We start from the raw sequence: 1,116,693 nt of genomic DNA, 5'->3' as shown, positions 1-1,116,693 counted from the left end.
TATTGGTCACTGTACCGCTCATTCTAAGCAGTCGCGTCCCGCATTAGTAGAGTCACCTGCCACTCCGTTCAATCCCGCCCGCGAAGGATGGGATGCTCTTTCTCAACATCTCATTGGCTGCGATGGGTCGCAGTGGCTTCGCCCCTTCATGAGGCGGGACCATCTATCTTTCTCTCATCCTAGTGGCTGGAAAAAGTGTCAGTCAGGGGTGAGATGTTGGGCGGCAGGTGGGACTTGGAGCCGAATAGGGGTTCGCGGAGCAATTTGAGCCTTCGATTTAGACGTATCCTTCACGGAGAGGGGTTCGAATCCCAGCTCTGACAACTAGCTGTGCTGTAAAAACCCTGGGTCAGAGCAGGCGCCTTTAAGGAGATCAGCTCCCATTTAAGCAGTAATATAGGGGCCAGATTTTTAGCTGTGCCAAGCAGTCCATATGCTGAGCAGTTTTAAAAACCGTGCCCCAGGTCAACCCTTGTAGGTTAATTCAAAGGGCAGGAGAGGCAGAATGTCACTGCTGGGCTGTGCCAGGAAAGAGTCCGTGCTGCTTCGAGTCAAGGAGTGTATCCCATACACGGCTGGAAACACATAAAGGCCTTGTCTTACGCTAGGAACATTTTTCGAAAGCTTTGCACTACTGCTGACAGTTCTCCTGCAGACAAGGCATTGGAGGAGGAGCAGAGAAAAGTCTAATTTTTATGGGCCCAGATTCTCAAAAGATGGCAGCACCTGTTTAGGCAGGTACCCAGGGCTGGCCTTACCATGAGGCGAGCCTCAGCTGCCCGACTTGGGGGGCACCACTAGGACCCAGAGTGTAGAGAATTGTGTCTGCTGCTGGTGCATCTGGATTCTCTCTGCTTGAGATGCACAGAGAGGGGGGAGCGCTGGGCTGGAGGAAGGAGGGCACAAGAGACAGAACAGGCAGGCAGGAGAAAAGGGGAGAGGGAATAACAGAAAGCAGCAGGAACTGCAGGGAGAGAGAGGAGAAGGAGCCTCTTATGAACCTCTCAGCACCCCCAGGAGCCTGGACTGATTTACACCAGCTTCTCAGGGAGCTTCCTGTTTCCTGCTGCTTCCCTGAACCCACTTGAGGAGAACAGACCGTCAACTGAAGTAGCAGGAGCCAGTTAGGCCCTTAAGATGTTGATATCTTCCCTCACTCAGGCCCTGCTTATTTGTCCCCTTCAACTGAGTGTTGAGAGCCACTATAGCTGACACAGAACAGCAGCCATGAGTGAAAGAAGAAAACGCCCATCTGGGGCAGCATTCAGAAAAAGAAAGAAAGCAAAGGAAGCTTTTCTATGTAAGCAGGAAGGAGCTCTCCTGAGATACATAGACACAAATGTTCATGGTGAGCCTTCCAGCCCCAGGGAGGATGTGAGTGGTGAGGAGATGCCTGATCTCCCAGTTAGTCAAAGTGCAGGTGACTTTCCAGCTACTGCAGCATCCATATCTCCATTTCAAATGGATGCAACCGTGTACATTCCTGAAGAAAAGTGTAGATCAGAGAAGGGTGGGGTGGAGGCGCAAGAAACAGCTGCTGCTGAGTTTAGTTCCTTAAGTCTAGAGGATCCGGGACTGTGGACCCACTTAAGCAATAGCCTGAGGGACTTCCTTGTACTGCATAGGCCACAGCAAGTGAAAAACTTCATGTTCCCCAAAGACAATGAATATAGAAGTTTCCATCCAACACATTACTGGTGTGAAATCCCCAAATGGTGACAAAGTGGAGAGGCCATGGCTTATGTACTCAAAAACCCAGAATGCTGCATACTGGTTTTGTTGCAAACTCTTCCAGTCTAATGTTCCAGCCACACTGGGTACTACAGGAACAAAGGACTGTAAAAATCTGGCATGCCATGAGAAGGCAGCAAATCACCAGAGAGCATTCCATAGGTGGAAAGAGTTTGAGATGAGACTAAGGTTAAAGGCCACCATAGATAATCAGCATCAAGAGAAGATTGCATCAGAGTCTCTTTACTGGCAAAATGTTCTGAAAAGGCTCATTGCCATTGTGAGAATGCTCGTGACCCAAAACCTAGCACTGCGTGGCACTTCAGATCAACTGTATGTGTCGAACAATGGAAACCTCCTTAAAATTGTGGAGCTGATGGCTGAGTTTGATGCTGGACTCCAGGAGTATCTAAGAAGAGTCACCACCCAAGAAATGTACACACATCACTACCTTGGAAAAACAATTCCAAATGAGATCATACAGTTATTGGCAACAAAAGTCAAACAGAAGATTGTGGCAGATCTGAAGTCAGCAAGATATTACTCTGTTATTCTGGACTGCACACCTCACATCAGCCATACGGAACAAATGACTTTAATGGTGCGTTTTGTAACAACAACAGAACCTAGTGAAAATGTCCCTGCAGTGGTGACTGTCAGAGCATTTTCTAGACTTTATTGACATTGATGATACTACAGGAGCTGGTATGACAAATGTGCTTCTTAAAAAGCTGGAAGATGCGGGAATTGCGATAGCTGACATGAGAGGTCAGGGCTACGATAATGGTGCCAACATGAGAGGCAAGAACAGAGCAGAGCAGACACGGATCCGAGAGTTAAACCCTGGAGCTTTTTTTGTCCCATGCAGTTCTCATTCATTGAACTTGGTGGCCAGTGATGCAGCATCAGCGTCTAGTGAGGCTGCTGAATTTTTGAATGTAATTCAAAGCATCGATGTATTTTTCTCTGCATCAACTCATCGATGGCAAATTTTGAAGCAACATCTGGGAACATCCTCTCTGACACTGAAACCACTGAGTGCCACACAATGGGAAAGTCAAGTGGAGGCGATAAAGCCTATCAAACACCAGCTTGGGAAGATAGATGATGCCATAGTTGCCATTACGGAGGATAATGCTATGACAGGAACTGTTCATGGGAGAACAGTGGCAGAGGGAAATGGAATCACCAGAAACATACATAACTTCAAATTTCTGTGTGGCTTAGTGTTGTGGCAGGACATACTGTTTGAAATAAATGTTGTAAGCAAGAGACTCTTGTTATATCTGGAGCAATGGAACAACTGGACAAAGCAAAGTCATACCTACAGTCTTACCTGTCAGATGAGGGATTTCAGAACGTTCTGAGGAGTGCACAGAAGTTGGCAGAGGAACTTCACACTGAAGCTATTTTCCCACCCATTCAAGAATACAAAAGTCACCGAAGAAGACGACGTTTTGATTACGAGGCACGGGATAATCCCGTAAGAGACCCCAAACAACAATTCAAAGTTGAATTCTTTAACCGGGTGCTAGATTGTGCAATACAGTCAGCTGAAGAACGTTTCATGCAGCTCAAGGAACACAGCAGTACATTTGGGATGTTGTAGGATATTCCAAAACTCCTCACTATACCTGAAGAAGACCTACACCAGCAATGCAGGGCACTAGAGACAGCGCTGATGTGACATGATGACATGCGCGATATTGATGCCAGTGATTTAGGTGATGAACTGAGAGCCCTTTCAAAATACATTTCAGCAGGATCAATTTCAAAGGCTGTTCTGGAATATATGTGCACAAATAAGATGACCACCCTCTTTCCAAATGCTTTTGTTGCTCTGCGCATACTTCTAACACTTCCTGTAACAGTTGCCAGTGAAGAACGCAGCTTGTCCAAGCTGAAGTTAATAAAAACACATCTACGCTCCACAATGACACAGGAGAGGCTGGTCGGCCTTGCAATCATCTCAATAAAGCATGAGCTGGCCCAGACTGTGGGCCTTCAGCAGGAAGCAGTTCAGATCTTTGCAGCCAAGAAGGCAAAGAACAGTTTTCAGAGTAGCAGCCGTGTTAGTCTTTATTTGCAAAAAGAAAAGGAGGACTTGTGGCACCTTAGAGACTAACAAATTTATTTGAGCATAAGCTTTCGTGAGCTACAGCTCACTTCATAAACCTGTCTTTATTGGGGTAGGTAGCAGAGCAGTACCATGAGAGGAGTAGAACAGGAAGAAGAAGGCAGAATTGAGACCTTTCAAGGTTTTGGCCCACGCAAGAGGGCATGGGGGTGTCATTTGAGCCCCCTGCCTCAGGTGCCAAAATGTTGTGGGCCGGCCCTGCAGGTACCAATGTCCTAGTGGCCAGATTTTTGCATTGGAAATAACCTCAGTGCCTTGGCCAAAATTTCTCATTCTCCCACTGTTGTAGTGTGGAAGGTAGCTACTGCTCTCCACGTCACAAAGGCCCAGAGAGAGGTCTGAACAGTTGTCATAGGCCAGCTGGTGAGGGGCCAGTTCAACATCAGTAGTGAGATTTGTTGCGATCTTTGTTAGCCAAAAAGGAGCAATTTGGATGATAGAGGGAGAATGGTGCTGCTGATAAGCAGGGCCAGGATACAGAAGCCTGTTTCAAAGTTCTTCTGAAAAGTGGCTAAAATGGCCCATCATGTTCTGATCAAGCTCGTTCACTCTTGTTACATCCAAGAAAAGGGACTCGGGCTTCTGCAGCTGCCTTCATTCAAGTGCTGGGTTAGCCTTTATTCTCATTACTTTTCTAAACAATAGGACTGGGAGTTGGCACACCTGTGCTCTGTTCCCAGCTTTGCTATGGGATCCCTGTGTGACCCTGGGAAAGTCACTTCCCCATTCTGTGCCTCAGTTTCCCATCTGTAAAATGGGGATAAGCTAGCATGGAATAAGATAGTGGTGTCCTGTCTGTCATGTAGATCCTCTGGGGCAGGGAACATCTTTGTTTCTTGTCTGTACAGTGCTAAGAACAAAGCAGCCATAAGTCTTGACTGGGATTCCTAGGTGCATAATATAAATAATAATAATAATTAAAGTATTTGCAACTTACATAAGGCTTTTCCTGTTCTAAGTGCTTTACAAACTGCTCATTACTGTAGTCCTCATAACTGCCCATGAGAAGGGGGTAGCACCATTTTCCTTATCTTGCAGATAAGGAAACCGAGGCACAGATTGAGGTAAGTGACTGGGACAGGATCTTGCAGCAGGCCTGGGACAGAGCTGGCATTTCCAATTCCACCTAAGTGACTTCCCTGTGGGTTTCTGAAGTGGCACATGGAGGAAGGATTTGGGCATGTCACTTGACAAGAGTCTGGAGCCATTTACGGGCACTATGAATCCACAGAAGTGAGGCTCTGGGACCCACTGTCTGTATCTAGTAGCCTGCATCTCATCACCATCCATGGAGTAGGTGCCCCAAGCAGGCAGAGCTCTTCCTCAGGCTTTGGTCACTTTTCTTGGCCTGGGACTAAAATTCACTTCAGTTCTGCGAGATCTACTGCTGACAGGTGCTGAATGGACAAAGCAGGATTTTCTTTGTGTACCTCAGAGTCATTGAAATACAAGCATCCCCGTTGTAGGCATTTCTCATCCCTTCAAAGAGACACTGAGGAAGAGAGGAATTGTCAAGTCCATCTCGTCCAGCATCCTGTCCCTGACGGTGCCCAGAACCAGCTGCTTCAGAGGAAGGCGCAAGGAACTCTGAAGTGGCTCATTATGGGATAACCTGCCCATAGGGGCAGTTTCTTCCCAAACTCATGGGGGGTTGGTTATCTTGCTGTCTGTGGGGAGGACGGGTCAGATGTTAACACTGCTGTGCGGTTTAAAGACCCGGCCACGTGCCAGCCCCCAGAGATCCTATGGGAGCTCAGTTGCCTTTTGCCCCTCCAGGAAGAGGCAGGAGCCTTGTGGGAGAAAAATGCCTTTGGCTGCAATGTCCCTGCTGCAGAAAGATGAAACCAAAGTTGTCCTGAAATAGAAATAGCTGCATGGTTGGAGCGTGCGTGCGTGCGTGCAGCCGGGGCCAGGGACACGGGGCTGGGGTGAGAGACACAACAGCGACAGGTGCTGCAGCATGGTGGAGAAGCTGGCTCAGCGAGCGCTGCCCAGGGTTGGCAGGTGGAAGGGTATGTTCACACTGCAAAGGAAGGTGGGATTGCAGCGGGGGCAGGCGTCCCGCCACTGGCTTTAATCTGGCTGGTGCGGGTGGCAGGGGAAGCGAGGAAGTGGCAGATGGGGGCTCCTGTGCAGGCTAGCCACCCCAGCACATGCCTGCCCCACTCAGGGTGCTGCCCTGCGCCAGGATCCATGCCACAGCATCTGCAAACACCCCTAGGCCATAGATCCCCTCTGTCCTGCCGTGGCCCTCCCCTGTACACACACCTCGACCACAGAACCTCCCATGTACACTCCCCCCGGCACATGCCCCCTGCCCAGCCCCTTCTCCCCACAGTGTTTTATGGCCCTGAGTTGGCACCATTCCCTTCACAGCCCAAGCCCCACTCAAGCAGCAACAGTGTGAGCTTCCCAGACCCATACACCTTCCTTCAGAAGGGCTCTCCCCACCCTCCTTCGAGCGGCTGTGGAGAAACCAGATCTGGGGCAGGGGATGGTGCACAAACTCCCCTTCCCTTTCGCGCGGCTCTGCAGCTGCCCTCTGCCTTCTCCTGCTACGGGAGAGCCCCGGGTACCTGCTGAGACCTCCGGTGCAGTTTCCATAGCGACGTTGCTCAGGTAAGCAAGGACATCAGTCATGGGGGTGCTGGCTGTGAGAGCACAGGCCAGATGTCTCCTGGCTGCAGCTTAGCTAATTCTCTTCTCCGATCCCCACCACGTCCTTTAATGAAAGAGCTGCCTTTGCTCCAGCTAGCAGTTCACGGGCATACTCTGTCGGGCCCGAGTGCCGGGGTAGGCTAGTGACTGTGGTGGCTCTGATTGAATAGCCCTGAGTCAGCGTTGAGCCAGTGCCCAGCATGGGGCTGCTGGAGGAGCTGCAGAACCCAAAGTGTTGCCATGGGTAAGAGGAGGGCCGATTGGCTCGAGTTTCTGGCCAAATCCCCATCTCCGCAGCTGTCTCTCCCCTGCCCTGCGCCTGCGCTGGTCATTGGTGCCTGCACGAGCAGGTGCGGGCAGCCGTGCAGAACCAGACGGGTGCCACGGACACCCACGCAGCACATGTGTGGATGCCAACAAATGGCCCAAGGAAGGGCGAATCAGAGCGTGTTTTCACACCACATTCCTCCCCATGGTAGCTGACCCACCAGGGTGCCAATTCCGGTGATATCCTGCCCCACTGCTGTTCAACCTGCCATTTCAGTTGGAGATGAGGGTTTTCACTTCCTGTCCTAAACTCTTGAAGGGTGTTAAACAGCGGCCATGTTCCGCCCAAGTGGTGGCTGCATTTCATTGGTGGGGGAAATAATTCTGGTGCATATATGCAGTTTGTAAAGTCCTTTGGGATGAAAGGCAGTATATCTCATTGCCCAGTCCCACAGGGTAGCCCATCGACTGTACCATGTTATTGTACATACATTTTCCCCTACTTACTGATACCTACGGCTGGCTCATCCACGGGGTTTGAACCGGGGAACCTTTAGATCTAGAAGCATGAGTCTCTATCGCATGAACTAAAGGAGAAAACGTCTTGGTACGAAGGCCACAGCAAATTCACTCTCCTCATAGAATCATAGAATCATAGAATATCAGGGTTGGAAGGGACCTCAGGAGGTCATCTAGTCCAACCCCCTGCTCGAAAGCAGGACCAATCCCCAATTAAATCATCCCAGCCAGGGCTTTGTCAAGCCTGACCTTAAAAACTTCTAAGGAAGGAGATTCCACCACCTCCCTAGGCAACACATTCCAGTGTTTCACCACCCTCCTAGTGAAAAAGTTTTTCCTAATATCCAACCTAAACCTCCCCCACTGCAACTTGAGACCATTACTCCTTGTCCTGTCCTCTTCCACCACTGAGAATAGTCTAGAACCATCCTCTCTGGAACCACCTCTCAGGTAGTTGAAAGCAGCTATCAAATCCCCCCTCATTCTTCTCCTCTGTGTGTTATCCAGCCTCTATGGAGTGACAAAGTCCCAACTACCTGTGCTGGGCTGCGTCACCGCTTCTCACACACACACTCAGATTAGGATTAGCATTGTGCCGGTTTTACATCATTTTGTTGTGCATTGCGAGTGCAGCTATTACAGGCATTTGCTTTGGAAATGTCCTGCCTTTATACCCCATTACTGAAAGAGATGAAAACCATCTTTCACTGCTTACGCCTGTGGGTTGTTTTGCCCTCTCTGGAAATTGCCATTGTGCATTTGAAAGTCTCCCTGCCACCTCTGCTTCCAATGCAGGTGTTTTTCAGCCCCGGAAATTCAGTAGGACGCTTAATGTTTATAACCCGTTAAACGCTGCAGCCTCTGGAGCCGTGAGCTCCGAAGCCTTGAAGAGTCAGCAGAGTTCAGGCAGCTGCACGTCTAATCAGAGGCCGCGGGGTCCTAGACGAAAGCCTCCAACTCATTGCTTTACCCGGAGCTGTCCTTCCTGAGGGTGTCGCCATCCTTGGAATGGCTGTTGAGACCATCTGTGTTAAGGTCAGCCAGGTAAATGGCCCAAATTAGGACATTCATCCGAAAGTGCAAAGAAGACCAATTAAAGGCATGGAGCATTGAAGCTGGGAATTTTCAAAGGGAGGTGTTGGGTGCGTAATCCCCTTAGGCCCGCTGGGAGATCGAGCTCTGAAGCCGGCTCGAATATGGAGCCAACATCTCCTGAGCCCACTGCTACACAGAGGTGGGGAAAGCCTGCCATGTGCATGCCTAAGGGAAGCGCTGTGCCCTGGGGCCTCACGCATTTCCGAGGGTTTACAGCACAGCTTCCATGTGGCTGCTCCCCGGTGGTGGCAGGGTGGGAAGACTGAGGCACAAGGCAGGAGAAAGCAGGGGGGTCCCCCCATCAGGACTTTGTTATCTGAGTGCCCCCAAAGCTCATTTTCTCTCTGGACAAAGGGGAGAACAAGCAGATCAGGTGCCTCTGTCATGGTCTCTGGGCACCAAACCATTGGCTTGGAGTCAGACTTGTTCCCTGCGGTGGCTGTTCTAATCTCCGCCCTCTCAGATGTCTGCCCGGCTGTGAGCGTGGAGCACGTGTTGGATTGTTCCAGGGGCTGGGCCCTAGGCAGGCCAGGCTGTCCTTGCAGAACGGCCTTTGCAAAGAGCGGGGTCAGATGAAGGGCTGAAATCCAGCCGTGTTCTCATTTCTGCAGAAGGGGAATTCCACAGACGAAGGCCCTGTCCGGCATCTGCGAGAGCTGCGCTCTGAGCGCCACTGGCCCTGGAGTCCCTGACAAGGGCAGCTGAGAGAGAGCGTCCCAGAGATCTGTGTAGATCAGGACCCGGGCTCTGAAGCAGCTCCAGTATCGGACGGGGTCAGGGTAGCGCTCAGAGCTCAACCGCCATGAGCTCGCTCCAGCCACTCTCCCGGCCCCTCGACAAAACACAGCCTCGAGCCACGTTAGGTGCCAAAACCATTTATTAGCAAAGTGGACACTAAGAAACGCTCACAGTCTCGCTACTCTCCCAGGGAGCTCAACACTGCATGAGCCGGCACCCAAGACTACCTCTACAGCATCTAAGCAACTGGCAAGGCAGCAACGCTAGGCGGGTTTTCTCCTGCAGGGGAGCAATGGGGTCCCTCGGTTGGGTGGGAGGGAGCATCTATGAAACCATTATCAAAAGAGACAATCTCCAGTGAGGGCTGAAAAGAACATGTCTGGGGGTTGGTTTTGCTTTTCTGCTTTCCAGGATTGTGCTTATGAGTTTTGTGCTTTCCACTCACAGTTGAGTTTGTCTGGGAAGCTACTGGGGCTTTGCAAGAGTCGGATGTGGGCTGGAGGAAAGATTCTCGGGCCTGGCTGAAGCTTACAGTCAGCCTTGCTCTGGGCTGCCGGCCAGGGACCTGTGCTGAAGCATGATAGAGTGGTGGAAACTACCACCCTCGTTGTTTCTTAATGACAGCCAGGTAGGACAGGGATGACTTCTCTCCTCTGCCCGTCCCCTGGATGTTAGACCTCCAGCTCCTTCATTCTCCCACTATCCGATGCCTCCTTCCCGCTCCTCCTCCAGACAACATCGTCTCCAGGATGAACAGCCCCAGTACGGTAGTGCGCAAAGGTCCCGTGGTGCTAGGCGCGGTACAAACATAGATGGCGAGGTGATCCCCGCCCCAGAGAACTGCCAGCAAGGTGGCCTCACAGCCGTGCACTCACTCTCCTCCTGCAGTAGTGGCCCATTTTGGTGGCACCAACACAGAAGGAAGCCTTGGCGAGGAAGAGGAGGCTGGTGCCATCTGGCTCCTCTGGCTCGTTGGCTTCTTGGTGGCCATCAAAAAGCGCCGTGTTGGGTGCACTCTGTAATGTGCAACTTGAATCTACTCTACATAAGCCTTTGGAGAACAATGATCTCTGAACTCCCTCCACTCTCCACTCCCCTCCTCCGGGACAGACGACAGCTACAGAGTGTACCCCTGAGCCCATAACCTTGTCCTCCCCCTCTCGCCCCCACAGTCAAAACTGAAATCAACGAAACCAGTTCTCAGTTGCGGTTCCTCTTGGCTTGGTTTGAAGTGTGCGCGTCTCTAACTGCCAGGAAGCACCGGGTCGGAGAGATGTCTCTGAATGTCTAGGTGCTCGGAAGAGGCTTCAAGATGCTCGGGGAGGGAAGGGAAACGAGCGCCGCAGAAGAGTCCCCGTGTGTTTGTTGCCCTCTGGTGGGGCTCTGGGTTGGGGAAGGTCTGGGAATGACACTCCGGCTGGGAGTAGACGGTCATGGTTTTCTCCGAGGCCGTCATCAGGTGTACCCCGCTGGACAAGGAGTCCCTGGATTTCAGCTGGAACTTTTCTATCTCTGTGTATCTTGGGCTCTGGCGGAGAAGGGGAAGAGAAGGAGAAATGAGGGTGTGTTGTTATGAGATTAAACTCAGCAATAAGGGGCTTCTGGCCAAGAGGCCATAGCGTCCCATAGAGAGAGAGAAGCCCATTGAGCAGGTGATGCCAGCCCATACAGTGGGGGAGCTTCTTGCTTTTTCTTGGGGACACCTTGGAGCAGAGACACCCCTGCCCCGTTATTGGGGAACCCCTTACAGCTCACACGCACTCCCATTGGTCAAATCCTGCTGCCCAAGTGACGGTGCAACCCCCTGTGTTGGAGCCACGTCTTGAGGGATTCAGAGGCCTGGTCTACACCTGAACATTAAGTTGGCTGGAGAAGTGCAGTTAAGCTGACCTGAGTCCCTGGGTAGACAGCGTTAGCTACCATCGACCCGGCTACCGCCTCGCGGGGAGGTGGATTACCTGGGCCGACGGGAGAATCCTTCCCATCAGTGCAGGTCGTGGCTACACTGAAGCGCTGCAGAGGGGCAGCTCTCAAGTGTAGACAAGCCCCTGAGCTCTCAAAGCAGCAGCAGCTCCCCCAGCAACAGTGGTGGCTTCAGGCTAGCTAGGACAGATCAGCTGATTCATGCCGGAAAGGGGACTCTACTCTGTTTTCCTCTAGCACCCTAAAAGAATGGCGTTGGGTGCGTGGAGTTCTCATTCCAGGCCTCTGCTGGGCTTCATCCCCTCTCCAGCCCCAAGGGCTTAGCCCAGAGGGGATGACCTGGGGTATGACGGGTTTCAAAATGGCCCTGGTTTAGTCGGGGCCCCCACTGCCAAAGAGAGGAGAAGCAGGAGCAGGGGGACCTCCCCCAGAGAGAAGCAGTGGGTGAGCTGGCAACATCTCCGGGGTCTCTCCATCCCCCACATTGGTGAGAGGAAGCTGCGTCCCTCATGGCCAGACCCTTCTCCACACTGTGAGGAGAAGAGGGAGGGGAGCAGCCCCTAGCCTGGACCCTCAGCCGAGCCCTCTCTGCACCTGGAAGGCAGGGGCAGCCTTGGAGAGCCAAGTCTCCTTCCTTCACCCCAGGGTAACTCGTGCTATGACCTGCCAGGGGACCCCCTTGGCCTGCTCCTCTAGAGGAGGAAGCTGCTCTCTGTTGTGAGGAGACGGAGACGTCTCCCCTAGAGCCCCCTCAGCCTCGGTTTGGGCTCAGCACTTGTACTGGTCTTTGCTGTGAAGCGGGATGAGGTCAGGAAATTCTGGAACTAGATCTGCTGGGCTGCTCGAGGCGGAAGGACACTGCTCCCAGACAAAGCGCTCAGTCTCAGTGATTAGCCAGCACAGGAGTCTGTGAGTTACCTGCCCAGGAGGAGTCAGGTCCTTCTCCTGCAGCGGCATGCATGGTGGAGCGGGCTCCGTGCCCCTCAGGCCCATGCTGTACATGGCCAGGCTGTGGGAGGACGGCGAGATGGGGCTGTACGCGGGCGGCACTTGGGACACCTGGCGTTGCAGGAGCTGGAGGATTATATTAATGTCTGAAGACATCCTGGACTCCAGCCTGTGGGACAGATCAGCCAGCGTTAGCACGGTGCATCCCACGGCCACCCTCTTTCATCGGGGGCTTTGCCTGGGCAGTGGGCTTTGTTTGGGCCGCACTGAGCAGGCAAAGTGTCTGGGACCCCAGTGTTAGGATGGCTAATGCTAACCAAGAGTCTCGGAAGAGAGACAAACTCAGATCTTAAACCAATCACTATTGGGATCACGCTGGGCAGATGAGCTGGCTATTTCTTCCACATTCCTCTGAAGTGTCTGCTGCTGGCCACTGTCTGAGCCAGGATGCTGGGCTAGACTCTAGATGGAGCCCTCAGCTGATTGGATCCGGTCTGGCAATTCCCACGTTTTGTGGATTTACGTTGTTATTTATGCATAAGGTTTCGTGAGCGACAGCTCACTTCATCGAATGAAGTGAGCTGTCGCTCACGAAAGCTTATGCTCAAATCAATTGGTTAGTCTCTAAGGTGCCACAAGTCCTCCTGTTCTTTTTTGCAGATACAGACTAACACGGCTGCTACTCTGAAACCTGTAATTTATATTACAGTAGCAATTAGAGGCAACTAGAGTGGCGATCAGGCCCCATTGTGCAGCCACAGAGTCAGAGACTGTCCCTGCCCCAAAAAGCATACAGTCTAAATAGACATAACAAAAGGAGGGAGGAGGAAACAGAGGCCCGAGGGAGGTCAAGTAATGGCCTCAAGGAAGAGAACCCAGGTGTCCTGATCCTAATCCACAATGCCTCTTCAAGAGCCAGGCCCAAACCAAGAAGCCAAACTCCCAGGAGGGCTGGGGAAGGCTGGCTGCAGATTTAGCTCTGGACTTTGGGGCTCTCCCTATCTCCACGTGGGTCTGGCAGGGTGGAGTTCTGGGACCCCTCTCTGGATAAGAATGTCTGAGAATATTCCTACGTTCATATCACAACTCAAAGGGACCATTTTTTTAGAGAAGTAAATGAAAATGAAAAGACAAGCTAGGCCCTTTTTCCGATCTCAACGGAGCCTGGTGCTATCACTGCGTGGCCAGCAGGGGGTGTATCAGACTTCCTTGGCATAGCACTGGGTCGTTTTTATTAAGTCAGTGAAAAAATGGCTGAGTGACACAGGGCACATACTCCTTGGACCCAAAGTGAGACACCTAAATCTACACTTAGGCACCTAGATAAAAGTGGCCTGATTCCTAGAGGCTCTGAGCACACACAACTCCCACTGCACCGAATGGGGGCTGCAGGCAGCCGCTGAAAATCACGTCTTTATCGAGTTGCTTTCACATGGGTGTAACTTTCGGTTCCCAGCGGTGGAAATTCCAGCTTCACTATTGAAGCAGCAGATCTCACCGATCTGGGCTCCTTTCCCTTTTCATTCGAACGCTGGCCCCTTCCTTACATTTACATGGCAACTGTCTGTCGCCAGTGACTGACTTCGCGAACACTTCACCTGCCCAGGATGGTCGAGCAGGGGGAAGGCGGCAGCTTTTCATGTAAGCAAACGGCGGCAAATGTTCATGCAAAGCCTTCAGTTCCTGACCCTGTGACTGAAATCGGTGGGAGCCGCTGTAACTAAATCCAGTCTGGGCCCTGCTGGGGAAATACTTTAGCCGCTGCTCCCAGATGTCACCATTAATCACAGTAGGGCAGGAGCTCTAAGGTTGAGACTTGCTTGCTGTTTAATGGCAGGGTGCCCCATGGCCACGCAATACCCAAAGTAGCCAGCAGGGAGAGCCCATGTCACATCACAGAGCTTTGTTAAAGGGCCCTGGTCCATGTGGGTCTTTCAAAGGGGGCGGGGTGGGGGCAGATGCCACTCACATGGGAGCTGGCCCAGAAGGGGCAGCACCCTGAGAAACTCAAGTGCTGCAGGAACCCAGGCTCCGGCCTCGGAGGAGCTGCACCCACCTGCTGAGCTGAGCCTGCAGGAGCTCCAGTCGGGATTCGATCTGACCCTGCCCGTAGTCCAAGCGCAGAGGGTTGGCCTGGGAGTTGTGGACCAGGGACGCGTGTGGCAGGGGCTCTGGGTGGAGATTTGGCTGTCTGTCCTCCCAGAAGGCGAACATGTTTGGAATGTCCCTGGGGGAGGCTGCAAAGAGGCGAGTTCAGAGCTGCTGTCGGAGCAGACCCGATACAACCCCCCGACCCCGGCATCAGGAATTCCCAGTCAGCAGCCCCCACCCTGCAGTCCCAAACAAGCTCTCCATGCTGCAGCACCTCTCCCGCCCTCCATCACACACCAGCCCGGCAGGGCCTGGCAGCAGAAGGGCTGCATCAGCACCGTACCCGTGGGGGCAGCTGGGGAGGGCCCAGGTACTCCCTGCAGCCCGAATGGGACACAGAATCCAGCTCCAGAGGCTGCCTGCGCTCTGCAGGGGGGCCGGGGCAGGCATGCTACGGGGAGAGAGAGCGAGGGGCAATGGCAAAGCCCTGTGTGTAGGAGGGGCAGAGCAGCTGCGGGCGCTGCCGGGCTGGGGTATGAATTACCCCAAGGTAAGGGGGAAGCAGGCTCCGTGACCCCTCCCGCTCCAAAGAACCGGAGCTCGGCTCCTGACCCAGCCCCGAAGCAGGGTTAGACGGACAGTGGCAGGCTTACCAGGGCAGGTGCAGATTAACTCCACCAGGACGTGGCCGGGGGAGCCAGGGCCAGCGCCAACCTGGTCCTGCAGGAGGCCCTAGGAGCCGCCAGGCTGGGGTCAGCTTAGGCTGAGGTTGGTGATGTGATACCATCATGCTCTGGATTCCCCACAGCGCTAGACCCTAGGCAGGGCCATGTGGCCTCACACAGAGAATGCAGGTTTTGTCTGGAGCGGGGTTGCTCCTCCCAAGGTTCCTGACTTGCCTCCATCTCCCGAAGACCAGACACTCTCCCTTCTCCCTCCCACGGCGCCCCCCAGGGGTCACACTCGAACCCTGGATGCTGGTCAGCCCCCGAGGGGATGAGGGTTAACGGGGCCCAAGAGGATCTCAGCCATCTCCCCTTGCTGATAGCCAGCACTGGGGCCCCCCCGGCTCCCGGCAGTGCCCCAAGACACAATCACCGCTACCCGCGTAGGACAGGCTGTCGTCCGCCCCCTGCTTGCCGACACCGGTGCCACTGGCATTGGGGGTGACCTGGCTGAGCACGGCTGGAGCAAAGTCGTCCTTGTCGGAGTCAGGGGAGGGCTCGGCCTGGGTGGGGCTGGGGGCCTTGGCCTCCTCGTCGCTGGTCTGCGAGCAAGGCGTGGGGCTGCTGCACAGGTCGTCCCACTGGTCCTTGCTGAGGGGGCCCTGCAGGTTGGTGAGCTCCGAGTAGGTGTGGTACTGATCCGCGTCCGAGATGCCCGTGTCCAGCCCGTCCAGGTCTGTGGGGCGGGAGTGGGAGGGGGGCGCAGACAGGTTAGTTCAGACACACCGGGGCAGCCCCTTCAGACCCCATCCCCACTGTGATGCCAAGGGCCTTCAGGAGCCCACGAGAGAACCATGGGGAGCTTTGCCCAGCTTCATGGGGATGAGGGGGAGGAAAGGGCTGGCGGGCCCCTGCCTTGTGGGGGCTGGATGGTGCCTAGCACCGGTGAACAGGAGAGGCCGGCTGGTGCCCATGGCTGCCTCACGGAGGCGGCCAGGCCAGCCAACACCATGTCTCAGGGCGGGCATGACGTGATCCAGTCAGTGCCCTGCTCTGCCTCATGGGCAGCGGCCCGGGCCCTGCTGTGCCAGCAGCAGAGAAGCTGGTAAAAGCCCCCTGCGAGGCACCGCTCAACCCCCCGCCCTCCCACTGGTGCTCCTGCTGCAGCACTGCCCGGGGTGGAGAGCGGGCTCCCCCGGGCGCTCAGCTGTCAGGACCCTGCCCTGGCAGGGCGCAGGCCAGCTACCTCCCCTCGCCACAGCCCTCCACAGGCGCCAGACACCCAGACCCACCCTGGCAGACCCACCCCAGGCCCTGGCAGGGGAGTCTGGGCGGGGGAGAGACCATCGCTCTCTGAGTCAGGGGCCCAGATTGGCTTGAACCAGCTCTGGCGTAGCTGCGACCAGTCCCTCCCGTAGTGCCAGGACCAAGGGACAGGGGGCGCTGCGGAGAGGGGGCCCGGGAGAGAAGCAGATGGCAGGAGAAGGCGCTGGGGGCAGAGACGGCTGTTCACACCCTCCCCGTCCTGCCCAGCAGCTGGCACAGAGTGGGCACAGCGCGAAGGGGAACGCGGAGACCGAGCCTGGCCGGCTACGACTCACCGGTCTTGGGGGGCCTGCCGAGGGAATGCTTATGCCGGCGCACGCGGCGGTAGGTGCAGTCGTACTCCTCGCTGAGCGGCGAGCGGGGGATGCTGTCTGCCTGAGAGAGAAGAGGGCACCGAGTGCGGGAGGGGACTGTTAGTGCAACTCAAAGAAACCTTGGTCGTATGGTGAGCCCCTGGGGTGCCTCTCTGCAGGCCTTGCTCCCAGTCCCCTCTCCCCAAGCCCACCGGCGGGAGATATGGGACTGGACCCTCCTGAGCCTGGTTCAGTCTGAGGCTCTGTGCCCTGGGAGGATGGTACAGTGTGAAGGAGGGCAGATGCGAGTGCCCCGGGACATTAGTGGAGCTAGGGGGCTCTCTCATACACTCATCAGCTAATGTCTCTGAAAAAAAACAAACAAACGGTGGCAGCCAATCAGATCGCTGAGCAGGATTTAACGATAAAATACTCCAGAGCCTTCAGCCAATCACAACTCTGATTGTTCATAAAAGCAAGGACTTCTCTGAATAAGCTCGTTTGAGATTGGCTGAAGGCTTTGGAATCCCTTTTTTTTTCTTAGCAATCTGACCCACCGTCTGATACCCAAAGTCAATTGGACGTAAGCATGTGGTTAAAAGTTCACAGTACTCTTCTGGATTGGTGCCAAAGTCATGACGTTTACATGGTGACATCATCACATGACATAATCAGCATGCAATGGCATCACCATGGCAATGCCATCTATATGGGACAGTGCCCTTAGTCACAGTGTTGTAACAATGTGACCCAAATCACATTATGTCAAGACGAGAGAATCACGTCATGACAAGACCATCACTGCACATTGCAATAATGTGACGTGACAATGAAATCATGTCCTCACTCAAACCATTGTGTCACATCACAGTGTAACACTGTGACACGATATGGTGTCATGTTGAAACAATGCCCTCACGTTACATCACAATGTGAAACAATACCCTCACATTGTGAGAGCAGCATCATATCAAAACACGGGACAGCGGCACCACGTCATGAGGCAACATGTCATAGCAAAACATCATCATGTGACACATCATGATGCCACCATGTTGACATGTGGCCACATTGCACCAAGTCATCACGACACCACTCTGTCATGACACAACGCTGTCTTGTCACAACAAAATGGCATAGTTTTATGACTCTGAATGTCTCCCATACTCCTTCTCCATGCTCCATACTCATCACAACCCAACATCAACACATCTTGCTGTCATAGTATTGCAACATGATGACCTTGCATCAGCCTGAAATAACCTTTGAGATATTTTAATAGTGCTGTGGTCCTGCAAAACTGTGGTCAACGGGGGTTAGCTGCAGGACTCATGGATCCAAATTTCCAAAAGAGCTCAGGGCCAGATTTCCAAGCTCTCAGCCCCTACAACCAAGGCCAGATTTTCAGGAGGTCTCAGCACCCAACATGCTCTCATGGGCTGGGCTCTTGTGAAAATTTAGGGCCAAAATCATGATGTTCACAATCCCCATAGGGAGTGCTGAGCTTTTCTCAAAATCTGGCTCTTATTGACTCGAAAGCAATTAAAAACTCAGACAAGGCTTTGAAAATGCAGCCCTTGGTGCCTAGCAAACTTGTGAATGACCTGAGCTAGGAGCACAGAGCGCTTGTCAATCTATGCTCCCCAACACCATTCCCTCTGGCGGCCCTCGGCCCCTTTCCTCCCCAGCGATTTGGATGGGGACAATTTGCAGCAGCTGTCTCTGTTCTCCTAACTCTCCACACTTACACCTGAGACTCACATCTCTCAGGTTGAAGGTTATCTCTAAGTTGCTCCAGAAGTTGTCGGAAAAGGCCGGGTACATATCCAAGACCTCCAGGAGGTCCTCCCGCTGGATCTTATGCAAATCGCAGTAGGTCAGTGCCCGGACATCCGCATTGGATTTCCCAGGCCGGGCGTAAAGGCTGATGGGCTCCCCAAAGATGTCGTTCTTCCCTGTGCAATGGAGAGAGGCTCATGAGGGCACTGGTGGTGGAGTCGTCCCCAGCGGCTCTAAGGCTTTTAGAGAGATTGCTCTGCTGGTGTCCTGATTCACTAGGCAGTCTACATCTGTGTCCTCCTCTCCTCCCGCTTCCCACCTTTCTCTGTGTCCTCTCCCCTGACCAACTCACTAGACACCTCTTGCTCGCTGCTTTGCACCTCCTGCCATGCCTCCCTTCTTCAGATCCACCCCACCCCAAGCTTCCTGTGCCAATCCCTTTGCTACTTGCGCTGTGGCTGATCTTTGTAAGCTCCGTAGGGCAGGGGCCTTGTCCATTTAGCTGCTCTGTGACATGCCTTGCATGGGCCTCTCAAGGGCTCTAACACTGAATTAGAAGACTGTCCCCCATTAGGCCAGGAGTGCTGAAATTCACCAGCACTCGCTGAGGTCACAACATGCGAACCTCACGAAACTGATAGTCAAGTCAGCTTTGTAGCATAGTCCTCAGTGCTCCTTTCCGCGGCGGCTGAGTCCAGGCCAGGACGTTGGGTAGACCCTATGTTAAGACATGGGGCAGCATGGACTGGGAGCTAGAGAGAACCCAAAGGGTCTGTCTGTGTCCAGCAGCCTTAAGAAAAACCCCCTTGGAATTTGTGCCAGCTGAGTCTTGGCTTTCCTCAGCCCACAAGGACAGGACAGGATGAAACCTCGGCAGATGTGAGTGCTCCTCCCAACTCCCAGAGCCTTTTGGGTTTGGAGGGCCGGGAGAACAGGCCTCCTCTTTCACGATCTCTGATGCTTCCTGCTTTAGGCTGCGCCAGAGGTGCCACAAGATCAGCTGTCTTGTGCGGGATTGCTGTGCTTCTGGCCCTTGCCTGCAGGGGGTAGCCTTCTGGGAAAGAACAGGGTAGGGGGTGGAGGAGTTGGGACCCGCCAGTTTCTTCCCAAACCTAGAAAGAGGCGGAGTCCAGGGGTCTGAGCTGGGTTCGCTTCGATTCCGATTTGATCTGAGCTGGTTCCTCCACTGCTTGTCACAGCCAGGGGTGGACTGAGACTAAACCGGGCACGGATCCACCCGGCTGCTGGCATCTTCCAGACACACCCTCCCAGCCTCCTGCCTTCTCCCAGCCCTGGTGGATGCTTCTTCCCAGCCCCTCTGCAGCAGAGAGAGGATCTGGTCTTTCCTCCCTGGCCTTGGCTCATTCTCCCAAGTGAGGCAACATTGGATGCTAGTGGAAGCCTAGAGTTGGGGAATGGGAACCAGCTCCCTCCTCTTTGTCCCCAGACCTTGTTGGGGAGAGTCTCACACCACCAGCTGAGACTCATTGCCCAAAGCAGGGAGTTATCAGGGGAGTGGGATGGTTCTCTGCTTTCTTCTGGCAGAGCCCCTTCCCTCTCCCCACCTCCCCCCGCCCCCTCCCTGCCCCTGGCCCCTGGAAGGAAGGACTCTTCCACCTAGGATGGCCACCACAATGTCCTCCCGGAGAATCTCGATGGAGCCGCGGGAGATGAAGTAGAGGGTGGTGAGGACATCCCCATAATGCACCAGGGTGTCTCCGGGAGGCGCGTGGGTCGTCTTGAACTTCATGGCCAGGGCTCTGAGGCAGCCCTTGCTGGCCCCCCGGAAGGCCTTGCAGTTCTGGAGGAGGGTGCGGTTCAGGTGGAGGCAGATGTCAGCCTGCAGGCATTCGGGGAAGCCTTTCAGCACCTGCACGGGGAGGAAGGAGCAGCCAGTCACACAGCAGGCCCAGAGGGAGAACCCCACATCCCCCACCCCCTGCTGTCCTATAGGCAAGCACAGACTGGGCTTCCCGTATTGCAGTTACATCAAGAAAGGGATCCAAGCCACAGCCTCTGCGCTGGACACGGCCAATGACTATGGACTCTGTCTGTAATGGGACAATCCAACCCGTCGCTCGCGGCACAACCCCCAGGCATGGGCAGGAGACTTCAGCTCTCTCCAGCTCTCTGGGACGCAGGCTCTAATGGGATGTGCGGAGAGGCGGTGGGGCTGGGTGTCACGACAATTAGGTTTTGTTCCCAGCTGTGGAAGGTGGCGAGTGTGTGGGTGGGTGGGTCAGGAGAACTCTGAATGGCCTGTGGCAGCCCCAGGATAAGGGGACCAGAAGCCCTCTCCCCCTTCAGTCCCCATGCTGGGCCCTGCACTGCGAATCCAGCCCTCTGGGAGCGAGTGAGTCTGGTACCTTCCGTAGAAACAATACAAAGGGAACTGGCCTGATTTTAGGTGAGGTCACTTTATAATAATCTAGTGACTCACCCAGCTGGTGCCTTCATGATTTTAGAAGCTGCCTCCTCACTGACTCCCAAAAAACAAATAAAGACACTTGGGAAATTCCAAGCCCCAACATGTTGTTTAAAAAAATAGTAAAAGTGACAGTCGCTTGCAGTTACCCTCCCTTCCTTTACAGACCCCACGCCCTGAAAAGAAAGGACATGAATAGCGAGGAGCATCCAAAATCTCACCAACCACACGACAGACACCTTATCGTGGATAACTGATCACCAACCGAGTATGAGTCAACACTGTGATGCAGGTGCGAAAAAGACTAATATCGTTCTGGGCTGTAGTAACAGGAGGGTCGTATGTAAGACATGGGAGGTCATTGTCCCCATCTACAGAACAAGGAGTAATGGTCTCAAGTGGCAGTGGGGGAGGTCTAGGTTGGATATTAGGAAACACTATTTCACTAGGAGGGTGGTGAAGCACTGGAATGGCTTACCTAGGGAGGTGGTGGAATCTCCATCCTTAGGGGTTTTTAAGATCAGGCTTGACAAAGCCCTGGCTGGGATGATTTAGTTGTGGTTGGTCCGGCTTTGAGCAGGGGGTTGGACTAGATGACCTCCTGAGGTCTCTTCCCACCCTGATATTCTAAGATTCTATGATACTCGGCACTGGTGAGGCCTCAGCTGGAGCACTGCGTTCCAGTTCTGGGCACCGCTCTTTAGGAAAGATGTGGACAAACTGGAGAGAGTCCAGAGCAGAGGAACAAAAATGATCAAAGGTTTAGAAAACCTGACCTCTGAGAAAAGGGTAAAAAAACAGGGCATGTTCAGACTGTAAAAAAGAAGCAGATAACAGTCTGCAAATATGTTTAGGGCTGTCAGAAAGAGGACGGTGATCAATTGTTCTCCATGTCCACAGAAGTTAGGACAAGAAGTGATGGGCTTGATCTGCTGCAAGGGAGATTTAGGTTAGACATTAGGGAAAGTTTTCAAACTGGTCGGTAAGCTCTGGAATAGGCTTCCAAGGGAGGTTGGGGAATCCCCATCTCTGGAGGTTTGTTGGACAAACGCCTGTCAGGGATGGTCTAGGTTTACTTGATCCTGCCTCAGTGCAGGGGTCTGGACTTGATGACTTCTCAAGATCCCTTTGAGCCACAGGCCGACTCCATGGGTGCTTCGGGGCTCAGGCACCCATGGAAAAAAAAACCCAGGGGTTGCTCAGCACCCACCAGCCACTGCTGTTCGGCGGCACTGACAATCAGCTGTTGGGGAGGCACCTCGATCAGCTGTTTGGTGGCAGGGGGAGGTGCCTCGATCAGCTGTTTGGTGGCAGGGGGAGGCGCGTGGGGGAGGGCAGAGAGCAGCAAGCAGTGGGAGGGCGCCTTGGGGGAGGGATTAGAGTGAGGGCAGGGCCTTGGGGGAGGGCTGGAGTAGGGGCGGGTCCTTGGGGAGAGCAAGGGTGGAGCAAATCCAGGGAAAAATAAAAGTCATTTTAAATTCTCCTTTGCCAGGATGCCGGCCAACAAACTTGACAACAATGAGGTAGCTGGCATGGTGAGACCAGTGCCAGTCATGCCAACCAGTATGGCCTCACAAATTCCCTTGTGTTCCCGTCTGGCTGTATCCACCAGTTGTCTCTTGTCCTGTGCTTTGATTGGAAGCTTTTGGGGGAGAGCACCATCCTTTTGTTCTGTGTTTCTACAGCACCTAGGGCCACGGGGTTCTGGCTCACGACGGGGGCTGCAGGCGGCTGCAGTTTGGAGCAGTAAGGTGCACATTAGTGACAACATTCATCACGCCAAAAGCCAGCCCCCAGATCTATACCGAATTATGCCATCCGTTGGTAAGGAGACACGCCATCCTAATTAAACTCTACAGTGTTATTCTCAAGAAGCCAAATGACAAGTGGGTTGCCATTATGATCAGACTGCCAACTGATCAGTAGAGAAGATAATATTTCCCATGTAATGGTATTTTCTTAAAGGTAAATATAGAGGAACTGGACTCTGGATAACAAAGAGCAGTAACACAAAACGCTCCTCCAGCGATTGCTGGGTCAGAGTTAGACCCACATTTATGGAACTGTGCAGCTGCGTCTACGCCGCCCGTGGCAGCAACCTAGGGAGAGGTGGGCTTCAGAGCCCGGCTTTGTTAGTGCTGTAGCATGAGCCCTGCTAGCCCAAGTCTCTCTGCCATGGGCCGCCGCTGGCCATGTAGCTGTGGCCCATAAGAGCCATGGGGTTTTGTGCTATGTGGGCAGTGGGAGAGTTAGCACGGCCTTAACTTGTCTTGTCTTTGCTCTTGAACGAGTGGGTCGTGTGCGCCAGGTGGAAGGTGAGCACGTTGCTGTCCTGTAGCAGGCTCCGAAGCGCTTTCCGGGCCCGGTGTAGGGGTACAGCTCCATGGGGACTGGGTTAGAGGTGGGAGGCGGGGCTGGGGGAAAACAGGGCTTCCCTCCCATGGCTCCAGCTAGTCCTAGCGATTGTGGGACTCTGACCTTTCTTCTCAGCCAGTGGGCGTGGTGCAACCCAGGGCGTTCCCCCTAGTAACTGGCCCAAGAGTCCCCTGGTCTTGGGCTAATGACTGAACAGCAGGCTAGGAGTCAGGAACTCCTGGGTTCTATTCTTGGCTTTGACACTAACTCACTGTGTGGCCTTGGGCTGGTCACCCACCCCCTGGCTCTGTGCCTCAGTTTCCCCATATTGAAAATGGGGGTAGGGATACTGACCTCTCTCACAGAGCAGCAGGGTGAACAATTAGTTAATATTTGTATAGCACCTTGAAAATATAAAGCACTCAGGATGAGAAACAGATCCCAGCTACAAAGTTTGGTGTGCTCGGACTTGGGGTTTGGTTTGGCTCATTATAATGCAGATGGACCAGAAGCAAATTTTGAATCAGGATCTGAATTCTTCCAAAGCTGGGGTGTGTCCGTACCTAGCATTCTGACTTGGGCCCATCCCTAATTATTAGTATCAATGTCTAATCTAAACTATTTTCTTCAGTAATATCATGTGGCTGTGAGTTCCTCTGGTTAATTACATATTGTGTTGCTTAGCTTCCATTTTGCCTTGACCTGGTGCTTGTCAGGGTGAAATTCTGCAAGCTGACCCGATGATGTCCCCAGCGAGGGGAATACATTCCTCTCCCGAGAGGCGGGATGGACTCTTTTTTATTAATTGACTGTCCTCTCTTCTCCTCAGGTTCACAGCACCACGTTCTGGGTGCCTAGTGTCTAAGGTGGACGGCTTCTCCTGATGGCCAAGGCTCATTCTTCCTCAAAGGCGTCTGAGTGAAGGCCCTTCTCTCATAATGCTGCTCTCCCATTGATCCCCTTCGCTCCCTCATCGCGACCTTTCCAGATGCTAATTAAACTGGACTGAAGTTTATTTAAATGCCGTCCTTTCCCTGTCACCCAAAGCACAGCCTGCTTTGCTTAGCAACCAGCGGTGCAGAGAGGAGGCTGGATCGATATGAGCTCCAGAGCCTACCCCCAGCACCCAACGGAAACTGACGCTGGAGCCCCCGGCGCATAGCCGTGGCCTTTCAGTTCAGCTCCAAACCACAGGCTGCTCGGCACGCAGCCTGCCATCCAGCCAGGGAAAGCCTAGGATAGCACACCCTACCCTCCTCCCTTCTCCTGACCTCCCCAGCCACCAAGCTAAGTAGTAGGTATCTAGCTAGCTAGCTAAATAATGGGTCTGCCTGGAGACAGATGGACCCAGTGCTCATTCACACATGGCTTCAATCCCAAACCCAAGCGATACTGATGCGATCTCATCTTGCCCTGCTTTCTTCCAGCCCGAACTGAAAGCACTGGTCCTGGGACAGAGGGAAGTGGAGATGGGCTCGGGATTCTTCAGGGGGCCCACCACGGAGCTGGGAGCCATCCCAAGGCAAGGAGTACCATAAGTTGCCTTCCCGTTTCCCCCCCATGGATGCCTCAGGGTTATTGGCAGGACCCGGGACCCAGATCCCTGCCTGGCTGCAGCTCAGCCCCGTGGGGGAGGCAGTTCCCCTCTCATTAGCCAAGCACTCACCGCGTTCATGTCGATACCGTTGGTGTAGGACCAGGCGTGCTGGAAGTATTCCTCCAGGCGCTGACGCAGGGGGTTGGGGATCTGGTGGAAGCGGATGAACTCCTTCACCCTCAGCATCTGGGTGTGGTAGCGGGCCGTGCCCGAGTACAGGCGCTGGATGATGGCAGAGACGTTGCCGAAGATGCTGGCGTACATCAGAGCTGCAAGGAGAGGGCCAGGGTCAGGGATCCCGCAGAAGGGATCGAACTTTGGGGAAGCCAGGGTTGGAGCTGCTCCTGGGTGCCGTGGAGGAGATTCCCTCGCTCATCCCTCACCCCACTGGCAGCAGCTCCAACCCCCTCCCGGCTGCCTTCTCACCAAGACGCCTGATCCCCTCCCGCGGCCCCTACGCGTCGTGGCTGCTTCCCTTGCTGAGCCAGGTGGATTTGTGCTACTGCAGGTTCCCAGCCGCAGGGGGTCATGGATGGTGAGGGGGACTCACGCTGGGGATCGGGGGCATGTCTGGCAGCGGGATGGGGGGGCTGGAGGGCCAAAGCCCACCGGGGATTGGAGGTGTCTCTTGCAGGGGGTCAGGCTGGGGCGGGGGGGTCAATCCACGCAAAAGTCCCTTACCCTGTTTCTTAGCTGCCAGAAACCGTCTCTCTCTCAGGTCTAGTGCCCCTGCCTGACCCCTCCAAATGCTTAGTACTGGCAGTCTCTGGTTGTCATGGATCTGGGAGCGTCCACAGGATGCGTCCGATGAAGGGAGCTTTAGCTCACGAAAGCTCATGCTCAAATAAATTGGTTAGTCTCTAAGGTGCCCCAAGTCCTCCTGTTCTTTTTCCTACACTTGACTCTCGGGAGCCTCCCCCAGCAAAGCTGGGTTCTCAGGGCAGAGAATACCTGCTCCAGGCAGCTTTCTGTACCCAGGTGCTAAGCCGGGCAAGCTCTCCTCACCCTTCTCAATGTGAGCTAACCCATTCCTCTCCCCAGGGCAGCCCCTGTGGCCTCCGGCCACCGCTGCACCCCAGGAGGGCGAGTGGGAACAGGCAGGAGTGGGGAGGTCCCACAGCTGAGGGTCATGTGGCCCAGGAGGACGAGTGGGGACCAGGCTGGGAGGCCCGGCCAGGCACTCACAGCCAATCAGCATGACGCAGATGGAGAAGATCTTCTCGGAGTTGGTGTTGGGGGAGACGTTGCCAAAGCCCACGCTGGTCAGGCTGCTGAAGGTGAAGTAGAGCGCCGTGACGTACTTGTCCTTGATGGAGGGGCCGGACGAGAGGTCGCTGTCATTGTAGCGCTTGCCGATCTGGTCGCCCAGGTTGTCTAGCCAGCCGATCTTGTGCTCCATGTAGGGCCGCTCCACGTTGCCGATGGCGTACCAGATGCAGGCCAGCCAGTGGGCAATGAGGGCAAAGGTGCACATGAGAAGGAAGAGCACGGCCGCCCCGTACTCGGAGTAGCGGTCCAGCTTGCGGGCCACACGCACCAGGCGGAGCAGCCGGGCCGTCTTCAGCAGCCCAATCAGCGTGGTGGTCTGCAGGCAGGGGAAGGGGGGAAGGGAAATCCTCAGTGGAGGTGACAATTAGAACTGGGGACGAGGAGCCAGGACTCCTGGGTTCCGTTCATGCCTCTGGGATACGGTGTGGTCTAGTGGTTAGAACAGAGGACTGGAAGTCAGGATTCCTGGGTCCTCGTCCTAGTTCTGGACAGGAAGGGCCATTTGGTGGTTAAAGCAGAAGCCAAGACTCTTTGGTTGTAGTCCTGGCTCTGAGAAGGGAGGTCTCTATTAGTGCGAGCAGACGATTGGGCATCAGGACTCCTGGGTCCTTTCCCAGCCTTGCCACTCATTTGGCCAAGTCCCTAATCTCTCTGTACTCAGTTAAAGGGGGATAATAACCCTTATGGAGGGAAACATAACTGAGCGTTTGTAACTTGCTTTTGAGATCCTTGGGGCTAACGGTGCGCGAAATACCAGTACCAGTGGTCCTGATTAAAAAGAGCAATCCCCCAGCGATGAACTGAAATGCCCATCAATTCCTGCTGAGCTTCTCCCTTGCTGATGGGGCCTGCGACAGGCCAGAGCAACAAGGCTCCTGGCCCCAGAGGCTACCACAACTAACAAGCTACAAAATTCCAGTCGGAATCACAGAGGCACAACCATGTGGCCCGCACCATCCTCAGCACCTTTCACCCAAGCTTACATGGGGGGAAATGGAGGCAGAGGGGGCAGGAACTTGGCTGAGGCGACACCAGGATTTGGCGGCACAGTCAGGGGACTATGCCAGCCCATCGAGAGGCTTAGAGAACCCCCTAAACACCTGAGACTAGAGACTGAGTTATCAGGCCCCACATGCAGTAAGCCATCCTGGCCCTCAGGAGCTGCTATTTCTGGCACAATCTCTGGCCTAGAGCAGCATTTCTCAAACTGGGGTCCACGAACACCTGGGGGTCCGAGAGGGTACTCCAGGGGGTCCGCCAGTCCCATTAATCAACTCCTCCCCCTCCCTCCCAAGGGCTCCTGCACGCCACAGAACAGCTGTTCCCCGGCATGCAGGAGGCACTGGGAGGGGGGGGAGGAGTTAAGGGAGGGAGAGGAGGGAGAGGCTGGCGGACCCCCTGGAGTACCCTCGGTTCCCTGGTGTGCAGGACGTGCTGGGGGAGGGGAGAAGAAAATCCCCTTTAAAATCAAAATGGGGGTCCTTGGGTTGCTAAAGTTTGAGAACTGCTGACTTAGAGCAAGTCACTTCCCCTCCTGCCCGTTGTCTGTTGAGACCGGGACAGGGACTGTCTCTTGCTATGTGTCTGTGCAGCGCTGAACCCTGATCTCTGTTAGTGCCTCTGGGTGCTACCAAAACACGAGTAAATAACAGTAAAATCATCCCCCATGTTCCCCAAAACATCTTCCTAGGCTTAGAACGGCCCGACCAGATCCAGCTAGTCCAGCGGCCTCCTTGATGTCTGGGGCAGATCACTGGACTAACCCAGGACCCTGCCGTACTAAATCACAATCTCTGGTTGATCTACTCCAGTCTCCCTTCTCCTCCAGGGAGCAGGGGAGCCACTCCTCGATGTGGAAGCCCCCACAGTCGAACAATGCTGTGTGGACAGTGGCTTGTTACTGGGGGTGGTCAGTCAGAATCCGCACCCCCTGGCTAATCTGAAGTGCAGCTCTATTGTCATTGGGTTATTAGCCAACAGCAACCTCAGATCAGAGCTGCTTGGTGTATACCAGGAAAAAGATGTTTCTTCTGCTGCCCTCTTATCAATCTGCCCCCCCTTCTTTATCTCTTCCCCCCTCTATCCCATCTCTCTCCTTATCCATCTCTTCCTATATACACCCCTTCTCTCTATCTAGGACAGCCCGCTCAGAGCAAGGCGACTCCTGCAGTGTCTCCATGCCAGTCCGTTAGCGGCTGCTTACGGCTGGACTCAGACTTTGGCTATCTGCTATTTTAAAGTCGCAGATAAACCCAAACCAAAGTAACCTCTTGGCCACATCACCTCCTTAACCCAGCTCCTGGGTTAGGCCTGAAGTGCTCCTCTCCTATCCCAGCTTCACCCAACACTCCCCAGGAGAGGGCACAGCAAGCCTTCTTAACTTGCCTGCTGGCTGCTGATTGGTTAGTGTCTCTTCCCAGCCCTTCTAGGCCCTTGGAAGACTAAGTCTTGTTGGTACCTTGTCCTGAGTGGGTTTCTCCTACGTAGGAGATTGTCAGGGTGTCAATGTCTCAGGCAGGGGGCAGAGCAGGCTAGATAGATCTATCTAGATGGATCTATCCATCCATCCACCCACCCCTCTATCCATCTATCCATGTCTCTCTCTCCCCCATCTGTAATTCCATCGTCAACATGGTGTTTGGGCACCAGAAACCCCAGGCAGACTGGTCTCTACTCTACCCTCTAAGGGCTCAGTCCAGGTCTCCGGGTTCTGCGTCGTACCACTGCTCACCTCATCGGAGCCGGAGCGGAAGATGAGCAGGTCGAAGGGAATGGCAGCCACCATGTCGATAAGGAACCAGCCCTTGAAGTAATGGATGGCGATCTTGCCAGGGTGGCTCACCACTTCGTCGTTGATGTTGACGTAGGTGGTGCGGAAGTTGATGATGATGTCCACAATGAACATGATGTCCACGATGAGGTCGATGATGTTGAGCGGGTTGCAGGAGTAGCCGCAGTTCCAGCGCTTCTCCTCCTGCTCCTCGTTGAGCAAGAAGGCGGCTGAGTAGGGCGTGAAGACGGCCGTGTAGATGACCAGCAGCAGGATCAGCCAGTCCCACACTGCCTTGAAGGGGCTGTAGTGCAGGATGGTCCATCGGTGGATCCGCGGCGCCTGCAGCTTGTACTCCGGGAGGACGTCTGCGCCCAGCGACAGGACCTGCCAGGGAGATGGGCATGGGAGAGGCAGAGGGGATACAAGAACCAGGCGGGAGGTGGGCTTAGAAGGTCCTGGAGCCCGACTTTGCCTGATGGCACCAAGTGTCCTCAACAACTCTTTGCTCTGCCCTTCCCCAATCAGCCCTCCCACCTGCTGATCCCTCCCCCTGGCACCCACTCAGGAAAATGGCCTGAGCTCGCCTGGGCAGCTCAAAGCTAACCACAGCTCAGCGCACAGCAGCCGGCAACATGTTAGGAATGGAATGAAGAATCCTGAACGGCTACCCCAGCCCCGGGCTCCCCACACCCAGTTCTGCCGGTGCCCCTCACTCCCGACCCGCAGCCCCCCGTTACCCCAGCCCCGGGCTCCCCACACCCAGCTCTGCCGCTGCCCCTCACTCCCGACCCGCAGCCCCCTGCTACCCCAGCCCCGGGCTCCCCACACCCAGCTCTGCCGCTGCCCCTCACTCCCGACCCGCAGCCTCCTGCTACTCCAGCCCCGGGCTCCCCACACCCAGCTCTGCCGCTGCCCCTCACTCCCGACCCGCAGCCCCCTGCTACCCCAGCCCCAGGCTCCCCACACCGAGCTCTGCTGGTGCCCCTCACTCCCGACCCGCAGCCCCCTGCTACCCCAGCCCCGGGCTCCCCACACCCAGCTCTGCCGCTGCCCCTCACTCCCGACCCGCAGCCCCCTGCTACTCCAGCCCCGGGCTCCCCACACCCAGCTCTGCCAGTGCCCCTCACTCCCGACCCGCAGCCCCCTGCTAGCCCAGCCCCGGGCTCCCCACACCCAGCTCTGCCGGTGCCCCTCACTCCCGACCCGCAGCCCCCTGCTACTCCAGCCCCGGGCTCCCCACACCCAGCTCTGCCGCTGCCCCTCACTCCCGACCCGCAGCCCCCTGCTACCCCAGCCCCGGGCTCCCCACACCCAGCTCTGCTGGTGCCCCTCACTCCCGACCCGCAGCCCCCTGCTACTCCAGCCCCGGGCTCCCCACACCCAGCTCTGCCGCTGCCCCTCACTCCCGACCCGCAGCCCCCCGTTACCCCAGCCCCGGGCTCCCCACACCCAGCTCTGCCGGTGCCCCTCACTCCCGACCCGCAGCCCCCCGTTACCCCAGCCCCGGGCTCCCCACACCCAGCTCTGCCAGTGCCCCTCACTCCCGACCCGCAGCCCCCTGCTACTCCAGCCCCGGGCTCCCCACACCCAGCTCTGCCGCTGCCCCTCACTCCCGACCCGCAGCCCCCCGTTACCCCAGCCCCGGGCTCCCCACACCCAGCTCTGCTGGTGCCCCTCAGTTCTGCCCCTTTGAGCTGAAGGCCAGTAGCCGCCAAACTGTGATACTCATGACACTTGTGAGATCTGAAGCAGATTTGAACCCAGATCTGCAGCATGAGCCTTCTCCAGCCCCCATCCTGCAAACCTCCCTGCTCCTCTCCTCACGCTCCCTGGTGACTGCAGCATTCCCTCATCTTCCTTCCTCGCTAATGACTCTTGGGCTAATCTGCTCATGGGCTATTTTCCGTACACAGCTCCCAGGCACTGGCCCATAGGGGCTGTCGGCTCATCTCCCCTGAGACTCCTGGATTCGAGCCAGGATTAGGCAGTGCCGTGTTCCTTCCCAGAAGGGAAGGATTCCTGCAGACGTGCCTGCAGGAAAGTTAAAGTGCCCGGGAACTGGGAGTGAGGGCAGGAGCTGGTATGGGCTGCAGCCAACAGAACCGTGCTGGGGTCCGCTACAGAGCAGGATCCTTAGCACTACACAGAGGGGGTGAAGGAGACATGAACAGGGCATGGCGTAGGGCACCAGGGCTAGTGGGGTGCCCGGCAGCTTCACACAGGGCAATAGTTTAGGGGAACCAGAGTTTGGAGGTCAGAGATGGGACTCTTATCTAATGGCCTGTGCGTCTGGGATCCCATCTGCTCATCTATCTATATCTCCAGTTGTCTATCGTATGCCCCTATCAATCCAGCGATCTCTCCAGAACCCTCTCAGTCTGGGGCCCTCAGTAGCTCTTCAGCCTTGCTACACAGCTGCCATTGGCCTGGGTCCCTGGACCCTGGGCAGTGGAGAGAAAGGCTGGAAGCATCTGGAGCTGTAGGAATCGACAAGGACAGCCAAGGCCAAGCCGGCCCTGCTCAGACTGAGTGGGAGAGCACACGCTGTTCTCGCTGTTCCCCAGCAATCCCCACTGTGTACAGGGTCACCCCAGCCATGGCCTGCCCACCACACATCCTCACGCACCTGGCAATCTTTGCCCAGGCGAGGCACAAGGCTGCAGTAGCAGGGGGAGCAGGGAGCTGGCATGGAGATCCACTGGCCAAGCTGGGACGGGGAGGGGGCAGGACCGGACTAGCAGGGGCTGCAGGTCAGGCAGGAGGTGAGTTAACAGGGCGCGAGGGTGAGTTCACAGGCCCCGCACATGCTTTGCCTGACTCATAGAAATGCCCCTGATTTTAGGTCTGCTTTCCTGGAGCTCACTTTATTTTGGAGATGCTAGCGCAGCCCAGCCAGTGACTCACAGGCTGCTGTAGAGGAGGTTAGAGAGCGTTTGGTTTTCTTTGTCTATTTAGCGGACAAGGTTTCTTTCTGTGTTTATCTGCTGAGATGACTTTGGAAGAAACCCCCAGCTGCTCTGCTGCCCACATTGCCAGCCGGGCCTGGCAGCCCATTGGCTGCCCACTGTTGTCACTCGCGCCCACAGAAGGCAGCGGGGAAGCCCCTCCTCTATCCACTCTGTCCAAACTCTACAAGAAGGATTCCCCTTCCGGTAAACGCCCCCTGACAACGCGCATACGATGAACAGTCTAGCATCCTCCGCTGCTCCCAGCTGTGTGTCACAAGCCCTCTACTGCTAACAGATAATGGAGATTCCCTGTTAGAGTATCTGGCAGGGATGTTGGGGATCCAGGATCTGTAGCTGCTGCCACTGCAGGAGGGAATGCCGTGACCGCCATGAGATTCCAGAGAGGCCTAGCTTGGTAACACCTAGATGCTGGACATTGTTTGCACCCCGGGGGAACGTTTCCCTCAACATATTCCGGTCTCACACCACGGCAGCCACGCTCAGATCGGTGGGGTGGCACAAGCGTAATCGGGGGCAATGGCACTAGCTAAAACAATCAAGGAAGGACATCAAACCTCATGCTTCAGGGCACCAGCTGGAGGTGTGATCAGGAACAAATTTCCTCTCTACCCACTGTTGTACACAGGCCTGTTCTGTTAAGCTGTCCAAGGTAACAAACGTCCAACTTGGCCTGTTACATCAAATTGCTTGTAGAAGCCAGCAAAAGTTAAAGACAGAAAGCCTGAATCAGCCCAAGTAAAGGTTTGCTGATACCACCCAAGGACTGGGTTAAGATCCTGACGGGTAAACCAAGGAGAATGGAATCAGATTAGGCCCTGCCCCTTCCCTCAGCCTCATGCTTCTCACCACATTTGGTCGTCTGCCCATCAGCTTTCAGCGCAAGGGGGAGACCGCAGGGCTCAGCTCCTGGTGGCCCTGGCTGCAGCTTGCCCAGGTATGTTTCTGCACGTGGTGTCTGGCTGCAGTCAAGCTTTCCCACCGCTGGATGCCTGGAGCGACCATTCCCCACTCCAGGACCCATCACACAGAGACAATGGGGACAAAATGACCACGGCAAGACACTGTGTGACAAGAGGGGTGTGATGAGGCAGTCGCAGCAGTAGGGCCCTGGCATGGTGATGGGGAGGGAAGGAAACATCAAGGAAGGACCAAGGGGACATATGGTGGTATATCGTGCACCGGAGCCCTGCCTCGCTCTGGAGCCCAGGAGAAACAACTTCATCAACTTTAAGGTCAGAAGGGACCATTATGATGGTCTAGTCTGACCTCCTGCAGAATTCAGGCCACGGAATCTCACCCACCCACTCCTGTAACAAACCCCTAACTTATGTCTGAGCTACTGAAGTCCTCAACTCGTGGTTTAAAGATGTCAAGGTGCAGAGAATCCTCCAGCAAGTGACCTGTGCTCCACGCTGCAGAGGAAGGCGAAAAACCCCCAGGGCCGCTGCCAGTCTGCCCTGGGGGAAAAGTCTTTCCTGACCCCAAATATGGCAATCAGCTAAACCCTGAGCATGTGGGCAAGACTCACCAGCCAGACGCCCAGGAAATAATTCTCTGTAGTAACTCAGATCCCACCTCATCTAACATCCCATCACAGGCCATTGGGCATATCCACTGCTAATAGTCAAAGATCAATTAATTGCCAAAATTAGGCTATCCCATCATATCATCTCCTTCATAAACTTATCAAGCTTAGTCTTGAAGCCAGTTATGTCTTTTGCCCCTTTCTCTCCCTTGCTGTAGTTTCAGTGAGTTTCAGGCCAGACGGGACCATTAGCTCATCTCGTCTGACCTCCTAACACAGGCCAGTGCTCGTCACCCCCCTATGGTGAGCTTACTAGCTCCAGACCCCCTAGGGTCCATCTGACCAGGACACTGCGGGGAGATGCCAGGGGAGGTCTCAGACTCCCCAGTGACCTGACAGAGGAGGGAGTTCATCGGCATGAAACAGAGGGACAGTTCAGGGTCTTTCCAAATCTGAGGGGAGCCGGAACCCATCTGGTCGGCCCCTGCTGCCGAGGGTGGGGGGAGGGATGTCCAGTCCTCAGGGTCCCAAACACTCGGTGAGCCAGCAGCTCTAGGCTTCCTGGGCCCCGAAGGGAGAGGCCAGATGCCTGCTCTGCTCCAGTAGACCCTGCACCGTGCCCCAGCAGGACGGAGGAGGGAGCCACCCAAAGGTGCCGTGGAGAAAAGCCAGCCCAGCAGGGTGGCTCTTGCTCACACGCAGAGCCGGGCCGCGCTGCACAGCGAGAGCCCTGGCCTGGCATCCCCCATTTTCCCTTTCATGAATAACACGGGGCGTCGATTTGGCTACACCCGCGGCTGAGCCAGGAGGTTGCCCACCAGCCAGGGTTGAGTGTAAGGCCCCAGCCTGGTTGGTGCCCTGGCTCGTTGGCTGGAGGGTAAAGGTCCCATAGCCCAGCGAGGCGTCTGAGGGGGGCCTCCTTTCCCTCCCCCCTCTCACTAGGCTCCCCTGCCATTGCTCTGTGTTTGGGGTTCTCTGCCCTCTGAGCCGCCAACCCATAATGCTTAGCTACCATGGTGATGGCTGCTACGGAAACTCCCACACTGGACCAGCAGGGCCCAATTCTCCTCCCACTGACACCCGGTTTACACCACTGGTGTCCACGGAGTTACTGCTGATTTGTGCCAGTGAGCGAAGAGGACAAGGCTCTTAATCCCTCCAGCCCGAGGCTCCATTGCCAAGACGGATAGCGCGCCCCCAGGGCAGGATGGGCGTGTTTCACCCTCGCTTGGCACCGGGGTACCTGACGACGTGAGGGCAGCAGGCGGCCTGGTCCCATGGGCGTGGCAGGAACCGAGCCACCCCAGCTGTGCCTTTGCCTCTAGATCCTCCTCCTCCCCCCGGCGAACTTCTGGGGCTGAGCTTTGCCGGAGCCTCCAATGGGCTCCCTGGGCTTCCTCCTACCTCGCTGGCCGCTCCATGCCCCACTGCCCCTAGTGTGGGTGTCCCTCCAGATACTGTCCACAGTCCCCTCTGTGCGCTCTCCCCTCATCCGCCCCAGCATTAACAAACCCAGCTGTCTAGGGGGAGTCCCGATCAGCGAGACTCCATTCAGATTGACCCCCCCCAACCACCATACGTGCGTCTCAGCCCCACAATCCCCACTAGCCAGCCCTGCAAACCAGGGACTCTCCCCCGGCCAATGCCTCTCGAGCGCCAGCCCCTTGCCCACTGCCCCACCCTTAGGGTCACTCCTGCCTGTCCACGTCCCGCCCTGAAACTTAACAGCTGCTGGACCATGGCGTGGTTCGGATTCCCCACACCCAGGTAGCGAGATGGCGTCTCACACACACGCGTACACGCATGCACAGACCCACACGCACACGCGCCGGCAAAGGACATTCAGGAGCCTGCCGCAGATTAATCAAAATCAATCAATGGCCAGGCCCCGGGTGGGGAGGAAGCCACCAATCAAGAGCCAGGAAGGCCAAAGACGTGGCTGGCAAGGGAGGGAGAGGGAGTGGAAAAAGTGACCGAAATCCAATCGTTCCGAAGGGGGATGTGCGGAAGCAGCGTTGGCGGGGTCAGGGCACCGACCTCATCATCCCAACAGGAGCAAGTCGGGGCAAGGGGAGGGGAACTGGGACACCCCCCGCCCCTGAGCAATGCAAAGGAGGTAGGGGGCAGGATCAAGCTACCTTTAAGCCTGGCAGCAATGCCAAGGCATGATCCAAAGTCCTTTGGAGCCAGCAGGAAGAACTCCCGTGGATTGTAATAGGCTTTGGATCAGACCCGAGTAACAATCACAGCAGAGCAGGAAAGCCCATATGATACATCCCAACAGGGGCCTGATCCTGAGCGAGTCCTCACGGCCCACCCATGGCAGTAGGAGTCAGTGGTTTCAGCCCCTCCGTGGGTCTAGCCTTTGGGGGGTGGCTAACACTAGCTCCCCTGCCCTGCTCTCTGAGCCGCCCATACGCTGCTCATGTGCCAAGGTCCGCGTTATCTTTCTCTGCCGGCTTTTGGCAAACACCGCCGGCCCCAGCTTCGGCCTTTTGGTGTCAAGGCTAAAACGAGCCATTTCAACATTAGCCGTGGGAGCCGGGGAAGGAGAAAGGGAGGTTGGCTTGTGGAATTAAAAAGGCTTCTCACTTGGCCAACCCTTCCAAAGGGGATGAATTTGGGGACCCTTCGAACGGAGAACAAAACGTGAGAGAGAAAAACAATCCCCGGACTTACAGCCCAGAGCCAAGCGCCAAGTCCCAGCTAGACTGTGTATCCGTCCAGCCCCTCCAGCTATCCTACCCAGCCAATGCATCTGTCTAGGGAAGGAATCCGGATCATTTACCATCCAGTCATCTGTGGAGCCGATGCACCCATTCACCCTTGCCATTGCTCTATGGGATTTCGAAGGCATCTGCTGCCTTCGTATCCAAGAACCACTGGGTGTGACTCATAAATCTGGAGTAACTTCTCTGACCTTAGTGGGTTGGAGTAACCAAGAGAAGGATGCAGCCAGTGTCTCCTGTTCGCCGGGGGGCCTTGTTTGCTTTTAGCAGCTGTGAGACCCAGACTCCCAGAACCCACAGAACGTCTGGCTGCAGTGTCCCAGAACAGGAGGGGAGAACAATCATGTCTTTCCCCTTCGCCCCTTCAGTCCTGCCTCACTGTATCAAACCAAACCCAGCTCACTCTCCCCGCAGCAGGTCTCTGACTAGCCTGATGCACCCCATGCAGGAGGGGATGCTGAGGCTGCAGTAAGGGGCCCCAGGCAGGGCCAGGAGCTCAAGGCTCGTTCCCAGTTAGAGATTGGTACATTCATCGCAGAAGTGTGTGACTGAACCCTCTGTGGGTTTAAAAGTCCAGGGCACAAGGGAGGCTGGGCTGCTCCATGCCAGCTCCTCACCCTCCCACCTCTGGCCCCGCTTGCAGAGAAAGTTTCTGCCTCTCCAGAGAGCAGGGCTGGCTAGGTCAAGAGGGAGTTGTTTCCAGGGGAAAGGACGGCTCCCCCCCATGCAAAGAAAAGAGCCAGCTGCAAGGAGGCAGCCCCATCCCACCAATGTATCCTGGCTCCCCCCTGGGGGTTTAATTCACTCTAGGGACAAACATCCCCTGGATCCGCTCTCCCCATGGCAATAGCAGGGACTCACTTAACAACCCCCCCATCTCAGCCATCCCCCATCCCGTCCGTTTGTCTCAGTGCTTACCGGCTTCAGCTTCAGTTTCAGACTCATGGTGTGTTGGAAGTAAGGCGGTGTGCGAGCAGGGAGCGAGGCCCAGGCGGGGAGGGAGCTGGGGGGAGAGGAGCCGTGTTCCCCAGCACAGACCTCTGGTGCTTACATCACTCCCCAGGGCAGAGCTGTGATCACACGCGACCCAGCCTCCTCCCCACCCCGGCCCTACTACCAGTGTCTGCTGCCTGCCAGACAGCGCGGCTTCAACCTGCTAGACAGGGCACTTACCACCCCTGCCTGGCGCCTCTGTGAGGGAATCAGACCCTCCCCTGCACACACGGCGGCTGCCTGGGAACCACCCTGCCCACGGTCAACGCTGCCCTGGTCTCCCTCCGTCCCCATCAGGGCGCGGAAAGGGAGTGGGTGGAACTGACGTGCTGAGGTGCCACTCAGAGCCCCCCCAGTTTAGCTGATGGTCCTCAGGCCTGGCTGGCAGCCCCCCCTTGCTAGCTCAGGATTGGGGAGCAGGCAGTGTGGATCCCAACACCTGACGATGCACCTCAATCCTGACTTCCAGGGTCCCCACACCCAGCTCTGCCAGGGCCTCTCAATCTCGACCTGCAGCCCCCTGCTACCCCAGCCCTGGGCTCCCCACACCCAGCTCTGCAGGTGCCCCTCATTCCCGACCCGCAGCCCCCTGCTACCCCAGCCCTGGGCTCCCCACACCCAGCTCTGCCAGGGCCTCTCAATCTCGACCCGCAGCCCCCTGCTATCCCAGCCCTGGGCTCCCCACACCCATCTCTGCCGGTGCCCCTCATTCCCGACCCACAGCCCCCTGCTACCCCAGCCCTGGGCTCCCCACACCCATCTCTGCAGGTGCCCCTCATTCCCGACCCACAGCCCCCTGCTACCCCAGCCCCGGGCTCCCCATACCCAGCTCTGCCAGTGCCCCTCAATCCCGACCCACAGCCCCATTGTCCCAGTCCTGGGCTCCCCACACCCAGCTCTGCCGCTGCCCCTCAACCCCGACCCGCAGCCCCCTGATATTCCAGTCCCGGGCTCCCCACACCCAGCTCTGCCAGTGCCCCTCAATCCCGACCCACAGCCCCGTTGTCCCAGTCCTGGGCTCCTCACACCCAGCTCTGCCACTGCACCTCAGCCCTGATTTGGTGGTGGCTTGGTGATGGGATCAGAGTCTGCTGAAAGCTAGGACGAGAGTACCCAGAATTCCTGTCTCCCTGTTCAATGAGCCAGTATTTGGACCCAGGTCTCCTGTGGTGAAGGCCAGACCAGGGCACCAATAACCCCTTGGCACCTTGTGCTAGGAAGAGGCATTTGGGGCACAGAACAGGCCCCAGGGGACTGAGGATGCTGGAATGCTCTCAGTCTGCTCACGAGCTGGTGCTGGCCAGACCTCGGTGGAGCTGCTGGTGTCCGTGCCTGGAGAAACACCATAGCTGGGGCCCTGGTCTGAGCTCTGTCCCTCTGCACCCCAAGACCCACAATACCCAGGAGTTAAGAGCCTAAATGCCTTTGAGGATCTGGCCCCGAGCCACTGCATCCTCTCCCTGCTGCAGAGGGCAGCCCCCCTGTACCTGCCTCTTCTCCAGGCTGTGCCCCGGCCCCTGCTCACACTGCTGCAGGGCAGTGCCCCGGCGTGGTGGTATACGCGTCGGGGACGGGGTCCTCGGAGACCTGGAGGGAGGCCCACAAGCCACCACAGCTCACAAGAACATGAGAACGGCCACACTGGGCCAAATCAACGGTCCACGGAGCCCAGTATCCTGTCTTCCGACAGTGGCCGGTGACTGATGCTTCAGCTCACAGACCTGGAGCCTGGCCCCTGGGTACTTGGCTCTCCTGAGACTGAGCTCTGCGGGACGGGGGCTTTTCTTACCCCATGTGTCTGTACAGCCTCCAGCAGGATGGGCCCTGATCCTGACCGGGGCCTCCAGTATACACAGGGCCTGATGAGGACCAGCTCCTCCAATGCCTACAACTCCGCCTCCCTGCCTGCCTTGGCCAGGGGGCTTTGTGGCTTCATCTCAGCCAACGGCTCCCAGGAGGAACCCCCTCCAGCGCAGCTCCTACGTCCACCTCCCCCTTCTGCACTCCCATCACCACCTCTGCAACATCATCCTGCCACTCCCCCGCCTTCACCTCTCCTGGCATCCTCTCGCCTTGACTCCTGAAGCTCCCTTCCCTGGGGCCACTCATTGCCACCCTGCCAGTCTCCTGCTGCTGCCAGGCAGGGTCCGGGGAGGGGGGTCTGGTTTGGTCGGGGACAGTCAGGGGGATCAGCTGTGTAAGGACCCCAGTACTGGCATTGGATCACTAGCGCATTTCACACACACCGCCCAACAGCCATCAGAGGGAGACAACTCTTGGCAGGTGCCCTGGAGGCGAAAGACTCTGTCCGATCCCCAGTTCCCTGTGCACACCCACCCTGGCTCCCCATTTCTTGCACAGATTAGTGGCTCCTGCTGTCCCGGGCTCAGGCCACAGGAGCGACCACGGGATGAGGCCAATGTGCTCAGTGCACTTGTAGCCGAAGCAAGCAGTGAGCCCAGATGGGATGAGGTCACGGCTGTCAGGCTGGCCCCTCGCCCGCAATCACATGCTCTGCAGGAGTTGGCCTCTGGCTCACGCAGCTGCTGAGTTGTTACTTACACAGAGGACTAATGGGATTTCACCACCGGCTTTGCCTTGCCCGTGAATTATTTATCGGCCGTAAGTCATGAGCGGGGACTCGGCCAGGGGCATCTCTCCTGGTCCTGAGCGGATGCCCAGGCTGGCCCATGGGAGGCACACGGGGCCCGATTCTCTCTTCCCTTGCACGTGCAGCAGTGCCATGGGGGGGGCAGGGGGGACGTCGCCACCGTTGGGGTTTAGCAGCACTTCGTGCTCCCTTTGCACGGGGGGTGGGGGACGAGGCAGCGTGCCGGGCAGCAGGGATGTCCTCAGCACGCTTGCTCGTGAGCAGCTGCTGCGAGCATTTGCGGGTCTGGGCCTGGGTCTAGGGGACACCCTGGGACCCGAGCCAATGGCAGAGCCCCTGGAGCTGGCCAGCGGCAGGCATTAGAGCAGGGCTCATCGGAGCAGGGTCCGGCGGCTCTGAGGGGGCCCACGGGACCCCGCACGCGTGTTCCCTGTGCTGGGAGGCATGGCCGCCACAGCACCAAAGGAGCCACCAGAACAATTCCCCCGGGAGCCCAGCCCAGCTGGGGAAGGGGCTTAGCCCTGGACTGCTCAGCTCTGCTTCCTTTGGATCGCTCCGAGCTTCTTTTCCTGCCTGACCGCTGCCTTCTCTTCCCCATCTCCCACTTTCCTTCTCGTGGCCTGTCAATCTCATGGCCCTCCCCCTGGAATCCACCCCCAGGTCTTTCTCTCCCCTCCGTCCCCTGGCAGGCAGGATCCGGGCACCCCGAATCCCCTATGACCGAGTCACCCTTCGCGCTGACCCAGCCCAGGCTGCAGGAGCTGGGCTGACATTTCAGTGCCTGCCAGCCAAAGGGGTGTGAAAAGCAGCTCCAGAGAAAACAGGAGCTGGTAACCAGGCCTCCCGCAGCCTCTCGCCTGGGCCAGGGGCCTGCAGTGCCAGGTGGACATGGGGAGTGACCGCCACTGGTCTACCTGGGCCTGGCCCCTGTGAAATGGGACAGAGAAAGGGCTGCACCTCAGTGGGCACAAGGCCCCCCAAGCTCTGCTGAACCCCCTCAGTGCTGACCTGCTGCTCCCCTGAGCTCCCCCCAGCCAACTTTGCCAATGTCCCTCTATCCTGGTCTGCCACCCCCCATTATTCCAGCCCCAGGAAGCCCCCATGTGCATCTTGCCACTTGTGCCTAATTAGACAACGGCTCCTATGTGCGAATATGCGTCCCGGGGGGACCCAGACTGAGAGGAGGAGGAGGCTCATCTCACCTGGGATCCAGGCTCACACTAGGAAGTGGGGGGCTCTGCAGAGAAGCAGGCCAAAGCCACGGTCCAGCGCTGCCATTACCCCCATGGACGCTGGGTGTGTGGGGCTGGGGCTAGCCTGAGCGCGCACAGCCAAACCAGGCCCCAAGTCCGGGCCAGTGGTTAGAACAGGAGCCTGGAAGTCAGGACTTCTGGGTTCTTTTCTCCCTTCTGAGAGGAAAGTAGGATTTTGAGGTTGCAGCAGGCGGGCTGGGGGCTAGGATTCCTGGGTTCCTTGCCCAGCTCTGGGGGGTGGAACGGTGTCTAGTGGTTAAATACGGTGCTCAGGGGGGTCGAGATCCACCCAGAACCCAGCCAGCATGGAGATTTAAGGGGAGGGGGGAACGGACGTGGATCCATGCCAGGGACTGGGGGGAGTGCACAGGCTCGATGCTGGCCATCCCGCCTGCAGCAGGGACCTGTCAGCTTCAATCCCATCACCTCCCGCTGCCTAATGACCCAGTATCGACAGGCAGCGGGTCCTGTGCGCACACAGCTTCCAAAGTCAATGCACTGCTTGGGGTGGAGGCTTTTAGGGGAAGCAGGAAAGGGGAGAACTGTGCCCCTTGAGACATTCCTAGAGGCTTGGTGGGGGAAGGGGGTGCCAGGAGAGGCTCCTCTCCCAAATGCCAGCATTTGTCAGCTAGTTTAAGGGCACATTACCAACCCCTCTGGGGCCTAGTGGATTGAACACCCGGCTGGGAATCAGCATGGTGGGTTTTTTTTAAACCAACTCCAGGAGGGGAGTGGGGTCTAGTGGTTACAACATGGGACTAGAAGGAAGGAGGCCTGGGCTCCGTTCCTGCTTCTGAGAGTGGGAATGGGATTGGGTGGTTAAAGCTGGAGTCTGCAAGTCAGGATTCCTTTCCCAGCTCAGAGAGAGAACGTTGTCTAGTGGTTAAAGCAGGCGACCTGGGGGCCTTGGCTGCTGGTGTCCTTTTCTAGGTTTGTGAGGCAGGTTTGCATAGTAGATGGAGCCTGGGCCCATGGAGTCAGGATTCCTGGATGTTGTTCCTGGCTCTGCCAGAGACTTCCTGCATTACTTTTGGACAAGGCACTTGTGCTCCCTGTGCCTCAGTTTCCCCATCTGTAAAAGGGTGATAATGAGACTGACCCTTTGGGAGCACCTTCCAGACACTCAAGAAGAGACAGGCCCTAACCCAAGGAGCTCACAGGCTAAGGAGCCTTGCAAGATCCTTGGATGCAATGTGCTCTCTAGGTGCAAAGTATAACAAACAGTAATGCTGCTATACAGTTATTAATAATAATTATTACTCCCACACTACCCCCTGGGTAATATCTGCTTTCACTCCCACTGTCCCGTCTGCACTCCACATCAGAGCAATTCTTAGCGACTTTTAGTTCATTCAGTTAAACTCAAATAACATCCTGTGTGATTCTTTAAAACCATTGTCTTTTATTTGCTTAGGAGGCAGACCCTAGCCTGGCAGCCAGTCCTGCACTCGTCCCCCGGTTCCCTGTCTCTCTTACGGTGGGTCCTGAATCCTGGGGATTGACAGCCCTTGTATAATTTGCACCCTAGTTAGTGATTCTGCGATGGTTATTCTCAGTGTCTAATCCCTTCTTGGCACCTACTGAGCTATTAGCCTCAATCACATCCTGCAGCAGAGAGTTCCACAGGTGACCCAAAGACCTTCCAGAATAAAAAATGTGGGGCAAAATCCTACCTTGCTTTGCACAGGTGATCTGGGGGGCAGGGAAAGGCTGCAGGGAGCCCCTCTGCATGAGCAGGGCACAAGTGGGACCTACAGCAACATTCAGGGGCTCTGGCTGACACCCACCAGTTCCACACCCCCAGAGATGCGGCTTGTTTTGTGTGTTCTGCCATGAGGTGGCATTGCCCCTGAGCCCATCCCTCCCAAGCCATCCAGGAACATAAGAACGGCCAGACTGGGTCAGACCAAAGGTCCATCGAGCCCAGTGTCCTGTCTTCCGACAGTGGCCAGTGCCAGGTGCCCCAGAGGGAATGAACAGAACAGGTCATCATCAAGTGATCCATCCCCTATCGCTCATTCCCAGCTTCTGGCAAACAGAGGCTAGGGACACTATCCCTGTCCATCCTGGCTAATAGCCATTGATGGACCTACATTCCATGAATTTACCTAGTTCCTTTTTGAACCCTGTTATAGTCTTGGCCTTCACAACATCCTCTGGCAAAGAGTTCCACAGGTTGACTGTGTGTAGTGTGAAGAAATACTTCCTTTTGGTTTGTTTTAAACCTGCTGTCTATTAATTTCATTTGGTGACTCCTAGTTCGTGTGTTATGAGGAGGAGTAAATAACACTTCCTTATCTACTTTCTCCACCCAGTCATGATTTTATAGACCTCTATCATATCCCCCCCTCAGTCGTCTCTTTTCCAAGCTGAAAAGCCCCAGTTGTATTAAACTCTCCTCATAAAGGCAGCCATTCCAGACCCCTAATCATTTTTGTTGCCCTTTTCCGAAACTTTTCCAATTCCAATAGATCTTTTTTGAGATAAGGCGACCACATCTGCACGCGGTATTCAAGATGGGAGTGTACCATGGATTTATACAGAGGCAACATGATATTTTCTGGCCTATTATCTATCCCTTTCTTGATGATGCCCAACATTCTGTTCGCCTTTTTGATGGCCGCTGCACATTGAGTGGATGTTTTCAGAGAACTGTCCACAATGACTCCAAGATCTCTCTCTTGAGTGGTCACAGCTAATTTAGACCCCATCGTTTTATACGTATGGTTGGGATTATGTTTTCCAATGTCCATTACTTTGCATTTATCAACATTGAATTTCATCTGCCATTTTGTTGCCCAGTCCCCCAGTTTTGAGAGATGCGTTTGTAGCTCTTCCCAGTCTGCCTGGGACTTAACTATCTTGAGTAGTTTTGTATCATCTGCAAATTTTGCCACCTCACTGTTCACCAGTTTTTCCAGATCGTTTATGAAAATGTTGAATAGGTCTGGGCCCAGTACAGACCCCTGGGGGACACCACTATTTACCTCTCTCCATTCTGAAGACCTTCTGCTCTTCCACTAGTGCCTTTCTGCAGGTCTCATTCCCTGAGCCATTTACTTCTGCGGGTGGAAGCGGGAATCCCTGCAGTTCGGCATCTTAAGGCCACGGCGGATACCAGGGATGTGCGATCTCAGTCTATGCATTAGAGGCTCCCTGGAGCCAGGCTCTCTGCTGTCTGACAGATCTACCCCTAGGTGGGAAGGAGGCAGCTGGGTATTTCCCAGTTAATGTAACCCCCCCACCCCTCTGCGCCCCCTTCCCTTCCAAGGAGCCTGGAAGATGGAAACACCATCACCTTGCGCAGCGTCCCATGTGGTGAAGGGACACTGCCACCTGGTGACTGCCGGAGCAACCACCAGCCCCTGTGCTTGCAGGTGTCCCCTCCACCAATTCCTGCAGTCAGCGCGCAGAAAGGAGACCTCCACAGCCCACGCAAAGACGTCGGCTGGGGCGGATCTCCCGAAGAGTGGGGGTAAGGGACAGCCTTGCCGAAGGCAGGTACATCCCTTTCCCCCTGCAGCTGGGTAGAAAAACCTGCCAGACCTTGGGCCTATTCCACAGGAAGAAAAAAGAAAGTTAATCTGACTTATTTCAGGGGTGCACGAATGACGATGCAGACTTCACTCACACACGCACCATGTGGGTCTGCCCCCCCCCCCCCGCACTCCCATTGCTGCTGAGACACAAAGAATTTTCACCCAGGAAAAACGACACTCTTGTCGGGGAGGTTTGCTACCGAGACGAACAGCTTTTTGGCTCCAGGGAAGAACGATGGTGTCGTGCCAGCCAACAGCAAGGGAGAGCCCCGCAGCTGGCATCAATCCACAAAGGGTTCCCCGGAGCGACGCTGCTTTATGCCAGCTAGGATCTGGCCCACTCCCTTCGCCAAAGCTCTGCTGATTTCCACCAGTGGAGGGCCGGGCCCACAGGCTCGGGCTGAGCTGTTCTGTACCTAGCCTGAGCCCAAACACCTCCCAGCCAGCCACCGAGCAGAAGGAAGAGAGGGAGGGTGGGGGAGGTGGTGATTACTATGGGCTAGATCATAACTGCCAACTGCCCCAGCGAGTCCCCATTGCATCCCTGCTTCCCCCTTGCTCTGGGGGAGGAGGAATTACTTCAACCCTTTGGTCAAGCAGCTCCCGCCTTTCATATGCCCACCAGCTATGGGCCAGGGCTCCTCCTAGTCCCTGCCCCTCTCTGCCCTACGGCCCCACGCCTCAGATGCTTGTAGCGGAGGGTGAAAGGCAAGTAGTAGCCACAATCCGAGCAGAGGAGTAAGGGAGAATCGACCACCCTGTGATTCCCCTGCATGGCGGAGGAGGGCAATGACAATCTAGCCCTGTGTGAACCCTAGTGACTATGCCCCCAAACAGTGACAGCAACCCCACAGCACAACCTCCCCTGCACGGTGGCTCCTAGTCACGATGGGGATTGCCCTACAGCAGCCCCTCTAGGCTGGACAGACAGACAGTGTCATGGCCAGCATCCTGCAGACGCTGGTTTTCTGGGGTTAAAAACACGTCAGAATGTGTTTGGAGCCCATCTGGGCCACAATCTCTTGTTCTCTGCCATGAGCGAGGGAAGCCCTCTGGAGAGCCACACGCATGCACTGGGAACAGCTTTCAGTGGGGCTGCCCTGGGGGAGCCCAGGTGCAAAGAGAGAAGCATGGACAAACAGAGTGAAATGCTGCCAGCTGGGTGTGTCCGTCCCCAGCCCCGGCTGTGCCGGAGGGGAGATGAGGAACTGAATACCAAGCATGCAGGGACCCTGCCCTGTCCCCACTCAGCTGCTCCTTCAAATGCGTGAATCTCCCCCTACCCCGCGGCTGTTCCACAAACGATCGCGAGTGTCCCCACTACACTATGGACAATGGGGAACGGCCTCCAGGATCCCGACTTCTCCCCACAGGAGACGTAGTCTGGCCAGGGAGGCCAGCCCACAAGGGAGAAAGGGGACCTGAGACACAGCTCCCAGGAGGCAATGTGGCCCTGCAGAGAAATGCAGTTTAACATTGAATTGACCCCAAGGCGACACATTTTGCCATTTCCAACTCGAAACTTTTCGTTCAGTGAAAAATCTCAAGATTTCAACATTTGGACCCGCAAAAGAAAAAAAAAGTCATCAAAACATTGCAATTTGTTGTGGGACAGAAATTCCCATTTTCGCTCTGCTCTGCAAAGTAATCTGCCCCTCCCCTCCAAATCTGCTCCAGAAACTAGTGGGATCTGCCCCTCCCCTCCAAATCTGCTCCACGAATTAGCATGCACACCCACCCTCACCCCATGCCTGCTCCACGAATTAGCACAATCATTCCCTCCACCTCCCAGGAGTGCCCCTGGCTTGGGGAGAATGCCCCTCTGCCCCCTGTACCTGTGTGACTTTCTCGGTGACGTTCTGCGTGCGCTCTGTCACCTTGTGGGGTGCGATGATCTCGATCTCAGTGGTGGAGCCCGAGCGGTGCTTCTCCAGGTTGAACTCCACAAAGTTGAGGGTGAACTGCGGGATCTGGCTGATGGTGCGGTACCTCATGAGGTCGGAGTCCGAGGTGGAGTTCTGGGGGTTGGGCTTGGCTTGGGAGGCCTCTGGAACAAATTCAGGAAGGAGAGAAACGCTCAGGAGAGCGACAAAAACAACAATTAACCATCAGCGTTCTAGTCTCTGTGGACAAGGGAGCCCAGGATAAGCCATCTGAGAGAACCTGTCTGGAGAGACAACGCTATTGCAAAGGGCCCATTTTGCCTTGGTACCCAAACACAAAGGTCAAAATTCTCCAAAGCCACTCGTGATCTCGGGTGCCCAACTTGAGGCACCTGAAAGGGGCTTGCTTTTCAGAAAGAGCTGAGAACCCACCCCCTAAAAACAAAGCCCCTTTCAGGTGTCTCAAGCTTGGTGCCGAAAAATGGTGGATCCCTAGTCACTGCTAAGGCCCAGGCCAATTGGCCTGGATTCTGATAGCCATTGGTGGGGGCCGACGCTGCAGTGGCAGGATACGAATGTAAACAGAATCCAGAAAACTGTCAAAGCCTAAAATTACAGATGGGGCCCATCAGGCCGCGGGCCTCCACCGGCAAGACTCTTGAGGCTTTTACCTCAGCTTCTCCTGCCCTCTGAGCTGGGTTGGCTGTTCGTCCTGGCTCCTCAAACTAACATCTCCTTGAGGGACGCGGAATTGAGTGCTGCTTTGGCAGGGCAAAGAGAGCACAGATGGAGTCCTACGATCTGCCCCCAAAGCCGTACCACATCCCATCCAATCCATCCCCATGGGCCAGGGCAGGATTGTTCCCTGTGGGGTATTTTCCTAGCATTCTTCCAGTCTAGTTTAATGTTCTAGGCATTAAGGCTTCTACCCCTTTCCCTGGGACATGATTCTCCAGCCCAGTGGATCTCACCAGCAGGTCATTTTTCCTAAAACACCCTCAATTTTTCAAATACAAACAGCTTACGTGTCAACCTTCCTTCATTCCATCCCCTGTTCTCCCCAGCCTTATTTGTCTCCTTCGGGTTTACAACCTTTCAGTATTTGTGGACTCTCATGTTCCCTTCCCTGACCGTGGCTTAGCCAAGCGGCACATATTCAGCTCATTCCAGTTTTCCTCCTCAATAGATCCCTCCAGCCTGCTGACCGTTTTAGTTTCTCTTCTCTGGTCCCCAACCTATTGGCCAGTATCTTTCTTATGAGAACGAGGAGCCCAGAAACGAACACAAAACTGCAGCTGCATTTGTCCCAGAGCCTTACAGAGAAGGACTAATTCTTCCCTGCCTCAATGCCTGATATCTCTGCACCCGCAGCCCCAAAGTGCACTGGCCTTCTTTGAGACATAGCAAACTCCTGTCTATTTTATTGTCCACTCTCACCTCAAGGGGCCAGAGGGTCGAAAGAACAAAACAAGGGTGGGACTGCCCTACCCTTAGTCCCAGTGAAGTCAATGGGAAAGCTCCCACTGACATCAATGGGAACAGAGGTAGGCCAATGCTGACAGCTTAGAAAAATCCCACCTGAAGTGGGGAAGATTTTCACACATGCTCAGCACACTGAGCACCTGTTGGGTGTTGAGCTCTTCTGAAAGTCTAGATACAGGGATCACACTGGGGGCTGTTGAGCAAATCTGGCCTCATTTAGGAGGCTAAAGCTCTTCAGAAAATCCAGCTCCGATTGTGGGTGCTGGGCACTTAAAAATGTGTCTCTGAGCTATTGAAAACCTAGGCCTGAGGCCTGTCTCAGCTTTACTTCTCCCCAGCTCTCTATCTCCCATCACGTGACTATATGATGAATTCTTTCTGCCCCAGTGTATCCACTTTGCTTTTTTTCTTTAATTCAGGCTCTTTCAGCCACCTTTCTAGGTCTCTCCGGATTATTGCTCTGTCCTCTCTGCATGTCTCCAGTAGAGCCGGTTGGACATTTTTCGTGAAACGTCTTTTTGTTTTTTAAAGTCAAAAAATGCCGATTTGCCAAACCCAAAACTCACTGCAGAGAAGTGCCAGCTTCGAGGACGTTTTGGTCCAGGCTGGCATTTCTGGTACGATGGAGAGGGACCCATACCAGTGGTCAGGGCACACGCCTGGCATGCGGGGGATCCAGTGTCAAGGCCCTGCTCCGAATCAGCTGCCCGCTGAGTGCCCGAACCATGGAGCTCTTGGCTCTGCCGGCATGGCTCTCTCTCATGTTTGGTTCCAATGCCGAGCGAAACACATTTCAAAACCTTGATATTTTTCATGAAATCTGCAATGCCTCCCGATTCAGTATCCTCTGCAAAGGTCAATGACACGCCGTGACCATGGTGATGGGATTTCCGGATTAAATACTTGGGCCCTCATCCTCAGAACATGAAGATTATATGTATTACATCTACCGTATTCACTCATCTAAACTCACTCCTCCCCCTTTGGGAGCAGTGGGACCGGAGTCAGGAAAGAGCCTGGAAGGGTTTGGACATGGCGGATTTACAGTGCAGATCGGTTCACTCAGAGACTGTCACACACAGACCTAGATCATCAAAGGTATACAGGCGCCTAACTCCCATTGGTTTCAATGATTTCAACTCCCATTGGTGTCAGTGGGACTTAGGTGCCTAAATCCATTTCGGGAATGGCTGTAGACACACAGCCAGATCTACAGGCCAAGACACATCCAGAGATCCCCGCACTTGGAAACATACTGGAGTCAGTTTATGCTCTGGGAGACACCCCCCTTACCGCTGCTTCTTTAAGGCAACGTAGGGAAAAACTCCCCCAGGGACCCTCAGAGCAGATGAGAGGAAGGCCCGTCTGCTGGAAGAGTTTTGCACCACCTCCCCATTGGTAGCGACACATCTGCTTGTGCTTTTCCCCTACCTGAGTTTGCCCTCCTCTCCCTGAATTTTCTCTGGAACTCAGACCTGGTGACCTCAAAGTTGTCCAAGGAGGAGACCCTGCGGAGGCTGCCCCCAGGGTGAAGCCGAACCAAGCCCCAAGCAGCTTCGGACCCCAGTGGGCCCAGGAAGGGAGGCTCTCGTTTCGGGGACGAGTGATGCACGGTGGGGATGGCCTCCAGGCTCGGCCTGCTCTCCTTTTCCAGGAGGGACTCGGTCTCTGACTGGACACAGTTCTCCTTGGGAGGAGTCTTCAAGTCCCTCAGAATCAGGGAGTCGCCCCTGGGCTTGAAGACAGCCAGGAGAGAGCGTTTGGTTAGGAGGAGCCCTGGAATGCTGAGGCGGGAGGGGAGTAGGGTCAGGAAAGAGGAAAGACAGAGGGCTGGGTAGCGCTGCCGTGTCGTGGGTTAAGCTCCCACTGGGACCGGAACTGAGCACACCTTGTTACATGACTAATGGAATCCCACTAGCCTTAAGAGCCTACGAGCCCCGACTCCATGTACGACTGCGGGACGCACCAACAACATCCTGTTCCGTTAAGCCTGGCTGAGCATGGAGTAGCTTGCAAGGTATTGCTGAGCCACTAGCAGATAGGAAACAGGCTGGAGCAAGAGAAAAAGAGGAAACCCCAGAAGTGGATTTACCTGGCATTCGGTGGCTTCGATTCACAGTGTTTCTAGGACCTAAGGCATGAGAGTGAAAAGCTAAACACGCCCTTTTCTCTCCCCACTGCCTGCTGAGGGAGTTTAAAGAACCAAGGGTGGTTCAATGTACAAAGTCCTTCACCTGTGGTTGACAGCGGCTGCCTAATCCACACCAGAGACAAGATCCTGCCACTGGGGAAACTGCTGGACATGCAGATTCAGTTATTCGCAGGCTTTCCTGTCCCACCCTCTCCTCGGTGCCTGCTAAACTCCGTTTTTTGGACACTGAGGCAAGGTCTCCTGACTTAAGAGACGCCTATAATGACAAGCCTGAAAAACAACCAACCCCCAGCTCGGAACGCACGTGGCATGAAATCTCAGCACCCCAGAAGTGTCGCGTTTCTGTCAATGTGCCCAACAGAGACCAGGTCCCAAGGATTTAAGGACTTTCCCGCAGTCAGCCAGGGTAAAAAGCCCAAATTGCACATTTCAGGCTCTCGCAGGGCTTGGCTACCAGGAATGCGGTGATGTCCGTGACTCTTCTGAGGGAAACCAACCTAACCCCACCTCACCCCAAACACCCTGCCAAAGTACTGGCAGTAGCTCAACCCTGCTTTGTCCGCAGAGATTCTGCACAGGCCCCGCCAGGCCCTTCGCCAGGCTGCTGGCCTCTCTCACCACGCTGGTCCTCAAAAACCTTCACTGAGCTTCTGATTGAGCTGCACGTTTATTCTGAAGCTCACAGCCTGTTCTGGCTTAGCAAAATGGATCACAGCGATCTGAATTTTATTACCTCCAACTCTTTTGCTGATGGCCCCTTTGCTCTTGCTCGGCAACTGTCACTCAGGGAAGGCTCCACTCAAGGCAACAGAAAGTCAACTTGTCCCAGGGGCACTTGGCAACACTCCAGATGTCTTCTACGTGGACATACTTAGAGCTTTTGACAGCCCAGCAGGAATTGTCTACCTGTATGTACCTACGACCTTTGACAGCCCACCAGGTGCATTTTACCCAAAACGTACCTACAACAACAACTAATAGAGCCGCTGTATTCTCTCTTGACAGACCAAGTACACTTGACAGCACACCGAGCACCTTGTACCAGGAGATACGTAAAGCATTTGGCAGCCCAGCAGGTGCCTTCTACCTAGACGTATCTAGAACGTTTGGCTGCACATGTGCTTGCTACTTGTACATACCTGGAACATTTGCAGCAGTCAAGAGGATAATGAGAATGGCAATCTCTTAAAAAGTTCTAATACTAACAGACCAAGAACTTTTTCCCTACCCCATTAAGTCGATGCAGTCATGATTGTTGCTGTCCCTAATGCATAGGGACAACATAATCTTTGCTGGTACAATAGTGGGGAAGAGCTGGACAAGATGACTCGATAGAATGTATTTGAAACTCCGGGCTCATGATAATGCATGGGGGTGACACAAGGATTGGCAGGAAAATTTTACGAGATGTGTAATTTCAAGGAATATTTGCACCAAAATTCTGGAGTTTTGCCCATTGATTTCTACCAGATCCATGCAGGTCCCAGTGCCACCATCTCAAGCCAGTGCTATGTCCTATCTTAAGAGCAGTGTATCTGTGCAATCTTTCCGGGCTTTCTTTCCTACCCAAAGGGTTCTAGAATCTGTTAACACTTCGACAAAGAAAGTCCTAACGAGCTAGCCCCTACCCCTAATCCAAACGCTGGGGGTTCCAAAAGCCATTCCTCACTGCTGCACTAAACTCTGTTGCCAGCTGAGGGCAGTGGTATGAAGGCGTGGGTGTGAATGCACAACATGTGCGGTTGTACGTATGTACGTACCGCTTCTTTCTCCTGGCTGGAAACAGAGCTGTTCAACTGTGCATCACAGGCTACATACTGCCAGCAGCTAATGGAGATTCTCCTTTAGTTCTAGTGGTCAGGGCTGGAGCTCTGAACGCAGAAGGTTCTCGGGTCTGTCCCCACTGAAGTTCCGAGCCTCAAAGGCAACAACCACAAAGTCCCTTTGGCTCTGCGTTTAACCATTAAGAGACAGAGCCACTAAATTCAGATACTGCACCAGCCACAGCAGCTACTGATGGGGGCAGGGTGGGGAGAGCCAAGGAAGAGCGCTGGGTCCTGTCCTAATGTATCAGCTTATATCGTACAAAGTCTATGGTTACCTTTCCATAGTCAATGGCTACTCCATCAAACTCACTGGTGGGCAGAGATTTCCGCTGGATTTTGAGTCGCCGCAGGGACGGGAGACTAAACTTCAACCTCTTACCTTGACCTTGTTAAAAAGAAAAACACAAACAAAACACAAGAGACACAGATGTAACCTAGCTGCACATGAAGCCAGGTGCCCTGAGCAAAGCAGGTGGGGGCCCGGGGGGCCAGGGCCAGGGATACAGCCGAGCTGTGCTCAGCCACAGGGAGGCGCCCATGTGGTTGGCCTGATAGGACTGCTGCCTATGGCTGTGATGAACACTCAACTGCTCTGGATTCAGCTGTCCATTCTAGTGTCTGGCTAGCAGGGGCAGAATCGACAGACGGCGAGGCTGGGCCATCCCCGTGCCTGCCAATGGTAACATTAGGTCGCTACCAGTCCAGGATTGCCTTGGATGGGTGTCCTAGAGAGGAACGGTTCTGTAGCCCAGTCCCCCGGCTGCCTGGACCCAGCCGTCACCCAGTCCAGTGCTTAATTTGTGCCAGGGCTTAGCCCCGGCACCTCTGTGGCAGTTCTTAGCCCCGGCACCTCTGGGCTTGCTGCATCAGTTCTGAAAGTAAATCATTGCTTGAGCCTCTACACCTCTTTCATTACAAATTAAGCACGGACCCAGTCCCTACACTATGCCACAGAGACCAACTCCTGGACATTCACCATGATCAGCTGGGATCCCACAGTGAAATCCAAGTTTCTTAGTGCCATGCAAGGCCACACGGAGAATTTCACTGGTGACAGGACCCAGAGCTCTGAGCACTGGCTCCATCCCACCTCTGTGTCCAGCTTATAAACCCAAATGCCTCTCCTTAGCAGGGTGGGCACATCAGGTCACCCTTTCTCCTGGTGCAGTCAGACCTCATGGGACCTTCTCCCAACCCCTGCCAGTTAGAGGAGAATCCTAGTGTGGATTCTCTCCCCCAGGGAAGTGCTAACACTTGCCCTGATTTATTTGTTCTATGTTTGACTACTGTGTCCCGCCCAAGCTGGGAAATATACAGCTGAGATTTCCAATACCATCTAAGGGATTTGGACAGAATGGGAGTGGAGCGTCTAAATCTCCCAGGTGGGCTTTGGAAATCAGCCTCTAAAGTTACCACACCCCAAAACGACATTAGAAGAACATCAGTCAGATTGCAAAGCCAAGCGTGCCAAAGCTGGGGATTGCTAGAGTTAAGGTTGCCCGGACCCATGCCTGAGCTCCCTGCTATTAATGCCCAGGCAATGAGGAGGAGGAAACTGCTGGATCGGAGTGCGGAGGGGATACAAGCCGTCTCTGGGAAAGGAGCAGGGGGGAGTAGATTGGGGCAAGGGGTGTGGGAAGGCAGGAGGACTGGCAGTGGAGGCTGGCAGTAGGGAGAGGCAAACTGGGAGTAGGAGTTGGGATGGGTGTAAACTGGGATTGGCTGGGCAAAGAGATTGGGGAAAGGACCTGGGGGGACCCTGAGATTGGAGGAGCTCAGGGAGGGCAACTGGGAGGCAGTAGGCCTGGGGGATGTGGGTACGGGCAGGAAAAGGTGACTAGAGGCCAGCGGGGAAAGAGAGAAATAGCTTAGATTAGGAGCTGGGAGAGGGAAAATGGGACTGGCTCAGCCAGGAGACTGGGTTGGGAAGCAGAGGGGAAGAGGGGGACTGGGAATCTGGAGCAGGAGACTAGGCCTAGCTAGGTAAGAAGAATGGGGCTGGGATAAAGATCCCAGGGTGGGGAAGAGACTGGACTGGGATAGGTTCGGGGTGGAGGGGAAGAGGCAGAAGGCTGAAGCCAGTAGAGCCCACTCCCCTCCAGAGCCTGGAACGGAACCCAATATTTCTGAGGGGGGGAGTGATAGCTCAGTGGTTTGAGCATTGGTCTGCTAAACCCAGGGTTGTGAGTTCAATCCTTGAGGGGGCCATTTAGGGATCTGGGGCAAAAATTGGGGATTGGTCCTGCTTTGAGCAGGGGGTTGGACTAGATGACCTCCTGAGGTCCCTTCCAGCCCTGATCTTCTATGAGTCTCACCATTGCTCCACTGTCAGCAAATATCTGTGATACCCCCTGGCAAAGTGTCCCATCCTCCCTCTAGTGCTGGCCCGAACAGGAGGACTTGTGGCACTTTAGAGACTAACCAATTTATTTGAGCATAAGCTTTCGTGAGCTACAGCTCACTTCATTGGATGCATTCAGTGAAAAATACAGTGAGGAGATTTATATACACACAGAACATGAAAAAATGGGTGTTTATCATGCACTGTGTAAGGAGAGTGATCACTTAAGATGAGCTCTTACCAGCAGGAGGGCGGGGGTGGGGTGGGGAAGAAAACCTTTTGTAGTGATAATCAAGGTGGGCCATTTCCAGCAGTTAACAGGAACGTCTGAGGAACAGTGGGGGATGGGGATGGGGGGAAATAAACATGGGGAAATAGTTTTACTTTGTGTAATGGCACATCCACTCCCAGTCTCTATTCAAGCCTAAATTAATTGTATCCAGTTTGCAAATTATGCTTATGCTCAAATAAATTGGTTAGTCTCTAAGGTGCCACAAGTCCTCCTGTTCTTTTTGCGAATACAGACTAACACAGCTGCTACTCTGAGGCCCACACAGAGGAGAACAAGCTACTATTGTCTGAATGCATCCGATGAAGTGAGCTGTAGCTCACGAAAGCTTATGCTCAAATAAATTTGTTAGCCTCTAAGGTGCCACAAGTCCTCCTTTTCTTATTGTTATCAGTTACTCCCTAAACTCCTATGACAGAGGTCTGTGCAGAAAATCTAGAGGTTCCAACCCTGCTGATGACCCATGTGGGTGCCAGGATGATGTCACAGGATGGAATTTCTGTTTTTTCAGTTTGCTCTTTTAAAAACATAGGAAATTACACACAAAAATTATGTTAATAGAGCTTGATTATGGTTGCAAAGCCCTCGAAAGTTAAGAAATGCCAGAGTTAAGGTTGTCTGTGTAACCTTAATTCAGCCCCATTATGCAAATGCATTACGATACAGCCTCTAATTACATGATCACATACACTATTTCTTCCAGTGGACCCCTGCCTCATTCAACACGCAGTATGGACCTGCTCAGGGGATGAATCAGGGTTGTGTAATAAAGAAGGCAGTTGTCTGTAGGACCTTTGCTGCTGAAGTTGGAAGGTGTGGTGGATACGATAGGTGATTGCAGGCACAGAAAGGATGGCTTCATGGTTAAGTCAATTTAAGGGTGTTCTGGAGACCTGGAGTCTACCTCTGCCCACGTCACAAAGTTCCTGTATGATGCTAGGCAAGTCATGTAAACCAAACTTTTCACAGGTGGTCACTAAAGGCATGTTCCTCATTTCCTGGCTATCTGACTTGAGACTCTGGATTTGCAGAAGTGCTGAGCACTCTGAGATGCAAGTGAAGGCAAGGGGAGCTGTGCTTTGAATATAAGGTGCTGTATAATGTTAAGTACCTAAATAAGGACCACATTCTCAAAAGAGCCCAGCATCCAATGTGGAGGGGTGTGTGTGTGACAGGGCTAAGTACTGCTATGCAGAAAGGTGCTAATGACTCCCAGGGATGGTCTTGAATCCAAAGACTACCACAGACCTCCTTAAGCCAATGGGGGTGCCAAGTACCCTTTTTTTAGGCTCAACAGAAGTAATCAAGTCCCTTTATGTAGTAAAGACAACTGCACACAATGGGGGCTACTACTCAAGGACTAGGCTGCAAGACAGTCAAGGAATTATGATGTGATTGGAATAACAGAGACTTGGTGGGATAACTCACATGACTGGAGTACTGTCATGGATGGATATAAGCTGTTCAGGAAGGACAGGCAGGGCGGAAAAGGTGGGGGAGTTGCACTGTATGTAAGACAGCAGTCGGACTGCTCAGAGCTCCGGTATGAAACTGCAGAAAAACCTGAGAGTCTCTGGATTAAGTTTAGAAGTGTGAGTAACAAGGGTGATGTCGTGGTGGGAGTCTGCTATAGACCACCGGAGGAGGGGGATGAGGTGGACGAGGCTTTCTTCCGGCAACTCACGTTAGTTACTAGATCGCAGGCCCTGGTTCTCATGGGAGACTTCAATCACCCTGATATCTGCTGGGAGAGCAATACAGCAGTGCACAGACAATCCAGGAAGCTTTTGGAAAGCATAGGGGACAATTTCCTGGTGCAAGTGCTGGAGGAACCAACTAGGGGCAGAGCTCTTCTTGACCTGCTGCTCACAAACCGGGAAGAATTAGTAGAGGAAGCAAAAGTGGATGGGAACCTGAGAGGCAGTGACCATGAGATGGTCGAGTTCAGGATCCTGACACAGGGAAGAAAGGAGAGCAGCAGAATACAGACCCTGGACTTCAGAAAAGCAGACTTTGACTCCCTCAGGAAACTGATGGGCAGGATCCCCTGGGAGAATAACATGAGGGGGAAAGGAGTCCAGGAGATCTGGCTGTATTTTAAAGAATCCTAATTGAGGTTACAGGGACAAATCATCCTGATGTGTAGAAAGAATAGTAAATATGGCAGGCAACCAGCTTGGCTTCACAGTGAAATCCTTGCTGATCTTAAACACAAAAACGAAGCTTACAAGAAGTGGAAGATTGGACAAATGACCAGGGAAGAATATAAAAATATTACTCGGGCATGAAGGAGTGAAATCAGGAAGGCCAAATCACACCTGGAGTTGCAGCTAGCAAGAGATGTTAAGAGTAACAAGAAGGGTTTCTTCAGGCATGTTAGCAACAAGAAGAAAGTCAAGGAAAGTGTGGGCCCCTTCCTGAATGAGAGAGGCAACCTAGTGACAGAGGATGTGGAAAAAGCTAATGTACTCAATGCTTTTTTTGCCTCTGTCTTCACGAACAAGGTCAGCTCCCAGACTACTGAACTGGGCAGCTCAGCATGGGGAGGAGGTGACCAGCCCGCTGTGGAGAAAGAAGTGGTTCAGGACTATTTAGAAAAGCTGGATGAGCACAAGTCCATGGGGCCGGATGCGCTGCATCCGAGAGTGCTAAAGGAGTTAGCGGATGGGATTGCAGAGCCATTGGCCATTATCTTTGAAAACCTATGGTGATCGGGGGAAGTCCTGGACAACTGGAAAAAGGCTAATGTAGTGCCCATCTTTAAAAAAGGGAAGAAGGAGGATCCTGGGAACTACAGGCCAGTCAGCCTCACCTCAGTCCCTGGAAAAATCATGGAGCAGGTATTCAAGGAATCAATTCTGAAGCACTTAGAGGAGAGAAAAGTGATCAGGAACAGTCAGCATGGATTCACCAAGGGCAAGTCATGCCTGACTAATCTAATTGCCTTCTATGACGAGATAACTGGCTCTGTGGATGAGGGGAAAGCAGTGGACGTGTTGTTCCTTGACTTTAGCAAAGCTTTTGACAAGGTCTCCCACAGTATTCTTGCCAGCAAGTTAAAGAAGTATGGGCTGGATGAATGGACTATAAGGTGGATAGAAAGCTGGCTAGATTGTCGGGCTCAACGGGTAGTGATCAATGGCTCCATGTCTAGTTGGCAGCCGGCATCAAGTGGAGTGCCCCAAGGGTCGGTCCTTGGGCTGGTTTTGTTCAATATCTTCATAAATGATCTGGAGGATGGTGTGGATTGCACCCTCAGCAAGTTTGCAGATGACACTAAACTGGGAGGAGAGGTAGATACGCTGGAGGGTAGGGATAGGATACAGAGGGCCCTAAACAAATTAGAGGATTGGGCCAAAAGAAATCTGATGAGGTTCAACAAGGACAAGGGCAGAGTCCTGCACTTAGGATGGAAGAATCCCATGCACTGCTACAGACTAGGGACTGAATGACTCGGCAGCAGTTCTGCAGAAAAGGACCTAGGGGTTACAGTGGACGAGAAGCTGGATATGAGTCAACAGTGTGGCCTTGTTGCCAAGAAGGCCAATGGCATTTTGGGCTGTATAAGTAGGGGCGTTGCCAGCAGATCGAGGGACATGATCATTCCCCTCTATTCGACATTGGTGAGGTCTCATCTGGAGTACTGTGTCCAGTTTTGGGCCCCACACTACAAGAAGGATGTGGAAAAATTGGAAAGAGTCCAGTGGAGGGCAACAAAAATGATTAGGGGACTGGAACACATGACTTATGAGGAGAGGCTGAGGGAAATGGGATTGTTTAGTCTGCAGAAGAGAAGAATGAGGGAGAATTTGAACTTTCAACTACCTGAAAGGGGGGTCCAAAGACGATGGAGCTCGGCTGTTCTCAGTGGTAGCAGATGACAGAACAAGGAGTAATGGTCTCAAGTTGCAGTGGGGGAGGTTTAGGTTGGATATTAGGAAAAACTTTTTCACTAGGAGGGTGGTGAAACACTGGAATGCGTTACCTAGGGAGGTGGTAGAATCTCCTTCCTTAGAGGTTTTTAAGGTCAGGCTTGACAAAGCCCTGGCTGGGATGATTTAGTTGGGGATTGGTCCTGCTTTGAGCAGGGTGTTGGACTGGATGGCCTCCTGGGCTCCCTTCCAGCCCTGATATTCTATGACAGGTCAGAGCTAAGCCAGGTAGATTAACAGGGTTTTCCCTTGTTGCAAACACAGTGGCTAAGATATCAATTGCACGGTGGTGTTTGAGAGGAACTAAGCCAGCAGAAAAAACAGTTGTGAGCATAACCCTGAAAAGAAGCAGAGAGACAGAGCTCCTTGGGCACAGAGTAGACAGCTGGAGTGGCAGACATGGGAATTTCTGAGCACGGAAACTGCATGCTGTTCTTTGTTTCCACTGTGTTCAGGGGAACAGGACTTTGTGGACATTTCTTTGCGAACAAACAAGTTTACCCCAGGAATAGACCTGACTCACCTCTCAGATTTTTCATCCAAATGTAAACAACCATGCAAGGCCCTGAATTTTGGCTAACTGCTCAGGCCAAAAGGGACAACAGTCCTGGGCTAACCAAACCGTGTTAACTGACCTGGGCTAACCATTGATCAACCACAATGAACTAGTTACGGTAGCAAAGCAGTTTCAGTTATAACCTCTTCCTCACCGTGCTCTGTAACTTTGACACATTCATTTTTAGGGGCCAAACTTTCCATGCTTGGCCTGAGCAGAAAGGGTGAATCTGCAATGCAAACTTGGAGGAGAATCTGATTGGTCAAAATCTGACACCCAAAACCAAAATTTTCTGTCTGTAAAAAATAGTATTTCCCCACACCACACACAACTCCAACACAGGAGGAGTCTGAATCTTGCAGTGCAGAAAATGATCATGCTGGAGAATGTCTGAGACCAGGCTGATAATAGTCAGATGAGATTGAAAAATTCCTTCTGATTATGTGCATCTTGAACTCGGTTACTCTGTCACCTCTGTGGTATGTCCAGGGTGGACGATGGTATTTGTGATGACCTGCAAAACTCGTGACTTCACCACTCCTAAAAAGTCAAGCTGAGACGTGTCGATACTGTCATGTGACAATGGTAAAGAATCTCGGAAAGAGTCACTTTCTTCCAACACTGAACAAGGAACTTTACTGGAATCAGGAAAGTGCTCTCGCAACTTCACTGGAAAGCTTCTGTCAAGATAAGTGGCTCTGCACTTTTTCAGATTACTGTACCTCTCTCAGGAGTCTGATTTGTCTTGAGTACCCCCAAGTTTCACCTCACTTAAAAACTACTTGCTTATAAAATCAGACATAGAAATACGAATGTCACTGTGCGCTGTTACTGAATAATTGCTGACTTTCTTGTTTTTACCATATAATTATAAAATAAACCAATTGGAATATAACTATTGTCTTTACATTTCAGTCTATAGAGCAGTATCAACAAGTCATTGTCTGGATGAAATTTTAGTTTGTACTGACTTTGCTCATGCTTTTTACGTAGCCTGTTGCAAAGCTAGGCAAATATCTAGCTGAGTTAATGTACCCCCTGAAAGACCTCTGCGTACCCCCAGGGGTACACATACCGTTGGTTGAGAATCACTGGTCTAGAAGCTTTCTCTACCCCCTCTTGCCTGGCTTCCAGCTACCCATTTAAAGAAACTGGGCACATATCCTTCCCCAAAACGCTGTACAGCATCAAGAATATCGAGGAGACACCGGGCTGGATTCTCCACTGTCCTGCATGGGGTCTTGCCATTTGCACCAGTGAGAAGTGCGTGCAAATGTTTCCACTCTGGCATGGTAGCGTTGTACACCCATTTTGCACTGGGGTAAATAACTACCCAAGGTGCAGGGCCGTGGAGAAGCAGGCCCTCAAAGGACAGCACCCAGCCTTTCCCAGCATGTCACAATCTAAATCCCCTTCCTGATGGGACTCCAATGACCCCAATGGAGTGGCTCCTGCTCACATCAGCGGGAATCCTGGCCCGTTGTCATCGGCTCACGCTGCGGGTACTCCCCTGGCTCCTGGGTAGCTGCTGTAACTCGGCACACAGGCACAGGTGTTGTCCCTGCTCCCCACAGCTCACATGCCAAAGGCCAAGAGCAGAAACCGCAAGCACGGCATATTTTACGTATGTATATGCCCTGCCACAGATGCTTTGCTTGCTGGCCGGATCTACCCTGCCTGCCCCATAAACATCTGCAGTTATGCGGCCACAAGCTTCCATGTGCCTGGTTTTTTTAACTCATAATTGCTTCAGTGACCTTAAGTCTGAGGCACTCACTGTAGGCAAGGGCTCACAGCAGCCACTCACTGAAATGCAGCCCCCTCTGGGGTGGAACACAGCTCACAGCATCCTCGACCAACCTCTTAAGGCAGGAAATGGAGAAGAATCCCATCTCCCAGAGAGGCTAGTGGAAGGAGTGCAATTACCCAGGCTGGAATCTTTGCAGGATGCCAGCCTCACGTGGAAAGCACCATAGGATCTTGAACAACTGTAGCAGGCCAGGTGTATTTCTCGGCTGGAAAAGAAGCCCCTTGGTGGCTCCTAACCCCCTGCTGGAAGCGTTTGTGCTGGCTCCGTGGGCAGGTACGTATAAAGCAGCCCCGTGGCACTCCCGGGGTGTCTCCCATCCTAGCACTGAACGTGTTTAGTTGGTAAGACGGGCGTGACTGCAGCAAAGAGCAGCAGGGCTGCACTGGAAAGAGAGACAGACCGTTGTTGGGCTGTCAGTTTCTTAGGAAACTAACATGCTCTGAAAACCAATCCCTGATCTTGGCCTTCCAAAGGGCAGCTGTGACACATGAGTTCTGGAGTACAGCGGACGATGGCTGGGCCTAGGAGAGCAGCGTGAGAGTGTCTAGCCAGGAGCCAGCCAAAAGGAGTTTGTGACGTGGCCCCGGTGTCTCCCGCTGTGGGTCCAAGGACACTGGGGCTAACGTACAGCTGGGGGAAGCAGGTGAGTACAACTTTTCAGGAGGCTGCAGCAGGCAGGCAGATCCTGTGTTCTCTCTGGCTCTCAGACTAGCACAGACCCTGCTACCTAGCATCAATGCACCTGCTCTTCCTAAAGCCGCCCTGGAATCAGCCCTCCTGGAAGGGATCGGCTGGCTACCTTACACTGTCCCCTCTGAATGACAGGATCTGTGCATACTATCTCCACCTGCTGGGGTGGCCCCGTATTACATTTGTATTGGACAAAAATGTTTCTCGCTCCCACCTTCTGAGGATATGTTTCAGAGACTCACTTAAGCTGATCCTATTGAGATGAAAACAAATCCAGAACCCGCTCACCATGTGCTGCCATACGAATTCACACTGATTCCACATACATGTGAGCATCTGCAACAATCCAGCAAACATGCCTGCAGAACTGGCTGGATGTTTAACACACATGGCTGGGACACACGATATAGTGAAATACCTCCAATCCAAACATATGTAAAGGGCAGCATCCCGCCTCCTAATCCCAGGGGAACTTGACCAGCTCTGCTGGATTTGACATATATATTCTCTCCAAGGGGTGACGGAATTCACAGAGATGCACAAGCCACCAGATTGGAAACAGTTTAGACTAGAGAGAAGATGGAAACTACTTTGGAGATCTGGGTTCTGTTCCCGGCGCTGCCAGTGGGCTGCTGTGTAACCACCAGCAAATCACTTCATCTCTCCAGGCCCTTACTGACCGTCCCACTCTTTGGGACAAGAGCGGGCTGTTATTCTGTGTCTGTACAGCACCAAGCCCTGTGGGACTCTGCTGTCAGATGGGACAGCTAAGAGCTGCTGTAAGAATAAAATATCAGCCACAGAATTCAGCCCCCTGGGGTCTGGCTCCCAGAGAACTTCACCTCCTACCGCCCCTGAAGGGTGGAGAGAAGGAAAACACCCCTACAATGTGAAACGCACAGCTGTGCTGTCCCAGCATCTCAAAGGGCTCTTGCTTCCAGACTCCCAGCCCCAGCCTGGAAGCAATGGGGATGCAGTGACTCACGAGACAACATCAGACCTCACACATCAGCGCCAAGGGAAACAGGGCAAGAAAGGGACATTATCCACTGTTGCTCCAGCCAAGCAAGGGGTGAGCTGGGGAAACAGGACTCAGCCTCCAAAATCTTCCTTGCCCCTAACAATGAGGTCTCAGATCAGCATGATACTCCGAGTTCACGAACACCCCTAGATCCCAGTGATGGAACAGACTGCCCTTCGCCCCAGTCCACTGGGGTGGCCACTGCCTGACACTTCAAACCCCCTTTCCCCAGCTCCCCATGGCTCACTGGGGCCATGCTGCAGCATGTGGGGAAGGGAATCCTTCATGAGCCCTCAGGAGACCAGCTGATAGTCTGAAGCATGAGAGCTGCTTCCCTCCCCGGCGCCCCCTCCCCCCCATAGCATCAAGACGAGTGTCATCACAGGTCATTGACAGTAGTGTCTGTTTCCTGAGACTGAGGCTGGCATGCCAGGGTGCATATCTCTAAACCAGACAACATTAAACCCGAGAGCGCGTTAGGACGATGGCCGAGCCAGTTGGGGGTGGGGCACTGACTCAGCTTTCGTTGGGAATCCTCACCTCGGTGGGATCTCCCTCCAAGCTTCCCAGCGACGTGTATGAACACAAGCCGGCAGCAGGCTCCGCACGAGGGCGCTGCAAAGGGACCTGATGGGGCAGGCAGCAGATGTGCAAATGGGTGGAAGAGCAATAGCGAGCCCGGTCAGGAGGCTGTCTCCAGGCAGCGTGCCGGAAGGAAAGGGCTGAGACAGGTCCTGAGCACCAGGCAATCCATGGAAGGCAAGAGGACAGGGGGGTTGGTGGTACAGGTAAAGCGTAGATACTGTACTTTCATAGCGGTACCTTGCTAGAAGCAGAGTATGTACAGAGTGTATATAGGGCACGGGGTAGCTGGGGGTATGTACAGAGGTAGAGGACGGTGAGGTGTAGATATAGGAAAATACAGCTATAAGCAATGTATGGGCAAGCTACACAGAAAGCTAGCTTGAGAGGAGGTGCGGCTGTATGCGAGGCATAAGGCAGTTACAGATGTGCGTGCAGTAAGGTCACAGGCAACGGATGGGAGGGACGGGGGTGCAGGAGAGGCATGGGCATGCTAGCAGTACATGGTTAGGTGGGAGGGGTGGGGGTGGGCGACAGGCAAGGGGGGGTACAGGTACTATGTGGGAAGGTACAGTTCCCTCCGAGGGGAGCTGGGGCATTCGGACACATCTAGGCGAGGTGTAACCGTGTGTGTGCGGGCAGAGGTGGATGCAAAGGGACAGGGAGGTCCGAGGGGAGGGCTTCCCCCGGAGGATGGGTTCTGCTTCAGGATCCCCAGGACTCAGCTTCCTCTCGGCCAGGGAGATTAGGTTCCATCCGCCTCCCTTTGCAGAGCTGCCTCCTTGTCTCGCTGTATCACTGCTGGGGAGTCGCTCTCCATGGCTCCAGGCTCAGCGGCAGGACAGTCTTCAAGATCTTCCTTTGGCAACACGCTGCCTCCCAGAGCCAATTGGCAACGAGGCCACTGCTTGGTCAGGAGCTCGGGCCCCGAACCAGGCCACCGGGCCACCAGCCCCCTGGCGAAGGCACCTCTGAGTTCCAGAGAAAATTCCAGGGTCGGATTCACCAAGCGGAACCTACCCAATCCCCCGCCCTCCTCCCCAATCCCTGCCTGGGGACCCCGGCTCTCGCTCACCTTGGCGCCAGCCCTGGGACAGTCGCTGGTGGAGACTCCGGCTGGCGCTCTTAGCAATGAGCTTGGCCAGGTCCTCGAAGTTCAGGATGAACATGATGACAGCTGCTTCCTCGTTCTTCACCGGGACCACGTCCACCAGGCACCGGAGGCATGACACTGCCATGGGAAAGGGAGCAGGGGTCAGATCATAGCTGGGGGAGGGGGGCCTAGAGCATCCACCACCACTGCAAACTCCCCCCCCCCCCCCCGCCCCCCAGGTACAGCTCATGCCCTAAAACTTGGGACTTCCAAGGAGGAGAGAACACCAGAGCAGGGTCCTCTCTGGTATTAACAGGGCCATCCCATGTTACAGCAGGCCAGTCCCATTCGACAGCTAAGCCCAACCAGCTGACCTCTGAAATATTCCCAGAGCCCCAGGCAGGCAACGGGCTCCCAGCCGGCCACAAGCCAAACCCACCTCCCAGGAGGCTGCTGCAAGTGTCAGCCTGCTGCTGACCCACGGCGCCGTCCCAACAGCCGGAAGGGGCAGCAGATTCTCTGGGGGTGCAGCAGGAAGCTCCGTGGCACAGCAATGGCTGGGTCAGATAAATGGCAGGACGGGCCGGTGGGGGCTGCTCGAGGCATTTGCCAGTGCAGCAGCTGTGCTCGTGACGGCCACCATGTCGGCCGACAGTGGGGCAGGTACCGGGGACCTCCGGAGCTACGACGCCCGGCTCCCCGGCCAAAGCTTTAACAGCCTGTGGAATGGACGTGGAGGGGGACCAGCAATGCACAATCCCCCGTGGGTCACCTGCTCCCCTGGACAGTGATGTCTTTTGGTATCAACGTCCCGCCCCTCCTGCTCTAAGGACACAACGTGAGCAGCTGCCGTGTGCAGCACTGGCTGGCTGTGGCTGGGTGAGCCGCTCGGTGGCGGCATCACGTCCCCAGGGGCGGTGGATTCTTCCCAAGGCCCTAGGAGATCAGGCTCTTCATCCCCGAGGCTTGTTCCTTTGTGTGATTAAACCTGCCCAGATGGGAATAGACTCAGGACAGGTGGGATTGAGGTGGGACTGCCTCCAAGGAGACCAGGCTCTCCACCCATGGGCTCTCCCCTCCTCACAGGGCTCCCACAGAGAACAACAGCGCCCAAGCCAACTGGAGCCCAACGCAGCTGACCGTGAAGGGTGAGGGGACGTGCATGCAGGATGCAGGGTGATGCACTGGGGGGGCAGCACATGTTAATTAGGATCAGCTGCCACCTGTAGCTTCCTCCCACCCATGCATTCCACAACATCCCCTCCTTCCCTCTCAGTGGGCTCCCCAGCTCCATCCATAGACCACCCTCAGACGCACCCTGCCTTCTCTCCCCATCCCATATCACCCGCCACTTCCCCAAAGTTCCCCCAGCACCTTCCCCTCTTCCCAATCATTATCTGTCCCCTTTGCTGCCCTCCAGCCAATGAAAACCAGGAATCAAGATAATCTGAGACCAAGCCCCTTCTTCCCCAGCCAGGCCCTCACCACTCCCACTCCACAGCAGCCTCCAGGCCTCCCCCGCCCCGTCTAGAGCCCCTTCACCCCTGCCATGGCTGGCCCAGCCCATGTAAGGGGCTAGCCACCTGATGTTTATTGCTAGAGGCCAAGCAGTTAGAAGCACTGATGTCCAGAAATGGCACTGATGTCCAGTGGGAGCAGAGGGAAAAACACACCCTATCAGCAGACCAAGAGACACCAGCTACCTCGGTGGGGGGGGAGTGTTTTCTAAGGAGCTCAAAGTGCTGCATGCTCACCGGGAACTGAGCTCTTGAGTATCTGGCTCCAGCTGTTGGTGCGGAGGACTTGGGACTCTGGCCCTGAGTTCTTGAAAACCGTGGGCCCACAGGGAGTGTCTTAGCCAGTCCAGATTTGACGTATGTGTTTCATTTCCAGGACAGTTATTTATGTTCATTAGTTTTTAATTAGCACTTAAAGCATTGGTAACTAAAAATTCAGAACAAAATATGAAGCTTATCTGTAATCATTTAGCCTCCTGAGATCTGCTGTTCATAATCAATAAATAGCTAATTGCCATGCAATACCGATGGCAACTCTAAATATTGATTTAATTTAAACAGCTCAATTAAAAACAACCCATTTCTAAGCCTTGTGCATCATTTATCTACTTGTTCACTCCTCTCCAAGGGCTCAGTCGGGAGCTGCCTCTCACACCTGTGCAGGGCAGCAAGGTGGGGCGGGGCGGTTAGAAATGTCCTGCCCAGTCTGGGCTACCCGCATCGCCAGTCTGGGGGTGTGGGGAGGGGAAGAACACCAGCGGTGTGCAGATGGAGGAGGAGTGGACAGAGCCTGGCTCCACCCCCTCTAATGCAGTGGCCATGCAGCTGAGCCAGAGCAGAAGGGGAAGTAAGGCGTGCCAGGTATAGGGCTGGCTGGTGCAGCCTTTTTCCTGCCTGGAGCAAGCGGGGACCAAACAGTGGCTCTCAAGGCTCAGTTGGGGTCCCCGTCTGCTACGGGGGAAGTGCAACCACACAATGTCCCCCCTCCTGAGGAACGTCAGCCCGGAAGCGGGGATAGTTTAGAACTCGGATCCTCCTGCCCCTGAAGCCCAGGTCCTTGCCTGCTGTCCAGTTGTCAGCCTGTGAGCTGTTCAGATTCCACCCAGGAGCGGGGCACACACATGTTTGCCAGTTCATTACACTACCACATTACAAAGAGTGGCACAGAGCCCTGATTTACTCAGCGTCTCAAGAGACTCTGGGTCAGAGCCTGGCTTGAGCCACTAGATAAGACTAAAAGAAAAGGAGGACTTGTGCCACCTTAGAGACTAACCAATTGATTTGAGCATAAGCTTTCGTGAGCTACAGCTCCCTTCATCGGATGCATGCAGTGGAAAATACAGCGGGGAGATTTTATATACACAGAGAACATGAAACAATGGGTGTTACCATATACACTGTAACCAGAGTGATCACTTACGGTGAGCTATTACCGGGGGGAGGGGGGGGGGATAATATCAACCTTGATTATCACTACAAAAGGTTCCCCCCCTCCCACCTCTGCTCTCCTGCTGGTAACAGCTCACCTTAAGTGATCACTCTGGTTACAGTGTGTATGGTAACACCCATTGTTTCATGTTCTCTATGTACATAAATCTCCCCACTGTATTTTCCACTGAATGCATCCGATGAAGTGAGCCGTAGCTCACGAAAGCTTATGCTCAAATAAATTGGTTAGTCTCTAAGGTGCCACAAGTCGCCCTTTTCTTTTTGCGAATACAGACTAACACGGCTGCTACTCTGAAACCTAGATAAGACTAATAACTGTTCTACTGCATCTGAGTTTAATGAGCATTTAAACACTTTTATCCTGAAGGCTCACAAATATTTGAATCTGTAACTCCGCAGGCAGCTTTTCAAACACAGGCTAATAAAGATCTGTGTGGTGCCCATGGCTCCCTCTTTATCTAACCAAGCGGGGGCTGCCTTGTCAGCATGAATAAGCCAGTGACTCTGGGGAGAGAAGTTTCCTTCAGTGAGGCAAGATGTACAGCTTTAATAACAATGGCATTTGACGAGCTGTATTCATCTGGCACGGAGATTGGATAACTACATCTTGGGAGAGCAGAACACAGACAAATGGGATGCTGGAGTCAGACATCATCCATGTAACGAGGTGACCCAGATCTGTATGATTTCAACGTCCCATTCTTCACGGTCTGCTATTTAGCCAACCACCCCTGATCAGAGATGGAAGCAGGGCCTGGAGTCGGGTCATGTCATTAACTCTGCTTCTAAGCGGCAGGCAGCCTCACAAAAATGCACTGGAAAGGATTTTCATATCACAGCTTGCAAATGCAGGTATGCCATGCCGTGATCTAGAGAGCCAGTCAGAGAATGATGAGCTAGGATAGCCATACACACCGAGAATCATGTTTGGTACCTTTCTAGTTACTTCCTACTTTCCCATTAAAATACATACTAATCCCATGCTAAGCCCCATTAAGTGGCATGGTCATTGCTTGTCAATCCCTTACATGCTAAACACCCTTGTAATAACATGCCAAGACATCATAAAGCTGCGTTGTATATACCTGCTAACCATCATTGCAGTAACATGCTAAGACACCATGAAACTACGTTGTGATTCCATGCCGTGGCATCATGAATGCCCATTGCAATTCCATACTAGGCCTCTATGAAATGGCACCGTTCTCCTGCCAATTATACCAGATGCATTTAAAGCAACTACAAAGCTAATTGCAATTGACCTAGACTAGAGTATACAGTTAAAATCTTATGGTAGCCCTTTCCTAAAGCAGTATGTGATCATCCCTGGTACTGGGTGACCTTTGACAGATTTCAAGTTTAGTAGGTTTCATCTGGCAATGGGCAAGAACAGGCTTTCTCGGAAGATTCCCAGCCTGGAAGGAAGTGTTGGGAGAAGGGACTCAGTTTGTAATCAGTGTCAGAGCTAAATCAGTGCCCCATAATGGTTCTAGGAGGCGCTGTGCTGCTAGAAGGGCAGTTTTTTGGATAAGCGACAACCACCAGGGCCTGTGCACTAGTCGTTATTAAAAATCCCACAGCACTTTCCACAAGATCTGGGGTGTTAAACGTGACATCCTGGCCAAATTCCACTCTGAGGAATTACATTCGGCTTCCCTAAACTCTGTTGGATGCAGGAGTCTTCTTCACTTCCTGGGTGTCCTATAGCTGCTGCGTTAAACCGCTGCCCTGCCCTAGAAGCAGCTGCATTTCTACTTGTGCGCTGTGGGCGTGCAATCCATAAAATGCCTCGGGATCCTTTGGGATGAAAGCTGCTGTGTTTGCACACGCTATTATTATCCTGAGAGGGGGGTGTACCCACACAATGCGGCACCGCACGGGCATTTTCCATCCTCACGTGCCTAGGCGCATTTGGGCATCAGGAAACCCCACTGGCACGCTCGCCCCGATGGGACGGCTTTCCTCCTTGGATCACTTGGGGGTCTTAAGCTCTTGCACTTGCTAGCGGAGTCTGAGAAAATCTGCAGCCATCTCTTCCCATGCTTGAGATAGGACGGTGGCGGTGGGCAATGTGGGAAAGTGAGAGAGAAAGAATATACTCCTGTTCTTCAAACCCTTGCCTCGGCAGGGTTCTGCAGAAAGCAGCACAGCCCAGTGGCAATTAGTTTCTGTTTCGTACAGTGCTGATTCCTTATCTCCCTCATTCTGCTCTGTGATTAACAGGCAAGAGTTGACAAGCAAGGGGGATTAGCACATCAACAGGCACCGTGTTGCGCTGATGTTCCTATCGGGAGCTTCATTCCCCCGCATAGCCAGCATTCCCCAAGCCCTTTCTCTCAGCCATTGCGGGGAAGGAGAGGGAACAATCTCCTCTGTGCATGCAATTTTACAGAGCTCAGGCTTCTATAATCAGGAGCAGATGGCTGGCATCTCGGAACTTTAAAATCTGCCCTGACATCAGTTACGCACATACACAAAAGAACGGGAAAGCAAAGGACAGAGTTAAATCCCTTTAAAGGGCCAGACAGCCAGGATTATTTTTTCAATCGATATCGGATAAATCCATTTAGAGAGTGAGGTGGGCAGGGAGACAGGGCTGGTATTGTCAAGAGCAAAATCCATTTCAAAGGATGGGCTGGTCATGTAAGAATCAGAGCTGATGAAATAGTAAATAAAAAATCCCAAACCATCCACCCTAATTTGCAAATATTTGTATGAATGAAAAAGTGGCGCTGGGTTTGCTGGGCTGTTAAATCTACACTCAAAAGTTAAGTTGACCCAGCTGCAATGTGAAATGGGTGAAAAATCCACACTCCTGAGCAACATAGTTAAGCCGACTTAACCCCAGTGTAGACAGTGCTAGGCTGATGGAAGAATTCTTCCATCCACTCAGGGTATGTCTACAATGCTACGGCTGTGACGCTGTAGCACTTCAGTGTAGACGCTACTGCTCCGATGAGAGGGGCTCTCCCGTCAGCAAAGGTAATCCACCTCCCTGAGAGGCAGGACCTACATCAGCGGAGGAATTCTCCGGTCGATCTAGCGCTGTCTACAGTCGGTATAGTGATGCCTGGCTGTTTCACACCCTTGAGGGAGGTAGATATGCTGATGTAAGTTCCCAATATAGACCAGCCCTTAGTTACCACCTCTTGGGGAAGTGGATTAAATACAGGGACGGGAGAACCCCCCTTCTGTCACTGTAGTGAGCGTCTATGCTGAAGCACAGTGCTGAAGTGGTTTACGTGCAGTCATAGCCAGAATCCAGGAGTACAGCTGCCGGGTATGCATGGCAATGTCTGCGAAATCCCAACCGTTTCCCAAAGATTTGCCTGAATGCAGATGCATGGGAAGATTCCAACCCGCAAGGGATCATATTCAGTAGCCACCTTTCTTCTTTTAAAATGTTTCTAGCCATCCAATGAGAACAAAAGCCACCTGACAGAGCCACTGATCACACGCCATGAGAAACAAACCAACACTGTTCACTAGTACCCCGTACATGAAAATGACCAGCCCGTGGTGAATGCTAACGAATAACAAGCACCGATGAAGAGAATTGGGATCAGGTCCCTGTGTAAAGAAAGGGATCACCCATAATGAAGATTATTCCTCCCAAAAACGTCAACCAGCAGTGACAACAATACTTTGCAATCAAACAGCATCTTTTGCCCAGGGGGCTTGAGGCACTTTACAAAGTGAGGGAAATATTATTATCCCCATCAGGAGTGAGAGCGAGAGAGAGACAGGGTCTGTGGTCACAAGAGAATTAGGGGCAGAGTCAGGGACAGAACCCAGGAGCCCTGACTCCATCTCCTCCCTCCACTCCACTGAGCTGAGTCAAGAGGGAGGGCGCCTGTCATTTCAGACCGAGGTGGACCAGCTCTTTGCTGGGGGTCCAGCGAGGAGTCGGATGCCACCCCTGGAAGTGTCTCTGGGATCTCAGGAGAAGACCGGGACTAGTGAGAGGAAAGCTGCTTTCAGGGGGAACAACTGCTGAGCAGGGACAGAGGCCGGGTCCCTTTGTTTCTCCTCCTCTCTTTTTCTCCCTCTTTTTCTTCCCCCCCTCCCCATGACAAGCCATTTTGATTAGGGCGGCACTTTCCAAAAGCACCTAGATCTGCCCCTTCATTAATCCAAGGCCCATATCCCCAGCGGTATTGAGGCACCTAACTCCCTGCGCCGGATTTTCTTTGGCAGTTTGGAAGTCCCAGCTTGGACACTAACCCTGATGGCCTTTGCTCCTCCAGCATTGACCTTGGTGAAGCAGGCCAGAGCCTGGGCCCTGACCCCCATGGGCTGGACAGACTAGACCGCAGGGGGCTGCGCTTTCGGCAAACACTCCAGCCTCTGTCCTCGCCCGGGACCCACAGCTGATCTGACCACCCTTGCCCAGGGGCACCCCGTTCTCTGCTGAATTGCCCGATTGTCCGCCTCCCTCTGCCTCTGGCTCTGGGTGCTCACTGGTTCAGAGCCACGCGGACGAGACAGATGATACAGCTGCGCATGGCAGGAGCTGGCTGCTCCTCACAGGTTCTCCCTGGCAGCTGCACCATCTGGGCCCCAGGCTGGCAGGGACTGCCGGAGAAAGTCTCTCCTGGCTTCCAGCAGCAAGGGGGAAGGGAAATGGCCGAGGAGATGAGAAAGTGGGGGGAGGGCAGCACCCAGCCCCTGGAGCCAGGGCTCGCCTTCTCTCCCCAGCACAGAGGGCTGGTTGGGGGTGGGGGGTGCTGCAAGCCACCTTTGTGCGGCCCAGATTCTACCTGTACTAGGGGCCAGGGTAAGTTAGGTCAGACTCCCGCCAGCTACCTCTGGGCTGCAGCACCAGCTGGAATTCCTGGGGAGCCAAGTGCCACCCCCCCTTTTTGACACCACATGCCCCGGCTCTCCCCCCATGCCAGGGCCTGTGAGGACGGCAGCACAGAGCCGCTTACGCCAGAGCAACAGAGCTTCCATGCTGGGGAAATCCTCCCCCAGGCTGCTGTAGCCCATTACGGCCCCTATACGCAGCTGGTGCCGCCTAGGTGATCCAGGGGAGAATTCTGAATCCATCCAGTCCCCCATCTTCGGTGCCTGTCCCTACCCCAATCCTCCCGCCTGGGCCGAGATTGCTGGGCACAGGTTGGACCAGGCCACCCAGGCTAGGCCAGACGTTGCCCCCGGTTACCCCGCTGCACATCTGGAGGGGCTCCGGCAGAATCTCATTATACGAGGAGGATGGCGTTGAAACAACCCAGTCTGTGTGACACGCAGCAGGGCAGACACAGCTGCTACCAGCTGCATCGTCTCGGGGGCCCAGAGCTTTTAACGAAGCAGGAAGACAACCAGAGAGTCAACAGAAAAGGACCCTCCAGCGTGTGATCCCCCCAATCCTAGGGCCCTGGGTGTGACACACAGCCTTCCCCACGGCATCTTTCCCCTCTGCCACCTTTCAGGCCCTCTGCTTAGCACATGGAAGAAGAGAGCAAGACCCCTTGCTCCTCGGGGGGCTGCCCCCATCACAGTGAGTTTGAGGGCTCACATGGACCATTCCCAAGGAACAAGTCTCCTGGTTTGCGGGCTAGATGGAGCTGCCTGGGCAGCAGATGATTTCAACCCCTCCTGCTGCTCTAGCCCAGATCAAAGATTAGAGGCGGTTGTTTGGGGACAGGATGTGTCGCGCTGGGTCAGAGGGTAGCTGCAATGTCCCCCTGGTTACAGGCCTCAGCTAGTCCTTGCAAAATGCTGAGACCCTTCAAGTAAAAGCCAGCCCTGCTGTAAAGCAGTGGGAGTTGCATCTGCTCACATCAAGCCTGAATTTGGCGTAACAGCTCAGATCCGGGCATTGGGCTAAAATCCATCCCTGCCGTCCCACCACTGACTTCAGCAGCCTTTGGCCCCGTGTCCCCTTTCACGGGCAGGGCGCAGAGCAGTGCCAGGGCGTAGGTGTGTCCCGGGATGCTCTCAATCTCACAGGCAGGCCGCTGGAGGGGGACCACCTGTGAGAGCAGAGCTGCTGAACGTTCTCTAAGACACAGAGCAATCCCTGAGCAGGACCCTCCCCTCCCGGGGTCCCAGCTTCACTTCAGCTGAGAAGCAGCTGGACCCGTCTCAGGCCTCCCCCCCCGTCCCCATCGCCACTGTTCCAGAGCCAGGAATGTAGCACTCTCTGCAGGGGAGGTGGGGATGGCAGGGCTGCTGGGCTCTCTTCTCAGCACTTACCCGTTTGCCAAAGAGCTCAGGGCTGGATTTACATGGGCTCAGCAGCTGCATCCAGGGGCCAGATTTTTGCAAAGCCCCTAATATTGCACGCCCCATTCTGGGTTCTAGGGAAAAGCCGGTCACTTGGGGGCTGAGCACTTGGAAAGTTCGCCTTAGTGCCCCAGCGGGGCTGAGCGGACAGACCTCCTTGATGTCAGTGAGACACTGACCACTGAAAACCAGGCTTTTAATCTCTGCCTGTGCCTCAATTTCCCTGCCTGTAAAACAGATGATTCTTCCCCCCACCCCCATGAGCCTCATGGATATTTATAAAGAGCTTGGAGATCCGTGAATCAGAGGTGCAGGCAAACTGCAGATCTGCAGAAGGGGCGGGGAGAAGGGCTTTACAGTGCCGCAGGAAGCCAAGGAAGCCTGTAACAGAATAATCAATACAGGCTTTCAAAGGTCACACTCACATCTGGGCCCATTTTAATGAGCAGATTCCTTTGCTGAAGACCCATGTTTGCTGTATGCTCTTTTTTCTGCATTACCAGAGTTGGGATCAGGGATCAGGGCCTTAGGGCCAAACGCCTACCAGTGAAACCCCCCCAAAGAAATCCCCCCATCCTAAGCAGCATTTTGACCCTTGAAAAGGGGCCAAAGATTCCAAGAGACGCATTCGGGACTTGTGTTTTTGCTAGTGATTTGATGTGGAGGGTGCTAGATACCACGGCGATGGACGGCAGGAGAAAACCCGAAGACGGCCAGCCATTTTTCATGCCACCAGAACGTCGCCTCTGTGGCCAATCTCACAAAAATGGAAGCTGGCTGCAAACATTGAGTCACATTGTGCCTCGCCCCCACTGCCGGGAGGGTGCTGGCCTAATTGGGGGTGGTTCTGAATTTCCCAGCCGGCAGGGGTCCCGCTCAGCGTGTGGCATGAGGCCAGCCTTTTGCTGCCCCTCATGCCCGACAGCAACAAGGGGAGGGGAAAGGCAAACGGGAGTTTCCAAAAAGCTTTGCCTGAAATATCATTAGCCAGCTTTGACAGCGACTGAGGCTCTAAGTCACACAGCGCAAGATGATACTAATGGGCTTTGGCAGAGAACTGCAGACGGATGCTTGAACGTGCCCGGTTCCTCTCTGCCTGCGGGGGAGTTACAGCTTGGAGGGATCTGGCCCATGCCAGACCCTGTGCTGCTATCCCCAGGCATGAGCAGACTGCACTATGAGCGCTATGAAATACTTCAAGCCACGTTATTCCAGGTCCCAGGGGCCCCTGGGAAACGCACCGCCCCAGCATGGGTGGATGTGTGTGCTCCCCCCAGCAATCCCAGGGTCTGAAGCAGCTGCCCCAGGCTGAGCAGGACACACCTGCTTGGGCACCACTGGGTGTGCCGGAGGGGTCACGGGGCGACCCGAGCTCTCAAACCTGGCAATGTACTAACAGTCCCGGATCTCGCTCTCACGCGTCTCTATCCCAAATCAGCAGCAAGCTCGCCCAGCCATTACCCGCCCTAGATGGGCTTGCGGGGAGATGGCAAGGGGCCCCCGCTCCCAGAATGCACGGTGCTGGAAAGGGATGCCTTGTGCTTCTGCTGGCCTTCCCTCCATCAGTGGTGGGGGGGCCGATTATACTTTGCCCTGCGTTCGGTCAGGGACCGCAAAGCCCCTCGCAGGTATGAGCTCATGCTGTCCCTCAGCTCTGGCAGACAGGTGAGCATCAGCCACACTTTACAGATGGAGAAACGGAGGCACCCAGAGGATATATGAGAATAGAACCTAGGAGTCCCGGGCTCCAGCTCAAAGCACCAAACACCACAGCCGCCCAGAGCTAGAATCAGAACCCAGGCGTCCGGACCCCCAGTAACTAGATCACATTCCTTTCCCTAAAGACAGGCAAGAAGAATCTCCCTCACCTGAGCTCTGGAGCCAACCCCACCAGGCCACAGTTCGATCCGTTAATAACTAGCTGGCTGCTTGCTGCTTTCCTCCTGGCTACGTCTTGGCCAGGGTGGCCCTGCCACTTGGTGGTGGCAGCTGGGGTGGGAGCTTCCCCTCCGTCAAGTCCCAGCCCAGGATTTAGGCCTAGGGAGGTGTGGCATTGTCAGAGGGGAGGCTAGCTAAGGCCAGCTCCCTTCGCTCGGCCCCTGGGGCCTTGTTTCCCCCAAGGGGTGCTCGGGCTGCGAGAATCCTCAGGCCAGCTGATGTAAATCAGCCTCGCTCCCTCTAATGTCCTTCTGAGAATCTGCCCTCTGGTCTTGGCGGCTGAGTTGGTTGCTCCGTTTTTAAGTTGTGCCCAGCCCAAACGCTGGCTCTGCACCCACCAGGTGGAGAGGCCAGTGGGCAGAGCTGCCGTTGGGATGCTGCTGGCTGAGATCGCTCAGAATAGGGGCATGCAGCACTGTGTAACCCGCTGGCGAGTGGGTGCTACAGGCCCCCATACCCGCTCTGCAGAGGATTAGAGTCTGTTACAGCCCCAGCAAGCATGAGCCGTGACTCTTGCTTTTAGCTCTTTTAGCCGTGACTCTTGCTTTTAGCTGCGATCTTGGCGGACACAGCAGGGCCCCAAGTCACGCCCTGCTGTGTCCGCCAAGATCGCAGCTGTCACAATAGCACCCCCAGTATTGCAGCAAGTAAGGGCGTACATGGAGACCCCGGAGCACCTCTCCAAAGCTAGCATGGGGGCAGGCGGCATGGGGAGCGGGCGCTGAGCTGCTGTGGGAATAAGCTGAATGGAAAAATCCACTGTCACGTCTACAGAATGTCAATGACTCTGTGTCTGGGCCCGGATCGGCGCGACTCAAGGTAGAGCGGCATAATCAGTGCAAGATGGGGGTGCCCGCAGGTGATTTATGGTGGTACAGGCAGATGTCCCAGAGATTAATCTGTGCGTTTAAGAATTCAGCTCTCGGAGACTTAATGGAGCAGGGCACAGAGTGAGCTGAGCTCCCTGAGGGAGGGAGATTTCCAGTCAGTTAAGTCTGAGCAGGGACTTCCTGAGCCGGGGGTGGCGCAAGGATGGAGAAGGAAATGAGGAGGGCAGAGACAGGGCGCAGGGGAATGAAACAGAAAGGGGGAATGGAGGAGAGATGTGGGGATGGGCTGGAGGGGGAAAATAAATCAGGAAGTGAGGAGAGGGGGAAGCACAGGGCTGTCCTTTGAAGAGTAGGAAGGAGCAGTGGGAAAAGGGGCAACACCCCCATGTTTGCAAATTCATTCAAGTCTGATCCAAAGGTGCTATCGTAGGGGTCTGTGACTCCGGGGACCTGGGTATTCAGGCAGCCACAGAATCTCTGACTCCCCCTGCTTTCCCCTGGGCTTGAAATAACACAGGGGAAGACTCCCCTGAGGTACTTGGCATCTGCCCTGCCAGCTGGAGCCTGGAGCTTGTTCCCTCTGAACCAACACTTGCATCCCTGTCTCCCAAAGGCCCAGCCAGGGATGCTGCCACAGAGGAGACCACAGGGTTCTGCTTCTTTCCTGTGGAGATAGTTTCCTATAACTTTAGCATCACCCTCTCTGGAAAGTGAGCTGATGCCAAGCTAGTGGTTATGGGGACAGGGGCCTTCGGCCTTGAGATCACTGGCTTAAATCCAGCCCAGGCTGGAGTGAACCAAGAGTCATTCCTATACGATGGCTCTTCCAGGCAGTGGGTCCAAGTTCAATTCCTAGGTGGACTTCCAGGAGGTGGGTCCAAGTCCAATTACAAACCACCGTGCATGAACGGCAGCATTGCTGGCAGGCTCAGTGGAGCAGCCAAGGACTGACTGGGCATGGGGGCTGAATTTCCTTCTCATCCCTAGCCTTGCTTCTCTTCTTGGCCAAGTTGGTGGAGCAGCATGTGCAAGGAAACCTAGCCCAGCACTGCTCCTTCTCTACCTGTTCTGGGGACAGAGGGCTACAGCCACTACTGGTTTGTGTGGGATGGAAAGAGAACAAGGAAGCGGTGGTCTCTTCCCCCTTAGAGAGAGAGGCTCCTCTATAGTCATGTCCTGAGGCTGCACTCCTGGCTTCACATACAGTTTCCTCCCCACTCTTAGAATAAGTTGCTCCGCCCTTATTTGAACTTTCATTCTCCACCAAGTCTGACTGTTCCCCTGCTCTGCCTGCCCATTCCCTGCCGGGCTCCGTCTGCTCTATGTAATGTCTCATGAGCACTTCAGAGCAATCGCCACCAGCTGCAGTTAGCGTCCCCTTACCTCCGGGGGGGCCTGTGTTTGGGGACCTGCTGGGGTGCTCTGGGTGACAATGAGAACTGACTAATGAAGGGAACCATCAGCAAGATCTGTCTTCTCTATCCGCCAACCAGCGCTCTCCTTTCACCTACCCATTTATTGTCTGCCTATCCAGCTATATATCTTTGCTACCCTATTCATCTAACTTCTCTAGCCACCCAATCTCTGTCCATCCAATCTACTCAAGCTAAGCATTTATGAGCTGGTGGATACCTGATCCTTATTTAGGTGCCTAACTGGGATCAGAGCTCCTTTGAAAATTTGGTCCCAAGAGTGGGTGCTGAGCCCTTGAATATCTGGGCCTAAAAAGAGTTGCTTGATGCAGGGCCCTGTTCTTAAGTCGTGAGCGGAGAAACTGGACATCAGGCCCTTGCTGCTGAGGCTAATAGCACTCTGGGGTGTTATGAGGTGCTCAGACGGGGGAGGTGTGGCAAGAGCTATATGTAACAGAGAGAGGCCATTGTATTTTCTACATAATGCAGCTTTAAACCATAGAGGTGGCTCTTTGCTTGGTTCAGGACAGCTGCCAGTTTGGGTTTCAGTTCAGATGCAGAATATTAGCCTCAGACACTGGACTCTCATCTCTCTCATGGACCCTTTACGTTTTGTCTTTCCTTGGCAACCAATTTCCTGGCCCTCAGCCCCAGTTCAGTTTTGGCAGCTTTCTTGGTGTGGACATATTATTTGGACAGAAGAGCACTGAATTATGAAGCATGTTTACCAGGGAGCGCTGCTACCTGGTCAGCGATCATGTGGACCGCAAAAAGCTTCAGTGGCATGATAAGATTCCAATGATGCATATAGACTGAACATCCCGCCAGATTCTCTTAAGGACCTGGAGAGAGATCAACCCAGGTAGCGTTCAATCTGCAAGGAGGCCACAGCCCCTTAGGATGTGCTCAGAACTGGGTGACTGGGCCACAAAATAGATGAAATGCAAAGTAATGCACATTGGGAAAACATTCCAATTATACATATAAAATGATGGGGTCTAAATTAGCTGTCACCACTCAAGAAAGATCTTGGAGTCATTGTGGACAGTTCTTTGAAAACACCCACTCAATGTGCAGCGGCAGTCAAAAAAGCGAACAGAATGTTGGGCATCATTAAGAAAGGGATAGATAAGACAGAAAATATCATGTTGCCTCTATATAAATCCGTGGTACGCCCACATCTTGAATACTGCATGCAGATGTGATCTCTCCATCTCAAAAAGATCTATTGGATTTGGAAAAGGTTCAGAAAAGGGCAACAAAAATGATTAGGGGTATGGAACAGCTGCCGTATGAGGAGAGATTAATAAGACTAGGACTTTTCAGCTTGGAAGAGAGATGACTAAGGGGGATATAAAATCACAACTGGTGTGGAGAAAGTAAATAAGGAAGTGTTATTTACTTCTCCTCATAACACAAGGACTAGGGGCCACCAAATGAAATTAATAGGCAGCAGGTTTAAAACCAAGCAAAAGGAAATATTTCTTCACACAACACACAGCCAACCTGTGGAACTCCTTGCCGGAGGATGTTGTGAAGGCCAAGACTATAACAGGGTTCAAAAAAGAACTAGATAAATTCATGGAGGATAGGTCCATCAATGGCTATTAGCCAGGATGGGCAGGGATGGTATCCCTAGCCTTTGTTTGCCAGAAGGTGGTAATGGGCAACAGGGGATGGATCACTTGATTATCTGTTCTGTTCATTCCCCCCGGGGTAACCAACAGTGGCCACTGTCAGAAGACAGGACACTGGGCTAGATGGACCTTTTGTCTGACCGAGTATGGTCATTCTTATGTTAGGATTTGCTGTAATGATGATGTCAGTTGATTCATTTCAGATGAAGGCAGTCACCTAGAGTAAAGGGTGCCTGGATGTGAAGTGAGCTGCACCTTCATACATACATGGTGGCCAGCGGGGGATTGAACTGATGACATTTAGCACCAAAGGCCTTGCTCCCTGCCACTTGAGCAAACGAGAGGCTCTGCTAGGTCTGTAGGGGTAGTAGACTGTTACAGTAACTAGGGTGGCCACTGAGGGGTGGGGGCGACAAGATGACATGCTGTAAGAGCTTGTTGTAATTGCCCTTCATGAATGAGCAGAAGGCACAGAAAGGAAAAGGATATGAACCAGAAGCAAATTAGGGAAAGGATGAGTAGCAGAGAGAGGTGCAACGTTTCTGTTCCACTGGGTTAAAGCAGCTGATAGTTCCCTTAAGCTTAGCCCCATGATTTAGAAACCAGGCTGCAAACATGCCATCCTCAGGAAGCCCCAAGTGCTTCCTGATTCAGGTCATGTTAGAAACACCACAGTGCTTCAGTTCTTCCATTTCCCATCCCAATGGAAAGCAGGATGTACAGGGGCAGTGGGAATATGGAACACACATGAATAATTATATCCATGGCAGCCTGACATCGATCCAGGCAAGATAATGAAGCAGCTGATATGGGATTCAATTAAAAACAAGAATGAAAGGAGGGTAATGTAATTAATGCAAATCAACATAGGTTCATGGAAAATAGATCCGGTCAAACTAACTTGATTTTTTTTTAAACGAGATTACGTTTGGTTGATCTGATATACTTAGCGTTCTCTAAGATGTTTGAGTTGGTACCACACAACATCTTGATTAAAACACTACAATGATCTAAAATTAACATGGCACACATTAAATGGATTAAAAACTGGCTAACTGATAGGTCTCAAAAATGTAACTGTATATGGAGAATCATCCTCCAGTGGGTATGTTTCCAGTGGGGTCCTTTAGGGATTGGTACTTGGCCATATGCTATTAACATTTTTATCAATGACCTGGAAGAAAACAAAATCACTGAAAGTTTGCAGATGACAAAAATCAGGGGCGTGGTAAATAATGAAGAGGACAGATCATTAATTCAGAGCGATCTGGATTGCTTAGTAAACTGTGGGCATGCAAAAAAAATAGGCATTTTAACAGGCTAAATGTAAATGCATACATCTAGGAGCAAAGAATGTAGGCCATACTTTTACACTGGGGGCGCTCTATCGTGGGAAGCAGTGGCTCTGAAAGAGATTTGAGGGTCCTGGTGGATAATATCAGCTGAACATGAAATCCCAGTGCGACACGGTGGCCAAGAGCGAATGCAATCCTGGGATGCGTGAACAGCGAAATCTTGAGTAGGAGTAGTGTGGTTATTTTACTTCTGTATTGACTCTGGTATGACCAATGCTAGAAAACTGTCCAGGTCTGTGACCACAATTCAAAAAGGATGTTGATAAATTAGAGAGGGCTCAAAAAAGAGCCACAAAAATGGATTAAAGGATTAGAAAACCTGCCTTATAGTGACAGACTGAAGGAGCTCCATCTATTTAGCTTAACAAAGAGAAGGTTAAGGGGTAACTTGATTACAGTCTAAGTATCTACATGGGGAACAAATATTTAATAATGGGCTCAATCTAGCAGACAAAGGTAGAACGTAATCCAATGGCTGGAAGTTGAAGCTAGACAAATTCAGCCTGGAAATAAGGTGTAAATATTTAATGATGATTGTAATTAACCACTGGAACAATTTACCAAGGGTTGTGGTAGATTCTCCATCACTGACACTTTTTAAATCAAGATTGGCTGTTTTGCTGAAAGATAGAACTTCCCCCAAATAATTCCTAGAGTCTATGATCTAGTCTGACTTCCTGAATAACACAGATGATCACAGTGGTCCTTTCAGGCCTTTGAATCTATGAATCCACCCAGCTTCTCCTCAGAGATGAAAGGATGCAAGTTCTAGGAGGTGGTTTGGATCAGTCCTTATTTTTATCCCAAACAAGTTGGCTCAGTCCTAGGACAAAACCCAGCAGAAAGCAGATTTGCTCCTACTTGCGCATGTTGTAAATGCATTTCCACAGCTTTTCTAACAGTAGTGTAATCACAGCTTTCCATGCGACACCCACCCCGCTGTCTAACACATGTGGTGTGTATAAAGGTGTTAAATTTCTCCTTGATTGTGAATTTTCCTTCCTGTTTTGATCATTGAGAAGCGTGAGCAGCTACAATGTAGAATTATAATGTCGGCCTGATAGACACGTGGGAAACTGCAAAACAAAGGCCGATTCTGCTCTCGCACTTTGGAGGGGGTTACGCCAATTTTACCGGGGTGAGTCAGAATCAGCTCCAGAGGCTTTGGTGTTGGGAGCAAACAATTCACCATGTTTTATCATTCCCTCTCCACATAGATCCAGAGTCCCACTCCTGCTTCAGGCATAACACAACCTCCACCAGCAACATCCTCTGTAAGCTGGTTACACCACAGTTGTCCATTACTTGGATTCTTGCACCTTCCTCTAAAACTTCTGGACTTTTTCCAGTGTGGAAATCCCTCTGGGCAGTATAGTCCAACGGGCATTTCCACTAAGAAATACTATAATTTTAATGACCACTAGAGGGCATCCTATACACTGAGCCTTTACCAAACCGATCGGAAGTGCTCTGCTGACTCATGGACTGGGTTGGATTGTGCCAACCCTACAGGAAGACCCGTCCCTCTCCCAGGAGCGTTTCGTCCATAGCAAACACACAAGACATTTGATTAGATCCCAGCATCTGGCTCTTGGAAACACACAGCACCACAATCCACATGGCAGTGCAGGGAGCGCTCACCCTCCTGCCGTTCGGGGCGGACAGGTGCAGAGGCCTCTCTCAGTTGAAGAGAAGCCAACCTGCTTCTGTGCAGCCAGCGGCAGGGGAGTGCTCCGGCAGCTCCGTGGGAACAAGCTGGGCTGTCAGGAGGGGCGTGAGAAGTGGGTGAAAGCTGGCAGGAGTGCGGCCCACCTGCCGCTCCCAAAGAGAGCACAGCCCATGGGAGCAGAAGGAAAGCTGCACAGAGTGGGCTCGGCCACCTCAACTCCATTGTCAAACCACCCCATGGACCTTCCCGCTCCTCAGGCCGGGCCACGGAGACCAGAGCCCTGATTTTATCCACAGGGTGGGCATGGGAGCAGCACAAGCTCCCCCACATGCAGGGTCCCTTCCTAACCCGCCTCAGTCCCAACCTGATGGGGCCACACCAGGAGTTCAGTCCACACGGCTCACTGAGTCTCTGGCCAATGTCAGGGGCCCCACTGCAGCGGGAAGGGCTTGGATGTGGTCTCCTGTCCATTAGGGACTGCATAGAGATCCACTAGCTCCTTTCAGAGGCCACCAAATGGCTGAGAGAGAAGAGCCCCTTTCAGTTGCGATTGACCTGGGCAGGCTTTGAACCACTGACCAAGGGCCAAAGGCACCTGGATCACAGTTAACCCCCGCCCTGCCCCGTCCCTGCCAGCTAGAAGCCTGTCCTGGGCCTTGTTACTATAGATAAATAGGGGGCTTGAGTTTCCCAGCCCCTCCTGTCCCTTGACCTTGATAATGGCAAACATTTAATAACATAAAAATATTATCGTAATAGGAGCTGTCCTCCTTCCCCTCCGCCAGCTTATCCCCTGCAGCAGCGAGAGTGGTTAATGTATTTGGCCGTATCATCAGTATTAAACTAATCAACAGGACATGGGGTTTTCCTGGAGCTGGAGACAAAAGCAGCATTATTATGAATATTAAAAAAAAAAGCAAGCTATTAATCTTCCCCCGGGAGTTATCACTGAGTCCCCCCTCCCCGGCCTGGCCTGGTTTTAATCCGCAGGGTCTCATGGCAGAGTAGCTAAGTCTACATCTGGGTTATATAACAGAGCCCAGGAGCTGGCAAGGGCATGGAGGTGAAAGGGATCCCAACCTGCGCTGTGGGACCAAACGGGCAGAAGGATTCAGGGCCAGTCAGCACCCACCAGCAGGGCTAGGGTTTCCCAGCCGCTCAGCGCCTGCCATGCAGACAGCTTCTGAAAATCTGACCTCCCATTTCAGTGCCCTCGAGTCCCACTGCAGCGGGCCCACCCCAAGATCTCTCCCAACAAGAGAGCATTTGCAGATGGTGAAGGCTAGATTGATGGATTGAGTCTTTCACTGATCCCTCTTGCCGCCTCGATTTTCCATCTCATCGTGGCAACTAATGGACATTCACAATGTTAAATGCCAGATGAGCTCCCTGTCTGACGATCAGGTATCTTCTGTGTAAGCGTGTTCAGACTGAGAAATGAGCAAGACCGACAAGCGGAGTTTAGCTTAGTACCTAAATAGCATTCTAGCAATTTTACTGAAATGATGGTTCATGTGCTTACTCCCCAGTGGAGATAAATAACCATTAGTGGCCACCAATCACTCACAGAATAAGCATAAACAGCCACTGCGGTCATAAATCAGGTCCATGCTATTAATGCACCACATAATATATAATAATTATATATTCTGCACATATGGATCCATATTATCACCTTGGTACAGATGTGGAAAGAAAGGCACAGAGAAGTTAAGTGAAATAGCCACGCTCACCTAGCCAGTCACTATCAGAGCCAGGAATCAAGGTTCTCAGGTGGGCCCCTGTTCACTCAATCCATACATTTGAATGGCCTAGGGAGGAATCTTTGACTCCTAATCGTCTAGGAGGCGTTCAGTGCCAACCATTCGAGAGCACACATCAAAGGCCAGGAGGTCAAAGCTGAGACCTGAATGTGACTCTAGGGGCAATGACCTTTCTGCTGACACATGGCACAACCTCTAAGTCCTAACTGGCTCGGAGGAATTTGGGTGGGACTGTTTGTACATTCAAACTCCCTCCATTAGACCATAGAGATGAAGAGACTTATTTCTTGCAAAGCAAGTGGGATTCATCTAATCAATGGGCAGACTGCACAGACTGGCCAACAACCCTATACAAATTGCCCCTGGTATGGGCTGGGGCAGGACCAGGACGAGAGGAATTCGGATTCTCAACCCCCCACCCCAGCCCCGTTCTCTTCCCTCGGCATGAGCGGTTCTCCAGGGTTCACCTGAGTCTGAGGTTCCTGAGGCAACACAAGCCTCTCTCCCCCAAAGTTGCCCCCTCCCTGTGATCGCACCCAGCTTGCTTGCCGGGGGTCTGATGGAGTGAGATGAGGAGAGAAAGGGCCGGGGGGCAGAGACTGAGTGACCCCTAGTTTGGCAACACGAGGGAGGGGCTCAGAAAGGGTGAAGGTAGAAACAGCCTCCCTTCAGTGGCCGTGTACACACACACACACACACACACAGAGACAGACAGTTTCCCCGACACAAAGGCTTAAAGTGGTTTGAAAAAAGCAGCGGGGAAGGGGGCGGTCTCACCACCCCCACATCTGCCCATCCCCCTGCCCAGTAATTAATTCTGCCTCCCACCCCCCACCAAATCAGTCGTCCCTTCCCCCCCCCGCCCCAAATCAATTCTGCCCCTGCCCTCAGCCATCCTGCCTCCACATCTGTTCTGCCACTCCAGCCCCTCCTCAGTCAAGCCCCCCCTGAACCCCACCTCTGCTCCTCCTGCAGCTCTCCGGGCTCTTCACCCCCGTCCCCCGGCCCAGGCCAGGCCTTGCAGGGAGGGGAGGAGCAGAGCAACCTCCTGTCCTGGCTGCTCACATTAGGGGAGAGGCAGGATGGAGCGGAGCCGCCCTGAGCTGCTGGGGTCTTCCTCCTCCCCACCCTCCTGTGAAAATAGCTTCAGGTGCATGGGTGGAGGGGGTGGGGGGGTCTGCCTGCAGCCTGTAGCAGCTTTGATTTGTTGCTCTGCCCCAGGAGGCGGGCGCATGGGGTGGGCAGCCAATCAAGGGCTCAGATTCACTAGGGAGCTGGAGCTTCTTCATCGTGATGAAACTGGCTCCAGCCCAGCCAAAGTAGCAAGAGGTGGCAAGGCTGACTCCCCACTTCCTCCTCCCTCATCGTCCTTTCCCCTTCCTCCCCTCCACGGTCAGCTACTCTGTGCTTGAGGGCGCCGACAGGCCGGCTAATGAGCCCAGCCGGGCTGCAGCAGAACCGTCCAAACGGCTGCAAGGAGCCAACAGGGCTGCAGTTAAGCTCAGCAACAGGTCACTGGCTGCTCTGTGTCTACACAGGTTTCTCCTGTCCTGGCCTTGTTCCTAGCCCTGCTCCTATCCTACTCCGGTCTGCTCCAGCTCTGCTCCCATGCCCTGCTTCCGTCTCCAGCTCTGACTCTTCGCTTGCCTTCTGGGCCCTGCAGTAACTCCTGGGTCAGACTGCCCAATCCCTGACATCTATCCCCCCCCCTAATATCATGTGTCTGGTAAGAGGGTGAATAAATTTGCCTAACAAATTTGCCTAGATCCAGGCTAGGCTTCGTCTCCCTACTGCATCTGCTTATGAACTCTGACCCAGACTAACAGCTCCCCCTACTAGAAATGAGGGGTGGGGCACAAGTCCCCATCCAGGACCAAGCTATAGGTGGGAGGGATAGCTCAGTGGTTTGAGCATTGGCCTGCTAAACCCAGGGTTGTGAGTTCAATCCTTGAAGGGGCCATTTAGGGATCTGGGGCAAAAATTGGGGATTGGTCCTGCTTCAAGCAGGGGGTTGGACTAGATGACCTCCTGAGGTCCCTTCCAACCCTAACCTTCTATGACTGAATTTCCATTCCATGGGATCATCTGACATTTTAATAACTTCCTTTCACATCCCGAACTGGAGCAAAAAGTCAAAATTTTGACATTTACTCCCACACCAAAATTCGGAACGGTTTGTTTCAGAAACATCAAAAGGTTTCGTTTCAACTTGATTGCTTCATTCGGGTACTTTCCCACTGAAATTTTGACGAAATCGATACGTTCCCATGAAACATTTCAATTTCAATCATTTTTCAATGGGAAAAACTCTTCAGTCACAAAATGTTTGACCAGCCTGAGACCAGGTCATGGGTACCAGCACCACCCATGCCCACCGGAGCATCTGCCAGCAGTTAAAGCCGGGAACCATTTGAAACACTTGCAAGTCTCCTCTTGCCTTTCTCTCCTGAGACAGCAGTGCAGTCAGCTGGCTTTGGATGTGAGAGGCTGGTGGTTTTATGCAGCTCTGTGTCTTCTGGAGCCCAGGTGCAATTGCAGCTTCACACCATTTAAAAATATCCCAGTAACATGAAACCAGAGACAAAGCCGGAACTGTTCTCCCCCTACTCAGCGCCGACACCCCATCAAATCCCACGCCCACTGCTCACCAAGAGCCCAGCCATAACAGAAAGCTGTGCTCCAGCCCAGGATTTCATCGCAGTGAGATGGACGTCACGTGGACGCGGGGAGGTGGGGGGGGGACCTTAAAGGGTGAGGAGGAAGCTTGCTCACACGCGTGTGCGCACGCATGCACGCACACTGGGTGCAATATTCCTATGGAAACGTGTGTGCGACACCTTCCCACTGGATGTCTTGCCTAGAGTGGCTCAAACGAGCACGGGCCATGGGATGAAATTAAGCAGAGGAGAATGGACCCAATCAAGGAAACATCGGATAGCGGTGGCTGGAATCTGGAAGTGCCAGAGATCTATTGGGAGCGGACGTCATTGACGATTAGGCTGTCCGGACTCTTGAGGAATCCCTAGGGGACAGGTCTGTGTTGGCCAGGGAGCTGGAGCAGAAGGACGAGGGCCTGGATGCACAAAAGGAGTAAGGTGCCTAAGTCCCTGTTTTAGGCTCCACTGCAAGGCACAAAACTCCCACTGAGTCTGGTAGTTGCTTAAAAACTCACTTGACACCTAAGTTTTTGCAGTAAAAATTCCCTAGGTGCCTATTTTTCTGCCTCTGTGCATGTGCACGGCTGCCCCCCACTCTAGGCCCCCCCTACACTCACCTCCCAACTAAGCCCCAGCACAAGTCACAAACCAGGGAGGATAGGTGCAGAGCTGCCTAAATCACATAGAGGGCTTGATCCAGTAGGGGTGCTCAGAGGCCACCTACCAGATCAGACCACACAAACCAGCCAGGGGAGGGGGAGAAGGAGAAGGAGGAGAAAATCCCTCAACTTTTAGCCCAGTGGTTATGGTACTGACCTGGGATGGGAAACCCCCGGTTCAAGTCCCCCAGTTCAGCCCCCTCCCCCTAAGGAGGAGAAGGGATTTGAGCAGTTAGTTAAGTCATAGAAGAATAGGGGGAGGGACAGCTCAGTAGTTCGAGCATTGGCCTGCTTAAACTCAGGGTTGTGAGTTCAATCCTTGAGGGGGCCATTTAGGGATCTGGGGCAAAAATTGAGGACTGGTTCTGCTTTGAGCAGGGGTTGGACTAGATGAGGTCCCTTCCAACTCTGATATTCTATGATTAAGTCCAAGGCAGACTGCAAAGAGTTACAAATGGATTCCACAGAGCTGCGTGACTGGGCAACAAAGTGGCAGATGAAATTCAGTGTTGACAAATGCAAAGTAATGCACCTTGGGAAAACAATCCCAGCTATACGTATAAAATGATGGAATCTAAATTAGCTGGTACCACTCCAGACAGATCTTGGAGTCATTATTTATAGTTCTCTGAAAACATCAGCTCAATGTGGAGTGACAGTCCAAAAAACAAAGACAATGTTAGGAACCACTAGGAAAGAGATCAATAAGAAGACAGAAAAATATTATAATGACACTCTATAAATCCAAGGTACGCCCACACCTTGAATACTGCATGAAGTTCTGCTCACCCCATCTCGAAAAAGATCAATTAGAATTGGAAAAGGTACTGAGGACTGCAAAAATGATTAAGAGTCTGGAACAGCTTCCGTATGAGGAGAGATTAATAGGACTGGGAATGTTCAGCTTGGAGAAGAGAAGACTCATATCCCCTCTTAGAGAGGTCTACACAGTCATTACTGGGGTGGAGACAGTGAATTGGGAAGTGTTATTTACTCCTTCACATAACACTAGAACCAGAGGTCACCCAATGAAATTAATAGGCAGCAGCTTTAAAACAAACAGTACTTCCTCACACAATGCACAGTCAACCTGTGGAACTCACTGCCAAGGGAAGTTGTGAAGGCCAAAAGTATAACGGGGTTCAAAAAAGAATTAGATAAGTTCCTGGAGGATAGGTCCATCAATGGCTATTAGCCAAGATAGTCAGAGATGCAACCTCATGCTCTGGGTGTCCATAGCCAATGATTGCCAGAAGCTGGGAGTGGATGATGGGATGGATCACTTGATGATTCCCTGTTCTGTTCATTCCCCCTGGGGCACCTGGCATTGGCCACTGTCGGAAGACAGGACATTGGGCTAGATGGACCATTGGTCTGACCCAGTGTGGCTGTTCTTGTGTTCTGATAGGGATCTGCCACCTCTCAGGTCAGTCCTCTAACTGTTGCACACTGGGGGATTCTGACCTGGGGTTCCCCCACAATCTCTCCTCTCGAAGCTGTTGCACTCCGGCTCACTAATTAAAGAGTCATTAGAGGACTGGTTAATGTGGACTCCTGGGTTTCCCACATTAGGGGCAAGAGCTGTAACCACCAGGCTGTAGGGCAGAGGTGGGCAAACTATGGCCCGCGGGCCACATCCAGCCCACGGACCATCCTGCCCGGTCCCTGAGCTCCCGGCCGGGGAGGCTAGTCCCCGGATGCCTCCCGCGCTGTACCCCCTCCCCTGCAGCCATGCCGCCGAGCCGCCAGCACTCTGGGCAGCAGCGTGTCTAGCTCTGGCAGGGCGGCGCGGCTGCCAGACATGCTGCTTTGAGCAGCAATGGTAAGGGGGCCGGAGGTCCTGGGGGACAGTCAGGGGACAGGGAGCAGTGGGCGGGTGGATGGGGCGGAGGTTCGGGGGGAGGGCGGTCAGGGGATGGGGAACAGGGGCAGTTGGATAGGGCAGAGGTTCTGTGGGGTGGGGGCAGGGGACGGGAGGGTTAGATAGGGGGTGGTGTCCCGGGGGGCGGTTTGGGGTGGGGGGTCCCAGGAGGGGGCAGTCAGGGGACAAGGAGCAGGGGGGTTGGATGGGTCGGGAGTTCTGAGGGGGGCAGTCAGGGGGCGGGAAGTGGGAGGGGGAGGATAGGGGGCAGGGGTCAGGCTGTTTGGGGAGGCACAACCTTCCCTACCCGGCCCTCCGTACAGTTTTGCACCCCGATGTGGCCCTCAGGCCAAAAAGTTTGCCCACCCCTGCTGTAGGGTCATTCTCCTGCTTCTCTGACCCAGATGACTCAGAGGGAGAAGAATTGGGGCTGGGGAAGACAGAGAGCCCAAGCATGACAATGACGATTACGTGGTGGTTAGAGCCCTTACCCAGGATCCAGTCCCCTGCTCCAAAGACTTGCACCCTGCTAACAGGAGTCTGCCCACCTGCTCAGGTAGGCGTGTTTCCAGCTACAGTGCAGACACACCCAACGGCACCCCTCTCTCCACATTCATGGGAGAGGAGCATCAGCACCTAACAGGCTTTGGGAATCTCAGTGATTTCCAAGGCGCTTAACCATCCGGCATGGTGCTGGTCGGCATCACAACACCTGCCTGCTTTTGAGTACCCAGGCCTTGGTAATCTAGTCTGGGAGTCTTCCTCATCCCTCAGCGGCTTCCCATTGACCTCACGCTTCAGCCCTGAGGGCAGAGCCTCCCTCAGCCTGGCAGTCGTATGTCTCCGAGGCTGCCCATGTCCCTTCGATGCTGTGTATTGCCGATGGGGCGGTCGGGTGGCTTTGGCCGCAGGAGAAGGGCGAGAGAACCGATCCCCCATCAACCCTAGGGAGGTGGTAAAATCTCCTTCCTTAGAAGTTTTTAAGGTCAGGCTTGACAAAGCCCTGGCTGGGATGATTTAATTGGGGATTGGTCCTGCTTTGAGCAGGGGGTTGGACTAGATGACCTCCTGAGGTCCCTTCCAACCCTGATATTCTATGATTCTAACCCCTGGGATCCCAGCCAACTTCCAGCCAGACCCAAGGGTGCGGCTCCAAGACAGGGAATGACGCTGGATAACACGGGGCCTTGTGGCCTTCGCGCTAAACCCCTGCAGCCTCAGGCATTAGTGCGGCTTAGCTGAAAGCAGTTAAACTGAAATCGGCAGCAATTAAACTGAGTGTCGTGACGCTGCGACACTCCCGAAAGCCCAGCCAATGCACCTCTTTCCCATGCCTCAAAGGAGACCGGGGGGGGGGGTCACTTCATCGGAAAGAGCCTTAGCCCGCACACCACACAGCCAGCTTCACACGCCCCTGCACAGAGCTTGGGGGCCCAAGCCAGGAATTCCCAGGGCCAAGCGCCACCGAGAAGCCTTGAGTCAGCGAGTGATTTGGGGAGGAGCCGGGGTGCTGAGCTGGTTTCATGAAACAGAGGCTCTTAGGATCCCTGGATTTGGCCCTCTCAGCCAAATCTCCCACTGATCTTTGCAAGCATTTGGGGGCGCTCTGCCCCGGTCAGGATCAGGGGAAACCGAGTGAGGCCCTGAGGATGCATCTTGCAGAGGCTAGAAATGGGAAAAGACTGCACCCTCTTCCAGCGCTTTCCACCCCTAGGTCCCAAAGGAGGCGAGTACCACAATCCCCATGTTACAGCAGCAAACTGAGATGGAGTGAAAATGACTCGCCCAAGGTCACCCAGCAAAGCAGATTTAAGGCTGAAATGCTGCTGCCAAAAGTCCGAGGCAGATTAGTACTGTAATGAACCAGCTAGTGTATATGTGCAGTGCCCTCTGCAGGACTATATTGGAACAGCTCACCTGTGGGTCAGACACCCTACACTGCTAACAGCGAAGGGATATTCTCCATTCAAGTGATAGGCGCCAGGGCTGTTTGAACTAGCAGGATCAGAGTTCTGTCCCAGTGAAGTTCCTAGTGGCCACTGTATGTAGCCCAGCAACAAACATCACAGCTAGATAGCCTTAGAATAGTTTTGGTAAGCTAATCCTTGTTTCACAAAAGGGAAACTGAGGCACAGAGCGGGACATGGTGCCATGCCAAGGTGAGAGGCAGTGACAGAGCCAAGAGCAGAACCCTGCTCTCCCAACACAGCTAGACCTGATTCATATATCACAGCACGCCTGCCTCTCCTGTTATTAAGGAAAGAGGAACTTCACTGCATTTATATTGCATTAATCTAGCCCCATATGGCTGGAACTGAGGGGCTTTGTTACTCAGCAGGTCACTGTCAGCTGCACCTGATGGGCAGATTCTGCTCCCAGCAGCAGGAACGTGTCATTCTTTGAGTCCTGTTTTGCGTCGGATGCTGGAGTCAGACACTGTCTCAGTAACAGCGTACGTGCAGCATGGGAAGAGAGATGAAGGCAGCTGCAGCCCTGAGTGAAGTCACTTCAGGTGGGGACCAGCCCCAGGGACATAAGTGGGTGTCTCTCCGTGACAGAATCTGCCTGTGGAAGCGTTAATAGGATAAAGATGCTGAGTTATAGAATTCATCCCACGTTGATGGATGGGTCAACGCGAGGACTGCTCCCATGGGCTGCCGCCCCTTGAAGCTCAGAGCCGTCTCTCTGCTTAATGACTATCCTGCCAGGCAGGGAAAGAGAAATAGCAAGGGGCCCCCTTTACACAGGCCTCTGGCAATGCTGGGGCCTCCCAAATTTTGCTCAACAAAGGGCCCCAAAGGCAATGCACCAGCTGCACTCAGCATACAAGCAGAGTGCAGCCTCCCTCGACCTTCCCATGGGAGGAGCAATTCTCAGATGCCAAGCTTCAGCGTGCATCATGGCCTGATCGCTGACTGAGCTGCAGAGCTTCATACTGGGAGCTGTCGTGTCTCCGGGGTTTATATACTGGAGAAGGGGCTGCCTCGGAGCTAGCAATGTAGTAGCTACAATTGACACCGCGCCTGTTCCCCCCTAGCGTGGTCATGAGCGATGTGATCGACTGGCTACAATTATTTATATTGCAGTGGCCCCTTGGGGACCCGGTCACAAACCAGGACCCCGCTGTGCATGGTGCTGTACAAGACCTGCCTTCCCCAGAATGCTCGCAGCCTACAATATTCCCATGCCTTAAAAGAGCATGAGTGAGACCACCCCAAAACAACAAGATTGGCTTAACAATCCTGAGATTACAAATAAAAAAAACTGCACAGTAAATGCTGGGTTCTTTTTATTTGCCTTCTGGCTTTTGAGGTTGGGCTCAGGCCAAGTTTTCCCGTTTTTCTCTGCAGCTAGAAACCTTATTTTTTAAAATGAAAGCTGAGCTGCTCTTATATTCACATGACTCCAGGCACTGGGGCTTTAAGGAAAGCACCGAATATCACAAGACTTGTAATAAAATTGAGAGAGTTCAGCTGGCAACACTGAGATGGCCGAGCTCTGTGGACACAGCAGCTCGCCCCTATGCCAGCGACCACTGCAAAGCTTGTAGAAGAGACACCTGAATTGGTCTGGCCTTGGGCTCTGTGCTGTCACTTACAGTGTGCCAGGTGGGCGTGAAGTGCTCCCCAGCGGTGTGAGCGGCCTGGGAAGGCAGAATTTTAACTCACTTTGCATGGTGTCAATGACAACACATGGTGCCAGGCAGAGGAGACGCAGGCCCCGGGGAAGAGTTAGAGACGGAAGCATTCGGGCTGGGGACTTAGGTACAGCTGCTTCCAGGAGCCCTGGGAGCGGTTGGACGTGCCCAGCTTTAACGGCCTAACGCCCCAATTCAAAGACATGTAAACACCGTGGATCAAGCATCACTTCGGTCTCCCTTCACTGATCCTGCCTGGATCTCCACTGCCTGTCATATGGACATTTACACCTGTGCTGGCCAGCTGTAAAATGCTACCAAACCAGAGTCACCTGGTGCGGACAAAACCAGCTGCAATGGAGAGTCAGGTCTATTTTCTCTCCCAGAGTAAATTCAACCCCCCTGCTGGAATCCAACGTCCCCTGGCTGCTCAGGGGCTCTAGCAACATGTTGGAAAAGGTATCATCTATTCAACAGGGAAACCACCAGCACAGCTCCACCTGGAGACAGCAGGGCCAGCAGGAAGGATTTCTCTTCCGTCTACATCAGATCTCTGGGCTCAGTGCAAGCAACCTAGGCAGGAGAGCTCCTTGCTTTGGTCTTGTGCCATGGGATACCCCAGCGCAAAGTGGGTGTGCAATACTGCCACCTGCTGGCTGCGCTGGTTAGGTGGGATTTTGCATTGGGGCAAGTTACAACACCAGGGTGCAGGGCAACCTTCCGGCCCCTACCGCAGCAGTGTGGCACGGTAGCATTTTGCACGTGCTTTGCACCAATGCAGATGATTGCACAAGGTGCAAGACAATGGAGAATCAGGCCCTAGGGCCCAGTGCATCAAAAGCAGTTAGGTGCCTAACTCAGCGGGACACAAATGAAGTGAGTTTGCTGGGCTGATTGCAATCCCTAATTCACAGCCCCATTTGGCCACACCACTGATTGTCTCTGGCCAGTGAGGACTAGACCTGGGATAGCAGAAGGTGCTGCAGGTCAAGGCTGAGAAACATCCATAGAGCTGGGGTAGGGTGAAGGGCCAGGACTGGGATAGCTGGCTGTGCCGCAAATTATAACCGCTTTAAAAAATGGCACAAAGGAGGCTGACACACCAGCTGCCAGTGGCTCACCAGTTTCATGTTCATACGCATGCAGATTAAAAAGAAAACCACTCCACGCTAATAGAGGCTGCCAGCTGCTGCTGCTCCCTGGGCTATGGCAATATTTCATCAGTGCCCTGCATCCCCCACCAACAAAGGGAAAATATTCCTGTTCACGGGCCTCCCCATTCCCTGCCTTTGGGCCTGATTCTCCATTGGCCCAGCCCTTGTGCAGCATTTGCGTCAGTGCAAACTGAGCGTGAGCTGGGTGCCAAATGCGGATTTCTACCCACTTTGCACTGCTGCAAGAGACAATGCAATGTTCAGGGCAATGGAAAACTAGGTCCGGTTTCTTCGATGCAGAGCTGGCCCCACATAGCCTAGAGGTGCATCTGAATTAGGAAGTGCCCCTCAGCAGACATCACCACCAGGGTCTGGGGGATTCCACTCTCATGACTGATTTTTGGGACCCCAGATTCCCTCCCTCCAGCTTGCGGACCAAAGCCAGCAGTGCAGCATCTCCGCTCAGCATGGACCCATGATCCGTTTCTGTAAGCCCAGCGTGAGGGCTGCCTCAATAGAGGGGAGATGACTGGGAAGTGGCAGAGTTTGGGCCCCACCAAGGTTCAGAAGGGAAAGCAAGTGCCAGTCTGCATCCTAGAGCACGAATTGTAGCAACAGCTGCTTCTATTTGCACTAAAGCAAGGTCTCAGGCTGCCTTCATCATCTCCTTGGACTCTCCTGGTGGGGCCCATTAGAGCGGGGCTACTCCCCACGGCCCAGGAAGGGAAGAGCCCCAGGAAACAACACGGTGTGCGCAGGGATGGATGAGACTGTCGCCCTTGGCAGCTCCCTCCCTGCCGTGGGAGCTGGTTAAAGCAAATGATCTTGTAATTAACCTCCTGGCTCTCCTGCTCCGTCACTGTCAGGCATCTTGTAAGGAAATTAACTTTTGACTGATCGCTTGGATTTGAACAGGGTGGATTAGGGATGCTGAATCAGCCACGTCCAGGCTTCAGCTGCTTTCCACAGTGTTTCCCCCCGCACCCCCAGGACCCGCTGCGGGGCAGAGAGGGAAGGACCCGCTCCCCATATACACACACTTCTCTTTTTACCCCACCATGTGCTGCCTGATAAGGGACTTAGACGGTAGCACTGAGCAGCTCACTCCTCTGGCTGCAGCATCCCCCCTCCACCCGCTGGCTACTAGCACTGCTCAACAGGTCTACACTAGCTCGCTGGCTCCTGGGGGGCCGAGATCCCTTTTAAAGCACCATGCACAAATGAAACTCACGGGTCTGAGGAAACCAATTCAAGCCACTCTAGTGAGTTTGCAGATGGAACTAAACAGCCTCAAGAGCAGTGTATACTCCCACACCCCCACGCGGCCCAGGAGGGTGTCGACTCCAAAGCCCAATGACAATGGACTTGTCAACACCACTCATTTATTTCACTGCTGACCCATTCAGCTACCCTCTGCCATTCCATCTAGAGATTCTAGAGGAGCATCTCCATTAACAGACACTAGGATCAGTATTGTAGTACCATCCTAAAGGCCCCCGTTCCAGGCCCCATGGTGGTGAACAGTCACAGTGAGAGAGAGTCCTTGCCCCAAAGGATTTGCACTCTAAATAGACAAGCAGAGGGAAAGATGCAGCATCTTGTCCAGAGGCAGCTGCAGGGTGGGGAAATAGAACACAGATCCTGGACCAATGCCTTTACCCACTGGACCACACTGCCTCTCGAGCAGCAAAGCTTGTATCTTGTAGGCCTCTAGGTACCAGTAGTCAGGGATGCACGTAACCGCTAGGATTCCACAAGGCTTTGACCGTGGACGGGCAGACCCGTTACAAGAGGCGAAGTGACAGATGCTAAAGTCAGCAGAGCCAAGTCCTCCCAAAGCGAGAATGCAGAGGGAAGAGGTTATAAGCACTGTCTCTTCACATTGTCCCCTTGCCCTCCAAAAGCGCCTTTCATCTGAGGACATCAAAATGATTTTCCCAGCAACCAATCCTGAAGCAACCCCCCGTGATGCGATGACGGGCAGGAGAGGAGGAAACTGTGACACAGCATGTCAGTGGTGAAGCTGGGAATAGAACACTGTAGTCCAAAGGCTTGTCTACACAGGGACACTCAGGAAAATTAATCCAAATTAAGTAAAGATGTGAATTTAATTCCAAATGTGAGCATCCACACAGGGGTTTAATGTAGTTTAACTAATCCACTTTAAATTCATACCTTTAGTTAATTCAGATTAAACGTTCCATGTAGACAAGCCCCTAGTCTAGCCAACATGCCCTTCCACATGTTCTCTGCCTCACTCAATGATGTTGAAAGTGATGGAAAATGACTGAAAAAGTATCCCCTTATCCACTGACTTTAGGGACTGAAATAAGGGTCTTGTGCTTTTTACTCCCATTAGCCCTATGGAGCCAGCATAGCGAGAGAACGGGAGTTGGGGTTTATTCTTTCTTGTGCATCTACACAATTGCTTATTAAGTCCCAATCAGTTACACCACTGCAAATTCCTTGGAATCCATTGAGGGCAGCGCTGAAGACAGCAGAGTCGGCACTGCTGTGACTGCAGGAAGGGAAGACCCTCGCTTGACTCTCAGATCCCAGGCAGATTTGGCAGGGCTGGCAGCTAGAAAAAACGTTTTAACTTTAAGTGGGCAGGTTTGATCTGGCCAAAAGGCAGGCAAGTATGAGACCCTGCTATTTTTGCTGTGCAGAGCAGACCCGCACCTTTAAGAACTCATGATCCACCAACTTACAAAGAGATGGCGCCACCCCGGAGAACTCAGTAAACACGGTTGAGAAGGGTGTTGACAGTTAGAGGTCCCAGTGGAATGGGAACAGGAGCAGCTTGGCCAGCAGTTCCTGCAATAGCTGCCATTAGCCGTCAGCATCCTGCCCGGAATAGGAGTCATGGGAAGGATCCAGAGGTGAGATGAATTCTGCGGTCCTGCCCTCCCATGTTCATGGCAGGGGAAGCCCTCGAACTCTTAGCCAGGGAACAGCTCCAGGAGGAAGAGCCCTGCCTTTCAGAGCACCGGGGAGCAGGTGAGGTGGCTTTTCTTGCCACACCCATCCTAATCAGCTCCCCTCTTGCAGCAGACCATGGGTCTGGAGCCAGCTGTAAGGAGTGCAAGTGGGAGGAAGCAGAGCTTGTGAAGAGGGATCATGCGTGTCTGCATAAAGGATGCAATGCAAGACTACTGAGGGTCTGAGATAGAAGCAACAGGCTTGGATGAGAAGTTCTGAGACCAAGCAGCCACCCATCACAAAGCCCATGTGTGGATCTCAATTCGCCAACCCAGGGCTGATGGGACTCAGGGGGTCAGTTTGGACCTGCAGCTGCTTTCCTCTGATGCAGCCTGTGTTAGGAGGGGGATCTCTCACCCTTTCAGGAAGTTGCACCGATGGAGCTGGGAAAGACCTATTAGATTACATGTCCCCGAGATGACTAAGCAACCAGCCTCCTGTCCACGGCATCCTTCCTCTGCTGGGCCATTACCCTCTACTGAGCCACCTCGTCCAAAGGACATGTGAGTCACACACATGTATATGTCAATGAGCACATACAGAAACACACAAATATTTATTGCTTCTGGACCCAGTGCAAATCCCACACCCCTCCCTCGCAGTTCCGACGCTCACTGTGGTTTCCTCGGTGGGTAAATGCCAGCAAGCACCATAGCACCTAGCAGCGGCTTCTTTCTAGTCAAAGGAGCGGACATCTCTCCACCAGGCATAACTGTGTCTCTGGCAGGCCGCAAAAGCCAGACAAGAAGCCTGCGACCTGCCGGGCTGGCTGCACTGCAGTCAGAAACGGCAGAGCCTGGAGATTGGTGGCGACGTTATAAAAGAGGATTATCGGGTTTGGAGCCTCCGCTGTGTCATTAAGCGGCAGGTCCCTTGAACGCAGGCCCTTTCCTTCCCGATAAGCCCCATCTATAATGGTCTGAACACTCACAGGCGGAGCGCTGCGGGGAGACAATGCTCCCCTTGAAAAGCCTCGTGCCAGTGGGGCAGGGTTTTAAAAATAGACGTGAATGGCTCTCTTCACGGCATGAGAAAAGCAGCAGCAGCTCTCCCAGGTTAAGTGCTGAACTTATTAAGCTTCTCCGGTGGCCAGCAGAACACTGCACAGAGGAGAGGGAGGAGGTTATGGGTGGCTCAGGGCACCCCAGGGTGGGGGGAAACCCCTGGGGAGAATTTTCAACATTCTTGTTGCACGGTGGGAACACCGGGGAGCCCTGCTCATGGACCGCAGCCCCCTGGTATCAGGTGCTGTAAAAACACTGCACAAAAAGGCTAAGCTCTTTGGGGAACAAACTAAATGCTCCCATTTAGGCCCGAAATAAGGGCCAGATTTCCCCCTCCCCAAGAGTTCTGCATGTTGGGTGCTGAGCTCCTGGGAGAACCTGGCCCCCGATGGTGGGTGCTGGGCACTTGAAAATCTGGCCCTCTTCTCTTCTAGCTCGCAGGGGCCAACACAGGTGGCTGCTGAACACCCATCGCTGCTGAGAGAGGTTTGGTGGTGCCTCTCTGAGGCAAGTCAGCATAGCGGGTTCCCAGCCACTTCCTAGTGGACAGGGGTCCCTGTTGCCCAGAACCTGTGGGACTGACCCAAGCCAAGGGGCCAGTTAGTGCAACTCAGCAGATGCCGCAAGGACTGAACAGCCTCTGGAGGCTGAGCTCAGGATCAGCCTGGCAACAAGGTGCGGAATAGGGGGAGTTTCTGTCTGGATAAACAGAGGGCACTATTCAGCAGGGCTGCCAATCTGTCACCTTCCCCTAGGAAGGGGCACGCTGGGACCCATGGAACATCAGGGGCCAGAGTTTCAGGGCTGGACTCTTTCCGAGCCGCCTTCCCCCCTCCCCCCAAACTTAACTGGGAATGCAAATCTGACTGCCTAGACATCCGAGCACGCAGCTGTGCCTACAGAAACAGGGTCAAGGCTCCATTAAAACTCAAGCCCTGTGGCCCAGCCAATGCAGTGGCTCGGCTGGGCATTTTGCACCAGTCTGGCCTCGCCCGTGTATCTGGGCTGCCTGCAGCTGGAATGTCCCTGTAGCCCTAATTCAGCCGTGGCTTGTCAGTTTAATAGGCACACCAGGATGCTCGCTCCCCCGATGGTTACAACAATCAGTCTCTGAGCAGGGCTGGTGGAGGCGACTGTCCCTCTTTAAGGAGCCCTGGCGAACACTGAAGGCAGGAGGAAAATCACGATCTGCAGCCCCTGAGCAACCCCCAGCCACCCCCCTGTAATGTCAGTGCCCTGGCTCTCCTCCTGATCACACCGCGCGTACACAGGCTGTCTCCCCAGGGGGGCACATTGCCTGTCTAGACAAGATGCTGAAGGAGCCCAGCACTTGGCAGGATCAGGCCCTTAAGACACACCCATTCTTGGCTCCTCATAGCCAGTAGGCACTGTCTCTTTAATGTGAAGACCCCCCCCACACACACACACACACCAGCACAGAAGGACACAGTAGATCCTTCTGAGAAGGCAAGTCCGCTGTGCCCCAGTTCCCTGGCTCTTAAAGGGAAAATGCAGGGTGATACAGATGCTACCCGGGTCCCTACAGCTGCTTAGCGAGAGGGGCAAGTCACCAAACCCCAGATTTTAAAGTCGCTTAACTAGAATAAGAGCAATTTACAACCCTGCCGCAAGAGAGACTCTGATGGGGTCTTTGTTACTGATGCGTGCGGCAAGTCATTAGAAATGGGAGGACTCCAGGAATGCAGAGGGAGCAGAATCCAAAGCTGCGGGAGGGTAAGTCTTATTTTCCCCTCAGTAGGAGAGTTGTGAAAGTCACCTGCATTCAAATGGGGACAGCATTCGCCGAGTCCTAATCTGGGCCATCAGCCTCCTGGTGCACAGCAGCTCTCGTTGCCTGCAGTGCTGTGCCGAGTCACCCAGGCAACGAAACAGGGGCAGGTGAGATGAGAGGTGCTGTTGCTAATAGGTAGGGCACTGGGATGGCAGGCAGGACCCCTGGGCCCTAGTCTAGATATCTAAAGCACTTATACCTGCCCCCCTCACTTCAGTCTTTAAGGCATTTATCCTCACACACGCCGGCGAGGCAGGGCAGTGCTATTATCCTCATTTTACAGATGGGAAACTGAGGCACAGAGGCTGACTGTCTTGCCCAATGTCACACAGACCAATGCCCTTCCTGTCCATTCTGAGCCTCTCCTGCTGCATGACCTTGAGCAAGTCACTCAAGGTTGGCTTTCCTCTCCCCCCTCCTCCACACCCTTCCTCTGTCCAGCCTTCAGTTGTAAGGCCTTCAGGGCAGAAACTGTATGTGGCCTGGTGTTTGTACCGAGAACAATACTCCCCACCCCCACACCTCCATTGGGGTTTCAAGGATAAAACACAACTAATAAGGTGCCTCAGGCTGTTTACAAAACAATATTTGCATATCTAGCGAGTACCTGGTGTTCTAAGCTCTCTCCCAGCGGAGCACCTGTTGGCTGGGGCTGGGGCTCTGTATGCTGCCTGTTTGCGGCATCGAGCCCTCACTGTTTAACTAACTCCCTGCAGCTTTAGAATTAATCACCGGCATTTCCCAGCAAAGCTTCATTTTCATCTTAACGTAATTCCATCTGCGCCCGCCCAAGCCACCTTCTGCTGGATGGAGGCAGAGCTTGGATCCCGCCGGCAGAATGCCACGTGGGTATGGCGGGACCGCGGGGAAGCAGAGCCTTGAATTAATAGTGGAGTTTCTGCTCAGTCGCACTGCTTGGGTTTGTTAAGGAGGAAGCCGTGTTTGCCACAGCTGGCATCAGAAGACTGGCAGTGCAGCAAACCCGAGCCCCATCTTCCCCACCAGAGGCAGCGGTCTCAAAGAGTCAGCAGGACACAGTCAGAGCCCTCCCTGACCCCAAGGAGCCCAGCTTTGGACACTGCACCCATGGGCGTATTCTAAAGGAGGGAGGGGGATGCAGTGGTTAGGGTGCGAGCCTATGACCCAGCTTCTACTCCCACCTCTTCCCCAGACCTCCAGTGGGTAACCTCGGTATCTCTGTGCCTGTGGAATAGCGGATTCCCCCTAAGTGCACACCCTCAAGGCGGGGCGTGGTGTAGCAGACTCCCCTCGTCTAGGGCTGACAACCGTTCTGGCCCTGTAGTGGTCTCCTTCTTGGGACTCGGCCATCTGGCCAGGTTGCTTTTAGCCCCAGCCTTTCTGGAATAACAAAGTCTGACCCACAAGAGTCCAGTATCCTCTTCCTCAGGTTTCAGCCCCTGGCGCTGGGCCTCATGGGCCTTCAAAAGTTTTTATCCCCTTATGTTAGGGAACTTTGCACCACCTTCCCCATGGGCTGGTGGGGTAACCCCGACCCTCCCTCTCCTCTGGGTTCCAGCCCAGAGACCCTGTAGTGAGCAGGCAAGGTCTGTCTGGTTAGAGCCACCCCTACAACCTCCCTGGGCTTCTTCCTCCCTCAGCCTGTCAGCTGGCCTTTCCCATAGCCCCTTCCTAGGCCCACCGTGTATTTGCATTCTCCTCAGGTGCTAGGATGTCTCTGTCTTCTCAGGCTCCATAACCCCTCTAGGTTCTTTCAGAGCTAGGTTTGCAGGACTCTCCCCTGGAGTCCTCCAACAAGTCCCCAATGAAATACAGACTTCAGCCACTTTAGGCTCAAGCTTTTATCCCTGTCAGGCTCCCCTTTGTGTTGCTCCTCACCCAAACATCTCCCTGGAGGTCTAAGTGCTGCCAGAATGAGCCACTAGCCTAGCAGCTTCTCCCCATTTCCTGCCCCCTCGAGAGAAAGTTCTCTACTCTAGATTCCCCCCAGCATCCTCCTCACCTCTCTGCTACCCAGAGAGGAACTGCTATATTCCCTACTTCAGCCTGGGCCTCCTCTTTTTGTACGAACCACTGGGCTCCTCCTCCAGCTAGGACTCATCTTTAATTGGGCCTGGCCCACCCATCAGGTGCCACCACTAATTAAGCTCCCCAGCTCCCCATAACCCTTCCAGAGCCAGTGTGAGGCATACACCCCTTCACAGTGCCTCAGGTCCCATCCCACCCCGCCCTCCCCCCCCAGGAACATGGCAGTAATTGCATTTCACTACCTCCCGGAGGGTTATGAGTATAAAGGCAGCCGTGACCGTGAGCTGCTCAGATACTATGGGACGGGGTCCAGACAAGTACCTAAGGGAGATAAGTTGGGAGGTTCGAGGGCTGGACTCTGAGGTTTGAATCATTGGCAAAAGGGTCTGGGTCTGAACCTGGGATCCCAACACCCCCAAACACAAGGGGAGTTGAATGCAGAAGACTTCTCAAGACCTTCTATCACTTTAGAAATAGACAACGCTTCAGGGGACCTTTCCCCAGCCCAGACTCACGTGGGACAGCCAGACTAAGGATCCCGTCCACAAACTCACTTGGGGAGGCCTCTTTAAAATGGGCCCATCAGGTCTGATCCTGCCACTTGTGCAGTATGAGACTGATCCTGCCAGAGGGGGAAATGCTACAAATTGGAAAGGTGGCACGCGCTTTGCGTGGGCGTAAATAACACCACAAGGCGCAGGGCGATGGAGGACCAGGCCCATTGGATTTGCTTGTGTTTGCTGGATGCTCAGAATGGGTGTAACCTGCTCACAGAAATCCCCCTCCCCAACCCTTCCCTCCAAGCTTGGGCTGCTCTCAGATCTGTGCATCCGCACTGAAACCCAAGCTGCCATGAAGGCAGAACTGGGGCTAGCTGGTTACAAGGTGTCACTTTTGGAAAAAGAAGGAGACAGGGCCCTTATCGCAATGAACGGGAAAAATCAAGGGTGAGCAAAGGAGCCCCATAAAGACGTTCTCTGTGCTCCCCATGGCAGTGGCCCCTTTCAGGGCATATTGCTGTCACCTCCCCCGCCCATACGGCTCCCCTTCGCCACCCCCAGTCCTGGGATCTGTAATCATTTCTGTCATGTTTTCAGTCCAGTTCAAGGCCAGATCCTGTGCAGCTTGCTCCCCTCGACACCCCACTGGTGAGGGCAAAAGGTAGCCCTCCACATTTTAAGCCTCTCAAGGCAGGGTCCTGGGGGCTGATTCTGCTCTCATTCACCCTAGTGTAAATCAGGAGTAGCTATGGGGAAATCAGGAGAAGTACATTAGTGGGAGAGGAGAATCAGGCCCAACTGTACAGACGGAGGCCAGTCCACGGTGCTGTACACATAGAAATCATCTCCCACTAGCAAACAACTCTTAGAAGGGCTACCCCATGCGCATCCCCCACCTATCTACACACAAGGCCCAGCAATCCAGGGATCGCCCACGTGGCTATTTCAATGAGGGGCTCTTACTGTCTTTCCTGTAGTAGAGGATCTCTAGCTTGCACTCCTCGGACCCCAGCAAGGCCTGAGTCAGCTGCGCGATGGAGTTTTTGGTGGTCTCAGGCCCGGTGAGGAAGTCACAGGTGCAGGGGCGCTGCATGACCTCCACCCGGGAGTAGCCGAACATCTCACAGAAGCCATCATTGCAGTAGATGATGGCGCAATTCTCCATCTGGGCGTTGGCGATGAGGAACTTGCGGTCTGCAAAGATGTATGGGAAGCAAAGGGTTAAAATAAAGGTGACTGTCTCCAAGTGAACTTCTTAGTGGAGGACGTGCGGGTGGGAGTGACAGGAGCTTCTCCACTGGCAGAGTTGAGCACAAAGATTTGCCAGGGCACCGTCCTTGTCACCTTCATGCAAATAGGGTGTCTGAGGGCAAGGTACTGAGAGAGGCAGCCTGGGGCAGTAGCCAAATCACAGGCTTGTTACTCAGAAAAGCTGGGGTCTGTTCCTGCCTCCACCAGCGACCTCTGATGAGTCAGTTCCTTCTCTTGCCTCGCCTGTTTAGATAGTAAGCTCCTTGGGGCAGAGACCGTCTCTCCCTACTTGTTTGTATAGTGCCTAGCACAGTGGGGTCCTGATCTCAGTTGGATGCTACTGGAATATACACCATTGGATTTCCCCAGCACCACATGGGATGTCTCCTTAGCTGGAACAGGACTCAGCCAGGGTGTCAAGGGGCTTTAATAACCATCTCCCATCTGGGGGATGTCAAAGTGCTTGACAGATATTAAACATTGCAGAATCCCTATGTATATAATCTCCATTTTACAGAAGGGGAAACTGAGGCACAGACAGGCCTGGTGACTTGCCCAATGTAGCAGCAGCAGGACTAGGAATAGAAGCCAAAGCAGCCTGACTCCCAGTCTGCTGTGCCACTGGCAGCCCTAAAGCAATTCCCCAAACTGCCTCCTGCTTTCTCTGTATTTCCCTTCCCATGATTGCGGATGAGTGAGACAGCTGTGAAGAAAGGGGGGCTGTGACGGGATGCGCCAGCCCTGTGACAGGAGCTTTCTCCTTTCCTTGCAGGTGGAGACAGTGAGACGCAATTCATTGCCATCGTCATTCCGGAGCGAGGGAGCCTGGTCCACGACCGGTGTCCCTGCCAAGGATCAGCCTGGCAACAAGGTGCGGAATAGGTTAGCTATTCATTAACATAGTATTTAATAGTGCCGAGAGGACCCAGCCAGGACCAGGGCCCCAGTGCGAGGTGCTGAACAAATATACAGCAAGAGATTGTCCCAGCTTTTACAGTCCAAATGGACAAGACAAAGTACGGGAGGGGAAACAGGTGCCTGAAAGGGTGAAATAATTTGCTCAAGGTCATGGGCGCGGACTGCCAGCTAAGGGCCCTCAACACTAGACGACGCTGTCTCCTGGGATTGTTGCCAACAGCCCATTGTTTGATATTTTGCCCACTTTACGCATCCTACATGATGTGGGTTCCAGCCCTTCCCCTTGGGAGACTTTTCCACCGTCTAAGAGCTGTCGGTGTCAGTGAGCTTCTCCCGATGTTCAGCCTAATAGGAGGGAACTAGGAAAGAGGAGATTTCGGTGGAAAAGCATCAGGTGCTTCCTGGCTGTGAGATCAGCTCCCCGTGGGATTGTTTCCCAAGGGGAGCAGCAGCTGTGACCTTTGAAGCTAGACAGGACCAAATACAAGCACACGTGCAACAGGGAATAATCTGGCATTTGCCAGGGGAAGGACTAAATGAGCTGATGGGTCTTTACCATCCCCAGTCTCTGATTCTCCCGATGCTGGTGTAAATCAGGAGTGTCTCTTTGAAGCCAATGTGTACAAAGGGCATAAGTGAGTCAATAATTCATTGATACCTTTCCCTTTTCTCAGTTTCATCCCTTTGCTCTTTTTTCCCTCCCATGACCTTCATAGCTCCCTCTGTAATTCCTCCTCCTCGGGGTTCTACCCTGCACACACCAGTGGGCGGCTAGTTTGTGGGCCAGATTATCCAGCTGCAGGGGTCCAGCCGGGCCAGGATGACTCACACACTGAGGTTGCTGCAGGCTCGGTGAAGGTGACCGTACTGTGTGCGCCTGTTAACTTCCCTCTGCACCGCCGCAGGTGCAGACAGATGTGGGCAGGGGAAGCATATGCCTGTGCTGAGCAGCTGGAGCAGGGAACTGAGAGACAGAAGCCTAGAAGTGTAGGACTGGGAGGGACCTCGACAGGCCACCGAGCCCAGGCCCTTGCACTGAGGCAGGACTCAGTATGAGCTAGACCAGTGGTTTTCAAACTTTTTTCCCGGCGACCCAGTTGAAGAAAACTGTTGATGCCCGTGACCCAATGGAGCTGGGGATGAGGGGTTTGGGGTATGGAAGGGGCTCAGGCTGGGGCAGAGGGTTGGGGTGCAGGGGTGAGGGCAGTGGGGTGGGGCTGGGAATGAGGGGTTCAGGGTGTAGAAGGGGGCTCTGGGCTGGGGTGCAGGAGGGGGTCAGGACTCTGGGCTGGGGATGCAGGCTCTGGGGTGAGGCTGGGGAGGATGGGTTTGGAGTGCAGGAAGGGGCTCTGGGTTTGGGGGGCTCAGGGCTGGGGCAGGGGATTGGGGCATGGGGTTGGGGCACGGGTTTACTTCGGGCAGCTCCCAGGCAGCGGTGCAGTGGGGGTGCAGAGGCAGGTTTCCTGCCTGTCCTGGCACCGTGAACTGCACTGCGCCCTGGAAGCAGCCTGCAGCAGGTCCGGCTCCTAGGCAGAGGCACGCAAGTGACTCCAAGCGGCTTTTGCCTGCTCCCACTGGCCAGGAACTGGCCAATGGGAGTGCGGAGCCAGTGCTCAGGGTGGGGGCAGTGTGCGCAGCCCCATGGCCCCCAGTCTAGGAGCCGGACCTGCTGCTGGCTGCTTCCGGGGTGCAGCGCGGCGTCAGAACAGGTAGGGACTAGCCTCCCTGAGCTGGGCAGCACCGCCAGCGGGACTTGTAACGTCCTGGTCGGCAGTGCTGATCAGAGCCGCCCCCACCCAGTGCCTTACCTTCTGCGACCCAGTACTGGGTCGCGACCCACAGTTTGAAAACCACTGAGCTAGACTGCCCCGACAAGTGTTTGTCTAACCTGTTCTTAAAAACCTCCAACAACGGAGATTCCACAGCCTCCCTCGGCAATTTGTTCCAGAGCTCAACTTCCCTGACATCCGGACAACAGACATGGACGTCGTGGGCTCGGGGAAGCATTTGGCTGATTCCACAGAAGGCAGCAGGGAAGGGAAGGGGTTGGCCTGCTCCATCCATGAAGGTTCCTCTGTCTGTTGCCGTTGCTGTAGCTCTCCTGGGAGGCTGCCCTGTAAAGCTCAGGCCGATGGTACGAGCGGATTAGAGCGCGCATCTCATCTCCTGTCCTTAATGTAATCCAGCAACGCAGAGGCCACGGGGTGTGGCTGCCGTGAAGCGCAGCTGCTCAGACCTGCGGCGAGTGGGCAGTTCATGGCCAAATTCAGCTCCTGATTCCGCCCCACTGAAATCAGTGGGGATCTAGGGGCCGGGGTGTACTCAGGTGGGACGTGCCCTTCGCAGACATGTGAGAACATGGCTCTCCCGAGCATTGGCATCTCTTTTGGCTGGAGCTGGAGCCAGTTCTTAAATTCAGAGGGTGCATTTGGGGGATAGCTATTAGTGCACTCCCTAATTAATCGCGCTGATTACACAGGAGTGGCATCTGCAGCGTGTTTATTCCAGTTCTGCTGTTTGCCTCCTTTCCCACCTGCCCCGGGGAAAGTGCATTGGCAAAGGATCTGTAGAAGCCTCCTGCTATCCTCAATGGACCCACAAGCAACTCCCGGGCCCCTACTTGCAGTCCTGCGGTGGCAGAGAGCTGGGGATGAGCCGTTCTCACTTCCCTTTCAGCAGAGGATGAGAAAGCACTTGGCAAACATTCCCAAATGGCGCTCCAGCACTGTCACTGAGCTGGTGAAGTGTTTCTATTGTTACCCATTTTAAAGCTGGCTAAACTGAGGAGAAGGGGCATGAATAAGTGAGTGAGACTCAGAACCCAGGATCCCGGTGGAGTTTCCTGCTCTACTCACTAAATGACTCTGACCCCACTGGCAAATCCAGATGCTTGCTTGGTGGATGCCATCACTCCGTATCGCCCAGGGCACCGGCCTGCCACTCTCTCTGAAGCTGCCAGTTAGAAACAGCGCCGAGGAGTGGCGGCCAGCTCGACAGAAGCCCTGGGAGAGGATTAGTTTCAGTGAGTCAAGGCTTAGAGCCGAGCTCCGGAGGGGAGTGGGCAGCTGGGAGGGTGGGCCAAGGGAAAAGAGGCTGTTGATTTTAACTAGGCAGTGCAACTCTGCTTACAGGGAAATGAAATTAAACTCCCGGGTGGTTTCATTGAGTCACAACAGGCTGTCGGGCAAATACAAGCCAGGTCAGAGTGACGCGCGACTGGCCTTCACTAAAGGAGAATCTGGTACAGTGTGTGTGTAGAGGGTGGCAGAATCCCTGGAGGAGACCTCAGCTAGGGAGAAGAGGCGGGATGTGATTAGCTCATAGCTTTCAGGCCTGGGCCTCCTCCCACCCCCCCAGCAGTTATCAGAGGCAGCTGGCATCAAACTGGGACGAGGGAGAAGTAATCCATGCCCACAGGTTAAACTACATGCCCACGGCACCGCAGAGCTGAGCCATTAGCACCCAGGAGCTCCTGGCACTCAGCCCCTTGCTCTGCTCAATCCACCACACTGTGCTACCGCGGGGGGATCCTGGTTAGAATGAGATGAAAGCCTGCCTCCGAAATGGGGATCAGGGTGGGCTCCTGCAGCTGGAAGGACCCGTGTGTGGGGGGGGGGGGGTGTGAAAGAGAGAGGCAGAGAGAGCAGGCCTTTATTTTTTGTGCACCCGTCCCTTTAAGAGGTAGACACAAGGAAAGGCTATGGGGCACTGTTTCAAGAGTGGCAGCAGGCAGATTTGTCTCAGCAGCAAGTTATCAAGTTCAGTCCCGCCTGGCCAGGGGCGAGGGAGGCTTGTCTGTTTGTTGACGAGCTAGTTCCCCAGTGCCCCCCTCCCCCGCCCCACTCAGCTGGCACGAGGGATGCCGCTTGCCAATTTAGATGGATAGACAAGGCAAGTTACATGAACTCCCCATTCACAGGATCACGTTCCTCACCGCAGGGGCCCTTCTCTTCTTTTGGCAACTACAGATCAGCTGGGTAGGGAGGAAAGCCAGCAAGTTTGTCCTCCCAGCAAATGCTGCAATGGGAGACAGGCTGAATTAGGCTGCTGGAGGGACCCAGAGGTCCTGATTCTCTGGGGCCTTGCAGCCGGCGAGCAAAGTGATCTCTGTATATTCTGCTCTGGTAGCATTGGGCGCCCACTGTGCACTCACTTGGCATTGTGGTAAGTTACCCCACAGGGAGAATCAGACCCCACAAGTCTAAGAAAGATAACGCCCCTTGAATCAGTTACCTCCAGAGAATGGCCCTCCCCCAAACCATGACAAATGCCTTAGAAGCAGAAATCTCCACAGTCCAGTCATTGTGTTAGAGGTGAAAAAATAAACCCCAGCTAAAATTCATTTAAAGGGATTATTTCTAGCAACAGCAAATGGCAGCATTTCGTCAGGGGAGGTGGCCTGGGAGCATCCTATAATTTAAGGCAAATGGCCAGACAGCCCATTTTGCACTAAAATAAGCACTTCTACCTGGCCATTTTCTAGCTGAACATTCTGCCCCCCAAAATAAAAAAGGTTTTATCCTCTCTCCTCTCCTCCCCCACCAGTAGTTACATTTTAATCAGCTCCTGATCTTGGCTATGTTAGTAAATCCAAGGCTGACTTCAGTGGAATCACTCCAGAGTTATGCTGGTGTAACTAAGATCAGAGTCCACCCCATTTTTAGTCTTGATTGATGGCATCTGGCCAGCAATATCTATCCATCCCCATACACACCCAGCTAGCTAATCAATCAACCTGTCCCCATATTCTATCCCCATACACTCCATCTACCTACCTACCTATCTATCCCCATACACCCCCAAGATCTATCTAGCCCCATACACACCCACCTAGCTAATCAATCTATCTATCCACATACTCTATCCCCATACACTCTATCAACCTACCTACCTATCTATCCCCATACACCCCCAGATCTATCTAGCCCCATACACACCCAGCTATCTAATCAATCAACCTGTCCCCATAGTCTATCCCCATACACTCCATCTACCTACCTACCTACCTATCCCCATACACCCCCAAGATCTATCTAGCCCCATACACACCCACCTAGCTAATCAATCTATCTATCCACATACTCTATCCCCATACACTCTATCTATCTACCTACCTACCTATCCCCATACACACCCACCTATCTAATCAATCTCTCTCTATCCCCATACACTCTACCTATCTATCGATCCCCAAACACACCCCTCTATCTATCCATCCCCATACACCCCCACCTATCTCATCTATTTATCTATCCCCATACACTCTACCTACCTATCCATCCCCATACACCCCCAATATCTATCCCCCTGCACACTCACCCCGAGCTAACCAAGCCACCTCTATCCCCACACACTCCACCCGGCTATCTCGCACCCTACTATCTCCCCCACCTACACTGACTGTCCCTCCATCTATCTGCCCATCTCTGGTACTGGCGCACAGTTGCCTCGCTGCCCCCAGCCTGGCCATGGCCGGGTCTCAGCAAGTCTTTAACGCGGCTGACGCCTAGGCAGGAAGTTTTGCCGGTCCCCCGGAGATCCCCCGCTGGGGAGGAGAGCCCGCCTCTCCCGGCCGGCGCGGCTGCGGGCAGGGAGCGAGGGAGCGGCCCTGGCCCGGGCCGGGGAGCGCGGCTGCCCGCCAGGGAAGGGACCGGCCCGCGGTACTCACTCTGCCCCTCGAACTTGCGGATGATGGTGTCCAGGTAGGTGTTTTGCGGGGCCACGTGGCCCCTCCGCACGGGCATGCTGGAGTCCCGCCGAGGCGTCCCACCGCCGGGAAGTGGCTCCTCGCTCTCCGGGGGCGCTGCCGGGCTCTCCCCCGGGCCGCCCCGAGCGCTCGCTCCGGCTTCCCGGGGGGGCCCCGGCGCCGCTAGCCTGCCGCGGGGAAGCCCCTTCCCCGGCTGGGGGGGCAATGCGGTCCCGTGCAGGGGGCCGGGTTGCTTTGGGGGCTGGAGGGCGGAGGAAAAGGGAGGGGGCGGGGAGGGGAAGGCCCCGGTGGAAATAAATAAACGCCCCAGGGATTCTCGATGTGCTTCGTCACCGCCGCCCGGCCAGGGGCTCGGGAACAGACTTGTCAACAGCAACAGCTGGTGAGCCTGAGGCTCTCCAGCCGCCTCCCGCCCAGCCCTGCTCCCGGAGCCCGCCCGAGCCCGAGCCCCGCCCGGAGCGGCTCTGCGGGGAGGCTGCGGCCGCGGAAGGCTGCTGGGGGGAGCTGCGGGCGGGGAGGGGATCCGAGGGGCGGTCTCTCCCCCACCCCACCTTCCCCCGCCTGCTGCGGCGCCCTGGCCCCGGGGAGGTGCCCGGGATGGCTGGGGCGCTGTCCCCCGGCCGCGGTGCTGAAGCGCCGCCCGCCTGGGAGAGCCGCCGGGGGCCCGCCGCTAACCTGGGGGGGGGGAGGGGCGGAAGAAGCCAGGGGGCTCTGGACCGGGATGGGAGGAGGGAGCCCCTGACCATCCAAGCTGGGGGCTCCTGCCCTGTCCCCCCTACTTTTCCCTGCGCCCGCGGGGACACCTTGGCTCAGGCGCGCCGGGAGCGGGGCTGCAGCTCCAAGCACCTAAGCCCTGTGCAGCGCCGGATCCCCCAGCTCGCGCCCCCGCCGCCCCACTGTCCGCTCCCCCCAGTGCCGTGGGACTGAGGGTCCCTTCTGAGCTCGCCACCCAGCCCCCCCTCCTCCCATTTCTCTCCCCCCCCCCAGCACCTCTGCACGGTGCCCTGCTGCTGGGGGGCAGTGTCCCTCCCGCTCGGCGCCTCCTCCCCCACAGACAGTCATTGGGGGCGAGAGTTTATTTCTATGGCACCGATCAAGGAGCCCTGGTGCCAGGCCGTGGCTGCTTAAGCTGGAGGTTACAGGGAGAAAGGTCAAGGGGTGGGTGGTGACCACTGCGCCCTTCCCCTATTGCTAAATGGAGGGGGGGGTTAGATGGGTCCCTGGAGGGCGGGGTGGGTTCTGGTGTGGGAAAGGGGGCCCTGTATGGGAAAGGTGAAGAACCACTGCACTAGGCACCATCCAGCTGTGACCCGCTTTACCTGCCCTACCCCATCATCACAGTCCCCGCTCCCCATCAGTGTTTTTCTAGGAGGGGGGAAGGGGCGGCTGGCTGGGCATGGCACAGGGATGCTTTCACTGCCGATCAGCCAGTCTCAGCACAGAAATACCCCCCCCCGCCCCCAGGTTTTCCAAGTAACTCCAGGGCTCAGGGCTCCCCAGAGCAGCCCCCGGTACTTAATCACTGATCTCCTTCCCGGAGAAACCCCCCATGACTATGATCATCCCCCCCCCCATGATCGGAGGACCATGGCCGCTGAGGGCATTTTGATGTGATTATGCACGACTGTCCATGCATTAAATTGGTGGCAGAGGATTACAGGCTGGGGTTTGGCAGGGGGATGCCAACGAATATTCCAGCAGCACCTCACCCACGCCGTCCGAGGGAGAGACACAAAGCACGTCCCTCGCCAGCCCCGGCTGACAGCTCGTGATACAAAGCAGTGCCCGGGGAGCTGGGCCTGCTCATTGTCCCGTGGGAACCTGAGCCAGAGGAAAGGAAGGAGGTTTCAAAGCCCCTTGCAGAATGTGGCTGCTGCTTTCATCTATGGCGCTCATGAAATCCGACCTTCCCCCCGCAGAGAAAACTCATTCCATTGTTGAAAACTCATTTTCTCCAGTCCAATTTCCACAGCGGTCTGGGTCATAATTCGCTGTGATTTGTTGAGGAGGCATTGTTCTGTATCGCAGGGCTGCAGCTTCATAGTCTGGGAAGAATGGGGGGGTGGGGGGAGGTCAGGGCTTCCGGGGTCTGTTTTCTCACTGATGGGCTGGGAGACTTTAGGGGAAATCTCACCGTGCCTCGGTTTCCCCATCTGTAAAATAGGGATAATACTCACCACGGTTCACAAAGGCACTTTGAGATTCTTGGATGAAAGGTGCTGTATGAGAAGGCAAAGTATTATTATGTATTAATAGGGTCACTAGACAATAGAATGAAGTTTGTTGTCTCCCAGATTTTTCTTTTAGGGCTTTCTTCTTTTTTTGCAAGCCAATACTGGATGTTTAAAAAATGAACCCAATTAACACATGTATTAATATTAATACAATTATTATGTTAGCAGCTAGTGGGCACAGTCAAACATCAGGGCCCCATTAGATTCTTAGATTCCAAGACCAGAAGGGACCATTGTGATCCCCTAGTCTAACCACCTGTATAACACAGGCCAGAGGATTTCCCTTAGTTAATTCCTGCATCAAGTCAAATAGTTGGTGGATGAACAAGAATGGATCTTTTAGAAAACCTTCCAGCCACAATTTAAAGATTTCCAGGGATGGAGAATCCACCACAACCCTGGTAAATTGTTCCATGGTTAATGACCCTTCATACTGAGAATGCATGCCTTATTTCTAGTCTGAATTTGTCTACCTTCAACTTGTGGCCATTGGCTCTTGTTCTGCCTCTGCTAGACTAAAAGCCCTCTTTCAAATTTATGTTCCCCATGTAGGTACTTTCAGACAGATCAACTCACCCCTTAACTTTCTCGGTGATAAGCTAAATGGATTGAGTTCCTTGAGCCTCTCATGGTAAGGCAGGCTTTTCAATCCTTTCAACATTCTTGTGGCTCTTCTCTGAGCCTGCTCTAATTCTCCAACATCCTTCTTAAGGTGTGAACACCAGAACTGGACAGCTGCAAACACTAGGAAATGTACACACTTTATAAACAGTCCCTGTCCCAAAGGGACTAAGGCTCTGATTCAATCAAACCCATGTTTAATTCCATCCCTAGTCAGGACAGCTCTTAAACACATGCTTAAATAAGTTCCATGGACTCAGTGGGACTTAAACATGTACGTAAAGTTAAACTCACTCTTAAGAGCTGTCCAAAATAGGGATGCTTACTCAAATTGGGGCTAAAGGACTTGGTCCTGCTCCCATTCAGGTCAATGGAAAAAAATCCCATTAACTTTGATTGTGCAGGATCAGACTGTAAGTAACCTCCTTTCCCTACCGTCTGTTCTCTTTCCCTTCTCTCTCTCTGACGTCTTTCTTCTCTTCCTGTCTTCTCCTCATCTTTCTGGAGAGGGAAAGCATAAGTAGAAACCAGTCTGATTTCCTGTGTAAACAAAATCCTCCAGCTTATCAGTGATCTCTTCCTCTCACTAAAGTAAATAAATAAAAAGCCATGCGTGGGGCTGTGAAAGCCAGTGAAGCCAAGCACTGTTTAGTTTGGGTGGGAAGAGAACAAAGAGGGTCTCAGGATTCCAAATAATACAGGCAGGGTGTAAAATATTTGCCTATTGCAGGGAGTTATAGTCCACGCTGAATATGGAATACGCGTTGCCATATTTACGGTAGCTGAGATAGTCACGGAACAAGGAAACATGGGGGAGGCATATTTAGCTGTGATTACACGTATTTAAATAATAAGACCTAGATTTTTAAAGGCACTTAGGTGTTGCTCTGCTCAGCCTTGCAACTGCTGACTGATTTAGGAGCCTAAGGCCCATTTTCAAAGGTGACATGACAATGTATTTGCTATCGCCCAGATCCTCAAAGGTATTTAGGCACCCAACTCCCCTCGATTTCGATAGATGTTAGGAGCCTGAATATCTTTGAGGATCTGAGCCTATGCCCCTTTTAACCCTTGGCCACTAAGGCCAGGATAACTATGCCGATTGGGGTGTGATTTTTTACTGACATAGTTGTGAAGGTCCAATCCCAAGGGTGGGTGTAGTTATACTGGTATAAAGGTGCCTTGAACTAATACAGCCTATTGCCCTTCCTGTACTGGAATGGCTTCCCAGGATAACCAAGTCCACACTGAGCAGATTGTACCCCGTTAACTGTATGGGGCTAGTTAATGCCGTACAGCTTTTAGAAGCCCTAAGGGTGTCCCCCAGATTCTCAGTCATTGCACACCGGGGTGCTGCTTTGAGATGTGCCCACTTGTCCAACAGGAACTAGATTTTCCCCTCCCCCAAATGCTCTCCAGGATCTGGGATGCGCTGTTTCCATGATCGCTCAGCACACATGTGGGGGAATCAGCCAAGTGCTTGATGCCAACTCTCTGAGCTCCGATTTCACACCCTCACCTTCCCCAGTCTCAGAGCTGACAAGTTTTGAGTGCGGGCTTCGCTCCAGTGGGCTGGGGCCTTTGAGATGAACGCAGCTCCACAGAGGCAGTCAGCAGGAAAACAACATCCCCTAGTAGTCTTTTTTTAACAAATCAGCCGTCTCTCCATTAGAGTGGAGTTTGGATGCTTGCCTGGCTCACAGACCCAGCTGGCTAACATGGTTTTTCCAGCCTTTTCCCGCCACCCGCTGTATTTTGTAAACCACGTGCCCATGAATTCAGCTGTGGATTGACGGCCCTAAGGGCTGCAGGCCCCGCACCCCCACAAAATGCACTCAGCCCGTGTAGTTTCCCGTCACAATTCCCAGCCAACAGACCTCACTCCTGTGCTGGAGAAGCGAGTTCAGGTTCCACGGCCCATCCAGTCACTGGCCTCTCTGCTGAGGCTTCTCGTGAGGGCACCCATCAGTAACACACATGGGGTTACTTGGGCTGTGGACCTACGCGACAGCCACAAGCAGCTAATGGAGGAAGGCAACCAACTCCCATCGAAAGTCAGTGGGAACTGGACACTTAGTTAAGTGCTTTTGAATGTTCAGCCCCTTCCTCAGTCTAGAGGGGTAGTCAGGGCCTGCTTGCCCTCTGACAGTCCTCTGCTCCAACCCCGGGTAAATAGACTCCCAGCCCTCACTAGTGAATCATCAGCCCCCATCACTGGATGCTGATCAGCTGCAGCCAGTGATCTCCAGGACCCATCTGCCAGGCTGTTCCTCTGAACAGGGCTGCATGCGGCTCAGCCTTGCTCGGCCTTGAAAGGCCAGACTGCCCTATGACATTCTCCAGTGCTTTTGAAGTCTACTCAGAGTCAGGCTGAGACCTACCCACCCATTTCACATTAGCCACCAACCAGCTGCCAGAAGCCTGTAGCTTTTGGTCACCACTCACCGAGCTCTAGTTTTGAAATGGCATTTTCTGTTCTTCACACTGTTAAGGAAATTCAGCTTTCTCAGACCAAAGCTGATTTTGCCTTCAAAGGACTTTTTTAAAATTGGGTCCTTGGCCCTTTTAAAAAAATCTCCTTTATGACAAAGTCGTGCCAGTCGATGTGTTATTGTTTTAAAGAGGGATTTTTTTTCTTAGCTTTAAAACACCAGGTATATTAACCCTGGTCTCCCCTGGCTTTGCTGGAGCACTGGTGGGAGGTCTCACAGATGTTTATGATAGGCACTTGCTCTCAGCTGGTGCTGAGCTTTCAACAAAGATACCCTTTCTCCAAACCGTTCAAGAATGTAGTGGTTAAATAGGGACGGTTGGATTTTTCTGTCACAGGCTTTTTGGGATGAAACATTGGTTTTTTTTAACCATATAAAAATTTTCATAGGAAATTTTCATATTTTCTATCAAAGTGAAATGAGAGAAAACATTCATTTCAATTGTGTATGAAACAAAAATACCTTTTATTACTTTGTCCCCTTTTCTCCTCTTTTTTCACTGCCAAAAAAACAATAATGAACTCCTAGCTCTCATACAGATCTTTTTATTAGTAGATCTCAAATCACTTTACAAAGAGGCCAGTATAATTATCCTCATTTTACAGATGGGGAAACTGAGGCACAGAGAGGCCAAATGACTTGTCTAAGGTCATCGAGCAGGCCTATGGCAGAGCCTGGAGTCGAATCAAGTGCAGCCAGCCACAAGGTTAACAAATAAACAAACAAAAGCCACCCCCCTTCTCCTCCTCCTCCTCTCAATTGCTCATCTTTCACTCTCTTGCCTCTTACGAGATCGTTGTTTCATTAGGTCTCCAGTCACTATAGAATTTTCGAGGGCAGACGAAACCTGAAATTTCTAATGTAAAAAATAAGCAGGAACAAAAACCTTTAAAAACAAACAAACAAACAAACCACCCCCTTCTCAGGGCTTCTGTCTCCATCCTAGAGATGTGAAAAAAGTCACAAGCTTCTTTCTTTCTTTCTTTCTTTCTTTCTTTCTTTCTTTCTTTCTTTCTTTCTTTTTCTTTCTTTCTTTCTCTTTCCGAGCTGCCTTTAAAGGAACCCTCTAATTGCCCTGGGGTGCTTTTAGTGCATTGTATGGAGGTAAATGACTCAGGAGACTAAACCCAGTGGATCGCACTCTCAGCCTGATTCTCCTGTCACCTACACCTGTGCCAGGCAGGAGTAACTCCGTCAAAGTCAGGAGAGTCAATCTGGTAGAACAGGGGCATGGGGGATTAAGAAGCCAGCGATTTAGGCAAGCCCCTCACTTGTTTGTGTCTATTTCTGCTGGAATCTGTGGCCTGTCAGGCTGCATGATTGAGGATGTCATCTCCCTGGAATAGTCTCCCAGCAGATTAACTCATCCTTCCAAGACAGGAGCCCATTCATCAGAGGGAAGTTGTGCTGGAGGGGATGACATTGGACTGGAGTGCTGAAGATGAGAGCAAGAAAAGAGCATCATTAACCCTACTGGATACCGTCCCATAAAGAATCCTGGCTGGTACATTATGTAAGGGGGAAGCATGGACCCATTGCTAGAGCAGGAGACTTGGACCAGGACTCCTGGGTTCTCCTCCCATCGCTAGGAGCAGAATATAGTCCAATAGTGCAGTGCCAACTGGGAGTCAGGACTCCTGGCTTCTAGTCTCTGCTCTGGGAAGTATGATCTAGTGGTTAGAGGACAGGACTGGGAGGCAGAAGTCCTGGGTTCACTTTCTACCTCTCAAGGGAATGAGGCCTATGGGTTAGAGCAGAGGGGGCCCCAGCACTCAAGACTCCTGGGTTCTCTGCCATGGGCTTCTTTTTAGCCTGCTGCTGCAACACTTCCTCAGCGGAATGACCACACTGCACTGAATGATGCGAGCCACGAAGGGCCATGCACAAGAGCTGTAGCACCAGACCCCAGGCACGTCCGTTCACCTCTCTGCTTCCCCATCTGTACCAGGGGGATGAGGCTAGAGACCCGCCTTTGTAAAGCACATGGCTATCGGTAGCTGGACAGCTCCACAGCTGGAACCCTGCAAAGTCTCACGTGGATCTGGAGTTATTACCTAGGGGATGGGGGAGGCTGGTTTCTAGCCCAAACACATGAACCCTTTATATCAGTCACCGCTCCTAGAAAGCTATTGAATGTGAAGGGGGGAAATAACTAGCTCGAGTCAATAACAAACCTGCTAGGGCCGGGTTCAAGGGGGCAGTGGCATGTCTGGCACCATCGCTCCCCATAGGTCTCTCTTGCCGTCTGGCGCTGGCTTGGCCCACCTAACCCTTGGGTGCTGCTGTTGCTCAGTCCATGCAGAGGAGAATGTCGGCCTCTCCCTCCAGGGTCACTAGAGCAGCTGCTTGTGGGTGTGTGTGGGCGGGGGGGGACAGCCCCACCCAACCAGGCCCACCCATCCCCTCTCTCTCCAGCTGTGCCATCCCAGATTGCACCCCCTTGTGGCACAGCTTGGTGCTGCACTGGGCCCCGCTTCTGCTCCCTCAGGCTTCTCAAAATCACTTGCTCACACTCCAGGTTGCGTAAGTCAAACGCCCTTGTGGTGCCTTAGTTATTAACTCCTTGCCCCGCTCTGTCTCAAACCCTTCCTCTCCTTGGGTCAGGGCCCCCCCCCCAGCCTCCTTCTTGGGGCCAGGGCTGCAGGTGGGGAACAGCTTCCCCCACCCCAGCAGTCATTTTCCAGTCCTGTTTCCCAGGGCGCCTCTTCCTCGGTTCAGGAGACCCACCATCCCCCTTCAGCAGGCCAGCTCTCTGAGGGGCCGGGGCCCGTGCCCGGGCCCACCCCTCTTGTCTCCTCCCCAGCCCAGGGGGAAGCTTCTCTTTTATCTCCCCCCGCCCCGGCATTATTGAGCCACATGACCTGCATGTGAGCTGCTCATTCTCCCCACCTGGGGAAGAGAGTGGAGTGCCTCACAGGTGGGGCTGGAGCCGTTACCCCTCAAAGGATCCAACTACCCTGTGACCCCCCTCCATCCTTGGGGGCCATGGAAGGCAGCCCCCCCTTTCCTGGAGCTGTCTCTTGCTGCCTACAAGGAAGGCCACAGCCCTCACATAAGTCCCCTGTAGTCTGATCCGGAATCACAGGTTCCAATGCTTTGTGTGGGTTAGGCCAGATGCTTTGGCCCTCAGCACTGGGTCCTCAAGCCCTTCGTAGGCTAGTACCCACGTCTCAGGGAGATCAGCTGCCTCTTAGGCCACGTTTCTGACCTGGGGCCATGCCCATCTGGCTTCTGCTCCTGTCGCTCAGGCAGGACCTGGCCCGAGGCAGGTATTTCCTGGGCACAGGACCTCAGCTGTGGCCCTCCCTGGTGGAGTCTTGTTCAGATCAGCTGGCCTGTCTGGGGCCCTTTCCCCCTATGGAATGCTGTCCCTACAGGGCAGTTTGGCTTGTGCCGTGTGGGGCGAAACAACTGAGAGATCCCAGCTGGGGGTAGATGGCTTTTAACCTATGCCATGCCGGTATTTTCCAGCCCAATCAGTGCCAAGGAGGAGGTTTCGCCGATCTTTTCATTTTACATGAGTGAGAGACCCCCTCTTAAACCCCATCACCTGGCCCAGTTCTCCACGGCGCGGGTCACAAATATCTCGTTCTCTGCACACCCAGGAAAAGCTTGGTGGAGAAGGGAATCCATAGAGCCCAGTCTGAGACCTGCTGCTGCCCATCTTGTCAGCCTCCTGGTGGCTAACACGGACCAGTCGAGTGGCAAGAAGATCCGCTGGAGGGTGTGACTTCCGGATCCAGGTCAGGTCCTGGCTCTCTGAGGGGGAGGAGCACACGCCCAGCCTTGCAGGGAGGGAGAGTCATTTGAAGTGGTCCCTTCCAGATGGTCCCAGGCCTAATGGTCTCCAGTAGCTTCCACGTGAAGCCTTCCATGGTTGGACAGATAGGCTAGTAACAAGCAGATTCTCTGAAGGGGAAATATGCCTGAAGAGTAGGATGTAACCCTGAACATAACTCTACTTTGAACCCTCTGGCTCCTTCCATCAGAGGCTCTCAGGCTTCAAAGCACTTTACAATCACCCATGAATTAAGTGCTCAACATCCCTGCGAAGCATAATTATCCCCATTTTGCTGGTGGAGAAACTGAAGCACGGATAAGTTCTATGGCATCCCAAGGTCACACAGCGAGTCTGTGTCAGGGCTGGGAAGAGAGGCCACAAGTCCTGCCTCCTGCTCTAACCATCTTCCTGCAAAATCCCATGAAATGATCCATTCTGTTGAATGAAACACAAGCATCATTATTGTCTTTAATTAGTGGTGGTGTTGTTACTTCCCATCAATACTGCAGTAATGCCTAGAGGCCAAGCAGGTCGTTGTCAAAGAATGCAGCCTCCAAAGGGAGGGGCCTTTCCAGGTGACAGCAGAGGTGTGTGGGGGTTTGTATATTGGGGGGGCATCCCATCTCATTCCACAAATTAATCCCAAGCAGACTCCAGCATCTTCAATGTCCCCAGATGTTGTGTTTGTAACAAGGACAATAGCCCAGATTCTGATCCCATGTTGTGTCAGTGTGAATTCATGTTGTTAATAATGATGGTCCTCTGGATTTTCTGGATTTACAATGGTGGAGCTGAGATCAGAATCTGCCTGTTTACACTCTCTCTCTCTCCTGGTTGTTCAGTCAAATGTCTGCTAATAAGCACCATTATCCCTCGAATAGCGAGCGCAGATCCTGGGAGTACCTTGCAAGCGATACTTCCTTGTTCTCCGCTTTTCCACCCAAGCTCCACTCTGCGCAGGAATGATAGCGTGGGAAGCACATGGCTCATTGGGCCCCTTGTATCCCAAGGCTGGTGGGGGGGAGGGGGCTTAATGCAGCACATTGACATTGGAGGGTTGCACTACTGCAAATGTCCTAATGTAGAACAGACCTAAGATCTTCCCACCCCACCTCTTCTCCACAACCCCACAATGTCCACATGCCAACCCCAGCATTTGGTCACATGACAGAGACAGTGACAAGGAGCCGGCTTGAAAGCAATGCACTAGGGACCTTTGCTACCTGGCCTGTTTAGCTCCTCTTGCCCGGTGCAGGATTTGAAAGTCATTAGGATCAAACCTGCCCCCATTGCTCTGAGCTCTCCGGTTCGCTTTGCTTCTGGCCTCCCATGTTTGCTGTCCACCAGGAGATCAGTGTCAATCAGGAATTTGATCACAAATGAACTCACACCAGGGAAAGGGCTGATGAGAAAGGACATGAAGCAGCCACTCAGGGCAGCTAAGGAGTTGCCTGGAGAAGCTGCAGGGCATGCAGCGTGGCATTTCTCCATGCGCTGTGCGGTTGCATTTCATGCTGCCTTGTGTTGCATGGTTGCTCTGCACTATATTGCACTACACGGTTGCAGCATTGCATGTACCTTTGCGCTGGAATACTGCCCTGTGATGCCTGGTTTAGACCCCAGCTTCCCTTCTGTTCCTCTGCTAAGTGAAATCAGGGGGTCCTCCTGGAGCCATCAAGCATTCCAGGCAACCTCAGCCCAGGCAGCTGGAAGAGATGAGTGGGGACATCTGCTGGCCATGCGGAGAGTTACAGCCCATAGCTCACCTGACTACTCCCAAACAGCTGGGAGCCCTGCACCCGCTCCCCTGTCTCCACATACCTGAGCTTTCCCTGTGGGGCAAGGCACTTTGCACAGAGCCATGGGGGTGGATCCTGCCCCTGACACAACACATGGCCCCAGCACTGGCGCCTGAATCTCCTCTCGCTCCTAGCGGTTGGCCAGGAGCGTAGTTCCCCTGGGGCAGGTCCCACCCCTCTGTGGGGGTCTGAGACAGAAAGGGACCTTGCAAGGGGTTGAAACAGCCCCCAGAGAATAGCCCAGCCCAGGGCCCTAAGCCTCTCAGCATGGGGTGATCCCTGGGGTGCCAGGCGACCCGCGCTGGGGCTGTGCAGCAGCCTCCCCCTCCTCTGTTGAGAGCCGCTGGGCTCCTCCCATGAGGCAGTCGCCCCTCCTGGCTCCCTGTGTGAGCAACCCGGAAAAGTGACTCTTTCTGCCCATGCCAGCAGTAGTTTTCCATGAGCTCCTTGTCCCTGTGGGTGAGAGAATGTGAGGAATGTGGCACCACTCATCCCTGTGCCCCCTCCCATTCCTGCCTTAGCCGGGGAGGGGGGCCCTGAGCCAGTGACTCACCACAGCCTAATAATAGAACATCCAAACTGGGCAAATAGGCCAGGCCCTGGTGGCCCCCGGTCTGGGAAGGCAATGGACTCAGCAGGACCGTTGCTCTCCGCCACACGTGGAGGGCAGATGGGCCTGGATTAGGGGTAGCAGGTCTGGGGCTGGGATTTCTGTAGCCCTCCCCCAGCCTAAACCGTCTCCTCAGTAGCCAGTGGCTGCACCATGGTGGCCAGTGGCCATCGCCAGCTCCAGGAACACAGGAGAAGGGGGAATCTCGCCTGCAGCGTTCGAACTTGTGCACCACATTCTCCTCTGGGTCCAGAGGCCAAAAGTAATAGAAATCAGAGAAGTGTCAGGCTCGAAGGGACCTCAAGGAGTCATCCTAGTCCAGGCCCCTGCGCTGAGGCAGGACCAAGTAAACCTAGACCATCGCTGACAGGGCATTTGTCCGACCAGTTCTTAAAATCTTCCAGGGCTGGGGACTCTACCACCTGCCTGGGAAGCCTGTTCCAGAGCTCAGCTACCCTGAGAGTTAGAAAGCTTTTCCTAACATCTAACTGAAATCTCCCTTGCTGGAGATTAAGCCCATTGCTTTCAGAGGACATGGAGATTAATCGATCAGTCCTTTTTCTAACAGCCCTTAACAGATTTGCAGACTTATCAGCCCCCCTCATTCTTCTTTTCTCCAGAGATCAGGTTCTCTAAAACTTTGATCATTTTTGTTGCTCTCCTCTGGCTTCTGTCCAATTTGTCCACATCTTCCCGAATGTTCAGTGCCCAGAACTGGACGCAATGCTCCAGCTGAGGCCTCACCAGTGCCGAGCAGAGCGGGACAACGACCTCCCGTGTCTTACATCACCACTCCTGCCCAGGCCAGAACGATATTCGCCTTTTTTGCACCTGCACCAGTGTTGACTCATGCTCAATTTGTGATCCATGATAACCCCCGGATCCTTTTCAGCAGCGCGCCCGCCTCGCTGGTCAGTCCCCAGTTTGGAGCTGCTCCTCTGACTTTTCCTTCCTAAGTGAAGGACTTTGCACTTGTCTGTATTGATTTTCCTCTTGGGCTTTCTGAAGGAGCCGTCACCCTGGGGTCGAGTAGGACAAATCCCGCCCCAGCCACATGGAGCCAGGCCGGGAGGTGCCTGTGAAGCAGCTCTGCAGCCTGAGGGTTTGGAGTAGTGGCTTTTCTCACTGAAACCTCCCCAGAACCTGGCCACGCTCCGGTCACTGCCTGTGTGAACAGGGCTGTGCTCAGTGGAACCCTGCAGATCCTCTGAAGGCTCTTTGCGGCCAGCTGGAATCTGCCCTAAGCCAGACATAACAACAGGCCCATGGGTGCTACTTGATGGGCCCTGCTCTTGGGAGGCAACATCAGGATGCCCCGGAAATACCCAGCCTTTCCTACCCCTTCTTCCTTTAACCCTGCCTGCGCATTCCTCCCCCCGAGAGACAACACCCCAGAGGATACTGGGGGGAGGAGAAATCACTCCCCCCCGCCCACCAACAGAGAAGGAGAAGTGAGCCACGCCCATGATCCCTTAGGGGCATCATTTCAGCCTGTCCCCGAGCCAGCACCCCCTTGATCCAGGCCGTGATCCAAGCAACCACTGTTCCCAGCTCAGCTAGATCCGGGACCTTCTGCATCAAAGCCCTTTTCCGAGCTGAGTGCTCTGCAGGTTTAATCCTAGAATCCTAGGGTTGGAAGGGACCTCAGGAGGTCATCTAGTCCAACCCCCTGCTCAAAGCAGGGCCAACCTCAACTAAATCATCCCAGCCAGGGCTTTGTCAAGCCTGACCTTAAAAACTTCTAAGGAAGGAGATTCCACCACCTCCCTAGGTAACGCATTCCAGTGTTTCACCACCCTCCTAGTGAAAATGTTTTTCCTAATATCCAACCTAAACCTCCCCCACTGCAACTTGAGACCATTACTCCTTGTCCTGTCATCTGCCACCACTGAGAACAGCCGAGTTCCAACCTCTTTGGAACCCCCTTTCAGGTAGTTGAAAGCAGCTATCAAATCCCCCCTCATTCTTCTCTTCCGCAGACTAAACAATCCCAGTTCCCTCAGCCTCTCCTCATAAGTCATGTGTTCCAGTCCCCTAATCATTTTTGTTGCCCTCCGCTGGATGTTTTCCAATATTTCCACATCCTTCTTGTAGTGTGGGGCCCAAAACTGGACACAGTACTCCAGATGAGGCCTCACCAATGTCGAATAGAAGGGAATGATCACGTCCCTTGATCTGCTGGCAATGCCCCTACTTATACATCCCCAAATGCCATTGGCCTTCTTGGCAACAAGGGCACACTGTTGACTCATATCCAGCTTCTCGTCCACTGTAACCCCTAGGTCCTTTTCTGCCGAACTGCTGCTGAGCCATTCGGTCCCTAGTCTGTAGCAGTGCATGGGATTCTTCCGTCCGAAGTGCAGGACTCTGCGCTTGTCCTTGTTGAACGTCATCAGATTTCTTTTGGCCCAATCCTCTAATTTGTCTAGGGCCCTCTGTATCCTATCCCTACCCTCCAGCGTATCTACCTCTGCTCCCAGTTTAGTGTCATCTGCAAACTTGCTGAGGGTGCAATCCACACCAGCCTCCAGATCATTAATGAAGATATTGAACAAAACCGGCTCCAGGACCGACCCTTGGGGCACTCCGCTAGATACCAGCTGCCAGCTAGACATGGAGCCATTAATCACTACCCGTTGAGCTCGACAATCTAGCCAACTTTCTATCCACCTTATAGTCCATTCATCCACTATAACCCACGGTGAACACCGCGGTTTTCCCGCTCCCTCTGTGGGGATTCAGGCTGTTAGCTGTATCCTCTTTATCCAGGGAGCTGACCTTGTCCTCCCAGGGATTGTGAATTTCATGGGGGAACGTAGCTGCGGTACAGAGCAGAGCGAGGCTGCAAGTTTCCCAGACACCGTTCCTCCACTGGCCCCCTCTCACTCATGATCTGCCACCTCCACCCCTGAACCTGCATCAATACCAGACCTCCCAGGTATACGTGTGAAGTGCACAAGGTGGACACCTGGCTCAGGCCACGAGATCCATCCTCGCAGAGATGGACTCTGCCGGTTTTGTTCAATATCTTCATAAATGATCTGGAGGATGGTGTGGATTGCACTCTCAGCAAATTTGCGGATGATACTAAACTGGGAGGAGTGGTAGATACGCTGGAGGGGAGGGATAGGATACAGAAGGACCTAGACAAATTGGAGGATTGGGCCAAAAGAAATCTGATGAGGTTCAATAAGGATAAGTGCAGGGTCCTGCACTTAGGACGGAAGAACCCAATGCACAGCTACAGACTAGGGACCAAATGGCTAGGCAGCAGTTCTGCGGAAAAGGACCTAGGGGTGACAGTGGACGAGAAGCTGGATATGAGTCAACAGTGTGCCCTTGTTGCCAAGAAGGCCAATGGCATTTTGGGATGTATAAGTAGGGGCATAGCGAGCAGATCGAGGGACGTGATCGTTCCCCTCTATTCGACATTGGTGAGGCCTCATCTGGAGTACTGTGTCCAGTTTTGGGCCCCACACTACAAGAAGGATGTGGATAAATTGGAGAGAGTCCAGCGAAGGGCAACAAAAATGATTAGGGGTCTGGAACACATGAGTTATGAGGAGAGGCTGAGGGAGCTGGGATTGTTTAGCCTGCAGAAGAGAAGAATGAGGGGGGATTTGATAGCTGCTTTCAACTACCTGAAAGGGGGTTCCAAAGAGGATGGCTCTAGACTGTTCTCAATGGTAGCAGATGACAGAACGAGGAGTAATGGTCTCAAGTTGCAGTGGGGGAGGTTTAGATTGGATATTAGGAAAAACTTTTTCACTAAGAGGGTGGTGAAACACTGGAATGCGTTACCTAGGGAGGTGGTAGAATCTCCTTCCTTAGAGGTTTTTAAGGTCAGGCTTGACAAAGCCCTGGCTGGGATGATTTAACTGGGAATTGGTCCTGCTTCGAGCAGGGGGTTGGACTAGATGACCTTCTGGGGTCCCTTCCAACCCTGATATTCTATGATTCTATGATTCTCCCCTGGTGAGAGGTGGATTTAACTAACTGTGGAGAGTCACCCTCCTTCCCAATAATTCTGCTTCGGCCCCACAGGCGCCTCCCCCGCCTGCCAGAAAGGAAACCCGCCACAGCCCAGCTGCGGTTCAGCTGGAAATAAAACGAGAACTGTGGCTCTGGGCAGCCGGCATTGCACTGCGATTGTAAAGGGACATGCTGGAGAGCTGGCTGCAGCGTGGCATTGCTCCGTGCACTGGGCTGTCGCAGTGTGTTGCACGGTGGTGTCGCACCACACCGTTGTACTTTTGCACGGGGTGCCTGGCTGCATTGCATGGCATGTGACTTTGCCCGGGAATGCTGTCCTGTGATGTAACACTGAGGGCATCGCGGTGCTGCAGTCATCAGTCTGGCATTAAAATGGCCATATGGTGGCACCCCTGTGGCACTGTTAATCAGCAGACTCCTGAAAATAATTAATCCCCAGGCTTCCCAGACATTTCAGCAGCATTTCATCAGACTCACTTTCTTACAAGAGACACGACACAGAGGCTGGAGGGCTGTGGCGTGTCCCCATCAGAAAAGGGCTTGGAGTTGTTGGGGTGCAGTAAGCTGGGGGTGGGATGTAGGTAATTTCCTGCCTTGCTGTTGTCAGATTCTCTGCTTCCATTTCCCCTCTGAGATTGTGGACCACAGCCTGTCTCCTGACCTAGATCAGGCAGAGGGCTGACATTTCCAAGAGCAATGTCTTCAATCGAGCTGTGAGATTAACAATTGCTTTTTGGTTCACTGGCACTTGGAGAAAAAAAATTGGTTTGGGTTGAACCAAAAACTAAATTTTTAGCAAATCAAACAATCATTTTAGGTCAAACAAAACGGGTTGCTTTGATTTCAAGCTAACCACACCTTTTGGGGTTTTATTTTTTAATACAAAAAAAATGGAAGGAAATTTTTAAACAAAATGTCATTTTGGAAAAACAGACAAACACACCCCAAACTATTTAGACTTACAGATTTGGGGGGGGGGCACATGGGGGAAGAAGCAGAGGGTTTCACTGAATTGTTCGTGTCAAACCAAACACAAATTCACAACACTTTTTTTGCCCCCCCTCCCCAAAATCCACCTGTCCCAGTTGCCAACTCTTGTGATTTCATTGTGAATCTTGCTGTATTTGGTGTTTTCCATAAAGCTGCAGTTCCCGGAGTCCCATGATTTTATGAGAATCTCAGCAGAAAAGAGGAAGATTCTAGCCCATGTGGTTGCTAAGAAAAAGCTCACAAATGTGACCCAAGTGCTTAACGGCCAGAAAGCAAATAAAAAGAACCCACAATTTATTGTTAAATTCATGATTTTTAAGCCAATCTTGTAACACTGGGGGTTGGCCATTCAGCAAGAAACCTGTTCACAAGCTAAATACAGTGGAAGGACAGAACAAGACCACACAGCCCACTCTGCAACCGTGCCAGCTCTCATGATTTTATTACAAGTCGTGTGGTATTTCGTGGTCCTCTTAAAGTCCCAGCTCCTGGAGTCCTGTGATTATGGCAGAAACTGAGCTTTCCTTTAAAAAAAAAATTAAACCTTCAGCATGTGACTGGTGTGTAACTGTTGCAGTGACATCTGCTCAAGGCTGCAGCTGTGAGCAGTGCCAGCTGCCCTGGCTGGTTTCATCAGTGTGATGGGTTCTATTCCTTCATTTTTTAAAGCTCCCCCCCTTTCAACTTTTATCTACTTAAATTTTCACAGTAGCTGGAAATTATGGGGGGGGGAGGGCACAAGGCATTAACAATATAATGACAGCAAAGGTTGAGAGTCAAAGAGTTAAAGCTTTATAGCTGTTAAAATACAAGTTGCCAACATCACGTTAAAATACAGAGTAAACATCCTTAGCTCAAACTAACGGATTCTCAAGCAGCAGTTCTCTTACTTGCCTTGCTGTGAATTTTGACGGTCAGTGGAAATATTTTTCCACTGTTTGTGCCTGTACAGTGAGATTGATGTTTCCCCAACACTAACCAATAAAAGCAAACACTTATAAGCCTCATCCCGCTTCTCTAGTGCCTCCTTGTGGCAAGGATAGGCAGGTCTCTCATCCCAGTCCTCCTCCTCTGGACAGCAGCATTACCTTAGATGGGTTTCAGAGCCCAGGGCACAGCCTTCCAGCTGTGTCTCTTAGGGAGTTTGCCCCCTTCCAGGCATTCACAGTAGTCCCAATGAATAATAATAATAAAAAAAAAAGAGCAAAATACTTTTACAGCCCACAAGAGGCAGGGTTCCTGCAGGCCCACCGAGTGTGAGGAAGAAGCAGCCCCTGGGAGCAGAGCCAGACGCCTACCCCCAAGCATCCAAATAACTGGGCTTCCAGGGCTCCAAAGCCAGCCACTCCCCTTACTGACAGGGCTTCTGAGGCCAAAGCGCTCTCCCCAGTAAGTAGGAGAATGGGGAAGCCCTGTGTTCCAATCCTGCTTGCCACCTCTCACTGAGCTGGGATCCTCCCTTTTAAAGGGCCGCCCTCCCCAGGCTTGATAAGCCTCACAGGTGCGGCAGGCTGGGTCTAAATGTAATCAGAGGCACTCTTTAACCCCTTCTTGGCCAATGCAGGGAACTGCCCCAACACAATTTGGGTTGTTAACTCTGAACCCTAATGATGACCAATCCTTTTATACCCAGCTACAGTCACCCAGCAAGCTGTTTAGAGCTGTAGATCCCACTGTGACATCCCCTTGTAACAGTTTTTCCTTTGGTTTTCCTATTTTTGTAAGAAAGAGAAGAAAGAAATCCTCCTAGAAGGAGAGCAAGGGGCACTTATTCATGTTTTGATTTCCATACAATTGGTTGCTCTTTGCTTTGGCTAATGCCACATGTTTTACCAAAACCTATCAGAGACAGCTAAGCGTTTGCAGCCCTCTGCCGGAAAAGCCAGACTGTCTGGGTGCCAGGATTCCAACTGCTCAGGCCTCAGAAGGGGGAAAATAATAAATCCAACTTGAACATCTGGAAAATAAATTATCAAAACTCAGTTCCCTTTAAATCCGCGTTTAAGAGCTGAGATCTCACGAACTACCCAGGCTACCAACAAGTGCTGCACCTGTTGGGATGGGGAAATTCCAAAGTCCACAACAGGAGGAAGCAAACACGTCTAGCACTTGAGGGTTCCAGCCCTTAAACTTGTCCCCTGCCTAAGGTGAAATGACGTCCAGCCTGCACTTCGCCTGGGGGGCTGGGGGAGGAACATTTCTGGTGGCAGCGTGGTTGGGATGTCGGAAGTCGTTTCAGTGGAGTGCATCAGTGGGCAGAGTGCCGTGCAGTGTATGATAAAAGCCCCTTGTCAGACAGTCCGCCCACATCCTATCACTGTTACATAAAGTATGTGGTGTATAGCGCTGTGTCTGGCAGAGAGGCAGGATTCCTCAGTTCTATTCTCGACTCTGCCACAGACTTGCTGTGGGTGAGTTACTGCATATCTGTGCCTCAGTTTCCCCATCTGGAAGGTGTTGGAGATCCTGGGAAGGAAGATGGGGTGGGAACTCAGCTCTCCATCCTCTGGCACTGGGGGCTGTTTGAGGTCTTGGCTGTTTAAGGCTGCAATAAATCCCTGGCCTGGGATTAGTCTTGTACCTAATCACCACAGAGTAAATACTGGTCTTGTTTACAGATGCAGGAGAAAAAAGGTGGGGGGGGGGAAGGAAGCGGAGGGGGGAGAGGAGATCAGGAGGCATGCGACTCCAGTGCCCTCCCTGCTCTTACATAAACACATGGCCGAGCACAGGGCACTGAGCAGCCAACCGGGGTACCGCTCCCCCCAGTCTGCCCCTGGCAAGCGGAATTTTCCACTGTCTTCACCTGACTAATGAGCCCAAGGCCCTCACTGCAGCCCATCCCCCCATAATTAGAGCTGATCAGATCATTTCCCACAGACCAGACTTCTATCGGCCAGCACCGGTGAGTTGATGTTGAACCATCTTGCAAGAATGTAGCAATTTCTCTGACATTTTCTTCAGAAAAGTGTCCGAATGGATCGTGGTGATTTTCTTGTCTTGATAAGGAAATATGTTTCCTTGCTTTATTTGGTTTTGACTTGTATATAGTCTATCTGGATGATTCAAAACCAAATAAAGCAAGGAAACATGTTTCCTCATCAAGACAAGAAAATCACCACGATCCATTCGGACACTTTTCTGAAGAAAACGTCAGTGAAATCAACATTATATTATTACAGTGGTCTTCAGCCTGTGGTCCCTGGGGGTCTGCAGATTATGTCTAAGGGGGCCCCAAAAGGTGGTTGTTACCACAGAACAGCAGCTTTCAATCTGTGCTCCACAAGGCCCTTGGGGGTCTGCAGAATATGTCTAAGATTTCCCAGGACACCTCCATTGGAAATGTTTAAAGAGTCTGCAAATGAAAAACGTTGAAAACCACTGGATTATTATATTACGCATTGAATATTATATATACTTAGGGCTTCTGATATTAGGTTTTAACCAATAAACACCAATAAAACACTCCTGATACAACTAAAATAAAATAAAAAGAAATCAGTGTTTCTTGGGGGGGAGGGACAGCTCAGTGGTTTGAGCACTGGCCTGCTAAACCCAGGGTTGTGAGTTCAATCCTTGAGGGGGCCCTTTAGGGATCTGGGGCAAAAATTGGGGGGTTGGTCCTGCTTTGAGCAGGGGGTGGGACTAGACTCCTGAGGTCCCTTCCAACCCTGAGATTCTGTGATTCTAAGCACCAGAAATGGTTACTTATATCTAAGGCAGGGGTGGCCCACATGCGGCTCCTGGTACAGGCACCCTCTCCAGGGCTGGAGATACAGGCGCCAACTTTCCCATGTGCCAGGGGGTGCTCACTGCTCCACCCCTGGCTCTGCCACAGGCCCTGCCCCCACTCCACCCCTTCCCACCCCCTCCCCTGAGCCTGCCCTCCTCCCCCTCCCTCTCTGAGCCTCCTGCACACCACAAAACAGGTGGGAGGTGCTGGGAGCGGGGTGGAGGAGCGGATGGGGGGCTGCTGACCTGACGTATCACTGTGGCTCTTTGGCAACGTACACTGGTAAATTCTGGCTCCTTCTCCGGCTCAGGTTGGCCACCCCGATCTAAGGGCTTGTCTGCACTGAGCAGCGGTGCGCACTACGGGGTTGTGATTTCTAAAGCGCACTCAGGTGCTTTCATTGGTCTGTGTAGACCCTGTTGGTGCACACTGAAGTTTCCTTACTGAGCTTTAACGCAGCACTGTGTGACACAGAATTACATTAATGCACTCTAGGGAACAGTACAAAGAGATTAATGATTACCACAGAAAGCGAGAAATTCCCAACACACCCCTCCATTCTTGGAAATCTACATACAACTCAAAAATTGCTAAAAATAACCCCTACAAAATAACCCCCCCCCCAAACAGAAGCCCTCCATAGAGTCAACGCTTTATACTATATTGTAATGTTCCAACATTATTAAAATGAAACGCTGCAGTGGTTCCAAATGGACTTCTTTTGGCATTTCTAGTCTGCGGGAAATACCGACAGTCTGACCTTTGTTTTTGTGCCAAATCAAAACAAAGCGTCAAAATTGCCCACAGACTGGAAAGTCCAAAACAAGTCGGAAATTTCTACCTCTCATTCAAATTCAGAATAAAACCAATTCAAACGGTCAGAATTTCCCACAGACTGGAAATCCCATTTCCTGATCAGCTTGTACCTAATAGCAGTGGAGGTGCTAAGTCCCCCCTGCGGGAGCAAGTCCACACCTATCTAGCCAGTGTCTCAGCGGTGACGGAAGTCAAACGGACTCCTTGAAACATCACTGCTAGGTTGATCATGCTGGATTGGCCTAGGATTGGCCTCTTCTGGGCAGGTTCAACAGGCCTGATACACAGCTGCCTAATAACTTGTGGGGTCACTGACATCAGCACAGAATGGGTGTAAGGACTCCTGTGACTGCTAGAGTTGGCCACCCGTTCTTGCCCTGGAGTAAATGACTGCCCAGGGCCACGGGAACGGGGCCCTATTCATGCTGTGTAAGCAGAACACTAGCAAAGAAGAAATTTTCCCTCATTTAAATTTGATGGAAGCCTTCTGCACTCACTCCCAAGGGGCAACGCTGTGGGGAGGAATCAGGCCCAGGTCTTTTCTAGGCCCTGTAAGGCGCCATGGGAAATTGACAATGGTTTATAAATTCCCAATAAGCAGCGTGAAGCAGATTCTGGGGCCATATGCCCAGGTTATGCTGCTGTTCATCAAGCCAGCCCTTCTCACACCACTTAGCAACCAAAACACGCTTTTCAAACAAAGGTTTTTGTTTTGTTTCTGGAATTTCCCAGGTGTTGCTCTCAGACAACGGAATTGGGCGTATGCCGGTGTAGTCCCCAGGGGTTTCTGTGCACAGTCGGACACACGTGTATGCTTGGGAGGAGCTACACAGTCTGAAGGCACAGCTCTAGATCACAAGCAAGCAAGAATCCAAGGCTCCAATTCAGCAAAGCACAAAGGCGCATGCTTCTCTTTACACACACGGCGTCCCACTGACTTCAGCGGGAACTACTCCTGTAAAATTAAGCACATGCTCAAGCATGCTGCTGAATCCATCCATGCTGAAATCTTTAATTTCTGAGGCAGTGTGGCAGCAAAAAAAAAATCATCACAGGGAAGGTTTGATGTGGCATCTCCCAGAGGTGAGCTTGGTCCTCAGGGTAAAGGGGATTGTTTGGTGGGGAAGGGGAGGTTGACTTTGTTTCCTCATTCCTCACTTTTCTAACCATCTTTTTGGCCCTGGAGCATCTAGAGATAGAGGGTGTTGTGTATGGAAAACTATTAAAATTCTAAGCTATCACTTGCTTACAGTGCTCAAGGGTTTCCTGGTCCCGCTCACAGGCTAGGGGGCTCTGTAGGGAAGCATGTGATTAGAAGCAGCTTGCAGCAAGCCAGTCCAGAGTAAAGTAGGGTAAATTGTGCCTCTCTGCTTTAGGGAGCAGCCTGCTTTGTCTCACTCTGGTTTTGGTTGTTGCGTGTTAGGGTTCTGGATTCTAAGAAATAAAGCTGTATTACTTTGCAACCTTCCAGGAAGAGGATTTATGTTATTATCTATATCTGCACATGCTGTGAGTGTAACAGAAGGCTGCTCCTTGCCGCTTCCTGAAGAAACAGAAACACATTTTACTGGGGGAAAACATGACACTTTATTTTTCATCCATGCATGTAAACAGCCTGGTGGGTGGGCACGCCCGAGGGAGGGACCCTGTTGGGAACCAAACAGCCCCTTTCCCGCAAAACGCTTCCCACTGCTAACATGAGCCCTTTTGGTGTTCCCAACCGCACAGCGGAGCTGCAAAAATGACTTCCAGGCACTCTGGATGGGATTCAAACCTAACCCCCTGCTTAATTAATAAAACCATTTCCAATCACTAAGGAATTCATCAATGCAACTTTGATTCCAACTGGCCAATGAGCCCCAGGGTGTATAAGAAACAAACCACATGATCCCACTCCTCGTCTTGGGATTCTTTTTTCCGGGAATCCAAACATTGACAAATAAATTATCTTCTGCTTTGGCTCTTGCATAGTCAAAAAGTTTTGACCTGATTGGAAGGAAGAGTCCTATGCATCTGATTGCACTCCTGCCTCAGCGCCACATGAGGCTGACACACACAGGCCGTATGTGTACACACACACACACACACACAAGGCTCATGTGCATACATTCATAGGTTTGTGTGTGCACACACCTTGCACGCACCACACAGCCCATCCATGCACACACACCTTGCACACACACACACTAGGCCCATGTGGGCACACATGGCAAAGGAAAGGAGTGAGGTTCGACCTTATTTCAGTTCCATTTCCGAGCTGGATTTGTGGGCCCTTCTCCTTGAGGAGCAGAATTTGACTCCCAGGACAACAGTGGCAATCAAGAGGAGCAGTCCGAGGACAAGCAGGACCCACTGTCCTGCAGCGGCTTGATTCCTATCCAGTGACATCCCCAGGAAACTGACTCTGGCACTAGACTGTGCTTGACCTGATTGAGAAGCAAGAAGAAAACGGGGGGTTGCAGCGATTTGCTGGGCGGGTGCGCGCCAAACGGGCAGATCTGCCGAAGGCCCCATTCCTCTGCGCAAGTGGAGCCATGTAGCCCCAGGGGATCTTGGCAGATAAGGACCCACCCGCGACTCGGGGGCATTTAACCAAGCTTGCCCAGTGCAGGCAGCGAGTGTTTGAAAACAAGCCCCGGCTCGTGGGGAAGCATCTGTTGCTGCCGGTTTGCCAGGGCTGGGTCTACCAGCAAAGGAGCCTAAGCACCAAGCTGTCTTGGCAGCGACAGAGCTAAGCACCTTGTGATGCATCGTGCAGGGTGTGACTGACAGCAAGCTGCATGCACTCCCCCACTCCAGTCTAACAGACATTTCTAGGCAGAGGTGAAAGTAAGACGGTACAGCGTACTGGCAAGAGCTGGTACACAGCCGACCATACCGGCAGGGGGCAGCTTCCCCAGGCCAGCGATTTAAAGGGCCTGGGGCTCCCAGCTCCTGCTACTGCAGCCGGAGCCCCAGGCCCTTTAAATCTCAAAGGCCCCACCCCATTCCAGTTGAGGCCCCGCCCCCTGCTCAGGACTCCGGCGTACCGGTATGTCCTTTAAATTACTTTCACCCCTGTTTCCAGGCCCCCCTCTTCCCAAACAGAGCAGCCTCATTTAGATCCCTTCCAGCCCCACCCACAAATGGACCTGGTCCTCGGGTGTGAACATCATGCCAGCGACGACTGACAGCCCTGGGGACTGAATTGCACAGAGCAGCAGGACAAGCTCCTCCCCCAGCCCTGCAGCCCCTCCCCCTTGCACGTGGGGGGAGAGAAGAGGGGGAGAAATGCCGTCTCAGTGACGTGTTCACTTCGTGGTCTCTCCCCAGAGCCTGCCAGCAAGTGGGGCCAGCTGGGAACAATGGTGCTGGTGGGAGTCAGAGCACCAAGCCAAGCTTCCCACATCATGCGCCGCGTTTCCAGCGGGGCAGAACTCTCTCACACCCTCTGCTGGAAGTACCTGCATACGGCGTCCAGTTGTACTCGGGCCAGCCCAGGGTCTCCCCGTTCTTGGTGTTCTCCTGGATCAGCCAGTCCGTCAGCGGCTTGAAGTAGGTCATCAGGGCATCAGCCGACATGGTGGGCTGCCCCGTGATGAGCTGCATGGCCTCCGGCCAGGGCTTGCTGTAGCCCAGCTTCATGGCGTTCCTGCCGACGAGAGCGAGCTGCTCCAGGCACTGCTGCGGCAGACGCGGGTGCCAAAGCTGCACTTGCAAACAGCCCCAGCCTCCCGCCCCATCCCCGTCCCCCTGAGGGGCTGGCGACGCGGCGGTCAGGGGGGTGACTGCAGCACATGGAGGCATGCCCCGGCTAGCTCTGAGCTAGCTCGCACGGGTGGCTTTGCTGCTTTTGGTGCCCGAGTACGTCCCCTGGGACCTGTGCTGTCCGCCTCCAAGCTAGCTCAGGGGCGTCACCACACAGCTGTGCGGCCAGACCCTTAGGCAGCCCCTGGGGGTTGTGCCAAAGGCCTCCTCTAGGGGGCAACAATCGCACGCAGGCAAGGCCAAGCCGTTACTAACGCCGAGAGCTGAGGCTCAGCCGGGGGCTTTAATGGGGCGCGAGCCAGGAGGCAGATGCACTGGAGAGGGAGGCCATTTAACCGGCCGGACTGGGCTGGGCAGACACAGGGCACCGTCGCTCAGATGAAGACCCGCTGCTCCGGCATACAGCAGTCTCGCTGCAGATCTATACAGCAGTGAAAGGGTTATGTCTGCTTTTCCTGGGGGATGGGGCGGGGCGGGGGCTCTTCCTTAAAACCAGACTTCATCCTTGCAGAAATCAAGGTGCCACCTAGTAGTGGCCTCTGATATTGCACCATATCTCCCTTGTGTAGTGGTCCCCAAACTTTTTCTGTCAGGCGCCCTCTTACCAGTAATGGAATCTATCCACGCCCCCCCACCCCCACCCCCCGGGAGCTGCAGTTGGGAGCCAGGCCAGGGCTGGGAGTGGAGCTGCAGTCGGAAGCCGGGCTGGGAGCCGGGGGCTGGGAGTTGGGGGCCAAGCTGCAGCCAGGTGCCAAGCCGCAGCCAGGTGCCAAGCCATGGTCGGGACCCCAGGCTGGAAACGGAGCTGCGGTCAAGGCCGGAAGCTGGGGGCCGAGCGGAACTGGGGACAGAGTGGGGCTGAGTGGCGCTCCCTCCCTGCCCTCCCCATGGGGGCTGGCCCAGGCTCTACCGCACCCCCTGGAAGATTTCTCAACCCCCACCCTCACTGGAGGGCGTGCCCCACAGTTTGGCGACCTCTGCCCTAGCGGAAGATGAGTCCGTTCCCACAAGTGCGGCCAACGCCGTTCAAATAGTGGCTGCTCCTGACTGGCTCAGATGCATCCACGGAGATAACTGGGGGGATTCAGCTGCTCCTCCTGACTTCACCACCTTGCCGGGAAGGGCACAGACCCCAGCATTTGTACCTGGAGCCAGCCAGGACTCCACAGGGGCCTTAGAGCCAACCACGTCACCGGCAGGGTGGGGCGGAGGAGAACGCAGAGGTACTGGAGACCAGCATGTCCACCGCTTGGCTGTAAGCCTTTGTCCTCGTGCGGCACAAGGATCTCAAAGCACCTGGCAAACAGTCACTACTGCAGTGCTCTGGGAAGCTGCTGGGGCTGCAGATGGAGAACAGGAGGCTTAAGTGACTTTCCTGTCGAGTCAGCTGGGGAGCTGGGAATAGAACCCAGGAGTCCTGGCCCTCAGTCACTTGCCCTACACATTCTCTCCCATCACACAGGCGAACGTCCCCAGTGTTAAAGGAGAGATTTAAAACTGGGGCTCGGGAACCAGAAAAGGCCATCAGGAGACATCCAAGAGGGCAGGCTCTGTGATGGCCTCCTGGCATTCTTACTCCTGGCACGCAGGCTCTGGAGGACCCCCTGGGTCTCTCCCGGCTGCTATACTCACGCCAGCAGGGTTCCAGCTTCCTTGGACTGGTAGATGTCACACTTGTGCAGGGGCCCTGTGTCACCGGCAGCTTTGCAGAGGGCTTGGTGGAACTGGAACTGGATCACAAAACTGACAAAGTACCTGGATTGGGGGATTGGAGGGAACGTGAGCAGGGCTGGCCAACAACTCTGGGGCCTCGTCAGGCCACATCAAATATTTCCAGGCCAGGTGGAACCTGGACACGCAAGTGCTTTGTCTGAGAGTCCGTGGAGCAGCAGGCCTCAGAGCCAGCCCTGCACTGTGCTATACAGCATGCTATACAGATTCAAAATGCAAAAACAGGACACATGCAGGATCCCCGCCCCACTCCATGGCCCTGCCCCATGCTCCTCCTCTTCTCCCAGAGGCTCCATGCCCTGGCCAGGCTGGAAGCCGGAGCTGGGTAGTGGCAAGAGGTGTCCAGGGAAGCCGGGTTGCTGTGGGGAGCCCCGGACCCTCCACCAGCCCTGGGTGTGGGGCCAAGGTGCCTGAGAGCAGCCCCTGCCCCTTGTCCCCACTTCCCAGGGCATGCCTCCCAGGGCAGATGGAGAGTCTGGGGCTCCTCACAGCAGCCCAGGCTCCCTGGGTGGCTCTTCCTACTGCCCAGCTCCGGCTTCCAGCCTGGCCAGGGCCAGGGCTTCGGGGGGATGGGGGGGAGAGGAGAAGCAGGGGGTGCCTCACAGCAAGGGGGGGGACTTAAGCCCACCTCAGCCCCCCCCATCCCACCAGAAAGAGACTGGCACCACCTGAGCCTCGGGCAGGCACAGAGCAGTGCCCCGGGGAATCCGGGACAAATGCTGTCCTGGAGTCATCCAGCCTAGAACCGGGACTTGAAATGTGCATTCGGGACGGTCCTGCCCAGTCAGGGACGGGCGGTCACCCACATGGGGCTATATTCAAGTGCTTGTTTGGACATACAGATGTCAATAGTCCTAGGTGCCGCTGTATTCCCAATCGACCTCAGGGGGAGTTTAGGGCCCAGGAGTGTAATGGCTACAGTTGGGAGTGGCCCAGAACATTGGGGTTAGCCTCCCCAGGCTGACAAAAAGCCCTTGAATCATTCAAAGACCTCAAGACGGCAGTTTAGCTCCAACATGAATGACAGAACGGCTAGCATCACCACTGCTGCCCACAACACCCCAGCCTTTCCGGAGGGCTCGCCCCCAAGCCGTGACCACGTCCGGCCCTGCTCCCGAGGGCACCCTGGCTCCTTGTGCACATGGCTGACAGACAGGTGACCCCCAGGCTGCAGTTCTTGTCATTGCTGGACGGGTCTGGTATCGACAGACCGGATCATCCACGCCCACCCACTGCCCACCCCGTCATCCCCCCTCTCGCTGCGGCCCTTCCGCCCAGGTCAGATGAGTGGCTACGGGCTGAGCCGGGCTCGTTGCCAAGCAAAGGCGAAGGGAGTCAGTAGGAGAGGCATGCCTGTGTACCTGACATAGGGAACGTTGGCCGGGATGTGAAACTTCGCGCCAGGATCAAAGTCATCCTCCGACCTGGGCACAGGCGGGCACAACCCCTGGTACTTCAACCTGCACGGTGGGGTGAGGAGAAAGCAGCGGTTAGAGACCTCCAGCCAGCACAGCTCCACAAGACGGGAGGGAGACTGCGTGTGAGCAGGGGAGGGGGCACACAGCAAGAGAGGGACTGGTGAGAGCAGAGACCTCGTCAAGGTCGGGGAGGGGAGAAGCTGTGGAACCTGACAGGACTGCCAGGTGAGCATCCTACATTGCAATGAGATGGGTAGATGCCCCAGACCGGACCTCACGCGGCAGAGAACTGCTCGGAGCCCTTTGCTGCCCAGGGGTGCAGTTGGATGTGTCCCCAGTGCCAGGCCGGCACCTCCGACTGACCTGAGGTTCCACCACTGCTGGTTATATTCGTCCTCCTGAATGCGCCCGTCAAACACCTTCCAGCGCCACTGGTCCATCAGGTACCCGAAGGGCAGGAAGGCGATCTTATCCAGGGCAATGCTCATCAGGTAGTTAATGTCACTCTCTGCAAAGGATGGGGAGCGGATGGGAGGTCAGCGAGGCAGCGCGTCCAGCAGATCCCTCGCCACCCCCACTGGCCAGCAGCCCATCGACATCAGCAGCCTCTGATGGGCCTTGGAAAGTTCTAAGCCGAGAGCTGGATAAGCAGCCAACAGCCCTCAGTACCAACAGCTGACAGCCTGCCCCCAGCCCCCTCCCAGGCTCGCTGACTTCTGGGGAGCGAGCCCCGGGCCCTGGCCAGCTCACCGTTGTTGTCCTCTACTCGATCCAGTAGATTGATGCTGTGCAGGTGCTTGGGCGTGGAGACCGACAGGGCCATGACGTCGCCGATGGCCTCGTGGAAGCCGGGGTTGGCCCCGTCGCGGAAGGAGATGGGTTGGTCCTTGTACTGCAGGAAGTATTGGACGTGCCCCATCTCGTGGTGGACGGTGATCAGGTCGTCCATGTTCACCACCGTGCACTGCTTAATCCTGGAACGTGGGGCGAGAGAGAGAGAGCGCGCACACGGGTTAATGTGGGGACGGGGGCGGGAGAGAAAGGGAGAAAGCAAGCAAGAAACTACTACGATGGAAGCTACAGAAATACCCGATGTGCCCAGACAGATAGCACAGACAGCGAGACCCAGACAGCGAGCTGCAGCTCTCCTCAGCTACATCTGCAGCAAACAAGCCCCATGGCAGCGAGTCTCAGAGCCCTGGTCAACTGACTTTGGCTCACACCGCCAGGCTAAAAATAGCCATGTAGACACTGGGGCTTGGGCTGGAGCCTGGGCTCTGAAACCCAGCAAGGCTGGAGGGTCTTGGAGCCTCAACGGCTATTTTCAGCCCCACAGCGCTAGTCCCTGGACCTGGGCTCCGAGACTCCCTGCCGTGGGCTGTTTTAGCTGGGTGGACGTACCCACCAACAAGCAGTTCCCAGGGCTGGAGCAGGCTTCCTGCAGGGATGCAGGCCTGAAGTGGGGCTGGACTGCCACCCCGGTGCAGAGTGTGGCTCCGTGTTGCTGTCCCCAGCCACTGACAGAGTCAATCTGCCTGCGGCCCTAGGCCAGGGCTCAAAATCCTGCTCCAACTAGGGGCAGGAACAGCCTGCCCTGCCGCGAGGATTGGCAAACAGACAAGACATCAAAGCAGGGGGCAGGGAGCTGCCAGGATTGGCGATCGCTCTGCTAAGACCCCTCTGCTCTGTTCAAGTGCCAGCCTGGGGCACTGCCCAGCCCCGTCCCTGGAGGCACCTGAAGTCCTTGCGGTTGTAGAAGTCCCAAGCAGAGGCGTGGCACACCACTTCCCGGCCAGCTGGCTTCTCAATCATGGACTTGGCCCAGAACTCTGGCGGCATGGGGATCAGGCCCAGGGAAGTAAAGAACTTATCCGACTCTTGAAACATCCTCTCCGGGGTCCAGCCCTGTGCAGCCAGCAGAGAGAGCACATGGGAGCCAGAAGCAGGAACGGTCCAGGGCAGACAGGCAGGAAGCCAGGGCCAGTAACACGGCAGCACTTCTCGCCTCCGAATCTCAGGCCATCAGGAAGGAGGGACTCAGGGCGGTTCCACACTGGGAACTGGCAGAGCTACATTGCTCAGAGGGGTGAAAATCCACCCCTGTGCGATGTAGTTTAGCTGACCAAACCCCCAGCGTAGACAGCGCTAGGTCAAAGTTTCAGGGATTATCTCTTGGGGCAGGGGACTGCAGTCTAGGACGTGCTCAGTAACAGGAGGCTCTGGGACAGCTCTAAGGAGTGGCTCCAGTTTGTACCTAACACAGCACTGACTTCCTGGCCCATACAGCCCCCCCTTGCCATTAGCAACACGAAATATAAACCTCAGTCTGTTTATTCCTGAGCTTAGCAGGTCCCTGTAGGACCCTCTGTGCCTATACCTACCTCCATCTGCCTCACAGACAGCAAGAGCCTGCTTATGTTGCTTTGCACCTTATATAGTTATTTTACACCGGTGCATGGGTGGGGGGTGCTGACATACTGAGCTGGGAGCGATTTTCACCCACTTAGCACAGCTGGGAATGCTGGAACAAGGTGCAAGGCAAAGGAGATTCAGCCCCTTTTCAACCCAGGGTGGAGCTAATAGGACCCACCTGGTCTGGTTACCAGGTGGAGCCAGCAGAAGAACTCTGAATTTCTCTGCAAGGTGCTATCTTGATTCTCTCCAATTTTACAACAGAGTATCCTACTGGTTCCTGAGCTGCATAAGTGTGAGGAGAATCAGGCCCAGTTATTCAGGCTGGTTATTCTGAGACCTGAACTGTTTCCCGGGGGAAGGGAAGTCAGCATCACCTAGACAGAAGAAGGGGTTCCCAAGAGCAGAGTCTCAAAGAGTTTGAACGCACTGACCTGTTTTTGCATGGCCGGGGTGGCATCCACTTTCGTGGCACTAGGGTAGGGCATCACCAAGTCAAAAATGTTGGACCACGACTGGGCCCACATATTCCCTAGAGACCCGCAAGCGGATTTGGGGGCAGGAAGCAGGGGAGAAAGGGAGAAAAGAACAAAGCAAAGTTACTCCCAGCCCCGGAGCCAGAAGGGACGTCACTCCCTTAGGCTATTTTCAAAGATGCCTAAGGGCTTTGGATGCCTGTAAAGGGAATCCCAGGGGTGGCTCTGAAAGCCTCAGCCCTGGCTTGCAAAGAGGGGAAGGGAGCTGGTCAGCCTCCCTGCTCTTCCCGTCCTCCTCCCAGCCAGAAATCCTCCTCCTGTTCTCAAATGCAACCCTGTTCTCGGGGTAACACATGACTCCATGAGTCCCTTTTCTGTACTAAAAGGTCCTGGCTGAGAGACCTGGCAAAAGCCAATGTAACTCCACTGCCATCAGTGAAAGGAAGGACAGTTCAGTGGTTAGCGTGCAAGCCTAGGATTTAGCAGACCTGGCTTCAATTCTCTGTTCTGCCACAGACTTCCTGGGTCACCTTGGACAAGTGTCTTAGGCTCAGGTCCTCACAGGTACTTAGGCTCCTGCCTTCTCTTGAGTTCTATGGACATTAGGAATTTGCATACCTTTGAGGATCTGGGCCTTAGCCACTCTGGGGATCATGCCCTGCCCTCCCTCACATATAAGCTTGTGAGATGCTCTGATAGTGCAGTGATGGGGCCAGAGAGACAGAAATGGAGCTGGCCTGGCTTTGATACCCAGTTTCAGCTTGGGGCCAAGAGCCCAGAGAGGCGGGAAAACATCACCCAGTATGTAGCGCAGCGGACTGCAAAGCAGGACTCCTGCCTTGGCAGCCGGCTCGCTGGGACTCGCGGTAGATCAGACAGTTCCCACGGTTAGATGCCCCGAGTTTGATACCCGGGGCCAGACTTCGCAGAGAGCTCTGGGCGATTTTGTCAGGTGCAGCACTCTGTGTGCTGGGCTCTTTGCAAAGCCGGGCCCCACCGGTGAGCACCGGGCCTGTGGGGAAGTCTGGGCCCTAACAATGGGCCCTGATTTCCAGAGGATGGGGGCCCTTTCGTTCCAATGGGCCCTTACCCACTAGCACCATCACCCCCACATTAACAGGGTGATTCACTGCCCCACGGAAAACTGGCCACTGGAGCCAGCTGGGAGGATGGGGTGTTAGGTCTCCGGGGTGGGGGCAAAGGAGAAGGAGGTCCATCTCAGACGTCAGTGGCCCCTGGCCATCCCAGCGCCCAGACAATAATGTCCCAAGAGATGCAACGGCCCCGGGCGTGCCCCGGGGGGGGTCTTACCAAGCAGGTGAGCTGGGATGGGGCCCTTCAGGTTGATGTGCTCCTGCCCGTATTTGTTGAGGAGGGCGCGGCGCACGTAGGCATGCAGGTTGAGGTACAGGGGTTGCAGCTGCTGGTACAGCTGCTCCAGGTCCGCTTCGAAGGTGGGCGTCTCGTAGAGGGATCTCCAGAAGGCCCCATTGTCCGTGTGACCTGCCCGGATGCAGAAGGAGAGCGGAGATCGTGAGCACCCTGCCATGTCCGCATTGGTGCCCTGCTGCTGATCTCCACAGGCTGCACCAGCCCTGGCCCGGGGACAGCCCTGCCCCCTCGCTCCGGGGCTGGAAGTGTGGGCGGAGGGCAGCTGACTGAGCCATTGTAGTTGGCTCCAAGTGGCCTTCCTCATCTCCCTCATCTAGCTCCCATCACGCTGGGCTTTCAGAGACCCCAGGCCACACCCAGGACCTTGCTGGGGGCTGCTGCTTTTTAGTCCACTTCCCTTCAGCCAAGCCCGTGAAGCCCTGCGAGGCGTTCGCCTGGGGCCATAGTGAGATTGTCCAGGGGGCCTAAGGAAAGTTGAGGCCCGGTTCCCATTGAATCCCAGTGGAACTGGGCACTGAGGAAAAGGATTGTGTCTGAGTAAGGAGCTCAGGGTTGGGCGCAGGGAGCTGGAGGCCTCTGATAAATCTTCTGCGGTGGGGTGGGGATGGGAGCGCAGTGGGGCGGCTATAGAGGGGCGGGGACGGGAGCGAATTGGGGTAGGCATGGGAGCAGAGTGGGGCAGGGAGGGGGGTGTGGTGGGACAGGCACAGGGGATGGGGACGGGAGTGCAGTGGGGCGGCTATAGAGGGGATGGAAGTGTAGTGGGACGGAGATAGGGGATGGGTCAGGAGCACAGTGCAGTGGGGATGGGAGCTGAGTGGTGCAGGGATGGGGATGCATTGGGGCAGGGATGGGGAGTGTGGTGGGATGGGCACAGGGGGTGGGGACGGAAGTGCAGTGGGGCAGGGATAGGGGAGGGGATGGGAGTGCAGTGGGGTAGACATGGGAGCGCAGAGAGGAGGCTATAGAGGGGCGGGATGGGAGCGCAGTGGGACAGAGATAGGAGTGGGGACAGGAGCACAGTGGGGCAGGGATGGGAGTGCACTGGGGGCAGGGATAGGAGTGTGGTGGGACGGGCACAGGGGGTGGGGATTGGAGTGCAGTGGGGCGGCTATAGAGGGGTGGGGATGGAAGTGTAGTGGGGCGGAGATAGGGGATGGGTCAGGAGCACAGTGCAGTGGGGATGGGAGCTGAGTGGGGCAGGGATGGGGATACATTGGGGCAGGGACAGGAGTGTGGTGGGACGGGCACAAGGGGTGGGGATGGGAGTGCAGTGGGGCAGGGATAGGGGAGGGGATGGGAGTGCAGTGGGGTAGACATGGGAGTGCAGAGAGGAGGCTATAGAGGGGCGGGATGGGAGCGCAGTGGGGCAGAGATAGGAGTGGGGACAGGAGCACAGTGGGGCAGGGATGGGAGTGCACTGGGGGCAGGGATAGGAGTGTGGTGGGACGGGCACAGGGGGTGGGGACGGGAGTGCAGTGGGGCAGGGATAGGGGAGGGGATGGGAGTGCAGTGGGGCAGACATGGGAGCGCAGAGAGGAGGCTATAGAGGGGCGGGATGGGAACGCAGTGGGGGCAGGGATAGGAGTGGGGACAGGAGCACAGTGGGGCAGGGATGGGAGTGCACTGGGGGCAGGGACAGGAGTGTGGTGGGACGGGCACAGGGGGTGGGGACGGGAGTGCAGTGGGGCAGGGATAGGGGAGGGGATGGGAGTGCAGTGGGGTAGACATGGGAGCGCAGAGAGGAGGCTATAGAGGGGCGGGATGGGAGCGCAGTGGGGCAGAGATAGGAGTGGGGACAGGAGCACAGTGGGGCAGGGATGGGAGTGCACTGGGGGCAGGGATAGGAGTGTGGTGGGACGGGCACAGGGGGTGGGGACGGGAGTGCAGTGGGGCAGGGATAGGGGAGGGGATGGGAGTGCAGTGGGGTAGACATGGGAGCGCAGAGAGGAGGCTATAGAGGGGCGGGATGGGAGCGCAGTGGGGGCAGGGACAGGAGTGGGGACAGGAGCACAGTGGGGCAGGGATGGGAGTGCACTGGGGGCAGGGATAGGAGTGGGGACAGGAGCACAGTGGGGCAGGGATGGGAGTGCACTGGGGGCAGGGACAGGAGTGTGGTGGGACGGGCACAGGGGGTGGGGACGGGAGTGCAGTGGGGCAGGGATAGGGGAGGGGATGGGAGTGCAGTGGGGTAGACATGGGAGCACAGAGAGGCTATAGAGGGGCGGGATGGGAGCGCAGTGGGGCAGAGATAGGAGTGGGGACAGGAGCACAGTGGGGCAGGGATGGGAGTGCACTGGGGGCAGGGATAGGAGTGTGGTGGGACGGGCACAGGGGGTGGGGACGGGAGTGCAGTGGGGCAGGGATAGGGGAGGGGATGGGAGTGCAGTGGGGTAGACATGGGAGCGCAGAGAGGAGGCTATAGAGGGGCGGGATGGGAGCGCAGTGGGGGCAGGGACAGGAGTGGGGACAGGAGCACAGTGGGGCAGGGATGGGAGTGCACTGGGGGCAGGGATAGGAGTGGGGACAGGAGCACAGTGGGGCAGGGATGGGAGTGCACTGGGGGCAGGGACAGGAGTGTGGTGGGACGGGCACAGGGGGTGGGGACGGGAGTGCAGTGGGGCAGGGATAGGGGAGGGGATGGGAGTGCAGTGGGGTAGACATGGGAGCACAGAGAGGCTATAGAGGGGCGGGATGGGAGCGCAGTGGGGCAGAGATAGGAGTGGGGACAGGAGCACAGTGGGGCAGGGATGGGAGTGCACTGGGGGCAGGGATAGGAGTGTGGTGGGACGGGCACAGGGGGTGGGGACAGGAGCGCAGTGGGGTGGGGACGGGAGCAGGCTGTGTCGTTAGGGAGTGGTGGACCCTCTCCCTTTGGGAAGGCACCTCCACAGCAGGAAGCTGACCATTAAGCCTGGCTGCCTTGTTGCTCAGCTCCACATATCTCTTGTATTTGCTTTTGATCTCCTTCCCGGAGGCGTCCCGCCAGCCCTTCCAGGAGAAGAGGAGCTCGTCATAATCCCGCGACTTGGCTAGGATGTCGGTGAGGTCTACAAAGAGAGGAAATGACCATGGTGTGCCTCGTAACATCGCAGAACCTGGGCACCGCTGGAGTTCCCGGCTGACCCCACATCCCCAGCCACAGCCTCTTCTACCCGTAGACCAGCCACCACAGAACGGTTCCCATTGCCCAGTCCTCCTTCACCTTCCCAGGCTCCCCTCCTCGACTCTACTGCAAACGTCCCCATGAGCTCACCTGGCGGGATCGTCTCCCACTCCCCGCTAGACTCACCCCACGGGACCGCTGCTCCCTGCCATCATTCGAACTCTGCTTTTCCCTCTAAGTCACCCTCTCCCAAAGCCCTCCTGAGAGAACCCTTGCTGGTCACAGTTTTCTCTGTTGTCCATATGAATGTAACCAGTCCTCTATATTTCACATGCTCTGTAGTGGAAACTCATCCAGAGCAATCAAGTAGGGTTTGCTAACACACTGATACTAGACCAGATTTGATACTGGGCTCCGTTGGGTTGTAGCCATCGCAGCTGAGATCAGACACGATTGGAATTCCCCGGGCATTTGGGAACCGTCACACACTTTCCTCCCAGTTTGCTGCACACACATATGGAGATCCTAGCTTTAATTTCTGGAGCACCTTCAAAGAACTTCAGGTGCTGGGCGGTGATAGTGGGCGCCTCCCATTCCCTGGAGTCCTTGCTACCTCTTACCAGGATCCAATGGATAGCACTTGTCCTGTCCCTTGCAGACCTTGGCTATGCTGTATGTGGTCTCCATGTCCGAGAGGATGTTGTTGTACTGAAAAAGAAATTGTATCCACTTAGATGCCTGTTTATTGCTCTTCACTCAGAGACAATCCAACAGCATTCCCTGTCTCCAGCCACCCTTCTCTGGCCCTTCCATCCAGAGATCTCAAAACACTTTACAGAGATGAATGAATTCAGCCTCACCACTGCCGGGAAGGTAGGGAATGAATATCCACGTTTCACAGGGCACGTGTGTGGCGGGGGGAAATGGAGGCACAGAGAGACGAGACTTCCCCAAGCTCAATCTATGAGCCAGTGGAAGTCCCAGGGGCCTGAATCTTCAACCCACAGGATGCAAATCTCCCTCATTTACCTCAGTGGGAGTTTTGTCTCTCCTGTGACAAGGAGGGAGGCTGGAGCCTGGGAATCCTGAGTCCCGCTACCGTGCTCGGGGCACTAGCTGATACTCCTCCCTGCCCTCACACACAAACACTCTCTGTCTCTTTCAACGAGAGAGAGAACATGGGAAGCCAAGTGGTTTAATGGTGGCAGTCCACGCCTGGCATAACTGTACTAATAGAACCGTTGAAAAATGAGCCATAGGTCAGTCGCCTCATGCCCTCGTTCTCTGTATAGGCTGAGCTCCTGTGTCAGACTACATCTCCCATGATGCACCAGGGTCTGGGGATGGGAGGCAGTGCATCATGGGAAATTGAGTCCAATTGCGGAATCCAAACAATAAACAAGAACGGGGGCGCGAGGCAACCAAACTCCAACTCCAACAAGGGTCCATGGCAGCATGTCCACATTGAAATATTTTGACTCTCACACATTCAGTTTTTGAACAAAAGAAATCATTTTTTTCCCATGGAAAGCAGATCCTTTCTGCAAAGCAATTAAGTTGAAAAAACACTTTTCTGTCAAAAAAACAGTTTTGATTGAAAAATGTTGATCAGACCTAATTACTAATCAGCTGGCCAGCTCAGACACTGTACCAAATCCATGGCCTCAGACCTTCCCGGCTGGGCTTCATGACAAGGGTCAGAACTCAGCCTCCCCCTAGGACACAGACCCCACCACATGGAACTAAAGGAGAATCTCCAAGAGTTGTTAGGAGGAGCAGGGCCCATGACTAGCGCTTCTGCTTTGGGGGATTTATTAATTTCATTGGGGGAGGTATTTTTAGCAATTTTTGAGTTTTATGCAGCTGTCCAAAAATCAGGGGAGTTTCAGGACTTTCTCTTTGTATAGACTGGAATGATTCATGAGCTACATGACTCATTCCAGCCTATACTTCCGTAAGGGTAATCGCTTTGTCATGGTCCCTTGTGTACTTGAACATAGTATTTTTTCAAACAGCATTGTGTTGAAGTGCACTCAGGAACCTTCATGGCGCACTAGCAGGGTATACATCAGTGTTCTCCAACCTTTTTACACCCAAGATCAATTTTTGAATTTAAGGGTAACCCAGGATCTACCCTGCCCCTTCCCCGAGGCCCCACTCCACTCACTCCATCCCCCCGCTTGCTCTCCCCCACCCTCACCCTGGGGCCAAGGGGTTCGCAGTGTGGGAGGGGGCTCCAGGCTGAGGTGCAGGAGGGCATGTGGGGTGTTGGCAGGGGCTTGGGGTGCAGGAGGGGATTTGGGGTGCAGGAGGGGGCATGAGGTGCTGGCTCTGGGAGGGAGGTCAGGGCTGGGGCAGGGGGTTGGGGTACATGAGGGGGCTCACGGTGCTGGCTTGGGAGGACGGTCAGGGCTGGGGCTTGGGGTGCAGGAGGGGGTATGGGGAGCTGGCTCTGGGAGGGGGGTCAGGGCTGGGTCAGGGGGTTGGGGTGCAGCCTCCTGCCTGGCGGCACTTACCGCAGGCAGCCCCTGGTTGGCAGCATAGTGAGGCTAAGGCAGGCTTCCTGCCTGCCCTGGCCCTACACCGCTCCTGGAAGGGGCCAACATGCTGCCCCTCTCTGCTGGCACCGAGACCCCTTCCCCCACCACGGGGCCGCACTGGCCACTTCTGGGAGTGGCGTGGGGCCGTGGCAGGCAAGGACCCTGCCTTAGCGGCAGCCCCGCTACACCACCAGAGATGGCAATCGACTGGGAGAGTCGCCAGGTTCGACCAGTCGATCACGATCGGTGACCACTCGTCTACATGGACCAATTAACGTACAACACATTACTGCACTTTAGAATTCACCCCCCTCCCCCCAGTGTGCATTACAACTCCGTGTAGACAAGCCCTTAGATACAAGTAACTCTTTCCAATAAACACCGATTTCATTTGTTGTGTATCGGGGGTGAGGGTGGAGGGGGGGGTTAATCAGTGTACTGATTCCATCCAGGAGAGGGCAGTGGTGTACACACACCCCCACACCCACCCCTGCCCCTTGGTCTGCCCCAATAGCACAGAACACAAAGGGTCTCTTTTAAAATGGGCTTGTCACACTGGAGTATCTGGGAGTCGGGCGGACGCATTTCTGACCTGCTCAGTAAACTCTCTTTATTGTGGTTGGGAATAATCCGTGTTTTAAAGGGGGCGTCGGGCCTCCTGCCCAAGCCTGCTGGGAACCCACCATCCCATCCTCATGTGATGTTGTGGCAACGGCGGGGGCTGCGCTTGGACTGTGCTGCCGGATGAGACAGGAGGAGGCGGATGGGCAGGGAAGGAGGGCGCATGAAGGCACACTTTGGGGTACTCTGGCCAGATCATGAAAAACACAGGAGTTCGGCTCCCCTTTTGGGTGGAATTTCGGGCCTGTTACTTTTATCTAACTGGATCTCCCAGACCTACTCGTAACTCACCCACCAGGAACCTGGGATCAGCCCTGTACTGCATCTCGTCCTTCTCCATTTCCAGGATCAGTGCCGGCCCAGGTGCAGCCCTCCAGCTAAGGGCAACACAGAGTTATGCAAAGCAGCCCACAGCTGCCCTCGCCTTTCATAGGAGATTACAGACCCCAGCATGCAATACTCCCGCTGCATCTGAAGAGCCAAGCCGCGCTGCATGCTGGGACACGAAGTCTTTGCTTGGTGAACCCCGTGGGGCAGGGATTGGGCCTTCTCTGCTTGGGAAGCGCCCAGCATGCTGTCTCAGCTCCGCATGGAAGACGTGGGAGGCCGCAATCCACTCCATGTTAAGCGGGGCCTTCTGGGTGCTGCCACAGAACACCCTGCCTCCCCCTCCTCTCACCTCCTTCAGCTCCAGGTCAGGCAGGGCGGCCCTCTCAATGTCGCTCAGTTTCTTCAGGATGCGCTTGACGCTCTGGTCCTGGAAGTCAGAGTAGTCGAACTGCCGGGCCTGCATGCCGTGCTTCAGGGTGTGGGCTGACATCTCCAGGTTCTTCTCCAGCTGCAGGACCAAGGGGGGACAGGAAAGGAATCATCTGATTGGGGTGATGAGACGCAGCCCCCGCTAAGAATACTGGCAGCTATGGCATGCTCTCACTGCGGGCTGGCCAGAGACCTAGGTCTAGGTCTAATCTACAAATGAGGCCCAACTCATTTAGGGATGACGGGAGAAAGGCACCTCCCAGCGTATGAATGCTACTCTTTGGCTACCCCCTGGCAGCAGCAGGAGCTGCCCCGGTTTTCTGTGCTTGTCTGCAATGGACTTTGGGGACAACCTGCCTGCCTCTGCTCAGCGTCACACTCTGTGGCCTGCAGCCCGGTCTCATACCATGACCTGCTTGTTGTAGTCCGTGATGTTGGTGTTGTAAGCCCAGGACGCCTCGCTGTAGGCGTTCCACACCACTTCGGCCGTGCTGTTGTACTCCCCCAAGAAGTCTTTGGCTTGTGCTTCGTCCGCTACTTTATCTAGAAGTGGGGAAAATCCAATGGATAAAGTAGGAAAATGAGCTCTTCCCCTTGTGTGAGCAGAACCTCCTTGGAGAAACCATGAATCCAGTGCCACAGGCTCTCCACGCATCTGAGCGGGCACCACTTCCTGCCCCCTTAGAGGGACGTGACAGGAGAAGCCAACAGAAGAGTAGCAGGTCGACGCTAGTGAGGCATCTGCCTTTGTTCATTTGGACAGGAGTAGCCAGGCTGAGCCCAGCAGTCTAGACCGTACCGGTCAGCCAATCAGAATGCAGCCCAGAATGCTACCTCATGGATGATCTGTTACATCGGGAGAGCAGGAATTACTCTAACAGAAGAGACCCTTGGCCTATCTCGTTGTGGATCAGGTGTCCAGCCAATGGCGCATGTTTCAAAGGAAGGTGCAGTGCCCCACGAAGCACATGACTGTGTGATGCTATCCGGAGCCCAGCCGGAGCACGGTGCTATTTCGGACTAGCCCATCTCACCACGCTCTAGCAGAGACATTGCCCACCTCCCACGTGTATTCAGAGTAGCAATGCCATGCTCTGTCCATCTGGGGACACCTCCCAACACCCCTGGACCCAGCGCTGAGGATTTACCGATGCCATCAGGGTAGCCCTCAGGGACAGGCGGGCGCCACTCGAAGTCCGGCCAGCCCAGTGTTTCGTTCCTTTTGTTGTTCTGATTCTGAAGCCACGCTGTCACAGGGCTGAAGTACTCCAGGAGGGCCCCAGCGTCCATCTTCTCCATGCCAGTCATATTGAAGAGGATCTCTTGCCAGGGCTTGGAAGAGCCAGCTTTCAACACCTCACTGCAGAGAACCGGGAAAGCAAATGCCAGCAAGAGACAATGAGATGGACATGTCAAGCAAAGCATGTATAGTTTTGCACATCAAGAGACGGGTGTGATGCTGGGAGAGCAGGTGCCAGCTCATGCCAAAGTCCCCATGTCTCAATTGAACGCTGACACACACAGAGCTGGAATAAGTCTGCCTCACCTGTGTGTTAGTGTTATTAAAATAGGTATTAGAATGATAAAAATGTGTCTAGAATGCTTGTGAGTTGCTGCATGCATTAATCTCACTGATAGCATTTGTACCCCCTAGTGTAATATTTGAGCAGTTGTATTGTGAGCCTCTGTGACTGTGTAACTCTCCAGACAGGAGAGAGACATTAATTACTGTGAAGTGCTGATCATCAACACAATGTGTTACGTCCTCCCCAACAGGAAAAGTCCATTGACACCAGACAAACTATTGTGGGACATTAAAGAGGACAAAATACTTCATTGTTCTGTCCTCCTTCCCATGAAGATGAGTCCTGTAAGTGGATTCCTCTGATCAGCTGAGTTCGCAGCTCAGAGCACATGGCAGGAAGGGGATAAAAACCCAAAACAAAAGGAACCTGGTATCTCTATGCTGCTTGGATGCTGGGGCGCAAGGGTTTTCTAGACATAAGCAAGAGTTTCCCAGCTGCTTACCCTGGGTTAGCTCTAAAGGACATATACAGCTTGCTGATTATAGAACTTCTATTACCTTTTGAAACTTGATTGTAACTGATTTGTTTATATATATTTACCTGCTTTAACCTTGTAAATAACTCTCTAATTTCCTTTTCCAACTTAATAAATCTTTATATAGTTTATTATAATATTGGCTACAAGTGTTGTCTTTAGTGTGAGAGCTAAGGTGCAATTGACCTGGGGTAAGTGACTGGTCCTTTGAGACTGAGACTAACCTGAATATTGCTGTGATTCTTGGCATAAGGGACCATCTGTCACAAAAGTATCTTCACCTGGGTGGTGAGGTGGGTGGGGGTGTCGAAGGGGACTGTCTGTGACTCCATGCATATGTTGTTATTAGTGCCTGAGGAGTTCACACTTGGTAATTGGTTGATGAGCTTTAAGTGTAGAACTCACAGTCAGTTTGGGGTTTGTGCCCGGCTTCCTAACAGTCTGTCCTGAGTCACTGCAGCCAGTGTTATGGGCAATCGATTCTCAGGCTTCAGGGGATCAACTGGCCACCCCAGGCTCAGAGGAGCATCTCTTCTCACCATGTGCTTAAGTCACTTTGGAAAATGACACCCAGGCCCCTAAATCACTTAGGTGTCTTTAAAAATTGGACAGCTGGACCTTCTGTTTTTGGGCTTCGTTCAGGCCTGGAGTTGCATCAACTTACATTAGTGCTGACTTTGCAGAAAGTAAAGTCTTTACACACATCCCTGCCACTTTCACAGAGGGCACCCATCCCTGTATGGAGAACGTGCCCTTAGCTGGGACTTGAACAGGGATTCAGGCGTTTAAAACAGCCACACTACCACTTGAGCTAAAGGCTAATCTCCAGCTAGTCCTAGTGTAGGGACTGACAGCCTCCTGGACCTCCAGCCTGTAGGGAGCAAGGCCATCATATATCCCCCAGATGAACCGATGCACTGATCCCATAAGAACAGCCATTCTGGCTCAGACCAACGGTCCCTCTAGCCCAATCTCATGTCTTCTGACAGTGGCCAGTGCCAGATGCTTCAGAGGGAACCAATGAGAGAGGCTAGTGGAGAATGAAGACACCCCGCCCGCCATGCCTTTTGTGACCTCTTGTGGTCCTTTCTAACCACCCTGCTAGGGTTGGGGCTCCGGGCTGAGCAGCTCACCCCCTTCTTTCCCAAAACCTCCCTCGGCTCTCACCCGAGTTTTGCTCCTGCCTCTTTAGATGTGTAGATGTCACAGGTGTGCAAGGGGCCGGTGTGATTGGCAGCTTGGCACAGGGCCTTGTGAAACTGGAACTGCAGAATAAAGCTCACAAAATACCTGTGAAGAAAGCAAGTGCCATAATAACATAAGAACGGCCATACTGGGTCAGACCAAAGGTCCATCTAGCCCAGTATCCTGTCTTCCAACAGTGGCCAGTGCCAGGTGCCCCAGAGGGAATGAACAGAACAGGTCATCATCGAGTGATCCATCCACTGTTGCCCATTCCCAGCTTCTGGCAAACAGAGGCTAGGGCCACCATTCCTGTCCATCCTGGCTAATAGCCATTGATGGACCTATCCCCCATGAATTTATCTAGTTCTTTTTTGAACCCTGTTATAGTCTTGGCCTTCACAACATCCTCTGGCAAGGAGTTCCACAGGTTGACTGCGTTGTGTGAAGAAATACTTCCTTTCGTTTGTTTTAAACTGGCTGCATGGGAATGGGGGAGAGAGACCAGCCCCAGTACTTTTGCCTCCTGCCATTTACATTCTTCACATCTTTGGAATCATTCTAGGCCCTGAACAATAAAGGGCCCCGATGGTGACTGGTGCGATTAGGCTGTTTCAGAGTCCGACCAGGGGTTTTTGTGCTGACAAAGGGGAGGAGACGAGAGACAGCACTGGGATCAGACAGAAGCACTGTGTACATTTCACCGTCACTGCCCTGTACTCTGGTCTCCTGACGCTGCAGAGCTGGGTTCCCCACACTGTGCTGTACCCCAGTCCTGACCCACAGCACCCCCTGTCATTGCAAACCTGGGCTCCCCACACTGCTCTGCCGATGGTGATTCTATGTGTTGTGCCATTACAAACATTGTGAGTATCAGGGGCAATAGCATCGAATAACTTTAGGTTACCCAGGCTGTATATGAGAGTCTCCAGGAACTGTCACTAATTTTAAGGCTCACTGGGGCCCTGCCACGCATCAGCTTAGCTAGTACATGGCATAGTTCACCCCTTATTATTCCAGTGCAGGGTCCCACGCAGCTTTGCCAGTGGGCCACTATCCTGGCCTACAGAACTCCCAGCCGGAGAGACAGATAGGTATGACCTGTAGGTGCCCCTCGCTGCGGGTCTGGAGGACGCTGCCTGATCCACACAGCAAGCTGCAGCCACTTCCTGTGGCTTTTGTGATACAGATAAACGTGCCACAAAGGACTAGAGTGCAGCCTCGTCAAATTCAGGCTGGTGGATTGGCCCAGCGCACCCGCACATGCCAGTGGTCCGAGAAGCAAGTCACGAAGTACCTGATGTAGGGGGTGTTGCCAGGGATGTGATACTTTGCACCAGGGTCAAAGTTGGTTTCGTTCCTTGCAATGGGAGGACAGATGCCCTGATATTTAGTTCTGTAAAACAAAGGGGTTGGGGGGACAAAATGAACGGCATTAGCAGGGGCCTGAAAGAATCGGACACATGAGCCCCTCCCCCCCCCCCGGTGTGTGCATAGTAAAGAGGAAACAAGAAGAAGGAAGAGGGGAAGCTATAGTGATGAACAGCCCTGAACGTGTCTGGGGCTTAATTTCAGATATTTCTATCCATCCACCCCCCAAACATCCGTCCCTCTGTCCACATATACACCCATGCACCACTCACATATTCATCTATCCATCCATCCACATATATACCCATCCATCCATCCATCCATCCATCCATCCATCCACCCACCCACATACCCATCCATCTATCCACATATACACCCCCCCATCCATCCAGACACCCACTCACCCACATATCCATCCATGAATCTATCTTCGCACAAACATACCCATACATCTATCCACATATCCACCCATCCACCCGTCCATCTATCCACATATACACCTGTCCATCCATCCACATACTCTTCCATCCATCCACCCACCCACCCACATGCCCATCCATCTATCCACATATACACTCCCCCACCCATCCACCCACCCACATACCCATCCATCCACTCACCAACACACCCATCCATCTTCGCACAAACATACCCATCCATCTATCCACATATACACGTATCCATCCACCCGCCCACATACCCATCTATCTATCCACATATACACCCACCCACCTACTCATCCATCCATCCACCCACCCACCCACATGCCCATCCATCTATCCACATATACACTCCCCCACCTATCCACCCACCCACATACCCATCCATCCACTCACCAACACACCCATCCATCTTCGCACAAACATACCCATCCATCTATCCACATATACACGTATCCATCCACCCACCCACATACCCATCTATCTATCCACCTACTCACCCACATACATACCTATCCATTCACCCACCTACCCACATATACACCCACCCATCCACCCACCCACATACATACCTATCCATCCATCCATTCATTTACCAGAGTATTGGCCTGGTCCCAAAGCTAAGAACATGTTCTCTTGTTAGATTTCTGGTATTCCCCGTTGGTCACAAGGTTCCTCCCCTTCCGATCCCAACCAGGATGCACGAGTGCAAAGGTGGCCACAATGGCTGCCCAAAGGCACCTGACCTAGCCACATCAATGAAAGGTTCGGGACTGACATTTGGGTCAGTTTCTTCTTTTCTCCAGCCACATTTGTCCCAGCCCATTCTCAAGGGTAAAATTGCAACTACACTGTCTCTATTCATTTCAGCCCATGCTGGGGCCGAGGGTGAACTAATCCGGTCAACTCACAAGCAATCACCATCTGTTTGCACGGTGCATCTTTCAAACCAGAAACAGCACAAAACTATTCACGCTTCACACATGCATGTTCACTTATGCTCACACCCATGGGCGCACAGGTGCACACCCACACACACCTGTGTGGGAAGAAACACGCATGCACACACATGTTCATCAACCACATGTGTGTGTGCATTCACACCAGCGTGCCCTTTACCTCAGATACCACCAGTCATAGTTGTAGCGGCTAGGGGGGGTGCGGCCACTGAAGACATTCCAGCGCCACTGGTCGATGAGGTAACCGAAGGGGAGAAAGGCAATCTTCTCCAAGGCCATTTTCAGCAAGTAGTTGATGTCACTCTCTGCAAGAAACAGAGCCGGAGTGAAGCAGGGAAGGGACCTGGGGGGATGCAGACATTAGTCCAGGCTTCCTGGAAAGAGCCCCCGGACCCCTGCAGTGGGAATTGTGCCCAGGCAGCTTCCTTAGTTGGCCAGAGGAGCAGGAAGGTCTGCGGGGGCAAGCTAAAATGGCATTGTGACACAATGTGCCCCTTTCCTTCAGCAGTCACCTCACTAGACGCTCCTCCCCGGCTCTCCTGACTAGAATGGGGTGATATTTTTTTGACAAAACTTTTATTTTTTCCCCAACGAAAACACCCAACGCATTGTCGGGTCCCCCAAAGCATTGTGGCAATTCACGCCAAATCTGCCAAATTGTTTCAGCCGGAAAAAGAGAAAACCGAAAAACGCTGCTTTTTCCAGTCAAAACGACTTTTGGTTTCAAATTTTACGTCCATTTTATTTGATTTTTTCCCCAACCCCTTCAAAATAAAAGTTTGTTCGACCCGAAACGATTTTTGTCCCGACGTTTCAGGCCAGGATGGAGGTGCGCTGACAGGGCTCCAGACCGGATTCATAATCATCAGCATAAATACGATCCCAAGAACACTTTGTCCCCTGCGAAGCAGCCGCTGGCTTGCAGCAGCAGTTTCCAAAATGCGTTTGGCTCAACCTGGTGCCATCTGGCTCAACACGTGGGCCGGTTAAAGCCCAGCTCCAGGACAGAGCCTTTCCAGCCTTGCCTTTCTCCAGCAGAAACTAGTCACTTTCACTCAGACAGCTGGCCCGGGCCTAAGAGGAATTCACTGAGCATGAAACCCAGCCCAGAGAGCTGACTTCTCCTTGGAAATAGGCTTGCTTGGCTGCAAGATCCAGATTCCAGAAAGAAACCAGGAACAGCTCTGCAAGGGGAGCTCTGTTCTGTTGGCAGGGAGAAGGGTTTGCTTCAAAGCAAACGAGGCACAGAGCCCCGGTTCCCAAGCCAGCCTGCGATTCAGCACCCAGGGGTGTTGCCGTGGGAGTCCTTCAGGGGTGAAGACAATGGCATCTCGGTGTCTGGGCACCAGCCTGCTCCTGCAATCGGATCCATGCAATTACACTCCAAAGCTGGAGGCTAGTTTGAGGCCCCTTTCAAAACCTCTGCACTTGCACTGGTTTGAAACTCCCAAGGCTCTTCCGGCCGCGTGATGACTCTTGCTTTGCATCCGAATAAGCGAGATCAGACTCGGACCCGTGGTCATTCAAATCTTAAGGACAAATAATCCACAAGTCCCTATTCTGTTTTTGCTCAGGCAAAATGTCCATTGACGTTCATGGGCCTGAACCCGAGAAGTGCTGAGCACCCACAACCCCCAGGGAGCCAGCGGGCTCAGGCCCAGGGTCAGTTTTCCCTGAGTAAGAGCTTCCTGGGTCCCAGCGTTTGACGCCTTGCTCCCCTTGCTGACCCAGTGCACAGGGTGGGTGCTAGCCTCGGAGATCCCAGCCTAGCAATAGGATCAGCCGCAGCAGCCACCCGTGTAGCCCCGGCTACCCTCCCCCTGAGTGGCAAATCGTCCGCTCTCATCAGAAGAAGCTAATTGCAGGTGACCTTTGCTGCGGCTTCCCGTCATCACATTAGCTCACGCACTTCTCCTCCGCCCCACAAAGACACTCGCCTCACCGAAAAGCCTGGACCTGCCGGTGCAGCCTTTGGCTGGGTTATTTAAAGGAGCCTGCCCCTCAGCGAGCAGTTCCCAGGGCTGCAGGGTGGGCAAGTGCCCATGGCTTCAGAACCAGGCGAGCCCCAAATCTCAGCCCAAACAGGTCTTTGGCTGGAGCAGGATTGCGGGACGGGGGAAGGTTCATTCTTTGGAAGGGGAAGTGAACAACTGCCCTGCTGTTGGTCAGGAGGATGCTGGCTGGGTTCCTTAGACTCATGGCCCCTCTCCGCTGCCCGCGTCTCTGGACACCTGGGTCCAGAGCCTCATCTGGTGTAAGCTGGTATAGCTCCACTGAAGTCAATGGAGTTAGGCCAATTTTACAGCAGCTGAGGACCTAGGGCCATTACTTTCAGGTGCTGCCATGGGAGGTTAGCACGAAGGGCCTGTAAGCCACAACTGCCAGGGTCTTGTCCAAGCTCTGCCACAGACGTGCCATATAACCCTGATCACGTCACTTAACCTCGCTGTTCCTTAGTTTCTCCATTCGTCAAACAGTGATAATGATACTCACGCCCTTTGGGAAGTGCTCTGAGATCTCTCGATTTAAGAATGCCCCACAAGTGCTAGGTGTGAGTAAAAATAAATGCACCAGTCTGGGATGTATGAGCTGCACCAGCATGGAGAGCAGCCCCCAGGCAAGGAGTGACGATGGCTAGAAGCACTCAGAAAATCCCCTCAGAGCTAACTCTGGACTCAGATGCTCTCCTGGACCAGCCAACGTGCAACACAAGAGCTGGAGGGACTGGGCAGCTGGGGGTGTGATGACAGTGGGGAGCCCAAACCACTCCAGCCTAAAGACACACTTGGGCATGAATGGCAGAGTTAGCAACTTGCATGCCGGAGGCAGGGGAGAGTGTGTGGAAGGTGCCCTGGTTCAGAGCAGCCATACCAGGGCCCTGGCGCTTTCCTCCCTGCAGATCTCAGCTCATGCTGCAGCCCCCTACCCACCCCACCCCCTGTCCAGAGGAGGTATCTGGTTCCCGGTGCCTTGGGGGCATGTCCCCGCTGGTACCTGCATCCTGGGTGACTTGGCTGAGGAGCCCAAGCTTCTGGAGATGCCCGGGGGTGGAGACCGACAGGCTCATGACGTCGCCGATGGCCTCGTGGAAGCCAGGGTTGGCCCCGCTGCGGAAGGTGACCGGCTGGTCCTTGTACTGCAGGTAATACTCGACGTGCCCCATCTCGTGGTGCACCGTGAAGAGCTGCTCCATGGTGACTGTGGTGCACTGCTTGATCCTGCAGGGCGAGGGGCAGAGTCCTGTCCACACGCGCCCTTTGCACTGAGGAGGGCTTGACCTGCCTGCTCCCCCTGCTGGGATACACACAGCCCCGGGAGGGAGGGAGGGAGCCTGCTAGCCCCTGGCAGGTGGGAAGCAACATACTCCGTGGGGCAGGGACAGTCAGCAGCCCGCACAACCCCCCACCCCTGCTGGGAACACTGGGGGGATGGAGAACACCCTCCTATTGCTCCCTCCTTGCTCCCCCCAGTAACGGATGCTCACAGCAGCACAGAAGAGACCCTAGGGTGCTGGCGAGGGTCAGTGCAAAGGGGGACTCCGGCAGGTGGTGTCGGTGGAGAGGGGAGAACATGGGCTGCTAAGCCGGATGGGAGAAGGAGTTCTGCCGGGATGGGAACACGTTAGCTATGCAGAGAGAACCCCCCCCACCCCACATTGCTGCATCTCTACTGAGGGCGGGGGGAGGGTTGCTGGCATGGTTACATGGCTAGGAGGCGTGGGGGGGATGTGTCACCCTCGGGGGCTTGCCAGCATGGTTATGTGGCTAGGAGATGTGGGGGGGGGGTGGGTGGCGGTTTCTGCTGGCATGGTTACATGGCTAGGAGGTGTGGGGGGGATGTGTCACCCTCGGGAGCTTGCCGGCATGGTTCTGTGGCTAGGAGATGTGGGGGGGGTGGGTGGCGGTTTCTGCTGGCATGGTTACATGGCTAGGAGGCGTGGGGGGGATGTGTCACCCTCGGGGGCTTGCCAGCATGGTTATGTGGCTAGGAGATGTGGGGGGGGCAGTTTCTGCTGGCATGGTTACATGGCTAGGAGGCGTGGGGGGGATGTGTCACCCTCGGGGGCTTGCTGGCATGGTTCTGTGGCTAGGAGATGTGGGGGGGGCAGTTTCTGCTGGCATGGTTACATGGCTAGGAGGTGTGGGGGGGATGTGTCACCCTCGGGGGCTTGCCGGCATGGTTATGTGGCTAGGAGATGGGGGGGCAGTTTCTGCTGGCATGGTTACATGGCTAGGAGGCGTGGGGGGGATGTGTCACCCTCGGGGGCTTGCCGGCATGGTTATGTGGCTAGGAGATGTGGGGGGGCAGTTTCTGCTGGCATGGTTCTGTGGCTAGGAGATGTGGGGGGGGCAGTTTCTGCTGGCATGGTTCTGTGGCTAAGAGGTGCAGGAGGGGGTCACACTGGGGGGTTTCTGGCATGGTTACGTGGCTAGGAGGTGCAGGGAGGTCACCTTTGGGGGGCTGCCGGCATAGTTACATGGCTAAAAGGTGCGGGCGGGGGGGCTCATGCTCCTGACCGACATAGCTATGCCAGTATGTGTTGACCAGGCCTAACTCCTATCTCAGGAGCTGCTAGGAAGAAAGCAGAGGTGGGGCTGGGCTGGGAAACTGAGGTAAAGGGACGTGTCCCCTGGCAGGTGGCACACTCAGCTCCCTCCCACCCGCCAGATTCCTTGCAGCGCTCTCGTGGCCCTCGTCCCCAGGCTGTGCGTGGAGTCAAGAGGCTCCCCAGCCTCTCTCTCCAGTGGGGCCTGGCCTCCCGCCCCCACACACCTGAAGTCCTTGCGGTTGTAGAAGTCCCAGGCGGAGGCGTGGCACACCACCTCCCGCCCGTCCGCCGGCTTCTCCAGCATGGACTTCTCCCAGAACTCCGGCGGCATCCCCAGCAGCCCCAGCGAGGTGAAGAACTCCTCGGAGACCCGGAACATGTGCGTAGCGTTCCAGTTCTGGACAAGCAGAGCCGAGGGAAGCCATCGTTACACGAGCCAGGAGGAGGCCGCCTGGGGCCGGGACGCTCCCGGGCCAGTCATGCAGCGCAAGCCTCAGCCGTGGGAGGGTCAGGTCTTCTCCCAAGGAGTGGCGAAGGGGGCCAGGTTCACAGCCCTGGAGAACAGGGCGTTCTGCCGATCCCCAGGAGAGATACAGTGGGGCAGCTCCCCTGCGCTACCCCACCAGTGCCCCCCCCACCATAGGCGCCGACCTCCCCTCTTTCCCGTGGGTGCTCGACCCCCACCCCCACCCCTTCAATGAGGCCATGCCCCTGCCCCGCCCCCATTCCAACTCCTTCCCCAAATCCCCGCCCCGGCCCTGCCTCTTCCCTGCCTCCTCCCCTGAGCGTGCCATGTTCCCGCTCCTCCCCCTCCCTCCCGGAGCTTGCTAATGCTGCCAAACAGCTGTTTGGCAGCGGCCGGGCGGGAAACACTGGAGGGTAGGTGGAGGCGCGCTCAGGGGAGGAGAAGGAGGTGGGGCAGGGGTTGAGGGGAGCTTGGCTGCCAGTGGATGGAGCACCCACAGAGTCTGCGCCTATGCCCCCCGCTCTGAGAGATGGCTCTTAAGGGAGGCGCAATACCTGCGTGAGGCTGCTGAGATACACCAAGGCAGGGCAGCCCGAGAGATGCTGGTAGCTAAGAGGATGCCAGCAGCAGGACACTAAACAAATCAGGCTCCTCTCCCTGCAGCCCGGAGCCTCGGGCAGCCATTTGCATTAGTGCAAACCGGACTGGTGGTTTTTCCCCCCACACTGGTGCAAATGATGACAGGACGTGCAGGGCATTGACAAATCAGGCCCACTGGGTGGATTGTTAACCCTCTACCCCTGGGGTGGCCAATCTGAGCCTGAGAAGGAGCGAGAATTTACCAATCTACATCGCCAAAGAGCCACAGTAATACGTCAGCAGCCCCCCATCAGCTCCCCCCACTCCCAGCACCTCCCACCCACCAGCAGCCCCGCCGATCAGCGCCTCCTCTTCCCTCCCCATCAGCTGTTTCATGGCGTGCAGGAGGCTCTCAGGGGGAGGAGGGAGGAGCGAGGGCATGGCAGGCTCAGGGGATGGGGTGGGAAGGGGTGGGGCAGGGGCAGGGCCTGTGGCAGAGCCAGAGGTTGAGCAGAGCCAGAGGTTCCCCGGGGAGCCGGAGACACAAGCCGTGCAGAAGAATCTCCCATTAACTGCTCCCGACTGGGCTGAGAGCATGTGAGTGGCCCATGGTGATGCAAGCTGGGGACCCTGGAGCTTTCCTTTGGGACACCAGCAAGGCTCAGTGGGTCCAGCTGCCAGGAGTCTCTCTGTCTGCCCAAGAAGAAATCTCTCACTCACACCCTGCTGCTTACCTTCCCCGTCTTCCCTCCCTTTTCCATTTCCTCTCAGCCCTTCCCTCGCTTTTTTCTCTTTCTTGGGTCAAATTCCTCCCGGGGTCCAGTCTCCTGGACTGCAACACAGCTGCTGCACCCAGGAGGAATTGGACCCATTCTGTTCCCTCGCTGTGCGCACCGAGTAACGTTCCTTCACTGGATCTTGCCTAAGAGATTCTGGAAGGGCGGTCAAAGCAGATTTGTCCAAGTTGGCAGCCTTTTTATCAGCCCTTCCCCAGAAAATTAGTTTCGCCCTGGGCTCAGACCTGGAGGCTGTTGCCACTTGAAAATGGTTTGCGGTCGTGAGTTTCCCCTGGGAGCAGTGACCACAGAAGGGAAGCCCCCCCTCTCTTTCTCCCTCTGCTGTTGGCCTTGGGCTGATGGTGCTAAGATCACTCCCATGAGCCCTGCACCCCGCATCACTGGGAATTTGAATATCCAAGCTGGATGTTTTACTAAAAGATCTGCTCTCGTTCAAGCAGGAACCAATGCAGGGAAGTCCCCTGGCCTGTGCTGTGCAGGCAGTCAGATGAGGTGACCACTGTGGTCCCTTCTGGCCTCAGAGTGTCTCCTCCTATGCCTCCGGCCAGGCGGTGAGGGGGATGCAGTTTGGATGAGAGATGTTCTATGGGGTAAAACATGCCAGGCTCAGCACGGCCCCTCCAGGAGCGACGCGGCTCATCGCTACGGGCAGCGCTCTGCAAACCGCCCCATGGGCAGCAGGCAGGCGTCCTCGTCTCTTGCGGGGTGATTTACCTGCCTCTACCCACAATCCCCAGCACTCAAGCCCTATGTTAGGCTTCGAGGCAAGAGGCTAAACACCCGCAGCGAATGGCCACCAGGTTCTTACTTGCTCCACCATGGCGCTGGTGACGTCCAGGTTGGGTTTGCCCGGGAAGGGGACCATCATATCATAGATATTGTTCCACTGCTGGGCCCACATGTTGCCTGGAGAGAGAACAGCACAGCTCAGGGGTTTGCTACAGCAGGCAGCTGTTCCTGTGAACCACCTCTGGCTGCCTCTAGACGTAGCAGAGAGCTCAGGGCCCATCAGCACACTTTCCTCCAAGGAGCAGGACAGATGGCCACCTACAAGCCTACTGGAGCATCCCTGGAGAAAGGGAGCTTTGGAGCACAGCAGGGGCTCGTCTGGGAGAAGGTATGTGACGGCTCCTTGACTTTCCTCCCTCGTTTCAGCACCTTTTGGAGCTGGAGACACGGAGAGGTCTCCTTTCCTTGTCTCTAGCTGCAATAAGAGGAAGCGCTGTCCAACAGTCAGAGCACTCCCAGGCTCCGTTGCCTGCCCCGCCATTGACTCATTGGGTGATCCCCAGGCAAATCACTGCCCGGCTCCGTGACTCCTTTTCACACCTCTGTACAGCAGGGAGGACGCTTGCCTGGCGACGGGGCTGGGAAAAGTGCGGGAAGCTCTTCGGATGATGGGCACTACGGAAGTGCGAGTTACTGATGCCAGCAGGTGAGGGAGGAGATGGGGCCATGGCGGTGGGGTGGGATCAGATGCCCTCTACCAGGATCTTTGCAACTATCTGATTTCCTAACCATTTGCCAGCCCTTGGGAAGGCGCTGTGGTGCCCTGCCATAGCTACTGCATGCAGGGTGGTTCGTGACAGTCTATGCAACCTCGTGCACAGAGCTTGGCTCCAAGCATTTCCCATTCCCTCGTGCTCCCCCCCAACCCCCGCCAATCAATCGCCTGGCATAAATTCAACTTCAAAGCCATGTAATTAGCGCGCACGGGTGCATGGAGGAATCTGTTGCAGGGATAAATATCTGGGAATTCCTCCCAGCGCTGACTGGTCAGACCTGATCCTGGGGTTTGTTTGGGTTGTTCCCTCTGCTGTTTTCCTCCCTTTGGGGAGATCTGGAACTGCCTTGAGCAGCTGCTCTGGGCTGATAACAGACTGAGAACAATATGCTTCCAGCTCGAGCAGCTGTGCTGCTCACATGGCCTGATTGTCAGGGGCCACCAGCATGAGTGAGCGTCACGCAGTGATGGGCTAATCTGAGAACACGTTACGGCTCAAAGCACTCTGCAAACCCTGGGCAGGCAGCACTGTGGAAATGCAGCCACCGCTGGAGTCGAGGATGGCAGCTCAAGAGCACGCAGAAGTGGCAGGCGCTGGGAAGTCTCCTCTCTTAGAGAAAGTGCCCTGGAGATCTTTAATGCCAAGGCAGAACCTCAGTGTGTAGGATCTGCCACAGCCCCACGTGTGATGGGGGCCCATCAATCCCACAGGAGCCCTTGGGCCTCATTCTGCGTTGATGGGGAGCTCAGTGCAGAGCGGCCCCTGCTACGCCCAGCATCTCCCGAGCTCTGCTGGGGCAGGGAAGGAGCTGGTGTGGACCGTGTGCAGGGCGTGTATGTAACCCCCTCGGCAGGGTGCGCTGTCCTGCTCTGGGGGCAGCTGGGACACAGGCAGAGCTTGATTGTTTAGATCAGGCAGGGGAGGCTTGTGTCTTTAGATTCAGAGGCCCTGGGTTCGATCCCGGCTGCCAACAACTCCCCCCGGAGTACAGCGTTCCTTGCACATGTGGTATCCAGAGCTGGGCACATAGGGCTGCAGCTGCCTGCCCCGAATCCAGCCTCCCACTGCTACCCAAACGCTCCACAATTCCCCCTCCCTGTTGCTGACCTCATGTCCATTCCCCCCACCTCCCTCAATTTCCTTAGCACACGTCAGCTTGCACTGCTGCCAGATCTGCATGGGCACCCCATCCTCCTGAGGCAGCTACTGCCTTCGCACCCAGGAGTGGGAGAGGCGGGCGTCCCTTCCCAGCGGGCACAGGCCCTGCCTTATGCCCACTTACCCAGTAAATGAGCAGGGATGGGGCCCTGGAGGTTGATGTACTTGGGGCCGTAGTGTTCGTACAGCTTCCTCCTGACAAAGGCGTGGAGGTTCAGGTAGAGGGGCTCCAGCTGGTGGTAGAGTTCCTCCAGATCGTCCTCAAAAGTGGGCGAGTCGTACCAGGAGCGCCAGTAAGCGCCAGTATCCTTGAAACCTGGCAACAGAGAGCACAGGGCCAACAGCAGTGAACTCCAGCGTCTTGGCAGGGACAGCAGTTCGGGGACCGCCCCTCCTTGCCTTTCTGCACAAAATCATCCCTGGGGGAGCAAGGATGCCTGCTGGAGGGATGCATGAAAGGCTGAGAGAGGCCCTGTGCCCAGTGGGTAGGGACGCCTGCTCCTCCAGGTGAGCTGCCAGCTGGGGACAGGGGGGAATCCCCAGCTGGTACAGAGCCAGCACGACATCCCCGCTCATTCTCCAGGCCTTACTGATCAGGGGCGTGGCCAGAGGAAAGGGGGTGTGGTCAGAGGAAAGGGGGCATGTCCAGAACTCTGCTAGGCCCAGGCTAGAGCAGCCCCGAGGTTTCCTTTGTTGCACACTCTCAGGCCCTGCTCCGAGCAGAGCTTGGCCAGACCCAGGGACCTTGCGCTGTGGGCCAAAGTCTGATCTCACTTACATTTCACTGTGGGAACCCTACTGATGTGTAGCTGAGCAAGAATGCACCAGCAATGAGGAAACTGAGGCCCAGCTACTGCCCCCAGTGCACAGGGGCTGCCATGCTGAAATGGACCCATGGCCGTCAAGGCTGGCATCCTGTCTCCTGCGTTGCCCAGCATCAGATGTGGCACGAGAAGGTGCAGAACTTGCAGGGCTCGACTTTCCTCTCACTTCCACCAGCGGGGTTCCATCGGCTCCTCATTTACACCCGGGCAAGAGGCGACTAACTCCTTGAATGCACTCCTCATGCAATGCTGTGCCGTGGGCGTGGGGCAGACATGCCTCCTGACCAAGGTTCCCTCTAATGTTTGACAGGCCGTGTGCGCAAAAAATTTCTTCTGTGCAAATTGTTGTGCGTGCATTGTTTTGTCGTGTGCACGGGGTTTAGGATCTGTGTGCGCACGCAAATGCGCACAGCTTAGAGGGAACAGTGCTCCTGACCCCAGGAGGAGCGATTGTCCTTCATCAGGTGTTTCTGAGCTTGGGGCTGGTTTGTGAGGCTCCCCCGTCCCCCACCCCCTGCTTGGTGACAGAGATGCCTGCAATAGCAGGAGACCGGACTCAATGTCTCACCGTCCATCCTGTAGGCCTCATTGCTCAGCGTCACAAACTCCTCGTACTTGGGCCTCAGGGGGTTTCCAGCTGAGCTGTGCCAGCCCTCCCAGGCATAGAGCAGCTCCTTGTAGCTGCGGGAGTTGGCCATGGTGTTGGTTATCTCTGAGGCATGAAAGAGAAAAACACGACAGAGTCACGCCAGCTTTCGCGGCATGCAGGGGGAGTTTCTTTCCACCCACAATAGGTCTCCCCAATTTCCTAGGGCTGCGCAGATCCCCAGCTGCACGGACACAGGCTGGGGCAGAGGGAGGGGTGTGAACCCCCATCAGGTTCTCTATCGCTCGCGGATCAAGCAGAGACGGGCCTGAGCTTGGAGCCAAACGCTCACAAACATCGGGGTGCCAGACAGTGCCCTGGCTTCACAATGGGCCAAAGCCACGGGAATGGTGGGGTGTCTGCAGCCCCGGTGCCTGTAACATGCTGAACAAACACCCCAGATCCAAACAGCACCCCCCCTTCTCCGGGGCGCTGGACATCTGAAACTGGAGCAGGATTGTGTGGCTCCGGAGGGAGCAGAGGTTGTGATGCAGGAAGGCTTGTCGGCTCTAACGCCCGCCAGGAGCAGCCTAACACCCCTTTTCTCCTGCCCTTGTCCCATCTCCAGTTCAGTGTCGCCTTCCAGTCCCCCCTGAGCTGGAGCTGGCAACCCTGGGTTTGGGGCATGGAGGACTCTCTCGTGTCGGAGCTGCCTGCCACTGGACCCCCTCACCCTGTCACCTGCCTGTGGTGAGTGGTCAGCGCCTGAGACTTCAGAGAAAGTGTCGACAGGCCCATCACATACCCGGCCGTTTGTGCAATATTGCAGGGAAGGGGAGAGGATTCCTCCCTGCCCAGCTGAACCGAGGAGTCTGATTTCCTTCCCCTCAACCACCAACACTGGCTTAGAGCTTCCAAATTCCACTGATGTCAGTGACCAAACTCCCAGGGACTTTAGTGCCACTAGGATCGGGGCTACTGAGCAAGCCAGAGGCTTTGGGCTGCTTTCTTGCCTCCTCGAGAAGGGGCCCAAATCTGGACGGTGCTGATCACGCTCGGCTCCCATTGTCTCCGGCAGAGGCTGAGGGCGCTCAGCACCTTGCAGGCTCAGGCCCACCTCCTGAGCAAGGAGCTTCGAAGTTCAGAAAGCGACGGAGTACGAGTCATTGGGCTCAGGGCTCCCACCCAGCTGGGACGGGAAGGCACCGTACCTGGCTCCAAAGCCCAGCAGTTGGTGGTCTGGTTTGGAGGACACACCTTGGCAGTGGAATAGATATTGTCCATCTCGCTCAGGATGGTGTTGTACTGGGGGAGGAGGCAAAAGCAGATGTTAGGGGTTGAAGAACGTGGAATCAGGGCTTCCTTCAGCACATGGGCACTACAGTCAGAGTTCAGGCACAGGGAGAGAACGGAGGAAACCCTGCCTATGGACTGGCAGCACCTCTGAGGCTCCTGTCACTTTGGTACGTGGTTCTGTGTGCATGTCATTTTGTGTGTGAGCTTGTGAGGGTGAATGGGAATGCAGGTGGGGGTGGCTGTGTGTGCCGTTGGGCTTGTGCAGTTTAATGTGTGTGGAGGAAGAAGGCTGGGCCTGCATATGGTTTGGGGGGGAGTGTATGGGAGCATGTGGCTTGGCAGAAGGGGGGCTGTAAATTCATGAAGGTGGAGGGTGCTTTTCTGTGGGAGTGCATTGTTAGTTGCTCATTAAAATAAGGGGCAAACAGGGGAGCCGATCTGACTGGTTAGACGGAGCCAGGCCATGCATCTCCCAAAGACGGCTCAGCGACCCAAGGTGAGGAATGGTGATGCGGTGTAACGAGCACCGTCAGTGATCCTGGCTTCGTGAGTCAGCCCTCCTGCCACACACAATCTGCAGCCTTAGCGAGACCATGGCAGGCTCATATGGGATCTATCGAAAACAAGGGACGCCCATCCCCAGGGCCAGACAAATAATGTGGCTGGCAGAGGGCCGACAGATGCTGTGCAAAGGCTCCCTTCCCGCCCCACAATCTACCGATACCACTCGATCCTGACCTAGAGCAACCCTGCTATTCATCACTCTGCCAGTACACCCCCAGCTCGACCTGCACCCCCTGCTATTCCAGTCCTGCTCTACACCCCCACCCCTGCGCACAGCTCTTTGCTAAGACACCCGAGTTCTCTGCCAGTTTTCACACCCACTCCCCATCTTTACCAGCCTGATCTGCAGCACCCTGCCGATCCACCCCTGCCATCCACCTACGTCCCAGCGTGGCCACCTCGCCTTATGCCACGTAAAGCTGCCTCACTCACGGTCTAGGTCTCTTTTTGATCAGGGAACCATTTTGTAGGCTGGGAGCTTCCTAACATAGCCCACATAGCCAGGGGCCAGGGACCCACCTACCCTTCCACCCCATAGGACTGACTTCGGCAGCATTCAGATCTCCAGAGAATACAGTTCCTCGGGTTGACCAGGAAGCCCGCAAAGTGCTCCTGGAATTGTATTCAGCCAGCAGGAGGTCCGGCTGGATAGGATGCTGAGTTAGGAGAGTTGGTCTCTATTCCTGGTTCTGCCACTGGCTGGCTGTGTGACCTCCAGCAAGTTGTTTCCCTTCCTGTCTATTTAGGTGGTTGGCTCGTTGCAGCAGGGACTGACTCTCATGATGCGGGTATGCAGTACGCAGCACAAGGATGGGACCCTGATCCTGGCTGAGGCCTCTAGGCTCTGCTGGTGCTCTTTCTGTGAAGCCAGAGGGGCATTCTTGAGGCTGCTGAAAGTGTGGCTTGGATGATGAGATGGGGGCCTGAGGCCCTGACCACTTGTGACCACTAAAGATCCCCCAATGGTTTTCAGATAAGTAGAATTGTTAGCCCCATTGTTCCGGCCAAATTGCAGTTTGGGAAATCACATCCTGCTCCCTAATAGTCCCCTTAAGCTTTCAATGGAATGGTCATTCGCGCTTCTTGTCCTAAATTGCTATGTGGCATCAGCTTTTAAACAGCTGCCACATTGCACCTCAGAAGGGGCTGCATTGCAGTGGTGGGTAAAATGATTCTCACTGATATAGCGCTTTGGGAGGAAAGGCAGGCTCTGGGAGAATACACTCACCGAAAGCCCTTTTAAAAGAAGGAGTAGCTCTTCAGATACCCTCGGGTGCCGCTGCTTATAATGTCCTTTCCCTCTATTGCTGCGGCTGGCTCAGTTTAGTTACGAGGGAAGATCAAAGTTTGGGTCGACAGTTGCACTGGTTACGCTCACTGCCAGCAGCAGGACAATAGCAACAGGGCATTTCCTGCATCCTGAACGCAACAACAATCTCTGGGAGAGGAAACTCCACAGCGTTGTCCCTTCCTCTGGCTGAACTCGCACTGCTGAAGGCGGGAGGGGGCTGGGTGGGAAGCCTTTCTTCTGGAGAAGGAAGGTATTCGCATTCACTCCAAGCCTTACCAGCTGGGAAGGAATAAATACAGCTAATCGTCAGGAAGGAGATTTCAAAACTTGCTGCTTCTGTTCTAGCAGCTAAGAGTGGCAAAGGCTCAGGCTTCTCCCGGCGGGAGGGAGACACTTCCGACACTGCTCGCAGGAAGCCTGGCCTAGTGATGGAGTATGGCTGTGGGTCTAGCACCAGCATGTGGGGTCCCAGTGGCACAGCTTACACTTCTACGTGGTATTTCATCCCGGAGCTTCCCAATGCCCTTCGCAAACCAGACCCAGGTTCCTTGGGAGAGTTCAGCTCCCAGTTAGGCACCTAACCAAGTGGGCAGATTTTCCAAAGAATCCAGCTCACCGGGCACACATTGAGCTCTCCTATTAGCCTGGCACCCATCGTGGGCACGGAGCCCTTGAGAAGCAGGCCCTGAGCTTTTGGGAAAATGTTGCCCCTCTTGCAGAGAAAAACATCTTTGGCCATCACCCAAATGCGACTGTCTCTGGGGAGGAGGCACAGCATGGCGTTACAGCAGCAGCACACTGCAGAGCATTTAAGAAGGGGTCATTTTGCAAGTGTGAAATGCTCACTCACTATGCCCAGAGTGAGTGTGTAATGTTCTCACCAGTCCCAGTGGGTGCAGACTTCGGCTTTGGTAGCACTTTGCACCTGATTAAATGACAACACAAGCTGTTGGACAGAGGCCCTCCCAATTCCTACCTGACAAGCCCCATACGCCACCCCTGTCTGCCTCCTATTCAGCTGCATGGAGCTTTGATGCTCCACGGTGAGGTTTGCTTTGCTGGGAGGAAGGGGTGCTGATGGGCACTGGTTGGCACAGACAGAATGAGTCTGGTTAAACTTGCACAGGGTTAGGTGGAGGTGGTGCCCCGGAGGGTTGGATCAGCAGAGCTCAGGGTCTCTGGAGTCGCCCCTTGCTTTTAAATCAGACTCCACTTGCCCGCCTGGGAGCCAGGCAAAAGGCTTTTATTCCCCACCTTCCTCCTTGGAACCGTTCAGAAGAGCAGCAGTAAATTAACTGCTGCAGGCAGAGTGACAGGATTAGCTGGGTAACTTTGAGCCAGCCCCTCCTATTCAACGCTTTAGCCATCGCTTCCCTTCGCTGCACGGATTTGCGGAGAGCAGCAACTTGCCCGGTCTCCAGCGTTCAGAGTGGGGCCAGCCTGACTCCCCGGAGCAACACGCGGCCCACCTTCCCAGGGTCACACCGGCACCGCTAACCCCGGGGGCTCTGCAGATTTGGGCCGGGTCTGCACACGGATGGGAGACAGCCACGGAGCACCCAGGAGCTGTGGTCAGTCACGAGGCAGTGCTCCTCCCGCTGGCTCATTCCTGACGAATTGCCCCTCCTTCCCTGCAGCATGCTGACTTCTGGAGCAGGTGACAAGCACGACCCGCTTGCTGGTGAGCATCACAGATCCCGTGGGGCTTCTCCTGACCACAGGAGCGGCCTGGAAAAATTCTAGCCTGGACAGTGATTTCCTGCCAAAGCTGCTGCTGTTTTCATTTCCACTCTCTCTCCTTTGGCCTCGGTGCCTTTCCTTTGCTGCCTGTGTGTTTCTTAGCACCCTGTCCTGCTCCATTGTTCATTTTTTTGACAGTCTGTCAACTGGCCTGGCAGCAGCGGCCGCCCTCCCTGTTCCCTTCACACCTCAATGATGTTTCCTCCTCGGTCAAAGAAAAAAATACACTGTCTTTGCTTCTCTGACCCATTGATCTGAGGCCATTACCCCAGCGCTCCCCTGGTGTGCCCCTTGGCATAGTGTAGCAGATGTGATGCCAGTTTGTGCCTCCAGGACTCCTGCCCTTTGTACCCTCACTGCTCCTGAGAGTCTGATTCCCCCGTGCCCCGGGCAGTTGTTTACACCAGTGCAAAGTGCTATCAGATCAGCATCGCAGGCTTTTACAGCTTTGCCCAAGCTGCAGGGCAAATCAGCTCAGGCCGGCATTTTTGCCAGGAAAGAGCAGTAGCCACTGAGGAAACAGGGTGGATGTTGCAGCTGTTCCAGCCGGGGCTCCCACACCTTGCTGGCCGCACACCTGACCAGCAAGTTACAGAAAAAGTTATTTCGATTAAAGCCCTGAGGCTTGGAAACATTGATGCCCTGGTAATCATGCCATCCTAGGAAAGGTGAAAGCCATGGTAGGGGCCCCTTTTGGTTTGGCAGCCAGGGTGTCATTTCAGAAAAAATCTTGGGGGTTGGGGAGAGTTGTGTCAACATCTAGACTAGACCATGAACATTTGATACCCTGCAAAGCTGGGGGCGGGGGCCAAAAGGGGTGCGCATGAAAAGTCTGGGAGAGTGGAACTGCCCTCCTTGTCCCATAGCAAATTACAGCCTGTCCAGTGTCCTGACACAGCGACTTTGTAAGCGAGGCAGGATGGTCCTGACAGCCCCTGCTCTGCCACAGCCCTGGGTGACCTCAGGCAAGTCGCTTAACCTCTCTGGGCCTCAGTTTCCCACCTGTACAATGGGGAGGCTGCACTCACTCACGATTGGGGTTGGCTCAGATGCTGTGGGGATGGGGGGCAGAGAAGTACCTACGTAGACAGTGGGGACCCCAGCCTTCCTTTGCAGGAGGATTTGGGACCGGTTCTCAGGATGGGATAGCATCTCCATGCCTTTCCGCACCATCTGAGCTGATTTTAGAGAGGGGCCCACGCTGACCTCGGTGACAGCCCAGGGTGAGAAGGTGACTGAAAGCCGCCTTTGCCCCCCAGCGCCGTGGGCTGGGAGGTTGGGCCTGCACCTTCTGGGGGCGCAGAATTTCAGACTCTAAATCAAGCTGCTGGGAACCACTCCCCTCCTGCCCCCTCTTTTTACTCCTCAATCTGAAGCCTGGGGCAGAGCCTCTCTACCACTGGGGCTACATATACCAAAGTGACGAGTGATTTTATTTTTGGGGTGCCCAATTTGAGAGGCCTTAAAGGGGCCTGACTCCCAGACTGTGCCAAGCACCTGCCCTCTGCAAACCAGGCCCCTTTAAGACCCATCTTGCCAGGGGCCCCCAGAATCACTAGAGACTTTGAAAATCACTAGAGACTTAGGCCCTGGAGCCTGGCCTCCCTCTGGTCTTCCTACAGCGTCTCACGCCTCCGCGGGCCCATTGGTTTATTTCTGGCTCCCCTGGTTCTTCTCCTTCCCACGGCACCCGCTGGGTTTCAATTCGTTTGCAATGTTTACTTCTTCCGAGATAAGCCCTCTCAAGCTGCTTCCCAGCCACACACCCTCCCAGGGGGTTCCTTAGGCGCTGGACACACTGCCCAATTCAGTCTTGTCTCCCTCCGCTCTCTACCTTTGCTGGTCCGCTCGCGTGTCTCCTGGCCCGAGAGTTGGAGGGTCAGTTCCCATCCATTCAACGTCAGCCTCCCTTCGGCCGCTGTGAAAACTCCCGCCCTCGCTTCTACAAGGCGTCCCCTCTGCCTGCTACCTCACACGCCTCTCTGACGACACTGATTGCTTTCCGATCTTCCCTCCACATCTGCCTTGGCCTTATCCTAACTTGTGGCATCACACGGGACATGAGCACGCACTGACTTACCTTTAAAGGACAACCATGGTAACTAATGGGGGGGGGCTGCTCTTTTAAGGGTCAGGGGCTTGAGCCGGCCAGCCAGCCCTGTTTGATTATCACACCCAGCTGGAATGGGAGCTCCAAGTTGGCTGACTCCTGAGACTGGCCCTGGAGCAGAGAGAAAGAGCTCTGGCCCCTGCAGCCTTTTCTGGCCAGGAGACCAGCTTTGTTCTGGGTCACTTTGCCAGTTCATTCTTGGAATGAACAAACTATATACTGAGGAAAGGGCCTGCCAATGACCTGGGCGTAGAATGTAATCCTTCCTGGTCTGGGGAAACAGTCCTACTGCTGGTTATAAATAGTGACTCTATATTTACTAGATCCACGTAGGCCATGCGCAGAAGTGGATAGCTGGCTAAGAGACCTAGTCGGAACGCTCACACTGCCGTGGTATGACCAGTCAGGCATGGAATCGGAGACCCGGCTCTCCTGCCTGTCTGATCTGTGCCTATGGGGCCATGCGGGACACAGAATCTCTGCAGCACAAGTCCAGCACAGCCACGCCTCCTTCCCCCGCAGCTTTGCCCCGGAACACGCTCAGCTCCGGGGCTCCTGTGCTGACAGTGCAGATCTGGATCTGCGCATGGCAGGGCCCCCTGCTGCACGGAGTTACTATCGGGGGGGAGGGGGAGACAGTGGGAAGCAGGCCCACACTGTCTGGGTTGGTGCTTCCCACCTTTTGCCTGCAGTGGCCCATCATCCCAGTCAGAGGAGCTGCACCCACCCACAGCAGGCCCGCAGTAGGGCCAACAGGGCAGAAAAGCAGCTGGGAAAATCCTAAAGCTCCATATTTTAGCCTGAGCTGGTGACTCCCCATCAACACGGCTCCATTCACAAACCAAAAGATGGATTTTCTGATGGCCTCCTATGTCTCAAGAGCCTACCGGAGACCCAGCTGAGCCCTGAAGACTCCCCCCCCCCTCCCATGCATGCACACACACCCCTGATCAATCTCTTGCTCTCTTCCCCAACCGCTCAGTGACTTGGGGGTATGTCTACATGCAGTTAGACACCCATGGCCAGCTCATGCCAGCTGACTTGAGCTCGCGAGGCTCAGGCTGAGGGGCTGTTGAACTGCAGTGTAGACTTCAGGCTCAGGCTGCAGCCCAAGCTCTGGGACCCTCTGACCGCGCAGGGTCCTAGAGCCCAGGATCCAGCCCAAACATCTATACTGAAATTAAAAAAGCCCCTTCGCCCGAGCCCATGTCAGCTGGTACAGGCCAGCCACAGGTGTCTAACTGCAGTGTAGACGTGCCCTTAGCTTCCCTGGGTGTCACTTCCCCACCCGCTCTCAGAGCAACCCGGCACGACGCCTACCTGCTGACGCTTGTCCAGGGGCAGGTTGGAAGGCCCCAGGGTCTGGATGGAGCCAATGATACTCTTCAGCTGAGTGTCTGAGAAATTCTTCCAGATGGAGCCATAGAGTTCCTTGGCTTTCTTCCCCCAGGCCTCTGTGAAGTTCTGCTCCTCCAGGGACGCCAAGATCTGGAAGGCAGGAGGAAAAGACTCTTCTGTGACAGATATTCCCCTTTCCTGGGAGAACCATTTAGCCATCGCTCCCAGGGGACCATCTACCCTGCAGCACCTGTGCCCCACTCTGTGTGGGGCTCTAGGGAGCGGGAACCAGCCCCAGCGTGGGCCACAGACTGGCAGACCTACGCATCTCCAACCAGCAGGGACCACAAGACAGCCAGCCCAACCAAGAGGGAGGCACAACATGGTCCCCTGCCTCGCTGCTACACCTGTAAAATGGAGACAACGAGAATCACCTTTGTAACATACGTGGGAGCTGTGGTACAGCAGCATGGTCTAGTGGACAGGGCACCGGGCTGGGACTCAGGAGATACCTGCCACCCACCTGCTGTGTGACCTCCGGGGTGCTACTTCACCTGCCATTGTCTGTTTCCTCTGCTGAGTTTTGTCTGTGGAGACAGTCAGCTCTTTGGGGCAGGGACTGTAACTCACTAGGGGTGTGTCTATACTGTAGCTGGAAGGGTGCTTTCCAGCATGGGTAGACAGATGCTCTAGCTCATAGGCGCCAACTCCATGAGCCCTGGAGCACCCACGGGGAAAAATTAGCGGGTGTGCCACACCCACCGGCAGCCAAGCTCCCCCCTCCTCGCCTCTTTCTCTCTCCCCTGAGCATGCCGCGTCCCCACTCCTCCCCCTCCCTCCCAGTACTTCCTGGCCTCCCCGCCACCGCCTAACAGCTGTTTGGTGGCGCTTAGAACCTTCCAGGAGAGGGGGAGGAGTGGGGAGGTGGCGGGGAAGGGGGTGGGATGGGGGCAGGGCTGGGGTGGGAAAAGGTGGGGTGCTAATAGGAGTCCTAGGTATTCTTATGAGACAATGTGCCCATCTGGTCAAGTATCCCATCTCTGGCACAGGGCAAGAATTGATATTTGACAGAAAGGCAGATCCTTCCTTCCTGCAGTGCTTGGCAATGCTGGATGGGATGATGAATCCCCCAGGTTTGAGGCAGGCTTGGTTGGGGGTGAGGAGGGAGTGCCCACTGGAGCGCGGGCAGGGGGTCTGGGGAGAGATTGTCCCAGCTTTGATGCAGTGGCTCATTTGTCAGTATTTTTGTCATTCCTTTTCCTAAATCTGGTGCAGCCACAAAACAAGGCTGGGTGGGAAGATAGCATGCACAGTACAGGACCCACTTCCCCACTGCCCTGCACTGTGGTCATTCACACTGGCACAAGGGGAAGGCCGGGGGGAAGGGGGGGAATTGTTACCATTCTGATTGGATGGCATTTTATACCCACTTTGCACTCAGGGGGCCTGATTCTCACTTACACTAAGGCCCCTTTACACCATGCTGGCAGCGTGAAGGGGCCTTGAAGTGAGGACTCCCACTTTACAGACTGCTAGAGCTATGTAAAAGGGCCCTAGAATGAGAATCAGGCCCACTTTGCACTGGTGTATATGGGTACGTCTACACTGGAGGGGGCGGGGGAGGCAGCAGCGACTCTCAGAGCTCAGATCAATGAACTCGGGCTGAAATAGCAGTGTAGACATTCTCGCTCAGGCTGCCCCCCAGGCTCTGAAGCCCTCCGCGCTGGCCTGCATGTGGGATGGGCCAGATTTGAATTCCCCAACATTAAGTTTGGGAATGTCTGAATGCAGGATTTTGGTCCGGCCAGTTATATAGACAGATAAAGGGGGAACCATAACATTTGGATCCAGGTTCAGATTCCCGATTCCTATGGTATTAAGATCCAGGGTTTGTTCATACGATGGGTATGAACGTGTAACCATTCGTGCCCAGCAAGGCCATCGGTCCGTTGGGTGGCAGGACTCCTTTCAGTCATGATTGCTTTGATCCCAATCAGCAGCAATTCCCCCATCTGTTGAAATGACCTCCCGCATTATCCTGCACTCCACTGGCTTCTGGCAACTGACATCAAGGGCTCATTGCACAGATCTGCATAGATAACCCTCGCACTGCAGCTGTGCAGATGAAAACCATGTGGCTCAGTGGCTCACGAGGAAGTTGCTGTGTAAGGACCATGCCTTACAGGAGAATTGGCTAGGAAAGGGGAAATAATCAGAGGAGATGCACAGGGTGGCACTGATCTCTGACATTTATAAGAGGAGACACCGATTTCCAGCCAAAGTGGAAATCGCTCCAAGCCCCACTCCCTGCCTGGAGCTTCTCCAGCGGGCAAACAAGCGCCAGAAAAAGTGTTATGCACGGTCCCGCTTTTGAACTGAACAGAAGCAGCAGGTGGATTCTAGGTGGCTGGCGGGTAAATGTGCGTCTATTGCAGCCCTGCTGGCATCTTCAACAGGCAAGGTTGAATAACCCGCACTGTTTGCAGGGGAAAAAACTACCAGTCATAGAATCATAGAATATCAGGGTTGGAAGGGACCGCAGGAGGTCATCTAGTCCAATCCCCTGCTCAGAGCAGGACCAATCCCCAACTAAATCAACCCAGCCAGGGCTTTGTCAAGCCTGACCTTGCAAGGGTGAGGCTCCATTTCTAAGTGGGCTATAAATGATTAACAGGAAATTATGTGGTGTTTTCACACACGGTTAGAGAATCCAACAAGTCAATCACAGACTATCAGGGTTGGAAGGGACCTCAAGTGGTCATCTGGTCCAACCCCTCAAAGCAGGACCAATCCCCAGTTTTTGCCCCAGATCCCTAAATGGTCCCCTCAGGGATTGAGCTCACAGTATTTGCCAATACTGAGACTTTTGCTTTAAACTACGGAAACAAACCAACCAACAAGTGGCGAGAGTGTAGCGTGTGCATTTCACTCGGGAACAGGCTGCAGTAAATGTCTCTACACACAAGCGGAGTTCTGGGAAGTTGAAAGGCACAGTGGACGGAAAACAGAAAGCAGCAGCCGTTTCATAGTTACATACACATCACTCTATCTATTTGTCTACCTAAAGTATTTCCAGCATGCCCCTCACTCTTCTGTCTAGGCACCAGCAGCATCTAGATGTATCAGACAAAAATCTATGGCATATAAAGAGATACACTGAATTCAGCTATATATTAAGTTTACAGTGTGTGTTGTGAGCACACAATCCAGCCAACTAACTCCCATTTGTATTCAAGAGCCAGCATGGTTTAGTCTAGTGACTAGCAAGGGGGCCTGGGAGACCTAGGTTCTATTCCCATCTCTACCGCTGACCTGCTAGGGGACTTTGGGCAAGTCGCTTTGCCATCTTGTGCCTCAGTTTCCCCAGCTGTAAAATGGGAACAACGACACTGGCCTCCTTGGTAAAGTGTGATGGAAAGTGCTAGCTAAGAGCTACGTATTAATTATAACATTATTAATAAGTGAGTGAGCTGGAGGGTTATTTAGTGATGTGGGCACCAGGCTGCTGGGCAATTGCACTGTCTGATGTCACACAGCCCCTCTCAGGTGGCAATGGCCTCAGGGTAGCTGGCTTCGAATTGGGAAGAGACCCATAGATCTAGCTTTGTGCCCTGCAAGATCTGAATGACCCTAGGAGTAATTAGGGTTCCTGTAAATGCTACTGTTGTGTTCATTTGTTACAGACGCAGGGCTCCCTCCAATGAACAAAACGAGACCCTTTTAACCCTCCTGAGCCTGGCTCCCAGTGCAGATGCTTGGAGCAGGCATCAAACCCAAGCGCCAAGCAAGGCAGCCACCAGCCCCACCCATTGTCACTTAGCTGGCTCCATTCACAGACAGCTGGCACTTGAGTAGCTGTCAGGTGACAATACAGAGCAATGTTAAATACCCAGTTTGCAGCGGTGGGGGACGGAAAGGTGGCTCTGGAATGGGCCCTAAGAGCCCGGGAAAAGGGCTGAGTCGGCTCTTTTGCTTGGGAGCGTCTGGTGGGCAGATATGATGATGAGCCCAGAGACGCTCCATCGTCCGCTGCTCAGCCCGGGGCCCACTCTGCACTCTCTTTAACGCTCCAGGAAGTTCAGAGGCAACTCCACATCCCTTCCGTTTCTCACACTCCACCTGGTGCAGAGGGGTCACACCAGGCTCCCCCTGCCAACCAAGCCCTGCAGTGAGGGGCAGGAAAGGCAGGCACACAGGGAGGTCTCCACACCCCTCCATGCCACAGAGGAGGTCTCCTCACTGGCATGGAGGGAGCCCAGCGGGACGGTGGATGGGACAGAGAATCCAGGCATAGATGGAGCCATTAGTCCACAACCCCCTGTGGCAGGGTCAGCCTCCACGATGCCCCCTTGTGGCCTGCTATGGCACTACTCACCCTACCTCAGTTTCCCTGGAGGTAAAACTCTGTTTCAGGGATCTGCACCTTGTAATAGGGCTTCCTGCCAGACCCTCTCTGCACCTGCTGGCTCCTCCCCACTGCTGGTTGGGCTTGAGACCCAGCTCAGTTCCGGTCCTCAGCCTTTCTTCTCAGAGTGTGTGTTCTCTCACATTAATCCCTGTCCACACCCCGGCCTACCCGCCCCAGGGAAGCTCTTTCAGGCAGTTGCTTCTCTCAGCACCCCCAGGCACAGTGCTGATAACTAGCGTTGCCAATGGGCCGGTTTTTGCCTTGCCCGTTGCAGTGCAAGAGATGTAAGGAGCTGGGGGGGGGCGGTGAGGGTTGCCATGCGCACCCGCAGCCGTGCGAGCAGCAATCTTGTAACTACCAGCCATGCACATCACAGCTGGAAGCAACTGGCACCCAGGTCCCACGCTGCATCCTGGGCCCGCCCCTGCCAAAACCATGGCCGCTCCTCCTGGGGCTGGGGACCTGAAAGCAGGACAGACCTGAGGCTCGCCAGCAGAGAGGGGTAAGGAGACCCCTGCCTCCCTCACCCCACTCTTTACCCATCCCTGCTGGTGAGGCTTAGGTCTTTCCCGCTTCCCTGAGCCCTCGTGGGAGCCCTCCCCTGCCAACACCATCATCCCCGCAGGGGGCACCAGGAAGTGAGACAGACTCACTGGTTCACCACCAGGGAGGGGTAAGGACCCTCTTTGTCGGCAGGGGGGTTGGCCCGTGCCCAGTTTTTCTGCATCTCAGAAGTGGCAACCCTACGGATCACAAACCAACAACAGTCCCAAAAGAAAACCTAAAGGGCCCTCCACCCTCCTGGGCTCCCTCTCCATCCTGCTCTCTCGTACACTACTGACCTTCCCACCTCTCTTCCTGGAGATCCAGCTTTTACCTGAGCCACTAACCCTCAGAGTTTCCTCCCCGGCAGGGGTGCTGGAACTAGGGGTGCTGCAGCACCCCCGGCTTGAAGTGGTTTCCATCCTATACAGGCTTTGCAGTTTGATTCAATGGCTCTCAGCGCCCCCACTGTACAAATTGTTCCAACTTCACTGCTCCCTGGAGTCCTTCCCACAGGCTGGGATCCTTGTTTCCAGTCTACCTACAGGCCACAGATTCATAGATTCATAGATAGTAAGGTCAGAAGGGACCATTATGATCATCTAGTCTGACCTCCTGCACAATGCAGGCCACAGAATCTCACCCACCCACTCCTGCAATAAACCTCTCACCTATTTCTGAGCTATTGAAGTCCTCAAATCATGGTTTGAGGTTTGACCTTCCCCCCCAAGCCTGCCCCAGGAGCCTCCTTCTCCCCTCTCAGCCCCTCTCAGGGGACAACTTTCCTTCGGCAGCTCTGCTCCCTCACTGGGCTCTCCCAGGCCTCTATGGAAGCCACCTGTCTCTTTCCTAGCTACAGCTGATAACTGACTGAAGCCACCTGATTCCCAGCCGATCAGGATCAGCTTGGGGGGGGCTCATTTCACCCTCTTCCATCCCTGCACAAAGCCCACCTAGGCAGAGTTTCAGCAGGGAGAGATGAATGCCGTCCTAAAGAACCCAAGCCCTGCAAAGCTCAGAGTAGTTCTGGGCCCCGGGTGCAGGATCCAGAGCCTTTCGCATGGGGGACCGTAGAGCACATCCAGCCAGTGACACTAGCCCTAGTGACAGAGAGTTATTGCCATGTCTCTGGTGAGCCAGGGATGGGCAGCTCGCACTGTTAGTGTACTCACTGCAGGAGAAAGAGAGGACCTCTGACGTCCACGGCTGCCAGCCTGACACCTTGCCCCGGTGCTATGCCCACCTCAACACCTACTGTCCCCGCCCCCGTTTTTTAGCCTGAACTGGGTTTCACGTGCCAGGAACAGCAGATTCACCCTACTTTCGTTTCTGGGGCGCGCCCCTTTCTTAGGCTGTGTTACAAGCAGACTGGACCTGCTCAGCAACACTGGGAACGGATGCAACCTGTAGAGTTCACGGCAAAAAACCAAGATCTCAGAAACAAACTGCAGTGACGCAGGGTCGTTTGTAGGGGCTGAACCTGGCACCCCATGCTCTAAAAATCCTGGCCTGGCTGAGCTAAAGAAGCACGTTTGTTAATGCAAAGCCTGTAACAGACTCATAAAACCTCTCCTGGGGCCCAGCCACTCGAGAGCAAGAAAGAGCAACCAACGGGTTATGGGGAGTTGTTTAAACATGGGTGGAGAATTTTGGATGACTTATTTTTCTTCATAGATTCCAAGCCCAGAAGGGACCACTGCGATCAGCTCGTCTGGCCTCCTGTACGACACAGGCCTAGAACTGCCCCCCACAAACTCATGTTTGAACTAGAGCAGATCTTTTAAACAACATCCAGTGATGGAGAATCCGCTGTGACCCGTGGTCAATTGTTCCAATGGTTATTTGCTAGGAATTCGCCATCACCTCTAGCAGACCTCTCATTACACAGGATCTGGGTGAGGGCCTCAGCGCCTGATCCATTGACTTCTATGAGAGTTTTGTCTGAGTAAGGAGCCCAGGGTTTGGCTCAGTCCAAGCCAGATGAGCTTGACCCCAAATGTAACGGAGTAAAGCGCGCATGGCCGCGGGGACTGGCTGTCAGTCTGCAGGGTCAAAAGGCAAAGCAGCTTCCTGGTAGCTGTTCTTGCTTGTGGCATGTTGTGACGAAGCGGGAGTGTTCTTAATGTTTCCTCTGAATATTGTGGGGGTGCCTCAGTTTCCCCTCTGCAGTTCTTAAGTATCTAGATGGTGGGATAAGGGTGTATGATCATTGCAGAGCCCTAGAGGGCAGGTGTGTGCAGGGGTCTGGACACAGAGAATGGCCGACACCCTGTTTCCTGGCAACTGATGGCCTGGGCCCTTCCCCCCTGCAAGGTGAGAGCTAAAGGGTTGGAGAACAAAGGAATCCGGTGACCTCCTGGCCTGGGAAAGGGACAAAGCCCAGAGGAGGAGGGGCTGGAGAGAGTTTCAGTTTGGGGCTGGCTGGGGACAAGGAGTGAAGTGCAGACGTGGTTGTCTGGCTCGCTGCCCCCCAAAATGGACCCAGCTGAGGGGTCCTGTTCTCTGCACCGACAAGCTCTGTGTTAGACCATGTTCCTGTCATCTAATAAACCTTCTGTTTTACTGGCTGGCTGAGAGTCACATCTGACTGCGGAGTTGGGGGGCAGGACCCTCTGGCTTCCCCAGGAGCCCGCCTGAGCGGACTGGCGGTGGGAAGCGCACGGTGGGGCAGAGGATGCTGAATGCTCCAAGGTCAGACCCAGGAGGGTGGAAGCTATGTGAGCTGGGTGTCCTGAAGACAGTCTGCTCCCAGAAAGGAGACTTCCCCAGAATCCTGCCTGGCTTTGTAGGGAGCAGTTCCAGACCATCGCCCGGGGACTCCGTGACACATGTGTTAATATTTTGTTGGCTGGAAATGCTGACGTTACAAGATGGGCCTGGTCCAGATCTGACAGCCTAGCAGCAGGGGAAGGAAAACATGCGAAGTGCCTGTTCTTGGGGCAGTCTCTGAGAGTTTATTTGGTAGCTCATTAGCTGCCATTTAAGCCTTTTCAGCCAGTCTCCAGCTAGGCTGGGTTGTTTCATTTCATTCTCTTCCTCATTACTCAGGCCTCACTTCCTGGGCAGCGGATGTGGGTGGATACAGCCGAAGGGGGCATGCAGCCGTGCCTGGGCGTAGGGTGACCAGACAGCAAGTGTGAAAAATCGGGACGGGGGATGGGGGTAATAGGTGCCTATATAAGACAAAGCCCTCAATAGCAGGACTGTCCCTATCAAATCAGGACATCTGGTCACCCTAGCTGGGTGTGTGGAACAGCTCATCGCTTCGACCCTCTTTGGAGTCGCACAGATCAGGGTTTGATCACACAGCCATTTGAAGAAACCTTCGCACAGGTACCCAGATTTGCTCTTCTCCTTCCAGACGGCAAATCACCAAGCAGAAAGGAGACCAGGCGGCTCAGGAGAACCCGCCCACATAGCAAGTAGCTGGCGGCCAGCTCCTGAGGCTGAAAACCGGTTGCCCCGAGCTGCTGGGCAGATGCTCAGAGAGGCACGGTGCAGGTGGGAGTTGAGTCAGTGCCCGAGCCATTCACCAGGAGACAGAAGGGCTCCATTCCCCAGAGCCTGCGCTCCCAGAGCTCTGCCTGGCAGCTCAGCATGGCTCCCCTCCCTTTAGAACAGCCACCTTTGAAAATGGACAGTTACTAATCTTTGATCCAGTTCAAAGGTCCACTGTCCCAGCCCCCACACCTCACCGCTCTGCCTGCTGCCTCTCTTATGGCTAATGAAGCAAGGAGGGTAAAGGGGAGAACGCCCCGGTAGGGCACCTAGCTTTGCAGATCAATGAGATCTATTGACGGCCTGCAATTTTCAAAGCTGAGTTTCAGATATGCAGGGTGAGGGGGAATGGTCTCTGCTACCCCCGCTCTGCTCAAAGCACACTTACACTTACACCCCATCAAAATCCCTTCAGCATGTGATTCCCGGGCCTTTTCAGCCTGTCAGTCACACTCCTTTAATCACCAGAGGCCTCGTGCATGAGGCACAGGGTGGTCCCTCTGCTGCTCCCTGCCTTCCTCCCTCCCCCATGCTGACCCCACGGTCTCTCCAGGACTCTCTGCCCAGGAAGTTAACCAGGAGATTACTGCACTGCCTCAAGCCCACTGGGGTGTCCCTTCTGTGGGGTTCTGCGATTGCTGAGGATTGGATTCTACAGCCGTGAGTTTCCAAGAGTCTCTTGCACGGCACCCAAGCAAGTGTAACACTAACGCACGCCTTGCACGGAGGAGCAATGGCAAGATCCCAGTGCAACTCTGAAGATTTTCTGATAGTTGTGTTTCCCGGGGGAATGAGGGGCAAGTGCTGTATCTGAGGAAACACTGGAGAAGAGGCACACAATTTAGATAGACAGATAGATATGTATGGGGATGGAATGATCATCAGATAGATAGATAGATTTTTTGGGGGTCCTGGATCTTGCAAATATACTATATGAAATAAAATGTTTTGTCAGGCTAGATCTTATCAGCCTTCTCACCGCCTTCCCTTTAAACAGCGGATTGTTTCGGTAAATGTCACTGATTGCTAATTACCAGGAAGAAAGCTAGAGAACATTCGAAACTCTCTCTTCCCCAGGCCCAGACAGCTATCGGGAATACCAGTGCAACACAAGGTAGCCACTGGACTCAGATTCTCCGCTGCCCTGTTGTCAGTGAGACCTTTGCAGGGGGGGTGTCAAGTGCTCACAGAGGAGAATGGCAGCGTTCTACACCTGCCAGACAGTCACTTCGCACTGGTGCAAACAAAGACTCCAGGTGCAGACCAACAGGGAATCAGGCCCATGATCCATATATCAAAGCAGAAGGCATCGTCCTCCCCACAGGGCTTTATTTCCATCCTGCTCCATATGGTGAATCACTCCTCTATCATTGCCGCTGGGGTTTCTCTGGTGTCTTAGCTTTCTGCACTGAGAGAGGTGGGCCCCTGGGTCTCAGCATGCTTTGTGAGGGGAGGGACATGAAAAATCCAACCAATATACATTTATGAAGCTCTCTCGGCTCTAGATTAGTATTTCTGTGGCTCTGATTGCTGGTTTGGGACAGCACATAGGTTTTAGGCACCCTCAACTGGGATGACCTGCATAACTCACTCGTGGATTTGGGCTAGAGGATGGGGCACTCGACTGACACCCTGGAAACTTTGCTTCCATTTCCAGCTCTGCCACTGCCTGCTGGGTGACCTTGGGCAAAGCACTTACCCTCCCAGCCTTTGTCTCTGTTAGACTGTAAGCTCTTTGGGGCAGGGGCTGCCTCTTGCTTTTAGCACAGCGCCACGGGGCCCTGGCCTCAGTCATAGCCTGTAGGTGATACTGTAATACCAGTGACGAATAGCCCCCATGGCTAATGTGGCCATCTCACACTCAGGCCGGTAGCTTTCATACCACAGCAGTCTCTCTCAGTCTCATCCTTCCCCACTGGAGAGTCTGCATCCTCCCCCATGGCCCCGTTACACTCCTGTTTGGTGCACACCTCGCTCCCCCTGCCCCATGCCGGCTACAAGCTCCTCCTGCCCGCCCCCGGACTGCATGAGGAGGTCGACCTAGGCTCAGATTCATTCACACAGACCTGAGCCAGCTTCCCTCCCCCCGCCCTGCAGTGGAAGCAGCTTTAAACCCCAAGCAGCTCCATGGCAGCCTCACGGCTAGAAGTGGCTGAAACTGCTGTCCTGGCCAACCCCTTCCCTAGCCACAGCAGCCCACACTTTAGGCTATATTAGGTGTGGCTCCTCCCCCCGCAGCCCCAGGGCCCTTCCAGTCTCAGGGGCTCCCCGCATGCAGGGGTAGACCCGAGGGCAAAATCAGTCTCCTCTGGACCTTTGGAGCATTGGCCTCTGGAGACAGGGAGGGGGTTGGCCAGGACACGCCGCGGGCCCTACACTTCTCTGCTGAAGCATCGACGAGCTAACGTTTACTGGGCCTGATCCCCGGCTGGTGTAAATCAGCAGCTCCACTGAAGTTAATGGCGCTCTGGCAATTTACGCCGCGAAGGATCCGGCCTGTTCTCTTTATTCCTGTTGAGGTGTAGGCATGCGTCAGTCATGCAGAAACCTGCCGGGCTGGTGCAAACGCCACTCGCTGAGGGCTGGGATAATGGAAGAGACGTGTCATTCTGGTGCTTTCTCGTCTGCTAGGCCATTCAGACCCCATGGAAGAGCCTCCGGCTCGGGCAGGCTGGGGAGAGCCCCAGTAGATTCACCCCTCCCTTCTGCCTGGCTTGGCTGATAAGGAAAGTCACCTGTGGAGGCTTGCTAGACTCAGCCTTGCCCAAAAAATAGAGCTTGCTCACAGCTCTATTCCCCAAACGAGGGCTTTGGGGAGGAGCCCCAGCTGCACTATGAGAGAGCTGTCACCCTTTGCCACCGTGCCAACTGCCAATCCCCTGTGCTAACCACTAGCCCCCACTCCCGTCCTAAGCTGAAAGTGGACGAGATAGCACAGTTCCTGTTTTCTGTCCCTGCTCCTGTTCTCCTTTTAAAATGTACGAACCTCCAAAGTCATATGGTGCATGTGTCGTTAAACAGACACTACAAAACACACAGGCTCAGCTCTCACGCAGGGGTGGATCAGCACAGTCCATGCTGCTGAAGTTCTGACCCAAGGAACATGAGATAACACTGAAACCTTGGGCCAGAGCCTTGGCTTTGAGTCTTGTCCCCTTGTGCCATAGACTCAAAAAGGGCCTTGCGTTCCAGGGAGCCTGAGCCAATAGGACAGCCCTAGGGATTGCCGCACCTGGCACAGGTTAAAGCAGCCCTGAGGCAGTTCTAATATATGCTGTGGGGCATAGCAAGTGCTCAGCTGCCCCCAGGAGTGGGGGAGAGATAAAGATAACTTAGGGCCACCGTTGACCTCCCAGCTGGTCCAGGCTGCGCATGATTTGGCTGGACCCAAGGTTTCTGACCTTTTTCCTTTCGTCAGCTTGATTTCTCCACCTTAATTGTGCACGAACATCGGTGTTCATTGGTGAGCAGGACATTTGTCCTGCAGAAGCAGTGATGCCCAGCGGCTAGAGCAGGGGCTTGGGGTTCCCTGCTGCTTGCTCTTGAGTAAGTCACTTTCCCTTTCCTGCGCCATTAAAAGGGGCACGGTGAGATTTAATTCAGGTGGCAGAGGTGTTTGTGAGCCTGGCATTACGGGGGGCTACATAGCTGCCCAGGGCTCTTCTTGTAAGCACTGAAGTGAGATCATTTCACAGCTACCGCTCTCCAGCAATCCAGCAGCAGAATGTTGCCTTGTATTGCCCCCAACCTTGCCAGGCTAGGAGAATGCACACGGGGCGCAGATGCCTCTGAGTGAAGAACTCCCTGTGATTTCTTGATTGCCCTTGCAGGGCTGTAAATGGCCAAGCAACACCCCCTTCAGGGGGCTGCTCTGTTGAATGTGGTGAATCTGGACCATCCCCTCTGAGAAAGAGACAGCTGGCCCTCCAGACATGCATGAGGGGCCATGGTGGAGTCTCCTCCAGGCATGGAGAGGAGACATTGGCTGCTTTGGCGGAGACGCAGCTATCTCCGGGTGAGAAAGGATTGTCTCACGGTACCAGCAACTGAGTGCTGCAGACTGAAGAAGTCCTTCAAGCAGATTATTGGAATGGGAATCCGTCTGCTGGTGCCAAAATGGGTCTGGAAACACCCAGATGCAGGCACACATTGCCATTCGTAAGATGGATGCTTAGCACACACACACTCACGCACATTTGAAATGCACACATCACACACACATTCTTATAAATACAGGCACATATGCATATGCATGTCGTTGTTGGCATCCTTCAGTCTTGAGAGAGCCTGGGTATGCACACCCTTGAGGGGTAAAGAATTTACTCAGTTGGTTTTATGGCAGCTGTGAACCTGGCTGAAGAGACCCACTGGAGAGAGACATTCGCTGCCGCATCTGTCACATTTAAAGGTGATGTTTCCACCCTTTGGGCTCTGTCTTCTGCGAGCTCTTTTCTCCTCTGCTAAACTGGACACCTTCCTCTTGGAACTCGGGAGACCTCTGTTAAGCTCTTGTTTCCAAAGGCTGCGGTCTTGAGGGCGATCTTCCCAGTTGTCCACATCCATGTCCATTTCTTTGAGGTCTCGCTTGCACACATCCTTGAAACGCAATGTTGGGCGTCCTTTGAGTCTTTTTCCAGATGCCAGTTCACCACGGAGGATGAACTTTGGGATGTGCCCATCATCCCTGCAGCACACATGCCCAAGCCAGCGGAGGCGTCTCTGTCGGAGGAGCGTTTGCATGCTGGGTATGCTGGCCCGTTTGAGCACCTCAGTGTTGGTGACTCTGTCCCTCCGGGAGATTCCAGAGATTCGACGAAGGCAACGCATATGAAAGCTGTTGAGCCTCTTTTCCTGGTGAGAGAATAAGGTCCATGTCTTGCTCCCGTACAAAAGTGTGCTGATAACACATGCATGATACACACAGATCTGTGTGTGTTCTCTCGGGCTGTTGTTTTGCCAGACCCTTTTGTTCAGTCTAGACAGTGTTGTGGCAGCTTTTCCAGTGCGGATGTTGAGTTCCGTTTCAAGTGAGAGGTTGATCGCAAGAGTGGATCCCAGGTACATGAACTCGTTCACCACTTCAAGTTCATAGTTGTTGATCTTGATGGACGGTGCTTCCTCAACTCCTTGGCTCATTATGTTAATCTTTTTTAGGCTTATAGTAAGCCTGAAGTCTTGGCAGGCTTTGGAAAAACTGTCCGTTAGGTTTTGAAGATAAGTTTCTGTGTGGGTTGTCACTGCTGCATATTCAGCAAAGAGGAAGTGTTGGATAAGGGCCTCCCGAGTCCTGGCTTTAGATCTGAATCTTGCATGTGCACATATACATAAACGCCCCACCCCTCAATCATAGAATCGTAGGACTGGAAGGGACCTCAAGAGGTATCTAGTCCAGTCCCCTCCACTCGTGGCCAGACTAAGGATTATCTAGACCAGTGGTTCCTAGACTCATTCCGCTGCTTGTGCAGGGAAAGCCCCTGGTGAGCCAGGCCGGTTTGTTTACCTGCCGCGTCCGCAGGTTCGGCTGATCGCGGCTCCCAGTGGCCGCGTTTGGCTGCTGCAGGCCAATGGGAGCTGCTGGAAGCGGCGGCCGGTATGTCCCTCGGCCCGCGCCGAGGCCAGGGATGAGGGGTTTGGGGTGCAGGCTGCCCCAGGGCTGCGGAGGGGAGAGAGGACTCCCCCGAGCCCTTTTTCATCGCAGCAGCCTGGGACCTGGGGAGAGGCACCTCTCCCCGCCGCGGCAGCTCCAGGGCTGGGGAAGAGGCACCTCTCTCCTCTCCAGTCCAAGGCCCTGCATCTGCGCGCCTGCACGGCCCTTGATAGCCTGCTGCACAGCCACGCAGCTTAGAGGGAATTTAGGTCTAGACGGTCCCTAACAGGTGTTTGTCTAACCTGCTTTTTAAAATCTCCGATGATGGAGATTCCACAACCTCCGTAGGCAATTTATTCCAGTGCTTGACCACCCTGATAGTTAGAAAGCTTTTCCTAATGTCCAACTTAAGTTGTAGCAAGGATGGTTTAAGCCCATGGCTTCTTGTCCTACCCTCAGAGGTTAAATAATTTTTCTCCCTCCACCTTGTAACAACCTTTTATGTATTGAAAACTGTTATCATGTCCCCTCTCAGTCTTCTCTTCTCCAGATTAAACAACCCCATTTTTTTCAATCTTCCCTCAGAGGTCATGTTTTCGAGACCTTTAGTCATTTTTGTTGCTTTTCTCTGGACTTTCTCCAATTTGTCCACATCTTTCCTGAAATGTAGCACCCAGAACAGGACACAATACTCCAGTTCAGGGCTAATCAGTGTGGAGTACAGCAGAAGAATTACGTCTTGTGTCTTGGTTACAACACATCTGATATTACAGCCCAGAATAATGTTCGCTTTTTTTGCAACAGCGTTACACTTAAGCTTGTGCTCCACTATGACCCCCAGATTCCTATCTACAATACTCCTTCCTAGGCAGTCATTTGCCTTTTTGTATGTGTGCCACTGATTATTCCTTCCTGAGTGGAGTACTTTGCATTCGTCCTTATTGAATTTCATCCTATTTACTTCAGACCATTTCTCCAGTTTGTCCAGATCATTTTGAATTTTAATCCTATCCTCCAAAACACTCACAACCCTCCCAGCTTGGTACCATCCGCAAACTTTATAAGTGTGCTCTCTATGCCATTATCCAAATCATGGATAAAGATAATGAACAGAACCGGACCCAGAACATCCCTCCAGAACCCCACTCGATATGCCCTTCCGGCTTGACTGTGAACCACTGATAACAACTCTCTGGGAATGTTTTTTCCAACCAGTTATGCACCCACCTTATAGTAGCTCCATCTAGGCTGTATTTCCCTAGTTTGCTCACGAGAAGGTCTTGCAAGACAGTATCAAAAGTCAAGATTTACCATGTCTACCGCTTCCCACATCCACAAGGCTTGTTACCCTGTCAAAGAATATACATATGTATGGCTACGTGTGCACATATGTATATTCTTTGAGAGAGTAACAGAGTAATGTGGGGGGGAGGGATAGCTCAGTGGTTTGAGCTTTGGCCTGCTAAACCCAGGGTTGTGAGTTCAATCCTTGAGGGGGCCATTTAGGGATCTGGGGCAAAAATTGGGGATTGGTCCTGCTTTGAGCAGGGGGTTGGACTAGATGACCTCCTGAGGTCCCTTCCAGCCCTGATATTCTATGATTCTAATGTATATATACAGGTCTAACCACATGCACACACATACACTTAGATACTCCCCTGCGGCCAGACCTATACACTGTACACACACTTCCACGTATACATGTACATTTGCACACACCTATGTATATAGACATTTATTACCCCCACACACACACTTACAGACACATCTAGTGTCACCTCGTCACTGACATGCCAGGTCCAGCCCAATGGAAGTCAGTGGGGTTACCGAAGGTTGGCATCATCGCCTAGACCAAAGTTGTACGCATACAGATAGGTCCCAGCACACAACACACACCCATTCAGCCAGGCCCACGGTGCGCACATAGACACACGCAGACTCTACAAAATCACCAGTGGGCCAGATCCTCAGCTGCCCGACACAACCCTCCCCTGATCCTGGCGCCTCTGGGCAACGGGCCGTCCCCCTGGTGCAGCAAGGGTCTTGGCACACAGGGGAACTGGCACCGAAATGAAACTTTAATTCGTGGCCCGGGGCCAAAGGCAGGTGCCAGGGGCTGTATCCACTCAGTCCCTTGCCTCCGGTTCAAGCTAGAGCAGCCTCCTGTGGCTCCTGTACCCCACAGCTCCCAGGGCTCTTACAGCAACCGGGAATCCCCAGGCCAGGGGACCCCATCCACCCTCCCTCCCCTCCCCAGCACGGGCAGGCAGGGGAAGCAGAGATCCCACTGCAGGAAGGAGACGCCCCGGAGCTAGGACAAGTCTCCAGAGCGGAGCCAGGCAGGGACACGCGTCGCCCCAGCACCTCCAGCCAGCAGCCAGGGCACCGACACGCGGCATCCCAGCGCCGCGGGGACACGGGCAGGGAGCTCCGGGCCCCAGGCTCGCCGCCGCCCCGGGGAAAGGGCCGCACCTGAGCCGCTCTCCAGCATCCCCGCGGCTTCCCGGCCGGGCTCCCTCCAGCCGCTCGCCCCGTCTAGTTCGCAGGGTCCCGAGCGATGGCGCGTCCGTGTCCCGTCCCCCGTCCCCCCGCAGCTCCCAGCCGGTCCGAGTCAGCTCCTCAATCCCCCCCCCAGCCCCTTCCTCCCCGGCAGCCCCCCGGGCACCTCCCCAGGGGGGGTCCTCCCCGTGCCAGCCCCCAGGCAGGAGCGGCACAGAGTCAGCCCGGGGACCCCGGGGCCAGGCGGAGGGGAGGGGTCCTCTGCTTCCCCCCGTGCTCGATGCCCCTAGGCAGGGGCGGGGGGATGGCACCGACCCTAAATGGCACCTGCTCCCCCCGGGAGGGGCTGGGCGGCCCTGGGGGGGTGCTCTGTGCTGCAGCCCCCCTCCCCACACCAGCCAGCGGCGTGGCCCCAAAGACACCCCCCTTGGAGACCCCGCCCGGGGCTCCTACCTGGCGCTGGGCGTTGGGCTCGGTGAGGTTGGTGTTGTAATCCCAGCTGGCGGACACGCTCCGGAACAGGACCACCTCGGCGGAGCTGTTGTACCCCTGCGCGAAGACGGCAGCCCCCGGCTCGCTGGCGCTGGTGTCGGGGGGCAGGAGCCCGGCTTCCAGGGCCACCGCCCCGCCGAGCCAGAGCAGCAGCAGCCGCAGAGCTGGGGGCATCCTGGCACCCGAGCGCGCCTCCCGTCCAGGGGTCTCCCCGGAGCGCCTGGCCAGGGAGCCTCCCGCAGCGGCCGGCGGTTTATAAGCTCTGCCCAGACCCTGCCCACCGAGCCGGCCTCTCCCAGCAGATAAGAGGGAACATGTTACTCTCCCTTCCGCGGCGCGCAGCGGGAGCCCGAGCAAAGAGCGACTCGCGGTGCCAAAGTCCTTCCATGCAGCGCGGGGAGGGGAGGGGAGAGGGAATTGGGGAGGGGGGGAGAAGGGGAGTGGGGAGGAAGAGGAGGAAGGGCGAAGGGGAGAGAGAGTGGGAAGGGGGAAGGAGGATAGAGAAGGAGGAGGGAGAGAAAAGAGAAATGGGGGGGACAGAGGAAGGGGGAAGATGGAGAAAGAGAGGACCCGGTGGGAAGGAAAAGAGCAGAAGGAGGGAGAAGGGAAGATGGGGGGGGGGGCACTGGGACCTGGCTCCTTAGAGCTCCATGAAAGCAGGATCCCTGCTTCCCTGGGCACTGGGCCCCTTGCCCCCCAATTCCATCTCCAAAGGAATGCCAGGCGCTCCCCCTCTGGGCAGCCAGCTGCCTCCCCATGCAGCCCCCTGTGCCCACCCGGAGCCCAGCTTCTCCCCTGCGCCGTCCGCCAGCTGAGGGTGCACAGAGGTTGGAGGGCAGGGAGCCACACCGGCCTGGGCTGAGCTGGGATAGGCTCATCCTCGCTTTGGGGTTTCTTTCCTGTCCCCCTCCCCCAGTCTCCCAGCTGAGCTCAGGCAGACACTTAGGGTGGCTTTGGCAAGTCCCCAGCGGCAGGCTGCAGGCCAGAGCCTGCTGGTGCTTGGAGAGGTGCAAACTGCAGTCCGTGGAATCCCACTGCTGTGAGCAAGGGGAGCAACAGGCCCCAGGAAGAGCCTTTGCTGAGCCCTTGATCCCACCAGGCCAGGGGTGCATGGATTTGTTCTGCCCTTTTCCTGTGGATAGGATCCTCGAGGGGGTCGCCAGCCCCCTTTTCCTTCTCCTAGTGCTAAATGGGAGGGGGTTCCTGGCTGGATCCCAAAGAGGGATCTGGGGGAATATGGGAAAGGGTGAGAAGCACTGGCCTATTCTGCATCTGGTCAGGTGGAGATCAGGGCTTGCGTGAGTGTCACAAGCCAGGTAAGGCGGGGGTGGTGCTGGAAGGATGGGGCTCACATGCAGGAGAAGGGTAGATTATTCCACCCCCTTGGCTTGGCTGAGCCGCCTTTGACCCAGGCTGCAAGTTCTGCTGGGTTTCTATCAGTGGCTGGCCCATTCCTTTCCCCTGCAGCCTTCGCTTCAGCATAGACAGATCGCGGTGCCGTTCCACCCCGGCAGCTCTTTTGTTCCCGAGCTCCATGAGCTGACAGCTGGCCAAGGTCACCTTGGCCAGGGCTTGCACTGGGCTACTGACCACCAGTCTCATCACACGTCCTGAAGTCGTCACTTTCCTTCCGCCACTGAACTGAGGGTGTAAAGCTTGTACCTACCCACCCAGGAGCAGGCATGTAGCTAGCTCACCCAGTCTTGCTGCAGCGGCAGGGGACATGGCCAGCACCCATCTACACAGCCACCCTGAAATGGGAGATACCTGCACAGGCGGCTGGCCCCTTTAATGGGAGACAGCCCAGCCTCAGACACACACACACACACCGGCCCCCCAACACAATTAGCTCATCTCCCAGAGGGGGGAGATGAAGAGGGTCATCGTGGCACTCAAGGGGTCAGACGTTAGCCTGATGAATAGCTAGGCCAGACCTCCTGGGAGCAGGTTCGGCAAACCCGTGAGAGTCCCTGAGGTAGGGTCCGCAGGGAGATCCCTAGGAGGGGAGACAGCGCTGAGCTAAAAGAGAGTCCAAGAGCAGACCATGAGAAGGATTCGGGGGCAAGCAGCCTGGCCACTACCAGGTTTACAACAGCGCCACACTCGGAAGGGGCCCATAACGACTACATGGGGGCCCACAAAAGGTCAATCCGACCCGGAGCCTGGGAGTCTGCGCCTTATAACAGATCTGGAAAGGACTTAAAGGTAGCCCAGAAGTGGCTGAGAACTGAGCCGGGAGGTGGGCAGAAGACTAGCCCAGGAGGAGCAGAAGCATCTTCGTTAGCTTGGACTTTTGTTGTCATGCAAGGGGTTGAATTTGTTTAGTGACGAGTCCGAGTGGTCACGCTGCATCACCAACACTGCTCCATGTAGAGAAGCTCAGGGGCGGGAGGAGGAAACTGAGGCAGAGACGATTCAGGGCCACCCCATTCCCTGAGGCAGCGCTCAGGAGGCAGTGCCCCTGTACAATGCCATCCTCCCCACCCCCTCAATGGGGTCCAGGATGTAGCTGCCCCATCATTTTCTATTCATTTCGTTTTGCTGGGGTTTCCCCACCCAGCAGCCCTGGCACTGACATCAGCTGTCCCTGCCTCCTAGGGAATGCCTCCCTGCTGGGCCTGGGAGCACTCTCCCAGGACAAGAAAGCCAAATAAAATCACATCTGTGTCTCTGGTTGCCTGTGAAAGGAGGATAAAACTATGCAGCAAGGGGTTCCTGATGAGCTGATGAAAAGAAGAGAGACCACCCCTGTGGGAGCTGGTCGGCAACACACAGGCTCTTTACACAGCCGATCCTCTGCTGTCGGAGCACGGGGCTGGGAGCCAGGAGACATGGGTTTTATTCCTGGCTCTGCCACTGTTTCACTCAGTGACCCTAGGCAGCCCACTTTCCTGCTCCCTGCCTCAGTTTCCCCATCTGGAAAATGAAGGTCATAATGCTGACCCGCCTTTGTAAAGATCTAGGGAAGAAATGCACAAGGACTAAGCATTACTATTGAGGGCTTCTGCAAAGAAAACCTTCTGGATAGAAGGATCTTTGTAAAGAGAATCCCATGTCCCTGGGTCCCCCTGTGAAATAAACCATTGAGAGGACTCCGTAATTGAGCATCTGGTTAAAAGACACCTCTCCCCCGCACCTGAAAGAAATGTCATCTGATTGGAAGATGGCCTGTGAAAACAAGAATCCTTGGATATTTAGGTCGTCAGCTCCTTGCGGCGGGGACTCTCTGTGCTGTTTGTACAGCGCCTTGCACGATGGGGTCCTGCTCCAGGACAGGGGCCGTGAGACACTTCTGCAACCCAAGTAAAAGTCAGACTACTTGTGGGTTAAAGCTGGTTAGTTCTCATCTGCTCTACGTGCAGGAGATCTGTGCTCTCAGCGGTCTTGCTGAGAGCAGCAAAGCCCCACGGCTGTGGGCTGTCGGCCTTCAAAGGGCTGCGCCCAGATGTTCTTGCTGAAATTCTGTGCGGCTCTAGGCACCAGCCTGCAGAGTGCAGGGATCCAAACCCAGCCCATGCCGAGCACTGCAGCTCCCACTGACTTTCATTGGAAGTTCAACATGTGCTTGCCCTAGGGGGCGTAGCTATGGGCGGGGGCGCTGTTGAGCCAAGCTGCTCCAATGGGAGCTTGAGCAGCACACTCCCGAGGGTGCAGGGGGAGAGGGCACAAGATGCACCATGGTGCAGCCTGCTCTCCTCCCTCACTGGGGCGCTGGCCCAGCCCTGGGGTGCCCCTGAGCACAGCGGCTGTGCTCTCCTAGCACCCTGGGAGGCATAAACCACCTCAAAAGGAGGCAGGGCCTTGGCTCACCCCTGCTTGGCCATCCGCGCTGACTAGACACTCAAGGTCAGCAGGAGGTGCCCTCCGAAGGGATGGCACAGCAGACGTGTCCCCCCATACGTGCCTGGGCTCTCAACCCGTGTGCCTCCTGAAACCCAAACCCTTCTGCCACCTGCAACACGGGCTGGCGCCCATCAGGCACAACTGAGCCCTGAGCAGGTATGCTGTGAAACCCCCACCCCTTAGCAACATGAGGATGGTCTAAAGCTTGTAACCAAATTCGACAGGAGACCCTGGCCCCAAACACAGCCCCGAGTCCTTCTCCTGCAAGGACGGCTGTCATAAATCCATTCCCTTCCCTTCGATGTAGTGGTATCGTGCCTGATATCCCTGCACCACTGAGCACCCTCAGCGCCCATTGACAGCAGCTGGAGACGTGGGGTATTGACCCCTCAGAAGATGAGCCCCACAGACCCTTTGATCCAAAGGGAAATGTTTCCCAGCCCCAGGCTGAGATTTAGGGGGCCCAGGACAGAACATGCAGTCTGCTTGGAAGGAGGAGTGGGGCAAACTTGGCTGAGGGAGGGGTTCAAAGGTGAAGCCTCCAGATTCAGAGCTGCTCTAGGGGCAGAACAGCACCTGCTGTAAATCAGAGCAGCCCCAAAGGTGCTCTAATTTACTGCAGCCTCCCAAGTGCTGCCTCTGGGTTGCTCTGCATTCCAGAACATCTGAAGCCGCATACAATGAGGACACAACCCCCCCTGACCCTGACACCCCCCAAATGGCCCCGGGGCCCAGCTTTGCTGTGTAGGGGCACGACTGGTGGCTGTGTGCTGTGCTTACTGAATGATTCTTTCCTAGCCCCCTGCCACACAGCTCCAGCTCCTGTTCCCTGCTGAGCAGCATACAGGGGCCAGGGCTGGAGCCAGAATCAGTCCATAACACAATCGGGGCCCAGTCCTGCCTCCCAGAAACACCCGTCCAGCCCTACAGACTGCAGTGAGGGGCTGCATGGAGAACAGGAGCTAGTTGGAAATGAGTGACGTTTGCACATGAATGAGTTAGTAGAAGAATAAACAATGAAAAGAGCAAATACAAGTCATCACAGGATCCTTTCCTTCCTGCGGAGAACTGGCTCCACGCTGGGATCCCGGTCACTCCTGGCAGGCTAGTAAATACACCGGCCTGTGTTTCACCTACGGGAAGCGTTAGGCATGTGGAATCTGACTCCATGCCTTAGGTCTGAGATCTCAGCTAATGGGGTGGGAGAGAGGATCAGTTCCAGGGGCAGGTTAGCAGCTTATCGCCCTGTACAGAGCATTCACAATGACAAAGAAAAACCACACTGAGCCAACTGTTTGGAACTTGCGACAGCGCGGCTCTAGCTATCTTAGGGGGCCTCTATTGCCAGAGTATCTGAGTGCCTCACAAACTTGAAAATATTTATCCCCTGTAACGAAGGGCAGCGCAGTTATTCCTATTTGACGGATGAAGACTGAGGTACAGAGAGATTAAGTGACTTGCCTAAGGGCACATAAGCAATTAGTGACAGCATGAACAGAACCCAGGTCTCCCAAGTCCTATGCACAGGCCCTAACTATTGGCTGATCATCTGTCTACTGGGCTAACAGAATGATCAGTTCTAGCTTGCTCTCCCAAGCTGGCTATTAAAGGGTTAACTGGACCTGGACTTCCTACTTCCTCTTGATTAAATAGCTTTCCCTGAATAGGGCTCCCAGTTTCCCCTGTGGATCACACCCAGGAAGGCTGCATCCATGGGTATCCACAGGCTATCCACAGAGCTGTTAAATGACCTTTGGCGGCAGACTGAGCTCTCTGTGTGGGACAGTCATGCTAGGATGGGATGATGGAAGCTGCTCATAGGCTAATGGCACTCCCTGGTTGATGGGGCACTAAGCAAAGGGGAGGGCAGTGATTTGCTGAGGGAGTTAGGTGCCTACCGCCCACAGATTTTTTCAATGCAAGTTGGAAGCCTTAATCAATCAAATCTGACCAGTTGGCTCAATCTCGGGAAGTCTAAGTGGGCAGCTAGCAGAGCCAACGAGACCTCCTCTGTGATGCGGCAGGCCACCCATGACAAACCTCCTGCTGCTTGCGCCCATGTGACAGAGGTCATCTCCTGCATAGCATCACCCACTGCTTCCTGCACCAAACCCATAACTTCTCTTTAAGCTCTTGGACCTAAAGCCTGCAATCCACCAGGCTCCTCTGTAGTGTCACATCCCTAGAGTTAGGTCTTCAGCTTGCACAGGGACTTGTGCTTACCTTGTCAATAAGCAGGGGGTTATTGGTTATCTGTGGGGCTGTGCGTCATGGCAGAAACCAAGGACTTGGCTTGGGAGAGAGTGTGTCGTTGTAGTTAGAATAGGAAAGAGGGACCTTGGCTGAGATCGGACACTGAACCACGCTGGGCCTCTGTGAAATGGGGACAGTCTTTTCCCTGCCTCATGGGGATTATTTTGAAGCTTCAAGGAATAATGTTGCCTTGAACTCCTCCAATAACTGGTGCTCTAGAAGTTTAGTGCAGCTCCCGCTGCAGTCTCTGGTGGGAACTAGTACTTAGCCATGCTCTTGACATGGCTGGTGCTCCTGGGGAAGGAAGCCGGCAGATCCCTGGGGCAGCTACAAAGTTCTGCTTTGCCTCACATAGCTGGTCCATTCAGTTAAATCGGGGTCAGGGGGAATCTTCCCTGCAAGGCTTTCACATCTGATCAGCTTCTCCTCACTGTCGGTGGCTCCCTTCAGACCTGTGGGTGCTGCTCGTTTGCTGGCTGGAGGAGATGACATAATCATGCAAAGTGCTCCCGTGTTTCGGAGGGGGCTGAAGGTGTTGTCCCAGCCCCAGGATGGTGCTAGAGGAGATGGCAGCAGGAAGCAGAGCCGGCAATTCAGTAGGGGGCGCTCTTCCTTCTGAGTCAGTACAAAACCGGCGTCAATGCTGTGCTTCCAGAGATGCCACTTTTGGCATGAGACTCGCAACTGAAGTCCAGACCATTTGTGGGCAGCAAAGTTCCTGTGAAGCCGTTCCCAAGAGTGAAGGTGTGAATCCTGATGTCCCAGCCAAATTCTACACCAGGCAGTTATACCCTGCCTCCCTAAGCTCTGCAGTTTCAGTGGACGGGGGGCAATATTCGACGCTGCCACTCCTAAACTGTTGTGAAGGGTTGCTGTGCGCTGTTAAAAAGTGGCCAGGTTCTATCCCAGAGGCAGTTACATGGCAGCAGTGGTTGCAACAATATGTGTGGAGATCATGGGACCTGAAATATGCTGAAGAAATGGAGGAGTTTCATTAAGATCTTAAGGAAGGACGTGAAACGCTTTCCTCCAGAGCCACAGGCGTGACTGTGGTGCCAGTGGAAGGAGAAAGCAGAAAGGCAAGGGAGCTTCATGAGTCACTGTCTGGGTCTAAGGAGTTTGTGGATTTGCTGTTAGGAATCAAGCTTGGAGACCCTGCCATGCCCAGCAGATTGCAACACTGAGACCAGGCTCCGAAATCCCAGCTGTGACACTATAAACAACTGGGAAAGCGGAAGCTCTCCGAGAAATTCTGTTCCCAAATGGGTTCAATGGTGGGAGACGTAGGAGACGCCTTTGGAAGCTTTAATTAATGAGGTAGGATTTGGGAGAGCTTGGGAGTGTTATGGAAGGAGAATTCACTTAGGAAACTTGGGGCCTTGAAAGCCGGCTTGAGAAGGGCCAGCTGATTGATGAGTTATACTAATCATTGTTTCCATTCATGTCATGCTGCGGGAAGACGTCAAAAGGACAGGCCTAAATTCAGCTTCCGTTCTCAGCTACACTGGGGTAAATACAGAATAATTCCATGGACCCCAGTGAAGATATTCCAGATGAGTGCGGTCTGAATACATCCATGGATGGTTAAGTATCTTGTAGGCTGATAGCCCAGTGTAGCCCCTGGAGAAATCAATGGGAGTTAGACACCTAAACCCCTGTGAGGGTCTGGGCCCAAAGCTCTCTCTCATTCAATACAACAATAGCTTTCCCACAATGCATTGCCAGTGAATTGACAGAGCCACTTCCAGGGGTGAAAAGACAACCTGAGCCTCAAGGGTCTCTCTGCTAGCAAGGTGCCAGCCAGTGTGGAGATTTCAGGGGTGGGGCCTCTCTGGCCAGGATCATCTTCTGTTGGGGAATAATTCTCCCACCCTAGTCAGAAACAAGGAGCAGGCAAAATCTCTGAAGGAAGCTAGTTCTCGTTAGGTGTCCAGCCCAACGAAAACAGGAGGACAGGTCCATCCGTGACTATTAGCCGGGCAGGGCAGGGAGGCAAAACCAGGCTCTGAAGTTTTCCTAGCCCCTGTTTGCCAGAAGCTGGGAATGGGCGACAGATCACTGGATGATGACCTGTTCTGGTTACTCCCTCTGGGGCACCTGGCATTGGCCACTGTCGGAGGACAGGACACTGGGCTGGATAGACTTTTGGTCTGACCCAGTCTGGCCGTTCTTATGTTCTTAAGCCATCAGAGATACATTTGGAGAAACTTGCAAGGATGGAGATATTTATCCAACCCCCTGAGCAGTCTGAGGTTTGCCTATCGTGGGTTTTAAGGCTCAGACCGATACTGAAGGCCTCTAGGCTTATTTTTATTGCTTGTTGCTCTCTTAAAATGTCTGTTCATGCAGCAGGCAGAGAGCGTGACACACATCGAAGTATAATGAATCCACATGGGGCAGACAACAGAGTAGATACAAATCATTGACACACATGGGATACCAGGGCTTGAAGTGCTGTCTGAAGAGCTCTAAGCCGCACTAGCATGTGAGCTGAAGGGAGCTGCACCTTAGCAGCACTGGTAATGGATCTTCTATACTCTGTCGCCAGCTGGGAAATCAGGAATTACTTATTCATCCACGCAAAGCCAGGAGGTTATAATAGGTTGTCTGGTTCTTATGCTCGTGCTGAATGTATCTCAAGGAGAGAAGAAGGTGAGACTGTTCTGGAATTCCACTGCCACTGCTCCCAAGCCGACCCAGTTGCCAATTTTAGGTTGGATGTATTCCTGGAGGATTCATCACATGATATAATCATTAATTAAATATTAATCTTTAATTCCTGGAGACTCCAGGATAATCCTGGAGAGTTGGCAGCCCAGCTTCCTCTCACCTTCCATCTGAGATTCTCAAAGTGCTTTGCAGACATTAAGGAATTACTCCTCAACAGAAGACGATCCTGGCCTGTGACTGGCCGAAAACAGTCACATGACTGGTCAGGATGTATCTGCTGTTCGGTTCCTCAATAATTCCAAGACCTGGGGCAATGTCATGCAAGAATGTGTGTGTGAAGAGCTGGAGGTATCTGAACTGTACCGGAGAGGAAAGGATGGTCCAGTGGTTAGGATGTGAAGCAGGGACTTAGGAGAGCCTAGTTCAATTCCCTCTTCTGTTATAGGCTTCCTGGAGGTAAGTCCCCTAAGGCGCATCTACACTGCATTGTAAGCCCAGGCTGTGGGCCCGGTGCTTGTGGACTCGATGGTTCCAAGCCTGTGCTTGAGCTTCCACCCTGCGTCGTAAACCCAGGTTGACAACTGCTAGGCCTGAGTTTCACAGCTGTGCTAACGGGCCTGTAACTGCACCTCACAGACCTTCTGACTCAAGACTGCAACTTGACCTGTGTCCACACTGCAAAATGACAGGGTGGACACGAGCCAGGGTGGGACTCGAGTTCTGACCCACTCCACCAGCAGGGTCCTAGGACCTGGGTCCTGAGTGCTGGCTGATCTGAGTCACACTGATATGCGTGTGGCCGGAAGGGGGCCTTGAGCTCACCCCTGAGTCAGAGCCCGAGCTTCGTGTGCAGTGTCGACAGATCCCCTGGGCATAGCTACACAGCAGCTGGAAGGTTAAGTCCCAGGGTGGGTAGACATATCTACGTTAGCTCTCCTTGCTCCAACACCTAAAAATAGCCATGTGGCCACGCCAGCTGGCCGAGTACATATCCGTTGTACTTGGGCAGCTAGCCTGAGCCCCAGCCCTACTGCGACTTCTAGGTGTCGTACACGTATGTCTGCCCGCCCTGGGAATTACACCTCCCCTCTGTGCAGACAAACCCTTCACTTCCCTGCCTCAGTTCTCCACCCACAAAATGGAGACAGTTGGACTTCACTAGCCTGTATCATGAAGGTAAATGCATTAAAGATTGTCAGATGCTGTGATAATAGGGGCCGTATCAGTACCTTTGATCTCTGCTTCCCACTAAGCTAGCCGAGATAAATTGCAGTGTTCTCTGGACTTCTCATTTCATGACCTAAAAAAACCCTGTTTCACTACAGAAACAGCAGGCTCTAATGAAAGAGAATTCCCTGGATGACCGCTAGGCATGTTTGGATGTAACAGTGATTGATTTTGGATGCTGGGGTGAGAGATGGTCCAGATCTGTTGGATCACTGAATTAATCCCTTCCCTGTAAGAGAGGCATTGAACTGCGGCTGCAAAAGGACACAAAGAAGCTGCTTCATATTACAGGGAATGTCAGATCAAGACCCTATTGAGATAAATGCACAGGTGATGTCAGTGCATGGCCAGATTTTTAAGGGTATTTATATCCTCAGTGGACTTTAATACCCTTTAATACTCTCAGTGTCCCCCATTATGTTAAACGAGGAGGTGAGCATAGCAAGGGGAAGGGAGTTGACACAGGTCATGCGGTGAGTCGGTTGCAGAGGCAGAAATAGAACCCAGGTGTCCTGACCCTAGTGCCACACTCTAACCACTAGACACCGCTTCCCCAATATCAAGTTAAAGAACATACATGGGCTCCCCCTAATGGTAGGCTCAGTGGCTTTACAGACAGTTCCTTGCAAGGACCTGTTCAGAGCAGTTTATCCAGAGGGGAGCTATTGACACTGATTCTCCTCTGCTTTACTCTTCACTGCTACCAGAAACCCCAACCAGGAAGCCTCACTCCAGCTGCCTGGCCCCTGAGCCACCAGAGGGGGCTGTGGGTGGGGCAAGCACTCACTCCCCGCCAGGCTAAGCGTGTCATCTCCCCCCGCAGCCGGAGCCGCAGGCCCGAGACGGCCTGTGTTCTGCTTCATTGGAACTCCAGGCAAAGCAGACAAGAGGGTCTGGAGGCAGTAAAGGATGTGGAAAATGTGTTGCCATGGAGACAGATGCGAAGACGCCCCTCGGAGAGAGAGCGTGAGAGAGCTGGCAAGCGAGACAGAGCGAGAGAGCTCCGAGGCCAGTCTGTGCACCCACACACAGGCCTGCTTACGCTCCACGCCGGCGGTCACATGGCACACACACAGCTTCACACACGTGCAAACAGATCCACATGCAGACCCACAGAGGTTTACACAGATGTGCAAGTACCCGTTGTGACAAAGTTCCTCCTCGACCTTGGTGGGTCTTGTGCTTATTGGCGGATTTGCTGGCCTTGGAGCTTCACAGCAGTTCTGAGCTTGGCCGTTTTTCTGAACCCACAGTCCAGGTCGACTCCTCCTGTGTCTGACCAGGAATTGGGAGGATTTGGGGGAAACCCGGGCCTGCCCTCTACTCCGGGTTCCAGCCCAGGGCCCTGTGGAATGCAGCTGTCTAGAGTGCCTCCTGGAACAGCTGTGTGACAGCTACAACTCCCTGGGCTACTTCCCCATGGCCTCCTCCCAACACCTTCTTTAGCCTCACCACAGGACCTTCCTCCTGGCGTCTGATAATGCTTGTACACCTCAGTCCTCCAACAGTTCTCACTCTCAGCTCCTAGTGCCTCTTGCTCCCAGCTCCTCACACGCACACCACAAACTGAAGTGAGCGCCTTTTAAAACCCAGGTGACCTGATTAGCCTGCCTTAATTGATTCTAGCAGCTTCTTGATTGGCTACACGTGTTCTAATCGGCCTGTCTGTCTTAATTGTCTCCAGAAGGTTCCTGATTGTTCTGGAACCTTCCTGGTTACCTTACCCAGGGAAAAGGGACCTACTTAACCTGGGGCTAATATATCTGCCTTCTATTATTCTCCTGTAGCCATCTGGCCTGACCCTGTCACAACTGTTTTCTTTTTGAGTGCAGTTATGTAAACAAATAATAATAATTCTACATTTGTAAGCTGCACTTTCACGATAAAGAGATTGCACTACAGAATTTGTATGAGGTGAATTGAAAAATACTCTTTATTTTATCTTTTTTACAGTTCCACTGTTTGTAATAAAAATGATAATGTAAAGTGTGTACTCTAAAAAAAAAAAAAAAAAAAAAAACCTTCCTGGTTACCTTACCCAGGGAAAAGGGACCTACTTAACCTGGGGCTAATATATCTGCCTTCTATTATTCTCCTGTAGCCATCTGGCCCAACCCTGTCACACCGCCCACACACAGGTTCACCTGTATGCAAATAAACACACATCTACATACACAGGTGCATAACGCATGCAGCTTTACACTCCAACCCCTCCACTGACACATGACCACGCAGACCTAAACTCAAATAGAAGCTCACGCGCACAGATTGCATACACACGCGGCACCGGTCGTGGCACATTTGGTGGCTATGGTAGCTATTTACTGGGCCAAGTGGCATTGTGCAGCTTGCTTCTGTTCTGCAGTGAAGCAGGGACGGAATTCGTTATTTCACTCCATTATCATTCTTATTCTGCTTTTAATTAATATAAAAATGCATCCCTGGTGCAGCCAATTTAGCCTGGCCACCCGGGAAGAGGGATAAGATCTCTCACTCCCAAATATAATGGGAAACTTACAGGAATAACACACACATCCTCACACACCCATATACCCTCCCTCTCTCTCTCTTTTTCACACACACACACACACACACAAACTCATTCCAAGCCCTTCTCTTGAAACACATGAACAGTCTAGAACCAGATCATGCCTGGCCCCTGAGCTGTTCATCATCATCTAGGGTGTCCAGGTGCCCGGTTTTCAACCAGAAAGTCTGGTCGAAAAGGGGACTGGACAGATCTCCTGACCGGACACCTAATGTACAGCTACTGCGGGCGGGGGAGGCATGGAGGCAAGTCCCTCCTGACCCAGATGGGAATAGGGAGTGGGAGGGGAAAAGCAGTGAGCGATGAGGAGAGTGGGGAAGAGGAGTGGATAGGGGCAGGACCTTGGGGGGAAGAGGTGGGGCAGGGGAGGTTCCAGCACTCCTGCTGGAGTGTCCAGTTTTTAAATATTACCCCGTTGATCATCATCATGTTTATTACGATCATGCCTAAGAGCCAGTTAAGCACAGTGTGGCTCCATTGGACAGGCACAGTACAAACATAGCATACCAGATGGTGCCTGCCCCGAAGGAGGGTGGGCTGACAAATCCACAGCCTCTGTGGGTGGGGAGAGGGGCAAATCCCAGGGCAGGATGACGGGTTTGTGTGCTGGTGTGCCTAGGGTGTACTCCCTCCCTGCTCATAGCCGCGGTTCTGAATGCACGGGACATCAGGTGTGGACGCAAACCACAGGTGGCTGTTGCCATGTTTGAGATGCGCCAAAGCTGGAGTGTGGAGAAGGCTCACGTGCCAGGGGGTCTAGCGAGGAGACTCAGTGGCTCCTAGCCTGTGATCATGGGAACTTGGGTGTTGTTTAGATTAACCTGTGTTTAGATCGCAACAAGCCTCAGTCAAACACCAGGCCCTGGGAAAAAAAGGGGGGGGTGTTGTTCTGCCAGGGAATTACTACGGCAACCGCAGGAAACGTGACGCTCTGCACACCCTGAGGCCCATTGTTTTCCAGAGGGGACTGTTCGTACGGGAGGGGGAGGGATGCTGCCAGCTCTTTTTGAACAGAAGAACATTTCACGCTCTCTCCAACTTGAAATCCTTGGGCCCAGCGAAGTGACGGGGAGTTTGGCCATTAACACCAATAAGGCCAGGATTTCACCCTTGGTATCTGTTCCCTTTGGGGGTCCCTCCCCCAGTTCCCATAACCTGAAGCAACAGTCACTGAGACTGGGAAATCCATTATTGCTTTTTGTGTCTGTGAAGAATCTGGTGACCAGGAGGGGGACTGGAAAACAACCAGACCTGGCACGGGATATGCATCACAGGGCTGAACACATGCCAGGTCACCAAGCTGGGGAAGACAACTTCCAAAGTGCCAGCTGAGTCGTTGAGGGGGCACGTTTTTAGTACTGCCAGGGGGACAACCCTCTCTGATTGGCTGCTTTCCCCACTGGCTTGCCCACCCCCTAGGGAAAAGCTGCCAATCACAGCTGCTGCAGAATTCTCTCCCCTCCCATCAGGAGCTGGCACCGTTTTCCCAGGAGGGGAGATGAGACGAGAGAAGAAAGGGTCCAGCTGCTCAGTGGGGCTCTGCTCCATCCTCCCCTGTGATGTGAACACTGGGGTGGCTTTTATTTGCCCCCCCCCTTTTCCTTCCCTCCATGCAACACCTGGCCTGCGAAAAAGGGAAGGGGACCACACTGCAACCCCACCATCCAGGCCTGGAAAAGTGGGAGGAGACCATGCTACATTCCCACCACCCAGGCCTGGGAAGCACCCACGGAGTCAGTGCCTAAGCACCCTGGGGCACAAGGGGGCACTTGGGAAAGTTCTTTATGATGAAGTTTATGGCTATATGCAAATAATTTGCAAATATGCAAATCAGTCCATTAATTAACTGTCATAAAATATCTCACACACAGCTACACAACCTTTACCAGCTACGAACAACAAAGAAAGAACAAATATCAAGTCCATAGGGGAGGAGTGGGTGTGTGCGCGTGAGAGAGAATGTCTCATTCTGTAACATTCTGCACCCCAGTGGAAACACAAATGCAACAGGTGGGGGATATCCCCTGCATTTAAAGGAACACTACACAAAAAAAAACAACCAGAAATACCACCCCTGCATCTCTTTTTGGTTACCTATATCACAATTACCCGTATAAATGTCAGCCCTGAAGCCCCAGGGAGCTCACTATTGACACCTGTTGGTGATTAGGAAGAAGAGCAGCCCAGAGCTCCTGGAGAACTCCAGATGGACAGGTTTCAGAGTAGCAGCCGTGTTAGTCTGTATCCGCAAAAAGAAAAGGAGGACTTGTGGCACCTTAGAGACTAACAAATTCATCATGCATCCGATGAAGTGAGCTGTAGCTCACGAAAGCTCATGCTCAAATAAATTTGTTAGTCTCTAAGGTGCCACAAGTCCTCCTGTTCTTTTTCCAGATGGACAGGGGCAGCATGGGGAAGTGACTGAATGGGCCAGGCCTCATTTAGATTTCAGATATGTGACAGTTTGGGTCATTTCGGTTAAAGTACAGTGAGGTTTTGAGTTGTGGGACAGTAAAATGCTATTATCCCTAGTGGGAAATGAAAGGACCAGGGAACTGCACCAGATGTGCCTGGGTAAGGGAGGTCATCCTGACCAAGCTCACAGTCAAGCACAGTTGTGTAAGGGAGCCTGGAGCGAGCTGAAGGAGAGAGAAAAGCGCTCTGTTTTTGTGCTGTGAGTTCCTTTCTGGCAGTGAGGGTTCTGACACGGGTCCCTATCACTGATCCCTTTCTGAAGATGCAGCATTGAATCATAGAATCTCAGGGGTGGAAGGGACCTCAGGAGGTCATCTAGTCCGACCCCCTGCTCCAAGCAGGACCCATCCCCAATTAAATCACCTTTGAGGTAGTAGATGGCTCTGAGGTGTTCGAGGGGTCCGAGAGAGCCGATGGCGCTGAGGTTGGAATAGCCTGGGGTGCTGTAGGTTAGCGGGGAGGTGCGCTGGTAAAGCGGATGGGGAAGAAAGGCAGGCTTGGAAGAGTAGGCAGGCTACAGCTGAGGAGAGAGGTGCAATGCCACAGCAGAAGTTTGCAATATGCATTCTGGGCTCCAGCCAGCAGTTTGCTCCTCTGTGACTGGGGTCCTCGTGGGGAGCCAACCGTGGTCACTCAATTAGGGTGAACGGCAAAGAATGGGGCAGACAGTCCCCATAAAGCTGGGGGATATCCCAATACTTAGATTTACAAAGCCAGCGTAAAACAGCTTCTTTATTACCTCACGGGTTACTCAGAAGTCCAAACACCACAGTTCCCTTAAAGTGATCCAGCCTCAGGCCTCCATCCAGGTACCCACGTCAAATATGGTGAAAATTTCTGTAACTCTCATTTCATCATATAAAGGAAAAGGTTCTCCCAATCCCAAGGGATCGGATACATTATCTCCCGGGTTAACGAATGTTTCAGATCTTACCCAAATACACGCTACAGTCAATGCTTATTAACCAAACTAAAATTTATTAAAAAAACAAGAGAGAGAGAGAGAGTCTGGTTAAAAGGTCAATACACATACAGACATGAGTTCAATTCATTGAGGTCCAGATTCATAGCAGAGATGGTGAGCTTTGTAGTCACAAAGAATTCTTTTAGAAATATTTCATAGGTTATAGTCCAATGTGCAAATCTCATATTCAGGGCATCCCAGCATAACTGGGACCTCAGTCTTGCGACTCAAACTTCCCATGATGAAGCCTAAGCAGATCTGAGATGACAGAATCAGGACCCAAGGATCTTTTATACAATTTCATGTCTTTTGACAAGTTGGAGTTTCTCAGGGAACAAAAGGTCATTAGGATGACTTGGAAGCAGGTCCGTCACCAGTACTTAGCTATACGAATGAACATAAGGCCGTTTGCTTGTTCCTCCACCATTCACAGGACATTTCAAAGAGAGATGAATCCCATATCCTGTGTTTACAATTCATTTAAAGGATAGGATGTTCTTTTGACTTCTGAATTATCAGAATACAGCATAGACAGAGACTGTTGATTACATCGGTTGACCCTACTCATACATATGTAAATACACAAAACCACAAACATTCTCTCCCCACTTTTCTTATGAGGGTTATTTATTTTGCATGCGTCACATCCTCTCACTTTCCTCTTGCACTTTGTATTCATTGCTTTGCAAGGAACTCCCTGGGCTGGATTCTCCGCTGCCCTGCGCCATGCCTTTGTGTTCACCCAAGCAAAGTGAGTGTAAAACATGAGCAGGCTGACTTGGCACTGGTGTAAGTGACGACACCAGCTGCAGGAGAATGGAGAAGCAGGGGCCCCCCGCGTTTACACCCACCTGCCTCCCTGCTCCAGTTGGGACTCATGGCGCCAACTCTTCCCTGCATCAGAAGCTGGGGCTTTGCTCTCCCTGCCCTGCCCAGGCACCTCATGGAAAAGAGCTAGTATCTGCTGCTCCCTGACATGACATTCATTGGGTGCAACAACCAGAAAACAGAGGACAAGCTGCTCTACACAAGTCCAGGGGGCAGGAGGCTGCCCAGACTCCTTCCGCAGGGCTAAGCAGAGGAGGCGGCCACGCTGGCTGTGGGTCCATCCCCCTCACCATGGAGAGCCCCTGCAAAACGAGGATTAGAAGAAAGGGGCCGGGGTGGGTGGGAGAGAGCATGTCAGAGGGAACTGAGTTGATGCCTCTTATCGACTCGCCCCTAGCGAGGCAACAGCACCGGAGGCGGGGGGGAGAGAGAGGTTGGGGCTTGGCTGAGCGCTGGGCAAGGAGGTGACTCAAGTGGCAGGATGTGCCGTCACGTGCAGTCTCCGAACTGCACCTCGCAGGGTTGCTCCGGTAGCCTGGTTTGGAATGTTACAGCCCTGGCAACCACAAGAGGTCCAAGGCAATGCCCCCACTGATTGCCCCTCCACTCCTTGGCACACTCAATACAGTGGCTCAAGACCAGATGGGCCACGCAGACTGAACTCCCCTCGTCCTCCGGGGGGGGGGGCACCCCTGCAAGCCAGGCCGGGGGGCAGCATGGGCAAAGCTGGCATTGCCACTACCCCATGCAGTATTTGTGTTGTGGATAGAGAGCATTCAGGATCCAGGGATGCTGCTCCGGGACCCTCCAGCAGCTCCAGGGTCACTAAGCAATTAGACAAGGAGGAGAAAACCTGTTTCTGGAGGGGAATTGCCACCATAGTAGCAAACAGCTGTGTGGGTGGAGAGGTGTGTTTGCAGAAGGGTAGCCTGGTGGTTGGATTGCTAGTGGGGGACTGAGGAGACCCAGGTTCAATTATTTGGTCTGCCACAGGCTGCCTCTGTGACCTTGGGCATGTCACTTCGGGGCAGACCTTTCACGGTATTTAAGTGCCTAGTAGTATTTTCAAAAGTGCCTAAGCCAGTTACCTGCCTAACCCCTGCAATGGGAGTTAGGTGCCCAGGCACCTTGGCAAATCCCACCAGGTGCCTATCTGTATCTCTTGGTGCCTAAATACCTTTAACTATCTACCCCTTAGGCGCTCTGGCCCAGAACCTCAAAGGTCACAAGGCTCCTAACTTCCACTAGTTTTAATGGATGTTGAAATCAGTGGAAGTGAGGGGTCTCAGCCTCAGTAAATGGGGCTAATGGCACTTCCCTGGTCGATGCGGGTGTTGGGAGAGATGGCATTCAGCTACTGTGGGGACAGGGGCCCATATTAGCACCAGCCAGAAGGGGCTGCGTGCAAACCAAAGTGCCCAGCCACAGAAGGGCCCTGCTAGCTGGAACAGCTCATTGAAGCTGGCCCCGAGGATGAGTCACTTCCCCCTCGGTGCCTCCGTTTCCCCCACCTGTGAAATGGGGACGATGATCCAGACCTCCTTTGAAGAGTGCCGTGAGTGGGACAGATGGGAAAACACTAGATCAGAGCTGTGGGCTGTGGTTTTCGCACTGAAATGCCCTTTTCCCATTCATTTTAATAGGAAGCAGGTGTTCAAATCCCCAGCGAGCTGTACACAGTCCACCCTACACACTTCACTGTTTTAGCAACTCACCTGCTAGTAGTGACCCAGGTAAGAGATTGGGTTAAGGACTTTATTTTACCTGGACTTGTTCCCACTGACTCGGATCCTTTCCAGGGACACAAGCTCCGTTGCATGAATCCTCCTGACTGCAGTGGTTTCACTATCCTGTGGTCACAATGCCCCCCTCAGGAACTGGTAAAACCACTGAAGCCAGGAGAATTTTCCTCTCCCCGGACCCTGGTTTTAAATGATCCCGGTTTATTTACTTATGAATGCAATCAATTATCATCCCGCCTAATGCGCTAAGCTGCTTTCCCAGATGCTGGGATGTTGCAGGAAGGGAAAAAAAAAAAAAAAAAAAAAAGAGTCTCGATTCCTAGTTTTTCATAAAAACAGCCCTTTCGTGAGTCTTTTTAAACAGCCCTGTTTTGCAGTTAGTTTTCGGCCTGGGATCACTAAAATAATTATGGAACATTCGACCGAAGTGCGGTGTCCCAGGCAAGCAGCACCAAGAAATTAATTTAAATTAATCTGAGCATTATGGCCAAAGCTTAGAATGAAAATCCGAATATAAAATCCAGCTACTGCTGTGCTGTCTTCCTAGAGCCACGTGACTGCAAAGTTCAAAGCTCTTCCTTCCTCCGCCTCTCTGCTTTTACAGCTCCAGCATGGCTTCTTGAGAGGTGTGAGTGTAACATGGGGAACAATGACCGCAGGAACTCTGAGCGTGTCTGCATGGGGGTAAGAGCTCCCTGGCCCGGCCACGGCTGGCCTGGGTCAGCTCACTCAAGCTCGTGGGGCTTGGGCTGGGTAGCCATTCAGGCTCAGGCTGGAGCCCGAGCTCTGGGACCCTCCACCTGCAGAGTGTCCCAGAACTTGTGTTTCAGCCCGAGCCCGAACGTCTCCACAGCAATCCTTTAGCCCTGGAGCCCAAGTCCCACAAGCCCAAGTCAGCTGACCCAGGCCAGCTGTGGGTTTTTTATCCCCATGTGGACGTACCCCAAGAGGCCAAAAGGCACCTGACCTGGAATCAGAGCTAGTGCAGTGAAAAGCTTCCTAAGTGCCCAGACTTATCTTCACAGGCACTGGGGGTGAAGCCCATGGAAACCCATTGGATGGCTACCTAGCAGCTTCCTAGCAGGCCCTACGGTACAGGCCACAGCCACTCAGCAGAGCAACAGCTAGAAGAGAACTCTAATCCCACTGCTCCAAAGGCACTGGCCTCAGCACGTGAGCTAGAAGAGAATCTCCCTTAACTTTCAGCAGTACCGGGCTTGTGATGCATAGGTGAACACTTCTGATTCTAGCCAGTAGAGGGCAGTAACATACATAGACACACACGTTCCCTACAATATACTTGCACAAGAACCTTTCCTCTTTAGGTCTTTGGGTGCTACCATAATACAAATAATAACAGTGTCGCCCCCCTGCCCAGTGGTAGCAGATGCTGGGACTCTGTGGGTTGGATTCCCATGGGAGGAAAAATCTGTGACACAGAGCTGCATATATTCTTAGTCCTTCCTGCTCTGGCATGTGGTCCCAGCACCCTACACAATACCCAGGGCCCTGTCCAGAAGCTACCAAACAGCCATGTGATGGGGGCCTATATACAGCCACACCCCGTGATCTGGATCGGAGCGGCAATCCTAGATGAGAAATGCTCTTCCCCAAGCTACGTGACCCCCCTGACACACAAGGTCTGGAACAGTGCAGCTGAGGAGCCCAGACCAAGGTACTGCCATACATCTACACGGCAAGCAACCCCCGCGACAGCAAGTCCCAGAGCCCAGATCAACTGGGGCTTGTGCGGCGGGGCTAAAAATAGCAGTGTAAACGTTCCCGCTTTGAGCCACATACCTCTCACTAGGCTCCAGCCTGAGCAGGAATGTCTACACTGCTGTTTTTAGTCCCGGCGTGCCAGGCCTGTGAACCTGAATCGGTTGACCAGAGCTCTGAGACTTGCTACCACAGGGGTTTTTTGCTGTGTAGATGTATCCTAAGGGTCCAAGAGCACTCAGAGGGGGTTTGTGGGGGGTGAGACAGGAAATATTTGGGGTCAACAGGTGGCATCCACTCTCATTGAGTGCCAGGCAGCGATGTCAGCTGGCATGGGGCAGGGAGGCCAGTATCATGTATAGCTCATCAGCCATTAGATGATTCTTGACTCTAAGGATGATTCTTGCTGCTGATTGAGCCTGAATGCCGGTAACATTTGTTATTGGCCACCAGCAAATGTCTCCTTTGAGCCACTGGCTGCTAAGCCCAGGCCACAAGGGCGTACCTGGGTCGACACATGCAAAACCAGACCCAGGAGCGAGAGGCAGTGCTGGGGCTGGTTGGCAAGTGAAGCAGAGTCCTGACAGACCGAGTACAGGGATGGGTTTTCCCTCTTCTCACAGCTGCTGAGACCACCGCCACTCTTTGCAGAGCTTACAGGCTTGGCTGCAAACCCACAGGGCCCAATGGCTCCCTGCTATGTCCCCGAGGGGGCAGGGAGTAGCAAGGATCCTGGTAGGGAAGGCACCAGCCCCCGAGGGCCTCTAGGCTGGAGCTTGTGCTGTTACATGGCCCGGGGTCAGGACACTTGTACCAGATCCATGGCCAGCTAGCCCCTTTGGTTGGGTTGCCCCAACTGGAAAGCTGGCAGTGTGTGATATGGACAGCCCTGGGCCAGGAATCTAGTCCCAGTGGCTTTCTAGTTCCTATCCTCCTCACTGCTCTGGTCATCATCTCTTGGTCTATCGTTGGTTTTTCAATAGCCCCTGCCATTGTGCTGGCAAGAGTGCTGCAGAGCAGGGCTGAAAAGTCACTGTCAACACATCCTAACTTTAAACAGTGGGCCATGAAGTTGCAAACCCGTTCCACACACCAGGGTCTCCAGAAGGCCCCAGTTAGTTAAACTGGCTTTATGGGGCTTTCCAAAAATATCTTTGAAGGTAATTTGGTGCCAGCTTCTCTCCACTGGGGGAGAAATAAAGTCTCATTAAAATATAGATTGAATTCCTGCTTTAAAAGCTACAGACCAAACCAGCCAGCTGCTTCCTGTCTGCAGCTTAATGGGACAAGATAGGCTCCAGCCAGGGTGTTAGTGGGCATAGGAGCAGACCTATTTCACTGGTGGCATGAACTCCAGTCTAAAAATGTCTCCTCTTTGGCTGTGAGAGGGCCTGGGCCTTGTGTGAGTAAGGGCTCAGTGCCCAAGAACTGACACATGGTTTGTCTTTGTCAAGGTTCCTTCCCCACTCTGAACTCTAGGGTACAGATGCGGGGACCTGCATGAATCCCCGCCCCCAAGCTTATTTTACCAGCTTAGGTTAAAACTTCCCCAAGGTACAAACTATTTTACCTTTTGCCCTTGGACTTTCGCTGCCACCACCAAACGTCTAACTGGAATATAATTGGGAAAGAGCCCATTTGGAAACATCTTTCCCCCGAGAATCCTCCCAAATCTTATACCCCCTTTCCTGGGGAAGGTTTGATAAAAATCCTCACCAATTTGCATAGGTGAGCACAGACCCAAACCCTTGGATCTTAAGAACAATGAAAAAAGCTTTCAGATTCCTAAAAAGAGTTTTAATAGAAGTAAAAAGAATCACCTCTGTAAAATCAGGATGGTAAATACCTTACAGGGTAATCAGATTCAAAACATAGAGAATCCCTCTAGGCAAAACCTTAAGTTACAAAAAGACACAAAAACAGGAATCTACATTCCGTTCAGCACAGCTTATTTTCTCAGCCATTTAAAGAAATCAGAATCTAACACATATCTAGCTAGATTACTTACTAAGTTCTAAGGCTCCATTCCTGTTCTTTCCCCGGCAAAAGCATCACACAGACAGAGAGAGAGGCTTTGTTTCTCCCTCCCCCCAGCTTTTGAAAGTATCTTGTCTCCTCATTGGTCATTTTGGTCAGGTGCCAGCAAGGTTATCCTAGCTTCTTAACCTTTTACAGGTGAAAGGGTTTTTCCTCTGGCCAGGAGGGATTTTTAAAGGTGTTTACCCTTCCCTTTATATTTATGATAGTCTTGATTCAGTTCTATTCTACTCAGGTTCTTCTGCTACCTGGGCACCCCTCCCCAGTCTCAATCCAGGAAACCTTCTGCCAAGGGGAAGAGGAACGTGAGCTGGGCACAGACCTCCAGCGCAGGTGGGTGGTGTGTCCTTGGTGCTCGGTGTTCATTCTGCAGATGTTCAGGAGCAAGATGATGCATGTGCAAAGTTATTCTTCCGTTTGCTAACCAGCTGGTGGATTATTTGACTAGTACCGGGAAAGGAGCATTCAGCTACGCTGCCCCCTGAAGACCCACTCACTCTAGTCCCACTGAGAATCTCTGCCAGCTTTCCAGGAGCTGGAGAGGCCCCAGCACTCCTGGGTGTGGTGCAGTTTCAGGACTCTGCAGGGGAGCCCTTCACAGTTGTAATGTATAAAGTAAATGGGGCACATGAGGGTGTCCCATTAGAGAGGACACGGGAAAACCAAGACTCTGCTCCTGTCCAAAACACAGTCAGATCAGCTGGGCTCTTCCCACCTTTGGGGCCGTTTTACTTGTGAACGTGAGAGGCCACAGTCCGTGGCAGGGCCGTGCAGACAGCTGGAGTTTGCATGTGTGCAGTGCTGGCTTTGCACCGAGTGAGGAAGGTGAGTCATTCTACCTTCCCTCCTATGGCTTTAGGCAGATTTCCCTGTAACCCCCCGGGTCCATGTGTGTTTTGGGTCTCCCTCGGGGCTCGATCCATGGAGGCTGTGAGACTGGCTCGTTAGCTCATTACTATGGCTCTGGGATCCCTGGTTCAGTCCTCAGGGTCAGTCCCGCTCGAGTGACTGCCAAAGCACCATTCCAGAAAGCTGGTGGCAAAGCCACATGCCGAGCCACTGAAGGCAGGGTCCTTGCCTTTCTGATACCCTCAATCCAGAGGCAGACATGAGTGGGAGGCAGAGCAGCAAATGCTGGTGCATACACATCTGATTGTGCCCTAGCTGCGGAGGAAGGTCGGGGACTTGAAAGGCCTGCCTGGCATCTTGTGTTATTGACACCTGTGCAAAACTGGGGTAAAATACTGCCCTTCTGATGAGCTCAGCAGTGGGGAGTCTGGCCCCCAAGTCAGAGAGAGATGGAATCTGTCTTGGGGACCCTGAAATGGTGATGGATCCAGTCCCATATGGCCTTATTCCACCCACTCCTGGCTGTTTCTGGAGCATGTCAGGTCAGCCTGCATGCAGTGAGGGAGGTGTTGGTAACTGGCTGAGGGGAGGAGCGGGTGTGGGTGGGAAGGGAGGGGGATTTGGGACAGCAAGCGTTGTCAGGCAGGCACAGGGGATAACCTGCTGCATGGAGGTCAGTCTGCCCTATGTAGGCTGTGTATTACCCTTTGCTTTTCCATACACCCTCTTCCGTAGTGCGGTAAATCAATGTAATCCCCAAAGTCCCCTGGGGTCAGTGCCAGAGTAGGAATAGAACCCAGGTGTCCTGACACCCAGTCCCCTGCACTAACCAACCTCCTGCCTGCCAGTCAAGGCAATTTCAATACAATGCTTACTGGTGTCCACAGCCACCTCTGCGTGTGTTACAGTCTCTGGGAAGCCCCAAGGTCTGGCTGACTGCTGGGTTCTCTGCAGGCCCCCAGATCTTCGGGTACGTCTACACTGCAATTAACCACCCATCCCATCCCATCCCTGGTTGGCCCAGGCCAGCTAACTCAGACTGGAGGGACTGTTTAAGTCCGCATGGGGCTGCAGCCCAAGCTCTGGGACCCACCCACCTTGCAGGGTCCTAGAGCCTGGGCTCCAGCTGCAATTGAACAGCCCCTTAGCCCAAGCCCCGGGAGCCCAAGTCAGCTGGCACAGTGGGCCAGCCATGCCTTTTGAATTGCAGTGAGAGGCCAGGGTCATGGACTGTCTCTGTCTCTTTCCTCTAAAGCCCACGCGCTTTCCCAGCGCCGAAAGCGGGAGAGGAGGACGTGCTGCCAAGCAGCGAACTGGCAGAAGGAACCTCTTGCTGGGGGGGGGATGGAGAGAGAGACCTTTCTGCTGAGTCTGCGATTACTAATCTTCTGCTTATTGCTGCCCCTTGCTACTCCCTTCCCGAGGGGAGACCTCGCAGTAATGAGCGTCAGCCACCTCCAGCTGGGGATGTGATTAAAATTCCCCACCTCCACCCATGCCACCAGTGGCTCTGTCTGCGAGGACGCTTCCTCCTCCAGTCTCTCTAGCTGCTTTCCAGCCCAGCCAGCTTGGAGCAGTCTGGAGAAGAGAGAGTCTGCAGCCCACATCTGCTCCGGTGTTCGGCCTCTGCCACAGAGGCTCAGGAGGTATTAGAAGCGGGGGGTTGAGACTCCCTCTTCCCGTTAGCTGGGGCCCTCTTGGCACCTGCGATTTCAAACAGGAAGGTTAGGCCCCCCCCGCTGCAGACTCCAGTCTCCCAGGATCTTCCAGGGAAATGGGCAGTTTAAGGGTTAAGATTCGGTACTGCATGGTGAGCAGAAGGTGCCACCTGGGAGGAAGGGGGTTATGCTGTGAGTTCTCCCTTGGCCTCTTGTGTTAGTTCCAGCCCCTATATCTGAGATACCTGAGCCCAAGAGCAAGGTCAGAGCCCAAGTCTGGAAGGTGGGAATGTGTTTTCCCAGCTCAGCCTTGGTAGCCCCTCTGCTGATGTTGGGTGCGGCTGAACCTAGCTCTGCAATGAGGAGGGGCAAGGCTGAGCTGTGGTCCAAGCAGTTTCAGAATCTGTGGCTCCCACTTGGCTGTGACGAGGGGCCTAGAGAAGAGCTGAGAGTCGTAATATTATGAAACGAAGCCATTCAAATCTGGGGGCCTAGGCCCGTTCTGAGGCTCTGTCCCCCCAGGGCACGTATTCGCACTAGACCGCCCACCGCCAGCCCGCTGAGCATCTACTGCACCTTCTGCCTTAGCTGTTCTTTAGTCAGGATACAACATGCCACGTGTAGGCCACCTGCTCCATGCTCATGTCTTTCCCTACACAGAGAGCAACTTCACGGTCCCAGACAGAGAAACCTTTGTGTTCGATGACGAGAATAGCCACCCAAGAAAGCACCAGAATGGCATCTCCTCTGCAACATGCCCCATGTCTCGGAATGCCATGTAGCAGCTGAGAGGACTCCTCCTTTTAAAGGTACAGTACTCGGAACCCAAGTCCAAACAGATCCAGGCTGCATCACCACTGGACCTAGGGGAACTGCTCCATGCCATGCAGGAGCGATAGTCCAGCTCTTTAATAAGATTCCAGGATTCTTGCTATGTGTGTCACTCTGAAGCATAAAATGTCTGTCAGGGTGATGAGAGGGAAGTAGCTATAAGTGTGGCTGGGAACTCTTTTGGGTTTAGAATACCACCAGGTTGAACCATCATGGGCTCTTGCGGTTTGTTATCAGCCAGTGTGTACATTCGCAGCAATTCTGACTTTATGAATTACACCCGTGTGGTGCACAGCTGTAGTAAGGCATGTATCTAGGCCATGCTATGAATCCTAGGCTATTGTATTATCGAAGAAAACTCCATGGATCGCCACCCTTACTGTACTGCTAATTCGCCTGCAGCAGACTCATTGCTTGTCTGGGTTACTTGGCCCAGATGCCACCCACATAAACCAACACAACTCTCCTAGACTAACACCCTCTCGACACACATCTACACAACACTCAACGCACAAACTAAACCCAAACCCACGTACCCCTCATTCACCACCCGCACGATTCAACACAAATCTCCCTGGACAAAACAGCCCCCACACAAATCAGCGCGACTCTCCCAGCCCTGCACACATGGTCACCCACCTTTGCAAAATCCCAGCAATGACCGAGCCTGGCGATGAGCCAGGGCTAAGGTTTTATGCTGAGTATGAGCAATCGGCTACTCTCCCTTTTCGGCATTTTTACATGACTTTACAAATTTTACCCATGTGCCAGTAGGGGCTTTCAGCTACTACTTGGTTATAACATGAATGGTGGCAAGAAACCCCACCCTGTCCCCCAAATGACCTTATCTTCGGGGGGGGCGGGGGATGTAGTGAAGTGGCTATCAAGGGGTTAACTGGGTTACTCTGAGTATTAGGGTTTGGATCCATGCTCCACTCCTTCTATACTTCCAGGTTTGTCAGTGGGGGTTCCTCCCCCTCCCCATGCTGTGACGCACTTCGAGACAGCAATGAGTTCCCAGCCTGCACTCCTGTGAGTAAATTAATTTTCCCTTGCACTGAGTGGTCCCTTTACACAAGGGAGATTTCCCTGTGACAGGGAAACACTGAACAGTCCCCTGCCTTCTCTGCTCCCCTGGGAATCCTGGTGGGTGGGAGCAGCCGGGGAGGTAGAAGTAGCCGTCTGGCATGGCTGCCAGACAGTGACTGGGCACCTTTCCCTGCGCCGGCTGCTCATTTGGCTGGCTCTGTGAGTGGCAGGCAGCCTGTGGCGGGGTGGTGCTGTGTGTTTTGGCATCTCGTTGTTGTGTTGCGGCAAACTTGCAGATGGCTTTTGCTCTGTCTGTTGGCAACAGAAGGCCCCATTTTTAACAGCGAGGAAGCCGGGGTGGCTTTCCTAGGCTTTCGCAGAGACGGGCGATACAGTGAGTTGTGCCTGGAACTGTGGCCTTAAAAAACACTCATGCACCCCAAGGACACACCGAGACTGATTGACTCTTTCTTTCTGGGAGCCGACCCTGGCCCCTACATGTCACTCTAGTGATGTACAGGGGCAGTCAGGGTCAAATCCCCCCAGAGCAGACACAGTATAGGATTGACAACCATGGCCCTGCCCTGCCCCTCTCACCGTTCCCGCGTAGCGGGTGTACTGGGGGCATGTGGGGATGAGAGGGGAGTTCCCATAGTGTTGCGCAGGAGAATTTCTGAGCTGTAGCCCAGATGAGAGTTGGTTGATCCAGTAGTGAGAGCACTAGCCATCGGATTCGTGATAGACACTCGGTCTGTGCTTTTCCAGTGCAGGCTGGTTTTATGCACACAGGGATTACAAAAGTGCACGGTATATCATAAACAGTGCCCGGCGAATTCTGCGATCAGGGTCGTGCCTGAGAGAAACAAGCAGCAGATCCGATCTGTGAATTGTCTCATTGCGTGAATAGGCCCCCAATTAATAACAGTAATTGCTGACTTATCATCTGAACTGCACACTCAGCTGTTGCTGTGGGCTGAATGCAGCAGAAATGCTCCTTATCTTAGTAATTGTTTCCTCTCCTGGCAACTCCTTTGTATAAGCACCTGTCAGAAGGCGGCTATTTTCCTAATTCTCATGGGAGGGTCCATTGTCCAGGGGAAGTAGAGGGTGAGTCCAGATCCTGATACCGAGATTGCAGTGCTGTGAAAGGTGCACCTTGCCCTTGCATTCATGACCTGTATTGCACTCTGTAGTGAGACTGCCATGCTTCATACAAAATGTCTCTCTGGGGCCCTTTTTGCTGGCGTTGATGGGCCATGCTGGGTGTCAAAGATGCCACTTTGCATTTCTCCAGCGCCTCATAGTGAACACACCTCCCACGCGGGGGTGAGATAATTAACCCCGTTGGGAGACCCAGGAGCCTGATTCTGATACTAGAGTGTCTTTTTTTTTTCTTTCTTTCTTTTTTTTTTTTTTTGGCGAGTCTGTGGCTGTCTTCTGAAAAGGGCAGTGGGTGATGCAGTGTTCCTAATAAATCCATTCCTCCTCTCCAAGGCTGCATGCACTGATGGCCAAGTGTGGATACATATAAATAGATCCAAATGACACACCATTAGGGAGACAGTGTTTGGGGCCTTAAAAACCCTCCAGATCCATTTTTTGTAGGTGCTGGCCAAGTGTAAGCCACACACAAAAATCTGAATGTCAGACACCTGAATCCAAGCCCAAAGGGCAGCAGCTGAGTGTGATGGTTGCTGAGTTTGCCCGTGGAGTCTCTGAGCTGTCAGTATTAAACTTCTTTTTTCCCTCTTCTTGTGTTTTTCCTGCTGCCCGTCAGTATGGTACCTGAGCACCTGCCCCGGAAAAATCACTAGTAACAGTGAAGTCCCTTTGGGTGTGGTGCAGTTAAATGCCCGTGGCTGGCCCAAGTCAGCTGACTCGGGCTCACAGGGCTTGGGCTACGGGGCTGTTTAATTGTGATGTAGATGCTCGGGCTGGAGCCAGGACTCTAGGGCCATCCCAGGGTCCCAGAACGTGAACATCTACACTACAGATAAACAGCCCTGTAGCTCGAGCCTGAGTCAGCTGACATGGGCCTGCTGTGGGTGTTTAACTGCAGTGTAGACAGATCTGTTGTTTCTTTGCTTCAAGATGCTGGGGTCTGGACGATTTCCTGTGAACCCCATTCTGTTAGGTACCATTGAATTAGAGAGGGAATATGATGCCAGTGCCCTCTGAGGCTTGGGGAAGGCATCCAGACCAAGCCATGGAAAGCCTTCCTACCCGAACTAGTGAGTTGCTGATAATGAGAGGGCTTGAGTTGCAAAATTCAGGGCCCAACTGGTGTACAGTTCAGAAGCGTCAGATCCAGCCAGTGGGATTGACCCCTTAGAAAGCTGGCTCTATTTGCTAAATTTGAATCAGGGTTTGGGGGTTCCTGGCTCTCCCCACCCCACAGCCAAAGGTTGGCGGTCCCTAATTGTGTCTCAGTGCAATGCTGACCTGCCTGTGAGCAGGTGCCGTGCATTCCAAGCAGAGAGGTAGATTCCTTTGATCCAGGGCAATGGTTTTTTTCACCAGTGGGTCACAACCCCTAGGGGAGTCACAGAGGCAATCGGGAGTGGGGTGGAGCGCAAGGCACTGAAAATTTTATTACAATCGAAAGCAAAGAAAACCCCACTCTCTCACTCCCTGCACACCCTGACGCTTGGAGGTCAAGTCTTCTCTGTCAACCTCTTGAACCACACCTGCAGATCCGTTAATATTGGCTCGGTGCTGTTGGCACTGAGATGTCATTTTACTTGTGTCGTTAATGTGAGGCGGTTGCGAATATTTTTGACTTTGAATAAGGGGGTCACCCATGTAACCCTGGCCGGGGCGATCTAGGTCATCTGGAGTGGGCAGAGTTCCCCCTGATAAGTCCTATGCCAGGGCTTAAGCAGCTCTTGGGCAGAACAGTTGCCCAAGAAGATGTGGATCCCCAGCTGCTACTTAATCCAGGGTGATGTGGCAGCAGATGGGTGCAGCATCAGCAGAGCTCCAAAAGAGTCAGGCTTCACGACAGATAAAGGTGGGAGCCGCGCAATGGAAACAAACTCCATCAGATCGTGTCATGCAGCTGGGTCTGTTTTGCTGCTACCTGGAATCCCAGCTGCGTGGAGCTGGCTGCTGGCCACGCGGGCGGCTGGATTGCATTGGCCTTCTGGCCTGAAACATGCCACGTAGATTTGCAATTTTTCTGCTCACTCCCCCGCGGCCTGCTCCCCCACTGGTTAATTAAAGTCAAGGACCAAGGCAATGGTATGGGAGTCAAGCAGCTGGCATGGGGATTTTGCACTGTGCTGGGAGTTAGGCTGAGCGTTCGTTGACACTGGTCCGTTGGGTGGGGTGATGGTTTAACGCGTAGGGGGTCTGCACGTGGGCGTGGCGAATTCCGGCCGGAGTCTCTGCTAAATACAAAACCATCAGTGGTTGGAGGGAGCTGAAGGGGACTGCTGAGATTGGAGACACGCAGAGGGCCACATGGAGATCACTATCAGCCTGGAATAAAGAGGAGCAAAACTTGGCCCCCCCAATTCCCCAGTGGGGCAGCAGTGCTAGCGGTGATGGGAGCAGCAGAGGATGGAAAGTGCAGGAGTTTTTACCGCTGTGTCATCACAGGGTGCGTCTACACTGGAGCTGGCAGGTGTCATTCCCAACTGGAGCAGCCGAACCCGCGCTCGCATGCTAAAATTGCAGTGTCACTGTGGCGGTGTGAGCGGCAGATGGGGCCGGCCCCCGAGTATGATCCCGTCTGAGACCCTCGCTACAGACTCGCTGCTCTTTGTAGCACGCAAGCTCCCCCAGAGCTACTCAAGCTGGGACTTAGCCCTCCAGTGCCAGTGGGAACAAACCCCAAGGCACCTCCAGCCTGTCAACATTACAGCTCCCATCAGCGCCTCGGGTGAGCCACGGCTCCCATGGCTGCCAGCAGAGACAAGGCCGCAGCTGCTCTTCCACCACCAGGAATAAAATCCTGGTCAGCGAGTCTCTGGAATCCTTCTCCCGCCACTGACTTCAGCTCAAATCAGGGTGACCAGATGTCCCGATTTTATAGGGACAGTCCTGATATTTGGGGCTTTTTCTTATATAGGCTCCTATTACACCCCCATCCTGTTTTTTCACACTTGCTATCTGGTCACCGTAGCTAAAATGTTAGTTTGTTCTGAGAGGCCCAAAGCACTGAACTTCCCTGCTGGTGCGGCAAGGGAGGGTCATCTCCATGTGCCGTGCCAGCCTCCTCCTTTTAGGGTTTCACCATCTTTTCTCTTTCGCTCAGAGTTAGACGCTAGCATCATCTCCCCAGCCGCTCTCTGGGGCCGTAGCGCTCCAGGGAGGGCAGATCAGGACAGGTGCATTAGAGTGGGGAGCCCTGGACTGGAATAGCAGGGGACAGCGGATCAGGACTGAGGTGCATCAGCAGAGGTCTACAGGAGACATTTGCACCATGCCTGGCTACATTCAAGCTGGGTCTGTTAATCCCTCCATTTTGTGAGCACTGAACTCACTGATGAGGTGGGATTAAAACAACCCGAGTGCCCCCTCTCTCCTCACAAAGTGCTGGAATTGGTGGATTCACCCGGACTGAATTGCCTCATGCCTTCTGGAGCAGGAGAGCAGGGAGCACCCCAGAGCTACTGGAGTGCCCCGCCTTGGGAATGCTCTCCCAGTTGGAAGGCCTGCGGGTGTAAAAGTGACTCCTCAGCTCTGCAGACGTTCTCTAGTCATATCCTGAGTCCCGCACCATGCCATGCTTAGCAGCCTGCAGCCCTGAGATCCCCATACGCCCATCCCAGTCTCTGAAGTCTCCCCGCGCATTCAGGCTTCTTGCACCAACCGACTTCCAGATCTCCGCAATCCGGGCAGGGTCTCTTCTTTCACTACCAGCCCCATCCTTCCTCCCATCCTTTCACATCGCTGTCCAGCTCTGCATCTGCCTCTCGGCCGCTGGCCGCTTGCCAGAAGCAGGCTGTAAAATCTTATCAACTCACTGCTGAGGAGAAACTGCTGAAACTGCATCATCAGGCTGTTGTTGCAAGTAGATTTACGGTGCCCGAGTGGAGGTCAGGGCCATGTTAAGCCAGGCATTGTACAATTCCCAGCTCCTGCCACCAATTGCTAAGGCCCAGACTTTCAAAGGTATTTAGGCACCTAACTCTCTAAATAGAGAATGGGTTGGAAAGGAAGCGGGGTTACAGAGAGGTGAAGTGATTAACCAAAGATTGGTAGCCGGACTCAGACTCCGGATCTCTTGCATCCTAATCTAGTGTTCTACCCACTGCCTCTCTGAGCCCTGCAGTGATGGCGACCTTCTGTGATGACTAAATTGACAGGTTTCAGAGTAGCAGCCGTGGTAGTCTGTATTCGCAGAAAGAACAGGAGGACTTGTGGCACCTTAGAGACGAACCAATTTATTTGAGCATGAGCTTTCGTGAGCTACGGCTCACTTCATAGGATGCATACTGTGGAAAGTGTAGAAGATCTTTTATACACACAAAGCATGAAAAAATACCTCCCCCCCACCCCACTCTCCTGCTGGTAATAGCTTATCTAAAGTGATCACTCTCCTTACAATGTGTATGATCATCAAGGTGGGCCATTTCCAGCACAAATCCAGGTTTTCTCACCCCTCCCCCCCCCCACACGAACCCACTCTCCTGCTGGTAATAGCTCATCTAAAGTAACCACTAGCTCAGTGGTTTGAGCATTAGCCTACTAAACCCAGGGTTGAGAGTTCAATCCTTGAGGGGGCCATTTAGGGATCTGGGGCAAAAATTGGGGTTTGGTCCTGCTTTGAGCAGGGGGTTGGACTAGATGACCTCCTAAGATCTCTTCCAACCCTATGATTCTATGATCTCTTGGAAGACTGAAACGAGACAGTGCTCTCCTTACAATGTGTATGATAATCAAGGTGGGCCATTTCCAGCACAAATCCAGGGTTTAACAAGAACATCTGGGGGCGGGGGGGGGTGTTAGGAAAAAACAAGGGGAAATAGGTTACCTTGCATAGTGACTTAGCCACTCCCAGTCTCTATTCAAGCCTAAGTTAATTGTATCCAATTTGCAAATGAATTCCAATTCAACAGTTTCTCTCTGGAGTCTGGATTTGAAGTTTTTTTGTTGAAGAATTGCAACTTTCATGTCTGTAATCGCGTGACCAGAGAGATTGAAGTGTTCTCCGACTGGTTTATGAATGTTATAATTCTTGACATCTGATTTGTGTCCATTTATTCTTTTATGTAGAGACTGTCCAGTTTGACCAATGTACATGGCAGAGGGGCATTGCTGGCACATGATGGATACTCTCATAAAAAACCAACCTTCCACACAAACTTCCTCGTGGCTGGACTTTACTAAAACTAGACAAGCCATTTACAACACACACTTTGCTTCTCTACAAAAGAAAAAGGACACTAAACTTTCTAAACTACTACATGCCACAAAGGGCCACAGCAATGGTTCCCTCAACCCACCCAGCAATATTGTTAACCTATCCAACTATACTCTCAGCCCAGCAGAAGCAGCTGTCCTATCTTGGGGCCTCTCCTTCTGCCCCTCCACCCCGACGAACATGATACAGTTCTGTGGTGACCTAGAATCCTATTTTCGACGTCTCCAACTCAAGGAATACTTCCAACACACCTCTGAACAACATACTAATCCACAGAGGCCTTCCTACCAACACTACAAAAAGAAGGCTTCTAGGTGGACTCCTCCTGAAGGTCGAAACAGCAGACTAGACTTCCACATAGAGTGCTTCCGCCGACATGCACGGGCTGAAATTGTGGAAAAGCAGCATCACTTGCCCCATAACCTCAGCCGGGCAAAACACAATGCCATCCACAGCCTCAGAAACAACTCTGACATCATAATCAAAAAGGCTGACAAAGGAGGTGCTGTTATTCATATTCTGACCTATTCATGATGACAAGACGCTGCTCGGCAGCTCTCCAACACCACTTTCTACAAGCCATTACCCTCTGAGGGTTACCAAAAGAAACTACAGCATTTGCTCAAGAAACTGCCTGAAAAAGCACAAGAACAAATCCGCACAGACACACCCCTGGAACTCCGATCTGGGGTATTCTATCTGCTACCTAAGATCCATAAACCTGGAAATCCTGGACACCCTATCATCTCAGGCATTGGCACCCTGACAGCAGGATTGTCTGGCTATGTAGACTCCCTCCTCAGGCCCTACGCTACCAGCACTCCCAGCTATCTTCGAGACACCATTGACTTCCTGAGGAAACTACAATCCATCGGTGATCTTCCTGAAAACACCATCCTGGCCGCTATGAATGTGGAAGCCCTCTACACCAACATTCCACACAAAGCTGGACTACAAGCCACCAGGAACACTATCCCCGACAATGTCACGGCAAACCTGGTGGCTGAACTTTGCGACTTTGTCCTCACCCATAACTATTTCACGTTTGGGGACAAGGTATACCTTCAAATCAGCGGTACTGCTGTCGGTACCCGCATGGCCCCACAGTATGCCAACATTTTTATGGCTGACTTAGAACAACACTTCCTCAGCTCTCGTCCCCTAACGCCCCTACTCGCACTATATTGATGACATCTTCATCATCTGGACCCATGGAAAAGAAGCCCTTGAGGAATTCCACCATGATTTCAACAATTTCCATCCCACCATCAACCTCAGCCTGGTCCGGTCCACACAAGAGAGACACTTCCTGGACACTACAGTGCTAATAAGCAGAAGGAGAGAATCCTAGATTTACACGGTTGGAAGGGACCTCAGGAGGTCATCTAGTCCAACCCCCTGCTCAAAAGCAGGACCAATCCCCAATTAAATCATCCCAGCCAGGGCTTTGTCAAGCCTGACCTTAAAAACTTCTAAGGAAGGAGATTCCACCACCTCCCTAGGCAACGCATTCCAGTGTTTCACCACCCTCCTAGTGAAAACGTTTTTCCTAATATCCAATCTAAACCTCCCCCACTGCAACTTGAGACCATTACTCCTTGTCCTGTCATCTTCTACCACTGAGAATAGTCTAGAACCATCCTCTCTGGAACCACCTCTCAGGTAGTTGAAAGCAGCTATCAAATCCCGCCTCATTCCTCTCTTCTGCAGACTAAACAATCCCAGTTCCCTCAGCCTCTCCTCATAACTCATGTGTTCCAGACCCCTAATCATTTTTGTTGCCCTTTGCTGGACTCTTTCCAATTTATCCACATCCTTCTTGTAGTGTGGGGCCCAAAACTGGACACAGTACTCCAGATGAGGCCTCACCAATGTCGAATAGAGGGGGATGATCACATTCCTCGATCTGCTCGCTATGCCCCTACTTATACATCCCAAAATGCCATTGGCCTTCTTGGCAACAAGGGCACACTGCTGACTCATATCCAGCTTCTCGTCCACTGTCACCCCTAGGTCCTTTTCTGCAGAACTGCTGCCTAGCCATTCGGTCCCTAGTCTGTAGCTGTGCATTGGATTCTTCTGTCCTAAGTGCAGGACCCTGCACTTATCCTTATTGAACCTCATCAGATTTCTTTTGGCCCAATCTTCCAATTTGTCTAGGTCCCTCTGTATCCTATCCCTCCCCTCCAGCGTATCTACCACTCCTCCCAGTTTAGTATCATCCGCAAATTTGCTGAGAGTGCAATCCACACCATCCTCCAGATCATTTATGAAGATATTGAACAAAACCGACCCCAGGACCGACCCCTGGGGCACTCCACTTGACACCGGCTGCCAACTAGACATGGAGCCATTGATCACTACCCGTTGAGCCCGACAATCTAGCCAACTTTCTACCCACCTTATAGTGCATTCATCCAGCCCGTACTTCTTTAACTTGCTGACAAGAATACTGTGGGAGACAGTGTCAAAAGCTTTGCTAAAGTCAAGAAACAATACATCCACTGCTTTCCCTTCATCCACAGAACCAGTAATCTCATCATAGAAGGCGATTAGATTAGTCAGGCATGACCTTCCCTTGGTGAATCTATGCTGACTGTTCCTGATCACTTTCCTCTCATGTAAGTACTTCAGGATTGATTCTTTGAGGACCTGCTCCATGATTTTTCCAGGGACTGAGATGAGGCTGACTGGCCTGTAGTTCCCAGGATCCTCCTTCTTCCCTTTTTTAAAGATTGGCACTACATTAGCCTTTTTCCAGTCATCCGGGACTTCCCCCGTTCGCCACGAGTTTTCAAAGATAATGGCCAATGGCTCTGCAATCACAGCCGCCAGTTCCTTTAGCACTCTCGGATGCACCTCGTCCAGCCCCATGGACTTGTGCACGTCCAGCTTTTCTAAATAGTCCCTAACCACCTCTTTCTCCACAGAGGGCTGGCCATCTATTCCCCATGTTGTGATGCCCAGCGCAGCAGTCTGGGAGCTGACCTTGTTCGTGAAGACAGAGGCAAAAAAAGCATTGAGTACATTAGCTTTTTCCACATCCTCTGTCACTAGGTTGCCTCCCTCATTCAGTAAGGGGCCCACACTTTCCTTGGCCCCAAGGAGGCCCCAAGATAGGACAGATTCTTCTGCTGGGTTAAGAGTATAGTTGGATAGATTAACAATATTGCTGGGTGGGTTAAGGGAACCATTGCTGTGGCCCCTTGTGGCATGTAGTAGTTTAGATAATTTAGTGTCCTTTTTCTTTTGTAGAGAAGCAAAGTGTGTGTTGTAAATAGCTTGTGTATATGTATTTTTTCATGGTCTGTGTGTATATAAAATCTCCTCACTGTACTTCCCACTTTATGCATCCGATGAAGTGAGCTGTAGCTCACGAAAGCTTATGCTCAAATAAATGGGTTAGTCTCTAAGGTGCCACAAGTCCTCCTTTTCTTTTTGTGATGACTAAAGAAAGCTTAGCCAGTGGAAAAGTTCAGGCAAAGCTGAGTGGGTGTGGGGGTAGTCAGTGGAGCTCTTCCCAAAGCTATCAGCTTTATGAGCCTATAAAATGTAACAAAGTTCGTTATATTTTATTTTTTTAAAACATAACCAGCCCTGATGCTAGCAAGCACGACTGCTGCTAAAGCAATAATCATCTGCTTGAAACCCAGTGCACACGGATGCGGTTGTTTATCCGCGAAGCGGTTAAAACCTCTGTGAATGGTACTTTGGCCCTGTTTTGAAAAAGATGAAATATGTGCATTAGTTGCATGAATCTTATCTCTGAACCTTCCCATGGAGTTTGTGTTCCTGGCTAAGACAAATGCTGGATAATTGCCAACAATGTTAAAAACCAAATACTTTCTAGTCATTTAAATGTAGCCTCCTGGACAAAGCAGAGAATTTAGTTGGTTTCCCCAGTTCCCTTTACGTGTACGTGAGACTACACAGTGGTTATACAGTAATATTGTCAGGACAGCTGTGTTCTAAATGGGGCGAGTTGCATTCCCCTGTGAAGTTAGAGTTGACAGGTCCCGGTGAAGGGGAGGTTAATTCAACATGTCCCCAAAGGTACCCAGATGATATCTATTGTGAGCCAATCTAACCATGAGAGGGAGCAGGCTCTAGTGATGAAGTCACAGCTTTAGGACTCTTGGTTCCTGGTTCCTATTAATGGCTCTGCCATCTACTCCCTGCATGGCCTTGGTGGAGTCACTTCTCCTCCCTGAGAAATAGGGAGGAAATACCTGCTGGGAGATTTGAGAGGATTCATAAAGCGCTGGCGGATCCTAGCCTGAAAAGCAAGTTATCGCTCACAGAAGGCCCTTCAAGAGAACAGCTGGGCTAGTGTCTAACCTGAGCTCTTTGGCCATATGACTGGCTGCAGCCTCTGGGGTGCTCTACTTGCCAGAAACGGGCAAGGCTTTTTCTACCTTCAGAAGACAGGATACTGGGCTAGATGGGCCTTTAGTCTGGCCCAGTACAGCCATTCCTATGTTATACTGCTCCTAGTCACTGCACCTGTCTTATATTTGCCTGATTGCACCTAGTTCTTACATAAGACTTTCCTTCCATCGATCTCAAAGCACTGTAGTATCAGTATTCCTATTTGACAGATAGAGAAACAGCGGGGGCCAGGGTCACCCCAGCAGCAGAGCTGGGCCTAGAATCCAAGTCTCCTGAGCCCTAGCCCAGTATCCTATAACCGGGGCCACCTCCCCTTCCACCAGAACATGGGAGGTACGAATCGTTAACGGGACTGGGCCATGTTGAGTCACCTCAGCGTGGCCTGTTTGCATCGTGACACCGCTGTACAGTCATGGATTTTTAGAAGAATACAGACTTTCAACTTTGCGCTGCCTGAGAGCATGTGGGGGGACCCTCAGTCCCACCGCTGGGCCCACAACCATTGACTGTCCCTCCTGCCCCTCAGTAGAAGAATATAAGCCAGTAGGGCTGACCCACCACAGGGCAAGACTAGTCAGTGCTGGCTGTCTAAGGGCATGGGGCTGACTTAGGGGGAGACATGGGTTGCTGTGTTCAGTCTGGATTTCTGACACAGGACTCTGACTTCTGTGGCAAACACCAAATATTCCTGACCTGTCGTGTGAAATCAGGGACACATGGCACTTCTGCACTGCGGCACGTGATGGGGAGAGGGGTCAGTCCTGCACAGGGGTGCATTCGGATGTAGTCCACGCGGCTGGTGGGGATATCTGGAGCCGAGACCGGGCGTCCTACAGGCTCTCATGGCCATGTGTTTTGCATTAGGACTCAGACTCCGAGGCCAAGCTCCTCAAAGGTATTTAGTTTCCTAACTTCCTCAATCCATTTGAGGACCTGGGCCCGCGTGTTTAATGGCATCCGTCCTGTCTTGGCATGTGCTGCTCGGTAGCCATCCAAAGAGCTGATGGGCATCGTGTCGGCTCTGCTGCGTCTGCCGCTCTCGGTGCCTGGCTGACCATCAGCTCTCTGCCTGGCTGGCACACCTGTCTCTGGGTGCTGATGCTGTCACCCTCATTCCCAAGTGAGCAGGAGCAGAGAGTCTGGACGGATGGTTTATAACCTGGCAATAAACATGGGGTTTGATAAGGGATTTTTCTCACGGTTCCAGACTCCACACCTGTTGATTTCAGAGGCAGCTCAGCACCACACAGTTCAGGGCCACAAGCGAGTGTAGTCCACGTCCCCATGCAGTAGGAAGGTGGATAAGCTGCCCCTTGGACTAAGGAACCAGACCACTGGAGAGCACAGTTTTCCAATAATAGCCCAGGACTTGGGAAACTTGTGTTCCATTCCCTGCTCTGCCACAGACTTCCTGCATGACCTTGGGAAAGTCACTTAGCTTCTCTGCACCTCCTTCCTAGAGGACACTGGGAATTTTTCAATGCAAGGATTTTTTCATTGGAAAATGCCAATCGTTTTGTTTTGATAACTGAGAAATGTTTCATTTTGTTCTTCCAACATTTGATAGCTTTTCATATTGTCACAGTAGCAGTTATCCAGCTGCTCGGCCAAGTGACAGGAAACTATCACAGCTTCTGGGAGCAAATCTCTGATGTGATCCAGGTCTGTTCTCATACACTGTGTGAGGTGTGCACCTGGATAAGGCTCAGATCATTTCCACCCGAGTGAATCGCCACAATATCCGGTAGGTCACGACCTCTTAAGTCACTGGTTAGATGCTACAGAGCGGGCAACAGGTGAGGCCAACGCTGGGCACCTCTCTCTACCCAAATCAGCAATCCCCACCTCATGGGGCACTCCTTGCTCTCCCCTGAACTTCTGCAACCTTGTGATCCAGGAATCGTTTAAAATCCACAAGCTGGCAGCACACATTTTTCTTCCCTCCAGAGTCAAGGAACCTGCGCTGTCAGTTTCACAGTTCCACACTATGTCTTTGGGAATAGAATCATAGAATACCAGGGTTGGAAGGGACCTCAGGAGGTCATCTGGTCCAGCCCCCTGCTCAAAGCGGAACCAATACCCAATTTTTGCCCCAGATCCCTAAATGATCCCTCAAGGATTGAATTTACAACCCTGGGTTTAGCAGGCCAATGCTCAAACCACTGAGCAATCCCTCCCGCCCCCCTAATAATAATAATAATGAATAATTAATAATACCACATTAAACTGCCCCGAGACCAGGAAATAGCCACTGCCCCCGCACTCCAGGGGTTAATAAAATACAGATTTTCTCAAAACAGTCCAAGGCTTGCCTGCCTGCCACCCCTCCCTCTGGCCCCCATCCCCTCCCACCCCAAGTCCTCTGTCTCCTTCCCCCCTGATATATTCTTCTGTATTCACAGTAAACATTTCCACTGAATAAAAACCTGTTCTATTGCAACAGAGGTAATTTGTAGCAAGCCACATGAGCTATTAAATCTTTACTGAACAGGTACAGTACAGGGGATTGGACTAGAAATGTCAGCGGTGGGGTGTTCACTAGGGCAATGGCATTGACACTTTCCCTCAAACTACCCAGACAAGCACCTATCGCAGCATCCTGTTCCAGCTGTGATCAGGGCATTTTCCGGCTGAGGTTGCTGGTTCAGAAATCCAATACTCTGCCAGTTCCATTCAGGGACCGAGGGCCCACCTTTGGCTTCACAATGATTATGAAGCACGCAGCAAACCACAATAATGCAGATAGCACTGATGATACTGGAATCCAAACAAGTCTGTAGCTAGCACCAGCAGGATTTCAATCTGCCAAACGCACATTCGTCCAGCACTCTACCCCTGCTGAGAGGGTAATTGAACTTTCTTGTGCCAGGCCCGCTGCAAGCAGGATATGGTTTCGTAAGCCAAGGCAAAATTGGGTCCACAGGAATCCCTGGGAACAACAGTGGGGACAGTAACTCCACTTTTCACAATGTCATTTGGTGAGAATTGTGTCCCAGCCTGTCCGTGAATGTAGACTCCCCAACCGTGGAAAATCCTGGCACCATGAACCTTTCCAGTGCAGCCCACACTGGCGTCCATAAATTGCCCTCTGTGGTTCACAGGATCCAGCATAACAATGGAGTAGTACCCTTTGCAGTTCATTTGCTCCCTGAGGAAGGTAAATTATGAGCATGAGAGTCCCATCAAAGTGGTGTTTAGAAACCCCGTTCTCTCAGAACCAGCAGTCACTTCAGGGGTATTGCTTATGCAGCACTGCTGGGTAAACCACACACCTGATAGTCTCAAAAACTTCTGCCACCACTTTACCCACAGTTGACTTTCCAACCCCAAACTGGTCAGTAATGGACCTGTAGCAGTCTGGGGTAGCTAGTTTCAAGATGGTTATAGAAACCCGCTTCTGGATCGATACGGCTGCCCTCAGGTGTGTTGCGATGCTGGAGAGTCAGCGCAAACTGCTCACAGAGCTCCAGAAACGTAGGGGGTTTTTATGTGAAATTCTGGACCCACTGCTGGTCATCCCAGGTCTGCATGACAATGTGGTCCCACCAGCCTATACTTGTGGCCCTGCTCCAGAAGTGCCAGTCTACATGAAAGGCATCAGTGGCTATCCTGAGACTCACAAGCAGCATCAGCCAGTTCAAGTCCTCCATGTCTGTATTCTCCTCTTCCTCCTTCTTCCCTGCCCCACACTGCCTGTTTCCTGAAACAGAAGCCAAAGTGCCAAGCAAGAGAAACTCTTCAAATGGTGACTCCTCCAAGTTGCTGGCTCTGGTTGCTGGGAGTGTGGAGACCCACGAGATAGCTCGGCAGGATCTGCTGGAAACTTGGTGGATAGTGACAACTTCCTCTAATGTGTGGTGTGGACAGTCGAGTTTCCCCATACTGCACCTCAAACAAAGGGCGGGAGCAGCCATGTTTTGGGAACACTCTAAGAAATCTGAGATATGGATGCTTGGACTCAGGTCTGGAGCCATGGTGTGAGGCCTAGGGTCAATGTGCAGTGTGGACGCTCAGGCCCTGGAATTTCAAACCCAGGGTCTGTGGACTCGAGTCCCACTAACCCTGGGCTTATATTGTACTGTAGATATACCTGTAGTCTGTCCACTAGGTATCGAGTCTCTCCTGCAAAATAGACCCTCTGATCCCAAGCGACGGTTACAACCATGGATGGCATTCCCAGAACAAAATAGAATTCATGATTTGACCCAGACTATCCCCTAAATGGCCGCAATTACCCCTATTTCACAAATGGAGGAACAGAGAAATCAAGTGACTTGCCCAAGGTCAATCACTGAGTCAGTGCCAGAGCCAGGAGTAGAACCTAGGGGTATGTCCACACTGCAATAAAAGACCCATGGCATGACCACGGCTGGCCCAGGTCAGATGACTTGGGCTCAAGCTGCGGGGCTTTTAAATTGCAATGTAGACAGTCAGGCTCAGGCTGGAACCTGGGCCCTAGAGTCGGCTGAGATTGGGTGCCATGGGTTTTTTATTGCAGTATAGATGTACCCTAGTCTCCTAAAACCCTCGCCAGAGCTCGGTCTCCTGAACTGCACTGCCTTGGCAAGGTCCTGCTCCAATATACTAGATCTCCTCTGTCTTTTCATCTGACCTTGCTCCTGCTTTTCCCTTCTGAAGGCCTCTAACCAGCTGATGTTCTTGAAGATGGTTTGCCTGGGACAGTGTTGCAGTGAATTGGACTCCCAGCTGTGCTTGAGTTTTCATGAACTTTCTGTCACCGTTTACTGGACCCAGGTCAAGAAGAGGGGTTTTCCTTTTCTTCCTCCACCCAGTTTAAACTTCTCAAACAGGATCAGCCCAGCTACTGCAATAGTACAGCCTAAAGCATCTCCTTCCATGGCGTGAGATGCTCTGAATTGACTCATCACCAGTCGGAGGATGTGCAGGGAGAATTTCATTACTGCTTGGTGGCGATTCATCAAAAGCCAAGGCAGATTTAATAAAATCATTACGCCAACGGCAGCCGCTTTAGTGAAAGAGCTATTTGCAATCACTCTTTATTCCTAGGTCTGAAGAGATTGCTAGACAAGACTCACCGTGCTGCAGGATCTGTTACTAACAAGTAACAATTCTGAGTTAGTTTGAGTCATCAAGGTATAGGTAAGCTATGTATCGTTCTAGGGCTCCAGTCCTGCAAACACTGGTACTACCAAATTCTGCCCTCGGATACAAACACGGCTCCAAGGACCGGCCCTAAAAACACATTGTCGAGAGCATGGAGGGCCACATTGCATTCGATACTTTGTTTACCTTTGAAGCCAGATTTTTAAAAGGCTCAGTTTCCATTTATGTTCCCAAACACAAGCCAGATTTTGAAAAGTGCTCAGTACCCAATGTGCACAAGTCTTTGGAAAGTCCATGGACTTATTTTCATGCCTAAATGGGAACTGCTGTCTTTTGAAAATCTGCAGTGAGAGCCATCCCCTGGGCCAAACAGCTTATCAGCTAAGTACACCAGGAGGTATTAATTTTGCCATTTTGCAGATGGGGAAAACTGAGGCATGGAGGAATGACGTCACTTGTCCAGAAACACACACACAGTGCATGGCAGAGCCAGGAATTAAATCTAGATCTCCAGGTCAAGTGTCTAAACCTCTAGACCCTCCTTCCTCTTCTCCTACCTAACCCTGGCTGCTCAAAGGTGACTTTGTGTTTGTTTCCTATTGTTTTTAAATGTTGCAGAAAATTGTAAGGGTTGTGTCAGAGTTCTTGGCACATGGACAAAATATGTCAAGCTTTGAAATAAAATCTCTCCTGCTGGTGCTTTTCTATGTGGCTAATTCCACTGGTTTTGTGTTCAACCTTGCACCTGCCATGAAACAGACCAGCGAGTGAGGAAATGCTCTTGGTTTCTCAGTCGAGATCTTGTGCCTTGCGTAGTTGGAAGAAGATATGATGAAACAGACATCATCAAATGCTTTCAAATGGCAACGGATGCTGCACAGTGAATTCATTTCCCTCAATGAAATATGGATGCGGCCTGTGTTGTCTGCCAAGTCCAAGCAGATGCCAGGAAACGCATCCTTGCACATGCTGAGATAAATTAACTCGTGTCGGTTTCAGTAATTTATATTCACGCGCCTGCATAAAGGCACTTTCTCGCTTTGATTATCTAGCCGCATGGCTGTTCTCTTGCTGCTGTGTGTGTAATTTAGGGTTGTGATGTGTGAAAGGTGGTTATTATTTATATTGCAGTATTGTGTTGAGGGTCCAAACAAATCAGGGCCCCAGTGTGCTGGATGCTGAACAAACATGTGGTAAGAGCTGGTCCCTGCCCCAAAGCACTTAGAATCTAAACGGACAAGACAGATACATGGTCGGAGGGGAAAGAGGCAAAGTGACTTTCCCAAGTTTCAGCAATTGCACAGCTAGAAATAGAAGGGAGGTCTCCAGAGAACCAGTGCAGCCCCTGTCCACTAGACTACCCTGCCTCTCCAAAGCCTCTGGATTGACATCTCTTCACACTCAAGTCCAACCGGTAGGTACACTAGCAATCAGAGCAGCAGCTGTGAAAGGGCCTCAGCCAGGCCCTGGACCCTCCTTCTGCTTGGACTGACACCCAGGGATTGAGGTTTGTCATCACAGTAACACGTCATCTGCATGGGATGAAAACCAGCAGCTCATTCAGCCCAGAACAACCAAACGATGGCTCTAGCTTTCGAAGAACCTGCTCTGAATTTGAGCCAAGCACTCCAAGGAGGAGGATTTTGATACAGAGCCAGAATTCATGTTGTGCAATTCTGGCCCATCTCTTATTTGAACCAGCCAAGCTAACCTCTCCTTATCCCATTACCTGAGCCAAAAAGAGCTGGCCCTTCGTACAAAGCTGGATCTGCCACAGGTTTGCCTCGCACTTGAGTTAACTAGTTGCTAATCCATGAGCGTGAGCCTCTTCTGGAATGTTTCCGGTGATCTATCAGCGGCGACAGATGGCAAACGCTGAGGGGCAGAAGCAGCGTCTGAACGTAGCGTTCCTCATGCTGGTATCTTGTGATCAAACATTGCTGGCATAAACAAGGTACAGATGTTTGGTGCTGTCAGGCCTCTTGCATTTGACAATCTGATCTCTCGCAGTGCTATTCAAAATGTGCAGTGACTGAGCCCCCTCCACCATCAGGTGCATGCAGTGCCCCAGAGTGTGGGAGACCATCCTTTCCTCCCCAGTCACTGGTAGAAGTATACTGATCTGCCAGTGTGTAAATACCAAGAAGAGAAGAATTTACTATGGGCAAGGGGGTAGAAGTAGGGGCAAGGGTGTGAAACTCAAAGGGAAATGTAGTGTCCGTATTAGCAAAAGCTTCCAGTCTGTGAGATCTCTTGGGCTGTGGAATAGGGGAAGGGTTGGAAGACTAGACTTAAGCAAAGCACTGGAGGATAGCACCGTAGGGGACAGGCCTGTATGGACCCAAGTGGGGACGCACCTACTAGGTATTTTCTGTTTCTTTGATCATTTTTACTTCATTGCAGACGGTCAATTCAGCAAACAGGTATGGAGCCATCTCTCCAGACATGGTCAGCTGGCCCCATCTAATTGCAAACACTATAGACCAGGCAGGCTGAGGATGACTACTAATGGCGTGTGCCTCTGTGGCTCTCCTGACCCAAGTGCTGGGGGAAGGTGCAAAGTCTGGGAGAGGCTAATGAATAAGAGCTTCCCGTAAGCTAAAAGTACACAATGGAATAAACTCAGAGAGAGAGAGAAATCCATTCATTGTACATGCTGTTATAGTATCCATGCCTGTCCCGCGCAATGAAAAGCCTTGTTGATTAGACATGCTACCACCTGAGTCTACACTCTGATTTAGCCACGGGCAAATCTCTCCAGCCGGCATCATGTGCTAGCGAGTAGGAGGGTAACTATTTTGGGTCATTGCTGACCTGGGCTGATTGACCTAGAGGGCTGGGGGCGGGGGGAACTTTGGGCCCATTTCTGCCCTGACTCTTACACTGAAATCAGTGGGATTGCACAGGACAGAATGCAGTGTCCTCTATCCTGCTGAAGATCCCCTGAGTCATTTCCAGTTCAGAGTGCTGGTGCGATGCCAAGGCCTTGGACAGGTTGCAAATGAAAAGCATTGACGGGTGCTTAAGTCTAAAGGGGCAACTGCCCTGAATGTTGAGCTGCTGTAAAAAGCCCATGGTGCAACTGCTCAGCTGTGTGGCCACCTCAGGGCTGGTGCAGAGAACCTTCTGCTCCAAAAGCCCCGTGAGGAAGGAAGGTTTTGTAGTGAAGGCAGGGGATTGGCCTCAGGAGAGCTGGATCTACTAGACTCCATGTGTGACACTGGACCAGCCTCTAGCGCCCAGATCCTCAAAGCTGGTTAGACACCCAACTCCCTCTGAAATTAAGGGGGGTTGGGCACCTAAATAACTTTGAGGATCTGAGCCTAAGTGTCTCCAGACCTCAGTTCCCCACCCCTAAAATGGGGATTGCATTCTTTCCCACAGCCTTTGTTTGTCATCTATTTAGACCAGGGGTGGGCAAACTTTTTGGCCCGAGGGCCACATCAGGGTTGTGCAACTGTATGGAGGCCCGGGTAGGGAAGGCTAATCTAGGGGAAAAGAGGGATTAGAATGATTTACTGATTGACAGACTTGCTGTTGGTTTAGGGCACTGAAACTCATGATAAAGGAATAAACTCTGGCTCCTGCCTATTGATAAAGTTCAGTTGGGGGCAATTTTCAACCAGGGTTTGTCTGCCTATAGGGTTGGTCCCGCTACAGCTAGATTGGTTTAGCAACAGGTATAGTTAAAGTGATGCAACCCTCTTGTGTGGATGTATTTATATCCGAATAAAGGTGCTTATATCGGTATAGCTTATCGCAATGAATTTAACACTTGGGTAGAACCCTGCAAATCTGCGCATATCTGCTTTATATCCATGGACCATGTTTGCGGATCGGATGCGGATGCATATTTTGTATCCGTGCAGGGCTCTACACTCGGGGGTCTGTATTGCTTAAACTATATAGGTATAATGATACAAAATCTGTATAGAGCAGCGCCCACCCCCCCCCAAAAAAAACAATGAAAACCCCAGAAACGTGCCAGCCATTCGCTTAGTGAAAAAGGAATTTAGTGCCCAGTTTTGTCACGCCATGGGTTAAAGTATCACCAAGTGAACTTTGCTACTATTTGGATCAGCAATTATGGAAAAAAAACATACAGTAATCTTGGGCAGATTATTGTCCTGCACCTTGCCCGTCAGTCATGTGCATAGGGCAAAGTGGCCGTAAAACGCTGCCCTTTCGGTTGGGTAGCATCTTACATCCATGTTGCACTCAGTTTTCCCTAGTGTAAATGACTGTAGACAGTGCAGGGCAGTGGAGAATCGGGTCCTGAACTGGCTTCTGTCTGTAGTTTTGGCTGGCTCTGTGGGAGCCGTCTTTGAAAACTTTGTAACAAGTCTGGAAAAGTGTAAAAACCGAGAGTTGTTTTGAATGTGATTCCAGATTATTTAAAGGGCTCTCATGGGAGGAAGGAGGGTCCAGTGGTCATGGTGCTAGCCAGGTCTGTGGTCTGACACAGCCTCTCTGGAAAACCTTGGGCAAATCACCCGGGCCCAGATTCTCCAAGGAATTTAGGTGCCTAACTCCCATCTGTTTCATGGAGGATTTTGATGTTTCTAAATTTGATTTCATTAAGATTTGGGAGCTCTGGGGTTCCTGATCCAAGGCAGGCTGCCAAGGGTTTAATCCAAGGGTGTGACCCCTGGGAGCCCTGGCTGCCAAGGAGCCAAGCAGGTGAGCTGGAGGAAACAAGGCAGGTTTTTAGCAGTTTCCCACGGAAACCATCCTGCATTTTGTTGGGACTTCACTGAAACGTTCCCGCAACGTTTTGTGGAGGGTGGGGAAAGGGTTTGTTCCTTTAGCCCAGCACTAATCTTAATGCTGGATCTCGGTCTGTTGTGCAGCGGGGAGAGGGGAGGGTCCTGTTTTGGCAAGTGGTCATTGCACAACAGTTTAGGACAGGAAGTTAAGATTACCCCTGTGTCAGATTGAACTGCTTGGGGAATGCAGGTTGTTGGGCCCTAATCCTGCTTGGTGATCCATGCGAGTGGGCGGCTGCCCCTGTGTGAAGTCCCAGTGAACTCACTGGGGCTCCATGGGGATCAGCCTGCATAGATCACCACAGATGGGAGCGGGGGGACATTGCTTTAGGAGGGGATGGTGGAACACGCAAAAGAGCTTCCTATCCCACCCAAACTACCTAGAAGAGTTATTCCTATGGGGTATGTTTAGATGCAAAGCACTGGAGGAGGTGATCAGCCCTCTGTGGAGAAAGAAGTGGTTCAGGACTATTTAGAAAAGCTGGACGAGCACAAGTCCATGGGGCCGGATGCGCTGCATCCGAGAGTGCTAAAGGAGTTGGCAGATGTGATTGCAGAGCCATTGGCCATTATCTTTGAAAACTCATGGCGATCTGGGGAAGTCCCGGACGACTGGAAAAAGGCTAATGTAGTGCCCATCTTTAAAAAAGGGAAGAAGGAGGATCCTGGGAACTACAGGCCAGTCAGCCTCACCTCAGTCCCTGGAAAAATCATGGAGCAGGTCCTGAAGGAATCAATTCTGAAGCACTTAGAGGAGAGGAAAGTGATCAGGAACAGTCAGCATGGATTCACCAAGGGCAAGTCATGCCTGACTAATCTAATTGCCTTCTATGACGAGATAACTGGCTCTGTGGATGAGGGGAAAGCAGTGGACGTGTTGTTCCTTGACTTTAGCAAAGCTTTTGACATGGTCTCCCACAGTATTCTTGCCAGCAAGTTAAAGAAGTATGGGCTGGATGAATGGACTATAAGATGGATAGAAAGTTGGCTAGATTGTCGGGCTCAACGGGTAGTGATCAATGGCTCCATGTCTAGTTGGCAGCCGGTATCAAGTGGAGTGCCCCAAGGGTCGGTTCTCAGGCTGGTTTTGTTCAATATCTTCATAAATGATCCGGAGGATGGTGTGGATTGCACCCTCAGCAAGTTTGCAGATGACACTAAACTGGGAGAAGAGGTAGATACGCTGAAGGGTAGGGATAGGATACAGAGGGCCCTAGACAAATTAGAGGATTGGGCCAAAAGAAATCTGATGAGGTTCAACAAGGACAAGTGCAGAGTTCTGCACTTAGGACGGAAGAACCCCATGCACTGCTACAGACTAGGGACCAAATGGCTCGGCAGCAGTTCTGCAGAAAAGGACCTAGGGGTTACAGTGGACGAGAAACTGGATATTAGTCAACAGTGTGCCCTTGTTGCCAAGAAGTCCAATGGCATTTTAGGATGTATACGTAGGGGCATTGCCAGCAGATCGAGGGACGTGATCGTCCCCCTCTATTCAACATTGGTGAGGCCTCATCTGGAGTACTGTGTCCAGTTTTGGGCCCCACACTACAAGAAGGATGTGGAAAAATTGGAAAATGTCCAGCGGAGGGCAACAAAAATGATTACGGGACTGGAATACATGACTTATGAGGAGAGGCTGAGGGAACTGGGATTATTTAGTCTGTGGAAGAGAAGAATGAGTGGGGATTTGACAGCTGCTTTCAACTACCTGAAAGTTGGTTCCAAAGAGGATGGCTCTAGACTGTTCTCCATGGTAGCTAATGACAGAACAAGGAGTAATGGTCTCAAGTTGCAGTGGGGGAGGTTTAGATTGGATATTAGGAAAAACTTTTTCACTAGGAGAGTGGTGAAACACTGGAATGCGTTACCTAGGGAGGTGGTGGAATCTCCTTCCTTAGATATTTTTAAGGTCAGGCTTGACAAAGCCCTGGCGGGGATGATTCAGTTGGGGATTGGTCCTGCTTTGAGCAGGGGGTTGGACTAGATGACCTCCTGAGGTCCCTTCCAACCCTGATAGTCTATGATTCTATGACATTCTCTCTTGGAACCCATCCCCTGTGTAGTACGTTCCTGGGTGTTGAGGGGGATTTAAATGCCTGTCCATGCAATTTCATTACATAGCACATGAAATTGGCTGGTAGGTTGAGGAGGAGACTGGACATAAAGGCACCTGGGGGGTATTCCTGAGCTTAACGGGACCGTAAATGAAGGCTAGTCATGCTTCATCCTTCCAACAGCCCCTTTAAAGCACTTTACAGATACCCACTGATCAAGCCCCACAGCTTGCTGTGAGTTACGATTCCCATGTTAGAGATGGAGACGCTAATGCACAGAACAGGCTGCCACAAGTAAGAATGGAGGATAGAAGGCAGGTCTCCTTGCCCCGTCGACTGTACCTCTGTTACGCATTACAGACACGGACAGTGCTTCCTACGATGTTAAGTGCTGTGGTTGCCTTGAATGGCAAGGTCTAGAAAGCCAAAGGGAGTCTAGAAAGCCAAAGTTACTGGCACCTCCTCGTGACAGCAGGGGTGAATCTAGCTCTTGCTTTTTATCCCCTTCTCTTCATGGATCCTGGAGTGAATACAGCCTGCTGGTTCAACACAGTGGGGACTGTGGATTTCTGGGTTCTTTCTGCCACCTCGTGGCCTGCAGCCCTAAGGATACCTGAACATGGTATTTTTCATAGAGGAAACGGATAGTAGGCACCAATGTGAGTGGCTGGATTTTTCACAACAACCCAGTATTTTGGGTGCATGTCGGAGGCTGAACTCTTGTGAAAATCTGGCTCCAATTGTGGATGTTAAGGGGTAGATTTCCAGGAGTCCTATCCCAATTCTATACTGCTCCTGTGCTACCGGAGGGTGCTATCTTGGGCCACTGTGTTGCCTCTTCCATTCCCATGCACCAAAACAGAGGTGGAAAGGAGCTGGGAAAGGGGGAGTGTCTCCCCCTGTACCTTCAAAGAGAGGTGAAATTTGGAGTTTGCTTGGCGTGCAGGTGCTTTGTATCCTGGAATTCAGGGAAAGGCCCTTTGCTGTGTACTGTTGCAGAAAGATTTGGAGCTCTGCATGCCTGACCTCCCAGGTTATCTCTGGATACCTGGAGACTTTGGTAAATGTTGCACAGTGAGTCCATTCTAGTTTTCTTGAAGGATAGCGTAGTGGACTAGAATCCAGACCTGGATTTGTTCCTGCCACTGCCTTGCTGCATGAGCGCTCAAAACCACTAATCCAGGCTGACCAATGTCCTTGTTTATCTCCCACTCCTCCAATTTCCTACTTTCTCTCCTTTTTTCCCTGGTTCTTCGTTGCTGTAAGCCCAAATACACACCTACTCTCACAATTCCTCTTCCCCGTGGTACCCGCAGCCAGAGATATTACTGCAACTAAAGACCATTTCAGCCATAAAGCTGCACAGATCCATTTCAAACTACTCCTAGAATAGCCTGAATTTTTGTGACCCTATTTAGGAATCGGGCCCACGTTTTGGACGTTTTTGGATTTCAGTACAAAATCACCCACCTCTGTTGTGGGCCCAAGGGATGGCTTATTCAAAGGGAATGTTTAAATTCCAGGCAGCAGGGAGGTCTTCACGACAGTTTTGGCTTTATTAGTTATATTCTGAGGACAGACGAGTGTCAGAATTGAGAGGTGCAGTTGTCCATTTTGGTCACGAGGGGGCACTCGGTTCTCCAGAACCTCCCTCGTGAAATAGCAGCTGGTCCCGCCCTTAGGTCATGAGCCTCAACTTCTAGAAACCACCAAGTGAAGTATCAAAAGTGAGGCTCGCAATTAGCCAGCCCCAGCCCTGGTGTAAATGATTCCACCAGGGCTGGATTGGGCATAGTGACTCTTTCAGCAGAGCTGTTCATTGCACTGTGGTCATTCGTAGAGGCCCCAACAGAGATCAGGGCACAGAGACGGTCCTTTCCCCAAAGCGCTTACAGTCTAAACAGGCAAAGGGTGGGAGGGGAAGAGAGGTGACGGGATTTGAGCAAGGTCACACAGCAGGTCAGTAGCGAAGCAGGAATCTCCTGAGTCATAGCCCAATGCACTATCTGTGGGTGCACACAGCAGTTGACCTATTCCTCAAATACTGGACTCAGGAGTGTGGTTGCCAAGATGAGTAGGTCCTGACTAAGGAAATCAATCCAATAACACTTTCCTGTCCCTTCTCTGTGTTCCTTTGGGGCAGAAGCACCGGCTGTCACTCGCTGGGAGATTTGGAGTTGATTTGGTGGTAGTGAGGTTTTCCAATTCTCTTTGTGCTCTGGTGCAAGCCCACCATGATGCGGCGCCATTCCCCATTGCCTCGGTACCACTCCCTGGCACCGTTAGGGTCCACCCCTCCCTGGTTGGGCTCGGACTATTCCTCTGAGTCAAAGGCGGACTTATTCGTGTCCTGACACAGCCAGTACTGCTCAAGATCCCGGCACCGGTCTTGGCACTGTAGGGTGGAGGACCCCTCTGTACCGATGGAGTCCTGGCAGGGCCCGGTACAACGGCCCTTTTGGACACCTTGGGCCTATCACCAGGCCCAAGGGCATAGTTCCGGGCAGCATCAGTAGTTTCTGTTGCCCATGCCCCACCCCGCGACGTCGGTCACCCCTGACACATCCAGGGCTCCCGAGGACCAACACGGAGTTCAGACCCCGAGCCTCCCAGATCGGGGGCGTTGTCAGAGCCGCCAACGCCTGCGGCTCCCCCACCACCAATTGCAGTGGTGGATGTCCCTGAGCACATCACCAGGGAACCGGAGAGGCAGGAAGACCCTGTCCCACCTCGCGCCTCATCTTCTTCCTCGCCAGACGAGGCAGTAGTGGGCACTGCTACGGCCCTTCTGGCAATGGACATAAAAGCCCACCAGGACCTCCTTAGGAGGGTGGCCCAGAACCTCAATATGCAGGACTCGGACCCGATGCTCGACATACTCGCCCCGGAGGGCACCTCAAACGTGGCTGCTTATAAAAACTATACAAAACACCACGAAGGTGGTCTGACAGACCCCGGCCGCTATACCACTTATGGCCAGGGGTGTAGAGAGGTGTTACTTAGTCCCACAAAAAGGGTATGAGCACCTCTTCACCCACCCCCAACCAGGGACCCTGGTGGTGGATGCAGCAAACCACAGGGCGCATCGGGGCAACTGGGGCCCGCCCCTAAAAATAGGGACGCCAAGAAGCTGGACCTCTTCTGTCGAAAGGTATACTCGACCAGGGGGCTCCAGCTTCGAATTTCCAACTAGCAGGCGATACTTAGCCACTATGCATACAACTCTTGGAACGCCCTCTCCGTGTTTCAGGAACTGCTCCTGTCGGAGTCAGGACAGGAATTTGCTGCAGTCCTAGAGGAGGGCAGAGTGGTGGCTAGAATCTCCCTCCAAGCTGCTTTGGACTCTGCTGACTCAGTGGCCATTACAATGAGGCATAGCTCATGGCTACAGGTCTCGGGACTCCCAGCGGAGGTCCAGAATACAATACAGAGCTGGTGTGGTGATCTGTTCGCTGACAAGACAGACTTAAGACTGCACAGTCTCGAGGACTCACAAGCAACTCTCAAGTCTCTGGGAATTCACATGCCAGCACCCCAGAGAAAGCCCTTCAAGCCCCAGCCCACTTCCTGCTTCTATCCAGGCGCCTAAGTATGGTTGTGGCTCCCACCCTCAGTGCTCCTGGCCTGGCTGAAAGCCAGCAGTGCTTTCAAAGTTCCTCCTTGCTGTCCCTCCCGAGAGCTGCTTAATAGCTGTGAGGGTGGGTGTTCAGCCCCTGGGGGAACCAGGAGGCGGGGGGCACAGTGGAGGGCTGGGGGTACAGTGGGGGCAGACAGGAGGTGGGGGGCACAGTGGGGGTGGGCTGGGGGTACAGTGGGGGCAGACAGGAGGCGGGGGGCACAGTGGGGGGAACTAAGGAGGGGCGGACAGTAGGCAGAGGGCACAGTGGGGGCGGACAGGAGGCAGGGGGCACAGTGGGGGGAGGCTGGGGGACAGTGGAGGGCTGGGGGTATAGTGGGGGCGGTCAGGAGGCAGGGGGCACAGTGGGGCGGGCTGGGGGCACAGTGGGGGCGGACAGGAGGCAGGGGGCACAGTGGGGGGAACTAAGGAGGGGCGGACAGGAGGCAGGGGGCACAGTGGGGGCAGGCTGGGGGTACAGTGGGGGCAGACAGGAGGCGGGGGCACAGTGGGGGCAGGCTGGGGGACGGGGGAGCGGACAGGAGGCGGGGGCACAGTGGGGGGAGGCTGCGTGCACAGTGGAGGGCTTGGGTACAGTGGGGGCGGGCTGGGGGACAGTGGGGGCGGACAGGAGGCGGGGGCACAGTGGGGGCGGGCTGGGGGTACAGTGGGGGCGGACAGGAGCTCAACATAATTTGCATGACATCACAGACGGAGTTGCACAGAACTGGCACCAGCAGGGTCTGGATAGAGGGTTGGGGGCACAGGCAGTTGTGTGGGGGTGGGCTAGGAATGCAGTGGGAGGGCTGGAGGCAAAGGGGGAGCTGAGTGAGGGCTGGGGCTGCAGTGGGGGCAGACAGGAGGCTGGGGTATAGGGAGGGAGGGAGGCTGGGGGCACAGTGGAGGGCTGGAGCACAGTGGGGGCGGACAGAGGCTGGGGGGTACAGTGGGGGCAGGCAGGAGGCTGGAGATAGGGAGGGAGGCTGGGGGCACAGTGTGGGGTTGGGGACACAGTGCGGGGAACTAAGGAGTGGCAGACAGGAGGCTGGGGGCAAAGTGGGGGGAACTAAGGAGGGGCGGACAGGAGACAGGGGTCACAGTGGAGGGAGGCTGGGGGCACAGTGGAGGACTGGGGGTACAGTGGGGGCAGACAGGAGGCGGGGGGCACAGTAGGGGCGGGCTGGGGGACAGTGGGGGCGGACAGGAGGCAGGGGGCACAGTGGGGGGCTGGGGGCACAGTGGGGGGAACTAAGGAGGGGCAGACAGGAGGCGGGGGGCACTGTGGGGGCGGGCTGGGGGACAGTGGGGGCGGACAGGAGGCAGGGGGCACAGTGGGGGGCTGGGGGCACAGTGGGGGGAACTAAGGAGGGGCAGACAGGAGGCGGGGGGCACTGTGGGGGCGGGCTGGGGGACAGTGGGGGCAGACAGGAGGCAGGGGGCACAGTGGAGGGCTGGTGGACAGGGGGACGGACAGGAGGCGGGGGGCACAGTGGGGGCGGGCTGGGGGACGGGGGAGCGGACAGGAGGCGGGGGGCACAGTGGAGGGCTGGGGGTACAGTGGGGGCGGACGGGAGGCGGGGGCACAGTGGGGGCGGGCTGGGGGACGGGAGGGGGGGCACAGTGGGGGGCTAGGGCTGAGGGGGAGCACGGCCGCCTGCTGCAGGCTCCCCGGAGCTGAGGCTGGGGTCCGGGGAGGAGAAGCCGCGACCCCTGCGGGATTGCGGGGGCGCACGGGAGCCCCCCCGTTACACACGCTGCACACTCCAGCCCCTCCCCCTACAGGTGCACACTCACCTGCCCCGCCCCCTCCACGTTTGCACGATTCCCCCCGCCCCGGGCGTCAGGAGCCGCAGCCAGTCAGCGAGCCCGTTGCCGTGGCAACGCCGCGGCCCCGGCCCCTCCCGGGAGCAGGAAGCGGCGGCCCGGTCCAGCGGCGCTGACACCGGCCGCGGCCCGAGCCCGACGCCGCAGGTAGGAGCCGAGGCCCGGAGCCCGGGTCGGGCGGGGGCGACAAGCGGGAGCCCGCTCTGTGAGAGGACGGCGGGGCCCTTGTTCTGCGCCCACCGCCGTAGCGTCTGGGCGTGCGGGGAGGGGTGCGTGTGCTCCGAAAGCTGAGACGACCCCCCCCCCCGCCCCGGGGTCGGTGCCTCCGAGCCCCACCGGTGGAGACACCCCCGCTCCCCCCCCCCCCCCCCGCCCCGGGGTCGGTGCCTCCGAGCCCGACAGGTGGAGACACCCCCGCTCCCCCCCCCCCCCCCGCCCCGGGGTCGGTGCCTCCGAGCCCCACCGGTGGAGACACCCCCGCTCCCCCCCCCCCGCCCCGGGGTCAGTGCCTCCGAGCCCCACCGGTGGAGACACCCCCGCTCCCCCCCCCCCCGCCCCGGGGTCGGTGCCTCCGAGCCCCACCGGTGGAGACACCCCCGCTCCCCCCCCCCCCGCCCCGGGGTCGGTGCCTCCGAGCCCCACCGGTGGAGACACCCCCGCTCCCCCCCCCCCCCGCCCCGGGGTCGGTGCCTCCGAGCCCCACCGGTGGAGACACCCCCGCTCCCCCCCCCCCCCCCGCCCCGGGGTCGGTGCCTCCGAGCCCCACCGGTGGAGACACCCCCGCTCCCCCCCCCGGGGTCGGTGCCTCCGAGCCCCACCGGTGGAGACACCCCCGCTCCCCCCCCCGGGGTCGGTGCCTCCGAGCCCCACCGGTGGAGACACCCCCGCTCCCCCCCCCGGGGTCGGTGCCTCCGAGCCCCACCGGTGGAGACACCCCCGCTCCCCCCCCCGCCCCGGGGTCGGTGCCTCCGAGCCCCACCGGTGGAGACACCCCCGCTCCCCCCCCCCCCCCCCGCCCCGGGGTCGGTGCCTCCGAGCCCCACCGGTGGAGACACCCCCGCTCCCCCCCCCCCCCCCGCCCCGGGGTCGGTGCCTCCGAGCCCCACCGGTGGAGACACCCCCGCTCCCCCCCCCCCCCCCGCCCCGGGGTCGGTGCCTCCGAGCCCCACCGGTGGAGACACCCCCGCTCCCCCCCCCCCCCCCGCCCCGGGGTCGGTGCCTCCGAGCCCCACCGGTGGAGACACCCCCCGCTCCCCCCCCCCCCCCCGCCCCGGGGTCGGTGCCTCCCAGCCCCACCGGTGGAGACACCCCCGCTCCCCCCCCCCCCTCCCGCCCCGGGGTCGGTGCCTCCCAGCCCCACCGGTGGAGACACCCCCGCTCCCCCCCCCCCTCCCGCCCCGGGGTCGGTGCCTCCGAGCCCCACCGGTGGAGACACCCCCGCTCCCCCCCCCCCCCCGCCCCGGGGTCGGTGCCTCCGAGCCCCACCGGTGGAGACACCCCCGCTCCCCCCCCCCCCCCCGCCCCGGGGTCGGTGCCTCCGAGCCCCACCGGTGGAGACACCCCCGCTCCCCCCCCCCCCCCCGCCCCGGGGTCGGTGCCTCCGAGCCCCACCGGTGGAGACACCCCCGCTCCCCCCCCCCCCCGCCCCGGGGTCGGTGCCTCCGAGCCCCACCGGTGGAGACACCCCCGCTCCCCCCCCCCCGCCCCGGGGTCGGTGCCTCCGAGCCCCACCGGTGGAGACACCCCCGCTCCCCCCCCCCCGCCCCGGGGTCGGTGCCTCCGAGCCCGACAGGTGGAGACACCCCCGCTCCCCCCGCCCCGGGGTCGGTGCCTCCGAGCCCGACAGGTGGAGACACCCCCGCTCCCCCTGCCCCGGGGTCGGTGCCTCCGAGCCCCACAGGTGGAGACACCCCCGCTCCCCCCCCCCCTGCCCCGGGGTCGGTGCCTCCGAGCCCCACAGGTGGAGACACCCCCGCTCCCCCCCCCCCTGCCCCGGGGTCGGTGCCTCCGAGCCCCACAGGTGGAGACACCCCCGCTCCCCCCCCCCACCGCCCCGGGGTCGGTGCCTCCGAGCCCCACAGGTGGAGACACCCCCGCTCCCCCCCCCACCGCCCCGGGGTCGGTGCCTCCGAGCCCCAAGGGATGAGTTCCTCACTCACTCACACACACACACCCTGGGTCAGTGTCTTTGAGCCCCAGACCCCCTCCTCCAGCCCCATGTCTCTGAGCCCCCCCGCAGAGCTCTCCGGGCGTTCTCTGGTCCCAAGAGCTACGCCCCACACAGGAGTCTGGCTGCCCAGGCCCCTGTCTCCTGGGCCAGGCTGGGGGTGTCTTGGCGCTCAGGGATGGCCTTGCTCTGACGCTGGTCTCCTGGCATGGGGGAGGCTGGCTACACTGGCCGAGGGCTGAGCCAGGCTGGGCGCGTACAGAGCTCACAAGTATCCAGCGGTTCCTGCACTAAACCCTGAGTGACCCACATAAACTCTCCGTGGTGGGCACCATCCCATGCCAGGCAGCCAGGGTGAGGGGCAGTTTGGTTCTGGGAAGAGCAAATACCTGGATCATCTGTTTGACCCGTGGGGTTTTTTGAGCTCCTAGCACTAAGCATGGGGGAAAGCGAACGCTTAATAGTGGCAAGACTTTGGGGTAGGGGCTGGAGGCCCCAGCATGCAAGGTGTAATTGGGCACAGGATGGGGGCTACTGTATAGGGGGGTAGCTGGAATGCAAGTGCTTAGGCTTCTAATGGGTCAGGGTTGGTTCCTCAGTTAACTGAGGACAGGCCTTTTCTCTCAGCTGTGTTTCCTGCTCAGCAGGTGGACCCTTTCGTCAGTCAGTGCTGAAGCTGTGTGGTATCTGAGAGCTGCATTTAGTGATGGGACAAGAGGGCAGGGGCCTTCAGGCAGGACCATAAGCCAGGTGCCACCCACCCTGTCCTTTGTATTCTCTTATCTAGCTGCCTTATGCTTCAGTTTGTTGGCAATAATTTCATTGTTACATCACAAGCACTTGAAGAAATTGAAGAGCGGAGAATGTTTCCCCAGGGGGACTGGATTGTTTCTCTCTCTCCTGCAAAGTTTCTACAAGCCTATAACAATTGCCCCAAAACTGTTTATTTAGCAAACTTTAAATAGCCTTCTTTTCTCTTAACCTCCCTTTCCTTCCCTTGGGTTTGGTTGGGGAATTTATTGACACTTGGTTCTTGAAAAGATTCACATTCCCATATAGATTTCTTATTTCCCTAAAATATGCTAGGCAGACCTCACTTCCTGGTGGGGGTGCCCCAAGTAACTGTACTTTTCCATCAGTCAGCACTCACAGGATTCTATCAGATCAAACCAAATGACTTCAGAAATGATCTGAAACACATGTGTTCAATGTGAGAGAAATATCCAGGCAGCTGTAATGATGAACTAGACCTAGGGGCAAGAGTGGGCAGCAAGTTAGACAGGAGTTTGCAATGGGCTGTGTAATCCTGGATTGCAGAGAGAAAGGATGGCACAGTGGTTAGGGCACTAGCCCAGGACCCTGCTCTGTCACATACTTCTGGTGTGATCTTGGGCATGTCATTTAGTGCCTCTGTGCTTCAGTTCCCCATCTGTAAGCAGAGGGTAAGAGCACTTCCCTACCTCCTAGGGATGTGTGAGGATTAACTGCATTAAAGATCGTAGGCACTCATATGCTGTGGAAATGGGGGGTGCAGATAAATTCCTAAAAAAGACACCATTCACAGAGCAGGGAGGAAAGAGTGCTTCTCTGCAAGGTGAACCCCCACCTAGAATATTGCATTCTGCTTTGGGCACTGAGTTACCAGAACACTATTGACACTGGAGAGTGTTCAGAGAATAACAACTGACCTGACCTGGAGGGTTTGATTTATAAGGAAATTTTAAGCCAAGGGCTAGAATTCCCAGGACTCAGCATCCACAATCAGGACTGAATTTCCAGAAGAGCTAATCCCATATTTGCTTACTTAGTTGTCAGATCTGTAAAAGTGCCCAGCACCCAGCAGCTCCACTGTGCCACATACAGCTAGGTTTTCCCAGCAACTCAGCACCCAACTTGCATCTGATGTATGGGCTCTTGTGAAAATGTAGCTGTAACAATTTTAGCTGGGTGTTGTATAGCTTGGTTAGCGCTGACTAAGGAAGGGTCTAACACTCTGCAAATATTTGCAGACTGTTAAGGCCAAAGAAGGAGGGAATTGCTTTATGTAGTAACCTGAGGTTTAGCTAGAAGTAATAGGATGAAATCAAGGAAAAGTGTAGGCTGAATATTGGGATATAACAAGCTCCAGGGTGTGAGCTGTATTTGAAGGAGGATTGAAAAGGATGAAGCCCCATTATTGGGGACTTTAAAAATCGGATTGGACAAGGGACTAGAAGATGCCCAGAGAGACAGACTGGACAGCCAGATAAGGTTTTTCCACCTCTAACTTTCTGATTCTGTTAAATGACCAGCTGTAAAAACTCTCTTTAGGGTGGTTGCATTCGTTTATTTTTTGTCAGATGCTTTATTTCAAGGCTCTGACAGGACATGTCTCACTTGTTTCCTGTGCCCATGAGGGGATCATGTCAGTGGCTAAATGATTGGGAGCTGAGAATTGGCACTAATGTGTTGTGCTCCTGTTTGTAAGTGTCCACAAGAACACAGACCTCTACCAGCGATGGTCGCTTTACCATTTCATACAACTGCAAAGCAACTGCCTTGTGAAGCGGAATGGGTTAACTGCTTCTGGGTGTCTGTTTCGCAGCATGCAGAGCTTAATTGGGGATCTTGCTTCAGGTGTTACCAGTTTAGCTGAGGCAGATTGTCAGGAGGTGATTAACCTAGCCTGAAACATCCAGCACAGCTGAGAGCATTGGGTAAGCAGCTGTCATTTGGCAGATGATACTGAATCACAGAGGGGCTGTTCTTGCTGTTGTTCGAGACTGAAGTGTGGTGTGGACTGACTGTCTAGGAGTCCATGTGAGTCTTCTTCTGACTAGTTTAGCACTGACTCTGTAGGCTTTAATTTTGGGAGTGTGGGGTGGGGCTCTGACCAGCAGCACTGACCAGCCCCAGTAGCAGGGCTAACTGTGTGGGATCTTGATACTGAGATTTAGTGACTTGAGACTGATCTCTGTATTTTCCAGTAGAAGTGTATTTATTTTTTTTGGGTGGAGTCTGTCCACCCATTGGGGAGAGGGGGGGGAGGTAGCAACTCCAGATGCATGTCTTGTTTTTCTTTTAAGTTATGGTCCCCTCCTAGTTTCTGTCATTGGGAGCTGCTTGAGATGTTCAATGGAAGCAAGCAAAGGGATGGGGGAACTGGGGTGAGGGGACTGTGGCTTGGACTGCACAGCTCGCAAAGAGGGGTGAGGCGAGCTGGTGTTTAAGTCCTTAGTGCTGCAGCGGCAGAGGGTCTGTCCTGCACTGGGTGTTTCCATTGCTGGTTAGGTGGGTGGGAATGGAGAGAGACTCTCTTATTGCTTATGGTATCCATTAAGGATAAGATTGTCACAGATTCTGTGACTTTCAGAGACCTCCTTGACATTTTCTGCTTCAGCCCCAAGGTGGCAGGGCCGGTTAGCTGGCAGGGGCCCCGGGGACCTCAGCTGCCTGCAGCGGGGCTCATGCTTCTCCCGCACCCCGCAGGGTTTGGGCTTCAGTCCCTCCCCCCATAATTTTCATAAAAGTCAGACAGGTCACGGGCTTCCATGAATTTTTGTTTATTGCCTGCGACCTGTCCGTGACTTTTACTAAAAATAATGGTGACAAAATCTTAACCTTTGCAATAATATTTGAGAAGGGGTTTTTCCTCCTCAATAGAAAATGTCCCCTGTGGTACCGGTTCGAGGGGACCCTGAAGAGAACACATCTCCATTATCCCCTCATGCTATCAAGTTAATCTTCGTCTGTATTTCGCTCCATTTCAGGGTTACTGCTCTGATGCCCTGGCCCTACAGCATGTTATGTTTCTCCAGGCACAAAGAGTAGTCATGTAGTTAAGTCAGAGTGACCTTTATTTTAGATTTAGAGAACAAAAGCAATGTCTACACCAGAGCAGCTTGATGAGTGTGTTTCCTTCCTTTGTAACGGTCTTTCCTGCTATTGTGTGTTCAGCTGTTCTCTGCAGACCAGGAATCTCTTAGATGGTAAGGGCCAGATTTCCAAGTGCGCAGAACCCACAACAAGGGCCATGTTCTGAAAGGGCTAAGCCCCCATTGACACCGATGGCCTGTTTGCTCCACAGCCAGCATGCTGAGCAATCCCATAAATCTGGACGCTTATAATCATACCTAGATAGGAGCTGAGGCCTTTGGAATATCTGGTTGTTAAGGGGCAGAGCATCAAGTCAAAACACTTATAGCCAGATCCACCTCCAGGCTGACTCATGTAAACAGCATTGCCCTGTGGATAGCTCCTAAGTCAGCCGCACATGAGGCTTCTGAAGGCCATTTTACGATTATAGCAATGCACAGCTAAGTTCTAGTAGAATTAGTTCCCCTTGCACCTGTAAGGGGTTAATATCTCAGGTCCCATGTTGTGTGTGCTTTGCTGTCCGTAATATTTCCTAGTGACTTTTTTTGTCTGCACCCATCTTTTTTACCTGCCATGAACCTTTCTCTGGTTTGGTGCCCAGCCCCTGGGAGAAGGTCTGTTACAGCCACATGCACTGCCAGGGCCATCTAAGTTCTGTCATGGTGGTGGCAATTTCTCCTGCTGCTACCACAACCGTGTCGTGCTCTTTCCCAGCCTGGTAACAACCCTTGCGGTGAACTCCCCCGGTACCTGGGTTGAAAAGTGAGCTCTGCAGGAGGCACCTGGATTCTGTGCCCTAAAAATAGCTGGTGATGCCAGTTCTGGTGTCTGATTGTCTCCAGGACTCCATCCTGGTGCAGCGGACTGCCTTGGATGGTGTGGGGACTGGAGGGAGGAAAATGACAAGTGGTATTTGTACACAGCTTTCCAAGGCTCTTTGATTCCCCTTGTAGGACGGTGGGGGCTGACTAACTCCCAGCCATCTTGTACTGTGGATGGACAAATGGCCATTTGTCCACTGGTGGCTTAATTTAGGGCTAGGAATTTTGGGGCTGCCTCTGAGGTTATGGGGTTAGATAAGGGGGCTGCATCTCTTCCTTCTCCTTCCCCTTCCCTCTTGGCTAGGGGCAGGATTTCCCTTGGCGAAGAGTTCTTGTCCCAACATTGGTGGGTGCCTTGATGTCCCCACTCCATGTTCAGGAGGAAAGTGCTGTTAGCTGGTTTGCAAGTGTGTCGTGTGTCCCCATCCCCGCCCCGGGAGATATGTGGGAATAGAGGTGCCTGCCTTTGGCTGAGAGAGAGGAGCCCTATGACCCAGTTCCTTAATATTCCCAAAGGGACCGTGCCTGCTGCTTGCCTTAAGACTCCTCTGCTTTTTGATTCCTAATGACCCTTCCAGAGCCCCTTCTGCCCGCAGGCTGCAAGTGTCACATGCACACAGCTGGCATTTTCAATGCAATCTAATAGAATAAGCCAGTTGTCTTAATCCACTTATCGGGTATGATCCAATAAAGCCTGCAGCTCTGGCTAGGAGTGAAGTGTGTGTGTGTTCTTAATAAATCTCCCCTGGTTCAACTGGCATCTTTAATCTGCCTCTGTCACTTACACAGAAACTTCAAGGTGGAATTAACGATGCTGCCTGCTGCTCCTGTACCCTTCCAGATTGAGAGGCTTCAAAACCCTGCACCCCGGCGCTGGGAGCTAGCACATAGTTACCTTTTCTCCAAAAGAACGTTTGTGTGACATGAAAAGAGACCACTAATGTTGAGACACCAACACCTTGTCCTGTCCTCCTTCAGTGGTGGGAAACTCTTCCCTAACCTGCGAGGAGAAAATTGCTTAGTGCATCTTTAGCTCTTGCATTGTGCTTGTGAAACCGGCCACACGAAGGAAAGGCAGCTCGGTGTGATCTATCAACCAGTAGCAGCTCCCCTCTCCCCCAACCAGGTCAGTGCTGCTGCTCAGACCACACTGAAGGTCCTGTTGGACTGTGTGAGTAGAGGTCCTGATCTGGAATTGTGGTGGGCACATAGAAAGTAGCTTTTTGTGTCTTGGGGAGGAGTAAGGTACTGTGATGTTCTGTTGGCACCCTTGCTAGGGCAGAGTTAGAGCTGGGTGTGCAGCTGCACTGTAACTGCATGTCCTGCTTTATGTAAGTTTGTGTTGTGGTCTTCCCCCCCCACCCCCCGTAACATTTAATTGTTTTTTTTTCGGGGGTATAGAGTGGGGTTATTATCTGTATTATGGGAGCACCTACGAGCCCCCATCATGGACAGGTCTCCATTGTTCTAGGTGCTGTACAAACGCAGCACGAAAAGATCAATCCTGAAAAGATTCAATCCTGATTCAAAGAATCAATCCTGAAGCACTTGCATGAGAGGAAAGTGATCAGGAACAGCCAGCATGGATTCACCAAGGGAAGGTCATGCCTGACTAATCTAATCGCCTTTTATGATGAGATTACTGGTTCTGTGGATGAAGGGAAAGCAGTGGATGTATTGTTTCTTGACTTTAGCAAAGCTTTTGACACGGTCTCCCATAGTATTCTTGTCAGCAAGTTAAGGAAGTATGGGCTGGATGAATGCACTATAAGGTGGGTAGAAAGCTGGCTAGATTGTCGGGCTCAACGGGTAGTGATCAATGGCTCCATGTCTAGTTGGCAGCCGGTGTCAAGTGGAGTGCCCCAAGGGTCGGTCCTGGGGCCGGTTTTATTCAATATCTTCATAAATGATCTGGAGGATGATGTGGATTGCACTCTCAGCAAATTTGCGGATGATACTAAACTGGGAGGAGTGGTAGATACGCTGGAGGGGAGGGATAGGATACAGAAGGACCTAGACCAATTGGAAGATTGGGCCAAAAGGAATCTGATGAGGTTCAATAAGGATAAGTGCAGGGTCCTGCACTTAGGACGGAAGAACCCAATGCACAGCTACAGAGTAGGGACCGAATGGCTAGGCAGCAGTTCTGCGGAAAAGGACCTAGGGGTGACAGTGGACGAGAAGCTGGATATGAGTCAGCAGTGTGCCCTTGTTGCCAAGAAGGCCAATGGCATTTTGGGATGTATAAGTAGGGGCATAGCGAGCAGATCGAGGGACGTGATCGTTCCCCTCTATTCGACATTGGTGAGGCCTCATCTGGAGTACTGTGTCCAGTTTTGGGCCCCACACTTCAAGAAGGATGTGGATAAATTGGAGAGAGTCCAGCGAAGGGCAACAAAAATGATTAGGGGACTGGAACACATGAGTTATGAGGAGAGGCTGAGGGAGCTGGGATTGTTTAGCCTGCAGAAGAGAAGAATGAGGGGGGATTTGATAGCTGCTTTCAACTACCTGAAAGGGGGTTCCAAAGAGGATGGCTCTAGACTGTTCTCAATGGTAGCAGATGACAGAACGAGGAGTAATGGTCTCAAGTTGCAGTGGGGGAGGTTTAGATTGGATATTAGGAAAAACTTTTTCACTAAGAGGGTGGTGAAACACTGGAATGCGTTACCTAGGGAGGTGGTAGAATCTCCTTCCTTAGAGGTTTTTAAGGTCAGGCTTGACAAAGCCCTGGCTGGGATGATTTAACTGGGAATTGGTCCTGCTTTGAGCAGGGGGTTGGACTAGATGACCTTCTGGGGTCCCTTCCAACCCTGATATTCTATGATTCTATGGTTCCTGCCCCAAAGAGTTTACAATCTAGGTATAAGACAAGAGACAACAGATGGATATAGAGAGACAGGGGAGTACAAGGAAACAATGAAACAGTACATAAGGTTTGAAGTCCCACCTCTGGGAAGGCTATGGGGAATGAAGGCCCTGCTGGTGCACGGTGCCTGGTGGAGAGGCAGCATGACAGGCTCACGTTGGTTCTGTTCTTGGCTGTCCCAGATGTGACATATGGAACCTTTGCCAAGCCTCTCCCCTATCAGTCTTATCTGTCTTATCAGCCTTGCTTGATTTTTTTTAAAATGGATTTTAGAGAGGAGACAACAACTAGGTTTTAAACAGACTTCACTGCAGCCTTAGCTGTTCTGGTGGAACAGAAATTCCATTTGTGGAAGCAAAATGCCTCTCCCATGAGTCTGCAGCAGGTGTGAATGGGGACCTTCCTGTTTATCTCTTGAATCAAGACACTTTGCAAGTGGTTTGCACAGTCAATAGGATTCCTGGTTTCAGCAAAGAGATGTGGTAAAGCAGCTGTTACAGAGGCAAACATGTAGCCTTCACAGGCTTGTCCATTTGTTTGCATAGCCTTTAGCAATTTGCGTCTGCAATATTGGAGTCTAATTAAAGTGACCTTGTGCAGTCTCCGTTATCTTCTCTGTAACACAGGGAGATTGATAGCTGCCAGTCCCTGAGGCCAGCCTGGGTCAATAAAAACTGGTGTAAAGTGCGCAGAAACATTAATAACAGCTGGGGGAGGACTGAATTCATGATCTCCTCACTCCCAACCCACTGCTCCTTCCCTCAGGGCTCAGGATATGTGGTGGTGGAGTAAGCATCCAACAGAGCCATTCCAGTGGGATAAGGTCCATATGGATACCGCCAGTGGGCTCATCCCCCTATTTCTGTGCCCCTCCAAGTTGAAAATTTAAAATTGGGTTGGGGGGGGGCGGGAATGCTGCTGTTTCAGGAACCACTTGACTAAATGACTTCCAGTTTGCATGACTTGCTCTGCCTTGGACTCTGAACTGGCATACCAGTTTCCAAGCTGAACTTATTTATGCAACAGAAATGGTGTTGCAACCCTACCTAGCCCTTGCCACTGCCTAACAGAAGTTAATTTGTAGCCCTAATGCGGGTTTAGGGAATAGATAAAGGGCCAGGTGGACAATTCATTGTGTTTGCTCTGGTGCCTGGGCAGAATTGAAAGTCAACATGGCTTTCCAGTTGCTGGATAAACATGGAAGGGAGGGCGTCACCTGGCCTAGGCTTTGCCCGGTCACCTGGCTCTGCCAACCTGCTTCATTCCTTTTGTGCAGCGTCTCTGCTCTGCCTGCCCTGGTCCCCTCTTGAGTACCCACAGCTCATGCCAAATTGTGTGTGGTAGAGGATGAGAGCATCAGAGGGAGTTGGCCTCCTCTCCTGTGGTGGATGCTGGGGACGAGGAAGTCCGATACTAGAGCCTTTGAACGCCCTGCTTCATAAATGAAGGCCCTGTCAATACAGATATGTGCTTACTAGCCTTAGGTTAAAAAATTCCATGTACCAGGAGTATTCACACTCTCCCCGGACCTATTGCTATTCAAGCTTTGGGTTTCTCCACTTTCTCTATCCCTGTTTCTATTACCTCCCAAGAAAGGCTGCGGCATGTCAGACTTTTGTTTCAGTAGGTCTCTATTAGCAATTACTGAGGCTTGGTCTACACTGAAAACCTGTACATCTGCGCAGCACCCTGACCGACACCGACAAACCCCTCAGTGTAGACACAGTTCGGTCGACAGAGGATGCTTCCATCGACCTAGCTGCTACCGTTTGGGGAGATGGTGTTACTACGCTGATGGAAAAACTCCTCCTGTCGGCGTAGGCTGCGTCTACACTAGGGGCTGTGCAGGTGTAGCTATGCTGCTGTCATCTGCACCCATTTTCCCTTCTTTGGTGGAGAGAGAGTGAGAATCTTCCCCTGCAACAGCTCCCAGCACTCCAGATGCCGAGCAGTTGACAGTTCTGTTATGGGGACCAACACCAGACACAAATCCAATCTAGCATTATATTTCATCCCCAGAGCACTTCTATGTCCATCTCATCTCGCTCACTTATTCTAAGTAGGTCTTAAAAATCCTGCCTGCTTGGTTTTCTTGCTTCCCAATTGCGAAGTGTTGCCTCTTTAAGTTTAATGAAGATCTAGGCACTCCATCATGAATACCAGCAGAGACTAGGTGTTGAGGGTTTCACTTAGGAGCCCAGTGCTGGAAAAAGACCATTTGCTCTATGCAGAGAGCAAAACAATCAAGATCTTGGGCTCCTTCTGGGAGCCCTCCCTTCAACAATGCATTGTATGAGCAAAGGTTTTGCCGTTTAATGCTGACTCACTCTGTCCCTGAATCGCCAACTACTAGCGATTCAAAATCATGAGTCCAGCCCCCAAAATCATGCACTTAGCTCAGGGTGGATTGATTTAAATCACCAAATGGAACACCTCGATTTAAATCAGTGACTTTAATCAATTTTTCTGTTTGTTCTTCAGTTATATCCTAAAGAAAAGTGCATTCTCACTGGTTGAGTAACCATTAAAACACATTGATTTTAAAGTTAAATAGAGGCTTTACACTAGAATTGGTGTATCTGTTTGCTACCTAGGAGGGTACACTAGAATTGTGTACTTTTATTTAAGCAATTATATAGCTTAATATTTTCAGATTCTTAGTGACTATACATTTTTAGTATGTTATAAAATAGTAAATCAGTATATCATTTACTATATAATTTACTTTTTGCTCATGATTTGTGTCAAGTTGGGATGGTAACTGGAATTAAACACACACAACATATAACATTTATTTTTATTAAACAAAACAACTTTACATGTGTTAGATGCAAATTTATCTTATCAAAACATGTTTCACATTTACAGTGGAATGACTTATTAAACAGAGGGATTAACTGCAGTCAGTGAATTAATTGATTATTTCAGATCAGCCTGTGAAAATTTTCAGTTTGCCTAAGTGAAAGTGACTGGAAGTTAAGTTTGTATTCACCTATGTTTCTTGAAAATGAGGCAACTGTCCCCGAAGTTACTTAGGGTGTCCTGCAAACTTTTTAAACTGGTAGATCTCATCCCCTCCCTCCTCCATTTTTATTCATAGACTGGAAGAGAGAAGTTTTCTTGCATTTTCAACTCCCAATCGATTTCTCAACTTTGACTGAATTAGTTCAAATGAAGAAAATATTGTTTCTTCTGTAGGCATAGAAGCTACTGCTGTCAGAAGCTGGTTTAGCTCTTCAACAAACTCTGGTTCCAGATGCTTAGCTAGTGACTTCCAGTTTAGTGGTGTTGACTTTCTTTAAAGCAACATCAGCACACATGCACTGCTTGAATGCTCACCTCCAGCTCTGATCTCTGTTATGGTTGGCAACATCTTCAGCAGTTAGGTATCTACTCTGACACTTTGGGTTGAGAATAACGGCAAGAAAATGAGGTGGAGTAAGTGCTTAATCCATTCGCTTGTTTACTGCCTGCATCTTAACTTTGTTCTGGGGCACCTGGCCTTGGCCACTGTCGGAAGACAGGATACTGGGCCAGATGGACCTTTGGTCTGACCAAGTGTGGCCATTCCTATGTTCTTATGTTGCCGGGTCTCTTTCTTTCATGTCTTCTGAAGTTCTCTCCAAATTTCAACAGCATCAGCAATACCTGCAGCAGTCTTTCTGCAGTTTGTCCAAGGCTATGGAAATAGGTTTCAGTACATTCAGCATATCTTCAACATTTCTCCTTAGTCCAATGTTGATTACTTTGGCTGTGATGGTTCCATCATTTTTTGTCATTGTCTTCACAGTGCTATCAGAATAGGCCAATTCTTAATAAATAGCTCAAAACTGTCAACCACTGAATTCCATCATACATCTAGGGGAAGAATTAGTTTGGATCCTTCTGTATTTCTCTTTGATGCTGACGCAGAGTGGCTGTTATGGAAGTATTTTGCCATTTCAGCTGTATTTTCCTTTATTCCTGGAGTTGTACTTAAGTCTTTGACTAAAAGAGGCCTCAAATGAGAATTGCGCCCACATGTTATAAGTTTCAGCTTCCTTTCATTATGTTCTTCTAGATTTCTTCTCATCCTTGCTGCATTTGCAGTATTATGACACAGCTACATACTTGACGCTTGAATTCTTGTTCAGTATGTTATAGCTGTTTCTGTTACTACTTTTAAGGATTCTGCTGTATGGGCATTTCCTGATGTATTGTTCCTGTTAGATAACACAATAGGGGATGTCTGTCACACAAGCACTGTGTACGCTGCTCCACCCATCAAGACTCAGACTAATGAATTTCCTGTCAGTGTTTTTTGCATGCTGTTCAATTTCCTTCTCAGACATTGTATCCAGGATCCTTCCAGCAACCTGTGCTCGGCCTGTAATGATTGAACCATTCAATGAAATGTTTGTTCTGAACAAAACGAAAGGGAGAATATGTTGTATAAGTGAACTGAGCAATCTTTTAATCTCTTGCTGAAATTTTCTGGTCCTGATGACAAACTCAGCCATGGATTTATTGGATGAGAAGATCTTTTTTTTTTTTTAACTAGAAGTAAATTACTGTCCAACATGTAGCTGCAGCACTGATGACTCTGAAGTTGTTTTTTTTGCAGATGGCGGCGTATGTTCAGGACCCCCAATGTCTGAGGTGGACGCTGAACAAAATGGAAAAAAAAGTCACTTATTCACTGAGTGTTATTCAGTGCGCTACTTAAATAGAGATTGCAAATTAAATATTCCTCCTATTGCAGCTGTTTGTACCACTGTTTAAATGAATAAAATTATTCTAACCCCATTGTTATAAGGAAAGCAATGGTTACAGTCAGGCCTCGATTTACAGGATGTGTGGGTGTTTTTGTTTGTTTGCACAGTTTGTTATGCATGGTCAATAAATTGTGACCCTTTATTTTTGTACAAAGTATGGATTCACTTTTACACGGTGCCCCATGGTTGCCAAGATGTGCAGATCAGTGGCGTAGCCAGGATGGGACACTTGGGTGGGTCCTGACTTCGGGTGGGTGGGCAATGGCAGAGGAGGGGGGCAGGAGGTGGGGAGGGATAGCTCAGTGGTTTGAGCATTGGCTTGCTAAACCCAGGGTTGTGAGTTCAATGCTTGAGGGGGCCATTTAGGATCTGGGGCAAAAATTGGGGATTGGTCCTGCTTTGAGCAGGGGGTTGGACTAGATGACCTCCTCAGGTCCCTTCCAACCCTGGTATTCTATGACCCCCTCTAGTTGGCCTTGCGGGGGGCAATGGACACTCGGCCAGGGCCCCCACCCCACCCCACCCCAGGCGTGGACCCGGGGGCTTGCCCCACTCTGCCAGCCTGCCTGCCCGGCGCTCCAGCTGGGGACCAGGGTCAGGGGCTTGTCCCGCTCTGCCCACCCGGTGTTCCAGCCAGGGAGTGGGGCAAGGGGCTTGCTCCACTCCGCCTGCCTGCCCAGCACTCCAGCTGGCTCATGGGGGCTTGCCCGCTCCCCAGCTGGAATGCCGGGCAGATGGAGCAGGGCGAGCCCCTGTGCCACGACCCTATTCCCTGATGGAGCGCCGGGCGGAGTGGGGCAAGCCACCGCGCCCCGACGCTACTCCTCGGGAGCGTGCCTGGGGCCAGGGGGCCTCTAGTCAGATTATCCGTTGCCCCCTGTAAGGCCTGCGGGAGGGGGAGGTGGCCCTGATTCCTCCTGCCCCATACTTCCTGCCTCCATGCTCCCCGGCCTCCCCAGACAAACCCTCAGAGTTCTGACTTCAACATCAGCAATATCACGTCAAGTTCATTCTCAACATCAGTAAAGGTTAGTAGCAAGTTTAAATTTCATTAATTTTTTAAAATAAAACCTGTACAGTATGGGATAAATTAGGGAGGTCGTCTTGTGAGCCTGGAACCTAAACCCTTATTTTCCATAGACCCTTGGTGTCTTTTTACGTGATTTCTATTTGCACGGTGTTTGTTCAAGAACATAACCACCGTGTAAATGGAGGCCTGACTGTATCTAAATCTATTAAAACCCTTATCTCTAGTAACATTCCAAGCGGCTTGGGGAAAAAAAACACTTTTAAGTGTTAAAATTAATAAATGCCTAATAAAGTTTTACTTTTTTACATAAGAAAACTTCATCTAAGGTGTTTTGATTATATGAGCAACAAAGTCATTTCCGAAATGCAGCGTTAACAGTAAAAATGTAATTGATAAGTACTCCCACAACAAACTAACATACCCTTTATAGTTTGAAATTCATAAGTAAATTTTCCACTCAGAACATACATTTATGACGGTCTCAGTTAGCAAGATACGGGACCAACCTGGCTACAACAACACTGCCCACAATAATCTAAGCTAATGTACTCAATGCTTTTTTTGCCTCTGTGTTCACGAACAAGGTCAGCTCCCAGATTGCTGCCCTGGGCAGCACAGCATGGGGAGGAGGTGACCAGCCCTCTGTGGAGAAAGAAGTGGTTTGGGACTATTTAGAAAAGCTGGATGAGCACAAGCCCATGAGGCCGGATGCGCTGCATCCGAGAGTGCTAAAGGAGTTGGCAGATGGGATTGCAGAGCCATTGGCCATTATCTTTGAAAACTCATGGCTATTGAGGGAGGTCCCCAATTTTTATTTTAAAGTTTGCTTTATCTGCTGTCTGGTTTTTGAGCCTTTAGGATTCACGGTTTCAAGCTTTTCTCTGCAATGATGTGTGCTGCAAACTTGCTTTGTAAAAGAAAGCGGCAATTCTCTCACGCCTGACTCCAAGAGCTGGCCTTTAAGAAAATCACCAAATTGCAAGACTCGTGATAAAATCTCAAGAGCTGGCTACCCTGGTCAGACCCATTGATACAATGCTTTACAAACCCAGAGTTATGTTAATATCTTTCACTGCAGTAGTATATAGGAGCCCAGTCACGGACCAGCATCACTTTGTGCCAGCTGCTTTCTAAACAGAACAAAAAGGCTGTTTCCTGCCCCCAAAGAATTTATAATATAAATAAGACCCACATGAGGCATCAGCTGGAGGAGAAGGTGAGAGTGTTCCCAGTGAGGATAAAATGGAGATTTTTTTTTTTTTTTTTTGAGAGGGGAGGCTCTAGGAAGGACCCCTTGGTGGGTAAGGAAAGGGAAGTCTGTTCACCTTATTCATTCTTAGCCGTGAGTGTGGCCACTACCTATGCTAAAAGAACGAGGAGTACAGACAGGACCTCTGAATACTGAACACACACACACACACACACACCCCCGGGGCTGATAATAGCTCACCTGAACTGATCACTCTCATTATAGTGAGTATGGCAACACCCATGTTCTCTGTGTGTGTAAAATAAAAAAAATCTTCCTACTGAATTTTCCACTCCATGCATCCGATGCAGTGAGTTTTAGCCTGTGGAAGTTTATGCTCAAAGCAATTGGTTAGTCTCTAAGGTGCCACAAGTTTCAGAGTAGCAGCCGTGTTAGTCTGTATTCGCAAAAAGAAAAGGAGGATTTGTGGCACCTTAGAGACTAACCAATTGATTTGAGCATGAGCTTTCGTGAGCTACAGCTCATCCCATCGGATGCATACCGTGGAAACTGCAGCAGACTTTATATACACACAGAGAATATGAAACAATACCTCCTCCCACCCCACTGTCCTGCTGGTAATAGCTTATCTAAAGTGATCATCAGGTTGGGCCATTTCCAGCACAAATCCAGGTTCTCACCCTCCACCCCCCCACACAAATTCACTCTCCTGCTGGTGATAGCCCATCCAAAGTGACAACTCTCTACACAATGTGCATGATAATCAAGTTGGGCCATTTCCTGCACAAATCCAGGTTCTCTCACCCCCCTCCCAAAAACCACACACACAAACTCACTATCCTGCTGGTGATAGCTCATCCAAGTGAGCTGTAGCTCACGAAAGCTCATGCTCAAATAAATTGGTTAGTCTCTAAGGTGCCACAAGTACTCCTTTTCTTCTAGTGGCGTTCTGTTATTTTCTTTGTTGGGCCTGTCCTGTAGTAGGTGACTTCTGGGTACTCTTCTGGCTCTGTCAATCTCTTTCTTCACTTCAGCAGGTGGGTATTGTAGTTGTAAGAATGCTTGATAGAGATCTTGTAGGTGTTTGTCTGTGTCTGAGGGGTTGGAGCAAATGCGGTTGTATCGCAGAGCTTGGCTGTAGACGATGGATCGTGTGGTGTGGTCAGGGTGAAAGCTGGAGGCATGTAGGTAGGAATAGCGGTCAGTAGGTTTCTGGTATAGGGTGGTGTTTATGTGACCATCATTTATTAGCACTGTAGTGTCCAGGAAGTGGATCTCTTGTGTGGACTGGACCAAGCTGAGGTTGATGGTGGGATGGAAATTGTTGAAATCATGGTGGAATTCCTCAAGGGCTTCTTTTCCGTGGGTCCAGATGATGAAGATGTCATCAATATAGCGCAAGTAGAGTAGGGGCGTTAGGGGACGAGAGCTGAGGAAGCATTGTTCTAAGTCCGCCTTAAAAATGTTGGCATACTGTGGGGCCATGCGGGTACCCAGAGCAGTGGCACTGATTTGAAGATATACATTGTCCCCAAATGCAAAATAGTTATGGGTGAGGACAAAGTCACAAAGTTCAGCCACCAGGTTAGCCGTGACATTATCGGGGATAGTGTTCCTGACGGCTTGTAGTCCATCTTTGTGTGGAATCTTGGTGTAGAGGGCTTCTACATCCATAGTGGCCAGGATGGTGTTATCAGGAAGATCACCAATGGATTGTAGTTTCCTCAGGAAGTCAGTAGTGTCTCGAAGATAGCTGGGAGTGCTGGTAGCGTAGGGCCTGAGGAGGGAGTCTACATAGCCAGACAATCCTGCTGTCAGGGTGCCAATGCCTGAGATGATAGGGCGCCCAGGATTTCCAGGTTTATGGATCTTGGGTAGTAGATAGAATACCCCAGGCTGGGGTTCCAGGGGTGTGTCTGTGCGGATTTGATCTTGTGCTTTTTCAGGCAGTTTCTTGAGCAAATGCTTTAGTTTCTTTTGGTAACTCTCAGTGGGATCAGAGGGTAATGGCTTGTAGAAAGTGGTGTTGGAGAGCTGCCGAGCAGCCTCTTGTTCATATTCCGACCTAATTCATGATGACAACAGCACCTCCTTTGTCAGCCTTTTTGATTATGATGTCACAGTTGTTTCTGAGGCTGTGGATGGCATTGTGTTCCGCACGGCTGAGGTTATGGGGCAAGTGATGCTGCTTTTCCACAATTTCAGCCCGTGTACGTCGGTGGAAGCACTCTATGTAGAAGTCCAGTCTGCTGTCTCGACCTTCAGGAGGAGTCCACCTAGAATCCTTCTTTTTGTAGTGTTGGTAGGGAGGTCTCTGTGGATTAGTATGTTGTTCAGAGGTATGTTGGAAATATTCCTTGAGTCGGAGACGTCGAAAATAGGATTCTAGGTCACCACAGAACTGTATCATGTTCGTGGGGGTGGAGGGGCAGAAGATGCCACAAATCCTCCTTGTTCTTTCTGCTGATACAGACTCACAGGGCTGCCCCTCTGAAACGTGTCGTTTGTGCTAAGTCGTCCAGCCAAACCTCTTGCAGCAGGTGAGCATTTGAGAGATCGTTATAACACCGCAAGCTAACCCTGTCCCGTGATTGTCCCCTGACTGGCTCTAGGCAAACCAGGAAGCTTCTGTCTGTATGGAGGCAGGTCAGGGCTAGAGCAGTGTTGGCCAATGAGGGGAGACACTGAAAGCTGCCACTAAGCTCAGTGGAAAAAAAACTTGACTGGCCAGTTTGGCAGAACTGTTTCCGGCCCTCTCCCTTCTAGTTCTTTAAAATGAAATCCACCCCCAGGGGAATCCTAGCCCAGGCATGTGTCTACACTGCAATCAAACCCCATGGCCCTGAGTCGCTGAGCCTGGAATAATGGACTCAGGCTTGTGGGGCTGGGGCTGCGGGGCTAAAAATAGCAGTGCAGATGTTCCAGTTTAAGCTCACCTGCTATTTGTAGCCCAGCAGCCCCAGCTCTGTGAGCCGGAGTCCACTGACCTGTGCCGTGGGTTTGTCTCTGTGGCGTAGACACAGTACCCAGCCTGCCTCCCTCTGGGTGCGTCTCCCTCCAGATAAATATTGAATAAGACAATTAAATTCAACAGCCGAGTGCTGCCTGTCTACATGCCAGCAACGCAGTGTCAGAGCTGCACTTCTCTACGTCCAGCACAGTAGTATCTGGGCTGGTTTTACAGAGCAGTGAGTGCGAGGAATGGAGCAAGGTGCTGTGGGCTGGCCAGCTCCATAGGCTCTCTTAGAGCTGGGAGTGGGTGGATTAGGGTTCACAGGTCCTGTCTGAAGCTGAGTAGCAAGCTGCTCTGGGGAGACTTGGTTCTGAGTCAGGATGGGCGGAAAACTAGGGATGGGTCTTGATAGCAGGTTTCTAATCCCTGAGATTGATCTCAGTAGAAGTTGAGCAGAGTTCACAGCCCTGGTGAAGAGGAGTGAGAAATACATCTGGTCCCTATGGGCAGCCCAGTGTCCCCAGCATGCTGTTGGGTTGCCGTGCTGATCACTTTTCTCCTTGTTCTTGCAGTCTGAGATTTTGTCCCAGGAGTGTCCCTGGCCTCGCCTGGCATGGAGGACAGTCTCACAAGGCCTTCGAGCCCAGCAGGACTCTCCTGTTACATGGCAGTCTCTCAGCTGTTAGGTTTGACTGTGATTGCCATGACCGGAGCCTGGATGGGCCAATACCGGGGTGGTATTGCTTGGGAAAGTGCGCTGCAGTTCAACGTCCACCCTCTCTGCATGATCATTGGCATGGTCTTCCTCCAAGGGGATGGTAAGTTGGGATCCTGATGTTGAATTGCTGAAGGGCTAAGAGCATTCAAAACGCTACCTACCTCTCAGCCAGGCTTCTGAGCTCTGCTGGAAATGACCCCTTCACTGCCACAATCACACAGATGCCTCCGGCTGCTTCGCTGGAAAGTCTAGGTGTGTCAGTGCAGCCTTAAAAATGGAGTGACTCCTGATTTCCATGTGAGTAATTGGCTTGGGATCGTGGCCTTCATACCTTTCATTGCATGGCTGCAGTTCAGCAGTATTAGGGCTTTGACACTACGAAGGTAAATCGGTCCAGGTAACCAACCTGGCCAAGGACAAAGCTGCCCCCCCGGTGTTAGCAATGGGGACTGGAGCTGGGGTAATACGTAGGGTGACCAGATGTCCTGATTTTTATAGGGACGGTCCTGATATTTGGGGCTGTCTTACATAGGCGCCTATTACCCCCCCACCTCCTGTCCCGATTTTTCACACCTCCTGTCTGGTCACCCTAGTAATAGGTGCACTGACCCTGTCTGCACTGGGTTACTTCAGTACGAGGCACGTACCTGTTCAGCCTTGGTGCTGAAGTAGGATGTTACCAGATCCCTCATCTGTCTCTGGTGACAGTGCAGTGAAACCCTATGAAAAGCAGCCGCGTGCGGGTAGTGAGATTCCTGCTCTCACTACCCACACAGAACCCGCATCAGGCAGAGCACTTAGCAGGGCTGCCTGGAGGTCGGCGTTGGGCCCTGCTCCGTTTCACACTAATGTGATTCTGGAGAGCTGGAGGCAGTAATCTTCTCCCAGACGGCCACTTAGGCAGAGAACCAGTTGCCGCTGAACAGAGTCGTGATGGGGAAAGTGCATCAGCAGGTGCCCCCCAGACAGTCCCTGGGGCTTAAAAGATTAATTGTAGCAAATTAAATTTGGAAAAGGCAGTTGGGAGAACAAAAGTGCTTTATGCTCCTGTCAGCATGAGTCATCCTCTGCCTCCCTCCAGCGGCTCTGATGCATTCATTTTAGTGCTGATTCTTCCCTCCTCAGGGCCCCGGGACCCCACCGCTCCCAGGCTTCGTTTGCTGCGCTTAGCCCACCTGGCCTGGGGAAGGCTCCCTTTGCTCTGGGCTGCAGAGCTGAGGAGGCTGTTCCCTGCCCACCCCCACTGCCTGTCTCTCACACGTTTCTCTCTCCCAGCTCTTCTGGTTTACCGGGTCTTCAGGAACGAGACCAAACGCTCGGTCAAAATCCTCCATGGGCTCCTCCACGCCTTTGCGCTGGTCATCGCCCTTGTGGGTGAGTCTCGGATGCCACAGTGGAAAGGTGACTGGAAGGACCCACATGGCAACCCCCTGCCCCTAAGGCCACTGTGTTGGCTGGAGGCTTCCAAGAGCAGCGGGTCAGCGGCGCCCTGCTCAGGAGGCTTTTAAATCCACCCTCTTCTGTCACAACAACAAGATCATCCCAGAAAGGTTCCCAGAGCAGAGCCTTTGCTCCCCAGGCTCAGCGCCTGCGGTTTGAGGCTCTTCTCCCCATGCCAGGTTGGGGGGCGGGTCCAGCTGGCCTTGCTGTTTACAGGCTGGACCCCCAAGTGAGGGGGGTGTGCACCTGGGCTAACGAATGGGACTCCAGTGCTGATGAGAGCCCTGCTTTAACCGGCCGCTTCCTGCCGTCCCTGCAGGTGTGATAGCCGTGTTCGATTACCACAGGAAGAAAGGCTTTGCCGACATGTACAGCCTGCATAGCTGGTGTGGAATAACAGCCTTCAGCCTCTACTTCATCCAGGTGAGGAGGAGGAGGGTGCCCTTCAGGAGAGCTATGTATGTGCCCGACAGGCAGAGTTCTCCAGTGGTTAGAGCAGGGGCTGGGGGTCAGGACTGCTGGGTTGTATCCCCAGCTTGTTTTGAATCTCCAGGCTCTGTTCCTTGGCTGCAGGCCGGAGCTTGCGGCTGTGCCAGCATCTAAGCAGGGCTTGGCTGGACTAGCCCACACTCGCCATCCTTGGTTAGCTGGACCAGGACCTAATTTGCTCCAATTTCTGAGGCCTGTTGTAATAACACTAAATTCCAGTGGGAAACCTGGGCTCTGCAGGGAAAGGTCCTTTAAGCCCCTCTGCACTTTCTTCTTCTCCTCCAGTGGCTCATGGGCTTCAGCTTCTTCCTGTTTCCTGGAACGTCCTTCTCACTCCGCAGCAGATACAAACCACAGCACGTCTTCTTCGGTGTCTTCCTCCTCGTTCTCTCCATTGCCACCTGTTTGCTAGGCATCAAGGAGCTGCTCCTCTTCAATATCCAGTAAGTGATTGAAGCATCTGGGTTGCGGCTTCTGCCCTTTGAAATTCACAGCGTCCCCCGTGAGTTTAGAAAAAGACACCCTTGCCACAGGCCGGCACCTCCCCGGGAAATTGAGTGAATGGGTCGTACGGACCCAGATTTCAATCCTATCACTGAACCTCCCTCAGTGTGAGGGCCCTCACATCTCATAAACATGGGGCGTTTAGTTTAATAGATTTTTGTTAGCAATTCTCCACCAAAACTGTGACAGATTTCTGTTCCCAATCTGCCGGAGGCGTCAGGTGATCAGGCTCAGGCCACAGGATCGTCGGAGGGGGAGATGATGGAGCACATCAAGCAACTGAGTTTTAAAGCTTTATTGATAAAATAACAGCGGAGAGTGATGGGTGCTCCCCACGTCACTCAAAGGAAGGACGAAAACGTTGGTGCCCCAAGCCCTAACCCACTTTCATACTCATACCCGCACTACCTGAGGCTGGCCAGGCCTGGGTGTAATGTAAGAAGAAGAGGGGGAGGGGTGGACGGGAGTACTGTCCTGTGCACGGGTTGTCCAGGGTCCGCTGCCAATTTGCTTCAGCTCTTGGGAGGGTTTTAAACCTTAGGGTCCTCTGGGGGCATCTTGGTCCGGGACTTTTGCCCCCCTGTGCTCTTTGTACTGGGTCCAAGCCAGCCTTTTGTGGCTTCTTTGGTTTTTCCCAAAACATCCTGGCTTTAGGGATGCGACATCAGTTGTTTTCCCCCTCGTTGGCCCTGCAAAGGAACCTTTCACCCACACTCTCACCTTTAACCCTTCCCAGAATACTTTGCAATGCCTACAACAGCATTAGCAACATAAGTGCTGATCTGCCTTCCCTTGGGGGGTGTGGGGGTGTGACGACAGCCCCTGGCTGGTTCAGGCCCTCAGTGGGCAAATCGGACTTTTCTCAAAGACAATGGCCCCTGTGGCAAAAATATACAGAAGAATCCCTGGCCAGTGCCAGCAAAACTTTCCCTGGTGAGCTGGGGGAACCGCCCCTCCAGGGACGTAGCAGGGTTACCCACGGCCCCCTAATGATTGGAGCTGCTGGAAATCTTTCACCTGAAGAATTTGCCAGTAGAAAACGTAGATTGAAACGTTTTACAGGATTGTTTCTGAGGGGGAGAATTGACGTGGGTTAGTGTAAATTACACTACCAATGGCAAACCCCCTTCTTTGATTGATCCCTCCAGCATGTGCAGGCGGGGCGGTGTCAGCTGTCGGTTAACCCCAGACCCAAAATGGCTGGGAGATGCAATAGCACTTCAAAGCCCTTCTCACTGCAGGCAAGACTCCCAGTCTCCCCTGCCCCCAAACCACCTCGAACACAGCTCTAGGAAACCCTGCTGCAGATTTGGCTCCATATGGCTCTGCAGCTCACTTGCCATGCTGCTGCTGTGATGGGGAGCGTGACACCCCCCCTGTTTTAGAACAGGCAATTGCCTGAGGCAGCAAAGTAGCTGGAGAGCATTTCTTGCAGCTGTAGTGTTTGCCATCTCGAACCAGACCATTAGCATGTGTTCTTGCCTCTGGCCATGGCCACGAACAGGTGCCTCAGAGGAGAGGAAATGCTCCCACTGCAGCCTCAGGAAGGTTGGGTGTGATTTCCTGGGCCGTGGGTGGGAGAAGCTGTTAGAGAGGTCTGGGCTGAACCCCAGGGAGCCACTTGTGTGGCAGGGCAGACGTTTTCCTCCTCTGGGTGTTCCCTGCTGGAGGGAGCTTTGTTCTCAGCACAGCCCCTCTCTGCTCCTGCAGGGCCACCTACAGCTCATTCGTGCCTGAAGGGATCCTGGCCAACGTCCTGGGCCTGCTTCTCATCGTCTTTGGGCTGGTGATCGGCTACATCCTGACGCGGGACGAGTGGAAGCGGCCGCCCCTGGCTGAGGAGCTGGCCCTGTCCATGGATTTTAAAACCCTCACTAAGGGGGAGAGCCCCAGCGGCAGCCAGTGATGGCTCCCTGTGCTGGGGAGCTCCCGCAAAGGCAGGGCTGGGGTGGACTTTGTGGTCGTTGCTCACTCCTGCATGTACCAGGGTCTGTTGCTGGTGTGTTGGTGTTGCTGTTACCTCTCTGCCACCTGCTGGTGGTTACGCGTACAGCTGGTGTGAGGGGGAGCATTTGCTTTAAGCCCCCGTCTGCAGGGGTGCTGTGTGCCAATGTAGCAGCTCTCCCAGCCCCAACCTGGCATCATGGTGCTCTGAGACCCTGGGTTGAGCCACGTTCTCCCACTGAGGCCTTATGCCATCCATGGCCACTCCCCTGCCACCCAAATCACAGGGGATGGGAACTGCTCTTTGTATGTGCCAGGCTCAGGGGCGTTCCCAGCTGGCTGAGCTGCTGGTGGGGGTTTGGTTCCTTCTCCAAACCACTGGGGGCTGGATCCCTTGCCCCTCAAACAGCAGGACTGCAGCATTTCCATTTCCCAGCCTGCCTGGCACAGCAGCTTGAGGACCACTAACTCCAGGGTGGCCGAAGGTCAGGGCCTGGCTCGCTCCTTCAGTTGCCTGCACTGACTTCTTATCCCTTCTTGAGTTCACTGAGAAGGCTGAGTGGTATGGTTAATACCAACCCCAGTTCTCCAGCACCCTGGTGTTAAACCCTCCCTCACTTGCACACAGTGAGCCCCTTTCCCCATGTTGAATGCCAAAGCTTTCTGTGCCTCTCTGGCTGTGGCATTTGTCTAGCCCTGACCGTTCTGCAGCCATGTCCTGAGCGTAGTGCCTCTCCAGGTCCCTGCTGGCAGCAGAACCGGCGGCGGGGACGTGTGCTGTTGTCTGCCCTGAGGAAGATAACACCCCTGGCACTTAAGCCCAGCCCAAACATCAGTGTTTTTAGAAATCCTTGTCCCTGGTACCTCTCGTTCCTGACAGGGCCCCCAGGGCTCTCGCTGGCAGCTCCAGCCAGCTGATGTTGGGCAGAGCAGACGTGCTGGTTGGTGAGGGCTAGTGACTGGGTGGGCAGTGAATTTTTTTAAAAATTATGTTCAAGTAAAGGCCTGGTTTCCCCCAGCTGTCACTGCAGGGAGCACGGCCCCTGTCTGGCAGCTGGCCATGGGTCACTCGTGCAGTGGCTTTTCTTTACATCTAAAATGCAGAACTTTCCCATCTATCCCTTTGTTTGCTCTTCTCGGTAACTAGATGCCGGACTTCAGGCATTGCTGGTGCCTGGTGATACTGCAGCAAAGACCTCGCCTGTCCTGCAGGGTCTTTGTACTGATCACCTGTTAAATATTCCCTTCTTGCACGCCCCACACCAGCTTTGTTAGCAGGATGAGGCAGGGATCTAGGTTTGAAGTATCCCGCAGACTAGAAACAGCCTGTTTAGAGCCTTCTAGTCATCCTAGGGCCTTTCCCCAAAGGGTGGGCGGAGCACCCCCCCTCCCCCCCCCGGCTTACAGTTAATAGACTCAGCTTTGTGGTGTGTGGCCCCGGGCGCTTGCCAGCCCTGGCTTTTACAGGCAGAGAAGCAGTTGCTGTGGAGTTTTTATCGCCTGTTGAGGGGAGGGGCTCTGGAAGGAACAGGTGGAGAGCCCCTGCGCTGGGAGATAACGGTGGGGCGAGGCGCTTTGACAGCAGGGTCCTGGCTGTTACTTAGCAGATACTGCTCGTAAACCCAGAAAAACTTCACCACGTGGCTGTTGATTTTCTTTGTAAACATTTCCCCAGCCTCTGTTCAGTGCAGGCCCCTAAAGTGTCCTGAGCCCAATAAAGAGCTGTGGGTTTGCCTGCCCATCCTAACCCCGCTCCCACCACAGTCTCCCTTTCAGACCCCCCCTCCCCCCCCGCTGAGCAGGGGCCTCTGGAGTGATGCTGGCTCTGTTTAACTCCACATTCAAGCTGGGCACCCAAAAATCACTAGTCCCCTGTGAAAACCTCAGCTCAGATTTTACTTCCACTGCCAGAGACACACTTAAGTAAAGGTCCGTTTGGAACTTCTGTAGGGAGAGAGATCTGGCTAGAGCGTTTTCTAACAATGGCAGGGGGGCCTGGCTGGTTTTTGAAAGACTTGTTCTATGGCTGTTTTCCCTTATCCTGACTATGGGAAGAGGAGCGAATGAAGGGTGTGCGCAGAAAAATTTGTGCAAAACTATTACAGCCAGTGTCTGAAATCCTCTCTCCCCAGACTTGAGTGGAGCCAGGATTTCACCCACTCTTCAGGCTGATCTTGTCTCTCAGGAGGACCAAGGCAAGTCCCTTTAGCCTGAAAAACAAATGGCCAACTCTGTAAGGTTTGCTCAGAGAAGTAACACCCTGTTAGAGATGAGTGCACTGCTGGGAAGGGGAACACGGCCCTAACTGCCAATAACCAAAAAAAAAACCCCAACAAACTTGTATCAAACAGAGGGTGTAAAGTCCCCTGAGAAAACGCCTGCCAGCAATGTGTATTCGCAGCAGATTCTTGTACTATGCCAAATGCATATTCCTGAACTGACCCCAAATATTGCAGCTAATGTTTACATGGATGACTATTGTATAGGCTTTGTTTTAAAACAAAATATCTTTAAAGCCATGTCGAAGGAGCCGCAATCAGTGCACGGGGCTGGTGGCTCATAACTGCTAGTAAGGAAAAAACCTGTTAATGAAATGCCGAGCTAGACAGTCTGTTTGAACTCTAGTTGTGGCACCTTAGAGACTAACCAATTTATTTGAGCATGAGCTTTCCTGAGCTACAGCTCACTTCATCGGATGCATTCACGAAAGCTCATGCTCAAATAAATTGGTTAGTCTCTAAGGTGCCAAGTCCTCCTGTTCTTGTTGCGAATACAGACTAAGACGGCTGCTACTCTGAAACCTGTTTGAATTCTGTTTGCCTGTACTGTACTGCACCTGAGTCAATCAATAAATCCTGGTAACGAGCATGTGCCACTCTTTGTATTCTTTCTAGCTGGCCAAAGGAAGCACAACTCCTCGGGTAGTCCTGGGGCCAACAGATTGAGCAGCCTGATTACTTCACAGTCATTGCCTGCTTTCAATAAAGGATATATCCATCACCTCTGAGAAGCTGTAGCAAATACGTAAATTAAGGCCCCCATAGCTTGGGTGTGTGAGTTGGGGCCTGGTCCTGAGGGGCTCAGACTTAGTTTAAGGGCCAGATTTGTAAAGGCATCTAGATGCCTAAACATGCATCTAACCCACCCACCTACCTTTCAGTAATCTGGCCCCATACAACTTGTGCCCAGCGTCACAGCATGATGGAGCACTGAGTGCAGTGCTTAAGCGCGGGATTGCCCCTGTGCAGCTACTGCCCTTGTCTTCAAGGGTGCCGCAGCCAGTGTGGCTCAGAGGAGAGTGGGATATAATACCTCTCGTGCCTAGCTAGACAGCGAGCCACTCACATGCTGGGGTGTGTGAGCGGCGTGCTGCCGCATGGCAGTACCAGCAGGGCAAGGCCAGCGTGGCACTGGGCCGTCTCTTTGGGAAGGTGGGTTGCTAAAGTGCAGTCACGCAATGCTTCCCCACGAGCAGCCAGCCCAAGAGACCGCAGGGGCCTTGAGGCAGCCGGTCTCCAACTGGGGTAAGCATCGTGCTCGCCATGCTCAGGTGCTCTGCAGGGCTGCTGGAAGCAGGCTAGTCCAACAAAAATCTGTTCTAACTACGCAGCTGCCAATCACGAGGAGTGGCTAACAGGCTCTTCCGTATTTTAGCTGAGGCTCATAAGGACTGTTGGGTTAGGTGGTCACCTAAATTCCCTTGCAATACCAGCTGTCTATTAGTCCAGGTCATGTTATTTATCAACAGCTCAGGGTGCTGGAATGAACCTTTTCCTCTTGGGGGAATAGTGGAACTGGTACAAGAAGATGGAGGCAGCCTGTGGGATCCACATACAAGCTGCTCTGCTGGGGAGAGGAAGAGACTGGTTCATTCTCCTGCATCCAGCAGGAATGACGAGGGGGCAGACTCTCCCCCACCCCCATACAATAACACAGGCTCCCGCAGTGGAGCATGCCATCCTGTTTCGTTGCATCTCTGTGTGGCTGTGCTAAGACACAACTGAATTCTCTTAATTTCAGGCTGCAGCAATGAGGAAAGCACCAGGCCAGACTCTTTTCAAGTGTTAACCATTTATAAATAAGTACATTTTTTTCATACGTACAGGTCATTGTACAGAGTACAATCTGTATACATGGGGGCAAATGCATTCGTTTGAACTTTTCACATCTATCTCACAGCTCACATGTACAGACAAGAAAACGCTGCTCAAGCAAATACAGCAAAGGAAAAAATAGTTTTTCTTTCCTTGTACGTCAGAGGCTGAGGGCCTCAGTTGAGTGCGGGAGTTGCCTTCCCCCTGCACAATATCACAACTGTGTCGTGTTCAATATATCCGTAGAGAGAACAGAACATGCATTGAGTAATATACTGTACAGAGAAAGTCCTTTACATCAGAATTATAGAAAAGCTAAAGGAAAATTAAGTGTCTTAAAGATCTTCCCAGCAAGTGTCTTGAAGGATGGCAACCAGTACTATTTATTTAGTACAGATCATCCAAGGGTATATCCTGTACATCTTTGTACTAATTCAAATCCTCTTGAAAGTGGAGCGGACGGAACAGAGACAAAAATGCTGTAATACTACGGACAGTAAAATGCTGGACAGACATGACACCGTCACCGCTGGAAGCGACCACATTGGAATCTCTAGGTTATTGATGTATTGGCAAAATGGACCTAAGCACAGAGCGACTCCCCTAGTTTGTCTCTATGTCAGGGCCCACCAAGGCATAGTGCAGCTAGTGACCTACCTCTGAGGCTTTCCCACCAACCCCTAACAAGACTCTGTGTTCTAGCAGTGGCCAAGCCCCATCTCCTTCGTAACTGAGCAGTAAGCGTAAAAGCTCCAGCTCAGGTTGCTAAGTGGCATGAGTGCAGCCGAATGGCTGGTAGAATATAAAGGAAACAGTGTATTGATCTGGTGTCCATTCCCTTTAATAGCGCTGATTGGGTTAGTTTTGTTTTCTCCTGGGTGTCGTGTATACATCAGGAAAAGGTTCCAGTGTGATTCAGCTGTTGTCAGGCGTTGCACACAAATGAATCTTGCTAAATAATTCAGCCCTTAGTGGTTTGTATTAGAAAAAGAGTTTGATTGAATAAAAGTCCATCAATTATTCAAGTAATTCTGAAAAAGCAGATCCACCTTCACCATTGTGCTTGTGTCCACATGCATCCCCACCAAATTTTCCTTTGAGCAACCAGAAGTGAGTAAAGGCATTTTGCTATGGAGGTCTCTGCAACACTGCACAGTAGATACAGTAGCTATTACCCTAAGCCCTTGTTTAAAGATCAGTAATTGTGGTAGATGAATTGTCTGGAATGTCCAAAGGAAAAATAACAACAACCAAAGAGCTTGCAACAGATCAGCAAGGACACACCTTAGCAATTAAGGTTAAAAAACTCGCAGGCGTGCTTGGTGCTCTAAGTAAGGCGTAGCTGGCACTTCGGTTTTAGCTAGACTTCTTCTGGGTAACCCTGAATATACAATAATCTTTGTACTTGGGTACTGAGTTACTGCTACTTAGCAGCCACCCTCGCCAGGACTTACCTAAACCATCATTTGAATTAAGTATGTGCACAAAAACTTCTAAAGAAACAAAATTCTAGGCCCAGTCTTCCACTAAAACGACCCTAAGTTACCATGCATGTGATTCCAACAGGCCAGGTCAGCCAAAACTGGCACAGTCCTCACCTACACAACAGCATTTCTCTGCACCCAGTAATATAAGGAAGAAGGGGGTACAGCTCAGGCTGTCCAACTCTGTTCTCCCTCTGAGATGGGTCCAAGGGCCTCACTCCTTGAACCCTTCCCTCCTCTAACCCTGTCTTCAAAACTCGCCAGTACCATTCCTAAGCTGGCTTGTAGTGATCACCTTGGAGCCACACACAAAGCTGGTGCCCTCTCCCCTGGGGTTGAGTGTAGTCTTTCCAGCTGGGGAATCCCGATCCGCTCAGCTGGGATAGAAATTCTAGCTCAGTCCAATGCCCAGTGCCCTCTCAAGGTGACTCTGTGTGGAGTCACAGTGACATCTAGTGGCTAGTTTGGTTACAACAAGTATTTGTTTAGGAATACCCCTCAGACTACATTCCAAGGAAAACATTCTTGGGGTCCTGACATAGGCATCAAGAAACTGTTTTACCTGGTAAACCTGAAGAATCCCACTTTCGATGGCAGTCTCAAATTACGTAGCTCCTGCTGGGGTGCTGGTTGGGGGGGCCATGGTGGTAGTCTTAATTATGCCAACAGGAGAAATGTACAGGATCTAAGTACAGCCTGTCTGGAAATCCTGACACCAGCCAGGGGTACGGTACAGGATTTTCCTACTTTCCTCAGCAGACAAGCTTACAAGATACACATCTAACCTGAAGGGGGAGGGGAAATCTGAGTGAAATTTCAATCTTGTGCTCTATTGAGTTGCCTTTAGCTAGTGTACTCTACAACCAAGACAAAATATGACAGCAGATACAAACTAACGGCCATGCCAGATACTAATTATGACTTTGAAGATACAAACGGGTGTTTAAATAAATATTGATTTTTCAATTGAGAATTGTGTTCCTTACCGATCCAGTAACTAAAGAAACAAATAGACCTCAGGTGTCCTAAGAAAATTGCTGGGGAAGCGCTTTAAAAATCACTGCAATTAGTTTTGTACTTAAAAATGACTCAATCTTTTGCTGCTTATATACAACAGTTAGTTCTTGTGCTATAAATGTTATGATTCATTGCTTCATTTCTTTTTTCTTTTTGAAAAATACACGGAGACAAGAGGTGTTATGCTATTTTCTAATGAAGACACTACTCACGCTTAAATAGCCAGTATTTATCATCGTAACAAATTCAAACAGTAAAGTGCACCATTTACAGAGAGAACAGATGGTAAACCATTAGTGCAAGAATCCTGTGAAAATGTAACACACGATATTGTGGAAAAAAAACCCTGCACGCTACAGTATTTAAGCGTTGTTTCATTTTTGTATTAGTGTTAAAGTGTGAGCTGTTTTTTTGCTCCTTAAAACATCTTCATAAACCCACAGTTGTACATGTAAGTGCTTTTAGGGGACATTTCTAAAGTACAGTACTGGAATCACATGGCAGTGAATAGCAAAGCAAAGCACAGTCAGAGATATTACAATGGCATTATCTTCGACAAGGATCATTCAGTTTGGATTCTCTTAACAATAAGATTAGAGATGACTGGCTTATGGCAGCAGCATGTCTCACTTAACTGTATATAAAAAAGGGACGGGGTAAAATTTGATTACTTTGTCCTTTCAGAAGAAACTACTGAAGCTAAAAAGCCATTCCATTTGTTCAGGAAAGATAGGGCTTTGAACAAAAACATGATGTTATTAAAAAAAATCAGTGGACACAATCTAGCTAGCTTGGTGCACTGTAGGGAAGATTCAAACAATCAGTTGCTCCTTATACGATAAAACACACTTAAAAAAAGAGAGAAACAATACTGGTCAGTATCCTTTTCAATGACAGAAATAGTGCATGCAGCTTCCTTTCTTCGTGGCCCAGTCTAAGGGTGTTGGGAAGGCGACATAGGTAACTGGGAAGGCTCCCACTTTTATAACCTGCTTAGAGATCCCTGTAATAAAGCAAAGGGAGAAAATTCTTCTTGCCCCTTGGGGAAAAAAATAACCCTCCAATACAAAAGCTGTCTTGGAGAAATATAAATGTGTCCCACAAATATCCGAGTGGAAGAAATGTAATCCCCGAAAGAACACAGAGGCAGAACCAAGAGTACTTTCCATCTGTCAGTGAGAGACATGCCTGGCCTGTCCCCAGGGTGGCGCCTCTCAGTTTGGTCTAAGCAGTGAAATTACAACAAATGGTGCTGAGCCACTTTAATCAAAGCCAGGGGTTACTAAGAGTTTTAGGGCCGGATCCTCAACTGGTTTAAAACATCGTAGCTGTGCTGCAGTCACAACGGAGTGACGCCGATTTACACTAGCTGAGGATCTACCCTTAATTGGGTTCAATGCATGTTTCCTTTTACGACTAGATCCACGTAGCCCTTTGGAAACAAACCACGTGAACTCTTTCCAAGGACCAATTCCCTTCGTAAGAGTTGATATGAGATGCAATACTGGGCAACAGGCACTGGTTTGCTTTAAAACAAGCTACAATATTACTGCTCTTCCCATCCACCTGGCTGTTTGCTCTCAGTTACTGAAAAGGCAGATTAAAAACGTAACCAACAATAAATCAAGCAAAGAAAGCTCCCTCTATGCAAACAAAACTCCAGAAAATTCTTGGAAAGTTCTGTAAAAATGGTTTTTGGAAATGTCCCCTGCTTTTCACACTGACTCAATACTAGTTGCATCTGATTGAAAAGAAAAAGAAAGAAAGAAACCAGAACAAAACAAAAACATTTTCCTGAAATAGAGCACATAAATTAATTATAAATATCTCTCTTAACTACAGGTTCTTAAAGAGCAAAACATCGTCTCTAACATTTACAGGTATGGAACACAGCAACCGCTTTCCAAAATTCCAGGAACAAACCTTGCAGCTCTAAGAAACACACATTTTACTCATTAATCCCTTGGAGGAGTGCAGCCCTGCACTACAGCACACAGCTTCCAAAGAGTAGGTGCAAACACAAAGGAAATGGCAAGGCAAGGCTGTGTGTTCAGAAGGACTTTACTAAAGTGACTCCTTGGACACTTTCTGGCTTGGAAACCTCCATGTCACGTTATGCAGCATGATAAAAAAAAATCTAAGATTCCTTCCTCCATTGAGGGTTTCCTATTCAAATTTTCCTCGCAAGCAAAACGAAAACCCATTAAACTGTCCTGGTGAAAATGTGGTGATGTGTGTGAGATGCAATCATCTGCTGGAGGTGTGAAGAAAAGGTTGCAGTTAATTCTGCTTACAAAATGCACAAGAGGTTTCTAGCCAATTCCTTTGGCTGATTAAAATTCACAAAAGGGGCAGAGTTTGATTGCTCTCTAAATATTTTTATAATGCCTCAGAGTAAATCAATACTGTGGCATTTGGAATGTAGCTGTCGAAGTAGCAAAGCATCTTATGGCCCCCACTCATTCCAACAGGCTACGGTATTAAAAACAACAAACAAATCCAATTCAGATTAAAATGCTATAAATCCAGCTCAAGCAGGTTGGTTATTATGCATAGCTACTTGTTATTAAAAGCAAATAAAGCCCCATTCGGTGCAGATAACGAGCTCTTTGTGGGCAAGAGACAAGTGGGAAGATGAAGACCCTGGTTGTCTAGAGGAATACCGGACAATGCAAATTTTGAAAAGGCTGCCAATTTTTAGCCAGCTTCCACTAGGAATTTTCATAAGCATTTTCATGAGAGCTCCTTAAAACCAAAGAAACCAATTAGATTTGAACATGAACTCTTGCAAAGAGCTGGTTACCTCCCACTGTATAGGGGGACTTATCTGGGTTAACCCACTCCATGTACTAACATATCCTTATTGACAGCTGAAACCTGGGAGGGAACTCAGTCTGAATTGGACAAACAATACTGGCTTGTTTGATGTTGGCTTCACCGTCAGCTGGGTACCAAAGGATTCTGAGCACGGGCATGGCTGTCTGATCACCACACAGAAATTACCGGAGAAACTTGCTCATGTAGCTACCAAATAGAAATAATAGTAATAATAAAAATATAGGTGGGAATCAAGCCTGGAAACGTGTGCTGAAAACATAAGGGTCTTACTCCAACAAGTGTCTTTTACACATTAGACTCCACAAACGGTCTCTTTGGTTTGATAGGGGATGTCTGCCCTTGTCTAGAGTCCCTGGAGAGCTGCCTGTACAGGTTGTCCTGGTAGGCCTGTGCAACGGGCAGTGTCCTAGCCACCTTAACATCTGGATATGAGGAGGCTTGGCTGACTCTCTCCAGGAGGTCTCCCCGGGACCCATTGGCTAGCATCCCATGGGGGCTGTAATAGTCTTCCTCTAGCAAATGGCCATTCTGTGCATTGTTGGTTTTGTTATAAAAGGCAATGTTGCTGATTGAAGAAGGTGGGCTAAACGATTCTGGCTGGGGGAGGTTTCCAGGAGATGTCGGACTAATAACAGTATCCACTGAAGACACAGCCCAGGTCCGGGTCTGTTGGTGGAGATGGGGGTACTGCTGAGTCCGAGCGGTTTTATCTATAATTCCCATGAACGGCGTGGTCCTGGAACGGGCTGGTTCACTGGGGTAACTCCCCTGAGGTGGAGAGACTGGAGAAAGTTCATCACATGATCTGTCATAGGCTGGCTTGAGAGGGATCTCCATTTGCTGAATAGAAGCAGAAGGGCGGAAGGTAGGAGTCAGGTTGGAGGTGGATGAGATGCTATTGCTAGAAGGGGAGAATCTGAGGCCAACACTTTGAGAATGAAGCAGCGGTCTTGGAGTTGGTGGGTGAGGTTTTATTTCGTTGGGGTTGATAGTAATGGGCCTTCTGATTAGGTGAGACACATCAGGAGAACCAAGCTGGCTGGAGGGAAGGGAAGAACGTTCCAGATCAAGCTTTGAATGACAGACCGGATAATAGGAAGCGGACTGACTGCGCCCAATCTGCGGGGTCTGACTGTATCTCATTCCACCCCTGTATGCTGAAGAAGGCCTCTGTGGAAGATCTTCTTTAGTTAGCCCTCCATGCTGGCAGATAGCTCCGGCGCTAAGGCTGGCTTGAACATGTTGCACTGGTCTACCATCACCCACTATTCCACTAATTGAACCTTGGTAGACCAACCTACTCTGACCAACTCCCATTTCCCCGGATGCAGACTGGTATTTGCTGGCCATAGAGTGGGCAACTTGGCTGTAAGCACCGGTTGGAATCACAGTACTAGAATGCACGGCAGAGCTCGGCTGGTTGCTTCTTACAATCTGTGCCTTGGCTGGCTGTAGCCTGTGCCCTTGCTGTGGGACTGCAACTGGAATCTGGGGAATCTGGAAGGACCTCTGTGTCATTTTGGATAATGGAGACTTTGGTCTACCAGGGAGTTGGTTAACACTAGGTTCTTGCTGGTAACGTACTGGGGAGCCAGACTGGGCCCTATAGACACTTATACTTTCTGCAGGAGGGCTGGCTCGATACTGAGGACCTCTACGGAGGGGTGAAGGTGGTGGACTTTGATATTCTTTCCCTTGACCTCCAACTGGAGGTGGACTGAAGCGGTAAGAGGAACCTTGGTGAGCAGGGGAAGTATGTGGCGGACTAGGTCTGTAATGATTGTTCTGATGTGTTGGAGACAGAGCAGGAGAGGTGGACTGATACCCTTGTCTTGTTGGTGAACCCACAGAACTATTGGATCTGAAGTCAAAAACTTGATGTGACCCAAGAGGTGAGCCCGAAATATAGGCTGAATCCCGGTGAGCGGGGGATGGGGGTGGGCTCTGGATGATGGGAAGCCCTTGACTGGGCCTCGACTCTGTCTGTAAGCCAATGGAAACATTTTCTACATCCTGCTCAAGATACTCCTCTTCAAAGAGATCTTGCACAGAGTACAGTTCTTCATGCTGGGCTTCAGCTTCCGGCTCCGCTGGGGGTTGCTGCTGCTGTTGCATCTGTCTACATTCTTCCTCCACTCTCATCAGCAGCCGCTGGATCTCACGATTGTTCGGACACAGCTTGATGGCCTCGTTCAGATCCTCCAGGGCTGCTGAAAACTGCCTGCTTGACAAGGGGACAGACATGAGAATTGAAGTTACTCTGGATTTGAATGAAGCCTTTTGGGGATTCTACTGAGCTTGAGCAGCTTGTCTTTACTTAGGGAGAGACTGTGATCTCTACAGCGGCTTTCTCGAGCTCTGCCTTATGTGCCTCCATTTGGTTACTTTACACCAACCAAAGAAAAACATTGTTAGTCATTCTGGGGAGGAGGGAGACACATTACTGGGACAGCACAACCCAGCCCAGTAATTATCCTTTCACTTGGAGAGTGCTTTACATATTAATTACCCCTCAAAGCACCCCATAAGCTTTGTCAGCAGATTGTCCCCAGTTTACAGAAGGGGAAAATGAAGCACAAGACGTTGTGCCAAGCTCACCACTGGAGTGAGCAAGAGCAACTCTGTCCACTTCGACGGAGCTGCAGCTGCTCATGCCAGTGGCCCCTTTAGCTTCTTCTGACTTGCCCAAGGCCACATAATGGCAGGGGTGGCTCTAGAACTCCGGGGTTCCTGCAGCCAATGCATAAGACCAGGCTGCCTCTTGGACTTTGCTGGGTACTGGGTTTGTCTCCTCAGGATGAAGGGAACAAGGCAGGGAGAGGTCCCAACAGTCACAAGCTCGCAAGGCCCCCGTGGAAGATGCTCTTTGAGACTGACACTGTGAAGGCTAGTCTATGAGGAGTAAGGGGATGGGGTATTCAGGGGAGGTGGGTTGTCATTTACAGGGACACTGTTAGCTTTTGAACAAAATTGAATCTATTTGAACACGATTGTGATCTGGTGGTGAACAGCCTCCAGATTCAACATGTGACTTTGTATAAAATGCTCCCGTTCACTGCTCCATCATAGAGAAAGAAAAACCACAAATGCCTCCCACCACTTTGGTAAGACCCACTCCAAACCAGGGGAGAGCAGGTAAGGTAACTGCATTCCCCAGACCTACGCTGATCTCAATGGTGATGCTGGCGCACAAACAAGGAAGGAACCAAAAAGAGCCATGCTGAGCCTGTTTCATTAGAGAGATGGGGAAACAATGCTGCCTGTATGTAGGAAAGGACCAAATTATCTGGAAAAGGCATTTGAGGGTTAAACGTCTGTAAATGTTTTGCAGCCAGTAGAGAAGGAAAACATTCAAGGAAAGCTACAAAATGTCAGTCTGGTTCAACTAGCCGGGCTTGTCTCTGGAAGAGAAGGTCATGGGTTTGCTCCCACATAAGACTTGAGCTCCCTGCAGTGATAGCTAGGGTAGACGCACAGTTAAAAGTGTTGTCTTTGGGATGAGAAGTTAAACTGCGGGGTCTTCTCCTCAGCTCTGATGTTTACACAAATGGACATTAAATATCCTCTGACTAATGGTGAGGCTCTGCACTGCCATGCAGGCAAAAGTGGTGTCTCACTCCACTGACTGAGCAGAGATTAGCAGCCATGCAGTGACAGTGTGCTCAGCCCCTGAGGGAGAGACTCAAAAGCAAACCCTCCTGCCAGTCCAGGAATAGCATTGACAGGTTCTGCAGGGATCTCGTCTCCCTGGGCCTTCAGGGAGATTTAATGAGGGAATCCTCCTGGCTGCATCTGAAACGTAGCGAGATCTCACTATCACATTGTCCTAGTGCCCAGTATGATGCATGAGCTATTGCTGAAAGCACACTGGCTGGCATTTGCCCACAAAGTCACTGCACTACTAGTAGCCAAAATTTTGCCTTGAAGAAGAACGCTTTAGAATGGACCGATTCATAGATTCCTAGGCCAGAAGGGACCATTGTGACCATCTCAGTGTCGTATCTCCTGTAGAACACAGGCCATAGCAATTCTATGAATGAATCCTTGCTTCCAGTCCAATAGCTGCGGGTGAACTAGAGTGTGTCTTTTAGAGAAGTCATTCAGTTGTGATTTGAAGCTGCCCAGTGATGTAAGGTGCTGAGAATATTCCAACAAACTCAACTACAACCAGCTTCTCAAAAGTTCACATGAACATGCTCCACAGGGATTACTAAATAAGGGAGGATGTTGGTTTTGGGGTCTTTTACAGCCGCCCTAGTCAATGTTCCTTTGCAATTTGTTCTTACGGGGATACTCATGTAGTTTTGCATGGTCAATTCCTACACCACTGTGCCCATACTTGCAGAGAACAGCCCCTCTCACTTCTCTCTCTCTCTCGCCTCACCTGCTGCTGCGTTTGGCCCTTGCTCTTGCATAGTAAGCTTCATAAGATTTCGGTTTCAGCTCCAGTGCTTTAGTGGCAAATTCCTCCGCCATTCCAAAATCCTGTCATTACAATAGGTGTGTAGATAAGTAATTGAATATATATATATATATATAAATAAAAATATATACAACTTGGGAACAAAACAAAATTATATGGACAAAGTTTTTGCATGTAGAGTTGGAAAACCTGATGGTACTTTTAACATGGATCAGACATCATTGATAGCAAGAGAGCTACAACGGTGTCCAGAAGAGGCAAACCCATTTCATAATGTTAGACACTGTACGGCACCCACACTAACCCAAGGTGAAAATTTCTCTCAGATTTGCTCCTTTCTCTACCTCTTGGATCCCAATAAGGGCATGCAGTCCCTGTACAGTAACCTACATCCTCCAGTGAACATCTGCTCTCACAGAGACTAGAAGGTCATCTCAGGAAGGATTTTCCACTGTTGAAACCATTAGGAAACCCTTCCCCCCACCCCTCCACTCCCCCCGGTGACTGTGTCTGGCACACACACTAACACTAGGGGTCGTGAATAACACTCCTCCGGGAGGAAAGGGATATCGGTGCCTATATAGCTAAGTGCACCAATGAACAGGTACAACTGTAGGACCCGTTCGCAGTGCACTCTCTCTCACTTCCCTCTGTTCCTCCCTTTTAGGGACTACTTAGAAAACACTGACTTGGGGGTGAAGGGGAAGGTGGTGGAACAGAATGCAGATTGGTTAAAATGCTCGTGTGTGGCATTGCCATGAATGGTACATTATCGGCTAAGGTATAACTCTTCCTGATTGCCCGTCCCTTGACCTTGTCTTCCCTAGTGCCCATGTGCCTCGCCACAGAGCTCATGTGAGCACTCAATAGGGTGCCCACTTGCCAGTTGGGTGGCTTTGGTACAGCACCCGCTTGCCCATCATGTCTAGCAATGGCTTTGGGCTGTAACAGTCAGCAGTTCTAGGATACAGTGTTTAATACAATTCCTTTTTGCTTAAAAAATAAGCAAGGCAAACTCCACTGGGCTACAAATGGAGTTTATCAGGCACACTGGCTGCAGTCACTCACGAGTGTAACTTGGAAAAGCTTTTGGCATCTTATATACTGAAAAGGACTTCTGTGAACCACAGCTGTGTGCTACTTTACCAGTTAATACAACGTTCCCAGGCAAGTATGCACTGTCAATATGACTTTGATTTTGACTGTATTTGGCTCATGCAATACTAATCATAATGCACCAACCAGGTCATTTGTATCTTAAGAAAACCATGTCTTCAGAACAGAAACCCACGGAGGAAAGCTCGCTTAGTTTCAGTTCTATTTCCAGACACTTGCCTTTTATTCAAATATCTTTTCTGCTTGGTTTAAAATTGATTAACTGTTTCTTGAACATTTCAAGGCTTCTTATGAAATAAATTTCTGCACCCAAATACACAAAAAATGATAAGAGTGGGTCTACAGGGACTGATTTTAGTTTGCATCTGCAATTCCAGTCACTCAGCTATTGAAATCACTTATCAGAGGATGCAATCTGTGGTTTAGATGTCCATGTGAGCTAAATTATGGGTGCAATGATATGCCCCTGCAATTTTGCACCAAAAAAAAAAAAGAAAAGAAAAGGAAAAAAGAGGAAGTTTTAAGGCTTGGCTGAAAATTTGGCCCTGAAAGTGCAGGCTTAGCAGAAAGTTGGCTTGTTTAAAGGTGAGTTTAACATCTCTGTAGTGTTCTCTGATTGTTGTGTTGTTTGCTAGCCAGCATTAAGATCACTACACATGTCACTTTCATCTATCTCCTTCAACAGCTTAAAAAAATGAAGGCATCACAAAGTCCCCTCCCTTGCAATATAATCCTGGCCAGCACCTGGGTCTGATGAAGACTTTCACTTCTCAAATCTATGGAGACTGGTCAGGTTGTGGAGATGTGATGCTCTCAGAATCCAGAGAAGGGGAGAGGTGGCATGTGTCTCTTTTGGAGGAACAGAGAGACTCCAGAAGATTATCCCTATGTGCAGCTAAATTAGAGCAGGGGGAAGAACAGGGACATGGTGTTCTGGGAGGAGGGAGGGAGAGTGTTTCTGGATGAGTCATTGCCCTGGGGAAGTGAGAGCTCTCTAAGCTCCCTGATTTCAAATTCATTGGTATTCAAATGATCACATCTACTGACTCCACCCCTCACCACTGCCCTCGATATCAGAGAAATACTAACCTCTCCACCCTCAAATTCATATTGTCATCGGAAATGAGTAATAAAAAATTCAGAAAGCTCTAAACATGGAAATGAATTTTTAATCATTTGAAATGAGTATTAAATCACTACTTTACTTCTTCCGAATTGTAAATACCAGTGCTCTGTGAAGGACAACCAGGTTACAAAGAGGAGAGATTTCAGAGGCCATAGCAGAACTGTGGGAGAGACACACTCTGTTATGCGCAGGCAGGAAGCTGGCAGCTTGCTCTAAAGGGACTTGAAGAGTGTGTGGAACTTACGTTCATTTTCCTTCGACATCGGGAGAGGTTGAGGAGGAGTGACACCTTCAGCTCACGGAAGGTTTTCAGGTCTTCTCCAAATCCTTCTCTGGGGAATTTCTTCAACGCATACTGGTAGCGCTGTGCAGCTTCCTTCACTTTACCTTTCTAATAGAAGGGTAAGATGTCAAAATACATCACTTGGTTGACTGAAGAGTGGCAGCAGCTTGTTAATTGCTGAAAAGTAGCCCATTAATCAGCTGCCGTGACTGTATGGGCCAGGTAACACCGCTTAGGTGCTGTTCTCCTTTTCAGAAAGAACAGCCAGAACATTTGATCAAGGGAACGGTTTCTAAACTGGAGATGCATTCTGCAAGAACTGCTCCCCCAGTTCATGCAGAGATCTCAAGCTACAGTAGAAAACAGAGCAGGAACTTCATAGCAACAAGAATATATTTTATAGCTAGATTTGTTTGAGTTTGGCTGCCACTGCCCTGTCTACAGCAACAGTCTTGGGTGCGTTCCTCCAATCCTGCAGCACAATACAGAAACATTAATGACACTGCTTTACAAAAGCATTATGGACAGTTTCTTTAAAGATTCTCCTTCTTCACTGCTAGAAATTGGCTTTAGAGCAAACTTCTCATTGCCCTCCTTGGTCCTATCTTTTAGCTGGATGGCAATTGTATCTATTTCTGGATTTATTGATATAAGCAAACAAATTCCCTCTTTTAAGAACTCCTTGGAACTGCTGGAATTGAGGCATATTTTGTAGGTAAAGTGCTGTGCTCCTTGTGGGAGATGCAGGGCCAGATTAACCCATCATTGGCCTCTAGGCAAACATACACCTCTGGGCTCTTACCTTCTAACACCAATAACAACAAACTGACTACATGACATTAATACCACAGTACGTTGACATAATTCCACTCAAATGGCAGGGGATGCAGAAATAAGTTAAGGTCCCCATAGTAATATTACCTCACCCATACTGCACATAGGGCCAAGTCCTTAGCCCAATGCTCAGTCAGGCACATCTGGCGTACTGGCGTCTGCACCACTCAGGTTTGGGCTGGCCATCCCTCCGTCATGATGAAAGGACAGCTAGGCCAAACCCACGTGGCGCTGTGAACCCACATGTAGAGGAGGTCCATTCTGGTTCTCCCCCCCAAATTGGGCCCTAGGCACATGCCTAGTTCGCTTATGCATTAATCCATCCCTGGGGAAGTGATAAGTGCTTTAGAAATATCACAGAGAGATCAGATAGAATTCCTTCACCCACTACTGAAATGCAGCTACCTCTGGCATGTAACATGGCAGCACTATTACATAACTGTTGGGCAAGGGCACCTGAAGGTGGACACTTTCTAGATGTCATATACTGGTTACTGTAATTTCCAACACTGATGTAACGAACAGTTAATCTAATAACAAGCACCCTGATGAAGCGAAAGATTTTTTAGAGTAAATTCCATACGCTGAAGGGCTACAAGGTTGAAAGTTGTAGAAAATCAGACTGAACGTTGCCCTTTCTTCTCACATGGATGGAAAAGGGCATGGCATGTAAAAACAGTATCATTCTTCAAAAGGATCCGGTAAAATCTGTTCTATACTGGGTATGTTTCCCTCCCCATGTGATGTGCTGCCCTGCAAGCTATGCCAGGCACTCAGGCTGGAGTGAACAATTATGCGTAGTGACCTCTCCCTGGGCAAATGGCAGTATTGAAAGCTGCTCTATGGCTTGACTGTGCAGGGGACATCCGTGTGAGGAGAACCTGGAGACGCTTACTATGTGACCTCATGGAAATGAGGCACAGTCAAAGAGGGTGCCCTTTGAGCGTGTTGGCTCACAGGTGATTCAGGCGCATTTCCTCTTGTTCCAGACAAGACTGTGACATCTGGGCCTTTGCTGTGCATTGGAGGTGGGGCGGAGCTGCTCTGCCTCAGGAGCAGCACTGGAGATGCTGTGTCTCTGGCAGGTCCAATGTCTTCTGGGCTGCTCCGTGTGCAACTGGGGAGCAATTTGTTTCACCCATTAGAAGGGAGCAGCTTGCTCCTATCGGCCAGTGTATGAGGGGGACAAAGCCATGATCCCACCTCTTTCCCAACTGCTTTTAGGCACCCTGACTTTCTTGAGGAGGAACAAGTAGTCTTCACATTCCCTACAGACTGAGCAGCCCAAGGATTGCTACGGTGGGAGGCCCACGAACAGACATGTACGGGAAGAGGGATGCATGCCCCTTTCTTTCACCCTGAGCTAGTCCCTCTGGGCAAGCAGGGACTGTGTGTGGCATAGAAGCAGACATTCAATCCCTATGAATGAGTGTTCTGTGTTGCTCAGCAGAAGCCTAAAGATTAATGAGATCCACTGGCAGACCTCCTCAGCTTGAAGGATGGTAGCTATTGCCTTTGTTCCGGATGGAGGATTTGAGTCTGGTGGAATCCTTAGGGCTTAGACATGGGAGTGAAGGGGAGGCCTCTCTGAGGGGGAGGATAAACCTGGTCGTATTATTGTATCTTAGATATATTTTTTTTTAAATGCACAAATTTGACACATGGGCAGCAATGGGGGAATAAAAAGAGGGAGGGGAAAAACAGGAATTAGGACACATGCAATTCATGATTATCCAGACATTAATTTTGCAGCTGCAAATATTAAGCTTTAAAATCCTTGAGACTCAAGTTCCTCAGTTGTGTCATATATCCCTGGCAGATGAGTTCAGTTATGGTGCCAGCTTTGCATATTTTCTACTTCACTCTCAGACTCACTTTGAATCATCGTTGGACTTACAGCTTCTTGTGTGTGTGTGCGAATCTCCAGGCATGGAAGACCAGCTACAAATAAATGCAGAGCAAAGGGCCTCTATTACTGTCATTGTGAAATGTCACCCTAATGGTAATGACAGGCTAAAAAAACCATGTCCTGAGAATTTGCTTTCATTACATGGACATTTTTTCCTGTGACACTCGTATTGTGTTTTCTCCTTGTTGTATAGGAATGACTCTGCTACATAACAATGACACTGCCAAGCTACATCATCAGTGCTATAAAATCCCTGTAAAACGCTTTGGTTCTGGAGTTTTCAAGGAGGAAAACCAGTGAAGTCTCACCTCGCATCCTAACCATGCAGACATACTTTGCTTTGTTTCAGCCCTGTTTAAATTTAGCAATCAGAAGGTAAAACTCCTCTGCACTGCAAGAAACGCAGTAAGTGTTGTTTTACTTATAGAAATGTGGCTCTCTCTTGGCTTGGATTAAGGGGGCAAGTGTCGCCGAGCAAACGGACACCTGGAGAACAAGACATCACACCAAGTAACTCCGTAGCCCTCTCACTGTCATCCCTTGGAAAAATCTCTGCTCTCCCTCTCACCTTATAGAACATGTCCCCCTCCTCCATCAGCTTGCTCAAGAGGATGATCATGATGTCTGGTTTGGAGGTGGCCATCGCCCAGGTTGCTGGACCTGTAGTGTACAGGATGCATGATGGGTAAAAAACTCATACAATGCAAGGGTGGTAGGAAGCTAGGTGGAAAAAATATCCTGGGGTGGGAATTTCTGCTGGAGAGAACAACTTGGCATGGTCAAGGAGCAGACTGCTTCAAATTAAAGAGCTGGCCGTTCATCTTGCATTTCTTAAATGAACACCATCTTCGACACAATGTCTTTCCTTTGTATTCGTTTAAAAAAAGAACCAGGTCTTTCAATGATCACAAGAGGGCAGCACATGTTGTAGAACAAGCTTTGGGGGAAATGGTTTGGTTTAAAAAAAATGTTTAAAGAGGAAATCAAAGTGATTACATAAAAAAGCATGTTACGTAAATATATATAAATTTAACAGAGCTAATCAATAATTCAGCCACCTAGATATTAGGCCTAGGTTTTGATTTGAAACTTCATATGATGTGAAATACTAAAATGGAAAATTCAGTAAGCTGGAGAATATAACAACAAAATCTTTTAGGCAGAGCCCGCGCTGCAGCAGGTTATTCTAAGGTCTTGTTCCCACAATTGACTCCCCACAGGCAGAGATCTGCACCAATGCAGGGTCTCACTGACTTCAGTGAGTGCAGGCATCCACCCATACGGAGTCAACTGAGGTCTAATACAGTGAGGGAGCAGCAGTAAAAATTTTAGCAGAGTTCATTAGTCTGGGTGAAGAATGAGTCAACCATATTTTAAAAGTGGATCCAATGTGTTTTTCAGGGTTAGTTTTTGAGTTCAAGTTATTCTCTGCAACAGTCATAAACAAAATATTTTAAGGTGAGGTAAATTAAAAGATTAGGGGTAGAGGGGAATGCATGCAGGCTAAATCAAACAGAAGAAGGCAAAGCTGACAAAGTCATCAGATCAAGCCTGATGCTGACAGCGATGAAATATACCTCGAGGGCGACTCGGTAACGTCTGACAACCTTCAAAGAAAGGAGAAAACAAAAGTTGTAGGAGGGGGGGGGAAATGGATGAAGGTGAAAAAAAACAAAAACAAAGAAAGGAAAAAGCAGCAGTGAGAGGCAGGCAGCAAAGAAGCCAATGCACCAGCAAAATCCCCTCCAAGGGCAAGGTAACGGGAGTGGCTGTGTGGAGCAGCGCAGTTAACGCTAGGATCTGAAAGCATATACAGAGCATGTGAAAGCAGCAGCTCACAGCAATGCATGAACAGAGTACTGTTGATAGACCGGGACTAGTAAAGGTAGAAAAGCATTACCATAGGAAAGGCCTCGCCAAAGAAACCGCTGCTTATTGGTTACGTTTGCTAAGTAGTACAGCAGCAAAAAATCACAGTTTAACAAACAGAACATGACAGTAAGAACTCTCGTGCTGCACTCTGGGTAGGAAACAGCAGCTCCGCTTTAACATTCACACAAATGTTACATTTACACTGCAGAAAGCAGACCTTCTCCCCAGATGTCTTGCTTTAGTAAACAGCTGAAAGAGGGGTTCCCCCTTAGCCCTACCTATCTTTGCTCCTTTTTTCAGAAGAGTGACCACGACGGAAGTGTTGCGGCACCCCACGGCCCTGTCGAGTGGGCGCATCCCGCTGTAGTCAACATGCTCAATCATGGCACCATGGTCCACCAGAAACTGAACCTGGAATGATGAATGCCAAAGTCACCACTGCCCTATGCAAGACCAACCGGGCATAATTCCATGCCACGTGTATGGAGCTCCTGGGACTTATCCTGGGCCCATCACTACAATATCTGAGATAAAGTTACTCTTGCGTTGCTCTAGTCTGCAGGTCTGGGTGCTACGTGAATGCAGACAACGTGCTCATGATTAACAATAACATGGGTGAGACATTTGAGCACTAATATTTTATGGTATTTCAGCTGATTGCTTCCTTGTTCTGCAATTATTAACATGGCACTTACCACCTCTGCATCACCATAGAAAGCTGCCAGGTCCAGGGGAGTGCGTCCATTCTTGTCAGCGTGGTCTGTGGCAGCTCCATTCTCCACCAGGGAACGCACCACAGAAAGATGGCCCTTCAGACAGGCCCAGCTAAGGGCAGTCAGTCCTTCTTTGTCCATTAGCGAAATGGACCCACCTGAAAGAGCAAGTGCAAGTCCACGTAGGAGCTCTCTCTTGTACAGGGCTTGGTACTATTCAACAACAACAGTAATCACACTTAGCACTGCTACACAGTAGCACTTTCTATTTGCAGAGCGATGTACAAGTGTTAACTACTTTCCCAGGGTTCCCAGTCTGACTATCCCTGTTTTTCTGATGGAGCCGTTAATTGACTTGCTCAAGGCCACATAAACAGTCAGTTACAGAGTCAGGATAAGGACTCAGGAGAGTTCTTCCTTTAATCACTGGACTATGATGATCAGTCCATCAACCTGCCTTTCTGTTGCTTTATGTTCCGGTAAGTATAATTAAAGGGAAACCTAATGGCATTATTAAAGAAATGAACAACATCAAACTTCTTGAGATCCCAAGTCATTATGGACCAAATCCTGAGCAGCTGGGCTGGGCACTGGGCAGGTGTGTGCATGGAAGAGATGGGAGTGAATCAGCTCCTCGAGGATGCAGAGCAGCTGGAAGCTGCTTCAGCACCACAGTTCCCATAGCCACTGCAGCTCTCATGCCATCTCTGCAGCAGTTCTGCTATCAGGGCCCCGGCTATGTCTCGAAGAGAATGTGGCGCTAACCTCAAAAACCTGCGTATAAACAGCTTCTAAAACAACATACAGGACAATCAGATCCTGTTCTACTGACTTGGCAAGGCCTGAGCTCAGGGGTTTTGCATTTCCACAGCTGCAGGAGGTAACAATACTAATAAGTGACGCAGAATTCAGGGAATGCAGCTACCTGCTCTCTCACCAGGTGCTGCAGGGAGGTAATGAACCCTAAAATCATCACCTAAAGGTGAGCGAAAAGCCAGACTCTAATATGAGACGAACACTACCTGAGCATCAGCAGTGCTGCACACGCAGTGTTGGACAGTCCCTGCCTCAAAGAAGTTCAAAATCTAAATCAGTCAGAGGATTAATGGTACCTTGAGGTTGGATAAACACTTGGGAAACCGCTTTGTTTTTAAAGCGGAAGACTCAGCTCCTGCTCCACTGTAATATTACAGCGATTTGGGGCTAGACTCACCAAGCATTTACAGCGCCTTGAACCCTAGTGGAAGGCCATGGCAACGGAAATCTACCAGAGAGGAGACTGCGACTAACTGGAGTTGGTTCACACCAAAATGCACTTTGTCCCCACTTAGATCTGTAGGCTTTTCTGCCAAACTCCTTATGAATAGCTAGTTGGATTTGAGATCCCTCCCCACAGACATCAAGAAGCCCACTCTTCTCTGTCAGGAACCCTGCCGATATGGACAGAGTCTGGAAAGAGATGCAAAGGCATCCTGGAGTAATCAGTCGTAGTGGCTCTGTCTACACAGGACAAAAAGGTGCTTTTTCAGATGAGTTAGCTTAATTTTATCAACCCCACCTCTCACCCTCCACAGCACTCCTGTAATCACAGTTTAAACATCTTTGAGATCAGTTGAGCTGGTGGTGTTGTAGTTATCAAGTTACATTAACTCAACTGAGCTAACTTGATGGGATCCCTTGTGGGATCAGACACTGTCGACTGAGAGCCAACAGGAGAGGGACCCAAAGTTTTCTTGGACAGTCGGGAGCTACTGAAGGATCATCCAACTTCTGTCTCTCATGATCTAGGTCAGAATCTTTGGCATGAGGGAGGGACATGACAGAACATAAATAACTAGAGTATGTGAACACTGCTCTTCACGGAAAGGGAAGGGTTCTGTTGCTAGAACAATGGCAATGTTTTCATTCCAAAGTGTGATGAAGGGACCTAAATCAGCTGCATCCCTCTGAAGAAAGTGCTTTTCCACCACCCACAATCATGACTCTATTACCAACAGGTTGAAACACTGTGGTATTGAGGTCTTCTTCTCCACTAGGTAAAATGACAATCTCCTGCAAATTCTATCACATCCACTGTGGGTTCTTGACTGGTTCCAAATGCAAAGGGATGACTTACAGCCATCCTCTCAGCAAAAGCAGGGGAGCCAGAAGAATGTATTTTCCAATCCTCTTCATCCATCTAGGTCAATGTGTTCACTGGATAGACCACAAACCCATTTAGATTATCCAGACAACATACCTCGGATATCCACAGCCTTATTCCTTGCATGTTGGCTTCAAATTTCCCTTTGGAGAGGAGCAAGAGCCTAACATGCTGACACAGGCAAGTTCACTTGGGATACAACCAAGAAAGTCTCCACTGAGAGCTCTAAACACATTCATGGCGCCATGCTTGGGCACAACCTCCAAATTGGAGTGTAGAATGCCAAAAGGATGTGTGGCAACCTCACGGGACAACAGAACCAGATGTCTCATTCAGAAACAGATGGTACATTGGTTCACCAAGAGGCATATACCAAACATAGCTTGGATATACACATGTAAGCCCAGTTTTAAGTACCATCAATAGCAGCTCTTCTTAATCTGACAACCTTCTCCTACACTGCCCCTCACTCTGTCCTGAACAGCTTTTAAAGCTGCATGAAAGGGTCAGCTAGCCTGTAGTCAGCCAATCAGAGAGCAGCATGCTCATGAAAGTGGTTACAGAGGCATTCTCTTTTCCTAGCTGCACTCTGGGGATCAAGCAGCCAAAGGTTTCTGCTCTATTTTCTTCCAGAATCTTCCTGCATAGGTAAGTACAAATCCCATGAGAACTGGGAAAGGCTAGAAGCCACAACAACCACCAGCCTTTTTAATCCTTTCCAGAGATCAGGACATGCCCTATTCTAGGGTGACACATGAAGACCCCAGGGTATTGATGCACCAGTGCAGCTTTAAGTGCACAACTCAGACTGCTTCAAGGATGTCAAAATGCTGCTCCTAGGCCTATCATGCCTGACCGCTACACAAGTGCTAAATCCATGAGGCAGTCATTGCTCTCAGTAGGATCTACATTGGACTCTGCTCACCGTGAGGAGTGACTTTCCTTAAGGTCCTTCAGACCCACTTAGCACTGGGGGAAGCCAAACATGACACAAGCCACTAGCCCTCAACTCTGTCAGGTTAGGGTGACACCCTGGAACTGCTCCCCTATGTAGGTGAGTTGTGATTACTGCTGTGGCAGGAAAGGCCCTTTGTGTGAGTGCATCCAGAGCATGTAAAACTGCAGGGCTGCTTCTCCTTGTCCAAAAACGAATCAGGCTAAAAACAAGATTCAAAGTGTGACCCAGTCAACAATCAAACAGTAAAAGATTTACCTGACAAAGAGACACAGACAAGAGAAAAAGGGATTGCATCAAACGCACGAGTGATGCACTGAAGCCTCAACAAACTAGAGAACCTTTTACATTTATATTTGAAAATAAGTCAGTGAATGAGATTGTAAGAGGGGCTCCACTTCAATTCTCAGTCAAAAGGGCCAAGGATCTGCTCTAGGATCACCACGCCTGGCAGAGTGACACACAGCAACAGATGATGGACGGTGCAGATTGTATCTGTACAGAGAAAGGAACCCAAGGGCAGCTACAGATCAAAATGCCCAGGTAGGTGTGTGCCTCCGCTGGGGAAGGAGTGGTGGGTGATTTCAATAGCTTAGGACTCAGTGCTATGAAACAGAGGCACACAATCTAGAGAGGGCGGAACAAATACAACTTGGACCCTTGGAAAAGCAAATATATTTTCAGTTGTTATGAGGGATAGATTTTTGCAAACTGCTTTTAAACTAGTCCCTCCCGATGTGTGGTATAAGAGCTGACTCCGCATTGTCAGACAGAGAGATCATGCCATTGCCTGGTTTACAAGTTAAATTGGAACGCACAACCTCTCCACACTAATCCAAGCTGTCGTTTACCAAGTGAACTCAAAGTCCTTGCCTCTGTAATCTTGGCACCACTGGAACATATGGATCTAAGCCAAGATTTTTCACAACTGGGTCTGCCAGCACTTCAGAACTGAGGGATTGAGGGAGAAAGTTTATTCTGTTGGCTGGAAACTGTCCACACCATCCTGAAACTTCACTGCTCCCCAGAAGAGATGGGAAAGCGAAAGCTGGTCTACAAGCAAAAGATACATTGATGATCCAGTGTCTGGACCAGGAAGACACAATATTTAGAGCTCTCTTGTGCCTGTTGAGTCTGTTTAAACAGCTGTTTTGTATATAAAGAAAGCTTCTTCACTTCCATGCTAAAGGTCCTTCACTTTACTGATGTTGGAAAGCAGAGCTTGCCAGTAGTATAGGAATATTTCGGAAGGATGATGGATATCACCACCTGATTCACTTAAAACAAACATCTGCTGATGTTGTGGTACACCCAAAACCATCCCGAACCACTGACCTCTTCCTTCCCTCCCACTGTCTTTTGCACCAAGTAGTATAAGATTGGTGACTGTATGAGGCAAGATGCGCTGTGTCTGCTGAAAAGCATAATCAATATCCAATGTTTCAGATATAATCCAAAACCGAAGAGATCTCAAAATTCATGTAGAGTTCTCATGCCTCTGTGTACTGCAATTCCAGCTCAACATATGACAGAATTCCATCCAGCTGCAGCCCAAAAATGTCCATGTAATGTCCACATGCCCAGCAATTCTGGATACTACCAAGAACAGCAGGTAATTCTGCAAATGTGAATTTCAAATTGATTGATGACAGTAACTCTGTTAATAAAACGTGTTTACAAATGCTGCCTCTGCTAATCAAGTACAGTTAAATAAGATTTGTGTTGCAACTTACTAATTAACACTGATGGTTATGGTTTCTGATTCACACTTTGATTTTAATGAAACGCCGAACAGGATTTCAAAGCCATTGTAATTAAAATGCATCATCTAGTGCTATATTCTACCTGAGCTTGGTTTAAGTTTTCAGCTGTATGTTTTATGCTAGTGGATGCTAATTAAGCTATTGTATTGCAGAGCATCTCTTATGAAAGGTGATTTTCATATTCTTGACCTCTCTACCCCTCTAGGGTCATGAAGCTCAGAGGGAGATTACACATGAACCGGACTTTTCTGACTTTTTTATATCCAGGACCAGATTAGCTGATTCTGCTCTTTCATGTTTGCTCTGCTACGTAAAGTTTTCCATCCAGTGGAAAGTTTTCCATCCATTCACCCAGGTTTAAAGAGTGCGCATCTCTCTCATGTCTGTTAAATAATACTCATTTTAAGATAGATGGAGAGATGCAAAGGTCAGAATTTTAATAGGGGCAAAAAGAATAAGGATGATTAATGAGAACAATCTCAAGAGCGGGCCCATCTCGCTCTACAAGTCACAGCACTAAACAGTGGGGATCGCTGGGGCATATACTCCCAGAATGGCCAGGGTGAGCAATGGGAATAATATTTTAAATAGCTACGTAAATAATTCTATGTAAGAGTCTTACAATTAATATTTTAGCCAGCAAGAATACTAGATAGACACAGCTACTTATGACAATAAGGAAAATATCCCTCCCCACAGTGGTTTGAGTTTAGGGAGCATATCTGAAAAGAAAAAATATGAGGACAAACTGGAGCAAAATATTAAAAGAAAGAGAAGCTTCTGGGGCCTTTCCCCGCTGCCTCCCCTCTGCCGTGTGTAGCTACACACCACGAGTGGGGACGCAGCCTGCCTTTCACTATGGCATACGGCTATGCCCCCACCCTAGACAGCACCGCAAGGACACGAAAGCGTAGACAAGGTTTAATTACAAGTGTTAAACTGTGTCCCAAACTGTGTTCAATACTGTTTCATAAGCCACGATTGAGTCTTGGGATTTGGTCTTGTTGACGCATGCATTTAAACGGTTTCCATCATGACGCTCGTTATCACCAAGAAGTATGTTTCCTAGTTTTGATGTGGTTTTTGGATTATATCCGAAACATTGGATATAGATTATGCTTTTGATGTGGCACTGCAACAGATATGGCAATTTCTTGCAATATCATTGAAAACCCTTATTGAATTAAGTTTAAGTATCTTTGGGGTCCATTGTATTAAATGCAAAGTTTATGTATTATTGTGGACTGGGGTTGTATGCAACATCTCTAGGCGGGAGATGTGATGTGAGGCCTGGGAGTTCAGAGGACTATATTGCAAATGTGCCAAAAAAGAATGGAATTTTAGGACAACAAGTGCTAAGTGGATTTCTTGGAGAATACCCTAGGGAGAGCCTAATGCAAATTCTCCACCTCTGGTTATGCAAAAACCCTATCTTTTGAAGCTACGCCCTGAGGAGAGGGTATTTGTCTGCTGATAACCTATTCCCAGAGACTAGACATCAAAAGCCCAAACTGTGTAAAGAAACCAGCTGGTGGTTCTGATTCTGAGGTGAGACAGATATGAACTTGTTACCATGGGGAAAACCCAGTTGTGAGTTTTGAAGGACTGATACCTGCGAGAGCTCTAGGCTGGAGCTGGGATGACCTCTGGTAATCTTTTTAGCACACATGTGGTTCTTTTATTGTTTTTAATACATTTTCTCTGTAAAACTTGATGGCAGAAGCTTTCACCATGTGTTATTCAATAAGGCTCTCAAATGAGCACATGGCATTGAGGCGATACACACCCAAGACAGAAAACAAATGAACAGCCAAGACTAAGGCCATGACTATTTCAGTCCTATTTCCCTAAAATTACAAATCATGGCTTCCAACAATGAAGATCCACTGGTGGTAGCAACTCTGGGAGCCTTAGTGTAGACAAAGTGCCAGCAGCCACCAGTGTCACCTAGCCTTGCCTTCAGCAGGGTTAGATGACATGGTGGGTAAAATTCCAGCACCCGATCTGCATTAGCTCTCCAACCATTGCAACCAAAGGGTGTGTGTATGTGAACTGTTGGTAACAACAAGGAAGAATTTTAGGAACAACAGTCCAGTGCAGAAACCCTCCAATTAAATTTGGCAGGACAATATTGTCAAACCCGGAAGCATGCTGTTTGATGTAAGAATAGCGTCACTCTAGAATAGCATGCATCCGACAAAGTGGGGATTCACCCACGAAAGCTCATGCTCCAATATACCTGTTAGTCTATAAGGTTCCACAGGACTCTTTGCCACTTTTACAGATCCCGACTAACATGGGCTACCCTTCTGATTCTAGAATCGCTGCAATAGCTCATGCTTTTTTATTTTTAAATTTGAGTTTCAATGTTTTCAACGTATGCATTCCACAAGGTAGGAGGAGGAAACTGTTCAAGGTGCTGAGGGGCCTTGAGACTACCAAATAGTGTAATGCACTTACATGCGATCTAACCTTCACCACCAGACAACAGACTGTCCGTGTCCCAGTGATTTGATCTTTTGGTTTACCCTGGCCTGTCTCAAACACCAGTAGCCTAGTGCTGGGCTCCAACTAAGATCTAACCTTGTGCAAGTAAGAATTCCACGGTGCCTAGATGTCCCTCAGAAGCAGCCATCATCAAAGGAGTCCGACCCTGCTTATCTGCCATGTTTACATCAGCGCCATGGGTGAGTAAGAGCTCTACAATCTGAAACACATAAAACAAGGATACAATTTATACAAAGAGGTTCTGCTGGGATGAAATGAGAGCTGAGATACAGCATAGGAGTCCACCTGCCTTGAAACCTCACCCAAACCTCAGACACAGAGAAAGAAATTACTTCTTTATCTGTATTTTTTCTCCCTGCTAACTGCAGACTTTGGAGTGCCTGACACCTAACCTGTTGCCCAGGCTTTATCTGCCACTGTGTTTTAAAGTGAGGTGTGGCTGGGGGTTGTAGTGGATTAGTTCACGTAGAAAATATTATTGTTCTTAATCTAAACGAACTAAAGTGTACCAAAATAGCATGGTCCTGGCTGCATTACAAAGGCTGTAATAATAATAACCACAATAATCCTAATGATAATAGCTAAATTTACACCAGCACTTTCTATCTTTTAGATAGTTAATAGAGAATGCACCAGGACAGCCACTGGTTCTTTTAAGACAGCCATTAATTCTAACTCAGGTTACATTTCAAGGCTTAAAGCCTTTTCTATTTAACCACAATAATAAGAGTATCGTATTTAGGAGAAACCACTCACATAGCACTAGAAGTAAAGACCTACATCTTCTAAAATGACTGGTGATTTTGTGATGCCCGAACTAAGACACCTTAAAGGGGCTTCATTTTATACGCCTTCTCCAAATGAAACATTGTGGAACATTTAGGCCAAAGCATTTAGCTGGGCATGTCAGAAGCCTGATGGCTGAACATTTCCTCTGTGAAATACTAGTATAAGGGATTATCTCAATGCATAACTCTATAATTACCAAAGACATGCACACCTGCCACCCTAGTCAAATGAGAAATAACTTTTGGAGGATGCTGCAGTGACCTCATTTACCTGCCAGTGGCCTTGTCTCACTGCACTGAACAACGGCACCACTCCACGTCGATTTGGCTGGGCCACCGCTGCTCCTTGCTCTAGAAGCAGACGACATACTTCCAGCTTGCCCCGTCCTGCAGCAGCTGTCAGAGCTGAAAGGGGGAAGAGGGGAGAGAGAGAGGTCTTTTAGAACTGCGTATTTCCAGCAGTAAGAAAACGGTCTGCTTTTCTACTTTCAGTGATCAGAAAATAAAATGTGCTTTATGTTAAACAGATTTTCTTTCAATTTCACCAAGCAAAAGGAGCGGCTCAGCTGGCTTGTACTTGAGCATTACAGTGAACTAAATAATACTAATAAAAAAATTCCAGTGAAAACAAATAAAAAAAAAACAGTAATAAAAAAGCCTAGTTCACCCCAAAAATTGATACCAGAGAAAGAAAGCCTGTTCTGCTCTTTCATGGCAATTTGTGAGTAGCTTTCACTAGGGCTGTAATTTCTGCAAGTAATTTCAAATCTCTCTTCCCTCCAAACATCTGCATTCCCTCCACCCATTTCCCCCTGCTTTACCAGCCCTTCTTTAAAGTCTCACGACTGGCAGAGCTGAGAACAGTCCTGCCAGGATGACCCTGAAGGTTACAGTTCTTATATTCAGGGCCTAGATACTACCCTCATAGGTAGGATTAAAAAAGACAAAGAATGCATAGATAGAGACTATGATATTTTGCTAGTTGTAATTTTCACTAATCACTTATATTTTATTGTCAAAGGTCAGTCCTTTCTGTAAAGAGACTTCATAAGATCCTGGAAAAAGAGTACTGTATGACAAACACCTTTTTCCTTTCCCCCAAGTTGCAATAGACCAGGAAAACCACCCCCAGCTATGATAATCACCAAATAATCTACTGGTATATTTAACTATGAAGTTCAAGGCAGTGTAATTTGAAACTTTAAACATTTCCCCTTGTGCCTCCTGCAGCTTCTCTGCTGCACAGTACAGCATACAATCCAGGGATTCTACAACCCAGTACATCATTGCTTGGGTATGATTTCAATAGAATACACAAACTTCTGGGTACATGCTTTCTTCACAAACACTTTAAAGCCCTTCCACAAAATGTAAGTTGTATTTGTCTGGTTTCACTAGGGAACCTGACTATGTGGGTTTCTTGAAGGAAGGGAGAGAGAGAGATGGAGTTATTGTAAAATTATTGCCAGCCAGCTGGAAATTAGAGTTTGTGGTTTTCTTTTTCAGAACTAGTGCAGAGCCGTGCTATCCAAATGGAAGATTTTTTTTTTTTTACTATCCCATTTTAGCCTGTAAGATTTTGAAATCCCATCAGGGAAACAATTGGAACACAATGCATATCATCAAGCATTCTTCAATTTAAATGGTAATTCTGCCCTTTGTTTCTGGGCCAGGACAGATCCCACCTGCAAATGCCTTTTCATGCAAAACCAAAATGATCTTTAATTTTCAATATTTCAAGTGCCCTGGTAACATGAAAGTTCCCCTCCCTGGCAAAACGTGCATTGTAAACTCTGACAACATGGCTGGGTTAGAAAAGACACATTGAATCTGAAAATAGATTTAAGTGTAGGACTTGTCTTTTACTTGTCTTCAGTATTAATTTTAGACTTTTCAGCTCCTCCCTCTCCTCCTCAACTTCATGTGTATTTCAGCACAGCTCCTCTGCCTCAGTGTTTTGCTCCTTTTAGTAGGAGTCTGAGCAGAAGGTGGGAGTCTATTTCTAACTGATGGAGCATGTCTCTTCTTCTTTGAAGTTCATTTCTGTGGGATGGCTGATTTAGAGGTGTTGATGGGCTTCCAGCGGCAACCCTGTTAATTGTGGGTGATATATTCAACTTCTCTGTTCCAAATTGTAGTTTATTTTTTTCTCTTGGGTTTGGGGGACATCAAGAGTTAAAAAAGAAAAACCTCTAAATGCTACAAACAGAAGTGACTATGAAACCCATAATCATATCCATGTGGCTTTGAATGTAAGCTACAAAAGTAGAAGACAGGGACCATGTCTAGTGGTCACAGACAAGGGAGGAATCAAGGCTTCTGGGTTCTGATCTTGGGCTTTGCCATTGATTCACTGTGTGATGTCTCTAACACAAAATATTGTCAACTATGTAATGTGCATTTATTTTACATTCCTAGTGGGCTCAATAACAATCTATTTTTAAATGCAATTGCACTGTTTGTAAGGAAAAAGGCAACTTCTCTACTGGGAAAAAGAACCACCTTTTTAATGTGCTTTCAGTCTCCTGTCTTGTACAATCATCTCTTTCATACTCAGAGCAGGACGACACATTTTGATGCATTTATCACTGTTGTATTTGCACCTCCACCTCTGACTGTATTATTACTGGTGACACAGACACTTTCTGCTGGCTTCTGATATTAGTCTTGTATCAGCGCTAAATATTCCATCTGGAACTGACTTTATTGTGCTGTCAGCAGTTCCTCGGTTATCATGTAACTTGGCACTGCAATTCGGTTGACAGTAGGATGATATCATTAAGCCAGGCAGTCAGTTTTACTCCAGACAAGATCAGAGAGACAAGCAACAGGTATCAAAACAGAACAGGAACCAATACGGATTTTCAAAGTTGATTAGCATTTTTAGCTTGAGACATTTCATTGCTGCATTTCTCTTTATTTTTATCAAGAATTGTTAAGTACTTTTTGGAAAATAAAACCAAAACAAAGTAAAATGGAGTCTCGTGAGCCACAGGACGCTCAAATTACCTATGCAATATGTGTAAAAACTAGAGACTGAGATTTTGACAATTTCCAATATTCCTGGCTGCTCATTTTACCATCTTGCACAAGGGCAATTTTAATCAGATATTGGGCATTCCTTAGAGATGACTCTTCTATTTGAGTGCAATTAGCATGTGAATCAATGCCATTACAAGATAACCAGATGGACTCCAAGAGCTCTCCACAAACAGAAAGAAATATCTAATAGTCATGCCACGAAAAAGCTTTTCCTTTAAAGGGAGCTCTTTGCCAGGGGCAGTAACACACAGAGGGAACAAGGCAAATGCTGGAAGTGTCCTTCAGGGAATAGTCAGGCAAGGAAAGTTGCATGGGATGTATGGAAATGGGAGATGTCTGAGCAGAATATGAAGCTGCTGGAACTGGTCAGGCAGAGGTGCATGGATGAGAAGCCTCCAGGCAGACATCTGTACAGAGATGATCATGGATATGGGAGAGCTGTCTGAATGTGAAGGAAGACTGCACTGCAAACGGGGAGAGAGTTAGACACTAGTCCAGAAAATCTGTGTGGCTTAATATCAGACTTTGTCAAGTTTAACTAGAGTCATGGGCTATCTTAACTCATGTCCAATGATATCATAGAATCATAGAAGATTAGGGTTGGAAGAGACCTCCGGAGGTCATCTAGTCCAACCCCCTGCTCAAAGCCAGAGAAACCCCAACTAAATCATCCCAGCCAGGGCTTTGTCAAGCTGGGCCTTAAAAACCTCTAAGGATGGAGATTCCACCACCTCCCTAGGTAACCTATTCCAGTGCATCAGAATCCTCCTAGAGAAATAGTGTTTCCTAATATCCAACCTAGACCTCCCGCACTGCAACTTGAGACCACTGCTCCTTGTTTTGTCATCTGCCACCATGAAGAACAGTTAACTCCATCCTCTTTAGAACTCCCCTTCAGGTAGTTGAAGGCTGCTATCAAATCTCCCCCCCCCTCCTTCTTTTCTGGAGACTAAATAAGCGCAGTTCCCTCAGCCTCTCCTTGTAAGTCAGGTGCCCCAGTCCCCTAATCATTTTCGTTGCCCTCCACTGGACTCTCTCCAATTTGTCCACATCCTTTCTGTAGTGGGAGCCACAAAACTGGACGCAATATCCAGATGTGGCCTCACCGGTGCCAAATAGAGGGAGATAATCACTTCCCTCAATCTGCTGTCAATGCTCCCACTAATGCAGCCCAATATGCCATTAGTCTTCTTGGCAATAAGGGCACACTGCTGACTCATATCCAGCATCTCGTCAACTGTAATTCCCAGGTCCTTTTTGCATAACTGCCGCTTAGGCAGTCGGTCCCCAGCCTGTAGCATGGGATTCTTCCATCCTAAGTGCAGGACTCTGCACTTGTCCTTGTTGAACTTCATCAGATTTCTTTTGGCCCAATCCTCCAATTTGTCCAGGTCACTCTGGACCCTATCTCTACCCTCCAGCGTATCTACCTCTCCCCCCAGTTTAGTGTCATCTGCAAACTGGCAAGGGTGCAATCCATCCCATCATCCAGATCATTAATGAAGATGTTGAAGAAAACCGCATCTGCAGTATCTGATGCTGCTAACCAAGGTAAACGCAACAGAGGGATATTTTAGTGGTTTTTTGACCAAACCTTAAAAATATTTTGGATTACCATCCTCAATTTCAGAGTCTGTTTTCCAATTAATAGCATAACTTGATATTTTGGCATTATTTTTAAAGTAAAAGAGAATACATTTTAGATAACAGTACCTCTGCACTGGTCAGCATATTGACAACAACTCATCTGTAAAAACGTTGATATCATTATATGATTGCAATGAATACCTTATCAGTATTCAGGGATCATATCTAGATAACTATACGCTCTATTCCCTTTCCTTCTCCTTCTCTGACTCTCTAAAGTAACATTTATTTGTAAAATAAATTTAGTTAATATTATCATGACATATTTATTCTGTATTTCGGTCTCCTCTGCTGATTCTGGAGGCTTCATCCTTTCACACTTTCTTGCTGTTAGCCCACACCAATCTTGTTATTGTTCAGGCTGCCTGCTGTGCCAATTCTCATCTACACTTTTGTCCTTCACAAGCCCCATTTATCCAGAGGAGGTTCTTCCTGGTAGGCTCAAATTTTGGTGTTGCCATGAACATGAAAACATTCAGAGGTTTGGTTACATGAGTACATTTTCCAAACGACAAAGTCTGAACCAATTCAAGATGTACCCAACTGTGTGTTCTGTTTACCAAAAACAATTTAACCACACAAAAAACTACACGTCACCCAGTGTTTGCACCCTTGGTTCAGGTCATTTCTGACTAAAGCTGGCAGGATCAAAATCATTGTGTGGCTACCCAGACAGGAATATCACTGTGATCATATCAGTGGTTTAAGCTGATTAGTGAGTAGAGCACAAACCCTGTAGCTAACATTTAACTAGCTCATCCAAGTTAAAAGCCAATGGCTCCATATTACAGATCTCTCTTTGGCAGAGCACAAGCTGTACCTGTAAAGGGTGTGGATTGAAATGCTGCCTTTTTTCTAGTAGACACTGGGAAGATGACACTTCAAGATTTGCATCCAGGATTATCAACTGGACTACCCTCCATTAAAGTACATTTGTTTAATTGCCAGGTGTGTTTTCAATGTTACAATAAAGCACTTACAAACTTGCAGAAAACTAAATGCTAATTTAACATTCAGGAGTTTAAGCTGCAGGTTACTTTGGTGTGGGCAAACATTCCTTTCATAGCTGTGCCAAACATCAAAGTAGAAAAAGAGAGTTCTGAGCTCATCTAGCTGAATACAGTGGAACATGTCCCAGAAAAGATTGTTGGCCTGATTTTCAGAGGTCTTGCACACCTGAATCTTCCAGGTACTCAATAACCCCAAAAATCAAGCCATGCACTTTTTGGAAAAATAATAAAGCAGGTTACAGAGCCTATTTTGGCATCTACAGGGACGTTCAAATCGAAGAAACTGATCCCCCTCAGTAAGTCATGACACACGCAGGTCTAAAATGTGTATTTGATATTAGTGGAATCCACAAACACAACCATGAAAGATAGAAACTGCAGCATCTATAGAAATTACCTGTCTCTCCCCACAGGCTGTCAAAGCTGTTGATCTGTGCTCGCTCCACCTCCTCCTCATCTTTTTCTGGAAGATCGAGCAGGTAGGAGACGATCTAAAACAAAGAGACATGTCAGCTCATGAACTTCAGCATGTTATATATAAACTGCTGACATCTTAACGTAAGCTGTTCTGAATAAACAAAAGAAAATGAACAAAGTCTCTGCCTGGCACCTCAGCGTAGGTAAATATTCTTCCCGAGATCAGCAAGTGAGCCTGCTGCCCTGTACAAGGGAAAAAACAAGTCTCTTGAGACAACTGCACATGACGAGCCTTTATAGTGGTGCTACCTAACAACTCAGAGGCTGTGTGTGTTTTGTATACAGATTATACTGTGCATGCAGTGACTGCTCCATAGCTCCTGGGTTACCCAGAGCGACCAGTGAAGAAACAGTGCTTTAGTGACTTTCATCTTTGGATCTTGAAGTGCTTTAGCAAGGTGGGTGAATACTAACATCCCTGTTTTATTGATGGGGAAATTTAGGCACAGACAGGTGATGTGAGTTTCCTAAGGTTAAAAAGTGAGTCAAGTGAGTGTAGACCAGAACTCCAGTCTCCTGACTGTCTTGAGTTTCAGTCACTAGATTGGGCTGCCTTTAGAAAGAATTAGCTCCTTCCTAGCATGAATCAGGTTTCAGAGTAGCAACCGTGTTAGTCTGTATCTGCAAAAAGAACAGGAGTCCTTGTGGCACCTTAGAGACTAACAAATTTATTTGAGCATGAGCTTTCGTGGGCTACAGCCCACTTCATCGGATTCATGCTCAAATAAATTTGTTAGTCTCAAAGGTGCCACAAGGACTCCTGTTCGCCTAGCATGAATGACATTTACGCAGATCGCTTAAAGGTACCAACATAGTTTCCCTGGCCATTGTAGACTGGGTTTCAAAGAAATGAATTAATCTCCTCCAAGGGTAAATTTTTGAAATTGGCTAAAATCTCCCTAGTGCTTGGTAAGATATGAGAAAGCAAGAGATTAAGGAGAGAACAGAGTTTATAGACAGACAAAGGTACATTTTTCTCATCCAAGAAGGGACACACAAGGCAAGAGTGGGGCAACAGTGCCTGTTGTACTCAGCATAGCACCCTGACGGCAGAGAAGGGCAAGAACATCTCTCATGAACACAGTGTGCAAGGGGCTATGAAAAGAAAGGGTTTCAGTTACAACTGCCATTTCTAAGCTGCCTGCCTGGGCTGTCCATTACTGAAAAGCAACGGCACGTACAACACGGGCCCTGGGGAGCCTGAAGTCACAGACTAAACCAGTGGTCAATCAGCTTTAATACATGCTTTACCGCTAGAAGAAAAATGGTCATGCTTGTTATGTCAGCAAACTGCTTAATCAGCTGAAGTAACATTCCACCTTAACTTTATTATAATTATAAATTATATACATTTTAATTATAGTATGATTATTATATTATATAATTACTAATTATAACACTGGCTTTCCAGCTCCCTGGGCTGTCAGCGTTTCAGAACATGGGCTACACATCTTCATTTGTCTGCGAAGTGCCAGGTCCATTTATAGCCCTGCATACACAGTAAACTATTCTGAAACCACTTTTTAAAAAAATTACAAATATCTCCAGTAAAATTCTGGGGAAGTTTCCCATTAAAATAATCCTGCGTGCTGTTAGGAGTCATGTGACCAGGTTGCAGAGAAGCTCTGTTGCTTCAAAGGCACATCTGTTCCTAAGCAATTCAACTTGTGTTCCCTTCGACAGTGTGATTTACCCAGCTCCCTTTGATTAGCTCCTCTCATCTGATCATGTTACTTATGTTTTCATGGATTGAAGTTTCATGATTAATGAAATTAATGAGAGGGGTTTTATTTAAACAGAAACCATTTTTTAGCCAAATAGTACTTCCCAACAGGAAAATAAACAGTATTTTACATATCATCATCTCTGTGCACATAACCAACAACTGCCTCATCTCAGAGTCCCCTACCCTCACTGGGGAAGTGGGGTGAGCAGTACATGGTTTTACCTTTGCCTACTTAAAGGTATATTCAAATAAATTAGGGGCTTTTTACTCTCCCTCTGGATGGAAGCCTGCATAGATTTTGCCCAGGCCACCAAGGTTGCCAAGAAATTAGTGGATCCCACTGACTTGGGAGGAAGTTACTGACTCCACCTCCTAGACCCTCTGTGCTCAGCCTTGTGACCAGGGAACACAGCTAGCCTATTATTTCTGTATGTCACAGAGATCCCGAACAGTGTAGTTACATCTTACCTCAGTGTAGCCCATGCTGGCTGCTGCAATCAGTGCCTGTTGTATGGCATGGCTCTTCTTAAAGACCCCCTGCTGTTGCCCAGCCATTGTCCAGTCACACTGAATCAAGAACTTCACTACCTCCAGGTGACCTCTGAGAGCCGCATGAACCAGGGCACACTGACCGTTTTTGTCCAAGTGATCCACCTTTCAGGGGAACAGAAAGACAAAATAAAATTAAACCAAACTCATGTTTGAAAAACCATGGCTTTCGCAGCGTCTCCAGCCCTGGTTTTGTAATAATGCCACGTGTGCAGGATGCTCATTTTCTGCATTCTTCTAGTTAACCACCCCATCCATAACCAGTCAAAGTTCACTCCCAAAGAATCGCTGCCCTGAGGACAGACATCCTCTTGGCCACAGCTGTTTTCTTGGGGTAGGTCACCGCTTTACAGCTTTGGTTGTCGTCACACTAAAAGCATACTGGCTTCATTCCTGCAAAAGCACGTTTCCGCTGTGTTCTCAAGTATGCCAACTGTAGTTCCTGTTGCACTGAAATTCTACTCATTGACTTTGTCTGCCTCAGGACACAAAGAGCCACTGAGTCAAAAGAGAATGTTCTAAACCCGCCATTTCACAAGTCTTCAAAATGAGCAAAAATACCTCATAATGAGTCCACTGTTAGAATGATTAGCCAGCCTGTTTTATTCAGCTGCACCTTAGTCAGCCTCACTAGAAGGGGGCAGCACAGAAACATTAATTAAAACAGAAATTTCAGGTGGTGATATTATAATCTGATATCCTACTAGGAAGCTGAGGGCTGCTTTCTAGGGGTTTGACCACAATGTGACCTTTGGCTTCTAGATCCTACCATAATACAAAGAGTATTGTATCACAGCAAAGCATTTCAGCTAGATTCTTTCTACTCATTAACCACTTCACTGCTGAACAACTTATCAGTTTGTTCAGGAAATGCACATGACCATTGTTGTTTAATTTATCCACGATACAACCCAACATCTCTGAACCAAAAATACCGGCTACCAGAACACTGTGTATATTCGCTCAGTACCGAAGGGTGATACTCATGAAAGCTAGCTTCTTTTTTTCCATTTGGGATGGGGATTTTTAAAATCACATTCATGCCCTGGGTTTCTCTCCCATTTCCCCCGACTGAGGATACAACGGAACTCCATTGGAAGTTTATTAAAACTGCTTCTTATCAGTGAGTGTTAGGGAGTCACCCAGCTTATTTTTTTTTTAAAGTCTATTTTTTCCTTTACATTGTCCTGACAACTCAGCAAGACCTGACATCCTGACATTCGTATTAAAACCACACAAGCCTTTAGTTTGCTTTCAGAACTAAGGCAAAACATTTACAGAAACCACAAATTGTTTCCAGGAGGCTGCCATTCCAGTTCTGGGCAAAAATTTTCTGTTCAACAAAATGTTTGAAACCTGACTCATTACACACTATTAACCGTTGAAATGCTCACCACAAAGCTAAACAAAGGGTATTCTTACTGGACGAGTTTGACAGAAGTGTTCAGAGAATATTTCCAACTGGTGTGTTGCAGTGGTTCTCAAACTTTTGCATTGCTGACCCATTTCACACAGCAAGCCTCTGAGTGTGACCCCTCCCTTATAAATTAAAAACACATTTTTTATATTAAACCCTATTATAAATGCTGGAGTAGAAGTGGGGTTTGGGGGTGGAGGCTGATGGCTTGCGACCCCCCACATAATAACCTTGTGACCCCCTAAGGGGTCACGACCCCCAGTTTGAGAACCCCTGGTGTATTGGATGTTGCAAAACAATGTTGCTGTTTAACACTGTGGTCAAGGACTTGTAGAGAAATGACTTCAGCGAGCCATTAGCAAGGCAGGATTCCTCAGTTCCAGTATCAGGCCTGCATCCCCGAATGCTAATTACAGACCCTGCAGAACTGCTATGCCTTTTGTGCTAGTGACATGTTTCAAAGTAGCACATTCTCATAGAAAAGCAAACCTAGCCAGCATTGTGGCTTCACCTGTGAGCAACTACAAACAGGATTCTAATCTTTTCTATCACAAGAACAAAAAACTGCAATAATTAAAAAAACCCTCACTCACACATGCACACCAGGAACAATGGAAAATGTAAGACCTGCCAATTAGGGTGCACACAGTGCTATTTTTAGTACAATGCTTGGATACCATGGGAATAGGTGCCTTAGAGAAAAAGAAATGGGACAGAGAGAGATTAAGGCAAGGTCCCAAATCCCATTGAATTCAATGGAATCTGGGCACCTAACTCTCTTACACTCTTGAAAATCTCAGCCTAACTAGACAGGTAAGATAGACATTAGACAGCTAGCAACTGTGTGTGTTGGCTGGGGCGGAATCTTCATGGGCGCAAATGGGAGTTAAGTGCCTTCCTCCCATTGACTTCCAATGGAGCTGACTATCTGACTGCCTTCTTGTGCCTTTGAAATGCTCCCTCTAGACAGAAACACAAGAGGGCAGAGTTGGCATCTCTTCAGATATTTTTTAATTGCTGATGCTGCACTTGGGGCTTATAAGAACACAGGCTTTCCATACCAGATCAGATCACTGAAGCTACCCATGTTCAGGCAGTAACCAGTCCCTCCTGAAGAAGGAGAATCCTCACCATGATCCTCACAACTAATGCCCAATACTATGTGTGGTCCAGCAAACTCACACGAGATGTCCAGCCCCTTGCAGGATTAAGCATTTAATAATGAAGGGTAACTATGGCTTTGTAAGCAAGAAGGTAGGATGCTGAAGCTTCTGAAGATGCCAGCACTTGGTAATTGTAGGAATTTGGTTTAGACTGTATAGAAAATGTTCCAAGAGAGTAGGCAGTCTGTTTTTATCATTTAGCCTGTCTTCATGTGCAAAAACCAGAGGAAAGGGTGCTGTTAAGAAACGTTACTTGGCAAAGGAAAAAGCAAACAGTGGCTCAATTTCTTTCCTGAGGTTTGATATGTACTTCACATGCTACCTGCTTTCTCCTCCATGTAAATATGGAATTCCTGGGAAGTCAGAGTGTCATCAGATAAATACAGTCTCATTACCTGGGCCCGTTTCTTGCACAGTAGCATAACAATGCTCAGATATCCAGCCGCAGCAGCATATCCAAGAGGAGTCAGGCCACTTTCAGAAGAGGCATCTACGTTGGCCCCAAATTCCAGCAACAAAGCCACCATCTCTGTGTAACCAAGGTGAGACTGGACACATAAAATTGGGGCATTGTTTAGAACTTCGGTCCGGTAGTTAACATTTGCACCTCCCAAAATTAACAACCGACTGACCTGAAGGGAAAAAGAGAAACTCATCACCACAAGGTTTCAACAAAAAGACAAGCCCAAAACATGGCTTTATTTTAGGTAGAGGGAGCGCTGTCTAATCTTTAACATTTTCAGAATGAACTTTGTTCTGTAATTTGCGTGGTGTTGGAGCAGGTTGGCCTTAGACAGACTGCCAGACATAGGGCCACAGGGAGCCTCACATGGGGAAAGACAGTGGGTGGTTCTGTAACCGCTTGATCATCCATCCAACAGGGGCCTTGTGATGCTTACTGGTCACCCAATTGCTGCTTCCCCTCCTGCTGCCTTCCTTGCTCTGGGCTGCAGAGCGAAAGAGACAGCTTGTGAAGCTGAGATGAGAGAGGGCCCCTGATAGGGAAGGGATAGACAGGAGGATGAAGGGCCCCCTCTCCTTACGAGGAGGCTCTCTCAGGTTGGCCCCACCCTCATGTAGGGAAAGGGCTGCAAGCCCAGAAGGTTCTCTAAAGCTATGTCTGCACTTGATTTATTTTCCACTCTAGCTAACATATTTGTACATGCTAATCTGGACACTTCACAAATGTTTGCAGAGTGTCCTTGCTAGCATGTACAAATGTGCCAGCTAACTCAACTTAATTGGCAATTAACTCAAGTTAAAGAACTCTGTTTCTACCACAAGTGAACTTAGGATGCAATGGCTTCTTAGACCAATCCACCCTATCCAGCTCATGGGAATGCCATGTCTCATAGCCTGATAGCAATAGGTACCAGGGTTCCACGCTAGCTTGGTCTGCTCAGATTTATAATTAGAGTTTTCCTTCTAAATAGACAGACTTGCCTGAAGAGGCTAAGTGAGCTCTGTCTGTGGGTCTTAAATCAAGAGTTTTCCTTCATCTAGATATACTTGGTTCACGGCAAATGCAACCCTTTTGGGTTTCCCCAAGATGGGCTACCTCCATCCACCACCTGGGGGACACAGCTCTACACTGTTTTATCCCAGCAAATACAAGCAAGGTAAGTCCAACCACCGACTAGATGGTGGGACATCATATGCAGGGACATGACCAGGCTGGGCTTAATGGAGGAACAAGCTATGCACAGGAATGAATGGTGACATTATACTGCTTTCCATAGCTGCAAAAACGCCCTGAGATGAAAAGAAGAAAAGAACTCTAGAACAGACAAACCCCCAAGGCACTGTCAGGTTTACAACACCCAAGGGGGCTTTCTGTATATTTCGGAGAGATCAGTGGCAATGAAGGATGATCATCAGGAACAGATATGACACTGCTCTTTTATGCCACTGGGAGTGGCTGGGTCATTACACAAATTGAATCTATTTCCCCATGTTATGTATCCTCACACCTTCTTGTCAACTGTCTGAAATAGGCCATCTTGATTATCACTAAAAAAGTTCCCCCTCCCTTCCTCCTCCTGGGGGGAGGGATAGCTCAGTGGTTTGAGCATTGGTCTGCTAAGCCCAGGGTTGTAAGTTCACTTCTTGAGGGGACCATTTAGGGATCTGGGGCAAAAATGGGGGATTGGGCCTGCTTTGAGCAGGGGGTTGGACTAGATTACCTCCTAAGGTCCCTTCCAACCCTTATATTCTATGCTAATAGCTCATTTTAATTAATTAGCCTCTTAGAGTTGGTATGGCAACTTCTACCTTTTCATGTTCTCTGTATGTATATATATCTTCTTACTGTATGTTCCATTCTATGCATCTGATGAAGTAGGCTGCAGCCCATGAAAGCTTATGCTCAAATAAATCTGTTAGTCTCTAAGATGCCACAAGTACTCCTGTTCTTTTTGCTCTTTTATAGGAATTAACAGAAAATCCCTGCTAAACGTAGAAGAGTTGGGGAGTCGCTACTCATTGGTATCAAATCTTAACTGGACACTTAAAGACCAAGGTCCTGGTTCAACAAGTTACTTACATACCTGTGTAACTAAGTTTCTGAGGAGTTCCATGGAGTTCAATGAGACTACTCACATGCTTAACATTACACATGTGCTAAGGACCTTGCTAAACTGGAGCCTTGGAGAATCTTTTGTACTTGGACCACTGGAGGCTGAAAGCACTAAACCAGCTCGTCAATTGTCTGTTCTGTACAGTACCTTTATGTTAGGGGTGTAGAGGTTTCGCAGAGATGCCAATGCCATTGAAAGACCTTCTGTGCTGTAGGAGATCCAAAGCCCTTGCAAGATAGACGAGGACACCCCTACTTTTTTACTCAGCCCCTAAAGAGAGAGATTCATCCAGTTAGTTCTAGTACCCAACATATTTGCTTTATGTTATGCAGAAGGAATTACTACATGTAATAGAAAATATTAATTAACAAAAGAATTTCACAGATCTCAGGCTGTAGAATTAGATTCCTGCTAACAACAAAAAGCCAGTTAGCTGAGAATAACTTTAAGCATTTATAATAACCACACTCACTTAAAATTCAACCTTTATCAACAAAGTGCTGGCAATACAAAACCCTTATTTAAAAAAAATACTAGATGCAGTGGGGCAGATCCTCCATTAATATACAATGCCACAGTAATGAGCTGCCGGCGACACAGAAACGTGCAGTTGTGGCTTACTGTTAAAGGCTCGTATTCTCGTCCCAGTGCATCTTTCTTTAATGGAGAATGAGAATGCTAACCAAAATACTCTTCCCCGCCAGTTAAGAATAGTCTCTACAGACTAAGGTTGCCACAGAAGCCATTTATCACATTAGACCCCCTGCTGTGAACAAATAACTTGTAGCCCCAAGAAAGAATCCCCAAGTTAATGCTGAAGTGATATCTTTAAACCAGCCCTGTCACTCTGAGGTTACAGGGTCCCGCTGAGCTCTCTTTCAGAGAGTCCCATTACACTGGGTAATGTGGCACATTCTTTGTTTGTTTATAAAGTACCTAATACCGTGGCAGAAACTGATTCGCAAAATATTCTTCTTATTCACAGAGCTGACTCAACTTGTCCTACATACTCCATCATAGAAAGATAAATTAAGGAACTTTTACCAAAAGAGAGTAGACATTTTCATATCTAATATTAGATTATCTCCAAATATCTTCTTATTTGGTAAACATAGTTATTTTATGCTTACTAGATACCAAGTACTAAAGTCTTTTGGAACAGCACTAAATTATAGGTCATGTAATAGTCAAGGGGACTTGCTTTCCTGCTATAAGAATGATAATTTATTCATAACAAACAGATATTAATCAGTGGCCTGATGACAGGCAAAAGAAAAGGGGAGCCTATTTTTGGATCAGGTTTTAAAAGGATAGCTTTACTTCTATAGTGCTTTAACATTATTTCTACTGTAGTCTCCATGGAATTGTACAGATGTCTTTGGCTACTATTTTGACACGCAAGACCTGATTTCCCACTGCCTTGAACCTTGTGTGGTCATTTACACTTGTGCAAAGAGAGTGTAACTGCTACCAGTTCAAGTTGGTAGTGTTTTACACCCATTTTGCAATAATGTAAACAACCATACTAGGCCTAGGACAATGAAATAATTATGCATAAAATCTCTATAGATTTTTACTGCCATTGTTTGATCATCATCATTTGTTGGCATTAAACAGCAATGACTGTTTTGCCGTTGTAATCTGACATGTTCCTCTATATACTTGCATTAGTAACCTTTTGTCTTAACATCATGATACCACAGACTTGAACATTTTTTTATCTCGAGACCATCATAGAGCATGTCAGTCGAGTGGCTGGACTGTACTACCTAAGTAACAAATAGTAACTACTGTGAATACTTAAAGGCATTTTTTCAGTTAAATATACTTACCATTTAAAACAATTTTATTTAAGAAAAACAATAGAAGGTACTTGTCCTCATGAAGAACTAACAGTTTTCTAAATTTATTATTTTCAAGTCCTGCAGCTTTTAGCTAAACATTTGTCAAATAAAGACCATAAGAACGGCCATACTGGTTCATCAATGGTTCATTTAGCCCAGTATCCTGTCTTCAAACAATGGCCAGGGCTAGCACCTAGCCCTGGCCATTGTTTGAAGACAGGATACTGGCAGTTGGAGATTTAGGGACACCTGGAGCATGGGGTTGCATCCCTGACTATCTTGGCTAATTGCCATTGACGGACCTATCTTCCATGAATTTATCTTATTCTTTTTTTAACCCAGTGATATGTTTGGCCATCGCAACATCCCATGGCAGCAAGCTCCACAGGCTGACTGTGCATTGTGTGAAGAAGTACTTCCTTACGTTTGTTCTAAGCCCTTTTGCCTATTAATCTCATTGTGTGACCCCTAGCTCTTGTGTTATGTGAAGGGGTAACTAAATACTTCCCTATTCACTTTTTCCACACCCTTCATGATTTTATAGACCTCTATCATATCCCCCCTTAGTTGTCTCTTTTCCAAGATGAACAGTCCCAGTCTTATTAATCTCCCCTTGTAAGGAAGCTGTTCCATACCCCTAATCATTTTAACTACCCTTCTCTGCACCTTTTCCAATTCTAACATATCTTTCTTGAGATGGTATTCAAGTGTGTATTCAAGGTGTGGGCGTACTGTGGATTTTTATAGTGGCATTATGATATTTTCTGTTTTATTAACTATCCCTCTCCCAATGGCTCCTAGCATTCTGTTAGTTTTTTTGACTGCCGCTGCACATTGAGCAGATATTTGCAGAGAACTATCCACAATGACTCCAAGATCTCTTTCTTGAGTGGTAACTGCTAATTTTGACCCTACCCTTTGCATGTATAGTTGAGATTATTTTTTCCAATGTGTGTTACTTTGCATTATTATCAAGAGTGAATTTCATCTGCCATTTTGTCACCTTATTGCTCACTTTTGTGAGATATCTTTGTAACTCTTCAGTCAGTTTTGTATTTAACTATTTTAGTAATTTTGTATCATCTGTAAATTTTGCAGCCTGTTTATCCCCTCTTCCAGATTATTTATGAACATGCTGAACAGCATAGGTCCCAGCAGAGATCTTTAGGGGACCCTATTTACCTCTCTCCATTGTGAAAACTGACCATTTATTCTTACCCTGTTTCCTGTCTTCTAACCAGTTACGGATCATGAGATGACCTTTCCTCTTATCCCATGACTGCTTACTTTTCTTAAGAGCTTTTGGTGAGGGACCTTGTCAAAGGGTTTCTGAAAGTCCAAGTTCACTATATCCACTGGTTTCAGAGTAGCAGCCGTGTTAGTCTGTATTTGCAAAAAGAAAAGGAGTACTAGTGGCACCTTAGAGACTAACCAATTTATTTGAGCATGAGCTTTCGTGAGCTACAGCTCACTTCATTGGATGAAGTGAGCTATAGCTCATGAACGCGTATGCTCAAATAAATTGGTTAGTCTCTAAGGTGCCACTAGTACTCCTTTTCTTTTTATATCCACTGGATCACCCTTGTCCACATCCTTGTTGACTCCCTCAAAGAATTCTAATAGATTAGTACTGCATGAGTTCCCTTTCCAAAAGCTATGTTAACTCTTCCTCAAAATATCGTGTTTATATACATGTCTGATAATTTTGTTCTTTACTACAGTTTCAACCAATTTGCCTCATACTGAAGTTAGGATTACCGGCCTGTAATTGGCAGGATCACTTTTGGAGCCTTTTTTAAAAACAGGTATTATATTAACTACCCTCCAGTCATCTGGTACAGAAGCTGATTTAAGCACTAAGTTACCTGCCACGGTGAATAGTTCTTCCATTTCATATTTGAGTTCCTTCAGAACTCTTTAGTGAATACCATCTGGCCCTGGTGACTTATTACTGTTTAATTAGTCAGTTTGTCTCCAAACCTCCTTTATTGACACCTCAGTCTGGAACAGTTCCTCAGACTTCTAACCTAAAAGAATGGCTTGGGTGTGGGGATCTCCCCCATGTCCTCTGCAGTGAAGACTGAAGCAAAGAATTCATTTAGCTTCTCTGCAATTGCTTTGTCTTCGAGTGCTCCTTTAGCACTTTGATTGTGCAGTGGCACTTATAATTGTTTGACAGACTTCCTGCTTTCACATGTACTGAATTTTTTTTTTTGCTGTTATTTTTTTGTTCTTGGCTAGCTGCTCTTCAAATTCTTACTTGGCCTTATTATAGTTTTATAGTTGACTTGCCAGAGTTTATGCTCCTTTCTATCACAATCAGTAAGATCAGACTTCCAATTTTTAAAGGATGCCTTTTTGTTTCTAACTGTCTCGTTTACTCTGCTGTTTAGCTGTGATAGCATTTAATAGAATCATAGAAGATCAGGGTTAGAAGAGACCTCAGGAGGTCATCTAGTCCAACCCCCTGCTCAAAGCTGGATCAATCCCAGCTAAATCATCCCAGCCAGGGCTTTGTCAAGCCAGGCCTTAAAAACCAATAAGAATGGAGATTCCACCACCTCCCTAGGTTACCCATTCCAGTGCTTCACCACCCTCCTAGTGAAATAGTTTTTCCTAATATCCAACCTAGACCTCCCCCACTGCAACTTGAGACTATTATTCCTTGTTCTGTCATCTGCCACCATGGAGAACATGGTGGCTCCATCCTCTTTGGAACCCCCCTTCAGGCAGTTGAAGGCTGCTATCAAATCCCCCCCCCTTCTTTTCTGCAGACTAAATAAGCCCAGTTCCCTCAGCCTCTCCTCATAAATCATGTGCCTCTAATAATTTTTGTTGCCTTCTGCTGGACTCTCTTCAATTTGTCCACATCCCTTCTATAGTGGGGGGCCCAAAACTGGATGTAATACTCCAGATGTGGCCTCACCAGTGCCGAATAGAGGGGAATAATCACTTCCCTCAATCTGCTGGCAATACTCCTACTAATATGCCATTAGCCTTCTTGGCAACAAGGGCATACCGTTGACTCATATCCAGCTTCTTGTCAACTGTAATCCTCAGGTCCTTTTCTGCAGAAGTGTCGCTTAGCCAGTTGGTCCCCAGCCTGTAGCAGTGCATAGCATTCTTCCATCCTAAGTGCAGGACTCTGCACTTGTCCTTGTTGAACATCATCAGATTTCTTTTGGCCCAATCCTCCAATTTGTCTAGGGCCCTCTGTATCCTATCCCTACCCTCCAGCGTATCTACCTCTCCTCCCAGTTTAGTGTCATCCGTGAACTTGCTGTGGGTGCAATCCATCCCATCATCCAGATCATTAATGAAGATGTTGAACAAAACTGGCCCCAAGACTGACCTCTGGGACACTCCGCTTGATACCGGCTGCCAACTAGACATCGAGCCGTTGATCACTACCTTTTGAGCCTGATAATCTAGCCAGTCCTTAACCTGTTCTTTCATCACTGAGGGCTGCTCACCTCCTCCCCATACTGTGCTGCCCAGTGAAGCAGTCTGGGAGCTGACCTTGCCTGGGAAGACTGAGGCAAAAAAAGCATTGAGTACTTCAGCTAGACATCGAGACTAGACATTGAGACGTTGATCAGTAGCCGTTGAGTCTGAGGATCTAGCCAGCTTTCTATCCATATTATGGTCCATTCATCCAATCCATACTTCTTTAACTTGCTGGCAAGAATACTGTGGGAGACCGTATCAAAAGCTTTGCTGAGGTCAAGGTATATCACGTCCACCGCTTTCCCCATATCCACAGAGCCAGTTATATCATCATAGAAGGCAATCAGGTTGGTCAGGCATGACTTGCCCTTGGTGAATCCATGCTGTCTGTTCCTGACCACTTTCCTCTCCTCCAAGTGCTTCAAAATAGACTTCTTGAGGACCTGCTCCATGCTTTTTTCGGCCCTCTTACTATTTTTTTTATTTGGGGAATATATTTAATTTGAGAATCTATTATGTATTTTTAAATAGTCTCCATGCAGTTTGTAGGCATTTCACCCTTGTGACTGTTTTTTCTAATTTCCATTTAACTAGCTTCATCATTATTGTGTAGTTCCCCTTTTGAAGTTATATCCTACTGTGTTGGGTTTTTTTGGTGCTTTCCCCCCCCCCATAAGGATGTTAAATTTAATTACATTATTGTCACTATTACCAAGCAGTTCGTCTACATTCACTTCCTGGACCAAATGCTGTAACTCCACTTAGGACTAAATCAAGACTTGCCTCTCCCCATGTGGGTTCCAGGACAAGCTGAGGTGACATGTATGAAGTCAATATGGGGATATTTGAAATCCCCCATTATTATTGGGTTTTCTGTTTTTGTAGCCTCTCTAATCTCCCTGAGCGTTTCACAACCACCATCCTGGTCAGGTGATCGGTAGTATATTCCTATTGCTATACTCTTATTATTCAAGCATGGAATTTCTATCCATAGAGATTCTATGGTACAGTTTGATTCATTTAAGATTTTTACTTTATTTGACACTATGCGTGTAGAGGAAAAATTTGTGTGTACTTGGGGGCAGGAAGCAAAGACCTCGGGAATTCTGGCAATTATTACTCCCTGCTTTTTATATCACACACTATAAAACAATGACATAGCAACATTTATTTCAGTTACTTAAGTGAGCGTTGTATAATTTGGACAAATTAGAAGCAGAAATTTAAAAGAAATACTAAACATGATTAGTGTATTATTACATTAATAAATAAGCTTCTATAATCTCTATCAGGTGTGACACGAGAAGGCATATCTGCACCTTTCAAAATAGCCATCTGAAGATAAAATATTGTAGCAAACGGTTAGTAAACTGTACTGAAACAAACAGACTTGGATTATGCAGGACACTCTGATCAACAGAAGAGGGCACTTGTTTTCTAGGAAATAAACACATTCAATACAAAAAGAGTTCAGCAGCAGAAACCAATGTTTATTTCTCCTCAATTCATAGCTAGTGTCTGATTCTTCCCTTTTCTTTTTAAGTCCTGAGTTATAAAGTCAGGCTCTATCTGTCAGCAACAATGAATCCAACTTTAATACAAGATTAAACTGCTGAAATAAGAGGAATGGGTTTAATCTCATTAATATGTTCATACACAGGAACAGTAGACTAGTAAAGACTGTCTTTGTGCAAGTTTCCCCTCAAGCAATGCCAATGAACTGAAATTCTGGTTTATGGACCTCAGCGCTATTTCAGTTCTAAATCCTTCCAAAGCAGTTCTGCCAATGTACCTGAGTCCTCACCTACTATATAACCCTAGCTGTTTCAGTCCAGGATCCTCCCAGTACTTTGTCAAAGCATCTCAGTCCTAACCTCTTACATCCCCAGGGTATTTAAAAACCTTTGTCCAAATCATACTAGATTGTATCATGATTTTGTGATGCAGAAAAATATCCACGAGGGACTAGATGTACACAAAATTAATTTTTGTTTGTGACCCATGAAAAGATTAGAACTGAAATGCAGTAGTGAAGGGCCTCTGGTTTAAGACAATTTGCCAGCTAAACTCAATGTAATGATCTTTTGCAATACTGTTTCAAGGAATATTGGACATCTTTTCATTCCATTAGCCTGTTTTCATTGCCTGTAATTTTAATCAGTCTCTTAATCGAGGGACAAGGGAAGTTCATTTCTGGATCACTAACATTTTAGGCAGGACAGTTATGATTGAAATGAAGGACTTCTCATTGCTTGATGTTTAAAACAATGTTACCTTGAAGTTTAGATTTGCTGGTGTAATTTTTGTAAGTTTCTCTTGATGCCCTTTCATTGCATGCCATTTTTTCCAAGCTGGTTCCCATCTGTTAAGATCCCTTCTTAATCTTTTAAATCAGTTACTGAAGACATTTATACTTTGTTATTTTTAAAAAAATGACATGAGGGTATTTACGCTCATAAAAGTGAGGGGGCTAAAAGACACTTGCTTGAGCCACAATGCAAACAGACAGTGTGCAAGTTTCCCTACACAGATCTGTCAAAACACCTCTTTGTGATTGTTATTCAGTGATTTTGCATATCACTGATTTATCACACATTCAAATTCCACACCTGGGTCTGTCCTTAACAGAGACTCAAATGATACAATCCTTTCGGGATGTGACAGGACAAACACATGTATTAGGACAAATACGGATTTTAAATTGTATTTTATTAGCCAAAATAACATCTGTGTATAACCCACACCTCCACCTAGTCCTACCAAATGTTTTGCACATGGGTAGTGCACAATGGAGGCTAAGCTTCCCCAAACCTCATGTCACCAGGGTGGGGGGGGGAGAGGGGGATGGAGGAGTGGCAGATTACCACAAGAGCCCATGGGGCCCCGGCCAATTTGAGGCCCCCGGAAAAACCTCCCCCAGCCATGTCCCCGGGGCTGCTTTTCTGGTCTCGAGGCTACAGTGGGAAAGGGTAGGGGGAAGGGAGTGAGAAGGGGATGCGATATTGGGGGAAGAGGCAGAGTGGGGGAGGGGCTGTGGGAAAGGGGTAGAATGGGGTGCGGCCATGAGTGTGGCCGGGGGTGGAACAGGGGATGGGCTTCAGGCTCAGGGCTCTGGCAAGGGACAAGAGTTCCGCCATGGTCGGGCCGAGCTCTCAGTCCTCCATGCCGCCCTGGCTGGGGCCATGGGGGAGGCTGAGAGAAGTGAGCGGGGGTGTGGACTCAACCAGAAGAGGGCCAGGCTTCAGCTGGAAGAGGTGAGGCAGGGGCTAGACTCCCCAAGAGGAAGCTTCACCCACCACCCACGGTTTAGCATCTGATTCTCCTTTCACAGCAGTGTAAAAGGTAACTGCAATGGGGTTATGCTGGTGTAAAACCAGTGTAAATTTAGGATCAGGACCTTTGTGTTTAGACAAGGCTGCTCTTCCAACACAATACCGCAGAAAAAAGTTAAGTTGACTTTATGACCTGACATGCATCTCACTTGGCAGAAGGCTCATGTCATAGCTACAAGATAATAATTTTACTAGACGACCAGGCAGAGTGAGATGCTGTGAAGGAGAAATCCCTTCCTCATAAACAAAAAGTATCTGCAATAATAGGAATGGGAATACAGACACAAGATACTTATATTTCTCCTTGAAATGTTCCAGTTTGAAAGTGTCTCTTTCAAGAAACAGGGCTGCTATGGTTCAGTTTGGTACAAAATACAAGCAGATCCTCTTAAACAAACAACTACTCTAAATAAAGGAATAAAAATAAATCTGTTTAAGAAACACCAAAGGCCTAATCTTTACAGTGCTTTTCTCATGTAAACCATCTAACCCAAACCCCTTTCAAAACTCTGTAGGACTTCTGTACAACCTGATGTTACACTTATCTGTCACCAAGGCAAATTATTCTCACTAAAAGGATTTTGCCAAGTAATTAGAAACAGAAAGCTATATGGACGTCTTCCGTATGTTCACTTTCCAGGATGGTAAATATTTTTCAATTAAAGTTGGAATCTATTGCCAACTCATTCACTTAATGAAACGTAAGGTTTATTTAGATTTTGAAATACTGCCATTTTCTCCATTATAAAGTGTAAAATGATAAAGACTAGGATCCAAATTCAGCTTTGGCACTGATGTTAATAGGAACTGACCCCATTAATGTCAGGGCTAAATCTGAAGCTACTTATGTATGTTAAAATCTGAAAATTATACGCTGATTGGGATTCCTCACTTTACCTCAAACTTACCTATAATCTCCCAAAATGCTACAGACCTGCCATTACACATGATTATTAATAATAGCGGGCGCAATGAAATAAAGAGATCTAGCAGGATGTTCATAAGGCCTGTTGCTCTAAAAAATATTGGCAAAGTGGGTGCCTAAGTTTAAGCACCTGAATAAGTGCCCTGATTTTCAGAAGTGCTGCGTACCCACAGCTTCCATTAATTTTAAGAAATGATTTATTCCCTCTGTAGTAGTTACAGTGGGCTAATCAATTCATATGCTGATTGGTGAACGTTCTTTGGGCCTGAAGATCCGACGCAAGTTGTGGGTCAAACTTGAATCTTAACTAGTGACCCCTGGGCCACTCTTTGTGTGGAGGGTATAAATGGACCATTAAGGAGCAGTAACCAGACATTATTTTTAATAAGCTCAGCTCTGCAGGAACATGCAGTGTCTCAGCTTTGCCCTCACTGGTAGATCATAAACAAACTATACTTGACTCTTATACATTGAGATGTACAGATTAAGAACAAAGCATTTTACAAAGGAGGGAACTCATCCTTATATTACACACAAGGAGACTGAGTCAGACAGAAGAAGAAATTTGACCAAGGGTAGTGGCAGAGGCAGGAATAAAATAAAATCCAGGTCTCTTGACACCCTGTCTAGTGCCCTATCCACTAATGGTTCTGTCACTTTTAACATTAAGAAAGTTTCAGAAGAGCTGTGGGGGTATGAAATGAAAACCTGGGTAACAAGGACGGCATTGCATACAGTGACCAGAATTCCAACCTTTGTCTCTGGCAACATTTTAAGGCCAGTCAAATTTGTAATGCCATTTATTCATAAGTACTTGGCAAGGAGCATTTTAAGCAGTGTGCAGTAATTTAACGAAACAAGACATGTTGTCAGATTTTAATCCCCCCCTCCCCCTTAGAATCAAATCAGATCTCCCCAAATTTCTGGCCTTTAGAATTCCTCATGTCCTCACCAGTTCTCAAAAGCTAAACTTCCTTCATGTGTTTTGGAAGCCTGAAGCAATAACACTTCTTAAGGCCATACTGCAACAAGAACAGACCTTATATAGTGGGTACTGCAGCGGGGCTGTAGCCACGTTGGTCCCAGGAAAGTTTGACTCTCTCACCAACAGAAGTTGGGCCAATAAAAGATACCACCTTACCCACCATGTCTCTCTAATAGACAGACTCTGTGCACCAGGGAAGAGGATGGTGTGAACCTTGCCTTGAATTCTTGTTACCTTAAAAATGTGTGCTTTGAGAATGTGATGTCCCAGCTCAATAGTCTGTTGTCGGTTTAGCTTCCCCTCCTGACGAGAAAACCAGAAGGCAAGCAGTGTGTGGCCACTCCTAGGAACAAGAATTTTAAAAAGTTAGTATTTGAAGAATCGCATTTCATTTTTAAATCCCAGGGGTCTTCCTTGGGGGTCGGTGTCATTCAGCATCACCGATCTTACGTGCTGCCTTACAAGGAAGACCTAGGCTATCAGTCTCACTCAAACTACTTCCCCAGAGAATGACTTCTCAGATCCACATGCCTGTAGGGTGCAAGCTGAAGAACTTGCTTTTAATTGGTTGTAAACTATGACCAAACAACTGCTGAAATAGAGCCTGGACATTTGGTTGAGTCCCTCTAATGAGGATGTATCTCTGCATACTTCTTAATGGTACCTCACTATTTTAGACCCAATTGCTTTATGTTTTCTTACTCTAATTCCTTGACATAAGTAGTGTTGGGTCATGAAGTTGAGACTAGAAAAATGTTTTTGTTAAAGAAGAGAAGCGTGGATCTCATTTCAAGTTTCCTCTGTACACACAGCATCTGGTGTTCTCTCTTTCTTTTTGGGTCTCTGTCAACTCATTTTAAATTGTGGGGATGGTTAGAAAAGTGACTACGTATAAATGGTACCTTCTCAGGGCTTGTCTACATTGAGAAATCAACCAGAACTGCTATTCATACCCTACCTAAAATAACTTTCAAGTGTAGACAAGCCCTTATTCTTCAGATCTGCTGTGTGTGTGTGTGTGTTCTGAGTCATATTTGCTGGCTTTATGGACAAAGTAATATTTTACAACAGTACTTTTTTACTCCTGTTAGCCTTGCAGAGCCAACCCAGCTTGGGAGAATGAACTGGACTAATTCTGATTTGAATACCATGACATAAACTAATCACAGGACTTTTATTACTGCTGAGTGTGTATGACTTAAGAACTATGCTTGATTTACAGATTCTGGGGGAATTACCAGTACTGGAAATTAGGAAATACGTAGTTTTACTTGTAATGTAAACAGGTATGAACTGTAATCAGTGCGATACAGCAATCATAGAACCCAGTGTTGCCATTTTAAAATCACTTTACAGAGAAAACCTGTGCTTTGAGGGAACACCATCAGCTTAACTTTTTGAAAGTGAAACATTTTAATAAAATCCAGTTTCAGAAAAAAGAAAAGGAGTACTTGTGGCACCTTAGAGACTAACCAATTTATCTGAGCATAAGTTTTCGTGAGCTACAGCTCACTTCATCGGATGCGTAAAAGTGGAAAATGCAGTGAGGATATTTTTATACACACAGACCATGAAAAAATGGGCATTTATCCCTTCAAAAGGTTTTCTCTTCCCCCACCCCACTCTCCTGCTGGTAATAGCTTATCTAAAGTGATCACTCTCCTTACAATGTGTATGATAATCAAGGTGGGAAAGAAGCCCTTGAGGAATTCCACCATGATTTCAACAATTTCCATCCCACCATCAACCTCAGCCTGGACCAGTCCACACAAGAGATCCACTTCCTGGACACTACGGTGCTAATAAGCGATGGTCACATAAACACCACCCTATACTGGAAACCTACTGACTGCTATTCCTACCTACATGCCTCCAGCTTTCACCCAGACCACACCACACGGTCCATTGTCTACAGCCAAGCTCTACGATACAACCGTATTTGCTCCAACCCCTCAGACAGAGACAAACACCTACAAGATCTCTATCAAGCATTCTTACAACTACAATACCCACCTGCTGAAGTGAAGAAACAGACTGACAGAGCCAGAAGAGTTCCCAGAAGTCACCTAGTACAGGACAGTCCTAACAAAGAAAATAACAGAACGCCACTAGCCATCACCTTCAGCCCCCAACTAAAACCTCTCCAAAGCATTATCAAGGATCTACAACCTATCCTGAAGGATGACCCATCACTCTCACAAGTCTTGGAAGACAGGCCAGTCCTTGCCTACAGACAGCCCCCCAACCTGAAGCAAATACTCACCAGCAACTACATATCACACAACAGAACCACTAACCCAGGAACCTATCCTTGCAACAAAGCCCGTTGCCAACTGTGTCCACATATCTATTCAGGGGACACCATCATAGGACCTAATCACATCAGCCACACTATCAAAGGCTCGTTCACCTGCACATCTACCAATGTGATATATGCCATCATGTGCCAGCGATGCCCCTCTGCCATGTACATTGGTCAAACTGGACAGTCTCTACGTAAAAGAATAAATGGACACAAATCAGATGTCAAGAATTATAACATTCATAAACCAGTCGGAGAACACTTCAATATCTCTGGTCACACAATTACAGACATGAAAGTTGCGATATTACAACAGAAAAACTTCAAAACCAGACTCCAGCGAGAGACTGCTGAATTGGAATTCATTTGCAAATTGGATACAATTAACTTAGGCTTGAATAGAGACTGGGAGTGGCTAAGTCATTATGCAAGGTAACCTATTTCCCCTTCTTTTTTCCTACCCCCCTCCCTGTTCCTCAGACGTTTTTGTTAAACCCTGGATTTATGCTGGAAATGGCCCACCTTGATTATCATACACATTGTAAGGAGAGTGATCACTTTAGATAAGCTATTGCCAGCAGGAGAGTGGGGTGGGGGAAGAGAAAACCTTTTGAAGTAATAAACACCCATTTGTTCATGGTCTGAGTGTATAAAAATATCCTCACTGCATTTTCCACTTTTATGCATCCGATGAAGTGAACTGTAGCTCACGAAAGCTTATGCTCAAATAAATTGGTTAGTCTCTAAGGTGCCACAAGTACTCCTGTTCTTTTTGCGAATACAGACTAAGACGGCTGCTACTCTGAAACCTGTCAGTTTCAGAAAGAAATTTTTATATAATCAGCCAGATGCTTCATTCTGTTATATCTCCCTAACACTGTTGTAATTCCTCTCTGATGTAAAACAATATTACAAGGGTTTCTAAACTTTCCTGTTGATATTTACAAAGATGGTTTCAGCAAGGGAGAAGCTAATTAACTGACAGGAAAGTGAAATTGGACTGTATATATTGAGTGCTGGCAAATGCATAAAGTAAACTGGAAAAAAAGAGAGGAAAATGTATTTCATTAACTTCTTTCAGTTCTAGTGATCTTAGGTGTCCTTTAAAGATTAAGGACCTGATTCTCTTCTGCTTTGGGCCCTCTATAGTCATTTAACACCAGTGAAAAGCAGGTATAAAACATAACCAGATCAGAAATTAATTTAGAATTGTACATCCACTTTGCACTGGTGAAAGTGGCAGCACAAGATGTAAAGCAGAGAAGGATCAGGCCCCAAAGAATGTTCCGTACTTGGACTTGTGTGGCCTGGAAACAGTATCTCCTGGTAAAAAAATCTCTTGTTTTTGTTAGAAGTGCTTCTCCTGACAGCAACACTCCTTTCTCATTTTACATTTAAATATACTGTACTTTGAAAAGGAAAAAAACAAAACAACAAAGAGATTCACGTGAAGGAACACTTTGAGAAGCAGAGTTACAAAAAGCAGTGTCCGGATTAATGTATAAGCAGCCCAGATACAGTGACCTCCCGGTCTTTTTGAGTGCCAGCTCGGCAATCTTCTACATGGTCCACATATATCAGAAACATAAATAAGCACTGTTAGAACTGCCTTCTTTGTTGTACTCCACAGTGAAAAACGTGTGAGAAGAGAGAGAATTGTCTGTAACTTCCCCTTGACACTACAGATAAGGAACAAAGGCATGTGTATTGCATTATTTTGCTTTTCTGAGACCTTGGAAGCCTCAGGGACTTTTTTAACCAATTTCTTTTCTGGAACCAATGTAGCGGTACATTTAAAAAACAACAACCCTCCCCACCCCACAAAGCTAACACGATGTGACTTGTAGCTTTAATAGGGTTTTTAAGGACAGAGCATGCCACTATCCCATTAGTACCTTATCAAATGAAAAAACTAATATACCAGTGCTTAGAATGATCTAAATGCAACTGAGTAATCTAGACTAGAAGATCAACGTTTCCACAATGCTAGGGCTTATCAGCATGTCTAAATCCAAAGAACGATAATCCTTAGAGACAGTACTTTCTAAAAGGGAAACTGTTTTGTTTTAAGCATAGCACGGAAGTGAAGGATTTGTAAACCAGGGCCAGGTGTTCAGCAAGCTTCTCATACGCAGCCCTGCCAATGAATCTTAATTCTGACAGGTAATACAGAGACTGATGATTATTTGCCAGATGGTAGGATGGTTTTAAAATATGGACACTTGACCATTAGCAGAGGGGTGCAGGAACAATTTTTATGGTGGGGGGTTGAGAGCCATTGAACCAAAGTGCAAAGCCTGATGGAAACCACTTCAAGCCAGGGAGTGCGGCAGCACCCCTAGGTCCAGCACCAATGCATTAGCAGAATAGGATGAACAACAAAACACATTTTCAATGGTTTTCCTTAAAAGGCAGGACTTGAACCCTTTTCTTCATGAGTCAAAGGCCAGAGCATTAAACTTATACATAATTCTATTGTACCTCTCCCCAAAATGCAATAAATGTAAAAGTACAACATCAACTTAAATATCAGTCTGCCATCTGAAACTTTTGTACCTACTATTGTTACAAGTAACGCTTAAGATGAGTAGAACTGAAAAGGATTCCAGAGAAAATATATTTATTTCTGTTTATTCAGTTTATGTATTTTGTTTATTTGGCAGCATTTTGCGTATAGTCAGTTTCACCGCTGTCCATGTGCACGTGTGTAGCTTACTTAATCAGTAACTTCCCTGTTTGTGCGAGTCTTTCACACAGCAGTGACGGACAGAAAACCGTGTGCCAGATGGGAACGGGACTGGAAAACCATGGAAATGGCAGGGGGAGTTTGAAGTGGTTGTAGCACCTGAAGCCTCTTTAGGAGTTTTTTTTTTTGTGTGCGTGTGAAATTGACTAGATTTGCAGTCAGTGGTGCCCCTTTACAGAAGATAATCTCGCAAACACCATGTTTACAGTAGCAGCGGTTTTCTGAAATACACTGACCACAACTGCAACGGGTGATCATGACCTAGGATTAGCCTCCAGAAGTGCCCTTAAAGAGGAAAGAAACTGGATGAAAAGGAAACAGACACTGTGATGTACTGCTCGAGTTCTGTGGGATGCAGCTGCAACTCAAGCACTACAGCAAACCTCATTACTACTGTTAGTTTAATACACCAAGTGCATCTAGTGGCTAACCTGACTTATCTGCTGGGCAATGTCCCATACATTTACCTCAGCCAAAAGGATGGCGGTTTGAGCCCACCCAGAGAACTCAGCTCCTGGCCTTCCTTGGGAGAGAAGGCAGTCTTATGCACTGGACTGGAAATCAGGAGCTCTGAACCTTTACTCTGGGCTCTGATACTGTCTCCATACATGGGCCTGTCAGCCTCAGTTTTCTCATCTGTGAAACAAAGCTAATAGCGCTCACACTTGCCTACTGCACAGAGGTGACTGAAGAATAGTCCGAAAAGGTTTGGAAAGAGCTTCGAACACAAAGCTCTCTATGTTAATGGTAGGTATTCATGGCATATCCAGGCACCTCTAATGTGGCTGGGTCCATGTACCAAAAGATAAGGTGCAATTCTCAACCCATGCAGCCCCAGGCAGCAGGTAGTTCCAGTTGTTTCCCAGCTGCGGCTGGTAGAATGCATGTGTATGTATAATATATCTGTATGTATGGTTTGGGCTGTTGTTATGAATAAGGCATGCACCACCTATTTCAGAATAAAGGACAGGATTCATGAGCAGCATGTTACCTCTGCAATACTTCTCCTACCTAAAAGCAGTGGCTTTGGACTTGCTGATAAATACCTGCAGTGACTTGCCCTGTCAATGGTAATTGCACACTGAAACGGATTCTAACAGCAGTGTCTTTTTTAAAAACACAGCAGAGAATGACAGAAGTGATTTCTACATCAAGGAGCCACGTGAAATGATTTGCTTTGAATTTCACCACAGCAGAGGCTTATCCTCAGCAGGTTTCTATTTTTAATGTAAGTTTTTGTGTGTGAAAAATTGTTAGTGCTGCCAGCTCTGTTATCAAAGCTTTTGTTCACTCTCCTAGGTGGCATGTGTCACTGCGTGCTAACGCTGCACAGTACATCACAGACTATTCCCAGACAGACATATACATACTCGAGAGACTATGGTCTTGATCCTGCAAGTTCTGGCACAATATGAGATATGCACAAGACTGTTGTTGCCAGGCCTAATACAAGTGAGGGTTACATGTGGACACTGGAAAAGCTGAGTATGAGGCATAGTCCCCTGGACTGAGTAGGGTAGCCCCTGTGTGCCTGCTCCCCAACCAACCAGAATGCAGGGTATAAAAGGGCTGGAGCACAGGCAGAAAAAGGGAAGTTACTTCCCTTACTGTAACTGGATTTCTTTGAGACATGCAGTCCCCATCTGTATTCCACTGCAGGTATGCATGGGCTCCAAGAGCCTGAGACTGGAGAATTCTTGCAATTGGCGTCTGTCCATCTGTGTCTGCACCCTGCTCTTCTCATGCTCAGCTCTGACGGTATATGCTTTGAACAGGGGGTTGGACTAAATGACCTCCTGAGGTCTCTTCCAACCCTAATCTTCTATGATTCTATAAGGGGTGGTGTGGACCGACCGCCTCTCCCCTTCCTTCTTTACTGTTAATCCAGACATGATCGAAGCAGAGGGGAAAGCATAGCTGAATTCTGATAGGAACCACACATCTGGAAGAACTCAAGGTACAATAAGGTAAGTAACTTCCCTTTCTTCTTTGAGTGCTCGTCCCTATATGTATTCCTCTATGGGTGAGTTACAAGGGCACTGTGACAAGAGGAGGGCGTGAAGATGTAGGTAGTATGGCTGCTTGTAGAACTTGTATCCCAAAAGATATGTCAGCGGAGGAGGCTTGGACCAAGGTGTAAAGTCTTCTGGATGCGTGGATGGAGCTCCACACTGCTCCCTTGCAAATAAGAAGCAGGGATACTTTGTGCAGTGAGGTTACTGAGGCTCCTTGTAGAGTGATCCTGTAGCCTGTGTGGGAGAGCAGATGTGAAATGAAGTAGGATATAGCCAGAGATCCACTTGGAGAGTTTCTGGGAGGAAAAAGCTTGCCCTCAGGCTCATTCAGCTACGGCAACAAACAATCTACATTACTTTCTGATCTGTTTTGTTCTCTTCAGGTAAAATATCAATGCTTATCACACGTTGCGGGCACACTGCTCATCACATGTCGTGGGCATGAGCCTCCACTCCTCGCTGGAAGCAAGGAGCTTTGGGAAGAACGCAGGCAAGTGAATTTCAGGTGCAGTTGTAGAGAGACTCTCTCTTTATGGAATATTGTGTATGGTGGGTATGCCATTAGGGCAGAGGTGGGCAAACTATGGCCCGGGGGGCCACATCTGGCCTGCGGGACCATCCTGCCAAGCCCCTGAGCTGTCCCCCATCCCCCACAGCCACGCCGCCAGGCAGGCAGTCTTCTGGCCCACCGCTCCTGTCAGGCAGCACGCCAGCACGCCAGTGCGGCTGGCTCCTGCATGGTAAGGGGGCGGGGAGCACGGGGGGTAGGATAAGGGGCAGGGGGTCCTGAGGGGCAGTCAGGGGACAGGGAGCAGGGGGTGGTTCGATGGGGCGGAGGTTCTGGGGGGGGGCAGTCAGGGAACGGAGAGCAGGGGGAGTTGGACAGGGGGTGGGGTATCAGGGGACCGTTAGGGGCGGGGGTGTGGATGGGGTCGTGGCAGTCAGGGGACAGGGAGCGCGGGGGGGGGGGTCCTGGGGAGCGGTTGGGGTGGTAGGTCCTGGTGGGAGGGGGTGTTCAGGGGTCAAGAAGTAGAGGGGGGTTGGATGGGTTGGGAGTTCTGAGGGGGGCGGGAAGTGGGAGGGGGTGGATAGGGGGCGGATAGGGGGCAGGGGCCAGGCTGTGTGGGGAGGCACAGCCTTCCCTACCCAGCCCTCCATACAGCTGCGCAACCCCGATGTGGCCCTCGGGCCAAAAAGTTTGCCCACCCCTGCATTAGGGCCTCAAGTTCACCTACCCTTTTAGTCAAGGAAATGGCGACGAGGAAGGTATCCTTCATTGACATCAAACATCTAGCTAGGATTTGGAAGGACGGCTTAGTGGGTTTTTTGCTCATGCAGTAGAGGCTGATGCACTAAGCTTCAGAGGTCCCAGGTTCGACCTTGCACACTGACGACCGGGGTCTGTCGCTGTTACACTTCCCTTCAGCAAGATAATGTTATCCGGTGGAGTCCTTGCTGCTATCAATAACGGCTTGCACAGTTCCAGGACAGGAATGTTCTAGATGTGACGAGCATTCCAGCAGTGATATGAAGAGCATCCAGGTTGGGATGACTGACCTTGCTGTTCTCCTGAGCCAAGAGATCTGTCAAGGACTGAATGTTGATGGGCAATGGGGTTGACATTCACAAAAGACTCAGGAACCAGAACTGTCTGGGCCATTTGGATGCAATGATGATGGCTTGTGCTCTGTCTTGTCAAATTTTCCAAAGAACCCCAGGATAGCTGCAGGATGGGAGGAAAGGCACAGTTCAAGTGGCCTATCCAAGGGAGTAGGAGAGCATTGATGTCGGAGAGAAGGCTTTGAATTCTTTGACCATAGGATGGTGTTCCAAGAAGGAGGAGTGCTAGGCAGAGATGGGCTCCACCTAACGAAGAGAGGGAAGAGCATCTTCGCATCGCAAGCAGGCTGGCTAACCTAGTGAGGAGGGATTTAAACTAGGTTCACCAGGGAAAGGAGACCAAAGCCCTGAGGTAAATGGGGACGTGGGATACCGGGAGGAAGCACGAGCAGGAGAGCGTGAGAGGGGAGGGCTCCTGCCTCATACTGAGAAAGAGGGACTATCAGTGAATTATCTCAAGTGTCTATACACAAATGCAAGAAGCCTGGGAAACAAGCAGGGAGAACTGGAAGTCCTGGCAAAGTCAAGGAATAATGATGTGATTGGAATAACAGAGACTTGGTGGGATAACTCACATGACTGGAGTACTGTCATGGATGGATATAAACTGTTCAGGAAGGACAGGCAGGGCAGAAAAGGTGGGGGAGTTGCATTGTATGTAAGAGATCAGTATGACTGCTCAGAGCTCCGGTATGAAACTGCAGAAAAACCTGAGTGTCTCTGGATTAAGTTTAGAAGTGTGAGTAACAAGGGTGATGTCGTGGTGGGAGTCTGCTATAGACCACCGGACCAGGGGGATGAGGTGGACGAGGCTTTCTTCTGGCAACTCATGGAAGTTACTAGATTGCAGGCCCTGGTTCTCATGGGAGACTTCAATCACCCTGATACCTGCTGCGAGAGCAATACATCGGTGCACAGACAATCCAGGAAGTTTTTGGAAAGCGTAGGGGACAATTTCCTGGTGCAAGTGCTGGAGGAACCAACTAGGGGCAGAGCTCTTCTTGACCTGCTGCTCACAGACCGGGAAGAATTAGTAGGGGAAGTTAAAGTGGATGGGAACCTGGGAGGCAGTGACCATGAGATGGTTGAGTTCAGGATCCTGACACAGGGAAGAAAGGAGAGCAGCAGAATACGGACCCTGGACTTCAGAAAGGCAGACTTTGACTCCCTCAGGGAACTGATGGGCAGGATCCCCTAGGAGAATAACATGAGGGGGAAAGGAGTCCAGGAGAGCTGGCTGTATTTTAAAGAATCCTTATTGAGGTTACAGGGACAAACCATTCCGATGTGTAGAAAGAATAGTAAATATGGCAGGCAACCAGCTTGGCTTAACAGTGAAATCCTTGCTGATCTTAAACACAAAAAAGAAGCTTACAAGAAGTGGAAGACTGGACAAATGACCAGGGAAGAATATAAAGATATTGCTTAGGCATGAAGGAGTGAAATCAGGAAGGCTAAATCACGCTTGGAGTTGCAGCTAGGAAGAGATGTTAAGAGTAACAAGAAGGGTTTCTTCAGGCATGTTAGCAACAAGAAGAAAGTCAAGGAAAGTGTGGGCCCCTTCCTGAATGAGAGAGGCAACCTAGTGACAGAGGATGTGGAAAAAGCTAATGTACTCAATGCTTTTTTTGCCTCTGTCTTCACGAACAAGGTCAGCTCCCAGACTACTGAACTGGGCAGCACAGCATGGGGAGGAGGTGACCAGCCCTCTGTGCAGAAAGAAGTGGTTTGGGGCTATTTAGAAAAGCTGGACGAGCACAAGTCCATGGGGCCAGATGCGCTGCATCCGAGAGTGCTAAAGGAGTTGGCGGATGGGACTGCAGAGCCACTAGCAATTATCTTTGAAAACTCATGGCGATCGGGGGAGGTCCCGGATGACTGGAAAAAGGCTAATGTAGTGCCCATCTTTAAAAAAGGGAAGAAGGAGGATCCTGGGAACTACAGGCCAGTCAGCCTCACCTCAGTCCCTGGAAAAATCATGGATCAGGTTCTCAAGGAATCAATTCTGAAGCACTTAGAGGAGAGGAAAGTGATCAGGAACAGTCAGCATGGACTCTCCAAGAGCAAGTCATGCCTGACTAATCTAATTGCCTTCTATGACGAGATAACTGGCTCTGTGGATGAGGGGAAAGAAGTGGACGTGTTATTCCTTAACTTTAGCAAAGCTTTTGACATGGTCTCCCACAGTATTCTTGCCAGCAAGTTAAAGAAGTATGGGCTGGATGAATGCACTATAAGGTGGATAGAATGCTGGCTAGATTGTCAGGCTCAACGGGTAGTGATCAATGGCTCCATGTCTAGTTGGCAGCCGGTGTCAAGTGGAGTGCCCCAGGGGTCGGTCCTGGGGCCGGTTTTGTTCAATATCTTCATAAATGATCTGGAGGATGGTGTGGATTGCACTCTCAGCAAATTTGCGGATGATACTAAACTGGGAGGAGTGGTAGATACGCTGGAGGGGAGGGATAGGATACAGAAGGACCTACACAAATTGGAGGATTGGGCCAAAAGAAATCTGATGAGGTTCAATAAGGATAAGTGCAGGGTCCTGCACTTAGGACGGAAGAATCCAATGCACAGCTACAGACTAGGGGCCGAATGGCTAGGCAGCAGTTCTGCGGAAAAGGACCTAGGGGTGACAGTGGATGAGAAGCTGGATATGAGTCAGCAGTGTGCCCTTGTTGCCAAGAAGGCCAATGGCATTTTGGGATGTATAAGTAGGGGCATAGCAAGCAGATCGAGGGACGTGATCGTTCCCCTCTATTCAACATTAATGAGGCCTCATCTGGAGTACTGTGTCCAGTTTTGGGCCCCACACTACAAGGAGGATGTGGATAAATTGGAGAGAGTCCAGCGAAGGGCAACAAAAATGATTAGGGGTCTAGAACACATGACTTATGAGAAGAGGCTGAGGGAGCTGGGATTGTTTAGCCTGCAGAAGAGAAGAATGAGGGGGGATTTGATAGCTGCTTTCAACTACCTGAAAGGGGGTTCCAAAGAGGATGGCTCTAGACTGTTCTCAATGGTAGCAGATGACAGAACGAGGAGTAATGGTCTCAAGTTGCAGTGGGGGAGGTTTAGATTGGATATTAGGAAAAACTTTTTCACTATGAGGGTGGTAAAACACTGGAACGCGTTACCTAGGGAGGTGGTAGAATCTCCTTCCTTAGAGGTTTTTAAGGTCAGGCTTGACGAAGCCCTGACTGGGATGATTTAACTGGGAATTGGTCCTGCTTCGAGCAGGGGGTTGGACTAGATGACCTTCTGGAGTCCCTTCCAACCCTGATATTCTATGGTTCTATGACTTAGATAGGGATCTGCTCTTGTGTTTATGACAGTGCAGGTGTATCCACAGTGGAATACACATAGAGACCAGGACTTGAAGAACTGGCAAGTCCAAGGATATATGAGGAATGTGCTTGAGCTCATCAGGCCACTAAGGTTCTTAACTACATGCTCCCCACTCAAGCCTCCCTCCTGCCAGAAGGCAGGAGTGACTTGGTGGTTGTGTAGCAGCATTCTTATTAATTCAGGATTGGGTTCCCCCAGGCTTCCCATCCTGCTCATAATTTTTTACCATGTACAACACTCCACACCTGCTCTGGACAGGATCAAATTCTGTATGTGTGAAAAGTGCAAGAGAGCACCCCTTTGCTCGGTTCATTTCAGGTTCCAAGATTATGCCACCAGCAAGCAGCACTGAATGGACACGGTCACATTTAACTCTCTCAGGACACCATGGCTCCATGTGTAATCAGGGGAAGAGTAAACATAGTGCTCCCAGGGTTGGGGGGATGGAAAGTGGCAAAGGAGAAAGAAAAGTAGATCAGAGACAGATAAAACAGATACTGGCAAGGGGCAACTGCAGGGATGAATCATTTGGCCCAAAGAAAGGAAACAAAATTAAATCAAATGAGCGGAATAAGTCTTCCTAATCACTCTGCTTATGGTCCCCTTGATGGCACTCTATCGATGCTCTGATGGTCCACTTCAATCACAACGAAAACTCACCATCTTGTACTGGGAATAATATGTGTGGTGTATTTTGCCCAATGTACTTGGGATATTATTGCTATATATACATTTGAATGCCCATTTATATCTGTCTTTCTGATATGTCTCCTTTGAATTCTTGATATTATATCAATGCTGTATAAGGTATGGCACGACTTCTGTATGGGAATGCTACAACAAACTAATCACATTTTATCCTTTTGTTTCACGTCTCATCTTCTGTTTTCAGCAGTAGGTTAAGCTGGTCCTGAAGAGTTCACAAACACTGGAATTTCTCAAAAAGAAAAGGAGTACTACTGGCATCTTAGAGATTAACAAATTTATTTGAGCATAAGCTTTCGTGAGCTACAGCTCACTTCATCTGCATGCCTTAGAATTCTTGAATCTGTTTAACAGTGACACCTGCTGGCTGAGAAGAAACAATATCAGCAGAAGTGGAAAGGCAAATTATTTCTATGTTATATCGGTCACACAGCTGGAGAGATTACAGAAATTGCCAGGGCAGCATAAAGGGGCCTTACTTTAAATGAGAATGCGGTCCACGGTTTGTATACACAGATCAGAATGTTAATTAAGGGGAAAGAAAAGAATTAGACTCCTCTAGAAATGCTAAAATAAACACATTTACAAATTTAATTAAAAAAATTAATAAGGATCAATCATACAAAAATTACTGGGCCTAAATGAGTAACTGATCTTGTTTGGTGCTTTGAAGAGTTTACAAATCAGTATTAGGATTGCCCAATGCCATGTTGTCGTATTAGTGCCATCAGATAGGGGTGAGCTGTGACGGTGTCAAACTTTTCTCTTCACAGTTCCATTTTAAGAGGAAAAAAACTTGGGCTTCCCATTACAGTATTTCACCATAAGAGAAAACTACATCACCACATAAACAAATCAGCTTGGGGTAGGTTTCTTCTCTGGGCTTTCACCATTGGAGACCAGGGTTCAAATGCAGATCGAGGGCACCAATGAACATGAACTGGGTGGTTCTATCTTAGTCCCTAGTGATCATGGATTCTAATCACAAAAGCATCACATAATTCACCCTGGGTGAGGCCCAAAAGTGAAAAGCAAGGGGCATTGACAGAGAACTGAATATCACTATTCACATGCTGTTAGTAATTTGATATTCAAGCACATCCCTACATTCCATCATTCATTATCCACAGCACATTCAAAAAGCAAACCAAGGTGTTAATTTTAACCTACAAAGCCCTGCATGGGTTGTGCCCTGACTTCTTCACAGAGATCCACTTCTGTTATTCACATTCCCGGCAGTTAAAATTAACTAGCAGAGTCCAGTTAACACTCTGAATGCTGCCAGGCTGGTCAGTGTTTTCAGGATGAGGGAGGAACTCACTTAATCTGCTTGTCCAAAAAAGCCTAGGATTTGGGCGTGGGGTTGTTTTTTTTGTTTTTACTCTTTCAAGGCATGCAACAAACCCGGTTTATTCAGCTATTTCCTGAGCACCTTGTCTGGAGAGGATGAGTCTCTCTTGTGGGTTGGGGGAACACCCCCAGTTGATTTGTCAACTTCATTACATCATGTAGCAATACAAAAGAATTACAGGAAGAACATCACTAGATTAAGGAAAGCTGTATTATCCCTAAAACTACTCCTCCATCTCTTCCTTCCTGCTTTAGTAGGTATCTTCTGCCGACTACATTCTTTGCCCACAGACATATCCTCACATTCAGAATTCCAGTTTTGTGATTTGAGAAAAATTCTCAATGTGCCCAAAGATTACAATGGATGATGAAGATAAAGAGCTAACGGGCCTGATTCTCTTTTACACGAAGATAACTTTCTATCACTCCAGCAAAGTAAAGGGGATTTAAAATAGGTGTAAATTACACTAACTCCCAATTTAAGGCACTGTTACACTAAGGCCCCTTTATACGACTCTGGCAGTGTCAGTGAGCATCAGCCACAATAGATTTGCTTTGTGCTCTGTAAATTCCAAGCTCCCTGATTTACATCCAAGTTGCCTTTCTTGAAGCTAATTTGATGAAAACCCTCCGACATACAGACAGTTGACACTGGGCCCAGTGAATTCGCTTTTCCAGGAGACTCATGTTCATATTTTATTCAGAGCTCCACAGTGCACTTCTATTAGAACTGCAGTGCACACAGTACTTCCTATCCCAGCAAAGACAAGTGTCTCCTTTTCTACTAGACATCTCGGAAACGTCTCTCTTAAAAGGAAGCCAGTTTGCAAAAATGTCTCCTGAAAAAACAAAAATGCTCTAAGCCAATGTCCTGCCCAGAACACACACAGAGCACAAAGATTCACCATTCATGGTGGGCATTTTTGAAAGATCATTAGATCACTGAAGTTAACTGATTGAATTTTGCACCAATGATTTATTTCATGTACCAGTCAGGAAATGCAGCTTTGCTGCTCAAGTTTATGGTAAATTTGAGTGAGGGTGGGCAAGTATGCGTCTAGTGCTGGGAGATTTTGTACTGATTTGTGTGTGTGGCGAATGAGGGATGTTTGCTGTGGTGAGGAGCTATCTGTGTTTGGGGTTATTGTGTGTTCTGTTTGTGTTGTTGTGTCTAGGAGGTCGTGCTATCGAGTTGTGTTGGTGATGAACGAAGGGCGGTTGTGTTGACTTGTGTTTGGGGAGGTTGTGCTTTGGGATTTTGTGTTGTATAATTTATAAAGTCAAAATGGCTGAGAACTTAAGAGTCCATGTTCCCCACAGTTTGTACAGAGGGCTGTCCCCCTGGCTGGAGACACAACCGCCTCTTTGTTACCCTGTACAGCTGTTACTCCTACCTTCTGATCAGCTGTCACATTCCAACTACCACAGAACCTTTGGACTCCAACACTCCATCTGGTTCTCGCAGACAGTAAGAAGGAAGGTGGGCAAATGTGTGTGAAGGGCTGGGAGAGTTGTTGATTTGTGTGGGGGTTGTTCTGTGCTGGGAGATTTGTGCTGATTCGTGCAGGTGGCGAATGATGGGTGGATGCTGCAGTGAGGCGCTGTGTGTGTTTGGGGATATTGTGTGTGCTGGTTGTGTTGTTGTGTGGGTGGTTTTGAAGAACTGTGGCAGCTGGGCCAAGTAATCCACCATCTGTGCAGTCTCCCTCATATAACCAATGAAATTGCTGTATGTAAATTAGCTGCAGAATAAGGGTGTGGGTTGACTGAGTTACTTGGACAGCATAATTATGTAGGACTTTTGGCATGGCATGCCTTTCTGCTGCACCACATGGGTGTGATTAAAATGACTGAGAATTTAAAAATTGTACAGCAACAGATCACACAACCCTGTGATGATTCAACCTGGTGATATTAGGAACCAAAAGAGCTTTCAGCCATGCCTGTGGCTGTCTCTATCACTTCACACTGACTCAGCAGACATTCTAGGCTTCAGAACGACAATCCTGGAGTTTTATTATAGAGATTAACTGTGAACGGATATAGAGTTCGTTAAATGCTATGCAAGAAATAACACAGGCAAAATAGGAAATGCACCTATATGTGCAATATCAGACCCTATGGGATAAAACACTGATCAGCTTAGGTTGTAAAGCAGGAGAATTCAAAATCTTTGTAATTTTACAACAGTACAGGTGCTATTCTTATTTGTATGAATATCCCACTCTTTCCAAGCTAGTTGATTCAATAATACCTTGGAGCAGTAAAGTCTGCAGTAAAGAAGAATGGTTTAATTGATTTTGCCATGGAGAGATGAACAACTGTACACTGAACCACAGAAGTCACCTGGAAATCTAAAAGTAATTGAAGATCCAGAAGAAGTGTGACAAGGACAGGTGCATTCCCTAATTCTGGGGCAAGATCCCTACCCTTTGATGTTCTTTGGTTGCTTTCCTCTGCCAACTAAAATCAAATCACCTTATCTCAGGGGTGGGCAAACTTTTTGGCCAGAGGGCCACATCGAGGTTGCAAAACGGTATGGAGGGCCAGGTAGGAAAGGCTGTGCCTCCCCAAACAGCCTGGCCCCAACCCCCATCTGCTCCTTCCCACTTCCCGCCCTCTGACTGCCCCCCTCAGAACCTCCCAGCTCCTTGTCCCCTGACCACCCCCTCTCGGGACCCCACCCCCTACCTAAGCCCCCCTGCTCCTTGTCCCCTGACTGCCCTGCCCCTATCCACACCCCTGCCCCCGACAGACCCCCCGGGACCTCTGATCCCCCCACCCTCCCACACTTCTTGTCCCCTGACCCCCCCTCCTGGGACCCCATCCCTAACTGCCCCCACAGGACCCCACCCACTAGCCAACCCCCCCTGCTCCCTGTCTCCCGACAGCCCCACTCTCCGAACCTCCACCCCATCCGACTGCCCCCTGTCCCTTGACTGCCCCCCAAGAACTCCTTCCCACCTCCGCCCCCTTATTAAGCTGCTCAAATCGGCAAGACAGGCTTGTTGGAAAGCCTGGTAGGTGGGTGGGTGCTGCTTGCGCGGCGGTGTGACTGCGGGGGAGGGAGGACAGTGGGGGAAGGGCCGGGGGCAAGCCTTCCCGGCCGGGAGCTCAGGGGCCAGGCAGGACGGTCCTGTGGGCCGGATATGGCCCGCGGGCCGTAGTTTGCCCACCTCTTCCTTATCTAGACGAAGTCATTCATATTATAATTATTACAATGATTTTGTTATATTACAGTAGAGACTAGGGACTCCAATCATAGACAGGACCACATTGTCCTAGGTACTAAACACACAACCAAAAGTCAGTCCCTGAGACTACGGATACATGGGACCATTATGATCATCTTGTCTGATCATCTGCATAACACAGGCTAGAGAATTTCACACAGTGATTTCTGTATCAAGTTTAATTTGTGGTTTAACTGGAGAATGTCTTTTAGAAAGACGTCCAATCTTAACTGAAAGCCTTAACAAAGACCCTATCTCAGTCAAACAGATATGTGATGCACTTAATTTTTGATGAATATAAGACACAGGATTGTACATAGGATCTGTATATTGGTGCTAGCATAGCCCAGTCTGCTTCACTATCACCCAATGGCTTGACATGTATACTCATCAGGAGAAATGGCAAAACAGAAAACTGTGGAATCCCATAGAAGAGAGCCCAAGGGGTAATTGCCCAGTGCCACACTCTGGGACGTCTTTAAAAGGCAGGCATGGAATCATTCTGATGCAGACTGGTCTACCCTGCAAGGGTCTGCAGTCAAATCAACAAAATCCTGTGACCAAAGTTTTTTGATGGACGTAATAAAATCAGCAAGGTCATTTGACCTTTGTCTCTTGTTAGGAGGTGAACAGCTACCAATAAAACCACCACAGACATATCCACATGGAGGCTAAAATCTAGGTCAAGGACTGAGACAGGATCAAAGAAATCTGACTCTCAAATTTTCTTGGAACCACATTCTCAATCTTCTCCAGAAAGGGCAGGGCAGAAAAAGGATGGTAGCTAGCAAGGTCTTCAGACGTCGAGAGACCGTTTACTGTGCATGTGCCTAACAACCCCCTCATTTGGCGAAAGTTGGCACTCTAACCTCCTTTAACAGGGCATTAACAATCTCTACCAACATTATGATTCATGATAGAAAGTTACCAAGTTTCCTCCCATCTCTTTGATCAGCAGTCATCTCAGTGTTGCAAATCAGCTGAAACTCTGAAATTCTGCTAATGATCCTGATGTAATATTAATATTTCTCAAGGTTTATTTTTTGTTTAATATTCTATTTGCACTGGTGACATTGTGCCTGTATTTTATTATGTACAGGAGAGTACATGCCTCAGACTACAGTAAACACTTGGCTGTCCCAGAGAAGCAAAACGTCTCTAGTTTATCCAGGATTATGTAGATGAATTCTCACCAAGAACTCTTTCAGGGGAACATCTGCACTGAACTGCCTGAAATAATGGCAGATAACAGAAGCAGCCCAGGGAAGCATCATGGATGGAATTGGAAAATCTATGGCCACCCTTTAGATTTAAAGGCAACAAAAGATATTAACTATTTAAAAAAAAAAAGGATTTAAAGCCACTGTTTTAATATGAGTTTGACAAGGTGAATCTCTGTTAGCAAAGAAGAAATCCTTATGTCTTAGATTAGTTTATAAGCATTTCAGCTGACTCACTGGCTGTTACGAATGGATTACTTTGTATTTTAAGTAAACAGGTGTGGCCTTAAGACTGTGACAAGAAATCTCAGGAATACTTAAGAAATATATGTAATAGATAGAGTAACTAAGCCTTCTCTAAATTAAGCACTCCCATGATCCTGGATTTAAAATATATTTAGCACCTTAACCTGCTGGATATGTTGGGCCTGATTCTCCACTGCACCACCTGTTCTTGTTTGATCCTGCTTTTGAAGTTTTTTACACCCCCTTTCCATAAGGGTAAATTACTGCACAAGGTTCAAGGAGAATCAGGCCCTCTATTAAAGATTATTTTGGTCATTGTAGATCTTTAAATTTGAGGCCTGGTCTGTGACGGTGCCCCCCATAAGGCTTTATGGAAATATGCTTATGAATATATATGACATAACTGGAATATGTTCTATGCTACATATGCCATCTAACATATCTGTGTAAAGGTTATGATCTACTGAATCTATTAATCCTATTGGTTTGCATGTATCATTTTTGTATTCGAAGTTATAAATATTGGCCACATCCTGGCTTGATTTCTAAATAACCTTAGTAGAGCATTTGGTCAGTTCCAGGAGAAAGGAATTTGCGAAGTTAAGTGCCCAGTCAAGAAGCACTTAGGGAACAGTGCATCTTAGAAGGCTCCAATCCACATAAGATGTCTTCCGGAGACATTCAAGATGCCAGGTGGGCAGTGGCTTCTGCCTGTAAAAACTGTGAGTCTTGCATGGACACGTGACTGGCACAGGTGACTCCAGAACTCCATCTTGGAGCTGGACTTTGCATTGGCGAGAGGAGGGGGTCTCCACCCACAAGAGAAAGTCTATTTAAGCCCGTGGGAGACCCCTCCATTTTGTCTTCAGCTGGCTAAAGAGAGAGCCTCTGCACCCCCAAGAAAGAAACTGGAACAAAGGACAATACCTATAGGGGGTATGAATGATTGCTGGACCCGGACTAGAAGGAGATTAGTCTGTAAAAGGAAGCTTACTGGAACAGGTGAGGTTTTGTCTGTATTCAGTTTTATTAGACGTAGACTTGCGGGTTTTATTTTATTTTGCTTGGTAATTCACTTGTTCGGTCTGTTACTACTTGGAACCACTTAAATCTTACTTTCTGTACTTAATAAAATCACTTTTTACTTATTAATTAAACCAGAGTATGTATTAATAGTTGGGGGGGGTTATAGAGGGTTAACAATTTATCAATTTAATAATCAGTGTTATAGAGGGTGAACAATTTATCAGTTTACCCTGTATAAGCTTTATACAGGGTAAAATAGATTTATTTAGGGTTTGGACCCCATTGGGAGTTGGGCATCTGAGTGTTAATGACAGGCACACGTCTGTAAGCTGCTTTCAGTTAAGCCTTCTGGTGTTAGGTGACATGGTTCAGACGTGGGTCTGGGTTTGCAGCAGGCTAGTGGGTCTGGCTCAAACCAGGCAGGGCACTGAAGTCCTAAGTTGACTGGGCAGGAAAGCAGGGGCAGAAGTAGTCCTGGCACATCAGGTGGGAGCTCCCAGGGGGTTTCTGATCCAACCCATCATATGGTCATAACAAGGATGCTTTAAGAGGCATTTTTAATGTAGCAAACATTCTTGTTTTCTTTGATAAATTTCTGTTCAAGGTGCATCTTTTTCCTGCGGACAGTGATACAGAATGGATTATTTCAATGTGCGTTTTCAGTGTTCAGATATGAAAATTGTACAGCATACAGTGGTTTTTAGTCCAGAGTCTAAAGAATTATTGGATGGTACATCAACTCAAGATAGAGTGACATACAGTTATATTTTTACTTTCAATGGTTTCGGAGAGCAGTCACCTAAAAATTCCTTAGAGTAATCACTATAAAGTGCTACCATTTGGGAGAGGGCAGTGGACTAATTAGATTGGGTTGAGCAGCAGGGTTATTGTAAATGAGTTGGTCTGAGTGCCCTCTTGTTGCCGGGGTGCCCTTTATTCTCCCTCTACAGAGACTCCACACACTTGTTCCTTCAAATGTTGCTTGTCCCTTATTGGGGTAAGGGTTTATTCAGACATATAAACTCAAAAGCAAAACACAAAGTCCCCAAAATCTGTCCTGAGGCCTGGCTCTTACCTCACAGCCTGGGTGTGACAAGGGGTTCATTCATAGTTCTCTTTCTATATTAGTTCTTAGGGTGTACCCACCCTGGTGTTTGGCTTGCAGCTGTCCTGCTCTGAGCTGACTCCCCTCTCAAACAACTGCTTCAGCTTTCTTACAAGGAACCAGTTACTTGAGGTTCCCTACCTGTGCCTGGTGTCTCTGGTTAGCTCATTTAGCAAGTCTGCTCCAGGCTTCAAGTCTTCTGCAAACAGCTCCCTCACTTCCTCTGCTCTTTCACAATCATCCACAGTGCAAGTTGTTTTACTGCAGTCCAATTGCCTGATCAATAAAACTAGCTGGAGTCAAAATACTTTGATGGCAGACCACAATGAAAGGCCATTTGAAAAAAGTGTGGCCCCGAACAGTTTTAGAACCACCAGAACATCTTGCAGATCCACTGGCAGAGAACCTGGGTCAGGATACAGCCAGTTCTAACCACAGTGGAGTGCAAAGGATGTACGAAAGCCCTGGTGCATCAAAGCAGCAAGCAGATGCTTTGATGTCAATGGAACTTCTTGTGTACTTAAAGTTACGCACAGGCTTAAGTATTTTGCTGGACCAGGGCCTGAGGGAGGAGGCTTGGAGAGAAATGAGGGTGGTGGCAAAATGAGAAGCAGCAAACTAGATGTACGTTTTAGCTGATTAAAATGGGACCTTTACCGTATACAAAACACACACACAGCATTGTCTCTGTTAGCGTTTGGGCTATGTCTATCACAAGCTGGTAACCGTGAGCTACTCTATTCATGGTAAAGTCTTTTTTGGGTGGCCACAATTATTTTGGATCTCCATGTCATTAATCACGGTTTAGAATCTGCCTGGGTGGCAAAAAGAATAGGAGGACTTGTGCCACCTTAGAGACTAACAAATTTATTTGAGCATAAGCTTTCGTGGGCCGGGCAGCTTTTCCCATCTTCTGTGCAGACTGACACTGGGACTGCAACCCTGCCCAACTCTTTCAGTTCAAAAATGCATTTCAGCACTTCATTAAAAGAGCAGACCCACCACCTGAGACCAAGTTAAACCATCACTTTTCTTCTTTCACATTTTCCACCAATGCCACAGCTGTATTTAGTCCAATGCTTTCACTCTGATTATTATTACAACGCTAGCTTATACTGCCCTCAACAGTCCCTGCTACATTTCCCACCCTGGTTAGCAGCATGTTTTTTTATCATATCTTGAATCTGTACTTCTGAATGTGACTAAACAGAGTCACTCAAGGAACAGCGGCATTTCTTTATGACGGTCTACAGGGTTACTTACACAAGGTAATGGGTCTCCTATGCTCGTTTCGTCAAGCTGTGATAAATTCCCTCGCTATTTTATAGCGATTACACTGAACGTAGTGGAGTAAGACGGCCCTATTCATTCCAGGCAGGCTTCTGGGATGCCGAACAGTACTATTCCCAATGATGGCAGCACAGCAAACTTACTATGCTTTGGTACAGGCAGCGTTTGCCAGTTTAATTAACTGAAGGACTTATGATGACCCAACGTCTGGAACCCAAGCTTGTTCCCAGTTTATCCTGATAAAGAAATGGGATATTGCAATGAAAATACCCACATCTTATTACATTTATTATACCAGGAGCACAACGGTGCCCCAAACTACCACTCCTGCCCACTTGTACCAACATTTCACCTGTGTGAAGTTTGTGCACAATGCTAGCATTCTGACTGGATAGCATTTTGTACCCACCCTACATTGGCTGCGTGCAGGTGAAAATGACTGCACAGAGTGCAAGCTAGGGGAGAATCTGGCCTCATGTCTTTTTATCTGTGATGTACAGCACCCAGCACCCCTCTGGGCACCGTAAAATAACTAACCACAACACCATATCCCTGGTGTCTGTGTCCCAGTGAGCTGAGTGCCTTGGCGTATATACGTGATTGGGGGCATGCAGAGCACACTAGCGCTGAAAGTGTTGGCGAAAATAAGACAGAACCAAGAGATTTGATTTCTTGAGCTAAATCTGTGATTAATGTATTTGATTTCTTGTGTGAATGTGCCTTAACAAACGAGTCTGCAGCCACTAAAACATAAAAAGAATAATAATGACAGGGAGTGGTACATTTTATCTGTATTGATCAAAAAATAATTGGGGTATCAAACAGAATGGGATATTGAGCCTGGAGAGAGGTACTATATGGGAGAACTAATTTTCTTACTAGCAAATAGATAATTGGGGTGTAAAACAGAAATGGGGGTATTGAGCTATGAAGGAAAGAGACAGAGTTTCATTGATGAAAACAGAAAATGGCACAGTACTGGAGTCCAGTAAGGACCAGATTTTCAGAAGCGCTCAGCTCCCATTTCAGCTCCTAAAGAAGTGGGGCTTAGCACCCAGCAGCTCCCTTTGGAAACAATGGCTGCTTCTGAAATATGGCCACTTCATTTCAGTACCTAAATGGGAGCTGCTGGGTGTGAGCGTTTTGAAATTTGGACTTGAGAGAGAGAGAGTGTGTGTATATGTGTATATATGTATAGTATATACACAATGTGTGGTTTTTTATACACACACACACACACACGCATGTGCACAAGGGATTAAAAAAATTCTTGTTAAAACTGTAATTTTTCTTTTCCTCAAACTGAAATGGCAGTTTCACCTCCCTGAATAAAATCCATTAAACACACAAACAAAACCACCCTCAGGTTTGTCCCCATCTTTTCTGAGAACCCTTTACCACACCAGCTACTTATAAAGAAGAATGTATTGCTTAGAGACTTCAGGGAGTCTCAGGTTACTGAAAATAGACGAATGAATGCATTCAACAATTAAACGTATCTCCACAATGACAAACCAAGATATGCAATTTGAAGCGAAATTTAGACTATTAAAAAAAGCCAATGTGTGACACAAGAAAGCAGCAGCGTTTTAAGAAGTTTGCAGTACTGAGGTGTAAATGAATTTTTATACGAGTCATCTACACTATCTCCTGCTTGTTGTCTCCAAACTTTCTACATCCGTTCCTTTTCATTTCGGCATTATTATTTCCCAGAGAGACTAGGCTATATATCAAAAATACAAACGTCATATTTTTGCTAATTTGCACAAACACATAAGTTTGCTGGGTAATATATAGAAATAGTCGCTTCCGGAACTGTGATTAACTAAGAGCTCCATCTGCAGCATGATTTTGTGGAGACGTAGGGAGAGAAAAAAGAATGTAAAATACCTACGCTGGATGATGATATAAGGTAATTCCACTGGAAACCATGGCAACTCAAGATACTGGTTTACAGCTTCATACATTCGGTTTAGATTGCTACTGCACCCTAATTCCTACAAGATGTTATTACCAAGCTACCTTTACTTAAGAGTTTTGAAGACTGATATGAACTGACTTGATTCTGCAAAGGTGAAACAAAGAGGACTAGTAGCTCTCATTAATTTTTATAGAGCTTTCCTGGGGTATTAGCAAGAAGTCTCCTATTAATATTAATAGACAGCGGCTGTATGCCTAATTCTCTGTGTACTGAAAGGAAATTTACTGCAAAAGATTTATTCCTCTGCATTGTGCTCTCAACAAGACTCCAGTGGCCTGATTTTCAAAGATACTGAGTGCCTGCAGCTCCTTTTATCTTCAAGTGCTCAGCACCTCTGAAACTCTTGCTGCAGCTGTCCAAGGCCTCCGCAATAAAGCCGTAAGCCAGGGTCTTAGGAGGATAGAACTGCACCCTCATTTAGTAAAAATGCACAGTGCACAGCAGGCCATTTTTCCTAAGACATTTTTAATGAATGACATTCTGCTCCCTCAGATTAGTACCTCTCTTTTGCATTTCTTATTTAGGAGGGTGAAAAGAGGGTGACTGTCCCCCTAAAAGACACAACCACACATTTAAAAGTTTCAATTTTAAAACAGAAATGTGCCTAGCTAAAATCGACTCCATGCAGAATAAATCCTTCTTGAGACAGCGAGGGAGAAAAAGTGGCATTGCCTCATTTCTGTAGATATAGAGCATTTCTCATTACATGTATTCATAGGCCAAGCTTAATAAATACAAATGCAGCTGAGATTTCCTAGCTCTGCTTTGCCTATACAACCTGGTAGGTACTGGAAGGAGGTAACACTTTTGATCATACAGCAATTCACTCCCTCCTGGGGATCTCACTGTACAGGAGCAAAGCTGTGACCTCTGTAATTTTCATTATTTTAAATCTGAACAGATATACCATGAGAGCATTTTATTATGAGAGGAAAGCAGAGCCAGGCTGATGAATATACAAACTAGGTATGTGCATAGGGTCTAAATATGTGTGGGGGGGGAGTGGATTTTTATTTTATTTTAACCGATTCATGAACTTAAAGAGCTTCACTCACTTGAGTAAGTGGCATTGTGACCCAGCACGTGTCATGACGGAGGGGCGGCTGGGACAAATTTGAGTTCTGTGGCAACCCCATGTGCCAGGTTGCAACACTGCTCGTTCAGGTGAGTGAAGTTTCCTGCATCAGCGGATGAGTGGGCAGAGACAGTCTTCACACACAGCTGAAACTCTCTTTGCTGTTCCCAGCGGGGCCACTGGTTAAAGAAACCACTTCCTTCCCTAACAGCAGCACGTGAACAGGCTGGGATGGGAATTTACTGCCAGGGCATGTATGAGAGGGAACATCACCGAAGTGTATTTTTTCCCCTTCTCTCCATGTATCAGCTGTCTGTCGTTATTCATATTCGAAGGTAGAGGCCCAAACGTATATGTTTGCTTAGGGCCCAGTTATGGGTTAATCCCGCCCTGGTTGAAGGCCCAAATGCTCCCTTACCCTAAACACCTTTTTACACAGTGGTGTAACTGTGTGTGGGAGCGTTCTCTGACCAGCACAGAGGTGTCAGGAGAAGAAGGGAATGTCGCCAGCTATTCTACACTGGAGCAATGGCCCATAGAGAGAGATGACAAGATTGGGAAATTTAGTGCAGCCCCGGGGGCCAGAGCCAGAATTAAGGGGATGCAAAGGAAGCTACCAGCCTACCTTGTCCCTTCCTTACCTTTGCTGAGATCAACACAGGCAAAGAGAAAAGGAGACTCTAGCTGAAAGATTCTGAACATGTTTGATGTGGTTAAGAGGCAGACAAGGAGTAAGGAGACCTGGGATCTACATTTGACTCCCAGTGCTTTGCTTACTTCAACTCTCTGTGCCTCATTTTCCCCCCATCTATAACAGAGATAACAACACCTTCCTTCCTAAGTCTGTGAATCGCTTTGAAATCATTGCATGAAAGGTTCTAAAATAAAAGTCTATGCAAAAAATGCCTTAGCATTATAGCAACATTTAGGTCCAGAAGTGCAGAGTGAACGATAAATGCACAATGATAAGTTTGCCCCCTTATGCATAAACCTTAAAAAATGGTCTCCCAGTATATAGTTTTATATTATATATCACATAATACAACTGGCTAACAGTACTACACTGATGGTCTGCAGAAGTCATTACTGGTTACAATGCTGGTTAAAAAATCAGGCAAGAGCTTTTCTTGTGTCCTATTATTAAACAGTCAGCGCTGAGGGGCTCCCTTGTGGGATAATCTAGAATGATAGTGTTTCCCTTCAATGCCAATTAGCCTTTGCTTTGGTTAGAAAACTCACGCTGAGCATTCAGGGAAGAAGAAAGCTAGAAGCACAACAGGCTAAAAGAAAAATCTGGAGGGCAGGAGGTTTGTTGCTTAATTGTATGTAGCTAGAAGAGCATGTGTTAAATTTGAGTACGATACTTAGCCGTTTTGTTTGTTTGTTTTTCCTTTTCTGTTCTGCTGAGAGGATGGGACAATGGATGTTCCAGTCTTATTAATGGAAGGAAAAAGACCATCCCAGCTGCAGTGCTGCTGACCCAGGTCCCATTATCTCAGTTTCCTCCATAACATCCTCCAAATCTGTTCACTTCTGTCAGGGAAAGTCAATTAAGAGCTGTTTCACATGGTCACACTTCAGTTTCAAAGCTATTCTCATGAGAGAATCAGCCTCAGCAACCACTATCTCTACAGTAGCTCTCTGCAAAGTCAACAAGCCTAGGTTTAGCTGCTTGTTTCTGAAATTCAGCACAAGGGAACTAAACTGTGCTTCACATAGCTACCACACCTTGTCAATTCCCATTTTACTGGGGAAAAAAAATCAAGCTCACCATGAGCAAACAAAATGCAAGCAAGTCTTCACACACTTGTCCTATTATTAGTCAAATCAGTGGCAAGCTGTGCCCCAATTAATGTAGTGAAAATACACAGTGATTTTTCATCTTAATTGTTGATGAGGGCTTACCACGCTCTGAGCTCAACATCAGCTTTACCTTGAGAGTGGGACAAGAAGCCTTACACAACACAATAGCTAACTCTCCGGGGCGCTATCGATGACTGATATGTACCGCATTTTATTTATAAGTACCTTTCTCAGACCTGAAGAAGAGTGCTGTGTAGCTCAAAAGCTTGTCTGTTTCACCAACAGAAGTGGGTCCCATAAAGCATATTACCCCACCCAACTTCTCTCTCTATCAGGATATGATACAATTAGCACACATAACGCATTAGAGGTTTTTAATAGTCCTTCCGTAGGTATGGACGTGCCCTCTGGGCACAGGAAGCAGTACTAGTTATTGTTTCTGTTGCAGTCCATCAGAGTGCTTCATCTTTGCCTCTGGCAAAAATTACTGTGAGTGAGTGAAGCCTGGCTAGCTCTGGTCTAGGATTTCATATTTACAAAAGGTTTTTTCCTCCCCTTTTACAGCGATTTATGGTTTCATCTGGTTAAGATGGTAAATTTGGGACTAAACTGATGCCTGAAAGCCCACAGAAATGACTCTCTCAGTTTTACAGGTTGTCTGAGCTCTGAATGGCAAGTTCTGTGGTGCGGGAACGTTGGAACAACGGAGGAATTGGTTTCCCCTCACTATACTAGTAAGAATGAACTTCATGACACTGCACCTGTCAGGCATGTATACTCAAGGTCAGTGAAAGTTCAATAACTGAGATGATCAGTGACAGAGGATGTGGAAAAAGCTAATGTACTCAATGCTTTTTTTGCCTCTGTTTTCACTAACAAGGTCAGCTCCCAGACCGCTGCGCTGGGCATCACAAAATGGGGAAGAGATGGCCAGCCCTCTGTGGAGATAGAGGTGGTTAGGGACTATTTAGAAAAGCTGGACGTGCACAAGTCCATGGGGCCGGACGAGTTGCATCCGAGAATGCTGAAGGAATTGGCGGCTGTGATTGCAGAGCCATTGGCCATTATCTTTGAAAACTCGTGGCGAACCGGGGAAGTCCCGGATGACTGGAAAAAGGCTATTGTAGTGCCAATCTTTAAAAAAGGGAAGGAGGAGGATCCTGGGAACTACAGGCCAGTCAGCCTCACCTCAGTCCCTGGAAAAATCATGGAGCAGGTCCTCAAAGAATCAATCCTGAAGCACTTGCATGAGAGGAAAGTGATCAGGAACAGCCAGCATGGATTCACCAAGGGAAGGTCATGCCTGACGAATCTAATCGCCTTTTATGATGAGATTACTGGTTCTGTGGATGAAGGGAAAGCAGTGGATGTATTGTTTCTTGACTTTAGCAAAGCTTTTGACACTGTCTCCCACAGTATTCTTGTCAGCAAGTTAAGGAAGTATGGGCTGGATGAATGCACTATAAGGTGGGTAGAAAGCTGGCTAGAGTGTCGGGCTCAACGGGTAGTGATCAATGGCTCCATGTCTAGTTGGCAGCCGGTATCAAGTGGAGTGCCCCAAGGGTCGGTCCTGGGGCCGGTTTGTTCAATATCTTCATAAATGATCTGGAGGATGGTGTGGATTGCACTCTCAGCAAATTTGCGGATGATACTAAACTGGGAGGAGTGGTAGATACGCTGGAGGGGAGGGATAGGATACAGAAGGACCTAGACCAATTGGAAGATTGGGCCAAAAGGAATCTGATGAGGTTCAATAAGGATAAGTGCAGGGTCCTGCACTTAGGACGGAAGAACCCAATGCACAGCTACAGACTAGGGACCGAATGGCTAGGCAGCAGTTCTGCGGAAAAGGACCTAGGGGTGACAGTGGACGAGAAGCTGGATATGAGTCAGCAGTGTGCCCTTGTTGCCAAGAAGGCCAATGGCATTTTGGGATGTATAAGTAGGGGCATAGCGAGCAGATCGAGGAACGTGATCGTCCCCCTCTATTCAACATTGGTGAGGCCTCATCTGGAGTACTGTGTCCAGTTTTGGGCCCCACACTTCAAGAAGGATGTGGATAAATTGGAGAGAGTCCAGCAAAGGGCAACAAAAATGATTAGGGGTCTGGAACACATGAGTTATGAGGAGAGGCTGAGGAAGCTGGGATTGTTTAGCCTGCAGAAGAGAAGAATGAGGGGGGACTTGATAGCTGCTTTCAACTACCTGAAAGGGGGTTCCAAAGAGGATGGCTCTAGACTGTTCTCAGTGGTAGCAGATGACAGAACGAGGAGTAATGGTCTCAAGTTGCAGTGGGGGAGGTTTAGATTGGATATTAGGAAAAACTTTTTCACTAAGAGGGTGGTGAAACACTGGAATGCGTTACCTAGGGAGGTGGTAGAATCTCCTTCCTTAGAGGTTTGTAAGGTCAGGCTTGACAAAGCCCTGGCTGGGATGATTTAACTGGGAATTGGTCCTGCTTCGAGCAGGGGGTTGGACTAGATGACCTTCTGGGGTCCCTTCCAACCCTGATATTCTATGATCAGCATCATTACAGTACAGGGATTCAAAGCTCCAGGTGACGTGTGTTAGTTGGGAAGCCTGTGCAAAACATTCACACTGTGCATAAAGGTTACAAAACTGCATGAAACCTGAAGCTCAGCCCAAACTGTTTGTTACCTTCAGAGTGAACCATGGCTGATTTATGATTTCATGCTAAAACCATGTGAAATTTCTGGCTGTGCATGGTTTCAGTGCAGAGCCTGGTGAAACAGCAGTTTTGCCTGAGTTTTGCTTTGAGTTTGTGAGTTCATTCAAACTTGGAGCTCAAAGGCACATTCAGAAGGCATAAACCCATGTAGACGAAAACTAAGGAGAAGGACATTCTTGGAATCCTGAGAATCAGAACTGTACACATTTGCACAGCTTTACAAATTTGCCTAATTATTACAGCACATACACCGTGTAAAAAAAATTGATGCCTAATCCATCAGATGTGCTCTGGTTAACTTTACTGTATTTGGTAGAGAAGGAAGAAAATGTTTTTTATTTTCATGTAAAATGTATGCCATGACTAATTATCAACAGCAAGTGTCAAAGCTTGCACCTAAACCCACAGTTTTGTCCCATCTGTGATAAAACAGTAAAGTAATTAGTAGCTAGTGCATTAGAGATTCACATCTTAGTTGATGAAATTGTGTACATCCAGTCAAAAATTACTATGGTCAGAAAGCATCTGGGCTAAGCACAAGTGGATATTAGGGAGAATGTTTTCAGTACAATAGGCTTGGATTAAAAATAAATGAGAGACATGCATTTAAATGGCTTTGCAAATAGCAGATAACTCTGGTGAAAGCTCTGGTGGGAAAAGCATTGCATGGTGAGAAGTATCTAATGACTCTGAGGAAAGCTATAACGTAAATAATTAACACTGATATAAAGATAACTGCGGAGAGGTCGAAGACGCATTGCAAGGGTTAAATAACAGGAGAGCTGTGCAGAAATCTACTAAAGCAGCCAGGATTTCCACTGGGAGCAGCTGTATGTTATTTTTTCTACTAAATCCTGTTTACCAAGAAGCTCCATACCGGAGATGGTAAATATATTCTTTACCCTGGCACTGATAACAGCCGCAACTTGCTTTAATGAGGTGAGTGGCTGTCACCTTGGCTGAATGCTCAGTTTCAGCAGATACTATCACTATGTACCGACTACCGGTTCAAGGAGATGCATTGGAGGGGCTCAGAATATGAATGACTTTCCCAATTTTAATATATCTGTTTCAGGGAATGGGCTAATATAAGTGAAACTAGAACTGTTGGGATGTACAACTAAAATGATGAAGACAACACCTGTACCCAATCTGAGGTTGAAAGATAGAAGATACATTTTTAATAGTGTAGTAATATTCTCATGCTATCAGTGCATTTAAACAGACTATAAAGTCTAGTAGTGACTTGATATAACTTATGTTCACAGCTATGCCAGGAACACAATAATAATTTATCAGATGGTCATTGTGTCCTTTAAACATGAATTCACACTCCAAAAACACAATGGGGCCTGATTCTGCATTCAGAAAACATTCAGTGGGAGTTCCATGTACAGAATGGCTTTTGAATCGAGCTCATTGTATATATATGTCCGTATGTTGTTTGATTTTCATCTCTTTATCATCTATCCCAGACCGATTATATGCCTTTGCAGATGTGATGGACTAAGAATCTCCCATTTAGTCTGTACTGTATTTATCCATATTCAAAGATTATTAGGTTTCAGAGTGATAGCTGTGTTAGTCTGTATCAACAAAAAGGAGGAGGAGTACTTGTGGCACCTTTGAGACTAACAAATTTATTTGGGCAAAAGCTTTCATGGGCTAAAACCCACTTCATCAGATGCATGTGTAAGGGGACTGTTGCCCCCTTATTAACAGTCAGTGGGGTGTTTTGGTGGCTAGCTCCCAGTACTAAAAGGGGAAGGGTCGATGGGGAATCAGGACCCTGAGACTGACAGTCCCCAGGAACAATGGGGAGAGGCCAATGCTCCAGGTCAGCCTGAATGACAGGGTGGGCAGGCTAATCAGGGAGTCAGGAGGCCAGGGAGGTCCCGTCTTCGTGTGAGCTGGATTTGCCTGGGTCAGACAGAGTGGGGCCGAGCTAAGGAGAAAGCAGGGGCCCAACCTCAGCTGGGGAGCAGAGCTGGGCCAGATCCAGAGGGACCAGAAAAGCAGCCCAGAGAGAGCAGACCCTGTCCTGGGAGCAGAGCTGCAGCTCCAAAGCCAGAGGCACAGCCCAGATCGAGCAGACTTGCCCTGGGAGGAGAGCTGCAGCGACCAGAGCCAGAGGGGCCAGAAAAGCAGCCCAGGAAGCAGGTCAGTGCTGGGAGCAGAGTCACAGAAGCAGCCTGCAGAGCAGACCTGTCCTGGGAGCAGAGCTGCAGCAACCAGAGCCAGAGGGGCCAGAGAAGCAGCCCAGGGAGCTGGAGGCAGAGCAGCAGCAGCCGTGCAGAGACCGAGTGGTGGAGCTGGGGCTGGAGCAGTCTGGAGCCGGGTATCGCGAGCAGCTGGGGAGACCGAGGGGGACCCTGGGCAGCGGGCCCAGCACAGGGAGATGCCTCAGCCAAGAGGCTCTGCAGGCCAGGCTTGGATCGTAACCCTGACAGGGCGGGGGTGACACAGGGCAGAAGGGTCCTACCACTTAGAGCCTGAGAGCCTGTGGCCACCACCAGAGCAATCCGACCCACAGCATCCCTGCAGCACAGCCAGGGCCTGAGAAGGGGCCTGGGACTTACAAGGAGCAGACTGTGAACTGCCCTGACGTTCCAGAGACACTGTCTGTGATGTTCCCTGCCACCGAGCGGGTTGATGTGTTTCCTTTAACCTTTCCCATTTTCCTTATTCTTTTTAAAATTAATTGTTGATTAAATAACTTGCATTTGCTTTAACTTGTATGTAATTGTCAGTGGGTCAGAGAAGTGCCCGGTGCAGAGAGAGTACCCCAGAATGGGGACACCCTAACCCCTGTCCTAGGTGACCACAGCAGGGTTGGGGGTCGAGCCCCCCAGGAATCCTGGGCCCAGCCTTGTTGGGGTTACAAGGACTCTGCCAGACAGGAGAGTGGAAGGGGAGTCCTCAAGGGCAGGGAGGCCACTGGGTAAAGGAAGTGGGAGCGAGGACTCAGATCCTTTCGCTAGCCCACTTCACCGCGGCAGTGCAGAAGCCAGGAAAGTTCCCCACAAGAGCGGAACTATTCCTCCGCTTACACATGGAGTGGAAAATACAGTAGCAAGATTATTAGGATGAGCGAGAGTGAAATACTGCAGATATTTTTATTGCAATTACTTACCGAGGGTCACAGAGAAACTTGGTCTTTTCTCCTTCCTCTCTCCAGATAAGCCATTCTCGAAAAGACGGATGAACAAACATTCGTGTCATGTCTCTACGCTTGATAAGAAACATGGAGAGGTTCTCCATCCTCTGCTGAAAGTCATCCCATTCCAGTGTGCCCTCAATGCTACCGGCATTAATGGCCTGAAATATATGTTCATCCGTTAATGGATGCAGAGATGCCACGGCCACATTCAAGAGAGGCATAACCCGATCAAAGGAAGACTGTGTTGGGAACTTCATATTGCACTGCAACAGGTAAACCTCAGAGAGAGAGACTGGGACTACTTTATAGCTGGAGCTCTTTAGTACCAGGTAGCCCTTCTCTATGAGATCAAAAGTGAGCTTTAGGTATAGATAGGACCCTTGGCTCAAGGTCTTGAGGTGAGAACTGAGTTTGCCAAATGTAGTGTTGTCCATTTTGCCATTAAGGGAGATGTTGTTCTGGATCTCAGAGCTGCTGTGTATTCGATGAAGGATATATGCCTGGAGGTCCTGATCTATGGCTTCGTTCTCTTCCAGTCTATCCAAAAAAATCCTATGGAAGGGCAACAACTTAATTATTTCCTGGAAGAAAAGAAAAGAAATTATTCATGTTGGAAGGGCTTATTATTAATAAAAATAAACAATCTGTATTCCATCAGCACCTAGAGAGGTGTTGGGCAAATACCTAAGATGACATGGTCCAATCTAAAACGCAGTGGAGTGGGTTTCTTTGTGAAACTAGGTAGCTGAAATAAAACTGAGGAAAGTTTTTCCTAACACACTTGCCAAGGAAAGGGGTTGGAGTATTCACAAAGAGCAGTGCCCTTTAAAATTATAGTCCCATCCCAACCAGCTATTGGACCTGCCATCAGCTTTCTTCTGTGTCATGCAGATGCCCAGATTAGGGCATCACCTGTGGGCAGCCAAAGCTGGTGGGGTCCAGGATTCTAGGCCTCTCATTGAAACAGACAGCTTAGTATATCTCAAGGAGTGCTGAGTGCAGTAGTCTTCAGCATCATACAGCAGTTGATTAAATGGAAGGTTATTCGTAGATATTTCCTACTGCACAGTGAATGCCATAAGGAAATACTATATATGCCGTTGATTTGCTCAGAGTCAACAGTGGGTTCTCTTTTCTCAGCCAAAGGGCTGTTTCTGAAAGTGTATAGTGTGGGATTGCACATCTGCTGTATATCACCAAGATATTGTGGGCTGGCATGTCTGATCTGGTAAGTTCAGTTTACACTGCTCATGCCGCACAAAGTCAGTGTAAATCAGATGGAAGTTTCCCCTAGAGAATTTTACTCTCTGCCGATATAAAGCTAGGAGAGGCAATTCTGCTGCCCCTGCTGGAAACCCCACCCCATGCAAGGGGAATGAGGGGATACATTAGGTGTGTTGTGGTGGGGTGGGTAAATGGAGGTGAATTTAGATTAGCATAAGGTCTCAGAGATATTATGCCAGTGTTGTAAGTTAAAGCTGCCCCTTGAAGCTTTGACTTGCACTGGTGCTGGATGACTGAGAATCAGGGAGCTGCAACCAGCTCCCTGAAAGTAAAGTTTGGGCACAGAGGAGAATCAAATCTTACAATTTAAAAAAATTGAGGGCTACAAAAGCTCTGACCAATTAAATAACTGAGAGCTTAAAATACCAGGAATGCAATTTAAAATCTGTCATTGAAACAAACATTACAAAATCCCTTTTTTCCAGAATGAAATATTTAAACTACCTTAAAATAAAGGGGAAGTAAGAAAGAGTGGCACTGAAATAGGAAGACTGTGCAACCTGCCACTGTAACAAATACAAAAATTGCTAGTGAGAATTGCTAGCAAGTCCCTGCAGTTCTTGATTTACAATAATGGTGAATTACTTCTGGGGTCTGGCTGGGAGAATTACAGCTAAATAGATCGATTGGTATTTTCTTGTCTATTGCCACTACACTAGAGGAAAGTACAGTACAGGTTCTGAGCAAAGAGGATGTTCATTAAAGCCTTAGACACTAGCATTATAATGTATGTTAGCAACAGAAATTGAGCGGAAGTTGACATAACCTAAGACAAAAACACTTAGAACAGTGTCAGCTACATTCACTCTAAAACCTCAGAAACTGCCGAAGATCAAGCGTTCTAATAGAGTTAAATAGCTTCTTGGACCCATGTTATGACTCCTTCAGACTGTACCAAATAAACACACAGACCCTGAATCAGTCTATCATGGTTATATTCTCATACTGATGGGCAGGAAGTTATGCATGAAATCCCTTCTCCTAGCTTCTTCTCATTTAAGAGAGAATACACAGCTAAGCTCCCATTTCGTAATAGTCCAGTCTCAGAGACTTTGGGCCTGGTCTTGCAAACAGTCTGATGGTGAGTGGTCCTCTTTCATGTGAATAGTCCTGCTGAAATTAATGGAACTAGTTGCTGAGCAAGGATTATTGACACGGGTAAAGGGTGCAGGACCAGACTCTTGTCCTGTAACAGTATCCAGAGAAAGAGTCTAGGGGATATAAATCAATCTGAATGCATTACAAAAAGACTGGCGCAAAGGAGAGATAAAATGATATAACTTCAAAAAAATTAATAATTAAATCTATATGACACTGGTTAAGATTTTCAATAAGAAAACCCATCATGACAAAAATCCAGTGTTTGTGTGTTTAATAGGAAACATGGTCTTAGTATACCTGTAGACTTGTCCTGACCGTCACTATCAACTTCAGCCAGGATGGGAATTTTCCGATCATTTTGCTCAAGAATGATACTATGGTGTCCCCATAATCTGGCTTGTGAAATTCAGCTTCATTTAAACCATCAATTAATATGATGTAGTCTTCATCTGGGATCTTCCTCTCTGAGATGATATGAAAGAGAAAAAGCTTCAGTCCATCGGCTAGCAGCATGGCTACAATGAGCACTCACCACATTGTTTGAAATCAGACATTGCTATAGACGAAAAGAGATAAAATAACTGTACTTCTCAGGTTGCATAAAATATGTATTTGATTTACAATATCTATACAATTGTGACAACCACTTCATTAAAACGATTAAGGCTATTAAACAAGTCACCTTCTCCCCAAACTCAAATATATTTGAGAAATGTGAATCAGCAACTCTCAGCACATTTTGACAAGAACATTATTACATGTACTTTCACTGGTGACATTAAACATCAACAGCGTCCTGATGTAAACCTGTTGCAACATTTACAATTGCTATGAATACGTATGCATAGAAGTATATGCCACTAGCACCTTTAGATAATCTAGATTGGGATGTTGTGTAGGCACACAGTAGACTTTCTAACCAACTAATGCTCATGCTGGGCTAGATTTTCGAACGTGCATGCAAATACTAATAAACATGTGCAAACCATGGTTCACGGGCAGTGCAGGTGTTTGAGCACAAATCAGTTTGCATGCACAGGAGCTGGTCAGATGAACTTTTCAAAATTCTGCCCTCTGTTCAGTAAAGATGGGTCCAGAACAAACCCCTGCCTCATGAACTTCAGAGAAGTTTGGATCTGAATTCTATGGCTCAGACCATCTCGACGATTACGTTTGCTGACAGTTGTACATGAACATTTTTAAGCGTAGGACCCTGGGCACTTTTCATGCTGCTAACAACATAATTACTGAGGAAAAACGGTGTGGTTTTCATGCAATAAAGTTACATTTCTCAAGCAGATTTTGAAGGCTGAACTTTAAGTTTAGCATTAATTGATGCCAATAAGAGGAACTACGTCTCACTGACACTGCAGTCCATTAAATAAAAATAGCGGTGTCACAAATCTGTCCTTGGCAGAAACCCCCTTTAGGAGTATGTAGGGAGTGCAAGTGTGTGGGTCCAATTGCACCCATCCCAGTCAGTGCTGCAGGGATGTATCCCTCTTGTGGGTTGGTGCTTGATCCTCCGGCCAAGACCTCCTTGCTGTTTCTTCCCCTCTCAGGGTCCCATGTGAAGTAAACCAAACTGTCCACAGTCAGCAAAGAAGGTTAAATAAAAGTATGAAGAAAAAGGAAGAAAGGAAAACCTATCTGCAGCTTCAGTTGGGGCATTGGCCTCTCTTACTTCAGAGGGCCATGGCAGTATCACAGTCCCCTTCAGAGTTCCCTGGGTCTCCAGTACAAACCTCAGTCTCATTCCCCTTCTTAGCTCAAGGGATCCACGTCCTCCTCCTGCACGGGCAGGGGCTCTGTTGGCTGTCAGCCTCTCTCTCTGGGAGCTGAAAAGCACAACAGCCCTTTCCCTTCCCGGGTTGTCCCTAGCTGAGCAGAGTCCCCTCTTTTTAACCCCTCCTCCAGACCTGGTCTGGTCTGGAGGGGAGGGGTCCACTGCAGCCCAGAGCAGCTCCTTAATCTGCTTCTATGCTGGTGCGGCATCACAAGGGGTTTTCTGGGTCAACTGGTTCTCTGTACCAGCCAAGTTGACTTATGGAATCAGAAGTTGGAGACTTAGGCCTTGTCTACACTTAACATTTAGATTGACATAACTATAGCACTCAGGGGTGTGAACTCACAGCCCTGAGCCCCATATCTATGTCAACGTAACCTCTGCTGTAGACATGGCCAGGTCGAGAGAAGAATGCTTCCATTGACCTAGCTACTGCCCATCAGGGTGATGGGCTACCTACAGTGATGGAAAAAATCCTTCCGCTGCTGTACAAAATGTCTACACTACGGCACTACAGTAGTGCCCATAGTGTAGACACGGCCTCATACAGTTATTCTCTCCATCTCTCACCCATGAAGGACTATCCCACTTTTTAGTGGGGATGTCACATCTATGAATTTCGCAATTTTTGTTTACTCCCACTGTCTGGGATGTTCACAGCGGTCAGAGGAAGTTAGGTGTCCAAATTTCACAGACTTTCAAAATGGGGGCCTTACTATTATCTGGCTTTGACAATCCCACCCATTACAACTCACTCTCTCTGAGAGAGATGCAGCCTTCCTAGCACCAAAGACCTCCTTTTAGAGAAAGGCAACTGTTGGTTTTCCCTTTGGCGGCTGCTTAAGACAAGTTTCGCTGTACAATATTGTCTAGTAATACATTAAAAAATTCTAGCCAGGGACATATTTAGTGCACTATTGTACACGTACAAAAGATAGTTGCATTCTTTCTTCAAAAGTAGACCCTGACTGCAGGACAAGACATTTTCAAACCATCAGCACATCAGATAACAGCAGCAGAATTTTAACTGCTCAGATTGCTTTTTGTACTATGTTGCATTAAAGACAACCAATTTTTGTGGTCATCTTGCCACAGCTGAAATCTGTAGAAAAAAGAAACAGGCAGGCTGTCAAGGTTCCTCCCCCACTCTGAACTCTAGGGTACAGATGTGGGGACCTGCATGAAAAACCTCCTAAGCTTATCTTTACCAGCTTAGGTCAAAACTTCCCCAAGGTACAAAATATTACCCCCGTTATCCTTGGAATGGCCGCTACCACCACCAAACTAATACTGGTTACTGGGGAAGAGCTGTTTGGACGCGTCCTTCCCCCCAAAATACTTCCCAAAACCTTGCACCCCACTTCCTGGACAAGGTTTGGTAAAAAGCCTCACCAATTTGCCTAGGTGACTACAGACCCAGACCCTTGGATCTTAAGAACAATGAACAATCCTCCCAACACTTGTACCCCCCCTTTCCTGGGAAATGTTGGATAAAAAGCCTCACCAATTTGCATAGGTGACCACAAACCCAAACCCTTGGATCTGAGAACAATGAAAAAGCATTCAGTGTTTTACAAGAAGACTTTTAATAAAAAATAGAAGTAAATAGAAATAAAGAAATCCCCCTGTAAAATCAGGATGGTATATATCTTACAGGGTAATTAGATTCAAAAACATAGAGAACCCCTCTAGGCAAAACCTTAAGTTACAAAAAAGATACACAGACAGAAATAGTTATTCTATTCAGCACAATTCTTTTCTCAGCCATTTAAAGAAATCATAATCTAACACATACCTAGCTAGATTACTTACTAAAAGTTCTAAGACTCCATTCCTGTTCTGTCCCTGGCCAAGACGACTACAGACAGACCCACAAACCCTTTGTTTCTCTCCCTCCTCCCAGCTTTTGAAAGTATCTTGTCTCCTCATTGGTCATTTTGGTCAGGTGCCAGCGAGGTTACCTTTAGCTTCTTAACCCTTTACAGGTGAGAGGAGCTTTCCCCTGGCCAGGAGGGATTTCAAAGGGGTTTACCCTTCCCTTTATATTTATGACACAGGCAAAGAAGGTGTAATAGAGGTGGAACACAAGAAACAGGTCTATTTCCTGGCCCCAGTTTTCTAACCTGGTTCAGAGCCACAAAAGTTTAATAATAACCATGTCACAAGACAGTATCCAGTGACTATTACAGGGGCTATAAACGGAAAGTATGGGTCACGAACACGAATCAGTTCTGTATGGGGACCACTTCAGTGAGACATCTCATGTATCAGCTTGGAAAATGGAAAGACACCTTAATTTTCTCTCCTCCCAAAGGGAACGGACCGTTTTGTAGAACACAAAAGAACAGGTGCATTTAATTTCTAATACAGTTGAGATTTTCCTTGCGTCAGCTCCCTATAAATTACCCTCTTTTCTCTTAGCAGTAAATTAAATCGTATTTTATATTTAATGAGCAGTTAAAAAATTATTGCTCCTTTTAATTAGATTATTTGCTATTTTTAACACCTGATCACCCATCTGAAGGTTGTATTATGGCAGTTAAAACTAAATGGCCAAAGACCTGTTTATTTCAGAGGGAACTCCATATATGCTCTGTCATGGCAGCTACAAGGGACTACAATGCTTTTGCTGTGTCCCCCTCAGGGCAAAGAGCAGGGCATTCTCAGTAAAGGGTCCTCACGGGAACGTCTGCAATAAAAGACCCATGGCATGGCCATGGCTGGCCCATGTCAGCTGATTCAGGCTCGGGGGGCTTGAGTTGAGAGGCTATAAAATTGCAGTGTAGACATTCAAGAGGGCTGATGATGGGGGAGGGTCCCAGAACTCAGGCTCCAGTCTGCAACTTTATAGCCCCACAGCCTGAGCCCAAGTCAGCTGACCCCAGCTTTGAGACTTGGTGCTGCAGGTTTTTTATTGTAATGTAGCCATACCCGATATCTTGAATTTGTTTTCTCTGGCAAGTCCATCAGAGCCCTTGTCTAGCCACCTTTAGGGTGTGCTGCAAGCCGCACCTTTCTGGAAGTTAGTGCTGCTTAATGAATGTGGGTTTGGACTGGGAGTTAGGAGACCTGGTTCTATTCCTGAGGAGTGCTGTTGATTTATATTTGCAATACTCTCACGACCCCCATCTATACAGTGTTAACCTTCCTTTGTAAAGCACTACAGATGGACTGTGCTATGAAAGTTAGGCATTACAGTTCGCGGGTTAGCTTTTTCTTTTCCCCTTTAATCACTTAAGGAAATATTTAATTAAATTTAAAATAAACAGTACGGTGGTGAAAAGCATTACCCCTATAATAAATACCTTCAGAATAGCTATACATTAAATCTCATTGTCCGATTATCTCTTCATCCCAAGCTTTTTGTATTTCTCTATTTACTGTTCATATGTGTACAGAAAAGGTGTTTATTTTGCATTAAAATCATTACATACATTTTTTCACGTAACTTTTAAGCAGGATGACAGGGCACACTAGGAAATAGCCCTTACGACTCTCTCACCTTGGAGCAAATACGATGGAAGCCTGATTTTTACATCCACATCTCCTGGTTCTCATAAAGCTTATATGGGGGATGGGGAGGAGAAGGAAATACGGTCATGGTTCCCCTACAAGTTGTTTCTATTACTCAAATATATACATAAATACATTTGAAAAATGTGAATCTCAGTTTGTCAGCAATATTCAGCATTAATAATTGATAATAAATAGATAAATAAATTGATAATAAATTCATAAATAAAATTACTGTTTAAAGCTTCAACAGCACCTTGTAAAGGGTCTGTTGCCATATTAACAAATTCTTGTATATTACATATTTTCTTCAACCAATTTCCATATGATGTTCATTTTGTTACAAAACACTTGGTACAAATTAGTTTGCCAACAATCTTAATCAGCAACACTGAAAGACTGGGGTCTTGATCCCTGGATCCAGCTGAGCAATGCTCAGGGAAAGGCACAAGAGGGAAAACCTAGCTTCACAAGAACAGCTTGATTTTCCCTGATCTTAGGTGCCTGATGGGGATGAGTTTGGCTGCCAGCATAATTTAAAGCATCCTCAGAACTGCTCTAAGTTACGTCATCTGGAATGGCCCCCCAGGTGACATTGTAACAGCTGTAGATTACTTCTCTGCCTGCCAGCCACATCTTCAACAAACCCCTAATGCAAAGTGGTGGTTGCAAAGGGTGGAGAGAATGCTGATCTGATGACACTCAGAGATTTCCCCAAGCCAGGGGAATCCACAGCTGGACAGCTGAGCCAGCTTTATAGTCCCTTTGCACCCGTACTGAAGTCAGTATTTAGAATCTAGACACTCAGCTTCAAAATAGCGACTTTATTTGAACAACAAAGCTGCTAAATATGACTGGAGTGGTGTTTATATCACTTTGATCCATCTATTGCATTGGGATGAAACGTACAATCGTGTTGAACAATTTCCACAGCCAATATTACACATTGCAGTATTTGTATAAACATGGTTTTGAGAGGGACAGAGCTCTGCACTCTACCCACACCTGAATAGTGTCTATGGCTATGAAGGTCAAAGGTTTTACCGTTAGCCACTCTATTAAGAAAAACTAACTGCATCTTTCTTGTATACAAAAGAAAGAGGAGCAGGTACAGCTGACACTGCATGTGGGAAAATGGAAATGTCCTGAAGGGTTTTTGCTATATCTCCGGAGTCAGTAATTAGGATATGGTCTGTTACCCAGTTCCCCAAAGCAGCATTACGTAAGTCATCGACAGACTTGTATATTGTCAGCATTTTTGTTTGGAGGCTGAGAATTCCCAAGAGCTGATTAAATAATGAATTTTGGAGGGGTAACTGAGTGGAGGAAAAAGTTAGTGACCTAACAAATGAATGCAAAGATGCTATTCTAAGAACAGCTGTGCAAGGCAAATGTTGTTAGCATTCATTTTCAGATCTTTTGGTCCAAATTTTGGATGTGAATGAAACCAAATGTGCTCAAAGTCAAGTGTTCACTCCACCACCTTGGAAAACACAACTGAAGGACTGGGTTGGAAGAGGAGTTACAAACCAAACAAGAGTCTGTTTTCTCAGCCTCCCTAAGTCCTACCTTCTCTTCTACAACTCTTGAATTTTCCTGGTGCACTAGGGGCTCACACATGGAATCCATCCGCTCCTTGGTTTGGAGGCTCACACTCAAAGAAAAGCTAAGTTAAAAATTCTCAGGCTGATAAGAGTTAAAAACAGTCTTAACCACAGTACCTTTATGAAGATTTTCCAAGGGCTCTAGGACTCCCCTCCGGAAGGAGGCCATGGGATCCTGAACACAGGATCTCAAGCTGAGCATACTCTGTAAATGTGGTTCCCGCAGTAGCTGCTCCCTGTAGGCGACAAACTGTGGTGAGCGGCAGAGCAGTGCTGCCACGTTGTGTACAAACTCTGGCACAAGACAGGTGTAGGCATTATCGGCCTGGCAGTAATGGTAAGCGACAACCTACCAAAGGGAAAAGAACAAAAATATATCTACATCAGACACCAGTCAGACAGATGTTAAAGCAGCATCTTTTTTGTAAATTTCACTTACTCCGGCAGGCCAAGTCTTTAGAGGGACCCCTGTTAACTGCCTTTGACATTGATCCAGATGAATCAGCTGGTAAAAACAGGTACTGATCCTTAAAAATTATTAGATGTGCCACTTGTGGAACAAGTGAATTAAAGTGCAGCCATTCACAAAAGTAGACAGTGACAACAACAAATTGACCTGTCTGAAGTACTGCATGATAGACTTGTGCTCCACTGTTTCAGATCTCCCCTGTCAGTCATAAGCTGCAATTGGTTTTTAAACTTACATTTTATTTGGTGTTTTTAAAATATCAAGCTAAGCATGGAAACGGATGTACGGTATACAGCAATATGTTAAAAAGAGGACCTTTCAGCACTGCAAAACCTGCAAATTACAGATTCTCCTGAACAAAGGGGCTGCCAGATTTACTCTACATTCCATACCCTCTCTCACAAAGGTTCTCCTGCAGAGAACTAACTGAAGAAAAATCTCCCCTTCCCCATCGCATCCCTAAGTCCCAGCTCTTTGGTCTCACTGCTGCCAACCTTCTCAAATAAACAGAAGTGCAACCAGATCCTCCTTCCCCTTTCCATTTTTCCACTGGTTCCAGGATCAGATTAAAAACTCCTCCCTCCATGGACTGTGTTATGCTGTATAGAATTGTGAGACACTTTATATTATTATTAATACCAATATTATAAAATTGCAATGGATTGTGCCAGATATGCCGTGTAAGGTGTCAGTGAAAATGTTATGATTTGCCAAGTATGGTAATCTTGTTTATATGTTGGTATCACCTTTGTATTGTAAGTTATATATGGTATATCTGTATTTCCAAACTTGTGCTGTTTTTATGGGTGACACCCCCAAACAGATTGGCATCAGCACTGCCTAGCCTGTTCGATGGCCCATCAGCTGTACAATGAACCCACTGAAAGGAGCCAAGGGATACACCTTACGAGTCAGCAAGGCATGTAGGGACAGGCTGGTGGACAGAGAACTCTAAGGTTTCTCCACGCCATGTGCTGTGAAGCTTGTGTTTGGGACACAGAAAGTACAAACCACATGGCAAAAGGAATATAAAGGGCAGCTGCATCATCTCCATTTACCTTCAATCCTGCTTCTTACCTCTGGTTTTCTACAAACTGAAGCTCTGAACAAATGACTGAATGGCCCATCCAAGCTTTGGGTGTGTTCCGGAGGGACTTTCAAGCCAACAAACTCACCAATACTGCTAAGAATCTGATATATGGACACTGAAGTCTCTGTATGTATCTGATTGCTTTATCATTTAACAACTCTCTTCTTGTTCTTTTCTTTTATAATAAACCTTTAGTTTTAGATGCAATAGGATTGTCTGGCAGTGTGGTATTTTGGGTGAGATCCAGACTGATGCTGACCTGGTAAGGTGGCTGGCCCTTTGGGGTCAGAAGAACATTTTGTATAAGTGAGCAGAGTTTTTAAGTAACTTCTCACTTTACTGGACCTCTGTGCTAACTGGGAGGCTGAGAACTGGAATGGGGGCTGTGTGATTTTTTTTTCCAGCTTCTTGGTAACCAGGGAGGGGGGTCAGGAGCACAGTTTGCGACTGGTTGGTGAGTCTAACTTCAGTGTTAGCCACCAGTTTTGGGAGAATCTGCGCTCCTTTTTTTCAGCCTGCCCTGATCTTGGCATTTTCAGTGAGAGCTGCCCTAGGCACTTGAGGTCACAAACTGCTTCAGTCTGTAGAGGACAACTCTCCCTGTTCCCTCTGCTGTTCTCTCTTTCTCCACCACACCTGGCCACTTGGAGGCAAGTGTCCTCTTCCTTTCAGTTTCGGTCATCTTGGTCAGCCTTTCCATAGCACGCTTCCCCATCCACTTTCCACCTCTTTTAAAATCTCATTGACAATATCATTCTTCTATAGTTCTTCATTTTAACTCTATTTATTTTATTCTGCAATGCATTTGGGGGTCCATTTTGTATGAAAGACATGATATAGTGAGGTGAAATCCCACTGAAATTCAGAAAACAATATATAGTGTTTGAACATGGGGGTGAGGAGAGAGAAGCAGATAGAGATTTAAAAAGCTAATTTTTCCCCTATTCATAATGTAATGACATTGGCCCCAATTATGGGCCGTGCTTCTGCACTAGTGCAAAGTGTTCTTAATCCCAAAGGATCTAGTCCTTTGAGGAGCCACAGATGGATCCTTGGTGATATAAGCCGCTACTCAACATTGCTCATGGCTGCTGGTATAGGGTGGCATGCCTTGGGCTTTAATGCCTCTGAACTGCCATAACGAACCCTTGGTTGGCAACAGCCTCTAGAACATCCAAAGATGTGCTCGTTCTGAGATGCTGTCAGGAGTGAACATTTATTTTTATCTGAACCAAGCAGATATGACTTTGTAAGGCATCATTTTTCTCATCCTAACTGCATTTTAAGCCTTGGCATCAAAAAGTGCAAAGGAGGTTATAAATAATAAAAGAGACTTTTCACTTTACTCCCATTTTTGGTTTTTGGTAAATGTCACCACCGAAGCTGAAGGCAGCACTGAGAGTTCTTTGCTGAAGTATTTGGTAAAGTTCAATTTAGCCAGTCTCAAATGCTTTCTATCCAACACCTTTTACACATTGTGCTAATTCTCTAAATATAGATTACACTGAAAAGAAGAAAACAATACGCATGCAATGGAAGTGAACTGAGAATAAAAGATTACATTTAAAATGTATATTTCCATTATTTTCCTGATGATTGAGCAAGTAATTTCCATGTGATCTTTTGTAAGTGCAAGTCAAGCCATTCCAGGTAAAATATTAAGGAGTCAAGACATTATATTCTTTACATTAAACAGCAAATATCAGTGGTCACACTTGTGTATTTTCTTTTTAAAGACAGCTTCAAAGGAATTTATTCTTGTTTTATGCATATTTTCCCTCAAGTGATTCCCCATGCTGGTGCATGGGATCATGAAACCAATCAACCATGGCAAACCATCTGCACAGTTTCTGCATACAGTGGAGTTAGTGCTCTTAAGCAATTTACACGTTTCTGTTTTGAAACTTGAAAAAACAGAAAATACTTCCAAGTGACTCAGTTCAAAATGTTGTGGGTCCTGAAGGCAGAGAATTCTCTCTCTCTCTCAGCAGAAGTATGAACTCAGATCTTTTGCTTCTACCTCGGATAGTGCTAAAACAATTCCTTGGCAACTTAGCTTGCGCACCCCTTGAAAAGAGATAAAATAATGCAGAGCAGTACATTTTGGAAAGGTTAATTTCCTAGAACCACCTGGATCTCCAACTTTCTTGTATAACAAAGTGTCATAAATATAAAGGGAAGGGTAACCACCTTTCTGTATACAGTTTTATAAAATCCCTCCTGGCCAGAGGCAATACCCTTTCACCTGTAAAGAGTTAAGAAGCTAAGGTAACCTAGCTGGCACCTGACTCAAAATGACCAATGAGGGGACAAGATACTTTCAAATCTGGGGGGGAGGGAGGGGGACACAAAGGGTTTGTCTGTCTGTGTGACGCTTCTGCTGGGAACAGATCAGGAATGCAGCCTTCCAACTCCTGTTAAGTTAGTAAGTAATCTAGCTAGAAAATCCGTGAGATTTTCTTTTGTTTAATGGCTGGTAAAATAAGCTGTGCTGGAGGGAATGTATGTTCCTGTTTTTGTGTCTTTTTGTAACTTAAGGCTTTGCCTAGAGGGATTCTTTATGTTTTGAATCTGATTACCTTGTGAGGTATTTACCATCCTGATTTTACAGAGGTGATTCTTTTACCTTTCCTTTAATTAAAATTCTTCTTTTAAGAACCTGATTGATATTTCATTGTTCTTAAGATCCAAGGGTTTGGGTCTGTGTTCACCTGTACCAATTGGTGAGGATTATTATCAAGCCTTCCCCAGGAAAGGGGGTGTAGGGCTTGGGGGGATATTTTGGGAGAAGACATCTCCAAGTGGGCTCTTTCCCTGTTCTTTGTTTAAAATGCTTAGTGGTGGCAGCATTCTGTTCAAGGACAAGGCAAAGTTTGTACCTTGGGGAAGTTTTTAACCTAAGCTGGTAAAAATAAGCTTAGGGGGTCTTTCATGCAGGTCTCCACATCTGTACTCTAGAGTTCAGAGTGCGGAAGGAATCTTGACACAAAGAAATATGATTATCACAATTTTTGTAGCCTTTTTTGTTTTTAACACATTACAGGGCTTAAAAAAATACCCGATAAGTAGAAACTAGAATACTGACTCTAGTAGCCAAATGCCAATAGGAAAGGTGCTGCCACTCCTGAAGTGAGGTGAAGGAGCAATTAATTTCTCCATTAGTGAGAAATGCTTTGTGCATCACCCTCCTGGCTACCAAGAGTGCGTGTTTTGGGGCTCCTACTATGATACTGACATTAAATCTTACCCAGACTAGTCACATTGCTCTTGGCTAGTAAGTGTCACAAAAACTGAGATCTTCCTTTGCTCATTTTTTCTATTCTTGCCTCTCCAATCTCTCTGCTTCCCTCCCTCCCCCTCCGCAACCTCTCTCTCCATTGTGGCCCAACCTTTACCAGTCACTTTTTCCATTCAGCCTCAAACAACCGTCACCACTCACTCTTTCTCTCCTTCACCACTCCATTCTGTTCCCTCTTCAGTCACCCTTTTCTGGATGTGGGGATCAGCAGGAACATTCAATCCTGATCGTTAGAGAAAACACACAGATCTGCATTTCTCCCAGCGAAGAATGGGTTTTCCACACTCTGTGTATGTGTGTTATAAGCACTATACCTTCAAGGTCAAGCCACTGATTTGATCTGACCTGTACAGCACAGTACAATAATTAAATTTTACTTGACTTGAATTGGGTTTTGGTTCAGATTAAAAATGGTGGCGGGATTACAGAAGATTAGAGGGAGGAAGGAAGATTTCCTGGTATAGGTGGGATTTAAGGAGGCATCTGAAGAAGGAAAGAGACAGTGGTTGGTAGATAAAAACAGGAAGATATTTCCAAGAATATGGAGCAACCTCAGTAAAGGAACAAAGCTGAGAGAGGAAGGAGAGGAATGCAGCAGTAAGGAGAGAAAGGTTTGGAAGGTGAATACGGAGCAGGAAAAATGAGATCAGTGATGTATGTAAGGGAAGATTATGTAGCACATGGGAGGTGAAGACAAATGAAAAAGGAGGATGGGGAGTTAGGAGTGGCAGTAAATAATGGCCAGTAAGAGAAAAAGAAGAAAGAAAGGCTAGACAGAATGAACCTCAAAGGAGAAGGAGTACGAAGGGGAGAAAGGAAGGGTTAGGAAATGTCACTTTTGAAAGATATTTTATTTAATAGGATGGGCCATTTTAAGCAGTTCTCGGGCACTTCATGTGACATGTAACATCTTCCACTCAAGACAGCATTCCTTTGACATCATGCCTATAGACATGATTTGTCTGTTCAATTTTGTAACGTGCCATCATTGACATGAGGAGTCTGTTCTGTCTTAGGTCTTCTTATACAGCCAAAGTATCTCAATATTGAGGGCCTGTCACCTCTGACACACTTAGAAAAATGTTCAAATCCCTACAGTGCATCCCTGCTTTTAGTACAAGGCTACCAACTTGTGTTTTAATCAAATTTTAGTATCTAACAGGATTTATCTCTTTTTCAATCACACAAAATGGTTTGGAAGTAAATACAGCATAATCCATTTACCTGCCAAAAGGCCATTCGCCAAGTAATATTTTAGTTTTAATAATGGAAATGGAAATCAGCATCACTGTATTTTATTATTTCGTGACTGTGTATATATGTGGGGACCCTGTTTATAGGGAAGGTTCTTTCATTATTTCTACGTAGCTGAGGATGTTAGTACACGCCTGCTGAAACACATTAGTGTTACAAGGCATCAGGTCTCAGCTGCAGTGGATTTTATTTCTTCTTCTACCTCTCCATCAGAGGAGAGTATTCCCATTCTTTTCAGGTGCCCCAGCAATCATAAATGATTCTTCCTTTTGGCTAGGAGAGCGTGGGGAAGGACCTCCCAAGTCAGCAGCAATGCTGTGGGTCACGTGTATTAACACTATGGGGAACGGAGCTACTGAGTTACAGTTATGTATGGTGCCCCCTTGGGACCATGTGAAGGGCTAGCATGTGGGGGGGCAGAAGATGTATAAATAAGATGGGTTGGCCTTTGCAAGGGGGACATGATTGGTTTCATTTTCCTGAGCTAGGGGATCAACTTTCAAAAACTACGGTAACAGCTGGCTGTATTTCAAGGAATCCCTGTTGAGGTTACAGGGACAAACCATCCCGATGAGTCGAAAGAATAGTAAATATGGCAGGCGACCAGCTTGGCTTAATAGTGAAATCCTAGCGGATCTTAAACATAAAAAAGAAGCTTACAAGAAGTGGAAGGTTGGACATATGACCAGGGAAGAGTATAAAAATATTGCTCGGGCATGTAGGAATGAAATCAGGAGGGCCAAATCTCACCTGGAGCTGCAGCTAGCGAGAGATGTCAAGAGTAACAAGAAGAGTTTCTTCAGGTATGTTGGCAACAAGAAGAAAGCCAAGGAAAGTGTGGGCCCCTTACTGAATGAGGGAGGCAACCTAGTGACAGAGGATGTGGAAAAAGCTAATGTACTCAATGCTTTTTTTGCCTCTGTCTTCACTAACAAGATCAGCTCCCAGACTGCTGCGCTGGGCATCACAAAATGGGGAAGAGATGGCCAGCCCTCTGTGGAGATAGAGGTGGTTAGGGACTATTTAGAAAAGCTGGACGTGCACAAGTCCATGGGGCCGGACGAGTTGCATCCGAGAGTGCTGAAGGAATTGGCGGCAGTGATTGCAGAGCCATTGGCCATTATCTTTGAAAACTCGTGGCGAACCGGGGAAGTCCCGGATGACTGGAAAAAGGCTATTGTAGTGCCAATCTTTAAAAAAGGGAAGAAGGAGGATCCTGGGAACTACAGGCCAGTCAGCCTCACCTCAGTCCCCGGAAAAATCATGGAGCAGGTCCTCAAAGAATCAATCTTGAAGCACTTGCATGAGAGGAAAGTGATCAGGAACAGCCAGCATGGATTCACCAAGGGAAGGTCATGCCTGACTAATTTAATTGCCTTTTATGATGAGATTACTGGTTCTGTGGATGAAGGGAAAGCAGTGGATGTATTGTTTCTTGACTTTAGCAAAGCTTTTGGCTCCCACAGTATTCTTGTCAGCAAGTTAAGGAAGTATGGGCTGGATGAATGCACTATAAGGTGGGTAGAAAGCTGGCTAGATTGTCGGGCTCAACGGGTAGTGATCAATGGCTCCATGTCTAGTTGGCAGCCGGTATCAAGTGGAGTGCCCCAAGGGTCGGTCCTGGGGCCGGTTTTGTTCAATATCTTCATAAATGATCTGGAGGATGATGTGGATTGCACTCTCAGCAAATTTGCGGATGATACTAAACTGGGAGGAGTGGTAGATACGCTGGAGGGGAGGGATAGGATACAGAAGGACTTAGACAAATTGGAGGATTGGGCCAAAAGAAATCTGATGAGGTTCACTAAGGATAAGTGCAGGGTCCTGCACTTAGGATGGAAGAATCCAATGCACCGCTACAGACTAGGGACCGAATGGCTAGGCAGCAGTTCTGCGGAAAAGGACCTAGGGGTGACAGTGGACGAGAAGCTGGATATGAGTCAGCAGTGTGCCCTTGTTGCCAAGAAGGCCAATGGCATTTTGGGATATATAAGTAGGGGCATAGCGAGCAGATCGAGGGACGTGATCGTTCCCCTCTATTCGACATTGGTGAGGCCTCATCTGGAGTACTGTGTCCAGTTTTGGGCCCCACACTTCAAGAAGGATGTGGATAAATTGGAGAGAGTCCAGCGAAGGGCAACAAAAATGATTAGGGGTCTAGAACACATGACTTATGAGGAGAGGCTGAGGGAGCTGGGATTGTTTAGCCTGCAGAAGAGAAGAATGAGGGGGGATTTGATAGCTGCTTTCAACTACCTGAAAGCGGGTTCCAAAGAGGATGGCTCTAGACTGTTCTCAATGGTAGCAGATGACAGAACGAGGAGTAATGGTCTCAAGTTGCAGTGGGGGAGGTTTAGATTGGATATTAGGAAAAACTTTTTCACTAAGAGGGTGGTGAAACACTGGAATGCGTTACCTAGGGAGGTGGTAGAATCTCCTTCCTTAGAGGTTTTTAAGGTCAGGCTTGACAAAGCCCTGGCTGGGATGATTTGGCTGGGAATTGGTCCTGCTTCGAGCAGGGGGTTGGACTAGATGACCTCCAGGGGTCCCTTCCAACCCTGATATTCTATGATTCTATGATCACTATGGGGCAGTGATTTTCAACCTTTTTTTCCTTTTCGAATGGAGGTGCGGTCTCCTTTGGAAATTCAACCTGTGCTCTGCGGACCCCTCCCATAGAAGTCTTACACAGAAAACTGACTGAACAGAATTCAACTATAAATGTTGCATGTGCTCGGCACTGCATTTGACGCAACGTGAGAAAGGGTGCTCCGGGCTGGCTCCAGGCACCAGCTTTGCAAGCAGGTGCTTGGAGCGGCATTCAGAACGGGCGGCAGTCCGTGTACCACGGCGGCAATTTGGCGGCAGCTCCACGGCTCTTCCCGCCGCAGTGGCTTTTGGGTGGCAGCTCCGCGGCTCTTCCGGGCGCGGCGGCCATTTGGCAGCAGCTCTGCTACTATTGTGGCAGCAGCAATTCGGTGGTGACTGCTTGGGGTGGCAAAATTGGTAGAGCCGCCCCGAGGGCGCTAAACTGCGGACTTCTATGGTAACAACAACCCTTACGGGTTTTGACCTGTACGTGGGGTATTCACGTACTTCTGATTGATCAGAAAAACAGAATGCCTTTTCTGGGATCTGAAACTTTATTTTCATAGTCACCTTTCTCTAGCCGCTTAGACATAGTCTGGGGGAGCCCCAGGGGTCTGCAGACCACATGTTGAAAACCACTGCAGGCATGCAAATCCTATTTATACCTTTACACAGCACCACCTGGTGCTAGGAAAGCAACACTGCAACTTCTCACTGAATTTTGGAAAACAGCTAAATATTAGTGTGATGGTTTGGTTTTTGGGTGATTGTTGGTGGAGGCCCCTCCTGGCTAGAGGAAGTTAGGTAGAAAAGTGTTTCAATGGAGAAAGAAGTACACACACAAAGCAAGGGGGAAAAAAAGAAAAAAATCTGTCTAAGACCAATAGATGGTGCAGACAAAGGATTATAAACCTGGACTCCAAACATAGACAGGATTTAGGGCTGGTTAGACCACAACATGAGGGTGTTAGACAGATGTCTTCATGCCCTAAAAAGTAGATGTTATGGTCACTATTTCATCTAACTGTTAAAACTGGAACTTCATAAAGAAATTCATGCTAAACATAAGTCATATTAGTGTGCTTTTTATGGGATCTTAGATTTTATTTTTATAATGGACTCCAGGCCTTTCTGCCCTTCCTCTCTACTCTTTTTCCATGAGTTCACAACCCCTATCTCCCATGCTGTAACTGTAGTGTGACACCTAGGGCTCAACTATACAGCGCGACATTGCACACTACATAGGTGTGATTGCTAAAGCGCATCCATATGTTGTGCATTAATTGGTCCACGTAGACCCTGTAGGTGTGCACTAAAAGTTCCCTAGTGCACATTAAACGTTTGAAACACACTAGTCAAAGCACACTAGGGAACAATTAGTGTGCAGCATGTCAGTGCAGTTTAGAAGTCCCATCGCTGCAATGAGCGTTGCTACACCACGTAGACAAGACCTTAGATAGTGGGGGGGGGGGTATTATCCAGCAGACAGATTCAGCAGGTACGTGCCCCTCGATTTTCACATATAGTGGGCTAGCTTCTCAGCTGGCGTAACCTGCTGTAGCTCCACTGCTGTCAACTTCCACCAACTGAAGATCTGGCCCACTACATGTAGCCTCAACACTGTGGACCTGCCAGCAGATGCTCATCCTTACTAGGCAGAACCTTAAATAACTCGGAAATTCGCTTTGTTACAAACCTATTTTCATATTAAATATGTATTATAAAAACCCAAACCCACATAATTTACCAGGGAAGGGGGAGCCCTCCCCGCCGTCAGAAGGCAGCACTGGGGTGTGTGTTCAGGGTGGAGACTGAGGAGGAAGCGGACAGATGGAAGGAAGAACGTGAAGAGAAAGGGATTGGGGAGGTGGAGGACACGTGGAAGACAAGACGCTATGGAGGAGCCCAAAGGGGAACAGGACTGACCCAGAAGACAGGGTGGGGAAGCAAGGCCCAGAAAGGAGAAAGACAGTGAGAGGGGCAGGGGGTGGAGAGGGATAGAGTTCCTTTGTCCTCCAGGGGCTTGGGGCAAGTGAGTGGAATCTTTCACCTGGCAGCCACTGGGGCAGCTCCCATTTTTGTTCGTGCATACAAGGTTGAGTTCTGAGCCCGAAACAATCGTGTACAAATTGGGAGTGGGTAGCATCCACCCAAAAGCTCAAAAATCAGAAGGCAGATGAAGACATGTGTCTTTTTGAAAGGTTAAGATTTTTCCAAGCCAGTCTCATGATTCTGAGCAGTCTGTTCCAGGGTTTTTGAATGCCTGTATTTGTCAATACAGCTTCCCTTGCTCTCTTTCTCTGCAATCTTCACCTGTCTCTTCTCCCCATATCTCAACACTTAAAAACTGCGGGGTATCGGGGAGGGGGGGTGGAGGAATGAGGCAGGCAATCTCCCCTGACAAGCAGTGCTCTGAGCTTCATTACTGAGCCAGGCCTTGGGGTCTGACAAACTTCTCATGGTTCATCTCGGGAAAGCCCCTCTGCAAAGAATCATGGGAAGTTCACTGGCCTGAGACTGCTAATGCCATTGGCTGTTATTCCCAGGCTAGGGAAGCCGGGGGAGGGGAGGCGGAAGAGAAGTAGGGATTGTTCTGATTTCCATGTAGGTGAGCCATTTAATGCTACATTTAAAGAAAACTAGGAAATTAATTCACAAAAATCTTTGTTGGGAAAATTAAGGTTGCTATACACATAACAAGCTTCAGTAAACCACAAAAAGCAAGGTAATGAATAGTTAAGCCATTTAACCCTCTACTTGTTCAGCGGCAGGGAGATGCCTTACCACTTCCAAAATTACTAACACCACAGACCAAACACCCCAATCTTAACCATTGTGCAAGGGATGTCAGCCTTCCAGCACTCTCTTTACTACAATATCACCTTCCAAACACAAACGTCTATAACTGATGCTGTTTGGAGGGTAACATAATGCAATACTCCTAGTGAGGGTGTAACACTGATACACAGTGGCATTACATTTTCAATATTTCTGTTCGTGAATCTTACAGAGTGGTAATCTCAGTGTTTCCTCTTGCAAAGGCGTAGATGGATTCAGTGAGCCTGTTTCAGAGAAAAATTCCAAAAAAGATCACAGCAATTCAGGGTTTTTAGAGCCAAACAAATACCTTGATAGTTTGATATTTCTAACACACTTTACATTTGGTGTAAGATATCGGTTTTCCTTAATTACTTCAGGGAATCACTGAAATCCCCAAAAAGAAGCAACCTTTCCTTCCATGGTAGTTATTCCTGTGCCAAAGTTTCAATTTTATGATCAAAGTACGGGATTGATGAATCAGAGACCCCAGTGGGAGTCTTGCCAGAGCTCAATGGGAACAGGACAATGCCCATTGTTTCTGATAATTTTTGCTTTTGATAACAGCTTTGTTATGGGGGGGGGTTAATTTCAGGTAACTTCTGTGCAGTGCTGAGGGGAAGGAAGTGCTTTCAGAACGCAATAACTCATTTTCTTCGGTAGTTTTCCATGGGAAATAGATCTGCTTGCTAGTTGTCTAAATTGGCTTATTTCTAAGGATATTTCTTCTCCCTGATGGCTAAGGGACTATAAATCATGAAAGACTTCAAACTGCTCCCTCAGAGAACAGTGAAAAGCTTCTCCCTAATAGTATGGCAAAGAAACTTAAAATAAATGATAGGCTCACATGGAGCTCTCTCTGATACTTTTTATTAGTAATTTAACGCTACCAATGTGATCAAAATTGGTACAAAGCCAAAGATAAAGGCTGCTCCTGCCGCCAAGAGCTCACAGTCTGAAAACAGCCATAGAGAAGACAGTACACACTGGAAAATCCAGAGGAGGGAATCACAGGCCTTTTGCCTCTATTATTATAAACTCAAAACCTATGAGCTCCAGGGGAGAAGTCAATTTGAAGGAGAGATTTGGAAGAGTTGATGCTGATGGCATGTTTTCACCCCTGATTTCTGTAGCCTATGTCAACAAGGCTCTTTACTCTTTTATTCATGGACTTCCATAATGGGCAGGTTATTTTTCTTTATTGTTTTGTACACTGTATACTGACAACGTCCTTCACACCTGCCACCGGCAAAGAGCTGGAATATCAGTACTTAGGGCTATTTAATGTCTCAGCTCTTTTCTGTATTTCTTTAAAAATTACTCAGGATAGTGACATGCACACAGGATATCTTGATGCTGGTTGCCCTGCTACTCCAAATAAGCAGCTCTTAATAACTGCTATCTAACATGAGATCTTGTTTTTGATAAGGCCTGCAGATGATCATACCTCTGATGTCTGTGACATTCTCCACGACCGGCTGTGGAAGTTATTGTAATGTACCAAAAAGAGGATTTTTCTGAATTAGGGCCTAATGGAAGAAAGAAATTAAATCTTTGATATGTCACCAGAATTGTTTCATAAAAGACTTTTTCAAAGTTTTCCATGAAGTATCAGCTGTTTTTTTTTTTTTTTAATGGATGCTGCCAAAGACGTAAAGGTCAACTAATCAACTTAAGCACTGGTCACCTCTGAGAGGACACAGTATGCTCTGGAACCCAGTTAGTTAGTTAGTTTTGGAATCAGTCCATGTTTACAATAGGCAAGATAAGATTTACTGTCAGATTAACAACTGAACAAACTAACAGATGCAAAGCTGATACAATAGGAGGTCACGTAGGTCCCTTGCCTTTTAGTTAGTCTGATGGTACATAGCACATCAGCTTTTCCATTTTTCTTTTTTTTGTGGGGGTTAAATTTTCAGCGGAGGATGGATTCGGTGTTAAAAGTCCTTCCAAATGGGGCCATAGCCAAGGTACAGCAGGTCAGATTTTTTGGCCTAAAAACCGTGACTTGTTTCTCTTTTCTCCCTAATTGATCTAAAATGCCAAAAGTAAAGCCACAGTCTTTGGATGTGAAGTGGAATGTGCCACACTAGTTGAAACAAAGGGGTTGTCTACTCTGGCACTTTACAGCGCTGCAACTTTCTCGCTCAGGGGTGTGAAACCCCTCCCCGCCCCGAGCACTGCAAGTTTCAGTGTAGACAGTGCACCAGCGCTGGTAGCTACACCCCTCGTGGAGGTGGTTTAACGTTGCCAGTGTAGACTAGCCCCAACTCGCACACTTTGGCTTTGTAAAGTTATCTTCTTTTTAAGGAAAGGAGCAGATTGGAGCTAAAAATATATCCATTTGTCAGATACCTACCCAGCAGGATTATTTGAGAACTCAGTGAAAAAAGTCTTTCGATAAATGAGATATTTTAGGGAGAGATAACACTCTCTTACTGGCCGTTCTGACAGTGTGCGACGTGTACAACATACAAGGAACATAATGACTAATGTATGCTGAACAATGCAGAGCTGGCAGTTGCATTCCCTTCCAAGAGCCATATGTGGAAGAGGAGAACACTTGTGAAAGTTCTAATATTTATTTATATAGACATTCATCACACACTCTTTGCCTTGCCATCTGGGTGCTATGTGAAACAAATATCGGGCAACAATATACCTGGTACAAAAGCCAAGCAAAGTAAGTGCTGGCAATCATTTAGCACTAAGAGTTTGCTGGACATTTTCCTCCCCAGCGCAGGAGCAGGGAATTGGAAAGCACAAACTACATGCACCCTTTATAAAAGTTCCCCAGCAAAGCTCCCCAGAGTTCTTAGCAATATTTTGCCACTTTCACACCATCAGCAAAGCAGGGCTGTATCTTAAAGGTACCATATAACCCAGGATGTAAATGTCAGCCTATGGTAACATGATATATAATCCTTTCCAGTCAATACAGCAACTGATTTGCAAATCACTTTTTAAAGCGTTCTGATCTATGTATGTGGACGTTACCCAAAAAGGTGCAAGTATCCCACAAAGCACAACAATTCACATTCTACAGCTTCGTCCAAGAAGTCATGCAACCCAAGCAATTATCTCTTACAAAAGCGAGCTCTGGACACTTACTCAGCAATTTCATCTGGAATTCACTCCATTCTTCAAGAAAGAGGAATAATTACTATGGTAACCCTGTTCTACAGACTTTAATATGCCGTCTGGTGGCTGTGAAAGATTAACCCTCAGAGTACGAGATGAACTCTTGATGTTTTGAGAATTTCATTGTAAAGAGAAATAGCTTTTCTCAGGTAATAAAACTGCTCTGGAAGGTCTTCCCCATACTCTCTCTTGTAAGCATTTGCATACTCACTGTCCTCTGTCAATATCCACATTTTTGTGTGATGTATACAAAGACAACTTCAGTGATTAAACAGTACACATTCCCAGAAAAGGTCATCAAGAAACTCTTTCAATACCTGTGCAGCAAGTCTCCGCATGGCCTCTTCTTGGCGTCTGCGCATTTCAGGCGTTCCAGGGCAGCTTCCACTCGTGATTGACGAGTGAGCAGAAGGTGGCTGTGTAAGGGGTAGCTCTCTATTTGCATCCACATCTGTACCAAACAAAGAGGGTAACAGATTTCTACAGGCCAACCATGACTGAGACAATTACAAAGCACACGATAAGGTATTTTCTAACAATCCATTAAAGCGGTTAATATATTTTCTGTAAGCAGTCTAAGACTCTGAGCAGTATAGGGGTGCACTCAGGGGAAACTCTCCTGAACAAATTTCTGCCAGAACTAACAGGGGAAGGACAGCAGAGATAAAGGATTAACCTCATCTTACTCATTTTCTTCATGTTAATCTTAGTCATTAAATACATACAATATTTAGTGAATTTAATACTCATGATAATGTGGCCCCTCTCCATAGAGTCAAATATATTGTTGGGCAATGCTCTACTACTTCTGCCCATAGGCCTCCCATCTAAATGCTTCTTCTAATTTAGTCCTGAGCCTTTCTTGAGCACATGTATAAATGGGGACCGTTTAACCCGGTAACTAACATCCCAATTCACAACCAAGTAAAGTAACCAGAAAGAGAGAAGTACGAGATGATACCCAGAGGAGCATTAGGATGTTGGGATGGATCTGCATGAAAGTAATGATTTGTGGGGGGAGGGATAACTCAGTGGTTTGAGCATTGGCCTGCTAAACCCAGGGTTGAGAGTTCAATCTTTGAGGGGGCCATTTAGGGATCTGGGACAAAAACTGGGGCTTGGTCCTGCTTTGAGCAGGGGGTTGGACTAGATGACCTCCTGAGGTCCCTTCCAACTATGATATTCTTTGATATTGGAATCATCTCTAAAGCATAACTGATTCTAAATCTCATTTAATCCGATTTGCTTGTCTGGGTAGAGTGATGTGGCACAAACTAGAGGCCCTCTGTAAATGTCAAGATATATGGCATGTTTTTACTGTTAACTCTTTCAAACTACATTATTTTGCAACCAGAAGTTATTGATTTCAAATTTTTTTGATTAAAAAAATTGTACTTTAAGAGTATTCTAATAGCAACAGGTTTCAGAGTAGCAGCCGTGTTAGTCTGTATTCGCAAAAAGAAAAGGAGGACTTGTGGCATCTTAGAGACTAACAAATTTATTTGAGCATAAGCTTTTGTGAGCTACAGATGAAGTGAGTTGTAGCTCACGAAAGCTCATGCTCAAATAAATTTGTTAGTCTCTAAGGTGCCACAAGTCCTCCTGTTCTTTTTGCTAATAGCAACAGTCTCTTCAAACACAGACCCTACTAGCACAGAATTTTCCTGAATGCTATAATGTACCCTTGACTTTGACTTGAAATAATAATTTAAACTATGATCCATTTATCTGCTGGTAGAAACAATAAGGGTGGCGTCCACTGTCTAAATACTTAATTCGTATGTTTAATTAACAAATTCATGTTTTGCACATGTGAACATATCAGCAGCTCTATCTGCCTGTCTGAGTTATGAAGAAACTGTAGTGGGATTTTGCTTATTTCTAGCTCACTAACACCAATAATATACTTCTTATAGGACTTTTGGGTCACCTGATCAATACTTAAGTTATTAAACATATTAACAGAGTTTGTTTTTGAATGTGTATAAATGAAGATAGATACATCTGCTGGGAGAGCAAAACAGCAGTGCACAGACAATCCAGGAAGTTTCTAGAGAGCGTTGGGGACAACTTCCTGTGCAAGTGCTGGAGGAACCAACTAGGGGCCGTGCTCCCAAACAGGGAAGAATTGGTAGGGGAAACAGAAGTGGGTGGCAACTTGGGCAGCAGTGACCATGAGATGGTCGAGTTCAGCATCCTGACAAAAGGAGGAAAGGAGAGCACCAGAATATGGATGCTGGATTTCAGAAAAGCAGACTTTGACTCCCTCAGGGAACTGATGGACAGCATCCCCGGGAGGCTAATATGTGGGGGAAAGGAGTCCAGGAGAGCTGGCTGTATTTTAAAGAAGCCTTATTGAGAGATCAGGAACAAACCATCCCGATGTGCAGAAAGAATAGCAAATATGGCAGGCGACCAGCTTGACTTAACAGCGAAATCTTCAGTGAGCTTAAACACAAAAACTAAGCTTACAAGAAGTGGAAACTTGGACAGATGAATAGGGAGCAGTATAAAAATATTGCTAGAGCACGCAGGGATGTAAGGCCAAAGCACAATTGGAGCTGCAGCTAGCAAGGGATGTGAAGAGTAATGAGAAGGGTTTCTACAGGTATGTTAGCAACAAGAAGAAGGTCAGGGAAAGTGTGGGACCCTTACTGAATGGGGGACGCAACCTAGTGACAGATGATGTGGAAAAAGCTGAAGTACTCAATGCTTTTTTTGCCACAGTCTTCCCAGGCAAGGTCAGCTCCCAGACTGCTTCACTGGGCAGCACAGTATGGGGAGGAGGTAAGCAGCCCTCAGCGATGAAAGAACAGGTTAAGGACTGGCTAGATTGTCAGGCTCAAAGGGTAATGATCAACGGCTCGATGTCTAGTTGGCAGCCGGTATCAAGCGGAGTGTCCCACAGGTCAGTCCTGGGGCCAGTTTTGTTCAACATCTTCATCAATGATCTGGATGATGGGATGGATTGCACCCACAGCAAGTTCACGGATGACACTAAACTGGGAGGAGAGGTAGATATGGTGGAGGGTAGGGATAGGATACAGAGGGCCCTAGACAAAGGAGGATTGGGCCAAAAGAAATCTGATGAGGTTCAACAAGGACAAGTGCAGAGTCCTGCACTTAGGATGGAAGAATCCCATGCACCGCTACAGGCTGGGGACCGACTGGGTAAGCGGCAGTTCTGCAGAAAAGGACCTGGGGATTACAGTTGACGAGAAGCTGGATATGAGTCAGCAGTGTGCCCTTGTTGCCAAGAAGGCTAACGGCATACTGGACTGCATTAGTAGGAGCATTGCCAGCAGATTGAGGGAAGTGATTATTCCCCTCCATTCGGCACCAGTGAGGCCACATCTGGAGTACTGCGTCCAGTTTTGTGGCCCCCCACTACAGAAAGGATGTGGACAAATTAGAGAGAGTTCAGTGGAGGGCAACAAAAATTATTAGGGGACTGAGGCACATGACTTATGAGGAGAGGCTAAGGGAACTGGGTTTATTTAGTCTGCAGAAAAGAAGAGGGGGGATTTGATAGCAGCCTTCAACTACCTGAAGGGGGGTTCCAAAGAAGATGGAGCTAGGCTGTTCTCAGTGGTGGCAGATGACAGAACAAGGAACAAAAATCTCAAGTTGCAGTGCAGGAAGTCTAGGTTGGATATTAGGAAACACTATTTCACTAGGAGGGTGGTGACGCACTGGAATGGGTTACCTAGGGAGGCAGTGGAATCTCCATCCTTAGAGGTTTTTAAGGCCTGGCTTGACAAAGCCCTGGCTGGGATGATTTAGTTGGGGTTCGTCCTCCTTTGAGCAAGGGGCTGGACTAGATGACCTTCTGAGGTCTCTTCCAGCCCTAATCTTCTATGATTCTATATATGGCTTTTTCCAGAATAAATGTGTTATTTCTCATTCTGAGGAGCTCAGAGCTCCTTATTAAACAAATAACCCCAGCCACAATTTGTGATTCACTTATTTCCCAGAATTTAGAGCTGGGGCTCTATCCAATTTACTGCTACTTCAAGGAAGTGCTGGAGTAAGAACTGAAAGCCTGTATGTGTTTGGTTTGTACAAGGATCTCTTTTCTGTGCTTTGCATGTGAGGACTGTAGAACATTTTCCTATTCAAAGCCTCCAGGTCTCAACTGTGTGTGTGGTTTTTAGTTTGAAAACATTTAAACTATAGCCTCTGTAATCTCCCTCACAATCTCTCTAAATAGACTGAGAGAATCATCCAGCAGGTGCATTGCAGGCTTTAGTTAAAATACATAAACAAACCCTGCCTTTCATTACACATTGTCCATTTTGCTCTAGAAGGTGACATTCAATATTTCAGAAAACCAACAATTTGTCTCATTTCAGATGCTTATATATGGATGAGAATATTTCATTCTAGCAAACAGCATTTGTCCAACAAGGGATTTAACTATAATTTCAGTAGGATAGAGTATTCCTTCATTCCTGTTTTACCCTTATAATTGTCCTGTGTGTGGTATTAAGCTATTGTTGCTTTCTACCTGCAAGGTGGCTGCATTTCAGTGGAGGGCTAAGTGATTTATGCTGGTGTGAAGGAGGAAAAGCAGTTGCCAGGCTCAAGATGCGGTGTGTGACCCACCCCAAGCTGCTCTACCAGAATGGAGGGGGATAGACCAATTGTACAGGAAGGAATAGGTGATGTATCCAACATAAATGTGTGTTGCAGTAACAAGTTAGGAAATAACAGATGGAGGTTTCCCATTAAGCATGCCAGTGGGAGAACCCATGATGTGCCCAAGCCAGTGGCCAACAGCAGAAAAGGCAGCCTGATTCCTCAGGGAGCCTCAGCTGGCAGGAACCAGGTCATGCTCCACATTGTCCAGGTCTGGCACATGAACAGTAAACCATGACAGGTGGCCCCAAGATGGCAGGTTTGGCAACAATCTCTGAACTGGTCTATTGGGGGAGGGGAAGAAGTGGTAATGGGATCCTTGTGGGTGAAAAGTGCTAAACACATAAACGTATGAGATTCATGCATTTCAGAGCTCTTTCTATATAGCAGTACTTACGTTTTGGGGAGGCATGTGGGCTATCAGAGGCAATCTGTCTCATTCGTGTGCCATGGCAGCTGAGAGCAACCAGTCTGGAGATAATGGCAGTTTTACCAAAGCCAATGTTCCCAACAATCACCACACCTCTGTTCACACTGGCATTGGCACTCTGCAACTGTGCATCTATCTCATGGAACACCCAGTCCCGTCCGACAAACACAGACTCTGTGGTGATGCTTGGCACCTCAAAGAGCAGTGGTTTCAGGGAGATGTCTGGAGGTCTATAAGGTGCAAAGCGTACTGTAAAGAAGAAACACAGGGAAAGAACATACAATTTAGGGCTAGATGGCAATACAACTATGGTTATGACATCACTTATAATGAATTCGAAGGCTAGAGTGCTCACACAGAAAAAAGAGAGTTTATATGACCATTGGGCTTGCATTTATATCTCAGAGACTTATTACAAATAAAGGCCGTGTCAACAAGAGCAAAAAGGTGTGTTTTTCAACTGTTAGCTCAGCTCCACTGAACTCCATTGAAAACCCCCTTAACCACCATGTAGACATAGCCAGATAATCTGAGCTTGTCCTCTTGTACAATGCAACCAAAACAAAACTATCTTAAAGCTGTTAAACTTTGTTCACACTGATAGCAAAAGGGGGTTTTAACTGAGCTAAACTAAATAGTTTGAGCCATTTCAAATGGCCAAACCAAACCAAAATGTTTTGTTCTTCATGAAGGAAAATTCTGCTGAAATCTGTCTTTTCATGCAGAAAATGTTAATTCAACTAACTGCATTTTCCCCTGTGAAAATGTTTTGATCAGCTCTAGTATAAACGGGAGGAGCAACAGCTCAGTTGTTTGAGCATTGGCCTGTTAAACCCAGGGTTGTGAGTTCAATCCTTGAGGGGGCCATTTGGGATCTGGGGCAAAAATTGGGGCTTGGTCCTGCTTTGAGCAGGGGGTTGGACTAGATGACCTCCTGAGGTCCCTTCCAACCCTGATATTCTATGAAAGGTGTTATCAGCAGGCATTTGGAATGGCTGTAATACTTCTTACTGGTGAAGCCAAAAGTGAGTAAAGCAATTCATTGCTAGTGAAGGCCAACAAAGCCATTCTACCTCAACACTCTTCATGTATTTTGCATGTGGCACATCTTACTGCAGAAGAAGCATTTTTAACTAGTACTGTTTTTTGGATCCATCCTCCTCTACAGCTAGGCAATCTTTACAACAATTTTTGGAGAAAAATTATAACCAAGAAACCACAAACTAATGTTTTTATGTCTAAGAAAGTTGCTATTTTAGTATCAAATAATCCATGAAGTAAGAGGCATAAATCCTCGTGTCTTACATTAACAGAAAAGAGTAAACCTTCTACCCCATTGTATCAATCAACAGATCAGCACATCTGACTGTCACACATGCCCTGAATTTGGGAAATTAATCCGCTCTAACATTGCCAAGGTTGCTGTGAAGGTTTTATTTGAGAGGATAGGTTTGATGAAGTTGGGATACATATTACTTTTTCAATGTCTTGGAGATGGAAGTGAAAGTCTTATGGAATAGTGGAGCATGTCACCAACACTGTTGGATGCAATATAAAGCGGCAAGGAATGCCGGAGACATTTCCCTTAACTTCTGATTTAAGTAGACAAGGTTGGTTGTGATGCAATCTTCTCTGTCATGAAACCTAGTATGTGCTTGTGTTAATTTCCTAGTTTTTATCCAGGGTTGGTGTTCCTCAGCACAGGTACCCACGGTCAGGGAGGGGGAGACAGGGAGAAGTGGAAGTGCACCTGCCTGACAATCAGAGGGAGAAACAGTGCAGCTGAAGCCACTCCTGACTGTGTCGACTTTACTAAAGAGAATGAGAGGCTGCAACTTCATTAAGTTTTTTAGTCTACAACATTTCATCTCCATGTAAAGGTTACTGAAAGTAAGTAGTCAAACAGCAAACCACCATATTTTGCATTAACCACAAAACCTGTCAGCTGGAGATAACCTCCAAGAAGGACTCTGTGTAGTCACTCATTTCCTGAAACACACAACAGCTTCTCAGGGGCTTCTGAAAATGGAGACAGCAAGGAGCAGCAGCAGGTCTGTTTACCATACTCTCCTTTCCTCTGGATCCCCTGTCCCTGCCTGTGTGAAACCTACCTCTTCACCTTCAAACCTACCAATATGTAACATCAGCAAAGCAAAACAAGTGACACATTGATATTTCATTCAATACCAGTTATCTGGTGATTCATACTATGATTTACAGATTGTCATAGTTTTTAAAGTACAAAACCAGTTTTAAAGATATCTTCTTACTGTGAAAACTACATAAAACATGATGTCCCCCTACCTAGGTCATCAGCAACAGGGTTTTAACCTAGGTCTTCTCAGTGCTGGTTCAGAACACTCCCACCTGTGCTACAGGATCAATTGCTGGCCTCTATGTAGAGAAGCCATTGCAGAAGGGCTTGATGCATACTTTCTAATTTTTTAAAAACAAACTACCCCTCCTCCATTCAGATAGATGCCAAGGAATGTTTGCTCATTCATTTAATTCTGAGCATTTAAATGTTTGCTTGACGGCAATATTTCATAAAGGCTTATGGGGGAAGGAGCAGCATAAACCATTATCTGCAGATTTACTGTATAACTCCCTTGCAGCAGTCCAATGTTATAGCAGGATTCTGAAAGCCGATTTTTTTTTCACAAAGGGAATAATTTATCACAGGTTGCTTTTAAATGCACAAGATGCTCAATTCAGCTCTCCAGGGGAAAAAATTAAAGCACTTTAGCGCAGACATAGGGCCAAGGGTGTTTTTCTTCATTCTAAAGGGCTAACATCAAAATCATTAGGCTTTACAATTAACCTGCCTTGACAATTTTCCCATTTACTGTCTATTACCCTAATGATCTCAGAGAGATCCTCCTTTCAAACAAGCCCTGCTGACCTTGAAAATACATGATCTATACTGCAAATCTTGCTGCTGGAGTGAAAGGCGTGGAATGTACCTTAACTGATGCAAAGCGCACAATGACAGGTTTCAGAGTAGCAGCCGTGTTAGCCTGTATTCGCAAAAAGAAAAGGAGTACTTGTGGCATCTTAGAGACTAACCAATTTATTTGAGCATAAGCTTTCGTGAGCTACAGCTCACTTTGCTCATGAAAGCTTATGCTCAAATAAATTTGTTAGTCTCTAAGGTGCCTCAAGTACTCCTTTTCAAAGAGCATAATGCAGCTTTAAGCCCCCTCTCCAAGGGGCTCTTTCTGCACTTCTGTGGAGAGCATTCTTGGCCAAGGGTGGAGAGAGGGCAACCAATCCTCAAACACCAAGAATCTGTCGGCCATTGTTTTTGTTTTGTTGCTTCACATCAGTGCAAGCAATGAATACAGAAATGTGAATATCCACAATACAGTGTAAATATATGGCTTTAATAAATTGGTACAATAAAACATAAAATGCTGTTCCTTGTCTATTATGTCATTTCTATTAATAGAAAAGATGTTATAATAGAGATGGTTTTTTTCCATTCTTGCCAAAAAATCTTTAAAAATCAGAATTGTAAAAGATTTAACTCATCTCTCTGATTCCCCTGCCTGACACTCAGCAAAAAAATCCTAAACTTTATGTGCTTTGTACCTCTAACATTTTAGATCATATTTTTGCAACCATGGAATAGTCTAAGCCTGGTGTATGATTAGATTTAGAATAATACAGTTGAAAGGCAGAAGATTAAAAAATAAACACTGCCTTTTCAAAGAGCACACAACACACAGAATAAAACTGAATCCAGCCAGTCAATAAGATTTATGTTTCGCGTTTACACAAACCTTAGCAGACTGTAAATAGCAAACTGATGGGACTAAATGTAAGTAGCTCACTGCTGAGCTACTACAGGTAGGAGAAAAAGGAATGCAATGTCTGATCTAATTAATTCAAGAAATGAAGTTTACTCTCCTGTAATTGGGGTTCTTCAAAATGACCTCTGCACACACATTACACCCACCTTCCTCTGAGCCCTTTTTTCAATTATAGACTCGGGGAGGCAATGAAAGGTAAATAGGGGGTTAGCAAGTCATGCCATACCTCCACTGTATTGCCCCACCCCTGAACATTCAGAGTCTGGAGGGGAGGGGCAGGGGGCGCAAAAGTGCTCCAATGGACGCTGCTACCAAGCAGATTCCACTAGTCTAAGCAGCAGCCAGTGCACCCCAAAAGTGGGACTATGCAGAGGCAATTCAAAGAAGAAAATCCACTTATAATATGCAGAAACATAACCTTTCTAAATAGATCCCCCCCCCCCCATTTACACTCAGAATTCCTCAGAATATTTAGGACCTTTGCTTTAAGACAAACAACAAGATTTATAATTTTACGCAGTGAAATGTAACAATAGTTAAATTGCCATTGTCTCCACAAGTTACTGTTGAAACCTCTGCAGTGTGCAGAGGTATGGAGACCGACATCTGCTAGATCCCCTCCTATAGGCTGCTCTGCATGGTGACCAGCATTTGCTGTGCACTTTGCTCTGCACTGCTCAGTGCCTGGGAGGTCCTGGCTTTGTCTAGAATCACTCCCCTCTCAGACATTACCTTCCATGTCTGGATTCAGCTCATATTTACATATTATTCAAATCTGTAAATCAAGATATAAACCATTCCTGATACTTGTTTCCAGAATGCTTAGAGGCATAATCCAAATTTGGCCTTATTTGTATGTAGGAAGCACAGACCTAGAATGCACAATAATTGTGTTCAGACTTTATTTTAAAAAAATTCAACCAGTGTAGTTAATACCATGTATACCAGATCTGTAGTTTGGAATGCTTCAGATAATCCTGCAAACATTTAGATCGAAGCATACCCTGGCATGCACCTCAGCTGCATCTTCACAGTTTATTGCTAAAATGATCTTTTAATTAAAACATTTCATAATGTGGCCAAAAAAGGCAGCAGGTGATTCCCACACACAGAGAGGTTAATCATACAGTGTGACTCACGCTGCTGTAATCTTCATCTTCACACTACAGAATTATATCTACAATGGGGGAGGTTTTTAAAGATATATATGGAAAGCCTCTAACTCCCATTGAAAGTGAATGGGAGTTAGATGCCTAACCACCAGTTGTGTCTTTGAAAATATCCCCATGTGTGTTAAAATAAAGCAGCATAAAAACTTTGTAATTATTTAAGATTACGCAAATTAAATTCCAGAGTTGAGACTGCCTCTATTATATCATAGACAGTATATTTATTAACACATATTTAAAACTGATTTAACTTTGCTTTTTAAATTTTGGTATCAATTTAAAACAAACATTTAAATCTTCCCTTGATGCTGTAATGCAGTGGTTCCCAACCTAGGGGCGCTGCTTGTTCAGGGAAAGCCCCTAGTGGGCCGGGCCCGTTTGTTTACTGGCCGTGTCCACAGGTTCAGCCGATCACAGCTCCCAGTGGCCGCGCTTCGCCGTTCTCAGCCAATGGGGGCTCCAGGAAGCATTGTGGGCAGAAGAACCTTCCCGCAGCCCCCATTGGCCTGGAGCGGCGAACCACGGCCAGTGGGAGCCGTGATCGGCTGAACCTGCGGACGCAGCAGGTAAACAAACCGGCCCGGCCCGCCAGGGACTTTCCCTGAACAAGCGGCACCCCTAGTTTGAGAATCACTGCTGTAATGCCACTCACAGGACACTTAACGCTGCCAAAATTAGCAAATTAGACCCTCCCACTAAAAATTTCCCCAGTGACATTGTATTAGGTTAATGACACCTTGATCCCCAACAATACCTCTTTAAACCACCACTACATAGGAACGGCCATACTGGGTCAGATCAAAGGTCCATCTAGCCCAGTATCCTGTTTTCTGACAGCGGCCAATGCCAGGTGTCCCAGAGGGAATGAACAGAACAGGCAATCATCAAGTGATACATTCCCTGTCGCCCATTCCCAGCTTCTGGCAAATAGAGGCTAGGGACACCATCCCTGTCCATCCTGGCTAATAGCCATTGATGGTCCTATCTTCCATGAATTCAACTAGTTCTTTTTTGAAACTTGTTATAGTCTTGGCCTTCACAACATCCTCTGGCAAGGAGTTCCACAGGTTGACTGTGCGTTGCATGAAAAAATACTTCCTTTTGTTTGTTCTAAACCTGCTGCCTATTAATTTCATTTGGTGGCCCCTAGTTCTTGTGTTATGAGAAGGAGTAAATAACACTTCCTTATTTACTTTCTCCATACCTGTCATGATTTTATAGACCTCTATCATATCCCCCCTTAGTCGTCTCTTTTCCAAGCTGAAAAGTCCCAGTCTTATTAATCTCTCCTCATATGGCAGCTGTTCCATACCCCAATCATTTTTATTGCTCTTTTCTGAACCTTTTCCAATTCCAGTATATCTTTTTTTTAAGATGGGGTGACCACATCTGCAAGCAGTATTCAAGATGTGGGCGTATCATCAATTTATATAGAGGCAATATGATATTTTCAGTCTTATTATCTACCCCTTTTTTAATGATTCCTAACATTCTGTTTGCTTTTTTGACTGTCGCTGTACATTGAGTGGATGTTTTCAGAGAACTATCCACAATGACTCCAAGATCTTTCTTGAGTGGTAACAGCTAATTTAGACCCTATCATTTCATATGTATAGTTGGGATTATGTTTTCCAATGTGCATTACTTTGCATTTATCTACATTTGTATTGAATTTGAGTAGATTGGTGAGGTATGATTTCCCTTTACAAAAACCATGTTGACTATTTCCCAACAAATTATGTTAATGTATGTGTCTGACAATTTTATTCTTTCCTATAGTTTCAACCACTTTGCCCAGTACTGAAGTCAGGGTTACAGGCCTGTAATTGCCGGGGTCTCCTCTGGAGCCCTTTTTAAAAACTGACGTCATGTTAGCTATCCTCCAGTCATTTGGTACAGAAGCTGATTTAAATGACAGGTTAGAGACGACAGTCAGTAGTCCTGCAATTTCACATCTGAGTTTCTTCAGAACTCTTGGGTGAATACCATCTGGTCCTGGTGACTTATTACTGCTTAGTTTATCTATTTGTTCCAAAATACTCCTCTAATGACACTTCAATTTGGGACAAGTATCGGGGGTAGCCATGTTAGTCTGTATCCACAAAAACAACAAGGAGTCCGGTGGCACCTTTAAGACTAACAGATTTATTTGGGCATAAGCTTTCATGGGTAAAAAACCCACTTCTTCAGATGCACGGAGTGAAAATTACAGATGCAGGCATTATATACTGACACATGAAGAGAAGGGAGTTACCTGACAAGTGGAGAACCAGTGTTGACAGGGCCAGTTCGATCAGGGTGGATGTAGTCCACTCCCAATAACTGATTAGGAGGTGTCAGTTCCAGGTGAGGCAAAGCAGTTTTTGTAATGAGCCAGCCACTCCCAGTCCCTATCTGGGACTTGAATAGGGACTGGAAGTGGCTGGCTCATTACAGAAGCAGCTTTGCCTCGCCTGAAATTGACACCCTCTCATCAATTATTGGGAGTGGACTACATCCACCCTGATCTAATTGGCCCAGTCAACACTGGCTCTCCACTTGTCAGGTAACTCCCTTCTCTTCATGTGTCAATATATAATGCCTGCATCTGTAATTTTCACTCCATACATCTGAAGAAGGGGGGTTTTTACCCACGAAAGCTTATGCCCAAATAAATCTGTTAGTCTTTAAAGTGTCACTGACTCCTTGTTCAATCTGGGACAGTTCCTCAGATTTGTCACCAAAAAAGAATGCATCAGGTTTGGGAATCTCCCTCACATCCTCAGCCGTGAAGACCGATGCAAAGAGTTCATTTAGTTTCTCCACAATGGCCTTATCGTCCTTGAGTGCTCCTTTAGCATCTCGATTGTCCAGTGGCCCCACTGGTTGTTTAGCAGGCTTCCTGATTCTGATGTATTGTACTTAAAATTTTCTTTGCTATTACTTTTTGAGTTTTTGGCTAGCTGTTCTTCAAATTCTTTTTTGGCCTTTGTAATGATATTTTACACTTCATTTGCCAGAGTTTATGTTCCTTTCTATTTTCCTCATTAGGATTTAATTTCCACTTTTTAAAGGATGCCTTTTTGCTGCTCACTGATTCTTTTACTTCGTTGTTTATCCATGGTGGCTCTTTTTTGGTTCTCTTACTATGTTTTTTTAATTTGGGGTATACATTTAAGTTGAGCCTCTATTAGGATGTCTTTAAAAAGTTTCCATGCAGCTTGCAGGGATTTTACTTTTGGTGCTGAACCTTTTAACTTCTGTTTAACTAACTTCCTCATTTTTGTGTCGTTCCCATTTCTGAAATTAAATGCTGCAGTGTTGGGCTGCGGTGGTGTTTTCCCCGCCACAGGGATGTTAGATTTAATTATACTATGACAGGTTTCAGAGTAGCAGCCGTGTTAGTCTGTATTCACAAAAAGAAAAGGAGTACTAGTGGCACCTTAGATTAGAAAAAATTGGTACAATGTCCATCTGTTTGCATTTGGAAAGGAAGATGATGTCTGTCTGTATCTGTAAGAGTTTTTTCATGAAGTTGATAGATTTCCACTAAGGTGCCAGTAGTACTCCTTTTCTTTTCAATTATATTATGGTCACTATTACCAAGCGGTCCAGCTATAGTCACCTCTTGGACCTGATCCTGTGCTCCATTTAGGAATAAATCAAGATTTGCCTCTCCTCTTGTGGGTTCCAAGATTAGCTGCTCCAAGAAGCAGTAATTTAAGGTGTCAAGAAACTTTATCTCTGCATCCCTTCCTGAGGTGATATGAACCCAGTCAATATGGGGATAATTGAAATCCCCCTTTATTATTGAGTTTTTTTATTTTAATAGCTTCTCTAATCTCCCTGAGCATTTCACAGTCACTATCACCATCCTGGTCAGGTGGCCTATAATATATCCCTACTGCTATATTCTTATCATTCAAGCAAGGAATTACAATCCATAGAGATTCTGTGGTACAGTTTGATTCATTTAAGGTTTTTACTTTATTTGATTCTATGCTTTCTTTCACATATAGTGCCACTTCCCCACCAGCACAACCAGTTCTGTCCTTCCGATATATTTTGTACCCTGGTATTACTGTGTCCCATTGATTATCCTCATTCCACCAAGTTTCTGTGATGTCTATTATATCAATATCCTCATTTAATACGAGGCTCTCTAGTTCACCCATCTTATTATTTGGACTTCTAGCACTGGTATATAAGCACTTTAAAAACTTGTCACTTTTTAGCTGTCTGCCATTATATGATGTAATTGAATGGGGCTTTTTTTTTTTTTTTTTTGACTTTCTCATCATTTCCTACAATATACAACATAATGATGCAAATGGACTCTGTGGTCCAATCAGAACAGGGGAACGGGCCCCATATTCAGTGTGCCTACAGTAAAACAAGTAGTGTAACATCAGTTTTCTGGACGTTGCTGGAAACTTCATCTGTCAGACACAAAATCTTGCTTCCTTGGAAAATGCTTTTCTGACCTTTAGGGGAGGGATATTATCACTTTATTATTATCATCACTTAGTAATGAATAATATTATTAGCCAAAGGGAATTATATTATTACTTAATTAAGCATGTATTATTATAGGAGTAATAGCAAGGCCCCTCTGCTTTCTTCTGCAATAATCTGAATAGTTCCATCAGAGGCTAATCCTGGACAGGGATATCACTACTTAATTACTCTATCAAACATTTACATTCTCTTTCCAAGTTCAATTACAGTATTTTAAAATTTACAGTGGAACCTGATTACATGGCAACCACGTTGCACTAAAATTGTATAAAAAATCATGACTATGATTTAAGCAGGTCTGTATTCCAAAGGACTGTACTATTTTATGGAACACTGCAAGGCCAAATTCTCCCTTTGTGTACACCCACCTAACTCCCATGTTAGCATTTATGCTATAAATGATGGGATAATTTGTCTTTTATTTATTACTCTTTACAGTATATACAAAGAAAAAGCCCTGAAAAACCTTGATTTTTTTGACTTCTACATGAAACTTAAAAATTGCTAAAATAAATCCTGAAAAAAATGAAATTAATAAACCCTGACAAATAGAAGCCTTATGTATAATTAAGTCAAACAGAAAGCTGTAAAAGATTTGAGCCATGGCTTAGGAATTTCAAATTGCACTCAGTTTGATAATTTGTATGTCCTAGGACCTAGGGGTGACAGTGGACGAGAAGCTGGATATGAGTCAGCAGTGTGCCCTTGTTGCCAAGAAGGCCAATGGCATTTTGGGATGTATAAGTAGGGGCATAGCGAGCAGATCGAGGAACGTGATCGTCCCCCTCTATTCAACATTGGTGAGGCCTCATCTGGAGTACTGTGTCCAGTTTTGGGCCCCACACTACAAGAAGGATGTGGATAAATTGGAAAGAGTCCAGCGAAGGGCAACAAAAATGATTAGGGGTCTAGAACACATGACTGATGAGGAGAGGCTGAGGGAACTGGGATTGTTTAATCTGCAGAAGAGAAGAATGAGGGGGGATTTGATAGCTGCTTTCAACTACCTGAGAGGTGGTTCCAGAGAGGATGGTTCTAGAGTATTCTCAATGGTGGAAGAGGACAGGACAAGGAGTAATGGTCTGAAGTTGCAGTGGGGGAGGTTTAGATTGGATATTAGGAAAATTTTTTTCACTAGGAGGGTGGTGAAACACTGGAATGCGTTGCCTAGGGAGGTGGTGGAATCTCCTTCCTTAGAAGTTTTTAAGGTCAGGCTTGACAAAGCCCTGGCTGGGATGATTTAATTGGGGATTGGTCCTGCTTTTGAGCAGGGGGTTGGACTAGATGACCTCCTGAGGTCCCTTCCAACCCTGATATTCTATGATAGGTTTATAACATATATAAAAAAGGTACACATTAATGTTACGTTCCTCTTCCCCATCTTTCACATGCTGTTGGTCATAGAATCATAGAAGTGTAGGACTGGAAGGGATCTCAAGAGGTCAAATAGTCTAATCCTCTGCATTGAAGGCAGGACGACATAACAATTAGACCATTCCTGACACGGGTCTGTCTAACCTGTTCTTAAAAATCGCCAATGACAGGGATTCCACAACCTTCCTAGGCAATTTATTCCAGTGCTTAACTACCCTGACACTTACAAAGTTTTTCCTAATGTCCAGCCTAAACCTCCCTTACTGCAATTTAAGCCCATTGCTTCTTGTCCTATCCTCAGAGATTAATAAGAACAATTTTTCACCCTCCTCCTTGTAACAACCTTTTGTGTACTTGAAAGCTGTTATCAGGTCCACTCTCAGTCTTCTCCAGACTAAACAAACCCCATTTTTTCAATCTTTCCTCATAGATCATGTTTTCTAGACCTTGAATCATTTTTTGTTGCTCTTCTCTGAATTTTCTCCAATTTGTCCATATCTTTCCAGAAATGTGGCACCCAGAACTGGACATAATACTCCAATTGAGGCCTAATTAGCGCGGAGTAGAGCAGAATTACTTCTCATGTCTTGCTTACATCACCCCTGCTAATACATCACAGAATGATGTTTGCTTTTTTTGCATCAGTGTTACGGTGTTGACTGATATTTAACTGGTGGTCAACTATAACCCTCAGATCCCTTTCCACAGTACTCCTTCCTAGGCAGTCATTTTCCATTTTATATGAGCGCAACTGATTGTTCTTCCTAAGTGGAGTATGGTGCATTTATCCTTATTGAATTTTATCCTATTTATTTCAGAGCATTTCTCCAGTTTGTCCAGATCATTTTGAATTATAATCTTATCCTCCAAAGCACTTGCAACCCCTTCCACCTTGCTGTCATCCACAAACTTTATAAGTGTACTCTCTAATGCCATTATCTAATTAATTTATGAAGATATTGAACAGAACTGGGAAGGTGCAGACTCTATGGGTGCTCTAGGGCTTGAGCACCCCTGGAGAAAAATTAGCAGGTGCTTAGCACCCACCGGCAGTGAAGCTTCCCTCCCTCCCACCCCACTCACGCCTACCAGCAGCCCCTACAGATCAACTCCTCCCCCTCCCTCTCAGTGCCTTCTGCATGCTCCAGAACAGCTGTTCCGCAGCATGTAGGAGGTGCTGGGAGGGAGGGGGAGGAGTGGGGATGGGGTGCACTCAGGGGAGGGGGAAGGAAGAAGCAGGGTGGGGGTAGAGTGGGGTGGGAAGGAGTCTTGGGGGAAGGGGTGGAGTCGGGGTGGGGCTGGGGGTGGAGTGGGGGTGGGGCCTGGGCTGAGCAGGGGTTGAGCACCCTCAGGGAAAATTAGAAGTCAGCGCCTGTGCTGGGGACCCCACTCACTATGCCCTTCCAGCTTGACTGTCAACCACTGATAACTATTCACTGGGAATGGTTTTCCAACCAGTTATGCACCCACCTTATAGTAGCTCCATCTAAGTTGTATTTCCCTAGTTTGTTTATGTGACGGTCATGCGAGACAATATCAAAAGCCCCACTAAAGTCAAGATTTACCACATCTACCGCTTCGCCCCATCCACAAGACTCGTTACCCTGCCAAAGAAAGCTATTAGGTTGGTTTGCCATGATTTATTCTTGACAAATCCATGCTAACTGTTGCTTATCACCTTATCTTCAAGGTGTTTGTAAATTAATTGCTTGATTATTTGCTCCATTATCTTTCTTGGTACTGAAGTTAAGCTGACTGGTCTGTTATTCACTGGGTTGTACTTATTCCCTTTTGTGTAGATTGGCACTATATCTGCCCTCTTCCAGTCCTCTGGAATCTCTCCCATCTTCCATTAGTCTTTGAAGATAATTGCTAATAGCACTGATACCGCCTCAATCAGCTCCTTGAGTACTTTAGGATGTATTTCATCAGACTTTGGCAACTTGAAGACATCTAACTTGTTTATGTAATTTTTTAACTTGTTTTTTCTCTGTTTGAGCCTCAGATCCTACCTCATTTTCAGTGGTGTTCACTATGTTACACATCCAATCACTACTAACCTTTTTGGTGAAAACCGAAACAAAAACGTCAGCACATCTCCCATTTCTACATTTACTGTTATTCTCTTTCCCCGCTCATTGAGTAATGGGCCCACCCTGTCCTAGGTCTTCCTCTTGCTTCTAATGTATTTGTAGAACATTTTCTTGTTACCCTTTATGTCTCTAGCTAGTTTAATCTCATTTTGTGCCTTGGCCTTTCTAATTTTGTCCCTACATACTTATGTTATTTGTTTATATTCATCATTTGTAACTTGACCTAGTTTCCAATTTTTGTAGGACCCTTTTTTGAGTTTCAGATTATTGAAGATCTCCTGGTTAACCCAAGGTAGTCTCTTGCTTAACTTCCTATCTTTCCTATGCAGTGCAATAGTTTGCTCTTGTGCCCTAATAAAAATTTCTCTGAAAAACTGCCAACTCTGTTTTTCCCCTTAGACTTGCTTCCCATGGAATCTTACCTACCACCTCTCTAAGTCTGCTGAAATCTGCCTTCTTGAAATCCATTATCTTCATTGTGCTGTTTTCCCTCCTACTATTCCTTAGAATCATGAACTCTCTCATTTCATGATCACTTTCACCCAAGCTGCCTTACACTTTCAAATTTTCAACCAGTTCCTCCCTATTTGTCAAAATCAAATCTAGAACAATCTTCTTACATTGGGAACAAGTTATGAGCATGAACAGTGCCTACCACAGTTATGGGTGCTAGTATTAGGATAGCACCCATAACTGTGGTAGGCACTGTTCATGCTCATAACTTGTTCCCAATGTAAGAAGATTGTTCTAGATTTATAGTCTTTAGTATAGATTTAGTCTAGATTTAGATTTAGTCTAGATTGTTCTAGATTTATAATCTATAGTAAAACATATTTCTATATTAAATTAATGTTAAAGAGCAAAACTTCCTTCTAGAGGTTGATCCTGAAACAGGAATTTTCAACAGAGCATGCAGCCATAGGCTTCTGGGAGCTCTCTGAACTGCTCACTTCCTTAGAAGAAAACTTTCACTTAAACTGCTTCAGGAATATGACACTTTTTAACCCCCTTCATGCCTTTGAAGAATCTCTTGTCACAGTGGGAACACTGGTATGCCACTAAATATGGACTTTGTGTCCACCAGTTCTCTTGAAAACGATGAACATATCTTTTCAAGATTACAACCATAAACACATATGGAGGTTTGTTATATTAGGGGTTAAGTGGCAGATAAAGTTGCTGAGTAACACTGCAGGCCTTTGACTGAGTTAACTGGCTGAGCTGGTAAGACTGACAAATGCAAAGTCAATATATATAAATAAAATATTCTAGAGAAATATCTGATGAGACAAATTTTCTTTGCATTCAGGCAGCAATACTGTTATAAAATAAAAGTTTACATTTGGAAAATATTAGGCCAAGAGCTAAACTTTGCCAAGTTGCAGAGATTTACTTTTGCCCTGTATACACACAGAGAGAAAGACAGAGAAACACGCATGCACGCAATGTTAAGGAATAAAAACACACTGTAACGCTCTTTCCAAAGGCTGCAATGGGGCCCTTCCAAGTAGCAAACCAGAAATCTAACAGAGACAGTGAATGGTCACAAGTGTCTAGTGTAATAAAGACAAAGAATGACTAAATATAGACATTCTGTTGATTTACGAAGTGGTCCATTAAGCTACTGCAATAACTTTAGCCTTCAGGGACCTAGGCTCAAATTCTGACTTCCTATCACAAGTAGGCAGGTGATCTCAGGGTGAGTAGCGATGAGCATTTGTCTTCATCACCAAGCAACCCTGCATGTCAGCACAGGACTGGACAGGTGTAGCAAGGCGGATCCCTCTGGACTGGAGAGCAAGGGATCACTACGCTCCCCCTGGTGGGCGAAGCAAAGCCTGCCCTGCCCCCCTCACCAGAAGTACCGGGGCTGGACAGGAAGTATAAAGGGAGGGCTCTGCAGCTCAGTTGGGCAAGAGCTTGGGAAGGAGACGGATGCCTCCGTACTTTGCAGCACCCAGGAGCTGAATCTGCACCCTGCAGCACCCTGCCTCTGGAGGAGATGGACCCAGATGGGGAGTTGCTGGGACTACCGTCCACAGTGTACCCAGAGGAGCCAGAGGACCTGTGGATTCCAGAGGTACCAAACCCCAGGGAGGTAGGAAGTAGCTCAGGAGCAGCCAACGCTAGTCTGGCTATGTGGCTGACTGCTTCTAGGTCAGCGTGTTGTGGCTGAATCCCCGTTGACTCAGTGGCAGATCACTCCAGCACTGTTAGGGCCCTGGGCTGAGAGGCGGTGAAGTTGGGTAGGCCCGCGACCCCCTACCCCTGCCAACCCACCCCCGGGGTGGTTGACTCCCCGCCATAGGCCGGGAGGTGCTGTCGTCATCATGAATAAGTTGGAATATGAACAACAGGCTGCTAGGCAGCTCTCTAACTCCACATTTTAGAGGCCATTATCCTCTGATCCCACTGAGGATTACCAAAAGAAACTACACCATCTGCTCAAGAAACTCCCGGAAAAAGCACAGGAACAGATCTGTGCAGTCACATGCCTAGAACCCCGACCAGGGTATTCTATTTGCTACCCAAGATCCATAAACCTGGAAATCCTGGGCGTCCCATCATCTCAGGCATTGGTACCCTAACAGCAGGACTGTCTAGCTATGTGGACTCTCTCCTCAGGCCCTACGCTACCAGCACTCCCAGCTACCTTCGAGACACCATTGACTTCCTGAGGAAACTACAATCCATTGGTGATCTTCCAGAAAACACCATCCTGGCCACTATGGATGTAGAAAGCCTCTACACCAACATTCCACCCAAAGATGGACTACAAGCTATCAGGAACAGTATCCCCGATAATGTCACGTCAAACCTGGTGGCTGACCTTTGTGACTTTATCCTCACCCATAAATATTTCACATTTGGGGACAATATATACCTTCAAATCAACGGCACGGGCTATGGGTACCTGCATGGCCCCACAGTATGCCAACATTTTTATGGCTGACTTAGAACAATGCTTCCTTAGCTTTCGTCCCCTAACGCCCCTACTCTACTTGTGCTACATTGATGACATCATCATCATCTGGACCCATGGAAAAGAAGCCCTCAAGGAATTCCACCATGATTTCAACAATTTCCATCCCACCATCAACCTCAGCCTGGACTAATCCACACAAGCAGTCCATTTCCTGGACACGACTGTGCTAATAAGCGATGGTCACATAAACACCACCCTATACTGGAAACCTACTGACCGCTATACTTTCCTACATGCCTCCAGCTTCCATCCAGGACACCCCACACAATCCATTGTCTACAGTCAAGCTCTAAGATACAACCACATTTGCTCCAATCCCTCAGACAGAGACTAACACCTACAAGATCTCTATCAAGCATTCTTAAAACTATAATACCCACCTGCTGAAGTGAAAAAACGGATTGACAGAGCCAGAAGAGTACCCAGAAGTCACCTACTACAGGACAGGCCCAACAAAGAAAATAACAGAATGCCACTAGCTGTCACCTTCAGCCCCCAACTAAAACCTCTCCAGCACATCATCAAAGAACTACAACCTATCCTGAAGGATGACCCATCACTCTCACAAACCTTGGGACACAGACCAGTCCTCACTTACAGACAGCCCCCCAACTTGAAGCAAGTACTCTCCAGCAACACACACCAAAAACACTAACCCAGGAACCTATTCTTGCAACAAAGCCTGATGCCAACTCTGTCCACATATTTATTCAAGTGACACAATCAAAGGACCTAATCACATTAGTCACGCCATCAGGGGCTCGTTCACCTGCACATCTACCAATGTGATATATACCAGTATGATATCATATGCCAGCAATGCTACTCTGCCATGTACATTAGGCAAACCGGACAGTCTCTACGCAAAAGAATAAATGGACACAAATCTGACATCAGGAATCATAACATTCAAAAACCAGTACGAGAACACTTCAACCTCTCTGGCCACTCAGTAAAAGACTTAAGGGTGGCAATTCTGCAACAGAAAAGCTTCAGAAACAGACTCCACCGAGAAACTGCAGAGCTTGAATTAATATGCAAACTAGATACCATTAACTTGGGTTTGAATAGAGACTGGGAGTGGCTGGGTCATTACACATATTGAATCTATTTCCCCATGTTAAGTATCCTCACACCTTCTTGTCAACTGTCTAAATGGGCCATCTTGAGTATCACTACAAAAGTTTTTTTTTCCTGCTGATAACAGCTCATCTTAATTAATTAGCCTCTTACAGTTTGTATGGAAACTTCCACCTTCTCTGTACATATATATATATATCTTCTTACTATATTTTCCATTCTATGCATCCAATGAAGTGGGCTGTAGCCCACGAAAGCTTATGCTCTAATAAATTTGTTAGTCTCTAAGGTGCCACAAGTACTCCTGTTCTTTTTGTGGATCTACTGTCCATCACGCTAGGAAGCTAGACTCAGTGGGGGCTTCCCCCTTCCGGAGCCCTTAGACTGTGTATGTGCTCACACCTTCTGGAGCCCCTAGACTGTGTCTGCTCATTCCTGCTCATCCCTGCCTGAACCCCGAGACTGTGTGTTTGCTGGCTGCCTTGCCAGGAGGCTTAGGCTACAGCCTGCTCCCAGCTCGGCCCCGCCCAAAGGACTAGAGCTCCAGACTGTTAATTACTGTCAGCCCCAGCTGCGGGGCTGTACTCTTAAGACTACTCAGTGCACTGCCCTGCTCAAGGGTGGGAACAAGAGCAGCAGACTAATTAGATGGGCCCAGAACTATAGACTACTTATGGCTTGGCCTCGTCAGTGTGACCCGAACCCAATGGTTACTGCCCAATACAATGAGGAAGAGGGGCCCCACTCCCCACAGGAGAGAGAGGGATCACTGCAACAGGAAATGGAATAATAGAGAGCACTGTAAATCATCACTGAGGTTTACTGGGAAGCTCCTGGAGGTAGGAATCGAATGCATTTCTTTCTTGACCTCTTCCCATAAAAGTAAAACATCCCAGATTATTTGAAAAGATGGTTCCAAAACTAAGGGCCCCTCATGTTTAATTCTCTACCACGAGCCTCATGTCTTTCAAATCAAGGAGACACTAATTTGAGCATCTCCAATGATCACAGCTACAATGACATGTCATGAGGAGAGGTGGGCTCTCATGCAGGCAGATGCCAAAGCATTAAGGCTTCATAGGTGAAAACCAACATCCTCAATTCTACTTGGAAGAAACCAATCGGCAGCCAGTTCAGCTCCTGGAGTACTGAGAACCACTACTTGTTCAGAAGGTGTTTTAAACTAGCATCAGTTTTCATATTGACTTGAGGTGTAGCCCCATGGAACAGAACTCACTGCGGTAAAATCCAATCCTGTGGTGACAAAGTCATCAGTCAAAACAAATGCTACAACCTCCTAATATTGTGGATGGTCAAATGTGTTTCTGGCCTCTGCTGTCTATATGACTGTGTAACAGCAGCTAGGATACAACTCAACCACCAGATTTGCAAACACAAATCACAAATGAGAGCTACTATTGTTCTCCCCAGCCTTCCAACATCACCTCAAGTTTTATATGTTCTAGCTCTCATGCATGACCCAATCTCTTCCAAACACTGCTGTGTTCAACAACAGTGGCGGGATCAGGTGAGATAGAGGTGAATAGAAGATTAGGGTTGGAAGAGACCTCAGAAGGTCATCTAGTCCAACCCCTTGCTCAAAGGAGGACGAACCCCAACTAAACCATCCCAGCCAGGGCTTTGTCAAGCCGGGCCTTAAAAACCTCTAAGGATGGAGATTCCACTGCCTCCCTAAGAAGCCATTCCAGTGCTTCACCACTCTCCTAGTGAAATAGTGTTTCCTAATATCCAACCTAGACCTCCCGCACTGCAACTTGAGATCATTGTTCCTTGTTCTGTCATCTGCCACCACTGAGAACAGCCTAGCTCCATCTTCTTTGGAACGCCCCTTCAGGTAGTTGAAGGCTGCTATCAAATCCCCCTTCACTCTTCTCTTCAGCAAACTAAATAAGCCCAGTTCCCTCAGCCAGGAATCATCAGCATGCTGAAAAACTGAAACCTATACCGCCTCACAACCTCATATATATGTTGAACAGAAGGGAAAACAAGATGGGACCACACAGAAGGAGATAATTTTCCAGCTTTACCAGTGAGATTTGCGTCTCATATCCACATCTGTACTCAGATGGCTAAGGGTCAAGAAGATCTGAAACATCTAAGTACTCAAACAGTTGTCTCTCCATAACTTTGTCTATTATCTTCATGTCACAGTGATGCCAAATAAATATATCATTTAGTCCTGAGCAATCATAATGCGAAAGGTATTTTACATCTAATTATACTTGTTCACGAGAGCACTAGATTCAAGCTCAACCTTGAAACAGCCAAAGCTCAAAGACAAAACCAACACATCCAAAAGGATACAACAATTTCCATGGGATAAAATACCACTGGACTGACTAGCATAATGTCATTAGTAACAGGCACTGCAATCTGTAGCTAGGTTTCTATCATCTCAGACAAATTTAGGTACTACAATACAACCCAGCTAGTGAAAGGAGGTTGGAGAAATGATGTCAAAGTGGCCAAAGATAAAAGAGATGGGCATATGGGCAGCGGGTATTTGCCGGACCCCCGGTTGCGTGGTTTGGCGGGGGAAGTTTTTGTTTTATTATGCCCCATGCAGGTTCCGGGGTGGCTGAGGAGGTGGTATGTGCTTTCAGCTTCCTGAGTTCATCAGTAATCTCCCTGGACTCCAGATAGAATACTGATGGACCCAGGAAGCTGAGTAGAAAATACTGCCTCCTCAGCCACCCCAGAACCTACATGGGATTAGCTAAGGCCCTGCCAATTTCACAGCTGTGAAAAACATGTCATGGACTGTGAAATCTGCCCTTCCCCATGAAATCTGGTCTCCCCATGCTGCTGGGAGCCTGGGGCTCCTAGCTGCTAGTCTGGCCAGGCTGGGGAAGGACAGGAGTTGTCCTTCCCCTGCACGGCCACTCTTGGTAGGGAGATCAGACCCACCTCAAGAGGCACTACAGAAATGAAGGTGGTACACACTCACTTCTGCGCTGGAGCAGCCCAGGAGCTGGGCTCCCGGCTTCTTCCCTCCACAGCTCTTCCCCCGGCAGCTCCTGTTGGAGCTGGGGGCTTTTGCTCTTGGCAGCTGCAGCTGGGGAAGCCCGGGCTCCGGGCTTCTGCCCCCCGCCGCTCCAGCTGAGGCTTGGGGCAGCCTGGGCTCAAGGTTTCCACCCCCTGTGTCTCCAGCCAGGGCTCAGGGCTTCAGCCCCTGCAGCTGGGCTCAGTGCACCCGGGATTGGGGCTTCTTCCCCCACAGCTCCTGCTGGGACTCAGGGTGACCGGGTAGGGGCTACCGCCCCTAAGGTTTCTTCTGGGGATGGGGCACCCATTTTTCTAAGGGGACCACAAATTAGCTGGAGGTCTCTGCTTTAATTTTCCACTGGCCTGGACTAGCAGCTAAGAACCCCTAGCACCTACCCACCTTAGTCTCCAGGAACCTTCTTTAGCCCAGCCCTGAAGGCAGCACAGAAGTGAGGGTGGCAATCTTGGGACCCCCTCTCTACAACAACTTTGCAAACCTCCCCCTCCCCCATGATCCCATTTTGGATCTGGACCCCCACGCTTAGAACATCCTGAAATTTCAGATGTAAACATCTGAAATCATTAAATTGACCAATTTAAAAAAAAACATTGGCTATTAAATTGACCAGAATGGACCATGAATTTGGTAGAGCCCAAGGCCAGTGTTTCTTAAATGCGGCCACCATGCAGCTATCAGTGGCTTTTCTTGTGGCCACAGCCTCCTGGGCTGTGACTGGGGGCAGGGGGGACAAAGCAGTGGTCCCTCCCCCTCCCTGTTACTCCTGGATGCACCGCCTAGGTATTGTCTGCTAGGACTGCAAGCAGTGGTTGGGCCCTGCCCACCTCTGGAGACAGCTGGGGCACAACGCTAGAGGAGCCAGCAGCTGGTGAGTTCCCCACCTTCCCAGGGGTGGTGGGGCTCAGGCTTTGGGCTTTCAGGCTTTGGGCTTCACCCACTCACTGTCTCCCCCAGCCCTCGCAACTCCATCGCACCTGGCCCCTACTGCCTATCCCAACCCCCCATCCAGGGCTTAATTTGTCCACAGGCTTGCCAGGGCTGAGTAAGTCTTCTGTGAAAAGTGATACTTTACAGTTTGTTAATATCACTTTTCACAATGGACTTACTAGCGAACAATACATAAATTACAATTTGGACGTGTATATGTGCATATTTATTTGTTTTTCCTAAAGCTGATTAAGTATTAGTTCGACCATTAAAATGCATGCAGCTTACTGTTACTTGTTTGTTGATGTAAATAGGAATGCTCAGATGCCCCCTAGGGAATTTAACGGTCCAAATACAGCTAATTAAAGCAGCAACATCTGGTCAAAAGGAGACAACTTTCCTGCACTCACATACTAAATCTAAAAATAAAGACTTTTTTCTGTGAAGTGATGATAAATTTACACACAATGGCTAATCCTGACACATGCCCCAAACTCTCTTGTCTGCATTACTATACACACAGCTATACTATATACTATACACAATATGGTAGTGCTCACAGACTACATTTGTAAGCCACATGAAAGCTGTGGTCTTTGGGAAAGAGATAGATGGACACATTTATGTCTCAACAGAATACAGAATAAAGGTCTTTCTACATAGGTAAATACATTTTCACTTTGAGCATGCAACTATTACATTATTGTTTTAGAGTAGCAGCCATGTTAGTCTGTATCCGCAAAAAGAAAAGGAGTACTGAATTGGAATTAATTTGCAAACTGGACACCATTACATTAGGCTTGAATAAAGACTGGGAGTGGATGTGTCATTACACAAAGTAAAACTATTTCCTCATGTTTATTCCCTCCCTCCCCCCATACTGTTCCTCACACGTTCTTGTCAACTGCTGGACATGGCCCACCTTGATTATCACTACAAAAGGTTTTTTTTCTCTCCAGCTGGTAATAGCTCACCTTACCTGATCACTCTGGTTACAGTGTGTATGGTAACACCCATTGTTTCATGTTCTCTGTGTATATAAAATCTCCCTGCTGTATTTTCCACTGCATGCATCCGATGAAGTGAGCTGTAGCTCACAAAAGCTTATGGTCAAATAAATTTGTTAGTCTCTAAGGTGCCACAAGTCCTCCTTTTCTTATTATTGTTTTAATTAATCTCATGCATTACCTTGTTTGGAAGGGAAACTAGCAGCTCCTTAAAGTGCTAGTGCATTTTTTATATTTATATCTGATTATTCCCCATATCCAAATGGTTGTCAAATTCCAAATTCCAAACAGTTTGGATTTGAGGTTCCAGTTTTGGCCCATCTCTAATTATTATTATTAAATACAACTGGCAGCATTAATGTAATATTAAGGTTGAAATATCCAGTACTCAATGTCAAGAAATTCTAAAAATTAAAGATGGAGTTACAACATTAACTTAGTATGTAATTTTCAAAGGAGTTAGGGGAATTGGACACCTTATGGGAATAGACTATGCTGTATAAGGTACAATGTGTCCAAATTAACATTGTGGGAAGAACCTTAATCTTTTAAATTTCCTAACTATTGACTGTTTGACATTTGAAATAAATGCTGCATTGACACAAAGTTGTTTTTTTCTTTCATTTAAAAATATTAGGTATAATGACAATAGTAGTTTATTGGTCTTCTGTGGCCACAAAAATGAAAGTCATGGAAAGGAATTAGGGGACATCTTTTCCACCAAATATCTTTCAGTGAGCTAGGCAGCTTCACTGCTCTGTGTCTGAGGCTATTTCTACACTACTGCAGTAAGTCGACATACGCTACGCATCTCCAGCTATATTAATAACGTACCTTAGGTCAAGTTACCGCAGGGTCTACACTGCGGGGGGTTGACCCGTCAACTTACCTTACTTTTCCCATCGGCGTAGAGTACAGGGATAGATATTGGAGAGCAATCTGCTGTCGATTTGGCGGGTCTTCACTAGACTCGCTAAATCGACCGCCAGTGGATCGATCTCAGAGTGTCAATCCGGGCTGTAGTGTAGACCTGCCCTTCAATGCCTAATTCTGATGGATAAGCCAGAATTGCATTAATGACATATATTGCCTTCCATTCAAGACTATACTCTCACTTTCCAATAGTCAGAAATAATACATAGTCAATGCTGATAACCACAGATGATCTCTACTGAGAATTCCTCGGTTCACCCCAGGGACTAATAAGGAGTGGGGCTCATACCTAGGCATTATGGATTTCAAAAAATAACATTAAAAAAGCAAGGAAGGAGAAATCTGATTAAAGGAGCTGACAATTGACAACCATCCACGAGACTACAAATTATCTGCTTCTGATTTTTAGTTGATTTTTTAAATTAAAACGGTTTTTGATTTAGAGTTTTATTTTCTTAACAGAACAGGTTGCTATTTGCTCCCCCCCGCATTTTGGGAAGTTTTTCTTTCCTTCCCCTTCCAGCTTTTTTACTAATCAGACCCGAATTCCAAAGTTTTGCCCCAAATCCCTCCTCAGTACCTAGTAGGAAGCTTGTACCTGAGACCTCTCTATGAACCCGATGCCTGTCAGACACGTATGAAGAGAAGAACAAACTACATGAAACTTTCCCCCTGTAATTGGCTGTAGTCTCAGCACTCCATTTAAAGTATGCAACGTTGGTAAGTACCTTGCCAGAAAGAAAATGTTTAGTGCCACAACCATTTGGACATCAGTGCTGAGGATATGTTCCGTATTTCACTAGCCACCAAAGTTATATTTGTACCAAATGCTAGAATATTAATTCCACATGGTCCATAGGAAAAGTATTTCGTTTTATTATGCTGACTAAATTGAATCCTGCAGTGTACTCACACCATTCCTAATCACTGGTTTGTCCATTCTGTTAAACTGATGCCTGGCCAATACCTATTTTAAACTACACCATCAAGCCAAGACTGCATATTTTTAGAGAAGAAAAGAGCACAGAGATGTTGCTAACTGGGTTTTCTAAAACATTTAAAAATAATTTTCAAGTGTCACTGATTAGTCAAATGATACATGCCAGATACTTATTTAACCTCCTCAATTCCTGATCTTGTCTGATGAACATCTTAAGAATCCCTGTTAACATTTATTTGATAATCCTCAGCAGACAGCACTCCCCAGGCATAGCCAAGCAAGTCACAGAACTATGGGAGCTACCAAGAGTCAGACCCATAATAAGGCCCCATTCAGCTGGGTCTCTATCAACGTCATAGAAGATAATTAACTATGGGGCCCTAATGAATTCCCAACCCACAACCTTTGCATTCTAACTTTTGCAATAGGGCAATGATCCTTCATCTTCAAAGCCTACTTAGTAACAAAGGAGAAGAATGGAGAATGAGAAAGTAGGTAAAACCAAATTAGGGCAAGAGAAGAAATAGAGATCAGGGAGACTGTAACACGGCCCTTACATGTTACAGACTAATTCATTGCAGGACAGATGATTGGAAAGAGCTCAGATGGAGAGGGACAAAAATGTGAATAATTAGCAGGCCAGAGTATGTAGGACTGGAGGATCCTGGTTAATTGCTTGGCTTTAGTATTTGTTACAAATAACAACAAAATAACCACAAAATAAATTAACAATTGCATTTTTATATCTGACAATTTGTCAATCCCTCACTGGATTTACTATTCACTTTTAATGAAGAATTTTACAGAATTGAGGCTGGAGTCCCATGGTAATATCCTGAACTTGAGATAACCTGTTGAAGTAAATTAAATCTATATTTCTTTGGAAAGAATTAGGGGGGCAGGTAGAGAGTGAATTTTTAGTGCTAAATGAGAGACTGACAACGTATAAGCTTTGCAAACCTCTTCAGTAGAGCCCTAAAAACACATTTCAATCCTGATATGAAACATGCCTGCTATTCCAGTCCTGCGTCCCTCCATAGCAGAAAATGCCAATCATACCAAAGTAAGGCTGATTGAATAATATGAAAAAATGCACAAAATCCGCACAGCTGAGATCCAATAATTTATTTCACTTCTGATCCTAACCTTCAGATTTAAACAGAGGCCTTCAGGAGACACGCTTCTGTACCATCTAGATCAGTCTCCCCTATACAAACTGAATTCTTAGCTGTAATTTGATTTTGTTAAAGTGCCTGTTAGGAAATTAGTTGGCTTGCAGACTCCTTTCTCTTCCTTCTGAGCTATGCTGGCAGTAAGCATCCACAGTTCATTATTAGTATTAAGCTGTGTGGTGTACTTGCCAGTTTCCATTTTAGGACCAGCAGCTGGAACACACAGATATCTTGCTGTCCAATACAAAGCCCATACAGTACTAAGCCACATAGCAAGAGTATTGCAACTATCTAGAGAGCAACGCCCGGACACGAGTGACTTTAAACTTATTAGAATTGAAACGTAGATCTGAGGAACCCAGTACTGTCAACTGTCTTCTCCTTCTATCCTATGTTAAACAGCAGCATGCAAACGTGGGTATATTAAATGCTTGAGAATCTTGATCCTATCTTCCTTTTATTCCATTTAGATTGCAAGCTTTTCAGAGAATCCTACTATTTTTCTGTAAAGAGCCTAGCATACATTTAGCAGGATATAAATATCTATTTTTTATTGAGCACCTCCTTGGAGATGGCTGAACTATTTTTATCAAGTTTTCAGAAAACTCAGTGAAGTATGGAAAACTTCAGCCCACAAGGTTAACGTGTAGAACAGCTACAAGCAAGTGGAAACAGGGGATTATAACGGAAAGTGTTAGGCACTACTGCACTGCCTATATTAATAACAGCAGCAGTGCTTTAGCACTCTAATGCAAGAGTTGTAGCACTCAGGAATTCGCCATCCAATCCACTGTCCCCAAAATATTTCCTATTGAGGACAAGAAGAATGTTTTACATAGTAAATTACCACTGACTTCCCCTTTTCTGGGAAGGGAACAGGATGAAAACACTGGAGAATGTTTTAATATCCAGTACTTAGTTCTACAATAGACTTCTACTTTAGGGTACCTTGCAACTATTATCTTGCAGGTTAAGCTATATTAACCTAAACTAGCCTTAAATTCCCCTGGCTCACAGCAGAAAAATGAAAAGTGCACTCAGTATTCTGTTTAAAACCTGCCACTTGTACAAAATATTTTCCCTGCTCTGAGCCTTTAGTATTAAGCTGGGGAAGGAATGCAATTCCCGTTTTCAAACAGGTGGGTTTAACATGGGAAGTGTCCCTTGTTTAATGTCTACCCACTGAACCTCTCCATGAAAAATTAAATTTTGGGCATGAGGGGGATTGGTGGGTTAAACAATAGTCCTAATTCTTGGCCCTCAGATTGGAAGCCACTACTTGCTCCACTAAAGACTGGGAACCATCTCTGCAAATCTCCAAGACGTGATGTACTGAGCCTGAGCCCAAGTGTAGGGTTTCCAATTGGCACAACAGCTCAAAGACCTGGTCACTACAACAGGCCAGTTCTATGCAGTTTCAGGGAAACATTTGGAACTTTTTAACACTCAGAAAATATCACATATCCTGTGAAAAGAAGAGACTTCCAAATAGTGGTATTATCTATAGTTCTTTCCCTCCCTCCCCTTTGTTAAGATAGTGTGTCACTACAACAAGAACCAGAACCAGACATAAAATATGAAACACTGCTGCTATTCCCATGCAGGCTTAACCAAAAAAGAAAAACTATATGGTGCTGCATGTTTTTTTTAAAGTGTGTCTGGAAAACAATTTGATTCTGTTCCTACAATAAAGTTTAATGTTTTGGATGCAATCACTGCAAATTATGAAGGCTTGGAAAGCTGCTCAGTTAGAACATATGGAAATTCTGTCTGTCAAAGTTTGCTTTCTTCGCTTACTGCCTGCCAATACATTTTTATAACTGTATCACCAGCCAATATGATTTCATTACAAACCGTGATCCAAGACGACACAAAATCACTTTTCTCTTTCAGTCAAGGGTTGTGTATTTTGTACAAATCCCCATCAGAATTAAAACCGGCCAAGCTTGCAGTGCCATTGGATTGCTACATTAGAAATCAGTCTAGCATGGACTGATGGACACATTCCAGACTGCCTTACTTGGTCAGCTCCTCAAGGTAAAAATAAGCACATCACCCAGAGAAGAGGAGAGCCTTACGGACTCTTAACAAGCACTTGCAGACACGCAAACCAACAGCAGGAAGCTGTCCCACAGAACTGGAACACAACTCAAGACTCAAGCATCTTTTCAGTGTATGCTCAGTCAGATACTGTAGTTACCAAAAAACCCCAAACAAACAAACCCCCAAACCCAAACCTTTAACCATGATGCATCTTTTGCAAGCAGTAACTGCTGAAATACAAACAAACCAAAGTCCAATAAAAGGAAAAATTAGGGTGCAACAGGCTGTAATGTTGAACACGTACGTAAAACCTGCCAGCACACAATTCCGTATACAGCAAACTAAACAGACATCAAAGTTTGACACATTTGCTTTCTAAGCAAACATCACAGCAAGAGCAACCCAGAAAGAGTACTTTAACAACACTCCATGTAGCTCCCTTTGCAGTGTTCCTCACAGAAACATGGCTCAGACACTGGCTAACTACCACCATCTAATGCGATCAGTACTTGAGTCGATTGCTACACCTTCTCAAGTTTTCTTTCCCTTCTTATTTGACAATGCTAGGAAGAAACACACTGCAAGACAAGAGGCTACCTCATCTTTCAGTAGCGAGGCAGCACTTCACGTATATAATATGGGAAACTTTACATGAATCAGATGTTTCCACCAAAATAATAGATAACTGCAGGAAGCACCATATAAAGTCATATCCTTGTGGCCACTACCTATGGCATGTGGCCGCACAAAAGTCCTTCAGCTGGTCCTTACCTCTTAGGTCTTGTTGTATGCGGGCACCTGCCAGGCTCTGCCGAGGCATTCGGAGGGATGTACGTAGGGGAGTATGTCTCTGCTCATCCAGGTAAGCTAGATCCTCTAAGTGGGCTGAGCTGGTGGCTGCCAAGGGAAAGCAAACAACTGTCAGACCTGTCTCCAAGTCCTGGTATTTTTATTCATCTAGTATTCTTTTTCACACGAAACACTCATACATTTATAACTATATTAAATCAACACAACTGAGATGAAGTAAGTCTGCATGTGATATGATAGATTATGACTTTCGACCTTGAAGGGTCATAAATCCTATGGTGGACAAAAATGCAAATGTAAAGTATTATTTGAGAAGCTGTATTCATATTGCTAAGGCCTATAAGAACAATGTATGTTTCCTTCCAGCTCTTTGGTTTCTTAAAGGTAGAAATTACTAGAAATTTGCATAGATCATGCATGAAATGAAAGTTTTGAAAACATAGGGCACAGTAATTTCACACAACTAGGAATAATGCGGTGTTTTGGTAACACTTCTCTCATGCCCCCAAGACATTTGTACTGGTTTGGTTTCCTGCTGATGCTCAGAAACGACAAGACAAATAGAAATGGAGGTGCTTATAGCTGCCCAGACTTTCCTATTGAAAGGATTATTTAATTGCTTGTGCAAAAAGTTTAACAGATAAAGTCAAAGACTCCAGCTATATAACTGGGAATTTAACAATGCATTTTAAGTGAATGTCAACAAATCTCTTTTTCAATTATTTTAGACTTGCCTAATTTGGACATTAACATCCATCTATTCAGACTGTTAGAACTGCTGATAGAAAATTTAAACCTCCAGGCGAAAAGGGACTTGCACAGATGATAAAGAGAAGTACATCTCAGTTCTAAAGAAGACAGCTTTACTATACCAACATTATTTGTTCATGGTAGAACTTCATTTGCCTTATAACAATAGATTAAATACGAGTAATTTATTGCACTCACTTGAAGGCAACTCCACTGTGTGTATATATGTGGGTGCAATGACAGCTGCTAGAAAATGTATCCCTTACCTTGTGGAAAGTGACATATAATGCAGCACAGATCATTTTATTTTTCCAATCTCAAATTAAGAACTAAAATAGACTGACACACCACCAGCTGGGAATACACCTCCAGGTGGTTGGGCTACTTCTGCAAGTACTCAGATATAAGCGAAACTTCCATGATGCATCATATTAAATACACTGAAGCAATAAACTGTTTAAAGAGTACTTTCGTCCTGATATGAAAATATTTATTTTTAGATAAGATGGCCTCCTGCACTATCATGCTTACAGCTGGCATTTTTTATCAAAATTGTGACATGTACAATGGTTATTTCAATGGTCAGTTCTTTAAGTGACCTTCTTCTTCTTCTTCTTCTTTTTTTTTTTTTTTAATTAAGACACCCATTGGTTGAAAAGATTTATAGAAAGGAGTTTTGTTATCAGAGAAGAAGGGAAGCAGGCTTCCACTCCAACTGGACTGTAAATGAGCAACACACTGCAATTTTTTCAAAGAGAGACAAGAGATTCGGTTAGCCAAGAGTTTAGAGCAGATCAGGAAGGAAAGAGAGCAACCAACATACTTTTAAAAATATAAACTTCACTGAGATTTTGTATTCATAATGAACAGGGCACCCAAGAATGGAGTTGGGGGAAGGACAGAAAACCAGAGAGGCAGGGGGAGAACCAGTAGACAGTCCCATCAGTAAACATTCACACATATAAATCTGGAATAAACAACTCCCAGTTTTCACTGAAGGGAAACAACCAGACTTCTTATTCTCAGCAAGACTGCATAAATCAGTACATGAAAGAGTATTTGTGTGTACAAGGAAAGCTGACAATGGGAAGACTGGGGTAAAAGAGAGGTTGTTAAAAATTATAACATCTTAAGAAAAGGATGAATGAGAACTGGCTTATCAGTCATCAGGTATTCAGATCACATTTTAATATGCCTTTGCCTTTTTATAACACCTTTCATCCAAGTAGCTCAAAGCACACTACAAACAATAATTTAAAAAGCCTCACCACTGCTCTGAACCAGTATCCCCCTTTTAGGGATAGAAAGCTCAGGTACAGATCAGTTATGTGATTCACTCAGGGTCACACACCGAATTAGTCATTTGTGCTAGTCCTGACTCCCATTGCCCTGCTCTAACTACTGCAGATAATGTCTCTCTAGGCACTGCAACCAAGTGTACTCAGCCGTGAATCCAAGATCTCACGTGACGCTAGAATCCAAGTACGAGCCATTAAGGGATTTACTTATTTTTCTTTTCTTGTCTTCTAATTTAGAGTAAATAAATGGTGCCCACACACAGGCTCTGAATGGCCCTGTCAATTGTCTCAACTTACAAAACCAAAATGCCTTGTGGGTTGGTAGGAATTGACCACGCTTGCCTGGCCTTCCCCCTTTTCACCTGATTGACCATTCTGAATGCCACAGGGCCTCCCACTGGCCAATGTCCCTGATCCATTGTGGGTATGGCCTTCAAAGATTCCTCTCAGGCATGAGGCCACGCAGACATTTCCTTCCTGCACACATCACCCATTCTTCCCTTGCCTCTCCTGGTTTGTTTGTTTTTTAGTTAATTGCCACAATTTGTTGTTTGCTGCAGGACTGCCTGTTTTGCTGGAGGTTCCACCAGCAATCTTTTCAGGACTAGGAAAGATTTTCCCCTCATCACAAAATTGGCACTAAGTAAATATCGGGTTTTCACTTTCTTCAGAGCACACAGGTGGTCTGGTTTAAGGAAGGAATCTGTTTATACTTGTTCAATTGTCACACGTTGCTGTAGATGAATACAGCAGGATAACTGAGGTAAGGGTGCCGGAATGCCTTCACAGTCACTTGCACGACAAGGAGGCTTCTCAGTGGCTTCTGGCTGCAGTCACTGCTCTGCATTGCACGACAAGGAGCAGGCTTCAGTATCTCACCCAAAAAGTGGAAGCTGTCATCTAGACCCACATCCCTCACCCGAGGAAAAGTCTGGGGATTCTGGGGGCTACCTCAGTCCTAATGTCTGCTTGATTTGACAAAAGTGGGTTAGCCTCCTCCTTAGGATTAGACCCTGTTTCCATGGCAATTTGATAATGTAACATGCTGGGCTTGCCCTTCTGGCAGAATGGGGACTATGCTGTAGCTCTGTTCTGGTTATGTTAGAATGAATATAATTTTTAATCATATACACACATGGTGTCTTCTTTCCTGCATTGGGAAGAGCAATGTATCTATGGTAACTTTAAAGCACATTGGCTTTTCCATTGTACTGTGAGCACCATTCTTTCAAATGCAGTATTTATCAGTGTTTCGGTTCCATTTTTTAACGTAATTTACTCATTATTGTTTAATATGAAGCACTTTCTGCAGAGATGGTTACCTGCAAACCAACTGAAAAGTAGGACAAATAGAAAAATGTATGCAATAAACAATGAGACTGGATCACACTGCTATGAAGAAATTAGCACATTTTGCCCGGCAACCAGTTAAGCAGGGCCATTAAAAGCTTGATGTGATTACAAGACACTGAAAACACATACAGTACATTTCATCTGGCCATTGAATAAATGGAGTACCACTGCATTTTCCTGGAAAATACCAGACCCCAAAATGATTCTGTTCTGGTGACATCGGAAACCATAGCACTCTTAGTTTTATGATTACCAAGAAAAGTACTGGAATGGATTATATTTACAAATAATCCTGTTTGTTGCAGATTTCATTTGTTTCTCATTGTTAACCAATGTGTATGATTTGAAACTCATTTTTATATACACAAAAACAAGAGCTGACGTTTTACATAGTTAAAAGCTGTTTGAAACAAGACTTCTGAGAAAAACAATTGTGGGATGACATCCAGGAAAAAGAGCTCTCATTTTTGATTATCGTGTGCCCAGTACAGCATCCAAACACTCAACATGTTTTTTTCCCTAGAGTCATTTCCTGGCTTTTCACACAGAGATGCTATATTAGGGGAAGAAGAGTGATACTGGAATTGATGCCTTTTGCTGAAGGTTTACTTGAAGAAAATACTGCAGACCAATCGAAAGGGTTACGGACTCTCACTTAAATGGTATTATTGGGCAGTTGCTTGATATCATCGCACACTTTAAGACTGCTGAAGCACATGGGTGGCATTTCAGCAAGAGGAGGAGCTGTGTGAGATCATCCATTGTGTGGATTCCAAACTAGAGAGTCAGTTTTGAATAGGGTTGCCAATTTTGGTTGGACATATTCCTAGAGGTTTCATCACATGACATAATCTTTAATTAAAGATGAGTCTTTAATTCCTGGAGACTCCAGGACAACCCTGTAGGGTTGGCAACCCTAGTTTTGAACCATTTAGGACTAGCCTGCACTACAAAGGCTTTGGTGGTAAAGCTATATCAGCAGAGCCCGCTACCAGAGATGCAGTACAAATCAGGAATAAGAGTTCTTTTGCTGGTATAGTTAAAACACCTCCCTGATCATCATCACCTATACTGACAAAAGGGTCTTTTGCTGGTATAAGCTACATCTACACAAGGGGTTTACACCCCTAACCAGCATGCCTATATGAGCAAAACTTTGTAGTGCAGATCTGGCCTCAGTTGTGGTGGCATATCCTCCCAAGCACAGCACTAAGGTGGTTCTCTAGCCCCAAAAGGTTTTCATGCCACTGCTTTATACAGGGACAAAATCCTTTCTCACCTGAACCACAATCATCCTACTGACTCTACTCTTGTTCAGATAATCATTTCCATACTTCCTATTAATTACACAGGAATGGAAATCACACTGCTTGCTATTCAGAATTTTGAATATTTTGTTTGACTTATTTAATGTGTTCATTATTATTGTAATTGTTTAGCATCATGATGGTCTCAGCTGGAGAAGTTTCAGAGTAGCAGCCATGTTAAGACTAGCACGGCTGCTACTCTGAAACCTGCCATTATGCAAGGCACTGCATTTAGCTGTATGGAGTGGAAATCTATCAACTTCATGAAAAAACTCATACAGATACAGACAGACATCATCAGTTGGAGAAGTAGACGATAAACAAAATTATTACAGTTGAGAATATTTTATTCAATTACTTAATATTAAGTAAATAAAATTACTATTTTAAATTTAATTAAGTAAGTAAATGTCTCCTCCAGAGTTCCTGTATGGGCTTGAGCAAGTTATTTCTGTGAAATGGGGAAGTACTTGCACCCAGCTCTCTCAAGTCCAAGTCCAGTGCCTTGAACACAGGAGAACATGCTTTTTCCTCATCTCAGAACACAAAAAAAGGGACATTCAATTAAATTGAAAGGTGGCAAATTCCAAATTGAGAAAGAAATACTTTTTCATACAATGCATAGTTAGAATGTGGACCTCATTACCAAAGGCTGTCATTGTGATCAAGAATTTAGCAGAGTTCAAAGACTGGATGCTATAGCTAATGATGACAAAAATGTTGGACGGGACGTCAAACCTCATGCTTCGGGGCTTAAACTCATGTCTAACTATTAGGCATAAGGGTGAGACTTTCATGGGGGGCAGATTATTCCATATCTGCCTACTGTGGTGTTTCTTGCATTTTTCCCCTGAGGCATTTGGTGATGGCCAATGTCAGAGACAGGAACTTGGTTAGATGGACCATGCTAGAGATGCTTCTATTCTATGGCTGTTCTTCAAATAAACAATTGGCGAGGGGGAAATGAACACTAACAAACTTACCTATTTTTCTTTAACCTCATTCTTGCAAGTGGCTGAATCATTTTCACTGACACTTTCCAAAACATTTCAGCTTGAGGCAGAGAGCTAGCATGTAAATTTTCAGTCTGAATGATTAGAATTTGACAAAGTTATAAGCAACTCAAAAAAGGGACTTTCTAATGGAAAGTGTTAGACAACATTAACTATAGTTTTCACAACCAATGCAAAATTTAGACAACAGATAAAGTGGGGTGAGAAAAGAGATGAAACAATAAGAAAATGTGGTTTTGAAAAAGTTTTTCTTATATTCTGAAATATGCTCTTCACCCTTCATGCTCCTCTCCTCTTACAGAGTTGACCAAAACCAAACTTCTATTGCAATGAAAGAGAGTAACAGTTGTTGAGATACTGTGATTAGAAAGAACTGGATTTACAATGGCTGAAAGTTATTAATTCCTCATATTAAAAACCAATGCAAACTTAAAGACTTGGGGTCTGATTCTCATTTACCCCACGGCCACTTTACACCACAGTGCCAGTGCAAAGTGGCCTTTATATGTGAGTATATATGTAATTTATGCTCACTTTATGGCCATGTAAATGAGCCTGAGTACTAAAAAGGGGCCTCAGTACAAATGAGAACAGGCCCTTAATTTGCAAATAAAATATTTTTTCAATTTGTTTGTTCTGCAAGAGAAAAAACAGACAAAACTTACTAGAATTTACTAGTCTTTAAAATATGCTATATGACCAAACCAGAAACTCTTCCTTCAGCGCTCTTTAGAAAGTTTAATAAAGAAATTTTCAAGCAAAGGAGACTGGTTATTTCAAAGTTTGAACACTTCCTCCTTTCAAGATTTGTAAATTACACTTCAGTACTGTAGTTTATGCAGATCGCAAAATTAGGATAAGGATGATCTTCCTTTCCAGGCATATCTTTTACTTGAAAGGGAGCTATTAATATATTACACACACACAGCTCAGCAGTTCTGCTGCACTGAAGGCTTCAAAAAATACAGTACACAAACTTATTAGCTAAAAGAACTACTGTTTTTGTGACATCATCATAGCAGATTTCTTGCTGAATTCTGTTAAATCCTTTAGCACACTCATCTTTTTGTTACCTGGTTTAAGCAGCTCCTGTTTCTTAAGAAAATGGGCAGCCCTGAACATTATACAAGCAGAAGTGGAGACCCATATTATAGTAGAGTTGTAGCAATGTGCTTCATTGCTAGAACTCTTATACTCTCACGTATCTGACTGACAACAGCTGCTGCATAGCAAACATTTCCTTCATCCAATCTCCCAGTCTAACTCTGCACAAATCTCATTTTAATTCTTCCAAGCACACACGTAGCCATCAAGGATGACCACAAACATTATTCTCCTTGGCAATTTAATTTGTTTATATAACCCTTTCACTGCTACTGCAAATTGAATGAAGTTTCTTTTCAGTTTTATATACTCTCAGTTAAAAAACAAAACTGAACAAGTTTCTTTAGATTACTCATCAACCAAAACCAATGGGAAAAAAATTGTTATGAAAACTCACATTAGTGCTCAAATAGACATCAGTAAAATCTTTTTATCCTGCAGTCTAAGGGAAAACATGCTTATACAAGCCAAATTTGCAATCTACACACTAGGGGATAATGAATTACTGCAGTGTAAATTTGTTGTATGCCTGGCTGTTTGGCCACACAATCCCTGAGGATTAACAATTTTATTTTTTAAGGTTTTATTTTATTAAGTATATTGATATCAATTATGTGGGATTTTAGGTGTTAAATTGGTATTATTAAGAGGCTCATCTTTCACATGCCATGCACAACTTGTATCCCTCAGGCCCTGTTCACAATTTCTGCCAGATCTCAAAACAGTTTTCTCGATTTGTTTTTGTCAGCCGTTCAGGTAAAATGGTTTTGCCAGTGAGTCGCAGTCAGCGTGAAAGGGTAGAAACATTTCTTTAAAATGGTGGCTGAAAACACTTCTTCGTTAATTGTGTCTTAATATTTAGAACTGTTTCCCTTTTTCTTCTAAAGAGAAGAATAATTTTGTTCATCTACAATAATCTTTTTTGGATTAATTTCAATGGACTGGAGTGATGCTTTATGTGATCTCTTATACAAGGGCCATAGTTACCAGATAAAGGAGAATGTCTCAGCCACTTCACACCCACCTCTTAACCAAAACCCATAAATTACAATGAATGGGAAGGATTTTGAGGAGGAAGCTAAATTCACAGGCCCAAGTAAAAAACTTCTTGTTTGTCACTCAGGTAAGTGCAATGCATAATTCTGACAGGACATCTTGCATAATGGCCTTTAGGCTCTGTCCACACTACAATGGTTACTAGCTGCTGAGATGTTTTCCAAGATGGATTCTTGTAAACTATTACATGTCAACTAATTTTGCCAGTTCATGCTGACCTGTGTTATGGGAAGAAACTTTTTAAATGTAGCTATTGAAAACCTTTAAAATAGCCCTAATCCTGAAGGATGAACTGTAATTTGTGGGTTTCGCTTACATGACATGTACGAAGTCTGAGAGACACTATTCACACTCTTTCAGTACTGGTGGCTCTTATAAAAGGGATAATATAAGGCATCATATTTAGTAATTTACTATGAAAATAGAAAAATGCATCAATTCAATCTATTCCAAAAGAGTGACTGAAAAGGGACAAAGAAGATCTGATTGTGATGATGTCACTGAGAGCATGTCTACATTGCAACTAGACACCTGTGGCCAGCCCATGCCAGCTGACTCGGGCTTGGGCTAAGGTACTGCTTAATTGCAGTATGGATGCAGGGTCCTAGAGCCCAGGCCTGAACATCTGTAGCGCAATTAAACAGTCCCTTAGCCTGAGCCCCACAAGTCTCAGTCAGCTGGTATGGGCCATCCAGGGTTTTTAGCTGCAGTATACCATACCCTTAGTGTGCTGACAACAGGGACTGAACAGAGTTTATGAAGCAAAACACACAGGTATTCTGCTGGTCACTGCCGTGGACAGCTGGGTTCCTCATGTGGCAATCATCATTGTGCTGGCAGATTGCTTTAAGAATCAGTATTTTATATTGTATCATGCTTCTGTGATGGCTATTGACAGACCAATGTTACAACCAAGCCTGCTGCAGATCTGGGTTTCTGAGTGGGGACAGGCCCTGAACGCTGCCCAGAAAGCAGCACTATGCTGGTCAACTGGGGGCTACTTTGATTCAGACACTGAAGTTAGTCACCCTTACCCGATATCTGCCTACGCATAGCTACCAGAAAGGGTGGGCATGCCTTACCTGCTTAAAGCAGGCTCTATTCCATCTGCACTTCCCTCTAAAGCCCTCTCTACGTGGATTTAGCACACAGTTACACTGGCGATACACTGAACCCAGCACGCAAATGACATACCTATCTCACATGCCCCAGGGGATTATTTTGCCAATGTCAATAAAATTACACTTTCCCCCATTATACACCAATGAACTGAGCCAATTATTCTTCATTTCTAAATCAGAAAGATAAAACATATCTAAGAACAAAGAAACTAAGGCGTTTGACACTGGAAATGTGTTCCAGTTCTTAAGAAACTATTCAAAATCAGTTTAACTTATACAGTATTAAACTGTAGAAAGCATCCCTTTCAACTGCAAACCTTATTCCACCCAACAGGACACAGTGACTGTGCAATAAAACACTAACACTACAAGATCCCTTCCCGATAATAGTAATATCTGTATATGGCAAACGTTATCCTTGCTCTGAAATTGCAGATAAAAGATGGAAGGCACTTCAGTTTCAATATGGTGTTTGAACAGCCACCATCACCAACCCTCCATAGCCTACATTTTCCTTTCCATCCAAATCAACAAAGAGCAGGAAATAAAAGAGGGGCATTAAAATTGCATAAGATATGGGGGGAAAGCAGGACACCCAAGCGTATAAGTCCCTCAAATTCTTTTCAACTGAGTACGCTTATGTATACATATTTCATTAAAGTACAACTGAACTCAAATAATATATGCAACTGCTTTCATTCTAGCATACCGCCTGTACAAACAAGTTCAGTCCTTTTAAACTGACGTACAATCCAAAACCTTTTTTTCAAAATGGATCACAAACATCGTATTTTTGTTTGAATTTAATCCAATTTTGCACAAAACAGAAATGTAAATTTAAATCAAGCACATGATTATTTCACATAAAACACATTTATGTTAAAGCAAAACATGCCACTTACATGGCCAAGAGTCTGTTATGCATAAATCCAAGGTAGTACGGTATTACTATTAATAAGATGCTGGTTGACATTGGAAAATAACTGGAAGAGCTGGCTAAAAGACAGAGAGATGTCAATGTTCATTCCATTGAGGGGATCCATCCGTTGTTTATCACAAACATCTGCACACTTAGGGTCCTTTAGGATCCCTTGCTGTTCCGGGATTCTCAGACATCTGTAGTGACACACAGTGCCTTTTTTTCTTCTATGATTTTTTCTCTTTCCAATGTTAGGTCTCTTTTTGTTATTAATCTAAACTGCCCATTCATGGATGAAAAATAGCCAAGAGTCTATGTATGACAGGTAAAAAAATATTCTAAAAATGGAGACTAGTGTAAACAACTGCACCTCCGAAAACAAATTGTTTTCTATGGGAGATCAATTTAATACTCACATGAACTTCACTGTGGGGTGATGAGTTAATATGTAACTGTGACACAAATGGATTACTAAATTACTACTGTTTGATGCACAGTGTATCCACTTAAAACATCTCTCTATAGGTAGTTTGGGAAGAAGGTGGTATCAGGGGAAGGCTGAAGAGAAAGTTTTTACAATGTATAACTGGATATTAACATGCTTGAGATTTAAAACAGAACCCAGTTCCTAGCTGTGTTACTCCTTTACTTCCAAAGTTCTCTTCAGCATACAGTGCTTAAAAACAAGCCTTTGGAAATGTTCTTGCTTCATTGTTTTGTCATTCCTAAATGATCCAAGTGGCTGATTAATTTTGTTTATTGGTCCATTGTAATATAAGCCAGAACACCAACATAAATTGCCAATCTGTCTCAAAGAAGTAACACATGAAACGTGTTTTCTTTGTTACTTGTCAAATCTGCGAATGCAGTGTTCACTAATCAAAACAATTATACTATAACCGTATCTGTTTCCAGTGATGGTAACAAGAGTGAATCCCTCCTCTAGCAACCTCATTCCCAAACTGTGCTGAATGCTATTCTGTTGTATGGGTTTCATCTTTGAGCATACTACTCTGGCTTGTTCCATAAACTCATTTTTCTGTTAACTACCACAATAATGCTGTTCATAATTATTCACAGTATGTTTTGGACACCAATGTATCATAAAATATGCAGATTAAGTGACCACTGAATGCTGTAGATATGATGGGAAGATATTTAGGCACTTATTCTCAGGTCATCTTCTAGAATGAGAGATTGGGAGAGGGTAATAGGGAATACTGTCAAAATATTGGCTTTTAAAATGCCACACAGGTTGATGAGCCAAGCTGGGTGAATAGTAAAGCAAAATTATTTGTGAACTTGTTTGGCTAATCCAGATCTTATTTCAGTCCATGTCTGCAAACTTTATTATTATTACTATAATTATTATTATTTTGCCACTGGGAGGGGGTGTTAGGTGTTACGCAAGTGTATATGGGAGGCAAGGCCAGGGTTGGTACAGTCTGTACTCTTGTCTTTAGCCTCCTGAGGGCAGTAATACCTTGCTGATTTCAGTTGTTGGGTTTAGTGTGCAGGTAACTGGGTGGTGCTGGTGACTTACAACATATGTGAGGTCAGACTAGATGACCTGGTGGTCCATTCTGACTTTACATTCTATGACTCTTCCCAGCACCAAGGAGTTTGAACTGCACCCTAGTCAGGGTAGTGTCTAGATGGCAAAACTTAGCCCTTAGATTTCAAATTGCCAAAGGAAAAGGAAAAGGCTGCTTTTTCAAACTGCATCTGCACTCACTGTGCCCACAAGAAAGCCATGTGTATGTGTTTATGCAACCCCGGCCTCACCTTTGAAAATGCGTCTTTTCCTGTTTAAGGAATTCAGCATGAACACTTGCTGCAGATTTTCATTTGTGCTTATTTTATCCTTTACAAAGGAGGAGAATGGATGAGGTCTAGTATTTGTATGAGTGTTTTTATTTTTATTATGTATTTATGATGTGGCCAAAATAATGTAAGATCTGGTATTTCATCTCATGCATGGCAGAGAAAAGCTCAGTTGTCAGATTGTTTTCAAACGCCAATGCAAGGTACCTGAGGCAACTAGAATGGAAAATATTATAGAATATAAAATAACATGGATTATGTGCATAACTGGATGGGATGTAATTAGAAGAAAACATACTTGAATGCACAGTTTTCAATTCTTTGGAACAATAAAACAGCAAACCAAATGGATTTATATGGTTCTGAATTGTAAATCTAAGTGCAAAGTATTTTTCAGAGGCTGAGGGATCATTTTAATAGTGGTTGCTCTTGGATCATAACCTTTTCTTTGGTCAAAAATTGTAAGCCCTTTCATTTAGTACAATACAATACATAATCTTTCCAAACAGCTGAAATGGTCTGCATGGTGAGGGAAGAAAGGTGGCATATTTTTAATAGTCAGCCCAAATTGTAATTTGATTGCCTGGGGACAGGTAAGTAGAAGAAAAATGGAAACTACAGTAAGCCACCTTAATATAGGAAGTGCCATAGTCCAATAGGACTCCTGGATTAGCTTTGTGACCTCCTCAAACATCTTGGTCATCAGGGCCCTTTATACTATATCAGAGGATTAGGTCTAGTCCACACACAGATTTTGCACCAGTATAAATAGGGGTGTGATTTTTTTTCTTTTACCCATCCAGAGTGCCTCAGTCAGCCAGCGCCCTCTCCCGGCTATGCATGATGTCAGGATGACTCTGCCTCAATTTCTCTCACTCTGCTAACAATCATTTGGCCTGTACCAGATCTTCCTCTTCTGACTCCAATTGGGTCATTTATCATGTCTCCCCTTTCAGGCCAATAAAAAGTCTGACAGAGCAGGAGTCCAGTGACCCTAGAGAAGGATCAATAACCCCAGGCCCCCCCAGAGTCCTGACCCCTTTGCGCCAAGGGGTTTTACTATTCCTTTTCCTGGGGATGGCAGGGGAACCAAGGCCCACCCACTCTCTTGGATTCCAGCCCAGTGACCCTGTGTTAAGCAGCTCCTCACAGTCCCTTGCTGCTTCCTACCTCACCTCTCTTGTGGGCCTTTTCCAGATTGAAGTTCTCTGATTCTCCCTCACTGGAAGTCTGATGTCCTGGGCAGCTTCCTGCCAGCCTGCTGCTGCAGGAGTATCTTCTGGGCAATCCCTCAGTCTGTCTGGCAGTCACCCCTCTCCTTTGATCTGCAATTGCTTATCCCCCAGGTTTTGCTGACCCAGCAGTTAGCCCCTGAGGATGCAGATGGCCCACCTGTTTGTGCCTTGGTGGCCATGGTAGGATGGGGTCTGTACACCCTATGGCATTATCAATATAGTTATACTTGTACATCCCTAGTGAGGACACAGTTATACCAGTATAGCTTATTCCCCTTCCCACATGGAAACAAGCTCTACCGGTATAAACATATTTATAGCAGTATAATTGCATCCACACTAGGGGGGTTGTATTGTTCTAACATAGTTGCAGCTAGGGTTGCTTTCTAATCACACAAAACGAACACCCTTGCCCCACCCCCTGCCCCATCCCTTCCCTGAGGCCCTGCTCCGCCCTTTCTCTGAGGCCTCACCCCTCCCCTCCCTCCTCCCTCCCTCTGTCGCTTGCTCTCCCCCATCCTCACTCACTTTCAGTGGGCTGGAGCAGGGGCTTGGGGTGCAGGAGGGGGTGAGGGCTCCAGGGTGGGACCAGAAATGAGGAGTTCAGGGTGCAGGAGGGGGCTCCTGTCTGGGGCTTGGAATGCAGAAGTGGGTGAGGGCTCCAGCTAGGGGTGTAGGCTCTGGGTGGGTCTGGAGACGAGTGGTTTGGAGTGCAGGAAGGGACTCCTGGCTGGAGCCAAGGGGTTCGGACAGTGGGAGTGGGCTCAGGACTGGGGCAGGGGGCTGAGGTATGGGAGGGGGTGTGGGCTCCAGCTGGAAGTGTGGGCTCGGGGTGGGGATGAGGGGTTTGGGGTGCTGGAGGAGGCTCAGGGATGGGGCAGATGGTTGGCATGTAGGAGGGGTTGCGGGCTCCAGGAGGGAGTTTGGGGGTGGGACAGGGCTCAGGTGCGGGACACGGTGTGGGCTCCAGGAGGGAATTCCGACCAAGGGCATGGGGTTGGGGTGCGGGCTCCAGCTGGACGGTGCTTACCTCAAACGGCTCCCAGTCCGCAGCCCAGCGGGGCTAAGGAAGGCTCTTTGCCTGCCCTGGCTCCATGCGGCTCCTGGAAGCAGTCGGCATGTCTGGCTCCTAGACTCAGGGGTGGCCAGGCAGCTCAGCCCAATGCATGCTGTCCACGCCCACAGGTGCCGCCCCCGCAGCTCCCATTGGCCATAGTTCCCAGCCAATGGGAGCTGCGGAGCCAGCACTCAGGGTGGAGGCATCGTGTGGAGCTTTGGAGAGTTGCAGGGAGCCTGCCTCAGCCCCGCTGTGCCGCCGACCAGACTTTTAATGGCCTGGTCAGTGGCGCTGATCGGAGCTGCCAGGGTCCCTTTTCAACCGGGCATTCCGGTCAAAAGCTGGACACCTGGCAACCCTAGTTACAACAGTATAATTTATGTGCAGGCAAGGCCTTACGTTGTTTAACAGAGGTGGGATCCTTTGAAAATAAAGAGAGGCACACAGTAAGGAGCATGAAAACAGCTGCTCTTTGTGGATGTGGAATGTTTTTGGCAGGATGCTGAGTTCACAGCTCTGGTTGGTTACTTTCTGGATGCGGGGAGGCTGTTTGCTTATATCCCTGTATTTTTAAAATTATATCAAAATCAACAAAAGGCCAGGATATAATTTTTTCCCTTTTGATATAAATCTAAATAAATACATAAAAAGAGTATCCTTTCTGATTAGCATATTGATAATTCACATACTGTATTCACTCATTTCCCAAACAGCTGATTGTTGTTATACACAGATGTAACTGATAACAGGCTGCTCTGACATTTTCTTTTCTTTTTCTGTAATGTGGATAGTATTTCACTGACCACAAAGAGTATGGTTCTATACACTAACTGTCCCATTCCACTTTCTTCTTTTTTTCCCCTGGCTTGTTTATTTAAATAAAAGGACTTTTCTCTGCAATCAAGCAATGTGCACTATGGAGGTGTGATTTCTAATGCGCTCTGTCTACGTAGACCCTGTTGGTGCACACTAAAAGTTCCCTAGTGTGTTATAACATAATGCTGTTTGAAACAATATTATGTTAGCAAAAAATGCTGTAGGGAATTTTTAGTGTGCACCAGCAGGGTCTACATGGACCATTTACTGTACAGTACATTAGTGGGCTGGAGAAATCACTTCCCTGTAGTGCACATTGCCAAACCATCCAGGTAAGCCCTAAAGATTCCAGGTTGTGGATTCTGATTAGAAGTAGAGATTGCGGAATGCCTTTCTGTGAAGACTGCACAGTGAGAAAGACTGCTATTAATTTTAAAAAATTTAAAATTTAGATATTTCCTCGTGCAGTAAAGACCAGATCCCTGAGAGTTGATGTATACCTGCTAATACTCCTTACTTGATTGAGTGGGTTATCTCTATGATTATCTACATGGGAGGGATACTTCTTGATTAAAAGTGGGAGAACTCGGTTTTCTTGTTTAAATTAATTCAGTTTACACAATACAAACATATCACACAGCATTAGATAAACAGAAGAAAAAACAACTTTTAACATGCTATTTTATTACTATCCAGGATGTGAGAAGTCTGTTTGTACAAAAAATGGCCACCTCCCAATCTCCACATACAAGCAATTTAAAACTTTACTATCTGGAGTACTAATCAGAGTCAATCTATAACCAATATTGGCCCTCATAGGATCATCTTTTACATTTTACACAACTACATCTTGAACCTGCAGTCATGGAGCAGACAAACGTCCCACTGAATGAAATGGAAGTTTTACACGAATAAGGATAGCAGGGTTGAAGCTAGACGGATTCAGACATGAAATAAGGCACACATTTTTAACAGTGAGGGTTATCAATCAGGGAAACAATTTACCAATGGTTGTAGTGAATTCTCCATCACTGGCAATTTTTTGTATCAAGACTGAATTTTTTTGCTAAAAGATATGCTCTGGGAATTATTTTGGGGACATTCTATGACCTGTGATATACCAGAGGTCAGATTACATGATCACAATGATCCCTTCTGGCCTTGGAAACTATGAATTGATCAGTCTTGACTTCCACAAGACTTGACTTAATAAGATGCCTAGGATATAGATAATATTGCCTCAGATCACTACAGTCAGTGTGAGTTGGTGGCACTGTATCATAATGTATACCCATGGGGACACCAAGGTGACTCCCCAGGCAAATTTTAAGTCCCTTCTCCAAGCATGGAGACACTGAAATTCCTTCATAAAATGGCTATAAGAATTAAACAGAGGCAAAATGATGCCTTTTCCCTAATTTTATTCTCAGGAATGCATGAACCAATTCTACTGACGCCTTCAAAAAAATTCATCCTGAGGCAGGCATCTAGCATGGAAAAATTTAATTAAAACAATTAAAGTATGGCAAAGTTATAAGCAATTTGCCATCACCAGCTTTACCTGTACTTATTAGGGCTGTCAATTAATCACAGTTAACTCATGCGATTAAATAAAAAAAATTAACTGTGATTAAAAAAATTAATCGTGATTAATCACACTGTTAAACAACAGAATACCAATTGAAATTTATTAAATATTTTTTGGTGTTTTTCTACATTTTCAAATATATTGATTTCTGCTACAACACAGAATACAAAGTGTATAGTGCTCACTTTATATTATTTATTATTACAAATATTTGCACTGTAAAAATGATAAACAAAATAAATAGTATTTTTCAATTCATCTCATACAAGAACTGTAGTGCAATCTCTATTGTGAAAGTGTAACTTACAAATGTAGCTTTCAGAGTAGCAGCCCAATGTAGATTTTTTTTGTTACATAACTGCACTCAAAAACAAAACAATGTAAAACTTTAGAGCCTACAAGTCCACTCAGTCCTACTTCTTGTTCAGCCAATTGCTAAGACAAACAAGTTTGTTTACATTTACGGGAGATACTGCCGTCTGCTTCTTATTTACAAAATGTCACCTGATAGTGAGAACAGGTGTTCACATGGCACTTTTGTAGCTGGCGTTGCAAGGTATTTAATTGCCACATATGCTAAATATTCGTATGCCCCTTCATGCTTCAGCCACCGTTCCGGAGGACATATTTCCATGCTGATGATGTTTGTTAAAAAAACAGTGTGTTAATTAAATTTGTGACTGATCTCCCTGGGGGAGAACTGTATGTCCCCTGCTATTTTACCCACATTCTGCCATGTATTTCATGTTATAGCAGTCTCGGATGATGACCCAGAACACTTTGTTTGATTTACTAATACTGTCACTGCAGATTTGACAAAACACAAAGAAGGTACCAATGTGAGATGTCTAAAGATAGCTACAGCACTTGACCCAAAGTTTAAGAATCTGCAGTGCTGTCCAAAATCTGAGAGGGATGAGGTGTGGAGCATGCTTCCAGAATTCTTAAAACAGCAATACTCAGATGCAGAAACTACAGATCCCGAACCACCAAAAAAAGAAAATCAACCTTCTGCTGGTGGCATCAGACTCAGATGATGCAAATGAACATGCATCGGTCTGCTCTGCTTTGGATCGTTATCGAGCAGAAACCATTATTAGCACGGATGCATATCCTCTGGAATGGTGGTTGAAGCATGAAGGGACATATGAATCTTTAGTGCCTCTGACATGTAAATATATTGCGATGCCAGTTACAACAGTGCCATGCGAACGCCTGTTCTCACATTCAGGTGACATTGTAAACAAGAAGCGGGCAGTATAATCTCCTGCAAATGTAACCAAACTTGTTTGTCTGAGCAATTGGCTGAAGTAGGACTGAGTGCACTTGTAGGCTCTAAAATTTTACATTGTTTTATTTTTGAATGCAGTTTTTTTTTGTACGTAACTCGACATTTGTAAGTCATAGAATATAGAATATCAGGGTTGGAAGGGACCTCAGGAGGTCATCTAGTCCAACCCCCTGCTCAAAGCAGGACCAATCCCCAATTTTTGTCCCAGATCCCTAAATGGCCCCTCAAGGATTGAACTCACAACTCTAGGTTGAGCAGGCCAATGCTCAAACCACTGAGCTATCCCAGCCCCCCCAAAAGTCCAACTTTCATGATAAAGAGATTGCACTACAGTACTTATATTAGGTGAATTGAAAATACTATTTCTTTTGTTTTTTAGAGTGCAAATATCTGTAATAAAATAAATATAAAGTGAGCACTGTACACTTTGTATTCTGTGTTGTAATTGAAATCACTATATTTGTAAAAACATCCAAAATATTTAAATAAATGGTATTCTATTATTAACAGTGTGATTAATAGCGATTAATTTTTTTAATCACTTGACAACCCTAGTACTTATTAATAAAAACAACTATAATGAGATAGACAAACAAATGTTCCATGGACACTAAAATCCATTCTTAGAATAGACATCTGTAGCGCATCTGTTTATCCCAAGGGGAGCTACTGGGCCAGTTTCATTCCAAGTCCTGTTTAGGGAGTAAGAGGAACTGAAAAGATTATCCAAGGAGGCCCACTGTTCTTTATCTGCCAAAATATGATTGGGTTTATGATCTCGTCTAAACTTAGCTCTCTATTTATAAAGTAGCTTAGCTGATGAAATACTGGATTTCTCATAATTTATTATACATTTAAACATTCTCTCAGAAGATAAAAGAAATACATCTAGAGATCTACTGATATTTTTGAAGCAACAGAAGTACCCCAAATCAGCCACCACATCAGAGGAAACCTGCTAGAAAAACACTGTAAGGGCCTTTTAGAGTTTTTTTTAAGTACAACAGCAGGATTGGGAAAATTGAAAAATATCCAGAAGGCTTCAGAAAACTATAAAGAGACTGGGAGTTCTGCAGAGGGAAGAGGAGCCTGTCATCATGAGTCAAAAAGGGTGAAAGGATGTTTAGCTCCACCAACTTGGAAGAAAGAAATTGGATGAGGAGACAAAGGCTAATAACTTAATAAGGACATCTCAAAAAGCTTCCCGAAGAAGTTTGACGATTAGAAATATCTTCTCCCATATCAAAAAGAGAAAGACAATACTGAGACATTAGTTACACGAATAGGCTGGGTTTCTTTCTGCATTTATAAAGGCAGCTTGAGAATGGTCTTGTGAACTAATTTCAGGCACGAAATTGGATTTTTTGCAGACTTGATGAAATTCTGAGCTGGAATGGTTTGACTGGCTAGCATGATGAATTGCTCTAATTCACCTCAAAGGACGTTAGATCTGAAGCATAATCTGTCATTATAAATGTTCAATGCTGTTTTTAAGAAGAAAAATTCAGCTAATCTGGTGGCAAAATTTGGATATTTTACGTTTTTTAAAGCTAAGTGTTAATATACAAATACTACATTCACCTTTTGCATTGTTTTTTCAAACTCAGAAAAACTATCCTAAGGAAGGGAAGACAGTGGCACATATCAGTCACTGGAATAGCACCGAAGGATCACAGCTCAACAATAATAAATCAATACCAAAATTGTCCCATAGGACATTCCAGGGTATCTCAATACTGGGGAAAAAAAAAAAGAAGAACAATCCCCCCAAAAGCCCCACAGCAACAAGTCTCAGAGCCCAGGTCTCCAGACACAGATTCATGCTACGGTGCTAAAAATAGTGCTGGTATTCCACTCAGGCTGAAGCCCGGGCTCTGAGACCCACCTCCTTTGCCAGGTTTCACAGCCCAAGCTCCAGCTGGAGCAGGAATGTCTACACTGCTATTTTTAGTGCCGTAGCATGAGCTCCATATACCCAAGCCTCTAGACCCAGCTCTGATACTTGCTGCCGCGCGGGTTCTTTTGCAGTGTAGACATATCCCCAGATGCTTTCCAATGCATTCTGGTTTCAGTTATTTCTTGTTTACCTTTCCTTATTTTTTATTTGCTTATCATTTTCCCTTGTGAAGTAAACATTGTCCCTTAGGTTTAAAGCTATTTCCATTTGGATTGGAGATGTTATTTTTATTAGTAGTATTTTAACCAACAGCAGATGAAGTAACAATTTTTGTCCATAAATTAAATCAAACCCCAAGAGCTTTAGGCTCCTTGGCCCAGTGAGATGACAAACATTTCTTCCTTTCCTTTCGCTGCGCAATCTCTCTTGTTCTGACTGTTAATTATTTCTTAATGGTTACTGCATAGCAAAGCAGCAGTGCCCTTCACAGCTGGTTCTGCCTTAGTACCATAAAATTGCTTATCAATTTTTATACTCCATGCAGTGAGTCACCAATAATTGGTCACCATATGTGCTCCTTGTGAGCTCCTGTGAAAGAAGCCATCTAAGTATTCCCACAACTAGACCTTTGAAAAAAATGTGTATCACATGTACAGTAACCCATTAATTTGAGTGATCTGCTAAAACACTGAATGTACAGCTCCACTGAATATAACATTTTGTGCTGTAAATTATCATACACATGTCCCTTCAGTGGTCCAGGAGACCATTTTTAATTAAAGTTTCCCTTCAATAATATTTGTGAATAAGTAGCATTTCTGACCAAGAACAAAGATGCAGCACACAAAGTACTGAAATACTAGGATGATGTTTTACTACAAGAATTACTTCGCTTTACTGAGTTATTCCTCTTCATCTTGTGCTTTTCTGATAGTGTGAAGGGATTCATTACATAGTAATAAACACTGCTTGTAGATGAGTGAGATTAGAGAATGCTTTCATGCAGATTTTTGTAGACATGCAAAGGGAACTTTTTGAAAAGATATTGTAAAACCTTCTGGCACAAGCTGTCATAAATATAAAGGGAAGGGTAAACACCTTTAAAATCCCTCCTGGCCAGAGGAAAAAGCCTTTCACCTGTAAAGGGTTAAGAAGCTAGGATAACCTTGCAGGCACCTGACCAAAATGACCAATGAGGAGACAAGATACCAAAAGCTGGAGGGGGGGGACGGGGACAAAGGTTCTCTCTGTCTGGGTGATGCTTTTGCCGTGAACAGAAAAGGAATGGAGTCTTAGAACTTAGTAAGTAATCTAGCTAGATATGCGTTAGATTCTGTTTTCTTTAAATGGCTGAGAAAATACGCTGTGCTGAATGGAATGGATATTCCTGTTTTTGTGTCTTTTTGTAACTTAAGGTTTTGCCTAGAGGGATTCTCTATGTTTTCAATCTGATTACCCTGTAAGGTATTTACCATCCTGATTTTACAGAGGTGATTCTTTTACTTTTTCTTCTATTAAAATTCTTCTTTTAAGAACCTGATGGCTTTTTCATTGTTCTTAAGATCCAAGGGTTTGGGTCTGTGTTCACCTATGCAAATTGGTGAGGATTTTTATCAAGCCTTCCCCAGGAAAGGGGGTGTAGGGTTTGGGAGGATTTTGGGGGGAAAGACGTTTCCAAGCAGGCTCTTTCCCTGTTATATATTTGTTAGATGCTTGGTGGTGGCAGCAATAAAGTCCAAGGGCAAAAAGTAAAATAGTTTGTACCTTGGGGAAGTTTTAACCTAAGCTGGTAAAAATAAGCTTAGGGGGTTTTCATGCAGGTCCCCACATCTGTACCCTAGAGTTCAGAGTGGGGAAGGAACCTTGACAGCATCTCTCTTTTTGAAGAATAAGAAGGCAGCATTGATGAGGTGTCAGAGCGGTGGGATTAACTTGAAATCATTTTGAGATCAATTTGAGATTTTTTGAAGAAGAAGCACAGATTTTAAAAAGGGAAATTTTTTTTTCCTTTGGGCTGCTGGAAAGCAGGTTTTCAGCTGAAAGCAGTTAAGGGGTTTTTTGGTCTCTGCTTGGGGGCCAAAGCAGAGACAAAAGGGAATTGTCTTTTGTGAGCTGGAGTTTTCTCTACCTAAAGGCAGGGTAGTTAACCTCCTGCAGGGAAATTCACAAGTCTTCACAGACCTGAAGAAGTTTTTTTTTTTTTACCTAAGAGCAACTAGAGGGATTTTCTGCCTATTTGCCTGGAGAAAAAGGTGTTAGGGGGTTTTTTAAAGGATTTTTCTGTAGGCTGACAATCACTATCAGAGAACATAGGTATCCGGTTACAGCACAGCAAAATTTTACAAGCCAAGTTTTTTTGTTTGTTTTATTTCTAACTCTCGGGTGTAAAGTTAATTAAAAACAGAGAGGCAAACATGACAGAGCCCAAAACAGAAACAGCCCAAGAGGCTGCCCACAGGAGAGCTATGGAGACAAGGGAAAAAGAATGGAAGCATGCTGAGGAGGAAAGGGAGGCTGCCCACAGGAGAGCTATGGAGGCAAGGGAAAAAGAAATTAAGCATACACTGGAGATGGAGAAGGCAAAGGCTCAGCAGAATAGCAATCCTTCTCCAGGTACCGCTTCGCATCTCAGGAACTTCCCCACCTACAAGGCAGGCGATGATACCGAGGCCTTCTTAGAAAACTTCGAAAGGGCCTGCCTTGGGTACAGCATCTCTACAGACCAATACGTGGTAGAGCTGAGGCCGCAGCTCAGTGGACCCTGAACTGAGGTGGCGGTTGAAATGCCTAAGGAACACATGAACAAATATGAATTGTTTAAAACCAAGGTGAGAGTCAGAATGGGGCTAACACCCGAGCATTCCCATCGGCGGTTAAGAACCCTTAGGTGGAAACCAGACGTGTCATTTACCCGACATGCCTACCACATTGTGAAACATTGGGATGCCTGGATATCAGGAGCAAGTGTTAAATCTCCGGAAGATTTGCCCTTCCTAGTGCAAATGGAGCAGTTCTTAGAGGGTGTTCCTGAGGAAATAGAAAGATACATCCTAGATGGGAAGCCCAAAACTGTAATCGAGGCGGGGGAGGTTGGAGCCAAATGAGTGGAGGTGGCAGAAAAGAAAAAAACTGGTTGCAGTTGGAGCGAATACCAGAAGGGACAACCTCAGACCACACCCTACTATCGGGGGCAGCCCAAAACCCCAACTACACACCAAGGAACCCTCCAGACACCTTATTGTCCCGCCACCCCGTTCTCCAGCAACCCACCTCGCCCCAGTGATCAACGGATAGCTGGATGATGTTTTAAATGTAATGAGCTGGGGCATGTGAAGGCCAACTGCCCCAAGAACCCCAACAGATTACAGTTCATTGCACTGGAATCACCCCAGAGGTCCTCAGGCCCAGATACCTCCCAGATACCCTTGGAGCGGAGGGAAACTGTGAGTGTGGGCGGGAAGAAGGTCACCGCGTGGAGGGACACTGGAGCACAAGTGTCAGCTATCCATGCTTCCTTAGTGGACCCAGATTTAATCGACCCAGAGAGCCAAGTGACAATTCAACCCTTCAAGTTCAACTCTTTCAATTTGCCTACAGCCAAGTTGCCTGTCCAGTACAAGGGCTGGTCAGGATCGTGGACTTTTGCAGTGTATGATGATTATCCCATCCCAATGCTGTTGGGGGAAGACTTGGCCAATCATGTGAAGCTAGCCAAGAGGGTGGGAATGGTCACCCGCAGACAGGCTAAACAAGCCGTCACGCCTAGCTCTGTTCCGGAAACTTCTACCAGGACCCAGTCAGAGGTGATGGACCCGGACCCCAGGCCAATGTCTGCAACAGCAGTAGTGGATCCAGTCCCAGAGACCCAGACAGAGCCAGTCCCAGAACCGGGATCGGCGGAACAACCAGCACCAGACCCATTGCCAACACTGAATCCAGTACTTGCAACCCCAACACCAGAGGGCCCCACCAAACCTGAACCGGCAGCAGCCAATAACCCTATACAAGAGGCTCAGCCGGAGCCTGAACTCCAACATAGTGCACCAGTGGAGAGCGGTTCACAGTCAACAGAAACAGCCCCATCCCCTACATCGCTTCCAGAGAGACCAAGCATAGGTCCACAATCCAATGAGGAACTGATGTCTCCAGCATCAATGGAACAGTTCCAGACCAAACAGGAAGCAGATGAAAGCCTCCAGAGAGCTTGGACGGCAGCACAGAGCAACCCACCGCCTCTCAGCTCTTCTAATCGATCCAGGTTTGTTGTGGAACGAGGACTTTTATACAAGGAAACTCTTTCTGGTGGACACCAGGAAGACTGGCATCCTCAGAGACAGTTGGTAGTTCCAACTAAGTACCGGGTCAAGCTCTCGAGCTTAGCCCATGGTCATCCTAGTGGTCATGCTGGGGTGAACAGGACCAAAGACCATTTGGGGAGGTCATTCCACTGGGAGGGAATGGGCAAGGATGTTTCTGCCTATGTCCAGTCTTGTGAGTTATGCCAAAGAGTGGGAAAACCCCAAGACCAGGTCAAAGCCCCTCTCCATCATTGAAGTTCCATTTCAGCGAGTAACTGTGGATATTCTGGGTCCTTTTCCGAAAAAGACACCCAGAGGGAAGTAGTACATACTGACTTTCATGGATTTTGCCACCCGATGGCCGGAAGCAGTAGCTCTAAGCAACACCAGGGCTAAAAGTGTGTGCAGGCACGAGCAGACATTTTTGCCAGGGTACGTTGGCCCTCCGACATCCTTACAGATGCAAGAACTAATTTCCTGGCAGGAACTATGTAAAACCTTTGGGAAGCTCATGGGGTAAATAACTTGGTTGCCACCCCTTACCACCATCAAACAAATGGCATGGTGGAGAAATTTAATGGAACTTTGAGGGCCATGATATGTAAATTCGTAAATAAGCACTCCAATGATTGGGACCTAGTGTTGCAGCAGTTGCTCTTTGCCTACAGAGCTGTACCACATCCCAGCTTAGAGTTTTCACCATTTAAACTTGTATATGGCCGCGACGTTAAGGGGCCATTACAGTTGGTGAAGCAGCAATGGGAGGGGTTTATACCTTCTCCAGGAACTAACATTCTGGACTTTGTAACCAACCTAAAAAACACCCTCCGAACCTCTCTAGCCCTTCCTGAAGAAAACCTACAGGATGCTCAAAAAGAGCAAAAAGCCTGGTATGATAAAGCGAGCGTTCCTTCAAAGTAGGGGACCAGGTCATGGTCTTAAAGGCGCTCCAGGCCCATAAAATGGAAGCGTCGTGGGAAGGGCCATTCATGGTCCAGGAGCGCCTGGGAGCTGTTAATTATATCATAGCATTCCCCATCTCCAACCGAAAGCCTAAGGTGTACCATATTAATTCTCTAAAGCCCTTTTATTCCAGAGAATTAAAGGTTTGTCAGTTTACAGCCCCGGGAGGAGATGATGCTGAGTGGCCTGAAGGTGTCTACTACGAAGGAAAAGTGCTGGTGGTGTGGAAGAGGTGAACCTCTCCATGACCCTTGGGCGTATGCAGCAACAGCAGATCAAGGAGCTGTGCACTAGCTACGTGCCGATGTTCTCAGCCACCCCAGGACTGACTGAACGGGCATACCACTCCACTGACACAGGTAATGCTCACCCAATTAGAGCCCAACCTTACCGGGTATCTCCTCAAGCTAAAGCTGCTATAGAACGGGAGATCCAGGATATGCTACAGATGGGTATAATCCACCCGTCTGGCAGTGCATGGGCATCTCCAGTGGTTCTAGTTCCCAAACCAGATGGGGGGATACGTTTTTGCATGGACTACCGTAAGCTAAATGCTGTAACTCGCCCAGACAACTATCCAATGCCATGCACAGATGAACTATTAGAGAAACTGGGACGGGCCCAGTTCATCTCTACCTTGGACTTAACCAAGGGGTACTGGCAGGTACCGCTAGATGAATCCGCCAGGGAAAGGTCAGCCTTCACCACACAGGTCAGGCTGTATGAATTTAATGTACTCCCTTTCGGGCTGCTGAATGCACCCGCCACCTTCCAAAGATTTGTAGATGGTCTCCTAGCGGGATTAGGAGAATATGCAGTCACCTACCTTGATGATGTGGCCATATTTTCGGATTCCTGGGCAGAACATCTGGAACATCTACAAAAAGTCTTTGAGCGCATAAGGGAGGCAGGACTAACTGTTAAGGCTAAGAAGTGTCAAATAGGCCTAAACAGAGTGACTTACCTTGGACACCAGGTGGGTCAAGGAACTATCAACCCCCTACAGGCCAAAGTGGATGCTATCCAAAAGTGGCCTGTCCCAAAGTCAAAGAAACAGGTCCAATCCTTCTTAGGCTTGGCCAGTTATTACAGGTGATTTGTACCGCAATACAGCCAAATCGCCGCCGCACAGACAGACCTAACCAAAAAGAAACAGCCAAATGCCGTTCAGTGGACCGAAGACTGTCAGAAGGCCTTTAACCCTCTTAAAGTGACAATCATGTCTGACCCAGTGTTAAGGGCTGAAGACTTTGACAAACCTTTCCTACTAACCACAGATGCGTCCGAGTGTGGTGTGGGAGCACTTTTAATGAAGGAAGGACCGGATCAAGAATTCCACCCTGTAGTTTCTCTCAGCAAGAAGCTGTCTGAGAGGGAAAGCAACTGGTCAGTCAGTGAAAAAGAATGTTATGCCATTGTCTACGCTCTCGAAAAGCTACGCCCATATGTTTGGGGATGGCGTTTCCACCTGCAAACCGACCGTGCTGTGCTACAGTGGCTTCATACCACCACGGGAAATAACGAAAAACGTATTCGGTGGAGTTCAGCTCTCCAAGATTTTGATTTCGACATCCAACACATCTCAGGAGCTTCTAACAAAGTGGCTGAGGCACTCTCCTGTGAAAGCTTCCCAGAATCAACTGGTTAAAACTGTCCTTGAGATGTGGAAAATAGTGTTAGTCTTTACATACTTGGTAGTATATTTAGAGGTGCATGTGTCTTATTAACTTTGTTTTCTCCTAGAGCTCCAGGAAGAAATCACAGCCAGCGTTTCACCCTATCTGTGATTTGGGGGGCGTATCATAAATATAAAGGGAAGGATAAACACCTTTAAAATCCCTCCTGGCCAGAGGAAAAAGCCTTTCACCTGTAAAGGGTTAAGAACCTAGGATAATCTCGCTGGCATCTGACCAAAATGACCAATGAGGAGACAAGATACTAAAAGCTGGAGTGGGGGAGAAACAAAGGTTCTTTCTGTCTGGGTGATGCTTTTGCCGGGAACAGAAAAGGAATGGAGTCTCAGAACTTAGTAAGTAATCTAGCTAGATATGCGTTAGATTCTGTTTTCTTTAAATGGCTGAGAAAATAAGCTGTGGTGAATGGAATGGATATTCCTGTTTTTGTGTCTTTTTGTAACTTAAGGTTTTGCCTAGAGGGATTCTCTGTGTTTTCATAGAATCATAGAATATCAGGGTTGGAAGGGACCTCAGGAGGTCATCTAGTCCAACCCCCTGCTCAAAGAAGGACCAATCCCCAACTAAATCATCCCAGCCAGGGCTTTGTCAAGCCTGACCTTAAAAACTTCTAAGGAAGGAGATTCCACCACCTCTCTCAGTAACTCATTCCAGTGTTTCACCACCCTCCTAGTGAAAAAGTTTTTCCTAATATCCAACCTAAACCTCCCCCACTGCAACTTGAGACCATTACTCCTTGTTCTGTCATCCACTACCACTGAGAACAGCCTAGATCCATCCTCTTTGGAGCCCCCTTTCAGGTAGTTGAAAGCAGTTATCAAATCCCCCCTCACTCTTCTCTTCCGCAGACTAAACAATCCCAGTTCCCTCAGCCTCTCCTCATAAGTCATGTGTTCCAGTCCCCTAATAATTTTCGTTGCCCTCTGCTGGACTCTTTCCAATTTTTCCACATCCTTCTTGTAGTGTGGGGCCCAAAACTGGACACAGTACTCCAGATGAGGCCTCACCAATATTGAATAGAGGGGAACGATCATGTCCTTCGATCTGCTGGCAATGCCCCTACATATACATCCCAAAATGCCATTGGCGTTCTTGGCAACAAGGGCACACTTTTGACTCATATCCAGCTTCTCGTCCACTGTCACCCCTAGGTCCTTTTCTGCAGAACTGCTGCCTAGCCATTCGGTCCCTAGTTTGTAGCGGTGCATGGGATTCTTCCGTCCTAAGTGCAGGACTCTGCACTTGTCCTTGTTCAACCTCATCCAATTTCTTTTGGCCCAATCCTCTAATTTGTCTAATTTGTTTTGAATCTGATTACCCTGTAAGGTATTTACCATCCTGATTTTACAGAGGTGATTCTTTTACTTTTTCTTCTATTAAAATTCTTCTTTTAAGAACCTGATGGCTTTTTCATTGTTCTTAAGATCTAAAGGTTTGGGTCTGTGTTCACCTATGCAAATTGGTGAGGATTTTTATCAAGCCTTCCCCAGGAAAGGGGGTGTAGGGTTTGGGAGGATTTTGGTGGAAAGACGTTTCCAAGAGGGCTCTTTCCCTGTTATATATTTGTTAGATGCTTGGTGGTGGCAGCAATAAAGTCCAAGGGCAAAAAGTAAAATAGTTTGTACCTTGGGGAAGTTTTAACCTAAGCTGGTAAAAATAAGCTTAGGGGGTTTTCATGCAGGTCCCCACATCTGTACCCTAGAGTTCAGAGTGGGGAAGGAACCTCGACACGAGTACTGCCACACATTAGTTCCTAGAACTATAGTAAAATGCTTCCTTACAAAGTAAATCCAAAGCTTGTTTAAAGAAGACAAAACTTGTCTGCTTTATTTAGGAAGATTAGCACTGAAACTGTGTATTAGACCCAGCCTGGCTAACCTCTGGTACCACCCAAATACACACAAATAAGCAGGTCGGTCAACCTGGAAAAAATATTTGGTCAGATTTGTTGCCTGAAAACTTTATTATAATTTTACAGTAAATTATTTATAATAATTACATCTAGTACTGGATCATCAGCATTCTGCGCAACTATTAGTTGTAGTACTATGGAACCAATCATGGATCAAGGACCCATTTTGCGAGGCACTGTATGTACAAACAATGACAGCATGGTGGAGGAGCTCAAGGAAGCAACGGGAGAAGAACAAAGGTGAGGTTTCACATGGAAGAGTTTAAACTTCTCCATAACAAACTTAGTTGTTCAACCAGTCTCTAGTCATATTCTTGCCACCCTGACTTACTCTGATTCCCAACTCTTATTCCCAACTGGGTGGCAGGCTCTTTTAGTTGTAAGTAAATGGTGCGAGGTGGTTCCACAATAGTCAGTGCCTCCAGGTGTTAGCAGCTATAAATTCTTATCTCTACAGCTGCTTTTAGTCGATAGCATCCATTGAATTCCCCTATGAAGGAGCGTTAGGCCATAAATATTATTCAGTTGTACAGTACAGCCTACATTGGCAAGACACACTGTTCTGATGCACAGTATCCCAGGTTCTTTGCACTACGTGAATCCGTCACTGATATTTTGTAAGCCAGTTAAAGAATCCTGCAGGGACCAGGATTGACAAAATGTATATGTTTGCCAGTGCAACACAAAATTTAACCTGTATTTATTGCATTGCAGATGGGCTTCCAACTCCAACATTATGGATGATGGCGGATACTCACCCATCATCCTTACACTATAATATGGTACAAAATCCAGAAGAAAGGGCAGAGGAGAACAGCAAGTGAGGAGGAATACTTATAAAAAGCCTTTAAATTAGGTTAATATATTTTAAATATTATCTTTCTTTCCTCCATGTTTGCCAGTGAAGAGAATTCTAAGGAAGGGGCTGAGAGATTGTTAAATGCCATTACAAGATATTGCAACATCATATAGAAATCTTTCAAACACCAGACCTTCAAGGAAATAGAGATGACTTTGGCCTCTAATTTTCAAAATTAAAGGCTCAGACATGCTTCAGTAGCACCTACAGGAAACATTAACAGGCAAAATAAATATCTGTGTATTGTTTAATAGTGTTTCATAGATTTTAAGGCTAAAGAGGCCACCATCTTCACCTAATCTGACCTCTCCTGCAGAACACAGTTCATAGCATTTCGCCCAGTAATTATTTTTTATATATATAAAATATATTCAGGGAAAAATCCCACCAGGAAAGCTCGGATGCCAAGTATAGCTATTTGTAGATGGAAAGTCTTATGAAAAGATGCTTGTTTCCCAAAATAGGACTATAATTCACACGTTTAGTAAATGCATAAAGTTATGAAAGTTGAAATTAGAAAAATAATACACAACTTTTTGTTGTTTTTAATGAGGGAATTAACCACTAAGGCAGCTTGATAAGTAATGTGGTAAATTCACCCTCACTTGGAGACGTCAAGCTGCAGTTGGATGTTTTCTCAAAAGTTATGTTCTGTTCAACCAGAAGTTATTGGACTTGATGGAATTCACTTATGTAGTAGGGGAAAATCACTATGGACTGTGTTGTACAGGAGAGGTCAGACTAGATGACAATGGTTGTCCCTTTAGCTTTGAAGTCTACAGAAAACTGTTAATACATGCAATCATCGTCATAATTCTAATTTCTACTGGATTCTTACGTATCTTGTTTAACTGAAATCTGCGAGAGAAACTTTACTGGATGCTCTCTCCCACGACAGCCAATATGGAAGAGAGACTAACGTTTTCTAAAATGTATTCTTATATTGTGATGCTTTGCTTTTAAAGTGCCAGCACATATCTTTCCCCATCCTCCTAAGTTTTAATTATTAATTGCAGAAAAGGCTCTTGATATTATTACTGATGATTAATTTGGAGTTGAAAATTTTATGCCTGGAAATTATGCATTATTTTAGAACTAAGGCTGCGGTTAATATTGGGATGGCATTTAATCAAAAAATAATAACTAGACTTTTTTTAAAGCAGATTTTTTTTAAACACTCTCAAATGATCTGAAGGCCACAAACTTTTAAAAAGTCCAGATTTTGGGAGCCTAGATAATTGAGCTAACTGGGTGGAAAATGTACTCCTCCTTCAGTGGTTTTCACTTTATAAATGATATTTCAGACGGAAATGGAACGTTATCACACCCAATGGCAGTTTCCTGAGGAGATGAGAACTTCTCTTTGCATAAAGACACTGTATGAAAACAGTAAATGAGAAGTCTGTATTGATGGCTTGTTTTGGTCTGATCTAACAGCAAATAAATTATTTCTTACCTGCTACTGAATTTGGCCGTGGCATAAGGTAAAGTGGAATAGACTGCACAGACTGGGATAAAACCGTCTCTAGGTTCCTTTCTGGGATCTTGTTTAAACTGTAGGTGGAGGCGGTCATATTTTCATCTACACGATATAAACAGGAGTCCATGCTGGATTTCTGAGACTGCCAAGGTTTCAGGTTTCCTCCAGATCCTAGTTCTTTGCTGCTCTCCCCTCCATATTTAGTGCGCTCCATGTTTTCAGAATAGCTTGTCAAAGTAGCTTGAAGGAACAAATAAAAAAGATATGAATAATAAAGAAAGAAGTAGCTGCGTACATAACAATATAAGATATGGGCAATGAAAATAACAAAAATAAAGCTGATCATATTTTCCAGCATTCTCACATAAATCAGAGATTATAGAACCTAGTGAAGCTGTCCTACTTACTGCTTTGAAAAGTTTTGCTTGACATTACTAAAAGGCATTTGCAGTTATCACGAGTATTAAAATGCTACATATAACTGTAATTGTTCAAACACACAAACTCACAGACTTATAATAAAGGCGATTAAGAACAAATACAAAGTCTGTTTTGCTCAATGTCTCAATTTTCTTCTAATATGCAGTGAGTCATAAACCATATCAGTTTAAAGTTTATAAACATGCTTGTGATAATCAACTACAGAGTATAATAAATGACAGTAGTATATTCGTTTTAGAAAAATCAACTTGGTATAAATGTTAACCCATAAGGTCACATCTGATTTCTAACAGAGCTTATGAAGCTTCAAAGGGAATCCATAAATTCACCTTTTTACTGTGTGATTACATTGTTGGTGCTACATTGTTGGGGTTTGTTTCATGGTCTCCTCCTTCTTCTTCTTTTTGACTTCAACTTGAGGTATTACTTCCACCACGATAACATTGCCAAAGCAAAAGCCTTTCAATTTTTTTTAACTTGCTCAATATCTTTCAAGTGAATGGGACAAATTCAGATCTGCTGTAAGTGCATGCTACTCCACTTAAACCAATGGGGAGGGAGGCATCTGCTTATACCAGTCTAAACTGGCCCCAGGTATCCAAATTTCTATCCTACTAATTGATAGGCAGAGAATTCTCAGCCCAAACTCATCACCCTGTTCAACTCACCCTCCACCCCTCCTGTGCTGTCAGGAAACCAAATGTCCAACTTGATCTTGAACTTTCCTATGCCTCAAATGTCTATAAATATAACTTTCTAAACCATTCCTCCATTGAAACTGTAACACTTTTATTTCCATTTAACCACTGTAATTACCTCTCCAAACCAAAGTTCTATGTTAATGTGTTTAAAATGCAACAAACGATTGCCACATGCCCCTGGACAACACAACATGATTTAAGCACTTTCTATTTACAGTACAAAAATCACATTTCTGTTTTACAAAATATTCTATTATAATGCTCTGTATTCTGAAAGAGGCTTTTCTCCTTGCATTCACACAAAAGATCATTTCTGAAGGAAGAGATATGTAAAGCCATAATGGCTTGTATCTGTGTGGGCTCATTAACAACAGCCAGAGTGGTTTAATTTCTTTTATATTGGTAAAATCAAATACAAAATTACTCCAAAGAAGCATATGCTTAAGCTCTTTCTATGCCAAATTTCAAATTAAAGCAAAATTCGTAAAGAGAACAGTTCCATCTCGCAAAATAGGATTTTAATGGATTTTCTTAGACAATTTGAACCACAGCATCCCAAATAATAGCATTTTGAATATCCATTAGCTTCAGTGGAAGTACTCAGGGATTAATTTGTCCCATTGTGTCTGATAATGACATTTAATATTTGTAGTGAGATAATATAATGAGAATCAGGGCTAAATATTTATAAATAAAGTCACAAGCATCACAACAAGGGGGAAAAAGATAACTGAAGGAATTAATAGTGAAGCTATTGTATTCTGAACAAGACAAAAGAGATGCCATCCCAGAAGTTACTGTGCTTGTTAGTGTCACAAGAGCTGTCACTTGATTTTAGATATTTCTCTGACTTTTGAGAGTTTCAAGTGTTTAAAAACAAAAAGGATACTTGCAAGGAGATCTAATACTCCTACAAGTGCAAAGGGCAATTCAGTGCACCATGACATAGTGAAACGTCACCATTCTGCAGATCCCACTTGTCTTTGAACTGTTCAGAAAAAGGACAGAAGGGCTGATCTTACCTTTAACAAGAACAGATTGAAGTCCTTTTAGAAAAGTAAACACTGTAAAATGAGTGTAAAATACTCAAGAAAAATGCCTGGCTGGATTAAAGATCCACCAGATTATTTCAAAAAGAAGGTGGAACCTCTAACAAGGTGTGGCCAAGTGGTTTAAGCACAGGACAGAGTCAGAAACAGTTGAGTTCTAATCACAGGTCTGGCTCTAACTTAATTGGGGACCTTGGACAAATGACTTTACCACTCTGTACCTTAGTTTTTCCCTCTGTAAAATGGGGTCAATACTTCCTTATTTCAGAGGTGCTGCAAGGATTAGTTAATGTTTGTAAAGCATTTTTACATTCAAAACAACTACAGGAGTGCTAAATATTTTATATATTCTTGCTGGCATTTAAATATAAATTTTCTGTCAGGAAAACAATTTTATATGTTAAAATGGGAAAATGAGATACAACAAGAAACAGATGTTGTTAGCAGATCCCCACCTCCAGTCACTGTTTAATTATTGGATAATATGTTTTCAGATGCCTTTTCTAGAATCTGTCTTTCATAGTCTCAGTTTGTGTTGCTGTACCATGTATTTATGTAAAAATTAATTTGTGCCAAAGGTATATATCCACATATTTCCAATCATCTTTGCAGAAACATATCATCAACTGAAGGAAATAATCTCCAAATAGCGCAAACTGTGGAAAACAAAATATCTTTACAGATAGGAACTTTAGCAATAATCTTGCTTTAAATGAACCAGCAACAGAAAATGGAAGAATAAACCCTGACGGTCGCCTTCCTAACTGCTAATTTGTGTTTACCTGAAATGTAGTTTTCACTGGTTTAAAATCAAGCTGTTTTTATGTGCAAATTCTTCACTGACTCAGGTATTTGAGATTGTTCCCTGTGGGTTAATTTACCTTCTGAATGGTCTTGGATGATCTAAGTACTACTATGGAGGCTAGAATCAGTTGCTCTATGGCTTTAATCTGTTCTGTGAGCTATTTTAAACCAAAACTGTTTTCATTTTATTAAAAAGGACAAAAAAAAAAAGACTGCTAAAACTCAGCATCCTGAATTAGTATGCAGTGCATGTCGCTGAGGAGAACTAAAACATAAGTAATGGTGCAGCAAAAAGGCTGTGCCTACCATAGGCAATCAGAGCTATGAAATTACCACTTCTCAATCACTGTTTTAGAGAACACAGTTCTATTTCAGACAAGTCACACTGTCTACGTCAAATGAGTCTGTCTCAATGTAATACTACATGGAGAAAAGTTAATAAGACTTGTATATACAGGAAGCTATTTAGGCTTCAGGATGTGTTTAGCCAGTAGTGGAATACCTGCAACCAAAAAGAGAAGCATATGAGGCAATTCTTCCCCTAAAACTGCCGAATTCACAGTCTAAAGTCTCCTATGGAGAGGGCTGCAACAAGGGCGCTCCAGGACAGGTTCTTGATTCAGATGATGAGTGTGTTTAAGCACGTATCCCCATGATCTCTTACACTCACCCCTGCTGTGGATTAATTATGCTTTGCAGGAGTAATCTCCATATGCAGTTGCATGGGGACTGGGTATGCACTCTTGGAACAGATATAATGCAGATCCACAACAGGACTGCCTTTGCATCATTAAAGTGCAAACATATCCGTGCCTAAAAACACTGGGCCTGAATTTGGCCCAAGGTATTTGTTTTCCTGTTTTGGGGAGAAGATACCTCTGGAAACAGTTTGAAGAGGAACTGTTTTACAGCAAACACGAATGACATAATGACATCATTGTAGATAACTATCTGTCTGCCAGATATTTTATATATAATTATACATGCAGAGAGACAGACAAATCCTATAATCAAAGCATCAGATTATAGTTAAAATGACCCTCCAAATTATGCAAACAATTTCCCCTGATAACACAACTTTGTTAGATTAAAGAAATCATAAACAAAGTATTTAGTTTCAGAGTAGCAGCCGTGTTAGTCTGTATTCGCAAAAAGAAAAGGAGTACTTGTGGCACCTTAGAGACTAACAAATTTATTTGAGCATAAGTTTTTGTGAGCTACAGCTCATATTTAGGGTAAATCCCCAGAGATTTATTTGCTGTGTAACTCTGAACTGTGATTCTATAACTTTCACAGCTGCTATAGCCAATGAATAGGAAGTCCTAATAATGAGGAATCTGCTTCCGAGAGGGACAGATTTTTATATTAAATTGCTTAACTGTGTTAATCATGTGATGGCTGCAGGAACAGGCATGTGTTCTAGGACCATTTCCCCTACAGCGCATTAGTTTAAACAAATTGTGCAAGAGGCAACCATGGAGCAGTGAATTTCACAAATATAACCAGATTATTTACACTGTAAACTCCTTAGGACAGGAATCTCATATTCAGAAATGTCTGTAAAGTGTCAAGCAAACTGTTGCTTTCTGCAAAATGATGTGCTTTGCTATACTACCTGTAACCACTGCTCTAGTCACTAGATGACACTTCCCTTCAAGAGCCAGGAATAGAACTCAGGATTCCTCAGTTCTAGCATTCTACTGCTGGGATTAGCAAGGGGATTAGCGCTTAAAATGGCCTTGTCGGGTCGAATTTGGGTTACTGTGGACGCAATTAGACGGTATTGGCCTCCGGGAGCTATCCCAGAGTGCTCTATTGTGACCGCTCTGGACAGCACTCTCAACTCAGATGCACTGGCCAGGTAGACAGGAAAAGGCCGCAAACTTTTGAATGTCAATTTCTTGTTTGGCCAGCGTGGCAAGCTGCACGTGACCATGCAGAGCTCATTAGCAGAGGTGACCATGATGGAGTCCCAGAATTGCAAAAGAGCTCCAGCATGGACCGAACGGGAGGTACGGGATCTGATCGCTGTATGGGGAGAGGAATCCGTGCTATCAGAACTCCGTTCCAGTTTTCGAAATGCCAAAACATTTGTCAAAATCTCCCAGGGCATGAAGGACAGAGGCCATAACAGGGACCCGGAGCAGTGCCGCGTGAAACTTAAGGAGCTGAGGCAAACCTACCAGAAAACCAGAGAGGCAAACGGCCGCTTCGGGTCAGAGCCCAAAACATGCCGCTTCTATGATGAGCTGCATGCCATTTTAGGGGATTCAGCCACCACTACCCCAGCCGTGTTGTTTGACTCCTTCAATGGAGATGGAGGCAACACGGAAGCAGGTTTTGGGGATGAGGAAGATAATGATGATGAGGTTGTAGATAGCTCACAGTAAGTAAGCGGAGAAACCGGTTTTCCCGACAGCCAGGAACTGTTTCTCACCCTGGACCTGGAGCTAGTACTCCCCGAACCCATCCAAGGCTGCCTCCCGGACCCGCCAGGCAGAGAAGGGACCTCTGGTGAGTGTACCTTTTAAAATACTATACATGGTTTAAAAGCAGCATGTTTAATGATTAATTTGCCCTGGCATTTGCGGCTCTCCTGGACGTACTCCCAAAGCCTTTGCAAAAGGTTTCTGGGGAGGGCAGCCTTATTCCATCCACCATGGTAGGACACTTTACCACTCCAGGCCAGTAGCACGTACTCAGGAATCATTGTAGAACAAAGCATTGCAGTGTATGTTTGCTGGCGTTCAAACAACATCCGTTCTTTATCTCTCTGTGTTATCCTCAGGAGAGTGATATCATTCATGGTCACCTGGTTGAAATAGGGTGCTTTTCTTAAGGGGACATTCAGAGGTGCCTGGTCCTGCTGGGCTGTTTGCCTGTGGCTGACCAGAAATGTTCCCACTGTTAGCCATGGGGAGGGTGGAGGGGTTATTCACGTGCTGCGGGGAGGCAAAATGCGACCTTGGAACAAAAGCACATGTGCTATGTATGTAATGTTAACAGCAAGGTTTACCGTGAAAGAGTGTACCCATTGTTCTATAAAATGTGCCTTTTTAAGTACCACTGTCCCTTTATTTTCTCCACCAGCTGCATGTGTTTCAAGGATCACAGGATCTTCTCCTTCCCAGAGGCTAGCGAAGATCAGAAGGCGAAAAAAACACACTCACGATGAAATGTTCTCTGAGCTCATGCTGTCCTTCCACACTGACAGAGCACAGACGAATGCGTGGAGGCAGACAATGTCAGAGTGCAGGAAAGCACAAAACGACCGGGAGGAAAGGTGGCGGGCTGAAGAGAGTAAGTGGTGGCCTGAAGAGAGGGCTGAAGCTGAAAGGTAGCAGCAGCGTGATGAGAGGAGGCAGGACTCAATGCTGAGGCTGCTGGAGGATCAAACTAATGCGCTCCAGCGTATGGTTGAGCTCCAGGAAAGGCAGCAGGAGCACAGACTGCCGCTACAGCCCCTGTGTGACCAACTGTTCCCCTCCCCAAGTTCCATAGCCTCCTCACCCAGACGCCCAAGAATGCGGTGAGGGGGCCTCTGGCCACCCAGCCACTCCACCCCAGAGGATTGCCCAAGCAACAGAAGGCTGGCATTCAATAAGTTTTAAAGTTTTAAACTTTTAAAGTGCTGAGTGGCCTTGTCCTTCCCTCCTCCACCACCCCTCCTGGGCTACCTTGGCAGTTATCCCCCTATTTTTGTGATGCCTTAATAAAGAATGAATGAATGTGAAGCAACAATGACTTTACTGCCTCTGCAAGCGGTGATTGAAGGGAGGAGGGGAGGGTGGTTAGCTTACAGGGAAGTAGAGTGAACCCAGGGAAGATGGGGGGGGGTTCATCAAGGAGAAACAAACAGAACTTTCACACCGTAGCCTGGCCAGTCATGAAACTGGTTTTCAAAGCTTCTCTGATGCGCACCTCACCCTCCTGTGCTCTTCTAACTGCCCTGGTGTCTGGCTGTGTGTTCCAGCAGCCAGGCGACTGACTGGTAGCTGTCTGGCGTTGCAAGCTTTCACAGGGCTATTGAAACTCGCTTCTCAACTGTGAGGGCTGCTCTCATCTTGGTATTCATGTGCTTCAGGGCAGGGGAAAGCAAGTCACAAAGTTCCAGGAAAGTGCCCTTACGCATGCGAAAGTTTCGCAGCCACTGGGAATCTTCTCAGACCTGCAACACTATGCCGTCCCACCAGTCTGTGCTTGTTTCCCGAGCCCAGAATCGGCGTTCCATCGCATGAACCTGCCCCATTAGCACCATGATGCCCACATTGCCAGGGCCCCTGCTTTGAGAGAAATCTGTGTCCATGTCCTCATCACTCTCATCACCTTGCTGACGTCGCCTACTCGCCCGGTTTCACTTTGTCAGGTTCTGGTGCTGCATATATTGCTGGATAATGCGTGTGGTGTTTAATGTGCTCCTAATTGCCAAAGTGATCTGAGCGGGCTCCATGCTTGCCGTGGTATGGCGTCTGCACAGAAAAAAGGCGCGGAACGATTGTCGGCCGTTGCTCTGGCGGAGGGAGGGGCGACTGATGACATGGCTTACAGGGTTGGCTTAAAGGGAATTAAAATCAACAAAGGGGGTGGCTTTGCGAGAAACTGAATGGCCCCCTCAAGGATAGAACTCAAAACCTCAAGAAGAGAACTCAAAACTGTGTTTAGCAGGCCGATGATTTCACGGAGGGAGGGAGGAGAAAATGAATACAACACAAATCTGGTCTATTTCTTGTTTTGAGCCACTTCATCTATCTTTATATATCTTGCTGGCAGCAGACTGTGCAGCACGACCGCTAGCCATCGTCATCTCCTGGGTGCTCGGCAGAAGACGGTGCCGTATGACGGCTGGCCATCATCTTCTGCTGGCTGCTGATTAAAAGACAGTGCACTGCTGGTAGGACTCAATAGCCATGAGATGAAACTTAAAAGGGAAATGACCTGGCTGAGTCACTCCCATGTTTGCCAGGGTGCCCCTTACCTCATCGAGGTTGGTTAAAAGAGCACCCAGGACTATGTCGACGACGGCTACCAGTCATACTGCACTGTCTGCTGCCAAAAGGCAATTAACTGCTGCTGTGTAGCAATGCAGTACCACGTCTGCCAGCACCCAGGAGACATACGGTGACAGTTAACTGAGCGGGCTCCATCCTTGCCGTGGTATGGCGTCTGCACAGGTAACTCAAGAAAAAAAGGCACAAAACGATTGTCTGCCCTTGCTTTCATGGAAGGAGAGAGGGAAGGGGGGCCTTACGATATGTACCCAGAACCACCCGTGACAATGTTTTAGCCCCATCAGGCACTGGGATTTCTACCCAGAATTCCAATGGGCGGTGGAGACTGCGGGAACTGTGGGATAGCTACCCACAGTGCAACGCTCTGGAAGTCGACGGTTGCCTCGGTACTGTGGACACACTCCTCCGACTACGTGCACTTAGCGCATTTGTGTGGGGGGACACACAATAGAATGTATGAAAACACTTTCTACAAAACTGACTTCTATAAATTCGACCTAATTTCGTAGCATAGACATACCCAAAAATCAGCCCAAATCTGATAAAGAGGAAGGAAGTGGCGGGGGTAGGAGGGAACAGGGTTCTTGAGTCCATTCACACAAAGGCCTCAGAGAAGGGAGACCTCTGTTTCCCTCAGGTCCTGATTAGAAGGCCAAAAGCACAGAAGATACTGTAAACAGACTGTTGCAAGGGACTGTGGTGGTATTGGTGGAGGGAACTCAAAATAAAAGGCACTGTGAATGCACAACTAGTGGAGTCTGCACGATTTCTGCAGGGCAAGAAGACAGCAGTGAAGATGCGCCCTCTTACAGGCTCAATCAAGAAAAGTTAAATATCCTATAAAATATTATTTAAACATGTCCTTAATAAAAAAAAATCGAATCCAAGGGCTGTTTCAGAGTTAAAATCTTCAGTACAGTGATTCACCATCAGATTATCCAGGACACAGAGTTTGTTGCCTTTGCAGAGGTGCGTAAGGGCCATGTGCTATTTTTCTACTCTCTCTACCTGACTCCACACCCTATGTTTATTACAGAGAATTTGGGGTTTTAGAAGGATGACCACAGCTACTGGGGTCATTTAGACAAATATCGTTTTCTCTCTGTGACTTAACCACACCACTCTCCTGATTTATTCCCTTCATAAAAGGCCCATCAATAGTTCTGCTAACTTCTTCCCCCTTCAGAAATGTCAAACCCAAAATCATGAGTCATGTCCACTAAAATAATGAGATTGTCTAAAAAACCCACAAGATTTTAAAAAATAAATGTGACTGATTTTTAGTTGCCTGTTGGTTTTATGGTTTTTAGAATGGGTCATGATATCATGTGTTTCTCTGCAACCAGGAAGGCTAGAAATTGACCTTTTTAAAATGAAAGCTGAGATTCTCATCTAATCACATCCCCAACAGCTGGGATTTTAAGGAAAACATCAAACATTGCAACATTCAGGATAAAATCACGTGCTGGCATCACCGCTTCTCCCTCTTGCAATGTTCTGCCCAGTCCACTCAATTTACTGCTTCGTTCAGTTTCTTTTCCCACTCATCTTTGCTCCTTCTCTCATGCTGTACACCTGGAATAATCTCCCCATCCTCATATGCCACATGCCCTTCCCCTCTTCCTTCAACCCTGCTCTTCAAGAGTTCCTTCTTCCCTTCTCCATATTAATAATCCCCTCACTCAATTTCTCTATTCTGATCTGTTGACCTATTTGTTTTATTAAGGACCAGATATTGCCACCCTTACTCATGTTGAGTAATATCTCCCTCCATAAGCAGTCCCATTACATGTGGAGTAGGGCATTACTCAAAGTTAGGAAGAGACAGAAACTGGCCCGTGGACTAACAAACTCTTCTTGGGAGGAATGGTGTCTTAATCTATGTTTGGAAAGCCTTTTGTAACTGTACAGTACTATACACATATTTTATGAATAATCATTTTTGTTTTAGGGTAGATTAATTGTTTAGACCTCTCAATCCTGACAGTTCCCACAAATGATGCCATAAATACACACAAATTAAATTCAGTTTTCTTTCCACTCAATTTGTACTTTTTACTTTAGTACCACAAGAAATGAGTCAGAATCCTCAAGTGATATGTGTTGTATTTAACTTGACAGCAAATCCATGACCCACTGATTTTTTCCCCTCATGCCTGATTATACCTGATAGATATTGACCTTTCTTATCTAACTACCAACACTGCCATCACTTTCAACATTCAGCTGCAGTAATGTACGAAAGCCCAGCATTCTTCAAAATTAGATCCTTCACATTTACCTGTTTCCTTTATTGAGGTGCTTTATCGATGTCCTTTATCGAGGTGCTCAAAAGGATTTAGATCAGAGGCTCTCAACCTTTTACCGGTGACCCCTTTCACACAGCAAGTCTCTGAGTGCGACCCCCCCTTACAAATTAAAAACACTTTTTTATATATTTAACACCATTATAAATGCTGGAGGCAAAGCGGGGTTTGGGGTGGAGGTTGACAGCTCGCGACCCCCCCATGTAATAACCTTGCGACCCCCTGAGGGGTCCCGACCCCCATTTTGAGAACCCCTGATTTAGATTCTGCAGTTCTAGGAAATTTATTGACCATTAACAAACACTGATCATAAAGCTAAAATTATTCAAGTTTTTTTTTAGTTCTAAAACAACAAAAATATTTAATCTGGCTTTATGCTGAAGTGTCATTTTAGTGTCTCTTTAGTCCTTAAGGTATTTAGTTATTTCCAAACAGACCCAGCTTGTTATATTGTCAGCATCATCTATCCTCTTTAGCACACACTCTTGATGAATTTATTATCAAAGCTATTTTTATCTGTAGCAACATGCAACTAGATATAAAGGAGTCTAGAGGACAAAACGGAGAACATCAAGCATGAAAGCTGCTGCAACAGAGTAACTTTTGGAATGAGGGCCCTTTGCTTCGTGTTCGAGCTCTTCATTTAAAATCTTGCAAAATTTAAGAGAAGACAACTGCCTATGTGGTATTAGACAGATCCACCCTATTGAGGCCGCATTGCAAAAGGATGTGCATAGTTCATGGGTTTTTGTTCAAGCTATTTTAGTGTCATATGCTTTTCTTCTACTTGATTTACCAAAAATCTCACTCAAGAAAACTGAATAACTAAACTGGGAATAAACTGTACATCACCACAGAGCCGTACACTAAGGAAGAAACACACACACAACAGCTGATTGTTTAGACAGCACAGCCACAAATGTCACTTTTCCCAGAAAGAGACAAAACACAAAAGGGTAGTTTTAAAAAATATTTAGGGAAACACTGACTTGAACAATGCTGTGTCCCTAGCAGACTGCTACCAATTTGATACGCTTTGTATTCCATTAGAGAAGATTTATATTTTATTTTGTAGTCTTGCATAAGAGAGTTGGGAAATCTTTCTGTGTTTTATCGTAGTTAAGGTGTTAGTAGCTGAGCCTTAAAAGTCTGTTTCTTGTTGGACTGTGATGTACAAGATTTCAAAAGCACACGATTCTGTTACCACATTTTTTTCAGTAGCAGTCTTTGAACATTAACATTTGGCTGCTTTTATATTGTGAGAGCCAAAAAACCCTGGAAACTAGTCAGGGGTTAAAATTAGGTTAACATTTTCACCAGCTACTCTGTCGCTTCACGAAAAGGGTTTAGTGGCTCACAGGAGAAAAAGATTACCTGCTCCTCTGTCTTGTTTTGGCATCCCCTCTCTCCCTCCTGCCCCTAATCCCCCCTTTCCTTTACAACTTCATTTTTGTGTTTACTGGGGTTTTGGTGCGACTATAAGAAAAGCAATTGAAATAAAATTGGGCATCCTATGATAGCAGAAAAAATAAATCTTTCTCCAGCATTTTTCCTACAACTGCAGGACACAGTTCCTTCTCTCAATTGTGGCTGCACTTCACGATGCTGAAAGATACAAGCTTTTTTGTGCTCGATCACCAACGGAAGTTGGTCCAATAACACGTCACCTTGCCCACTTCGTCTCTCTAATATCCTAGGACCACCACAACTACAACAACACTGCTGTACTTAACTGTCCATCATAGAACACACTCAAGGTATTTTTAAATAAAAATTCTGAAAGTCGTTAACATACAATATAGACCAGTGACACTGAGGCTTTTAGAAGAAAAGAATCAAGTTGCTATTTAGAAAAAATGGCTACATCATAGGTTGTACTTCTGTAGTAAAATGATGAGAAAGTTTAGTACACAGGCTTAACAGCTATGAAAGACCGATGCATAATTGTTATGGTCTATCAGCGTCTAAATCTGTTGCGGTTTTTTAAGAGACTCCAAACGTCCATTCATATAAGAAACTATAACAACTCAGAAAGAAAGGAAAAACAGCTCTGGAAAATAACTATGTACAAACATTAATGAGCTAATTTAAACTGACAAAAGCCAGGAAAATTCAAAATTCAAATTGAAATTTTGTCCATACCCAGATACGCTCAATATTTTAGCTAATTAAAAGTTGTTTATGCCATCATCCTAATTAAGAGTTGTGGTAAAAATCTAAGCTGGGATACAGCAATAAAGGACATAATACAATTTTGAGGTACAGTAGAACCTCAGAGTTACGAAAACCAGAGTTATGAACTGACTATTCAACCACACGCCTCCTTTGGAACTGGAAATACTAAATCAGGCAGCAACAGAGACCAAAAACAAAAAGAAAACCCACACAAATACAGTACTGTGTTAAATGTAAACTACTAAAAAAATGAAGGGAAAGTTACAAAAAAGATTTGGAAAGGTAAGGAAACTGTTTCTGTGCTGGTTTCATTTAAATTAAGATCAGCATTTTTCTTCTGCACAGTAAAGTTTCAAAGGTGTATCAAGTCAATGTTCAGTTGTAAACTTTTGAAAGAACCGTAACATTTTGTTCGGCGTTACGAACATTTCAGAGTTACGAACAACCTCCATTCCCGAGGTCTTCGTAACTCTGAGGTTCTACTGTGTGAACCTACATCTCTTACTTAGATAAACTGCCCACTGAACGGGAGGAGGTAGGTTGAAAATCAATAGGCTGTTTCCCTTCATATGAAGTGCGGGACTGGACCCTTTCCCAGTAACTGTGATATTATTACCACACAAGGCTGGTCACCAATACTCATCTACATGAAAAGATTAGGGATTTCCATTTTCGAAACAGATATTTAGAGGAACAGATGGACAGATATGTCCTGAAAAAGGTGCAGAGGGCTGGAACTGGGAGGATTCTGAGTTTAAAGAACATTGAGTGATGTACTGGTGGGAGTCTGCTATAGATCACGGACCAGGGGGATGAGGTAGATGAGGCTTTCTTCCGGCAGCTCGCGGAAGCTACTAGATCGCACGCCCTGGTTCTCATGGGTGACTTTAATTTTCCTGATATCTGCTGGGAGAGCAATACAGCGGTGCATAGACAATACAGGAAGTTTCTGGAAAGCATAGGGGACAATTTCCTGGTGCAAGTACTAGAGGAGCCAACTAGGGGGGGGAGCTCTTCTTGACCTGCTGCTCGCAAACCGGGAAGAATTAGTAGGGGAAGCAAAAGTGGATGGGAATCTGGGAGGCAGTGACCATGAGTTGGTTGAGTTCAGGATCCTGACACAGGGAAGAAAGGTAAGCAGCAGGATATGGACCCTGGACTTCAGGAAAGCAGACTTCGACTCCCTCAGGGAACGGATGGGTAGGATCCCCTGGGGGACTAACATGAAGGGGAAAGGAGTCCAGGAGAGCTGGCTATATTTCAAGGAATCCCTGTTGAGGTTACAGGGACAAACCATCCCAATGTGTCGAAAGAATAGTAAATATGGCAGGCGACCAGCTTGGCTTAACGGTGAAATCCTAGCGGATCTTAAGCATAAAAAAGAAGCTTACAAGAAGTGGAAGGTTGGACATATGACCAGGGAGGAGTATAAAAATATTGCTCGGGCATGTAGGAATGAAATTAGGAGGGCCAAATCGCACCTGGAGCTGCAGCTAGCGAGAGATGTTAAGAGTAACAAGAAGGGTTTCTTCAGGTATGTTGGCAACAAGAAGAAAGCCAAGGAAAGCGTGGGCCCCTTAATGAATGAGGGAGGCAACCTAGTGACAGAGGATGTGGAAAAAGCTAATGTACTCAATGCTTTTTTTGCCTCTGTCTTCACGAACAAGGTCAGCTCCCAGACTGCTGCGCTGGGCATCACAACATGGGGAATAGATGGCCAGCCCTCTGTGGAGAAAGAGGTGGTTAGGGACTATTTAGAAAAGCTGGACGTGCACAAGTCCATGCCTGACTAATCTAATCGCCTTCTATGATGAGATTACTGGTTCTGTGGATGAAGGGAAAGCAGTGGATGTATTGTATCTTGACTTTAGCAAAGCTTTTGACACTGTCTCCCACAGTATTCTTGTCAGCAAGTTAAAGAAGTATGGGCTGGATGAATGCACTATAAGGTGGGTAGAAAGTTGGCTAGATTGTCGGGCTCAACGGGTAGTGATCAATGGCTCCATGTCTAGTTGGCAGCCGGTGTCAAGTGGAGTGCCCCAGGGGTTGGTCCTGGGGCCAGTTTTGTTCAATATCTTCATAAATGATCTGGAGGATGGTGTGGATTGCACTCTCAGCAAATTTGCGGATGATACTAAACTGGGAGGAGTGGTAGATACGCTGGAGGGCAGGGATAGGATACAGAGGGACCTAGACAAATTGGAGGATTGGGCCAAAAGAAATCTGATGAGGTTCAATAAGGATAAGTGCAGGGTCCTGCACTTAGGACGGAAGAACCCAATGCACAGCTACAGACTAGGGACCGAATGGCTAGGCAGCAGTTCTGCGGAAAAGGACCTAGGGGTGACAGTGGACGAGAAGCTGGATATGAGTCAGCAGTGTGCCCTTGTTGCCAAGAAGGCCAATGGCATTTTGGGATGTATAAGTAGGGGCATAGTGAGCAGATCGAGGGACGTAATCGTCCCCCTCTATTCGACATTGGTGAGGCCTCATCTGGAGTACTGTGTCCAGTTTTGGACCCCACACTACAAGAAGGATATGGATAAATTGGAAAGAGTCCAGCGAAGGGCAACAAAAATGATTAGGGGTCTGGAACACATGACTTATGAGGAGAGGCTGAGGGAACTGGGATTGTTTAGTCTGCAGAAGAGAAGAATGAGGGGGGATTTGATAGCTGCTTTCAACTATCTGAGAGGTGGTTCCAGAGAGATTGGTTCTAGACTATTCTCGGTGGAAGAGGACAGGACAAGGAGTAATGGTCTCAAGTTGCAGTAGAGGAGGTTTAGGTTGGATATTAGGAAAATCTTTTTCACTAGGAGGGTGGTGAAACACTGGAATGCGTTGCCTAGGGAGGTGGTGGAATCTCCTTCCTTAGAAGTTTTTAAGGTCAGGCTTGACAAAGCCCTGGCTGGGATGATTTAATTGGGGATGGGTCCTGCTTTTGAGCAGGGGGTTGGACTAGATGACCTCCTGAGGTCCCTTCCAACCCTGATATTCTATGATTCTATGATTCTATGAAATTAAACTCAGGTTTCCTGACCAGTCGTGCAAAACACCAATGACTAGGAAAACTAACTTTCTTAAATTATGAACCTGTTTTTTAATACACAGATGGTTGAAGGGGAAAAGAATTCCCTTAGCAGAAAGAATATACAATATTTGAAACCTGACAAAAGAGCTACTGAGCTAGAAACATCATATCTGATTTTACATAGAAATTCTTTTTCCTCCAACTGCGTCTTTGCAGGTATTGAGTTGAAATAAAATATACACATTTGTATTCTAAGTTCTCCCACCTAAACATGTATTGTAACATGTAGAGGGCACTGATGAAATAGGCACTAAAAATCTGCTAGACAGATACACGCAAGTGACGCAACCTTGCAATTCTGTGTTAAATTCGTCCTGGTTCTTCATTGAAGCAAGTCTTCTATAGACTATCAGGGCTGGAAGGGACCTCAGGAAATCATCTAGTCCAACCCCCTGCTCAAAGCAGGACCAATCCCCAATTTTTGCCCCAGATCCCTAAAAGGCCCCCTTAAGGATTGAACTCACAACCCTGGGTTTAGCAGGCCAATGCTCAAACCACTGAGCTATCCCTCCTCCCAAATGGTCTTGCCAATGGTTGAGCTGAAGAAAACTAGACAGACTTTTGGGAGCACAACTGGAAGCTTGCTCTCTTAAAGGTTCAGAAAAGTCAGAGGTATACACTACAGAGAATCAGCCATGGGGCATGCAAACTCTGCAGTCCAAGGTACTGTCCCCTTGCTAATACTGTCCTTGCAGTGGCCAAACACTGGGGCTGGACGCACTGAATATAAACTATTTCCTTTTAAAACAGAAAGAGGATTTAAGGTGAGAGAAGCAGTTGTCGCATAGGAAGGCTCAGACTGTTGTTGGGAGGAAAAGAGGTGGGCTTATGAAACCAGAACACCTCTGCCCCAAGGCAATTCTCATAATTCCTCTAAAATATGAGACACAACACTGCTAGGCTAGGAAGGTTAATGCAACTATGATGATTTGAGGAAGCTCTGTACAACTTATGAATTCTGGTTGATAAATGAAGTTATTATGCAGTTATTACTATGGCAGTTGCTGAATCACAAATGTCTGTCTCTGTATTCACTGTTGCTGAGAAGTCTTTAAGCATTTAGTACCAGGGACAGTGGTCGGTTGTTAGAACTCAACCACTGTCTATTAAGGTGGAAACACCTGAATGACAATGGATAGGTTACTGTCTAGGAGAAGATACTTCCTCCTCCTCCAGGTAGGAGGAAGTAGAGAGTGGAAAGTTACCAATAGGACAAAGAGACAAACGTAATGGTGGTGGGAGATATAAACTAGAGAGGCTCACAGATAGTTTACTTTCATAGTGGAGACAGAGGTGAGTATCCTGTTTAACTGCAGACAGGTCACAACCAGAGAAGGCAAGCTGGGGGAGAAGGTACCATGTTTCAGAACATAAGCGATGCGCTACAGCAGGACTCAGGACAGTCCCAGATAACTCTGACCCCAGCCCAAAGAGTGCTCTGGAGTGATGAGGAAATGGAGGCAAGGAAATGCATGTAGGGTTTATTATTTTTGTGTTGGTCTGTGTCTTTCTTCTGCAACTAAGTAAATAGCAGTGGTTTCAGAATCCTGTGCAAAGTCTGTGTGTTATCTGTATTACACTATTCATTGTGCCCCTTGAGGAGACAAACTGTGGGTTCAAAAACCACAAAGCTGGAGTTCTGGGAGATGGTGTGCTTAAGCTATTGGGCAGACAGGGGGCAGGTGTCTGAGGAGTCAGCACTAGTTCTAAGGAATGGGCAGGTGGCTGCACCTCTGAGGAGGGGATGCCAAATAGAAAAACTGCACCTTGGAAATGTGCCCGGGGTCCTAAGACAGTGACAGGGCGCTTGTAATGATGGCCATAGATCAACTGCCAGAGAGAGAAGAAAGGGGCAGAAAAACAGGATTTGTTTTTTGTTCACTTATCTAAACTTACTCATGTTAACTAGGAGGACCTGGACCTGCCTCCTAAGTGGGAGGCTACTGTCTGGCACCAAGACCTACCATCTTTACCTTATTCACATCCTTATTGGACCACCAAACCTACTATGCAACCAAATTAGCACAATGACTCACATGCTCTGTGTGTACCAGAGACTGGAAAAATCTTACAAGTAGTGTTCGCTTATCTACGCCTGCTCCCTGGATCTTGTGTTCAGCACTGAGAGTATACGGGAGGTCCTGGACTGTCTTCCAGTTGCTTCTCTACAGTGAATCCAGTCTTGATCTGAAGCTGAGGGAAAGGACGGCACGTAGTGGAATAAATGTAGGGACCACACATCTTAAAGAACTTCCAGTTACAGGTAAGCAATCTCCATTTCTTCTTCAAGGGCTTATCTCAGTGTGTATTACACATATGGATGACAGGCAAGCAGTACTGAAATCGGAGCTAGGTACGAGAATGCAGATGGTATGGATGTCTGTAATACTACAATTCCAAGGGCTGTGCCACCAGAAGAGGCTTGGACCAAAGCAAAATGCTTCAGGACGGTGTGGATGGAATTCTAGGTTGCTGCCTTACAAATGTCCAGCATAGGTACAACCCAAAGAGATGCTTCTGAGCTCACCTGTGCTCTAGTGGAATAGGTCTTCACCCCATTTGGGGGAGAGAAATTCCCCAACTGATTGGAAAGGAGGATACAGCTAGAAATCCACTTAGAGAGTCTCTGAGAAGATGTCACTTGTCCCCCTGCTCACTCTGCTATAGCAACTTTTTCTTTATGAAACGTAGTGTGTGATGGAACAGCCAAGAGGGCCAAAAGATCATCCACACTCCTGGCTGACATAATGGCAGCCAGGATGGCCACCTTCATAGACAGGTGGAACATCGAGTAAGTGGCCAACATTTGTTACTGGGGAAGAAAAAATAGAATAGCCATCTATTGAGAATGGAATGCACTAATTGCTGCTAGGCAGACCCACAGCAAGCCAAGAGAAAGACCCAACGTCTTGAGAATGAGGCGGTAGTCTGTATCAGCAAAAATACCTACTGGTCCTGATTTCTACATTCATAAATTCCAAGGGCAGAATGGACCATTGTGATCATAACACAGGCCATAGAACTTCCTCAAAATAATTCCAAGAACAGATCTTTTAGCAAAATATTCAATTTTGATTTAAAAATGGTCAGTGACGGAGAACCCATGACAATCCTTGGTAAAGTGTTCCAATGGTTAATTACCCTCACTGTCAAAAATGTACGTTTTATTTCCAGTCTCAATTTGTCTAGCTTCTATTTCCAACCATTGAAATGTGTTATATCTTTCTCTGCTACACTGAAGAACGCACTATTAAATATTTGTTCCCCATGTAGATATAGATTATAATCAAGTCACCCCTTATCCTTCTTTTTGTTAAATTAAATCGATTGAGCTCTTTGAGTCTCTCTCTACAACTACCAACACGCTTCTTGATGACACTGGTTCTGTTGTGCCCAGGTAGAGAACTGCCTCTATTTGGCTAGATAACGGTTTTAGAGCCCTCCAAATCTGTGGATATCCACGGACCATGTTTGCAGATAGTGGAGCGGATGCAGATACAACTGCACAGGACTGTACTCACCAGTGGTGGCAGCCCAGGGGGCACAAGCACTTGGAGCTGGTGGCCAGCAGCCAGTGGCTGGGGGTGGCGGGGGTAGGTCGGACTCAGGACTGTCCTGCACCCCCTTGCCGTGCCACTCCCTGTTCAGCGGCTCGGGCCCCTCAGGCAGTGCCAGCACTCCCACCAAGGCCCGGCTCAGCAGCACTGTCCATGCTCTCAGCCTGCCGGCTCCTGGGCAGCAGGTCCCGGCCACGGGGATTGGAGCAGGCGGGGCACCAGCACCCCACCCCTCTGCCCCACTGTGATGCATCACGCACTGCTGATGCCGTGTGCCATTGCTCGTGAGCCTCCAGGAGCAGCACGTGATGTGATATACCTTTCCCCTACTCCCTCGAGAACCCGCCCCCACACTGCCCCTTACCCCCAGTCCCCACCCTCATGCTGCCTCTTCCCTGCAAGACCTCGCTCCCCACTCACTCCCTTCCCTCCCATCCCCATTGCTAGCCCTTGTGAGACGACTTGCTGCTATGGGTGCGGATACAGGTAAAAGATGGCTAGCGGATCACAAGTTGGATCATGGGTTGATTCTGGCAGATGAGGATCCACATTTTTGTATCCGTGCCAGGCTCTAAACATTTTCTGGTAGACTCTTTCCTGCTGTGATTATGAGTAGTTTGAACTATTAAGTCTCCAAACATGAACACTCTAGGTCTGATGCCCATCCAAATGCCAAGCCATGAGATGAAGAGAGTCCAGGTTGGGATTTCTGATCCTGCAGTTCTCGTGAGCCAACAAATCTGGGAAGGACTGAGTGCTGATGGATTGACATTCATAGGTGGTCTGGAAACCAGAAATCTCTGGGCCAACTGGGTGCGATGAGAATGACTCATGCTTTGTTGTGACAAATGTTCCGTAGAACCTGGGGTAGTAGAGGGATGGGAGGGAACCCATACCTTAAGTTGCCTGTCCAGGACAGTTGCACCAACTTCCCTGGAGTACAAACCTTAAGCTGCTTTGAATCAATATACCTTGAACTCCTTATCCATCTGGGAGGCAAACAGGTCCCAAGATGCATTCCCCACTGCATGAAGATGTTCATCACTGAACTGTGTAATTTCTGCTCATGATCAGTGGCAAAATGCCTACTGAGGTTGTCTGCCAATGAGTTCTGAGGCCCCGGAAAGTACTTCTCAGAAACTGTGATGTGGTTCCTGACACACCAGTTCTGTAAGTCAACTTCCTCTATGCACAGTGTAAGGGATTTTGCCCCTCATTTGTTTCTGCAGAAGATGGGCCAGACCAGTGCTGTCAGAGACAGTGTCCCATCTAGAGCTTGTTTGATATTGGCCATTTGCCTTGCTAGAGGCCACGGTTGGCACGAATGTCGGTACCAGAGCTCGTACTGTTGGAGCTTTGCTCCTGTGTGCTTTCCATTGCTGGTTGGGAGTCTTGGGCAGACCTAAGTCCTTCAGACCTGCATGTGAAGACTCACCTGACTTGGAAGGAATTGGGGAGGGATCCCTTTTCCTGGAAGCAAGCTTAGACGATTGTATATCTCTGAGAGTGTCCCTTACACTCACGGGGAAGCCTGAAACAACGGGTCTTTAAAGTCATCTGCTCTAGCCTCTGCTCCACAGCTCTTGCTGCTTGAGAACTGAAACCAGTGCATGGGGGATCTCTGCAGCCTGGATCTGATTGGGGTCTCAAGGCTTTCTCTGTGAGGTGCTTCCTTGGTCAGAGCTTTCATCCCTCTCAGGTCCAGGTTGGGAAAGAGTGACACATACAGCACTTGGTGGAGATATGCGCCTTGCCAAGGCAGTAAAGGAGGTGCTGGTGATGTTGCTGATTGAGAAGGAGTGAGGATAACAGATACAGTTTTTAAATCCTGGAATTCTAGACACAGTCCTATTCCCGAAAGGGGGGGATGAGTCCCCAGGGTGGGGAAAACTAAGCTACACTAATTGAATAAATATTATAAAACACTATTAACACCAATAAGCTATATACACTTATACTGACAGAGATGAAGACAATGCAAGGCTAGCTTCTGAGAATTCTGACTCAGGCCATTTAGTAGTAAGAAGGAACTGGAGAGCACATCCCCAGATACCAGTGGTGCTGAACATAAGGAGGCATAGCTCAGTGGTTTGAGCATTGGCCTGCTAAACCCAGGGTTGTGAGCTCAATCCTTGAGGGGGCCATTTAGGGATCTGGGACAAAAAAATTGCAGATTGGTCCTGCGTTGAGCAGGGGTTGGACTAGATGACCTCCTGAGGTCCCTTCCAACCCTGATACTCTATGATTCTATCCAGGGCACGGGCACAGAACAATGGACACTACTTGCAAGATTTTCTATTCTTAGGTGCATGCATAGCTACGTGTGGAATACAAAGAGGGACCAGCACTCGAAAAAGAAACAATCCTTCCCACCCACTTAAATGGCATAAATCTAAATAATGCTAACATGGCCTGTTTCATAGCATAAAGACAGACCCAAAAACTTACTCTCAAGCAGCACCTGCTAAACAAATAAACAGAATCATTGCATTTGGGAGTGGGCGGGGGAATAGAGAAGAGGGGAAATAGAGAGAGAGAGAGAGAACACTACTCACCTATGATACCACTATCTCTGCTTTCCAGAGTAGATGTAGGGCTGGTAACAGCCCCATAGTTGCAATCCTTGGCTGTAACATTTGTACTGACTGGAGGGAGGGTGGAGCAAGGACTGCTGGCTGGTGGTGAGGCAGTGCTGCTGGTCAGCGTGGAGCAGGGACTTATCCGCTGTGTTACTGCTGAGGTCTGAAAAATTGAAACCAGGAACACATCACTCATCACGATCAATCACTGTGAAAAAATTTATCTATAGCTCACACTAGAGAATTTACCCTGTAGAATAAAGAACAACATATGTTTTACTGCTAAAAACGAGAATACCACAATGCTCAGCCTCTGTGAAGAATGTAAAAATATTGATAATTTGGTTTTAATTTCTTTTACGGCCTGTAAAAATGAAAGATCCTCAGTTCTGAATTCAACAGGAAACCTGGTGAAGTTATGTCAAAGTCTGTCAGGAAATTTTAGCATTTTGTTCCCTATTAGTATAAAGCTGTGATAAAAACAAAACAAAATAATATTACCTGGCTAGAATGATGAGGTAAAACTTTTACTTTCCATACAAGCAAAGAAAACTCCTGGTGACAATTAAACTGCACGATCGGACCTTTACTTAATGCTTATGGCATGAAATAACACAAACAGGAAATCTGTGCCATTTCCATCTGGTCAGAAATCTCAGTTGGCTTGCAAGTTTTGTTTTGTGAATGTTTCTTCCATTCAAGAAAAATAACAATGCTTTTACACTGAAAGAGGAAGTGCCAAGTCCCACATCTAAATGAAAGAAATTCTTTCCCCCAGAAGAAATCCTTTCCACACCAGAGGCAGACTTTTCAGAATTTACAGTAGTGAAATATCGACTTTGCAAGGCAAAACAAGGCGAAAATGTGGCAGCATGAAAAAGATTGTGTTTTAAAAGTTATTTCTGAAAGAATCTATAAGAAATTGTTCAAATGAATCCCACCAGAAACAAACCTGATAGTCTCTAAGGTGCCACAAGTCCTCCTTTTCTTTTTGCTGATATACTTAGTATCCCTAAAGGAAGGCTTCATATTTCAAGTGCTAGTGGTGCTCATGGGCATTGCAGTAGTTATGGGGAGGCTAGAATTTCTGTAAAAGGAGCTAATTCTGCCCTCAGACTCACATATCTCCCATCAACCTCGCTGTGAATTGTGTGTGTACCAATGGGTAGATTTTCATCCATAAACTTCTATTTACTGTCTCTATAAAATTTGCCTGTTCAAATTTGTTGGTCACCGGGGACGACAGCAGCAAACCCCTGTCATGTGGGTTGTAGATTAGCCTTCAATCACAGTACTCAAGGTAAAGTTCCTGTATTTTATCCACTAAGTCCCTGAGCTCTCGATTAGCTTTTAGACACAAAAGAACATTTAGTTCCAGCTCAGAATATGCCAGTTGCACTCAGTAGTTCAGCGCCATTGATAGCCTCTGAACAGACTGATTCTCTCAAACCATGTCATTACAATAAGGGAAAGTGACTTCATTTCCTAACAGCTTACTAAGCACTGCAGTAAATGGTTACTTCTCTTTGCAATTGTCCCCGCTTTCCGATTGAAACATTTAGTCCCCTTGTACAGTAATGTCTTGCTTTTAGTAAAATGCTATTGGTGTGGAGGAAATCTCAATAGGAATTAACTTTAATGAACACTTGCTTATTTTACAAGGGATATTTTTATAATAGTTATAGAAAACTGTACCTAACTTTTTAAAAATATCATTTGATCCTGGAATCACAGGGAAAAACTAAACACTGAAGCACAGTGCTTGCAAACTACAGAAGGCCTTTGAAGTCTAACTTTTTCTTTTCAAGCATTATATACTTGATGCTTGAAAAATGATTGAGACTGACTTTTATAAGTAGGACATGTGAAAGATTCATTGTCTTCTAAATTAGAAGGCAGATCCCATGTGTAGCTAGAGGGGAGCTATCCAATTTGTCACAGAAATCCCACTGTGGCTTGTGAAAATGCTCGCTTACTCAGACGGCAATCACCAGACATTTGAGGGAAAATGGAGCATCAAGCACAATAGGTGGGATTGCATAACTCTAAAAAACATGAGGACTGATTCACCACTGTATTACTCGAATTCTATGCTAGTGTAACTCTAATGATTGTATCATAACCATATACCATCACAGAATTGGAGTAACACGGTGGTGAATCAGGTATATGGTGTTCACCCGGACAGACCACCATGAACATGCTTTTATAATAATTCCTAGAGATTGTGGAAAGGAGGCCTATCCAGGCACTTCCAACCAGCTTATATTTAGAGCTGATGGGGAGGCTTTTTGTTAGAAAATGTTCTTTCAGCAAAACAGAAACTTTTTGTGGGAACATACCAGTTTTGATGAAACTTTCATCACAAAAAGTTTCTCAGGTCCAGAATGGAATTTCTGATCAAAACCACAGAGACCCCCAACCCTAGAAAAGCCAACAGCCTGCCCAGGATGACACTCATCTGGGAGATGGGAGACTGGCAGAGCACAGATATGAACTTGGATCCCCCCACATCAAAGGTGACTTCCCCAACCACCAGGCTATTGGATATTCTGGTGTCTTTCTTGCTAGATTTTCATGAAAAACTTCAAAAGGGCTTGGTTTCATCCCAATGTGAAACCGGAACATTTTTGAAATCTTGAAAAGTTTTGCAGAATGGGAAAGCCATCTCCCATACAGCTCTAGTTAAAATTCCCCTTATGATCTGATTCCTTATAAAAGTAGTTGTCACGTATGAACATTTGCTAAATTTTTGCATTCTCTTTATTCCTTTATCTTTTTAGGTGGCTACCATCAGATCATGTTTTGAAGCATTAGGAACAAACCAACATGGTTCCCCTACTCTCCCTGCAAAAGGAACACACAGCAATACGAGTAATGGATAAATATAACACTACAAATGTTGCAAACTGAATACTTCACACTCTAGAAATAACAGTACTTGACTAATGTGTCAATTTTCCCTACATCTAAGAGCACTGGTCTTGAAATATTTCGTCTCCTAGAAACTACAGATTTAAATCTCAGCAAGGTTGACCTAGCTCTTAATAAGCACATACACTTCATACCATAGTTTCCTGTTTTGGTTCCTTCTGGATTACATTTTAAAAAATGAAGTCTATTTATTTTATGTGGCTATAAGAAGACAGGCATTGCCAGTAGTCCATTTAAACAAACAGCCAATCTCTGACAGTGATAAATAAAAGATGCTTCTAAGGAAGGTGTAAAATCACCTTAATGGACAATTATGTAACAACATGCTCACACAGAGAAATTTTTTTTCTAACCAATACAGCTAGTGGCTGAGCACAAAGACTTTTATTCCTTTTATAAAAATCCTAGTAAGTTTAATGTAAATATTCTTATTATTCATATAAATGTTAACTCTTCTTTGAGATCTATGGATTTCTTTGCCTTAATAATATCTTGTGATAATGAGTGTCACATGTTAAATTATACATTGTGAAGAAACATATTTTCTTGTACTATCTTTTATTGGACCAACTTCTGTTGTTGAAAAAACAAGCTTTCAAGCTTACACAGAGCTCTTCTTCAGGTCTGGAAAACATATTCAGTGTCACAGCTAAATATAAGGTGGAACAGATTGTTTAGCACAAGTAGTTAACACATATTTCAAGGGACCATTCAACGTGAAGTGGCTGGTTAGCACCCCTCCAATCTTAGGGGGACAGGAAGGGAGGGGAAGGGAGCTGGGAGGGTGTGTTATTGGGTTATAGATTGCTGTAATAAACCATAAATCCAGTGTCTCTATTCAGTCCATGATTATTAGTGTCTAGAAAAGTTATGAATTTAAGCTCCCAGGTTCATCTTTTGAAAGCGCTCTATACATTTCCTTTGAGCATGAGGACTGATAGGTCAGATATAGAGTGATCACTTTGTGTTCACCAACAGGTGATACGGTGTTTTTGTCTTTTATCATTTTCCTGTATGAGTTCATTCAAGACCATAGTGATTGTCTGGTTTCACCCACATATTTGTTATTAGGGCATTTAGAGCACTAGGTGAGGTACTGTTTCTCACCTCTTATTTGTCTCCCCTCTAAAATTTACATTTCTATCTTTTTAACCTTTTCCCAAAAGGAAATATTTCCCGCCTCAAAATATTTTCATTGCTCTTTTCAGGATCTTTTTTGTTTCTGTCAAATCCTTTTTGAGCTGAATGAACAGAACCAAATAATTTAATTTACTTAGATACTTCTATTGCCCCTAGCAACACGGTACCTATATGCCAGTATTCAAGGTCAGGGTATACCATGATTTTATATAGTAACACTATAACATTTCTATTCCTTTCCTAGTGCAACCTAACATCTGGCTCACTTTTTGGATCACTGTTGCATGTCATACAGATATTTTCTTTGAGCTGTCCTGGATGCCAAAGGTCTTTTTCCTGAGTTGCTATAATTACTTAGAATCCATCAATACATATGAGCACTATAAATGGTTCCTTCCAATGTGCAATACCTTGCACTTACCTACAGTACATGAATTGCATTTGACACCATGTTTCTCAAGTGCACAGTTCTGTTAGGGCCTTTCAGAGTTCCAAATGGTTTTCTCTGTCCCTAACTAGCCTAAATAATACTGTGTCATCCATAAATTTTATGTCATCTTTGGGATCTTGCAGAGTGAAAGGAGATATACAAATGTAAAGTGTGTGACGGGGCAAGGCCAGATGGCTATAGAAAAGTAGTGGGAGATAGATATATTAGCTCCAGGCTAAACTAATCCCTGGTACCAGGATAAGTGAAATGGCAGCTGCTCCAGATCAGTTAAGACACCTGGGTCCAATTAAGAACTTTCCAGAAGACAGGGAGAACGCTAGATTGATTGGGGTACCTGAAGACAATCAGGGGCTGGCTGAAACTAGTTAAAAGCCTCCCAGTTAGTCAGGTGGGGATGGATGTCAGGAGCTGTGGGAGGAAGTTGTGCTGTTGGAGAGACTGAGCAGTACACACCATATCAGGTACAAGGAAGGAGGTCCCTGAGGAAGGGTGAAGTGGAGCTTGAGGAAGTGGGGGGCTGCTGTGGGGAAGTAGCCCAGGGAATTGTACATGTCCTGTTTCTAAAAGGTCAGTTGCCATAGCTGATACTATTAGGGTCCCTGGGCTGGAGCCTGGAGTAGAGGGTGGGCCTGGGCTCCCCCGTTTGCCCCCTCCCCCCCGATTAATCACTGAGACTGGGAGGCAAAGAGACTGTGCAAGGGAGGATAGCTTCTGCTCACCTCCCTTGCTGGCTTATGATGAAAATGGCTCAGTAGACCGTGACCCTTGTCTCTAGAGAGAGAAGGGTTACGTGGAGGGCCACAGTGAGCCTCTGAGGCTAGCGAAATCCGCCAGGAAATGCGGGACCCATGGAGACAAGGACAGAGCTTTGTCACAAGTGTTGTTATTAATCTGGTGTTGTGTTTTCTCCAAAGCAGAGGGTTTCCATGCCACTTTTAAAACTGTTATTTCAAGCAAATATTTGCTGCAATTCTAACACTATGACTAATAAAATCCTACTCAAACACCTTGATATATAGGACCTCAGTTATATTTAAAAACAAATTAAAATGCAGCAAAACAATGGTACATCCAGCTTTCCCCATCTGATTACCACACCAACTTCCATGAAGTGCCATAGCTATTACCAAATGATATTCTTATCACCTCTTTGATTTGTAATGTTACTATTGCAGCCAGTTAGCAACAAGATGCTAATGGAAATATTCAAACTTATATTACTCTGCACGGACATATATGAGATTTTTGTACTGATACAGAAATATACTCATCATATATTCCTCTATGCCAAATTTAAATATACATTTCCATTTATAAGACAATTCTGTATTTTCAACATTGTTGCTACATTTATTGTTATATTTCTACTAAAGCGTTTGAAAAAGTACACTTTACTATACTGCTCTCATATTCCTTTGCTTTACTAGTAGCCAATAAAGCAAAAGAAAGTTTGTGAAGAGGAGAAAAATATTTTACTCTTTGACATATGTGATCTCTCATTAAGGAAAACGTGCTCAAGTAAGAAATAGTATATAAAAAGTTGTAACTTCTAAGCAATTTGGATAAGAAAATGTCCCCCCTGCTATAATCAAAATAAAGCACTTGAGTGGAAATACAAAGTGTTGGATTTATAGATTGGGACAGTTTTAGTTAAAAAACAGCTCTATTCCTTATCTTCATTTCACCTCAACATTGGAGAGATTGCAAATAATTATATTCTCACTTCAGAGGGCAGAGCATGGTCAGAATAGCAAGCAGTCCTCTAATTCTAGCTTTTTACACAGAGACTGCTTTCACAGCTCAAGCCACATAAACTAATGAATTAAAATCTAGAAAGAGCTTTTCTTTTTTAAAGTTCAAGTGCATAATGGCAGCCAAAGTTGCAATCAGATGTCAGCATCTTTGCAAACCTCCCTCACCAACACCCCTGCATCATGATTTATGCTGAAGAATTAACTCTTGGAGGGCTAGTTTAGTAGGATTGCAGCAGAGCTGTGACATGTGCTGCAGTACAGAAGGGTCTTTACTTTGGGAAATACTTAGGAGGACTCCCACTCTTCAGCCAGGTCTATACTACAGACTTGTATAAACCCATACTCCTGCACAACACAGTTATACCAACTAAGCCCCAGTGTAGACAGCGCTATGTCAGTGGGAGAACTTCTCCCAGTGACATAGCTATTGGGGGAGGTGGATTAACTATGCCAATGGGAGCTCTCCCATCGGCGTAGGAGCGTCTTCTCTGAAACACGAGAGAGGCGCAGCTGCATCAATGCAGTGTTTTAAGTGTAGACCTGCCTTCAGAGGGATGTGGTTAGGAGTAAGAGAATCACAAATGCCAGTGGATTCATACAGTAAGACTGACATCAAACTTGGCCAAGGCTGTTTGACAGTTCTCCTGTCCGGAAGAGGATTGCTGCAATCACACCTTCAGAACAGAGGGGAGAGAAATTAAAAGGGCTGAATTAAATTCCCCAGGACTCCATTTAGACTGGCCATCAGCAGCTTAGATGTGGACTTTAGGGAAATATGCAGCACTGACAGAGGAGGCACTGCTCACAAAAAACAACCCCCACAACAAATTTAACTTGGTAAATTAAGAACTTGGCTCTTCTCTATCTTCACTAAGCACATGAATGGTGTTCAAAGGGCCTCTAAAACTTTTTCATGCAAAAATTGGTGCAGAGCCCAAGATATCAATCTACTTCAGAGTGCAACTGTCACTGCTGTCTCTGTAAAGATATTTTCTTTTACTTACTCTTAAAAGGAATATTTTCAGAAAAGATGGTTTTTTTAATTAAAAAAAAGCCAACAAAAGGAACCATTTATAGTAGAAATTTCTATTCTGCTTTGAAGTATTCAGTTCAAATAAGTGCCTGTTAAAAATACACTTTCTAACACAATGTACTCTACAGTGCATTTCAAAGATAGCCAACAAAACTTACACAAAAAACTATGTGAAATCATGAAAAACTTAATAAATGTGTTAAAGAATAAACATTTCACAAAAATCCATTTTCTTTGCTCCAAAGAGAAAAGCATGTTAACTCTTCGTCCCACTTGTGCCATGGACTGCTCAAAACCACTCATGGAAATCTATGTCACCACAGAGCCAGCCCTCTCCTCCCACACCAAATTCTCCAGTCTCCCTGCGGGACAACCTCTTCACTCCTGCTGCTGAAGGAATACAGCTTCCTTCCTCTCTAGGTTAGCTGATCTACAGCTGCCACTCTGCTTTGGACATCCATAACTCCAGCTACCAACTCTACCCCATCTACTTGCCTCCTCCCATTGCTCCAGCTTTTGCACTCACCTGATCCAGCTTACCTCTCTTGCTCTGGCACCTGTGCTACTCACCTATCTGCAAGTAATAGCTTCCTTTTACTCCTTAAAACAATTCAGGAGGGGTTAAATTCAATAGTGATTTGCACTGCTAAAAACGATAGAATTTATTTTGAAAAATTCTGTTCAGTGGCAGTGTAAAATCAAAGAGCAAAGGGTGCTGAAAACTTCAGCCTGAAGAAGAGGAGCTTTCCCGAATCACCAGAAAAATATAAAATGGCCAATCACACTTCAGAGATGCAGACAAATTTATTATTCCAGTATCAAGTCAAGTCCAGAGAGGAACCAAAAACTACATGAGAACTTTTATTTTATCACAAAGACAAGCTAGACAGTCATTGCTTTGTCAGCCTACCAAAGCAGATGTAATAAAGGGAACTTCAGACAATGGGTAAGAAAAATAAGCCTGTTAACAACAATACACACTTCCATCTATGGTACTAATATGGCCTTCGTTATCATCGTATCTGAGCACCTCACAATCTTTATTTATTTTTCACAATAGCCCCAATTTTCACAAAAGGAGCCAAGGCACATAGAGACTAAGTGACTTGTCCAAGGTCACACAGTACGTCTTTGTCAGAGAGCAGGAAATTAACCTTGGATCTCCCAAGTCCCGGGCTAGAATCCTAACCCTTGGACCATCCTTCTTCAATTAACAGACTCTCTCTTTTTGGTTTTCACTCTCACCCCATCACTTCTCAGTTTGGTAGAAATAAGTCCTTAGCTTATTCACTACCATGTGTGGGGAGTGAGTCTACTGTCCAGAGCAGAAGACTGGGAGTGATTACTACAGAACTAGGATCCAAAGTCCTTACTCAGGCAAAACTCCTATCAAATTTAGTGTTCAACCGGTGCTTGGCTGCCACTCTGTTCTTGAGACATCCAGAAAGATGAGTTAAGTTCAATGAGAATTTGACAAGAATAAGTTGGTATTTGTATATATTTTCAGTTTTGAGCCATCTCAATATGTGTATATGAGCAAGTCATATAAGCAGCTGTAAAATTAGGATAATAATACTTACCTACCATTCCAGGGGATTTATGAAGCTTATTTAATGTTTCTAAAGTACTTTAAAGGCCTCACAGGAAAGGTGCATAGAATACAAATTATTTTGATCACTATTATCTAATACGGTAAGAGAGGCTATTGTCCCTGACGAAGCTTGCAGCTCAAACAGGAAAATGACAGAAACTACCACAAATGGTATCAGCTGATCCCATAAACATATATTGCTACTGTGTAATTATGACCCACAGTTTTATAATGTGGTATTATTACCTTTGTCCTTTTGTGAAAATCATTCCACCTCTATCACACACACAACCATGAGATAATTACAAAAACTCATGTGCTACATCACAACCAACCAATTATTGCTGTACATTTGTAATGCCGAAGGAGATCTCATACCTGATTCTCATCCTGCACCTCCATGCTGTACTGGGGCCCCGGCTGTACCTCTGTGACTTTCTCTCCAAGGAGGAAGCCCAGGCGAGTCATGAGTGTGTTTGCTGCCTCATCTACGGATGGAGGGGGTCCCAGCTCCTGCTCAGCTTCACCTGAACAACAAGAAAAACATAATTTATGATGGAAACTGTTTAACTTTACTATTGTTCACCCACTGTTTTAACGGACTAAGTATAGCCAACTTTTCACACAGCAACTCCACTATAGAGGTTTTCAGCTCAAACACATCTTCTCTGTCTCACTCAACACTATTTGCTGGACATTCATTGATTTAAATTGTCACTTTACATTTCTTTTAATAGTACCCTTTATTCCTTCTCTCTCTGTTTATTAGCTGCTGTTCTCAACACCTCATTTTAGGCAAGATGCAGACTGTCATCCCTTTCCCCCTGAAGTTCATGACAAAGCCCTCTAGGCTCAACCAAGAGATGGGACTTTGCTAAAAGGCAATGCTGAAGCCAAGGAAGCTCCTCTCTCATGTACACAACCAAATGAGTCACCTCTGTGTCACTTGCAAAGAACTCATGACTGTATGTGAATCGTTTGATCTTCTGTTAGCAATGCACTCAAGTGGCATCCATACCAGTAGGCCCACAGTTTTAAGCAGCTGAAATTCATTATTTCATAATATGAAAGGACATGTTTAAAGACTGTTCTATTGTTCATTAGGAAAGGTAGAGTAAGATAATAGTCCCATTTTCAGCCTGTCCCAGGGCCAGATAAGTCAGTTCAATTCACATATGTTCGTAGTCCAAAACTCACAATTTGAGTGCACACCTACAGCCCGTTGGTAAATTAACCAAAGTCTTTCATACTCTCAAAAAGTTTTAAAAGCAGAGGGTTTTTTCTTAAATCTACTGAGAGATCCAACTTCTTTCGTGCAGCCATTCTACAAAAAAAATAAATTGAGAAGGATTTTTATCACACCTGCTGTCTCTGGGAAAATATTGCACAAGAAGCTGTAATAGTTCCTAGGATGATATTATGATCTATCAAGTCAAATACTCACTTTTTGTTTTTTCAGAATTTCCAATTATGAATTTACTCATGAATGCAAAATCTTGGAATGCGTGCTGTCTGCTAGGTAAAATACATTTAAACTCTCAATACCTATTTGCAACGTAGACTATAGTGATTTTGAAGGAGGCTACTGGGTACAGGAAAAGTAGACAAAAATGTGGATGCTTTGGACTATTTTATCAATTCCCATTTACTTCCCACAAGAGCCCTTCTTTTTAACTGCCCTAAAAAGCTCCACAGACATTACTGCTAAGGGTCTCTCAAACTGATAAAAACCTAAGATTCAGAAAGTTGAAACGTCACTCAACACATTCTGTTGTGCCAAGGAATATACTGTATATGGCACATAGAATCCCCTAATATTTCAAAGCAGCATGAACACTTGTACCCAACCGTGTTGATTAAGCTAGCAGTTCAGACTTTAATCTGAATCTACGGATTTTTATCAGTTTCATTCAGACCCTTATTGTAATTCTGACATAGCAGGTTGTGTGCTTCAGGTCAGACATTAGAGCCTTGCTCGTCAGTCCAGCATGAGAAGAAAAAGGAATACTGTCCAGTGATTCCTCTGAAACAGGGATCAAGCCAGTCAAAACTGGAAAGAACAATATATGCAACCATCATCTGCCAGCCTTCATCTGCTGTTGATACTGTATACCATGTCAGAGGGAATGCACTCTAATCCACAAGACCATGCCCTTTTGTACAGTTGTTGCATGGACAGCGAAGTCCACATCCCAGAGCAAGTGCTGGTGTACACAGGCATGACATGGCAGTAAGACACTCAGCCACTGGCACCTTAGCTGCACTAGGGCTCCCACCATTATTACTACCATCAGTAGAATTGAACTGGAGTTAATGTAGGTGGAAAACTGTTCCTAGGAAATGCTAGAGTAATCAAAGCCATAATGAGAAGAGAATAAGTGCTGGAAAGGAAAATGTTTAGCGTCTTGACTGTAAATAATCAAAAGCTATAGGTGTGTCTATATATTTTTATGCACATTTTTAAAAACCTAATATCCAACTAACCGTACTGTGTTTCTAACAATACTGAGCACCTGTCTCTTTTTAGGACAGAAATATGGTGCAAAATAACAGGCATATTTCAATTTCAGGCTGAGACTTGAAAACCGCAAAGTATCATCTTAATTAGAAAAAAAACCTTCAAAGAATCAAAGAAACATCAGGAAATGCAAAGATATATGGGAGACAGGAGAAAGGACATAGTGCTGGGGTAAACGTAGGCTCCATTGAAATGCTGAACATTGAAAACAGACACTGTGAATTATCCTGACCATGGGGCTGTTCTATAGAGAGGAGCAGACAGAAAGCTGAGAGAGAGAGAATCATAGAATCATAGAATATTAGGGTTGGAAGGGACCTCAGAAGGTCATCTAGTCCAACCCCCTGCTCAAAGCAGGACCGATCCCCAATTAAATCATCCCAGCCAGGGCTTTGTCAAGCCTGACCTTAAAAACTTCTAAGGAAGGAGATTCTACCACCTCCCTAGGTAACGCATTCCAGTGTTTCACCACCCTCCTAGTGAAAAAGTTTTTCCTAATATCCAACCTAAATCTCTCTCACTGCAGCTTGAGACCATTACTCCTTGTCCTGTCATCCGCTACCACTGAGAATAGTCTAGATCCATCCTCTTTGGAACCACCTTTCAGGTAGCTGAAAGCAGCTATCAAATCTCCCCTCATTCTTCTCTTCTGTAGACTAAACAATCCCAGTTCCCTCAGCCTCTCCTCATAAGTCATGTGTTCCAGTCCCCTAATCATTTTTGTTGCCCTCTGCCCTCTTTCTCTCTTTGAGAGAAAGAAACTACTCAAAAAGTAAGAGTTAAAAGAGGAGCAAGAACTCTGGATCCTGGGTCTAACTTGAGTTAAGATCACTGCATGGCCAGGTTATTAATTAGTTTAAATTAGTTAGCATATTTACAATATGTTGGTTGATAATGTGTATTAGGTTAGTACTGCATTTATAGTGAGAATTACAATGTGCTTTTACTCTGAAAAGTGAGTAAAGGGGGTTGGACTAGATGACCTCCTGAGGTCCCTTCCAACCCTGATCTTCTATTCTATAATAAAAAAGCATCATTGGTTTCTGAGTTTATTGCCTCTCCATGTCTACAGATACAGGACTCTCAGTGCAGACTAAAAATGGTTTTATTTTTCTGATCACCAGTGTCCTAAAGGTAATCCAGGACCTGAAAATTAAGTTCTTTCCTGTTCAGATCAGCATCAGTAACAAAGATCCTGTAGGCCAAGTTCTACACCTGTGCAACTGGAGTTCCAAGGAGTTGCAGAGAAGGAACTAAGGGCAGGATGTGGGCCTGCAATTAGAATGTAGGTAATTATTTTTGTCATAACGTTCAATCCAGAATAAAAGCCAACTCTGTTTCCCAAGGCTGGTCTAGTGCTGCAGTGCCAGAGGCAGTAAAACCTTATCCTAGTCAGAACAGTCAGCAGATATGACTGATTCACAGCAAAAAGATTTGTTGAATAAGACGATGGCATTTTTATATAGTCACTTTTCTCAGTAGAACCCCATTTTAAAGAGTCCTTTAATGAAATGTATCTTACTCTATATCTTATCTTTCCCTTCTTGAATATAAATTAGTCAACATTCTCAAAAGGTGCTGAAGAACTTAGTCTACAGCTAGGGTAGAGGGAGGGTTTTTTTTACATGTCACTCATAACTATTGCTGAAAGGTACAAGTCAGTTGAAGCTATAACCTTGCATGAAAGCTCAATACATAGATTAGTCTGCTGCTCCTAGGGAGCCCAGTTCAAGGTCATAATTTCAATGTACAGAAGCATAAACCAACTTTTCATTGTCTCAATCATATTAATGCAGACTAAAAAAGCTTTTAAAAGGATATAGACAATGTTGATTAATGAGGATGATTAAACAAATACTTAATGGGGGGTGCACCTTAGTTCACAGCTGCAGCATCTCATACAAAACAAAGACTCCACATTCATAACAACCATCAACATTGTGAAATACACACCCTGAATTGTCTTACACGGAGGCTTCACTGCTATGAAAATGAATGAATTCTTCACCCAGAGACCTCCCTTCCAGTAATCAAGGTGCAAATACTATCACATCCTTCATGAGAATGGAGGGCTGTGTCTGAAGCAGAACCAGTGTGATTCTGCTCCATGGGTGACTGCTTGCAGAGTGTGTGAACCCAGCTCCCTGTGTGGGTAGAGGCTCTCGTTACCTCCTTTTACCATCATCACCTTCTGAAACCTTCTGTCCAACCCCAACCTTCCCAAGGCTCCTGGTGTCCACCCCCCACCCCTAAACAAAGTTGTAGCCTAGATGCTTGTCAAACTGGACTCCAGTGGTGAGCTATTGGTCCATCACCATTCTGTTGTTTATGTGATATTGTATTCTAGAGGTATATCCCTGATTCTGTGGGAGGAATGCAGGATGGTGAGATGACTCAAGGAAGACAAAAAGAAAAGGAGGACTTGTGGCACCTTAGAGACTAACCGATTTATTAGAGCATAAGCTTTCGTGAGCTACAGCTCACTTCCTCAGATGCATATCGTGGAAGGAAAGCCTGCTGCAGTTTCCACGATATGCATCTGAGGAAGTGAGCTGTAGCTCACGAAAGCTTATGCTCTAATAAATCGGTTAGTCTCTAAGGTGCCACAAGTCCTCCTTTTCTTTTTGCGAATACAGACTAACACGGCTGCTACTCTGAAACCTGTCAAGGAAGACAGGAAGTCCATCTTTTCCCTTGAGCGCTATGGATGAAATTCTTGGATTCACAACAACACAAAACTCACAGCCTTGGGAGATGCAGAGCTATGGTGACTGTAAGCCACTTTTGCAGCCCCTCAAATCTTGGGCTATCCCAGGAGTGAGAGAGACCCATGAAATGACTGAGGTAGAGCCCTGAGAATTACTTCCATTTTGACAGCCTATCACCAGCTGCCTAGGAGCAGCCTTTCTGCCCAGAATTTCTACAGTACTGTATGGTAGTCCCACCCCGACATACCTGATCTGTTAGAGTCTTTTGTATAAATAATTCCTTTTGCATAGGGTACACACTCCAAACGCATACTGTATCTGTTGCAAAAACCCTTATGAAATTTCTCTGAAAAGTAAATTACAGTGCAGCAGCAAACCACAATGTTAAGTTAAATACCATGTAAATTATTTACAAATGAGGTACATATTTTCGGGAGGGGGGGGGCTGTATGCAGAACATCAATCTCAGAGTAAATATTCAGGGCAGAGTTTGCAAATATATTGGTTAGTGTGCATCATAAATGCCATTAAAGATGGATTTTTATAATGATACAGTATTTACCTTTTCCAAGATATCTACAAGATTTCCTACATTCAAAGACTGCAGAGCTCATGGTAGAGTTAACTTCAGTTAATGATAAACATCCAGTTTTTAATGGCGATCACTGTTTGATCACCACTGCTCTGAATAGAATGTTAGACCTGCTCTGGTGTTTGTGACAATGACCCCGATTCAGCAAAAACTTCAGCACGTGCATAACATTCAGCAAGTGTGTAGTCCCATTGACCTAGCAGGACTCAAATTACACATGTGCTTAAGTGCTCTGCTGGATCAGGGCTGATGTCATTCTCTGGTTACTTGGAGGCAAGAGTATACAACTTGTCATTCTACTACAGCTAACAGAAACAATGAGGAGTCTGGTGGCACCTTATAAGACTAATAGATTTATTTGGGCATAAGCTTTCGTGGGTAAAAAACCCCACTTCTTTGCATCTGAAAAAGTGGGGGGTTTTTACCCACAAAAGCTTATGCCCAAATAAATCTGTTAGTCTTTAAGGTGCCACTGGACTCCTCGTTGTTTTTGTGGATACAGACTAACATGGCTACCCCTCTGATACTTTACAGCTAACAGAGATTTATTTCCTTAGTTTAAGTGACAGGGCCTGGTTTTTGGAATAGGAGGCCCTTAGTTATAATTCCTGAATTGAAGTAGTCAGGAATCAATACGAGATAGAACTCCGTGAAAATGTGATTTACTATTTATACGCCAGTAATGGGCTTGGTGCTGTACAAGTTACAAATGCAATTACAGTTCCTGCCCCAAGGATCTTATTTATATGCAGCATTAACTTGAATGGTTGATCAACTTAACAATACATATTAAAGTGACACATTCTCTTGCCAGTGACACATCACTGCCCACAGTAATAATGGGGTGCTGAGGTCTATCACAGTGGTTCTCAACCTTTTTCTTTCTCAGGCCCCCTCAACGTGCTATAAACATTCCAGGGACCAGTGTGTAAGGGGGTGTGGGGGGCGCGGATAAGGGCTCCCGGCTTCAGCAGCTGGGGAGTGGGAGGGTCACAACCATGGGACTTTAGTCTGTGGAGCACCAGGGTGAGGCACCAGGGCTCCACCCGTTGGCTGGGGGGAGTGAGGGAGAGATGTGCCTGGGGCATAGGCACAGTTTAACTTCTATTTTTGGGAGGCGGGAGCTGGCAGGGCCCAGAAAGGCTTGGGCAAACTCTGCACACCAGGGCCCGGAGAGGGATTGCCACATCCACCCCGACTCACCTCAGCAGGCAACTCAGCCGTCTGGTTGGGGTGGGGGGCACAATCAAAAATTATAACTCAAAGGGGGAGACTCAACTCACGTTTGAAAACCGCTTAGGGTGCAGACAAGGCGGGGGATAGCTAGGGGCTGTGTGCAGGCAGGGTGTAGCTCAAGGTGCAAGGAGGGGGTAGCTAGGGACAGTGTGCAGATAGGGGAGTAGCTCAGGGTGCAGGGAGAGATGCAGTTAGGGGCTGTGTGTGGGCTGGGGGTAGCTCAGGGTGCAGAGCGAGGGATAGCTAGGGACTGTGTGCCAGGAGGGTTGTGGTTGCTGCTCCCCGAGGGCTCTGCCAGCCCCGGAACTGGGTCCACCCACCAGGGCGGCTCTTACTGGTTACATGAGCAGTCAAAAGGGACTGGGAGTTGAGGAGCAGCCACAGTCCCAGGCACCAGCAGCAGGAGGAGACAGGGGAGCGCCGTGACTGCCTGCTCCATGGCACCACACCAGCCAGAGAAGCAGTCACCCCACACTGCGCGGCTCCAGCTTCCTGCCTCTGATCTGGCCAGGGGGGTGGAGCCTTGGGGCGGGTGGGGGAGGTGGTGTGGAGCTGCCCCTGGGACTGTCCTGCGCTGGCACTGCAGTTTGGGGAGACCACCCCCTTGTGCCCGACCATCTCTGCCAATGGGCTCAAAAGAACAGCCATACGGGGTCAGACCAAAGGTCCATCTTGCCCAGTATCCTGTCTTCTGACAGTAGCCAATGCCAGGTGTGCCAGAGGGACTGAATAAAACAGGTAATCATTAAGTGATCCATCCCCTGTTGCCCATTCCCAGCTTCCTTGCCAATATCCATTCATGGACCTATCCTCCATGAAGTTATCTAGTTCTTTTTTGAACCTTCTGATAGTCTTGGCCTTCACAACATCCCTTGGCATGCAGGTTGACTGTGCGTTGTGTGAAAAAAATATTTCCTTTTGTTTGTTTTAAACCTGCTGCCACGGACCCCCAGTTGAGAACCGCTTCTCTATCAAATCACATAACAAGAAAAGATAAATTACCTTTGTTATAGTTGTCCACATTCTTAACTGCGGTGCAGCTATAAGAAATATATGTATTGATTTCACAAAACCTTTCTAGTGTAATGATAAAAATAACTGAATTTATTGTTTCCCTCACCCAAAGAAAAAAGGCAAAACTGGGTTGTGATAGCGTTATGATTCAATAATTCAAAAATAACTAAGATTTTTTGTGCTCAATTGCCAATTCTGAGGAAAGCAGTTACTATTTAATATATAAAAATATAACCAAAAAATTATCTTTCAGGCATAAAGTGCATTTATCTCAAAACAATGGGAAAATTATATATAGTACAAGCATAAAAATAAATACACACACACACACACACATACATATATACTCTCCAGCTTTAGAATGGTAGCTCTTCATAAAGTGACGAAAAATGCCGTCTGCCATTACTTTTTTAAAAAGCAAGATTAGCTAATCATTTAGTACAGTACTGTGATTAACAATGATCTATCCAGCTTTAGAAGAATTTGAGCTTCTGAAGAATGTCTCCAAACACCACCACTGGTACGTATACCGTAGTGTTCCTGTATGGTGGAAGTAGAGCTCAGCAGGTTGGGGTTCAGCTCAGGGGTTGCGCATCTGACTGCAGATCAAGAGGCCACTGTTTCAAATCTGGGTGCTTACTTCCTTGTTTTTATATTTTGACTTTAGTAAAGCTTTTGATACTGTCTCGCGTGACCATCTCATAAACAAACTAGGGAAATGCAACCTAGATGGAGCTATGATAAGGTGGGTGCAAAACTGGTTGGAAAACCGTTCCCAGAGAGTAGTTATCAGTGGTTCACAGTCATGCTGGAAGGACATAATGAGTGGAGTCCCTCAGGGATCAGTTCTGGGTCCGGTTCTGTTCAGTATCTTCATCAATGATTTAGATAATAGCATAGAGAGTACACTTATAAAGTCTGCAGATGATACCAAGCTGGAAGGGGTTGCAAGTGCTTTGGAGGATAGGATTAAAATTCAAAATGATCTGGACAAACTGGAGAACTGGTCTGAAGTAGATAGGATGAAATTCAATAAGGACAAATGCAAAGTACTCCATTTAGGGAGGAACAATCAGTTGCACACATACAAAAAAAGGAAACGACTGCCTAAGAAGGAGTACTGAGGAAAGGGATCTGGGGGTCATAGTGGACCAAAAGCTAAATATGAGTCAACAGTGTTGCAAAAAAAGCAAACATCATTCTGGATGTATTAGCAGGAGTGTTGTAAGAAAGACACGAAGTAATTCTTCTGCTCTACTCTGCACTGATTAGGCCTCAGCTGGAGTATTGTGTCCAGTTCTGGGTGCCATATTTCAGGAAGGATGTGGACAAATTTGAGAGAGTCCAGAGAAGAGCAACATAAATGATTAAAGGTCTCGAAAACATGATCTCTGAGGGAAGACTGAAAAAATTGGGTTTCTTTAGTCTGGAGAAGAGAAGACTGAGAGGGGACATGATACCAGTTTTCAAGTATGTAAAAGATTGTTACAAGGAAGACGGAGAAAAATTGTTCTTCTTAACTTCTGAGGATAGGACAAGAAGCAATGGGCTTAAATTGCAGCACAGGAGGTTTAGGTTTGGACATTAGGAAAAACTTCCTGTCAGGGTGGTGAAGCACTGGAATAAATTGCCTAGGGAGGTTGTGGAATCTCCATCACTGGAGATTTTTAAGAGCAGGTTAGAAAAACACCTGTCAGGAATGGTCTAGATAATACTTAGTCCTGCCATGAGTGCAGGGGACTGGACTAGATGACCTCTCAAGGAAGCACTGGAATGGGTTACCTAGGGAGGTGGTGGAATCTCCTTCCTTAGAGGTTTTTAAGGCCCGGCTTGACAAAGCCCTGGCTGGGATGATTAGTTGGGGTTGGTCCTGCTTTGAGCAGGGTTGGACTAGATGATCTTCTGTGATTCTATGTATACTACAGTGTCCACATAGTGAATTTGAAGCTACTTTTCTACTATGGAAGAAGATTTTACCCTGAAACATGATAGGTATGACAAATGGCAGGTTTACTGAGTGGTTAGGGTTCAACCACTGGACCCAGAGACGTAGCCTGAAATCTTCTTGTGTGGAATTGGGCAAATCAGTTAGCTTCTCTGTGCCTCAATTCCCCATATAAGTTTTTAAATAGAAAGTTTCTGCATCTCTATAGAAGTAGGAGAACATTTTTTTTTCCCCCTTAAAAAGTCACAGACTGACGCAAAAGTAAAAAGGCTGGGGTTTGAGCAACAGCATAAGAGCTTAGGAATTCCCATGCCCAAAGAGACAAAAGATTCATCTAGTCTACTACCCCATCTCTGACAAGAGCCAACTGTAGATGCTTCAAAGAAAGGAGTAACAACATCCACATGTACATAAAGTCTCTTACTGTGCAATGCTTATTAAACTCTGGGATGACTTTTCTTATTTCAGCTAGTTATTAGTTTACGCTCTGAAGTAGGGGGGGCTGATATCCTGCTAGTGTTGTCCTAGCTTACATTGCTGCAGTTTCTATTCTTATTCACACTAAAACTATTCTTTTTAAAAATATTACTAAATTATTTGTCTTCAAAATATCTTGTAGTAATGACTTGCATAGATTAACTAAAAATGGCATAAACACCTTTCCTTTTATCCATTTTGAATTTTTTTTCCTTTTAATTTCAAAAATGAAAATGACTCAGACTTGGAGTTTTCCAGCTAGTGGATATGGGGTCAGAACGGAGAGACCAACATTCATGTTTGCTGTCAGCCCAAAGGCTTTGTTATAGATGTGGGTGGGAGACTAACCATATGAAGCCTGTGCTGCTGAGAGCCCTATCTCTCACTGACATCAGTCAGAGTCATTAAGAGTCCTCACCAACTTGCAATCCGTCCCTCAAAGGGGAGGGCTGGGGTTAGACAGAGAAGAAAATTGTGCTAACAAGTATTGCCCCCCCACACACTTTTTTTTTTTTTTAGAACAAAAATGAAAAGTAGTATCCCTGCTTTTGCACTGTAAGAACTTGACAACCTTTGGGATTCTTTGATACTGAACATTCCATTGTTACTGCAATATTTTAGTAAATTAGATGAGACCAACAGTATTCAAGAAGTTACAAAAGAAACTTAATCCAACTCTTACACAATTGATGAACAGGAACACTAATAGTTTCTGGCTTTTGTCCTTAATCTCCAGAAGTGACAGGTAGCTGTGCTCTGTATGACTCACACTGCTTTATGTAAGAGAAATAAATAACAGCTTTTACACAGATGTGAAACAGGTTGTCCCTCTGTAGATACCACTCATGTTTAGACTATCTGGTGTTTTACTGGACAAGTCAGAAGAATCTTGGAAGGACTAAATCAGAGCACTGAAGTCTTAACTTTGCTGAATCCACAGACGGAATTCAGGAGCAGAAAAAATAAAGTAATTTCAGAAAACAGCATGGTACCAACATCCAGTGTTTTAGCACGGAAATTTTAAAAGTGAGGGCCTGAGTGAGAGCCAGGGGAAAGCACAGCCAAGCAGTACTAGCTACTCAGACCTCTGTAGTCACAAGTGTCAAATTCTACCTTGCGGCTACTCTTCCACAAACCCAATGAAGTCTTTGGGGATGCACAGCTGCAACTGAGGGTGCAACAGCACCCAAGAAACCTCTTGAATTAAAAAGAGACCAGCCTCCCTAAGCCTCTGCAGCTGGTTGCTCTCCCTACCTTGTTGCAGCAACATAGCAGTACCCCTGCTAGCCACCTGACAAACAAGATCCACAACCCAGGGTTGTGGATAAAGAGGAGAGTGCAATACTCTGGCTGATCCTCTCTGGCTGGTTCTGAAAGCTTCAGAGAGCCTATGTGTTGCCAACCCCCATAGCAGGGGTGGCCAACCTGAGCCTGAGAAGGAGCCAGAATTTACCAATATACATTGCCAAAGAGCCACAATAATACGTCAGTACCCCCCATCAGCTCCCCGCCTGCTCCCAGCGCTCCCACCCACCAGCAGCCCTGCCAATCAGCGCCTCCCCTTCCCTCCCCATCAGCTGTTTCATGGCGTGCAGGAGGCTCGGGGGAGGAGCAAGGGCATGGCAGGCTCAGGCTCAGGCAGGGGTGGAGTGGAGGTAGGGCCTGTGGCAGAGCCAAGGGTTCAGCAGCTAGCACCCCCCGGCACACTGGAAAGCTGGTGCCTGTAACTCCAGCCCCGGAGTCGGTGCCTAGACAAGGAGCCGCATAGTAACTTCTGAAGAGCCGTAAGTGGCTCTAGAGCCACAGGTTGGCCACCCCTGCTCTAGATTTTACAGAGAGTCTCATGATATTTGGGGCATTTCTTAAAGCCCCTGATCCTGAAGTCAAGTAATTATGTGGGAACCTCAGCTTTCATTTAAAAAAAAAAAAGTAAGATTCTAGCCTTCATAGTGTTGGAGAAAAGCTTGAAAAGGTGACCCAGTCACCTCCCCATCTGGCCATTAATCTGGGAGGAAAAGGAAAGGAACTGCTGGAAACTTGGCAAAAAGTCTTCTAAGAAGTAAGAAGGCTGCTGGGGTAGGAGTGAAGGCAGAGGACAAGAAGTAGATCAATTGTCCAGGGAGTAAGAGAAGGTTAATTGGCTCAGGCATCTGGAAAACCTGAAAGTCAATTAGTTGGGGAGGGTCTGGGTTGCCTGTGTAAGGAAAAGGTCAATTGGATGGGATGGATGTTGCAGCAGAGGATGAACTGCTGGGTTTAGAGAAGCAATTTATTGATTGGGGGTACCTACGGGGCAGATGGATTGAATAGCAATTGGGCAGCAAGGTCACTCTGCGGGAGGCAGGCCAGGAGGAGGAGAGGAGAAGGGAGCAGAAGAAGAATGGGGGAGGGAGGCAAAGAGTTTATTTATTTAGGGCAGACATTTCAAAAGTAGCTAAGAAATTTAGGAAACCAAGTCCCATTTACTTAGAAGCCTAAGTCATTCCTGAAAATGGGTTAGGCTCCTTAGAAATGTAAGTGCTTTTGAAGATTTTACCCTTTGAATTTATACAAATACTAAAAAGGGTACCTATCCTTACACACTCACCAACTTTCCCAACTTTTAAAATACAGAAGAAACACCACACACTAAAGTGCAGCAGTACAATCCAGTATAACTCACCATCAGCAAGCCAAGCAACTTGAAAGCTCAGATCCCCCTCTCCCTCCCCTTCCAGCAATTCATCCTACTTAAAGTGTCTGGGGAAAAAAGATGAGCTTAGCAGAGTGTCCTGAAGGTCACCAGATTCAGGCTCTTTTAAAGTGAATTTCACAGCCACATGGAAAATGTCATGCCTGCAGTACTTATGTGTTTGTAATGGCATGACTTCAGATTAAGTGCCTTTGCTGATTTCAACCGTGGTAGTATGACACAGGTAGAGAGGCGGTCTCTCAGATAGGCAGGTTAAGACACTTCAAAACCACAATCTTTATCCAGAAACCCACAGGTCAGTGGGGATCATGGAATACTGACTGATTATGAATGTGGCAAGATACCCTACTTTACTCAGCAGGGGATGCTACTTTCTGCAAAGGGGTCAGTTGCTGGATAGCTGCAAAGTCAGAATTTTGAAAATGCCAGAAATAAGGATGCCTGTGAAAACTTACATCAGCCTTCTTGTGCATATGTATTATGACAGTGCCTTTAATTACGTGATCACATACTACTTTTATTTAAGATACACTAGGATCCAACAAGCAGAAAGCCCTGTGGAGCACCTCAGCGAGATTCTTAGTCAACTTTCCCTATTCCAGTGGTTTTCAAACTTGTGGGTCAGGACTCCAAAGTGGATCTCGACCCCATTTTAATGGGGTCGCCAGGGCCAGCATTAGACTTGCTGGGACCCCTAGCAGAAGCTGAAGCCTGAGCTCCACCCCCACCCGGGGCGGTGGGACTCAGGCTCTGGTCCCCTCTCCACCCACCTGGGGCATGAAGGCTTGGGCTCCACCCAATCCGGGGTCATGCAGTAACTGTTATCAGAAGGGGGTCGTGGCGCAATGAAATTTGAGAACCCCTTCAATTCCATATCTTGATTTCTGTTCCTATCAGCTTTGTCTCAATACAGATCTTTAAAGTCCACAAGACTTGCTGTCAACCGTAGCAGGTCAGGAGATACAGAGTCAACACAGGGATTTTAGTGACTTATCAAGGTCCACAAAAGCTCATGCAGACTTTAGAAAGTCTGGCAAACCTTGGATAGGGAGCAGAAGTCAAGGTACCATCAGTAAAATGGGGAAGCAGAGGAGACTGGAGAATAAGTGGAAATGAGTTGGAGAAACCAGTTTTGCAGGCCCTCTTGTTATTGGATGCGGACCTTGCCAAGCCAATTTGCAGCAGCCTCATCAGCGAAGTGCAGAGCCCTCAGACAACCATCAAATCTGGTCAAAGGGCAGTCGTTAAGTGATGTGTGACCTTGTCTGTCTTTGGCCACAGCTGCAGGTAGGGTGACCAGATGTCCCAATTTTATAGGGACAGTCCGGATATTTGGGGCTTTGTCTTATATAGGTGCCTATTATCCCCCACCCACGTCCCGATTTTTCACACTTGCTGTCTGGCCACCCTAGCTGCATGTAGCTGCATACATATGGGATTGTTTAGCCTGCAGAAGAGAAGAATGAGGGGGGATTTGATAGCTGCTTTCAACTACCTGAAAGGGGGTTCCAAAGAGGATGGCTCTAGACTGTTCTCAATGGTAGCAGATGACAGAACGAGGAGTAATGGTCTCAAGTTGCAGTGGGGGAGGTTTAGATTGGATATTAGGAAAAACTTTTTCACTAAGAGGGTGGTGAAACACTGGAATGCGTTACCTAGGGAGGTGGTAGAATCTCCTTCCTTAGAGGTTTTTAAGGTCAGGCTTGACAAAGCCCTGGCTGGGATGATTTAACTGGGAATTGGTCCTGCTTCGAGCAGGGGGTTGGACTAGATGACCTTCTGGGGTCCCTTCCAACCCTGATATTCTATGATTCTATGTGGGATCCTCCCATTGGCCTCAGGTGTGAAGGCTGTCTGCATATGGACCCTGGCCCATTCAAAATCAATTCACAAAGGCCCCCTCACCAGCCGGCCCGGATGGGGAGTGGAAGGGGTGGGGCCAGAGCCGGAGTCGAAGGGGCGAGGCCAGAACCTCTTCCGACCATGCTGGGATGCTGCCCAGTGCAATGCAGCAGCCGCCTGACAGAGCGCCTGGCAGCAGAGGGGACCTGCCTCCCGCCCAGGCTTGGCTTCTGGGGACAGCGGCCAAGTGAGCCAAAGCCCTCCCTCCTCCCAGGCATTTTTGGCCTCTGCCCCTCTCCAGCCAGGCTCTCTCCCAGGCAGCTGGCTACACTGCACAGAGCTGCGACTGGGAGTGGCTCTGTCCCACTCCCTGCCCGGGCCTGGCGACCAGGGAGAACAGCCCAATATGCCAGGGGGAAGCAGCCACAGCAGGATGACAGAGTCCTTACCACCTGCAGGTAATGTAGAGCGGGGAGAGTGCAGGGGCCCTAGCCTGGGGTCAGGGAGGAGACACATGGGGAGGTCATGTGTCCTCCCCTTTAGTTGGTGCCATCCCAGTAAGGGGAGGCACCATTTGTCTATGCAAGGGCCATTGAGTGGTGTGGCAAGTGAAAGCCAGGTACACACGTGGTCGGATCAGTTATAAGAGACTGGTTTCTGACATCATCTCTGCAGACCATTCTTCAGGCCCTCTAAGCTGGGGTCAAAGGGAAGCCCCAGAGAGCTCAGTTGCTCTGTAGATGATGCCAAGGGATGCTGAATTTCAGGTGTGGTGAGCTCTACTGATGGTGCTTGCCCACCATTCACTTTTATACACTAGCACATTATAAGTCCCAGATCACCCTACAAATGCCAAGAAGAAAGTAACACCGCCACTTAAACTAGGAACGGCTGACACTCACCAAGTTTAGGCATTTACTGATGTTACACAGGGGTGGGTATAAACGGTGTTGGGTCTTCGTTACATTAAAAACAAAATAGATTTTTATTTGTAACTTACACTTTGTACAACAGATTCTTTCAAAAGAAGTCACCATTAATGGAACTTTATCCAACATAACTAGTGGCATTTAGGTGGCATTGCAGCTCATCCTTCAACAGCATATAAACCGAAATGATGGAATGGAATAGTCAACCAGAAGCAGCATGGCTCCAAAAGCACAAAAACAGGGCATCCGCTCTACCAAATGGAAAAATGTCAGAAGAGAATTACTAACAGAAAAAGGGATCTAATTTCCCAAAGCCCTCCATTTACCGTTTGCTGCAAGAGGGAGGGACAACTGCAGAGAGAAAATAAAAGGATCCTGACTCACTCAAGGTAAGAGAGAAAGGAGAAGTTTGATCAGAGCACTGCAGTCCCTGAGGGGAGGGAGCCAGCTAACATATCCTGTCCCAAGAGGCGATTGCTAGGCTGCGTCAGAGAATTAAAAATTTTATTGAAGCTAATGTTAAAATTATATAATACACAGGTTAAGGAAGGAGTGTCTGTACATCTGGATTTAGTACATAAATTATCCCAAAGTACAAAGTTTGGTTTAAAAGTCACACAATACATATAGTACATGATCAGCAATAACCCAAATTTAGAATAATAAATTTAATGATACAGTTTAGATATTAGCATCCAAGTATTCAGGTGCATCACTCATGAAAAGTTATACAGAGAGTCGGTTGTCAAAAGCAAATATGGCAATGAGTGTATATTGTCCATTGATAATTGGCCATTTAGAATAGGTTGTCTGTATCCTATTATAATCCATCAGAGAAGCATTCCAATTACTTTCCCAACTTTGCTTCTCAGCAGCACTCCAGCTCATCTCTCCTAGTATTGCCTATGTCTGGTGATGTTTTCTAGATAGATGTCCCTTGATACCTGCTGGCATCTGATACCATGAGTTACCGCATCAGCCAAGTGTAGCGCTGACCGATTCGGCATTCCCGCAACACTCGCTCATTACTGGTCGCATGTGCCCAGGGCTCAGATGATCAGCATGTGTGTTTGAACCTTGTAACCCCTAGCTCTCAAGGCGTTGGCTAGAGGGGATATTTCTCCATCTTTCGAGCTTGGGCGCCGTGGAAGGCACTTCTCAAAGGGCACAGTGACGTCCACCATGATGATCTTTTTCTGTTCCTCGTTGTTGATGACAATGTTTGGTCTCAGTTGGCTGTCCATTCTGGGGATGGCAGAGTTCACAGCAACCTTCCCCACAGGTGACGGGATGGCTCTGATTAGGCAATCTTGGATGGCACTGTGGCAGAGCTGTCAGGCTCTGGAATGGGGCTTGCAGCTACACAAGACATGGGGTAGCATCTTGTTGGCATAGCTGCACCTTCTGCATCACTTGTCCCAATTTTCATGGTGAATGGCTCCAATCAGTGGGACGCAGTTGAGCCTGGCCCTGTGGATGAACCTCCAGTCAGCAAATCAGGTGAAACTACCCCTTGGGGAGGAAGTAGTTGATAGCATCCCCCTTGCACATCACCTTGAAGGCCTTGCCTTGGTCCAGTTTCTGTCTCAGGTTTTCTACGTACTGCTAGCGGATAGCATCCTTCAGGGTTCTCACCAGCATGGTTTTAGCTCTTGGAGTGATGACTGCGTGCTCTGTATTCTTCACCTGTGGCACCAGGACTCCCAGCTCCCAACATTCCTCACACCACATCCAGTGGCAAGCGATGCGCTTCTCTAGCTGTCGTGAAGCATTGCAGGCACAAGTCCAGAGTGAAGCAGTCTCCCCATCTCTTGCAAATTTGTCTTCCAGAAAGCCGCTCAGGTAAGTGGGTCACATCTTGGTTGGAGGGGGTCCTGGCGATTCGCTTCCTGATGACATTATGCATAGCACTTTCCACAATGTTCCTCACCATGGTGTCCAGGCACGTCAGAAGATGGAATGCTCGAGTGATCACTACAACTTTGCACGGATCACACATTTGAGGGATGTTGGCGCCGCCCAGCCTGTATGAAATGTACAGCAGTTCATTGCTGGCCCTCTGGGGAAGAAATATCCACTTCTTCACTAGCTGCCTTACGGTGCTGTCCACCTTGTTAAGAGGTACCTTCGCCATGGCAGATCCCCTCAGGACAAATGAAATATGGGGATCAGGAAGGTGTTCAAGGTGTTGATCTTCTGCCACGGTGCCAGTACGGAGGAGTCAATCTTGGCCACGTCTTGTAGGAGCTCTGCAATGGTATCCTCAGACATCTGCTGGACGTGGAAACCTGTGGGCATGCCGAGATGTTGGTCTGCTTGCCCATCCTCAAGGAAGATCATGGGATAGAACCCTTATTTTAAAAACCGCAGAAAGAAAATCTTTTGCCTGTGTCATACTCGTAGCTGTTACAGGCTCTCAGTTTACAGTGGATAGGTGGCTTTATCTCTTGGGTTTACTCCTGTCATTCCTTCCACAGACTGGACCTCATCCTGTGACTCTTGACCTCATCCTGTGAGGACTCTTCTGTGGGTTGCAGTAAACTTTATTAGCTTCTGTTTAACCTCCTTAGAGCTACTAGTGGAATGGAAAGTTTGTTATAATCATATGATGAGACTATATCATCTGTTTCCCGCCCCAAAAGAGAACCAAAATACTCACTGAACACTCTTGCCTTTTTTGCATTACTATTGATAGTACTACCATTTCTATTTGGTAATGGACCAGTATCACTGTCAGAATTATTTTTGTTCCTAACATACAGTATTTTAAAAACTCCTTATTATCCTTAACTCTGCTGGCCACAGAGTTGTCTTTGTGTTCCTTTGCTTCCCTTTTCGATTTTCTACAACTCCTATCATCTGATTTATGTTCATTACTAACAATTTCCCTTTTTGCCCTGGGTACTCACGGGGGAGCGGCTAACTGGCACTCTGGGCAGGAGCTACAATAGTTCCTCACCTCCTGGTGAACACCGGGCCAGAAGAACCACGTCAAAATCCGGGCGAGGTTCTTTTCATGGCCTAAGTGCCCGGCAGTGGGGATGTTGTGCACAATCTTAATCACAGCCCATTGGTGACACCGCGGTACCAGCAGCTGCGTTTGTGGTTCCTTTGTGCAGGGGTCGTGGTCGATCCGGTAAAGACGGTCCCGGTGTAGCTCCAAGCGGGGCCACTGGATTGCGGACTGGGGGTCGACCATAGTCCCATCAACCGCTGTTAGATGTTCATAGGCCCGGCTCAGGGTGGGGTCAGCTTTTTGGTCTTGGCAAAAATCAGTATGGAGTTGGGGTTCGGCAGAGGGCCCCGGCAGGGGGCCGTCTGTTTTCTCGGTCCCTCCTCCGGGTTCTGGGGTCCCATCCTCCTCCTCCAGTAGGGCCTCAGGACACTCTCCTTCCAGCGCCGGGGTCGAGTGGAGGATCTCCTCGAAGGCAAGCCAATCCCGCCCCAGGATCACTGGGTATGCAAGTCGAGGGGCCAGGCCGACAATGATTCATCAGGTGACCCTGGCCACTGTCAACAGGATCCAGGCCCTGGGGTAGGGCCGCACATCGGTGTGGATGCATTGCAGCCAAATTGTTCCCAAGTGGGGGTCCACCCGGGGTCCCAAGCCTGGCGAATCAGTGTCTGCCCGCAGCTGGAGTCTATCAGGACCTGGGTGGGATGGTCCCTGACAACTACCGGAACCGTGATCTTGGGAGCCTGTAGTAGCCGGGCCCTGGTTTCCCCTGCACAGACATGGCCAAAGCTGCAGTCCATTTCCATGCAGTCCCTCTGCAAATGTCCATACTTCCCATATAGAAAGCAGGGCCAGAGTTCAGGGTGACCGCCTCAGGTGGGGGCTCCCGGCGGGCTCCTGGGTGCACTCCGACTGGTTCCCAGAACATTCAGCACGGTGGTTGCAGACCCTTGTCGAGGTGGGAGCTCAGGGTGTCTGGCCTAAGGTCCTGAGCAAGCCTCTTGCCCACGGGGGAGGTTCCATCACTCGGTCGGGGTGCCCCCTTTTCTTTTGGTGTTAGTGCATTCTGGCCCGGGGTGTTGGGCTCGGATGGCGGGTCCCATCAGTGTTTTGGCCGCGAGGAAGTCTTCCATCAGCATGATGGCAGCTGCTAACATCACTGGCCGATGGCAGAGCACCCAGGCCCGTCCTCGGGCCAGGAGGATGTGCACAAACTGTTCTAGAATGACTTGTTTCGTGACCTCCTCTGCCATCCTCCTCTCTGACTGTAGTTACTGCTTGCACGTTTCCTTCAGGGCTTGGGCCACCAGCCGGGGTTGGGTGCCTGTGGGGTATGTCTGAGTTCAGAACCTCTGCGAAAGGTGTCTGGGCTGACATCCAAGGCATCCAGGATCGCTGCTTTTAACTGGTTATAATCCCTTGCCTCATCCGTAGCCAGCCCCCGGTATGCCGTTTGGGCAGTCTCGGTCAAGTATGGGGCCAAAAGAGTGGCCCATTGGTCAGGGGCCCACCCAGCAACCAGCGCCACCCATTCAAACGTCACCAAGAAAGCCTCGGGGTCATCGTCAGGTCTCATCTTGGTTAGCTGGACCGGCTCGGTGGTGTATGATGACCTGGCCGCATCTCCCGGTAAAGCCGTCACTAACTGCTGCAGCCGGGCTCCTAGCTGCTGAATGAGCTGCTGCTGGAGCTGAGCCGTTTGCTGCTGCTGGAGCTGGGCAGCCTGCTGTCGCTCCTCGGTCTCCGTCAGGAGCTTAAATATTCGATCCATCTCCATGGCTCTCTCGGGGTGGCTCTCCCCCTCAGACCCCTTCTCACAGGGGCCGAGGGATCATGCCCACATTCTCCACCATGTGTAAAGGGGCTAGGACAGGACTCAACGCTCTCCGGGGCAGCGGGGAGCCACATCGGCTCGCTACACACAGTTGACTCTGGGGGAATTTGTCCGGCCACCGGAGTCTCCCTTGGCAGCCCTTGCGGTAACTGGAACGAGCACTGGAGGCCTGGGCCCTGAGTCAGGGTGGGGCACCAAATAGTCAATAGCTCAGGCCCTCAGGCAGGGGCTGAGCAAATAGCCCAATGTTAGCAGGCCAGGCCCTGGGTCAGGGCGGGGCACCAAATAGTCAGTAGCTCAGGAATTTCCCCTTTCTTCCACTAATTATACATTATTTTGATAACTGCCTTCACTTCCCCTTTAAACCAGGTCAGCCTTTTTCCTTGATTGTGACTTTTTAGGCAGCTAGTAATGCCTCCTTAAATGATTCCCAATTATCAGAGATTCCCACAGACAACTGCAGCAGCACAGGAGCCAGCAAACAGAGCTGTAAACAGGGGAGTTTGAGTGGGAGTTTGTAAGGGGAGTTTGGGGGGAAGACTAAGAGCCAGGCAAAGGAACAGACAGGCTAGTGAAGGGAGTGTGTGGTGGTCTGGCAGTGTTTTGGTGCTGGTTGGGAGTTTGTTTTGCTGTGGGTGGTGATGTTTCAGTTACTACAAGGGCTGCCGAGGGAGACTCCGGTGGCCAGACAAATTCCCCCAAAGTCAATTGTGCGTAGTGAGCCGGCGTGGCCCCAGCCTAGCCCCTTTACAGGGAAGAAACCTACTAGAGCAGTGGTTCTCAAACTAGGGCCACCGCTTTTCAGGGAAAGCCCCTGGCGGGCCAGGCCGGTTTGTTTACCTGCTGCGTCAGGAGATTTGGCCGATCGCGGCTCCCACTGGCCACGGTTCGCCGCTCCAGGCCAATGGGGGCTGCAGGAAGGGCGGCCAGCACATCCCCGGCCAGTGGGAGTCATAATTGGCCGAACCTGTGGACGCGGCAGGTAAACAAACGAGCCCGGCCCACCAGGGGCTTTCCCTGAACAAGCGGCGGCCCTAGTTTGAGAACCACTGTACTAGAGCCTCCCCTGGGATAGTGCTTGGGATGTGATATAGATTGCCGGGATCCGATCTGGATATGGATAGAGACCTCTTTAATGTTTTTAATGAAGTAAATACTAATGGGAATTGTGTGATCATGGAAGACTTTAACTTCCCAGATATAGACTGGGGGAGAAGTGCTAGTTATAATAATAGAGCTCAGATTTTCCTGGATGCGATAGCTGATGGATTCCTTCACCAAGTAGTTGCTGAACCAACAAGAGGGGATGCCATTTTAAATTTGGCTTTGGTGACTAGTGAAGACCTCATAGAAGAAATGGTTGTAGGGGACTACATTGGTTTGAGCGATCATGAGCTAATTCAGTTCAAACTAAATGGAAGGATAAACAAAAACAGATCTGTGACTAGGGTTTCTGATTTCAAAAGAGCTAACTTTAAAAAATTAAGGAAATTAGTTACGGAAGTGGATTGGACTGAAGAACTTGTGGATCTAAAGGTGGAGGAGGCCTGGAATTACTTCAAGTCAAAGTTGCAGAAACTATCAGAAGCCTGCATCCCAAGAAAGGGGGAAAAATTAATAGGCAGGAGTTGTAGACCAAGCTGGATTAGCAAGTACCTTAGAGAGGTGATTAAGAAAAAGCAGAAAGCCTACAAGGAGTGGAAGATGGGAGGGATTAGCAAGGAAAGCTACCTTATTGAGGTCAGAACATGTAGGAATAAAGTGAGAAAGGCCAAAAGCCATGTGGATTTGGACCTTGCAAAGGGAATTAAAACCAATAGTAAAAGATTCTATAGCCACTTAAATAAGAAGAAAACAAAGAAAGAAGTGGGACTGCTAAAATAGAGTGGAGGTTAAGGATAATCCAGGCATGGCCCAATATCTAAACAAAGACTTTGCCTCAGTGTTTAATGAAGCTATTGAGGAGCTTAGGGACAATGGTAGGATGACAAATGGGAAGGAGGATATGGAGGTAGATATTACCACATCCGAGGTAGAAACCAAACTTGAATAGCTTAATGGGACTAAATCGGGGAGCCCAGATAATCTTCATCCAAGAATACTAAAGGAACTGGTACATGAAAGTACAAGCCCATTAGCAAAAATGTTTAATGAATTTGTAAACTCAGGGGTTGTACCGTATGACTGGAGAATTGCTATCATAGTTCCTATTTTTAAGAAAGGAAAAAAAAGTGATCCGGGTAACTACAGGCCTGTTAGTTTGACATCTGTAGTATGCAAGGTCTTGGGAAAATTTTTGAAGGAGAAAGTAGTTAAGGACATTGAGGTCAATGGTAATTGGGACAAAATACAACATGGTTTTACAAAAGGTAGATCGTGTCAAACCAACCTGATCTCCTTCTTTGAGAAGGTAACAGATTTTTTAGACAAAGGAAATGCAGTGGATCTAATTTACCTCAATTTCAGTAAGGCATTTGATACGGTTCCACATGGGGAATTATTAGCTAAATTGGAAAAGATGGGGATCAATATGAAAATTGAAAGGTGGATAAGGAATTGGTTAAAGGGGAGACTACAACGGGTCACACTGAAATGTGAACTGTCAGGCTGGAAGGAGATTACTAGTGGAGTTCCTTAGGGATTGGTTTTGGGACCAATCTTATTTAATCTTTTTATTACTTTTTATTTTTATGTCCTTGGCACAAAAAGCAGGAATGTGCTTATAAAGTTTGCGGATGACACGAAGCTGGGAGGTATTGCCAATACAGAGAAGGACTGGGATATCATACAGGAAGATCTGGATGACCTTGTAAACTGGAGTAATAGTAATAGGATGAAATTTAAAAGTGAAAAGTGCAAGGTCATGCATTTAGGGATTAATATGAATTTTCGTTATACACTGGGGACGCTTCACTTGGAAGTAACAGAGGAGGAGAAGGACCTCGGAGTATTGGTTGATCACAGGATGACTTTGAGCCGCCAATGGGATATGGCCGTGAAAAAAGCTAATGCAGTCTTGGGATGCATCAGGCAAGGTATTTCCAGTAGATATAAGGAGATGTTAGTACCGTTATACAAGGCACTGGTGAGACCTCATCTGGAATAGTGTGTGCAGTTCTGGTCTCCCATGTTTAAGAAAGATGAATTCAAACTGGAACAGGTACAGAGAAGGGCTACTAGGATGATCCGAGGAATGGAAAACTTGTCTTATGAAAGGAGACTCAAAGAGCTTGGCTTATTTAGCCTAACCAAAAGAAGGCTGAAGGGAGATATGATTGCTCTCTATAAATATATCAGAGGGATAAATACCACAGAGGGAGAAGAATTATTTAAGCTCAGTACCAATATGGACACAAGAACAAATGGATATAAACTGGCCATCAGGAAGTTTAGACTTGAAATTAGACGAAGGTTTCTAACCATCAGAGGAGTGAAGTTCTGGAACAGCCTTCCAAGGGAAGCAGTGGGGGCAAAAGACATATCTGGCTTCAAGACTAAACTTGATAAATTTATGGAAGGGATAATTTGATGAGACAGCCTAATTTTGGCAATTAATTGATCTTCAACTATTAGCGGTAGATATGCCCAGTGGCCTCTGATGGGATGTTAGATGGGGTGGGATCTGAGTTACTACAGAGAATTCTTTCCTGGGTGGCTGGCTGGCGAGTCTTGCCCACATGCTCAGGGTTTAGCTGATCGCCATATTTGGGGTCGGGAAGGAATTTTCCTCGAGGGCACATTGGCAGAGGCCCTGGGGGGGTTTCACCTTCCTCCGCAGCGTGGGGCACGGATCACTTGCTGGAGGATTCTCTGCACCTCAAACTCTTTAAACCACGATTTGAGGACTTCAATAGCTCAGACATGGGTTGGAGGTTTGTTACAGGGTGGATGGGTGAGATTCTGTGGCCTGTGTTGTGCAGGAGGTCAGACTAGACTATCATAATGGTCCCTTCTGACTTTAAAGTCTATGATTCTATCACTCACATTTTTCTCAATAAATTCTTCCTCCTAGCTGATTTGGCTTCATAGCCAGCCTGAACGTGAGAAGACTGGTTCACCTTCTACTGAGGTGGATGGCCTCCAAACTATACAACTCTCTCTCCCTATAGAAGATGGACCGATGTTCCACAAAACCAAAACCCTCCATCCTACACCACTTACCTAGCTAGCGGTTCACTTGCAGAATCTTCTACCTTCTGTTGCTCATGGGACAGGAAGGATCTCAGAGAAGATTACTTAGACATTCTTCTTCTTCAGCATTCTCCTGGGTTCCTTTAAGTCATCTATTATCTATGCAATATCCTGCAATGCAGCATCATTAGTGCTGATATGAACCATCACCAGTGGATCCTTGCCCGTTGACTTCAGAAGCCTATCCAATCTTAATGTCTCATGTCCTGGCTCCAGGAAGGCAGCATACCATCTTTTTGTCTGCCTGTCCCTCGCATAATGTTCTTTCTATTCTTATCTCCAACAACAATCTTCTGTCTTCCTTGGATGGTTGAGAACTCTTTGTGGGCAAGCTTGATTTTCTTACAGGTTGGGCCAAGCTGCCATCTCTCCATTCCCTGGGATCTGCTGGATCTTGAGAAGTATCTTCCAAGTTTTCATGTTGAGAACCTGGTATTAATTTGAAAGTTCTAACTGTGTGGACTTCCTCCTTTTTCTCTTCTTTCTGGTGACTACTACCTGCCTAGCCTCATCTGTCTCAAGTGGCCATGTAGAATCCCACCTGGACCTCTTGGCTCTGGTGGTTACAAAGCTGCAGGACTCCTTTCTGAATTCCTCTCTCTCTCTGATTCCTTGGTGCCAAGCTCCATTCTTCCTTGAATCTGAGGTACTGGTATTTCCTGAATCTTGCTGTCTAGGAACTCCTCAGCTTCTCTGATTCTTATAGCGGTTATTCAAATTCAAGGAGGCAGCATTTAAGTGTCTGCTATCCTACATTTGTGACCCATGCAGAATGCAGATTCTACTAATATTTCCCGAGAAACTCTTAGAATATGAAAATAAATACAAACACTAGTATTTAGAAAAAATCTTTTCTTCCAATAGAGACTGTGGCCCCAGTCCTATAAACCTCATGCACATGCCCTGACTTTATGACAATGAATAGTCTCATTGACTTTCATCAGGGCCAATTCTAGGACAATTAGAGGAAACAGTCTTGACAACTATTTTTTTTTCTTTCTTTCAAGATGAAATACCCTATTTATCCCATTTCATAATTTAATGTATGTTACATACAGCTCTGGCAAATTCATTATTTCAACACAACCATTTCCTCATGAAATTGTATCCAACCCAATACTGTCACTGCAAACTAATCATAGAATATCAAAGTTGGAAGGGACCTCAGGAGGTCATCTAGTCCAACCCCCTGCTCAAAGCAGGACCATTCCCCAATTTTTGCCCCAGATCCCTAAATGGCCCCCTCAGGGATTGAACTCACAACCCTGGGTTTAGCAGGCTAATGCTCAAACCACTGAGCTATCCCTCCCCCCAACTAATCTAATGATTAGTTAGAGCTGGTTGAAATTTTTGTTATGAAAAGTTTTTGGTTTTGGGTGGAAAATGGCTTATGGCTTTTTACAAATAACATTTTTTCTGTAAAAAATTTCATATTTTTGAAATTGTTTGTTTTTCATAAAAAAGGCAAGTCTTTTTTAATACTTTTATTGAAAACATTATTGATTTTTTTCTTTGTTTATCAGGACATAGCTTTTTAGTAAGTGAAAAAAAATTAAAATGATTAAAAAATATCATAGAATGCATGTTCTTTAAAAAGTGCATGTTTTTTAAAAAGTAAAATAGGGTTTCATTTTTCAGCCAGCTCTGCTAATCCCATAGGAGGAATACCCCACTAACTGAAGATACATTTTAACAACATTAAGAAGAACCACAAACCAGGAAAAGGGCTTTAATAGACAAATATTTGGGGATGGGAGGGACGGAGTTAGTATACCTGCCATCCAAATATTTTCATTTAGGGTTTGTCTACACCAGGGGTCTCAAACTCAATTTACCTTAGGGCTAGTGCCAGTCCTCATATCCTCCCAGCGGGCCAATAATGTCACCTCGCTCCCTTGGCATCATGCCACCCTGGCTGACTCTGTCCGGCGACTAGTGATGCTCCCTCCATGGCTGACTCTGCCCGGTGACTAGTGATGGTATCTCTGTCCCCGGAGCGATGCCTGCAGCAGACAGAGCCAGCAGCATGGGTCTCTCCTCCGGGGGAGGAGCATGTGAATCTCTCCCTCCCACTCCCCTCCCGCCCCCCGTCCTTGGCCGGCAGCCATGAGGGCCGGATGAAATAACGTTTTTAAAAGTTTCCATGGGCCGCAGTGGGGAGGTTCTCGGGCTGCAGATGGCTCACGGGCCAGGACTTTGAGACCCCTGGTCTACACTGTAAATGAAAGTGTGATTGCAGCATGGGTAGGCATAGCAGTACTATCTTTAATCTAGTTACCACAGGTTGTAACAGAAGTATGACACAGCAACACCGACCCTGACACAGGCAGCAACCAGAATATATACCAAGAGTTTCTGTGGTGCTTGTACCGGCTAAGCTAGCCCACATTGCCATGTTCTCACTACCACAGTTACCAACATCAGGTAGTTTAAAGCCAGCATGGGTATGCCATGCTGCAAGCATACCTTCATTTGTGATGACTGAGTACCTTTACAGATGAAGGAGATTCTATTTTGGGAAGATGGGAGAATTCACATCAGAACTAATGAATATTCTACGTAAACCACATATATTAGGAGTATCTTTCACGAAAACTAACCTCACTTGAAATGGCTTACACTTTATAGCATTGCACAAAAGTACCTCACACTTAGGAAGAATTGAGCCATCAACAGAACCCTCCCAAGAAATGTCTAACACTCAGCAAATGTTCAAAATCCAAAACATTCACTAAGTAAAATGCTACAAGCAACATGCAGAATGTTGAGATTGCATCTCATGCGCTGCTCTGAAGTAAACACAGAATCGTTGTTTCAGCCTCAACACACCTTCAGATAAAAAGTTCCTTAAAGCCATTTACATTATTGACTGGCTTAATAATGAACTACCTGTTTTCATCTATTTTAAGACTTTCTAGTCTGGTACCATATATGAAATCAAATAAACCAATCCTGATTCCCACAAATGACATGAATAACCCCATACTATTCCCTAAATAACACGCATGTATTAAGTTTCTCTTTACAAAAAAAGCACATAAAATGTTCAGTGTTTCTAACCCATAGTACAGTCTAAAAAAAAAAAAAATTTCTCTTAGCCTTGTGAATTCCTATATTGACATTTGCCTTACATATTACAGCAGTATTTGCTTTAAAACCAAATGAAGATAATGATTTCTTATTGAGTTTTATGACTTTGTAGCCTTCGCACTATCAGTGTATCATTTTTAGATGCATAATAATGGCTAAAAAAAAAAGTAATGGTTACAGTGCAACCTTATACCAGAGAGCAATTATCATTCCTTTAATGGTCAGTCTTTTTCCTTCTGAAGAATGACTCCTAATATTACTTAAGTTAAATTTAAAATCTGAATCAATTAAGGTCTAACCTTGATGAATCAAGATATTGGTTCATGTAGTGAAACTCATCATACACTTTACTTTTAAAACACCGAACATTTAATTGAGTTATTATCTTGAATGGAAAAATTCTGGTTATGTTGGAAAAGCCAGAATAGCTATTTCCTAAGAGTGAACACACAAAATGACAGAAATAAATCTGAAAATTACATTGTCAGTAGTTTTGATTTCAGATTATGTTATTTGCTGGATTGCTCCCCCAAGAATTTTCTCCCACTAGGTGGCATGAACCTGCGGCTACGTCTACATTTGCCAAGTTTTTGCGCTGTCAGTTTCAATGGTGATAGTGAACCGTTAAAGAAATGTGCTGGTTTGTGTACTCACTTACTTCCACAGGCATCAGAGAGTGTTTACATTGGCAGCACTTCCATCGTGGATGAGAGCAGTGCACTGAGGGCAGCTATCCCACAGTGCAGCTCTCTACATTTTGACTATAGGTCTTGTGGGAAAGGGTGGGGTCAGTGCAGGATTCAAGCACAAGATCACTTGCTCCGTGGAGCAGCCATGGTCACTGGGCCAGATGAGCACTTGCAAACAAAACAGGAAGGGGAGTTTCAAAGTTCCCGAGGCTTTACAGGGGGAGGGGCGGACATCTGTTTACCTGGCATCAGAGCAGCAGAGCTCCTGGCCAGATTGGTCACCCTAGCGACTGTGGGACATCGTCTGGAGGCTAAAAGCTGTTTATATAGGAAGAACGTGTCTCCACTTGCAGAAGGATCAGTGGTAAGAACTGTACGCCTCTCGTGGAAGTGGTTTTCTGTTTGCAGTGAAACTTCTGAGTTTCACCGCAAAAAGTCACTGGCAAGTGTAGATGCTCCCGTGGTTTTTGCGCAAAAAAGGGACTTTTTGTGCTTTAAATGGCAAGTGTAGACATGCCCTGCATTGTTAATACATAAATCTGCTTTGCACTATTCTGTATGCATTTGAGATATTACATCAAACAACATCCAATTCTGTTTCCAGTCCTGCTCTCTGGAATATGTTCTTTGGTTGTTTATTATTCCCTATAAAAACAATATATCAACCTCATACTAGTGTAAATTGTGTGTAAAATGCTTTAAGTGTCTACACATGATACAGGGCAATGGAGAATCACACCCATGAACCTAAATTTTACATAATTTTACACAAACAGACCAGAAAAACAACAAGGAGTCTGGTGGCACTTTAAAGACTAACAGATTAAAGACTAATCTATTAGTCTTTAAGGTGCCACCGGACTCCTTGTTGTTTTTGTGGATACAGACTAACATGGCTACCCCCTGATACTTGTCACAAACAGATCAGGTACATTTCTAGAGCATACCAATATCAATGCTCTGAAGATAAGACAAACATTTATCTGATTTTTGGTATGGGTTATGGGAGAGTTCTAAAACTGGCAAGAGGACCTAATAGCCGTCTGCAACTTCAGTAAATGATTTAAAAGCATAAAGGCACAAATCCTGATTCCAGCACTTAGTTCAAGAAGCAAAGTATCTGTAGGGAGTTCTATAGAGCAGAAGGGAAGGAATTCTGCCTGACAGAACATGGAACTACTTTGCTACCCATGACTCATAGACATGCCTATCTCAAAGGGAGAATAGCCAATGGATTCACCGGCCCGACCCTCTCTGCCCTCACCTAAATCCCCTCTATGGCAGTGCTGAAGGGGTCCTGGCACCCTGCCCTACTTTCTAACCCCAAATCCCATACAGTATACATACCAATTCCACTGCAATCAGCGCTGTTTCTGGTTGTGTGCTCTTATGCCCTACAAGACCATATAGAAGTTAGTCTAATAATAGATATTACCTCACACTCCTTTTCTCTCTCATAGCCTCGTATCAACATAGCTACAGCAACGCTGCAAAAAAACCCAAAAGTGCACACAGAGCAGACAGATGACCTAAATCTTAACTGGAATAGGCAACCCTCTGTAATGATAAATAAATTTCTGTGCTGTGTTTTGACTATGAGCTTCACTAAGTTATATAGCTAGCTAATTTAAACATAAAAGTGACTAACCTTTCAACTCTCAGTCCTCATATTCTATGTATTGCTGCTTGCTGGAACGAAACTCTGGTCTCAAAAGTGACAAGACTGTCTACTAAACCACTCAACCATTTCCCCAACAAACTGGCTTCTCTTCCTTGCAGTGAGCCTCATCATTAATTCCAAATCATTAAGACATTCTCTTACATGAATTCCACAGACACTCATTATAAAATAAAATTAAGGACTATGCCCACCACCACATATAAAATCATATCAATACCACTTCTTCCAGATGCCACTAGGCTGATGTTCCCCTCTAGTGTTCTTTCACACATACCTCCAGAAAGACAGTGAAGAAGTTTTTAAAAGATGCTGAATTTAAATGGAAAACAGATTAACATAATTTTGATGCTATCACAAAAATCAATATCCACTGTGCTTTATACTCTGTATTCAAATTTTTTAAAAGCTCTGGACTCACATTTGGGCCTAGATTATCAAGAAAAATCAGCTACCAATTAGGCACCAACTATCACAAATGGGAGCTGCTGGGGGCTGTGCACTTTTGAAAAAACAGTCCTTTATTTAGGTTCCTAAAACGGTAGCTGAACTCTTTGGAAAATCGTCTCCATTTTGGTGGAAGGCAGATGTGGAGGAAGCAAAAGGACCTATTGGGATAGACTTTTAGCTGATGTAAATCAGAGCTACAGTAATTAATACCAACTAAAATTGTGGGGCCTATATTGTTTTCAAATTATCACACTGAAGATTCAATTTGGGTCTCTTCACCCATCTTTGAATACACAACCTCCCATCAATGTTAATCAGAGTTACACACTCACATGGATGGAAAAACTGACCATACATCATTTGAGACAGGTTGGAGGATGTTATATCAAATTGCTTTCAATGCTGAGTGCTTTATAAGACTCCCAATCAAAGAAAGAACCCTTCTTTTAAAATTAATCTGTTTGCTAAAAACCAAGCAGTAAGATTATCTTAAACAGTGTTTCATATATTCATTGTGCTATATTAGGCTTGTCTCACGTAATCCACTCCAAACATTTTTTTAAATTTCAACAATTGTTCTGCAAAATCTCTCCCACTCCCTCCTCTTTAAAGTTTCTCACATGTCAGGAATCTGATGTAAGTCTCACGAATGCATATTTTATAGCTCAGTTATGCATCACTATTACTGAGAACTGGGAACAAAATAAACCCAGTAATACCTGATTTATCTCAGTGCTCTCGCAGCTCTAGTGGGAAGTTACAGCTGCTGACCAAATTTAACTTTTATAGTGCATTCTGCCACATGAAATAGAAATAAAGATAGAGAAAAGTCAGCAGGATGTAGAATTGGGAGGGGAATAACTGCTCACCGGATCACTATGCTAAGTATCCTGAAAATATGTACAACACATTATTAGACCTACATTCTCAACTAAAACATTTGAGGATAATAGATCCTTCACTTTGTTTACTTCTTAATATGTCATTTAGGGCTTAGCAAAACTAGCTTAACAGAACCCAGGTCAATAAAAGAGTGTAAAAGCGTATCTTAAACAGTTGGGGTTATATAGCTATATATAAGTAATGTTGTCTGGGGGATAGGAAACTGAGCCAAACCTGGGTTCTACTTTCAGCTCTGCAACTGACTTACTGTGTGAGACTATGGACAAATAACTACCATTGTACTTCATTTTTTCCACATATATAATGATTCTTTGTAAAGAACTTTGAGATCTATGCTTTGGCTAGTTGAGCTTGACGGTGACCTTGGCTAGCTTCTCTATGAACTTGTATCGGGGTATGGAAGGTTTGAGAGCAGGTGATAATTAGGTTTGATGCCTCTAGGACGAGTTCACTTTCATACTGGCTGGACTGCTGCATGTTAAAAAGGGAAAGGGAAGATTTCTTCACAAGATAGGCACCAGTTGCTCGTTACTCTCTTTTACTAACCAGAAAGGGCAGGGATCAGAATCACAAATTTTGCATTGAGTTTTGTTAAGGATGTATAAATATTTCCTTTGGTGTGAATGGGCTAAACTCAAGGAATGATGGCAGGCTGATGGTTTGCTGGCATGAGATCAGATTTATACAGCCTGAGTATCCTTCCTAAATGCAGATGATCTTTTCATTGAAGGAAGAGGATCGTTCATTGCATCTGTTGCTGGGTTCTGTTGTGGACTGCAGGCAGTCAGGGTTGATGAAGTAGATTACCACACAGAACAGTTCCTTTGGGCATGATTCAATGGCTTCTATGGAGACAGAGAGGAAAGTTATCTTGATCTGTAATACAACTTCAGTATTGGCTTGGAGAAATTCTTTATGTTTCACCCTAAGTCTTGGGTAACTTAGCCAGATTTCCACCTGCAACTTTGGGGGACCTCAAATTGCAGCAGGAATTTTGCATTCCTTTTGCCAGATACAAAATGTACTCCCTACTGGGGACAAGGTGTGCATAGGATCAGAAGAGTGGGCTAGTCATGATCCTCCCTGCCTTCATTTTATTCCCAATGGGAAACCAAACTCTCTTCATTAGGTTACCCTATCAGAATATCTGCACTTCCCAGCCACACTCTGTGGCCCTACACAGGTGAACAAAGGTTGGTGCAGGCTTCTGTTCATGAGCCTTCTTTGATCACTGGCAACACAAATCCATGAATGAATCTGGCTTGTATTCAGTTCAGACCATCTACTAGTATGTATAATATACACTTTTACACTAGTAACAGTTAAAGGCCAGATTTTGCACAGCCCTGAGTTGGTGAAAGAGGTGGCAGAGATGCTACAGGGAATCCTTCCTCCTTGTACATCTGTGTTGCAGTCAGCCAGAATCCCAGTGTGTGAACTCTCTAAGCGAAAGATGCAGCAAATGATTGGGCAGCCAAAGGTGACAGACACCCCTAAGGGAGAATGACCAAGTGGAAGCAAGGGCAGACATGTTGGGCCAGATCCTCAGCTAGTGAACAACAGGCATAACTCCTGTGATAAAAATGGAACTGTGTCACTTTACACCAGCTGTGGGTATGGCCCATACAGTTATGTGAGTTAATTATGAAAGGCATTGAATTGCATAGAGAAGACAAATAGGCTGAATTTTTTACTCCACCTGATAATATGTAGACAAGCCTACAGATCTAGTGAAATTACAAATCAACAAACTGAATAGATTCCTAATACAGAAATATTTACACCTTGGATAATCAACCCTTAAAACTTGCTGCTATTGAAATGTTTCAGAGTAGCAGCCGTGATAATCTGTATTCGCAAAAAGAAAAGGAGTACTAGTGGTACCTTAGAGACTAACCAATTTATTTGAGCATAAGCTTTCGTGAGCTGTAGCTGTAGGTCACGAAAGCTTATGCTCAAATAAATTGGTTAGTCTCTAAGGTGCCACTAGTACTCCTTTTCTTTTTGCTATTGAAATACACACCTTAGTACGAGACAAAACCATTTATATACATATATGCATATCATCCCCATCTATAGTTACACTTGCTAGACTATTATAAGAGTCATTATTCTTCATGTTTCAGATCATAAGATTGGAGTTGAGAAAAAAAAATCTTCCATGGAATAGTTCACAATTGTTCAGGTGCATGGTGGGTTATTTTGCCTTCCGTTAAAACAGTGGCTCTCAAACTTCTGTACTGGTGACCCCTTTCATAAAATATCAGGATTGGAAGGGACCTCAGGAGGTCATCTAGTCCAACCCCCTGCTCAAAGCAGGGCCAATCCCCAATTTTTTTTGCCCCAGATCTCTAAATGGCCCCCTCAAGGATTGAACTCACAACCCTGGGTTTAGCAGGCCAATGCTCAAACCACTGAGCTATCCCTCCACCCCAACACATAGCAAGCCTCTGAGTGTGGACTCCCCTTATCAATTAAACACTTTAATATATTTAACACCATTATAAATGCTGGAGGCAAAGCGGTGTTTGGGGTGGAGGCTGAACCTCGCGACCCCCTGAGGGGTCCCGACCCCCAGTTTGAGAATCCCTGCTTTAAAGCATCTAGCCTAGGTCACTGTCAAAAACTGTCTATTGGTCTAGATGAACTATAACAAAATTTCATTTTAAAACACTAAAGCATCTGATGTACAAGAATGTAACAAAGTAAAGCTCCTGAAACCAGCAAATCTCTATTTTTAATCTCGAAAATATGGTCTATACACAGCCTGAAGTGTAATGATGCAAGCAGTGCCTCTGTTGTAAAGTCGTTCAGATTTTTATTCAATAACGCCAGATTCGTTTAATCACAAGCATCATACTTCAAGAAGTGGAACACTGCAGACATATTGTAATTGCTCAATATGGTACTCTCTACAGTCTCTCCTTTTTTTCTAATATTGCCTATGTCTCCCAAACACTTTCTTCCTACCACTTCAGCAAACATGAATGAATAAATTCACAGCCATACACTTCATGGTATGCATATACATTACAGCATTCATTGGGACTTTATCTGAACTTTAAGTACAAGCTGAAGCATACCCTTCCTGAACAGAGATGCTTTCCTTAACTGGGGCAATAGACTGCGTGTCTAACTGCAGTAAATATGTGACTTACCATGTACTTACAATGGTTTTCCCTGGAGCTGCTGTGTAATTATTACACAGTTGCTACAGAATACTGCAATATTTTACCATAACTATGTGAATAACTCATGCTTTTATAGCATTTCATTTACTTATCAGAGGTAATTTTAAGAGTTACTGAAGGCTGTCATTTATTAACCATTTAGATTACTACAACTTTAAGGATATAGCTGTAGATTGACAAAAGGTGCCCATCATGTAGTATCTGACCATGTATTCAATAACTTTAAAATGTATAATTCAGTGAACAATGCCAACATTAACGAGCTCCCATGACAGGATTAAGCTGTACTGGCCACCAACCATCACCCTTCTCAGGTGAAAGCCTCAGTAGACAGACGGACCCTACCACATATCCTGAAGGTCAACAGACTCTGAGATCTGTGTGAGAAGCAAATTCCTGTGCAAAGAAAGCCTGCAACTATGCTCCAGATACTGAAATATTTAAGACTTCTGTAAGAACACCCCAGAAAATTTTAATTGTCAAAGTATTGAAAATATTTCATCTCAACCACCCTGATTTTTAATCAGACCCAACATTTGAGGCTATAGCTAAGTAGTGTCCCTTAAATATTTCAAGGGAGTGTTTTTACCAATAATCACAGAAGTAAGGATTGCACATGTATGATGTGCTGTCCACTCTGACAAAAGAGAATTACATAATTCATGTATTTTTTTTCAAAATGCAAACCCGATTCACAAGAACTTAACATCATTCAAATAAAACCAATCTGACTCCAGAATATTTTTCTTAAGGTCCAAGGGTGCACAGCATATGATCTGCAGTCTCAAGAGTATACTTAAGGTAGAAGTATAGTAGCATGAAGTCCACTAATATTCCTTTGATAGGGTCAAGTCTACCACTGTAAAGCCCACTTTGAATGCAGTATATTATGATGCTTTCTTTTGACCAGAGACACAATGTAATGATATGAGACTTTTCATAGCGTAGCATTGATGTTTCCTGAGCTCAATGAAAATCTTTTTCCTGGTTTTCCACCTTTTTTCACTTCCACTGTTACTTGTACCTCCCCTTTGTCTTAGACATCTACTTCTCTTTCACCTTTCTCTTCCTGTCACAAAGTCAGCCAAGCAGCTTCCTTTGAGATGAATGTTAACTTTGTATGTTACCCACAAGATCCTGGTAGCTAATGCTGAGCATTTGTGATGACCTCAGTCTTCTCCAGCTCAGAATCTGATATGGTAAAATAATCAGATTAAATCACCTGAGGTTAATTTGAAATTTTATTGTACTGTCTGGTGATTGCAGATTACACAAATTTAATACTTATTATATAGGTCCACAGATACTTTTAAAAGGAATATAAATGGAAAAAATGGGAATTAAGATGGAAAAAATACTAACAATCCCTGAAACTTAGTCTTGTTAAAAAACTTAAATTGTATTGCTGGGAAAGAATCTTGCTTTCAAGTAAGATTTAGTCTAAAAAGCTCTAGATTTGGCAAAGGCCAACCACATAGCAGACATAATGTACTATACTTAGTATTTGGAAGAGAGAGACAGCTGCTTGAAAACTCCATGCTGACTTGTCAGGGAAGTGCACAGGTGATGGCTATGTAGGTAACCATACACATTGTCACTTCTCCTCATCAGGGAGCAAAATGTTTGCCAAGAACAGAAAAGAATACAATGGGAACACACACAAAAATATACAATACATGTCTTCAGACTGGATCTGCAAAGATGGACAGTCAACAAAATAGAGAGAGATACAGGAAAGCTGTTTCAGACACCAACAGCTGCAGAAGAGAGAACTGTTGTATTACCAGGATGGGACTGTGAAGATGGATAAAAGGTCAGAGGCCAAATGAGTGAAGACAGTAAAGAAAAAAGCAGAGAGAGAGACAGGGAAGAATTTGTGTGGTAATTTGTTGCAAGCCCATTGAGTGTTTTAAGAACAAGAGGACAATTTTGAAACTGAACCCTGAAACTAATAAGGGGGCAATGGAGGGTTTTGAAGATGGGGTGATATAGTCATGCTTCCTAGCAGGCTGCAACAAAATTCAGCTTCAAACAGGTATTCAGCCAAAATTCTGGTATTTGGCCTCAGAGGAATTATTTTTCAAATGGCTATTCTTCAAAGCTGACTTGGTAGGAGGACACATGCCTCCTTTCCCCTGGAACATGGCTAAGCTTGGCTGCTTCATCGCCTCCATTCTGATGGTCAATTCTGATAGTAGCTCAGTGTGGTTTAAAGGAAGAGGGAGTGATTATGCTGAAGCTCTGTTCTCTTCCCAACCCTCTTCTGATACTGGCCACCTCTGCCTTGTAGCTAAGTCCAATCTTTCTTCTCCTAAGAAAGCTGCTGGCCTCATTCCTCACTCACTTCTGCAGTGTTTTTAAACTAGTATTTTGTCATTAACAACAAGGTTTGCTTAAGAGAGGCAGTGATGAATCTATCCATCTAGACTTAATTATAGCCATAACCTTCTAGCTCAATAGTTCTGCAAAAGATCATTAAGAGCAAAGGTCTTTATGATTTCCAGAGTGCTAAGTCTGCATCATACTTTAAGACACACATCATCTTTTTCAGAAGAGCTTTAATTGCCAATACGTCTTTATAGAAAATGGGAGAATAACCTTTAATTATTAGTAGGATCTTGTTACAGAAATTTCAGGACAGCTGCTTAATAAAAAGTAGTTGGTCTCTCCGCAGGAATCTGCCACCATGTATTATGATGACATAAGTAAGATATTAACAAAACAAAATAGGGAAGGTGGCATCTAATTAATCATATGCTTTGTGAGGTTATGAGTCTAACTTGTTTATGATTACTAATATATTCTTGCAATAAATGATCAGATATGTTACGTGTAACTTTGACTAATTTCTATTTAACTTTTCTGATATTTCACCATCCCAGAAATTAGATATTCAGTACACCCCACTTGTTTAATGCATGTAAGAATGTGTGGGCTGCTGTATTTTGAAGTTTGGAGACTTGGACTTTGGACTAAATGAGGAATGAGATGCACGTTTAAAAGCAGGAGAAGAGGAAGACATGGATGAGTGTGAAGGGGTGTACGAGGTCCATTGAGGCCCCCTGCTGGAGGCCTCAAAGTCCTACTACACCCCTCCCCAGAAAGGGAGCAGTGAAGGTGGGTCCTCCAGGCCTCCCTAGAGAGGCTGCAGGGAAGTAGCCAATCAGAGCACAGTAGGCCAAGTTAAAAGGAGTTGCAGGACCTGAGCAAATCAGTTCCTGGCTGGGATCAAAGGGTGAGGAAGACTTGAAAGGCTGTGAAATGCTCCAGGGGAGGAGGCCTGGGAGAGACCCTCTTCAAACAGGGAACAGACTGAGAACTTCAGCCCTGAGGTAAGGGTGAAGTGGAAGGGGCTACATAGGAAGTGGCCCAGGAACACCAGTAACTATTATAGAAAGCAGCAAGTGACTGCTATTTATAAGGTTGCTTGGTCAGGACCTAGAATATAGTGGGCAGGTCAGGGTCCCCTTACTGCACATTGGCTTAGTGGCCACAGCGCTGAGAAGGGGACAAGTTTCATTTAGAAGTCCAAGTGAAGGGAAGGACTTAGGGAGGAAGTCCTGGGGGCACTGCTGTATAACAAGGCAGGGACGGACTTAAAGCTAGCCCAGGAAGTGCTGAGAACTGAGCCCAGAGACAGGGCTGCAGACATTACCAAGGGCATAGGGACAAGCCCTGTTGGACCCTTTACCCCAGAAGGGGTTTGTTCGTACATGTGTTGGACTGTGCGACTTAGTCAGAGGTCGGAGACACTGAAGATCTGCCTGACAAGGACAACAGCCAACAGGGGGCACCGCAAGCAAAGAGAGTACATTTGCATCAGGCTGACAGAAGATGCTCACGAGAGGTGAGTGCACACCGTCACAATAAGGATACTAGACGTATATTGTGTTGATCCAGTGGGCACATGGATAATATTCTGAAAGTGGTGACAGGTTTACAGACAGGTATGTGGGAGAATGAAAATTTAAGAGTGACACTCACCTGATGTTCAGAATAAGCAAATAGGAGACCTGAACTAAAGAGAAAGTTGCACCAGAGTAGTCTCCTCTTGCCCAAGAGCAGTCTTTTAGACCTAAGAATGAATAGTGCTATAATAAGAGCTAAATATTTATTATTATTATTTATTATTAGGAAAGCAGTGTGACTAGATGACTAAGGCACGAGACTGGAAGTCAAGAGACTTCAGTTCAATTCCTCGGCTCCTGACCTATTGTATGCTGTTGAGCCAAGTTACATCCCCTATCTGTTCCTTGGTTTTCCCACCTGTAAAATGGGGATTATTACACAGTGTGGGTGAAGCATGTTGAGATCTCTCTATGAAAAGTACTATGTAACAGCTATTCTATTTATATTCGAGACATTTAGCTGAAGAAATTTAGATAGTGTCAAATTCATTTGGATAGAACAGGCACTAAGAGAAATCAAGAAGAAGTAGTGGAGTAATTAAAAAGTGTCAAAAGACGTATCAATTATCACTGTTTTTTCTTCTTCAAGTGCTTGCTCATGTCAATTCCATTCTAGGTGACTCACAAGCAGTATCAATGGAGGTGGGCTCAGAGTTCACGGTATTGCAGCTTGCAGCACTGCTCCGCCAAAGCCAGCTTGTCTCGAGCTTCCTGGGTAAGTGTATAATGAGACGCGAATATGTGGACAGATGACCAGGCCTTATAGATCTCTTGGATTTGTACCTGTGCCAAGAAGGCCGCTGAAAACGCTTGTGCCCTAGTCGAGTGTGCTGTCACAACTGCTGGTGGAGGCCTTCACCAGCTCATAGCAGTAGCAGATGCAGGCCGTGATCCTGGACGAAATCCTCTGAGCAGACACTGGGCCACCTTTCATTCTGTCTGCCACCACAACGAAGAACTGTGTTGACTTACAGAACGGCTTTGTTCTATCTACGTAGAAGGCCAACGTCCTCCTGACGTCCAGGGTGTGTAGCCTGTGCTCCTCATATGTCACATGAGGCTTTGGAAAGAAGACGGGTAAGCATGAACTGAAGTATGAAACTGGGAAACGACCTTGGGCAGAAACGCGGGGTGCGGTCGCAGCTGGACCTTATCCTGGTAGAAGACTGTATAGGGCAGCTCCGAAGTAAGCGCCCTGTTCTCGGATACCCAGTGGACCAACTTCGCAACCAGGAACGAAACCTTCCAGGAGAGAAGCAGGAGAGAGCAGGAAGCCAGAGCCTCAAACGGAGGCCCCATGAGCCTCGACAGCACGAGATTCAGGTCCCAGGTTGGGGGACGGGATCCCAGAAGTGCGGGTAGAGATGCTCCAGACCTTTCAAAAACCATGCCCCGTCCAGATTGAGGTGGCAATTTAAGGTGCTGACTTTGATCTACAAAGACCTAAATTAGCTGGGACCTTGCTGCTTTAGAGGCCACTTCTCTCCCTCAGGCCATATTGGCAGAGGCATTCAAGTTGGCTCCCCTCAATTTAAGAGAGGGGGCTTGAATTAGAGCATTCTGTGTAAGGAGCCCTCGCTCTGGAACAAGCTTTCACCCTTTGAATGAAATAGCCACGGTCCCTTGAGAGCACACTGCACCGGATATCAAATTACAAAGGCTGCTGTGAAGATAGGTCTTTGAGAGAAACCAGGTGTTGAGGGACAGGGAAATTTTGTTGTTCTGAAGCTGATCTAATTCTGTTTTTATAAGTTACACTAAAGGCATTTAGATGCCCCATTTTTATTTTTTTTTTAATAAATCTACAAATAATAGAAGATCCTGGAGATCTGTATACCAGCATTGCCTGGCCCAACGTGGAGTGATCAGAAAGATTGGACAAGGCAAGGCCAGAGTCATTCTTATCACCAATGAAAAGAAGAGTGAAAAGAGATACAGATGTCCGCTCCAAACCAACAAAATCAGATTTGTTACTGAGTTCCCTATTCAACTCTGCTGTGAAGCAAAAACAAGGTGAGTTTCCACTGCTGCTTGTGGCAGAGAAGACAGGTCTACCATGGACAGCTTCAAAAACCACTAGCGCTGTAACAATTTGTCTGTCTACATACATGTTTAGTGGCAAGTTAGAAGGCCACAGGAAATATCCAGTCAGCCAAACACCAGTCTCAGAAGACTGCCACTTTCCAAGACAGGTACTGGGAACAAACATCCCTACTTGTTGAAGCAGAACACTGTTGCTGAGTTGTCTGGAATCTATCCAGAATGGCAGGTAAGGGTGTAATGTTGCAGGAAATTCTGTTGCTAAAAGAGCTTACACATATCATTCCGGTGTAGGCTTCTAAGAACGTCTAAGCCATGATACATTTTTAGTTATTTAAAATGGTTCTGAATCTGTATGTATAAAGAAAATAGCTTCTTTAGAGTTATGTTGGTGACACCGAGTCCCAAGTTACACAGAGCATTGGCTATTATTAGATCATAAGATGAAGCTGGAAGAACACTAGAATTATTTGAAGCTGTTTAAGAATCCATTTAATAAGTACACTGTGTAACAGCAGGGTATAAAAGTTATAGAGCTAAAGATAGCACATGAACAATAAACTGCACATACAATGTTATTTCCAGAAATCCTTGTCCAGAGCCTTTTCCCTTTAGATAAGAAGGCTCAACAGACTAGTCTGAGTTGTTTATCCACTTCAGGTACTCATAAATGCAGCTTTCTAAGTCCTCTCTCTGCTCAAGTTGTATCAGGTTAGAGGCTAAGTTTACAAAATGGCAGCTCGTCTATGGATCAGTCTAAACTGAGACACAATTTTGAAACTCATAATATATGGTTTCAGAGTAGCAGCCGTGTTAGTCTGTATTCGCAAAAAGAAAAGGAGGACTTGTGGCACCTTAGAGACTAACCAATTTATTAGAGCATAAGCTTTCGTGAGCTACAGCTCACTTCCTCAGATGCATATCGTGGAAACTGCAGCAGGCTTTATATATACACAGAGAATATGAAACAATACCTATTCCCACCCCACTGTCCTGCTGGTAATAGCTTATCTAAAGTGATTTCCAGCACAAATCCAGGTTTTCTCACCCTCCACCCCCCCACACAAATTCACTCTCCTGCTGGTGATAGCCCATCCAAAGTGACAACTCTTTACACAATGTGCATGACAATCAAGCTGGGCTATTTCCTGCATAAATCCAGGTTCTCACATCCCCCCACCCCCATACACACAGAAACTCACTCTCCTGCTGGTAATAGCTCATCCAAACTGACCACTCTTCAAGTTAAAATCCAAGTTAAACCAGAACATCTGGGGGGGGGGGGTAGGAAAAAACAAGAGGAAACAGGCTACCTTGCATAATGACTTAGCCACTCCAAGTCTCTATTTAAGCCTAAATTAATAGTATCCAATTTGCAAATGAATTCCAATTCAGCAGTTTCTCGCTGGAGTCTGGATTTGAAGTTTTTTTGTTTTAAGATAGCGACCTTCATGTCTGTGATCGCGTGACCAGAGAGATTGAAGTGTTCTCCGACTGGTTTATGAATGTTACAATTCTTGACATCTGATTTGTGTCCATTTATTCTTTTACGTAGAGACTGTCCAGTTTGACCAATGTACATGGCAGAGGGGCATTGCTGGCACATGATGGCATATATCACATTGGTGGATGTGCAGGTGAACGAGCCTCTGATAGTGTGGCTGATGTTATTAGGCCCTGTGATGGTGTCCCCTGAATAGATATGTGGGCACAGTTGGCAACGGGCTTTGTTGCAAGGATAAGTTCCTGGGTTAGTGGTTCTGTTGTGTGGTATGTGGTTGTTGGTGAGTATTTGCTTCAGGTTGCGGGGCTGTCTGTAGGCAAGGACTGGCCTGTCTCCCAAGATTTGTGAGAGTGTTGGGTCATCCTTTAGGATAGGTTGTAGATCCTTAATAATGCGTTGGAGGGGTTTTAGTTGGGGGCTGAAGGTGACGGCTAGTGGCGTTCTGTTATTTTCTTTGTTAGGCCTGTCCTGTAGTAGGTAACTTCTGGGAACTCTTCTGGCTCTATCAATCTGTTTCTTTACTTCTGCAGGTGGGTAGTTGGGGGCTGAAGGTGACGGCTAGTGGCGTTCTGTTATTTTCTTTGTTAGGCCTGTCCTGTAGTAGGTAACTTCTGGGAACTCTTCTGGCTCTATCAATCTGTTTCTTTACTTCTATCACATTCAATTATTTCAGCTTTCTACACTAGCTTTCAGGATTTATTTCTATTATTACCTACAATTGTTGATCTAGCTATTATTACCTCAAGATACAATGAAAGAAAACAGCATTGTCCTCCCAATGGAATCCTCAAAAGTGGCAAAGGTTTCCAGGGGAACCAACACACTACATTGCCGTAACTTCTTTTTGCAATTAGGGCAGATCTCTCTGATGTCACATTCCCTCCAAGTCAGTAAATTAGGTAACACGGGGACAACCAAAAGGTCAAACAGTCAAATCCTTTGGCAGCACTAAATTTTGTCTTTTCCCATTTTCTACTATTCTTGAGTAAGTTTAGTTCTCCAGTTGCAGGTAGTGGCAGAGATTCCATCATTAAGGCACAAGACAAAACCACAATAATTTTGAAATGTTTAAAGTATTTTTCTTTTCACTCCCTGTTTATACCACTACTTCACAAAGGCAGGCCAGAAACCTATTTCTTCACTAAAGTTATTTTCTTTCATCACATGATGCACATATTGGTCTATTGTAGGGTTTCTTGAGAGAGCTGCGTTGCTTGCATTTATTTTATTTTTAAAGAAAAAGAGCAGAGTTTCTTTTGAAAACCTAAACCATGATCCAGATATGAAGAATTATATGGACTTTATATATTGAAAATTAAGAGGTAGAGCATGCAGAAATCTCAGTCCTCATGTTTCTTTAAATCAAAGAGAAGAAAAATGCATGGTTAAACATAAACAAAACGGAGGTGGTGAACTGCCTTTCACTGTTAATGGAAGAGATACCCATATGATATCTAATTCAGTTATTAATCGGAACAGATTACTTTGATCTTACTGTGAGGCAAGCAAAACATCCACTGACCAAGCATTTAAGATTTGTGTCCCAAAATTTCTGAAGGAGAATTGAATCAAATTAAAAGATAATGCTGTAACATGGTTAGCCTTTGAAATGCAATGACAAGGTAATAAATCAGGCAAAATGCAACTGAAAACACTGATCTAACACAAAAGGCAATTACTTGAAAGCACTATCCATCTCAGACATGTCTAATAGGTTTCCTGAGCATTTATAAATAAAAATGTGGGCATGTTTTAGATGCAAAGTTGAAAACAAAAAGTAATCTAGAGTCTAAAGTCCTTAGAGTAAAACACCAGGTGGAACAAAGTGAATAGTACACCACACATCATATAAACAAAGCTACTTCTAAATGTCAGCATTAGGGAGACACTATTGGCTATCATTAGATATTAAATCACAAATGCCAAAGTCAATACCAAAATAATTAACAGTTGAACAACAGAGGCCTAAAGATAAAATCTTGCTCTTCCATGCGATGGCCATGCAAGGCGGGGAAGAGGAAAAATGCTGGCTGTGCACTTCGTGATCCTGCCAGTGCAACTCAGGATGGCTTAGGAAGGTTGAGGCAACACACTTTCTGGTTCACTGCTGCTTTGACCGAGATTAGAACATAAACCCATCTATCAAATGGCGAGTGCACCATATAGAATCCAGGGAGGTGGAGGACTGGTTACACTCCTTCATGACAGCACTAAGTGTATCCTGCCCATGGAGGTACTGGCAAGAAGGTAAAGTTGAATCCTCTTTTTCCAAAAAATGCACTCCAAAACAAAACAGGGCAAGATAGAGCTCAAAATTAATAGCTATCACAATTACAAAATGAAATCTGGCACTACAGCTCGGAGGAATATTTGCTGTCCAAAAATTCTAAACAACTTATTCATTGTCATCTCTGATTGGATCATTTTGAAATATTGTGATAACACTTTATACAACTGGACCAAATTCTGCTCTCACTTTTGTTTGCTACTTCTTAAAGAATTTAATTCATATTCTTCATTTTGCAGAAGAACGTAAGCATATTGGACAGAATGCTCAGATTATAAAAAATATTTAAATAGAGAGTGAACATTTTTGCTTCAATAGCCCCAATTCCTCCCCTACTAACAGAAATATACCTTCTCTCAGGAATCCCTTTCTCTCCCCTTGCTCCTCCCTAAAATGTAACATTCTACAATGATCCATAATGTAACATATCAAAAGAAATACTGCATGATACAAGCACAAAAGGCAAACCACAGGACAACAGTTACTCAGGAAACCACCTCCTAGTAGTGTGCTGAAACATGCCTGACATTTAAAAATAAACATTTTAGCACTGAGCAAAATTCCATCCCGAGGCACCACAAACCAAGATGACTATTTCTACATGCAGAGTAGGTAATGTTCTCCTCTCATCACTATTTACTGTATTAAATGGCCTTTAAGTGTATTACTAATTAGACTACCCATCACAGATGGCATTACAAATTATTGCTACCCCTACTCAAATGTATCTTTATCCTTGTATTTTTTTCTTCTTTTCTTTAACTTTACACTTCAAGGATACCTATGTTTTGACAGTACTTGATAAAGTCCTTCAGAGAACACAGGCATTTTAGAAGAGGGTTTAAACAGGTCAAATATTAAAGAAATGATTTCAAATTCCTTTGAAAATATTTTGTGCATAAAAACTGCTTGTATTCTTATGGGGACCGATCTCTCTCTTTAATGTACCTTTCTGTACCACCCCGTATAAGTCAGGCTAGGATCAATCATTTTCTCTATATATTCTAACCATCCTCGAGATGATGCACCAAGTTTGGTCTTTTTAGGCATATTAATACAAAACTGTTTTATTTTGTTTAAACTGCATTCAGATTGCAAAGTTCAGATCTCAAAAGTGAGGACATGCCAAAATTAAGGTTGCCACGGCAACCTTAATTTGGTATTCTTGTGTATATGCACTATGATAGAAAAGTCCCATATGATGTTGGGCAAGACTCACAACAGTCTCCAAACTGCCTATGGACTTCTGCTGCCCAGAGTACACTCCAACCCCTCTCATGCTTGTATGTCAGGGTCAGGTCTCTCTATGACCAGCTCCCAGCCCTGTCTGTCTTTGTGTAGACTTCCACCTCTCCAGAGCTCCTTACCCTTCCTCTTATGAGTTTTAGAAAGCTCTTTCTCCAGCCATCAACTCCTTCCCAAGGTTTTTCTCCTGGACCCTCTACCCTAGCCAAGCCTTTTCCAGAATCAATGAAGGTCCTGCCCCCTTCCTGATCTCTCTCTGTTATGAGTAGTGACCTCATCTGCCTTCTTTCCCAGTATTCCTTGCTACAGCCTTTAATCTCAGCTTCCCCAGAAATGCAAGCCCAGAATGCCTTGCTGCTTCAACAGAGTCAGAGTTGAACTGAGCCATAAGCTAGCCTTAAAGGGCCCAAAACACTGACTTACAGGTCCAAGGATCCTCTTGTGGTTTTGTGAGGGGCAGAACTAATAAGGAGGAATAAAATACCCAACACTAACCTTACCCTGTGTCTGCCTGGGATGGGGGCAGGATGAGGTTTAGCTAGTTGAAGCTCAGTCCACAGAAGAACTGAGGTGATCCTGGTTGACAAAGGCATGTGGATAACACCTGTCCCTTAACTTGAGGTGTGTGTCCATCTCTTGTTGTACAGGTTTGAACTATATGGAACCTAGTTGGAAGATCAGGTTTCAGCCATATTCAGGATGTTTTTTTATCATTTATGCACCATCAGGAGGCTGTGACTGTTTCTTATAACTGCAGATATTGTAACAGTCTTCCATACCTTTGTCAGCTCAAGATTACATTGCTTGATGTACAGCAACATCTTATAACCAACTGAAACTGAACTTGGTGCAGGGTTCAGGTGTCTGTTTCTCATATGGGAGTATCATGCAGTGAGTCTATTATACCGGTATTCCAGGATCTGCACTAGTTGCAGACTATTAGTTTTCAGGTGAAATTTAAAAAGGTGTTTTTGATTTCTAAATCTCTACATGCCTGTTGACCTTCATACCTGTGGGACAACCACTCTGCGCTGACAAAGCTTGAGCTGAAGCACTTGTAGTATAATAGAGGGTGAGCTGCTGGCAAGGTGTTCTCTGTGAGGACATTTCAGCTTTTGGTGTTTCTCAGCCCTATTTAAAGAAGTCCAAATTTTATGATCTTTAGGGCCTGTTTCAAAGCTCAACTTTTCCCCCTAGCATTTGTGAAGGTGGAGAATTTTGAGATGGTTAGTGGCAGAAAAGGGGGGGTGTTTCAATATTTCATTTGCCTGTCAATTGCCAAAGTTAAGTCATAGTGATTAGATTTTAGATATTTTAAGTTCTATCAAGGGCACCGAGAATGAAGAAATTGGTGCTCTTTTTCCTTTGTATAAATCTAACAGACAAAATAAAACACACCAATCCACCCTGTTATCACATATGCATACCTAGATGGCAATACGAGTTCTGTGCATTTTATGTTCCTAACTGCAAACTAATATCTACTTTAATACAGATATTTTCTAACAGTCTGTACTTGAGATTTTCTACCATGAATTCCTGCACTCCCAGCAATTTCACTAGAGCACGGGACAGAACAGAATCAGAACGTTTACAGTCAAATGCTTTAGAAGCCTTTTCAGTGCCCCCAACAGTATTTATTAGGCATTTAATAAAGTGGGCTAGTTACAACACCTCCATGTAAGCAAGGGTTATATGCTATCAAGCAGAAACTCACAGAGGAATAAGGGTTTTTAAAAATTTATTAGTAGAAAGCAAGAGCTCCAGCCTTCAGGTTACCACTGTTTTCACAGCAGGGACTCTGGATCCAGATAGTTAAAGCATAACCCAGTTCTACCACAAAAGAAAAGAGTAAATACCCACGAAGTATTGATTGCATGTACATACCTCATTTTAATGTTCCAAGGCATGAGGGGGGAAGGAGGAAGAAAACAGCGAATCGCACACTATACAAATTCCCTTTTCTGTGCAAATGGCTGCCTCAGTTTCAGAAGTTCTTCCTCAATAGATTGTTCTAGTCCTATTCAGTAGAACTTCTCATATTGATTGCAAACAAATAAATAACTACACATTTCAAGTCTGCATAGCCATTCAGACTCTGCAGTCTCTGGGATCCAATAAACTGCAGTTCTCCTGCTAAAAGAGCTGCTGGATGCCAAATGTGCAACCAGGCAGCAGGGGGTCAGGCGCCCCCGACAGATATCTTGACATGTGGATCTACACACAAAAAATGTCCTCTGGGCCTCCCATAATCTACTGGCTCTGTCTTTACTTCAATCCAGTGCTTCTCATTGACATCCACAGAGGCATGCCTTTTTTGTTTTGTTTTTTTTGTTAAGTACACTTTACGGTTGTTGAGGTGCTGAGAGTCCTCACACATTTTTAACATGTTCATCCGCACTATCAACAAGCTATAGAAGCAAAACAGAGGGCAAAATTCAAGACTCCTCTGTCAAAGCAGCGCTTCTTGACTGTCTCCTGCTAGGCCTTTAAGCGTCTGCATCCTCCAAAAGTTGTGTCATATTAAATTTGAGAGAGTAGTTCTTAATTCCTTTTAAGCAAACTATGCAGTTCAATTACAGTTCTTTATAAATACACAGCCATGATAGTATTTTTTTCCAATTGTGATCATCACAGTAGAAGGTTTTTAATTACATAGAAAGGGCAAAAGTTATATCAGTAAAATTCTGTTTGTAATACTGACTGATACATTTAGAAAGAATGATCACTTTTCACAGTAAATATGGTCTCAAAGAAAGCACTCTCTGAGCATAGTGATCCAGTATCAACAACTTTCCCGTAAGAATTTTATTCTGTTTCAAACATATTGCATTAAAGAAAGCTGTTCTCTCTGAATATCTGTGCAATATAGCTTTTCTCCAAATCATTCATTTTCTTTAAACACATCTCTGACAAAAGTGATATTGTCCTTTGACACTGACTCAAGTACTGGCACATTCTCTACCTGGACATGATTCTAAAGGCAAGATTCCACATGGCCACAGAATATTTGGAAGCAATTGGTACCATTTTACTCTGTCATAGGAATATGCTGATCATGTGATCCTGTAGCTCATCATCCAGAAGAGGAAATTACAGAATTCAGCAAAGATCTGAAAACGAACATTTCCTGCTCCTTTAAGCCCTGATCTGCAGCCGACTGTAACTGTAACATCTCTGACACAGCTCCATAAACTATCTTCTCAACCTTAATGAGGTTGCCAAGCAACTAGTCCAAGTTCAGAAGAATCTGGGAAAAGATACTGAGTTCTCAGCAAGATGCAGCTATATAAAAATGTAATGGCATTCACACATCTGTGTGCAGCCTGTGAGTGCTTGAAAATATTTACCAAATAAACTGACCAAAAAGTCGGAAAAATATAAGGTTAATTCAGGGAAATAAAATACTTCAGTTCCAACTATGTTTTTAACCAGATTACGACAGAGGCCTCTAACAAGATGCATACATTTTGAGAGTTCCTAAATTCTGCAGGGTACATAAATTAATGGCTTCCTCTGAAATAAATGTGATGTTCTTAATAGCAAATATACAAGAATTTATGCTTATGTATGAAATGATTTAATGATGGAATACACCAGAAGTATGTGTTTTATTCCAGTATTTCTGAAGATATGTCAGTAACAAAAATCAGCCTTAAGAGAGTATGCCTGTTTGATCAGCTTTTATTCACTTAAAATCAACTCTGTAGTAACTTCTTCATACTTTAGGGGGGAATGTGTCGCATGAACACACAACCACAAGTGACAAATAAAGTACAGATATCAATTAGAGACTGCCACCCAGCCAAGTGGGTCAGTCCATAAACCTAGGTTGGGGGAAGGGCCAAACAAATATTTAGAAAAAGGGGGCACAATGCATATGAAACTGTGCTGTGCTGGAAGGGCCCGTCCTAAACGCTTTGCATGCATGCTTACCAGGGCAGTATGCATCAACGTCCAGTTTCTGTGCTGAAGTGAGCGTTGGTGAGCCAAGCTCAGACTCTGGGATTCGAGGGCTCTCAACAAACTTTGCCTTCCTCAGGGGGGCTAAGGAGAAGGAGGGGGAAGAAAGAAAGAGAGGTCAAGAGTAAGGGAAACAGCAGGCAACAGATGGAAGCACTTAACTAAATGACACACTGTGTCGGACTCATATTAAGTTACCCTTTATTTTGTGCATGCCAGAAAAAAAATGATCTGCATTCTTCACAAAGGAGATGGGCTTGTTCAAAAGCTACAACAAACTGCAAAGTCTTACTTTAAAGTGTGCAAGCACTGAAGCACAGTTCTTGGTTGTCTAAACACTGGCTTTTTTCCCAGCCCCTCTCTAAAATTAATCTTTTATGAGGAACAAATGAACCTGGATTCAACAACTATAGAAAGGCTAAGATCATAGAGAGGAAAACAGAGCCTGCTAAGTTTTAAGGCATTTTGAATTGTTAAATAATTAAAATGATTCCTTTGAACAGAAACTTCAACTTCAAAATATCAGTGGCACTCAGTATCTTCTGCTCTAGGAAATTCAGTTTTAAATATGAGTTATCTGACTACACAGCTTAAGAAGGAAATTGATCATGTCGCTTCTTAGCCTTGCAAGCGCTAAGTATAAGAGAGTTAAAAGAAAGAAGCAAAAATGTATTTTTTTCTTTGGCCAAGATATTGCCTGAGCTGATACTGTAAGGAAACATTGACTTTTACAGCAACGTGATTTTAGCAACAAATTTGAGCTGCGAGCACTGTGAAAGGCATTAGGCTTTAGGATGTTTGTGTGTAATGAAATACAATTTATAAAAACACTTTCAATGCTGAGGTTTTAAACAAAAATTCTTGCTAGCCACTAGAAACAAATCTAGGAAAACAGTTAATATATGCAGAAATTATTGGATAAAGTTATACAATATTCAAAGTGGAATTATTATGAAAATTACAACTGAATGGAACTCTCACAAATCCACTGACGTCCGAGTGTAATCTGAAAAGTTACTTGGTCACCAGGTTTAATGTCTCAGCAACTCAAATATCCTCAATTTACAATTAAAAAGATTCTTTTATACCTGCCAGTCCTGCAAGTTTTAAATCTGGGAATTGAAAGTCAAGCTGGGTTCTTTCCTTCTCATGTACTATCACGTGTAATAAAGGCTCTACAGGTCAAATAATACCCGTAATGGCAGCTATGAATCTCATTGTTGCTACTGCATGTAACTGCAGGGTTAACTGACCTCCTGCGTGACTGGAAATTAAGTAATGGTTCTGCGGATGCAAAAGAAGGAATACAATCCAGCTCACTTTCTCTAACTGCATTGTTTCTACAGTACTAACAGAAAGAAAAAGAGGAAAAAATTACATTAAGCACAAAAGCAGAGAGAGCTATGAGACAGAATACATGCAGGGGACCAAATTCTGCTCTCTGTTACATTGCTATAAATGCTGAGCAACTCCAATGACTTCAGTACAATTACTCAGAATTTACACTGGTGTAACTGAGAACAGAATGTGTTCCAGGGGAGTTGAGCTGATGACTAAGAAGGTGCCATTTCTATACTGTCACTTTTCTGAATACAACCACACATTGGGTGATACTGAATATATGTACTACAATCACTCTGGGCTCCTAGCATATGCTGTGCAACACAGCCCACACCATGCAATATGATAAGTTTAAAATTCCAAGTCATCAGTATGGAAATGATAAAAATTCCATCAGTTAGCTGAGAGTTTGTAAAAACAGCCAGCAACACAAAAATGGTTCCCAGAATTCTACTATGGTGATAGAAGAGGAGACTTTGATGAAAACAGGTAACTTTGAGGAGAATACTATTGTAACATTTAGAACCAACCCAGATAATCATCCCACACAGATCATTTTACTAATATTGCAGCTGTAATTGTTCTTTCACAAACGCATGCACTGAAATTTAGGTTTCATTCCACTGAGGAGAGTCCAGTAACATTATTCTTCCTATTTACTAAGATTTTGTATGGCATACAACACATCCTTAGATGAAATAAAGAATACAAGCATCATTTTGACACTGTTTAAGTAAACACTGGAAGGATTTTAATACAGCTTATAAAGAAGTAAAGCTTGTCTTTCTCTCCATAATAGTTTCTGGCTAACCAATTTTAGAGCCAGGAGTTATGTAAAGCTACATTTACCTGACACTAAATAAAAAGGAGTTATTGCAGCACAGCACATATAGCAACCTCACATAAAAAGAAATGATGTGCCCCAACTGCACATTCATCAAGGAATTCAGGTAGCATCATAAATCATAAGATTGAGGCTTACGTGGTTACTTTGTGTCATGAGGACCGCAAGACGGAATCACTGATTTAATTCTTGTACATTTGTGGGGAGAGGAAGTAAAATACACAAATCAAAGCATTCTTTTCCATCATTCATTGTGTGTCCCTTACCCTACTTACATCTGCTTTCTAGATCTCAGAGGTCTCTTTCTTTTATTAATATATTTATTTAGAGTTCAATCTTATATAAATTCCATAAAAACAGATGCACATGTAAAGTGTGTTATGACCATGACATGCATTTAAAAATGTTTTTTAAAATTTTGCCCTTCTTCACAACTCTGACACTCTGCGTCTTGTCAAATTTTCATCTTCCCCTCTTCCTCATTTAGGGCCAACTCAGGAAAATATATAAGTACATGTATTAGTCCATTCCTGTTCTGAACATTTATGCATAGGATTATGTCCCATTGACTTCAACGGGATTTAAGCATGTACTTAAGTGGTGTCATGAACAGGGATGCTTTCCTGAATCAGGGCCCAAGGAAGTACATTTTAAAATATGTTCCATACAACATATAAAACAGGTTTCAGAGTAGCAGCCGTGTTAGTCTGTATTCGCAAAAAGAAAAGGAGGACTTGTGGCACCTTAGAGACTAACCAATTTATTTGAATATAAGCTTTCGTGAGCTACAGCTCACTTCATCGAATGCATCCGATGAAGTGAGCTGTAGCTCACAAAAGCTTATGCTCAAATAAATTGGTTAGTCTCTAAGGTGCCACAAGTCTTCCTGTTCTTTTAACATATAGAACAGTTAGTATTACATCCTTTTCTTGATGTCATATCTTTATTTCACAGAGTACAACTCCCTACATTGCTAACAGCAGCGGTGTGCCTATCCTGGATTAAATATAAATCAAATCTTGTTAACCCAACAAAGGGGTAAAAGTGAATCATCAAAATGACTAAATCTCTCCTGCTTATATTGAAATGAACTTGGTGAAAAGTGCTGGACTGAAAACAAGGCAGCCTGCAGTCCTCTATTCATCTGAACAAAAAAAAAAGAAAAAGAAAAAAAAAAAGCAGTACAACAGCACTGCATGCTACTCCCCATCCCGACTCAGGAGCACGCTGCCACTGTACCTCAGCCTTGGCCTGGAGATACGACTAACTAACGGAGGCCGGAGGGTAATACTGTCTCTATGGCCCATTCAATGCTGATTTTACTGAAGTGGATCTCAGTCTGGAAATAGACTGGGAACATGAAGTGCTGTCAGATTACTTAGGTCACTGCTACCCTGGATTGGATTGGATTCAGTGAAAAGAAATGAAAGGCTTTGTACCCCATTCCCAGTTCCCTGAGCCATCTGGTTTCTGTGATTCACTTTTTGTGGGGAAAAAAATATTAGTCATAACTATTGCATAATGTCCACATCAAATATCATTCTGAGACAGAGAAACTGTACCATGTACGAACGGGGCAGCCATAGTCAGCCAGATAAATATGAAAGTCCTGGAGCCATTTTAAATTCAATTTCTTCAACTAAAAATCTTGAAACTTTCTTGATTGTAAAACCACATGTAACTGCTCATCCCTGCCTATCCCTCAGTGTACTGAACTCGCCCTTCTTTACATTGAACAGAGGAAAAGAAAAAGAAAAGGGAAAAGAAGGGGACCTGGGAGGATGAAAGGTTGTCACAGATGGGAGACTAACTGAATTTTACTCTTTCACTACAAAACTATAAAATTCCTTAACAGACCAAACTTGAACAAGGTATCCCCAGAGGGGTTGCAGTAAAATTCTCTCTGACATTCAGACAACATAACTTGAACCAGGACAGAAGAGTTTGGTCAAGCACCTGTGCCATGTCTTACGTGCCTTTCTATTATTCATAGTGTAGTTTCGACATCTGCTAAGTTGAGGCTTTGGTCACAAGTATGTTGCTTCATGTACAATTTAACAGAGATGTGTTTGCACCCTTTATTGGAAAAGTTAGTGCCCTTTATGTAGATATAGCTATAGCTGTAAAGACACTGATAGATGTTTTTAAAACCACTGCCCAAAATGAAGTAGCCAATTGTAAAGCGATTTCTTTAATAACTTTCAGTGACTTAACCAAGTTTGAAAAATTGCTTCTGAAAGATATGTCCTCGTCTAGAAAATCCTTGCTAAATTCATTCAGCTCTAAGGAACATTACAAGGGATTCTTTTCTCTAAAACAGTCACATGGTCTTCAATCTACATGTCTTCCTCTTTTCCTCCTCCTTTCTTAACTAATTTTACAAACTTGTGATATTGATTTCTGTTCTTTTCCATTTCATATTGTATCTATGATTTGATATGTTATTGGTATGTATTGTAATGTTGGGCAAAAGAAAAATGCAATATCGCTAATTAAAATAATATCTATTGTTTATTCTATTGTTAATATAGCATGAATAAAAAGTCACACTTATGTCAGTGATCACATACAATTGCTGAAAGGCTATATATCATATAATTAAAAGCAATTCTTTGATGCCTGCCTATGATTTTAGATTAAGAAATAGAATGTGTACAAAGGGTAAAAAATAAAAGATTTCAAATACTTAAAGAGAACATCAAATCTTCAGTGAAATCTGAACTGAGCACTTCTGCTTAAAAAGTGTCAATAAAAGCCTGAAGTACATATTCATAATTGCTTTAGAAAGCATACAAATATTTCAGATTAAAAATTAAATCCGGTAAGAAAAACAGAACACAACAAAAGAACAATTTGTTCACAAAGAGAAGGAACCATTTGCTATTGTAAATTCCTACCAGAGAACAATCCTAACACAGTTGCAAATGTGAGCCACCAAACACAAAATTAATTCTTTTAAGAACCAGTTATTAGAGTGGATACAGTACAGCCAGTGTTTTTATGACAGTTCCCAAAAATTTCATTTTAAAACCTGATATCAATTATAGCCTGTGACACCTACTAAAATGAGTAAGCTGAAGTAACCAGTTCTAAGCAAAATCCTACAATCAAGTACTAGTAGTTGTTACTGGGTTTTGTTTGTTTTGTCTCTATTGTTAGTTTTTATGTATAGCCATAAATATTAACTTTTGAGACTCATCCACAATATTGCTACGTATAAAGTCATAGCAGAAGTATGTCAATACCCTTAAATGAACTCCATGCGGTTCTGATGATTGACCAGCTGAACCAAACCACAAAAGTACTGTTTTTTAAAAAAAATCTACCGAAGAACCATGTATTGAGGACAACATGAAAACAGCAATCCCTAGACTTCTGATGGGGTTTTTCAGTGAACCTTATCATTACTTAAACTCTATTAAAACAATATAATTTGTTTATTTGAAAGATGTACTCTGCATAACTACTCCATCAAACACTGAATGTTGTTTTTAAATCATGTCTATTGATAGTATTACTTGCTGCCATGTTAGTTACTGTCAGTTTTTGACACCTTTGGTCAGGAATCAGAGTGATACAGTGATTTAATTCCGACATTACAAAGGTGAAATATCCTGCTTTCTTATAAATTTACAGAACCTTATAAGGCATGTTTTATATTTTTTTGTTCAGAATCTCTGGGATCATCCCATTAACACTATCAGGAATAGCAGGAGAGCAGAAATAATTCTAGGACTGTTTCTGGTATCAGTACAGATAAAAAACCTTTTGTACAAACAAACAGCAATGAGGTAGTTTCAGATTCACAATTCTGTTGTTATTACAAAGGAGTTGAATAAATCAACAGTTCTATTACGCACCTTTAGTTGGTGAAAATCCAGTGTTTAAATGAAGCGCTATGAGGAAAGGGGCTTCATATAAAATGTTCAGTGTGAAGAAAAGGAAATACAAACTTAGTGACCTCTTGAAACAACTTGTCTCTAAACGCTTTAACAGTCCAGACAATAGCTTTGCAAAGCTTAACATTTTCCCAGTACACGTGTATCCAAATTGGAAGATCTACATGAAAGAGAAGAATTGGATTTGAAGACCTAAAACTCTCATTTCCTTTAGTACTAACTTGGAAATCAAAACATTTTTAACAACTTGTTGCTTCAAGGATTTAGTTTGGATACTCAAAAAATCTTTTACCCACAATGTTCCTCTTCTATACTTTGTTTATTACTAACCATTGTTCAATAAGATGTAATCTAAATTTCTGAGTGCATCTCTTATGGCCAACTCCTGCTTCCCCAGAAGTGAATGGAAGTTTTTGCCAATAACTTCAATACGAGCAGCCAGCAGCTTACAAAAGGTATTCAGTGAAATAACATTTTAATACGTTTTAGCACTTCTAGCTCTCTGATGTTTCAGTAGATGGTGCTTCACACTTTGAAATTATTTCCATAACAATGGGTTGTTCCACTGCAATTATACATCAAAGAAAGATTTCTGCTCTGGTGTTTTAATTTGAAATCATATGACTGGACAAATGACCAGGGAACAGTATAAAAATATTGCTCGGGGATGCAGGAGTGAAATCAGGAAGGCCAAATCACACCTGGAGTTGCAGCTAGCAAGAGATGTTAAGAGTAACAAGAAGGGTTTCTTCAGGTATGTTAGCAACGAGAAGAAAGTCAAGGAAAGTGTGGGCCCCTTCCTGAATGAGGAAGGCAACCTAGTGACAAAGGATGTGGAAAAAGCTAATGTACTCAATGCTTTTTTTGCCTCTGTCTTCATGAACAAGGTCAGCTCCCAGACTACTGCACTGGGCAGCACAGCATGCGGAGGAGGTGACCAGCCCTCTGTGCAGAAAGAAGTGGTTCGGGACTATTTAGAAAAGCTGGACGAGCACAAGTCCATGGGGCCGGATGCGCTGCATCCGAGAGTGCTAAAGGAGTTGGCGGATGTGATTGCAGAGCCATTGGCCATTATCTTTGAAAACTCATGGCGATCTGGGGAAGTCCCGGATGACTGGAAAAAGGCTAATGTAGTGCCCATCTTTAAAAAAGGGAAGAAGGAGGATCCTGGGAACTACAGGCCAGTCAGCCTCACCTCAGTCCCTGGAAAAATCATGGATCAGGTCCTCAAGGAATTAATTCTGAAGCACTTAGAGGAGAGGAAAGTGATCAGGAACAGTCAGCATGGATTCACCAAGGGCAAATCATGCCTGACTAAGCTAATTGCCTTCTATGACGAGATAATTGGCTCTGTGGATGAGGGGAAAGCGGTGGATGTGTTATTCCTTGACTTTAGCAAAGCTTTTGACACAGTCTCCTACAGTATTCTTGCCAGCAAGTTAAAGAAATATGGGCTGGATGAATGGACTATAAGGTGGGTAGAAAGTTGGCTAGATTGTCGGGCTCAACAAGTAGTGATCAATGGCTCCATGTCCAGTTGGCAGCCGGTATCAAGTGGAGTGCCCCAAGGGTCGGTCCTCGGGCCGGTTTTGTTCAATATCTTCATAAATGATCTGGAGGATGGGATGGATTGCACTCTCAGCAAGTTTGCAGATGACACTAAACTGGGAGGAGAGGTAGATACGCTGGAGGGTAGGGATAGGATACAGAGGGACCTAGACAAATTGGAGGATTGGGCCAAAAGAAATCTGATGAGGTTTAACAAGGACAAGGACAGAGTCTTGCAATTAGGATGGAAGAATCCCATGCACCGCTACAGACTAGGGACCGAATGGCTCGGCAGCAGTTCTGCAGAAAAGGACCTAGGGGTGACAGTGGATGAGAAGCTGGATATGAGTCAACAGTGTGCCCTTGTTGCCAAGAAGGCCAATGGCATTTTGGGATGTATAAGTAGGGGCATAGCCAGCAGATCGAGGGACGTGATCGTTCCCCTCTTTTCGACATTGGTGAGGCCTCATCTGGAGTACTGTGTGCAGTTTTGGGCCCCACACTAGAAGAAGGATGTGGAAAAATTGGAGAGAGTCCAGCGAAGGGCAACAAAAATGATTAGGGGTCTGGAACACATGACTTATGAGGAGAGGCTGAGGGAACTGGGATTGTTTAGTCTGCAGAAGAGAAGAATGAGGGGGGATTTGATAGCTGCTTTCAACTACCTGAGAGGTGGTTCCAAAGAGAATGGTTCTAGACTATTCTCAGTGGTAGAAGAGGACAGGACAAGGAGTAATGGTCTCAAGTTGCAGTGGCGGAGGTTTAGGTTGGATATTAGGAAAAACTTTTTCACTAGGAGGGTGGTGAAACACTGGAATGCGTTACCTAGGGAGGTGGTGGAATCTCCCTCCCTAGAAGTTTTTAAGGTCAGGCTTGACAAAGCCCTGGCTGGGGTGATTTAATTGGGGATTGGTCCTGCTTTGAGCAGGGGGTTGGACTAGATGACCTCCTGAGGTCCCTTCCAACCCTTGACTTTAGCAAAGCTTTTGACATGGTCTCCCACAGTATTCTTGCCAGCAAGTTAAAGAAGTATGGGCTGGATGAATGGACTATAAGGTGGATAGAAAGCTGGTAGATTGTCGGGCTCAATGGGTAGTGATCAATGGCTTCATGTCTAGTTGGCAGCCGGTATCAAGCGGAGTGCCCCAAGGGTCAGTCCTTGGGCCGGTTTTGTTCAATATCTTCATAAATGATCTGGAGGATGGTGTGGATTGCACCCTCTGCAAGTTTGCAGATGACACTAAACTGGGAGGAGAGGTAGATACGCTGGAGGGTAGGGATGCGATACACAGGGCCCTGGAGAAATTAGAGGATTGGGCCAAAAGAAATCTAATGAGGTTCAACAAGGACAAGTGCAGAGTCCTGCACTTAGGATGGAAGAATCCCATGCTCCGCTACAGACTAGGGACCAAATGGCTAGGCAGGAGTTCTGCAGAAAAGGACCTAGGGGTTACAATGGACGAGAAGCTGGATATGAGTCAACAGTGTGCCCTTGTTGCCAAGAAGGCCAATGGCATTTTGGGATGTATAAGTAGGGGCACTGCCAGCAAATTGAGGGACGTGATCATTCCCCTCTATTCGACATTGGTGAGGCCTCATCTGGAGTACTGTGTCCAGTTTTGGACCCCACACTACAAGAAGGATGTGGAAAAATTGGAAAACGTCCAGCGGAGGGCAACAAAAATTATTAGGGGACTGGAACACATGACTTATGAGGAGAGGCTGAGGGAACTGGGATTGTTTAGTCTGCTTGAAAGGGGGTTCCAAAGAGGTTGGATCTAGACTGTTCTCAGTGGTAGCTGATGACAGAACGAGGAGTAATGGTCTCAAGTTGTAGTGGGGGAGGTTTAGGTTGGATATTAGGAAAAACTTTTTCACTAGGAGGGTGGTGAAACACTGGAATGCGTTACCTAGGGAGGTGGTGGAATCTCCTTCCTTAGAAGTTTTTAAGGTCAGGCTTGACAAAGCCCTGGCTGGAATGATTTAATTGGGGATTGGTCCTGCTTTGAGCAGGGGGTTGGACTAGATGACCTCCTGAGGTCCCTTCCTACCCTGATATTCTATGATTCTACTGAAGATAGTTAAGTCCCAGGCAGACTGCGAAGAGCTACAAAAAGGATCTCTCAAAATTGGGTGACTGGGCAATAAATTGGAAGATGAAATTCAATATTGATAAATGCAAAGTAACACACTGGAAAACATAATCCCAACTGATAATACATCTCAAATGATGGGGGTCTAGAGCTCTATAAAATCATGACTGGTGTGGGGAAGTAAATAAGGAAGTGTTTACTCCTTCTCATAACAAAAGAACTAGGGGTCACCAAATGAAATTAATAGGCAGTAGGTTTAAAACAAACAAAAGGAAGTATTTTTTCACACAATGCACAGTCAACCTGTGGAACTCCTTGCCAGAGGATGTTGTGAAGGCCAAGACTATAACAGGGTTCAAAAAAGAACTAGATAAACTCATGGAGGATAGGTCCACCAATGGCTATTAGCCAGGATGGGCAGAGATGGTGTCCCTAGTGTCTGCTTGCCAGAAGCTGGGAATTGGCAACAGGGGATGGATCACTTGATGATTATCTGTTCTGTTCATTCCCTTTGGGGCACCTGGCATTCACCACTGTCAAAAGACAGGATTCTGAGCTAGAAGGACCTTTGGTCTGACCCAATATGGCCATTCGTATGTTCTTAGCACTGGCCTAAAAATTATAAGGTGGGCAACACCTCCTCTTCAAATGGGCCTGATTCGGTAGGCAGCCTCTGAGCATGCCTACCAGATTGGGCCTTGCACGCAGGATAGGTGGGCGAATGCCTATCTTCTACCAGTTCATGGCTCACTCTGGGTCTTAGGTGGGAGATAGGCATCCAGACGCCTACAATGAGGCAGCAGGGCATATGCCCAGAGGCAGAAACTTAGGCACCCAGGGAACTTTTACCCTGAAAATTTAGGTGCTGGGTGAGTTTAGGCAGCTACAGAGTTCAGTGGGAGTTTTGTGGTTTGCAGTGGAGCCAAAAATTGCAACTTAAGTGCCTTGTGAATCTGGGCCTTAGCCTCTCTGGAGTCAAGATGACTCCCAAGGTCAATGGTGTTAAATGCTCAGTATCTGACTCAGCTGACTGGTCCTGAAGAGTCCCTTTCCACCCCAGATCAGTAAGTTTGAGATATCCCTCCCAATTTTCAAATGTTCAATTTGAGAGAGAAAGCAGACTGAACACCTAGGTTGTAACCATCTCCTAGGCACCAAACTTGGACACTTGTAAGACACATCATGACCATGCAGAAAAGACCGGATTTAAAGCCTGATTTTTTAGCTGTTTTAGCCCTTCTATCTGTGAGATCAACAGACAAATCCCTACAAGGAAATATCAGCCAAACAGTTCAGTAGAAATGAAGCAGTCCACAATGACTGCAATGGGTGTCACAAAAAAGTTGTTGGGAATGTTTCTGGATAAATAAAATTGACTGACTGACCAGTTTACCAATTATATGCTGGGTTTCAGAGTAGCAGCCGTGTTAGTCTGTATTCACAAAAAGAAAAGGAGTACTTGTGGCACCTTAGAGACTAACAAATTTATTTGAGCATAAGCTTTCGTGAGCTACAGATTCCCCCCCCCCCCCCCCCGCTCTCCTGCTGGTAATAGCTCACCTTAAGTGATCACTCTGGTTACTTGAATTCCCTTGACCTACTAACCCCATTAACAGCTCCCAAGGAAGCTTAGCTCAAAGTGCCCTTGAGTGGTCTGTCCACTTTCTGCCTGCATCCTGTATAAAAGAACTGCTGAATTTCCACTGAGTTTTGGCCCTTCCACAGTTACAAGAGGGAGAACTGGACCATAAAATCTGTAACTTTCTGAATGATGTAAAGGTATTGTTATTTTCCATCAGAGTGAAATACCACCACTGTACATGCTGGAAATATCCCTCAAAAGCTGTTTTGAATTGCCCACTAACTTTTTATATAAATCTCTCAGATGTGCTTGAGCTGTACTGCAAAACTGCTAACAATTAGCCTGAAATGGGAAAAGCCAGAGTACGAGTTTAAAAGGGAAACTTGGTAAATCCACTTTTTAAAGATAGCAACAGCGGCAATTCTGCGTTGGCTTTTTGCATATCATATATTCCCCATCTTTTGTTAACAATAGAACTGGCCCTGCTAGAGGCTCATTCCTGTGTTGGAAACTGCCCAATGACTATATAATGCGCTCCCTGATGGTAAAATGTTTTAAGTGCTGCAGTGTTATTGATCCACAGAAGACCTGAAACAAATAACTATCAGTTTCCAAGTAGTTGGACCACACCCACTAAATCTATGGCTATAGCCTTCAGTCCTCTCTGAAGTCCCAAATGAGTCTTGGCTCTGCTGAAGCCAGAGCCATATAAATACTAGAATATAGAACACATGGTTGTGTCTTCCATGGCACTAATATGTGAAATATTTATAGAAAGGATATTTTTGTATGAGATTAAAACCAAAATTAAAATGGACAAAAATATTTGTAAATGTGAATAAATATTAATAAATACTAGAATACTAGGATTTTTTTATTAGATCACCTATTATAACAAAGAGACATGTCAATGCTTCTTTTTTAAGAAAGACTGTCTTGTGCAATGGCAATGGATTGTTACTAGTGAACATGAAAGCTTTCTTCAGTTATGTTTGTAAATGCAAAATGTCAATGGGTACCTAAAGATTTATTAAGTGAACCTGCCTCCTTTCATAACACAGGTATCACAATGTCATCACATTCTCAATCCTGACAAGACAAAAATCTTTGCATGTCATTCTGACCTCAACCAAAATGATACGTCTTAAAGTACAGATATCAATATACAGAAGAAATTAATACTTCCAACGTTGCTTATTCTAGTATCATACTAGTTCAATACACAAAGAACTATAATATTATGTGTGTGTCTCTGGCTGTAACTCACTCCCTTCAACCACTGTACCTCTAAGATATCCCCTACAAAACACTGCAGAGGGAGGCAAAAAATATAACCATAAGCCACAACAGTGACATGTTATATAAAGATGTTGAATGACAGAGAAAAGAAAAAGCAATGTGTCTCCTAGAAAAACATTTTATTCAATCAAATTATAATTATCCCACTTAGAGACATGATTACAATCTCCTTCAAATCATAACAAACAAACTGATCAAAATCTCTTCTTGTATAAAAAGGCAGCACTAATTAATTTCCAAAGCAGAAAATGAGTCAGTCAAGTTGAACAGGTTTACATGAATAAGAACAGATAACTAAACAAGAAAAAAGTTAACTAAGTACCCCAAAACCTATACAGAACACGTGTAAAACAAGTGTTTAATAATGACTATTTCAACCTTTTTCAAAAGTTATTTACATTAAATGTGTGTTCAGGAAGAAAAGAACTCTTCCTAAAATAACAAGTCTGTATCTTCCTGTACTTCCAATAGGAATAATAGCTCAATTCCAATTTTGTTTACAACTATAAGGCTATTTACAGTTAATTATAGCGAATTTAATAACGAGTTTGATGCACAATTACTACTATTGGAAACAACAGGCAAAAAAACGATCTTCCTCTTGGTCAAGATAACTGCCTTTAATATAGATTATACCAGCTGTTTTCAAGAATACTTCTGGCAAACCTTTGAGAAGAAAGGTGCTCTAACAAGGGCTCCAGGAAAAACTCCTGGTTTCTCTGCACACAAGTTCATTTTTCATGTGGGCTGCCAGAAAGTCTCCAGTATACCTGCTTGATGAAACAGATTTTGGGAGGTGAAGCTAATTAAAATAAATGCATGCAGGTGAAGATACGCTGCTTTGATCTTCCCTTCAAAAATATTACATTTCTTTTAACTCTTGACGGCCAATAAGTATGTATGGTGAAAAGTCTTCAGAATAAGAAGTCACAGCAGTAGAGATTTCCAAGACCTTCCATTCTAAAATCCATGTTTTCGGCTTCTTATAAAACTTTTCAAAAATCACCTTTTTTGGCAGACATTTCTCATATTTGGTTTCATCCCAGAAGGAATTGTGTGTGGGGAGGACAGAGGGCAGGAAGAGAGAAAAGTCGTCAATAAAAATATCTTTTCAGCTGTTTGAGTGATCTAATTTTGAAATTAAGTAATTCATCGGTTGATATTTTTCAGAAAGTTATGCCCTTGTCAGATTGCGTTTAAAGCTTCAGAGTTGGCAGATACTATAGGCTCTGCTGAATGAGGACCTGTGTCACACAGGGCATACGGTACCATCAAATATTAAGCAAAACTCTCTTAAAATGAAAGAGCACCCTCCTAACACCAAAGGCCAGTGCTGAGGTGGGGAGCACTTCCACTTCCCTTCCCCCAACAGTTTTACTGGCATTACTTCATTTGATGTTAAATTTAAATTGGATGAGAGGGAGATGTCACATGATATGAGTGCTGAGCATCTTGCTCCAGCTCCATTTCCCACTATCCAAAAAGCCCTTTTTTCAGCAGTTCAAGGAGTTACAAATGCTGCATGGACACTGAACATGAGCAGAAACCTGCATGGAAGATTAGGACATACTTTAAATTATATTTATTCTAAAAAGGAGAAGCAGGGTGCTTTGGCCACCTTAAGTAAATTTAAGTAAACCTGCAAACACACCATTTTTTGAAATTGAACCAGCCCATCATTTTGAGACCTGAGTCTAAAGAGAACAAACCTGAGCAACCCTTAATCATCAAATGCTAAACCAAGGTATCAACATAAAACATAAAGCAACCACATTTTCTTCTACCCTGATCTATATGTGGAAACTCTCAGAAGACAACCATAGAGTTTAAGATCCCCTTGCCAAAAGGAATATTCATTCAGTCATTGTTACCTGGCAAAGTTCATCTTTCTTTCTGAAGGAAAATGTTGCTTCTCTAAAAACCCACAGGATCTTAAGGAATTTCTTGAAGTGTACCACAGTCGCAGCTCCAACCTTCCCTTTCCAAAGCTCACTCAAAAAAAATCTTGAAAAATTCTGGAAGCAAAGTTTATTTTTGTATTTGTTATATTCAGTTATAGAATTCGGTTCACTGTCCCTTCTTAAATGTTAATGTATGAGAGTACTCCTTGGTTTTTTGATTTGATAAAGTAAGAAAAAAATGCTCTATGATTTTATGATAGTTGGGAATTGATAATGGGATTATTTTAGGAATTTGCCCCATTATGTTATGCTTACTAGTTTAGCTTTTAAAACATATCCTATATAATTGAAAAATTATATTCTATTTTTATTATATTTAATTATTAATTATATTATTAGTGTTATATCATTTTATTTATGCTTTAGTAACACCCAGTTGGTTGTATATTTATCTGTAATGTTTTCATTTCTACCTCTGTTAAAGGTGGCAGGCACTTACTGATCTCAGGACAAATAGATGGGGTGAACATTACAACTATGAAAGCCCATGCTTGATATTAATATTTTTGTGCTTTCTTCAATAACATTTTTAATAATATTTCTTTTTGCTCTCAGGATTTACTCTACTTATTGTGGGTGATTTCAATTGTGTTCTCAAACTACATGATAAGACATGCATGCCAAAACCAATATGCTTCCTCGTCTAAAACATAAATAAACATTAATTTGACTGACTCTTGGGAGTTACTTCAAACAAACAAACAAACAAAACAAAAAGAATGATACTTTTTTATCCCTCATTCTACTTATTCTCCAACTGTTTAAATTTTACTGATAAAACCCTTATAACAACTCCTTACAGTTACTGGACATTGGTCCAATTTCTTTATCTGATCATGGTCATTTAGACCCTGAGTCTGCAATAAGTTCCATGCAGGCAGACTTGTGACAATTCTAGTCTTGCAGGAATTGAGGACAGTCTACACTTACAATGCTGCACTGGCGCTGCTATATGCTTCAGTGAAGATGCTTCTACGCTGATGGGAGAGCTTCTCCCATTGGTGAAGTTAATCCACCTCCCCAAAAGGCAGTAGCTATGTCGACAGGAGAAGCTCTCCCCTTGACATAGAGCTGTCTACAGTGGGGGAGGCGGGGGGTAGGGGAGGGGAAGAGGTCGGTAGAACTGCGTGGCTCATGGGGTCTGGATTTTTCACACCCTGAGCGACATAGTTATACCGATCTAAAGTTTATAGTGTAGACTTGGCCAGAGAGAAGAAACAGAAGTATCCAAATTTAAGTATATCATGCTGTTACTGTGTGTACTAATTAAACATACCACAGCAAACCACAACTCCTAGGATTCCTCCTTTGGATTCCATGGCTGAATCCACAGGAAGAGAAAGAACTAACTGTGGGAGTGCCAAATAGAACCCTAATCTATTTTCAGTATAGTTCCTAAATTCCATACCTAAAAAATGTAACAATTTAAAAAGCCCAAACTAAGCAGTAAAATACATCCAAAGTCCAAACTAAACCAGGCAGATGAAGTATATGTACACACACAGACATACGCACACACAGAGAAAGAACAGATTCTATCCACCCTAGCTTTAAATGGCTGATTGTCTCAAAGTAAGGCCAAGTCATTTCACAGAGGAAGATGTTAGTTGTATAGGACTGCTAGGGAAAAATATAGTTTAGGCTACTGAATTTGTTTACCTAGCTACTTCCATCTTATATCATCAGTGAAATAAATGATATTGTCTGTTTAGGGTATCTTACAAAGCTCCAGGATTGGTTATAACTCTCAGAGGGTGAATAGCATTAGAATACTCAGTGGTACCCTCTTGCATATACAGCCCACTGGAACACTAGTTTTAAATAGTTAAAAAAACAGAATCCAGAGGACTTTTCAATCTAAGAATGTACTAGAATGCAAATAATTGGGTGGCGAGCCAAAAAGTACAAAGGGTTTGAAAGCACAGAGGGAAGAGAACAAAGGAACATAACTAGGTGAAGAGAACATGCCACATATATTTTAAATATAAATTATGTCTCTGAGATTAAACAGAGGAGAAATTAGCATAAATAGTTGATGAGGAGAGATTACTCTGTCCACAGGTCAGGGCTAGCCTTCATATCCCTAGTCTTCAGCTATGCATTAGCTTTAATGCCAAAGTGAGAAGAGTTCCCTATGTTTCATATTAGAAGTGCAGCCAGATACTAGCCAAAAAGGGAGACTGCATATACCATTATCCTCTAAATCCTATAGCACATGGACTTTCTCAAGTGAAACATTTATTATTTGAAGAGGTAGTAGCACAAACACATATATCCCTTCTCATCATCTTCCAGAATTAAAAACAAGCAAGATAAAACAAAACACCCCAAACACTTCAACAGTGAGTGTCCAGTTTACAGTGTTCATTACTAGTTAAAAGGGCTCTTGCTCTAATAGTGCTTCATTGGTTTGTTTGCACTGAAGAAAACCTAAAATCTGTTAGTCTCTTAGCTATGATTAGGGGACTGGAACACATGACTTATGAGGAGAGGCTGAGGGAACTGGGGATGTTTAGTCTGCGGAAGAGAAGAATGAGGGGGGATTTGATAGCTGCTTTCAACTACCTGAAAGGGGGTTCCAAAGAGGATGGCTCTAGACTGTTCTCAGTGGTAGCAGATGACAGAACGAGGAGTAATGGTCTCAAGTTGCAGTGGGGGAGATTTAGGTTGGATATTAGGAAAAACTTTTTCACTACGAGGGTGGGGACACACTGGAATGCGTTACCTAGGGAGGTGGTGGAATCTCCCTCCCTAGAAGTTTTTAAGGTCAGGCTTGACAAAGCCCTGGCTGGGATGATTTAGTTGGGGATCGGTCCTGCTTTGAGCAGGGGGTTGGACTAGATGACCTCCTGAGGTCCCTTCCAACCCTGATATTCTATGATTCTATGAATGTCTCTCATAAGGCATGGTATGCCTTTGAGGTGACAGGTTCATCAACATTAGCCTACTAAGTGCTATTAAGTAAGTAGAAACTTTAAACATTAAACCACACTCGTTTTAGTAGCCTAGACAAGTGGTTCTCAACCAGGGGTCCAGGGCCCCCTGGGGAACCACGAGGTTTCAGGGGGGTCCACCAAGCATGGCCAGTGTTAGACTCACTGGGGCCCATGGCAGAAAGCCGAAGCCCCACTGCATGGGGCTGAAGCCTAGGGCCCTGATCCCTGTCATCCGGGGCTGAAGCCGAAGCTGAGCAACTTAGCTTCACAGGGGCCCTTGTGCATGGGGCCTCAGTTTATTGCCCTGCTTGTTACCCCCTAACGCTGGCCCTGGCTTTTATATGCAGAAAACCAGTTGTTGTGACACAGGTGGGCCGTGGAGTTTTTACAGCGTGTTTGGGGGGCCTCAGAAAGAAAAACGTTGAGAACCCCTGGCCTAGACATCTCCACAAAGTATTTATTTACGGTCAAATGATGATAAAAATTCAGGAACAATAATTAACTATTGATAGGGACAGCAAAAAATGCAGTCAGACAGAAGTGAGCAAAACCAGTGGTGGTATCATGCTCTCTCTCTCTCTCTCTTATCAGGAACAAAATGGCCAGGAAGAGCATTGTCAAGTGAAAAAATGGTGGAGCATATTATTTCCAATAATGAAGAGGTACCCCAAATATACTTAGCTTGGATTGTGCAGAGCAGCTACCCAGCAAACTGAGAAGTGAAAACAATGAATAATGAGGTTAGCAACCAACCTTGACCTTTGTCTATCTCCTACACAGACTGGATAATGTCTCTACAACCAGAACCTACATTTCTATTCAGTCTGTATTTCTGAAATACAAGTCTCCATTATGATGATTAATTCAGCCTGCACTCTGATGCAGCACTAATTGCATTTCGGTTGCTATTAGGCTGTCTCACAGTTACAGGGAAATATATTAATCAGTATGGTGGCAACTGACCAAGTAAACTGTCCTGCAGACTGAAAGCAAAATTTATACCAGCAAAAAGATTAAGATAGGACTCACTCCGCATAATTATGTGGCAAAATAAATGTCACAGGACTGTTCAGTCGGCCATGAAGAAACGATAGGTTGTACCTGTGTGAATTCTTTTTATGGTAATTTCCCTTCCTAGCTCTGTAAATCTGCTCCCACTGAAGTGAATGGGAATTTAACCCCTGACTTCAGCAGAAGCAGAGTTAGGCCAATGTGGAATGCTTTAGAAAATCCTACCGAGAATGTACAATATACAAGTTTATATGTATTTATTCCCAGACAAAACCTAAGTGAAAGTGGAGTTATAGTGAGACTACATATAAGTAATTTAGGATAAAAAATATTATGGGGATGTCATTATCTCAAAAACGAGCATTACAAAGCCAGGAACGATATAGTGATGCTATCCAATAAAGACAAACTCTTTGGGGCATGGATTATTTTGTTAAGTGTGCATAATACCTAGCACAATTAATTTGTTGACAATTTACAAGAAAATCTAAGAGCGCTGCGATTGGAAGAACTCGTTACATTAAGCCTCATATTATTTGTAACAGGAAAAATGGCCACTCTCAGAACATGGAGCATGTGAGCATTTTAAAGCAATCAATCAGAGAAGTGTTGCACCTTTTTTAGTCACAAGAAACTGACAACTCCTCAAATGAGAAAGAAAGAGAAGTTAGAACTGATTGGAAAGCTAAGGATTTCTGTCACTGTTGAATATTTGGTTAAAATGTTTTAAGAGCCTACAGGAATCGTGAAACCCCAGAAAAATTAGAATAGCTTTAAAATGATTAATCTGCATAGTACGTATGGGGTTTATGGTGTGATGATATAACATGTGTAAAGGGGAAAAAAAGCTTGTCTAGGAATTTCACCTATATATATACATTTTTGTGTAAGCAGTCGGTTAGTAAATATGACTGAAATAATTTCAAAAGTTGTTTTTTCTTTTTAATGCTGGTTGTTTGTAAGTGACAGATTAGCAGTCAGATTGAAAGTGAGGTGGTCAAAGGTGTTCGGTAAATACAGTCTATCACATGGCTCTGCAATAGATAATTAATAATATATATCCATGTATTCTCCTGCTTTTTAAAAAACTGATTTTATTTTTACAATAAATTAAATATTATATTACTTAAATATGCACAGTATACATATGGTACTTCACAACATTATTTCCAAGCAGTATCAAAATATTTTTGTTTTTCTTGTAAAAGAGGACATTAACACTTTGTTACTAATTAGACAAACACTTGAGCAATTTCTACTAAGCAGGAGTTCTCTGCTCTGGAAAATTCACTCTTGTAGCAAAATCACTGGTATTTCTCAGGTGAGAAAAGCCATCATCTATTGTGGCATTAATGGCAGACACTGGGGAAACTCATTCTTCTACAGAAAGAAACTAGCCAGTCTGGCCTCTTTCCTTAGGCTATGTCTATACTACAGCCTATGTCAGCAAAACGTACGTCGTTCAGGGGTGTGAATATTCCACCCCTTTGAGTGACATAAGTGCTCATGTGCCCAGTGCTATGTCGGTAGGAGAGCTTCTTTTGCCAACATAGCTTCTGCTGATCGTGGGGGTTGTTTTTTTTTATGTCAGCGCCGCTCTCTCCTGTTGGCATTGAGCATCTTCACCAGATGTGCTGCAGCAGCGCAGCTGTATGGGCTGACCCGTTGCAGCGCTGTACATACAGATATACCCTTAAAGAAATGTACACTCCTGCTGTATAGCAATTAGCAATCATGAGGATGGGGGGGGGGGAAGAGGGAGGAAAGGAGGGAGGATTTAAAATAAAAAGTGGGGGGAAAACAGCTTCTTCCTAAACCTAAACTTTCCAAAAGATAATTCTGCTGCAAACCCTGTTAAATTTCATAAAATCTTTCATGCAACATTTCAGTTTTCCACACTCTGCAAAAGCAGGAAGCTTAGCGCCCCAATTTTGATCTCAGATATACAGGGACTATCTCTTTCTGTGCTAGATAATCAGTTACTGTGTTTAAAGATGCAAGCAGGACGGCTGGTTTTACAAAACACACAGCCATATGTGCCACTTATGTGCCTGAAATAAGTATCAAGCTCCATTAAGCCAAACAGTTTTTCAAAGGGGGAGGGCAGTTACTGGATGAGCCATTCATTGCATAGTTTTGACAACTGAGGGGCAACTGACTGTAATGGCGAAGAGTTCATGCTCCTTCTTCCTCTGCAAACCAACTTTCCTACTGTGCTGCAAATGCTCTCTGCCTTAGCTATAGTTGCCAACCCTCCAGGATTCTCCTAGAGTCTCCAGGAAATAAAGATTAATCTTTAATTAAAGATTATGTTCATGTGATGAAACCTCCAGGAATACATCCAAGCAAAACTGGCCACCCTTAGTCCACAAGCTGTGGCCGCCTGCTCAGAACAGAGTGGCTTGTGCTGTGAGCTTGGTTTCAGTCTCTAAACAGTTAACCAAAGATAACAAAACCCAAAATCTGGCTGTCTGTGCCTTTGAACAAATGAACAAAACTCAAATCCAGCAATTGAGGGAAAGGCCCTGACCTGGCCCTGGGGTTCTTGGTTAGCACTGAGAAGTTCTTCTTCTTTCCCAGTCTGCCCTGGGCTCTGAGAAGAAACAGGCAAGCCTTCTTAACTAGCCTCTCTGGCTCCCAATTGGTAAATGTCATCTCCTTGCCCTTCTAGGCATCTAGAAGATTATGTAGGTAGCCTGGTCTGAATGGGATTTGCTGAATCGGGGGGTGTGAGGGCGTTGGCACTTGCAGCTTGGGGCAGACAAGACCTCATAGACTCCATCACTACTATCCATCAGAGAAATTTAAAAATGGGACCTTGCCATACAAGGGCAAGAGAAAGTTATAACTGATGTGTATGTTTAAAATTACCAAGAATTTTAGCTGCAGAAATGCTTGGCTCACTAAACCAGAGACACTCATCAACAGAAGTTTGTTCAATAAAAGATATTACCTCACTCACTTTGTTGCTCTGAAACGGAGAGACATACTAGTTCATTCTCTCTCTCTCACACACACACACACACTATAGGACCCTAGCATTAAAAAAATTGATTCAGCTAAAAAAAGGGGCAGAATTCTGTGTAAAACAACATCTACTGATTTTGTTTGACAATAATCACAAAAGAAATAAAAAAGGCAAAAGATGTAAAAGAACAAACATTCCAGATCTTTCACCACTGTCCAAACTAACGTGATACTTGTAAATATATGCAACCAAAAATGGGCAGTACATAAATAAGTCTCGGTTTTCTTGAGAGGTGAAAGGTTGACATACAGGAAAACAATAAGGTTAAGTTTAAATTACTATCTACGAACCCAGCTCAGCAAAAGAATACATTTCCCCAGATTAATTTAATGAGATGTGATGGTTTAAAACAAAATAAATGGCAAAATAAAAAAATAACCCACAGGTAAAACAACGACGTTATAAAGAGTCATTAACATCATCTGATGAAATAAAGACTTATAGTGCAGAAACACTTAAATTGGGACATACTAAGAGTCAAACTGTAATGTTTTAAATAAACATTATTTTAATCTAAGGAGTATGAAAGGGGAATGTTAATCTATAGTTTACCAATGCATTATAGGGACACTATTCACATGATTCTCACTTCAAAGAAGTGTTGCATATTTGATAATCAGAAAGATGATCTTGGTGCAATAATGAATGCAATGAAACCTAAACTTCTGTCAAGTGGTGGTATAAGGTAAGATTGGGGCTACTTGTACCCCATGGCAAAACAGGACCAAATTTCAGAGCAACAACTCCTTAACTCCATGACCATGTTAATTTAGTCTATTACTATGAAATACCCTTAACTCCCATGCCCTTAAGCAACTTCTTAGTTATTATATCTGTTAAGTGGGGAGAATGAAACTTTCTTGCCTCCTAAAATAGGGGCCTGTGGTTTCCCTCAAAAATCAGGGGTATGAAGTGCACAAATTTATTAACACTTGTCAGCTAAAGAGTTGAGAATACAACTCATGGTCTCCTTTACACTCCTAGCCCACCATGCCTTCCCCAAGACCAAAGTTGGGGGCTGCTGTTGCACCTGCAATCTCTGTTCTATCTGGAGTTTAAGCTCTCTGGAGCTTGTGTGTTTGCTCAATGCAGATAGGATGTTTAGAGATTTCCTCAGCAAGGCTTTAACAAACTCTACTGTGCATATGCAAATGACAATTTCCAAAGGATTAAAACACAGCCAAATGTGGGATTTTCAAGGGGAGACAAAGAACCTCTCTAACCCAAATGCTATTCTTCCGTTAAAAGTCAAATCCCTACACCGTACCAGAGACATCAGAGCTCATAAAAATAAAAGTAACAATAGCAAAATTACCTATTTTTCACCTAATCCCATTTTCAGAAATGGATGAACTATTCAAAATATTTTAGCCTCAGACAGCAACCACGTATGGAAATTTTCAGACCAAAACTAGTAAAAATTTGGCAAAGTTAAAAACAACTGAAAACAGGGGGCTTCTAATGGAAAGTGACAGGCAACCTTAATTATAAGTATCACTACTAGCTCTAGCTAAAACAATACATGATGGTATAATAGAAAGATTTTGAAGCCATTGGGGTGACCTCATTACTCCTGAATGGTGAAAACATGAGTGACTCATGCAGGTAATCCTAAACAAGAGCAAGTAAAACCTATGTTCCACACCACTCTCTTCCACCATGTATTACAGAAAAACTAATTTAGAAACGTTCTAGAGTTTGACAAAACATTGTTGATACAAATTGTCACACTTTTCTGCCCACACAACTAGACTGACTTCGTAACATGAATCCAATTGTACAGGCTGTAGAAAGTGTGTGAGAATTTAAAATTAATACATTTTAGAAACCTCTAAAATTACTCAGTCAACAATAATTATAATTTAATCAATAACTGCAACTAATTTAGAAAACCTTGAAAATGAGTGAATTTTTTTCAGTAAATCATAAGGTCATCATGCTAGTATACTGTGGCCCACCGGAGATAAAAACAAATGCTGTGTTTAATTTGAAAGGGAGATGATTCCCCACTGCTCAGTGGAATAAAGCACGTGTTTTTTACTTGGATTGTTCATCAATTTACTGGACCCCAAAACTGTCAGAAGTAAGATTAAGTACTGTCCATCTTATACTTCCAACCAGTGTAATTTTGGTGGGGAAATTCCACATTTGATGAGGAAAAGTGAAAAACCTGAAACATTCAAGTTTTTTTTTCTTTTTAATGATGGTTGTTTGTAAGTGACAGATTAGTAGTCAGATTGAAAGTGAGGTGTTCAGAGGTGTTTGGTAAATAGAGTGTATCACATGGCTCTGCAATAGATAATTAATAAAATGTTTTGCCACAAGAACTATCCCAGACTCACACCTATAAAACCTTTATACTTTATTTATGGTAGCTCCCACAATGTGGGGTACTTACCAGACAGCTAAAAAGGCACAGTCCCTGCCACCAGGAGTTCACAACTTCAGACAAACAGGGGTTAGGGAAATGGGTTCAACATATACACAGAGCAGCAAAGTAAGTTTTCAGCTTGGTTTTTTTTTACAATATATATGTCCACAAGATGTTCCACAGGGAGCATGGCAGAAGTAAAATATGCAGTGATCTTGTACTGTATATCATTTATTATATTTAGATGTGTCTGGTCAGTTACTGTAAGCTCAGAGGACAATGCTCCCAATTAAATTAATAAAAGGCAATTTTTTTCCATGTGTACATCCCCTATTTGGAAGATGCTGCATTTCATAGTAACAATAATTCTACCATAGTAATGATCAATCTTTTAAATGATATAATACTTTAATGGTGTGTTTCTAGTTTATCAAGTACAACACAAAGAAAAATAGATGTATGTTAGTGGTGGTGAGACAACAGACCACCACAACAAAGGGCATTTCTACACTGTAATTAAAAACCCACAGCTGGCCCATGCCAGCTGACTCAGAATTGTGGGGCTGTTTTATTGCAGTGTAGACTTCTGGGCTCACACTGAAGCTCAAGCTCTCAGACTCTCCCACCTTGCAGGGTCGGAGAGCCTGGGCTTCAGCCCAAGCCCGAGAGTCTATGCTGCAATGAAACAGCCCCATAACCCGAGCCCTACAAGCCCAATTCACGGGTCAGCGAGGGGTCTACAGTATACAGTGTAGACATACCCGAAGTGTCTAATCTGCTACATGATGATCAAACTCATGCACAAAAATGGAATAAAAAAGAGAGAACAAAGCAGTAGTGGTCCTTTGCAGAGAACTTTGTGCAACCTGCAACAGCTGCTAGAGACAGGTACAAACTGTTAGGAAACTGACTGTCCACTTCAAAATGCCTGGTGAAATTAGGAAGTCATTAGAAAGACATTCATTTGACAATGCTGAGCTAGATTGCTGTCCACATCTAATCGGATGTTTCAGTTTCTGTAAGGCACAACATGCTAGATATAATATGTGAAATGGCACTCAGGCAGACATCACAAGCTTCTGCCAATCTCACACAGCGATTGACGGGAACCACTGTCCACAAATCACATCAGAAGCAATGAAGGAGCTCAAAGGAGAACATCAGCATATTGTTATAAGGGGCATTCCTTATGCTGTGTCACATTTCATCTTTCTGAAATTAGCTGCTTTTTTTAACAACAAATTACTTCACGAAATAAGATGTAAAGTGGCAAATATTGTGTTACACTGGATACAGGACACAATGCTGGTGTTGGGGGAATACTGGTGTTAATATTATTTAGCTGGGATTACATACTTCTTATTACTCAGTAAAATATCTTTACTTGGAGACAGGAAAGGTTTCGCTCTTTACTCTCTCATTTCATCCAGTTGTGTGATGTCTACCCTATGCTAACTCACAGAAATGCAAAATGCAGTATATGTGGATATAAATATTTTAAGACAATAAGAAATAACAGAATTTCCACAATAATGCACCACTAAATATCCAGTTTATTAAACCATTAATGTTAATGCTGAAATAAGGAAGCATCTGGTAAAGAAACATGTGCGTGTACAGGGATTGCCATGAAAAATTCAGCATTTACCACATCTTGGTACCAGATAATGCAGGGGTGGCCAACCTGAGCCTGGGAAGGAGCCAGAATTTACCAATGGACATTGCCAAAGAGCCACAGTGATATGTCAGCAGCCCCCATCGGTTCCCCCACCTCCCCGCGCCTCCCACCCACCAGCAGCCCCACTGATCAGCGCCTCCCCTTCCCTCCCCACACCTCCCAATCAGCTGTTTTGTGACATGCAGGAGGCTGGGGGGGGGAGGAGCGAGAGCACGGCAGGCTCAGGGGAGGGGGTGGGAAGGGGTGGAGTGGGGGCAGGGCCAGTGGCAGAGCCAGGGGTGGAGCAGTGAGCACCCCCTGGCACATGGGAAAGTTGGCGCCTGTATCTCCAGCCCTGGAGAGGGTGCCTGTACCAGGAGCCGCATACTAACTTCTGAAGAGCTACATGTGGCTCCGGAGCCCCAGGTTGGCCACCTCTGAGGTAATGTATTATTTTCTTAGACCATATATAGAATATGAATTAAATGTGGTATCTCAGATTCTATGGTGTGAGGACTACTGGCAAATTTCAGTGTTATGACAACATGTGTGTGCATACATGCAAACAAGTCATATCCTGGGCCAAATATATCTTTGATATAATTCCATTCACATTAGTGAGATTATATCAGGGTTAAATCTGACCCACTGTATGTATTACACACCAAAAAAAAAAAAAAAAAAAAAGATGTTCAGAGAAAGTTATGTAGCTTGCAAAGTCAAGCACTCAAAAGACAGGAGACAGCAGAATAATGGTTGCCAGAATAAGCTTTATTCTACCCCCTTGTGTGTTCATCCTATGCACTGAATGAGGCAGTAGTCCTATAAAAACAACATGTGATCATGTAATTTAAAACTGAATCATGATAGATTAGCACAAAGGGCAAAAGTTGCACAAGAAACAGTAAACCTGACATTTCCTAACTTCTGAGTGCTTGTCTTTGAAACTGTAACATTCTTTTAATGAAATTTTTTAAATTTAATTTTCCAAGGGATATTTTTTTTAAAGGAAAAACAAATTCTATTGTGTGAGACTAACTCCCCCCACCTCCAAAATCATGCATCTTCATCCGAGTTTTAAATTCTGAATATTCAGCACAGTAGTACAGACTTCTACCATTTGAGCTACAGGACCATCTACATTAGCTAGTAGCAGGAGAACGCTATCCCAGAAGAAGTGTGCTGAGTCCACGGGATGTGTTTTGTGGGAAGCCTGTCTTGGCTGCATTCTCCCCACATGGGAAGTGCGGTGTTCTTCCCCCATGCAGTTTTCCTGAGGGGCTGGGAGAGGGGAGTGGAATGCTGGGGCCATGTAGTTGGGGGAAGCCCAGCCTGACTCTCGCCTCACTCTCTGACTCTATAGCTGGCCCTGGCAGCTCCAAGACATTGCCAATACAGTGTGTGTTGCAGCTATGGCAGTAGTGGTATAAACCGTACTCTTTAGAATGTTTGCATTCAGTTATTTTGGCATGCTGCCAACATTTTCCTGAAGAATACAAACTACAAGAGGAAAATGACCAGTTCTAGCAGTTTATCACTCAGCTAAACCTGAGCAGACTTACATGGGACAAAGGAAAGGCACTTCTGTAGCCCTAAGAAAGGGATAGTCAATTATTTTTTGGCAAAGTCCCAATTTCTTAGTCAAGATATAGTCAAGGTCCAAACTGCAAAATTTTTTTAAAAAACAACAAAAATGATAAGTAAATAAAAAGATTTCAGGGTCAGTTCAAAAGCATCTGGCAGTCTGGATTTGGCCCGCGGTCCACCTATGGACTACCCCTACCCTAGGACTTTCGCCCCCCAAATTTCAAAGCCCTATTCCAAACAACAGAGGTATTACAGCTTCTCAGAAAAAGGCACAAAAATCTTTTATAATGGAAAGTGCTAGGCAACCTTTAAATAATACAAAAATCAAATGCACAACTACAAAACGGGGAATAATTGTCTAGGTGGCAGCACTGCTGAAAAGGATCTGGGGGTTATAGTTGATCACAAACTGAATATGAGTCATCAGTGCAATGCAGCTGGAAATAGGCCAATATGATTCTGGGGTGTATTAATAGGAGTGTTGTATGTAAGATACAGAAGGTAATTGTCCCACTCTGTTCAGCACTAGTGAGGTCCCAGAAGGAGTATTGTGTCCAGTTCTGGGCACCACAATTCAGGAAAGATGTGGACAGATGTGGACAATTCAGGAAAGATGTGGACAAACTGGAAAGAGTCGCAACAGTTCTCTGTGCTGTAGCTCTGTGCTGACTGGGGTACAAGCGCCCCACGGGCCACAGACCGAGAACTACTGGTCCAGAGGATAGCAGCAAAAATGATGAAAGAATTAGAAAACCTGACCTGTGAAAAAAGATTGAAAAAACTGAGCACGTTTTGCCTTGAAAAAAGAAGACCGAGGAAGGACCTGATAACAATCTTCCAACATTATTTACTCCTGAGGGAATTGTGTGCCAAAAAAATAAAAATTCTGCACAAAGCATTTTAAAATTCTACACATTTTCTTTGTCAATAAATACACGTGGAGGCTCCAGCATGGCAGTCGGGAACACAGGCCACTGGCTGCACGGAGGTGGGAGATCACACTTCCGGGACAGGGACTTGGCAGTGAGGCTGCACCTGACCCTGACACAGTGCTAGGTCCGGGCCTGCTCAGAAACACCCCGGCGCCCTGCCCCTCCAGGCCAGGTGCACCAGGAGTGGGCAGGCAGGCTCAGCCCAGCAGGATCCAAGTGTGGAAGGGCTTAGTGTGGGGGGATCTGGGTGTGGGGTGAGAGGGTTCTGTGTGGGCAGCTCAGTGGGGGGTCCAAGTGCAGGGGAGATCTGGATGGATAGGGGCTCATTGGGGGGTTCTGGGTGCAGGGACAATGGGACTCTGTGGGGGGTCCAGGTGAAGGTGGCGGGCTCACTGAGGGGGGCTGGGTTTGGGGGACTTAGTAGGGAGGTCTGGGTGCTGGGGGAGTAGGGCTTGGTGGGGTGGGGGGCTGTGTGCAGCTGGTTGGGACTCAGTGGGGTTTGGGTGTGGGGTGGTTGTCAAGGTGGACGTTTGACTTGTGGAGCAGGGGTGATCTCGGTGCAGGGGTGGGGGGGTCAGCAGGGACATCCAGAAGTAGGAGGATGGGACTTGGGGGAGGGGGGGGAGTCAGGTGCAGGGGTAGGTGTGGCTCAGCGGAGGTGAGGTCTGGAAGCAGGTGGGGTGGGGCTCAGCAGGGAGGGTCAGGTGCAGGGCTCAGCGGGGTGGGGGTTTGGCTGTGGGAGGCTTGGTGGGGGGATTCTGGCTATGGAGGGATCTGGATGTACATAGGCTGAGCAGCCAGGGGAGCAGCTCCTTGTACAGTGACCCCCTTCCCCTGTGGCTGAGGAACTATGGGGGAAGAAAGCTGGGAAGGGAGGGTGCGGCGCCGGGGGAGGTTTCTGGGGGTGGGTCTCACCTGGCCCCAGCTGCTCCATGTAGGGAAAATGTGCTCCTTCCCCAGCCCAGCTTGGACTAGCAGCTGAGCCTAGCACAGGGTAGGAGCCACCAGGCAGGGCGTCCCCAGCCCCAAGTGGGGTTGGGGAGAGCTGGGTGCCCGGGGTTGGGGTTCTGGGTGACACTTGGCAGGGTGGGGGTTCAGGTGTGTGTGGGGGGTCTGGGCATGGGGGGAGTCTGGGGATGGATGCACAAAGACTGGACTGACCCGACACCAGCTGAGGTGGCCCCAGCCCCGGTCCCTCACAGTGATTTACCTCTCTGCCGGCTGCTCTGGGTGCTCGAAACAACGCGCCCATACTGCTGGGGAGGTTCATGTGGTCGTTCTTGCAGCTTCCCTTTGCTTCCCCATCAGAAAGTCATTTTTCTGTGGGGAAGCAAAGAAATCTGCGGGGCACATGAATTCTGCATGTGTGCAATGGCACACAATTTCTTCAGGAGTACAATATGTTAAGGGCTGTTATAAAGAGGATGGTGATCAACTGTTCTCCATGTCCACTGAAGGTAGGACAAGAAATAATGGCTTAACCTGCAGCCAGGGAGATTTAGGTTAGATATTAGGGAAAATTTTCAACTATAAGGGTTAGTTAAGCTCTGGAATAGGCTTCCAAGGGAGATCATAGAGTCCCCATCATTGGAAGCATTTAAAAACAAGTTGAACAAACACTTGTCATGATGGTCTAGGTTTACTTGGTCCTGCCACAGCATGGGGGCTTGACTTGATGGATTCTTGAGGTCCCTACCAGCCCTACATTTTTATGATTCTAAGTTGCTACCATTTCCCACTATAATTTATATTATTGAACAGGAAAAGGGTGAACACATCCCTGAAAATGTTAAGTCTCTAGCCCCAAAAAGGAAAGTGGCGGGAGGGAGGAAATGTCTGTTAACATTTTGTATGAAGCAGACACAAACCAAGGTATATTATCCCTTTTAGTGTCTTTGGGCCTACAATACCACCCAAGGCCTACATCATACAAGGCCTACATCATACATCTGTAGAAAAAGTGATTATAATCCTATGGGTGCCTGGTTTCAGAGTAACAGCCGTGTTAGTTTGTATTCGCAAAAAGAAAAGGAGTACTTCTGGCACCTTAGAGACTAACCAATTTATTTGAGCATAAGCTTTCGTGAGCTACAGCTCACTTCATCGGATGCATACTGTGGAAAGTGTAGAAGATCTTTTTATACACATAAAGCATGAAAAAATACCTCCTCCCACCCTACTCTCCTGCTGGTAATAGCTTATCTAAAGTGATCACTCTCCTTATAATGACAGGTTTCAGAGTAACAGCCGTGTTAGTCTATATTCGCAAAAAGAAAAGGAGTACTTGTGGCACCCTAGAGACCAACCAATCTACTTGAGCACAAGCCTTCGTGAGCCACAGCTCATCCCATCGGATGCATCCGATGAAGTGAGCTGTAGCCCACGAAAGTCCATGCCCAAATAAATTGGCTAGTCTCCAAGGTGCCACAAGTACTCCTTCTCTTTTTTCTATGGGTGCCTGCTGCACATAAGGATATAGTTAGACACTTCTAGGAACCTCAACAATGTGTGTCCTTGAAGGAAATGCATTGATATGCCTCTGAAACACAAGCATATGTAATAAGGTGTGGAAAACCACATCAGGGTTATACTGTAAGCTAGAGAAAAAAGGCTGTACACTACAAGAACATTTAGCACATTGCATATTCAAAAAATGGTGGCAACACCATGAGTTTTAATATGTGTGACCGAAGTTTCCTAAGTGACTTGAGGCAAATGGATATTAATCATAGTGGAAATTAAACACATAGTTGCAATGGTAATTGTCATGTCATGGGGAAAATATAACTCCCAGTATTTGGGTATAGGTTTCAGAGTAGCAGCCATGCTAGTCTGTATCCGCCAAAAGAGAAGGAGTACTTGTGGCGCCTTAGAGACTAACCAATTTATTTGAGTATAAGCTTTCGTGCGCTACAGCTCACTTCATCGGATGCATTCAGTGGAAAATACAGTGGGGAGATTTATATACACAGAGAACATGAAACAATGGGTGTTACCATACACACTGTAAGGAGAGTGATCAGGTAAGGTGACCTGTTACCAGCAGGAGAGCGGGGGGTGGGGGGGGGGTAGAAAAACCTTTTGTAATGATAATCGAGGTGGGCCATTTCCAGCAGTTGACAAGAACGTCTGAGGAACAGTTGGGGGGGGGGGGGAGAATAAACATGGGGAAATAGTTTTACTTTGTGTAATGACCCATCCACTCCCAGTCTTTATTCAAGTCTAAGTTAATTGTATCCAGTTTGCAATTAATTCCAATTCAGCAGTCTCTCGTTGGAGTCTATTTTTGAAGTTTTTTGTTGAAGAATTGCCACTTTTAGACCTGATACATTCGTTAGTCTCGAAGGTGCCACAAGTTCTCCTGTTCTTATTTGGGTATAGACAGACAAGAAAAATCAGGAGCAAAGGACTAAAATCAGGGATAGTCTCTAATATGGAGGAAGAGGAGATGAAGAAAACAACTGAAGTAGTCTGAATTGAAACAAGCATTTAAAAACACATAGCTATTTTATGAAATCCTCCTCCCCTGACTAAGGAATAGAGCAGGGGTTCTCAAACTGGGGGTCGGGACTCCACAGGGAGTCGCAAGGTTATTACATGGGGAGTCGCGAGCTGTCAGCCTCCACCCCAAACCCCGCTTTGCCTCCAGCATTTATAATGGTGTTAAATATATTAAAAATGTGTTTTTAATTTATAAGGGGGGTCACACTCAGAGGCTTGCTATGTGAAAGGGGTCACCAGTACAAAAGTTTGAGAACCACTGGAATAGAGCAATGAAGTATTTTTCAGGGGTCACTCCAGGAGAACGAGGAGGAGTAATGTATCAGAGGAGAGAACTGATGGCTTGGTACAACAACATTCCATGTTAAGGCTCCCACCTCAACTTTCTTATATTTGAGAAATTACTTCAATTGTGTCTCGGAATTATAATAGTCTCACAACACAAGTGGTAATCTACACAATATTCCATATTATGCATCAATACCTTGGTACAACAGAGTAAATAAAGACACATTTTCAGTCTTAAACCACTGAAAACTAAGGAAGTCAAATATATACTTGTTACCTGAATTACAGATTTAGTATCTTTGGGATTTTTCCTCCTCTTAATACTATTTAAAAAAAAGAGAGAGAGAGAACTGAAAAGAAAATCTGGTATCAACTTTTTCCAGGGATTTGCAGGTAGTGACATGTTATTGCATTTGCTGGGATTTTGAACGCTACACAGTATATAAGCAAAATCCTGGCAAAGAGTTGATTCTGTGAAGGCTGTAAAGGGCCTGACAGGCAGTTAATCTTATGATGCAAACGCCCATAGAAATCATGAGGGATTTTGTACTAATCTCTATTATGGGGCCCTATTCTGTCAATATGCTGGGTAGCTATGAGTCAAAAATGATGCCCACATATTGAGAGAAGAGTCTTTAGATTGTAAACAGCACTTTGGAATAACATGTATTAAAAATTGTTAAATATTTCAAATCACTAATTTGCCATTTCCATTTTTCCTTTTTTTTTAAAATTCATAAAGCTTCATTCACATTATGGTTTACTGGCTTGCTGTATAAAACAGCACTTCTAAAATAATCTGAAATGTTATGGGTTTGGTACGTCTTTAATTAAAGAAAAACTGAGTTGACTTAAGTAATTCGTTCCAAAAATGTATATATAACATTTAGTTTTAGAAATGGTGTGGCCAATTTCAGAATGCCGAAAATTTAGACAAGTAATTTATGAACCCCTTCAAAATGGAGAAGAATGCAAGCATGCTAAAACAAAAGTGTGTGTGTATACACGCACACTTACATCTGCTGTATTTTTAAAAACTCTCGAAGTCTATCTGTCGATTTACACATTTGGCAAATCAAATCAGGAGATACACAAAAATGAATGAAACATCAGAAATCACCCAGTAAAAAATTGCACAATACAAAAAAATTCCAATAGAATTATGTAAATGAAAGATCATGCTACATCTCAGCAGCCTAATTTCATATTGTTTCCAAGAATGCAAACAACAGCAGTTCAAGTCAGGAATAGAGGCTACTGGTAAAGTGCTGATGCCAAAGCCCAGACAAAATGATTTTTTTTTTAAAGGGAGATCATAGCTCAAGTCTCAAGTTTGTCACATGGCTTACAACCTAACAGAAAAATTAAATGGAAAATATGTATTTTTAGAAAATTCAATCTGAGATACTTTTCAGAAAATTCAATCCTTGTAATTGCTGTGTAGTTTAGAAATGTAAGAGAGGGTGGGCTTCTAATCCTACCTCTACTCCCACATAAAAATTAAAATTTTAAGTCAATGTCACTGGCAAAAATGGGAATATTTAAATAATAATTTAAAAAAGAAAAATAATTCAAAATGTTGAGTGGGACAAATGTCTAAAATGACATTACATATTTTAATCAAGACCCCCTCATAAATTGTATGTCACATGGATACCATGTCCCAGAATGACACTTCTTTGTATTTTTATCTTTTAAACATATTATGTAAATGCTCCTATTTTTGCCAGTGGCACTGACTTAAAATTCCCATTTTATTTGTCAGGATCATATATATTGTCTTTTTACTCAAATATATGTGGTTGAAGGTTCCCTAATCCACTCATAAATAACATCTGGTTTCAAAGGGTTTTGCATACATAGCAAAAACACTATTTTGGTATCACAGTCTGACTACGATAACTGCTATGACCTTCAATGGTCGTACTATTTAAACAAAAAAAAAACAAAAACGGTTACTTGTAACACCTCTACATAATAAAGATACATAATAAAACACTGGATTTTTTCCATTGCAATACATATTATGTAAGAAATACTGCAATTTTTTGCAAGGGAAGAGAACACATTATGTAAGTTTTGTAACAGGTAGCCAAAGGAATAATAATTAAAACACATCTGATTCATGTGAGAGCAGTCTCCTAAAGGCTTCCTTGTATACTACAAGTGTCAGAAACCCTTACTGTGCATTGATTTTTCTACAGAGTTTAAATTAGGCCTAAAAAGGCTTATATAATTTTAAATCAGAGTCCATGCAAGACACAAAATTGTCCACTGCACATACTCACAAGGTTTTGTTTTCCCTCCCCATCAGTCGGTAGCATGAATTCTTTTCACCATTAAGTCGAAATGCCTGTTAGTTCATAGGTAATGTTGTCATGAGAGCAGCACTTCAGTAAAAATCCTCCTCTGGTCCACACCTCACACTGTCCCTAGAGCTAGCTCCACATTGCTACTCAGAGCGTCAGTGTGATGTTACAGGTGACATCTCCTGCAGCTGATGTCAAAGCTTGGTCGCAAAAGCACAACAGCAATCTCCCTAAGGCACTTGCTGTCCCTAATGAGCATCACTTTTGCATCTTCTGGGTCCCCAAAGGAGCAGATTCAAGGATGATTTCAGGAAAGCTTACACAGACACTAAGCTCTCTCTTCATTAAGTCTCTCTCAGCATTAAACAGCTTTTCTTTCCAGAATGCCGCAGCATATGTAGACCGTATGCCTCCTTTGGGGAAAAATGAAGTATTTTTACACACTCTCTCTCTATGGCGCAGTTAAATTTGCCTTTTTGTTATAGCACATTGCTGAAGGAACAGGTAAATAATGGCGCAGTATATCAGAGTGAATGATTCACTGATGTTCTCCTTAACATTCAGGAGTAACACGAAAGGCTAGCAATGCAGCCCAGGTCCGGAGCTGATGAATGGTGCAGTGCTGCTGTTGTCATGGCGACTAAGAGGAAAAAAGCAGCACCATATAAGGAGTTGTGACATGGATTCCGGGAACAATTTCTACTAAAACACTGTAAGCCTTCAATGCTTTAAAGCTGCAGCATCCTCTCTCATAGGCTTGTGTACAGTTTTCATTGTTTAGATTTGAGCAGTCATAACAAATAGTCACATACACAATCACATCAACTGAGGAAACATTTGTATTGGGAATACTGCACCAAAACACAATGTAAGTGAATGTGCTTTTGTTCTTATTTCAAAGATTCCGCTTGGAATGGTTAAGCAAAAAGAGTGACAACATGTTTGGCTATAACCTGGGGAACCTGTCAATCAAGAACTGCAGAAAAGAACAAGACCTCAGATGCTATGTAGCTTCGTGCAGGTAGCCTTTATGAAAGTAGGCACTGGATTAACCAAACTGCAGCACCATCAGCTGGCTGACTGACAGAGCAACAGTGGCAATGGTTAGAGATACAGCCACTCCTTCCACAGGCAGAAAAGGTCCTCAGGACAACCTGTAAATCAGCCACTGTTGTGCAATGAAGGCTGGCAGCACTGTAAAGCATCCAGGTTCCAATAAGACACAGACACTGCAGCAAAAACCAACCATATGTATAGTTACATAATAAACTGTACACCAGAAAAAGGGTTACATTCCATACTGTCACAATCAGGGGGAAATTTCTAAAAAACTGTTAATGTATGAAATTTCTTTCACACTTGTACATGTCTCCAAATACGTAAATACCATAACCACAAAGAAAATAACAATTATTAAAACTGTACATCTTTAAGCACTATTCTGTTTGTGTGTGGGTGGGGAGAGTGGGTGGAACAGTGCCTCTATCATTAAAAAATCTTCAAGTGTTTCTATTATTAACCCTATTGTACCTTATTGGCCACTAATTTGTGAGCTCACATTTTCTCAAAGTATGGCTTGAGATGAGAGACTAGCCTATTAGGAATCAGCATTATTGATTGTCTTTATTAAGTAGTTTAGGCCTACATCCCAAATTAAAAAAAAAAAGCAGCTTAAAATTCTTCTAGCATGTTAGGGGAATTTCTGCTTCCTTGTTCCACACACAAAAGACCCTCTCATTACACCCTTCTCCCCTGCCCCCGAGGAATTATCAGGGTTTTTTTTCCAAACAACACACTCAAGAGTGTTTATGGTCCCAGTTTAGATTAAACTGATTTTTAAAATCATTATTTTTTTTTAAAGTTTTCTCCTTCATGGTGTCACTACAAAGCAAAGTTAATGCTTGGTTTTGGAACAATAAGAACATAAGAACGGCCATACTGGGTCAGACCAAAGGTCCATCAAGCCCAGTATCCTGTCCTCTGACAGTGGCCAATGGCAGGTGCCCCAAAGAGAATGAACAGACAGGTAATCATCAAGTGATCCAGGCCCTGTCACTCAATCCCAGTTTCTGGCAAACAGAGGCTAGGGATACCATCCCTGTCCATCTTGGCTAATAGCCATTGATGGACCTATCTTTCATGAATCTATCTAGCTCCCTTTTGAACCCAGTTATAGTATTGGCCTTCACAACACCCTCTGACAAGGAGTTCCAAAAGTTGACCGTGCGTTGTGTGAAAAAATACTTTCTTGTGTTTGTTTTAAACCTGCTACCTATTAATTTCACTTGGTGGCCCCTTGTTCTTGTATTATGAGGAGTAAATAACACTTCCTTATTTACTTTCTCTATACCATTCATGATTTTATAGACCTCTATCATATCCCCCTCCCCCCCGTCCCCGTCATCTCTTTTCGAAGCTGAATAGTCCCAGTCTTATTAATCTCTCCTCATACGGAAGCCATTCTATACCCCTAATCATTTTTGTTGCCCTTTTCTGAACCTTTTCCAATTCCAATATATAATTTTTGAGATGGGGCATCACATCTGCGTGCAGTATTCAAGGTGTGGGCGTACCATGGATTTATGTAGAGACAATATGATATTTTGCCTCTATATAATATTATATTATAATATAATATTATAATCATAATATATCTCTTAAGCACTTTACTCAAAATATGATACACACTCATTGTTAACTCCATCTTAATGTTGTTTGTACCTGAGAATTCTTTGTCTTTCTTTCTTTAATTAGAAACATTCCACAAATGAACACTAAACTAGAAACTCATAGAATTCTACTGTATAATATTTCTAATGATTTTAAGAGAGAAAATTTTAAAAATTACTTAAGATGGATATTATAACTCAGACGGCCAGATTCACTAGTACGCTTTGGCTACTTTGTTCTTCTCCAGAGTGGTATAATACAAAACATACTGAACAGTTAAACGGAGTTTAGATTAATGGTCATTTTTTCAGTTATTTTTCACAACTGAACATTTACCTGTTAGTAGTGGCTGGTGCATAAAATCTTCATCAGAGAAATAAAGAGTTCTGCCCTCTTTCAAAATGGCCACCATCTGCTATTGTTCTCAAAGACACTGAGGCTACACATAGCCCTTAGTTAAGGTGCCCTCTTTCAAAATGGCCTATTGTGCCCAGAGAGACTAGGGTTGCCTACCCTCTAGGATTGCCCTGGAGTCTCCAGGAATTCAAGATTAATCTTTAATTAGAGATTATGTCATGTGATGAAACCTCCAGGAATTCATCCAACCAAAACTGGCAACCCTAAGAGGAACTAAAGTCAAACTGTCCTCAGGAAAGATGCCTATAGTGCCAGGAAGTGAAGAGGAATACTGCAAGGAATAGCTAAGGGCAGCCCATGGCCTCACTCCCATTGGGAGATATCAGCCATTTTGAAAGAGGGTAGGTCTTCATGAAATTCTGTATACAAGAACATTATTTATCTGCTGGGATACCATCTCTGAAATGCAAAAAAACTGGCATCCACCCCCCACACAAGGCAAGCCCACTGCAAACCCAACCTCCAACCACAAGGCAACTCCACAAACCCTCCCCATTCAACAGCCGCTTTAAGATTGTGGGAAATTCTTGGTCAGGATTTGAGAGAATTCATATAGAGCTATTTCATTCAAAGTGGTGAATATATGGAATTATTTGTGTGTTGAATTCCTCCATAAATGAAATTTAGTTCCTTATCTGTAAATATGTGGCTACCTGGAAGATTTACAACCCTGAAGGTGATCCTATCTCAGCCAAGAAATTGCCAAGCCTAAGGGTAACTGAGCTCTGGTCCCTAAAGGACACAGAAACCCTGCAGCAAGATATGCCTCTTTACTACACGCATAGATCCACTTAGCCAGGTTACCTGCAAAAATATGTCACTGGCAACAGCAACAACTACCATTATAAGAACTCTGAAGATGACTCAAAGCACCAAAAAAAGACATCAGGGCAAAGATGAATAATGGTCATAATTTGGTTCCAGTAAAGAGTTCAGGTATGTTTTCTTTAAAGGTGTTTAGAGAGAGCCATCTCATCTTTAACATCAGCCACTCACAAGAAAGCCATCTGCTTCCCCCCCTGCTATGATGCTTCTTATGATTTCCCACTTGAATTCCGTGCAGGCTATGAAAGCCTTCAGTCATTTGGGCATTCTCCTAATCTTTACGAGACAGAAGACTGGTATTTTGGTGTTTTTCTGTATCAGGGAGTGGCTTCATTGTTGGAATATATCACAGGTGCTACAGAGCTGCCATTAACTCCTTGTTTTTTCTTGGGTCTGATATGATGAAGAAAGGGAAGAAATACTTTCTGGACAGAGGTAGTTTGAATTTTTTGTGATACTTGCTTTAGTAAACAGTCAGCACCTATTGATGGTTTGTGATTTCCTTGGCTAAACTGTTTAATTCTGTCCCCATTTGAGCAGAGGGCTCATTTGTCTCTCAACAGCTCTAATAACCAGAACTAGGTGAAACAGATCTGAACTTGGACCAGGTGCTAGAAAAATGACATCTATCACATGAAAAGCCACAGACCCGCTATTTCTGCAGCTTCTCCTATTATAGTGAAGTATGAAGGGAGAAGTATCCCTGACCAACGCCCAATCTCACCAGGCATCTTAGTAAAGGACCTCTCCGCAAATAATCCAAAAATCCCACACTGGCAAAAATTCCCATTGTTCCTTGTTTGACGGTCGAGAACCTGGAGAAGAAAGGACAAAATATTCCAGACTGGGAAAGATCAGCACCATTTTGTCAGCACAATGTTCCTGCTTTCCTATGCTCTGAGGAGGACCTGTGATCCTCAGGCAGCACAGAAGGAATATCTGGCCTACTAGTATGGAGAAAATTTGGAGCTCTAAGAGACAGTGAGCTCTGAGGGTGGTTCCAGGTAGTAAAATCATCATCTCTAGAAGAATATCTGCAATTACCCATGCAGGAGAGGACAAGGGAGAGAGCAATAATTCTGATCAGGGAAGTGTAAAGCAAATGCAGAATTCATGTCCCCTGTAGATTTCTTTGGTTGCCCACAGAAAAATGACTTTCTGATGGGGAAGCAAGGGACAGCTGTAAGAGCATGTCATTTTGGGAGCCCAGAACTGCTGGAGGAGAAATAAATGACTGTACAATGCCCCAGGCAGTGGCTTCTACCCTGAGCCAGGCTCAGCTACTAGTAGAGGACTTTTTTTGTTTCACTGGGTCATTTTGAAGTGTTCTCTACTGAAAAACAAAATTTTTCATTTTTGTTCTTCAAACATATAGTAAACAAATATTAAAACGTGGAAATATTCTAATAGACTGTCACAGGATGAGCTTGGCTTTTATGGGGAGTCAGTTCCCAGGTTTGGCCTGTGACTGGTTTTCTATCAGATCAATGGAATTGTGGAACCTGTCGTTCAGGCACCCTTGGTGTTACAGAAGTGAGAACAAGGCCTTCTGGGAAACAAAGTTGTATAAAGGCAAGCTACTTTTTTCAGTAAGCGGAGAGAAAAGCTACTACCGATGGGCCTCTGCTGTCACCAAAGTTTGGGCATGATCTTTGGGAAGTTTCCAACCCAGAAACAGCTGGAGAAGGAGACTGAAAGGGGCTGTGCTGAAGAAGGGCTGGAGTGGAAGGCTTAGGGGTAAGCCAATCTGGGAAGCAGCACTGAGGAAATGGTGAAGAGAATGTGTGAGACCGGAGTGGGTAGCTGCTTCACACTCAAGGGCCCAAAATCCGGGCTGAAGCGGCTGGGCAAGTGAGAGCACAGACTTCACTATGTCTCCGCAGTGCCACCTTGAGGTGGTGTGCTGCAACTCCTTCAACCAAGGGGCAAAGAGCTATTTGTGGATGGACCCCTGAAAGCAAGAAGAGTAAGAGTATCTTTAACACAAGGAGAAAAGTTCATGGTCACACAGAGTAACTGGAGAGAGGGCTGTGCCCAAAGAAGGGCAAAAGACTTTGTGGAGCTCCCAGTACCAAGAGATGAAGATTTGGATTTGTGTTCTTTGAAGATCCCTTTATTCTATTAAATCAGTATTTCTTTTTTTGCTGATCTAATTATCCTTTCAATTTGCCTGTTTGTATTATAATCTTCCAAATATTCCTTTGTACCAGACTGGTTATATAAATGTAAGCAGAGTCAGGATGAGCTCTACCCTGACATCTGGTGGCAAGCCATGGTGGGCTGTGGAAAAGAACTTCAGGGGCTGATCTCATTTGCATAGGCATACCCACCCACCTAGATGGTCACTTTGGCTGCTGTAGGAGCCCCAGTTTCTCTGTTATCGGGGCAGGAATAAACTGTTATTATCCTGATTATGTGAATCAAGGACAATGGAACTGTACTTGGCCTTTTGTTATGATATAGGGACTCACCACCAATTAAGCAGCACTCGCTAGGCAAGGGTCATGGGTTCCAAAATCCAGTGAATGGAGAGAGGCTGAGGACAGGTATTAATACTGGTGGCATGGGCCCCCTGGTGAGGGCCTTACATGCTAATTACACTTCCGCCTCTCTCCACTGTGGAATATCAGAGCTAATTTTGATTCCATTAGGAGTCTAGTTACAGGCTGCTGAGGTGAATTCACTTTGGGCTAATGGTGCACCAGCATTGAGGCTCCCCTACTACAAACTGAAATCACAAGAGAGCTAAAATCACTGAGTGTTGTGTTAAATAGTGGGGGAGCCTGAAGATATATGGTGGATCAGTTTGCAGGATGGCTAGTGGAACAGAGTGGCTGGTGGAGCAGAGCAGTTTGCGGGACGGCTGGAGCAGCTCATGGAGGTGGCTGGTGGAGCAGAGCCCCATGGAGAGGTGGGGCAATCAGCTTTGGAGCACATAAGGTGCCCCTCATAGAATCATAGAATCATAGAATATCAGGGTTGGAAGGGACCCCAGAGGGTCATCTAGTCCAACCCCCTGCTCGAAGCAGGACCAATTCCCAGTTAAATCATCCCAGCCAGGGCTTTGTCAAGCCTGACCTTAAAAACCTCCAAGGAAGGAGATTCTACCACCTCCCTAGGTAACGCATTCCAGTGTTTCACCACCCTCTTAGTGAAAAAGTTTTTCCGAATATCCAATCTAAACCTCCCCCACTGCAACTTGAGACTATTACTCCTCGTTCTGTCATCTGCTACCATTGAGAACAGTCTAGAGCCATCCTCTTTGGAACCCCCTTTCAGGTAGTTGAAAGCAGCTATCAAATCCCCCCTCATTCTTCTCTTCTGCAGGCTAAACAATCCCAGCTCCCTCAGCCTCTCCTCATAACTCATGTGTTCCAGACCCCTAATCATTTTTGTTGCCCTTCGCTGGACTCTCTCCAATTTATCCACATCCTTCTTGAAGTGTGGGGCCCAAAACTGGACACAGTACTCCAGATGAGGCCTCACTAGTGTCAAATAGAGGGGAACGATCACGTCCCTCGATCTGCTCGCTATGCCCCTACTTATACATCCCAAAATGCCATTGGCCTTCTTGGCAACAAGGGCACACTGCTGACTCATATCCAGCTTCTCGTCCACTGTCACCCCTAGGTCCTTTTCCGCAGAACTGCTGCCTAGCCATTCGGTCCCTAGTCTGTAGCTGTGCATTGGGTTCTTCCGTCCTAAGTGCAGGACCCTGCACTTATCCTTATTGAACCTCATCAGATTTCTTTTGGCCCAATCCTCCAATTTGTCTAGGTCCTTCTGTATCCTATCCCTCCCCTCCAGCGTATCTACCACTCCTCCCAGTTTAGTATCATCCGCAAATTTGCTGAGAGTGCAATCCACACCATCCTCCAGATCATTTATGAAGATATTGAACAAAACCGGCCCCAGGACCGACCCTTGGGGCACTCCACTTGATACTGGCTGCCAACTAGACATGGAGCCATTGATCACTACCCGTTGAGCCCGACAATCTAGCCAGCTTTCTACCCACCTTATAGTGCATTCATCCAGCCCATACTTCCTTAACTTGCTGACAAGAATACTGTGGGAGACCATGTCAAAAGCTTTGCTAAAGTCAAGAAACAATACATCCACCGCTTTCCCTTCATCCACAGAACCAGTAATCTCATCATAGAAGGCGATTAGATTAGTCAGGCATGACCTTCCCTTGGTGAATCCATGCTGGCTGTTCCTGATCACTTTCCTCTCATGCAAGTGCTTCAGGATTGATTCTTTGAGGACCTGCTCCATGATTTTTCCAGGGACTGAGGTGAGGCTGACTGGCCTGTAGTTCCCAGGATCCTCCTTCTTCCCTTTTTTAAAGATTGGCACTACATTAGCCTTTTTCCAGTCATCCGGGACTTCCCCCGTTCGCCACGAGTTTTCAAAGATAATGGCCAATGGCTCTGCAATCACAGCCGCCAATTCCTTCAGCACTCTCGGATGCAACTCGTCCGGCCCCATGGACTTGTGCACATCCAGCTTTTCTAAATAGTCCCTAACCACCTCTATCTCCACAGAGGGCTGGCCATCTCTTCCCCATTTTGTGATGCCCAGCGCAGCAGTCTGGGAGCTGACCTTGTTAGTGAAGACAGAGGCAAAAAAAGCATTGAGTACATTAGCTTTTTCCACATCCTCTGTCACTAGGTTGCCTCCCTCATTCAGTAAGGGGCCCACACATTCCTTGGCTTTCTTCTTGTTGCCAACATACCTGAAGAAACCCTTCTTGTTACTCTTAACATCTCTGGCTAGCTGCAGCTCCAGGTGCGATTTGGCCCTCCTGATATCATTCCTACATGCCCGAGCAATATTTTTATACTCTTCCCTGGTCATAAGTCCAACCTTCCACTTCTTGTAAGCTTCTTTTTTATGTTTAAGATCCGCTAGGATTTCACCATTAAGCCAAGCTGGTCGCCTGCCATATTTACTATTCTTTCGACTTATCGGGATGGTTTGTCCCTGTAACCCCTTAACCCTCCCCCCCCCACATCTCCACCCAGGTTGGGAGGTAAAACTCTGCAGATAAACTTTTGAACTCTGGGGCTGCCCTGACCAAGGAGAGAGACTTTTGGGTCATGGGACTTTGGGTTGCTGGACTCAAGAACCAAAGGGAAAGGACACACCCCAATTTGCTTGGGGTGGGTTTTTTGCTCATTGTGTTATGAATCCTGTTGGTGGTGTTTCCCCAACATAATGCCACATTGTTTCTCTCTGTTATTAAAAGGCTTTTTGCTACACTCAGACTCTGTGCTTGCGAGAGGGGAAGTATTGCCTCTTGGAGGCATTCAGCGGGGGTGGTATATATTTGTCCCAGGTCACTGGGTGTGGGCTTGAGCCGGTTTTGCATTGTGTTATTGGAATGGAACCCCTAGATACTGAACGCGGCCCTTGTTGCTGCCAACTCTCACGGGCAGAAGGGTTACATAAATATTTAAGTCTTTTTTGATTATTATTATTATATTAGTCTTTACATCCTGACATTAGTCACATTTGTTTCTCTTATGGTTTTCTCTGAATTTTTATGGTAGCATAGTCAGTAATTTCTAAGATATCTTTGGTTTTCCTATACTAATTTCCTCCATACATAATAATATTCAAATTACTTAAGGTATTTTTCATTTCCTCAGTTTTGTATTGTTTCCTCAATAACTGTACGTTTAAATACTTTCTATGGGGTACCTCAAATACAGTGTATAATGACTACATCTTGTCAGACTATATTCTTAGCAGTTTCAATCTTACTTAATGCATCTATCTTGACTCTCCCTAGGATTAAATACAAAATAATTTCTGAAAGGGCACATATTCTAAAAAATGCATAAGAAAATAGTGTGCAATTGCATACTACTATTTAGACCCAGCACTACTCTTTAGAAATATGTTCCCCTCCTTATTTTTGGTATATATGTTATTCCCAATCAACAAAGTATCTTCAAGGATCAAACTCCAGATGTCTGGCTCTGTTATAGTTCATATATATTAACAGCAACAAGCGGGATTCATCTGACCACCTCTCTTGCCCTTAACATCTATTCAAACTGCTCCTGCCACATCAAGGAGAATATTTGTATCACTGTTATTACATGCTGAGTGCCATCAATATTGTTGCTGTTGAACAAAACATGGAGCAAGAAATGGCCTCTTCCACAAGTAGCTTATAATTTAAAATTAACTATCAATAAAAATGGGACACAAAATGCACTACGGGCCGAGGACTAACTACAGAATCATGCCAATTATTTTAAAAAAATAAAAATATGGCAATCCTTCTCTGTCTGCAGTATTTTATATAATCTGTCTCTGTCAAGTATCATTATTCACCAATATTTGCCCATTATCCAATATACTTTTTTCAAATACTTTCAACTAATTAAGTACCCAGGTCAAGTATTTTAAAGTTCCTGACTTTTTTTGTGGTCCCATCATAACTATGTCAGTTTAACTATTTTTATCCAAGCTATTTTTAAACCAAACTCAGTTATATTATTATATGGTACCCTCCTTCATTTTGTGACAGGCAGTTTTTCGCTTGTTAGCCTCACCTTTCTTTACAACAGCTTCCAAAAGATTCTAAGGCCTTGTCTGAACTACACAGTTTTGTCAGCAAAAAGGAGCTTTTGCCAACAAAACAGTGGAGATGTACACACTACAGTGCTACTTTTGTTGGGAAAACTCTCCTGTTTTGCTGACAAAATAAAACCATCTTGACAAGAGGCATAAAGCTTTTTGCGGAAAAGTTAAAGCAACAAAGCGTCAGTGTAGAATTAGATGTTGCCGTTCGTTATGTCACCATAACTGGCCTCCCCCAGTATCCCACAATGCCTACCATCACCGCTCTGCTCACTGTTTTGAACTCAGCTGCACTGCATACAGCTACGCAGGCATGCACCCCTCCCCTTTCAAAGCTCGGGGAAGTTCTGACAGCTGAGCATGCCGCTCTGTTCCAGCAGCAAATCGTTAACTCAGAATCCTACTCTTCCCCCACACTAGGAACACAGTGGCAGGCAGGCTGCTGCTGTGTGGAGTGGGGGTAGGAGGAAGAACTGCTGTACTGTGCAGAGCCAGGGATGGAGGCGGTGGCTGATGGGGGAGGGGATCCCCCACCCCCAGGACTGGTTGCTTCCAGCCACTGTCTTAACTTAAAGAGACAGCATGCCAACACACTCTCTCTCCCCCAACACACACACTGTCTTTCTCACTTACACACTCCCCCCCACTCTCTCATACACTCCCCCAACACATACTAGTCTTTGTCTCTCCCCCCTACACACACACACTCCCTGTCACACACTCTCCCCCCTTCCCTTCCCATTTCAGCTGAAAAACATCTGATAATCTAGTAGGATGCTCATGGAAAGATGGGATTAAGAAACTTGCATCATGTGATGCTCTACCTGTCTCATGAGTAAGGCCCTACCAAATTCACAGCTGTGAAAAACATGGCCCAGGCTATGAAATCTGGTCTCTCCCGTGAAATGTGGTCTGCCCTGTGAAAAGTGGCTATTGTAGGAGGGTCGCGATATTGCCACCCTTACTTCTGTGCTGCCTTCAGAGCTGAAGGTCTTGGGGCTCTTACTGTGCACCAGGCTCCAGCTGCTACTCCTGGCTGGGCTGGGGAGGAATGGGACTTCCTCTTCCCAGTATAGGCTGCTCCTGGGACCAGGTCAGACCCATCTCAGTGAACCTCTCCCAGCTGCAGGAAGCTCTGCGGCTGCTTGCTGGGACACCAGCTCTGAAGGGAGCATCGCCACCAGCAGCAGCGCAGAAGTAAGGGTGGCAATATTGCAACCCCCCTACAATAGCCTTACAGCCCTCCCACAGCTCTCTTTTGGGTCAGGACCCCCACAATTACAATACCATGATTTAAATATCTGAAACCGTGAAATTTAAGATTTTAAAAATCCTATGACCAAGGAATTTACCAAAATGTACTGTGCATTTGGTAGGGTCCTACCCATAAGTCACTGCAAACCTTTCCCAAAGCACCCTGCAGCCAGTTGCACAGTGGGATAGCTGCCCACAGTGCACTGCTCTCTGTGTCATTGCAAGAGCTGCTAGTGTGGATGCACTCTGCTGACACAAGGAGCATAGTGTGGACATGCAACAGCAGTTTAATTAAAGCGGTTTAGTTAAAGCAGCATCACTTTAGTCGATAAAACACTGTAGTGTATACATACCCTAAGTTTTTGCAGGTTTTAGCACCACACAAAAGTTTAAGGTCAGGACAATTAAAACATGTAATGATATACTGTATGTATGTGTATACATATATGTAAACACATGCAAACTACAAAAAAGCCTATTAAAACATGAGTAAGGCTGTAAAGTGAACCAATCTCAAATTAGGAAACTCAAGAATTAAGCTAGCCCCTGTGTAAGCTCAGTTCTATCTCCTGGTGCACATACATTATCAGTCTTTAATTATACAATTGCATACTATTTTTTCCAAAAGACCCCAGCCTTACTATAAGGCAAAGATCAAATGTTAACAATTCTAGCCTGAAGGGCTACATTTTAGCAAAGTTATAAGCAAATGGCAATAGAGTTTAATGAAAAGTGTTAGCAACCTTAACACATATTGCTAATATATTGTAGCTGGTGTATATTAGACTAGGGAAACTTCACTGAAATCAAGGAATTTACATAATTGTAACTGAGATCACAATCCAGCCAATTAGCCCTTTTTAAAAAAGATTTTCTTTTTCATTGTTGACAGTATGGCTGAACAGGGCAAATCACATCATAGCAATGTCTATATAAAAATAAATAAATGTAAACAGCTTTGTGTCACACACTGCTAGATAAGAATAGCTACACAAACCATCATTCAAAAAACAAGAGAATGGAATACTGAATTCTATAGAAGAAGGCACTAATATCTTCTGTAATAAAAGAATGAATGGGCAATGTACAAACAAAAGAAGTAAACTGCAATTGGCTTCAGTGACATGTGACACTAGATAGGTCAAACCAACCAACTTCATGTTTCAAGCCTTGTTCTTACAATTATGATTTCTTTATCCTCCCATATTCTGCATCACCCATACAGGAAAATGTATAATTACCCTATGGAAAAAGCCCTTTTCAGAACACAACTGATATTCCCATCAGTACTATCTCAGTTTCATAGGACAGCCTCCTGTCATTTATTTTAGTAGTTATATCTATGTCTGATTAGAAAATATAACATTCTTTAGAAAAAGGGGTGCATTACTAATTGCCTATATATTCATGCTTCTTATGACACACAAAAATGCCAGAAACTTGAAAGTGTCAATATAAATGGTTGTGTTTTTTATGAGTCCTTGTGAAATGCATCTATAGAGACAATGCATATATTCCCAGAACACAGAGTAAAAATTTCAAAAGCACATTGACTTGCAGTCAGACTTAGTATTCTAAGTGCTTACATCACTTTTGAAAAAGGGACTTAGCTCCTAAGTCACTTGGATATTTCTGAAAATTTTACCTATATACTTTCAACAAACTGATTTATAAGTTTGTAGTCTCTGAATTGAATTAAAACATTAAAATAACAAAAATTTAACAGCTGCCCTATATTTGTTATGCAGATTCTAGCAGCTAATGTTCAGCCACATTCACCAGGCTATTTGTCTCATGTGTTTTCTCAAGGAAGTCAAAGAACTTTAGAAATCAGAGTTGGAAAAGACCTACTAAGCCACTTAAGTTATTCACTCTGCCAGTGTAGGTACTGTCCCTACATTACATTTAGTAGCACCGTCTCCAGTCTCATATTTATTCATTGAAGCACACATTTCAAAATACAGAGTAGAGACAGTTAAGACTAAAACTGATCTACCTTAAGAGAGGTCCCATCTCGAAAATCTGACTAATCTTTCAGAGTCCAAAGATGTTCTTTTCCCCCATCTAATCTACTCTCACCTATACATTTAATTTTTTTTTGGGAGGGGGGGAATATGGGGGGATGAACTAACAATATACAGTCGAGCATGGCTACAAGGAGTCAAAATTCCCTGACCTAACTCCATTCTTACTCATTCTTTTACCCAGGCAAATGTTCTTTGAATTCCTCAGTAATTTGCATGAGTAACTAACTAATAAGTAAAATCCTAGAATCACAGACTCTCAGGGTTGAAAGGGACCTCAGGAGGTCATCTAGTCCAACCCCTGCTCAAAGCAGGACCCATCCCCAACTAAATCATCCCACCCAGGGCTTTATCAAGCCTGACCTTAAAAACTTCTAAGGAAGGAGATTCCACCACCGCCCTAGGTAACGCATTCCAGTGCTTCACCACCCTCCTAGTGAAAAAGTTTTTCCTAATATCCAACCTAAACCTCTCCCACTGCAACTTGAGACCATTACTCCTCATTCTGTCATCAGCTATCACTGAGAACAGTCTAGATCCATCCTCTTTGGAACCCCCTTTCAGGAAGTTGAAAGCAGTTTCAACCCCCCTCCCCCCACCACCTTCTTCTGTTCTGCAGACTAAACCCTACTTATACATCCCAAAATGCCATCGGCCTTCTTGGCAACAAGGGCACACTGTTGACTCATATTCAGCTTCTCATCCACTGTAACCCCTAGATCCTTTTCTGCAGAACTGCTGCCAACCTATTCGGTCCCTAGTCTGTAGTGGTGCATGGGATTCTTCCATCCTAAGTGCAGGACTCTGCACTTGTCCTTTTTGAACCTCATCAGATTTCTTTTGGCCCAATCCTCTAATTTGTCTAGGTCCCTCTATATCCTATCCCTACCCTCAAGCATACCTACCATTCCTCCCAGTTTAGCGCCATCTGCAAACTTACTGAGGGTGAAATCCACACCATCCTCCAGATCATTTATGAAGATATTGAACAAAACTGGCCCTACGACCAACCCTTGGGGCACTCCACTTGATACCGGCTGCCAACTAGACATGGAGCCATTGATCACTACCCGTTGAGCCCAACGATTTAGCCAGCTTTCTATCCACCTTATAGTCCATTCATCCAGCGCATACTTCTTTAACTTGCTGGCAAGAATACTGTGGGAGACCATATCAAAAGCTTTGCTAAAGTCAAGGAATAACACGTCCACTGCTTTTCCCTCATCCACAGAGCTGGTTGTCTCATCATAGAAGGCAATTAGATTAGTCAGGCATGACTTGCCCTTGGTGAATCCATGCTGACTGTTCCTGATCACTTTCCTCTCCTCTAAGTGCTTCAGAATTGATTCCTTGAGAACCTGCTCCATGATTTTTCCAGGGAATGAGGTGAGGCTGACTAGCCTGTAGTTCCCCGGATACTCCTCCTTCCCTTTTTTAAAGATGGGCACTACATTAGCCTTTTTCCAGTCGTCCGGGACCTCCCCCTAAGCAATCACATCAGCCAACTCCTTTAGCACTCTTGGATGCAGCGCTTCCGGCCCCATGGACTTGTGCTCATCCAGCTTTTCTAAATAGTCCCGAACCATTTCTTTCTCCACAGAGGGCTGGTCACCTCCTCCCCATGCTGTGCTGCCCAGTGCAGTAGTCTGGGAGCTGACCTTGTTCATGAAGTCAGAGGCAAAAAAAGCATTGAGTACACTAGCTTTTTCCATATCCTCTGTCACTAGGTTGCCTCCCTCATTCAGGAAGGGGCCCAAGCTTTCCTTGACTTTCTTCTCATTGCTAACATACCTGAAGAAACCCTTCTTCTTACTCTTAACATCTCTTGCCTGCTGCAACTCCAAATGTGATTTGGCCTTCCTGATTTCACTCCTGCATACCTGAGCAATATTTTTATACTCCTCCCTGGTCATTTGTCCAATCTTCCACTTCTTGTAAGCTTCTTTTTTGTATTTAAGATCAGCAAGGATTTCACTGTTAAGCCAAGCTGGTCGCCTGCCATATTTACTATTCTTTCTACACATCAGGATGGTTTGTCTCTATAACCTCAATAAGGATTCTTTAAAATACAGCCAGCTCTCCTGGACTCCTTTCCTCCTCATGTTATTCTCCCAGGGGATCTTGCCCATTAGTTCCCTGAGGGAATCAAAGTCTGCTTTTCTGAAGTCCAGGGTCCGTATTCTGCTGCTCTCCTTTCTTCCTTGTGTCAGGATCCTGAACTCGACCATCTCATGGTCACTGCCTCTCAGGTTCCCATCCACTTTTGCTTCCCCTACTAATTCTTCCCGGTTTGTGAGCAGCAGGTCAAGAAGAGCTCTGCTCCTAGTTGGTTATTCCAGCACTTGCACCAGGAAATTGTCCCCTACACTTTCCAAAAACTTCTTGGATTGTCTGCACATCACTGTATTGCTCTCCCAGGGGATATCAGGGTGACTGAAGTCTTCCATGAGAACCAGCGTCTGCGATCTAGTAACCCTGATCTATCTAGTAACCCTGGTCCGGTGGTCTATAGCAGACTCCCACCATGACACCACCCTTGTTGCTCACACTTCTAAACTTAATCCAGAGACGCTCAGGTTTTTCTGTAATTTCATACCGGAGCTCTGAGCAGTCATACTGCTCCCTTACATACGATGCAACTCCCCCACCTTTTCTGCTCTGCCTGTCCTTCCGGAACAGTTTATATCCATCCATGACAGTACTCCAGTCATGTGAGTTATCCCACCAAGTTATCTCTGTTATTCCAGTCACATCATAATTCCTTGACTGTATGGACCTCACAGTTTAGCCTCATGGTAAAAGAGAGAGCATACTGGGTTGTTTATTGTTAAGCTGAGAGTCATGCATTGGATTTTTGTTTAAAATTATAGATAGGGCAAAATAGATTAGAAATAAAAGTGCATCTTTAGACTCCAGACTATAAGACCTTCTAAATAGGTATATAATGAAAGCATGTGTGTTTACCGGGGGTTAGGGCAGAGGATCAGGAGTCAGAACTCTTAGGCTCTATTTCTGGCTATGGTTTGCTACAACAACTTGGGCAAGGCACAAATTCTGACTCAGTTTACCTGTCTCTAAAATAGGAACATCATCAACTTCACACAGTGGCTGTAAGTCTTAGTAAAATCATTCAGGTAAAACTATTTGAGATACTTGTATGGAAGATCTCTGACCCACCATTTTTGGAATCACAAATTCTTCTTTTTAAAAACAAATCATTTCTAATTATTTTTCCATATAGAGTCCCAAAAAGATGTAAAATTGCATGACAGTAATGGATGCTTAAAAATTCAACTACCATTTTGTAAACCCATTTTTATAAAATGGTCAGGCCTTCTGCACAGGTTTATTTTAGACATGCAATTCTGAAGGACTTCTTGGAAATTAACTAAACATTCTCAATACTGTACTGTTGTAAGCAAAACATAATAAAGTCATTGTTTTCTTTTCAACACAGACACACTTCAACTTTTTTAGCAATTTCAGGATTCACTTGCACATTGACTGCAATAACTTATGTATTCAAAACACAGCTATACAGCATACATAATAAAAACAACAGCAATTGTATTTCCTGAAGATGTCTCAAGCTCTTTCCTAAATAAAAGCCATTTCATGTACATTCTTATACAACCATTAGTCTGCATAATCAAAGCTCAGAAAAACCACACTGATGAGTGCAGTATAAGAATCTAGACCGATTAGTTAGATTAGATTTTGGAGGGCAAACAATCCCTGTTGAATTTTGCCATGAAAAGAATGAAACAAGGGGAAAACCCTACACAGATGAATTTGGGATGGGAGGAATTACTGTTGAGCCCGAGAGCCATCACATCACCTCCTCTCTCCAACTCCTAGGAAGCTCCCCAGCATAAGCTCTGAATGTTTTCTACATATCCTTGCTTGGTAATCCTAAAGGGAAAGACATACAAAAATTCATATGGATTCTGCCGCTGTCCCACATCCGCGAAATCCCTGGAGATTCTGTCATCTGACCCACAAACAGGCACAGAGACCATAGTCATGAGGGTTTAGATGGATGGATTGGAAACTGTCGACATTAATACTGTTACTTAATTTTAATCGCTAACATAATACATACAAAGAATTTACCCTTTTCCAAGGCTTAGCTTGAGTCTTTCACTTTGACTTCAGTGGGGTTTGTATCAGGCCCTAATGGAGACTTTTTGAGAACAGACTGACTAAAACAGGTAACTCCTGAGGTCTCATCCTGCACTAATTACCATGAAGTGAACTGAAAAGGAGTACTTGTGGCACCTTAGAGACTAACCAATTTATTTGAGCATAAGCTTTCGTGAACTACAGCTCACGAAAGCTTATGCTCAAATAAATTGGTTAGTCTCTAAGGTGCCACAAGTACTCCTTTTCTTTTTGCGAATATAGACTAACACGGCTGTTACTCTGAAACCTGTCATGAAGTGAACTGTAGCTCACGAAAGCTCATGCTCAAATAAATTGGTTTGTCTCTAAGGTGCCACAAGTCCTCCTTTTCTTCATGCAACCTATGTAGCTTCTACATTATAACTGAATGTATTCCTATTAAAACAGTAACTTAAATACTGTTAAATTGGAAAGCTCTATGGTTCCATGATGGGAAACAGTGTTTCAGATTCCAGAGACACAACTTAAATAATTTGCAATACAACAACTAAGAAGTTAATACATATAGCCCAGTAACTGCCTAAAAATTACAACCTACTTTTTAACTACACAATACTTAGTGTACTTACCAACATCTAACATAAAATTTTTTCCTAGAATTTAAAATGTCAAACAACTTTCTAACAGTACTTAAAAATACAGTACATAGATAAAAAGACTGATTTTTTTGTGTCTCCTAACTGTTCGGAATTACATAATCTTGTTTTCATCTACATGTAGCTAATGGTTAGTATAATGAATCAAGATTCGTATCAGACTTTACCAAGCTTCTTATAAAATATTTTCCCCAACACTGATATCCCTCTCTATACTTAGACCAGTTGTGTTATTCCTAACCTCACATTCCTGCGGCACTTTCTGGTGCCTGTCCATTCAACTTGTAGAGTCCCTTAGCATATATGCACTAACCCTTTATGCTAAACTCTCAGTTTGATCTTGCATTTAGTGGTGACACACTTAGGGCATGTCTTCACTGGCAATGTTGCGGAGCTTTAATGTGGCACGTGTAGTTGTGGCATAGCGCTGGGACAGCTCTCTCAGTACTCTAAAACAACCACCTCCACGAGGGGCGCAGCCCCCAATGCTGGTACACTGTCTACAGTGGCACTTTACAGCGCTGAAACTTGCAGCAGTTGGGGAGGCGGTGTTTTTTCACACCCCGAGCGAGAAAGTTGCAGCTCAGTCAAGTGCCAGTGTAGACAAGCCCTTATTACCTTTCTCAGACCTGAAGAAGAGCTCTTTGTAGCTCAAATTGTCTCTCACCAACAGAAGTTGGTCCAATAAAAGATATTACCTCACCCATTTTGTCTCTCTAATATCCTGGGACAGACACGGCTACAACAACATTGCATGTATGTTTCTATGGCAGTTGTTCTCTGTCTGCTAAATGTATTTTCATATATTTCCTTTATAGATATGGGAAAAGAATTTCAGGTACAGTCAAGGTGTATGTAGAGAAGTAAGCATTAACAATTATTCCTGTATATTCAACCCATGTTATAGCCTTTTTCTCACAACCCCCTTCATAAAACATTGTCCTTATATGGATACTGCTCACCTATCCGTACTCCACCCACAGCAGACTATTTTTGTGATTTACGTCTTCCTCTTCTCCCACCCTCACCAATCTTCTGCAACTCTGAGTTACTTGGCGAAGGAATTGGCTACAATCCATTATTTTACAGAAACAGCAAAAACACCCCGAAGTGTTTTTCTTAAGGACAGTTTTGAACTTTGAGGACTCTTCTTTACCAATAAGAAAGTCTCCAGTCCATCTCCAGTGTAAATATGAGTATTAGACCTCCTAGTGTTAATCTGCTAACCTTCTAATCTACCCATCACAAAATATGTAACTATAAAATGTAAAGCAATCTAAGGGCTAGATGGGATATTGGACTAAAACATTGCTTTTTCAATTTGAGTAACATGGGTTATAAATCCTGTTTTAGAAGTGAAAATAAATTTGGTGGTCTCATTCCTAACCACACTAGGCATTAATCTATATCACACTAAACACACGTTTTTTCACAGACACCATTCTATTTAGTCAGGGCCCAAACCTGGAATCACAACAGGGTGATCCCAGTCAGAATTGCAGTCCAATGGTTAGGTTGTTTGATGAAGCCTGGAAAATATATATTAGCACAAATACTGTACTTTGTTGTAGCATTAGGAATGCTCCACTTTCATCACTCCCAAATTCACATAATTAAAACACAGAAAAGAGCAAGAAGTTGCCTGCTATAGTAACTAAAACCCATACTATATATATATTTTGTGTTTTAATTATACATACACACACACATACATATATATATGTGCTTATACAAAGCTCCGTGTGTGTACGTTGGGTGGTTGTGTTTGTGGTGTTTGCTACTGTCATTCCCCTTCCCCCTAATCTCCATCTACTTGTCTCTGTCCTTAGGTTTGCTTTGTCTACATCAGAAAGTTTTACTGGTTATATCAGTATATCAATATATTTATACCACTGTAACCTGTGTGATGATTCTCGAGGTACCCAGGACTGTGAGTCACCTTGTCAACCCCTGCCTCCAGCGTGAGGGAGTCTTGCTTGTGGTAACTGGGTGTTACCCCAGCCTTTTAGCCACTCAAGCACTGTCCTTCGGTCTATGGCAGCCCTGTCTTTGCCTTGCAGGTAACATTATAGATGCATCCCAGTCACTGAGTCCATTTGAATCGTTCCTGTGTGATATCCAACCCCTGTCACTGGCTACTCACAGAAACTCAGCTGATCTGCTCCCTGTGGAGCAGTGTATTCCAGTTTACCAGTTTTACCTTAAATCTCCTCTCCTGTAAAATAGCATAGCACTTGTAAGCACCTATAATAAAATTAAGGTAAGTTTATTTAAGACAGAATGGAGAGTTAACTAGCAACAAGAGAGTGTGGCAGAAACAAATGGTTACAATAAAGAACAAAATCATAAAATGTGAACTTGGATCTATACGTATTAACAGTTACCCTTTCCTATACAATAAAATAGGTTTCCCCCCAAAGTTCAGTCTGTTACAGAGCTGGCTGGCTTCACAGGAACAAGGATCCAATTTTTTATGAGAACATCTCTGCTCCCCAAGATGTCTTCTCAATGAAAGGATGCAGAGAGTCTTTCTCCCCCCTCTCATATACTGAATCAGTTTTTTGTCTTTACTCACAGACAAGGTGAACATCTGTCTTTTGTAATGTTTCTTTTTTACCTCCAAGTGGTTTAGAATGTTTGCAGTTGTCTTTGATGGTTTTCTATTAATAGTCTTGGGATGGAGGAAGGATAGACAATTGAGCCTTGCATTACATCACCAGTTAACCTGGACAAGGTGAAATCCCCTCATGCTTGAATTGGGAATCATCAAAAGATATTGTCCCTTGGTGACTAACTTTTACTTCAAGTCCATAAAGCATACTTACAATATAAATACATTATTCTTAAAATATTACTGGTACATACATCTTGATATGATTATGAATCTTAACAAGTTACAACCTTTTTGTAGATACCTTACAGTATGCTGTTTATGGGTAAATATTGTACAAGACGTGCTTGATGTAATAAGTTTGTCTGGTCAGAGATGAGAGTTGTTTGCAAAGAACAGGGCCTTTGCCAAGGATCTTTTTCACAACCTGCCATGTGGACACTTAGTCTGGAATAGGAATAGTTTTAGTTTAGTTTAAAACCCTTCCCAAGTGACATAAACTACATTTAAAAATGCCCTGAGACCTGGCAATCATCATAATAAGGTCGAGAAGCAGTAAGTGGGTATTAATGCTTATTTATTTTTTCCAGCTTGAGAGCTACAGATGGGGTAATGGAATTAAGACCCCTCGATTCTTTCCCCTCAGCCTCCCAACCTCTCTGGCATCAAGCATGTTAATAACTCCTGGGTCATGTCCCCTGGGATTTGCTAGCACAGGCAGAAGTTTGTGGGGAAACTGGCAGGATCAACATTAATTCCCATGAATATTTCCCCACAGTTTGAAGGAGGATGACTCCCCAAATACACACACACAACAAACAAACAAAAACAATCCCAAAGAGCCTCATCATATAGAGTTCATGCCAAGGGATTTTTGCAGGGTCAGAGGAAACAAGGGTGGTGCCACTTAAACTCAATTCCCATCCCCTACTCAGATTTTGAGCCCTTTCAATAAGAATTGTTCTGCTACTTTCTTTCCCTTCATGGCACAAATAGGAGGAGATGCTCTTGCCCCAGACTCACACTGTACTTGTAGGCTAACACACACTCCATTTAATAAATTGTTTAAACACCATTATATTTACCATAGGCGAGCTCCTCCTCCCACTCCCCCCAGTATCTCCCACTGGTGGCAGGCCCTGCCGTTCAGCTCCTCCCCCTCCCATCCAGCACCTCCCGCCCACCATGATCAGCTATTTGGCGACATGCAGGAGGCACTGGGGGGAGAGGGAGGAGCGAGCGAGGGAAGGAAGAGGCAGGGAGGGGGCAGGGCCGGGAGAGGGCAGGGCTGGGCAATGCAGGCCCTAGATGCCAGGGAGTAGAAGGGATGGGCCAGGGAGGCTGGAGCGGAAAGGGTGGGAGTAGCCCCTTCCGGTCACTGGGACGCTGCTCTGCAGCATGGCGGGCTGGTGGCTGACTGAGAGAGCCTGGCTGGGAAGGCGGCTTCCGTTCCCTGCCTGGGCTTGGGTGCCAGGGATTGGAGGCGAGTGAGCCAGAGCTCCCCTCCCTCCCGACATGTTTCCGGCTCACTCAGCCACGGTGCCCAGAAGCCGCCTCCTCAGCCAGTCTCTCTCAGGCAGCTGCCGGGCTGTAGAACAGCAACTGGGAGGGGCCGGTGTTAGAAGCGGCTCCCTCCCACTCCCCACCTGGGCTCCCTCCTGCCAGGAACATGCCAGGGGAGGGGCAGGCGCAGAGGGAGGACAGAATGCCCCCCCTTGCACGTAACATGGGTCATGGAGAGCGTGGGCCATTTCCAGCGCAACTTGATTATCATACACATTGTAAGGAGAGTGATCACTTTAGATAAGCTATTACCAGCAGGAGAGTGGGGTGGGAGGAGGTAATTTTTCATGCTTTGTGTGTATATAAAAAGATCTTCCACACTTTCCACAGTATGCATCCGATGAAGTGAGCTGTAGCTCACGAAAGCTTATGCTCAAATAAATTGGTTAGTCTCTAAGGTGCCACAAATACTCCTTTTCTTTTTGCGAATACAGACTAACACGGCTGTTACTCTGAAACCTGTCATAATTGGGCAGGTGAGTCCTACTAGTACATAGCATGACCATCATCTGATTGTGGCTATTTCAGCACCCCACCACCCTGGCAGTGATAGTTTTAATGTGAACAGACTGCTAAACAGCTCCAGTATCCCTTCATTCTCTTAATGCAATTCCCAAAGTTTTGAGTTTTGTTTTGTATTTTGTTTTCTGAAACAGCTGAGTTTATGGTATGCAAAGACATGTGTTCCACATATAAGGCTGATTTCCCAGATTTGCTCACACAATCTCCGTAGGAAGACAGATGTCTGAGGACTGCTCCCAATTATCTGGGTCAGCCATATCAATGAGGCTGAAATTAACTGACTACCCCTGGTATTGTATGTATTTTGGATGCTTTCCATTGCTGTCCTTGCACTGTGGTTTGTTTTGCTTAATACACTCATCACTAATTTTATATGGGTGGGGAAAGAGACAACTAAAACTACTGCATAAATCTCTTTCACATGGTGGACTCTCTTTGCGGGCTACAAGGGCGTACTATCAATATTGCCCACATTAAGGTGATACTTGCTTGGAAATTGGGTTTTACATCCAGTCATTGGGAAGAAATGGAATGTGGTTTGCTAGGTGTGGAAAATGTCTTACAACTTTTATGGACCAACATGCATAAACGTGCATCACACTTTGCTTGAACAGCAGGAGTGACATGTGCCTCACAGGGAATGGCATGTGCCAAATTGGATGTAATTTATCCCCCTTTACCCTCATGTGATCTAAGACTCACTTTCCCCTGCTAAATTAGATGGTTTCAAAAAGAGAATGGAGTTTAATTAATTGGAATACTTCAAAGGGGGTTGTTTTTGCAATGGAAATAAATTTCTTACAGAGCTTAGACACAAATTGAACATGTTAGACTTTCCTTTCTTTCTGTATTTTCAGACAAGGTGTGTTCTTATTCATCTTGAGGTAAAAGCTTCCAGCACTAAAGAGCTTTTTCTTTTTTGAGCAAGCCACGTTTTTAAGTTTGGAAGCTCAGATTATTATGGGGAACACTGTGCACAGCAATTCTGAGACTTCCTTGCCTCTTAAAGAAAAGTTAAATGGGGAAGGGAGCTGCCACAGACTCTTGAGCCAAAAGTTCCTTATCTTTCATATGTGTTTGTGCTGTTTTAACAAATTAGTTAGCATTTCAATGTAAAATCATAACACAATGGAGCTGGACACCAGCCAAAATGAACAAGATGACAATTCCTTTTTCTAGCAGATATTGGAAACACTGCAACCAACTGGGTTTCTCTGGTCTTGCCCCAAATCATCTCCTTATTAATCACTTATTTTGTATCAAACTTTTAAAAAATCACTGGCTTTTGTGCACCCAAAACTCCAGAATCTTGTAACTTAGTATATATGAACTTTGAAGTGTGTGACAGGGGAAACTGGATCCTAATTCAACTTTTGGGGATGGCTGTTCAGTCAGTTATTTATAAGAGAGGTGGAATGGGTTCAACAGGCATTGAATCTTATGATTCTTATATACAGTTATATTCTAAGAAAGCATACAAGTTTGAAAAGATCTGTATACTACAAGAATTGACATTCACAACACTGACACCCCCTTTCACTCCTAAACCCCTACTCCTCCACAAAATTGGATTTTTTATTAAAATCTAAAAAGCTGAAAAGCAAAAAAAAAAAAAAAAAAAAAACCCACCCTCAAGCAGACATTTTACTTCAAAAAGAGAGAAGTGCCAGAGACTCTAAGAAGTCCATTAATGACTTTGGTACTGTTATTGATTTTATGTGGAAGGCACTTAGATACTGTGGTGATTGGCAGCAGTACAAAATCCTGAGAAAGATAGAGAAGTTTATGAATTTATGGTATTCTTCTGCAAATGATTTTCCCACCCAAAAATATTAAATTCCATGTTAATTGGATAGTTCACCTAAGAGAAAGCATTTGGAAATGCGGGTGAACTTACCCTTCTCTTTTATTGTCTCCTTATTTATTTATTTCCCTCCCTCATTTCCTTCTCCATCTGCCTAAACATTGTTACCATTGTATGTGATGGTTTTATCCATGAAGCTTCGGATTATTTTACAGCAATATATATATATATATATATATATATATATATATATATATATATATATATAAGAATCCAACCCTTCCTTTCTGTCTTAATGGCTGAAATTCTTGGCCATTCACTGGTTATCCTCTGGCTTGAGTATTAAAATCTTCTCCTCCGACACTGATGGACTAGAGATGAGAGGCTCTTTGTAACTATGCTTGGAAGGATTTTTATTTTATTTTATTTTTTGTTAACTGCAGTGAATATCTGTGTTTTTCCACATAATTTTTCTTTTTTAGCAACTTGAATTTTTTCACAAGCAGAAAATCTAAAAAACATACAGGTATTCCTTATTATACAAATTGTTCTGACTGTGGAAGTCAATATTCACAACAGATTCAGAAATAAAATAATATTTGAGAGTATTAATTTATTATTAATTCAGGGGTGGATAGAACTGATGACAAAAATGCAATAGTTGTCTAGAAGTGCAACATATATATTATTAATTTTGCTCCAAATTGTGATTAGCAAACAGATTTTCTTTTCATTAGCTTTTGTGCAGAAGGAGAAATATATGATTGCTGACTTTCACAGACTAAAATTGAATACTTCCAAACCTATCTTGCTAAAGGAATTGGCGGCTGTGATTGCAGAGCCATTGGCCATTATCTTTGAAAACTTGTGGCGAACGGGGGAAGTCCCAGATGACTGGAAAAAGGCAGAAGGAGGATCCTGGGAACTACAGGCCAGTAAGCCTCACCTCAGTCCCCGGAAAAACCATGGAGCAGATCCTCAAGGAATCAATCCTGAAGCACTTACATGAGAGGAAAGTGATCAGGAACAGTCAGCATGGATTCACCAAGGGAAGGTCATGCCTGACTAATCTAATCGCCTTCTATGATGAGATTACTGGTTCTGTGGATGAAGGGAAAGCAGTGGATGTATATTTTCTTGACTTTAGCAAAGCTTTTGACACGGTCTCCCACAGTATTCTTGTCAGCAAGTTAAAGAAGTATGGGCTGGATGAATGCACTATAAGGTGGGTAGAAAGCTGGCTAGATTGTCGGGCTCAACGGGTAGTGATCAATGGCTCCATGTCTAGTTGGCAGCCAGTATCAAGTGGAGTGCCCCAGGGGTCGGTCCTGGGGCCAGTTTTGTTCAATATCTTCATAAATGATCTGGAGGATGGTGTGGATTGCACTCTCAGCAAATTTGCGGATGATACTAAACTGGGAGGAGTGGTAGATACGCTGGAGGCAGGGATAGGATACAGAGGGACCTAGACAAATTGGAGGATTGGGCCAAAAGAAATCTGATGAGGTTCAATAAGGATAAGTGCAGAGTCCTGCACTTAGGACGGAAGAACCCAATGCACAGCTACAGACTAGGGACCGAATGGCTAGGCAGCAGTTCTGCAGAAAAGGACCTAGGGGTGACAGTGGATGAGAAGCTGGATATGAGTCAGCAGTGTGCCCTTGTTGCCAAGAAGGCCAATGGCATTTTGGGATGTATAAGTAGGGGCATAGCGAGCAGATCGAGGGACATGATCGTTCCCCTCTATTCGACATTGGTGAGGCCTCATCTGGAGTACTGTGACCAGTTTTGGGCCCCGCACTACAAGAAGGATGTGGATAAATTGGAGAGAGTCCAGCGAAGGGCAACAAAAATGATTAGGGGTCTGGAACACATGACTTATGAGGAGAGGCTGAGGGAACTGGGCTTGTTTAATCTGCAGAAGAGAAGAATGAGGGGGGATTTGATAGCTGCTTTCAACTATCTGAGAGGTGGTTCCAGAGAGGATGGTTCTAGACTATTCTCAGTGGCAGAAGAGGACAGGACAAGGAGTAATGGTCTCAAGTTGCAGTGGGGGAGGTTTAGGTTGGATATTAGGAACAACTTTTTCACTAGGAGGGTGGTGAAACACTGGAATGCATTACCTAGGGAGGTGGTAGAATCTCCTTTCTTAGAAGTTTTTAAGGTCAGGCTTGACAAAGCCCTGGCTGGGATGATTTAATTGGGGATTGGTCCTGCTTTGAGCAGGGGGTTAGACTAGATGACCTCCTGAAGTTCCTTCCAACCCTGATATTCTATGATTCTATCTATAGCTCATTACCAATTCCACAATCAATCCAGTACAACCTTTAGGTTAAAAATTATTTAGTTACTATACATGAAAATGTCCTGATATTTATAACATCACCAGAGGAATCTATATTGTTCCAAGTAAGTAAATAAGGGTTTTATAATTCAAACTAATCATGTTTCTTAGTTCATACCACAATATCCATGCATGCAAAATTTAATGAAAACACGATTAATTTACTTGTTTTACTTCATCAGAATGCTTTCCTTATAAAAACAGGGCTTCTATTAAAATTATGTTTGAAAGTGATCTTGCAAAGAGTCAATAATGAAAAAAATCTGTATAAAAGCAGGAAGTTCTATATTTCCCCAGTCACAACCAGCACGAGGCCCTACCCATAAATTAAACCCTGTAAACCCTCAACACTTGGTAAATTTCACCCCAAGAAAATAAAGTTTCAGTGGCTGACACTGGCTGGACAGTATCTCATATTTCTAGTTTAGTCTTGCCCTGTTACTGTCTATGGCCTGGACTCTGGAAAGCACTGAAGTACGTGCACAAATCTATCTCCTTAAATGCTGTCCAGAATAGTGCCGCTGTCCTGAATCTGGGCCAACAAATTTTTTTTGTCACTAATAAGACACTTTAGGCATACAATGCAAATTTTAACCAAATGTACTTGGCAAATAACTACTGTGTATGTGCAGCAACTATTGTCACTTTTTAATTATAATGTTTACTCCAAGCAGCAACCAAAATGTCCGGATATCTTCCAACCAATCCCTGTTGTATCTCTATGGATATTTATCCTACTTTTTTACATTACATTTCTTAACACAAGCACTGTTTTATCACACAACCTCATCAACTGTACCACACATTGTGATTAGGTATGTTAATCTAAAATTCATTCCCAGCAACTACGGAAACTCTAAATTAGTTTAAAAGTAAACCATGGGAGAAGAAGCCCATTACCAATGAATTTTAATTTTCCATAGAAAGAATGACCTTAGTTTTCTTAATCCCTCATATTATTCATCAGAATGAAAACTGTGACTCTTTCGATTATTTATGGGCTTTCCTGAGTTTGACAAAGTTTCAGTCTGCACAAGACAGAAAAATCAAAATGTTAAAGTCTTTTCTTCCCAGAGGAACTGAGGACAACTACTAACATGTTATCTGATAGGTTTCAGAGTAGCAGCCGTGTTAGTCTGTATTCGCAAAAAGAAAAGGAGGACTTGTGGCACCTTAGAGACTAACCAATTTATTAGAGCATAAGCTTTCGTGAGCTATGTTATCTGATGTGATCCTATGGACCTAAACCACAGATGAGTGGGGAATTATTCACTGCACCACTGATGTAGAACTGACTTTTGTCAATAAAGATGATTCAGACAAGTTAATTATTTTAAAACTTCAGTTTTTGAAAACAAGAACATTATACATTTAATCCTTTCCTCTACTGGGGAAGCGTCTTTGTGCTGATGTTTCTCTTCATTTCTTTAATGAGTGTTTAGCTTTACTCCTAAAATTACTTTGCTAAATTAGAAATGAGCTATACTGATATAAACCCCTTTACATCATTGTAACTGCATCCACACTAGGGGCTTGTAGTGATTCAACTATATGTGTTTCTTAACCAATATAGTTAAATAGGTACAAATAGTGTAAATAAGGTTAAATAGGTACAAAATGTCTGCAGACAAGCCCTAATTAGGTTAAAAAGAAGGGAAACTTTTCTTCCTGGGGTGGTGTTCTGAGATAGAAAGAGACCGATTATGAATTGTAGCCCTCTCTTTTTTGGGAGGAGGTAGACGCCACTGCCTCTTTAGCTACCTCCCTTGTAGCTCCAGAAGCAGCTCTGATGTGAACCAGGAGTTGTCTCAGAGTCTGCTGGTCTTCCCTGCTGTAGCTGCTAGGCAGCAGCCCTGTTCACCACCTGGTTTACTGCACAAGAGCGAGAAAAAAGTACAGCTGACTTTTTCATTGCCCTCTTCCGTGCTGGGTATGGGAGCCCCTGGGAGAACTGCGCAGGAGCTCTACAAGCTCTGTGTGAGCCTTGAGAGTACTTAAATGATGGATCCCCTTTCCTCCACACAGACAAGAGAGAGGAAAGAGGGGAGAAGCTGCAAACCAACAACCAGAGGCCAGCTAGGAATAACTGGAGAGCAGTATGTTCCAGTCACTCTCCTTCCTCGCCAAAACACAGTCCATGTTTCAAGTGCAGTGAAGAAAGCAGTGTAGGAGTTGGCTATGCCAGCTTTGCACTTGTTTGGGGCTTCCTTTCATCAAGGGAATCCTCAACACAAGGTTTGCAGGTGGGTTCTGCTGCCTTGGCACTGGAGCAAAGTTCCAGTTCAAAGTATTGCTAGACACTACTGTATTAGACGTACTAATACAGCCATGCAGGAGGAACCAGTTTTGCAGCTAAAGAGTTGCCAGAATGCTTCGAAAGTCTAAGAGATTGTATTCAGAGCTGAAGTTTTAATCCCCAAAGGGGCTACTAATTGACTGTAGACTTAGTCTCACCTTATTTCATCCCCTAGTTCTTCACTATTGCAGGAATCTTATCTCAAAACAGAAGATAATCTTCTGGTGCTCGATTCCCAAAAGGATTGACACAGGTTCAGCCATGCCCCTTTCTAGGACTGGAGCCACTGAAATCAGTGGTGCCACTTTGGCATAAGACTGAAATAATGGTAGTGAATGAGGTACCTTATGGGCTACAAAGTAACCTTAGCAGGCCAAAGAATCCAGTTCAAGATGTTATGTATATGTGAAATGTGCACACACATACATATTATATAAATGTGCACAACAACACACACTGACAATCTAAAATGCCTAGAAATTCCCATTTTTGTTCAGTTTACCACAACCATTTTGAAAATGGGATTTTTCATCCAGATTTTATCTACATTAAACAGACAAGATTCTCCCTCATTAAACCAAAAATATCCAAAGATATCTCCAATCCTACATTACTAACTACATTGTTATTCACCTATACAATTTCCAGAACATTCCAAGTTATTTAAGTAAAGCATTGCTTGTAACATAAGGATAATTATGTCATTAAGAGACTGAAAGTCCTTTCATACTTCAATTTTCCTCACTGAAGAATCCTTTCAAATATAAATCTTCTGTTGGATACACTTATATTTTGCTGACAGCAGTCTTAAGAAACTAAATCTTTAGGTAAAAAGCCTCTTCAAAGGCACCAAGGCAATTATGTAAGTAAGTGGTACCACTACCGCTATTCGGTCACTGCACAGATATGGAAATCACTGCATGAATGGGCTAGCCTCATACAAACGTACGCAGGAATCAGGAAGCATGAAATAGCACCTACAACTGGATAATTTCTTAACAATTTTCTCTGCTGTCAAGGTCACATTGAAAAATCCATGTGGCAACTATCAGCTGGACAAGAGCCTCTCTTTGTAATACTTGGTTTTCCAGAAATAACCCCCCATGCCCTTTTCCAAAAGGATCAAGCTTTTATTGTGTGGTACTAACAACTGGAAGTCAAAATTAGACAAAAGCAAAAGGACAAACTGAGAATCACAGCTAGGAAGGCTTGGTGGGAAAAAATTATTGGGATTCTGGTAACCACAAAATGTCCCCCTGAATTTACTGTCCAATTATTGGCATCAAGCTGCAAGCTTGCCAACCACTGGGAGATTTTGAAACGTGTTATTTATCAGTACTGCTATACGTGCACTACTATGCAACTGCATTTAAAAGACATCTGTAAAACTGGAATAAATTTGCATTTATACACAGTATGTTAAGAAAAGAAAATATGCAACACTGTGAACTCTTCCTCCTGAATATAAGGCTAGTCCAACAAGTAATAAATAACATTTATCGTTTCTTTAACGAGACAACACATTTCACAGAATAATGAGCAAGAAGGATGAGGATCTACACACATGACCACGCATAATGCACCCCACAGGACAATCCCTTTATTTATTAATATAATAAATGGCTTGTCATTCAACAGCCACCTCTTCTCTCAGCTGAGGACTTCTTTTGCTCTGTGAACTCTATGCACCATCTCACAGTATGGTGGTGGATAAAGGAGACTGACATTACTGTTCTAGGGAGTGTCTGATGTAGAAGTCACCTAGATCTGGCAAAATTCACAAGAACTTTTAACAGATGCTACAAAACTGAATTTCTGTATAGAAACAAACGGAGGTAAAAATGATGGGCCAGACACTTAGCTAGTGTAAGCTGATGCAGTTTCACTGAAGTAATGACCTGGTTAGTCAAACCCATTGCTAGCTAATGGAGCTATGCCTATTAACACCAGCTGAGGATTTAGGATAGGAATTTCAAAAGCACAAGGGATTTAGAAGCACAACTTGGATTTATGCTCCTTAATCCCTTGTGTGCTTGTGAAAATCACCCTCCTGGCACTCTATAGGTCAATTTCTTTAAATTACCATCTGACATCCTATATGTAACAGTATCCTCCTGCTATCTTTGTTTATAATTCCTCATTGTCAAACTCTGCTAAAAATGTAATCTAGAAACCAATGGCAAGATTTAAGATCAAGAGCAAAGTTAGGATCTGACAAACCATAAAGAGGTAGTTCTCTCCCTCTTCAGAGGAGGAATAAAGATCTAGCCATCCCAACACAATCTCACAATGTGGCATCATGATGTCTAACTGAAAGGCCAGCCCCACATGAGAGCCTCTCTGAAGAAGGTGCTTGGCCATAGAGCTAGTTCTTGACCATACCTAAGTTTAGATCCCCAGGGAGGCCCTTTGCACTTGAGAATACAAACCTTATGGACACGTCTATCTAGTCATAGAGCATCCATGCAGTTAAGTGGAGGGACTGAAGGTTCAGGTAGAGTAGGCAATCTTGATCTTGGGAGATCAGGTCTAAGTCCAGTGGAAGTGTGATTGGACATTTCACTGACAGAACCAGGAGAGTGGAGAAACAATGTTGATGGATCCATGTAGAGGCTATGAGTCTGGTTTTGGCCTGATCCTGTCTTATCTTTAGTAATACCCTGTGAATAAGCAGAATTGGTGGAAAAGCTTAGAGGAGAAGGTCTCACCATGGCAATAAAAATGCACCTGTCAGGGAAGCCGGGCTCTGACCCCATAGGGAATAGAACTGCTGACACTTTCCATTGTTCCTTGTCGCAAATAGGTATACTAGGGGAAACTCTCATTTCTGAAAGATGTATCTGGCTACGTCTGGACAAAGAGACCTCTTGTGGTTACTCACACAATCTGCTCAAGTTGTTTGCTAGGTCATTTTGGACCCCCAGCAGGTAAAAGCCTTCCAGATCTATTGAACTGGCAACACAGAGCTCCCAGAGCAGAGTCCCCTCTTGAAAGACTGGAGAAGAACATTACCACTGTGAGGCATTAATATGCTGCTTCACCTGTTCTGCTATGGAAATACTTGGCATGCCAGTCTGACACTGATGTGTAAAGCTAAGTCTTTTGAGGACCACAGACTGTGAGTCGGTAGAGAACCCAATTGGACCTCCGTCCCAGAGCAGACATGTCTGTCACTAGCATAAATGCTGGCTGTGGGAAGGCAAATGGAATGCTTACATATACATTGGCTGGATTTGCCCACCAATCTAGGGAGGTGAGGACATAAGAGTGCACCCTCGTCACTGAGTCCAGCTGCCGATGGCGGTTCAGCAAATGAACTAATGCCAGCCAGGCCTGCAGAAGTCTGAGGCGTAGTCTGGCATATTAAACCACCTAGGTGCAGGTCATATGTCCCAGAAACCTTAAACTGTGTTGTGTTGTTGTCATAGGGTGAGCCTTCATATTTATAACAACAGATTCAATTACCAGGAATGTAAAATCTAGACGAAAAGCCCTGGTTTGAGACAAGTCCAGTAAAGCTATAAACTCTATCCTCTGCACTGGGAAGAGGAGAGACTTTTCAGCATTGATTATCAGTCCCATGTCATTGAACGCTGACTGGATCAGGGGCACACTGCTCTGTACTTGCAATCTGGATCAGCTCTTGACAAGCCAGTTGTCCAGGTAGGGGTAAACTTGAAATCCCGATTTTCGGAGGAATACAGTTATTACTGTCATAACTTTTGTAAAGACACTGGGGGCTGCTGACAAGCCAAATGGTAGTACCGTGAACCGGTAATGATTTTGATATACCAGAAATCAGAGGTTCCCCCTGTGAAAAGGTATCTTGTTAAGCTGCCAATTACGTTGACAGCACCAGGCTTGACAGAACCTTTTGCTGTACCGGAGCCAACTATACCAACTTAGACATTGATTTGCAGGAGGAAAAGTGCTTAGATTTAAGATGCACTCTATCTGATTCCTTCTTGCCTGTTGTCATAAACATACAGCTAAGGGTAGCCTAGAATTCCTCCTTACCTGTAAGGGGTAAAGAAGCTCAAATAGCCTACTTGGCACCTGACCAACAGGACCAATGGGGAAAGAAGATACTTTCAAATCTTGGGAGGGGGGGAAGGTTTTTTCTGTGCTCTTTGTTTTGTATGGGGGTTCTCTCTTGGGACTGAGAGGGGCCAGACAGAAATCCATGTTCTCCAACCCATCCCAATCCAAGTCTCCAATATTGCAACCAGTATAGGTAAGCCAGGCAAGGCGGATTAGTTTATCTTTTGTTTTCTTGTGAATCATAGAATATCAGGGTTGGAAGGGACCTCAGGAGGTCATCTAGTCCAACCCCCTGCTCAGAGCAGGACCAATCCCCAACTAAATCATCCCACCTAGGGCTTTATCAAGCCTTACCTTAAAAAACTCTAAGGAAGGAGATTCCACCACCTTCCTCGGTAACGCATTCCAGCGTTTCACCACCCTCCTAGTGAAAAAGTTTTTCCTAATAAACAACCTAAACCTCCGCCACTGCAACTTGAGACCATTACTCCTTGTTCTGTCATCTGCTACCACTGAGAACAGTCTAGATCCATCCTCTTTGGAACCCCTTTTCAAGTAGTTGAAAGCAGCTATCAAATCCCCCTCATTCTTCTCTTCCAAAGACTAAACAATCCCAGTTCCCTCAGCCTCTCCTCATAAGTCATGTGTTCCAGTCCCCTAATCATTTTTGTTGCCCTACACTGGACGTTTTCCAATATTTTCATATCCTTTTTGTAGTGTGAGGCCCAAAACTGGTCACACTACTCCAGATGAGGCCTCACCAATGTCGAATAGAGGGGAACGATCACATCCCTCGATCTGCTGGCAATGCCCCTACTTTACATCCCAAAATGCCATTGACCTTCTTGGCAACAAGGGCACACTGTTGACTCATATCCAGCTTCTCATCCACTGTAACCCCTAGGTCCTTTTCTGCAGAACTGTTGCCTAGCCATTCGGTCCCTAGTCTGTAGCAGTGCATGGGATTCTTCCATCCTAAGTGCAGGACTCTGCACTTGTCCTTGTTGAACCTAATCAGATTTCTTTTGGCCCAATCCTCTAATTTATCTAGGTCCCTCTGTATCCTATCCCTACCCTCCAGCGTATCTACCTCTCCTCCCAGTTTAGTGTCATCTGCAAACTTGCTGAGGGTGCAATCCACACCATCCTCCAGATCATTTATGAAGATATTGAACAAAAACGGCCCCAGAACTGACCCTTTGGGCACTCCACTTGTTACCAGCTGCCAATGAGACATGGAGCCATTGATCACTACCCATTGAGCCCGACAATCTAGCCAGCTTTCTATCCACCTTATAGTCCATTCATCCAGCCCATACTTTTTCAACTTCCTGGCAAGAATACTGTGGGAGACCATGTCAAAAGCTTTGCTAAAGTCAAGGAAAAACATGTCCACTGCTTTCCCCTCATCCAGAGTCAGTTATCTCGTCATAGAAGGCAATTAGATTAGTCAGGCACGACTTGCCCTTGGTGAATCCATGCTGACTGTTCCTGATCACTTTCCTCTCCTCTAAGTGCTTCAGAATTGATTCCTTCAGGACCTGCTCCATGATTTTTCCAGGGACTGAGGTGAGGCTGATTGGCCTGTAGTTCCCAGGATCCTCCTCCTTCCCGTCTTTAAAGATGGGCACTACATTAGCCTTTTTCCAGTCATCCGGGACTTCCCCGGATTGCCATGAGTTTTCAAAGATAATGGCCAATGGCTCTACAATCACATCCGCCAACTTCTTTAGCACTCTAAGATGCAGCGCATCCGGCACCATGGACTTGTGCTCATCTATCTTTTCTAAATAGTCCCAAACCACTTCTTTCTCCACAGAGGGCTGGTCACCTCCTCCCCATGCTGTGCTGCCCAGTGCAGTAGTCCGGGAGCTGACCTTATTTGTGAAGACAGAGGGGAAAAAGAAGCACTGAGTACATTAGCTTTTTCCACATCCTCTGTCACTAGGTTGCCTCCCTCATTCAGGAAGGGGCCCACACTTTCCTTGACTTTCTTCTTGTTGCTAACATACCTGAAGAAACACTTCTTGTTACTCTTAAAATCTCTTGATAGCTACAACTCCAGGTGTGATTTGGCCTTCCTGATTTCACTCCTGCATACCTGAGCAATATTTTTGTACTTCTCCCTGGTCATTTGTCCAATCTTCCATTTCTTGTAAGCTTCTTTTTTGTGTTTAAGATCAGCAAGCCAAGGTTAAGCCAAGCTGGTCGCCTGCCATATTTACTATTCTTTCTACACATCGGAATGGTTTGTCCCTGTAACCTCAATGAGGATTCTTTAAAATATAGCCAGCTCTCCTGGACTCCTTTCCCGCTCCTGTTATTCTCCCAGGGGATCCTGCCCATCAGTTCAATGAGGGAGTCAAAGTCTGCTTTTCTGAAGTCCAGGGTCCATATTCTGCTGCTCTCCTTTCTTCCTTGTGTCAGGATCCTGAACTCGACCATCTCATGGTCACTGCCTCCCAGGTTCCCATCCACTTTATCTTCCCGTACTAATTCTTCCCGGTTTGTGAGCAGCAGGTCAAGAGCAGCTCCCCCCCTAGTTGGTTCCTCCAGCACTTGCACCAGGAAATTGTCCCCTGCACTTTCCAAAAACTTCCTGGATTGTCTGTGCACCACTGTATTGCTCTCCCAGGATATATCAGGGTGATTGAAGTCTCCCATGAGAACCAGGGCCTGCGATCTAGTAACTTCTGTGAGTTGCCAGAAGAAAGCCTCGTACACCTCATCCCCCTGCTCCGGTGATTTATAGCAGACTCCCACCATGACATCACCCTTGTTGCTCACACTTCTAAACTTAATACAGAGACTCTCAGGTTTTTCTGCAGTTTCATACTTGAGCTCTGAGCAGTCAGACTGCTCCCTTACATGCAGTGCAACTCCCTCACCTTTTCTGCCCTGCCTCTCCTTTCTGAACAGTTTATATCCATCCATGACAGTACTCCAGTTATGTGAGTTATCCCACCAAGTCTCTGTTATTCCAGTCACATCATTATTCCTTGACTGTGCCAGGACTTCTAGTTCTCCCTGCTTGTTTCCCAGGCTTCTTGCATTTGTGCATAGGCACTTGAGATAACTTTCTGATCGTCCCTCTTTCTCAGTATGAGGCAGGAGCCCTGCCCTCTCACGCGGTCCTGCTTGTGCTTCCTCCCAGTATCCCACTTCCCCACTTACCTCAGGGTTTTGGTCTCCTTCCCCCGGTGAAAACTAGTTTAAAGCCCTCCTCACTAGGTTAGCCAGCCTGCTTGCGAAGATGCTCTTCACTCTCTTCGTTAGGTGGAGCCCGTCTCTGCCTAGCACTCCTCCTTCTTGGAACACCATTCCTTGGTCAAAGAATCCAAAGCCTTCTCTCTGACACCACCTGCGTAGCCATTTGTTGACTTCCACGTTTCAACGGTCTCTATTTTCCCTGTTTTCTGTAACTTTAAGGTTTTGCCGAGAGGGGAATCCTCTGTGTTTTGAATCTGAATACCCTGTGAAGTATTTTCCATCCTGATTTTATCGAGATGATTTTTACCTTTCTTTCTTTCTTTTTTTTTTTTAAATAAAATCCTTTTTTAAAGAACCTGACTGATTTTTCCATTGTTCCAAGACCCAGGGGTTTGGGTCTTTGATCATTTTGTAACCAATTGGTTAGGGTATTATTCTCAAGCCTCCCCAGGAAAGAGGGTGTAAGAGCTTGGGGGGATTGCTGGGGGAAGAGGAACTCCAAGTGGTCCTTTTCCCTGGTTCTTTGTTAAATCACTTGGTGGTGGCAGCCTTACTTAAACCCAAGGTACAAGGGAGAATTTGTACCAGGGGAGTTTTTAACCTAATCTGGTAGAAATAAGCTTAGGGGGTCTTTCATGTGGGTCCCCATGTCTGTACCCTAGAGTTCAGAGTGGGGAGGGAACCCTGACACCCGTCTTACCAGACTTGGAGGCTGGAGCTCTTCCCTCGGCTGAGGCCTCTTTGCAAGTCTTACATATCTTTCTCAGCCCAGGTGAGGGAGCTCAGTGCTGGGATTCTGATAATGCTGGAAGTGTACTTCTCACTGGAGCTGCAGCATTCAGCACCGAGTCAGACTAGGATGGCTCCAACAGTGGCCTGAGTATTGCCTCCACCAGCAGAAATTTCAGCCTACCCTCCCTGTCCTTCTTTCTTCCAGGTTTGAATTCCCTGCAAATCTGGCACCAGTCTTTCCTGTGTGCTTCTCCTAGGCACTTAAGGAACCTTTGTGCAGTGCCATAGGCCTCAAGCAAAAAGCACGCTGCTTGAAGCCCAGCAATTGGGGCATATCTTAGTGCCAACAGCAGCAACCCTGAAACGAGGAGAAACAAGTCCAAAAACTTTGTTGGTATTTTTTACACAACTAAAACTTACTAACTATACTAACTACTGGACCAACTATATTATATACAATATTACACACAAAGCTGAGAGAGAACTGTTCTGGTATTGAACAGGGGTTCCAATGACCGTCAAGGTCAGTAAGAAGAAACAGAGGGGCTAGGGGCAGCTCTTCATGACAGCAGCATGTGGCACTAGGAGGAGCTTGAGCCGCCCAACAGGTCTGAGGGGAAAAAAATTCTGACAGCTGTGCGCTGAGTGTGCAGACGTCAAGAGTGGAATGCACATGTGAAATCACTCCAAGAAAAGCATTACCAGGTTGCTTGCGGTGTTTTTGCTCGTTACCCCTATCTCTTCTTTCTTATTTTGTATCCCTGACCGGGAGAGAGGGTGAGGCAAAGCCTCCATGCTTCCAAGATGAGAAGAAAATAAAACCATAAGGAGAACGCTAAATGAAGTTTATATAAACTGGGGCAGTGTTTCAGCACTCTGCCTTTTTTTCCCCTGCTGGTGGCACAACATGACCTTCTGTCCTTTCATCCTCTGCTGTAGTATGGGAAAAGAGAAAGATATGGGCCATATGTCCTTGAAGTCAGGAAATGTAAAAACTAGATGTTATGGATTCAAACTGACTACAGCAGAAAAAGAACAGAAGGATAAAACAAAGTTGAAACTCCAGAGAAATGCAATGAAGTAGCAGAAAGGGAGGCTTCTTTAACTTAATCTTAACCCCTAGTTTCACAGCAGGATGAAAAGTGGTCAACAGTTTTAATAAGCTGTCAAAATACAGGTTCATCCTGACAGCAGATGACAGAACAAGGAGTAATGGTCTCAAGTTGCAGTGGGGGAGGTTTAGGTTGGATATTAGGAAAAACTTTTTCACTAGGAGGGTGGTGAAGCACTGGAATGTGTTACCTAGAGAGGTGGTGGAATCTCCTTCCTTTGAGGTTTTTAAGGTCAGGATTGACAAAGCCCTGGCTGGGATGGTTTAGTTGGGGATTGGTCCTGCTTTGAGGAGAGGGTTGGACTAGATGACCTCCTGAGGTCCCTTCCAACCCTGATATTCTATGATTCTATGATATTTAAATAAGTCCCCTCATAGGTTCTTGGAAAAATATTGATGAATTTGCAGGTCAGGCCTACAGCACCTAAACAGTCCATTTCAGAAAGGAAGGCCTTTGGAGAAAGTATGTGAAGATTTGGAAGTCTGTAAAAGCCTGGAGATTGGAGGTCCAAGAACTGTGGTAAAGTCATCAAAGGATTAACCATTATACTTGTTCAGCTTGCAGCTCCTTTACATTGACAGGCATGGGTAACCCACTAAACGTCATTCAAGAAAGGAATGGGGAATTGTACTTAATCCACAAATAAGAAAATAAAGAATAAATAAATAAATAAACAGATTGATAGAGCCAGAAGAGTTCCCAGAAGTTACCTACTACAGGACAGGCCTAACAAAGAAAATAACAGAACGCCACTAGCCATCACCTTCAGCCCCCAACTAAAACCCCTCCAACGCATTATTAAGGATCTACAACCTATCCTAAAGGATGACCCAAATCTTGGGAGACAGGCCAGTCCTTGCCTACAGACAGCCCCGCAACCTGAAGCAAATACTCACCAACAACCACATACCACACAACAGAACCACTAACCCAGGAACTTTATCCTTGCAACATAGCCCGTTGCCAACTGTGCCCACATATCTATTCAGGGGACACCATCACAGGGCCTAATAACATCAGCCACACTATCAGAGGCTCGTTCACCTGCACATCCACCAATGTGACATATGCCATCATGTGCCAGCAATGCCCCTCTGCCATTTACATTGGTCAAACTGGACAGTATCTACGTAAAAGAATAAATGGACACAAATCAGATGTCAAGAATTATAACATTCATAAACCAGTCGGAGAACACTTCAATCTCTCTGGTCACGCAATCACAGACATGAAGGTCGCTATCTTAAAACAAAAAAACTTCAAATCCAGACTCCAGCGAGAAACTGCTGAATTGGAATTCATTTGCAAATTGGATACTATTAATTTAGGCTTGAATAGAGACTGGGAGTGGCTAAGTCATTATGCAAGGTAGCCTATTTCCCCTTGTTTTTTCCTAACCCCCCCCCACCAGATGTTCTGGTTTAACTTGGATTTAAACTTGGAGAGTGGTGAGTTTGGATGAGCTATTACCAGCAGGAGAGTGAGTTTGTGTGTGTATGGGGGTGGGGGGGTGAGAAAACCTGAATTTGTGCTGGAAATGGCCCACCTTGATTATCATGCACATTGTAGGGAGAGTGGTCACTTTGGATGAGCTATTACCAGCAGGATAGTGAGTTTGTGTGTGTGGTTTTTGGAGGGGGGTGAGGGGGTGAGAGAACCTGGATTTGTGCAGGAAATGGCCCAACTTGATTATCATGCACATTGTGTAGAGAGTTGTCACTTTGGATGGGCTATCACCAGCAGGAGAGTGAATTTGTGTGTGGGGGTGGAGGGTGAGAAAACCTGGATTTGTGCTGGAAATGGCCCAACTTGATGATCACTTTAGATAAGCTATTACCAGCAGGACAGTAGGGTGGGAGGAGGTATTGTTTCATATTCTCTGTGTGTATATAAAGTCTGCTGCTGTTTCCACGGTATGCATCCGATGAAGTGAGCTGTAGCTCACGAAAGCTCATGCTCAAATAAATTGGTTAGTCTCTAAGGTGCCACAAGTACTCCTTTTCTTTTTAAGAAAATCTCAGTAAGTGCAGGCCTTGATTAAGTTCTGAGCCATAACAAGACTGTGACGTCTCAAATGTCATAGGGGTACCAAGCATGCTATTCGGATCTGCATGGCAGGATTGGCAAGGCCAGTCACGGACAACCAGACTGATCTACACTTGTCCTTCATGAAGTCCCACAGAACTGTGTGGATCAGGGGAACTCTGAAGGGTCCATGAGAAGTTTCTCCAGAGGATAGCATGAACATGCCTGTGGATCTGGGTAACTACTGCGCTCTGCACAGATCAGGCATATGGAGCCTACCACCTCTGAACACTGGGGAATCACTGACACATATGACAAGAATGGAAAGTACCTGGCAAAATCAAAAAGGCAGAAACAATTTAAAAAGCTTCTCTTAAATAAAAGTAAAAATGCATGTGGGCGTTCAAAAAAACCCCTTGGCCTTACTGTGGTATTTTTCAGAGGAACATTGTACTTAATTTTTAAGATTTTTCATATTCTAAGCTCTTTGGGGCAGGGACCTTGCCTTCATACCTGTCAGCAGAGTGTCTCGCGCTATATAAATAATTACTAATTCATTATGAACACGTTACCAGATCATTTAGGGTAGTAATGAGCATATCATTTATTTACAAAAAAGGAAAACACTGATAACTAGAAACGAATTATAATAAACCATTAAAACAGACTAAGCTAATATGAAACTGGATACGATTCTAAGACTGTTTTTTATATTTTCTAGGACATTTCTTGGCTCTAAAATCAATAACTAATATTTTAAAATAACCTTATTTTTACTATCAGAGGGGTAGCCGTGTTTGTCTGGATCTGTAAAAGCGACAGAGTCCTGTGGCACCTTACAGACTAACAGACATAGTGGAGCATAAGCTTTTGTGGGTGAATACCCACTTCATCAGATGCATGTAGTGGAAATTTCCAGAGGCAGGTATAAACATGCAAGCAAGAATCAGGCTAGGGATAACAAGGTTAGTTCAATCAGGCAGGATGAGGCCCTCTTCTAGCAGTTGAAATGTGAATACCAAGGGAGGAGAAACTGCTTTTATAGTTGGCTAGCCATTCATAGTCTTTGTTTAATCCTGAGATGATGGTGTCAAATTTGCAAATGAACTGAAGCTCAGCAGTTTCTCTTTGAAGTCTGGTCCTGAAGTTTTTTTGCTGCAGGATGGCTACCTTTAGATCTGCTATTGTGAGTCCAGGGAGGTTGAAGTGTTATTTTTATTATGGTTTCAGAGTAACAGCCGTGTTAGTCTGTATTCGCAAAAAGAAAAGGAGTACTTGTGGCACCTTAGAGACTAACCAATTTATTAGAGCATAAGCTTTCGTGAGCTACAGCTCACTTCATCTAGCTCACGAAAGCTTATGCTCTAATAAATTGGTTAGTCTCTAAGGTGCCACAAGTACTCCTTTTATTTTTATTATGTCACTCTTCTGAAGAAAAACATATCTGCATTCTTAGACTTTTCATTATAGAAAAGGAAACCCCACAGAACCACAGCATAAAGTAAAAATAGTTCTAAGCATCCCAGCAGATTCTGGGGTTTTGGACTACAGTGCAGGATATTTTAAAAAATAAAACAGTATTTCCAGGAGGAATGGGAAACAATTCCTGTTAGGTAAAGCCTGAGCTTCACATAATCTGTTTTCCAGAAGAACACATATGACAGTTAACTCTTCTTAACATGAGGCAGCTTGATTCTTCCAAAAGGTTGCATTTGTCAGTGCTCCAATGCTTTCTTTTTCAGAAAGAATTATACCTTTCGTTTCCTGCTTCTTTGTTGCTAAGCTGAAAGTTGCTTTTCAGAGCCCAAAATATTTCACATATTTAATGCGAACTTTTGGTCCAGTCCTATAGTCTTTATTCATGCAGAATTCACATTAAAGACAGTAGGATAATAAAGCTAGACTACACTCCTTTCCATCCACTAAAATCTTGCCATTGCTTGTCGGTCTCTTCAACTACCCTTCTCCCCTTCCTCACCTCAAAACTGACTACTAGAATCAATGGTTATCAGTGTCAACGCTCTCTGCTCCACAGAAACTGCTCTTGCCAAAGTCTTGAATGACCTCTTCCTGGCTAAATCTCAGAACCATGCTTCTTTATGAGTGTAATTTTCACACTGAACGTAGTCACCAAGCCACCTCCCTCACCAAATCCCTTTGCGAAAGTCACTTCTGCCACAAAAAGCTAAAGCTGTGAACCAGAGGATACATTTGGGGAGCGAGAAAGGGAGAAGGAGCCTCAAGCTATATTTCTGGGGATCTTATCATCCTAGTCCATTTCTCTCTCCATACTTGTTTGATGACCACTTGAAATGGAAATCTGTTCCTAAACTAAATTTCCTTTATGAAGTGTCCAACGTAACTTTATGATTTTAGGGTTTCTCATAAGTGGCTGGCCCTTGTGATATTTTCTGCAAGAGGAACAAAAAACATGGAGGCATTTGTTCTGAGGAAACCCTCCTCCCCACACCATGCCCTCCCTACCCCTCCCCCCCAAAATTAGATGGATTTAATAATTGGGAATGGAAGGGTGGACAGCAGGTCAAATTTTGCCAAAAGTGTTCTGTTACATATATATTTTGGTTAATGAGAAAACCCATGAACTCAAAACTACTTCCAAGATATCTGCTTCCTTAACTTACCTCACTAGGCCCATATATTCTTCTACACAAGTCATTAGCAAAAGCTTATTACTTGGTTAAGACCATTTTATAGAAGACCATGAACCAAATTCTGCTCTTAGTTACACTAGCGAAAATATGAAGTTACTCTGAATGTATGTCAGTGTAACTGACAAGAGAATTTGGACCTATGTGTGTTATAATATCCTCACAGCATTCTATAAGTATGAATTAAAGATTTGGGATGGCCTGAACTCAGAATTTTCATGTTTTAATTACTGTTGCTCTTTCTATACTTTCAATTAAGAAATCAAATACAAATCAACTTTTCTAATGAAGGTCATTCTTTTGCCTGTAACGTCATAGCATGATCTAAATATGACCTACACCTACATCATGGTCTCAAACTGTGGTTCAAGCATTTAACTCCGTTACTCTGAGTTCAAAATCTATTCCACACTAAGAAGCAATTCCCTGGAACTTTTCTATGCCTCTTGGCAACTACGTAGCCAGAAAAAAAAATGTATGTGAAGCCAGGTACAAGCCAGATTTCTTCATACGTTGTAAGTGAAGAGATGCCTATTAAAATATATATTTTGGTAATTAAAAACAAATCTTTGCATCTGGGGTTTACAGCTTGTATATCAATTTTCAGGTTGTTTCATTTCCAAAGCACAGAGATAGTAAACACTGGAAACCAGAATTTTCAATGGAAATTCTAACACAACTTTAGCTAGTTCAATATTCATAGAATCATAGAAGATTAGGGTTGGAAGAGACCTCAGGAGATCATCCAGTCCAACCCCCTGCTCAAAGCAGGACCAACCCCAACTGATTCTCATCAATATTACTGATTCTCATCTATTAGAGATCAGAAAACAGCATACATACATCTGAAGAATCATATATACCAAGTATTATCACCTATAACATTAAGGGAAAGGTAGTAATTCATTTAATCCAAACTTTTCCTTATTTCAGCAGACATGTCAGATCACAAAAATGCTTAAATTCACAACCTTCTGTTGGCCTATATGATTTACAAAGCAACTACTATGCGAAACTGTACATGTTTCAGGACTTTGCTTTTAAAAGAAAATGGAAATATGTGAAAAACTCCTTTTAAACTTTTATCAAGGCCCAATAAAAAGAGCTTGGGAATCATATGCTAACTCCTGTTTGCAACCTAAAAAGCGTATTTGTCTTTATAATCTCATTCTCCAAAGATGACTAGAAAGACTAATAATTCCATTACCATCACTCCTTGACACATTCAAAATGCTCATTTGGGAGTATTCTATATTCATTCTCCTGAAAACAATGCAGGTAGATTAGCTTTCAGGTACAGAATTACAAGGCTTCCTTATTATAATTATATACCTCTTTGTAATATGATTTTTCTTAACTTGAGGCCACTTGTAATCTGATTCTCAGTTCTAATGTGGATCATAATAAATTCCCTATTTATCACATGGATGATGTTATATACGACATGTAAAATTCAGGTCTCCTAAGAGTAGCCTTAAATAAAGTAAAAACATTGTACATTGAAAATAATAATAATTAGCTATGAAAAATGAACATTTGGTACCTTTTGAATTTTTTTTTTGGGGGGGGGGAACAGAATTATATGCAACATAACCTTATAAACTTTACATTTGATCATGTGAGGTGCTGAGCACTCTTCACTCCTTTCAGTGGAAGTGGAAGGCAATCAATGCGGATCAGAAATTGACTCAAGTTTTCTTTATTATATATCAGATATTACTTCTCATAAATTCTAAAGCCATTCATGTGTGGTGGCTCAGTAATTCCTAACTAACAGCAAGAATTGAAAGAGATCAGTGAATTCCCGCACTGTGTAGTTACCGATTTATCAGTACTTTCCTATAAATAAAATATTAAGTTTGAAACCAACAGTGGCATAGTATCAATACTTAGACACTGAAAATACTGTAGCCATTACAGTATTTGTCTTTCACAAAATATTTGTCAATATGGTGGTAAGTTCTAGTGTTTAGTACAAAGTCCACTATAGGAATTTGTCCTTTCCTTTCCCCTGTGACAAAATCTGGATTTAATGCAAATCTTAAAAGAGTGTTTTGGGGAACACTACCAAGAAAAGTTTTGAATAAGCTACAGTGTCTGTTTTTAAAAGGGTTAATTTTTTACTGTATACTTCTGAAAATGACCTAGTGCAAAGCAAGCTTCATCATTATCTAAAGAAAAATGTTACTGACTGTAACCTTCTTATTTCAGCTAATGTCCCTGGATTTGGCTGCCCAAAATCTCAAATTTAGATAAAACTGAAGTTTATCTATATACTGAGAAATTGTCTTGGTAACCAGAGTATACTCACCTTAAGAAGCAGAGGATAAATGTTTGTGAGAACAATTATATTTATCTATCAAGGTATTACAATGTGCTTTACTAAAAAACTAAGTGAATATACACAGATTAGCAAATAGACAGACTAAGAACTACATGGAGTCTACCAAAAAGACATCATATGCTCCTCATCATATCCTTCTTATAAATTCAAAACCCTCTGGGTGAAATCCACCCTCAAGTATGGAGGTCCTATGCCGAATCCCACTTGCATTTTCCATGGGGAAGGGTGGCAGGCAGTGCAGCCACTAAGGGGCAACTTCACAGTTTTGTTACAGAGGGAGGAGACTTTTAGCTGACCTCAATTAAATCACTGTAGGAGGGACTACTACATACATCTTATTTAAAGGACTTGGAAAGGCAGTCTCCAATTACTTCAGCCCACAGGCAAGAACAGAGGCCATGCACCCTAAAGGCCTGTTGTGATTTGTGATGGTGAATTCTGTCCTCCCATCTCCATGGAGCTGTACACAAACACCAGTGAATTATTCCTGCTTTGTGAACAGTGGAACCTGTTTCACCCAGAGTGAATTGATCAACCGTGCAGCACACTCTGAGGTCAACAGCCTTGGGCCACGTCTAGATTAGAAAAATAGAAGTTGTTTAAAAATGTTAACACACACATATTAACTAACCTCTTTTTTAAAAACACTAATGTAGATCGGATTTAACTCACATAAAAAGGTGTCAACTGGTCAACCTTTAACTTCCCTGTGGTTGACCATGACCAGCTAGCATGTTTTAAAAACATTAAAGTGTGTATGAGGTGGGTGAGAGCAGGGCTGGGTGGGGTGTGTGGAGTAGGTGACTGGGGTTAATGAGTGGAAGAGTGCAAGAGAATTCTAGGAGGGGGGCCAGGTGGGTAAGCAGGTATGTGGTGAGGGCAGGGAAATGTTGGGAAGCCATAGATGTACATGGTATCTGGGAGAGAAGAGGGCCACGTGTGGGGAGTTCCTGGGATGGTGGAACCAGAGTAGTAGACTGGCCATGGGGAGTTCATTCTCTATACGCCAAGGCATTAATGCCTGAAAGGCTCCTTGTGGCACTGCTGTCTCAGCTCCCCTGTGCATCAAGGCAGTGCCCTGGAGGAAGCTGAGGTGAGGAGCAGGAGTCCACACACATAAAACAGATACATCAACACTTGGGGATTGATCTCCTCTCCCGCATTCTCACGCCCAGAGCCCCTTTTGCATACCACGTCTCCCTAACACAATCCCCCTTCCCTACACACAGTTCTCCTCAGCCCATGTCTATCTACCTCCCCACTAGCCATCCCCAGTTCCCCCAACACCAGCAAGCACCACTGGGGGGAGCAGGGAAGTGGCTGTGTGAGAAGGGTATGGTGGTGAGCAGGGTATGTGAGGGGGTTAGGGCAGAGAGAGCACCCTTAGTTTGGCCCTTAATTTGCTCTCTGTTTTGGGACCACCATCTTACACTCCTTGAATTCATTCCACCACAGAAAATACTGCTGGGTGGTAAAAAGACGGTTATTACCCTAGGGTGTGGGAGGTTTGCTAGGGACAAAGTTCTTTAACATGGCAGATAAATCTCTCATCCCATTTTCCTTTTGTTTATTCTTCAAAGCAGAGAGGTAGGGAAGCTCAGAGAACAATGACCAAGTATCAGTGCACAAGAACAAAGAGCTAAGGGAGAAGCATAGGAGTATATGCCCATCTAGAATTCAAAGAACTATAAAGCACCAGAAGAGCAACACCACTGAGTGAGAGAAAAAAAGTTAGAAAAGAATGCAGTGATCCATGATGTATGCTTTCAGGGTAACTTGATTCGTTATAATAAGAGTATCTTTAAAATGCATCGGGCATTGAAAGTATATGATGGTGTGTTAAAATCAAAAGAAAGTGATCTGTTAACAATGAACTGCAAAAGCCCAAGTTTCGGATAATTAGATATTGAAATCTAATTCTTGTTGCTCTCTTATTTTATTATTTTACTCATTACATGCTTTTCTACTTTCAACTAGACCAGCACTATTATTACTACTAAAGTAATTTATGTAGGGCTGCAAATTTACACAGAGATTTCAGAGTAAGACATATTACCTGTCCCAAAAAAGCTTATTATACAGGCATACAGATTGATTTGAAAATTGAAAGAAACAGCTTATTCATCTGTACCCACCCAATATTCTAACTTAGTGTCTCTGTGCTTCCATAAATGAGACCTAGTTTAACCGCAGTTTATCTCTGCTTGTGTCAGTAATGTTGAAAATACTATGGAGGTGTTGCTTGCAGTCCCATGAAGAACCTCTTAAAAGCAACATGAATGGGCTATAATAAGACATCTAACCCCTCCAGTCCACCTTAAATTTGGCATCTCTAAGTTGGTCTGTAACTCTGCATCTGTCTTGTTTCAAAATGGTCATATGAAGAGGAAACTATTGTTCAAGATTGCCATAATTATTTGGGATATAAAAGAGAAAGCATATTTTATACTGATGATGTGAGATTTTGAGTCCTTTTCAATGTTTTAATTGTTCAATGACCTAAAAACCTTGAACCCTATTTAAAACAGTTAATATGGAGGCTCCTACTGAATCCTCTAGCTTTAAGGTGAATAATTGATTGAAGGAAGAGAAATTCAGGCCAACCTGAGTCAAGAGAAGTTTTGTCACTGACATTAATGCAGCCATGATTTCATCCAAAGGAGACACTTTCCCTTTGTAGAGCTTCTGGTCCAAGTATCTTCGTCAAGATTTGACATGTGAAATAGGAAAAAGCCACATTTTCTAAAAAGAAATCTAAAAATATTTTTTCCCAGCTCTAAATTGGCAAATACTACAAGCATTTTCTCTGAAGCATTCATTTTAAAATTTAAGTTAAATGAAACTTATTTCTTCAAATGTATAAGTGCCTAGTAAAAATGTTCTGTCCTCAATTTCAAAGCAACGAGTGAACAGCAAAAAAGCCTTTTTGCATGGAAATATGATGTACTACTCAGAAATGAATTTTAAACTAGTATTTCAGAGGAAAATCTCACCTTCCCTGCTTCTGATTGGGAGAATTCACAAACTTCTAACAAAATCAAAGATGTAGCTACGTATAGCTAATATTAGAAACTAAATGGAAATCTAGCAAAGGACTGGCATGTAACCAATATACCAGCCTTTAATTCTCTAGAAATGTCCAGATGCAACATGACCATCCCACCAATACCACCATTTGGGGGATCACATGTATCCATTCCGTACGAAAACCATTTAAAAATTATCTCTGAGCTATTCATTTATAACAGCAATAATGTCTTCATTGCAGGGCATTCCATGGAGATTAACGATCTCCTGGGACTAATGGCCTATATGTGGATCATTAGTCCGAGGAAGAGCATTTCCTTTATTGTAATAATTTAAATATTCACCAGCAACAACAAAAATCATTATTTTAAGCAATTATCTGTTTTCACTCTTGTGCAAGAAATGATGTAACTATTATTAACAAAAGAGGCACTTCCATTCTTAGACATGTAAAGTTACTGACAGAAACACAGCATGTTCGAAACAACTCTCCAGCCCTTCCATATGGTTAAACATTTTGTAGGGGAAGTCCAAAAAATATGTAATTCTCACAACACATTTTTTATATTTTGTAGGAGTTTTCTAACAATTGTTAACTAAAGAAATACAATCACATGGAAAAATATTTTGTTTTTACTCTCAGCCCTACTCCACGGGTTTGTTTGTGTTAGTTGATCTGTACTGTCAATCACTGATGCAGAAAGGAAAGTTACGTTACTCATCCGTAGATGGAGTTCTCAAAGTCTATTGCCTGGGAAGACCCAGACTCACTCATCCTAGTTCCCTGCTTCTTTGGAGTCCTCATTTGATATTCTCAATTGTTGCAAAAGAACTAAGGGCAGTGGGGAGATGGTCCCTTATATAACTTCACACTAAATGTTTTGATTCATGGAGCTCTGATGGCACATATGCAACTCTGCAAAGGCAATATACCTGTTACTGGAGCACTGAGAGTAAGTAAACTTTCCTTTTTCTTGCATGTGTCTATCATTGTGGCAGCGAGGATTTTTAAAGAATCCTGTAGTATAATGTAAATGGGGGGCTGGAACCTAAACTGAAGAATGGGATGAGTTCTAATTTGCTTCATTTTTCTGTTGACCGCAAGGGGCAGAGCTATCAGTGGGAAAGCACACAAAGCCTAACTTAAGAGAAGCAGTCTCCAGTTTTGCACTCACAATTAATTAAGCATACTTGCTGTGTCACAACACAAAGATACCTATCCACCATGAAGATAATGGAGCACTGAATGCTGCTTACCAGAGCTTACAACTAAACTGAACCCACAGTTCCAGGGGATCAAGTCAATACTGATATTACAGAAACATACACTACATCTACCATTGCATTATTATTATTTTTTATTTATATTACAATAGTGCTTAAAGACCCCAACCAGGATTAGAATGTCATTGTAATAGACATTATGCAACCATATAGTAAGAGTCAATCTTTGCCCTGTAGAATTTACAATCTAAATAGACAAGATAAAAGTTGGAAGATTTCATAGATTCCAAAGCCGGAAAGGATCATTGTGATCATCTAGCCACACTAAGGCCATTGAATTCCCCTAAAATAATTCCTAGACCAGATCTTTTAGAAAAACACCTACTCTTGATTTAAAAAGTGTCTCCACAAACCTTGGTAAGTTGTTCCAATGGATAATTATTCTAATTGTTAAACATTTATACCTCACTTCCAATTTGAATTTGTCTAGCTTCAACTTCCAGCCATTGGACCATGTTCTCTGTGAGACTGACAAGTCCATTAGTAAATATTTGTTCTCCATGTAAGTACTTATAGACCAGTGTTCTTCAATTAGCAGCCTACAAGCCAGATCCGGCCTAAAAAGGCCTGCTGTTTGGCCTGCCAGGCATCAGTGGCTCCGTCCTGCTCCCTTCCTGCTACTTTGCCCCAGGCTCCCGATGGCTTCAGCGCTTCCCCTGCTAATCCCAGCTGCAGTGTCCCTATGATGACCAGCCTCTGAGCACTTAGTGTAGGAGTTGAGTCCTTAGGTGCTTTTCAAACTCCCATTAGGTGCCTATCTGCATCTTTAAGCACCTAAATACCTTTACAAATCTGGTCCACAGAAACCAAATAAATTACTTAAAATAAACTTATTTAAAAACATACATGAAAAGTCACTATGTGCTGCATCAAATAATGTACAGTTTGCTGAAGTCTCTTTCTCTCAGCATGCAAAAATTTAACATAACGGTATTTAGACTGCTGAAATGTCTCCATCAGTTGGCCTGACTTGAGCAAACTGATTCATGAGGAGACTGGAATTACGGTATATTCTGGTACTACTTAGAACATCCCTGCAAAACTAAAATGTGTGAAAACCAGATGATTATTTAAAGACTAGACAGATCATGCTATTAAATTGAGATCCAACCCATTTTCCTACAGTAATTTAATATTGTAAACATGGGTGTATATTCCAATTACAAAATATTGTGACTCCAGCAGGCCATGTAGTTAACTAATGAAGATTTGTGCAAAGAAACTTGTTTGGTGAGTTTTATCTAAAATTTTGCACTGACCGATTTTAAAAGCCCCACTGAACTTATTTAAAGTCCTTACCAGTTAATTTCTTCACAGGTTGGAGCCGAACACTGATAGACTGATGTGTGAGTAAGGGGGAGGATGGAAGAGAGCGAGACATGCCCTCCATAATCCGAATGTGCTGCATACCTTCGGTCACTGGGAGTGGTGGAATAGCGTAGTCTGGTTCAAAAGCACAGTCGTTCTCTGTGGAGGTGCCTGACAGGAACGTAAAAATAAAACAGAACAGTTTGTAATAAAAGGCAGCCTACTGTTTTTATCATTTCCTAGACTCAGGAATTTGCTGGCTTAGGCTGGCTAGACGCTTTAATATTTCCATACTATTTCTCAAAAAATCACACAAACTTTTTAGGATTGGACTGCTCCTTCTCATGCTCATCTTACAAAATGTTTATGCTTCCCATGAAGAAATTACATTTATACAATAGCAAACAGGTGAATGTCTGATATAGAGTAATGAACAACATAACTAGTTAGATTTTAAGTTTAACCATTTTGCTTTGTTAAGCATTCTGTAGTGATCAGTTTTCATGTAATTACTACCCTGGGCAAATAACTGATTTTTTTCAGCCAACAAACCAAAAAATCAGAACAAATCTTCATGTTGGTTCCGAAAATTTTTGGAATTTGTCAGCAAATTGGAAAAGTCCACTCAGCTTCAAAAAAAGTGTGTGTGCGCGTGTGTACGCATGTCCCTCTTATTACCTTTAGCCCAGTAGTTAGTAGGCCACTTGCCTTGGAGACGGGAGGGTTTGAGTCCCTACTGTGGAGCAAGGACTTGAACTCAGATATATCTCCTGTCAGGTAAGCATCCTAATCACCAGGTTTACAGGCTATTCAGGGGTTGGTTGCTCTCAGTGTCTCCTTTTGAAGCTGTTCCACATTGCACAAACATTTAAATACTCTTTGGAGCAGGGACTTGAATTCAGGTCTCCCTTCTACCAAAGAAGTACCCTTACCACCAAGCTATACGTTATCCCGCAGTCAATCTTTCCTGTTGAAGCGGTTCGACTTTCTATAAATACTTAAATATTAACTGGGCAAAAGAGCAAGAGAGTGTGTGAGAATGACTCTTTGGCCTGGGAGACAGAAGATATAGACTCGGATCTGCTCTGTGCCTGGATTACACAGTGCATCAATATTTACCTTCTTCATTTTACCTGCTTCCTCACTTTGTAATATGATTTATTTATTAATTTGAATTTTTAATACTCTGCAATAAAAGAGCACCACCTAGTGCTCTTGCTAATCTTTCAAAAATACAATAATAAATGATGATTAACAGGTTTGTGCTCACTAGTATCAGTTTTTGTACTCTGTCATGGTAGCTATAAATGTATATTGTATTCTATTTTTCAATTTCATTGCTGCTTTAAATAATTAAATACATTATTTTATTTAAAATAAATATATTTATAAATGTATAAAAGACATTTACATTCCTAAATACAAATATTCCTAAAATGAAAATAAAAAATTTGTTTCTTAGAGACTAACCAATTTATTTGGAAACCACAGTATGCATCCGATGAAGTGAGCTGTAGCTCACGAAAGCTTATGCTCAAATAAATTGGTTAGTCTCTAAGGTGCCACAAGTACTCCTTTTCTTTTTGCGAATACAGACTAACACGGCTGTTACTCTGAAAAATTTGTTTGACATAGTTTAGAGTTTGGTTTTGTTTATAGAAGGATATTTGTCAATAGATATACAGAAATTCTTACATTATATGATATAAAATAGATCTGTTTTAAAATAAAGTGTAAGGAGTCTGTTCATAAAGGTTTTCAAATGTATTGTTTCTTATGACTTACAATCCCAAATAGATTTCCTCCAACCCCATCCAAAAGATTCCTGTCTGGTGCACACATCCAAAATTCTGGAATCTTAGACTAGTCAGAAATCTTTAGGCTCTAAAAACTACAGAATTAACAGACCTTAATGTGTATTTCATGCAATTCTATGGGACCACACAGAAACAGATCCCTTAGATTTCTGTTTGTCCAGTGATGCTATCTATTGCTCTTTTCACTTCTCCCCTCTCATTTATTAGAATGATAGAGGAGCTGCGAAAGATGGAGTCTGTTACCTTATTATTTCTTTAACGTTCTTGTAGAACAGGAAATCTGAGCTAAATTGCTGGCTTACAGATGAGAAGTCATTCTTTACAAGGTTACCTGCTAATGGACAGACTAGATTTACTCAGAGCAGATACTGGGTCAGAGTCTCAACTGGTATAAATCAGCAGAGTGGAGCTATGCAAATTTACACCATCTGAGAATTTGGCTCACGTTTCTCTGATTCTTAAACACTTTATGTAGATAGAAAGCTCTACATTTTCTGCAGTCTTATCACTAGGCAATAAAGAGTCTTTGGGCTAAGTAAAATACCTTTACCGAATTGAATTGTTGGCTTTGTTTGAACTCAGGTGATAATTTTAGAATCTAATTGAAGCTCCTCAAAGAACAGTACAGTCAAATGGTTCATTTTATTTGTCCTTGTTCTTTTTTCAAGTTCAAAGTCTATTCTGTATCTCACTGCCACTCATTTCTGCAATTGCTCTGGAACCCCCTTCTACCCAAAGCCCAGCCAAACAAAAAACAAACGAACAAAAGAAAAGGAAATTAATAAAAGCTTTAAAAGAAGCTCACAACTCTACCTCAAGGAGAGGCTTAACCCTAAAAAGGGAGAAGTGTGAGAGAAGTCCACTGAAGCTCTCTGCTGACTTTGCTATTGATTTTCTGTGGAAGGTTCTCAGATATGATGCCATGGGGCGACAGTATCCCAGTTACTACAATATAAGCAAACTGAAGACTGATGGGAATTATTATTATTTTAATGTAGAGAGCATTTGGAGGCAGAATTAATTTCTCCCTGCAATGTACGGAATGAGCAGATCTTTGCTTGTGATCAAAGTTATTTTATGCTCCTCCTCCAGTTACTAATTTTACCAGAATTTTTAAGCAAATATTTTGAATATTCAGTACATTGGGACAAATTGTTAACAATTGCACAGAGACATTTGAATTATAGTACAGATATGTATATTTGCCATATTGTATACAGAGAGCAAAAAAAAAATTTGGACACTGAGTAAGTAATATGGAAAATTATGATTTATTCATTAAGCCTCCCTCAGTTTTGCTAACTGATGGTCAAGTTCTTAGTTAAATAGAAGAGGGAAAATTAGAAATGATGCATGAGATTGTCACCCCTTTCTTGTCCCTTTATGCCTGTTACAAGTGCTGGAGAGGTACAAAGGGTCTTGAGAAGCCCTGAATCCAGCCTGGGGAAAATTTCCCCATGTATAGGAACTGAGGAAAATTACTGCAGGACTCCCTCACAAACCCCAGCACAGGGAGCATGCTTGGGGCAGGAGGAGCATAGTACCAGCCCAGAACACTGCAGAGATTCTGAGAAGCACAGCCACGCACAGGGCAGCCTGCTGTGACTTCGACTGGGGCTATTAAAATTACACCACTGGCTACTCTGGCTCCCAGAGCAGCCCAGAATTGGGAAGGCATGAAGGTGACTTTGCTAGAATCATAGAAGATCAGGGTTGGAAGGGAATTGAAGCCACCTTAGCTCTTGTTCGTCTTGGGCTATGAGTTCTGTGCTGCTCCTCTTAATTATTAGTATTTGGGGCCACAAAAAGAAATTTGTCAAAATCTGTGCTAGCCTCTGCTACGCAAAAGTTGCAAAAGGAATGATCTGCATCAATCTTTAATTTTATAGCGATAAACTGCCGCATATTAAATGCCATATTCTCTCTCTCCCAAGTAATGACGACATCTCAGAACTGTTCTTAAGCCAATTGTTTGGAAGCACGTGCTCTGAGGTCCAGAATGGTACTTTGGGGCTTCATATCATTCAGTTTCTTAAACTACTGGCTTGGAAAGGAAGCTCAACTTGCCTGGGTGGAAAATTAAATATTTGACAAAAAGTACCGTTCACTGAGTTGCTGTTCTTTTACAAAAGAGTGGGGTTGCAAACGCGTAATTTAGGGCATAATCTGGATCATTATCTTCACATTTTTAACTAGTTTCTCGAGGTCAGTTTTGTGATCAGGAATGGATTAACTGATTCATTAAAAATAAAAACTGATCCAAATTTTCACACATCACTTGCAACAAATCAGTTCTAATATTTGAAAAGAATTACTTAAGGACCTTCCGTTTCCAGAGGCATCTCGCTAATACACTGGAGTACTGTGGAGTTCTGGGATAACTTGCCTCCATATTTACAACTGTTATCCTTTATATTTTACTGCAAATATACATGACTTGATACCTGATGCATAAACTATACTTACTGAGCAGAGAATTATGAGAGGTGCATCTAAATTTCTCCCATATCATCTCATTTCTTTGATTTTGCAAAAGATCAGATAGATTATAGCCATGGGCTCTGATCACCTTTGTTCCTGTGTTATAATTTTCCTCTCTGAAAGTAATTATTTGATTTCCATTGGATAGCTTTGTGTGACTTTCAGTAGTTTGTGTGAATAAAATGTAGGTTTATAAAAACTAATTCACAGAGGATGGATAACAGAGCTGAATTGTCACATGTGGATGAAGCAGAAAAGATAAATGCCTTCAATACATTATAATTCAGAAGAGACAACAGCCTGAGTTTATTGTAGCTGTCCAAAAAAGGCTATATCAACAGTGTAAAATAGTCAAGGGAATACATTATTCATTCACATAGCAGGAAACAGATTTAAATAATGCTGAAGTTCTCAGACAACTCCTTATCAGAAAACTGATAAAAAGTTATACATTTTACAGCTAAAATGGACCCATAACCAATCTCAAAGTCATGGAATACTTCACAACATAGCTGTATCCTTCTACAGTGAAAAACAAAACAAAAATTAACTATTATTGCATATGTATGCTCAAGTGCAGTACTGGATGCCTCCATGTAGGACTCTTAACATTCATGTGACAACTGATGAGCATTCATTACAATCCACGTTATTTTACTTTGCCCATGTATTGAAGATATAATCCTTAACTGATTTTTTTTTTTTGCTTTTAAGATTTTAATAACCTCAAGGTCATTACACTGCAGTTTCTTTGATATGCAGATTTCCAATTAATTCAGAATGGATAACAATTTTTGCCATGATTGCTAAAAATACTTTCAGCTGGATGCTTTCGTCTGCTCTTTTCACTTCATACTGTTAAATGTTAAGCACATGCCAAAATGCTTTGCTGGACGGGGCCAGAGTGCTCAGCAGTTTGCAGGATGATGCCCCTGAGGGGCGCTATGCACAGGTTTAAAATTCCCTGAAGATACAGGTTCAAATTCCAGCATTCTGAGACAGCTTTAGTAAGCACCACACACTTTACTGCATGTGGTTCTTTGAAGAGATGTGTAAGGCTTGCATGCTCTGCATTTGCTCCATTATAGTATAGGTCTGCAAAAGAATTTGTGGCCATAATATCTGGTACTTGTCTAAAGCTGAGGGGAAACTGAGAGTCCCGTGTATTTCTATATAAAATGAACAATAAATAAAGCAATAATGTGAACAAATAGCCATACAAATTGATAGCACCTGCCATCTAAATTCTCAAAATGCTTTGCAAACATTAATGTACTAACCCTCATAAAATCCTTGTCAGGGGATATTATCTTAATTTTACAGATACAGAAGTTGGCGCACAAAAAATTAATTGACTTACTTAAAGTCACACAGAGCAAGTAATTGGCAGAGCTGGAAAGAGAATCCAGAATCACTGGATTTCAGTCTCTTGCTCAAAACACTGGACCTTTCTCTCTCTCTCTCTCTCTTTTTTAATCATTAATAAAACTTAAATTAAAAATGTTTTATTTATGGATTACCTACCAGATTTTAATTTTAACAAAAAAATGATTCTGAATTCAGTAAAAGCAAAGGAATATCTTTGGGATGGGAAAAAGGGAGAAATCAAAATTCTCATTTTTTCACAATTGCAAAATTCAAAAGGATTTGAACAGATTATTCTGAAATTTGCTTCAGTCAAACAGAATATCTTTCTACTGATTTATAAATCACTGAAACAAAGGATTTACAGTGACTGACCCACAACTTTAGCAGTATTGCTACAACATATACGTACACAAGACATTTCCTATACAGTGCATATACTAAATAGTAAATTGTCTTCTGGATTATTTCAATATGACAAAATGTCATAGACTTAATAGATAAACTTTTTTGTGATATTCCAAATTGTGTTTTGATTTATATTGCAAGAGTCTGATCGCCTCACTTAAATTCTATGCATAACAAAATCTCTAAGCCCCTGTGGTATAGTATGTATAACATGTTAGCATATGGAATAAACATAGGTTACAGTTAATAATAATCACATGAAGCTTAAACACCCTTCATTTTTCCCCATGCACAAGTCAGACTGTCTCTTCTCCTGGACAGCTCTGAACCAATCTGTTTTCATCTTCAGAACTCAATGCCAACATGATGACGCTTCTCCTGTCTGTACTAGCCCACATATTTGGCCTGCAGCCATATCTTAGGTTGTGCTCATGCAAGCTAAAAGTTAGGGTAAGTGGTATTTTGTTACTTTTTTCCTTTGTTTTCTTTCCCTTTCCTGTTAACTGTGACTATTCCAAGGGACACACTCATTCAGAGCTCATTTCAAGTGTATACAGAGAGAAAAAAAAACCCAATTTTTGAATGTTTACATACAGAAACTGAACTGGTACTGGCTCCATGCTGTGTTTTTCAGCTACCGCTAGGCTGAGTCAGAAGGTGGGTTACAAAGGGATAGGAACCTAGGGAAAGAGAGGAGGGGCATGAGTCTTGGAGGGTATAAATGGGTGGCATGGAATAAGACGAGGGATGTGGAGCAGTAGCATGCCTCCAGTATTGCCAACTCTCAGAATTTTTTTGTTAGTGATGGGGTTTCCGACAGGGCTGGAGCTTGTCTTGTGATGACATGAGAGCTCCAGCCCTGTCATGAAGTTCAACCCTGCAGGATGCAGGTAGATTCTCTCCCCCTCTGCTCACTGTTTTCATGGGAGGGGAGGGTGAAAGAGGAATCAAAGTGCCCATCAGCTCAGTAGGTCTCTGCTCTTTCCTCCTCTCCAATAAGCAATGGAAATCGCGCCTCGCTCTTCCCCTCTATGCAACAACCAATATGGGAATAGGCGAGAGGGATAAGGCACCACTGCAGCCCCCTGAGACCAGGCTGGGCTGGAGTGAAGAGCCCCAGGAGTAATAGGAGGACTAGTGGTGAGGTTGGGAGAGCAGAACTGATGGAAAGATTAGGATGGTGGGCAGATGAGAGGCTGAGGGCAGCACTGATATGGGGGATAAAGATTGGAACTGGCACTGATATGGGGGCAGACTGCAGCACTCGTGTGGGGACAGAACAGATGTGGGGGCTGTGGGAGAGGCAGAATTGATGAGATAGGCAGATGTGGTATCAACATTGATGTGGGAACTGTGTCATGGTCAGGTCATGGGTGGCCAGACCTAGTAATAAAAGCCAGAGTCTACAGTCCTGAGACAGGAGTCCAGAGTCAGCTGGGTCAGGATACCGGGAAGTCAGAAGCAAGAGGCAAACTGGAGATCAGAACCATGTCAGGAACTAGAGTCAAGCTGGGTCAGAGGCAGGAGATAAACTGGAGATCAGAACTATGAGTCAGATGCCAGGAAATCAAGCTGCATAAGCATGAGCAGTAGCACGAGTAGGGTGACCAGATAGCAACTATGAAAAAATGGGACAGGGGGTGGGGGCTAATAGGCGCCTATATAAGAAAAAGTCCCAAAAAACAGGACTGTCCCTATAAAAATGGGACATCTGGTCACCCTAAGCATAAGGCACACATTCCATAGCAGGGTGGGGCCCAGTTGTTCACACAGCTTCCTGTTCCTACTGCAGGCTTAAGTAGGAACTGTGCCTTGACTTCATGGGTCACAGATCAGCTGGAGGGTTGGAGCGTGGCCATTCCCATCAACTCTGTGGACCTGGGCTCGAGACCAGCGAGTCATGACAAACTAGGATGACAGGACTGCTTTGGGTGTTCAGGGTCTCAGCTCCTGCCTGGGGTTTAAATCCACCTTTTCAATAAATGTGAAAGAGTGGGCAACACTCATGGTCACCACACACATTGGGAATGGTCAGAAGAGCTCAAAAATCAAGAGTCAGACCAAAAACACAATGTATTATTTCTTAAAAAATAAATCTCATTCTTTTGGAGCCATATTTCACTTTTATTGGGGATCTGATTCATGATTTTTGATCTCTTGAGGTTGGCAATTCTATATGTCTCAATTGTTCCTCATTTCAAAGGACATCACTTCTTTTAGTCTCAAAGTTATCTTAGTTTCCACAGAAATTTGGTGTCCCCTTCATATGTGTGGTTTCAAAATTATTTACTTCAGAAACAGAATCATGAAACTGCGGCTAGATAAGTAAGAGCCATTTACACTAATGGCATCTTAAGTTTACAACATAAAATAATTTGTGTGCATCTTTCATTTTGGGTCTTTGTCACACACTGAATTGCACTATGGGCCTCAGCAGGCTGAAAAATATTAAAAGGTGGAATGAGAAGATACTACCTGGATTTGAAATGAGGGAACCTCTTATAGAGGCAGCTCATGAGAGGAAGGGGAATAGAGAGGCTGGGTCCCATAGAGGAGGGGTGTGAAAGTGAGGCAAGAAACATTGGAATCATGAAAGTGAAGTGAGGAAGGAAGGGATTCCAGTTTATAAACTAGGTTTGTCTCCTCCAGCCACAACCTTTGAGTGGTTTCAGGTGAATGGAGGAGAGACAGGGAATATGCCCTTAAATAATTGGATATTTTTAAAATTTTCATCTAATTTCTGATCCATTCATGGGACTTCATGGGCTTCCTCTGATGGTTAGACTTACACAACAATCACTGTGCAGAGTTCAGGAAATAAAGGCCTACGTTTTCAAAATGTGCTCACATTTTTGCACACACATGCCATACTTGTGTGCAGCAAACAATGAGCATACAAAACAGGGTTTTCCATCAATACAATTGTTTTATAAATAACAAATAGATGTCTAATGACTCAATATAGGTTTGTGAAAGACCATATACATTTACATAGATACATGATTAACATAGTTCAACAGGAAACGATTAACAATAATTTTAAAAATTAACGTATTAAAGTATGTATAAATGGTACCAAATAAGAAACAGGTCAGTCACTTTAATCATCAGGTTAACAAGATGCTATTTGGACAAAACTGGCCTTCTCCAGAACTCCTAAATGAAAATTTATGAATAATGTATCTGTCCATGTGTTGGAGGGAAAGAAAGAGATAAAGCCAAAATTTTATCTTGTTTAACTTGACCATTTCACAAAAAGAAAAGGAGTACTTGTGGCACCTTAGAGACTAACCAATTTATTTAGTCTCTAAGGTGCCACAAGTACTCCTTTTCTTTTTGCGAATACAGACTAACACAGCTGTTACTCTGAAACTTGACCATTTCAATTACTAAACCATTTCTACATACATATTTTTATATATGCTGTCATCTACCTTTATATGAGTCACCTTTTTTTTTCCCCCTCGCCATTTTATTATAGACAGGGCTCACAGCATTGCCTACTATTAAAATTGTATAATTATATGATCTTGTTTTCAATAGCTTATAACTTTGCCAAACTTTAACCATCTGGGCTGAAATCTTCTATACTAAGGGTCTGCCTCAGGCTGAAGTTTAGTGGAAAACTTCAGCCCAAAGAGTTCATTTGTTTCCAAGAATGAGGCTGGTAAAAAATACATTGTTTTGCTCATGTAAACTCAAGCACCTTAGTTCTGGCATTTCCTAATGTTTGAGTGCTTGACTTTGCAACCTTAATAATGACCTTTTAATATGATTTTGTGTGTGTATATAATGTTCTTCATCAAGTACACACTAGCAAACAACATACCTGCAGCCCACAGATTAGCATTTTTCCCACAGCATGAAAAGATCTTTTCCAGTGAATCACAGGTACGTCTAGCAAGTATTCAGCAATGTGCTTTGGAAGAATATAGTACCTCAGACCATCAAAGTACCTGATTGTTATGTCCAATCAGAACATTCTGAAATCTGCATTTCAGCTAAACCTATGTATATGTATGTCTGTATATATTTTAAATCTAAGCCAATTAAACTACATCAGAGAGCACAATCAGAGAAAATGGGCTAGATACTCCTTTTACAATTAATATTACCAATAATAGCTTTTGTATAATAAATAGAGAGCAGACTGAAAAGAACAGGTTATCATTTATTATTATTAATCTTCTATTCCCTAACAAAAGTCCAGGAAAGCAACCTGGTTCTGAATGCAATGTGGCTGTCGGAGTTTGTAGACGCATTAGAATTCATTGTTTCTTTCTAATCTAGCCTCAATTCTTATTATTTAAGATATAAAATTCCAAATTAAAAAAACTATTACAGACAACAAACCTCTATCAACAGTTGCCATTTCACAGGGTTCAATAGTTTTAGTTCCAAATACCCATACCCCTAAATTTGTCTGCAGACTTCAATCATCCAGAATACTTTTGCCAATACAATATTCTGCTGGCAACACTGGAACACAGCCAAAGAACAGAACTATTGCTCTGAAGACAACATCACTTCAATAAACTATTCGGACTCTACAGCAACAACAGATTTGGGGAAGGAAAAGGAAAGTGAAACAGAATTACTCTTGGAATCTGGTGCAGAAAACCACAAAGTGAATGAGCAAACATACTACCAGTGAGAAGCATGTTTCTATCGAATGTCGCCTTAGTAGGCTGGTGAGCTGCATTTAAGGCTCCAAACAGCAGGACTTTCACAGCCCCAGAGAATGACCTAAAACATTATTTAACAGATCCAAATTCTCTTTTCTACTCTTACTCTATTGCTGCTCTCCATAAATACAACATGGACCTCCCACCTCAGCATTGGAGGATGGAGAAACTTGCCAGAAGGAAATGGTGTTCTGCTGCTGCATTGCAGTGAAGGACAGGATTTCCAGAGCCCACACTAGATGCTACTACCCAGGCACTCCTCTCCAGAAGTGGGTGCAGAAGATAGGTGCCTGCTGAGTACCTCTGCCACTGCTCTGTGGAATAGTAGGAAGAACACCTTCACCCCCAGCCCCCAAGAAGATCCCCAGTCCACAGCCTGAGGAACTGAGGATGTGACGCCCAGATATGTAAATTAATAGATACTACAGTATTTGTTTGAAAGGGTCCCACTAGAATATTGTGCACCATACATGATTCCAGCTTCATTTCAACCCTTAAAATTGATCATTTTGTACCTTTCTGATGGTTATTAAATTTGTGTATATCTAAATTACAATAAAAGCTACAATAAATCAGAAGAGCTGGATATCTTATCAAAACAGAAAAACTGCACAAAGTGCTAACGTAAGAGAAGTAAGCTCTTGAAGGAAAATGATACAAACATTACCTTGCCCAGATCGGCTCTGGCGGGATTCTACACTTGCCTGTCTTCGGTCTGGTGGTTCCTCGCTCCCTCCATCTGCATGAGAACCAAAACAGCATAAGTATATCAACATAGCAGATAGGTCAGGTAGATGCAACTTTTCCTCAAATACCATCACTTATCTTCTAGGAACAGCAGAAAAGCAGGTCAATCTTGTTGTGTGAGTGACAGAATTAAAAAGGAGGAAAAAACAATTGACTATATCTTGTATGGTATTTTTTTTATATCTGTATTGCCCACTGTAGTCACACTGCATGAGGTCCTTGCAGATGCATAGACTAAAAAAAAATAGATCTGTGTTTAATTTTCTTCTGCTGATCCCAGACTTCTTAATAAAATCAGAATCATACTTGCTCTTTTTCCATGAGTCAATTAATTCCTTTGTCTTGAACAGTTTTGTAAAAATACAAAATTTTTAACGTATGTGAAACAAGTCCACAGTCAGCAGCAAATTGGAATACTGTGTTAAATATTGCTTTCCTTTGAAAATAACTGTTTAAACAAACCAGCAAAAAAAAAATGTTTCTTGTTATCGCCTCCTGAAACTGTATAGTAAAGCTGCAGCAGTAAACAGTAACAAGTAAATCTTTCCAGACAGATACTGAAAGGAACATGTAAATATTTTACAATTAATTACATGCCAGTCTTCATTGATCAGCTGACCAGATTAGTAACAACAGATGAGCAGCTCAATAGAGATGTTTCAGTACATGTAGCAAACACAAGCTGAAAGCAGAAACAAGCAACTAGTAATTAAATGCATCATACTCTGAGAGTTACTTTAGCCTAGCTGTACACAATGTTAAAGACCATAACAACATATACAAATATAGCAAGTACATGGTACAATCCAAAAGCCATTAGTCCTTACCCAGGCAAAACTTCTAATGTCTTTAAGAAGAGTTTTAAAGTGTTAAAACTTCTTAAATAGGAGGTTTACATCAGTAAGAACTTCAGGGATGGGCCAATAGCTTTGAGTGTACAGAAAGGTAAAACTTATGAGTGAAATAAAAGTATAGTATTATATTAAAATATATAAAAGATTTTTATAGATAAATCAACTGAACTTTGTGACAACCTGCTCAGTGATTGTATGCAAAAATGCTTCTTTCTTTTGAATGATCCTGCTGGTTCTGGTTTGAGAGAGACCCTACACTTCAATTGGGGTATAACAATACAATTAGTATGAGAATGTCTAAAACCCAAAGCTTTGTTTCTTGGCTAGGAAGAGCAATGATCTTAGGACAGCTGTCCACAAATGCCAGTTTCCCAAAGCAAGTTACAGCAGCTTGGCAGCCCTTGTAACTCATGTCATCTGCTTCTGGCCCCAGGGCCATTATAGCAGCTGGGTGGCACCAGGGTGCAGGGGAACTCCAGCCATGTCACTTTCTCTGGTCATGTTTCTATTCTGGGTGTGATGTCAAGGAAAAGGTGTCATAGGAACTATTCTAGCAGCTCTACAACGTTCAAGAATCCCACTACACGGGGTTATCCTCCTGGGGTTCACTACGCGGAGTTTAGAGCTGCTTCACGCCATTGGAGTGGCACACAGCAGCACTAATACAACTGAGGATGGGGTGGCTATACCTACATTTTTAGTTCATAGTATAAAATTCTTATTGGAAAATTCCTTCCCTTGATTTTTGAAAATTATTGTGCATGAAGACAGAATGAAAATCACCAACAGCCCCCTAGCTACAAGCCCAGATTGACAACCTCTAAATCATGGAAGTTTCAAATGAGTGCTTTCATTCAGAGTATGAAAACACAGTTCAAGATAATGATTTGGTTAACTGAATTTTTTATAAAGGGCTCTACAGAAATATCACAGTAGATGGAAAAAAACAGAGAAAATCTGTATTTGTGAAAAAGGGCATGCATTATTAAAATATCAAAAGGTACACACTTACTCTTTTTACTTTTATGATCTATACTCTATCACGTAGAGCATTCAAATAAAACTTAAAAATCTTATTAAAATTATTTTAAAAACTAGGTTAAAAGGATAGGTAAAATATTTGGTGCCATGAAATTGGTTTTTAAGTAGTAAAGTTATTTGGAATATCAGATAGTACCTCTTTATGCACTGCCTCTCCACAACCATTTAGCAAAAAGAAAAGGAGTACTTGTGGCACCTTAGAGACTAACCAATTTATTTGAGCATAAGCTTGCGTGAGCTACAGCTCACTTCAGCTTATGCTCAAATAAATTGGTTAGTCTCTAAGGTGCCACAAGTACTCCTTTTCTTTTTGCGAATACAGACTAACACGGCTGTTACTCCACAACCATTTAGGTAACAGTGATACTAGTCAGTTTGATTATACTTGAATTAAACACTTTTGAACAACAGAGTAAGCTAATATGAGCTGTGTTAAGCATACATTTTCACTGGCTAGCATAGAAAAACATCATAAATTATCTTTAAAATGCCTTTCACAATAATTTAGAAGCTTAAAGAGCTCCATGTTCCCCAAATACCCCAGTGTATGCCTGAAAAACATAGCAGTTTCAAAGATACTGAAAATCTAATTAATCTAAAATCTAATCTAATTCCACATATAAGGGCTACATTGTTCTTAAAGGCCACTCACTGTCCTGAGGGAGGGCTGTCCTGCAGAAACAGCACACACATGCAGTGTGCACTCTGGTGTGAAGTTTAGTAGTGAATGAAGGGAGATAGCTGGTGTACCATGATCCCATGCTCACCTCAACCCTTCCTTTTTTGCACATTTGAGCAGGGCCAGCCACAATTTATTAATGCCCTTTATAAAAACAATGTAATTAGAATTTAGGAGACAGAGATGCTTAAACTACCAGATAAGTACCCAATGAAATTACTATCAATAAAGCTACCAGTTACCAATACTGGTTTCACAATTATCTGGCCTTCCAATTTCCCTTTAAGCAGTGTCTTCACAAACCAACGGAAACCTCCACTAACATAGGATTTATTTAATGTATACCAAGACAAATCACATCCTGTGCATCTTTACCTTATTAAAGCAAACAACAGAAGATGACAGAGAGGAAAAGATAAAGAGGCTCAAAGTTTAAAACTTTACACATCATGTACTGTTATCTAGGATGGATTCCTACCAAAGTTGTGCAGTGCTACAATTCTGAGAACTCACTTACCTCATTTGTTCTATTTTATTGTCTTGAGACCTTTAACATGTTTCCTGCACCTTCTTATGTGTCCCTGACTGTACTTTTTGAAAAAGTTCTTGTTTTCCTTTGGACATAATTTTGTACTGTACAGCGGTAGTCACGAGTATCAGTTAAGTCCCAGTTTGTTGTATTTAACACGGTATCCCCCAGAGCTCTCAAAGGGTTAATAAAACTAACATGCCATTGTTGTAGACCCATCATTGCTGCAGTTGCTCTGTATGTAGTGATGTGTCTCTATGGACAGGAAGGAACTCTATTGGTTTCCTTCCTCCCACTCTTGAAGTCTAACAGCCAATCTGCATCTAATTACAATGGGATCATATTAATCCCAAACTGCTGTTTCCATTTTGACAAAGGCAAAAATAATTTTCCATCAAACAAAATGAAGCAGTAATAGTAGAGCTCACTATCTCGCCTTTAGTCAGGCAGTAAACAACCTGCTGGTGGGAAGTCTGAAGCCTTTTGCCTTAATCAATCAGTATCCTTTTCTGGCTACCACATTTTCATCCACTTTTCAACATCACACCCAAACTGTAGAACTGAGATGGTTTTCATATTCTTTTTCTTTTAAAATAAATATATTGTCGCCCTTTGCCCAGGGGAGGAATTTTTGAGGCCTGGAGGAGATTTATGCAACACAGAGTCAGGTATCAACTTTGTCTGTTTTGTTTATTTACGAAATGTACCATTTCCTCAAACAAAGGTAGCAACTAACTGCACACAGGCAACCTTTCCTCTTGAAGAAACCTCAGGTAAGGGCTGCTGCCCCATCTTAGAACGGGTCTGTGTGTCTCACTCTCCAGGACTCTCTCATACCCAAATGCTTGAAACACTCTATAAGAAGCCCCCATGTTATACTCCTGAGAAACCCCTAGTCCAAGGCTCCTCTCCAACCCTATGGTCTGGAAAAGGCAGGACCCTCCTTTTGTGCAATTACTCTGCAATACAAAAAAAGCACAGAAAGGTCTAATTGCCCAGACAACGAAGAATGCTTGAACACACTTAATAACCCTAACAATGCTCTCAGGACATTTACTGCAATATTTTAAAGTATCCACTTGTGACACAACAGTTCAAAATGATATGTACAGAACTCCAGGTTGCAGCCCTGCAAATATCAGTAACAGGGCAAGCAGGCAAGCAAAAGATCCTGCCACAACTCTGCGGGAAAGCAATTGTACAGGAATTTCTGCTAACGTGTAACATTCAGAAATAAATTGTTGAATCCATCTACAAATAGTTTGGGAAGATGCAATATGACCCATGCGATTTTTAGCATAAAACTTGAATAATACATATGGATTTATGAAAACTTTTAGCTCCATTTCAATAATATGGAAGAGCTCTTCCTGAACCCAAAGTATGTAAAACAGATGCCCGCTTATTAGTAAATGGTCTTGGAAAAACTACTGTTAAATTAATTATCTGATTGATGAGAAATTCAGAAATCACTTTTGGCAAAAACCTGGGATCATGTCTAAGAACAATGTTATCTTTATGAAAAACCATAAATGGTGGATCGACCATCAAGGTATTTAATTCACTCACACTTCTGGTTGATGTTATGGCAATAACAAATGCCGCCGTAAGACATAAATAACACAAAGAACCCTCAGCCACGGGTTCACAAGGTGGTTTTGTGAGTGTAGATAATGCATCTGAAGTTATCATAACTGATGGTGAAGGTGGCTTGAACTGGATGCCTCTGAGGATATTTTCAATGACTGAGCACAATGTCAACAAGTTCAGAATGTCTCAAGGTAGGGCAACATTTGAATACTGTCCCGATTTATCCTGCAGACTTGAGAAATCCAATACTGCACTGGCCTCTTTTTCAGACTCAAAATGGACTCTCATAAGTAATAATTGCCATGAGACCCAAAAGAAATTAACTTTATGAATGACATATTTGAATGTTTAAAATATATTGCACCATTTTTAAAAATCTGCCCTCAGGTAGTAAGGCTTTCCCTGCTACTGAGTCCAGTTGGACAGAGAGTAGACTTTTTGACATTCAGAAGTAGCGCTAGGGCTGAAAAAAAAGGTGGTTATATAAGAGATGTGACTTAATAGGTCTTCATGAACAGCATCCTTCAACAACCAATCGTCCAAAAATGATGAACTAAAATACTCTGCTTTCTCAAATGAGCTGCTACCACAGAGAGGCACTTTGTAAATACTCTTGTTGCTGTGGACAGGTCAATGTAATACGCTTCTATTTGCTGATAAAATGGGCTAATGTGTCTCCAAATAGAGAAAGGGAAGGATCCTTGTTAATTGGCTCTCAATATGTGATCCTCACATCAAATCTAAGGACTGCTGGTCAACAAAGATGACATGGAAGGAATATCTTGTTTAGATTTAGGCTTGATCTGAAAGATCTCTTCTTGTGTTGGTTCTGGAAAGATATAGGGTGCTGGTGTTGTAGCTCATGCCTTTGACTTGATTAGAAATAAAATGAGGAAGACTGTGGATAATAATATGTCTGATAATGGAAAGGAGTAGAAGATCCTCTCCTAGTAGAAGAAATCAAACTAAAAAAATGGGGGTCTTTGAGCTTGTCTCTTTGATCTTTCCCAGTAACTCATCCATCTTTTCACTGAAAAGCCCACGACCTTCACCTTAATACTAGTATCCAAAGCCAGAGAAAAAGAGCAAAGCCAAGCATGTTTCCTCAGAGTAACTGAAGAAGCCAATCCTTTAGCAGAAGAGTCTCAGGCATCAAACAAAGCTCTGAGAGCATGCATTGCCACATTCTGACCTTCCATTAGGATCGCATTTGCTAATCTCCTGTTATCATCCAGCAAATCCTGCACAAACAATATTGTCTTTTCCCAGAGGCGGAATTCACAGCGAGCAATAATTGCTTAACAATTTGCTACCCTAATACTTAGGGAAAAGAAAGTTACATTTTCCGTAACTGGTGTTCTTTGAGATGTGTTGCTCATGTCTATTCCACAATAGGTGTCCGTGCTCGCCACGTGCACCGGTGCCAGAAGTTTTTCCCCTAGCAGTACCTGTAGGGGGGAGCAGCCCCCACCCTCGCGGCGCCTGCCTGGCGCGGTATAAGGGGGAGCTGCATTCCCCCCACCCTCAGTTCCTTCTTGCCAGACAACTCCGACAGAGGGGAAGGAGGGTGGGATGTGGAACAGACATGAGCAATGTATCTCAAAGAACACCAGTTACGGAAAAGGTAACTGTCTCTTCTTCGAGTGATTGCTCACGTGTATTCCACAATAGGTGATTCCAAGCTACATCTCTTGGAGGTGGGTAGGAGTTCACAAGTTCTTGGGACGTAGTACCGCCCTGCCGAACCCGGCATCATCCCTGGCCTGGGAGACGATCGCATACTGTGAGGTGAATGTGTGAACCAAAGGCCACGTGGCGACCCTACAAACGTCCTGGATGGGGACATGGGCCACAAAGGCAGCCGATGAGGCCTGCGTCCGAGTCGAGTGCGCCCTCACAATGGGCGGCGGGAGAACCCCCGCCAGCTCATAACAGGAATGGATGCACGAAGTGATCCACTTAGAAAGCCGCTGAGTGGAAATCAGCTGACTCTTCGTGTGCTCAGTCGAGACGACGAACAGTTGCGAAGACTTTCGGAATGGCTTGGTCCGCTCAAGGTAGAAAGCCAGAGCTCACCTCACGTCAAGCGTGTGGAGCCAACGTTCCGCACTGGTCATGTGAGGCTTGGGGCAGAGGACTGGCAGAAAAATGTCCTGTCCCACGTGGTAGGCGGAGACCACCTTCGGGATGAATGCGAGATGTGGGCAGAGCTGGACCTTGTCCTTATGAAAAACCATATACGGCGGTTCAGAGGTTAGAGCCCTGAGCTCCGAGACCTGCCTGGCCGACGTGATAGCTACCAGGAAGGCCACATTCCATGAGAGGTGAGACCAGGAACACGTGGCCAGTGGTTCAAACGGGGCCCCCATGAGATGAGCCAGCACCAGATTTAGGTCCCACTGAGGAACCAGGGACTTGGAATATGGGTAGAGACGGTCCAAACCCTTAAGGAACCGCCAGTCCCTGGGCCCTCAGGTGGAGGAGGTAATCAAGGATAAGCTGGATTGGGGCGGCCATCGGGGAAACACCCTGGACTGCCGCTCACCTCGAAAACCGAGACCACTTTGCCACATAGAAGCAGCGACTGGAGGGCGACTGGAGTTAGAGGAGGATGCGCTGAACCTGTTCCGAGTGCGTCCTTTCCTCGCCACCTAGCCACTGAGCAGCCACGCCGTGAGGTGAAGCGTTGCTAGGTTAGGATAGAGGAGGTGGCCCTGGTCCTGGGAGAGCAGGTCCAGGCGGAGCAGCAACTGCCATGGCAGAGCTACTGCCAGCCTCGAGAGGGTCCAGTACCAATGCTGCCAGGGCCCTGCCAGGGCAACGAGGAGGACCCTGGCTTTGTCCGTCTTTATTTTCTCCAGGGCCCTACTGATCAGAGGGAATGGGGGAAAGGCATAGCAGAGCTGGCTTAACAAGGACAGGGTAAAGGCATCAGAGATAGCACCCCTCCCTAGGCCACCCCTGGAGCAGAGCCGGGGGCATCATCGGTTCTGCCGGGTTGCTAATAGGTCCACCTGGGGAGTATCCCACCTTTGGAAGAGTTGGTAAGCCACTTCCTGGTGTAGAGACCACTCGTGCTGAGAAGAAAATCCCTGCTCAAGCAATCCGCATCTCTGGGTGCCTGGCAGGTGGAAGGCTTTTAGGTAGATGCCGTGGGCTATACAGAAGTCCCACAGACTGAGGGCTTTGTGGCAGAGGGCAGAGGATAGGGCCCCGCCTTGCCTGTTCATATAGAACATCGAGGTCGTGTTGTCCATGAGGACCCTGACTACCTTGCCTTCCAGGTGCGAGCAGAAGGCCATATACGCCAGTTGCACCGCCCTGAGTTCCTTGACGTTTATATGAAGGGGTAGGTCTTGTAGAGACCACAGGCCTTGGGTCTGAAAGTTCCCCACGTGGGCCCTCCAACCCAAGTCCGACGCATTGGACACCAGCTACAGCGATGGGGCCCTGTCCCTGAACAGGACCCCTTGGAGCATGCTGTTTGGGACAGACAACTACCGCAGAGAGGTGATCACCGAGTTCGGCATGGTGAGGACTTTGCCCATTCTGTCCGCAGCCTGGGAGAACTGCGAGCTGGAGGGGCCTCATTCTCAGTCTGGCGTGACGGACCACATATGTGCATGCAGACATGTGACCCAGCAGTTGCAGGCAACCCCTGGCTGTTGTCACCAGGAACCTTCTGACGGAGTCTATGAGCCCTTTCAGGGTCTCGAACCTATCTGGTGGGAGAGAGACCCTGGCCAATGTTGCGTCCAGTAATGCCCCGATAAACTCTATGCGTTGGACAGGGATTAACGTGGACTTGGTATTGTTTATCAACAGGCCCAGGGTAGTACATGTGGACAGAAGGAGCGCGACATGATCCCTCATCTGCGACTGGGAGATGCCTTTGACTAGCCAGTCGTCCAGATATAGGAATATTTGGACCCCTGCCACCTGAGGTAGGCTGCTACCATGGCCATACACTTTGTAAAGACCCTGGGGGCAGTGGACAGACCAAACGGTAGGATCGTGAATTGTTAGTGACTCTGTCCCACCACGAAACGGAGGAAGCGTCTGTACCCCTTGAATATGTGGATGTGGAAGTACACATCTTGTAGATCAAGGGCAGCGTACTAGTCCCCGGGATCCACGGAGGGGATGATGGAGACCAGGGAAATCACGCAGAACTTAAGTTTCACCATGTAGTGGTTCAGGCCTTGCAGGTCCATGATGGGCCTGAGCCCCCCTTTCCATGGTGAGCCGCGACCATTCCAGGAGCAAAGCACACAACCAACTGGAGAAAAGGAGCTTTATTGGGGGTAGGTCCCTGCTGAGAACTGGCAGGGTACCCCCGAGCATCCCATCAAAAGCGCCTTTTGCCTTCCTGCTTGCCCTTAGAAGACCCAGGCTGGGGGGCAGGCCGGGATTGCCGTTGTGGGCACTTTCTATAGTCCCGCTGCTTTTTGTGGGCGGCCTCGTACTTCGGGAGGTAGGCCTGGGAGGGAGCCTGCTGCGGCTTGGACTTGGGTTTTGTCAGAGGAGGGACATAGAGGCCCAAGATCTGGAGGGTCGTGCAGGAGTCTTTCATGCCATGCAGCCGTGTGTGTTTCCGCAGCAAACAGAGCCTTCCCGTAGAAAGGGAGATCCTGCATTGACAACTGTGCTTCGCTGGAGAGCCCAGAGAGCAGAAGCCATGATGCCCGTCTCATGGACACCGCCAAGGCCATGGACCATGTGGCCGTGTCCACTGCATCCAAAGCGGCCTGCAGGGATGCCCTTGCAGCCACTGTCCCTTCCTCTACGAGTGCCTTAAACTCCTTATCACTATCCCGGAGGGAGTCCTCAAACCTGGGGAGGGACTCCCAGAAGTTAAACTCGTAGTGACCCAGAAGAGCCTGATGGTTTACTACTCATAGCTTGACGATGAATAAACTTTTCTCCCGAAAGTATCCAGCCTTTGTTCTTGGGGGTCGGGGCTGGTTGCGCCTGCCGCTCCCTGTGGTTGATGAACTCAAGCACCAAGGAATTGGGCGCCAGGTGGGTATACAGATACTTGTGTCCCTTCATGGGTACAAAGTACTTGCGTGCAGCCTTTTTAGAGATGGGAGCCAACGAGGCTTGTGTTTGCCACAGGGCATTTGCAGTTCTTGCCACTCCTTCATGGAGCGGCAAGGCCACCCTGCCCAGTGCTGAAGGGGACAGCACATTGAACAGGGAGTCTGAGGGCCCTTCCATCCCCTCAGCCTGGAGGTGGAGGCTCGCTGCCACCCTTTTTAGGAAGTCTTGGTGAGCTTGGTAGTCCTCCTGCTGGACGGAGGGGGGCGGGGCCGCAATCAGCTCCTCCGGATGGGGCGAAACCAGTGCGGTGCTTTGGGTGTCGTCCAGCACTGGAGGATCCACCACTCGGTCAGACTCTGAGCACAGTACTGAGGACACAGGTCCCACCAACCTTTTTTCTGGCAGTCTGAAGATGGACGCCGACGGTGCTTCCGAGGCCCTGGCCACCGAGCGAGCCCGCACCGGGAGCTGTGCTGGAGGCCACGGTGCCCACTGGTACCACCAGGCCAGCCACGATGCTTGGTGCCACTGTGCTTGCTGCGGCACTGGCAGGGCCGGCTTTTCGAGCTGGCTAGATTGGCCTGTAAATGGGCGGCTGCGAGGGGAGGCCGGGCTGGCATATAATCCACTGCTGCCTCTGGACTGGGAGTATCAGCGGTGCTGAGACCTACATCGGCCACAGGATTGCGATCTCAAAGCGGAGGAGTGGCACCGACGGTAGTAGCTGCTCCGCGAATGGCCTCATCGGGCGGACCTGCGTCGGTGAGACGCCAGCGATTGACGCCCAGGGCTACCGTGTCGCGGCGGAGACTTGGAACAGGAGTCCGAGCGGGAACAGCGTCGACGATCGTGCCGCGACCGACTGCGGCATGTCCTGCAAGACGAGATGGTTAGCGACGTCTGCCATGGTCCTGTCAATATTGACTTCGCGAAGACAAGTGGTGCCAGGAGTCCCAGTCAGATGGCACTCATACGAACAGTCTGGCCAGCGTTGAGGGCGATCCCACCTGGACTAAGCCCTGAACGGTTGCTGGGCAGTGAGCGGTGCCAGCAACATTCCCTCAACCAAGACCGAGACCGGGCCAGTGGCGACTGCGGTGATCCCAGCGGCGGCTTGCCTCTGGAGCGTGAGGCCAACATGGGCGGAACTCTGAGCACCGGCATGGACATGATGTCCCTGGCTGCCTGGAGGGCTTCGGGCGTAGATGACATCTGGAGAGGCTTGCTCCAAAGGGGCCGGGCTACTCCGCTCCACATGAGCTAGAGGCCTAGGGCCTGATGGGGATTGAGGACTACCTGACATGGGCCTAGCCTCTGTCTCAGACTTCCCTCAGTGCCATTGCGAAGAGGGAGTCTTTCCGGTCCTCTTGGCGTGCCCCGTGGACAGGGAGCGATGTCGACTGCACGATGGTACCGGAGGGTCTCCGTGTACCGACGCCACAGTGCTGGGTACCAGTTCGGAGCAGCATGTCGGGGTCGGGGCCAGCACCGACTCCATCAGGATGGCCCGGAGCCTAATGTCCCTTTCTTTTTTAGTCCAGGGCTTGAAAGACTTACAGATCTTGCACCTTTCGCTGATATGGGTTTCTCCCAAGCAACGCAGACAATCTGCATGCGGGTCGCTCCTTGGCATAGAGCGCCACAAGAGCAGCACAACTTAAAGCCTGGGGCGCAGAGCATGCCCCGGCCCGGGCTCAATGACTAACTAAACTAACTGAATTAGCTAACTGACTTCAGGTACTACTGAACAAACGAAGAGTTCTGGGGACAAGCTGCAGCAAAGCTGGAGCTGAGCAGTTCCGATGCACCTTCACTGGCGGCAAGAAGGAACTGAGGGTGGGGGGAGCACAGCCCCCCTTATACCGTGCAAGGCAGGCACCGCGGGGGGGGGGGCGCTCCCCCCTACGGGTACTGCTAGGGGAAAAACCTCCGGCACCAGTGTACGTGGCGAGCACACACACCTATTGTGGAATACACATGAGCAATCACTCGAAGAAGAATCAATATTCTTTCCCTTCCCTATCAGCAGGATTGCAATGTGCTTGTTCAGACCTCAATCTGCTACTGGCAGTACCCACCAGTAGTGGACTAGGTACACAGCCTGTGTGAAAATATGAAAACTGCTCCAAGGGTATCTGATGTAATTTGTTTGCCTTCTTGGAAACAGGCTGGCCAGTGGCAGGCATGGACCAAACAGTCTTAGGATCCAGCAGACCACTGAGAATTAGTTATGATACCCTACTATTGGAGATAGCCCCAACAATGTTGAACACTGGATGGAAGGATTCCTCCACGGCTACTGAAGATAAGTGCAATATGGACGCCATGCGATCCACCAGGTCATGGAACTGCAGATCATCCTCACAGCAACCTCTGTACCAGATGACTGGAGGATAACTATGTAACACAGATTTTTTTTAAAAGACTCCAGAAGTGATCCTGGCAATTACAGGCCGGTAAGCCTAATTTCAGTACCAGACAAACAGGTTGAAACTGTAGTGAAGAACAGAATTATCAGACACAGATGAACACAATATACCAAGGAAGAGTCAACATGGGTTTTTTAAATGGAAATCATGGCTCACCAATCTATCAGAATTCTTTGAGGATGTCAACAAGCATGTGGACAAGGGTGATCCAGTTGAGACAGTGTGATTGGACTTTCAGAAAGCCTTTGATAAGGACCCTCACCAAAGACTCTTCAGCAAACTAAGCAGTCATAGAATAAGAGGGAAGTCCTCTCATGGATCAATAACTGGGTTAAAAGTGAAGAGACAACGGGTAAGAATAAATGTTCAGTTTCCATATTAGAGAGAAGTAAATAGCAGGATCCCCCAAGGATTTGTATTGGAACCAGTCGTGTTTAATTTATTCATAAATAATCTGGAAAAATGGGGTAAACAGTGAGGTGGCAAAGTTTGCAGACAATACAAAATTACTCAAGAGAGTTAAGTCCACAGCTGTCTGAAAAGAGTTACAAAGGGATCTCACTAAACTGGGTGCCTCGGTGACAAAATGGCTGATGAATTTCAATCTTGACTGAAATGCCTCATAGGGCCAGCTGAGTAGTTTAGAATGTGGTCTATAACAGACAGACGATTACTGTTAAATTCCTTTTGCCAGTTACACAGAGAATAAGAAACCAGAAATTATGTACAGTAACATTCAGCACAGGTTATAAATGGGTCTGTGCTACTTGTGTCTTCTGTTTCTAGTTCCTTCTTTTTCTTCTTCTACCAATTATCCCTTTAAAAACCATGGCACAACAAATCCCCTACAAGCAGAAAACAAGTGCATTTTTTGAAGTGACTACCCCCAGGGAAAGGGGAAATGCACAAGAGGTTTCAGCAACCCTAAAAAAATAATCCAGTGAACAAACCACTGCATAGTAATTACCCGACCAGCCTTTGAATACAAGCTAGATCCATCTGCAGCCAATTTGATCTCATGGAAGCAATAATACGCTGCCTCCAGCTCACCTCATCCCAAGGTATTCATGTTTATGTTAAAGGCAAAGAGACCAGGTAATAAAAACAGCAATAAAGTGCCATCAGCCTGACACTGCTACTCCTTTACTTAACTGCAACTGTCCTTAAAGCATAGAGAGTACCTATTTCTTTCTTTAAAGTTCTTTACCTCCTTTTTATCTGACAAAGCAATCATTAGCAGCAGGCAAGCACAAGGGTGGGTCATGTTTCTCAATGCATACTGGGAAATCTGCTGCAAGAACAGACTGCATTAGATATGCCAGGGCTCTATGAAGCTGTTAATAAAGAGCACTCCAACATAATAGCTTGAGTCAATATTTGTAAAAGTCTGAACTATACAGTGATCCTACACTCTATAAAGACTGTTTGGAAAACACAGGACACCCACAATAAACCAGGCCAGTAGTTAGAAACTGATACGATTCCAGCTCAGTCAGTCATCCCTGCCAAAAGGAAGGAGTACTTCATGCACACTATATCTAATACAATGTGGCTCAAAAGGCTCACAAAGGCTCAGGATTCTGAAATACACAAATGTAAAGTCAAATTACCAAATTTGATCAAAGCATGCTGATTACAACACGGCACTGTGGCAAGATCAATCCCATGGCCTTAGGGCACTGTTACTATGTGAATGACCAGCTCAGTTCCCTTTCCAGACTGTGTATGTGTCTCTGTCTTATCAGGGGTTCAGAATCCCAGTGGATTCAGGTCAGGCTAAGTAATGGCATGCTCTAAATGCAGCTATTTAGTATTTGTCTACAGGAGATTTATCCCTAAAAAGGGGTAAAATATTACCTCAGCTGGACACTAAAACAGAGGTTAGGAAAGAGGAAACCAGAATAGCACAAATGCATTACTAAAAAGAGACAGTATAATGTAGCCAACATTTCTTCCTAATAACAAGGTTTACATACAATTTAACAACACTTCTTCTCTTAAAAAAACATGCTCATTACAAAATAACTATATTTTTTAACAAATGAACATTGCTATTGAAATCACTCAAAAAAGGGATTTAATAAAAAAGGAGACAATATCATAGGGATGGGCAAACTACAGCCCGTGGGCAGCATCCGACCCGCCAACTGTTGTAATCCAGCCCCCAAGCTCCCGCTGGGGAGCAGGATCTGGGGCTTGCCTGGCTCTGGCGCTCCAGATGGGGAACAGAGTCAGGGGCCGCTCTGTGCGGCTCCCAGAAGCAGCGATATGTCCCCTCTCCAGCTCCTATGTGTAGGGGCAGCCAGGGGGCTCCACTCTGCACACTGCCTCCGCAGCTCCCATTGGCCAGAAACCCATTGGCTCTGATCCCCCGCCCACCTTCCAAACCTCTCGGTCCCAGCCTGGAGCACCCTCCTACACACCAAACCCCTCATCCCCAGCCCCACTCCAGAGCCTGCACCCCCAGCAGGAGCCCTCCCCGCCCTGCACCCCCTGTCCCAGTCCAGAGCCCCCTCCCATACCCTGACCTCCACATTTCTGGCCCCACCCCGGAGCCCACACCCCCAGCCAGAGCCCTCACCCTCTTCGACACCCCAAACCCAATTCTGTGAGCATTCATGGTCCACAGTAATTTCTATACCCAGATGTGTCCCTCAGGCCAAAAAGTTTGCCCACCCCTGCAATATCATCTAACACAATTCAATCCCTCTATGCAGGGGTTGCTGCACTAAAACTCTGTGTGTGTGACAGAATCCAACTTATAAAGGGCCAGCTCATATACACAGAACTTCAATCTTTAATACTGCCAGTATCCTGATTCCTTCGTGAATATTACTTTCACTATTTAAACAGAAAATATTTTTCCTTAATGGCTTTCTTATTTCCATGCACCTATGAATGTAATTTTAGAAAGTATTTTTATTTTGTTTTAGATGTATTAATTTATACTTTTGTTCTGCTCTTTATATTAGAATAACAGCTGGATGACTAGACTTACAACTAAAACACAAAGCAGCAACAAACTTTACAGTAGTCAGTCAATGGAGTGCGAAAGCTCAGAATGCAAAAGAAGAATATCAACAACCCAACTATAATATCATTGCCTTAACGTGAAAAGCAAACCAGTAATAGCTTTCCAACTGTGGCAAGTTTATTATGCAAAGTAATGGGGAGTTATAAATCATAGCAATGTTTTCATAGACATGCTATTACATTAGGTAATTGCTAATATATTGGTCTCCAACAGTCAGAGAGTCAAGGCATATTTGCAACACAAAGACGCTAATAATTAAGAAAATATAATCTATATAGGTATGCTTGATCTCAAGTTTGAAATGAGTTTAGAAAAGCAGAGAGTTCATACTCAGTTAATATGGATAGTGTTTTCCCCTTATTATAGTTTTAAATATAGACACACTGGATGTATGAGCAGCGAGAGAGATGAAGATAATTTCATTGAAGTATGGTACTTATTGTACCCATGTTCTGGGAATAACTTTCTATATCATAAAAGCCACAGCATCACAAACAAGAAATTTTTGCTGGAATCATGGTTATAATGAGAAAAGATGCAGTCCAATATGATGTATTATTAACACTGATTAATATATACCTATAGACTCAGAGTGGCTAACTCTGTTAAGTATCTCTATTTATATTACATACTTTAATTTTATATAGAGACACATACATGTGTTTCATATTTTGGTGCACATCAAAGTAAGCATTCACTTTACAGTTATGTAAAGTTTAGCATAGTAAGAGAGGTTGAGTGACTTGCTCTTCATTTGTTGAGCACATGACTAACACCTGTAGAGTCACTATTCATTTTCATTTCAGAAGTGGAATCTGATTCCATGTTCAGCAAAGTTAATGATATTTATCTCCTTTGTAAAGCGCTTCAAGATCAATTGTTGAAAAGTGCTATATAAGAGCTAAGTATTATTATTACTGTATACTTTCAACTTTAAACCTATATTAATGAAAGTACTATTTCCAAAGTTTCTAAACAAAGGCCACATCTCATCTTGACTATCAGTACTGTTTCACTGCTGGGGAGTTAGCTGGTGTAGAGAATACAATATGCAGTCAAAAGTATCATGCACTGATTAGTGCAAGTAGAAACATATTACATGGAAGGCTAATCCAGAGATAAAACAGAGACTAAGAATATGACTCAGAGACGAAGATGCCTCCAGAAGACAGTCAATCCCAGCTCACGAAAGTTTATCCTCAAATAAACTGGTTAGTCTCTAAGGTGCCACAAGTCCTCCTTTTCTTTTTGCGAATACAGACTAACACGGCTGCTACTCTGAATCCCTATTCAGACTTTAGTCTCAAGACTCTGTGTGCTTGATTGTGAATGCTAAGAGACTGGAAATAACAATGGAAATCCAGTTATATTTTCATGTTGAAGGGTATCACTGGGTTATATACATATGTATTCGGAACCTTTTGTTTAGTTAATGAATGTGCCCTTATTGACAAGCCGAAGATGAGATAACTTACCTGTAACTGGAGGGTCTTCAAGATGTGTGGTCCTATTTAGATTCCAAATGTCAGGGTGTATGCACGCCATGTGTCAGAAGGTTTTCTTAGCAGTGTCATTGAGATGCATGTGCATCATGCATCCCCTCATGCTCACAGCCGAGGGAATAATAGGCTGTGTGGGTCGACACCTCTCCAGTGTCTCTCTTATCGCTAAGTAAATGAGTCCACAACAAAGGGGATGGACGACGGGTACTAGAATCCAAACAGGAACCACACATCTCAAAGAGCCTCCAGTTACAGGTAAGTAACTTCCTATTCTTCTTCGAGTGATGGTCTCTATATGGATTCCAAACATGGTTGAACAGTGAGCAGCGTGGAAGTGCAGTCTCTAGTACAGTGCGGCCTACACCTGCATCTGCAGCCGCCATTTGGGTGACGGCATAGCAGGACAGGAAGGTGTGGAGTGCCACACTGCTGTGTGACAGATGTTCTGCCATGGGACATCTGTTAGGCAAGTCAATGTGGCTGTGTGCACTCACATAGAATGCGATTTCATCCAGCTGGTGATGGTACATTAGTGCACATGAAACATTCATGGATGCACCCGGAGACCCATTTAGACATGCGTTGTAAGAAGAGGGCTTGTCCCTTGTATCAGTCGGCAATAGCTATAGTCTTGGTAAAGCACAAAAGGTACTGATTTGGAGGAAGCAGAACACTAGGGCACAGTGGAGATTTGGGGTGAGATTTGGGACAAAAGACAGGAAGATGGATGCACTGATTTAGGTGGAACTCTGATACTACCCTAGGGAGGAATTTCAGATGTAGCCACAAGGAAATGTTATCTTTGTGGAAAATGGTGTAAGAGGGGTCAGCCATCACGGATGCCAGATCACTGACCTGTCTAGCCAAGTTAATGGCTTCTAAGAAGATCACTTTCACAGAGAGATGGGTGAGGGAGCACGTTGCCAGTGTCTCAAAGGGTGTTTTCATGAGAGCGGAGAGAATGAGAATAAGGTCCCATGAGGGTCTGGGCTTGAGGACTGGCAGGAAGTTATTGAGCAGGTCCTTTGGGAATTAATGATGATAGGGTATGTGTCAAGGTTCCTCCCCCACTCTGAACTCTAGGGTACAGATGTGGGGACCTGCATGAAAAACCTCCTAAGCTTATCTTTACCAGCTTAGGTCAAAACTTCCCCAAGGTACAAAATATTCCATCCGTTGTCCTTGGACTGGCCGCTACCACCACCAAACTAATACTGGTTACTGGGGAAGAGCTGTTTGGACGCGTCCTTCCCCCCAAAATACTTCCCAAAACCTTGCACCCCACTTCCTGGACAAGGTTTGGTAAAAAGCCTCACCAATTTGCCTAGGTGACTACAGACCCAGACCCTTGGATCTTAAGAACAATGAACAATCCTTCCAACACTTGCACACCTCCTTTCCTGGGAAATGTTGGATAAAAAGCCTCACCAATTTGCATAGGTGACCACAGACCCAAACCCTTGGATCTGAGAACAATGAAAAAGCATTCAGTTTCTTACAAGAAGACTTTTAATAAAAATAGAAGTAAATAGAAATGAAGAAATCCCCCCTGTAAAATCAGGATGGTAGATATCTTACAGGGTAATTAGCTTCAAAAACATAGAGAACCCCTCTAGGCAAAACCTTAAGTTACAAAAAAGATACACAGACAGAAATAGTTATTCTATTCAGCACAATTCTTTTCTCAGCCATTTAAAGAAATCATAATCTAACACATACCTAGCTAGATTACTTACTAAAAATTCTAAGACTCCATTCCTGGTCTATCCCCGACAAAGACCAGCATATAGACAGACACACAGACCCTTTGTTTCTCTCCCTCCTCCCAGCTTTTGAAAGTATCTTGTCTCCTCATTGGTCATTTTGGTCAGGTGCCAGCGAGGTTACCTTTAGCTTCTTAACCCTTTACAGGTGAGAGGAGCTTTCCCCTGGCCAGGAGGGATTTCAAAGGGGTTTACCCTTCCCTTTATATTTATGACAGTATGTGAACAGTGAGGCACCATCCACTGGGGAAAGAAAGGCAGTGAGTGCTGGCCAGTGGACCTGTACAGAGCTAAGGGTAAAGCCTGATGTTTTGAGCTCAAGAAGATCGTCTAGGATGACAGGTATGGATATCACAGTCAGGGGTTGCTGATGGCAGTTAGCTCATGAGGTGAAGTGCTTCCATTTAGCTTGGTAGCAGATCCTGGTGGATGCTCTCTTGCTTTGAGAAAGGATGTGTTGCACTAGACTGGAGCATGCTCTGTCTATCCTCGAGCCCCACCCAAAAACCAAGCTGTGAAGTGAAGAGGCCGCAAATGAGAGTATGCCCCGATTGTGTGTGAGGAGATCCAGGAGTGTTTGGAGGTGGTGTGGTGTGCAGGCAGAGAATCTGAGGAGGTCCATGAACCAAAATTAACAGAGCCAGATTGGGGCTACAAATATTATTTGATCCCGGCAAATCTTGCATAGCACTTGTGGGAGGAGGGGAATGGGGGAAAGGTGTAGCAGAGACCACTCGTCCCAGGGAGGAGAAAAGCATCACCCTGCAAGTCCTCCCCATAGCTTTTCTGGAACAATAAAGGGTCAGGTTGCAGTTCTCGTGAGTGGCGAAGAGATCCCAGGGCAGTGTGGCCCATTTAAGGGACATGATCGTTCCCCTCTATTTGACATTGGTGAGGCCTCACCTGGAGTACCGTGTCCAGTTTTGGACCCCACACCACAAGAAGGATGTGGAAATATTGGAAAACGTCCAGTGGAGGGCAACAAAAATTATTAGGGGACTGGAACACATGACTTATGAGGAGAGGATGAGGGAACTGGGATTGTTTAGTCTGCGGAAGAGAAGAATGAGGGGGGATTTGATAGCTGCTTTCAACTACCTGAAAGGGGGTTCCAAAGAGGATGGCTCTAGGCTGTTCTCAGTGGTAGCAGATGACAGGACAAGGAGTAATGGTCTCAAGTTGCAGTGGGGGAGATTTAGGTTGGATATTAGGAAAAACTTTTTCATTAGGAGGGTGGTGCAACACTGGAATGCGTTACCTAGGGAGGTGGTGGAATCTCCTTCCTTAGAAGGTTTTAAGGTCAGGCTTGACAAAGCCCTGGCTGGGATGACTTAATTGGGGATCGGTCCTTAATTGTGGGAAGTAATCAGCTGAAAATAATGTTTACTGTCACTAAATTAGAAAGGTACTAATTTGCTGTAATCCAAGTGCATCAACTTACAATTATTTATATGAGTTTAGATTTCAAGCTGTTTTGAGGAAATACAGGATGATCTAATACAAGCAACTGAAGATCTAGAAACTGAAGATCTTCCACAGAGGAGGAAAACTAAAAACAAAACCCGCATCTTCAGTACATATAACAGGACCCAATTTGCCAAGAAAGTGGGAACTAGAATTTTTATCTACCATTGTTCAAGGATGAGTAATCACTGCTCGTGGTTGCAAACCATTCTCTCAACCCACCAGATTCAGAAATAACTTTCCTGAAAGTGGGGGGCAAAAAACCCACATTTATTTTAGATTATTGTAGTGCTAGAACTCAAATCCTGGACAAATTTAATTAATTGGAAACTGCATCAGTTTTGGGGTGGGAGGCAATGTCTTTCACAAGTATTCAGTGACAAGTAAATTCCAAAATTGTTAGGTGTTGCTCAAGGCACTTGGAACACAAACATGCTTAATTTACACTCTTGGTTTAAAGTCTGCAGTGGAAGATGGAAATATTTTCTCTAGCACAATGAGAAACCTGCTATGCCATCAAAATTGCAAGAAACCAGAAAATAAATAGTTTACAGATTACAATTGTTTTTACCCAGAGCCATCTCTATTATAACCATTGAGGTTCTAAACAATAATGGAAATTTGCCAACAGATTTATATGCCTATTCTTTATGAGATTTTCAGTGGCCTTTGACTGTCAAAATGTGTCAAACTGTTAAAAGCAATTATGCAGTAAAAATTAAAAACAGGTTCAGTATAACTGGGAAAAATGAATAAATAACTCTGAAGATTCAATTACTACATACTACTCCGCCACTCAAAAATTAATGGTCAATAAAGACCCTTACAAACAGAAATCAAACCAGGATTTAAAAACAAGAATTAAGCATATAAGAAATTCTCTCCAATAGAATGATATGTCAAAGGAAAAGTGATACATACATATAAATACTGTGCATTTTTATCATCTTGAGTGCCAGCTGTATGTATGCCCAAGCTAACTTTAATGATATACCTGCCTTTATTTACTTCTTGCTATAATATGTGACTTCAGACTAGCAGGGTATACTATATATAGAATTAAAAATCAATAGAGGTGACAATTCCGAGGACATGGATTGTATAGTTAAAGTTAATAACACGGTACAATACTGTGCCATCTAAGAGTATGTATTGTTTCAGAGTAACAGCCGTGTTAGTCTGTATCCGCAAAAAGAAAAGGAATACTTGTGGTACCTTAGACTGACAAATTTATTTGAGCATAAGCTTTCATCATGCATCCAATGAAGTGAGCTGTAGCTCACGAAAGCTTATGCTCAAATAAATTGGTTAGTCTCCAAGGTGCCACAAGTACTCCTTTTCTTTTTAAGAGTATGTAGTTATCATTGTGCCTGATACATAGTTAAACAAGTTTTTTACATCAGGCATTTGGATATGGGCCTAAAGCCACTTACGTAAAATAATGTAATAACAGACCATACCCATTCTACAATAATAAGTTTACAATATAGCACAGTAGGTAGAATATATATGTATACATGAAACTGCAGCTAGCAATGCATTATATATCAGTAAAAAGATGAAGATGCTCGCTTTTAGCCAGTGAAATACAATTAAATTTTGTAAATGATAACTGTCTCCATACAGGTTTTAGAGTAGCAGCCGTGTTAGTCTGCATCGACAAAAAGAAAAGGAGTACTTGTGGCACCTTAGAGACTAACAAATTTATTTGAGCATAAGCTTTCATGAGCTACAGCTCATTTCATCGGATGCATACAAATTTCCTATTCAGTTTAGGCCTGGTTTTCAGAAGTGCTGAGCACTCATCTTCCATTAACATGTATAGCGAGGGGAGTGCTCAGCAGCTAACAAATTAACTCCCTTGTGCTTTAATACAGGAAGACATTACCAGTAAGAATACATCAATACAAAAAAAAACAGTAAAAGTTATGCATTTATACAGATATAGAAAAGTGCAAGCAATGTGGTATAAATATACATCTTCTTAGATGTTAGAATAATCAGACATGCCTTTACACCAGATTAACTACATGATTGGGATAAATATTCTCATTGTGCAAGATTCAACATCTCCTGTTCCTTTAATTGAAAGCTAAGAAAGCCCCATCACCAGATCTTTAGTCCTTTGAGGAGACTTCCAACAAAAACAGGGAAGACAAACCTCATTATTCCTGATGTTACTGTGATAAGAAACAATTGTTTTTTGTTTTTTTAAAATAAGACTTTCAGGCCTTCTTAATAAATCACAGGGCAACATAAACGGGGTTTCTTTCCTTTGTCGGTCAACTTTAAAATAATTGTAGATCTGTATTTTTGGAAAGTGATTATTTTGAAGACGTTGACCAATTCAAAAACTGTTTCCATGGAAACAGGAGCAGGGGGAAAAAGCTAAAAGCAGAGATGTTTGAACTAATCAGCTATTAAAATATCTCCTGAACAGTTCACCTGTGTTGACTTTTATCTGTCTGTCTTGTCTTATTCATAGATTCTTCAGGGCACAGGATATGTCTTATTTAAATTAATAGTATTATATACTTTTTAGAACACCGCAAGTCCCCCTTTTTAAACAGTTCTAGATGACTAAGATCTAACAGTCTCCTAAAGTCTGTAGTACAGTACACCATCTCTGTAAAAACTAAAATTGAACAGTAAAAGATTTTCCTGCTATTACAGTGGCATTATTTGAAACAGCACAAATCAACCAGAAGCGGCAAAAATGTTGTCAACCAATCAGTTGCCTCTTTTAACCATTACCCATTTTATAAAGCTGAAGAACACCTGAATACCATGCAATAACTGCCTTTAGACCAGTGGCTCTCAACCTTTCCAGACTTCTGTACCCCTTTCAAGGAGTCTGATTTGTCTTGCATACCCTCAATTCAAGGAATTATGATGTGATTGGAATAACAGAGACTTGGTGGGATAACTCACATGACTGGAGTACTGTCATGGACGGATATAAGCTGTTCAGGAAGGACAGGCAGGGCAGAAAAGGTGAGGGAGTTGCACTGTATATAAGAGAGCAGTACGACTGCTCAGAGCTCCAGAATGAAACTGCAGAAAAACCTGAAGGTCTCTGGATTAAGTTTAGAAGTGTGAGCAACAAGGGTGATGTCGTGGTGGGAGTCTGCTATGGACCACCGGAGCAGGGGGATGAGGTGGACGAGGCTTTCTTCCGGCAACTCGCAGAAGCTACTAGATCGCAGGCCCTGGTTCTCATGGGAGACTTCAATCACCCTGATATCTGCTGGGAGAGCAATACAGCAGTGCACAGACAATCCAGGAAGTTTTTGGAAAATGTAGGCGACAATTTCCTGGTGCAAGTGCTGAAGGAACCAACTAGGGGCAGAGCTCTTCTTGACCTGCTACTCACAAACCGGGAAGAATTAGTAGGGGAAGCAAAGTGGATGGGAACCTGGGAGGCAGTGACCATGAGATGGTCGAGTTCAGGATACTAACACAAGGAGGAAAGGAAAGCAGCAGAATACGGACCCTGGACTTCAGAAAAGCAGACTTTGACTGCTGGAGGGTAGGGATAGGATACAGAGGGACCTAGACAAATTAGAGGAGTGGGCCAAAAGAAATCTGATGAGGTTCAACAAGGACAAGTGCAGATTCCTGCACTTAGGACAGAAGAACCCAATGCACTGCTACAGACTAGGGACCGAATGGCTCGGCAGCAGTTCGGCAGAAAAGGACCTAGGGGTTACAGTGGACGAGAAGCTGGATATGAGTCAACAGTGTGCCCTTGTTGCCAAGAAGGCCAATGGCATTTTGGGACATATAGGTAGGGGCATTGCCAGCAGATCGAGGGACGTGATCGTTCCCCTCTATTTGACATTGGTGAGGCCTCATCTGGAGTACTGTGTCCAGTTTTGGGCCCCATACTACAAGAAGGATGTGGAAAAATTGGAGAGAGTCCAGTGGAGGGCAACAGAAATTATTAGGGGACTGGAACACATGACTTATGAGGAGAGGCTGAGGGAACTGGGATTGTTTAGTCTACGGAAGAGAAGAATGAGGGGAGATTTGATAGCTGCTTTCAACTACCTGAAAGTTGGTTCCAAAGAGGATGGATCTAGACTATTCTCAGTGGTAGCGGATGACAGGACAAGGAGTAATGGTCTCAAGTTGCAGTGGGGGAGATTTAGGTTGGATATTAGGAAAAACTTTTTCATTAGGAGGGTGGTGCAACACTGGAATGCGTTACCTAGGGAGGTGGTGGAATCTCCTTCCTTAGAAGGTTTTAAGGTCAGGCTTGACAAAGCCCTGGCTGGGATGACTTAATTGGGGATCGATCCTTTTTTGAGCAGGGGAATGGACTAGATGACCTCCTGAGGTCCCTTCCAACCCTGATATTCTATGATTCTATGAAGTTTCACCTCACTTAAAAACAACTTGCTTACAAAATCAGACATAAAAATACAAAAGTCTCACAGCATGCTATTACTGAAAAATGGCTTACTTTCTCATTTTTACCATATAATTATAAAACAAATCAATTGTATAAGCAAGTCATTGTATGAAATTTAATTTTTATTGACTTCGCTAGTGCTTTTTATGTACCCTGTTGTAAAACTAGGCAAATATCTACATGAGTTGATGTACCCCTTGTGGAACTCTGTGTACCCCCAAAGATACATGTACCCTGGTTGAGAACCACTCCTTTAGACAGTATTATAGTGGTCACCAGTTGAACTTAAAGAAGGGATATTTGAAAGAGAGGGCAGAGAAAAACATAAGCACATGAGGAATATGTGACAGAATGAAGAATACTGATTCATTAGTTTTTAGTCAAACGTTTCTGGGAAAACTCACCTTGGTGCAACTTTATTTTACGGAGACTTGAAAATCAAGTTAAGTCTGGGGATTCCACTATGCATATATTACTTACTATGTATAAGCTTGTACAAGAAATTCCAGTTTGCATTATATTTCAGTTTGTATTATATTATGGTAGAATCTCCAGAATTAAGATTTCAGAGTAGCAGCCGTGTTAGTCTGTATTTGCAAAAAGAAAAGGTGTACTTGTGGCATCTTAGAGACTAACAAATTTATTTGAGCATAAGCTTTTGTGAGCTACAGCTCACTTCATCGGATGCATTCAGTGGAAAATACAGTGGGGAGATTTATATACATAGAGAACATGAAACAATGGGTGTTACCATACACACTGTAACGAGAATGATCACTTAAGATGAGCTATTACCGGCAGGAGAGCGGGGGCGGGGGGGGGAGCAACCTTTTGTAGTGATAATCAAGGTGGGCTATTTCCAGCAGTTGACAAGAACGTCTGAGGAACAGTGAGGGGTGGGGAGGTGGGGAAATAAACATGGGGAAATAGTTTTATTTTGTGTAATGACCCATCCACTCCCAATCTCTATTCAAGCCTAAGTTAATTGTATCCAGTTTGCAAATTAATTCCAATTCAGCAGTCTCTCGTTGCAGTCTGTTTTTGAAGTTTTTTTTGTAACTTTTAGGTCTTAATCGAGTGACCAAAGAGATTGAAGTGTTCTCTGTCTGGTTTTTGAATGTTATAATTCTTAACATCTGATTTGTGTCCATTTATTCTTTTACGTAGAGACTGTCCAGTTTGACCAATGTACATGGCAGAGGGGCATTGCTGGCACATGATGGCATATATCACATTGGTAGATCTGCAGGTGAACGAGCCTCTGATAGCGTGGCTGATGTGATTAGGCCCTATGGTGAATACATATGTGGACACAGTTGGCAACGGGCTTTGTTGCAAGGATAGGTTCCTGGGTTAGTTGTTCTGTTCGGTTGCTGGTGAGTATTTGCTTCAGGTTGGGGAGCTGTCTGTAGGCAAGGACTGGCCTGTCTCCCAAAATCTGTGAGAGTGATGGGTCGCCCTTCAGGATAGGTTGTAGATCCTTGATGATGCGTTGGAGAGGTTTTAGTTGGGAGCTGAAGGTGACAGCTAGTGGCGTTCTGTTATTTTCTTTGTTGGGCCTGTCCTGTAGTAGGTGACTTCTGGGTACTCTTCTGGCTCTGTCAATCTCTTTCTTCACTTCAGCAGGTGGGTATTGTAGTTGTAAGAATGCTTGATAGAGATCTTATAGGTGTTTGTCTCTGTCTGAGGGGTTGGAGCAAATGTGGTTGTATCTTAGAGCTTGGCTGTAGACAATGGATCATGTGGTGTGTCCTGGATGAAAGCTGGAGGCATGTAGGTAGGACTAGCAGTCAGTAGGTTTCCGGTTTAGGGTGGTGTTTATGTGACCATCGCTTATTAGCACTGTAGTGTCCAGGAAGTGGATCTCTAGTGTGGACTGGTCCAGGCTGAGGTTGATGGTGGGATGGAGATTGCTGAAATCATGGTGGAATTCCTCAAGGGCTTCTTTTCCAGGGGTCCAGATGATGAAGATGTCATCAATGTAGCGCAAGCAGAGTAGGGGCATTAGGGGACGAGAGCTGAGGAAGCGTTGTTCTAAGTCGGCCATAAAAATGTTGGCACATACTGTGGGGCCATGCGGGTACCCATAGCAGTGCCACTGATTTGAAGGTTTCAGAGTAACAGCCGTGTTAGTCTGTATTCGCAAAAAGAAAAGGAGTACTTGTGGCACCTTAGAGACTAACCAATTTATTTGAGCATGAGCTTTCGTGAGCTACAGCTCACTTCATCGGATGCATGCCGTGGAAACTGCAGCAGGCCTTATTTATACACTGATTTGAAGGTATACATTGTCCCCAAATGTGAAATAGTAATGGGTGAGGACAAAGTCACAAAGTTCAGCCACCAGGTTTGCCCTGACATTATCGGGGATAGCGTTCCTGACGGCTTGTAGTCCATCTTTGTGTGGAATGTTGGTGTAGAGGGCTTCTACATCCATAGTGGCCAGGATGGTGTTTTCTGTAAGATCACCGATGGACTGTAGTTTCCTCAGGAAGTCAGTGGTGTCTCAAAGATAGCTGGGAGTGTTGGTAGTGTAGGGCCTGAGGAGGGAGTCTACATAGCCAGACAATCCTGCTGTCAGGGTGCCAATGCCTGAGATGATGGGGCATCCAGGATTTCCAGGTTTATGGATCTTGGGTAGCAGATAGAATACCCCAGGTCAGGGTTCCAGGGGTGTGTCTGTGCGGATTTGTTCTTGTGCTTTTTCAGGGAGTTTCTTGAGCAGATGGTGTAGCTTCTTTTGGTAACCCTCAGTGGGATCAGAGGGTAATGGCTTGTCAAAAGTGGTGTTGGTGAGCTGCCTAGCAGCCTCTTGTTCATATTCCGACCTATTCATGATGACGACAGCACCCCCTTTGTCAGCCTTTTTGATTATGATGTCAGAGTTGTTTCTGAGGCTGTGGATGACATTGTGTTCTGCCCGGCTGAGGTTATGGGGCAAGTGATGCCGCTTTTCCACAATTTCAGCCCATGCACGTCACCGGAAGCACTCTATGTAGAAGTCCAGTCTGTTGTTTCGACCTTCAGGAGGAGTCCACCCAGAATCCTTCTTTTTGTAGTCTTGGTAGGAAGGTCTCTGTGGGTTAGTATGTTGTTCAGATGTGTGTTGGAAATATTCCTTGAGTCAGAGACATCGAAAATAGGATTCTAGGTCACCACAGATTGTGTTGCAATTTCCATTTAAAGCAGAATTCCATCTCCAAATTTGGCAGAATCACCCTCCAAAAGGGCATTAATTTTCTAGGATTCTTTTTTTATTTAAAAGTTTAGGTAATTTCTGCAGTGAACAGCTTTAGAAATATTTCCTTTTTGAAATTTAGACCAGCTTTCAGATTTTTGGGACCCCTGTTAACTTAAAATCAGAATGTTCTACACTGTTCAAATTTCACCCACTAATCATCTTCACAATGTCTCATATATAGACTAAATGGAAGCCAACATCAATAGAATCAATTTGAATATATTCAGTGGTGAAAATATGTCAGAAAGAGGTAACTTATGCCAGTGGAGGACACAAGTCCCAAACTGATTTATTTTTAATAAGAAGAGAGAGATCACAAATAATTAATTGCAAGGTAATAGCCAGCAAGTTTACTGTGAGACAGCAAAGACTTCTCCTTCTGGACTTCAGAATGCAGAGTCCTTGGAAGCCTCTGATTTTTGGGCCAATCATCATGATTTTTGATCTCGAGTTTGGCAATACTGATAGGTCCCACGGTAAACCACTGAGAACTGTTCTTTGAAGTTATCTGGAAGATTTTAATTTGGTATTACTTAAATCATGAACTGAAATTTTGTGTCCCTCTCTCAAACAAAAACATAATGCAAACATCTTGGGAAATCTATACAAGCTACAATGTAAAAACGTGATTATTTTTAATTCACCTATAACCAGTGATGAGCTGCCAAAATCTTAACAACGGGTTCCCTCCTCACCCCACGAGGGGGTCATTGCCCACCCCCTCCCCCCGGGACTCCTGTCCCATCCAATCCCCCACGTTCCTTGACGTCCCCCCCAGGACCCCTGCCCCATCCACCCCCCTCCCTTGTCCCCTGATTACCCCCAGAACCGGGCAGGAGGGTCTCGTGGGCCACCATAGTGGGTGCCCATCCCACCCCTAAGAGCCAGAGGGACCTGCTGAGGGGCGAGGTGGGGAGTCCTGAAGGTGCTTACCTGGGGAAGCTCCCAGGAAGCATCCGGCAGGTCCCTCTAGCTCCTAGGGGCAGGGGAGCGTAGCTAGGTGCGGAGCAGGGGGAGTGGCCGCTCCCGCACTGATCACATCAAAAGTGGCACCTTAGGCGCCAACTCCCTGGTTGCTCCGGGGCTGGAGCACCCACGGGGAAAATTTGGTGGGTGCACCCACTGGCAGCTCCCCGCGCCCGGCCCCAGCTCACCTCCGCTCCGCCTCCTCCCCTGAACGCGCCGCCCCGCTCTGCTTCCCACCCCCCCCCACATGGCTTCCCGCGAATCAGCTGTTTGGCGGGAAGCCGGGGAGGGCTGAGAAGCAAGTGGCAGCTTCCCACTCAGGGCGAGGATGGCGCCTCACCCCATGCTTCTCAGCCTGCCCCAGCTTCCGGCGTGAACAGCTGATTCATGGGAAGCCTGGGGGGGCAGAGAAGCAGAGCGGGGCAGCGCATTCAGGGGAGGAGGCGGAGGTGGACTGGAGATGAGCTGGGGCTGGGGAGCTGCCGGTGGGTGCTCTGCACCCACCAAATTTTCCCATTGGGTGCTCCAGGGCTCCATGGAGTCGGCGCCTAAGGTGCCACTTTTGGCTGGTTAAATTTAGAAGCCCTTTTAGAACCAGTTGACCCTCGCGGAACAACCGGTTCTAAAAGGGCTTCTAAATTTAACAACCGGTTCTAGCGAACCGGCTCCAGCTCACCACTGCCTATAGCAAATCTTATCACAGAGATTATCCTCCTGCTAGCAAAGCAAGGATTCTTTAAGATTAGTTTAATGAACGTGTGTACTGAAGAGATGACATAATAAAATCATAGGGTTTTCACTCCCCAGTATCTTTAAAAGTTTTAAGCCAGCTTTCTTGACAGAAAAAGGCATTTAAATGAAATGGTAACTGAAACTTGGCCATGACTGTTTCAGAGACACAGGCACAAAAATATTCCCCCTCTGCCTCCTGGTTCCTTGAGTCAGTGGTCATATGAGAAAAGTTCCATTTTTATTAAAAAGAAAAGGAGTTCTTGTGGCACCTTAGACACTAACAAATTTATTTGAGCATAAACTTTCGTGAGCTACAGCTCACTTCATCGGATGCATTGAGCGTATGCTCAAATAAATTTGTTAGTCTCTAAGGTGCCACAAGTACTCCTTTTCTTTTTGCGAATACAGACTAACACGGCTGCTACTCTGAAACTTTTTTTAGTAAAGTAACTCATTACCACTATGAGAAGTAAGTATCCTACTCACTGGTTAAAAGAATACTTATATTTCAAACAAAATAATGATGACCCTGTGAAGGGACATGCCCTCACCTTGGTGCGTAGGAGACTGAGGAGCTCTTCTGGGCCTGATCAGCACTAACAAGGTGCAGTGACAGTGCTTGTTCAGCCTGGAGGAGGAGAACCTTAAAAAGGGAAACCTGCCACAGGAAGGGGTGGTAAGCAGGAATAAAACTGCTCTACCTCAGACATTACTGACAACAGACAGGTCAGCTCCTGAAGCTGAACTGACTGATGGCAAAGCAGTACACCCCCAGAGGAGGGGCACAAGGTAGGCCCTACTAAGGGACAATAGATTCTGATAGGCCAAGCTCATAAATCTGAATCCCAAAAGACTGCATGAGAGACAGGCCACCTTTGCTTAATTTATTTTCACCCAGATTCTCCTCTCTTACAAGGGTGGAGAAGGGAGAAGACCTTTCTTTTGCCTGGGTGTTTGAGACTCATAGAACCCGCTACGAACTGTGGAGGGAAAGCGAGTTGAACTGATGGACTGTGGGTCTTGGTGGTGGTGGTGGGGGGGGGGTCAAAGGAGCTCCTGCTCCCCACAATCCAATTAAACATGTTGGCCTATTGGCTTACTTCAGGGCACTGAAAACTGCTGCACAACAAAACCAACTTAAGTACAAGTTTTGGGATGGTGCTGACAGTCCATGGCATTACTAGGACTTCTGCAGTTCTGATAGCATATTATAACTAGTAGTGTGTGTGTGTGTGTGTGTGTGTGTATAATAGTATATAATTTTTCAAATGTAACTTTAAAATGCACTAAGTAAATAAACTTAATAAACAGACAAAAATATTTCCCCCACTAATTTCAATCAGTTATGTAAGATATTATTTGGAAGTATAGATGCATTTTTTTCAAATCGACAGTGTTCTTTTAACTCATACATTGCATATATCAAGAGATCCAAATAAATCATATTTTTTGCAAATAGCTTACATTTGTCACCAAGATGTTTTTCATTTTACATTGTTCTATTAATTTCTCTAGTGACCATTCCCAAAATCAGTCTTTAATTATAAAATTTTAAAATTGCGAACTTAAACAGATATCCAAGCAAGGAACAAAACAAAAATGAAATCATTATTAAGCAAACAATATGCATAATAAATAAGCTTTACTGTATGCCTTAAAAGCCATAAAACTCAGGCTACAGCAGACCATGAAGAGGAGAGAAAAAATAATATCCTGTTTAGTCCTAGAGACTTCAACACCAGCAACCATCCCAATTGATACCTACTGTGACAAGGCCTAGTAAGAGGTGGTTTCTCAGAAAACCAGGCTCCAGAACATTCAAGGATTTATTTTTAAATGTCTGATGTGACAAGTTGCATGGTATTCAGGCATTATATTTTGCAGATACTTCTAACAAATGCTCATGGCTGCTATTTAGTATATATTATAATGTGCTGGAGTTACAGAGTTAACAGAAGAAGAGTTTCCATGCCAGGGTCCTCTAATTAATAATAATTAATATCCAACTCTTACATAGTGCTTTTCAACCACAGATCTCAAACTACTTTACAAAAAAAAGAGGTCATTATCATCATTTTGCAGATGGGGAAACTGAGGCACAGAGAGCTGAAGTGATTTGCCCAAGGGCAACCAGCAGGTCAATGGCAGAGCTAGGAATAAAGCCAGGTCTCCTGAGCGTCAGTCTAGTGCTTTAGCCACTAGACCACACTGGCTCTAGCTTCTCCCTCACTAACATCTTCTCCCTGGCATTGATGACATACCCTAGCTGACATCTAATTTTCATAATGCTCTCTAATTTTCAAAAATGATCTCTTAACTGAACTTCCATTGCTCTTCATGATTACGATGATGCATGGATAATGCTTTTTTACATTTGTTTATGAATTTATATGTTTTCACTATACTTACTCTCTAGAAGCCTGAAAAATATTACATTACCAATGTCAGCAAAAGGTTCCCACACCTCAAAATAAATGTAATCCCACACTTACTCCCTCAAGTAAAAGTCTGAGCTAACCGTATCCTGTTCCCTGACAGTTAATGATTAGGCTTTGTTGGACCACTGAAGGACAGCAAATTCCACAGTAGAGGGACCTCCACTAACAATCCTGTGCTGTGGATTTGTGGAGGGAAGAGAGATCTCAAGCGATGGGCACTCTGCCCAAGCCATTCCTCCCCTGAAAAATAAATTAATTTTGTTCCCCATAAATCAGTCTCTGAAGCTCCTTCTAAAACCCTGCAAGGTCCCTGCATTGCTCTTCCCATTGTTTATCTCCCCTGGGCACAAGACCCCATTTGCCTCCCATTTCCTCCTGCATACTGGTTGGCTGCTTTGTTCTTTACCCGTGTTGATAACTTTCAGAAATTTATCATAAGCAATGCAATTTTGGCCATTATTACAGGAGCTCTAGCAAAAACGTGACAAGCTCCTGCTTTCAAGTGAGTTGTGAGAGAGCAAGGCCCATCCAAACAATAGCCTCTACCTTAAGGGATAATGCATGTCAGTCTCAGCACTTTCATTCACTGCTACTGTTTGGGTGTCCTTCACAATACTTATTATTAACCAAGCCAGACCTAACTGCTACCTTATGGGAGATGACTCTCATTCCAATCACATATAGAGGTTTATGAGTGTTCTACTGTCTCCCTGCAGAGAGATCTGGTTCTTTAGCTCAAGTGGTAAAGCTTCATACTTCTAAATCCAGATGTCTCATGTTCAATCCCAACAGATGACCTAAATGGGGCACAGTTACACTTGGCTATGCCATAAAGCAGCGTTTCTCAAACTTGGGTCTGCAGAGCCCTGGAGGTCTACAAAGGTACTCCAGGAGGTTCCCACTCCCTCTATCTCCTGGAGGCTACTGAAGCCAAACCGGGAGAGTTTAGGAGCTAAAAGTCTGGTGGCGCATTGAGGCTAACGCAGGCTCCCTGGCTTCGCGCCGCTCCCGGAAGTGGACAGCATGTCCCTACTGCCCCGGGGGGGGGGGACAGGGAATCTCCATGCACTGCTCCTGTCCCGTGCACTGACTCCGCACTTCCCATTGGCTGGGAACTGTGGCCAATGGGAGCTGCAGGGGCAGCACACAGAGACCTCCTCTCACCCCACCTAGAAGCCGCTGCCAGAGAGATGTGCTGGTCACTTTCGGGAGCTGCCTGTGGTAAGCGCCGCCCCTCCCACACCCCAGCCCGCACCTGCACCCAAACTCCCTCCCAGAGCCCACACCCCCTCCTGCACCCCAACCCCCTGCCCCAGCCTGGTGAAAGTGAGTGAGGGTAAGGGAGAGAGAGCAGTGGAGTGAGGGGGGACAGAGTGAGTGGGTGGCGGGAAGAGGTGGGCTGGGGGGGGCAGTTTGGGAGAAGGGTTGGAGTGGGGGCAGGGCCTAGGGCTGAGCAGGAGGTTGGGGGTTCCCAAAAAGTTTTAAATCAAAATGGGGGTCCTCGGATTTCTAAAGTTTGAGAACTGCTGCCATAAAGATAAATGAAATAACTACTAGACCATACTCTGCTCCCAGAGCGAAGAATAGAAAGCAGGGATCTCAATACCCAAACATTCCCTACTCACTCACAAATAGATGGAAACAACTACTGGACTTTTGGCAGCCCCTATATGAGATGAGTTTGGCAGGTCCCAGTTCCAGTTTCCATGTTGCAAACTCACCACTGTGCTTTGCAGTGGACTGTAAACTCTTTAGTGAAGAGGATGTCTATTATGTGTTTTTACAATACCCCCCTCCCCACCACCTCTGTTAGAAGTAGGGTAAAAAAAAGGGGTCTGAATGTGAAACATTAGAGCGGGATAGTATTATATTAATTGGTCATTACTCTCTTCACTATGAGAAGAAGAGCTCCAATGCCTCAGAAGAGTGCAGCAGGTGAGGCCACTCAACACCTGGGCAACAGAGCAATCCAATGATTTGTCACTGCGTAACCCAACCGATTTAGTTTACCTTTAGTTTTCATATGATATCACAAAGCACTAGATACAGACCGTACATAAATCTTTTCAATGTATACGATTACTGAGGCATTATTCTGTACAGTTGCTCACTGTATCGGCAAGGAGATGCCGTTAATCTAGTATTACTGTATTACACATGATAGCTTAAAACATTTTTGCCACTTAAGATGGGACTATGAATCAAATCATTGGCAAGGGAAGGTAAAAGCAGATGTCCCTCTCCATTATGATTGTGAGGAAAGAGAAACATGCACCAAAAGAAACCCAACCAAGAAAAAAAAAAAACAAAGATAAGAAAAGCTGCTGGAATTAATTATTTTTTACCTAAACTTTTTTTCTAAAATTTGTTAAAAAGCAGAACACAACATTACTTTTCAGTAATCATCACTCTAATAGATTCTACTACATAAAGCTAGCCATGCAAAAAAAAAGCTTTGTATAGTAAAGACACTCAGTGGAAAACCTCCTAATATGCCTGATCCAAAATATCTTAAATAAGATGTTTCTTCATTAAATTTTATTCAAATAGTGAAAAGTCATTACACTAAAGCAAATAAGTGACAGAGCATGGATCAACATAACCACTCTGGCATCTAAAGAAAACACAGGTTTCCCTGTGACCAGCCAACGGTATTAATATATACAGCAATGTAAGTTATATGTCCCCATTATTCTGCAGACAATGTAAAAACTACCTTTCCAGAGGGTAGATAATTTAATAATTTCTGAAACATTTCAAAAGACCATGTGTTTTATATTTGGCTCATCTTCCACCAAACATGCAGTCAAATCAAGATCAGAAAATTAGCATGTTGGATTACTGCACAATATTGAAGCAGCAGCAGTATCATGCAGACAAGGTTGCTCAAAAGTACACACCCATATTCCTTTCTTTATAAAAATCTAATAGAAAATGATTTTTAATGAAGGAAAATACAACAGTTTGCACTGTTAAAAATCCTGCAAATATTTTTTTCTTTAAAAAGCAGCAAAACAGATCTAATGCCTTGTTTTATCTCTCAATTCCTTATGATTACCTTGAATGTACGGTTACAGAGGCATGAGCTTGAAGGCTAACAGGAGGAAGATGGTGCAAAATTTAAAACAAAAAATAATGTAGCAAGGTCAGATGAAACCTTACCATGTCAGAAAGCTTCACAAGGAATAGACAGTAGAAGAGATCATGTGGTTTGAATACTACAGAGGCAGGTAAAAGGGTTAATGAACCATAAACAAACTCTGTGTTCTATAAAAAGTGTTAAGAAAAATTATCTGACAAATACAAGCAACAAGAGAAAAAATACATTAACTTCCCATGTTTGAAGCAAGAGTTAGAATTAAGAGATGCACTCAGACAATGCAGGGCTATCAGTCACTTGAAATACTTGCCATATTTGTTTCCACTCCAGACAAACAACCTTATCTCTTCAAAATGACCAAACTCAGGGTACGTCTAGACTACAGAGACTGTACCGGCATAGCTAGGTTCCGTCAGCACAGCCCTATAGCCTGAGACACAGAACTCTTCTGTCAACACAGCTGCATCTACTCTGCGGGTTTTCTCAGCATATAGCTATGTCAGTAAGAGGTGTGGTATTTTAACATCCTTGACCAATGTAGCTATGGGGATACAATATTTCAGGCCCAATTCTAACAACATTTTTGAAGAGATCATTATCTTCTGGAAGAGCGTGGACATGGCTCAGATGCTTGAGCACCTGAACAGTTTCTACATAAGCGTTTTTGAGAAGTTACCCAATTTTTGCAGTTCCACAAATGCAACCTCATAGTGATCTAGCGCAGACAAGATACATGCATTTCATAGAATCATAGAATATCAGGGTTGGAAGGGACTTCAGGAGGTCATCTAGTCCAACCCCCTGCTCAAAGCAGGACCAATCCCAACTAAACCATCCCAGCCAGGGCTTTGTCAAACCTGACCTTAAAAACTTCTAAGGAAGGAGATTCCACCACCTCCCTAGGTAACGCATTCCAGTGTTGCACCACCCTCCTAGTGACAAAGATTTTCCTAATATCCAACCTAAACCTCCCCCACCGCAACCTGAGACCATTACTCCTTGTTCTGTCATCTGCTACCACTGAGAACAGCCTAGATCCATCCTCTTTGAAACCCCCCTTTCAGGTAGTTGAAAGCAGCTATCAAATCCCCTCCTCATTCTTCTCTTCCGCACACTAAACAATCCCAGTTCCCTCAGCCTCTCCTCATAAGTCATGTGTTCCAGTCTCCTAATAATTTTTGTTGCCCTCCGCTGGACTCTTTCCAATATTTCCACATCCTTCTTGTGGTGTGGGGCCCAAATCTGGACACGGTACTCCAGATGAGGCCTCACCAATGTCAAATAGAGGGGAACAATCACGTTCCTCAATCTGCTGGCAATGCCCCAACTTATGCATCCCAAAATGCCATTGGCGTTCTTGGCAACAAGGGCACACTGTTGACTCATATCCAGCTTCTCGTCCACTGTAACCCCTAGGTCCTTTTCTGCAGAACTGCTGCCGAGCCATTCGGTCCCTAGTCTGTAGTGGTGCACTTGTCCTTGTTGAACCTCATCAGATTTCTTTTGGCCCAATCCTCTAATTTGTCTAGGTCCCTCTGTATCCTATCCCTACCCTCCACAGTATCTACCTCTCCTCCCAGTTTAGTGTTATCTGCAAACTTGCTGAGGGTGCAATCCATCCCATCCTCCAGATCATTTATGAAGATAATGAACAAAAACGGCCCAAGGACCGACCCTTGGGGCACTCCACTTGATACCAGCTGCCAACTAGACATGGAGCCATTGATCACTACCCATTGAGCCCGACAATCTAGCTAGCTTTCTATCCACCTCATAGTCTATTCATCCAGCCCACACTTCTTTAACTTGCTGGCAAGAATACTGTGGGAGACCATGTCAAAAGCTTTGCTAAAGTCAAGGAACAACATGTCCACTGTTTTCCCCTCATCCACAGAGCCAGTTATCTCGTCACAGAAGGCAATTAGATTAGTCAGGCATGACTTGCCCTTGGTGAATCCATGCTGATTGTTCCTGATCACTTTCTCTCCTCTAAGTGCTTCAGCATTGATTCCTTCAGGACCTACTCCATGATTTTTCCAGGGACTGAGGTGAGGTTGATTGGCCTGTAGTTCCCAGGATCCTCCTTCTTCCCTTTTTTAAAGATGGGCACTACATTAGCCTTTTTCCAGTCATCCGGGACTTCCCCCGATCGCCATGAGTTTTCAAAGATAATGGCCAATGGCTCTGCAATGACATCCGCCAACTTCTTTAGCACTCTAAGATGCAGCGCATCCGGCCCCATGGACTTGTGCTCGTCCAGCTTTTCTAAATAGTCCCGAACCACTTCTTTCTCCACAGAGGGCTGGTCACCTCCTCCCCATGCTGTGCTGCCCAGTGTAGTAGTCTGGGAGCTGACCTTGTTCGTGAAGACTGAGGCAAAAAAAGCATTGAGTACATTAGCTTTTTCCACATCCTCTGTCATTAGGTTGCCTCCCTCTTTCAGGAAGGGGCCCACACTTTTCTTGACTTTCTTCTTGTTGCTAACATACCTGAAGAAACCCTTCTTGTTACTCTTAACATCTCTTGCCTGCTGCAACTCCAAATGTGATTTGGCCTTCCTGATTTCACTCCTGCATACCTGAGCAATATTTTTATACTCTTCCCTGGTCATTTGTCCAATCTTCCACTTCTTGTAAGCTTCTTTTTTGTGTTTAAGATCAGCAAGGATTTCACTGTTAAGCCAAGCTGGTCACCTGCCATATTTTCTATTCTTTCTACACATCGGGATGGTTTGTCTCTATAACCTCAATAAGGATTCTTTAAAATACAGCCAGCTCTCCTGGACTCCTTTCCCCCTCATGTTATTCTCCCAGGGGATCCTGCCCATCGGTTCCAGAGGGAGTCAAAGTCTGCTTTTCTGAAGTCCAGGGTCCGTATTTTGCTGCTCTCCTTTCTTCCCTGTGTCAGGATCCTGAACTTGACCATCTCATGGCCACTGCCTCCCAGGCTCCCATCCACTTTTCCTTCCCCTACTAATTCTTCCCGGTTTGTGAGCAGCAGGTCAAGAAGAGCTCCCCCCAGTTGGTTCCTTCAGCACTTGCACCAGGAAATTGTCCCCTACACTTTCCAAAAACTTCCTGGATTTTCTGTGCACAGCTATATTGCTCTTCCAGCAGATATCAGGGTGATTGAAGTCTCCCATGAGAACCAGGGCCTGCGATCTAGTAACTTCTGTGAGTTGCCGGAAGAAAGCCTCGTCCACCTCATCCCCCTGCTCCGGTGGTCTATAGCAGACTCCCACCACGACATCACCCTTGTTGCTCACACTTCTAAACTTAATCCAGAGACTCAGGTTTTTCTGCAGTTTCATACTTGAGCTCTGAGCAGTCATACTGCTCCTTTACATACAATGCAACTCCCCCACCTTTTCTGCCCTGCCTGACCTTCCTGAACAGTTTATATCCATCCATGACAGTACTCCAGTCATGTGAGTTATATTTTTACTACTGTGTCTCCAAGACCTGCTTTGAGCAAGGCCAGGAAAGGAATCACACAAATGTCCTGATTCCTGACGGATGGATCCTTTGTCCCACAACAGAGATGCTGATGGTGAAGTTTTCTAAGTGAAAGGAGTCCTAGGCAATATCAGAATGAATATTTATGGCAACAGAACAGACAAAAGAGTTGTGGATAACCAATTTGAAAACGTTTTACATACTGCCTTACCAGCCTGAATCTCAGAAAAACGTTTGGATGTGTGGCTTGAAAATGTAGCAGGCAAAGCTTGCTATGGCTTCCACCTTGCATTTCAGGGGATCCCACAGAGAGACATGAATGTCAAATGGGAGGTCCAAGGGTTCTGACTGAGAAGCCACTGCAGAGTCAAACTTAGATCAACATGTCCAGAGATTCTAGAATTTGAAGTCTAGCTTGTAACATTTTTAGGAGAATTTTCACTGTGAAATTAGAAGGCTGCCTCTGGAGCAGCACATCTCCACATAACCTTTAAAAGGGAGTGACTTGTCCAAAGGCCTAACTCCTCACCCTTAAGAAAATGGGTATCCCCATCTCATCTTCCTCCACCTGAGACTCCACAAGGAAAATCTTCAGAGTCTGGGTCATAGCAGACATACATCCACTCTTGGAGGGGGGGGACAGGGGAATCACATATGGGCGCTTTTGAAGATAGAGTAGCAGGGTGCAACATGCTCTATCTCAGAATCATATTCCCTCACCTAAAAGGGGGTCTGCTTACAGGAGGAAGGATAGGAAGGAAATGACTTTTTGAAACCTCCTAGCAAAAGAGCCCTGCCAATCGCAGAGAGGGAAGTAGGACCCACAAATGATTTGCTTAAGCAGATTCTTGGTGCAGTAGTGGCTTGGGCCTTCAAAGATGACAGCAGGGAGGCCTTCTAGGTTCTGTTGATGCAAGCAATCCTGGGTTAAAAGTTTTTACTTCTCCCTCAGAAAAAAGAAGAACTTTATGGGGTAGACAGTAAGTATTGGAAGGAAGCGCTCTACTTTCTGTTCCTCTCCATAAGTCTGGACATTCTACTCAGATCGAGACCTACCAGGTGGGATCGGAATCAAAGTTAGGTCACAGAGTTTGTGTCTGCTTCCCTTTGGCAAGCAGCTGGGCAAAGAAGTGTCGACATGGCTGGTCCTTTCAAGTACACTGGTTCTCCAAAGGAAGACTAGAGGAATCTTCTTCAGTGAGGGCACTTTTTCCACTAATTTTATAATAAAAGAATACATAAAAAAAAAGTACCTACTTTGCCTGTGTTGTCTTCCATGACTTCTGTGGCAGAGGCCTAAAGATGGGATCTCAGCTTAAGGCACTTGTTGCCTTCTTTACCAAGACACAGTAAGAAACTGGAGAGCTTGGACAAAGAAGACTTTAAATAGAAGAAAACTTGGTCTTAAGTTTCTTGTTCTGAATTGTTCATTTGTTTCCTGACACCAGAGGAGAGAAACAAACGAAGTATAGAAAAAGCATCAAATAGTCTGAATACATGTCACTCCTCTCACAGTTAACCAGGTTTCACTTGTCTTCTTTTACACTATAAACCTACTAGTTTTTCTGTTAATCAGACTCTGCCAGAGCAGATGAGTCCTGCATTTGTAAGGTGACAACCAAGAAAAATACCATCTCCCACCCTCCCACCCCCACCAAAAAAAAAACCAACCTATAACTCAGGCCTTCTTTGTCCCTTACAAAGAAGCAAAAAAGAACAGCAACCTAATTTTATTTTTCTTTGCAAATCACCTTTAAAATTTTACTCCTCCTTGAAGAATGGTCATAAAAGGGCAAAACCACTGCGCTGTGAGCACAGTTTAGAGCAATTCAGTCAGTGAGGCCTAGTCTGCACTACAAAGTTAGGTCAACATAAGCTGACTTTCATCGACCTAGTTGTGCATATGTGTACACTAAATCTGTCTCCTGTAGACGAAAGCACCCTGTTTACAACAATGCAATAACATCACCTCCCCAAGCAATGCAGAGTATTGTCGACTTACTTAGGGTGATGCAGTGCGAGTGTAGACACTGCATTACCTGTGTCAACCCTGACAGTCCACCAGCAGCTTTCCCACAATGCCCCTGTCCCCATGATAATGGCCTCTGTAGTCATAATTTTGAACTCCATTGGAAGCCCTCCCCCCGCCTTTTAATATTCCCTGCATGTTTTTGAAATGCCTTTTCCTGATTGCCCACCTTGGTGAGCATACCCAATAGCTCACTTTTGTTGTGTGCATCTGACCATGCCGGCTCCACACACATAGAGAGCTATTATATGTGGTCCTGCTTCGAGCAGGCAAGGAGTCTTGGATCTACTTGTCTGGTGAGGAAAAGAGGCTTTGCAAGCACAGCTATGAAACAGCCAAAGAAATATCAACATCTAAATGCAGATTGCACAAGGAATGCTGAAACAGGGCCAGGACAAGGATAAGCAGCAGTGCTGCATGAAAGTGAGGGAACATCACTGGGGCTGCCAGAAGGTGAGAGGGCAATGAGAAATCTGAAACTGCCCGGCAGTCCTGCTGCTTTTACAATTAATTGCATGCCATACTTGGCTGTAACCCCACCAGCAACTCTGATAACTGTACACTTCACAGGAGCAAGAGGCAGAGCCCCTTCCTGTGAACAGCAAGGAGAGGAGCTGGGGGGCAGGAGAAGAGATACAACTAGGAATTCAAACCATGCAAGGAACCAGGAGCTGTTTGAAACTCCACCAGAGTCAAGCCAGTCCTGCCAGGCAAGCACAGATGAGCCCACGAATGAAGGAAAACAGAGTTCAGGTAAGCATATACACGCATTTTTTCCTTACTTTTTTTCTTTTCGCTGCCTGAAACCTTATTTCCCTTCCTCCTTCCCTCCCCTCAGCCTCATTTAAAAATGGCGCTCATCTCATCTGCAGTTTTACATAACAAAGGCATGGACCTTTGATTGTTAATTTACTAGTAAAATGTTAGAAAATTAAATGTGAGGAAATACATTAAAAAAAAACGGTGTGGCAGTTTGATTACACAATCCACATCCAGATCAATATCCTGTGCTCAGGTAGAGACAGAACAGAGGTGGACTTGGCATCGCTGTTGGGCTAGGTAGGAGGGGCCACAAGGAATCCTTTGTTTATCTGAACAGGAATGTAACTTTTATACTCTTGAGAGATCTCGATGAAACTTTGATGGAAATACTCTACCATCGTCTGGAAGATTTTTAGGAATGGAAGCCACTGCAATAGGAGACTCTCCCATGCTACTCTGTGATGGGTTTGGCAGGCACCACTGAAGTAAGCAGTATAAGGGCCCAAGAGGCTTCAGGACACCAGTAGCACCTAGGTTCTCTGCAATTTTTTTCACCCTCAGGAGTGAGATATCAGGCAAAATCACCACTGCCTGTGAAAATAGTGCCAATATTATACCCAGGGAGAGGCACCCCATGAGGCTAGGCTAAATGCTCCAAATTTAAAGTGATAATCAGTATTTCTTATTGAAAATATTTATGCAAATAACATGGGGGGGGGGGCGGAGTTGGGACTTATTTTTCCCTTTCCTTGTGACTGTAAATCTAATAGTGTACCAGCAGCATCTAACACTATTAATCAGCAGCCTCTGGCATGGTGGCCTTGAGAGATGCTCCCGCCACACCTGCTGAACGTCTGACCCTGATCAGAAGGAGAAAGAAGAGGACTAGGGAGGATATGTTCTCTGAGATCCTCCAATCCTCTACAGCCTAAGACCATGAATGCAGAGCTCGGAGGGGCCACAGAGAAGGTCCAAATGTGGAGAAAGTGGCTGCTGTAGGGAAAGGAAAAGGACCTGAAAGGCATGGGAAATGAACCAAGACATCATGGGTTTGCTCAGGTAACAAACTCAGATGTTGCAGACCATTACTGACCCACATGTTCAAAGACCCTGGAGTCAGCAGCCTTTCCAAACGTTGGCAAACTCTGTGGTTTGCATTGCCTGTAACCTCCAACGTACCCAGCAGCAGCATGGTGTAGATACTTACCCCTACCACTCCATGCTGGGAGACAACAAAAAGAATTACAGCTACACATTCACCAAACTGTGAAAACCACAAGTTGGAGCACGTATAGCCAAAACCTACTACATTGCCGTAAGCTTTACATACATACTGTGACAGGGTCAGGCCAGATGGCTACAAAAGAGTGGTCGAAGGTAGATACATTAGTTCCAAGTTAAGCAGGATCCTTTTCCCTGGGTAAAATAACAGGGACTATTCCAGAACACTCAGGAACTTTCTAGAACTAATTAAGGCAGGGAGACTAATTAGGACACCTGTAGCCAATTGGGAAGCTGCTAGAATTAATTAAGGCTAATCAGGACATCTGGTTTAAAAAGGCTCTCACTCCAGTTACTGAGGTACATGCAAGGAGCTGAAAGTGAGAGGGTATGCTGCTGGAGGATTGAGGAGTACAAACGCTATCTGGCATCAGGAGAAAGGTCCTGTGGTGAGGATACAGAAGGTGTTGGGAGGAGGCCATGGGGAAGTAGCCCAAGGAGTTGTAGCTGTCACACAGGTGTTACACAAAACACTATAGACAGCTGTGATCCACAGGGCCCTGGGCTGGAACCTAGAGTAGAGGGTGGGCCTGGGTTCCCCCCATCCCCCGACTCCCTACTGGATACAGGAGGAGTTGACTTGGACTGTGGCTTCCACCAGAGGAGAAGGTTCCTGGCCTGTCCCCCGACCCACTAGGTGGACCAGCAGAGACTGTGGGAAGTGTTCTCCTTCCTTTTCCCCATGCTGGCCAGTGATGAGGTTATCTGAGTGAATGGCAGATTTGAGGCATGAAAGTGGCCAAACTGAGGGTTACTATGAATCTCTGAGGCGAGCAAAATCCGCCAGTAAGCGCACGACCCACCAAGGTAGAGGAGGAACTTTGTCACAATACATGAACATAAATGTTCACTGTTGACTTCCGTTTTTACTTGGGATTTTAAAGTATGATTCACCCTGTTACAGTGTTGATGAAAGGTTTTTAAACTTGCGTCTACACTTTAATTTTGTTGCTGTTTTCTTTGCACACAATAAAGTTCTATTTTTGATAACTCAGAGTATCTTTATTAGTTTACACCAAGCACTGCAGAATTCACAGTGGGAAGCAATAACCCACCCATATTTAATCTATGTACATATGAGACACTATTTCATAAACGCATCAGACAGCACTACTATGGCTGACTGTTAAAATGGTCTTGTAAGGCCTCCCTCAGCCATATAACTCCACGGTTGCCTCTTCTAATAGCCCTTGTATCTGGCTGTTCAGCAGACAGCCTGTCCACCTTGCCCCTCTACTCTGGCGGTAGCTTTTCCCCTTTTGCCTCTCAGATATTATTCAGTACACAACTTGCAGCTACAGTCAATGGGATGTTTGCCTCACTGACATCCAATCTAGTGAGTAAATACTGCCGTTGTCCCGTCAATCTACCAAAAGCACATTTCAACAACCAATTCTGCATCTTCTGAACTGGTAAGTGAATTTTTCTTTGGTGCTGTCCACATTTTTCTTTGGTGGCTGGTATACAATGTCAGGAGCCAGGGGAGCAAAGGGTAAATGGTATCCCCCAGAATCACTATTGGCATTTCTACATTGCCAATGATAATCCAGTAGTTGCACTTGCAGCTTTTTGTCATTCACCTTTCCTGACCAGCCCACATTAGTATCAGGGAAGCACCCCGCATGATTCATTAGCGCTTACATAACTACGGAAAAGTATCCCTTTCTGTTGATGTACTCAGTGGCAAGGTGGGCTAGTGGCAGAATAGGGATATAGGCGCCGTCAATTGCACCACCACCATTCACGAATTCCACTACTGCAAATCCATCTACTATTTCACGTACATTACCCAGACTAACAGCCCTGTGTAGCAGGAACTGTTTAAAGACGTTACACACTTGGGTGATAACAGTACATGCTGTCAAATTTCCAACTGCAAATGGATTACCCTCTGACTAAAAGCAATCCAATTTGCAAGCTTCTAGTGTGCGATCACCATTCATTTCTCCAGTGTCAATGCACCTCTCATTTTGCTATTCCTGCGCTAGAGGTCTGGAGCAAGTTCAGCATGCAGATCCAGGAACCTGGGCCTTTCATATCCGAAAGTCTTGCAGTCACTCACTGCTTGTCATCCCAAATATGCATTATATTGCAATCCCACCAATCAGTCCTTCTTTCTGGGGCCCAGAAGTGATGATCCACCGTGTGGAGCTGCTCCGTGATCCTACTTGTAAGTGCACCATATTTTACATTGACACAAGCACTCATGGTGAGTAAGTGCAGCGCCAACACAAGCACTCAAATACGCATGCGATATATAAAAGTTGGCAGGCATATGCTGACATAACTTGTGTCAACTGAACTTTTCAGTGTATATGTGGCCTGAGATTGTATCTTCACTGCACAGCTAATCTGGGTGATCAGCACCTAGATTAGCCTATTACAGGTTAGTACAGAAGAGTACCCACACTGTGCCATAGCCAGAAAGTCATACACTCATTACTGTATCCTCACTGTTTCTGCACTCACCTGGTATGTGTCTGGAGGCACGATCCATGTTTTTTTGTGCTGAGATGCTCTAGGATTCTTACCCAGTCAATTGGGAAAGAACTTGTCTGTCTTTTGGGGGGAACTGTGGGAAGGGCAGTGCAGGACTATGAGAACTTGAGCGATTTTGCCTGTGTCCTCACTGCAAAGTGTGTGGATTCCAGGCAGAGTGAAAACAGAGCTCAGATTCAACCCAACCCCTCAGTTGACTAAGATAGCCCAGGCATCCAAACCTAGGTCAAAGGTTTTTCTGTGTGGATGAGAGAGAGAGAGAGACAGGCTAAAACCCAGGTTCACTGGCAGAGAAGACATACCCTGTGGGCTAAAGAAGCACAACCTCGCTCAGGACAATCCCCTGTCGACATGCCACCATCTCCTCTCTGGACTCCACCGATGATACTCCATGTCCTTCAAGATTTTAGAATTCTCCAATAGGACATCAGGGGCAAAGCCTCAAACTGGGGCTGGGTTTCACAGGTCCTGGGTTAGTAGTTGTCAGCAGGCTGCCAAGTGGAGGGTTGAAGCATGGCTGCTCTGGTGAACCCAGGTTTGAGGCCTGTGGATCATGACATTTTGAACTGGTAAAACTATTTCAGTTATGGGTATGATTTTTATTATGCCAAAACATAGACATAGTTATACCGGATTAAAGGTGCCTTATACCAGAATAGTCCCTACGTGAAGCTCAAAACCGTGTATCTTTCACTAATAGAAGTTGGTCCAATAAAAGATATTGCCTTACCCACCTTGTCTCTCTAATATCCTGGGACCAACATGGCTACAACAACACTGCAAACATAAAACTATCAGTTTATCTTGCACCTGTAAATTTACCAACACTAGCAAAACCAATGGAAACTACTTTTAAATTACTTCTGTATTTGACACTGATGCAGCCGCTACTGGAATACTGTTTCTTGTTCTGGTGCCCACAATTCAAAATGATGTTGGTAAATTGGAGAGGGTGTAGAGAAGAGCCACAAAAAGTATTAAAGGATTAGAAAACGTGATTTATACTGAGAAATTCAAGAGGATCAATCTATTAAATTGAATAGAAGGTTTTGGGGTGACTTTCATAAGGGGTGCTACAATCTAGCAGATAAAAGTATAACAAGATCCAATGGTTGGAAGTTGAAACTGGACAAATTCAGACAGGGAAATAAGCACAATTTTTTAACAGTAAGGGTAATTAATCACTGGAACTATTTACCAAGTTTTGTGGTGGATTCTCTATCACTGGAAATTTTTAAACCAAGATTGTATTTAAAAAAAAAAAAGGATATGCTCTAGTTCAAACATCAATTATTTCGGAGAAATTCTATGGGCTGTGTTATATAAGAGGTCAGATTAGATCATCACAGTGCTCCCTTCTGCCCTTGGAATCTATTAAATCAACTTAAATTAAGAGTGTCCACACAGAAAGCTTCAGCAGTTTAACTAAACTGGTTTTAAATCACATCTTTAGTTAAACTAGTGGAACCTTTAATTAAACTGGTAAAATTCTGAGCATGGACCAGACATCACAGGAACTTTTCATCTCTTTCTTCTGCCTTTGTCAAGGTACTTCATAACTGACCATTACATTTCCTCTCATGCTTGCCCTCCAACTTAAATCGGTCTGAGCTATGTGCTGAAATTTTTGTTTAAGCTTATCTTTATTTTATTTGGCAGTTTAATATGTAGACTGTTCAGCATTTAACTTAATGAGGCCAAATTTTGCATAAGATTATATAAAGCAGTTACCCTTTAATAATTATTGCTACACTGAACATTACGAGAAACCTAACAGTTTTTAAATAATTTTATTTATAAAGACTTGCACTTAGTAGTTTGGTAATGGAAGTCTACAGTGAAACACCTGTTGTGTTGATTTAATGCATTATGACTAAGTTCTCACTTTAGTTCTCTTGCAGAGACAGCTATTGAAAAGCATAGAGAGACACAGATACTAATTACATAAACCAACAAAAGAGATGAGATTCCTGCATAGATGAACTATGCTTTCCTGCATAGTAACATGCAATGCTATCTACCCACCCATCAGGCAGGCCATCCTGTGTAATCCCTCATCAGATTGAAACAAGAGCAAACAATGTTCAGAGTAAATAAAGACAGACAACAAAGACCCAATAGAAAAACTGTCAGTTGGCTAGTTAACAGCAACAGAAAAAAAGAGCTGGTTACTGTGTTGCTGAGGTAGTATTATTTCTAATGTATTGGCATATGCTTTACTTTTAGAATATTCACTCTTCAAAGTACCTGGTATCTCTCTACTGTTTTGTCACTGAAAAATCTTTGTATTGCTTTTCTTTTACATAAAAAAAAGTTCACACAAAACCCCCAATTCTGCCTGTACCCTACTGAATTAGAGTAAAAGTTGGGAAATCAAAACTAAAATACCTCATATAGTAAAATACAGTACTTAAACACATCACCTTTCTTGCCCTTAAAATGTAAAACTTACCTGTTTTGTCATCTTTGCAGACATTCATAACAAGAAATTGGGCAAAACCTCCAGTAAATAGAGTAATAGTAGTATAAGCAAATAATGAAAGTTGCTGCTATCCTAAAAAGTGAGAGAAAACTCAACTCTCTTTAATGGAGTTAAACTGCTTATAAAGTGTACGTGTTCGGTAATCCAATTGCATTACTGTAGTGATGTGGTCTAACTGCTTGCCTGAGAGACTATTCAGTTCTGTACAGATAAGACCTCCCACACTTAATCCCTACATCTACATTTATGGACAAAACAGAAGATGTTCTGTTGTCAGGCAAGTTAAGCTATTTGCATAAGAGTGATTACCTCATTCACTTTAGGGTGTAGAATGTATACCTAGACTGTATTCATTATTGTTTGTCCTTTAGGAAACTGCAGCTAGAGGAGTACATCCAAAATGGTCTCTAGCCTTTAGTTGTTGTGGGGGTTTTTTTTAAACCATTACATTAAAATATAACTTTATTGATGAAAGCAAGTGATATGGCAGGTATGAGAATCAAAGAGAGAGAGAGGTGACCTTGGCCTCTCTCCTCAATTGCCACTTGTCAGTATGTGAATGAACTACTTCCTGCCAGAACTTGAGATTCCAGGATTTAAATGTAGCACACAAGTCATAGCATAACACCTTTAATTAGAACCATGCCAAGTTACAACTGGCCTCATTATCCTTATACCACTGTACAATGCATAAATGAACAGAAATATATGGAAGTCTCCCTCACATACAGTACTTGACTCCTTTTTGAAACAACACACAGCACAATAGAAGTTTGAGCAATCAATTAATACACAGAGAGAAAAATAAAACCAAGTAAACATTAAGTCCCGGATTTCATATTCAATAGAAATGAATTAGACTTTTCTCTGGCTATTTAAAATCTGTTCTATTTTTTTGTAGAAATTTGTTTTTCTACTTTCCTTAAAAATATGTAATTACCTGCAGTAATTGTTCTCTGAAGGTGCACACAGTTGCAACAAGAAATCACTAGTTTTAGGACTGCTCTTGATTACGACACACTAGAAAGGAAATTTTAGAAATTCTTCACAGTTTGCTTTGGTCTTAACTATCTTGAACAGTTTAGTCTCATCTGCAAACTTTGCCACCTCACTGTTTACCCCTTTCTCCAGATCGTTTATGAATAAGTTGAATAGGATTGGTCCTAGGACTGACCGTTGGGGAACACCACTAGTATCCCCTCTCCATTCTGAAAATTTACCATTTATTCCTATCCTTTGTTCCCTGTCTTTTAACCAGTTCTCAATCCATGAAAGGATCTTCCCTTTTATCCCATGACAACTTAATTGACGTAAGAGCCTTTGGTGAGGGACCTTGTCAAAAGCTTTCTGGAAGTCTAAGTACACTACGTCCACTGGATCCCCCTTGTCCACATGTTTGTTGACCCCTTCAAAGAACTCTAATAGATTAGTAAGACATGATTTCCCTTTACAGAAACCATGTTGACTTTTGCCCAACAATTTATGTTCTTCTATGTGTCTGACAATTTTATTCTTTACTATTGTTTCAACTAATTTGCCCGGTACTGACGTTACACTTACCGGTCTGTAATTGCCAAGATCACCTCTAGAGCCCTTCTTAAATATTGGCATTACATAAGCTATTTTCCAGCCATTGGGTTCAGAAGCTACTTTAAAGGACAGGTTACAAACCATAGTTAATAGTTCCGCAATTTCACATTTGAGTTCTTTCAGAACTCGTGGGTGAATGCCATCTGGTCCCGGTGACTTGTTACTGTTAAGTTTCTCAATTAATTCCAAAACCTCCTCTAGTGACACTTCAATCTGTGACAATTCCTCAGATTTGTCACCTACAATGACGGCTCAGGTTTGGGAATCTAGGTCCCTCTGTATCCTATCCCTGCCCTCCAGCGTATCTATCACTCCTCCCAGTTTAGTATCACCGCAAATTTGCTGAGAGTGCAATCCACACCATCCTCCAGATCATTTATGAAGGTACTGAACAAAACCGGCCCCAGGACCGACCCTTGGGGCACTTCACTTGATACCGGCTGCCAACTAGACATGGAGGCATTGATCACTACCCGTTGAGCCCGACAATCTAGCCAACTTTCTACCCACCTTATAGTGCATTCATCCAGCCTGTACTTCTTTAACTTGCTGACAAGAATACTGTGGGAGACCATGTCAAAAGCTTTGCTAAAGTCAAGAAACAATACATCCACTGCTTTCCCTTCATCCACAGAACCAGTAATCTCATCATAGAAGGCAATTAGATTAGTCAGGCATGACCTTCCCTTGGTGAATCCATGCTGACTGTTCCTGATCACTTTCCTCTCGTGTAAGTGCTTCAGGATTGATTCCTTGAGGACCTGCTCCATGGTTCCCCTTTCTGATATTAAATGCCACAGTGCTGGGCTGTTGAGGTGTTCTTCCCATCACAGGAATGTTACATGTTATTATATTATGGTCACTATTTCCAAGCAGTCCTGTTATAGTTACCTCTTGGACCAGATCCTGCGCTCCACTCAGGACTAAACTGAGAGTTGCCTCTTCCCTTGGGGTTCCTGTACCAGCTGCTCCAAGAAGCAGTCATTTAAAATATTGAGAAATGTTGTCTCTGCATTTCGTCCTGAGGTGACATGTACCCAGTCAATATGGGGATATTATTGAGTTCTTTTTTTTTGATAGCCTCTCTAATCTCCCTTAGCATTTCATCGTCACTATCACTGTCCTGGTCAGGTGGTCAATAATAGTTCCCTACTGTTGTAATCTTATTAGAGCATGGAATTACTATCCATAGAGATTCTATGGAACATGTGGATTCATTTAAGATTTTTATTTCATTTGATTGTACATTTTCTTTCACATATAGTGCCACTCCCACCGCATGACCTGTTCTGTCCTTCCGATACATTTTGTACCACAGAATGATTGTGTCCCATTGATTGTCCTCACTCCATCAGGTTTCTGTGTTGCCTATTATATCAATATCCTCCTTAACACGAGGCACTCTAGTTCACCGTTATTATTTAGACTTCTAGCATTTGTGTACAAGCACTTTAAAAACTTGTCACTGTTTATTTGTCTGCCCTTTTCTGATGTGTCAGATTCTTTTTTATGTGAATGTTTTTTGTCTGATCTGGCCCATACTTTATCCTCTTCCATCCTCTCCTCCTGACTAAAACCTAGAGAATCTCTATCAATAGACTCTTCTCTAAGAGAAGTGTCTGTCCGATCCACGTGCTTCTCTGCAGCAATCGGCTGTCATCCATCTCTTAGTTTAAAAACTGTTCTGCAACCTTCAACAACTCGTTATGTGTCTTAAAATCATCAAGAGCAGTGTTTCCTCTAATTTTTCCCACGCATGTGTGGAATGAATTTTGTTATGTGCACCAATGTGGAGGTGATGTGTCACACATCACTCCACATTGGTGCACATAACAAAATTCATGTGGTGAGGGTGGAGCCGAGGGGTTGGAGTGTGGGAGGGGGCTCAGAGCTGGGACAGAGGGTTGGGATGGGGGGTGTGAGGGCTCCAGGTGGGGGTGCGGGCTCTGGGGTGAGGTTGAGGATGAGGGACTCAGGACTGGGACAGGGGATTGGGGTGCAGGGGGGAGGGCTCCAGCTGGGGGTGTGGGCCAGGGATGAGGGGCTTGGGGTGCAGGCTGCCCCGGAGCTACAGGGGGGAGAAAGAAGACTCCCTAAAGCTCTCTCTCTCTCCCCACAGCAGCACCTGGGCTGGGGGAGAGAGGTGCCTTACACGTCCGCAGCAGCTCCAGGGCTAGGACCATGGGTTAGGCACCTCTCCCCTGGCTGTGGCAGGGCTGGGGCTGGGCTGAGGGAGAGGCATCTCTCCCCGCCGCAGGGTGAGTGCCTGTGCAGTGCTCAATAGGCTGCTGCGCAGCCACACAGCTTAGAGGGAACTTAGATCAGAAGGTGGAGAAATACACTTACCAGTATAGTACAGGGTTATCTTCACTCTAGGAACTTAAGGAAAAAAGCTTTGCACTTATTATAATCTTAACACTGAACTGTCTTGATAAAAAGTATAAAAAGATCATTTTCCTTTGAGCTGTCAAATGGAAATCCTTCCATTGGAAAACACACTCCAAGGTCCAGTGTCCCTACTGGGAGCCCATTTCTCCTTCTTATTAAGATTAAGTTTGCAACCACAAATTGCAAAACCACCACAACAATGTATTCGATTTCTTCAAAATCTACCACTCCCTCTTATCTCTTTTAGAATCAAGCCAATAAAGAAATGTCTTACAAAGGTAAAACTGTATAGCAGATAGAAATCTGCAGGTTTTCACAAAACCAGACGTATATAAAACAGAAACAGGAAAATAAACTGTCATATGGTGAGGTTATAATCTGCATTAGCCTTAGGCAACCAAAATTCATTCCATAGATACACAGACAAATTTATCTATATCCTAACAAAACCTTTGCTTCACAAGAAATATTTTGGTTCCCATGATGTAAGTATGTGTCACTGCTAATGACGAATGGCAGGAATACAGGCAAGTTACTTGTTAATTGCACATGTAGCAAGCATCAATAGTCAGGCCTAAATTAAAAAGGTGATAATGCAGCTTTCAAAAAGGGATAAGTGAAGTGTCAAACCCCGCACTGAATCAGATCAACACATTGTACCTCTGTAAAAGAGAAGATTGTACAATTTGTTTTTAACTGATCACATTTAATGGTTAAATTTTACATCCATTTCCAAAAGACAAAAACCTTTTCAACATTTTAAAGAGAAATATATAAAGAAAAATCTACAAACCTTTTTTTTCAAGTATAAGAATATAATAATCTGAATGATAAGTGAATTAATTCCGTTTCCTTAGTAATGAGGCCTTAACCCTGCAAGGAGATGCCTTAGTGGTCTGACTTAAAAAAACCCAAAACAGGAGTAAACAGGACTCTGAATGGGTGAAGTGGTGTGCCTATATGCAAATTAACTGTAGAATCAAGGCATTTATAGCAAAAAAAACCTGCCAGCATGGAGTTAAGCTTCTGAACTGGTTTAAACTGCAACTTTCTTCAACTGAAACCATTGCTGATAACCCTTGTCAGCAATCAGTAGTTCTTCTTGCTTCATTCAGTCTTTGAGAAAGAACACTAGCTCCAAACTGAGGCAGGTTTTGAGTGAAATTTCTTGCTTTTTGGAAAATGGATTTTGAATTCCTATTTCTAAATATAAGAGTGTTTTGACAAATATTTTATATATAAGGGAAGTGATTTCAAAAGCATGTAAACATTCTGTCTGTTAAATATACTAATTTCCTTATAAACAATTCTCCAGTGTAGTAGTTTCTGTATTTTATATACATTGTTATCAAATGAAACGTTTAACGATGTTTACGGAAATGGACACGATGATAGTTTATTTTTGTCCATTCTTGCAACTGAACTGTGTCCCGTAGACAGAACCAAAACTTTAAAATCACTTAATCTTCCATACATAATATGTCAATAAATACATTCACAGGTAATTAAAGAAACAGAGTTCTGCCAGACCAAGTTACATTTCACTTTTATTTGTCTATTATTATAGGTAGAGCTTGTAGTTCAGCCCATAGTTAAAGTTGCCTGATATTTCCCCATTATAAGATCCTGTTTTCAGTTGCTTACAACTTTGCCATATTTAAGCTGGTTGGGCTGAAATTTTACCTGCCAGGTGTCTGCCTCAGGCTGAATATTTCTGGACAGTTTCAGCAAAAGTGGTTCAGCAGAGGTTTTTTTAGGAACAAGTTTCATGCAAAATAGGTTGGCTTACCTCTGTTAAATTCTCACAAACTTTTAGTTGAGAAGCTCTAGTGCCTCCACGCTTTGGAGCTGGGAAGTGAAATTTGGCAATGGGGTTACTTTGCGTCAGGGACTTGTCTTTTTCACCTCCTATGAAAACCTACCCAAATTTGGTCATATTTATAAGTCTTTGAAAAATCTGTTGGCATATGCTCAGTAGAGACACCTGTTCGAACTACACAACTGAAAACTCAGCAGATTTTGTTCTCATTCAAATTGTTCTAGCCTCTCACAACTCTGACATGTGACTGGATTACGCATGTGCCATCCCCATAGAATAACTATGCATACTCTAGCTCAGGGCTACCGAAGCTCTGCCAGACCATCTCTGCAATTGCTGGAGGCTAACATAGTACTTCTATCAGTTCCCGCAGCTCCCAATGACCAGGAACGGCGAACCACATCCACTGGGAGCTGTGGTTGGCCATGCAAATGTAAACAAATGGTCTGGCGGCCTGCCAGCGGATTACCCTGACGGGCCACGTGCGGCCCTCAGGTTGCCCACCACTGATCTAAAGGATTCAATCCTGATGATGAACCATGTGGGTGTCAATATGATGTCACAAGATTAAATTTCAGTTTTTTTCAATTTGCTTTTCTAAAAATTAGGAAATTATACACAAAAAAAACTGTTAAAATATTGCAGTTGCATAGTCAAGCAATCAAACATTAGGAAATGCCAGTATCTAAGGTTTCCTGTGCAACCTTCATTCGACCCTCTTGTGCATATAAGTCATGATACTGTGTTTAATTAACCTCTACCAAAAAGTTTCTATTTTGGCTAGGCAAGTCACTTAAGCAACATTTTTCAAGGTGGTCACTAACAATATGTTCCTCAATTTCTGGATGCCCAACTTGAGACCCTGGAGTCTAATTTACAGGAGTGCTAAGCACTCACAACTGCAACTGAAGTCAACAGGAGATTTCTTTGAATATATAATGTTAATACTCTGAAAAATCGGGTCCGAGGCATCTCGAATTGGACACCCAAAATTAGTGGACACTTTTGTCCTAATTCTTTGTATCCTCAGCTGTAAAATGGGGATCATACTACCTTACCTTACAGGTGGGTTCTGAAAAGTGTTTGTGAAGCATTCAGATACTATAATGATGAGCGCCACAGTAAAGCCTATTAGGAAATTAAGTGCAGCATTTGAATAACGTAAAGTTAATACAGCCTGGGGCCACATATTGCACAAGGAGCAGAAAACAGATTTGTTAAATAGCTACTTATTCAGTGAGCACTGTCCATCCTTGCACTGAATGAGACAAGGATCCTGTGGAAAAAATAGTATGTGATCACGTAATTAAAGACTGTATCATAATTCATATGCACAAGGGGAGGTATATTAAGAAGGGACAAACTCCTCTAATTTTGGAATTTCCTAACTTTTGAACACTTGACTTTGCAACCTTAATGTTCCTTTAATATACATTTGAATGGGCAACTATAAAAGGGATGTTCATTCTTATGGACAATGTATAGCACACAAGTATAGCCTGCATTTCTCTATACTGCAGAAAGCAAATTTAAAAAGTAATTTGATAACAGCACATGCACAGTAAGAAATTATTAAATATATTTAGCAATTGAACAGTTAAATGTTCAATCCATTAATATTAAAATATAAGCTTCTGGTTATCAATTTCCAGTGTGTAATCATTGTGACGTTTTAAACAAAGAACGAATACAGAAAATATCTCGATAACACATTTATTCAAAAACATTATTATTCACACTGGTTGGCTATGATGCACTCTAAACTGTCTAGAAATAATTTTATAACGTCCAATGGTTCTTAAATTTTCTTACTGAGATGTTTAAATATTGAAATGCATCAAATATTGATGTCTGACAGTCTTAGTAAACCCTTAACCCCAATTACTGTAGTACTCTAACCAGTACCCTTTTTAATTTGCAGATAAAAACTGTGTTAAAATTGAGTTAAGCTTGAGAGTATCAGTAATTTAGGGTAAAACACATTACAGAGATGTTGTATTTATCCCAAAACCAAAAATTAAGTTGAAATTACACTTTTGAAAGAAATCAAAACATGTTGAGGTAAGAAATGCACAGTTCAGGCATCTAAAACAACTTAACTCTCCTGTAGTAGTGCAGTAACAACATAATTATGATTAAGGCATTTCAGTGTCTGTAATGCCAAATCAGGTTAATTTGATTTTAAAGGCATATTAGGTTGGCTGGATTTTTTGTATTTCCTCCTTTGTGATGTCATTACAGGGCAGAGTTAAGGTTATTTGAGTGCCTTAACTGTGCATTTCTTACGTAATGTATTTGTTTTTTTTAGTTTGACCTTAACTCTGAATTTCCAGGGTTAATAATGGTTCTGGGATAATTATAATATCCCCTTTTTTCCCCTTACCCTTAAATCACTGACAACCACATTCAACCTTAGTCACTTTCTCTTAATATAATTTTTGCCTGGGAATTTCCATAGTATTAAAGAATTTCATTAAGGCTATAAAATAATCTCAGTTAACGCCTGCGATTAACTGAAAACAAAATTAACGCGCATGTGGAGTGCCTAAGGTAAAATCCACCCTCCCTTGCAAAAAAGGACTCACTCAGCTGAAGGGAGCCCACCTAGCTTAGTAAAAGGAGTTTAAAAGGAATTTAATCACTCTGTTTAACAGTGTGATTAAAACTGCAATTAATTGTGATTAATTTTTTTAATCTCGTGCTTAACCATGATTAGTTTTTATCTCATGATTAATCACAATTAATTTTTATTTGCTTGACAGCCCTAAATTTCATACATGAACACTAAACAAGAAATGCAAAGAGAATAATACCATGTGATATTTCTAATGATTTGAAGATACGTACTACCAATCTTAAATCATATTTTAAAAAACAAAAAAACTTTTTAGGGCAGATTCACCAATACACCAAAGCAGCCAAAGACACCAGCCATTTAAGCTGGGTTAACAGATGTTTTGCTTTGCCGAAACAGCACAAAGCAACCAAAGCATATTGGCAAATCTAATCTGCAACTGATTTGTTGTTTTAGAGGAGTATATTAACATGCTGGATTGGAGGGAGTCAGGGAGAGTCCAGTCCCTGAGTCCTAATTTCTCTGTGCTTTAAATGCTCCCCACCACTCCAGCCACAGTTCCCCTGCCAGTGTTGCCTAAATGTACAGGGGAGTAAAGACAGCAGCGCCATAGGTAGCCTTTCATACACTGATACCCAAAGCTAGCATGCAGCCACAGACTCTGTAAAGTGACACATGGGCCAAGTAGTTTACAAATAAGAACTCTTGACACATGTGCCCAATCTCCCTCATACCACTAAGTCATTACCACCAGAAGAATTGTTGCACACAAATTAGTTACGGAAGAAGGATGATGAATGGTAAAATTATCTGTGGTGTCCCAATGGCCTCACTTTACAGCAGGGATCTCAAACTCAAATCACCACGAGGGCCACATGAGGACTAGTGCATTAGCCCGAGGGCTGCATCACTGACACCTTTTTATGCAAAGATACAAAAGCCCCCCACTCTGCCCCCAGCCCCATCCCCACTCCACCCCTTCCATGAGGCCCCGCCCCTGCCCTGCTTCTTCCCACCCCTTCCCCACATCCCCACCCCAGCCCCGCCTCTTTTCCACCTCCTCCCCTGAACGCGCCGCGTCCCCTCTCCTCCGCCCTCCCTCCTGGAAAGTCCTAAGTGCTGGGAGGTAGGCAGAGGAGCAGGGATGCGGCACGCTCAGGGTGGGCAGAGGCGGGGGGCAGTGGGTGAAGAGAGTTATGGCAGGCCACAGGAAAGTAGGCATCTTGGAGGTCGAGGGTTGAAAACCAGTCCCCCTGTTCCAGCACTGGTATGACAGATGATCATCCAAAACCTTTGCTTCCTTTCAAACTTGTTTAGTTGCCTGAGGTCAAGAATTGGTCACCACCCCACACTTTTTTTCCTGCGTTAAAAAGTAGTGGGAGTAAAACCCCTTTCCCCCATGTTGCTCAGGGACCAACTCCACTGCCCCCAACTGGAGGAGATGGTCTACTTCTTGATGCAAAAATAGCTCATGAGAGGGGTCTCTGAAGAGGGACTGGTTGGGAGGGTTGGTGAGGGGTATGGTAAGGAAAGGGATGGTATAGCCCGAGTGGATGACTTCTAGGGCCCATTTGTTGGTGGTAATAGCTGCCCACTTGGTGTAAAAGGGGCGTAAACAGTCTGCAAAGAGCTGGATGATAGTACCATGTGTTGGAACCGGCGAGAGTTCTTCTAGGCCCCTCAACCAAAGCTTCAAATTTGTTTATTGGAAGGAGGAGGCTGAGATGCCATTGCTGGTGGTGGGCGACAGTGTTGTGGCCTTTGTCTTTGCCTCTGTTGTTGTTGCTGCTCGTATGGTCTCTGCTGAGTGTAGGAAGGATATCTGGGGCATTGGTATAGTTGATACCTGTACTGTCTTCTCCTCATGGCAGGTGTATGGATACCAAGAGACTGGACTGTGGCACGCGAGTCCTTCATAGTGTGAAGAACCTCATTCGTCTTAGCTGCAAACAGCTTCTCTCCGAGCGGGAATTCCGCCACGGGAATGTGGAAGATGTGAACCACGACACCCTCCACATGACTACAGCTGTGGCAGTGGATCTGGCTGCAGTGTCGGCAGCATCTAGTTAAGACTTCAGCGTCATGCAGGCAATAGTTTGGCCTTTGGAGACTAATACTTTGAACTGTTATCTCTTTGCTTCCAGAATGTCATCAATAAAATTAGGTTTCAGAGTAACAGCCGTGTTAATCTGTATTTGCAAAAAGAAAAGGAGTACTTGTGGCACCTTAGAGACTAACCAATTTATTTGAGCATAAGCTTTCGTGAGCTACAGCTCACTTCATCGGATGCATACTGTGGAAAGTGTAGAAGATCTTATTATATACACACAAAAAGCATGAAAAAATACCTCCTTCCACCCCAATCTCCTGCTGGTAATAGCTTATCTAAAGTGATCACTCTCCTTACAATGTGTATGATAATCAAGTTGGGCCATTTCCAGCACAAATCCAGGTTTTCTCACCCTCCCCCCCCCCCCCCCCCACACACACACACAAACTCACTCTCCTGCTGGTAATAGCTGGTAATAGCAGGGGAGTGAGTTTGTGGGGGGGCGGGGGGCGGAGGGTGAGAAAATCTGGATTTGTGCTGGAAATGGCCAAACTTGATTATCATACACATTGTAAGGAGAGTGATCACTTTAGATAAGCTATTACCAGCAGGAGAGTGGGGTGGGAGGAGGTATTTTTTCATGCTTTTTGTGTGTATATAATAAGATCTTCTACACTTTCCACAGTATGCATCCGATGAAGTGAGCTGTAGCTCACGAAAGCTTATGCTCAAATAAATTGGTTAGTCTCTAAGGTGCCACAAGTACTCCTTTTCTTTTATCAATAAAATTGTTAAACTTAGTGTAGTTTTTGTGGTCATGCTTGACCAGTAGGACCAAATAATTGGACACGTTGATTTGGAGTGTAGAGGAAGCATAGACTTTTCGTCCAGAGAGGTCTAGCCTCTTACTTTCCTTGTCCGAAGGGGTGGATCTGAAATGTTGTTGCTTGCCCTTTTGGTTGGCCACTGCTACCACCAGCGAATTAGAAGCTGGATGTGTAAATAAGAATTCAGATCCCTTTGATGGGACATAGTATTTTCAATCAGCCCTTTTACTGGTAGGCGGAATTGTGGCTGGTGTTTGCCAAACTGTTTTTGCTGGGTCCATGATAGCAGCATTGATGGGCAATGCTATCTTAGAGGAGGAAGAAATATGCAAGATGTCAGTTAATTCATTCGGAGTTTCGGACACCTCCTCAAGGGCAATCTTAAGTTCATCGGCCACTCTTTTAAACAGGTCCTGAAACTGGGAAAAACAATCTGCTATTGTCGGTGGTGGAGGCATTATAGCCTCATCAGGAGAAGAGGAATTGTGGGTGGTGAGGTGTCTGAGGCACTATCTACTGCCTGCTCTGCCACGGGGTCTTCCTCTATGTCCTCCTCCAAGCTGTGTGAGGGTGGAGGTGCGGATTTTGATGCTTCCCTATGAGGACTAGGGCGTCTGCTGTGATATCTTCTACATGACCCCCAAGGGCTCCAATAAGGCCACTGGCCTGGGTAGGGCATTGGATGTCCCAGCCATGGGTGTCCATATCAGGGAGGGATGTTACGGTCATAGGATGATCGGGACCTGGGTGGTGCAGCGGTCATGGGTGTTCTGACAGGGAAAGAATGGTGAAGGGAGAATACCCCTTCAACCTTATCAGCCTCATCACTGGAGAATCGCGATGGAATTGGAAATAGATGCTGATGTGGAGCTGATGGTCTTGGGGAAACATCGGTACCAAAGAGAGGAGACTGTGGAGTGGATGAGACAAATAGATCCCTATAGTGCAGGAAAAAATGCGGCACCGATGGTGTGGGTGCCATGAGAAGCAGTGTTACCTGTGCCATCAATGCAGAGGGCTGCGTAGGTGCTGATGTCATTGGTGTTGGCACTGTAGTTCCAGAGTGGTGCTGAGGCAGTGGTTTAGAACTAGTGCCTTTAGAAGTGGTGCCGAGGCAGGAGCAATCACCAGCGCCGTCTCCTTCAGAGGTGCCGGCAGTGCCGTGGTAGAGGCCAGCAACTTGGAGCTGTTCGCCTCAGTACCGGGGCAGTGGGTGCCAGCAGCAGCCAACTTGTGGACGGTGCTGGAAGTGCCCATGGTATCATAAGTGCTGAGGCACGGTGCACTTGGCTCCAATGAGAGAGATCTCACTGGTGACCGTTTTTTATTGGTCTGCGCTCTCTGAGACGATGTAGAAGGTCGGTTTTTTTGGTGGTCCTGTCGATTTTGATGACCTAGGTGGCGAAGGATCCGGTCACCCACAGGGCTGTTGTTCCAAGTTGGAGGCCCATCTTAGGGACTTCTCCATGAGAATGAGTTTGAGCCTCAGGGCCCTGTCTCTTCATGCCCTCGTTTTTTGTTTGCTGAAATGGGCACATTTTCGGGGACATGGGATTCACCCAGACAGCGGACACATTGTGAGTATCCCTCTGACACCAGCATCGCCTCTCTACATGAGATGCACCGTTTGAAACCCGGTGAGCCCAGCATAAGAGGGCTAGTATCTAATTATGGGTTGAAAGAGAAAAAAAAAATTTAAGAAATGAAACTTGGTACTGAAAAAATATGTAACTGTCTAAACTTGCTAACGCTAAATAACTTAACTAATCTGACTGAAAAACTAGGTATGAACGGGACTACGGAGCTCCGTCTCAGGCCAGGGACAGTTGAGAAGTAACTGAGGGGTCCGGGTCACACACACGACACTTCAACAGTCAACATCGCATGAGGCAGGCACTATGTGTGCGTGATCCATACGGGCACTGCTGTAAAACTCCCCAAGTGAAGGCGCAGGGGCACACCAACACCTGGAGCGGAGCATCCACAGGGACATCTCTCGAAGAAGTAGTAATTCTTCCACTCTACTCCATGCTGATTAGGCCACAACTGGAGTATCATGTATAATTCTGGGCGCTACATTTCAGTAAAAATGTGGACACATTGGAGAAAGTCCAGAGAAGAGTGATCAAAAATGATTAAAGGTCTAGAAAACATGACCTATTAGGGAAGATTGAAAAAATTGGGTTTGTTTAGTCTGGAGAAGAGAAGACTGAGAGGGGACATGATAACAGTTTTCAAGTACATAAAAGGTTGTTACAAGGACGATGGAGAAAAATTATTCTCCTTAATCTCTGAGACTAGGGCAAGTAGCAATGGGTTTAAATTGCAGCAAGGTAGGTTTAGGTTGGACATTAGGAAAAACGTCCTGTCAGGCTGGTTAAGCACTAGAATAAATTGCCTATGGAGATTACGGAATCTCCATCAGTGGAGATTTTTAAGAGCAGGTTAGAAAACACCTGTCAGGGATGGACTAGATAATACTTAGCCCTGCCTTGAGTGCAGGGGACTGGACTAAATGACCTCTCAAGGTTCCCTCCAGTCTTATGAGTCTATGATTTTTAAATGTATTAAAATTGTAGAAGCACTTCAAGTTTAGAGGGAAGAGAGCTGTTTTACCACTTTTCAAGCTTTAGAAAAAAATTACATTTGAACTGATGCAGAAAATGCTGGGCTGGAGGGTTGATAAAATATACATAGATCTCTGAGTGCCTGGGAAAAGTTTTTTCATTATTTCACTGCTTTCTTATTAATCTAAAGAAGAATCTTAAAGCCATGCATAAAACTGTACTTCTGCTTGGATCTCTGTGCTTATTTCCTCCTACTATCCCTCCCACTCCCTACAGTATGCACCTCCTTCCCAACCAGCCACTTTACATCCTTCTCCCAGCAATCTTCACACCAACTTCCATGCTTTTCCTTACACCTGGAACAGCCTCTTGTTCCCTGACCATCAAATGACCTCCCTTTCCTCCTGCTAATCCTTCCTCAAATCGCACTTTAACTGCAAGACATGGCAGAACTCAAACAACCTTAAAACTGAACTGTAATGTAATGTCGAGTTGTTTGGTGGCATGGACAATGCCTTTTCTTGTGTCTGTACAGTTCCAAACACACTATTCACAATCAACTTTAAAAAAAAGGAAACAAACATATCAAGGCAAAATGGACAATGGCAGCGCATGACATAAAATAAACTATATTCACTGCAGTAGCATATTCTGATCATGTAACAGCTCTGTTGTGTACACATGCTGAGTCACTGCTCATCTTGCAGATGCTCTTGAGAAAACTATACAAATCAACACATTTTAAATAACCCAGTTTAGCAATGCAGATATTTAGGTCATTAAACACCAATTGAGACAACGAAAAAGCAGTATTTTATGGACCACTAAAGCATTTTTATAATAGGAATATTTTGAGTGATCCTTCCCTTTCCTTCCCCCCCCATCCTAAAAGAAAAAGTTATAATAGCTATGTGCAACATTTCTATTCTGAAAATGTGCAGTTTGTTCACATTCCTTACCCTGCCATCCCTAAGCACTCTTTGTACTCATGATAAACTGATAACACTGCCTTACAACTATGCTGGATAGTTTAGTTGCTTCTCCCACAACTAAGTGAAATGATAAGAAAGGAAGATAATCAATCACTTATACTTGACTTTTCCAATTGTATTTTCCCCCATTACCTTCACATTCTTTTGAGTACAATTCTTAGTGCCATCAGTCTGGTAACAGACTAGAAAGCAATGATATCTGGAGCTACCATAACATAACATGACTCTCAAGATTATCCAGAGGTGCTGCCCAGGTCAGGTGTGCAACATCCATTCCTACCACTGCAGACAGAGACTGGAAAATATGACTCCCTGGAGGACACTGGAAAATACAATCCATCAGAAGAGGGATTCTTGAACTTAGTGATGCATAATCATGTATGTATTTTAATTGCTATTTACCAAGACTGCAGATATGTTAAATGCAATATATATATGCAGGAGGCCATGAGCCCCAGAAGCCTTGAAGGGAGACATGGATTTAAAAGCCAACCAGATGAACCTCTGATTCCAGTACAAATGGCACAAAGGCTGACTCTGGATACTCTTAAATCTGAGTTTGTGGACTGGAGACAGGACAGTTTAGAGGTAATCCTATTCTCCTAGAACCTTAAGATACTAAGAAAGAACTCAGGGTAAAGATCACTTTACCCTAAAGAGTAAAGCACTGGTCACTGTTTCCCAAACTGGAATCGAGGCAATGTATGGGATCCAAGGAAACATACATTTCCACTAACATCTATGATTAGATCAGTAGAATCCAAAACACAATCACCCCTTCTTCCAATACTCTAGTCCATGTGATACAACAGGCACCCTTCTCCTAACTACTTAAAGCTTCTGGTGCGTTCATCCACTGGGGACATTTTATTGCTACAAAGCACACATTATTTGAATCTTGATTTTTTTGTTAAATGCAGGACTACAATGAGGAAAATTGGTTTTATAACAGAGAATGGAATGGACAAGGAACAGCTTGGAATCAGGCAGTGGCACAGACTACAACTAGCATCGAATCATTCAATGGCACAGACCTACCTATTCTAAAAATTAACTATTGATATTAAATTACTTATTTGTCCCCTGAAACCACATATAATCTACAAACTATAAAAACAGAAAAGGGTAATAAATGCACAAGTGATGGTTCAGCAAAATGCAACCTTTGGTAGCAGAAATGGAAGTGAAGGTGGCAGCGGGACAATCCTTTATATAAAATATGGTTGCACCAAGTGTTGGTTCACGTGAACAAATGTGCACAGTATCAGAGGACACTGCTTTGTCGATGCTTTTGGGGATGTGGCACATCCCAAACCCATCTGAAAAGGGGGGAGGAACTACAGCGCAATTCTCAGTAGTAAAACCTGCATTAGGAAGGTGTAATTCATAGAGGGTCAACCTGTAATTTATCTGCATCAAAGAAAAAAAGTGATAACATTGCTCACATAAAAAGTTAACTATTTAATGACATTTTAATACATTATATTGACATTGTCCAACTAATTTTTTCATTTCATAGAGATAGTACTACATGCTGTCACCATCATATCACACACTAAGTAAGTATTAGAGAAGCCACTAAACAGAGTACTGTTATCAAGCTTCAAGACCAAACTGATTTCATTATTTTTGAAATGGTTCCACAGCTTTCTGTGTTAATCTGAGCTAATCTTTGCATCTCTGCAGTAAGATTATATATATTTGGTCTTTAATGCAGAAAGCATTGACAGATGTAAATCTTCCCATCAATAAATTCTTTCAGAATAATATCAAGTATAATTTGAAAATGCAGGGTGCCTACTGTTCAAGTCCCCTGTCCTGATATTTTCTGATCAATTATTGCATAACCACCTGCATCATAACCAAAGCAGCAATAAACTTGCAAGATCTCTTGCTTGGTTTTACCCTGCAATTATTTTAAAGATGATTTATGCTTGATTTACTCTTACACAGCATGTGAGATCATTATAACCTTAGAATCTACTTATCTGACCTAACAGCACTTGGATCAAGAGGCACCCTATTTTAGCAATAACTCTCTGATAAAATAACCTTTTATAATTAAACTTATTATTTGACTGTAAAAGGCATCTGCCAAGAGCCTGGATGAATATATGTCGTCATATGGAAACAAAGTTAATCTAAAGTAACAACTTCATAAATATTAATGAATTTTTAAACCATAAATCAGTATCCTTTAGATTGTTAATCTAGATGTTAGAAGTTTTCATAGTATGTTTCAAGTTAAAAATGTCTAGTTAATATTTAAATAAAGTTTGAGGAATGTTGCATTTACCAACAAGGAACAATGATTTTTGATCAGTGCAAATAAGGAAATCAACAGGTTTAAGTGACTCTAAGATCATAATTACTGTTCTAGTAGTACTCTGTCTAAAAAAATATGATCTGTAACTTTTATTTCCCCAAACAAAACCACAACTCTCATAAACAAATTGAAATTAAGTCCACTGAATCCTTGAGCATCAACAAATTTACCATACCCCATTGTTGACAGTGGAATAACTATGATGAAATCAGGCCCCCAGCTTCGTGAAGTAAAACACAAGACAACTGACTTTATCCTCCTTCCTTTTAAATACCAGGTTCCTCAAACCTTGCTCATGCAAGTAATCCTTACTCATGCAAATAGTCGCACTGAGGTCAGAGGAACTGATAATGTCAGTAAGGATTACTCTCATGAATACTGTTTTGCAGGGTTAGAGCTTTGGCACGCTCAGTGTACAGCCTACGATAGGCAGTGATTTGGCTCAATTGGTACATCTTGTTGCTCCATTAAAACTAACGGGCCCACTTTCAGAAGTCTTGGCTCAAGCTCTGCCTCTTGTTTAACACACATGCCCCTTATTTTATCCTAATTAAATTAATATTTACAAATGAGGAATTTGTATATGTGCATACACAATTTTGATGTAAATATGTTTTCTGCCAAATAAACAGGACTAATGTCTGTAGCATCACCCAAACATGTCACATTATGTGCAGTAGAACTCAAGCTATGAAATGGTGTAACATTTACCTGAACAGACCACCACCTACTTTATAACATCAAAGATGCTATAGCTTGACAAAATAAATTTAAATGAAAATATTTCACCTCAGTTTATGTTCTGAAAGCAATGAAACAGACGACCACGTCAGCCTTAAAGTTACAATTCCATGGCTGGTAAAGATTTAAGAGTGGGATATCAGACCTTTTGCAAACTCATTTATGATTCTCTGCCTATCTTGTTTTTTATTAGGGAACACTATACTTATTTTTCTTGAAATTGAAGGGGGACAAGAAAATGTAAGATGTGCAAATACCGTAGCACTTAAATCCTTTTGTAGTGAATTTAACATTTGTGAATACAAAAGAGTAATAGACATCAAGACTAACATCTTTTACATATTCATAGAACAGCCACTATATACCACTGGCAATTTGCAGTGCTGCTACCTCACAACCTTCCTTAACTTGACATAGAAGGAACACTTCTACCAATAAGACAGAGGTTCAATCTCTTGACCATTTAATATTGGCTTCTCTACTGAGACTGCCAAGAAAGGGGCCAGTTAGTACCAACTGCAGTGGTATTTTTGTGAGGCTGAAATTCTCTATTAGAATCCAGACAAAGATTATCAATTCAATTCCAATACAGCAGGCCATTAAATAGCTATCAGATGGAAATCATTTTTGGTCACAGTCAAACTTGGTTAGACTCATAATGGTACCTAAACACGAAAGGATTCACATCCAGTAACTAATCTACCAAGCCAACTTGTCCTCCCAATACTGCAAAACATTTTTATTATCCGGTTCACAAGGGCAGACAGGTCAATTCTCCAAAGTGAAAACAGATATTCCAAATGGCACAGAAACTTTCCCCTCATTGGAGCACTGCAGGAGGAAGACAAACCAATGTGTGCAAACCCATATTCATAATCTGACCTATAACTTTAAAAATACACTATCTATTTCATAGAGTCCTCCCTTCCTCCTTCATGAATAAAATCATTGGGAAGCTTGAAACTGAAATCTATTTCCTGATCTAAACAGCTTTTCTTGCAACACATACAACAACACTTTTTGATTGAAAGGGCTCTTACGTGTGTTAACTTAAAAAAAAAAAAAAAGCACTGAAGTATTTCCTTTAAAGAATTACATACAGCATGCTGTACATTTGCAAAGAGAGCAGTACTGCTAAAGTCTGGGTCAACTATTCTTAACAAAATTCCTTCAAAGAACACTAATAGCAGTCTCTAGCTGCATAGCTGAAAATATATCTAGCATTTAATTCTTAATAAAAAAAAACTTTGTTTTTAAGGAGCAATTGAATATTTGTTTGTAAATTTTCTTTAATAAAAATTGTTTTCTTTTCTGCCATCTCAATAACATCTGGCCCAACAGCTAGTCAAATAATTGTATTTAGTTTAATTCCCTTTCAATTAAAAAAAATCTTAATTGCAGCCAGCTCCTCATCTGCAATTTGCAGCACTAATATCCACCAGCCATTTTGTTTTCAGCACGTAACACTAGCAACCAGCCGTCTCCTCCCTGCCTCTCTATTAGCATATCAGATAATTTACAAAAATCAACTCAGAAGCAGATTGTACCAGTAATGGCTGATTTTTATCATGGGGAATACATGTGTACATATGCTGCGGTTACCTGATTTTTCCATTTTTTTTTCTGGTTCTGCTCTACCAGCCTTGACTCAGCAAGATTTCTTATCTTTCCTTTTTAAATCTTCACTACTAATATACCTACAACATTTTCACATATTCACTGTAGCCTCTCAACTGCAATAAAACAAAGATTGAACTACTGTGGTTTCAAACAGAAGAATGCTCTCACTACATAGTTTCAGAGTATAGCTAACCTTTTAAATATTTTAAATTAAAGGGAAGAAGGCATACATTTGGTTAAGTAATTATAACTGTATTTCACTAGAGCAGCTACCCATGAATAATAAATATGTAAAGACTAGGATGCGTTATTCTCCTTTCTCGAGGGTGTCCCTAATAAGCATCAGACAGAAAACAATTCTCCACCTGTTTTGACTGCAACACCCTGCTGTTTGAATGCCAATTACGTTTTCTCATGGAAAGTGTCCCTGAAGACCAACTTGACACATTTCTACAGCTAAATTGAGATACTTTTGAGGCTGGTGGCCAATGCTTTTTTCAAGTAATCTTCTGTCCTCAATATAAAACTCTTCACCATGTCATATTTCCAAAATCTGAAGAAGCTGTGATTCTCTTTATTCTCCTTAGACAAAATGTAAACTTTTCCTCTTAAGGGAGATTTTAAAACCTTTACCTTTGTTTTAAACATACCTATAAGGGGAAATCATTTATCTAGTATAATCAGCTACTGTACAGTACGTTAGAATCAGTGCTTAATTTGTAATGAAAGAGGTGCCGGGGCTCAAGCACTTATTTTTAAATTCATAGCTGACGCAGCAAGCCCAGAGGTGCGCCTGGGCTATGAACTGCCAAGCCTAGAGATGCCGGGGCTCAGCCCTGGCACAAAGTAAGCACCGGTCAGAATGTTGTGGTATGTTACAGTTAAGCATTAACAAGCAAATTTACAGATCACTTATTGATTACAGAATAACCATTGGCTGGAAGATCTAACAATCCAAAGGAAATATCTAACAGCCACCATTCATGTAATTAAAATATTCACTTCAGAATGTTTCTGCTCTTATAATTTCTCCACACGGATGTGGAAGCACATAGGTTGAATGGTTCTCATGAGTGCTGTACCTTGTAAAAAAGCCAATCAGATTCCTTTGTTTCCTCTGCAAAGCTCCGTCAGAGTTATGTAACATTCTAGAGACATGAAGAGGTAGAAGAATATGGTATAGTAGATCCCTTGTAACTACTAGAGTACATACTGAAGCATACTGTTACTCTTTTTGGCATCTATAGGTCTCATACATTGTTCTGAATTTCATGTCAGTTATGAGAGAGTGACATCTGTGAAGAACAATACGGGCGATTTAGTCATAAGAGGAAAATGGATGTTCCTCCTTCCCAGAAAATGTTCCAAAACAGACAAAGTATGAAATACACAGTACTATTACATCAAGACTGATGTTCCTTGTGCAGTGACTTTGGTTCTTCTGATATCATAAAGAGGGGGTGGAGATTGTACACGTACAATAAAAGCACAAAACAGAAGAGTGCATTAACAAACAAATGAAACAAACAGAAAAACTGAAGTAAAATGTTAAAATGTCCATGCTTAACCCTTAAAATAAATAAATATCAAGGTATCCCTTAAAATACAGTATTTCCGCTGCCTGGTTAGATACTATTTTCTCACCCAACAAAAACAGGATTTTCATTACAAAGTCATATCATAACTGAATTTCGAAAAACATGCAAGCACACACATGCCCAAAGAGCTAAGCAATAACAGCACAAGTGGCTGTGTACTTCATTTACATGCTTAGCTATTTGTTGCAGTGTTTATATGCATGGTATTCTCCCTTAATTTGAAGACAAGGGGCTCCCTAATTTTAAACACTAACATGCCCTCTTGCCCTCTCTTCTCCCCCGGCTCTGCCCCATGATAATGCATCACTGCTGAAAATGTTGCTCTGTGAATGATTTTTTTGAGGGGAAAGGGAGGGGGAACAACACTATTAACACATTTCAGCCCAAACTGTCAAGTGCACACCCAGCTGTGGCTGGTGAATCCAGCCCCTTCTCTACACTCTAAAATCCCATGAACAAAGCTTGAGAATCAGTAGTATGTTAACACAGGTATTTCAGACATCAAAAGCTAAATAGAAATCTAGATATATTTTTAAAAACTGAAAAGTTATAAATCGCCAGCCACGTAACAATGATGAGATTATAATGTATAATTAGATCTATTCTGATCAGACTGTATTGAAACTACAATTTTTGTTGACATTATGTTTTTCACATGAACATTATTCTGATTGACTTAACTGTCTACGCTTTTATACAGGCTTAAAAATAAGAAAGATATAAATGAAGATCATAAAGTAAGAGACAGGTTTTTTCAAACATTCGCATTTGTGTCCTTGGTTTCTTAATGACTCTTGTCCCAATTCCTTATCCTCTCCCTCACTGTGTGCAATATGGCTGATTTTTACAAACATTTGACTTTTTAAAAAAGGTAATAATTTAAAGTCTAGTTATTTGCAATGTGAACTTAACAGTGTTTTACAGTCATCAATAAAAGATGAAGTGTCAACTCTAGTGTTCATTCCCCTGATTTTCTAAGTCAGCTCAGAATCCTCTACTAATGCTCTATAATATAATAAAACAATAACAAAAAGAGAGAAACTGGCAGAAGTTGTGACAATTAAAAAAAGAAAAAGCATATATTTGCTTAAAAACAAATTATTCAGATGACACATCCATAGTATTAAAATGAAAATAAATGTTTCTTTAAAAATGCTATAAATATTTTAACATACACATGGAGGCACATGGACACACACACATATATTTTAAAATCTCAACACACAATCCGTGTGTATCCATATACTATTACATATCACTATACAAATGCCCACAAATGCATTCTGAAACAGACAGGAAAACATAATACATCCTGATTTCTATCCACTCCCTTAATCTTCTAACAATCTCCTCTCCCACTCAATGTTACAAACCCACCTCTGGATCATGTTGCAGATTATTTTTTTCTAAACCCAGAACACACTGCACCATTTTGTCTGTCTTCTGGACAGCAAGAAACAGGCAGAACAGCAGTGAAGGAGTGTACTGGAGTCAGCAGAGTCAGTGCCTGCCTCATACTGCAGTCTGTATATTGAACGCAATGAAACCCACAGGTGCCTACGTAAAACACTTCAGCTGCAGAGAGCAACTTAATGCTTCCTCAGCAGCATGTCTGTGCTCTACTTTCACTTTTCATTAACCCATGGCCTGCTCAGAATACCAATTCTTAAAATGTTCATGCAAGAATCTTGACTTAGAGACAAGATTTCATATTAAGCAGCTTAATATAAACTGAAATTTCTTAAATCAAAGTACATTAAGAAGGCTAGACTCAAACGGAAAATGAGGATTTCGAACAGAATAAATCCTACCATGCAAATAATTCTATGGCATATTAACACTATTCTTTCTCACTTTGCTGGTCTTAATTACTAGCATTTAAAAAATAGAATTGTAAACAGTTTTTCATATTTTATATATATGATATCTATATACACACACATAGACACACACACACACGTGCAGTATTAGTAATAATCTGAATCAGGTGACTGAACAGTTATTTGGTACTTTTGCATGTTCTCTATGCTAAAGTTCCCAATAGAGCAAGCCATCTGCCTAGGGGAGAACCCACCACTGTTTGCAATATGCAGCCACTCTAATTAGTGAAGGAAAAAATAGAAATTTGCCATACAGGACAGCAGCAAATTATAAACAAAACTAACTCCACCCATTTATCATACGAATTCTTCTTTAGAAAAGAAAGGTCACTCAAGCTGTAACCAGAGAATCAATTAGGTTCTTCTGCTGTTTTTTTGAAAATTGCAGGAGAAAGTTAACTTGCAAATTAATCTAAATATTGTCAGCTCAGTAACTGCCACCCTTAGTGCCTGCCACCTTTTAAAAAGTCCCATATTGTTTCTCTTCCGCTTGACTTGTTCTTCTTCTCATCTATTCCCTAAAATATACTCATTAGTAACTTACCGTAATTAACTTGTCTTAGGGATATATTTCAACAATTAAAGTCCTATTAGGAAAAGAAATTAAGTAGAATTCTGAATTTTTTTTAAAAAAAGTTCTAATGTGGCTCGGATAAAGGTATCAATTCATTTTACATGCAGATGTATGTACAGGACCACATTACATCTCAAAAGATAAAAATCTGACTCCTGCTATCGCTGTGAAAAATAGTATTCATATCTTATGGACTTACCCCCAAATTTAATTTGACTTGGGCTGAATAGAGGAAATCCTGGATAAGACAATATTATTGTTTATGATCATTTACAATACTCAAAAGTATGCATGTAGGTGGCTTAGCGTTCAGATCAAAAGAATAAGTTCTCGGTCCCTAAAAGTTTATAATTCCGACAAGACACAATGAATGAAAAAGCAAACAGTGGCAAATGAATGAATGCAGGGAGAATAAACATTACAAAAAAAAAGTCATTTGTCCCCACTTAGGTATATTTGTGATTATTTATTACTTCTATTATGGCTGCCCCTAAAAGTCTCAACTGAGATCAGAGCCTCTTTGTTCTTGGCATTGTACATAGTAAGAAAATGTACTTTATCCAAAGAGATCATAGTCTAGGCCCCAATCCTTCAAGAAAAAATACCATTGGTACATGTTACATATACAAGTGTTTTGTGTGCACGTGTGTGTTTAAGTGGTTTATGTATGTGCATACACAATTTTTTTCCCAAACATAATTACATGCTTTATTTATAAAATAAGGCTTATTGGGATGCTTTGTTTTTTTGTGGAGGGATAAGATAGAATGAGATGAAGAATGGAGGATCTAGAGTGAACAATTTTATTATTAACATGTATATACCACTTTTTATTCATGAATCTGAAAGCATTTTACAAATGTGTTATCCCCAAAACACACACAGACACACTCTAACAGATGAGGAAACTAAGGCAGGCAGAAGCTAATTTTTCAAACAAGCACCTTTGTGCTTTCTCCGATGCTGCCTCACATTCTTGGGAGGCTCTCCTCATAAACATTAGTAAAGCTGCCTCATGGTCCTCCTCTAAATCCAGTCTCAAAATTCTCCTGTGCTGTGATGCCTACAAAAAACTTGACAATCATTAGGCTGGCGTATGCACAGACCACTGCCTGTCATGCTCACCAGTGCTGTCCCATTGTTTATTTGTACTCCCCAACCTGTCTCTCTCCATCTGCTGTCTCTTGTCCTACAATTAGAATGTAAACTCCTTGGGGGCAGGGACTGTACTTTTTGTTCTGTTTGTACTGTGCCAACTAGGGCTCATAAGCACTATGGTAATACAAATAATAATAAATAATAAATGACTTCTAACATCAGACAGGGGAAAAGCCACAGAAATGAGAACAGACGTTAGGTCCCTTCACGCCCAACCCAGTATTCAATCCATTAGATTGCAATTTACCTTGATACAAGAGATTAACCTGCAATAGAAGATTTAGTTATTTATTTCACATGATAGCTCCCTTACAAAAAGAATAATAAAAAAAAATTAAGAATCAAATTAGTGCCGATGCTGGGTCACTGCTATATTGGGATGACACAAATAGATAACTCACACATAAAATACAAGACTGCCACAATTTAAAACTCTATCAAATAACTTTGGGGGGATTACAAATTCACAAGATGGTATTAGGTAGTGGCCACAGGGAAGGAGACAGCTCAGATAAAAATAGTTTGCACTCATGTAGCAATATTAAACTTCAAAGCATCTCACAAATGTTAATTAATTAATCCTCAAAACATCTCTGTGATTATAGCCATCTGTCTTGGGTGGTTTATATACAACAAATCCTGCGTCCTGGCAGGGGTTAGACACTAGATGACTCTTGTGGTCCCTTCTAAACCTCTGATTCTGTGTTTCTATGATGGGAAGTATTATCCTAATTTCACAACACAGGAAACTGAGGCAGGGAGAGATTAAGTGACTTGCCCAAAACCACAGGAGGAGTCAGTGTCAGATTCTTCCACTTTGGTCCACAATATTTTTATGAAATTTCTCACAGGAACTGACCACATCTTTTCAAAGTCATTGATATTTGACTCATTTTTTGTTATTTTAACAGAAATTATGCAAACACTGGCTAACAGAGAGGAAGGAATGCATTTGAAAGGGCTTCAACATTTCATTTTCACTTCAAGGAGAAATAAGGTATCAATTATCTTTTAAAATGTTCTTTTGGAGATTGTTAACCAACAGGGAGAGAGTGTAAGAGGAGAAACAATTAAAAATATTTGCAAACCCTTTACAGAAACAAATTTCATATTGTGGTTGAAGGTGAAGGATCAGAGAAGAAGGGGCAGAAGTCTGTGGATATGGCTCACTATCGTATGGTGGAGTAGAAAAGTTTAAGGTAAAACATTTTGGGATTACTTTACCAATTAGGCACAGGGACAAACAACATACCTACTTGCTTAGAGATGAAATGTGGCCGGAGATCACAGGAGTGTGGCTATATCTCCATATCATCAATTAATACTTGTCCCTAAGGTCAGCACCCAGGTGCCCAGGTTCCATTAACAGGTCTCTCTCATGGAAAGGTCCTTGCTCTTTATAATGTGAGGCTCAGACAAAAAACTGAATTAGTTCCCTGAAAATAATAAAACTTGCAGAATTCCAGAAGGTAGATTACTAGCTTAAGGCAGTGCAAGCTTCTGCCAGAAATACAGACCTATTGATTTTCTAATAAAGCAACAGTCAAATATAGTATGGGGAGAAATATCCAATAATAGTACAATTTCTACAAACTGGGACAATGATAAGAACATAAAATGTACTAAACCACTGCCTGCCAGAATCTGACAGACTCAGTTGATGAAGGTTGATTTATTTGTATTCGTAGTTAATAGGACACTGGGAGAGTAGAAAACATACTAAATGCAATCTATGCTTCTAGAGAAACTGAGTCACATAACTTTGTTCTAACATTTCTGAGCACAGGGGATGAGACTCAGCCAGAGAACCAAAAATAATATCATGTAATTACCATTCACTAACCCAATACAAAACTTGAAATAATTCTAACATCCAATTGGTGCAAGAAACCTTGTCCAATGTTGAAACAAGTTTCATAGACACAAAGTTCTTGCTAACAAAACAGTGCACCTATTATTCCTGGAGGAATTCTGTGCCAAAATTTTATGCACAATATTTTAAAATTCTGCAAAATTCTGCATTTGTCAAAATAACATAGTATAATCACGCTGGTTTCAATTATTTTGGTAATTCATTTAAACCATAATGCAATGGATGGAGAATGGGAGTGGAGAGCATTAGAGGAAATCCCCAAACCTCCTTTGTCTAATAGTAATGTAGCTAGGTTTGACCCTTTATTTCTAGTTATTAGTCAACAAATATATCCAGCCTTATGCTCAGTGTTACATAATAGGCAACTGAAGAGCAATTGAAGGTTGGTAAATCAAACTGACAATTTATATTGGCCACTGACCATCTCCAGAAAGGTCAGTAGCAAACAGTTCATGGAGCATATTTTGATAGGAAACGTTTTCAGTTCAAAAAGTTAGACCAGTTCTAATCACTAAAGCACCATAAGCATTTATAAGTCAGACTGTCCTTACAATAAGGCTCCTTTACACCACTCTGGCAATATAAAGGAGCCTTAAAACTTTTACACCTGTTTTATACTCCTGGGGGATTCACAAAGACAATGGTAACAATTCACTAAGAACAATTCACTAAGGAGGCAGGCTACTACATTCTGCTCTGCCTGAAGGGACAGAGCTTGCCCCACGCCTATCTGCTCAGAAACACCCCAAAGCCCTACCCCTCCATTCAGAGCCTGCCGCAACAACATGAGAGAGGGATAGAATGTCTTTCTCTCACACACACACGACCGCGCAGCCCCCCTGCAGTGATTTATGTCTCTACTGGCTGTTCCGGGTGCCCAAAACAACCTGCCTGAGCTGCCGGGGAGGAGCGTGTGACCACTCTTGAGGTTTCCCTTTGCTTCCCCATCAGAAGTAATTTTCCTGCGGGGAAGCAAAGAAAACTGCAGGGGACATGAATTCTGTGCATGCGCAGTGATGCATAATTCTCCCAGGAGTAAACTGTGCTTTGATCTACAAGATTTGAACAAGACAACTGAGAAAGCATTAGCTGATTCTTACATTTATTCATATTAATTTATTAATTTTTACAATTTATAAAAACTGTTGTTCCATTAACAGGCACCTATTATGTGTTTTAAGCACATTCAGGATAATAACCTCATAATTATCCAATATAATAGATTGCTCATGACTGCTACAGTAACAATAGACTAGTTGATAATTTAGCAAGCAAATCAGCTGATGACCAAGTTTTCAGTGGACAGGTTGCCAGACTGAAAACGGGCAGATCAAATTAGACAAAGAAAGTTCACAAAAAGAAAAGGAGTACTTGTGGCACCTTAGAGACTAACCAATTTATTTGAGCATGAGCTTTCGTGAGCTACAGCTCACTTCATCGCAGTGAGCTGTAGCTCACGAAAGCTCATGCTCAAATAAATTGGTTAGTCTCTAAGGTGCCACAAGTACTCCTTTTCTTTTTGCGAATACAGACTAACACGGCTGTTACTCTGAAAAAAGTTCACAAAGTTCACTGCTAGCCATGTTTAATACCACAGAGATTCACATGTTTATCCTTTGGTACTCATTCACACCAATAAGTGTTTGAAAAGAAAGTAAACAAATCTTTTGCCAGGCTTTAAGGCATTGTACAGCCATTGTAAATGACACACTGATGTCTGGATCTACAACATAAGAACATGCCAACCTATGTTCCATGCTCCAGAAATCTAGGTAAAAGGAGCTCAAAAATTAAATCCAAAAATACATCATCAGAGTAACTGATGCTCTAATAAACTTGTTAGTCTCTAAGATGCCACAAGTACTCCTTTTCTTTTTGCGGATACAGACTAACACGGCTGCTACTCTGAAACCTGAATTGTGGTCACATTCTCTCAATTGAGGGTGTCAAGTTGAACTCTACAAAAGTGACCTCAATTACTGATTTTCACCCATCAGAGAATCCTGGTGAGCTAGAAAAAATATTAAAAATGTTAGTTTACTTTGTTAAATTTGTACTGCTAAAAGATCTCTTACAGCAACAAAATAATCAGAGTACTCAATTACTTCATCACTATGCATATGGTAGCCAAGCCACACTGCTGTATGTCTTTTGGAGGCAAGCATAGGGAAAATCAACACCACCAAAGCTAATATGAATGATATTGCACCCGCAAGAATTACAAAACAGTGTTTAAACCCAAGTCAGGGAAGAGTGTAGTAACTGCTGACAGCTCAAACACATCATGTCCTGAGGGGAAGCGAAGACATATGAAGTAAAAGTTCATTTATTCATGTCCTGTTTACCTGTGACAGACAAGAAAATGACAGAAATAATGGATTCATCTAAGATCCTTAGCAATTCACATTGACGGAAATTATCATTGATGGTTTAGGGAAAAACTGCATCTGCTATATGGCACAGAATACTGGTCATTCCCACATGCAAATACCAATTATGGATGATCTGATTAGAATGCGAGAACCCTGTGACAACATGATCACCAATCCCTGAAATAACACAGAGTATTAATTCAGGATTCATGGGAACACAGAAATGTAAGTGTAGAGGCAGAGATTTGCTGCTGTCTTGAAGAAAAGGCTCTGTAAAATCCAGTTTCCTCACAGCATCTTATGTCAAACTGTAAGCTCATGATCCTTCATGTCTCACCCAGATCAGAATGCTGGATAATTAAAATTATGTACATATAGCGGATTATTTCACTTGCTGGGGCTGATTCTTTCCCTTCATCTCACCCCTATACGGTGAGTTGTATAAGACCTTAAAAAAAAAAAAAGGCACAATGGGCTGGGCTAAGGGGAAAAATTCCACTGACACAGAAGCAGCACTGGACAAATGTAAGGCCTTGTCTACACTACCATGGTAAGTCGACCTAAGTTACGCTACTCCAGCTATGTGAATAACGTTACTGGAGTCAACGTAGCTTAGATCGACTTACTGCGGTGAATACACTGTGATGCATCAAAGGGAAATACTCTTCCATCGACTTACCTTACTCTTCTCGTTCCGATGGAGTACCAGAGTCAACTGGAGAGCGCTCTGCCATCAATTTAGCAGATCTTCACCAGACCGACTAAATCGACCCCCGCTGCATTGATCAGAGCAGCTTCGATCTCCGATAAGCGTAGACATGGCCTAAGTGTACCTATGCTCCCCCCTCTTTGCAGGTCGCAACATACTGCACATGTCACGGGCAGGAGTGGAAGGGGGAATACTCAGAGTGTTCAGTGCCACAGTGATTCTGGGTTCCAATGCAGCCCATAGGCAGCCAGGGGGAAGCTATGAGCCCCTCCCAGGGTTACTTTAATTTATGCCGGGGAGATGTCTTGGCCCCTGCAACAGAATCCAGGCAAAAGAAAGATGGCCATCTTTACCTCCGACCCTGTCCTGCATCTGCTGTGCAGGGCCATTCAGGAGGCACAGCTTAGAACTTTTTCCACTATTTTGAGCTACAAAGACTGAGAAACACAAACTCTGAAACCTACTGCTAAGCATAAAGGACTCTGCCCAACACAGAATACCTGAGGAGACGGTGTCAGGCAACAGTCCCCAGTAAAATTTGCACAGAGTTATGATTTTGTTTCATGACATCAAGTCCTGTAATCTTAAAATCAAATGGGCAAAAAGAAAAAAAAAGAGTATAGACTTAAAATGCCTATTAGTAAAATCCAAGCAGATTGCAGAGAGACTGACATTCATAACCTGCCACTTGGGAGTATAGTATTATAGCAAATGATAGCATAGGATCACCTCCACTACTGAATAATGGCAGTTTTTCATTTTGCCTTTCAAAAATCAGCAGTTGAACCCAAAAATCAATGTAGGAAAAGCTTAAGGCTAAACCAGTCCACTAATCCAGACATTACATAAACACTGTACCTTTTCTCTAGGAAAAGGGAGTGGATATGCAAAATCATGATGGTCAGTGGTAGTCTAATCTTATTTAAAGCCAAGTTACAACACACTGAATTATTATCTCGTACAGATGGAACAGAAGAATATTTACATGTAATCATAGAAATCTGCTAAAATTGCAGGAGGTAAATTTTAATTCATATGGTCGTGCTTACAACTCAAGAAGTTCTGTTTACCAGGAAAGCTCACATCACCTGGTCAGACCAAAAGAATCCAAAGAGAAACCAGCATGCACAAACACGGACATGTTACTCATGCTGGCCATAGCATAAAGCCATTGAGACTACATGTATAAAATATTGTTATTAAGTTCAAATTTTAATGTGGTTTGAAATTAAATTAGAATTTTCTGAAATACGTAGTTAGGAAATTTCTAGTCCATAGTAATTGTAAAATTTACATTTATTTTTTCTTCTATAAATTTGTTGTTGGCACCAGATGGCACTCTCACAGATTGTTTAAACAGAACTTGTAAAACTAACATACATAGTTATACCCTGAAAAATACTGTTAGTAGTGATGACATTTTTCTTTTTCTGCATATCTCCAGTTAAATCTGCTTAATGCTTAAGTCTCTATAACTGGAAAAATTTCTTAGTTAGAGATATTGCCTACAGCAAATACCCATCCAAACAAAAATTGTACATAGTGTCAAAAAATTACAATTGACAATATCCCTAGAAGCATTTAGTACCTTGCACACAAACATTTATTTGTTGAAAAATACCCAACCAGAAAAACCATACCCAGACATTAAACCAATTTATATTAATCAATTTTATGCCACCTTACATAGTTTTTATAATAAAAAGACATTCATTATTATTAAAACATACAGAATGATATGTATAAAAGGGAAGTGGTGACAGCCAAGTGGAATGGGTAACAAATGAAACCTTCTAAAAGTACAAGCATTCAATACACATGCAAACCCCATGAAAAATAGGTTGCATCTGATTCAGTCTTTTCTAACCTCTGATAAGTCTTTTTTAGAAAAGAATAGAGGGCATGACAAGGCATATCTGGCCACAAGATTTGAAACACATATAATGTACTTGACATACCATACACATAAATACCTCTTTTCTGGTTATGTATAACTTGACTCCTAAGCTCTAGAGGATATTCTGACTACTTAAATTAAAGAGTTACAGTTGAAGGCTATGGCATGTCCTGATTGGGCTACCTTCCTCATTCATCTGTGAATTTTTCTGATACGCTCTTGAACTCAGTTTTTTTTTTAATCACTTAGAATTCTTCAAATCTTAAATTCAGAAAAACCTTGACCACCAGGAAATGTACTGACCTCTGTGTTTAATTAAAACTGGCATTATGCCTTTACAACTGCAGCGGCCATCAAGTTTAAAACAGGTTTTAGAGGGGTAGCCGTGTTAGTCTGTATCAGTAAAAACAATGAGGAGTCCTTGTGGCACCTTAGAGACTAACAAATTTATTTGGGCATAAGCTTTCATGGGCTATAACCCACTTCATCAGAGGCATGGAGTGGAAAATACAGTAAGCAGGTACAAATATACAGCACTTGAAAAGATGGGAGTTGCCTTACCAAGGGGGGGGGGGGTCAGTGCTAACGAGGCCAATTCAATTAGCTTATGCCCAAATAAATTTGTTCCTTCGTCTCTAAGGTGCCACAAGGACTCCTCGTTTTTAAGTTTAAAACAGTGATTTATGCTAATAGAATTATAGGAGCCCATTGTAAGAGATTAAACTAATTTCCATCCTTTTTCACACTGGTTTTATAATAAATTGAAACACCATGAATCCACGTTTTGTATCTAAAAATCCCTTCAGACAGACAGATTTGACCTCCACTAGGAAAACTGAAAGATGGTAAAATTATCAAGCATTAAATCCAATTAAAGGTATTACTTCATCCACCTTGTCTCTCCAGCATTAAGAAAGTAGACTGATTACCTTCAACATACAGTATTTGTAATTTTTAAGGTCAGTTGGAAGGGGAATGGAAAGGGATCTAAGAGATATCCCTGTAGTTGAATTTATCACATTCTAGTTTTGATTAAAAGACCCTAAAACTAAAAGTGAGAGAGAAAGTGAAGCTGAAATGCAGGAAACCATTCTAGGAGCTAGTGAAAGGGAAAGATGGCCAGAAGCAGAAGCAGAAGCAGAAGAGAAGAGAAGATGCCAGCTGCAGAGCAGGGGATAAGAGTGGTGTGGGGAAAACTGGACAGGACCTGGGTGACAAGGCAGTAAGGTTGGTAACCACGAGCTCACATGCCTCTTCATATTTTGGAATAGAACCCAGAATTTCCAAGCCTTAATACTCCTCTGCTGCCTAGCAAATACCTACAAAGCCCACTGACAAAGTGTGTGTCTCGTCCCTTTCTAGTGTCTGGTCCACACAAGGCTTAGCAGCCTACTATAGCTAGCAGTTACTCAACTCAAGTGGAAGAGGTCTGTGCTGTGCATCTCAAGATCCTAATCCGTTAATGAACCACGTGAGGGTCAACACTGTTCCGCATAATGGAACCGTTTTTTCAATTTGCTTATTTTAAAAACCCCAAGAAAATTCCATTTAAAAAAAACTATGTGAAAAGGTTACAAAGTGAGTCAATCAAAAGTTAGGAATCACCAGGACTCATTCAGTCCCTTTGTGAGTATGCATTTTTTGAGTCTTTAATTACATTATCACATTCTATGTATATGCAAGCCATTTTCTGATTATATGACCTTTTGAAGCATATTATGTTATTTTATAGAAAGTTTCAGACTTGTAGAGTTCTAGCTGATTTTAAAAAAATAGTTGCGCTAAAGGCATATTAGAAAGCCTTAGTAAAATCTTTCAGATGAAAGGAAGATAGAGATGCCATGGTCTTTAATTAATTGTAACCCTTGCAGCTCATCCAGCCAGCAAATAATTAACTTGGAAGAAAGATGATCAACTCCATTTTTCGCACTTACAGATCGTTTAAGCTGATGTTAGAATCCACAGGTTTCAGAGTAGCAGCCATGTTAGTCTGTATTCGCAAAAAGAAAAGGAAGACTTGTGGCACCTTAGAGACTAACCAATTTATTGGAGCATAAGCTTTCGTGAGCTACAGCTCACTTCATCGGATGCATTCAGTGGAAAATACAGTGAGGAGATTTATATACACACAGAACATGAAAAAATGGGTGTTTATCATGCACACTGTAAGGACAGTGATCACTTAAGATGAGCTATTACCAGCAGAAGAGTGGAAGGCGGGGGAGAAAACCTTTTGTAGTGATAATCTTCTTGAAAACACCATCCGGGCCACTATGGATGTAGAAGCCCTCTACACCAACATTCCACACAAAGATGGACTACAAGCTAACAGGAACACTATCCCCGATAATGTCAGGGCAAACCTGGTGGCTGAACTTTGTGACTTTGTCCTCACCCATAACTATTTCATATTTGGGGACAATGTATACCTTCAAATCAGCGGCACTGCTATGGGTACCCACATGGCCCCACAGTATGCCAACATTTTTATGGCCGACTTAGAACAACACTTCCTCAGCTCTCGTCCCCTAACGCCCCTACTCTACTTGCGCTATACTGATGACATCTTCATCATCTGGACCCATGGAAAAAAAGCCCTTGAGGAATTTCACCATGATTTCAACAATTTCCATCCCACCATCAACCTCAGCCTGGACCAGTCCACACAAGAGATCCACTTCCTGGACACTACGGTGCTAATAAGCGATGGTCACATAAACACCACCCTATACCGGAAACCTACTGACCACTAGTCCTACCTACATGCCTCCAGCTTTCATCCAGGACACACCACACGATCCATTGTCTACAGCCAAGCTCTAAGATACAAGCGCATTTGCTCCAACCCCTCAGACAGAGACAAACGCCTACAAGATCTCTATCAAGCATTCTTAAAACTACAATACCCACCTGCTGAAGTGAAGAAAGAGATTGACAGAGCCAGAAGAGTACCCAGAAGTCACCTACTACAGGACAGGCCCAACAAAGAAAATAACAGAACGCCACTAGCTGTCACCTTCAGCCCCCAACTAAAACCTCTCCAACGCATCATCAAGGAACTACAACCTATCCTGAAGGGCGACCCATCGCTCTCACAAATCTTGGGAGACAGGCCAGCCCTTGCCTACAGACAGCCCCCAACCCGAAGCAAATACTCACCAGCAACCACACACCACACAACAGAACCACTAACCCAGGAACCTATCCTTGCAACAAAGACCGTTGCCAACTGTGTCCACATATCTATTCAGGGGACACCATCATAGGGCCTAATCACATCAGCCAGACTATCAGAGGCTCATTCACCTGCAGATCTACCAATGTGATATATGCCATCATGTGCCAGCAATGCTCCCCTGCCATATACATTGGTCAAACTGGACAGTCTCTACGTAAAAGAATAAATGGACACAAATCAGATGTCAAGAATTATAACAGTCATAAACCAGTCGGAGAACACTTCTATCTCTCTGGTCACTCGATTTCTGACCTAAAAGTGGCAATTCTTCAACAAAAAGACTTCAAAAACAGACTCCAACGAGAGACTGCTGAATTGGAATTAATTTGCAAATTGGATACGATTAACTTAGCCTTGAATAGAGACTGGGAGTGGTTGAGTCATTACACAAAGTAAAACTATTTCCCCTTGTTTATTCCCCCTCCCCACTGTTCCTCAGACGTTCTTGTTGACTGCTGGAAATGGCCCACCTTTATTATCACTACAAAAGGTTTTCTCCCCCCCTCCACTCTCCTGCTGGTAATAGCTCATCTTAAGTGATCACTCTCCTTACAATGTGTATGATAAACACCCATTTTTTCATGTTCTGTGTGTATATAAATCTCCTCACTGTATTTTCCACTGAATGCATCCGATGAAGTGAGTTGTAGCTCACGAAAGCTTACTGGTTAGTCTCTAAGGTGCCACAAGTACTCCTCCTCTTTTTTAGAATCCATAATAATGCTTGTCTCTTTTGAGGAAGCCGTAACCATGAAATCCACTCCAGGGGAGAAGAATCACTTGCTCCTAAAATCCTGTGGGAGCATATATTGTCCTTGAGCAGATTTAGGGAAAAACAAACGTAAGGGGACTGTTGCCCCCTTACTAACATTCAGTAGGGGTGTTTTAGTGGCTAGCTCCCAGTACTCAAAGGGGAAGGGTCGATGGGGAATCAGGACCCTGAGACTGACAGTCCCCAGGAACAATGGGGAGAGGCCAATGCTTCAGGTCAGCCTGAATGAGAGGACGGGCAGGCTAATCCGGGAGTCAGGAGGCCAGGGAGGTCCCATCCTCCATGTGAGCTGGATTTGCCTGGGTCAGACAGAGTGGGGCCGAGCTAAGGAGAAAACAGGGGTCCAAGCTAAGCTGGGGAGCAGAGCTGGGTCAGATCTAGAGGGACCAGAAAAGCAGCCCAGAGAGAGCAGACCCTGTCCTGGGAGCAGAGCTGTGGCCCCAAAGCCAGAGGCACAGCCCAGAGAGAGCAGACTTGCCCTGGGAGCAGAGCTATAGCAACCAGAGCCAGAGGGGTCAGAAAAGTAGCCCAGGAAGCAGGTCAGTGCTGGGAGCAGAGTCACAGAAGCAGCCTGCAGAGCAGACCTGTCCTGGGAGCAGAGCTGTAGCAACCAGAGCCAGAGGGGCCAGAGAAGCAGCCGTGCAGAGACAGAGTGGAGCTGGAGCTGGGGCTGGAGCCGGGGCTGCAGCCGTCCAGAGCCGGGTATCGCGAGCAGCTGGGGAGAGAGAGGGGGGACCCTGGGCAGTGGGCCCAGCACAGGGAGACGCCTCAGCCAGGAGGCTCTGCAGGTCAGACTCAAAGGGGGACTGGTAACCCCAACAGGGCAGGGGCAACACTGGGAAGAAGGGCCCTGCCACCTAGAGCCTCTGCCCACCACCAGAGCAAGTGTCCAACCCACAGCAACCCTGCAGCACAGCCAGAGCCTGAGAAGAAGGCCTGGGACTTACAAGGAACAGACTGTGAACTGCCCTGACGTTCCAGAGACACTGTTTGTGATGTTGCCTGCCACAGAGCGGGTTGATGTGTTTCCTTTAACCTTTCCCATTTCCCCTTATTCTTTTTTAAATTCATTGTTGATTAAATAACTTGCATTTGCTTCAAATTGTATGTCATAATCAGTGGGTCAGAGAAGTGCCTAGTGCAGAGAGAGTACCCCTGAGTCGGGACACCTTAGCCCGTGTCCTAGGTGACCGCAGCAGGGTTGGGGGTCGAGCCCCCCAGGAATCCTGGGCCCAGCCTTGTTGGGGTTACGAGGACTCTGCCAGACAGGAGAGTGGAAGGGGAGTCCTCAAGGGCAGGGAGGCCACTGGGTAAAGGAAGTGGGAGCGAGAACTCAGATCCTTTCACTAGCCCTCTTCACCGGGGTAGTGCAGAAGCCAGGAAAGTTCCCCACACTAGCAGGACTATTCCCTCGCTTACATAAAGACAAAAAACAACACACAAAAATGACCTCAGGAGAGATGGTATCTCTGATTGTTACAAGGTGGGATGCACATGGAGGGAATACCACAAAAAAAAACCCTTACCCCAGCAAGTATTCCTAATTCACTTGAGACACCCTGCCGGGTGTGTATAGGGTGCCTCTCAGATTCACAGTTACGGGACACATCTCCCTCTTCTGAACTGTAGACCATCAGACATGTCACAAAAACTCAAGAGGGCAAGGGTAGAAGCAGATCTTTTTACTAAGAGGAAGATTTGTATTCACTCCAAATAAATGTCTGGAAACAGAGGAAGGAGCCTCAGAGGTTAAGTCTCCTGGTAAGAGGTTTATTTTTTTTCTTTTGTTTTTTGGTTGTTTTTTTTAGCAGGCAGGAAGAACTTACTATCCACTGAAGCACCATGAGGAAAGGGTATGGGTTTGATAGTTAAGAGTCTTTACCTCATGGAATTCTTGAAGTATCTCTTCCTCTGAGAGCCAGGCCTTTTTGTGGAGAACCTCCTTTCATATCGGAGAGCTTTGCTTTCCTTTGGGTAGGCGAAAAATGCTGTTTTTGTCTTTTGCACCCCCAGCAATAATCACCTCAGTCTTGAATGCCTCACTAAGGAGGCATTCAAAGGAGATGCAGTGTTTCGCCGCAGCTTCAGAAAAGACTCTACCCTTGCAGGAGGGCTCCCACTTAAAGGTTTTGTATGTCACAGATTCTGAAAGAGCTTCAGCTATTGCCTTGGTACACGGAGTTAGTGGAGGTTTCTGTCAGTGAGAACAGAAGAAAACCCTATACGCCCCATGGAAAAGTATCACTGTGCAAAGTACAGTTCAGGTGGTGTTTTTTGTTTTTTTCTCTTTTTTCTTTTTCATTAGCCTCCTCTGGTCAAGAGACAAATGGTACCAGCTAGAGCCACAAGGGCCATTCTCCTGCATGTTGTTGAGCGAGGCAGGAATCTAAAGGCAGGAATAAAGGAGACAGAAAACCTTCATACTTATTGCTCTTCATCTTGCCTGTCAGAGCAGTAATGAGGATGGCCCTGTTGCAAAACCAAGACCCAGAATACTCATAACCTAAGTAATATCAAGTTTCGAAGCTCAGCAGCAACTATGTACATTATGCCTCAGTCCCAGTGCCAAGAAATCCTGCCAAAAGTCAGCCAAAACCAAAGGGAATCCAAAAAACATGCCTAAATCTCAGTTATCCAGTTCTTCCCCTTTTCCACCAGACTGCAGAACTCTCAAAGTGACTACATAGGAAAACAAAAGGACTTCAGATAAAAATGTCTAATTTGGAAGGTACACTTGAGACTATCTACACAAAAATAAATTCCCTGAATGGTCATGAAACCAAAGTGTAGCAGAAACCTAAAGGAGTAGCAAAGCATTTGCAGTGAGTAGAAGGGATTTCAATCAGTATTTGCTAAATATAGTGCAGGATCAAACAAGTAGATAGAAATGATAGAAAACACAAATCTATACCAATAACCATGGGATGGTTACTGCAATGAAAAATTCTTTAACTTTCTTAAAGTAACAGAGTCCCTCCATATAAGATTTTGAAATTCAAGATGAGATGTTAAATATTACAGGTAACATTTTCAAAAATGCCCAAGTGACTTAGAAACCTAAATCCCATTTAAAGTCAACAGGACTTATGAGCCTAATCCACTTAGGTGCTTTTGAAAATTTTACCCCTCAAACTCCTGCCAATGAAAGGATAGGAAATACAAAATAGGAAATATAATTATTGCTACAACAGCAGATAGGAGAAACAGAAATTTAGCAGGAGGTAGGGAAAGAGAAACAAAATTTAAGGGAAATGTCCTGGATTTTAGCCAAAGCTAACACTCCCTCAGCAGACACTTGCTGGATAGGAGAAGAGCATTCAGAGATCAAACTACAGTTGCAGTTCTGAACCCTCCAAAATTCAGAATGTTATAAAAGTAAAGCTCACATTTTTGGGAACTCAAAATTGGCTAGATAACATTAACCACACTTATTCAAAAGCTTCCAAGGAATAACATTTGCAGGTGTAAAAACTGAAGTTCAGTTAAAGTTCCATTGCTATGTTCTTATAATGCACCCATTAGCTTGATGTGTTAGTGCCTCACAAATTTAATAAGCTGAACGCAACACTGTCTCTGACTCTCTCTCTACCCTTCCTCTATTAAGTAGGTACTAAGGTTTATTTGCCTCTTTTAAAATATGTGATGTATTTGTATTAAATGTTGATGAAGTGACTGAAGGTAGATTATGTCAAAGAAATGGGCTTATTTATATAGTGCCCTTGGTAGACAATGTTAGCCCCAAGTTCTATTTGCATGTCTTGGCGCTTAGCTGTTTAGTCCCATGGAGCTTTTAGACACCTGGAATAAACCTTACAATGACACTGGTATTGTTATGACATTACTCAAAGTGGGGCAGTTCAATCATTTTATCCTTTCGAAGATCTTGAATAACTGGTGATAACATTAGCTCTAGTTAATACATTTATTTGACCAACTAACCACTTTACCGGGAAGTGCTTTCTCCTCTCACCTCCTCTCACACACGTTTTCCCTCTCCTCCTGCCCCCAATGCTTCATTAAAGCCTGGTTCAACCTTCCATTACAAAGATTTGTCTGATATAAACATGCTTATAACCTATTCCAAATGCCCCTTCAAAGGTAGATATCCCAATATACTCTTAAAGCATCCTCAATTATTTTTCTCCTAAGTTCCATGTACTGTGTGCTATTTTTCACCCAATTAGAAATTTAGAGCTAAAACTCAATGTGGTTCTGTTTCATCATTTTCACCTAACAAGTATAGTGTGATTTCCAACTCTGAAGGCATTTGCAAAAATGCTGGTTCTAATGCTAATGAAAGTGTGCAAAATCTTTGATGTTAAACCTCCATTAAAAATAATTTAATAACATGGGGCTTCTCTTTTTACTGACCACAGAAAATACTGACCTTGACTTTGTTTCTCACCAAACCTGAGGATGAGTTTTATTATACATAATATTTCATTTCACTTGTGCAGAACTATGGGCCTGATCCAAAGCCTATTGAAGTCAATTGGAACATTTCCATTTATTTCAGAGGGCTTTGGATCAAGCTCTGTGGGCTTGACCCTGCAAAGAACTAAGCACTCTGGTCCTAATCAAGTAAAGCATTTAAGCATGTACTTAACTTAAAGAACATGAGTAGTCACACACACTTAGGCCACGACCAACAAATAATCATCCAAAATTTTACCCTCGCCTCCGAGTTTCTTAATCTCCTACCTCGAAAGCTTTCCCTGTGGCCCTCTCACATGATTCTTGCCACAACCCCTCTAAGGATCCTTCCCTGCCTTCTCCTCTGATGGGATGGCATTACAATTCTCTTACTAACACATGGGGTCACTGGTAAGACTGCCAAAGAAGAAGATTCAGAAGCTCCTCACCCAGGTCCCTCTCCACACTGGGGAAGAGGACGTTCTTTAAATATCCTGTTTTCTGCTTGCCAGCAGGTCCCTGTTATCATCTATAATCACATGATTCCTGGGACCTGTGAGCCCCAGAACATCTATTTGCTTGACTAAGGTTCTGCCAAGCCATAAGCCTGCCTCTAAAGGTCCAACACGTTCTGTAACAGCAGTTAATCTTTAAGCTTTATAATATTACCTGTTCACAGTATTTACATAATTAGACAGAAAGAAGAAAAAAACTAACATACTATGCAGGAACAAATAATCCACAATACTCCTGTAGAGAACATTTTTGGTTTAACCATTCTAGACAGTGTCCATTTAACAGAAAGTCAAAAGGAACTAAACAATAGGAGCAACCTACTTGAAACTTGGCATGCAAAATCCTTTGCAGCACTATTCAGAATCACATGCAAAAGTTTAAAAACTCATGGTAGGAGGCCACTAAGCAAAAAGTTTGGAAAAATAAATATTAGGCTTCATAGCACATTTTGTTTCTCCCATGAAAATATATGTGATTTCTTCCATCTTGTCCCCTTTTCATGGAACATCCTTTCCAAACTAATTCACAAAGCACTACCCATCTACTCAAGACTCCTTTTTAGTGTGTTGCTTCCATGAAAGTCAGCCAATATGAGCATAAGAATGCCGTACTAGGTCAGACCAATGGTCCAGCTAGCCCAGTATCCTGCCTTCCAACAGTGGCAAGTGCCAGATTTTACAGAGAGAATGAATAAAACAGGGCTTCTAGCAGTCAGAGATTTAGGGACACCCACAGCATGGGGTTGAGGCCCTGACCATCTTGGATAATAGCCACTGATGGGCCTATCCTCCATGAACTTATCCAATTCTTTTTTTGAACCCAGTTATAATTTTGACCTTCACAATGTCTCCTGGCAACAAGTTCCACAGGTTGATTGTGCATTGTGTGAAATAGTACTCCTTATGTTTGTTTTAAACGTGCTGCCTATTAATTTCATTGGGTGACGCCTAGTTCTTGTGTTATGTGGAGGGGTAAATAACACTTCCTAATTCACTTTTTCCGTATCATAGACCCTCTTTGTCGTCTCTTTCCTACGATGCACAGTCCCAGCCTTTTGAATCTCTCCTCACATGAAAGCTGTTCCAGATCCCTCATCATTTTTATTGCCTTCTCTGCAATTTTTTCAATTCAAACATATCTTTTTTTGAGACGAGGCAACCAGAATGCCATGCAATATTCAAGGTGGGAGCATACTGTGGATTTATACAGTGGCATTATATTTTCTCTCTTGTTTTCCATCCGTTTCCGAATGGTTTCTAACATTCTGTTAAGTTTATTGACTGCTACTGCACACTAAGCAGATGTTTTCAGAGAACTGTCCAGGAGGTCTCAAAAATCTCTTTTTTGAGCGGTTACAGTTAATTTAGTCACTATCATTTTGTATGTATACTAGTGACTAGTGCACAGACAATCCAGGAAGTTTTTGGAAAGTGTAGGGGACAATTTCCTGGTGCAAGTGCTGGAGGAACCAACTAGGGACAGAGCTCTTCTTGACCTGCTGCTCACAAACCGGGAAGAATTAGTAGGGGAAGCAAAAGTGGATGGGAACCTGAGAGGCAGTGACCATGAGATGGTCGAGTTCAGGATCCTGACACAAGGAAGAAAGGAGAGCAGCAGAATACAGACCCTGGACTTCAGAAAAGCAGACTTTGACTCTCTCCGGGAACTGATGGGCAGGATCCCCTGGGAGAATAACAGGAGCGGGAAAGGAGTCCAGGAGAGCTGGCTATATTTTAAAGAATCCTCATTGAGGTTACAGGGACAAACCATTCCGATGTGTAGAAAGAATAGTAAATATGGCAGGCGACCAGCTTGGCTTAACCTTGGCTTGCTGATCTTAAACACAAAAAAGAAGCTTACAAGAAATGGAAGATTGGACAAATGACCAGGGAGAAGTACAAAAATATTGCTCAGGTATGCAGGAGTGAAATCAGGAAGGCCAAATCACACCTGGAGTTGTAGCTATCAAGAGATTTTAAGAGTAACAAGAAGTGTTTCTTCAGGTATGTTAGCAACAAGAAGAAAGTCAAGGAAAGTGTGGGCCCCTTACTGAATGAGGGAGGCAACCTAGTGACAGAGGATGTGGAAAAAGCTAATGTACTCATTGCTTTGTTTTCCTCTGTCTTCACAAACAAGGTCGGCTCCCAGACTACTGCACTGGGCAGCACAGCATGGGGAAGAGGTAACCAGCCCTCTGTGGAGAAAGAAGTGGTTTGGGACTATTTAGAAAAGCTGGATGAGCACAAGTCCATGGGGCCGGATGCGCTGCATCCGAGAGTGCTAAAGGAGTTGGCGGATGGGATTGCAGAGCAATTGGCCATTATCTTTGAAAACTCATGGAGGTCGGTCGGCAGAGATCCCGGACAACTGGAAAAAGGCTAATGTAGTGCCCATCTTTAAAAAAGGGAAGGAGGATGATCCAGGGAACTACAGGCCAGTCAGCCTCACCTCAGTCCCTGGAAAAATCATGGAGCAGGTCCTCAAGGAATCAATTCTGAAGCACTTAGAGGAGAGGAAAGTGATCAGGAACAGTCAGCATGGATTCACCAAGGGCAAGTCATGCCTGACTAATCTAATTACCTTTGATGATGAGTTAACTGGCTCTGTGGATGAGGGGAAAGCAGTGGACGAGTTATTCCTTGACTTTAGCAAAGCTTTTGACACGGTCTCCCACAGTATTCTTGCCAGCAAGTTGAAGAAGTATGGGCTGGATGAATGGACTATAAGGTGGCTAGAAAGCTGGCTAGATTGTCGGGCTCAATGGGTAGTGATCAGTGGCTCCATGTCTAGTTGGCAGCCGGTATCAAGCGGAGTGCCCCTAGGGTCGGTCGTGGGGCCAGTTTTGTTCAATATCTTCATTAACGATCTGGGGAATGGCGTGGATTGCACCCTCAGCAAGTTTGCAGATGACACTAAACTGGGAGAAGAGGTAGATACGCTGGAGGATAGGGATAGGATACAGAGGGACCTAGACAAATTGGAGGACTGGGCCAAAAGAAATCTGATGAGGTTCAACAAGGACAAGTGCAGAGTCCTGCACTTAGGAAGGAAGAATCCCATGCTCCGCTACAGACTAGGGACCGAATGGCTAGGCAGCAGTTCTGCAGAAAAGGACCTAGGGGTTACAGTGGATGAGAAGCTGGATATGAGTCAACAGTGTGCCCTTCTTGCCAAGAAGGCCAATGGCATTTTGGGATGTAGAAGTAAGGGCACTGCCAGCAGACTGAGGGACGTGATCGTTCCCCTTTATTTGAGATTGGTAAGGCCTCATCTGGAGTACTGTGTCCAGTTTTGGGCCCCACACTACAAGAAGGATGTGAAAAAATTGGAAAAAGTCCAGCGGAGGGCAACAAAAATTATAAGGGGACTGGAACACATGACTTATGAGGAGAGGCTGAGGGAACTGGGATTGTTTAGTCTGCAGAAAAGAAAAATGAGGGGGAGATTTGATAGCTGCTTTCAACTACCTGAAAGGGGGTTCCAAAGAGGATAGATCTCAACTGTTCTCAGTCGTGGCAGATAACAGAACTAGGAGCAGTGGTCTCAAGTTGCAGTGGGAGGTCTAGGTTGGATATTAGGAAACATTATTTAACGAGGAGGGTGGTGAAGCACTGGAATGCGTTACCCAGGGACGTGGTGGAATCTCCATCCTTAGAGGTTTTTAAGGCCCAGCTTGACAAAGCCCTGGCTGGGATGATTTAGTTGGTGTTGGTCCTGCTTTGAGCAGGGGTTTGGACTAGATGACTTCTGAGGTCTCTTCCAACCCAAATATTCTATTATTCTATGACTATATTTTCCCATGTGTATTATTCTGCATTTATCAATACAGAATCTCATCCGCCATTTTCTTGCCCAGTCACCCAGATTAGTGAGATCCCTTTTTAACTCTTCCTAGTCAATTTTATGCTTAACTATCTTGAGTAATTTTGTATCATCCGCCAACTTTGCCACCTCACTGTTTACCCCCTTTTCCAGATTATTTATGAGTATGTTGAAGAGAACTGGTCTCACTAGGAGATCCTTGGAGGACCCCACTATTTACCTCTCTCCACCGTGAAAACTATTTATTCATATCCTTTGTTTCCTATCTTTTAACCAGAAGATTAATGACCTATGAGAAGAGCTTCCCTTTTATCTGATGACTGCTTCATTTCCTTAAGAGCCTTTGATGAAAGACCCTGTCAAAGACTTTCTGAAAGTCCAAGTACACTGTATCAAATGGATCATCCTTGTCCACTCCTTTTTGACATCCCCTAAAGAATTCTAGTAGATTGGTGAGGCATGATTTCCATTTACAAAAGCCATGCTGACTCTTCCCTAACATATCGTGTTCATCTATGTACCTTATAATTCTGTTCTTCACTATTCTGTTTTTTACAACCAGTTTGTCTGGTTCTGAAGTTAGGCTTTCAGGATCATCTCTGGAGCCTTTTTTAAAAAATCAGCATTACATTTACTATCCTCCAGTCATCTGATACAGAGGCTGACGTAAGTGATGGGTTACATACCACAGTTCTGCAATTTCTTATTTGAATTCCTTCAGTACTCTTGGGTGAAACAATCTGGTCCTAGTGACTTGTTATGTATAATTTATCAATGCTTTCCAAAACCTCCTCTATTGACACCACAATCTGGGACAGTGCCTCAGATTTGTCACCTAAAAAGATGGGAATCTCCCTCACATCCTCTGCAGTGAAGACTGATGCAAAGAATTCATTTAGCTTCTCCACAAAGGCCTTGTCTCCCTTGTGTGCTTCTTTAGCACCTCAATTGTCCAGTGGCCCCGCTTCCTGCCTCTGATGTACTTTAAAAAAAAATTGCTGGGCATCACAAAATGGGGAAGAGATGGCCAGCTCTCTGTGGAGATAGAGGTGGTTAGGGACTATTTAGAAAAGCTGGACGTGCACAAGTCCATGGGGCCGGACGAGTTGCATCCGAGAGTGCTGAAGGAATTGGCGGCTGTGATTGCAGAGCCATTGGCCATTATCTTTGAAAACTCGTGGCGAACGGGGGAAGTCCCGGATGACTGGAAAAAGGCGAATGTAGTGCCCATCTTTAAAAAAGGGAAGAAGGAGGATCCTGGGAACTACAGGCCAGTCAGCCTCACTTCAGTCCCTGGAAAAATCATGGAGCAGGTCCTCAAAGAATCAATCCTGAAGCACTTGCATGAGAGGAAAGTGATCAGGAACAGCCAGCATGGATTCACCAAGGGAAGGTCATGCCTGACTAATCTAATCGCCTTTTATGATGAGATTACTGGTTCTGTGGATGAAGGGAAAGCAGTGGATGTATTGTTTCTTGACTTTAGCAAAGCTTTTGACACGGTCTCCCACAGTATTCTTGTCAGCAAGTTAAGGAAGTATGGGCTGGATGAATGCACTATAAGGTGGGTAGAAAGCTGGCTAGATTGTCAGGCTCAAAGGGTAGTGATCAATGGCTCCATGTCTAGTTGGCAGCCGGTATCAAGTGGAGTACCCCAAGGGTCGGTCCTGGGGCCGGTTTTGTTCAATATCTTCATAAATGATCTGGAGGATGGTGTGGATTGCACTCTCAGCAAATTTGCGGATAATACTAAACTGGGAGGAGTGGTAGATACACTGGAGGGGAGGGATAGGATACAGAAGGACCTAGACAAATTGGAGGATTGGGCCAAAAGAAATCTGATGAGGTTCAATAAGGATAAGTGCAGGGTCCTGCACTTAGGACGGAAGAACCCAATGCACAGCTACAGACTAGGGACCGAATGGCTAGGCAGCCGTTCTGCGGAAAAGGACCTAGGGGTGACAGTGGACGAGAAGCTGGATATGAGTCAGCAGTGTGCCCTTCTTGCCAAGAAGGCCAATGGCATTTTGGGATGTATAAGTAGGGGCATAGCCAGCAGATCGAGGGACGTGATCATTCCCCTCTATTCGACATTGGTGAGGCCTCATCTGGAGTACTGTGTCCAGTTTTGGGCCCCACACTTCAAGAAGGATGTGGATAAATTGGAGAGAGTCCAGCGAAGGGCAACAAAAATGATTAGGGGACTGGAACACATGAGTTATGAGGAGAGGCTGAGGGAGCTGGGATTGTTTAGCCTGCAGAAGAGAAGAATGAGGGGGGATTTGATAGCTGCTTTCAACTACCTGAAAGGGGGTTCCAAAGAGGATGGCTCTAGACTGTTCTCAATGGTAGCAGATGACAGAACGAGGACTAATGGTCTCAAGTTGCAGTGGGGGAGGTTTAGATTGGATATTAGGAAAAACTTTTTCACTAAGAGGGTGGTGAAACACTGGAATGTGTTACCTAGGGAGGTGGTAGAATCTCCTTCCTTAGAGGTTTTTAAGGTCAGGCTTGACAAAGCCCTGGCTGGGATGATTTAACTGGGAATTGGTCCTGCTTCGAGCAGGGGGTTGGACTAGATGACCTTCTGGGGTCCCTTCCAACCCTGATATTCTATGATTCTATGCTTTTCATTTTTGTATCTTTTGCTAGTTGCTCTTCAGATTCTTTCTTTGGCCTGCCTCATTATATTTTTACACTGTCACAGTTTATGCTCCTTTCTATTTTCCTCAGTAGGATTTTGACTGCCAGTTTCTAAAGGATGCTGTTTAATTTCCATTTAACTAGCCTCCTCATTTTTGTGTGGCTCCCCTTTTTGAAGTTTAATGTTACCGTGGTGGGCTTCTTTGGTATGTTCCCCCATAAGGATGTTAAACTTAATTACATTATGGTTGCTGTAACTGAGGGGTTCAGCTATATTCACCTCTTGGGCCAGGACCAAGTCAAGAATTGGCTCTCCACTTGGTAGTTCCAGGACAAGCTGCTCCAAGAAGCAGTCATTAATGGGGTCCACAAATTTTCTTTCTGAATCCCATCCTGAGGTGGCATGTGCCCAGTCAATATGGGGATAGCTGAAATCCCCCATTATCACTGTGTTTTCTGTTTTTGTAACCTCGCTTATCTCCCTATGTATTAAATAGTCATGGCCACCATCCTGGTCATCCCATTTCAAATTAGATTATAAAGTCTTTGGGTCCATTCTTACCGCACTGAATGCCTAACGTTCAAACCTGGGAGCTGGCCTCTTTCTGCTGAAACTCACTGTGCCTGTTATCACAGAGATTGGGGAGATGTAAGAGGATTCAAAGTGCATGCATTTTCTATGTATTCCCCTGTTAAGCCTACGTACATGTCAGATGTTGAAATATACCAGATCTAACTATTTTTTATGTGATATCCTTTGCCCGAAGTGGTTTACTGATAGTGTAGGGGATTTACAGAGTTGTTTTCTTTCTCCTTTAGATCTGAGACAATTATTTTCACACTTTTTCAGTGGTGAAGGTGATCTTCATCTCCTCTTTCAGAGTCAGCACAGAAGACTTCAGAGCTCATTTATTTCTACCACCGGAGTATGATCCTTTCTTTAAAACTTTAAGAATTGATATTTTTCTTATATCACAGAGATTTAGTTTGTTCATTGTATTGAAAGCTTGGGTTCAGTCTGAGGCAAAAGATGCATCCAGCACTATAGAGTTTGACACAGCAGCTACTCACACTTCACTTCTAGATGACCTTGGAACACTGTATTCAACCATGATCATAAGAGAACTACATGCCCCTCAGTATCCACCAGCGCCATTCCTTGTTTCGTACATATCGCTGTTGCTGCTTACAGAATGATCCACAAACCCTCCTCTACTACACACATTCTTGATCAGTTCAGAGACCAAGAATTAGCTTTATTTTCTGACCTTAAACACTGAGAAGATTCTTTCTGTAGCTCTTTACACATTTTTAACTTTTAATAGTACATTTTCAAAATTCAATAGAAAAATGTCCTAGTGGATTATGGGTTTCCTGATGAAGACAAGGAACATTCATTACTATTTTAAAATAATCTTAACTTTTTGTTTCCTCATATTTTTAATCACATAATATTTCACATTACAGTATTAAGTAACATTTCATATCATTTGTGTGCTATTAATCTGTGCTTCCCCTTTTCATTAAATTACACAGTCACTTTGACTAGCAGTTCTCCAACTGTGGCCTATGGACCACTATCAGGCTGTGGAACTCTTAGTGGTGGTCTGTGAAGCGCAGGGCTGTCACATGATGTTTGTTCTACTCTATGCTCCCAACCATCCAATTGGATTAAAAGGCTCACAACACATATTAAATATACCTTCCTAATATTACTCATCCATGTCACCAATTGCTGCAGTTTCCATAGGAATATTATGGTATATCAAATCGGAGGAGGTCTTTGAATGGGAGGAAGCTGGCAGCAGAACATTTTTGACAAGAGGTATTTGGCTTTGGAATTCACTTCCCTCTTTGGTCCTTCAGGGCTGAAATTTGGGGACCTTGAGGCCACCATGTAAAATTCATCTGTTCTCCCAAGTTTTTTCTGAAGAGGATGGGTTATCTGGAAGTTGTGTGGGATGATAGGGTTGAGTTTATTTTCAGTGGGCTTTGGTGGAATTTGGCTGTCTGGGTTGGGAATACTTTTTTAGTGTACTGGATGTTTCATGTGCTTTCACATGTTTGTAATTGTTTTACATTTAAACTGCATTACCTTCTAGAAGCTCCTATCAAAATCAGGGGCTCATAGTGCAAAGAGCTTTACAAATACAGGCTGAGAGACAGTGCCTTCCCAAGGAACTTCATTTGTGATTTTTAAGATTTAGACTACACATATAGAGAACATGCATGCAAGAATGGAAATAAATGTGACTAAATCAAACATGACTTTCTTCTAGTATTGCTAAATAACATCTAAAAATTTAGAATGGGACTTACTTTAAATCAAAATGTTGTACTATTATTTCCAAAATCAAATCACCTCATTAACAAGTGACTTGTTCCGAAACCATCACTAGCTCTTGCTCAATGCTGTGCTCTAACATATGCTATGCTGGTGTAGTTGCCTGGGTTTGTAATATACAGATAATACAGTGTCACAGCTCAGGACAACTGCACCTGTATTCCCCCTCTATGGTCAAGCAAAGCTTCCGACTCCTCAATCATTGTCTCTCTTGGGTGGAAACACATGTTTCTCTCTCTCTCCTGACTGCGGTATTTCCAGACTGCACAGTCCCTTGACTATACTGTGACATCCCAAGCAAAAGATAGACAGCCTAAACAGGTCTGCTTCACTTCTCTACTCAGAGATGGTAGACAGTTTAATCGCATGCAGTTATAATTAACCACAATTCTTCCTAAGCCAGCACTTTTATTCTTAAGGTAAGAAGAGTATTATACAGAAAATGTATTAAAAACAGTGAAAGAACTTGCATGCATGCTAATAAGCTTACCGGAGATCACCCCCAACTCCAGCAAGGGCTATAGTTGGTGATAAGTCCTTCAGACCTTGCATAGGGGTTTTCCCTATGGTCACAAGCTCAACAGAGCTTCAGCTCAGCAGATTCATGGCTCTGTGAGCGTCACTTTTTTAACCCATCTCACTCTTTGAAGCCACCATGAATAGGAAATAACCATACAGTGGGTTTCTGCCCAAGCCATACCTTCAAAGGGATGGATCCAGAAGTGGGTCATTTGCATTCTGTTCCTTCTAAGTATTTCTTGGGAATCTCCCTACTTTGTTTATCTAGCACATTGATTCAATGAGTTTTTTGAAGTGCATAACACGTCATAGGATTTATATTAGCCATGCCTTCTCCTTACAGAAGTTATATACAATCCCACAATAAAACAAAACATTTTCACTTTTAATACAATGAACTCCTAAAATTCTTAAACTTAATTCAATATATTAAACTTAATTCACCAAGGTTTAACTAAGATATTACAGGATATTGTCGTATCTGTCACAGATGGGACTTTCATTTTTTCTTTGTATTTAAAATACATTATATTGATTTCTAAAAACTTTAAGAAATGTTTTGTATCCCAGGCACATTATCTATGAGAATTTATTTGAAAACAAACTTTGGAAAACTGTACAATATTAACAACAAAGAACCCCAGGTTGATTGTGACCACATCAAGATCGCAAAAATATTAGGAGCCAGTGAGCCATGTCAGTTGTGTATATTGTATTATTAAAAAAGAAAAAGTGGTAAATCTTAAGCTAATAATGTACTGAGCACCCCATGCCTCCCCTGGTTATTTGGTGCATTCAATAATCATTAGATCCACATGCTTACTCCTAGCGGGAGTGACTCATGCACATTAGTGGTGGACTAGATTCACATATTTCCATAGAGTTGTCTTGGGTGGGGAGGGATAGGCTCAGTGGTTTGAGCATTGGCCTGCTAAACCCAGGGTTGTGAGTTCAATCCTTGAGGGGGCCATTTAGGGATCACGGGCAAAAATTGGGGATTGGTCCTGCTTTGAGCAGGGGGTTGGGCTAGATGACCTCCTGAGGTCCCTTCCAACCCTGATATTCTATGATTCTATGATTCTCAGTTATAGCTCATATGACATAAAAGCTAAAAGTCATTATTAAACTTACCTGCAAACACATGTGAATTAAAGTATAAATACAAAGAAGCTGAGTTTGGTAATCAAATCCTTAAACAAGTCCTTGATGAAACATACGTCCATGTTTTACAGAAATCTCTTGAGAGAATACAATACTTTACCTCTTGCACATGGAAGCCTATTCGTATTCATCCATAACGTTTTTTATCACCAAACAGGTAAAATGCAGGAGCACTTTCTTGATCTTCTTGTTATTTTTGTGACTAACAGTGCTGATCAGGCCTCCCTTTCTGTTGTCAACATAATGTTATCCACAGCACATGCCAATACAAATGCAACAGCATCAGCAGTAGCATGAGCCAGAAAGATAGCTAGTACCTAGCCAAACGGAGTCCTTAAACTAGTCCCCTTCCCCTTTCTGGCTTCTCCTCTCCAAACCTCTAAAGAGCTTCCATTCACAGGAGATTAATAGGGCTCTCTGGCCCTGAGCTATTACGTTATTCATCCTCTCTGTTGTAGAAGTTGGATAAAGTCCAGCAGCTTGGATTTCTATCATGCACAGTATCCAATAAAGAGACATTTGGAATAAAAACTGCGATAAATCATTACTGTTGCCAACTGTAGCTACAAAATATTAACAGACACAGTTTCTTTTTTAAAAAACTCAAAACTCATATTAACCTTTTCTAAACTGCTATTATTTGCAAAACTTTCTGTCAAAAAATAACCGTGAAACATTTTGTAGAATAGATATGGGTGTATTCATCTATGAGTGCATCAAAAGGCGTCATTCTTCATCTAGAAAAGAAAGATGCCCCTTCTCTTTTCTATAAATAGATATGCCTTCTCTTATTAGGACCTGATCCAACTCTCAAAGTCAACAGAAAGACAGCCACTGACTTTAACGTGAGCTGGAATGAGGACCAGATTTTCAAAGACATTTAGGCATCTAAAGATGCAGATAAGCACTCAGTGGGATTTTAAAAAGCGCCTAAGCAGGTTAGATGTCTGACGCTTTTGGAAATTTCACTAGGCACTTATCTGCATCTTTAAGTGCCTAAACACCTTTCCAGATCTGGCCCTAAGTCCTCAATGTTTATTTGTCACAACTGATTGTGCCCATTTGATTAATAAATAACATGAAAAGTTACTTTTTTACAAAAAGTTACAGTTTTACCTTTTAACTGTGATTATTACGATACTTCATAAATTTGGTAAATTGTGACATTCTAATCATAGAATAGAATAATAGAATATTAGGGTTGGAAGAGACCTCAGAAGTCATCTAGTCCAACTCCCTGCTCAAAGCAGGACCAACACCAACTAAATCATCCCAGCCAGGGCTTTGTCAAGCCGGGCCTTAAAAACCTCTAAGGATGGAGATTCCACCGCCTCCCTAGGTAACCCTTTCCAGTGCTTCACCACCCTCCTAGTGAAATAGTGTTTCCTAATATCCAACCGAGACCTCCCCCACTGCAACTTGATACTATTGCTCCTTGTTCTGTCATTTGCCATCACTGAGGACAGCCGAGCTCCATCCTTTTTGGAACCCCCCTTCAGGAAGTTGAAGGTTGCTATCAAATCCCCCCTCACTCTTCTCTTCCGCAGACTAAATAAGCCCAGTTCCCTCAGCCTCTCCTCATAAGTCATGTGCCCCAGCCCCCTAATCATTTTTGTTGCCCTCCACTGGAATCTCTCCAATTTGTCCACATCCCTTCTATAGTGGGGGGACCAAAACTGGACACAATACTCCAGGTGCGGCCTCACCAATGCTGAATTAGAGTGGAATAATCACTTCCCTTGATCTGCTCGATCCAGCCTGTAGCGATGCATTTCAACTGCTTTTTAAAAAAAATCATAATTAGACTTTATTTTCCTCTTCGACTGCTTTAGGAAAGAAGTAACCACTTCTGCCATTTTCCAGAAAGCTGTAGATATTCATAAGTTAATATGCAATACCTTTTTTGCTAATTGGAACAATGACAGCACTGGAAGTGCTGTAACATGGGAAAAATACTGTTACTAAAATGACTGAAAGAAAAAATAAAAGAGTGATTCCAATTAACAAGTGAACTACTGGAGAATGGTCTGTTTCTCTGCAATCATCTACCTGTAAAATAACCTTTATTTCCTTCTTATGCTTTGATTTTTGTCATGTTGTGCCACAATTTTAATATTGTCCTTACAGGTGTAGCTATCTATCTGTAACCTGCTCCCCCTTTCCTATTATAATACTGAATGCATAGGGACAGATTGTACTTTCCCTCCATCAGCTGCATTACAAAACTGAAATCTCCCGTTGTGTAATGGATTGAGACAGTATGGCTTTTTATTTTTTATTTTAAAATGATAATCATTCTTTCAGGTTCCATCAGGGAAAGGGGCAAGCTCAGGCACATAATGCAAGGATTTATGGAGAATTGTGAGCTGTACAGTATATATACACATACTGGGTGAACTGTCTGGCATCCCAAGCTGCCCAACCCCTTGGTGTTGAGCAGCGGGGAGGGATATGTGATAGACGCATGCAAGTTGGTACAGCAGAGTAGCAGAAGGCAGAAATACTGGCCACTGGGTTAACAGTTTTCTGTTCCCTGACTTACCAGAGCAGGGGCTGCTCCAGGCTAATGAGAACACCTGATTCCAATTAACCTGCAAAGAGTCAGGTGAGGCCATTAAGCTAATGTGACCACCTGACTCTAATTAAGGCCCCCCCAATCCGGGGAATGGATTGGGGCTCTCTGTCAGATGCCTTTGTCATGCTATGGTCAGGGTCACTGATGTATGCCAGCTACTGAAAGGCCCCTCTGATAATATAAAAGGGCTCATTCTACAGGCACAGAGGAGCCAGGGAACCAGAGGAGAGGAAGTGCGGCTGAAGGGCTAGTTAATGAAGACACCCTCAAGTCATTAGTAAGGGAGCCCTAAGGTAAGGGTGAAGAAGGGAGAAGCAGGAGAGCTGTGGGGAACTGGCCCAGGGAAATGTAGCAACTCTGGCAGTAAAAGGTCAGCTGCCAACAGCTGCTATCATTAGGGTTCCTGGGCCGGAACCCAGAGTAGAGGGCGGGCCCAGGTTCCCCCCAACCCACCATTACAGAAACACCTCCTGGGAGGGGAAAAACAGGCCCTTATCCAGACAGGAAGCTAAACTATTTTGGCATGAGGCCGTAGGAGCAACAGAGACTGTGGAAATTCTCTCACCAACCTCCATTGCTGGCTTATGATGAAAAGGGCTCAGTAGACTGTATCCCTGGCCCTAGAGAGAGAAGGGCTATGTGGAGGGTTGCAGTGAGCCTCTGAAGTTAGCATAAACCACCTGGAAGCGTGGGACCCACGGGGACAAGGTCGGAGCTCTGCCACACTATGTAGAAGGCCAGCACCCTCCTGACATCCAGGGTGTGTACCCTGCACTACTCAACTGACACATGAGGCTTTGGAAAGAAGATGGGTAAGTATATCTCCTGGCCAGTATGAAACTTTGAAATGACCTTGGGCAGAAATGCTGGGTGGGGTCGCAGCTGGACCTTATCCTGGTAGAAGACTGTATAGGGCGCCTCCAAAGTAAGCACACTGATTTTGGACACCCAGAGGGCCAACATTATCGCAACCAGGAATGAAACCTTCCAGGAGAGAGCAGGAAGCCAGAGACTCAGAGAAGCCCCTATGAGCCCCGACAGCACAAGATTCAGGTCACAGGAGGTGGTGGGTAGAGACACTCCAGACCTTTCAAAAACCATGCTGTCACGTTGTGAGTGAAGATCAACCTGCCTTGAATGGAGGATGGAAAGCTGAGATAGCAGCCAGGTGAACCTTGATCAATGACAGGGACAAACCTTGGAGTTTGAGGTGCAGCAGATAATCCAGGATCCCCTGCAGCGGGGCCTGCTCAGCCCGAATACGCCATTTCGAGACCCAGCACGTGAACCTTTTCCATTTGGCCAGGTAAGTTGCTCTGGTGGAGGGTTTTCTGCTACCCAGCAAGACCTGCGGAACATGGGCTGAGCATGCCCATTCATATGGACTTAGCCATGCAGTAGCCAAGCCATCAAGTGCAACGCCACCAGGTTTCGGCACAAAAGGCTGCTGTGGTTCTGGGACAACAGATCCAGCCAGAGGGGCAGCTGTAGCTGGGCAGCTACTGAAAGGCTGTGTTGGCAAGGCCACACGGGGCTATTAGGATAATTCTCGCCCTGTCTTGCTTGATCTTCACAAGAACCCTGTGAATCAATGGCACTGGTGGGAAGGCATACATCAGCGACCCTGACCATAGCATGACAAATGCATCTGACAGAGAGCCCCAATCCATTCCCCGGATTGAAGAGAACACAGGGCATTTTCTGTTCTGCCTGGACGTGAACAGGTCCATCTGGGGAGTCTTATATGAATAAAGTTAAGCGCATATGCGTTTGTAAGATCAGAGACTTTACATCTATATGTTGAGATAGTTTGTTTATAAATATTGAAACAATTCTTGTGTAATAAAACACACAAGCTAGCTTCCTATCAAATGAAATGAAATGAGGGAACTGGGATTGTTTAGTCTGCGGAAGAGAAGAATGAGGGGGGAATTTGATAGCTGCTTTCAACTACCTGAAAGGGGGTTCCAAAGAGGATAGATCTAGACTGTTCTCAGTGGGAGCTGATGACAGAACAAGGAGTAATGGTCTCAAGTTGCAGTGGGGGAGGTTTAGGTTGGATATTAGGAAAAACTTTTTCAATAGGAGCGTGGTGAAACACTGGAATGCGTTACCTAGGGAGGTGGTGGAACCTCCTTCCTTAGATATTTTTAAGGTCAGGCTTGAAGAAGCCCTGGCTGGGATGATTTAGTTGGGGATTGGTCCTGCTTTGAGCAGGGGGTTGGAGTAGATGACCTCCTGAGGTCCGAAAATTGCAGGGTATAGCCCCAAGATACTATGTCCAGCACCCAGCAGCCCGAGGTGACCCGCAACCACACCAAACAGTAGGGCAAAGATGGTTGAGGAAAGAACAAGGTGGATCCAGGAAATTGACTGGAGAATCACTCTTGAGCACACCTTCAAAATGCACGCTTCTGGCCCCCAGGATACTTCATTGGGCCAGGCTGCGCAGGAGGAGGAAGGGCGGCAATGACTTAAGCTTGTGTCTCTATCTCTTCTCCTTGCAGACCCTTGACAAGACTACAAAGTTCCCTGATTAGAGAAATATGTTTGAACTATGAGACCATCTTTTATCTTTATTTCAGCTAAGCTTAAAATAGAAAAGGAGCTATAAAATATACATTATAGAATCCATAAAAAATATACAAACTGTCAAAGCAGATCAGACCAAACAGTCCACCTGATTTACCTTGTTTCCAGAAACAGTCAATATACGGTACTTCAGAGGAAAATGACTGCCCCTTTCCCCTTTTTGCAATAACTTGTCTACAGCAGAAATTTCTTCCTAATCCTAGACTCAGTTAGTGGTTGGCTTCTGTCCTGAATAATAAGAAGGGATCTTGTGCACAATTTGATCCTCTTATTTTATTTTACTTATAAAGTGTCTGAGCTTCTCTCTCAAAGGGAGGTTCCCCAAATTAGAAATATACTTCTCTTATCTTCCTAAGTGACACACAGCATCATCTTAGTTGTTAAGGTTTTGGCACCAGTACGGAATCTGCCTCAGCTCTCCAGCTAACAACTCCTTAGCATCTAATACAAACATGGCAAAACTGGAAATAAGCTTCATAGCACAAATAGAATTCAACCTCTGATATGTTTCCAGATTGGTGGCCCTCCCACACACACAGACAATTATAAGGTAAAATCGAAGTGTCCCCTTAAAATGTTATTCAATGCTCTTTCACTAAAATCTTGTGGCAGCAAGCTCCTTAGGTTTGGTTTCCAAAATGTATGTTGTATGAATGTTTAAGTGCTAGGCAAAAGTATCTTTGACCAACTCTAAAAACATTTCCCAAATTATAAGAAAAGGAGAGTTTAGTTTGGCTGTAATCGTTCATATGGAGAGAATATTCTTAAGAGCAAAAACTTCTAAAGAAGCCTGGGACCCCTGCAATGAGCGTATGCTGTGGATCTGTGGGATCGGTCGACGCTACGCGTGGCTCATGCGGCACCTCATGCTCTCGGACACCATCCGATGGTCCAGGGACATCTACGTCAAACACACCACCAGCCACCAACAATACCAGGAGGTGTGAGCCGAAACGACATGCATCAACTATGAGAAAGGGACCAAGAGACTTTTTCCATTGGACCATATGAACTGGAACCATAAACTCACTGAACATTAAATCTCACCAAATGAGGGTAAATCCATTCTCATCATCGTATCCACTCATTATACTCCACACCTAAACATAGCCATTATATGAACAACATACCCTCATATCTCAATGTCTGTACTTTGACCCATTAACCTTTTACCCCCAATTAGGGATATTGCAAATTATGTATTCCTTATGCCGTCCGATCCTAAACCGAACTTCACACCCCTTGATAATCTGTACGTTATTCCCTGATAAGCAGAAACTTCTATGCTTAAACTCTGTACCGTTTTCTTTTTATTTTATCATCTTAACACAATTTTTAAATCTTTTATGGGACCAACTCACCAACAGAAGTTGGTCCCATAAAATATATTACTTCACCCACCATGTGTCTTGAATATCCTGGGACCAACATGGCCACAACACTTCATATGTAAAGTGGTTTGATTTTCTACAAAATGTTATAATCTCGCAAAGATCTGGCCTTCCTTCACTCACTCATTATATTCAAAAGTGATGTTGCATGCTCTTTGGCCATGTTGCCAGGATGGAACACCCCAGCTCTCAAACTCTTTGCCTTTGACTTTGCCGACCACAGTAAGTCCCTCTTTAAATCTTTCAAGCTTTCCTCTATCTTCTATGTTAAATTTAAGCATCTTGTTTTCTGCAAAGCTTTATAACCACCTGGATGCTCTGATCTTCCCCATCCATTTGGCCTGAGACATGCTTTTCTGTCCGTTTACGGCTTGTCTAAAATGGTGTGGTTTTGGTTTTTTTAACATATAGTTAATCAGATTATTTGAGGTAGTTAACATATTTGTAAAGGTTAGTCTGGACACCCTCTAAACCTTTGTTCCAAGATTCAAACATCTGTAGCTAGCTCTAGTCTAGCAGTATGTCTACACTGTCATCAGGATGCATGATTGCAACACATGTATGCATCTCCAAGCTAGCCAACTTTCTGAAAATAGCAGTGAGGCTATGCAGGCACAAGCTTTTAAGAATGTGTGCCCCTCTCTATTTTCTCCCCCCCCCCAACCTCCCTACACACACACTCTTTAGGTTAAGTTATTTAGGTTTATAAGTAAATTGCTTGTAGACTAAAATGCCACTTTCTTTTATAAGTCTTTAATGTCCACTTATGCTAGTCTGTGAGCCACTTCATCTGCAGCTCCTTATTCCTAAACACCTCCCCTTTCTTAAGTCAGCCTGCCATGCATGCCTTCTCTCTCCCCTTCCAAGTCCCTCCTTAAAATACACTTTTGAAAAAGGTCTTTTGACCTTCAACTCATTAAAGTTGTACTAACAAAGTAGGTGACTAAAAATCTTTACAAAAAGGATGAAAAAATAAATCTCAGAACCAGTGGCACTTTGGAACTTTTGTTCTGAGTCATGCTGTTTTCCATTCCGTTTTCCATTTAATCATTCTGTTCCCAACCCCTCTTTCTACATTTGTACACTTTTTTTTTTTAGTAAGGCCTGATTTACACATAATTTTTATACCAATGTAATTATTTCAGTTAGAGGGTATTGTTAATAGTTATACTGGTAACCCTTGAGTGGATGCAGTTGTATTAATATAAAGGGGGGAGGGATAGATCAGTGGTTTGAGCATTGGCCTGCTAAACCCAGGGTTGTGAGTTCACTCTTTGAGGGGGCCATTTAGGGCTCTGGGGCAAAAATTGGGGATTGGTCCTGCTTTGAGCAGGGGGTTGGACTAGATGACCTCCTGAGGTCCCTTCCAACCCTGATATTCTATGCCGGATTCATTTGAGATGAATGCCCTTACACAGAAAAGATATTAACTTCTCCAATGGAAGAATTAACTCCCAAACATTTACTTTCTATATGGGAGAAGTTTATGGAAAAGCATGAGAAAAATACAAGCTTGGCCACAACTCCCTTAATAATAGATTTATAGACCATATTCTTTGATCCAGAAACACTTGTGCAAGTGCTTAACTTTATGCATATGATTCATCCCATTAATGTCAAGGGACTACTTACATGAATAAAGTTAAGCACATATGCGTTTGTAAGATCAGAGACTTCACATCTATATGTTGAGATACAGTTTGTTTATAAATATTGAAACAATTCTTGTGTAATAAAATACACAAGCTAGCTTCCTATCAAATGAAATTTAAAATTGATATAGCTGAAAAAATTATTAAATATTTATATAGTACCATAACTTTTCATTGTGTATGCTAGAAATTTAAATAACTACATAGTCCCTGCCTTAAAGCATTTGCAAGCTAACTCTGACGCACTCTAGTGCATTACAGGAGGCAAAGCAAATAGAGAAAAAAATAAATAAAAATAAACAATATAAAAAATAATCTAAGTCATATTACACAGCAAGCAAATCTTAAGTCCTGGTACTTATTAAATAAATGGAGGTAGATCAAGAGGGGAGGAGTAAATGGTAGAGAAGTAAACATTTGTGGTGGAAAGCAAGGCAAAAAGAAGGTTGCCAGTACAGTTCAGAAGGAAGTGAGTGAGGATACTCTGCTCACAAGAAGAGGGATATCATTCCAGGTGTAGGGAGCAGCATGAAAAAAAGTACAGAAGGCAAATGCAGGAGAAGGTGATAAATGGAGTTACAAGCGAAGAAGAATGGGCAGTGTTCAGGGATCCAGGTGAGAAATAATGGGAGAGGACAGAGGTTGTGTAGTCACTGCAGAGCATGAGAGGTAAGTGTGGGGAGTGACAGGAGAAGAGATGCTTCAGAAAATGTTACCCAATACATCCATCTCTGCTGTTTGCTCTTTGTTATTAAGTGCTTTGCCTTTCCCCAACTCTGATCGGTCACTAAATAACTGTTTTCAAGGAACATTGTATATTGTACAAGAAAAATTAATTTTAAAATTTGTTTGGGGCAAATAACATTGAAGTTATCAATTTTAAAAAGCTGCTTTAATTCTCATACTAAATAATGCAAAGGTCTCTAGAGACACTGTCAGTTTTATTTGGGCAGTTAACCAGTCAGTTACTGGATAAAACACTACTAAGTTTCAGTTTAATATTAATTGGAAATTCTAGTAGAAATTAACCTAAGTGTTATTTCTCTTCTTATTTCAACAGTTATTCAGATTTTTTTTTAAGCTAGGTGAAGTGACAGCTGTCCATCTCTTTTGGTTCAATAAGGTTCAATAAGGATAAGTGCAGGGTCCTGCACTTAGGATGGAAGAATCCAATGCACCGCTACAGACTAGGGACCGAATGGCTAGGCAGCAGTTCTGCGGAAAAGGACCTAGGGGTGACAGTGGACGAGAAGCTGGATATGAGTCAGCAGTGTGCCCTTGTTGCCAAGAAGGCCAATGGCATTTTGGGATGTATAAGTAGGGGCATAGCGAGCAGATCGAGGGACGTGATCGTTCCCCTCTATTCAACATTGGTGAGGCCTCATCTGGAGTACTGTGTCCAGTTTTGGGCCCCACACTACAAGAAGGATGTGGATAAATTGGAGAGAGTCCAGCGAAGGGCAACAAAAATGATTAGGGGTCTAGAACACATGACTTATGAGGAGAGGCTGAGGGAGCTGGGATTGTTTAGCCTGCAGAAGAGAAGAATGAGGGGGGATTTGATAGCTGCTTTCAACTACCTGAAAGGGGGTTCCAAAGAGGATGGCTCTAGACTGTTCTCAATGGTAGCAGATGACAGAACGAGGACTAATGGTCTCAAGTTGCAGTGGGGGAGGTTTAGATTGGATATTAGGAAAAACTTTTTCACTAAGAGGGTGATGAAACACTGGAATGCATTACCTAGGGAGGTGGTAGAATCTCCTTCCTTAGAGGTTTTTAAGGTCAGGCTTGACAAAGCCCTGGCTGGGATGATTTAACTGGGAATTGGTCCTGCTTCGAGCAGGGGGTTGGACTAGATGACCTTCAGGGGTCCCTTCCAACCCTGATATTCTATGATTCTATGACAGTTTGAAAATTAGCCAATATATTTTTCTCTGCATTTCTATTTATTTTGTTGCTCAAATCAGTTTACTGTCTCTCTCTCTCTCACACACACACACAATTACTCACAAACGCAAAAAATGAGTTGAGGAAAAAGACAGACAAGGGTTACAATAGTAAGATTGGTTTCAGAGTAACAGCCGTGTTAGTCTGTATTTGCAAAAAGAAAAGGAGTACTTGTGGCACCTTAGAGACTAACCAATTTATTTGAGCATGAGCTTTCGTGAGCTATAGCTCACTTCATCGGATGCATACTGTGGAAACTGCAGCATGCATTATATACACACAGAGATCATGAAACAATACCTCCTCCCACCCCACTGTCCTGCTGGTAATAGCTTATCTAAAGTGATCATCAAGTTGGGCCATTTCCAGCACAAATCCAGGTTTTCTCACCCTCCACCCCCCCACACACAAACTCACTCTCCTGCTGGTAATAGCCCATCCAAAGTGACAACTCTCTTCACAATGTGTATGATAATCAAGGTGGGCCATTTCCTGCACAAATCCAGGTTCTCTCACCCCCTCACCCCCCTCCAAAAACCACACACACAAACTCACTCTCCTGCTGGTAATAGCTTATCCAAAGTGACCATTCTCCCTACAATGTGCATGATAATCAAGGTGGGCCATTTCCAGCACAAATCCAGGTTTTCTCACCCCCCTCCAAAAACCTGCTATTACCAGCAGGACAGTGGGGTGGGAGGAGGTATTGTTTCATGATCTCTGTGCGTATATAATGTCTGCTGCAGTTTCCATGGTATGCATCCGATGAAGTGAGCTGTAGCTCACGAAAGCTCATGCTCAAATAAATTGGTTAGTCTCTAAGGTGCCACAAGTACTTCTTTTCTTTTTGCGAATAGTAAGATTCAGACAAGAGAGCCTGATAATGAGCCATTCTCATTTGAAGAGTAGCAGTGGCCATATAAATCCCGTCTCTTGAGTTCCTTGTCTTTGGGACTCGCTTTAGGATGGAATGACAGACGCACTCATTAGCTGCCATGACCACCATGAAATAGGGAACTGAGTGAGTAAAAAAATAATCAAAATTGTGTTGAGGGAGTTGATATCTTCCCACGTGTTTCGCCGTATATGGTATAGAAGCCAGAATCCACCAGAAGGTTTTCCCCAGCTCCAGTTAGGCTTCACTGATAGGAAGGGCAACCCAAGACAGGAATCTGTAAAATATCAATAAAGCTGTTTGTTTTTTCTTGCATAAGTTCCGCCTGCATTCCTAGAGAAGCAATACCTTCCTCATGAGGTCCTGGAAGACCTTGAAGTCCTTTGGGAGGGGGAAGCCAACGTCTTCAGAGTGACAGCTTCACTTGGAGATGATGATGATGATGAAATATGGATGGGAACATTCAGGGGTTCCTGTCATTATTTCACCTCTCTCCATAGGCCCCAGTCCAGTGGGTATAAGGATGGTTGCAGGAACCTTGATAGAGGTTTCTTGCAATGGGGGAAAAGACGACTTCCTCCTAGAGTGTGACTGTGATGGAGATCTAGAATGCCTTGGAGCACCCCAAGACCAGTAAAGCCATGGACAATATTGCACTGTTTGAAGTTATCCACGGTGTGGGATACCACGTTGGAGCCTCTTTATAAGAAAACCAGTCCTGGCCCCTAACCCTGGTAAGAGGTCTATATGGCAATTTAAAAGACTTCAAAAGTGATACAGGTTACTCCCTTTCACAGTCCAAAGAAGAAAAGTAGGTTTCTTCAGCCGATAACATTAGAATTGCCTTAAGCAGAGCTGGCTGTAGCGAAGGAGAGTCTGGTAGGGGAAGAGATGGAAGACCCCTTGCTGACATGCAGGCCTGCGGAGTAGAGGGCACCAAAATAAGTAAGCGTTCAGTCCATTGCTGCTGAGACAGACCCAATTGGCTGGAATGATGAGGAGGGACACGGTAAGGGTGAAGACACTGGTCTTGATGTGACAGAGCAGCCTCAGAGAGGGTGACATTTCTCACCAGACTTAAAAAGGCAGCCAGAAGGGTGATCCTTATGGTCTATGAATATGCTACCTCATGTCTGAGGCTCGGTTCCGACATGGAACACGTTGGCTCTTTCATAAGGTGAACTTTGAAGTGGAAATCTCTGGGGCTTTTTTTGGTCCTGGCAGGGAAGAGGTACAAATAGGGAATTTGTCCCTCACATAGCTCCCCTCCCTCTGCCTTCACCAAGGCAAATCAAGCAGCTCTTTTGCCTACCCATAACAGAGAAAATCGCCCTGCACATTGCACACTGCTTGAATCCTGGGGATTTTTTTGAAATAAAAACACCAGAAGCCTATACTAAATACTATAACTACATTAACTATACTACACTAAACACACTACGTACAGTATAGGAATTCTGAAACACTGGCTACCGGAGCAAATGCTACCGGGAGCTCCAACTCTTGCACGGGCAGTGAGAAGGTACTAAAAAGGGAGGTGACAGACACACCCCTTTTATGCCATCAACTGAGAGTATGAGGAGATATGGGGCATATGCGCCACCTAGTGGTACTGCTGGCAAAAGTCTCTGATTGGAGTGTATTGAGCATACATAGAACAGCAGTGGAAGCTATATGTGCATAATCACTTGAAGGAGAACCATGTGTCTCAGCCTTAGATACTGATGAGTAATGCTTCTCCTGTAACGTATTTATTAGGGCTGTCCATTAATCACAGTTAATTCACGTGATTAACTCAAAAAAATCACGATTAAAAAAATTAATTGTGATTAATTGCACTTATAACAATAGAATACCAACTGAAATTTATTAACTATTTTTGGATGTTTTTCTACATTTTCAATATTGTTTTCAATTACAACACAGAATAAAAAGTGCACAGTTCTCACTTTATATTATTATTTTTATTACAAATATTTGCACTGAAAAATGATAAAAGAAATTGTATTTTTCAGTTCACGTCATACAAGTACTTAAGTGCAATCTCTTTATCGTGAAAGTGTAACTTACAAATGCAGATTTTTTTTTTGGTTACATAACTGCACTCAAAAACAAAACAGTGTAAAACTTTAGAACCTACAAGTCTACTCAGTCCTACATCTTATTCTGCCAATTGCTAAGACAAACAAGTTTGTTTACATTTATGGGAGATACTGCTGCCTGCTTCTTATTTACAGAGTGAGAAGAGGCATGAAAATGGCACTTTTGTAGCCAGTGTTGCAAGATAGTTATATGCCAAATATACTAAACGTTCGTATCTCTCTTCCATGCTTCGGCCACCATAGCTTCCATGCTCATGATGCTCATTAAAAAAAAACTAATCAATTAAATTTGTGACTGTACTCCTTGGGAGGAGAATTGTATGTCTCCTGCTCTGTTTTAGCGCATTCTGCATATATTTCATGCTATAGTAGTCTAGGATGATGACCCAGCACATGTTCGTTTTAAGAACACTTTCACAGCAGATCTGACAAAACACAAAGAAGGTACCGATGTGAGATTTCTAAAAATAGCTACAGCACTTGACCCAAGGTTTAAGAATCTGAAGTGCTGTCCAAAATCTGAGAGGGACGAGTTGTGGAGCATGCTTTTAGAAGTCTTAAAAGAGCAACACTCTGATGCGGAAACTACAGATCCCAAACCACCAAAAAAGAAAATGAACCTTCTGCTGGTGGCATCTGACTCAGATGATGAAAATGAACATGCATCGGTCCGCACTGCTTTGGCTCGTTATCAAGCAGAACCCATCATCATCATGGAAGCATGCATCCGAGAGTGCTGAAGGAATTGGCGGCTGTGATTGCAGAGCCATTGGCCATTATCTTTGAAAACTCGTGGCGAACGGGGGAAGTCCCGGATGACTGGAAAAAGGCTAATGTAGTGCCAATCTTTAAAAAAGGGAAGAAGGAGGATCTTGGGAACTACAGGCCAGTCAGCCTCACCTCAGTCCCTGAAAAATCATGGAGCAGGTCCTCAAAGAATCAATCCTGAAGTACTTGCATGAGAGGAAAGTGATCAGGAACAGCCAGCATGGATTCACCAAGGGAAGGTCATGCCTGACTAATCTAATCGCCTTCTATGATGAGATTACTGGTTCTGTGGATGAAGGGAAAGCAGTGGATGTATTGTTTCTTGACTTTAGCAAAGCTTTTGACACGGTCTCCCACAGTATTCTTGTCAGCAAGTTAAGGAAGTATGGGCTGGATGAATGCACTATAAGGTGGGTAGAAAGTTGGCTAGATTGTCGGGCTCAACGGGTAGTGATCAATGGCTCCATGTCTAGTTGGCAGCCGGTATCAAGTGGAGTGCCCCAAGGGTTGGTCCTGGGGCCGGTTTTGTTCAATATCTTCATAAATGATCTGGAGGATGGTGTGGATTGCACTCTCAGCAAATTTGCGGATGATACTAAACTGGGAGGAGTGGTAGATACGCTGGAGGGGAGGGATAGGATACCGAAAGACCTAGACAAATTGGAGGATTGGGCCAAAAGAAATCTGATGAGGTTCAATAAGGATAAGTGCAGGGTCCTGCACTTGGGACGGAAGAACCCAATGCACAGCTACAGACTAGGGACCGAATGGCTAGGCAGCAGTTCTGCGGAAAAGGACCTAGGGGTGACAGTGGACGAGAAGCTGGATATGAGTCAGCAGTGTGCCCTTGTTGCCAAGAAGGCCAATGGCATTTTGGGATGTATAAGTAGGGGCATAGTGAGCAGATCGAGGGACGTGATCGTTCCCCTCTATTCAACATTGGTGAGGCCTCATCTGGAGTACTGTGTCCAGTTTTGGGCCCCACACTACAAGAAGGATGTGGATAAATTGGAGAGAGTCCAGCGAAGGGCAACAAAAATGATTAGGGGTCTAGAACACATGACTTATGAGGAGAGGCTGAGGGAGCTGGGATTGTTTAGCCTGCAGAAGAGAAGAATGAGGGGGGATTTGATAGCTGCTTTCAACTACCTGAAAGGGGGTTCCAAAGAGGATGGCTCTAGACTGTTCTCAATGGTAGCAGATGACAGAACGAGGACTAATGGTCTCAAGTTGCAGTGGGGGAGGTTTAGATTGGATATTAGGAAAAACTTTTTCACTAAGAGGGTGGTGAAACACTGGAATGCGTTACCTAGGGAGGTGGTAGAATCTCCTTCCTTAGAGGTTTTTAAGGTCAGGCTTGACAAAGCCCTGGCTGGGATGATTTAACTGGGAATTGGTCCTGCTTCGAGCAGGGGGTTGGACTAGATGACCTTCTGGGGTCCCTTCCAACCCTGATATTCTATGATTCTATGATTCCTCTGGAATGGAGGTTAAAGCATGAAGGGACATATAAATTTTTAGCACATCTGGCATGTAAATATCTTGCAATGCCAGCTACAACAGTGCCATGCGAACACCTATTCTCACTTTCAGGTGACACTGAAACAAGAAGCAGGCAGCATTGTCTCCTGCAAATTGTAACCACCCTTGTTTGTCTGAGTGATTGGCTGATCAAGAAGTAGGACTGAGTGGACTTGTAGGCTCTAAAGGTTTCCACTGTTTTATTTTTGAATGCAGTTATTTTTTGTACATAATTCTATATTTGTAAGTTCAACTTTCAGGATAAAGAGATTGCACTAGAGTACCTGTATGAGGTGAATTGAAAAATACAGTATTTTTGTTTTTTTTACACTGCAAATATTTGTAATAAAAATAAATATAAAGTAAGCACTGTACACTTTGTATTCTGTGTTGTAACTGAAATTACTATATTTGAAAATGTAGTAAACATCCAAAAATATTTAAAATAAGTGGTATTCTATCGTTAACAGCATGATTAATTTTTTTTAATCGCTTGAGAGCCCTAGTATTTATTTCTATCAAATGCAAAGATAGAAACAGAATTAATTAAGAGATTGCAGGATACAGACAAAGTAACAGAGAACCAAAATTACAGGGTCCTCAATATTTCTGTGTTTGCAGTTCTCTATTCCCGATGCTAAAGCAACTTTTTCTTAGATTTTTCCTGTATGTGTTTCAGAGACATTTATAATCAGTAATGTCACCGGTAAAACTGAGTAAATGCTAAAAATCTCAGTAAATGCCACTAAGCACACTCAGAAATGATTTTTAACTGCTTCAAAATTTTTAACTTCCCTCCTAAACCCAGCAAAACTATGAATCCTTAATGAAGACTATGTCCATTCCAAGGCTTAATTATAGAGCGTGGTACAGGAATCTGCTTTAGTAATTGTCTTATTTTAGTTAATTTATCTAAATTTTAATAGAATTTGCCTTGGTTCAGATTCATCATAACTTGTGTATACTAGTTCGGTAGGGGTAGGGAAAGCACATGCCATTCAAAAGTGCAGCTTTCAGAACTTCTTGAAGCAACTACTAAATGAAATGCACATTTGTTCTATATTATTCTTTATAAAACTCCAGAATATAGTAATTATAAAAATAGGTCTACAGACATCTGCCAAAATCATCTACAACAAACTGGAAAACTGCGTAGCAAAGTCACTACCACTGACTCTCCCCCCACCATTTATTTAACTACCTTCTCATGTAACCACAATCAGGTGTTGTAAAGACAGACTGTGATTAGCATAATACATCTGAGGATGGAGCTGGACATGCTGAGAGCGCAGGGAAGCTAAATTTGGTATGATTGTGTTGTCTGAAGTCAGTTTTTCATATTCTACCTTATATCTGCAAACAATATTATAACAAATATTATGCCCTAATATAAATCAATGGCATGCCCTCCTCTTGAATAATATGTTCAGTTCTAGTCACCCCTTAAAGACTACTGAAGAAATATACAAAGGTCTAGAGATGGACAGTGAAAATGAAGTGACTGGAAAATGAAGTGACTGGAAAGTTAAAAAGTCAAACATATTGAAAATGAATTTAATAAAGTCACAATCTACTCAACTTCTCTCCCATCCAGCTACAGCTCTGGCAGGTGTCATCTAAGCATTTTACCACTAAGTTTAAAAACTTAAATATGAAAACAAGATGAAATAATAAGATGACAGGACTTATGTTGCATTTTTAAGGCCTAACAATAGAACTGGGAGTAAAGAATAACTTTGCAGTACTTTTATCATATCCTAACCAATAATTACAAAAAGAAAAGGAGTACTTGTGGCACCTTAGAGACTAACCAATTTATTTGAGCATAAGCTTTCGTGAGCTACAGCTCACTTCACTGGTGACATTACTGATTAGAAATGTCTCTAAGGTGCCACAAGTACTCCTTTTCTTTTTGCAAATACAGACTAACATGGCTGTTACTCTGTAACCAGTAATTAGTGATTCTTCCATCTGCCCAATTTTATGACATTCAGAGGTACATAGAAAGGGAAAAACATTCTCATCTGATATGGCCAAAGAGGAAGTTGTGACCTTTGTTTTGTTTTGTTTATTAAAGGTCTATAAAAATGAAAACTGTGGGCATGAGCCAGGGAGATCTTGAGAACGTGTAATTCAGTTAAATGAAAACTGCAGGTGCTCAGCACCTCTCAGGATCAGGCCACATGTTTGAAGGGATGAAAAAGGACACATTTTGACAGCACACCAATCTGAAAGTTCACATGACTAGAAGCACTTCTCACCAGGCATAAACTGTAAAACGTATTTACAAATATACAACTCTGAGGTATATAAACTTTGAGGCAAGTAGGTCAGCAGTAACAACTTGTTAGAAAACTAAAAGGGCAGCATCTAATCGCCATGTTAGTTTGCATAACTTTTATAATGAAAATTATTTAAAAAAAACAAAAATGTTCTAGATAAAACTACTTTCATTTCACTGCAAGATTTAATACGTGTTTAGCTATGGACTGCTTTTGTCTTACGTTCTTCGTGTTATCTTTGTTACGTAAGATATTGAGTACCGCTGCAAATAAAGACATTTTGAGAACATACAGTCCATGTTTCGAATACCAGCAAACAGAGTGGTCTCAGTTCCTGGAGATCTCCTAGATACATCAAAGCACTTTTTGATGCACCAACGTTCCAGTACCACTAAATGCAGGCCCAGAAGTTCCTGACAATGCTGAAGCTATTTGAAGAAGTGCTTGTGGGACGCGCCTACTGAGCTACTAGGCAGCCCGCTATCAGATCCTCTTTCTTTGGTGCTCATGAGGCTTCTAAAGTCATCGACAGAAACATCTACTGTTGCTGGTACTACAGGTTGGGAATCTGCTACTACTAAGCATGGAAACTCTGAACTTTGAACTAATGCCCATCCCTTTATGAAGAGAAAAACATGTAAGTCTCCATTTAGACAGGAGAGCTGTGCACTTCCTTTTTTTAGCTCTCTTCTTAGCGGGCCTACTGGCCTGTAACAGGGTTGGCTTCTTCAGCACCTCCTTGTGCCTCATCATTTCTCGGCACCCCCAGGCAGAGTGTTGATAAACTTAATATTCCAAAGGAAACATAACAGAAGATCCATCCACCCTCTCCTAGGCCACCCTTCCACCCTACTCTATCACAGAGTGCTGACCCTCCAAACTCTTCCCGGAGGACCAGCTTCTACCCGAGCCACTGACCCATGTCTGGTTCTCTACAGATTGGATCTTTATTCTCAGTTTACCTTCAGGCAGCCTGCCTGGGGTTTGTCCTTCTCCTAGGCCTGTCACAGGTGACTCCTCCTTCCTGCCACCTTTTCCATTCAGCGCCAGTCTCCTGCTAAAGGGCCAGCCCACCTGTAACATTGCCATTTTGGGGTTTAGGGCAGACTGAGCCCTAACCCCGAGCCCCTAGGAGTACATAACCCTCCCAGACTTGAGTGAAAAAGAAAAAAAAATTCCCAATGGCCAAGAGAAAATAGGCTACTCGTCTGGGTAAAGCGAACTCCATTTTATGGTAAATAGAAGCAGCAATTGTAAAACTGGCAGCTTGTCAAGAAAGCCCATAATTGGGCTAAGTATGGCTAAGTATTCCCCTTATTAGTTCACAAATGGAACAGCAATACTATTTAATTCTACCAGACAAGATAAGTTTCTATCCACAGGGAAGAAAAAGGAGAAGGGGTAGTGCAGGAATATAGGGGAAGGTAGTTGTGGATGTACCTGAAGCCCATGCTCGGCAATGAGCAGTAAAAGCATTCTTAAGTCATAGGAAAGAGACAAAACTGACTTTAATGGGAAAAATAGTTTTTCATTAGAAGGATTTGGGGGGAGAGGGTTGTTGTGTTTTTATTTACAGAGCCTAGATTTTAAACTCAGATGATAGGAAAAAGTAAAACATGATCTACCAAGATGGATATCTGAATTACAGGGCTAGCTGCATCTCTGTCCCCTCTTCTGGTCTCAGTGAATGCACCACTGGACCTCTTGTCTTCACCTGTACTGGGGTGGAATCCCATGATTTTCTCACTCTTAAACCAGGCCCTGGGATACAGTATTCTATCTACTAACTGTAACTACTCAGCAGGCCTAGCTAGCTGCTCAGCACCTGCAAACGACCCTCCAGAAGCTTGTGACCAGTGGATAATACAGGTGACCAGACAGCTTTCTCAAACCTTCCTACTGTTTGATCTTACCAGCAGGAACACCACATACCATAAGAGAAAAAGGGTTTTAAAACTATAAAAGGTCTATACACATTTCTACTTACCCTAAGCCTTACCACCCTAAGTTAGTGGGCCAGCTGAGTTTTGCTTCTTCAGACCCTTTAGTGGAGCCTGTCGCTTGGTCAGTCTCAGTACGCTGATAACAACCTCCCCACGGTCTAAAGAGCAACTTTTTAAACGCTACGGGCAGGTCTACACTACAGCGGGAATCTACTTTTCTCTCCAGTCAATCCCTGTACTCTACCACCGATGAGAAGATTAAGTAAGTCGACGGGAGATTTTCTCCCATTGACCCCCCGCAGCGTAGATCCTGTGGTAACTCGACCGAAGGTACGTCGACTTCAGCTACACACAGAGTAGGTCGATTTACCGTGGTAGTGTAGACATAGCCTCAGTGTTCTTTTGCTCATTTGGCTCCCAGCCTTGGATGAACAAGTCTTGAAACTTTGGCTGGAACCTGGAACAAGCATCACCCCAGCTAATAGCCCAGGCATTGCCTCTTAATGATGCTCACCCATGTTTACCAGGAGGTTACTTATCTGAAGCTATTCTAGAGCCTTCTTTCTTCTTTCCTAAAAGCCCTGTTATTAAACTAAATCAACACAGACATACAGTGAACATTCCAATAATCCAATAAAGCCATACAGTAACTATCCCAAAAAGCAGGTCACATACAGCACTCACATTACAGATTAGACCCGCAGCCTTCACAATGCACTAAATGATTTACGGTCTCTAATTACTCCCCTGGCTATTTCTTCAAGAAAATAATAACATACTAAAAGCATATATTTTTTAGTTAGTATGAAAGTATCTATGATAAGCTACTGCAATATAGTTTGTGTAACAACATTTAATGGGATCTCTCCTAATTATTGGTTCTGGAAGGACATATTTAATGCATGTGAAAGCTAGAGAGGCCAAAGCCTTGAATTACAAGAAAAAATTAATTTTTTTTTCACATATGCAATTGACAGGCTTTTTCAGAATAAGGCTCTGAACTATAAACTTTCTTTGTGAGTCTCTTCTGGTACTATAGATTTCTTTATACTATCATATACTCAGTAAGCAAGCTGGAAACACCACCGAGACTTGTGAAAAAGAGCAAATTTAAGGAACATTCCCCCCCCACCCCAAAAGGGGTGAGTTCATAAATCCTTCTCCTCAAGTACACAGTAGTGTTGTACTCCCACATAACAGAAATAAGGTGAGAAGAAAATTTAGATGTACATTTGTTAATTCTACAACCACTTCATATCTGTCAATGTAATTCACGGTTTGGAAAACCTAACTGAAATGATGCCAAGCCATGTGATATGAAAGTTCACAAGTTAACTAATTACTAAGGGAAATTACCCCAGGCTTTCTGTGATTGGCATCTATTAATGTCAGGTTTCAGAGTAGTTACTATTGTGTGTTCCTTGTAGGCAGAAGTTGGATGCAGCCTAACAGTTTCAGCATTCAAAACTCGCAAAAATACAAAGCCTAATGCAGTATTTGAATTCATCTACAGATATTTTAAAGCAAGGCTTGCTTTTGCTGCATATCAAGATCTGCTCACAAGAAAATGCCTTGTATTACACATTAAGCAAATTCAGTTAAAAAACCTGAAAAAGGCACTATAGTTATACTTTAATTTAAAAATAGGATAACAATCCTATTTATATATTTACACACACATGGTCATTTAGTTTTACTGCTTAATTACAAGTTCTACAGTTATAAAAAACAATGTTTACTCAAAAAGAAAAGGAGTACTTGTGGCACAATAGCTCTTACAAAAGAATGATGAACCATTTTTACAGCATGGATTATGAGAGACTTCATTTTCTTGAAAACATGGTTTCAGATTAAAGAATCAAAGTTTGTTTATTACACAAGAATAAAAGCCAAGATTATACCAAAAAATAAAGCTAAACATCAAGTCATTGTGTATATTTGTGCTTTTATTGATTGTGATTTTACAGATGAAACAGGTAAATACAGACTAAACCTCTCTCGACTGACTAATTTTCACTTTTAAAAATAAATATTTTATGGGTGGGTTAAAAGAAGCACTAAGTCCTCTTGATATGATCTGAAAGGGAGACAGTTTCTCTTATTAAATCCCCTCAATTGTTTGTAATAGCCTGTTTTCAAGGAAACGTATTTATTTTCCTCTGCATTTCTTCTGTCACATCAGAATATTAACACATTTTAGGAATAAGAAGCTATCATACAAGGCAAAAATGTCAGTTTACCTTGCATACCAGCTCGAGCGTGGACAGTTACACTGAGATTTTATAGTCCCATAGCCTATGACCCATGAGCCTGAGTCAGGTGACATGGGCTAGCCGTGAGTGTTTTATTCCAGTGTAGACATACCTTGTAACACTTTATATGAAAAAATGTTATACTACAGCCACAGAAAGAAAATGATTGGAACTGTGGTTTGACTGTTCAGAGATAACAGTGCATACCGAGGGATCTTCAAGCCAACCTGAAACATTAAAACTCAGAACAGTTTCATAAAAATATCCCCCTAAAAGTAAAGGTTTATGAGCCTTTTCAATGAGGCAAAGCCTTTGGATAATAAGCAACTATTCTGAAGATGCAGAATATTAAATACAACCTGTTGTTCAATGGAGACAATCTTTATGGAGTGTTTCTATAATATATGAGCACTCTATAGATACAATTACAATAATACTGGGGAGTTAAAATACTTGGAATTCCATATTGACCTTTGATATTTGAGACAAATTTCACATACATACACAATTAGATCCTCTTACTAAGTCTGTTATAAAATACAGTAACCACAGGGTGACGATTAAGGTGTTCCGGCGCGAGACTGGATTTAACTGACTGTTAAAATCATATTAGATTTTTCTGTCCCTTCTGCCTCTTTCTATTCCTTTTCTCATATACACACAGACAAACACAATTCCACCAATCCAAGCTCTAGCCCCTGCATTTGAAACCCTTTGTTCTAAAGGGTATATGGTTTTTACTCAAGCTTTTTCACATGCTTGGGTTTTGGTGCTACAGACACATTTCTTTGCAATGTCTTCTTTATATTTATCCTTGATGTAAGGTGGCAGTTATTTCCAACCCCTAACAGTATTCTCTCTGGTAGAACATTATTCTCCCACCTCTGCTGAAGAAACTTTCCGTTTAGATTAAAGGCAAAAAATGACTATTAATTCTAAAATAAATAAATACACACAGAGAGACAGAGAAACTTACCCTTTGCACAAGACTTCTCTGCACTCTAACTAGATGTAGTTATGTAATGGATGTAGAAACCCTCTACACCAACATTCCACACAAAGATGGACTACAAACTATCTGGAACAGTATCCCTGATAATATCCCGACAAACCTGGTGGCGAACCTTTGTGACTTTGTCCTCACCCACAACTATTTCACATTTGCAGACAATATATACCTTCAAGTCAGCGGCACGGCTATGGATACCCGCATGGCCCCACAGTATGCCAACATTTTTATGGCTGACTTAGAACAACGTTTCCTCAGCTCTCTTTCCCTAACATCCCTACTCTACTTGCGCTATATTGATGACATCTTCATCATCTGGACCCATGGAAAAGAAGCCCTTGAGGAATTCCACCATGATTTCAACAATTTCTGTCCCACCATCAACCTTTGCCTAGACCAATCCACACAAGCGGTCCATTTCCTGGATACGACTGTGCTAATAAGCGATGGTCACATAAACACCACCCTATACCGGAAACCTACTGACCGCTATACTTACCTACATGCCTCCAGCTTCCATCCAGGACACGCCACACGATCCATTGTCTACAGCCAAGCTCTAAGATACAACCGCATTTGCTCCAATCCCTCAGACAGAGACAAACACCTACAAGATCTCTATCAAGCATTCTTAAAACTACAATACCCACCTGCTGAATCGAAAAAACAGATTGACAGAGCCAGAAGAGTACCCAGAAGTCACCTAGTACAGGACAGGCCCAACAAAGAAAATAACAGAACGCCACTAGCTGTCACCTTCAGCCCCCAACTAAAACCTCTCCAACACATCATCAAGAATCTACAACCTATCCTGAAGGGCGACCCATCGCTCTCACAAATCTTGGGAGACAGGCCAGCCCTTGCCTACAGACAGCCCCCAACCTGAAGCAAATACTCACCAGCAACCACACACCACACAACAGAACCACTAACCCAGCAACCTATCCTTGCAACAAAGCCCGATGCCAACTCTGTACACACATTTATTCAAGTGACACCATCATAGGACCTAATCACATTAGCCATGCCATCAGGGGCTCTTTCACCTGCACGTCTACCAATGTGATATATGCCATCATATGCCAGTGTCAAGGTTCCTCCCCCACTCTGAACTCTAGGGTACAGATGTGGGGACCTGCATGAAAAACCTCCTAAGCTTATCTTTACCAGCTTAGGTCAAAACTTCCCCAAGGTACAAAATATTCCACCCGTTGTCCTTGGATTGGCCGCTACCACCACCAAACTAATACTGGTTACTGGGGAAGAGCTGTTTGGATGCGTCTTTCCCCCCAAAATACTTCCCAAAACCTTGCACCCCACTTCCTGGACAAGGTTTGGTAAAAAGCCTCACCAATTTGCCTAGGTGACTACAGACCCAGACCCTTGGATCTTAAGAACAATGAACAATCCTCCCAACACTTGCACCCCCCTTTTCCTGGGAAATGTTGGATAAAAAGCCTCACCAATTTGCATAGGTGACCACAGACCCAAACCCTTGGATCTGAGAACAATGAAAAAGCATTCAGTTTCTTACAAGAAGACTTTTAATAAAAATAGAAGTAAATAGAAATAAACAAATCCTCCCTGTAAAATCAGGATGGTAGATATCTTACAGGGTAATTAGATTCAAAAACATAGAGAACCCCTCTAGGCAAAACCTTAAGTTACAAAAAAGATACACAGACAGAAATAGTTATTCTATTCAGCACAATTCTTTTCTCAGCCATTTAAAGAAATCATAATCTAACACATACCTAGCTAGATTACTTACTAAAAGTTCTAAGACTCCATTCCTGGTCTATCCCCGGCAGAAACCAGCATATAGACAGACACACAGACCCTTTGTTTCTCTCCCTCCTCCCAGCTTTTGAAAGTATCTTGTCTCCTCATTGGTCATTTTGGTCAGGTGCCAGCGAGGTTACCTTTAGCTTCTTAACCCTTTACAGGTGAGAGGAGCTTTCCCCTGGCCAGGAGGGATTTCAAAGGGGTTTACCCTTCCCTTTATATTTATGACAGCCAGCAATGCCCCTCTGCCATGTACACTGGCCAAACTGGACAGTCTCTACGCAAAAGAATAAATGGACACAAATCTGACATCAGGAATCATAACATTCAAAAACCGGTAGGAGAACACTTCAACCTCTCCGGCAACTCAGTAAAAGACTTTAAGTGGCAATTTTGCAACAGAAAAGCTTCAAAAACAGACTCCAGTGAGAAACTGCTGAGCTTGAATTAATATGCAAACTAGATACCATTAACTTGGGTTTGAATAGAGAATGGGAATGGCTGAGTAATTACACATATCCGATGAAGTGAGCTGTAGCGCACGAAAGCTCATGCTCAAATAAATTGGTTAGTCTCTAAGGTGCCACAAGTACTCCTTTTCTTTTTACACATATTGAATCTATTTCCCTAAGTTCAGTATCCTCACACCTTCTTGTCAACTGTCTAAATGGGCCATCTTGATTATCACTACAAAAGTTTTTTTTCTGCTGCTGCTAATAGATCATCTTAACTAATTAGCCTCTCATAGTTTGAATGGCAACTTCCAACATATCTGTATTTATATATCTTCTTATTATATGTTCCATACTATGCATCCGATGAAGTGGGCTGTAGCCCATGAAAGCTTATGCTCTAAAAAATGTATTAGTCTCTAAGGTGCCAAAAGTACTCTTGTTCTTCTAACTAGACGGTAAGTTTGAAAAGTCTTTTATTAAGATCATCAGGGACCAAAACAGTTCTGATGCCAGATGTGATATTTCTTGAAGGACCCATTATAAAATCAATGTTAATTAATAAGCTAATTAATATATTTACTTGTAAATTCCCAGAAAAAAATGTTCTACGTACAAAGAGTAAATGCTGTAAGTGTCCAGGAAGACACACTTTTATACTCAATAAAGATCATCACTCTGCAGAACAGTCAGATAAGGAAACAGTATAAGGGCACTTAAGAGTACAAATCATCATGGGACTGGAAATGGGAGTAGAATAGGGACCTGGCAAAAGGCCTGAGACAGAAAGAGAGAGAAGTGGCATGCACTGCTGCAGCAGCAAAGCTGTAGAAGTAGTGAACTGGAAGTGAGCTGAGGTGTTCCCTGCCTCTATAGGCTAGAAATTTGACTGTTCAGGATCCAAGTATTTATTGACCTGCCTCTGTCATAACAGCCGTAGACTGGCATTCCCAGCAGTACCAGGACTGGTGAATTGTATAGGGTAAAAACAATGGCTGTACATCAAAACTACAGACTGTGTCCAAAATTCTGCTGCATATAGTACTTCTTCTCTTAACAAAAGATATTGTGACACACTTGTATCACTATCACGATGCTACTTGTGTAGTTGCTTAAGCAGAAATGTAGATTCTTTGAGATTTGATTTACTGTGGCTGTTTAATCCATAATTATTTGAATTACACATCTGGTTTTAATTTTATCTCCAAAGAAGAGAAAAGGGAGAATAAAAATATGCTTTAAAACTGCTCACAAAGTTGTATATCCAACACATTAAAATAAAAGCAGAAAGTACTGCCAGGTTTCAAAGAGGGTATAGTCACATATAGATATGAATCTGACATAAAATGGAAGCAAATATGAGGAGTTTACATTAACATTCCTTAGAATGTCTCAGAAATAACTTTGTAACTCATTTTTTCTTGTGTTTTTTTAAAATAAAAAGAATACCTTGTTCTTTACCATCTGCTTACAGCTCTAACAATACTCAAAGCCAATAACAGAGTCACATTCCATATTTAAAGATTGGAGGATTGTTAATTGTAGTGGAAGAACAGTTTAGTGCAGAAAAAACACGTCCGAACTAAAATATTATGTAAGCTATGAAATCTTACCAGGTATTGCTATAAAAGATTTTGACAGCATTGTTTCTACTGCACAAAAACTTCTGTGACCCACAAGACAGGAAAAGAAAGATTAAACACCAACAGACACACAGAGAGAGAATTTTATTGTATACAAACCACTGCTAAAATCTCACAACACTGTTTTGAAAACACCAATCAAAAGATAACCACAGGAACCAGCAAAATCCAATGTTCAATGCTGCAATAGTGCTTCACTTTTTAAGCAGCGGCATTGTATATAGCTATAAATATATACTTATGCAACTGATGCTCCTTTTTTAGCAATATTCTGAATTATATGTGTTGTGAACCACAGTACCATAAAAAATAACAGAAAAAAACAACAAAAACTGAGTCAAAACAAATTGAAACCATATTTCTTTAAAATTATTGCTCAGCCTTTTTTGGAAGAGAGGAATAATGAGAAGGCATTATAATGCTACAACTACTAGTGTATTTCTAATCAGCCAGAATTACCAAGACCACATCACAACACACAGACATCTTTAGCTTGACTTTACTGACCTAGTTTGCTAACTACAGTTACTTCATATAAGCAAGACTGCAAAGAATTACCATTTCAAAGGCCAGTGTGTTCACTGAGATCCCACATGAAAAAAGCCTTTTAACCATGTTTGAAATACTTACTCTTGAACTTACATACAGAAGGGTTTGTATTCAAGAAATCCAAAATCCATTATGCAACTTTGTCAAAAATATTATGGGCTGTTGTTGCAGGGCGCCATCTCAGAAAATGCCTTCTTGTGGCGTGGCATGGCATTGCCCTGCAGGTACCTTGCCCTCAGTTCCCTCCTTATTCTCCCAATAACTAAGTCACAGTCTAAAGTACTTAAAAAAACATTCCCCCTTCTTGGCATCTGATCAATGGAGTATTTATGAAGCAATCTTCTTTGGCCATTCAGGACCAAACCTGTCCCTCTTGGGGCTTCCAATTCACCCATGTTCCAAGGGTCCAGGTTTCCACTTCCCCCTGACTCAAGGTGCTCTGCCAATCACACTGCAGCCACTGGCCTCTCTGGTGAGTCTTTCCCACAGATCTCCTCCTGCCCTGGTCCCTAGAATTACAAATTTCAGAGTAGCAGCCCTGTTAGTCTGTATCAGCAAACAGAACAGGAGTATTTGGGGCATCTTAGTGACTAACAAATTTATTTGAGCATAAGCTTTCGCAGGCTACAGCCCACTTCATCGGATGCATAGAGTAGAACATATAGTAAGAAGATTATATATATATATATATATATATATATATATACACACACACACACACACATACACACACACAGAATATGAAAAGGTGGAGTAAGATGCTAATTAATTAAGATGAGCTATTAACAGCAGGAGAAAAAAACTTTTGTAGTGATAATCAAGATGGCCCATTTAGACAGTTGACAAGAAGGCATGAGGATACTTAACATGGGGAAATAGATTCAATATGTGTAATGACCCAGCCACTCCCAGTCTCTATTCAAACCCAAGTTAATGGTATCTAGTTTGCATAATAATTCAAGCTCAGAAGTTTCTCCTTGGAGTCTGTTTTCCCTCTTCCTTAAGGGATTCTACAGCCATCATGGGACTGTGCAGCACTTCAGGCTGGTGTCCTTGGCCCACCAATATCTGGGTTTCATCCCCACTCCACAAAGCCTCCCTAAATCCTAGGACTTGCGCCCTTCTTCCCCTTAGTTCAGGGCCCAAAACCCCTCCTTCTTGGTGCTACACTTGGTTCAGGCAGGCTTCCCCATGCCATTTTCCTCCTCAGGCTGTCTGCCCTCTTTCTCCCTTTGCACATCAATCAAGAGCTGGGCTTTAACTCTTCAGTACCATGTTACTACATGGTCCCGATTCCAGAGCTTGTCTGCCACCCCCCTGAACCCTTGTTTCCTTAAAGGCCCACCCCAATAGAAGCCTGCCAGGAACACTAGGTATGTAGTTGAGTTGCTAGCTCACACCAGGGTCCATGATATCCCATCTTCATTGCTATTGTTATTCATGCTAGCCTATTATACCTTTATTTGTAGATATACCCTAAGAAGTTTGTTTTGGGAGGCATAATACCTATGCAACTGCCAATGGTATTTATTTTGAAAATGTTCTGTAATTTAAATGCAATATGTGAACAACACTGATGAAGCACAGATAAGTGCTTTGCTGATAAAATTCATAGCCCTTACCAGGTTTTCAGAAAGCAAGATTCCTACTTAGGCTTCACTCAAGTGTACAAAGTGGTGTAATATAAAAGCTTGAGGATACAGGAGACCATAAAATTTCTACTTAATAACAGTGAAGGCCGTTGTGAAGTGAGAGCCCTAAATCCAGATGGGGGGTGGCGGAGCTGTTCTATTTTTTTCTTATTTTTGCTCTCTATTATTTTGCTCTCTCTGTTATTTTGTTATAACAAAAACACTCAAAAACACAAAAATTAAATAAGAGTAGAAAAACTTGCTGATTGAAGGACTGTTCTTTCATTGCTAAAATATCAGATGCTCAATACCAGCTTCAAGTCCTGTAACACAGGCCAATTCTTCCTAGTATATTTCTCCAATTTTTAACATTCTCTTTAAACTATCATAAAATTCCAGTGGATTAACAGCTGGAATGAAATTAACAGCAAAATAATATTTGGGGAGACACAGTACTCCCTTAAACACTTTATTTTTATATTCCAAATATTGTCCCTCCAAAACTCTCATTAGTTTTAGCATTCAGGCAAATGAGGGCTTGATTACACCAGCAGGAGTCAGGCCTAGCGAGGACAAACCCTATTCAAGTTTCACACCTACACAATTATGTTAAATTCCTTTTTCTTCATTTTCAACTAATGTGCCATTGTAGAGTTCTGGATTTCTTGAACAGAAATCCACAGTAATGTCAAATTATTACTTCATTTTTTAATTAAGAAATAATATTAATGGAAATGAGTTTATGCCCAGATTGAGAGTGGTATAATAAATGTTGAAATGAAGCTGAGAAGTTTGTTTTAGAAGTGACAGACAAATATTACAATACAAGTAAGAAGTTAATAATCATATTCCTGTTAAATTTTAAAATGTTGAGCTAAATTAGTAAAGAAATACTCTTACAATTAGCATACAGCTGTGATGTCTAAATAATGAAGCATCATAGTTTATTAGTTGTAATAACTACATATTTAACAATCAATTTAAGATAATTTTCGATGAGAATTTAAATAAGAATCTGTTGTTTTTTATAATAGATGTTTGTGCAGGCAAATAACCACATCTCTGCAGAATTCTGTAACGAATGAATCTTGGTTGAGTCAGACAACAGATTTTGTTTTTCTGGACAGTATACCTCCACCAAAACAGAAACAAGCAATATGACAACGTCATGAAAGTAACATTATTTGAATATTTAATGTGCTTCTGGAAAAAATACTTTGTGTCTGGTTATTTTTTTGGATTTTTATTTTCTATTTTTATCTCCAAGGGATTATGTTTAACTATCTAGTAATCTGACAGGGTGACAAATTCCTTTCTATATTACATTAGACTGAAACCAAACTACTTTCTTTATTGACTTAGCCCATTATATTTAATTTCACCAGAAATTAAAAGCTAGTAGATAACCCAATACCAAGTTCCTAAAATTATTCTTTACAAAGAAAACAGCTTGAAAGATGTATTGATTTTTTTCTTGCTTGCATGGCAAAGAACCAGAATTCAATATACTTATTAAGATACAGAATCAGGAATGAATTCATACATCATGTTACAGTTTGATAGGCTGACATTCATCATTTGAAATATATTATTTTCCAGTGTAGTTACACTTTACATTAGGACACTGTTCCTCCTTACAGTCTCTTTTTTTCATCCTTCTCCAAGCAGCCAATCAGTACTTTCCAATGAAACAACTTATTTAATCAGAGGCAGATTTGAAACATGTGGTATTAAATCAGTATAGTACAGATGATGTGTACTATTACAAATTACACCTATTCATAAATCTGGTCATATATTTAATCAGCAAAACATTTTCCTTCTCTTGTCAGTCCTCATCTGCCCGGAAAAAGCAAGCCAAATAAAAAATGTTTACTTCAGAACTGTAACCTCTCATTCATATTTTGTAAAATTAAAAAATGTCCATATTTGGAAGGTTATACATCCACACTACAAGACTGAAAAGATGAATGAAAGGGAATATTTGAACATAAGAGATCAATATCAAATCATTAGGACCTGGTCTTGATGTGGAAAGCTCAGTACATGTTTACTTGTCTACTATTCAATTTTCAGGAAGATCAGGAACATGAATGCAATAGTTCCATGGGCCTCTAAAAATACATTTAATACTCCACATTACTTCATTTTATGAAACTGACTCAAAGTCTACACATCTATTAATATGGACAGGTGCCCATATAATCCCTTCCTGCAACAAGAGACTGCAAGTTTCTTGACAAAGAACTTATATGTCATAAAACTGTGAACGACAATCAACCTCTCAGGTTCCAGCTACAGTGGATACCATTAAGCAAGAGCCATTCACCACAGTAGTACAGTATAAATACCTCACTGCAGTATACATATGAAATTTAAGAATTAATACAGTAATGTCAACAACATCGCAACCACTTTGGAAACTACCAAAGCAAATTGCTACATTGGCCATAAACAAGGTTCTAAATGAATTGCTGATGTCTAAAAATTGATATGGAAGAAACTTTGCCTGACAGTGCAGTCAACTGTCTTAAGGATGTAGTAAGCCGTCATCATTAAAAAACAAACAGCATAAACAAAGACTATAAGAGGGGGGAAAGCTAATTTTTTATCTCTTTATCTGAGAAACACAGCCAAACATTGCTTTGACTAAAAAAATAAATAGAGAGAGAGAGAGAGAGATCCATTCTACTCTATATGGATTCATATACCATGCTCATCACAGTAGTATCAGAACAACTTCCAGTAGTGCATTAAACAATATGACTAATATCTGTCACATTTGTTCTCTTATCCCCTACCCAGGGAAAGGAGTGTGTGCAATAATACCTTATATTGTTCCAAAGCTTCTGTAGGAAGTGTAATGTTCCTCTTCCATTCTGGAGTATTTATACAACTTGCAACACTCTTTTCCTTCACACAAATAGGAAATGGAACAGTATTGTTCAGCATATTTTCTCTTTGGTTTCTTTAGGTCTCATATCCTTATATACAAACTAACTATTTCAAGAGTTTGCAGTGTTGTAGCCTTTGGTTCCAGGATATGAGAGAGACAAGGTGGCTGAGGTGATATCTTTTATTGGACCAAATTCTGTTGGTGAAAGAGACCAGCTTTCAAGCTCCACAGAATTTCTCCTCAGGTCTGGGAAAGATAATCAGAGCGTCATAGCTAAATACAAGATTGTTAAGCATTAGTAGAGTGACCATATGTCCCATTTTGGCCGGACAGTCCCTTTTTAAGCCCTGTCCTGGCCAACCCAACTTTTTTTGCAAAAGTGGGCATCTGTCCCATTTATCACACTTGCTCTTGCCAACTGATCAAGTTGGCAGGAGCAAATGGGACAAATGCCCACTTTTGCCAAAAAGTGGGGTGTGGAAGAATGTGCAGGATAGGGGGTGTTTGGTGAAACCAGCTCTGTGCAGGTGGAAGAGGCAGAGCTCGGGCAGGGCTCGAGGGAACAGCGACACCAGCCCCATGTGGGGTGGGGGGCTTGGGCCAGCCAGGCAGTGGGGGGGGCTCAGACTAGCCCCACATGGTGTGCCATTTTCCATTTGGGAAATATTGTCAGCCTAAACATAAGGAATTAAAATATACTGCAAGACACCATTCAAAATGAAGTAGGGCATTAACAGCCCTGCAGTTGTTGGACAAAGGAAAGATAGTAGGTTACAGATTATTGCAGGGGTGGCCAACCTGAGCCTGACAAGGAGCCAGAATTTACCAATGTACATTGCCAAAGAGCCAAACTAATACGTCAGCAGCCCCCCATTAGCTCCCTCTCCAGCTGCCAGCGCCTCCTGCCCACCTGCAGCCCTACCAATCAGCTGTTTCATGGTGTGCAGGAGGCTCGGGGAGGGGGGAAAGAAGAGGAGCAAGAGCACGGCAGGCTCAGGGGAGGGGGCAGGAAGGGGTGGAGTGGGGGCAGGGCCTGTGGCAGAGCCAGAGGTTGAGCAGTGAGCACCCCCAGACACATTGGAAAGTTGGCGCCTGTAGCTCCAGCCCCAGAGTCTGTGCCTATACAAGGAGCCGCATATTAACTTCTGAAGAGCTGCATGTGGCTCGGGAGCCACAGGCTGGCCACCCCTGGTTTACTGTATTGAGACACAAAACCAGCATCATTACTGAGACCATGATTTTTGGTGTCTAGCAGAGTTATGAATTTAAAGATCCCAGGCTCATCTTTTTGAAGATGTTGTGCAGGCTTCCTTTGACGATGAGGACTGAGAGGGCAGATATGGAGTGATTGTTTTGAACAAATATGTGGAAACAAATATCCTCTCAAATGAAGTCACATAGAAAAATGATAAAAGACTAAAACATCCTATCACTTCTGGGCAAAAACTTTTCACAATATGACCACTCCATATCTGATCTCTCAGTCCTTGGCCTCAAAGGACACTGCACAACATTTTCAAAAGACAAGCCTGGGAGCTTAAACTCACAACAATGCTAGACAATAATAATAACTTAAAAAAAAAGATATTACCTCACCCACTTTGTCTCTTTTATTTCAGGAGTATCAAACATGTGGCCCATATTACATACTCAGATTGTGTTTCGTTTTTTTAAAGTACATTTCTAGCCCTCAGAGTTGGAAGTGAATAGAGCATAAACTGTGCTGTCTTCCTGAGTCAGCAGTCTGATGACTCTGAGGGTACGTCTACACTACATATCTCTGACGACAGTCACACTGTCGTGTGTTGCTATACTTGTCAATGAAAGGCTCCGGTGTGTGTGTGGGTAGGGCAGCAGGAAAAGGCTTCAGCACCTCCCTGCTGAGGAGGAAGGGCCCCAGCAGCAGGGCTGGCAAAGCCTTTCCCTGCACCCAGAGCCGTTCAATGCAGTAGGAGAAGTACTCCAGCTGCAGAGAGCTTTCAAAGCCTTTTCCTGCTGCCTCCTCCCGACCAGAGCCCTTCCCTGCTGCCAAGGTCTTCTGGCGGTGGAGAAAAGCTCCAGCAGCAAGGAGGTAGTGGGACACTACACTGCTAAAAATAGCACCATAGAGAGGTAAGCACGGCTTCGGTGAGTAGAGAGACATTTTCAAACATATCTTTGCTCTACTCACCTAAGCCGTGCCTCACTGTCTACACTTTTCAGAGTAGCAGCCATGTTAGTCTGTATTTGCAAAAAAAAAAAAAAAAAAAGGAGTACTTATGGCACCTTAGAGACTAACCAATTTATTTGAGCATAGGCTTTCGTGAGCTACAGCTCACTTCATCAGATGCATAAAGTGGAAAATACAGTGAGGAGATTTATATAAACACCCATTTTTTCATGGTCTGTGTGTATCATACACATTGTAAGGAGAGTGATCACTTAAGATGAGCTATTATCAGCAGGAGAGTGGGATGGGGGAGAGAAAACCTTTTGAAGTGATAATCAAGGTGGGCCATTTCCAGCACATTTCCAGGAGTTAACAAGAACATCTGAGGAACGGTGCGGGGGTCTGGGGGGGAGAAATAAAAGGGGAAATAGTTTTACTTTGTATAATGACTCAACCACTCCCAGTCTCTATTCAAGCCTAAGTTAATTGTACCCAATTTGCAAATTAATTCCAATTCAGCAGTGTCTAGTTGGAGTCTGTTTTCGGAGTTCTTTTGTTGAAGAATAGTCACTTTTAGATCAGAAATCGAGAGACCAGAGAGACTGAAGTGTTCTCCGACTGGTTTATGAATGTTATAATTCTTGACATCTGATTTCTGTCCATTTATTCTTTTACATAGAGACTGTCCAGTTTGACCAATGTACATGGCAGAGGGGCATTGCTGGCACATGATGGCATATATCACATTGGTAGATCTGCAGGTGAACGAGCCTCTGATAGTGTGGCTGATGTGATTAGACCCGATGATGGTGTCCCCGAATAGATATGTGGGCACAGTTGGCATCGGGCTTTGTTGCAAGGATAGGTTCCTGGGTTAGTGGTTCTGTTGTGTGGTGTGTGGTTGCTGGGGAGTATTCGCTTCAGGTTGGGGGCTGTCTGTAGGCAAGGGCTGGCCTGTCTCCCAAGATCTGTGAGAGCGATGGGTTGTCCTTCAGGATAGGTTGTAGATCCTTGATGATGAGCTGGAGAGGTTTTAGTTGGGGGCTGAAGGTGACAGCTAGTGGCGTTCTGTTATTTTCTTTGTTGGGCCTGTCCTGTAGTAGGTGACTTCTGGGTACTCTTCTGGCTCTGTCAATCTGTTTCTTCACTTCAGCAGGTGGGTATTGTAGTTGTAAGAATGCTTGATAGAGATCTTGTAGGTGTTTGTCTCTGTCTGAGGGGTTGGAGCAAATGCGGTTGTATCTTAGAGCTTGGCTGTAGACAATGGACCGTGTGGTGTGGTGTGGTCTGGATGAAAGCTGGAGGCATGTAGGTAGGAATAGCAGTCAGTAGGTTTCCGGTACAGAGTGGTGTTTATGTGACCATCGTTTATTAGCACTGTAGTGTCCAGGAAGTGGATCTCTTGTGTGGACTGGACCAGGCTGAGGTTGATGGTGAGATGGAAATTGTTGAAATCATGGTGGAATTCCTCAAGGGCTTCTTTTCCATGGGTCCAGATGATGAAGATGTCATCAATGTAGCGCAAGTAGAGTAGGGGCGTTAGGGGACGAGAGCTGAGGAAGCGTTGTTCTAAGTCAGCCATAAAAATGTTGGCATATTATGGGGCCATGCAAGTACCCATAGCAGTGCCGCTGATTTGAAGGTATACATTGTCCCCAAATGTAAAATAGTTATGGGTGAGGACAAAGTCACAAAGTTCAGCCACCAGGTTTGCCATGACATTATCGGGGATAGTGTTCCTGACGGCTTGTAGTCCATCTTCGTGTGGAATGTTGGTGTAGAGGGCTTCTACATCCATAGTGGCCAGGATGGCGTTTTCAGGAAGATCACCGATGGATTGTAGTTTCCTCAGGAAGTCAGTGGTGTCTCGAAGATAGCTGGGAGTGCTGGTAGCGTAGGGCCTGAGGAGGGAGTCTACATAGCCAGACAATCCTGCTGTCAGGGTGCCAATGCCTGAGATGATGGGGCGTCCAGGATTTCCAGGTTTATGGATCTTGGGTAGTAGACAGAATATCCCAGGTCGGGGTTCCAGGGGTGTGTCTGTGCGGATTTGTTCTTGTGCTTTTTCAGAGAGTTTCTTGAGCAAATGCTGTAGTTTCTTTTGGTAACTCTCAGTGGGATCAGAGGGTAATGGCTTGTAGAAAGTGGTGCTGGAGAGCTGCCGAGCAGCCTCTTGTTCATATTCCGACCTATTCATGATGACAACAGCACATCCTTTGTCAGCCTTTTTGATTATGATGTCACAGTTATTTCTGAGGCTGTGGATGGCATTCTGTTCTGCACGGCTGAGGTTATGGGGCAAGTGATGCTGCTTTTCCGCAATTTCAGCCCGTGCATGTCAGCAGAAGCACTCTATGTAGAAGTCCAGTCTGCTTCAGGAGGAGTCCACCTAGAATCCTTCTTTTTGTAGTTTTGGTAGGAAGGTCTCTGTGGATTACTACATTGTTCAGAGGTGTGTTGTTATTTCCAACAAGTGATATTAAATGGAAAAATAAGGCACTGAATTAATAACTAAAAGTTTAGATATTATACAGGCATATTCTATTCTTTGTGCAGACCTCCATGAGAAATTATTGGGAGTTTGGCTATGGACTGAGGGAGGTATGTCTGGCAGACTAAAGTTCAAAACAGAATAAAGCCCTTTCCACTGAATGAGCTTGAGATGCCTGGGCTATCAGATCTTCTGAATGTGTTAATCATTATATGAAATTCAAAGCATTTCTGACAATTAATATGTTTCTTTTCTGTAGATGAGGATAATGAACAGTAAATGCTAAAAAGAAGTCCTGACCGCAATCAAAATCAGAATTTAATGTTGATTAAGTAACACTGGAACTCAAGTCTGCTCTGTCTGTCTAGAAGTGCATAAAGAGTTCCTTCATAATGGTTTAACAGCTCCACAATCCATCTATTCAAAGTTACAGCAACAAAAAATACCAGAAAGAAATATACAAGAAAGTTGCTGAAAGTAGCTATGAAAGAGGTTTCAACAAAGACTTGTAAGATACGGGTCATGTTCGAGCCCACCAGATTTGGTATCATGTACTGTCTCAGATGCTGATTTCAGAAATATGGGTAAGGCACTGTTAGGATATAGATATTCAGGCCTGTCTGCAAAGGCCTGTACTCTAAGAATTTAGGTGTATTCTTATCACTTGGCTAGTGATAGAGGTATAAAAAAAAGAATCAAAATCACTGTCTGCTGGTGTAAGGGCCTTCTCTTACTGTGACAGTCTGAGGCCCTGTTCTTAGGCTAAGGCCTTTGGCTAAGCAGCAGAGGCAGCCATAAGCTGGGAAGCAAACAGATAGATAAGCTATTACCAGCAGGACAGTGGGGTGGGAGGAGGTATTTTTTCATATTCTCTGTGTATAAATAAAGTCTGCTGCAGTTTCCACGGCATGCATCCGATGAAGTGAGCTGTAGCTCACGAAAGCTCATGCTCAAATAAATTGGTTAGTCTCTAAGGTGCCACAAGTACTCCTTTTCTTTTTGAGTCACATCCTCACATTCCAAACTAGTCACACTGAAATAAGGTGCTATTCGGCTGTTAGGAATACAATCCTTTCCTGATAGTTCCTATCACCTCCAGAGAAAGGGAAGTGCCTAGAAAATGTAAAAGGAAACTTAGTTTGATAGCATCCTGTTTGGCAAGAACTCACTTATCAATAGCTGGGATGTGAAACCCTCACTTCTGTATTGTCTTGTCATTATAGTTTCCACTTTGCTATTGTTTGTCTGTATAATCTCTGTCTGGTCCTGTGATTGTTCCTGTCTGCTGTATAATTAATTTTGCTGGGTGTAAACTAATTAAGGTGGTGGGATATAATTGGTTACATAATCATGTTACAATATGTTAGGATTGGTTAGTTAAATTTCAGGAAAATGATTGGTTAAGGTATAGCTAAGCAGAACTCAAGTTTTACTATATAATCTGAAGTCAATGAGGAAGTGACTGGGTGGGGGTGGGGGTGGGCATGGGCATGGGGGTAAGGGAGATGGGAACAGGGAATGGGGGTAAGAAAATTGGAATCATGTTTTGCTAAAGGGGGAAATGGGAACAGGGAATAGGAGTAAGGAAGTTGGAATCATGTTTGGCTAAGGGTAGGAATGGGAACAGGGACACAGGTGTAAGGCTCTGTGGTGTCAGAGCTGGGAAGGAGGATACTAAGGAAGGAAACTGGAATCATGCTTGCTGGAAGTTCACCCCAATAAACATCGAATTGTTTGCACCTTTGGACTTCGGGTATTGTTGCTCTCTGTTCATGCAAGAAGGACCAGGGAAGTAAGTGGGTGAAGGAATAAGCCCCCTAACAGGCACCATGGATTCTACAATTTAAGAGCCATAGAATTTCAATTACACTGTTCTCTACTGGAGCTGAATACACGTCAAACTAAGGATTAATGGTAATTTCACCCAACAAACATATTGTAAACCAAGATTTAGTATCTGGGGCATCCCGCCTTTCTTTCTGAAGATTATAAATATTAACCACATATAGAGCGCAATGCAAACAGGAAACATTTATATTTTTCTCCATTTAATTACTGAATACCTCCAGATATCAATTCCATTTCTCACATTGCTACACAGAGACAAATAAACAAATGAATGTGCTGCAGTACAGTACATAAGATACCAATATTTCTCAAGATAATATTATTTGAAGTAGTTATTAACACAAGCACAAACTTTGTTTAATGACAGTTAAGGTGACCGCAGGCTTCATCCACCAAAAACCTTAAACACACAGAAATAAAAAGTTAATTAAAAAAAATCCTTAAAGCCTTGCCATATTCCTGTTGTCTACAACACTGTCGATAACGTACTTCAAAATTCTGTAAGACTTTCATTTCCATCTCCAACAGATATTGAAGAGCTACACATACCCTAACTGCATCAAACTCACATTTTAATGCAAAACTTTAACAGCAACCTCAGCAATGTTATGACTGAATAACTTCCCAAATTCAAAGAGACTGACAGATGTGCTGATCAGTAGATTAAATAGAATGAGACAGCTGTTAAGGTTTTCGTGAATGTGAATTTGATAAAGTTGTACAATGTAGTGCTCTTCGATATTGGTTGGAGATGGAAATGAAAGTTTTACTGAGTGTGCTATCAACAGCACTGTAGAAAATACAGTGTTCTGTGTGTATGAACCAAATATGCATCAACCCAACATGAAAAATTCATATACACAGTCTGAATTTTTTTTTTTAATTTTCACCACTTTCACAATGCTTCTGAGAAATAAAGGGAGCTCCTGTCCAAATTAAAATTCTGTTGCAGCCTCAAGTATGATGTCACTATCATTCCACCATAACATAATCTTTATAGGCCTGATCTTCTCTAATTTTAAAAACAAAGCAGGTTTGGAACTGTTTAGAACTTAAACTGTTGACTATCTGAAACTAGGTGGTGTTCAAGATTTTATGCTTTTCTGAGATGTGATTATATATATATATATTACCATTTTTTAATATATCTTGTCAGATGTAGAAGTAAGGTTCTGCTATGTTGTACAATGAGACCCGAGTTTGACTTCTGCTACTATCATCTCATTTCCTGAAGATTCAATCACCACTCATTATCATGCAGACAGACTGACATGAGCAGATATCTAATTAGATTTCAAAAGCCAACTCTGGTTAACACTTGAATAGAAGTCCCTCCCAAAAGAGGACTTTGTAGAATACATATCTCCTGTGTGCTTCAGAATGAATTGGCAATTTCTTACAGAACCTCATCTTGCAGTTCTAGCTGCACTTCTGCAACACTGCCTTTCATTACACAATCACACTCCAGTTTTTTCCATACACATGAGTAGCATTATATATTATTGCACATGTTTTATGTAAGCACGTTCATACAAAAAGATCTCATTGTAAAGCAGTGTCACAAATTCATTTTTCTTGGGAAAAACTTAACTCAAAATATACTTCATTTACATGATTAAAACCTGAACCTTAATGTTAGATTAGCATAGGAGTCTGGATTCTTTTTACACCTATAATGGCTTGCTTTTCTCAGTGTCTTATTTTCCAATTTAATAACTATTTTTGTAGTCCATATAGTGCTTATGCCTTTTTCTAAAATGAATAATAGTCTTGCTCACAAAAAGTAAGAAAAAGAAGCACTTTAATAATCTATAATGATGTTCTGAGTCTAGAAGACCATACAGGGTCATACTTCAATTAAACACACATACAGTACACATATGGCAGTAAAAATAATCATTAAGAGCAAAACTGAATATGACTTAAAATTCAGTGTAACTTTTAATCAAAGATATAGATAAAATGATATGAGGAGGATTCTTCATTTACTTACCACTGGACCTGTTTTTGCGGTTTGATTTCCCACCTGTAAGAAGCATCTTGAGACTGTTTCGAAACATGGCTGCACTATTCTGCTCTGTGCACCCCAAAATCTGTGTAAAACAAAACAAAGGTATAGTTTGGCATAGGAATATAAGCTTTGATTTGTCAACATGGAAACATTTTGGAAAAACAGTAAGAGGACCTAAAAATAAAAGCTTCAAATCACTACACTGACAGCAAAAACCGGAACATAAAACATTAAGACTTTCTATATTCCCTAAAAATATAAATTGCCACTCTCAAAATCTAACATTTCAAATATCTTTATTCATCCAGATTGACTATTTTCAGTACAATACAGAATTTCTTCATCATCATTCACTGCCGGTGTCCATGTTGAACAGTTAAGACAGATTATTATCCAGCTTGGTTTCTATGGGTTGGGAAGGGCATGACAGTCAGCCAAGTCAGTCTCTAACTGACACTACTACCAAGGCTGAACCTGCCAGGGCCTATGGCATTGCTCAGAAGATCTGTCAGTCTTGTTGACACTGACCTACAGACTACAAGGTAGTGTCTTTAGCTTCAGGGGCAGTTAAACATACAGTTAAACAGTATTTTGGTTAGTTGACAAGGAAAAACAGAAGACTCCAAACTCAGAAAACATTAATTTGACTGATGTTAATACAGTAATCAGTATCTTTTTCTCAGTCTATGTCAAAGGCCCACAACCATGGCTCCACTCCCAGCTCAGGCCCAGCCCCACTGCCACCTCCCAGCTGCAGCTCCGCTTCTGGGCCCAGCCATGTGCCCAGCCTCAGCCCCCAATCTTCAGCTCCTTTTCTGCCCTGGCCCCCAGCCCCAAACCTGCCCCCAGGTGCGGCCCAACCTTGGTCCTCTTACCCATGTCCGCCCCCCTCCCCGGACCCATGGCCCCGCTCCCAGCTCCAGCTACCAGGAGGGGGCGCAGACAGGGGTAAGGGTGTGTGTGAGACAGTGAAATGTTTGGGGACCACTGATCTATGTGTGTCTTGTACGGATAAACCACACAGCTTCCAAAGTATTCTGGACAGGAGCTCCCTTTTCCAGACTTCCTAAGATGCATGAGACAGGGAGTGCCAGTGGAAATCCCTTTTTTCAGAGTACGCAATTGACACGGTTCCTCCCCCACTCTGAACTCTAGGGTACAGATGTGGGGACCTGCATGAAAAACCTCCTAAGCTTATCTTTACCAGCTTAGGTCAAAACTTCCCCAAGGTACAAAATATTACACCTTGGACTGGCCGCTACCACCACCAAACTAATACTGGTTACTGGGGAAGAGCTGTTTGGACGCGTCCTTCCCCCCAAAATACTTCCCAAAACCTTGCACCCCACTTCCTGGACAAGGTTTGGTAAAAAGCCTCACCAATTTGCCTAGGTGACTACAGACCCAGACCCTTGGATCTTAAGAATAATGAACAATCCTCCCAACACTTGCACCCCCCCTTTCCTGGGAAATGTTGGATAAAAAGCCTCACCAATTTGCATAGGTGACCACAGACCCAAACCCTTGGATCTGAGAACAATGAAAAAGCATTCAGTGTTTTACAAGAAGACTTTTAATAAAAAATAGAAGTAAATAGAAATAAAGAAATCCCCCCTGTAAAATCAGGATGGTAGATATCTTACAGGGTAATTAGATTCAAAAACATAGAGAACCCCTCTAGGCAAAACCTTAAGTTACAAAAAAGATACACAGACAGAAGTAGTTATTCTATTCAGCACAATTCTTTTCTCAGCCATTTAAAGAAATCATAATCTAACACATACCTAGCTAGATTACTTACTAAAAGTTCTAAGACTCCATTCCTGTTCTGTCCCTGGCCAAGACGACTACAGACAGACACAGACCCTTTGTTTCTCTCCCTCCTCCCAGCTTTTGAAAGTATCTTGTCTCCTCATTGGTCATTTTGGTCAGGTGCCAGCGAGGTTACCTTTAGCTTCTTAACCCTTTACAGGTGAGAGGAGCTTTCCCCTGGCCAGGAGGGATTTCAAAGGGGTTTACCCTTCCCTTTATATTTATGACAGCAATTCATTTTAAAAACTAGATTAAAACAACAGTAAACAGCTCAAAGGTCAGGAAATATCAAAATTAAGGATATACTTGCAAACTTAACTCTGATCCATTCTGGGTGTATACATTAGTATAGTCTTCAGTTACATGATCACATATTAGTGCTCAATTAATAGAATATAATACATTTTTTTACAACCCTGTGATATACTTCTTGTAGGGTGTGTAATGAATGAGAGATTGTATACAAGTGATTTTAATTAACGTTTTTTCAAATACACTCAGAGCAGTATACAGAATTCAAAATGCTATATATGTGTATCTAAGGTTGTCAAAAGTCATTGTAATATGCTCTATTCAATTACTGGAGAAATATTATAATTTAATTAGAGACAGCAATAAAAATACATACTCACAAGGGAAAGAGTTAAACCTGTGTGGGTGACCTTAACTTTAGCATTTCCTGATTTTTAAGTACCTTCCCCATGTGACCATAAGAATCTTGGAATATTTTTTTATTTTGCTTTTAAAAGGAATACAGCGTATGCACTCGCTATGTGTTTGAGGGTCATTAACGTCATACTACATTATTTCTGATGTCCTATATAACGATATTAGAACTGAAAAAAACCTGTGTTTAGGCTTCTCCTCTAAACCCGAAATAAATAATACACCATTTAAGAGCAAGTTTTCAGACAATCAGCCATTATTCAAAGCTTCCTATTTGGCAAGCAAATTGAAGATCTTGAACGTATCAGCCTGGCCACATACACAACAGTCCTAAGTAAGAGTTCCGTTGTTATTTTCTGTAGACTGTTATCATGCTCTAGTTCAGTGGCTCTCAGCCAGGGGCCTGGGGCCTCCTGGGGGGCTACGACCAGGTTTCAGGGGGTCCGCCAAGCAGGGTCGGCATTAGACTTGCAGGGGCCCAATGCACCGCATGGGGCTGAAGCCTGGGACCCTGAGCCCTGCCACCCAGGGCTGAAGCTGGAGCCTGAGCAATGTAGATTCATGGGGCCCCGGGCAGTCTCCAGGTTGTTACCCCCTAATGCTGGTCCTGACTTTTATATGCAGAAAAACCAGTGGAGGGACAGGGGGGCAGGTCTGGGGCCGGGAATAGGGCCGAGGCTGTATTGTTGTGGCACAGGTGGGCTGAGGAGTTTTTATAGCATGTTGGGGGGCCTCAGAAAGAAAAAAGTTGAAAACCCCTGCTCTAGTTTCCTATACAGAAAACGAAGCTCTAGGCTTTGCACAATCTTCTTCTGATTTCAATATAGTATCAATAAGACTGTTCCTTTTAATAAATAATACATTTCATTACAAGATAATCACGTACATGATAATCTGTGAAATATCAGGAAGAGTAAAAACTAATTTACAAGTCTAAACTACAGGTAAACAGAAGACAGAAGACAGAAGAAATCAAGGTGATACTTGTGCATATTATAGGAATAATAATCCCAAATAGATTAATCACACAGAAATGAAGTATTAGTCAGAAGATTTAGGCTGATAAAACATACATTGCTGAATCATTATGCATACAGTGGAGCTGAAAAAGTGGTCACTAGCAAAAAGGTTTCTTGGTCCACTAATCCAAATATACTTATCTGGGCTTTGAGCCAGAAAACTAGAAGGCAGTAAATTTCTCCGTCCACTGCCTGTATGTTTACACCACCAACTGAGACTTCATCGTATCTGAAATTAATATTAACTCTTCAAGTGCTTTTGTACAGATTTGCAGCTAAAGAGGCCAAACTGCTATATAAATCCTCACCTGCTGAAAAAAGGTGTTGTAAAAAGCGATGTGTTATAGGAAGAGTTAACAGATTATTCCATCAAGCAGCTACAATGGTATTTTTTGAGACAGGATTATTCATCAATTTTGATATTACTGTTTTTTCTTAACCTCTGATACCAGAAGAACATCTTTTAAATAAAACATCTATGAGTTAATATGTTTGACTGCACGAATGCTACCAGGAACCCGATTATTTTATGGCTCCAAAAATATAAAATTTCTTAGACATCTCCTTGCCTCCCTCTAAGGGTACCACTGGCAGATTAGTGAGAGGTTCACACAGTCATCCTACCCAGAGTGGCATCTTTCTGCAGTGTGATTGCAAATCAAGTAACTAACGTATTCGAGGGCAGACAGATCCCAGTTGGACCTCTCTACCTTTTGAGAAGGAGGCAGCAGTGGGCAATGTACCAGTTATACTGGAGATGATTATTGTGTGTAATTTATTTATCGAGGAATGATCATATACATCACCTTTTTCTCAGCAAAGTCCTTTTCTTTCCCATTTTCAAGCTGGTTTTAGATGAGGCAGAATGAAGTCAAGTGAGATCATCAAGGTCAGAGTAAATAAATAGGTAAACTGCATTAAGAACCTAGTATATCATAGAATCATAGAATAACAGTTGGAAGGGACCACTGGAGGCCATCTAGTCCAACCCCCTGCCCAGAACAGGACCAATCCCAACTAAATCATCCCAGCCAGGGCTTTGTCAAGCCTGACCTTAAAAACTTCTAAGAAAGGGGATTCCACCACCTCCCTAGGCAACGCATTCCAGTGTTTCACCACCCTCCTAGTGACAAAGATTTTCCTAATATCCAACCTAAACCTCCCCCACTGCAACTTGAGACCATTACTCCTTGTCCTCTCATCTGCTATCACTGAGAATAGTCTAGATCCATCCTCTTTGGATCCACCTTTCAGGTAGTTAAAAGCAGCTATCAAATCTCCTCCTCATTCTTATCTTCCTTATACTAAACAATCCCATTTCTCTCAGCCTCTCCTCATAACTCATGTGTTCCAGTCCCCTAATCATTTTTGTTGCCCTTCGCTGGACTCTCTCCAATTTCTCCACATCCTTCTTGTAGTGTGGGGCTCAAAACTGGACACAGTACTCCAGATGAGGCCTCACCAATGTCGAATAGAGGGGATCGATCACGTCCCTCGATCTGCTCGCTATGCCCCTACTTATACACCCCAAAATGCCATTGGCCTTCTTGGCAACAAGGGCACGCTGTTGACTCATATCCAGCTTCTCGTCCACTGTCACCCCTAGGTCCTTCTCTGCAGAACTGCTATCTAGCCATTCGGTCCCTTGTCTGTAGCGGTGCATTGGATTCTTCCGTCCTAAGTGCAGGACTCTGCACTTGTCCTTGTTGAACCTCATCAGATTTCTTTTGGCCCAATCCTCCAATTTGTCTAGGTCCCTCTGTATCCTATCCCTACCCTCCAACATATTTACCACTCCTCCCAGTTTAGTGTCATCCGCAAACTTGCTGAGGGTGCAATCCACACCATCCTCCAGATCATTAATGAAGACATTGAACAAAACCGGCCCCAGGACCGACCCTTGGGGCACTCCGCTAGATACCGGCTGCCAACTAGACATAGGGCCATTGATCACTACCCGTTGAGCCCGACAATCTAGTCAACTTTCTACCCACCTTGTCGTGCATCCATCCAGCCCATACTTCTTTAACTTGCTGACAAGAATCCTCAAGACTCTCAATCTTTTACTCTAACTACTAAACCACAAAGCTTGATCACCAATTACTAACTAAAATGGAAAAAGTTCAAGATGTAAAAGGAGCCCATCAGAGCACTTCACTAAAGTTAAATATTTTATATCCCATGAGAATAGTTGAGACTATGCCAATCTAGACAGAAAAGCAAGAAGAGAAACAAGACACTGTAATGGGATTAGGTGTTGAGGGAGTTCTCATCTAAGTTTTTTTAAAAATCTAAACAAAACAAGAAAACTCCCACATACCCCAAGATAAAACCATCCCCTGGATCTGCCAGTGCATTTTGTGTTTTCTATCAATTTAGATTACTAAATCTTTAAGGTAGTCTGTTTCTTCCTTTGAGTCTTGTACAGCACTGACCACACTGTTTGCACACAAAAAGTTCATTTTAATCAGTTCAGCTGTAGAATGATGTTTCAAGTTTGTTCTCATTTTAATCAAACCAATTTGCTCAGCCCTAATGCAGTTAATTTTTGTTAGATCACCCCACCTCCCCCACCTGTTTGCAAAGAATGTCAAAGCCTACAATGATTCAGCATCACTTTATCACAAGGAAGAAATCAGTGAGAAGCTGATATAAATAAAAGTTGATAATGTCACAGAGTACAGAAAGATTAATCTAGAATGAAGAAGAGAAAGAATCAGTTATGCCAGTCATCAGAGTTAATAACATGCCACAATGGATGCTAGATAGTCTGCTATGAATACGTCACGTGGGACAAGAATACTAAGGTATTCCCATATATGTTACAGTAGAACCTCAGAGTTATGAACCCCTCGGGAATGGAGGATGTTTGTAACGCTGAACAAAACATTATGGCTGTTCTTTCAAAAGTTTGCAACTGAACAAAATGCCTTTTTTTTTTTTTAGTACTGTAGTTTAACACAGTTCTGTACTGTACTTGCTTTTTTCTTTTTTTCGGGTCTCTGCTGCTGCCTGATTGCATACTTCCAGTTCCAAATGAGGTGCATGGTTGACTGGTCAGTTCGTAACTCTGGTTTTCGTAACTCTGAGGTTCTACTGTATCTTCAAAGTTTGTAATTCCAAGTGAGTCGGGCAATGAGATATCCATTTGCAATCTCTGTGCATATGATTCGCCTTTCATTTATACTAATGTAAATCAGGAGCATCTTCTCTGCAGTCAGTGGAGCGATACTAGAATCAGGCTCTATTTTTAATATTTACCTATGCTGCATTTGATTGTTTCTTTTTTGTAACCAGTTCCAGCTTACTTGGCTCAACCATATCACTGGTTTCATTTTTAAATATATAAAAGTATTACCCAAAATTACATTTAGATTCTCTTTTTGCAAAGCAGTGGCCTGGTAGTCATACCTCAACTGAAATAAGTATGAAGTACAAAGATCACAACAAGTTCTACAGCAGACAGAAGCTCAAAAAATTCAGCAAATACATCAAGGCAACTTCAAAGTAAATGGCAAGGAGCTAAAACAAACGTAAGAACAACTTTATGCACCAAAGACATCCAAGTTAATGTTTAGTGTTATTAGACACTTCATATGTAAAACCAAACAGGTAGCTCAGCACATAGCAATGGGCACCTCTAACTACCTTCTAATAACGAAAGAGCCATGCTTTCTGAAATACATATTTAGACCATTACTGTTTTTTTTTATCATTGGAATCCACTGCAATATCAGGCTTAGAAAAGGCTTTTCTCAAGCTTCTGAGGCAGGAAAGAGACTCCTCTTTTTTAACTAGTGCAGTCTCTCTGTCAGCAGACTCTACAGACACCTTGCGAACTCTACTAACATTGCTCTAGTCTTCTGCCTTTAAGCTCAGAGGCAAAGGTTTTCTCAGTAGCTCCCTCTGGGCTTGTCTACATTACAAAAAGTTATTGTTTTTAAATATGATTATGAAGAGTTGAATTACCTGACACTATGCTACCCCGACACTCCAATCAGTGCAGACCAAGAAATGTCACGTTGAACACTGTGTGTGCTAATGGTGAGAAAAAACCTGCTGGGACCAAGGTTTAATCACAGTTATCTGATGTGATGCTGCACTTGATTTGCCCTGCTTTACACTGAGCACTCAGTCATCATTAGCATGATGTCAGTTAAGATGACTTCACAACTATGTTTGAACACAACATTTTATAAAGGAGACAAGCCTGCTGAGGGCTTTTTCCCTCGGTAGTTGCTGCAATCTCCCTGACCCAGCAGCTTAATCTCCATCTGGCAGAGAGTGAATCTTCAGGAGAGTATGTGGAGGAAGAATGGAGTCTCATCCAGCCAAGCAGTTGCTAGGTCCACTCTAGCAGCTCCAGTGCTTCACCAGGATCCAACAAGATTTTGTTCCAATTGCTGGGGCAGGTTATTCATAAAATTGTGGACTAGAAGAGACTTAAATATTTTCACTGTTTTATGTGCTGCCTTTGCCTAATAGTATTGGCTTGAACAGCTCTGTCCACTAGCCAATTTCTTCTTCCATCAGAAAAACAGATCTAATTTTATGAATAAGTTAATACAGAAGACTACTGTCAAGGTTCCTTCCCCACTCTGAACTCTAGGGTACAGATGTGGGGACCTGCATGAAAACCTCCTAAGCTTACTTTTACCAGCTTCGGTTAAAACTTCCCCAAGGTACAAATTAATTTTACCCTTTGCCCTTGGAATTTCCACTGCTACCACCAAACTTTAACTGGGTTTACTGGGAAATGTAGTTTGGACACGTCTTTCCCCCCAAAATCCTCCCAACCCTTGCACCCCACTTCCTGGGGAAGGTTTGGTAAAAATCCTCACCAATTTGCATAGGTGACCACAGACCCACACACTTGGATCTTAGAACAATGAAAAAGCATTCAGTTTTCTTACAAGAAGACTTTTAATAGAAGTAAAGGAATCACCTCTGTAAAATCAGGATGATAAATACCTTACAGGGTAATTAGATTCAAAACACAGAGAATCCCTCTAGGCAAAACCTTAAGTTACAAAAAAGACACACAGACAAGAATAGTCATTCTATTCAGCACAACTCTTCTCAGTCATTTAAAGAAATCATAATCTAACACATACTAGCTAGATTACTTACTAAAAGTTCTAAGACTCCATTCCTGTTCTGTCCCCAGCACAAGCAGCATACAGACAGACACAGACCCTTTGTTTTTTCTCCCTCCTCCCAGTTTTTGAAAGTATCTTGTCTCCTCATAGGTCATTTTGGTCAGGTGCCAACGAGGTTACCTTTAGCTTCTTAACCTTTTACAGGTGAGAGGATTTTTCCTTTGGCCAGGAGGGATTTTAAAGGGGTTTACCCTTCCCTTTATATTTATGACAACTACAAACACAAGCAAGACGTAAACAATATTTCTTTTCATTATGTTGTACAACAAAAGAAAGCAAGATATTCAGCTTAACACAGATCCATAGACACAGCTATAAACATAGAAATATATCAATAAACAATTTTGCCAACAAGCTGCATAACTAAACACAGAATAGTGTTTGTCATTGTGCTTTTATATTCAACCTTGATGGGAGAAAAAAGTTCTCTTTCCTTTTCCTCCGTTGGCTGAATAGTAAAAGCACCATCCATGAGACCCTATTTTGGATTATGCATTGAGATAAAACGTTACTTTCCTTTCATAACTGTTGTTCTTCAAGATGTGTTGCTCACATCCATTCCATGCTAGGTGTGTGCGCCCCCACATGCAGGGCTGCCTGACATTTTTTCCCCTAGTGGTATCAGTAGGGCAGACTCTGACATCCTTTGGAACCCAGGCTCATGAGCCAATATATGGTGTGCCACTGGCCCTCGCACTCTCTGGGTTCCTTCTTGCCATGAACTCTGGCAGCAGGGAAGGAGGACAGGTCATGGAATGGACATGAGCAACACATATCAAACAACAACAGTTAAGAACGATAAGTAACTGCTTTTTCTTCTTCGAGTGCTTGCTCACAGAATCATAGAATATTAGGGTTGGAAGAGACCTCAGAAGGCCATTTAGTCCAATCCCCTGCTCAAAGCAGGACCAACACTAACTAAATCATCCCAGCCAAGGCTTTGTCAAATCCAGCCTTAAAAACCTCTAAGGATGGAGGTTCCACCACCTCCCTAGGTTAGCCATTATAGTGCTTTACCACCCTCCTAGTGAAATAATGTTTCCTAATATCCAAATTAGACCTCCCCCACCGCAACTTGAGACCATCGCTTCATGTCGATTCCATGTTAGGTGACTCACAAGCAATAGGGGTGAGCTCAGAGTTCACGGTCGTACTGCTTGCAATACTGCTTTGCCAAAAGAAAAGGAGTACTTGTGGCACCTTAGAGACTAACCAATTTATTTGAGCATGAGCTTTCGTGAGCTACAGCTCACTTCATCGGATGCATGCAGTGGAAACTGCAGCAGACTTTATTTTATTTGAGCATGAGCTTTCGTGAGCTACAGCTCACTTATTTGAGCATGAGCTTTCGTGAGCTACTCCTTTTCTTTTTGCGAATACAGACTAACACGGCTGTTACTCTGAAACCTGCTTTGCCAAAGTGGCATCATCCTGGGCCTGCTGGGTGATGACATAGTGGGACGCAAAGATATGAATAGAAGACCAGGTGCAGATATCTTGAATCAGTACTTATGCGAGAAAGGCTGCTGAAGAAGCCTACGCTCTAGTGGAATGGGCATTCATGATAGTAAGAGGTGACACTCCTACTTCCTCATAGCTGAACTTGATGCAGGCCGATATCCATGAGGAGATCCTCTGCGAGAAAACCAGCAGGCCCTCCATCCTGTCTGCTACCACAATGAAGAGCTGAGTCGACTTACGGAAGGGTTTAGTCCTCTCGATGTAGAAGGCTAAGGCCTGTCTAACGTCTGAAGAGTACAGCCGTGCGCCTCATTAGACCTGTGGGGCTTCGGAAGGAAGACCAGGAGGAAGATGTCCTGATTATAGTGGAATTGTGATGCTACCTTTGGTAAGAAGGCCAGATGGGGGCACTTATCCTTACAGAAAACCGGGTAAGGGCATTCTGACATCAGTATTCTGATCTTGGAGATCCGTTGGGCTGAAGTCATCACTACAGGAAGGTCACCTTCCATGAGAGGAGAAGCAGGGAGCAGGATGCCAATGGCTCAAAGCGGGGACCCATGAGCCAAGAGAGAACCAGATTAAAGGAGGGACTGGGTCGCGGACCTGAGGGTAGAGCTTCTCCAAGCCTTTCAGGAACCTGAGTGTCATTTCCTGAGAGAAGACCTATCTGCCCTGGATCAGAGGATGAAGAGCCAAGATAGCAGCCAAGTGCACCTTAACTGATGAAAGGGCCAAGCCTTGGAGTTTGAGGTGAAGCAGGTAGTCCAAGATGGATTGAAGCGAGGACCTGGAGGAGGAAACCCCCTGATCGAAGGCCCAACAGGTAAAGCGTTTCCACTTGGCCAGGTAGGTGGCCCTGATAGAGGGTTTCCTGTTACCTAGCAGGATGTGCTAGACTTGTACCAAGCAGGGATGTTCCTCAGCATTCAGCCACGCAGAAGCCATGCTGTCAGATGAAGGAACGCTAGGTTCGGGGGAAGCAGACATCCCTGATTCCGCGAGAGGAACATAAGGACGGTCCTACTGGGTCAGACCAAGAGTCCATCTAGCCCAGTACCCTATCTTCCGACAGTGGCTAATACCAGTTGCTCCAGAGGGAATGAACAGAACAGGAAATCATCAAGTGATCAGTACGCTGTCGCTCATTCCCAGCTTCTGGCAAACAGAGGCTAGGAATACCATTCCTGCCCATCCTGGCTAATAGCCATTGATGGACCTATCCTCCATGAATTTATCTAGTTCTTTTTTGAACCTTGTTATGGTCTTGGCCTTCAGAACATCCTCTGGCTTAGAGTTCCACAGGTTGACTGTGCATTGTGTGAAAAAATTCTTTAATTTGGTGACCCCTAGTTCTTGTGTTATGGGAAGAAGTAAACAACACTTCCTTATCTACTTTCTCTACACCAGTCATGATTTTATAGACCTCAATCATATCTCCCCTTAGCCGTCTCTTTTCCACACTGAAAAGTCCCAGTCTTATTCATCTCTCCTCATACGGAAGCTGTTCCATACATTTTTGCTGCCCTTTTCTGAACCTTTTCCAATTCCAATAGATCTTTTTTGAGATGGGGTGACCACATCTGCACACAGTATTCAAGATATGGGCATACCATGGATTTATATAGAGGCAACATGATATTTTCTGCCCTATTATCTATCCCTTTCTTAATTATTCCCAGCGTTCTGTTTGCTTTTTTGACTGCCACTGCATATTGACAGGTTTCAGAGTAACAGCCGTGTTAGTCTGTATTCGCAAAAAGAAAAGGAGTACTTGTGGCACCTTAGAGACTAACCAATTTATTTGAGCATGAGCTTTCGTGAACTACAGCTCACTTCATCGGATGCATACCGTGGAAACTGCAGCAGACTTTATATATACACAGAGAATATGAAACAATACCTCCTCCCACCCCACTGTCCTGCTGGTACCATCTGCATCTTTTCTTACTGCATATGAGTGGATGTTTTCAGAGAACTAACCACAATGACTCCAAGATTTCTTTCGTGAGGGGTAACAGCTAATTTAGACCCCATCATTTTATATGTATAGTTGGGATTATGCTTTCCAATGTGCACTACTTTGCATTCATCAACATTAAATTTCATCTGCCATTTTGTTGCCCAGTCACCCAGTTTTGAGAGATCCTTTTGTAGCTCTTCGCAGTCTGCCTGGGACTTAACTTTCTTGAGTAGTTTTGCATCATCTGCACATTTTGCCACCTTACTGTTTACCCCTTTTTCCAGATCATTTATGAATATGTTAAATAGTACTGGTCCCAGAACAGATCCCTGGGGGATACTATTTACCTCTCTCCATTCTGAAAACTGACCATTTATACCTACCCTTTGTTTCCTATCTTTTAACCAGTTACCAATCCATGAGGGCACCTTCCCTCTTATCCCATGGCAGCTTACTTTGCGTAAGAGCCTTTAGTGAGGGACCTGGTCAAAGGCTTTCTGAAAATCTGTTTTCAGAAAAACTTGACACCACCAGCTCAGGATTAAACAAAGACTGTGAATGGCTAGCCAACTACAAAAGCAGTTTCTCCTCCCTTGGTGTCCACACCTCAACTGCTAGAAGAGGGCCTCATCCTCCCTGATTGAGCTAACCTTGTTATCCCTAGCCTGATTCTTACTTGCATATTTATACCTGCCTCTGGAAATTTACATTACATTCATCCAACAAAGTGGGTATTCACCCATGAAAGCTTATGTTCCAATACGTCTGTTAGTCTATAAGGTGTCACTAGTCTTTGCCACTTTTACAGATCCAGACTAACACGGCTACCCTTCTGATACTTGACACCATACAAGGCACTGCATTGAGCCGTATGGAGTGGAAATCCATCAACCTCATGAAGAAACTTACACAAGTACAGACAAATATAATCTTCCTTTCCAAATGCAAATGGCTGGACATCATACCAAATGGACCAAAGGTGAAAAATCCATTGCTATCTACATACTGCACAGACCATAGTGAGAGATTATGCCACACACTATCAAATAAACTGAGGAACCACCTGATCAGCATCCTATACAGTAAACAGGAAAACATCAATGGTAGCAGATGACAGAACGAGGAGTAATGGTCTCAAGTTGCAGTGGGGGAGGTTTAGATTGGATATTAGGAAAAACTTTTTCACTAAGAGGTGGTGAAACACTGGAATGCGTTACCTAGGGAGGTGGTAGAATCTCCTTCCTTGGAGGTTTTTAAGGTCAGGCTTGACAAAGCCCTGGCTGGGATGATTTAACTGGGAATTGGTCCTGCTTCGAGCAGGGGGTTGGACTAGATGACCTTCAGGGGTCCCTTCCAACCCTGATATTCTATGATTCTATGATCAAAAAAGAGCTCTCCAACCTGGAAACTGTCATAAATAACCAACCTTCCATACAAACGGACTTTACTAAAATAAGACAGGAGATCTACATTACACACTTCACCTCTCTACAAAGGAAAAAGGACTGTTAGCTGTCTAAAATCCTACTTGCCACATGGGGCCACAACAATGGTACCCCTAACTCACCCAGCAATATCGTCAATCTATCTAGCTACACACTCAGCCCGGCAGAAGAGTCTGTCCTATCTCAGGGACTCTCTTTCTGCCCCGCCACCCCCACAAACATGATACAGTTCTGCGGTGATCTGGAAGCCTACTTTCGCCGTCTCTGACTCAAAGAACACTTTCAAGATAACACTGAACAGCACCCTGATACACAGATACCCTCCCACCAACAGCACAAGAAGAAGAACTCCACATGGACTCCTCCTGAGGGTCGAAATGACAGTCTGGACCTATACATAGGATGCTTCCGCCGATGTGCACAGGCAGAAATTGTGGAAAAACAACATTGTTTGCCTCATGACCTAAATTGTGCAGAACGCAATGCCATCCACAGCCTCAGAAACAACCCTGATATTATAATCAAAGAGGCTGATAAAGGAGGTGCTGTTGTCATCATGAACAGGTCTGACTACCAAAAGGAGGCTGCCAGACAACTCTACAATACCAAATTCTACAAATTCTACTGGCCACTTTCCTCAGATCCCACTGAGGAATACACTAAGACACTGCACCATCTACTCAGGACACTCCCTACACTAACACAGGAACAAATCAACATACCCTTAGAGCCCCGACCGGGGTTATTCTATCTACTACCCAAGATCCACAAACCCGGAAATCCCGGACGCCCCATCATCTCAGACATTAGCACTCTCACTGACGGACTGTCCGGATATGTGGACTCTTTGCTCAGACCCTACACCACCAGCACTCCCAGCTATCTCCGTGACTCCACTGATTTCCTAAGGAAACTACAATGCATTGGTGATCTTCCAGAAAACACCATCCTAGCCATCATGGATGTAGAGGCTCTCTACACAAACATCCCACACACAGATGGAATACAAGCTGTCAGGAACAGTATCCCTGATGATGCCACAGCACAACTGGCTGCTGAGCTCTGTGACTTTATCCTCAAGCACAATTATTTCAAATTATATACCTCCAGACATTTTTATGGCTGACCTGGAACAATGCTTCCTCAGCTCACGTCCATTCACGCCCCTTCTCTACCTACACTACATTGATGACTTCATCATCTGGACCCATGGGAAGAAAACCCTGGAAGAATTCCACCACGATTTCAATAGCTTCCACCCCACCATCAACCTCAGCCTGGACCAATCTACATGGGAGGTCCACTTCCTAGACACCATGGTGCAAATAAGTGATGGTCACATTAACACTACCTTATACCGAAAACCCACCAACCGCTATGCCTACCTTCGTCCCTCCAGCTTCCATCCTGGACACACCACCCAATCCATTGTCTACAGCCAAGCGCTGAGGTACAACCCCATTTGCTCCAACCCCTCAGACAGAGACCAACACCTACAAGATCTTCACCAAGCATTCTCAAAACTACGATACCCAAACGAGGAAATAAGGAAACAGATCAACAGAGCCAGACATGTACCCAGAAGCCTCCTGCTGCAAGACAAGCCCAAGAAAGAAACCAACAGAACTCCACTGGCCATCACGTACAGTCTTCAGCTAAAACCTCTCCAACGCATCATCAGTGATCTACAACCCATCCTGGACAACGATCCCTCACTTTCACAGGCCTTGGAAGGCAGGCCAGTCCCCGCCCACAGACAACCCGCCAACCTGAAGCATATTCTCACCAGCAACTACACACCGCACCATAGTAACTCCAACTCAGGAACCAATCCATGCAACAAACCTCGATGCCAACTCTGCCCACATATCTACACCAGCGACACCATCACAGGACCTAACCAGATCAGCCACACCATCACTGGTTCATTCATCTGCATGTCCACCAATGTAATATACGCCATCATGTGCCAGCAATGCCCCTCTGCTATGTACATCGGCCAAACTGGCCAGTCCCTACATAAAAGGATAAATGGACACAAATCAGATATTAGGAACGGCAATATACAAAAACCTGTAGGAGAACACTTCAACCTCCCTGGACACACAATAGCAGATCTAAAGGTAGCCATCCTGCAGCAAAAAAAACTTCAGGACCAGACTTCAAAGAGAAACTGCTGAGCTTCAGTTCATTTGCAAATTTGACACCATCAACTCAGAATTAAACATAGACTGTGAATGGCTAGCCAACTACAAAAGCAGTTTCTCCTCCCTTGGTGTTCACACCTCAACTGCTAGAAGAGGGTCTCATCCTCCTTGATTGAACGAACCTCGTTATCCCTAGCCTGATTCTTGCTTGCATATTTATACTTGCCTCTGGAAATTTCCACTACATGCATCCGATGAAGTGGGTATTCACCCATGAAGGCTTATGCTCCAATACGTCTGTTAGTCTATAAGGTGCCACAGGACTCTTTGCCGCTTTTACAGATCCAGACTAACACGGCTACCCTTCTGATACTTGAAAATCTAAGTACGCTATATCCACTGGACCCCCTTAGTCCACATGCTTGTTGACCCCTCAAAGGAACTCTCTAGGGGGGGAAATCATAGAATATCAGGGTTGGAAGGGACCTCAGGAGGTCATCTAGTCCAACCCCCTGCTCAAAAGCAGGACCAATCCCCAATTAAATCATCCCAGCCAGGGCTTTGTCAAGCCTGACCTTAAAAACTTCTAAGGAAGGAGATTCTACCACCTCCCTAGGCAATGCATTCCAGTGTTTCACCACCCTCCTAGTGAAAAAGTTTTTCCTAATATCCAACCTAAACCTCCCCCACTGCAACTTGAGACCATTACTCCTTGTCCTGTCCTCTTCCACCACTGAGAATAGTCTAGAACCATCTCTCAGGTAGTTGAAAGCAGCTATCAAATCCCCCCTCATTCTTCTCTTCTGCAGACTAAACAATCCCAGTTCCCTCAGCCTCTCCTCATAACTCATGTGTTCCACACCCCTCATCATTTTTGTTGCCCTTCGCTGGACTCTTTCCAATTTATCCACATCCTTCTTGTAGTGTGCGGCCCAAAACTGGACACAGTACTCCAGATGAGGCCTCACCAATGTCGAATAGAGGGGGATGATCACGTCCCTCCATCTGCTCGCTATGCCCCTACTTATACACCCCAAAATGCCATTGGCCTTCTTGGCAACAAGGGCACACTGCTGACTCATATCCAGCTTCTCGTCCGCTGTCACCCCTAGGTCCTTTTCCGCAGAACTGCTGCCTAGCCATTCAGTCCCTAGTCTGTAGCTGTGCATTGGGTTCTTCCGTCCTAAGTGCAGGACCCTGCACTCATCCTTATTGAACCTCATCAGATTTCTTTTGGCCCAATCCTCCAATTTGTCTAGGTCCCTCTGTATCCTATCCCTGCCCTCCAGCGTATCTACCACTCCTCCTAGTTTAGTATCATCCGCAAATTTGCTGAGAGTGCAATCCACACCACCCTCCAGATCATTTATGAAGATATTGAACAAAACTGGCCCCAGGACCGACCCCTGGGGCACTCCACTTGACACCGGCTGCCAACTAGACATGGAGCCATTGATCACTACCCGTTGAGCCCGACAATCTAGCCAACTTTCTACCCACCTTATAGCGCATTCATCCAGCCCATACTTATTTAACTTGCTGACAAGAATACTGTGGGAGACCATGTCAAAAGCTTTGCTAAAGTCAAGAAAATATACATCCACTGCTGTCCCTTCATCCACAGAACCAGTAATCTCATCATAGAAGGTGATTAGATTAGTCAGGCATGACCTTCCCTTGGTGAATCCACGCTGACTGTTCCTGATCACTTTCCTCTCATGTAAGTGCTTCAGGATTGATTCTTTGAGGACGTGTTCCATGATTTTTCCAGGGACTGAGGTGAGGCTGATTGGCCTGTAGTTCCCAGGATCCTCCTTCTTCCCTTTCTTAAAGATGGGCACTACATTAGCCTTTTTCCAGTCATCCGGGACTTCCCCCGTTTGCCACGAGTTTTCAAACATAATGGCCAATGGCTCTGCAATCACAGCCGCCAGTTCCTTTAGCACTCTCGGATGCAACTCGTCCGGCCCCATGGACTTGTGCACGTCCACCTTTTCTAAATAGTCCCGAACCACCTCTTTCTCCATAGAGAGCTGGCCATCTATTCCCCATGTTGTGATGCCCAGCACAGCAGTCTGGGAGCTGACCTTGTTAGTGAAGACAGAGGCAAAAAAAGCATTGAGTACATTAGCTTTTTCCACATCCTCTGTCACTAGGTTGCCTCCCTCATTCATTAAGGGGCCCACACTTTCCTTGGCTTTCTTCTTGTTGCCAACATACCTGAAGAAACTCTTCTTGTTACTCTTAACATCTCTCGCTAGCTGCAGCTCCAGGTGCGATTTGGCCCTCCTGATTTCATTCCTACATGCCCGAGCAATATCTTTATACTCTTCCCTGTTCATATGTCCAACCTTCCACTTCTTGTAAGCTTCTTTTTTATGTTTAAGATCCGCTAGGATTTCACCGTTAAGCCAAGCTGGTCGCCTGCCATATTTACTATTCTTTCGACACATCGGGATGGTTTGTCCCTGTAACCTCAACAGGGATTCCTTGAAATACAGCCAGCTCTCCTGGACTCCTTTCCTCTTCATGTTAGTCCCCCAGCAGCTGTGCATATGCGTGCGTACACAGCAAACATGGAATTGACATGAACAAGCACTTGAAGAATAAATAAATAATTTGGTTCTAGCATACCCCAAAATACCAGAATCAGAGAGAAAAATGTGCAATTTTCAGATTCTCCAATTCCAAAATACTTTTTTTAAAAAAATTCTGCATTATAAAAGATGATTTACACATTTTTATTAAGCATCATGACATCCCAGAGAAGTAGGGAAGTGTTATTCCCTTTGTACAGATTGGTAAACTGAGGCATAAGTTTGACATTGAACAAACTGCTTAGAATGACTAACTACACAGCCATGAATAAAACCCAAGTTATTACTCCCAGACCCTTGCTGTACCACTGTACCATTATACCACTTTGCCTCTTCAGTTTTAGATTCTACATGTACTAGAGCATTGGACGTCTCTTCCTAAAAACTCGGGGCCCCATTTACAGAGATACTGAACATTAGGAAGTGAATGAGAACTGCAGGTGCTGAACACCTCTGAAAATCAAGTTCCGCAGTCTTCCACATACCACAAAAAGAGGACTCCATGTTAGACAAATTTCCTCTCCACCTCATCTTTATTTTTGTTATGATGAGAGCACACAAACGTGTGTACGATAATTCACAGTGGGGCAGTATATTTACAGAATTTCTATACACAGTGAAATCAGCAGGTTTTTTTCTCTAACAGTTACCGCAATAAAACCATTACAATGTTCATTAAACTACTATATATCTTCAGTGGCGTTTTAACCTTGGCTAGTTAAATATTTGTAAAATATAATTATGCATCACCACCTCACAACATATTGCAGACTAAGTTCATTGGTCCACTGTTCAGAGTGTCTGCAGCCACATAAACTGACACCCAGAAACAAAGGCGGAAGATTTTCATCTTTCCATTTCTGCATTCATGCACTTTCAAGGCTTTTATCTTGGAGGAGGGAATGCCTTGTCTGTGTCTTCGAACAGCACTATGGAACCAGGGGGTAGAAATAGAGAGTAAGAATCCTTCAGAGTATTCAATTAATATACTAATTAGAAGCAGAAGCAGTTTAATTACTTCCAAGTATTTAATTAATGTAGTAATTAGAAGCAGAAACAGTTTAAGCCAAGTACTGCAGCACTGGGGGGTGGGGGGAGCCAAGGCTATCCCTTCCCCACCAGGTCCCCTTGGACTCAGAACCATGCATGGGAGATGCAGAAATCCCTTTGGGGACACTAAGATCCTTGTGACACCCGCCTAGGTGGCCAAGGAGAAAGAAACGGAAGGGTGAAGACAGTCAGAGAATGAAGCCAGCAGATCAGCTGCACATAAGCAGGGACGATCAGATGCTGACTATTTCTCAAGGCTGTTTTCTATAGTTTCCAGTCTGCCCTCTCCCTCAATCTCTTCACCTCAGCCTCACTCCTTCCTTTCCTTCTTCTCACCAGCATATTCCTTCTGTGTCCTCTCACCCTTCCTTATTTTTTCCATCTAGCTAATCAACTCCTCACTAAACCACATTCAGAACATTTAAACATTTTAAAAAGAAATAGTAGCACTAACATTGTATTTTAAAACAATTCCCCTTTTTGTACGTTACAGCCTTTCCCCCTTATCCTTTATCTACTTTGTCTATTTAGAGGGTAAGCACTTTGGGGTAGGACTCTCTCATTCTACATTTGTACAGTACCTAGTACAATGGGACCCCATTCTTGATTGGCACTACTGTAATAATTTTTTAAAATTTAAAAAATTTAAAATTTAAAAAAAAATTTAAAAAATTGTTCCAGAGAAGCAATTTGTGAAATTTACTTTTACAAATGATGACACATACCGAGTACAAGGACACTGCATCAAAGCCTCTATTATTTTTTCAATACAATGTTTAGAAAATGTTATTCCTACCCAGCTCTTCAGATGAAGTTAATCAATGACTTATGGGTTTCACCTTCAGTTAACATCAGTTACACGTAGAAAACTTCAATTCCTCTAAAGATAAATATTCTTATATGTGGAGTAGAGATTAGAGTGCTGGAGAGATGTCTTAATAAAAGAAATAGAATGCTTAAACTTAGATAAGAAATGTGTACATGTTGCAACCCTATATCAAAAAACGTTTATAGTAACAAAGTATATTACTGATAATAGCAATAACACATCAACAATTAGAGACAGTGGCACCCTTGATAAAAGATAGAAAAGACAAAAAACTTTTCACAACTCTTTTTTCATACTACAACGTGAAGGCAGAAATATGTTTTGTACATGTATTGAATGGATTTTTAGTGGCTGTTTCACTAATCTCAACAGGTAGAAATGACTTGAGGCTGGCCAGTGTTTGCTGCTACAAGTCAAATTGCTTAAACTCTAATTTGACTCTCAAATTACAATGAAACTAGAAAATGTAAGAAGAAAACAATTTTGACATACCATTTATTTTGGATACAAGCAGACCTCCTGTTTGATGTCAAATTAAACAACATTCTGGACAGTTTTTATAAAGATTCTGTCTGTGGCAGGAAAAAAAGGGCAAAGAACACACCTTTTTAGATTCAGCTTTCCAAGAAAGACTTCCTAAGAGCTACACTGTGGCTGTGAGTAAAACAATTGTATTGACATGGAATTCATGACTGAACTTTCTTAGGTAATACACATATTTGAAGTCATTTAGGATAAGCATGGAGCAGCACTTCTAGTTCTAATAAAGTTGAAGTGTCACAGAGCAGTTAAGCAGCATAGGAGTCAAATTTTATTTTTTTCTGCCGGAAGGTGGGAAAATCAATCTCTTCAACGCAAATTTTCATCAAAAGGCAGGAACAGGAATATTTATCCATGTGTTCCTGAACATTTCTTTTCTTTGAGTAACAAAGTCCACAGACCCATTACAGTGTTACTTCAGTTGCCTTACAGTTTGGGGGCAGAACTAAACCTGTCAATAATGGACAGCAGGTGAATGGTCCACCACATCAAGTTCTCTCAAGTTCAGACAACTTCTACAACAAGGATAATTCTATCCTACTCTCCTAAATTAGAGTTTCTGTTAACTATACTTTGAAGAAAAAGCACACAATTCCTACTACTGCAGAGCAATGAGAATTCCCCCTTCATGAAATAATTCCAAATCTTTAGATATCAATTTCCATCATTATTCTGGATGATCCATTTGTCCCCAGGGAGGGAGAGATCTGTGGGTCTTATTACTCAAAGAATGGAAATGTTCAGGAAAGATTGGATACGTTTTCCTTTTTTTTTTTTTTTTTTTGGCGCTAGATCTGATACAATGGGATTTTCATAGCAGTGTGCCTTCAGGAAGGAAAGCAAGATCATCTTTTAATTATGGATAAGGTTGCGAGTTTGTCAACTGAAAACGACTTCTGCAGCGACTGGTGCGCCTGGCTCAAGGGCAAATCAGGCAGCCCCTGCACAAGGCTCACTGGCTGCTGCTGGGGCAGTCTCGGGCCCCCGCATTCTCATGCTCCTCCCCCCAAGAAGAACCAGAGTTTGGGTGTGGGAGGGGCAGGGGGTTGGGGCTCGGGATGGGGTGAGGTGGGCTCTGGGCAGTGCTTACCTGGGGGACTCCCCGGAAGCGGCGACATCCCCCTCGTTCAGCTGCTACGCAGAGGCGTGGCCAGGCAGCTCTGTGGGCTCCCTCCTCCCAGAGCGCTGGCTTCACAGTTCCCATTGGACAGGAACTGCATGGGGTGTGTGTGCCTGCAGGAATAACTAGCTAGGCAGTAGTACTTTAGAAAAGGATCTGGGGATAAATTTTTTTCTTAAACACTCTTATACACCCAATTAAGTCCCTACTGGAGAAACTCAAGACCATGTTTTACCTTTTTAACATAGTAGTTTAACTATGGACTTTAAATCAGACAGTAAAATAAATTGTATTTGTTGCCTTCTTTCTAGAGTCCATGAGAGTGATAAGCAAATCATCCAAATATCTATTCTGAACCTCTCTAGTCTTGGATGGAGGAATGTTTTTTGCAATTGCTGTCATTCTGTATCAGGAAGGGATATTGGAGGGTCCAGTGCTAGGTTAATCAGGCCTTAGAACCATAGTCTCCTCAGCCACAATGGCATAAACAGTATCACTAACATTATTCTATTATTATTAGTTATTTGTATTACCATAGTGCTTAGGAGCCCTTCTTATGTACTGCTCTTTTTTTCCTATTATTGCTTGGTCTTGTGTAGAAGTGGAAACTCATACAACAGAAATCTAGCCCAGCTCTTCAACAAACCATACTCATCACCTTGCATCCAAGATCCAGATACATGGAGAGACCCCAATGTTCTTTACTGCTTTTTCCAGATCACCAGTCCAGCAAACTGGCTTACAATGAATGAGGACACTTTTGGATGTAGGTTCCGTTCTGTTTAATCCAACTTCTGCCATGTAAACACCTTGGTGTTCATCTCTCCCTTGATGGCCAATTCATATAGGAAACTTTGATCTACCCAAGACTAGAGAAGTTGATTTTCTCTGAAGTAGGGCTGTCTGTTTTCTTCCTAATTTATTTATGAAAACCTCATCAGATATGTCTGCCAGAAACAGAACAAGTCTGTTATACATGAAAGAAACGGTGCTCTGAGACCTCAATGAATCATAGTATTCCAGCCAGTGGATGCTTTGCTCTCCCCCCTCTTTCCCGCCAGCTCCCCTTGTACCCAGAACTGTGCAATTTGGATCCTGTCTTTGACAAGAGCCTTTCCTAGACACTTCAAGCACCTGGAGTGCAGGTCATTAACTGGCAGTGGTTTCTTGCGGGCATTCCAGGGCTTGAAGCCTGGGGACCAAGGCATGCCCCGGCACTGGGTACTGGAACCCAAATGGCAGGAACAGCAGAGCACAAAAAAGCCCCCTAATAAAGGAAACCCACTGGTAAACTATCCAGACTATACTAAGTGTATATTAAGTGTATACTAAGTGTCCATGTGGAACCTATAGACACACATTAACAGTTTATTAATGTGCTTTGATCTAGTCATCTTTGCCCTGGTCTACACTATGAGTTGAGGTCGAATTTAGCAGCGTTAAATCGATTTAACCCTGCACCCGTCCACACGACGAAGCCCTTTTTTTCGACTTAAAAGGCTCTTAAAATCCATTTCTTTACTCCACCCCTGACAAGGGGATTAGGCCTTGCCTGGTCGAATTTGGGGTAGTGTGGATGTAATTCGACGGTATTGGCCTCCGGGAGCTATCCCAGAGTGATCCATTGTGACCACTCTGGACAGCACTCTCAACTCAGATGCACTGGCCAGGTAGACAGGAAAAGGCCGTGAACTTTTGAATCTCATTTCCTGTTTGGCCAGCATGGCAAGCTGCAGGTGAGTGCAGAGCTCATCAGCAGAGGTGACCATAATGGAGTCCCAGAATCACAGAAGAATTCCAGCATGGACCGAACAGGAGGTATGGGATCTGATCGCTGTATGGGGAGAGGAATCCGTGCTATCAGAACTCCTTTCCAGTTTTCGAAATGCCAAAACATTTGTCAAAATCTCCCAGGGCATGAAGGACAGAGGCCATAACAGGGACCCGAAGCAGTGCCACGTGAAACTTAAGGAGCTGAGGCAAGCCTACCAGAAAACCAGAGAGGCAAACAGCAACTCCGGGTCAGAGTCCCAAACATGCCGCTTCTATGATGAGCGGCATGCCATTTTAGGGGGTTCAGCCACCACTATCCCAACCTTGTGCTTTGACTCTATCAATGGAGAGGGAGGCAACAAGGAAGCAGGTTTTCGGGACGAGGAAGATGATGATGATGAGGTTGTAGATAGATCACAGCAAGCAAGCGGAGAAACTGGTTTTCCCGACAGCCAGGAACTGTTTCTCACCCTGGACCTGGAGCCAGTACCCCCCAAACCCACCCAAGGCTGCTTCCCAGACCCACCAGGCAGAGAAGGGACCTCTGGTGAGTGTACCTTTTTAAATCATAGAATATCAGGGTTGGAAGGGACCTCAGGAGGTCATCTAGTCCAACCCCCTGCTCAAAGCAGGACCAATCCCCAACTAAATCATCCCAGACACGGCTTTGTCAAGCCTGACCTTAAAAACTTCTAAGGAAGGAGATTCCATCACCTCCCTAGGTAAAGCATTCCAGTGTTTCACCACCCTCCTAGTGAAAAAGTTTTTCCTAATATCCAACCTAAACCTCCCCCACTGCAACTTGAGACCATTACTCCTTGTTCTGTCATCCGCCACCACTGAGAACAGTCTAGAGCCATCCTCTCTGAAACCACCTCTCAGGTAGTTGAAAGCAGCTATCAAATCCCCCCTCATTCTTCTCTTCCGCAGACTAAACAATCCCAGGTCCCTCAGCCTCTCCTCATAAATCATGTGTTCCAGTCCCCTAATATTTTTTGTTGCCCTCCACTGGACTCTTTCCAATTTTTCCACATCCTTCTTGTAGTGTGCGGCCCAAAACTGGACACAGTACTCCAAATGAGGCCTCACCAATGTCGAATAGAGGGGAACGATCACGTCCCTCGATCTGCTGGCAATGCCCCTACTTATACATCCCAAAATGCCATTGGCCTTCTTGGCAACAAGGGCACACTGTTGATTCATATCCAGCTTCTTGTCCACTGTAACCTCTAGGTCCTTTTCCGCAGAACTGCTGCCTAGCCATTCGGTCCCTAGTCTGTAGCTGTGCATTGGGTTCTTCCGTCCTAAGTGCAGGACCCTGCACTTATCCTTATTGAACCTCATCAGATTTCTTTTGGCCCAATCCTCCAATTTGTCTAGGTCCCTCTGTATTCTATCCCTACCTTCCAGCGTATCTACCACTCCTCCCAGTTTAGTGTCATCAGCAAACTTGCTGAGGGAGCCATCCACACCACCCTCCAGATCATTTATGAAGATATTGAACAAAACCAGCCCGAGGACCGACCCTTGGGGCACTTCACTTGATACCGGCTGCCAACTAGACATGGAGCCATTGATCACTACCCGTTGAGCCCGACAATCTAGCCAACTTTCTACCCACCTTATAGTCCATTCATCCAGCCCATACTGCTTTAACTTGCTGGCAAGAATAGTCTACATGGTTTAAAAGCAAGCGTGTTTAATGATTAATTTGCTCTGGCATTCGCGGCCAGTACAGCTACTGGAAAAGTCTTAACGTGTCTGGGGATGGAGTGGAAATCCTCCAGGGACATCTCCATAAAGCTCTCCTAGATGTACTCCCAAAGCCTTTGCAAAAGGTTTCTGGGGAGGGCAGCCTTATTCCGTCCACCTTGGTAGGACACTTTACCACGCCAGGCCAGTAGCACGTAGTCGGGAATCATTGCAGAACAAATCATTGCAGCGGATGTTTGGTGGCATTCAAACAATGCCCGTTCTTTATCTCTCTGTGTTACCCTCAGGAGAGTGATATCATTCATGGTCACCTGGTTGAAATAGGGTGCTTTTCTTAAGGGGACATTCAGAGGTGCCTGTTCCTGCTGGGCTGTTTGCCTGTGGCTGACCAGAAATGTTCCCCACTCTTAGCCACATGGTGGGGGGAGAGGGGAGGGGTTAGCCACACGGTGCGGGGAGGAAAAATACGACCTTGGAACAAAAGCACATGTGCTATGTATGTAATGTTAACAGCAAGGTTTACCGTGAAAGAGTGTACCCATTGTTCTATAAAATGTGTCTTTTTAAATATCACTGTCCCTTTTTTTTTCTCCACCAGCTGCATGTGTTTCAAGGATCACAGGATCTTCTCCTTCCCAGAGGCTAGCAAAGATTAGAAGGCGAAAAAAACGCACTCGCAATGAAATGTTCTCTGACCTAATGCTGTCCTCCCACACTGACAGAGCACAGACGAATGGCTGGAGGCAGCCAATGTCAGAGTGCAGGAAAGCACAAAATGAATGCAAGTGGCGGCGAGCTGAAGAGAGTAAGAGGCGGACTGAAGATGATAGGTGGCAGCAGCATGATGAGAGGAGCCAATGCTGTGGCTGCTGGAGGATCAAACTAATATGCTCCAGCGTATGGCTGAGCTGCAGGAAAGGCGGTGGAGCACAGACTGCCGCTACAGCCCCTGTATAACCAACCGCCCTCCTCCCCAAGTTCCATAGCCTCCTCACCCAGACGCCCAAGAACGTGGTGGGGGGGGCCTCCGACCACCCAGCCACTCCACCCCAGAGGATTCCCCAAGCAACAGAAGGTTGGCATTCAGTAAGTTTTAAAGTGCTGTGGGGCCTTGTCCTTCCCTCCTCCACCACCCCACCCGGTGCTTCCCTCCTCCACCACCCCTCCCTGGCTACCTTGGCAGTTATCCCCCTATTTGTGTGATGAATGAATAAAGAATGCATGAATGTGAAGCAACAATGACTTTATTGCCTCTGCAAGCAGTGATCGAAGGGGGGAGGAGAGGGTGGTTACCTTACAGGGAAGTAGAGTGAACCAAGGAGGGGTGGGCGGGTTTCATCAAGGAGAAACAAACAGAACTTTCACACCGTAGCCTGGCCATTCCTGAAACTGATTTTCAAAGCTTCTCTGATGCGCATCGCACCCTCCTGTGCTCTTCTAACCGCCCTGGTGTCTGGCTGTGCGTTCCAGCAGCTAGGCGATTTGCCTCAACCTCCCACCTCGCCATAAATGTCTCCCCCTTACTCTCACAGATATTGTGGAGTGCACAGCAAGCAGTAATAACAATGGGTTTCGCTGACGTCTAAGCGAGTCAGTAAACTGCGCAAGCACGCTTTTAAACATCCAAATGCACATTCTACCACCATTCTGCACTTGCTCAGCCTGTAGCTGAACAGCTCCAGACTACTGTCCAGGCTGCCTGTGTATGGCTTCATGAGCCATGGCATTAAGGGGTAGGCTGGGTCCCCAAGGATAACTACAGGCATTTCAACATCCCCAACAGTTATTTTCTGCTCTGGAAATAAAGTCCCTTCCTGAAGCTTTTGAAACAGAACAGAGTTCCTGAAGACACAAGCGTCATGTGCCTTTCCCGGCCATCCCATGTTGATGTTGGTGAAACGTCCCTTATGATCCACCAGTGCTTGTAGCACTATTGAAAAGTACCCCTTGTGGTTTATGTACTCGCCGGCTTGGTGCTTCAGTGCCAAGATAGGGATATGTGTTCCGTCTATGGCCCCACCACAGTTAGGAAATCCCATTGCAGCAAAGCTATCCACTATGATCTGCACATTTCCCAGAGTCACTACCCTTGACAGCAGCAGATCTTTGATTGCGTTGGCTACTTGCATCACAGCAGCCCCCACAGTAGATTTACCCACTCCAAATTGATTCCCAACTGACCGGTAGCTGTCTGGCGTTGCAAGCTTCCACAGGGCTATTGCCACTCGCTTCTCAACTGTGAGGGCTGCTCTCATCTTGGTATTCTTGCGCCTCAGGGCAGGGGAAAGCAAGTCACAAAGTTCCATGAAAGTGCCCTTACGCATGCGAAAGTTTTGCAGCCACTGTGAATCATCCCTGACCTGCAATACTATGCGGTCCTACATGTCTGTGCTTGTTTCCCGGGCCCAGAATCAGCGTTCCACCACATGAACCTGCCCCATTAGCACCATGATGCCCACATTGCCAGGGCCGTGCTTTGAGAGAAGTCTGTGTCCATGTCCTCATCACTCTCATCACCGTGCTGACGTCGCCTACTCGCCCGGTTTCGCTTTGCCAGGTTCTGGTGCTGCATATACTGCTGGATAATGCGCGTGGTGTTTAATGTGCTCCTAATTGCCAAAGTGATCTGAGCGGGCTCCATGCTTGCCATGGTATGGCGTCTGCACAGAAAAAGGGTGTGGAACGATTGTCTGCCATTGCTCTGACGGAGGGAGGGGCGACAGACAACATGGCTTACAGGGAATTAAAATCAACAAAGGGGGTGGCTTTACATCAAGGAGAAACAAAAACAACTGTCACACAGAATGGACCCCTCAAGGATTGAACTCAAAACCCTGCGTTTAGCCGGCCAATGCTCATCCCACTGAGCTATCCCTCCCACCGGTATTTCAGGCAGGACTGAATCTCCATCAAACTTTTCGAGGTGCTCCTGACAGACCTCACCAAAATGATTGTCGGCCATTGGTTTCATGGAGGGAGGGAGGGAAGGAGCGGGGAGCAAATGAATACAAAACAAATCTGGTCTATTTCTTATTTTGATCCACTCCATCTATCTTTTACATCTTTGGCTGCAGCAGATGGTGTAGTAGGACTGCCAGCCATCCTCATCTCCTGGTTGCTCACCATAAGACGGTGCAATACAACTGCCAGCAGGACTAAAGGGAATGACCTGGTCGAGTCACTCCTATTTCAGTCCCTGTGCCCATGTCTGCCTATGCACTCCTGACCAACCTTACCGAGGCGGCCAAGAGTACCTAGGACATGATGACAATGGTTATCATGCCTATTGCACCATCTGCTGCCACAAGACAATGAACTGCTGCTGTGTAGCAATGCAGTACCGCATCTGCCAGCACCCAGGAGACGTACGGTGACAGTGAGCTGAGCGGGCTCCATGCTTGCCATGGTATGGTGTCTGCACAGGTAACCCAGGAAAAAAGATGTGAAATGACTGTCTGCCGTTGCTTTCATGAAGGGAGGGAGGGAGGGAGGGAGAGAGGGCCTGACGACATGTACCCAGAACCACCCGCGACAATGTTTTTGCCCCCTTGGGCATTGGGATCTCAACCCAGAATTCCAATGGGTGGTGGAGACTGCGGGAACTGTGGGATAGCTAACCAAAGTGCAACGCTCTGGAAGTTGACACTAGCATTGGTACTGTGGAAGCACTCCGCCAAGTTAATGCACTTAATGCACTTAGAGCATTTTGTGTGGGGACACACACAATTGACTATAAAAATGATTTCTAAAAAAACGACTTCTATAAATTCGATCTAATTTCATAGTGTAGACATACCCTTTGAACTGGGAGCAGATCAAAGGGCATTAAAGAACTGTTAATGTGCATCAGCAGGCTCCATACAGGCAGTTAGTCTGCAGCAAACTAGTGAGCAGTAGAGTCAAACCCAACTTTACTGTGTACTATATGTTCATGTAGACAAGCCCTAAGTCTTTATTTCACAGCCACTGCTGAAATTTTATGAGTTGTTGCACAAATACAATTTTTCCTTGATAGAAGAGAGCTGCCAACTTAGCTCTGCAGGACTTATCTGCAGACACTGTTTCAGACACACAGACCCTCGAATTATCTATCTCAGCATTTATATCATACTGAACTCTGGAGTGTCTGGAGTGTCTGAGTAGCCAATCCATTATCGAGGTATTTATCACCATAGTATTTAAAAACCTGACAGTCATGAACTGATTTTATTCTCAATACCCTGTCACGCAGGGAAGCGTTATTCCTATTTTACAAAAAGGGAACTGAGACATGGGACACACTAAGTGACTTGTCCATGGTTATACAAGAAACCTACAGTAAAGCTAGGAATTGAATCCAGGTTTCTTGAGTCCGTTGTCCTAACCTATATACATACTCTCTCTCTTGTAGTGGAGACTGATGAAGCCATAGAAGAAGCCACCCTGAACTTAGTGATTCAAACTGTGTGTGTCTTCACTGAGGAAAGATGAGACTGAACCAAAGTAAAGGAAAGTACTGGCTCAGTCTAACTGCTCATCTCACAGATTCATTGATATTATAGTCTACCCCAAGCTCCTGCATAACACAAGCCATACAACAATCCCTGCATCACGCTCATAAATTATGGTTGAGCTAAAGCATAACTTTTAGAAAGAAATTCAGTCTTGATTAAAAGACTAAGTGATGGAAAATTCAGCACATCACTTGTTAAGTTGTTCCAATAGCTAATTAGCACTATCATTAAAAATATGTGCCTTATTTCCAGTTTGACTTTTCCTCGTTTCAGCTTCCAGCCATTGGATCTTGTTATGCATTATCCCTGGTATTAGATATCAAGACAATAGTGCATCATGATCAAGTCAACCTCTTGCCCTTCCCTCTGATAAGCTAGATAGATTGAGCTACTTTACTTTTTTACTGCAATGCAGATTTTCCTTGATTCATTCATGTTGTTTCTTCCTGCACTGTTTCCAATTTTTCAAACATCCCTTTAAAAAGATGGATTCACACTGGAATATTGTGTCCACCAAAACTGGACATAGCATTCCAGTAATGGTCACAACATACTGTGTGCAGATATACCACCACTTCCCTACCCCTATTCAGTATTTCTCTGCATATACATGCAAGGATCATTTGCCTTCTTAGTTCTAGCACCGCACTGGGAATTCATGTTCAGCTGGTTATCCATCATGGCCCTTAAGTCCTTTTCAGAGTTACTGCTTTCTGGTACAGTCTCCATCCTAATGTTTCTTGTTCTTTGCTCCTAGTTGTACTTCATTTGGATGTATTAAAACTGATGTTTTGTCCAAAGACACCCCAGCCTATCAACCAATCTAGATCAGTCTGTAGAGTTCATGTGACCTTGTCATTATCTACCAGTTTAATTTTTGTGTCACAAGCTGTGATAATTTGAGGGTTCTGTCTATACAACTTATGAATTCTGATTGATACTGCAAAGTTATTCTGAAGTTATCATAAAAATGCTACATCATGGTAAGCCTATGTATCTGTATCCACCATCGTGGACGGGACCTACAGCAGGTACACTCCAGAAGGTGTACAATGGGGAACACTTAAGGTTAATGACGGTGCTTTGACCACACAAAAGTTATGCAAAAGAGTAACTTTTCTCAAAGGAAAAGATACTTCCTTCTCCATCTGAAAAGAGTAGGTTTTGTGAAGCAGTGGAAAGCAATGGACCACGAGCAAAATATGAGTCAATAGTGTAATGCTGTTGCAAAAAAAGGTAACATAATTCTGGGACGTATTAGCAGGAGTGTTCTAAGCAAGACACAAGAAGTAATACTTCTGCTCTACTCTGCGCTGATTAGGCCTCAACTGGAGTATAGTGTCCAGTTCTGGGGGCCACATTTCAGTAAAGATGTGGACAAATTGGAGAGAGTCCAGAGAATAGCAACAAAAATAATTAAAGGTCAAGAAAACATGACCTATGAGGGAAGATTGAAAAAAAATTGGGTTTGTTTAAACTGGAAAAGAGGAGACTGAGAGAAGACATGACAATAGTTTTCAAGTACATAAAAGGTTGTTACAAGGAGGAGGGAGAAAAATTGTCGTTCTAAACTTCTGAGGATAGGAGAAGAAGCAATGGGCTTAAATTGCAGCACAGGAGGTTTAGGTTTGGACATTAGGAAAAACTTCCTAACTGTCAGGGTGGTTAAGCACTGAAATAAATTGCCTACGAAGGTTGTGGAATCTCCATCACTGGAGATTTTTAAGAGCAGGTTAGACAAACACCTGTCAGGAACGGTCTAGGTAATACTTAGTCCTGCCACGAGACAGGGAACTGGACTAGATGACCTCTCAAGTCCTCCGATTCTATGTGTTCAAGCAATTAGGGTACCTTGGGGGACAGTGCTGGTGGGTTTAGGAGCTCTATTTCCATAAAGGGGTAGCAGACAGAGTAAGTGTCCAGGAAATATGCCAGAGAGGAAAAGGGAAGAAACAGTGCTGCAGCCTGCTGAAACCGAGGGAGGCTTAAACACTGTGGAAACCCAGACATCCAGAGGCTTAGATCCCCTTCGCAGTAATCTGATGTGTGGGCAGCAGGGAGTGCCCGACTGGATCTGAGACACCTGCAAACTTTACTAATAAAGATTTTGCATTTATCTTAGTTTCTACAGGCATCTGGATGGCTGCTAATGAATCTTCAGCAACGTGAACTGAAGTCTGAGGAGATGCCTTGAAGCCTGTTCCTGCTTAGTTGCTGGTGCTATCCCCCACTGAATGGCTAGAAATACACTTCTGTAAGCAAAAACTTTTAATTCACATGCCTGACCCTGACGCATGGAGAAAGAACCCAATGAATCACAAACTTCTGCCACATCTCTTCCCAAATCTGAGGTGTTGTAGTAACATAGATGAACAATCCTCTTATGAAAAAACTGAAGTTCATGTTGCTCCTAAAATAGAGACAGTGCTTTTGAACTTTAACTATAATGTTGGCTCATATGCAGTTGAGAAGCAAAGCCTGAAATGCTTCTGTGGAGGAAAGAAACACTCCCTGCACAGAGTAGAAAAGACTGGAGGACATCTAAGTTGCAGGGACTCAAAAATCCATGAATTAGGACTAATCAGTAAGCGTGAAAGCTAGAGAAGAGCTTCAGAAAACATATCAGTATGAGACACAGCAGAAATTTTCACTCAGTTAAATGCTGCCTCATGGCTTAATTTCCAATCTCGTTATGATACACAGTGGTAATTTTAAAGAAATGCAATTATGATACGCTAAAAGAAGAATTATTATGAGGAGACAGAGGATGGTCTTTTTGTTAGCTCAGATAGATTTATCTGCCAGTAAGTTAGCTAATCTTTCTAACAATACAGATACAAGACAATCTCTGGACAGCTGGATAACAAATGAATGCAATGACATCATCACACTGATAGTCTCAGTAGACTAAAAGCTCCCTCTTCCAAGTGAAAAAAACAAGCTAATTTATTTCAAGACAACATTGCATGTTTCTTCCCAAGCTAGGCTGAATTTTTATTTTACTTGAACATTAAATATTAATATTACACATAATAAGAATCCATGTAGCTTTCTCTTTTGATCTATCCTTCATCAACACAAATATCTTGGGCACACACTATTATATTAGAAAAACAAAGTAAACAAAGTTTTGAAAATGGGTAAGGAAGTATGATGCTGAGATTTGTCCTTTTGTTTATAATTATCTCTTGCACTGGTGGATGGAGTTTTTCAGCCTAAATTTTTCATAGTACACGTATGTTTAACAGAGTAGACTGTTTTCTCTTCCCTTTTTCAAAAAAACCATACACTTTACCAAGAATCTCAACTGAAGTGAAATCTCAACTTTAATATAAAGATAAAAGTTTTGTCTCTAAAAGGTACATTTGAACATCTGAACCCAGACACTTATCTAGTGTAAATCAGTATATTTCCATTTAACTCAATGAATGATGCCAATTTACACCAAGTGAAAATTGGGCCCATAAACACTATAATTAACAATCCTTTTAAAAGGTCAGTTGAGTAAATTCATTTTATAATTTTCACACAACTCTCCAGAGCAAAATATTGTACTAGAATGAAAATAAGAACATGATGCTGAAAAAAGAACATATGGTATTCCACATATGCTTTCTCTACACTGCTAATCTTTTCTATATGAAGCTTGTTTAAAAAAAACTTAAATGTATTATTTTTCCAAGTTTTCATATGAGATATTTTTATCAGTACCTGAATTCAAATGACAGTCTACTAAAACATAGGTGTTTCTTTTAATGACAGATAGCACTTAGACAACCCCTAAATTGCCTAAAAGGACTACTCGAATCTGCAAAGATCACTTTCAGAAGCTGAGAGTTCACCAAATTTTTATAACAGTTTTAGAATGGTAATTTCAAAAAGGTTTCACTTATTAATTCTGGTTAGAATCCAACAACTATCCCATGGGTAAAAACCTTTAGCTATTGAATAAGGTTTCCAATCACTCTACACTAGGTGTTGTTATAAATGTCACAAATCCATAGCAAAAATATATGAAAGCTTGAATATGTCAACTTGCTAAGCATGCCTATAAATAAAGGATGGCTGATGCCAAAATAACCCTCTACTGCAATTTATCTATATTAGCAGTTTAGAAAAATAATTATTTGTTAATGATAAACCTTTGACTTTTCCATTTTAAACAGACTTTAAATAAAGTCTAGTTTCGTACCACTAACAAGATTAGCATATATTTAGGTGCTTGACTACTATGGTGTTAGGCATGGTATAAAATAAATTAGACTTATTAGACCTTGGTTTGCCAAACTTTCACAGTTGGTGACTGGTTTTCAGACTAAGAATTGCCTCATGGCTCATTCCCACAGGACCTCAAAGTTTAACCACAAGTAGGTGAAATTTTGTAAATATAATTATATCAGAAATAACATCTGATTATGAAGGTCCTAAAAGCAAACCAATTAACAGGACGTACCTGATTTTAAACACACTCACAGTTTACTGTGAAGGATGATCTTGTCTTGCTGATGAGACATTCCACATTAATTTAAATTGGGGAAATACAGTCAAACCATTTTTGAGGAACAAATGGCAATGTTACTTTGTTGTTCTTGACACCATCAGATTGAAATCTGACACACAGCTTACAACCACTAAAATTGGTAATTGGAATGAATACTCTGCCTTCGGAGGCAATCAACATCTGCTGAATTCCTGGACAGAGAAATTAAAAAATTCAATTGCAAGGTTTTTCCTATAGGAGAGATTTTTTAAAATTTATTGATATTTTCATTTCTTGCACATGTGCATATGTATATACTTTATATATGCATACATTATACACTATTCCAAGAGTTGTGCTAGTTGTACAACCCGGTTATAATGCTAGAAAACAAACTGAAATGAATAGAAAGTAGACACATTGCAGAAGGTAGTTTTTCAACTCTTTATAATTTGTACAAACCTCACTATGTTTAAATGGAAGAAAAAGAAACCATGTTGACTTTGCCACAGAAAACAATAGGGGTAAAATTTTCAAAAGATGTATAAATAACCTACGACCTAAGTCCCAGTTTCAAAAGTCACTCCGAAGAGTAAATTCCATTGAGTTTCAATGGCACTTAGGGGTTTTTGAAAATTTTACCCACAGTGTCTCTCAAAATAGAAGACAAAACTAATTATTAAAGGACATACTAAGAAAAAGATTTTATTTTCAAGCTTCTATGGTGGCAGAATAAGGACAATATATTAAAAACAAAAGTTATAAAGAGGACACAACAGAAAAATGAAAACAGATGCTATGCTTCCAGTTTGATTAACTCGCTTTTATCTTTCGAGGATTAATCTCCTCCAGTGTTTGCTCTGCACATCTCTTCTAAAGTATCATATCACCACTTTCACTTTATTGGTGACTCTTGTTGAGGCTCAGTCCACTAAAGGTTGTGTTTATTACATCCTTCAAATTTTTAGTATTGCAAAGCTTAAAACGTTGTGTTAGCAAACAAAATATTTGTGTTTAAGTTAAATTGATATTTATTCTTTAAAAAGGAAGGAAGGAAATAAATGTTCACCCAGGGTAGGTCATAAAAAAAAAAAGTGTGCAAAGCTTTTTATGTGATATCACTTGTTTTCTTAATTTTCTCTTAATTTCCATGGCTTTCTGAGATTGCGTGTGACAGAGCTGTTCCTGAAATTCTTGCATAACTCCACCCATGGCCTCCATTATCCAGTAACCTGGTTAGATCAAAGCTCCAGGTAGGCCTCTTGCTTCCAAACTCAGACAGCCTGACACCAATTCAGAGTCTAACACCAAATAAGGCCTGTTGGGAGATTTACAGATAGCTCTGAGGCAACAGAAGACAGCTACAGACCCTGTACTTGATTTAGCTACCACTTGCAAACAGGAATTTTTTTCTTGTAGCATTTCACAGACTGCTTCAACTTGTCATATGACCTCTCTTCCTTTCTAATCAATGGGACACAGTAATTAATACCAGGGTACAAAATATATCGGAAGGACAGAATAGGTCGTGCTGGTGGGGGAGTGGCACTATATGTGAAAAAGTGTAGAATCAAAAGAAATAAAATTCTTAAATGAACCAAACTGTCCAATAGAATCTCCATGCATAGTAATTTCATGCTTGAATAATAAGAATGCAGGGAGTCCTTGGTCTTACGACGCCCAACTTACGTCAGATGCCAGTTACAACGCTTTTCAATTGACTGCCCGTTTTGCCCCTATGACACTTGTTTCGCCCTTACAACGAAAGCCAGCAGGGAGAACAGCACATATCACATGCTGAGCCTCAGCCAATCACTGATTTCACTGTTCAAGTTTTCTAATTGGCTGAGCCTGGGGCCAGGAGCCAATCAAAAAAAAAGCTCACCTTTCCTGATCACTCTTGTTACAGTGTGTATGGTAACACCCATTGTTTCATGTTCTCTGTGTATATAAAATCTCCCCACTACATTTTCCACTGTATGCATCCGATGAAGTGAGCTGTAGCTCACAAAAGCTTATGCTCTAATAAATTTCTTAGTCTCTAAGGTGCCACAAGTACTCCTATTCATTATAACGTGACCGCAAAGTTATTTACAAACAACTTTGTAAAAAGCATGCCCAATTCTGCTTAGTATGTTGCTGGCATTCTAAGCAGCCACCAACCTTGCTGCATGCCTCCCTGGCTGTCTTGCCCAGCCTGTGTTGCTGGCATTCTGAGACTACTCCAGAGAAACTAGCAGCCCAGATTTCAGAGACGCCCCCAGCCAAGAGCCCTTCAGAAAGTTCTGGAAAGTCAAAGCATATGTGATTTTATATGTTTATTTGAATGCTGTTTACCAAATAAATACATTGATTCCTATGGAAAAAGCAGTTTCGACTTACAATGCAATTCTGAGGAACTAATTGTGTCGTAAGTCCAAGGACTCCCTGTATAACAGTAGGGATATATTACAGACCACCTCTCCAGGATGGTGATAGTGACTGTCAAATGCTCAGGGAGATTAGAGAGGCTATTAAACTAAAAAAAAAAAATCAATAATGATGGGGGATTTCAACTATCCCCATATTGATTGGGTACATATCACCTCAGAAAGGGATGCAGAGATAAAGTTTCTTGACATCTTAAATGACTGCTTCTTGGAGCAGTTAGTCCTTGAACAAACAAGAGGAGAGGCAATTCCTGATTTAGTCCAAAGTGGAGCACAGGATCAGGTCTAAGAGGTGAATATGGCTGGACCTGCTTGGTAATAGTGTAGACCGTAATGTAATTAAATTTAACATCCCTGTGGCGGGAAAAACGCCACAGCGACCCAACACTGTAGCGTTTAATTTCAGAAAGGAGAACTACACAAAAATGAGGTGGTTAGTTAAACTTTAAAAGGTACAGCACCAAAAGTAAAATCCCTGCAAGCTGCATGGAAACTTTTTAAAGACACCATAATAGAGGCTCAACTTAAATGTATACCCCAAATTAAAAAACATAATAAGAGAACCAAAAAAGAGCCACCATGGCTAAACAACAAAGTAAAAGAAGCAGTGAGAGGCAAAAAGGCATCCTTTCAAAAGTGGAAATTAAATCCTGATGAGGAAAATGGAAAGGAGCATAAACTCTGGCAAACGAAGTGTAAAAATATAATTAGAAAGCCCAAAAAAGAATTTGAAGAACAGCTAGCCAAAGCCTCAAAAAGTAATAGCAAAAGAAAATGTAAGTACATCAGAAGCAGGAAGCCTGCTAAACAACCAGTGGGACCACTGGACTATCGAGATGATAAAGGAGCACTCAAGGACGATAAGGACATTGCGGAGAAACTAAATGAATTCTTTGCATCGATCTTCATGCTTGAGGATGTAAGGGAGATTCCTAAACCTGAGCCACTCTTTTTCGGTGACAAATTTGACTAACTGTCCCAGATTGAGGTGTCATTAGAGGAGGTTTGGGAACAAATTGATAAACAGTAATAAGTCACCAGGACCAAATGGTATTCACCCAAGAGTTCTGAAGGAACTCAAATGTGAAATTGCAGTACTACTAACTGTAGTCTGTAACCTATCATTTAAATCAGCTTCTGAATGACTGGAGGATCCAGTGGATATAGTGTATTTAGATTTTCAGAAAGCCTTTGACAGGGTCCCTCACCAAAGGCTCTTAAGCAAAAGGACGCAGTCATGGGATAAGAGGGAAGTCATGGATTGGTAACTGATTAAAAGATAGGAAACAAAGGATAGGAATAAATGGTCAGTTTTCAGAATGGAGAGAGGTAAATAGTGGTGTCAGAAATGATCTGGAAAAGGGGGTGTCATAAATATAAAGGGAAAGGTAAAAACCTTCCTGTATACAGTACTATAAAATCCCTCCTGGCCAGAGGCACAAAATCCTTTTACCTATAAAGGGTTAAGAAGCTCAGGTAACCTAGCTGGCACCTGACCAAAAGGACCAATAAGGGGACAAGATACTTTCAAATCGGGGGAGGGGGGCAGGGGGAAGGTTTTGGTCTGTCTGTTCTGTGTGCTTGCCGGACACAGATCAAGGAAGCAAGCAATCCAACTCCATTAGAATTAGTAAGTACTAGCAAGGGAATGCGTTAGCTTGTTTTTCTTTTGGCTTGTGATTTTCTCTGTGCTGAGAGGAATGTGTATTCCTCGTTTTCTTTTTGTAACTTTAAAGTTTGGCCCAGAGGGAAATCCTCTGTGTTTTTGAATCTGATTGCCCTGTAAGATTATCTTCCTTTCTAATTTTACAGAGGTGCTTCTTTTACCTTTTTTCTTTCTAATAAAGTTCTGTTTCTTTTATAATCTGATTGGGGTTTTTTTTGTGTGTCCTAAAAAACCAAGGTTGGTCTGTGCTCATCTTGTTTATTCTCAAGTCTCCCCAGGAAACGGGGTGCAGGGCCTTGGGGGGATATTAGGGAGGAGTAGGAACTCCAAGTGGTCCTTTCCCTGAGTTTGTCTAAATCACTTGGTGGTGGCAGCGTTACCTAATCCAAGGTACTAGGGAGAATTTGTGCCTTGGGGAGTTTTTAACCTAAGCTGGTAGAAATAAGCTTAGGGGGTCTTTCATGCGGGTCCCCACTTCTGTACCCTAGAGTTCAGAGTGGGGAGGGAACCCTGACAAGGGGTAAACAGTGAGGTGGCAAAATTTGCAGATGATACAAAACTACTCAAGATTGTTAAGTCCCAGGTAGACTGCAAAGAGCTACAAAAGGATCTCTCAAAACTGGGTGACTGGGCAACAAAATGGCACATGAAATTCAATATTGCTGTATGCAAAGTAATGAACATTGGAAAACATAATCCCAACTATACATATAAAATGATGGGGTCTAAATTAGCTGTGACCACTCAAGAAAGAGATCTTGGAGTCGTGGATAGTTCTCTGAAAACTTAATATGCAACGGCAGTCAAAAAAGTGAACAGAATGTGGCAAATAATTAAGAAAGGGATAGATAATAGGACAGAAAATATCATATTGCCTCTATATAAATCCATGGTACACCGACACCTTGAATACTGCATGCAGATGTGGTCGCCCCATCTCAAAAAAAGATATATTGGAATTGGAAAAGGTTCAGAAAAGGGTAACAAAAATGATTAGGGGTATGGAACGGCTGCCGTATGAGGAGAAATTAATAAGACTGGGACTTTTCAGTTTACAAAAGAGACTATTAAGGGGGGATATGATAGAGATCTATACAATCATGACTGGTATGGAGAAAGTAAATAAGGAAGTCTTATTTACTCCTCATAACACAAGAACTAGGGGCCACCAAATTAAATTAATAGGCAGCAGGTTTAAAACAAAAGGAAGTATTTCTTCACACAACACACAGTCAAACTCTGGAACTCCTTGCCAGAAGATGTTGTGAAGGTCAAGACTATAACAGGGTTCAAAAAAGAACTAGATAAATTCATGGTCCATCAATGGCTATAAGCCAGGATGGGCAGGGATGGTGTCCCTAGTCTCTGTTTGCCAGAAGCTGGGAATGAGCGACAGGGGATGGATCACTTGATGATTACCTGTTCTGTTCATTCCCTCTCGGGCACCTGGCATTGCCCACTGTTAGAAGACAGGATACTGGGCTAGGTGGACCTTTGGTCTGACTCAGTATGACCGTTCTTATGTTCTATAATGTCAGGCAGAAATGAGACTTGTAAGTCAACTTTTCTGATGACTCTGAATAGCCTTAAGTTTTCCATAAAGTTTTCCATGATATTATGTTAAATGGGAACTGAGCTGTCTGAGCATCTGATCCCAAGAAGCAAAAGCCTACCTGCAAAAACCATTTTTGAATCCCTTTTCCATCCCACACCCTTTCCAGGGAGATGCCCTTAAAGACTGTACAATTTTAAGGGACCATACTTGCAATACTGTCCCATGTTAGCAGTGTTTGTGAAAGGATATGAGACAACTTAGAACATCAAATGACATGTTTGTTTATCTTTGTTGGCCTGATGCCACTTGAGAGTTTTCATGCAGGAAGGAGGGGACTGAGGCAGTACCTTCCTAGACTTGTCTTCCTGTAAAGAACCTGTATAGTAAGGATTTTTCAGACAAAAATCTCGCCCACCCAGTTAGAATGCCAAGTCCCTGACCACCAGGGGAAATAGTCACATTTATCTTCAGTAGTTGTATCAGGTTAAATTTTGACTTATGAACACTGAGCAGCATTCTGGCCTTATAAAATAAAGGCTGGAGTAGAAAGAGTTAAATGGTGGGCCAAGAGGCTCCTTATTGCCTGCCATTTCTTCCATGTTTGGGCTGCTGCTATATAGCCAGCTCCTGGGGGAAAGTGGTTGTGGCATGGCAAACTGCAACCAAGGCTGGTAACAATAACCTGGACATCAGCAGCACCTGAGAATGACAGCCCAATAATTAGGGCTTGCTGACCTCAGAGGCAGTTAGGGAGAACAGTCTGATATTTTCCCAAACTTTTAGGTGAGTCAGAATAAACTGGAGGGAACTTTGGGAAGTGGGGTTTTCACCCGCTGCCAATGACTGGCTCTGCTCCTAAACTGCAAGGAGACTGACGTAACAGATCTGTGGACCTCACCACAAAGAAAAAACAAGTTTCTCTTAGATCATTATTTTCTATGATGAGGCACAACAAAGAAATACTGAGCCCTTGTCATCTATTATTTAAAGATCTGGTAGTCAATACAGATCACAGAATCATAAAAATGCAGGACTGACTGAAAAGGATAGGTCATCTAGTCCAGTCCCCTGCACTGACGAAAAACTAAGTATTATCTAGACCACCCCTGACAGGTGTTTGTCTAACCTTTTCTTAAAAACCTTCAATGACTGGAGACTCTTCAACCTCCCTAGGTAATTTGTCCCAGTCCTTAACTACCCTTACAGTTAGGGAGCTTTACCTAATGTATAACCTAAATCTCCCTTGTCGCAATTTAAGTTGTTTACTTCTTGTCCTGTCCCCTGACTAAACAAACCCAAGTTTTTCAATCTTTCCTCATAAGTCATGTTTTCTAGGCTTTTATTCATTTTTGTTGCTCTCCTCTGGACTTTCTCCAATTTTCCCACATCTTTCCTGAAGTGTGGTGCCCAGAACTGGATACAATACTCCAGTTGAAGCCTTATCAGTGCTGAGCAGAGTGGAAGGACTATGTCAAAACTAGATGCTGGATTTTCACAAGTAGTTCCTCTTCTGGAAATAGAGAAAAATTGAGAGTGGCCCAAGCTAAGTGACTGCCTTAAGGAACTCGGTTACAAGGAAATTTTATGACCAGAGCTCGGAAAGAACTAGTGAGAAAAAACACCACTTAATATTTTCCCAGATTCAAGGAGCCACACCCAAGGGGATCAACAGAAACCATATGAATAAGGTTCATTTAAAGTCAGTTTAAAATGCAAAAGTCAAAGGAGCTCAGAGAGCATGCACAATCATATTTGGATTATCTGCACAATCTACTGTGAGCAGCATCCCATACTGGTGACTCAGATGGGCAGAGCATACTTTGTGACAGAGCTTTGAACAACACCACCACCTTTTTTATTCCTTCCAAATTTCACTTTCCTTAGAATTTTGGAGGGTAGAGGCTAGCAGGTAACTTTTCTTAAACCATCTCTGAAGACCAAAAAAAGGGAAGGAATAGTGGATTCCCTGGCCACATCCTGTAACAGATGCACCAAAAAGAAAATGTAAACCACAGCTTAAAGTGGCAGTGAGACAGAGAAAAAACAAAGTAGTGATGCTCTTCAAAGTCCCCCTTATAAAATTATCTCCATGCACATGAGATGCCACTCACAACTGATAGTGCAAATGTTCAAAATATGATCACTTATGATCTCTGGGACTGGCTCGTCCATTCCCAGGCATCAATACACTCCGTAAGTGCTGCTGGGCTACTTGTGCTTCACTTCTGGTCGGTTAGGCTCGTATGCCCCACTGAGCCCCTTGAGTGGGCTCAAATGCCCTGCGGGGCTCCATTAAGTTCTTAGAGTTTGGCTTCTACTTGACTAGTTGGTGTAGAGGGAAAGTGGTAGTACTCTCCCAAATCTACTCATTCACGGTGTCAAAATGAGCTGTTGCTCACAGCAGATTGTTCAGATCTTCAGAACATGATCCTCCCTCGCTTATCTTGCATAGTTTGACAAGTAGTGAAATAGGTAATAATGTTAACATTTACATTATCATTACTGAGCATCTGAGTTATCATCCTTTGAGCTGAATGGGACAGTTCACACTTCTCTGAGTTACTGTTTCAGGTTCTGTGAACATAGGCAGACCTCAGTTCATTAGTTAACCTCAAAAAAGTGAACTAAATCCATCTCAGCAACTATAACAGCTAGAGAAGTCCCTTCCTCCTCACTCCACCTTTTTAAATAAAAGCTCAGTTTCTGGAGAACGAGAAGGCAGCATGAAAAATGTACTGGCACACTGTACTGGCTCAACCCAAGGCTCACCATATAGGAAGTATAAAGTCCTCTTCTTTCAGGAGATCCCCAGTTTTGAGAGCAGGAGGTTTCATGAACCAGGGTCTGCGTTTCAGGTGCACGGAGTCAGCCTGTACAGTGATCCTTTCTTTCTTCTAAGTAGAAGCTGTGACTTTGTGACAACCAGTGCAGTACCTCTCAGGTCAAATGATCACTTTAAATAGCCATTCCAACCTGTCCAGGATATTGTGAAGGGACACACTGGCTTCAAGAAGCAGGTCCAAAGACTTAGAATAGAAAGCTGTTGCTGGTGGAAGTGGGTGTGCCAGAAGCTGAAAAGAGGTAGGGGGAGAAGAAGGAAGAACAGAACTGTTACTGAGCACAGATATGGCATTTTTAGCCCTTCTCTCTCAGCTTTTTTCTGGGAAGAAGTTTCATTTGTCTTCCCTTTTTCCCATGTAGTTTCATAGCTACGCTGATGCCTGGATGAAAAATGGACCTCAGCAGACAGGCACATGTATAGATTCTTCATGCAAGGCACGAGAACGGAGGAAGTTTGTCTGCACGCCAGGAGAAGAGAGATTGTTTACAAAAATTCTGCTTCCACATTGGCTACCACATCAAAGGGTTTCTTCAGGTATGTTGGCAACAAGAAGAAAGCCAAGGAAAGTGTAGGCCCCTTAATGAATGAGGGAGGCAACCTAGTGACAGAGGATGTGGAAAAAGCTAATGTACTCAATGCTTTTTTTGCCTCTGTCTTCACTAACAAGGTCAGCTCCCAGACTGCTGTGCTGGGCATCACAACATGGGGAATAGATGGCCAGCCCTCTGTGGAGAAAGAGGTGGTTAGGGACTATTTAGAAAAGCTGGACGTGCACAAGTCCATGGGGCCGGATGCATTGCATCCGAGAGCACTAAAGGAATGTGCGGATGTGATTGCAGAGCCATTGGCCATTATCTTTGAAAACTCGTGGCGAACGGGGGAAGTCCCGGATGACTGGAAAAAGGCTAATGTAGTGCCAATCTTTAAAAAAGGGAAGAAGGAGGATCCTGAGAACTACAGGCCAGTCAGCCTCACCTCAGTCCCCGGAAAAATCATGGAGCAGGTCCTCAAAGAATCAATCCTGAAGCATTTAGAGGAGAGGAAAGTGATCAGGAACAGTCAGCACGGATTCACCAAGGGAAGGTCATGCCTGACTAATCTAATCGCCTTCTATGATGAGATTACTGGTTCTGTGGATGAAGGGAAAGCAGTGGATGTATTGTTTCTTGACTTTAGCAAAGCTTTTCACACGGTCTCCAACAGTATTCTTGTCAGCAAGTTAAAGAAGTATGGGCTGGATGAATGCGCTATAAGGTGGGTAGAAAGTTGGCTAGATTGTCGGGCTCAACGGGTAGTGATCAATGGCTCCATGTCTAGTTGGCAGCCGGTGTCAAGTGGAGTGCCCCAGGGGTCGGTCCTGGGGCCGGTTTTGTTCAATATCTTCATAAATGATCTGGAGGATGGTGTGGATTGCACTCTCAGCAAATTTGCGGATGATACTAAACTGGGAGGAGTGGTAGATACGCTGGAGGGGAGGGATAGGATACAGAGGGACCTAGACAAATTGGAGGATTGGGCCAAAAGAAATCTGACGAAGTTCAAGAAGGATGAGTGCTGGGTCCTGCACTTAGGACGGAAGAACCCAATGCACAGCTACAGACTAGGGACCGAATGGCTAGGCAGCAGTTCTGCGGAAAAGGACCTAGGGGTGACAGTGGACGAGAAGCTGGATATGAGTCAGCAGTGTGCCCTTGTTGCCAAGAAGGCCAAAGGCATTTTGGGATGTATAAGTAGGGGCATAGTGAGCAGATCGAGGGATGTGATCGTCCCCCTCTATTCGACATTGGTGAGGCCTCATCTGGAGTACTGTGTCCAGTTTTGGGCCGCACACTACAAGAAGGATGTGGATAAATTGGAAAGAGTCCAGCAAAGGGCAACAAAAATTATTAGGGGTCTGGAACACATGACGTATGAGGAGAGGATGAGGGAACTGGGATTGTTTAGTCTGCAGAAGAGAAGAATGAGGGGGGATTTGATAGCTGCTTTCAACTACCTGAGAGGTGGTTCCAGAGAGGATGGTTCTAGAGTATTCTCAGTGGTGGAAGAGGACAGGACAAGGAGTAATGGTCTCAAGTTGCAGTGGGGGAGGTTTAGGTTGGATATTAGGAAAAAACATTTTCACTAGGAGGGTGGTGAAACACTGGAATGCGTTACCGAGGGAGGTGGTAGAATCTCCTTCCTTAGAAGTTTTTAAGGTCAGGCTTGACAAAGCCCTGGCTGGGATGATTTAATTGGGGATTGGTCCTGCTTTGAGCAGGGGGTTGGACTAGATGACCTCCTGAGGTCCCTTCCAACCCTGATATTCTATGATTCTATAATTGATTGACAGATGAGTACTTACTAGTTTGTCCATACTATTGGCAGCAACAACACAAGGAGCAGTACACTGGGGGACTTCAGATCATCAGAATTATAGGGATAATATGTAACAGACCTGAACCTTCAAAAAGACATTTTTCTAGACTTTAAATGGCTGCTTTTTAAATGTTCTTTTATATATTATCTTGTCTTACATTTCTAAGTCTGCAGACAATATCTTTATGCATTATTTATAAGGTATACCTTTTCTCACATTTTCAGAAAAGCAGGGGGGAATCATTTGACAAAATGACTGTTTGGGTAAATTAACAAACTTAACTGAAAGAAAAAGTTACACAGTAGTTTTGTGTTTAATTTTTAATCATTTAATTTTTAATCATAGAATATCAGGGTTGGAAGGGACCCCTGAAGGTCATCTAGTCCAACCCCCTGCTCGAAGCAGGACCAATTCCCAGTTAAATCATCCCAGCCAGGGCTTTGTCAAGCCTGACCTTAAAAACCTCCAAGGAAGGAGATTCTACCACCTCCCTAGGTAACGCATTCCAGTGTTTCACCACCCTCTTAGTGAAAAAGTTTTTCCTAATATCCAATCTAAACCTCCCCCACTGCAACTTGAGACCATTACTCCTCGTTCTGTCATCTGCTACCATTGAGAACAGTCTAGAGCCATCCTCTTTGGAACCCCCTTTCAGGTAGTTGAAAGCAGCTATCAAATCCCCCCTCATTCTTCTCTTCTGCAGGCTAAACAATCCCAGCTCCCTCAGCCTCTCCTCATAACTCATGTGTTCCAGTCCCCTAATCATTTTTGTTGCCCTTCGCTGGACTCTCTCCAATTTATCCACATCCTTCTTGAAGTGTGGGGCCCAAAACTGGACACAGTACTCCAGATGAGGCCTCACCAACGTCGAATAGAGGGGAACGATCACGTCCCTCGATCTGCTCGCTATGCCCCTACTTATACAAAGACTTATACAGTCTTTCAGACATAGCTCGTTTATACCAGAGTAACATCTTACTGCAATTTTCAAGTCTCGACTGCTCAATTGAACCAAGGAAAAAGACAAACAGGAGATAGGTAACAAAACAAAACAAAAAAAAAAGCAGAGAACTTCTAAGTAAACCTCTGCCCTCTGTGATCTCTACAGATGGAAGAACCATGTGTAGGTGCTTATTTTGAATGTAAATAAAAGCCTAGCAACATAGCACTGGAATTCTTGCAGGAGCAATCTATGTTGTACTCTTGATTAACTGAATGCAAGCTCAACAGCTAGCTGCACTTCCATGATGCTGGTGAAGCAGTTGAAGGATAGGTTACTAACCTGTACAGTAACTGGAGTTCTTCAAGAAACTTTGTCCCTGTGATGGGGAACTGCATACACCCGTGCACTTTTGATCAGAGATTTTTGTCAGCAGTGCAAGTGGGTCTGCACCTGTGCCCTCCATGTCCTCGTGGTCCAGTTCAAGGAAATATAGGGAGAATGGGACGCATCACTGGTCCAGTTCTTTCTCAACCATGAACCCCAGAGGCAATAACTGTGGAGCAGAGGAGAAGGAGGGCAGGTAGTGGAGCACCCAGAGGTACAAAACATCTCAAAAACTCCAGTTACTGTACATGTAAGTAACTTCTCCTTCTTCAAGTTATTTTCCCTATGGGTGATCCATGTCAGGAAATTTCTAAGCAGTACCTCAATTACAGAGGAGAGGAGTTCTGTTCAGATCAGATAACAGCTTTACGAAGGGCCATATCTACTCTGGAAGCATGCAATATAGCATAATGCTGGGAAAATGTTTGCACAGATGACTGGGGGGTGGCCTTGCAAATGTCTGTGATGGATATGTTTTTAAGTAGGGCAATAGAGGTGAACGGCTATAAAAGTGGACTGAGCTCTCATGGAACAGGCAATCACCCTAGGTGGCAGATGCACCCCAGAAGCTTTACAGACATGCCAAAATGCATCCTGAAACTCACTTCAACAAGCTTTGAGTGGAAATTGGGGTGTCCCTTAATTCTCTCCATGAAAGAGACAAGGAGTCTGGAAGAAACCGTGAAGGGTTTGGTCCTACTGAGGTAGGAGGCAAGAGCTTTCTTCCAACCAGAGTATGAAGACTGACTTCCTCTCTCATAAGAGCGAGGCCTGTGGTAAAACACTGTCAACTAGATGTTCTCATTTATATGAAAATCCAATAACACCTTAGGCAGGAATTGTGGATTGGGATGTAAAGTCACCTTACTGCAATAGAGCACCATGTCTGATGGATCAGTCATTGGTGCTCCTGGTTCCCCTACTCAAGTGACGTGATGGCTATGATGAACAAGGTTTTGAGGGATAAATGAAGTAACAAACAGCCACCCTGGATGAGAATGGGGGTTTTCTCAAGGCACGGAGAACCAAATTAAAGTCCCAAGGCAGAGCAGGCTCTCTTCCATGAGGAAAAAGATTAGACAAACCCTTAATGAATCACACAGCTGTAGGGTGGATGAAACTGAAAATCCTTCGAGTGGTGGGTAAAAGGTTGTAATGGCAGCTAAGTGAACTTTAACAGAGCTCAGAGACAAACTCAGGTTTTTAAATTTAATAAGTATTCAACTATGTGTGAACAAACTTAGAAGGTGATATCGACCACTGAGTACACCAGGCTTGGAAACAATTCCACTTTTCCACTTTTGGAGAGATTCCTACTATTCAGAAGCACTTTCTGAACAAAAAGAAAAGGAGTACTTGTGGCACCTTAGAGACTAACCAATTTATTTGAGCATAAGCTTTCGTGAGCTACAGCTCACTTCATCGGATGCCCAATGACCCATCGAGGACCCAGGCCTTGAGGTGCAGTGATGAGCAGTTGGAGGTTAGACTATGATGCCCAATACCAAAGAAGTAGGGCTGTCAGAGGAAGGCTAAGAGGCAGATGAAGAGAAGGGAGAATCAGGTCTGGGAACAATATCTGCCTTGGTCATGATGGCACTCTAAAATGGTCACAGTTCTATCTTATTTCAGCTTGTACAGATCCTTGAGGAGCAACGGTGTAGGAAGATAACTGAATTGCAGGACACAAGGCCAAGGAGTAAGGAGGATGTTTCCCAATCAGTTACTTCTACTTGAGGAGAGGACACAGTCTCACCCATACTTTCTGCTGGAAAGCACCGCAAAACAGATCTATCTCCAGTGAACCCCAGGTGAAACAGATCTCCTGAAAGACTGAACCACACAGCTCACATTCCTAGTCCTGATGGAAATGCCTGCTCAGGGAGTCTGCTATGGCATTTTGCAGCCATGGCAGACAATGTCTATGTGATGGGATATGCATCAATTCCATAGTTTTACCAACTCTCTGCCTAACGGTTGGGATCTTGATCCTCCTTTGGGATAAACAGAGTACATTGTTGCTCTGCTGATGATTACTCTGACTGAGAGACCCCTGATGTTGGGTAGGAAGTGATGGCAAGCACACTGAATTGCATTAAGTTTTAAGAATGATGACATGGAGTGACGACTCTTGGGGAGTCCATTTGCCTTAAATTGTGAAGCCCTGGGGATAGGTCACTTAACCTACTAGGGAGGTGCCTGTGATGATGACATCGGCAGGGAAAGCGGGGACAAGAATGCAACTCCCACACAAAACCTTTTCAGGCTCCTTCCACCAGTTGAGGGAGTCAAGGACAATTTGAGGTATAGCTGCAAGCCTTTGCTGTGGTTTGTGTGCTCTACTGTAGTATGGAAATGAGGCTGGAAATTGTGGTGAACCGCTCTGCAGACAGGTATGCACTGGCAGTTGTGGAGTCTAGAGTGGCTCCAATGAAGTCTATGTATTCCACAGGTTTTAAAGTATATTTTTCTGCATTGAGATGAAGGCCTAAAGAATGGAAGAGATTAGGACCTTAGTTACCAACTGGACCTTGAGGAAGAAAAGACCAGTCCAGGCAGGAAAAGATTATTCCATCTGATGAAAATGGGATGGGATGACAGAGAGGACCTTTGTGAAGACTCTCGGGTCAGTTAAGAGACCAAAGAGTAGAAAACCATACTGGCAGCGTTCCTTGCCCACGATGAATCATAGAAAGCACCTGTAAGATGAGTGCATGGCTATATGAAAGTATGCATTCTGGAGGTCAAGGGCAACAAAGCAGTCCCTAGGACCTCCGGATGGAATTACCACTGTTTATTCTTACACAGTGATTCAGATTACCATCCTGAAACACCGTGTAAGAATAAAATTGTTCAGAGTCCTGAGATTCAGAATTGGTCTCCATCATCCTTTTTTTCTTGGGAACCACAAAAGACTTGGAATAGAACCCTTTCCCGATGAGATCCAGGGGGATGGCTTTGATCATCCCCAGGAGCAGGAGAGATTGTACCTCCTGCCTTAGGAACCCCTCATGAGAAGGCTCGTTGGATAGGGATGGGGAAGGGGGATGGAGCTGAACTGGATGGGATGGCCCATCAAGACAACTTGTAAGATCCATTGGTCTGAGGTGATGAACTCCAAGTGGTCTCTATAGGGCAGATGGAGGGTGGACTGATGCGGCATAAGATCCATAATAAGGGGTGATTTGTGACCTTCAACAAACATGTCAAAATAGTCACTTGGAAGAGGTCACCAACTGAGAGGTCACTGTATATGATGGTGCCTTTTTGTGGAATCTGGACCCCTTTCTAGGTGGTTCTGTTAATCTGAGGGAGCTTTGGTACTCAATTGGGTGAGACAGTTGTGCTGTCTGCAGTTTGCTGTATTTTCTTTTTGTCATAGGCATGTATATATTGAGACATCGCAGAATCATCCTATAGTCATTGAGTGAGTAGAGGGATCCTCCTTCATCACTGAAGAGCTTAGGCCCTTCAAAGAGAATTTGTACCTCCCTGGGAAGGCCAGAGGATTCAGCCATGAGATTCAATGCATGACTTTAGCACTAGCTGCCACAGAACACCAAGCTGTATCCACCTCATCGAGGAAAGCCTGAAGGGAAGCCTTTGCAACCATATGGCCTTCTGTAATGACAGTTTGAAACTACTTCTTGTCATGAGGCAAATGATCGATAAAATGTAAAAAATTGCTGTAATTTGTAAAGTCATTTTTGCCATCAAGGACGGATAATTGCAACCCTGAATTGTAAAGAATAGCAAAGAATAGCTCTTGCAGCCAAAGAGGTCCAGGTGCTTATTGCAGAGGGCAGGAGGTCAATTTGGACTGATACTGCCTATTTCTTTTGTTGACGACCAAAGAGTTAGGGGAGATGGGAGAAAAGGTATGTTGACCCCTTGGCTGGTGTACTTTTTTTTTTAAAAATCAGTTCTTTTGCATTTGGGTGGGATGGTCACTGATGTTGGACATATACAGGCTGGTGACAGTAAAACATTATTAATGGACAAGGAAATCTTGTAGTGAGGAGTGGTATGTAAAACATTCACTAGGGAGCCAAGATGTTCTTGTTTTCTGACAAAGGGATTTGCAAGGCCTCTCCTATTCTTTTCATTAGGTCTTGAAAGGCCTTAAAGTCATCCACGTGGGATGATGGAGGGGCATAGCTACCTTGTCTGGTGAGGAGGATTTGTTAGATGGTAGAGCTTCCACCTCTACTCTTAACATCTGTTTCTCTGGAGGGTCCTTCTGGGGAAGGATGTCTCAAGGTGCTGGTGGATGTTGATCTTGGCAGATCCTCTTTCTGTGAGGGCATCCACTAGATTCATCACCACAAGGGACTCAAGGGTTCCAAAAAGCCCACTGTGATGGGACATAAAGGAGAGGGACACCAGGGATGTTCCTGCCAAGGCTGACAGGGCAATTGCCAACTAGTTCCTGAGGTTTCATCTTTGGGAAATACCTCAAGGGAAGAAGGCTGGAATGGGAAGATGGTGGAATCCTGGACAGAGACTTGCGCATTCAAGAAAGTAATCTTCCATATCCAGGGGAGGAGTGCCAGATATCAGTACCAGAGGCTGTGTCAGTACTGAAGGTCTAGCCTGTGCATGCAGATGTAGTTGTACCAAAGGATATGCCAACTTCAGAGGATATGTCAGTACCAGCAGGAAATCCCTCTCGGTACCCCTCAGCAAAAGGAATTCAGGCTCTTCCATGACTTGGAGATCTTCGTGAACCTGGGCACTGTTCCTCAGTATGAAGTACATTGACCCATACCAGAGATGACACAGATGGACACACTGTACACTCTTTGTGGCCATGATCTGAGAAAGATGGTACAGTAGTAGGGGCCCAGGACAATTTCTTCAAGGAGCCCTTGTGTTTGGAGGGCTGCAATCCAGGTACCGACTTATTGTGCTAGACACGGCTGGTTGCAGAGAGACTTCTCAGTACACAATGTACTGGGAGTCTTTTTTGGTGCTACCAGCAACTCGGTACCAAAAGAGGTAGAAGCAGGAGCAGTACCAATAAGAAGATGTGAGATCTCATTACTCCCTGGTGTTAAGAGTGACATTCACCTTCTTCTGGGCTTTCTCAGAGGAATGAAGTCTTTTTGTCTTAGAAGACCTTGAAGAATCCAAAGGTGACCCAGGTTCTTCACTTACTGGAGCAATGGTGGATGGTGATTTTCTTTGATAGGAAGGCACAAATCACAAAATAGTTATTTCCATTCCCACACAATGTATAATTTAATAGCTATTAAAAGCTTACCTTACTTATAAGGAAGATGCAACGGGCAGACCAGAAAGCTGGAGCTTGCACACACACGGGGCCTGCCCCAGGGGTGAGGGAATTGGGGGAGAGGGCATAGAGGCCCCATCCCTGCCCCCTGAAAGCCTCCTGCTTCCCAGGTTCAACTGCTACAATCCTGCCATGGCCTCACCAAACAGTGTTTACCACAGGAACACCCTTATATTGTGAATCCTGGGTGTGGTAAGTTTGAGACTCATGCAACACTACATTTTTAGAACTTTCTGGCATTGCATTTCACTACTGGAGAGAGAGAGAGAGAGTTATGACATTTAAATAAAATCACAATTTGTGTCTTTAAATGTGTATATATTTATCAGTTAAATAAAAAATAATATGCAAAACATATTTTGTAGCTTTTGGAATTCTTGGTTAGGCTGTGCCTCACTTGCCTGGGTCACTCCAGAGCTAAAGAAGCCACTGGAGCATTCTGAGCAACTGAGGCCAATGCACAAGGAAGAGAATTGGACCCTGCAGTTCCTCAAGGAGAGATCCATATGGAACAGTTTCAGCCTATCTTCTTCTTAGTTTCTTGGATCTGCTCTTGAAGCCAGAGCAAATATTACAAGGCAACAGGAGTGTCCACCACTGATGGGAAAGGACCCCGGCATGTCTGGCAGGGTTTGAAGCCTAGGGTTTTTGTCCTAACCTGAGTAGGAAAGGCTGAAAACAGACAGGGGCCCAGGGTGACAGAGGTCCTGACTGCAAAATGTGGGAGGGGGACCCCCTGAAGGCACAAGCCTGTGTTATAAAGAATAAAACACCAAACAAAAATAAATACTTAATACGATAAAATAAAGAGTAAAATCATTAAAAAGCTACTTAGCTAGCTAACAGACACCACAACACTCTGTCTCAAGCCACAGGCAGTTGAGAAGGAACTGGAGCAGCGGCAGGCCCTCCCCATACGCTCTTGTACAGGTGCATGAGGGGTTGTAGGACACAGACATAGACCCAAGGGCACTGATGACAAAAACCTATGTTCAAAAATGCACAGGCATGCACACATCCCTGGCATGGTGCATCCATAGGGACAATTACTTGTAGTACACTAGATCAACCTACAATAGGACATCAAAAAGCCAAGGCAATAATATGCATAGAACTTGAAAGAAATAGCATAATTTACATACGCAGCCTAAAGAGAAATGAATATTTTTCATTTACAGATCTTTGGAGGCAGGCAACAGACCCATTCCCTTTCTGGTACATTCAGGGGTTCCTCACTCTCTTCTGAAGGCTGACCCTCTCCTAATTCTTCCCTTCTGCTCCCATCTCTGAGACCCCATGAACATATTTACCTTCCAGCTATTACACCCCCAGAGTCATCCCTCTATTACCCCATTGTAACCTCTTCCCCTCCAGCTCCACTCTCTAGGCTTGCACTAGGGCTGCTAAGTGCCCTAATATGTTCTTCCTCTTGCATTTGTTTCCTTACCTCCTAATTCCAGCTGCTACTATGTCAACTTTCCCTTCCTCCTGCTATTACTCCTTCCATGTTCCCAATCATCCTTCTTACTACGCTTGTTCCCATTCCCATTTCTTGACTTCTTGCAGCAACCACTACCACACCCCTACCCCAAATCCCTTCTCCAGGCCCCCTTCTCCTCCTAAGGGGAAAAAAAAATGTATATGACATATTCAAACATCTGTCAATGTCCCTGCCCAGCATATTTCCCTCACCAGTCCAGGAACATATTGTCACAGATCTGGTCGAGCACCCCCAGCTGGCCACTCACCATATTACCATGAGGGGAATTCAGCCTCTGGATCCCCATGTTTTAAGACTCAGGAGTTTGACTAGAACCCAAACACTGTTCCAGTCGTGGGGTGCCTACGCACACTTTTAGAGTGTGAATTCCCTGTCCAGCACCTAGTCCTGAGAGCTGCGACCAAGTGGCCCAGCTGCCTAGCACCTGGAACCAATGCTGACTCTTCAGATTCCACAATAATGTAAACACATCATCCTCTCTAACTCCACCCAAAGGTATGAGCCTTCTGGTTTATGCAATGTGGTAGATGTAGCATATAACACAGAGATACTTTGACCAGAAGTCTAACACATGTTACACATATACACAGAGATAATTTAGAAAACCACAAACATGCTGAATCCCTTCCCCCCCCCTCCCACCCCATGTCTATCCTTTGGGAGTCCTTAGGGAACCATCTATATTCAGGTAAGCATTCCCTACCCACCCACTCCTCATCTGGTTCGTGCAACTGCTTCCCTCATTTTAAACTGGTAAACAATGGCCAGAGACACCCAAGTAAAGCCATTCCTATCCCTTATAACCTTCCGCTTTCCTCTGTCAGGTGACTCACTGGTCAGCCTCAACACAGACCTACCAAGTGACTTCACTGGCAGGTGACTTTTCTGACAAACCAGTTCTCCAAAGTAGAAGCCAGCCTTTTATATAGGGTGCTTCCTTTTTGAATGGAGGACCATCAAGATTTAACAACCCTCTGTTAGGTCTTTGCCACTGTTTGAAATCTGATCCAACATGGTGGTGAAAAAACAATACACAAAAGGCTGCATGTTCAAAATGGAATTTGCAGCTTGGTACAGATACAGAGAGCTCATAACGTCACACAGAATTCATAAACTGTACAAACATTCCCCAAATTGTCACAACTCACCCTGCATACATGAACTATGTAGCCGCCTTCCCAATTCAGCTTTTCTTCCTTCCCCACACCCAGACCCTGAAACCTCTTCTCCCTCCTTAGTCTGTCACCAAGCATGCTACTGCTGCTGAAGCAATTGCTGCAATTTCCCTTTCTTCCACTGCCAGTTATTCAGTTCCTTCCCCTCACTCCCTGAATGAAGAGCAGCTGAGGAGAGGGAAGGTGCTGATTGGTTGGCAGGAAGTTTCAGGCATCAGCTCAGTGCATAATGGCAGCTGTCCAGACAAGGTTAGAGAAACCAAGGCAGCCGATTAGGTACCAAAAATCACACCAAATGCTGAACGTTAGGTACCTCTGCTGCACAATGCTGAGTGTTTAACAATCCTCCTGTATCTCTCAGGCCTATTTCATTGTTCCTTCTGCACTGACAGAGAGTTTGCAGACTGTCATTGCAATCTGTCGTGCTGCAAAGGCTAGTGCATATTATGTGGGGCTAGAAATCACTATAGACCACTGAGGACCTACTATAATTTTCTCCTTGTTCAGGTCTCTCTCCTCAGGCATTTACAGATGTTGCATCTGCTAAAGGCATAAACTAAGGTCAAAGAGTCACTCATATGCAAGGGATGACATCATCAAGAAAGCTCAATAGATTATCTCCATCTGCTGTCAGGAGAAACTATACTGAGGCATCCAGAATGGCCTCTAATACCAAAGAAAGGAAAATACTTTTTTCTAACTGCTTGCCCTGCAAATTCAGAAAGGGATCTAAAAAGTCAACTAGAGTTCTTTTTGCCTCAGATACCACAAAGAATAAGATATCGCAAGCCAAATTCTGTCCTCATTTATAGAAGTACCACTCTAAAGATTTCAATAGGATTACATTGGTGTAAATGAGGAAAGAATCTGGCCCTTCATTTCAAAGCTACTTAAGAATTCTCTTGCAGATGTGCAACAGCTCCCTTTCCCAAAACTGTGTTGGCTGTGCACAGTTTATAGCAGTAAGTAGTAGTAAAATATATATTTTGGTCACTACAGTAAGTAGATTTGACCCCCACTAAACACAGGCGGTGGATGTTGAGTAAGAAGGTGTTGTTTTACATTGTACTTTTTCAGAGTAGAACAGCACTTTAATGTATCCTTTTCAGGGCCGGCTCCAGCTTTTTTGCCGCCTCAAGCGGCGAAGAAAAAAGGGGGAAAAAAAAAAAAAGAAAAGAAAAACCCGACTGAACTGCTGCCGAATTGCCACCGAAGAGGAAGAGAAGGAATGAAGGGCTCGCCACTGAATTGCTGCCCCAATAACACACAGAGTGCCGCCCCTTTCTATTGGCCGCCCCAGGCATTTGCTTCCTTCACTGGTGCCTGGAGCCAGCCCTGGTTCTTTTGAGTCAAATATTTTAGTCTTCAGTGTGTAGACATAAGAAAACAGAACTATAGATATGAAAAAGTTCTTAAGCAAAATGTTTTCATTCTATGTATTATATACATGTAAGAAACAATTTGAAGAGTTTTATTAACCCAATGTCTTTTTAGGCAGAAGTAGTTTCTATTGTACCTTACAACCAAGACAAAATTTATTCCCAGAATCTGTCTCATTTATCCAGTCAATTTCAATCAAGCTGGAAGGGCATATTGAGTGGTGTCCTGCAGGGATCGGTTGTGGGTCCGGTTCAGTTCAATACCTTCATCAATTATTTAGATAATGGCATAGAGAGTACACTTATAAAATATGTAGACAATACCAAGCTGGGAGGGGTGGCAACTGCTTTGGAAGACAGGATTAAAATTCAAAATGATCTGGACAAACTGGAGAAATGGTCTGAAGTAAACAGGATGAAATTCAATAAGGACAAACGCAAAGTACTCCATTTAGGAAGGAGCAATCAGTTGCGCACATACAAAATGGGAAATGACTGCCTAGGAAGGAGTACTGCAGAAAGAGACCTGGAGGTCATAGTGGATCACAAGCTAAATATGAGTCAACAGTGTAACACGGTTCCAAAAAAAAAAAGCGAACATCATTCTGGGATGTATTAGCAGGAATGTTGTAAGCAAGACACGAGAAGTAATACTTCCGCTCTACTCTGCGCTGATTAGGCCTCAACTGGAGTATTGTGTCCAGTTCCGGCTGTCATGTTTCAGGAAAGATGTGGACAAACTGGAGAAAGTTCAGAGAAATACAACAAAAATAATTAAAGATCTAGAAAACATTGATCTATGAGGGAAGATTGAAAAAATTGGGTTTGTTTAGTGTGGAGAAGAGAAGACTGAGAGGGGACATGATAAATGTTTTCAAGTACATAAAAGGTTGTTACAAGGAGGAGGGAGAAAAATTGTTCTTAACTTCTGAGGATATGACAACAGACAATGGGCTTAAGTTGCAGCCAGAACGGTTTAGGTGGATTAGGAAAAATGTCCTGTCAGGGTGGTCAAGTACTGCCTAGGGAGATTGTGGAAACTCCATCACTGGAGATTTTTAAGAGCAGGTTAGATAAACACCTGTCAGGGATGGTCTAGATCAGTGGTTCTCAAACTTTTGTACTGGTGACTCCTTTCACATAGCAGCCCCTGAGTGAGTCCCCCCACGCCTATAAATTAAAAACATTTTTTAATATATTTAACACCATCATAAATGCTGGAGGAAAAGCAGGCTGTGGGGTGGAGGCTGACACTTCACGACCCCCTGAGAGGTCCTGGTCCTGAGGGTTTGAGATAATACTTAGTCCTGCCATGAGTGCAGGGGACTGACTAGATGACCTCTTTAGGTCTGTTCCAGTTCTATGATTCTTCAGCATCTGCAGGCAAATAAACTTTCAGTCATGAAGAAAATAGCAAAAGTTACCATTAATCCTAAATATTTATTTACAAAAATTATCCTCAGCACCAAATCTACACATCAGTGAAGGTGAAATGAAGGTTACAACCTTCCAGCAAGATCTTTGAGATTACTCTACATATTCACACCTCCGGGTAATGTGCTGACCAGTGCAGCCTAAGATGGACCATTTTCCAAGCAGTGTCTGTTGGGCCACATATGTACCCCCTCATATCTCTCTGCTCAGCATTCATGAATGCTCTAGGAGCAAGGTTGTATAAAGTGGGATGCTGTACCTCAGTTCCTTTCATTGCTGACCCAGAGAAATGAAGATAGGACACTGAGAAAGAGGGGAAGGTAGGTGGGAAGCTTGACAAGCTACCCATAAAAGAGAATATGCAGGGTCATCTCAAAGAACTCCGGTATAAGTAAGTAAACTTGATTTTTATTTTGAGTATCTCTGAACAGTCCCTCTTATGGGTAAGTTTGTTAAGCAGTGCTGGAAACACAAAAGGTAGGAAGAGTGCTAATTAAATAATGATTGAACTGCAGCTCGACCAAAAGGAGCATGTACTCTAGAAGTCAAATCCAAAGCATAAATGTAGCCACTAACTTCCAAGTAGCCTTACAGATTTCCCCAACAGAAACATGTTTAAGACAAGCAAAATATGCTGCCATTCTTCTAGCAGAAAGAGCGGTAGGTAGAGGATGCAACACTCAAGAATTCATTGTTTTATGCATCTGGAAATAGTTTGAGAAGATACATCATAACCCATTGGATTCTTAGAATAAGAAACAAATAACCTAGAAGACATCCTAAAATCTGCAGTTCTATTTCAATAATAAGCTAAAACCCTTATGGCATCTAAAGAATATGAATTAGATTTCCCTTTGTTAGTATATGGCTTTGGAAAAAACCGTGCCAAATTTACTGTGGGATTGATGTGTAACCCACATATTCTTTTCTGTAAAAACCTGAGATTAGGTCTAACAACCACCTTATCTTTATGAAAGATAGTAAATGGTGGGTGTACCATCATAGAATCATAGAATATCAAGGTTGGAAGGGACCTCAGGAGGTCATCTAGTCCAACCCCCTGCTCAAAGCAGGGCCGATCCCCGACTAAATCATCAATGCATGCAATTTACTCACTCTTCTGGCTGATGTTATAGCAATAATAAACATAGTCATAATAGATAAATAAAATAACGGAAACTCTGCTAAGGGTTCAAAAGGCAGCTTCATAAGCACAGATAAAACCAAATTAAGATCCCATGGTGAAAACAAGTCTTTTACGGCAGGATAAATGCTAGATAAACCCTTCAGAAACCTTTAACTGTATCATGCACAAGTAACAATCTACCGTCAATCATGACATAAACAAACAGAGCTTTTAAATTAACTCTTGGAGCGAAATTACATAACCCCATCAGACTTGGGATACATTGTCAGACTCCAATAGCCCAGACCGTCAGATGGAGAAACTGGAGATCCAGATGAAGAATTCTGCCATGCCTCTGTGACCACAGGTCAAGAGCAATGTTCCCTCTAATTTTTTCCATCCATGTGCGGAATAAATTTTGTTATGTGCACCAAGGTATGTGCAGATGTGTGCCACCACTAGAAACAAAAAACCTTATAATATATATTTTTTAAAAGATACTATACACAGATTATGTGTGTGAGTCTAGAACCACACACAAACTGTGTGTGTGTGAGAGAGAGAAAGAGATTGATTGATTGATTGATTGGTTGATTGTGTGTGTGTGCGCTGGGGAAGTCTCTTTAAGGTAGTGAAAGATGTCTGACTACTAGGAAACTGGGATGAGTAGTATATAACATCAGGTTACCACAGGCTGTAGCTAGAAAATCAGACTTAACTTGACAGCTAAGTTACCACACCTCATACAACTAAAATTGGTACCAATATTAGCCCAATCGCAGCTGTGCAGATACACCTTTTTAAAAAATGTTTTTTTCCCTTTTGCTAAAGTTATTTTCCCCCACTATTTGTTTAATTTTAGATCTTCTGAAAAATAATAGAGTATGGGTCAAGGGTAATTCCATCATTAAATACCAATTTAGAAAGCTACAACTTGTGGTTCTCCCAACAAATTCCTGTAGCTCAAAACCCACCAACAAACAGCAACACTAGAATAACTTCTGCAGAACTTATCTGCTGTGCCTGTGTTGTATCTGATGCTGAAGTGGAGTGGGGAGAGGGAGGAGACATTCACATAGATGAAAAATACATTACATAAAAAATACATTTGGTGCTTTGCTTATTCTTTCCTATAACTTAAAAATAAATATTAAATTAATGAATCGTCAGAACATGAGACACACATTATAGCAATACTGCATAAATTATGAAGCTTTCGCAGAGACACATTGACAGAAAATAAGAAGTGTGGCTTATAGCCTGCAAAGATTAAAGACCACTGCTCCAACAATTACATTTTTTACATGTATCTTAAATGAAAGCTTTTTAAAATTTTCATAATATATAAATTAAACTCCTTCTTCAATTAAGTCATTGGGCAGCTAAATTAGCCTGATGACAGAGCTTTGTTCAACAACTGTTATGTCCTCTCCTCCCCTTAAATAAGAAAAGTAATTATCACTTCTGAAACCTTCAAGGTAGCTAGTTAGTGCTTTTCATTATTTTTGTATGCGTCCACTAAAATCTGTGCTATACTAATTAATCAACTAATTGTACCAATCATTTCCAGCTACAATAGAGCCATTTGCCAATTAATCTCACTTTCGGAGAGAGTAATTCTGTAGTCAGGATTAGAGTTTTTGTTTTGAATTATTTTAATTGGCTCAAATATTTCATTTTTATTTTAAAGAACCCAATAGATACTTTGAATTCTCAGAAATTGCTCATTTAAATTATAATTTATACTGAACTAGAAGCATTTTTCTATGAAGCAGCTTTATCCCTATGTCTGTGACACAAGAAGTTTCTGAAAAGAAAATTATTCATCTCAGTGGGCATGTTCAAAATTCCCATATGAACTATGATGCAGGATATGAGTGGTTCCACTTTATTCAAATACATTCAAATTCTATCACAGTGTTCTTTCTACTCACTTCTCACCCTTCCAAACAAAGATTTAAAGTTAGAAGGCTACCAAAACATTAAAAAATTACATTATAAAACCGTTGTGTAAGATCACATAAAACTATGGCTAACCTGTTAGATTTTTGTTCCTATGTATGAATCTTGCTTCTAACCTACACTATTGCTTGACTCAGCATTTTTCACGGTATAAGCAGTAAAAGCTGTCATTTTACTCTGCCCATTCCTTTATCCCCAATGTCCTTCATATCCTTAAAGCTGTCAGCAGTTCACTGTCATTTTCTTTGTTTTACTGCCTTCAGTGATTGTGACCCCATGTCACAATAGTTCTTCCAGGCACAAGAGAAGTCTTCTTCAGAACTATTCAGTTCAGGCCACCACTGAGCAAAGACAGGCATCCTTTTAACAGTCATAACATTTACAGTTTATCTTTGGCAAGAGGATGAAATCTGGAAATGAGAAGTAACACCCTAATTATAATTATATAATCGTTTTCTCTAGATTAAGTTCAGGGCCAACCCTCATTCTGGTTCAGATGAAAGACCTGTCCACAGTGTTGGAAACTTATTAACCTGACTTGATTCAAGATGGCTTAAGGATTATGCTGCTTTTGCTACTGAACCATTCAGCCAATGACTTAGAAGAGTATTATGACAATTTGTAATACAAAAACACTGAGACTGGCATCAACCTCATAGCAGCAGCATCGTGTGCTTTAAAAAGGGGTAGCAACTGATGAAATGACAAAGAAGGCTGCTGGAATGCTGATGGCAGAAAGTTCATGCTAAATCATATCAATTATACTATTGAGAATTTTTATGTTCCTGTATGTGGCAGAGAACGTATACTTTTCCTGTTTAGTAGAATCAGAAAAGTGTTGTCCAGCAGAATTTCTTACAGTGGCGGAGAATTCATTGACTTGACATACATTAATAAGAGTGACAAGGAGAGTGAAAGTAATGTATTTTATTGGACCAACGTCAGGTTGTGAAAGAAACATGTTTTTAAATTACATGGAGCTCTTCTTCAGATCTGGGAAAGGTACTCAAGAGTGTCACAGCTAAATATAAGGTGTAACAGATTGTTTTGCATAAGTAGTTAATACACTCAAGGTGGAGTGGCCTGTTCACACCTCTGTAGTCATAGGACAAAAAGGGGAGTTAGTGGGATACATATTGTTGTAATAAGCCATAAATCCAGAGCTCCCAGGTTTGTCTTTTGAAAGTGTTGTGCGGGCTTCCTTTGATGACTTAGGACTGAGAGGTCAGATATGGAGTCATTGTTTTGTGACAAAAGTGTTCGCCCACAGGTGATACAGGGTTTTGTCTTTTATCATTTTTCTGTGTGAGTGCATTTCTGAGCAGAGTCATTGTCTGGTTTCACCCACATAATTGTTACTGGGGCATTCAATGTACCAGATGAGGTACACCACATGTTATGATAGGCATATATAGGACCCATGGATCTTAAAAGGTATGTTTTGGGAGATATTGATCATTGTAGCAATCAGGGGTCAGAAATGTGTCAATGGTAAACATTTTGAGGTCCGTCATCGTTTTTCAAAAAATTGAATGACTGAATGACATAAAGCCCCCAATGTCCATCACTAAGTATGGTAATTTTGTCAAGTGTCCATCAGGCAACATGGTGGTGCCAATCCCTGGTAGCACTGGAGATATGTCTGCAGGTTTTGCATCTGTTGTTATGGCAAGGTCTAGTGCTGCTTTCAGTTGGTACGTCCTGGTCTGTGGGGACATTGCTTCTCATGATGAGCTTAGTGAGGTTGAGGGGTTGTTTGAAGGCCAAAAGTGGGTGTTTGGGAAAGATTTATTATAGAATATGGTCCCTGTCAAGGTTCCTTCCCCACTCTGAACTCTAGGGTACAGATGTGGGGACCTGCATGAAAACCTCCTAAGCTTACTTTTACCAGCTTAGGTTAAAACTTCCCCAAGGTACAAACTATTTTACCCTTTGCCCTTGGACTTCCACTGCCACCACCAAACGTTTATCTGGGTTTATTTATTTGTTTGGAAATGTCTTTCCCCCCAAAATCCTCCCAACCCTTGCACCCCACTTCCTGGGGAAGGTTTGGTAAAAATCCTCACCAATTTGCATAGGTGACCACAGACCCAAACCCTTGGATCTTAAGAACAATGAAAAAGCATTCAGTTTCTGAAAAGAAGGATTTTAATAGAAGAAATAAAAAGTAAAAAAGAATCACTTCTGTAAAATCAGGATGGTAAATACCTTACAGGGTGTGCAGTTGGAGGATTTTTCCCCCACATTGAAGCAAGTTCTCCTGGAGTATTTGGGAAGCCCATTCCATGATGCGAAGCTCGAGTGTCCTTGTTTGGTGCACGCAGTTTTAAATGTGTTAATGTGGGTATCCCAGACTTTCTCCTCAGAGCATGTTCTGTGGTATGTGAATGCCTGATTGTAGATAACAGATTTCTTGGTGTATTTAGGGTGGTCACTGAATCTGTGAAGGTAAGGGTGATGATCTGGGAGTTTCTTGTATATAGTTGCCTGTAGGGCTCGGTTGCTGAAGCGGACTGTGGTGTTCACGAAGTTAATGCTGGTGTGGGAGTGTTCTAGAAAAAGTTTGATGGGTGGGTGGTGGACGTTGAAGTTATGGTGGAAGCCTATGATTGTCTGTCCAGAGGATGAAAATATCATTGATGTTTCTCATTTATATCATTGGTTTTGTGGTGCATTTGTCCCAAAGTACTTCCTCAAGGTAGCCCAGGAAGAGGCAGGTATACTGGGAAACCATCCTAAAACCCATGGCCATTCCCATGCTTTGGGCAAAGTGTTTATTGTTTAAAAGTATAATTGTTATGGGGGAGGATGAAATGGATGAGTTTGGCGATGTATCTGGGGTGGATATCTGAGTGTTGTCCATTGTCTTAGATATTTGAGGCAGGCAGAGATGTTGCCACTGTGAGGAATGTTGATGTATAGGGAGGTGACATCCATGGGGGCAAGGATGAGTAACGTTAATAAGAGTAACATTTCTCTCACTGTAAATAATTTTCTGTCTACTCTGAAGATAAACTAAAGCAACATATTTATATTAATAGCTAGCCATGGAAAAAAGAGCAGGAAACTGGCCAATGGCTTAAGATTCCCACCCATCTGCCAACACTTAAGAGACCGTGCAAAAGCCATTCACTTTGATGTTCTACCTCTGACCCAACGTGGAGCTCACCCAAGTGGTTTTGCACAGCAGGGTCCAAGTTTATGAATACAGGGAACAAACACCCAACTGACTTAAAAGGGCACTCTGTCAAGTAGGGGAAAGACACAGTAGAGAGAGACAATACAACTACTTTGGGGTGACTAAATAAGGGAGGCTTGCCTGGGGATGATAAACTTCTGTATAAAACAGACATCTGTGTAGACTTTTGTTGTTTGAAAATATTTTTTCTCTTCTGTTATGCTTTAATCCTACTGTTAAGATTAAACAATACTTTGGCTTAAGAAGGCTGTCTGGTTACTGTATTCACCACTGGGTACAGATGATACAAAGCACCCTGTCTAATAGTGAAAGTGTAACATTATGTCACCCCAGCAAAGGTAGAGGCATGAAGCCTGAGATTTAAGGGATTATACTCACAGAAACCAGAAAGAGTTCAGAGATGCAGCTTGCCCTATAACTGGGACAACAATATGAAGTATAGGGTGATATTTTGGCCTGCAGCATCACTTGTACATGGACAGATGGCGCTCAGGTCTACATCTCTCTTTAATCTATCCCAGGTTTTGTGTTCTCAGTGCTCTTCAATACCTGAGACACATAGGGAAGCAAATGTGTAAAAAGTTGCTTAGGCTCAATCCTGATAAGATGCAAAGCACGATGGCAGATTAAAGGAAGCATCTAGAGGTATGGCTAGATATTTGAAAAAGCATCTTCTATATGAGATCTATGTCTAATGTCACTGATTTCAAATTGTGATCCTTGATAGAACTGTACAGTCTGATGGAAGCATTTCAGTTTTCTTGACTTGTGGAAGTTCAATGTATCAGAAGGTTGTGCTAGCTGTAAATATAGCACAAGCTATTTGCTTACCAATTTTGTGTTCGAGTTTGTGCTCATTCCCTCTCTCATCATAAATTATATTCCCTCTTTGTAATTCTTGCTGCTCATTCCTGGGGTTATACTCTCCCTAGGTTGTGGCAGGGTGGGGTTTTTTGTTGTTGTTGTTCTTAATAGAACTCCAAACCTTTGGAGACTGCTGCCTCTTGTGAATCACCTGAATTTGGTGTGCTTTATCACACAATGTAAGACAAACCTAATTGTTTGGTCAAGCTTTTTACTGGGCCTATACATTTAATTAAAAACAATTAATAGATTTTTTGTTTTGTTCTTTAAAGAGCTGGTAGGAAACTTATTGATCCTTTAAATTGAAAAGTTTAAATTTTTAATTGAATATTTTGATCACTGAGACCTTCCCTGGAGTGACTCAGCAATATGCAAAGTAAATTGCTCCCACGAAATGACCCTGCCTGAATTAAACTTGGTTCTCCCACGAATTAGTGCAGAACTCTAATTTTGTTCCAGGCTTAACTCAGACACCATCAGTTAGCAGTTGTGCATTATGTTTCCAAAATAAAAAGGACACACTTATTTTAGACCTCCTGGCCTTACAATCACGAGCAGCTTGTTGGTTATATTCAGCAATAAAATTGCTTACAAGTGTCCATTTTGTCTCTCCCAACATCAGTAATCAGTATTTTTGAAATAGTAAAACAGTAACATTTTTGATTACACGTATGATGACATATGACTTATTTTAAGTCTAGAATGTACTGAGATACGGTTACAGATGGCTCAGTTATGCAGTTTACACTAGTGAAACCACAGGACAACTCGCTGAACTGAATGCTGTAAGAAGACACAGTCAAATTATTACCCAGCTTCATTGGGTAAGTAGCCTGGCTACCACAAGCTGTTCATAAACAACCAAAAGTAGAGTTTTGGAAGGCTACTAGTTTAACATGATTTTTTTCACCATAGATAACCCTTAAAAACCACCTTTAGTTCAGATTTTTAATCAAACTTCCTCCTTTATTATATTTATTCTGATTAATTCATGGTGACACTGTCTGAGTGCACATATTCTCATTTTGTAAAGGAGACACTATTTATTAGTAAACAGGAAACATAACATTTCCAGGAGGGGAAAGAAAACATAGCAGACATTTGAATTTCAAAACAAATCAGCCTGAAAGTTAAAAAAATACAATTACTAGAGCAGATGCTATCTTATTTTGCAGGAAATAACATTTTCCACCTCAGCCAAAATCATCAGAATTTTTACTGTATACTCTAGTACGGCATGTATTTCTCTGCTAGTTTTGAGGTAGTATTCAGATATAAATATTTAACTCAATTTTGTAATTAACAGACAATCCAGCCAAACACAATTAGCGGACTGTTTTAAAAGAGCACAGCAATGGCAATGATAAACAAGTAACAAAACCTTTTTAAATAAATTATGGATTTATAATTCTAATTATTCCAAAACATAACATACAAACCAAACAGTGAAAGAAAAGGAAAAATACAACCCATGAATAGTTTAAACCAAGTGTATTCAAGCATTTATGAATCCCATCTATAATGTATACCAGTATATAGAACTTGCTTTCAACAGCTGCCAGACTGAAACTTTCCATGTTCATATAAATTATTCAAAATTTTAGCCTACTCTCTTTTTTGTTTAAAACGATGTCCAAAACCAAGCAAATGTTAAGGGAGACTACCTAATTACATGAGACCTAGCAGCTTATCTCTACAAAATATTTTTGAGCACTCTTCCTATACTTGATCCTTTGAACAAGGCAATAAATTTAAACAATAGCAGAGTAACCACAGTGAGGTTGGTTTACCATACTGGCAGTATTAGCTTAGAATGTACATCTCTGAAGCTTCATAAACTTTATAGTAACAGCAGCCTCTTGGAATTAAACATTTTGTCTTGCGTACTGTAACCTCTTTCACCTACAACATGAGATTGGAACAACTTGGAAGTCTAAAGCATACATTAGAAACTCTCACTAGTCCACGCAGTTCAACAAAATAAAATACAATTTAGAGGTGAAATATTCAGGAACTCTGAGAATGGAAAAAGCAAGTTGTGTTGATTGTGTGCAATGCAGGGCATGGAGGGAGTCAAGAACCTTTTATTATAGCTTTAAAAAAAGAAAATACAGGAGGATTAAAGATCTAAAAGTAGGAATCACATCTTTAAAATAGAAACAAAGTACATAATGTTTTAAGAAGCTTATTGTCCAACAAGTCATATCTTGTAGCCCTCGTATAATCTAGAAACTCCCTAAAGTGCATTAGAAAATGGCTTTGGACACTTAGACATAAAAAGGACAAGCCAAGAGCTGGACCTGAGCAAAAATGCACATTCTTCTTCCTCTCTGTGGTCAAAGAGAAAATTACCTGGACTATGGTACTGCGAGGTGTTACAATGAAACACACAAAAAGCTCAAAACAAAAATGGAATTATGTGAGTATGGTATCTTAAGAGTACTTATCTGCTTGAAAGGAATCTTGTGAGGCTTAATTCATTAACGCTTGTAAGTACTTTTTTAAAATTTTAATAATTACTTACCTTGCAGTAGCACCTATAGCCTCCAAATGAAATCAGGGATCCATTATTTTAGGAAATGTACAAATATATAGTAAGAAATAGTTCTTCCCAGAAGACCTTACAATCCAAGACCCTGATCCTGCAATCTCTTATGTGCAGCTGGAGGCCCACTGAAATAACAGGTACAGAGATCCACCTATGCACAAGGCATTGCAAGATTGAGAACTTAATGTATATAACAGATACAAGGTGGGAGGAAAGGGAGCATTAACCCAATTTTATGTATGAGAGCTGAGGCAGAAAGTTTAGATGATTTGCCCAAGGTCAGAAAGAAAACTGTGGAAGAAGCAGGTTTTCTGAATCCCAGTCTAGTGTCTTAACCACAAGATCATTCTTCCACTCAAGGCTTCCAGATTCTTTGATGAGAGGTGTAACAAGTGTGTATAATCTTAATGAATAGGCTAACCAGTGTGACACAAACTATTTCCATTGCCTTCAGAGCACTTCAAGTTGCCTAGCACCTCAGCTGGATTTGAAAAGTATGAAGCTGTTTCACTGGAGTAAGCTGGCAACCTATCTGCTGGGTCCTATGGGTTGCAAATTTTTAATGTTCTTTAGATGGACTTTATTTTTAATAAGTGAAATTCCATGCAAAACTTTACATTAATTCAATGTTAGCATTGACATTTTAAATATGTCAACAACCAGAAAATTTAGTTATGATTCTCACAATAGTCTTAATATCTCAAATATATATACACAGCCGTACACTGAACAGGACAGTAAAAGAAACTACTACAGATGTACAAAAGGGGTGATAATTGCTGTAGAAGGCCTAAACCAGATTCTAATTTCAGTTACTGTTCACTGGTGTAAATCCAGTGGAGTTACCCCTAATTTAGAACAGTGCACATTAACTGAGACTGAAATCAGGTTCCATGTTTTGGGATTTACAGACTATTGTAATGTTTACTTTCTCACTTTAAGTCATTACAATACAGCCTATGCCAACTGAACTACTAAAAAATCATTCACTCAGTTTTAAAATACTCAAGAAAAAAAAGGTAGCAAGACCATGAGTACATACTGTCATCCAACCCATAATGAAACAATGGGTCAGATCCTCAGCTGGCATAAACTGGTATAACCACACTGTCTTCAATGGAGATACACTGATTTACACCAGCTGGGGATTTGGCCCATATCTTTAAACCAAAGGTGAAAAGTACACAGGAAAATTATGTATTTTAATCAGTCTGAAATCAACATATACTATTTACATATATCTCTTTGCAAAACAAATTTTCTGAGACTTCTGATATTAAGAAAATAAACACATTATGAAATTTAAGTACTTTACCAAATTACATAAACACATTTATATATTGGGGGGCAGGTTTAAAGCACCACTGTAGCTTTCTGTATTTAAAACATTTGTTGTAAATCTAATTTCTAGAGAAATAAAATCTACCAGGTAAAAGACAGCAAAAAGTACTCACGAAGGTGATCAGCCAGATCAGTGGTTATTACACTGACTGAACATCCCTATCCAATACATTTTGCATAATGCTGCGTAACTGCTGTTAACTGCTCTTAGCATGATCCATTCTAGGCACATGAATCATAGAATATCAGGGTTGGAAGGGACCTCAGAAGGTCATCTAGTCCAACCTCCTGCTCAAAGCAGGACCAATCCCCAATTAAATCATCCCAGCCAGGGCTTTGTCAAGCCTGACCTTAAAAACTTCTAAGGAAGGAGATTCTACCACCTCCCTAGGTAACGCATTCCAGTGTTTCACCACCCTCCTAGTGAAAAAGGTTTTCCGAATATCCAATCTAAACCTCCGCCACTGCAACTTGAGACCATTACTCCTTGTCCTGTCCTCTTCTACCACTGAGAATAGTCTAGAACCATCCTCTCTGGAACCACCTCTCAGGTAGTTGAAAGCAGCTATCAAATCCCCCCTCATTCTTCTCTTCTGCAGACTAAACTATCCCAGTTCCCTCAGCCTCTCCTCATAAGTCATGTGTTCCAGACCCCTAATCATTTTTGTTGCCCTTCGCTGGACTCTCTCCAATTTATCCACATCCTTCTTGTAGTGTGGGGCCCAAAACTGGACACAGTACTCCAGATGAGGCCTCACCAATGTTGAATAGAGGGGGACGATCACGTCCCTCGATCTGCTCGCTATGCCCCTACTTATACATCCCAAAATGCCATTGGCCTTCTTGGCAACAAGGGCACACCGCTGACTCATATCCAGCTTCTCGTCCACTGTAACCCCTAGGTCCTTTTCCGCAGAACTGCTGCCTAGCCATTCGGTCCCTAGTCTGTAGCTGTGCATTGGGTTCTTCCGTCCTAAGTGCAGGACCCTGCACTTATCCTTATTGAACCTCATCAGATTTCTTTTGGCCCAATCCTCCAATTTGTCTAGGTCCCTCTGTATCCTATCCCTCCCCTCCAGCATATCTACCACTCCTCCCAGTTTAGTATCATCCGCAAATTTGCTGAGAGTGCAATCCACACCATCCTCCAGATCATTTATGAAGATATTGAACAAAACCGGCCCCAGGACCAACCCCTGGGGCACTCCACTTGACACCGGCTGCCAACTAGACATGGAGCCATTGATCACTACCCATTGAGCCCGACAATCTAGCCAACTTTCTACCCACCTTAACATGAGTGTTAAGAAAATATTTTTAGCTTTAACAAAATGAAGTGACAAAGTAATCCTCTTCTGAGAATAAAAGATAGCTCTCGGGGTGAGCAACTGAAGAAGATGGAAAATGCTGACTGGCTAAAACCAAAGGATAGCCAACTGGTCTTAGTCCTTCCTTCCCCTCCCCTCCCCTCATCTCTTCAACCTACAGTTCCAACTCTAATTACAGTAACTCCTCACTTAAAGTCATCCTGGTTAACATTGTTTCATTGTTACAATGCTGATCAATTAGAGCAGTGCTACTCAAAGTGGTGGTCCACGGACTGGTGCCGGTCCGCGAGCCATCGGCTGCCGGTCTCCGCGCACGTTGGGAAAAAAAATTGCAAGTCCTCCACACCAGATAGCTTGAGAAGCGCTGAATTAGAGAACATGCTCATTTAAAGTTGCGCAATGCTCCCTTATAACATTGTTTGGCAGCCGCCTTCTTTGTCCACTGCTTGCAGGAAGAGCAGCCTGTTGGAGCTAACTGGTGGGGGCTTGGAACCAGGGTGGACCGGCAGCCCACATATCAGCTCCCCGCTCCCCTAAGTTCCCTGTGCAGCAGCCACCCAGCAGGCTATCAGTTGCCAGCAGTTGAGCTGTCCCTTCCCCCACTGCCGTGTGCTGCTCCTGCCTTCTACCTTGGAGCTGCTCCTGAGAGCCTCCTGCTTGCTGTGCTGAGGGGAGAGGGGGAGAAAAGAGGAGTGCTAATGTCAGGGTGTCCCCCACCCCCCTGCTCCTGCCCCCTGCTTACCCCATCTCCATAGAGCAGTGGGGGACACAACAGGGCTCAGGACAGAGGGAGCTTGCTGCCAGCAGCTGCTGTCTCAACTTTCTGCTCTGCTTAAAAAGGCAATGTATTTAGAATGGGTTCAGCGTACTTAAAGGGGCGATGCGCATCTCTCTCTCACACACGGGTATGTGTCTCTGTCTGCCATGCTGTCTCCCCTCCCTCCATTTGTGCTGCCTTGTAGAGTGTGAGGCTACATTAACAACGTGTTAACCCTTGAGGACTTAGCCGAGTGCTAGTTCATCATTTAGCAGCAAGGCATTCCCAGGGAAATATATAAATAATATAGTCTTTTGTCTGGTGAAAAAATTTTTCCTGGAACCTAACCCCTGCTATTTACATTAATTTTTATGGGGAAATTGGATTCGCTTAATATGGTTTCGCTTAAAGTCACATACATAACTACAACGTTAAGTGAGGAGTTACTGTGACACATTTCAGTACTTGAACAAACAATTTATGTTCCCTTCAAGATAGCTGATAATAAGAGGTATCTCATTCAGTGTGTACAGCCTCATCTTACTTTGGAGTATTACATCCTAAACTGAAATGTTCATGAGATAGCCTATGATAAGTACCCTATCTAATGGCACCATATACATATTTTTTAAAACATGACACACAGCTTGATCACAACAAAAAGCCAAATGGTCCACCAAAGCTTATCACTTAAATTTTCTCAGCTTTTCTCTTTGCTTTGTCTCTGCAGCCTTAAAACTCCTCTCTTTTTCCAAAAAAGCATCAAGCTGTCTCTTAAAATCTTTTATATTTAGTGCCAGTGGCTTTCTTCCAGATGTTCACTACTCTGCAATACAGATTTCCTGACATTCCTGTTTACTTTTTAAAAGACCACTCTCTCAAATTCTTACTCTTAAAGTTCAGTATAGCCCACAGTTACCTCCATGGATGCCCTTCTACAGAAACTCCCCAAGCCTTATAGGTGAGTGGCAGACAGCACCAATTTGGTCGACTTGATATACCCTCTACACACACACACACAATTTGAAAGCTTATGATGGTTTTTTTTTTAAATGAGGTGTGATATGGAGCTGTCAAGTGGCCATTAGAAATGGGGATAAACAATGACACCATCATAGAATCATAGAATATCAGGGTTGGAAGGGACCCCAGAAGATCATCTAGTCCAACCCCCTGCTCGAAGTAGGACCAATTCCCAGTTAAATCATCCCAGCCAGGGCTTTGTCAAGCCTGACCTTAAAAACCTCTAAGGAAGGAGATTCTACCACCTCCCTAGGTAACGCATTCCAGTGTTTCACCACCCTCTTAGTGAAAAAGTTTTTCCTAATATCCAATCTAAACCTCCCCCACTGCAACTTGAGACCATTACTCCTCGTTCTGTCATCTGCTACCATTGAGAACAGTCTAGAGCCATCCTCTTTGGAACCCCCTTTCAGGTAGTTGAAAGCAGCTATCAAATCCCCCATCATCAACACATTAAATCCCCCCTCATCAACACATTAAAATGACCACCTTGAAATAGCTGCATTCATATAGTCTAATGACTCTCTGTATTATTTCAAGACCTAACATTGGATTTCTTTGTGACCTCAAAAGGCATTACATCAACAATCTAAAGGATAAAACAAAATTTAGTAATACATTTATACAGGTATCACTGAAATGTAATAGTACTGATGACCTTTCTAATCAACATCACCTTGTTAATCATTATGATCTCTATCCAGAGCGTCAGCATAGCAGCCGTGTTAGTCTGTATCCACAGAAAGAAAAGGAGTACTTGTGGCACCTTAGAGACTAACAAATGTATTTGAGCGTAAGCTTTCATGAGCTACAGCTCACTTCATTGGATGCATTCGATGAAGTGAGCTGTAGCTCACAAAAGCTTATGCTCAAATACAATTGTTAGTCTCTAAGGTACCACAAGTACTCCTTTCCCTTTGTCTACAGTGTGTGGGTTACCACAGTCTTCATGGTCTTGGCGTGTACACACTTTGTGCAAGAGAGATGGTGTTGTCCACATAATAGTTGATTGTGCAGTGACCTCTACTGGTGCAGGCACAAATAAGATCTTGTAGAGGTTCAGATGTCATTGGGCCCTTGAATAATACAGGAAGTAGTTCATCATCCACATTTTTCCATCCATGATGCAATGGTGATCCAACAGGTTTACCTATGTGTGAAGACATCCAAATCTTTGCTTGCCAAGATGCTCTTTTGATATGTTTTTCAAAACTGTCCTCACAAGGTTGCAGTTTGGGAGGTGACTTGTCCTTTTGGGTGGTTAGATTGTCATGCAAGCAGTTCAAATCTGTGGGTCTCCTTTTCTTTCTCATTATGATTATACAGCACTGCTACCAACTTCCTTGCTACAGAAATTGCAGTTTGTCCATCACTCTCTCCCAGTTTCTCGAGATCACAAGCAGTAAACTCCATTTGTTTTGCAACATTAAACAGAGATATTGTTCCCAATACCAGTTAGGGATGACAGAGTCAAATCCTGTTAATGCACATACAGCAGAAAGCATGTTGCAGAAGTCAGGAGTAAATGCGGCACAAATTGCATGTCCATGTATGAAGCTATGTTTGTCAGTTGTGCTGGTAATGCTTCCTGTTTCAGTCCACGTTATGTGCTCCATTTTTGGCCAGGAGTGAATAGCAGGGACCATATCATCTGTATCAGGTGACCTAATTACTATGGTTCCTTTGACATCAAGCCATACTGCCACACACAGGATCCAGAAGCATCCTTATATCTGCTTCCTCTTGAGTATTGTACAAATCATGGGCTTCTTCAATTTTCTTTAATATTTTTGTGACCCCTTACATGGGTCTCAGTTTCCCCTCTGTGTTGCATTGTTACTGGGGGAGGGGAGAAAGACTTGTTTGCTCTCAGGGCAGGCTAAGAGACCCAGGTATGAATGATGCCTAGCTGTCTGAGCCTGAATGAGTCATTAAAAAGGAATGATCAAGGCCGACCCTATATCAATGGAAAATCTGAGAAGACAATGGAAAACACAATCACCAACAATACTTACAACCAACAACTCAGAGGGAGATAGATTTCCCCACCTCTCAGCAGGGAAGTTGAGCAAAGACCCCATCTCGAGAACAAAAGATTGGGAAGCTGAAAGGTGGGGGGATCAGAGTTGGCTGCTGGAAGGAGTTTGGTGCGCTCATCTGGCAAGTGACCAAGGAGGTCAGACAGAGAGGCACACAGAGCCAGAACAACTGTGTTCACTACAGGTTCACTAGGCTCTGGGCTAACGAGAATGGTCTATGTTTTAACGAGAGTTTCTCAAATGCAGCCACCGTGGCCACATGTGACCACCAGGGGCTTTTCATAGAGCCACAGCCTCCTTGGTGGTGATTGGGGGACGCAAAGCAGTGTTAAATATACAAATATCACTTTTCACAGAAACAGACTTACTAGCTAGCAAGTGTTTAAAAAAAGCAACCAAAAAGTAAAAGAAATAATAACAAAAAAGACAAGAACATGCAAAACACATTATTTGTTTCTATTCTAGTTAGCTCCAGTAAAGAATAGAGACAAATGCACATTATTTTTATTTTTGAGTCTGCAATAAAAAGCTACATAAATAAATTACAATGATTTGGACATGTATATGTGCATATGTATTTGTTTTTCCTAAAGTTAATTGTTTTAGGAAAAATTGTCAGAGCAGCCACCAGCAAGAGTTGGTGGCCACACTGTAAGGCCATCAAAAAATTCCTTCCATCGTCTACAGCCAAGCTCTGCGATACAACCGCATTTGCTCCAACCCCTCAGACAGAGACAAACACCTACAAGATCTCTGTCAAGCTTTCTTACAACTACAATACCCACCTGCAGAAGTAAAGAAACAGATTGATAGAGCCAGAAGAGTTCCCAGAAGTTACCTACTACAGGACAGGCCTAACAAAGAAAATAACAGAACGCCACTAGCCATCACCTTCAGCCCCCAACTAAAACCCCTCCAACGCATTATTAAGGATCTACAACCTATCCTAAAGGATGACCCAGCACTCTCACAAATCTTGGGAGACAGGCCAGTCCTTGCCTACAGACAGCCCCGCAACCTGAAGCAAATACTCACCAACAACCACATACCATACAACAGAACCACTAACCCAGGAACTTATCCTTGCAACAAAGCCCGTTGCCAACTGCGTCCACATATCTATTCAGGAGACACCATCACAGGGCCTAATAACATCAGCCACACTATCAGAGGCTCGTTCACCTGCACATCCACCAATGTGATATATGCCATCATGTGCCAGCAATGCCCCTCTGCCATGTACATTGGTCAAACTGGACAGTCTCTACGTAAAAGAATAAATGGACACAAATCAGATGTCAAGAATTATAACATGCATAAACCAGTCGGAGAACACTTCAATCTCTCTGGTCACGCAATCACAGACATGAAGGTCGCTATCTTAAAACAAAAAAACTTCAAATCCAGACTCCAGCGAGAAAATGCTGAATTGGAATTCATTTGCAAATTGGATACTATTAATTTAGGCTTGAATAGAGACTGGGAGTGGCTAAGTCATTATGCAAGGTAGCCTATTTCCCCTTGTTTTTTCCTACCCCCTCCCCCCAGATGTTCTGGTTAAACTTGGATTTATGCTGGAAATGACCCACCTTGATTATCATACACATTGTAAGGAGAGTGGTCAGTTTGGATGAGCTAATACCAGCAGGAGAGTGAGTCTGTGTGTGTGTGGGGGGGGGGGGGTGAGAAAACCTGGATTTGTGCTGGAAATGGCCCACCTTGATTTTTATACACATTGTGAGGAGAGTGGTCACTTTGGATAAGCTATTACCAGCAGGAGAGTGAGTTTGTGTGTGTGGTTTTTGGAAAAAGGGGGGGGGGTGAGAAAACCTGGATTTGTGCTGGAAATGGCCCACCTGATGATCACTTTAGATAAGCTATTACCAGCAGGACAGTGGGGTGGGAGGAGGTATTGTTTCATATTCTCTGTGTATATATAAAGTCTGCTGCAGTTTCCAGGGTATGCATCCGATGAAGTGAGCTGTAGCTCACGAAAGCTTATGCTCAAATAAATTGGTTAGTCTCTAAGGTGCCACAAGTACTCCTTTTTTTAAAAAAATTTCTTGAGACCCCTCATTCATTTCTTTATACTAACCTAAGGATTTCCTGGATCTTACAATTACTCACCAATACCTATAGTTTTTCATGACTATTGGCCATTTAGATTCACAGCTTGTATGCACCCTTGGTGTTAAGTCTGAACCCTATTAAGCACCTGGATGCCTCTTACCTCCATGACCCCTGTCAATCTGGTACAGAAGCGGATATAGGACACAATGCACTAGTGGCTTTGGCAGGGAATCTCATAGTATGCTTTTAATGTTAGATCTAAGAGCTTCCTTCAATCCCACTGATCATGAGGTGTTGACTAACGTGCAGACTACAGCAAGAGTGGATGGTAGCTCTGCTCTCTCCTTGTTGAGTGTTCCTAGAGCGTGGTGTAGAGCAGTTGCTCTCTTCACTAAGGGCACTGTCGTGGAATCCCACGGAGTTCACACCTTGTCTCTCCTAACGTTCAAAAAAGATAACGTGCCTTTAAGATGTTTAGTAAGGAGGTGTGCGCTGCAGCTATTTCAATATGGTGTAAGCCCTCTATTTTGCCTAATGCAGTGAATGCTGCTGAATACCTGGAACCTGTTTTGGGGAGAGATTAGGGCACAGATGAGAGTCGGATAGCTGAAGCTCAATCCAGTTAAAACTAAAATGATGACGGTAGATTGGGGAATTGCAACTAGACAATATGGGGAGGATAATTTAATTGCAGGTGTATACCCTCCATTGTGTTCATATTCATAATCTGTGGATTCTGCTGGATCCCCCAGCTATTATTAAATGATTAAACAGCAGCCATTCACTAGAATACTTTTTTGTCTCTGGCAAAGAAACTGCTCCAGTTTTTTTTTTTTCAGATGTGGGCCTTGCTATTTTGAGTCATGTCTTCATCGACTCAAGACTGGATTATTATACTGTGCTCTATATGGAGCTTCTAGGTGTTCTAAAGTTTCTTTAAAATTAATTCAATTTGTCATCCAAGTTGCTGTGAGGGATTGTGGGTCCCAAACACAGGACTGTGGGATCCCAGGCAGTCCTCAGACTGCAGCCACTACTCAGCAACTTGCTGGTACCTAGAGGGAGTGGCTGGTGGAACTTAGCTCAGTATAGGCACTGCTCACGAAGCTCCCAATTGGAGGGGATGTCCAGCCTCTCCGACGGGCTCAGACTCACTATTTAAACCAGAATGTAGCACACAAATTTCTCTGAGTAACTAGGTGCATCACTGGCTGGCTGCTACACTGGACCCTACCTTCTTGTCGGACTCTGGAGCCCTGCTTTGTTCCTGATTCCTGCCTTCCTATTCTGTTCCTGCCCTCCTGGCCTTGCTACAGATCTCTTCTATGCCCCATGCTTGGCTACTGACTCAGCTCTGACTGTTGGCTTGATTCCTGACTCTGTCTCCATCTCTGTCTCCAGTTCACAGCTCCTGATTCCCACTTTGACCACTAGGTCTGACCACATACATCCCAGTCTACAACAGTAGCCATCCAAGGACTTAAGGGAAATTTAACGTCTTTTGACTCTATTACTAATAAGATAACCCAGTTAAAAAAAAAACAACAACAAGATAAATAAGATCTTATAGTGTCCTATAGATTGAAACGTAAGGCTCAAATTTGGAATGTGAAGAAAACAATATTAAGTTGCACATTAATGTCTTAATTAAAGACAATTCTATAATACACAGAAAAATTCAAATCTTGAAAAACATTACTAAGGCAGCTGATTGTTGTCTTTTTGTTGACTATTGTGTCACCCCTTGAATATATCGAAACTTTTTAGGGTCAATGTTAAATCTTACTATAAATCAGATTCTATTTCTGGCACTGTGATTGTAAGCAGATGTGAAAAGCAATGATAAGGAAAGGTTAACGTGAATGATATTCAGTAAAGGATAAAAATGCTGTTTGGTAATTAAATAAAGCTCTTATAATCCCAGATAACAGAAAGGCCACTTATGGTATACATATTAAGCTACTTCTGCTTCAGGCTGAGTTTTCTGTCGCAGATGTTTTGGCCTCTACCTTGTTCCCTACTGATCTTCCTGACAATCCAGGAAGTTTTTGGAAACTGTAGGGGACAATTTCCTGGTGCAAGTGCTGGAGGAACCAACTAGGGGCAGAGCTCTTCTTGACCTGCTGCTCACAAACCGGGAAGAATTAGTAGGGGAAGCAAAAGTGGATGGGAACCTGGGAGGCAGTGACCATGAGATGGTTGAGTTCAGGATCCTGACACAAGGAAGAAAGGAAAGCAGCAGAATACGGACCCTGGACTTCAGAAAAGCAGACGTTGACTCCCTCAGGGAAGTGATGGGCAGGATCCCCTGGGAGAATAACATGAGGGGGAAAGGAGTCCAGGAGAGTTGGCTGTATTTTAAAGAATCCTTATTGTGGTTACAGGGACAAACCATCCCAATATGTAGAAAGAACAGTAAATATGGCAGGCGACCAGCTTGGCTTAACAGTGAAATCCTTGCTGATCTTAACCACAAAAAAGAGGCTTTCAAAAAGTGGAAAAACTGGAAAAAGGCTAACGTAGTGCCCATCTTTTAAAAAAGGGAAGGAGGAGGATCCTGGGAACTACAGGCCAGTCAGCCTCACCTCAGTCCCTGGAAAAATCATGCAGCAGGTCCTCAAGGAATCAATTCTGAAGCACTTAGAGGAGAGGAAAGTGATCAGGAACAGTCAGCATGGATTCACCAAGGGCAAGTCATGCCTGACTAATCTAATTGCCTTCTATGATGAGATAACTGGTTCTATGGATGAAGGGAAAGCAGTGGACGTGTTATTCCTTGACTTTAGCAAAGTTTTTGACACAGTCTCCCACAGTATGCTTGTCAGCAAGTTAAAGAAGTATGGGCTGGATGGATGCACTACAAGGTGGGTAGAAAGTTGGCTAGATTGTTGGGCTCAACGGGTAGTGATCAATGGCTCCATTTCTAGTTGACAGCCGGTATCTAGTGGAGTGCCCCAAGGGTCGGTCCTGGGGCTGGTTTTGTTCAATATCTTCATTAATGATCTGGAGGATGGTGTGGATTGCACCCTCAGCAAGTTTGCGGATGACACTAAACTGGGAGGAGAGGTGGATACGCTGGAGGGTAGGGATAGGATACAGAGGGACCTAGACAAATTGGAGGATTGGGCCAAAAGAAATCTGATAAGGTTCAACAAGGACAAGTGCAGAATCCTGCACTTAGGACGGAAGAATCCAATGCACCGCTACAGACGAGGGACCAAATGGCTAGGCAGCACTTCTGCAGAGAAAGACCTAGGGGTTACAGTGGATGAGAAGCTGGATATGAGTCAACAGCGTGCCCTTGTTGCCAAGAAGGCCAATGGCATTTTGGGGTGTATAAGTAGGGGCATTGCCAGCAGATCGAGGGACGTGATCATTCCCCTCTATTCAACATTGGTGAGGCCTCATCTGGAGTACTGTGTCCAGTTTTGGGCCCCACACTACAAGAAGGATGTGGAAAAATTGCAGAGTCCAGTGGAGGGCAACAAAAATGATTAGGGGGCTGGAACACATGACTTATGAGAAGAGGCTGAGGGAACTGGGATTGTTTATTCTGCGGAAGAGAAGAATCAGGGGGGATTTGATAGCTGCTTTCAACTACCTGAAGGGTGGATCCAAAGAGGATGGATCTAGACTATTCTCAGTGATAGCAGATGACAGGACAAGGAGTAATGGTCTCAAGTTGCAGTGGGGGAGATTTAGGTTGGATATTAGGAAAAACTTTTTCACTAGGAGCATGGTGAAACACTGGAATGCATTACCTAGGGAGGTGGTGGAATCCCCTTCCTTAGAAGTTTTTAAGGTCAAGCTTGACAAAGCCCTGGCTGGGATGATTTAGTTGGGGATTGGTCCTGCTTTGAGCAGGGGGTTGGACTAGATGACCTTCAGGGGTCCCTTCCAACCCTGATATTCTATGATTCTATGAATTAAAGTCCATTTTACCTTAGCAAACCAATGAATCTGAGTATTTACTCCACATTTTAGCTATCTCCCTATGGGATGAATGGGCAAAGGGTATGCAGTTTCTTTTACCGCTTAACTTCTGTTAAAAAAAAAAAAGTATGACATCATAACTTGGACAGCAATTGGTCTGTTCAAGTGTTCAATTGACAACAACGTATGCATGAAAAATAGCAGGTATTGGTACTGGAATGAAGCCAGCACTCCAAGGCAGGGATACCTCCACTTGGATATAGTCTCCCTAACTGATAAATTATTAAATTGCACTTTGTCCAATTACGGATGAAGAAAAACTATACAATGAAAATGAAATAATTATTTTATCAATTGAACCTGAACTGTACATTTACATTTAGACCCATACTACACATTACACTATGAATGGTTAAATGTTTTTTTCTAAAAATTTCATACTAAAATCAATGTAGCCTGCATTAAAATACTCTCCCCTTAACACAACCTACTTCAGAAACACAAACTTCCTTGTGAAGCAACTAGGGTTGCTAGAAACATAACATACCTGACTCAAGCTCAAGAGGAAGCAAATGAAAAGTTAAGCAACTTTTTCTCCTTACCCACAGACATATACCTTACCATTAACACAATTACTATACACCACAGATCATTTACTTCAACTTTAACTCTACCCCTGCAACCTTCTCTTCTCCACATACCCCTTTACCAAACTACCTTCTCCTAACATTATTATTTGTGGACTTTTGGTATAATAGTATGTTGTGCTGAGAAAAGTTTGGTAAAGGGGTTGATGGAAGACTGATCTTCTTAGAGCATATTTAATTTTCTTATTTTTCTGGGTTTAAGACAGGTATGTTATGTTTGCAGTGACTCTGCTTCACAACAAAAACTTCTGTATATTAATTTCTTAAATTATTTTAAATAGGGGCATGGTGCTGATTGAAGAATGGGATGGACTTGTGGGGTATGTTTAATTCCAGATACTGACAGGGAAAACTTCATGCACCAGCAATTGGTACACATGAATAAGGCAAAGGTTTTTTCACAGATATTTTTTAGTAAAAGTCATGAATAGGTCACAGGCAATAAACAAAAAATCACAGAGCCTGTGACTTGTCCGTTACTTTACTAAAAATAACTGGGGCAGGTCTAGGTAGGGGGAGAAATGGAGTCCCATGGGGGTGCAGGGGACACAGCCCCGACTCCGGTGGCCGCAGTGAGGATCGCAGCCACAGGGGACACAGCCCTTGCTACAGAGCTGGCCCAGCTTCAGGACAGGGGTGCATGACCCGACTGTAGCCCCGGCCAAACCCCGGCCGCAGCAGGGTGTGGGGGTTGCAGACAGCCCTGGGAAGCGCAAGGAGGGCATGCAGCCCCAGCTGCAGCCTCCAGTGAAGCTGCGGGGCTGGGGCGCACAGCCCCTGCCAAGCCCGGGATGCCACAGGGCTGTGGTGCACGGCCTCTGCCAAGTCCAGGACGCCGCAGAGCTGGGGCACATGGCCCTGGCTGCAGTCCCCAGGACACCATGGCCAAGCCACCCCATAATCTTCTTCTGTGATAAGCTTAAAAGATTGAGCTCCTTGAGTCTACCACTATAAGGCACGTTTCCCAAACCTTTAATTGTCTTGTTGCTTTTCTCTGAAACCTCTCCAGTTCATCAACATCCTCCGTGAAACAAGGACACCAGAACTGGACACAATATTCCAGTAGCAGTCATACCAGTGCCAAATATAGCCTCTCTCCTCCAACTCAATATTCCCCTATTTATACATCTGAGGATAGCATTAGCCTGTTTAGCTACGGCATTGCTTTGGAAATTTGTGTTCAGCAGATTATTCACCAGGTCCAAGTCTTTTTCAGACTCACTGCTTCCCAGGATAGAGTCTCCCATCCTTTAAATATAGCCTTTTTTCTTTGTTCCTCGATTTATACATTTACATTGGACCATACTGAAACATTGCTGGACAATGCCCAGCTCACTAAGCAATCCAGATTGCCCTATCCATTACCTGTACTCTTCATTATTTATCACTCCCCCAATCTTTGTGTCACCTGCAAACTTCAGCAATAATGATTTGTGTTTTCTTCCAGGCCATGGATAAAAATATTAAATAGCATAAGGAACAGATCCTTGTGGGACACCATGAGAAACATACCCACTCAATGGGTATTCCCAATTAAATTACATTTTAAGACTTATTAGTTAGCCATTTTTAAACCACTTAATATGTGCCAAGTTAATTTTGTATCATTCTAGTTATTTAATCAAAATGTCGTGAAGAGCTAAGTCAACTGCCTTACAGAATTTTACGTATATTACACTAACACTCTTACCTTCTCATCTAAACCCATAGTCTCATCCAAATGATACCAAGTTATTTTGACAAGACCTATTTTCCAAAACCCATGTTCATTAGTATTAATTATATCACCCTCCTTTAATTCTTTATTAATTGAGTCTTGTATCAGCTGTTCCATTATTCTGCCCAGGATCAATGTCAGGCTGAATAGGGCTATCAGTACTTGGATCATCTCATTTAGCCTTTTCAAATACTGGCACATCATTAGCTTTTTTCCAGTACTCTGGAACTTCCAGCACTCTGGAACAGAGGTATTAAAAATCAACATCAACAATCCAGAGAGCTCTTTGACCATATCTTTTAAAACTTCTGAATGCAAATTATCCAGACCTTCTGATTTAAGAATGTCTAACTTTAATAGCTGCTATCTAATATATGTCACTGTTTGAAAAGTGGGAAGTATTTCATCATCATCATCATCATCATCATCACATGATTTGAATATATTGTCTGGCTTTTTTACAAATACTGAACACAAATATTTATTGAACACTTCTGCCTCTTCTGAATTATCATGAAAGATTCTACCATTTCCACCTACTAATGGACCAATAACATTGTCAGGGTTCCTTTTGATCCCGATATACTTCGGTCTCGGCCTGGGATGTAAGTACAGATCCTGGGGGGTGAGCAGGCCTTTTATAGAGGTGGCAACAGGGGAAAGGAGCTATATCTGAAGGCCCCTTACTTACTGCCAAAGCTGTTTCTTGCACTGTCAAGATGGACTCTCCAATCCTGAGTGGCTGTTTACCTACCCTGGGAAGGGGGGGGTTGATGTAATCCCACCTGGATTGGGTTGTGAAAGAGTCCTTTTCCCACCTACACAGCCGGCTGAGATCCCCACTGAACCCAGATCTTCCCTTTTGCCTCTGACTTTTCTCATCCTATGTCTCTCTGAAGCCTGCAGGGGCACCAGTCACTGCAAACACGTCAGAAAAGAAAGCAGAACTGAGAGGATAATCTCTCCAAAACATCAAATGCCCTGAGACATGGCTGGGAATTAAATAAACCAATTATTAAGCCAAACTGTTAGTCTAATATTCTGTAATAAAGTTTGGAATTTTCCTCAGAAAAGCTCTGCAACAGGGAGATGTGACTGGGCTGCCTGCTGCTATGGACACAGCACAAACTGGAGGAAGCTTTCAGTATAGGTAGTAAGGTATTATACTACTTTTGTGTAAATTTTATTATAAAATTAATCTTAAATTATATTAATCAGTAACTAAAAACAAGCATGTTGATATTTACAACCAGAGGAAGAGTTTAGAACTCTGCATGATTCAATTTTTATTTAACTCAATTTTTATGCCACTTATCTCTAATAAATAAGACAAATGAAACTCAGACATTAATAAGGAAGACAGATTTGGAAAAGTGGCATGAAACAATCAGGTCAAAAGAATTATAAAACTGATAAAGGAAGACTGTATCACCTACTGTATTACATCTCTCAACTAATAAAAGAATAGCATAGATATGAACATGAAAAATTACAGAATTTCCATTCTACTTGAAGGAACCGTCTCACTGATTTAATAAAGAAGATGGGGGAAGCAGGAGCCCTCCTACCTTGAAATCTGGAATTGAGTTAAATTTCTAAGTGATGTTCGCCTTCCTCCATGTGCCAAAAATCCTGCAAGACACAAAAAATCAACAAAACTTAGTACTAAGACCCCTCAAAACATTCCATTTAACTATCAGGAAAACTACATCTCACATTTTTAAAAAGAAAAGGAGTACTTGTGGCACCTTAGAGACTAACCAATTTATTTGAGCATGAGCATCCGATGAAGTGAGCTGTAGCTCACGAAAGCTCATGCTCAAATAAATTGGTTAGTCTCTAAGGTGCCACAAGTACTCCTTTTCTTTTTGCGAATACAGACTAACACGGCTGTTACTCTGAAATCTCACATTTTTGGAATTCAAAATTAAACCCCACTGAAGAAAGGGTACATAAAGTCACAATATCATCATCACATGAACAGCTCACAGCTTTCTATGGGGTATTAATGTATCAGCTACAACCTATTAGTTCTCCTCACCATTAAAATTCCATACGTGTAAATCTTTAACTGATCAAAATTAATTTTGATCACCTGGAGCACTTCCCTCCCCTCCCCCCCAATGATTTTCATGTGAGGAACTGAGAAAAAGTATAATGTAGTGTTTCTTTCAATATATACACTACAGTGTAATATCTAAAAAGAGCGCACTTTATACCATTTTTTTGTGACTACCCATGAGTATTTCTTTTCTGTGCACTACTAAGCTTTTTCATTTAACTCCTGAAGGCTTTACTTAGTTTTTATTCTGCTCTTATTCAAGCACAACTCTCACTGAAGGGGAGTTAAAACTGAGTCAAAATTTCAGGATTTAGTTTTGTTCTTGTATCAAGTATGCACAGTAGCTGTTTAATGAGTTCATCAGTTCGCATCACCTGGTATCTTTGAAAAGGTCACTTATAAATACTGTACTGTATTTTGAAACATAGTGTAAAGTCTATGGAAAGATGTTCTATCACATATATTAGTATTGTGATGTGTGCAGAATCCTGCTTGTTGGCATCTACTGGCATATTATCACAGAAGGCTTCATTGATATACCTGTTGCTGTTTAGAACAAAAAAGTTGAAAGGAAGAAGAGAAGTATAAACAAACAAAAATTAATTGACAGTTAGAGTTGTATCAGGACACATTCACCAACTCAAAAACTGAAAAGCACGGAAATAAGTTAAGGGACAAGTCTCCTACATTCCTTGCCACTGTCACATTGCCTACAACACTGACAATAACACATTCCAACACTACATAAGGCTTTCATTTCCACCTCCAACAGATATTGAGAAGCAGCTTCATCAAATTCACACTTTAGTGCAAAACCTTAACAGGAACCTGCCAGATGCTCTTGCACCAACATTTTGGCACATCTGACAGTCACACATTCCATACATTCGGGAAGTTATTCTACCTTAACATTTCTGAAGTTACGAACTACCGTCCCATCTCCAACCTCCTATTCCTGGGCAAAAAAACTGAGCAAGTCATAACCACTAAACACCAACATGTGACATCAGCCAACTTCCTGGATACCTCACAGTCAGAGTTCAAATCAGGGCACAGAACAGAGAGAGCTATAGCTGCACTAAAAGATGACCCGTTCTTACAGCCATGGGCAGTGACAGGATCTCCATGATTATGCTGCTGGACCTCTCTGCAGCTTTTGATACATTAGACCACTAGATACTGCTAACCTACCTACATGACAGACCAGAACTGATGGCCCATCACTGAAGCTGTTCCTATCATTCCTCTCCAGCAAAGCCCATAGTGCAGATGGGTAACTGTTCCTCCTCTATAAAGACCCTTGCCTGTGGTACCCCATAGTGCTCTATACTATCCCCTCTTCTCCTCAGTATCTACCTGAGACCACTAGGAGAGACAAAGAGCTACCATGGGCTCACCTGCCAACAATATACCAGTGACTCTCAACTATATACAGGGAGTCCTCGGACGCCACTTACGACACTTTTCAACTGACTACCTGTTTCACCCCTACAACACTTGTTTTGCCCTTATGACACTCGATGTGCATAAGTTTGCTTGAAATCACTTCCTCGTTGCGTTATACTGGTATGGAGATGGAAGGGGTCACTTCTGATTGGCTCTGAGGCAGCAGAGTAGTTTGTTGCCAGGTAGGGTTGCTGCTTGTTTTTGATTGACTCCCAGCCCCAGGCGCAGCCAATCAGAAAGCATGAACAGTGATTGGCTGAGGCTCAGCATATGTGCCATTCTCCCTGGCTTTCTGAGCCTGTGTGGCTGGCATTCTGCACAGCATATGTGAGTTTATATTTTTATTTGAATGCTGTTTACAAAATACAGTGTACAGTAAATACATTGATGTTGCAACATTAGTCATCTATAATTCATTTAGTAAAAAAATCTGGGTTATTGTAGTGAAAATAGTTGTATCAAGCCTTGGTTCAGGAAACAATCTCCCCTTTATACCATTCGTTCCTATGGGAAAAGCAGTTTCAACTTACAACCTTTCGACTTACAATGCAATTCTGAGGAACGAATTGTGTCCGAAGTCCGAGGACTCCATGTATCTCATTCACAACTAATGCAACCACCACCATTACAAGATGTCAGAGTGCCTATCAGAAATCAAAGAGTTTTGGACATAAAGCAGGGATGCAACCTCTTTGCTATGTACTATAACAAGCCTGAGCCCTGGCGAATAGAGACTAAGTCTGCAGGAAGTCATCTAGCTTGTACATAGAAAGGCCCACAACAGACATAGCGAATGGCAGATTTAATGGCAGTCAGAGTCGGAGATGTTTCCACCTCCATGGGCCTTGGCCTTGATTGGCCAAATTAAAAGGTTTTTGAATTGCTAGCACTATGGGGTCAGAAGGGTGGAAAGGCAGCTATCAGAGTAACAGCCGTGTTAGTCTGTATTCGCAAAAAGAACAGGAGTACTTGTGGCACCTTAGAGACTAACCAATTTATTTGAGCATAAGCTTTCGTGAGCTACAGCTCACTTCATCGGATGCACACTGTGGAAAATACAGAAGATGTTTTTATAGACACAAACCATGAAAAAATGGGTGCTTATCACTACAAAAGGTTTTCTCTCCCCCCACCCCACTCTCCTGCTGGTAATAGCTTATCTAAAGTGATCACTCTCCTTACAATGTGTATGATAATCAAGGTGGGCCATTTCCAGCACAAATCCAGGTTTTCTCCCCACCCCCACGCCCCAAACCCACTCTCCTGTTGGTAATAGCTTATCTAAAGTGATCACTCTGCTTACAATCTGTATGATAATCAAGATGGGCCATTTCCAGCACAAATCCAGGGTTTAACAAGAACGTCTGAGGAACGGGGGGGAGGGGCAGGAGGAAACACGGGGAAATAGGTTGCCTTGCATAATGACTTAGCCACTCCCAGTCTCTATTCAAGCCTAAGTAAATTGTATCCAATTTGCAAATGAATTCCAATTCAGCAGTCTCTCGCTGAAGTCTGGTTTTGAAGTTTTTCTTTTCTAATATCGCAACTTTCATGTCTGTAATTGCGTGACCAGAGAGATTGAAGTGTTCTCCGACTGGTTTATGAATGATATAATTCTTGACATCTGATTTGTGTCCATTTATTCTTTTACGTAGAGACTGTCCAGTTTGACCAATGTACATGGCAGAGGGGCATTGCTGGCACATGATGGCATGCACCACATTGGTAGATGTGCAGGTGAACGAGCCTCTGATAGTGTGGCTGATGTTATTAGGCCTGTGATGGTGTCTCCTCAATAGATATGTGGGCACAGTTGGCAACGGGCTTTGTTGCAAGGATAGGTTCCTGGGTTAGTGGTTCTGTTGTATGGTATGTGGTTGCTGGCGAGTATTCGCTTCAGGTTGGAGGGCTGTCTGTAGGCAAGGACTGGCCTGTCTCCCAAGATTTGTGAGTGTGTTGGGTCATTCTTCAGGATAGGTTGTAGATCCTTGATAATGCATTGGAGGGGTTTTAGTTGGGGGCTGAAGGTGACAGCTAGTGGCGTTCTGTTATTTTCTTTGTTAGGCCTGTCCTGTAGTAGGTGACTTCTGGGAACTCTTCTGGCTCTATCAATCTGTTTCTTCACTTCAGCAGGTGGGTATTGTAGTTGTAAGAATGCTTGATAGAGATCTTGTAGGTGTTTGTCTCTGTCTGAGGGGTTGGAGCAAATGCGGTTGTATCGTAGAGCTTGGCTGTAGACAATGGATCATGTGGTGTGGTCAGGGTGAAAGCTGGAGGCATGTAGGTAGGAATAGCGGTCAGTAGGTTTCCGGTATAGGTGGTGTTTATGTGACCATCGTTTATTAGCACTGTAGTGTCCAGGAAGTGGATCTCTTGTGTGGACTGGACCAGGCTGAGGTTGATGGTGGAATGGAAATTGTTGAAATCATGGTGGAATTCCTCAAGGGCTTCTTTTCCATGGGTCCAGATGATGAAGATGTCATCAATACAGCGCAAGTAGAGTAGTGGTGTTAGGGGACGAGAGCTGAGGAAGCGTTGTTCTAAGTCAGCCATAAAAATGTTGGCATACTGTGGGGCCATGCAAGTACCCATAGCAGTGCCGCTGATTTGAAGGTATACATTGTCCCCAAATGTAAAATAGTTATGGGTGAGGACAAAGTCACAAAGTTCAGCCACTAGGTTTGCCGTGACATTATCGGGGATAGTGTTCCTGACAGCTTGTAGTCCATCTTTGTGTGGAATGTTGGTGTAGAGGGCTTCTACATCCATAGTGGCCAGGATGGTGTTATCAGGAAGATCACCGATGGATTGTAGTTTCCTCAGGAAGTCAGTGGTGTCTCGAAGGTAGCTGGGAGTGCTGGTAGCGTAGGGCCTGAGGAGGGAGTCTACATAGCCAGACAATCCTGCTGTCAGGGTGCCAATGCCTGAGATGATGGGGCATCCAGGGTTTCCAGGTTTATGGATCTTGGGTAGTAGACAAAATATCCCAGGTCGGGGTTCCAGGGGTGTATCTGTGCGGATTTGATCTTGTGCTTTTTCAGGGAGTTTCTTGAGCAAATGCTGTAGTTTCTTTTGGTAACTCTCAGTGGGATCAGAGGGTAATGGCTTGTAGAAAGTGGTGCTGGAGAGCTGCCGAGCAGCCTCTTGTTCATATTCCGACCTATTCATGATGACAACAGCACCTCCTTTGTCAGCCTTATTGATTCTGATGTCAGAGTTGTTTCTGAGGCTGTGGATGGCATTGTGTTCTGCACGGCTGAGGTTGTGGGGCAAGCGATGCTGCTTGTCCACAATTTCAGCCCGTGCACGTCGGCGGAAGCACTCTATGTAGAAGTCCAGTCTGCTGTCTCGACCTTCAGGAGGAGTCCACCTAGAATCCTCCTTTTTGTAGTGTTGGTAGGGAGGTCTCTGTGGATTAGTATGTTGTTCAGAGGTGTGTTGGAAATATTCCTTGAGTCGGAGACGTCGAAAATAGGATTCTAGGTCACCACAGAACTGTATCATGTTTGTGGGGGTGGAGGGACAGAAGGAGAGGCCCCGAAATAGGACAGCTGCTTCTGCTGGGCTAAGAGTATAGTTGGATAGGTTAACAATATTGCTGGGTGGGTTGAGGGAACCATTGCTGTGGCCCCTTGTGGCATGTAGTAGTTTAGAAAGTTTAGTGGAACCATGAAGAAAAGGCTGCAGGATAGCAAGCTCTTGGAGAGGATGATTACAGTTTGGTGGAGTAAGATGGCAGCTGTAATTGTGGGTGAGTAGTCCCTTTCCTTTTGTTTTGAAGCTAGTTCCAGGACTCGGTCAGCGGCACAAGGTAGCTGCAATCATTAAAAGCTAATTTGTTCTTCATCCTATAAGTGATCAGCTTGTGCCTGATTTCTCCAACTCCATTTCCAGCCATCAAACCCAGAACTTTCTTTCGTCTGCATCCACCACGCCACTCAGCGTCCCTAGCCTTTCCCCAAGGGAAGAGGGGAGTAAAACTATGAAAAATACATCACATCCTCCCCTAATTAACAGCACTTATCTCAGAGTACAGAACACATTTTCTGATGCTTTACAAGTAAATCCTTTGATCAATTTATGCATTAAAACTAAATAAAAACTATGCCCTTTAAGGAATTAGCCTTCTGTGTCCATCTTTTATTGGTCCTGAATTATCTTAATAATGGAATAATGCAGACACTTCAAACTTTCAATGAAAATAAAGTTAACTGAAATCTTGTGCAAATGCCATATTTGAAGAAATGAAGTTATAATTAAGCTAAGTTATCAAAACTGTATCTAATTTATGCTTATATCAGGAACAGTCAGGCTTAGGTCCACAGTAAAGGTAAATTAAATTAAGTGGGGCCTATTGTGACATCAGAGTTACTCAACCAATCACCTTCCTTTCTCTACAGCTAATTTTCATGCAATAATTCTATTGGTTGGAATTACTCAGCAGTTTGAAGGAGACTGGACATGTGTCAAACATTCTCATTGATAGATTAGTTGTCTCAATTGTCATTATTCATTAAAGAGTCTCTGGCTAAATGCCAGCTTGTGCATCAGCACTTGAAAGGCTTGCCAAGTCACTGCTGCCCTGGTTCACTGTGTATTGAGGCGACAATACCGGGGAAACTGAGGCAGTAGTGCTGGGGGAGCTCTTAAAGCACAGACACACTGGGACTCAGAGGCTGAGCTCTCCCTGCCCCCTTCACATTAACACCAGCCTTGTTAACACTGTCCTCTAAACCAATAAGACTGCATCTTTACTGACAAAAAAGCTGCATATTTACTGCTCATTAGCTCTGTCTCTGCAAAAACAGTGGAGACAGGGCACTTTATATTTACAGCGAGATAGCTAAGTGGGGTCAGTCATGGACAGAAGATAGAATGCTGACCTCACCTCACTACCTTCATGGTAAAACCTACAAGTGTCTTCTCTCCATTTAGGATTTCCAAGTGAGAAATCACTTGTTAATTATCTCACTGTAAAAAACCCACCCTTTTGTCAGTGATGACAAACCCTAAGGCAGAGGTTCTCAAACTGTGGTCCATGGACCCCACCAGTGGTCCGCGAGCTCCATTCAGGTGGTCCACGGATAGTTCCCTCTAAGATGCTCACCTAGGCAGCTGCACACAAGAGAATGAAGGACCATCCACCTAATTAATGGAGCTGCGCAGGCATGGCTCCACTACTTAGGTGCCTGGACCCTTAAGAAGACGCACATGTAAGGTGAGGTGGTGGCCTGGGGGGAAATAGGAGGGTAGGTGGGAGAAGGTAGTGGGGTGAGAAAAGGGGGTGGGCGGAATTTGGGATGTGCAGGGCTGCGGCGGCCAGAGAAAGAGGCAACTTTCCCCAGCTCCAGGGCTGCGGCTGCTGGGGAGAGACGGGTCCTCCTTCCAAGCCTCAACTCTGTGGCTGCTTTGGCAGGGGACACACCGCCCCCCCTTCCCAGCCCCAGATCAGGGGCTGCCATGGCGGGGGAGAGAGGGCACATCCATTGCATTAGAAAGGTAAGACTACAGATATTAAAATATGAGTTGTGTGCCTTTATTTGTAGAACAAAAAAAAGTTAATTATTACTAAGGTTTTTTATATATAGCGCTTTTACCCAAAGCGCTTTACAATAGTTAACTAATGTTACAAACAAAATTTGGAAAGATCATTAAGTGGTCCACCGAGACCCACAGCAATTTTCAAGTGGTCTGCAGAAAAAAAAAGTTTGAGAACCACTGCCCTAAGGTGTTTTCTACACTTACAGTGCTGCAGCACTAAGTGAAGACACTACCTTTTCTGATGGGAGACCTTCTTCTCTCTACATAGGTACTCCACCTCCCTGAGAGGCGGTGGCTACGTCAGCAGGAGAAGCCCTCGCATCAACATAGTGCCGTTCATACTGGAAGTTGGGTTGGGATAAATGCATTGCTCAGAGGTGTGGATTTTCCACATCCCTGAATGACTAGTTATAGTGGCATAAACTGATAGAGTAAACCAAGCCTAAGACTACTGAAAATTCATGGCCAGATTGACCAGTACATCTCATTGGCTTTGATTTTCTTTGTGATGCAAAGCAGCTCTAAGGCGAGCGCAATTAGCTGATATACTCTGGCTTTGATGTAACCATGATTCTTCCCTGACATTTTTAAAAAATATCTAAGGTTGATAATATATATTCAAATCTTTAGAAATATCACATAACAGCAATCTCTTTTACTATCTTGTTTAGTGTCCTGCTTTGAGCAGGGGGTTGGACTAGATGACCTCCTGAGGTCCCTTCCAACCCTGATATACTATGATTCATATATATATTTTTTTATCTTTTTTAAAGACTATGTTAAAATGGAATTAAGGATGACAATACATTTCAGTAACTTCTTGGGGAATATACATTACAGCAATGTTGTAGTTATCCCAAAACCTAGCACCTGAAAATCCAGGAAATTCAGAGTTAATGTTACACTATTTTGTACATGCCTCCAGCTTTCACCCTGACCACACCACACGATCCATCATCAACAGCCAAGCTCTGCGATACAACCGCATTTGCTCCAACCCCTCAGACACAGACAAACACCTACAAGATCTCTATCAAGCATTCTTACAACTACAATACCCACCTGCTGAAGTGAAGAAACAGATTGATAGAGCCAGAAGAGTTCCCAGAAGTCACCTACTACAGGACAGGCCTAACAAAGAAAATAACAGAACACCACTAGCCGTCACCTTCAGCCCCCAACTAAAACCCCTCCAACGCATTATTAAGGATCTACAACCTATCCTGAAGGATGACCCAACACTCTCACAAATCTTGGGAGACAGGCCAGTCCTTGCCTACAGACAGCCACCCAACCTGAAGCAAATACTCACCAACAACCACATACCACACAACAGAACCACTAACCCAGGAACCTATCCTTGCAACAAAGCCCGTTGCCAACTGTGCCCACATATCTATTCAGGGGACACCATCACAGGGCCTAATAACATCAGCCACACTATCAGAGGCTCGCTCACCTGCACATCCACCAATGTGATATATGCCATCATGTGCCAGCAATGCCCCTCTGCCATGTACATTGGTCAAACTGGACAGTCTCTACGTAAAAGAATAAATGGACACAAATCAGATGTCAAGAATTATAACATTCATAAACCAGTCGGAGAACACTTCAATCTCTCTGGTCACGCAATTACAGACATGAAGGTCGCTATCTTAAAACAAAAGAACTTCAAATCCAGACTCCAGCGAGAAAATGCTGAATTGGAATTCATTTGCAAATTGGATACTATTAATTTAGGCTTAAATAGAGACTGGGAGTGGCTAAGTCATTATGCAAGGTAGCCTATTTCCCCTTGTTTTTTCCTACCCCCTCCCCCCAGATGTTCTGGTTAAACTTGGATTTATGCTGGAAATGACCCACCTTGATTATCATACACATTGTAAGGAGAGTGGTCACTTTGGATGGGCTATTACCAGCAGGAGAGTGAGTTTGTTGAGGGGGGGGGTGGCGGAGGGTGAGAAAACCTGGATTTGTGCTGGAAATGGCCCAACTTGATTATCATACACATTGTAAGGAGAGTGATCACTTTACATAAGCTACTACCAGCAGGAGAGTGGGGTGGGAGGAGGTATTGTTTCATGGTCTCTGTGTATATAATGTCTTCTGCAGTTTCCACAGCATGCATCCGATGAAGTGAGCTGTAGCTCACGAAAGCTTATGCTCAAATAAATTGGTTAGTCTCTAAGGTGCCACAAGTACTCCTTTTCTTTTTGCGAATACAGACTACCACGGCTGTTACTCTGAAAACTATTTTGGGATATATCTAAATACACACAGCAGCCAGATCTTTCCAATCTAAAACCTTTCTCCAGAAATAATTTTAAAAAAAAATATTTGGTAATACTTCGAAAAGAAAACCCACACACAATGCTATGCTCAGTCTTCTTAGACACTGCTATGTATTACTGAATGTCATAAAAAGTAGCAATATCTGTAATAATTTTAATGTAAAATTCATGTTGTAATGATCCAGGGATCTCTTAACTCAGGGAAACAGAAACAGTATGTGGGTTTTCGTTCTCTGGGCACACTTAGTCTGACCTAAAACTTTAGATGTAGAATCAATTTAATATTAACAGTCCTCTCTAATTTTCTGGAAAATAAGAGAAGAGGTTCTCAAACCAGCTTTTCACAAAGAAAAACTGACTACATTTGGTTGTTTATTTTACAGCAAGCCCCTTGAGTGACCTATTTTATTTTATTAAGGGGTTGATTTAAAACAAAAACAAAAACCAAAAAAACCATGTGCAACATATATTCATAACTGGGAAGAATACAGAAAATCAACAAGATCTAATTTTTTCTTGAACCTTATTTGGCTGGAAGGTTTGAGTAACTTCAAGGCAGTATAGAGAAAGCTGCACTTCATGAAAAATATATTGATGACCGGCAGCAAATAACAGATAATCTGAGTTTGATAGTGTCACCTTATTTTCTTAGTTTAATCTGCATCTCAAAATCACTGTACAGTTTCATAGAATCATAGAATATCAGGGTTGGAAGGGACCTCAGGAGGTCATCTAGTCCAACCCCCTGCTCAAAGCAGGACCAATCCCCAACTAAATCATCCCAGCCACGGCTTTGTCAAGCCTGACCTTAAAAACTTCTAAGGAAGGAGATTCCACCACTTCCCTAGGTAATGCATTCCAGTGTTTCACCAGCCTCCTAGTGAAAAAGTTTTTCCTAATATCCAACCTAAACCTCCCCTGCTGCAACTTGAGACCATTACTCCTTGTTCTGTCATCTGCTACCACTGAGAACAGTCTAGATCCATCCTCTTTGGAACCCCCTTTCAGGTAGTTGAAAGCAGTTATCAAATACCCCCTCATTCTTCTCTTCCACAGACTAAACAATCCCAGTTCCCTCAGCCTCTCCTCATAAGTCATGTGTTCCAGTCCCCTAATCATTTTTGTTGCCCTCCGCTGGACGTTTTCCAATTTTTCCACATCCTTCTTGTAGTGTGGTGCACAAAACTGGACACAGTACTCCAGATGAGGCCTCACCAATGTCGAATAAAGGGGAATGATCATGTCCCTCGATCTGCTGGCAACACCCCTACTTATACATCCCAAAATGCCAAATTGGCCTTCTTGGCAACAAGGGCACACTGTTGACTCACATCCAGCTTCTCATCCACTGTAACCCCTAGGTCCTTCTCTGCAGAACTGCTGCCTAGCCATTCAGTCCCCTAATCTGTAACGGTGCATATGGGATTCTTCCGTCCTAAGTGCAGGACTCTGCACTTGTCCTTGTTCAACCTCATCAGATTTCTTTTGGCCCAATCCTCCAATTTACGGAAGGCCCTCTGTATCCTATCCCTACCCTCCAGCATATCTACCTCTCCTCCCAGTTTAGTGTCATCTGCAAACTTGCTGAGGGTGCAATCCACACCATCCTCCAGATCATTAAGGAAGATATTGAAAAAAAACCAGCCCGAGGGCCGACCCTTGGGGCACTCCACTTGATACTGGCTACCAACTTGACATGGAGCCATTGATCACTACCCGTTGAGCCCAACAATCTAGCCAGCTTTCTAGCCACCTTATCGTCCATTCATCCAGCCCATACTTCTTTAACTTGCTGGCAAGGACACTGTGGGAGGCCGTGTCAAAAGCTTTGCTAAAGTCAAGGAACTTTCCACTGCTTTCCCCTCATCCACAGAGCCAGTTATCTTGTCATAGAAGGCAATTAGATTAGTCAGGCATGACTTGCCCTTGGTGAATCCATGCTGACTGTTCCTGATCACTTTCCTCTCCTCTAAGTGCTTCAGAATTGATTCCTTGAGGACCTGCTCCATGATTTTTCCAGGGACTGAGGTGAGGCTGACTGGCCTGTACTTCCCAGGATCCTCCTTCTTCCCTTTTTTAAAAATGGGCACTACATTAGCCTTTTTCCAGTCGTCCGGGACCTCCCCCAATCGCCATGAGTTTTCAAAGATAATGGCCAATGGCTCTGCAATCACATCCGCCAACTCCTTTAGCACTCTAAGATGTAGCGCATCCAGCCCCAGGGACTTGTGCTCTTCCAGCTTTTCTAAATAGTCCCAAACCACTTCTTTCTCCACAGAGGGCTGGTCACCTCCTCCCCATGCTGTGCTGCCCAGTGCAGTAGTCTGGGAGCTGACCTTGTTTGTGAAGACAGAGGCAAAAAAAGTATTGAGTACATTCGCTTTTTCCACATCCTCTGTCACTAGGTTGCCTCCCTCATTCAGGAAGGGGCCCACACTTTCCTTGACTTTCTTCTTGTTGCTAACATACCTGAAGAAACCCTTCTTGTTACTCTTAACATCTCTTGCTAGTTGCAACTCCATGTGTGATTTGGCCTTCCTGATTTCACTCCTGCATGCCTGAGCAATATTTTTATACTCTTCCCTGGTCATTTGTCCAATCTTCCACTTCTTGTAAGCTTCTTTTTTGTGGTTAAGATCAGCAAGGATTTCACTGTTAAGCCAAGCTGGTCGCCTGCCATATTTACTGTTCTTTCTACACATCAGGATGGTTTGTCTCTATAACCTCAATAAGGATTCTTTAAAATACAGCCAGCTCTCCTGGACTCCTTTCCCCCTCATGTTATTCTCCCAGGGGATCCTGCCCATCACTTCCCTGAGGGAGTCAACGTCTGCTTTTCTGAAGTCCAGGGTCCGTATTCTGCTGCTCTCCTTTCTTCCCTGTGTCAGGATCCTGAACTCAACCATCTCATGGTCACTGCCTTCCAGGTTCCCATCCACTTTTGCTTCACCTACTAATTCTTCCCAGCTTGTGAACTGCAGGTCAAGAAGAGCTCTGCCCCTAGTTGGTTCCTCAGCACTTGCACCAGGAAATTGTCCCCTACGCTTTCCAAAAATTTCCTGGATTGTCTGTGCACTGCTGTATTGCTCTCCCAGCAGATATCGGGGTGATTGAAGTCTCCCATGAGAACCAGGGCCTGTTATCTAGTAACTTCTGTTAGTTGCCAGAAGAAAGCCTCGTCCACCTCATTCCACTGCTCCGGTGGTCTATAGCAGACTTCCATCACGACATCACCCTTGTTGCTCACACTTCTAAACTTAATCCAGAGACACTCAGGTTTTTCTGCAGTTTCATACCGGAGCTCTGGGCAGTCAGACTGCTCTCTTACATACAATGCAACTCCCCCACCTTTTCTGCCCTGCCTGTCCTTCCTGAACAGTTTATATCCATCCATGACAGTACTCCAGTCTTGGGAGTTATCCCACCAAGTCTCTGTTATTCCAATCACATCATAATTCCTTGACTGTGCCAGGACTTCCAGTTCTCCCTGCTTGTTTCCCAGGCTTCGTGCATTTGTGTATAGACATTTGAGATAACTTGCTGTTTGTCCTACTTTCTTAGTATGAGGCAGGTGCCCTCCCCTCTTGCACTCTCCTGCTCATGCTTCCTCCCGGTATCCCACGTCTTCACTTTCCTCAGGGCTTTGGTCTCCTTCCCCCAGTAAACCTAGTTTAAAACCCTCCTCACTAGGTTAGCCAGCCTGCTTGCGAAGATGCTCTTCCCTCTCTTCGTTAGGTGGAGCCCGTCCCTGCCTAGCACTCCTCCTTCTTGGAACACCAACCCATGGTCAAAGAATCCAAAGCCTTTTCTCCGACACCTCCTGTGTAGCCATTCGTTGACTTCCATGATTTGACGGTCTCTACCCCAGCCTTTTCCTTCCACGGGGAGGATGGATGAGAACATCACTTGCGCCTCAAACTCCTTTATCCTTCTTCCCAGAGCCACGTAGTCTGCAGTGATCCGCTTGAGGTCATTCTTGGCAGTATCATTGGTGCCCATGTGGAAAAGCAGAAAGGGGTAGTGATCCGAGGGCTTGATGAGTCTCGGTAGTCTCTCCGTCACATCGTGAATCCTAGCTCCTGGCAAGCAGCAGACTTCCCGGTCAGGGCGGCAGATAGATGACTCAGTCCCTGATCTGTAGCACTTACTATTATTATACCCCTCTGTTTAACACTACCAAACTGGCAGTGTTAAACAGAGGGGTATAATAATAGTAAGTGCTACAGATCAGTATGCAGGCAGGTTCATAAGTAGAGCTATCGGGGGAAATTTTCATAATTTCAAACAATACTCTGCTTGTCTCCAGCCAGTGCTTCTAGTTCCTGACCTTTATGACAGATTCCATAACTTAAAAATAAATGATCACCAATAATACTGGGGGGAAATGTCTGTATATAAATTATATGAAAGTGTCAGTCTGGCCATTTTAAAATACAGTATTTTGTTACTGTAGTTAAATGTTAAAGAAACAAACTTATATTTCCAAAACAATTTAAGAGAATGTATGTACTATAGCTAAAATAGCAATATACAATAGTATTTTTCTTGAAATATCTCCAGATTTGTCTGGTCATTCATGACCCTCCAAGACATTTGCTCTCCACAGGAATGATACAACTGGAGAAATCCAGGTTAAGACTTTCCAATGCTGTGGTCAAAGCATTTGAAACAAATACTTGTTATTGAAGGAGACCAGACTGCACTCAAATCTAACCAGGTTCAGACTAAGAAAGGCTTTCCTTATCAATCACCTCCATAAAAAAATCCACACAGTCCCATGAAGAAAGCACTTTTTAAGCCTCTTTAGGTCTTCTTCATAACTGTTCGCCACCACTTAGACAGTAAGGTAATAGGAGGTACCTTAAAAATAGCTATATTAAGATAGAGGGAAGACAGACTTCTTCTTTAAGGTGGTTGATCCTTCACAATTTGATAACTGAAAAGCTTAACAATTTGTACCATTTTTTGGATAACTAAAGATATTTCTTTAAAAATATCTCAGCAACTTACTGCCATTGGTCTGCTTAACATCTCATAATGCAATAACACATTTTCTGTTTTGTATTTTACAGTACTAGTTTGTCTACAGTTTATACTTCATACATAATGAGTGTTGACTACCCATAATTTGTTTGATATTTCATCTGTATTCAGAGTATAGTTCATGAATGTTCTCTGCAATGAGTCTCTAAACAGTGAACTTCCATCTACTCATAATTACATTACAAATCTTTATGTGAGTGCAGCAGCTCTCAGTGAGCTGTCAATAAAATCTGCACATTGCTAAAATGCTTTTATTCCTTAAATGTCTATAATCCTCTTTCTAATTATACTTGTAGATACTGCACTTTAATTAATGGTATGAGAATTCTAAATTCTGAAATATTATATCTCAACATGTTTGCTTACAGAATATTAAATAAACAATTATGAACAACTCCCTCTCTACCCCTTCTTCTCTATTTTTCAAAAAAATCAGTCACATTGTTTTACAATCTGAACCATGCTACCAAGTTACAAGGCATGGTTCAGATATATGCTAATATCCTAAAGCCTTACATTTTTTCCAATTCACAGCATATCAAAACATTTTCTGGTCACTGCACAAAAGCCAGGCAGGCCCCATTTTTGGTTCAGTTTTTCCCAGAAAATCCTCTTAGTCCAAGAAGGTAGAAGATAGCAGCCCAAATTCTTTGACTGCTTCAATGGCTTCCTGTAAGTCTCCAAATCCAATTTAAAAAAAAATAACCACCTCTTGTTTTCAGAGCTCTATATAAATTTACTCTGCCCCCTTTCATTGATCTTTTACCTTCTCACTCTGCTCCTTCAGCCTTGGCGTTTCTTATCTCAGTTAGGAGTCACTCATAAAGGCACATCTGTGCCAAGTTTCTACTTTTTCTTTTGAGATACCATGCCACTTTTCAATCTCATCTTAAATTCTCTGTTCACTTTAGCCTAACATGAACACTAAAACCCTGCCCATCTCCCTCTTCATTCCATTACTGCGCATCTCCAATTTTATCTGCAAGGATATTTCTATGGATTAAATTTTAGCTCTTCTCTTTACTTGCTATCATCTGACATGTTGTTCCCCTTTCTGCCAGTTTTTGACTTCTTCTACATAAATCTGTAATACAGTTCTTGTTATATTTACAATGCCTATTCATCAGAAGGGAAACATGTATTCATACTTACTCAACACCATCCATTAAATATGGTTAAAGCACTTTCAGACTGCATCTCATAACCACCTTAATACAGTAATGTAGTATTACAAATTAAAACCTTTACATTAAGCTATCACTGAAAAAAACTGCATAACCATATGAGTTTTGTTTAGGAAAAACAAATAAATATGCACAGAAACATGTCCAAATCACTGTAATTTATTTATGTAGGGTTTTTTGCAATAATAAAAATAATGTAATTGTTTCTATTCTTTACTGGTCCTAAACAGACTAGAAACACAAATAAGGTGCTTTGCACATTCTTGTCTTTTTTGTTGTTTTTTCTTTTGCTTTTTTGGTTGCCCCCCCCCTTTTTTTTTTTCAAAAAGACTTGCTGGCTAGTAAGTCTGCTGCTGTTAAAGTGATATTTGCATGTTAATATGACTTTTCAAAACCTCCCAGGTAGCTACTAAGGCTATGTCCACACAACAGACCTTACAGCGACAGAGTTGTACCGCTGCAGCTGTACCGCTGTAAGGTCTCCTGTGTAGCTGCTCTACACTGGTGGGAGAAGCTCTCCCGCTGGCATAATTAAACCACCCCCAATGAGCGGCGGTAGCTATGTTGGCAGGAGACCGTCTCCCGCCAACATACTGCTGTCCACACCAGTGCTTCTGTCTGTGAAACTTCTGTCGGTCAGCGGTGTTTTGTTCACTCCCCGTTCGACAAAAGTGCTGGTGTAGACATAGTCTTAGTCTGCTGTGAAAAGTGATATTAACAAACATACAAATATCACTTTTCACAGCAAACTTACTCAGCCTTGGCATGCCAGGATACTAATTAAGCCCTGAATGGTGAGGTGGGTAGAGAGGCAGCAGGGCCAGTGGTGATGGGGGGAATGAATTGCGGGTCTGGGGGAGGCAGCAGGGGCCGGGGCGATGGGGGGGTGAGCTCGGGGCCAGAGCCCACTGCCACATGGACAGGGGCTGGAGCCCACCGCTGTGCAGCTGGGGGACAGAGCCTGAAGCCTTGAGCCAGACCCCAGAGCCTGGAGGTGGTGCCTGAAGCCCTACAACTACAGCCTGCCGCCCACCATCACAGGGCTGCAGCCTGACTCCACCACTCCCGGGAAGGTGGGGAACTCACTGGCTGCTTGCTCCTCCAGTGTTTGTGTCTCCAGAGGGGACAAGCCTCAAACCCTGCTGAAGGCCCCAAGGGAGGGACTGCTACTGTCTCCCCCATGCCCCGCAATCACCACACAGGAAGCTGTGGCTGCAAGAAAAGCCCCTGGAGGCAGCATGTGGCCCAGGTGGCCACATTTGAGAAACATTGCCTTAGCTTATCAAATAAACAAAAAAAATTCCAGTGCAGGCAAGGCCTTGAGCCCCAGCGATCTGCACGGAAAAAAGTGTCTGACCACATGGAGAAAATTTCAGGAGTGGGGCCTTAGTTTGGAACCAACTGTGCTATCAGATGGATATACACACACAGGCACCTTTGGTAGTGGAAGCCAGAGCTCACTTGGAATAGTCTAAGCATAGCCACAGTCCAGCACTGTAATTCAAGTATCTACTTGGTATTATTTTCTTTGAAGAATCAAATATATTCTTCTTCTTCCCATACTGTACTATGCTGAGTAGAGGGGAAAAAAGAAATCAGACGCACACTTCCCCAAAGCACTACTACTAAATAAAAACACCAAAAAAAAAACCCTCCCCAAATTAAGGAAAGAACTTTAAAATTATAAATTAAAATCAGACCCTGCAGCTCTAGTTCCTTTTCATCACAAACTATTATATTAATTTTAAGTAGACTTGCAAGTAAAAGTAATTACTGAACCTCCTCACTAGCAAAAAATGTTAAGATGAGTGGTTCCTCCAAGGGCCCATAGAATTTTCTTAATTATAAAGAAGTTATAAAAGAAGTATTATAAAAGTTATAAAGAACTATTTCCAATGAAAAGAGGGGAACATGAACTTCAATGGTTCATTCAAATGTACAATTTCAGAGAAATGCACTTTCCTCTCTGTATAAATATACACACACAGAGAGAGTTTTTATCTTAAATGAAAAATTATGGCTCATGAAAAATGGTGTAGCCCTAGAGACAAGAGTTCACCATCTAGAAAATAGATCACTGGCTCACCCATGTGCATCAACCATGACCTTGAGAGATCATCTCTAGGAGAAGAGAGTAGTGTCAGTGTCCATGCTCATTCTCACTTTGGCCATCAATACAGAAGCCAATTCATGTCAATCTAAATTTTTGAGATTTGAATATGTGAGGTGCTAATGATAATCCAAAAGGAAGTACTGTGTACTAATAATGATGGCCTCCTCCCACAAATCTGAGAAACTCCCTGTGGTTTGGGAGCACCCTGACATGAAGGTAAGTGTCCTGAAGATTAAGGGCAACAAGCCTGTTGTCATGATCCTGGGACAGAAGGATTGATGCAAGGAAACCATACAGAATCTCACATACTTGATGAACTTGTTGAAATTCTGAGATGTCCAAAGTGTGTCTTTGGGGATTAGAAAATACCTCATGTAAAAACCCCTTCCTTGAAACTGCACAGGAACTCCCTATACAGCTCCTAAGGAGAGAAGAGTCCAAATTTCTTGAACAAGCAGAGACTCACGAGATAGGTCCCTGAAAATGGTGAAGGCAGGAAAGTGGGAAAATGGGGAGTGGAGAAGAATTGAATATTTCCATCTCACGGTACATAGGACTTACCTTTCATTTATGGCCTCCCAAGCACCTAAAGAGTGGGATAGTCTGTTTCCAAACGGGGGAAATATCCACCAAATTGCAAGTGACTGAACTGTTATCCTCATGGGAACAGCCAAAAGGGAGGTATCCCCACAGATAGCTGGGTACGAGCCTGCTGATTGGAGCCAGAGCTAGAGGACCTCCTTCTCTGAGGTCTATGCTTCTTTTTCCAAAAATCAAATTGCCTGGGTGGATAGACAGGCTTTCTACAGCACTGTCGGGAGTACTGAGGATTTGGAGGTCTATGCTGTCATCTCTTAGGATACAGAGACCGCTAAGGAACAGCCACCCAGGTTCTCTGAAGAAATGTAATGTCTCATCAGTTTTATCTGATAATAGAAAAGAACCATCAAAGGGAAGGTCCTCTATAGCCTGTTGTATATTGGGCACGATACCAGAATTATGCAGCCACGGGACTATTCTCATGATTATTACAGAGTCAATAATTCTAGAGGAAACTTCTACAACATCCAACACCAACCGATGAGATGTTTTTGCTACCAGACAGCCCTCTGCCAAAAAAGCCTTGAACTATTACCTTGCGTCTCAAAGAAGCATATCTGTAAATTTTGACAAATACTCCCAATTAAAAAAATTATATTTAGCAAATAGCACTTGCTGATTAGCTATACACATTTGAACAGATGAAGTGGAATAAATCATTCTATCCAACATGTCCTGTCTTGGTCCCTCTTTATCAGGTGGCTGAGTTGAATATCCCCTGCCTCGCTCTCTCATTCGCAGTCGTAACTACCAGAGAATTCATGGTTGCATAAGAATGAGAACACTCAAATCCCTGGTCAGAAACACAGTAGTGCTTGTCTGTGCACACACAGCTGTGGGAGCCAACAAAGTTGGAGTATTCTACAGGGCCTTCACTAGTTCCAAAAAGGCCTCATTAATTGAAAGGACCACTTTCCCAGGGTTAGAGATAGAACTCATTGCTACAGAATATTTTGCAGGGCAAGAATTTAACAGGTTCAAAGAAGGATTGGATATTTATATGGATAACAAGACTATCCAGAGTTATAACCGCTAATGCTAACAAATGCTAACAAAAGCATTTTGAAAGGGATCTAAAACCTCCATGCTTTAGGGTTTAAACCAATCTCTACTTGTTATGGATTACAATGAGATTTTACGGGGAGCAAATTATCCCTAAATCTCCTACTGCATGTTTTGTTGAACATTCCTCTGAAGCATCTCATGCTGGCCACTTTTGGAGTAAGATACAGACCTAAAGGGACCACAAAGTCAGATCCAATATGTCAGTTCCTTTGTTCTATATATATATTTTGATGATTTGTAAGATTTTTACTGTATGTGAGACCTTTTGGACAGAACAATATCCAGAAAACAAATCCTTTTATTTCAGAGATAAAATTTCAGTGAGTACTCACATCACAGAGCAGCATGGTCTGTCAAACGAACTAATGGGAACACACACTTGTTTCATTATTTTAACAAGGGGAACAGTGTATGGTATCAAACTTTGAAATTATAAAACATTGCTCTATGACCTATACTGGCAGCCAGCAGGTTTCTAGATAGAACTCTAGGTGTTTTTAACCCTATAAAAACCATTAACGATTAGGTCCCAGTTACTAGAGATATCACCTTCCTCCATAAACCATTGTGCCATAGTTCAGATGAGCAGAGGCCCTTGAACTGGAGCTCCCTTGATGTAAAAGACAGGAAGCTATGTGTATTCTCTGGGATTGGTCTTTGACTTTGGAACTCATTCCCCATCTATCACTTTTCTGACATTCCAGGCCACCAGAGTTTAAATATATTTAACGTCTCAGACCATTGCAAATCCCTTTTTTTTTTTTTAATCCCAGGCTTTTAGAGATAAACTGGATTCAGGGTTGGAGAGATTTATTGTGTGTGTTATTGACTTCTTATTGTATTTGCTAAGAGCTATTTTATTTATGTTTTAAGGTTGGATGACCAGGCCTTAATATTATATTGTACTGTATGATTATTTTATTCTATATAAAATCATAAAAACGTAGGTCTGGAAGGGAACTCTAGTCATCTAGTGAAGCCGCGCCTCCTCCTCCCTCTCCCCACCCCCCACCCCACCCCCCGGGCACTAAGGCTGTCTAGCCTGTTTTTAAAAGCCTCCAATGATGGGGATTTCACAACCTTCCCTAGATACCTATTGTAATGATTAACAGTCCTTGCCATTAGAAAGTTTTCCCTGCTATCTAACCTAAATCTCCCTTGTTGCAGATTTAGCCTATTACTTCTTGTCCTATCTTCAGTGGTCATGGAGAACAACTGATCACTGACCTCTTTTTAATACTCTATGTTAATTTATACAATAGGAACCCAGATCACTAACCATTTCATTAAATTAAGATAAATAAGTACATATTTCATCTTGCTAAATGTCAGATTTTAGGGGTCTTCGTTGCTTATGAGTTGGCTGCCCAATCTTTCTCTCTCTCAGATTAACTTCAGATTTTTGGCTATTTACTTCATTTTTTATTATGTTTTTTTAATTATTTTAGCTTCCTGGGCTAAGAACAAGCTCTAATGTTGCCTTTGGAATTTTCTTAAATTTATGTAACATGATGGCAGAGGCTTGTGCTAAGTTGCTCCACAGCGAATATTATAAGTTGCTTACTCCTTGACCATCATCAGATGAACCATTTTGTTGAGTTACTACATTGACTGAGGAGAAACAACATAAACCAGATTTTCAGAGGTGCTGAAAACACTTGCGGAACCCAGTGGCTTTTGGATTCACCACAGCTGAAAAATCAAGCTGCTGATTCATAAAGTTCCATCTATGCTATTTTTCTAGGTATATGCTCAGCAATATAGTGCAAGACACAAGGTGGATGAGGAAATATCTTTTATTAGACCAACTTCTGTAGGTGAAAGAGACAAGCTTTTGAGCTTAGAGACAAGTTTTTGAAGAAGAACTCCCTGTAAGCTCAAAAGCTTGTCTCTTTCACCTACAGATGTTGGTCCAGTAAAAGATATTACCTAACCCACCTTGTCTCTGTCATATCCTGGGACCAACACGACTACAACAACATAGCAGACATCAATACTGTGCAGGATTTAAAGTCAACAGGATGCCAGATAAGGTTAAATTAATAAGAACGCCATAATCCTACTCCCCTTGAGGTGATGTCTTATGATGGTAAAGCTAACCAAATAGATTTTGTATTTAAGTAGAAATTTCACAGCACTATTGCAAGACTAATTTAATTTGCTTAGTTTGAAATCTCCAACACAAATTTAGTATAGATTGTATATGGTACAATGATCTTAACAGTCTGACCACATTTCCTCAGAGGGATCAACAACTTATTCATTCTTCTATCAAGAGAATAAAGTACAAAGGCATTAATTATGATGACCATCTATCTCTGAAAGCCATGCCACTTCATCACTGAACTAAACAGGCTGCTCAGCCAGTTGCCCTGGTGAGAAATGTCTGACCTGGCTTCATGTATAGGGAATTTCATTGTACAATGAGATTCTTCTTCTAATTTTGTCTGTCACTTGCAGCAGCTGGTATTCATCTGACAAACTGCTTAAGTTTGGATGGCATTCTGAAATCAGATTAAAATCACAGCTATAACTTCTGTGCAAATCTATGTAAGAAACAAGCCAGTATTAAAGACCTAATTCCAACTCTAAATTTCATGAGTTCCCTTTTAAATAGGATGTACTATTTAGTGATTGTTGTATAAAAAACTGGTTACTGACCTTCCGTAACTCTTGTTCTTCGAGATGTGTTGCTCATGTCTATTCCCCATTAGGTGTGTGCATGCTGCATGGCCTGTTGCCGGAGATTTTTCCCTCAGTGGTATCTGTTGGGACAGCTCTAGCACCCTTCTCTAGTGCCATGCACTTATGCATCGTATAAAGGGTGCCGCTGGCCACATAACCCCTCAGTTCCTTCTTGCCGATCAAGTTCGACAGAAAGGTAGGAGAGTGGGTCATGGAATTGGCAGGAGCAACACATCTCAAACAACAGTAACGGAAGGTCAGTAACCATTTTATCTTCGAGTGCTACCTCAGGAGGTGGGCTCAGAGTTCATGGATATACTGCTCTTCCGAACCCGGCATCATATCGAGCCTGTTGGGTGATGTCACAGTGGGATGCAAAGATATGCACCGAAGACAAGGTTGTTGCCTGGAAGATGTTTTGGATCGGGACTTCTGCAAGCAGTGCCACTGAAGAGGCTTGGGCTCTTGCAGAGTGTAGGTTAGAATGGCCAGAGGTGTGACATTCGCCTGCCCACAACAAGCCTGAATACAAGCCGTTATCCAGGACGAGATCCAAAGGGTTGATACCAGAAGCCCTTTCATCTTTTCCACTACTGCTACAAAGAGCTGTGTTGATTTGCGGAAGTGTTTAGTCCTCTCTATAAAGAAAGCAAGGGCACGCCTAACATCCAGTGAGTGCATTCACTGCTCCTCAGAGTTCTAGTAAGCCTTCAGGAAGAAGACTGGCAGGAAAACAGCATGGCTGCTATGGAATTGTGAAACCACCTTTGGCAGGAAAGCTGGATGAGAGTGCAGTTGGACCTTCTCCTTGAAGAACACTATGTATGGTGGTTCTGAGGTAAGGGCCCTGATTTCAGAAACCTTTCTGACTGAGGTGATCTCCACCAGGAAGGGGACTTTCCAAGAGAGAAGAAATAGGGGGCATGATGTTAGCAGTCTGAAGGGAGGGCCCGTGAGCCTTGGCAGAACCAGGTTTAAGACCCTAGAGGGATCGGCTCACGGACCTGAAGATAGGTCTCTCCTCTGTCCTTTGAGGAACCAGACCATCATCTTGTGAGAGAACACAGACCTGCCTTTCACTGGCAGGTGGAAGGGCAAGACTGCTGCCAAATGCACCTTGATAGACACAAGGGCCAGACCTTGATGCTTCAGATGGAGCAAGTAGTCCAAAGTAGTGTGAAGAGAAGACTGGGCTGAAGACAGACCTCAGTATGACATCAATATTGAGAAGCGCTTCCATTTGGCCAGGTACATAGCCCTAGTGGACAGCTTCCTACTACCTAGCAAGACCTGTTGAACTTGCTCCCAACAGGCCTGTTCCTCTGGGTTCAGCCATGTAATTTCCTTGCAGTAAAGTGAAGGGAGGCAAGGTTCGGGTATAGCAACCAGCATTGGTTTTGTGAGATCAGGCCCAGATAGAGTGGAAGCGGGAATGGGATTGCTACTGAAAGATCCAGCAGCATGCCAAACCAGTCTCAACGAGGCCATGCCGGGGCTATAAGAATAACTCTCTCCAGAACAAGGAGTAACGGTCTCAAGTTCCAGTGGGGAAGATTTAGGTTGAATATTAGGGGGAAAATTGTCACTAGGAGGGTAGTGAAACACTGGAATGGGTTATCTAGGGAGGTGATGAAATCTCCTTCCTAATCTCCTTCCTTAGAGGTTTTTAAGGTCAGGCTTGACAAAGCCCTGGCTGAGATGATTTAATTGGGGATTGGTCCTGCTTTGAGCAGGGGGTTGGACTAGATGACCTCCTGAGGCCCCTTCCAACCCTGATATTCTATGATTCTTGTCCCACATGATTTTCAGGAGGATCTTGTGAACCGGAGGGATGACGGAGAAAGCGTAGAGCAGGAATCCTGTCCATGGGAGAAGGAAAGCACTGGAATCATAGAATCATAGAATATCAGGGTTGGAAGGGACCCCTGAAGGTCATCTAGTCCAACCCCCTGCTCGAAGCAGGACCAATTCCCAGTTAAATCATCCCAGCCAGGGCTTTGTCAAGCCTGACCTTAAAAACCTCTAAGGAAGGAGATTCTACCACCTCCCTAGGTAACGCATTCCAGTGTTTCATCACCCTCTTAGTGAAAAAGTTTTTCCTAATATCCAATCTAAACCTCCCCCACTGCAACTTGAGACCATTACTCCTCGTTCTGTCATCTGCTACCATTGAGAACAGTCTAGAGCCATCCTCTTTGGAACCCCCTTTCAGGTAGTTGAAAGCAGCTATCAAATCCCCCCTCATTCTTCTCTTCTGCAGACTAAACAATCCCAGCTCCCTCAGCCTCTCCTCATAAGTCATGTGTTCTAGACCACTAATCATTTTTGTTGCCCTTCGCTGGACTCTCTCCAATTTATCCACATCCTTCTTGTAGTGTGCGGCCCAAAACTGGACACAGTACTCCAGATGAGGCCTCACCAATGTCGAATAGAGGGGGACGATCATGTTCCTCGATCTGCTCGCTATGCCCCTACTTATACATCCCAAAATGCCATTGGCCTTCTTGGCAACAAGGGCACACTGTTGACTCATATCCAGCTTCTCGTCCACTGTCACCCCTAGGTCCTTTTCCGCAGAACTGCTGACTAGCCATTCGGTCCCTAGTCTGTAGCGGTGCATTGGATTCTTCCATCCTAAGTGCAGGACCCTGCACTTATCCTTAGTGAACCTCATCAGAGAGGGAGAGGGAGAGGGAGCCCAGGCTGTGCCCGCACAACAAGCAAACCTGGTGGCACTTCCTGTTTGGTTTGGTCACAGACAGGTCTACCAGGGGAGTAAGAACTCTCATATAAAAGGAATAAGTCATAAAAAAAGTAGAATGCTTCCTGGGAACAAATATTATTTTGCCCACTGGATACAGTATAGGAGAACTTGCTAAGTTCCCTACATTTTGACTAAGAAGGCTTTAGAACTATACATATAATGCTTAACAATAGCATTCTAAAAACGTTATCCCCCCAATATATAAAGCTTCCAATGATAACATTTGTAAATCAAGAGTTTTCAGAAGTAGAGGCCTAACATGAGGCACTTAAGTTCATATTTAAGCACTTAAACAAGCCAATTTTCAAAAGTACTAAGCACCTAGCAGCTCCACTGTATTTTGAGTTTAAACATTCACTTTTTAAAGGATGATCATTATAAACAAGTATTGCATAGTTTCCATGTTCCAAATTAATTAAATACGGAGAATTTCAGAAACTTTACCGTTTGATCTTTTCTGGACTTTCTCCACATCTTACCTGAAATGTGACAGCCAGAACTGGACACAATACTCCCGTTGATGTCTACTCAGTGCAGAGCAGATGGGAAGAATTACTTTGCTTACAACACCCCTGCTAATACATGCCTGAATAATGTTTGCTTTTTTTTGAAACAGTGTTAGACTGTTGACTCATATTTAGCTTGTGATCCACTATGACCCCCAGATTCCTTTCCATAGTACTCCTTTCTTGGCAGTTATTTCCCATTTTCTATGTGTGCAACTAATTGTTCCTTCCAAAGTGGAGTACTTTGCATTTGTCCTTATTGAATTTCATCCTGTTTACTTCAGACCATTTCTCCAGTTTGTCCAGGTCATTTTGAATTTTAATCCTATCCTCCAGCGCACTTGTAACCCCTCTCACTTTGGTATCATCTGCAAATTTTGTAAATGTACTCTCTATGCCATTATCTAAATTAGTGGTTCCCAACCAGGGGCTCGTGTACCCCTGGGAGTACTCAGAGGTCTTCCAAGGGGTACGTCCGCTCATCTAGATATTTCCCTACTTTTACAACAGGCTAAATAAAAAGCACTAGCAAAGTCAGTGCAAACTAAAATTTCATAGACAATGATTTGTTTATGCTGCTCTGTATACTATATACTGAAATGTAAGTGCAATGTTTATATTCCAACTGAATTATTTTATAATTATATGGTAAAAATTAGAGTGTAAGCAATTTTTCAGTAATAGTGGGCTGTGAAACTCTTGTATTTTTATGTCTCATTTTTTATATTTTTAAGTGTGCCATTGTTGCCAAGAAGGCCAATGGCATTTTGGGATGTATAAGTACAGGCATTGCCAGCAGATCGAGGGACATGATCGTTCCCCTCTATTCGACATTGGTGAGGCCTCATCTGGAGTATTGTGTCCAGTTTTGGGCCCCACGCTACAAGAAGGATGAGGAAAAATTGGAAAACATCCAGCGGAGGGCAACAAAAATGATTAGGGGACTGGAACACATGACTTATGAGGAGAGGCTGAGGGAACTGGGATTGTTTAGTCTGCAGAAGAGAAGAATGAGGGGGGATTTGATAGCTGCTTTCAGCTACCTGAAAGGGGGTTCCAAAGAGGATGGATCGAGACTGTTCTCAGTGGTAGCCCATGACAGAACGAGGAGTAATGGTCTCTACTTGCAGTGGGGGAGCTTTAGGTTGGATATTAGGAAAAACTTTTTCACTAGGAGGGGGATGAAACACTGGAATGCATTTCCTAGGGAGGTGGTGGAATCTCCTTCCTTAGAAGTTTTTAAGGTCAGGCTTGACAAAGCCGTGGCTGGGATGATTTAGTTGGGGATCGGTCCTGCTTTGAGCAAGGGGTTGGACTAGATGACCTCCTGAGGTCCCTTCCAACCCTGATATTCTATGATTCTATGATTCTAAGTGATGTGAAACACAAGACAAATCAGACGCTTGAAAGGGTAAGTAGTCTGAAAAGGTTGAGAGCCACTGACCTAAATCATTGATGAAGATACTGAGCAGAACCAGACCAAGAACTGATCCCTGCAGGACGCCACTCAATATACCCTTCCAGCTTCACTGAACCACTGATAACTCTCTTGGAACAGTTTTCCAACCAAATATTCACTCACCTTATAGTAGCTCCATGTAGGTTGTATTTCCCTAGTTTGTTTATGAGAGGTTCATGTGAAACAGTATCAAACGCCTTATTAAAGTCAAGATATACCACATCTACTGCTTTCCCCTTATCTACAAGGCTTGTACTCTGTCATACAGTTGGTTATTAGGTTGGTTTGACAGGATATGTTCTTGACAAATCCATGCTGTTATTCATCAGCTTATCATCATCTAGGTGTCTGCAAACTGATTGCTGAATTATTTACTCCATTATCTTTCCAGGTACTGAAATTAAAGCTGACTGGTCTGTAATTCCCCGGTTGTCCTTTTATATAAGCCAGTGAGGAGTCCTTTTCCCTACAACAATGAGGAAAACTGGTCCGTATTCTGGAGTAGGCAGAGCCTAGAGACTTTCCTCTTTATAATAAAGTGTTAAGTCCTACAAACAACCCATTTCTAAAAAAAGTCTCCTTTCAAAATCTAGGCAGCCAAATTTAGATTTGTTGGATCTTGGTGACAGATTGCTCCCTGGGTCAGAAGATCATGATTTTGTGGCAACAATAGGAAACCTATGGTGGACAAATATATTAGTTCTGAAAACCATGGTCTTCATTGGTTAAGCTGCTCATACAATCACTAATGCCTTTTACTCTCTGATATGTTGGACTATCCTTGTCATCAAGGAATCAGGTGAAAGACAAAGAGAAGGGATGAGGCCAATTAGTTAGGACAGGGCATCAACTGCTATTGGATTCATTCTTTTCGGCTGAGAAATCTGAGGAATTGTCCCAAATTGAGGGGTAAATAGAGGACTTTTTGAAACAAACTGATAAATTAAAAGTAATCAGTCACCAGAACCAGATGGTACTCATCCAAGAGTTCTGAAGGAACTCAATATGAAACTTAAATCAGCCTCTGTACCAGATGACTGCAGGGTAGGGATATAAATATCGGTTAAAAAGTTAACTGTCTTGGGCAACTTTTGTACAAAATGGGGAAAGATATGACCAGACCTTCTCCACCAGAGGCAGGGTCTTCTTCCATCACAACAGGCATGGTATTTGGCATCAGACGAGGTCACAGTAGTGAGATACATATCTCACTACTGTGACCTCGTCTGATGCCAAATACCATGCCTGTTATGGTGGACAAAGACACTGCCTCTCATGGAGAAGGTCTGGGGCTTTTATATATAATAAATAAATAATTTTTTTTTAAAAAAAACACCTTCCAGTACAGATAATATAGAGCAGGTGCCAATATACAATCTACCAGGAAGGCTGATAACCATAGGCGCTAGAGCTCTTTTAACTCATAAGCCAGTTCATGGAAGAGCAGGAGTTTAGGCAGAAACACAACAAAGAGAAAGTTCCTTTGGCAAACACAGTAAAGAAGGAATTGATTGAAGTGTGCAGAAGGAACTATTTATACCTTCAAGGAGACAGAGTTAAAATACCTGTAGGGAGCCTCACTCAATACAGCTACCCTCAAGATTCAAATTTCTTTAAGAGCTGAGGGATGTCAACCAGTCTTGTTCTAAAGAGCTAACACCTAGGAGTGAGAATCCTGGCAGATGATATATTTATATAAGTTTATATTTATATATAAATAAATAATATATATACACACATATTTATATAAGTTTTCAAATAAAGTTCAATTAATAACAAAACCTTCTATATATATAAACAAACTATATTACTACAATTTCACTGCCCCTTAAAAAATTCAACTTCAAAAAGTTCATAAAAGTTCTATTTAAACAATGGAAAATCACAGTTTAAAGAACAAATGAAAAACTCCATTCAATGCATAAGTTTAAAGTTAACAGATTCACACAAAATAGTGTAACTTTCAAGAAAAAAGAATTAAACCTAAGCCTGTACTGCTAAATATATTATTTTTAAATGGTTTGTTTTAAATTACTTAGCATAACAGTATGGTGAAATAGAATCACTTGTTTTTACCTGAGGATAACTTGAAGATTTATTATTCTAGTGAAATAAAGGAAAGAACTGTATAATACTGCAATCAAGTGGACTCCTGGATACTACAGAATTCAGTATTATCACATCTCTGTTGGGATTACAGACAGTCAGCAGTTTTTAAAATAGACCTAAATACCTTTGAGGTGGCATTTTCATTTAAATTCAGTCAGTAGGAGGAATCTCAATGTGACCAAGTCTAGCACTAAGAATTTTACAAATCTAACCATCCTTCAATAATTACATTTGTCTGCAAAAAAACGGCATATTCAAAGATCATTTAAATCAGCTTCTGTACCAAATGACTGGAGGATAGCTAATGTGACGCCAATTTTTTAAAAGGTTCCAGAGATGATCCCGGCAATTAAAGGCCGGTGAGCCTGACTTCAGTACCAGGCAAACTGGTTGAAATTATAGTAATGAACAAAATTGTGAGACACACAGATTTGTTGGAGAATAGTCAACATGGTTTTTGTAAAGGACAATCATTCCTCACCAACCTACTAGAATTCTTTGAGGGTGTCAACAAGCATGCGGACAAGGGGGATCCAGTTGATATAGTGTACTTAGTTTTTCAGAAAGCCTTTAACAAGGTTCCTCACCAAAGGCTACAAAGCAAAGTAAGCTGTCATGGTATAACATGGAAGGTCCTCTTATGGACTAGTAACTGCTTAAAAGATAGAAAACAAAGGGTAGGTATAAATGGTCAGTTTTCAGAATGGAGAGAGGTAAATAGTGGTGTCCCCCAGGAGTCTGTACTGAGCCCAGTCCCATTCAACATATTCATAAATGGCCTGGAAAAGGGGTAAACAGTGAGGTGGCAAAATTTGCAGATGATACAAAACTACTCAAGATAGTTAATTCCCATGCAGACTGCGAAGAACCACAAAAGGATCTCTCAAAACTGGGTGACTGGGCAACAAAATGGCAGATGAAATTCAATGTTGATGAATGCAAAGTCATGCACATTCGAAAATATAATCCCAACTATCCATATAAAATGATGGGGTCTAAATTACCTGTTACCACTCAAGAAAGAGATCTTGGAGTCATTGTGGATAGTTCTCTGAAAACATCCACTCAATGGGCAGCTGCGGTCAAAAAAGTGAACAGAATATTGGGAATCAATAAGAAAGGGATAGATAATAAAACAGAAAATATCATATTGCCTCTATATAAATCCATGGTACGCCCACATCTTGAATACTGCATGCAGATGTGCTTGCCCCATCTCAGAAAAGATATTAGATTGGAAAAGGTTCAGAAAAGGGCAACAAAAATTATTAGGGCTATGGAACAGCTTCCGTACAATGAGAAATTAATAAGATTGGGACTTTTCAGCTTGGATAAGAGATGACTAAGGGGAGATAGGATAAAGGTCTATAAAATCATGACTGGTGTGGATAAAGTAAATAAGGACACGTTATTTACTCCTCCTCATAACACACAAACTAGGGGTCACCAAATGAAATTAATAGGCAACAAATTTAAAACAAACAAAAGGAAGTATTTTTTCACACAACGCACAATCTGTGGAACATTGCCAGAGAATGCTGTGAAGGCCAAGACTATAACAGAGTTCAAAAAAGAACTAGATAAGTTCATGGAGGATAGGTCCATCAATGGCTATTAGCAAGGATGGACAGGGATGGTGTCCCTAGCCTCTGTTTGCCTAAAGCTGGGTATGGGCAACAGGATGGATCACTTGATGATTACCTGTTCTATTCATTCCCTCTAGGGTACCTGGCATTGGCCACTGTCAGAGACAGAATTCAGGGCTAGATGGATCATAGAATCATAGAATATCAGGGTTGGAAGGGACCTCAGGAGGTCATCTAGTCCAACCCCCTGCTCAAAGCAGGACCAATCCCCAACTAAATCATCCCAGCCACGGCTTTCCCAAGCCTGACCTTAAAAACTTCTAAGGAAGGAGATTCCATCACCTCCCCAGGTAACGCATTCCAGTGTTTCACCACCCTTCTAGTGAAAAAGATTTTCCTAATATCCAACCTAAACCTCCCCCGCTGCAACTTGAGACCATTACTCCTCATTCTGTCATCTGCTACCACTGAGAACAGTCTCGATCCATCCTCTTTGGAACCCCCTTTCAGGTAGCTGAAAGCAGCTATCAAATCCCCCCTCATTCTTCTCTTCTGCAGACTAAACAATCCCAGCTCCCTCAGCCTCTCCTCATAACTCATGTGTTCCAGCCCCCTAATCATTTTTGTTGCCCTCCGCTGGACGTTTTCCAATTTTTCCACATCCTTCTTGTAGTGTGGGGCCCAAAACTGGACACAATACTCCAGATGAGGCCTCACCAATGTCGTTTAGAGGGGAACGATCACGTCCCTCAATCTGCTGGCAACACCCCTACTTATACATCCCAAAATGCCATTGGCCTTCTTGGCAACAAGGGCACACTGTTGACTCATATCCAGCTTCTCGTCCACTGTAACCTCAAGGTCCTTTTCTGCAGAACTGCTGCCTAGCCATTCGGTCCCTCGTGGTGCATGGGATTCTTCCGTCCTAAGTGCAGGACTCTGCACTTGTCCTTGTTGAACCTCATCAGGTTTCTTTTGGCCCAATCCTCTAATATGTCGAGCACCCTCAGTATCCAATCCCTACCCTCCAGCGTATCTACCTCTCCTCCCAGTTTAGTGTCATCTGCAAACTTGCTGAGGGTGCAATCCACACCATCCTCCAGTTCATTAAGGAAGATATTGAAAAAAAACAGCCTGAGAACCGACTCTTGGGGCACTCCACTTGATACTGGCCGCCAACTAGACAAGGAGCCATTGATCACTACCTGTTGAACCCAACAAGCTAGCCAGCCTTCTATCCACCTTATAGTCCATTCATCCAGCCCATACTTCTTTAACTTGCTGGCAAAAATACTGTGGGAGACAGTGTCAAAAGCTTTGCTAAAGTCAAGGAATAACACATCCACTGCTTTCCCTTCATCCACAGAGCCAGTTATCTCATCATAGAAAGCAATTAGATTAGTCAGACATGACTAGTCTTTGGTGAATCCATGCTGACTGTTTCTGATCACTTTCCTCTCCTCTAAGTGCTTCAGAATTGATTCCTTCAGGACCTGCTCCATGATTTTTCCAGGAACTGAGGTGAGGCTGACTGGCCTGTAGTTCCCAGGATCCTTCCTCCTTCTCTTTTTTAAAGATGGGCACTACATTAGCCTTTTACCAGTCATCCGGGACCTCCCCCAATCGCCATGAGTTTTCAAAGATAATGGCCAATGGCTCTGCAATCACATCCGCCAATGCCTTTAGCACTCTAAGATGCAGCGCATCCGGCCCCATGGACTTGTGCTTATTCAGCTTTTCTAAATAGTCCTAAACCACTTCTTTCTCCACAGAGGGCTGGTCACCTCCTCCCCATGCTGTGCTGCCCAGTGCAGAAGTCTTGTTCGTGAAGGAAGAGGCAAAAAAAGCATTGAGTACATTAGCTTTTTCCACATCGTCTGTCACTAGGTTGCCTCCCTCATTCAGGAAGGGGTCCAAGCTTTCCTTGACTTTCTTCTTGTTGCTAACATACCTGAAACACTCCAGTGTTTCAGGTATGTTAGCAACAAGAAGAAAGTCAACTCTGGAATGCGTTACCTAGGGAGGTGGTAGAATCTCCTTCCTTAGAAGTTTTTAAAGTCAGGCTTGACAAAGCCCTGGCTGGGATTATTTAATTGGGGGTTGGTCCTGCTTTGAGCAGGGGGTTGGACTAGATGACCTCCTGAGGTCCCTTCCAACCCTGATATTCTATGATTCTATGAAGAAACCCTTCTTGTTACTCTTAACATCTCTTGCTAGCTGCAACTCCAGGTGTGATTTGGCTTTTCTGATTTCACTCCTGCATGCCCGAGCAATATTTTTATACTCATCCCTGGTCATTTGTCCAATCTTCCACTTCTTATAAGCTTCTTTTTTGTGTGTTTAAGATCAGCAAGGATTTCACTGTGAAGCCAACCTGGTTGCCTGCCATATTTACTATTCTTTCTACACATCGGGATGGTTTGTCCCTGTAACCTCAACAAGGTTCTTTAAAATACAGCCAGCTCTCCTGGACTCCTTTCCCCCTCACGTTATTCTCCCAGGGGATCCTGCCCATCACTTCCCTGAGGGAGTCAACATCTGCTTTTCTGAAGTCCAGGGTCCGTATTCTGCTGCTCTGTTATTCCAATCACATCATAATTCCTTGACTGTGCCAGGACTTCCAGTTCTCCCTGCTTGTTTTCCAGGCTTCTTTCATTTGTTTATAGGCACTTGAGATAACTTGCTGATCATCCCTCTTTCTCAGTATGAGGCAGGAGCCCTCCCCGCTCGCACTCTCCTGCTCGTGCTTCCTCCCAGTATCCCACGTCCCCACTTACTTCAGGGCTTTGGTCTTCTTCCCCCGGTGAACCTAGTTTAAAGCCTAATATGGACTTTTGGTCTGACCCAATATGGCTGTTCTTATGACAGTCTTCCCTTGGAAAAGGGAATTCATTGTGTCTGCCTGGCTATTTTTTTATTTTCACATAAATATTGCATAATAATATCTTTACCTAAAAACCCTGCAGGCACTTGTAGGTTTTAATTTCTGTTTACAAACAGGTGTTCAATAACTTCTTGCTTTGTCTGTCTTTACCCTTAACATGTTACGACCACCTGTGGAGAATAAACTAACCACACATACACACACACGCATGCTTTTGGCAATGTTATGCATTTGGGTGTTCTCAGAAAAAACAACTTAATTATTGTTTTAGGGCAATTCCAGCACTTAACCCATCTGTTAAGCTTCTCATCTCTACTAACTACAGCAGTAAGAATTGGCTCATTACAGCCCATTAAAATTTGCAGACATACTACTCCAAAGCTTATTATTCAAAAATATCCATAAACAGCTAAATAAAATAATCTTTGCAGTTTATTACTTCATAAGAAGATAGCAGAGAATAGATTAAAGTAGGGCTGTCGATTAATTTCAGTTAACTCACGTGATTAACTCAAAAATATTAATCGCGATTAATCACGGTTTTAATCACACTGTTAAATAGAATACCAACTAAAATTTATTAAATATTTGGATGTTTTTCTACATTTTCATATATATTGTATTCTGTGTTGTAACTGAAATCAAAGTATATATCAGAGCTGGTGGCTCCTACCCTGCGCCAGGCTCAGCCGCTAGTCACAGCTGGGCTGGGGAGGACAGGACTTCCTCTTCCCTTGCATTGCACCCGGGCCTGGGTCAGACCCACCCCCAGATTTCTCCCCGGCCTCAGGAAGCTCTGCAAACTCCCCCTGCCCCCACTTCCTGAACCCGTCATTCCTCAGCTGCAGGGGTAGGGATCCCTATACAGGGAGCTGCTCTCCTATCCACCCAACCCCCATGCATCCAGACCCTCTCATATCCAGACCGCAACACTGAACCTCACCCCTCGACTCAGAACCCCCCACTGATGAGCTCCACTCCCCCTGCACCTGGACCACCCTGATGAGAAACCCGCATTTGGATTCCCACCCAACTAAGCCCCACTCCCCCAGCATCTGGACCCCCACTGAGCTCCCCATACAAAGCCCCCCCCCCCGCTGAACTTTATACCCCCCAAACCCAGACCCCACCTGCTGAACCCCAACCACCTTCACCTGGATCCCCTGCAGAGTCTCATTACCACTGCACCCAGAACCCCCCAACAAGCCCCTTTGCAACCAGACCCCACCCCCGCACCAGGATCCCCCACTGAGCCACCTGCACCAGCACTGTACACTTTGTATTCTGTGTTGTAATTGAAATCAATATATTTGAAAATATAGAAAACATCCAAAAATATTTAAATAAATGGTATTCTATTATTGTTTAACAGTGCAATTAATCGAGATTAATTTTTTTAATCGCTTGACAGCCCTAAATTAGAGATAATAAATGAGAACCACCACCATCATGTGCAACTTTTTTTTTTTTTTAATTTAGGGTCAAATCACCTCCCTATTCTTTACTCCCTTTGAGAAACTTGCTGGATGTATTAACTTTTCTGCACATAACCAATGGGGACTCCCCATCTGTAGATCCAAAAGTCCAGGAGAAAACAGGAATGGTGCTTTGTTGGTAGCTAACCCACAAGTAAAGTGGAAGGTCTATACATTTCTATGGCGGAGGTCTTAGTCCAAAATAATATAAAAAATTTATATGGTATCTTCCATCTCAAAAGTTCCCAAAATACTTTAGAAAATACAAGTATATGAATCACTTCACAGACTGCTAAGAATCCTGAGAGAGAATATTTTTGGAGGAATCTAGCAGACATGTAGTGCGCAGTAACTATACATTTAACACAGGAAATGATCAATCTTGTAACTGTATTCAAATGAAACTACAGTTGGAATTTAAGTAAATGAATATAATTGCCCATCTTGGAATCTAGTCAGGACACTGAGTTAACACTCCCATCTTCTGCACAAAGTGTCACAAGATCTTTAATAAGCAGAAGAGTTCAGGAATTCACATATACATTTCAACAAAAAATATTTCCATTTGGCTAGGTAACATTTTCTGGTAGAGTCCTTTCTGCTATTAGCAAGAGTGATTTGTGTGACTTCAGAGCAGAAACAGTCTAGGCTTGGTGCCTATTCAAAAAACAATCTGTAAGATAAAGCGCATTCATGCTGGGATGTCTGACTCTACCATTCTCCTGGGTCAAGAGACCTGGGACTGAATGCTGATAGGTGTACAGGGTGATATATGTAGGAGATACAGATACCAGAACTGTCTGGACCATTGGGGGCAATGTTGAATCTTCCATAGAACCTGAGGTAGTAGTGGGGTGACAGGGAGGGAATAGCTGAAATTATCTGTCCAAGACAGTGGAAGAGCATCACCTCTGGAGTGCTTCCTTTGAGCTCCCCTGGAGTAGTGCATACTGTAATTCCTGTCTGCTTCCCAAGTGGGGGTTCCCCACTCAGTGAAAATGCTGTTCACCACCGAATCATGCAACTCCCACTTGTGATCAATACTGAATACCTGCTGAGTGGTCAGCAGGGATACTTATGGGATTTCCTCTTCGAGCCAGGTGTAGATAGATCCAGGGTGCAGAAGGTTTCCTCAGAGCGCAGACACTCATCTGTCTTTTCATTAAAAAGGTTGGTCTTGTCAAAGGACAAGTCCTCCACAGTGTTCTGGACCTCCATGAGAAACCCCAAACAGTGTAGCCATGATTCCCGGTGCATTAAAATGGCAGTTGCCATTGATCTCAGCGTAGAGGTAGCTGCATCAACTGCAGATTGCAGTGAAGTTCTGGCCACCAGCTTGCCTTCACCAATAAGGCCATGAAATTGAGCCCTGATTTGCTTAGGTAATTTGTCCCTGAATTACTGGAAATTTAATAATGTAGAAAAATCACACTTAGCCAACAGAGCTTGACAGTTCAATATTCTAAACAGGAGGCTAGTTGATATGAACAGCTTCCTTCCCAGTTGGTCCATACACTTGGCCATTGGAGGGGGTGGCTCTTGGGTGTTGCTACCTAGACCTTTCTGTGGAAGCCTGAATAACTAAGGAGTTTGGTGGGGAGTGGGTAAATAGAAACTCCGCTCCCTTAGCCAGGACAAAGCAATGCTTCTCAGCCCCTTGGGGTAGGGACACATGTTGCCATTGTATGTCATATGGCTGCTGCCAGTTCCAGTATGGCTTCATTCACTGGGAGTGCTATATGGCTGGATCCGGTGGGTTGCAGGCTGTCTATGAGGTTTGAGTTGCATGTCCTGGAACACCGCTAAAGAGATTTGGAATTCCTGTGCCACCCTGTGTAGCAGCTCCTGGAATTGCTTGTGGTCATCTGGAGGGGACGGTGAAGCTGGAGCAACCGCCTCACTGAGAGATGAGGAAGGTCTACTGGCATTGACAAAGGTAACCTGTTCATAGTCTTACTCTTCTGTAGGGTACGGAGGAAGGTCTGGTTGCTCTCTTGGAGGGGCAGGGTGGTATGACTCCCTATTAGATCACTCACAGACCATGGGCATTGTGCATATGGGTCCCATGGGCCCCAGTAGGAAGGGTGAAAGGTGGATTGCAGAGTTCCCCAAGGCATAGGGTATCAGCAGTTCTTGGCGTGGGCATGCCTGGTTCAAGAAAGCTCCTGATCTCCTGTCTGGAATGATCTCCCTTAGAGGAAGCAATAATAGTTCCTCTGGTAGATCTGATTCCCTCAGTGATGAGAAGGTTAGATCCAGCTCAGCTGACAATGCCATAAGTTCCATCAAAGGAAATTAACAGTTAATATATAGGATAGACTTCTCCCACAGCCTGTTTCTCTTGGTGAGTCAAAATCTCCCTGTTGAGGGATAATCCAGACAACAGGGGATACTGGGGATGCAGGAGAACAAAAATGTCCCCTGAAGCAGTGTATCTCTCCGCTCTGCCTGGAGTCCGTGGGTTTCTATCTGCCTGTACCAAGAGAGACAATGTAGGAAGGTTCTGACTTTGCATACAGGGTTATGGTGGCATCGCCAATGGCTGAGGATTCCGACTGGTACTCTTCATCCATACTGGCTGTTCTTGATCTATTGACCTGGACAATAACACTGGGGGAGTTGTTGCCAACGCACAGGCCAGTACTGCTAGAGCATTGGTCCTATGTTCTATGTTGGTCCTATCATGGCACTCGCACTTAGGACATCCTAAATCTTTAGGGCCTGGGCATGAAGACTTCCCCAACTTGGATGAAGTCAGAGAAGGATCCATCCTCTTTGGAGTGGATTTAGAGGGGGATCTGCTCTTGTGCTTCGTGCATTCCCTGCTGTCCTGACAACACCCTGACAGATGACACATAGGTATAAGCTCCCTCACTCCTGAATCAGGCCTCATGCTAGGAGATGCACTCTTGATAACTCTGACCGATGTACAAGAGAGTTCCTCCAGCCTGGTTTTGACTGGAGTCTCATAGCCTTTTCCATTAGGTGGGTTTTGAGTCAAAATTCCCACACCTGACAGGTCTGGCTAGGGAAGGAGTAATAGATACTGCACGTGGCAGAAATACATGCTTACCTAAGGAAATATAGGCAGTGCTGGTGGTTGTCTCTGACAGAGAAGGAGTGGGGACAGGAGACGCAGTTTTTAAAGCCCAGTACTCTGGGCATAATCTCATTTCTGTACTGGAAGCCAAAAGGGTTTCCCTGGTCTAATTAACATCTAACTATACTAATAAAAGTATAAACACTAACTGCACTAAGAGTAAAAACTGACAGATTCTGAAATATTTACAGGTTTGAAGACAAGGAAGCTAAATAGAAAGGAGAAGCTCCAGATCCTGGGGGTTCCAACTCAGGCTATGTGCTGGTAAGAAGTAACTGAAGAGGTAGTCAGTCCACCCTGCCCCTTAACCCCTCCATGCAAAGCATGAAGAGAGTCGGGGTACAGAAGCAGACCAACAGAGAGGGAGACAAAAATTCTCTAGTCTCAGGCACATGGAGCACATGTGTACCCACAGAGGAATACACTGCACTCAAAGAAGAAAAGAACCTTCTTACCAAGGCAATTAATTTAGTTAAAAAAGAGTTTAAAAAACTATTCAAAGATACATTTTGCTGAGCGGCACAAAAACCTGTCTAAAACAGTGATGATATACTCAGAGCTTCTAATTTATAATTGATAAAAACATTAAAATTCCTTTTGGAGTCTATGGTGTGTCATGCTGAACTACACCAGATCCAACTTCTTTAATCTTTGATCAAACAATGTAGGCAATAGTAAATGTTTATTGTGACAAAGCAAAAACAAACTATAACTATCTCAGAAACATGAAACATCAATTGAAATTTAATTTAAACATTTTTTAAATAGTTTCAGGTACTATAACTGCCCCTCGGTCCTCAAGGATTTTACAACTATGCGTACCCCTCCCCATCCTGTTACTATGTAAAAGACAGACACTGAATTTGACTATGTAGGAGAAACAGCAAAAGTGATTATAGAAACTACTGTCAAACATAAAATAAACTGATTTCAGAGTAGCAGCCATGTTAGTCTGTATCCGCAAAAAGAACAGGAGTACTTGTGGCACCTTAGAGACTAACAAATATATTAGAGCATAAGATTTCGTGGGCTACAGCTCACTTCATCGGATGCATATAATGGAACATATAGTAAGAAGATATATATATACATACAGAGCCATCAGGGGCTTGTTCACCTGCACATCTACCAATGTGATATATGCCATCATGTGCCAGCAGTGTCCCTCTGCCATGTACATTAGCCATACCAAACAGTTTCTACGCAAAAGCATAAATGGACACAAATCTGACATCAGGAATCATAACATTCAAAAACTGGTAGGAGAACACTTCAACCTCTCTGGCCACTCAGTAAAAGACTTAAGGGTGGCAATTCTGCAACAGAAAAGCTTCAAAAACAGACTCCAACGAGAAACTGCTGAGCTTGAATTAATATGCAAACTGGCTACCATTAACTTGGGTTTGAATAGAGACTGGGAGTGGCTGGGTCATTACACATATTGAATCTATTTCCCCGTGTTAAGAATCCTCACACTTTCTTGTCAACTGTCTAAATGGGCCATCTTGAGTATCACTACAAAAGTTTTTTTTCCTCCTGCTGATAATAGCTCATCATAATTAATTAGCCTCTTACAGTTTGCATGGCAACTTCCACTTTCTCTGTATGTATATATATATCTTCTTACGATATGTTCCAGTCTATGCATACGATGAAGTGGGCTGTAGCCCACGAAAGCTTATGCTCTAATAAATTTGTTAGTCTCTAAGGTGCCACAGGTCCTGTTCTTTTTGTAAAATAAACTGAAAATATTGGAGAAAATTTTTTTTCTCTATCTTGTGTAAAAATAAAATTCAGACAGAAGTTGGATATTTTTAAGTTGTCAATATGACTAATATAAAAAACAGGAGAAAATCAGATCATGAAAATAAAGTTAGGATTCTATAGTTTCAAGTGTTCTCTATGATTCTGGGGCTTAACTCAACATACCACAAAGTCTAAGCTTTACATTTTAAAAATTAAGTTTCTTCTTTTTCTTCCTATGTAAATATATAGAAATCACAACGTAAGCAGTTGTTCTGCTACGTACTTAACCTAGTGGTGCAGAGAAAGTCTTCCAGTCAACAAATGGCCAAATCCTGAAGTCATTAGCAAAACTCTCATCAATTCTAATGGGAATCTTGTCTGAATAATGGCTGCAGGACTGGTTATAACAATAGCAACGAAGTTGTGAATTCACCCCAACCCCATCACATTCCCCTCAATGAGCTGTGAACTTGAAGGGCTAACTGGGACTACTAAACACAGAATTTACACCCACTCACCCCAATTCTTTAAAAAAAAAAATTAATGCAAAGTTAAGGTTCCACACAGTTAAATAACGTCAGGAAATACAAAAAACTTAAGTTTCCAACAGAAATGTTAACTCAACTGCACTGTATGTATGTAGTATCTTCAATCCAACTTCATGTGGAGCGATAGCTCAGTGGTTTGAGCATTGGCCTGCTAAACCCAGGGTTGTGAGCTCAATCCTTGAGGGGGCCCATTTAGGGATCTGGGGCAAAAATTGGGGATTGGTCCTGCTTTGAGCAGGGGGTTGGACTAGATGACCTTTTGAGGTCCCTTCCAACCCTGATATTCTATGATTCTAATTCCTCTTTTATCGCTAACCATATAATTTGAAATATTGTTTGTTGTTTTAGATACACACAGACAGACACACACACACCTTAAAATTATAAGGATGGGCAATGCAGTCAGATTAAATTGCAGTTGGCATGTAAATGCAGTTGTACTTCTTTGATTTTGCGATTTTGTCTGTAAAACCTTTATGTTGACATTATGAAATTAGAAGAAAATCCTAGGAACTGACTAGCTAGGGAGAGAAAACTTAAACTAAGCTTTAGGTCATTAAAAAAAAAAAGGAGTACTTGTGGCACCTTACAGACTAACCAATTTATTTGAGCATAAGCTTTCGTGAGCTACAGCTCACTTCATTGGATGTGATGAACAACCACAGGAATAAGGGCGATGGATGACACTACCTCAGAAAGTATGTGTTCCACGATTGAGTGAAGCAAGTACTCTGCCTGCTTAGAAGGATAGCACTATATAAAAGTCATAACAGTAATATAATATAATATTCTACAATCATTTTATGCCCACTCCTCTGTATCTACTTTTTTAAAATGTAGGAAAGAACATTTTCTTTGGGGGAAAGAAAACCAAAGTGACATTATTTTGGATTTCTGCAGGAATGCATATGAAACTCTCAGACCACATACTGAGTCATGAAACTATTATGATTACAACAAACATGTTACAGAATAAGTAAATGAAATACCATGAAATCTGAGATTCTCAACTTGGGGTGCAGTGGAGATTACCAGCCTCAACACCACCTGTTCTAAAGTACTGGTGGTGGAAAAAACTAATAGAACCAAAGAACTGTCTCAGATTGAACATCTGGACAAAGGTGGGCAAAGCAGAATGAAAGGCTGGCAAAAGAGAAAGGAGACGAGCACGGGGGGGGGGGGGGACATTCATTTACCCCTTAGTGCAGAAATGCTTCCAAACCAGGTACTGAGCTGGGGGGCAGAGACTGACTGCTTCTAAACCACGCTCCCAGTTTCTTTTCATGCTTTCTTCACTATTCTTCTGGAGTCTCTCTTCTCTGCTCCCTCAGGAACACAAAGGCTGCACAGAGGTGCCAATGGATCCTCCCAGCATGGGACATTTGGTAAATATTCATGCATTCAGGGTGGGAAATGTAAAAAAGGCAGTTACCAGAAGAAAAGAGGAAAGAAAGAGCAAACCAAGGGAAAAAACTGACAGGGAAGGGAGAAAGAACACAGGAAAGAAGAGAAGGGAGGAATCCCAATAAAGGAAGGAGGATCTGTGAGGAAGAAAGTTAAGTGGAAGGCAAGGAATTATGAGAATCATAGAATATCAGGGTTGGAAGGGACCTCAGGAGGTCATCTAGTCCAACCCCTTCCTCAAAGCAGGACCAACCCCAACTAAATCATCCCAGCCACGGCTTTCTCAAGCCTGACCTTAAAAACTTCTAAGGAAGGAGATTCCATCACCTCCCCAGGTAACGCATTCCAGTGTTTCACCAGCCTCCTAGTGAAAAAGTTTTTCCTAATATCCAATGTAAATCTCCCCCACTGCAACTTGAGACCATTACTCCTTGTTCTGTCATCAGCTACCACTGAGAACAGTCTAGAGCCATCCTCTTTGGAACCCCCTTTCAGGTAGTTGAAAGCAGTTATCAAATACCCCCTCATTCTTCTCTTCCACAGACTAAACATCCCCAGGTCCCTCAGCCTCTCCTCATAAGTCATGTGTTCCAGTCCCCTAATCATTTTTGTTGCCCTCCGCTGGACTCTTTCAAATTTTTCCACATCCTTCTTGTAGTGTGGGGCCAAAAACTGGACACAGTACTCCAGATAAGGCCTCACCAATGTCGAATAGAGGGGAACGATCACGTCCCTCGATCTGCTTGCAATGCCCCTATGTATACATCCCAAAATGCCATTGGCCTTCTTGGCAACAAGGGCACACTGTTGACTCATATCCAGCTTCTCGTCCACTGTAAACCTAGGTTCTTTTCTGCAGAACTGCTGCCTAGCCATTTGGTCCCTAGTCTGTAGCGGTGCATTGGATTCTTCAACCTGGTTGAATCTCATCAGATTTCTTTTGGCCCCAATCCTCCAATTTGTCTAGGTCCCTCTGTATCCTATCCCTACCCTCCAGCGTATCTACCTCTCCTCCCAGTTTAGTGTCATCTGCAAACTTGCTGAGGGTACAATCCACACCATCCACCAGATCATTAATGAAGACATTGAACAAAACCGGCCCCAGGACCGACCCTTGGGGCACTCCACTTGATACTGGCAGCCAACTAGACATGGAGTCATTGATCACTACCCGTTGAGCCTGATAATCTAGCCAGCTTTCTAGCCACCTTATAGTCCATTTATCCAGCCCATAATTCTTTAACTTGCTGGCAAGAATACTATGGGAGACAGTGTCAAAAGCTTTGCTAAAGTCAAGGAACAACACGTCCACGGCTTTCCCTTCATCCACAGAGCCAGTTATCTCATCACAGAAGGCAATTAGATTAGTCAGGCATGACTTGCCCTTGGTGAATCCATGCTGACTGTTCCTGATCACTTTCCTCTCTTCTAAGTGCTTCAGAATTGATTCCAGAATTGCTCAGAAGGGACAAGGGAGGGTGTGGGAAAGACCAGATAATAAAAAAACAAAAAGTGGAGAACAAATCCTGCAAGAATACAGAGAAAAAGGCGAGAGAAAAAAGGAGCAAGTGATATGCAGGAATAGGATGAGGGGAAAAGAGCTAGGGAGAAACCTGCAACAGAAGGACTCTGTATTAAAACAGAAGTATTTATACTGGTTGTAGCACGTTATTTTTTCAAATCCTATTTCTATTGCATTATACCTAACAGACTCCTTCCTAGTGTCTCCAGATGACCTAGTTACAGCACTGCAATTCAGTACTCAAGGCTATAGAAAAAAGGAACATTATGATTGCTTTCACTATATTTTATGAACATGACTGCACTAACAAAATGTCTGTAACCTAATGTGTGGTAAGCATAGAAACAAGTGACATGAGACCCAAGAGTCCAGCAACACAGATGTTGAAAAAACAGTGATAAAAAAGAGGAATGATTTTTTTAAATCACATAGAAGTAACATATTTAAACAATTCTCTTGAATTGATTTGATTACAGAGGACAGACACTTATCTGTATTTGCATGGAACCACAGCAACATCCAATGGAAAAGTTGGCTATAGATACCCAAACCCTCAGATGTGTTCTGTATTCACACAGGATTTCAAGCAACTTTTGTCCCCAGCATATGAACAATTTTAAGATTTTAATGTGCCAAAGAATAGGTTCTTTCAGTAAACTAGAGGAGAAAAAAGGAAGAGTTAGAATGAACAAACATTATCCAGACTTCAAAGGAATTATCAACTCTCCACTTCACTAGACTATGGTTTTCATTAGCAAAGCTAATGACAACACAGATCATCTTTTAGGGACTGAACTCATAGTATTACTGAAGAAAGGGATTTAAGTGACATTTGTGCCACTTTCCTTCATTTTCGATCTGCTAGGCTGGCTACCAACCACCATGGCAAGAAAAATATATGCTTTAGTAGTAGAGGAAATTTGTTTTGCAGCAACTTCCCTGTAAAAGGGTGGCAGCTGGAGGGCCTGGGACTAATCAACCCTGATTAGTAAAGACACACACCTGAGTTAAATGATGTGCTTCCCTATAAAGGGCAGCAGGAAGCTCAGGAAACTGCCATGAGTGAGAAAGACTCCTGTAGAACAGACTCAGAGCTGAGGAGTTTGGAAGCCAGATCCAGAAAGCTGAGTTCTCCAGCCAGTAAAGCCTGGGAGTGGTAGTTGAATTAGAAGAGAGACCCCTCGGAAAGGAGGGCCTAAGCTGGGCCTAGTTTAATACAAGTTTAAAGATTTTGTGTTTGTTTCAGACAACCAGAGAGAGAAACCACTGAGTTTGGTCTGTGAGAGAGTTTGTTGCAAGCCTGAGAGGTACGGGCAAAGGGCAAATCAAAGAGATAAGGGAGAACAGCAGCCCAAACACCAGGAGGGCATGTCTACACTTACTTACACTGCTGAAGTGATCACGATTTAGAAAAGTTGGACGAGCACAAGTCCATGCAGCCGGATGTGCTGCAACCGAGAGTGCTAAAGGAGTTGGCGGATGTGATTACAGAGCCATTGGCCACTATCTTTGAAAACTCATGGCGATCCGTGGAAGTCCCAGATATGAGTCAACAGTATGCCCTTGTTGCCAAGAAGGCCAATGGCATTTTGGGATGTATAAGTAGGGGCATTGCCAGCAGATCGAGGGACTTGATCGTTCCCCTCTATTCGACATTGGTGAGGCCTCATCTGGAGTACTGTGTCCAGTTTTGGGCCCCACACTACAAGAAGGATGTGGAAAAATTGGAAAGAATCCAGCGGAGGGCAACAAAAATGATTAGAGGACTGGAACACATGAGTTATGAGGAGAGGCTGAGGGAACTGGGATTGTTTACTCTACGGAAGAGAAGAATGAGGGGGGATTTGATAGCTGCTTTCAACTACCTGAAAGGGGGTTCCAAAGAGGATGGATCTAGACTGTTCTCAGTGGTAGCTGATGACAGAACAAGGAGTAATGGTCTCAAGTTGCAGTGGGGGAGATTTAGGTTGGACATTAGGAAAAACTTTTTCACTAGAAGGGTGGTGAAACACTGGAATGCGTTACCTAGGGAGGTGGTGGAATCTTCTTCCTTAGAAGTTTTTAAGGTCAGGCTTGAGAAAGCCGTGGCTGGGATGATTTAGATGGGGATTGGTCCTGCTTTGAGCAGGGGGTTGGACTAGATGACCTCCTGAGGTCCCTTCCAACCCTGATATTCTATGATTCTATGATTATTTGCACTGTGTAACTAACAGTGCATGTCAAATGAATTCACTTTTCTTACACATCCTTACTTTTTCACTCCTCCTTGACCACCCTCTCCATGTTTACATTGTAACAGCATTTCTTTACATGTAAGGCAAATGTACATCATCATAGTGGCAGTGACCTAATGAATGAGCTTAAATACAGAGAGATATTTCTGCTGATAGAGTTCTTGTTTGGAATAAACCTTTAACAAAAACATTCCTACTCCAGCACAGATTTTTGCCTTGTGGAAAAAGCAAAGGCCTTTCTCTTAAAGGTTTATTCCAAACAAGAACTCTATCAGCAGGAACATCTCTCCATATTTAAGCCCATTCATTAGGTCACCCCTAGTTAAGTGTCTAAATGATGCTCAGAAATACGTTAAACATATGGCCTTCAATGACCAAACAAACTGCAAGGAGTTATGAACTAAGTCACTCTTACGTGCACAATCAAAACTGTAGTGTATGACTTCATAAACTGACTTCATAGAGCCCTGAAAAGAGAAGAGGCTTAGGCAAAACAGCACAACTGCATTGGAGTGAGGGACAATTTTACATTAAACTTTCCCTTAAATCCCCTCCTACAAGATTTCATTTAAGGCATATTCTGTTGCCAGCAAATGTAATATATGACCAGAGTGCTATAAAAAAATTGTTCAATTTAGAATTCATTTTATATATGAAAGTACTCAAATGATTACATTTATTGGTAGGAAGTTTAGTACTTGGCCCATGCTTTCTCATCTTAAAAATTAATAGATGTTAATCATAGAACCACAGGACTGGAAGGAAAATTGAGAGAGAATCTAGTCCAGCCCCTGCACTCATGGCAGGACTCAGGCTATGTCTACACTACGCAGCTTTTAACGACATCGCTGTGTCACTACAGCCATGTTGCTAAAAGGCATGCAGTGTAGCCGCTGTTTGTTGGCTCTCCTGCTGTCAAAGCACTGTTCACACCAAAAGGAGTGTATTTTTTGACACCTCTGAAAGACCGAAGTTTTGTCGTTCAGTGCACACATAGCCTAAGTATTATCTAGACCATCCCTGACACGTGTTTGTCTAACCTGCTCTTCAAAATCTCCAATGATGGAGATTCCACTACCACCCTAGGTAATTTATTCTAGTGATAACTACCACGACACTAAAAGTTTTTCCTAATGTCCAACCTAAATTGCTCTTGGTGCAATTTAAGCCCATTGCTTCTTGTCTTATCCTCACAGGTTAAGGAGAACAATTTTTCTCCTTCCTCCTTGTAACAACCTTTTATATGCTTGAAAACTGTTATGTCCCCTCTCAGCCCTGGTCTAGACTAGGAGTTGAGGTCGAATTTAGCAGCGTTAAATCGATTTAACCCTGCATCCATCCACACGATGAAGCCCTTTTTTTCGACTTAAAGGGCTCTTAAAATCAACTTCTTTACTCCACCCCGACAAGCGGATTAATGCTGAAATCGGCCTAGCCAGGTCAAAATTTGGGATACTGTGGACGCAATTAGACGGTATTGGCCTCCGGGAGCTACCCCAGAGTGCTCCATTGTGACCACTCTGGACAGCACTCTCAACTCAGATGCACTGGCCAGGTAGACAGGAAAAGACCCGCGAACTTTTGAATCTCATTTCCTGTTTGGCCAGCGTTGCAAGCTGCAGGTGAGTGCGGAGCTCATCAGCAGAGGTGACCATGATGGAGTCCCAGAATCACAAAAGAGCTCCAGCATGGACCAAACGGGATGTATGGGATCTGAACGCTGTATGGGGACAGGAATCCATGCTATCAGAACTCCGTTCCAGTTTTCGAAATGCCAAAACATTTGTCAAAATCTCCCAGGGCATGAAGGACAGAGGCCATAACAGGGACTCGAAGCAGTGCCATGTGAAACTTAAGGAGCTGAGGCAAGCCTACCAGAAAACCAGAGAGGCAAATGGCCGCTCCGGGTCAGAGCCCCAAACATGCCGCTTCTATGATGAGCTGCATGCCATTTTAGGGGGTTCAGTCACCACTACCTCAACCCTGTGCTTTCACTCCTTCAATGGAGAGGGAAGCAACGCGAAAGCAGGTTTCGGGAACAAGGAAGATGATGATGATGAGGTTGTAGATAGCTCACAGAAAGCAAGCAGAGAAACCAGTTTTCCTGACAGCCAGGAACTGTTTCTCACCCTGGAACTGGAGCCAGTACCCCCCAAACCCACCCAAGGCCGCATCCCGGACCCGCCAGGCGGAGAAGGGACCTCTGCTGAGAGTACCTTTTTAAATAGTACACATGGTTTAAAAGCAAGCATGTTTAATGATTAATTTGCCCTGGCATTCGCGGCCAGTACAGCTACTGGAAAAGTCTGTTAACGTGTCTGGGGATGGAGCGGAAATCCTCCAGGGACATCTCCATAAAGCTCTCCTGGATGTACACCCAAAGCCTTTTCAAAAGGTTTCTGGGGAGGGCAGCCTTATTCCATCCACCATGATAGGACACTTTACCACACCAGGCCAATAGCACATAGTCGCGAATCATTGCAGAACAAAGCACTGCAGCGTATGTTTGCTGGCATTCAAACAACATCCGTTCTTTATCTCTCTGTGTTACCCTCAGGAGAGTGATAACAATCAGAGGTGCCCGTTCCTGCTGGGCTGTTTGCCTGTGACTGACCAGAAGTGTTCCCCACTCTTAGCCATGCGGTGGGGGGAGGCGGGAGGGGTTAGCCACACAGTGTGGGGAGGCAAAATGCGACCTTGGAACAAAAGCACATGTGCTATGTATGTAATGTTAACAGCAAGGTTTACCGTGAAAGAGCGTACCCATTCTTCTATAAAATGTGTCTTTAAATACCACTGTCCCTTTTTTTTTGCTCCACCAGCTGTATGTGTTTCAAGGATCACAGGATCGTCTCCTTCGCAGAGGCTAGCGAAGATTAAAAGGCAAAAAAAACGCACTCGCGATGAAATGTTCTCTGACCTCATGCTGTCCTCCCACACTGACAGAGCAAAGATGAATGCGTGGAGGCAGACAATGTCAGAGTGCAGGAAAGCACAAAGTGACCGGGCGGAGAGGTGGCAGGCTGAAGAGAGTAAGAGGCGGGATAAAGAGAGGGCTGAAGCTGACAGGTGGTGGCAGCGTGAGGAGAGGAGGCAGGATTCAATGCTGAGGCTGCTGGAAGATCAAACTCATGTGCTCTAGTGCATGGTTGACCTGCAGGAAAAGCAGCAGGACCACAGACCGCCGCTATAGCCCCTGTATAACCAACCGCTCTCCTCCCCAGGTTCCATAGCATCCTCACCCAGACGCCCAAGCTACTCCACCCCAGAGGATTGCCCAAGCAACAGAAGGCTGGCATTCAATAAAGTTTTAAACTTTTAAAGTGCTGTGTGGCCTTGTCCTTCCCTCCTCCACCACCCTACCCAGTGCTTCCCTCCTCCACCACCCCTCCCGGGCTACCTTGGCAGTTATCCCCCATTTGTGTGATGGATTAATAAAGAATGCATGAATGTGAAGCAACAGTGACTTTATTGTCTCTGCAAGCGGTGACTGAAGGGGGGAGGGGAGGGTGGTTAGCTTACAGGGAAGTAGAGTGAACCAAGGGGGAGATGGGGGGTTCATCAAGGAGAAACAAACAGAACTTTCACACCATAGCCTGGCCATTCATGAAACTGGTTTTCAAAGCTTCTCTGATGCGCACCACACCCTCCTGTGCTCTTCTAAATGCCCTGGTATCGAGCTGCATGTAACCAGCGGACAGGCGATTTGCTTCAACCTCCCACCCCATCATAAACGTCTCCCCCTTACTCTCACAGATATTGTGGAGCGCACAGCAAGCAGTAATAACAATGAGAATATTGGTTTCACTGAGGTCTAACCGAGTCAGTAAACTGTGCCAGCGCGCTTTTAAACGTCCAAATGCACATTCTACCACCATTCTGCACTTGCTCAGCCTGTAGTTGAACAGCTCCTCACTACTGTCCACGCTGCCTGTGTATGGCTTCATGAGCCATGGCATTAAGGGGTAGGCTGAGTCTCCAAGGATAACTATAGAAATTTCAACATCCCCAACAGTTATTTTCTGGTCTGGGAATAAAGTCCGTTCCTGCAGCTTTTGAAACAGACCGGAGTTCCTGAAGATGCGAGCGTCATGTACCTTTCCCGGCCATCCCACGTTGATGTTGGTGAAACATCCCTTGTGATCCACCAGTGCTTGCAGCACTATTGAAAAGTACCCCTTGCGGTTTATGTACTCGCCGGCTTATTGCTCCGGTGCCAAGATAAGGATATGGGTTCCGTCTATGGCCCCACCACAGTTAGGGAATCCCATTGCAGCAAAGCCATCCACTATGACCTGCACATTTCCCAGGGTCACTACCCTTGATATCAGCAGATCTTTGATTGCGTGGGCTACTTGCATCACAGCAGCCCCCACAGTAGATTTGCCGACTCCAAATTGATTCCCGACTGACCGGTAGCTGTCTGGCGTTGCAAGCTTCCACAGGGCTATTACCACTCGCTTCTCAACTGTGAGGGCTGCTCTCATCTTGGTATTCTTGCGCCTTAGGGCAGGGGAAAGCAAGTCACAAAGTTCCATGAAAGTGCCTTTACGCATGTGAAAGTTTCGCAGCCACTGGGAATCATCCCAGACCTGCAACACTATGCGGTCCCACCAGTCTGTGTTTGTTTTCCGGGCCCAGAATCGGCATTCCACGGCATGAACCTGCCCCATTAGCACCATGATGCCCACATTGCCAGGGCCCGTGCTTTGAGAGAAGAGAGTGATGAGGACATGGACACAGACGTCACTGCACTAATGTCGCCTACTTGCCCGGTTTCGCTTTGCCAGGTTCTGGTGCTGCATATACTGCTAGATAATGCGCGTGGTGTTTAATGTGCTCCTAACTGCCAAAGTCATCTGAGCAGGCTCCATGCTTGCCGTGGTACAGCATCTACACAGGTAACTCAGGAAAAAAGGTGCGAAATGATTGTCTGCCCTTGCTTTCACGGAGGGAGGGAGGGAAGGGGGACCTGACGATATGTACCCAGAACCACCCGCGACAATGTTTTAGCCCCATCAGGCATTGGGATCTCAACCCAGAATTCCAATGGGCAGCAGAGACTGCAGAAACTGTGGGATAGCTACCCACAGTGCAGCACTACAGAAGGCGACTCTAGCCTCGGTACTGTGGAAGCATTCCGCCGAGTTAATGCTCTTAGAGCATTTTGTGTGGGGACACACACAATCGACTATATAAAAACCATTTCTAAAAAAACGACTACACTATGAAATTAGGTCGAATTTATAGAAGACATACCCTCAGTCTTCTCTTCTCCAGACTAAACATACCCAATTTTTTAAATCTTCCCTCATAGGTCATATTTTCTAGACCATTAATTCGTTTTGGTGCTCTTCTCTGGACTTTCTTCAATTTGTCCACATCTTTCCAGAAATGTGATGCCCGAATTGCACACAATACTCCAGTTAAGACCTAACCAGTATGGAGTAGAGCAGAAGAATTACTTCTCATGTCTTGCTTACAACATTCCTGCTAATACACCCCAGAAAGATGTTTGCTTTTTTTCCAAGTGCATTACACTGTTGACTCATACTTTGCTTGTGATCCTCTATGACCTCCAGATCCCTTTCTACAGTACAGTAGAACCTCAGAGTTACGAACACCAGAGTTGTGAAATGACCAGTCCGCCACACACCTCGTTTGGAACCAGAAATACCCTATCAGGCAGCAGGGACGACAAAAAAAAGAAAGCAAATACTACACAACACAGTACTGTAGAAATGTAAACTACTAAAAAAAAGAGAAAGTTTTAAAAAATGATTTGACAAGGCAAGGAAACTGTTTCTGTGCTTGTTTCATTTAACTTAAGATGGTTACAAGCAGCATTTTTCTCTGCATAGTAAAGTTTCAAAGCTGTATTAAGTCAATGTTCAGTTGTAAACTTTTGAAAGAATCAAAGAATATCAGGGTTGGAAGGGACCTCAGGAGGTCATCTAGTCCAACCCCTGCTCAAAGCAGGACCAATCCCTAACTAAATCATCCCAGCCAGGGCTTCGTCAAGCCTGACCTTGAAAATCTCTGAGGAAGGAGATTCCACCACCTACCTCCCTAGGTAACCCATTCCAGTGCTTCACCACCCTCCTAGTGAAAACTCTATGTAGTTTTTCCTAACATACAACCGAAACCTCCCCCACTGCAACTTGAGACCATTACTCCTTGTTCTGTCATCAGCTACCACTGAGAACAGTCTAGATCCATCCTCTTTGAAACCCCCCTTCAGGTAGTTGAAAGCAGCTATCAAATCCCCGCCCCCCCCCCCCACATTCTTCTCTTCCGCAGACTAAACAATCCCAGTTCCCTCTCCTCATAAGTCATGTGTTCCAGTCCCCTAATCATTTCTGTTACCCTCCGCTAGACATTTTCCAAATTTTTCCACATCCTTCTTGTAGTGTGGGACCCAAAACTGGACGCAGTACTCCAGATGAGGCCTCACCAATGTCCAATAGAGGGGAATGATCATGTCCCTTGACCTGCTGGCAATGCCCCTACTTATACAGCCTAAAATGCCGTTAGCCTTCTTGGCAACAAGGGCACACTGCTGACTCATACCCAGCTTCTCGTCCACTCTCACACCTAGGTCCTTTTCTGCAGAACTGCCGCTTAGCCAGTCGGTCCCCACCCTATAGCAGTGCATGGGATTTTTCAGTCCTAAGTGAAGGACTTTGCCCTTGTTGAACCTCATCAGATTTCTTTTGGCCCAAACCTCTACTTTGTCTAGGTCCCTCTGCATCCTATCCCTACCCTCCAGCATATCTACCACTCCTCCCAGTTTAGTGTCATCTGCAAACTTGCTGAAGGTGCAGTCCATGCCATCCTCCAGATCATAGACAACCATACTATTTAACCAATGTTAAAGAACAACCATAACATTTTGTTCAGAGCTACGAACATTTCAGAGTTATGAACAACTTCCATTCCCGGGGTGTTCATAACTCTGAGGTACTACTGTCTCCTTCCTAGGCAGTCATTTCCCACTTCGTATTTGTGCAACTGATTGTTCCTTCCTAAGTGAAGTACTTTCCATTTGTCCTTATTGAATTTTATCCTATTTACTTCAGGCCATTTCTCCAAATCATTTTGAATTTTAATCCTATCCTCCAAAGCACTGGCAACCCCTCCCAGCTTGGTATCGTCCGCAAACTTTATAAATGTACTCTCTATAGCCATTATCTAAATCATTGATGAAGATAGTGAACAGAACCGGACCCAGAACTGAGCCCTGCAGGACCCCACTTAATATGCCCTTCCAGCTTGATATTTAATATTCCAGCTTGATATTTAATATTTAATTGTTTCATACTAACAGGTTTCAGAGTAGCAGCCGTGTTAGTCTGTATTCACAAAATGAAAAGGAGTACTTGTGGCACCTTAGAGGCTAACAAATTTCTTTGAGCATAAGCTTTCGTGAGCTACAGCTCACTTCATCGGATGCATTCAGTGGAAAATACAGTGGGGAGATTTGTATTCATGTTCTCTATGTATATAAATCTCCCCACTGTATTTTCCACTGAATGCATCCGATTAAGTGAGCTGTAGTTCACGAAAGCTTATGCTCAAATAAATTTGTTAGTCTCTAAGGTGCCACGAGTACTCCTTATCTTTTTGTTTCATACTAGTTACTGCCACACACAAATCTTTCAGATTTAACTTTAAAGAATTGTTTAGGGAGCATTAGCTACCTTTTAGTTAAAGCTGGACACATAAAAGGATAGATCTATATAGAGCAAGTTATCATAATGCTTTACAAGTAATTAGGAGACAACACAATAACAGTTTCAAAAGACTGGCAAAATTCATCAATGAAATATCACTGAATTCAGCTAGAAGCAAAGCACAGAACAGTGTCACTTTTTTGGAAACAGTTCCCTATATGCAACTAGAAGGGATATTATTAAAGAGCATTGGCTACACGGAGAAGGCAAGGACTTTCTCACAAACACTACAAGTCACAGAAAAAACTGGTACAATATTACACATTATTATAGGCCCAGATAACATAACGTGGTGCATCAATGGAAATAAACTTAAGTGACAAATTATATTTTAATAAGGAACAGCCAATGGAAAAGGAATAAAATATATAAGGTGTCATCACTGAAGTTGGCAGACTGTCAAACGTACCAAGAGTCAGAACAAGGTTGTTTTACAGTCCACCAGAAGAACATACTGCCTGTCTGAAGCTAACACACAATACTGAAAGCCCAGCAATTTGCTGAACTTGATTAGAAAGATTTTAGTTGCCTGTTTAGCTATTAAAAACCATTTAAACAAATGAAGATGGCCGTTCAACACATTTAGCCATGGATTAAGAATTCAGTTTCCAGTTGGAATTTTTTGAATGTCAGCATGAAAACAAAAACCACAAATATACAAATGCAAGTTTGATCGTCACATTTTTTCACATGAAGACTTATTTCTTTTCCCCTTTTAAAGGCACATTTTCAAGGAGAAGAGCTTTCATTCAAAATTCAATATACATCATCTACATTTTTAGTGTCAAAGATCCTTTTCAGTGCATTGGTGGAGACCAAATCAGAAGCACTGGTCAACTTCAAATACTGTGATTAATCTTTTGTGGGACAGTGGCCCCACCCCTGCTTGGCCTCGTCTCCCCAAAACACAACTCAGCCTCTTCCCCCTGAGGCCCCACGCCCATTCAGCCTCTTCCTGAGGCCCCTCCCGCCATTCGCACGGGAAGGAGGGGGCTGAGAGGAGCAAGCAAGGGGAGGGGCTTCAGGAGGAAGAGAGCAAATGGGTTCAGGGCCTTGGGGCGGGGCAGTCCAGGTGTCGGGGCCTCTTCTGAGTGTCAGCACAGCGACAGTGGCTTCATTGTAAACCCAGTACTGGTGACCAACCCCACTGATGGGAATCACGCTGATTGCTGTGGACAGCTTCTAGACAGCCTAGCAGTCTGATGGATGCACAAGTGCACAAGAAGGAGCTCCAAGCACTAGATTATTCTGGCTCTAGTCCTTCCTGAGTTACCACAAACACTCACTGTGATGAATAACAAAGGAAAGCTTTACTAGAGCTGCCTAAAACACACACTGCAGTTACCCTAAGCACTACTGTTTTAAGTTAGGTTTCAGAGTAACAGCTGTGTTAGTCTGTATTCGCAAAAAGAAAAAGGAGTACTTGTGGCACCTTAAAGACGAACCAATTTATTTGAGCATAAGCTTTCATGAGCTACAGCTGGAAATGGCCCACCTTGATTATCATACACATTGTAAGGAGAGTGATCACTTTAGATAAACTATTACCAGCAGGAGAGTGGGGTGGGGGGAGAGAAAACCTTTTGTAGTGATAAATACGCATTTTTTCATGGTCTGTGTGTATAAAAACATCTTCTGTATTTTCCACAGTATGCGTCCGATGAAGTGAGCTGTAGCTCACGAAAGCTTATGCTCAAATAAATTGGTTAGTCTCTAAGGTGCCACAAGTACTCCTTTTCTTTTTGTTTTAAGTTAGAAACAAAAGAGGAACCAAAAGTTCCTAACTCAGCTCCTAAGGACAGTCTAGTACATAGGGGATTTGGGGCCAAATCCTCAACTGGTGTCCATTAGCCTAATATCAATTGAGCTGATTTACACCATTTGAGGGTCTTTCCCATTAAGCTGGATCCTGATATTCTGACTTGTAACCCACTTTCCATGATCAGGTACAAAGCTGTACAACGATGGAAAATTAAAAGCTGAGTTTCCTCCTCCTTTTACAAATGAAGAGTCAGTGCGAAGTAGTTAGTGAGCAGAAAATTAACACACTTGCTTGTGGCATATTAACATCCCCACATAGACCAGCCCTTGGATGACTCACAGAACTAGTCAGACAAGGTTCCGTTCCTCAAAGAATTTACAATCTAGAACTTAGACATGACAGAAGTGAGGGAGTGAACAAACAAGGAAAATTACATAAATATGATCATGCAGTGGTTTATTCAACTTTTTGTCAACAGTCTAAAAACTACATGTTGTTTGCACTGTTGGTCCAAATAAAAGGTATTTCCTCACCCACCTTGTCTCTTTAAAGAACTATATGTAATCAAGTGTCTATATAGTTACCTATCTCTAATCCTAACTTTTTTTTCCCACAGTTATAACTGGGGTATTAGCAATGCTAACAGTTTATAAAAAACCAAGTAATATTAAAATTGCATTTTATATTGGCAAAATGATATCAAATGGTATTTTCCTGATTACTAATATGAACAAATCTGTTCACCTCTTAGCTGAACATAAATACATATACTAAACCCACTCATATTTTCTATGCCTTTTACTGGTGAGTGAATCGCCTTCTCATTTATTTGTTTATAGGACAAAGGAAGAAAGTGCTTCATAAAGTAAAAAAAAAAAAAATTGCTGTCACCAAATAAGTTTAACCCAGTCCTCTGCAAAGCATGACATGAGAGTAGGAGCTGTAAAATGGAAAAATCAGGGGATCTCCATGGGAGCTTGGCCAGGGACAGGAGTAATATTTTTTCTAGGTGGAAACTTGGTAGATATGACCTCTGAAAAATAAAAATGTGTGTTTTAACACATCAAACAAAACTCTATTTGGTCAATTTAATACTAGTATTCTAATTCTTCTTTCCACATACTTTGGCAGCAATAGACTTGAAGATAAAAATACATGGAGGGAAATATGCAAAACTGTGTGTTTTCGTAAGCTTCTATAAACAGACTTGATTTTTAAAAACTAAATATTGGTTATAGACCTAGTATGTAATGTTTTAAAATCAAAATGTAAAATAAAACTAACAGACAGTAACAATTAGGTTATCACACAAGTACACTACAAGGGAATTAATATAACAGACCAGAACATCATGAAGAGTTAAAAATGAGTAAATAGCAAGCATACAAAGTACATCTGTTTGTATACTTAGCCACATAAGTAATAAACCTTGAAAACGCTCTGCAGATAAATTTAGTCCTATGTAATGTTTCCTCAAAAGAACAGAAAAGCCCTAAGCAGACAAATAATTCACATTTTACAACTGTCAGTAAATATGGTTTTGGGATCTATATAAGGTAATAAAAATCACTATGGAAAGAACACCTTATACTCAGAAGTTTATTTTCCATCAGTAACTTTCTAAATTATTATGCTTATTTGACCTACAGAATCAAGATTTTTTTGGACTGCCAGTACTGCATGCTCAATCTCATATCTAAAAACCCAAGCTGTATCCTTCTTCATACAACTTCACCAACAATACTAATTCAGAAACTAATATATCAATGTTATCGATCATGCAATAGGAAGGTGAAGTTCTGCACAGTGGTATATAGGGGAAAATACATGAACAAAACAAACTGCTATTTTTATTTAGTCCCTTCCTAGACTGTAACTACTTTATGCAGCTTCCCAAATGATTATGTTTCTCTACTGAATCATATACACCCACGTCCCAGTTGCTTGCAGTTCTTGGTATGTTCAACAATTAACTGATGCAGCTGAATCATGGACATGAAAAAAATTATTTGCAACTGTGATGCTATTCATAAAAAATGACATCATAGTTCCAGGCTTCTTCTTCAATCACCCTAGAACACATTTTCAAAGTTTACAAGTTCAAATGATGTTTTTTTCATATTGCCAGTTCTGCAAACACTACCTGGGTTTTTAAAGCCAAGGTGGATTCTCTCTGCTACACACATCACTAATAAAGGTTCTGCAAACTGAACATATCTAATAATTCTGTTAAGGTGTAAAGTAGAACAGAATCTAGCTTGCTGTCCCACAGCTCTATTAGCTTTTCAGTGTTGGCAAGACCTAAAACTTGGTTTTGTCAGTATTATAAACCAGATAGGACTCAAAGGCAAACAAAGAAAAGATTTCCTGAATAAGGTTTTGACTGATTAGTTAGTGCTGTTTTTAAATCTCTCTTCTGCAAACTTTGCAGTTTATCAGTGTAAACTTATATTCCTTTATTGTTACCTCCTTTTCCCCTGCCTCAGCCTCTTCACCATCTGCTACACCCACATGTTGGATCTTGTCTTAACCTAGTTTGTAAAGTTCTTCATACAGCACTCGGGTGGGGGGGGGGAGGTGGAGAGGGGCTCGCCTTGACAGAGGCCTCTGGGTATTAGCTCCCATAGTACAAAGAATAAATATGATGACCTGCTGATTGTACTAACTAAAGTAAGTTCTTACTACTCTTTATTCTTGAGACAAGGTGGATGCGGTAATATATCTTCTATGGAACCAACTTCTGTTACTGAGCTGACAGAGTTTTTCTGAAGAGCTCTGGATAAGCTCAAAAGCTTGTCTCTCTCAGTAACAGAAGTTGGTCCAATACAAGATATTACCTCACCCACTTTGTCTCTCTCATATCCTGGGACCAACTGGGCTACAACAACACTGCACAGAGCTATTTATTCTTGTTATTCCTGCAAAGGCAACATAAGTAAGAGTGTAAAAGCTGGGCTCAAATCAACATAACTGTTTAATACTTTCTAATATCGAGACAAACCAGTTACACCTGTGAAATGTCATGGAAGGCAATGAGGTTGTACAGATGTAAGCCAAGGACATAATCTGTCCTGCAGAACCTTCATTCTTGGTGATGTGCAAGAAGGAACAGACCTCACTTTACTTCCAGTTACAAGGTTGTTTCCAGATCTAGCAATTAGACAAGCTAAAAAAGAATCGCACAATCCCAAATCTTCAGAATTGCCCTTCAGAGCAGACCAATGTTTTGAGGATTCTAAGCCACTGTTATCTCAACCATGTTGCATATCCTGTACATTTTGTGGTTTACAATTAAATCAATAAAAATATATTAAGCTGCAGCTACATTTAGAAATTTAGGGCAGTTGGTGCTGTAGAAATCCAGCTATGATTTAATTCCAGTTTTGTATCTTATTTCTTTAGTTGCCTACAACTGCAGTATTTAAGTCTTTATTCTGTGAGGGGTGGGCATTAGTCTCCTTTTGAAACAGGAATATTGTGAACACCAGACAAAAATATTCTTATAGGTGCTAAAATCTTACACCTATGTAATGAGAGTATAATATGTTCTGCAAGTAACAGATGCTGGTAGCTAATGAAACTTTAAATTAAATCCATCTTTGACAGTCTGAATTGGGGAAGAAAGTGACCAAAGCTGAAAATACTCTTAGAGACGTATTGTAAAAGATTTTTTTCCCCACTGTCTACAGAATATGCGATTAGATCTCTGTCTTGTATGTGAAGTGCAGCAAACATTCAAAATGATAAGTCTCTGTATTCACTAATAGACAAACCCACCCTGATAAGTAACAGCTTTACACCAAATTATTTTGAAAACAGATGTTTTAGGACTCCAACTGTTGATGGTATCTTAAAACAATCATTTATTTTCATAGTTGCCACTTTTGCTAAACCTCTCAAAACCAAAAGGTATTTTTAAATCCCCAGAGGGCTCTATAATGTTTTATTAGCTGCCTGGATAACTGGAACTAAGTGATGAGGATGTGCGCTGGGAGAAGGTGAGGTTGCAAAAACAGTTACCCAAAATTATTAATCATTTATATTTTGTAAGCTCCCAAATATCACAATCAGAGCTGGGGCCACATTGTGCTGGGTGCCATTCAAACACAGTCTTCCCCCTGTAGGGCTAATAATCTAAACAAGATGAAATCATTTTTTTTCTACTACTATGATCCATAGTTGGTTGAGTTAATATATTATATCTTCCTATATATATTATAAGCTTCCTAGTGAAATAGTTTTTCCTAATCTCCAACCTAGACCACCCCCACTGGAATTTGAGACCATTGCTCCTTATTCTGCCATCTGCTACCAGTGAGAACAACCTAGCTCCATCCTCTTTCGAACCCCCCTTCAGGAGTTGAACGCTGCTATCAAATCCCACCTCTCTCTTCTTTTCTGCCGACTAAATAAGCCCAGTTCCCTCAGCCTCATAAGTCCTGTGCCCCAGTCCCCTAATCATTTTTGTTGCCCTCCACTGGACTCTCTCCAATTTGTACACATCCTTTCTGTAGTGGGGGGCCCAAAACTGGACACAATACTCCAGGTGTGGCCTCACCAGTACCAAATAGAGGAGAATAATCACTTCCCTCGATCTGCTGGCAATGCTCCTACTAAGGCAGCCCAATATGACATTAGCCTTCTTGGGAACAAGGGCACACTGTTCACTCATATCCAGCTTCTCGTCCACTGTAATGCCCAGGTCCTTTTCTGGAGAACTGCCACTTAGCCAGTCAGTCCCCAGCCTGTAGCAGTGCACAGGACTCTGCACTTATCCTTGCTGAACCTCATCAGATTTCTTTTGGCCCAATCTTCCAGTTTGTCTAGGTCACTCTGGACCCTATACCTACCCTCCAGCGTATCTACCTCTCCCCACAGCTTAGTGTCATGCATGAACTTGCTGAGGGTGCAATCCATCTCATCATCCAGATCATTAATGAAGATGTTGAACAAAACCGGGCCCAGGACTGACCCCTGGGGCATTCCGATTGATACCAGCTACCAATTAGATATGAAGCCGTTGAGCACTATCCGTTGAGCCCAACGATCTAGCCAGCTTTCTAGCCACCTTGTAGTACATCCATCCAATCCATCCTCCTTTAACTTGTTGGCAAGAATACTGTGGGAGACCGTATCAAAAGCCTTGCTAAAGACAAGGTGTATCATGTCCACCACTTTTCCCATATCCACACTGCCTTCTATGATGGCTATCAGGTTGGTGAGGCATGACTTGCCCTTGGTGAATCCATGTTGACTGTTCCTGATCACCTTCCTCTCCTCCAAGTGTTTCAAAGTGGATTCCTTGAGGACTTGGCTCCATGATTTTTCCAGGGACTGAGGTGAGACTGATTGGTCTGTAGTTCCCCAGATTCTCCTTCTTCCCTTTTTTAAAGATGGGCATTATATTTCCCTTTTTCCAATCGTCCGGGACTAGCCACAAGTTTTCAAAGATAATGGTCAATGGCTCTGCAATCACATCAGCCAACTCCCTCAGCACCCTCAGATGCATTGCATCCAGCCCCATGGACTTGTGCATGTCCAGCTTTTCTAAATAGTCCTTCACCTGGTTCTTGCACCACTGAAGGCTGCTCACCTCCTCCCCATACTGTGCTATCCAGTGCAGCACTGTGGGAGCTGACCTTGGCTATGAAAACTAAGGCAAAAAAAGCACTGAGTACTTCAGCTTTTTCCACATCATCTGTCACTAAGTTGCATCCTCCGTTCAGTAAGGATCCCACACTTTCTCTGACATTCTTCTTGTTGCTAACATATTTGTAGTATTGGAGATCAAGTGTAATACCCCTTCTTGTTACCCTTCAGATCCCTTGCTAGCTGCAATTCCAATTGTGCTTTGGCCTTCCTGATTACACCCCTGCATGCCCAAGCAATATTTTTATACTCCTCCCTAGTCATCTGTCCAAGTTTCCACTTCTTGTGAGCTTCCTTTTTGTGTTTAAGCTCACCAAAGATTTCTCTGTTAAGCCAGGTTAGTTGCCTGCCATATTTACTATTCTTTCTGCACATCGGGATGGTTTGTTCCTGTGCCCTCAATAAGTCTCCTCCTCTTGGGAGTGGTGATCATGGAACCCCCATCCCTAGGACAATGCCACCAGTGCCTTCTGGTTGATGGTATCTCCTTCTCATCCATTCCCTCAGATGACTCTTCCAAACCATTCTCTGCCGTAGTACCTGTGCACAGAGCCTGAAAATGGTTGCTGGTTTTCCTCTACATGGAACCCTTTTGAGAGATGTGCTAACTATAGCTGCCACTGGAACTAAACAGTGCATCAGGGCTGGAGCCAGAACTACGTACACTATACCCCAGTACCGGGAGTCCTGAATAGCTGGAGAAACTGGTACCGACAGGCTTAACAATTCCTGAACTGCCTCATAAGTTTTAGGCATAGATTGCACTGAACAAGTCTCTTGCCTCTGTGGTACCAAAAGTTGTGTCAGTTCTTCAAGTATCGGTCTCAACGGGCTCATCCTAAACTCCAGAGACAGTGATCCCTCTTAATTTAAGGATTGTGCCTGAGAGTGCCTTTTTGAGAGCTCCTCCATGTCCTTGCTTCCACTCTGTGTTCTCACAGAAGATTTCAAAGATCGGTACTGAGTCCTTAGAAGACATATGTTGCCTTTTCTTCAGTACAGGCAAGGAAGATCTGCCTCTCAGTCAGATTAGGGGGAGTCCTTCTAACAGATATGGGTCTCCTTGGTACCTATGCCAAGCAGCAAGGCTCCAATGATGGGAAAAGGACATACTCCATGTACAGATTCTTGAGTCTGGCTGCACTGTCTACTCCTGGGGGAATTTTGCACCACTGCACACATGTAGAATTCATGTCCCATGCAGAATTTTTTTTCTCCACAGAAGATGCATTCTGCCAGTGAAGTGCTGCAGTTATGCCTTGCACCCCTCAGGGGCTGCTGTGGCACTAGAACACAGAGCAGCCGCTCCTTGGCGGGAGCGGACCCAGTTATAGATAGGGAAGAGAAGAGGCTGTGTTCCTCACTGTGCCCTACCCATGGGGATAGGTTAGGAGGCACAGGATATAGGGGGGTGGACAGCATAGGACAAATGGAATTGCTGGGGGAGTCACAGACTGGGGTTCAGAAGAGCCAGTGGGAGGAGACAGACTGGCGCACGGGTTGAATGGGAGTGGGGGTGCAGGGACACATGGGGGGAGGAGAGGTGGCTGAGTAGAAGTGCAGGGACACGTGAAGATGGGGGAGGGGGTGCAGGGCCACATGGAAGAGGGGAGGAGTGTGGCTGAGTGGAGGTACAGGGCCCCATGGGGACGGGGGGCACAAGAACACATTGGGACAGAAACAGTTGTGCCTGACTGAATGAGAGAAGCTAGAGGTCAGCCAGGGTCTGCATGGGGGAGGCTCCCTAACTATCCCTCCCCACCCCAAAAAAAACACACCTGTTGCATACTTCTCCCACCCACCCCCAACAACCCTCCAAGTTCACGCCCAGGTTCCTTCACAGCATTACTTCCCTTAGCTCTCCCAAGCCTTTTCACTGCTTCTGAGGGGTGTGGAAAATACGTTTCTGTATTGTAGTCAAATGAATTATTACTCAAAGTTACAGGTTTCAGAGTAACAGCCGTGTTAGTCTGTATTCGCAAAAAGAAAAGGAGTACTTGTGGCACCTTAGAGACTAACCAATTTATTTGAGCATGAGCTTTCGTGAGCTCACGAAAGCTCATGCTCAAATAAATTGGTTAGTCTCTAAGGTGCCACAAGTACTCCTTTTCTTTTTACTCAAAGTTAGTATTAATATGCCTTGTAAGGAATCTATTTGTCAAAACACATTTCTTGAATCTTTTTTGTTGTATTTATTGATACAGACATACTTGCTGACAGGTATTTTGACATAAACTACCAAAATAATATAAAGTGGCATGATTTTATAGTGTTATTTTGACAAATAAAATATGCAGAATTGTAAAATATTGTGAAGATAATTTTTAATTTTTGGGCACAGAATTCCCCCAGGAGTAACTGTCTTTCTTTGAGTGGAGTTTTTGATCCCTCTACAACATAGCGTTTGTCACTCACATGAGTTTCCCCCGACACCTAAGGTACAGGTCACTCACTGGCACAGATTTGTTACATGAATGATAGGACTTGAAGCCAGGAGAATGAGGCATGAGTCTGGTACTGGTACCCAAACAGGAACTGGCAATTCCACACACCTAAACACTTATCTAAACTTACTTTTATAGTTAAACTATGTACAAAAACTCTAAACTAGCCTAAAACTAACAGAACAAGTAATATTACACAAAAAAGGGTAGGACTTGCAAATGCAAGGATAGCAGCTCCCACAGCCATCATGATAAGGAGGAACTGAGAGGATTTGGTGACAGTTCTACTGTTTATACCTATGCGCATTTGGCACCAGGGAGAAGAGGGCACTCATGCCTCCGCGACGGGTACTGCTGCAGGAAAAAAATCTCTGACAATTGTACACAAGGCACATGAGCACAGCTACCGGGAATGGGCAATTGCAACCACTTGAAGAACCACTCTTCCTGGAGGTGGGGAGTGAAAATCAAGGCCAGATAGGAATTTTCTTGAAGAGTCTAGATAAACCCTTTAATAGAAAAAAGCAAGCAATGCAATACCTTAGTGAGGAACTAGGTCTCAAATGCAAGCTCCTGGGTCCTCTTGTTACTCAGCTACAAAAGCAGTATTAAAACTCCTAATTGGTTATATGATGCAGTTAGTTGATGTGTTACCCTCTAACATCTGGGGACCTGTGATCAAATTTCTTAACCCACTAGCAAAATAAGTTTGTTGGACCAAGTGCACTTCTAAGCGATTGTCATTTTAAAAAAGACACACAAAGCAATTCAGAATAACTAACAGAACAGTTTGAAAATTCTCAATTCTGGATAGCGAGGCCTGTTGCAAATGAGGACTGAAGGGTATATGCAGTACTGTTTGGGAAACTTATATAGCACCTACCCATACTTCATCTGGCTCTAGTGTTCACATTTAAATTATTCTCCAAAAATTTAAAAGATCAAGGTAGAAGGGAGGAAGTAGAGAGACAGTACCTTTTTTCTTCTAACTTTGCATCTTGGTGTACTGATTAACAGTTTGCTTGAAGGCACAGAAAGACTCACTGTATTCCCCATACTGTTGCCAGAAATTTAATAATATAAAATACACACTATTCTATTAGTGGTTCTAAACAGCAACTCAATAAACTTCCCAATTTGCCATGAATACACTGTAAATCAAATGACTGTCTAACTGCAGCATATCCAATTAGAAAGTGATAAAATAAGCTTTATGATTTAATCATATATAGGAATAAACTCTCTGACATTTACGTGTTATGATTAAGAAAGCCCAAATTTTGTTTGTATGGAAGCCAATTAAAATATCTTAAGTATATTTTAAAACAAATGTTTCCATCAAAACAATATCAAAAATTCTAAAATTAGTCAGTCAACTGTTTTTTCAAAATATTTATGTACTCACTCATTACAGAATCAAAAAAAAATCTATAGTAAATAAATCTATAAATTCTACCTCAAATTCTTAATTACTCTGGGGTTGTTGGCTCTCCACATTTCCCATTTACAGTAGATATTTAGCTGTCAAACAAAACAAAAACATCCTTAAAATGTTTAGTGGAACCCAATATTTTATCTCCAGTTAACTTCTATCATGCCAGATTTAGGATTAAAAAGGTGTTAAACCTCAGCATGTTCCATCTGTCACTGCTAGTTATCATGTCAAACATTTTGAGAACTTTATTTATTTTGAGACTGCCAGAGAAAGTAAGAAATCTTGTAATCTACAGAATCTCCACAAGTAATCTTAGCTTAATATCAATAACGTTGTACACAGATATGAAATTAAATGCAATAAATAAAATGACATTAACATCAATATAACAACATAGTTGTATGCCTCTTCTCTGTATAGCCATGTTGCCCTCTACTCTGTGGAATGTCAGGCCTACTCAAGCTTATGAAATCACATCACCCTCTCGTGGTTGCAGTCTAGAAAATATAAGGCCATATAGTACTATACACGTGACATTTCACAGGTTACCACCCATAAAGTATGACAGTTAATATGTTTTTGAAGATAACAGTAAAATATTAACCCAGATCATAAAACAATGTCTCCAAGTATTTTGTTCTCCTAAACCAATTACTTTATGTTCCAGTTTAAGGGCAGATTAAAATACTCACCATTACTTTTAGTGCATATTTCTGTATTTATTTTTAATATACACGTAAGTAATGTATAATATAGGGGTGTGTCAACTGACTGGGGAAAAAACAGTAACAAGCCACATTAGATTTTGACAAACCAAAGCCAAGCTTCTTGGTTTCAAGTTCATCATGCTTAAACATGATGGCCTCAAGAAAGCCATACTCTAGTTGCCCTTTCCTGAGGAACATAAAACATGGCTGCAGTGTTTCAAGTAGCCTGTAGAAGAGAAAAGGGAATAAACAGGAGGCTGGAAATGAGTTGATGGTGGGTAATGAAGAAGAGAGTCAAGTCTAGCAGAACCTGATTTGTTACATGAGAAGAAATATATTTCTTAGAGCCACCCTAGTTCGGATTCCTTGGCTGCGCTGGGAAGCCAGATCTACATTACAAAGGTAAGTCAATTTTATATAAGTCGACATCGAGCCTCCAATTTCAGCAAGTCAATCTTGCGTGTCTCTACTATGCTCATTGTGTCGGCGGAGTGCATCCTCACTAGCAGGGCTTGCATTGACGCAGAGCACTGCACTGTAGGTAGCTATCCCACAGTGCTTGTAGCCCAGTGGAATTTTGGGTTGGGCTTGCAATGCCTCATGGGACCAAAACATTTGCGCAGGTGGTTATGGGAACATGATGTTAGCCTCCCATGATGAACTTACCTCCCTCCCTCCCTGAAATCAATGGCAAAGAAACCAAGCCTTTTTTGAGCCTAATCGCCTTTTTTCCTAAGCCTGGGTTACCCGTGCAGACGCCATAGCACAGCAAGCATGGACCCCGCTGAGCTGTACACTGTTATGAGCATTACAAACACCTCATGTCTTATCCTGCAGTATTTACTCAGCCGAATCAGGAGCTGCTGCATGGAACTATGTGATGCCACACAAGCAGCCCTGCTGGAAGCCATGGACTGGAGCAATTCACAGATGCTGGCAACAGTTGCACATCACCTTGACATGGTGGAATCCGCTTCTGGGCCCGGGAAACAAGCAGTGACTGGTGGGACGGCATAGTTATGTGACTATGGGATGACAAGCAGTGGCTTCAGAACTTGCAGATGCATAAGGCCACTTTCATGAAACTGTTTGAAGAGCTTTCCCCAACCTTGAAGAGCAGCAATTGTAAAATGAGAGCTGCTCTGGCAGTTGAGAAGCAAGTGGCTATAGCTCTGTGGAAGCTTACAACAACGACTGCTACCAGACAGTGGGGAATCAATTCGGAGTGGGTAAATCTACCATGGGATCTGTTGTGATCCAAGTTGCCAAGGCAATCATTAGACTTCTGCTAAGAAGGGTAGTGACTCAGGCAACGTGCAGGACACAGTGGATGGTTTTGCCGCAATGGGGTTCCCTAACTGCAGTGGGGCTATAGGCGGAACGCATATCCCTATCTTGGAACCAGACCACCTTGCCAAAGTGTACATAAACTGAAAAGGGTATTTCCCAATGGTGTTGCAAGTGCTGGTGGATCACAGGGGCCGTTTCACCAATATCAACATGGGATGGGCGGGAAAGGTGCATGACGTGTGCATCTTTAGGAACTCCGGTCTGTTCAGAAAGCTGCAAGCAGGGGCTTTCTTTCCAGACTGCAAAAAATCACTGGTGATGTTGAAATGCCAGTTGTGATCGTGGGAGACTCAGCCAAACCCTGCTCCCCTGGCTCATGAAGCCATACAAAGGCAGCCAGGACAGCAGTTCAACCATAGGCTGAGCAAGTGCACAATGGTGGTGGTGCCTTTGGATGTTTAAAAGGCTGCTGGCGTTGTTTGCTTACTAGGTTAGACCTCAGTGAAAGCAATATCCCCATTGTTGTTGCTGCCTGCTGTGTGCTCCATAATATCTGTGAAACAAAAGGAGAAAAGTTTCCGGCGGGGTGGGGGGGTTGAGGCAGACCACCTGGCAGCCAATGTTGAGCAGCCAGACACCAAGGCAACAAGAAGAGCACATCAAGGGGCTCTGCGTCTCCATGAGGCTTTGAAAACTAGTTTCAGAAATGACCAACAGTAATGTTACACTTATGTGTGTTGTTCCTTACCAAGCTATCCCCTTCATTGCATTTTCTCCCCTGTAAACTCCACCCCCACTAACCACAGTGTGCTGAATGAATAAAGAGCCTTTTCTACTCAATCCATTAAGTTTTATTATGCTCACAAATACACAGAGACAGCAAACAAAAGTAAGATATCAACCCTTTTGCCCCAGGTTAACATTGGGGGGGTGGGGGAGGAGAAACCAGGACAGCATGCTTACAATTGCACTGCAATAATTATCAAAAGTGTGGGAATGGGCACCTTCAGGTCCTTGTACCCGTCCCTTGCGTTGAGTGCAAGAGATACGGACACCCCCATCTCCACCCCGCCCACATCCTAAGATATCTGGGAGAGGAGGACGATGTGGAACTTGGCAACAATGACAGCAGGTTCAGCATAGGCTGCAGAGGTATTCTAGCATTCAGATGCCTTTTTTGAACTTCAACCAGATGCCTCAACATGTCTCTTTGCTCCCTCATAATCCACACCATCTCGTCCTCCATGTCACACTCATCTTCCCTGCATGGTCTGCTGTCCTCGCTGTCCTTGTTCAGGTTGTTGGACAGTGCAATCCTCCATGCGCTGAGCTCTGTCCTGTCACTCTTGGAGGCACATACTAACTCATTGAACATGTCCTCCCAAGTCTTCTTTTTCCGCCGTCTAATCTGGGAAAGTGTCTGTTCTGGCATGGAGGATTGTCACAGTGTGGAGGATGTGCCAGCTGCAAAGAATACAAAGCACAAGTGTAGCACTGACAGTGCATACATTGTTTCTGGTGCAAGGTTAATTCTTTTTATAAAAGAACCACCCCTCACTTGCACTTGTCTGCAAGCCACAACGTAATCACAACCGCTAGCTACTGCAAGAGTCAGTTTGCTGCTCCAGCCATGGTGAGTAAGGCCACGAGGTATGGGCGAGAGGTCTTCTGCTGCAGCTTTTGTGACGACATCCTTGTGATCATTGGTTCCAACCTCAGAAAAGCTCCATTCCCCCAAGCAACCTGGATAGTGCTTGAGGACAGGCATCAGTGTAAAACCTTGCAAATTGTCTCATTGTTACAAAAGCAGCACCAAGTTGGGGGGAAAGGGAGACAAACAGAAAGCACTCCCCCCGCAATTTTTTAAATGCTGGTTGCAATACGCAGTGATCCCTTCCAACCACAATCAGAGCACGCTTGGGAAAGTGTGGTGGTGTGACCCAGAATTCACCAAATAGGGGCGGATTACTTGTCAAATTGCTTGTGGTTTAAGGGTTAGTATTTAAAAGTTCCCCCATTTCCCCGAGGTCATGATATGCAATATTACTCTCCTGAGGTGGAAAGGGAACAGATGTTGCAAGCGTCTGGGAGCAGACCTGGTCCTTATGCTACAATGCTTCATGCTGTAATGATGCCAGAAGAGTTAATACTGGAGTAGCACAGAAAAATGTCCTACTGTGGTGGACGAAATAAGGCAGCCCTTCCCAGAAATCTTCTGCAAAGTATTGCCAAGTACCTCCATGAAAGCTTCCTTGAGATCTCCATGGAGGATTCCAGGGCCATCCCCATGCACATAAACAGTCTTTTTTGGAGAGCACCCTCTGCATAGCTGGAGTGGCCACCAATAACCACTATATTTATTTTTTTGTTCAGATTCAACATTAAAAACAACAACATGTAACCCCTACAATTTGATTAGAAATGTGTATTCACCATAGGTACTTTCCCCGGCATCAAACTCCGCCAACAATTGGTCTGTGAGAGGATGGGCTCCAGAGTTAAAAAAAGTCCTTGGCTATTGGGGAGAATGGATCTTCCACTTGCCTGCCTCGCATTCTCCTCCTCCTCGTCAACAATGTCCTCCTCCTTGTTGCTCGAAGTCAACTGGAGCTCCTGGGAGCTATCCACAAAGCATTTTGGGGTAGTGGTGGGGTCGCCGCTAAGAACTGCATACAGGTCCTCATAGAAGCAGGATATGTATGGCTCAGAACCAGAGCAACTGTTTGCCTCCCTCATCTTCTGGTATGCTTGCCAAAGCTCCTTTATTTTCACATGGCACTGCTGCGTGTCCCTGGTGTAGCCCTTCTCCCCCATGCGATTTTGGCATAGATGTTAGCATTTCTTCTGTTGGATTGGAGCTCTGCCTGCACAGACTCTTCTCCCCAGAAAACAATAAGATCCAGCACCTCCTGTGTACTCCTCGCTGGAGCGTATTTGCAGCCTTGAGCATCCATGATCAGCTGTGCTGATGAGCTCTCCACGCTGATCAGAACAGGAAATAAAAATTCAAAAATTCCCGGAGCTTTAACAGGGGACCAGCTGTTTCCTGTGTACCTGGCTGACACGCTTTGGAGTTGAAAGTGCTCTCCAGAGCGGTCACAGCAGAGCACCATGGGACACCTCCTGGAAGCCAATTCATTCGAATTACACAACACAGCGTCTACACTATCCCCATGTCAACCCATGGTTGTTGAATCAAGTGTACACTTCTCGCGGAGGTGCAGTACAGAAGTAAACTTTACAGACCCTTTAGGTCAGTGGAAGGGACGCGGTAGTGTAGACATATACATTATTAAATCCACCTAACACGGCTTATGTTGACCTAACTTTGTAGTGTAGACCAGGCCTAAGAGTCTTCATTGTAACAATCCTGACTTAAATTGTTTCAGGGCGTGAAGTAGTCAAGTAAAGGTTGTAATGCTGAGCTTGTAATAAGTACCTGTCCCTGCTTTTCTGCTATATCGGGAAAGTAATAAATAAATAGCAAATTCTCTTTCTCTTAAAACACAGTATGTGCACTTTGATTACTCAAGAAATTAGATTTATCATCTTTTGCTGAGTTATTTTAACAGTACTGCTCTGTAAAATAATTTTTTGTTGAATAGTATGGCATTTTTTCCCAGTCTTGTGATCACAAAACACAAAAATCTCATCATAACACATACGTACAAGATGGAAGAATTAAAGTTGCCATGGGAACTTTAAACCAAATTACCTGGCTTTAATAGATTTCAGACCTCAAATTCTGTTTTATTAATGTAATTTTAAAACTTATTATGCTTTACATTCTCCTTTTTTGTTCTCATGACTTGAAATAATATCTTTTAATGTGCTCTACTTCCTATTAAATATTGGGTATTTAGTTTAGAAAAGTAGGCTGAAAACTACAACATAGGTGTTCCATGCTTTAAAATAGTAAATAAATGGCCAGCACAGCATGCATCTCCTGGTTTAGATAATTCTCGAAGAAGGACAGATACTAGGAATGTACAAACCTGAAGAAATTCAAATTTTAGCCATAAAGTTTTGTGAAGCTAAATTCATCAGTGATGCACTGCTTTTGGATGCTACCCCAGTAGAGTGCTATGGATAGCATGGGAGGCTTCAGTTAGGGACTGGCTGACTGCCTTTAATCCCACACTGTTCCTCCATCTGTTTTTGCTTAAGGCCAGCCATGTTTTGTGTTCCTTAGGAAAAGGTAACTGGAGTATGTCTTTCTTGGGGTGGTGTCCCTCACATTTAAGCATGATGAACTTGAAACCGGGAAGCTTGGCTTTGGTTTGTCAAAAATCCCCTACACAAGCTGTAGTCTCTGGGTTGGTGGATGAGTTGAGGTAACACTCCATCCACGAGACATACAAATTTGTCCAGGTGGTAAAAGCACAGGTAATACACTTATCTGAGAGATGACTGCAGGTGCCACCTGGCATAAGTGTCACACATTAAAGCCATCCTGTACCAAAGATGACGCTTCTGGCACCAGGCCTCATCAGATGATGAGGAAGATGCAAGAAGGGAAGTCAAGGAAGAAAGCTCCCAAGGCCAGTCCTGCAGAAGCTGCAGTTCTGGAGCAGGTTGAGAGGTAAGTCCTATAACTGAGGTAAGTCCTGTAATTTTGAATGTGTAGTTTGATTGGTACTGACCAGCACATGCCTCTTGGTACTGGCATGAAAAAGTTTTCTCCTATAGGGACCCATTCTCTTGAGGCAGTGGCAATGCTGATCTGGATGCTGGGGACAACCCCCAGACCATCCAATATGGCCAACAAGGAGCCTGATAAGGTACCAGGCCCCAGCTGTGTCTGGTCCAAGTGTCCCAATCTCCGACTCTACTCTTCTCAGATTCACATCAACAAATACAAAAACAGGACCAGGAGGAAGTTCCAGGCTCTTGGTAGCGTAAAACTCGAAAGCCCACTTCTGAGTCTGACAAACCATCAGAGTACTCCACGAACAAAGGTGGTGAAGTACCTGGAGTGACCCACTTTCTCCCGGATGTCCAGAAAAAAGGCCTTGAGAAGCCAGATGAACTTAGTTCAAGGTGTCTACAGACCCTGTATAATCAAGTGACAGATGTTCTGCTCAACCTGGCTTTGAGTCTTTCTTGTGGTCAGAGAAAACAACCTGTATTTTGTACCTGTGACTTGGTTAATGAGATGGTACAATTTATCTTTAAATATCTACCCTTTGGGAAATATGCTCTACTCCTTATGGAACGGATGATGGCGCCTATGAAAGTACAGTAGAACCTCAGAATTAAGAAGGTTAAAAGCAGCATTTTTCTTCTGCATAGTAAAGTTTCAAAGCTGTATTAAGTCAATGTTCAGTTGTAAACTTTTGAAAGAACAACCATAACATTTTGTTCAGCATTACAAACATTTCAGAGTTACGAACAACCTCCATTCCCAAGGCACTCGTAACTCTGAGGTTCTCCTGTAATCACCTGGGTAAACAAATTTTTTTTTATCCTTATGTCCAATTGTAAAACAGAGTAGACAATCTGCAGAGCTGGGTGACAGAGATCTTATTACCCAGGTGAACTGCCACAACTACAAAGTATTTCTAAAAAACTTGTGGTGCAATGGATAGGTCAAAATAAATATATATTGGAATGATCTTTGTGCAAAAACTCTACTATTTCCTGTGAGGTGGCCTGATAGATATTTGAAAATACACTTCCTTTAATTCACAAGTCCTGAATTAACTGTCTGACTTTAAAGAAAGTATTGTGCAAACTAGTGTCACCATACAAAACTTGAACCTGCACTGTACTTGCCAAGTGATTTCAAATTCAAAATGGTACTAGCTTCTTCTGTTATCTTGTAATGAAGAAATATCTGGCATAGAACTCGATACTGGTGAGGCACTTCCTCCATTGCTCCCAGATGAATTTGACAAACAGTCATGCAATTACAAGTCAATCTAGCATCTGATTACACAAATTCAAAAACAATTTTGCTTTCATATCCCAATTGGTGGATCAGATGATTGAACCACATTTCAAACTACTACTAACCATTTGATTGCAAAACAGAACAATTCAAGTCAATGTAATGCAAACAATGTCAAGAATTAAGTGTGAACTAATCGTAATTGCAGCACCTCCTAACGTTAGGTGGCATAACAGTCTCCATGGTAAGCTCCACTTAAAAATTTAGAAAATTTGTTTCATTGAGGGTCATTCTGATATTCGTCTTCTCTTCTTTTGATTCATATTATCATCAGTTCAATAAGATTCTTCTCCCTTTGAGATTTGTGCAATATTTTTTCTTGAAGTCAAAAGGACTTCTGATACAGTGGATGTCTGTTAAAACTTGAGGAATGTTGGGATGTTAGTGAAGGGTAGAATTGTATTACTATTCGCTTTGTCTCTTGCACTGCATTAACATTGACAAAAAAAACAATTATTTCTGCTTATTATTAACATAACAAATCAATGTTTTATGTATCAGAAGACACCTCTCATTTGTTTTGCTTGCCAGTATGTGTAAGCAAAGAAACTCAATATCCAACATAAAGATATTATTCTGTGAGCTGATACATGTAAAAAGTATATTATCAAGAACAATAGTTTGAGATTAAGTTTTGGTTTGTTTAAAACAGTTTTAAACATCACAGGGATGTGTCTCCAGTTTCTAACACTGTAATTTTTCTAAAAATCCACAAATCTCTTTATTTAAAAAAAGTTCAAGAGTAGTTGGTTTTGAAATACAAAATGAAAGCCAATATGTATGGATAGATAACTGATTTTTTTTTTTAAGATTTCTTTAAAGCAAATTTGAATTTACAACCGCCTTTCTCAAAAATTAAGCTTACTAGAAATTACATCTCATCTAAATTAATTTAAAAATTAGTTTACTGTGTTGAAATGGATTGACGAGATAGACATGTAATGCATTTCTGTGCATTATTTATCTCAGTAGGATTCATGAGACAGCCGTATAGTCTACAACTATATTAGACTTCCAAAAAGATGCTGGAATCCCTGAAATTAGGCTACATGTGTATGAACACTAAAAAGAAGCAAGTGTGCAAAAACTATCAGATCAAACTCCTTAAGTTTTAAAACAGATCTAAACTTCACTTATGTAGATTCAATTATGGGTATTCCATGACTATACCAGGACAAATCAGGGAAAAAGTTAAGAACAGTGTTTGGTCTAGTCTACAGTCCACTCTTCCATCAGAGTTTAAGTTTGAAACCAATAGGACTTGTATTCCTAAAATACTTATTCACTTTTGAAAATCCCACTCCCCTTAAGTGCCTAAATATGGACTCAGAAGTCCAAATTTTGGCTCCTATTTTTGAAAATGTTGCCCCTTGTTTATAAAAAAAATCTAAAATAACTTTGTTAATATAGTAAGACAAGAGATTACCTAACAGAAACTGTACTTCAGGAGTCACCCACGTCCAGTCAGACTTGCAGAATAGAACCTCCTTCCTACCACAACATGTCAAACCCTCTTTCAAAGTCATGTCAATAGGCAGAGTGCATAAATACCCTCAAACTGTGTGTTATATCAGACAGCCTAGTCCAGCATTTCTGAAATGCGGTCACTGTGGCCGCATGCGGACATCAGGGGCTTTTCTTGTGGTCACAGACTGTGATGGAGGGGAGGACAAAGTAGTGCCTCCTCCTCCTCCCCCTCCCTGTTGCTCCTGGATGCACTGCTTTGGTTCCTGGGGCTATCAGCAAGGATTGGGCCCTGACGCCCTCTGGAGTCACCTAGGGCACAACACTGTAGGAACAGGCAGCCAGTGAGCACCCCGCCTTCCCAGGGGCAGTGGGGCTCAGGCTTTGGGCTTCAGCCCTGGGTGGCAGGGCAGCAGGCTCTGGAAATGGGGCTTCGGGATCCAGGCTCAGGCTCTGGCTGTACGACAGCAGGACCTAGGCTCCAGCCACATGGTTTTGGGCTCCGTCCCTGGACCTCGTCCTCCAGCTGTGAAGCTTCAGGCTCCAGCAGCAGGGCTTCAGGCTCCAGCCCCCCACAACCCCCATCTCCCCTGGTCCCCACTGCCTCCCCCGTCCCTCCATCCAGGGCTTAATTTGTCCCCAGGCTTGCCAAACTGAGTAAGTCTGCTGTGAAAAGTGATACTTGTATGTTTGTTAATATCGCTTTTCACAACAGACTTTCTAGCTATCAATAAATAAATTACAATGACTTGGACATGTATATATGCATATTTATTTGGTTTTCCTAAAGCTAATTAAGTATTTTAGGAAGAAGCGTGAGAGCGGCCACCAACTCTTGCTAGTGGCCACATTCTGAGGCCACCAAAAAATTTGTCCCAAGAACCCCTGGCCTAATCTATATAAAGGGTGTGCATTTAACCAATTGCCTCCGCTTATTTTTCTGAACCTGTTGAGGAGGACATATAGGACTCCAAAGTGGACAGGAAGCTGCAAGTGAAGAATGAGTGCACGGAGGCAACTCTCAAAGAACCTCTGTTTCTTCTTAGAGGGTCTGTATATATTCCTACTTGTTAGCAAATACAGTAGTAAGAAATGCACCCCCACAAATGGACAGCGGACGAAGAGTTCTTAGCAAAACATGGACTGTACCACCGCTCCCCCAAATTAGGCAATGGAGAGTGACACTAAATCCAAAGAAGAATACTTGGTGAAGGTATGCATCGAACTTCAAGTTGCTACACTACTGATCTCGACTACTGGGTTGTGCCTAAAACAAGCCATGGAGACACCACTGGCTCTAGTGGATTAGGATCTTAACCCTGCAAGCACTGCCACTAACTACTTTGTAACAGTTTTATGCAGTTCTTAATCCACTGTGACAAAGCTCTGTCCTTGTCTCCGTGAGTCCCGCATTTCCTGGCGGATTTCACTAGCCTCAGAGGCTCACTGTGACCCTCCACGTAACCCTTCTCTCTCTAGAGAAAAGGGTCACAGACTACTTTCATCATAAGCCAGCGAGGGAGGTGAGGAGAAGCTATCCTCCCTTGCACAGTCTCTGTTGTCTCCCAGTATCAGTGATTAATCAGGGGAGGACAAAGAGGGGAGCCCAGGCCCGCCCTCTACTCCAGGCTCCAGCCCAGGGACCCTAATAGTATCAGCTATGGTAGCTGACCTTTTAGAAACATGACACGTACAATTCCCTGGGCTACTTCCCCACAGCAGCCCCCCACTTCCTCAAGCTCCACTTCACCCTTACCTCAGGGCCTCCTTCCTTGTGCCTGATATGGTGTGTACTGCTCAGTCTCTCCAACAGTGCAACTTCCTCCCACTGCTCCTGACATCCACACCCACCTGACTAACTGGGAGGCTTTTAACTAGTTTTAGCCAGCCCCTGACTGGCTTCAGGTGTCCCAATTGACCTGGAGCAGCTGCCATTTAACTTATCCTGGTACCAGGGATTTGTTCAGCCTGGAGCTAATATATCTATCTCCCACTACTTTTCTATAGCCATCTGGCCTTGCCCCATCACACCGCTAAGAAAGTCTCTGTCTTGAGATTCTCCCTAGCATCTTTCTCCATAAACTAGACTGTTTGATTTTTCTAAAAGGTTTCCTTTTCTAGATTAAAAGCACAGAGCTCTCTTAAAGTGCAGGATGAGAACAGAGTCAAGAACATAAGGAGAGAAATTCTCTCTGAAAGGTGAAAGTCAAATGCTACATTTTGGAACAAATCTAGGGTGGGTTCTGATCACCAGTTTAGGTTCGAGGACCATTGTCTTTAGTGGACTGACCATCAGAACTTCCAGCTCACTAACCCTCTTTGCTGAGGAAATTGCAATAAGAAATGTTGTCTTTAAGGAAAGATGTTGAAAAGACTACTCCCTAATGGTTTTGAAGGGAAATCCTATCAGTCTTGTTAGAAATAGTTTCAAGCTCCAGGAAGAGGGAAATCCCTTTGTATAAGGGAAGGCATTGACAAATCCTTTATAAGAGTCTGGCAACTGTAGGGTGCAAGAAAATTGGACTCTCTTTAAAAGGCTTGTGGCATGCCAATATAAATGCTAAGTAGACTTCCAACAAAAAGACAGAGTCCTTGAGGCTCTAAACCAAGGGTGGGCAAACTACGGCCCAGTAGTGGCATCCAGCCCTTCAGATGTTTTAATCTGGTGCTCGAGCTCCCGCCAGGGAGTGGGATCCAGGACTTGCCCCGCTCCACACGGCTCCCGGAAGCACCAGCATGACCCCCATCCGGGAGGCAGCTGGGGGCTCCACATGCTGCCCCCGCCCCATGTGCCAGCACCGCCCCCCCAGCTCCCTTTAGCTGGAAACCATGGCCAATGGGCACTGCAGGGGTGGTGCCTGCGGATGGGGACAGAGGGGGGACATGCCGCTGCTTCTGGGAGCTGCTTGAGGTAAGCGCCGCCCAGAACCTGCCCCCCTCCACGCCCCAAACATCTGCCCCAGCCCTGATCCCCCTCCTGCCCTCCAAATCCCTCGGTCCGATCCCAGAGCACCCTCCTGCACCCCAAATCCCTCATCCTCACCCCAGAGTCCGCATCCCCAGCTGGAGCTCTCACACACACACACACACACAACCTCCTGCCCCAGCCCGGAGCCCCTTCCTGCACCCTGAACTCCTCATTTCTGGCCCCACCCCAGAGCCCACACCCCCAGCCATAGCCCTCACTACCTTCTGCACCCCAACCCCAAATTTCATGAGCATTCATGGTCCCCCATACAATTTCCATATCCAGATGTGGCCCTTGGGCCAAATAGTTTGCCCACCCCTGATCTAAACACAATATAGAATTGCAGACATTACAGTTTGCAATGGGATCAATTGCTTGCTAAAAGATCAAGAGGAGAAACTCTGAGCATAACATCTCCTAGGAGAGGATTTCCTGGATTGAAAGTGACTGAACGTGAAGTTCCACAGATTATTCTCCATGCTGCCAGATGGAGAAAGTCTGCATTAAGAGGGAGTACGTGTCTGTTCCTCCGAAACAGGCATCTGGAGACGGTGGCCAAAAGAGAGGTGGTTCTCTGGACAGCTCTAACATGTCCTCATACCAATGTTGTCTTGCCCAAGCTGGGGCCACCAGAATAACATTTGCTCTGTCCTTGATCTTTTGCAGCATTCTGGGAATGAGAAGGTCTCTGGGACTAATCTACCAGAGAGGTACCTGTTAGATACCTTTTGTGTCTATCTGGTCTATGCAGTTGGTGATGTACTGAATGACAACATGTCCACATCCTCACTTCCTGAATACTAAGACAGAACAGTTGCTTTCAAGAACCAACGGTACACTAGTTCTAAGCCTTTCTGCTGACAGAATTCACTTGCACACTGGTTTTTCCTCCTAGATGCTGAGCTGAATGTCACAGTTTTCTTGCCTCTGGGCCAAGGGTGGAGTGTACGGTACTCCTTGTTTATTTATGTAGTACCTGACTGTCGTGTTGTCTGACAGGACTTGTTCTACTTGATGCTGCAATGATAGGATGAAAGCCTCAAAGGTCCAGCAAATGCCCTGAGCGCCAACATGTTTATGTTCAGCTGTGACTCCCAGGAGTTCCAGTGTTGTATGATTGTACGTAGATTTTTTTAAGATATTGGTCAATGAAAGTAGGACGGCCAAGGAAATATTTAATCTAGAACCCAAATTCAAAAAGACTTTCTATTAAAAAAATTAAGACAAAAAGAACAATAACTACATGGAAAAATTAAAAGCGCACAAAAACTAACTGAAATTTCACGCTGATTGGTCACCTACTTTTAGAGAAAAATCATGAATTCATGTGCATTTTAAGCTTATTTTAGAACATAATACTAACTATGGAGCTGCTAACCAACCATCTATTTGAGGCAAACTCTAGGGACAACAAGGTGGAATACAGAGACACTTAAAAATCACATATTTAAAATGTCTTTACCTATCATTACTATGGGTGAGGTAATATCTTTTATTGGACCAACTTCTGTTGGTGAAAGAGACAAGCTTTTGAGCCACGCAGAGCTCTTCTTCAGGTCTGGGAAAGGAACTTCCAGAGTCACAGCAAAATGCAAGGTGGAACTAATTGTTTATCATAAGTAGGTAGCACATATGGTAAGGGACGATTCAAGGTAGAACGCCCATTAACACCTCTGCAGTCCTAGGACAAAAAGAGGGGGGTTAGTAGGTTACTGATTGTTATAAGCAGCCATAAATCCAGTCTCTGTTCAGTCCCTGATTTTTAGTATCTAGCAGAGTAATGCATTTAAGCTCCCAGGCCTCTTTTAAAGGCCATGTCTACGCTACCAATTTGTGTTGACAAAAGTGATGTTGACACCCAAAATTCGACATTTTAAAAATCGCAGTTTCGTGTTCACACTTGCTCCCTCTGTTGGCAGTTCACATCCACAGTGGAGGCACCATCATCAACAGTGTGAGAAATGCATTGTGGGTACCTATCCCACAGTGCTTCTGTTGCTAGGTGTTGTGGGATGACAGAGCGGATCGCGGAGCATCTTGGGACTGTGCTAAATGTCCCATGATGCATTGCTTTCTGTCCCAGCACTCCATGGGCTTCCAGCTTTCTTTTGCGGCATTTTTTCAATGGCCTTTCTTTGCTGTGCACCCCGGCATCTTTGTAAGAAGGGATGGATCCCGCACTGCTCTCCTATGCTCTGTTAACTGTCATGAAGACATCGCGGATGGCAGTGCAATTAATCATGAAGTTCCAAACTGAAGAAGACTTGCAGGTGTCCGACATTCTGCATGATATGGATAGGAGCAACTTTAGATGGCTTTTGGCATTCACAGAGCAAGTGCATAGGGTAAATAGTCACTTTTGGGCTTGTGAAACAAGTACTGAATAATCGGATCTTAGCATTATGCAGGTGTGGAAGAACAAGCAGTGGCTACAGAGCTTTCAGATGCGGAAAGCCACCTCCCTTGAACTGTGCGCGGAGCTCGCCTCATACCCGTGGCGCTAGGCCATCAGAATGAGAGCTCCTATCTCAGTGGAGAAGCATGTGGCAATTGCTGTGTGGAAACTGGCAATTCCAGACTGCTACCTGTCAGTCACGAATCAATTTGGAGTGGGGAAGTCGACTGTTGGGGCTGCGTTAATGCAAGTGTGCAGGGCAATAAATCGCGTCCTCCTACGAAGGACCATGATTCTGGGAAATGTGTGTGAAATAGAGGATGGTTTTGCAGAAATGGGTTTCCCTAACTGTGGAGGGGCAACAGATGGCACACGTATTCCAATTTTGGCACCAGACCACCTTGCAATGGAGTAAATCAATAGGAAGGGGTACTTCTCCATGGTGTTGCAGGCACTTGTGGATCACAGTGAGCGTTTCACTGACATCAACACAGGGTGATCTGGGAAGGTGCATGACACACACATCTTCAGGAACAGCAGCTTGTACAGAAAGCTGCAAGTCGTGACTCCCTTTCCTAACCAGAAGATTACAGTGGGGGGCGTTGAAATGCCAACAGTGAACCTGAGGGACCCTGCATACCATTTACAGCCATGGCTCATGAAACCTTACACGGGACACCTGGACAGCAGTAAGGAGCAGTTCAACAACAGGCTCAGTAGGTGCCAAATGACAGTTGAATGTGCCTTTGGCAGATTAAAGGCACGCTGGCGATGCCTTTAAGGCAGGTTGGACTGCACTGAGGATATAGCCGTGTGCTGTACATTGCATAATCTCTGTGAAGCTAAGGGTGAAAGGTTTGCTCAGGGGTGGAGTGCTGAGGCAGACTGCTTGGCCGCTGATTTTGAGTAGCCAGATACCAGGGCTGCCAGAGAAGCCCAGAGGGGAGCTATTCACATAAGGGAGGCTTTGACGCAGCACTTAGACAATGACCACCAGTAACATATATCTCTGTCTGAGTTGCTTCAATGTAACATTACATGTAGTTTTCCTATGGGGCAATGGTGACATTTGTGGCCTTATATTTCTGTATTAAAGTGATTAAAATGCCTGTGCATGTATTGGCAGTGCCTGCAATCTCACCTTGTAGAAGAAAATTAAAGATGATTTACTGTTATAAAAGTTTGCTTTTATTGCACAAGAAACAGCAAACACAAACACAAGGATGCTTGACGGGAAAGGAGGAATGAGGGAAGGGCAGACTTTCATAGCTGTGTGTAGATCCAGCTATCATTGTGAAAGTTGTCCGAGTGAAGCGGAAACCAAGAAGTCCTGGAAGGTGGAAAGGAATGTGTGGGCAGAATTTGCGGGGGGCATGGAAAAGAGTTCTGAATGTACTGCAGTGGAGGTCAAGCACTGATCTGCTCAGTCTGCAGCATTATTAAGACTTCAGCATCTGAGTTTGCTCCTCCATTACTTTAAGCATCTGCTCAGTAGCATACTTAACAAACGCGTCATTCTCTTTTCTGTCCCGCTGTTTGGCTTCCCAGCATGCCTTTCACTCCCTTTTTTCTGCACTGAAGCATTGCAGGACCTCCCAAAACATGTCTTCTTTGCTGCGTCTTGGGTGCTTTCTGATCTGGCGGAGACGCTCGGCCAGGGTGCGTGGGGTGTTCCTGAAGGCCACATCTGGTGAAGCACAGGGGACAATGCACAGAAGCAGGATTGTTAAATTCAGGCACAGCATTGTAACATTTCTGTTAAATACACCTTTTGCAACATTGCCATCACTTTCTCACTGACCCTAGCCAGGCACACATCTCTGCAAACACCCAAAGCATAGTGAGTGTTGGCACAGGGGAGAGGGAGGAGCTCTACATGAGGAAAAAGAGCACACTCTTTGCAAGGGTCATGGTGCAGCACTCTAGAGAACAAATATCTAAAATTCTCCCACACTTTTCCACAGGTGGGGGTAATTCTAGCAGACATCTCACTCCTAAGGGTAAGCAGAGAAACGAGGGTACATCTACTCCACGATTGTGGCTTCCTCCCTGCTCCCTATGCTGCTCACCTATGTGCTGCTTTGGTCCCTGCACAAGTGATTGCCAATGGTGCGGGAAAGTTTCCTACAATGGGGGAAGGAACAAAGATGCTCTGCCATGGAACCTTCAGCAGAGAATTACCAAGTACCTCCAGGAAACTTTCCTGGAGATCTCTGGAGGATTCCCGTGAGATCTCAGCATGCATCAACACCCTGTTCTGCCATACTGGTTAGCTACACAGGGAAATGTCCAGCTCACAGAAACACAGCCAGCCTCCCACATTTCTATGCTCTGAACCCACCTCCACGCTAAACAAACCACAGCCACTTATCAGGAGTCTCAGTTCCTGCTGCTTGCTCGCCAGAGCGCAACTGCTGAGACTGGCTAGACACCTCTGGAGTGGAGAACAGTTCCTGGCTGCCTGCCCCACCGGGCAACCCCACTAGGAGCTGAACATCCTGATCTAATTCCACCTCTTCATCAATAACTTCATCCTCTGCTTAGGTCCCCTTTCCTCCACCTCCATGCCCTCCAAAGAATCCACGGGGCTCTTGGCGATGGAGGTGGGGTCATCACTGAGAATAGCATCCAGCTCTTTATAGAACCAGCAGGTCTTAGGTGAAGCACCTGAGCGATGATTTGCCTCCCTCACCTTATGGTATGCCTGCCTCAGCTCCTTTATCTTCACTCTGCACCGCAGTATGTCCCGATCATAGCCCTTTTTGCATAAGCCTCGAGAAATCTGCCCATAGGTATCCCAATTCCTACGGCTCAAGGGCACCTGGGATTGCACAGCCTCCTCTCCCCATATACTGAGCAGATCCAAAACCTCTGCAGTGGTCCAAGCAGGAAAGCGTTTGCTGCGATAACCCGCCATGGTCACCTGGGAAGATGCGATGAGAGCTCTTCAGGCCAAGCAAACAGGAAATGGAATTTCAAAAATTCCCAGGGCTTCTAAGGGGGAGAGGCGGATGGTTGTTTACCTGGCTGCAGGGCAGTCGAGTTCAAACTGCTGAGCAGAGCAGTCAGGACAGGTATTGTGGGACACCTCCTGGAGGCCAATTAAAGCGATGAAATGAAGTGTGGTACCTACACTTGAACTTGTCGACCAAAATGTAGAGGAAAAAGACAAAATCTCTCATGAAGGCAGATATATTTTATTGCCAAAACCAGGCATTTTCCCCAACAAAAGTCGCCTCGCAGTGTGTTCGCACTCACTGTTTGGGTCAACAAATGGCAATTTTGGCAACAAATGTTGGTAGTGTAGACAAGGCCAAAGTGTTGTGCAGGTTTACTTTAAGGAGGAGGACTGATATAGAGGGATCGCTTTGTGAAAAGTGTTCCCTCCACAGGTGACAGGGTTACACAGCTACAACTACACTGCATACCATTATTATGACATTCAAGATTGCAATAAATTAAAGCTCAAAGAAAAATCTCTCAATCCTTCCAGTTTGCTTACTTTATCTCTCTGACAGTATTTTGTAATTAACTCCATTATTTTCCCTGTGTAGTCTGTTACCTATGTTGTTTTAGCAGTCAGCTAGAAGAGGTTTTCAAATAGCAGCAGCAGAGAGAAAAATATTTTAAACTGTCAAACCACATTTGGCAGCAAGATTGAGAGAAAGGTGCAGCACCTAAAACTATTTTTACATGTTTTTCAACTGACTAGGTTTCAAGTTGACTGTGTCACTTTAAAGATGAAGTAATCATTTAAAAACATTCACTTTAATTACTTCTAATATCCTAAGTATAGGCAGAAATATTGGTTTCATGATAGCCATTTATACACAGCTTTTTTATATGGAGAACTCTTCTATTCCTTTCACTCACGCCAAAAAAGAGGCTGACTTACCTGACTGCAATACATTTGACCAGCGTGTCATTCCAATCTACAAGATAAACTGTTAGGATTGAACTAGTACAAGTACTCAGTCTAACAAGTCACTGAAGCACACGGACAAATCATAATTCTGAACTATTAAAGTCTAACTCATAGTTCAAAAACTACCAATCCTCATTAAAATTACTGCCTTTGTTAACAGTCTATAGTGTTTCACTTTACAATTCCTTTACAACAAAGATGCCATTTACACGCTAAATCAAAAATTTCAGACTACCACACAAATTCTTATTAGCAAAGGAAAAAAAGGACATATCCATTAAAAATCCTAAATATAACAAACCTATTTAAAATAAAGGAAGATTAACAATACTTACACCAGCATCTGATACTGCAACCACTTAATTCACTACATCTTGCTAGGTTTCAGAGTAACAGCCGTGTTAGTCTGTATTCACAAAAAGAAAAGGAGTACGTGTGGCACCTTAGAGACTAACCAATTTATTTGAGCATAAGCTTTCGTGAGCTACAGCTCACTTCATCCTGAGCTGTAGCTCACGAAAGCTTATGCTCAAATAAATTGGTTAGTCTCTAAGGTGCCACAAGTACTCCTTTTCTTTTTACATCTTGCTAAACATTCATCTGGCTATAATGTGTGGTTATTTGATAACCTTTTTATAAAAACTTGATATTTCTGAACATATGCTTGGTGGTAGCCAACCTGTTTGAAAGCAATGGTAAAAATACACACACATTTTAATTTTGTTTAATTTTTGAGTGACAGGGTTTTTTTTGCTGTAATTAAGGTATCTTGCTGGCAAAGTTACCAATACTTTTAAAAATATAATTTACAAAACACCACAAATTATATGGGAGGCTAACTGGACTAACCAATAGTATGGGAACTCAATTTACAGCAATTGCTTCCAATCTATGTGAAAGTTATGTTGATTAAATAAAGTCGGTGCAGGGGGAAAGGAGGCCAAAGAGCGCTTACATTTCAACAAAGGAAGAAATTACAAATGTGGGTGTGTTGAGCTATTTTTGATACAGTAACTGATTTTATTTCTAAACTCTATCTTTAAAACTTCTTTAGAAAGAGCTTAAAAATATTGGGCCATTTATTACTGGAAAATTTACAAATACTTTCACTACACAATATACTGATGATCAAAAAATTAAACCAAAATTTTAGAGGTCCACAAACACATAAAAATATCCTTTGGAAAAATGTATCTGCTCAGTCTATATTAAAACTAAAGCTTCATGACACTTGAGAAAAGAAAAGCAGGTTTTAATATAATCATTTCCTAAGATCTAACAATTTTCATCACAAAGCAGCAAACATACACAGTAGATTATGCTCTTTAATCACACTTCACTTTCAAAAGACAGTTATCCAGGTTCTCTCTCTTGCTTCATCCCTGGGGGAAGGGGTAAAGGTTAAAAATAAGACAAATTTCCCCAAGGAATTTGCTTCACCAAGAAGAGTGATTTCACTGAGTTTTCACCTTTTCTGTTTTAATTATGATAGCTATTTTATGATTCTCCAATTACTTCCCTCTTTTTACCTGCTGCTTTAATCCCACAGCAAAGGGGGAAACAGCTGCCTTTGGAGTCTGTGTCAAAGCTATTCCTACCAGGCAGACTGGATGTTTTAAGAATACCTTGGGCCTCAATGATTCATTAAAGGCTCTACTGATCTAAGGAGCAGATGTCCTGCTCCTAAAGAGAGGCCTGCATATTATATTGCAATGTGCTTTCAATGATACCACAGCAACAATTTAGAATATAGATTATATACAATTAATAATTCTACACAAGTGGGTAGAAAGGAAAAGAATTCTAAGTTAGACGCATTTTACACATGGCTATTTCTTGCTTTTTTTTTTTTGTTTGTTTCTTTGTTAAGGCAGTACGTTATCTTCTTGAATGACCTCTCCCTGTCTACCATCATAAGATATGAGGAGCCCAAGCCTTCACAGTCACTACCCAGACAGGCCACCCATATTGCCACCATATAGTAGCACTGTTCATATTTCTTGGCCACCTAATAGCTCAGAAACATCCCTAGGCAGGCAACAAAGTTCTTCATTACCACTCACCATACACACACCCTATATAATTCATATCCAATTGTCCTCATCCATACAACCCACTCTCTCATGGGACTCTTGCCCCCCACAGACCACTAATCTTAAATATGGTAGAGGGAGATATCCCAAGGGTGATACTCTTGATGAACTCTGGGTCAGACCCCAATGATAGGAAAAGACAGTTACTCACCTTTGTAACTGTTGTTCTTCGAGATGTGTTACTCATATCCATTCCAATTAGGTGTGTGCGCGCCGCGTGCACGATCATCAGAAGATTTTTACCCTAGCAACACTTGGTGGGTCGGCTGAGGCGCCCCCTGGAGTGGCGCCTTCATGGCGCCAGATATATGCCCCAGCCGACCCAGCGCCCCCTCAGTTCCTTCTTGCTGGCTACTCCAACAGAGGGGAAGGATGGTGGGTTTGGAATGGATATGAGCAACATATCTCGAAGAACAACAGTTACAAAGGTGAGTAACCGTCTTTTCTTCTTCGAGTGCTTGCTCATATCGATTCCAATTAGGTGACTCTCAAACCTTACCTAGGCAGTGGGATCGGAGCGAGATGTCGCGGAGTGAAGGACCGCTGAACCAAATGCAACATCACCCCTGGACTGCTGAACTATCGCATAGTGGGCAACGAAGGTATGCACCAATGACGAAGTCGCTGCCCTACATATCTCCTGTGTGGGTACGTGTGCCAGGAAAGCAGAGGATGAAGCCTGAGCCTGCGTGGAGTGGGCAGTAAGGTGAATAGTTGGGACACCAGCCAAGTCATAGCACACACAGATGCATGATGTGATCCAGGACGAGATGCGCTGGGAGGAGACCGGAAGGCCCTTCATCCTGTTTGCCACAGCAACAAACAGCTGCGACGTTTTCCTGAAAGGTTTTGTTCACTCGACTTCGAAGGCAAGGGCCCTGCAAACGTCCAGGGAGTGCAGCTGTTGTTCCCATCAAGAGGCATGCAGCTTCGGGTAGAAGACAGGGAGGAAGATGTCCTGGTTGACATGGAAGGCAGACACCACCTTATGGAGGAAGGCTAGATGGAGTTGCAGCTGTACCTTGTCCTTGTGGAACACTGTATGCGGTGGTTCCAATGTGAGTGCCCTGAGCTCAGACACATGCCCCACAGAGGTGATAGCTACGATGAAGGCTGTCTTCCAGGAAAGGTACAGGAGCAAGCAGGTGGCCATCGGCTCTAACAGGGCACCCATGAGTTTGGAGAGGACCAGGTTAAGATCCCACGTAGGGACCAGGTGTCGAATTCGTGGGAACAGGCGCTCCAACCCCTTGAGAAATCTGCTGACCGTGGGATTGGAGAACACCAAACGCCCATTTTCACCCAGGTGGAAAGCCGTAATAGCTGCCAGGTGCACTCTGATGGATGATATTGCCAAGTCCTATTGTTTTAAGGACAGGAGGCAGTCCAAGATTATAGGTACTGACGCCTGTAGCAGGGCTGTATGACTCTGAGCGCACCAGCAAGAAAAACGCTTCCACTTGGCTAAGTATGTGGACCTGGTAGAGGGTTTCCTGCTACCCAAAAGGACCAGCTGTACCAAGCGAGAGCAGCACAGCTCAGATTGAGTTAGCCATGCAGGATCCACGCTGTGAGGTGGAGAGATTGCAGGTCAGGATGACAGAGTTGTCCGTGGTCCTGAGTGATCAGGTCTGGCCACAGCGGGAGTGAAATTGGAGTGTCCACCGACAGCTCTAGGAGAGTGGTATACCAGTGCTGTCTGGGCCACGCCGGGGCGACCAAAATCAGATGAGCTCGCTCCCTGAGCAGCTTGAGCACGACTCTGTGGACTAGCGGGAATGGAGGAAAGGTGTAGCACAGGTGATCCTTCCACTGTATGAGGAAGGCGTCTGATAGGGAACCCAGAGAGCGTCCTTGGAAAGACCAGAACTGGCATTTCCGATTCTCGCAAGCAGCGAATAGGTCTATCAGGGGAAAGCCCCACTTCAGGAAGACAGAGTGGATGACATCCGGGCAAACCAACCATTTGTGAGCCTGGAATGATCTGCTGAGACGGTCCACTAAGGTATTCTGGACTCCTGGGAGAAACGACGCCACCAGATGGATCAAGTTGGCTATGCAGAATTCCCACAGACGAGTGGCCTCCTGACAGAGGGGGGACGACTTGGCTCCCCCTTGCTTGTTCATGTAAAACATAGCCGTTGTCTGTGAGGACTGCAACACAACGGCCTTGAATGCGCTCTCAGAATGCTTGACACGCCAGGCACACTGCTTTGAGTTCCCGTACATTGATGTGCAGGGATAACTCTCCTGCTGACCATAGCCCCTGTGTATGGAGGTTCCCAAGGTAGGCTCCCCATTCCAGGGATGATGTATCCGTGACTAGGGACACGGAGGGCTGCGGGGCATGAAATGGCACCCCTTTGCACACTGATTTGGGGTACAGCCACCAGCCTAGAGAGGCCAATATCCCTGGCGGGATGGTAACCACTGTGCTCAAGCTGTCCCGACCTGGGCGGTATACTGTTGATAGCCAGGCTTGGAGTGGACATAGTCACAGCCTGTCATGCATGGTCACATACGTACAAGAGGCCATGTGTCCCAGGAGGCATAGGCATGTTTTCACGGTCGAGGTCGGGAAGCTTTGCAGGCTGTGGACGATGTTCACCAGGGATTGGGTTGATACCAGAGGGGATTTCGCAACACTGAGCAGGAGGCTCAGTTGATTGAACATGTTCATGGTGAGCTGAACATGAGACTGCACCTGATCCCTGGAGCGACCCCGAATAAGCCAGTCGTCAAGATATGGGAACACTTGGATCCGTTGTCAACAAGGGAGGCAGCCACTACAGCCATGCACACTTGGTAAACACCCTGGGGGCCGTGGACAGGCCGAAAGGAGGGATGGTGAGTTGAAAGTGTTGTTGATTGACCACAAAGTGAAGGAAGTGTCTGTGCGCTGTGTATATCGCAATGTGGAAGTATGCGTCCTTCATGTCGAGGGCGGCATACAAGTCTCCAGGAAAGGAATAATGGTCCCTAGTGAGACCATGCGGAACTTCAACTTTACCATGAATTTGCTGAATCCGCATACGTCCAAGATGGGCCGAAGCCCGCGCTTGGCCTTGGCGATTAGGAAGTAGTGGGAGTAGAAACCCCTGCCCCTTGACTCTCTTGGAACCTCCTTTATCGCTTCCACAGCTAGGGGTGATTGAACCTCCTATAGAAGGAGGTGCTTGTGAGAAGGGTCCCTGAAGAGGGACGGGGAAGGAGAGTGGGTGGGGGGGAGGAGAAAGCAAACTGGAGGGAGTATCTTCTTTCCACCGTGCGTAGGAGCCAACAGTCTGATGTTATGTGAGACCACGCATGGAGAAAATGGGAGACACGATTTTGGAAAGGCGGGGAAGGATCCTGAATGGAGACTGGTGCTCTGTCCTCGGGCACACCTTCAAAAAGTTCTGCTTAGGCCCTGCCAATGGCTTGGGAGGGCCCTGGCCTTGGCCGGCTAAGTGCCCAGATTGTTTTCTTTTACCACCTCGGCTGCGTCTTCTAAAGAAGTCCTGTCTTGGCCAAGGGGGAGGGTAGGATCTCTGAGGCTGCAGTCTGAAGGGCCTTCTCTGAGTTACTGGGGTATGCATTCCCAGAGAGCGCATGATAATTCTCAAGTCCTTCAGACTCTGCAGCCTTGAGTCTGTCTTTTCGGAGAATAGGCCCTGGCCATCAAAGGGCAGGTCCTGGAGGGTCTGCTGCAACTCTGGTGGTAAGCCAGAGATCTGCAGCCACGAGATACAGAGCATGGCTATGCCCAAGGCCAGGGTCCTAGCCGCCGAATTTGCCACATCCAGAGAGGCTTGTAGGGAGGTTCTGGCCACCTTCTGGCACTCCTGTGGAACCAACTCTTTGAATTTTTCCATAGAGTGCCATGAATTATAGTCATATCGGCTCAGGAGTGCCTAATGGTTGGCCACCCTGAGCTGCAAGCCTCCAGCAGAGTACACCTTGTGCCCACGCAAGTCTAGGCGTCTGGCGTCCTTTGATTTAGGCGCCAGGGCCTGCTGACTGTGCCGTTCCTTCTCGTTGATCGAAGCCACAGCAAGGGAGCACAGTTTGGGGATGCGTATAGAAGTACTCGTATTCTTTTGAGGGGACAAAGTACTTCCTTTCCACCCCCTTGGCCATAGGTGAAATGGAGGCTGGCAATTGCCAGATTGTCTTGGCATTGGTCTGTATAGTCCGTATGACGGGGAGGGCCACCCTGGAAGGTGCCTTTACTGACAGAATGTCAATCCTCTACCTCCACCACCTCCTCTACCTCGAGGTTCATATTGCACACCATCCTGCGGAGCAGTTCCTGGTGGGCGTGGAGGTCATAGAATCACAGAATATCAGGGTTGGAAGGGACCCCAGAAGGTCATCTAGTCCAACCCCTGCTCAAAGCAGGACCAATTCCCAGTTAAATCATCCCAGCCAGGGCTTTGTCAAGCCTGACCTTAAAAACCTCTAAGGAAGGAGATTCTACCACCTCCCTAGGTAACGCATTCCAGTGTTTCACCACCCTCTTAGTGAAAAAGTTTTTCCTAATATCCAATCTAAACCTCCCCCACTGCAACTTGAGACCATTACTCCTCGTTCTGTCATCTGCTACCATTGAGAACAGTCTAGAGCCATCCTCTTTGGAACCCCCTTTCAGGTAGTTGAAAGCAGCTATCAAATCCCCCCTCATTCTTCTCTTCTGCAGGCTAAACAATCCCAGCTCCCTCAGCCTCTCCTCATAACTCATGTGTTCCAGTCCCCTAATCATTTTTGTTGCCCTTCGCTGGACTCTCTCCAATTTATCCACATCCTTCTTGTAGTGTGGGGCCCAAAACTGGACACAGTACTCCAGATGAGGCCTCACCAATGTCGAATAGAGGGGAACGATCACATCCCTCGATCTGCTCGCTATGCCCCTACTTATACATCCCAAAATGCCATTGGCCTTCTTGGCAACAAGGGCACACTGCTGACTCATATCCAGCTTCTCGTCCACTGTCACCCCTAGGTCCATAGGAGGAGGGCCCGAAACTGCAGTCCTCGCCACTGCCTTATCAGGTGAGGAGGAGGAAGATACCCCCAGGACTAAGGGATCCTGCGTGAGGTCCTCTTGTGGAGGATCTTGTTGCCCAAGGTCCACCATGCTAGGGGTGTGGGCCTGTATTGGCGTTGGAGCAGTCACCTCAGAACCCCCCGGGGGGGCGGGACGACATAGTGGCCTCCAGTACTCAGGGCTCCGAAGGGACGGAACGGAAAGCCCCCGAAGGAACCCCTTGGGCCTGATGGTATGCCCAGGGGTCCAAAAAGACCACCGTGGAGGTTCTTGGCCCAGGTCCTGGCCTTCGTCCAGGCACTGGCCTGCACCGCCCTCGCCCTGGTCCTGGTAGCCACCTTGTGAGCATGACGACGCAGAGGCGGAGCGAGACAGCCAAGGCGGTGCTGTACGTGTCAGCACCAAGTCCCCCTGTGCTGTACGGGGACCGGTGGCGTGATGCAGAATGGTACTGAGACTTCGATCAGTGCCTGCGGTCATATCGGTACCGGAAGCCTGATCTAGATCTCGATGGCAACCTCCGGCAAGATCAGCGCTGGCCATACCATGATTCAGATCTCCGCGAGCTGGAGCAGGATCCAGAGTACAACTGGCACCGAGAACGAGATCGGTGCCAGCACTGCAAGCAACGCCGTGATGGGTGAAAGGACCAAAAACTTGCCTGGGACTGGTGCTGTCCTGCTTCGCTCGGCGACGGCAGTCATCTCAGGGACGGTTTTCCCTTCGATGGCACCACCCGCACCAGAGGGGCTCTGTGAGCGTGATCAAGTCCTGCACTGTTGAAAAGGTCTCCAGTATGGAGGGCAGCCTCAGCTCAACTGCGGTGTGCACCAGGGAGCTTACATGCATCGGACTCGATGGTGCAGGAGCCGTTACATGTCCTGTGCACTCCAGCAATGGAAGCGTCAGTGGCTGTCGAACAGACAAACAAGAAGCAGTTGGCACCTGCTTGGGCTGCTTCTTCTTCTGGCCCGGAGATGGGGACTGGCACCATGGTGGTGGAGGTGCTGGGGAGATCTGGCACCGTGAGTCTTTAGCAGAGTCCAAACGCGGTGCTGGACCAGTCGGTGCCACAGAGGCAGTCCACACCGAAGACAACAGCGCCGAGTCCTGGTGTGCGGAGGAAGGGACCAGGCTAAGTGCCGCCTCCATAAGGAGCTACTTCAGTCTAAAATCCTGCTCCTTTTTGATCCTCAGCTTGAAGGCTTTACAAATGCGGCACTTGTCTGCTTGGTGGGATTCCCCCAGACACTTTAGGCAAGAGTCATGGGGGTCTCTCGTTGGCATCGGCTTCAGGCAAGCCGAGCAGGGTTTGAAGCCTGGAGACCCAGGCATGGGCCTGGGTACCGGGACAGGGGAGAAGACCCCATTTCACCCCACTAAGTAAACTAAATCTAACTATACTAAGTAACTATTAACAACTACTAACAACTAATCAATCACAAACTATTAACAGGTACTCAAGCAAATGCTAGGTAGAGTGGAGATCAGCTAAGCTGCGTTCCACAGTTCCAACGACCGTCACGGGCAGTAAGAAGGAACTGAGGGGGTGCTGGGTCGGCTGGGGCATATATCCAGCACCATGAAGGCGCCACTCCAGGGTGCGCCTCAGCCAACCCACCGAGTGTTGCTAGGGTAAAAATCTTCCAACGATCGTGCACGCGGCGCGCGCACACCTAATTGGAATCGATATGAGCAAGCACTCAAAGAAGAACAACCCTGGTTACAGAACCTAACAATTCCACAACCTCAGGACAGACCAACCACCACCACTTCAAATCACCAATCCCTCAAACCCATCTGCAAAATAACCTTCTCCCAATTCCCCACCAGATCCCCAAATTGCCCTCCCTGTCCTCTCAGCACTAAATCTTTGATTTTCATCCTCCTTCTTTTACCAATCCATTCCCTCTCCAACTTACCTACCTCCACATAATCCAGTCCAACCACATTCTCAAAAACTGTACAGACTTCAAATAAGCAACTCTTAATAGTTCCTCACATTCCTGATGGATTGGGGTAGGGCTGAATCCAGAGGCCTTTTATACCATCCTGTTCTTCCACTCATGCTATCTATTTGGAAGATTTCCCTCTTAAAACATGATGAAATACCACCAATAAAAACAGTGGTATTTTCCTGAATTTTTGCAATTTTAGATTAAAATGGCAATTGTTTTTGTAATATCCAATTTTTGTTATATCTTCTCTTTTCCATGATGAGGATTAGGACTAAAGCATGGAAAAATTATCTCCCAATACCTATAATAGGCAGAACTGATTTTTGCTAAAAACTCTGAGGAAGGTTTCTTAGCACTTTATCTGTGTAAACAAAGTAGTACAAAACAGTTCTGTCCACTATAAGAATTCCCCCTTAATAATTTTTTCCTCAGACACTATGAACAACAGAAAAGTAACATTCTTAGTGACAAAAATATGATGTACTCTTTAAAAGTTCAAATGGAAGTTTGTCAGATCTCAAAATAGAAGACTTACTTTCCATGATGAGCATTTCATAGCATCATAGAAGATTAGGGTTGGAAGAGATCCCATATACCTTAGATTCAACAGGTTTGCTACTTTCAGAAAGCTTATTACACAAGGAGAAATTATTTTAATACGCTATTTTTATAATAGAATTAAATGCTGCCACTCTTCATGCACACTGATACACTATGAAATGCCATCTCGCAAAACTATTCAAAATATAAGTCGTTTTTAGCTGTCTGCACTGTATGAATCCTGGCCAAATCCTAGAATAAACTTTTTTATGCTTTAAAAGATGCACTTGCCAGTTACACCTGCAAATAGCATTAATCAATTCAATCTACCCCTGTGTGATTAGGAAATGCTGTAAAGATAAATTTCATTAGCAGGAAAGCACAGTATTTTACTGGGGGGAAATAAATCTTTATAAAAGTGCATCGGCTGTCTCTGGCAAGATCCAAACGTATTTTTGACATGGACTGTAACCTGAAATCCTCAAACTGTTAGAAAAGTCAGTATTTAAAGTTGAGATTGACTTCCAGGATCAGCAAAATTGGTGGGAAAGCATACAAATGGTCCCTATTTTAACAGGGAGGCATTGGTCAGTGTGCTGAGACTGAGGCCGGCACAACAGCAAAATTGACAACTCTTCTTGTTGTCTTTTGTATCAAACAGGTCAATTGATGCGATGACCCATACCTGGAAAACAGATTTCACCACCCTGTTTTTGATTTGTAACTGAAAGAAAACTTCCTGCTGAGAAAGTCCACCAGCTAGTTTTGGGAACCAGATAAGAGAGCTGCTGTGACTGTGATCATCTGCTTGACGCAAAAGTGTCAGGCAAACCCGCAGCCAAGCCAGGGCTGCTCACTCGGATGCCCCTCCAAGAGTACTACAGTGAGTCACCACTCAGGCATGCAGCAACAACTCAGCTGCACTAATTTACCCTTCCCACAGAGCCTGCAGGCATGCAGCAGCAGCCTGTCTCTGAGCAGAGCCTGGGTCAGATGGCCTCCAGGCTCAGGTACTTCCCCAACCCCGCCAGAGCTGCAAATTAATCGGTGCAACAGCACTACCCAGCGAGGAGCTCTCCTGATGCCTCACACTGTAACAAGTTCTCTAGACTCCCAGCCCGCTCCTGCTCCAGTTCCTGCCACAGCCTTGTCCAACCCCTGTTCCAGTCTTGTTCTTGCCCAGCTCTGATCTGCACCAGCCTGGGTACTGACCCATTACCTCCACCTCCTGACCATTCAGCTTCAACCTCTGGCCTGTATCTGGACACCAGAGTCCATGAAAAAGCCATATTATTACTGTTGCTGATCACCTGAATTTGACTTCCAGACTTCAGCTACAGGACTGATTTTGGCGTGTCAACGGACTCTGATCTCAGTTCTGACCCTTGTATGTCTCCAGATCTCAGTTCCAGTGCTACCCTCAGCCCAGTCTCAACCATATATCCAACTTCAATGTCTGCTCCAACCACTAGGCCTAACTATTGGGAGGCAGCACCTGACAAAAAGTTCCAGAGGCTTATCGCTTCCTGACAGTTGTACGGACTGGATTCCCTCCCTGTCTGTTTAGATGGTGGCTGTATTGTCAGTCAGTATCTGGACTGATGAGTCCTTGATGAGGAGGAAGGACTGGTGAGCTTTGTAAATTGCCCATAGTTCTTAGGACATTGGTATGAAACCTCATTTCTTGGAGTATCCGTATCCCTTGGACCCTGAGCCATCCAGGTGAGCACCCCATCCTACTGTAGATGCGTCAGTTACCACTGTTACACTTGAAGGGGAAAGGAAAAGGGGTCCCTGCACGTACATTGTCCTGGTCCATCCACCACTCCAGAGAATGTAAGATTGCAGGAGAAACTCAAACTAGCTTATCCAGATGATGTCTGTTTGGTTGGTATGCCAACATTAGCCATACTTGTAGAAGACAAAGAAGCAGTCTTGCATGTATGGTCACATACCTACACGCAGTCATGTAACCTAGCAACCCCAGGCTATAATGGATGGGTGAAACCTGCGGGATGGACAGACACACATACACATAAATGGTCCAAAACTTCTCAAGGAAGAAAAGCCTTTGCTATTGTAGAGTCAAGCAAAGCTCCAATCAATTCCAGGCTCTGCATGGGCAATAATGTCAACATCTCTATGTTTAGCATGATTCCTGGCAGGTCAAAGAGACAGAGAATGAACTGGAGCTGATTGAGGACCTCACAATCATCTAGGTAAGGGAAGATATGTATCCTTTTCCTCCTCAAGAAGACACAAGGGGTTGACAATAGTCAACGGGAAGAATGGTTTACTGATAGTGTTTGACCGATACCATGAATTGGAGAAACTTCCTGTGACTTGGTATCACCGTGATATGGAAGTAAGCATTACAAGGATCCAGGGCAGCAAACCTATTGTTTTGACCCAGAAACAGAAGGATAGATACCAGGGAAAAAACATGCAGAATCTCACATATTTGAGGAACTTGTTCAGATTGTGAAGGTCCAAAATGCGTCTTAGACCACCGTTGGAGTTGGGCATTAGAAAAATCTCTCAAATAAAACCCCTTTCCTTGAAATTGTAAAGGACCTTCCTCCACATCCTCTAGGGAGTATAGCATCAGGATCTCTTGAACTAGCAGAAGCTCCAGAGATGGGTTCCTGAAAAGCAACAGGGAAGGAGAAATGGAGAGGAATACTGAGGATCCACTTGTCCATCATTAGGGACTCCCAAGTACCCAGAAAGTGAGATAGTGCATGTATCATGAATACCAGGTTTCTGTCCTCGCAGATTTTCCTGCGGATTTCTGAAAACACGCTTGCTAATTAGAGTCCAAGCTAGAGGACTGTCTTCTCTGAGGTCTATACCTCCTTTTTGACATATCAACTTGTCTGAGTGGGTAGAAAGGATGTCTACAGTACTTCTCAGACTACCGGGTATGCAGTCTTCTTTTGGACACAAATTTCTAATGAGCAGAGGGCAGCTCAGGAGTCTTTAAGCTAATGCAATGTTTCATCAGTTTTATCCAAAATTAGAAAATGCACATCAAAGAAAAATCTTCTATAGTCTTTTGTATGCATGGGGCCATTCCAGAATTATGTAGCCATGATTCTTTTCTTATTATGACTACAGAAGCCATAGTCCTAGCGGAACCATCTGCAACACCCATGCAGACTGAACAGATATCTTCAGACAGCCCTTCACCAGACCAGACCAGACAGCCCTTCACCAAAAAGGCTCTGAATTCTTCCCCAGAGTCCTTAAGGAGTTTATTTGTAAATTTTGACAAAGCCGAACAGTGAAAAAAATCAAACCTAGCTAACTGTGCCTGCTGATTAGCTATTTGTTTGGAGAAATGAGATAGAATAAATCTTTCCACCCACGAGTCCAGTCTTTTCCATTGTTTCTTTGGGGGCTGACTTAAAATTTCTTTGCCTTGACCTCTCATTGGTAGCCATTGCTATCAGGGAATTTGGCGCCAGATGAAAGTAAAAACACTCGAATCCCTGAGAAGGCACATTGCAGAGCTTTTCAGTGCATTTGGCATTGACAGCCAACAAAGCCAGTGTATTCCATAAAGTTTTCACTGGCAGTAAAAGTGCCTCATTTGGGAGGGCTACCTTTCCCAAGGTTGCACCTTGAAGAATGTCCAAAAGCTTGTAAGGTGAGTGAGGTAAAATCTTCGATTGGATTAACTTCTGTTAGTGAGAGACACAAGCTTGTCTCTCTCACCAACAGAAGTTAGTCCAATATGACTACAACAACACTGCATACAAAAGCTTGTGGGTATTCTTCTATAAAAACTCTGCTTGTATAGCGACCACAGAGACCATTCTTCTAAGCAAATCCTGATAGGATATAAAATCTTCCTGGGACTGGAGAGGATAAGCCTGGGACCACTGAGTCTTCTGGAGAGGAGGATAAAATGACTGGCAATGAAGTAGTCTCCTGAGACAGAGCTCATTCCTCCAACAATGGCTCATCACAGGCTGCTTGTTCAGTAAGGAAAGCTTTCTGTTTGCTCGTCCAGTACACAAGGCTTTGATGTGGACAGCACCTTCTCCTATGAACCATCCCTCCCCCCGCCACGGGTTCCATAAAGGTCATTAGGGCATCGGAGGCCAAAATGTCTCAGGCCACCCTGACTTCTCCTTGCTATGTGACCAGTACCAAAGGTCCCCTTTCTCAAGGCGGCCTGAATGATTTACTGGGCTTTGTGAAACTCAGTAGGGATGGAGACGAGCTAAACAAGCCTGACCGAGACCCAGAGGGGCCCCCCGAATTATCAGTTGGCATAGGAGGCGACCAGCCAGGTGGCGTTACTGGACATCCCAGTCTGTCCATCTCCTAGCAGGAGAGAGGTAAGGTGGGTACCAGTGGTGGTACTGTAAATATCTCTTGAGAAAGAGAAGGTCTCACCTCTAAATCCAGTATCAAAGTAGGCTCCTCATGAGGGAATGCATAGCCCAGTATCAACACCCAGAATGACAAAGTCCCAGGTACCAGAGCCAAAGTAGAAGGTGCAGTTGGAACCAATGTCGAAGAACATCTAAGCACTGATGAAAAGTGTACCCCAGCACTGAACAGTGCAGATAAGGCAGTCAGACTCTCCCTTATCTGGTATTGATGGCAGTGCTGGCAACAATCTCTCCCCTAGAGCTGAAGAGATTGAAGGCCCTGAAAGAGCTGAAGCCATTAACAACCCTATGTGCTCCTACGTCAATGGTGAACTAGGGACAGATAGGTAGTGAAAGACCTGCTCTTATAGGTCTGTTGTGACAAAGTCAGACTGGACAACTGTAAGAGTGGTGGAAAGCAGGTACAAACAGCGTCCTTTGGTACTGAACTCGAAAGCTGCCACCAGATCAGATTCGGAGTCAACAGTACTATACAAGGGGCCTCTTGCTTCAGTATCAGGAGACCCAGGCCAACAGCCCAGCTCTACCCTGGGTACCTAGTGAACCTCGGTATTGCTCCGACCTCTCTGAGGTGGAAGACAAGCCTCTCTTGAAGTTCAAGTGGATCCTAACAGTTTTACAGCTCCTTGTGCAAGGAACAGCAGGCAATGAAGATCAACCTCTCCTTCAAGAAGTTGGAGTCCAAGGGCCTGCCCAAAGTCTCCAGTATAATAGCAGTTGACAGAGCGTGGACGATCTGGCACTAGTGCCAATGCCAAAGTAGGCCTCATGGTCTGTTCCAGAAGATATTGCTTTGTCTCCTTTATTTAAAATTAGGGCTTTCAATTAAATTGCCGTTAACTCACGCAATTAACTCAAAAAATTATTAGTGATTAAAAGAAGTAATCACACTTTTAATTGCACTGTTAAACAACAGAATACCAACTGAAATTTATTAAATATTTTGGATGTTTTTCTACATTTTCATGTACATGCATTATTTTCAAATATATTGATTTCAATTACAACACAGAATACAAAGTGTACAGTGCTCGCTTTATATTATTTTTTATTACAAATATTTGCATTGTAAAAATGATAAAGAAATAGTATTTTTCAATTCACCTCATACAAGTACTGCAGTGCAATCTCTATCATGGAAGTGCAATTTACAAATACAGATTTTTTTTTTGTTATATAACTACACTCCAAAACAAAACAATATAAAACTTTAGACCCTGTAAGTCCACTCAATGCTAATTCTTACTCAACCAATCGCTAAAGACAAAAGAGTTTGTTTACATTTACAGGAGATAATGCTGCCTGCTTATTTACAATGTCACCTGAAAGTGAGAACAGGCATTCGCGTGGCAATTTTGTAGCCAGCATTGCAAGGTATTTATATGCCAGATATGCTAAACATTCATATACCCCTTCATAATTCAGCCACTATTCCACAGGACATGCTTCCATGCTGTTGACCCCCATTAAAAAAATAATGCATTAATTAAATTTCTGACTAAACTCCTTGAAGGAGAACTGTATGTCTATTGCTCTGTTTTACCCGCATTTTGCCATATACTTCACTGTATAGCAGTGGTTCCCAAACTGGGGTTCATGAACCCTTGGGGGTTTGCAAAATTTATCAGGGGGTTCTCAGAAAAAGTTCTGTAATGGCGGACAGAACCGTCCCCAGGGACCCCAAGCTTGGGGGCCGGCAGCCCGAACCCCATGACCATGACTTCCTGGCAGAACATAAACTTCGGTTGGATCAGTACACTAAAACCAATATAACTGCACACCTAAAAGGACTTTGTACAACATTCAGGCAATACTTTCCAGCTATTCGCAACCCCTTTGATGATACCACCTTCTCAATGCAGATATTGAGCACTGAGGAAAAAGAGAAATTGATTGAGATCTCCTGTGATTACGAACTGAAAAGGAGTTTCAGAAGTCTATCACTGATCAACTTTTGGCTGAGTTTAAGAAACGAGTACCCCCTGCTGGCAGAAAAAGCTACTATAGTTTTGTTACCATTTTCACCATACTTATGTGAGAAAGTATTTTCCTCATATGCATATCTGAAAACCAAATACAGAAGCAGACTCAATGCTGAACCAGACCTAAGATTTTATCTTTCTCCAATGGTTCCAGACTTCCAAGAGCTATGCAGATCAAAGAAAGTGCATCCATCACACTCAGGAGGTTTAAACTTGAAGACTCCTTATGAGAAATGGAAAGGGAGGTGGATATTTTTTGCTTTCTAAAATTAAATAGGCTGCTAGTGTTGTTTTTAAAATTATAATGAAGAACAAGTTTAAGCTTTGTTGTAGTCGTGTGTTGTTTGCCTGGACTGCTCAAGACCCGAATGCTTGTGAGAGGAATTCTTTATTTGAGTTGGCTTCTTAAATATCTTCATGCTGTTTCACGTCTGGTACTCCTTGATGAAACATATAGGAGGCTTAATCGAAGTGATATGAGCTACAAAAGTGAAATCTTGGAAGATTATTGCCGTTTTCATAATGTAATAAAATTAATAATGTATTGCTAAATAGCGTGTAATAAGCGTGTCATAAAAAAACCAAATTATTTCCAAGATCACTGCTTCTATAATTTATGCTCAGGTAAGGGAGAAAATCCCTGGATTTATTTATTTTTAGGACGGGGTTCGCAAGATTTGATATTTTCATGAAAGGGGTTTGCAGGTTGTTAAAGTTTGAGAATCACTGCATTATAGCAGTTTTAGATGATGATCCAGCACATGTTGTTCATTTTAAGAACACCTTCACCGCAGATTTGACAAACGCAAAGAAGATACCAATGTGAGATTTCTAAAGCCAGCTACAGCACTCGACCCAAGGTTTAAGAATCTGAAGTGCCTTCCAAAATCTGAGAGGGATGAGGTGTGGAGCACGCTTTCAGAAGTCTTAAAAGAGCAACACTGCAATGCGGAAACTACAGAACCCGAACCACCAAAAAGGAAAATAAGCCTTCTGCTGGTGGCATCTGACTCAGATGATGAAAATGAACATATGTCGGTCCGCACTGCTTTGGATTGTTATCGAGCAAAACCCATCATCAGCATGGACACGTCCTCAGGAATGGTGACTGAAGCATGAAGGGACATATCAATCTTTAGCATATCTGGGACATAAATATCTTGTGACGCCGGTTACAACAGTGCCACGCGAACGCCTGTTCTCACTTTCAGGTGACACTGTAAACAAGAAGCAGGCGGAATCCATCTCCTGCAAATGTAAATAAACTTGTTTGTCCATCTGAGCAATTGGCTGAATCAGAAATAGGACTGAGTGGACACATACGTTCTAAAGTTTTCCATTGTTTTATTTTTGAAAGCAGTTATTTTTTGTACATAACTCTACATTTGTAAGTTCAACTTTCATGATAAAGAGAATGCACTACAGTATTTGTATTAGGTGATTAAAAATACTATTTCTTTTGTTTATTACAGTGCAAATGTTTGTAATAAAACTAAATATAAAGTGAACACTGTATACTTTGTATGGTGTTGTAATTAAAATCAATATATCTGAAAATGTAGAAAACATCCAAAAATATTTAAATAAATGGTATTCTATTATTGTTTAACAGCATGATTAATTGCAATTATTCTTTTTTTAATTGCTTGACAGCCTTAAAATTCAACCAAGTGAAAATACCAAATCTTTAGTTCAGGAAAATAGATCAAATACATAAATTAGAGATTACTACTTTAAATCATTTCTTATTTGAGAGAAGAGGATAGTAAATATAATTTTACAAAATATTTATCCTTATTTCCCATTTGGGTTTTAACAGAAATTAAATAATTGTCTATTAGTAGAAGGGTTTCAGATGCAAGAAGTCCAATATCAGATGTCAACAGGCACATGACGTTGAAGAGTAAACTCAGACTTTATTACTTGGAGAAAACAGTTGTACAAAGCAACTGGGGGAGGGATAGCTCAGTGGTTTGAGCATTGGCCTGCTAAACCCAGGGTTGTGAGTTCAATCCTTGAGGGGACCATTTAGAGATCTGGGGCAAAAATTGGGGATTGGTCCTGCTTTGAGCAGGGGGTTGGACTAGATGACCTCCTGAGGTCCCTTCCAACCCTGATATTCTATGAAAGCACATATCAAACATGTGGGATTTCAACTGCATAATATTGGCAGTCGTAGAGGATCTTCAAATCAGAACGTCAAAAGAACCAAACCCTATCCATAACACAGAATCACAGAATATCAGGGTTGGAAGGGACCTCAGGAGGTCATCTAGTCCAACCCCCTGCTCAAAGCAGGACCAATCCCCAACTAAATCATCCCAGCTAGGGCTTTGTCAAGCCTGACCTTAAAAACCTCAAAGGAAGGAGATTCCACCACCTCCCTAGGTAACGCATTCCAGTGCTTCACCTAATCAAAAAGTTTTTCCTAATATCCAACCTAAACCTCCCCCTCTGCAACCTGAGACCATTACTCCTTGTTCTGTCATCTGCTACCACTGAGAACAGTCTAGAGCCATCCTCTTTGGAACCCCCTTTCAGGTAGTTGAAAGCAGCTATTAAATCCCCCCTCATTCTTCTCTTCTGCAGACTAAACAATCCCAGCTCCCTCAGCCTCTCCTCATAAGTCATGTGTTCCAGTACCCTAATCATTTTTGTTGCCCTCCGCTGGACGCTTTCCAATTTTTTCACATCCTTCTTGTAGTTTGGGGCCCAAAACTGGACACAGTACTCTAGATGAGGCCTCACCAATGTCGAATAGAGGGGAACGATCAAGTCCCTCGATCTGCTGGCAATGCCCCTATTTATACAGCCCAAAATGCCGTTAGCCTTTTTGGCAACAAGGGCAGACAGTTGACTCATATCCAGCTTCTCGTCCTCTGTAACCCCTAGGTCCTTTTTTGCAGAACTGCTGCCAAGCCATTCGGTCCCTAGTCTGTAGCAGTGCATGGGATTCTTCCATCCTAATTGCAGGACTCTGCACTTGTCCTTGTTGATCTTCATCAGATTTTTTTTTGGCCCAACCCTCCAATTTGTCTAGGGCTCTCTGTATCCTATCCCTACCCTCCAGCGTATCTACCTCTCCTCCCATCTGCAAACTTGCTGACGGTGCAATCCATGCCATCCTCCAGATCATTAATGAAGATATTGAACAAAATCAGCCCCAGAACCGACCCTTGGGGCACTCCGCTTGATACCGGCTGCCAACTAGACACGGAGTCATTGAGCCCAACGATCTAGCCTTATAGTTCACCGGCTTTTGCCATGGACAAAAGTGTGGTGTCACAGAGTTGCCATTGTGACTAAGAAGCAAGGTTTAGTCAGAGGGGCAGCTAGGCTTGGACAGCTGTTTGAATTATTTGAAACAAGTCCAGATGGTCATAACTGTTGTGTGGTTATGTTACAGACATCAAACTATGGCCGTATAACAGAGAAATGTAAAAGAATTTTATCTGCTCAAGTTTAGATGACTGGCTAACTGAAATACAAAATGGAGTTATTTTGCCCTGAACAAGGCTTTATGAAAGGCTATTTTAAATACAGCATTACTTTCACATACTGAGGGCCATCTCAGTCTGAAAGCCAGTGCTGGGTCTACTTCATCCATACCTGTCATCCCACATACCAAGTATCATAGAATCATAGAATATCAGGGTTGGAAGGGACCTCAGGAGGTCATCTAGTCCAACCCCCTGCTCAAAGCAGGACCAATCCCCAGTTGAATCATCCCAGCCAGGGCTTTGTCAAGCCTGACCTTAAAAACTTCTAAGGAAGGAGTTTCTACCACCTCCCTAGTAGATTTGGTCTTGCATTTATTCATCCTAGTGTATTTAAGAAGTCAGGTATAGCTCCACAATTTGATTTCCTTTGGTATTTTTTATTAATAAAATATGTGAAGTCCCTTTGGATTACTAAAGTTAATAATTTAATCACTATTAAATCTTATCAACTCAGCACTTATATAGCATTTTTCATAAGTAAATGTTCCTACATTAAGTTGTAAAATATTAGACCAAAGAGAAAAGTCAAAAGTGAATTAATCTTTTAGTTTATAGTTGTAAATTGTTTCATACTCAAATTCTGGTGTCAGAATATAAAGAAACATTCAGAAAACTGAAGCCATTTAGAAAGGTTAACAACTGTAATTATGCATTATGTAATTGCATTATGATGCAGTATCTTAAAGCAATAGTCACAATGCAAATATTTTGTCGCAACAATGTTTTTGAATTTTCTCCATTGCAATTAAAATGAAGTCTTCCATATTAAATCATGAATTTTATGCCCAGAGCATAATATATATCAGGCTGATTAAGATCTATACTCTCATATCTGGCATTGTGGCTGGAAAATATCAAAGCCCTATACTGCCAAATAGGAGGAGAGGCATGGAAAGGAGGAGTACCATGTCCACAGTATTACTCTCTGCCCTAATATGTATTTGGCTTCACAGCGTGAAAAAGGGTAGAAAACAGGGTAGAAGGGTATAACTGTCAATGGCATTGTATTCCTCCTCATTCCAAGCTTACAAGACTTCCCCAGGTAAAGTAATGCAGATTTTGTCAACTGTCACTTCCCCTCCATATTATAAACCCTACCACTACTACCATAGTGATCCCCAATTTAGGACTCAAGAGGGCAATCAACTGGTTCTGCAATAGCTTTATGCAACCCTCTGGTCATCAAATTCTTCAAGTTCCAGAACACATGAAAAGGTATACACAAGCTACGTTGTCTATTAGACCTAGAAAGCCACTTGGCAAGACAAATTAGATCAAAGAAAAAGTACAGTAATTCGTTAGGGGACAAAACAGTTTTCATCCAGCAGTGGAAAACAAGAGATTAACAAAAGCAGTCACCAACAAGTGGGTGAACATGCTTAAAATTTAGGAATTCACTATAAAAAAAAAAAAAAAAAAAAAAACTAGTGTGCTCCAAGGAAAAAAGATCATTTGACCACAGCTTTCCGTAACTCCTAAGAAAGGAGCTAACAGTTTCTCAAAGCACAGTTGACTGTGTAACCTGTAGAATCACACAGTCCATAGAAATGTACAGCTGAAAGGGACCTCAAAGGGTCGTCTAATCCGTCCCCCCTGCAATGAAGCATGACCAAGTATACTTAACACCATCGTGACAGATGTGTGTCTAACCTGTTCTTAAAAACTGCCGATGACAGGGATTCCATAACCACCCTTGGTAACCTGTTCCAGTACTTAGCTATCTTTATATCTTTTCCTAATATTTAACCTAATCTCCTTTGCTGCAGATTAAGAAAATTACTTCTCATTTTACCTTCAGTGGACATGGAGAACAACTGATCATCATCCTCTTCATAATAGCCCTTAACATTCATTATCTTACAGCTTCAATGATATAAAATATGCATAATTTGCCATCACATGAAAATTTACAGGAAAGATAGGATCTGTGTACAATGATGAACTAGGAACCATTTTAAATGGCAAGTTAAGCGAACATGAACTTGAGGTAGGAATTACTCAGTGAAATTCCATGGCCTGTGTAATGCAGGAAGTCAGACAAGATGATTGTTAAAAACAAAAAAGGATTTTGTGTCGTGGCAATTAAGGTTGCATCAAAACACCCTCCCCTCCCTTCCAAAAACCCCTTAAACTTTAAAAAACACAAAACAAGAAGGAAAATTTCCTGTATTCCTTGTCATTTTCACATTGCCTATAAACGTAATCGATACACTCAAACACTCCATAAGGATTTCACTTACACCTCTAACAGATGTGAAAAAGTAATTTGCACCCCAACTTCAAACACACTCGAGCAAAACTTTAACAGTGATCTTAGCAATGTTAAGGAAGAATAACTTTCCAAATTCATAGACATTAAGAGAGTCAGATGTGCCGATCTGCTGATGCAACAGGGTCTGAAGTCACCATTAAGTTTTTGTAAGGGAAAGGATGGGAGAAGCCACAGGGCAAGCTGTGAGTGAGGAGATGGGGTGGGGAAGGGAAGCAGTCTGAAGAAACGAATCTGGAGAGCATATACTGTGGAGAGTTGTGGTCACAGAAGGGCTGAGCAGTGAGGGCAAGGGAATGTGTTGAGGAGCAGGAGCTCTGAGGAACTGGGTGCTTAGAGGGCTAACGGCAGTGGGAGGAACAGTGAGTCTGGGATAGGGGTTCCTTGGAACACAGCAAGACTGGGGGCAATGGAAGGGAGGGAAGATGAGTTGTCAGAAAGAAAAATGAAGTATAATACTACAGCAATTTAAAACATTAAATATAATCAGACATAAATCAATCCATCATCTTGAAAATGGTACACATAATTGCAGTTGAGCTAAAAGTAAGTTTTTATCAAACTTATGTCGAAGACTTACTTTAAAAGGGTATTCCTGGAAACTCAGTTTCATTAGTAATATATCTAGGAATATCAACTATCTGCATCATTTCTTCTCTGCTAGAGATATTTCAAAAAAGTGAAACTAGAAAAAAAAATCTTGAAAGCAACAACTTTTAGATATTCTATTAACAATTTTGCAACTTTCGAATCAGACCATCTTCATCTACTTTTGTTCAGGTCACTTCTAGCACTCCCTCCATAGTCGTCATCTTCTCCCCCTAGTTTCTACTCCTAGGGAAAAAGAAAGGATAAAACTTACCCTCAAATTCACACCTACAAAGTCCCATAGAAACTCTGCTGTTAGTTGCTATCTGTTAAGCAAGTGCATAAGCATTTCCAGGATCAGGTCTTTAGTTTACAGCAGAAGTGAGAACGGGCATGGAGTCCTTAGAGCTTTTCATTCTAATTATGGTCGCAAAAGAGCAGAACACTAAATCTGACTGACTATCTTAATGCACCTTGAGTGTCATACATATAAATTTTCTCAACGAGTCCTGGAGGAGCATCCAAGTGTGTATGCAGCAAAATCATACAACTGTTACAATTGTTCCCCTCTGTTCACAATAATCTTTACAGTAAATAATTAGTAGATGCTTATATTTCAACACAAGACCCCCATCTTCTTTCAAATGTTCATTATGAACAATATTTTAAAGTTAGCTATTCAAAAGCATTCATTCTCTAAACAAAACATTCATCATATATACAGAAATACTTTCTAGTCCCTGCTTGCTGTCAAATTCTTACAATACACCATCTATGTACTTTCAGTTCTACAGCTACATTCTCTTTTTAAATGTTACTAATGAGAAAACAAAACAGTGTTCTCAAGAAATTCAGGAAAGTAAAGGCTATTTTAATTAAACAAGATTATTGCCAATGCCAACCTAGGAAGTCAACATTTACTTTTTTTGTTGTTGTTAATTTTTTGTGTGTTTTTGAAGTAACTGAAAGAGATGGTCAGTCTGGTAATCTACTGATTGCATATACACTGCCAAAGAAAGATCAAGCTCGGTACTTTGCACCTGGAGTCTCAAATTATACAAGATCAGACATCCTTACTGGGAAGGATCAAAAAAGATGAAAGTTCTCTCTGAAGGACACCAGCACTAAAAAATTGATAAAAGTTTTTAAAAGGGCACTGTCAATTTAATTAAATAATGAAACTTTTGTCTGAAATTCTGTTTACCTCCTTTTGTTACAAGTAACACCTAATATTCCTGTGACTGAAAAGTTGGAGAAACAAAACCAGTTCTCTGTTTTTTTTTTCAGTTTGTTTGCTTTGTGCATTTAACAGCACTTTGGAGACGGTTCCATTTTATAGTTCCTTCACATAGAAACAGTGGAGGGAAAATATTATTTAAACTGTAAAAGATGATTACATAATGCAAAGATTGGTAAACGGCAGCAAGAGGCAGAAGTTCATACTTCCCACCTGTTATTTTTAACCTATTTAAATAAAAACAGAAAATGTGACTGCAACAAAAAAAAATAAAATTGGCAAGGGGGACTACAGGGCAGGTATAGTGCTGACATTATTTTTAACTCATTTTTAAAACTGTCCACATTTCAAGTAATGTCAAGCTCTATAATTGCCCTGGAGTTCCTCTTGCCCATTTGTGAATTTTTTAACATCCAATTTTCCATTTTTACTTTGAGTTTAAGTTGATAGTATAATTTTAATAATCCTTATTTAGGGACATATTGTGGCCCATCCTGCACAATGTACAAGTATACAGTGGATGTGGAGGAAGACGCTTCCAGGCTTCACAGGGCTACTATGTTCCTCCTCACATTCAGGTAGATAGGTGGGGAGTGAAGGATCCTTGGCTATGCCAATGCATTGGTAAGTGTACCCTGAACTGAGGTATAAACCTATTACAGCATATGCCCTTTCTGGAGTCATGGGAAACCATGAAGGAGACTGTAACTTGTAATAGTGAGCTGCCCCTTGCTTGGATTTAAATTATAGTGTCACAACTGAGCCCTTAATAAACAAACTTCTTGTTAACTAAGATAGAATCGTCTCTAGAATTTATGACAGTTATATATATTTAAATATCTTTCCAAATGTAAGTAGAAATAACCACTTTTGTTTTCCTTGAAATACTTCCTCAATTTCGATGTTGTAAATAAAGTAGCTGAGATTTGTATCAGAAAGCTATTGCTAAAGTTCATAAAATAGTCTAGAAACAATTCCAGCAGGCATCCTGGATAAGTGAAAACTGGCTTCATTTATCCTCCAGTCTTTCACTCACATTCACTTTAAAATGTCATTTATTTTACAGATTATTAACCATATGTCCTGGTGTTTCTAAAAATATTCAAGAGTTGAGAAAACTACTTACCTGGGTTATTGTTCTCTGAAATTGTATACTGTAACAGATCCTCATTGTTTGGCCTGTGATCCCACCATACAACTGATAAGAATTCCTACATCATTAGAGTTTTGGAGGCAGTTACTACCCACACATGGGCAGATGGTATATTCTACCTCCGCTAACTGCTGTCAGCATGGCATGTTCTTTTTCCTCCCAACCACAAGATACATCGCATTAACAAATGCAAACATTTATCCCCATCTCTGCAGAGGAGGTGGCTGGGCAAGTGTGACTCTATAAAAACTTAAACCTTCAAAGAACAAAAATTACAGCCATATAATTTTTCCTACTCTAAGGGCACCACTTCTAATAGATTCCCACTCCTGAAGACAAAAAAGCTCCAGAGATGCCGCAACGAAAGACAAAAGATTAGCTAAATGTTGTTACCAAGGAGAAACTGCTTATGCAGATTTCAACCACTCTCTAGTACTCCAACTGTGAGACTACATATCTCAGAGCTGGTCTACAGCACAAAGTTATGTCATCTTAACTACATTGCTCAGGGCTGAGAAAAATTTCACACCCTATGCAACGTAATTAAGCCAACCTAAACCCCACTGTGGACACTGCTAGGTTGACAGAAGAATTCTTCTAATATCTAACCCCTCTTGCAGAGGTGGATTAACTACAGCAATGGAGGAATACCTACTAAATGTCTACACTATAGCGCTGTGGCAGTAGCATTTTTAATGTAGACATACCCTTAGACTACTAACTATTTGAAGCTGGGTTTCTCAAACCAGATCGTGTTTTGAAAGCTAAGATGGTAGATTCTGACATCTTAATGAAACACTTACAATAGGAGGGGGCATGTCTGCCTCATTGAACAGGAGAAAAAAATAAAATAAATGTATACCCTATTAAATCAGAACTATGGAGAGAGGGCCTCCCAATTTTCTAATATCAATATTCCCCTCTAATCATAAGAATATTCTAAATGAAAGATATTAACAAAAATTAATAAAAAGTAGACCTAATTTGATAAATTAGAAATATGAACATTAGACTATACTGCTCTTTGAAAAATGCACTACAAATTCTTAAGCAGAATTACACAGTTGTAAAAACATGCATAGCATAACTGCATGTGCCATACGATTCCGTACATTACACAACATCCTCTGACAAGAAGTTCCACAGGCAGACGAGGCATTGTGTGAAGTAGTACTTCTTTTTGTTCATTTTAAATGTGCTGCTTATTAATTTCAAGAGGTGACCCCGATTCTTGGGTTATGTGAAGGGGTAAATAACACATCCTTATTCACTTTCTCCACACCTGTCATGATTTTATAGACCTCTATCATATCCCCCTATCATACCCCCTTAGTCGTCTCTTTTCCAAGTTGAAGAGTCCCAGTCTTTTGAATCTCTCCTCATATGGCAGCTGTTCATTTTTCACAGAATCATAAGGTTAGAAGGAACCACAAGGGTCACCCAGTCTAACCCATGCCAAGATGCAGGATCTGTTGTGTCTAAACCATCGAAGATAGATAGCTATCCAGCCTCCTTTTGAAAACCTCCAATGAAGAAACTTCCACAACTACCTATGTTCCACTGTCCTACTGTTCTTACAGTTAGGAAGTTTTCCCTGAGATTTATTCTAAATCAGCTATGCTGTAGTTTGAACTCACTGCTTCTTGTCCTGCCCCCTGTGGCAAAAGAGAACATCTTTTCTCCATCTTTTCTATGGCAGCCTTTCAAGTATCTGGAAACCGCTATCATATCCCACCTTACTTTCCTCTTTTCCAAACTAAACATTCCCATTTCCTTCAGCCTTTGCTCATATGGCTTGTATTCCATCCCTTTGATCATCTTTGTTCTTGCCTCTGGATCCTTTCCAGTTTTTCTACATCCTTTCTATACATTGGTAATCAAACTAGGACACAGTACTCCAGCTGAGGCCTAACTAGCGCCAAGTAGAGCAGTACTGTCACCTCCCATGACTTGCATGATATGCCTATGTTAATGCAACCTAAAACTGCATTTGCTTTTTTTTTTGCAACAGCATCGCATTGCTGACTCATATTAAGGTTGTGATCTACCACAACTCTCAGATCCTTCTCAGCAGTGCTCCTTCCAAGCCAGTTTTCCCCCATTCTGCATTGTACATTTGGTTTTTCTTCCCTAAGTGTGGCACCTTACTGTTGTCTTTGCTGAATTTCATTTAGTTGTCTGTAGCCCAGTTCTATAATTTATCAAGATCCCTCTGAATTTTAGCTCTACCCTCCAAAGTATTGGCAACACCTCCCCCCTCTCCCCCCAGCTTTGTGTCATCTGCAAACTTGATAAGCATGCTCTCTATATCTACATCCAGGTCATTTAATCAATTCCTGGAGGTGAATGCCTGGCTGAGACGATGGTATTGCCAGGAGGGCTTCAGCTTCATTGACCACAGGATGCTGTTCCAGGAAGAAGGACTGCTAAGCAGAGATGGCGTCCACCTATCAAGGAAGGGGAAGAGCATATTTGGACAAAGACTGGCTAACCTAGTGAGGAGGGCTTTAAACTAGGTTCATAGGGGGGAGGTGACCAAACTTGGACAAGTTACATGTTTTCAAGTCACCAGGGCCTGATGAAATGCATCCTAGAATACTCAAGGAGCTGACTGAGCCATTAGCAACTATCTTTGAGAAATCATGGAAGACGGGAGAGATTCGAGAAGACTGGAAGGGGGCAAATATAGTGTCCATATATAAAAAGGGAAATAAAGACAACCCAGGGAATTACAGACCAGTCAGCTTAACTTCTGTACCTGGAAAGATAATGGCACAAATAATTAAGCAGTCAATTTTCAAACATATAGAAGATAATAAGGTGATAAGTAAGTCAGCATGGATTTGTAAAAAACAAATCTTGTCAAATGAAGCAGATAGCTTTCTTTGACACAGTAACAAGACTGTGGATGGGGGGAAGTGGTAGATGTGGTATATCTTGACTTTAGTAACGCTTTTGATACTGTCTCACATGACGTTCACATAAACAAACTAGGGAAATTCAACCTAGATGGAGCTACTATAAGGTGGATGCAAAACTGGTTGGAAAACCGTTCCCAGAGTAGTTATCGGTGGTTCACAGTCATGGTGGAAGGGCATAACGAGTGGGTCCCGCAGGGATCAGTTCTGGGTCCAGTTCTGTTCAATATCTTCATCAATGATTTAGATAACAGCACACTTATAAAGTTTGCAGACGAAACCAAGCTGGAAGGGGTTGCAAGTGCTTTGGAGCATAGGATTAAAATTCAAAATGATCTGAAGTAAATAGGATGAAATTCAATAAGGGCAAATGCAAAGTACTCCACTTAGGAAGGATTAATCAGCTGCACACATACAAAATGGGAAATGACTGCCTAGGAAGGAGTACTGCAAAAAGGGATCTGGGGGTCATAATGGACCACGAGCAAAATATGAGTCAATAGTATAATGCTGTTGCAAAAAAAGCTAATATTCTGGGATGTATTAGCAGGAGTGTTGTAAGCAAGCACAAGAAGTAATTCTTCTGCTCTACTCTGCACTGATTAGGCCTCAACTGGAGTACTGTATCCAGTTCTGGGTGCCACATTTCAGGAAGGATGTGGACAAATTGGAGAGAGTCCAGAAAAGAGCAACAAAAATGATTAAAGATCTAGAAAACATGATCTATGAGGGAAGACTGAAAAAAATTGAGTTTGTTTAGTCTGTAAACAAGAAGACTGAGAGGGGACATGATAACAGTTTTCAAGTATGTAAAAGGTTGTTACAAGGAGGAGGAAGAAAATTTGTTTTTCTTAACCTCTGAGGATAGGACAAGAAGCAATGGGTTTAAATTGCAGCAAGGGAGGTTTAGGTTGGACATTAGGAAAAACCAGGGTGGTTAAGCACTGGAATAAATTGCCTACAGAGGTTGTTGAATCTCCATCACTGGAGACTTTTAAGAGCAGATTAAACAAACACCTGTCAGGAATAGTCTAGATAATTAGTCCTGACAAAAGTGCAGGGGAGTGGGCTAGATGACCTCTCAAGGTCCCTTCCAGTTCTATGATTCTATGTTAAACACCACCACACTGAGAACAGATCCTTGTGGAACCCCTTGAGAACTCCCTCTAACAATTAATGGAATGATGTTGGATTGCTCTTTGTTTGCAGTTGTTTAACCAACTGTGTATTCACTTAATGGTAGTTCTGTCGAGCCCGCATTTCTCTAGAATGTCATGTGGGACTGTGTCAAAAGCATAGGTGAAGTTCAGACATATTATGTCCACCGCATTCCCCCATCCACCAGATCAGTTACCCTGTCAAAGAAGGAAATCAAGCTGGTTTGGCATGATGATGATTCTATGACTCTGGTTGCAGAGAAGGTTTTGCTGCAGGAGCAATTGCAGCATGTCCTGAGGCTGTACTCAGAGGAGCTTTTGGATGCCACCCCTGAGGAATGGCTCACTGTGGAAATAGCAGCAGAAACAGAAAAGGCTGAAGCTGCCCCAGAGTCTGGTAAGTTTCTGGCTCCAATTTAATGTTTATTAATATAGGAGTGGAAAGGACTTCTATTCTATGAACCAGTGCAAAAGTTATTACAAGCCCTGGGTAGCAGCATGTATCCACCAATGGCAGATGTATACCAACACCTTTGTGTCCCTGCATCCACCCCCCATGTGGACTTGAAAATAGAGACTGGGAAATGCAAACAGTAAAAAAAGAATTTAAAAGTGAATGTTTCCTGGAAAGGTACACATTTTTGCTCAGGCATTCTTGTTTGTTAAAAATAAGAACGTTATAATGCCAGCCCTGTAACTACAACACTCTGAAATCACTCAATAGTGTAAAAAGCTGCCTGAAAACATTGAACTGGCAGCCCAAGCTCAAGTTGTTCCACAATTTGAAGGTGGGGGGGGGGGACCAGCTGTGATTTTTAACTTACCATTGTCTCTGCGCTTCTTTCACTGCGATTAACCCGGCTCTGTACAAGCAGTTTCTGCGGTCTGAAGCATCCCTCTCACAATATACCGAAGTTCAGTTTTTAAAAACAACGTTTTTTGTCCTTGAAATTCCACAAGGATTTTTTCTGTGATCCTGCACTGAGCTATTGGAGAAAACAACTCCTTTTGTCTTGGCTTGTCTTATTCCAGGTCCCTAAACCTCTCCAGGCTGCAGTATCTATGCAGCTCACCCACACTGCAGCAGAAGCCTGGGCCTCTCTTCTTCTGTGGATAAATATGGCAGATTCTTTTGACCAACCATTCACCGGAATGCTTTGAGTAAGCTATATACCTCAACATAAAAACTTCACAGCAATGCTGAAGTTGCAGAAGCGCTACAACAGAAACTCACTAATTTTCACTAATGACTGAGGACCATACTGCCCCCTTTCACAGAAATCTGGGAGGAAGAAATACTCCATTAAGTTCACTTCATAGAGTTTTCATAAATTTGTCTTCCATTGGGGGGGGGCGGAGAGAACACAGATTTAGGATGTCACTACTATTCCTCCTTTCAGCCCTACAGAACTTGAAGATGAAGTAGGAAGGAAGTTTGCCTCCACCCTTCCACTCGCTTGGAGGACAATTCAAAGAGAAGATACACATTATTTGCTCTTACAGTTATAAACTGGCATCAACAGAAAGAGCTAATGTAGTAGCTCTAATATGGCACAACATAGTGTAATCAAAAATCCTAATCAAATGGTTCTTTGATAGTTGATGTGAAATTAGTTTACAAGAATGGGACTACTTGTGGTGCAAAATAAAGATTATTCACATAAACCAGAGCTTCCAGGATTGGACCCTAGTTTCGGATTTATGCCATTTTATCTAATTATTCCTTATTAAATATGAACAGAATAGCAGTGTGTAACAAATTACTCCCAATCTTAGAAATTATGAATAAAGGATTGTACTATAAAACACCCTTTCAATTCAACATTGACTGTCAATTTTAACTTCAGCCCTGACACCACAATACCACTAGTCTACTCTAAACCACAGTTTTTCAGCCAAAAATGTGTCCTTCCCATAAACAGTGAATAAGTGACAACTACTGGATAGTAATAACTGGAACGTCAACAAGCATGATTCATCTTATATTTTTTCATTACTTTTATCAATTTGAGAACATATACTACTCTATTACATAATTCCCCAGCCATTAGCTCACACAATATCATTCCTATTCAGAACTAAGGTCCCAAGATGTATGCATGTACATAACTATATGCACATGAGCAGTCCCACTGAACTCAACAGGATTACTCATGTGCATAAAAGTTAAGTAGGGGCGTACATCTAGGCAAGATCAGGACCTACAGGTCACTGCTTGTGGTTGCTATTCATTTGGTAAAACGATGCTTCTGAATTTTCAGAGCCTTGCCAACAAGTAGCAGGGAAAAAGAGGGAGGAGGGGAGACACTGTCAAATATTTAAGGGCCAAAATATAGCCTCTCTCTTCAAGAGCCAAAATATCCTTTTTAATATCAAATGTCTTACTGTGGTGGTGGATTTTAAACAAAGGCTTGCTTTATGTAGAACATACACAAAACCAGTACATTCTGCTGAATCTATAGTAGTCGACTATATTCCTAGGAGTGGAATATTCATTCCACTGAAATTATGCACTCTCTCAAATGTGGCACAAAAACCAAGTGGCTTCTAAGTTAGAGGTATTTATTTTATTTTTATACCATTATTGAGGAGAGTGCAAGACTATAAAGTCTGTTTTCTTAAAGATTTATAAATTAAAATTTGATTTTAAAAATGCACTATATTCAGTGTTTGTTTGTCTACCAGCATAAAAAGAAACATGTTTATTTCAAGCTGCATTAGAAACATGCAATAATAAATGCTGGCCAAATAGAAAGCCAAAGTAGCTAGTGAAGTATTTTAAACTATAAGTCTTCTAAAAAGGTATTGCAAACAAGAGGTTTTAAAAATTAAAGATTTCTTTATTTTAAAAAAAAACAACTTCATAGTATCGCTTGAACACACAGAAATTTGTCACAAGACCCAGTAAAACCAGCATTGTTCTTCCATTAGAATTATATGTCTAATATAGCTCTAGAAGAGCAAATTGGATTCTCCTCTGGCTTATAAGCCAATTACGCCTGGGTGAATTCTGTACTACAGCACATGCGCAGAGTTCATGTCCCACACAGAAAAAAAATTTTCTCCGCAGAAAATACATTCATCCAGAAAAGTGCTGCAGTTATGTCTTTCACCCACCAGCAGCTGCTGTGGCACCAGAACAGAGAGCAGCCATTCCTGGTTGGAAGCAGCCCCAGCTGTGGATATGGAAGAGAAGAGGCTGCGTTCCTCACAGCACTCTGCCCAGGAGGCCAGGGGATGTGGCATGGCATATAGATGGACGGACAATGTAGGGCACATGAGGCTGCTGAGGGTCATAGACTGTGGTTCAAAAGAGCTAGTGTGGAGGGGACAGTCTGGGGCAGGAGCTGAATGGGATTGAGGGTGCAGGGACACAAGGGAATAGGGGCAGATGTGCCTGACTGAATGTGAGAGTCTAGGGGTCAGTCAAAAAAAAAACAACTGTTCCATACTTCTCCAACCCACATGCAATAACTCTCCAAGTTCACACCCATGCTCCTTCACCACAATTACTTCCCTTTTCCTCAGCTCCTCCATTATGCCTGATTCCCCCAAGCCTTTGAACTGCTTCTGAGGAGTGCAGGAAATACATTTCTGTATTGTAGTTTAAATTAATTATTACTCAAAGTTCTGCAGTAATATGACTAGTAAGGAATCTATTTGTCAAAAAACATTTCCTAATTTTTTTGTCGTCCATATTGTTACAGACATACTTGCTGACAGGTATTTTGAAATACATTACCAAAATAATTGAATCTTGCATGAGTATCTTGTATTATTTTGACAAATAAAATATGCAGAATTTTAAAATATTGTGCGCAAAATTTTTAATTTTTTGGTGGAGAAGACCCCCCAGGAGTAATCAACAAAATTGAGACATCTGATCCTGAAATCAGATCATTGTGTAAGAATGCACACACATGGAGTCCCACTGTATTCAATGGGGTTCTGCATGGGCACCTGAGTCCTCTCATTTCTCCCTCTTCCTTCATATGAATCCAATGTAGATTTCATATTTAAAGTGGTTGATTTTGGGGGGGTTTTTTTAACCAAAATTTTATTTTATTTTAAAACAAATTTTATTAAAAGATCACAAAAGGAAAAAGACTAGGACAGCTCCATATGATGTGATTATTTTATAAACTTTTTAAACAAGCTCTAACAAGTTCATAATATGCTACAGCTTCACAACCTATTTTATAAGGCCCCAATCCTGCAAACATTTACATAAGTAGTTAATTTTACATATTGACTTCCGTGAGTCTACACACATATCTGAAGCATTTCCGTGTTTGCAAGATGAAAGCCTAATCATTTGCAAAAGACAGAACCTAGCTCTGTGGGCTCAATCTTGCTCCCACTGACTTCAGTGATTGAACACCTGGCCTGGCATGACTATGTTGCTCTTAGGCCTTTAAATAGCACTTTTAAAGAAGTTTTTATACATTCCTTTTTTTCAAATAAAAACAAACATCAAAAGATGGGACACAATCTCGGGAAAAATGATAAATTTTATCATAATGGTTATAAACCATAGTATCAGTAACACTGTGGAGTTTGAGTATTCTGGATACCACACTGAGCATAAGCAATACACACTGTTATGGAAAGGCAGTTACCGCACACATTAAGGTGATACTTAAGGACACATTTTCAAAGCTTTAGGAATGGATTGTTAGTCTCTAAGGTGCCACAAGTACTCCTTTTCTTTTTGGGAATGGATTTAGCCACGCAGCTCTCTTTGATGCTAATAAAAGTCACACAGTTAACTCCTCCTGTATTACTCTGAAAATCTAAACCCAAAACCTGTTTTGCAAAAGAAAAAACAACACTTACACCCTTTGAGGAATTTAAAAGCAACTTTTTTCATTTTCAGACCCCTAAAAAATTTCAAATGCACATGCAGACCCCTTTGGAAATCTTATGCATAGTCTGCGGACCCCCAGGGGTCCACGAACCACAGGTGGAAAACTACTGCTTTTAAACACACAAGTAGTCGCGTTGACTTCAATGGACGTATTTGCACACACAACGTTAAATATGTTTGTAAGTTTTTGCAGAATAGAGACCTTACTTTAGAAAAACTTCATTGACTATAGTGGACATATTGATGGACCTTTAGCCACAGTAATGTGTATGGCTCATTATTCAAAAGCTATACACACTTATTTCCTAGTAATCTGAAACTTTAAAAGGCTCTAATTGGGTGTATTTAATACTCATTTACAGAAATATGAGATCCATTGTAACCTGGTTCACAGTACATCAATCACTTAAAAAGACAATGTCATGAGTTCTAGTGGTAGCAAATGCAAAATATGGAAGGCAAAGAGGCAGATAGGAATGGCTATAGAGGGAAAGCCAAGCAGTCACTAAAGGTATTGAGTTTATTTTCTAAGCACTGTATTAACTCAACTTCACTATCATATATAGAACATTGTACAGGAAAGTAGTAATAATAAATCTAAATTTTTACATGCAAAATTCTAACCTTCCTTGCACCCTGAAGAGCAGGCTACAGCACTCCTCTGAGCGCTACGTGGAGTGTGGATGACAAGTTTTGGGAGTGTGTATAGCTTCTTGTGTATATGTTGCCTTTGGTGTCTGGTAGTAAGGGAAGCAAACGCAGTATTATTTACTGAGGCTCTTTTAGGAGCAGCAATAAAGAGTAGAGTACTGCATAGTGTGCTTGTCACCAGCCCCCAAGACACCCTATCTACAGCAAATAAGATAGCTCAAGGACCCTTTACTCAGGCATTACCACTCCACTCTTTCCAGAAACTCTCATTCACAAGCCCACAACAGCCAATATAAAACAGCTTTATAATTGACTTGCCTATAAATCTTACATTTCATTTTATATACACACACACACAGTGGTGTGGTGTCTTTTGTCACTCTAGTAAGAAATTCTAGTGTGAATATAACTGGCAATTCTCTTAAAAACAGATGTTTTTAAGTGCAAAATGCACTCACTTTATTCGCTTGTCTTTACATTTTCACTTCAGGAGATTTTTTTTTTTGAAGGTTTATGGTTTTCCTTTCATTTTTCATCCGAACGCTAGTGCTTCAGATCCATCGTTCCAGGCTCCACTTGGGAAATGCTGCAAGCAGGATTCCATGGACATCTTTCCATGTTGTTGTTCTCCCCCTCACTCAATTTCATCCTTGCTACAATACACTGAACAGACACATATCTATGTTCCACTTCCCAAAGAGTATTAACTAACCATTTCAGCTCCTATTACTGAACTCCACCAGATCAAAAATATTTGATCAGCATATTTTGTTTCATTTTCCTTATACTAGTTATTTTTATCTGTGTAAAAAGACACAAACATACAGTTCCCTCACAGCTGGATTACCATATTACATTTCTTCCTGAACTTCCACTCAGAAATGGGTGTTAGACCCTCTTTTTCCCTGGTAAAACAAACATGTAATAGAAACTCTCTCATATCTCATTTCTTTTTACATTTTAGCCTCCAACAATCAACCCAAGAACATCAGTAATAAAAAAAAATTCTGCTGTATTTCTCAATTTGCTCCATACTTTTTATCTTTATTCACACTGTCGGAAGGGTAGGAAAGGAAGATATTTAACCTTTGTTTTCCTTGCATAGCACACAAGTAACAGCTTTTTTGTGTATGTTGTTTTAATGTGAATTCTCTCTGCAGCAGCAAAGTCTCTGGAAATAAAATACACCATCTTCTGACAGCCACTTTTTTTCCCTTTGTCTTTATTTTTCCTCCTTGCTTAAGGGGAGGTTTCTCTCATTGTATCATTATGGTTAAACCTATCAGCCTTTAAAATAAATGTATATCATTAAAGACCAACCTTATACCCATTCAATGTTGTTTTAAGGACATTTAGTTGATATTTTAATTGAAAAAAAATGTTCTTATTGATACCATTTTAGTAAATTAATCTTATTAGCCTAACACTTACTACACTACTTAAATATATAAATAACCACGAATTATTAATGTAAGCTTCAAATTATTGATTACAAATTGATATCACTGATCCAGTAGCCATCTATTTGTCAGAACTGGTACTACTGGTCCTCATAACATATTGAGCCAGTCTCCATACAAGAGGTGCAGTATCTGTGGAATTGACAGGTGCCCACGCACCTCTTTCCCCCCCCCCCCACTCCCATCGACACACACCGCCTAACCCCCCCCCCACACACACACACACACACAGAGACCCCCCTCCTCCCCGCCTGGCCCCGGCGCCTCCCCCTCAGGATTCGCTGCCCTTACCTGGGGCGGCGGAGCGCGGGCTCCGACGTGAGGCTGCTCTCCGAGTCCGGGCACCTCCCTCTCACCACATCCCCTACGGCCCCCGGGAGCCTTCCCTGCTGGGGCGGCGGGCCGGGGACAGGGTGGCTGTTCTTACCCCTCACCGGCTCTCGCGCTCCACCGCAGCGGTTACCTCAGCCCCCCCTCCCCAATTATAAAACACCCCAAGGCTCACCCTCCCTCCTCCGGATCCCCTCCCCGCAGAGCGCGAGGGGGCGGGCGGGCGAGCGCGCGCGCGCGCGCGCGGTGTCCCAAAGGAGGGAGCAGCAGCCCCTTTGCGCCTCGCGACTCTGGCCTCGCGCCCGCCCGGCGCGCGTCCGCGCAGCCAACTCGCCCCCGAGTCGCGCGCGAGAGAGCGAGCGCCGGCTCCCTTCTGGGCTCGCGCGCTCGGCTTGGGGAGGGGTCGGGGGGAGTGAGGAAGGAAGCTCAAGCTACGCCTCCCTCCCTCTCTCTCTCTCTCTCTCTCTCTCGCCCTTGCGCGAGCAAGGGCGCACGCGCTCTCCCAACCCCTGTGTGTGTGTGTAATGCACGGGAGGTGAGCCGCGCGCGGACCAGGAGGGGTCTGGTTAATTATTCACGAGGGGCGTTACTATGCAAATCGGCGCTCCTCCCTGGCCCCGGCACCCTGCATAGCGTGCAGGAGGGACCAGTAATTCTTCAGGAAGGGCGGAGTTATGCAAAACAGGTTGTCCTTCACCTCCCTTCCATGCGTTGCTTTTGCACCTGGTTTCCATCTCTGTTCTGTATTCATAACTAGGGGGAAGGAGTTAATTTTTAATTAATTATATATTAAGTACCGCTATGATTATTGCATGTATTAGACCAAGGTCTCTATCTATGAGTGAGTTGGGGGCTGGGCTGAAGAAGCACAGAAGGCATAAGCAGGGAGCGTGCAATATTAAGCAAGAGGGGAGCTCGCAGCCTGCTCTGTGCACGCCTCTCATCTGAAGTGGGTGTAGCGTTGCACGATGTTCATGTCAAGTCAGCAGGATAACTTTTCCAGCAAGGAGGGGGTAGGTCTTTGAAGACAGGTCCACTTTCGGGATTTTCTTTTACGAAGAATTTGGGATTCTAGAATACTCTATCATGAAACCCACCTTTTTCCTCTGTGTTACTATAGTGCATTCTTACTCCTTTCTCTCTGCAAAGGATTTATCTGTGCAAATGTGTGCGTGCAATGCATTACGCACAAAATACATACTTTCTGCAAGGTGGTTGGTTGTGCAGGGTTTGTTTTGTGGAATGCATTTGGGATGTATCTGGTGCATTTTTCCTACAATGCATTGGTCAGAGCTGCAACTGATACTGTCAAAAATTAGCTGCTACTGAACCAACAAAAGAAAAGGATATGCCTCAGGGGAAAGATTCTGGCTCCAGCAGAGGAGAGGGATTTTATAGAAGCAGGACCTGCACACAGTTTTTGGGTGAATTCTGTTTTAGGGGATAGAGCTTCAACAGCTTATATGTCCTTCAGCTCCTCCAAGAGGACAGAATGGGTTAAAGCTTTTTTCGTTTTAAACCCTGATTTTTGGAAAGAACGAGGGATGAATGGAGGAATTTTTCAGTGATGGCACTATTAGGCAGTGGAAATACAATAATTTCAACAGCTAAAAAATTATGTACAGCCAGAGGTGAAAGTAAGCCGGTACGGCGTACCAGCAAGAGCCGGTGCGCCATAGTGGAACCAGCTTTCCCAGACGGCAATTTAAAGGCCTAGGGTAGCGGCGGCAGCGGGGCTCTGAAGGGGATTTAAAGGGCTGGGGCAATAGTGGCTGCCTGAGCCCTTTAAATGCCCGCTGGAGCTTTGCTGCCCTTAGCCCTGGGGTAGAGGTGGCAGGGCTCTGGCAGGGATTTAAAGGGCCGCAGGGCTCCAGCCACCGCTACCGCCCCGGGCCTTTAAATTCCCTCTGGAGCCCTGCTGCCAAAGCCCTAGGGTAGCAGTAGCGGCAGGGCTCTGGAAGCAATTTAAAGGGCCAGGGCAGTAGCAGTGGCTGGAGCCCCGGGGCCCTTTAACTCCCCGGCTGAGCCCTGCTGCCCAAGCCCTGGGGTAGTGGCGGTTTGGCTCCGTTGGGGATTTAAAGGGCTTGGGGCTCCAGCAGCCGCTACCACAGCAGAGCCCCAAGCCCTTTAAAGCTCTGCCAGAACCCCGGGGTATCAGTGGCAGCCAGGAGTCCCCAGGGCTCCTCAGTGATTTAAAGGGCCTAGGGATTTAACGCCCTGCCCCTGCCAGTTGAGGCCACGCCCCCTGCTCAGGACTCTGGCATACCAGTAAGTCCTTTAACTTACTTTCACCCCTGTGTTACTTTTAGATAAGCTATTACCAGCAGGACAGTGGGGTGGGAATAGGTATTGTTTCATATTCTCTGTGTATATATAAAGCCTGCTGCAGTCTCCACGATATGCATCTGAGGAAGTGAGCTGTAGCTCACGAAAGCTTATGCTCTAATAAATTGGTTAGTCTCTAAGGTGCCACAAGTCCTCCTTTTCTTTTTGCGAATACAGACTAACACGGCTGCTACTCTGAAACCTTTCACCCCTGTGTACAGCTAGCTCACTGTAAGTAGAGCCTTCCTTCTACCATATATAGGATGCTACTGGTTTATGTAAGACAACTATCCTACTGTGAAAACATCACATTTTATTTGGTGCCTGTTATTGTGTAAAGTCTTTAATAAAAATAACTTACATTCTTTAAAATATAACAGGGACGCTCACTGGTCATATCTGTCCCTACATTTAGGTTTTGTAAAACAAGCTATAGCAAACCTAATACAAACATTATCACATTATTTTCAAGGTCCAATTAAAACATTTAGCAAAATATTGCAACCAAAATGCTGCAAAGCATAGGCTATATGATGAAATCTGAAGAGTTAATTTGCATTATTTTATTGGCCAAGCTGAGTGAAATGCAAATACTAAAGTAGCAGCATAACTAGTGAAAAGTAAACTAGATTTTTAAAAATTCTCTAGGGTATAATACTAATATATTAACTGAAGAAAGGACAGAGTTTTAGTGGATTTTTCATCTGACCATGACTCTCTAAAATAATCAATCACAAAAAGTTTAATCTTATTCATCAGGAAAACATTCTTTCTAGTCCCAGCATAAAACATGTTCCCCTTAATTAAATTAATTGTAAGTGTTCTACACTCTCCTGGGATGTCTTGTCAAAGCTTCTAGGTGCAGATTACTTGCCTCCATCTGACTGCAGAAAGGTTAAGAGCTTTACATCACCTCTGTCCCTTGTGCCAAAGTTAATGACCAAATAAATTAAGCAACAGGGTGAACTGCAGTTATGAGCTGAGTGAATTATTTGCACAAAAGAGAAGTAATTATAGCTGAAACAATCCCAGTTAGTTTGAAACTGTTAAAAACAAAATATACATACATCAGTTTTTGTTATCAGTATATGAGAACTTCTGGCTGGTAGCATTAGAGCCTACCTCCTCATATTTCTGGAATTAAGGAGCTATCAGATTGGGTGCACATGCATTCAAGTCCCTGGATTTTGCCTCCTGACTGGGTGATTTCCTTTCACTGACTAATAATATAATTTAAAACAGCACCAAATCAACACCTTTTAAAAACATTAGGGAAATCTTCCAAAAATCCTTCTGTCTAATTCTACAGCAAAAAAGTGTGTTCTTTAATTGTTTCTATATAATTGTGTCATGTCACATTATAGTCTTTGGAGTCCACATGTATTAAAAGCAAATAACTAGCCAGAATTATTCCTTTTTCCCTTATAAGGTGTACTTGCATGGCAAATACACACTTTGCATACTGTTGCAGTTATAGTGTTTAGGAGTAATAATACTTCCACCTACAAGAAAATATTCTCAGATGTGGTGTTAATTGCTTGATATCACTATCCATATTTTTTTCTGAAAAAAGTAAACCATGTTTCAAGACAGACACATTGCATAAGAAAGGGAGGCCCTGTCGCTTCAGGCTAGCTCCTGCTCCCACTGCAGAGCTGGAACTTGGGACGAGGGTGACAGTAAGGGCATTGAGTGGGATCCAGAGAGAGACTGGCAGGTTTGCACTCAACCTAGCCGTGCTGCTCAGAGCAATGAAAAACTGTGCATCCTGGGCACCGTAGTTAGACTGACCCAAGCATTCCAGTTCCACTTCACTACTATGTGCCCCCCCCCCCCCCCCAGCATCGGGGACAAGGTTAGAGGGACAGGCTGACAGGGAGAGGCTGCAGTTTAGGACTACACCAGTGCCTTCTGTAGACACAGCGAGGTCAACGGAAGAATTCTTCCATGAATGTAACTACGGTATCTCAGAGAAGTGGATTACCTTCAGGACAGGAAAACCCCTTCTGCTGGTACTGCCGTAGTTAGGCTGCTGTACCGTAGACATCTCTATAGGCTCTAAATTCCAGATCTAGGTACATAACCCAACAGTTCTGCATCTAAGTCCCAATTTTGGCTCCACTGCAATCCACAAAACTCCTACCGAATTCTAAAGCCTAAATTCACTCAATGCCTAACTTTTCAAAGTAAAATGTCCCTAGGCACCTGTGTTTCAGCCTCTGGGCATGCACACTGCTGCCTCCCTCTATGCGTCCAAATGCCTGTCTACTGCCTGAGCCTCAGAGTGACCCACAAACGAGGGGAAAATAGACACTCAGCCACCTAAGACATACGCAGGGCCTACGTATTGGCTCGGGTCCCCCATTCAAAATGTAGCTGGAGGAGGTGGTGTCGTCCACCTTGTAACTTTGGAGACTCAGGTTCAATTCCCCTATCGCTGCAAGTGTGGAGGAGGGAGAAGGGAGACCCTTGTTCAAGTCCTACCTCTCCAAAGAGTACTCTAACCACTGAGATGGACCTGTGCCTGCCAATAGTGCGGGGAGGGAGCAGAGCGAGGGCAGCTGGCTTCAGCAGTGTTATTGAGGAGGCTCAGTCTGTGTGAGCATGCTCAGTACAAGCCAAGCAGCAAATGGGGGAGGGATGTGAATGCCCCCCAATGTGTCCCCTCTTCACTGAGCTAGGGGATGTTCTGATGTGGGGTTCAGTCAGCCTCTGCTGTTGAAGCTATTCCATTCTGGATAAAGAGTGACAGGACCAGGGGGACTGGACTGGGGGTCTACAGCATCATTCTGTCTCATTCTGGTCCGAGAGGGAGAAGGATATTGCTTCTTAGATATCTGAAACCCCTACATCAAGAGACAGACTTTTTTTTTTTTTAAATAAAAACACAAGTATGCCAAAGGAGCATCTCTCCATATTTGACTCTAGGAAATGTGAGTAATTAAAACATGTAAGAAAATATAGGCTTTACCTCCCATGTCTACCCACTTATGAAAGATACAATCCAGTCATAGTAAACATTTAAGGAAGAAAATTTCAGATCAATTCTATTATTATTTAACAATGTATTCTTAAATACCAAGATATGAACTTCCCTCCCACATCCACCAGTTCAAAATGGTCCAGGTTTGGTGACCTGCAAGGTGCATCTATTTGTGGAGCCTGCTACGGAAGTGGGTTTTTAGAGAAATTATTCTTCATAGTATAGCACCCAAAAGTCTCAATCACAGACCAGGACCCCATTGTGCCAGGAAAAGATGACAGTCCCTGTCCCAAAGCTTACAGTCTGAAGTATAGAAAAAGGACAACAGCTGGAATTATATTTTTAAGAGAAAAGGAGTACTTGTGGCACCTTAGAGACTAACCAATTTATTAGAGCATAAGCTTTCGTGAGCTACAGCTCCCTTCCTCAGATGCATATCGTGGAAACTGCAGCAGGCTTTATATATACACAGAGAATATGAAACAATACCTCCTCCCACCCCACTGTCCTGCTGGTAATAGCTTATCTAAAGTGATCATCAGGTGGGCCATTTCCAGCACAAATCCAGGTTTTCTCACCCTCCACCCCCCCACACAAATTCACTCAAGAGAGGAGGAGATTTTTATTCAGCAAGCTGTTTAATTAGCCTGGTGCCTTGGATAGGTGCCTCTTTATTTTTGTATCTATCTAAATAAATAATGCAAATAATTTCAAGATTAATTATGCAAATAAATTGGCATATTATGTCCCTTCTTCCACCAGTGTTCTCTTCTGACAGGATTGCCCCTCTGCTGAGTGGTAGCAGATGCTGGGGCCTTGCACGTTATCTTTCCACTGGAGGAGAAATCAGCGACATGGAAGCTGGGTATATATTCTCACTGTAACTAGATTTAACACATTCACCAGTTCTGGAACAAGATGATCAAATAGCATACAGAGCTATTCTCAGCCCAGTACTAACATTTGGTAATCTGGTTCCCAGATTAGCAACTCTGCTTCAAGGATTGACTCTACTCAGAGACCATTGCGAAGAGCAAACTTCTGTTTTCACAGCTCCATCTCCCCAAATCTTTGTATAACCGAAGACTAAAAACTTACTTGCATGCTAAGAAAAATAATTGGGGAGATTACGTGCAACAGCGCTACGTGGTGACGCCTACCATAATCAATATATAAAACATGCAACACCAAGCAATCATGTTCACAATATAAAGCAAATAATAGCTACTCCCAATTCCATCACACAGTAGATGGAGAGGGGAAAAAAAACAAAACAAAACAGTTTTAACCCAAGTTAAAGCAAATATTTGGCCAAAAGATTATTCTTGCACTGCACTCTGGAGGTCAGTAATCTGAGGCTCTGGGCATCCTCCACAGAGGTTTGAATTCCACAGCAAGAGATCCTCCAGAGAAAAGGCCCTGCTTTTGGTTCTCAAAGGATTGCCAACAAGAATAATAGTGCAATGAATGACTGGGTGTGATAAAGGGTGTCATGTAATGTAATCTAATGTTTGTTTTGGTAGCAGCAGACGAAGATTATATTTTATGTAGGATAATTATATCCTACAGCTATTTAACCCTTCCTCCCCACCCCAAAGTGCTACATAACTCTCTCTGATGTTCTTTCTTTATAGATAGATTACATAGAAAACCAGAAATATGTATCAGCCCCAGGGTGAAATTTCGTAGTCCGTTAACAAAGCTCCCATTATTAAATAAGTAAAAAAGGAAGAAGAAGAAGAAAAGTGTATCCAATTAAACGGCAGAGGGAATTTAGAGCGATAGAATGTACTTATGCAGATCAAAATTTGGCAGGACCACCAGGCTTAATACCCTTACTCTTATAAAAGGTACCATGGGAGTTTAATGATTACAAGTGATCAAGATAACATCTCATCTGAAATAAGGCACCTCCAGCATCACACTGGGGTATTCTTTCAGCACCAACAGAGATGGAAGAGAATTACATAAAGGGATCACAAACAACATCTTTATAATTGTACCTTTTGCTTTATTGATGTTACAGAACTATTCACAATATTCTTTATACTTGGTATAGATACTGTGTTTAATTACTGCAAATGGCCACTATAGAGATTTTACTGGTAATCACTGCATCTGATGAGTTACCAACATCACTTTCTACAGCACCTGGATTCTTCTCGAATCTAGTGATTAAGTTGCAAAGGATAAAGTTGTCAATTTAATTAATACAAATATGCAGCTTTGTGGTAGTCTCAGTAAACCTTTATGTTTATTCAGAAACAAAGTAATCATTTCTAAACCAGAAATTGGTAAGGTCACTCTTGAACATGTCATCTAAATAGCTATATCTGAAGAACACTATGTAAAGCCAGGCTCTTCCCTCCCCAAATAAACACAAATCTTTTCACCATCTGCAACCAAATCTCTTGGGTTGTGATCTGATGTCCTCTCAGAAGCTAAGCCAGGAAGGGCCTGGCTAGTAGTTGAATAGGAGACCACCACAGAATACAAAATTCTGAAATATCAAAGACACAATGGGCCTGATTCTCCAGTTCTCCAGTGCTTGTGTAATAACTTAACCCTGTACAAAATGGGTGTAAGAGACTACTGAATCAGAATCTACCCTGGGCACAAGTTATAAAACAAGGTGCAAGGTTTTTACAATATTACAATATTTACAATACTAGTTTTACAATCTAGTAATATCTAACTATAATAAATGTTTTATGATCATCCTGTACCATGAATTCTTAAGACTACAGATTCCAAGACTATACACATTTTACAAATCAATGAAATAAAGATGGTGAATAATTAAATAAGTGTTCTAGGGTGTTAGCCATAGACTCAAATACCCACGTTTAACTCCCTGCTCCATCACAGACTTCCCATGTGACCTTGGGCAAGTCACTTTAATCTTTGTTCCTCAGTTCCAGACCTGTAAAATGGGGATAATAGCATTTCCCTACCTTACAAAAATGTTGTGAGGCTAAATACATTAAAGCTTGTGAGGCATCAGATACCACAGTAATGAGGACCATTTCAATACCTAATAAAGGGAAGACAAGACATTTAAAGTTCACTGTTCAGAAGTTTAATAAGACCCAAGTCTGTCTTATAAAAACTGTATTTTAGAAGCATGGCTGGTTCAAGCCATTTTCACAAAAAGAAAATGCTTTGGTTCATTCAATTTCATCATCATCATCATCACCACCACCACCCCCCCTCCTATAACTGCATTGGTCGTTGGGGCACCATCATTGATGATCAACCAACCAATTGTCTCAACCCCTGACAATTGTGTGTCAGTGCTCGAGTCTCCGCAAAGTCCATTCCTGTCCACTTTATGTTGTCAATCCATCTCTTCTTCTGTCTACCTCTTCTTCTCTTCCCCTGTACTGTCCCTTGGAGGATGATCTTGGATAGGCCAGATGATCTTGTTACATGGCCGTACCACTTCAGCTTCCGCTTCTTCACGGTCATCAGGAGGTCTTCATATGACCCAGCGCATTGAGTGATGATGTTGCAGACCTCTTCATTAGTGACGTGGTCGAAGTAGGAGATGCCCAGAATTTTACGGAAGCATCTCGCCTGTATTACCTGTATTTTCCGTTCAAGTTCTGCCGTAAGGGTCCATGTCTCGCATGCATACAGAAAAATGAAGATGACCAATGTGTGCAGCAGTTTCAGCTTGGATTCCTGGGAGATGTCCTTATTCCTCCAAATTGGCTTTAGCTTTGCCACTGCTATTTAAGCAGTTCTTGCCCAAATTTCTGCCTTGGATCCTTCATCAGTGATGACTGCCCCCAAATACTTGAACTGTTTCACTGTCTCCAGCTCTTGTCCACCTACAGTGATATGTGAGCTGATCCCATCACGTTTGTTTGTCATCAGCTTGGTTTTCTCTGCACTGATTTCCATGTCATATTTTGCAGAGGTGTCATCCAATCGTTTCACAAGGTTGGCAAGTTCATCTTCGCGGCCTGCCAGGCCATCAATGTCATCAGCGAACCCAAGAGTTGAGATTGTTCGTCCCCCCGTGCTGACTGTGCAAATGTGATCTTCTAGGGCATCAGTCATTATGCGCTCCAAGTAGATGTTGAACAGTGTGGGTGAAAGAAGGCAGCCTTGCCGGACTCCAAAAGTGGTGTGAAACCACTCCCCTATTGTGCCGTTGACGAGAAGTGCACTGCTGGCCTTGGCACACAGTTGTTTAATGGTCAGAATAAGCTTACGACCAACATTGTACTACTACTTCTTCATTAAACTTATTTCTGCCAAATACAGTATAATTCTTAGCTATGATGGAATAAATGGTATTTAGTGCAACTGGTGAAAGAGCCCCACACATTCCATTAACCTATAACAGTGTGAAGAGAACATGTCAAACTCTTTACCAGCAGAGTATGCCTCCCCTTCAAATCCTATATTAAATCAATACAGATTTTCTTTATTTCTTGCCTGAATCAAAATCCAAAGCACGAGACAAGGACAGTAGTCTGAATAATTATCTTCATTAACTCAACAGCAGCACTCCCCTGGCAAACTGTGGAGTCTTGTCGGAAGCAGAAACAGCACACTCATTCTTACTGGAAATAACAGTACTGAAAGGCTATTTTCCCTGTATCCATATTTTGTAGACTAATTTTGAACCCACTGAAGTCAATGGGAATTTTGCCACGGGTCTGGCCTTTAGAGAACAATTTAAATAAGCAAGGCTTACAGTAATAAAACATATTAAGTACCCACGCTCACAAAGCGCTGAGCACCACCTGCAAGGTCTTGTAATCCCCCAATTCCCATTGAAATCAATGGGAATGAGACACACTTGGTTCCTGGCAGAACTGGACCTTGCAGCAGGATAGAAGGAAGTACACTGTTTTTGGAAACCACTGTTCAGAGTAAAATTTCATAGAAGAATCCACAATAATTTTTCCATGTGATTAGATGCATCCTTCAATCCAGACTTTAAATCTGTTACCCAGTTTTGTGTGAGAACATTTCAAAGGCACTGTTCCTCTCTCCCACAGATCTCCTGGCTCAGATATACTGTGCCAGGAAGACATCATCATCATCAAGCCACAGGAAAGCTCCCAATCCACATTTCATGGCATTCCTAAACTATGCACTCCACCCTGATTCATTTTAGGAAACTGATAAGACAGCTGTAAATACACCATGTAAAACTCTCTCTCATATTACAGACCAGCTGGCAGGATCTGCACTTTATTTTTTCCCCCCCATGGGAATAAAGAATGTTGTTTATTCCATTTTTAAAAAGGCATTGAACTAAAATGTATCTTTTTCCTAATTAACCCAACTGGTATTGTTAAAATAGGTGTGTACTTGTACTCATCTAACACTTGTGGCACCTTAGAGACTAAAATTTATTTGAGCATAAGCTTTCGTGAGCTACAGCTCACTTCATCGGATGCATCCGATGAAGTAAGCTGTAGCTCACGAAAGCTTGTGCTCAAATAAATGTGTTAGTCTCTAAGGTGCCACAAGTCCTCCTTTTCTTTTTGCGAATACAGACTAACACGGCTGCTACTCTGAAACTGTCATCTAACACTATGGCCTGCAAAATCAGCTATATGCAAAGGACGTTCTTATTATGAAAGGAGTGGTCTTTTCCTATTATTAAATTGTCTGAATTTAAATTGTATTTCCCAGTTCTATCAAAAGGCAGTGCCATAAATACTGTTCTTATTCAGCGCTTACTGTCGCCATTAATACAGTTCTCATTTGACAGCACCACACCATAGGGTGGTTTGGCTCTGAATCTACAAAATGCACACATTACTAGCCAGTACAGTCATTGAATGTTAACTACCATGCTTGTACACATACAGGTCTGCAGCCATTCCGCCTGTGCTATGATCCCAAGAGCTCTCACAAGCTAAATAGGGTCAGGCTAGACTAGTACTTGATCAATTGATTGGTCCTGCTTTGAGCAGGGGCTTGGACTAGATGACCTCCTGAGGTCCCTTCCAACCCTGATATTCTATGATTCAATCATTGGGAGCTTTCCAGGGAAAGTTTTGGGGCTGGAGGAAATATGGATAATTCACTGGATAGCAGTCTTCCTTTTGAGTCAGAGGGGGAAAAAAAAAAAAAAAAAAAGCCTCCACCTGGCTTCAGATAATATTGTCCTTATGCAGTTGAAGGTGCAACATTTTTGTGGAAGCTGAGAACTACCAAAATTGGTCTTGACTAGTTAGGGTTACTAAAAAAAAATTTCATGGCAATTTTTGCAAGATTAGGGATGTCTTGACCAAAAACCTCACTTTGGCCAATACATTCTGTTCTTTTACATTCCTCCTGAAGTTTTAACTGGATCTGGTGATTCTTCTACAATCCTATCTTAGATTCTTGTATATTGCTACCGTGCACTGTTAAACAGTTCCTATGTTTCACCTAAATATGACTGCATTTCAGTGATCGATCCCTTTGCTAGGCCATACCGTTTATCACTTTGTAAAGCAGTTTGGAAATGAAAACCTTCAGGGTGAACAGTGCTATAGACATATCAGATTATATTAAGCAAACCTGAGTTACATTTGCAAAGTTAAAGGTTATGCCATTGATGCTAAATTTGTAATTTTCTTTTAATTGTGTTACTCTGATTGATCCTAAATGACTGTTAGTAGTTATCTCAGCTCTTGTACCCTTCCTTTGTATTATTCTTTTCACTGACATTTTACAGGGGCACATACATGAAACAGCAGTTTCCTCATCCAAATCCAGATGTAATGCCTGTAGCCTTTATTCAGCCTGCAACTGAAAAAGTTTGATGGTAGGTTCACCACCTACAAAAGGACAGCTTTGAACAGCAACATTGCATCTGGTGCTACCGGGCTAGTTGTGTGCACATTAAAGGATTATTTAAGTCTGTAAGAAACCCAGAGATCTCTCTGCACTATTTGCATTTAAACATTTATGGGGATGGATGGGGTGGGAAGAAGCTTATGTCACAGTTTTGGTCCCTTTTAAGTTATTACAAATCTCAGCCAAAAGCACTGTCACTAAGCCAAAACATTTCTGCTACTACCTGCCTCTAACATGAGCCTAACTCTTGAGGTACAGAAGTGAGGAGTGTTGAATATGCAGCACCACCTTATGAAGGAGCTCCACAGATTTGGGTGGGGTCAGGTCTGGGGTAGAAGAGGGCAGAGCAAGACACTAGAGGTTCTCCACAGCTCTGTCACCTACTCAGATCAGGGATTTCCAAGGTCAATCCCATTGGGAGCATCCTTACTTCCTGCAGAGTCCCCTCCATAGCTGCTTTAGAGCAACTACAGCGGTCCTCAACCAATGGCAGCGTAGCTCTTCCATCATGCGTATGCTGTCCTGTATCAGAGAGAGGCCCCTGTCCTTGCACAACAGCTACTCACGCCAGTGATCCCTATATCTGAGAAACCTCATCTCCTGCAAACTCCATGGCCCTCCCACACCTCTTACCTGAGGGGATGCTTCCAAGCAAAGCTTTACTTGTGGAGTTTTGCCAAGTTATCTTGGCCTTTGGTCTTTCCTCTGGGAGTCGGTAATCCAGTGCAGATTTTTCCACTGTTTTGTTCACAGTTTATTTACTCACTGCCTCCATGTTCCATAGTAGATTGAGCCCAGGATAGTTCAGGACTTTATCACATCACTTGAGCCTGATGGCTCATGCAAATACCTTTGTCCATCCTAGTTTTTCCTTCTGGGACTATTTTTTTCCATAATATACATCTTTTAACGTTAAAGCTTGTTAAGGAAAAACATATCTGAACAGAATAAAAAAATAAGCAAGTGCTAAAATATCTGCAGTGCTGGGGAGATGCAAAAACTCCCAAATATACTGTACCCAGTATTCAAATTGTTTTCAAGCAGCTCCACACATCTTTATTCTAGACACTTTTATGCCCAGAGAAATGTCCTGATGAGTCAAGTAAATTACAGCAATCAAAGCAGTTCAAAATAGTGCAAATGTTAGAATTAAGATGAGACTATCAGCTTCAGAAGCCTGCTTTAAGAATGTGGTGTGCTGCTGCTACTGCTCTGATCTTGCTTAAAGACTGTATTATAGTCGTTATGGGAATGACATGAGTCCGGAAAAAGAACTTTGGAACAATTTACAGCATAATTATAAACCACAAGGCGTCAAATTGTGGGAGGTCAGGTAACTGCTTGTTCAGTTAACTGAGAGAAGTTTGTATGCTGGTTAATAACTGCTACCCTGTTAGGCAACTCCTCAATATCAATACTCCAAATCAATGGAGGTGGAGAGTAGGAGGAGCTAGTGTTTGTCCAGTAGAATACAATAGGAAATAGAGCAATAACATAAGTAATGTAAGTGTTGGGGGAATAAAAACAACTGATTTCATGCATGTTAAGAAAATAGATGGTTCAGCAGAAGGCTGATGATACAATCTGTTTTCAAGCATAAAAAAAGCAGTTCAACACACCTTTAGTGTCAGGGAAGACTACTTTCATATGACAAGCATCACCTTCTGTGAATTGGATGTTGCTGTATACCCTCTTGTACAAGATGGGGATGTTTTGCATTCTTCTGTGCAACAAAGTGAAGACAGCTAGGTGATCTTGTTATACCACCCCATTGTAAGATTTGAGGTCATGTTTTAAGTATCTTCCTAACAGATTCTTTGTCCAGTCTGCTTACCCCAGGAAAAAGGATTTCAGCAGAGAGTGTTTTTTCTATTGGCAAATGATTGGCTCACTCTGGCAATGTTCCAGAGTTTGTGGTGATAAACTTGCAGAGCAAGGGAGATCTGGGAGGACAAAAAGTACGTTTGGGGTGTAAGTTTGGAATAATATCTGCAACATTTCTGCCCTTGACAAGAGTCCGGATGAAGAAGAGTGACAGTGCATCCAAAGGTGAGCATTTTTAGCAAAGAGGGACCTCCAACTTCAAAGGGTTCAGTAACAGGAAGATATGGTATCATAAAAGGAAGATCAGAAAGTGAATTAGTGGGACTGGTTATCAAATTGAAGGTGACAATGAGTTCTCCTAGAGAGAATATAGATGGAGTGAGGTTCAGGGATAGAACTTAGTGGCCTTCCATTATGGGACACAAAAAGTCAGGAATTAAATCTCCATTAGATAGGGAGTTAAAGTGCCTAGGAAACTAAAAATGCCATAAAAACAAGTCAACTACCACCTAGGAATCATACTGGAGAATGGCCCCTTCAGCTATTATCTATTATTGTTGTTATATTTAATACAATAGCACCTAGACCTGGAGCTACCACCACTGCCAGTAGTACAGGCAAGACGACAGGCGTGCTTGATCTAAAGCAAGCTGTAAAGTGGAGTGTGGACTTACAGCAAAAAAAGGTTATAAGATTCTGTCTCTTCTCTCTCCTGGAGATTACAAGAGGCTTAAGAAAAAAATACTTGACCTCGAAATCTCGTGTAGGAACTGTGACAAAGTTCCTCCTCTGTCTTGGTGGGTCCTGCGCTTATTGGTGGATTTGGTCACCTCAGAGGTTCATGGCAGCCCTCAGTTTGGCCATTTTCGTGGCTCAAATCTCCTGTTCGCTCAGTTAGCCTCATCACTGGCCAGCATGGGGAAAAGGAAGAAGAACAATCTCTGCAGTCTCTGCTGATCCACCTAGTGGATCGGGGAACAGGCCAGAGACCTTCCCCTCTGGTGAAACCCACAGTCCAGGTCAACTCCTCCAGTATCAAGTAGGGAGTTGGGGGGATGGAGGGATGGGGGAAACCAGGCTCGCCCTCTATTCCGGGTTCCAGCTCAGGGCCCTGTAGATTGCAGCTGTCTACAGTGGCTCCTGTAATAGCTGCACGACAGCTACAGCTCCCTGGGCTATTTCCCCATGGCCTCCTCCCAACACCTTCACCACAGGACCTTCCTCCTGATGTCTGATAATGCTTGTACTTCTCAGTCTCCCAGTAGTACACCTTCTCACTCTCAGCTCCTCGCGCCTCTTACTCCCAGCTCCTCGCACGCACACCACAAACTGAAGTGAGCTCCTTTTTAAACCCAGGTGCCCTGATTAGCCTGCCTGTCTTAATTGATTCTAGCAGCTTCTTGATTGGCTAGAAGTGTTCTAATCAGACTGTCTGCCTTAATTGTTTCCAGAAAGTTCCTGATTGTTCTGGAACCTTCCCTGTTACCCTACCCATGGAAAAGTGACCTACTTAACCTGGGGCTAATATATCTACCTTCTATCACTCTCCTGTAGGCGCCACTCCCGGTTGGATCGCATCTATTTATCACGCTTCCACCTTTCACGAGCCCACTCCTCCAGCATCTGGCCGGCCCGTTCTCTGATCATCATCTAGCCACCGTGACAGCCTCTCTCTGCGTGGAGAGGCCGGGGCTGGTCTATTGACATTTCAGCAACAGCTTGTTGGAGGATGTGGGCTTTGTGACATCCTTCCAGGAGTTCTGGCTAGCCTGGCAAGAGCAGCGGCGTGCCTTTCCCTCGGCGCAGCAGTGGTGGGACCTGGGGAAGGTGCACGCCTGGCTCTTCTGCCGTGACTACACCTGGGGCGCCAGCTGATGGAGGGATGCAGTGATAGAGCAGTTGGAACGGGAGGTCTTAGAGCGGGAGGGGTGTCTGGCTGCCAGCCCCGAGGATCCACCCCTCCTGGCACGCTCCGCAGAGAAGCGGGACAAACTCTGCCCTCGAACATCATCGGGCCTGGGGCGCCTTTGTTCAATCCTGCATCTGTCTCCTTTGGGAGATGGATCGCGGCTCCCACTTCTTCTATGTCCTGGAGAAAAGGAGGGGGGAGCAAGAAGCACATCACCTGCCTTCTAGCAGAGGACGGCACCCCCCCTCACGGATCCGGTGGAGATGGGTGGGAGGGTCAGGGCCTTCTACGCAAGCCTTTTTTCCCCCCAGAGTAAACCGATGCTAACGCTTGCAGAGTGCTCTGGGACGAGCTCCCTATGGTCAGCACGGGCAACCGAGACCAGCTAGAGCTGCCTCTCACTCTGGCCAAGTTCTCGGAAGCTCTCTGCCGCATGCCCACCAATAAATCTCCAGGTATGGACGGGCTGACCGTGGAGTTCTACCGCGTGTTCTGGGATGTCCTCGGCCTAGACCTAGTCAGCAGGGTCCTCCCTCTTTCATGCAGGTGAGCTGTGCTCGCCTTATTGCCAAAGAAGGAGGACATCCGCGATTTACGAAATTGGCGTTCCGTCTCGCTCCTCAGCACGGACTACAAAGTCGTAGCAAAAGCCATCTCACTGCGACTAGAGTCCGTGCTGGTGGACGTGGTCCACCCAGACCAGACCTACACCGTCCCAGGCCGCACCATCCTTGACAACCTGTATCTGGTCTGGGACCTCTTGGAACTCGGGTGTAGGGATGGTCTGTTGTTCGCCCTCCTGTCTTTGGATCAGGAGAAGGCGTTCGACAGGGTGGACCACGGGTATCTCCTGAGCACTCTGCGAGCATCTGGCTTCGGACCCCAGTTTGTGGGTTTTCTTCGGGTGCTGTATGCCTCCGCAGAGTGTCTGGTCAGGCTCAACTGGACACTGACCAAACCAGTCAGCTTTGGGCGAGGAGTACGGCGGGGTGCCCCCTCTCAGGCCAGCTGTACACTCTGGCGATCAAGCCCTTCTTCTGTCTCCTCCATAGGAGATTGATGGGGTTGGTGCTGCGGGAGCCGGAACTGCGGCTGGTCCTGTCGGCATACGCCGACGATGTGCTCCTCTTGGTCCCGGACCTGGGTGACTTGGTGCGAGTGGAGGCTTGCCAGGCCATCTATTCAGCAGCCTCCTCCCCCCAAGTCAACTGGGTCAAGAGCTCTGGCCTGGTGGTTGGGGATGGGTGACAGGCGAGCTCCCTCCCACCCGCGCGTCAGGCCATCCGGTGGAGCGCAGGTCCGCTGCTCTATCTCGGCATTTACCTTTCTGCCACGCATCCATCTCCGCCGGAGAACTGGCACGATTTAGAGGGCAGGGTGATAGAGTGGCTCCAGAAATGGACAGGACTACTCCGGTGCCTCTCCCTTCGAGGGAGAGCACTGGTGCATAATCAACTAGTCCTATCCATGCTCTGGTCCCCACTCAACACCCTGGTCCCAACTCCAGGTTTCCTGGCCAGCCTCCAGACATCGATTCTGGAGTTCTTCTGGTCAGGACTGCACTGGGTCTCTGCAGGGGTTCTCCATCTACCCCTGGAGGAGGGAGGGCAGGGCCTGAAGTGTCTACACACACAAGTCCATGTCTTTCATCTCCAGGCCCTGCAGAGTCTCCTTTATGGTGCTGGTAGTCCGGCACGGAGCATACTGGCACACGCCTTCCTGCGCCGCTTCCGAGGGCTCAGATACAACCGGCAGCTCCTTTATCTCCATCCGAGAGAGCCGCGAGGCCTCTCCGGGCTGCTGGTCTTCTATCAGGACCTCCTCCGGACCTGGAAACTGCTTTCAAAATGACCAGGTCCGTGGCGGCCACCGTGGGGACAGATCTCCTCGTGGAGCCCCTGCTACACAACCCCCAGCTCTGTGTGCAGGTGGCAGAGTCCCCCTAGGTGCGCCAGAGATTGGTCCTGGCAGAAGTCACAAGAGTCGGAGACCTCCTGGACTACGACTGGGGAGACTGGCTGGATCCCCTGACGCTTGCTCAGCGCATGGGGCTCTCCAAACCTCGTACTCCCCGGCGTGTACTTCAGGAGGTGAGGCCTGCTTTGCCGCCCACTGCTCGGGTTTACCTTGACTGAGTCCTGCACGAGGGCATGCCCCGACCACCCTCCACCCCAGGCCCTCCAGACCTTTTCATTGGGCCCCTGCCCTGTGGGCCCAACCGACCCCCCGACCCTTTCATCATGAGCCGGCTGCATGAGCTGCAGCCAGTCTGCTTCCAGACCGCGCCAAGGAAACATCTATACACGCTCATGCTCCACACCCTTCATGTCCTCACCCTCGCGTCCCGCCCCAAAACAAAATGGTGGGACCTCCTGCCACCTCTGGAGGGTGAGGAGCCCCGGTAGGCCAGCCTATACTCCACCTTGGTCCCAAGGCCCGCCGGGGATATCAGTTGGCAGCTCCTTCATGGAGCCGTGAGCATGGGCGTGTACTTGGCACGGTTTACCCCATCCCAGACACCTGCCCCTTTTGCGGCAGGAGGGAAACCCTGGCACACATATACTTGGAATGTGCCAGGCTGCAGCCCCTATTCCGGCTCCTCACAAATATTGTTACGTTTTTGGTTGCACTTTTCCCCTCACCTTCTTATTTATGCATTCCCTATCCGTGGCCCCACAAAGTCACGGGACCTCCTGGTCAATCTCCTCCTGGCCCTAGCGAAGATGGCCATCTATAAAACCAGAGTGAGGAGGTTGGCCAACGGAGTCTCCTGTGACTGTGGGGCCTATTTCCGATCCTCTGTCCATTCACGTATCCGGGCAGAGTTCCTCTGGGTGGCGTCCACTAACTCCCTTGACACCTTTGAGGAGCAGTGGGCGCTGTCCAGTGTTCTCTGCTTGGTGTCCCCATCCGGTTCCCTTCATTTAACCCTTTTATCACACTCCTGTCCCTGTTATTTCATTAGCTGTCCCCCATAGTTATTTGGTTTCCAGGTCCTGTGGATCCCCCTCTTAGGCTGGGGGATCCTTTAGCAGTGGGCGGGCTTTGTCTGCCCACTTCCCAGATCCCAATAGGATCACTCTCCTGTAGCCATCTGGCCTGACCCTGTCACAGAAGGTTTAAGTCTAGCTCAAGGAAAATAATCCAGTGTTTTAGATTGACAACCATTGGACATCCAACAAGAAAATGTTGCATGCCTAAGTTTTTCTGTAAAGCTTAAAAAAAAAATCTTAAATATAAAGGTAGATACTGGTAATATTTAACTTCATAAATACACGACAAAGAAAATAAACATTAACAAATATATCTGGGAAACTCATCCTCTAACACACCCTTTGGGGGAGTCCACAAATAAAGAAGCATTATAATAAACAGACAAAGGGCATAAATGTAAAATTCTAGCATTCCATCCCACATTCTACTAGAGAAATACTAATTAACACACTCAAGAAGCCTAATACTGAAATACTTGAAAATTATCTCAGCTAGGAAGAGAGAAACTACAACAAGCTGTATTTGGAAAAAAATCTTAAGGTTGAGCATTGGACAAGGAATATGGAGCCACAAGATTTGGCACAGAGAGGGAGGGTGTGCACACACGCATACAATCCCATCCTTCTACACTTTTCCCTTGTTTGTGGGCCAATAAAAACTGCTAAGCATTGTCAAAGTCATAACAAAATATACTTCTGAGCTTTGAAAATAATTTGTATTGTAGCAAAGAACAGAGTGATAACGTCCACATCCTTCTATTTATTTTTAATTAACTTTTTTCTGAACTTGTACAGCTCTGCCCAAATTAGATTGGTATACTATAACTCTCTTTGTCCCCAGTATAGGAAAAAATTAAAAGAATAAGTTGGGTAACCACCAAAATTGGAGTCCACCTGAACCCTCTTTTCCCTGTTCCTTTTGCATCTTTTTCTCCCCGTGTCTGTCTCACGGATGAAATATATAGCCTGTGTTTTGCAAGAGGTCACATGACATGCTAGAGCTAATCCTCATAATTTATTCTGGTCCTTTTTAAAAAAACAAACAAACAAACAGCAAAACACACACTATGTATGAAATCCTGATCCCATTGAAATGAATGGCAAAAACACCTGTTGACTTCAACAGGGCCAGGATTTCAAGTTATAAATCACAGGGCATATCTATACTGCCCTGCAGTTTGACCTACAAGGGTGCGAACAGCAGTGTGCACTAAAGTGCTATGCTGTAAGTCCCGCATGTAGAAACTGCAGGTGTGAACTAACAGGTTCTTAGCTTACATTAACATAGTCCAAATTGCAGGGCAGCATAGACGTGCCCTAAGAATCATTTGAGGAACTGTCCTTTTTGATGTAGGGCTTGTCTTCATTACCAGGGAGATCAACACTGCTGCAATTAATGCAGCGGGTGTCGATTTAGCAGGTCTAGTGAAGACCTGCTAAATCAACAGAGTGCTCTCCAGTTGACTCCGGTACTCCAGCTCCCCGAGAAGAGTAAGGTAAGACCACCAGAGAGCATCTCCCGTTGATGCAGTGCAGTGAAGACACTGGGGTAAATCGACCTAAGCTACGTCAACTCCAGCTAAGTTATTCATGTAGCTGGAGTGGCGTAATTTAGATAGAATCATAGAATATCAGGGTTAGAAGGGACCTCAGGAGGTCATCTAGTCCAACCCCCTGCTCAAAGCAGGGCCAATCCCCAATTAAATCATCCCAGCCAGGGCTTTGTCAAGCCTGACCTTAAAAACTTCTAAGGAAGGAGATTCTACCACCTCCCTAGGTAACGCATTCCAGTGTTTCACCACCCTCCTAGTGAAAAAGGTTTTCCTAATATCCAACCTAAACCTCCCCCACTCCAACTTGAGGACAGGACAAGGAGTAATGGTCTCTTCTACCACTGAGAATAGTCTAGAACCATCCTCTCTGGAACCACCTCTCAGGTAGTTGAAAGCAGCTATCAAATCCCCCCTCATTCTTCTCTTCTGCAGACTAAACAATCCCAGTTCCCTCAGCCTCTCCTCATAAGTCATGTGTTCCAGACCCCTAATCATTTTTGTTGCCCTTCGCTGGACTCTCTCCAATTTATCCACATCCTTCTTGTAGTGTGGGGCCCAAAACTGGACAGTATTCCAGATGAGGCCTCACCCATGTCGAATAGAGGGGGACGATCACGTCCCTCAATCTGCTCGCTATGCCCCTACTTATACATCCCAAAATGCCATTGGCCTTCTTGGCAACAAGGGCACACCGCTGACTCATATCCAGCTTCTCGTCCACTGTCACCCCTAGGTCCTTTTCCGCAGAACTGCTGCCTAGCCATTCGGTCCCTAGTCTGTAGCTGTGCATTGGGTTCTTCCGTCCTAAGTGCAGGACCCTGCACTTATCCTTATTGAACCTCATCAGATTTCTTTTGGCCCAATCCTTCAATTTGTCTAGGTCCCTCTGTATCCTATCCCTGCCCTCCAGCGTAACTACCACTCCTCCCAGTTTAGTATCATCCGCAAATTTGCTGAGAGTGCAATCCACACCATCCTCCAGATCATTTATGAAGATATTGAACAAAACCGGCCCCAGTACCAACCCCTGGGGCACTCCACTTGACACCGGCTGCCAACTAGACATGGAGCCATTGATCACTACCCGTTGAGCCCGACAATCTAGCCAACTTTCTACCCACCTTACAGTGCATTCATCCAGCCCATACTTCTTTAACTTGCTGACAAGAATACTGTGGGAGACCATGTCAAAAGCTTTGCTAAAGTCAAGAAACAATACATCCACTGCTTTCCCTTCACCCACAGAACCAGTAATCTCATCATAGAAGGTGATTAGATTAGTCAGGCATGACCTTCCCTTGGTGAATCCATGTTGACTGTTCCTGATCACTTTCCTCTCATGTAAGTGCTTCAGGATTGATTCTTTGAGGACCTGCTCCATGATTTTTCTAGGGACTGAGGTGAGGCTGACTGGCCTGTAGTTCCCAGGATCCTCCTTCTTCTCTTTTTTAAAGATTGGCACTACATTAGCCTTTTTCCAGTCATCCAGGACTTCCCCCGTTCGCCACGAGTTTTCAAAGATAATGGCCAATGGCTCTCCAATCACAGCCGCCAATTCCTTTAGCACTCTCGGATGCAACGCGTCCGGCCCCATGGACTTGTGCACGTCCAGCTTTTCTAAATAGTCCCTAACCACCTCTTTCTCCACAGAGGGCTGGCCATCTATTCCCCATGTTGTGATGCCCAGCGCAGCAGTCTGGGAGCTGACCTTGTTCGTGAAGACAGAGGCAAAAAAAGCATTGAGTACATTAGCTTTTTCCACATCCTCTGTCACTGGGTTGCCTCCCTCATTCATTAAGGGGCCCACACTTTCCTTGGCTTTCTTCTTGTTGCCAACATACCTGAAGAAACCCTTCCTGTTACTCTTGACATCTCTCGCTAGCTGCAGTTCCAGGTGCTATTTGGCCCTCCTGATTTCATTCCTACATGCCTGAGCAATATTTTTATACTCTTCCCTGGTCATATGTCCAACCTTCCACTTCTTGTAAGCTTCTTTTTTATGTTTAAGATCCGCTAGGATTTCACTGTTAAGCCAAGCTGGTCGCCTGCCATATTTACTATTCTTTTGACACATCGGGATGGTTTGTCCCTGATAGACTTACCCCGGTAGTGAAGACAAGCCCTTAATGGGGTAGTTTGACTATTGTTGCTGTTTCCATCTGTGCCAGATTCCTTGGATATCTGGCTGTAGATTTCTTCTAATTAGTTAATTAGCTTTTAATATATCTGTTGTACAGTGTGTAGGTGTTCTGTGATATTTAACCTATTTATAGAATAGGTTCCCTCCCCCCCCGCATTACAAGCAAGCTCTAGAATTTAGGGACACTTTCCCTAAATTGCAAAACTTATGCATGTTAACAGGCATAAAACCCATGAAGGTTTTAAAAAAAAAAAACTCGCAGTTTTTTCCTCATTATATGCCTTTCTATTAAAAAAAAAATCTACAAGTTACAGGAAAATCTGATGGATGTTGATATTATACTGTTAGACAAGACTTATTTACAATACTGGAGAGTAATTAGTACTGACAGGTTTCAGAGTAGCAGCCGTGTTAGTCTGTATTCACAAAAAGAAAAGGAGTACTTGTGGTACTTTAGAGACTCAAATGCTCAAATAAATTTTTAGTCTCTAAGGTGCCACAAGTATACTCCTTTTAGTATTGAGAGGACCATTTTCCTGTGGGTACCATTAGATTAGGTATTTATTCAGCCAGCATGGTTTCAACAGAGCTTGTTTATTCAGCAGCTGTTTTGTTTACCATTACATTTCTTTTACGATTTATTTAATTTACTGCAGTGACACCTACAGGTGAAGGTGGAGGAAACTAACTTGCCTTTGAATCTGAAATTAGCTGTCAAAGCCACCAAGAGCTCCTGTGGCTGTGTTTGTTTATAATAAAATGAATTGTTTCAGGAGTATTCTCTCCTTTGCTTTCACTCTCTATTCAGAAAATAAAAGTTAAACCTAGCGGGGATCAGCCAACAGCTCACTGTTCATTACCCTGAGCCATGTATTGACCCCATCAGCAAAGTACCAGCATTAAAATCAGTAGTTTCCGGAACAGAGAGCCAAACAGATGAGTGTAGCTAAGTTATTGGGACAGTTTCAAGGGTAGGAGTTGCCAATCTAATATAATTTTTGCCTTGTAGCTAACAATTTTATTCAAATGCAATAAATGTCCCTCTTCCTCTTTGCTTCCAAATGGCCTTCCAGCTGCTATTTTTATTAAGTGTTCATGACAAATACATTCACTATTGTAAAAATGCCAAATGTTCTTAACACCAGTAATTTAGCCATGTCTGCTGTGGCTTCATTCAATGCAACTTCGCACCATGGCTACAGTCTCTGACAAAACCATGTAACCATACAACTGCAAGCAAATGTGTTATAGCTATAATGAAAAAATAATCAGAACACATGGGTCCCAGTTCTCTGTTCCCCCTGCACCTTTGTTATTTGTATTATTGCAGACTGAGTAAAACATTTCCAGTTTAGAACAGTACCATTTTGCACTCATATACACTGGTGTAAATAACTAAGAAGATGCCATGCAAGAGAAAATTGGGCCCAAGAAAAAGATGGTTTATGCAGATATGGTGAATACAATTACATGGGCAACCTTAATTCTGTCATTTCCTGACTTTCAGGTGCTTAATTTTGCAGCTTTAAACAAACATTCTTTTCCCTTTTTTTAAATGTATATAATTGCCTAGGGTATATTTTTAAAAGATATATCCAATTGTAACACCTTCCTCATCTCATACACCAGAGTCTGGACTAGAGCCGGGTTGGGGGCGGGGGGTGGGAACCTTTGCCAGTAGTTTCTAGCAAAAAAAGATTTTGTTGAAATTAACATTTTTCATGGGAAAATGTTGAGATCAAGGAAACTTTTCAGCTTTCCAAATTTTTTTTCCAAATTTTTGAGAATTTTTTTTTAAATCCCTCCCACTTTCTTGCCATTTTCTAACTTTTGCCATTGGAAAACACTAAAAGTATAGAACATTGCAAGCTCTGGAACACTTTCAGAGAGAAAGGAACAATTTCACTTTGGAAAAAAAAAGGGAATTTTTGCAGGCAGATGGCTATCTTAAGGGAAAATCCTAGAAGAGAGAAGGCACAGGTAATTTTTACTTTCACATAGTTAGCTGAGAATAACTCTAGGTGTAGGGACACAGGGTTGATCATGACTAGTTGAGATTTAAAAAAAAAGAAGTACCTGCACCTTGTCTCCACTAGGATTTTACATTGCGATAGCTATTTCAAGATAAAAATAAATATTTTTTTCAGTAAATGCATAGCATCATTGAGAACGTAGCATTTTCAATGCTTTCATTCTTTCCCAACATTTTTCTGTTTAAAACTTTCCTATACTTTTTACCTTCACACCACCTTTTCTAATGAAGTAAAAAAGGCAAAAACAAACCCTCAGGTGGGAGAAAAATATCTGAATTTAAAAAAAAAAATGAATGATTAAGAAAACACAAAATGATGTTTGAAGTAAAAACAAAATGAAAATTTTGGTTTAAAAATTTATGGAAAATAGTAAAAAAAAGATCAATTGAAAAGATCAGAACAATTTTTCTAGGGGAACCTTCCACAGAGGAAAAAGAATCCCATTTTCTGACCAACTCTAGACTGAATCGTGGACCTTCAGCACAATCCCCTGCCATTTGAGTGAAAGGACTAAAATAGCAGGTCACAGGAGTAGGTTGTCCTACTCTATGTTCCAGCTAATTGAGGAGGATGAGTACCAGTGGCTAGTATATGCATTTTACAGACAGCGGAGTCAAATAAAGATTTTGTAAGTGCTTTTGAAGAGGTAGCATGGCTAACAGATTTGGGTCTGCCATATTAGAAGTTTGTATTCTGTTCCTAGCTTGTGTAACTTCTAAGTAGGGTGTGAGGCCTTGCTTAATATTAAGAGTTGTAATGGGCATAGAATTATGAATAGCATTCAGTAGAAGAAGTCTAGAACTCATGGTCTCGTGATTTTCAGCCCAGTACTCTTCCCCTAAGCAAGAATAGTAGGAGGATATATTTTGCCTGTCCCCTGTCCAGAGGTTCGGCTATTAATCCAGATAAAACTAAATTCCTGACCATTACTAAAAAACATATTCTAGCTCCAGATTACAATCCCCTCAGTATTAACCTGTCCGGACAGGACACTGAGCAAGTGGCAGCTGTCAAATATTTGGGCCATTGTTATAGACAGTGCTGGAGGATGCTCAAAAGATGTGGATGCACGTACAGCAGCAGCTGCCACCGTGTTTCAGGTCCTTCGGCGGCTTCTTTGAGGACATCATGGTATCAGGCTTAATATGAATCTGCAGATCTATAGAACCAGTGTTCTACCAACTGTGTTGCATAGAAGTGAAATGTGGATACTGAAGACCACTACAACTTTGATTCTTGTTGTCTCTGTGAGCTGCTCCATGTCAGGTGGCAGGACACGATCAGAAAAAAGGATATTCAGAGCTGAACCCAGAAGCCATCTCCGTTAGCAATGGTTTTGTTTTCAGTGGCTATCCTGGTATGGACATAGTATAAGAATGGAAGATCAAGAAATTCCAAAGCATGTATACCAGGGAAAGCCACTAAACAGCCGGTGATCACGTGGGCACCAAAAGCCTAGGTGGCACAAAAAGATTGCCAGTGATGGACATAAATTGACTATACAATCAGACCACCTTAAGCTCCTTGGTGGAGCTTGAGCTGTATGACACTCGATTTGCAAAGAGGCCACATCCGTCTTTGGGATTTGCCATGAAGATGCCCAGAGGTTCTGCTGTGGATGTGCAAAGCTGATGAGGGATTTTAGCAGCAACAGAACTACTGAGCAACACAGATGGGAAATGGCAATTTTAAATTTAATAATAAATTCGAATTTTAACAAATCTGACTGGATTTTCACTGGGATAACAAAAGATCTTTCCTGAGCCTCAGGACTATTTCACTGCTGAATTTCAGGCTCCCGCTCCAAAGAATGGAGTCTCTAAAGCTCTTCAAATAAACAGTTGGACTTTTTTTTTTATAATCAACTTAATTTAGAGGTTCCTACCACTACCCCTATAATGGTCCAGTCGTGCTGGCCATACTTACATCAGTGGTCCGAAAGTGAGTAAAGGGCTTCAGGATAGCGTCCTTAATTATTTTATTCAAATATTCAGATTGCTATCATTCAAACTGTGAACTCTCTTCAGAAGTGGAGGTAAACAACACAACAACAAAATTTGAAAAGGCAGATAATGAGGCAATTCTTTTCTTGCTTAATTGTGCATTAAGTACATGCAGAAGCACAAGTGACAATCAGATGACAAAAGTTGTGTAATATTTGTGAATTATTGAGTAAACCTACTAACCTGAAATTAAAAAAAAAAAAAAAAAAAAAAGGAAATTCAATGGGCAGTTTGTAAACTGAGAATCTTCCCAAAAAAACAACCTGTAAACATCTGTAGAGGAAGTAGCATCCTTGAAAAACAATGGGTCATAAATCTTTTTTTCTGTGCCAGACATGTAGTCCATAAATATGGGCTAACATGGACAGTAGCTAGGAATATTTTTATCTTACTGTGATTTCTTCATGTCTGAGGAAAGCCTGTCTAAACCACAGAGAAAAAGAATCTTCTATCAAACCACCACAAATATTTGTCCTGCTTTTCTTAGATGAAGGGCTCTCATTTCCAGTCACTTACTCCCTGTACATCTTGGCTTTTAATGTAGCATTGCTGCGTTTCCCTCACTCAATATTCATTAAATCAGCATTCCTCCAAGGAAAGATTCCTACATATATTGGATTGCATTCAGATTACCCAAAGGGGGATGACAATCACACAAAGGGAGTAGGAATTGTAAACCTAATTTAGTCAAATCCGTGAATTCTCACAAAATTGAGGGCTGGATTATACCATCCTTGGGAGACAGGCTAGTCCTTGCTTACAGACAGCCCCCCAACCTGAAAAATACTCACCAGCAAACCACACACCACACAACAAAACCACTAACCCAGGAACTTATCCTTGCAACAAAAGCCCGTTGCCAACTGTGTCCACATATCTATTCAGGGGACACCATCATAGGGCCTAATCACATCAGCCACACTATCAGAGGCTCGTTCACCTGCACATCTACCAATGTGATATATGCCATCATGTGCCAGCAATGCCCTCTGCCATGTACATTGGCCAAACTGGACAGTCTCTACATAAAAGAATAAATGGACACAAATCAGACGTCAAGAATTATAACATTCAAAAACCAGTCGGAGAACACTTCAATCTCTTTGGTCACTCGATTACAGACCTAAACGTGGCAATTCAACAAAAAAACTTCAAAAACAGACTCCAACGAGAGACTGCTGAATTGGAATTAATTTGCAAACTGGATACAATTAACTTAGGCTAGAATAAAGACTGGGAGTGGATATGTCATTACACAAAGTAAAACTATTTCCCCATGTTTATCCCCTCCCCCCCCCCCGCCACTATTCCTCAGACGTTCTTGTCAACAGCTGGAAATGGCCCATCTTAATTATCACTACAAAAAGGTTTTTTCCCCCCAGCTCTCCTGCTGGTAATAGCTCACCTTACCCAATCATTCTTGTTAGTGTGTGTATGGTAACACCCATTGTTTCATTTTCTCTGTGTATGTAAATCTCCTCACTGTATTTTCCACTGCATGCATCCGATGAAGTGAGCTGTAGCTCACGAAAGCTTATGCTCAAATAAATTGGTTAGTCTCTAAGATGCCACAAGTACTCCTTTTCTTTTTGCGGATACAGACTAACACGGCTGCTACTCTGAAACCTGTCAATTCCCAGTGTGCACCTGATGTGCTGAGCTCTGAAATCTGGCCCCAATTGTGTGCGCTGAGGACTTCTGAAAAGCGGGCTTTTACTACTCCATGTGCATGAGTGGCAGAATCTTGTCTCTGAGAATTCTTTCACTAGGCCGCATTCACCTTGCATTAAACTCATTTAATAAAACACAGCGAGAGTTATAAATGAAATAACCCTCTGGATGTTAAATTCTGTGTTAACATTGCATCTGTTTGCACAGGTTAGCTTTGTCTATTCATACACATGCATGAATTAGAGCAGATATGGGGATAAAATATCAGGGGTCTGATCCTGTGATTGCCAGTTGAGTGCACTTAGCATATTGCAGCAGGCCACAAGATTGCAACTAGGTTGTAACAAAAGGCTAGTCACAGTTTGTCAGTCAGGTTCATCTGGTTCCATCTCGTCCTATGACAGTGTGTTTCAGATCACACATAAAGAGGGTGTGTGCTTTTAAATTGGGTAACACTTACTGCATAGGCATGGTCTTCATATCTCATCACACCATTAAACCATGAACTGTCCATTGATTCAGTTTATGCCTCATCCTAGTTACTATGGACCTTTACTAGCAAAGTGGTGTTAGTCTGTCTCCCAGTCACTTTCCGTCATCTGGTGTCTTGTTTCCTGTTCCTAGAATCCAATCAATGCTGGATATTTGGGCATGAAAATGCAATTTATGTAGCGACAACCTTCTTGAAAAATGTAAAGACAAATGTTAGTCTGACTGTTTTTCATCTGATCCAATACGACTAAAATAGTTTGCAGGATAGCATAATCAAGATGTAGCCATCTGTCATGTTAGTACTTGAAGGGTGAAACCTTAGCCTTACTGAGATCACATTCAAAATGCAACCTAAGAATTTGAATTTATCCTTTAACTCACTGCCACACTTTAAAAAAAAAAAAAAATCTGTAAAAAGTTATATAGGTAGAATCCTCCTGAAAATACAGAAAAGGATAGACTAAGTTGGACTGACAGGAATGGTCATTCATGAGCAATAAATATCCACTCACACAGTACCTGGACTGTGGATAGATAGAAAATTGTTATCTTCAGAAATGTTAGCCCCTCGCTTAACAACCACTGCAAAAGATTAAAAGAACAAGTTACAGCTGACCGCATATTTACTGGACTGAAATTGTATGAAGGACTCCATGAAGAGATTTGTAGAATTGTGTTTGCTTCAATTAAGGTTGGGATATAGACACCTAGTGAAGATAACTATGGTCAGTTATTTCTAAGGCAACGAAGTCTGCATAGTAACAAAGAACAACAAGATCTATTTTCACACCTTAATCACTAAACTCATGTGTTGTGAAATTACTTCCATTGACAATAAGCATTCCTAAAGGACATTTCAATTTCATAGCACAGCATCACAGAAAATGTGAAACAACAAAAGCATATGGGCCATTTGTTAATGTCATCTTATGCTAATGATGACACATGCAACTACGTGAGGTAAAATTAGTGTTAATGTAAAGTTTGTTACTTCTACAAGAATTGGTATTGCTAAATAACACTGTGGGCGGACGTGATATGTTCTTAAAAAAAAAAAGTGTAAGACACAAAGGGTCAGATTCTCAGGTGGTATAAACCAGTGTACCCACTCTGAAGCCTAGAGAGCTGTCGAGTTACACCATCTGAGATTATGTACCCGAACGAATCCTCAGGTTTCAGTACCAAAGTAAGATGTATAAGCAAAATCCCTCCTGTTCCCACTGAAATCAGTAGTAGTTTTGCCATTGACTTCAGTGAGGCCAGGAATTCACCGTGTGTGTTTTGGGAAGCTGTATATGGGACAAGCTCCTTAACTAAACTCTCCAGTTCACAGTATCTCTGTCTGAGAACTGGACTCTTACAGGAAGAGTCTCTTGATTTCAAAAGGGAAGAGAAAACCTCATGATCAAAAATATTTGTAGCTGTTCAACCCAACGTGTGTGTAAATGAATCTCTGCTTTATAACTACAAGATGATTACTATGAAGGTCAGGAAGAATTTTATCCATGTACATTATACAACAGAGCAGATGCATGTTTTTGTTTCCCAACCCCCATCTTTTTCTGCAGCATACAAGAATAGATGGCCCCAATAGCAAATCCTAGGTTTCTTTGAAAATGAGAGTTGACCCATAGCAAACAATATCTTGTCTGACACAAATTTTATCACCATGCTCAATATGTTTCCCTTTTATTTTCTGATGTTGCTTTCCAAAATACATAAAAGAGGGAGGCAGAGAGGGGACAGGAAGTTAGGAATTCTGGGTTCTATTTCTGGATCTGTCACTGACTGTGTGTGTGCCACGGGCAAATCACTGGACTTTCCCATGGCTCGGTTTCTCACTCCTATGATGTACCAAGTCACAAAACATTTAATGGTCCTTCTCTGTCTTGTGTCAGGGGTGCATGTAATGGGAAGGAAGATATTATTCTGTGTAGAAAGGAGGATAAGCATAGCATGCTGTCAGCTCTCTCGCTGATGTTTGGGCTTGGCTCAAGCCGAGACGCTGCCAGGGTGCCACCTCTTCTCCTACTATTGATTTCAGAAGTCCTACAAGAATGAGAAAAATTCACTAAAAATTTTCAATCAGTGTCAGTGTGACAAGTTCCAACTCAAAATTTCCTGCTTATGCCTCTATGTGTGACAGCATGCTCTGTACGAACAATGGTGGAGTGTGGAGAACACAACATACCACAGTAGCTGGGGTTCTACCTCCTTAACCCACAGACATCAGGGGATATGCTAGAGATATCTGCATGAATGGCCCCTAACTACATTCTGTTGCCTCGACTCACTGGCTTCTACAAGGGTCTGATCCAGCGAAGTGAATGTTAAGCATGTGAATAGGTCTGTTAGCTTCAGTGGAGTACTCGTTTGCTTAAAATTAAACCCATGCTTAAGCAATTTCCTAAGTAGATATTGTTTCCCTGAATCAGGGTCATTGATTGTAAGCTCTCAGGGAGATGGACTACATCTTTGTATGTATTTGTACAGCACTTAGTATGCCAGGATCCTGATTGGTACCTTCGTGGATGACATGACAGCAGTATAAAGATTTAGTAAAAAAAAACAAACATTTTTATTTCAAAATACACCTTCAAAATTGTTTACTAGGATTAACTCATGCCCCCCCTTTGTAGGAAAGGTTATTAAACTAGTTTCTACTGTAAATGTGAGTAAACTGAGGGAGAATAAGACCAAGGGAGTCAGGACCAGAGCAGGAATTAGGCAAGTCAGTTAAATGGGCTTGGACACCTTCACCTCAGAAGGCTTACCCTGAAACACAAAAGTCTGATCAGCTGCAAACCTGAAAAGCTAGCGACAAGTTTCTTTTCATACTGTGCAGATGGCATCATTTTAATTACTGGTAGGCATCACATGTTGAATAGAACATTCTCATTTTTAAAAAAAAAAAATGTATGGACTGTTGTATCTGCCTTTTTCCTGACTGCACCAGACAATCAACATGAAAAGAGGCTGAGACAATAAAAGCAAAACAGCAGCCTTTCTGCAGTGTTATCACATACTAATTATTTAATACTAAAAAGACAAAAGTTGACAGAATGGAACATATGACCATGATGACAGGCTCTATTAAAAAACACTTTGCACTGGCTGCATTTCCTAGTTACCACAGCATAGAAACAAGTTGCTAGGTAACAGTCTGCAGTCTCTAGTTCCGGCCATCCTGGATTCGGAAGTCAGCCATAAAAGGAATTCCCATACCAGTACATTGTTGCCATGGGGACCATACATAAGTGATGCATCCCAGGTTGCTTAAATAACATTGTTTCTCTCGTTTTAAACCTTTATTTAAAGGCCTAGAAAGTGGAGCCTAGAATTCTAAAAGCCAGCTTTTAAATAGAAAAAAAAAGATACTGATGGTAACCAGTTAGTCAGCAATCGTATTTCAGGGGTACACTCTCAGAGCTTCCACAAAACCAACTTTTTAAAAAAAAAATGTTCAGATTTTGCACACATATATAATTAGCAAGGACAAATATCTGCAGTATCAAATTGAAATCAGCAGTCAAGCAACAAAGTAAGGTGCGTAGTACATATTTAACTGTATTCCTGGAAGGAGTTAAATAGTAAGGAGAGTAGAATCTGCCATGTGACAGATGTAGGATTTAACTATTATATAAATATAGCCTGAGAGGAAAAAAAAATAAATCAGAGAACATTTGGTGAGGCAATGTAGCCTACTGATTAGTGCAAGTCAGAATCAGTCTCCTGGATGTTATTGTTGGATCTGCTACTGACCCACTGAGAGACCACAGGCAAGTCACTTAACCTCTGTGCCTCAATTTACACAGCTCTGCACGTATAAAACTATTTGGGTACAATTGTACTTGCTTATCTCAGACTGTGGGGCATAGTGTTTTTAAAACGTTTTGAGCTCCTTAGATCACAGGTGCCATGGAAAGGTGAAATCATTAATTTGGGGAAGTTTACTGAAATGACATGCAAGAGTAATTTTGTTGACATGCTGGAGTAAGTTAGTTTGATCAGCCCAATGATTCATGGGAGCCTGGGGGAGGGGGGGGTATCAGCTTTAACAACCTGCACAACATGCCCAGGTTCTTCCTTTCCATGATGATTATTATGCTGTTAAACCAGACATGTACCTTGACTGGGGACTTCACTTGTCAGAGCCAATGAATGCCAGCTTTTAAGCCCACATTCATCTCACTGTGCTGGACGTAGCTGGATCCTGAAAAATACACCATGTGCAAGTGATGAGGAAAGATAAAGAGCACCCTTCGCATTTGCAGTGACACCCCTCTAACGGGCAGCTGAATGAGCTTTTCAGCAGATGAGCTTTTTTCCCCCCCTTAGAAGAACTGTCTAAAATGGCCTCGTGAGCCAAAATTATAAAGTAATTATACTCAGCCTTGAACCGAACACAAAAAGAGTTATTCACTACAAAAGCCCTAGCAACCATGCTGCCCTGAAAGAAAAAATACAGACTGTCAAAAGCAGTAATGAAAGTGACACACAACTATTACTTTCATGTCTGTCTTTCAGAAGTCTCTAATAATAAGTAATTTCTTTCAAAGTATCCATTACTGTTCCCTATTAAAGGACTTTGCCGTTCCCTAGCTATGCCTTTTATCAGGATAAGGTCCACTTTATTCCTTAATTAAAAATACTCATTCTTTTTTGGAATATACCAAAGTTCAGAAAGGAGCTATAAAAGTGCCAAAACAAATCTGTAGGGCTTAGTATGTCATATCAGAACATACACATGAATCCCATCTGTTCCCTACATTAATTGGTGGCCTTAGCACAATGTTTCACATCATAGTCACCTTGTGCAGTTAATATGTTTCTGCCTAGAGCGAGAAGTGAGCTAGACCAGATCCTTCTGGATCAAGTCAGGATTAAAGCTGTGGGGATTTGCACCATAACTACCAGGAGCCAAACAGTGAATTCCACATTTGAGTGCCAGCATTTTTCCTGCCCTGCTACAGGAGACGTGATTGTTAGCATGTAGATAAAGACCAGACAATACTAGCAGAAGCAGGTAGGATTGGGAGTAGCTCCTATGATTGTATTATAATATAATGTTACTGCATAACAAAAAAAGGAATTCAATCCCAGAAGCAGGAATTGCTGTGTAGTCAGCATGATCAGCCCCTAGGTACGAATACAGTACTGCCTCAGTCATTAATCCTGCTGAGTCAGGAGTGCCATTTAACAGGTTTGCTAGTCTCATTCAGCCCTCAGCTGGAAGGGCAGTGGCTACCATGCAGGGTCTTGTGTGTGAGGGACTACATTGAATTAAAACAAGGGTATTCTTAGAATTAAAGAACCACAACCTCCCCGCCCCCCAAAAAAAGTGTGTATGCAAAACCTGCTCTGCTAAAGTACAGATGAATAATATTTCACACTTTTATCACCTTCTGTTGGAGGTGCTCAGGGCTCTTTCTAAAACATGAACCTGTGAAATATTGCCATCTCCATGACACAGAGGAACAGAGAAGATCGTAGAGCAAGCCAATGGCAGAGATGGGAACAGAAGCAGGGGCCAGGACACCCCAAGTTCTGCACATAACAGGAAAAGTGCAGTCTTGTAGAGTAAGGGAAATGCTCATCTACTTGCAACCTGGCTACCCCAGCCCTTGTAGAGAAAGATGGGGTGAATTGCTCTGTGAACAGCTCAGGAGAAGAGTCCAGGAACAGGGGGATGTATTTCATAGAATCATAGAATCATAGAATATCAGGGTTGGAAGGGACCCCAGAAGGTCATCTAGTCCAACCCCCTGCTCGAAGCAGGACCAATTCCCAGTTAAATCATCCCAGCCAGGGCTTTGTCAAGCCTGACCTTAAAAACCTCTAAGGAAGGAGATTCTATTTGTGTAAATAGAAATGCCTGAATGGTGATAAAGCAGAGTGTAGCACTCTCTGCTACAAACTTTGCAGGTGTATTAGCATGGTGCTGTTCAAGGCATTTTGGAACTTGTATAAATTGCCTCCCCAGTTACCAGTCTGCCATTTTACACGTTCCCTTCTGTGCCCAATTCACAGACTGAGAGTCTGTTGCAGGCCCCAGCTACACAGCTTGGAGGTTTAGCTTAAGCTGTAGAAACTCATGTGTTTAGCAATATTAGAAATACTCTCTTCAATCCCCAATGTCAGCCATCAGACATGCATATTGACCGAGACTTCAGCCTTGAGGGTCTGCATCAGAATGACTTAGCTCAACTTTAAGAGATGGGCTTCCAACCATCTCTTTGCTCTTCCGTCCCATGCCCCAACAATTGGGAATCCTGAGTTTTCACAGAGCACTACCTGTGTTTGGAGTCAGCCACTGCACGTTGCAAATGACATTAAAAAATTGCCTATTTGACAGAGTTTGGGGTGAAATCTTGGCTCCAGGGAAGTCAGTGGCAAAGCTTTCATTGATTTCACTGGGTCAGGCTTTCATCTGAGGCCTTTATGATGGTACATTCCATTGTCTTCCTTCTGTGACACACAGAGGAAAAAATACAGACATCATGATAAGAGTATTCTTACCACAAATGGAATTGACAGTTTTGCCACATTTAGAATGTGTCTGCTGCATACAGTGTGCTAAGTATATTCTCTGCCTGGGTTCCTCCATTTAAAGTGCTCTACATTGCCTAGCGGTACTATTAAATGTAATGCAAAATAAAACAGAGCAATACTTATTTATTGCATGGCAAACTCCCTGGGTTACCATGGAGATACCCAAGACATCTCCATTTTGTGATCTTAGGCCCACTCTCCCACTGCTTCCACACGCTGCCTTCTGCACTCACTGCTTGTCCTGTCCTGACTACTAGGGAGTGGGATGATTCTTTGCCATCTTGAAAATGCAATCTGCAAAGTGCTATTTCAGCCTCTCTGGATCAGCTGGACCACAACACTTGCTGTATTCATTAGACCACACTGTCTCCCCATAAGAATATAAAAGAATTCCCTTGACAGACTGGACTATGGATGCAAGTTATGAAAGCAATGCAGTATTACCTTTCTACTTTCGTATGTTCTTAAATTCTAACCCTAATCTACAGCATGATACTTAAGTACACTTTTTTCCCTGTTACTGTTTGATGTTCCAATGAGCAATTCACTGAGTAATTGATTTTTGCTTTCTTGCTAAAAACCTTTTGTCACAGTGAAAGAATTCTAGGCAGCCTATGTGTAAATACACAAAACAGCACCTTATTTCGCTAATGAACTATCGAGGGTGGCAAAAATTAGTCTCATTCCAAACACGATACAGTTGTCCTAAAATTTTCTTGCTTAAAAATTTTAGACAAGTCATTTGTAAAAAAGTGAAGACAACATTCAAGGCTCACTTCAAACCAATTGGGCAGTTTTATTTATTTAGTACTTTCAGAAAAAAGGTTATCTGAAAGCTCTTAACGTAAAAATGATTCAGTCAGGCAAAAGCTCAGGACAGTTGCTGCACACGACCATGTCTTAACCACTTTTTTCTGGGGAGGGGTCTCTAACTCAGTCAACAGCTTTATATCCAGTTTTGCTTTATACCGTATGCTACAACTACCATTCTGATTAAGGAGAACCTGTTGGATATACCCTGGGCCCTCATCAATGCTGCCTTCTTATTCTTCAAAAAGAGAGATGCCCTGCAGAGTTTAGGTACAGTATCCCCTCTAAAGAGGGGTGTGACAGGGTGGCACTCGCCTGGAGTATCCCAAGCAGCTGGTTGTGGTAGTAAAATCTTCTTCGTCACTCCTGGTGCCCCTCCCCCAACCGCCATTCCCCTGTCAGTTACTGACCTGTCCAGACAGGCCTTCAGTGCCTCAATCCTCCAGCCAACTCTCACCAAACGATACATCCCCCAAAGACTCCACAGCCCCTCTCTGGGTCCTTTAAAATCAGCCTTTCGCTAGGGCCACTAAGGGAGCCTTATCCCCTGCTCAGGGCTTAGGCCACTTTGCCAACAGCTGGTGGGGGAAGCCAGGCCAGCCTACTCATCAGGGTCCCAAAAAATGGACCCTATCCACAGCAGCACTGCTTCCTTCAATTAGTTGCTGCTGTTTTCCTCTGGGCCTCTTTCCGCTTAGTCCCTTTATCTTCACCTGTTACTTTAGAGTTTCAGGTGTTGTCTCCCCCAGTTACAGTAAATACAGCTCATCAAGCCCCTTTGACCAGATAGGAGCTCCCTTCCTCACCTTTCTGGTCCCAGCCAGGAACTGACCTGCTAAGCCCTCTAGTGCCTTTCATCTGAGCCTGCTGGGTTCTGATTGGCTATTTCTGTGCAGCTTTCTAGGCAGCCCTGGAGGACCCACTTTCACTGCTCTTTTCTGGGGGGGCAGGGAAGAGGAGGGAGAGAGGGTGTGTAAGATCTGGTATACCATCACACTGAGCATGCTGTTGACGCAGTACCACTCACTCCCATTCTCTGAGCTTGAGACTCAGTTATGCCATTTCTACAGAGATGGGGACAGAGGGGAAAAGTGGCTTTATACAGCCTTTGCATTAGACGTACAGTAGAACCTCAGAGTTACAAACTGACCTGTCAGCCACACATCTCATTTGGAACGAAAAGTACACAATCAGGCAGCAGCAGAGACAAAAAAAATAAATATATAAAAAGCAAATATAGTACAGTATTGTGTTAAATGTAAACTACTAAAAAAAAAGGAAAGCAGCATTTTTCTTCTGCATAGTAAAGTTTCAACGCTGTATTAAGGCAATGTTCAGTTGTAAGCTTTTGAAAAAACACCATAATATTTTGTTCAGAATTACGAACAATCACCATTCCCAAGGTGTTCAGAACATAGGTTCTGCTGCATTCTGGCACCACACAGAGCTCTGTCCTGCTCTTCGTATAAGCTAGAGGAGTCTCAAGGCTGAAACTCAGATGAGAAATAGAATAATCAAACACTTGCACAATGGATATATATGCGCACACACCAAAGCAAAAGCTCAAAAGCAGACCTTCAGGAAATGACTGGCTTGTACCAGCAGGCCCTGTTTATTTCCATTGTTTACATAGGGGTTTAGGTGTACAGAGCAGTGTACAATGGGTAAAATGTGCTGAACAATTAAGTCTGCCCCCAAGATCTACTGACTAATGGCACCAGAGGGGTGCAATACAGAGCACAGATGGAGCAGGGTGTGGTGTTTATGGCTGGAATCCATCTATTTTTTAAAAAAAGAAGGAGAGGTGAAGCCTTTGTGAACTCTACTTGGAAGGCTGTTTCCAAGCATATGAAACAGCATAAAAGCAAGCACAAAAATCAGTGGTGGTCCAAGGAAAGAAAGGAAGGTGTCAGTACAAAGAACTGTGCTGAGTTTAGGGAGTTGGGGAAGATATGTAGAGGGTGGAGTTGTGTAGAGCCTTGAGGGCTGGAATGAGGAACTTGAACTTGATACATAAGGCACCGATATATTTTAATCACAGTACATATTGAGCCAAAGTTAACATATGGCTGGTAGACTTGTTTTGCTTTTTAAGCCATATTACGGAGGCGGCTATCAGTGACTCCATAGTTAGGGTTGTAGTCTTATGCTTACCAGCAATTTTATGCCCATTTCATTTCTAAAAGTAGGTGGCCAGTGTGAAATTTCACACAGGGTTAGCTATTGTGGCCTTTGAATTTTCTGTGTAGGTCCCTCCCTGCCCTTTTCATAAAGTTTTAAAAAGGACGTACTTGCATTCTGGCTGAAATTTGTCTTTGGCAGTCCTCCTTTTCCATTGTTGACCATTATCTGACCGAAAGGATTGTTTCTTTACACAACACTGAAAAGAAAAAAAGAGGAACCTGATTAGGCCTGTTGCAACAGGCAGGTTTGGTGTTTTTATTTATCTATCTATCTATCTGAGAGAGAGGCTTTGGGTTCATTTTTAGCAGTGATTCACATTAGAATATAAGTTTGTGGTATACATACAAACCTGATTGATGATATGATTGATGCAGACTGGGCTTATGCAAGCATGATTGATGCAGGCTGTGCACACACAAAATCTTCTGTCAGGAGCTCTGCTTTTCCTCTTGTGTTATCCTACAGCAGAGAGGACCTTAACAGCAGCCTCAACTTGGGCCCCTAGGGATGCTAACTTTGAATTACAAGCCCTGCCTCTAACTCCTGAATGACAATTAAAAACAAAACAAAACACACCACCACACCATATACTTGCTAAAACGTTTTCATTGAATACACACACAGAACATTAACATTTGTTCCTCTACAAAAGGCTATTATCGCTAAAGTATGTGAACAACATCAAAACTACAGGCCCCACACAAAGTTTCATTGAAAATTGTTGGCACTCAGATACATCAACATCTTGAGACAAGAATTAGCAGAATTCAGCTTGGTTTCCACCCGGAAGTAGGCATGAGGGAGGAAATCTTTACCCTGAGGATCTTATGTGAGCATGTGATACAAGTGGAAAGAGAAATTTGTGTGCGCTTTGTAGGTTATGATAAAAGCTAACACAACGATACGTTCAAGAATATATAACATTGACTCAAGATATATCATATATAAAAAAAGACTGGATTAGGGACAAAGCAGCAGTGCAAATTCTACGAGTACTGCAGCATCAAGAAAGTTGTACATCAAGATTGCATTCTCTCTCTGCAACTATTTAATATATATGAAGAAGGTATAATAAAGGAGAGTTTCAAGGCACCAGCCAGTGCATACATACCAAGAACATAACATATGCCAATGACCTAGTTTACATCACATTGACTAGGGAAGAACTTCAGACCATGCTTGTTGCTGTGAACAACACCAGAAAGAAACATGGAATGACAATCAACATTAGGAAGACAAAGAAATATAAGTAAACACAGTGACACAGAAAGTAGGAACACCTATACCTTGACAATCAAGTGGTGGAATAAGTGAATAGGTTCCCCTATTTAGGGAGTCTAATAGCATCAGACAGAAGATGTGATAAAGAAATTAAGAGGAGGTACAGCTTGCAAAAAAAAAAAAAAAAAAAAAAAAAAGGATCATTTCCAAAGACTTGTGTATTGTCAAAAGCTGAAACTGCACATGTGCCCTATGGTGCTGAAGTGCTACATATGATCAACTCTCCTGTGTGGAGGTGAAAGCTGGACATTTAAATGATACAGAAAAGACTTCAACAGCATTTGAGTTAAATTACGCATAGTTTTAGTTATCAAGCTAAAGAGGTGATGAGAAGGAGAAGTTTAAAAAGAGCACAATTACTTGAGACCTTAGGTAAAATAAGATATTTGTGAACACAGGTTACCAAGTGCAGAGTGACTCGCTTCCAACACTCATGCTAGTAGGGAAGATTGTAAGCAAACAGGAAGATGAAGAAAGAGCCTACTTATGTTAGAAATATCCAGTAGACTGGTATCCAGAGGAGAGTGGAAGTTTTACAACTGTGTTGTGACTGCAAAAGATGAAGATATCACTTGAAGAACTACAATTCTGCGCACAACCCTTCAGTAAACTTCAGTCTCTCAACACAGTTAACCACTGCACCAAGTATCCACAATGACTCATGTTGAGGGGAAAATATAATCTGGTAAAGGGGCATACCCAGAAGGGCAAAAGGGGGTTGAATTAGGGTTGCAATGTGTATTGTACAGTAGCTGTGGTCACGGTAAAATGTGTGCTTTCGGGTGGAGGAGTAGACAGCATGTACTGTTCAGTGGCTTGTGTGTAGCAACCTTAACTGCTCCACAACAAGTTTTTTGTGTGTATTAATTTTGTAGTATGTAATCACATTACAATGTGGCCCAGGCAATTAGTACTTACACCAGGGGTTTTCAAACTTCGTTACACTGCGACCCCCTCTGACAACAAAAATTACTACGTGATCCCAGGAGGGGGACCGAAGCCTGAGCCTTCCTGAGTCCCACCGCCCTGGGTGGCAGGGGTCAAAGCCAAAGCCCCACCACCGCAGGTGGGGAAGGGGTCAAAACCAAAGGCCAAGGACTTCAACCCCAGCCAGGGGGCTGTAAGCTGAGCCCCGCTGCCCGGGGCTGAATCCCTAGGGCTTTGGCTTGGGCCCTGAGCCCCAGCAAGTCTAAGCCAGCCTTGGCAACCCCATTAAAATGGGATCCCGATCCACGGTTTGAGAAGTGCTTATTTACACCATGTACTCCAGAGAGGTACAAATAATAATAATGGGACAGAAAAACCCAGCAGCAAGATTGCTCATGTAACCCTCCCACAGAAAATATCTGTCTCCAGTGTAAAACACCACTCAACATTTACTGACAGCCAGAACCTTTCATTCCCCACAGGGATTTCAGCCCTCACAAAGCAAACATTAACCTGCATTGCAGAACCCAGAAAGAACAAAGGCTAAAAAAGAAAACCCCATGAAGAGGACCTCAATAAAATACCACATTTCTGAAAACGTAATGCATTGTTGTGGTTTTCAATGTAAAATATAGTTTACAGCAAACTTTGTAAAATTACATGCTTTGCCTAGGAAAACAGTTACAGACAGGAGGTAATTACTAGTCCATCTCTAGGAGTCAGAATCCTGGTGTTCCTCCAGCTGCACAGGGCATACCTGCTAATTGTCATGCATTTACACTAAAAACACATACATTTTTGGCTTTAGTTTAACCCAAAAAAACCTAAACAAACAAAAACCCCACCCCCTTTGGTGCCTCAATCCTACAGCTGCAATTAAGTCAGTGATTTTGATTAAGTTATTAGCATTTAAAATGAAATCTAACAGACAAATGAAGGTTACTTACCAGTAAGTCAAGCACGTTCACACTACCGAAAAACGCACATCTGGGTTAAGAGACCAGTGGAGCCTTTCAGAATCAGTGCCATTAAGGCAGATCCCAAATGTTCAGGAGTTATAGATTGGGACCCCTACAAATCATGATTGGCTTAAACATGTTTTTTTTTTTTTTAGAAATGTTACTTTCAGGCTTTGGTTATCTGAATTCTGTTTTTTGAGCCTTCAAGGTACACTCCTGTCACATTTTTAAGCTTTTCTCTGTAATCATGGGAGCTAGAAGCATGCTTTAAAAATATAAAAAGAAGAAAAAGAAAAAGAAAGCAGAGATTCTCACCTCTCCAGGAGCTGGAGCGTTAAGTAAAATATCAAATATTACAAGATTCATGATAAAGTCACAAGAGTTGGCAACACTGCTTTGCCTAGAGTCCAGGTCAGCAAATGCACTTCACAAATGACAGCAAATACATATGCAAGATGAGATGCAATGCACAGATGGTCATATAAACCTGAACTGGGCCCAATTCTCGTTTACAATGAGGTCCCTTTAAAGGCCTTTCACAGTGCTAGAGCAGCATAGAGTCAGTGCTAGAATAAATATCATCTACAAACATTTTAAGGCTCTTTCATACAGCCTGAGGACACAGGCCTTAATGTAAATTAAAATCAGGGCCACTGAAAATAAATACTAACATAGGCAAAAGTTACACCATAAACAAACTTATTAAACCGGCCGTAGGTGCCGACTCCATGGGTGCTCCGGGGCTGGAGCACCCACGGGGAAAAATTAGTGGGTACTCCGCACACACCGGCAGCCAAGCTCCCCCCACCTCGCCTCCCCCGAGCGTGCCGTGTCCCCGCTCCTCACCCTCCCTCCCAGCACTTCCACCGCCCAAAAGCTGTTTGGCGGCACTTAGGACTTTCCAGGAGGGAGGGGGAGGAGTGTGGACGTGGTGTGCTCAGAGGAGACAGCAGCGAAGAGGTGGGGCAGGGGCGGGGACTTGGGGGAAGGGGTGGAATGGGGGCATGGCAAGGGTGGTGCCAGGGCGGGGTTAGGAGCAGGGTTGGGGGTGAGCACCCTCCAGGAAGAGGGGAAGTCGGCACCTATGAAACTTGCATGTACCGGGAGGAGAAAAACAGTGCCAGTAGAGACTGACCTTTGCATTTCAGGGCTGCAGAAGGATGCTTAAGAGCTGGTTGGCCCTGCTTACCTGAGTAATACAATGGATCTGCCACAGCTGGAGCTTCATCCTGCTTCTCCTTTTAAGAAAGAGTGTGTCACAAGTACTCCTTTTCTTTTTGTGTTAGGAGTGGTGTTAGGATATAGATATTCAGGCCTGTCTGCAAAGGCCTGTACTCTAAGAATTTAGGTGTATTCTTATCACTTGGCTAGTGATAGAGGTATAAAAGAAAGAATCAAAATCACTGTCTGCTGGTGTAAGGGCCTTCTCTTACTGTGACAGTTTGTGGCCCTGTTCTCAGGCTCAGGCCTTTGGCTAAGCAGCAGAGGCAGCCATAAGCTGGGAAGCGAACGGTCACATCCTCACATTCCAAACTAGTCACATTGAAATAAGGTGCTATTGGGCTGTTAGGCACTATCAGGACAGGATTGTATTCCTATCACCTCCAGAGAAAGGGAAGTGCCTAGAAAATGTAAAAGGAAACTTAGTTTGATAGCATCCTGTCTGGCAAGAACTCACTTATCAATAGCTGGGATGTGAAATCCTCACTTCTGTATTGTTTTGTCATTATAGTTCCCACTTTGCTGTTGTTTGTCTGTATAATCTCTGTCTGGTTCTGTGATTGTTCCTGTCTGCTGTATAATTAATTTTGCTGGGTGTAAACTAATTGAGGTGGTGGGATATAATTGGTTACATAATCATGTTACAATATGTTAGGATTGGTTAGTTAAATTTCAGGAAAATGATTGGTTAAGGTATAGCTAAGCAGAATTCAAGTTTTACTATATAATCTGTAGTCAATGAGGAAGTGACGGGGTGTGGGTGGGTGTGTGAGATGGGAACAGGGAATGGGGGTAAGAAAATTGGAATCATGTTTTGCTAAAGGGGGAGATGGGAACAGGGAATGGGGATAAGAAAATTGGAATCATGTTTTGCTAAAGGGGGAAATGGGAACAGGGAATGGGAGTAAGGAAGTTGGAATCATGTTTGGCTAAGGGCAGGAATGGGAACAGGGACACAGGTGTAAGGCTTTGTGGTGTCAGAGCTGGGAAGGAGGATACTAAGGAAGGAAACTGGAATCATGCTTGCTGGAAGTTCACCCCAATAAACATTGAATTGTTTGCACCTTTGGACTTCGGGTATTGTTGCTCTCTGTTCATGCGAGAAGGACCAGGGAAGTAAGTGGGTGAAGGAATAAGCCCCCTAACAAGTGGATCCCCTTAGATATACGAAGATCATTCAAAACTACTGGAAGTGGAAGAGGAGTTGAATGGATCCTCTGTTCTAACAGAGGTATGGATCTTATTTATTTTGGCCCTGGATCCAGAAACCAGTGTCAATTTAGGCACTTGGCTAGGCTTTTTAGGCCCTAAAGACAGGTTGGAAATAAGTGAAAGATGGCCTCTTTGGGTCCTGGATAGAACATGAGGACTTAACTGACAAGGCCTCTTGTAGGAAGAGTGCCTGCAAATGGTTCTGCATCTCTTTCTTTGCCCTCCATCTGTTTAGGCCAGTGGTTCCTAAACTGGGGTTCATGAACCCTTGGGGGTTCACAAAATGTATCAGGGGGTTTTCAGAAAAAAATTCTGTAATGGCGGACAAAGCCGTCCCTAGGGACCCCAGGCAGGGGGGCCGGCAGCCTGAACCCCGTGACCATGACTTCCTGGCAGAACATAAACTTCGGTTGGATCAGTACACTAAAACCAATATAACTACACACTTAGAAGGACTTTGCACAGTGTTCAGGCAATACTTTCCAGCTACGTCAGGGGATAATGACTCTATTCGCAACCCCTTTGATGATCCACTTTCTCAATGCAGATATTGAGCACTGAGGAAAAGAGAAATTGATTGAGATCTCCTGTGATTACGAACTGAAAAGGAGTTTCAGAAGTCTGTCACTGATCAACTTTTGGCTGAGTTTAAGAAACGAGTACCCCCTGCTGGCAGAAAAAGCTACTATAGTTTTGTTACCATTTTCAACAACATACTTATGCAAGAAAGTATTTTCCTCATATACATATTTGAAAACCAAATACAGAAGCTGACTCAATGCTGAACCAGACCGGAGACTTTACCTTTCTCCAATGATTCTGGACTTCCAAGAGCTATGCAGATCAAAGCAAGTGCATCCATCACACTCAGGAGATGGAAACGTCAAGACTCCTTATGAGAAATGGAAAGGGAGGTGGATATTTTTTGCTGTTTCTAAAATTAAATAGGCTGCTAGTGTTGTTTTTTAAATTATGAAGAACAAGTTTAAGCTTTGTTGTAGTTGTGTGTTGTTTGCCTGAACTGCTCAAGACCCGAATGCTTGTGGAGGAATTCTTTATTTGAGTTGGTTTCTTAAATACCTTCATTCTGTTTCACGTCTGGTACTCCCTGATGAAATATATAGGAGGCTTAATCGAAGTGATATGAGCTACAAAAGTGAAATCTTGGGAGAGAGTTGCCGTTATCATAATGTAATGATAAATAGTGTGTAATAACCATGTCATAAAAAACCCAAATGGTTCTATAATTTATGCTCAGGTAAGGGAGAAAATCCCTGGAAATATTCATTTTTAGGAGGGGGTTTGTGAGATTTGATATTTTCGTGAAAGAGGTTCATAGGTTGTTAAAGTTTGGAAGCCACTGGTTTAGGCAATATACCACCAATGCACCAGAAATGTAGACATACAAACCTGTGCAACCATACAAGTCAGCAGTATTTTTTTCCCCTTGTAGCAAATGCAGATCTTCATAACAGCATGGTAGTATAGTCAGGATGGAAAAAAACTGCACCCCATTTGGTCATATTCAACAGCTTGACACAGTTTCCAAAATTTTGTTTAATTCCTTTAAAAGACGTAAGTCACAACGTATATCAAAAGGTTTCCTTTCATTATCATTAAGCCCAATTTGTATCAAACTTAATGGCAGTTAGTGGAGATACACCAGGGATACATTTGCCACTTATCTTTGTTATTACAGTACCTTAAATTATTACAGTACCTTAAATATTAAAAAAAGGTTTTTAAAATCAACTTAATTTTTACCAGCTTTGCTGTATTTAACTTTTGCATTTTGTTAAGCTAGGTACAATGAAAATAGCTAGATTCAGTTTTGTTTCCAGCTAATGTCACTTAGTTCTAATGTAGTAGCACGATGTGCTGTTTGGATTCCAAACATTTCAAGAGAATTTTAAAATGTAAAAAAATATAAATCTTTTAATTGCTATGGGGAGTAGGTGTAGAGTCAGATTTTTTGCTTTTATTATTTTTAATCCATTTATGGATTGAGATAATACAACGGTATTTCAGCTTCAGCATGGTGGAAGTATCACAAGACCAGATCTTGTGTTATTTTGGTTCCAATAAAGCGCTCCCTGAGGTATTTAATAAGGCTGTGAAAAATGTAAAACGCAAACACCATCATATTCGGGTTTACCCAAATACCACTATTTTCAGCTTTGTTTAAGTTCCTGTGGCTTCCACACCATAGTAGTAGTAATAAAAAAATTTAATGTCTTATTATTTCAGATTAGTTTAATGGGACTAGTCAGGAAGTCTGATGATGTTTGTTGCTGTGAGGACACAAATTTTGTATTGGATTTATAATGGTTTGGGATTAAAGGATGTAACAACCTGTACCCGAGGCATTGGTTGCTGTGGCATAGGCTCCTCCTAGAAACAAGGTCTTGAATCAAACAATGATTTATCCTTATATGACATTTTAAATAAATCCATCCAAAAGCTGGATTTTTCAGTATTTATAAAATAAAACTGCACAAAAAAAAGAAGAAATCCAGGTGTTGAAAATAATTTGATACTGCTCTTTTAGGGTATGCTCGGGATATTTTGCTACAGAAGAATTCCACAGACATCTCAGGCAAGCAAAAGCTTCTTCTCAGGGCACACTCACGATACCATTAGAAAATGCTGCACTATACTGCACCTCATCTGTGGCTTGCACAGAACAGGAATCACAGGCATTCACTTTATAGTACTAAACTACAATAAAAAAAAAAAGGACAGAACACAAACTGATATATAAATTCAAGGATTCATTGTTGGGATAAAGTAAACTGGAATAGCAACCTCAGGTCTGTTATTTATATAAAGAAATAAGCAATTTAAAATCATATGGATAAAATGAGTTAGTTGTCACTTTAGTTCTTTGCCTTCATCATCTGCCCCACAGAACCGCTAAGTTCACATACCACCATTTAATAAAAAGCGACTATTGAAAGAAGGGGAGAAGGAAGGTCAAACAAATATATGTAAGTAGCAAATTAAAAATATATATATATATATACACACACCACAAAAAACAAACTGACCAGCAATGGGATGGAACCTGCTCCTAGTGAAGTCATTAGTTTCACTGGGACTCTGTATCAGCACCATAATGGACTCAGATGTGTTCTATGGACACCCTTTGATCAGGTGGGTGCGCAAGAGAGGGTACAAATGCAGAGACTCCTTCCTTCCCTGCCCTTCACCCCGCTTTGCGCACCTGTTCAAAGGGAAGCCAGAACCCCACACTTCAGATTATGGGCCAGATTTACAGACATTTAGGCAGTCAGCAATAACATGATAACCATGTAGGTGGTGGAATAAGATTGCCGATGATAACTACAGACTGAATATCCAGCCACATAGTCTTAAGGACCTAGTTAGACATCAATCCATCATCTATCGGTTTGAGCATTGGCCTGCTAAACCCAGGGTTGTGAGTTCATTCCTTGAGGGGGCCATTTAGGGATCTGGGGCAAAAATTGGGGATTGGTCCTGCTTTGAGCAGGGGGTTGGACTAGATAACCTCCTGAGGTCCCTTCCAATTCTGATATTCTATGTCTCAACCCCCACCAAGGATTTGCAGTGATAATGATGATGATTGGGTGCCTAAAGATGCATTTTTGTACATCTCACTACATATCTATGCAGGTTAGGGGCCTAGCTCCCATGATATCATAATAGCCTCTTGGGACTCCCACCAGGTTTAGACTGTAAGCTCTTTGGAGTAAGCTTTGTCTTCACTGGTGTGTCTTGTACAGCTCCAAATAAAGGTGGCACTAAAAATCAAGTAATACCAGCAAGAAAAGACAAAACAGCAATGGGTATGTAAAAGGAACACCATGATCCCCCAAGCACTCCCTCATGGGTGAATGTGGTTCCGCAATGTCCTGCCTCAGTGTCCCCCAGATGAGGTAATGAAATCACTCGAACAGCCTTATAGCAAGATCAAAGAGAAGCCACACACTTTACTTTTCACCTGTATTGCTCTCTTTAACAAAGTTTCTGAAGTGAAGACTATATATAGTGGTTTAAAGGTTCTTACCTCAGAGCCCAAACCAAACTTAAAAGTCCAAGAAACAAAAGTATCCAGGTCCCAACAGCAGCTCCTTCTCCTGTAAGACCTCAGGCTTCTCCACTACCTAGAAAGCTGTGCAGTTCTTTCCCCTGCTTGCTCAGGGTCCTTCACAAGCCTCCCTGCCTTAGGAGTACAACTTTTGGCTAGTTCAGGCTCCCCAAGAACTCCTTCCCTCCAGAACTTACTTTCTCTTCAGGGGCTCTCCCCAACTGAGCTCTACTAAATTTTTATTAGGCCCCGGCGCTCCTTACTTAACTGCCTTCTAGATAGTTGAAGATGAGCTCTGTGTAGCTCCAAAGCTTATCTCTCTCACCAACAGCAGATAAAAAATATGACCTCACCCACCTTGTCTCTTCCAGTTATTGAGAATCCAGGGATGGGTGGGAACAAGCCTGCCAACAACTAAAGACTCCTCCCCCAGTCTAAGGGGAGGAACTACCAGATCCAGATCCCACGTAATGTTGTGGGTCAACTAATGAAAAAACAGGTATGGAACACCTTGTCTCTTTCAGCTGTTTAGGCAGTTAACTATCTCCAGGTAGAGCTGGGTTGGCTTGCTTCCTTCAGCAGAGCCTGTCACTGGTAGGCTGGGGGAATCTGACTCCACTTAAAGGGCCAGCCCAGAGACAAGATATACTACACCAGGAACTAATACTCTGCCAGTGCTGTAATATTCTGCCACTATTTAACTCAACCTTTTACTTTGTTTCAGTAAAAGGAGGTTGAATGAACAACAACAACAAACATTCAAATAAAACTTATGGCCTGACACCAACAAACAAGGAAATTCCAAATTAAGGATATCACTGAGTTCTGGAAGCTCTGCAGTACTAAAGGGGATGAGTTAAGGGTAGAGCGGGATTCTTAATTTTGAATATTCTTTGCTTGTGTTGGTTTCATCCTTTCAAGTCTGGAATGGGCAGCTGTTTACTAGGATGTCAACATGACCCAGATATATTCAGTCACAGTGCAGAAGTGTGTTTCACATATGTATCCTGTATGTAGTAAATCCTGGAGTTGGCAAGTCAGATTTTAAAGGCCTTCTTGTTACCAACTAGACATTAGTAATAGTCTAAACTCCTATATCACTTTTAATTTGATGATCTCCAAACACTAATTAAGCCCCAGTTCAGCAAAGGACTTAAAGGTGTGCTTAACTTTAAGCATGTGAATAGTGCCATGCCATCTTGTAATCCCATGCTTTATACTACCACATTCCCTCCCTAACTCTCCTGCCCCCCAAGTAGGAGGAGACCAGCAGCAGTGAAGAGATTTGAATTTGTTTTATGATCTGTATCTATTATCTCCTTTCAAGGTTTTGAATATGATAGCAGTGGGATTTGACTCTGTGTAAGGCTTTCTGAAAATTCCAAAAAGAGGAAACTTTGTGCTGTGCTTCGGAAGAGTTCAACTGAAGTACAGGAAAGGGGAGTGTAATAATAGTTGTACATAATTTACCCCATTACCAGTTACATACTCATGTGATTAAAATTAAGCAGTGCTTTGCTAAATCAATGTCTAAGTTTCACATAACCCTCTTCAGATAGTGAAGTAATATTAAGCCCATTTTACATACAGAGAAATGTAGGCAAATATGTAAACTGACCCAAGCTCCCACAGCAAACCAGTGGCAGAGCTGGGAACAGAACACAGGAGTTGTAGCTTGTACTTGAATGACTTTGTACCTCTCTGAGAGCTAAAGACCAGAAGGGACTTTTACGCTGTTAAAAATTCACACCGTGTTGCCAGTTTGAATTTTTCTAGCTTCAGTGTTCAATCATTGGATCTTGTTATGCCTTTGTTTGGTAAATTAATGAGCCCTCTAGTATCAGATGTCTTCTGCAGTCGTAGGTATTTTTATAGACTGAACAAGTTGCTTGTTTACTTTCTTTCTGATATGCTAAACAGCACTGGGCTCCTTAAGTCTATTATTAGGGCTGTCAAGTGATTAAAAAAAATAATTGTGATTAATCATGCTGTTAATAATAGACTACCATTTATTTAAATATTTTTGGATGTTTTCTACATTTTCAAATATATTGATTTCAATTACAACACAGAATAAAAAGTGTACAGTGCTTACTTTATATTTATTTTTATTACAAATATTTGCACTGTAAAAAACAAAAGAAATGGTATTTTTCAATTCACCTAATACAAGTACTGTAGTGCAATCTCTTTATCATGAAAGTTGAAGTTACAAATGTATAATTATGTACAAAAAAACCTGCATTCAAAAATAAAACAGTGTAAAACTTTACAGCCTATAAGTCCAGTTGGTCCATATTTCTTGTTCTGCCAATCACTCAGATAAACAAGTTTGTTTACACTTGCAGAAGATAATGCTGCCTGCTTCTGGTTTACAATGTCACCTGAAAGTGAGAACAGGCATGGCACTGTTGTAGCCAGTGTTGCAAGATATTTACATGTCAGGTGCACTAAAGATTCATATGTCCCTTCATGCTTTAACCACCATTCCAGAGGACATGAGTCCATGCTGCTGATGGATTCTGCTTGAAAATGATCCAAAGCAGTGGGGACCGACACATGTTCATTTTCATCATCTGAGTCAGATGCCACCAGCAGAAGGTTGATTTTCTTTTTTGGTGGTTCGGGTTCTGTAGTTTCCACATTGGAGTGTTGTTCTTTTAAGACTTCTGAAAGCATGCTCCACACCTCATGTCTCTCAGATTTTGGAAGGCATTTCAGATTCTTAAATCCTGGGTTGAATGCTGTAGCTATCTTTAGAAATCTCACACTGGTGCCTTCTTTGCATTTTGTCAAATCTGCAGTGAAAGTGTTCTTAAAACAAACAACATGTGCTGGATCATCATCTGAGACTGCTATAACATGAAATATATGGCAGAATGTGGGTAAAAGAGAGCAGGAGACATACAATTCTCCCCCAAGGAGTTCAGTCACAAATTTAATTAACGCATTATTTTTTTAACGAGCGCCATCAGCATGGACACATGTCCTCTGGAACGATGGCCGAAGCATGAAGAGGCATATGAATCTTTAGTGCATCTGGAATGTAAATATCTTGCTACGCCAGCTACAACAGTGCCATGCAAACATCTGTTCTCACTTTCAGGTGACATTGTAACTAAGAAGTGGGCAGCAATATCTCCTTTAAATGTAAACAAACTTGTTTCTCTTAGTGATTGGCTGAACAAGAAGTAGGACTGAGTGGACTTGTAGGCTCTACAGTTTTACATTGTTTTGTTTTTGAGTGCAGTTATGTAACCAAAAAAACCCCTATATTTGTAAGTTGCACTGTCATGATAAAGAGATTGCACTATAATATTTGTATGAGGTGAATTGAAAAATACCATTTCTTTTATCATTTTTACAGTGCACAAAAATAATATAAAGTGAGCACTGTACACTTTGTATTTTGAGTTGTAATTGAAATCGATATATTTGAAAATGTAGAAAAATATCCAAAAATATTTAATAAATTTCTATTGGTATTCTATTGTTAACAGTGTGATTAATCGTGATTGTTTTGAGTTAATCGTGTGAGTTAACTACAATTAATTGACAGTCCTATCTATTAGTAAGGTATATTTTCAAGACCTTGAATCATTCTTGTAGTGCTTTACTCAACACTTATCTCCCTACTACTATTCTATATTCCCCTGTTTATGCATCCAAGGACTTGTAGCCATCTCAGTCACCATATAGCACTGGGAATTCATGTTCAGTTGAGCAATTAGCACTTTCAGATGCCTCAGTGACCTACACTGTCATTTCAGAGTTACAGATTACCAGGATATAATCCCACATTCTGTGAATAGGACCTACATTCTTTGTTCCAAGATATGTATGGCTGTGCATTGGGCTAGATAAAACCACATGATTTGAATGAGCTCACCTTACCAAATGATTCAGCTGTGTATCAGTGACTTCCCTTTGCTGTCATTCACCACCCAGCCAACCTTTGTGTCAGCTGTAAATTTTACCAACAATGACCTGACACCTTGGCACCATATTGTTGTGTCTGACCTGATACAATGTGACAATGTTTCACAGAAGCAATCCTGAAAGGGAATTTGGGAACCTCATGAACCACGACCAGAGTTTCAGACACACTCCAGCCCAGAAGGTAAATCCTATCTGTCTATGTGAGTCCTTTGCACTGACTCAGATAGACAGGGACTCAGATAGAAGGGAAAAAATTTGTCTTGAAACTCCCCTCCCCCACCCCAGAAAAAGCAGAGTCAGGTAGACAAAAAATGTTTCATGAATTTGTGTCGATTTCAGCAAATTGTTTCAGCTGAAACAAACATTTAGATATTTTGGGCAAGCGCTTCACAAAATGACCAGAGGAGGTGCTCTGCCACCACCACCACCACCACCACCCTCTTATGATCTTTAGCTCAGCCGCTAAGGCCTTCATCAGGATGTGGGAGAGCTGGGTTTGAATACCCATTTGGCAGCAGGGACTTAAACCCATGTCTTCACCCACCCAGGTGAATTCCCTAAGCACAGGGTTATTCTGGCGGTGGATCTCGCTTCATCTTTCTTGCTGAAGCTTACTCACTTTGTATAAAGTTCTTGAATGGACATTGGGGCAGAGAGTGAGAGAGAATGAATCTAGCCTGGTATTTAGGGGACTAGAGGAGGGACACCTGGCTTTTAGTCCCTGCTCTGGGGGGGAAATTCAAACCTGGGCCTCCCACATCCTGGGTGAGTGCTCTGACTACTGGGCTAATAGTTAGAAGGGGGGCATTGCCAGCCCCAGGTTTGTGAATCTAGCACTTCATTTCCTTTTACTGAACATACCTAAAATGAAACTTCGCTGACTTTTTGGGCTGCTGAAAATTCCAAAACAATCTCGGTTGTAGTTGAACAGGAAGGGAACTTTTGTTTTGATTTGTCAGAACTGCCAGTGAACCAGAAAATCAGTTAGTTGCCCAGCTCTAACCAGGGCCCAACTCCAGTGCCTCAGTGTGGCAACCCAGGATCCTGTGACAGGGGCACAGGCCACCCCCACCCCAGTCTCTGGCCCTTCACCCTGGCTTCTATCCCCCTTGCAGCCCCACTTTTTGCCTGTATTTGCCCCCCTCCTCCTTCATCCCCACTCCCATTCCCTTCCCCCATCCCCTCACCCATTCCCTTCCCCCTTCTCGCTGCCCCTCCCGCTCTGTCATTCCCCTTCCTCCTTCTCTCTGCCCCCTCCCCTTTCTCTCTGCCCCTCCCCACTTCCCCCTCCAGTTTCCTGCAGGCGACTAGGCCCGGCTCGCTTCCCGGTGATTGGCCCCGGCCACAGGCGCGCGCTCGCTCCCCCCAGCTCGCTCCCGAGCGGCGCGCGCCGCAGCCGGCAGGCTGGCGCGGTTGCCTTGGGAACAGCCAGACGCCGGCCTGGCAGAGGGGCGAGCTGGGGAAGGCCTCGCGAGGTGAGCGGCGGGGAGCCCGCGCCTCCAGAAGCGCCGCGGGCACGCCCCAAACACCCCCCTGAATTCACCCTCGGCGGGAGACCCCGTCCTCCCAAACACCACCCGGAACCCCTCCCACTGGAGAGCCCCCATCCTCAGCTCCTGGAGGAGCCCACCTTACCCCCCCATCCCTTGGGCCCCAGCACCCCCGTCAGGGAGGACCCTGCCTGTACGTCCTGGGGGAACCTCCTAAAAGACCCCACCCACCGAGGGAGCACCCCAGTACTCCCCCATCGAGCAAGGGCCTGTTCCCCATTTCAGGGAGACCTGTTAAACGCACAGTCCCAAGGGAGTGATCCAGCGCCCCCCCCCACACACACACCCAGGGAGCAACGCTTCCCTCAGTGCCTCAGAGAGGAGGACCCCCCCCATTTGGGAAGACACCTCCTCCTCATAGGGGAGCGATCCCCCAAAACACCCCTTTCTCAGTGGTGCATGCTCCAGCGTCTCCATCAAAGGGAGATCTCTCCCCACCATCTCTAGGGATGAACCCCCTGAGCATCCTCTCATCAGAGCAGAGTCCTCCTGATCCTCCCACAGGAGAAGCCTCCACAGCATTCCCCCCATCCTCAGGGAGGGGAAGCCCACCACTCATTCCTAAGGGAGCGTTCCCAGGGACTAGCTTTCAGGCTCCATTAGTGTAGCAACTAACCCCCCTCCCATATATCCCCCTCCCAAGGTGTCTCTGGGGGAGGATTTCTGCACTATTCAAAGGTATGTTGGTAAAGCCAGGTAAATCCCCACTCCCAAAGCACTGCCCTTGGGTGGGAGGCCTCATCTAGCTCCCTATCCTGCATCCAAATGTTCAAAATACACTCAGTTGAACAAATACAGGAAACCTCTAAGACATGGGATGGTCACTGACAATGTATGTTCATCTGAGAAGGCAGTAACAGGTGTCATCCAACATGTTATATGTGCTGAGAGAGGGACATTTGATTTGGGGTGCAGGCTAGGGCTTTTTATGCAATTTGGGATGCACACTGCTGGGTGGGGGTGTTACCCAAAAGAATATGAAAGGAAGAAGTGCGATGTTCTGAAACAGCTTTCCAACAGCAGTAGGGGCAAACAACCTGACTAATTTTAAGATGGAACTTGAGAAATTTATCAATGGAATTGTATGTTGGGGTTGCCTCAGCTTTCAGGGGACTGGGCTCAGTGATAATCCTGGAGTTTTCCAGTCAGATGTTAGTATAAATGCTGCCAAGAGCACTTATCACCTTAGAAGGCTGGAGCTGTTGTCTCATTTGTGTCTACTCAAGCGGGACACTGGTTCTAAATGTTCAGTAATTTTCGCATGAATTTCCCCCCATTTCTCTCTACCCAGTCTATGTTTCTTTTTCTTTATAATTAACCTAGTCTACTATTAAAGTGAAGACTATTTATACTGCCCCTCCCAAGGGTCTGCCACTTTTCTGGGTGTTGTAACAGATGGCTGCATAATACAAAGTGATTAATATGGAGGAACTTCTGCAGAGATTTGGCATTAGGACAGGTGATGGTTAGCATAGGTTTCACAGTATTTTAATTTCTTTTAGTACAGTGTCCCAGATGCAGAACGAAGAGTTTGATAGGCACAATACAAAGCCTTACTGATGTAATAGTTCATGCTGATGTGAGCAGTTCCATTCACTCCAGTGTAAGGGGTTGCAGGCTTAGAACATATAGGAAATAAAATGAATAAATATAGTCAAACAAACAACCCCCCACCAACATAATACAATGTACTATTTATGTCACTATGTGGCTATCAGACCTGTGTGTGGTTTCCCTTCTCCTAACAGAAATATTAATACCCAGTACTGCTATCCAAAAAAAATCATGGTAGGATCCAAAGACCATAAGACGAGCTTAAAACTTATGAAATTAAAAGAAAAAAGTGGTATTTTTTTTATTTCCCGTATGGTTTCTGCGCATTTAGGATGTGCTTTTCTCACTTTTTCAAACACTTTCATCCACAACTGTAAAGCCAAAAAAAAGTGTTCTTGATTTTTTTAAATGAAAGCTGAAATTCTCACTTAGTCACAGGCCTCCAGGTGATGCAGACAAATATAATAGCTGAGCTAACTTCTGCTCTCATTACCACAGTTGTAAATCCAGATTTGCTTCAGCAGAGTGACTGGCTTTATAGTGGTGTAAAAGCTGAATTTGGCCCCTGGAGAATAACTTCAGCAGAATGACCTCAAGTATTCTGATGGGAAAAATATTCTCACTGTTTATGTCAGCGTTCTTAGAATATTAAGTCATTGAAAATGCCTAGGTAAACGGAATGTTTATAGGAGAGAACCATGGCTTCCAGCTTTGCATTCTCTTTCCCATTTCTTTCTTCTTTAATCATCTTTTATCTTCCCATGCCCCTTCCTTTCCTCTTCCTTTCCCTCCCCTTTTTCCTTCTCCCTTACCTTCTCCTATTAATTGTGAGCAGGATTCACCTTCAGAGAATTAATACAGCCCACCATAGTACCATCAGGGACCAGTAGCTGCAGTGAATACAGCAGTGATTGCATTTTAAATTGAGAGACAATTTCAAAGGTGAGGAGCTGTCAAAGTTAAAATGTCATTTGTAATAACTATGAGAATATGAAGTTTATTTACAGTTAGCAAGTATGTCCTTATTTCTGATAAATTCACCTTTTTCTCATGAAAATAAATCCCTGTATCCTCTTTATAGTTCTTAAAAATCATCACTAATTTGTGTGGGACTACTAATGTTTGTAAAAGGCCTTGAACATCTCTTTTTAATTCCTGAAAATATATGGCATGGGCAACATTAGTTTAAATTCCTCCACTTCATCCTCCCAACATACTTCAGCCTTGATCTGTAGGAATGAAAAGATAGGTCCATTCTCTGTAGCTCCATTACAGCTTCTCTACACAGAGGACTTCTCAACATAGAGAGTTCTTCCTGAATAACTACTTCTGATTGACTCCACATGTGCATTCTTATTCTGGATTAATTCCACAGATTAGAGTTAATTCAGAATAAGGTATTCATATTCCAAAACAAAAGCATCCACATATGGATTTAATCAGAAATAGCTGCTCTGCTTTAAATTCCTACCCTAATTTCTTCTGGATTAAATTTTGTGTATAGATGAGCCCTAAATGCTTGGTTTCTTTTCTGAGATTGCCAACAGAGAGCCAGTTAGTGACATACATTATGATGGTTCTTGTCTAGGTCCTAGCAGACAGACAGAGACATTCAATTTCATTTTGCATGGGCCACTTTACAGTTTATCAATTATACAGTGTGAAACAATGTATATATGCACATTATGAGGTTTTCATGACATCATGGAATCTTGAGAGTGAAAGTTACATAGATTGTTATATCTTAGATGTTCTCATGGACTGCCTGTGTTTATTGTATGTGATGGACCACACAAAATGTTAACAAGAATACATTATACCTGTCACAGAACAAGATTTACAGGTATATAATTTATTGTCTGGACTCCACACATTCTTTGCTTGCCTTATTTGATGACATCTGTCAACTCTTCTGAAAAAAGTAGCATTACTTTTAATTAACTTAATATATATCTCCAAAACCTTTTGGTGCTGTTAGCATGTCTATCTGACTTTTTCAAACATCAAATAATTGACTGTTTTTCATCTTCTTAGCTGAACCTGGCTAAGGCCAGTGTTATTTTTCTTTTCTCTTGACAGATGCTAAATGAATTAGACAGCAAGACAGCAGGTTCACAGGGCCTGCTGCCTGACCCACAGTTATTAGGATTCTTGATGTCCTGGATCATTTCTGAACTGAGTATTTGAACTTAATTTCATTTCTATTTTCAGGACATCCATTTTCTATTTGAGGAACCTTGTTTGCCTTTGTCATTTCCTCAGGCTTCTGTGATTGTTTAAGAAAACTTTTGTCACACATAACTTTCTGCAAGAGATGACTGTATCTTGCTTAATAGTCTATGAGCTTTTCTGTTGCTATCACTGTTTTCTCACTAATTCTCCATCAGTGTACCTCAGATAATTTTTGCTGATGTCTTGAATGCAGCTCTCTGTACAGGGTGATCAGCATACATGCCCTCCAGAAATTTGTACACTGCTCATTTAGACCAAGTCAGTATGACCTTCTCTTACATTACTGCAATTTTATTATTATTTTAGATTTTGTTTGAAGTAGTTTATGTTTCTGGATAAATCTGGGAGATAGCATCGTCCAATGGGTAGGAAACTAGACTAGAAATCAGGAGACCTTTTTTGTAGCCATGGCTCTGTAACTGACTTGCTGTGTGACTTTGGGCAAGGCACTTTACCTCTTTGTGCCTCTGTTTCTCTCCTATTGTAGAGTTTAAGCAAGCGCTTTGATACAGGGACTGTATCGCATTAGGTGTCTGAATAGCAACTAGCATAATGGAGTTCCAGTGTGAACTGAGACTGCTAGGCATTGCTGTAGTAATAATTTTTCTCTCTGCTTTGAGACCATCCTGGAAATCATCAGGTGTGATTATTCAACTTGTTTTAAATCTAAATTAATATGTATTCTCTCCTGCGTGGTTAACAAATGTTAGAGATTAATAAAGCTTCTTTCAGCAGGACTGGGACGAACAGCAATTTTCAGTTCTAGACCTGTGTTTTGAGGGACTCTTTTTCAGAAACTTTAGGCTTTTGGGATGATTTTTTTCATACTTGGATTCTGGCTGAAGGTGATTTTTTTTTGAGTGAAAATGGTGCAGTAGTGACATACAACACTGGGAGACCTTGTAAGATGCAAACACATCGCGGAGGGGCTCCTAAGCACTTTGGTATAGATTACATCTTTATGGTACAGTCTTAAATAGGGTGTGAGGTGTGGCACAGCTAAGATGACCATATTTTTAAAATAAAAAGAGGGATGCTTTTGTGTTAGCAATTTTTAGAGGCCTCAAAGTGGTATTCATACAGGTAATGCAGTTTCATACTCATGGTATAATGATATGAAACCATATGCACTAGAATTTTATATCTATATGAAACCACACAGAATTGCCAAACAATTTCTGTATGTTTCTGGGAACCACAGGAAGAAGGTACAATGAGGACAGAAGGGGTATTAGGTACACATCCTCTCCCTTCTCAACATTCCCAGAGGGGTCCAAGCAGTGGCTTTGCTCTTCTGACTAGGCTGGATCATCGAACCATTGTATTCATATTGTAGTTAGTTGCCTAACATGTTATGATAAGCTTTGGCCTTGAATAATGGTTGCCATAAAATGCATGCTCACTACATGATGAAGGTGAAGCAGCACCACACATCAGTTTACATTGTTCAAAGCATATTGCTATATCAAACACTTCTTTTTTTAAATAAGTACAACATTTTGAAGAAAAAAAAAAAACAGGCCATTTTAGGTATCCTGAAAGTCATAAGAAAAACTGGGATTGTCCCAGTGAAACTCAGACATACAGCCTCTGTAGGCAGGGAGAGTTCAGGGAGGACTGGGTCTCAGGGAAAGTCCATCTCCAAGTGGCCTTCTGGATGGTACAGCCTGTGCTCCCCTGTATCTCTTGCCTGCTAGGGGAAGCTAGGGCCATGGCATCACCTTACCATCTTCCTGTTACTCCTATGTTTATAAACTGATAAGGTTCCAAGAGAGGCATCCAGAATCCAGGAAATATTAGCATTAAAGGTATATATTTCTCCCTCACATTTTTGTACATTGCTGCCACTAAGCTCCTTTTTCTCAGGAGATAGATTAAGGTATCTAATAAAAATTGCTGTATATTTTTCCTGTTTTCCATACAGCAATCCAGTTATGTGCAGAGGCATGTCTAAAAGTTACAGAATGTTAGTACTATGGCAAATTTATTACAGTCTAAGGAGAGCCATAAGTATGAGCAAAAATTCTATCAGGTTATATGCCAAACTGAAGCAGGATGAGAATTATAAGAAGTAAAGGAGTCTCTCTTCTAGTGACTCCTTAACTGTGCCTTTCAGGTTCAAATTTAATTCTCTCTCATATAGTCATACAAATCCATGCACCTTTGTATGCTCTGCTGCCTGAAATTACACTGGCAGGTGGAATAGTGGACCCAATAATAGGCCCAGTCCCACAAGGCACTAATAACCTCCTGCATGGTGTTGAGCACATTGGCAGTTGCACATTGCAGAAATCAGGCTCCAGTATTACAGTTCAGTACAGATTTGAGAAATAATCATTCGCTTCTAGTAATTGCACAGAGGAGACAACTAATTTAAGCTTTCTGTCCTTAATCTATTTTGGATTTATACAATTCTGCATTAATAAATAATTTACCTAGATCAGATTCCTTGTTGCTATCTATAACACTACTGCTGTACTAGATCACAGTGCAGCAAATTTGGGCCGATTTCCTTCTAATGATCAGAACAAGTTCGTTCATGGTGATTGGTTACTCTGTAATTAGTAAAGAAAGGCTGTAAGACCTTTCTTTAGACAGGAGCATCTCTTCTCTCCCTCATTAGTAATTAACATGTAGGGAAAAGGCAATCAGAGCAGAGCAAAACTGAAGTAGTGAGATAAAAAATGATCTTTAAGACAACATATTTGCTTTAGGTGCAGGTCCTGGTTACCTACTGTAATGTACGATTCCAGAGAAAGAAAGAAGTTCATCAGTGATGCTCAGTATGTGAGGGAAATGCAACACAAGATGGATTCAGAGTATCAGGTATGCCCAGAAAGCAATAGACTTTGCTCAGCTATTTCATTGTTACTTGTTGAAAGTTACCTTCACTCAGGTAGAACATGAGCTGGTGATTAACAGCTAAATGCTATTGTTATATATACACACACACACACACACACACGTACGTCTAATTAGGGAACTTAGATTTTGTTATCTTATACTCTAAGATCAGTAGAAATGTCATGCAGGAAGATATCAGTGAATGTTTTCAGGCCATTCAAATGGCATTTCCTAATGCAGTTGGTTCTCCTGCAAGAGAGTTTTCTCTGTACCTCTCACAGTGCACTCCCTAACTTAGCAGGAATATTTCTGCTTCCTTAAGGCCCTTCCACCAGCCCAGAGAGTCCTGGGCAAACACACTTCCTCCCACTTTCCTTCCCAACTGCCTTGGCTCCCTGTTGCAGGCCTGCCTGCCTACATTCCTTCAGGGAGGCTTTGTCTACCAGCAGTCTAACTCACCTGGCTAGAATGATAGCAGTTTCTCTCACTCAGCAAGAGTGAGAGATTTGCTCTCCTTCCTAATTAGCCCCATTTATGCTGGGTTCATCCCTTTTCTACTCACCCTTTCCAGGCTTGAGACATACTGCAGGTGTAGCAGGGTGAGTCTGATTGAGCTCATAGGCCCTTATTAACCCTTTCTGACTCAGTGCCTAACTTTAAACATGTGAGTAGTTGAAATCAATGGAATTACTCTATTCACATACTGGAAGTGAGGCATGTGTTTAAGTACTTTACTGATCCTCAGATGTATTTAGCTGCATACCTTCCATTGATTTCAACAATGAAAGTTAGGCACCTAAATACCTTTGAGGATCTGAACCTTTGTGATGTGCTGATGTCAGTTCTCACTGGCTTCAGTTCTCACTGATGTCAGTGGTAGACATGTGGTGCTCAGTATCTTGAAAGATGGGATTCATAATTTTCATAAAAAGAAAGGAAGTACTTGTGGCACCTTAGAGACTAACCAATTTATTTGAGCATAAGCTTTCGTGAGCTACAGCTCACTTCATCGGATGCATACTGTGGAAAGTGTAGAAGATCTTATTATATACACACAAAAAGCATGAAAAAATACCTCCTCCCACCCCACTCTCCTGCTGGTAATAGCTTATCTAAAGTGATCACTCTACTTACAATGTGTATGATAATCAAGTTGGGCCATTTCCAGCACAAATCCAGGTTTTCTCACCCCCCCCCCCAACACAAACTCACTCTCTTGCTGGTAATAGCTTATCTAAAGTGACCACTCTCCTTACATTGTGTATGATAATCAAGGTGGGCCATTTCCAGCACAAATCCAGGGTTTAACAAGAACGTCGGGGGGGGAGGAAAAAACAAGGGGAAATAGGCTACCTTGCATAATGACTAAGCCTCTCCCAGTCTCTATCCCTCCCCAGACATTCTTGTTAAACCCTGGATTTGTGCTGGAAATGGCCCACCTTGATTATCATACACACTGTAAGGAGAGTGGTCACTTTGGATAAGCTATTACCAGCAGGAGAGTGAGTTTGTGTGTGTGTGGGAAAAGGGGAGGGGGGTGAGAAAATCTGGATTTGTGCTGGAAACGGCCCACCTTGATTATCATACACATTGTAAAGAGAGTGGTCACTTTAGATAAGCTATTACCAGCAGGAGAGTGGCGTGGGAGGAGGTATTTTTTCATGCTTTTTTTGTGTATATAATAAGATCTTCTACACTTTCCACAGTATGCATCCGATGAAGTGAGCTGTAGCTCACGAAAGCTTATGCTCAAATAAATTGGTTAGTCTCTAAGGTGCCACAAGTACTTCTTTTCTTTTTGCGAATACAGACTAACACGGCTGTTATTCTGAAACCTGTCATAATTTTCATGTATCTGTTAGGATGAATGTGAAGCAATATCAATGGGCTACATTTGAAAAATTTCCCCAAGGCAACCCACTTTACTGACGAATATTATCACTGTTGCTGTAAATGTTGAGAAAGAGGGTGCTGGCAATTCTGCTGCTGTTGGTTTTAAGTACTTAAGTATATGCTTAAACATTTTGCTGAGTAGGATGGGCTTAAGTGCATGTTTAAAGTTAAGCTTGTGCTTAAGTGCTTTGCTACATAAGGCTGTTAATTTTTTTCTTAAATATTAATGCAGTATATCCTCTCACAACTTACTTTTTGAGTACACAATGAATTTTCTGAGGATTTGCAAGTAAATCTGTTATTTAGTTTGAATTAAATATCTGCATTATACACCCTTCTTAGTATATTTCCCATCAGTTTGTTATAGAATATAATTTATGACAAGTATCATGGCATATAATTGATATTACATCAGTTGCTTTCAACAGAGAATAAATTGTACAACTTGTATTTGCAAAATAAGTCACCTATGTGGAAGCCAACAGAAAAGGTGCTTAAAAATGGCTTCTCCTTTCTCAACATATATGTTCCAATTGTATCTTCAAGTCATATCTGCATATACTGGCTACATTCTCAAGAAGGTGCACACTATAACATTTATGGGTAAGACTGTGAACCCCTTATTCATAATGGTGGGTAGTTACACAAATAGTGCCATTGTATTAATTGGCAGTATTTGCATGCACAACTGCTCATCAATGTGAATAAGGGGGTCATAATTTGTTTATATGAGAGTAATGTTAATTTTGTAGCAGAAAAGATATTTCCCTTATAGGTTTTGAGAGTAAGCATTCCTTGAAGCCTTTGGGCCAAATTGTGCTGTGTAACATCTGTGTACCTCCATCGACTTCAATTATGTAACTGAGAATTTGCCTTAAGTGCCATAGGATAAACTTTATAGATACATTCAAACTAAGACTCCATGGGAAAAATATTTAGTTACTATCATAATTATTTATTTGTATTGTGGTAGCACCTAAGAGCCCCAATTATGGACCAGGGCCTATTTGTGGTAAGCACTGTACAAATATATGACAAAAAGGCTATCCCTGCCCTAAAAAGCATACAATTTAAGTTGAGCAATATTTCAGCTGAGAGACTCTCAGTGGACTTACAGTCCCATGCAACTTTTAGAATGTTTTTCCAGTGTGCGTACTCTATAACATGACATAACTGAATTAAGGTTGAAAATGACATAAGTAGGTCGGTATACAGAACACATCTCAAATGTTCTAAAGGTTAAAAACTTCTGCTCAAAACTGGTGGTTTTGTGAGCTACCACACTTCCAATAATGCATGGCTTTGCCTTGGAGATGCAAAAGATATAGGTTCAGATCTTCTGGACTGGCTGAGTTGCACTTCAAGTAAGCCTAGGATGGTGGGAGCAACTGTTCCTTTAATACACCCTGTGCTCCCTAATCTTGGTTTGATGAGATTCCTAAATTGGCAGTCCCTGGCCCCAGGCCACAGTAGAGCAGCCTCACGACCATTCTAGTAGCAGGGGATCTACAGAGTTTAGTGGCACTGTGACTATATCCTATTTTTCCCAGCCATGATACCCACCCCAAGGGCCAGGAGGAGGGGGCCACAGTAACCACTGTTACAGACCTACACCATCTGGGGATTCCAACTTCATAGTGGGAATCCTCGGGCAGCAGGATCCATTGGCTCTGTGGCCATTCCATGCTGGCAGACCAGGGTAAAGTAGTAAAGTGTTCTGAGTTCAAGGGAGTTGGCTGTGGGATCAGACTAATTGGTCTGACCACTTTGCAAGCACACTGCAAAACCCTCCTCTTTGACAAAAGCATTTCCACAGTAACTAGCAGGATGATGATTAAAAAAACCCCAAAGGAGCCTCTTTAACTAGTGAGGGGAGAGGAGCAGAAATCTCTGTGAAATCCATTAAGTACCTCACCCTGCAAATTTAATTAACTTGGGAAAGCTTTGATTCTGTGGTGATGGGCGTTATAGAAAATCCTAAAATAGATGAGTGCATGTGTGTGGGGAGTGGGACATACACACACAGAGTCTGATGAGCTGCTGCACAGTTTATTAGTTGTTTACATTTACCAGGATTACTGAGGCACCAGGTCAGGTAATTATTCCGATCAGTGTTAGGCTTAGACATTCAATAGGTGTGAGTTCGGAACAATTGGAGATGAGATTGTCTTGTCCAGGTGCACTGTAGCTAGAATTAAGACACAAGTTATTCAGAAGGAAAATCTTTCTCTTATTCCAGACAAAGAATGTGTTTTGTTCCTTAGGCTTGCCTGAGAAGACAGGAGCAGAATAGAGAACAGACTGAGAAGAAACGAGAGCAACATGCCAGGCAAGAACAGCGACAGAAAACCCTATCTTCCATCTATGCTACACGCAATTATGAAAGACCATGGGTATCAGGCATACCAGTTACCAGACAGGTACTTAAACTATAGGTCACAGAGGGTTTGATAATTTAAAAGATAAAGTCAAGTGGAACAGAATATTGTTACAGGGTAATGGTCTCCTGCTGCTGCATAACATTCCAGGGAAGCAGTTAATAAGAAATGGTTGGTGAGGAACAGCCAAAATATTTACTTTTACATTGAGCCTCTGTGTGTTGCATTCCAGTGACTTTATTTTTTCTATCAAATTATGGACATACATATAATCATTTTTTTAAGAGGGATGCTGGGCAACGTAAGTAACATTTACTCACTGTTCCATTACAGAATAACTACATATTTTTTTAAAATGTGATAGTGAATTTAATGGCAGTATTCAGGAGATTTTCAGTTAACTGAATGTTAAATTCTTCCATCAGATCCATGCCTGTGGAATCTTTCCATACTTCAGACAGTGAGCCAGATCCTTGGTCCTGATAAAGCAGCTTTGTGTAAATATAGCAGCACAAAGGAGCTTTAAAGCTGGCCTAATGGGCCAGCTAGGTATTGCCTTAGTGCAGGATATCTCCAGCACCTACAGTGGCCCCTTAGAGCAGCCCTGAGGCTGCTTTTAACTGGGGTCAGAATTGGACCCCACCAACCTCAGGGAACTGAGGAGAGCAACTGTGGTATAAATCTGCCTTTACTACCCTTTAGGAGCCTGTGATGTGCGCTGTTCACCCCAACTGAAGGACCACTGTTTCTGTTATCTCTGCAGTACAGGCTTGGAACTAACTGATCACCAGAGTGGGGATGGCTTTGATCTGTCTTGAGCATGTTGTTTCTAGCATGACATACCTAAAAGCTAAAATCCTAATATTAGTTTAAATTGTGCTGTTTGGGTGAAAAAAGTATGACAGTCTACAACTGCAATAACAGTATACTGCAGCCACCTCAAATGTGGAACCAGAGACTCAGCAGATGGATGGTTACCAGGGACAGGTACTCTCACTAGGGAAAGAACAAATACTTTATGTGGATTCAATTTTTTCACAAATATATTCACATTTTAAGTACTGAAATATACAGACCTATTAGACAACATATATATATTTTGACTTGTGTTTCAACTGTTTGGCTTGTACACAAATATATTCAGTAATTGCCATGGGTGACTGTGAAGCTGAAGGATGCCTAACCCCCAGGCAGGTAAAGAGGAGCTGTTGAAGGGCCAGGGAGCTGCAGATAGATGCCTTGCCAGGGATGGAGTATGGATTTGCCAATTCTTGATTCAAAAACTTTATATATTATTAATCTTTTAAAATATATCAACATGGAATAGAGATTAAAAAACATAGGTACATAGGAACTGATGAACTAGATCTGACCCAAGGCCCAAGTTTAGTATCTGTCTCTGACAGTGGTTAGTCCTAGCTGCTTTGGAGGAAGGTGCAAGAAAATCTGCAGTTTGGCAAATATGAGATATGTGCTCCCAGGGAAGTTTCCTCCAGCTCTGAAGCACGATGGTTTATATCCTTTCTAAAATTATTGTTTTGGTTTATTTTAACATTTACTGTTATGTGACATTAAAAAAAAAACAGCTGTACTATGCGGTCTCATTATAAACACTGTACAACTGCATACAGGATTTGGCAAAGCACGACATAGCTTTTTCAAAGTTTATTGGATGCAGAGCTCCTGCTAACAATTCCCCAGACTTTGCTGTCTCTCAGACTATAACTCTCTAAGCTGGGATAAGTAAATTTGTCATGTGAACACCAGGTCCCTTTCACTCACAGTCATAGTCATGGGATCCCTCTGAGACCATGGGGCTAGTATATGTCTCCAGGTTATGTCCTGCTTGAACCTTACCTGCCTGTGCTTACTGTTGGTAGTGGCCCAGCAGACACTCTCAGAGCTCAATTAATCTCTTCAATACCCAGCAGGGCTCTCTTTGCAGCTCCATGACAGAATGGTGATAGAGCCAGGGCAATAGTGCCTGTACAGGGAGGTTTTCAAAAGCATTACACAGGTCTTTGGAGCCCTGAACAAGCTTTATTTGACTGTAAATCAAAGAGAAAACCTCAAAGTTTTTCACCAAACTGAGAGATCCAGTGCCTTTCCTTCCATTTTATTCCTGGCAGAGACAAATGAAAAGATCACATCAGAATGGGCCACAGTGATAATAGTTGCTTCTGACTGTGATGATGCTGTGGTTCTTGAACTTAAACCAAATACAGACACCACCTGTGGTGGTGCTGTCTCAAGTCAGAGACTTTTTCTGATGCAGGGGCAAGTAGTCCTCCCAAACTCCAACTTGCTATGTCTAGCAGCCTGGAAGTTGAGAAGGAGGAATTGACCTCCCTGAGATACTCACAAAAAAAGTCAATGAAATGCTCCTGTCTTCCAGGAAGAAGTCAACAAACTCAGTGCATAGAAAATATGGGCAAAAATCTTATTGGTGTTATATATATATACACATGAGATCAATCAACAAAAAATTAACTCCATGTTGAAGTTTTTGCAGTTCAGCTTGCCTACAGGTAGTAGATCAAACACTCACAAAAAACATGTTTCAGCCATCTCAAGCTGCAAAAGACCTTGGTTGATTACTGGACCACAACACATATCTCAATTCCTAAGGGTGGCATCATCATTCACAGATTCCCCTCGTGGATCCCTAATGTAAGCACTGACAACCCCTCCTTTTAAGCCATTGAGGTCATAGAATCATAAGGTTAGAAGGGACTTCAAGGGTCATCTAGTTGAACCCCCTGCCAAGATGCAGGACTTATTGTGTCTAAATCATCCAATACAGATGGCTCTCCAGACTCCTTTTAAAAACCTCCAGTGAAGAAGCTTCCACAGCCTCCCGAGGCAGGCTGTTCCATTGTCCTACTGTTCTTACGGTTTCCCTGAGATGTAATCTAAATCTGCTATGCTATAGTTTGAACCCACTGCCTCTTGTCCTTCCCTCTGTGGCAACTTTTCTCCATCTTTTTGTGGCAGATTTTCAGTTGTCTGAAGACCGCTATCCTATCCCTCCTTAATCTCCTCTTTTCCAAACTAAACATACCCATTTCCTTCAGCCTTTGCTCATATGGCTTGCATTCCATCCCTTTGATCATCTTTGTTGCTTGCCTCTGGATCCTTTCCCGTTTCTCTACATCCTTTCTATACATTGGTGACCATAATTGGACACAGTACTCCAGCTGAGGCCTAACTAGCGCCCAGTAGAGCAGTATTATCACCTCCCCTGACTTGCATGCTATGCCTCTGTTAATGAAACTTAAAACTGCATTTGCTTTTTTTTTTGCAACAGCATCGCATTGCTGACTCATGTGTAGGCTGTAATCCACCACAACTCCAAGATCCTTCTCAGCAGTGCTGCTGCCAAGCCAGTTTTCCCTCATTCTGTATTTGTGCATTTGGTTTTCGTCTTTGTTGAATTTCATTTTGTTGTCTATAGCCCAGTTCTCCAATTTATCAAGATCCCTCTGAATTTTAGCTCTACCTTCCAAAGTATTGGCAACCCCTCCTAGCTTTGTGTCATCTGCAAACTTGATCAGTATGATTTTTGTACCTATATCGAGGTCATTAATAAAGATATTAAACAACACTGGACCCAGAACAGATCCCTGTGGAACCCACTTGAGACCTCCCTCCAATCCAACATCATTTCATTAATAGTTATTCTTTGTTTGTGTTTGTTTAACTAATTATGTATTCACTTAATGGTAGTTCTGTCGAGCTTGCATTTCTTCAGTTTACTTATCAAAATGTCATGTGGGACAGTGTCAAAACCCTTGGTGACGTCCAGGTATATTATGTCCATCGCATTCCCCCATCCACAAAATCAGTTATCCTGTCAAAGAAGGAAATCAAGCTGGTTTGGCATGATTTGTTCTTGGTAAAGCTATGCTGCCTGCAAGTGATTATCCCTTCATCCTCCAGGTATTCGCAGATTGAATGTTTTATACATTGGTGTAGTAGCTTCCCAGGTATCAAGGTCAGGCTGACTGGTCTATAGTTTCCCGGCTCCTCCTTTTCCCCCTTTTTAAAGATGGGTACTATGTTAGCCCTTCTCCAGTCTTCTGGGACCTCTTCTATCATCCCTGAGTTTGTAAATATTATTGCCAGTGGCTCCGAGATTTCTTCAGCTAATTCCTTCAGTACTCTTGGGTAAATAGCATCCAGCCCCGCTAATTTGAATTCATTCAAATTGGTCAGAAGATCTCTGTCATGTTCTTTACTTATCCCAATCCGCATCCCTTCCCTTTTATTGTCTATAGCAACTTCAGTAACAGTCATCCGCTCACATATTATTTTTTGTGAGAAGACTGAAGCAAAGTAGGCATTGAGCCCCTCTGCCTCCCTATCATGTTCTGTTACCAGCTCACCTTCTCCATTGAGTAGCAGACCCACGCCATTCTTGATTTTTCTTTTTTGTCTGACCTCCTCCTTTTTTCCCATACCTATCCTTTCAGCACAATGATGGTACTCATTGATGGTACTCCGATCATGGTACTCAGTGATGGTACTCCAATCATGGGAGTTGTCCCACAAAGTCTCTGTGATGCCAATTAAGTCAATTTTCTTCATATAGCATGACTTCCAGTTCATACTGCTTGTTCCCCAGATATTTTGCAGAATGCCCTGTTGCTTTTCTTTTTGCCTTTTTACTGCAGTTGTGATTTCTAGACCCTTCTCCAGAAATTAGCCTCCCTCCCTTGTCTGCGTTACTTGAACCTAGATGCACGTTTGCTGGATTTTTGTAACTCTCCCCCAGAGGAGCTAGTTTAAAGCTCTCCTTATCAGGTTAGCCAGATGATGTCCAGAGATGCTCTTCCTGGTATTTGATAGATGGAGCCCCTCCCAGCACAGTAATCCTCGTTCCTGGAACATCAGCTCATTGTCGAAGAAGCCAAAATCCTCTTGCCGACTCCACCTGCATAGCCACGCATTTACTTCCACAATTCGATGGTCCATGCTCGGGCCTTCTCCTTCAACAAGGAGGATGGACGAGAACACCACTTGTGCCCCAAACTCTTTTATCCTTCTTGCCAGAGTCACATAGTCTTCAGAGATCTGCTCAAGGTCATTCTTTGCAGTATCATAGAATCATAGAATATCAGGGTTGGAAGGGACCTCTGGAGGTCATCTAGTCCAACCCCCTACTCAAAGCAGGATCAATCCCCAACTAAATCATCCCAGCCAGGGCTTTGTCAAGCCTGACCTTAAAAAATTCAAAGGAAGGAGATTCCACCACCTCACTAGGTAACGCATTCCAGTATTTCACCACCCTCCTAGTGAAAAAGTTTTTCCTAATATCCAACCTAAACCTCCCCCACTGCAACTTGAGACCATTACTCCTCGTTCTGTCATCTGTTACCACTGAGAACAGTCTAGAGCCATCCTCTTTGGAACCCCCTTTGAGGTAGTTGAAAGCAGCTATCAAATCCCCCCTCATGCTTCTCTTCTGAAGACTAAACATCCCCAGTTCCCTCAGCCTCTCCTCATAACTCATGTGTTCCAGTCCCCTAATCATTTTTGTTGCCCTCCGCTGGACGCTTTCCAATTTTTCCACATCCTTCTTGTACTGTGGGGCGCAAAACTGGACACAGTACTCTAGATGAGGCCTCACCAATGTCAAATAGAGGAGAACGATCACGTCCCTCGATCTGCTGGCAATGCCCCTACTTATACATCCCAAAATGCCATTGGCCTTCTTGGCAACAAGGGCACGCTGTTGACTCATATCCAGCTTCTCGTCCACTGTAACCCCAAGGTCCTTTTCTGCAGAACTGCTGCCTAGCCATTCGGTCCCTAGTCTGTAGCGGTGCATTGGATTCTTCCATCCTAAGCGCAGGACTCTGCACTTGTCCTTGTTGAACCTCATCAGATTTCTTTTGGCCCAATCCTCCAATTTGTCTAGGTCCTTCTGTATCCTATCCCTACCCTCCAGCGTATCTACCTCTCCTCCCAGTTTAGTGTCATCTGCAAACTTGCTGAGAGTGCAATCCACACCATCCTCCAGATCATTTATGAAGATATTGAACAAAACCGGCCCCAGGACCGACCCCTGGGGCACTCCACTTGATACCGGCTGCCAACTAGACATGGAGCCATTGATCACTACCCGTTGAGCCTGACAATCTATCCACCTTATAGTCCATTCATCCAGCCCATACTACTTTAACTTGCTGGCAAGAATACTGTGGGAGACCGTGTCAAAAGCTTTGCTAAAGTCAAGGAACAACACGTCCACTGCTTTCCCTTCATCCACAGAGCCAGTTATCTCATCATAGAAGGCAATTAGATTAGTCAGGCATGACTTTCCCTTGGTGAATCCATGCTGACTGTCCCTGATCACTTTCCTCTCCTCTAAGTGCTTCAGAATTGATTCCTTGAAGACCTGCTCCATGATTTTTCCAGGGACTGAGGTGAGGCTGACTGGCCTGTAGTTCCCAGGATCCTTCTTCTTCCCTTTTTTAAAGATGGGCACTACATTAGCCTTTTTCCAGTCACCTGGGACCTCCCCCGATCGCCATGAGTTTTCAAAGATAATGGCCAATGGCTCTGCAATCACAGCCGCCAGTTCCTTTAGCACTCTTGGATGCAACTCGTCTGGCCCCATGGACTTGTGCTCGTCCAGCCTTTCTAAATAGTCCCGAACCACTTCTTTCTCCACAGAGGGCTGGTCACCTTCTCCCCATGCTGTGCTGCCCAATGCAGTAGTCTAGGAGCTGGCCTTGTTCGTGAAGACAGAGGCAAAAAAAGCATTGAGTACATTAGCTTTTTCCACATCCTCTGTCATTAAGTTGCCTCCCTCATTCAGTAGGGGCCCCACACTTTCCTTGACTTTCTTCTTGTTGCTAACATACCTGAAGAAACCCTTCTTGTTACTCTTAACATCTCTTGCTAGCTGCAACTCCAGTTGTGATTTGGCCTTCCTGATTTCACTCCTGCAAGCCTGAGCAATATTTTTATACTCATCCCTAGTCATTTGTCCAATCTATCTCTTCTTGTAAGCTTCTTTTTTGTATTTAAGAGCAGCAAGGATTTCACTGTTAAGCCAAGCTGGTCGCCTGCCATATTTACTATTCTTTCTACACATCAGGATAGTTTGTCCCTGTAACCTCAATAAGGATTCTTTAAAATACAGCCAGCTCTCCTGGACTCCTTTCCCCCTCATGTTATTCTCCCAGGGTCTTGCCCATCAGTTCCCTGAGGGAGTCAAAGTCTGCTTTTCTGAAGTCCAGGGTCTGTATTCTGCTGCTCTCCTTTCTTCCTTGTGTTAGGATCCTGAACTCGACCATTTCATGGTCACTGCCTCCCAGGTTCCCATCCACTTTAGCTTCCCCTACTAATTCTTCCCGGTTTGTGAGCAGCAGGTCAAGAAGAGCTCTGCCCCTAGTTGGTTCCTCCAGGGCTTGCACCAGGAAATTGTCCCCTACATTTTCAAAAAACTTCCTGGATTGCCTGTGCACCGCTGTATTGCTCTCCCAGCAGATATCAGGGTGATTGAAGTCTCCCATGAGAACCAGGGCCTGCGATCTAGTAACTTCTGCGAGTTGCCAGAAGAAAGCCTCGTCCACCTCATCCCCCTGGTCTGGTGGTCTATAGTAGACTCCCACCACGACATCACCCTTGTTGCTCACACTTCTAAACTTAATCCAGAGACACTCAGGTTTTTCTGCAGTTTCATACTTGAGCTCTGAGCAGTCAGACTGCTCTCTTACATACAGTGCAACTCCCCCACCTTTTCTGCCCTTCCTGTCCTTCCTGAACAGCTTATATCCATCCATGACAGTACTCCAGTCATGTGAGTTATCCCACCAAGTCTCTGTTATTCCAATCACGTCATAATTCCTTGACTGTGCCAGGACTTTCAGTTCTCCCTGCTTGTTTCCCAGGCTTCGTGCATTTGTATATAGGCACTTGAGGTAACCTGCTGATCGCCCCTCTTTCTCAGTATGAGGCAGGAGCCCTCCCCTCTCACGCACTCCTGCTCGTGCCTCCTCCCGGTATCCCACTTTCCCACTTACCTCAGGGCTTTGGTCTCCTTCCCCCAGTGAACCTAGTTTAAAGCCCTCCTCACTAGATTAGCCAGCCTGCTTGTGAAGATGCTCTTCCCTCTCTTTGTTAGGTGGAGCCCGTCTCTGCCTAGCACTCCTTCTTGGAACACCATCCCATGGTCAAAGAATCCAAAGCCTTCTCTCCGACACCACCTGCATAGCCATTCATTGACTTCCACGATTCGACGGTCTCTACCCAGGCCTTTTCCTTCCATGGGGAGGATGGACGAGAACACCACTTGCACCTCAAACTCCTTTATCCTTCTTCCTAGAGCCATGTAGTCCGCAGTGATCCGCTCAAGGTCATTCTTGGCAGTATCATTGGTGCCCACGTGGAGAAGCAGGAAGGGGTAGTGATCTGAGGGCTTGATGAGTCTCGGCAGTCTCTCTGTCACATCGTGAATCTTAGCTCCTGGCAAGCAGCAGACTTCTCGGTTATCCCAGTCGGGATGGCAGATAGATGACTCAGTCCCCCTGAGGAGAGAGTCCCCGACCACCACCACCCGCCTCCTTCTCTTGGGAGCGGTGGTCGTGGAACCCCCAACCCTAGGATAGTGCATCCCATGCCTTCCAATCGGTGAAGTCTCCTTCTGCTCCCTTCCCTCAGACGTATCATCTGGTCCACTCTCCGCATTAGTACCTGTTGAGAGAACATGAAAACGGTTACTTACCTGTATCTGCCCTGCTGGTACATGGACATTCCCCTTTTTTCTTCTGGAGGTCACATGATGCCAAATTTCTTCACCATCCTTCTGTCCCCGATGTGCAGCCTGCTCTGAATCTTCAGAACCTCGTGCCCGTAGAAGCCTATCCTGACATCCGTCCAGGAAATCTTCAGTTTCTCTTATGCAACACAGGGTCGATACCTGTTGCTCCAGACCTTGAACCTTCTCTTCCAGTATGGAGACCAGCTTGCACTTTGTACAGACAAAGTCGCATCTGTCCTGTGGAAGAAAGACAAACATAGCACATCCAGTGCAGGTCACAACAGCTGAACACCCCCCATCCATATAACCTTCCTTCTACGAGCTTCCTCAGGAGTTGTAGTAATTACTCAGAGAATCCGGCAAGATGTAAGCCTCAGTTGGCTCTCCCCAGGTGAACTCCCAGGCAAACTCCTTTTGTTAGCTGCTCTGCTGTTCACTGCTCAGCTGGTTCGCAACTGACTGGCTTTTTATGCAGTCAGGCCCACTTAAGGCTCACCTGGAACAAAGCACACCCAGTTCTCGCCCTTTTCAATCATAGAATCATAGAATATCAGGGTTGGAAGGGACCCCAGAAGGTCATCTAGTCCAACCCCCTGCTCGAAGCAGGACCAATTCCCAGTTAAATCATCCCAGCCAGGGCTTTGTCAAGCCTGACCTTAAAAACCTCTAAGGAAGGAGATTCTACCACCTCCCTAGGTAACGCATTCCAGTGTTTCACCACCCTCTTAGTGAAAAAGTTTTTCCTAATATCCAATCTAAACCTCTCCCACTTCAACTTGAGACTTTTACTCCTCATTCTGTCATCTGCTACCATTGAGAACAGTCTAGAGCCATCCTCTTTGGAACCCCCTTTCAGGTAGTTGAAAGCAGCTATCAAATCCCCCCTCATTCTTCTCTTCTGCAGGCTAAACAATCCCAGCTCCCTCAGCCTCTCCTCATAACTCATGTGTTCCAGTCCCCTAATCATTTTTGTTGCCCTTCGCTGGACTCTCTCCAATTTATCCACATCCTTCTTGAAGTGTGGGGCCCAAAACTGGACACAGTACTCCAGATGAGGCCTCACCAATGTCGAATAGAGGGGAACGATCACATCCCTCGATCTGCTCGCTATGCCCCTACTTATACATCCCAAAATGCCATTGGCCTTCTTGGCAACAAGGGCACACTGCTGACTCAAATCCAGCTTCTCGTCCACTGTCACCCCTAGGTCCTTTTCCGCAGAACTGCTGCCTAGCCATTCGGTCCCTAGTCTGTAGCTGTGCATTGGGTTCTTCCGTCCTAAGTGCAGGACCCTGCACTTATCCTTATTGAACCTCATCAGATTTCTTTTGGCCCAATCCTCCAATTTGTCTAGGTCCTTCTGTATCCTATCCCTCCCCTCCAGCGTATCTACCACTCCTCCCAGTTTAGTATCATCCGCAAATTTGCTGAGAGTGCAATCCACACCATCCTCCAGATCATTTATGAAGATATTGAACAAAACCGGCCCCAGGACCGACCCTTGGGGTACTCCACTTGATACCGGCTGCCAACTAGACATGGAGCCATTGATCACTACCCGTTGAGCCCGACAATCTAGCCAGCTTTCTACCCACCTTTCAAACAACCAATCAAGCACACAGCACACAGTCACACTGTCCTCACAACAAACACTCAGATACTCACCAACACAGCCTCCTTAATGCAGCCCTTAGCGTACCTCCTGTCAGGCAGATCCCAGGCAAACTCCTTTTGTTAGCTGCTCTGCTTTTCGTTGGTGCCCACATGCATAAGTAGGAAGGGGTAGTGGTCTGAGGGCTTGATGAATCTCAGCAGACTCTCAGTCACATCCTGAATTCTAGCTCAGGCAAGCAGCACACTTCTCAGGATTTCTGGTCCGGACTGTTGATAGATGACTCTGTCCCCCTTAGGAGGGACTCCCCAGCCACCACCACTCTTCTCCTCTTGGGATTGGTGGTCGTGGAACCCCCATCTCTAGGACAATGCACCCCATGTCTTCCGGTCAGTGGGGTCTCCTTCTGATCCCTTCCCTCAGATGACTCTTCCAAGACATTATCAGCAGTAGTACATGTGCAGATAGCCTGAAAGCAGTTGCTTACCTCTATCTGCATTGGGAGTATATTGGTTGTCCTTCTTCTGGAGGACCCATGCTGCCAACTTTCTTCCTTGTTCTTCAGTTCCGCCCTCCTCCACTGCCCTCTCTGATTCTTTGGCATGCTGTGCCCACAGTACCGAATCCTGACTTCTGTCTAGGAAGTCTACATTTTCTCTGATGCAATGCAGGGTTGTTACCTGGGTCTCTAGTCCTTTATCCTTTTCTTCCAGCAATGGAGGTCAGTGTCTCTGTGCTTTCTCACATTCAATCTCTTTTGTTGTCAACTCCAAGAGGAGAGTTTCAGAAATAGGTGCATTATACAGGAAGCTATAGTACTGTACCTTTCATTAGAGTAAGATCATTCTCAGAACTGATGCTTTTCATAGCAAATGTTCATTTGTTTTCCATAACACAGCTTAGTGGTACTGCTGTAATTCTGTCTGAGTCCCAAGCACCCAAGGAGGCCAAGTAGTATATTCTAGACACTAGCGGGGCAATCAAAATATAAATCAGCATCACACTAAGGTCTACAGAAAGTCAACATCCCTTCCAGTGCTTTACCAGCCAGCAATCCAGAGCAGGGAAAAAAGCCCTTAAAAGCCTCAATAAGAAAACGTGAGTAAGAGATGCATCTAAGACTTGCAAAGCTAATGAGGTAACCCCACTTGTTGATATGACTACATATTTAATCGGAAGAACAGGATCTATGTAGCCAGAAAGGTTGAACCCATCATACGAGAAAATGTATAAGTCAACAAGTTGGTCTTCAGTACACTTACTCAAGACATTACAAAGTAGACATGCTGTCCTCTGCATATTCAAGCTTTGGCAGGAAAGTTCTACAAGTGTTATCTCAGTAACACGTCATACCCCTGAGGTTTGCAATAAATGTGTTAGTTATTTAATTAGCACCCCTTCCTCTTTGGGAATGTCTGCATTGCCATGTAAGCTCAGGGTTAGTACAACTTAAGTTAGCAGACCCTGGGTTTGTTACCCTAGGGCTAGAGTGTCTACACTCATTTGTAACCCCAGGTTAGGAATTGTTGAACCCTGGGTCCCAACCTGGGGTGCCAGCATCTACACTGCATTATGTATGTCCAAGTCCCACCACTCATATCCCAGATTTCCTAATCCCTTCCCCCACCCCCACAAAAAATGTGGCCACACTAGCCCTTTTCTCTTGTTGCAGCATGGGAAAAGCTGACTGTCCACTAAACTTGATAGTCCGGAGAACAAAGAAAGTGAGCCCATGGGATTGTGGGATACTTTTGGTGGATTCTCAGAGCATGAGTCTGGAATGGCTGCATCTACACAACAAAACAATATGGCTTGGACCCTGGGTCCCGGCTTAATTTAGGCTCAGACCTTCCAACCTGCCTTGGGGTCCTGGGACCAAACCCTGGGTTAGTGCAATTTGTGTGTAGATGGAAGGGGAGTTAGGCTTGGTCCTGAGTTCAAACCCTGGGCTTACACTGCAGCATAGACATATCCTTTAGGATCACTAAGCAATCACTGCTCAGAGCATCCCTTGCAAAGATTGCTGGACGTGCAATGGTCTAGAAAAGAAAAAAAATTATTCTTACCTGTGAATTTATTGTCTTGGTCCTCACAATCCTGCAGTTTGACCCATTTAGGGAGGATTACATGTGAGGGATTATAGAACAATCAGTTAATTTTCTAAAGTTTATCAAAGGCACTTTTGCAAGTGTAATCTCAGTTTTACATGAATAAATACTGTTGCTATCTTAAAATTTAGTTCTGAAAACTATCAACTAGGGGTAGGGTTTCCAAAAGATGGGACCCAAGCCCAGTGTCAGAGATCTGATCTGCCTCCAGGCTCCTAAAAGACAAAGGAAAACCCACTCTGAAGACTACTGGACATGAAATGTTTAAGAAGGGAAATAACCACTGAGAATGCTTTTTTCTTTCTGTGCTCTAAACAGATCTTGTCCTGTAGGAGGTCAGATATGGAAGGATTCTACCAAGGCAAAAGTGAGGATTAGAGAGTAAATCCCATATTCTCTTCTGGGGTTGATTCCATTCTTAAATCATGTCATTACATTAACATCCCAGTCACTCCCTGATACGTATGCTGTTGGTAAATGTAGAGATAAGCAGATACTATTATTCTGAGCTGGGGAGCATTCAGACTGTCCTGTTCTGTGAACAAAGTGCTCTGACTTTTGGACTCAGCTAGAGTTCAAACTTTGCAGTCAAGGCATGTTTTGTCTGGGTGTGCCTGACTCTTCCCCTTCCTTTTTTTTTTTTTTTTAGGGTGACAATATGTTTCAGTAGTAACAGTGTTATGTTTAGGATACATATTTCTGGTGTGATTTGATCACACTGTTCACTCACCAAGGTCTATCCTACAGAGGTTGTTATACTGCCTTATCCCTGTATTATAGGAGCACTTTTCAGTAGTGCATTGAGCAAAATGGCCAATATTTGTCACATGTGATTCATTCTTTTTCTCATCCTCTTGCCAGGAGGAGAATTGTGTGTGCAGCATAATGTTTTGATTTTATTTTTTTATGTCCATGCCACTGTGTGTTTTATACAGGAGATGGCAAGGTCAAAGAAGCATGCCTTGCCCTTAGAGTGGAAGATGGTGAGGATTTGTGGTGGGCCTTAGTTACTGCTTTGTTCCAGTCTTGGTCTGGACCCTGAGAAAATGCTGTCTCCTGCAGTTAACTTTGAAAGTTACACTTTGTGCTTTTTCTGTTGTATGCATCTCCGGCTAATACTCTTACACTCTTTCCCTGAATTTGAGAGTCTCTAAGGGTATGTTGTCATAAATATAAAGGGAAGGGTAAACCCCTTTGAAATCCCTCCTGGCCAGGGGAAAGCTCCTCTCACCTGTAAAGGGTTAAGAAGCTAAAGGTAACCTCGCTGGCACCTGACCAAAATGACCAATGAGGAGACAAGATACTTTCAAAAGCTGGGAGGAGGGAGAGAAACAAAGGGTCTGTGTGTGTATCTATATGCTGGTTTTCTGCCGGGGATAGACCAGGAATGGAGTCTTAGAACTTTTAGTAAGTAATCTAGCTAGGCATGTGTTAAATTATGATTTCTTTAAATGGCTGAGAAAAGAATTGTGCTGAATAGAATAACTATTTCTGTCTGTGTATCTTTTTTGTAACTTAAGGTTTTGCCTAGAGGGGTTCTCTATGTTTTTGAATCTAATTACCCTGTAAGAAATCTACCATCCTGATTTTACAGGGGGGATTTGTTTATTTCTATTTACTTCTATTTTTATTAAAAGTCTTCTTGTAAGAAACTGAATGCTTTTTCATTGTTCTCAGATCCAAGGGTTTGGGTCTGTGGTCACCTATGCAAATTGGTGAGGCTTTTTATCCAACATTTCCCAGGAAAGCGGGGTGCAAGTGTTGGGAGGATTGTTCATTGTTCTTAAGATCCAAGGGTCTGGGTCTGTAGTCACCTAGGCAAATTGGTGAGGCTTTTTACCAAACCTTGTCCAGGAAGTGGGGTGCAAGGTTTTGAGAAGTATTTTGGGGGGAAAGACGCGTCCAAACAGCTCTTCCCCAGTAACCAGTATTAGTTTGGTGGTGGTAGCGGCCAATCCAAGGACAACGGGTGGAATATTTTATACCTTGGGGAAGTTTTGACCTAAGCTGGTAAAGATAAGCTTAGGAGGTTTTTCATGCAGGTCCCCACATTTGTACCCTAGAGTTCAGAGTGGGGGAGGAACCTTGACATATGTCTACACTACAAAATTACTACAAAATTAGGTCGAATTTATAAAAGTAGAAAGTGTTTTTATACAGTCAATTGTGTGTGTCCTCACACAAATGTTCTAAGTGCATTTAGTTGGCAGAGTGCATCCACAGTACCGAGGCAACCGACGACTTCCGGAGCGTTGCACTGTGGGTAGCTATCCCACAGTTCCCGCAGTCTCCACCTCCCATTTGAATTCTGGCTAGAAATCCCAGTGCCTGATGGGGGCAAAAACATTGTCGTGGGTGGTTCTGAGTACATATCATCAGCCCCCTCCCTCTGTGAAAGCAATGTCAGACAATCGTTTTGCACCTTTTTTCATGGGTTACCCGTGCAGATGCCATACCACGGCAAGCATGGAGCCCGCTCAGCTCCATGTCACTGTATGTCTCCTGGGTGCTGGCAGACGCAGTACTGCATTGCTACACAGCAGCAGCTCATTGCCTTTTGGCAGCAGACAGTGCAGTATGACTGGTAGCCATTGTCGCCATACTCCTGGGTGCTCTTTTAGCCGACCTCGGTGAGGTCGGTCAGGGGCGCCTGGGCAGACATGGGAGTGACTCAGCCAGGTCATTTCCCTTTTTAAGTTTCATCTCATGGAGATTCAGTCCTGCTGGCAGTCATACTGCACCATCTTCTGCCAAGCACCCAAGAGATGATGATGGCTAGCAGTCGTACTGCACCGTCTGCTACCAGCAAGATGTATAAAGATAGATGAAGTGGATCAAAACAAGAAATAGACCAGATTTGTGTTGTATTCATTTGTATTCATTTTGTCCCCCCTCCTTCCCTCCCTCCTTGAATCAACGGCCTGCTAAACCCAGGGTTTTGAGTTCTATCCTTGAGTGGGCCATTCTGTTTCTCCTTGATGCAAAGCCACCCCCTTTGTTGATTTTAATTCCCTGTAAGCCAACCCTGTAAGCCATGTTTTCAGTCGCCCCCCCTCCGTCAGAGCAACGGCAGACAATCGTTTCACGCCTTTTTTCAGCGCAGACGTCATAGCCCTGGGAACATGGAGTCCGCTCAGATCACCACAGCAATTATGAGCACTATAAACACTGTGTGCATTATCCAGCAGGATATGCAGAACCATAACCTGCAAGAAAAGCGAAACCAGGCGAGGAGGAGGCGACTGCAGCATGGTGACGAGAGTGATGAGGACATGGACATAGACGTCTCACAAAGTACAAGCCCCTGCAGTGTGCACATCATGGTGTCAAATGGGCAGGTTCATGGTGTGGAATGCCGATTGTGGGCCCAGGAAACAAGCACAGACTGGTGGGACTGCATAGTGTTGCAGGTCTGGAATGATTCCCAGTGGCTGCGAAACTTTCACATGCGTAAGGGCACTTTCATGGAACTTTGTGACTTGCTTTCCCCTGCCCTGAAGCGCAAGAATACCAAGATGAGAGCAGCCCTCACAGTTGAGAAGCGAGTGGCAATAGCCCTGTGGAAGCTTGCAACGCCAGACAGCTACTGGTCAGTCGGGAATCAATTTGGAATGGGCAAATCTACTGTGGGGGCTGCTATGATGCAAGTAGCCAACGCAATCACTGAGCTGCTGCTATCAAGGGTAGTGACTCTGGGAAATGTGCAGGTCATAGTGGATGGCTTTGCTGCAATGGGATTCCCTAACTGTGGTGGGGCAATAGACGGAACCCATATCCCTATCTTGGCACCGGAGCACCAAGGCAGTGAGTACATAAACCGCAAGGGGTACTTTTCAGTGGTGCTGCAAGCACTGGCGGATCACAAGGGACGTTTCACCAACATCAGTGTGGGATGGCCGGGAAAGGTGCATGATGCTCACAAAAGGGACTTACTTGCCAGACCAGAAAATAACCGTTGGGGATGTTGAAATGCCTATATGTATCCTTGGGGACCTAGCCTACCCCTTAATGCCATGGCTCATGAAGCTATACACAGACAGCCTGGACAGTAGTCAGGAGCTGTTCAACTATAGGCTGAGCAAGTGCAGAATGGTGGTAGAATGTGTATTTGGGCATTTAAAAGCATGCTGGCGTAGTTTACTGACTCGGTTAGACCTCAGCGAAACTAATATTCCCATTGTTATTACTGCTTGCTGTGTGCTCCACAATATCTGTGAGAGCAAGGGGGAGACATTTATGGCAGGGTGGAGGTTGAGGCAAATTGCCTGGCCACTGATTACGCGCAGCCAGACGCCAGGGCAGTTAGAAGAGCACAGGAGGGTGTGGTGCGCATCAGAGAAGCTTTGAAAACCAGTTTCATGAATGGCCAGGCTACGGTGTGAAAGTTCTGTTTGTTTCTCCTTGATGGAACCCCTCCCGCCGGGGTTCACTCTACTTTCCTGTAAGCTAAGCACCCTTCCCTCCCCCCTTCGATCACCGCTTGCAGAGGCAATAAAGTCATTGTTGCTTCACATTCATGCATTCTTTATTTATGCATCACACAAATAGGGGGATAACTGCCAAGGTTGCCTGGAAGGGGTGGTGGAAGAGGGAAGCACCGGGTGGGGTGGTGGAGGAGGGAAGGACAAGGCCACACAGCACTTTAAAAGTTTAAAACTTTAAAACTTATTGAATGCCGGCTTTTTGTTCCTTAGGCAATCCTCTAGGGTGGAGTGGCTGGGTGGTCGGAGGCCCCCCCCATCGCGTTCTTGGGCATCTGGGTGAGGAGGCTATGGAACTTGGGGAGGAGGGCAGTTGGTTACACAGGGGCTGTTGCGGCGGTCTGTGGTCCTGCTGCCTTTCCTGCAGCTCAACCATGCACTGGAGCTATGAGTTTGATCCTCCAGCAGCCTGAGCATTGACTCCTGCCTTCTTTCAGCAAGCTGACGCCACCTACCATCTTCAGCCTGCCACCTCTCCTCATGGTCATATTGTGTTTTCCTGCACTCTGAGATTGTCTGCCTCCACATATTTTTCTGTGCTCTGTCAGTGTGGGAGGACAGCATGAGGTCAGAGAACATTTCATCGCAAGTGCGTTTTTTTCGTTTTCTAATCTTCGCTAGCCTCTGGGAAGGAGAAACATATGCAGCTGGTGGAGGAAAAAAAAGGGAGAGTGGTAGTTAAAAAGACATTTTATAGAACAATGGGTACACTTTCTCACGGTAAACCTTGCTGTTAACATTACATAGCACATGTTTTCATTACAAAGTCGCATTTTGCCTCTTATTGAGGGTATGCTGCTTTGGTGAGAGAGATCACTCACGCAGGGCCGGGCAACAAAATTCGGCTTGCAGGCAGGAATGGTAAGCCACAGTCTTTTGGCTTCTTTAACCTTCATAACATGTGGGAATGGTTTCAAACAGCAGCGCCCTTGTCAACGTTCCTCCCCCACTCTGAACTCTAGGGTACAGATGTGGGACCTGCATGAAAACCTCCTAAGCTTACTTTTACCAGCTTAGGTTAAAACTTCCCCAAGGTACAAATTAATTTTATGCTTTGCCCTTGGAATTTCCACTGCCACCACCAAACTTTAACTGGGTTTACTGGGAAACGTAGTTTGGACACGTCTTTCCCCCCAAATCCTCCCAACCCTTGCACCCCACTTCCTGGGGAAGGTTTGGTAAAAATCCTCTCCAATTTGCAAAGGTGACCACAGACCCAAACCCTTGGATCTGAGAACAATGAAAAAGCATTCAGTTTTCTTACAAGAAGACTTTTAATAGAAGTAAAAGAATCACCTCTGTAAAATCAGGATGGTAGATACCTTGCAGGGTAATTAGATTCAAAACATAGAGAATCCCTCTAGACAAAATCTTAAGTTACAAAAAAGACACACAGACAGGAATAGTCATTCTATTCAGTACTGTTCTTTTCTCAGCCATTTAAAGAAATCATAATCTAACACATACCTAGCTAGATTACTTACTAAAAGTTCTAAGACTCCATTCCTGTTCTATCCCCGGCAAAAGCAGCATACAGACAGACACAGACCCTTTGTTTCTCTCCCTCCTCCCAGTTTTTGAAAGTATCTTGTCTCCTCATTGGTCATTTTGGTCAAGTGCCAGCGAGGTTACCTTTAGCTTCTTAACCCTTTACAGGTGAGAGGATTTTTCCTCTGGCCAGGAGGGATTTTAAAGGGGTTTACCCTTCCCTTTATATTTATGACAGCCCTCATTTCCCATACGAAGTAGCTGTTGGGTTGGCGGTTTAAAATGGGCTGGCAATTTAAAAGGAGGGGCTGCGGTTTCTGGGTTAACGTGCAGCAGAAACCCAACTAACCCCCCCACACTCCTCCCCCCAATTCTCTGGGATGATGGCTTCACTCCTCCCCCCCCACCGTGTGGCTAACAGCGGGGAAGATTTCTGTTCAGCCACAGTCAAACAGCCCAGCAGGAATGGGCACCTCTGAATGTCCGCTTACTAAAACCACCCTATTTCAACCAGGTAACCATGAATATCACTCTCCTGAGGGTAACTCAGAGAGTTAAAGAATGGATGTTGTTTGAATGCCAGCAAATACCGGGACCATACGCTGCAATGCTTTGTTCTGCAATGATTCCCGACTACGTGCTACTGGCCTGGCGTGGTAAAGTCTCCTACCATGGAGGACAGAATAAGGCTGCCCTCCCCAGAAACCTTTTGCAAAGGCTTTGGGAGTACATCCAGGAGAGCGTTATGGAGATGTCCCTGGAGGATTTCCGCTCCATCCCCAGACACGTTAACAGACTTTTCCAGTAGCTGTACTGGCCGCGAATGCCAGGGCAAATTAATCATTAAACATGCTTGCTTTTAAACCATGTATAATATTTACAAAGGTACACTCAGCAGAGGTCCCTTCTCCACCTTCAGGGTCCGGGAGCCCGCCTTGGGTGGGTTCGGGGGGTACTGGCTCCAGGTCCAGGTGAGAAACAGATCCTGGCTGTTGTGGAAACCGGTTTCTCCGCTTCCTTGCTGTAAGCTATCTACAACCTCCTCCTCATCATCATCTTCCTTGCCCCGCTTCCGTGTTGCCTCCCACTCCTTGGACGGAGTCAAAGCACAGGGTTGGGGTAGTGGTGGCTGCACCCCGTAGAATGGCAGGCAGCTCATCATAGAAGCAGCATGTCTGGGGCTCTGAACCGGAGTGGCCGTTTGCCTCTCTGATTTTTTGGTAGGGTTGCCTGAGCTCCGTAATTTTCACGTGGCACTGCTGCGAGTTCCTGTTATAGCCTCTGTCCTTCATGCCGTTGGAGATTTTTTTCAAATATTTTGGCATTCCGTGTTCTCGAACAGAGTTCTGCCTGCACGGATTCATGTCCCCATACAGCGATCAGATCCCATACCTCCCGTTCAGTCCATGCTGGAGCTCTTCAGCGATTCTGGGACTGCATGGTTTCCTGTGCTGATGGGCTCTGCATGTTGACCTGTGCAGGTGAGCTCGCCACGCTGGCCAAACAGGAAATGAGATTCAAACGTTCGTGGGCCTTTTCCTGTCTACTTGGCCAGTGCATCTGAGTTGAGAGCGCTGTCCAGAGCGGTCACAACTGAGCACTATGGGATAGTTCCCGGAGGCCAATACTGTCTAATTGCGTCCACAGTACCGCAAATTCGACCCGGCAAGGCCAATTTCAGCGCTAATCCCCTCGTCGGGGGTGGAGTAAAGAAATCAATTTTAAGAGCCCTTTAAGTAAAAAAAAAGGGCTTCATCGTGTTGACGGGTGCAGGGTCAAATCGAGGTAATGCTGCTAAATTCGACCTCAACTCCTAGTGTAGACCAGGGCAAAGAGTGGGAATCAATTATAATTTGAATTTTTCAAAACAAGACTATTATTTACTTAAGACTGACAATGAGGAGGGGAAATTGTTCTAACTATGCTTCAGAGGGTTCCCAGGTAGGATGATGTTCTTTGATTCAGATGAGGGAACAAGTAAGGCAATGCATCTGTGTTTAGTAGTCAGAATAAGGTGCATGAAGCTAACTATGGGTATGGTATTTATTCATGTAAAACTGAGCTTATACTTGCAAAAGTGTCTTTATAAACTTTAGAAAATTAACTGATTGTTCTATTATTCCTCACATGTAGTCCTCCCTATTGGTTGAACACTGAGCATCAGTGTGAGTTATGTGCCTTTAGAAATACTTTCATAGCTCAGTCCCCATTGAAGACACAGAATGTATTCAAACTGATTTCTGTTGTTCTAGTTGCATGCTGCAATCTACAGACAATGGATATTTAGTCTCAAGTCACTAGATTTAATCAAAAAAGAGAAAGGAAGTCAAAATCCTCAAATAAAATGTGAGAATTATTCTCAGAAGGGCACTAATCTTGATAAAGACTATTTTGAGTCAATGATAATAGCTTGTTTTGGTTAGATCAGATTTTATTTGAAAAATCTCATTTCTTTTAGTTAAACATTCAAATTTCCCCCTTTTATTTTGTAGAATTGTACTAAACAGAGTGCAGTCTATGAGGGAACTGCAGGGAATTACATTGTATTGAGTGAACTTAATAATCGTGAAAGTGAGAGAACTGGACTTAGTATGGGCTAACTGTATGCAGGCTTCCCTGCACTGCTCAGTCCAAGTACTACATTACCATTTGTTGAGCAGGGACTGCCAGCCTAGTCAGATTTCACAGTGGTTTTATGATCTGGATAAATGGAAACTGGGCAGAGACTCTCAAACTCATTTTCACTTACAATTTAAGGGAGAGTATGAACTGGTGTGGAGTGAATTTCATGAGGTTCCAAGGTTCATTTCAGATAAGCCATAAGACCTTTGTATTTTTTTGAACATATCAGAATCTTTTGAGGCAACAAAAGATTGGCTGGTGCAGATTTCAGTTATTATATTAGATATTTCCATTATGTTTATGCAGCTGTTCATTGTGTAAATATCTGAAATCAAAGTTTATACCACAGATTTTTTTATTTGTGGGACATTGAACAGTTTGGTGTTTATTCAGTAGTTTTCATTATTTAATACACAGTTCCATGAGAAAAATTCATGTGTAAAAATTCATGTGTAGAGTTTTTCTCTAGTACTGAACTAATTCACCAGCATGCAAATGAACAAAGCTGTCTACTGATTTATCTTCTCTACAGTATGTGTAGTTATTGTTTTTTTTAACATCTTATATACAGTATTTGTCAATGCATTTATTATGCTGCTTTGAAAGTGAAATAAGCCTGTTTTATACATTGGTTTTATCCAAAGTTTATAATAATATCCATCTCCTGCAAGCTGAATCAAAGTTAATACATTTTATTTCAGACCTTAGTACAGACTATGTTCATGCTCTCGCTTGTTCTTGTTTGCCTCCTTTTCTGTCTCCCATGTTTGTTTCCATGAAATCATATATTTCATATCTCTATCTTTATAATCTACATATCTGATGAAACAGTGGGAAGGTGATAGAGAATAATTATTCAGGAGAATAATTGGCTAATTTGTATTGGAATATAAGAATCAACTGCGATTTAGGGTTTTATTTACAGACAGCTTCCTTTATATTTGGTTTTATTTGCTGCTGAAATTTTAAAACCTTCACCTAAACAGAGCACTAAAACTAAAATAAATCTCTTCAGGAGACAGATTGTTTTTTGGTGTCCTAGTACTAGATTTTTGAAAATTGTGTTTATGCTTTTCACCCCAGATTGAAAGCCCAGTGGAATTAAAATAGTGAAACTAAGTATGTTAAAATAGACAATGAGATTAGAAGAATATACACACTTTATGGTCTCAGTTTGTATAAACATACAAAAAGTAAAAGTAAAATATACATCAAAGTAAAAGAAAGGAAATTACAGTATTTGTGAGAAAATAGTCAAAGTCACTTCAAAGCTGAATATTGTGTCTTTTTTAATGTTGTAATTATGCATGCAAAACAATTATTTGTATTCATTAGCTGAAGTTTACAGATTGAGCTAGTTACTGAGCATAAATATTATTTTTTAAACTACTGGATAAAAGCTAACTTTTATCCAACTTCTTCCTCCCTGTAATGTTCCAAACTTGCACCCTGTGCTAAAATAATTGGGACTGAACTTCTTCGACCATTCAAACAGAGTGTAATGCTTGTTACATTGTAACAGCACTTCTGTTTTGAAAGCAGCTTCCCCAAAAACATGTGACCTCCCACATAAACACATTTATCAGTAAGCAGTACTTAACAGTGAGATTTTCCTAGGATGCCTAAGTCTAAAAGCGATAGGGAAGACTCAGAACTTAGCCTGGCAGTGACCCATTTAAGTGCATATCTCAACACCATGATTCAGCACTGCAGCCTATAATTACCTACACAAGGAGGAGATACCTGTTACTAAAGACCTCTTTAACACAGAAGATAAAGACACAAAAATATCCAGTGGTGGCAGGAAGTAGAAGCTAAAACAATTCCAACTTGAAGTAAGGTGCAAATGTTTAATGGTGAGGATAATTAACCATTGGAGCAGCTTGCTAACAATATGGTAAATGCTCCATCACTCTAAGTCTATAAATCAAGGTTGGATGTCTTTCTAAAAGATACACTGTCATTTACCATCATTTATTGGTCTCAACGCAGGAATCAATGTATGAACATCTAAGGCCCTGGCATAGGGCATGCCTCCCCTGTAGCACCTTCTGCTGAGTTAGTACAGAGCTGCACATACTCCCTGTCTCAGTTTCCCTTCTTAGGAAGCCAGTAATTCCACTTCAGGCACTCTTGAGATTTGATTCAATAGTACCCTTCTTAGGACTTGTTTATTACAAAACCTCCTACAAAAGCGGCCATAACAAAAAGTCACAAATAAACAAAATGTACTTCTGGTTTTTTTGGGTTCCTCTGAAACCTGCCTTCTATGTTCTGTCCTACTCAGCATTCTCTCTGTCTTTAAGTCTCTCTTTATGGCAGGCACTCCAGCTTTCCTCCTGGAGCTGGATTGCAATTTCTCTCTCTCAGCTGGCCCCACTTAGGCATCACATTCAGAGGCCTGGCAGCCTTCTGCTGGTGTCTGGTCCCTGCTAACTCAAGGACCCTACAGAAGTCTTCTTATTTCTTTCAGTGTCTGCAGGCATCTACCCTGTGAAGAAGGAGGAGGCAGCATTTATGGTGGTCCCCTTCTCTCAACTCATCCTCAACTGGTTGGGAAATAGGGGAGTTTTGCCCCACCTCTCTGTAAGGCTCCTGGCCCCAGGCCCTTAAAGAAACAGTAGCAGTGTTTCCTCCCAAACCCTACTTGCTCCCGGCATCTCCTAGATTATATCTGTAATTGGAACTTTCAACTCTTTCCAGTTATACTGGGTGGACTGACCAGTAGGCATTATTGCCCTTAAGGGGCAGACTGCCCAGGCAAAGGCCTACATTATACATAAGCTTGTCAGGTTTTGATTTAAGGTGATAGAGGTCAGTAAATGTTGATTTCAGCTGACACTGAAATTGACAAAAAAAAGTATTGATTGGTAACAGGGGGTGGGAGTGCAGCCACCCTTGTGCCTGCAGGGATTGAGGGTCACCAGCCCTGTAGCAGTGCAGGGAGCCCTCTACAGCTCCGCTGTTTCAGACCCATGCCCTCACTCTCATGACAGTGGAGTGGCAGAGGGTGTCCTACAGATTTAGGCCTAACTAAGGGTAAAACATTACCATTTGAAAAAGAACTCGTCATTATTTCAAGGGGGACTTCCAAGGGCTAGATTTGTAACTCTCCAAAAGTATATCACATTTTCTTTTACTAACATGTGAGAAAAATCATTTGTATGGACAATATGCAGAGAGGGTCATACCAACATGTGTAACCATTCACACTCACTTATTAATGGCAACTAATGTTAAAAAAACCCCCTTTATTAAAGTAAAATTCAGATCAGACTCTCTAAAGAAAATAGGGGTTGAACATAGTGGTCCAGTGGACTCAGCGTCAAGAGACATGGAGTGAAATCCTGGTCCCCTTGAAGTGAATGGGAAGACTCCCATTCACTTCAGTGGGGTCAGGGTTTCACCCCTGGGTTCTATTCCTAGCTCTGCCACCGGTCTGCTGGATAATAACATTATCCTACTTAGTGGAATGCTTTGAAATCTATGGATGAAATGTGCTGTATAGCAAATTAGTAGTAGTGTTATTAATTTATGTGCTGTGGTTCCATATTATGCTATCTGCCAATAAATGTGATCAGTAGATTGAATCTAAACATCTCTTCTTGAAATATGATTTTTTTGAGGATGAAGTGGAAAATACAAATAATGAAGTCTTTATTAATAAAACTGGCCTGATCCAATAAACAGAAGAGAGATACCAAGATGGAAATTTTGTGGAATCAGAAAACGTAGTAGTTTCTCCAAGAATCCCAAATCTTCATAATAAAATGATCTTACTAATTTTTTTATTGAAGTAATATCTTAATAAAGTGAAGTCTTCAAGATGTGTCATATCAGAAATTCTTACCTGAATACCAAAAACTGTCACTGATTTGGATGACAAAATATGTTCTGCTTCCTATTGACTTATTTCTGTAACACTAACAAACAGTGCAGCATCTTCAATGTGTAGCTGTGGTACAATTTAATGAAATAATCTTCATTAAAATATTCAGTTTACCGCAGAAAACTGAAAGAATTATAATCAGAGTGGAGTGTGCTTGACAGAAGCAGTATAGAGAGAAACCTTAAGGAAAAAAAATGCACTTCAGGAAGAATTAACAATAAAACTGATGAATATCTAGTGGTCTGTGAATATCTAATATTTATCACTCGTGATTCTATCACATTACTTCCTGAGCTGTTTTTCTATAATTATTAACAAGAACCTCTACTAATAATCTGCTCTTTTATTTAGAAAATTAGGTGTTTATGCCCCTGCATGGAAAAGTGGAGTCTCTCTTTTACATCTATCTTTCTTTTTAGCATTTATATAGGAGGTTCAAATAGATTTCTGTAATGACCCTTTCTGTACAATCGTATGATAGAGAGATTATGTATATGCATAATTTTCTGGCATACAGACATACAATCCTTCCAGTGTATATATTTCTCTGCATGTATAAATGAAGGCCCAAATTCTCCACACCCCATCCAAATGATTGTGCTTCATGTCTCTGAAAAGGGATGGGGGAAGAACTCTCCCCACCCCTTCAGGGTCTGGAGTGACAATGCAGTTGCTTATGATCAGCATTAGGTCATCAGACACACTTCGAGAATATTATATTTAAACACCACCAGACAAAACAAAAAAAACCTTGTTGTTTGGTTCCATTGCTATCAGTTTGTAACCAGTAATTCAAAGCTACCTAAAATCTTTACTTGATATCAAATAGGGACTGCCATCAGCAAAAGCTACGAACAGGGCTAATAGAAGCCTCCAGAGCATATTTTTCAAGAAGTCAGAGCAAGTTTTCCCCTCAGTGTGAGGAATTGTTGGGACAACAATGCTAATGGGGAAAGCCCAGTGTTCCAGTTTGGGCACTTAATATTTGTGTACTCAAATGAGAATTTAGGAGAAGAGACACCTATTTTTATACTTAATCTCTCCTAAGCAATTTAAATAGAAATCTAGATGATCTACAATCATACCCAATAGTAAATGGATGTATGTAGCACTGGAAAATTATGACACCATAGCCACAAAGATCATGCCTCTCCTGTAGAGCACAGGCGGCATAAGTGTCTTGTGGAGTAGGAACATACAAAGTGTTTTGGAATTGAATAGCAGCAGTTTAGCTTGGGTGATTGCATTGTGATCTCCTTTATGGTGTTAACATGTAAATGATCATTGGTTTAAACTAGACCTGACAGTTAACCACTCTAGTAAAATTAATGGGAGACATTCACTCACACATCTGTTAGGATCATTGTTTTGCTTTCTGATTATAGATTTAGGGCGAAATTCTGCTCTCAGTTCTATTGCTGTAACTCCATTGACTTCAGTTGAGTTACTGCAGAATTATATGGGTGTAAGCAAGAGCAGAATTTAGTTTTTAATGTCTGAAGATGCTGATTTGCATAGTGAAAGTTCCTGCCCATTTGAGAGAGTTTTCATTTTAATCCAAGCATAGCTATTGAATTCTCTGGAAATACCTATTTTGGTATATACTTTGTATTGCTCTTAGATTTCTGTTCCCCCAGCTTTGTGGGGCTGTGAATATAAAAGGATAAGGGAAGGAAGGATCTTGCTAAAAATGGATAGTGTATGCCTTTTGTTCCTGGCTAGTGCTAGAAATTTTGCTGGTATATTGCTTATCTTTGAGCACAAAACTTCTCACCTTTTTTCACTCACGCAGAGAGTAGAAATTAGTTGTTCAGTCACTGATATTTTTCTTTTTACTCTTCTAGACTTCTGCAGATGAGGGTTCTGGGTCTGCCATCAAGTCTTCTGCAAACAGATCTGACTCAAAATTTCCTGCTATAGAAAAAACATCAAGCAAGCAAAAGCAAAAACCTCCCATGAGCTCCAGCAAAGTAACTCCAGGTGAACTAAAGGGTGCATAAAATGGAACTAGTTACCACAGTATTAAGAATTAGCAAGTATGTAGAAGATGCCTTGTGGATTCAGAGTCATTATGGTACTGCCGTGCAAACTCATGGGCCTAATTCTCATTTACACTTAAGTCACTTTACACCATTCTGATAAGGTACAGTGACCTTAAAATGAGTACAAATGAAATTTACACCTGCTTTAAGGCCACTTTCCAACACCAGAGTAGAGTAAAGTGACTTAAGTGTAAATGAGAATTAGGCCCATGAGACAATAAACAATCTCACTGAATTAACTAAAATAATTTTAAAATGGTTTAGTTCCCTTTTAGAACAACAGGGATTCATTTTGGAATAGCAATAAAAAGCACTTCAGGGCATGTCTGTATGTTCTGCAGTCTCGCTTATTTGGCCTTTGAACTCATGTTCACACTGAACAAGTCTTATAATCACCTGAGTTCTTTGGGGCCCTGGGAGAGTTTTTGATTGACTTCAATAGGACTTTAGTGGGAGCAGAATCAAACTAACATCTGGAACCCAGGGGTGAGAGTGTTAAAATATCAACTGAAAATGTGGGATGTGTGTTTAAAACCTAAAACAGATTATCAGAATTAAGGGCAGCTTTCCTATCATAAATAAAGTTAATTTAAAATCAAAACAACAAAAAAAGCTTCATAATTCTAAATAGCTGCTGTTAATCCCAAAAAGTGTATGAATAAATTCTCAGAAAATGGTATACGTTTAGCCAGAATTAACTAATCAACCTGTTGCTTTAAAGAAGTCAGTTAGTATGCATGCCACCCAGTTACCTGTTAAAATGGTATTCCATTTGTGAAAAATGCTTTAAATATTTATGCTGTAAAAGTTATCCGCTAAATATAATAGAAAGTGCCTTTCCTTTGATACAGGGAGATTGTGGAAACATAGCTACGTCTCCAGAGGCCAACAAAACAAAATAGGCTCCCAAAGACCCAATCAGAGACAACAGTTGTGTGGGAATGATTTCTTACTATCCATGCATGTCCATGTCATTATATAGAGAGTCTGCAAAGACAGAAGGCTATTTCAGTATGTTTATAAAAGGATTAATTACATCAGGACTATCCATGTGGCCAAAGTTAAAGATCCCTCAGTGTTTACATTATAAATCACTCCCAGATATTTGAGATAAATATATCAGATGCTCTGGGCTGAGATGGTATATAAGTTTGTTTTGTTTTGTTTTTAAACTAAATTTGGGGTGGGAGAGGGGAAGAATCAAGTTGATCATTTTAAACCTAGTTTAAAATTAAAATTTAGCTCTTTTATTGCATTTTGGCATCCCACTAATTAAAAATAATTTATCAAAATGAAAATTTTGCCGGTAATGAGGGCCTAGATATGCTCTCATTTGCCCTGGTGTGAATCTGTATTAGTTCTGCTGCCATCAGAGTAATTTCAGATTTATGGTGGAATTTAGAGAAGAATTTGGGCCTTGGGCATTTTGTGGGAAAAGTGTAATCAAAACAAATGAAGGCCCTAATCTTGCAACTAACTCTGTCTATGTCTAATTAACTAACTCGAAACCTATGTCCATGCAGGGCTTCGCTGAAAGCAACAGGGCAGCACAGGATTCTGCCATGCAGAATCAGTTGCAGGATTAGACATATCTTTTCATTTCAAAATGTGGATTCCTGAGCATATAAGAAGGGAAAATAGAATGTTTACCATATTATACGAGTACCTCTTCCCCGAATCTTTTTTAATGTATTTATCCTCACAGCACTCCTGTGAGGTATGAATTATTCCCATTTTACTGATGGGAGACTGAAGCATAGAGAGACAGAGTGGTTTGCCTGTGGTCACAAAGGAAGTCTGTGGTAGAGCAGAAGATTGAACCCAGCTCTCCTGAGTCCCAGGCTAGCGCCCTAATTACTGGATCATCCTTACTCTCCCGAACTTGTAACTGATACAGTTCCATGTCCTTTGTGAACATGGGCAATGTGCTGTGTCTGGGAGCAATTATAGAGCACCAGCTCTTTATCTTCTTTGATGCTGTGAATAGAACTTTGGAAATAGCACTTTCACTAACTCCAAGAGCTAGCAATTTTCAGTGACATACTAAATGCTTTGGTTTGAAGTGGAGAACTGATGAGTTTGTCAGATACTCTTGATGAACACCCTATGTTCTCAGCCAGAACTATTAAGACTAAAGAGGTCTCTGACCCAAAAAGGTCTCTGTGGACCAGATTCCCATTTACACTAATGTCTCACTGCTACATATGGCAATGTAAAGGGACATTGAAATAGATGAAACTATAATTTACTGCCACTTTAAGACCCATTTACACTGACCAAGTAGCATAAAGGAGCCTTAGTGTATATGAGAATCCAGTCCTGTGTGTAGATTTGGATGCTTTCTGGAGATGGTTCACTGAAGTTAAAAATGAGATACTCATTTATATCAGGGCCTTATTCTAATACATATCAATCAGACCAAAAAGGTGTAAGAAAAACTAAGTACCTGGGAAAATGGTGCAAGGACAGGGTAGGCCCATTACTCAATGGCGGGTGGGGGTGGGGGGGAGACAATAACAGAAAACAGGGAAATGGCCGCTTCCAGGGCGCAGCGTGGTCTGCGATGCCAGAACAGGCAGGAAGCCTGCCTTAGCACCCCCACTGCGCCGCTGACTAGGAGCTGCCGAAGGAAAGCCCGCACCCCAATCCCCTGCCCCAGCCCTGAGCCCCCACCCAAAACCCGGAACCCCTTCCTGCACTCCAAACCCTTCATCCCCCGCCCCACCCCAGAGCCTGCACCCCCAGCCCAGACCCCCTCATGTACCCCAACCTTCTGCCCCAGCCCAGAGCCCCCCCCAAATCTGGAGCCCCTTCCTGCACCCCAAACCCTTCATCCCCACCCCAGAACTTCCTCTCACATCCTGAACCCCTCATTCCCAGCCCCACCCTGCAGCCCTCACCCACGCATCCCAACCCTCTGCCCCAGCCCTGAGTCACTCCCATACCCCAAACCCCTCATCAGGTTGTGGGCATCAACAATTTTCTTCAGCTGGGGTTTCCAGAAAAAAAAAGTTTGAAAACCACTGATCTAGAAGATAATAAAAGTGATAAGTAACAGTCAGCATGGATTTGTCAGGAACAAATTGTGTCATACCGACCAGATGGCTTGCTACCCTGTCAAAGAAAGCTTTGTGGATAGGGGGGAAGCGGTAGATGTGGTATATATTGATTTTAGTAAGCTTTTGATACTGTCTCACATGACCTTCTAATAAACAAACTAGGGAAATGCAACCTAGATGGAGCTACTAGTGGTTCACAGTCATGCTGGAAGGGTATAACGAGTGGGGTCCACACAGGGATTAGTTCTGGGTCTGGTTCTGTTCTTCAATATCTTCATCAATGGTTTAGAGAACAGTAGAGAGAGTACACTTATAAAGTTTGCAGATGATACCAAGCTGGGAGGGGTTGCAAGTGCTTTGGAGGATAGAATTAAAATTCAAAATGATCTGGACAAGCTAGACAAATGGTCTGAAGTAAATAGGATGAAGTTTAGTAAGGACAAATGCAAAGTACTCCATTTAGGAAAGAACAATCGGTTGCACACATACAAAATGGGAAATGACTGCCTAGGAAGGAGAACTGCGGAAACGGGTCGGGGGGGGGGGTCATAGTGGACCATAAACTAAATGAGTCAACAGTGTAACAGTGTTGCAAAAAAAGCAAACATCCTTCTGGGATGCATTAGCAGGAGTGAAGTAATTCTTCCACTCTACTCTGCGTTGATTAGGCCTCAACTGGAGTATTGTGTCCAGTTCTGGGCGGCACTTTCAGGAAAGAGGTGAACAAATTGGAGAAAGTCCAGAGAAGAGCAACAAAAATGATTAAAGGTCTAGAAAACAAGGCCTATGAGGGAAGATTAAAAATAAAAAAAAAGGGATTTGTTTAGTCTGGAAAGAGAAGTCTGAGAGGAGACATGATAACAGTTTTCAAATACATAAAAGGTTGTTACAAGGAGGGAGAGAGAAAAATTGTTCTTAACCTCAGAGGATGGGACAAGAAGCAATGGGCTTAAATTGCAGCAAGGGAGGTTTAGGTTGGACATTAGAAAAAACTTCCTAACTGTCAGGGTGGTTAAGCACTGGAATAAATTGCCTAAGGGGGTTGTGGAATCTCCATCATTGGAGATTTTTAAGAGCAGGTTAGACAAACACCTGTCAGGAATGGTCTGGATAATACTTAGTCCTGCCATGAGTGCAGGGGACTGGACAAGATGACCTCTCAAGGTCCCTTCCAGTCCTATGATTCTATGTACTGTTGGTCTTCCTGTCTGTCCTGCTTTTTTTCCTTGCCATGGTTTGAGGAGGGTGTAGGATGAGAGGATTCTAGGAACCGGCTAGCAAAGCAAGTTCCTGACCACTCTTTTGTATTGGTACAAGGCATTCACGTTTGCATTTTACTGTGTGGCCTGTGCCGTGGTTTGTGGGGTACATCGTATCCTATCCACACCATGGCAATATTCTTGGTGTTGTTTTATGTCACTCTATTCTTGTCCTGGTACAAGACCGTCAGAGGTGCACCTAAGTTTGTGGCCTCCTCTGCCTGTGTAATGAGTCAAGTGGGGCTATGCACCAAAGATTCCCACATTCACATGGCACTAATATTGGAGTTCGTTGTATGATGTCTGGTTTCAGAGTAACAGCCGTGTTAGTCTGTATTCGCAAAAAGAAAAGGAGGACTTGTGGCACCTTAGAGACTAACCAATTTATTAGAGCATAAGCTTTCGTGAGCTACAGCTCACTTCCTCAGATGCATATCGTGGAAACTGCAGCAGGCTTTATATATACACAGAGAATATGAACCAATACCTCCTCCCACCCCACTGTCCTGCGGGTAATAGCTTATCTAAAGTGATCATCAGGTGGGCCATTTCCAGCACAAATCCAGGTTTTCTCACCCTCCACCCCCCCACACAAATTCACTCTCCTGCTGGTGATAGCCCATCCAAAGTGACAACTCTTTACACAATGTGCATGACAATCAAGTTGGGCTATTTCCTGCACTTTGGATGGGCTATCACCAGCAGGAGAGTGAATTTGTGTGGGGGGGTGGAGGGTGAGAAAACCTGGATTTGTGCTGGAAATGGCCCACCTGATGATCACTTTAGATAAGCTATTACCCGCAGGACAGTGGGGTGGGAGGAGGTATTGGTTCATATTCTCTGTGTATATATAAAGCCTGCTGCAGTTTCCACGATATGCATCTGAGGAAGTGAGCTGTAGCTCACGAAAGCTTATGCTCTAATAAATTGGTTAGTCTCTAAGGTGCCACAAGTCCTCCTTTTCTTTTTGTATGATGTCTGTGTATCACTTACCAGTTTCTCATGGACAACTATTTCCAGGACTGGTTGTGGTTATAGGTCATGTTTTAAATCACTTTTAAATGCTTGTTAGGTCAAGCTATAATTTGAATTTGGCTCCTAACCAAGCTCCTGTTCACACACACTGGGTATGTGTGCATAGCAGCTGGGATATGCGATTTCCAGAGCTGGTAGTCATACATGTGCTAGCTGTGCTCAAACAAACATGTTATGCAGGGGTATGTGCTCAGGTGTCTAGCGTGAGCCACCACAGGTGCTGCTGCGGCCGAACTGTTGTTTCACTGTCTTCACTCTCACCTGGCCTTGGGTAGCTCACGTGTTGTAACCAGAGTTTACTAACTCAAGCTAGCTGTTGCAGTAAAGATGAGTGTGTTTATAATGGGCTCATTTTACAGTGAATTTTTGTTACAGATGTATAGTCTACCCCCATCCTGTATGGTATTATGAGCACCTGGAACCTCCTTCCCCTTTTCCTCTGTGCTACTGACAGCATGGTGCTGGGGAGGATACAGCAAAAGCAGTATGCAGTGATTTCAACCTGCCTGTTTGCTTTTTTGCTTTCACTGAAATTCATCAGATTTCTTAATTCCTTATCTGCTATGTTTCATAACACAGTAACTGGCAAAACCAGAATGCAAGAGGTTCTTTCAGTATTATTTTAACATAAACTTTTTTGTATGAATGTGAACATACAGAGGATTCTATTGCAGAGTGGCCAGGAGCGTTGTCACAAGCAGCAGGCCTTCCCCAAAGTTGGAAATCAATTCAGCTTCACAGTGGAACTGGGGCAAATTAAAAAGCTCAATAAATGTTTACATTACTCTCTCACTTATTAGACATTAAAGTTCCTAACACTGAAAATCCCACCTCTTGTGTTCTAAAATAAAAAGATATTTGTGGTAAATAATTAAGCCTTAATTAAGAGTTCCTCTGCATATATGAAACCATAAACATCTCCAGCATACTCAGCAAGGTGAACAGTATGAGCCCTTTAATTTTAGTTATACTCAGAGGCAATATCAGTCATGTCTATTATGCTACCAATCTGTTTTTCCAAATTGAAAAGAAATAGATGATGTCTATTAATTATCTTTTGGACCTAATCTTCGCATTTTCTGGCACTGCAGCTACTGGGAAAAGTAGCATTTAGTAAGAGGGGCAGAAGGTTTCTATATATTTGTTTATTGTCTGAACCAAAAATCTTCCTTCCTTCCCCTTGAACTGTCCTTTTATATTAGTGGCTCAATATCACCTCTTGATCCCAACCCAAAGTAAATCAGCTCTCCCTTCTTGGTGCCTATCGCAGCCAACAAGGTTCTTGACACTCACTGAAACATTTAATTCCTCTTCTTTCCAAGGCCAAGTGAAAAGCAGAACCCTATCCTACTCACAGCTGGAAACAAGTTGCTTAGTGAACTACCAGTGCCAGAACTCCTAGGAATGCCTTATTAATTGAAAATACAGATTTTTTTTGTTTACTTTGGAGACATGTCCTCCCCTCCTGCATAGAAACACACAGAAGGGGAACACTTGCATGAAGAGAGCTACAGCCCCTGTGTCCATGAAGATGTAGCCTATCATTCTGTTACCTACATGGGATCTATATGAAGAGCAGGACTATAGGCTGCCAAATACATAGAGGCCAAAGATCCATAGGATAGGGCCTGACACTTCAGATGCTGGGTATGCATCCTGCTCCCCATCTCTTGATAGGTAGCATCTCTTGGCTCCTCTGGCAGCTGCACTTTAGATTCCTTGAAAGGGGTCACAGAGCATCTGGGAGGAGGTAATGTTAGTCTTGGCATTAATTAATATATGGTTCACATCCACTAGTTTGTACAGGGAACATGCTGAATGGAACAGCTGTTCCTTACCCCTCTCTTCTGCCTGGCCCCACTACCTTTTTGGCACAGTGCTGAAGTCAGTATCTTTATCTGGATTGGGATTGTGAATGCTCTCTAAAGTTTGGAGGTGTTCAAATGAAGATTTTTTTGTTTCAGGTCCATCTCTATATATGACACTTTCAGACTAGAGATGCTTATCTTTGGCCTTTATCTTTCAGATGAGGGTAAATCCAACTTTACAAAATGTATAAAAAATTAAAAATAGCGACAGCTCAATCTGTTTAGGATCTAGCTAATTTTAAACTGGAAGTCTCTTTATCAAATTTCCTAATGCTTTTCTGGCAAATCCTGTTAACAATCTCCCTGGGCAGAAAGCTCATTTAGGGCCAGATTTTCAGAGAGATCAGTACCCACAATCAGCTGGATTTTCAGAAGAGTTGCATTCATGTTTCCAACTATAAGTGGATAGATTTTTGAAAGAGCTCAGCACATTAGGTGTGCATTGGGCAATGAGCTCTTTTGAGAATATGGTCCTTGTTTAGGTGCATAAATGGCAGCTGAGCTTTGAAAATCTGGACCCCATTGCACATGTTGAGCAGTTGAAGGACTGACTGAGATTTTGAAAATCTGAACCTTACTTTCTATGCTAGGTGAATCCTTAGTTTGTCTTTGGAAAAAAACAGTTACCCTATGGATATGGAGGTTGACCACCAAACTGGATAGTTGGTCGGTATGTAATGGAGTGGGACTAGCCACCAAACCTCCTAATAGATAGAACTTCAGCTGTGATTCATTACTGGAGAAGACAGGTCTTTGCTTCAGCTTTCGAAGATTTATGGAAATTCCCACTGCTTTGAACATATTCATTTAATTAGAGCTGTTCAGAAAAGTTATTTTCCTTGAAAAAAAGTTTGAAATTTAAAAATAGAGTTGTTTGAAAAAATTCCAATGTTTCTTTATGGCTCTCTTAATGAAAAGAGATTGGTATTCTACATTGTGAAGCTAAATGTGAGTTTGGATAACCCGCCAAATCTCTGTTCACTGAATATGACTCTGTATATCAAAAGCTATTATACACATTTTGCAGGAATAAATTGTCTGGCATTTTTTCTTTGAAATACAAATTTTTCTTTCTATTTTCAATTGAGTATAAATGACAAAAGATTTGCCAAAAGAGAAATCAGTGCCGATATAGTTTCTTGCTCTGCAGAGGCAGACCTTGTAGGGACTTATCTTCTAGGTCTTTTATGAAGAAATATTTTAATGGAAGCTCTTTCCCTGAAAATATAATAAAATTACTGAAAAGGTTTTATACTTAACAGCTGCCCAGAAGCAGTCATTATTAAGGAGGAAGAGAATGAGCCAGGGAGGATTGTTGGGAAGCCCAGACACACAGAATATGAGAAAATTGGAAGAAAGAGACAGACAGACCTCGTTGCTGCAGGCAAAGGCACAAGTTACCAGCGCATCTGGTGAGAAAAATCTCCTTTACAACTCTTTTGGTCTGTAGAAATGTAGAACAGTCTGTTTCTAGGCTGCTGAACTCTTACAGATCCATTTATCATTTATACCATGGTGTCCCAACTCCAGTACCCTAGAGAGGCCTTAAACTGTCATTTACATTCACTTTAAGGTCCATTTAAACTACCAATATAAAAGGGGCCTTAGTGTAAATGAGAACAAAGCCTTAATTAACTGATATTCTCATTTGCGATATAGATTATATCTATATAGATATAACCATAGAGGAGACATAAAAGGAATTCACTAAATAAAGAAGTAGTCTTAATAAATGTATAGCTTTAGAAAAATGTATCTATCCTCTAAATTCCATTCAGCCTATTATCTAAATAAATGGCTGATCCACTTGATTGAAGAAGCTATTAAAAATTCTTAAAATAACTTAAATATACTGACTAAAATAAGCATCACATATTACTGCATTTTATTTTTCAATGTTTGATAACTTTTGTATAAGATAAATACCTCTGAAATTCTAATCTAACACATGGCTATACACAACTTCATATAGGTTGCCATTAGGTTGCCATTAACTGGATATTCCGTTGCAGTAAAGCCGTAGACAGGGTCACACAATCATAGGATTAAAAAGGGACCTACACTAAGGCAGGAGCAACTGTACCTAGACTGTTCCCAACAGGTGTTTGGTCAACATGTTCTAGAAAACCTCCACTGATTGGAAGCCTGTTTCAGAGTTTAAACTACACTTACGGTTAGAAAGCTTTTCCTAATATCTAACCTAATCCCTTGGTATAGTTTAAGCCCACTATTCTTCATGTCCACTGAAGGTAGGATAAGAAGTGATTGATCACTGTCCTCTTTATAATAGCCCTTTACGTATTTGAAGACTGTTATCAGGTCCCCCCTCAGTCTTCTTTTCTCAGGACTAAATATGTCCAATTTTTATAACCTTTCCTTGAATGTCAGGTTTTCTAAATTTAATCATTTTTGTTGCTTTCCTCTGAACTCTCTCCAATTTGCCCACATCTTTCCTAAAGTATGGCATCCAGAATTGGACACAATATTTCAGCTGAGACCTCACCAATGCCGAATAGAGTGATACAATTATACCTTGTATCTTACATACAACACTCCGGTTAATACACCCCAGAATAATATTCACCTTTTTTGCATATGCACCACATTGTTGACACATTTAATTTGTGCTCCACTATAACCCCCAGTACTCCAATTTGTCAAGGTTGTTTTGAATTTTAATCTTGTCCTCCAAAGTGCTAGCAACCCCTCCAAACTTGAGATTATCTGCAAATTTTATAAGCATACCCTCCCTTATCTATGACTAGTATGAGACCTGTAGGACCTCACTAGACACATCCCCCAAGTTTGACAGGAAAACATTGATAACTAGTCTGAGTACTTTCTTTCAAACAGTTGTGCACCCCACCTTATAATATTTCCATTTAGACCATATTTCCCTTCATTGCTTATGAGAAGGTCCTGTGAGACTGTGTCAAAAGCCTTACTAAAAATTAAGATATATCATGTCTGCAGCTTCCTTGTGCCTCCCCTCCTCCCTCCATGCACTAGGCCAATAACTCTGTCAAAGGAGGAAATTAGGTTAGTTTGGCATGATCAGTTATTAACAAATCCATGCTGGCTATTACGTATAATCCTATTATCCTGAAGGTGCTTGCAACCTAATTATTTAATAATTTGTACCAGTATCTTTCCAGGTATCAAAGTTAGGCTGAGTGGTCTATAAATTTCCCAGGTCCTCTTTGCCCTGGTCTACACTAGGACTTTAGGTCGAATTTAGCAGCATTAAATCGATGTAAACGTGCACCCATCCACACAATGAAGCCCTTTATTTCGACTTAAAGGGCTCTTAAAATAGATTTCCTTACTCCACCCCTGACAAGTGGATTAGCGCTTAAATCGGTCTTGCCGGCTCGAATTTGGGGTACTGTGGACACAATTCGACGGTATTGGCCTCCGGGAGCTATCCCAGAGTGCTCCATTGTGACTGCTCTGGACAGCGCTCTCAACTCAGATGCACTGGCCAGGTAGACAGGAAAAGAACAGCGAACTTTTGAATCTCATTTCCTGTTTGGCCAGCGTGGCAAGCTGCAGGTGACCATGCAGAGCTCATCAGCAGAGGTGACCATGATGGAGTCCCAGAATCGCAAAAGAGCTCCAGCATGGACCGAATGGGAGGTACAGGATCTGATCGCTGTAAGGGGAGAGGAATCCGTGCTATCAGAACTCCATTCCAGTTTTCGAAATGCCAAAACCTCCCAGGGCATGAAGGACAGAGGCCATAACAGGGACCCGAAGCAGTGCCGCGTGAAACTGAAGGAGCTGAGGCAAGCCTACCAGAAAACCAGAGAGGCGAACGGCCGCTCCAGGTCAGAGCCCCAAACATGCCGCTTCTATGATGAGCTGCCTCCCATTTTAGGGGGTTCAGCCACCACTACCCCAGCCGTGTTGTTTGACTCCTTCAATGGAGATGGAGGCAACACGGAAGCAGGTTTTGGGGATGAAGAAGATGATGATGAGGTTGTAGATAGCTCACAGCAAGCAAGCGGAGAAACCGGTTTTCCCGACAGCCAGGAACTGTTTCTCACCCTGGACCTGGAGCCAGTACTCCCCGAACCCACCCAAGGCTGCCTCCTGGACCCAGCAGGCGGAGAAGGGACTTCCGGTGAGTGTACCTTTTAAAATACTATACATGGTTTAAAAGCAAGCATGTGAAAGGATTACTTTGCCCTGGCATTTGCGGCTCTCCTGGATGTACTCCCAAAGCCTTTGCAAAAGGTTTCTGGGGAGGGCAGCCTTATTGCGTCCTTCATGGTAGGACACTTTACCACTCCAGGCCAGTAACACGTACTCAGGAATCATTGTACAACAAAGCATTGCAGTGTATGTTTTCTGGCGTTCAAACAACATCCGTTCTTTATCTCTCTGTGTTATCCTCAGGAGAGTGAGATATAATTCATGGTCACCTGGTTGAAATAGAGTGCTTTTCTTCAGGGGACACTCAGAGGAGCCCATTCCTGCTGGGCTGTTTGCCTGTGGCTAAACAGAAATGTTCCCCGCTGTTAGCCACAGGGAGGGGGGAGGGTTGAGGGGGTAGCCACGCGATGGGGGAGGAAAAATGTGACCTTGTAACGAAAGCACATGTGCTATGTATGTAATGTTAACAGCAAGGTTTACCCTGAAAGAGTGTAGCCACTGTTTTATAAAATGTGTCTTTTTAAATACCGCTGTCCCTTTTTTTTTCCTCCACCAGCTGCATGTGTTTCAATGATCACAGGATCTTCTCCTTCCCAGAGGCTAGTGAAGCTTAGAAAGAAAAAAAACGCACTCGAGATGAAATGTTCTCCGAGCTCATGCTGTCCTCCCACACTGACAGAGCACAGACGAATGCGTGGAGGCAAATAATGTCAGAGTGCAGGAAAGCACAAAATGACCGGGAGGAGAGGTGGCGGGCTGAAGAGAGTAAGTGGTGGACTGAAGACAGAGCTGAAGCTCAAATGTGGCGGCAGCGTGATGAGAGGAGGCAGGATTCAATGCTGAGGCTGCTGGAGGACCAAACCAGTATGCTCTAGTGTATGCTTGAGCTGCAGCAAAGGCAGCTGGAGCACAGACTGCCACTACAGCCCCTGTGTAACCAACCACCCTCCTCCTCAAGTTCCATAGCCTCCACACCCAGACGCCCAAGAATGCGGTGGGGGGGGGCCACCGGCCAACCAGCCACTCCGCCACAGAGGATTGCCCAAAAAAAAGAAGGCTGGCATTCAATAAATTTTAAAGTTGTAAACTTTTAAAGTGCTGTGTGGCATTTTCCTTCCCTCCTCCACCACCCCTCCTGGGCTACCTTGGTAGTCATCCCCCTATTTGTGTGATGAATGAATAAAGAATGCATGAATGTGAAGCAACAATGACTTTATTGCCTCTGCAAGCGGTGATTGAAGGGAGGAGGGGAGGGTGGTTAGCTTACAGGGAAGTAGAGTGAACCAAGGGGCGGGGGGTTTCATCAAGGAGAAACAAACGGAACTTTCACACTGTAGCCTGGCCATTCCTGAAACTGGTTTTCAAAGCTTCTCTGATGCGTACCGCGCCCTCCTGTGCTCTTCTAACCGCACTGGTGTCTGGCTGCGCATAACCAGCAGCCAGGCGATTTGCCTCAACCTCCCACTCCACCATAAACGTCTTCCCCTTACTCTCTCAGATATTGTGGAGCACACAGCAAGCAGTAATAACAGTGGGAGTATTGGTTTCGCTGAGGTCTAAGCGAGTCAGTAAACTGCGCCAGCGTGCCTTTAAACGTCCAAATGCACATTCTACCACCATTCTGCACTTGCTCAGCCTGTAGTTGAACAGCTCCAGACTACTGTCCAGGCTGCCTGTGTACGGCTTCATGAGCCACGGCATTAAGGGGTAGGCTGGGTCCCCAAGGATACATATAGGCATTTCAACATCCCCAACAGTTATTTTCTGCTCTGGAAATAAAGTCCCTTCCTGCAGCTTTTAAAACAGACCAGAGTTCCTGAAGATGTGAGCGTCATGTACCTTTCCCGGCCATCCCACGTTGATGTTGGTGAAACATCCCTTGTGATCCACCAGAGTTTGCAGCACTATTGAAAAGTACCCCTTGCGGTTTATGTACTCGGTGGCTTGGTGCTCCGGTGCCAAGATAGGGATATGGGTTCTGTCTATGGCCCCACCACAGTTAGGGAATCCCATTGCAGCAAAGCCATCCACTATGACCTGCACATTTCCCAGGGTCACTACCCTTGATATCAGCAGATCTTTGATTGCGTGGGCTACTTGCATCACAGCAGCCCCAACAGTAGATTTGCCCACTCCAAATTGATTCCCAACTGACCGGTAGCTGTCTGGCGTTGCAAGCTTCCACAGGGCTATCGCCACTCGCTTCTCAACTGTGAGGGCTGCTCTCATCTTGGTATTCTTGCGCCTCAGGGCAGGGGAAAGCAAGTCACAAAGTTCCATGAAAGTGCCCTTACGCATGCGAAAGTTTCGCAGCCACTGGGAATCGTCCCAGACCTGCAACATTATGCGGTCCCACCAGTCTGTGCTTGTTTCCCGAGCCCAGAATCGGCGTTCCACAGCATGAACCTGCCCCATTAGCACCATGATGCATGCAGTGGCAGGGCCTATGCTTTCAGAGAAATCTGTGTCCATGTCCTGATCACTCACGTGATCGCGCTGACGTCGCCTCCTCGCCCGGTATCACTTTGCCAGGTTCTGGTGCTGCATATACTGCTGGATAATGCATGTGGTGTTTAATGTGCTTCTAATTGCCAAAGTGAGCTGAGCGGCCTCCATGCTTGCCTTGGTATGGCGTCCGCACAGAAAAAGGGCGCGGAACGATTGTCTGCCGTTGCTCTGATGGAGGGAAGGGCGACTGACGACGCGGCTTACAGGGTTGGCTTCAGGGAGCTAAAATCAACAAAGGGGGTGGCTTTACATCAAGGAGTATTTCAGGCAGGTCTTCACAGAGGATTCCAATAAGAAATGGTGCACCTAAGTTATTGTTCTTATTGGAACAAGGAGGTTAGCCTGGCCTCTGATTGATACATGGCTAGATTTACCTCGCTGCACCTTCTCTGTGAGTGACTGCAGTGTGACCTAGAGGAATGAGCCCCTAGATGGGGGAGGAGGCAAATGTGTACAAAACAAATCTGGTCTATTTCTTGTTTTGATCCACTCCATCTATCTTTTACATCTTTGGCTGGCAGCAGATGGTGCAGAAAGACTGCATGCCATCCACATCTCATGGCTGCTCAGCAGAAGATGGTGCAGTAGGACTGCTAGCCATCCTCATCTCTTGCCTGCCCGGCAGAAGATGATGCAATAGGACTGCTAGCAATCCATATCACCTGCCTGCTCACCATAAGACAGTTCAATAGGACTGACTGCAGGACTAAAGAGAATGACCTGGTCAAGTCACTCCAAATTTAGTCCCTGCGCCCATGTCTGCCCAGGTGCTCCCAGCCGACGTGGCCAGGAGCACCTCGGACATGACGAGGACGGCTACCAGTCGTACTGTACTGTCTGCTGCCAGAAGGCAATGGGTTGCTGCTACTGTGTAGCAATGCCGTACCGCATCTGCCAGCGCCCAGGAGACATACAGTGACGGTTACCTGAGCGGGCTCCATGCTTGCCGTGGTATGGCATCTGCACAGGTAACTCAGGAAAAAAGGCGCGAAACGATTGTCTGCCCTTGCTTTCACGGAGGGAGGGAGGGAAGGGGGACCTGACAATATGTACCCAGAACCACCCGCGACAATGTTTTAGCCCCATCAGGCATTGGGATCTCAATCCAGAATTCCAATGGCAGCGGAGACTGCGGGAACTGTGGGATAGCTATCCACAGTGCAACACTCCGGAAGTCGACTCTAGCCTCGGTACTGTGGAAGCACTCTGCCGAGTTAATGCACTTAATGCACTTAGAGAATTTTCTGTGGGGACACACACACTCGAATATATAAAACCGATTTCTAAAAAAACGACTTCTGTAAATTCGACCTTATTCCATAGTGTAGACATACCCTTTGTTCCCTTTTTTAAAGATAGGTACTATGTTTGCCCTTCTCCAGCCTTTGGGGAACTCACCCATCCTCCAGGAGTACTCAAAGATAATTGCGAATGGTTTCGAGATTGCTCCAGCTAGTTCCTTAAGTACCCTAGGATGAGTTTCATCAGGCCTTACTAACTTGAGTACGTCTAAATATTCTTTAACCTGTTCTTTTCCTGTTTTGGCTTGCATACAACCCCCTTGTTGTTAACATTAATTCTGTAAAGTATTTGGTCACCATTAACCTTTTAGCAAAGACTGAAGCAAAATAGGTCTTATGCACCTCAGCTTTTGTGTTGTCATCAATTATTAGCTCTTTTTCCATTAAGTAGAGGACCTACACTTTCCTTTGCCTTATCTTTTGCTCCTTGTGTATTTAAAGAGCCTCTTATATCCCTTGCTAGGTGTAACTCATTTTGTGCCTTAGCCTTTCTGAATTTGTTCCTACATGCATATACTATTCTTTTATACTCCTCCTTGGCAATTAGTCCATGTGCTCACTTTTTGCAGGATTCCTTTTTGATTTTTCAGGTCAAATACCTCCTGATGGAGCGATATTGGCCTCTTCCTAGTCTTTCTATCTTTCCTTCGCATCAGGATAGTTTGCTGTTGTGCCTTCAATCTTGTCTCTAAGAAACTGCCATCTTTCCTGAACTTCTTTTTCCCTTATTTTTTCTTTCCATAAGTCCTTACCCACCAGTTCATTGAGTTTATTCATGTCTGCTTGTTTGAGGTCTATTGGTCTGCTGCTTAATTCCTTCCTTTTCTTAGAATTATGAAATCTATCACTTCATGATCTTTTTCAACCAAAATTGCATTCAACCTTCAGATTCGCAACCAAATCCTTTCTGTTGGTCAGAATCAAGTTTAAAATGGCTGTCCACCTGGTTACTTCTGCTACCTTTTGAAAAAAAGAGGTTGTCACTAATACATGCAAAGAACTTAAGGGATTTTTTTTTTTGGCCATATTACTTTTCCAACAGATGGCTGGGTAGTTAAAGTTCCTCATTACTACCCCATCTTATGTTTGGATATTTCTGTTATTTGTTCTAGAAATGCCTCCTCCACCTCCTCTTCTTATTTGGTAATCTATAACAGATCCCTATCATGACATTGTCCCTGTTCCCCCTGCTCCTTTTATCTTCCCCTAAAGACTTCCAGCTAATCTGCCTCTTACTTCCCTCTGGACCTCAGAACAAGTATTTGTATTCTTGATATATAATGCATCACCGCTTCTTGTTGTCCCTGCCTGTCCTTCCTGAACAAGCTCTGCCCCTCTATACCAATACTCCAGTAATGAGATTTATCCCACCAAGTCTCTGTGATGCCAATTAAGTCATAATTTAGTTTATGTAGTATTACTTCCAGTGCCTCCTGTTCATTCCCCATACTACTTGCTTTTATCTATAAATATCTAAGATGTTGAGCAGATTCCCCCACTGTTATCCCTCTTGCTGTGCCAATGACTATTGTAATTTTCCATTCCTCCCCACCCCCAACATTTAACCCTCTGTTAAGGTCACCATTTTTAAACCTACTTATGAGCTTTTGTCAGCTGCCCCCTTTGAACTGAATTTAAAGTCCTGCTCACTACTAGAGGTCTGTTTGGGCCTAGTTTTTAAACCTGATCCAGTCCCAAACCCAACTGACCTGAGCCTGAGAAAGTGGAGTCATTTTCCATCCCATCCCATCCCCCCTCTCTCCTGAGTCAGCACCAGTGTTTCCTCCTGCCTATGGAATCAGCTTGGCTCAGCAGCAGCTACATGCCCTATTGCTAGCCACTACCCCCTGCTGTGTTATGTATGCTGCAGCCCGAGAGGCACTGTGACGTCTCAGTACATGCATTCCACAGCACACATAGTGAGGCAAACTGGCAGCAGCTGGCAAGAGCGGGTCACAAAGCCACTGCTGCACCAACCCCATGGGCAGGAGGAGGAGAGCTGACCTGATCCAAGCGTCTGTTGCTCTTCCAGCTGACCCAGACCTGACACTTGTAGTTGGATCCTATCAGGTTCAGGCCAGGTTGCAGTACGCACTATGTTGGTGAGTTGTGTGTGAAGATGCTGTTCTCCTTCTTAGTCACAGGGGCCCCATAACTTCCCAGAAGTCCTCCTTCCTGGAACATCCCACAGTTGAGAAAGACAAAAGCCCACCTGTTAACATCATCTGTGGAGCCACGTGTTCATCTTGCTGTCCTTATGAGAAATGTCCCACTCGAGCAGCATATATTCTGTACTATATAGTACACATTTTAACATCTTAAATAGTTACTATATGTAATAAACAAAGAATATCTGTTCAGTAAAAAGTCAGAGAATTGACTTAACATTCAAACATATAAATATCCTAGGTATATTATCTGGTGATCTGTAGAAAAGTCATATTCCAAAGAGACTAAAAAATAAAGTATCATTAGTGCTTATCAAAGTGCTTAAAAATTTTAAGGTGATTAATCCTCACAACTCCCTATCCCTAGGAAATTGGGTAAATACACGGCAGATATGTTAATGTCCACATTTTCAGAAGTGCACTAATTTTGTATGCCTCAGTTTTGTTTTTTTTTAACTTTTTTTAAATAGTTGATGTCAATGGCAGCTACTCATGCTTAGCAACTCTGAACAACGTCTGTAGCTGAGCACTCAAAAATGGAGACATCCAAAAAAAGAAGTTATTTTTTAAAATATTGACCTAAGTGACTTGCCCAAAGTCCCAGAAGAAGTCACTCTCACAGCTACTCTCTCATTAGAATTTGGGAGGTATTAGCTTCGTCCTGTTTGTAGGCCTAGCCTCTCTCTCTCCTCTCACTGTTGGGTCAATTTAATCAAACAACTTCATTACCACCACACCTTTCATCAATACCTTTATGATAGGATATCAGAATTTTGCCTATCAGGTGCTTTGTATCACCTCTTCTTCCCATGTTATTCTTCTTAATTGTAGAACATGGTAAGAAGAGGCAGATACAACCTAGACAGCTGCAGCAGCACAGGAGCCAGCAAACAGAGTTGTAAACAGAGGGATTTGAAAGGGGAGTTTGCACTGTGGTGCTTTTTTGGGGTTTGTTTTTGCTGTGGATGGTGGTGTTTTGGTGTGGTTTGTTTCTCCCAGATTAACAGGATTTAGGTGGGAAGACTATGACAGATACAGAGGCAGCAGTGGTAGTGACCTAAGTAGTGGAAGACACAATGAAGATGATTGGATGTGGAAGCTGTGGTATGTACATGTTCCTGGAGGGGTTACCTGGAAAGAGTTTTGTCTGCATGAAATGCCATCTGATAGAGCTGATGGAAGAAAAGATCCGAGGATTGGAGATGCAGGTGGAAAGTCTGGTTGAGTTTAGAAGGGAGTTCGAGCGGATTATGGAGCAAAGACATGAGGCGGCTGAAGGGAAAAGCTCAGACTTGCAGATGGAAGCAGGACTGAAGAACTCTGAGGGGAGACTGCTGGGTGAAGAAAATGGACAGTGGAAGCATGTGACTAAGAGAACCAGGCAGAGGAAAAGATGGGCTAGGGAAGGAGAAATAGAGCTAAAGAACAGGTTTGCAGAGTTGGAAAATGAAGAAGGGGCTCAGCAGGTGGTCACTGAAGGTGGAAGGGCAAGGAAGAAGAGAAGAGCAGCTAATCATATAGGAAAAGGGGAAGAGTCAATGGAGACTACACCAAATATGAGCCCCAGGAGGATACAGCATGGGTTGAAGAGGATTACAAGGGAGAACAGGAATGGAAAGAACTTGCAGGCAGAGGGAGCAGAGGATAGACCGGAGAATTGCACTGTCACCAGGAAAAGGCAGGTCTATGTGATCAGGGACTCCTTACTGAGAAGAATGGACAGGCCTGTAACCAGAGCTGATCCAGAGAATAGAAGGGTGTGCTGTCTGCCAGGTGCTAAGATATGGGATGTGGACCTGAGGTTGAAGAGGATCCTAAAGGGAGCGGGAAAGAATCCACTGATCGTCCTTCATGTGGGAACAAATGATACCGGTAGATTCTCGCTGGAACGTATCAAGGGAGACTATGCCAGGCTGGGAAAGACTCTTAAGGAAATCGAGGCTCAGGTGATCTTCAGTGGGATTCTGCCTGTTCCTAGAGAAGGGCAACAAAGGTGTGACAAGATTATGACTACCAACAGATGGCTCAGGCAGCAGTGGCGGATTAATGATTTCGCCACCCCTAGGCCCAGAAATAATTGCCACCCCTGCCCCAGCTCGTCTCCACTCTGCCTCCTCCCTTGAGTGCACTGCCGGGTCCTGCTTCTCCCTGCTCCCTGCCAGTGCTTGTGAGCGAAACAGGTTCACGAAGGAGGGGAGAAGGGAGGGGAACGTGGTACGCTCAGGAGAGGAGGCAAGGCTGGGGCAGGGATTTGGGGAAGGGGTGGAGTTGGGCCAGGGCCGGGGGCACAAACCGGCACCGGGGGAAGCAGCCTTTGGCTGCTATTATAAATTTGCCGCCCCTGCAAATTTGCTGCCCTAGGCCTAGGCCTTGTTGGCCTAGGCATTAATACTCCACTGTCAGGCAGTGGTGCTATAAGGAGGGCTTTGGGATGTATGGCCACTGGGAGGCATTCATGGGCAGAGAACAGTTCTCTCGGGATGGACTTCATCTGAGATGGGAAGGAAATAGACTTCTAGGATGCAGGCTGGCACAACTGATCAAGAGAGCTTTTGTCAAGGTTCCTTCCCCACTCTGAACTCTAGGGTACAGATGTGGGGACCTGCATGAAAGACCCCCCTAAGCTTATTCTTACCAGTTTAGGTTAAAGGCTGCCGCCACCAAAGCGCTACACAAAGAACAGGGGAAGTGCCCACTTGGAAACGTCTCCCCCCCAAAATATCTCCCAAGCACTACACCCCCCTTTCCTGGGGAAGGCTTGATAAAAATCCTCACCAATTTGCATAGGTGAACACAGACCCAAACCCTTAGATCTTAAGAACAAGGAAAAAGCAATAAGGTTCTTGAAGAATTTTAATTAAAGTAAAAGAATCACCTCTCTTAAAATCAGGATGGTAAATACCTTACAGGGTAATCAGATTCAAAACATAGAGAATCCCTCTAGGCAAAACCTTAAGTTACAAAAAGATACAAAAACAGGAATATACATTCCATTCAGCACAACTTATTTTAATCAGCCATTTAAACAAAACAGAATGTAACGCATATCTAACTAGATTGCTTACTAACTCTTTACAGGAGTTCTGACCTGCATTCCTGCTCTGGTCCTGGCAAAAACATCACACAGACAGAGAGGACCCTTTATTCCCCCCTCTCCAGCTTTGAAAGTATCTGGTCTCCTCATTCGTCATTTTGGTCAAGTGCCAGCGAGGTTATCTTAGCTTCTTAACCCTTTACAGGTGAAAGGGTTTTTCCTCTGGCCAGGAGGGATTTAAAGGTGTTTACCCTTCCCTTTATATTTATGACAGCTCTAAACTAGGAATTTGGGGGAGATGTCCAGGTAATCTCCACGCCAGATTTTAACATTAAGAGGGAAGAAAACAAAGTAAGAAAGGATACAGCTGTGGGTAGGAGATTGGACATAAGGAGGAAGAGCAGTGTGGATACCAGTCTAATAGGTCATACTGGCTGTAGCATGTCCAATCGGGTACAGAATGTGAGCGAGGCCAAACAGCAAAAATTAAGACGTTTGTACACCAATGCGAGGAGCCTAGGTAACAAAATGGAGGAACTAGAGCTACTGGTGCAGGAAGTGAAACCAGATATTTATAGGGAGAACAGAAACATGGTGGAATAGTTGTCATGACTGGACTACAGGTATTGAAGGGTCTGTGCTGTTTAGGAAAGACAGAAATAAAGGTAAAAGGTGGTGGAGTAGCATTGTATATCAATGATGAGGTAGAATGTAAAGAAATAAGAAGCGATGGAATGGCTAAGACAGAGTCTGTCTGGTCAAAAATCACATTGGGGAAGAAAACTACTAGAGCCTCCCCTGGGATAGTGCTTGGGGTGTGCTATAGACCGCTGGGATCTAATTTGGATATGGATAGAGCCCTCTTTAATGTTTTTAATGAAGTAAATACTAATGGAAACTTAGATACATAGATATTAAGGTCAGAAGGGACCATTATGATCTAGTCTGACCTCCTGCACAATGCAGGCCACAGAATCTCACCCATCCACTCTGCAATAAACCTCTCACCTATGTCTGAGCTTACTGAAGTCCTCAAATCATGGTTTAAAGACTTCAAGGTGCAGAGAATCCTCCAGCAAGTGACCTGTGCCCCATGCTACAGAGGAAGGCAAATAACCTCCAGGGCCTCTTCCAATCTGCCCTGCAGGAAAATTCCTTCCCGACCCCAAATATAGCGATCAGCTGAACCCTGAGCATATGGGCAAGATTCACCAGCCAGATACCCAGGAAAGAATTCTCTGTAGTAACTCAGATCCCACCCCATCTAACATCCCATCACAGGCCATTGGGCCTATTTACCATGAATATTTAAAGATCAATTAATTGCCAAAATCATGTTATCCCATCATGCCATCTCCTCCATAAACTTATCGAGTTTAATCTTAAAGCCAGAGAATTAAAGGTTTGTCAGTTTACAGCCCAGGGAGGAGATGACACTGAGTGGCCTGAAGGTGTCTACTATGAAGGGAAAAGTGCTGGTGGCATGGAAGAGGTGAACCTCTCCATGACCCTTGGGCATATGCAGCGACAGCAGATCCAGGAGCTGTGCACTACCTACACGCTGACATTCGCAGCCACCCCAGGACTGACTGAACGGGCATACCACTCCATTGACACAGGTAATGCTCACCCAATTAGAGCCCAACCTTACCGGGTGTCTCCTCAAGCTAAAACTGCTACAGAACGGGAGATCCAGGATATGTTACAAATGGGTGTAATCCGCCCCTCCCACAGTGCATGGATAGATTCTAGTTCCCAAACTAGATGGGGAGATACGTGTTTGCGTGGACTACCGTAAACTAAATGCTGTAACTCACCCAGACAACTATCCAATGCCATGCACAGATGAACCATTAGAGAAACTGGGACGGGCCCAGTTCATCTCTACCTTGGACTCAACCAAGGGGAACTGGCAGATGAATCCGCTAGATGAATCCGCTAAGGAAAGATCAGCCTTCATCACACAGGTCGGGCTGTATGAATTTAATGTGCTCCCTTTCAGGCTGCGGAATGCACCCGCCACCTTCCAAAATATGCAAAAACTTGCATATTCTCCCAATCCCACTGGGAGACCATCTACAGTCGCCTACCTTGAAGATGTGGCCATATTTTCGGATTGCTGGGCAGAACATCTGGAACATCTACAAAAGTCCTTGAGCGCATAAGGGAGGCAGGACTAACTGTTAAGGCTAAGAAGTGTCAAATAGGCCTAAACAGAGTGACTTACCTTGGACACCAGGTGGGTCAAGGAACGATCAACCCCCTACAGGCCAAAGTGGATGCTATCCAAAAGTGGCCTGTCCCAAAGTCAAAGAAACAGGTCCAATCCTTCTTAGGCTTGGCCGGATATTACAGGCGATTTGTACCGCAATACAGCCAAATCGCTGCCCCACTGACAGACCTAACCAAAAAGAAACAGCCAAATGCAGTTCAGTGGACCAAAGAGCGTCAGAAGGCATTTAACCAGCTTAAAGCAACACTCATGTCTGACCCTGTGCTAAGGGCTCCAGACTTTGACAAACCATTCCTAGTAGCCACAGATGCATCCGAGCGTGGTGTGGGAGCAGAGTTTCATCCTGTTGTGTCTCTCAGCAAGAAGCTGTCTGAGAGGGAAAGCCACTGGTCAGTCAGTGAAAAGCAATGTTACGCCATTGTCTACGCTCTGGAAAAGCTACGCCCATACGTTTGGGGACGGCGTTTCCACCTGGAAATCGACCATGCGCGCTACAGTGGCTTCATACCGCCAAGGGAAATGACGAAAAACTTATTTGGTGGAGTTTAGCTCTCCAAGATTTTGATTTCAACATACAACACATTTCAGGAGGTTCTAACAAAGTGGCTGATGCACTCTCCCATGAAAGTTTCCCAAATCAACAGGTCCAAATCGTCCTTAAGATGTGGGAAATATTGTTAGTCTTTATACAGTTAGTAGTATATTTAGAGATGCATGTGTCTTGACTGGTTTCAGAGTAACAGCCGTGTTAGTCTGTATTCGCAAAAAGAAAAGGAGTACTTGTGGCACCTTAGAGACTAACCAATTTATTTGAGCATGAGCTTTCGTGAGCTACAGCTCACTTCATCGGATGCATGCCGTGGAAACTGCAGCAGACTTTATTTATACACAGAGAATATGAAAAAATACCTCCTCCCACCCCACTGTTCTGCTGGTAATAGCTTATCTAAAGTGATCAGGGCCTAATAACATCAGCCACACTATCAGAGGCTCGTATACCTGCACATCCACAAATGTGATATATGCCATCATGTGCCAGCAATGCCCCTCTGCCATGTACATTGGTCAAACTGGACAGTCTCTACGGAAAAGAATAAATGGACACAAATCAGATGTCAAGAATTATAACATTCATAAACCAGTCGGAGAACACTTCAATCTCTCTGGTCACGCAATCACAGACATGAAGGTCGCTATCTTAAAACAAAAAAACTTCAAATCCAGACTCCAGCGAGAAACTGCTGAATTGGAATTCATTTGCAAATTGGATACTATTAATTTAGGCTTAAATAGAGACTGGGAGTGGCTAAGTCATTATGCAAGGTAGCCTATTTCCCCTTGTTTTTTCCTAACCCCCCCATGTTCTGGTTTAATTTGGATTTAAACTTGGAGAGTGGTCAGTTTGGATGAGCTATTACCAGCAGGAGAGTGAGTTTGTGTGTGTATGGGGGTGGGGGGATGTGAGAAAACCTGGATTTGTGCTGGAAATGGCCCACCTTAATTATGCACATTGTAGGGAGAATGGTCACTTTGGATGAGCTATTACCAGCAGGATAGTGAGTTTGTGTGTGTGGTTTTTGGGAGGGGGGTGAGGGAACCTGGATTTGTGCAGGAAATGGCCCAACTTTATTATCATGCACATTATGTAAAGAGTTGTCACTTTGGATGGGCTATCACCAGCAGGAGAGTGAATTTGTGTGAGGGGGTGGAGGGTGAGAAAACCTGGATTTGTGCTGGAAATGGCCCACCTGATGATCACTTTAGATAAGCTATTACCAGCAGGACAGTGGGGTGGGAGGAGGTATTTTTTCATATTCTCTGTGTATAAATAAAGTCTGCTGCAGTTTCCACGGCATGCATCCGATGAAGTGAGCTGTAGCTCACGAAAGCTCATGCTCAAATAAATTGGTTAGTCTCTAAGGTGCCACAAGTACTCCTTTTCTTTATGTGTCTTAACTGTTTTCTCCTAGAGCTCCAGGAAGAAATCACAGCCAGTGTTTCACCCTATCTGTGATTTGGGGGGCATGTCATAAATATAAAGGAAAGGTTAACCACCTTTCTGTATACAGTACTATAAAATCCCTCCTCACCAGAGGCAACATCCTGTTACCTGTAAAGGGTTAAGAAGCTCAGTTAACCTGGCTGGCACCTGACCCAAAGGACCAATAAGGGAACAAGATACTTTCAAATCTTGGCAGGGGGAGAAAGGCTTTTGTTTGTGCTGTTTGTTTACCTTTTGTACTCTCTTGGGACTGAGAGAGGCCAGACAGAAATCCATCTTCTCCAACCCATCCTAATCCAAGTCTCCAATTTTGCAACCGTATAGGTAAGCCAGGCAAAGTAGATTAGTTTATATGAATTTTCCCTGTGTTAAGAGGGAGGTTTATTCCCATTTTCTGTATCGTTAAGGTTTTGCCCAGAGGGGGATCCTCTGTGTTTTGAATGTGAATACTCTATATTTTCCACCCTGATTTTACAGAGGTGATTCTTTTACCTTTTCTTTAAGAACCTGATTGCTTTTTCATTGTTCTTAAGATCCAAGGGTTTGGGTCTGTGTTCACCTGTACAGATTGGTGAGGATTATTATTATCAAGACTTCCCCAGGAACGGAGGTATAGGGCTTGCGGGGATATTTTGGGGAAAAGACGTCTCCAAGTGATCTCTTTCCCTGTTCTTTGTTTAAAACACTTGGTGGTGGCAGCATACTGTTCAAGGCCAAGGCAAAGTTTGTACCTTGGGGAAGTTTTTAACCTAAACTGGTTAGAATAAGCTTTGGGGGTTTTTCATGTGGGTCCCCACATCTGTACCCTGGAGTTCAGAGTGGGGAAGGAACCCTGACAGGGATTAATAAAAATAATTTTAGTTATAAGTTGGGGATGCATCAATTAGAAGTAACGGAGGAGGAGAAGGACCTTGGAGTATTGATTGACCACAGGATGACTATGAGCTGCCAATATGATATAGCTGTGAAAAAAGCTAATGCGATCTTGGGATGCATCAGGCGAGGTATTTCCAGTAGAGATAAGGAGGTGTTAGTACCATTATACAAGGCACTGGTGAGACCTCACCTGGAATACTGTGTTCTGGTCTCCCATGTTTAAGAAGGATGAATTCAAACTGGAACAGGTACAGAGAAGGGCTAATAGGATGATCCGAGGAATGGAAATGCTGTCTTATGAAAGGAGACTCAAGGAGCTTGACTTGTTTAGCCTAACCAAAAGAAGGCTATGGGGATAGAGGACTGCTCTCTATAAATATATCAGAGGGATAAATACCAGAGAGGGAGAGGAATTATTTAAGCTCAGTACCAATGTGGACACAAGAACAAATGGATATAAACTGGCCATCGGGAAGTTTAGACTTGAAATTAGATGAAGGTTTCTAACCATCAGAGGAGTAAAAAGAAAAGGAGTACTTGTGGCACCTTAGAGACTAACCAATTTATTAGAGCATAAGCTTTCGTGAGCTACAGCTCACTTCCTCAGATGCATATCGTGGAAACTGCAGCAGGCTTTATATATACACAGAGAATATGAAACAATACCTACTCCCACCCCACTGTCCTGCTGGTAATAGCTTATCTAAAGTGATCATCAGGTGGGCCATTTCCAGCACAAATCCAGGTTTTCTCACCCTCCACCCCCCCACACAAATTCACTCTCCTGCTGGATTTGTGCAGGAAATAGCCCAACTTGATTGTCATGCACATTGTGTAAAGAGTTGTCACTTTGGATGGGCTATCACCAGCAGGAGAGTGAATTTGTGTGGGGGGGTGGAGGGTGAGAAAACCTGGATTTGTGCTGGAAATGGCCCACCTGATGATCACTTTAGATAAGCTATTACCCGCAGGACAGTGGGGTGGGAGTAGGTATTGTTTCATATTCTCTGTGTATATATAAAGCCTGCTGCAGTTTCCACGATATGCATCTGAGGAAGTGAGCTGTAGCTCACGAAAGCTTATGCTCTAATAAATTGGTTAGTCTCTAAGGTGCCACAAGTACTCCTTTTCTTTTTGCGAATACAGACTAACACGGCTGTTACTCTGAAACCTGTCATCAGAGGAGTGAAATTCTGGAATAGCCTTCCAAGGGAAGCAGTGGGGGCAAAAGACCTATCTGGCTTCAGGATTAAACTTGATAAGTTTATGGAGGAGATGGTATAATGTGATTTTGATCTTTAACTATTCATGGTAAATAGGCCCAATGGCCTGTGATGGGATGTTAGATGGGGTGGGATCTGAGTTACTACAGAGAATTCTTTCCTGGGTATCTGGCTGGTGAATCTTGCCCACATGCTCAGGGTTCAGCTGATCACCATATTAGGGGTCGGGAAGGAATTTTCCTGCAGGGCAGATTGGAAGATGCCCTGGGGGTTTTTCGCCTTCCTCTGCAGTATGGGGCATGGATCACTTACTAGAGGATTCTCTGCACCTTGAAGTCTTTAAACCATGATTTGAGGACTTCAGTAAGCTCAGACATAGGTGAGAGGTTTATTGCCGGAGTGGTTGGGTGAGATTCTGTGGCCTGCATTGTGCAGTAGGTCAGACTAGATGATCATAATGGTCCCTTCTGACCTTAAGATCTATGAATCTGGTGATCTGTGAAAAGTCTGAGGTGAACATAATCTGTTTTCCCTCCTCTAAAAGCAATTGGTCTCCCTGAGTCCATACTGTGTGCTGTGATAAAAGAAATAAAAAGCATATGGTCATAGATAAAAACCACAGATGCCTTGGATGCATCTGTGTTCTCCTGTTGAAGGCAGTGGGAATTGTAGGAGCACTTCTCAAGAAGAAGTTGCTTGTAATTTAGAGAGAGGAAGCAGTGATAAGCGTATGCACTTTTATTAGACAGTGCCCTTAATAGCGGTTCTTTGCTCATTCCCTAACACACTCATGTAATGTGAGAAGATGTTAGAATACACACAGGAACTAGTTCCATTTTCTTACTCACTTTTTATTCATACTTGGAAAGTTTTGACAAAGGATGCCTTCCCCCTATGACTGATGTCTGCCCTCTTCTAGAGAAACTAAATTGGCTCTTTTGGATACTGCAATGGAGGACAGGCTATATCAGACATCTTTTTCAGGTCTTGGTCCTTGATTCTCATTCATGCTAGATTAATGGTGACTAAAAGTAAGTGATTGCTGTTCAGTGGTCTTTGTGAAATCAGCATGTCTCAGTCCTGTTTCTAGACATCCATGTTAGAAACAATTGCTATGACCACAACTGGCATTTTATGTTGCACTTAGCAACCAAGAATTAGATGGGTCTTGGAGAATGAACTATTCTTAACTCCCTACAGGTGGGTGATCCTCTAGGATACAGTCACTAATGAGCACAGAGGATTTCAGGGATGTCATTCTGACCCCTTTTACCCACAGTACAAATCACGTGGGAAGGAGTATTATTTGGTGGTTAGAATGGGTGACAGAGAATCTGTTTGCATATCTACTGCTGATAAGCTGTATGACTTTCGGCATGTCATTTCATCTCTGTATCACTTTTTCCATTTGTAAAACATGGATAATACCTACTCAGTTTGTGAAGAGCTTTGAAAGCCTGAGACAGAGGTGCTATGATGCTATTTGCAAATAATAAGTATTACTACAAATTTTGAACAGAAAAAAAAATCTAAAAACATTGTGATAATTTCTGTTGATCACAAAAGGGCAGTTCCTTCTGGAACTACACATTGAATGCAAGTAGTAGGTGGGATAATATTTGTGCTCGGAAGGAGACGTGTTAATTGAACCTCTGGAAGTGCTAGTTCACCATTTAGCATGATTTATGAATTTCCTTTATGTGGTCTTACAGGCATCCAGATAGCAAAGTAATATTGACTTCTTGTCTGAACCCTAGAAGAGTTTATGAATAAAGTCTACTAATTGTGTTAAAGTGCACTAGAACTGCAGTTACCTATAACTGAATATGTCATAACATCAATACCAGAACAGCAGTAGTAAGAAATCGCCATTTAGAGCATGTGTTAGGCACTAGAAACAAAAAGGATCAAATGCTGAGAGTTGATTTTGTTTTCACTGCAGATCTTGGAGTGACAAATGAAACTACGCTCACGAACAAGAAGAGATCTCAAGAGAGAAGGAATTTAATCCATTCCTCTAAGCTAAATCTTGATCGTAAAGATCTAGCCAAAGATAGCAAAACAGGAAGTATTCTTCCACAGGCTCAGCAGTCTCCAACTCTATCATGTGCATCTATCTTACAGGGAGCTCATGGTTCCTTTGTCTCAAATGAGTCACATGGTCCATCTCTTATACCCACTAAAATGGCCCCTTTGAGGTTTAGAGATGAAAACTTTTATTCTATGCGTTGCTTAAACATGGAAGATTCCTATGAAGAAAATGATACTAAAGAGGATATATTAGAGAAAGAATTCCTTTCTTTCAATCTAAATCACTCTCCTACTCCTCTAGGACAAATTAGCAAATTTAGTGGAACATCCTTGGCACAAGATGAACAATGTAACTCTGAAGAAGCTGGATACGATAGAAGCATTTCATCGAGAAGAGTTGAATCTTCTCATGGACCATTAAGACAACACAATGTAATGGACACAGCTGTTGAACAGTCTTCATTAAGGCGAAGAAACTCTAGTGACTATGGAAAGTCTTACACTCCAGATGGGAATTCTTCTGAAGGTGCTGATTGCAATAAAAATGAAAATGAAACTCCATTATTTAGCTCAAGAAGCTCACGAGCTGAAAGCAGACCAGGCAGCGCTCCTATTGCTGAGACTCTTAATAACATTAGCTCTATAGATAGGCCTAGTGTCAATATTTATAACAGAGAATTGCAAGCCTGTGAAAGCAATCAGAGGCATTATACTGATCTCCTTACTTCTGCAAGGTCAACAGTTCATAGACGATTATTGTATTCTGCATATAATGCTCCAAGATCATTAATACAATCTGCACCTAGAGCTGAAGTCTCAACAGATTTGAGCTTGACACCTGTATCATCTCAAGTATTGGATTTGGATGGAAGTTCAAGGTTTAATGTTCGTAGACCCTTGTCTCCTATAAGAAGTAGAGATTCTTTTTCTGCTGCAGAAAGTTATGAATCTTCATCCCCTATAGTCAGTACACCTGAAGATAATAGCCTACTGGATGATAGTATAGATAATGGTTTAAAGAGTGCATCTCCAAATGCTGCCTTACATGATGAAGAGAACTTATTAAATTCACATAGTTCTTTTTTATCTATAGATTCTTCCAACCCATCTTTGTTTCAAACAGATTTCACAGCCCACCTTCACATGGCTGGCACATTACATGATCAATTACCACTTGCTTTGCTGGCAGTGTCTGATTTACAAAATCAAAGTAGTGCTATGAGCAGCATGACAGCATGTGATACCACAAGTGCAAAGGAAACAAACAAACATGCAGACCCAGAGAAGCTTAAGAAACTGCAGGAGAGGTGAGAAATACATATTGTTACCCTTTTGACATGAGCAATTAGCCAAAGTTTGAGGCCCTGTGGGTTGTTTCCATTGGGAGGAGAAGTTGATGATGGAGGCAGGTACCTTTGAAGCAATCCTTTTTATTTCCAAAGAACATCTAAGTCCTGTTTCCCTGAACACAGAAGGAAAAACAAACAACTGGCGATATTTTCTTTGCTCATAGCTCTAAGCCCATTCAGCCTAAAAGCTCTTTCAATAGGTTTTTCTCAGGGCCATACTCTGTGCTTGTTCAGGCAACACCTGGCTTTCTTCCTCTTCCCTGGAGTTTCTCCTGCCTCTCTCTCTCTCTCTCATACATACACACTACTCTACTAAAACAGTCCCTGGGAAGCCCCCCTCCACCCAGTTAGTTCAAATTCCCAAGCAACCTCACATGTGCATGTGCATGTGTTTTGGGCAGTGACATGCACTTCTGTTTGGGGTTGAGACTTGTTGTTTCATAAAAGGATCTGACTATTTCTTACAGCAATCTTAAATGAAGGATGGCAGTTGCATACCCCAATTTTAATGAGGCTTAGCTTAACTCGTAACAGTGTAATTCTACAGGTCACACATCCATGATTTCACATTAACACGCAGTTCTATAGTTAAATGGAGAGCTCCGTGGAATTCAATATTATATTTGTATTTGTTTATATTAAGGTTGCCCAGTGTTTGGCCTTTTGGATCCCCTTTGGTAACAAATGGCTGGATTTTATAATCTTTCAAAATTTCCATATCGTTAAAACTCATTGCCAGCTACCTTTGTGTGCACAGGTGAAGAATTAGGTCGTAACCCCTTCCCACCCCCCACATATTGCCCATTATAGTTACAATTTTCCCTTACTCAAATGCTTGCCAGTTTTCATAACTTACAGTGACACTGAAGCTGCTTTTAGTTTTAGTAGGGCGCGTGTGCGCATGCACACATATGCGCCACTAGTAAAAATGGCCGTACTTATTGTTTCCAATGGAACACAGGCTGTTGAAGAGAACTGCCATTTCACTACTACAAAATAGATTGTATCCTGATGCTTCTCCCACTGACACACGACACTTACCTTGTGTCAACCTGGAATATTTGCTAATGTTGCTGAGGTTGTAATTAAGGTTTGTGTAATACTGTGGAGGAGATGAATGTGTTCTTTGCTGTATGTTTCTTTATCAGTTGAAGGCAGAAGTAAATTCCTTTGGATGATCTGGAGTCTGTCACTGTCAGTGGAAGTGTGCTGTGTGGGCATTAGGATACAGTTAAGAGGTGGCTAAGATTATTATTTTCTTGCTTTTTAGGGTATCATAGCCATCCTTAATCTCTTTTAGACCAAGTTTTTGGTTATGGAAGGAATATAGATAAAAAGAAGCCATCCATACAGATGCTAAGGAAGTTAAGAGGATTGTCTGTTCTAAAAACTTGTTAGCTGACCCAGTTTCTCCACTTTCTTCCCTAAAACTGTAATTTCCTTGGCTGAAAAGACTTTCTGATATAGGCATATTGGTCAACTCTGGGTTTCCCGCTGCTGACTGTAATCAGCAAGCTGCTCTTTTTCTCAAGCAGTCATTTCAACAATTAAGAACAAAGATGTTTTCATGAAAATGTGCCTCTCCATCCCATCTTTCTACTCCCCCAGAACATAAACCAACTGGCCACATATTCAGTTTTTGCACTTAACAGAAGTGACATAGCTCTGAGTCATACAGTAGTACCAGAATGTAAACTGGACACGTAGAAGAACAAAGATGCTTTATTTCAAAAGGTGTTAACCCTTAGAATACTTAGCCCAACATGTCCACTTCTTAATTCCCCACTCCCTTTCTAAAAAGCCTCACCCACCAACTAGGCTGTAACAGACTCTGGCTTTTTCACCCACCTCCTTACAGCTACCGGCCTGTGGCGAAGCGAAGATTCACTGGTGCAGCACCTCCTGCTGGTTGTCTCAGGAATTAGCTCTTTCCAGCCTTCAGAGCACCCTCTGCAGGCCGGTGTCTCGCCTGCTGCTGGCATCCGTGTCCCTCCCAGACAGCGGTGCCCCTTTACCTTGGTGTCCTGCCCCCGGCAATGCTCCCACACTCTAGGTCTCCCCTCCCAGGGGAACCTACAACCTCTAAACCCACCTTGCCTCAGTGGCTACTGCCAGTCATTATCTAGCCCCTGCTCACTGGGGCAGACTGCAGTCCGTAATGGCCACTCATCATTGCCAAGGGGTGTAGGACTAGCTGCCTCTGCCTATTCCCAGGCTACACCTCTGTAGACCCAGTACCTTTCCTGGCCTTTAGCAAGGCCTTCAGCCTGGGGTTGGAGTACCTCAGCTCCCTTTACCTGGCACGGCACAGCACGGCACGGCTCTGCTCTAGGTACCTTACCCCCAAGCAGCTAGCCCTTCCCATTCCAGGCCTAGAGTTAGACTCCTCTGCTTCTGGCCCACAGCCCTCTTATAGGGCCCTGATTGAGCTGGCCACACCTGTGGTCAGCTACTCACTCAGCTTTTCCCAGCCCTCTCCAGGGTTGCGTTTACTGTTGGCTCCCCAGGGCTGTTTTAACCCCTTCAGGGCCAGAGCAGGGTGACCACTCTGCTACACAGCCCCAGATATCTGCACTGCCACTTTCATATGCTTGCTTGACTTCCTAATACCATCTTCTGTCCCCCTGCAAGCTCTTAACCCAGGGGATTGCTAGAAAACTAGTAGCAGAGGGAGATGAATCATGTTGGAAGGGCAGGCTAGGAAGGAAGTGGGAGTCCTAGAGATAGAAGCTTCTCCTACTGTCTCAATCTGTCCAATCATCACCAAAGGATGTATACCTGAGGACTGTCTAGTTTTCTAAAGTTATACAGGTGTCTAAAATGCTGTATATAACTCTATAGGGTCTCATATTTTATCACCATAAAAGGAAAGCAGGGGTATTTCTTGAGTTGCTTTTTCACCTTCAGAAAATCTGTTTATGATGAGTTTGCCAAGTTTAACTAAAATCAATCCAGTTCTCAGTTGTTTTGTTGTTTAGAATTTTAGTCCTTGAACGTGAATCCTTTCTGGTCATTTTGATGCATGCAAGAAGTGTTGATTGTAGTTTAGTTAAAAAAAATTAAAATCACATTTTTCTCCATTGTTTGTAATTAGGGAGTCATTAAAATATCCTCTCGTCCCCATACACTGTTTTGGTCCTTTTCCTTCTAGTTAAAATATATTTCCCCTTAAAAAAAAATTGTATTCCATTTGTTTCCTTGATTTCAACACATCACAGCTTTGCAAATAAGGCAGTACGCATTAGCTACCACACCCTAACTGGTTCTGCAGGGGTTGAGAGCAACACAATGTGGTTCTTGTATAAAAAACAGTGGCTGTAGTTTCTGAGCTGTACACTGTCAATCATGGATTCAAAAATTTAAAAAAAAACGAGGATTTAGAAACAACAAGATTTCCTCCCCCCCGCACATCTTAAGTTTGACAGTGAATAGTAATTGCAACCTATTGGATATTATTTGTTCAGATCACAGATATATTGAAAGATGATTAGGGAAGCCTCTTTAACCCCCCCCTCCAAAACATGTTAATTAAAGTATAAATTAATTCTAATGTTAGACTGTAGAGTTTGGTGAAAGAATATTTCTGATTTGTTCTATTGTGTCTTTAGTCTACTGGCCGAAGACTCAGAAGAGGAAGGAGACCAATGCCGAATATGTCAGATTGCTGGGGGCTCTTTAACAAATCCACTGGTAGAACCATGTGGGTGCGTAGGAACCCTACAGTTTGTTCATCAGGAATGTCTAAAAACATGGCTGAAAGCTAAGATAAAATCAGGTAGGAATGTGAGAAGAGAGTACTACAAGTGCAACAGCATGTCACTAGTTTAAGAAACCTCATGATATGAGGGCCAAATTCACCTTTGGAATCACTCCCTGACATAAGTGGAGCTATATCAGGTAATATCAGTGGCGTTACGCACCAGGGATGAATTTATCCCATAGGTTTGTCAACATTTCAGTCTTTTTCCACAATGCAAAAATTAGGTCAAATAACCGCAAATATCTGATGGCCTTGCTTAGACTTGTGCTCATCTGTTGACCAATGGCCAGAACTAAAATTCTAAATTTCCAGAGTTTACCATATAAAATAAGCCAATTTATATATATACACACACACCAAAGGCTGAGAGATTTACACATTACTAGCAGCATCATGTGAACAACAAATTTTGTAGGATCCATAAACTTCACATGTAAGACTAATTAATGGGGAGGAAAGGGAGCATGTTGAATGACAAATCCATAAAGTGAGAAAAACATGTGTTTTTAAAAAATATTGAAGTAGGGGGAGAAGGAACCTGCATACAATGAATTTTAGTGCTCATGAAAATAACTGATAGCTAGAGAAAGGTACACTGCAAATTATTGCTATGCAAGCTTCCCTGATCTTCATCCCCCACCTTGGTATTGACATATTAATACTAAAATGAAACATTCCTGGTATTCTATTTCTATTCCTGTCCTGAATGAAGATCAACAACATTATAGTGCTATAAATGTGAATTGCAAAGCAGGGTTTTGCAAAGTTTTGCATAATATGGACCATATTTTAATACAAAGATTGTCTTGTGAACCACTCCCCCTTACATTTGAAATCACACATCAATTAAGCCATTGCTTGCATGGAAAAGGAATATTGAGCATACATGTATGTGTTTTAGCTGCCTATTAGTGCAATTTAGCAGCTAGCAATGAAGGAGAGGAGTCAGTGTCATATAAGAGTCACAGACTCAGATCTCAGCCTCCAGAGATAAACTTGCTTATTGTTATCACTTAATTCAATGTATTGTGAGAACTTACTGTTTAGATATGTGTCAAAAATTCTTTTCTTAGATTCAAGAAGACAGGAGCCCACACCAACCTTGTTTTATTCTTCATCAGCACAGGATGTAGCAGTTAAATGCAGATTCTTAATCCTTGGTCAAATTCTTGACTGACCCCAGGATCAGGGGAGTGAGCTACTTCCCTCATCTTCCACAGATCCTGCCCTGGGTTCAGGGAGAGTTCAGCCAGCCAGCTTGGCAGCCAGAGTGAGAAAGAACACTAGCAAGGGGAGAGAGTGTTCAGATAGTATACTGGAAATTCATTTGGCATTTGATTAGCTATGTGTTTGGATGGGCAGAAGTGGGACTTCTGGTCAGCAAAGGATTTAAAAAAAAAAAGGTGTTTGTCTTTAGGGCAAGGCCCTGATCTGAGTATCTGTAATAACCTTGGATTATTTTCAATGCCCAAGAAAAGTTATAGAAGGACACATGCTTTTAAACTATACTAACCACATATTAAATATAATACAGTGGGCCCCAAAGCAACTGGAACCCATTGTTCTATCTTAGAGTTTTATACAGGCACCCATCACCACAATATCTGACTGCCTTCCACACACAAAAAATCAATGGCAATAGCAAAGTTTCAAGAGGATTTCATGGAGTCTCTAGAGTTTCTTTCATTTGGGGGTGAAAATCTGCTTGAGGTTTTTTAAAGGATTTTATTAATTTCCTCCTCTTTATTGAGGTGTGTCTCCGTGTCATTTTTATGGTGGAAAGCAACTGAAGCCGATTGTTCCCTTCTTTGTTGATGGGGGCTGGGCAGGAAGGGGAGGAAAGACATCCTTTTCCACTAGGAGGGTGGTGAAACACTGGAATGCGTTGCCTAGGGAGGTGGTAGAATCTCCTTCCTTAGAAGCTTTTAAGGTCAGGCTTGACAAAGCCCTGGCTGGGATGATTTAATTGGGGATTGGTCCTGCTCTGAGCAGGGGGTTGGACTAGATGACCTCCTGAGGTCCCTTCCAACCCTGATAGTCTATGATTCTATGATCCAGTGAAAATACTAGGCAGCACACTGGACCTTTATTTGGTTGGTATTGACCAGGCCGTAAGCGCAGAGACTTGATATGTGGATGTTATGGTTATATTTTACTTGAGACTCACGTGGCATTTTCCTGGACCTTTTCTCTTTTTCACCACTATCCTCACCAGTTCAGTGAATGAAATTGCATTTCAGAAGGTAGAGGTCTCACTATGCAGTCAAAGAGAATAGCCAGAGTGTCCAGTCTCGTTTTCACTGGAGTCAGTGGCAAAATTCCGGGAGACTTCAAAACAAATAAATACAAATAGAAGCGTTTTACTGGTTATCTGGAGGTGTCGTTTTTCAAATGTGGTTCCTGGACTATAATCCGACTTCTAGTGTTTTGTGGAATTAAGGACTTGGAGAAGCAAATGGTGATAAGAGAGAGGGCTTGTTACAAAGATTCCTCTAATGAAATGGCCTGCCAGAAAGAAAACTGACCCTCTGAGTTAGATCTTACTCACCATTTTCAACTCTGCCTGTTGACTCTTCAATTTACAAGGGGGAGGGGGAGAATCTATCTTGGACTCTTTTTTAATTTTTCTACAGTATAACATACATTTATAGATAACAAGCAAGAGAAAAGAGTATTTCACATCATACTGTCAGTCTTGAGTGAGTTGGTCCCTATGGGCCAGGCCCATATAGTTAGGGCTAGATTTTCAGAAAAGCTGAGCTTCCAGTTAGGCACTGGACTGAAAAGCCAGATTTCCAAAAGATCTCAACATACTGGGTGCATGTTGGTTCCTGAACAATTTTGAAAGTCTGGCCAAAAGTGTCACAATGGGAGTGGTTTCAGAATGGACTTTTGAGAATCTGGCTTTTATTTAGGAACCTAAATGGGAACTGAACTCATCAGAAAATCTGGTCCCAGTTGTGGGTGCTGGAAATCTTGGAAATCTGGCCCTGAAATGTTGTGAATGGCCACTTACATTAATTGAACTTATATCCATTTGTTTGAAACAAATGTACATAAATATTACTTTTCTATGTCAAATAAACCATACTGATCAAGGTATGCATCTCATAACTCCTGCATTTGTAACCCATATCAGTTACAGTTTTGTAAACTGTTATACATCACATGGAGAGTTATAGACAATACAGCTAGTATTTAAAACCATTATACAAAGCTCACATAATAATGGGCATGATTAGAATAGAGTTCAATGGAATTTAGATTCAGAGCTGGCAACCTTGAGTAAAAAATGGCTTAAAAATAAAGGTTCCATATAGTAGTGATTTTGTAATATACAGAGACACTGTGCTCAATATGGACTTATAAGTTCAACACTGTATTTAATTCCTCATTTAATTTCAGGTGCTGAGCTGGGGGCAGTGAAAACTTGTGAACTGTGTAAGCAGAGCCTGATAGCTGATCTGGATGATTTTGATGTGAATGACTATTACAGAAATCACCAACAGTCTCAGGTAAAAAACTGACTCTTTCCAAATAAAGGCCTGTAATCCTATTTTGGTATTGCTGGCTTGCAGTACTGTGTGTGTGTAATGATCTGCCATCATACACTGAAGCCAGCTAAACTGCAAGGAAGAGATATTTTTCTTTACGCAGATTTAAAGACATGTAAAAAAGCCCGAGTAATAAGAGTCTGAAAATAATAATCGCAGTTCATTTCACAAAACTGCCCAATATCACGAGGCTTTGAGTGAAGGAAGTTTGTAATTACATTTGGAGATGGGGAATAACATTCTTGTTTGCTAGGTAGAGATGACATTGCAGCGTGAAAGCCTGTTGAGGGGAAGACTAGCCAAGGTTCGTTGTTCTCTTCAGCATCTTACAATTTAAAAAACACAGACAAGGAGAAGATTCAGGTGGATTTTTTAATTTCAAGGAATTGAACATCATCCCATTATTAATATTAAAGTGCTGTTTGTGAAACAAGTTGAATAAATTCATTTTAAACAGAAAAATTCAGGGGTAAGACACAGAGATATTGAGAGCTGTAAGAAAACAAACCTAGCATCACAATAAATTTAGGGTTTTTTTAGCTTTATGCCTGCCAAAAAGAGTAATCTGCTTAATTTTCCAGAAGATAATTATCCCAAGCATAGAGTTCTAATACTGTACTATAAGATGGTGATGGGGGTCAGCTTGTTCAGAAACAAAATAAATGTTGTTCATATAGGGAGACAGGAATGACAGGGTAGGTCATGCTGGTGAGGGAGTGGCAAAATATGTGAAAGCAAGCACTATGTCAAATAGCAGAGCCTCTACACTCCGGAATAATCACACAGAACCATAAACAGATTAAAGTGATAAGCACACACACCCTTTCTCAAACTTTAAAGTGTTTTACAGAATTACAGGCTGTACCTATGTTGGGTAGTTTGACAATTCAACACATCAAATTTCATATTTAAGGGCATACTGCAAAGCTCATCTCTTTTCCTAGGCATTTGAAAATGGCTGGAATTGTAAGGATGAGTAATTGTTGGAGAGATAAGGGGAATTAAGCTGGTGGGAGGTCTTGCTTGCTGGTTGTGATTTATATATCTGTGATTTATATGTTTGTACTGATGCACTTTTAAGTATTATTTGTGATGTATTTTAGTTATGCCAAAAGCACCTAAAACATATGGATAGATATGCTATTTAGCATTTATAGAAATCTAAATAAATACTGCAGTGTGCCAGAGTCTTTCCCACTGATTTGTAGAAGATAGCCACTTCTACCAGACTGTGTTTCTCAAAATTATTTGCAGTAAACAGTGTATATTTCCCCATCTGCATTGCTCTAGGCCTTATTTAGTTATAAAAAAGTAAATGATTTCCCAGCATGCTTTGACAGAAGTGATACCACCAAGCTATTTTCTAGCTGATTGATTTGCCATTGTGCTGTAAAATGTATAGGAATATAAAGGTTCACTTAGAATGAGATTGTCTGTAGATACCCATTGAAAGAGCAGAGTAGAACATCATGGCTTGGAATATAATTCCCTCTCTGAATGGAACAAAAAACCCAAACAAGCATAAACACCAAAAGAACCAATGAAGATACAGTTTCCAAAAAAATGATTTGAGGAGATTTTGTAAGTGCTAAGCCATGCAGATGAATGTTGTAGTTTAAGGAAGGTTGTAGTTTCCAGATTAATGAGCATCTCTTAGGTTTATTATAGTGGTAGCACTGACAGAGGATACTGTTGAAAAAGTTTGACCAAGTGACTTGCTCAAGTTCAGAGAAGGAATTAGCATTGATGAGTACCTGTCTCCTGGTCCTGTGCTTAGGCTATGCCTCTCAGGGACTACTGTACCTGAATGCTTAATTTTTAAGACAATATTCTTAATCAAGAACATGCTGCTTAGATCCAGCACTATTATCAGTAACTTCAAGGGTTCATTTAGTGTTCAGTGTGCCCCATTAAAAATTTAATTTATCATTTTAAAAAAAAAATCTCTGCTTCAGCAGTGACATGTAATTTTCTCTGAGCTGGAAAGATGGCTGCCATTCTGAGCTAGCAATATGAAAGTGTATTTGGAGGGAAATTGTTATTATTGTTAATTTCAGTGATTCTTTTCACCATTGGCAGCTTGATGCACTAAATTACAGAGAATAAAATGTAAACAAAAAAATAGTCAAAAGCCAGGCAAAATAATTCTTATGTTTTGTTCTGCAGAATGATTAGATTCACAATTAATAACATTCAGCTACAGAGGGGGATTTTGGGGAGGCAGAATTAATTACCTACCCAGAGTGCAGCCAAGACAGTGGGTTGTCAGCACTCCTGTGATGGCTACAAGTGCTGTGAGATCATTAATGCCCACAAATGGTCAGGACCTCAAATTTCAATCATATTAGAAAGCTGAAACATCCAGCAGCATAGCATACTCTACTCCATGGTGTAGCACTGAAAGGGAAGAGTGCCATATGCTGAGTTCTCCACACTTATGGTTTTCCCTGGAGAACTTCCATCTAATTATGGAAAGGCCCACTCCTCATTTGCTTATTAGACCTGATGATCTGTATTGTATTTGATATGTGCCAAAATATACAGCAGTTTAAGATGGCATAGCTTTATCTTTTTGTTAATTATTAGCTGAGATTTGCCATTACTTGTGCCAAGGAGTTAATTTATATTCGTTTTCTCCCTATTTTGTCCTGTATGGATCCCAACTGATTTTTTCCTCTTTACATTTCCTTCCTATGTGATCGCAGGGTACATTCTAGATGAAATTCTAAGGTCGGTTTTATACCAGAGATCAGACTAGATGATAATAAGGGTCCCTTCTGACCTTAGCGCCCCCACCCCCTCTGGAATTTACTAATCCAAGGGTGAGCCTTAGAGAGGACTCTCTTTAGAGTCTTTTACTCCTTTAATTGCCTGCCAAAGGTCAGTGTTGGGTCTCTCATCCACTCTATGTCCTTAGTATGTTGTGTTTTAGGAATGCTGGGAGTCCCTACTGGCCCTGGAGTCTGACAGACTGGATCAGGAATCTAAGCCAGGTCACTCATATGTCAGTGCAGAGACCTTATGCTAGGCTGTTGTATGTGATAGTCACTACTCACAGTAATTAAGAAATTAAATACAAGCCAGGAAGATAGTTTAGAGTTAATAAATGAGTTTAGGAGGTAATATAGCCTCTGGCTGAAGTAACTGTGTACTGGTTCTAGTCCTTAAGGTCTTTAGAAACCAGGGTTACAGTAACAGTAAATAAATTGGCTCTCTTCTGCACACAGGCACAAAGTGAGCTAATGAACTCAGGTCTCTACCTTGTGCTGCTCCTTCACCTTTATGAACAGAGGTTTGCAGAACTCATGCGACTAAACTACAACCAAGCCAGTAGAGACAGGGTAAGAGGAGTGAAAATGATAGTGCTTCAAATCACAGACCATTAATATCATATACTCATTTGTTACTTACATGGCTCCTTATCCAGCCAATGATGCCTCCCTAGTTGTCAAGCCCACAGAAGTTCTGCAATCCACTTAGAATCTATGGCAGTCTTTCTTTTTCAAAATCAGCCACATGAAGTTTTATTCACTAACCTAAGCCTTCCACAGAGGTACAAGCTACAATCCTGCCTAATGCTATCCCAGTGCAGGATGGGTATTTCCCCTACTGATTGCCAATTACTTACACATGCTCCATACCCCTTCTGGCAGCTCCACAAGAGACAGCTGTGCAATGCGGGGGGGTTCTTATGTGTTTCCCTTGGTTACCAGCCACAGTAGAAGAAAAGTTAAAAAAAAAATAAATATGTGCATGTGGAAATGCAGCCTGAACCATTAAAGAATGAGAATCCCAAAAACCTTGTTAAAGCAGAGTTGTACCCCTGTAATTTGTATTAGTGCCTTGTATCCACAATCTGGGTAATCTGGTTAACATAAACCTATTTACAGTGATCGCACACAGAATTCCCTCTAGCTGTTCCAGTACCAGTGCATTCCCAGACTTCCCCACCCAGATCCGTGAAATGGGGTTTGTGGAAGCAGAGCTCCACAGTTAGAGAGCTGCTATACCAAGTTTTTTTTAATTGTGGCCTGTATAAATAATGATTCAGTGTGTAAGATAGCAGCTATCTAAAACTGAACAACAGCAGTATTACATTAAAAGATTCTTTACTTTTTTTAAATAAAATAAATCTTGAGTCTGCTGCATTGCACCCTGTAAACAGAAAACTTTTGTGCATAACATTGCAGTCAGAAGCGCTGGAGATACTGCACAGGGTAAGCGCATGAAGAGCTGTAGGAGCCTCATAAAAGTATGCTGGGAGACACGCCAAAGGCAGTGGTGCAGCTGCCATACCAGTGCTTTCTACCGGCACTAGCGCAGCAATGGTCAAGAGTGACGTGGGGCAGGCTACAACAGTGGTAAGCCATACTCTGAGCAAACGCAATTGCACAAGTATTGGCAACAACTGTGCACCATTAAAAGCACTTTTGAATGTGGACCCAACTGGCCGAATTCTCAGTTAACACATGCCTGCAGCTGAGGCATGGTTAAGGTGGCTCAGGGCTACTCTCGTTTCACTCTGCTTCACATGGCCACATAGGGGCCCTGAGAAGAAAAGAAATAGCTGAAGGTCAGGATTTGCAAAAGTGTTTGTGTGATTTAGGAGAACAAGTGTCAGCGACTTTCAGTGGGACTACATAGGTACATTTGAAAATCCCACTGATAGTGCAGTGCATGCCAACCATGCCTCTGATCCAATCCCTGATCCAACAGGGTCATTTTAAGGTCCTCATATCAGTGCTACACCAGCCAGTCATGCCCCCAGTGCAAATGGTATACTCTAGGGGCTCTTTCCACCCAATTTAAGGCTGCTTTTTGGTGCCAAAGTAGTATAAGGGGGTCTTTAATGTAACTGAGAACCAGGACGAAGCTGTGTTTCAAGCATATACACAAGACTTCAGGATGGTTCAGAATGCATCCGTTGGTGGCACCTGGTATCATATTTTACAATAAAAAAAATGACATGTTGCAGCTTGTTGGCATCATGAACATATTTCAGAGCAAGACATATTTCTGTTCTCTTAGAGCACTTCTGATGAGTTGCAAAGCTGCCGCAGAGGCTTTCATTCAATTGGCAGGAAAAGTCCATCTGGAGCTGAAACTGCTCTGTACCTTGTGGAGCTCTTTGGAATGACATTTTTATTTTTAAATTCACAGAGCACTGCTTCATTGGAGTGTTATAAATATAGTTGAGCTGGTCTGAAAAGGTCACATATATTGATCCAGTGGCTTTGGTGCTTGTAGCTAATCTGTGGTCTCTCCTTGATACCGATGGGAACTGAGGCTTTCAATCCTGACTGTCTGGAAGCTGGAAAGGATTTTAATTAGAACATGACCTATGGGATATTGGATTCTCTTGATTCACTTTATACTCATGTGACAGGGTCGAGCCAGATGGATATAGATGGCACTAGGAGAGTAATTTTTTTTTTGCGATTTTTTTTTATTTGCATAACACACTTACAAAACAAAACAACAGCATATGCAATGTGTAACACAGCAACCAATCACAGTTGTTTTCTCATTAGCTTCAGGGGAGGGAAGTGTTCAAGCTTGCCTGGGCCCAGAGCAGGGGGCTTCCTCGACTCTTGTGGTCTTCCACCCTTCCGAGTTACCTGGTGGTCCAGAGTGAGGGGGCTTCATCGACTCTCAAGGTCTGCCACCCCCTTGAGTTACCTGGCGCCACACCCGAGTGTCACCAACAATTCCATTCTCTGAAAGCACCCAACAAAAGGGGCAGGTTGTGGGGTGGACAACCCGGGGGGGGGCACGTGCACCCACGTGTGAAAGGACCCCTCTAAGGTGGTGGTGTCTGCAGCAGCAATGGCTGGGGCCCCTTACTCTCTCCCCCAATCAAAGGGTCAAAACAAAGGGAGCCGGACGGGGACACCGAGCAGAGAGCCTCGGACAGCGCCCACTGCTCCTCAAAAGCATCAAGGGAGTCGGTGGACACCGCCCAGAGGAACTCCACCCGGATACATGAACGAACCGAGGATCGGAAAACGGCCTCACAGTCACAGGAAACTCCATCGGCCAACCTCCTCTCTCTGGTTTTATAGATGACCATTTTAGCCAGGGCCAGGAGGAGGTTAACTAGGAGATCCCGCGACTTTGTGAGGCCACGGATGGGGAGTGCATAAATAAAAAGGTGAGGTGAAAAATGCAACCAAAAATGTAATAAAAGATTTGTGAGGAGCCGGAACAGGGGCTGCAGCCTGGCGCACTCCAAATATACGTGCGCCAGGGTTTCCCTCAAACTGCAAAAGGGACAAGTATCTGGGATGGCGTTGAACCGCGCCAAGTACGTGCCCTTGCTCACAGCTCCGTGAAGAAGCCGCCAACTGATGTCCCCAACGGGCCTCGGAACCAAGGTGGAATATAGGCTGGCCCACCGGGGCTGCTCACCCTCCAAAGGTGGCAGAAGGTCTCTCCACTTTGTGTCGGGGCAGGATACTAGGGTGAGAGCGTGAAGGGTGTGGAGCACGAGCGTGTATAGATGTTTCCTTGGCGCGGTTTGGAAGCATACCAGCTGCAGTTCATGCAGCTGGCTCGCCGTAAAGGGGTGAGGGGGTCGATTGGGTGTACGGGGCAGGGGTCCAATTAAAAGGTCTGGCGAGCCTGGGGTAGAGGGTGGGCGGGGCGTGCCCTCGAGCAGGACCCGATCGAGGTAAGTTCTAGCAGCGGGCGGCAAAGCGGCCTTCACCTCCTGAAGTACGCACCGGGGGGGGTACGAGGTTTGGAGAGCCCCATGCGCAGAGCGAGCGTCAGGGGATCCAGCCAGTCTCCCTGGTCATAGTCCAGGAGGTCTCTGACTCTCGTGACTTCTGCCACGATCAAACTCTGGTGCACCAAGCGGGACTCCGCCACCTGCACACGGAGCTGGGGGTTGTGTAGCAGGGGCTCCGCGAGGAGATCTGCCCCCTCGGTGGCCGCCACGGACCTGGTCGTTAAAAACCGTTTCCAAGTCCGGAGGAGGTCCTGGTAGAAGACCGGCAGCCCGGAGAGGTCTTGCGGAAGACCTCCTGGACAGAGATAAAAGAGCTGCCAGTCATATCGGAGCCCTCGGATGCGGCGCAGGATGATGCACGCCGGTATGCTCCACGCCGAACTGCCTGCACTATAAAGGAGCCTCTGTAGGGCCTGGAGGCGGAAGACACAGACCTGAGTGTGCAGACACTTCAGGCCCTGTCCTTCTTCCTTCAGGGGTAGATGAAGAACCCCTACAGGGGCCCAGTGCATTCCTGACCAAAAGAACCCCAGAATCGATGTCCGGAGGTTGGTCAGGAAGCCCAGGGCCAGGACCAGGTACCAGAGCTTGGACAGGACTAGTTGATTAAGCACCAGCACACTCCCACGAAGGGAGAGACATCGGAGTAGTCCCGTCCATTTCCGGAGCCGCTCTATCACCCCGCCCTCTAAATTTTCCCAGTTCTCCGGCAGAGAGGGATGCGTGGCAGAAAGGTAAACACCGAGGTAGAGCAGTGGACCCGCGCTCCACCGGATGGTCTGAAGCACGGGTGGGAGGGAGCTCACCTGCCACCAGTCTCCTACCACCAAGCCAGCGCTCTTGACCCAGTTGACCCGGGCAGAGGAGGCTGCCAAATAGATGGCCTGGCAAGCCTCCACTCGCGCCAAGTCGCCCGAGTCCGGGACCACGAGGAGCACGTCATCAGCGTACGCCAACAGGACCAGCCGCAGCTCTGACTCCTGCAGCACCAACCCTGTCAACCTCCTGCGGATCACCAGAGCGTACAACTGGCCCGAGAGGGGGCACCCCTGCCATACTCCTCGCCCGAAGCTGACCGGTTCGGTCAGGGTCCTGTTGAGCTTAACCAGACACTCTGCGGAAGTGTACAGCACCCGGAGAAAACGCACAAACTGAGGTCCAAAGCCAAATGCTCGCAGAGTGTTCAGGAGGTACCCATGGGGAGGTACCCATGGTCCACCCTATCAAACACCTTCTCCTGATCCAGGGACAGGAGGGCGAACGACAGACTGTCTCTACGCCCGAGTTCCAAAAGGTCCTGAACCAGAAATAGGTTATCAAAGATACTGCGGTCCGGGACGGTGTAGGTCTGGTCTGGGTGGATCACGTCCGCCAGCACAGACGCTAGCCACAGCGAGATTGCTTTTGCTACGATTTTGTAGTCCGTGCTGAGGAGCGAGACGGGACGCCAATTTCGTAAATCGCGAAGGTCCCCCTTCTTTGGCAGTAAGGCGAGCACAGCTCGCCTGCACAAAAGAGGGAGGACCCCGCTCTGCAGAGACTCAGCCCAGACGGTGACTAGATCTGGGCCGAGGACGTCCCAAAACACGCGGTAGAACTCCACGGTCAGCCCATCCATACCTGGAGACTTTTTAGTGGGCATACGTCGGAGGGCTTTCGAGAACTCGGCCAGAGTGAGAGGCAACTCTAGCCGGTCTCGGTTGCTCGCGCTGACCGTAGGGAGCTCCTCCCAAAGCACTCCACAAGTGCCAGGGTCGGTCGGATCTGGGGAGAAAAGACTTGTGTAGAAGGCTCGGGCCCTCCCACACAGCTCCACCGGTTCCGTGAGGGGGGTGCCGTCTTCTGCCAGGAGGCAGATGATGTGTTTCTTGGCCCCCCTCGTTTTCTCCAGGGCATAGAAGAAGCGGGAGCCACGATCCATCTCCCGAAGGAGGCGGATGCGGGATCGAACAATAGCACCCCGGGCCCGATGGTCCTCAAGGGCCCAGAGCTCCTCCCGCTTCTCCCGGCATGCTCCGCAGAGGAGCGGGTCCTTGGGGCTGGCAGCCAGATGCCTCTCCAGCTCTAAGACCTCCCCTTCCAACTGCTCTATCGTCGCATTTCTCCGTCGGCGGCTGGTGCCCTGGGTGTAGTCGCAGCAGACGCACCTTCCCCAGGTCCTACCATCGCCGCGCCGAGGGAAAGGCATGCCACTGCCCTCGCCAGGCCAGCCAGAATTCCCGGAAGGACGTCATGAAGCCCTCATCCTCCAACAGGCTGTTGTTAAAATGCCAGTAGGCCGGCCCCGGCCTCTCCGCACAGAGGGAGGCTGTCACGGTGGCTAGATGATGGTCAGAAAATGGGGCCGGCCGAATGCTGGAGGAGTGGGCTCGTGAAAGATGGAAGCGTGATAAATAAATGCGGTCCAACCGGGAGTGGCTCGACCGATGGGCTTCCACCCGGACAAAGGTGAATGTGGAAGAGTCATCCGGGTGGTGGTCACGCCAGATGTCCACTAGGGAGTGATGTTCGACTATCTCCCGTAGGGTGTCTGTGGCGGCCGGGCTCTGGTAGGTCCCCAAGCGGTCCTGTTCCTCGAGGGTGGTATTAAAGTCCCCTCCCAGGACCAGGCACTCGTGAGAATCTAAGGTGCCGAGGAAGGCGGACGCCCGCTGGTAGAATTGCAGCCGCTCCGGGCCTGATGTCGGGGCATAGACGTTAACGAGGTTAACCATGAGCCACTCCATACGGACCCGGAGATGCAGCAGGTGACCTGGCACGGCCTCGGCGACCCCTAGCACCTTGGGCCATAGGTCAGGGGAATACAGGCTGTCAAACCATGGCATGGCTAAAGTAGACCCTGTCCCCCCACTCCAGCTGTCAACTGTCTTCGGTGGTCGGGTCTGTATGGGTCTCCTGCAGGAAAACCAGAGTGCCCTCCCTCCCGAAGGAAGGAGAGCACCTGGGACCTGTGGAGAGCCATCCTACAACCCCGGGTGTTCAATGTTGCTATGGTGAGAGGTGTCATGGGGAGGGTCGGGGGAGGTCCTCACTGGCAGGGACGCTCCCGTCTCCCAGCAGGCCACGCAGCAGTCCGTGACCCATCCCGTAGGTAATTGTTCACGGAAGACACGGACCCGCCAGTAGGCCGCGGCATCCTGCTTCCCCGTCCCTTTACCTTCCCCCATGAGGGCCCTTGTGGCCTGGAGGATTTGAGAAAAGTCCCCCCATCGCTGGAGAGCAAGCTGTACCTTGTTGCGGGAGCCACGGACATCCTCTAAAAACTTCCGCAGCTCTCCTCGCAGCTCATGGGGGGGAAGGGGGGGTTACGGTTTTCCGGTTGTTCCCCGGCGGGGCCCTTGGTGCAGCCCTGTGGTCCACTAAAACGGACAAGCAGGGTGCGGACCCCCAACAGGGTGCCTGATGGGCTGGAGCCTCTAGGCCCGCCTCAAGCTCTGGGGCGATAGGGGGCGGTGGAGGGAAAATAGCAGCTCCTAATGGGTCGGGGCAGGAGAACACAAAGGCCGCTCCCTGGGGGTCATCAATTGGGAAAGGGAAGGAGACAGCCCCGGGGGCACCAATGACATTGCAGAAGGTAAATTGGATAGGGGCAGGGGTGGAGGCAAGGTTCTGGGTTTCGGGAGGCAAGCCGCTAGATGGTGGCACCTCCCGATCAGGCTCAAGGGTTAAGGGGGTTGGGAGGGAGCTCTCAGTGACACTGGGCGCGTGCTCTGTGGTGGATTTAGCGGCCACAGCATCAGGAGGTGGATTATTTTCTGTAGGGCCCCCACCCGGGAAGGAAGTCGATTGCTCCGCACCAACAGGGGGTGCCCCTGGTGACTCGTGCCCCGGCCGCATGGCACCGGCTCTCACCTGAGCAGGCTCGGTGGTCATCAGCGGGGTGCCATCAGTGGCTGGGTCGGTGGAGGAGTCCAGGGGCTCCTCGGAGGTGGGAGCGGGAGCAGCAGTTAAGGGGAGGGAGCATGGGGAAAAGAGGGGTGGAGTGAGGTCGCCCAGATTGAGATTTGCTGGCAAAAGGTCGTCCTCCCCCTGGGCGACCGGGGTCAGATCTAAGGCCTCGATCTCCTCGAACATGGAGGAGAGGACACTTTCCGCCGCCCGATGGTTGCCTCGGGTAGCGTCAAGACAGAAGGGGATTCCTCAAGGGTCTCGGAGGGGAGGATCTCCCATGGAGGGGAGACCCTACCCTCCGGTGCTGCCACGTCTTTCCTGGCTGACACCGGTGGATGGGACGCACTCGTGGGCAAAGCGGAAGGTTCGGCATCGTTGCCCCCCTTCCTGATCTTTCGGGGGGCCTCCACCTCGGGTAGATGAGGCGGAGTTCGAGCCTTCCCCTTGCCTCGCTTCCCCTGGACTAGGGCCCAGCCCTCCATGGCATCATCTGGGGGCTGGTTAGCAAGGGTCGTGTCAGGGAGTAAAGGCGATGGCTCAGGGACTTGGGGGGGAACGGTGGGGTGGCATAAGGGAGGGAAGATTCTCCCTGGGGCAGGCTCTCTCCTATGGCTGGTGGTATCTCTGCTACACCCTCCTCCATAGGCCCCGCTAGATTGTCAGCAGTGAGGGCGGGGCTCTCCCGCTCGTCTGGGCGTTGTAGGGGAGGTGCCCCTTGGGCCTGAGTGGGAGTAGCGGTGGTCCGAAGAGGAAGGGGGGGCGGGTTCGAGTACCGGGTGGCCAGGGGCATCGGCAATGACGGGGCTGATGTCCTGGCGGGTCTCGGGGATCCCAGGTGCCCCTCCTTGCCGGGTTAAGGGGCAGTCTCTCCACCCACAGACGCAGCTGAAGTCAATAGTAACTCAGAACATCTAAAAGTCAGGCACAGGTGTCTCATGTTGACCACTGAAAAACAGAGGCACCCCAAATCACAGGCCACATTTGAAAACTTGAGCCTATGTGACAGGTGTAAGATCACCTACATAGCGTGCTAGTGAGAGAGGTAGGAATAGAACCCTAGTGTCAATAAGATCCCTGTTCTTAACACTCAGCAAACTTGTCTGACGTGGGACAAATACTGCAAAACGAGGGACAAAAAAACTACAACAAGAAGCTTAAAAATAATTGTTTCTTTAACATAAATTATATTTTTTGTAACTGTGATTCAGTATTTTAGGTTACACTTCACAGCATTTTCAGTGTAAAACAATACAACATTGCTGTAGTGAGAAGTCACAGATAGTCTTGTTATCAAAGACTGTTGTAAAACAGGATATCAGCAATAGGCAAACATGAGGAACCTTTAACAAACACTTCAAACAGAAAACCGAGCTAAGATTTAGATCCAGGGCTTTTGTTCAATGAAGCTCTTTGATATTAGTCATTGGCTAATAATGAGTATATTGTAATACAGTGAGTCATCTAGGTTCACTTCAAAAATATGTGCCTTCTCAGACATGATTCAGCACTTCTTATGTAAATACATTACAGCAATAAAAGAAAGAACAGCCAACAAGGGTAGCCAGGAGGTAAATTTGAGACTATAAATGAGACACAGTTGAGAAATACTCTATGCCCCTGTTTTGACCACTTTCTAACTGCACACTCCTGCCATTGGGCTGCCCTTGTTGATTAACCTTCCCTTCCACAGAGCTACACATTACAGCTATTGGGTGGGGCATAGCCAGTGAAGAATATGTATCTCTGGCAGGGGGACAGAGATTTTTTTTGTGCTTCTACAGAAATTGTCGTGTCCCCCCCCCGACAGAGACACTCCCAATGAACTCTCTTTCTCTTCAACACTTAGCCAGAAAGTCGGCTGTAGCAATCGTTCACCATTTGGTCTGTTCCTGCGCAACCTCGAAGGCTTCAGAGCCTGAGAGTCCAACATCAGAACAGACTTGATGAACCCATGTAATAGGGGGTCTGCCTCTGGGTCACTTCCACCCCTTGGTTGGTGGAACTTTATCCCGGATGTTACAAGCCACCTGGAAAATGGTGTTCACTGGAATTTCTTGTGGTATCCTTGTGACATGCCCAAAAAGCATAAGGCGTTGCCTCCGGACAATGGCCCCAGGAGTCTGTAGACCCAAACGACCATAAACATCTGCATTACAGATGACGTTTATGCCCAGTATAGGACATTGACATTTTATGTAGAAAGCTTCCAGCTTTGTCCAGTCCGCATGGCGTAGTGTACATGTTTCGCAGCTGTACAAAAGTCTGGGAAGGATACAGCTCAAATAAATCCTGAACTTGGTGGTCATACTATGATGATGCTGATTCTATATCCATTGTAAACGGCTCATGGCAGATGCTGTGATGCCAATCTGATGGAGAACCTCCGTGTGAGAACTGGAGGAGCTGGTAAGTATAGAACTCCGATAGCAAAACCTGGAAACTGATTTGACGGTCTCATTGTTCAAAGAGATTGGGAGTCGCAGGTGGACCTGGTCCTAGATTTTGCAGTTTTGTCTTTGTCCATGAAACATGGAGACCAATCTTAGCTGACTCCCCTCCATATGCTAGAGTGCCTCACAAAACCTGTCTGGGCTCTGTACTAAAAGAACATAATCATCAACGTAGTCAAGGTTTGTGAGTGAGAGATCGCTGATCTCAATGCCTATGGACCCGATAGAATACTGCCTTATGAAATCCATTGCCTGACAAAAAGAGTTCAGGGGCCAGAACGCAACCCTGCCTGCCACCAGATACTGATTTAAAAGGCACTGACATCCAGTTCCCCAGACAAACACAGTCAGTGGTTCCATTATGAAGCTCTCTTATCAAGTCCAGGAGAGTGGTAGGGACACCTACGCCCTTTAAAGTCTTCCATAACGCAACACGGTGTTGACTGAATCAAATGCAGCCTCAAGATAAACACACGGTATGTGCAGGGGCTTCCTGAACTTGCGATCTGTCTCTGACAACAAGCGAAGGGCCAAAATGGCATCAAATGTGGACCTGTTCCTCGTAAAACCTGACTGTTGGGGATGACGCTTCTGATGTAGCAAAGGCTCCAGTCATGCCAGCAAAACATGCACAAACACCTTTCCAGGAATGGAGAGCAAGGTGATCGGCCTGAGCAAGGTGGGCAGTGGATAGGGGAGGCTGGGAGAGGCAGTGCATCCCCAAATAGCGAGGCCTGGCCCCGCCCACACTCGGCCCCCAAGGCCCTGCTTCAGCAGTGGTTCTGGGCTCCAGGGGGCTGAGGTCACACTGCCCACCTTCCTGGAGCTGGGAAAGCTGTGGCGCCGCCATGCACTCTCCCTCCCGGCGCTCTAGGGCTGGGGGAGGGAGGGCCTGCAGACACTAGCCAGCCTGGGCAGGGGCTGGCATCCGCAGTAGTAGGTAGGGGCTCTGGGTTCCAGGACACATGGAAGGGGTGTGGCCTCGGGTGGAAGGGGCGGGGCTGGGGGCTAGCCTCCGCTAGCCAGCGGTTCACGCACCGCCCATTGCTTGTAGTTCTTACATTCACTGCATGGTCCCTTGCCCTTATAGAGTGAGATCACAATACCATCCTTCCAGGCAGTTGGCAGGGTTCCAGGTCTCCACACCAGATGAAAGATGGCCAGAAATGATTCTGCGATAGGATCAATAGCACATTTTAGCAGCTCTGAGGGATGCCATCAGCACCGGCTGCACGTCCATTTTTCAGTTTAGAGATGGCACACTTCACTTCATCCAATGTTGGTGCATCAGTACAAATGTCTGGATCTAGAACTGCAGAGAATGCCAGATCATTCCGTTCTGAACAAGCGGCAACTGGAGGATGCTTCAGAACACCATGATAATGTTCCACCCAGCGTGAGAGAATGTCATCATCCTATTTACATGGATGGCCTTGGCTGTCGTTCAGGATGCCGTTTGTAGTGACTACCTCTTGACCACTGAGGTTGTGAATGGTGCGGAATGCTGGCTTCAGGTCACCCCTGGCTGAGCCAAATTTGACATCATCCGCCACTTGGTTATAATATGCCTCGTGATAGAATTAAATTTTTGCTTCAGCTGATTACGAGTTTGCTTATCACCACGCTGGAGGGCTGCAGCCTTCAATTTAATTATCTGGAAGGCCTCCTGATAGCTATGGTTGGCGTGCTGGATGCCTATAGCCAATCGTCTGCTCAGCAGATTGGTTGAGGGTAGAAGTGAACAGGGACCAGGCAACGTCACGTTGTCTGGCAGATTAGCTAGAGCCGAGAATCTGTTCCTAACGTCAATACAAAACCTATTGGTTAAACCTGGCACACGGAGTGCGTCGATGTCAAACTTCATCATCATCACAGAGGGCTTACCTGCTCATTGGAGCATCAACACCATACGGGCGACCACTAGATGGTGATCTGTGTTCGCCGCGCATTACGCAACACGATATACAGGAGGTGAAGAGACGCCTATCACGTGTAATGACATCTTGTGTATTGGTCGCCGCTTGAACCATGACCCAAGAATGGAAAGATTTTGGGAGGCACAGAATGTAAGCAAGTGGCGAGAGTTATCATTGGATGTGCCTGAACCATAACGACCAATCACCTGTTCAAACCCAGTTTGCAGGGAGCCAGTAACTGCATTTAGGTCACCCAGGATCACAAGATTATCATATGGAGGGATTGTGCATACTAGATGTTCCAACTGATTGTAGAAATGATCTTTAATTGAGTCAACAGATTCCTCTGTAGGCACATAGACTACTATGACAGTGAGGTAACCATGCTGATGTTTAAGACGTGCAATAAGTAAACAAGCAGACAAGCATCCAGGTTGTCAGGAAGGACTTAGCCTCACCTCGCAGTAGTAGTGCTACCCCATATAGATGGTTGGGGCCACCAGAATACAGAAGTAAAGAATCTTCCACCTTGTGACATCCGTGATTTATCAGCCTGTGATCGATATACCAAGACGGCCCATTTTCCATGAGACAGCAACCTGATGACCATGCCTGTGAAGAGTTGCAACATTCCAAGTTGCAATTTTGGTGGACTGTCTGAGATCCCAGATACAATTGGATGCTCTGTCACGATGTACTGCAGACGTGCCTGCTGACATCAGAGGACGCGCGTCCCCTGGGGGGCTTTGGCATGAACCCGTCATGTTGGCACCGAGGGGAGATGGCACCGACAAGGCATCTACAGCTGAAAGTAAGGCAGGGGCTTTAACCCTGGTGCTGAGTACTAGGTTATTCATGGTCAAAAAACCAAGAGTGAACGATTATCTCGGGAAATACCTCGTCCCACTGGGATGAGACAGAGGTGCAGTAACACAACCCTTTTCCTGGTCTACCAGTACAGGCTTCACGCCGTGCGACCCAAGATGTTAAGTCTTTCTCAGCGACCTCCTTCACCTCGGGTATCTAGGTGCAGCTGCTGCCCTGCATCTTTGCTGCCTGTGTTAGCCATTATTTTCAGGGTTCACGTTGTATCTGTCCACCCTGCATAATGCCAAGGCGATATTTCGGACAAGCCTTCAAAGCTGATGGCATAGGTCCAGCAAGCAATCCCCTACTTCAGATGTTACAGCCCCTTCAGACTGTTCCCCTGTGCTCCTCTGCTTTAGGTGACATCTTGCCGTGAAGTAACAAAAGCTCCCCTGCTGAAATAACCATGCAGGTTGTCACAGTAGCAGGCTAAGGCTTTGCCTCTTTTAAAATCTTTTCACTTCTGATTAGTCCTGGAGGAGAACGTTATCAAACCGACTTGTAGGGTTACAGACTTGTAACCCTATGTAGTATCATGATGTGTCGCTGCTGGGTTTGGTTCTGTCTTCACTGCTTCTTACAACATAAGGAATGCTTATGTAAAATTACTGTGAAGTTAATATAACGCTATGTAAGTCCAGAAGCTTCAAATCCAAAGTTTCCTACACGGAGAAAAATAACTTTGATACAAAGAAAAAGTCCCAAACTAAGTTGCAACTTTACATCTTATTAATATTATTAACACTGATAAAATCAAATGCTGATCCTGGGATGAACTGCTTCAAAGAAACAAGTCTTTTTACATAGCCAAATATAGCTATGTCTAATAACAAACCAGGTAGAGGTTGTGACTGTTTATAACAAGTCACTGTGACATTAAGAATAACCCTTCATTTTTTTTGTATCTTAAGTGTTTACAGTGCTGTGATTTCCTCACTTATCTTTCTTTTTAACAATTTCAATGCCTTCTTAAAGTGTTTTCAAGACATTTCCATAGCAGTCTCTAGGTATATTAAATTGTATGTCTGATCAGTGTTAATGTGGAGAATTTTTATTAATCCTTGTCTCCTTTCTCATAGCTCTCAAGACAGCCTAGAGCAGAGGAAAATGAAAGTAGGTATTTGGAGTTCAGAATCAATTCTCAGAGATTCTTGCTTATTAGTTCTCATTAAACATGCTAACCCTCAGATAGTGGCAGGAAGTACTAAGACCCATACAGATGTAGAAGTTAACTTACCAGAAAAAAAGATTGATTTCTGGAATTTCAAGTTGCACAAAATAGTCAGGAAGATTTGTATCACACCAGTGTATAATGAATACAGATTTTTAATTGAAGTTCTTCACAAAAGCAATAAGGAGAGAAAATAAAGATGGAAAAGCTAATGTTTTGGCAGAAAACTTCCATTTGCTGCTTATACCGGCATTTATGAGGTCTTTTTAGAACACCCAGAAGGAAGGTTGGTTACTCATTTGTTGAAGACTTCATCCATTTAATAAGGCTTCTTGTTTTATCCATTGTTTTTGAGTGCTGACATTTGGCTTTTCTCCTTTGGATTGATCAGGAAATTTTAGTTGTCCATGCAGGCTCACAAAAAAAACACTAAAAGTGAGACTTTGCCACATAAAACAAGGCAAATAGTGAGATTGTTTTTATGGGACTAATCACAAGCTGTAAGAAAATATTTTGGTTTCACTTACAGAAGAATCTTTGACTCTCTGGGCTAGAATGTGGAGCTCTTACTTAACCTAGTGAGCATTTATTTATGTAAATAGTCCCACTGAAGTCACCTGTGTAAATGCTCACCAACATGAGTAGAGGCTCCATGGTCTGATCTGCTGAGAAAATTTACTTTTTTCTTTTTAGTGTTTCAGATTAAAAATCTAAGACTATGTCATGCCATTGTCTTTTAGACGGTGAGTTTTAGCGCACACTAAAGGTTCCCTAGTGCTCTTTAACAAAGTCCTGTTTCAAACAGCATTCCGTTAGAGCACACTGGAAGGGTCTACATTGGGGTAATGAATAGGCGGACTGGGGGCCAAATTCAGATCGCCAGATGCTTTTGAATGGACCGCAAAATCTTTTATTTACTTATTATCATGATTGTTATTGAGGTGTGAAAAATGTTTTTGTGAAGTCTGGACCTTGACTATACCTCGACCAAGAAATTTGGATCTTGACAAAAAATAATTGATTACCCCTGGTCTACATGGACCAGTTAAAACGCAACGTATCACTGTGCTTCAGAAATCACATCCCTGTAGAGTGCATTACCCAACCACGTAGACAAGCCCTCAGTTTTCAAATTTGCTTTGCAATTTGGTTTTAAAACCTCCTTCCTGTAAATTTTCTAGCTTCATCCTTGGGGTTGACCTCCATGTTATATAATATCATATATCACAAAGACTTTTCTGTCCTACAGCTGTGAGTTGCAGAGAGCATTTAAACAAAGCAAGCTTTAGATTTAGAGCAGTTGTCTGGCTAATGGTCACTTTCTCATACAGGAAGAGATTAACCCATCAATTCTGAGGGCAAATTCTTGCCAAGTTACACTACAGTATAGGGAGTCTTATGCTTCTGTCAACAGGAAGGACTTTTGTCTCTTTATCTCAGAAGTAGAGCAAAACAGAAATAAAGTGGAGAAAAAACTTTGTGGGAAATGCTTTGTTAATCCTTAGAATGTTAACATTCCCCAAAGACATGCCATTGCCACCCTGTGATTAAAGCCACTTCTGCTTTCACCTGTTTTAATTCCTTGTTTACAGTGGTATTGCTAAAGAAAAATCAGAAGGTAACAACGAGAATAAATATTTTTAAATACATCTTCACTAATGCATGTTCACTACCATGGTCTTGAAGGACATGGTCTTGCAGGATCAGTTTATCAAAGTTATAATTGTGACATATGAAAACATCCTCTCTTCCCCCCCGACCCCAAACATAACTGTTCTGTTACTGAACAAGGGTCATTACTCTGAATCCATTTCAGACACATCAGCTACAGAGAAAAAATATCAAATATTATAAACACGATATAAATGGGGATGTAAAACTAGTAACATCTGGGAAGAACATCAACTGCCCAGCTTGTTATTCCAACCCATAGGCAGACTCCAGGTCTTGTACCTATAGTGTACTCACAGCCAATCTCTTTTAGTAGGAGTCAGGTTAGACTCTAGCAGACTTGATTCAACCGCTTGGTGTTTTTGCCAAAGCAGCACTATTTCAGTTTGATCATGTGATACTATAGTGACACCTAGTTTCTAGTTAGGTTAATTACACCCAATTTCCCCTGTGAGTGCCCTGCAGTGAATATACCTCGAGCCTATTTTCTTCTTGGGGCATTGGCTTCAGTAGTCAGAAATTCCTGGTTCTAAGCAAAACCTGCATTTTGCATGAGCACTTATTGCCCTTAAACCTCATTAACTGAACCATTAACAAGTCCATGGGGCCGGATGCGCTGCATCCAAGAGTGCTAAAAGGAGTTGGCGGATGTGATTGCAGAGCCATTGGCCATTATCTTTTATAACTCAAGGTGATTGGGGGAGGTCCCGGACGACTGGAAAAAGGCTAATGTAGTGCCCATCTTTAAAAAAGGGAAGAAGGAGGATCCTGGGAACTACAGGCTAGTCAGCCTCACCTCAGTCCCTGGAAAAATCATGGAACAGGTCCTCAAGGAATCAATTCTGAAGCACTTAGAGGAGAGGAAAGTGATCAGGAACAGTCAGCATGGACTCATCAAGGGCAAGTCATGCCTGACTAATCTAATTGCCTTCTGTGACGAGATAACTGGCTCTGTGGACAAAGGGAAAGCAGTGGACGTATTGTTCCTTGACTTTAGCAAAGCTTTTAACACGGTCTCCTACAGTATTCTTGCCAGAAAGTTAAAGAAGTATGGGCTGGATGAATGGACTATAAGGTGGATAGAGTCCTGCACTTAGGACGGAAGCATCCCATGCACCGCTACAGACTAGGGACCGAATGGCAAGGCAGCAGTTCTGCAGAAAAGGACCTAGGGGTTACAGTGGACGAGAAGCTGGATATGAGTCAACAGCGTGCCCTTGTTGCCAAGAAGGGCAAATGCATTTTGGGCTGTATAAGTAGGGGCATTGCCAGCAGATCGAGGGACTTGATCGTTCCCCTTTATTCGACGTTGGTGAGGCCTCATCTGGAGTACTGTGTCCAGTTTTGGGCCCCACCCTACAAGAAGGATGTGAAAAAATTGGAAAACGTCCAGCGGAGGGCAACAAAAATGATTAGAAGACTGGAACACATGACATATGAGGAGAGGCTGAGGGAACTGGGATTGTTTAGTCTGCAAAAGAGAAGAATGAGGGGGGATTTGATAGCTGCTTTCAACTACCTGAAAGGGGGTTTCAAAGAGGATGGCTCTAGACTGTTCTTAGTGGTAGCAGATGACAGAACAAGGAGTAATGGTCTCAAGTTGCAGTGGGGGAGGTTTAGGTTGGATATTAGGAAAACCTTTTTCACTAGGAGGGTGGTGAAACACCTGCGTTACCTAGGGAGGTGGTGGAATCTCCTTCCTTATAAGTTTTTAAGGCTCGGCTTGACAAAGCCCTGGCTGGGATGATTCAGTTGGGGATTGGTCCTGCTTTGAGCAGGGGGTTGGACTAGATGACCTCCTGAGGTCCCTTCCAACCCTGATATTCTATGATTAGTTAGAATGTAATAGTCTAAACTATAGTGAAATACCAACTACTTATTTAGGTTGGTCCATCTATAAATACTTGGAATATAAAATAGCTACAGTACATGCTTACGGTCATCTTTTAATTAATGGGTGACATACCATCAATCTGGAAGATTGATTGATGGCTCAATGCTCATTTGTTTTCAAGTCCTTTCTGTCTTGCCACTACCCTTCCACATTTTTCCTCATCTCACATATGCTGCTAGTTGAGCAGCTCATTGCTTACGTAGAGTCAACCCAGAGGAGCATATTTTCTTAATTGTCAAACCGTGACAGTATAATATGAACAAATATCTCAGCTTCCCCTGCCAGCTCCACCTGAGAGATCCGCATTACACTTTGTCTGGGATAAAGCAGCCTGTGATTAATCTTAAACCCTTTTCATGCTGAGCACCTCCTTCCCTCACAGAGTCACAGTTAATAGTGGGGCATGTCAGAGCACAGAGAAGCTTAACATTACATTTTTTCCATGTCGTCTAATAGGTATTCTCCTGTTTTTAAAATGATTCCATATTTCACAATCCTTTGCTTTGACGATGAGACTATATTGCATCTCACAGTTGACTAAGTCATTGCAAATAGACATCAGTTGTCATTTATTATTTAGCGGCTTTCTCTTGGACCACTCTCTCCACTATGCTGAACAAGTGAACCTAACCTAGATGGCCACTTGCTGTCCACCATTAGCACCACGTAGACATCTAAAAGGTCAGTTTTAAACCCTTGTTGTTGTATGGGCCAGTAGCTTGTGTATTCAGAACCAATACATTTGTCTTTTGGATACCTGAATCTCAGCACCAGAGTTTTAAAGAAGCAAGTGCCAGTTGTAAGGCTATTGAACATTTTAGTGGGCATCGTGCAGTAGGTTTGTTTTCTTGTAGAACGACAACCCATGGAGAGGCTTTAATGTTGTCATTTGCAGGTGCAGCCCAACAGAGCGCACACTACATTACTATTGATCTGGCTTAAGCTCCAAGAAAGGAAAACAGTTATGCTTGTCTATACATACATAACCTACTCAGCGGGTGTTACCTGTGTTGGAGTGAGTGGTTGCTGCCTCATAAGCAGCTCAGCTATGGAGCCTTTCTCTGCTGAAGCCTGGACTTCAAATGAACCACTGAAATACCAATAGATGGGAGCAGTTTCTATATTTATTTTTGGAATATGCCATAGTTCTTACAAAAGTTATAATCAAGGACCAAAGTATAATTTATACTATGCTAACTCCAATTATATTAAACCAATGTAATAGAAGAATTTGGTTTTTTAGCATTCCTTCTCACAATGAAACAGCCCTTTTTTCTGTTCCACTGCATGCATAGCCCCTATTCATAAATAGTGGGCTCAGAATATTTCGCCAAACACTACTAATATAACAGAGTGGGCTAATATCTCAGAATCTCTGGGTTTGCTAGTTACATGATAGTTAGAAAACCACACTTGCAGTTGTACTTCTGAGAAGTAATTAATAAGGCCATTTAGGAAAATAATACTTCGCAATTGTTTAACATCGTCAACCCAATGATCTCAAAATGTTTTACAAATATTAACAAATGAGGTTACACAGCACTCCTGTGAGATATGCATTATCATCCCTATTGTACAGAGAAGGAAACTGAGGCACAGATCTTAAATGACCTCCCCAAGGCACCACAGACTTCCTGTGAAACATTTGGGAATAGAACATCCTTTTCTGTTGCCACAAGACCATGTTTTCCCACAGTAATGCAAACTGTGTAAGTCCCAAGGCAGTCTCAAGCAATGTGCCCATTTTGCACTTTGGGGGACCAACTCTGCCCTCAGATAGGCATGCATGACTCCATTTGACTTCAGAAGGAGCTGCCTACACATGTCCGATAGCAGAACTGAGCTCCTGGTAGTACAGAGAAGTGGCAATGAGAGTTTACCTAGTTATTATTCTTGCTTATGCTTTGCTGTATGTGTTTAAAAGAATCATTTTTAGGTTGCTGAATTCGCTGAATATTATTCCTCTCTACGAAGGGAGGAATTCTAAGTAGTCTTTTTTTTTTCTCCATTTTACAGATTCAGAGTCGGGGAACAATGGATAAAAGAGTGCTTACCAGATTGTCCAATGAATTTGGAATTTGGCAAAGAGGCTATTATATTGAATACCCTTCTCCATGTGTTTTATATCTTTTTTTTTTTCTTTTGGGTCTTGCTTTACATCAAACTAAAACAAGTGTGTACATGTCACACTGTCCTTTTCAGGGGCTCTATTACTGTCTTTAGAAGTGGAAACCCCAATTGATAATTACTTTAAAATAACATGGAACAAAGCAGCTAGTAGTGAAGAAAACATGCCATTTCTATTGATTATATCCTAAAACTGCTCACCGTAACAGAAAACAGATGACTTGCAGGCACTGTGTGTTTTTGACTGGCCTTCTGTAACCTTTACAACCAGAAGCTACAGAAATGCATGTGGTTGCTTTATTGTGTACTCTGGACCCATACTACATTTTCATTCTGTAATTCAGAGGTTTCTCCTGATTAGATCTTGAGTTTGTACAGTAAAGTTAAACGATCGTATTTACAGTTTACACAGGAATCTTCTATAGCGTACTTGTAAATTTATTGATTTACTGTATGTGATGACAAACCTATTAGTGTACCGTCTCCAGCTTGAGTGGGAAAAACTTTCAGTAAAATAATTTTGTTTATCCCTTAACATTAGTGTACACTAATTTTTAAAGAACAAGAAATACACAAGTTCTTTTCTTTTTGTGGGGAAGAGAACAGGTGCTGGAACTAGGGGTGCTGCCACACCCCTGGCTTGAAGTGGTTTCCATTATATACAGGGTTTACAGTTTGGTTATATGGCTCTTAGCATCCCCACTATACAAATTGTTCCAGCACCCATGGGGAGAAGGATGAGAGAAGGAAAAACTCACAATCCTGACTTGAACCAGAGGAAAAG

The 1,116,693-nt window shown here is 45.2% G+C and overlaps 5 protein-coding genes and 3 long non-coding RNA genes across 14 annotated transcripts; 4 read left to right on the top strand and 4 right to left on the bottom strand.

Moving 5' to 3' along the window:
• Positions 1 to 9,278: 9,278 nt before the first annotated feature.
• Positions 9,279 to 109,924, bottom strand: KCNH6 (potassium voltage-gated channel subfamily H member 6). 2 transcript variants are annotated; one of them, XM_084615925.1, is made up of 14 exons: positions 109,754 to 109,924; positions 102,880 to 103,110; positions 63,848 to 64,003; positions 46,044 to 46,255; positions 28,548 to 28,973; positions 25,733 to 26,132; positions 24,617 to 24,816; positions 19,788 to 20,040; positions 18,153 to 18,346; positions 16,374 to 16,473; positions 15,212 to 15,508; positions 14,073 to 14,253; positions 11,987 to 12,185; positions 9,279 to 10,673 (listed from the first exon to the last, which is right to left on the bottom strand). In XM_084615925.1, exons 1-14 carry the CDS (start codon positions 109,827 to 109,829, stop codon positions 10,389 to 10,391), a joined length of 3,210 nt encoding a protein of 1,069 aa, XP_084472051.1. In that variant the 5' UTR covers positions 109,830 to 109,924; the 3' UTR covers positions 9,279 to 10,388. The 2 variants fall into 2 exon arrangements, with proteins under 2 accessions (XP_084472051.1, XP_084472052.1); XM_084615926.1 differs by lacking the exon at positions 109,754 to 109,924 and adding an exon at positions 105,974 to 106,008.
• On the top strand, positions 109,699 to 132,424 carry LOC311513814. Its single transcript, XR_014709784.1, has 3 exons — positions 109,699 to 109,787; positions 118,745 to 118,882; positions 131,594 to 132,424. It is a non-coding gene; the product is annotated as an uncharacterized lncRNA (long non-coding RNA).
• On the bottom strand, positions 132,424 to 191,212 carry ACE (angiotensin I converting enzyme). Its single transcript, XM_084615924.1, has 25 exons — positions 190,868 to 191,212; positions 173,862 to 174,029; positions 166,752 to 166,845; positions 165,523 to 165,666; positions 164,255 to 164,446; positions 162,276 to 162,373; positions 159,850 to 160,022; positions 158,071 to 158,294; positions 155,237 to 155,381; positions 153,604 to 153,702; positions 152,292 to 152,414; positions 150,212 to 150,423; positions 149,470 to 149,606; positions 148,984 to 149,142; positions 145,764 to 145,851; positions 144,944 to 145,087; positions 141,957 to 142,148; positions 140,604 to 140,701; positions 139,493 to 139,662; positions 138,508 to 138,731; positions 138,121 to 138,265; positions 137,701 to 137,799; positions 136,241 to 136,363; positions 134,305 to 134,492; positions 132,424 to 133,287 (listed from the first exon to the last, which is right to left on the bottom strand). Exons 1-25 carry the CDS (start codon positions 191,078 to 191,080, stop codon positions 133,097 to 133,099), a joined length of 3,843 nt encoding a protein of 1,280 aa, XP_084472050.1. The 5' UTR covers positions 191,081 to 191,212; the 3' UTR covers positions 132,424 to 133,096.
• A 24,405-nt stretch (positions 191,213 to 215,617) lies between these two features.
• CYB561 (cytochrome b561) lies at positions 215,618 to 273,306 on the top strand. Of its 5 annotated transcripts, XM_084615693.1 has the most exons (8): positions 215,618 to 215,707; positions 216,380 to 216,528; positions 217,504 to 217,582; positions 265,918 to 266,163; positions 267,339 to 267,437; positions 267,823 to 267,926; positions 268,278 to 268,435; positions 270,207 to 273,306. In XM_084615693.1, the coding sequence occupies exons 4-8, from the start codon at positions 265,959 to 265,961 to the stop codon at positions 270,400 to 270,402; spliced, it is 762 nt and encodes a 253-aa protein (XP_084471819.1). In that variant the 5' UTR covers positions 215,618 to 215,707; positions 216,380 to 216,528; positions 217,504 to 217,582; positions 265,918 to 265,958; the 3' UTR covers positions 270,403 to 273,306. The 5 variants fall into 5 exon arrangements, with proteins under 5 accessions (XP_084471819.1, XP_084471818.1, XP_084471817.1 ...); XM_084615692.1 differs by lacking the exons at positions 215,618 to 215,707; positions 216,380 to 216,528; positions 217,504 to 217,582 and adding exons at positions 245,696 to 245,833; positions 264,865 to 264,932; XM_084615691.1 differs by lacking the exons at positions 215,618 to 215,707; positions 216,380 to 216,528; positions 217,504 to 217,582 and adding an exon at positions 245,720 to 245,833.
• Positions 273,307 to 274,494: 1,188 nt separating this feature from the next.
• On the bottom strand, positions 274,495 to 964,560 carry TANC2 (tetratricopeptide repeat, ankyrin repeat and coiled-coil containing 2). Its single transcript, XM_084615604.1, has 29 exons — positions 964,383 to 964,560; positions 844,766 to 844,829; positions 761,402 to 761,501; positions 622,645 to 622,716; positions 611,213 to 611,392; positions 525,551 to 525,661; positions 476,074 to 476,222; positions 466,769 to 466,955; positions 445,057 to 445,320; positions 414,207 to 414,332; positions 386,345 to 386,626; positions 381,627 to 381,760; positions 366,766 to 366,997; positions 360,043 to 360,209; positions 357,334 to 357,941; positions 324,681 to 324,789; positions 314,061 to 314,183; positions 311,733 to 311,969; positions 308,677 to 308,862; positions 306,403 to 306,496; positions 300,578 to 300,711; positions 299,594 to 299,717; positions 292,132 to 292,307; positions 291,715 to 291,847; positions 291,142 to 291,171; positions 290,133 to 290,224; positions 286,783 to 286,929; positions 284,258 to 284,358; positions 274,495 to 282,094 (listed from the first exon to the last, which is right to left on the bottom strand). The coding sequence occupies exons 3-29, from the start codon at positions 761,466 to 761,468 to the stop codon at positions 280,159 to 280,161; spliced, it is 6,201 nt and encodes a 2,066-aa protein (XP_084471730.1). The 5' UTR covers positions 761,469 to 761,501; positions 844,766 to 844,829; positions 964,383 to 964,560; the 3' UTR covers positions 274,495 to 280,158.
• On the top strand, positions 435,128 to 443,937 carry LOC311513639. The gene is made up of 3 exons (XR_014709758.1): positions 435,128 to 435,176; positions 440,879 to 441,164; positions 442,835 to 443,937. It is a non-coding gene; the product is annotated as an uncharacterized lncRNA (long non-coding RNA).
• A 53,157-nt stretch (positions 964,561 to 1,017,717) lies between the features above and the next one.
• On the top strand, positions 1,017,718 to 1,115,873 carry MARCHF10 (membrane associated ring-CH-type finger 10). 2 transcript variants are annotated; one of them, XM_084615563.1, is made up of 12 exons: positions 1,020,270 to 1,020,360; positions 1,024,365 to 1,024,476; positions 1,028,652 to 1,028,807; positions 1,055,580 to 1,055,715; positions 1,064,261 to 1,064,410; positions 1,084,441 to 1,085,836; positions 1,089,487 to 1,089,653; positions 1,093,044 to 1,093,153; positions 1,096,420 to 1,096,533; positions 1,110,126 to 1,110,159; positions 1,114,363 to 1,114,463; positions 1,115,799 to 1,115,873. In XM_084615563.1, exons 2-11 carry the CDS (start codon positions 1,024,390 to 1,024,392, stop codon positions 1,114,404 to 1,114,406), a joined length of 2,394 nt encoding a protein of 797 aa, XP_084471689.1. In that variant the 5' UTR covers positions 1,020,270 to 1,020,360; positions 1,024,365 to 1,024,389; the 3' UTR covers positions 1,114,407 to 1,114,463; positions 1,115,799 to 1,115,873. The 2 variants fall into 2 exon arrangements, with proteins under 2 accessions (XP_084471690.1, XP_084471689.1); XM_084615564.1 differs by lacking the exons at positions 1,020,270 to 1,020,360; positions 1,084,441 to 1,085,836; positions 1,089,487 to 1,089,653 and adding an exon at positions 1,017,718 to 1,017,789.
• On the bottom strand, positions 1,045,776 to 1,090,901 carry LOC311513617. The gene is made up of 3 exons (XR_014709757.1): positions 1,090,679 to 1,090,901; positions 1,055,510 to 1,055,649; positions 1,045,776 to 1,046,383 (listed from the first exon to the last, which is right to left on the bottom strand). It is a non-coding gene; the product is annotated as an uncharacterized lncRNA (long non-coding RNA).
• Positions 1,115,874 to 1,116,693: the final 820 nt, after the last annotated feature.

This window comes from Lepidochelys olivacea (assembly GCF_965140295.1).
Source record: "Lepidochelys olivacea isolate rLepOli2 genome assembly, chromosome: 27".
Taxonomy (NCBI): Eukaryota; Metazoa; Chordata; order Testudines; family Cheloniidae; genus Lepidochelys; species Lepidochelys olivacea.
This window is presented reverse-complemented; position numbering and strand designations above follow the sequence as displayed.

What these genes read in the sequence shown, in the direction of transcription:
- KCNH6 (XM_084615925.1), bottom strand. Translation starts at nt 109,829, where the DNA reads ATGCCCGTGCGGAGGGGCCACGTGGCCCCGCAAAACACCTACCTGGAC. An exon ending in CCTCTACTACAGGAAAGACA is followed by an intron (nt 64,004 to 102,879) that starts GTAAGAGCCCCT and finishes TTCCCATGGCAG; the next exon opens with TGTCATGCCTCCGGTGCCTG. An exon ending in CGGCAGGCCCCCCAAGACCG is followed by an intron (nt 15,509 to 16,373) that starts GTGAGTCGTAGC and finishes CCCGCCCCACAG; the next exon opens with ACCTGGACGGGCTGGACACG.
- ACE (XM_084615924.1), bottom strand. Translation starts at nt 191,080, where the DNA reads ATGCCCCCAGCTCTGCGGCTGCTGCTGCTCTGGCTCGGCGGGGCGGTG. An exon ending in AGCCCAACGCCCAGCGCCAG is followed by an intron (nt 174,030 to 190,867) that starts GTAGGAGCCCCG and finishes CCTGCCTTCCAG; the next exon opens with ATCTTGGCGTCCCTGGAGGA. An exon ending in TACAACCGCAAGGACTTCAG is followed by an intron (nt 138,732 to 139,492) that starts GTGCCTCCAGGG and finishes CCCACGTTCCAG; the next exon opens with GATTAAGCAGTGCACGGTGG.
- CYB561 (XM_084615693.1), top strand. Translation starts at nt 265,959, where the DNA reads ATGGAGGACAGTCTCACAAGGCCTTCGAGCCCAGCAGGACTCTCCTGT. An exon ending in GGTCTTCCTCCAAGGGGATG is followed by an intron (nt 266,164 to 267,338) that starts GTAAGTTGGGAT and finishes TCTCTCTCCCAG; the next exon opens with CTCTTCTGGTTTACCGGGTC. An exon ending in GCTGGTCATCGCCCTTGTGG is followed by an intron (nt 267,438 to 267,822) that starts GTGAGTCTCGGA and finishes CCGTCCCTGCAG; the next exon opens with GTGTGATAGCCGTGTTCGAT.
- TANC2 (XM_084615604.1), bottom strand. Translation starts at nt 761,468, where the DNA reads ATGTTTCGAAACAGTCTCAAGATGCTTCTTACAGGTGGGAAATCAAAC. An exon ending in CAGAGATAGTGGTATCATAG is followed by an intron (nt 445,321 to 466,768) that starts GTGAGTAGTGTT and finishes TGTTCCTTCAAG; the next exon opens with CTACTTTGACAAGCTATTCT. An exon ending in TCAAAGCACACATTTTTAAG is followed by an intron (nt 314,184 to 324,680) that starts GTAACAAGAATT and finishes CTCTCTCTTTAG; the next exon opens with GGGCTGAGTAAAAAAGTAGG.
- MARCHF10 (XM_084615563.1), top strand. Translation starts at nt 1,024,390, where the DNA reads ATGTACGATTCCAGAGAAAGAAAGAAGTTCATCAGTGATGCTCAGTAT. An exon ending in AGATGGATTCAGAGTATCAG is followed by an intron (nt 1,024,477 to 1,028,651) that starts GTATGCCCAGAA and finishes TTTGTTCCTTAG; the next exon opens with GCTTGCCTGAGAAGACAGGA. An exon ending in GAAAGCTAAGATAAAATCAG is followed by an intron (nt 1,089,654 to 1,093,043) that starts GTAGGAATGTGA and finishes ATTTAATTTCAG; the next exon opens with GTGCTGAGCTGGGGGCAGTG.